Raw genomic sequence first — 921577 nt, 5'->3', positions numbered from 1 at the left:
CAGGGATCCCAAATCAGCCTTTTCTCCTTATCTTTTCATTTGTTTGAGGCATCTTCACAGCTCTAATCCAGTACGACCACACCTGATGACTGCTGTGCAGCTCAGCCCTTGCCAGGCTGGCAGAGCCCGGGATCCCCTCACTCACTGGTTCATCAGGGCTCACCTGAGAAAAGCACTTTCCTCATTGTGAAGGCAGTTGATTATCATTTATGAATTATATGAATATTACATATTCAGAGGTATTTACAGAGGAAAATTTCATGCATAGCATGGCTGGGTAGCCAGCTATATAAACCATCCTCAGCTGAGGAAATTCAGTTGTCGCCGATTGATTGGTGTTCGTTACTTTATTTTAAAAAATGTATTTATCCTTTTATCATTTAGCATTAGTATCTAAAAGGTTTCCTCTGCATTGCTTCACATCCATCCTCACAGAAATTATGGTTTGTTACCACTGTGTGGCACTACATGCAGCCTTTTCAGTGCCTGCTGAGTCTAAAACTCTACATCACAACTGAGGCAGAATTTGAACTGGTGGTAAAACTCAAAAAAAAAAAAAAAAACACAGGTGTGCTTTGCACCGTGGCAATCTCCTCTCTGAATCATCGCTGTATGTCCCATGGACAGCAGGACAATTTGCCCACAGTGGGCATTTCACCGAGCCCTGTGGAGACTGCATCTCCTGGGCATTGCTGTACCCTGCAGCCACCCAAGGAGTGCTGCCCCTTGCTTGCCAGTCTCAGGTCTCTGGGGAAATCACCGCAGCACAGTTCAAAACACTACTGTGATCCCCTTTCAAATGCATCTTTTAAAGAGCACACAGGTGAAAAGCTGTCCTGTCAGCCAAGAGATTCACCTTATTACTCCATTTTATGTCTAATTTCAAAGAACGCACTGTTCGGTGGCTGAGAGCTGTATCCCATTATGAGCAGTACTGTAATTTATCCTAAATTGCACTCTTATTTCCTAGACTCCCTGCTTCTGGTGTCTGCTAGCCTTACAACTGCACTCACTCTCTAATTCCAGTTTGCCCCTTTTCCTGATTTTGTGAGGTTTTACCTGTGCTTGTAAGACATTTGAAGGTCTGCTTTACTCCACTTGGCCACAGTACAAAGCTAAACCCTTTTTGACCCGTCACCCCCACAGACTCTGAAACAGCCTAAATGCTAGCACAGTGCTGAGCTAAAGCATGCTGCCTTTTGTGGGGGAGGACCTGAGATTTCTCTCTTGCCACCAACTTAAGCATGCTAGGAAGAGAGTGGGATATCATTTTTTTCATTGTTTCTGCAGCCCCCAATCCTGTAAACCCTTAGGTTTGTGTTTAACTCCCATCAGGTCCCAAGGTCCCACCAGCGGTACCTGTGGGGATACCTGGAGATCTACAGGAGCACCCCTGGGATTGCAGAGCCCTGCTCACTCCAGGGCCGTGGGCTGGTTGGAGAACCAGAGGGAGCCTCCCATGTTCACTGCTGCAGAGAGGGGGACAAAAAGGGTTTGTGTTTTTTTGGTGTTTTGTTGTGTGTGTTGTTTTTTTTTTGTTTTGTTTTGTTTTTTTCCCCTGCAGATCTTTCAAAAGCTCTAACTCTGTGATGAATATTCATTTCAATGTAGTACTGAAAATTCAACTGATGACACCTCAAAGAGAAAATGATCCAGGAATAAAAGAAATTAACATATAGCTCCCACCTTAGCCTAGAACAAAAGTGACTTTTCAGAATATATTATTCAACCTAAAAGCATTTCGGTAGAGACACTTTATTATCTTTCAATCCACTGATTTTCTTCCCCAGTACTATTAATTTCCTCCAAATCTACCCAGAATGTGCCATGCATTTCCTTCTCTGGATAAACTTTTATAATTCAGAGTTTGAGTTGCAGAGATGCTAGACCTGTTTTTGTGCCTACAGGTTAATCTTAGCTCTTAGGCCCGAGTATTATGGGGGACGAGATCATTTAAGAAACAGTATAAGGCAGCTTCAGGGGAAAGAAAACGATAAGATAAATAGCAGCTCAGCAAATATGAGCAAACAGTTGCTGGCAGCAAACATTTGGTTTAGTTTTGTTAACAGAGAATAAAAGATTTGGGAGAAAAATTATTACAAATAAAGATTTGGGACATCATCTGTGGTGAGTTTCAAATTAGGCAAGGCTTATAAAGGCAAGACTACCAAATAGGTAGTTTTATTACCTTCCACAGAACAATATACATTTACATTAACAGAAGATACCTTCAAGAGATTAAGATACTCCGGTATAGATAGTTGCCGTTTTGACATTTGGTGGGGTTCTGTTAAGCCTTTTCAGTTTTAAAAATGAGTGTATATACAGAAGATATACAATCGGCATAATGCTACCTAACCCTGAAGACACTTACCTTGTGGTTTTGCCTGTGAAGATTCCTCATTATTTTACCTTCAAAATAATCATGGAGAAAAATAAGGATTCATGGAAAAAAAAAAAAATGCATCACCCAGGCAAGCACTGTGTCTTCCCAGTAAGCCCAGTTTGGGACTGGAAAACAGACACTTCTCTCCCCCTGCATATCTGTGAATGCCACACTGGCAATATGGACCTTCAACACCTGACCCAGATTGCCAAGATCAAGCCCTTTACAAAATGCACTTTAGCTCCCTGTTTCCATATAAAAAGTGAGTAGAGAAGGAGGAGGAGGAGATGTTACCTGTCTTTTATGCAATAGTCTCATGGTAAAACACTCTTGTAAGAGCTGGGAAATTGCATTCAAGTCTTTCCTCAAGTGAAACCCACACGTGTCAGCTGAGTGCACTACATTGCAGGATCAGGGCTAGCATCAGGGTACCTGCCACCTGCTCCCCCCATTGCACAAGAGACAGGTAAGGCCTGAACTAGGGCAGGCGAGAGGCAGCACATCTCTGTAGCCTGGCAGATCGAGTATTTTGCCAGCAGTGCAGGGGTCTGCATAGTTTGTAGGGTCAGACTTTATATTTTAATTGATACCTACTAAAACAGACATCTGGCATAATTAAAAGTTCTTGTCAGGTGAGTTCTCAAGCCACTGATGGGCTGAGCTACACCCCAGCTCCATCCCTCTCTCTAGATCCCATGCAGCAGGCTGGAAGGGTCTCAGCAGAGCAGGAGACATCTCCTCCTTCTCCTCCTCCTCCTCCTCCTCCTCCTCTTTCTCTTCCTCCTCCTCCTTCAGCTCAGAGTAGATGGCCACCCCTGTAAGGTGGTGTAACGTGGTGGGTGATGCTTGACTCAGCAAAGTCCTGCCAGCACATCCCCAACCCTGGGTGTGTGCAGTGCTCCAGGAAGCTCTTAAATACAAACAAGCTGACTCCTGCTCAGATACCTGGAAAGAAAGATCAAGATCTCTCTTTTACTGAAGAAGTTTCATGTTTTCAGTGTCCTCTGAGACCTTACCCACCATCTGGTGCTGCCTGCATGGTCCCTGATGGACATACTCATGCTTAGGGGTCCCTTTCTGGGACACCTTTCCACTGTGCTGGGAGCAGAGCCTTGGTGCTTAGCACAGGTTTCTGCAGCCTGCTCTCCGAGCCACCCACCTGGAAATTAGTCATTACAGCACCTAATTGACTGTGCTTTTATATGGCTTTTTCAGGCCATTTTCTTCCCTAGACTCATTCCTTTTTTTTTTTCCCCTAGTCAACATTTTTATTTTCATTCCTGTACCTGAAAACCTCTGAAAACCTGGAGAAAGAAAACTTGTTTTTATGGGCGCAGCTCTTCTGCTCTCCAGCAGGTGATAAATAGTTGCATGCATCATATAATGCTGCAGGACGAGGCAAGAGAATAGACTATAAATAGGTTTAATTTTGCCTAGTAAACATTTCCATTACATCCAAATAAATGCATAGAACTTTTTTCCTCATGATTTTATAGCTTCCCACTTTGACACAATTGCCAATAACAATTTCTTTTGTTTTATGACAGGCAGAAGTAGGTCTCCAAAGCATTAGGTAGCTATTGACTGTTGCGGGGAGGAGAAATAAAAGGTTCCTGAAAAGAAATGAGTAAGAGAGCTGAGCAGAGATGTGCTGGGAGCACCAGAAGCCTCCTCCCCAGGGTGTAAGCACCAGCACAGAGCGGCTGCAGCCTGCAGCTCACTGCACTGCTTTAGCCTTGCTACCTAAAGGTGTTTAAGTTTGATGAAAGCTGGAAATCTTAGGATTGTGGGTTTGCTTTGGAAACATTTTAATGTTCAAAAAATTGTTGTCTCTTAATGCCTCTAAATCATGATTACAGTAATTACAGTTCCCCTTTTTCTCCTCATTTCCAAACCCTGGTCTGTAATTCAAGTCTGCTCTGCTTTGACTGAGTAGTTTCAGCTCTAGGTCTTTTGGAAGCCACCAATGCATCACAGAAGTTATTTTTATGTTTCTGAATTAATATCCTCACCTGTACTGACCTCAGCTGGTTCAGTCTCCCCATACACTCCACGGGATCTTGTATCTGTCAGTATAAGTTAACAGGTTTAAAAAGCTGAGCAGTAAAACCCATAGAAGAGGTAAAAGGCCAGAGACCCTGTGCCCTCGGCTGCTCTTCCTGGAGGGACTAAGAAGGCCAGGCTGAAATGCATATTTGGTCTACCATGACAGAAACAGCTTCTTCTTCCCCATCACCTACTTCCCAAATGAAACAGCTAGAGAAAGAGAAAGCCCACGCCTGCAGCTGGAGGGGAGCAGGAGAGGATCTGACATAAATCCTAAATCCCATGTAAACCAGGAGTGATGTCAGGTTTGTCCCCTGAGGGGTCTGTAGTCGGGGGAAGGACACATGCCTTGCCTGGGGTCAGGGCTGGGAGCAAGGGAAGGCGCAGAGCTGGTCTGGTCCCTCTCCTGCCGAGTGCTCGGTTAAACGTGGAGCTGGGTCCCCACCAAGTGTCACCTCCTGCTCCCACATCAAAGGCATCGGGGCTGAAAGCTGTGCACTGGTACCATTCCCAGCCATAATGTCAACAGCAGAAGGATTATAGCCTGTTTTTTTGGCAGGGATGAGCACAACCCCAGCATAGGAGGGACTGCTGCTTGGTGGTTTGTGTTGTAAATAGCAAACTGAAGCATTTATCTCCTGCTAAGTCCCCCAAAACCAAGCAAAAGAGCTGTCCTCCTCCTGATATAGGAGGCTGCAATTTAGACTTGCAGTTCAGCCAGTATGATTTGTCAGCTCCATCTTCCAGTCCTCAGAGAAGGAGCACGTTAGTAGCTGAATATAAGCAACATTTGCTTCCAATTTGCTCAAGCTATGCCCAATTACTTTATTAATGGACCGGTTTGCATCATGGTTCAGATAAAGCTGTGCTTTAGGATTGCTTTTGCAAGTCCTCCCAGTTTTACAGCAATAAAGATGAAGCAATGTTAACTTTCATTCTGTGGGATATCATCTACAGAAATATAAGCAAAAGATCTCTCTGCAGGCAGCCTCTTTTCTGCGGAGCTCAACGTTAATGAAAGCAGGACAAACCATCCTATTTTCCTGATATGTTTGATTAGGGAAGGATGGCTCTTCAAGAGTCAATTCAATAGCTTTAATGATCTATTTAAGTTATCCATTTAATATTTTTAATAATTAATGTAATAATCCATTTAATAATTATCTGGGGATAATGAGTGTGGTGCTGCCCTCCACCAAGCCAGTCCATGATCCTTTTGGGTCTCCACCTACAATCCCACTTTGGGGCTGAAATTCTCCTCCCCAGGAGTTTCAGGTCTCCAAAAAGCTGCTTTGAACTGGCCCCAAGCTGGGACAGAGACCTGGCTGTGCTGTGTGCTCCCCACGCCCAGACCTAAGGAGGTCACCTTTAAACCAAAGGTTGTAGTGGTTGCTACCAGCGGCTGGGATGTGTAACCTGGGCTGTGACCTCTGTCACTTTTTAAAATCTCTCTGTTCTTTGAAAAGATAATCTTTAAATAAATAAGATTCAAACTATACTTAGGATATTTACTGTTCTGTGGTGCCTATCACTGTATTTATTTTGTAAAGGTTTGGGCTTCATATAGCATTGAAAAAATAAATCAGAAATTAGATATTTTACAATAAATATATACCTCCTTTTGATTTTTTTTCTTTTAATCTTTGTCAAAGTACTGAAACACTCCTAGAAAAGAATATAAGAAGGAAAGGAGAAAGTACAGATCTGGCAAGTGTCCCACTTTGTAACCCCACGGCCTCTTCTCTCAGCACCAAATGTCAGCTATAACTGGGGATCAGAGGTGCTGGCCCTCCTTCTCACAGCCTGCAGGAAAGCTGGTGTATCATCATCAAGCAAGGCACAGGCCTTGACAAAAAGATGTGGGGATTAAGTTTCTTGCTGGGAAAAAGCTCTGAAAGCAATTTGGAAAAAGTGCTGGGTCCCCAGTCCCAACTGATAGCAAAGAGCAGCAGATTTTGCAACTTGTCAACACTGTGGGATGATGGAAGAGAGTCACAATAACAAACAAAAGAGCTATAGAGGCTTTGTTATAGGATATCATTTGTTCTCGATTTACATATTGCCTTTGTTTCAAAGTACAAATGAAGGATAACATCAGTGAAACGGGAAGCAGTAACTGACAATGAAAGCAAACAAGCCATCAGCTCAGGATCTCAAGTGAGAACAATGCACTGGGATTACAAAGGAAAAGAAAAGATCAAGACAGTGGGAGAAGAATAAAAGAAATAAGATAGGTTCCTATGGTTCTATTTAGAGTTAAGATTGTGAATGCTAAGGAAGTACTTTTTTGCTGCATCATCGTGAGGAAATAGGCAGAGACCATGAATAGACCCTTCCTCATGTCCTCCCTTGAAGGTGATGGAGCCTCAGCAAAATAAACTATTGCTAAGGCTGATGCAAGTTTTAAATCACCCACAGAATATGTCTACATTGCACTGATGCCTCTGACCTTCCCAGAAGCACTACAGGACTATCAGCAAAGCCAGTTTAGCTTTGCTTTTGCCTCTCAAACATCTGAATCACCCACGCCCCATCCCCAAACAGGTTTTGCCTTAGTCTTGTCATCATCTACCAGGCAATCTGTCTGCGCTCAGGAGGGCTCTGGGACAGACTCTTGAACTGAGACAGCAGGTATAATTTCTGTCTAGGATCAAATCCTTTTATTGTTGTCCAGATAGAAAAAGCGTATTCATTTTCACAGGCCATAGGCAAAGAAGTGCTACGCAGAGCCAGCAGCTGAAGGACAGAGGTGGTGGCCTTGGTGTCCTGCAGTCAACTCTACCCTAATGCACGGGGCAAGACAGGACTTTGTCTTCCTGGTCCTCCCTGGAAAATTCTGAAAAGAGATGCTTCAGGACATGCATAGTAGGACAAGGCCCCAAAATAAGTGAGAAACTCTGCCCAAGATGGGCAGTTTTAGCAGACATTGACTACAGCCTTCTAAAAGCCCAGGAATTACAATTATAATTAACAGCTGTGCCAACAGGTTTGGGCTCCACTTAACAAAACCCCTCCAACAAAGTATCTGAGCCTTCATTTTCTTTCCAGACCAGCTTCAGCTGCAAGATCAAGGGCTATTTTCTCCACCAGGCTGGCCACTGACCTACATAAAGCAGCAAAGCTAAATGAAATAAAGGGCAAAGCTGAACTTTCTTTTTAAAAATACTCTAAGTTTAGAAACAATTTAGATGCCGGTGGAGCCATGTGACTGCAGAAGCTGCAGAACCTAAAGCTGGTGGGTATCTAGCTCTTGGCAAACCACAAGCTGCTGCTGATTTTGCACCTAAAAGTCACTGTTCAGGGTGTTATTAATTCTAATTGGCAGAGTCATAGAGGCAGGCACAAGGAATACATATTTCTTAATATGTATCAGTCTCTAAACATAATATTTTGTATTAATTTAAAGAAGTCTGCCCTAGTTTATGCATGATGCCTAGCCCCAAGGAGGTTTAGATTCCTAACTTAAGGCTCCAGGCATTATGGCATGATAAGTAAAGAATGTTAATAGTATCGTTATGTGTCTCTAGTTGCTTATGTGTCCTTTAACTCTTCTCATGGCTGGGATTTTGAGAACTACTCTGTGCTGGTCTAACTCTGACCTTATTGCTCCCAGTGGCGGAAGTATTTATTCAACATAGATCCCAATATGAATATATCATTTAGGACACAGAAGTAATTATTTTTTTCTAATCTCATGGAGTTATATTTTATTTTCTTGTTAGATTACATTAACTCAATCTTATGCCAGCCCTGAAATAATTTGCCCTGGTAGATCCCATATTCATCTTGCTGTTATTGAAAGTGGTTTATGTTTGACGATCTAAGCACATAGTCAATCTTCTAAGTTCTTAATTTGTATCAAGAGATTTTAAAAGTTCAACTTATGTCATATCTAAGCAAAAACCCATTACATGTGAGAAATTACTGGCCGTCCATTTTGTGATCGAACGCATACAGCAAGATTAGTGATCATCTGTAGCTCAGCTGTTATTTTTACTGGGTTATCAAAGCCCTGGGGAGGATTTTGTAAAGCTATTTAGCCTGAAGGAAGGGATTAAAGAGGTTTCTCCCCATGAAACATCTGTTGCAAATGTACTTTCTAATATTCAGAGCAGAATGTTAAAATTAATCAGAAAGGGGAAGAGTTTCTTTACTGTTCAGCAGCCACCCCATGGTTCAAACCACTGCTTTTTTCCTTCCACCAAACAGAAACTGTCCCCCCCGTGACATTGAAAGAAGTCCTCTTTCAATGGACTTCTTTCAATGTCACGTCCCTCAAAACTTTGATGGGATACTTCAAGTTTTTCCTTCAGTTCCCTTCCCTTTTGTCAACTAATGGGAAACCAGGACTTGAAGTGACTGTTATGGTCAGAAAGGCCAACCATCCGTGATTTCCTTCCCTTCTTTCCCTAATTCCCAGACTCTATATGTGCTCGTGCTTTTGTGGTATATGCATGTGAACAGACATTTTTTTTTGTCAGGCACCTAAAGGAATAGTGCATAATCATGCCTACTTTGAGCAATGGATTCTGGTTATTTTCCCAAACAGCCCATTATCTACAATCCTCTTATTTGTGTGATTTTAAAAAAATGCTCACATGAAAGGAAAAGAAAGGAAAAGAAAAGAAAAATGGAGCGTTAAACGAACTTGGGTACTAGCAGTTGTAATACTGATATGGCCCAAGATTTTTCCTGTACCCTTTCCCTTCTTTCTTAGTGCTCTCTCAAGCCCACATGTCCCAATCCCAATATAAAGCTAGGGGCAAAGATAACCTCTTTTCCATGGGTCTGTGTTGCACTATGCTTTCACTGCTTACAGTATTGTTTTTTATAATATTTGAGGGAAGAGATACCCAATAATAATGAGCACATTCACTACAGAGCAATATACACTGTGCAAACTTAAGTGCTAAAAGAAGTTGGATGAAAACAAACTCTCGGTTTATTCCCCTGGTTCATGCACAGGAGATTTGCAGAGAAGTTGAGGAAAGCAGACTTGATGTTCCTTACTCTCTGTGCTCTTTCTTCTTTTTTTTTTTTTCTGAGACAGATTTTTTTTTTAAAGCAAAAGGAAAAGTAATTTAATTCTTTTCCTCTATATAAGAGGAGGAAGAATTACAGGCACATGTTTATGCACACTAGGCTCAGTGAACTGAAGCTTCAGAAGGGTGTGAGAATGGCTTCCTGGTAGCATCCCTAAGTTTCATCAATTATACTGCATTGCTGTGTTCAGTTCTGCCATGGACAGGTGACTGAATGTCTTTTTAAAACACATTATTATTGCTGCTGATGATATTCTGTCAAACACAAGAAGAGGGACAGCATGACCGGGGGCTGCTGAAGGCTTAGCAGAACATACTTACCCTTGTTCTGCCATGTTCAGAGGGACTGAAGCATCCCGTTCCCCCTGTGCCATGTTTCCCTGCCCCAGGTGAGCTGCAGCCAGCAGGTGTGAATGCAGAAGATGCTGGTGAGGCAATGATGCTATGCATGTGTTATGGAATAAAGAAGCAAGGATACTAAGGGGAGAAACTCCTGAAGCTGGCTACTTGGGAAGCTCCTGGGGGAGCCCGGCATTTGCACCCTGTGGTCATCCAGGAACAGGAGACCCTTCTTGCAAAGCCAGGTTGCAGTAACAGAAAGTAGAACAGAAAATTTTGTAAAGACTGTTTCAGGCTGACATACGGAAGAGTTAGAGATGCAATTTCTAGTGCTGAGTATGAGGATAAGGATCATAAATAAGAAGGCAGACAATAAAACAACAGCAAGTGCCTGCACCGACTGGAATAAATTGCATCTCAAAGATTAACTGGTATGGTTATACAACTCAAGCTTTTCTACTTCAGCATGGGCTTTAAAAAGTCCTTAGGCACTTCACCTGGTTGAGGTTGCACCAGAATCCCTGGCATTATGGCCTGAAACCTGAAAATGGATATGGTGGCCAAACAACCAGGACTGCCTTCTGAGGCAGTGAGGAAGGGGATGTCAGGTTTATCCCATCACCAGCAGCTATGCTGTGGTAATTCACAAGTCTGCTTTTGGTGCATTTTCAGAGCATCTGAGTGAGAATAACAAAATGGTGAAACGCATGAGCTCTTGTCCACCAGAAATCAAAATATATCCAGAGCAAATATATCCAGAGTCACATCAGGGGGGTCATAAAACAACCTGTAAATAACTGTTGAAAACCTGTGCTATATTAAAACTGGTGATATGTGATTAAAAAACAGCTGTCACTGCCCTCAGCCACTGCCCACACCCAGGTGACATGCTGTCCCCTCCTCAGGGATGGCTGGGAAGCAGCAGTTGACTTGGCAACTGCTGCGGTAATAAGATATTTTTCCTCAGAAAGTATTAAAAACATACTGACAAAATGCACCCTGCATTTTTCTCATGTAATAAATCTGCTTTTATATTTAAAGACCATACTTCTTCCCATGGCAGGGATACAATGTGCCAGCCCAGTCTCTGGAGGGCCTGTAAAGGGGTGATGCAGGAGTGCAAAAGAGGAGCTTTGTGCAGGTTGCTGTGGTGGAGGCACAGGAGATGTTCAAGGGACGTCTGTGGGCTTTGCCAGAGATACTGCAGGGAGAAAACCATGATACAGCTCTCAGCCTCAGCTGGTTAATGCAGGACAGAGGTCTGCCAAACCCCTCCCTACCCTGTGGAAAGGAATGCCACTCGGTCATGGCAAAAATGTCCTGCATTCCCCATAGCGCAAGGGATCCCACTCCAATTTGCTCCTGAGCACGGCCCAAGGCAGGTCAGAGCATTTATTCACACTGTAAGACCCATACAGAGTCTGTACAGGCCATTGTGATCTATTTTGATGAGAGCTGTTTGGGTTGTGTCTCCTGCTGAGGGGTGGATGTATGAGACAGCCCCCAGGTAGGGTACAGCCTGCCTTCAGGGGCTGCTGCCTGTCTGTAGAGGGCACGGAGCTGTATCCTTGAAGGGGTAGCCAGAAATAACTGCAGCCTTACGTGACATCTGCGGCCATCCCAAACAGATGACAAATATCTTGCCTTGAATATAATCTTGGCTATTCTGTTTGAAAAGGGTACATATAAAGTAAGTGGTGCCCAGCAGTTATAGTGCACTCCCAAGCACAGCAGAACCAGGACTTGTAGTGTGAGCGGTAGCTGCTGCTTTTTCCTACATTTTTGCAGAATAACTCTGGGGAGGCACGCAGAGAAGCAAAGCCTCTGAAACGCATTTAATTAGATAAGCTGAATCTGCAATGTAGCATTTGGAAACCATCCAGGTTCAGGATGGGTAATTCAGTAATCTGGCTGGGCGATAGCAGATTCTGCTGATTTATGTGTGAGCTGACTGCTGCTCTTCTGGGTTTCCTTCCCCTCTCCAGACCAGCAGTTCATTCGGCCACTCCTTCTCCCAGCTAAAGCTGCTGTGGTTTTTCACATCACAACCTCTCTGCCCTGCAACCCACATGGACTCACTTTTTGAGGACCGGTTTTGCAGGGGTGGAGGCACGGAGGTGGACAGATGAGAGGGACCATTGCACTCAGGGGGTGCTGGAGCCCTAGGGGAACGTGGCTTCTCCAGGTCCTTGCTCCTGCAGGATTGCTGCTATATCCTTTTCTTAATCAACAAGCTCCCACTGCAAGGGGAGAAAATAAGGCTCTCTGTGTCTCCTGCTGCAGGCCTCACTGATTTTTATCTCCCTGGAAGCAGCCTGTAGAAACAGTGAAACCAAAGGGACGAGACTACGACTTGCACGAGGGCTGAGGACCTTCTTGAAGTAACTCCAGGGCCAATTATAGTTGCTGAGCTGTCATGAATTAGCAGCACTGTGTGGGTGTTGAAGGACACCCAGATGAAGAAACAAGGATTATCCTTCACATTGACGAAGTAATATCTGGGACAAGCTTGCACAACATTATAATCTAGAACTCAAGGTGTCCATGGCCAGGTATCTTCACCCAGACCAGTGACTACTCACTGCTTGAGCTTTGTTCACCAGAGCTGCAGCCACAACCTTTTAATTTTGTCTGAAAAGTGCTGTAACCATCACATTGCCTGCACGCTCATACCTGGGGGTCAGATCCAAGACCCGAGCTACTCTGTCAGAGCTGGGCCAGCAGGGCAGGCAGAGCCTGCAGTGGGCAACGTGGGCTCCCCCTCTACTCTGCCCTGGTCAGGCCTCACCTGCAGTACTGTGTCCAGGTCTGGGCTCCCCGGTACAAAAGAGACAGGGATCTCCTGGGAAGAGTCCAGTGGAGGACCACAAAGATGATACAGGGCCTGGAGCATCTCCCCTGTGAGGAAAGGCTGAGAGACCTGGGTCTGTTCGGCCTTAAGAGAAGACTGAGAGGGAATCTTACAAAAGTGTACAAAAACCTGAAGTGTGGGAGACAGGGATTTGGCCAACCACTTTTCAGTGGTTTGTGGAAACAGGACAAGGAGCAATGGCCACAAAATGAAGCCCAGAAAGTTCAGCACCAACATGCAAAGGAACTTCTTCATGGTGAGGGTGACGGAGCACTGGAACAGGCTGCCTAGGGAGGTTGTGGAGTCTCCTCTGGAGATATTCAAGGCCTGTCTGGATGCCTAACTGGGCAGCCTGCTCCAAGGAACCAGCTTTGGCAGGGGGGTTGGACCCGGTGACCTCTTGAGGTCCCTCCCAACCCCTACAATTCTGTGATTCTGTGATTATTATTTTGTTTGTAAAAAGGGGCAGGCACAGGCTAAAGCACTTCCTGCAGCCCTCCCTTCCCTCATGTAAGCTCTCCGGTTCTTGGTCATGTATTTACTGTCCTAGTGTCTTCTGTCTTACCATGACGGGTGCTCATTTCCTCTGTCCTCCCACCTAGGTTTGGCAAACCTGTGAAAACAGACCATGTTTGAGATTTCTAACACTCGATTCATTTTGGTTGAAAAGTTTGGTTTTTGCTTGTGGAAAACAGTTGTGGTGCAACTCCATTGAAGGAGGACATGTAGAAAAACTGATGTCTGATGTCAATTCAATTCATCATACTTGCCAAAATATTTATTTAATATGCCAGAGCTCAACAAAAGTGCAAGTCACACACATGGAATATATATTACCCAGTCAACTCTAATATCATTCGAGCTTTATGAGATTCCTTTGCTGGTACCTGGGCCCATCAGCTCAAAAAGTTCTGCATAAATCTAGTCTCCTCAAGTCAGAACTGAGTCCATTTTTTGTGACAGAGTGGGGAAGGGAGGCTGCTCACTATTTTTAACAAAAGAACAAGAAGCAGCAGACTTTGCTGTTCTCAAGACTCTCCAGTGGGTATTTTTCACAAGTAATATATTTTCTTATTTTATTTTCTTATTTCACCATAAATATGTTGCTCTCTTGCTAGTTGAAACACGAAGCCAAGAAATCTATATTAATCTCATCACTTTAAGCTGAAAAAAAAAAAGCACCTGTACTTTAAGAAGCTAACAAGAACAGATAGCTGACCAGCATCGAGTTTTCTACCATGGTTTGACACTTATTGCGTGACTGCTGTCCAGACATTTCTTTGAATACAAAGGCTAGAGCGAAAATGTTGCCTTTTATACTGTATACATGCACATCAGCTCAAGCAAATTTAGCCACAGACACATCTTGACTCTGTTTCTCCTAACAAACTTCTCACTGCCCCTCTCACCAACGCATACTAGCACCTTTCATGCAGAACAGTGACTACTGCTGCTGCTTTTGCAAGTGATATATACATGTGTACACCCCAGAAGCTGCAAGATAAACCAAATGGTGCAAACCCCAGGTATCATATGAATATAGCGAGACTGGAACAAAGTAATTCACAGTTAACAACCCAATTTTCCATGGGAGCAAGAAGCCTGGCCATAGCCACACTAGAAACTTTTATCTTTTCTAAGAAATTCATTGCCACCTGAGTCATGCAATTACTAGAGCTATTGTCCCACAAGCTGCAGAGACAATCAAGTCTGGTTCATATAGATCCGGTCATATAGTCTGGTTCATATTGATTTGGGTAGTTTGGTTTCATATAGATTTGTGCCCTACATCTTTACATGTCTTTCCCTCTTTTCCCCTCTATCAGACCTCCTCATGTCTTCTCTGAGATCCCTCACATTACTTAGCCTTACTCTGTGGTGCACACACCTTTATCCCATGTGTGGTAACTCCCAGCTTGAGCAAGAGGTGGTATAGCCGTGTCTGGTTCTGAAATATATGTATTTAAATATACATCTGGTTTGTGTACACGTACTGGGTTGGCTGCCCACAGCACATGTAACAATTTGCTAGCAGCAGATCAGATACTGCTGAGCACACAGTCAAAGCTTTCTCCTAGTGGATGCCCTTCTCCCACAAGCCTTACAGGAATTTGTTGTGAGACTTTCACCTACCTGGCTAATTTCAATCAAATCTGATAAACAGGTCCAGAAAATTACTGGTGTGAGTGACAAGAGAGGTGAACAAGCAGACAGAAGGATTCTTACAAAACCAGAACAAAAATAAATGTATCCAGGGACTGTTCGGCTTAAAAAACATATACCCACTCATACACAAATTTGGAAAATGAAATTTTCAAAAAAGTGCAGGGACATCAGATGCCTGAGGCTTGGCTCTGGACACTTCACTGCTTTGAGATCCCCATGAAAATGCCTGATTGTACAGGAGGACAGTCAGAGAAAACTGCATGGGATGTGCTACAGATGGTTTTTATGGCTCACTTAGAGAGTGTGAATTATATAAAGAAAACTGTTATTCTGTTTACTAATTGTAAAAGGGGAGCATTAAAGACAAATAAAATACTAAGAATCAAGTAGTATTATTATATTGAACAGTCTTTTACAGTGCCTAAATCTGTGCTACACTCTTTTGCATCAAGACCAGTCTAGCAGTGTAAGGCCCAAAATGCATTTCCCATGAAGTCCAGAGGAAAATCCTTACGTCACACCTAATGCAAATGTGAACACTGGGGTAATGTGTTGTGCTAGATATTTTCAGGCACAATGTCTCATTTACTCTAAGTTACCTCTTCGTGTCTCGAGGCTGAACCATGAGTAGTGGCATATCCACTGGAGTTGATTAACTTAGTATAATTTTCTAAAGTATTATATAAATTTTATCCTGATATCATGAATAAAAGGCTATTAATAAGTTCAAAAGTTCCCTATTAAGAACTACAAAGTTCTCATAGTTCCCAATCTAATACACGTTAATAGTATTTGGATGGTTCCTATGTGCTTCTACAAGATAAAATGATGTAGAAAACTTTCCAGCACTATTCATTGATGTATTAGAATGTTTTTAGATGGAATAATTTGTTATAAAAAGCATACCATGGAGAGACAAGGCTGCAAGGAAAGGTGTCAGAAAGCCCCCAGCTGTGTGACACTTTCTTTGGGTACCCCACCAGCATCACCTTGAGATTACAGCCTTTCTTCCCAGATTAAAGATGGACTGATGGGCTGTCGGATTAGCCCTCCCCCTGAGCAGATTTGCCTTTCCCTTTTATCTCCCAGCTTTCACTGCCTGCTGCCCTTCTCCACCTGTTTACATGAACTATCAAAGCATACTTCTAGGATGAGCAGAGAACCCCATCCCAGTGCAGCAGGGATGGATTTGCAGAACCTAATCTTGGTTTTGGTCAGCCTTTTGATGAACCAAGAAGACAAAGCCTATTAGTGCATGCAACAAGTCCAGCAGCTCTCCTGGGTGTCTCCTGCAGCCAGGGCTGGAGCCAAGCCAAGCAACCTCGGTGGAGTTTATCAGCTTGGGATCTGCTAGCGACAGGTCCTGGCCCCCACCTCTGCTGAGCGAGGCATTGCAGAACCTCAATGTCACCCAAAGGCACCAGGGACCTGCATCACAGTTCCCTTCTGCTGCACACCACCGCGACAGGAGCCTCCGAACAAATTACTATGTCTACACATCACCACAATCGAAAATAGTAGCTTCAGTCTGGAAGCTGGTATGAGCATGGTGCTGCACCCAGATTAATGACCACATGCACTCTTGGCAGGGTCAGTGAGCCAGGGCAGGCTGCTAGGTCAATTCAGTTCCAGAGCCGGCCTGTTTTCTAGTTCCAGAGCAACCTTGTTTGCCTCTCACTGGGGTCTCTTCATGTGTTGCCACACTGCATCTTGAGACCTCACAGCATCTGTGCCACTTCTGAAATGCAACGTAGCCATTTCATTCCCATAAGCCCTGTCAGGCTCAGCAGAGCTGTACATAAATCTGTTTTAGGTATCTGAGCACTAGTGGGCTTCTCAAGTGGATCGGGAACCCTGCCTACGCAGCACTTCAGTGCCAACTTGAGAGTGGCTGATTGCTATTTATTTCACGCAAAACCTGGCCTGATGCATTATTTGATATATTCATCACAAAAGTAAATCAAATTGCAATATATAACACAGGAGTTAAATGAAAATACTAGTGATCTCCCATTCTACTGTTTTGCAGGAATAAGAGACAAGCAGGATGGATACCTAAACATCTGGAAATCCACTGGAAAATATAAATTCAGTGGCAAGCCTTCAGAACGGCTTGCATTTATTTAAAGAAAAAAAAAAAAAAAAAAGCCAGGAGAAAACACACCTTACCCATTACCCACTGTACCTGCAACAATCTGAATTACTGTACCATAGCCATACTTCAGTGTTACCCAGTCATCAAGGTTGAAATACCCTGTTATTGCTATAATTCTCCAAGAAGCAATTGTACTACTACAGATATTATGAAAAAAAAGAGGAAATTTTCTGATTAGTATGAATGATGCAGCAGGGCAAAGCTTATATAATTTTATTCAGTATCTTTGAGGAACAGACAGAACCAAATTTCTGAAAAATAGCCTATTTCATCCCTCAGAAAATTGAGCCTGTAATTATGTTCTAGATCTTGATACAGACAGTATTTATATCATTGCTATGCACTTGTTCTTTGTAGGTATGTTAACATGCCATTTTTCAAGTTTACCTAATTTTTATGTATAGATGATTCATTTTTTAGCAGAAGTAAAGGAACTTTGAAAACTTTAATCTTTTTTCCACACATTTTTTTGCAAAAATCCAGGCACAGCTTCCCACAGAGGAGCTCATAACAGAGCATTTGCAGCCTCTGTATTTACAGAAGGCCATCTGACGTGACACAAAGCAGCCAGAGAAAGCTGAATTCTTCCTCAGGGGAGCAAAGGGGTGAGGAAATACTAAAAACACAATCCTATGAGGGATAACCTGGCCAGGCTGCACATGCAGCAGCTCCCAGCGGTGCGAGCAGGGCTTGGTAGGGCGCATGGGGGAGGCAGGCAGGTGGGGAGCTGCGATTAGCTGGGGCCTCAGCGGGGACGGACGGGGTTATCAGCGGTGGGATGCCTGCCAGGTCACGTGCAGATATTTCTCTGAAGCGGACGATCGGCAGGAGTTTAGCAATAATAAAATGGGATAAAGCGTGTTTGCGTAAACACGGAGAGGAGGCAGGCTCACGCCGTGAAAACAGCTGCAAAAACTGATGGTGTTTTGGGGTCGGCCGCTTTCAGGTTTAACTGTAAAGATATTTGATTCTTCGTAGAGTATTTAAACTGGAAACAGTGTTTGTAAATAGAAATTAAAAGCGGGGAAACAGACAAACAAACAAAAAAAGGTATTTTCAAGGGCATACAGTGTTTGGGAATTTGCTTTTACAAAATATGGTAAAAACAGGGAATTGGGGAGGGGAAGAAGGAAGTGATCTTTTTTTATCTGCCTGCTTTGTTTTCCCACAGAGTAATCGGTGAGACCAAAAGTTGTACAAATCTCCGGTTTAGGGAAGTACGTGAATATCACAGTGGAAGTTTCAGAATTAAAAGTTGGTCTCTTTCAGCCCCAGCTGCTGCACGGAGAAGCCAGAACAGAAATCTTGGGCTGGTCTGGCAGCTCCAAGATTGTCTCCGTAGCTGCAGAGCCCCGCTCACCTTACACTCATCGTGGGGTGGTTATTTTCCTCCACAGCTGTAATGCTGCTGCACGGTGATAACTCAGGATGAAAGTGCGTGGGGCTCCTCTGGGTGCTTTCATCTCCGCTCCCATGCTGGGCTGATCTTTCAGACTGAGCCACACCAGCTGTACTGCTGGGGCTCTGGTAGCTATATGGCATGTATTTTATTTTATTTTATTTTATTTTATTTTATTTTATTTTATTTTATTTTATTTTAGAAACAAAAGTTTTCTCTCTGTCTGCATTACAATATCTCTCTATTTCACGCTATGTTGATGCCTTCTTTTTTGCTTATAAAAAGGTTTCCCCTTTTAATGCCTTAATTCCTGTTTGGGTTGTAGGGATTTGCCAAAAGATATTACAAAAAAAAAAAAAAAGTGCGTAGGCACCTAAATGTTCAACATAACTCTGTGTCTATTATGAGATGCCTTCGGCCTCCCTCATGTACCCTTGCAGGGATCAGGGATCAGGAAGCTCGTACTCGCAGATCCCTCGCAGGACTAGGACCACACATCATGAGCTAAGAGCAGCTCTCCCTGCTCAGCCGTCTTTGGCTTTGGCATGTTGCATATGACAAGGCCAGCTGTACTTGTAGGGCTCTGGACGTCTAATCGACTAGAAAGAGCAAGCAGCTATCTCTGGTGTCCTCCCCCGTCCCCCAGCAGAGCACATTTTTCTAGGGTCACTGATACCCTCGCAGCCGGCAGCTGATTTATGACCGGTGCCTTTCGGAGTCACCGCGCTGCACATCATTAATGTGGTAGCAACAGCAGCACGGGCTGAGAACATTTGCAGGGGATCTTTCTGCAAATGCCATCGGACAAAAAGTTGAGTTCCTAATTTCCACCTGTTCAAGTACATTAAGCAATTAGCAGCACTGTCTTGGGAATTAACTTCTGTATACCCTGCTGGAGGGGTCGGTGTCCTCACTTTGCTAGAGGTGCTCACTGCCGAGCTGCTGCAGGGGCTGAACCTGCAGACCCCTGCCATTTGCTGCAAAACAGTCTGCACGCGGCAGCAGGGTCTCTCCTAGTAATGGAAATATTTGCAGATGAGTGTTTTTATGCTCTGGACACGATTTGTTTGATGCAAGGCAATATACCAAGGGGAAAAGCCGGCGTGTAGGGCCATCCCCGTGACCACAGCGCCGTGCCCCGCAGCAGCATGCAGCGGCCGCGTGGGCTTTTTGTGCCCAGGATTAGCAGGGATTGGGAATGATGCAGAAGCAGCGTGCTGAGTCCAGAGGGGGAAATTGCTTTGCAGGGCAATTTCTCTGGGAAGATTCAAAACTGGTGATGATTTCCAAGTAGAAACAAACATGTTAATATCCTATATTTAGAATTAGTTTAATCTCCTGCTTACTTTTTTTACTGCAAGTGGTGCAACTCAGAGTTTGTAGTTCTGATGAGTTGGCTGCTGCATTTCGTGTCACAAAGATTTGCCTGTAAGTGACACAACTATCAGAAATCTTGCGAGAAGTGAATGCAAATAAGTTTGTTAAACTTTGACAGCAAATGAGAAAAAAAAAAAGAGAACTTGTTTTCAGTCAGAGACATCTGTGTCATGCCCTGCTTCCCGTATCAGGAAAGGCAATGAAGCATTTCTGCTTATGCCAAACTTACTCTTGTAGCTGTGGACATAATTAGTTTCAAATATGCATTATCTTTAAAAATCTTTACCTCCTAACTTCATACTGAACTGTGATGAAAAAAAAAAAATAAAAAAAGATTCTCTGGGTCCATGCTCAGTTAGATATTCCTCTATGTTCATTCACACTTATTTTTTTTCTCCCCTAATGTTTGTTGGAGCCTTTTTAAGGATACTGTCCCAAGGAAAGTGAAACTTTTTTTTTTTTTTTTCTGCAAATGCTTTCCCATGTAAAAGCAGCATGCTTCTTTTCCTAATCATCTTTGATTCTCTGTCCCTTCAGTCCACTTCTTCTCCATAGTCTTCATGCATCATAAAATCCAAGCTCTCTTTTCCATAGGTTTCTAATAATTACCTCTTGTTTCTACAGCCTTGTTGCTATTCCCTTTAAGAAAATTGCCAGCCCCCTACAAACTACATAATGAATAATAATGAATTATTTTATTGCACACTTAGCTGTAAGCACACTTGTTAATTATCCAAGTTGCATTGTGAATGAAGATTTACACTTAACCTTGCTCCAGAAATGTAGGGGCATTAAGAATATTTGTAATATCTGTGGCAGACAGAAATGTCTCCAAGTTTCTGTAACAACAGAGACAATCATGTCTTGATTTGCTTTTCAGCAGTCTCAATAATATGTCTGTGGAATAAAAGTTTTTTTTTCTCTTACTGAAAGACAGAGCTACATAGGTCACTGTGGCAAGCTAATATATTTATGGTCCAAAGGGCTCTCCTCACCCCCAGACTTGAGGCTTACAGAGGAATCCAAGGTATGTAATGATGATGTGAACACGATACGCTTTACTGTAACCTGTGCTGCAGGCAGCTGTTAATGCCAGTCTAACTCCTGCAGTATGCAGCCAAAGGAAAGCTGTCTGCAGCATATGTATAGCTTCAGTCTGCAGCATACTTACTGTGAAGTCAATGGCATGCTGAAGTGGATGCCGCAGAAGCAGAGAGACATTTGTTAAAATTCAAGTCTCAGATGTTAATATATATTTGGGATAATTTCTCTGCCTGTGAAAGAAATTCATTTCGTCCCTGCTAGATTACTACTGCAGTAGCTTCTATGGTGTCGTACAAGGATCCAGAGACGCATTGTGCTAAACACTGGGGAAACACAGGGAAAGATCGGCAGGCTCCAAAGAGATAAAAGTCAAAGGTGGCAAAAAGGTCAAAATACATAAAGGAGAAAACAAGAAGTACAGTGGGAAGGGAAAGAGAGAGAAACACTGACCTTAACACAACTGCTGAGTGGGTCAATAACAGAAGGATTTGCATTCAGTCTGTTGGCTCCTCGTCTAATCTCCTATTGTACGCTGCTGCCTCTGACAATCTTGGCCAGGAGAGAGATGCCTTGTTACTTCAGCATTGCCCCAATATAATCTCTTTCTAAATTGTTCTTGCTATGGAGACCCTTAAATTTTCAGCCCCAGTTTATGCAAGGTCTGTGCTGCTTTGTGAACAGGGCAGTCATTGTATTTTTCACCAAGTGTAAATGCTTTGGCATGTAGGTCAATAATATCTCACTCGCTGCTTACTTTATGAACATCCAACACTTCCACAGATCACCTAGATCCAAAAATGCATGCAGTAAATTTCTCTGCAACATCTCAGTTAGTGGTTCTGGTCCTGAAGAACCAGGGAAGGCAATGAGTCCTGTTGCTCTTCCTTGGATTCTTGGTCTCTTGAACTACAAAACCAGACACAATTAATTTTTAAGTTTAGTCATTTAACATGGTGAGTAGTGTGGAAGGATTGTTTGGTTTTACTTAAATGAAACACTCATCTAAATACCACCTCATAGGATATTTGCTTTAATGCAACAATATGTTGTTGACTCATCTGTGCCTTTTTTCTTCTATAATCTTCAAATACTTTTTTACTGAAGTGCTGCTAGTAAGCAGTTCCCATTTTTAAATTATTAATGTTACTTTATTAACATTAAATGATGTTTATTGGTAGTATATCTCAGCAGTGAAAACACCAAGTACTAACCTCATCATATATACATACAGTTTCTCCCTGTACTCTTATTTATGTGCATACATTAGTGAGAGCAATGGCAACATGTATTGATTGTAGTGTGGATTTAGATTTTCATTATTACAGTTTGTAAATAAAGACATAATTAGGTTCATGTAATTTACAGCTGCTGTAGGATAACTCTACCTTCTTCACAATATTTTCTAGAAAATTTCTAGAAAGCTGTGACTGTTTTTAATCACACTGCCAAAATGTAAAATTGTGTTCATAACCCAGGTGCTGTACACCAAGTACATCTTCAGCGTGGAGGTCTCACCATGTTTTTGGAGTGCATGGGCATCACCCATGCTTACGGAGAGGTGGAGCTCAGGTATGGGCCCAGCTATCACGTGTGTCTGAATTTCTCACCTACACAGCCAGCCATCAGGTGCCTGACTGAATTTACAGGTGCACACTGAGAGACAGGCTTAGTGGATGACAGAAGGTAAGAAGGAGATGCAAGATTTGCAGCAGATCAATTTGGACAGCACAGACATACCACTTGTCTTCCTGGAGCTCCTTGGAAAGGGTTTGAGATACCTTCAAGGGCACTCCCTCTTACAAGGAGGAAGCTGAGCACCTTTGTGGCTAAATTTTGTGGTGATCTATTACAGTTTAAGCATTAGGGGGAAACATCAAGAGCCAAAGTCCTGACATTGATTTTTGGCAGAGGGGAGCACTCAACAAACCACACAGATTTTGTAGTAACAGGCAAAACTGAATCTTCAGATTTAGCACTGTACAGATGTGTTAAAAGGGTATAGCAACAGGAAAAAATGACAGCAAGACAACAGGGAAAAAACAGAGTAGGAACAGGCCACATGTTAAGAGGAGAGGAGTAAAACAGTCAAAAAAATATTTGTGTCAATTTTCTTTCCATAAAACCCTTATTTTCTACTTATTTTTTTTTTCCATTTTACCTTAGCATTTGACGTCAGTGAATGGTATCTGTTCATTCTAGCAATCAATCCAACCTCCAGTTTCCAGATCCCACTATTCAACAAGATTTTGGAACAATGTCATTTATTATTTGCACTTTTATATCTGATTATTTGCACATTCCTATTGACGCATTTGCCTGTGCGATATACTGACTACTATATCCATCACAAAACACTGTGATACACCTTGGAGTAAGTGCAACAGTGGGTTTTGCTTGCCTGAGCTTTTTAAAGATTGAAATGCAATGCACTTCCAAAAGAGGAGCTAACCTGCATGTGGAGAATCATGAGACTAGCTTAGCATCCTGCAAACATGTTTGGAGAGGACAAAATTAAACATTTAAGCATGCTGATTAAGGCATTGATTCTGCAAATACTTACTACCAGGCATAATCCCTTTGAAATCAGGGGGACTATTCATGGTCATAAAAGCTGTGCCTGTGAGTAAACATTTGCCTGGTTGAGCCCTTGAAAGCAATTGCAGACAATACTTTTCTTCTAGATGGACAGTGCTTACTTGCCAGCAGCCCATAGCTCTGAAATTACGTATATTGTAATTGTGGCTGTGTGGTGAGGTGAGGAGCGCCTCGTCACCCTGCGAGAGGCCTACAGGAAATGCCTAGATGGGCTGTTGTAATTAGACACATATCATTATTATTTATTAAAACACAACTAGTTACACTGGTTGTGCATATTCTGTAGGCAGACCTTTTGAAAAAGTGAGCAATCTAGCCGTGGCTGTGCAATATAGGCCTTGTTTACGATAGAAAGTTGTGCTGACCTGACTATATTTCTACAGCTAAAGCTGTACTTCTCCAGTTTAGGTGGCACTGTGTCATTACGTATTCTCCTATGAAAAAAGGTTGAGAGAGCTGGGGCTGTTCACCCTGAGGAAGAGAAGGCTCTGGGGTGACCTTATTGCAGCTTTTCAGTACTTAAAGAGGGCTTATAAAAAAGACAGAGAGCAACTGAGCAACTTTTTGCTCAGACAGACAGTGACAGGACAAGGGGGAATGGTTTTAAATTAAGGGGGGTGATTTAGATTAGAATTTAGGAGGAAATTTTTCACTCAGAGGGTGGTGATGCACTGTAACATGTTGCCCAGAGAAGCTGCGGATGCCCTGTCCCTGGAGGTATTCAAGGCCAGGCTGGATGGGGTCCTGGGCAACCTGGTCAGTTGGGAGGTATCCTTGCTCATGGCAGGGGGTTGGAGCTGGGTGGTCTTTAATGTCCTTTCCAACCCGAGCTGTTCTATGGTTCTATGATTCCATGACTGCAGCTCATATTTTTCTTAGCAGAAGAAAAAACAGTGACAGTGTAAAACACCTTCATACCAGTATAACCACACATCAATTTAAACAGTACAATTAAATGTGTTGTAAAAGCTTACTCAGCTCAGATAGTTAAATTGCTGCATGACTTATGAAGAGATCAGATTCCCTGTTCCACAAATAAATGATAATAAGTGAATCTTACCCCTCACACACAGGAAGGAGGAGGAGAAAAGAGAAGCGAACATGTCCCTTGTTTAAGATAGAGCTTTTCATGTCTGAGCATCTTGTGACTTAACCAGCATTTGCAGCTCAGTGAAATGCAATGTATTCGTCTGGCTGCTGCCTGTGAAAGTGCTTGAATCAGTCTCAACTGATTCTTTGAACAGGCACAAAGAGGGAATCACAAAGACTGCAGGGAGAGAAGCTGCTCATTTAAAGAAAACAGGGAAAGGTCACAGAGGGATAAACATTCCTGCCAGCACTAATTTTACTACAATGCTCCAGTTTCTCATCTTGAAAATTGAAGGGATTTTTTTTTCCTTGTTCTTCCAGTCTGAGAAAGCAAGGGAATACACGTCTAAGAAGGAGAAACACACTGCGTGACAGCGGAAGGTGATGCACACTGTCTAGAGAAGGATTTTGTCTGCTTATGGTGACCAGCGAGCACCAGGGTGCCAGCAGACAAGGCCGCAGGACTAGGCCAAGAAAGCACGGGCGCTGCCTCCAGCCTGCTCCGAGGCCTCCAGGAAACCACCTTATCTCTCTGCGCCTCTTTCTTCCTCCATAAAACGAGAGAAGGCCAATTTGTAGAGCACTCCAGGGAGTAACATGACAAACAAGTGTTACATATTAGCTGGGGAATTGCTATTAGCTCCAATACTTTTTTCTTTGCTTGTGCAATAGCCACCATTAAAGGAAGAAGTTGCAGCTCTGTTAGGTAATTTCCTAATTTTGGCTCCAAATCAGAATCCAGAATTCTGATGAAGTTCAAAGCTCCAAATTCTTGAATGCAATTTTTCAGTTTGAGGTATTAATTTCTGTAAAAAGTCCCTATTAAAGAAAACACAAATTTTCATACAGATTACCTCAATAAAACAACTTTTTTTTTTCTTTTCTTTTTTTTTTTTACTCTCTCAGATACCCAAATGGACACAACTGATCTGCTTGGCAGAATTACCTCTTTTTGAAGTTTCCCCTCATTATATATTTATAGAGAGATGGCTGCGAGTAACTCCATTACCAGTTGCGACCAGTAATTCTATTAGGCTGAATCACCGAGTAACCTTGTTTCTGACACTGTAACCAGGTGTGTCCTGTGAAGCAGTGAACTGAATGCATCACGCACTGACTGGCAGCTGGGATGGACATACAGCACAGTTGGAAATGAGAAAACAGTACACACATGTGGGATCTAACAAACTGAGCCAGGATTTGGAGCCCATTGTTCCTTGCTGTCCTGTAATAATAATTTTAATACAATTAAACTGGGAAAAAAAAAAAAAAAAAAAAAAAAAAAAAAGTTTTTATTTGGATAATTATCTGGCATGTGGCACATCTTTTATGTAAATTCTCAAATACAGAAAAAAAAAATCATATGGGAAAATATTTTCAGGATTGGAATTGTCAAGTGTTCCCATATGTAAGTTCCAGGCAGCCTGTTGTGCCACTGCAAGGTCACATTTTGCCTCAGTTGTACTGCTGTTGTTCTGTAAGGGATCAAATGTAAGCAGCGCTAAAGTAGAATAAAGGAAACGAAAGCTAGTCCTGGATTTTTGCATGGTATTTGTGGGCAACTAGCTACACTTGCTTACTTCAAATTGCCTCTATTTCTCTTTTACAATTGCCTCTGTTTTATATATACTGGCTAAAGTTGCACATATTAGTAATACTTTTCAAATATTTGAAATGTTTATATTCTATTTTTATTGGAATAGCACAGAAAAGAATCTAAAGGATGCATGTGTTTTTGTTTTTGTTTTCAAGTTTTAAAGTGTTTCATAATGGACTGCTCCTTTCCCTGTTTGTATTTCCCATACTCTTGGTATATGTAAGAAATTCTCTTAAATAGCACCGAATCTTTGAATTGAAATAACACATTATTTTCTATAAAATAGAAATCCACTTAGGTATGGAAAATGTTCATTCTGCAAGTCCAGGTAAATCCTTCCAATATTTAAGGTATAGTCTTGAATACTGATAACCATGCTCCGTTGGCTTTATTGGTATCAATTCTACTAAGCTGTTTGCCAGGATGCATGTCATTAAATACATGAATAGCTTTTGTTTCATTAATTGGCTTTTGGATATCATCCCAGCGTCTTCTGGCCATTCCAAATCATGTTTGCTGTAGAGATAGGTTTGAATTAATTCTCCAAATTCAATGACTTATAAGTTCAGATGCAGGCTCTGATGTACTCCTTTCTCTCTTTTACAGATTTCTTGCCTGTATCCCTTAATCATGTCCTGTGCTATTATCTGAAAACGCTATGCAAATTATGAACTCCTTTTAAACAGCTCTAATTTTGCCCAGATTTACATTAAAACTATATTTTCAACATGTATATATGGATGACAAGAGCAGCCTAAGACTTTAACTGTCTGTGTTCCTCCTTCTCAATTAGTTATAAATTGTTTATTTTTTCCAGCCCGTATTCAAGAAACTGCTTTAACCTGTGATTAAGTCCCAGAGAAATCAAGGACACCTCAGCACATATTTAAGTCTCAGTATACACTTCAGTTTTCAAAAGAGCAGCTTAACAACATGTACTCCTGAAGGAGTATTTATCATTGTAAACCAGCATTTCACTATGACTGGGGCACAGTCTTCAGACATCGTAAACCGGTATTTCACTATGACCGGGGCACAGTCTTCAGACAATCCACCAAAGGAGATCTAAGAGATCATGAGATGCTGAAAAATGTATTAAATGACACAGAGACAACTTAAATATTCAACTGCTGTGAGGTCTGACATATTAAATTTAGTAGCTCCACCCTTTTCATACCCTGCAGGTGACTCTCTGCATTATCTTAGTGCTCCACAACCCGCACTCCCTTATCATTCACCTTCAAGAATTCAGTCAATCTCTTGAAACACGCATGGAAATGATGTTCGTGTATACTGAGAAATGCCCAGACATACCATTCAACACTACTATCTGAAATACCAGCATAATTTCTAGACATGTATGTATACTAACATATTAATGTACATTTATGTATATATGCTTTTATTTTTATGGACTTTGCAACAAACTTTACAACCAGTATTTTCTTCTCCCCAGGGGAGTAAGAGATTTTTTTTTATATTAACCATAGATTCACCTCAGCATAATTTCATCTCTAACATATTGCTGCATTGAAAATGTGGCTGTATCACTGTTTTTCTGTGCTTTCTAGAAGCCCACAACCTAAATGGCAGAATTGTGGAGGTGGGAAACATATATATGCTATAGGCTCAGAAAGAGCTTGTATGGTCCTTCCCTCAGAGCCCTTCCAGGCATTGAGACTTACAGTGTATGTTCTCTTCTGCAAAACTAAATGTAGACCATATTTTTCACTTATCTTCAGAGCAGGTTTTTCAGTGCAAGTTTTTCAACACAATATAAGCATTCTGTTATGATTTCTTGTGGACTCCCTCACATTGTAGCATACACATTGTTTTTTTCATTATATGTTGGAGAAAAGGACTGAAAGCAAAACAACCCTTAGGCAGGAAGAAAACAGCATTTATAGCAGTATGTGGTAAAACTTTCCCAACGAGATAACTTAAATTATGAAGCTTACTTCTTTTGTTGGCATTATGTTCATCTCTTCCTGAGACATTTAGCCACTGCAAACAGTAACTGATACTGTCTGCAAATATGATACACTACCGTGGGTGTTGTGCAAGCCAAATACAGCCCACAGGACAATTCCTCTCGTACCATCATTACCATCTTGTACAAGCTTGGAGTGGAGATGAAAGGAAATGACTAATTCAGAAGGTGCATGAATCTTAGCAGAAGTTGCTGCTTCCACATGAAGGAGTGGTTTGCCATCACTTGGCAAGCAGAGACTGGTGTATGTATTTGTCCTCCAGCATTAAAAAAGCGGAGAATGCAGGTGCATGAACCTCCGATGAACCCTCCCAGCTCCTTCTGAGGACAGGTTGCTGCTGCAATAGTATTAGCACAAGAGCTTGTCTGTAGAGAGCTCTGCTGCTGTCGTGAGTGCAGAAACATGTTGGTACAGCCCTCTCTATGCAGCCCTGAGGAACTGAGAGCCTGGTGAGACCGTCGGAGACACAGAGCCTCTACTTAGTGGAGCAGTCCCATACTGCCCACTGTGCCTATGATGAAGCACACTTGGCAGGTGATGAATCACGGTAACCTCCCTAGCTGCCGTAATGTTTCCATTGCAGTTGTATCTACATCTCTATTTATTGTGATGTTTTATCTTGCAGATTTTAAATATGATGTATTAAAACACAGTGCCGTGTAATCCAAATGCAATGAGGCAAGTAACTGTAAAAGCCAAAATTAGGATACAGAGAACAATGTATTTCAAATTAAGTGGGAACAAGATTACTTGTTAGCTGAAAATAATGAGCACCTTCAGTGCCTTATGTGCATGCAAATGATAGGTGTGCCAAAGGAATATAATATCAGCTGACATTACAAAACCTACCACCACAGAAAATAAGAGAAGTGCATTGGAGAACATAATCATTACAGAATTAAAAAGAAATTCCTCCAAAATCAAAATGACAAGCAAAGAAGTACACTGATTTAACCTGCCACTGCATGAACTGAAAACCTGGCTACCCTCTATGAGACGTGTGTCAAGTGAACACCTGAAATGGGATGGTGAGCCAGAAAAAAGTGTGCAGATAAAATGTTCTCTGCATCTATGGGTAAAAATATAAATAAATAAAATAAATGTAACAAATCATGGAGGTTTGTTATCATCTCATGTAACAAGAGCAAGCAGAACAGTTGACAAAAAATCATGCACTCAAAATTTGAGAACAATCTAAGCACTGATCTTGACTTTGGATGAGACTGCTAACACCAGTGAAATCGGGTAGTTGTTACATTTCAGCTTAGCTATTGCTAATTTAATTAGCTATATATATTAGGTTTTCTTTGTAAAACAAATGGGACAGTTCTTTCTGTCACTAGCTCATATAAGTTTTCAAAACCCCCTTGTCACAAGTAATGACAAGCAGTGACTGTCCAGAAAAGTCAGTTAATGAGTATGCTGAAAAGAAATCAGAGCTGAATGTCTTATTTTCACTGCACAGGACATTATTCGTGCTAAATCTAAGAAACAAGGAACATGAAGCCTACTATACTATATACAGTTAACCTCATTCACAGAAGAAATAGTGCATGTAGGCACAGCAAATCTATCAAATATCTTAAAAGATGTGAATCCGAACTATAGGAATTTACCCCCTTACTCAAACAGTTGAGTAACGGTGTCGCCTTCCACACTTTTCCAAATGTGCACGTCTTTAAAAAGAGAGGGCAAATAACATGTTTCAGTTATAAAATCCTATCTCTGCTCAGTGGTCTTCCTAATAGCTCTTTCCTACTAGCTCTGGTCTGCATGGTGCCTAAATCCAAGAGAGCTAGTCAGGTCACCTATTACCCAAGGAAGAGCTTGAAACTTACTAGAATTTCCACATTGGACTAGAAAATCTACAGCGACTCTCACACTTAGATACTTACATGTATCCCAAAATGAACTCTTAAAGTTGTAATTGGGAAAGAAGTGTCTAAACTCATCCCCGGAGAGCCCATTCCCATGAATAGCACTGAATTTAGCTCAAAATCCATTTAGTGCTCCCACTTGACATTAGTAGTCTTATCCTGCCTGTGGAGAGAGCTCTTCCAGAAGACTGCTCTAACCAGCAGCTGCGAGAACAGCTTAGGATGAAGTCCACATCTGCCCTCCTGGTAACTCCCAGTAACTTCTGAGGTAGGGATAATATTTACATTTTCCATTATGGAGTTGAATAAACTGCACATATATAACTGGCAATAGGGTTTGCTTTCCAAAATGCCTCATTTCAAAGGAGTATTTTCAGCAGCATGAGATAGGGAGTTTGAGTCTGTTTTGATATTCTTTGACATTCTACTTACTCCTAAAAACTTCTTAGTGGCCAAAGACACTTCTGGCAAGGCCAAATCTGCTGACTCTTCAGATGATTTCAGTGCCATTTTCCACTGATGAGCTCCAAGTTGATCTTCACTTTAGTATAGGAGACTCCTGAATCAGCTGGTGGTCCAATGCACTTGGGGCAGAGATGCCAGTGCCTCATACAGGTGCACTGAATTCCTTTTTACAAGGGCTTACAGTTTTTCATTGAGTGTGAAAGAAATCTTTTCATAGTATTTTTGGCACTGCGGTATTTCATGACCAGATACAGAAATAACTTTTATGCACAACAGTGATGCATGGGCTTTTCAGCTTGTTTCTTAAGGAAGGATTTCATTTCCTCCCTGAAAAAAACATTGCGGTGAAATGCCATTCACTGTGCAGAAGTACATGCCTCTGTGAAAGTATGCTCCCAGGAAGAAAAATCTCAAAAATCAAAGTATTGCAACAAGCCAAACAATACTCTTGACTGACAATTCATATTCACCCCTCTGAATATTGACACTGACATTCAGGGAGAAAATACTTGTTGTAAGAAAGAAGCCGTTCTCTTACTTAATGATACTGTGTTCATTATACCTCTTTGATAAATAAAATCTAAGCAATCCCTCTTGTAGGAGTATATTCCTATCTGTGATTTGTAGTTCTGGCCCAAATCAGGCATCTAATATTCTCCTCTGGTATACCTCCACTGTGTTAGCTTAGACTACAGTGACTCCTCCTTGTGCTACCTGATCAGTCAGCCTCAAAGGAAAAATTAAAAATAAAATGTTCCTATGTTAGGTGAAAAGACTGCCATCTTCCCTATGCCTGGGGAGGCTGGCTGGGTCTAGACATTTAACCATTCCTTTATTTCACAACCTCTTCAACTGCCAAAATGTGTGTTGTTGTTTTTTTTCACGTCAAGACAGAATTTTCAATCAGCCAGTTAAAGCTATGCCTGTTTTTTCTCCCTCGAGAGTGGATATTAAAATAGTATCAAACTCAAAAGACACACCAATTTCAACATCAAATCCAGAAAACAGCAGTTTTCGTCTCAACAGAGAGAGCTTTCTTGGGAGAAAACACTTTTATAATGTAAATACCAAATCCAAAATAGCCTTGGAAAGTCAGATAGTTTTGCTCCTTTTAACAAGTGCCATCAACTAAACCTTCAAATGAGCCTCTAAATATAATTCAGTTAGAATTACAAAGTAAATTATCACAAAAGAATTTTTAAAGGGGTATCAATAGAGTTGAAAAGTATCAAAACATGTTACTTCTTGACAGAAAAACATCCTTTCCTTCTCTCCTGCTGCTCAGTTCTTTCTGTTTCAGCCTGACAGCCCTGCAGTCAATCACATGAGCTAGAAAACTCCCCTTGGTGTAGTTACAGTATTGGAAATTCAGGTATTACATCTCAGCATGTATTTTGAAATGTTTTTTTCCAAGATTAAAATAGTAAATGATTTTTGGTTGGGATTCACTACCCCTTTTTAAAACACTGCTTTTGTCAAAGTTGACTTTTTTTTCCCTATTCTATACAAAATCTTTGTAATGGTTGCTGGCATCGATCAGCCACTCTTAATGCTTCTCCAACATATGTGAAATTAGTTATTTTAATGGCAGCACTTTTCAGATTATCAGTCAAATCTATGACCATTCTCCCTCCTGCTTCTGCACCGATAAAACAGTTAGCTCAAACAAAGAAATACACAGAATAAGAGTAAGTTTATTACAGCCTATAAATCATGCATACAGATTCACTTACCTGCCACAGATTTCAAAATATGGATTTCATTTTTACAAGTATCTGAAAACAAGCAGTATTTTTGTTTTGCAGTTTTTTACCATAGAATAAGAAAGCTTTTTTTGATCAGCTGAAACATAATGTCAAAGTACCACAAGAATAAGCCTTTAACAGACAAAGGATCTTTGCTTTTACCAGGGTATGTGACAGAATACCATGTTAAGAAAACACCAGTGTTTTGGATAAAAATAATATCTTCAGTGCTTTAAGAACTTGATATATTTTCATGTGTTTATTTCACTTTTCATTTTATGTAAATCATTAATAAAGACTGAATAACTCTCTTAGTATAGTCTTCTTTTTAAAGTCTTCGTTCGAAAATGTATGGCCAGATTGGCAACTAGTATCATGCAACCAACTCTGTTCTCAGCATTTTCTCTGGCTGAAAATATGGCCAATATCTGAAAAAAAATGCTCGGTGGAATTACTGTGGAACAATAATTATATTTCTGACGAGTAAAGCAAGGATTGGATGCTGATGCTGCAGGCTACTCAAGGATGGTTAATTGTATTCATGAACTATTTGTAAGACAGCAAGCTGCCAAAACCTCAGACATTTCCAACATGGTAATTCTGGAATGCTGTAGTAAATAGGAAAAAACAGATGTCATAATGTGTTTCATCTAGTTTAAAACTTAACATGTAATTAACTTAATGGCTTGACAATAGCTGATGTAGCAACAAATATAATGCATTTGAATTAGTACCTCATTACGACTTCAAGTTTTTCTACATATGCATTACAGAAAAAAGATCAGATTTTGAGACATTGGTTTATTTTATAGTGAATGTCCTTGAATTGCAATCACATGTAATACTTGCTTTGTATTTCACCACTCGTGGAAATTGTTTCACTTTTATAACACTGTACTTTCTGTACCATGTTCATTACCTCACTAGCAAAAGCTGATCCTTGCTTTAATTGTTTCAAATACTTATACCTAGGCCCTTGGACTTTTACACTCATTATGTGGTATAAAGGTTTCATTTTCTTTATCTTTTGTACTGCTTGGCTGTTTGTCCAAAGAGTAGGCGATTATCACAGTGCTTTCACATCTGTTCTTATGGTAGACTTCAGGTGGTCTGTTTTAGACACAAAGCAGCATGTTGTGACAGAGGCCTGTGCATGTATTATTTTGGACTTCCCAAAGGCTTCTCAAGGTATTATTAGGGTTTCCCACCTGCTAGTGCTGCAGGATGAAAAATGGCAAGAGTACACCAAAGCAGGATGTTTAAAAAAAAAAAAAAAAAGAAAGAGAAATACCAACACCAAACCCAGACTTTCTTTTTCATTACAGAACCCAACCTACTTGCCTACCCTGCAATTCCTGAGGCAGTTTCCTACGGGCAGTTTTTGTTCAGAAAAAGTAAAAGTACATTTTGAGGTTAGAGCAATGTAGTCGAATTAAATAGGAAAAAAATATCAACTTTGAATTATGAAACTGATTTTTCAAGCGACTCACCTGAAACCTGTTACAGCAAAGTCTAGAAGGAAAAAGGCCTAACTGGCCTAACGCAGATCCTACTGAAATTTAGCACTACTTTCCATTCATGTGTACGAGCTCCTTAATGCTAGAAAGAAGGCGAGCTTGGTTCCAGTTGCCCTCTGCTGCTGTGGGTATCTACAGCTTGCTTTTCCACCGTGAAGTGAAAGAGGGATCAGTAAAAAGGAATCTGAAACCTGATCTAGTGCCGAGGAATGCCTTTTGAATGTGTCATTTGTACCTAGTAATTACTTCTGGGAGGTGTGAACGTTTTGCATGAGTCTTCACTCAAAACCTGAAACTGACCGTGAAGAGTAGTAAAAAAGTTATGCAAGCCTTCATGCAATTAAGCAAAGTAATTTCAAAAAGATAATTATATACTTCTTAAGCTGTGTATCATGATATCCAATAAAACGCCTCGCGTATCTGTTGGCCAATCCTTGGACCTTACATTAAGGTCCGTCCATTTTCTGGATTTTAAAGTTATCTACACATTTCTGTATATATTTGGATTTAGATCTTGCAAACTTGGGTGATCTTTTTTGTTCTTGGACTACATTTATTCCCTTATGGATGTTGCTCTGTCTCCATTTCTAAAATGCTGAATGGACAGACTGTTTCTATCAAGCATTTTATACGAACAGTTTATGAAGTGTGAACAATAGGGTACTGATTGCTTTTCATGAATTTCAAAGTTAACAGATACAGAACCCCGGCTCAGGGAAAATCGGCTTTTTATTGCACCTAGCAGGAAATTTTAGAGAATATTATAAACTGACCAATTTCAAGGAAGTAAGATGTATGTCTGATGGTAAAACGCTTACAAGCCACGATTATTGTAATGCTGAATTGCTGTGAACTCCTCCTTTAGTACACTCCTGAATATGAAAAAAATACTTCATGGTGAACCTTATATACATTTAAAAAAATATATAAAATTCATTGGAGACCCTTTCCAGCAGGGGTCAGAATGAAAAAGGGAAACAGTGGCACTTGCTGAGGCTGACGACTAAAGGCAAAAATCTGTCAGTCATTCAGCCTGTTCAGCATTCTTTTAAACACAAATCATTTCGTCTTGATTTTCCAAACACATGTTGTTACCTACAGTACACACCCAACTAGTTAGTGTAGATTGTCACAGAGGGGCAACACAAAACATTCCCTTAGAGACCTTCCACCTTTGATAGCAGTTCTGAACGGAAAGGCCACCGACTGGAGTTAGCATACTCTATCCTTACAGCTTTTCAGAGAAAAAGTTCATTAGCTGCTTCACATGCCAAGGGACCAGCTGTCCTTGGAGCAGGTCTGATTGACCAGGAGGACAAGTGGGAAATAAGCTCACAGCAGCGCCAGCATGGCATATGGTCATGTACCAGCTGTTTCTGAAATGCTTGCCAAAGGGAGACCAGAATCTGGTTGGCTGTTAGGAAAATAAAAACCCACAAAACCCAACAAGCAAACAAACAAACAAACAAAAAATCCACTATCAGTATTCCTTAGATCTGACCACAAAGCCAGGACTTGATTTGAAATGTCACACAGCAATTGCGTGAATATTCAGAATAACCTGTCATGTGTTTGCATGCGCTGACTTCCCCCATTAGGAGGACCCTGATATTTGGAGCATCTGGCCCTTCCACAGAGTTTTTGGCAGAAGAAAACTACAGAAAGGGTTAAATAAGGGAAGTGGATTTGTACTGGTGATATACATTACTAATACACTGACAATACGTCCAGGAGACCACGTGGAGATTGATTTAAACTGGAGCCAATTTTTACTATAGACAAATCCCAGGTGTCCCACATTTTACTATTTTATTTCTACCTTCAAAAGGGGAATTCAGATTCTCAGCTCACAAACAAAAGCTTTGATTTGGATTGGCGCGAGTCGTATTACATTGTTGGTGAAATGCTTCTGATAAACCAGTGGAGTGACTCAGCAGAAAACACCCAGCAGGATTTTTCCCCCAAGCTTTTCCATTTTCAGTTTCAGACTTTCTTAACAAGAAAATAACTTAAGCGGTAACTAAATAGCTCAGAGAATGACTCTGCCCTTCTAGCACGGAGTTTAAAGTACTGCTTTCTCTTTTGAGCTTTCCCCGAACACCCGTGCAAGGTTCGGAGGGAACTGCGCCGATCAGCTCCACGTTCATATGACATCAATTACTGCCTCGGCAGCCCTTAGGAGAACGTCAGTAGCTGATGTAGCCACATAATCCTGCCTATTTAACTTTAAAAAACTTAGGCTAGCCAAATTTACAACTAAATTAGGTGCTTGGTAAGGGACGTTTATAAAAAGATGAAGCCTAGCTAAAAAAAAAAAAAGGAAAACTACGAAGAGTAATGCTGCTCTTGTGTCACGAACAGAGGCTGGGAGGCAGTGGCTACTACCTTGGCTTGCATGCATGGTTTATGAGACATGGCTTTATGTACAGGCTTAACCCATTGAAAGGCCTGCATCCGGGGCGCGGGCACCGATCTTCCAAAGTGAGCTTGGCTCCAGCGGCTGAAGGAAGGCTCTGCTTGCACAAAAGGCGCGGTGTTGGCCAGTTTCGGTGACATACCTCGCTGGGGATCTCTGAGAACCACACGTTCAGCCGCGAATAAAAGGAAGACAAGCCCCGGGATTATGCACGGACAGAGGCCTGACTCTGACATCTTACGTAATGTTGACTTTCCTCTGACCTGGACGTGCTCACACACCCCAGAAACGCACAGACACACCACACACCCAAAAAGGGCGTTAGTATTTTCTCAACTAACCCGCGTTAATTAGCACTCGGGTGCGCCTTTTGTCGTATTTTCGGTCCTACGGTGGCCCACTTCTGCCACCGCACCATACTAAAACCCTCCTCACCCCCCGGCGGCGCCTACAGCCCCGACCCGGGCGGCATTTTATCGCGGGGAACCAAAGTTTCACGGCTCCCTCACGAAACCCAGCCCACAGCAGCACCCTCCCTCCCCGGGCGGGCTTCCCTTCAGCCCCACCCTCCCCCGCCAACCCCTCCCAGCAAGCCGTGTCACGACAAACTATCGCAATCCCCCGATTCCCTCCGTGCCCCCACACGGCGCACCCCCTCCCCCTGTCCCCTCCATCCCTCCTCTACACCAGCCCGCCGGCGGCGGGATCCGCGCCTCCCCGCGGGCGGAAGGATACAGGGAGGAGCCCGCGGCGCGGTCCGCCGGGGCGCTGCGGCTTGTTGCCTAGCGACGGAGCGGCCGCCCCCCCCCCCCCCCCCCCCCCTCCCCGCCCGTACCGCCTCACGGGGCAGGGCCCGGCCCCGGCCCGCCCGCCTCGCTCGGGGACGGCAGCAGCGGGACGGAGCCCGCCGCCGCCTCCTCCTCCTCCCTCTCCTCCTCCTCCTTCTTCTCCGCCTGCCACAGGCCCCGGGGCCCCGCTCTGCGCCGCCACGGCAGGTAACGAGCCGCTGAGGAGGGCAGGAGGGAGCGCCGGGGCCCCGGTGTGGGGTGGGGGGGGGAGGGAGGAGGAGGAGCTGTGGGGCCGGGGAGGGGAACGGGGGGGGGAAAGAGGGGGGAAAGGGGAGCAAAAAAGGGGCCGGGGAGCGGCGGCGAGGCGGGGCTGGGGGTGCCCCGGTGCGAGCGGAGCCCTGGGGGCGGCCGGCGGCAGGGGCAGGTGAGCGTGGGCCGGGAGCGGGAGGAGGAGGAGGATGAGGAGGGTGAGGATGAGGAGAGGCAGAGGAAGGCGGCTCCGGAGCCCGCCGGGGGGACACGGGGGTGGCCGGGTTTGGGGGGGGGGGGGGGAGCCCCGCGGCCGTGCCCTGCCCGGGGGCCGCTCCCCGCTGGGTGACCGCTCCCCCCCCCCCTCACCCGGTCCCTTTCCCACCCCCCCCAGCATTGTCCTTTAGGGGCCTACGGAAGGCAAAAGGCGGCCAGAAAGGCTCGGGCTGCCTCCGGAGGAGGAGGAGGAGGAGGAGGAGCCGCGCTGACGGGCGACTGATGGCAGCCGCATCCTATGGCCGCGCCGAGCTGCGCAGCCGGGGCGGGCCCGGCGGGGCCGCAGCCGCTCAGCGGCAGCGGGCGGGGCGGGGGGGGCCAAGGTTTGGCGAAGGTTACAGCTCCTCGCAGGGCTGCCACGGCCCCGAGACCCCTGCCCGCAGCCCCCCGGCCGCCTCCTCCTCCCGGGGATGGCTGTTAAAGGGGTGGCGGACGGCCCGGGCGTCCTCGGAAAGTTTGGGAGAAGTGGGAGCCCGCCGCCGCTCTGCCTTTGTGTTAATTGCGCGCTGCAGTACCCGGGGCTCAGCTGAAGGGTGACAGCGGTACGGGTTGCTTGTCCTTTTAGGAGAAGACATTGCCGTGGTTCCAGTGTTTTCTGTCCGGGCGTAATTTCGGGTGTAGCTAGGAGGTCCAGGACCTGAGGACACCGTGTCACGGGCGGTTGATTTTTTTCCCCGTGTAAACCTTCTAAACGTTTTGCTTTCTGCCCTCCCGTCGCACACCGTCTATTACTTCTCTGTCCCTGCGATGAAGTGGAGATTGCCGATCAAATTTGGTGTCTTGGCTGTCAAAAGTGAGCTCGCGATGATTCAGTAGATAATTGTGTAAAACAAACTACTCCACTGCAGTGCTTAACACCCAAGTATTGCAGGCTGCTCGCAATCCGTGGCGGTCTGAAACGGCCTTCTTAAAAAAATTATTGTTTAGGACCAAAATACTCCCTATAAAAGTAAATGACATGTAACTTGATTGTTACTTGACATGTAACTCTACAGATTTTATTTTGTACTAATCCTCCATCTGCTGTTTCTTGTCAGTATGGATATGCTAAAATGGTAGCGTGCAACCCCTCCCTTCCAATCAATACAGCACATTGTGCGTGTATCAGAACCCTCAGTCCCCAACACCGAGACGTAAGAGGGCACGTAGGTAACAGATAAGATGAGTAGCACGCTGGCTGTTTGTAATGCTCTCCGCGTTCAAAGGCTAAGGATTTTAGGGGACATCCTGATTTGTACGCTCCATTGAAAGCATCTGCAGTTTACGTCCCCACCATGTTCTGCCTAGCAGGTATTCCCGCACACTCCTGGAACTTTATCTCGAATCATTTGTTTTGTGCTCCATTGGCAGCAGTGATCATTTCAGACCACAGATTTTGCACCTTTGCCTTAGGTACCTGACTCTGTAGCCCTTCTGCTTATCAGCAGGTGAATCAGAAGGAGGGGAAGGGGCAAACAGATTTATATGTGACCCAAGAGGAAAAATAGGAGGCCTTGAACATCTGCTACCTTAATTTGCTGATTTCACAGCCTGCACTCCCCATTGCTTTCCTTCTTGTTGCTATTCATTATTCTTCCAAGTAAGAGAAATTCCATAGGGGTAAAATGATGTCAGCATTTTGCTTTGCTAGCTTGCTGGGCATTCTAGCAGGAACAGGGACAGAGGAAGATCTAGATACTGCTCATAACTTAGCCTCAACTCCATTTGTCCTTCTTGAGCATCTTGTTCCTAGGTGAATAGGGGCAACGAAGGAAGCCAAGAGGTTGGTTTTATAATTAGCACGGGTGAATTTTCTGTGGAATTTTCCTAGTTTTTAGGAATAGTGCTGTAGAGTCAGAATGGACTTCTTCTATCTATTTAGCTAATTCCCAGAAAAATCATCTGTTGGTTTAGACTCTGCTTAAAGAAGCATACAAAATGCATAATGGTGGATGTTTGAAAGTGGTACGTGCTAAATATTTCCTTAAAATCCATCTAAATGTTAATATATTCAAAGAATATATGTATAGATGTATTTAAATCCAGGGGTATCTGTGGATTGTGAGAGAAAAAGACCCTTATTTCCTCCTCTCCTTTTCTCTCCCTTAAGACATGCATTGATAGTGTATGTTTCATACATGTCCGATGGAATGATTGTGTGGAGCCCCTAAAATTGGCTAATGGTAATGACAACTAATGGCTAGTAACTGCAGGTAATAACTTCCTACCGTAAGAGATGAGTAACAACGTCTGGTGAAGCAGAATGTGATGAGGGCAGCAAGACTTGGAATTCCTGTAGGCTAAGAGAAGTAGCAGGGACTGTTCTAGTGCTGCTCGTGGAGCCTGGAATGCAGATCTTCTTCTGGAAGCTCTTTAACGTGCCCTGTTTCTTGGGGTACTTTGTATTGGGGGACAGAGGTTGGAGTCCTTCGCTTCAGTCCAAGACCAATGACAGGCTGCGCAGGTCATTTGGAAATGTGATTACTGAAATGAGTTGTCTTCTGTTTGCCTTGCTCTGTGTGTTTTTTTTCCCAAGAAATTTTCTCAGTAAAGTTAATTTTGTGATGCAAAATAAAAATGTTCAAATGAATATTTGAATGCTCGGTTGCATTTGAGTACATAGATAAAACGAAAATTGGCTGTTATGAGGGAAAAGCATGTTTTCTTTTTAATTTGGAAACCATTTACCAGATTTTTCTAGGCAGAAATATCAGCTAACTGCAGGACTTCTCAAATGCTTTAGTAGAAAGAGATCTATACCAGCCAGTTACAACATTTTTACTGTAAGGGATCTTGGACTTTCCCCAGCAGCTGCTTGGGTGCATTTATAATGGTTGTTGAGGGATCCAATGTGCATTTTATTGGCCATGACGGTTTTTTGTTCTTTGAACATTCAGTAAAAAAGATTCTCCTTTCACAAGCTTCTTACTAAAAGTTCTTTCTCTAGCTATATTGGAAGCTACTGAGAATTTTGAATTTTTAATGTGCTATTTCCTTTTTAATTTCACATGCAAGTATCTGGATTTACCCCCATCAAACTATTCCTTGGTTATTTAGATTCTGCTTATAACCTAGTATCTGTATGTCCACTTGGGCACCTGTCCTTCCAAGAGCTTTATTTCCAAGGAAGCAGCGTGGACGCTCAATTATAGATTTAATTTCATTTTTAACTTTTTTTTTTGTTGAGTGTAAATTAATTTAAATTCATTTTACTGTTATTATATACAGTAGATTTAATTATATCCTGCTGAGTTTATGCATAGTCTGTATGCAGGCTTGCTGTAAAAATTTTCATTTTTAATGTAATTTGGGAATGTTTAAATTTCTCATTTCAGTGATTTAGTGCATCGAGGAGGAAGTTTCAAACATACAGTCAACGCGAGCCTTACTCATGGCTGTAACTTTCTAGGTCTTACTCGAGAAGGGATTGCAGGTGAAAACTTATTCTCTGTGCCAAAGGAGAAAAAAAAACCAACACATTTAGAAATAAAATTAAATTGTAGTAGGAATCAAATCTGAAGATTGTTTTTTGTACTTTCTGTACCTTAAAGAAAAATCTTCCCCATGCTGTTATTAAGTTAATATAAGAGTACCGAGGGAACAAGGCTCGGTGGGCTGGGCTGGAGGAGACCGGCATTTTCCTATCAGCTGTGTGACAGAGTGAATCGAAGCACGTTGTTGCATCTTAACGTGCCCGTGGTTGAGATGCTGGATGGAAAGGAGGAGCTGTTCAGCCATTCATATGTTATTAAATCGGGTGTGGGTTGGGTTTTCGCTGCTGTTTTGGAGGCTCGGTTAGATGAGCTAGCTGGGTTGTAGGAGAGCTGTGTAGTCATGCTGCAGGAGGGGCTTTGCGTCCTGTTAAAGAAAGTGCAGAGATAAGAGAGTAAGAGATTAGGGGCTAGCTGAAGGCTGGAGAAAATAAAGCCGTTTTCATAAGATTGTGTAGTTTTCCCATCAGAACAGCGGGGCTGAGTTGCAAGGTACGCTCTGCAAGGTTATCCCAGGTAATGTTAGCTTAGTCAAGATTTGGATTGAGATAATCTTTAACAGTAAAGTGGCAAAACACGCTCAAACATACACAGAGTGATTAAAGAAATTATTCTGGTCATTTAGGATGTGTCATATATGCTTTTTAAGAAAATCCGGTGTTTTATTAGCCTAAAGGAAAAAGGCTGCTCGAAGCATCGCTAATGAAGAAATCAGGAATGCATATTGCTGCCACTGAATGAGTAATTAATTCTCACTAAATCCTTGTGACACCGTAATCTGTTATTACAAACTTGAAACAAATTTGAAGACTGGCTGAGTGGGAATGCAACCTTAAAACAGGATGGGGAATTTGGGGTGCTGGAGCATCCTGAAAGGAACAGAGCTGGCTTCCAGCGGTCTGTCGGAGCAGTGACTTTCCTTAGGAAGTTGAAGGAATAGCTTCTGCTTTTTCATGGTGGTTTAATTCAGCTGGCTGAAGGTTTTGAGCTAATGATTGCTACTAATTAGCTAAAGGTTGCTGTTGAGTGACTTTCATTCTGGTGCTGTCTTCTGGGGTAGAAGTTCACTCTGCTGCTTCTCTGGCCGCTGCGCTCAGCGGGGGCACAGAACAACCCAGGGGGCTTCTTGCCTTAAATCTCCTATTGAAGTCTTTGGAACTGCCTTACTGGAGGTCACGTTGAGTTGTGTGGGGTGACACGAGTTATAAAATGATTCTGGAGGTCCAGCTGTTAGTTTAATTTTCACATTTATGTAGATGTGTTTTTTTTCACCAGCGACTCTGAACAGGATATCTTATCGGCTTGAGAAAAACCTCAGAGTTCCAGTTTTTAGTAACTTTGAACTTGAGTTGTGAAAGAAATACCTTTGGTTAACAGCACAGTAACTTCCTTGAAGAGAAGTAATATAATGCTGAGCCCATGTTTTTGTAAGAGATTTTCTGCGGTGATGGTTAAATATTCTGTGTTTCAGTAAAAATACATTTTCCAGCTGTCCTTTGAAGTAGCAAATGCTTAGTTTTGTTTTAAAAGCAATGCTAACCTGTCCTACCTGCTTAGTCTGTAAACTTTTTTTGAATAATCAATAATCAGTAATATTTTTAAGGAATGTATCTAATCATATAGGTGAGATAGAATATGGCAACAAATGGCAGCACCGTTTTTAAGGAAGAAGAATTTTTTTTTCCCCAAGGGTGTGACAGTATAAACTGAACAAAATACATGTTAACATGCAGTTGAATGCCAAAATATATATTCATTCTGTCCTTAATTGTTACTCTGAAAATTGTTGAGTCTCCTGCTTCTATATTCCATTTGATAAATATATGGCATTTTATTTACTAATACTTCAGATTAAAAATCAGAGGTGATAAGAGTGCAGGGGAAAAGCCAGTGCGACAATTTCCTTTGTAGCTCTGCCGTATTTTCTTCACTGCAAAGTCAATATCTTCTCTGCTGGTTAATTCATAGAGCTCGGAAATTCAGCTTTTCAGAGCTCTTCATTAGCATTGAGCTTCTTGTGCCTGAGATATTACACATTTCTGCACAACTATTAATGAAAACCTTCTCTATATGTAGCTCCCAACTGAATTTGTGATACCATTTTTTAATGGAAAGAGATACCGAAAATACTGTATAGTCAGGCAAGAATATTTGTTTTTAAAACCCTTCGTGGGGCTCTTTTTAAGCTTTTCAAAAAGACAGTAACGAGTGCTTTGAATCACAGACCAAGTACAGAAAACCTCAACCAAATATAGAGGACTTCAATAGTAAGCATTCAGAGAAGAACCACGTACAAGTTAATGAAATAAAATAAAATGTATAGCGTGGTCATTGCTGGGTACGGCTGGGTTATTGACTCTGAAGGTATAAATAGCTGGAGAAATACCTCTGCCTTTAAATGGACAGGAGCTATTGCATGTCTGGAATTCATAATTCATTCTCCTTTTCCCTCCCCAGCTGAAAGATGCAAAGTATGCCTCAGACTAAATTTCATTTTAACTGAATTAAATGCTATATGGTTGCTTGAAAGTGGTGGCCATGGGGTGGTGAAGAGCACCCAATGCTTTATCGGGGTGGCTCCACTGCCCCTGGGGGGTGATGCCCCATGGGTGTCAGTGCCTGGCAGCCCGGTAGGGCACATGGGTGGCTGTGTCTGTGCTTGGAGAGGCTCTGAAGCTGGAGGCAGGTCTGCTGCGATGGACACCTGCAGGACTTTGTTCTCCAGGTCATTACTGCCTGCCGGGGAATGGGGTTCAGGCTCCAGCAGAGAGCTGCTCACAGGAGGTGGCTCAAACCGCTCCAGGAGTTGGGCAAGGCATCAAGAAGGCAGGAAGCAGAGGGGTCAAAACAGTAGAGAGCATTTGTCTGATCTTTCCATGATATGGCTGCATTCTTCTCGGTGGCGTTGGAAAGCCCCCATGTGTTCTACGTGGCAGAAAAATTAGTAGGTCTATTGAGATGGGAATGGTAGGAAGCTTACAGGTTTTACGTGCCAAAAGTCCTGAAGATAAGTGTCTCGGTGGGTTTAAAACGTGCCTCCTTGGTGATCTTAGTTATATATTTGGATTTGTTTTTTATTAGCTCTGTTTCTTTTCTTAAACCTGAGAGAATTATCAAAGAGTGATGATAGTAATCAGTAATGTGCAGTCTGCTGCTTTTGTACATGCACGTAGGAAAAGATAGAGCTTTTGATAAATACGTCCTTGTAAAAAATTCTCAGGGGTCTGAACAAAAAAGACTAGCTGTCTCCTCCTTGAAGTTACAGCTAGACAGGGACTTCTCTCCGGCCCTGCAGCAGTCCATCCAAGCCTTCCCTGGGTGTTACAGACGTGAGGTGTGCTGCTGAGACCTGCAGTTTGAAATTGAAATGCTTAAATCATGCTGATACCCTTCACTGGGAAAAAGAAACACAGCAGAACTGTCGGAAAGCTGGTGTTGGCGTGGCACTTCAGAGGTGCGTGTATGCCTTCCTCTGAACCAGCACCCAGTGTTCCTCTTGCATTCTCCACACCTTGGTGATCTGCAATATTGCAGGCTAGCTGCAGTGCTGGAGTTAACCTCTCTGTTACCAGAACCTGCAGCAGCAGTACTGTGACATCTCCAGCTGCTGTTGCAGAAGGATTCTGCTTGTTTGAAGGCTGAATCTGCTGAGTTACACAAAGGCAGCAGTGCCACTTCCTCTCTTACACCTGATGGAGAAATTCTGTGGCAACAAAAGTTGACCGCTTACTTGTGCTTGCCACCCGCCCACCAAAAATGATTTTTCTCCCATGCACAACAAACCGCTCCCATTCATCCGTGCAGCCATGCAGTGGATAGGTTTTGTACAGGGCCAAACTGCTGAGCATCTCCTACCGTTCCTTCCAGGCAAACGCTGGGACATCCTCTCACGGTAGCAGTGCACAGCTGAGGTGCCGTTTACCCTGCCTGGCTTTTGTGTCAGCAGGTTTCCCCATGAAGGTGCTGCTGCTGGTGTCGTTCTTCTCTTGAAAGTGTGTTACCGCTAGGATAAAAGCTCTCACTTCTAGTTCTCACAAACTGGCACTGGTGCTGGTAGTAATAGTAATTGCTTCCAACGTTGTCAGTTACCTGTAGTTTCCTAAGTTCACTTTTAAAGTAGAAAATGCTTAAATTCCTTGTCTATAGATTCCAATTTGTATTTTTAAGCTTATTAAAAATACCTATTTCTAAATTAGGTGATGAGAGTACATGTTGCTTTTTACAGATAGGATTTTAAAAAGGCTGTAGTCTTGTTGAAACAAGTAAAACTTAGTTCAAGCACCACTTCTAAATTTAGTTCAAAAGCTTCAACTTTAGTTCAAAATTCAGTTTTGGACAGTAATAAACTAAATTGGAAAAAAAGGCTTTCTCATGGCGGTATACATTTTTTTTTTATGAAGAGAATTATTAGGATTGTATTGATAGATGGCTAATCTCGTTTGGACAAATTCTAATTGAAATGATGTAAATGGTGCCAATGTTAATGATGGCTGGCCAGTGAGGCAGTATTTCACTCCTGTAGTTTCATACATCTACAGACATCTTCTGGTTTATTAAAGCAGATCAATATTTGAAGGTGTTCTTAATAGTCGAAAGGCACTTTTATAACAAATACAGAAATTTTGGGAGATGTGATAGTTTTGGCAGGGGCGAGGGGAGCAGTTTACAAGTTCGCTGCCTTTAAACTTGTCTGGTATGGCCACACAATGGATGTGTGGTACCAGAAATTGCTTCATTTATCAGCTGTGTGAGCTCTGTCAGAACTGCTCCAGACTCCCTGAAGTTAATGGGAATGGATGTACTGGTTACGTGCTGTAAAATGAAGTTACTGCTTTTGGATTTTTTTAATACATCTTTGATAGTGAGCCTTGATCTCCTGAAAGTTTCCTGAGCGATGCTCTGAGACAACCATACTCTGTCTTGAAGATAGAATTTGCTCAGTAAAATATTAAGACGCTGTTGAAAGAGGTTCTGCAAAACTTGCCGACTGATAGGGCTCATGAGTTACATCCCTACGTCCTGTTAGTGGAGAGCCACTTCCTATGTATTCACCATGTAAAGGCACTTCTAAGAAGTGTGCTGTACATAATAGGAACCTTTTCAAAAGAGTCTGACTGTGAAGCCACTTCCAGATCTTGTAGTTCTGGAAAGTGAAGAAGTTTTGATACGCGATGGACGTAGTGTGCTGTGACTGTTTGCAGCGTCCATAGGCTTTGCTGCTTGGTTGTGCTTTTCCCTCTATCTTGCCTCTTTTAAACTAACGAATTGTACATCTCCCAGTTTATTTTACACATTTCAAGGAAGCAGACTACATCCAGCTCACCAAGAATATCGGCATCTCAGCTGTGCAGCTGAACCTTGTGCAGGCGCCTCACCGGCTGACTCGGCAGGCCTCCGTGACTGTTTCCCCCGGCTCCGTTAGCGCTCTGCTCTCCGGCAGGATTGATGTTCTGACATCTTGTCACAAAGTTCGTGTGCGTTAATGTGCAGCTCTGCGAGTGGATCAGCTAATTGAACTCCTCCAGCTCCTTTTCTTTGGAGTGGTGTTCTTGTATTATGGTGAACATGAATGTTTTATGAGAACAACTGTACTGGTGCAGACAAAGGCTTTGTCAAATCCAGTACTTGTCTGCAGCAGCATCTGTAAGTGAGCTGTTGCAGAAGAAAAATGAACAGGGGGAATATTTGGGATACCTGTCCCGAACAGTACCTCTGCCCCGCACTGTTCTCAGTCTTAAGGGATTTCCTGAGCCCAGTGTGGTTTGCCTAGTTGGAAACTTTTGAGGGTCCTCTCCTCAATTTTGTTTGGAGCTCATCTAAATATGTATGTTTTGTGTCCTCAGAATCTGACAAGGAATTCCTCATAGCTCTTGTGTGAAGTTTTGTATGTAGTTCTTGCAGTCAGTCCCTATCCAGGGAGGGCACGGCTGTTTTGATATCACAGGACCGAGGCTCTGTGACCTGCTGTGGGTTAGCTGACACCGCACAGCCACTCGCTCGCTTTTTCACAGCAGGATGGGGAAGAGGATCAGAAGGGTAAAAGGGAGAGAACTTGTGGGCTGAGATAAGGCAATTCAATGGGTAAAGCAAAAGAAAGAATGAACTCGCTGCTTCCCCCTGAAGGCAGATGTTTTGCCATTGTCAGGAAAGCAGGGTTCCTTCATGAGTAACGGGTACATGGGAGCACAGATGCCCCAACTCCCAATGTCTGTGTGTTGTTCCCCCAGCTATTACAGCTGAGCATGACACCACATGGCATGGGACATCCCTTCGGCCACCCGGGTCGGCTGTCGTGGGTCTGCCCCCTCCCAGCCCAGCCTCCTTGCTGGCCGTGCAGCCTGAGAACCAGAGAAGGCCTTGACACGGTGTGAGTGCTGCTCTGAATAGCTCCAGCACTCCAGTTATCAAGGCTGGTTTGGTCACAAAGCCAAAACATAGCAGGATATGAGCTGCTGTGAGGAAAATTAATTCTAGCCCAGGCCAAGCCAGTGCAATCTCTACCCCATGCTCCTCACCGTTCATGTATGTGTGTGTTAAGCACGGGTTGGGATAATTTAAAGGTGCATTCATTGCAGCAGTGTACAGCGAGTGGGCAAAACGTGAATGTGGTACAAGAGATGGCTTTGGTTTTGTAATGTGGTTTGGTCTTTTTGACTGCTGCTGGCTCATTTCTGGTTTCATGAAATTTCCAACATACTACTTAGGAGCTTGTTTCTGCGGTGAGCAGTGAGCTCAAAGCTCACTGTTTTGTATAAGGAGCTTATTAGTAGTAGCACGAGGGTTTTATTCCTGCCTGGTCTCCCTTCAAGTTTATCTACGTGGAGTTTTGTTTGATTTTTATTGCCGAGTTGCTCAGTTTCATAAAGTCCTGCAGTTTTTCAGTTGCTCTGTGCTCACAGTCCCTGCTAGCTTGCTGTAACTTGCTAAATTCTTCTCTATGTCACTTATTCCGTCTTCCAGGTCATTTATGAATTTATTAAGCAACACAGGTCCCAGTGCAAAATCCTACAGAACGGTGCTCGTGCCTTCCTTTGTGTCATCTTGGTTATATCTGCGTTCTTTCTCTTCGCTAAGAAAATGAGGCTTATGTGGTAACTCATGAATTCTTTGAGTAATTCCATTAAGCATTTACACAGGATTAGCAGCTTCAGATTTTCATTTGGATAAGCGTTATGAAAATAGGTGAGCAGATTATTCAAGGAAAAAAAATCCTACAGTGACAGCCACTCACTGGTTTCTGTCTCGTGTGTGCTTCTCTGATTTGCCTGAGGTACTCTAGAACCTATATCCATTGTGAAAACAAAATTGTACCACTTGTGCATTTCTCAGTAATACTTTTTTTTTTTTTTAAACCAAAAAAAAAGGAATTCAGTGTATATATAAAAGTTAATCCTAAATATCTAAAATAGCTGTGTGTATGTCTGCGACTACTTTAGCACTCCTTGCTTTGATTCCACTTGGGTGTTTTAATCTGTGCTTGTTGTGACACAAGGCTTCTGAAGCTTTGTGGCAGAAATTGTCTGAAGTGGGATGGAGGGAGAGGTTAGTTTCCAGCACGAGCATTATCAATTTTTTTGGTTTACGATAGTGTTTCAGAGCCTTAGTCATGAATCGAGTCCCTGCTCTATTTGTTGTACAATAACATCAACCGTCGCCAACACACAAAAAGGCTGTCCTTGCTCTGAAGACAACACAGCCAAATTTCTTAGATTCACAAAGAATGTGATTAAAAAATAACAGCTTCTTCTGGATTCACATGTCTTTTAAATGCCATGTGAAATTCATTAAGGACACAGATTCCATTGTTCACTGGATTTTTAAATAGGCTTTGTTTCTGGGCTTTGACAGTGCTTTCCCCTGTGTGTGACTGTTTGGTTTGCATATTAAGGATTTGTTGAGATTTTTCACTGAAAGAAACAAAACAAATAATGGTAAAATTGATGATTCCTCCATAATACATCAGAGAAAATGTGGACTTCTGTTACCATCATATGATGGGACAGTACTTTTGATGGTCAGTCTTCTAGAGGGGGATTGAAAGTTACTAAGGTGAATTCATAACTTTTAATGTTATTGACCACACATGATAAAATTTTCACTTTCGATTTATACTAATTAGGATTTGCAGATTTACCCACGTGTAGTTGTCGGGGAGAGGAAGGATTGTTTGCTGGCTTTTAATAAAACTATTTTGGGGAAAAGTACTACTAAAATTTATGTTCAAGTTAACAAGCGTGGACTTTGATATTCACATTTAAAGAAAGAATTCTGTAATAGCTTTTTCATTCCTTGAAAAATTGTCATACGTTGTCAGAGATGGAAGCAAAGCAAACCCAACTTTCAAAAACAAGAGCTTTTAATTGTAAACTATGTCATATGCTGGCACATTTCACCAATTATTAGAGGAAATTTTGTGTAAACAACCCTTAGGACAACTACTGTGTGACAAGGTTTAGTCTAATTGTGAACATCCAGAATGAAGCTCTGGAGGCCCAGGTGTGATGGTTATCCCTCCTGGGAGTGGAAGGAGGGAGGAAGGTGGCATCTGTAGCTTTATCTAAGAGGCTGACTTCTCTGTAGAAGGTGCACAGCAGTGTGTAAGGAAGCTTTGTTGCCTGAGAGTCTTTATTTGCAGATTATGCAAAGAAATAGATCCTATTGTAGATCCTATTATTTTTTTCCGGTTGGGTATGGACCCTGGTATTGTGAACTTAACTCTGCAAATGGTTTGCCTCATTTTAAGTTATGCTTTTATGATCTACAAGAAGCAGTCTTGTCCTTTAGTTTACTGAAAGGACAGTAATAAGGCACTTTTTTTTTTCTATTCCAATATTTTCTGCTCCTTTAAGTCTTGATATTAGGTATATCTTTAGGAAAGCTTGTTAAAGCATGAAGTCTATTTACTTTTTTCATTTAAAGGTGTTTGTTCAGAACCTTTCCATATAAATGTGTAATTTTCAGGGGCCTCTTGGTGCTGATAAAATACAGATGAGGCAACCTTAGATTAATTCAGTGGGTTTTGTGGTTTGGCTTTGTTCACTGTTTTCCAAGATTAGAAACGATTGGGGGGGAAAAAAGAACCAACTTTCCCTCTTAAGTTCTGTAAAATAACTGCTTTTTGTACAAAAGGGAATGATGGAGAAAAAAGTTGGTGAAGGTGTGGAAATGTCTCACCTGGCGTGATTTTGTAGTTTGCTCTTTCTGTTGGGATGCTAGCACTTTCTGGGTGGGCCTGCATCAGTTTAAATGAAGAGTGATTTAATTACATCTTTATTTTATTGTACTCTTTAGTAATCTTAGTGTAATTTTGCAGTATAAAACTTAACTGTAGACACAACTGTCACAAAGGTATTTTTGTGGCTCAAGATGCTCTGAATTATTTTTATGCATTTGTCACAGCAATAGCTACATCCCATTTTGCTTACAAGGAACACTAAGATTTTGTCTTCAAAAAAGACTATTTACCATAAAAGACAGCACCATAGGGACTGGCGTGGAGCGTTCAGCTTCAATTTCCATACCATTGGTCCTCCTCCTGTGTTGTTTTTTTTTCCTACAGAACACTTCGAGCTGTTGCCTTTGCTGTAACTACGTGTAAGCATACTAAAACTGAGTGACTGTCTACAGCTGTTTGTTTTTTGGGTTCAGGGAACGTTTAGTGGTTATCACACTGAGTCAAGTTTTGAGGAAGAGAATCTATTCTAAAGTAGTCGAAGTGGTGAAGTCAGTGTTTATTTACACAATATTACAGTCTCTTTCCTGCACAGGACACTTCATAGGCTGGCTGTCACTGACCTTGTGAAGGTCATTGATTGGTGTCACAAAAACTGAAGGCTACTTAAAAGGAAGATGTGCTAGTTAGTGGGGTAAGGGGAAACTCTTTCGAAATAATTTCATCGTGTGTTTTTGACTTTGGCATTTGTAAGTAATCAATACAGTTTTCACAATCTATTGGTAGATATGTGTAGATTTTTATTTAGTAATTGTCATTACAAGGCATGTCCCTCCATCATATTTTACAGCTGGAAACACGGAATTCTTTCCAAGTTGGTAGTTAATGTAACAAGCTCTGCACTAGTTCCTAAAGCTGCATTGTCATGTCTGTGTTCAGGTTAGCTGTGACCATTGTGAGGGTGGAGGCTGTATTAACGAGACGGTGTGAAAGAGATCAGAAAGGGATGCTGACTTATTTCTCGGATAATGTTATCTGTGAAGTTGAGCTTTGCATCTGTTAGCAGAAATGTTTGCTATTTGATAGACGTGTGTTGATTTGATATGAAAAACCTCTTGTCTAGTGCTGGGTTGGGAAAATGTTTCCCAGTTTGCATGGAATTTTATTCTGAAACATAATGGGAATAGGTGCTTAGCACTTCTTGTAAAGCAAAGTACTTGAGACAGTTGTAACAAGAGAATTCTCAAAGACTATTTCATTTTTTTCTCGATTTCCAGTTTTTATATTTGTATTTTTTTTTAAACATAATAAAATAATGTTAAAAAGAGGACTTGAAATGTGATATTCAAAAAAGCTTGACCAGTACTTGAACATCACCGAAATTTTATTGTCTGTTTCTTAACTCCAGCGATGATCTCTGTCTCTCTTGCTGCCTCTCCCCACCCATCTAAGGAAGCCAGGCGTACTGCAGCTGGTCAGCCAAAGCGATGCTTTGTCACAATAGATCTCAGCAGCTGAAGTCCTCAAATGCCTCATGTAGATACATGTCAAGATAGGAAAGAGAGGCTGTGTTTTCACCTTATTCAGGGAAAAGCTGAAGCATGAACTGAGTCCTTACAAGATGCTGAACATGTAGCCATGTGTCTAAGTAACTCTGAGTTGAAACGACTCATTTTCCAGAAGCCCTTTGCTATGCTGTGTGTCAGGTAGTCAAAGCATTCAGTGGAAAATGTCACCACCTTAATCAAGCCCTTCCCATGTTCTCCCCTGGACTTGTTTTGATGGTGTCTTTGCAAACCACTGACAGCTTCAGATGTGTCTTCTGCCCCCCCTCCACTCTCTGCATGCTGTAAGAGAAGAGATGAGAGGTAGATGAGAGACCTACAGGATTAGAAGCAACACATTTCTTGGTTACTATCTCCCCCTTGCTTTTTTTTTTTCTTGTTTGTTTCCCTCTTTTCATAAATGCACGCCCCAGTGGAACTTTCTACCAGCTCTGCCCAAACAGTGCTGATTTCCTGAACGTTCAGCTAGTGCTGCTCCCTGCCCCAAAAAAGACAGCTCAGGAGGGCAGTTTCCCCAGATCACAGAATCACAGAATTTCTAGGTTGGAAGAGACCTCAAGATCATCGAGTCCAACCTCTGACCTAACACTAACAGTCCCCACTTGGGGAGCATCGAGCATGGGGATGTTCATCGCATGAAGAGATCCACATCTCTTCTTGTGCCAGTGGGAGAAGGAAAGAAAAAAAACCAACAACTTTGCAAGGTGTTTCACCGTACTGTTATTTATGCTTGCCTGTGAGAGTCTGACCAATACAGAGATGTTACTGACACAGCCTGAATACTGTTGTGTTACCTCCTTACTCAAACGGAGATTTCGGTCGGAGCCATAAGGTGGCTTTACCTGTAGGGTAGGCTTTTGTCAGCTCTGTAGCAACTGATCATAGAGCTTTTTTTGCCTTTTTTTTTTTTTTTTTCCCTGATGTTGATTCAGTAAAGCTCTGGAATATGCAGCTGTACTGGGGCAGTGATGCAAAGAAAAACCTGTAACTCCTAAAAACTGTGATCTTTTGTTGTATAGACATAGGTATCAGCTGTAAAGGCACCTTTTAGTTTTTGTTTGGCCCCAAAACGTGTGCTACCTGCACCCTATTGTTCAGTTACCTTAGGTGATGGCTGTTGTGAGCAAATTGCTCCCAGCATCTTGCAGGGGGTTGAAGTAAAGCAGGAGGTACTGCTTAGATGCTTCAGGCTTCTTGTTTCCTTTCCTTCAGGCTTTGTTTCCTGCAGGACCTGCCTTCCTTGGGGTTAGAGGGGAGAACGCCTCCACATGTGGGGCTTGCATGTTCTGCCCCTCACCTGCCCAGAATTGATTTGGGGTTACAGGTGTTCTCACTCTTAGGCTGGATTTTCTATCTTAAAATATGGATTAGAGTGTAAACTTGCTAAGGCAAGGCTGGGGTATTCAGTTACGTATTGAAGGTTGAATGTTAATTCTTACATGTATCAATTCTGCTCAAATTTTTTGAAGTTATTTCAGAAATTCGTATATTTATGTGGACAGGTTTTGCATGATGAAATGCTCTGTTGGCCTGAGGCAAAGAAAATACTGAAACTTTAAAAAAATAAAAAAAAAAATTAGAAAAACCCCAAACCCAACGATAGCAACTATTTAGTGATAGGGTGTGAGAAACAGTTCTGTTGGTCTGATGAAACTCCTGGCCAGATGAGTTTCATAATTTCAGTGTTTTATAAACATTATGCTTTTTTGTTTGTTTCATAAATGGTAATCACATCAAAACAATAGGATTATATTGTTTTGTAGTGATGCAAAAGATGTAGTTTGATATCAACTGAAGTGAATTTCTTTGTTCAAAGTGTCTCTTTTCAGCTGATAAAGTAGTAAAACCTCAACTTGCTTGTAAAGCTGGGCCAAACATATTTCAATCAATGCAATAGTTGTGAATCGTTTGATGAAGGAGCCTGTCTTTCTGCATTAGAAAGTGCCTTTTCCGAAGTCACCTTTAAACTTGGAATAATGCCTGTTACTCTTGGAAAGGATGCTGAGCAGCTGTACTGTATAGGTGGAGTCAGCAGTATCTAAATGACTACTTTTGACTTTGTTTATTTTTCTCTGTTTAATATTATTCATGTATGGATATCTAATATCACAACTTCTCATTTTTTCCTCTTTATAGGTCCTGCTGGGGACTTGCATCTGGCCTCAATGTGAAATTAAGGTAGAAAAACACATCTACATATGTGTTTGCTATTAGGATTTAGTTTATTCACTGGTCATGCCTGAAGAGTGATGTTCGTCTCTAGACGGCTAACTGCCAGGAAATATAAATGATTGTCCTAGAAGTCAAGCCTCTCTCCTATTTACTGGAGTGAAAATCACCTCCAGATACCGACGGAATATCAACTACAGAAAATGCTTCACGTTATAAGGATGCCAACCACCTAGATTCATGCGCCCTATCTGTACAGTTGTTGTGGATGGTTTGCCATCTGAAAGCTCCTCAAGCTCTTATCCAGGCCCTGTATCTGTTTCTGAAATGTCTCTGCTACATGCTTTGGGTCCAGTGCAGACCTGGCTGGGACAAGAGCTAGAGAAGTGTGGCATTGATGCCATGATTTATACTCGGTATGTCCTCAGTCTTCTGCTGCATGATAGCTATGACTACGACCTGCAGGAACAGGTATTTACATATTTTAGATGTTGTCCAGTGAAAGTGAGTTTTTGTATCAGTTCTGTTTTGTGTATTGTACTTGGGCATGGCTCCCGTGGTGGGGGGTGGTTGTCTTTCAGTGTGTGGGTGGAAAGGGGGTATAAACCCACGGGGATCAAATTCAGTGGGTGAGCTGAGGTTGGTGTAGTGAGTTTGCTTTATCAGCAATCACACTGAACAAAATTTTAGCATTACTGCAATCAATAGTAGAGTTATTAATACTGGAATGTCATGTGTCATAAACATAGACCTTCAGTACTCGTGCCTTTAAGACATATTTAATATTGGAACATGAGTAAACTTGTGTAATTTTTGTAAGCTGTGTGTCAAATTAGGCTGCTTCACAGTAGCCTGTAGACTTCCCATCACTTCTCCTCACAGATTTAATCTCATGCTATTTTCAGTAAAGAATAAAAAGGAATACATATTTTACTAGCCAAGGATCTAAAATATTTTATTGCAAATAGAGTGTTTATCTTCTAAAAGAATGTTAATGCTGAGTTCTGACAAAAGGCATGCAAAAGAGTTGTTGAACAGTGAGTTGCGATACATGGCCCTGATTCAAAATGGGTTGGGGAGCAAAAGTGAAGCCATACAACAAACAACTCAGTTACTGTTCCCATGTGCCTTTATTGCTAAAGATTTTGTGTGTCCCAAGAATATTCTCTTTGCTCCTAATTTCAACTCCTTTTTTATTATTTTTAGGTGTGTGTTTGTTTTTTTCTTCATTTCTCTGCATCATGAATCTATATCAAAATACTGTTAATAGAGGATTTATTTTTTTTTTTGGATGGAGAACTTGGAGAACTTGGCATTTTCAAGGAGTAAGGGTGCTGCCTGGACTTCTTTATAAGGTGGTTGCAATTAATGTGAAAGGGGGAAGGAAGGAAAGTGTATACCACTTATTTGGTGGCTTCATTATTAGTTCTTTTTTCTTGCTGTTGTTTTGGTGATATTTTGAATATTGCAACCTAAGTCCTTCAGATTTTTTTTTTCTAGTCAACCTTTTTAAAAGTTGAGCAAGAACAATGCAGGATATTGTGGAACAGATGTGAAAATAGCTGAAACGAGCAAAAAAAGTCAGATACTGCTAGTTTCTGAACTCTTAGCGACTGTTACTGTGCATGAAAGCCCTCCATGTTTCTGTTGTGCAAAACAGAAAACTTCATGTGCAAAAGTAATTTATGTGCGAAAGGTCATCTGACAACAGTGGAAGCCACCAGGAACAACCTCATGATTTATAATAATAATAAAGATAAAACAAAAAACAAAAATGCTGTAAGCACTATTCAGAAGATCTCTAAACAGAGAACTTATTTAGGTCTTGGTCAGATGTGAATGGCTGCTTTTTGGAAAGTGGAGAGAATAAAGTTCTACAACCCATTAAAAAGGAGGGCTTAGGGGGAGGAGAGAAAAACGAATCAAGTGAAACCCAGCAGAATTTTAGAAGGTTTAAAAATAACCCTGTGGCCAGACTTCTCAGTCCATTTTGGAGCATAGTCATAACTGTAAATCACTGCTGTGATAAACTAATTTTTGCACTTCAGTCATTTTAAATTTCTTTTTATCACGCCTTGCAAGAAGCAGAATAACTGCATTACGAAAACCTCATTCATTTTATTTCTCATCTCAACATCTTAGCTGGGTGCTTTGTGTAGTGATAGCAGAGCTTTAAGGAATGTTCCTGTTCTTTTTCCAAGTTGATTATCTGAACTTAACGAGCCAAAGAGAAGAGTAGCAAATGCTGACAGCATAGCCCAAATGTGTGTTGCTGTACTGGTGCTGTTAGATGCATAGAGGATGTCTTCTGAATGGCATCTAGATATTAAGCTTGAAAGTTTTTTCTACCTCCTCCAATTTGATCCCTGCTTATAACACACTCTTACCATATTTGTTCACGTTATTTCAATAACCATTCTCGAAGTTTTGAGGTCTAGTATCAGTTGTATCCATTTGGTTTTGTGATGGCACTCTGTAAAAGTGATTGGATGCATATGTTACCAAATGCGCTGCTACCTAATTCCTTTCTTGAACAGCTTAAGTCTTTGAAAACTGAAAATATATAGGAAGAGCTGAGGAAATTTTAAAACATTCTCCTCTGTATTTTTTTTATTATGGCCTTGCATTTTAAAAAGAATTTTGGTTTAGGTAAGTCATTCAGAAACAAGAGTCTAGATTCTGAAAAACAAGTTTGCATTGAAGCAGTTTCAGTTCAATTTTGATGATAGGTACAATATTAAGACAGACAGAGGAAGAGCAAATACCAGCACTGTTTACAGGTAGGCATCAGGGAAAAGTGCAGCAATTAAATATCTAAAGGAGAGAAATATTTTACGAGTAAAATATTGAGAGATGCTGAGCTTCTGATTAATTCCAGGGGTAGAATTGGTTCTTGGCATCTCAGGAATTTTTCCCCCATGCAATTCTTTTGATTCTTGAGAAATATGACAATTTCCAGGGGAAGAAATATCCTCAATAGTGGATTTATTTAAATTATTTTTCTTTTCTTTCTGTGGGGGCATGATTAGCCATCATTTCTTTCAAAAAATACAGCAGTGATGTCTATTTTGAACAGGTTAAAGGGAATCTCTAAGCACTGCACAGAATAACAAATAATACTGGAATCCATTCTGATGCTTGGGATAGGAGAGTGCCGCAGGGAACAAACTATTTAGGAAATACTAATCTTAAGGATAGTGTATAATCATCTTCATTAGGGATGTTGTAAACTGTAGTTTAGATAGTCATTAAGATCTTTCCTCCTCAGGATGTTGATGACATCATTAGCACTGTTTTAATTGCTTTAGGAAGCCTCCTTCCTTGCTTTTTTTATAGTGTTTTGGTGTCATCAACTGCAGCAGGGAAAATTGATGCATGAAGTCGTGGACTGAGTTTACATCAGGTAAGTACAGAAAGATTTAAAATTAAAAAACAAAGCAAAAAGCATCTACAACCTTACTGTGTGAACCCAGCTATTTAAGATGTCAATGTTACTGTGTTAGCAGTTGCTTCTGTTTACAGTGACAAAATAACTATTTCAGGAGAATATGGGAGTCTTAATTGACTAGCTCTTCAGGGTTTAGTGTTGAGAATAAGCAAGATGTTCCCTTCTGTTTTGTTAGTGATACATGATACGTGGTTCCCATTCTTGATTATGCTGCTGACTTCTATACCTCTTATCACTTGATCTCTTTTCCTCCAATATTGCCCAGTTCTGTACAATGAGGTAGTTTGATATATGGATAGAAGATACAATGTGGTTAAGGGTTTGGGATGTGTGTTTTTTTGTTTGGTTGGTTGCTTTTCTTATTTTTTGTTTTGTTTTCACTGTTCATTCCATGGCTTGCCCAATTAGAGTGGTTTCTGTTGGGTGTAGTTACATTTTAGCAGGTTTAATATTGCTGAATGCTAGATAAGTAAGCAATGAGTTCTTAGAGACTTAATTTTGCCTTTTTTCAAGGCTTGTGTGTAGAAGACCTAGTGTTTTCTGTACAGAAATGGTAGATGAAAGTGAAACCCTAATACACTGCAACCAAGTTTAGCTGGAATGTTTGCATTTTTTGTTCTGACTCACTGGCTTGAATCTAAAAATATTGGGAAAATGGGTAAGAAGGTACGTTTTGCCCAGCTGTATTCCCAAATCCTAGAGAGCCTTTAAGGAGGGGATCTCATTTATGCTGACTTGCACAGTGCCCCCAGAGCTGTTACACATTGCATGCTGCAATTATGCGTGTATTAGACATAGCTATCAAGTATCTCTGTAACACCTTCTAAACATATGCACTGTAAATGTTATAAAGAAAAATAAATACTGAAGTTAACTTGATTATCATTGGCATTATAACATAATTTTCATGCAAGCCAGTTGTATCTGTGAATACTTGCTGCCTTTGGAAATCCAAAAACTTAAGATTTGAAAGATCTTAAGCAGTCCTTAATTCTTAGTGCTTTTGGTCTGTAAAGGAAAAACATTATAAAAATCGGTATGGATTTAAGCAATAGACTATGATGGAAACAAAATACAGAATGTTTCTTTAAGTGTATAAGCTTTATCATTTGTATTTTATTTTTGTTTGTTTAGAAATAAATGATAAATAAAAGTTAAAACCCCATTCCTCTGTAAAGAGGAATCTTTAAGTTTGGGGGACCTGAGAAATGCTGCTGGGGGATAGCTGGAAATTCGGAGGCACCCTTTTGACTGCAAATTAGACTGGCTTTTAACCAGAATGCCTTGATCTTAATGTTTCCTGATATTCGACTAACTAGGTGCTTTTAAGATTTCTGACTGTAGTTTAAATGCTAATTAAAAGTATATTTATAGATACATGTGCTCTCAAACCAGTTTGTGATACAGAAATACTGCACTAAGACAGCATGCTCTGTGCAGCACTAAGCATTGCCCTAAAATATATTGTGTGAAATTGTATTTCACTGGTCTTCATTTGCTCTGTATTAGAGTCAGTGTTCTCTGGTATCTTTTATATCCTAGTTGTAAGCACAGCTCTTTCAGAATATAACAGGTTCATCTTTTTTTTTTTTTTTTTGCCTGTGGACAGTTCTTCCTTTTGAAGGAAACAAAACAAACAAACCAACACCCCAACACACAAGCAAACTAACCCCCAACAGCTAGACACTGCGAGATAAAGGCTTTGTTTGTAAGCCTCTGGTCATGCAGCAGGAAGGCCTAAATGCATTTGTTATGCATCCTTTCCATATCAAGTGCTGTCTGTTTTTTTTATCTCCTTTTCACTTTTTTTTTTGAAGTTGACCTTTTTTCTGACCCTCAAAACTAAAAATCCTAGAGAATTTTTTTTTAGAAAGGTAATGCTTTCCGAAATCTTGGAATTAAGTAGCTGTTGTACTGCAAATGGTGCTCTTCTGTGACTGCCATGAGATTACCTCTTGATTTTGAAGTTTGGGGGAGATGGCAGGAGGCTTTTCTTGAAGATTTATTATTTACAGACTCATTTGAAATAGTTTTGTTCAGGTGATCTTTTACATACGGGGATAGCAACAGTCTTCAGAGTAACAGCTACACTTCTGCTGAATCTGATCATAGCTTCTAGTCTTACTTTTCATCATTAGCATAAACTCAGAGCCCCAAAATGCAATTTCCTGCTTTATATAAAGGGAAGAACAGGGTGGTGGAAAAGAGGCTCAGCCCACACATGATAAACTTTAGCTCCGTGCCCTGTGGCTGGATCTCCACAGATGCTTTTGGCCTAGCTTTGTGCAATGGGCTGGGGATGCTGCCGCCAGCCGTCCTGCACTTGGTGATGTGCTGGTGACAAGAGACAATTCTTGCTGGCAGCACTGGGCCACCAGCCCGGTTATAGGATCCAGCCCAACGTGTGGCATTGCTCTGCCAGCCATCCCATGGGAACCCAGCAGAGGGACCCAGCCATCCCATGGGAACCCAGCAGAGTGGATTCATGTCAGAGTAATGGCCATTTAGGGGTTAAGGATTTATTTTAGGGAGATAGAGGTTGGGTTTTGCTGTGGTTGTTTTGTTTTGAAGTGACAATCACATCTGCAACATAAAGGTGTGAGGGGAAAGGAGGGTTTGGTCCTCTCTACTAACCTAAGCCTGTATTAAACATTAACTGGCTAGTGTGCCTTTCTAGCAGAACACGACAATGAAGATTGCAATTGCTCTTTTGTCATCCCTAAGAAACAACTGGGTCATTGAGAAATGATTTGTTAATGAATTAAAATATGCAGAGTATAGTTCCGTTACCGTAGGGCAGCGCCTGTGACTGTTATGTGTAAGTGTTATTACGTTTCAGAGTTCACCAGCAATTTATAAATTTGAGGTCCTTAGAGTAATCCCGTGTGTGTGTTTGCAAGATTGGAAATAAAGCTTTTTCTCATACATAAACATAGAAAGTGAAGAAAGAGCAAATCCATCGGGTATGGCAAACAGTCCTCAAGTTAATATGCCAGTATGGCTTATTTATTAATAGGAAATCATTTAACTTTTATAAACTATCACATAAGTAATTTTAAGAGTTTGTAGAGGAAAACTTAGCCTTGCATTTTGTTCAAGGGAGACTAGCTGAGGACTATCAAAGTGTCAGTCTTACTTAATCTTTTGAAAATAAGTCCTTTGTTTGTGCAGAACTTGGTGAGAAGCTGCTGGCAGTTTGAGCACTGCAGCTCAGGTTCTTACGGGTGCAGTGCCTCTAAGGGACTCAGCCCCCCCTCCCATTACTTGACGCTTGTCCTGTTAATTCAGACATGATTGCTCTGTCCCATATTTCTGTCTTGGTGACTGCTAGACAAGGGCTAGAGCTGGTGGTGCACCATGGACGGTGTATTTATGTTCTTACTGTTTTAAGGGCAGGAATTGTGATGGCAGGGACTGGAGCTCACCAGCAGGCTCCTCAGGTCAGTGTCTTGTGCAGACTGTAAGGTGTCGGGGTGCTCTGCTTCAGCTGATACCTTAGTGCAAAAGGCTGTGGGAGCTACTGGAAAGCATTTGTTCTCAACAAGTGTGGTTACCAGATATTTTTTATTCATACAGTCTCCTGTCTTTGTACTCGTGTGTGCAGTCATGTTTAAGTGCTGATGCCTTTGCAAGCATGTCTGTTCCGTGGTGCGAAACATTTCAGGACGTCAGAGTTACCTGGGCTCTTTGGCACCTCTTGGGTGTGCTAGCCTGCTGGAGTAGGCGCATCTGTCATCTAGTTAATGATATCATCAGCTTCTCTTCTGAGTAATCAAAGCAATCTTGGAAACATGTACCATGTTACCTTTTTGTGACTTTCTAAATAGCATCTAATGCTTAGTTATCCTGTATCTCTCACTCACAGTCACCTAAGAATAATGGAATCACTTCTGTGTTATTACCACTGCTGATCTGTTCTTACAAAGACTTACAGAACGTAGAGCAGAGGTACAAAATCAACTGCCAGGCTGGTTATTCTTCCTGTGGGTCAGGATTTATTAGCAGCCATCTCTGCACTGATATAAGTGTCCTGGTTCTGACTGTGGGGTTGGCTGAGATACCTCATTAGTGCTCTTCATACTGCAGACCAGCATATGGCAGTACACTCACCATGTCTCCAAGCACAGGTGTGCACTACCTAAATTCTGTGAAATCAGATGATTACAGTAGTCTGTGATGCTTGCCACACAATTTAATTCCTAAGTTCAAGAGAGCAACGATAACATGCTGTGAAATAGCTTCCCGAGTCATAACGTGTCCCTGTCAGACATCTGGACCATGTAGCAGCAGTTTCTGTTGAATTTCTGTCTTTATCTGCCATGTAGGTAAGGCATGTAAGCAACGTGATTTCTTAGTAGCCCTGGCTATAGCCTTACTACGTTTTCTTTTCTACGTTTACTTTAATTGGAAAACTTAAGGCAGCCTGCTCTTCAAACAGGATTTCAACAGATGCAGCATTTGCATGTTCTCTAGCTCTTGGGAGTGGGTGTGATCAAATTTCTTTTGCTTGGTTTCAGCCGAGAGTGAACAACACGTAGACTGCTCTTTCAAGTTTGTAGGATTATAAGCAAGAGTTTGTAATTGACACACACTCAATTTAGAGTATTTTATACCCAGTTTGATTGGCTTTGATATGCCCAGTTCTTCCCTGCCTGCAAATTGTGGACTCATTGGTTCTGAATGCCTTGAGGACCTTGAAGTCATAGCAGCGCATGCTGTGGTCTCATGTGCTCTCAGCTCTTCTCTTACAATTCAACCACGTAGGATTGTTGTGCTCCACTTGGAGCAGCTGGGAACGAGGTGACTGCAGTGGCTTTGCAGGTACTTTGCTATACCCAGAGCTTATCACGTGGTTCTCTGCTTCTTCACAAAAAAAGTCCAAGGTGAATTCTTCCACTGGTAAGAACTAGATTTGGAATAATGATCTAATAATAAAGAATGCTTTTCGGTCTCCTCTGTTCTTTGGCCAGCATGGCTTCTGACACAGAGAAGGCTTGTGCTGCTCTTGCTGATTGTCTTTTGGAGAGTGTAAGCTGAGCTGGTGCCCCTATTTTCATGTATGTCTTCTGAATTCTAGCATATGCGTTAACTCATTATCTTTGTCTCAGTCTGAGGCAAGGCTCAGTCGGGAATGTCAGAGCCAGTCCTCATCCATTAGACCTTCAACTTTCATTGTAATGAGATGCAGTTCTCTTAAGCTTGTCACAAAAGCCATGATGGATAGATATCTAAGCAAATTCTGAAAGTTTTGTCCTCACTCTATTTAGGGGAAGTATTTTATTTTTTTCCAGGAAAGATCACTTAAGCTGTTCATGCAGTCTGCTTCTTGAATAATTTTAAAATGCAGTTTTCCCTTTACTCTCTGCGCTATGAGATCCTTCTACAGGTAGTAAGGACCTAATCCATTTTTTATATCATTCGTGGCTATTTTCTTCCATTCCTTTGCCTATCCCAACATCTCGGAGTTGACTTAGAGTTTTTTGGTGAAATTTTTGGAAAAGCTTTCTTGCAGTGCACAGTAGTTCATACCCAAATATATGAATATTGTATTTGATTATTAACTGTGAAATTAACTTAACTTTGCTGCCAGAAGAAGCCAGGATGCTGTACCCCCCTAGATTTTCATTAGGTCAGATTGCATAGCCTGGGCTTTTCTTTTGTTTATTCTTCCCTTAAAAGTCTTGATAGCTGACACTGCCTTAAAATAAACTGTTGATAGACTTAAGCAGAGAAGTTTTTATGCACAACATGTTAATACTCAGATTATTTTGGGTGTGTTTGCAGAGAAGAAACATGAGTGCCTTTGGAGAACACGGCTGCCTTGAGTTTAGGCTATTCCATCTCATAGGCAGAGTAAAGATTTGCAAATTTGGGGTTTGTAATGCCATATACAATTCATGACCTCAATGTTGCAGTTGTTTTGGGTGCTCTGTCTTTTCCTGCTTTTGGGTTTCTTTCTAAGGAAGCAAGGCTCATGCATTCATCATTCTCCATATGAGTGTCTACTGCAATTTTTTCCCTTTGGCCTTTCCAGTAAATTCACACAGAATCACAGAATTTCTAGGTTGGAAGAGACCTCAAGATCATCGAGTCCAACCTCTAACCTAACACTAACAGTCCCCACTAAACCATATCCCTAAGCTCTACATCTAAACGTCTTTTGAAGACTTCCAGGGATGGTGACTCCACCACCTCCCTGGGCAGCCTGTTCCAGTGCCTAACAACCCTTTCAGTAAAGGGTTGATAAAATTGATAAAGTATTTTGTTTGCATTTGGGCGTTTCAAGTCTTGTAAGAGAGGTTTCTCCTGCAGCTTGGCTAATGCCCCGCTTTGGAACAAGCAGACAAACCTTAATTGTTCTATATGGCACTTGATAGGAACCGGCCCTTCATTCATTCAGCAGGCATACAACTCCAAACTATTTATGGCAGAAATATCTGTCAGCTGTCGTATTGAATCTTTGGCAAGTGTTTGTCCCTCATTTAAAAACTGTGTGGTTATTTATTTATTTTTTTCCTTTAGTTGTCTCTTAACCTCTTTTCTGAGAGTTACAAGAGGGAAAAATTGTTCATAGGTGTTTTACGTAGTCTTGCAGGACTCTGCCTACCTTAAACATCATGGGCATTTTTTTCACATTAAAAATTAGATAACCGACTTTGATATTCTTTGAGTTGGAATCTTAAAGGGAGAGACTCTATATTTATTTCATATTTGAGAAATTATAGAATCATAGAATCTTTTAGGTTGGAAAAGACCTCTGAGATCATCACATCCATTACCCCAGCGCTGCCAGCTCTACCACTGAACCATGTCCCTGTGCACCATACCTACGTGGCTTTTGAAGCCATGAACCACGCTATGCCCATTAGCCAGAGAGCCACAAGGGATTGAATCCTTCTTATTTTTTGTATGAACTTATTACCTGAGCTTGCCTGTTGAAGCAATGCTATTTGACTGGCCAGCAGTGACATTTAGGAGAGAAAAAAAAAAAAAAAATCTAAACCCATAATATGCTCAAATCACAAGTGGTTGGTACTGAAATTAAAATGCTGCAAAAAGAGGAGTGTTTCAGAGTTCCCTGTGTCAGCATGTTTTAACTCAGTACATTCTTCTGTCCTCTAAGACAATTATGTTTCTTGCCTTAAGATCTCTTATTCATAACTCAAAATAGGAATGTTGACCAAGTAGGTAATTACAGTTATTCAATTCATTACGTAAAAAGTAGAAAAAGTTTGTATTTGATCATCATCTTACAGTGTGTCTAATTTAATCTGTAGTATATGCAGAGAGAATCTTAGGGAACTGGGTTCTCTGAACTTCCTTTAAGAAGAAAATTCTGATTTCTTAAACGTGGTTTTCTACTGATTTGATTTCCCCATTTTGGGAGTATGTCGATCAGCTTACTTGCTTTTGTGTTCTGCTGATAAGGCAAAATTGAAGCTTGTTTGCTTACCTGAGTATAATCTCAAGGTCCCGGTGTTTCTGCATCCCTGATCTTGACTCCAGCTTTTATGGGTAGTTTCAGCAGGATTCTTGAGATAAGTTTTAACACCGTTTTTCCCTGTTATGCAGACCATGACTTTCAAAACAATTTTCATTCAGACTAATCACAAGGTGTCACCTTTGTTCTCTTGCTGGTAGTAGTATTTCTCTACTGTCTTCAAAACAAACGAGACCAAGTAGAATCACTGCTGAAGTTGCTTTTCTTTTGCTTCCCCAAATTTTTGGTGAGTATGGAGAGAAGTGGGGGAACCGCTGCAGTTGCATAGTTGAGCAGGAGAAACAATTTAGAAAGCTATTTTTAAAATTTGCATCTGAATATTAATTTAGTATTGAGTTAAGCACCAGATTTCTTGAGGCAGCATTAGCAGAAAGAGTACAGGTACTTCACTAGCACTGCTTTAGCCATCTTTATGATTCTTAAATTATTCTCAAAGTAAGATTTTGCACATATTATGTCTTTGCAAATTAAAAATCTCTACTATGAACTCACCTAGTTATGTGGTAGGTAAAGTAGGACTCTAAAGAATGGATAATTAAATAGCAGTTTTGGTATTCTTCCAATATCCAGATGGCTTTCTATTTCTGTTGATATATATTTAATATTGGGCAGCTTAGCAATATTGGGCAGTTTGTTTTAAATGTTAGGATTTTATAAGCCAGGCTTGTGTTTGGTTGTGGGTTTTTTGTTGTGTTTTGTGTTTTCTTTTGTGTGCACACATTTTTTGAACCCATCAGATCGGAGTGGAGTTGCTTTTATGAAATGTTCAGCAACCACTGAACAGAATTGGGAAAATGCAAAGTTACTTTAAAGCTCTTGCACTAAAACAAGCCTTATAATGAGCTCTGTTAGGAAGCAAAGGTAACTGAAGGCATCTAGCTGCTGAAGAGAACAGAAGTCCCTAGTGATTCTTTCCACGTGAAGTAACTCGTTTATTCTGCTTTGTGCATACAGCATGTTTTGTTGAGCTGCTTTCTTCACCGTTTGTCACAGAGTTAACATTTCCCAGTCTAAAGAGTAAACCTACTAATGGGCTTCTTGCAATGGAAACTTGAAAAAAAAAATGGAAAAGGTTAATTTAAAATATTTGAAACTTTTGGATTGCCTTTTTATCAGTTTGGTCAGCATGACAGCAGAATACCCCGTACTTTGTGTGGCACTTCAAGTTCTAAAACGTCACTGTAAGAGTACGTGATGTTTTCTAGTTCTTTTTCCTTTTCTTCCTCCTTCCTTTTAAATTATTTCAGACAGGTTCCAGGGCATTATAATACAAGAATGACATGTAAGGAATTTATTTCCTTCACTGTTTGGTAGTGTTTTATGGGTATTTGAATTCTGTGCAGTAAGTGTAAGGTACTTGATAAATACTGGCTGCATCTGCTGATAAATGGTTTAACTTATCTGAGGATTTGAAACTGTAATGTATGGTGTTTGCTAATTTTGTAAAATATGAGGCTTAAAAAAAGTGGAGAAAAAATGACAGAAAAAAAAAAGTCAAAACCTCGGTTTTTCAGTAGTGTTTTTTTCCTATAAAAATTAAAAGGCTGATGTGGAGCACTGAGAACCCTGTATTCAGAAACAGTTTTCTGTGCATTGCCTAGAGAGGTAGAAAGGAAAGAAGATTCTGCCAGAGCACTGTCCATAGTCACTGCATCCTACAGGATGAGTCACGTTGGTCCCAGAGTGCCCAAACGAAGTGCTTGCTCCAAAAGGAAGGATGAGGTGGTGCAAGTCCAGCTCTGGGCTGGATGCTAAAGAGAAAATTCCACTCAGCCCCCTCTCCCCATTAGAAAGGGATATTTTTATTGCTAAGAGTAAATATTTAAAATTGCAAAATACCAAAAGTACTAGAGATTTGTCAGGTGCCTTTCAAAATTACCTGTGTGGCGAACTGAATCGAACGCTTTATGGCAATTCTTAAGCCCTGCTGACAGGCCCCTAGTACATGCGGTGAGTAACACAGCCCTTCACAGAATTGTAGGGGTTGGGAGGGACCTCAAGGTGTCATCGGGTCCAACCCCCCTGCCAAAGCAGGTTCCCTAGAGCAGGCTGCCCAAGTAGGCGTCCAGACGGGCCTTCTCTCCGGAGAAGGAGACTCCACAACCTTCCTTGGCAGCCTGTCCCAGTGCTCCGTCACCCTCACCATGAAGAAGTTCTTTCACATGTTGGTGTGGAACTTCCTGGGCTCCATGTTGTGGCCATTGCCCCTTCTCCTGTCCCCACAAACCACTGAAAAGTGGTTGGCCAAATCCTGTCTCCCACACTTAGGGTACTTATAAACATTAATAAGATCCTCTTTGTCTTATTTTCTCCAGGCTGACCAGACCCAGGTCTCTCAGCCTTTCCCCACAGGGGAGATGCTCCAAGCCCTGTATCAGGCTCTTGCTGAGACCAGCGGGGCTGCGCTTGGACAAAGCTAAGCTGCAGTATAGATAGAGCAAAGCATGCTAGTGTAAGACATTGTCTTAATCACCTTTCCACCTAAAAGCAGAATAAATGAAGTCACCTAATGCACATTTGCTTGCATGCCTGGATTTTCATTTTAAAGAACCTTTTGCAAGTGGATATATGATTTTTTTTAGTAATTGTGCCTGCACGTGGATGAGCAGGACAGGCTTTGGAATCTGGTGGGGGTAATTGGGTCTCCCCAGTGTGCATGCTTCCATGTGAACGTTGAGTTAGTTAACCTCCTCATTGTGGATTAAGAAACATATCAATGCAATTCTGGAAAACGTTTATTTATTTATTTTTAAGTTGGAGTGTAGAGGTGCATAGTCTATTGAACCTATTTTGTGATATTTTAAGTGAGGGTAGGCTTTAGGCTGGGTTTCATTAGGAGCAGATGAGAGGTATGTTGAGAAGCATTGGGTTTTTGTGAATCCCTCTGAAGATGGTAATGTAGACCAGCATGCATTGAAAGGCATAAAGATGATTTTCCTGGTAGTCAAAGTATTTCTTTGATCAGATGAACACGGGAAATCATGTGTATAGATCTGAACGGACAGCGAGGAGTAAGCAAGTCTAATATATTTCAGGAACGAGATGAGTGTTTGCCTGAATGTGGAAGAGAGAGTAGGGGAGACAGGCAACTGCAGAAGGGTTGGAAGTGCACTGTGATTGCTGCTGGTATGATTTGGCTTTTGAAAAGTGATGTAAAACAGATGCTACGTATCTTGAGATGATTACATATGATACAATCACATTTTTCTTTATTTTTCTTAATGCAAGTTCTCCCTACCCACAAGTGCCTGATTTTCTTTAAAATTAGTTTAGGTTTAATGGAAGATAGACACTATTATCTTTAGTCAAGACTGAGTTGAAGGCTTTCAGATCTAACATTGCAATTTCTTCTTTTGGCTTATTTCACTTAAGTTTGATCCTAACTCTGAACATCTTGCTTTTCATCCTTATTTCAGAGATCAGTGCAACTCTAGCACATTTTGTGTAAATTACAGTGATGCATTCAACTGTAAGTTGGCCCTAAAATGATCCTTATGGTTATCATAGAATCATAGAAAGACTTGGGTTGGTAGGGACCTTAAAGATCATGCCATTCCATCCCCCTTGCCTTAGGTAGGGACACCTCAGTCCAGGCTGCTGAAAACCCCATCCAACCTGATCTTGAACACCTCCAGGCATGGGGCATCCACAGCTTCTCTGGGCAACCTGTTCCAGTGCCTCACCACTCTTATAGTAAAGAATTTCATCCTAATATCTAATCAAAATCTCCCCTCTTTTAGTTTAAAACCATTTCCCTGTGTCCAGGTCCCTCTGGATGGCAGCCCTTCCTTCTGGCCTATCGACTGCACCACTCAGCTTGGAGTCACCTGCAGACTTGCTGAGGGTGCACTCGATCCCATTGGCTATGTCATTCATAAAGATATTAAACAGCACCAGTCCCAAGAATGATTGTGGGACACCACTCATCACTGGCCTCCACCTGGACACAGAGCCATTGACTGTAGCTCTCTGGCTGCCTTGCAGTTGGAAAACAGCGGCATTCAAGTGTGAGTAGCCTCCATGTCCAGAGAGAGTACATGCACTTTTCCAAGTAGTAAGTGTCTTGTAAATACTAGGGTCTTCTGTAGCCATTGGTTTTAATCAAACTACGTTTTAATTTGTCAAACAGCAGTTTTTAGTGGATAGGGTGAGTTTGTTTTTCTTTTGAACAGTATGTTGTTTGTAGCGTTGTGGTCTGTTTACATATCTTAAATAACGTAATTTTCTTTATTTTGATTTTTAGGAGAATGACATCTTCCTGGGCTGGGAAAAGGGAGCTTACAAAAAATGGGGAAAGAGTAAGAAAAAGTGCTCCGATCTAACACTAGAGGAAATGAAAAAACAGGCTGCTGTCCAGTGTCTTCGCTCTGCTTCTGATGAAGTAAGTTGGGATTCTTTAACGGATTCTTAAGACTTTATGCCATTCTTTGAGTTAGATATATTTAACTTGTGATGGTTCATCTTCTAGTCTGTGGCTTCTTAAAATACAATATCCCCAAGAGTTCTCTCAAGTGTTCTTGTTTTTCTTTAGGAAATTATGAAACCTTTATGTGGCAGCAGGATTTCACAAAAGATTCTGTACCATGTAGTGTCATGCCTTCCTTTCTGCAAGCCCTCACCTATTATTGTTGAGGACAGTTGCAATGCACCAGTTTGTGCTGAAATTACCACAAAGCTTTGCATAAGGGTAGTTGTTAATACTCTGGATTTACTTTGTGTTGAACTCTGTCTGAGCAGCAAGGAGTAGAGTATTTGGGCGGAAAGTCATCTTGCTTTGTGCATGGTGTATGTGCAATCCAGAATTGCTAAATAAGATGCAGTGTAAGTACCAAACATTAATTTTCTACATTGCATCATTAAGTGGAAGTGGAGTTGAAGCACGCTGACTGGAGAAGGTAAGGAGAGGTGAAGGCAGCAATGGGAAAGTGGTGAAAAGGAGGCTGTAGAAGGAATTGTTTTTAAAAAAATAAGTCTGTGACATAGATCAATGAAAGCTCTTCAGAGAGATTTTTCAGACAACAGAAATTAGATCGTCTATCTTTTAGTTACAAAACTACAAATACTTTTATCTGTCACCACTGAGGTGAAACTCTGCCCCTGTCTATGCAGCTTGGTTGCGTTATTGCTCCATACAACTTCCTGGTCACAGTCTGTGATTGCACAAGCGTTTGTGTGGTTGTGTGGAGAGCAGGATTGGGAAAGAGAATCAGTATCCTGAGATTAACCTGGTTGGGGCGGAGGAAATGTTAACCTAGAGAAGTTTCCCAGTCAGATTTGTATAGAGACTTGCCCCAGCAAGAAAGAGGAAGGTATACAACTAAGAGTAGTGGAGGATGTCGTATTGATTTATGTGGTTATTTCCTGCACCACCATCTTCAACAGCATTCCTATCATATATTGGCTTATTTTTTATGAAGCTACGTGGGCATTTGTTCAGTTAGTAAAGTGTTATTTGACTAATTGGAGAGTTTTCTGAACTCCCTTTTTCCCTTTACTTACAATCTGAGCAAAGTGATGCAAAATGTAATTTTGTTGGTAATTTACTGTGCTCTTGTAGTTGCAGAGTGTTGAGGTCAGCACTCTGACTACTGTAAAACTAAAAGTAAATATGAAGCAAGTATGAAGAAATAATTGCAAGAGGTAATGCCTTTCTGATGGTATGACTGTCTTTGTGTACTTGTTTTATAAACAGCAAAACAGTAGTCTCATACATAGACTACAGGAATATTGATTGATTTTTAGCTTTAGGAATGATGCATCATCACATAAATGACAATGAAGGAGCATCACTCAGAGCTAAATTTATGTTTAGAAGAACAGTTGAAAAGAAAAAAGGAAAGAGATTGATTTATTACTAATCCCTGCTCTGCTTCCCCTTGAATGTTTGTATAATCTAAAACAGAGCAAGAAGGGAGGAAGCCCTTCAAGTAGGCTTTTAAAAGAATGAAAAGATGCACGATCTGAAACTCTGAACGAGTAACTTCCTCTGACTCCTGCCACATTGTCAGATTTTATTGTTCAATGTGAAACTATAATCTGTAACCTGTAGATTCCTGTTGTTATATCAGGGCTATTTTGACATCTGCTACGTGCCCAGGTAGTTAAGCTTGCACATTTGGTGTCTTTAACGAAACTGTAGGTTATGTTATTTTTTTCTCCCATTTTCAAACACAGAGTGGAACCTTTAAACCTCTGTCAGGGTTTGAACATTGTTGCTTAATGCTTTTTTATAGGTAATTTAATGTGTATTGTAGAAGAGACAAGCATTTGCTAAACTCTAGAGTTGAGGGAGGGAGGTGATCCTGCTTTGATATGAGAGATACCTTAAAATAACTTTTAAGGAATCTTTTCTTCCTGCTTCTCAAACACACTTCCTATGTTGGCTGGTGTCAGTATGTATTTTTGTGTGCTGATTCAACAGGAGTACTTGGTGGTTCTTGTATTTTGAAACAGTATTGTAATACCATTCAGGCTGCTATATGCAATGTTCATGACTTAATTGCAAGATAAAAATACTCCAAGTGGTGTGTGACAAGTGTTCTTATAAACTGCTAAAATACAAATAAACAACTCTTTCCAATACCACTTGAAATTTTAACTGTTTCCTGAATCTTCTGAAAATGTTTACGTTTTTGTCAAAGCAAAAGAAAAAGTATCTAATAGGAAGAAGTTGCACGTTTTGTTACATCTTCATAAATACACTAAGTAGCAGCTTCTCAAATTCGGTCTTGGACTACTAGGCTTACTCCTCGCAATTAGGTAGGATGACAGTGTAAATCACCCTCCCTATACGTGCTAGTTTTCCTGGTTCTTTTAATTTCAGTAGTGAGTCTTACTGTAATCTGAAAGAGTACTGAAAAATACTTTTTTTCTTTCTCTGTGGTCCTTTTCCAAAGTAAGTGGATACAGAAATCAGTATCCTCACCCAGACATGTAACTCTTCCAGCCTAACCTCTTCTTTCAACCTTAGCACTGGAGCAGAGCAACCAAGGTTGAGGTAGTTCCGTTATTCAGAACAATCTAAAGAAGTTTAAGTGCACTTAAACTGAAGTGTATTTAATTACTATTGTATTTAAGTGAAAATGCCTAGATTTGATCTGTGTGTGTCTGTAGAGAAAGTATACAGACGTGTACATGCACCCAAAGTTTTGTTTTGTTTTAAAAAAAGAAGACAAATGAAAACATGAGGATTCTGAAACTTTATTTTTTTTTAGGGGTGCAAAAGCATGCAGAGAATGAAAGTGTATTGAGGGTTACTAATAACTTTTCTAACTCTTATAAGCAATGCAAGAGATTCAGATACCATGCTTTTGATCTTCATACTATATTATTTAAACTAATAACGCATTGGGAAATTGCCGAGTATTTGCCTCCTCCCATTCAACAGTAATCAAAGGCCTGAAAGTTGAGTGATTGCTACAAGAAGATCTTGTCTGATGTGTGGTAGGGAGAGGAAATCATAAAATAGATGAAAATTCCCTTGATAAGAGTAAATGCTGTTTTGTCAGTCTTTCGTGTCAAGGCTGAAATAAATGTTCTGAAAATTTCTGTGGATTTTCATTCTTAGGGAGCATTTTGTTTGGTAGCTTAGTTGTGTTCCTTTTAACATTCAGTACTGTGTCTTGTTAAAAAAAAAAAAAAACGAGACACAGTAACAACTAATACTGTAAAACATTAGAGACAGAAATCCAAGATTCTGGTTATAAATTTTTTATTAAATTTATAGTGCAGAAAACAAGCATTTGACTTCAAAAAGCCTAAGTTTATTTCTGAACCATTTCCTAAGTTATGCAGCATAACAAGCTAGGGAGGCTGACCGCTTTGCATCACTTGTGTCTCACACTGGCTGAGTATGTTGTGCACTAAGTACTTTTGTGAGAGAAGACCTGGTTTTGACGAGTACTCTCTGGGACACATAAGAATGTAAACAGTTTACATATGCATATTTTGAGGACCGTATTTTTTGTGTGACAAGCGTTTTGATGTCTCAAGGTGTTGATTTTTCAAGTGCTGCAGACACTCTTGATGCAGTTAGAAGCAGAAAAGATGCAAATACATTGCAACTTACCCAAAAATGAAGACAGAAGGACGATGAGAAGAACCTTCAAGACAAGTACTTCAGTGTGGTACTTAAAAACCAGTTGCTATTTTTACTGCCAGTTCTATTTTTTTCCAAAACACTTGAATGGAATATAAAGAACAGTTCAAAGAGATGTGCTGAAGAATTGTTCAAATTCTAAAATGCCCATTAATTATTGACTTTGCTTAGAAATCTTATTCTCTTATCCTTCTGAAATATAGAAGTAATTTAAAAATGATGGTTTGTAATTAACTGTCACAGTAAGGGTATCCATTCTAATGGAATGCTGGGTTGAAAAAACAAGTGCTTAGGACTGAGGAATATTTACGTAAAATTCCTTATTTTTGTCAAAGGACTTTTATCATGGAAGTACTGCCTCAAAAATTGAGTAAAAACAGCAGTTGCTGTCATTAAATTACTTTCTGTTGTTGTTCTGTCTGGTACACCTGAAACCGAGAAGGTCAGTTTGTTCATGTATAGTTTCTGAGATGCTTTTACTTTTTAAGCCTCTTAATTCTGAAAGTCAGTAAATTGCTTTGGATTTGAATAACGAAACTTGTCAGTAAGAGGACAGAACGCAGAATCTCTGGTACCCTGAAGTGTAGCAAGGTGGGTACTGTCTGAGCAAGGCTGGAATTCTAGGTTACTTTTTGGAAACTGATACGTGTAAGGCTTTTTAGTAGGTGCGTTTCCTACTCACAATGTTGAAAACTACTTACATGTATGTTACATGTCCCTTGGTCACAAATCCAGGCCTGATTGCCTGACTGCTCAATAGAGTGAGCAGATTAGTTGTTGAAGTTCCTGTATCATGTACTTCACTCACTGAACATGTGTACTGTGACATGTGAAAGTCTACCCCAAGATGGTGCTAGAGCTTTAATTAAAGTAATCAGTGTATCGTTATTCTGCTGAACTGTGTGAGGACATCTTAAGGTGTGGGCATGCTGCAGTTTGGAGCGTTGGCTTTGCTTGCTCGCAACTATGAGGGAGGATCACCCTTCTGAGGGCTGGTATCATATGGGAGTGCTTAGGGGACCAAGTCCTTTCCTAGACAAGTTATACCTGGATTGCTGTTTCTTGATGTCTCCCCTAGTTTGAATTTCTTAACTCTCAATTTTCTTTGGTTTTACATGCCGACATGCAAAATGTTCGTCCTTCTTCCTGCTGTATTCTAAATGGTTAAGTAGTAAAATTTCTGTGCGTCTGACAAGGATGATTACTGGAATTTTTTTCCAGGAAATTCATAAACACTTCACAACATCAGAGCATGTAATCTTCGTTCTGGGTCATGTAGTTGGCCTTCTGGAAAGGCGTATACTATCTGTCTTTAGAACATGTAGCATTATTTAGGAAAGGATTTTAAAATTAGTCAAGGTGCTAAGAAGGATTTTTAATGAGATGTATGTTTTGAAACTTAAAACTGAGCTAGAACTGGTATCACTTTTTTTTTTTTTTTTTCCCCCTGTGAGAAAGTGCCATAGGGTTTTATTATATCCAACCAGTCATTGTTTCTGTACACTAATTTCATTTGTATTGGCTTAAGAGAATTTGTATTGGCTCTGTATTAACCAAATCTGTTGGCTTACAAAATTTATCTGATCTGTGTTGTACTGAATTTGACAAACTGTTAAACTGTATTTTATAACTTCGGGTACCATATAGAAAACTGAAGTGAATTTGTCTTGACAAGGTAATCATCACAGAATAAAATAGTTGCAATAAATCAATTCCTTTCTCCTTATCACTTTTGCAGTGCAGTGACATTCACGGTAATGTGTATCTGCTTTGTCAGGTTACTGAAGCTGTTACCCTGAGAATAACAGTAATTTTCAATGAAGATGAAGTTTTAATTATTCCAATGTTTATACCAGTTTTCTTGATACAGAATAAGTATATATCGAACTGGAAAAGTTCTTCACAGGAGCCAAGTCTATATGGAAGTTATATTTAAAAGTTACTTCATCTCACGTGTGCTCCCAACAATAACGGGAGCACGGAGGGGCAAGGGGATTCTTTTGCCAGCAGCTTCTCTTGAGAAATCTGGGACAGAAAGAAGTTTGTATATCCACATGAGGAGAGAAGATGGTACGCTGTTTCAGACATACAGTCGTGGCTGTGAGAATGGTAGAGAGGTCAGCTATGGAATATGAACTTGGGTTTCATCATAAAATCTACTAGACTAATTTTCCTTGATGTAGGAAAATTACCACCATTTTCCCTAAATCCATAATTGGAGCCCATTATGAATTCTTATCTTAAGAAGAAGCAGACTTCAGGGGATATGGCAGAGTACCTAACAGGGAATTTCCAGGTGTCCCTTATTTAGTTTGCCCTATGCAAAAAATCACTTTTGCATGACTGTTGAAAAACTTTTAAGTTTCTCTCATTTCATTGGGATACATACAGATAAGAATAGTTCAGCATCTTAGAGCTGAAGTAGTGTGATTAAACAGTAAGCACTGCTTACAAGGATACTAAGTCTGTTCTGGCTTCAAAGTCAGCATGTTTCTTAACAAGCGATTTATAATATTCAAGAGTATTTTTTTTTTTTTCAGAGAGAAATTATCCTTTCTTTAAGAAAGAACTTGAATCTCAATGTAGCTCACATTAGGATTAGGAATCTATAGCGGCTAGAATGAAGTCACTGTAGAATTAAGTTATTTAACTCCTGTTTAACAGTTCAGCTGGTTTGGTAACCCACATTTAGGGATAGTGTGTTCGTGTTAAGTCAGTTTGAGTTGAGAACGTGGTGTGTAATGTGGAGAGTAGTATCTCTGGAACCTGAGCCTGATACTAGATACATGATTTACCTTTCCTAATGCTGTCTTAGTAAAGAAGACAGGACTAAGAGAGTTGCAAGGAAGTATTTTTATCTCCTTGTTGGAGAGCTGTTGCTTAAATATTGCTTGAAGTTGGATGTTTTTTACATTGTCTGTCTGTCTGCTAAAAGAAATCAGACATTCCAAGATCATACATCTGTTGAAGATTATTCAGAAATAATCACTTACTCATAGCCCCAATAGAGAAGTTAATAATTGTATTTTTTTTTTCTGATTGTACCAATATCTTTGGTGCAAATCATTGTGTATTCAAGTAAAACGATAAAGATTTGCATTCTTGCTACTGAAGGGACCAACAGTGTTGTTCAAATAGGTTCTCTGTCATCTATCTTACTATATTGGAAGAAAATAGCAAAATGCAAACTGGAGCATTCTTTTATTCCTTAGAGCTCTACATGGATTGAGCCCCCCAGGAGGGATGTTGTTTTGGTGGATTTATTTGTATATTCAGCGCTGATCTTGGGGGTGTGGATTTCTTTAGTCCTTCCTATCTCTTGAGTTCCTCTTTTGAGACTATTGGCAGAGATTCTTGGATTTGATTGGAAATTAGATACCTTTTCCAACAAGATTAAGTATAACAGTTACCATTTTCTATGCAACTTCAAATAATAAATTTCCTGCTGAGCCTTAAAACCAGGTCCAGGTAACAGTGACAAGGCTGGCCAGCAATCAGCTTGCTTTTGCAAGACAGCACTAAATTGACCTGATCATCTAATCTTGATATTTATGAACATAAAAATAATGCTTTTTGCTTGTTTTTCTCTTGTTTTGGTTTCAGACTTTGCAAAACTACTCACCACACTATATAGAACTCAGCTTATTTTGGGTGCCTGTATTTACAGGACTGTCCTTCCCCACACAGGTCTGTTGTTCTGAAGATCGATAAAAGCTGATGCAGGACATTAAGCACAAACAAAAGGAATACATGGCTGAATTTACCTGGGAATTGTTTCTTGAGCAATAGATTTACAGACACAGCTTAAAGTGGAAATAAATGGAGCATTCCTCCTATAGATGAATAGCAGATCCAGGAATTTTAACTGGAAATTCCTCCATGCAGTTAGCAAGGAGTTAACAGTAAGTTATTGTCATGTATACTTAATAAAATTTGTAACCTCAAGAAAACTTACGTACTATGGCAGTAACTGCAGGAAACTCTGGAGAAAATTTCAGGAGTTTGGGAAGCAGTGAAGATAGTTGTTTTTAGTTAGCTTGTGTGCTCCTGCCCCCTTGACCATTGATTGGCAAGTTAGTCTGCTCTCATTCTGGAAGCAGTCTGAGGTGCTTATTGCAGATACTTTTTATTGAACATCAATTTAAGAAAGATGACCTTGTGACTCTTCTTTTAGACTTCTACGGAAAATAAAATTGTGGTACGTATACCTATAACTAGATACACTGTACTGCATCAGAATTTTAGAAAATGAAACCTAGACTTCTATCTAGCTCTCTTTATCCTACAAAATATAGAAATAGATGTGTGGTTGCAATGAATCATGTCTTGTCTTATTCAGTTCACGTGGCTAAACAGCTGATTCATATGGAATAGCTACCTAATCCTTCACTTGGTGACAGGCTGCATGCCAAGAAAACAGTCCTGATGCACTACAATCAAAGTACATCTCGGTCTGGAGAGCCTGATGACCTGTTAAAAGAATGATTTGAAACTATGGATATATTGATTAACCTTAATTTCTAGATCGTTTCAACTCTTTCTGTGAAAGAAGCATCAGAATTCTGCTCCAGATGACCCTGCGTGAGCAGGGGTTTGGACCAGATGAACTCCACGGGTACTTTCAAACCTGCACAATCCAGTGAGTCTGTGAAATGTGATGAAAACAGGAAAGTGAAGTGAGGACTTATTTCTAGCTTACACTTTCAAAACAACTTTTTTTTTTAAAAAAAAAAAAAAAAAAGGGAAAGAAAAAAAGAAAGAAAACTTTTTTTTGTTGTTATACTGAAGTGTAATGCTTCTCTTCAAAAAGCTTAAAAAGGAACAAGGAACTTCTCTCATACCTTACAGACCTCAAGTAACAGGCCATGTTTAGTAAATAATCCAGGGTACACAGTTCAAAGCTTCTGAAGGAAGGTATTAATTTAGGTTAAGCTAGAAGGGGGGGGGGGGGAACAACTCCACAACCTTTGCCTCATGAGTTGTGTAACCTGATGGAATTTTTTTGTTTCTGCAGATAAGTTCTGGTACATCAGATTTGGAAAGCTCATTCAAAATGAACTCTTTTGGTTTTTTTCCCCCTTGCCATGTTTTCTCCTTTTTTGTCCAGAATTTTTGGCTATTCCTTGTTTACAAATCTGCAGAACAATGTATGTACATGTATTTGCCCAGCATTTTTTGGATGGAAGTGTGCAAGCCATGACTAGATGACATTACTTGGGCTGCGGAGCCAGTGGAAGAGCAAAATTCTGTTATCTATGCTATCCTCAGTTCTGTAGAATGACTACATGAAATAATAGTGGTGCTCGAACATTTCTGATGAAATTCGGGGGGAAATAAAGGCATTAAATCTTTTGGACAGTGACCATGTGGTGCTTGTTTGCAGCCTTCAGAAGTAATCTGCTAGCGGAGATAAAGGTCAGTAAGAATTAAAGTGGTAGGGCCTAATGTTCGACTGCTTCATCCTAAAAACTCTCAGAGCATTAGAAGCCAGTGGCCACTGCTACATAAGCAACAGTTTTTAGTGGACTCTCATATTGTGCACATAATTATAGTTTGTTTCCATGGTTCACAATTAATTAAATTGATTATTTTAAATTTATAAAAGGATTTCTGAAATAAATTTACAGATTTAGTACCTTCTGGGAACGTTTTCTGCAGTTTTACAGGAGTGCAAACATGTTCAAAAGCAATTTAGTTGCTGGAAGCTTGTGGTCTCTGACTGCTCCACTTGAAAAGCAGAACATGTTAAAAAAATCTTGAAGTTTTGTCATTACCTCTGCATACTTTTGGATGCATGTGTCTATACATATGTTTGTATGCAATACTGTATTGCAGTATTACTTCCAGTATGTCTAAATACTTTTATATTTACTTCTAAACAGTGAGCTTTGCTTTTTTTTTTTTCACTGCTCTCATTCCTCATTATGCAGAACTACATTAATTTGCCTCTGAATGTTGGTCTGTAAGCAAGACTATTAGAGAGCGTCCTATAACTGTAGCAGTCAGATTGACTGTTCTTTTCATGCTGGGTGAGTTCAGAAGCTTAATTTATCTATTAGCACAGTCGTTCCTGTGCCAGTAATATAACACCTCTCCTTTATGTAAGCCTTCCCTTGCCTCAGCCAGCTGATGAAAAGCCAAAAAGCACAGCTTTTGGTGGAACTGGATGTAAGTTAAAGCAGAGGAAAGAAATAGGATGTTTGAAAAAGTAAAATAGAATAAAAATGTGTGGAGGAGGATTTGAGCAAAATGTAAGTATGAATTAAAAAAAAAAGACGCTGCCTTCTGTAGCTGGAATGAGAGCAAAGGGTTAGTGGAAATCTGGGTCAATAGTTTAAATAATCTCACAGGTGATCATGAGATTTAAGCTTTTCATGTTGGAATTACAAAAGCAATCCTAATTAAGTGCTAAGACTTCCACATTGAAAAGTACTTTCAAGATACTCTAGTATTTGTCCTGTTTGGGGACTGTCTTTTAATTTAAACCTAATCAAAGCACTCTAGGCAGATCACCTAATTTTGTGAAGGCAGCGCCTGAAATATCCTGCTTTCTGGCACTGGGGTTGCTGCAACTACAGTGCATTAACTTAAACAATGAAAAATTACATTTAATAAATCACATATTCAGCCAAGAACATGGTCATATATAGAATAGTTGCTGTGGCATTTGCTTCATTGTCTGCAGCCTGTTTTTACATACTGCAGCAAGAGGTTGAGTAAGTGGTCTCCAGAGACTTGGCATTCTGCACAGTGCCTTCTTTTTTTTTTTTCCCTTTTAACCTAGCACTAGCTACATAGGAGTGCTATGCAGGACAGCATGCAGCGTGTCAGCTGACTCAAGTATTAGTTTCATGGTACGGGAGGAAATGAAGTGTTTGATTTGAAAAGTTTTCCCTTCTTCAGTGTAATGGTGAGCATATCGTTGCTGTTTTGGGTGGATTTTTTGATTTGACAGGATGGTGTAGATGCGATTCCTTAACTTATTTATATTGCTTAGGTTTTGAGCATTTGCTACAAGTGTCTGCTCAGTTAGAGGCTTCTGAGAGCTAGGCGAAAACAAGGCCAGCTCCTCCTCTGCTGCCCTTTTGCGGGGAGGAAGGGGGAGTCAGAAGTGATAAAGGTATAAACTGACAATTATTACAGCTACATAGGCTTGTCCATTTTACTGTGCTGTTTAGCTCTTTCTGAATAATATGATTTCTGCTAGTAAATTTACTGATCTAGAAGATACCTTCTAATGCTTAATATTGCTAAGTCATCCTCAGTTAAGTACGTGGCATAAAGTTTTATATTTAAGGCTTCAGTGCAGCAATGCTGATGCAAACAGAAAATTGCTTTCTCACTTGACTGCAAATAATTAAAATTTAGAGGTTAGCATTAAGTCAATGATTCAGTATATGATTTTTCAAGTGTGTGTTTCTGACAGATTTAAACAAGCTGGTTTCACTGTATAATTTAGTATTCCCTTTTCCATAAAATTTACTTGTGCTTTAAAGTCATATTTTCACATTTCTTAGCAATTTTTAGCCAGTGGGCAGGAGAGAGAAGGAACTCTGAGATCTTGGAAAAACAAATCTGCCACAACAGTGACACAGCAAATCTTAAACTTCTTTTTATGCATTTCTTTACCTTTACATGTTATTCATGTTACTTTTGGAGAGTGTGCAAATTCCCTGACTATGTGCACACAGGATCGTGCTAAATTCAGGTGAGGTAGTTCTGTAGGAGAGTTTGTAGCAGTCTCGGTCTCCAGGTGGGATGGGGACAAGATGCTGGAGCTGTTATTTGGGAAAACTGTGTATAAGGTACAAGAAGCTGCCCGAGTCTCTGTAGTTAGCACTCCCAGCTGTGAGGTAAGTGAAGGGGGCTTCCCACATCCTCTTCACCTGTTTCAGATTGCCTTTTTGCTGTGATTCCAGCCTTCTGTTTACACTGCACTTTGCCAACTTCAATCTCCAAATGCGGCCCCTGCATATCGAAATAATAGCACAGTACTCACCTCACCTGGTTTTCCTTCCGAGAGGAATTAACATTCCAGGCTGTAGGTTGGTATTCAGTGTTTCCCTGACTGGCATGTAAGTTTAATTCTATTAGAATAGCGTGGTGTTTTCTTCAGTGGGACAGTTGGCAGCCCACTGTCCTGCTTTATGTGACTGCTTATCTTTCAGTGTTTTGCTGCTCTGGTACTGCTGCTTTATCTAGAACTGCTCACAAGTCTAGGCAGATGGTAAAAGCAGAAAAATGCATGTGCAAATAGCATTGAAATTGGATTTAAAAGGAAACTTGAGTGTAAAGGCTTATGTGTGGGAATAAAGGAGGAAAACAGAAGCTGATAAGGGAAGATGAATAAGCTATTTTTCCCTCTGTTCTCCTAAGCAAACAACACTATGTTTTAAAATAAGAAAAAATAAAAAATTGGGCATTGCAAACTGACAGAGCAACGGGATATGTTTTGCATGAAGATGCTTCGGGAACTTTTCCTCTCCGTCCTTGCTAAATACCTTTTCATAGTGTTCTACTTTTCACCTTCACTCCTGATTTTCGGTGTCCTTTTTAACAGTCCCTTTCTCACAGGTATAAATTGTGCAGCAAAAAGGGTCAGGCTTAGCTTTTTGAAATGTGTCTCAGTGATGAGCTGATTCTGGGACTTTTATCCTGAGACACTCAGCTAAACCAAGTGATACAGGGCAGTAAATGTGACTATGTAGTTTGCAAAACCTTGGATATACGGTAATTTGTGACTTGCAGTTTGAATGTATTCAATTCTTTTGTGGAATCGTTTTTACCTCTGATTAATGTATTTACAGGAATGGATTTATATTTAGGAATATTTTTTCTTGCTTTTTAATGCATAATTACCATGCAAAAATACACTGCTGCCAAGATAGGTTTACTCTATCGATGTCTTTGTATAAAATGAATATTCTTTTATTTTGGTAAGCTATATTTTCTGTTTTTTTCTTTTTTTTTTTGTGGTTTTGTTTTTTGTTATTGTGCAGAGCTCTGGGATTGAAACTTTAGTGGAGGAGCTTTGCTCCAGACTGAAAGACCTTCAGAGTAAGCAAGGTAAGGAATAAATCTTGAAACTTTTGAGGCTGTATATTGTATTTACTAACCCTTCTGATATTTGGGAGAAGAGGGGATGGGCTGTTATTTCAGTAGCTCTTCCTTTTAGGCCATGCAATTTAAAAATATGCTTGAATAATTTAATTCAAATAGTTCAAACAATTGTATAGTAGTATGCTTTATTTACCTAAGAAATAGCTATTCACAAATGGAATTCTTGTGAAAAGAAGTAACTGTTCAAAAGAAGTAACTGTCCAGCCAGGCATGCTTTTTTAGTAAATATTCCATATTCAGCATTGTCTCTTCCCGCCAAAAGAAATTAAAATGCAGTGGGCTTGATTATTTTCCTTTTGTATATCGATATTTACAAAAAATAGCTATTCTTGTGAAAATCATCTGAGTAGCTGTCACAGAGGTGTGCTTAAAATCCCTGGTCTTTAGGGAAGTGGTAATTGAGGATATTATGTTCCCAAGCATATGGCAGGGAGCATAATATAAAATTACATCTCCAATGGAAGTTCATTGCACTTAAATGTTTGTTCAGGCACAAAGCAGCAGCCTTTGACACCTTACAGTAAACATAATATGGGGCCGGCGTAGTATAAATAGCAATGAACGGTAAGTATTTGCCTGCTCAAAGCATAATTTTAGCTGTTTCAATTCCCTTCTTATATTTTGAAGCAGTAATCACTAGTGTCTCACTATTTCATAGTGCTGTGATACTTTCTTATTGAGCCGAGGTGATGCAGACCATTTATTTAGAAAGAAGTGGAATTTGTCTGCATCTTGCAGCATTTTTTATTTTTGTATTTTCATATTTCAATAGAAAGAATTAAAAATCAGTAGAGTCACCTCTCACATAGGAAAGATGCTTTTATATCCACACAAAACACAGCAATTACTGCCAGGGTACTTTCTTTTGGTGAAATATTTAAGAAATTAGGTGTAACTATTCATAAAAATGCTTAGTTAAAGATTTTTTTTTTCTTTGTTATATGTAGCAATGTAAGGAGGGGATAAGGATTTGAATATGAAATAACTGGAAAAAAAAAAAAAAAAACTCCATAGGAAGTCTCCTAGTGGGGGCATTGTTAACCACAAAAAGGCCTGCTGCTGCTAGCCTGACATGTTTGGTGAAATTTGTGGGGTTTAGCAATACAACTGTGGGAAACTTGAATCTTTGTTGATTTCTTGAGACTTCTGTATGCATAATATTCAGACTATGCTTTGTTCTGTTTATGGTGTTTTATGAAAAATAGCTGCACATCCTGGTGTTTTTTGTTAAAGACTGTTATAAAATGCATTGGAGTTTTGAATTTGTTAAGCATTTGGAATTTTCTTCCAAAACAGAGGAGAAGATTCACAAAAAGTTAGAAGGCTCTTTGTCTCCTGAGACTGATTTATCTCCCACAGCAAAGGATCAAGTAGAAATGTATGTTGTTGTTGTTATTATCTTAGACCCTTCTCTCTTCTTTCCTTTTACACACATATTTTAAAACAGTGAAGTTAACTTAGTGGTAAATCTGGAGCTTTTTGGATATTAAGCAATTTTTTTTTCCTGCCATCTTCTTTTGTTCATCTTACATATTTAAACACAAGCATTTAATGCCATGGGCTAGCTTAATTTCTGGCAAGTCCTGACTACATTTTGCTGCATTCTTTTTGGCTATATGCAGAACTCAAACCAGATTGTATTTTGGTTTGCTTGAGACCAAGTCAGCTAGACAAATTAAAAACCCTTAAAATGGTATTAATTGACATGTTTCAAGGGGAGAATCAGTTTTCTGTCTTCAGAACTCTGTCTTCTGTTGCAGAAATGGGAAACTGCAACTCTTTATAACCAAAGTGGTCTCCTGGTTACCAAGGACCTGAGCATGGTGTTCTTGTACCCAGGAGCTTTATTGTTGTTTTGGAGTATGACTCTGCCTGTATCTTTTACTAATGACCATTGCTAGCAACAGTAGTCCAAGTGTTGCTATATGGATGCTACTTCTTCTGTGAGCTGATTGTGCTGGTACTTGACTGATTTCTTGTTTTTAAAAACAATATTGAAACACATGAGAATTGGTACAAATCTCTTTATTGTTAAATACATGCTGCTTTCATGTGGCAGAAAAACACTTTTAAGTCTTGTTCCTGTTGGACAAAGCTGTGGTGCATCTTAAACTACTGTCTAACTATACTTTTTTGCAATAACTAAGACTCTTTTTAAAAATTGGAGCTTACTGTTTGTCTGTGCAAAACCATGATTGATTTCTGCAGTAACTTTAATAACTGGAAGAACAAGATATGTAGAAGCTAACAGTTCTTGTTTTACAAAGGAGAATTAACTAGCCACTGAAATTCAGAACTGAATTGACTGAGAATCAGAACTTCCTCATTTACACTTTAAACCAAACACACGTAAGACTGGTATAGTAAATTGCTACATTATCTAATAAATTTGGAGTCAGGCCTTCACTGTTTTAAGCATTCACAATTTCTGTCTACAGTGAAATTTAATACTTCCTAGAACTGGGATTGTTTTACTTTGCCATGTGTTTTTTAATAATTTATAAGTACTTTTAAAGCCATCTTAATCTCCCCTTTGTTGTCATTCAAATAAACAGTGCTAAGAGTGGAATGTGTGTAAGTAGAACAAACTAGATTTTTTGACAATCGGATTGGTAATGATTTGATGTTTTACTTTCTGGTTTTAATGCCTGTCTGAAGTTCAAAGATACGAATGTCACCTTTTTGTATTGCTTTCAGGTACTATGAAGCATTTCCTCCTCTTTCTGAAAAGCCAGTTTGCCTGCAGGAAATTATGACTGTATGGAATAAATCCAAAGTATGCTCTTACTCTAGCTCCTCATCTTCATCCACTGCTCCACCAACTAGCACAGATACATCTTCTCCAAAGGACTGCAATAGTGAAAGTGAAGTAACTAAAGATAGAAGTAATAAAGTACCTGCCACTGTACAAGAAAGAACCCAGCAGAAGAAAAGTAAAAACGAGAAAGAAAACAAGTTTAGTAACAATGCTGTTGAAGATAAGCCTGTTTTGTACAAAAAACAAGTCCGACATAAGGCTGAGGGAAAGATGCGTCCTCGCTCCTGGTCTTCTGGGTCCAGTGAGGCTGGCTCAAGTTCTAGTGGTAATCAAGGTGAATACAAGGCATCGATGAAATGTATAAAAGTAAGACATAAAACAAGAGAGGTTCGAAACAAAAAGGGGCGTAATGGGCAAAGCAGGCTTGCAGTGAAATCTGGTGAAAAGGCTGATAGAAAAGTCCACAGCGGAAGCAGTAGCAGCAGTAGCAGCGGGTCCATCAAACAGTTGTGTAAAAGAGGTAAAAGGCCATTAAAAGAAATTGGAAGAAAAGAAGCTGGCGGTAACGATGGAAAAGATTTGTATTTAGACAGCAGAAATGAAAAGGAATATAAAGAAGAACCCTTGTGGTATACTGAGCCGATCACAGAGTACTTTGTTCCTCTTAGCAGAAAAAGCAAGCTGGAGACTACGTACCGCAACCGAGAAGATATATGTGGCGTAACATCAGAGGCTGTAGAAGAGTTGTCTGAATCAGTGCATGGTCTTTGTATTAGCAACAATAATATTCATAAAACATACCTCGCAGCAGGTACTTTCATCGATGGTCACTTTGTAGAAATGCCTGCAGTTCTAAATGAGGATATTGACCTCGCTGGGACCTCAATTTGTTCTCAACCGGAGGACGACAAATATTTAGATGATGTTCATCTATCAGAACTAACGCACTTCTATGAAGTGGATATTGATCAATCCATGTTGGATCCTGGTGCCTCAGATACGATGCAAGGGGAGAGTCGGATTTTAAATATGATTCGACAAAAGAGTAAAGAAAAAACTGATTTTGAGGCAGAATGTTGCATAGTGTTAGATGGAATGGAGTTGCAAGGGGAAAGTGCAATATGGACAGATTCGACCAGCTCTGTTGGTGCTGAAGGGTGGTTCTTGCAAGACCTTAGTAATTTAGCTCAATTTTGGGAGTGCTGTTCATCTTCTAGTTCTGGTGATGCGGATGGGGAAAGTTTCGGAGGAGATTCTCCTATCAGATTCTCCCCCATCTTAGACAGCACAATGCTTAATTCACACATGCTTGCTGGCAATCAAGAGCTCTTTTCAGATATTAATGAAGGGTCTGGTATAAACTCTTGTTTTTCAGTGTTTGAAGTGCAATGCAGTAACTCTGTTTTACCATTTTCTTTTGAAACACTCAACTTGGGAAATGAAAATGCAGATTCTAGTAGCACTGCTAATATTCTTGGGAAAACACAGTCTAGATTGCTAATATGGACCAAAAATAGTGCCTTTGATGAAAATGAACACTGTTCCAATCTTTCAACAAGAACTTGTAGTCCATGGTCACACTCTGAAGAAACACGTTCAGACAATGAGACTTTAAATATTCCGTATGAAGAATCCACGCAATTTAATGCAGAAGATATTAATTATGTAGTTCCTAGAGTGTCTTCAAGTTATGTAGATGAAGAAATTCTAGACTTTTTGCCAGAAGAAACCTGCCAGCAACAAGCTAGAACTTTAGGAGAAATGCCCACTTTGATTTTCAAAAAAAAATCTAAGCTAGAATCTGTCTGTGGTATTCAGCTAGAACAAAAAGCAGAAAGTAAAGACTATGAAACTACACAAGGGTGTAGTGAAAGCAGTCCACATGGAGATGGCTACAGCTCAGGGGTTATTAAAGATATTTGGACAAATATGACAGACAGAAATTCTGCAGCAATGGTAGAAATAGAAGGAATAGAAGATGAATTGTTTTCAACTGATGTAAATAACTATTGCTGCTGTTTGGATACAGAAGCAAAAGTTGAAACCCTCCAGGAGCCCAATAAAGCAGTGCAGAGATCAGAGTATCACCTTTGGGAAGGTCAAAAAGAGAATTTAGAGAAGAGAGCCTTTGTCTCGAATGATTTATCAAAAGTAGATGGTGGTGACTACACTACACCATCGAAACCTTGGGATGTTAACCAAGATAAAGAAAACTCGTTTATACTTGGTGGTGTGTACGGGGAGCTGAAAACATTTAACAGTGATGGAGAATGGGCGGTGGTGCCACCTAGTCACTCAAAAGGGAGCTTATTACAATGTGCAGCTTCTGATGTGGTGACGATAGCTGGTACAGATGTTTTTATGACTCCAGGTAACAGCTTTGCCCCTGGTCATAGGCAATTATGGAGGCCATTTGTATCATTTGAACAGAATGAGCAATCGAAGAGTGGAGATAATGGATTAAATAAGGGTTTCTCTTTTATCTTCCATGAAGACTTATTGGGAGCTTGTGGTAACTTTCAAGTTGATGAACCAGGGCTTGAGTACTCGTTCTCTTCCTTTGACCTGAACAATCCATTTTCTCAAGTTCTTCATGTAGAGTGTTCGTTTGAGCCAGAAGGAATTGCATCTTTCAGCCCTAGTTTTAAACCTAAGTCAATTCTGTGCTCTGATTCAGACAGTGAGGTTTTACACCCCAGGATATGTGGTGTTGATCGAACGCAGTACAGGGCTATACGGATTTCTCCGAGGACTCACTTTCGCCCAATTTCTGCATCTGAACTTTCTCCAGGTGGTGGAAGTGAGTCAGAATTTGAGTCAGAAAAAGATGAGGGAAGTATTGCTGTCCCTTCTCAAGTAGATGTGTTTGAGGATCCGCAAGCCGATCTCAAACCTCTGGAAGAAGATGCAGAAAAGGAAGGGCATTATTATGGAAAATCAGAGCTTGAATCTGGAAAATTCCTTCCCAGATTAAAAAAGTCTGGAATGGAGAAGAGTGCACAAACGTCATTGGATTCCCAAGAAGAATCGGCTGGGATGTTGCCAGTAGGAAACCAAGATCCGTGTTTAGAATGCAGTATGAAAGAATCCCTAGATGGGAGGGCGATGGAGAGCTCTAAAGTAAACTGCAGAATAGTGGAGCCTCGTGAGGAGACTAGCAGGTTTTGCAGTTGTAAAGCAGGGTGCCATTTCCCCACATACGAGGATAATCCTGTTTCTTCAGGAGAGCTTGAAGAGGTATGTGGATGTGTAAAATTATGGAATTTGCAGCTAACAGCTGATAACCAGCAGTTCACCATGTGACAGTTCAATTTAAATGATTGTCATTATATAGCTCTCTAGAAAAATGTAGTTCTATAGAAACATGGGAGGTTCTGCCTGAACATCAGGAAACACTTTTTGTGCTGTGAGGGTGACCAAGCAATGGCACGGGTTGCCCAGAGAGGTGGTGGAGTCACCCTCCTCGGAGGTACTCGGAAGCCGTCTGGACATGGTCCTGGTCAACCTCCTCTTGGTGGCCCTGCTTCAGCAGGGGGGTTGGACACGATGGCCTCCAGAGGTCCCTTTGAACCTTGGTCATTCTGTGGTTCTGTGAAAAAAATTAAGCATCTTCAGGCGTTACAGTGTCATCTTGCATAGCTTTAGAAATATATGCATGTGTACACTCGTGTGACTTTACAATCTGTTTACCTGAAGTTTTTAGTTTTTTTCTGATTTACATATGTTGAAATGTACATAAATTTTGAATAGTGAGATATTACTGAATTTGATTCAAGCCTATTTTAAAACACTGAAGAGGAAAATATGAAGTCAGTCTTTTCAATATGAATTTCAACATGAATTGTGATTACTTCCAAGTAGAAGACTATGGAGTTGAATTACCACATGTAAACTTAAGCAAAGAAGGGTTTCTAGAAAGCTTTAATTAATCTGAAAAATAGTGTTCTCCTGTTGATGTTAGACACAAAAATAAATAAAACGTGGATGCAAAATGTACATTGCTACTGTAAGGAGGCCTCAGTCTAAGACTTAAGCCCAGAATTTTGTTTCAGGTCATAGTAGTCATAGGTTAAGTAACGATCAAGAGCAAAAACTCTTCCAGACATAAATAAATAGCCAAGTCTGTCTTGCTGTTCATTCCTTTTGCTCTTGAGAGGAAAAAAATAAATAATAATAATAATAATAATAAAAAAAAAATTGACCTGCAAAATCATTTCATTGAGTGGCCAGCGCAGAGAAATTGTCTGGATAGTTAGCAGGTGGATCTTACTTTCTCTTTTTCCTCTTCAGTCTCTTCTTACGCATACTTGGCAGTTGTAGCACCTCCATTGGGAAGCATTCTTTATGCTTTTAACTGGAGAGTTGTGCCTTGTGTTGTGCTGACTGTATGCTCCTCAATTACAAGTTCAAATGGCTAATTCATATATGGGAAAGCTAACCATTTTCTCGCTAAAACTAAAGCTAACCTTTCAGTTGAATGAAAACTGAGTTCCTTATTTTGCTTCTTGCCCATTTGTTTCTCCTCTCATTCACCTTTAAATTGATTACTATTCCTGCTTCTCTTACCAGTGTCAGTAAGTTGTTTTCTGCTGCTTGTACAAGAAAATCAAATAATTGTTCCTGTTTCCCTGGTGTTTGGGGATTTTCTGTGTTTGTGCCAGGCCTTGCAATAAAAGTCACCAAAAAAACATGAGCAAACTTAGGCTGTAAGTCAGAAGAGATTCTGGAAATTACCTTTTACCAGGCAAACAGAATCTAGCTTTATCGTACAGTAGGAGGTAAGGTAATAAATGAATAAATGGTATAATGCACTTACCTGTGATAGTGAGAGACTGAAGTTCCTTCCAGCCTCTTTACAGATCTCCTTTCTGGTTGCTTAGTGCTCCACAAGGATGCTCATTCTTGTCTTTTCTTCAACTACTTACCAATACAAGAAAGTAGTACATTTCTGGTATAGGATAAGAAGTTTACAGTGGTTACAGAGTTTATAGTAGCCATGAGGCTTGAAAAAAAAACTTACTGAGTACTGGTCAGAAATTTCCAGTATTCTGTGTTCCTTAAGCTCCGTACAACAAGAAGCAAGCCAACTGCTTCCAGTGTTCAGGTCAAGTAATTTTATAGAAATTTTAATTGCTTCAAAACTAAAAGCTACTGTTAAGTGCAAAGGGCCAACAACTATCTTGGCAGTTTGTACTCCAATTTGGTTTGAAATTAAGCTCTTTCTAGGGGGCTTGAGGAGCTTCGTTACAACTTAAACTCAGAAAGACTGGGTTAACCAGACATCCTATATCTAGTGTGTCTCAAGAGGATGTGTACGTACTCTGAGCTTTTCCAAGAGCCATTAGTGTGCATCTGAAGTTAATTGGCTTTTTGGCTTGAGATTGGAGTTACATCTATTTGTAAAAGAGAAATTTTATAAGCATTAAAACAATACATTCTAGTGTGTTGGTTATGAAGTAAACTTTGGTCAGTAAAGATGATGATTATTTTGTGCCCAGGAATGGGTGTCACACAATTAGATCTTCTACATGTGAACTGTCTGTAAGAGTAGGAGTATTTTCCTGTATTTGAATTCAATATAAAATACGTAGAATCAGAACAGTTTAGGAGGGGCATTCCTCCTTGACACCCCATACATATATGCATGGGAAAAAGAGTTTTACCTTGATCAGATGCTTGAAGAGAATTGACTGATTAGTAGAGATGAATATTTGTAAAGTATTTTTAAATGAGGCTTTCATGCTTTGTTCTATTGACTTCTGATAACATCTAAATGTGTTGTTTTAACTCGCTGTTACCCAACAACAGTTTGAGTCGTGTTCTGAGATACAGGTTTCTCCAACGTTTTGCATAAGTAATGGACTTGAAAATACTAATGTAGACCATGGTGTAATAGTGGATTGAATATGTTTTGTGTCACGCTAACTTGAATTCTATACATGCTGTGCAAATACACATCCTGGAATACCTTCCATTTATAAGAATGTACGAGAATCTTATTGAGTTTCCTCCCTCGTACCTTCTTTAGTAGAGTTCTTCTTCAGGATTATAGCATGTTTTGCAGCAAGAATTTGGTGATAGATCCTGGAGAAGTTACTCAAAATCAAATTATATTTCTATACCTAGCCCTGAGATTTAACTTTTAAAAAAAAAAAAAAAAAAGAAAAAAGGTGGGGGGAGAGTGTTGGGGGACACTGAGGTACAATCCTTTTTCTTCCAAGTAAATGCTCTTACCACTTAGCTCTGGAGTAGTAGGTAAGTATGCTCTGTGGTCCAGTTTATGGCCTGTAACTAGTAACGCTGAAACTCTTACCAATAAATGTTGTATGGACTCTGATCTAGTAGGTGTGCCTAAGAATGCTTCTATGCTTATACTGCTGAGTCCTTGACATAGATAAAGGAAATTGTGGGTTCTGTTGGGATCGTTAAAACAAATTTCTGAAGTCTGAATAAGCCAACAGTGCCTGTGGGGCTAGGAAATTTGATTGGCAAAGGCACGTAAGTGTTTATGGATCTTGTGACTAAATTGGCGTGTTAAATTTGGTGAGGTGCTGTGTTTGACTGGAGTAATGCAATGCCAGTATCTAACTTCTGTACGAAGGACTGGTGGGAGAGAAAGGGGGGAGGGGTGCCTTGCATACGGTGGTTCTGAGAATAGTGTATGGGGTAACCTGCACTAAACCACCAGGGAGGTTTGCAGGAGAATCAGGTGGAAAAGCACAGAGTCATGCATATACAAAGCAAAGTACTGCTTTGTAAAAGGGTTAATAATTGTGGGGCTACCTGAGAAAGGATTGGTCCGGATAGTTCTGATACGTGCAGATCATGGCAGATGATGAAAACAGCTACAGAGACTCCAGGCTCTAACTTCCTGATTAATAAGACAGAATTTGTTGAGATTTTGAAAGATGGAAGCCTCTTATAGGAGAGGGACCTTAAAAAGACAGAGTTCACCGTGTTGGTATAAAAGTCATAATAAAATAATATGTATGAAGTAAGCCAAAAAGGTAAAGATTGGGTCTGCCTCTAAGTCCTAGAAGTAAATCAGGCACAGAAAATTTCTGAAGAAGGATTTTTTTTGAGACACACAGTGCACGAGCTTGGAAAACTATGAAATGGTAATGACAAATGGGTGCTGTTTCATGCTTTTTCTGGTCATTGTTTGAATTCTTGATGAAAAGACAATTGACCAAGCAAAAGAGATGTAAAGATTATAAAATTACACTGGTTTTGCCAGTCGTAGGAATATTCAGCTAAGTATCCCAAGGAGCAGCAACTGATTTGAAAACAGTCTAGAAGAATACTTGTCTGAGAACACACAGAAGGTAGAAGACGCAGAAAAGGCAAGCACATTTCTATCTTTTGAAAGAAGGAAAATGGAACAAGGGTATTGCCAATGACTTTTAAGTTAGGTGAATAAATGTTTTAACCAGTAAATGGCCTGGATGCGCCAATAAGTGTAGAAGTTCTTAAGTATTGGCTTGACAAAAAGAGATTGTGCACTCAAAGTAACTGTCACTGGCTTACTGTTATTCTGAAAGTATTTCTAGTGGACAAGGGAGATCATTAATTTTGTGGTTTGGGGAGTAAAAAACATATTTATGAAGATCCCTGATGATATCAAACTTGGAAAGCCTACAGTTATCCTGGAAGACAGGATTAGAATCAAAAGGCTGTTAAAATGGAGAAAAGATCTGAAAAATAAAATGCAATCCAGCATGGGCACATGTGAACTTCTGAAGAAAAAATAATCCCTTTCACAAACACAGCATGAGGAGTGACAGGCAAGGAAATGATGCCTAACAGAAAAGCACCTTCAAGTGTATCATGAGCTGAGCGTAAATCAGCAACGACACACTTTGCAGAAGACAGCAGCAACATTGTGATCTATAAATAGGGATGCCCTTCTGTAAGAGGGGAAGTAATTGCTGCTCTCTAGCTGGAACTAGCAAGCCCTCTGCTGGAGTCCCGTGCTCGGTTTTGATTATCTTCTTTCAAGAAAGATATCCTGAAGAGAGCAACACAAAGATCACTGCTGCTGGAAACAGGGTGAAGGAGCCGAGGTGGTTGTATCTCAAAGAGGAGAAACTTGAAAGAGTACACAGGAGTCTTGCAGAAGCCGTTCTCACAGTCACAGAAGACAAGGCAAAAGCTGTGCTTGTCCTGTAAGCGCTGGCAGACACGGAGGAGGTGGGTGGGATGGCCTTAAAGCACAGCAAGGGAGACTGCAGGACAGGAATTGTAACAAGAAAATGAGCTCCCTGTAAGGCTTAGCTGTTTTTAGGGAAGCAGTGGTAATGCTGTCTTGAAGAGACTTAGAGTGTAGGCAGGTATCTGCTGGGCATAGCACATTGCAGCTGATTCTGGCTTTGTGCAAGAGTAGAGACTGGGTGGCCTCCTGGCTTCCCTTACAGATGTTTTTTTAGTGAAATTCCAAAATGAGGTGACTGCCAGGTAGGCTTTAAGGATATGAAGTTTAGATCCTTTGACTGGCTTCTAGAGCCAGATGTGTATCCCCTATCTGCTGCACTAAAATTCGGATCTGATCTTTGGAGTAGCACTCAGTGGGTTCACTGCTGCTGTGACTTCTAAATTATGCCTTTGTGTTCCCTCCAGTTGTAATGGCAGAGCAGCGTCAAGGAGATTTGCACTTAAGGATTTTTTCTGTACGGTTACTTACAGACTTTAATTTTTCTGTTGTTGGTTATGAAACTGACAGTCATAACACCTCCAATAACGCTCAAATAATAATGAGGTTTCAGCATTTTGTTCTGTTCAGATTCTGCACCACTCTTGTCACTGCCTTGATCCTTGTCAGTTTGCCTTCTGAAACAGCAGAAATGTGTAATGCTGGTGTTGTCAAATCAGTATCTAAAGAAAGTGCTATCAGTCTTGCAGTGTTTAGATGAGAGTTGGAAAGAAAGGGATTTTAAATTTGGGTAGCAAAGTTTTGCCAAAAGACTTGAGAAAGATTAGTGGAAAAGCTTAAGCCTTTTTTTTTTTTTTTTTTAATCCTCTGTGTATTGATTTTGTTGTCCCGATTATTGAAGCAACTTAAATAATCTCAATTGTCCTATTTTGGCACTGTGTAAACGAGGGTCTGCATTCAGGGTCTGCTATTTCAGAGTTTAGTCTAGTGATAAAGTGTCAGTTCTGTGTACAAATTGAAAACATTTTGTGTATAGTGAGCTGTATAATGTTGATTAAAGCTACTGAAAAGATCATTTTCTTTAATGCACTGTTTTCATGTTTGGCATCTGTGCTTGTAAAATAATGCAAGCATTACAAATGGTGGCAACTTAGATTCTTCTAAAAAATAAAAAATAAAAATGCCGTCGATATCTTGCAGAACTCTGCAGAAATAGTCAGCTAACTTGTTTCAGAGTCTACCCCTTTAACATGCTTTATATGTTCATATAACTTAGTATACATATTTACATATATGAAAGTCTTAAACAGGACAATTCATGAGCTTGGATTTCACAGTTGCTCAAATCTTCATTGTGTAGAAGTCTTAAAGAAAGAGGGTGGAAAATAGAATCAATGTAGAGGGTTGTGCTTTTGCATTGATAAATACAAACATTTGTTTACTTTGTGAAGTAGATGAGTAAAACTGCAGGGAGGGATGCAAAAATAGAGCTCAAAGGCACACAGTGTGTATGTTCAGATTTGTAACATCGGGTTGAATTATATTTATGTTTACTTATGTATTTATAGAAAAGTAAAAATCTAGCTAAGGAAATCTTAGCTACCTGAACCTTTCCCTCTTCTTTTACATTGGTTTTTCAAAAAGAACTTGAGTTCCTTAGCAGCAATGTTTCTGTACTTGAGCAAAACATTCTATTTACATGCAGCCAAACACTGAGATTTGGGGTTAGAATTGTTTTACTAACTGCAATTACAGCCTTTAACCAGCAATATGGAAACAGAATTAAATGTATACGGTGTTTGGAAAGGGCAGTTTTATCAGACAAAAATCAAGTGTGTTCTGTCTCACCTTGGTCTTGCTCTTCCTATTTGATTTGGGAAGGCACTATACGTGCTGTTTCCTCCATTCGTAAATGGAAGAGATGGAGGAAGCAACGTTATGTGGAGAGTTGGCACTGCAGGAGAGAAATATCTCTTGAGGTAAAGGAGTGAGAGTTTTGACAGTTGTTTAAGGCTGCCAGAAACAAAGATAAAAGGGACTGAAAAATGTATCTTGTATAGAGGAAAGAAAAAATAAAAAAAAAAATGAGATGGACAAAACGATCTAGCAAAGCTTCTCTTTTTAAAAGCCCTGAAGCTTAAAGTGCCATTGAAGAGTAAGACAAGGCAGCTTGCCTTTGTTTCAAGGGCTTGAGCCAGATGGTCCTTTAAACTGCAAACCCCAGCTCTGAGATCAGGTTTTGATGTACAAAAAAAGGAAGGGAAAAAAAAAAAAGCCCGGAAGAGTGGAACAGCAAAAGATTGATGGAAAGGCAGGTGTGGGTGGGCAGAGGGATTATTTGATGCTTTGCATAAATTTCACTCAGAGACTAAAGTTCTGTCCAAGCAGCTTCTCTAGCTAGCAGCTGACTAATCTGCCACGTGAACTTGCCAGAGAGCTTTGCCCCTAACTATAGGGAAGAGCTTGTGATGGAAGCAAGGAAATCCACAAAAATTATTGTTACTTCTCGTACAAAATTAAGTGTTCAATTTTTTTTTTTCTGTTTCTTAGCTAACATTTCCCCTCCTACAGGCTGCTGGTAAGGTTTAAGTTGTTAAGCAAATCCTTAGCCAGTCCTTGGTGGAGAATGAAATGTTTCACACTCATAAATGCTAAGAAATTGGAGAGGTTGCAAAATAAAACATTTTGTATCTGTTCATTATTCCTGGCAGAAGAATAACAAAGTAAATTCCTAATGAGCTGCTTGTATGAGCAATCAAGCTCTTACCTGAGGAGAAATATTTGGGGAAATTAAAAAAAAAAAAAAAAAAAAAAAGGGGGGGGGGGGAGCGGGGGAGATATATCTGGGGCTTTGTGGTTGTCTTTTAAATTTGCAACACGAACTTTTTTTGTATTTTTATGTATAAAGAGAGGGGGGGGAATCCCCAACCCACGTGCCCTGGGGTTTCTCCTACACTTTGTTCCTCACCATTTCCATCTGTACATTTATTGTTCGTGTAGTCAGACCTCATACAGCAGGTGTGATGGAACCAGGTTTGTGGATGGACTGTCGTAGCCATGGGTCAGCTTCCTTGAATTCTGCTTTTGTACTTTACACCTAGGCTTTCTCAGCTTTGGTAGTCACTGTAGTGACACTGTAGGGAGTCATACACCTAAATGCCCCTGTCAGAGGTATCCTAAAAAGGTGGGTGTAGTGTCCTGTAGGGAGAAGAGTTTGTTGCCATCAGTGTCAGCATGCCAACAACACCACTCGAATGTGCTGCTTATCAGGCTGCCTGGCAGTCACTGCTGAAAAATTCAGCGTTGGATAACGCAGTTGCTTCCTGTAGTGGATATAGAACAAATTATACAAGCAAAACAAGTAGCATAAGAAAATGCTTCTCCTGGGGTTTATTCTGGTAGGCTCAGCTCGGCCAACAGAAGTGGTAACGGTACCAGAGTGGCTTGGCCTTCTCACCAGGTGGATGTAAGGTGGTGCGCGGCTGCGTGCTCGCAGGGCAGCTTCATCCCCTGAGGAATTGGTTACTGCTTCCCGTGGCGGTGCTGCAAAGAAAGCAGCAGCACATTAAAGCTGTGCAGAATCTTCCTCAGCTGCCTTATTTCAAGCACATATGTGAGTGGGAGAGGTGAGGAAAAACCACATCTGCTATAGGAAACGCCACTGATGGGGCAGGAAACAATCATTTCTCTGCCTGTTTTCCCCTTTATTCACTTGTATCCTTAGCAGAACATTCAATTGCTATTCCATCACACTGCTAATGATCAAATAACCTGCTTAAAACAGTCATCATCCACTAAAATTAATAAAATCTCTCTTTCATGTTAGCAGCTTTAGCCTGGCTAGGTTAGAGTTGCTTCACTGTAATCAGGTCTTTGAACAGCACTGGCATTCTTAGCTGAAAAAAATAAAATAAAAGTGATACTTGCCTTTATTGCTTTAGAAAGTAAATGTTGGATGTTTCCAATAAATAATACTTTTTTGTATACAAGAGGTTTCATTTGAAATCTTAGCTGAAAGACCTTAGTGGATAGCCCTGCTGTTGTATGAAGTTCTTAGGAAGATTTATTTGAGACAGATGCAAAATTATATTGGGAGGAACAAACGTGAGCTGGTAGCCAATGAAAGGCGTATAAATACTGGTTAAAGTTTTGAGAGCATTTTACTTGTCTTGCAAATTCTTGTATAAATAATAGCAAATATTAAAATGATTTTGTTCTGCTGATGGCTTAACTGTGTGTGGAGAAAGGGACAGAAACAAATACAGGCAATGAAAGAAAAGGATTGAAGTTTGAGTTTCCGTGTGTAACTGCAATTCTGACCTCATCACTGCAAATCAATAGAAAATGTGGCCAAAATTAATCAGAATTCAGAGGCAAGAGAAGCTTGCATAACTATAAGAGAGGGTAGTTTGGGCAATTCCGAAGTCCTCAAGTGATTTTACATGTCCTTAACCAGAGGCTCTAAGCAAAGCCTCAGTTAGCCCATGTCCAGCTGTAACCCACAGGTAACCCACCCATCAGCCTTCTCTCACAGCTACAGCAAGACCAGGAGTGAGGCAGTCGTTGCAGTTGGTTTGGCCTTGTTGTCTTTGAGCTCTGAGTAAGAGAAAAGTCAAATAAGTATGAACAGTTTTAGAGAGGAAAGAGTGCAACTTGCAATTGGTAATACTGGTAAAATTTGAGAACAGCTGTTTAGATGGATAGCTGGAAAACTTAAAACATTTCATAAAACACTGGAGGTGTATGTGTGAGAGGAAGGAGGCATACGTTGAAAATGCAGTTTTAACAGAGAACGCCAAATTGGTATTTCGTATTTACTAGTTAAGGGTGCTTCAGATCACAGAAATGTTGGTGATGACAGCTGAGCAATTGTAGTAAACATCTCAGCAGTAGTAGGGAAAAATGGTGTTCTTCAGTGATCATATAGAGTAGACAGCAGCTCCTGCCCCCCATCCCCTCCCAAACAAAAAGGGTTTGGTATTGGCTTTCTTTTTGTCTATGGTTTAATTTCCTCGGAAATTTTTCTCTCTGGAGCTGGGGTTTGAGCTTTTGGATGGTGGTTCCAAAAGGAGAATGTCACGATAGGAAACCAGCATGGGGAATGTCGATATTCCTTATAGAAGAATTTCATGGGGAAAAAAGCTACATCTGGCAGGCACTTCTGAATACAGCACTCTGGAGTTGCTCGTTTGGTTTAAGAGGGACATCTGTCTGTTAAAAATGTGTAAGTTCAGGTTCTGTAGGTTCATAGTTCTGCGGTAGCTTAAAGGGGAGCAAAAGGAGGCTCCGTGGTTTCCCGTGTTTAAATGTCCATGGTTTTACAGAGGAGGAAGCTGGGTAGAGAGAGACTGTGTTGAAACTCCTTTGTCAACACTTTAGAGTAGCTAGTAGCAGTGTAGTTTGTATGAATTGTTCCACCTAGCATCTGTAGGGGATGCCACAAGCTGGCATAGTCTTTGGAAGGTCAATGGGGTTACCCCAGATGCAGTCAGAAAACCAGGGACGTGTCTATTGCAACGAGACCAGTGTTTTTTTCCTTGTGAAATTAATGGACATTAATTTCACAAGGAAAAGGATCTGGTAAACTTAAATTAGCGTTAAAATACAGCATGGGGAGACTACTTAGGCATAAAAATGTAGATTAAAATAGATAAAAATGTGAGATGAAAATGTAAATAATTGTAAATAAAAATGTGAGCAGATTGAGACAATGTTTTAGTATAAATACAGATCATCAACTAGTTTTTCCTCATATTAATTCTCTAGACAAAACTTTTCTTATTGCTTATGGTGATGGTACGGCTAATTTACCCTTCCAGAATTTAAGCTTTAAGTTTTTCTGCGTCCTGTTTACTTCCTTCCCTGTGTTGTTTTACACTGAACTATTTCTTGTGTTGGCTAATGCTGTTTCATTATGTCACTGTAATTTTCACCTCTTGGTACCTGTGTGTTCTCACTAAGATTATAAAGCGTAGAGCTGGAAATCACGTTTTTGTTCTGGGTTTGTACAACTCTGTATCGGGACAGTACGAGCCCTTGAGTGGGATTCATACTGGCAGTAATAGTTTAGGTAATGGCTGTAGTCTGACAGTCCTTTCCCATTAGTGTTAGAAATTTAACAGTGTGACCTATGCTACCTAGCAAATTGGTTGTAACACCAGAGTTCCCTCCTTTACGTGTAAGTATATTATTTATGGCATAATGAAGCATGATTATTGTCTAAACCGTTTCCTATATTGAATACTGATCTGCAGAGAATGAGTGGCAGCCAGGAAAAGCAATGCTGGTGGGAAAAGGCGCTCTATTCTCCCCTTTTTCCTGCATCGCAGTGTGAAGGTAAGAAGCTGTGCATGTTCAAACTAACTTGCTCTTGCAACCATGCTAGAATTTGTTAGTGGTCTTTGTTATGGATACGAATTGTTGCAGATGAATTAGAACTGTCATTTGTATTAGAAAATAAATAAATAAATAAATGTTCATAGTAATCTGAGAGAGAGCTGCGATGCTTAATTTGCATTTGTCATCTCTAACATGCTTTAAATAGTTCTTGAACAAACGTGCTTTTAAAATGGCCTTACCATTTTTGCAAATTCGCTCAATTCCAGAGCTTGGCTTTGCACAGGATGTTAACCTCTGACTCTGAAAATACTTCATTGCATTTTTGAGTATCTTTCAACCTGTGTAACATTTTTTAGGCAGCTAATCTTACCAGAATGTGGAAATATGATAACTGTGTTTCCTGGGTTCGCATGAACACCATGCCAGCTATTCAGTGAATGTGTGGAATTTCTCTCAAGCCGGGAAGCAGGGGGATCTGCCTCGTGGCCACTCCTTTCCAGTGACAGTCTGGGAGCCTTTCTGTCCTGTCTTGGTAGGCAGGCTGCTTGTAAGCAAAAGCAGGTGTGCTTCCAGCACTCTCTGTTGCCTCCCAAGAATTTGTAGCATCTGACAGCTGGCCCAAGGCCAGTTTTTTGTGTGGACACAGGCAAGAATCCAGAGCTTTCTTTTTTTTTTTTTTTTCCTCTGGGTTTTGCTGCATAACAATTTATCTGTTCGGGGGAGAAGGCAAGAAGATAAACAAAAGCGTTCTGCATGCTGAATTGATGGATATCTGGTGGCTACTGTTTGGCAGAGGCCCAGTGCAAGAAGCTTTTGATCAGAGACCTGGTTCTGTAATAATTTGGAAGCAGATTAGCAAGCAGCTACTGCTGAATTATTTTTAAAGTGCAGCCAACTTTGTGAGTGCCCTCAGTTTGGTGTTCAGGGCAGTGTAGGTTACTTTCAAAACCATCTCTGCTTACTGAGCTCCCAGCCATAGAGATGTTTGCTCTGTGAAAGGGATCATGCCTACACGACTTTGATTTGCCTCCTGGCCTCCCATATTAGAAAAATACTTGGTAACTTGAAGGAGTAAAGTTATTTGGTGTCCTCTGAAAGTTTGTTTTCCACGTCGGTAATTGCAGAGATGCCATTGGTGTAATAGCAAATGCAGTGACTCGCGACCTTGAGTATGCATTTTATGCAGAGTAATCCTTTAATTTCTGTCAGTGACTTGTGTCATCTTTTTGCTGACATCTACTGGTGAATTTGCAAACTATCTAGTGTTTCCCCACCTTACTTCAGCAGGGGAAGACAACATATATAGTGAAGTCCCGAACTTGTTTAATACGGTCACAGAATTCCTGTGACGTTGAGGAATTCCAGGATTTCATCTTTTAGACAAAGTTGACCAAAGCTAATGTTGTTCTTCCGTAAATCCTTAGTTTTCTGTATGGACAGTTTTATATATGGGCATTGCATGTGACCCATATATATTGATACAATACATGCTGTTATGCATGGAAGTTTACTCTGGTAAATAGAAACTACAGCCATTTACACCAAATGTTTGTTTGGTTTTGAGTTTCAGTCGGTATCAGGCTGCACTATACTTTGTGTGGGTATAGAAATGTGATCTAAAACACCATGCAGTATCAGAACTGAAAAATGTATGGAACCATTTATGATAAAGTAATTCTTCATCTTTGTATGTTATTATTTAAAGTATTTTCTTTAAATAGCTTGTTCTGTTTTTATTTGCTTACTCAGGTAAGGCTTGATGAAGTCTCAGTAAGTTATTCTGCTTAGCTCCTTAAGGAAGTCCAGCTAGAATCCCCCACAAGCACAGAGTTTAAATTTAAAGCGTACTTCTGTAGGTGCATTTATTTTGGCTAAATGTAAATAAGTGTTCCTCAAATCTGTTTTTTCTTCCTCTTTTCCTCACGCACTGTAAGAATGTTATACAAATGCCAAGGGAGAGAATGGTGTAGGAGAATTTGCAGATGTAAAGGAAATATCCAATGATGATGAACATCTTTTAGATTTTAATATGGTAAGTTTACCATTGGTTTGGGGGATGTATTTTTGATTTTATAAGGATGTGCCACTGTGTCTTTCTGTTCAGAGTTCTCAGTCTGATCTCAAGTGAAATTCCTACAAAAACCTTCAAAAGCTTTTCTGCCCTTACTTTGTTTTTTAATCTCTTCTGTGTCTTAAGCTTTCTTCTGAAAACTCTACAGAGTGCTGAGCATTGTACTTCTAATAATTCAGTATATTCAGTTTTCTTTGGGAGCACTTGGCTTCTGTGATCTGTGTGTGTTAAACATATGAGTCTTTTTCCTCAACTTCAAATTTCACCAACCATGGGCTGGCTGATATGTGCTATGAAGCCAGAAAGGACCAGTAATTAAAGGAGTAAACATGATGTATGCTGAATTCTGTCCTCCTTACAAGCAAAAACTGATGCACTTAAGTCACTTTTGCTGTAGGGAAAATCTTAATGTACACATGCGCTTACTGATGTACTTTCCAACTGATGTGCTTTCAAACTTGATAGTGATGATAGCAGTTAAATTTAATACTGTGACATGCTTGCTGTAACTTCACTGATTCAGATGAAAATATACTGCCTTTGCTTGAAATACAATTGGATTTATGCTGTTTTCGTGATACTTGATACTTAGTACCAAAACTTGGAGACAGCACTTACAGCAATTTTCTGTTTAAAAAAAAGAAGTGTCAGTGACACGCTGAGTTCACTTATGATTCTCTTGCTGTTCTGTGCAAGTCCTAAAGTTAAAGGGCTGTAAAATACCAAGGCCCTACAATTAAAAAATAAAAATCTCACCTTTTTTTCCTGCTGCTTTGTAATCCTTTGTACATAATGGACAAGAGGACATACATAATGGAAAGAGGATAATTTGCCCATGATTATGCGGTTTTTCTTGACCATGTGTAGAACAATACAACTGACCAGCCTAGAAAAAAGCAAGCATGTTTTTATTGTTCCCCATCAACACTGTCAGTTTAAATCCTTAGGTTTCTTCTGTTTATGAAGCAAGATGTGCAGATGATATAGATGCTGAGGCAAAACCAAATGGCTTCAGGAAGAAGATCTACTCCAGTGATAGCTCCAGCTCTGAAGACACCGCTTCAGAAGGTGGAAGTGAATGGGCAGATCCGTGTGAGGAGGAGCTTTTTTCTCGAACTCAACTCTAAAAACTGCAGAGTAGAACAGATGGTTTAAAAGTAACATGAGATGGAAAACTATCCTTCCTGAGGGTCTGTAGCTCTAAAACAACAACTTGAGTTTCCTCTTCAGTTAATGGATTCAGATGTGTATTTATCTTTCTCTTCTTGCTTATTTTATAGATGGGGACACAGCTGTCCTGTTGAAGATTTTTTTTTCACCCCCAAACTGTTAAATTCTTGGCTATTTGAACTAGACTAGATTGTGTTGTCAAATCAAGAATGGATGTGCATGTGCTTGTCTTAGTAGTACCACTGCTTCTTTGCATCTTAATTGCAGTTATTTTCATTCGTAACTGTAGCCCTACCACTATGACTATCTTCTTAGCATCGCAGTGTCTACAACTACTTCTGCTATTCAGAGACTTTAGCTTTTGGCACATTAGGCTTTGTTCTTTAAGAACTGGGAGATAAATACTTAACACTGTAATCTATCAGTGCCTTTCTGAATGCAGGAGAAAAGCATGAATGACTTGTCCAGTCTTCATTCAGTAAATCTCATAACTTTGAAGTAGGAACAACAGGGTTGTGCTTTAGAGACTTACAGAAACTGTGTTTTCTATCCTATGATTCTCCCCCTCTCCCCCCCTCCCGCAAACCAACACTGAGGATACCATGGTTTGTATTTTTGCTAACTGGAGAAGCCAAGGATTTTTTGTAGGTATGGAGGCAATGTGGATTTTTTTTCTTTTTTTCTTTTTTTGTCCTTTTTAGCAACTTGCCAACGTAGGGCAAGACTTGAAAGAGAAGTAACACCAAAAATAATAAACCACTGGGGTGATGTGTGGATTGTTGTGAATTCTGTAACAAGTAATGAGAATGTTGTCTTGTTGCAAATGATGGCATTCGTGTAAGCTGCAGAAGCATCCGTTACTGAATTTGAGCCTGAATGACTGAAATTATCTAAAATGCTCAGAGTGTTCGATGTTTTAAATGCGAAGGGTCAGTGCTTCACTTGAAAGAAATCCTGTGGCTGCTGCAGTTAGCTGCTGTTGTGGCTGTAATTTAGTAAATCTCGTAGTTCATTTTGTGTTTCTGAGAGAATGTGTGGGGCAAGCTATGTGTGTGGTGGGTGGGGGTCGGGAAAGTGATGACTTCAAACATACATGTGTGATTGCAGTAGTGATTGTTGCTTTATGTGACTTGCTTTTAAATTTTATTTTGTTAACTTAGAAAGTCAATACATTGTCAAGTTGCATCTGTACAAGACTATCAACTCCTTGTGCTTTTAACACATTATGCAAAACGTATAAGCCAGGAGGAGCAATATTTGCAAAACTAAACGTTCTAAGTTTTTACCAACTCATAGTTTAAAGAACAACAAACAACTAATTATACAGTAGCAGCATGTCTATAACATCAGGAAGTGCAGAAAGTCCAATACTGACTTGAAAAGCTTAACCATTAATTTTGACAGGCAATAAACCTCATGAGAACTAGAGCTGTTTGAAATGTGAGCTGAACTGGCTTTGAAATATGTTCTGTGCGAGAAGGGTTTTTTAAATAACTGGGTTTGGTTGCCTTTATTCAAACGATAGTTTAAGAATTGAAAGATGTGGTTAGAGAACCATGCCATTCTTTGTGCAACATCTTTGTTGAGATCTTTACCTAAAATTGGCTTGGTTTGTCCTTACCCAGGGACTTTCTTTTGGTCCTCCTATTGAACTATGCTTTAGGGTTTGTATTCATACAACGAGTCTTTTGACACTTTACAGTTTCTTTTCTTAATTTATTTGCAGACTTTGGGTAGATTTTTATATATTTTACTTTCTTCTGGAGCTTCCTTGAGAGGTTGTTTAGCACCTGCACTGAGAACTAGTTAACTGTAACATGAAAGTAAAAAAGAACTTTATACATAAATTCTTCAAATCACTACATTGAAGAACGGAAAAGAACTTCATTCAAGAACAAGAAATGACCAAATGGACATATTTCAAACACAAACTTCAGCTCAGTTAATTTTGGCTAGAGCTGCTTTTTTTGGTAAGAAAGGGCTCAAAAAGAACAAAGGTGTTGCTTATAGTTACATTGGGGCATGTAATAATTCCAGCACCTTTGGGGAAAATAAAATCGTATTTTGAGCTTGGGCAATAACAAATTGTCTTTATTTGTTTTCATAGTTTAATGGCTAAAGCTCTAAAGCTTTCAGTGAGAGTTGAAGTGTGGTTTTTAGTTTTTCTGTATGGATAGAAACACAAACGAAACAACAACAAAAGCATTAAAGGTTGGCATACGCTGAACCGCACTGTGGTATGAAGCGCATTGAATATCCATAGCACTGAAGTATCAGTTTTCCATTCCTGGGCTGAAATTTGTTTCTACTTTTTGCTTCAAGTGGTTGTATTGTTCTGATTTCACGTACACCAGAGTAACTGATTTTGTTTTCTTGTGGAGTTACTTAACACCAAATAAAAAATATAAAAGGACAATTGGATGGTGTGTGTGTGTCTTCATTTTCTTTGGCTGCTGTATATAACTTAGATACAACATGCCACTTAGGAATTAAACATTCTGAAGAGATAGCTTGAGGTGTCTAATCTGGGAGTCCTTCTCATTGCAGTATTTTTTCCTGTTTTGTATTGGAAAAAGCGTTAAAAAATACTGTATGTGTATTTTTAAACAAAAGAACACATAAGACAGCCAAAGCGAATCTAACAAGCTTAGCCCCCCCTTTTATTTCTGTAGAAAATGTCATTATCTCAATCCAGAAATTAATTTATAATGACAACTTCGTGTTTGGAGAACATGCTATAAGACTGGGTTTTATATAGCATGTACTATGAGATGTGGACTAACAGACTTCCTGCTTTGAACTTGTGCTCAGCCATCAACTGGTCTGTGGCTGAATTCTGCTTTTAGAAAAACTGTTTGTGGCACGCAGCTCCGTAGCTGGACATATGTGAGAGCAATACATCCTTTAAGTAGTACAGCGAAAGGAGTTTCATTGTGTTCGTTGATGATTGATGAAAGAGTTAAATATGATCAACGAGGCCTTTCAATTTTTTATCTAACTTAGCATTAACTCTGCCTATCTTAAGGAATTTGTTTCCAATATAACCAACGCTTCTATCGTGCCAACAACACTGAATATTGTAGGCAGCAGTTGCTGCTGTCCATGGCAGGGCAGGCTTTAAATGCATGAGCTGTGCCTGCAGAGGAGTGCAGGTGCTGTCCGCAGTGCAGATGGAAAGGTCCCGTGCCTCCCAGAGAGCCGGTCTTGCCAGGATTCCTCATCAGTAACTCATTCTTTTCCTGCTAGCAGCTGCATATTTAAATATTGCCAATGAATTCATCATCACATTTAGCATCTCCATTTTTCTCATGACCCATGACACCAGCAGCAACAAAACAGTAAGGTTTTTGGGTAAACGAAGCTTACCTGATAGCTGCAGCTTCATACAAAAAGATCCCCTTTCCAGCGTTCAAGTTGCTCTCAATATGTATGTTACTATGCAAGCGCTTCTGAACTTCTGAGCTACCTATAGGCTCAGTATGATCGTAATGGGACTTAAAGGAAAGACAAAGCTGGCAGAGTTGGCTGTGGAGATAAAGTGAGTGGCAAAACTTTGGTTTCCCTGCCCTACTTCATCATTCCCTCCCTATAGCATCACCTGCAAAGAACACGCTGTGGATGTGGACTGAGAGGAGAGGCTTCTGTGCACACTGCCTTTTCCTACCTGACAGCTTTCCTGCAGGAAAAAGTGTTTCTGGAAGTGTTTCTGACCTCTTGCTGTCATTTCTTTGCTACTGTAGAACCCAGTCAATCCTAGACTATGAGGAGGTATGAAAGCTGTAAAAAGCCTCTTTAATTGTCACCACGCAGCAGGGTCACTTTTATTAACATTAGCAATATCTGTGTAATATTGCAACAATTCATATTCACATAAAGGTTTTAGGAATCATTATAATTGTTAACGAAGAAGGCTTCTCTGCCCATCATTTCTGCGTAGACATTTTTCCCACTACAAGGAAGCAGAGACACAGCAACATGTAGCTGCTTCCCTCACTGCACAGAACTGAGTATTCTCCAAATCCTATTTTCTGCTTTCTTCTATACTCAATCTAAACAATTAAGCATGTTAAAAAGTATAGGTGATTATGTTTTCATTTCATCTCAGTGCTTTTCTTTATCGTAGACAAGGAAACACTCTGGCAAATGGCACTACAGTGCAGTCAGGGTACTGAGAGCAAGTACATAAGCACTGGAATAGACTGCCTAAAAAATTAGCACTACCTCCCCCAGTAGAGACTTAGGAACAGATTAGACAAATGTGTCAGAAATTTTGCAGGTATGTATGCATACATCTTGCCTTAGGGGAAAAAGGAGGAACAAAATAAACTCTAGAGCTCTGTGAATCCTCTTTCCATAGACACAGCTTATATCCAGAGGGGCTTTTAAATTGACTCATAAAGAAACAAACAAACAAAATAAAAGAAAAAAAAAAACACACACACACATTAAATTGTCTGTGGGACATTAAATCTTGTGCAGTTTTACCTTTATTCATCCCAGTAGCTTGCATTTGAAAAAAGTACAACTTGTAAGTGTTTAAAACCCAACTTCCAAGGAATAAATTGCCTCATAATCCCTACTATGGTAGGCTACCCCAGTCCCTTCTACATGCAGGACAGAAATAAGTGAACATCTGAACATCTCATTTATTGGTACTGCATGTTTCTTTTTCACTCCTAGTGCTCATCAGTAGGATTTTACTCTTTCTCTCTTACACTTTTTTTTCTGTTCTGTAACTTCCAATTTCTGTATTGATGTTTGGCTTTTAACTGTCTTCACTTTGAGATGGGATTTTAGCCCTTACTCTATTGATTCTGGAACCTTTATCCATTTGACAACAAAGTCATCTTCTCATTCATGCTGTTAAAATATTTTTTTTCCCTACAATCCTATTCAAGACAGAAATATCAAGTCTTTTGAAGCACTACAGTTCCACAGAGAATATTAATTGGATCTATCTGCCTAAACTGAGTATTACTTTATTGCATTCAACATTACTAACTCTAGACAACAACTGATTTTTGTTCTGTACTCGCTTCTTTCCTAGCAAGTTCCAATAGAAAGTTACCATACGCTGGGTGCGATGCCTTTTGTGTTACAGAATTAATTTATTTCCTTTTAGAAACACAATTTAAATCGTGCTGAGAAACTTAATACAAGAAGCAGCATTTTTAGTACGTATAGTCTTCTTGCTTCACACCTTTTTACTCATTTTGTCTTTCCTAAATAGCTTGTAAACAACGATAGAAACATTCTGGTCACGTACACATGGTTTCAGTAATATCAATCCAAAAGTGCTGCAAAGTCTCACAGTACCTTCTCCTAGGTTTCTTTTTCTTGTTGTCTTATGGATGGAAGCTTTAAACCATAAAAGTCTATTTTTACCCAGTAGTAACAAAAGGATGAACATTGATGGCAGTAACAGACCTGGTTTCACTTTCCTCATCCTTTTGCATTTATCAGAATTAAATTCCTATAGAAGGCATCATCCTTTGGGGAGAATAACACGGCAGCTTCTGTAGCTGTTCCCGACTCATCCCAAACCTATTGAACTGTTTTGGTGGACAGAATTGCCACTGCTAGTAGGAAAGCCCATGCAGGTGGTGGCTGTGCTGGAAATGGACTGCTGTCAAGCACAGATGTACAAAAACCAGGCAAATTTAGTTTAGTGAGAGCGAAATTAATTTGTGATGACTTTGAAGGAAAACAGCATAATTATTCTCCATTTGTCAAAAACATCACCATTTGCTTGTCAGGTGATAATTTTTGATCAAATCATCTTAGCTACAAGTCAGTGTAGGAAACGTGAATTCGCCGTTCCCTTTTCCTGTGCCACAAAACAGGCATTAGTTACTTACCCATATGTACAAGCAATTCTGTAAAGCAAGGAGGAAAAAGATCAATGTCTCATTTTCCATTCTGACACTCACCTTCAAGAGTGACCTTCTCTGTCTCTTTGCCCAATGGACCGTATGTATCAGAGATTATCCATCTCTTGTTATACTCAGCACGCTTGCTCTCTTGCTTGCATGAGCTAAAAAAAACCCTACGTTAAATGACAGTGATGGGAAATCCAGGCAGGGGTTGCTGATCAGCTGGTACACAATGCTGTGTGAATGCTGGATCTTCACAACATGTAAACCTTTGGTTAACTGGGGAAGAAATATTATGGTGGGATTTCTACTAGTTTATGACAGAGAATTGCTGACCTCATGCTCATGACCATGAAGCTCAGTTTGGCTGTCTGAAACCCGCTTGCATCATACTTGGCTTGCTATGAATGAAAATACAATCTCGACGGTTCCCCCTAGTTTTTTAAAAGTTTTCTCAATTGCAAAATTGTTGAAGCTTCAAAACAGAACTGAAAGAGTAAGCAGAGAATGATTTCCCACCATCTATAGGCTAAAGAAGCACGAGGGGAGCTTGCACTTCCGTTCCTTAACTCTAAAAAAAACAAGGTAAGGACTGTTACTTTGCATACTTTTTCCATAGCCATGTATATTTTGGAGAAATTGTTGAGACAGAACAGAGCACAGGAAACCCTTCCTGCTTTCTTGCAGAATAACCGTAAAACTGGTGCATTTAACTCTGATGGTCTGGATATGAGTTTGTATGGCAGGGCTTTTGAAACACGTTTTCTAGAAATTAAATTCTAAGTTCTAGCACTAAGCTATTATTAGACCACTTCGATATTTTTTGCCTGCTAGGTGAACATCAGTTACCAGTCCCAGGCTGCTCTATCCAGTGCTTCATTTCTACCCAGCAGCTGCAGGCAAAACACTCTTGAACTTTAAAACATTTTGTCCCAGAATTTTTACAAACCAAAATATTTATTTTACAGGTTTACTTGACTCTAAGTCAATTCCAGAGTACTGATGATAACCATCGTGACTGGTCAGTGTGAATGCTTCTCAGGGATTTTTTATTTTTGCCCTTCTTAGTGTGCCAGGCTACTCAAAATTATGGTGAAGGCTGAATATATTTGTACTTGGGTTTATTTTTCAGGTCACATTTCACTGTTTTAAGAAGTATTTAGTAGGTTCCAAATAATTCAGGAAGGATACAGCTCAGCTAGTACCAAAAAACCTCAAGCTACTGCAAACATTGTTCCTGTATCCTCTGTGGTCATGTCACTTTATGCAAATTTCTGTTTTTCAAACTACTTAAGCAGTCGAGCAGGTTTAGACACAAAAAACACTAACAAGCACATGACATGTTAGCAAACAATACAGCACCAAAGCTGACTTTTTATCATGCTTTTGGGGGTTTACTTACAGTCCAACTAATAAAATGAACAGGCCATTTCTCAGCCTGCCCTTCAGGATGAAGTCCTTTAAATGTTGCTCAGCAGAAAAACAAAGGTTGCTAAAGCACTCCTTTGATCTTAGTTATGCATTTATGCTTCCTGTACCTGGTAGTACCTGTTCAGCTTCCTTTTAGCAATTAGGACATCCCACACTTCCATGAAGGCTAACGAAGCTGTATTTAGTCACATAATTTCAGCCCTTCATCAATACAGAATAATAATACACAATACTTGCAGAGAGAAACTACATTATCTCTGATGGGGGCAGCCTTAACAGAACTAATGCTAATTGTTGCTGGAAAAAGTAGACTTTTGCTAGTAGTTCACAACAACCAAAATGCTACTACTCATTTCAACTAAGTATATGGTCATTCACAGGTATTAAAGGATATATATTTTACACTGACTAGGCTGTGGTTTTCTGCAAGCATTTTAAGGCTGACCCTGGTATTTTTATGCTGCCTAGCAGAGTGGGATCCTGGTTGTTCTAACACGTGTCTTCAGTGCAGAGAACAATATGAGTTTTGTTGTGAGTAGGTGTCAAGAAGTACACCAGCTGAACAGGAGGAGTCATCAGTGGGTTGGAAATGGAAAAATCCACCAAAATAAATCAGTTTAGAATGGGCATTTCAAGGCAAGATTTCAAGGCATTATGACTGTTAGGGCACAACTCTGCTCTTAAGTAAGTACTGACACTAAAAGTCTTTATGTACCTTGGTTACTTTCAGCTACTGCTGAAAGATTTCTTATGGCAGACTTTTTAAAAGTTTCTTCATCCTCAATAAAATTGCAAAGATAGGAGTGTAATTAATTAGTGCCTTTGGAGACACTTCACAGATACAGAATTCATGACTACGTACTCTCATTCTGTTATTTACCGTAGGACCTAACAACTTTGACCAAAGATAGATGATACCATGGTGACGGTACAATCTTCTAGCTGCTACAAAAAGAGAGATTGATTTCCATTCTCAAAAACAAAAGGAAAATATTAATACTGAAAAAGGAATTGGTGTATCTTCCAACATAGTATCTCTTGCATAAACTATATACATATAACTTTATATTATAACACTATATTATAGTGTTTCAAAGGAGTTTTTCTTTTATTTACTCTGTTTTAAAGGTAATAAAAAAGGTGTCTTACAGAGGTTGGTATGATTTTCTAAGATAAGGAAAAATGTGACATTTTAACTGTTTCATATTCTTTCTGATATTCATCTTACAAATCCAGCAGAACAAAGCCTCAAATTTATCTCTCTCTGAACCATGCAGAAGTATAATTTTTGGTTGTTGATGATAAGTGCCTTCTTCTCATCTTGATAATGTGCTAATTCTCATCTTGATACCATGGGATTGCTGTCAATGGGGTCACAGTGGCAAGTACTTCAGTACAAGTTCACCTCAGACTGACAATTTATTCAGGTGTAACTTGCCCACATCAAAGCTCATATAATCATGGCTTTGCTCTGGTTATTTAACTAATTACATTAATACAAGTTCAGATATTCCTGCATTTGCTCCATTCAAACTTCCAGCTTTATGGTAGACTCAACACGTGTGAGTGAGATTATGAGAAGTTCGTATTTACATATGCTCTTAAGGTGGATGACTGCTTTGCTACCTTAACGTATCTTAACATAATCTATAGACATGATCACCTAGAACCTTTTTTTCTGGGAGGAAAAAAAAAAAAGAAAAGAAAAAAGAAAAAAAAAAGAAAAAAAAAAAAAAAGGATGAGTTTCAAACATGAGAAGGAAACATGAGCTCTACTCCTGTGAGGTACCGAGTGCTTCTGACCCCTTTGATTCAGTGTGTGGGTGCACTGAGAGTTGTGTTGGTGATGCAAACATCTGAGCACTTTGAGATGGGGTAAAAGAAGGCAAATAAAGCTAAGAGAATGGAAACATAAACATATACATGCTGGAATAACATCCATCATCCTAGAGCCTCAACTTCTGGCATTATGGCCTGGTTCCATAGAAATACGGATGCACCCCCAGACCGACACTTCCCACAGTACCAAACTAGTGTAAAACACCAAATTTTGTTTTCCTTTGAAATCCAGCCCGCTGGCATCTCCTCCCCGGGGGCCACCATCACCTCACAGCCCCCTGCCTGGGGGGAGCCTTCGGTACAAGAGAACCCTCTCCAGGGGAACCCTTCCTCGTTGCCCCCTCAGGTTGACCCCACAACCCGTCACGGCCTGGGCTGCGCCTGAGGCGACCCCCGCCATGCCTCCCCGGGTCCCCCCCCCTTCCCCATGGCTGGAGGCGTCTCAAAATGGCGGCCAGCGGCCGCCTCCCCCGGGTGCCAGCCCGCCTCCCACCGCGCAGGCGTTCCCTCGGCCGGCGGGCGGCGCTGGGGCTGGAGGAGGAGAAGGAGGAGGAGGAGGAGGAGGAAGAAGAAGCGAAGGAGGAGGAGGAGGCAGGGAGAGCGGGGAGTCCCGTCAGGAGCTCGGCACCTGTCCCGCCGGCGCAGCCAGGTGCCGTGCCCGCCGCGGGGGCGGGCGCCATGGGAGGCTCGGCGCTGCCCGCGGAGGGGACCCGGCGGGCGAGGGCTGCGCCGCTTCCCCTCCGCTGAAGCCGCCGCTCCTCCTCGGGGGCCGGCGAGGGGCGATGGAGCAGCCGCCGGCCGCCTCCTAGTGCCGCAGCGGGGAAGGGGCGGGCATGGCCCAGCAGGAGCAGAGCGACGGAGGGCAGCGCCGCACCGGTGAGGCGTCCAAGTTTCTGCGCGGCTCTGCCCGGGGCTGGCGTGAGGCAGGGCACGGAGCGGGGACGGCTGCGGGGACGAGGGGACATTGGGGGGGTCCCTGTGGGGGACAGGGTTCCTGTGGCACCTGGCCCCGGGTGACCGGGCCGGGGTCTCCGGGGCGGCTTCTCGGGCCCTTAAAAAGTTGGAGGAGCTGCACGGCCCCGTGGGGTGGGCTGGAGGCCTTTGGGGAAAGGCGGAGGTTGGTTGGCTGGTGCTGTGTTTTTTTTACCTTTTTTTTTTTTTTTTTTCATTATTATTATTTCATCAAGGCTACCGGCTAGGAGCCGTTCGCAGCGCTGAGGCAGACCTAAGGCTTGTGGAAAGGGGACAACTTTCATCTCCAACCCAAGCCTCTTAGGCGATTCCCGGAGACCAAACACTGAGGGACCTCGCAGCGGGGCTTGAAGTTCTTGCTGCCAACTTAACGCTGGCCTCGCGTTTTTGACTAATACTGGGGGTGTTAAAAAAGAAAAAAAAAAAAGGCCCTGTAAACTGCTTCTGGAGCGGAGGCTTCGGTGAAACACTGTGACTCAGTTGTGCTGCCTGCCTGCTGCAGCAGCAAGGTGGGAAAGCCCTCAGCAGTTTGCCTCTGAGGTGCTCTGCTCAGCAGCACAGCTCGCCCTTCCTGAGGGGAGCCGGCTGGGAGAGGGATAAACGCCCGCTCAGTGCAAAACCCCAAGTTGTTTCTCGTCTTTTTGCCGTCACGGTCTTGGCAGCGATTGCGTGTGTAGCCGTAATCGCTGTCTGTCCTGGCGGTGTGGGAAGCCGAGCTGTTTTGTAGCCTCGGGAGTGCTTCGCTGCTGGCAGCACTGGGGCTGCTAAGGTGTGAGCACAGCCTGAGCCGGGGAGAGCTCCAGCAAACACGGCTGGGGCTGCTGCTCCCCAGCCCTTGGTAGCAGTCAGGTACAGCCTGTTTCTTTTTAATACATCAAGAAATGCTGCATAAAGAGTTTAAACCTTTCACTTAAAAAAAAAAATCCTTTTAAGAATTAAAAAGCAGTTGCGAGTTTCTGCAATTGAGGAAGTTCCTCACCCTAAAAATTAAAAAGAAAAAAAAAAAAAGCTGGCAGAGAGATGTGTTGAGGAGATGAGGTGATAAAAATGTTAACCCTTTTATAATTGAGCAGTATACGTAAACCATTCTTCTCCTTCCTGCGAGGCAAGGAGATACAAAGGCAGGTTCTTGGGCTGCTGTCATACCGTACCTTCGAAACTAGTTCTTTGTCGAAGGCACGTTGCAAGTCCCTGCAAGTTTAAAAGAACTTGACTTGCGTTGGCTTCTTTCTGAGCTTTGCTTTATTCTGACAGTTTGATGGTGTTAACATTTTTATTAAGAATTTACAATAAAACAGGTCAAAAAACTATGGTACATGTTTTAGAAGTTACAATCAATTGTGACTTCCTCCTACAGCATGGCTGGGTGACATGGAAAGTCACAATCCGTTGCAGAGCTCTGCTGTTGTCAGGATGTGCCTTACATACCTTGAGCAAAATCTCAGTGATGTAGGGCCGTATGGACAGCCTTACAGGCTTGGACCAAAACCCACCTACCAGACAGAAAAAGTTAACTGCAAGAGAAGCCAGTAAGCAGGGCTAATGTTTAATGATGTTTTCCTGAGGCCCTGACGCTTGCAGTTCAAGGATTTCCTGAGCTTCTTTGCATGTAGGAATCTTTAGTGATTTTTTTTCTTTTGTGAACTTACATGTAAACTCCTAGGATCAGACAGGGTGCTGTGGCAAGGAGTTGTGCAGCTCACGTACCCATTGCAAGAATCCCGATCTTAATTCTGGGCCTGGCTACGACTCTGACTTTCTTTGGTGCCCCACAGCTCTTAATGCAGGAGAAGTTAATGTGTAAACGACCCCTACCTACCTTGTCCTTGCTACTTGTGGCCTCTGTTGTGTTCTTTTGTCTCCCTTTCTCTCGTTATCTGCCTTCTGGGAGGTTAACACTAATGAGATCATGGCTCCTGTAAGATACAGGATGTTAAGGAAGACTTTACATACATTAATTTTATGCAGATATATTACCAGCTAAATAAGTCATGGGGATTGTGGATGTTGTGCAGATGAAATTGCTTATTGTTTTTCAGTAATTTATTATACTAATAATACTTCATTACTGTGTTTATCATGGTAATAATGTTACAATAATGTGACAGTACGAGATGATTCACGGCAAGAAGTTAGTACTGGAGCACACGACACTCTGAATGTTTGGCATCAGTTGTCAATTTTCGCGCTTGCCAGCGGAGCAGCTTAAAATAAGGAATATAAATACCGCTACATCCTTAAAAGCGATCCTACAACAGCCTAGTGCAAAATGAATCAGGGAGTCCTCGTGTATGTTTCTGCCAGCTGATCGCATCTCAAGTTTTCACTCAGAGCCCTTGATGAGTACTTCAAAGCTTCTCACAGTTTCGCTGAACAGTGTAAAATCTTTGTAGCTTGTTGCATAATTTGCTCCAGCAAGCTATGGCTGTTATGTACTTCTGCATTTGCTGTTTGCCTGTTTAAAGAATTTCTTCCTGTTAAATTTCCTCCTTAAAAAATTATCAAGCCAAGTCAAAACAGCTTCAGCACCCTGCATGGGAGTTTATTTTCACTTCCCTTTGAACTCTCGTTTCCAGTGTTGTTCTGCCTCTTGAGCTGCTGCATGTCCCAGCTCTTGCCAAGGCTGCTGGAATGCTTACGGTTTGTAAGCTTAGTCAAGAAGAGCCGTGCAAATAAACTAAGGACCGGCGCCTGCTTATGCAAGTTACTGAGCAGAAGTGAAGGCAGTCAGTGGAGGAATATGTTATGGGAACATGTTTGTGCCATTTACCCAAATGTCGTCAGTGTTGTTCCTGCCTCATTGCGTTTCTCAACTTTATTTTCTGGATGTGTTAATGAGTTGCGGGAAAGCAAACGTCTGCATCCCTGCTTGTCAAATTCTGTCTGTGTGTGCAGAAGCGCCGGGCTGGGTGAGTTCTTGGTTTAAAGAGCCGTGTAATGTCTCTGAAGGGATGGGTGAGCACGGGGAAGAGAAAACAGCCAAGTGAACTTTAGAAAAATAAGTGAACCCAAGCAGGAAGGTCTAAGAGCAGAAGATTCAAGCGTATGCAGTAGTGATTGTATCTAATTCATGTCATATTTGTATGCTTTCAATACCATAGTTGACTTCAAGAGAGAGAATAGTTGGCCTGCTATATTCAGGAATTGTTATTTAAGGTTTTTATGTGCTGACCCTTGCAATTTTAACTTACTGACTGGAGAGGTTCATAATGTATGCACCTTTATGCTAGCTAGCTGAAGGCATTACTTCTTAAAATTGCAGAGGATGTAAACTTCTCCAACTGTGGAAATGTGAAGAAAATAAAAGTTGCTATAGCAACTCTATCAGCAAAGTGTACATCTGCCCAAGCTTTTCAGTCAAAACAGTAAGTTTGAAACCTTGCTTATCCAAAAGCTTAGATGATTGCTGCAGTAATTGATTTGCATGGATGGTACATAGTTGGCTGTTAGAAAGTTCTGGAAGTCTCCAAAAGGTAGGATAACCAGAGGGGTTTTTACTTGGCTTTTTCTTAATTTTAGGAGTGAATGGCGTGATGGATCCTGTAGTGAATAGCGCCTGGAGTTCAGTTAAAGAGTTGGTATAACCTGAGAGTTAGGTTTGGATTCACAAACTTTTCACGTGACTAAATGCTTAGGGGAAAAGCTTTACAATTTGTAGAAATGGAATATGTTTGAGAAGTGTTCCTGCTCGCTGCCTGCCTGCAGCACAACTCCAGAGTGCCTCGCTAGGCTCAGATCTAAGGCCAAATGATGCCTCAGACCCTGGCGTTTGGCAGGGCTGAAGGGCCGCGAGCCAAAGGTTGGGAACTGCTCGGAGGAAGCAGTTTTCCTGAATGAGTTATTTGTTGAACAGGGGGAACCTCCTAGAGGACAACTGGCACCTTTAATTAAGTGCTGTGCTTCGGAGAGAACAGAGACCTGCAGCAGGAGGCCCGGCTTCAGGAGCTGGAGAAAAATCTGCTTAGCAAGAGCCATTTGCAAGATGGGAGGAGTGTTCACTGCTTCACACCTTGCACAGAAAGTGTTTCGGAGGGAAGAAACTGCAGCAATATGTGCACACTTCTTCTGCCAGCTGATATAATTACCTTGCAAACTTCAGCAGAGCTGGACATAATTTAGCTGTTTGTACAGAACCACGTGTGTGATGCCATTGTCACAATCACCTCGTGTGTTAAAGGGTCAGTAGTAGTGCAGATGGGGAGTACAGTGGTCCCTGCATGCAGTAAATATAATAGATGTGCAAGTATCAGTTCTACTGTACGTGCACTGATGAAGTGCATCGTGTGCCTTGTCAAAATGTTGTCTGCATGAATAACTTCATAGCTGTTCAGGTTTTGCATCTCTTGCTTAGTGCAGAGCTCGTATAGTACGCGTTCTGTTTGAGTGACAAATTCATTGGAAGTTTTATGGTTTCCAGAAGAAAGCTGAGAAATTCTGTTTAAATGCACACTTCATAATTTTGGTCTAAGTTGTAAAGCGTGTGGAAATAATGTTTATAGGTCCTACACATCAGTAAACATGCATTTCTGACTATGTAAAAACCAATCTCCAATTTCTGAATTAATATTGACGTGGAACATTCAAGTACTGCAATTTTCGTAGCGTGTAATTTCACTCTCAGGAGATGGATGTGGAGCGATCACTGGCACACAAACTGTTGAAGAAAAGCTTTTCATGCTTGACATTTTCTAGGAGCCTAAATTAAGTTGCCATTGTCCTGCTTGTTCAGGCAGGGGGAAGGGACATTAATTATCTGCAGGAGATGAATAACTTTTAATTACAGAGCCTAATCTATGACAGGACTGAGTGTAATTAAAAAAAAAATCTCCCTGCAAACTCAATCTTGTCTTTTCTTCCTTTTTAACCAGTTACCACTTGGCCCAAGACAACCGACGTAAATTTATCCAACTCCTTAAATGGTTTGAGCTTGATGGGAATTCTGGACGCGAGAGTCGGCAGCGGTATCCAGGGTCTTCAAAGCTTGAATTCAAGGGCCCCAAGATCTCTCTCGTTGCCTGAGTATGGACCTGGTCAGCCCTCCAGTGCTTTAGAAGATTGCCATAGCCTTAAATCCGTGGATTCCGGAATTCCAACTCTAGAAGTCGGAAATCCAGAGCCCGTTCACTGCAGTGTGTTAAATGTGAAGAGAAAGCAGTCAGAACCTGAGATTGTGCCTGACAGAGCTTTTCAGAGCGCGTGCACGCTGCCGTCTTATGTGCCTCCACCTTCTCTGACTTCTGAACACGATCACGCTGTGCGAAAATCCTCTACTTTTCCAAGAACTGGGTATGACACCGTCAAACTTTACAGCCCAACTTCAAAAACTCTGAATCGAAGCGATGATATCTCTGTCTGCAGTGTTTCCAGTCTTAGCACAGAACTGTCAACGACTTTATCTGTTAGCAACGAAGACATTTTGGACTTCGTGGTCACAAGCAGTTCAAGTGCGATTGTGACTCTTGAGACTGACGAGGCGCACTTCTCGGATGTTACCCTGAACTCCACTAAGGAGAGCAACGATCAGAGTCAGCAGGAGTGCTGCCAAGAGACAGACGGGGACAGTAAGCGAAAAATACTGGGCCCTTTCACTAACTTCTTTGCCAGGTAATGCTTCTGTAAAATACATTTATCTTAACAATGAGAGTAAACGAGACCATAGGAGGAATGTCTGGGATATTTTACTCTGACAGAGAAAACAGCTTGCTATTTTACTGTAAAATGGCATTATGAACGTAATCAGTCTGGTCTGAATAAGTAGGCCAGTATTGCTTACTAAGGCTTTGAATCCTGTTCCCTATTACCTTTAGGATATGCAGAGGCATTTTAAATCTTCCTAAAAGATTCCTTCTGTGTTACAGGAAAAGGAGATCTCAAAAAGGGTTTTCTTCCAGGCTTCTCCAGTGATGCCTTCAGAGTTTTGGCCAAGATCCTTAACCTCATGTCCCGTAAATAGATAAATATAGGTAGGATACATACCTCTGTGGAAGAGCTCTGACATCTGGGGATTCATAGGTGGTCTAGTCGTGATGGAGTGTTTTACTGATTGGCACATGAAGTTCAAAACACAAATGCTTGTCAGACATCCTGACTGCTGTGATTCTTCCCAACCTCAGTGGCAGTTTTGTTAATACCTTGTTTCCTTTGGTCTGGTGTGGAGTGGGAACACCTGATGGGGCATTCTGGCACTCAGTTGTTGAAATGAGATCACTGACCGCTCAAAGCAGGTATGTGACCTGCTAAACATGGCTTTAGTATGAATGATAGCGTGTTAAATGCAGATGCTCCTTAGGTAAATCAAAATGGTGATTGAGGAAAAGAGCTGTTCGGCTTTTGTTTGTTTGTTTAAGGCCTTGCAAATGCCTCTTATTTTTAGGACATAATGTCTGAAGTATGTTATATTTCGGAGGAATGATTCCAGAAGTAAACCGAAGACATTAAGCAGTGTTGGCTGTGTCTAACCTGTTTTGAACACATTTTCTTCAGTTAATCTCTTTTTCCTCAAACTTGTGTTTTGCGTGAGACGAAGAGGCGATAAAATGCTTACAGAATTGGCAAACGTCACTCTTTGAAAGGCTGCCTTAATTGCAAAGCTCAAGAAAAGCAGTTCCTTTAGATTCACTAAAACTGGCTGAAGCTATCATTGATTTTCATGCTTAGGTTGAAGTTACAGTAGAAAACCCTGCAGCGAGCTCCACTTATCAGTCCTGTTTGAGGTGTTAAAGCTCTTGCGGACCTCTGTCTGTGTGTTGCCATGGGACCAGACTCAATTCTGAAGCAAGAGGTTTCTTGGCACTTCAAAGTGTGAACTTTTGTTACCCGTTCTGGTAGCACAGCTGCTAACTCTAACAAATGCTGTCCTTCAGCCTGGAGGGAGCACCGTGGAACGGCAGCACTTAGGCCCTGCATGAAGGAGGGCATTTAACTGCTCCCCAACTCTTCCCATCCAAGAAACTAAAACCATCTGTCCAAATTCTGTTCTGCTGTGCTCTCCAGTGGTGTTACAGAAGCAGTGGCACTCAACTAGACAGCTTTTTAACCTGAATGTTTTCAGGTGCATTGAATTCCAGAGAACAAAGGACATCCTTATTACCTTATAAATGGGGGACAGGTCATCTTGGCCACCAGGTGATGTCAGCAGGAGAATATGAGGCTTAAATTCAAACTAGGTTATCAGCTTTGAAGTTCCAGCTGCTCTCTGTGTAACCTGACCTTTAATATCCATCCCTTTAACACCTGCTTTCTGCTCTGTTTTCAAAACAGGGCTGCTCGCTGTCTGTACTTGTACTCTGCATACCTGGATGCTGTGCATCTGTTATCTTAGGTCATGCAAACTGGTGGTGTTTCACAGGTGTTGAACACACAGGGGACTCCTGAGTGTCCTCCTGCCCCACAGGGAATACTAAATACAGCTTATGTTGCCTCCATAGTTAAGGACTAAAGCGTGCTGTTGCTAGTGTTTCTGGTATTTGCAACCTGCCGTCCCCATGGTTCTACTTGTACCCTCTAATGATCTTTGCAGTCCCAGCTCCATGGAGTTCCTGTGGCTGCTGTTAGGCTCCTCGCCTTCCTGAGCTGAACAAATACTTGGGTAGATGAACTCGGGCCCTGCAGTGCTGCCTTCCAGTGGGCTTCCCTCCGAGCTGAGTGTCCTGGCTTTGTGTACAGTGTCGGAAGAGGAGGCAGCGTTTGGAGTGGTATCTGGAGCGAGCACTTTGCTGAGAAAGGAGCTGCTTGGAGTAGTTCGTAAATAAATAAATAAATTAATTAATTAAAATAAAATAAAATAAAAATGCTGAGGTGACAGGTAAAAAACCAAGTCCCTGAGAGGAGCATGGTTTCAGCACCCGGCTTTGTGCTGAAAGGACAAAGTGAGTGTTAAACATTTAAGCCTTCCCTTTCAGAAACCAAGGATGAACTTATGGCAGGAGAAAGCCTGACTTTTGGCCTTGCTCAGTGCACACTTGTGTGCAGGGTGGATGAACAGGCACCGGGGTCTTGGATGCAGCCTTTCCACCTTCCAGCAACCTGACCGTGGGGCACAAAGGAGGCATTTTTAGCCTTCCTTGGGTCTCTGGAAGTTCTTCTGCACGATGGGATGCGGATTTCAACTGCTGTGGGCTGCGATGAGTCAGCTGAGGTTTTGCCCAAGTTGTTGACATTTGGTAAAAGGAGCAACTTCGCTTCTTGAAACAGCAACTGTGCTTGTGTTGAACCCTGGCTGTCAGCGGAGCATGTGTTAGGTTCTCCGAACTTGTCAAGACTGAAGTTGTGCTGGATATGTCAGTTAAAATTTGCTGCTGCCAGTAGACATAATAGTGACAAAAAAGAGGGGCCTCCAGTGCTTGGTCACATGTATGGAAGGAGCTTAGATATCACTGAAGGTAAATCTTCCACAGGGTCAAGAAAATGCATAGGGGAGCATCTGCTTTAGGATGTAACGTTCTCTCTTAGCACTCTGTAAATCTCTTTTTCCCTGTATATGTGTGTTTGCACATGCAGTGCACGTGAGGTGGTGTGCTCCCCGTCAGCTGGGGCAATACGGGTCCTGTTAGCAAGCTGAGGCAGTGCTTGGGAGCTAAGTTAGAGTGGAGGTGGAGGCCAGGAGAGCCCTGCTGGCTGTCCATCGATCCTGGCACTAGGGATGAAGCTCACCTGCCCTACCTTAAGCACCGCGATGGAGAAAGTTTCCTGGACTTCTGATCCTCAATGCTGTCTCTTCAGCAGTTGCAGACTTTGACAGGTCTGGCGGTTTCCTCAGGTTGTTACATGCCTCCTTGGGTGGGGCAGGGAGATGCAATGAAAGAGAGGCCGCGTTCCTGCGTGTCCACACACAGCCCTGCCGAGAGAGCCTACGGCATCCCAGGTACCAGCTGGGCGCGCTGGTAGCGGCTGTCATTAGGCTCCAGGTTAGTACGTGAGGAAGCATTACAGCAGCTTTCCGAAGCAATAATCCTGCCTGCTGACAGAGAAACCTGACATCTGGGTGGTTTTCAGGTCATGGGTGCTTGGATCAGCCCTGTAAGGCCAGGGGTCCTTTGCATACAGCATGAGTTTGAATTAATTTCCTACCTACATTCAAATTAGGGAACCTGGTTTGAGAAACAACGTTAAGAAATAATTGGCTGGGGGACTGAGGAGTCAGTGCCTTGTCTGTGCCTTTGCCCAGGTGACTCCCGGGAGCACAGGTTAATGAATTCCACCTTTGGACTTGGCTGCGGTACAGTACTGCTGAAACGGGCTTTTAAGAGGCTCGCTTTTAAAGCAGCTTTGAGTCAGGACCATTGTGGTTGTACTGCACAAGCTGTGTTTTTCATTCCTCATTTTGGACAGCGAGGGTGAGGCTCTTTATAGTTACACACGGAGTTTTTCTAGGACTGTGTTTGGTTAACTGACAAGCCATGCAGCTCCTTTTTAACAGAATACAGGAATCCTAAACACTGTGCTTAGTCCGCTGCTGTGAATATTCTCTATGATTCCTGGAACCTGGATCCTCTTTCTTTTCAGGCTGCTCCTAGAAGTTTTTGATCCAAACATTCTAAGTAGCAGGATCTCAGGAAACTTTTTGCAGAGAACAGGCGCTATACAAAATAGAAAGCTTTGAGGAATATTATGTTTTACTATTTTCAAAGAACTTCTTTATTTCTGAGAGAGAATTTCTGTAGCAGTACTGGCATTATATCCCATACACAGAAGCACAAACTTGTGGCCTTGTAGTCTGCGAAGAAAAAGGGCTTAAGTTTCAAGACAGTAAAGTACTGGTTTCAGCATTAATTCTAAAATCATGTGAATTTTATACATCTCATACACACACATGTTTTGAGATGACTGGTCATGTAAATTGGGAGCTCTAAACCTGAGGAACTGGGTCTGTCAATACCAGTCCCTTGTGTTAATGAGTAGGACCCTTTCATAATGCCATTTTTTTTTTTTTTTAATGAGAGCACAGCATATGGTACAGCTCTAATTTCAGTGTTAAAAGGAAGGTAGAACAACAAGGACCATCATAGTGGTGGTTGCTCGCTTTCATCTTTCCAAAAAAATAAAAAATATTCACTGACCACAGAAGGTAAGAGAAAGTATGAAAATGATTCTGATTGAGTAATCTGAACTTGTAAACTTTATATGTGGTGTTGTCTCCTCTTCTGGATGTGTTTTGTGTTAAATGAAGACTTTTAGACTATAGGCTGTTCATGAGGAGACCATCTGAGGAGCAGGACTGAAGTGCGTAGGAGGAGGAACAGAAGGAGCTGGTGGGGAAGGGTGTGTGTACACAGCTTTTAAATACAAATGCACAGAAAATCGCTGAGCTGCAGGTAGAGCTGCCCAGAAGTTGCAAGGAAGAGCTGCAGAAACCTGGCTCGGGACGGAGGGAGCCTGCGTGGGCAGGCTGGGGCTCACCAGTGCTGAGATCTGCCTGGCCCTGGAGGCTTGCCCTTCTGCTGGAGGCAGCAGAGGACTTTGGTGGCAGTTCTGTCCCTCCCCACTGCTTTATCTGGGTGCCTTCTGAGCTAACTGGTGTCAGCAATGGGGATCTGAAAAAGTTGAGATGTGATTGTCTGGGGAGAGGTTTCAGCCTTCACAATCGGTGTTGGGTGCCCTTACTTGGAAGCTGCTTTGTCTGCATGACACAAAATGATAGCGGTCGACCCCTAGCCTGCATTTACTGTTGTATCTCTGTAGGACAAACAAGTTACAGAAATGTCCTGAAATAAACACCCTTAAAGTGAATCTTTTGTAGGTGCGAAGTTGGAGTTCTGCAACAGTGACCTTTACTTCTGATAAAGAAGATGAACGTTGTTGAAAACCGTGGTATAGTTTTCAGAGCTCCTGTCCTCTAATGCACTGTGTGCAGTTAGGAGCTTTGTCATGTGGCCTGTTTTCCACAAGGCGTTGAACTGTCCACATTAATTTTAATCCCTTTTTTTCCCTTCTTATGCATGCAATAACGTAACTTCCATTTAGACTTACTGTTGTGTTACTCCTCCTTTAAACTTTGCATTAAACCTGACCTGAGGGGCTGTTCTTCAGAATAAATGCAAGTTGCTTTTGGAGATAACATCTTCTTTATTTGAACTCCTGGTTGTGGGAAAGAGTTTTCAGATACTCAGCAGCAAAGCTAAGAGACTTGCTGGTGTTCTTTGTTCATTATGGAAGTTAAATGAAAATTTGCACAGCGGTCCTTTGGCTTGTTCTTATTTCTCACTAATGGCACAATAAGCGAGGGCGATCCAATTATTATTTAAGATAAAGTCAAATGTGAATGTTTCTTTTTTAGTGGCTGGTGGGAAGAATTACACAAATCTCACACTGGCTAGCGATTTGTAGCATGTGGGAGTGTTTCATGTCTCTTGTAGCATTCAGCTATAATGTTTTTTTACTCCTTATCCTCTGTGTAAGGCTGCCTTTCTGAACGCTTCCAGTTGTACAACTTTACATGTATGTTTTTGAAGAGTGAGACTTAAGTTGATATTGATAGGTGTATACAAGACTTCAGGAACAAATTCAGATGGATGGAATAAGCCTGCTTTCGTTTTGATTCTTCGTCTATGGGAATGGTTTGTGAATTAGTGGGTTGGACGGACTTTGTATCCTCAGGCTGCTCTGCGTGAGCTTTCCTCATGTTTCCCAGTGTTAAAGGAGCTGCAAGGACTGGAAGTGACGCTTCAGGGACAAAGGAGACTATCAGCACAGTCACTGCCATGTGACGCTCCCAGATATCTAATCAAAACAGCGTTTAATGTTCAGCTGACTTTTTGTTTCCTCACTTCCTTATCGGTAATGTCAACTGTTGTAAGTTACCACAAATTTAGAAATCATTAAAGAAAAAACAAACAGCAACATTACCCTGAACTTAAGGAGTACTTAATTTAGGGACAACATTGCAAGGGAATGTTACGTGTATGCTTAGGGATCCTGAAAAATGCGTTAAGTGAGGTGAAATTAGATGGAATAGGTGTTTTCTGAGAACTTTCCTCTCAAAATAGTTAAGGAGGGATAATTGAATAACTAGTTTTTGAATACAGTTTCCCTTCCATTACCAGTGCTATATATTCTGTGGAAAACTTGGAGTTGGCATTTGCTTTTAAACATCTCAAAGTTCAAACAAGAAATGGTCTTTTAACAAAATTCTGTGGATGGATGGAGGCTTTTTTGGACAGAAATAGTATATGGAGACCGTGGGCTTTCTGGAGCAGAGGTAGGTGGTGTTATGCCTCACTCTGGGTAGTCTGAGTTCTGTTAAATACTAGGTTTGCTGACATGGCAAGCCAAGAAAAAAAAAAAAATTCTTATTTGTGAACTGTCGGTCTCAATTCAGGCATTATTACATTGATGCTTTATGGAGGTATCCGTACTAAGCATCTTTCCATTGTTATTAAGGTAAGTACCTTAAAAGTTTTCAAGCCATGCTGTAAGAATACTAAAAAAAAAAATACAGTAGATAAATCATAATTCACACCTTGCCCTGACAGCTGGCAGGATAAATGCAAGACCTGGTACCAACTGTGAGGTAAGACAGTGTGTTTACATAGTGCTCAGACTTCCCTTCCTGAGCTGTAGCACTCCCAAAACAGAATCACAGAGCAGTTCAGGTCCAAAGGGACTTCTGGAGCCCTCTGGTGTAACCTCCTGCTCAGCGCAAGGCTGATTTCTGCAGCAGCTCGTGCTGCTCAGAGCCTTGTCCTGTCAGCTCTGAGTACATTCAACCCTCGAGTTACCACAGCCTGTTGGAATATGTGGGCCAGGATTTAGCCACTACAACGGTGCTTTTTCCTTCCTTTTATCCAGATGGAGTTGACCTTGCAGTGTCTTGCTACATTGCCTGTGTGCATCTCAGAGAAGGGTCATCCAGGCTGAACCTCTCAGGATCCCTGTTTTGTAGCCTTCATCACTCAGCCACCAAAGTGGTCATCTGCTGGACTTTCTCCAGATATTGATCCATATTTTAGTCCAGGCCCCCAAACTGGATGCGGATATTTTCATGGATAACAAGCAGAGCTTTGAAATCATTTTTCTTCTTGATCTGCTAGCAGAACCTGGTCTGTGCTCAGTCTTTGCTGCTGAGAGGTCTTACTGCTGACTCAGGTTCAGTTCTTGCTTAGGGTGGCATTTCATGCATTCACTCAGGTTTTGATTTGTGTGCTAATAGTACTTTAGCTCAGTGATGCAATCTGCTTTCAGTCTCTGGGTATAGAAGTTTGGGTTGTTCTGATAACACTGGAATACCTGGGAATTTTGCCAACTAGAAAAGAACCATTATGCGGAGTTGATTGAATCGAATGGTTTGAACTTGGACCCAAATGTTGCTTTTCTGTATGGGAGTTCCAACTTGCAGGAGCTCGTGTTTCTGAGAAGTCCCCAGAATTTGCCTGGTAAACCAGCGCTGCACATCATCCACGTGCAAAATAGTTCTTGGGTTGCTCCAGCTGGTCTTTACTGCTAAACACTCAGGATTAGCCTCACTTATCTTTCCTTGTCTTCGGCACTTGAGTACGGGCAGCTCTGCTGTGTGTTCTTCTGAACTTAGGGGTACCCTCTAAGAGAAAAAGGTAAACGTAGGGCATTGTAGTCCTCTAGATAAATAGTTTAAACCCTGCTTTTTCTTTTTCCCCTGGAAATCTAATGAGAGATATCCAAATTACCCCGTTGCAAGCTTTCAGCTCTCCTGTAGTGCAAACTTGATTTGTATTAGTGTCTCCCTCAATTTTTTTTTTTTCAGACCTGCAGGTATCTGTTGCCTTATGAAAGGTGAAGTGCTGTTATTTTTGGTTCTTACAGAGCAGACCAAGTGCGCTAGAGGGTTGATGGTTGGAAAACTTCATTTATAAAATTTGATAGGGATTTATGAAAACATTTGTCAGGGAGGCCTACTTCTAGGCTGCCTGGCTCTACTTCTGTTGGGTTGTTGTTATCCATAAGCTGAGCATTGTTCTTCCTTCACCTTGACCTTTGGTATCTCTGAGGTAAATTTCTTCAAATCTGTCTTTTTTATGTGATTTTTGGAATCTTACTCAAGGCCTGACTTTTAACTTGTCAGAGATTCTTTGCTGTAGCCAAAATACTGGGATATTTTGGGATGATGCTTTATATTTTGAATAGTTCAGGTTTGCAAAACCTACCATGATGGAGAGGCGGTCTGTGGTGGGGAAGGTTGAATGTGAGAGCCAACAGTGACTGCCTCGAGTGAAGTATTTCCAGAAACCAGTGTTACCTGGTCATGGGTACCAGCTGCTGACATACATGCTCCTAAGAATGTAGATTTAGGGCCCCTTAGGGCCTTTTGAGTAGTTTCTTTATAAGATCTTTTTCTCCTGTCCTTCAGTTCCCTAGTCCTCATGAGCTGTGTGTGTAAGAGCCTTGTTCCTCGTTGACCAGGTAACCAAAATTGTTGTGATTACAATGTGTTGCTGATTTTTCAGAGTAGTTTTTTATTTTCTCTGCCTCTGGAAGTTATTGGAGTGGCTAGAATGCAAACTTCTAGAGGTGAGAATTTTTTTCCCCAATTAATCAAAGGTGAATTACATAGGGTATAATTAGCAAGAAAACAAAAGGTTACTGAAAGATGAGAAGAAAACAAATATTAAACCTATTGCCTAAATTCTGTAATGTTGTGAGTGTTTCCCAAACAGCATTAATTGAGTTTGTGCCGTGCCTGGAAAGATGTCTGAGCACTTTTCCTCACTCTGCAACAAGTAGTTAATAACACTTCTGTTAATATACTTCTTGCTTCATAGGTGCTGTGCATTACTTAAAATGCCCTGTTTCAATGTAGGTTTCTGGATGCCTTGCGGAATAACCTCTCTGGAGACATCTCTTTTTACACTGTGCTTGTGTGCTCAACATGTGGGTTTACCTAGCTCTCACGGCTGGTATCTCCTTACTGCCCAGCTCTTTAGAAAGCCCGTTACGCGCTCCGGTTTGACTGCCTTTGCGTAGACCGAGGGGCTCAAGTTATCAGGAAATTTCAGGATCTTCCTCCAAAATAAGCTGAAGGAACTCTGGTTTGCCTCTGTTTCTTTCCTGCCTCTTAAGAACCCGTGCAAGCCTGATACTGATTTGAAATTGTTTTTGAAGATAATTTTGTCCTACAAAGTCTGAACCTTCTGAACTGTCTTCACTGCCCTTATCTTTCATCTGCTCTCCTGGAGAGGCTGGTAAGTTCTTCCAGTTGTTCATTCACATGACCGCTCTAATTGCTTTGTCTTCTGAAAATAACCTTCTTAATGGGAAGACTAATTGACATCTGAATGTGAGCATGCTTTGTGAGAGCAGGAAATGCTGTATGCTTTTTTAACACTCATAACAAGAAGTTACTTGCTATTACAATCATTTTGGGTAAAAGCTGGTAACAAATAGGATCGGGGTGTGCGTGTGTTGGGTCAGTGTCTGCCTCTAGGTGATTCTCAGGCTGGTTTCTTTACAGCATCAGTCTTTTTAAGAGTAAGCAAGCCATTAAAACAGAAGTGTACTTGCAAAACTAACTGCTGTCCTAGGTCAGTGTTCAAGAAATCTGCCACAGAGCAGCACATGCCATCTTCCTTTCCTTTTGTTCCTAACTATTGTTATGTGCTGTGTGCCAGTGGCTCACCTAGTGTGGTCTTTAGAAGTTTGTCTGAGGAGCCATGTGAAAATATCACCAGCAAAACAGTTAAAAAGGATCAATGCCAGATTTCCATGAGGCTCCAAATACTTTAATCAGGACATTCCTAAGCCCTAAACTCCTCTACCCTTTTATTTCAGTCAACCGGTGTGTCTTGGAGATCTGGGGAAAACACCTGTGTGTGTACCTGGCAGGTGGCACTGGGTTTCTGTGTGCCCACCTCACTGGCTGCCCTCAGACCACTGCTCTGAGGGATCCCAGCCTTCTTTCCTGTTGTTTCAGTGATCAGAGAAGCTCTAAGGTTGTAAAATACCTCCAAGGTCATCTGGTCCAACCATCCCCCTCCCACCAGTATCACCTACTGAACCATTTCCCTAAGCACCACGTCCAACAGTTCCTTGACTCTGGCAGCACTGAACCTCAGAGGTATTTCAGGGGGCCCAGTGCAGCGTTTGCCTGGCTAGAGAGGACTTCACGGAGGAGGTTTACAGCAGTGTCTGAGATCTGGACCAGATCAGGAGCACAAACCATGACAGCACTGTCTGTGCTCCTCTTGGTGGTTAAATTCAGGGGGAGAGGTGGGGAGGGATGAATTTTTGGGAGGAGACTTGGTGTAAGTTACTACTGACTTTGAGAGAGACGAACCACGGCTGAAACGGAGAAAATGGAAGACCTGAAGGCTTGTGAAATGGCACTATGGAATCTTTGTGAGGCATTAGCTGCTGGCAGGTATATGTGCAGACCTCCAGACCTCATGTCTTTTTTGAAAGAATTAGACAGATAAACTTTCTGCTTTGGTAGTGATGTCTAGAAACATTATGGCCTATTAAGGCTTTTAAAGTTTAAGTAACTTCATTTCAACGGTGCTTATAGAACCCAAGTTAAGTGATTCTCAGGTTTTACTCAGAAGTAAGGTTTTTGTGACACTGCTGAACGCAGCTATTAGTATCACCTTCCACCCTTCCCCATGAAAGAAGCAGCTGGGCAGGTCAGTCAGTACACAGCAGAGGTGCAGTCTGGTCACAGGGAAGAATTTTCTGTCTCTTGTATTGCAGGGTGCTCCTTGTAGGTATATAAACACTTACTCAAAAGTTAGAATTAAAATCTCTCCTGTCATCTCACTACAGCTCAATTAAAACAAGGTTAAACACTTACTTGGTGCCAAATGGTGCTTTTAAGGGAATGGTGCAAAAGTAATTTTGTATTTGAAACGTGACCTGTGCTTGGCTTTCCTAAAGTAAGCAGCTGCAGACACTTAGTGTAAAATAGTTCACACGTTGAATAGGAATGCAAATGAAACCCATGGCTCCACGCTAACCATGCAGCGGACGTGATGCATCCTGTCAGATATTCCTGTTAATGTCCCAGCTGTAAATCAGGACGGGGTGCTCTAGTGGTTGTGAAGAAGACAGCGAGGCTGAGATAATCATCAGCATGTGATCTTCTTTCCAGGCATGTCAACCCTTTGTACATTTCAGATCGTTAAGTAATTTGTGTCTTAGAACAATTGTAATTAGTTTTAGAGATGTAAGAACACTGGGATTTGTGATTTTTTTTTTTCCTTTGGAGTGAAAATGGGGTTTCTATTTTTACTAATAAAGAATTTTTGTGACTTTGTCAATCTGCATTTTCCATTAGCTAGAATCTCATTATACATACTACCTTTGGAGCTGAAGTTTTTGGTGAGTTATATTTGTTCAGGGTTGAGGCTGCTTGGGACTTTAAAGTCTTAGGGAGCTAAGCACAGGAGGAAAAGAAAATCATTTTTGTGTTACAGTAGCAGACAAATGAAAGTTTTTGCTGTGAAATATTTGTGCCGATATGTATGGCAAAAATCATCCCTTCCTTGCACTCAGGGTCTTGATAAAACCACTACTTGTGGTGATGTTCTGCATACACTGGACTAAAGAACATTTTACATTATTTCGTTTTTCTTTAAGTCTTCTAAAATGATCTGCAAATGGGGCAGCATCCCTTCTGCTCCTCTCATCCCTGCTCAGCTGCATTGTAGCTTACCTTTGCCTTGTTCTTGTCTGGGACAGATCAGGGTTTACCAATGCTGTGTGTCCTCAGTCAAAAGAACAGGTTGTGGGTTACAGTTTTACATCTGATTGGGACAGTTTGCTGCTCCTGATAATGCTCTGTTTTTTGGAAGTTTGGGCGCTGCTTGGAGTGTGTGGAGAGTGCATGAAGAGCCTGGACACCAGCAAAACATTAGGACTTAGGTGTAGGCAGAGAGAAGGAAAAGACAAAAAGGTGGAGTAAAGTGTGAGTTGCTCTGTTCAGAGTGGGGAATGTATGTTGACCGTGCACAGTCCTTTCATTTCAATTTTTAAAAATTAACAGCTGGAAATCACTGATGGTGCAAAGAGAGGAAGAGATGCCTGGTGCCCTGGAAATCATGCAGACAGAGGGAAGGGTGAGCTGAACAAGCACCATGCCATCTGCTAGATAAGCAGTAGAAGAGATTACTTAGTAAGATGCTCCCTCTAAAGGGAAGAGAGATTGTATTAATGAATTGATTCAAAGCAAGGATGTGAGATCAACTCAGGCTTAGAGCAGCACTTCCAGCTGAGGGTTATTATACTTTATCATCCCAATTCATCTTTATTTTGCTCTGAAGATAAAGATGTATTGTGGCTTGCTGCCCTTCTTAAAATCCTTCAAAGGAGAATGGGAGGATTGGTGCCTGCATAGACATTTGCTAGAAACCTCTAGTGTGAGTAGATAGGGAAAGAAAGTTGCCTCCAATCTTCTAATTGTCTTCTTTTTGCACTTCTAATGAGCTGTGTTGAAAGCCTTTTCCTTGCAAAAGGGCATTTAAATGTGCACAGAGCTGTCACACAGGTGTGGCTCTCAGTTGTGCCCAGTGCTGGAAGTTGGAGTTCTCTCTGCAGATGATGGGTTGTAGGTTTGTAGTCTTGGATTTAGTTTGTTTGCTTTGTAACTAGTGACAACCTCTCAGCAAGAGCAACCAACCTGTCTTGTTGCCTATCATTTCTTGCCTGCAGTGGTTTTGGTGATGTTATTTGTCATGTTTTCCTTCAAAACCTTTTAAATTTCAGATATATTTTAGAACTTGCTTGAAATTTCTTCATTTTAAGTTAAAAGAAACAAAAAACATGCACAACCTTGCATCTGTCTCTTCTTACACTTTATTTCTGTGGCAGCTGTCTCAAACAATCCTGTAAGGTCATCAGCTCAGGCTGTCACATATGAACTTGGGGTGGGGTGAGGAGAGAGCTTTCTTTCAAGCTGTTATGCCAGTCTCTTTTTCCCAGCACTGGCACTTGTAGCAGTAACAGTGTAGCTGAATTTGCTGATTAATGCTCTAATTAGCTTATTTAAGTAGCATTAGAACTTCAGCGATGAACTGGAGAGCTTCATAACTGCATTGGAGTGAGTTAGTTGTGGAGACAAAGCAAATCTTTGGTGTCGATCCAGTAATTTACCCCACAGAATTATGATTTCTTGCTTTGGGGAAAAAAAAAAGAGGGTGGGATGTCAGTAGGTTTGTGTTTCCCTTCCTGTTTCCCCTACATCTTTATCTGATTGTATTTTATGTCACAGGGTGGGGGAAGCTAAGTTGGGTTTGTAGAAGTGTAGTTACTCTTACTCCTTAGCTTTGACATCAGTGTTTACTGCGTTGTGTGATTTCTGTACCTAAACACCTTGGCCTTATCTTTTAATATGATAATCTGTTCCTGCTGTGGGTTTCAAGGTAACCGTACCCTTGTGATATTGAAGCACGTGATAACTTGTGTAAATACAGGCGTACTGAAGGATGGCAGCGCACCCTACCAGCTTTATAAAATACATTCCAGTACGCTCTTGATGCTTGTGCCTCGATTGCTTTCCTCCTATTAAACATTTCTCCTGTATTCCCAGCTGCATTATATCTGGTGGTGTATTTATGATACTGTTTGTGTTAGCTGATCCAAGGTGGCCAAGAAAAATAACTTTCTTTTTTGTCTGTATCTTTCCTGTTGTAGACTTGTGTTCAGCCCATTTACAACATGATGTTCGATACAGTTTTATTTCCCAAACTGCCACGCTTTATGAATAAGAAACAATCTTTACTTGCAGGGGTCAGCCCGTTGGGCATCAAGGTGGTAATTGGAAGCAAGGAGAAACAATAGTGCTAGACTGGAAGCATCTGTGCTAGGATGGTGCTGTAGCTGCGTGCGGATGGGAAGAATAAAAAGCTGTTGTCTCATCAGAATAGTTTTATTTTCTGTTTAAATGGAGGAATGAAAGCCTACACAGATTGTCAGGGGAAAAATAACCTCCCACACCTTCTGGTACTAAACTTAACTAGCCTGGACATCACTGAATATTCACTGGACTAGATGGTGGGACAAAAGGGAATCCTCATTTTAATAACCCCGTGGGTGTGCAGTGCCTGCTGTGCTCCTGGGGGAGCCGGGAGGGCTGCTCCCCACCAGCTGCCCTGTTTTGGAAGAACATAGCCATGGTGAGGAGACACCAGTTTGGCACATCGCTTTGTGATTTAAGAACTAACAGCCTTAATAAAAACGAGTTAACTTGCCGTGGCTTCTTGTTTTGTTTCATCTAAAACCTAGCCAATTTCCCTTTGCTCCTTTGCGTCAGCAGTTCGTGCTGTCTGGCTTTAAGACGGTACGTATGGTGCAGAAGCGCTCTCAGACATTTCAGAGAGACTTCAGAATTAATGTGTTTTGATAGCTGCTTTTAATTTTATTCAGGAAAAACAATCTGAGCAGTCTTTTATAAGAGCAGATCAAATACACTAACAGGCTGCTATGTCTGCAACCTTTTTTTGTGATTTTTGGGTAATAATCTGTTGTAACAGGTGGGTAGAGAATGTTTACGCAGCAAGAGATTTAGCTGCTTAGTCTTACTTTAAAACACTGAGGTTGAATGATGTAGAGGGAGGCTAAACAAGAAGACTGCTTTCAGAAAGTTACAAATAAACTTATTTATCTACTAAAAATTTTTATTTAACCAAGTCAGTTGCCATATGGTGGCAATGCTGTATAATGTATCCCTTGGGGATAAGAATCAGTCCCTGCCACCACTAACACAAGAGGAGCTTGTGTGGTTGGGATAAACGAGGTTGGCAAATCGTATGTCCTTCTGTTTATTGTAATTAATCAAACCTTTTTCTTAATCAAACTTTTTTTTTTTTTGTAGGAATTTGTTTACCAGAAAGCAAAGTGCAAGACTTGAAAAACAAAATGATGTGGGATGGAAGTTGTTTGGAAAAGTACCCATCAGAGAAACCTCGCAGAAAGATCCCAAAAAAATGCAGAAGGTATTTGTTTAACTCTACATTAGGATTAGCAGTGAATGTAGAATCCAGCTAAGTTCATGATGTGTGTGTATGACTGTGAAGCCTGTTGGCTCAAGGAATTGCACCTAATTTGTAGTAATCTGACAATATAAAAGATGGATTTTGTTAGATTTTTTTTAAATTTCCATGGTAACACAGAGTGCCATTCAAGAGAATATGTTCTACATAGTTTAAAAACTGAGTACCCCGTGTAAATCATGCTATTTTGGTATAAAACATTTCATGTGAAGATTTGAAGTATGTTAATGCATATTTGATTATAATCAAACTTGGTAGGTATTTTGAATATCTTTTGGTTTTCCTTACCTTGTTCAAGTTTTCACTGGTTTGTAGCCTTTGTGTCATACACCTGTCTATATATAACATGGTGTTTGGAGAGAAATTGTGTTTTGTTGATAAGCCTTGGCTTATTTGTGCTTAAAATCTAATTAAAATTCATGAACTCAGGGTAGTGTCATTGTGGTCGAGTGCCAGAAAAGTCCCGTTGGAATGCTGGTTTCACCCATTGTTTCCTGGAGTGCTTGCTATTTACAGTTGAAACTTTGTATGTATGGGCTTTACTGAAAACCCAGTTACTGACTAAAAATGGTGCAAAAATGCTGCAGTTCAGGAGAAATGAGTGGAATAAAACTTTCTTTCCTAGCACAGTATAGTTCAGAAGAACACATGTATTGAAATTGTTTATTGAAGTGATTCCCTCAAGAGAGAAATCTTTAAAAGCTTCAGAAACCCCAAAGAATTTATTTTTTTTTGTTATCTTCATTGCTGCTTAACTAGTTGTAGCATTGATTTGTATGTGTACGTGATGCTTGTGTTTGCCAGTGGTAAGTTTTTAGATCAATCTTTTGACTAATTTTAGACAGATGTGGGGGGAGATGAGATTTAAAGAAAATCTTTTCAGGTTATCCTTCGTGTGTCACAAGCAAATAAAAAAAAAAAAATAGTGAAAGCCCTTTTCTCCTTCTTTGCATATTCCTGCTAAGCTACAGTAATGTTTTTGAAAATATAACAACGCGTAAGAGGATTGGTTTGACTGCAGATAATGCAGGCACATAGAGAATCAACCAACCTGCCTTCCCCATGGGGAAGGATCTGCTGAAATCCAGCAATGTGGCCAGTAGTTCATGAGCTGCTCCTTCTGTAAGAAGAAAATATCCTCCTTTTAGCTTTCTTGCTTCATCTGGGATTTGCAGAGTGCATGTAGGTTAATATTGCATGTACTTGGGTGTTTTTTTTTGTATTTCATTGGTATTGGACGCTTCCTGTTCTCACTTGTTCAGACCACTGTGGCAATGAGGAGGTTTACACAGAGACCGTGTAGCTAGAACTTCAAAACCAGCTGCTGTGGATGAAAAGAGAGTGCTTATTTCAATGACTGTGCTGCTTAATTTAGGGTGAAGTGCTCTGGAAATCTGGAAGTCTCATGTGACTGTTGTTAGCTGTGTTTGGGCTTTTAGTTGAAGTGAAGCAATAGCATGTTTTTGAAGGTTTCACTATGATCAACCATTCTGACCTTGTCTACAGACTGTCCTGATGCAATTAGCAGTTCCACAGCATTCACCAGAGGTTTTTGATGACACCTATAAGAGCTGTACTCCGACAATAACTGCAGTATTCTGACACTGAGGTGTCCTCAAGTTTGGGAAGGGTGCCATGTGCCTTTCTCTCCTTCCTGTTCCAGTTCTCACCTCTGTTGGACATTAACAGGGTACTTGAAATACTTGTTTATTGAGTAAAAGCCTTCTGTTCTTTGGCTGCTCCGACTTGACTTACTGATTTAAGGAAAAAAAAGTAAATATTATTTTCTACTTTTTCATCTTTACTTGAAGACTCATTTGAGTCTTCCTGCATGTTGTTTGCTCAGTGTTGTTACTGTCTAGGTGGTGAAATACTCGTTAACCCACAGATTTGGGGCTCAATCTGGGCAGCTATGGAGGCTATTGAATAGAGTTCCTATTAGCAAAATCTTGGTCTAAGGTAATTCTGAAAGGCAATATAAAGGAAAAGTGATACGTTCTTCATTCTTCAGTGTGATTTTCCCATCTCAAAACAAAAAAAAAAAAAACAAACCCTCAAGTTGTATGTAACCCTAAACTATTGAAAGTCCTTTGATTTTTTTAAGATGCCACAAAATTGCCTGACTGTAGTAGTAATTAGTTATCAATGTACAGTTATCGGTCCTCAAATGTAACGTATCTAGGGAAATCAATCTGATCACACTTGCTTGGTATGAAGCTCTTTGTGTGCAGGACCCAAAGTGACTGAGTCATCGAGCAGCAGTTGCTCAAGTCAGCTTCTTCTGCTTCTGGACAGGCATCAAAGAAACCCTTTGTGCCAGGTCAGCTGGTTGGAGCCCTGTGACTTCTCTGCTATGGTCATGGTTCCATCCTTTCATACCTTTACTATATGGATGAAATGTGATTTTTCTTCTCCCAGAGTGAGATGAATGAGGTTAACTGCAAAGGTAATCTTCTGAAAAACAGCATGGTCCATTTATGTGTACGTTTTTTGAACTTACACATGAAGGGAGCAAGCTTTAAAAACACTCGTATTGTACATTTTTTTTCCTGATATTTTCCCCATAATCTCACCTGGGAGTGAAAGAAACTTGCAAGGATTTCCATGAAGCACTTAAACATTGTTGATAGAATCACCAGCTCTCATTGCCTTCTATTTGTAAAATAATTGGTGACAACTCCAGACCTTCAAACTTGCAGTTCCCAAGTTGGATGTTGTTATCCTGCAACTACAGGAGGCTGTACGCCTATGGCTAAGCTGTGAACCACTTGTAAGAAGTAACATTCTTTCTCTATAACCAAGAGAATGGTCAGACAGGTTTTGAGCACACAAAGCTTTTTTCCAGTCCTATAAAAACTCCTCTAACAGCACTCGCTTGTTTAACTAGTGCATGTAAGGCACAGGATCACGCTCCGTTTTGATGATAGGGAAATAAAAATCAGTCCAGCAGTGTTGGTGTTCGCTCTACTTTTGACTGCAGACAATAAACATGAATGTTACTGTTTGGGTAAGGAACCATTCTGGTGGTAGGCTAAGGCTGGCTTCCTTTGCATTCTCACTGAGAAGCGTTGTACGTTTTTTACCCAGGTAAATGCTTTAAAGCTTAAAAACTGCCTGAACAAGTAGTAGCATCTGAGAAGCTGTAAATGCATTTGCAGTGGAGGCTTGCATGATTAATTTTTTGTATCAATTAGCTTCAGGAATCCTGCCTGAGCAGAACTGGTTAAGCCAGTTGCATTTATAATAGATGCGTCAAAAGGCCCGGGAAGTCAGATGACAGTACTTCACTGAGAGCAGTAACCGAAGGCAAATCATCTTCCCAGCTATACAGACCGTAAGGCTGAACTTGGCTTTGTGGCCGTTGCTCAAAAGAAGGAGCACTTCTAAGGGTTGGTGCATACAGCAGATGTAAACACCCTGGGTTTGCAACTTTTTTTTCATTTCTCAAGATGGTTCACTCTCAAACTCTTTTAAAAAATTTGACATAAGGAAAGACTGCATCTTCTTTAAGTACCGTTGTCTCCTATTGTGTTCAGTCTTCAGCTGGTCACTCAAAACCTTGCCTGTTAAGACTAATGCACACAGAGGAGTCAGCCCCATTGTAGCTGTATCCTAAGATGCACTGCAGTTGTCTTGCCCAAGGAGGAGCCTGAATTAAATTATTTATCTCTGTAGTGTCTCATCCTTTGTCTCAAAATCCATTTTTGAATCAGTGTGTAACTTTTTTCCCCCTTTAAAATGTGCTGGGTGCATCAATGGAAACTGTTCAATTTAATTTTAACCATATAAATTCCCCTAAGAGCTCAATGGAATTTTGGCATTTTCTTTGAGTACTGATACCACTAAAATCCAGCACATACATGTACAACACGAGAGGCCTTTCAGTTAACAATCTTCACTCATAAATGCAGCTCTAAATATTTCTTGAACTCATTTGATGCCCAGAAACATTCTGTATTCGAATTTCTAATGGTAGCTCCTTAACATTAAAAAGTAACTATAGATATTAACCTATGGATCATCATCTTTCCAAACTTACAAGAGTTTCTGTTCTGAAAGCTATAGTACTTCTTTTCATGGGGAGGGGAGACTTTTTTTCCTCCCATATGTGTAAGGATTCAAATGAATGAATACTGGGGAGTGACTCTTGCTGTGACACCACCAGTGATGAAAACTGTGCCTGCCTTAGACGCAGTGGAAAACTACAGTGGTTCATGGATATAAATGTGCGAATAACAAGTTTGTCAGTGCAAGGCTTGAAGAGGAGATTGCAGCTGTGCTGTAGGTACAGCCGCAGCATAAGAGCTTTACAGCCAGGCCTTTCAGCACACTTCATTTGTTTTGCTCTTCCTGCTCCAACAAAGTCATTTGAGTCGGGTTGTTCAGCCACGATGATCACATCATTCCTATCCTACAGATTGGTGTCGGCGCATTCCCACTGCCTCCTACCAAAGTGTTGGTGGGGAATAGTTCTTTTTTGGTACCAGTAATGAAATTTCCCAGCTGGAGACACAACAACTTTCTTTTAAGAGTGATGTACTAAAAGAGAGTAAATCGACATGATTTACCAGCTGTGTTTGCCTTTAATTAGATTGTGACTATAAGTGGGATCAATATTCCGGTCAATCAAAATCAGTTGTACTTAAGAGGCTCACTATGCAGTATATGATAAAGTGAAAATAATCTGGTGAAACAGCTAAATACAGTGCTTGGTGTGTAGGTGATTATATATATGTATTGATTGAACCAATAGTTAAGCTTGTAACAGTACTGGACAAAAAACTCTTATAACTGATTTGGGTCAGGTGTCATTTAAGTCGATCTTGTTTTGCTTTTTTTTTTTTTTGGAAGCTATGGTCCTAACTGATCTTAACTTTCCTGAATCATTTTTTTGGCTTTAATCTATTAGGTGGAAAAGAGTTGCAGAGCAATGGCACCTAGCAGGAATTACTGAAAGGAATTGCTGCAACCCATTCTTGAGCCAGCCAGAGCTCCTCTTGAGAGTAGCTTGCTTTATCCAGACAAAACAAATGAAAGAAAGAAACAAAAACAAACCCACCAGAGAGCACTGACTCATGATGTGTGTGGGTTCTCGTGCAGCTCTCGTGCAGGAGCATTCCAGATGTGTGCAGTGCCATCACGTGCCCAGCTTCCTCTTGCCCTCTGCTGATGGGTGACAGTTGTCTAAAAATGCTGAACTTTTCTGAATGTTTATCTTAACTTCTTTTCCCTGTGCTCAGATGGTTTGTTTGAGGCCTTTTGAACAGGAAGTGGTTGGCTCAAGCTGGCTGCTGATTCCTGCAGGAGCTAGGTCACAGCTTTGGATAGAGCGTTGCCTTCGGCTCACACTGAGTTTGACTGGGAAGGGATCACTGGAGAAATCACTGGGACTGATGGCTGTAGTTGTTAGTGGTGCAGGGCTTGCATTTAGACCTGATTCACACTTTAAAGCGCTCTTTTCTACAAACTGTCTACTGCATTTTTTCCTGTTCCACGGTAGAAGTCCGGGAGTGTGAGTGAGTCACTTCCTGTGCTCTCCTCCTCTGGGCTCGTTCCTACTTGTCAGCTGTCAGAAAGGCAGGATTTAGATCTGTCACGGTGTGACTGAGTTCCTTGTTTTTTTTTAAAACAAGGAAACAAATGCAACTGTATTGGAAGAAGGCATAGCTCTCCTTGTTAGTCTGAAACTAACCTATGCTCCTCTTGTTGCAGTCTCTAGAAATAAAGGTGTAACTCTAATTTTCCTGCTAAAGGATTATACCCCAAAACTTGCAAGCTGCCTTTAACGCAGTGCTATTTTATGTTTTTCTTTCTCATCTAGTTCAAAACATTGTTTGTATTGTAATCATATGTAAAGGGAATCTAGTTTTTGTGGAATTAAATAAAAATAAGTAAAGGGAGCCCTTGGCCATGTTGCTGTATACAGAGCGTGTTGCTCTTGTCCTGACTTGAAAATTACCTGCCTCAAACAAATCTAATATTAAACAGAGTAATAGCTTCCATCCATAGTAAATGAAAGGGTAATTTAATCCTACAGAAGAATGATTGTTCCGGAGTATTTTAATAATAAAAGAACGTAACATGACCTACCCTAGCATCATAATCTAGCAAACCGTCTAGCTGCCAAAGTGCTTCTTTTGATGCTCCTGGAACCTCCTCCCTTATGTTGTGGAAATGTGAAAGGACGGAATAATTGTTAAGAGCATGAGGCTAATAGAAAATAATAGGCCTTGAGTATCAGTTGAACAGTTATGACAAGATCCAAAGTGGTTTTTGGAAGGAAGGAAGTTTTTATTTTTTTCCTTTGCAGTTTTAAAACCTTTTGTTTTAGTTTTATCAGTATCTAGAGTTCCTTAGAAACTGTATTGGTCAAAAGCCCTGGAAGCTTGAGGGATCCTAAATAAGTGTAACGTGGTCTGTGAGGATAGGAATTGGAATAAAGATACTAAATAGATAGAAATACAAGCTTTGTTGGTTCTTGCAGTCGAAATGTCTGCTGCTAGTCTCTACCAAAAGGTCTATTTTAACTCTAGCGTTGAGTTTTAAGGGAAATACAGTAAGCTTTAAATTGTCCTGCGAGATTATGAAGTTTGTCTGTCTTAATTGAAACAGTTATTTTGTAGCCCTTGTAGCCCAAATTGATGCTTAGCAGTAGATGGAACAAATTCACATGGCACAAGATTGTTTTTAAATATGAGAAGCATTTCATGGAAAAATGCCTGCGTGCTGATGACGAAGTACGTAGCTCTTAGTACCTTCCAGAAAGTCTGTTACATAGGTGGAAGTTCATTCTCCTTTGTTATTAAGTGAGATCCAACATGTAGCTGGCATCTGTGAGTCTGATAGTGCTTAAACACCTACCTCTTCGTGTAACCACTAAGGTTTTTTTCAGCATAGTAACCCTGGAACGAAAGCAGAGTTATGTAAAGGAAGAGCCTGGAAATACTGGCACGTTTTTGAACGTTGCATCAGAGATGCATTTGGCAAGACATGACTGTGAAGCAAAGTTGGAGATAAATCCTTAAAAGCAGGTGTGTTAGCCTCTAAATATTGTGGGAAAGCTGTCTGTCCTAATAGGGGACTGGAACGTGCATTGCTAAAATGTAAAATTAATTGGGAAAGCTTTAGTAGACTCCAATATGTTTTTTCTTTGTTAAACAGAAGCAAGCTCCCAAGAAACCTAATCCAAAGGCTTTCTTTGTTTCTGTTCCCGTTTACACACTTCAAGCTTCATCTAAAATTAAAGAATGGGGGTGGGGAGAGATGAAGGTTCTGAAAAGTTTAAGTCTTTCCATGCTCACTAGCAAAAACAAATAAAGCTGATGTTCTTTGGCTGTGCAAAATGAATGGAGATACTGCATGGGTGTTACTGGAAACCTGGAAGGTACACGTCAGGATTTAAAAACAAAACAACAAAAAAGTACTTTTTTCCTTAATTGTCTTTCTGAAGGAAGGTTGGGAGAATATTTCCTCAAATTTTACATTCTTATTCCCCCCCCTCTCTGAGGACACTTATCTAATTTTATTTTTATCTATCTGATTCTATTTTTTTCTATGTGGTTCCTTTACATGTATTTTGTACCTCTTAGTAACCTCCACATCAGATTTTTTTTTTTTTGCTGTATTGTGAAGCTCTCTTTAGCATGACAAGGTTCAGTGGAAATAGTCATGAATACTGAAGACTGCAAATAGCCATCGATTTAAGCTAGGTTATGAAAGTATGTTGCCTTCCTTCATGTACTTTTATTTATATTAGGGTGTACCCTTAAAAATCTCTTCTTGTCAAAACTGAACCTTAAGTTATAAACAAACAAGAAAGAGGAAAACTTACATGTTAATATTTTCTGTAGAATTAAGAAGATGTAGGAGTCTTCCAATCCAAATGGATGATGAAAGATATTGTGAAGGATGCCATCAGTGTGAGTGCAGAAGAAGCTTTTATTAAGCATGTAAGAAATTGGCACCAGGAACTGCTTCCAGGGAAGTTTCAGGGATTAGATAGCAAGGATGTAGAAAAACCACCTGAAGTGGCTTTAGTGCCTTCCTTTTCTGCCCTTTCTTAAGGACAGGCACATATAAAACTCAAAAAGGTCAGAGATCCCTTTAGAGATGCAAAAATCCTGATGAGGAAGCAGAATAGAAATTAGTGAGAGGATTTGAAAAGAGGGGCAGGGGGCGGAGTATGGTTAGAAGTATAAAGTGAAGTGCCATTTTCCACACTAATTTGGTGTATATACTGAAGTCATACACCGAACTAGGACCTGCACATACTCAGCTGCATAGACAGCTGGCTGTGAGGATAAATAGTAATTGCATGCTGATGTGGGTATTAGAACAGCAGAGCAATGTGAGTTGGTGTGCATCACGAAGTAGATGGCATTCTTGGGTCACTTTTATGCTGCCTTGAAGACTGCAAGTGTTTGAGGCCATATTAAAGAACTTGAAAAATGTCGTGCTCCTCTGTCTCCTTTCCTGCATTCTAGAGTTAACCTGGTGCTTTGGCCATTTCAGAGTTGTCAGCATAAAAATGACACAGCTTGAAGAATACCTCTTTTTTTTTTTCCCTGTTTTGTTCAGATAGTTCCTAAATAGTCACCCTGAAGAGCATGTAATTTGAAACAAGATAGGAAAGATAAGTTTTCTTCTGCAACACCAGCACATCAGCACTAATGTGAAATGTCAGAGGAAAAAGTTGCTGAGAGATGACTGGCAAGGGCATGGTGCTGAGGCTATACAGAAAACTGAGCTAGAGAGATTAGTGAGCAGATATAGTTTATGTAAAATTATGGTTTTACATAAATTCAATATTCAGTGTAATCCCAATCCCTAGAAGTGAAATTTAAGGGATATACTAAAAAAGATGCTGGTAGGGTTTTATTTTGGCAGCTGTTCATCCAGGAAAAAACAAACAAACAAAAACAAAAACAAACAAACAAACAAAAAAAAACTAACCCAAAACACTTAGCTTGTATGCTCTTGCTCAAGCATTTATCAGATGCTTGCACTGCTGGAAGACCTTCTAGGAGATGTTTCCACTTGTTTAATACTGTAGGGTATCAGATGGTATCAGTATGCAGGGAAACTGTGCAAGTTTGTATATGCAAATTGAATTACATCCTTTTTGATGTTCTAAGTACTAGGGTTTTTTTGGTTACTGTGACTCATTGGAGTCGCTTGTAAGAGTGTGCCTCACAATCTGATTACAGATACCACATTTGACAATAAGGAGCTGTTGTTAAACCACAAGGTTTGTCAGTATGCTTTGTCTCTTCTAGATAGTCCTTCACATATAGGTAACTGTTCTAGATTCCTTCCCCATTTTTTATTACAAGGCATGTGACTCTGTATGATCAAAAAAGTACTTATTCACATTTAGCACAAATGAAATGTGAACCCTGAGGGTGAAAACCATCTGATACATATAGCGTGTTGCATGATTAGAGGTGACAGACTCCAAAACAGTGAACTGTTATTCTTTCTTGGAAGACCTAAATTGGCCTGTCTAGACTTAAATGTTCTTTAACCCAACGCGTCTGTTGCTCAAAATATGATACTATAAAAATATATATACATAAAAATTGTAGAAGTGGTCCAGTGGATGGAGCATGGGACTGCAGTGTAGGGCACATAGCTTCTAGTAGAGTGAAACTCTCTTTACTGTTAACCTGTTGGAAGATGTGTGCACTACTTCATTCATTTTACTTCAGTGTGATTTTTGTGGGACTAAAGCTGCAAGCCCAAATTCCCTATCATCTGTAGTAAGTAGAGAGAAGCTTTTCCAGGGGATAAGGGGGTAATTTCAGAGCACTTGAAATGATGCCTAAAAATAGGTAGTGTGAGCGTCTCCTCATGTGAACTGGCTGTAGTCTCTTACCCTTACTTCACTTAAGCATTCCTAATGTGTTAAGTATAGAAGAGGAAAATACTGTGGTACTGAAGATGAGAAGGATACCCTGGTAGAAAATCAATGCTTTTTCAGTTAAGCTCCATCATATTGTTATCTTCTGCTCCGGTATTCTTTCTATAACTTAAGAGGATTAAAAATGTGTACAGATAGGTAAAGCAAGTAGACCTGATGGCGCTTGAACCGTTAATGAATTGTACAACTTGCCAGATCACTTTGGTAAAGTCTGCAGGTTGGGTGTGCAACTTGAATATCTCTGTTTGTCAGACCCATAACTAATAAACTGATTGCATATCAAACCAGTTCTGTACTCTTTTGGAATTATATAAAAATCTGATATATATATATCCTTTAAATATTAAACTTTCAAGTAATTCCTTGATCTCAACAAATCTGTATTCCTTCTGTTAAATTCTGAAGGATGGTCTCAATCTGATCTTTGCCCGAGGTGTTGGTGTCCTTAATATCCCTTTGATTCCTGGAGTTGTATTACGTACATAGGAGCCTCCATTAAAATAGACGTTTTATGGTTTAGTGTCATGTCAAGAATCAAATCTTAGTTTCCGGCCCCAAGATTGTCACAGATTTCATGATCTGCTACTTTCAGCTGATTTTCTGAAAGAGGTCCTGTTGCTCACTCCTCTTCCTGGACAAGGTTTCTGTTTGTGCCAGTACGCACAGTCACGTTGCCCCGCAGCAACAAAGACACAGAATTTACCAGAGTAGCCAAACTAATCCAACAAAAGATGAGTTTTTAGCAGTGTAATTTCCTCAAGTTAATTTAGTGTGCAGTCACACAGCTACCTGCAGTGACACAAAGAGATGGTGAGAGAGGCCAGAAGGGCAGGGAGGGCAGTTATGTGCTGTGCGCGTACCAGCTTAGATCGATCTGGTAAACCACGCTGTAAGTAACAGGCAAGAGATTGCAGATGGACCTGCAGTAGAAAGCTGTGAAGCAACAGATGGGGAGCGCTGAAGTGGTATTTTGGTACCAATCAGACTTGAAAGCCAGGAAAAAACAATTTTCTGTTTGCTTGTGCAATCCTGGTCTGGTTCCTATCATGTAAACTGAAAGAGGCAGGAATTCCAGGGGAAAACACATCATGTAATTAAAGCTTGTGCATAAGTTGTTTGAGTAGCCTCAGGTACTCTTTTAATGGTGGCACCCTAAAAATAGAAACTGCTCCCGAACATCAGTGTCATCTGTGGTAACTGATTGGAGTTACGGTGCACTTTGTTTTCCACCATACAGAAGTGCCTTCCAATCTCATCAGGCTTCACTTTCTATATATATATATAAATAAATATAATATATATATATATATATATATATATATATATATATATATATAAATAAAATCTTTTATATATATATATTATATATTTTTTTCTTTTTTTGGAAGCAGAGCTGTTGGAGCTCCTGTTTGTGGACTGCCAGATGGCTCTTCCCTTGGTCTAGGAGATCTGTGGTATCGATCCATTTTCAGCATGTGGGAAGAGAAGGATTTACCACAGGAATAGTGTTGGTAGTACGTTACGGTACTTCTCACGGTCTGAAGTTGTTTCTCGTTTAATAGTTTTAACTTTACACAAATGCCTTCTGATAGGGGTGACGAGCTAGCTTGGGACAAAAAGCATGAGGATTGGGGCTGTGGCGCTTGGTGCTCTGCCACCCTTGTGGCACTGACGCAAATGCCTGGGGCAGGAACGAAGCCGAGGTTCCTCACTCGGGCGGGGCGTTCCTGAGGCAGCATTAGGGCACCATTCCTGCTGAATAACACCCTAATGAATTAGAGGACGAGGCTTCTCCCCGTCCCCGCGCCGCAGGCCTGGCCGGGCGAGGCGGAGCGAAGCGCCGGGGCTCGGGGCGGAGCGGGGCGGCCCACGGGGCCGTGCGGGCCCGGGCGGCGCCGCGGCGGGGAGCCAGGGCCCGCCGAGCTCCCCGGGCATGGGGCTGCGGCGGCGCTGCCGGTGAAGGAGGGCGGCTTTCATGGTGAGCGGGGCCGGGGGGCTGCGGTCGGGCAACACACGGCTGCCGGCGCCGGGGAAGCGCCTGGTGGAGGCGGCGAGCCCCGGAGCCGGGCTGCGCCCCTCCGGCCTCGGCTTCCCCGCTGGCCCCCTGCCCCGCGGCCAAAAGGCGGCCACGGAACCGGGGGGAACCGGGGGGACCCGCGGCCGAGCAGGCCCAGCGCGGCCCGGCGGGGGCCGCCCGGGGACCCGCGGCGGGCAGCGAAATGGCGGGGCCGGCGTCCCGGCTGCTCGGGGCCGAGCCGCGGGGGGGTTCGCTGGGTTTGTGCTCGTATCGGGGCTTCTGCCCGCCGGGAGAGCCCCCGGAGCCCGGCTGGGGAGGAGCAGGCCTGGCATGGAAGCCCCGGTGAGCCCGGAGGTAAGGATGTGCTCCGCATCGGAGGTGTGAGCGCTTCTTCCTGAAGGGAGCCTGAAGTTTATGTAGGTAAGCGAGCCCTAGCTGTAGTTTAGGATGTAAATATCTGCTGTGTTATTTGTCATCGTAGGGGATTCGAGTCTGGTTTAAAACCAAAAAGCTTCAAATGAGCCATTGTGTGCCCGTTGCGGTATGCCGAGCCGTGCAAATACTTCTGTGTGCTCCATCAGCAGATACTTGGAGTTTGGGGAGGCTTCAGTCCCTTTCAGAGCTGTAGCACACAATGCGATGCTCAAATTGGCATTCCCTTCCTACCGAAATAAGATCATTTTGAAGTGCTTTTGTTCCCTCTGAGTCTTTTTTTTTTCCCCTTCCTAATTCATATACAGCCTCATCACCGATCTGTCACCAAAGGACGTTTTTATTATGTTTGGCTACTACTGAAAATACTACAAAGGACTCGTACTGCTAATCTGATCGAAGTGCCACTCCCATTTTGTGTGCCGGTCTGGCTGCTTTGCTGTAGGGTGATGCTGAGTAAAGCGCATCAGTGAATGCTTGCTGAAACGTGGGATTGGCTTCTGCTACTGTAAGAGGTCTGAATAACTGCACTAATACCTCACTGTTGTAACTGGCCGCCCATGCTCTGAAATACCCTAAAATAAAACATTCTTTGGTCAAGAAATTCCTGAAGGGATGATACTCATAGTGCTGGGCTGGAAAAGTTTGTGCCTAGGCGAATGAGATTTCCAAATTCTACTGAATGAAATGAAATCCCCATTGCAGTTTTTTTGCACCTTCCAAAAGCACTTCTGCTCTGTAGTTGGCTTTCAGCAAAAGAAGACCCTGAAAATAATTTTCTTGAGCAAAAATCAAGCAGCATTTATGGAACTTCTGTAATAAGCGTTGGGTGCTTGTGCTTTAATGTCAAGCTCTGTGATGCTCTATGGTGATCAATATGGGATCATTTCTGCGTAGTTGCAGTTTCTTGTGGATGTCAGCTGGTTTTTCTGTCACTAGTAGCGTCTCAGAGGAGTAAAACCATTAGTTTTGAGAACAAGGTTCACCTCATGTCGGGAAGCAGTAATGTAGGTTAATATTTGACTAGGTTAATTCGTGAAAAATAGCTACATCCTAATAGAAACTAGGAGAAAAATACGCATTTGCTTCATTGCCCTAAGTGCAGTGGATGTGCTCTGTGATTTGTGGGGCAGCAGAGGCACGTAACGAGGGTACACTCATGAGCTGGTCACCATCAGATGCCTTCAAGGAGCTATTCACGTAGGAACAGTGTCTTAGCGTTCGGAATATGCTGTCACAAAACCTTTTCTGCTATATCTCTGCTTATTTTCTCAATAGATTTTTTAATAGCTTCATCAGTATGAGCTCTCTCCCTTTAATGGTCAAAGCTAAGCGCTGTTTGGTAATTTAAATACATTTTTCTTGGTTCTTTTCCTGGTTTTCAAGCTGATGTCATACATTAACTGGTATTAACGAGCGAGGCATTCCAAATTCATGACAGTGTTTCCCGTCACAGCAATGCAGGCATCACAGGATTGATTGCTGGGACAGAACCCTGGTAGCAAACAAGGGAAAAGAGTGTTTCTGTGTCCCAGGAGTTTCACACAACTGCTCCTTTGAATCCCTCAGAACTAGCTAGATCAGGAATTGAATGGGGCGGCATTACCATGGAATAACTCGGGTGGCTCTGTGTTCATGTGTGTGTTTTTTGTGCGTCCTTTAAGGAGGAGAAGGCCTTTATGTTAGTGGTGGGCATCCTGTTTTGGTTTGAGTGGTCCAGGCTATTCTGGTTTTGTTAGTGGGTTGGACCTTTTGCCCAGAGATTTTTTTAAATTATTTTTTACATCTTTGGCAGGTTAGGTTGACAAAGAAATCAGTACTGTTTGAGGAACTGTTTGCACTAACAGGAAAAAGGGGAGGAAGAGACCGTGTTCAGGACACTGGGCGTAGTGCTCAGTTGTAATGCTGAGTTTTCAGAGTATTGTGCATGTGTTTTCTTTTTTATGTAATATGGTATAAACAAGCTGTACAGCAAAGCAGGCATTTTTTGGAAGTGACAGAACTAATGATAAAGTTTAAAGTATCTATGATACACATTTTATTTTTCTGTGGGACTCTTTGGCCATCTTTGTTCCTGTACTTAGTGTTTGCTGTAGTGTTTCACACTTTGGGGTAGAAGGGAGCTGTGTAAAGGTTGTTTCATTCCATTAGGTCGTGGGTTTTCTGCATTTTCTTCCAAAACAGTGTTTGCAGGAAAAAATTGTATGGTATGTGTTACCCTAGTCCTCAAACGTCGATTGCAGTGACATTGATTCAGGGTGGAGGGACCTTGGAGGTCTGAGGCCCCTCTCAGACCAGAGCCTGCTTAGATCAGGACCCCAGGGCCCTCATCCACCTTAGTTTTGAATGCCTTCTAGGTTGGAGGTTCTACCTCACTTTTGGGAACATGAAGCAGTTTCTGTCTGCTGTCTTCATATTGTAAATCCAAACACCTCAGAGACCTTGTAACATCTTTACCACCCTGCTGTTTCTGCATGGAAATCACTGTGAAGAAGGGATTCCTTCAGCTTCAATTCAGGTGTTGTCCTAGCATCGGGGTGCCTCTTTGCTAGACTTGCTGTGGTGTGCCAGTGTCTGTATTGTAAACACAAGTTAGTGTTATGCTCTGTTATGATTTAGGGTTGTCATACTTCAGGGCATTATAAGAGGGCTCTTTTCGACCATAATTTTAACCCTTTTTTGCTGTCACCGACCTTTTGCATCTGAAAATAGCGTGGGTAGGAGAAATCTTACAATGAGACTTTAAAACTCCGGCAGTTTTGGCTTCAATTTCAAAACCATGTAAATAAAAATATTTTAGATAGGTCTTATTTTATACCTCAGATGGTTCGTGCTATTTCAAAAGCTCATACTTAGCAGTATTTTATTAGTGCAGGCTTCCAGCCAGAGGAATGTGAGATGCTTGTATGAGTAGAAGTAATGAAAGAAAACATGAAAACTCATTCCTGCACTTAAATTTTACCATTGTTTTCAGTTCTGAGGTGATGCTAGCTGAAAAGCTTAAAAGGGACTGCAGTTGGGCAGAAATTTGAAAGCAATATCTTGATGACTTTTACAGACCCTGTGTAAAATCTCCTGTGCCTCATTGTGGTGTTATCCACTCTTGTAACTTGTCTCCTCTTTTGCTTCTGTAGGAATATGAAGAAAAAACTGGTCGAGCTCACAGACCACTCTCTCCTAAGCAGAATGTGAGGAAGAATCTTGATTTTGAACCACTCTCCACTACAGCACTTATTTTAGAGGACAGACCAGCGTAAGTTTTGGGAAGCACCTCAGTGAGGGTCCCTTTAAAATGAGGCTAGCAAAGCTTTTCTTACTGTATTTGATCACTTTAATTCAAACAAGTGATTTTAATTTTAAAAACATTTTTTTTTTCAGGCTAGTGTATGTGCAAGTGGAGTAATTATGAGGAAAATTATTCAAACAAAAGTAGTGTTATTTTATAGTAAAAGCTGTGCCATTTAGTGGAAGATGATAATTAGGAGAGCAGAGCTTTAGTTTTGAGTAATTCTAGCTTCCCAACATGAGTAAGGGATTTTTCTTTTCCCTGAGAGAACATAAAGATAAAAATGAAGCTGGTATATGCTAAAGAAATTTAGAAGCAAGGATATGGTGTCCTGTCTGCACAGAGAAAGACCAAACCCGCATAAATAATGAAAGAATATAATGATTGTTCTGCAGTGGGATCAGCATCATGTTATAAAGGTTGTCAAGTACCTGAGAAGTTGTTTGCTGCTGTTACTGCAAAGAGATTCTTGTCTTTGCAGACCAAACCCCAGAAGATTAGTTTACCATGGTTTACTAAATTTCACAAGTTCAGTCATATTTAGACAATTCATGAACGATACACATTTTTCCAGACACGTTGTCTGCATTTTTAACATTGCTGTGCATTGCCAGTTCTTTGTACCAATTTTTGCTTTCATCAACAAATGTGTATGAAGAATGCTCATATCAAACTAGTTTAGTATAGGGTCATTTAAGACACTTATGGCTGGTAGGCTACATGCCAAGACTTCTTGGAACATTTAGATCAACCTAAGTGATTATTTGTTATAGCAGGTTTTCTTGTGTACAGCTGGAAACAATATGTACTAGCTTACTTGTTTTATTTAAAACCTGTCTCTTGAAATCATTCTCTATTTGTGATGCTTTCAGACATACAGTATTCAGCTAGACTGAATTAATGCTACGTGACAGGACAGCATTCAGATTCTGTGTTTTTTCCCTAGTGTTGTTAAGCTGAGGAGCTTCTAGCAAAAAAGTTTTAAAAGATTCTAGACAGTTGAATCATCGTTCTTTTGTCTAGTGGGGGAAACTGTTCTGAGCAACAGTCATGTCCTCTAATGAATCTGTCTAAAAAAAAAAAAATCTCTCTGAATTGTTTGCTTAGTTTATGTTTTTTTTTTATTTTTTTTCAAACCTGTTAGGATTTAAGTAATTTATTGTTGATCTTCTGCAACAAAAGAAAATTTAAGATTTCCAAAAGAAATGCAGCGAGATATTTTGCAAAATGGCTGCTCCTGGTTTGCTACTCACCTGTAGGGTTTAGGTAAAACTTCTAGGGAAAAATCGGTTACTATTATATGGTCTCTCTAGCTTTAACTGGAAAAGGTTGCATCTTAACAGATACATCATCTCACATATATGATGATGTCATTAAGAAATGGAGAATATATGGAATGACTCCAGCTCCGCTTACTGCTATACAAGTGAGGGCAAGGAGCTAAACCTTCCGGAAAAGAAATGGGGTCTCTGAGATCGGGGAGGAAAAGGAAGCTGGTGTGGCAAGTGATTACTGCATGAGTAAAGAAAATTATGGATGTAGTTCTTAAGCGAGGTACTCAGTGAGTGAATAAAATTTTCTGCTTTTATCTGTAGAGATCAGTTTAAAAATAAAACCACCAGCTTGATACGACTGTTTTCCCTTTATTTATGAAGATTAGTCTGTGGGTACAGTTGGTTTAATAATAAAAATGCTGAAATTACCAAACAAAAGGAAATTAGTCAGCATATTTTGTGTATAAAAGGAGTCAGTCATAGTTGGTCAGTGTTCTTTCCTTTTCTTCTGCTGACTCTGGCAAAAAAGATCTTTCCAAGAATCTGTTGGACTACTTTTTGATCAAATATTTTGACATGAGGCAGCATTATGCCTTTCTATTAGAAGTGTCTAGAATTGTCTTTAGACAGGCATACCAACTTTAAACACTGTTTTTTTATTAATTTAAGGAACCTCCCAGCAAAACCAGCAGAAGAAGCTCAGAAACACAGACAACAGTACGAAGAAATGGTGGTTCAAGCAAAAAAAAGAGGTGATGGAATTTCTTGTCTTCAGAGGAGAGCATTGAAGTTGAGGGGTTTTTCTAAACCTGAAATACACTTGTGTCAGTCAGGTTTTCTGTTAAATGAGAGGTTGGCACCTCCCTTTAAAAGAAAATCAATCCAGGGAAGAGGGAAGGATAAAAGTAGTTTCATCAAAAAGCCCCTCCTTCATCTGAAAAACATTCCAAGAACCTACCAGGAAAGAATTATTTTTTTTTAAGAATTTCTAACTGACATAATTGCGTAGCATCTGTCTTTAGGTTTAAAAAAATACTAATATATTGAATTAGCCTATCAGTCAAATTAAGAGTAGATTTTTTTAGAGAACTAAAAATCTTTGATAGTTTTGTGTCAGGAACAGTTTGTTGAGGCTGTAGTATGTAATTACATACATTTTGCAGATAGGAAATGTCATTATTTTATTTGATAATCCATCTCCCACTTCAAATTTACAACTTTGCTAAGGTTCTTATCTGTCATTGTTTACAGAAGTGTCTAAGTAACACTGTACTGGGCACATCAGGTGGAACCGACAGTAGTGGTTTCCTGCAGGTGTTTTTGACCATCTGAGTTTTCTAATAAAACCAAGCATTGCAATAATGGGAAATTTGAACTCATGGAAGTTGTGTGTCCAGGGAGAGCTTCTGGAAATAACTTTTTTTGCAGCCGGCCAAACCCCTGAGCCATATGAAACAGTGGAAGGATGATAGGAACTTAAAACTTACTTGCTTTCTGCAGTTGACATTTTAATAAAAATAGGCCATTTGAACATCATAGATCTACCAGGGAAATTCATCCTCCTCTGTTGTGTGACTCCCGTGTCAGTATATCCATATAATGGTTAGTAGCCCAAGGGAGATTATCTGTTCTTTTGTTGCATATATGATAGTTGGTTTGGAAAAAAAATGGAGTAATGCTCAGGTTAGGCATTGGGCCAAGCCTCTGTGCTGTCTTTACTGGATGGGAGTACGTCATTCTGCCCATATAAATACCCAGTAAAACATTTTCCCTACAGCCACTCCTCAGATGAACAACTTGGCAGAGTGATATGTTGTGTAGAGGTCAGCAAATCAAAGTGTGGATGGAAGTGTTATTCTCATACAGAGAAAAATGCAAACCCCCATTCAGACAGACTTAAAAAGAGCTGGTATCAAAGCTGAATGTATTAGGAGACGGTTAGCATGGTCCAGGCACGGCTTCTGTTGGGCTTTAAAGTGGACCCATCGGGTTGTATGTGTTTTTTCCAAAGACCTTGGTACATGGTGTTCTTCCGTTAGTTTTCCTTGCCGCGTCAGTGCTTTCCCATATTGTTGATGGTGTGTGCGCATGCACACATTCTGTATTTCCACTGTGATGCTATAAAGAGCGCCTGCCTGCATTTGTTAAATTGCTTGTCTAACAAATTTGCTTGTGGGAAAAAAACAGTAACTGATGATTCAGGAAGAAATACTGAATGGGAATAGAAAAATACAAAATGCGTTTAAACTGAACATGAAAAATGTACGGTCTTATTCTGAAAGTTTCCAGTATGTAGATCTGTGATGTAGGACACCAAGATAAACCATACGTTAAAGTTTTAGAATCAGAACAGTCTGCTGTAAATTTGTGTGTATGTAAGGTGATTGGACATGGCAATGTAGTCCCATGTAGCTAACTCTGAATTATTTGTTTCCTGGCTTTATTAAATTGAAAAGGAAATTGTTTTCCCGCAGAGCTTAAAGAAGCCCAGAAGAGAAAGAAACAACTGGAGGAGCGCTGTAAGCTGGAGGACAGCATAGGCAATGCTGTTTTAACTTGGAACAATGAAATCTTGCCCAACTGGGAAACTATGTAAGACAGTATGTTATACTGAGTTTTAATTAAAGCTGTCAAGTCTGTGTCGTGGAAAGAAGTTGTATAGTTGTAAATAGAGTTGGAAGCATTTGTTTGAAAGTCACCTTTGGGCAGCTACAAAGGAAATGAACAACATCAGCTGCCTTATTTTGATAAGGTGGCTAAAAGAGTTGCAGTTCTAATTAATTGCCATTACTCGTCTTTAATGGAGGTTGAGAGTATTCAGAAACTGACACACTGAGAAGTGGTCTGTGGTAGAAAATGTAAGAGTAGGAAGTGTAATGCTTGAACACCATGTATTTATCAGAAATGAGCTTTCCGAGCTTGATGTTTCAGTATCAGATGTAGATTGAAGTATGTGTACGGTATTATTAAGCCTCTAATTAGTGGCATACCTACAGAGATAATCAAGTGATGGAAAAGAAGAGTAGTGAAAAAGTAACTGAAAAAAAATTAATTACTGAAAGATTTTCTACTAAGATGCAGCACATGCAATTGGAAAGTTACCTTCACTCCCCAGGTTTTTCATGGATTTTGCTATTTTGCTAGTCATTTCAAAAAAAAAAAAAAAAAAAAAAAAAAAAAAAGACAAAAGCAACAACAACCCCCCCATCCCACATGAGAAAAACCAACCTAACAACTGAAAACTCCGTGTCTTTTATAACTGCAGTTTGCTTGATCGTGGGATTCAGTTGTCCTGAGAACGTGTTAAAAGTATTGATGGAAATCGTTGGAAAATTCAATTGAACTGAAACAGTAGATTCCCTGTAAGGAAACTGTAGATTAAAAGCCCATCTATTTGCTGTTTGAAGATGCTTGTTTTTATTGTAAAACTAAGTACGCCTTTTCCTGTTACCAGTTTACAAATACAGAAGTTACCCAGTGTATTCCACATTTTATATTTTAATTCAGAGTCTGCATTTAGGTAAAAGGGTTACTCTGTTCTTTGTCACTCCCAGAAACTTTAATTGGTGCTTCAGTGATACCCTTTTCCTCTTTTGACCTTCTCAAATTGGAAAATGTCAGCCCTAGCCTGTGTTCTGCTAAAATGCCTCTCATGCTCCCTCCTACTGTTGCATCTTGTTATGTTTTGCTGGTGGGTCAAAGCTGCACAGCCAGATAGAAAACTGCACGTCTCATTTGCACAAGGGGGTGATGAGTGAGGGGAGAGGATAGACCTCTGTAGCTTGTTTCTGTATTTACTTTTACATGGAGCTTTAGGCCTCTCCAGACTTAAGGGTGTGCAGTGACAGAGGTGTGGATCTCTTTTTCGCTCATTTCTGTCCCTTCCGATTCTGGCTTGATCGTGTTGGTGGCAGATTGCAGTTACTGTGACTGTAGTGCTCCTGTCAAAATAAGTCATTGACTTGGAAGGAATGAAGCTTTTCTCTACAGTTCAAAGCAAAATAGTCCTAAAGAATCGATACACGAGGATCTTGTTTGACTTTTTGGCCCACTGATGTTCATTTTGGTCTGTATTCCTTCAGCCATGCTAGGAGGACACACTGATGATTCATCTGACAGTGAAATATTTCTTAGAAGTATGTTTTCTTTTAAACAGGTGTTGTTCCCGTAAAGTTCGAGAGTTGTGGTGGCAGGGCATTCCACCGAGCGTGAGAGGCAAAGTCTGGAGCTTGGCAATTGGCAACGAGTTAAACATCACCCATGGTGAGACTGTTGTTTTGACCACTTTGTGCTGTCAAGGGAAATAACAAGGGGATAGTCTTGTATTTACTGTGAGGTATCAGAACGTGATTTCTGAGCATGAGGTATTAGTTAATTAGGTTTTATTGGTGGTGCTTTTACATGTTTTTTTTCAAAAATACTGTATCTTTTAATCTCCTAGTTGTCATAGGGCTGCTGCTGTGAATTGCTTATGATTGTTACCATCTCCGTGTCTTGCTTTGATGTTAGGTGGAGATGGTTGGAATTAATGACTCAAGATTTTTTTTTCCTAATTTAGGATTGCTGTTCATTTTGTAATGGCTATGACTATGCATTCTCTTGAATTAGATCAAGATGTTAGGCTTGTGTAAGATTAAAAAACCTCTGGGAAAATCTGTGCTTTTGTTCATGTGTATGTTTGTGAAAACAAGTACCGTGCTGCTTTGGACTACGGGAAAACAGGTCTGAAAGAGCAATTAATTCCATTTGCTTCCAATTAATTATAATATGGAAATGCTGTGGACTGCCTGTCCTCTTGCTGTATCGTGCTGCTTTTCTGTGTTTGTTTTGGTTACCGTAGCTTTAGTTCTTGCATTGAATTTGCCAGGCTTATCCTAGTTATCCATTCAGACTGTAACTTTGAATGTCAGAGCTCTGTAAGTACTTGAACACAGAACGTAATTGGTGCCTAGATTGCCTTTACTTTTCTCTGGCTTGTAAATTACAGGTCAGTGGAACAAGTCTTTCAGAACCATAATCTACTTAAAAATTCAATTAGTGTGTTAGAGGTACTGCTGGTTGTAATGACTGGAGCAACGTTGCTCGTATGGTTACATATGGTACGTGGTTAGAACCCAACAGTGGGCATGTGTGTATGCAAATAGCAGCTTTGGTTTTCTGGTTTTCTTTTTCCAGAACTGTATGATATTTGCCTGGCTCGTGCCAAAGAGAAATGGCGATCACTTAGCACAGGAGGGGCTGAAGTAGAATGTGAAGGTATGTTTTTATGAATAATTTATGCTGTGTTACAAAATACAAGACTTGGTAAAATTGTTCCATAAATAACAGATTTTAAACAACAAATAAATTCATCTATAAAGATGAGTCTGGAAAAAAAAAAAAAAAAAAAAAAAAACAACAGAAAGCTTTTTGTGGAAGCAAAATGAGCTGTATTCTTAATACATCAAACTTGTTCATTTTTCTTTAAAAACTATTTCCAGATACAGTTCTGGTATTACAGATATTAATTTGTAGGAAAACTAGGAAGGTTTGGGGGCTTATAAATTGGATTGCAACACTAAAATGTTTTGCTGCATCTGCAGTTTTGGAATTGAAACTCAAATAGCAGTGGAAAGTTACAGTTTGGTCCCGTATTGCATATTGGAGTCTGTCTCCTGGGCATGTTTCAGAGAGCAGCAATTTATTTTTGCACATGAAGTGCTTTGAGATTTACTAATTGATTAAAAGAGTTGTATTTTTTGAGTGAGTGTTAAATTGTATATGTAGATGCTTGAAATTTGCCTTTGGTGAGTAATTACACTCTGAGCAGAAAAAGGAGAACTGGTATTTATCAACAGAAAAAAAAAATGTTTTTAATTGGAAACCCCCTGCTTTGTTCTCTTGAGATTTGGTTTCCTGCATCTTAAGTGCAACAACATCTAGTACATTTCCAGCTTTATCTTGCACTTTATTTTCTGGGATGTATATCCTCATTGTTATCCTGATTGTTATATGCTAATACTATTTGCAAGAAATAATTCTTTGTTTTTTTGATTCCTCATTGTGTAGCAGTAGGTAGCTCCTTAACATATTTAACCAGGACAGCCAAAGTAGAAATTAAACTTTTGGATCTCTAATGCTTTAGAAATTTACTTTGTGTGAGATCCATTTCAGTTAGAGTGTATTGTGGTGACATTAACTTTAACAACACATACGAAGAGTAAATAAACGTGGTTTTGGAAAGAGAGCTGATAGTAATAAAGTTAGCTGACATCCATCCTGTAGATCCCTGTAGATCTTCTCCTGCCCATCATGACCTACCCACAGAGGCATCTACTTCAGGAAGCATTAGGAAGCCTTGTTGAAGGCTAAGGGTCATAGGTCAACAGGCTTGCATATGTCTTTTGATATGTCAAAGGATACAAGTGTCATCCCTGGCATGTCTTGCCTTGTCTCTTTCTCTTTTCCCTCCTTGCTTTATAATATGGTGTGGGGGGAGAATAGCGTGCAGTGACCTATGTAATAAATGCTGTAATTTTGGCTTTTGTAGATGCTGGATTTTCTGCAGCTGACAGAGAAGCAAGTTTGGAGTTAATAAAACTGGATATCTCAAGAACGTTTCCTAATCTCTGTATATTCCAGCAGGTAAGTAATGTTAACTTTTATCATGAATACTCAGAGAAATTAAGTTTACAAAATCTTGTTCGTTCCTGGGTTGAAACAGCGCTCTGTGATCAAATCTGAAGGAGCAGACCTCGTGAGAGAACAAGTTCCTAGAGCTTTTGGAAGTTTAGAAAAGGCTAACTCTAAGGTACTCATTGGGAGGAAGGAAAAAGCAATCTGCTGGCTTATCATTATGTCTTGATTCATCTAATTAAGTTCACACTGGTTTCTGTCTAGGTGATACAGGCTAGTATTTCCTAGTCAGTGAACCAACACTGTTAGGTTGCAAATAAATGGTGAGAGAGAACACAGCTCAAGCAAGCAAAATTTGGTCACCCTTTTTTTGGTGTTGTTCCATGAAAGGCCAATGTAATTTGTGTGTTTTTGGTGTGCTTTAATTACTCATTTTAAGCAAATATTTTGTCTTTCTATACACAAATTTCGGCATGCTTATTAAAAAATGTAGGTTTTGATGAATCAGCATTCTTGGGTAGAAAACTTCTCCCTTTGGAAATTCTCAGCCAGTTATCATACTCCGTGTAAGATATGGCAGCTGTTAATAGTCTACAACATAAAATTCTTTCTGGCTATAGATGTCATGCTGGATACGATCTGTGTGTGTATGTTAGAGCATGTTGTTGTTTTAACCATTCTCTTCATGATTGCATTCTGCCTCTAGTCTAATAGACAATGAAGTAGTTCTCATTAGTGCTCTGCCTTCTTGGCACAATTGTCAAAAAGCTACTAAGCTATACTGAATCTCTTAGGCTTACATGCCTCTTGTACAAGAATATAATGCGTAACTGATGGATTGAATGAACTGTATGCATCTGTAACGTAAAGCTAAAGATTTTTTTGAAGGAGATGGGGGTGTTCAGAGCTCTAGAGGGAAACAACGCATCTTTAATTGAAAGTAATAGATACTGTCTGTAGCACTGAAGGGTCTTGAACATGTTTGTTACATACTTAGACATATTGTCTTGTTTTTGTTTAATTACAGGGGGGTCCTTACCATGACACGTTGCACAGTATTTTAGGAGCCTATACCTGTTACAGACCTGATGTAGGCTATGTAAGTGAATCATTTTTTCATGTGGGGTGGGGAGGGAGAACAAGGAGGAGGGAAGAGTGTGTTAATCAGCTGTAGACCAGCATTAAATTATTTTGTGAATAATTGTGGGGTTTCTGTGTGCTTATATGCCAATAGATGCTTGGGAGGTGTGTGTCATATATAATGGTTCTGCTGCTAAATTTAAACTTTTTAATAGGTTAAGTCATTGGAAAGCTCAAAAGTACGTATCTTTAGTGCTTGAAAATTGGTGTTGAAAGAGAAGATGTAGTTAAATTGGTCCTTTGAAGTACACACTGTTCTTAATGGCAGTGTTACTGAGGCTGTTCTGTTGAATTGTGTTTCTTACTCCTCTTGATAACGCATTTCTGTGCCTTAGGGTTGTGAGCTTCTGGAGCTGTCTGTAAAGCAGCATCCATCACAGCCACACGAGCTTCCTCAAAGTATTCAAAGTAGTGATTATGAAAGGACCAAGTGGATTTCAGATACTTTATTTAGTCTGCGGGAGAAAAAAGCAAAACAACAACAACAGAAAACTACAGAGCAGGGATGTGTTTAAGAGCTCGTTTATTTGGGAGCTATTGTTTTATAGAAGGCAAATGTAGAAAAATACCATTCCTGTTGTGTGAGTAGCACTGGCTACTTGGCAACATCTGAACGTGACTGCCTGGAAACTAGAAGAAGAGCAGATGAGGTGGTGTGCTTCATTTGGCGTGGAACCTGTTGTTGTGTTAGGAAGGAGCTCGTTCCTCAGGTTTGCAGGAAGGACTGTCACACCTCGGTCCATGTGACCCGGTGATGGCAGCACTACACCCTTAGGGTGGGTGAGTTTTGCCTCAGTTCTGTGCCAATTCCATAATAAGCTTGTGGAAAAATGTAACAATATCATGAGTTTATGGTAAATGAAACACGCACTTAATTTAAAATGCTGCTGGTTGTCAAATGAGCCATTGCAGCTCTCCAGATCTACCAGGTTACTGATTGAAAAAGAAACATGGGTAGTCTCTACTGTCCTAGTACAGCTTTTCAGAGATCAAGACATATACGCCCCATTCCTATGAGAAGAGGGACCAGAAAAAAATCTTCATTCAGATCTTCAGAAAGAGCTTCATTCTGCATAGTTGAGAGTGATGTCATTCTGGCCTTTTTTAGGAATTTTACTTGGAGTCTCTGAAAGGAGGCAACGTGGGGATCATTAGCTTCCGTGCTCTCAGCATTCAATACCAAGTGGTTATGCAGGTTAAAAATTCCTCCCTTTCTGAAAGTTTTGAAAATTCAATAGCTCAGCGAGTGTGTTAAACAGTTGTGATTGCAACGACAAAATGGGGCAGTGTTCTTGAAAAGAATACAGTTCTTGTTGAATTGTGATACTTTTTCTTTCTTCAGGTACAAGGCATGTCATTCATAGCAGCAGTATTGATCTTGAACTTGGATACTGCAGATGCCTTCATTGCTTTTTCTAACCTTTTAAATAAACCCTGTCAGATGGCGTTTTTCCGTGTGGACCATGGCCTTGTAAGTATGCAGTGAAACTGTAGTCTACATACTGTGGATATGTTAAAAAACAAAACAAAACAAAACAAAACATGAGCTCAGTAGCCTGGAAAATGTCTGAATTTATTTTAAGGCAACATGCTTGATCATTTTTTGTTTTTTAAATAGCAGAGGCACACATATACCCCCTCCTCAACAAACAAACAAACCAAACTGGAACTGAAAACTCCCCACCAAGCTTTTGAACAGGCAGGTGAATGAAGTTGTTCAGCTGCTGAGTATTTTATGATGCTCAGAGAATAGTCATGAGAATATTGTTGTAGGTGTTCTTGAATTTGAGCACTGTAGATGAAAGCTGAAAACAGCTTAATAGTCTTAACAGTGGTTTGAAGGTGCTTTTTATCACAAACTAACACATTGCTTAAATAGGCTCCCAAAAGAGCTGGATTTCCCATCTCTTTACTCGGTAGCAATTATGTTTTCAAGATGGCATGGGGGAAATCAGATGAGCAGACAACCCTGTCCTCCCCAATTTTTAGTGAAAGTTGGGTGCCTCATTCACACTCTGTTGTCTGAAATTCTTTGTTAGCATGTATACTGGGCTACTTGTGAACCACAGCAAAGTAAGACTCATCTCCTGAAATACAATTTTAATTTATTTTTGAAGTGTTTTTCAAAAAAAATATGCCATTCTGTATTTACTTCTCACTTAGTCACCCATTAATGCTATAAAAATAGGGTCAGCTTTCTCAAGGGTTTAAATGGGAGAAATAAAGCAGGGGAATGGATAACATCAACAGTGATCACTTGCATTGGTTAAACAGTGGGACAGTAGAGATCCTATTGTAATTTTCTGCTGGAAAAACACGTGTAATTCCTTGTTACAGCTTCTGGGTCTCATCAGTTGTAAATGCCAGTGGGAGATGTACAACAGCTCAGACAGCACTGCTACAAGCTGTATCAATCATCTCCATAACTACTATTTGAAAAAGGAGGACATGCTCACTCATGCAGTGTGTAAATACAGATCTTTTGAAGCTGGTTTCAGAATTAAATTTTCTAGAATAAGATGTTTATTAGCTGTAATGGTGTTTCTAGTTTCCCCTTGGATAGTGCCCTTTGGTTTTGTTAGCTTAGACAAGCAGAGGCTACGTGATAGAAGCATGCTTGCAGAACAGGAGAGGTGGTGCTACATGAAGGAGTATTAACGTGCTGTGAAATTGCAAAGCCATGATTCACACCCCGAGGAAAACTTTGTACCTAGTGATGAGACAAAGTGAGATGTTTTTGTCTTCCTGTGGTTAATCTTCAGATCTGTTGTGTATGCTGAACTTTTTTTGTCAGTTTTACAGCTTAATACTCAAATGCTAATTTGTTTTATATTGGTTTTACTTTTTCTATTTTATTTAAGAGGTGCTTTTGGAAATCATAGAAATTTATTCTGATTTCACTTGATTTATTTTCTTGTTTAAATTTTTATTCCAAATGGATTTTTTTCATTACTACTAAGTAAATGTCTTATTGTATGTTGATTCGATCAAGATAAATACCTGAACCTTTACTGCATTTCTAATTGAGCTGCCTTCATTTCTATCAACAGATGTGATTGTGGCAGTTATGTGTAAAAATCCCTGCTTTAATGTACTTCTGATATCCTTTAGTAGGACTTCTTTTTACTGTGCTGTTGGCTTGTAAACAGAACATTTTGGAAGTAGGACTGTCTTGCATTACCTGCTTCCTTCTTTATGCTTATGAATCTCACACGGTGCTTGGACTTTGTGTATTTAAAAATACATATTGGGAAGTTTTCAGTTGTAGAGTTCTCTAAAGTGGGTTTCTAGGTTTCTGTTTTCCTGTTTACTGTGAAACTTTTTCTGGCTAACAGGTGGTTTAGAGATTTTACCTAACTTTGTACAGCTATTTCTGTAGCCTGCCCATCTCAGATTGGCTTGAGTCATTTTTTTTATGTGCTGCTCTTAATGAAGGTAGTCTAGAATTTGTCACTACATTCAGATGAAACAGGAAAACATTTCTGTAAGGCTATCAAAAAACAGGTAAGCATCTGTCATCCGTCTAAAGGGTTTCACACAAAAGGCTTCTCTTTTACTGTCATGGTGTGTTGGGGAAAAGCATGCTGGTACAACTTGTACTTCAAAGATACCACAACCATTCTTTATTGCATTCTTTATTTACAAGAGATTGTAATTAAAAATACTGAGTCATTCAAGGACTTTGTTAAACTTTTCTTCCTGCAATAGTAAGAGGATTAGGGTGGAAAAGTTAAAAAAGACTTTTGTTTTTAATTCTTAGTTGGATAGGAAAGTTTTTGGTTTTTTTTTGCATGCCCTCTTTTTCTATTTTATCCAAATACTCAAATATTAAAAATAACATTCCAGTTTTCATGCTAAAACCAGTACAGTTAAGGGGATAAGGTATCAGATGGGGGTTGGAGTCTGTTTCTCTTGCATAAGTGTTTTGTCCTGATCTTCAGCTTTTCTGTGTGAACTTTCTCTGTCTCTTTACAGTAAAAATAACTATTATCTCATTTTTAAAACGTGTTATACAATTGAAGCTTTGGTATTAGAATATGATTTATGATTGGAGCCAAATGGACTCATCACTCTTGCTATGGGCTATTAAATTATTTCAGTTTTGTATTTCATTTTGTAATCCATTGGGTCTTGGATGTTATTCAGTGTAACGTTAGGTTACTGCCACAAACATAAAGCACCATTCTGTTATCATAATTATTTTGAGTAATCAGCAAATAACTTCTCTCCTGATGCTATTTTTCTTTCCAAAGGAAGCTGGCCAAGATCCACAACAATAATGACACTGTTTAATGTGAGAACAAAATATAGAATGGATCTTAAACAGTGTGTTTGCAGATGCTGTCTGTTGCACAAATGTTTAGCTCTGTATTCCATCATGTAATTCACATGATTTTTCTTTTGAAGAACATGAATCCAACAGCAGATAATATATTGAAGTCTATTAATTATAGAGCTAACTGTTTTTTCTCCCCGTTGTTTTTGCAGATGTTGACTTACTTTGCTGCATTTGAGGTATTCTTTGAAGAAAATCTGCCAAAGCTATTTGCTCACTTCAAAAAAAATAACTTAACTCCAGATATCTATCTGATTGACTGGTAAGACATTGACAGTATAATTACTAATATGCATACCAGCTTATAGCTCCATGTCTTATTCTTGACATAAGCTGGCGTGGTTTGGGCTGTTGCAGTATTCTGTTGTTAAGATAAAAGCTTTAGCTTGTGTTCAGTAATTGAATTTGTCAATCCACGTCATTCCCACAGATTTACAGAATCATAGAATCAGAGGATGGTTTGGGTTGGAAGGGACCTTAAAGCCCACCCCCTGCCATGGGCAGGGACACCTCCCAGTGCTGTAAGTTGCAAAGAAAACAAGCACCTAAGCTTTTGGAAGGATCAGCTGTGACTCTTGGGCAGCATTCTACTTGTATGTTCCGTGGTCTCAGATCATCTTTAGAGGATCCCAGCACAGATTGGTTTTAATTACTACAGCTATTCCACTTAGTAGACAAGGAGTTACAATCTTTTTATTTGGTGAAATTCCCCTTCTTTTTAGCTCTATTGTAATTACAGCCTTACAGACGAAAAAGACACAAATCTTATTTGCAGACCTGTCAAATTTCATCGTGATATTAGGTACTCCAAATTGAGTATTTGCATTTGTGCCTATCAGGCTTGGGTTTGGAGGCAGCTAAAATGTCTCTTCTCAGCAAGCAATAGTTCGTTGTCAATTTCAGGAAGATAGGAAATCTTTTTTTGTGCAAACTGGCTTGCCTTTAAATTGTTGACAGCTTCTTCTGTTGTCAAGTGTTTGACTAAATACTTTCAGTAAAAGACAAAATTCCCAGTAGCAGCAGATTTTTTTTTTTTTTTTTTTTCTGAGATTGATAAGTTGATATTTCAGAGAACGTTTTTGACTGTTAATCCATTTCTATCGGAACCAAGCTCTCAATGTCCTTGTGATCTTTCAGAGCTTGTTGTTAGCACTGAACACGTTTCTGATCCATTGAACAGAAATCCCTTTGGAGTTGTTTTGTCTAGTCTCACAGCTTGAAGTTTCACTAGGTGAGCTTTCTCAGTATTGTAGAGTGCCTGAGATCACCTGGTCCGAACCCAGTGCTTAAAGCAACGTCAGCTATAGGAGGTTACTCAGGACCTTGGCTACTAGGGTTTTGAATATATTCAAGGATGGAGACTTGGGCAACCTGTTCCAGTGTTAACCACTGTCACAGTGAAGTTTTTCTTTTCTCATGTTTAAATAAAACTTCCTTGGTCTCAATTTGTGCCTATTGGCTCTTGCCCTTTAACAGGATATGACTGTGAAGAGTCAATCTCAGTCTTCTTTACTCCATCCTGTTGAATATTTTTACACCTTGCAAGCCATCTCCCTTCACGGCTGAACAGACCCAGCTCTCTCAGCCTCTCCCTGCGTATCAGATGCTCCAAGCCTTTAATGACACTTGTGGCAAGCTGGACTTGTGCCAGCGTGTCTGTGTCCCTTGTGCTAGGAAGCCCTGAGCTGGCCTCACCAGTGCTGACAAGAGAGGAGAGGTCGTCTGCCTTGGCCTGCTGGCAGTGCTGTTCCTGCTGCAGCCCCGGGGGTTGGCATTGTGTGTCCCCAAGGCACGTTACCAGCTCATGTTTAACTTCCTGTCCACCAGGATCTCCAGGTCCTTTTCTTCAAAGCTGCTTTGCAGCCTGTTGGCTTCACATGCATTCTTTTTTTTTTTTTTTCCTGCCCAGCTGCAGGATTTGGCATTTCCCTTTGTCGAATTTCACAAAACTCATTTCTCATTTCATGAGACTCAGCTCATTTCTCTCATTTCTCCAGTGTGTTCCTCTAGAGCAGTGGATTAATCACTATTCCCAGTTTTGTACCACCTGCAAACTTGCTGAGCGTGGAGTCTGACCCATCATCTATGTCTGTAATTAAATTACTTGAAAGTATTGGCTGAGTATCAAACCCCGGAGTACTGTAGCAGTGTCCTGGCTTGAAATTTTAGTTTGTGCCACAGATTAATAACTTTCTGAGCTTGGCAGTTCAGCCAATTTTGAGTCCATCTCGCTCTTCATTTACCTAGTCCGTACTTCATCAGTTCATCAGTCAGGATTTTATGGGAGACAGTGGTGAAAATCATGCTAGAATCAAGATGAACAGTATCCACTCCTCATCTACCAAGCCAGTCATCTCATCATAGAAGCCTGTCAGGTTTTTCAGGCAGTATTTTGCCTTCAGAAATCCATACTGACTTCTCCCAATCATCTTTTTGTCCTTGATAAGGTCTCCTAGTCCTCAGGAACCTCTCCAAGTCACCATGATCTTTTTAAGTATCATTGAGGGCAGCCACACAATGACACCAGACAGCTTCCTCAGCTCTCAGGGATTTCTCACCAGGGCCCATGTGTGTGCCCAGTTTGTTTAAGTGTTCCTAAACTGAACCCCCTCTGCCCAGGGTATGGTTTCCTTGCTCCAGACTTTCCCACTGGTCTGAAGGACCCGGGATTCCTGAAGGCAAGTCTTCTCAGTAGAGACTGAGGTGAAAGCAGCAGTGAGTAGCACAGCTTTCTGCATGTCCCACTTCACCAGCTTCCCTGTCCTGTTAGCAGCAGGCCTGCATTTTCCCTACTCTTTTTTCTGCTGATGCACCTGTACAGGGCCCTTCCAGTTGTCCTTAACAGCCATAGCCAGGTTTAACTCCAGCTGGGCTTTGGTCTTCCTAATCTCTTCTGTGCGTGCTCAGACAGTGTCTCTGTATTCCTCCAGCGACATCTTCCTCTCCTTACTCCTTTTGTATGCTTTTGTCAGGAGCTCCTTGTTCATCCATACAGGCTTCCTGCTGCCTTTGAGTTCCTTTCATTTGCACATGCCTCTTGCACAGAGAGTACTGTTGCATGGGTTTTGTTTGACTTTGCTGTTACACTGGGATTACATTTTAATGCAACGTGAGTAGGGGAATGAGGGGGAGTGTGATGGATAGGCTCATTTCTCCCAGCATCTATAAATGCTATCAGAACGTTTTCTATGACTGAAGGCTGAGAATATAAACTGAACTGGATTTCTTTACTGCACCGCAGGAAAATGCCAGAAAAATGCTGGAATAGAAGGAAGGGAAGAGGGCAGGGGTTGGTATGACCAATGACAAGAGGAAAGACGTTGAAATGATATTAAACCTCAGGAATGAGGACTACTTCGAGTAGTCCTGTCCAATCCTATACTAAATTTCTGCACATTTGTCTTGAGCTAGTCAGCTTGTCCAGCCGTGTCTTTAGTCTTGTTAGGCAGTGGGGTTGGTGTTCATCTGTGTGAGATTTTGGTATGATATTTAAATGTATGTGTGTATGTGTATGTATTTATACCTATAAATATGTCTGAATATATATCTATATACCCTATCCTTTGAAAATCCTTTGATCCCATAGGAAGCAGATTTAGATCTTTTTAATAGCTGCTGGAAATTAATGAGAATTGGAGTTTATCTCTGCTGTCCCTCCATTACAGTTAGTAGGGAACTAGCCAGGAAGTAATATAGGAAAGATGTAAGGGAAAATGGGGAAAATGGTCACTGTCTTTGCAAGCAAGTAACTATTAAAGCAAAGGACTTCTTAAAATTTCGTTTCTAATGTTGCCTGTGGCTCCTGAGTGACTGCTGGTTTGACAGGGAATTTGCTGTAATATTGGTACTACTCTGTGAAAAACAAAGCTGTTTGTGGAAAGAAAGAAATTCCAATTATGTTTCATTCGCGGAAGAATATGGGGAAGCCTTGCTTGTGCACCTCCACGCCCAGTGAATTCTCTCAGACAGACAGACCTCCTGGTTGTGGGTAAAAATCTCAGCGAAGCAGCCTTGCCCTGACAACATCACTTTTATTTAAATGCATGTTTGCTCTGAGCTCCAGAGGGACGCCTGCTGCTATTCTGGTGGCTGGCATGGTTACTGTGCAGGCATGTGTGCAGGAAATCTCAGCTGGTGCCAGCTCTGGGGGGACTCCAGTAGCCAGTGCCGCGCAGCCCAGTTGCTGGGAAACCTCCTGCAATTGCAGTGGGATCGCCTGGGCTCCTTTGTGCTCCTCCGCGTAGCCGGTGCTGCAGGGAACGGCGCTGAAATTGTTATGCCCAAATCATTTGTTGGAGGGATACATGCCAAGGAAAAAGCAACACTACGCAAGTGATGTAATGCTGCTTTGGGCTTTCTTGGGGCTGGCAGGGGATTTAGGGAGTGCAGCTCCCCTGCCAGTTCACTGCCTTCTGTGACAGCAGGACGTCAAGGGCGTAAGAATTTAATTAAAAGGTACAGCAGAATGATTATCAGCGGCTACCTGCCACAAGTAAGGCATCTCTTTCAAAAAGGACCCACGTGCTTCAGGCTCAAATTCCAACTGCTGTTTCTCCTAGTCAAAATTCAAAAGCTAGACTTGCTTTTACTTTTTTTTTGAAGAATGTAAATGGAATCGAGTGTGCAAGGGCTGTAAAGAGCAACGTGCAGTCAGGTTCACACAAAACAGAGAGGAAATAGTGTGTGAATAGCCTGGTTTTGGCCACTCAGCACTGTCAGCTGATAGACCACAGGCTCTTCTGAGCAGAGCAGAATGTGGCTTTACAAAGGACACACATGGTCTATTTATGGCTTGCTGCTAATATACAAATACCTCTTCATTCCCACTCAGAAAAATGATTTGGGCAATAATTACAGCCCAGGGCTTTGTTTGTACCGCTGGCTAACCCAGTGGTTCTTTAATATTGCACTGACTGTGATTGTGCTCTGCGAACACGAACTTTCTATTGACACCCTGTACTTGCTATGATAAAGGTCCCAGCCGTTTCGTTTGTGTGGATGTTTGTAGTGAGCACGTCCAGTGAAATATTTATAGGCTTGCTGTCTGTCACAACAGGAAAAACATAATCTGTGTCATGCCAGTAACAGCTCACCCCCAAAAAGTGAGTCTCAAGATTGCGCTTTAAGTGCATGCTTCCTTTTCAAACTAAAAATGGATCAGAAGCTTCGAAAATTCTGTCCAAAGGTTTCTCGTGACATCCTAATTTCTTGATTTGGAGTTGTTACAGACTCCAAAAAATGAGTCTTCAGCAGAATTTACAGTGCACTGATCCTCATGTCACTGTGGGTTAGAGTGAAGTCAGGTGAAGCTCTGCATTGCCATGTAGCACACCTAGGCAAGAGAACAGGGCTTTTTGGGTGCTTCTGACTTGGTGAAATTGCCCAGAAACTAGCACAGTATTTGTACTGATGCATTCTAGAATGGAATCAAATTTATGAAGTTGCTCTGTTGCAGTCAGTTCAGCATGGTACGTAATGGTGACCTTTTCCTTACCCCTGTAAGGGGCAAAGTAAATGCTTCTGCTTTCTTCAACTTCAGTAATTTTAAAATCGTACAAAATAAACTTAACACTCTTACTCCAGTAACTCTAAAGGTGCTAATGAGAACAGTTCTCGTTATATAATAATAGATGCCTATAATGCCACTGTGCAATGAAGGAATGCACCAACTCTTAGGAAGATGTAGTCTTTGTCTAGCAGATGTAGGTGAAAGAGATAAAAAGGTAACAGCTAAAAAGCAGTGTGCCAGGATAAAGCAGAGAGGATCCAAGAGTAAATGTAAAAGCTGAATTAGTTCAGCAGTTTCCACAAATGGGCTCAGAAGTTGAAGAAGTATTCTTGTGCTGTTAGAGATGAGCACAACAATGTGCAGGATGAGAATATATTGGATCTGGTTTTCACTGGTGGTGTTGTGCCTGAGTTGTCGATCCAAAATCTGGCACACCTGCCTTCAGCACTCTTGCTAACAGTATCTTACGAAGACTTTTTAATTAAAAAAAAGGGGGGAGAGGGGCTTAAAATAGAGGCTATGATGATCATGGTAACAATGCTTTCTTGGTAAGATGATGGTCATGTGCTTTCCCTGTGAGCAGCACACTAGCCAGCATTTTATGTGTCTACCTCAAAGTACGCATTCATCATAAGCAGGGCCGGGAGCAGCAGGAGCATCTATCCGGTACTCATTTTTTCCCTCTTCCATACAGATAGCAGCCAGAACCCTGCGTTTATATTTCTTTGACACTGGCCATCTCCGTGCTTGTTAACTGCGTTGTCTGCATCTTGGTCTTCAGTGAGTTGAAAGAGAGCAGCAGGCAGAAAATCACCCTGCAGTCTGTGCAGGCGGATCATGTGCAAGCTCTGTGCTAGCGCTGCTGAGAGCTGCTGCAGCTGCTTTATTGCTGCAATAAATTTCAGCTGGCTTTCAGAGCAGTAGCTCGGATGTCTAATAAAAATGTCTTTCTGGAGGAAATGTTTTAAGGGAGCAAATCCTGGATCCGTTCTTAGCAGGAATGATTCCTGCTGTTGTGTCGTTGCTTATTCTAGGGGGCCCAATCTCCATCCACAGGGCTTGCTGCATTTAATTCCACGATGGTATTAATGAAAGTTAATTGCTTTATGAATTTCTTGAAAATTGCACTTCCATGCAAATTATGAAGAGATCAGCGTCAAACACCTTATTTGACATGACAGCTTTTTTATGTGGGTAAATCTTTTCCTACAAAAAGCGGTGTTCTAATAAATAGATGTGACTATTTCTTCTGACAGTTAATTTTCTGCATAGTTGCGGATTTAATACACATGGGTTATTCAGGTTAGGTGTGAATCATGACAGAATAATAGCTTTTGTGAATAAAAACGGAGCAAAAAATAGAGGCATTGTTGGCTTATGTTGAGGCAGGGCTAGCTGCTAGCTGAGTGTTTGCCTACCACTTGGTGACCAGGAAAGTATTCAGCTGAATTGCTTCCTATTGCACTGGTCTTTTTAAATGGGAAACCTGTTGCTGTTTCCTGTGCGCCTGGGTGTATAGACAAAAAGTTGTAATTCTGCTGTGCAAGTATTCTGCAGTGAGACATTTTTATATGGGATGTGACTGTACGAAGATGCTGAAAGTATAGACAAAGTCTGTAAGTCAGCATGTTCTCAGCCAATAACCCAGAGAAGCTGTTACCATGCTATTCTTCTACGTTCAAATGTGTTTGTATGTGTGTGTGTGCATATATATATATATATATATATATATATATATATATATGAACAATAGGTTTGTGGTTTTTTTTCCAATCCAGGCTCTACCACTTTCTTAATTCAGCTTTTTTGGAGAACAGAATTTTCATGATTTCCACTTGATATAAAAAATATGGCTATGAAATGTTAAAGCAGAATGAAGTGAAATAGTGCAAGGATGCTAAACCCTCAATATACTTGTCACCTGAATTTGTGCAAATGGCTTACTCTCTTATTGCTGCTTGTAAAATACAAAATTTTCCTAAAGCGTGCCGATTCAGGGAAGCATTATACTTGATGGGACATCATTCAAATAATCTGACATAGTAAAAAGCGAATATTGCAGAAAACCTTTGATGATTAGAATTTGCTGGGAAAAATAATTGATTTATATTGTGTGTGTGTGTGAGTCTTACATCTCCATTCCATTGTATTTTTTATTTAAACCAGAATTTCTTAAATAAAAAAGGAGAGGATTGATATGTGTGTGTGAAATCTTAAGCACAAGAGAAGTACTGTTAGATTGAGCGTACCTGAAAATAAATTTTGTGTTAAAAGGTAAGGGAAGGTTGTATTTATAGCTGAGGTTTTGCTGACCTCTGCTGGAGAAGGAATTATTTGCAGTTTTAGAGAGTGCAGCAAAATGTTCTGCAGTGCATATGTGGAGAAAAACGAGGCCTGGAAACCCAGGTGATGGTGATACGCTGTTACTGTTGTGTAGTACAATTTTGTATTGTTTCATATGTTGCTATGCAGCAACTAATAGAAGTAATTCTGAAATACAAAGGGAATATTCATATTTGAGAAGCATCAAACTTGCTAGTGAGCAGTCTGTACTTTTCTGAGCATCCGAGACGTTTTTCTTGTCCAGTAACTGTGAAAATTTTGCTCTGTTTTTCAGGATATTCACATTGTACAGCAAATCTTTGCCACTAGACTTGGCTTGTCGTGTCTGGGACGTGTTCTGCCGTGATGGAGAAGAGTTCTTATTTCGTACAGCCCTGGGAATATTAAAACTTTTTGAAGATATTTTGACCAAAATGGACTTCATTCATATAGCTCAGTTTTTAACAAAGCTACCAGAGGACTTACCTTCAGAAGAATTCTTTACATCTATTGCTGCCATTCAGATGCAAAGTAGAAACAAAAAGTGGGCTCAGGTAAAGAGGATGTTATCTTGGATTGTCAGATGAATGTATGGTACTCGTGAAGAACATTTTACACCTAGTGTTTGATTTTGTGGGTAGGTGGGACTGCATAGCTTGCTCTGTGTGATTAGTGTACATTCAGGTGAGTGGATTGCCTGAGGTTTTTGTTCCTGGTTCAGATGGTTCATTTTCTTTGAACATGAATTGTGTGTATGACCATCACATACCAAATAAATTCTCAGCCTACTGCTGCCTCAGATCTTTGCAGAGATGGGGAGATAGGAGTCTTATCCTGCCAAATACCCCCAGGTAGCCAGCTTTCAGCGGTTTTCTGCCAGTGCTTTTCAGTCTGTGATAACTAAAGGTTTAGTGGTGATCATCACAACAGGACAAAGACTTCAGAAATAATTTAGCCCTAGCAGTCTTCCTCAGTCTTCTTATCAGCTTCATTCTGACTACACTGGAATTTACCAGATTGTTTTTGCTTGCTGTGGCAAACTGAAGAAAAACTGCTGCTGAACTGTGGAGCAAATAGATGTCAAAGTGAGCTGGCTCACTGTAGGGTCGGTATTGGCTGACATCTTACCTACCTTGTTGACTCCTGCACCAACTGGCTTTCTTCACCAGCTAATTCCATTAATGAGTAATTTTCTATCAGGAAAGCCTCTTCACTCTCTAGCCATCATTTTCCAAGCCAGAAGTGGGTAGGAGCTGCGGGTTCGCTTGCATCCTGTGCATGCTGGAACTTTGTTGGGGTACCACTATTGAAACTGGTAGTTCTAGTAGAGATCAGCACCAAGACAACGAGGGTATGGGATTCTTTTCTTTTACAGAGATGCTGACTGGGATGGCTTTTTACCTTTTTTCAGTCTTTGGAGTTCACCAGGATGAGTTTGGACTCAGAAGCCTGAACTTTGCTTTTCTAGGACAGGCTTTTGGTAGGGTGTGACTTGGCTGCAGAGGTGGACTCGGAGCAGTAGTGTGGGGCAGTGCTGGGGCCTGTGGCAACACACACCCACCCAGGATGTTGGAGAGGTGAGGCTGCAGTTGCTGTGCTCCCTGGTTAGGTAATTATTTTTGACTATGAGTATTTTGGTAGAAGTTAGATACTTTGCTGTAGTACCATTTTTTTTTTTTTCCTAGGGAAATGCCTTTACAAATTAGCAAAATGAACGTCAAGTGTGATGGATTCTCTGCTTTGGAGTTAAACTTCTAGGTGGACTGACTGACCAGGGGCACTAGTTTGCAGAGGATGCCAAATGCTCCTGAGCTTAAAAAAATGGTGTTGCCCCATCTCAGCATCATCTCGTTTGGTTACAGTAACTGTCCTGCATAAGCAAGCAGGGTAACTTGAGCTGCTACTTCTTTGTTAGGAGTGTATTTGAGTGTGTAGAGCTAGGAAGTCAAATTCAGACTCCAGTCTCAGCAGTAGGTATACTTGAACCTCAGAAAAGCACTGAGCCATGCACCTTGCTGTACTCTGGTAATTCTGGTGTTGGTATCCTGCGTGTCACGTTCTGGGATGATACTGTCCAGAGATTACATTTGTAGGACCTCATTTAAAATGTTTCAGGCTGCTTATTAATCCTGCTTCCCTTGTCAGACAGGCTGGTGGGGTTTTCCATCTCACTCCATTTTCTCTTGGTCATTCTAACAGCATGATCAGGAAACTAAAGACTGAAGGAGACTGGCTGAATGATGACCAGGCCATGTCTGGTAACAAGGAGTGTGGGTGTCAACAGGAAGCCTGCAAGTTCTGGTTTTCTTCTGGAGTTACAACAAGGATCTCCAGGTTCTTGTGCCGGTACAGCCTTAGTCTGAACTGTGAGCGGCAGTCATACTCATGGCTTTGGCATCAGGTGTGGAGAAACAGCTTAGGCTCTTGGCTTAGTGTTTCTGGAATTTGTGCTTTGATTTTAGCTCCATTAAGTTTTCCAAATAACTAAGGAATCCAAGCTTTCTGTCAGCTGGCTTAAGGTCTATGTAAAATGCTTTTCTGGATCAGTATTTTGGTTTCACTCTCAGACTCCTTAAAAAGTTTTTTTTTCCATGAAGTACATTGTTCTTATGGCACTTCAAAGTCTCAGTAAGCTCATTTGATGGAATAGCTGTTGATTTATTCAGAATACCTTTGAGCAGGACCTTGCTGAAATCTCTCCAATTCTGGAAGCTGTCAAACAGCCCACCAGCAGCAGCTCTGTTCATGCCTCTGTTGAACACCTGTTGCAACAGCTCGGATGCTTTTGCTTTGAAATGCAGGCAGTGTTATGGAATTGCTCTGAGTGATTTACACCTACTTGCTGTTAATTCTGACGATGCAGAAGTTTGTTTGAAATTGGTCAGAGTTGCTCACCTGTAGCTGCAGTTCTTTGAGAGGAAATGTCCCGAAGTACATCGGTTCCCGGGTAGATCCTGGGGCTGCTGCTGTGCTGCGGGGGGAGTAACCAGAGGGCAGGGAGCTCATGCTGCTTGAGCAGCACGAGGAACTGGTGGCAGTGTGCTGTCTGCAAGTCATGAGGGCTAACAAAATTGTGCATCGGCTAATAGGAAATAAAAGTTTTCGATCTGAATGCAAATGGTGATTTTTTGCTTCAGAAAATCACAGAAGCAGATGTGGGGACAGCAATGTGCTCTGGGCGAGCACCAGTCAGTGCTATGGGAATTCCAAACAGGCTGCCCAGTTGCTGTGGTTTCAGACAGTTCATTTATCCTGAGAATTATAAATTCCCCTCAGGCAGCTTCTTTTGGTGGTGGTACACTTGTGTAGTCTGGGTAAAAATCCCACATCCAGGCTTCAAGAGTGAGTGTGTGTGTGTTGGGGAGAGATTGAACCATCATTAAATCCATTCGTATTTCCCATGGCACAAGGATGGTCTTCAGCAGAGAGGTTCTCAGTTTTGAGAACCTAACTAGATTTACCAGCTAAAATAGTATTGCTCAGGGGTAATGAAATCAGAAAGTCTTTGGACAGGGATTTATTTGTAAACCTAATACATTTTTTCTCTCTCATTCCATGAAATATCTAGATACTGGCTGCTCTGCAGAAGGATAACCGGGAAATGGAAAAAGGAAGCCCTTCCCTCAAACGTTAACTCCGGCTGCCTCCAGGAACTCAGAGGAAAAGATGGAAAGTGGCAAAAGTATTGGATAGTGTTTTGACACGTGTGAGCCTGCAAATCAAAGTGTTACTTCAGTTCTTTTTCAGTAGTAGGATAGCCTTAAAGGGGAGAGAGGAAGAGAGAAGGAAAAAAAAAGGAAGTGGGGGGTTAAAACCTTTGTGAGTGAAACCTAGGCTTAGCCTTAAACTTTTAGCAGAGTGAGCGTTTGCAGTGGACAGCGATACACATCAGGTGTCTGATGAGGGCAGTAAAACTAAGCACCATTAAGGTTTCTTTCCTTTTTTTCACTGATGTTTTAAAATACTGGGCATTCAGCACTGTCGGTTGCTTTGAAAGCTATTCCCTAGTTTTGTTGTTAGGCAGGATGTGTTTCCCATACCCCTCACAGGAGCTGGATCTGGGTTTTAAATAACTGGTGCTGGAATTTATACTTAAACGATGCAAGGACCATTTCTTTAGAAATGCTTCTGGTTTTATAGGCTGTAGGTCCCATTTACCAAAGAGATCGTGTAGACATAGAACTACATTCCATTCTTTAAGGAAAAACGTTAAGTTAACTTGGAAAAGAAGTCATGCTAGCAGTGTAAAACCAATTATTCTTCAAGATGCCTTGGAAATCCGTGTTCCAATCTGGATGCATGTGGAAAATGTTCCATTTTTCCGGCTAGATCCCAGACTCACCAGGTGTGGGTCTAGCACGGAGCTGGCATTATTTCCCAATTGTACTGTCTTGCCTCTGCTCAAACACGGGGTCACATACTAGTAACTGTATGCTTCCATGTCTCCCTCCTCTGGGCAGTGCTGCTCCAGGGTGTTCCTGCCTACCAGCTACTTATTGCTGTGCCATCTGGCCAACTGATAAAACCATGGGCTGGGCAGATGAGAGGTGGTTAAAAGGAATTTTTATGGGTACTTGAAACCTAGCTCTGCTCACTGGCAAAACCGAGGAGGAAGGGCACAGGGGAGGAGTTCCATAAGCCAACACTGCTGCTGAAAAGAAAAGCTTACAGGGGATCTCTTGAGGTTGCTGCTGCCATAGTGGAAAAGCGTAAATGGAGCTGAACTTGATGTGGTAATGAGTAGAAATTTATTGGGAAATGTGTCAGACAAATACTGTGGGAACAGGTACAGGCTGTCATTTCCTAGCATTGAAGCCAGCCTCGAGTAGAGATGAGCACGTTACACAGAGCCAACAGCAGATGCTCAGTTGTTACTCCGCTCGGGTTCCCTCTGCATTCAGATGAATGTTGAACTGTAAATCATGAGTGCCTCTGATTTACAAGAATGTTTATAGTGTAAAATCTGTTTTATAAATAATGGCTACCATTGAAAAGGGAAACTAACCGAAGCAATATTTGTGTTAACTGTCACCGGGAATTACTAGCTCCTCCAGCTACGTGGCCATAGGCTTCCCAGTGCTTTTCAGTCTGTTTTATGCTGAGCATTTTGGCATTGTCTGAATAAAAACATGAGAATAATAGTTGCACACTGCTCAAATCAACCTAGACAGTAAGGGATGTAATCAAAAGACTCTCCTTTAGTACAACATTCTTTCTGTGAGTGGTACTTTGACTGTAACGTTAAAAAAGAATGAAAGCAAGGTTTCTTGGTTAACTGTTTGAAGACTCCTATCACTTTGGAATACATGTACTACAAGTGCAGCCTGCAAGTCTGTTACCTCATTGGCCTTTTTTCCTGTCCACTTCATGTACCTGGTGTAATAGATGTGTGTATTTTTTGTTGGCCATCTGAATTTCTCCAAAAGGCTTCTTCTGGGCCATCGCTTACTGAAAACAGACATCAGGATGTTGATATGAAAGCCTGTTAATTCTCCCAGGATTTGTGTAGCTCTGATCCTTTAATGAGCGGTACTTGTACGGTACATTGCTTTGATGTGCAATAGAAAGCTGGAAGGTCAGTAAGTGGTTTTTAATGCTACTTTTACTACAACAAATACACCTTTTCACAAAGGGTATGAGAGGCCTAACATCCCCAACATTTGCACTATGCTTTTAAATGATTTATTAAACACAGAGACAACTCTTTCCACAGCATACGTTTTTTAGGTGGTACTGTAACTGGCTTTGTGATTTAAGTCCTCCCTGTAACTAGGTGTGTATTTCTGTTTAAACCAAGTCTCGAAGGATGGCTCGCTTGTCTGATTAGAACATATTCTGGAGCCAGTAGGTCTGTTTTAGCCATCTGCAGCCTGTTCTCGTTTTTTTCTTCTCAGTAACATGTTGAATGTAAGAGTGGAAATGGGCATAGTTGTGGGAAAAGGCCTGCTGCAACACCTGTGCACTGTTTGTTACTTGCAAACGTAATTATTTTGTTCAGTGATTTGATCTTTCTGTTTTTAGAAGATGTATATATTTTCTAAATGATTTCTTTGTGTATATAAGGTATGTTCTTTAATGAAGAAAAGCAATGCAATAAGGAGCTTTGCACAGTTTGTTTTCAAACAAAATGCATTTGAAAAAAACAAAATCACCTGCCTGAAGATGCAGTTGTTTCAACTTGTCAGTACCTTGATTTGAAAATAATGCTTGAATTTTGATAAAAATAGAGTTGAGTTGTAATGGCTTAGAATTACTTGCCACTGAGCTTTTTAAATTTCTTGCAGCATACCAAATCTCTTGATTATTAAGGAGGGTTTCTGTAATAAATTCAGGGATTGCATAAAAGATTTTGACAACTTAATTTTATTGTTTGGATGCCTGAGGGCATCTGTAACGCGATGCATGAGATTTTCTCCCATTGAACAGGTGTCCCCATCAAAGCAAACTGTTTTATGTTCTTCATGGGTTTAAGGAAAAATAAAAATGCTGCAATACATCAGAAGGCTGCAACTGTCACTGCACGTGCAGCAGGTGAGAGAAAACAAACAGAAAACTTCAACCAGGTTAGGAATTCTGTACAACCTGCACTTTATTGTAAAGCCGTTCCACAACTCCAATCCGCAATCAATCCATTAACGTATTTCGTTCAGTACAGACTTTTATTTGGAGAGGTACCTTATAACAGCTTCTTTTGAATGTTTCAAAAACTAGAGTGACATGTAGAGAACTGTTGATACATCCCCTGTACATCATGTTCAAATTGTTTTTATGTAGTTACATGTTTTGTTTAGATACGTGTATCAAACTGGAACTTTTTCAACTGTAAATATATGGTTTTATTAAATAAAGTCATGTAAAGTTATCTTAAATCACCTGTTGTCAGCGTAATTCAGAAATTAAAACTTTCTTTGTTATAAAAGAAGAAAACATGGTTTATTTTGTTCCGTAATTGCTAGGTGTCCTTGTGCTCATCTTGAGGTGGTTTTGCTTTAATTCTTACGTAAACCTAACTTCAGATATTCGAGTGGAGAAGCTTCCCATCCCTTAATTATCTGGAAAAGGGTTAAAACACCAGATAAAAACAGAACTTAGACACAAGCTGGGGAGAAACTACCTGTGCAACAAGACTGCAGGGGAACATAATCAAAGACTTGGCTGCCAATGTTAGAGTTTCCTCTGGGAAACGCCTCTCGCTGCCTCGTACTGAAGTATCTTCCTGTTGGATTTGCTGGATTAGAACATGACATCAAAATTGCCTTATGTGAGCCTATACCAACTTGAAACTGGTAGACATTTATATTAGATACATTACAGGAATTGCATAAAATTGTTTAAAACTAGGTTTTCTGACTTGTTTTCCCAGTGCTAATTCTAATCTGCCTGAAGACAGGTAATACTGAGATTAATAGATAAAATCTGATTTATCTTGGCTACTTCCTCAACAGATTGTCTTCCTATGTTTTCAGGAGGAAAACGGAGAAATCTTTGATCCTTACACCTTTGGGGTGCTTTGGAAGGCCAGCATAGCAGCAGGTTATCTCAGCAGCGCAGGACTAAGAAAAAACCCTGGAGGCAGTGTGAGGATTAATGTCTTAATAGTATGTTTCAGTAGAAATCCCATCTCAGGGACATGGAATATGCTGTCAACTTCATTTGCACCTTAAATTCCTGTCTTTTCCAGATCTCAAACGTGCAGCAATGAAGAGCACCCGAGCTGTACTTTCCTGCTCCTCACTCCCTTTACCTGTGTACGTTTGTTGCTTAATAACCTTTAGGAAGTTAAGAGATGGAAGGAAACCTTCTCTTAAGCCAAAAGCAGCAAGAAGTTTAAGAATTTCCCTGGCAGGAATTTGTAAGTAATAAGATAAGAGTTACTTCTCTTAGAGACGTGACTGGTAATCATCCAGTAGTATTTATGGAAGCAGTTTTACGGAACATTAAGAGGCTACTCAACCTGGGCAATAACCAGTCTTCTCAGCAGGAGAAAAGCCCCATTACCAAACATGAGGTTATGGTGAAGGGTCATGATTTATAATGTCTTTTTTTTCTTGATAAATGGCTGGCAGTTGCACTTGTGTCCTTTTACTATCCAGCAACAGATAGATACGCTGGCATTTTGTGAAAAGTTCCTAGTTGTGTATAGTCAGTCTTCATAAACAGGTTGTGAGCTACTAAGAGAGTACTTGACTTCTGTTTATGGAATAGTTCAGCAAAACTGTCAGGACCTTAGAAGAATATAACCAGATTGCTCGGCGTGACTGCACAAAGTAGGAAACCACTGATCTCTTTGAAGACTGCCATTTCTCAATGACAAAAAAGAACAAAAAAAAGTAAGTTTCAGTAGTGTAATAACCAATTATGTTCTGGCCTTTAACTAACTAGAAAGTTCAGAAAACCTAGTTCATTTAAAAGAGAAAGGAGTAAGTTGTTGGGAATGTCTTTACGTGCTTATCTACTTTTATCCCCTTGCAAGTGTATTCAGTGCCCTGTGTGCTTTGTGTAAACACGTATGCAACTTCGGGGCTGGGACCTGCAGCCTCAAGTAGAGCTTAGCAATGCTGGTCCCACAGGGTGTGATTCCAGCCTGTGGTGGGTGACCAAAAGACCCCTCCTCCTCTTTCCCACTGGGATGTAGCTGCTTTGCTGCAAAATTCACAGCCTTTGAAGACTCGTGTCTGGGCCTTCCATACCTAATTCTGACTAAAAAGATCTGGTCTGTCTAAGCAAAGTAGAAATGGATGGAAATGAGCAATTTGCTAGATTTAAGAATCAGGCAATAATTGGGCTGCCCATCAGCTGGTTGGTTGCAGCTCTTTCAGGAAGGAGAACGTACTCATCACAGCTCTGGCATTTTACTGGCCGAAGATGTTTCTGTATTCTCAACATCATCCCCTGCCTTAGTGAAAAACGATGCTGCCCTCGCAGCAGCAAGAGCTGCAGGATGCAGATAAGTCTTGTAGATGCTGTTTTTCATGTGTCTTGTGGGAATTTTAGGAATATGCCGTTTTGAAAACAGAAGCTGCTTCCTGAACTACAGCTGTGTGAGCTGTATACACATACGTGCGTGAACATTTCTCTTTCCCTCCTTTTTCTTCAGTCTTCTGGAATTCTGACACTACAGTTGAACAGTGCAGAGGGGACAAAAATGGTGATGGGTTCATGCTGCTCCATATCTTGTCCTACACCATGACATGTCACACACAAGGCTGAGGGTCCATAAAAGCTGAAAGACCAAGTAAAACAAATAATAAAAAAAAAAAAACACCAGAACTCTAGTTCTGAATAAGATTGATGTATATTTTTAAAGTAGTAAAAATTTCTTCTTGTACGCCACCAAGACAAACTTTGCAGCCAACTGTATTTACAGAATGGGTGAGGGATTTGGTGCTTCTGCAGTGTATTGGCTGTATGCGAGGCATGCTGGGTTTTCACAGTATGCTTCTCTGTTCAGTTCTTGGCCACATCTATGAAAAGTAACCCTTATAATTAATTATTTTTAATCCAGGACCTGCCTAGAAGGCAGGTAGGTTTAGCTTACAGATGCAGTTCATACCAAAGTGTAAGAACCATAGTGGGGCGTGGTAGAAGCAGGGTTTGAATCAGAGTGCGGTGAGTGCTCTGCTTAAACAATATTGCCATGGCCTTACAGGACCAAGCACAGGTGATTTCCCAGAAGTGTAGGCTTTGGACTGGTTTTCTTTTTAAAAAATAAGTGAATAGGTATATGGTGTCACTCAGAAACGAGTACTATAATCACTTACTACCAAGTATTGATGTCATTTAGAAAAGTCTTTTTCAGGAGTACATGTGTAATATCTTCCCTAGGATTTACCAAAAAGAAGCATGTTAAAAACGAGAACTACAGAGAACTCCTTGGCGTATATCTTTTCCATGCTTTCTTTGCCTAAAAAGGTAGAACTGAATTGGCTTCCCTGACTTTTTTCCTAATTTCCCTACGTGTAAGGATCAGGCCAGTGTGGTGACGTTTCAGGGTTTCCAGCTGCTGACGTAACAACTCCAGAGTGTCCACCTTCTCCTCAAAGTCCCGAAGCAGCACCTCATTTCCAACCAGCCCACGTTTCTGCTGCAGTTTCAGGGTATTTGCCCGCAGCCTGTCCCTGGCCTGTTTCTTTCTGGTGAGGAAGTCTCTCTTCTGTGACAAAAGGATGTCAATGTCCATCAGTTTGGCTTCTCTGACCTGGTTCTCAGCCTCCACAAACCGTAGTTTCTCCCTGTAATGGCTGAGAATGTGCACTGCCGTGGATACCTGCGCTTTGAGCTTCAGAATTTCACCACAGAGGTCATCAAACTTTTCGACGAGCTTCTGATTCTCTTTCTTCATGTACGCCAAGTCTGCGAAACTCTGGCCTTTTAACAGCTCTCCTTGGGCTTTCAAGACCGCTTCAAGGCTTTGGATTTCAAGCTTCACCTTGACGTTTTCTACGCGGACCTGGAGGGGCAGAAATGAAAGAATGATTTAACTTAATCCTCGTCTTGCTGTGGTAGAAGTGCTTGGGGTTAAAGTCGGTAGTGACCAGAGGAAAGCTTCAAGGCAAGATTTTATGATTCTGCGTTGCCCCCGGAAGGCAGTGCCCTAGGTTTAAGAGGACAACCCCGTCCTTTTTGGAAACTTGAACAGCCCAGGGGTGCCCAGGGGTACCCAAACTCTGGGTGAACTCTCCTCACCTCCCTCACTGCTCTCTCCTTGACCTGCTCCTTGGCCAGCACGCCGTCCACCACCTGCACAGCCGCCGCACGGCCGCCCAGCCTGTTGCCGAGTGCTCGGAGGGCCAGGGCCTTTTTGTGGTGCTGGAAAGCCTCCCACTGCTCCTCAGCCCGAGCCTCGCTCTGCTGGCACGTCCCGCTGCGGGCTCTCACCCGCTGCTCGCAGGCGGCCTGGGCCCGCTGCCGCACCTCCCGCAGCTCCCTCAGCTCCCGCAGCCGCTCCCCGTAGACCGGCGCCTGCCGCCCGCCTCCTCCCCCCGCCGCCGGCCTCTCTCCCTTCCGCAGCCTCAGCAGCTCTCCCAGCCGCAGCTGCAGCAGGGCGCCCGCCGGCCGCAGCCGCTCCCGCTCGCTCGCCAGCCCGCGGTGCTCCTCCAGCAGCGCCGCCCGCTCCCGCTGCTCCTCCGCCGGGTCTCCGCCTTCCTCCTCCTCCTCCTCCTCCTCCTCCTCCTCCTCCTCCGAGGGTCCCGGCGCGGCCCCGCTGGCTCCGGGGGCGGGCGGCTCCGCGGCCGCAGCGGGACCTGAAGGCTCTGCCGGCACCTCGGGGGCGGGCTCCGGGACCGGCCCCGGCGGCTCCTCGGGTCCCGGCTCCGGAGGCTCCGTGGGTCCCGGCTCCGTGGGTCCTGGCTCTTCGGGTCCCGGCCCCTTTAGCCCCGGCCCCGGCGGTTCCTCTGGCCCCGGCTCCTCCAGTCCCGGCTCCTCTGGTCCCGGCTCCGGCGGCTCCCCGGGTCCTGGCCCCTCGGGTCCTGCTCCTCCGGGTCCTGGCGGCTCCTCGGGTCCCGGCTCCCCCAGCTCCGTCCCCGGCGGCTCCTCGGGCCCTGGCCCCCCGGGTCCTGCCTCCTCAGGTCCCGGGCCCGGCCCCTCCGCTCCTGCCTCGCCGGGTCCCGGCTCCCCCAGTTCCAGCCCCGGCGGCTCCTCGGGCACCGGCTCCTCTACTCTCGGCTCCTCCGCTCCCGGCCCCTCCGCTCCTGCCCCGCTGTCTCCCGGCGCGTCCCCGTGCCCCGTCCCCGCCGCCATGCCGGCCTCCCCCTGGCTTCCCCCGTCGCTATGGCAACGCCTTCAGCGCCCCTCCCTTCACCCCTTACCCCCGAAGCCCCGCCCCTTTCCTTTACCAACCACTCAGCAGCGGGGTCGCTCGGCGCCCCCTCTCCGATTGGCCTCCGCGCGGGCGGTCGCCTTCCCCTCCGCCAATGGGCGCCGGCCTCTCTCCTTACCCCCGCTGCCCTTAGCGGTGGGAGAGCCCCTCCGCGATTGGCTGCGGCGCGGGGCGGGGCGGGGCGAGGCGCGCGCGCGGCTGGGCGGGGGGAGAAGGAGGAGGAGGAGGAGGAGGAGGAGGAGGAAGGCGGGGGGGAGGGGGGGGTAAGATGGCGGAGCTGGGCAAGAAGTACTGCGTGTACTGCCTGGCCGAGGTGAGCTCCCTGCGCTTCCGCTGCACCGAGTGCGCCGACATCGAGCTGTGCCCCGAGTGCTTCGCCGCCGGCGCCGAGATCGGGCCGCACCGGCGATGGCACGGCTACCAGCTGGTGGACGGCGGCCGCTTCACGCTGTGGGGCGCCGAGGCGGAGGGCGGCTGGAGCAGCCGCGAGGAGCAGCTGCTGCTGGACGCCATCGAGCAGTTCGGCTTCGGGAACTGGGTAAGGGCACGGCCGGCCCCGGGCAGGCCGCGCTCGGCCCCGCGCCCGCCTCAGGGGGTGGCTGAGGGGCGGGTAACGGGCGGGGGGGGCGGCCTCGGGGGCAGCGGGTGGGCGCTGAGGTGGCTTGTGCGGGGGGTGGGGGGGTCACCGGCACTGGGGGTGTTCGGGGAGGGGCTGGGTGTGGTGCCTGGGGACGTGGTGGGGGGGGGGGGTGGACCAGGTGGTCCTGGGGGGTGATTCCAACCTTCACCATCCCATAACTTCGTGATTCTGTGACGCTTTTTGAAACTCTTAAGGGCTATGATAACTGGCTCATCTAATAACAAACTAATTACAAAAATGCCGTGTGTCTTATTTCTGTATTGCTCTGAAAGTACTCTGGGTGCGCTATAAACGAACAGCCCCCAACGAGGCAGTGGGCTCAGCACTCACAGGGACCTTGCAGGCACTGCGTGGTGGCAGCAAGGCGACTTCCCAGGAGAGCAGCGGATGCCCAGCAGTTACCACACGGATCCAGAGCCCGGGCAGTGCTCCTCTAACCAGAGGCAGACCCGAGGCAGCTTCTCGTGCTGATGTTCGTTGTGGCCTCACATGTTCCTGATACTTGTGTCGTTGCTTGCGTGCCCTTGTGCACTTGTAAATGCTTTCCTGGACCTAAAGTACTCACCTGGACCTAAACACGTGGCAGCGTGTCTCATTTCAGTACTGCCACAACAGTCAGGGTATTGAGGGTTGGTTTTCTAGGGATGGGGAAGGAGTGCGTGTTATACCCGGGGTGTAACAGGAATCACATCACTGCTCCTCCTCGTTTCCCTGCAGGAGGACATGGCTGCGCACGTGGGAGCCTCCCGCACGCCGCAGGAGGTGATGGAACACTACGTCAGCATGTACATCCACGGCAACCTGGGCAAGGCCTGCATCCCCGACACGATCCCCAACCGGGTGACGGACCACACGTGCCCGAGCGGCGGCCCGCTTTCTCCGAGCTTGACAACGCCACTCCCACCGCTGGATATTTCGGTGGCCGAGCAGCAGCAGCTGGGCTACATGCCGCTTCGGGACGACTACGAGATCGAGTACGATCAGGATGCCGAGACTCTGATCAGCGGCCTCTCGGTGAACTATGACGACGACGACGTGGAAATAGAGCTCAAACGAGCCCACGTAGACATGTACGTGAGGAAACTCAAGGAGAGGCAGCGGCGGAAGAACATTGCACGAGACTATAACTTGGTGCCCGCCTTCCTGGGGAAGGATAAAAAGGACAAGGAGAAAACGCCCAAACGAAAGATCACAAAGGAAGAGAAGGAGCTGAGGCTGAAGCTGAGGCCCCTGTACCAGTTCATGTCCTGTAAGGAGTTTGAGGACTTCTTTGAGAACATGCACAAGGAGAGAATACTTCGAGCGAAGATTCGGGAGCTGCAGCGGTATCGCCGCAATGGAATCACCAAAATGGAGGAGTCGGCAGAGTACGAGGCAGCCAGGCACAAACGGGAAAAGAGGAAGGAGAACAAAAACATAGCCAGTTCCAAGAGGGGGAAGGAAGATGGTAAAGAAGGTGAATTTGCTGCCATTGAAAACCTGCCTGGCTTTGAACTCTTATCGGACAGGGAAAAAGTGCTCTGCAGCTCTCTAAACTTGAGTCCTGCACGTTACGTGACTGTGAAAACCATCATCATTAAAGACCATCTTCAAAAAAGACAAGGAATCCCTTCAAAGAGCCGCCTTCCCAGTTACTTAGATAAGGTACTGAAGAAAAGGATTTTAAACTTTCTAACAGAAAGCGGTTGGATATCCCGAGATGCTTCATGAAACTCTTCCGAGAAATCGCGTCAGAGGCCCCATTGCAGCCTCAAGGACTCCGTTATTTTTTTCCTGCCCTCCCCAAAGATACAGAAATTTTCTCATTCAAAACAGGCAAAAAAAAAAAAAGGCAAAAAAAATCCATAATGTTCATGGTCCATTGTTCAAGTAGACTTTTGCTTTGGATCATGAGAAATGCTTACTCGTGACACTTCTCAGTTAGATTTCGTTACTCGTTAGAGTGCTTTGCTTTGGGTACATCGTTAGGACAGATCTCTTCCGTGGGAGCTTACTCGAGTCCAATGGTCCCAGGGTAGACCTGTTACTGTTGGACAAACGAGTGTCAGTGTAGCCCTTGCTTTTTTATTTTTTTTTGAAGGTGGGAGATGGTTTCCAGCAAACAAAATTGTTTTCTCCCCGTTGTTTTTGGCATAATGCTGGCAGCAAAGCGGAACTTAGGAAAGTCCTGGGCTCTCAGGCACGGTGAGCAGGGATCTGTGTGGCCGCTGCTAAGCTGTCAGAGTGTTCTCCTTAGTAACTACACCGGGGTGGTGGGACGGGGGGCGAGAGGCTCTGCAGGGATGAGTCGTGCTGGGGGGCGGGAAGGAAGGACGACGGTAGGTGAGGTGCCTTTGGGTGCTTGTGCTGTGAGAAGGGTTGTGGGGGAGCTGCCTTTGCACCCGGCTGCTCTGGCTGTAGGTTTGGTGTGAATTGTTGCCGAAACACCCCGCGGAGAGCTTCAGTGTTATGTAGCAAAGCTGCAGGAGTGCGAGGCAGCTGTGGTGGTGCTCTGCTCTGGGGTCAGCGCTGCTGCAAAGTGTTGGGTTCTGGCCAGGAAGGTGGTGCAGGTGAGCATGCAGGTAACTGGCTCACAGCTTTTGGGAGCCTCAGGCAGCAAAAATCACTGTTAGCTCCTGCTGGGGGAGCCTCCTCCTTTGGTGCCTGGGGTTTCTGAGCACAGGTGGGCTGAGGATACGTAGCTGCCTCCTGAATTTGGTCAGGAGCTACCTTCTCAAGCTCCTAGTGACCCCCGAGATTGTTTTTTAGAAACAAAACTAAGTGATTTAGATCAAAACGCACAGCTGCTGTGCTCCTGAAGCACAGAAGTGTAACTCAAGCCATTCCTGGCTTCTCATTGCACACACTGTGAAATGCATTGGGCTAAACGTGCTGAGGTTGAAACCGTCAATGTGCGGCTGGCAGAGCGGTGGTGTCAGCGTGCTGCAGAGGTAGCAGCGTGCTCGGCAGGGCGCTGTGAGCTGTCAGAGGGCTGCAGAGCGAGCCGGGTGCCGGCAGCAGGCGCGAACTTGCAGCGTAGCAGAGCGCAGGGCGGCACCGCCTGAGCCGCAGCAGTATGTCAGCAATATGTGCCGAGTAAAGGAGCGATGTTGAAGGATGACTAGGAAAGGATTCTTAGCCTCACTTAATTCTTAAGGTCCTGTGCTGGCATTTACCCAAATGAATAATTAAAAAAAAAAAAAAAAACAAGTTGATGCTGTCCAGAGCAGGAAGTGGTGACGGAGAGGCCAGCTGGGCAGCTCTTCTGGAGTGCGATGTGCCAAAAAATGGAACCTGACAGAGTTCAGAACAAATGCACACACTGGAAATGCAATCTTGTGTGGCTACCTTGGGCTGTAGTCAGTGAGGATATCGTGAAACCTTAGAACCAGTATTAATGCTGCACCTTGCCAGAGGCACGCTGACCAGAAAGGGTCTTCAGTTAGCAGAGCCAGCAGCGTGAAGGCAGCGTTAGCAGGGGGTTCAGAGCAGAGGGTACAGATACAAAGCCAGCATTTCCAAGGAGAAACACAAAACCAAACTCTAGTGCCTTTTTCTTTTGAGCTTGTTATATTCTGTCCCTTGGAAAAGGAAAGGGCTATGTCCTCTCTGATGTCACTTCTTGTTTGGCTCACCTGTGGGCTCCCTGAGGCAGACCCGTGGCAGGGGTGTAACTGCCTGCGCGTGCCGAGCAGCTTCACCAACACGCGCGTACAAAGAGCACACAAGCCAAGTTCAGAAGGTGTAAACCAAGATTTCCTCTGGCCTACTCCCGTGGAAAGGAAGGAATCCTTTCTAGGACTGTAGTTATGCAATGTGGTTCTTCCCGCACCCCGTTTCCCAGCTGCCATAACACTGGTGGTGGTTGGGAGCCTCAGCTCTGTGTGGCTGGGAGCTTAAAAGAATTGTGGGTCTTCTGATTTTTTTTTTTCTCAAATATAACTTTTATATTTCTATAGTGCTTCGGCACACCTAAGTCTAACTGAAGCAATAGCCTGATGCCAATCTGAACAATAACTTAAAAAACAAAAAACCTAGGCACCAATGAGTCATTTAAATGCTGTAGAAATTAATTCTGTGCTTACACTTTGCTTAATTCCTCAGCCCCTCCAAAATGTTTCTTTGGTGCTAGACGTAACTTATTGAACATCAGAATGAATGTAAAATAAAAGTATTTTTAATGTATGAAATATGGATATCAATATTTATTTTATACTTGCAAGCAAATTCAAGGTGGTAAATGTTTGCTTTAGCAAATGCTGCTCCCTTGGAAAGGGCTTCCCTAGAAGCAATGTCTCAGTGTCAGCTGTGCTTTTAATTTTAAAGGTGACTTGCACTAGAGGATGCTGCTGTTCCATATTTTCACGTGGAACCGATTTAGCCTAAGCATTCCTTCGTTATGAGCTGCTGTTTTGTTTTCTTCAGTTGAGATGCAGTTATCTTAATCCAGCAATTGACTCGAGCTCTGCTGCTTCTCTTGTGTGGTGAAGGGGCTGAGAACAACCACGGCAAACGCTCTTCAGCTTGTCTCTTGTGTTTATCAGGAAGCCTTTCCTGTAGTGTACAAATACTCCAGGCTTCGTGTGGCTAATGAAAAGGTGTTTGATATGCTTACCTCTGGACTATTTTCCTGACTAAAAAATTTCCTAATGCTAATACCTGCCTAACAGCATTGATGTAAGGCAATGAAAAAGTGCCAGTCCATCAGCTGTTCAGAACAGCAGTCTTCTGCTACTGGTCAAGGCAGCAGTAATTGTTTGGCTGCTGGTCACTTATTTCCATCAGTCCAGTGATGCTTTACAGCACTATTTGCTCACTAATGAAGGAGCAGTAACCTCTGTGCTCTGTGTGCGACCCAGCCCAAAGGGCTCGTTAGGCAGTGTGCTGGATGCAGACCTCCTGCCCTATATCCTGCCCGGTCCCAGCAAGCACTAAGAACTCCACAAGTGGGTTTGCACCAGTCTTGGACCACAAACAGCCTCGTTAATCACACAACCTAAGCACTCTGCCATTATTCTCTTGTGTGGTGGCTGCATCAAATTTCTTTGCGACTGTAACTGACTTCCTTAGCCTTTTGGTTTCCTATTCTTTCTTGCAAAATGTTTTTTGCATGTGCCCCGGTTGCTCTTAAGCGATGATGAATTAAAATACTGTGAAGGAAGGCACCTGGTGAGCACTTTAAGTTCATCAGCTGCTTCCTTAAAGGGAATGTTGCACTCATTTGAGTGGTGTACTGGTGTCGCTGTGCCAGACACACAAATGCCTGTGCTGAAATCATGTAAAACCTAACTGATGTTGTGCGCACTCAGCATTTTACTAGGTTTTTGCATTGTATATTGGTAAATAAACTTGTATTAAAATTTCTTTCCATCATTGATTTCATGGCAATGTAGCTTGTATTGCAATGATGAAAATCACTAAAACTTTCCCAGCTGTAAATAGAGATGCTTTTAGCTAAATGGTGGTGGGCAGAGAAATGATCTTGCTCAAATCAGCTGAGCCAGAGGTAGTGGCACTGGCAGCTTTGTGAACTGCTCTTATGCTTGAGCTTCAGAACCACCTGGGCTTTGGTTTCTTCAGTGCCTCCAACCTGTATGCTGCTGTACAGCGGTGGTCTGAGCTCTTGCTAAAGGTTCTCCTTACTGACAGCCTCTCGGAAGGGGCAGGCTGAGGGAAAGGAACAAGTCAGCTCAGCTGCTATTAAAGATACGAGTTTGAGTCTTGTGCTGAACCTTTACCAGTAAGTTGTGTTCAACTATACCTTGAATTAAGTAATGTAGGCAAAAAAAGACATTAAGAGGTGCTGGAGCTCACTGACAAGATCTTGATTTGCTGGGGAAGAACCTGGTCCTTTGCCTTAATTGTCCTGCTGGAAGAATCTGCACTGAAGAAGTTAAATTTAGTTTAGGTAAGAGTGGGTTTTGTTTGCTTTTAAAAAGGTACAGAAGTTAATGCTGGTCCTTTAAGGGCATGTCACAGCTGAACACAGGTTCCATCCTCCATCCCACTTCACACAGCCACAGCTGGGAGGAAGTTACTACCAAATTCACTTCGGCTGTTTGGAATCCCTTTCTCCTGTAGTTTTATATGTAATCTTTGCCTTTTCATCTCTGTTCTTGATTAGTTTAAGAAGTTAACACTCAAGCTGTCTTCACAGTCACCAAAAATTATTCTCCCTCCCCTATCCAGTCAAAGCATTGATTTTGTTAGTTGAGAAAGACTTGAAAAGTTGGTAAGTGAATTCCCAAGCGTGATTAACCCCAAAACAGCTGTATGCACTTTGGCTGTTCCTAGTTGCCTGTCTGGTTCTCATGAGGCAAACCAGTACTGGAAAAAATCTTAAATAATCACTTCTCACTATGAATAGGTGTAGTGTTCGGTGAACTGTTGGCAACTCTGCACCTGAATTTTAAAAAATAAAAAAATACTAGAGCCTTAAACTAAGAAGCTCCTTAATCCGAGACAGCCAGAAGCGAAGGTGAAAAATTCAGAAGTACTTACTGTTTGTTTACCAGGTCCTAAATAAGGTGCGTAACTTTGATGTTTGTCTTGTGTGTTAAACACCTGGACTTTGAAGCTCTAAGAGGACAGACACTTTGTCAGCTCTGTGATTTGCCAAGTCCCATCCACTCCGATCCAGGTGACCAGACAGATGCAGAACAAAGCACTCTGTTAATCACTGTATTGTATTTTAGGCTGATTCTGCACAACTGGGAGCAGCAGGTAGAATTAAATGTGGCAAGAGCTGCATGTGGGCAAAGTTCTGTTGCAGCCTAAGACCCAAGATGAATAAATGAAAGAAATGGAGATGAAACCATTCACATTTGTGTTTGAGCCACTTACATGCAATTATTTATGTAATTCTAAAATATAGTAGGTACCAAACTCTCGGCTATTCACTTCTATAGGTATTCTATATAGGTATATTTCAGCAGGGTTTTACCTACAGTTTGCATAACAAACTGATTATAGAGCTTGGAAGTTACAGGACTATCAAAATTGTTTAAACCAATTTATACAATATTAAATTAAAAATCCAGAGATAGGATAAGTTCTATTGGTTCTTCAATGCCATACAAGTATTAGATGGTTTTCGTGAGTCAACTTTACTGGAGAACTAATAGGGTGGAACAGTTACAAAGCATGTCTGCTCTCCACTGCCTTTTATTTACAGGTCAGAAGTCACAAAGGTTTCAGTTTCAGATGTAGAGAGACTATTTCTGAATCAGCATTCTTAAAAAAAAAAAAACACAAAAAAACATATCCATCAGCACGCAAAAGCTGATGGATACTTGCAGAGAACTGGTCTTCTGTTTTACCTCACCTGCTTCTGCAACATTAGGTTCTAAAACCCAAAAGGAACTCTGAACCGTTGTGTGGACTTGCAATCTACGCGGTGATAAACGTGAGATTGCAAGGTTCTTGTGAGCATTTACTTCCTTTCAGTGTAACACACTGTCAGAAGCCATGGTTGTAGTAACTATTCAAAGAGAGCCTAAAGAACACCCATGTTGAAGGCCACTAAGCAACAGAAATTCATTGTTTGCTTCACTTTGACTGGGAGACCTCAACGGATTCATTGAAACCTCTTGTGGGACAGGGGAATAAGGGAAGCATGATGTAAGAGAAAAACCATCCAGCTGTTTAATAATTGTATGGCATTTTCAATTCTCTGATTAAGCAGCTAAGCGTCTTTCACAACACCCACCAAGGCCGGCCGCAGCGTACGCCCGTGCAGCTTATAGCCAATCTTGGATACTAGTGCGATAGTGCCCGGCTCCTTCCCCTCCATGGGAGCGTGGAACAGCGCCTCGTGTTCGTAGGGATCGAACTTGGCTCCGACAGGATTCAGTCTGAGCAGGCCATGTTTTTTGAACACTTTCTGAATCTGTACTTCTGTCATGACAAGACCTTCATACAAGCTCTTCAGGTGAGGATTTTCATCCTTAATTTCTTCTTTTGGAACACTTTCTGTTGCTTTCTCCAAAATGTCTGCAACTTCTAGTAAGTCCTTACAGAAGCTCTGAATCCCTAAAAAGAAACAGAAGGGGAAGGAACAGGATTAGTCTGGTGAGGGAAGCAAGCATTAAAAAGCCAAACAACAAAACCAAAGCACAAACCAAACACTATGCACTAACCTGTAACCTTTTAGGTTTTTGAGAAGGCGTAACATAGTATACATTTGGGATTAAGAAGTCCTTCCTGGTTTTGCCTGATGACACAGAACTATTACAGATTCAATAAAATTCACACCCCACTTCTAGTTATAAGTAGAAAGTATCTCAACTCATACTTGGAAGAGCTGAAGCTGGTGAGCTGACTTTAACAGTTAGCTGTTAATTAATATTAACAGAAGTTACCAAAACCTTCAGATGGCTTCAAGGCATTCCCTCGTGTTAAGGAACGTATCTTTTGTCTCTTCCATTGTGGGATTCACCTCAAGTCCAAAGCATTACATTGCCCTACTCCTCCCCTTTAATCTGAAGCACTAAAAATATCTGCAGAAGAAAAAGCTTGTAGTCAGACTGATGAGGGCTCTGAAGAGTTGAACAGGCATTCTTCAATGAAGGAACTCCCATCTCTTCCCTCCCACTACAAGCCACTTTTACGGTGTGTCAGAAGCTGAGCTTCACAAGGAGTGAGTAATTCCTAAACTAACAGCAGCCTGTGTCCTGAAGTTGATCTCTGGCTCACTCTAGAGGAATCCAGATTAATCTCCCTTCAGGTAAATTGTCTCAAGCAATCACGAAAGACCAACACAACTTAGTCGAATAACATTTCTATGCAGAAGTAAGACAATGACAAAGTACACTGCATTCTGGTAGCCTTGATCATTTAGTCTTTTAATCACTCAGCCTTTTTAATTCTTCCTCCCCACCCCTTACCAAGAAGGGATTGCAGCATTACCAGAGAACAAGTCTTTGGTTTAAACAAAATGAACTACAGAAGCACCTTGCAAAATCTACAGGGATCAACTAGTTCTCAGGAAAAAGTCACTTTAATAACTGCACAACTCTTTAGAGAGCTGTAACTAAAAGCATCCAATTAGTTCCAAAAATATTAACACATGAATCAAAACTTTAAATTTAGCCTGAAACTACGGTAAGGGCTTAAGTGTCTAAAGCACCTATTAACAAGTTGACTAGTGATCTGGATCAAACCTAACCAGACTCTTCAAGAAGTTTCTTGTTTTGCTGTTTGTTTAAATGATCTCTCTAGGTATCTGTGACTGCATCTCTGTGGATTTACGCAAGTCTCAAAGAAGAGTTTCTCTTCTCTAACAGAAAGAGCAATCCTGTATGAATGATGAAACTTATAATCATGCAGATTATCTTTAATTTACTTTTCATGAGAAGTTGCATTTGAGTATTTATTTCTATGATAGCATCTCTGGGCTCAGCTATGACTCAAGGCCCTTCTGCAATACGCAGCACATCAGTGAAACAGCGCTTACTGAAAAAGAATTTCAGGATGAAGCATTCAAACATCCATAAAAATTGTACAATGCCATGCAATTGAGTGATTTTTTTTTAAAAAACATGCACATTCACTGGAACAGGCTCCCCAGGGAAGTGGTCACTGCACCGAGCCTGTCTGAATTTAAGAAGAGATTGGACTGTGCACTTAGTCACATGGTCTGAACTTTTGGGTAGACCTGTGCGGTGTCAAGAGTTGGACTTGATGATCCTTAAGGGTCCCTTCCAACTCAGGATATTCTATGATTCTATGATTAACTAAAAATCCTGTATGCAGAAATTGAAACTTTTGCATTCAGAATAAAACTATACAGCTGGCAAAGGAGGGTAACTAATTTTTCAAATTGGAGCGACGGTCAAACACTTAGATGACATAGCACTCTTCTACAGTTTTTGCACAGCTCTGTAAAACAGAAATTGTTTTGGAACGTCAGAAAGCTCTATCAGATGTCAGCAGCTCTTGAAGAAAGGTACATTTCTAGCACGCCTCAAAACCAGCAATTGGACATTCCTAGCAGTGTTCTACCTGTATCTGAAAGCTGTGGCCTTCAGCAGAACAGGAATGTTATTCGAATATAAAAGGTAAAACAAACAAGAATAACGATAACAACAAAACAAGGGAAAAGATAAAAGCAAGCTAGTATTCCATGCTCTTGGTTGTTTTTTTGCACTCTGTTTTGAGACCAAGCATGTGAAAAAGGCAAACGTCAGGCTGCAAACCTTACTAAAGAAAAATGTGCCAATGCAATACAGGTAGGAAATCACGTCAAATTTAAAGAAAAATTCAAATTGTTGACTACAGCTTGCTCAGTCTTGCCCTTGTCTAGAGTAAGATGATTACAATTCTGATACAAAGCAAGGAACCATTTAAACCTCTGTCCCTCTAATACATCTTCTTTAAACCCAGTGCCCAGAATAACTGTAAAGTAGAACTTGTCAAAGCTTCTGGACAGTCAACTCAATTGTTCAGGCTTTGCACTTTATCTTGTTATTCCTGTGTCTTATACACAAAAAGAGCCTTCACTGACCGTATAACTTTGCCTCTTCTACTAGTTTCTGGCTTCTTTGCCTCACGTTTTCTGCATCTGCCAAGGCGCGCTTGTACTTGTCCTGAAGAAGAAAAACAAGTTAGAGAAGAGGTTTCATTCCAAGCGGTTGAGTAGTTGACAATGATTCAAAACTGCAAAGTCAGTATAAAACAACTCTTTTTTTAAAAACAGTTACATTGCCTGAATCCTCTGTCTTAGAGTAATCTGAAGACAATATGGCAATTATCACAGCATCCCTCTTACAAAGGCAAACGTTTGCTTCGTGTCAGTGCAGACAGAAGTGAGGGAGAGAAAGTAAGACTTCCAGACTCAGCGTTTGTTAACTGCTTAGCTGGAAAAACAAACAAACAAAAACAAACGCTATGAAGTGTTAAGGCATGAAATTTTCTGAATTGAAGACTTCTGTTTTTTTTGGTAAGTGTTCACAGAAAGCCTTCATAAGCAATAAGGTATTCTGACACCGTAGCAAACAAGATTCAACCCAAGCATTACTTTCAAACTATCTCTTCCCTCTACATACATACCACAGGGTGTCCTCCAAGTTTTTCAAACCTTACAAACTACAAACCCTAACTCTGTTTATCAGGTTAAGCTTAGGTGTGTTCCTAGCAAGGTGTCCATGCAGTAAATGTATTTATAACTAAATTCTATAAGCTTTGACATTTGAGGTTGGGTGCTCTATGATCTAAACCAGAACTCCACACTGGGCTTTCACACTCAGGAAGCTTAACTTTCATGTGCATGTGAAGAATTGCAAGACTGATGAAAAACAGTCAACAAGTTGACTGAAGAGACACCTTAAGTAGCCAATAGCAAATACTGTCAACAGAAGCATTAAAAGATGTCTCTGTTTTGTCTTTCAGTGCTTTGGTAAGGGCAGCAGAAAGGAATCTCAGTGCACATGACGTACAGGCACTGCTTTAACAGAAGGTTCTGGGCTACCTCTTCAGGTGCCACATGTTCTAGAAAGATGTTTTACTTAAAGCACTCATCCAGAAAAGCAATGCCTTTATTTAACCCACATCTGCCACCTCTCAGGGCATTCTTCACTCTCTGCTAAGTCATGCACAAGATGGAATGCAAGATGCTTTAGGCTAGAGAGAACGAACATGACAGGCCAGTCTTGTGTTTAAAGATATCTCTAGAAGAGATGGGTTGAAACTCTCACTTCAAAAGCATGTAATAAGTACAGTATTATACAAAAGCTAAGAATCATTAACTTTAACCTTTGGAAAAATCAGCAGCTGTTTTCAGGAAGTCTAGAAGAATACACACCTCAAAAGCATTCTAGCCCTTAAATGAGCTTCCAAAAACTATTTTTCCACTGAGCAAAAATCTCAGTGTAATGAAATCAGTGAAACCCAGTAACAAATTTCCAGCCTAGCAGAGGTCCAGTTATATCCAGAAATCAGAATGAAACTGCCCACAGTCATTTTGGACCAGGAAGGGCTACACGTAAAGTCTCGCAGCGTATCTAAGCTTATGTTTAAGGAACTCACTGAATTACAGCTTCATTACATCAGCTGCACCGCAGTCACGTTACCGCGAGCAGACTGAGCACTGAGAACCTGTCACCGAGATGTGAGGCATGCAATTTGGGAGGGAGGCAGAGCGACCGCCACAGGGCACTCACGGTGACTTCCTTCAGCTGCTCCTCCAGCCTGGCCTTCTCCTCGCCCAGCACCTTCTCGGCGGGGCTGGCTTCGGCCTTCTGCTCGCCGGGGCTCTGGCTCTGCTCCTCCTCCACATTCTGCCCGGGGTTTTTCTGCTGCGTCGCCACACAGAGCAGTCGCGGAGACGTCCTGGGACGAAAAAAGAGGAGAATAACGTTAATGGGGTGCCTTTTTTTGTAAGGGATCAGCGCTTTTTGGACATTTCACCTCCCCAGCGGGGCGTTTCGCCTCACAAACCGATCCCCCCATGGCCCTCACACGCCAGGCCGGCCCCGGGGCGCTGGCTCAAGGCTCGCTGTCGCTTCCCAGCCTCGTTTAACCCGGCCCGGGACTGGGGGAGCCCGGCCCGGCCCCGCCGTCCCGGCTCGGCCCCGATCGCGGCCCCGGCCCCGCTCCCTCACCTCAGCGCCCAGCCCAGCAGCGGGGAGCGCGAGCGCAGCGCGCCCCGGGCCGCCACCGCCGCCATGGCTCCTGCCTTGCCCGGCCGCCGCCAATCAGCGAGCTGAGGGGCCGTGAGGGACGCGGCCGACAGCCAATCCGCGAGGGGGATGAGGGCGTCAGGCCATAGGGAGGGAGGGGGAGGGAGGGCAGGGGGCGGGACTTGCAGCTCTTCCGGGCAGCCTGTGGTGGGAGGCGGGCGGCGGCCATTTTGTGTGGGGAGGGAGGCGGGGGCGGACAGGAGGGGGCGGCTCTGCGGCGGGCGGGCGGGCAGGCAGGCAGGCAGGGCTCTCCTCACCCCGCTTCGGGGCTGTAAGTGACAGGAGAGACAGCTGGGCTGGCGCTGGCCGAGGTCAGGAAGGGGTCTCCTGTCAGAGCTGGTTAGGCTGAGAACGAGGAGATTGGGTAGCCGCAGGTGGTGCGCTCTGTGTACCTGTGGGAGCTGGGACTGACAGGGGGCTGAGGCTCAGCTTCTGGAACTGCCCTCGTTACGAGTAATAAATGCCTGCTTGGGGCGCTAGGCTGTGGGAGAGGCCCTTTTTCCTTGTTGCAGCTGGCTGTGGTTGGTTTTCAAACTTCCACTTGGAGCTTGTCATCATATACATGTATACACGTCCACTGTAAATGGCTTGTAACGCGCTGTTTGGACAACAAACACCACCTAAAATCTCTTTATTTATTTATTTATTTATTTTGTCAGAAAGGATAATGCTGTTAACACTGTGAAACACGGCTGCCTGCTTGTGCTGCTCATTTCTACCAGTGCCCTGTGTAACTGGATGCCACATAAATCCACCTTGGTGATACCCCAATGGCTTCTTAACCTCATCAGTCCTGTCAGTTGTTTTGTGATCATCATTTTGAAGAGGAAAAAAGCCACACACAAGCATTGCATGGTCCCAAAGTGAGAGCTAGATTACTCACAGGCGCCTGAACACCAGCTGTTCACCTGATTTCTGCAGGCATTTCTGCACTTTCCAAAATCAGTCTGAAGGATAACGAAGATGCAGATACCATAATGCAAGTTCGTAAATGATACATTCAAGAGTATGATTAAAGTATTACTAAAAAGAAGCTGCAGAAGAAATTCTAGCTTGCCACATGAGAATCCTGCAAAAGCTAGTACCTTGCTAAGTTAAAATGTGGCAGACTGCACTAAGTTTTCAGCACAGCCTTTATTTGGGACGGTTTGCTCATCTATGATGTGCCACGTCATGGCCTCTGCAGAAAGGAGGATAAATGATGTAACGGGGCCAGTGGCCTTTTATCACTGCAATTGTTATATTCCAGAGACTTGTTGTCACTTACAGTTACCTTGTGGTGCATTTCTGCTCCTGAGGGACAAATTGGAAGAGCCAGAAGCACACCATTAACACTCCTGGGTGACAACAGGCAGCATCTACGAGAGCAGAACTAAGCAAATAGTTTAATTCTGATGGTCAGCAGTCTGATGGTCATTGTTTTGAGATGTGACACTGATGCAGCCCAACAGCTTGCCTATACAGGACAAAGCAGAGGAAGAGCATGTATGCCATGGGCTGGTGTGGCTTTAGAATCATCATAGAATCATTATGGTTGGAAAAGACCTCCACGATCACCTGGTCCAACCATTAGCGCTGGACCAATCTTAAGTGCTGTTGGTGTCTGCCTCCTGCTGTCTGGCAAGCAGATAAGTAACAGATCCCAAGCTTCATCCTCATAATAAAGATGCAGTTGAGGAAATCTGTTGAAGATGCTGATAATGCTGTGCAGTAGATTTGAGAGAACAAGCTGAAAAACGGGAATAACCGTAAAAGAGGTTACCCACAGAAAGCTGTGAAGAAATGAGACAGAAAAGGTAAGTGGGCCTTTAGGTCTGAAGTTTCTAAAACTGTTTCCTGGAAAGATTACTGGTTCCTTACAATGCCTAGAGAACTAGTCTGCCTGTCTTACCTTCATTTTCTGTTGGATTTTCCTGAAACCCTTAGCATGTAGCTTCCTGTGCCAGCCTTTCTTTGTTCTCAGCTGCCTACCATCTCTGGGAGTTGTGCTTGATCAATGATTGATCAGTAAATGGCAGAATTGATAAAAGAAGGGTGGAAAGAGACCATTGTCTGTATTAATAGTTGAGTAAAATATATTGGGTTCAAGACTTCTGAAATGAGTTAATTCCTGTATTAGGAGCCATTTACCCAAAATGATAGTTCATAGGCCTTTTGTAAGCAAATTTTCAAGATAATCTACAGTGAAAGTGAATTTTGGGTCAAGACTGAGGAGCATGAGCAGCACAAAATAAGAGCATGCATGCTCACCCAGAGCTTGTTTGCGTCATGACTGATGGTGGCTGTAAGTACCGTCCCACTTTGGAAGACTCTTTGACCAAAAAAAAAAAAGAAAGAAAAAAAAGACAAAAAAGACTTTCCCCTGCTTTGTTCTGATTTACACCGTTGTAGTCTGTTTTGTTTTAATTGTAGTGCCACCTAGTGGGTTGTCTTGTTTTTTATTTTTTTTTATTATTTTTTTTTAATACTCTACTAATTAGTATTCAGCATCTGTTGCTTGATGTGGTTTGCAGTCCCAGATGTTGGATAACAAGCATCGTTTTGTTCCAGAGTAGTCATCTCTATGTCACACGGTCCTTTACTCTTTCCATAAATGCTGGGTTTGAATATTATCTGATGATAAGTAATGCTTATCCTGAATTCCAAAACATTAAGATTAGGCAGTTGTTGCTTTTCAGCTTGGTGGGGTTAGAAGTGACTCCTGCCTCTGATTTGTGTGAACCAGGTAGTCTGGAGGTAATTCCTGGTTCTTCTAGCGATTCACTTTGTAGCCTTGTGCAGTTACTTAACCTAATTTCCACACGACTACAAATCAAGGGCAGTAAACTTTCAATACCTTGCAAGAAAGTTGGTCAGACTGCACAAGGGAATTTCTGTGATATTTTGGAAATGCAAAATGTCAAAGGAATGCTAAGGCTCTTTTTCTGTAATCAACTTTACCCGTGTAGGAAAGAGACTTGTAGTCTTTTGAGATGAAAAATGCCATCAATGCAAGATTTGTGCTCAAAAAATTAAATGAAAAACTAAGGCATTTCTATTTCTATGAAAACAAGCACCAGTCCTGTCTCCTAATGCTAAGGCATTATCTACTGATATGCAACCCGTAAACAGAATGTCATTACCCTTGTATTGCAAATATGAATTGCATTATTAATGTTTTGAGGCTAACGCAAAAGGGTATCATATCCTCCCCGATCAGATATGTTATATGTCAGCCTAATCAGAGCCAAATATTGAACGACGGTGGGAGCAAGTGGAATGAAAAAAATCTCTTTGTAAATATTCTAGCAGTGACCTTTCAAGCCGGTTATCAGGAAATAGCGAAATCAAATTTAAAAATGTTAATTTAGCTGTTAGACGGTTACTGAACTATTCAGTGGTGAAAACAAACTTGTTATTCATACCTGTGCCCTTTAGAAAAGATCTCAGAAAAGAACACTTACCTGTAGTATCCTATAGGCTGCCCCAGGAAGATCTCTAGTGTAAAGTTAAGGACAGATTCTTGTGTGCAGAATAGTAATAAAAAATAAATAATCTCTGTGAAGATCAGCTATACCCTGGAAACATTTCAGACAGGACAATGAAGATTAAATCATGACTCGAATCCAGAAACTCTAAGTCCCATGTAGACACGGGTGGGGTGGGGAGGGTGTAGCTGTCCTTCCTTTTCATGAGAGCACTACGAAAATAATTAATCTGTATGTTCAAAATTCGTAAGTTTTAGTGCAGACATTTAAAGAAATCTCTCCCAAGAGAGCATGTGTATTACCTACTTTCTGCCGAGTTTCTCCGTAGGCTGAAAATACAGAATCATCCATCTCATTCTGGTTACAGAGTACCCTCCGAGTTCACAGAGCTTTTTGCTAACTAATTTGAAAGGTACATTTTGTAACTATCTTGTTGCCTGGAGAAGGTTGTCGCTGTGTTGGAAATCTAATAGCTATAGCCACGGGGCTCTGAGGAGAGCTAATTAGAGCAATTTAGAATAACAAAAATTCTGTTCCTAGGAGGACGCAGAAGAGATCCTACCCCAAAGCAGCGTGCAACAATTTCACAGGAAATTTATTGTAATATTCGAGCGTAAGTCATCTGGTATCCCAAGGATTTGCAAATGGCTATCTATTATGAGTTGTTATTTTAGCCCTCGTTATCAGGGACACTCATATATGTCTTGTAACATTTCTTGCAATATAGAAATGGAAAAGCTCTGTCAATCAAGCTTTGTCTGTCTGTCTTCTTCAGTAAGCAACTAGTTACCAGCCAGAAGCAAGCTGTTCACGTGTACTGAAACAATCTTTTATCATCCTGATGTGACTTTATGCCTTGAGACAAAATTACTGAGCTTTGGGAAGAGGGCTTTCAAATCAATCGTGATTCTCATAGACTCTTCGTGTGGTGCCATTGATTTTCTTAATATTTTTCTTCAAAATAAATTGTTCTCTTTCAGCTTCTCAGAACACGTTGACAGAAAAAGAGGTCAACTGTGTTAGCCTGTGCTCTCCCCTGTCCTGTTACGTTCAGGTTTTGCCAGGAAGGCAGAAGTCGGTGTCTGTGTCTGTACGGAGGCAGAAATGCTCTTATTGGAATGGTATTTGGACATGCAGATCTACATTTTTCTTTTTCAATTTTTCTTTAAGATTTGATGAATTAGCTGCTGTGGGCTCATTCCTGCTGCCCTTGTGTGCAAGTGATTTGTATTAGTCAAAGGGAACGCTGCATGGTGAAGGACTGCCAAGCCAGGTGCTAGGCAAGTAGGCTGCCAGTAGTGCTGTAAGAGCCCGAGGCCTGGCTATTTATTGCTCAAGTGTGACTTGTGCAAATGTTTCTCTCTTGCTTTTTACATTTATTTTTTTTTTTCTGGTGACTGACAAGAGGTTGAACTGCATACTTGGTTGGGCCAGTGCACGGGGCTCTGTTTGGGCACGGTGTTTCAGCGCTCTAATTCACAGCTCATGCCACAGGCAGGCTGCTCCTCCTGCATCGGGCCGCCTAACAAAGGGGGAATGCTGCTGCTGCTGCTCTGCAAGCCTATTCAGGAGCTATGAAGACATGAAGCATAAAGCAAAAATTAAAAAAGGTTATCTTCTGCTTTTATCCAGCTCCTCTAGGAAGCTTTTAATTGTGTTTCTGTGCATGGTTAATGAGGGGGTGAACGCTCTGGGGAGACCATGGGTATTCTGCCTTCAGCCCTAGTCTAGCGAGATGGGTCTTGCCAGAAAAGGGACAAAAAGTTCAGCTAAAAATAGCTGGAGTTGGGAGGGAATAAAAAGCTTCCAAATACCTGATTTCCACAGAAATAAAATCTACCAGATGCCCTTTTGGTGCTTTTTGCAGAGGCCACAATTTCCAAAGCTACATTTAAACCTGTCTCCAAATGAGGGCTCACACATTGTTTCCTTTCCACTAGCATCGGTGAACACACAACTTCAAACCTGTTGTAAGAGCTCATATCAACATTAGACTGGTGAAATTTAAGGCGCGGTGGTGGTAGATTTTCCTTGATATCTCTTGAGTTCTGTCACGTGTATTTGTGATATAACCCTCTGTATTTGTTATCTGTGGTATATTGGAATTTACTTGAATGTAAAACCTGTGCCAGGCAGGTACAGACAGGAGTGAGTGAAAGCCCTTGTTTGACACCCCCAGGACTTGCAGCTTGTTCAGAAAGCAGCCGTGTGGCTGCTTTAAGCTTTGCAAGAGTTGTCCCCCAAAGTACTTCCACTGCTGCTCTAAAGGTCACCTCAGATTTATGAATCACCTCAGGTTAATGTGTTATTAATCAATCAGAAACCAGAAAATTAATGGTTCAGCACCACGAATGCTGTTGTGATAGATGTTTATAAAATAAAATACCAGGAAGGGAATCTGTATGTCTGTGTGTTAAGTGGAATTCTGCTGCTGCAGCTTCAAGCACGTTGTCTTTCCCTCGGCACCCACGACCAGCTCCCACTGCCTGTCTCTGCACTGACCTGTCTGGAGAAGCTGCTTCTCGTTCCCTATAAAACCCATCGCCGGTCCTTTGATTTTGGCTTTTCTGTTCTTTCTCCTTCTTCCTCTCTTACCTCCTGCTCCGCACTTCCTATTGCCACGTCTGCTTTCTTTGGAGTGGAAAAACCTCTTTACCACACGGCTTCCCTCTCTGCTCACTTACTCATTCTTGGGTTGTGCTCAGGCTGTCCTTACTGAAGATCTTATTGTTATCTGTGGTCAAGAACACCACCTTTGTGATTTAACATCTTGCTTCAACTGCACCATGTTCATTTCTGAAGCATTAAGGTGGAGAACCACTATTTCATCTTTAGTACTGAACAAAGCAGCCTCATCCATTTCAAAGAGCTTAACCCTTTTTAAAAATTATTTTCTTTCCTGACTAGTGCTGTCCTGTAGTTTTCTGCTTTCTTAATTTGTACTTTAAGTCTATTTTTAAAATGATATTTCTATCGTGTCTTTTAAAATATGTGTTTATTACTGTTCTACGGCTTCCCAAGTGCCTTGGCTGGCAAAGTCTTAACGAATAAAATTACTGTTGGGTTACAGCTATAAAAATCCACTCCTTCCTTGGAGTGAGGCATGCAAGTTTGAAAGAGCTGAGACAAATGAGAAATGCAGTTATCCTGCAGTTGTTTTAAGTAAAATGGGACAAATACGTAGGAAAAATATTTGTAAGAATGTGTTGCAGTTACGAACTGTTAATGCGTTAATCTTCCTAATTTGGTGTAATGCACAGAAACCAAAGGGTCTGTCTGTACTGTTACTGCAGTGATGCATGTTCTGGAGGACAGAGCCACTTAGGCCAGCTTTGTGGGAGTCACACAAAGCCTGGAAGTAGCAAAGGATTCTGTCTTTGCCACAAACCCCTGCACAGTAAGTCATGCTGATTAGCCCTGAGCTGGTTGCACTTCTGGAAGGCAACTGGTGTCTGAGGCAGCTTGTGTCAGACAGCTCCGAAGTGCTCTGCAGACACATCACTGACTGTCTATGTGTAGATTCAACAGCTTTTCTGTTATTTTGAACAGAAGGAGATGTTTCGGACTGTTGCTTCTTGTCTTTCAATAACACTTGTTAATACCAGTTGAATTAAAAGATAAACTAACAAGAATTTGAGCCTTTAGAGATAAAGAGTTGTAAATGTACTCCCTGTACTTCTCTGCATTGTGAGTGATTGTTTCAGAGCCAGCATTTCTGTAAACTCCAGCTCTACTGCGGAGATCATCGGCCAGCACACCGACAGGCAAGGTCAGGCAAGAGCATAGCACAGGAAAGAGTTGGGCATTAAAGGCAGCATCCTTATTGCTACTCCTGCTTTGGGATGAATACGTTGCCAGGTGGGAGCAAATTCACCCAGCTCTTTGCTTCTCAGATTTTGCCTGCCTTTATTAAGGGCTCTGCAGATCCCTAAGTAAGTGGAAAGTGCTGATGGAAGGTAGATGATGGCTTAAGGCAGTGTCACCCTTCAGGCAGAGTCTCTAAATGGGAGAGACAGCACACATTTATCTTGCTCTGTTTGCACAATGTGATGGGTTGACCCTAGCCAGCAACTAAGCGCCAACCAGCTGCTTGCTTACTTTCCCCTGCAGCAGGACAGGGAGAGAATGAGAAGGGCAAAACCAAGAAAAACTCCTGGGCTGAGATAAACACAATTTGGGAAGTGAAGGAAAGACCAAAACCACAAGTGATGGAAAGGCAATCACCACCTCCCAGCAGACTGATGCCCAGTCTGTCTCTGCAAAGAGACTCCCTTGGAAAGATGCCCCAGGTTTATTGCTGCTCGTGGTGCTTGGCGTGTCAGCCTGGGCTAGCAGTCCCAGCTGTGTCCTTTCCCTAGCTGCTGGGGGGCAGGATGAAAAATGGGGAAGGCCTTGCTGCTGCTCAGTGACAGCTAAAACATCAGTGTGTTAGCAGCACTGCATTAGTTACAGAGGTAAAACACAGCCCCATGCAGGCTGCTGGGAAAAAAGAGCTCCATCCCAGGCAGACACACACACCCCAAACAAATAGGGCTGGCCCCAGAGGGGTAAATGCTACACAAGCTGTAAATTCACTCTGACTCTATTTGCATCTTCCCCTATTTTCTTTAGTTAATATTAATGACATGTACCGAGCTGACATAGAGAAATGCCAGTGTTTTAAACTCCAAATAAATTTTATGAAAGCTATGAGCAAAAAAAGAAAAATTAAAATGCACCGGCTGAAATCCTGCATCTAATCTCTGTGTGTGCACATAAATATTTTGGTCTTCGCATATGTTCTCCTCTTGCAGCTCCAGAAAATTTGTGGCAGTCTGATCACTCTCAGCCTGCATACACCAGGAGTTGGATATTCATCGTGTTATGATGTATTTTCCTTGTATGTTTTGGTGAAATTCTAGTTTAGAGAAGTCTGTATATATAAATATAAATCTGTGGTTTAGAGAAACTCATTCCTGTAGAATCAACTGTGTTTCCTTCTAGAAAATTCAGTGCTCTATGGTGAGATCTCAGTCCGTTTAGGGACTTTCTGGAACATCGTTTGCAGCATTCCCCCATTGCCATGTAAGTGCCCTTTATTTGAACTCCTGCATTTACGTGAAATACAGCTCACTGCTTTCTGGAAGAAAAGATCATTTGGAGCAGAGGAGCCGAGCTGACATGCAATGTATTAGTCTGGAAGCAGTGACATGTTATTAAAACCAAGCAGAGTTTTGACTTCCAAAGTGTCAAGGCATAACCTGAGTGTCAGGCTTTGTTTTGTTCTACCAGCACTGCCGCTGTGGGGCTTTTGTATCCATTGGTAGGGCTGGCAGCAGAATTCTGTTTTTTTCCACCACACAAGTTACAAAACGAGCAGTTCGGGTGCCAAGGGTGTGTAGCCCCTCTGAAGACACCCCACATATCCCACCTGGCCTCTGCTGGCTGCTCCAGAAAGGGCACAGGTCTTGGGAAGTCTTGTGGTGTTTCCACCAACCCCATGCTGATGTCTCATTTGCAATGTTTCGAGATACCTGTCTTTAGGCACCTGAATTGCTTTCTTAGGTCAGTTGTAGCAAATATATCTTGAAAGCTCAGGGTTCTCCTTAAAAGCCTCCTTCTGCAGCTTCTTTGAATAATTAGTTAAATGAATAAGGAGGAAAATTGAATGCTTGGGATGAGTGAAAAAGATTTCTGTCCTTAGGAAGAACTTTATAAATGTTTGCAAAAGCTGAGTTGGCTATTTCCATCTTGGTTCTCCTTTCTTCAGCAACATTTGTGACGTGCCACAGTACTCATTGCTTATCCTTGATGTTTCTTGTTCTCTCTAACTGTTGGTGCCAGGGCTCATGTCCTAGTTTTTCTCTCTTTTCAGTCACGTTGAAGTTGGTGTATTTGTTCCTACTCATTAAAAAAGGATAAGGTTGATTTATCTGATTTAATCATAAATGTTTACCCAGTGCTTGGGCCATATTGAAAATAAAACCCATCGTGTTTATAACGAGATGCTGCTGCCTCATATGGCACACAGAAGTGACGGCCGGCAGAAAGCAGTTAGAAAGATCTTAAATTACTTTTCTGAAGTTCTGAGGTAAAAGGAACATACCTGTGAAAACATTTCAGCAATATTTTCTTCTTATACGTTAGCTTGTGTTCTGGAAGCGCCTCTGAAAATCAATAAAATCAAATTTTCTCTCACTCATTGTGTTTGCAAGGACAGCAAGCCTTTTCCTCAAATTTATTCATATTTGGAAAAAAGTCACTGCAGGTAAAAATCCTCTATTGAAAACGGCAATTTGTGGTGTTTTAATATCTTTTCTTTCCTTTAGCTAAGGAGGAGTAGGAGGTGTAGGAGTAATTGTTTTTTACTGCTATGAAAGTATTCTGTTTTTTGACACTGACTGGCATCAAGAATAAAAACAAATAAATGCAAGCCATACTGAGAATGCATCCCCTGATGTTTTACTGCTGCTCAGAGAGGGTGCAGACAATTTTTCAGCTGCAGTACAGTTCTCATCTTCATTAAGCAGCGCTAAATTTATCCTCGCTGTTAGTTTTCTGATATCAGCGGCGCTCCCCTGCTAGGCACAAGACTGACCTGCTCCTGTTGTGCTGCTCTTCAGGACAGACGATGCTTGGGTGGGTTTCTTCCCCTCTGCTGATTTACCCATGCGGGCAAATTGTGTTTACCTCTGCGACTGCTTGTATGAGGGTAGGCAGCACAGATAGGGCACAGTAACTCAAATCTGTGCCTTTCAGGTGGATTAGAGAAGCCTGTGTTGCCTCAGAGAAAGGATGCTGGTTCCTGTCCTGTAGCTTAGCCTGCAATTCTCCCCCACACACCTGATGAGGCAGAAGCCCTCTGTAGAAACAAATGAGGGTCGGTGCCCATGAGCTGTTCGGGTTTGATATTGCCTACAGAGTATCCGGAAACCACAGTGGGGGAGAGGCTTTGATTTTTTAGATAATTATAATATCACAATCTGTTGTGGTTATAAAAAGAAAAAAAAAAGAGTAATATAAAAGCAAATAGGATGACGGGAGTTTTTCCAAAGCTTCTGTTTTAATGAAACAAGCGTGTCAGAAAGAAATAGTGGGGAATAAGATTTGCACAGAAGTAGGTCTAAACTGAGATTTACCATCTAGTCTTTATTTTGAAATTATCTGATGTCTCCCTGTTAGGCTGCACAGCCCCCAGTTGAGCAATTTCTCTGTAAACAGAAGATTCATATTTCACCCCCAGCATTTAATGTTCTGGTCTCCCTTGTATTGACATGAAAATCTGAATTTTTAGTAGAGCTGCTTCATTTTTTTCTCCTTCCTTGGAAATATCATGTGTCTAGAAATGTTTATGGTTCCTTTTTTTCTGCCTGCTGATTTTTATTTATTTTTAATGAATTCTTTTACTCTCATCATTAGCATGCGAATAATACAGATTGCCGTAGTAAGTATGAATTTTTTATGAATATTGTAAATATTAATTTAAAAAATGAGAGGCTGATAACTGAAATGTTAACTCTGCTTTGGAAATCTGCCTGCTCCTGAGGTGACACAAATTATAGATGGGGTTAAGGTTGTGGAAAGCAACGTGTCTTGGGAAAGATGTGCTGCAGTGATAATACAGCAGCCCAGGAACATGGGAATGTAGCATGTTTAGGTTGTGAAGCGAAGATGATAAGAGGCACAAGCTGTCATCTTCAAGACTGGGAGGGGCACAGGGCTGGTCCCCACAAGTTTCCTTTATTGCTTTACTCCTCACGTGCCATGCTAAGCAAATCAGTGTCGGCAGATTTTTAAAACTCCCACTTACACAGCTTTCACGGAGCTTCTTGAGAGTTCCCTGCCAGGAAGTCCTTGAAAATTCACCTTTCTAGCCTTAGCATCTCTCTGCAACGCGTGTCCTTCAGCCTCGGCTGGGTTATTTGTGAAATAAGACTGGTGCCTCTTCCTTGGAGATGAAGAATCCTAGAATCTTTTAGGATGGAAAAGACCTTTGCAGAAGAATTTCTGGGGAGGTTTGAAGCTGAAAGAGCTTTTAGTTTTGTCCAATGGAAAAAATGTCTCTACATTACTTGCAAGTCCTGATGAATTTCTATTCATCCGTGAAGTCCCTGGCTTTGGCAGAGCATTAATTGCTGCTATGGACTCACTTTTGAAGCAGAAAGTTATGAGGCTGTTTGTAGTTTTGCCCCAGGACTTTGATTCTTATTTGGTGCTGTCACTGAAGACTGATTTTAGAAGCAGCTACGCGATGAGAGGTACTATCTTTCAGCTGATATGTTAAATTGAGGTCGCTTCTGCCAATAGCCCTCTTAAAAATCCCCTCCGTGTCTTGTCAAACATTCAATTTCCCAGTGAAATTAATTCTGAAAATCAAGGACTGTGTATGAGATATTACCGAGCCCATAATGGTGGCTCTGTTTGCCCTGTGTTCATTGCACGAGTGGTATTTCACGTACAGTTTTTGTCAGCACTTACATTATAAAACTCAATTTTACTCCGTTCTATATCACGAAGCAGCAGATGTCACGCTAACTCTGCTGAGCAGGGTGAGATTACTACGTGAAATCTCGTATCAGCTGGTGATATATACACACCCCAGCTTACTCAGAGAATAACTTGTCACCACTGCAGACACTTCATGGTTGCAGGAAAAACCACTCCACGCTGAAGGTCGCATGGACACGTACGCTGATTTAACAGCTCTATTCAGCCTCCGCTAGAGCAGGGCTGCTAGAAGGATGGCAGGGGACTACGAAAGCTTCATACGTTCAAGGCAAGCTTTCTGAGCCCTTTGCTTTAAAGGACTGCAGTTCCCTGTTTTAAAATGAAGTAAAACTCTGTAACTGTGCTGTTGTGTGGAAATAAAAGCACTCTCAACTCCTTTTGACCTCAAACTCTATTAAGACTCCCCAAGGGTCACAAATGGATGGCAGCGCGAGTTTTGACACTTTCAGGTTGTTGATTCCTTGGTTTAAATCCTGTTAGAGATAGCTTTTTTCCTTCATTTTTTGAGCACAGATTCACAGTTCATGTAGTTCAATGTCTCTGGGTCCTTTCAGCTGAGATTTTAGAAAGCATAAATTCTCCATCTCGACTGCAGCATTATAATACATTCACAAGAACAGGAGTTGGAAAGCTGGGCTGGGTGCGTATCACTCCTCTGTACTCCTGTTGCTTTTCTCCTTGGTGCATTTCAGTAGCGATTTGGAAAGCAAGGAGGCTTCCTTCCTGCTGCTCCCATGAAAATCTCAGATTTTGTTGATTGGGCATCTATGGAAATAACACCTTTACTGTTAGTGTCCTGGTAGAGGTGGCTCCTGGAAGCCCATGTCTTTATGTTGGTTCTGTGCCTTTCCACCTGAGATCGTTAATGTTGCAGACTCACCTTTTATGCCTTCTGACTCGCTGCATATCCCGAATTAAAGTTTGCTTTGGTTATGTGATGCTGATTGATTTCTTGTCTGAAAATGTCTCACAAAACCAGTGAGTTTCTTTTATTTCTGTGGGGTGTATTTGGTAAGAAGCCACAGCACTCCACTCTTCTTTTGTCAGTATGCAAAATTTATGTCCTGAGTGGGCTGGCTTTTAGCAGAGCCACATTCCCTGTTTCACAAGGGTCTGATCTGGCTGTGTTAATTGATCCCTGTAATGGTTCCAGTGATATCTTGCCGCAGAAGAATGTCGGATGCAACCCAGTTGTGTTGTGCTGTTTGGAGTTTACAAATCAATAAGTGCGCTAAAAAAATAAACTCTAACAACATTAATTATAGATAAAGGCAAAGATCAAATCTGCCTCTGTCAAATTTCTCTCCCTATCTTATTTCTAAAGATTTTTCTTAAATAACAAACCAAACCAGCATGCAGTTTATGAAGTCTACTGGTAATGTTTATTTTTGTATATAAATGCGACCCCAGAGCTCCACTTTGAAAATAAAACGGAAAAAAAATCCAGCGAGCAGAGTTCCTTACCCACTTAATAAAGTTGGCAGTCTCTCCTAGCAGAGACAAACAGACAAACAAAATCCAGAAACGTTGCTGTGCATGATGTTAGGATCGACTCAAGCCATTACTTCTTGATTGGAAAATGCCTGCAGAGTCTATTAGTGCTTTCACGGTAACCAAGCCGGAGCCTCTATTTGTATTCTACCGGTTTCATTTAAATTCGAGCAATTATATAAAATAAATAGATGGACACCTTTTGATAGTTTTGCAGGCTGTGAATGTTGAATTAAAATGTGGAGCTTCCTAATTAAGTCACATGCTGTCATGAAGAGTTCACTTGAAAGCAATTCAGGCATTGCAGGGAAGGGTTTGACTTAGTAAGCTTATTATTTCTTTCACTGTTAACTTGAGTTCTAACGTGAAATTGCTTTAATAGTGTTGTTGCTGTTTTAAATGTTTTACAGGCTTTTCTTCTCCACACAAATTTTAATCACCAAGTTTAATTTAGGAATCTTTGCTTAATGAGAAGCTCAGCTTTGTACAGATGCTTTTGAACCTTTGTCCCAGCAAAGAGACTGCCAGCTTTGCACAGAAGGAAAGGAGAGGCATTTACTTGTTTCCTCTCCCAACAAAGGTTTGGAGGCGAGGGATGGTGACAGCCACTGTAAATTAATAATACCTATGCTAGCACACTTTCTTGCAACATGAATGTGAATCGTAGCCTGAACTTATCCTTGAGTCTAATTTTGGAATAGAAGACTGGCTTCTAGCATTACGAATATGCTCATTTTTTTCTGTATCTTTGAGATTGGGGTTGTGGTGCTGGTTGCATGTGAATACAAAAGACTTCTGTTATGAGTTACTAACAGTGAACACTTCTTCTGCCTTGTTTTAAATTGCTGGATTGCAGAGCTATGGGTCTAGGGGCTTTGGGATCTTTCCACAATAGGTAAAGGGATTTTGTTATCCATATAACTACCATGTGAAACCTAATGGTTGTATGGTGTGTATTCAGGCAGATTTTCTGTAGTAGACATCCTTTGATTTGTTCTTAAGGTAGCATTTACCAGCAATTAGCACAATGCTTTCTGAGGTGTTAGCCTCTGCAGAAAACTGCCCTGCCTGCTTTGTCAGTTTGGGTTCACAGCTGACCCAGTGCCTTTACATCAGGCCGTGTAGGCACTGAGATGTGGACAGACATGCTGCCTAGAAGGTGGCCAAAGCGACAAACCCGTTGCTCAGCTGGGGGTTAGCACACCAGCTGCAGGGAGTCAGGCTGGGCATGGTGCAGTGCAGTGCAAAATCAGCCAGCGTAGCACCAGCCACCACCGGCACGCTTCAAGGCTTTGACCTTGCCCTGGAGCAAACAAGGAGGCCTCCCACATTCTGGCTTGTTGGCTTTGATTCAAGAGGAGCATCTTCCTTCCTCCCAGCTTCCAGCCAGGAGATGGCAACAAGCAGCTTTTAGGGCAGTAACACCTTAAGCTGCTCCAGACAGCTGCTGAAAATCAAGTTGTGTTTGCTGGTCTCTGTCGGTTTTGTACCACAACAATGTTGGCAGAATGTCTCATAAATCAAAGAAGCAGATGCAAACTGCACAGGTCTAAGCCAGATTAGATGTAAGGCAAGAATGTCATAATCATGCCTAATACTTCAAAATATCATTCACTAAGCCCATACAAGGCACAGAGAGATTTGGAGGGGAAGAAACTGTACTACATTACAAAAATTACTAAGTTCCACTTTCTAAATCAACTGAGGTATTAGGAAGAATAAATGTCATGGAAAGTCAATAAGACTTGGCTCCTGGGTAACCCATGTTGTTTTAAATGTCATGCTCTGGACTAAATATTGACTGATTTTATACATGTTACTGAATCTTCCTGGGAAATTATCTAGATTAAGCTAACGCCTGTGAAAGGAGCAGTCACTCCCAGGCCATCCATTTCTGATTTTCTTTTATTTCTTCTTCTTTAAATATTGATACCTTAGAAAGGCGTCTAAGAGAGAAAACGGCAGCTAAACTAGAGGTGACCAGAACGCCTAGGAAAGATCTATGGCGAAAAAAGTAAGGGTGTCAAATGCTGTATGAGCTCTGAGAAGGGAATGTTACCTACACAGACAGACACTCCTGCAGCTCTTAAGCATAGTTCAGCTCATATGTACTTACAAATTTTCCAAGAAATATTCCACTGAAGTGGTATTAATGCTAAAATGAACACCTTGTTTGATTTATTGAGTTGAGTGCTGTAGTGTCTTCCAGTTTTTCTCTCTGCAGACTCTGTCTGAGTGTACTCAGAGTAATACAGATGGGTTTGGTTGTAAATATATACCTATTAACTTTAAATTGCATAATGTTTTCTAGAGGAAAGTTGTTTTTATTGTTCTATCAGAACCAGCAACACCAGATTGTAATGCTAATTTTATACACACCGGTCTTGACTCTTCTTTCGTGTTGGTTGTGCACTCAGCTAACAGACTGAAAGCAGGAGGAGACACTATTAGCTAACAGGAGCTGGACTTCTCAAAGGAAAAGAAAATTGTCATGAGATGAGAATCTGGCATTCAGTTTCCTTTTTACATTTAAGTATCTTTCCTGATTTTCTTTGCGAACATCAGGTTTTACAGAGAAGAATCTTCCAGTCTACAGCGGGAGTTGAAGGAGCAGAAATATTTCCTTGTTTCAGTTCTATCCAGATACCTGCTTGGTTGTAGTGTTCTGTGTGACACCACAGGAAAGATCTGGCAGTTAATAACTCTGTTTCCAACGCTGTGTACTTTGGCTGTTAATAGCATTCCAGGTGGAAAATTGGCACGGCAGGTGTCAGCTCAGGATACTCTTTCTCCCCCGCTACCAAATAAAGCAAAGGAAACACTGTAAGGACTTTGTGGTTTCATGTTCCACTGGGCTGCTTCTCATTCTCATTACTCAAATTTTCCTTCCCATACAGCCTCCCACAAGTTTCTTAAATGAATGAGGGTCTACAGAAACGCAAGGAGGAGGACTCCATGAACTGCAGGCTGGGCTCCTCAGTCCCTGAAGAGCTTATGGAGCACGTCATGTTGGAAGCAACTTCCCAGGCATCCAAAGAGCAAGAAGATAATTGAGAATGGCAAAAACTGAGCAGGATTCCTGACCAATTCATTATCTCCTAGAATTAAGTGACATCTCTGTGGATGAAGCAATAGCAGTGGGTGTTGTTTACGGTGACAAGGCTTCTGACACGATCTCCAAAGCAATCTTTGTCCAAAGCTAAACTGTGGGGATGTGTATGGGATAGTGGATGGAAGACTGGACTGTTGACTCAAGGAATGATGATGAATGGTTTGATGAATGGCTTGGAGTCAAACTGGCAGGCAGCTTCAGTTGATCAGCACTGGGGCTGATTCTGTTGAACATCAGGATGAAGGGGCAACACGTCCCCTCAGCAAGTTCATGGATGAAACTGAATTGTGGGGTGGGGAGCAGTTGCTGCTTGGATTGGAGCAGAGCTTCACTTCAGAAGAACATCAACGAGGTTCACAAGGCAAAGGCACTGTTTTGCCAACATGAATTAGTACAGGTTGGGGGCCAACTGGCTAGAAAGCATAAGGAAAAGTTGAGAGAGCCATGCTTGTTTACCCAGGACAACTGATGGCTAAAAGAGGATCCACTTGCAGTCTTCCACTCCCTTAAGGAGGGATATAGAGAGAGGGATGGAACCTGAAAACAGGACAAGGTGCAATGGGTACAATGTGAGGTAATTTTATTTCACAGTGAAGATGCCTAAAACTGGAATGGGTTGCCCAGAGAGGCTGTGAAGTCTCTGTCCTTGCAGGTACTGTAACTTGGTCAATCCCTGAGCAACCTGATTTCACTTTGGGATGTGCCCTGTTTTGAGGAGGAGCTCGAGTTTGGTGATCACTTCCAACCTAAATTATTCTGTAATTAACCTATTCCATAATATACCTCAATCTGTGGACGTGACATCCTTCTGAGGTGTAGGAGAGATGGAGGAGATGGGAAAGAAGCTTGAGATTTGGAAGTCATTACGTGGGCTTTTGTGGGAGATTCTTGGTTAGCCCTTGCATCAGCTCTCAAGATCTACATGGGTGCACTGATCCTTCAGAGGTATCGCAGAGCTCTGCTAATGCCTTAGTAGCAACATTCAGGACACAAGACTGACACTCTCACCTGGATTCTGGACTCGACCATGCTGTTGATCTGCTAATCCACAAGTCCCTGATGTTTGTTTCACCTTCTCATTCCTTCCCTATTTAGACTGCAAACTTTTAGGATCACGAAGTATCTTCTCACTAGTTGTTCTGCACACAGCACGCCCTGGCCTCATACTGGGTATGGCTGTAAGTGCTGTTTTTTTGTAAAATGCCATCTGAGATGAACAGTGCTGTTAAAACGTGAAGTAAACAGCTGGAATTTCACTCAGACTCCATTAGTCATGTAAGACTGAGAGAAAATTAAAGTCCTCAATGCTGTACTGCTCCCACTAAGAGGCTTAAATGAACTTGTACTGGGTATCAAAATGTTGGCAGCTGTGGCTGGAGACTGGCATTGAATTAGAGTAATCTGGGAGGAGAGAGGCTGAAGAGCCTTGTTGCAGTTAATGGAACAAGATGAAGCAGAAGATCTGTATTTGCTCATAAAATTCTGCTTGCCCCAAAATAAAAACAGAGTTCTGAGGCTTTTTGTGGGGCTGAAATGCTTATGCAGCGTGGTGGAAGGCTTTGTGCTGATTCGGTAGCGTTAATTCCTGCGGGGTACTGTGAACCCCTGACTTCCAATTAATGTTGATGTAAAGTGCTTACAGGATTTATGAGCTGGAATTAAGAAAAATAACCAATGTGGACTGCTGCCACAGGCTCTGGAGATTCTCTTTTAGCCAACTTTGCTGCCATTAGAATTGCTTCTGGCAAAGTCCCGCGGCTTGCTTTCTTTCCTTTTCCAAAATGGAAGGAAATGCCAGATCGATCACTCTGTAGGCGTGTGCTTCTGGCAGCTCCTTACAGAGGCAACCGGGGCAGCTTGAAGAGTTCAGAGACCCAGCAAAGTGTTCTCATTGCATTGCCACCTCTGAGGCAATGGGTGAGCAGCCCTAAAGCCTGGTCCATGGCCGGGGCACTTTAGCTCACTGATGGAAGAGACTTTCCAGGTGCCCCACAGGTGATGGAGTAGCCCTGTGTCGTTCCCTACTCCTGGACTGTGGGACTGGGGGTATGACTGGGGTGTGATACGGGTGCCTCAGCCCCCCGAGGGGGTTTGCTCCCACACGCAGCAGCCACCAGGCTGATTTCTGGGGGTCAGACAAGGGAACCCTGAGCTGTGCTCGCTGCTTTCTTTACCCTTCACAAACTGTACGAAGCCTAGATCTGATGGTGATGTGGCTTTTCAAAATATATTCATTTGGCTCAGGAATTTTTGTTCAGAATTCCCCAAGGATTCTCACCTACTGAGGGTATAAAGCTGTGATTGAAATTATTCTGGGAATGGTAGTTATTGAATAGATACTATTCTCAGGTTTGTATTAACTTGTCCTTTGCTCAGCTTTGCTCAGATAGGGCTACTGTGAACATCCTGCAGGTGACTCTGAGGGCTCTGAATTTCGTTTTGCTACCACTTGTCTGATTATTCCTTACGGGAGGTGTTTGTAAAGTGCTTCAAAATCTACGTATGAATGGTGTCATAAAAGTGAAAGTCTGCTCCTTGGCAATGCCAGGAAAAGCAGACATTGCTGTGAATGTGGCCCGTGGAGTCATCCTCGGCAGCTCCCTTAGCATTACTTGGCTTTATGAAAAAATAAATAAAACAATGGGGTATGACTGGGCTCATTAAAAACCTATTTCGTTATTAAGCATCCTATAAAGAACAGACTGTAATATCAATTACTGGCTTCAGCAGTTTGGGGAGATAGGAGTGCCAAAGTACATGAAAGCCAATATGCACCGATGGTATCATCATTGATTTTCATAGGACAACGGGAGGCAAGGATGGGAATTGATATTGCAGTGATGTCCTGGGTAATTGGCCGTTTCAGTGATTCGGTAGTAGTCCTGTAGGTGAGGGGAGAGGTGCCCCTCTTTGTGCCTCTTCCATACTAATGAGTTTAGTCCTTTGTCTTTTCTGCTTGTTTCTTTTGTAGGAGAGCTCTAAGTACCTGGTCTTGGCTCGAGAGCACTTGGCATCTCGCAGGATCAGGAGCTGTGCCTGCTGAAGCTTGCTGCGTTTAATTTAATTGTATCACTTTATTCACTGTTACTGACTCCATATATCCCAAGGGGAACGCGGCAAAAGGAAAAGGGGGGAGCACCAGTAAACTGGAATAGCAGGAAGAAGGAACTAATTGTAAACTGCTTTGAAACGTGCCTTCTGTAAGCAATGCTGTCCTCCCAGGTGGCCAGGAGCTTAACTATTGGAAAGCCCTGCAGTAAACTTCGGTTTTCTTTCGGTGGCATAACCGAGTGTATTGATAACGCTTAATTACAAGCACTGACTACAATGGGTTTTCTAATCAGGGAAGATTGTCAAGTGGATAGGACCGAAACCCAGGAATCGTTGTGATCGGAATTTATAGTGAGGGTCATACAGAGGGTTAATAAAAGACTTAATAGATATTTGAGTAAAAGGCAAATCAGCAATTACAGTCCAATAGGTTGCTTCTAATCATTGCCTTTAACTGTCCATTAAACCTTCTAATGATACCGTCAGCTCCAACACGTAAATCTTACAACTACACCATCTTTCTAGCATGTTATAGTCATTTAACCTTTATAAAATATTTATCAGTGGAACCTTTTTGTAACTGGAGCCCATATTTTGTGTCTGTGGTTTCCCCTCTGCATGCTGCTTATCGTGCAGATCAATAGTGTCTCACTGCTTCCTTGCACACCCCCATCTGCCTGCGTGTAAGAAAGGAGAATTTTCTTAAGATCAGCACCCCCATGCTACTGTGGAGTTCTGCATTTAATTACATGCACGAATATTTTGAATGGCTTCCAAAAGATTTGCTCAGGAAATGCCAGAATGAACGTCCCAAAAGAGGCAGGTGCAATGCGGATACCAAGGGCTCCCATCTCACAGCACGTGAAACTGGGAGGTTGGACTCCGTGTGATGCTGTAATTAAAGCTGTGTTCCTCCTCTTCCTCTCCGTGCCCTGTGGCAGGACCCACATGCTGGTGCAGGTGGGAGGAAGGCCCAGTGACGTGTCATTTGGTGGATTCTCTGACAGCCCGTTTTGAAGCAGGAGGGTGTTTCTGAAGCAGATCTCCCAGCTGGCATCACTTACTGCACATTTATTTGCATCACAGAGCAGCTGTGAATTAGATGAACTAGATTGCTTTCAGAGGAAACTAAACCAGATCATCTGCTGTAGGTATCTGCCAAATGTGCCCTAATCCCTAGTACTGGGGACTACTGAAGCTATGAATTGCCTGCAGCACCATGAAGTTCCCAAGCATGAAGCAGCCATGCACCAAGAAAGGGCTCGTGAATTTTTGGGAGCTTGTGCAGCACTATGAATGTGCTTCTGGGGCTATACAAAGGCCCACACGGCAGGTATGCCTTGATGTTTGCTGTTGTTGACTACCCCTCAGCTCTTTCAAATTTGCTCCTTTTTTGTTTTCTGGGACAACTCTTACCTTAATATTCTTTTCTTTCTTTATCAGCCCTGTTTTGTGGTACAGTCCCTGTTTGCTGAGCCTAGTTCTGAGCAGAGCCCTGCTTTCTTCCCCTGTCTCTCTCTTTTCCCCCCTCTTATTATTTCACACACACCTCACTGCTCTCCTTCCAGATGGACTGTCTGCTGCTTCTGCCTCCCAGAGGATCCAACAAGGTACGTGCTGCAGCCCCAGGAATCTAGTTGTGTTTATTATCTTGTACTGTGAGAAAGCTGAAAACTTCTCCGGGGGCAGAAGAACCAGTGGCTGTACCAAGAGCTTGCTAACAACAGGATAGCTTCGAGGTGCAAGGGGCTGGCAGGCAGTGTTGTACAAAGCACAGCAGGATGAAGCTTCTCTTGATAACAACTGCACTTTGGCAGGGGAGGCGCAGTGAATGCATAATCTGTAAAGTAGATTTGAACTGCTTCAGGTTCAGGTGGGAGCACACCTCTCGGGCTGCCATCTGCTTGCATGCTTGCACCCTGGGTCCTGAGATGCTCATGCAGTTGGGTGTGGAAGTGAACTCGTTAATGCCACCCCAGGGAAAGCTGAATCCTACAGATGACTCCAGAGAAAAGTCATCGACATTAAGGGATGTTTCTTTTGTGTTAGAGTTTTCATTCTGGGTAAGCGTTTGTCTGCACAGCAACACTAAGGAGCCCACCTCCACCCCACAAAAGCAACAAGGACAAGTGCAAGCTGGGCTTGTTTCAGAAATCAAGCCAAGGGTTTAACTTGTTCTGCTGATACTTTTGAAAACTACAAAGTTTTCTGTCTCCGTTAATGTTCTACTCTTAATTTCATTGTCAATCTGATAAAAGCAAACCATGAGAACAATACTGACTAGCCAAAATTAAGACTTCTAAAAATATGTTTCTTCCTCCCTCTTTCTTGGCCTGTATGATAATGAACAATAATTCAGATGATACGCTTATTAAACTTAATGGTAAACAGAATAAAAAGCAAGTGATTCAAAATTATTTTAAAAATTGCAATTAAACATTTTCTTTTGAAAATGCATATTAAAAAAAATCCTTAAAATATGAGTGTACGCTAAACCCTTAGCTCAGTGAAAAAAAATACTTTTAGTTCTTTTAAACACTGAGTTTATTAATTTACTGTCAATATCTTCAAGACTGAAACCACTGAAGTCACTGTGTGTTTGAAATCATAGGTTACTGAGGCTCTAATCTAGGATTAGTGTTTTTCTGCAAGCACACACACAAAAAATCCCTTATTTTGGCCTTTTCAAACAGTTCAATTCAGTAATATTTAAGTCTAAGCTGAGAAACTGACCTGTACTGAAAAAGCAGAAAATCTTGCTTTTCTCTCCCAGATTTGATTAGGAGGATCAGACTAATTAAAAACTTGGAGACAGCAGCTGAAAGAGACAATCAGGTTGGTTTGCTGCTTTTAGATGAGAACAGTTCTTTATCAACTAGACATTTCTGAACAGAGAATTGGAGTTGACAAAAATTTCTCTTCAGGTATTCAGCAGGTTGAAAATTTTTCTTTAACTTGTAAAATAACTTCAAATGCTGTGTTGTGCATTTGGGGTGAATCAGGATTTTTGATCTAATTCCATTTGAGAGAAATTACACATGCACATCTGGTAAACACGAAAAATGCTCTTCACAGGAGTCTAACTCCAAGAACCTGAAGACTCAAAATCATCATATACTACTCAAATAAAGCCTTAATTAGTGTATTTGGTTAACAAAGAGAAAATAAGGGTGTATACCACCAACAAAAATATACTAATTAATGCAATTACAAAATAAGAGTAACGAGTATTTAAAGTTTTCTACTTGGTAATTCAAATAATCGGTAAAATCTGCGACTACCGGCATAGCTCCAGGACCTGAGAATGGCTTATAAGGAATTCAAACCTGGTGGCTTAACTTTCTTTACCCTTCAGACAATCTCAATATTCAAGATAGAAACTTCTGTGGCAAGGCGGGCAAAAGAAGAAAGGTTCTGGAGGAGACTGGTGATTGTGGTTGTAGTAATTCCTCGGTGGCACAACGCTTATTCGGCAGTCGAGGCTGAGTTGAAATAGTCTTACATTCACTGAAATACTGACTTACTCCACAGGAGCTCGCATTTATTTCAATGTCTTGTGCAGTAATATGGTGTTTAGGTAGTCTAAGACTACGAATGGTCTTGTGCAGTTTTAGTTTCTTCATTCTTATGCCTGGAAATGCTTTTCTCTGTACTTGTAGCTATGAGTAAATAAAAATAAAATGACCACCATAAGGAAATTGAGCCAGCAAAAGCAGTTTGCCTTCAGATATGGATTTAAAGTGGAAACAGCAACAACAAAAACTCTCAGAAGCCCATTAATTGGGAAAGGCTGAGCTCTATATTTAATTGTGACACTTAAATAAGTCTGTGTTGTTTCTTCAGGTTGTTTCTCAATGGATTTAAATAGTTTGTGATGAATAAAATATTGATTGGTGGTTTCAGATGACAGATGCTTCTAAATCTGAACAAACATAACTAATATGAAATTCAAATTCTGATCAAACAAAAAATTAATATGAATTTCATATTTTGTTGCTTTTAATAAGCACAGCTGTCTTGCCAGTGGCTTAGACTCTGTCAAGCATCACTGCATCTTTTTTTTTTTTTTTTTTTTTTTCCTGAGCTCAGATTTAAAGGTGTGGAGTTCCTTCTGAATTTGTGCTTTGCATGCAGAACCAAACTGGTTGATATTCAGGAATAACTGATGCTGGTTTTCTTCAATGGTGATCATGCCTCTAATGTAGAAATCTAAACACTCTTTCCCCTTCCAGTACCACATGTGGTTAGTAATTCAGGACCAGAAGGGTCCTAGCTCACCAGTGAATCATGTCCCATCTTCTTGTAGGCAATTTAATCACATAATCCCTGTAACAGACTTACGCAGCTCTGTACCTCCTCCTGCTTACCAGTGGGTAAGAAGGATAAAATTGCTGATATTGTGTTATCTTCTACCATGTTACTGAAGATAGATAATGCCCTAGCCAAAATGAACTAGCACTAGTATCTAGTCCAGTATCCTAGGTTAGGCAACGTGCTGTTCCAGAGCAAGGTTTAAGAAGCTTTTTCTGAATCATCACACAGTGACATTTCTCTGGGGGGAGGCATTTTTGCAATGGCTGTCGGTGGGTAGCCCACCCGAGTATGAAGTTTAGTGTTTCCCCTGAAGGAAACGTGGTGGTGTTGTTTATTTCTGCTGTGGAACTTGGGTGTTCTTCCTGTTCATATAAACATTTAAGTTTTGCTCTTAATGCCTTATAGTGATGAGTTTCAGAGGATAACCTGACAATTTTATTACTTTAAATGTTTCTGCCTTTTACCTTCTCTACTTCACTGAATGAAGGTATACCAGACCCTTGGCTGACTGTGGCTATACCACTGATTATTTTCTGTATCTTCATCATATGTCTTCATGTTGGCATCTTGCTGAAGCACTTAGTTTCTTCCATTATCTTTGAAAATAAGATGCCCAGAGCTAAATGCAGTATTTCATCTGAAGGCATACTAATGACTATAATAAAAAGGCATGCTAGCATTATTTTTATTCTTTCCGTATCATTTCACTACAGAAAATAAGGCTGAGAGTCTTAAGAAGTCATCTTTTCCCCTCCTTCTCCCATAATCCTAACATTGTTTGCCTCTTTATTTGCAGTTGTGTGTTGATCTGAAGCTTTTGTATTTGATCTGTTTACAGCAGAGCTCTTGTCTCCTTCCTGAAAGGTTCTAATTAATTTAGACTTTAGCACTGTAAGCAATTCAAACCGGATTAATGTATAGTGAGCTCTGAATTCAAATCCTTGTGTCTGGGGCTGCTGAGGGGGCTGGTGAAAGCACGCAACGCCTTTCAGGTCCAGGGCACTTATTTGATACAGTAGGGACCCAGAGTTGTCACCGATGTGAATGGAGTTTGTGGTAGTATCATCTTGGCTCTTACTAGAAAAAAGCCACTTTTGTCATGATTGGTATGTTTGTAGGCAATCTTCACCGGGAGGTGTCTCTGAATGGTGGCAGAGTGACAACGCTGACACTGCTGCTTGCTCTGTGTTATTCATTCAAAAATAAGCCCTGGGGAAGTATTTTTGGTTTATGTCAATCTGTCTCAAATGATATTTCTCCCTTCTCCAAAGTGGTTTTCTGAGCTGGACAACCATGTTATTACCATCCCTTTAATATCCTAACCAACCTCACTCTAAAGGTGTGGTGCCTGTGGCATGGCCAAAGTATCCTACAGTAATAATCCATTAACAATAATTAGCATCAATATGCAACAAGCTGGAATATGCCCAAGAGTGCAGGATGAGAAAATTCTGAAGAAAGTTACCATTTACATCCCATCACCTCAAAACATTTAAAACAAACAATATCTACGTGTCTGTACAGCCTAGTATAGAGATGTATGTACTGATATGGAAAATAACACACATGGAAATCTCACTTCATGGCAAGAATGTAGGCAGTATTCAAGGAGCAAAGCAGACACAACCCACTGAGTACATGAAATAGCAATGTATGAGGAGTGACCTAGAATTTTAAATTGTACTGATAGACTTGTGGTAGATTGGTATGTCTAGTATTTCTGTGTATATTTTAGATGCCAGAACAACAACAAAAGGTTGTTGCCTAGAATATATCTGAAATCTTATTAATTGCACAAATTTTGTCTTGACAGCGCTATGTCTGATGAAATATGAATTTATTCCTCTAGAAATTTCAAGTGCAAAATGATGAAAAATCTGTGTGTTTATGGCATATTTTCTATGTTTATAAAAGAATGGCATGAGCCAGCCTCTCATGGCATTTTGTACTACATTGTCCAATATTACTTACAAGTTAGCATTTATCCTTACAGTCCATGCAAGACTCATGCTAGACAGATGACATTAGATAGACATAGGTCCTGAAGTTGTTCAGAACTCTGTCCCTGATTGCCATTATTATCAATATCTGCCACTTTTGGAGCACCTGAAGAAGACCAGGACTGTTCTGTGTTTAATGTTGAATCAGACAGGTAGGAAATGTGTCTGAAGGCTGAAGTTGCCAAGGAAGAAGTGCAGAAGCATTTAAGTACTCAAAACAAACAGCCATTATATGTGTAGAATATACACATGTATGTACCAGGGCACGTTTTAGCAGGTGTGAGAGTAGAAACCCACCATTTAATTAAATGTTAGCTCTATTCTTCTAGGTATCATGGCACAGGTAATGATAAAAAAAAAAAAAGGGGGGGGGGGGGGGGGGATAATCAATTTGCTACTGCTCTGACCTGGAAAGAATTTAATTCTCTGTGGCTGACTGATTCTGGAAGCGTTAAAATCTTACGGTGAAGCAGACCTCTAAGGTGATCTGTTTCATTCCCTGGCCTTGGTCTTCTTCTGGTTTGAATCCACAGAGCGACCTGGTTATATTGGCAGTCATCACACAGGCTGAGACTCTTTCTTTTATTTTTCTTAACTTCACATACTCTGTCCATCCTAATTATACAAAGCATAGGTACCTGAACTGGCGGTTTTTCTTGATGTTGAAAACCTGATTTAGCATACTGGGTAGCAAAATGTAGCACTCTTCAACATTCCTCCTGTTCCTTGCATGGTTTATGTAGCTTGCGTGATATCAACCAGCTATTACAGTTTTGTTTGTCTTGACTTTTATGAGTTCATCTTTAGATTGGCTCACTGTGCTGCAAATGCCATAGCCACAGTTTCTAGTGATATATTTAAAAATTCTAATTCCGTCGTGTTGCTGCTCGGTGTGTCTGCATCCTGTCAAACTGATCACAGCGTGCTCAGTGCTCAGCGATCTTTGCGTAAGGCCAACATCTTGCAGCACTCGAGCAGCTTTCATCTCTTCCAACTACTTGCTCCTGCTTATAAACATTCTGCATGGAACTCAGGATTTATCAGTATTTTAAAGAAGAAAATAAAATCTCATGAGAAATTTGTTTTTATTTATGTTTATTAAGTCTTCTGCTCTGACTGTGAAATATAGAATCTCCTATTCCTTAAATTAAGCAACTGGTATTTTAAAATAATGTTCATCTCAAGTTTATAGAAGAGCCTTTGGATTTTTCCATTTTAAATGCCTTTTCTGTTTTCCCGTGGGATATGAGTTATTTATTGCCTTTCTCTCTTCTTTATCATGGGATGTGAGGCAAAGATTATCCTTCTGTTCTCAAGGTATTATAGAGCTGTATTTATACTTTTTTTTTTTTTTCCTACACAGACCTAGTATAGCTCTAATAACGTTGCTTTTGATTTTAGTTGATATCATTTAGAGAAGAATCATCTTTCTGATTTTAAAACTGCTTAAAGCTATTTGCCTTTATTCTGTGATTTGAAAGGACAAGAGAATGCTACAGACATCAAGTCAGCTCCAGATGCAACTGATATGGAAGAAGTGATGTTGGATGACTCCTTCCATATCTTCTGAGCACTGTCATGTGCGAGACCGAGTGGCTTCACTGGTTTCCCCATACCCACAGGAATGGATTTGCTGTTGTGAAGCCGTGTCCTGACCATCCTCTACAACCAGCCTCCCAATGACAAGAAGCTCCTTCCCTTCGGGTCAGATGCTGAGCCATCAGGAACACCCTTATCACCCCTCTTTCTGCAGCTACGTCTGTTCTATTTATCTAGAGGGTGATGTGTTTTGGCAGGAGCATGTACCACTCATACTTAAAGCTTCCTTTGCCCTCAGGGCAGCATTAAGAAATTTGTTAGAGTCATTTTGTGACAATAAATAATAACAACTTGCTTTCTTAGGGAAATGACAGAGCCATGTCTGGTTTTGTACGACAGACATGTTTAAATCACCTGAATCTGAAAGGGAGTAGAGGTATATGAAGTATTACATGCCTGTGAGTTTTGTGAGAATGGGTTGGTTGGCAAAGGCTTAGCCTTTTACATTTGCATTAATGTCAATCCATAGTGAGTAGGAGGTTTACTTAATTCTAGTAATTGTTGAAGCACTTGATTTTAAGCAGGGGGGCTCTCTAGATGGCCGTTCACCATTGGAAGGCTGTGTCTGAGGTTAAGTGGCTTCTCTGTCCCTTTTTCTTTAATTTTCTCTGTCTAAATTGGATACCGTTTGAATAGAGCTTCTATATATGGCACAAGAACTAATTGCTGAAATCGTAAAGGATCCGTTTTTCAGAAAACAGGTATATCATGGTGCTTTCAGAATGTAAATATTTAATGCAGACTTCTTCCAGGAGATGGAACCACATCGATCCTGTCTTCCTAATCTTTACAACTTTATGGTTTGTCTGGCTGCAATTGGAAAGCTTTCCTTTGTGGGCTTTGGAGTGTTCTTTCTATTTATGCTGAATGACCTTACTACTAACTGTAACTTACTAATCAGTCTTTCACCAGGTAAACTAAGGGTATAGGCATGAAGGAAGGGAAGAATTCAGAACTTCATACACAGGAGTTATAATTCAAGCAACAAAGCCAATATTTTCAGAACATTTATTAGTCATTAAACAGAGTAAAATCAAAGCCTCCAACACTTTTTTTTGTGTTGAGGTTTTGAGTTAAGATAACAAAATCTTCAGTAAAGAGGATCAATTAAATGAAGTTTATATGCAGGCCGTAAGTAATAGCACATTCACCACTGCAATGGAAGTACACTTGATTTTAGTAGAATGTGCTTTCTTTCTATGAAATGAATTATACATGTTTTTCAGGTTTTTGATCTCTGATTTTTAATGAGTACAACTACATCTTCTATTCAGGTGGGTATTCATTATTTGGCAGAGACTATAATTTCTGATATTATCAGTTGGTGACAAGACTGCCCAAATCTGTCTGGAGCAGACTTTGCACTTCATTATAAAGCAGAGGAGGAGGTAGGGGCCGTGTGATGCTTTGGAGCAGTATGCGCTATAAAGAAGATGGGTGCATAGCAAAAACTCCGAGCTGTCACCCTCCAAGGGGCCCGAAGTGATCGTTCAGAAAGTTAATGGTTTGCAGGTCCCTCTCCTTGGTGAGGGTTACTAGAAGTTTACCATCACCGTGCACTGGGGTTGATTCATTTGAACCCAAATTGTTGCTGAAAATATCCCATAACGAAGGGTAATCTATCCAGCAGATACAGCCTCCCGTTCAGCAGTCCTGTTTATGCCATTATGTCTGTAATCCTATTTGTCCAGAACACATACTCCAGTCCACCCTCGCAATTTCTGAGACACTGAATCATTTCATTTCCCTAAATCCCTCTGCGACTAGATGATGGATTCTTTCAACTGGGTAATCTTGCACCATCGCTGACATAACATAGTCGGTAACGGGGAGCCTTAAACTAAGCTCAGTGCTTTTACACCAAATCTGGGGGACCCTTATGTTTCTGTGGCTGCCTTGCTGAACGTCTTCAAAAGTGAATTCTGTTTCATGAAATGAATGGGACTAGAGCACAGTTCTGGTAGCGGTCTGGCTAGTTTGATAATGCCATCTGGAAGTAGTGCAAAATGGCATGTAAGTAATTGAATTTCACGTCTGTGTTGTTATTTTGTTAATACTGCTCCATATCTGAATGTCTCTTCATAGAGATAGAGAAGTGTGCTTGCTGCTGCTCTCTCCTTTTCTAGTTAAGCTTCTTTGTATTTAAAAAGTGTAAATGGTGGTACAGGCACAGCAAGGAGGTATAAATAGAGTACTGTCTCACAGTCTCCAGTAACAGATGTTTAGGGGAAAATAAAAGAAACAGGGCAAATGCAGAATAATCTTTCCCTGGTGCTATCCAACCTTTCTATAAATGGCAACTTGGGGCCTTTCAGACCTGGATGTTTCATTTATACCATGATGCTGAAAAGCCTTGATGCACCATTACCTCTCTCTAGTGTCTCTTTACACTTCTGGCTTCCACAGCATCTCCTGTGGAATTTAATTATGTTAAGAAGTGTTTCATTTTCTGTTTTAGACCTGCTCCATGCTGAATTCATGAGCTACTTTGTCCCTATCAATTATTTCCAAGAACTATACTCTTCAGTTATCCCTCTTCCAAGCCCAAGGGTCTGACAAGCCTTTTCTCATGCAGATGTCGCTCGTGCTTCAATCATCGTTGCCCATTCTTTCTTCTGGTTCTGTTGCATCCTTTCTGAGGGGAGGATCAGCACTCCATGCACTATTTAAAGTGTACGCACACCATAGTTTTGTGCAATGATGAAAACTGCCTTTGCATCTGTTTTCAATTTCTTTTCTGTAAACGTTAGAGAATGTCTGAGTGCCTTCTCATGCCATTTACAAGGTCAAAAGCCGTGCTTCAGTGGCTTTAATCAGTCGTGCAATTCATCCAGGAAGACGAGACCTTACCCCTTTGATGTCTTTTAATACACCCTCTCTTGATCTTTAGGAGTTTCAGTGCTCCCAAAGGGCCACATTCTCTCCAGTGGGTGCCTGGCTCTGGAGCAGGTAACTTCTTTCACCAGGGCTTTCCCTGCATTGCCTCACAAGCAGCTACTGCTGTTTGCTTGCTTGCTGTAACTGCTACTCCCCCGGTTCTGTATGCAAAGGTGCTTCCCAGCTGTCACATGCCAGTCAGCTCTCCTTCTCTGCTGTGTTTAGCCAGCTCCTCTGACTGCTTTCACATTCCCAGAGCACCATGTTCTTCCTTCAGTCCCTGTTCCCCTGTCAGGGTCTTCCACGTCTGCATTACTTTGCTTTTTTTTTTTCCCTCCATCTCTTTTTTTTTTTGAAATCAATGGTAAAATGTTTAGGCGATGGGAGATTGGAGGTCTGGGGCTCATTTCATCAAGCAGCATACAAACGTGTCAGAAAAGGTAATCCTCGCTCCTAAGGGTTTACCAGATAACTTAAAGGTAATGGGCAGCTCTGACAAGGGAAATGGAGCAGAGAGGTGAACCGTGAAAACCAGAGGCAGTCACAATGGCACCGAGAGTAGACAGATCTGAGGCTGAACCTGAGACCTGTAGTACCGAAATGCAGTACGGAAGACATGGGCCTTGTGTTTAGGTCAGGCAGAATCAAAAGTTTGATGTGGACACCACTGAGCACTAAGGTGAGAGAGTGTTTAAAAAGTGAGATGTTTTCCTTGTGCCTCAGCCCCATGTTTAAGTGAAGACTTCAAAAAAAAAAAAAAATCTCTGATTGCAGCTACGGTAATAAAAATACTTAATAAAAACATTAAATACACTGTAAGGCTAATAACAAGCACACCTTGTCATAGTGATGTGTTCATGGTTTTATCCAGAGGAAGTCATACATGCCTATAACATGATAAAAAGTTATTATGGGTAGAAGAATCATTTGCTTAAAAAAAAAAAAAAGCTAGAAGGTATTCCACTACTAACAAACATTTATCTGAGCTCCACTTTTATTCTAGTACTTTTTTATAGCATCTTAACATAAGGTGTTATCTTAGACCTGTAAGTACAATACATAAGGGCTTGGGAGAAGAATAAATGAAAGTTGCTGTAGAAATAATACAGGAGTGCTTAAGAATGACTTTTAAATGGTTCGGTGAAGTAGATACGGCAACAGCAATCTAAATTCTATCAGACAAGGTAATGGAGGGTAAAGGAGCTGGCAAGCAGAGTGACTGGAAATCTAAGCGATAACATAAGCCTAAACCATAGAAGAGCTTTGAAAAAATCTGTGCAAATTAGCCAGGAACTAATGTATGCATAATGGTTTGTAACTTGAAAGGAGGAAAAGGAAAATCTGACTGAAAGGGGTCAAGGAAGAGCTGTGAGCCCCAGGTTTTACATGGGTTTTTGCTCTGGGTGCATGGAAGCTATGCAGCTGAGGGCTAAATTCCCATTTGTGGTGTTGTGACATGAAATAAGACCATACAAAATAAGTCTGGTAATGGTTATGTGGAGAACCTCTTGGCTCCAAACCAGAATTAACCATACCTAAACCTTCCTTGGCAAAGCCTTGTTCTGCTGGTCCTTAAAAACTTGCCTGGGGACCTGCAGTTACCAGAGGCATTCCCTTCCAAATGCCGGCACTTCAGCTTAGGGAACTTGTCCTGGTACCTCAGCTTTGTATTTATTCCCATACTTTTGTCCCTTTACTTCCATCCACATCCTCAGCTAATGAGGATGAGACCTTGCTGCCATATTAGTTTGAATGTCAAGGTTTCTTTCCCTGCTCCCACAATCATCCCTAATATCAGAGCCCTTGGGTTCAGGTCTGGAGTGAGCTGCTCACCTCTGTGGACAGGGGACTTGGGTCAGTGGCAAAATGGTGCAGGTGCCATGTTTCTGTCTATTTTTTTTTCTTATTCATTTTATTTTACACGACAATGTTTGCACACCAGTCTGATAGCTACAGGTAGCTACTATTTTGGCTGATACCCTGATATCTAGGAGCCACTCACAACTGTCTGACTCTCCATATTAAACCTGGAAGAAAATCCTGGCTTGAAAAAGAGAAACGAGTGGGAATGCAACTTGGTGCAGAGGGGAACGTTTGTAGCTGGTGAGCTCCAGACTTAAAGTGTTGAGCCTGAAGAGTCCTGACAGCAGAGTGCTTACTGACAGGTATTTAAGAAATACATCATAAAATAGAGGAGAGGCAATTTCAGTCCTCATGGAACAATCAGTAAGAGCTGTTCCCAGAGCTTTTCAAGAAGTAGATGAGCACTCACAGGTTCCTTAATAAAAAGTGCTTTAAAAAGAAAGCTTAGCACAGCGATCCCGCTTTACGATAGCATCCTGAGTGAGTCAGCATGTCACGGGTACCACAAGGGAATCCCAGGAGGGGTGACAGATTTGGGGCATGTGGATGGTCTGGCTGCCAGTGGACACAATAAAAGAGCAGATGCTGTGTTGAAATTTTGATTGAGGAGAAGACTCTTTAAGTACCTCATCCAGCATGGTTCCTTGAGGATTTAGAAGGAAGGATGTTCAGACAACACAGCAGATAAATGCCTCGTCTGTCCTGGTCAGTGCTGGAGCTCTGCTTGGTCTATCACCAAAGCCTGAGCTTCCCAGCACATGTGGTATTTGGAGAGCTAGCTGCTGACTTCATAAGGGATAGGAATTTGATGTAACGGCCTATATTTTTAGCCACTCGGATAGTGCCACGCATTATTCAGTTTTGATTAGCTCAGTCAGTGCACAGGGCTAGTAAATGTTAAACATTAATATTAATCACGCCATGGTGCCTCTATCAGCATTCTGGTCCTCAGCCAGCAGTGCAGGTGTGCAAATGAGGAATGTGTGGGTATTAAGAGCCAAACTTCCCTGCCTCTCACACCTGCAGATGTTTGGGAAATAAATACATCCAACAAAAGCTCTTCTAAACCATTATTGTCCAAGTATTCCCTACCCAAATGCTTGTGAGGTACGCACACGTATATAAAAGAAGCAGATTTTATTCTGAGAAGTGTAGAACAAATGTATTACACAGACGTTGATGTGATCTTGTGCTTATCAGGACAGCAGCTTGTAGGAGGTATTTGATTACCTGCAAAGTTTGGCCTTGTCTCAGTAGACCGCTATATGATTATCTACAAAGCCTCATCGTGCTCGCGCTAAAGTCAATGACAATGTTCTTGTCTCCTTGTCTTTAATGGGCTGTGTCTCAGCAATATTTCATTAGATTGCTGTTCACGAACATGAACTTGCAGTTACGATATTTGCAAATATCTCCTTGTTTGGTTGTCTGTTTAAGGAAGGCATTTAAATATTTTCACTTGCCTCCTTTCTGTGTTGTTTTTGTTATCTTACTGTAGGTTCATAATTTTTTTTTTTTAACAGTCAAAATTGCAGGGTCAAAATAACTACAGGAGTAAGTGGTATGTTACTCTACAGATTTCAGTGATGTTACAGACATTTAATTTTTAATCTATAGGACTTTGTTTCTTCAAATGCAAAATCTGGCATTAATGATGTTTTTTTGTATGTTTGTTTGTTTTTTGGTAAGAAAACCTACTTTGAACACTGCTTGCTGCACTGTATTTTTGAAGATACTAGTCCAGAATAAAATAGGAATTTGGTAAAGTGTTCTTGAAAAAAGAATCAATCGCACAGGGGATAACATTTCCTGAAAGTTGCACAGACCCTGCTGAAAGCTCAGCTGCTAAGAAGCAAGGTCTTTTTGTAGCACAGGATATACAGACACCTAATATGTGACTTCCAGGGGTCAAGGAGGAGATAAGAAGATCACAAGTGGTCCACAGCATCTATAACCCATAAGCCTTTGACCAAGCAGAGTCCCGTCCTGACTTGCCCTACCCAGGGAGCTCCCTAAGGAAAATGTAAGTGCTGGTGAATCCCTTCCTGACATCCTGTGAGACAAGGGATTTGGGAAAGATCTAATGTGGTTACTGTTAGAGCTTCAGCTGCCTAAACAAGCATGCTTGCAGCATGGTGGTGGCACAGCTGGACTGCTTCAGAGCTGCTTTGATTTTCCCTTTTAGCAGCAGAGGTGAATCTGGTTTAATGGGTAAGCCCTGGTGAACCCATGCTTACAAGATGATGATGGGGAGCATTGGCAGATATTTGAGGTGAATAAACAGCACGAATGAAACTATTCAGAGACTGAAAGGATATCTAACTGTCTGGAAAAAATGTAACTGAGACACAGAAAAACAGTTAGAAAAAGCATCTTATTTGCATTGTGGCGCTAGTGGAGCCACACTTGCTTACGCTAGAGCTCATTTAAATCATACATCCACCTAAAAAGATCACTGCAGGCTTGGTTTGTCTGCATGGCAGTAAATGTATCGAAGGTTCAGAAACAACCATTTGTAGCAGGAGAAGAACCAAGTGAATGGCAGTAGCTGTTAAGACATGATTAAATGTGATGTATGTCAGCAGCTGTTAACTTCTGAATGGCTGGAGGCTACTTCTATTCCCCGGTAGCTGTTTGGTGACCAGAAGCAGCAGCTTTCTTTCTGTGGCATTGCGTGACCTGTCCTTGATTAGCGCCCTCTGTAACCCTCCCCTTTTAGCTCTGCCCTTTAATTTGGTTGACCCGACGACAGTCCTAGAATCCAGGTGCCTCTAAGGTTTCAGCAAGACCTACAAACCACAGAGTTTCAGGCCTCAGATTGCTAACTGGCTGCTCCTTTTAACTGTGGCTTTCCAACCTAGGTTAGGGGTCAGAGCATGGCTGAGTCTTTTGGGGAAGCTGGAAATAAAATGTCCAAATGACAAATCCAACAGCCTGCATGGGCACATCATTAGTATGGGAAATACGGGAGGAGTCAGTCCTCCTCCCTGGAAACACTAATGCGTAGTGAATGCACTGGACAGGAGGTCAGGAGGTTTTCCACATTTATCTCTTTCAAAAAATTCACAAAAATATTTTGTTTTGAGGGATGCAAAGGAAGATTCCTAGTGAAGTCTGTGGCTCTGCTTGCATGATTTAAGTGAAACGGCCGCATAAGGTCTCTGCTGATTTGTGGGCCTTGGCTGAGCACCTTCCTTTATTGCTCTTCTTTGTCACTGCAGAGTCAGTAATGTATTCAACATATTTTCCATAATTTATAACCCTACAGAGACGGGCAGTGTATCAAGTGCTGCTGTAGGAACCAGTGACTGATCGAACTAATGAAGTCCAGGGCCCACGTGCCATGTTGCAGAGATTCACAGAGAGTTAGCCTATATTTTTGGAGATGGGGGAGACTCAGTTAACCGATATTAAAAAATAAAAAAGGTGAAATACGCATCTGATACATGGTAACACTCATATCCCTAGGAATAGCTACTAATATGGGTAGAGTGGAGAACCTAGAAAATGAAGGTGAAATAAATTAAGAATAAATTAAGGATCAGACAAATTCTGCATCAAGCCAGCTACAACTGAGCATCTTCGCTAATATATTTTTTCTGCTGACAACAGAGACCCCGTGAGAAGTCTTTTATTTTTTTTTTTTCTCTTCCCAAAACAGAAGATTTGTGTCCTGCGATGCAGTTCCGTGCAGGCTAAAGCTACAAGAGAGCTGCTGGAAAATTGCAGGAACAATGATTTATTCCTGGGCTGAGAGCTGAACAAGGGGAAACACACAAACACTGCACTATAGGCACAAAAGGTGATTATTTTTGCCACATGAAACTGCTTTAAAATTCATGGGGAAAAGTAATTTTTGATAGTACGGTGTAGGTGTTTTAGTCCTTATAAAAATAGCTACGGAAGGAATGTTTGTTTGTCAGAGACTCAATCTTTGCTTTACCACTCAGGTATTTTTAATGACTTTCCTTGAATAAGACTGAGTGTGGTTATGTTTATTGATGGATGAATTTGGATGATTACAGCAGACTAAAATTGCAGAATCATTACGATAGCAAAAACAAATCTGTGGCCTTACTGTATTTTTCCTGAGCAAGTTTTCTTGGGAGAAAAGCTGTGATCATTCTATTTGATTGGATTTTTTTTTTCTGGTTATATGTAAATATTTTGGTGGATAAATGTACTGCTTTTCTGGGTGCTAGACTCTGAATCATACATGAAATTAGAGTAAAGTAGGAGTAGTTTTGCCACTAAAATGTATATAAAAGTAATTGTCTGTTTCTTTGTCAATGTTTACAATTTATATAATTCAGATCTAGTATGATCTTCGTGACCCCTAAGCAGAATTGTTTTGCCAGATGTTTGTTTTTAATTCTCCATATTCCCCAAATTTCTGGTCCAATCTTCTGTAGATCAGGGTACAGTATTACTAACAAAAGATTAAAAAAAAAAAATAAAATAATAATCCCAGTTAAAGTATCTTTTAATTTTTTCTTAAAAGTTATTTCCACAATATCATTTCAAAACCAGAAGAAATGAGCTCAGATCCTGTATGCAGTAACCACCCGAAGCTTTTTTGAATTTAGTCAGGCAGGAGAAGGAAGAAGATGTTGAGAAAACCACGCGAAACCTCTTAGCCTTAGCACTGCCAGAGAAAACCTGTAAGGTTGAAAAATCATGAGATTGTCTTAAGGACTGTAACATTCAAGTGAAATCCTCAACTCCACCTTCTTTGGCTTCCAATTCCGTGCTTCTAGAGGATTTATTTGCTCCGTGTCTTCTATCTTTGAAAACACGAAAGCTAGCGAACTCTTAGATGCCAACACTGAGATTTTTATGCAGTCTCCTGATTCCAGCAGCTGGAGCTCTAAGAAAAGTGTTGGGAGTCTGTCAGCTGCTGTATAAGCAGAAAGCTGTATGTATTGTTTCCTAGAGATACACATTTGCTCTTATTTACCTCTCACACAGTGCTTATTCGCAGTTTTCAGGTGAATCATATTGCAGGCATGTAGAAAAACATACACGTTTCCCAGGCTTCCCTGCTTTTTGATAATCCCAGCGCAAATTGAAACAGCCACTTGTGCCAGATTTCAAAAGGCAAATTCATTTTCTAAAGCATTTGAGCTCTTAGCTCCCCATTGATCTTTGTGCAAGGTAGGAGCCAAGTGCATTGCAAATGCCTACCTGCATCTTCACAGATTTAGGCTATTGCAGAACTGCATCAAAGGGGCCTTCAGGCGAGGCTGCGGTTCTTTGGGATTGGAGAGAAACTACTGCGCTGGGAAGAAAAAAGGAAAGGGAAATACTTTCTTTTGTGTATTTTTTCATTATGTGTGATTAGAGGTACTGACAGTGTAATTTGTATAGGACTGTTCAAAACATCATGGTGTTTATGCACTCGTTTGTTTTTATCGAGGTAGGTTATCCTCTATTCATAGGACAATGCTGCCTATTCTTTGGGAGAACTGGTGTGCTGTCTTGGTATATGTACTCTTGCTTGATGCATAAAACAAGATTTTAAGATGTTGTGAAGTATATATACATGTTCTGCTTTACAAGCTCAAAAGCAGAACAAGAGTGATTTAAAGGAAAGCAACATTTAAATATAGAAATCGATTTGATAAGGGGAGCCTTGGAAAATGTGAAGTTCTTTGTATTTCTCCAGCTCGTGATTCCAAAGCCCCCCAGCCTTTTGCTTATGCAAAACATCTGCCTTCAGCTGTTCCATTTTTCAGGAAAAATAGCTTGTAGGAGAGGCGCCAGTTGTCTTTTATGTTTCTATTACTTTAATTTTTACTGTTACCCATATGGCTTTTTTGGAAAATGGTCTTCTCCATAATGTGTGATAGTCAGGGTCTCTGGCATCTAACAATACACATTTCTGCAGTGCTACATTGCTTCCAGTTACTTGCTTTTTCATTGGGAAAATAAAAGATCCATCTTTATCCATTCCCCTAGACCACACAAATGTAGAACACAAACAAATGAGGAAAAAAAAAAGACATAGAAAAGAAGAACCCATCTCAGAAAAAAAGTACCACCTAAACAAAATGAGCATACTTCTGTGGTCATTATTTAAACCAGCTGCTCCTGAGGGTTGTTACTGCTATAAGTGGATCTATCTCATGGATTGAAAGTAGCGTGGGCTTCTGTGATGTTCTAGCTGAAAATGTCTTACACAAAAACCTCTCCTTGCTGGTTTGGCCTTGAACCAGCCACTGCTACCATCTGGAGACCTCAGACAAGAGACAGAAATTAGCAACCTGCCTGGAAAACTTGGAGCGAAAGCGTTCCCCGTGTCTAGCAGGCACGTGGTCAGCACCCAGTCCCACACCAGCTGAAGCCTGCTTGCTGACAACATTTGGGATTTGCTTTGGGGGTCCAAGCCTCTTACCCATGAGTTGGAGCCTGCTCCCATTTCCACTAAGAGCCTGAGAGGATTGTGCTAGACCAGGGCATGGAACAGGTGAGGGCTGGGCAGATCTCCTGTTAGAACTGTGGTGTCTTCGTGATCCTTTGCCAAAGACCTAAGACTGACTCAGAATGGATTGGTTTTGATTGGGTTTAATGTTTATTCCTTTTTCTGATATCATTTCCTCAGAAATGCAGCCATATCAGCAGTTGACACATGTAAAAATCCTGTAGATTTGAAGAGCATGTAAGTGGTTGGTAAGGCGCTAACAGTACTTTCAAGACAAAAGGAACTGTGTATCTGTATGTACATGAAGCTGAATGTAAACCTGAGTGTTACCACCTTCACAACACAGTTTTCTTACCTAACTACCCCATTTTTTTTTCCAGCTTCCCATGTTTTCTCAAATTAGCTTCGTGAAATTTTGGGAATGAAAGAGCACAATGATTGCAGAGCTATTCCATGAGAAAATTCCCACACATGAAAGAAAAAGCTCTGCTTGTTCTGTTGTGAGCTCTTAAGGTATAGACAATGAATCCAACCCTCTCATGTTTTCAGACCACTCCTCGTTAATTGTCAGTGAGAAATTACAAAGGCTGCAGACAGATAATCTTACAACAGGTACCACAGGGCATTTTTCACCGTGTGTTTTCAGTTCAGACTAAACCACTACTTCAGGGTCTGTGGCATAACAAATCGATGCAGGTTAGGTTGGTTGCTTTGAAGAAAAAAAAAATAAATTTTTAGGGGCTCAAGGCAGCTTGTGTTCATTCTTAGTCTGTTTTGTAAGTGATGGAGATTTGACAACTTCAGTTTATGAGCTAGAGACAATTACGGTGTGCATTTTTTACCTACTTGTTAGGGAAAATCCTGCAAGGTGCTGAGCTGTTCATACTAAGTACCAGTTACTTTCATTGAACTAGGTGAGAGCTGAAGATGCTCAAAGAATTAGGTTCCTCTTCTGCCTCAGTGACTTCTTGTTGACGGGCTACCAGCCCTCATAAAGGCGGCTGGTTGTGTCCGTTTTTCGGCATGCACATTGCCTGGCAGTTTAATGCTGCTAAAATGAAAAGCTAGTTAGCTTTCCCCCAAATCCCATGCAGCTCTTCCAAGTTTTTTCTCATGTGCATATGTCAGCACGCTCAGACTTGAACACAGCACTCAGTAATACTCAGAGATAACACATTATACTGAAATTTTCTCTGGTTTATATCATTCAAATGTGAATAGAATAATTGGGAGTGTACTTTATAGCTTAGTCAGATCCTCACAGAACAAATGCAACCACTCACTTTATTTTTTATCTTTTAGCTTCAGAACTGCCCACAGAAGTAAAGTTATTTTTTTTTTCTTGTGATGAGTATTTCTTGCTATTAATTAGGTTTTCTTCTGTGGGCATCCGAGCTAGCAGCTGAGGGCAACACAGCAATGAGTGGATGCGAACAAATCAGCCTGACAGCAACTTGGGTTTTTCACTCTGCCAAATGGAGCCATTGTTGGGAAAAGTGCTAGGAAAGACACCTAGATTTGTTGAATCTAGAAAGAGCATTATTCTGTTCTATTTATTTATTTATTTTTGTAATTATAACAATACAAACAAATTATTTTGGATCCTGAGAGGCCATGCTAAATGAAAACTGCTGTTTGGCATTAGGGCAATTAGGGTACGGCAATATGCATAGTAATTTGCATATAATAGAGAAGGAAGCATTTGTTTTTTGTTAATTGGGTTACAAGGCAGTAAAGCTTTGCCATTTATTAATTTGTTGGCTGGCAAGGTGGTGGGAGCAAGCAGGCTGCTTTGACACGACCCGTGTGAGATGACGGCGCTCTCACGCGTGAGCGGTTTGTTGGAAACCCTGCAGGTCACTGGGTGCTGAACGATAGCATTAACATAAACACGATGTAAACGGCAATCATTTTGTATCTCATCTATATAATAAAAGTGTCCTAAGCGTATCTTGATACATTAATTTAAATCGACCTTTAATTAGGTAAATGATCCATAAGGAGCATGCTTGCATGACTGATTCTCTTGTGACTTTCTACAGCGTTGTGCCTCTGTGGTCATCTTGTTCTACTGTGCTAAGAAGCCTGTGAGCTTGAAATACAGAACAAATTTATCGATATTTTTATTTGCAAGAGTTCTTCTTGCAGCCGATAACAGGAGGAGTATTAGCGTTGCGTCTTGGTTTCGGCCCAAGCAGACTTGCGACTTTCTGTAATGCTTCTCAGTGTCTGATCAGAAACGAACCTGCTAAAAATCAAGCGGTTAACTGAAGCCTTCTTAATCTTAATCTGATCTGACAGTCAATAAAAATGTGAGCAGACTTTATTAGTATAGCAGTAATAATTCTGCCATTAACAGGAAGAAACTTGTCTTGGATTTACAAGGCACTAACTCTTTTTCAAGCTTTTTCTATTTCCATTCTGGGACTAGAGGAGCTCAGAGGTGTCTGATACTAGGTTATTTTTCTTCTTGTGTGTCTGAGTGTATTTGCTGGGCCAGAGTTTATGGGAGAGATAAAAGGTGGCAGAAATTTAGGAAAGCCTTTTTGTTTTAGGAATCCTTAAACATGGACCGAAAGAATAAATGGTAAGAGGTGATTTAGTTACAGGACTTTGAAAGAAATTCATGGGAGAAACTTCTTTTTCAGTTTTGCTGCAAGCTCTCAGCCTTCTCTCCCAATCTGGTAGATACTTGTATTTTGAGCCATACTCATATTTTGTGCACACAGCAGTGATATAGGGCAACCGGTATTGTTGCTGCCGTATCCCTAGCCTAAAGTTACAGCACTGTGTTATTGTGAATTACGGATATATTAAACGTGCATTATTTATTAGATTGGAAGGTTCTGTGAGTGTGCATTAATCTGGCTGCTGTAAAAATGGCTTTAAAGCCATTGAAGTGGCCGGGTAAAAGCCTTTTACCTAGCGGCTGAAGTTTTTTCTGTACCTATCCTGAGAACGTGCTGCATAGACACAGATGGTGCAGGTATCTTCATAACATGTTCTGTGCTGTCAGGGAGCAGTCAGCCGATCACTTTCTCTCCATCCACCTCGGCCAGCATCTTCTCAACCCTTCTCAATTCCAATTAAATTGGCAAAAGGGGGAGGTCACGGAAATAAACAGCAAGTGCTGTGAAGGGAAAATTTTGGGGCAGACAGGGAGGACTTCACTGGTGGATTTGTTAGGATCCTCTTAGGTGTATGGGAAAGACAGTCTGATGGGGGAAAATGTCTGCAGACCTTGCAGTTATCCACGACATGCAAAGTTGGAGGAAACCAGGAGTCATTAGTTCTAGAGCAACTGTTTGTTTTCAGGTTTTGTTTTTCAGTTTCATTTTGGAAACGTTGGTTCCTGCCAGGTGTAAGGAGCTGGCCCCTTGGGAACTTGGATGTTATCATCTCCTCTCTTCCCTACTGCTCACTGGGAGCCCTGTCTGTCCAACACTGAGGTGAATGCAAAATGGGCAAGCACAGCCCAACTTCAGCTGAATGTGGCATTCAGCTGAAGCACTGGTTCTTGTCTGCAAGTTTAAATCTGCAGGGGCTCAGGCCTTTCCTTCTATTCAGAGTATTTTTAGGTTATTATACAAATGTTGAGCAATCTTCAAAATTTCATAGGAGATGTCTGGGAATGCTGGATGGCTGTCATGCCAGAATGAAAATTACTCAATAGTTGAGAAATCACCCTTTGTATTGGTTAATATGACTGTGGTTGGGCAGTGTTTCCTTGTTTTTTGTTCCCTTTAGAGGTTGAAGTGCAAGATGGAAGGTGATATGGTTGATACACAAGCAGTGCCCAGCAGGAATGACTTCCCACTGTCACTTGTGTGTTTTCTGGGAGCTTCTGGATCACTGCCTAATTGCTGCACCCCTAAACAACACATCCACACAGTAAAAATTCAAACAAGTGTTTTACCACCTCCTGTCACTGATGCCAGTTTGCAAGAGCCAAGGGGTTTTGCCTGGAAAGCTGACTTTCTGCCCACTGAGGCCAGGTGCTTCTCCTCTTATAAAGGTTGATGGTTTAGAGGAATAAGGTAACGTGAGGAAACTGCATGCAAGGATTGTTCTCATCTCACACTTGTCTTTAACTTCATTATGTGGCTTCCTACAGCCACAGAGGCCTTTTAAGGATGTTATCATCTCCTCTCTTCCCTGCTGCTCCAATGTTGCCTCCAGAAATCAAGATTTTTATTTTTATTTTTTTAAAGATCAATCTGCTTTATATACAAGAGACAAAGTGCTTGAGGAATGAATTTAATACGTAGCTCCCTAAAGGGCCCCAGCAGCAGCTTCTGGTGACGTGGGACTGCCCGTGGCCTGGTGGCAGGGTCAGCAGTGCTGCTGCTGGGGTCCCTGAGTGCAGGCTCCTTATTCCCTTAACTCAGAATCGGTGGAGGAGCGAGGAGGAGGAGGAGGGCTGCTTTGAGGCTGGAGGGCTGTGCTTGGGACTATGGGTTGTATTTTTACAGGAATTTGGGATGAGCAGGGTACTCTAGGTCACTGTGGTAGAAATCCCAGCCCTGTAAGTGGTATGGTTATACCAGTGGATACTATTTTTTCTACTCATCCTCCAAGAAATGCCTTTGTAATCTGAATTCTGTAGGCCATTAGGGTAAGGGCAGATTACAACTGAAACTGTTTTATTGACTTCCCTCACCTTCCCTCACCTTGGTTTTGCCCAGCGCTGACCTCTGCTGTTACGTGTCATCTAACGCGCCGACCTGTAGCTGCCATCCTTACTTCCCTCACTGGCCTTTCAGACGTGGGCTGGGACATTGGGGCTGAGCAACCCCACCTTACCCTAAAGCTGGATCCAGCATCAGGGCTGGCGTTGCACTGCATGGCAGGTCAGACCCTGAGAGGTCCCTGCCAGCCTGAATTTGCTGCTAATTCCACCTTGTCCCTTGTCACAGCACCAGAAAGCTTCCCCAGCATGAATTTGTTCACAGTTACACCTCATGCCTGTAAATCCCAGGTTCCTGAAGCAGGCAGTGCTGGATGAGCGAGCGTCCCTGGGAAATGCTGGTGATGAGCCTGCTGCCTGCTAGGAGCTGTGGGGGCAGAAGAAGGGATGCACTCCTGCTCTCCACTGAAGCGTTCCTTATCTTAATAGCAAAAATTGCAATTTTGCAACTGCTTCATTCATTCCTCTGCTTCCAGCTTCTGACAGAGCCCTTCTGGCTTTTCCACTGCACCTTCTCCGGGCCTCATGGCCAAACCCCGTGCTGCGAGAGGCCAGGCTTGCCCACCCCACAGTCAGCAGGTAGCACGTCCACACCGAGGGGCTGCGTGAGGGTGGCTGGGGGCGCTCTGGCCCCGTCTTTCCCTGCAGCGCCACGGGACAGCCTGCAGGCAGCCGGTGCTGCAGTGGGGCTGAAGGAGCATGGTCAGAACCAGCAGCCCAAAAAGTGTGTCCCCATCAGGGTACGGGCGGCTGGGAGCGTGTGGCTGCGGCCCCGTGGGTGACCTGGTCGGTGACCCAGGGTGTGACCCAATGTGTAGTGCTGTGGGTGACCCAGAGTGTGACCTGGTGGGTGACCCGGTGGGTGACCAGGTAGGTGACCTAGTGTGCAGCACCGTGGGTGACCCAGAGCATGACCCCGTGGTTGACTTGCTGGGTGGTCCCATGGGTGACCTGCTGGGTGGCCCTGGGGGTGACCCGATGTGTGGCCACGGAGGTGACCAGCGTGTAGCACTGCGGGTGACCTCGAGGATGACCCCATGAGTGACCCGCTGGGTGACCTGGTCGCTGTCCCTGAGTGTGACCCGGTGGGTGACCTGGCTGGTGACCCAGTGGGTGACACTCTCCCTGACCCTCTGACCGCCCCTGTGCGCGCCCCCACGCGTGCCCCGCGGCGCAGCCACCCCTGGGGGCTCCCCGTGCGCCCCCTCCCGCGCCTCCCCCGGTCCCGGCGGGGCCGCCCCGGGCTCTCCCCCGGTGCCGGCGTTTCGCTGCGGGCCAGCAGATGGCGGCGCCTCCCCGGCCGGGCGCTCAGCCCCGCTCCGGCTCCGGCTCCGACCCTCCCCAGCCCCCGCCCTCCGCGGCGGTGTCTCCCTCGCCGCCACCTCCCCGCCTGTCACTGCCACTCCGGAGAGCCACCATGGCGCACGGCGGGCCACGCGTGTCCCTCGCAGCCACCGCCACCGCCGTGGCCTCCCGCCTGCCTCTTCCTCCGCTGCTGCTGCTTCTGCTGCTGGGCTCCGCCGCCGCTCTGCGCTGCGCCGAGCCCTGCGGCCCCCCCGGTCCCGCAGCGGCCGCCCGGGGGGCGCGGAGCACGGCCGGGGGGCGGCGGAGCACGGCCGGGGAGGCGGCGGGGGGCGGCCGCTCCGGGAGAGCATCTCCCCCGGCTGGGGGCCGGGAACGGGTGGCCCTGCTCAGCACCTCCTTCGTGCTCAAAGGGGACGCGGCTCACAACCAGGCGATGGTGCACTGGACGGGAGAGAACAGCAGCGTGAGTACCGGGGGGAAAAAACAAAAAGGGAGCCGGGGAGGGGGGCTCCGTGCCGGCCGCCGGGGGTGCCGGCGCTCCGCCGGGCTCGTCTCGCCCCGTGCCCGGTGCCCCGTGGGGTCCCCGCGGGCGAGCAGCGCCCCGACGGGCGGCGAGGTGCCGCTTCCCGAAAGTTTGGAAAGTTTGGCAAGCGGAGGGGCAGGGTGCCGCGGGGAGGAGGGTGGCTGACGACGAGGAAGAGGAGGATGAGGAGGAGGAAGGCTCGGTCCCGGAGCGGCGAGGCGCGCACCCCCGGCTGAAGGAGAGGCGCTGCCCTCCGCGGGGAGGGGACCCCTGCAGGGATCTCCTTCTCCAAGGGCTGCACGGTTACCTCGCGGCGCCCCCTCGGCTCCTTCATCCCCTCGGGACGCCCACGGGATGCCGCCTGACGCTCCCCGGGGGCTTCTCCTCCATCAGCTCCCCCCTTCTCGCCCCCCGGCACCCTCCCGGTTGTGTCCCAGCCCCGGCGATGCCCGAGACCCCAGCGCCCGGAGCGGGGCTCGCCCCGCAGCATCAGCGCTCCCAGCGTCCCGCGGCTCTTCACCCGGAGCGCTTCGAGCCCCGAAGTTTCGTGGCGAGCCCGGTTTCGTTTGCCTCCAGCCCTCCCCTCTTCGTGTGCCGACCCCGATGGCTGCGTGTTTGCACGGGCGGTCTCAGGGCTTGGCTTTGCTGCCCGTGGCTTCTCCCGCACGCAGGCAGCAGCTCGTCCCCGTGCGCGTCCTAGGCAGGCGATCCCCGGCACCTTGCGCTGCCCGCATAACTTCCCAGGCAGGGAAACGGTAGGAAGGCTCGAGATCAACTTTCCCCTAGAGGATTTTAGCGTTTCGGGAAACCCCTCGGGTGTTTTTACTGCGGTTCAGCCGAGCTCCTCCCCTGCTTGAACTTTGTGAGTTTAGCATAAAGTTTACTTAAACTTGGCTCGGTTCAGAGCGCTCCTGTTGTGGTGCTCGCAAATCCGCGAGCTGTCATCCTTCCCGTGGGGGGCCGGGTCCTGTTTTCCACCTGTCTGGTTGGGGATCCACCCGGGATGTGTGGCGGCCGCGGCTCGGCGGGTGGGGAAGCAGCGGTTCCCCGGAGCGCTCCGGCTGCTCTTGTGGCATCCATCACGCGTTCTCGTGTGCCAGAGGTGGAGGCAACATCGCAAAGCTTGGCGCTTTCAGAGCCGGTTTCTCGTTTGCTCGGGAAGGAAGGGTGAGAGGATGGAGGATGGCCATCTTCTGTTCACAGAACGCGTCGCAAACCAGCGGCATCAGCTCTTGTGACTCTGCCCTTCCTCTCCGGTAGGCTGCTGCCGTTCCCTGCCTGGGGACGGTGCTTGCAGGCTGCTAGGATTGCCTCCTTGAACAATTCAGTATCCAAAAGTTGGCAGAAGTTCGTTTTTTGACATAAAAGGCAAGATACCGCCTTCATGCAAAGCACTCAGCACTCTGAAATGAATACAGCAGAGCCTCGCTAATCCACCTTTCTGGCTGGTGGTCTCTCCTCACCTCCATGCAAAGATTTAATACCAGATGCTGCAGCGAAGGCTTGTGTTGCTAAAACGTTATGAGTTTTTCACAGTGTGCTACAGTTCACTTGCTAGCGTAGTATGAAGCAGGCTGCTTGGGAGCAAAGATAAATGGCAACTGTCAGAAGAAATGAAAGAAGTGTGGTCTTTGATGCAACTTGTTAGCTCTTTTTTGTTTGCTTGTTTGCTATCTACTAATTCAGCACTGCCGGGCGGCACTCTCGTCCTGAATGCCTGCAGATAGTCTCGGCGGTATTTACACGTTCAATAAGAAATGCTTTTTGCAGAGTTACTTAAAAAGTGTGCTGCTTGCCGTGCCTGCCATCAGGTGATTACTGCCAAGCAAGACTGGGTTTGAAGGAGTGACCTGGGAATGAAAAGCTTTGCTGTCCTAGCCCAGGCAGAGCAGGCAGACTTTTTGCACTGGGTGTTTTAAAGGCTGGCTGTCAGCAATTCTTTTTGTGCCTCCTGTTCTTGTTAGCTTTGTTTTATTGCACGTTTCCAGTAGAAGAGCTGATTTTAACAAAGGCTTCCTGAGAAAAATGATTTGTAAAGAGATTATTTTTTTTTTCCTCCTTGGAAAGAAAACGGAAGAAGCGAATGAAGCCCAATGGAAGCAGGATGGGCTTATGGGGTTCGGAAGGAATCCTGCTGCCTCTGTGTACGTGAGATTAACATGTTTGAAACTAAATACCCAATCCAAAATGTATTTAAGGTAATAGTGAATGTTTGTTTGTTTATTTTGCCCTGGGTTGGGTGTTTGGAGGTAGCAATGCTAATATCCATCTCTTCTTGAGCCTGGCACCTTATCTTGTAAGTCTCATGCCTGGGAGAACTCCCCTTGCCATGGAGCTACAGGCTTGAAATGTGAAGTGCTGTTCTGTCCCAGGCATGCTGCTGTCAATGGAAGGACCGTCGTTCATAACCGAGGGCTGGATCAGGCCCCGTGAACCTCGTGAGGCACTAAGCAATCTTCAAGTGTCACCACAGACATTTGGCACCTCGTTGGAGGTACTCAGCACTTTGTAAACCATGGAGTTAAACTAGTTCCTTTCCCCTTTACAGCTGCGTGGCTGAAAATTTGACAGTGATGAGCTCCAGATGACCGTATATCCTTTTAAACACCTCACCTAGTGAAATAAATGAAGAAGAAATACGCAGTGGGATTATTTCTCTGAGCTCCGTGATGGGGAGACAAATAACCGTAAAAGCTGAGGGGGCAGCTGCTTCTCTGGGGAACAATCACCTGCACAAATAGTGCATCGGGAGCACCTCAAGTGTGGATCAAGGGCAAATAAATAACTTTGAGGGGGGGCAGATGTTAGGCTGATGTGCACATGGAGCTTTTAAAAAATGTATGTATGTCTTGTAAGTCCTCCTGCGCTTCCATAACCGGAGCATGTGATTTTGGGTTGCATGTGATGCCTTGAAAGAAACAAGGGAGGCTATAAATTAAATTGTTCCTCTCTCCTCCCCCTTCTTTTCTGTAGTGTAGAAGCCTGATGTCCTCTCATAACGCCGCTCATTTTGTGAATTAGGGAAATTGCTGGGTTTGATAGCACAGCAGAGTACATGGTTGAGCTGATGGCAAAACGAGCTTGAGTAACTGGGAAGATCGCGGTGTGCTCCCTGGCTTTGTCACCAGAGAGCTGCGTGGGGAGCTATGCTAATTGCTTCCTGTTTTCTGTCCACATTGCTTTTATTTCGCAGTCTGATAATAAATTATTTATGGATTCTGTACAGGGTAAGCCTCTCCCTGACCTTTCTTGACAGTGGGCTGCAGAGCTAAAACTGCCACTAGTGATGCACGCCTTGCAGACCCAGTCCTTTAACACCGAGGGTGTATCTTGGTGAGTTCCTACAATTAGTGCTGCTGTTCTCTGTCCCTACATCCACAGGAATCTGTTGTGCGCTATTACTTTCAAGCAAAGGTTCACACAAGTGGGACTGATTCCCTTTCCAGTCATCAATAATCATAAGCTGAAGATAGACGTGGCAGGTAGGTGGTGCGGCACACACTTACTCAGGTCAGGGCTCGTGACGGACGTTTGTGAACTGGTGAGGAACGGGGAGCTGTGCAAGCTTACAGAGCAGCCTCTTACTGCATTAAATCGAGTATGTGTGCTCTTGGCTTTACTCAAAATACACTGCCCACTCGGATTTAGGGAAAATAGGCACTTGATAGACAAAACTTTGAGCATTTTCTTTAGGAAACCTTACGGTCATCCCAGAAGCTTTTTGTTTGTTTGTTTTTGTGCTGGGTGAACAACTTGCATTTCAAAACTGTGTTTTGTTTGACCCTCTTGGAGAACTCCCATTGTGCATTAATACAAATTGATTAAAAAAAAAATCAAAGCCAGAACATAAATAGGGGAAGAACGAGACTCGTATTCACAGTTGATTTTGGTTCCTAGGATTCTCTGCATGCTCTATGCAGGCTGCTAAAGTGCCGTGAACAGGATGTCGGCCAATTAGTTCTGAGGCTGCAGCTTCACGGTGCCAGTATTCCCTCGTTTTGTTTGCTGTCGCAATATAAAGTCCCATGCAGGCACTTATTTGTCCAGCTAGTTGATGTCATGATCTCTCCTAAATGAGCAGCTCTTTGTTGTGGGAAATAAACACAAAAATGCACACAATCTTTTCAAGACTCAGTATTTAGCAGCAGCTTACCAGAGGGGAAGATTTATTACACATCCACAGAAATTGTTACATGCAAACTTCAGCTGGTCCAGACTTTTTTGTATTTGATGCCCAGGCATCAAATATTTCTTTAATTTAAAAAATATTATTCTTTGTAATGCAGTTTCACTGTATATCACTGGTAGTGTCGAGTGATCACTAAATGTATTCTTCTGCAAGATATTTTATTTAATCGGTTTTCTGTTTTGTTCAGTTTGCAATAAATTGAGCTGAGGGGATCTATAAAAACCATTGACTTCAATATTACCATTGCACTATCTGTAATGGTAAATGTAATTATCTACCCAAACTGGGCAAAAGCCCATTTGTGGCAAGGTTTTGGTGCTGTTCCTCAAGAGTAACGAGGCTACTTTTAAGGAACTAAAAGGAGCACGGGGTCAAAAATCCTGATGGCTCAGACCTTTGATAAATGGCAGATATATCATCAAGTGGAAGGCAGATTTCCCACAGGGAGGATTTTTTTTTTTTTTTTTTTAATTCCTTGAGAAGATGGCATGATAAAAAGCACAGAAACCAAACCCAGTAATCATATTTGAATGGCAGAGCAGAATCCCTCACTGGAAGCAAACTGATTTTAAGCTGACTGAAGGAAATGAGGAGTTTAACATCATATATATATATTTCATCATGGTGTGAATTTTGTGGCTAGCTTCATTTATTTGTTTCTCTCAGCCTCCGTTTTCCCCCTCTTGCAGCCCTACAGCCTGCTGCTCGTGTCACTGCCTGCTGAGCTCTCTCACATTTCAGCAAATTCCACCTGATGAAAAGAGGGAGCACCTCTTGTCCCCTGGGTAGACACGGAGAATTGATACATAATTTAATTACAAACCTCCTGTTTTAAACATGCCTCAGAGTCCTCCTCTGGGAGCACCCCTCCACACCTGCAGTCTTAGCTGATTTTAGCTGGTTTTGCTGGTTTAACTGGTGTTACCCGCTTTGCCTAGGAGCAAGCTACAAGCAGCCTTAGCGTGAGCAGGCACTGCTGTGCTGATGCTGGGGGGTGCTCCCAGAGTTTGGATCCAAGTATTCAAAAGCTGAAAGTATAGATTGGAAGTAGTCTGCAATACATGGCTGCTTGCAGTAGCTCAGGACAAAACTTGATGACCTGCAACATTCCTTCGGCATTTTTATTCTCGTAGCCTCACATTCTTTACCAACCATTCCCATCCCCAGCCCCTTGCCCCAGCAATAATAACTTAAAGCCCTGATGAATCACTGATGACAAAAATGCTTGAAAGAAGTAATGGATGAGATCCTTTGTCATGCCCAACCTCAGCCTGCACATCTAAGCTTGGACTTCTGCAGTGGGAAGGAGGCAGAGATGGTGCTTGGGCTGATCTTGCTGATGATAATTGTAATGTACGTGCCTGAGGAAGCTGGGGTGAGTTGTCCCAGGAGAATGTGCACCTATCTCTCTCTGCTTATTTTAGAGGGGCCTGGGTGACTGACTTAGGTGAAACACAGGATTTGGTTAAAGTTAACCCTAACCCGAATAACTGATGGTTGTGGCTGCTGCAGTTCCTTCCGCACGGCTGTTAGAGTTTGAGTTATGGACTCAGGCTCTGGTGTGGCAGGCATTGCTCAACCCCAGTGCGAAAATGCAGTCACAGCTTTGAAGAGTTTGTGCTTGCAGATTTACCTACGTCCATCCTTGAGAAACAGAACTGTGTGCTTAAAGGATGTTCATTGACAGAGATCGCACAAAGGTCTGTTTTAGTCCAAGGGCTGCTCCTGTAGCTAGGTATTTTTTTCTAACGACGTGGAATACTCACACATACGCAGTGTTTGGAGCAAGGCCTGATATTTCCCCTCCAAGAAGCTGCGTTTCAAAGGGAGTTGTTCCATGCACCATATCCCGTGTTGTGTGTGTGCAGCACCATTTCTGCTGGACTCACTGGCTTGGGTAAGTGGAGAAGTGCCATGTTTATGGATCCTACTGGATTTTGTCAGCCCTGGGTGAAGCTGGTGTGCAAAGAAGAGAGATGCTCTGACGCTGTTCTCTTGCAGCCTGCGGTGATGCTTGGTGAGCCCCACTGCCCTGATACAGGGCTAGGTCAGGGAAAGTGCGAGGCTGGGCTGGAGGTAGAACAAGAGGTGCCCAGTAAACAGCTTTTGGGTTAAACTGCAGCTGGACAGGAGTATTGAGGAACTTTGCTCTTCACCAGTTTCCTCTGAAATACCGTTTGTGGCACATGGGTCATTTTGTGCCTCAGTTTCCTACCTGTGATGTGACAATGGTGGCACTTCCCTAGGATCGAGGATTGCTGTCGTTCTTGATAAACCAGGCACTTTGATATGAAAGTACTGCTTACCACCCAAACACCTAAAAGAGGCAGGATGATAGAAGATGATGTGTGGTTTCTCGGCTGCTTTGGCCACTTTGCAGTACAGGTTGGAGAAGAAAAGGCACTCCTTGTCGGTCCTGCTTGTTCTGGTGTTCATTTTCATCAGGATTTGATCAGGATTTGATTTAATATGTAGCCCAGTTTAATTTAAATGCCTAGACTTTGTCACTTCAGTGGTCAGATCATTGAATAGACTTCAGAGTATCTGACTGCAAACATTTCCAGTGCAATTTAACCTGTATTTAACTGGTTCCCTCCCCTCATTTACCGGTATACTGAAATAACTCTGCTTCTTGCTCACTGTTTGTACCTTTCTGCTTTTGCACACTAGTTATTATTTATCTGAATAACTTCTATTTTAGCCTTTTATATTTTCTTTCTTCCCAACTCACTTCTGCTAGCTCTTTAATCGCGCCATCTGAACAGGACGGTATCTCCATGGAGCTGTATTCACCTGCCGCGTGTTTGACGGGCACGTTCTTACCAATGTACATGCACCCAGGGATGGTTGTTCATTTCTGGGTTCCCTCTAGTCTCTCCAATGTCCCTGTGATAATCTGTGTGCTCTGAAAAGAACATTGTAGGACAGCAAGTAGGGTTTTGTTTGTTTTTAAGTGGTAAGTCATAAAACCGCTCAAACAATGTGGTCATTAAGCAACATCTAATTGCTGTGGTTTCTCTGCAGTAACACTGTTAAAAGTTTGTACTAGTAGATGGAGTAGTTGCAATTAATGTTTAGCCTTTCCCCGTTTGCTTCATGAAATTTCTCTCTTCTACGGTGCCTGGAAGTTCATCAGAGAGTGGTGTGGCAGCAGCAGATTTGCAAGCCCCAGCTACCAGGATGCGTCCTTGTTCCTTCTGAGCAGTGAGCCCCCGTTTACTGGCCAGCATGTTCACTTTTAGCAGATGGCAAGCTGCAGTCTGTGAAAACACATTTTTTATTACTGTTGCTGTCTCTTCTCTGCTCCCAGACTGTCAGTGCCCCAAGGGAAAGAGCGGTCTTCCCCCAGCACACGCATGAGCGAGCTGTGCTGCACCGGGGCTCTGCTCCGAGTCGGTAGCATTTAGGTGCCCCTGTGATACCAGCAAATAACGCCAGTGCTGGCTGAGGATCGAGCTGTGCCACCTGGAAATTGTAGCAGTGCCTCACCTAGCCTCCTGAACTGAGCCAGGCTGGAGAAAAGTTGCTTTTCTTGGGTACTGAAGAACAACCTATTTATGGTTAATGTATTTCCACGCCTGCCTCCAAGAGCAGCTGTCACTGCAAGGCAGATGCCCAAGGGGCTGGAGCTGGAAGGTTACAGGAGCGTGTTGGAATCCCTCTTTGAGCTTTGGGCAGTGTTTCACAATGTTAAATGTGACTGAATCTGAAGAAATAGTTGTTTCTTCATTGGAAACACAATTGTATCAAGGGATGGTAGGTTGCCATGAAATCCTCCTGGGTCTAAGTTCAATAAGATATTTTCCCTGTGTTTGCTACTGGAAAATACCTTGTAACTTGCTCTTTTCAGAGGATTGAAACTGCCTGTGAGTGCAAGGCATCTAAATCTGCAGCAGCACTTGTTAAATCTAACATATATGGAAAACTGAATATTTTGTTCTTGGTTTTTCCTTTTGTGCTCTTAGGTATTGTGTTGAGGGTTCAGCATAAGTAGGGATCAGCATTAGCATAGGTGGAGGTAAGAAAATAATTCCCTGGGGGAACTCTTGAACCTCTTTTGTCCAGGCAGCTCTTTTTCTTGGTGGGCTCCATGAATGAGGCACCAAACCAGAAATAAAACAAACTAAACCAAATAGATGCCAGGGACAGGTTGATTCCTTGGTGCACAGAGATACCATCACACATCAGTTATGTTCAAGGGTCATCAGGGACCCATCGGGACACAGTGCACACATACCCTGTGCCTCATACATTGAGCCTAACCTCGATGGGTCTTAACTGAACCCCAGCATCCCAGGCCACAGCAGGTTGGTGTTGATGTATCCAAGTTCTCATCTGTTTTTTAGAGTGATCCCACTCTTCTTTCTCAGCACTTTATGGGGCACCGTTGAGATTAGTAGGGTTAAAATTAGATTTGGCTGCCACAGCTTGATTCGCGGATACGCTACATGAGCATTATTCCTTCTGACCGCTCTCATTTTAGTCCTGTAAACCACACAAGTGTAATTGGTATGTATGGGACTCTGGAGCCGTGGGTATTGTCGTATTCATGTGGTTAGAGCAAAGAAGCAAGCAGGCACACGAACTAAAAAGCTTTCCCCTCCCATGGGCACTAGGATTTCATCAGAGTCGCAGGTTTTGATTTAGAGGGAAATTTCTTATTTTGTTAGTTTGTCTTTTAATCAGTGGTTTCCCATGTTTCCCTGCCCGTTATCCAACCACATAATGGAGAGCATATTCAGAGATCTCAGCTGTCTTGAAAGGGGTCTTAAAACATGTTCTTTGCCCTGAGAAGTGAAAAATGAACAGAGACTACGGAAAACTTCAATGTCAGGAGTACAGTGGCTTCGGAGTGAGAGCTGTGTCCTGCACAGCAGTGATGGACCATTGGGGAGTGGCACTGAAATCCTTCTTGTTCTTTGCTGGGTTGGTGCAGGGGGTAGAGAATTGGGAAGCTGTTCCTGCTGGTGGTTCCGAGCTTTGCTTCCCCAAAGCAAAGGCAGGGAGACCAGTATTGACAAAGCCAGCTGAGACCTGGTCCTGTTCTTTTTGAGGTTTCCCAGCCTGGTAGGAAAAGCAAACATGAGAGAATCCAGAGTGATTTTTCCCTCTCTTGTACGTGACAGCCACTGAGGTGCTGCTGAGCACATGCAGCAGGGAGGCTGATGTGTAAATGGGGCAAAAGTGCCCAGTGTTTTTGAGCAAGTGGCCCATTATCAATGGTTTAAATTTCTCTTGGCTTTCAGCTATTGTTATTAAACTCTAAAACAACTGTAAAGAAGAGAAGCAAGAAAGCGAGTTGCACATCAGCTGTACAGCATTTTCGTAGCTCTGTGAATCCCAGCTGTGATTCACTGCCCAGACTGCTGGCACTCACCAGCTCCTGCAAAGGAAGACGTAGAAGGAATGCATTCCCCTGCAGCTTGGCTGAATCGGACACCCCAGCTTACAAATGGCAAGGTGCAGCTCAGCAAACACATTTTCAGTTCCTAATGAAATACCTGTGGTCTTATTCATGCAGCATCTCTCAAGGACTACTGTGCAGAGCACTGAGGGCCACTAACAAGGTCTTCTTTTCCTTCCTTCCTTCCTTCCTTCCTTCCTTCCTTCCTTCCTTCCTTCCTTCCTTCCTTCCTTCGTAACTGCTTTAAAACAGACTTCTTTTTATAAAGTGGGGTACATTTAGAGGGCTTTGAACCTTGTTTTCCTTTAATAATGCCATTGATCCTGGAGAACTGTAAGAGAGCATTTTTTGAATTTTCCCCTTGTGCCCCGTGTTCTGTTGGTTTATTTAAAAGCTCTAGAGAGGAGCAGAGAAAGGCCTTACCCACCGTGGGAGATTGATATCAGGCCACTGCACATAATCAGTGCGAGAGCTGGGTTGTTAGCTGCTAAATTATCAATACAAAAGTGTGTTTTAGCTTAGTTTAGCTGACTTCACATAACTGCTCCTTAAACTGGCAGGAGCTGGCACAACGTAAGACCTGAATGAAAGCCAAGCTTCTTCGTCTGCTGGTGGCCTTGGTTCGGCTTGGTTGGTCTGCTGGTGCCCAGGAATGTTTGAGCTGCTTTTGTGTGTGCTGGGGAGGCTGGAGATGTTTTACCAGCACCAGAGCTGCACAGGAGGAAGTTTGAATTGACATCTATATTATTGTGAGCCATTACGTCTTGTCTCTAACGTTGGTGACTGCAAAAAGACTGTTCCCGAAGATGGGAAGGTAGAGTTAGAGAAGGAAATCACCTTGTTGCAGAAGCTGCCAGCAGGCCTGCTCACTGCCTTGCTGAATTTGGTGAAGTGTATCGAGGCTCCCGAAGGGAGCAGGACTCAGCCCGGGGTGATGTTTCGCAGGGGTCGGTAGCTCAGAAGTCAAGCCCGTTGAGATGAGAGCACTGAAATTCCCATTTAGACGTAGATTGTGTGCCAGGAAATAATATCAAGAGTTCCTAGTCTTTGATCCACAGCCTGTTGTGCGTGGAGGGTTCACACAAAATATGCAAGCTTTTTATTTTTGTGCTGCAGCTAAATAGACTTGTAGTTATTAACTGAGCCTGACTGTCACAGTTGCTGTCACTCAGCGAGAAACCCGGCTCCCCTTTAGGCAACTTTTACATCTGTCCTTTGTTTCCCTTACTTTTCTGTCTGCTTGTTTGTACGGCTCTCATTCCTCCCCCCTCCTTTCTCTGTCTCTGAGTCTCCTTTGTTATTCTGCCTTCATTTCTTCCCTGCATTAAATCACCTTTCTCACCCCTGAGGCTTAAATAGCATCATCTTCCCCATTCCATCTGCAAAAAAGGATCTTCAAAGACGTAGTCAGTAATGACACCGACGTGGCATCAGTGCAGGAGCTGCTATCCCAGCGAGCAGAGATGTTCACACTCGGTCACACGTTGTCTGCGGGCTTGGGCAGACACAGGGGCATTGCTTCAGGAAAGCTTGTGTTCATGGCACTATCTGTAGCTCTGGAAGACAGCAATAAGAGATGTTTAAAAAAAAAAAGTCCCCAGAATATCATCTGAATTGCCAGTGGCCCAGGAGCAGTGTGTTTCACCTCGTGCCCCTAGCCTAAAGCTGCCGAGTGATCTCTTAAACTCATCGAGGGAAGACTGGGGAGAGCAAGTGAAATACACTGCTGCTGTGTCAAGCTTCTGGGTGAGTTGAAATGATCATAATTAGAAATGAAAGACTCAAAATTCCATTTCCAGTCATCCAGTTCTGTAATCTGCACATACCATCTAATAAGAATTTGTATATTGCCCATCACTGGAATTACTCTGCTGCTCATCTAAGTTTAATTGAAAAATAATCATAATCTATTCAGTGTTAGATTTAATGCATAAATGAGGGATTGTGAGCAAAACACAACTTCTGAAATGTCTATTACCGTGGGCTTTATTATGCAGGCTTAGTTCAGATATTAGTGCTTGTCATTCTGGTATTTGGGTGATGTCACTGATGTGGGACTTTGCCAAGCACGCCTCATTATTCCTTTTTGCAACCTACAGGCAGCGAATTCTTTTTGCCTTAAAAGAAATGAAATATTTACAAGCAGTCACTTATTGCAAGAATTTAAATGAATGAAGCATCTTCTGAAAACAAATGCAAGCTGAGGGAACCAGAGACAGCATGAACATGAAGCTGTCATGGAAGGGAAGCTGTGCAGTTCATACAGGCAAGCTCGGAGGCTTTGGCTGAGCCTTGAAAACACAGGAGTCAAGAGCAGGGAGTGCTAGGTCTTGGTTTCTGGCATAGCCCCTTGCCTTGATGTAAGTGCACTTGCTGAGCAGTCATGGACTCGAAGGTGAACAGCCTTAGAGTGCTTTCATCTAACATGAAATTGATACTCTGCTATGGGAGTGACTCAGGAGAAGAACACAAGAAGGTCTGTGCAGGGCTAGATCCAAGGATATCTACCGGAGAGCGTCAGGCTCAGGTGACTGGTTTGTGATCCTTCACCAGACAGCTTTTCTGGCCAGCAGCGGTTTGTGGCTCGGGGGTTACAAGAAACACACCTTTTTATAAACATGAAAACGAGAGGGAAGATGAGCTTACATACTTCAATGCAGCAGTTAGCCAAAATTGCTGGGGCTGAATCTCTGTTGACCACCATCCTTTCTCCAAATCTAAATGAGTCTGTTTTCTGGGTTTGATCTCTGAGTAACCTAAAGTGTGTGTTCTGTAGCTACATTGTAGAATTTCAAAGCAGTTTCTAAGTGTATCGATTTAAATAATATTTAAATTCCAGAAAATTACAGAAGATAAGGAGTAGACCTATCAGTGCATAATTGACAGAGTACTTTTTTTTACTGTGAGTTTCTCATCGGTTTGGAAAATCTAAAGGATCCTATTTCACTGAAGTGAATGCCATTTCTGCAAAGAAGGATGCATGGCAAAAGTAGTTTTTAGGTGGCTTTTTGTTTTCATACAATTTATTGAAGCATCTTTCCAGGAGTGTTGGATGATGGCACTATCATCTGAAAAAAGTTTGAAGTACGCTGAATGTTTTCTTTCATTATTTAGAGTGGAATTAATGTTCCTTTAATGGACGACCTCATCTGAGCCAGGTTTAATTTTGTTTCCAAGCAATTATTCTCTTGGTATTTAACCAATACAGTATATGTTCTTATCAACAATTGAGTCTCATTTTTAATTTATGAAAGTTTACCTCAGAGTATTGAAATGTTTCACCCTCTGTAAGTATGAAAAAAATGCCTTTGATGTCTTAGTGTTTGACTTTAAACAGCTGATTTGTGTGAGGAAGTTGTTTTGATATTTACAAGATTTGCTCCTTGTTCAATGCAAGTTTGCATGGCAAAAATAACCTTTTTTTTAATGCAAAAATGGATGATCCTGTTAAAGCAAAAATAAGTCCTTTTCTCTTAAGTTGCTCTAAGGCCAGTTATTAAAACATCACGGTCCTGATTCTTAGATTTTAAGAAGTGCTGAAGGTGAATTTTGAGAATTTTCTTGCTCATTTAAAAATATGTCATGATTTTTAAAGACTTCTAGTGCTCTCTTAATTTTTACTATTGGATTGGAGGTTATCAGAAAAAACATTCAATTATAGTGGGCTGTCTGCAGGCTCCATGGGAACCCAAGCATTGGTTAGGTTTCTCACAAGTATACAGTGGCACTATTCCTCTGACTTAAATTTCTCCCCTTATGGAAGGATTCGTAGCTTTCATTTGTCTCACAGTTACTGGAGTCTACACAGTAATAGAAAAGAAGAGGTTCAGAAGCCTACAAAATGGGGAAAAGTAAACAGAAACCAGGTAATACCTCAAGAATTATATTTCAGATGTTGAATTCCACATTGTTCTGTTTTTACTCTTTTTCCTCTTTATGATTTTCTCCTTAAACGTTGATATATTATTGAATTTATCTAGAGAAAGCAAGCTTCTTAACTCCAGCAGAGTTCTGTAGTTTGTTGTCCTTGTCTTCTCCCTCTCTCTCAGTCCTCTCCCTTACTTTCTATGGTTGGGTTAATTTAAGCCTTCTAGCTGCTGCCTTGGCTTGTTGGGCATCACCAGGGGCAGCACGTTACAGATGGAAGGCACGTCAGCTGAAGGGAACTAATATCCTGACCAACTTACCATCCCTGCAGATAGTGGGAAGCCAGCTGGGGTGGGCGAATTGATTTTTGCATCAATCTCCATGCACAGGCAATCAGTTTAACAGAGAGAAGCAGAGTGGAAGCCTCATCGCTGCCCTGCTGTAGAAGGCTCCCTAAACTGGAGTCTCGTTCTTCATCACTTAGCAATGCTACTTAGTGCTTTTAAAATCAAACCACCCGATATTCCTGAATCCAAAGCCGCTAAATAGCAGCTGAGGCTTCACTGTGTTTTGGATCAGGTCCTTGAGCTAATAATTCAACATTTTGGCTGCCTAGTCAGCCACCATACTAGTCACCATGCTAGTTAAGAGGTATTTAAGCCACAAAAACATTAGAAGGAATCTGTCATAGCTAACAGCATGAGGCTCATCTTGATGACAAAGCAGGGCCAATTTTATTCATAATTTTTAGTATATCCAGCTGCTTTTTGTAGTTTCTGTACCGCGTGCACACTAATAATTATGAGGAATGACATACTGTTTTAGTAGGCATCATTATTATATTCAGTGTGAGGCAAAAACATGGTGGTTTTGCTCCTCTCTCACTTTTTTTGGTGAAGGAACAGGAGTGCAGAAAAGCAGATCTGTTCTTTAATGAAAATTTTCAGGTCGCTGTGCTGTGTAACTCAGGTAATGGCTTAAATAGCCAAAGAGAAAGCAATTAGAAGGCTAATTTGGATTCACCTTTCCCTGTTAGTACTTAAAGGTGTTGAACATTGACTTCTGTTACTGCTCCATGTGTGTCAGACCGCTCTCGTCCAGGTGTGAGGTGGGGTTTTTGTGTCGCTGGCTCTCAGCACGTAGCACTTGAGGCTTTTCTGATACCACAGATTTAGAAGCAAATAAGCCGACACACCGGCTTACGGACTTGCTCCGTGTTGGTCCCAAAGGTGTCATTGATTCTCTTTATATTACATGGTCAAATATTTGTATGTGGTATCACTGAGGCTAACAAAAGGTTGGCATAGGGCAGCGGTTATGTCACGAGTTGTGACATTTTCCTGTTGATGGGTAGTGTAATGTCAGCGCGCCGTGGTGCAAATGTCATCATTTTGTAACGTGACAAATTGTCCCTAGGGACAGGCCTTTTAAAAGACCTTAACTGACGGTGGGAAAATGAATTGGTTTTGACTGATTTTATTTGTGTCATATTTAGGAACAATCAGAAGTTTAGAAAGCAAAGCTTGCAGCGATTTGTCTCACTTTTCATTCTTGAAGGGTCTTTGCTAATGTCACAAACTCTAGCCATTATATACATGACACTGTTAGCAGACAAATCCGTTGACTCATCATGCTTAAGGGCAGCTCTAGAGTAGGCAATTCTTCAGTAGCTAACGTGTTTAATTGGACTGATCTCCATTTGTAACACGCCGGATTTTCCTGTTTTAACCACAAAACGGTAAGGTAGTTTGGCATGCTTCCAGTTTTTCAAAATGCAAATGAAGTGGGAAGTAAGATAACTGTGTTTGTGTTTGCTCTGTCCTTCATTCACCACTTCGCAGAGGCAGCTGCGGAGCGCACTGAGCAGTGCTGCTCGAGCCGGACCTGCAGGGCTAATTCTGCAGGGAACCTGACTGAACCCAGCCAGAAGTGCATTTGGTATTACAATGTCTTCCTGGGAAGTTCCACATACCCGCCTGACACACGCTCTAATGAGTAGAAGTAGAAGGTGCTCAGTAGTTTCCAGACGACATTTTTAATAAACTTCAGACGTGTAACTTGCAGTAAAATCAGTCCCTTGGAGAATGCTGATCAGGCTTCTTAAACCATAAAGGAGATAGGATCACAGAATAGAACCACAGAATCATTTTGGTTGGCAAAGACTCTTAAGATCATCAAGTCCCACCATCGTGTAACACTACCAAGACCACCACTAGGCTGTGTCCCTAGGTGCCACATCCACACATCTCTTCAATGCCTCTGGTGCTGGTGACTCCACCACTTCCCTGGGCATCGGAGAGAGCCAAACGTTTGCAGGAATAGTAGATTTCTCTTTCTGTACAAACAGACATGATGGAAAATGTGTTTGTCCAATCACAGAATAATTAAATCATAGATTTGCTCCTCAGGTAAGGTGGTTTGGGATTTTTTGGTGATGTTTGGTCTCAGACTGGCCCAGTGTTCTCCCAGGGGGTGGCTGCATGCAGGTTTATTTTGCCCAGCGCCGGTCAGAAGAGCAGCATGGAACAGCATTAGCCAGCAGGGTACTGGCCCCTGTTCCTGAAGCTCCATGTGTTTGGTGTAAGCTGAACACCATTAGCAATTCTGCACAGAGCTACTTTTCAGTAGGTCTGGGAAAAATCTGGATGAAGTTTATGCTTTCCAAGTCTGTGTTCTCTCAACGTTGTGTTTGCACAGAAGGTATCGCACGTTTTGTGTATGTGCTGCAGATGAAATTATATATGCAAATGTTCAGTGCTTTTTCTATGTAGTTTGTAGATTTAATGCTGATTTGAAGTGCTGTTCTTTGAAAAGACAAAGAGCAGAAGTTGTAATCTTAATACAGCGTGTTCTCTTGTAAGGTTTGCTAAACGTGGCTGGGTTGGGTAGTCCTGGATCAGCCACCCCAGGAGCTGCTATCTGGGCATTGGGTATTTTTTTTTCAAACTGTTTGGTCTGTAATTGATCCAAAGCCTTCTCCTGAGTGAATTCCTGCTATATGATGTTTTGGCTCAGATTGCCAACAGCATAAACCTCCATTTCTGTGATTTCCATGTCAGTTCAAAGGCCGAGTCCAGGTGAGCTGTGCTTCCTCTGCAGAGGACTCGCCAGTGGTTGCAACACGATGGCAGCTCCTGCAGAAACACCAGACAGAGGGTCTAGTTGTTTTTGCATTAATTTGAGCTTCAGAAAAAACACTTTGGGTTCATTGGGCTGCCAGAGGCTTTCTGCTCAACCTCAAGCCGGTAACTTGAAGCTTTTTGTATCTGAATTCAACACACACATGTCTTGTTCTGCCTCTCTGGTTATAAGGGCAACATCAAAGATCATGAAGTGTTTGGATACTTTGGAAATTTGTGTGATCGTGTTACCCTAGGTAAACAGAAGGGTAAAGAGAGGCAAGCTACACAGGAAAGTGATTTTTCTTATGTTAATCTGATATAAGGGAATCTCATTTTACAGTTTCTTATCCAGAGCTTTCATGTGGCTTTACATCCTACATGGTATTGCTTTTCAAATGCCGTCCTGCAAAAACAGGAGAAACGCATAAATGATTTTTCATTTATGTACATTTTTAATGCCTGATGCTTGTGTTGGTGAGCTGGTCTTCTTTCCAAGCCACTTTTTATTTTGAAGTATTTGATTTTCTTTCATAATAACATCTACTTCAAAAATCATTAGGAAATTTTACCTTCCAAGAAAGATTGGGATTTTTTCATTCTTTTAGTCAACTATATGCTGTTTAAATTTTAATTTGGTAAGAGTTGTAAATTTCTTAGAAGACTCATTGCATACACAATAATTTGAAATGTGTCTGGCATTAGTTCTGCAAAAACAATCTGGATGTTCTCTGATCTGGATCTACAGAGCCATAAAACATATATGGCACTGTATTAAGTTTTATAATGCTCATTACTTCAGTGTTGTACCTGTTGGGTAGAAAATCACTGAAGCGAATGAAGAGTATTGCTCTTTGAGCAGCAAAATTATTAGAAGTGCTTTCACATGGCCCCTTCTAGATACGAATTTCACTGCAGGGTTCAGCAAAGAAATAATTAGTATTTAAACTGTTTGCTAAGGAATATGACTATTCCTCCAGAGCAGAAGAATTACAAATCACTGAAGTGCTGCAGAATTTTTCTTTGGGCTAAACTAATTGCTGTATGAGGTCTTGAAGATGTAATGAGGGATATCTGTGGTTTAGTAAAGCAAGCTTAAAACTTGATGTAGGGGACCCTTTTTTAATTCCTGAATCTTTCACAGAACCATCGCTGTAATTTTGGGCAATGCTCTCTGTTCCCGTTCTGGCTGTTAGAGCTGTATTAGCAGCTTAATCTGTGTGCCTTTAAAATTAACTGTGCCTTTATATTTAGTTACTTTCGGGGTCAATTCCTAAGCTACTTAGGCAACAAATTTAATCTACCTACTTTGTAATCACTGTGATCAGTACTCAGGAAGGCCTGGGACCAACATGTGTGTTGGACAACATAGATCATTTGAGTGCCGCAGTGAGCTCTGAAAGGTTAAATATTTAGATAGCTTAGTATTAGGTGACTTTCTGTTTAACACTGTAGCCCTAATAAACGTTGATATTCATCTTGATATCTTTCAGTTGTTGAAAGGGATTTTTTTATGATCCGGAGAAAATGCGTTTATTTAATAGGTGTTGCATTAGCGTTGCTAATGGTTGTGATGCCTTACATTTCAAAGGGTATCTTGAAATTCCCTGCAGCATGGTGGAAGTGCCACCATTCACTTGGGAGCATCTAGGAGAAAGTCATGCAGATGTTTTAGGTTTAGGATATTTCATCTTACCGCTCGATTGCCATCACCAAAGCGCTGTTTATTCAGTCTCGGTAGCAGTGTACAGGATACGAGGTATTTTCTCTGCAACAGTCCTGTAAGTATCATGGTACAAATCCATAAGAAAGCTTAGAAGTTTTTGGTGGTTAAATAACCCCCAGCTCTGTTTCACATGGAGAGAATTTCTTGTCCATTTTTTGGATGTACACAACTCCTGAGTGCAAAAAGCAGTATGCACACCCCATTTGTGGGAGCGACTCAGGTTCACCTGTCTGTTGCGTGGCTTTGAGGCTTTGTGGTGTGCTGATTTTGCATTCTCCCAGCTTATGGCTCCTTGAAACAAGCCCTCCAAAAGCAGAGTTATGCTGAAGTTGGCTCATTTCACTGTCCTGGCATACTGTGCCACCGCACTGGCACAACTGAAAGGGCATCGGGTGCTGACAAAGGGCTGAGAACAAGAGCCCGGAGCGGCTGAGAAATGGGAACTGTGGAAAGTACACTGCTGAATCAGCGTGTTGTGTGCTAGGTTCCTTAAAGCGTAGCCTGCTGCCTGTCTCTCTGGGTAGCGGTGCTGTGTTAAGCAACTACAAAATATTTCCAGGCCTGTGCAGACCCCCTCAGCTGGTGTCAGTGCAGTTGTTGATGGAGCTGGGTGCGGAGCTGAACTGGAGAATTGATCCTGGAAGATGACTGGGTTAGACTGTTTTCTTTAACGTCTGATTTAAGCCTGCTTTGCTTCAATTTACTTCTTTCCCTATCCACTATGAGTGTGGAGAAAAGTTTATTCCCTGTCTCTTTTCATCACACTTTAATATATCCGAAAGCCTTTATTATGCTTCTCCTATGTCTTATATTCTTCAGATTTAATAGCCTCAACTTCTTCATCCTTCCCTTCTCGCTCACTAGGCTTTTCTAGACCTCTCATCATTTTTATTGCATTCTTCCAGGCTCTCTCCAATTATTCCACATTAGTCCTGCGGTGCTGTGGCTTGAACGCTCTTCCACCTGAGGCCTTCAGGCCAGAGTGGAAGTTTCCTTTGGGTCTCACCATCTGCATGTGTCTTGCAGCCTCTCAGCCCATTACCTGATGATGCCACGCTGCTACGAAAAAGACAGACATTATTGTCTCATGATTCATTAACATTCAGAGCTCTTCCACTGAGTGTACTTTGCTCTTGCCTATTCTGATTATATGCACTTTAGTATTTAATGCTCATTGAGTGTCATCATTCTTGCTGAACGGCACCCAGTCATTTTTGATCATTTTGCCAATTTGTGAAGATCACTTTGAATTCTAATCGTGTCCCTCCAGTACATCTTTCAGCTTGGTGTCATACGCTCATTTAATAAGCGTAGCTGCTTCACGCAGATGTCAAATAATACCAGGCTAAGGACGTGATCATTTGTTTGCCTTTCTGTTAGCCCTAAGGCCTGTTACTCTATGAAAGGAGGGAATTAGATCATTTTGATAGTATTTGCTTTTGAGAATTTCAAATTGGATGCCACTCATTGCTTGCACACAGATTATTTGGTGCTAGTTTCTAGAATTGTTCAGGGAGTTGAGAGCACCCTGACTAGTTGGTAACTTCCAGACTCCTCCTGACCCTTCTCTTTTTATAAAAATAGGTTCAATATCTGTTCTTTTCTGGTCAACTGGTAGGCACCCTATTTTATGTGAACTCTTTAAGAAGTGAGTGAAACAACCTCAAAACTTCTAACAGTTCAAGAATCTGAGGATGATGTTCATCTCCACCTTATCTATGCTTCTCTTGCTTTGTTCCTTATGAAAATACTACCAAAGTCCTTCTTTCACCCTTTTGCATCTCCAGCCACTGGTTACTTTCCAATTTCCCTGAGCTTTGGCACCAGTCCTCTTCATGAAGCCTTGTGGTGAAGCACATCAGGGAACTGATTTGATAAAATAACTAAACAATTTTCCAGTTTCTTCATCTGACATGAGCTTCACAAAACATTTATGGATTATAGATATTTGTAGGTAAGTTCTATATGAGTAAAATGAGCGACTAGGAAAAATAATTTCTACTGAAGTCAGTGAAGGACCAGAAGCTCTGTGTGCATGTGCATGTATACCTATATGTATACATATTTATGTCTCATTTGAAATACTTTGTAGGTTAACCTCTTGTTTCTCTTCCAAGAAGATCATTGAAATGTTAACAAATAATGACCTCTGTTGCTTTGGTTCTGTGTTTAATTTTATGTCTCTGTCCATGTGGCCAATGTGAAATCTATACTGCTCAAACAGTAGCTTACCTGTCGCTTCGTATGGCTTGGATTTTGGTCTTGGAGCAGGGCATAGAGGTGCTATGGTAAAGCAGGTAATAATAGCCAACAGATGATAATGCATTAAACAGAGCAGAAGTTCAGGGGCAGGCTTCTCACGTTTACTATTATTGTGACACAGCTTTTAAGCACCCCTTTGTCTTCCTAGACAGATATCTGGAGTTTATTGAGTGGAGTAGATTCCTTCTGGGTGTTTACAGGAAGATGTGACAAATGTGAGTTGATAACATTGACAGCTACACAACCCCCTTCCTGCTGTGAATCCCAAACAGCTTTTGTGAGCAATATGAAATTAAGTTATGGCCAAACCCAGCCACCGTGAGTTACAGTAAAACCAAGCTTTTGATTAAAGCCACGGAGCTGAGGAATTTCTTAACAGAAACATTCAGACAATGGCGGAAGAAAATCAGAATGTTGATGAGCTTCATGTCTGAAACAATTAAACTGATTTTTCAGATAAGCAGAAGCACATCGCTTGCTGAGCACAACGAAGGAGAAGCCTTGCTGGTGCTCACACCAAGCCATCACTACAGACAACAGGACTCTGCTCTGCTACAATCCAAAGGCTTCTCCAGGTGTGGGCTGTGCGAGGCCAGTGGTCTCTAAGAAAGTGCTGAAGGGAGGCCTAGCATGCCAGAAGAGAGGGTCTGGGTCTTCAGAAGAAATCCTGAAATAATTGGCTTTTAGGTATTTTCACTGAATATTAAAGAGGGCTCTGAATTTCACATTGTTACTGCTTGAATTGTTTTTTAATATGGTCATTGAGCTGTTGGAGCTCACACTGTTCTTGCTGGAGGAAGAAACAAAGGTGAAATATGTCATTACATAGCAAAGGCTACCAAAATAATTTGGGAGACGTTTGGAAACAAAGAACAGAGGAGATTGTGCCAATGGGAGTTACCACTGTGATTGTAAATCTCCCTCCTCTCTGAGACCAGAGGAGCTAAGCTCTGAAATGTGGGTCCAGCATTAGTCGTGCTGGAAATGTGAATGTGTTTGGAGAGGTGGGGAGTTTTGTGATGGGAAAAGTGATAGAGTGTTATGGGCCATAAGGCTCATTTTTTTCCTTTGGCTTTATTAGAGCTAGATTTGATTTTTGAAGAAGTCATGTAATCAATCTCTTTCTTGACCTTGATAATCTAGCTTTTATTTTTATTTATTTATTTATTTATTTATTTTTGTCTATTTAGATAAAACCTCAGGGAAAAGGCTCACTCTTACCATGCATTTGTGTAGCACAAAGCACGGAGACATCCCACATTTGAGCATCATTTTGATGTTCTACAGCGCAGAGAGTTCACCAAAAGTAGAGTTGGTGCAAATTATTTTGCCTACTGAGCTTTAGCAGACCTGAAGAAAAAGTTTGCAGAGAGAGCGTTGGCTCCCCTTTTCTAATAATCTGTGCTTCAGCAGTTTGTGATTCCGCACATGTTCTGCTTCAGGCTGGATAATTAATGTTGCTCGTGGTTATCACTTCCAGTGTAATAACTCCTATCTGTCCTCGACTAGAGGATGATAAGCTTTTGTTCCATCTAAGGGCTGCTGTGCATCCTCATTGTGCCATGTGTATACTGCTGTTAATGAGTAATAAACACTTTCTGAACTTCCTTGCTCGGGCTGCTCTGTGGCAGCGAGCATTTTTCAGGGTTTGACAGAGGGGGCGAGCAGGCGATACCCTTCACTGGGGAGCGAGGGCTGTTAAGGGAAGGCCATGTAACATCACGCTGCGGTATTTCTTGGTCTTTAACTCAAGCAGGCAGGAATTCCTGCCATTTAGGGAGCATATTTTAAACTTCTAGGTGGGAAAACATGCCTGTGCCTTCACTTGCTGAGTTAAGAGACATGTTGGGGGATGGAGCACGTAGAGTTTAACAGGACTCCGTAGCTGTTGCTCTGTATCAGCACCCAGGACATCAGCCTGTAGGGTTTTGGGTGCTTGCAGAAGACCCCTTAAGCTGGTGCGCTCTGCACCGGGGTGACAGCAGTGGCTCGCAGAGGGCACAGATGGCTTTGTGCTCCCAGTTCCCTTGGGAGAAAGATTTATTATCACAGCATCCCGTTGTGACTAACCGAGGAGCTGAGGGTAAAAGTGGGACGGAGGAGGCATTCGTCATAACTGCTAATTGTAAATACTCCTTCAGCTTGTCTTTGCTTTATTCTGATTCTGAGTCACTGGGGAATAAGCATGACAAATAAGCAGAAGTTATGAGTAAGACGTACAGAGTAACCGAGCCCCAAAATGTTTATAAGATCACACTTTGATTTTTAAACAATTGCTTACACAAATAGATCGTTGATAGAAAGACATTTCTTTGAGTTGGAATGTGATGTATGATTTGTACAGTAATTGAAGTGGCAGTTGCTTCATCACACTTAAGTTTATTGATTCCATTTGTACACTGACCTCCTTTCTGCTGAACCACCAGTCTGGATGTCCGTCCTGTGTGGGATAAATTACAAGGAAAAGATGCCATTTTCCTAACTATGCAGGATCCAGTTTTCTGCAATAAATAAAGAAATGAAAGCAAACAAAGTGGTGGACAAAAAATCCCAGGAGAAATGATGCTTTGAATATCTTTAGATTTGATGGATTTTTCAAAGAAGCTGTGAAACCAGAGAATGCCTTTTCTGCAGGTCAGTGATGGATATGGAGATTGCTTGCTTAGCTAAAGTGGCTGGCATCCATATTCCAGCAGTTCAAGTAAGCAGAAATCCAGAAGAATATGAAAATTATCATATGAATGGGAGAACAAGGCCAGCTGGAAAGTCAGTTTGTATATTCTACATATTAAATAATAGTTTCCACATTTTTATTTCCCCCCAGAAAGATGGCTCATAGTTGGGCAATGTTCAAAGCTGCAAAATAAAAACGTGGAGCATTGGCACGTGAACTTGGTGGGAGCTGGGAGCCACTGCCTCGCAGAAAGGCAGAAACATCTCTGCTCATGTATTCTGCAGGGCAGCAGCTCCCTTCTCTAGCTGCTTTGGAGCAAGCTGCCTCGTGCTGCAGGCTTGCTCAGCCTTATCTCCCCTTTGGGAAGGAAGATGGACTTCTGCACCAAACAGCACCTGTACGAGCAGGGGCTGGGAGCAAGCAGTCCTCAGTCTCTGGCTGCTCTCTGCGCTCCTGGCATCCCTCTGCCTGCAGCAAAACCCCGGGACAGCATGTTGTAAAAGCTGGTGGTCTGCCATGACACGGGGTGAGTGCTCTTCCAGCCTGAGTGCGGCACTGAGGGATGAATATTTTGGCTTTGCTGCCTATCCCTCAGATTTGATAGGTTTTCTGCTTCCTCCCCTTAATCACTGATGAAAGTCAGCCAGCCTGAAAGGACATGTTTTGCTCTTTGTAGCTGGGAAACAGAACAAAACAAAGTAAAGAGTTGGCCCTTGGGATAGCTGAAGTGAGAATAGCCCATCTTTCTGTGTCTGGTAGAAGGATAGTTGGTATTTTGAGCGTTAATGCTATCTGCTGGGCTAATGGATGTAAAGCTCCAAAAGCACTTGTAGGTATTCTGACCATTTTACCATCAAATTCTGAGAAAGCTATTGACATAAAAGATTTTGGTTACAACCAAGGCTCAGTATAACTCTATGGAGCAAACATTCAAGGTCTCTCAGCAGTACTTAGATGCTGGTAGAAGAGGTGTTTAGTAAAGTCATCCTGGGAGCACCATATTTTTAACAGCAAGATTTGTGCCTGGATTACCACTAAGTGAGTTTTGACGCGGTTCCAAGAGCACCTTTTCATGGGACTTGGCCCAGGCGTGCTGTGCTTTCACTGAAGTGAGCCTGGGCCAGCTGAATGGGAGAAATAGAGATCAGGAATGGTCATGCTTTTTCCGAAAGGTTTTTCAAACAGATTTGTTTTCTTCCTATTGCAAGATGGAAACTTTTGGATGCAGAGCCTGATTCAGAGACCAAAGGGATAGAATAGTCCTGCATTTATTAAATTGCGCCGCGAGTTGGGCCATATGGCACGGAAGAGAACAGGGATATTGTGAAGGTTTTTCTCCAGGGATCCAGCTCTCTTTCTGTGACTTCACTGGAGCTATTACCATTTTATTGTGCAGACATGCTCAGATGCTCTATTTAGAAGTGCCATATAGTAATCGGAACTGAACAGAGTTCATTGTGCTCTTCTATATGACAACAAATTCTCTGGCCACATTACGAGGTTGGCCTCCTCATCTTTTTTTGATTGTGTTGCTCTAAATTTGGACCATCTGCATGGGGTTATATTAGTGTTGTTGCTCAGAAGTTTACAAGCTTTCTGACAGCCAAGTGGAAAGGGTATTTCTCGTTATCGTACCAATGGCTGAGACACTAAGTGCTTGCCGTTATGTTCACAAATGAGTGTATGTTTTTTTGGCAAAAAACGAAGAAGTCAGGTTCGCTCGTGCAGATTAAGGTCTTATTACAGTATGTCCAGGGGAGCTATACACACCCAGGTCGAACCAGTGGGTCTTTCATGAGAATCAAGGGGCAGGTTTTAGATAAATGATAGAATTGGCATAATGTTTTATCAGCACCGTTCTATTATTTTTTTCATTGACCTGATTAGAGAAGAAAACAGGATCTAATTTAATTTCCTTTCCTCCTCCCTGTAAAAATCTGTTTTACTGGCAAATTAGAGTGATGAGAATTTCTGAAAATTTTATCAAGCAAATACTTTCCATCTGACAAGGCTGAAACTCCAAAGTTGCCAGGAAACCAGAAAGCTAGTGTGATGTTAATTAGAGGAGATGGTCTGGCTCTTGCCATCTAACTCCATTTTGCTATCCTTGCATCGTTTCACAGAGAAATTCCAATAACTATTCTAGGTTGAATAGCCAGCTGATTGTCTTGTCTTTTATATTGCATAACATGAATAAAAAAGAGTTTATTCGCACAAGCGCCATGAAATCTTTGCCTGTGCTATCTATGAAAATACAGTAAACTTTTCAGACTTTATGGGGCCTAAGATTAAAGGGGAAGAAGAGGTATGGGGACCAAAAACGTAGCCGAATCCATAAAAGCTGCAAGAAATACCTTCTACAAGCTCTCTGTTATTTTATTTAAATGATGATTAGGAACCAGTGTGAATACTTGGAATAGAGAAGAAGGTTATGCTTCCCACCTCCTGATTTAAGGAGATGCATAGGGATTAAATTAAAATAAATATACCTGTAATTTACTGTATTGAGTGCATTCAGCATACTCACTCTTTAACAAGGACCCAGCTCCTTTCTGTGCCAGCTACTCCCTGATCAATACTAGGTGGGACTGGAAGGGGTCTGCTCAGCATCCCCTGGTTGAGTTTTTGCTGCTGAGTAAAAAGGAGCAGAAGGCTTAATGGGGCCGGATGCAGGACAAGCAGGAGGAGGCAGGATGCTACAGGAATGCATCTGCTTGCTGTACAGTTTGTTTATACCTTTTTCTTAAAGAATCATTGGCTAAAGTGTGCAAGTGGTGATTAAAGCAGTGTCTTTAGCTGTGGTATCAATAATTGTCTCAAATGAAGCAATCACTGACTCCCTGATTAAGGACTGTAGCACAGAATTTTTAGAAGTGGTTATTTTGAGTGCATCCATGTTGACTGTGTTGCCAGCCTGAATATAAATTACTTTTTTGGTCATTTAGCTGTCATTGACGTGGACTCCAGCCTTGGGTGGTTATGAACACCTGCTGTCAAATAAACAAATGGGTCCAACATTAAGAAGTGGTATGAATTTAAGCTCAAGCTTATGTTTAGTCTTGGGATCACAGGCAGGGACTACATTCATTGATCCACAGTGTGTGGTATCCACTTGGTTTTGGAGTATAGATCTGGATAGGTGTATTAGGACTGCATCTTCTCCAAGGAGAATTAAATGAGGTGCTGGGGCTGAGTCTAACCATATTGTAGAACCTGTGCAGAAACATCTAAGTTTAGACAGAGGCATAAGTAGCATGTATCCATTTTTGGTTTTGTACATAGACTTGAGAATTTAGTTAGAAGCTTGGCTTACAGAGAGTCCTTTCAGTTGTAGCAACAGTAATCCTTTGAGTTTGAAGGTGGCTATCATGGTTTTAGATCAACATAAGCCAAATGGAGCTGGCTGGTCTCTGGGATCTTGACCTTCTGCTCTGAATCTATACAATGGAAATAACGATAGCTCCTTACATTCATATTGTTATCCTGAGAATTAATTAATCAAAATTAAATCATGAAAATAGGTTGTGATATTTTTGAGAATTTCTAAAGTTTAGTGCTGTGAACTACACAAAGCTATGGTCAGAAGTGGAACTGAAGTTCTTGTTTTTCTTCAAGACTATCATTTGGCGTGCCTCTTACTTTGGAACACAATAATTTGTCCTTTTTAGTCCAATATAAAACAAAAGGGAAGTAATTTCTTTCATTGTTTCCCAGCAGGCATTGACCATGCATTGGACATGTGCCTGTGCCTTGATTACATTTTAAAACGCCCATGATGGCAATAGCTCTGCTTTGTGTTAGAGAGCTTGGTCCTGCGGTGTGCCGGGCACTTTTGCCAGTTCTCAGTGCCCTTGCCATGGATCAGATGCTGAATGCGTCCCACAGGACTCTGTATCCATGCTGAAATATATCACAGTGCTCAGAATTTAAGTTTCATTATATGTTCTTTTCTTTCCCTCTCTCTTATTTCTTTTAACTGTTCTCTCCATATGGCTTTGAGCTCAGGCCTGTAACTGATTCGAGTTTGTTAGCGAAGTTTTCCACTACCTGTCTACTATACCCTAATGGCAACCCTTCTCTGTAGGAGTAGAAACTTTCAATCTGTGAAGATTTGGTTGGCCAACAAGACTTTTTGCAGCCAAATATTTTTTAATGGCACATTGATTTGGTTTCTTGTAGCCTCTATGCCTAACCCTTGTCCCATCCCTAATGCCTTTCCCTTTAGCATCCACTCTTTATGCATTCATTTATTTAGATGTATTTATTTAGATGTATTTATTTATTTAGATTTAGGACCAGATGCAGACATTGCTGGTGTGCCCTTTACCTGCTGACCTGCTCCAAAGCAGAGGCAGTTTGAAGAGCCATACCCGTCCTAACTTTTAAATTCAGTGTGGAATAAAATAAACTGGGACATGGGTTCTGTGTTTCAAGCAGGTTTACAGGACACAGGGATTGCAGGATTTGAGATCCTGGTGCTAGCCGTCCTGCTGAGCTACTGCTGTCATCTCCTGGTTGTGTTGCTGCACCATCTATGCACTGTGGTAGGGAGCTGAACCTCCTTGCTCCAAGTGCTGTGTACACAACACAACACAGAGGTTGGGGAGCACTTTGCAAACTTTTATCATTAAAGTTAATTTTCTAAAATTGATACTCAAGAATTTAAACGCACTTGGCTGCTTTTTCTCAGAAGCGCTGGGCTGCTCTTTACCCTTACAAAGACCAAGGGCCTAGCTCTTGTGGAAATGAGCTAAGGTATCAAAGCAAAGAATTTTAAAAGCAATTAACTATTAAATATATTTATAGCCGTTGAATTATGTACGGTTTTTGGAAACCCATTTTGAGCTTTTTCTTTTTAAAAAGGGTCATTTGAGAGGGCCAAGAACACAGTACTTTCTGAAAATTAGGTCTAGTTAAGGTTGCCGAAAATGGAGATGAGCGTGGGGCAGCTCACTAGTCACTTTTGAAAATCTGTGCCTGTCTGATGTTGAGGACCCCGATTTGAGGTCCTTGTTTAGAAACACTGATACTTTTTTATTTTCCTAGCTTCTTTTAATTTCCCTGTACAGGGGACTGAAAAAGATAGACCTCATCATGTTGCTGTCAGAGTTAATATTTTGAAAGACTGAGTGCTTTACAAATTGTACCCCTAAAGTATTAATTTATTTATTATTGTGGCTGCAGGTGGAGACATACTTTGCCTTTCTATGTCTGTATCTCTCTAAAATGAGCACAGTAGCATTATTTGGTATTAATCTAGATTTTCCCTTTTGAGGATTGGAAACCAGTTAATGGAGGTAGGAAAATCTGGCACTTCTACAACCCTTTCCCGGTTTTGTAGCTTAAGAGTTCCCTCTGTCACGTTGCTGTCCCTTTAATCTGAAATTTGAAGCTGTTTCCATCTCCTGTTTGGATGCCTGCTTTGTAGAGTATTCCTCTTGACATCACATTTGTGTCCCGCATCGTATCTGGTGCTGCCGCGTAGCTGAGAGGTGCAGGCATTCCAACCCCGAGTGAGTCTGGGGCTTGTATTCATATTCAAATTTTGGTATCATCTATCTATGAAATTATTCATCAGATTCATGTGTGAATGCTTTTAATGGTTTAATGTGTTCAGCTGATAACAAAGTGCATGCTCAAACGTAGCGTTGCTCTTTTTAGCCTTGATTAGACTCTCTCCTTGATTGTGATTTAATGGCTGTTCACAAGCTTGTTCGCTCTTGCTGTTGCATATTAAGTACCGAAGTATCCAGCCAGGTCTGCCAAAGTCTTTCAAGGGACCATGGGTTCTCAAGGGAGATGAAAAGCCCTAAGTAGGCTAGCGGTTTGATTCAGGACTCGGATTGTGTTTGATTGTTCTTGATCATCAAAGATTTTGTCCGTAAATCCCTCTGGAAATGTTTAAGTGCTCAAAGACCTGTCTCAGTGCTGGATTTTACTCTCCTAAAATGCTATTTAAACAGTCAAACAAAATCCTTTTTAAAGCAATTAGCACAAGCAATAGCAGTCAAAACAGTTCCACATATAAGTTTTATTCACATTTTCCTTTTCATTTCTCAAATGCTTCTCTGAGCTACTGTGCCAGAAAAAGCAACGTCTGATTAGAAGTCAGCTATTTTCCACATACTTTGTGTACCATCTCTAACATGGGTACTTACATGGCCCCAATTACCCTAATCTCTGCTCTTTAGCATACCGTATTTTTCAGCGTGCCCTTACAGAAGTACTGATAACCCGACCTCACAAACAGAAGGATGTGGGTGAGGTTAATGGGGCTGCGGGGGATTTCCACAAGAAGTCTATGGAGCAAGGGCTTGATCTGAAGTCCTAGGCTAATGCCATTGCCAAAGAGTCACTTTTTCCATAACTATCCTGCCTTCTCTGTTTAAACTATGAGAGGATTAATGAATTTTGATGGAGATATACTAATTAGAAGACTGTTTAAGCTAAGCTTGACATTATGCCATAGGCTTGAACGTCATGGTAATGAATGAAATGTCCTCAGTAGTCTTCTGGACAAGGACTCAGATGAGGGAGGACACACTGCTGAGAATACCCCGCCAGGAATGGCACGGTGAAGTTTTGTATCAGCGCTGATTTCCACAGCTTGCCATGATTGTTGCTTTTCTAAAGCTTTTTGCCAGTGCCTCCATCTTTTCCTTCCTCATGTCTGGCCGTGGTTAAATAATGTGCCATAAGGTTGCAGCAAGTTTCATTTTAGCTGGACTATGAATATCACCTGATGCTTCTGAACTGCATTTTATTCACTTATTAAAATAAAATACGTTGATTAGGGGAAGAGAAAAGAGAAGAGAAGAGAAGAGAAGAGAAGAGAAGAGAAGAGAAGAGAAGAGAAGAGAAGAGAAGAGAAGAGAAGAGAAGAGAAGAGAAGAGAAGAGAAGAGAAGAGAAGAGAAGAGAAGAGAAGAGAAGAGAAGAGAAGAGAAGAGAAGAGAAGAGAAGAGAAGAGAAGAGAAGCAACTTATCACCTGTGCTTAGGAAAAATACCCAACTCCCTAGCCTTTTATTAAGCACCAAGTGCAGAAAGCTGTAAATGAAGGCATGGTTTTGCTGTGATAAGTGGCCTGGTAAATACCAGCTATCAGGGAAAAGCCTAAAAGAGATGCAATTTCGACTCCTGGTGAGGAGGTGCAATTGGCTTGTTTTGAAAGCAGTCCTACACGCCGACAGGTTCTTGTATCCTGCTTTAACGCACACCTCCGCAGGCCTGGGCCAGGCCAAGTGGAACCCCATGCCTTCATCCCTGCCAGCTAAAAGTCCTTCATTTTTCCATGGGGAAATAATCACTTGCTCAAGTGGATCAAGAAATACTTCTATGTGGATCATTCTCAGCAACAAGTTTAATTACAACCGAAGTGGCAAATATTCCCCTTGTGACACATGCTCCCTTTATTGGCATCAGAAGAAACATTTAGCAGTGGAGGAACTCTGAACTTCCCAGAGAATATTCTGCTGTTTTACTGCTCTGGCCAGGTGACTCTTACGTTAGCCCAGCTGCCCCTTTCATCTTCCTTTCAGGAGAGGAGGAATATATATCTTGTGATTTAATGCATACCCAGCACAAGGGCTTTCTTTTAAAATCTGCGAAATATTCTGCAAGCTTAAGTTGCATGATAATATTTTATTAAGGCGGCAACTCTGGATTTTGTTAAGATTTAATGTAGACATTTTTATTACTTATTAATCAAATCCCAGATACGTCAGGAGCATGATTTAATTTCTACTTAATAATCCCCTAAATGCAAATATTGGAACTTCTTAAAACAAGCTAAACATTTTTTCACCTGAGCTTGATGAAGCTGATTAAGAATTACCTGCAATAAGGGGTTTTAGCTACAACGTAGACTGTCTGTTTGAGAAAATAAATCACCACCTCATGGTAGTGTGAAGAGAAACACCAAATACACCAAGAGTGAGATTTTCAGAAGCACTTCTCAGTGCCTCAGCTCTGCTCCTTGTGACTTTTACCCTTCACTTCAAATGGAGCAAGGTGAGGGAAACACCCAGTGTCCATCTGGGATAAACTGTGCATGGAGAATGCAGAAATATTTTTTCATTATGTTCTCTCCAAAATGTTTGTTCAGCATTGCTGTGAAATCCTAGTTGTCTTGCTAAAATCAAGTCTTACAAAAACCAACAAGGACAGGTTAAACTAAGTGAGCTGAAAACCAGCTGTTAGATTCACTGGCAGGACTTTATTGTCTGTGTCTTGTTAGCTTTTTGTTGGATTTGGCTCTGTTCCTTGAGAAATAATCCCATCTCCTGAAGAAATAAACCTCATGTTACCACCTTAACATAATATGAAAAGTCCTCGTTTCCTCTTGCTACATTCCTCCCACCTTCTTCTCTCACTGAGCTGCGTTTGGCCACTTTTCTGTCAGACCCCTTCTGTACTGAACCCAATACCTGCAGTATTTCTCATTGCCTTATCCCTTAAAAGCTCAAGTATATCACAATGCTTGCCAGGAGTCATTCAAGCAAAACATCACTAGTTTATGAAATATATTTAATCAATATGCATCTACTTCTAAGAAATAGGAGATGTTAAAGATTGTTCAGCCAAACTAAGTGTTGTGCCGTTGTTTTTATCCCCAAATCTCCCCTCTTTTTTTTGCCTGGATCTCTGTGAAAGCTACGAGTCCTTTGGAGGGTTCGCCAGGGACCCACCCTACCTTCTGGAGCCTGGGAAGTGATCAACATGCAGGTGAAGCAATGTGGAGCCAACTCCAAGTCAGAGAAGTGAGGTCGCTGTGTGGCACATCAGAAGTACGTGGCTTTTCACCTGCTGTCTCACGCCTGGCTCTTGCCAATGTCCCTGAAAGCACAGAGATCAAATACGACCTGCAACATGTCCGACCTCAGCTAAGCACCGTGGTGCGGGAGCAGGTGTGATTCTAGCAATAAATCAGAATTTTCTGCAGTTTTGTGGTAGTCAGAGCGTAACTCGGTGTAGTGACACAAGTTCATGGTATGTGTAATGGGAGGGAAGGCACTAGGGCTTCCTCCATGTCCCACGTGGCTCCAGCAGCCACCCAGAGACCAGGGCAGGGCTATGGGCAGTGGCACGTGCAAGCTCATGCTACAGGGGCTCTTCTTGGCCCAGAGCAGCCAGAACCCAGCTCACAGAATGATTTGTTATTACTTGTCCTTCTGGATGCTGATAAAATAGTGAGGAACAGACAGTAACTTGTTTCTTTTTTTTTTTTTTTGTTTTTTGTTTTTTTTTTTTTGTTGTTGTTTTTGGGTGCAAGTTGCGGCAGCTCAGAGTGAGTGGTGTCCAAGTTCATTGCTAGAGAGACTGAATTTCCCCTTTCCTTGGGGAAGAGGGTGTATTCGTTTCAGGACCTTGTGTATTATGCCCCTTTAGGGAAGGAAAGAGAGTTTTCCATGCATAGTGCATTTCATGTAGATCGGAAACCTCCTCCACAGCTGTGTCTCTTTTCCCTTAGCTTTGTGCAAGGGTCACAGACACGCAGTGCAAGCCATGCATGTGCCTGCTGGGAGGGCTCTGGTTAGGCAGAGGCACCATAGGGGAGCTCTTCTGGCTTCATGTCCTGTCCTTAACTCCAAGTGTCTCTGCAGCCCTAAATAAGTTACTTAGGCCAACATTTCTCGGCTTGGATGTCTGCAGTTAGACATCCAAATCTGCAGTTAAGCAACTAAGTAGGGCTGCTCTGATTTTTATAGGCACCAACTCCCACAGCGTCTTTATGTGCTATGTTGTATGGGGGTTTGCAGCATTGCTGACAACTAAATGCGAATTTAGGAGCAGAACATAGGACATCCGAGTTTGGGAATGTCAGCCTTGACCTACACACCTTTCATTTTTTGCCCCTCTGTAAAGCCAGCGTGGTGCTGCTTGCCTGCCTGAAGGGGATGCCAGCAGGACCGACGGGCTGTGAGTTTTCTTACTACAGCAGTGTTCTGATCAAGCAGTAGCTGCTATGTTCCAGTTTCTGAATAAAGACACTTATTGTGGCTACATAAAGGAGGAGATTTCTTCAGACCCGTTGCCCATGGTGCAGCTGACATGTGCGAATGGCGCTGGCCAATAGATTTCTAAATGTCAAGATCGGGCTGTTAAACACAGCCTGGTTTGATCCACCCTCCACCAAACGGATGAATCGCAGTTTCTCAACAAGAGGTTAGATGGCTTCTCCGAGACATGTGCAGCATCAGGCTGAGGAGATAAGGGCTCCTTTGTGGTGCTCTGCAGTCATAAATATGCTGGCTGCACGGGCTGGGGCAGCCTGTTGGAGCATTTTATTAAAAAGTAAATAATCCACTGTTTTGGTAAAGTTTTGGGGTCACATTTTGATCTCATTTTTCATCCCATATCTCTGGCACGGGGAACAGAGGAGCTTAGAACTGCACTGGAAGGAAACTCAACTTCCTTTTCATCGCGTGGTGACCAAAATACAGCGTTTGCCATTTAAAATTCCTCTTGTTCTGGCTTACAGTGGCAAGGGTACTTTATTACTACTTCATAACAGGGAGTGGGTTCAGTGGCATACTTTGAAGGCTTAGATGTGACGGTAGGAAGCAGTCGCAGCTTTCAGCTCGGTGCAGGATTAAGCCCCGGAGACTCCTGGTCGATGTCATTCTGCTCGCAGGCGGAGGCGCCTCGACTCCAGGATCCCTCTGCCCCTCGGCTGGTGGCTGCTGTGCCAGCCCTGCCCCTCCTGGGGACAGACCAAAGTCTGCCACAGCTTTATACAGAGCACGTATCAAAGCCTACTTTTGTCTTGATGAATTCAATGGGAATTTTGTCTTTAAATGGAGCGGCAGCCCCGCTGGATTCCTTCCCTTAGAATTTCTTCTTTCAGGAGTTTGTGTCCAGAAGTGCTGCCTGCCTCCTGCCTCCCGTGACTCAAACATCAGCCGGCTGCTCCCAGCTCACCCTGGACGATGGGGTTCCTCGCTGCAGAAGGATCCAGCTTAGACAGACAGTCATAATTGTTCAGAAGCAATTTTTCCCTTGGCTCCTGATGAGCCTGTCTTAAGTCAGGCTTGGTTTTCATGCTCTGATACGGAGGTGTGACAGTGCCTTTCACGTAATTGGGTTACCACTGCAAGCGTTGTCTATTTTCATTAACACGTTGCAGGTTTTCTTTAACAGGTAGGGAAGCGGTACAGGCACAGAATCCTTCTGACTACCAGGAAAATGTTCTTCAAGCAAATGGGTTTATCGCATACTTGATCAATCTTTCAAAACCCAGCTGTTGAACAGAATCAGCGTAATCAATTGTGCTCTCTGCATTAGTAAATAATGTATCAGAAAGTATCTTGGCTTTTAAGAAATGCAGTGCCTGTGTTGTTTTCTCGCTCCAGAGCCTTGAAGCTGCTTTGCTCCAGTTTGGATTCAGGAGCCTTATGCAGCACAGCGCCGTGTGCGGTACACAACTGCTGGAATTGTTTCTTTTTTTAACGAAGAGATTGGCAGCCACTTGGATGAGTCACAATCATGAGCCTAATTTTAGCTGGTATGTATGTATTGGGAGAATTTACCAGAGCAAGTTGCATCTCAGGGGTTCAGAGAGGTGAAATGAATTTCATTTTTGGCGTCTTAGAAACTACCTTTTGGGTCTGAATTCTGTTTCTTCTCGCGTGGGTTTGTACAGCCTGACCAGAAACGCAGCGGTACGGCCTTGCTGTCAGAATTAACCAAACTCCTTCACCTTCAAAGAGATTATCAGAAGGAGACAATCTAGATTGACAGCATCAATACTATGATTAATGCTTGCTCGCTATGTGTCTGACTTGCCTTTGCCTGTGTTTTGAACATAATGAAGTCCAGAGCTGAAGCTCTCTGTAGTGTCCCGGTGCATCTTTTAATTTACCCACACACAGCCTCTGCTAGCGTCCTCTAGCTGCCATGGGAAATAGCATGGTGTGGTAGGATGCCGCTTAAGAGTTTAATTCATACAGTCAGAGCCCTCCAGTCATAATAGGCTACATAATTTGGTTACCAGCATGCATGCTACTGTTTTTTTTTTTTAAGCCAGTATCGATATTCAGTTGAATTCTCCATTTTGCTGTGTTGGCCTACCTGTATCAAAGCAATGCATCTTCTGGCAGAAGCCGGCTCCTATTTCTGGCAGCCTGTTAGGAAAGCAAATATGGGACAGTGGTGCTTGGGTTTTGAGTGCTGTGTACACAAGAAGGAAAAGACACGCTTTTTATGGCATCTCGCGGTTCCCTCATGCATTATTCCTGTCTCCTGTGAGGCGGAGGTGTCAGACTGGATTGCTGAGCGAGGTGTAGGTGAGCTGTCATTTGGTGCGGGTGCTCAGCAAGAGGCTGTTAGGAGGACCCAAATCCCTCCCCTGCTTTGTGCTGTGATGCTCCTGCTCAGCCTCTTGCACGCACCTCGGTAGTAAACTACCATATGCTGTTTATAGAGGCTGCAAAGGCAGTGTATCATTTTCCACTTAATCAGGATGTTCCTAATCGGGGAAATTGCCCAGAGAACTAATTAAAGCCAAATGTAGTCAATAACTACTGTTTAAGAGACACTTTAATTCGGCTTAGCAGGAACATCCCCAGGTGATTTACAGGTACCCGGTCCACGTCCCATTTTTAAGCTGAACGTGGCCTGGTTTCTCCCGGGAGAGCTCTTCCTTCTGTCTGTTACAGTGCAGGGAACGTCTGTGCAAGCGACTTTGTCACTGTCTGATCTGTTCCAAAGCTGTATCCTTATCTTTATGAGACTAGGCAGGCAGAGAGCCCTCCCAGTCCCTGCTGGGGCAGGGTGGCGAGCTCTGCTCCCGCTGCACCCCGAGCTGCTTTTCCCGTTGCTCCGAGGAGTGGCAGGCTGGGTGCTGGTGCTGGTGACAGTGCTGCTCACGCTCAGCACAAACATCTCCTGGGCCCGGACACGTGGGCCTGATTTGGGCTGTCTCTCATGCTGTCCTGGCAAAGCGTTTGTGCAGCTGGGCAGCTGTATCAGGATACCTGTCTGGCTGAAAAATAACCCAGAGAAAGGGGAAGAAATAGGAAAAAGAAGAGGGCTGTCTCACCGAGATGGGTTTTCTAGCCTGGTTGGCCGTGCGGCTGTGCATCCAGCTGTACAAGCACAGAGGAGGGAGTGGTGGGAAGCGCTGGGTGAGGTCAGGGAGAAGGGAGGCTAAGCCAGCGCTGCTGCCAAAATGTTCCTTGCCAGATTACTTCTCAGCTTCTCTGCTTTCTTGAATGTTTCCTCACATCTGCTCTGTCACACTGAACTCTTCTGGATGCTAGCACTCCTGCATAATAACATCTGTGCCGGGGCAGACAAAGCCTTATCTCACCCAATATCCTGTCTCCAGTGGTGGCCATAATGAGCAGGCCCAGGGGGTAAGAACGGGACAAGCATGTATGAGACTGCCACAGCTGTTCTCTCAGCCTCAAACCACTTTTTAGCTCGGGGGATTTCTTGAACCCGCTGTGATTCATTTATACAGTAACTCTCAGTGGGTCTCTCGGGTCCCTCTTGAAGCTGAATGCTCCCCGGCAGGCCAGGTAAGATCCTGGTGTTCATAACGTGTTTTGGCAAAGAGTCCCACGGTTTTTCTTGGGGTAATCAAGAAGCCCACAGCCAGGACAGACCCACGCTACCATCCTGGAACCACGTGCCACAGAGGGGGACATCTGTGGGAGCCTGCCACCTACCCCTAGACTGCCACACCTCACCTCCTGGCTGTGGTAGCCCCACCTGCTGCTCCTGCTGGCCATGGTCCCTGGCCCCGTGGCTCTCAGGCCATGTCTGGGGGTGGCTGAGCCCTGGCACAGGCGAGTGGGAGCGGGGCCACTCCACAGCTGGCAGCACAGATGGGAGAGCTCTGGTGCTCGGGGCTGGTCCCTGGCACTGTTGTGTTCTTGGAAGGAGATACAGCTGTGATGCCTTCAGTGAAGCATGTCAGGACTGAGGTCATTGGGGTATTCCTAGATCAGCATTTTTAACCTCTGAGGATTTCAGGAAGGTGGTGATTTCCTAGAGGAGATGATAATGCTTATTGATAGTGCTTATTTAGTATGCTTAAACTGATAATTCCCTTGAGTCAGGTTTAATACCCAGTCCAGTCACCTGTGACCTACTGTCATGATTTTTATGAATGCATAACTTTACATAATGTTGGCTTGTTTGTGCAATGCATAAAAAAATGGGGAAAAGGCTTCCTTAAAGAACTGGAAGTATCATGAAGCTGGTAACACCCGCTAGCTACTGCTCAGCAGAGACAAAATGTTTTGCTGTCTCAGTCCAGTACCTGAAAGAAGGATGCCAAAGGACCATGTCCAGTGAATCAAGTTGGAGTACTTGGCTAAAAAGTCCAGGGAGGTGCAGTTGGGATGCACAGTATGTGTTCTTCTCGAAGGCAGACAGGTTTCGTGTCTGAAAGCATGCCAGCAAGTGGAAAAGCTTGCAGCCTGTATTGGTTCTGTGGGCAAAGGAAGTTTCTTTCCTAGTGCTTGTCTAATTCTACCAGGATTTGTGCCAGACCATAAACTGGATAACCCGGGATAGCACCATTCCCTGTGCACAGCTGTGCTCTGTGATTGAGTAGGTGGGTTGCAGAGCTGTTCAAGAAAAGTGAACCTGATGAGGTGAGGCTGCGTTAACAAACCAGGGCAAAATTAAAATGTTCCTTTAGTGGTGTGTTAGAGGCAGAGTAGGATTGTCGCTAAAATATGCATACCTGTGTGCTGTGATGAGAGGGAGAAATCCGTCTCTTTTCACCTGATGCTCATTGTGTTTCCCATGGTAATGTAGAGGCTGGTGGGGCAGCCCTGACTGCCTGAGCTACTGGAGGGGCCTTAGCAGTGAGGAGCACACGGGTAGCCTCATGGCAGAGAACAAAATTTCCCAGTATTTATCTGCACATCACAAGCTTTTTATGAGTAGGTTGTGCACTTCTTTTTCCCACCCCCTTGGCATGTGGATCCCCCTTTGTAAGATATGCACACTTCATGTAAATGATTGTGATTGCCCAAACTAATCAAACCAAGGACGAAAGCAATCACAGGCTTTCATCTAGCATCCAGTTTCCCGACTCCACTTCAGCCCCCACATTAGCGTCTCCTTCATTAAAATATATATGACCCAATTCAAGAGCTAATTTGGGCGAAACCATTAGGCTTCTGTCCTCATCGCTGGTGGAAGTCTGAAGTTCATTTTCACACACGAGCGAGCAGTTGCGGCTTTAAGATGCATGAAGGTTATTGCTGTGTGCACGTGTGAGAGAGAGGGAGAGGGAAGGTGGCAGACACTGATCTGGTAGGACGTGCTTTTATTTCTACAACAGTATCGTTTATAAGGTCTTATTTGTGCTCTGCCTAGGGAATGCGGGGCAGGAGGTGAAAACGTTTGGATCAGTTAAGCACACGAAGGGCAAGTTCTGAGAGCAGAGTGGGAGGATGCTTGTGTGGCCTCGTAACTGCTGGTGGCTAATCCAGCGGCTGGCGGGGGGCTCAGCAGAGGCCCTAGTGGAAGATGTCTGGTTGGATCTCCAAAGGTGTTGGGGCCAAGCTCAGAGAACATCTACAAAGTCTGAAAAGTTGTTTGTTTGCTTGTTTTTCCCTGTTGCTCTTTTAAATCTCTTAACTTCAAAGGATGCTCTTACCAGGTAGAGTTTGCAAAAATAAGCAGAAGATGCCCGGACTGAGGATCTCAAGGTATGCTTTAATCCAGCAAACCCGAGTAGTTTATCCCAGTAACTTCCCAATGACGGGCAGGATGCTGCGACTAAATCGTGTCAATAATATCTCCCGGCATGCGTGGCTGGCGGGGGTTTCTTCCCTGGAGCTGCCACGTGGGGTATGAAGTTATCTGCGGCCTGATGGATGAGTGGCTGGGATCTCTGGTTTGTTTGCGCGGTGTATCAGCGATCATCAGGCAGCCGTCAGCGTGATTGACTAACTCAGCGCCAAGTGTCAGGCAGAGGTAACTGGAGTGAAGGAACGCAAGTGACAGCTGAAGAATAAGCAACAATCTGTCTTTTCAAATGAGTTGTTCTGCTGGCAATTTGACAAATGGCGCGGTGTAACTCAACGTTGGAGTTAATGCGCTGCGTTGCTTTATTTCCAAATATTCTATTATGAATCGCTTGCATTTAAATTCCGCGAGATAGAGTGCTTAATGAGAGCGGCACAAATACAATAAAATTGACATAAAAATGCTGAGACAGTGCAAGTCGTCCAAGATTTATTCCTAAATATACTTGCAAAGTCCTGTTTCAGCATTTTTAAAAATAATTTGACGTTTTTGTTTTGTACAAAATAGAATGTAATAGGGGAGCTCTCGATATAAATGGACAAGAAGGAGAAATGGTGGGATTGGAAACAATTTGTTTGCCTGTAGAAAATGTCCTGTAAACTTCCACTCAGCAGATTTATTTGGGTGCCATACCAACTGATTGATCTAATTTGCCTGCCTTACATTGGTAACTCAAGCTTTTCCCATCCTAAGAAAACTTGACTTGATGTTTGAGTTTTATCAGAATGACTCTGGGTCCACAATATTAGGGTGAGTATTTGCTGGGAGATGTAAATAAGGAGTATCTCCATAAGCGCCCATTTTGTGCACAGAGGTATGCCAGGAATGTGGGAAGACCTTTCCTCCAAACTTTTGTTTTTCTTGGCTGGTTAATGCCTTTGGGGAGCTCACAACTCTTGTAATCAAAAGTATTTCCCCATGTTTTTTATAAAATTACCGTCAGTCTGTAAGAAAATGTGAATCATGGTTTCTTGAGGAATAGCTATACTAATTTATTGTAACTGTATTTCAAGGTGTTATAATTTGTTTCTCACAGTCTGGGCACTCAGTGGCTCATACATGGCAAGCTAATGATACAGCCTCTAAGAAGCTCTACTGGAAAAATTAAAGTGTGATATTAAACAGTTGCAGTTTTACTGGTGTACCTCCTTGGGGGGATATCCTTAGTTTGCAATAAGCAACTTTTTCCTTTTTTTTTTCCTGAACTGACAAATCAAATTTGTAACTAAATTGAAATATTCTGCTGTGATTCCAGAGGAAGCGTACCCAGATGAAGAGCTATTTGCAAGCAATCAAATGGCCCCATTTAAAAGACTTGCTGTGAAGGTGAAGTGTCCTTGTTTCATATCGTGCCGCATGGACTAGGAGGGTACGTTGTACCATGAGGGTGCCAAGTCAATCCCATGTTCATTAAAAATGTACACTGGCCATTGAATTGCTAACACTTCAGCTAAGATTGCTCAGGTGATTGCAGCAGCTTTTGGTATCTGGGTGCTCTAGGTCTCCTGGCACACTTGTTAGTGTGAAGGAACTCTCTTTATGTTGGCAGGTAGGGATGGTACATTAAGCACTGCTTCCACAGCAGCACTTCTCCTGTTTGTCTTCAGCACTGCTACCTGCTCATGCCATGGTGCAGATTTGTCCACGAGTCTCAGCAAAGTCAGGAACAGACATCAGGAACAGATTTTCAGTTATCCCTTCTTTTAGGAGACCTTGCAAATGGAAAAGTTCAAGCACCACTGGCATCAAGACATGCCACTCTTCTGCTGTAGCTGATGGGACTGAGTTTGGTTCTCTGAAAGGGCTGAAACGGGAGCTCAGACAGGGGCTAGGTGGTTGCAGCTTACCGCAGATGGGAAGGAGGAGAGGTCATTTAAATAGATTGCCAGCAAGTCGTGGCAGAGAATATAACCTCTGCTTGCCCTGAAGATATTTACCTGTACTTTAACAGCTGAATTTGCAATGACATCTTAGTGCCTGTGGCAAGTAGCACCGTAAGAACTTTTTCTTTCAGATGCAGGCTTTGTGTCTAAGCCTTTAAAAGGCTGCGGGACCTGCAGCAGGTATTGTATGCATGACAGAACCAGCGAGACAGAGCGAAGCTGAGCAGACCCTGTGGCAGCTGCATCCCCTCACCTGCACTACCTGCTCTGCCGTGGGGCAGGCAGTTTTGGAGGCCTTGAACTCTTCTCTCTCCTCTACCCTCCAGTTAGCCCAGTGCGGGGTCCTCCATCAATGAGAAGCTGGTGGTTTCTTGGAGGATGTGAATAGTCTGCTCTTGTTCCAAAAAGCACTTGATATGGCAGCGCTTTGGAGGTTAGGGGTGGAGAGCTGTGGGTGGAATCGCTTACCAAGAGCTTAGAAAGGAGACAAAGGTGATCACAATAACCCCGCTTCTCCTCCCAGAAGGTTGAGGTTGGAAGGGACCTTTGAAGGTCATCTGGTCCAACCCCCCTATAAAACAGCTTGTATGTTGGCACCTTTTCTTCCATTTTCAGACGGATGAGCACTAGTCCAGAGGTGTGGATGATAACAGTTGATGAGTTTACTTGTATTATGGAGTGAGTGATGTATTATCCTTTTATTCTGTGATTTATGGTTAAAAATAAAACTTCCGACAGTTCTGAGAATGCAGAAGAGACATTTCAAACAGGCATATTGAAATAAAAAATAATTAGATGGAAAAATTTACATTCCTTATCAGTAAGCATGTTTATTTCAGGCTATTTTTTTTTTTGTAAGGCAGATACAAAAATTTTGTTATCTAAATTCATATAATTTTGTTTACAATATTTTCTTACTTTGTTGGCTACTCCCTTTTTTACTCTATGTCCCCAGACTTTTGAAGCACAGAGATCAGCTACTTAAAGAATCCCATTGTGGGCTCAGATTGCAAATTAGCTCCTTGAAATATCAGCTGTACTTACTTTGCATTTAATAAATTAATTTATTAAGGAAGCAAGAAATTGATTATTCAATTACTGTGGATCAGGCACCAGCCATCCTAGTATGTTAGATGAAGCATGAAGCTGATCAATAAAAACACATTTCATCAGCATTTCTTAGCAGTGAACTAGCAGCTCAGAAAGGAACAGAAGTGCACACATGCAAACCCCTCTCTGCTGTAAGTGTTTTCAGATGATGTGAAATGTCCTGTGCAATGAATTTGTGTATGTCAGGAAATTTGTATTATGTTTGAAATGCAATTTGCATTTTGTTCCTTCAAACCAGTTCTACATGTTTGTTTATATTGTGTACGTTTGAATGAGGTATAGGGATCCCCTGAATCAGAGACATGTTATAAAATCCATATACAGAAAAAAATTGTTGGGTTGTAACTTTAAAGCTGTGCTGAACACTGGCAACCATCGGGAATCAAAACTGTTGTGGTCTGTACGTGTCTCTCTGTTTCCTTCTTCTTAAAGATCCTTTAAATCTGTGCCTGGGAGCAGCCTGTCCCAGACAGTTTACCGAGGGTGCTGCCAAGCTCTTCTCATAGCGGACATCTTACAGGGCAGGCAAAGCAAAACAAGTGTTTTCACTGGGAATTTATGTGCGGAGTGGCTGTTGAATCCTTTGCCTATTTACTTTTTTTCAGGTCTCAAAAATGTTCCTGTTGTAGCTGCTGGAATAGGTGATGACTTACTGTGTTTTGCATAAGAATAGCAGCATAGATCAGTTCTGGGACGTGGGCAATAGAATATCGTGACCCTTAATAACATTCACTGTTGTAATGTTGCCGTGTTTGGATTCTAAGTCTGCAAGCATCAAACTGTTGCTTGCCATTGTAACTGCCTACAAAACACTGATTGTGCTGGGCAGTAGCGTAAGTACTGCATTACTTCTGATCCTGTGTTTGTTTAAGAATCTCAGATTTGGATTCTGCAGGCCAGACAGTTCTGCACTCTTTGAGATAAGTCTAAAACCTTTGATCTCTGACAAACACTGAAAGTTGTTTGCATACTCATTTGAGATTAAGGAGATGACAATGCCTTGACTCAAGGGGCTTCAGTGGAGTTCTTTTCCACTTACACCTGAATAACTGAGATCAGAGTCAGGTCATTGCTTTTGGAGCCCTGTTTTTCTTCTTTCTTTACTAGAATCCCTCTAATGATATTCAGCTGCCCGAAAAATGTCAAGAGATCCAAAGTAAGCATTGCCGGGTGGTTCAGGAGGCTGTTCTGCCTTTGAACAGTTTTGTTTTGAAAATAAAATTGTACAAGCTAATTTTAGCGCATTTTGCAAGACTCGGGTTGTGATCTATGGTTTGTGTTACCGGTACATTCTTGTTCAGCCTCACAACTCCCGGCCAGTCCTGGGAGATGTTGTAGCAGTAGAAAAATCTTTATCCCTCTGTCTATAAACCCATAAAACTGCTACCACAAATCTACACAGATGAAAGAAGCAAAACAAGTTAAACTCCAGGTAGATTTATGGCTGTCACCAGCCAAGCAAGCACTTCAGCATGCAGTCAACTATGGACATGAGTTGAATCCACTTTCAGTCAACAGGTTACTGAAGTGCATGACTAAGTCCCACTGCATTACCAGAAGTGGGTGTGGGTTTACAGGCCTTGCTGACTTGGAGTCTGTTCCCCATGAAAGCGCGAGAGTCTCCTCGTGTCGTGTGTGACGTTTGTGCCACGGCAGCTGAGTACAAAGCCGCGGACTAACAGTGAGTCATCGACATCACCACAGCAACACATTTCTTCTTAATTCTCAAAACCTTTGTCTCTGGTGAGACAAACTTCTCTTGCTATACCGCCTTCGTAGAGCGGTATGAGGATTATTAAATGTTGGAATGAACGAGCAGTAGGCTTGCACACATTGAAGATCATCCATTCACCCTGCTTTGCATTGCCCAAGGGATCTTACTTTGGACTTTTTGCCCTGTGCTTGCCTCTTGGATGCTGCCATGGTGCTCTCATACACCTGGAAAGATTGTGGCCATCCCTGGGCAGGTACACATGAGAGGAGATGGGCACTGAGTGCTCTGCTGCTTCCTGGCACCTGTCTGCAACCCAGGGAGGAGCAGATCTTATTAAACCCACAAATGTTTGTGTATCAGCAGCAGCTACATCCAACTGCATCATGTAGGACCATCCATGAAATTAAATTATTTGATATACCAGATTCTCAATTGGTGAAATTCAGAACCTGAATTAATTACAACGATATAAAGCAGCCAAGGGGAGGACCCGTTGTCTTCTGTGTGTTTTCTGAGAGTTTGCTCACTGAAGCAGACATCTGAAGTACTTTTTTTGTATGGTAACATAAGATGATTATTTTGAGAGAATGCAAATGTTCAGAATGAACCATTTTTTAACCTATTTTGAGATTTGAATTACTCTTCCAGAGACAGCTGGTATCTCTTCAATTCTCCAGCAGGGCAGGAAACTTTCCAGGATGAATTTTGTGTTGTCCTGTTCTCTTCATTAGCACAGGTACAGATGTTTCTGTGAGGACTTCAAAACGAAAAGATGCATTCTGAGTCTTTGAATAGTGATTTCCAGTCAGATTGAGACTCCTTATGGGATACCGTTCATCAAACACCTGTCAGTCACTTAATGTTCTCTGCTTTGTTGAATTCTCAAAAAAGGCATAGGCGTCTGTTTTCAGCTTGATTCTTTAAAATAATTTAATAACCATGTGAAGTCAATTTTTTTTAAGATGCTTTTTGGCTTGTGTATGCTTTTCTTAATATGGATGAAGGCACTTGAAGCTGAAGCCAGACCAAGGGTCAGAAGAGAGGTTACATTGAGACAACCATCATGGGAGTCCTTTTCTCCCCACTAGAATTACTTTTGATAATGGAGCTGTTGATGATGGCAGAAGAGAGATTTGGGGACCCCTGTGGGCAGGAAGGCCTCGCAGGCACAGCAGGGTCGGATGCCTGTATGGAACAGTTAGCCGATATTCCTGCAATTGGTAGGATAATTACACTTTGAGGTTTTTCCTGTATCTGAAAATCAGCAGGAGAAAGGTAAACTCAGCATTATACACTGCACTAAGATACCACAATGATTGCACCTCAGTTGCTGCCTCTTCCAACTGCGTGCCTCATTGTGTTTTGCCCCAAAAGGTTTGTTTTGAGGAATTAGAAATGTTTCTAAATTACAAAACAAAAAACAGAAAGATTTTGTTGTTGAACTGGGGCAGAGAGAAGACAAATGTCCTGGGAGCTGACTTTGCTTAATGACACTCTTTGTCCTAGCAGTTATCTTGTGGATCTGACTGGGCTCATTTCCCAAAATTTATATCCATCTGTAATCGGAAGTTAATGCCGTAGAGTAATTCCAGTTCAGAGCCTGTGCTCACTCTCTTAATTAAATTACTTGAGACAGTTTAGGGTGAATAGAGGCAGGACTATGCAGAAGATGTAGCCTCCCTTCCATCTCACAGAAGTCAGTGCTGTTTTGTGGGTGTCACCAACAAGAATAAGAAGCTTCATTCCCAGGTGAATGCCATTCACTTTAATGGTTTATTTTTACATCAATTTAGAACATGCAGATATGTTAAACTTACTCTGAGAGCATGTGCCAGAAGAATACCAGGTAATATTGAGAAGCCTTCCCAAATGCTTTGCCTAACTTTTCCAGACATCGTTTTTAATAAAATATATAAGAATTTACTGATTTAACAGGCTCAGATGGCTTTGACCAATTGGTAAGTACATTTCAACTCTGTGTTTTAGTTCCTAGAAAGATGTTCTCTCCAACTTGCAAATTCTTAGTATTTGCCTACTGACTATATTTAAAGCTGATATTTTGAAATTTTTAAGTCCTTGGTGTGCTATGTAATGTGTTTGCCCTTCATAGCTAAATATTTGTAAAACTTGTTATCTGTCATAGCTATTTTTTGAATCAGTTGAAAAAAAAAAGAGCACTTTCATTCCTGAGGACATTCCTCTGTGTTAATGGATGTGAAATAAAGAGAGGGAAAATCTGTATTGTACAAATCTGGTAAAACAAAAGCACAGGAGAATTAGAGGACATACACGAGGACATTTTCCCCAGGTAATATGGCCTGTAGCTTGCTACTCTGCAAAGCAGACGATGTGTTAACCATTCAGCTCAAGAGAAGCACTCCAATTAGAGTTTTTTATCGTTTGAACCAGTCAAGACCCTTGTGACTGCTGGATATTGGAGAAATATGTGACTTTTTTTGTCTTGAATTAGCCATTACATTTGTAGTTCAGCAATATTTAAATACTGCATAAACTCTCTCTTTAATTCCACTTTTGATGTACACATTAGAATTGTTTTTTGAAAAAGGTTACAACACAGGGGTTGCTGAATAGTTCCTGTTTTACTCCTGAAATGTACATGCCTAGGTATACTCCTGGAGCTGAGGCAAGTGAATGGAACAGTATGATTTTCTTTTCAGTCCACATGATTAATTTTTTCTCATGATATGGATACAGACTAAGATTTATCAGTTTCAATTTATCAGGTCAATAATGGCCTTCTCTCCATATGTAATATATTGAGTTCAACAGACAGCAGCCTTTTAACATTTCTGTCTTCTAAATTGCTATTTACGGGGAGAAGACGAGTCAGTGGAATCAGCTGGATTCGGATTTTCCCAGCTCTTCAGAATGGGAGACACTAGAGTAAAATAAACTTCTAAGTACCTTCTGGGTCTAACCAGCTGAGGTGGGTTATTCTCTGTCTACTCTAATACATCATAAGATATTCTTTGCTGTCCAGAAGCTAATAAATTGTACTGTGTGCTATCAAGGGAGTATAAAATATGACCTAAGAATTTGATATCCTTTTATATTGAGGGCTAGATAAGACATGGCTTCTTTATTTACTGTGAGGATTCAGAAGTAGTTTCATACTTAATGGCAGCTATTGATTTACTAGTTTTCTTATTACATGCTGCGGCGGTTGAAAGAGGAGTGCTTCTGCTCATGCATAAAGTAGCAGCAAACAAAATTTTTGAATCCAGGCTAAATCTGAAGGTACATCAGTGTAATCACGTTGGTAGTCCTGGGCTATTTCTACTGCATCCTCTCCCCCCCCCCCTTTTTTTCCTCTGATTTATATTGGTGATAAGCACCTGTAGACTCTGATGACTCCTGAATTTCATGGTGTTCATCATTTGGAAACAAGATACTTAGAGAAATGTGGATTTCATTTTCCAGCTTTAGGATGAAACATTCAGAATCCTAGCCTTTATTTCAGTGACTTGTCGTAGACATCACCGCAGTTTTCTGGAATAGTTTTATGGATGTATAATCTCTTTAGCCACTCTTATCTTCTTTCCCTCCTCCCTTCCATCTCATCTATCATCTCCTGAGCAGCCACAGCTGCTGATCTTGCACTCTTCTGAGTTACGATGTTGGGTATTGCAGAATGAAGACCTAGCTATGATTCTTCCCAGCCTCGATGCTTGTTATCTAGAAGCTGCCTTGGAGAGCAGGGCTGAACATCAGCATGTAAGTGAGATTGGCAGCATGCATCCCTGTCTTCTGGACTTGCAGCAGCTCCATGCTGTTGTGCATCTGCCCCTGTTTAGAGGCATTGCCCTTTATGTTTGTGTAGTGGCAATTCTTAAGTTTCAGAATCCAGTGATCTCTTGGCTGTATGCTTTTGCTCCTTACCATGCGTGTGACTTGCATTAATAATGGTCCTTTTGGTACTGTGGGGAGTTTGGTTTGTGAGGACAACTCTTTCCATAGACAATCTAGACAGTCTTTTAAGGACCAAAAGTTACACTTTTAAGCATAAGTTTTTTGTATATAAATTTCCTAATGCAACACGTTTGTTGTACAAGTGATAGCACAGGACTGGCCTTACTCAGAGAACTAAAAGATTTCTCATGTTCTTTCTATGTACTGATGCTGAATGGGGCTTGCTTCCATGCCTAGTCATAGGTAACTCTTTCCTAAATGATTGTATGATCTGACTTTGTCTGTGTTATGATTGCCAGGAAAAAAAAAATAGCAAAAATATGTTTATCAAATTGTATAGGAACGTCACAAAACAAATGGTTGAATTTCTTCCCCAAAATGTTGATGGTTTTCTCCAGCCTCACTTAACTTGTTGAAGGGATCTGCCTTGGAAGGTACCTGAACTCTGCAAGCCTCACTGGGAACATGGTCCATTGATGGGAGACACTTTTAATGCATTAGGCAGCCTGGTGCATTCTTAAAAAGAGAACTTAACTTCGGTATGCCTGTGAAAGATTTGATATGCACTCAGTAAGTGACTTGTGTACTGCAGAAGAATAGGAACTGATTTATCTTGTGAACAATTGCCTATACAAAAAGTTGTAGTATATTAACAAGACTGGGATATAGCTGCTAGCACATATTGAAGGAAAGCCCAGCTCTGTTCCTACGTGGCTTCAATTCTGGTAAGTAATTATTGATTATTTCAATGAAATTATTTGGTTTATGTAATTCCATAATGCCTTGATAGTGCAGAAACTTGTGATGCACAACTGCATTGTCAAATTCCTGTGATAGTTACCATTTGGGAGGAACAAAAAATAATAGAATAAAAAAATCATAGAAGATAAATTTGCCTGTTTCCAGTGGTTACACTAGGAGTTTTACGGTGTGCTTCTTCTCTAATACATGCCTGCATTTGAAATATCACCACCCCCGAATAAACACATTAACATTTTGGATGAATAAATGATCCATTTCTACCAAAAGAGCTTTCCGGGATATCTCATGTTGCTTGATCTCATAATGAGAGGGCTGGCTGCGCTTGCGACAAGCCCGCAGCTGTTCCCCACACCATTTCAGGTCTGTGGTTTGTGGCATTTGGGATCTGGTACCATCCAAATGTAAAGGCACGTGGCCCAGGAGGAAGGCACAGTTATAAGATACCAATTTCAGAGCATGAGCCATTGTTATCTCTTCTTTTTCTTTAGTAACATTGAGGTCTTTCTGTGCTGCCTGTTCTTTGAAAATAACCTTTTCTTCTTCAAGGAGGAGAATTATGCAGTTGCCATAATGCTCCTGCTGGGCTTGCTAACAGGGCACTGCCGTATCTGTAATTACGGGTTGCAGTTGGAAACGCTTCTTCTCTATCTTAGGCAGAGAAGGAAGAAATTACTCTTTTTGGTGGAGATAACTGCATAGCGGGTCAAAACATTATTTTTAAGGGGGGAATTTTCTAGTGAAACAGATTTTAATGTGGGTACCGATTTATTTTTTTTTCTGTCTCTCTACTAATTTTCTGATAGGGCACCAACCAGCCAGAAGGCTAGGGTGTTGCTTTCTAAGAGACTTTCATTGTTGAAGTCTAGAGATAAAGCTTCACTCTGTAGGGTGATCAGTTTTCTACATGTGAGGGAAGCATGGTGTATGTAAGCATCGCTGGAGCTTGTTGAAGCCATTAGAAAAATGATGGCATCAGCCTTTTTATTACAGCAGTTGGGTTAGGGCTTCGGCTTGTGATGTTATCTCAGAGGCTGCAGATGAAGCAGCTGTTGGGGAAGCTTTGTGTGTTCCCATTTACAAGGAGCTCGCAGCTGTACTTGTTTGTTTTTCAGGGGGTGGGGAAGAGGCCGAGGGAGCAAAGCCACGAAGTGGCCAGAAATGATACCAATCCATTGCGGTTTTCATGGTTCATATTTTTTTTACTGTGCTGTGAATAGTTACTCTGAGCCACCCATGGAAACACACATAAAACATGTGCCTCCTGTGCTGTAGTGGATGGTGCCGTTTGTCTTCATCTTTCCCGGGTGATGTATTGATCCTGAGCCCATCGCCTTCTCTCATACCCAACAGGATTTCCTTGTGTGCAGCCCTGCCTCAACAGGAGCCATTCTGGAAGTCCAGTTTTGTGTGAGGATGAACGTGCAGAACTGGGCTGTGATTTCTCTTTTATCTTCCGATGTGCAAGGATTTCTGCTGCTTATTGATCACAGGCAGGAGAAATTAAATATACGCGTGTCAGGATTAAAACATGCAACCACCACGTAGCTCTTCCTTTCTTCAGGCATATATGATTTGAAGGGTAGATTTTCAAGTTTGTTTGGTTTTGGTTTTCTTCATTATTATTATTATTTTTTTAAACTTACCTTCCTAAATCCTCTCTGGGCCTTGGAAGATAGGGAGTTTCATTTTCAAAGGCACTGAATAGTGATCCCATGACATCAGACACTTAGTACTTTCAATGATTTATAGACAGAGATTTAGAAATCCAATTTATTTTCCAACAAGGTATGAAACTCAAGATGTTTGTTATTCTTTATTTAAAGAAAAAAAGAATACCAATATGTATTCCCATCAAGATCTTTATTTCTTTGCATTTACAGGCATATGACTGAAAAGTTCCTTTTCCAACTTGTGATGATTTTTATTGAAGCTTCACCTAGAAAAAGTTTTCCCCAAAACGTAGCTTGTGTTTGGAGTTAAGCAGAAGGCTTCGTCAAATTTCTTTTGACAAGGATTTTCATATTTGGCACCCAGCCATTGAAAATACACAGTCCTTGCTGCTTCTCTCAAAGCTGCATTGTTCCTCGTGAGGAGAGCTATCTTGCAGGATCACAGAAAATGAGGGGATTGTAGAGACAGCTTGGTTAAAGGCTTTGTGAATTTAAGATAAGGCTTCGAAATATTTTTGAAATTAAAAAGAAGCACTCATGCTGACGAGATGTGTTTGTGCAGACTCTTGCTGTGCATGTCTTCATAGTCAGGGACCTCACGCTAGACAGATAGGGCTGCAGCAGATCGGTACGGGAACAATAGTCCACTGTCAAATTTGCTTGAACAGAAATGCCCAGTGTCTGGCATCATTAATTAAAACTAGGAGGTTGCTTTTAACAGTTCTGGGACTTTGAGGAAGAAGGGTGATCTTAAAAATAGCTTAGACCTAACTAATCCATATAAAGAATTTCATAGCTCAGCGTCTACATCTTGAACTGTCCTGGGGTTAACAGAAAACAGGTCTCAGAAATTATTAGGACATGTTGCTTATGGATAGCTGCTTTCTCCTTTTGCCTGCAACTCTTAACAGCTGCTCCATGTAAAAGTCAATTCAGTAATCCAGTCTGCAGGTCCTAAGGTGTAGCAACCGTGGAAATTATGCTTTGACAATAGACTTCTAAAGTGTGTGCTGTGGCTTCAAAACGGTGAATACCTTAAAATATGCTGTCAGTTCTCTGAGGCTCAGGCAATCTGGGCTGAGCTAGAGCAGAGATTGTAAATCAAGGGAGCAGCTCCCTCTGAGCAGCCCAAGCAAGTGGGGCTCAGCGCGGCAGCCAGTGCGGTGATGAAAATGTTGCACCTATGGCTCCGTGTAGCACAGCTCTGGATACCACAAAGGTTGCTTTCAGACCAGACAGCGGATTAGGATTAGTTTAAGGGGGGCAAAGCAGATGGTTACAGCAAATTAGCTGCTCTGTATTTCAGGGAACAGGAAAGGTTTTGGATTAATTTGTGCTGCCTTTGTTGCTTTTATCGTGCACATTTACAAAATTGCTGTGGATGTGTGGCCACCAATAAAGAAAATTGTGGTTTGTATGGACGAGGCGTCTAGCTTGCACGTGTATCTGAGATGCAGAAGATATTTAAGCCATTAAAGAGATGAAAACATAATGGTAGAAATAAACCCTTACAGATATGGCGTTATTGTATTTGGTCTTCTGCCAGGCGCAGCCCTCAGAGTTACGGTATTTTGCTGTCTTTATTACTGAGATGTGGCCGCCGCGACAGTCGGTCAGGGTTGGAAGTTACTTAAATCAGAATGCAATATTGCCTGCTGAGACTTGCAGTCTGACGGGACTTCAGCTTCATCGAGCAGATGAAGATGGATGGCTCTGAAAGTGGATCTCCGGCCTCGCTGAGCTGCACACGAGTGCGAGGGGTCTGGGCAGAGGATTTACGCTCTGGTTCAGCCATCCTGCTGCAGCTTGGCCCCAGGGCTGCTACCGCCATCCCAGAGGGCTCTCTTTTGGCCAAAACCTTGCTGCTTTGCCCTTAAAGAATTTAAGATAAAGGAATGCATGTTCTAGTCTGAAAATAATAATAATATTTTTTTTTCTAGCTGTCAGTATTATTTGTATAGCAAGCCTTTTCTGCTATAAGTTAGCTTCAGATTCGTGTGGCGATTGCAAAAGGTCAGTCTCTTGCAAAGTAACCGCCAAGAAGGCGCTCGGTCGCTCAGCCAGCCCTCTTTCTCTCAAGTGTAATCCGTCAATCATTTCCCAGCTCCTCTCTCTGCTGTCATGAGATGATAGCAAATTAATTGTAGGTCTGTACATCAAACGTTTAAGCGCGTGTGTGTACTTCTCTGCAAAAACAGGTTTCAAATGGCTTGGAAATAACAATCCTGGTGAACACCCTCCCTCACCCATAACACTTCGCGACTTCATAAAGTCATGAATAAGAATTAAACGTGGGTTTAAAAACTAATAGCTGTTAGCAGAGATGGTTGCCTGCACAAAATGCAGAACCCCAAACTGTCCATGCTGACCTCTTCATGCCTGCGTTTCTCTACCAAGCTCTTCTTATTGAAGGGCAAAAAGTCTCCGTGGAACTGATGCACTCAGTGATGAGCAGGGCATCCAGAGCAAGCCAAAATGCTGTTTCTTGCTATTTCTGAACAGCCAAAAGGCTTCTGTGATGCTGTGTATCTTGGTGTAGCTCTTGCTGCAGCAAGTGGGGATCTTGGCTGCCCACTGCAGGTGCTGTCGGATTGACCTGCAGAGCCCCATAAGTGTGCAGGGTTGTAGTTTCCCAGCAAAGAGAGCCTTAAAAATCCCATTCTTTATGGCTCAAACTGATTCAAAGACCAGCACCTTTAGTAGAGCTTTCTGTAAATCCAGTTCTGTAAAGAAAAGTATCTAGGTCAGAAGCTAGAGCTGGTGTCACTTGCTTTTTTTTTTTTTTTTTTTTTTTTAGCTGTAGTATGATTGGAAAGTCTTTGATAAAGTTGGATTGCCATAAGGTATCCAGTTGATTTGTGAAGCACTCGCTGAATTTAACCTGTCAAACTTGACTGCAGGTTAACTGAGGCTTGGCAGCCGGTGGTTGCTCTTCATTTCAGACTGACGTGAATATTTTGAGAAAAAAGCAAGGAAAAAAAAATCTGCGTTCCCTTTCTCCTATTCGCATGCCTTTGGAGCTCTTCTCACTTGTTTTCCTTCCTTCCTTGTGCTGCAAGGCAGAGCCTTACTGTCTGTCATTCAGTAGCGCAGGGCACCTGGCCTCATCCTGCTGCCATCGAGGGCAGTGGCTGCGGTGCTGAGGAGGCTGTGGCTGCTGGGGCACTGCCTGCCTTCTGCTTCACCACTGTGTCCTGCAGAGCTGGAGCCTCCGGTAGCAAGACAGGGAGCCCAATGGGAATGGTCAGAAGTGAGGCTACCCTCGTGGAGCATAACCCTCTTGGGGTCATGCAGAAACGAGACTCAGAATGGACCCTGGTTAGAGCAGAAACCCTGCCCCCCTAGGAGAGGCACTGTGAGTGGAAGGACCAGTTCTAGTTCTCATTGAAATGTTTTTTCTCTGACTTCAAAATAAAAAAAAAAAAAAAGAAAGCTTTTAAAGGGTGTGTAAGCAATTAAAAATTCAGTTAGAGGCCTTGTGAAACTTTAAAGAAGAACCTGTCCTTAGCCTGCAGTTACTACAAGTACCTAAATGCCTTTAAAATCTTCCCTGTGGCTTCTCTACTTTAGATTTTCCTTCGGTGAAATGAAAAAAAATAACCACAATCAATTCTCTAATGCAAAAATGTATGGCGGTTGGGCAATGTCCTGAGGACAAAAAGTATTTTCCATTCTGAATCCAAGAAGCACAAAATTCTCGTAATGCCTTCAGAAGGCACCAATATGAACTCCGTTGGTCTGATATGGTGGAGGTGGCAATGAACAAGTGGTGTTCCCACTGCCACCGAAGAAACAACGTCCCCCAGACTGCCAGAACTCTGGGGTCCTTCTTGGCAGAAAGCAGACTGACAGCATTTGTAGGTTAAATGAAACGAATTAGCAAACAAGTAATTATATTTGCATGTAACCTTGTTAAGATAATATCCTGTCCATCTTAAACCTGTCACGTTAGACATATTTAATCTTTGTGACGCATGGAACAGTATATTATGTTTGACAGCTTCTAAAGGAAGAAGGACGAGGGGCTGTAATTGGAATGCTGGCATTGGATAATAATGATGAGCACTTCTCATCTTCAAAGCATTTTCAGGCTCGCTAGCTAATCCACACGTCCGCTGAGTGGGGAAGGTAAGTTTTATCCCTCTTTTACTGCTGGGGTAACTGAGAGGGAAGAACCATCTCTGGATTAGAACTAGAAGTGCCTAGATGCCAATTTTGCTGTGTGAAAACAAAATTAATATAATTTGCTCATTCTAAACAAAGTAACTGTATGGTTTAGAGTCAGATTACGTACATCTCATCAATCATCCCGGTATCTGACCCTTCAAATATAAAGTCGTTCTCGTGTATTACCGATGTAACAAGCGTTCTCTAGTAATCGCCTTACTGTTGTGTTCGATACTCTTGGAAAGTAAAATGTGAAGAGTTTCTGAGTGTTCACTCTCAGAAGGGATGATCTGATCCTGAAAGCCTTCAGAAGCCATCCCCCCCTTTTCATTAGAAGTGATTTGTTTTGGGTGTTAGACATACGAAAGGTGGTTTAAAAATAACATTTTCATTCGATTTTCAATTATTTTAAGTCTGTAAAATTATCAAGTTAGAAAATGATTTAAAAAATCAGCTTACTCAAATCTTACTGTACTTTTTACTGTGCTGACCCACACTGGTGGGTCAACTACTACACGGTGCTTGTCGCTTTGTATGATTCTGTTGTCCTAAGGCTGGTGAGTTGCAAATATACATTACAGATTTTCACAAAAAGTCTGTTTTTCATGAATAAATAAATACTATATTATTTTCCCGTCATCTTAAATTTGGGAAAGCTTCCCCATTGTCACCAAATTTTAATGCACAGAGGCATAAACTGAGCTATTCTGTAATCCCTCTGTGGAACTCAGTGGAACCCAGAACATTTTGCAGCTGGTGAGCAGACAGAGAAATACACTGACTGGTGACACTTATAATTACTCTCTGGAGAATGCTTCATATATGCAAAAAAAATAATAATAAAAAAAAAAAATCTACATTTAAAAACCTTAATAGTAATAATAAAGAAATATTCCCTTTTCCTTTTCACTGGTTTTCTGCTTCCTTTGCTTATTTTTACGTTCCAGACTGCCCAGTAATTTAGAGGGGAGACATCCCTTTTGTTTTATTTCCCCTTTTTGGAGGGGGGGGGGAATTCCTACATGCATTTGTCAGTTCCCCGATAAAAGAAAACATTTTCGCTTTGTCTTTACTTGACTTCTATTGGCTGAAATGACAATGCCATTAAAAATCAATGTGCAGAAAGCCAGATCATTACCGAGGTTCTCCGTTGAACAGTTCATATGGACAGCATGCTCAGGAAAACAGCCTGGGTAAACTGAATCATGATTGATTTCAGGTACATCTGATGGGGCATAATTGTCTACCCATTCGTTTCTTTCCATTCTCTTCTCTGCATGCTGCTTCTTTTGGGATCAAATAATCAGCAGCAATAATCACAAGCAGCAAGAATAATAATAATAAAAAAAGAAAATACCTATAAATGATCCCCCCTCATTTTTGGTTTCCAAACCAAGTAGCAGTAACTTCATATTTCATACTGGTGAATTCTGATACCCCACTATAATACCAGCAGAATCTTTGGGAAAGCCCTGACTGCACTTGATGCTAACTTAATAAAAAATATAAACTTTAGTTTATATTGATTGCTTTACTGTTAGTGGCATTGAAACTGAATTTTCATGTGTCTCAACATCATCGCCAATATCTTCTTCCACTTAACATCCTTTAAAATGTGGCAAGAGAATCAATACTGTGAGATATTAGGATTCAAATGGTTCTGGGTTTTTTAATTGATGTTTATAGCACTCAACATGGAGACCCTCTGCAGATTAGAAATAAAACTCTAAATGGCCTTTTGGGAGACAGAGCATTAATTGGGGAATGGGGGCTGATACCTTACTTGACATAAATTCAGACTACTTAATTTATATTAATAAACTTCATTGAATAAGGATTCTAATTAAAAGAAATCCAGATTTTGTTCGTATTCCTTACCTTATAAACTTACATCAGAACAAATTCTGCTGCAATAGTTTGCAACTATATGAGAAGAAATTGTTCTTCCGTATCTGCCACAGGCCATAAGTCTGTTTTATAAAATTATTCACTGCTTAAAATATTATTCTAAAAATTATTTAAGAAATTAGTATTTTGGGTATCAGGCACAAACTTGTATCTTAACACTGCCTAAGCAAATGGTTTGAAATGTTGATTAAAAATGTGTATAATAACACTTTTGTCTTACCTGTGTCTAGCAATGACATGCTGTGTATTGCTCTTACTGCACTGAAAGAAACTGTTGTCGTGAATGAGGACTTTTTTGTTTTGTTTTGTTGACGTGCTCTATGCTCTAAACTACTTTTATACCATTGATGTAATCAGAGCACTATGATTTTGGGTGAATGCTGGCTCTAACATAATGGGTTTTGTTTAGTTATAAATTCAGATCTCAAATAATATTTGTCAACACATCGTGGCGTTCCATACCTATACCTTCTTGGTGTTTTAAGTATCAAAAGTACTGGTGAATACCTTTTGCCTTTTTTTTTCTTTTTTTCTGCAAACCCATAAACTCCGTTTGAAATGTGAGAATGAAGCTCTGTGTCATTCATTGACTGTCATCAGAAAAAAATGATCCACTTGTTCAGATGATGCTTTTAGTGACTTCACCCACTGAAGGTAGTGGGACCGTGCAGTGAGAACAAGGCTTTGAGGAACAAAAACAGTGATATTTCATTTTCTTCAGATATGTCTCTGCAAAGAGCAGATGCCATGGAAAGAATGTGTCACTTCATGTAGAAGCTCTTCAGAACAGAACAATACTCTTGCATATCTGAAAAGTCATGTCTGCTGTCATTTATATAGGAAGATCATTAGACACAGCTTAGCTATTCAAACTCATTCTCCTTTTCCTCTCAAGTTTAGGTGTACTAAATTCTTTTCTTCTTTCCCTTCTACTTTTCACACAGTTAATCAATAACTACATTTTCCTTCTTTCCTTCATTTCAACCCTCAAACTTTCTTTTTCATTTCACTGTAGGCAAGTCATTCCAGCCCTGGTCATTTTTTTTTTTTTTGTAACCCCCTGCGAACACTGTCCAATTGATGTACACCTTTCAAATAATGATATGCATTGAAGTGTTGGTTTGCCAACTGCATCAGTGCTAATACGGCCAAGAAAAGTGATTTAAATGTTTTCAGTTGTGTTAATATGTTAATACAAGTAAATATGATTAACAGTATATTGGCAAATACATTTCTGTATTATATGGACTTTCAAATATGCTTTTCCTATTTCAGCTTTGTCTTCAAGGAGTGCTATTTACTTCTGCCATTCTAGATGAATTTATGGTTGAGAAGGCCCTATCTTACATCTTCTAAATCATTAGAAACCTTGCTATTGTCTCAAATGGAATAAGATAGCACGAAAGACATGATTTCTGTGTCAGGCACTACACAGAAATATGTGTCGCTCAATCATTTTTAATGAACAGCAAAGTGGATATAAGATGAACTGTCAATCACTTCTTAAGAAGTGTTGTTGACAAAAATACAATTTTTTTTTTTTTTTAAATAGTAGTATCACTTTAAAATGAGAGTTACCTGAGACAGATGATTTTTTTTTTTTTTGTTTTTTCTGAAACAACTGATTTGAATGAGGTGAATGGGGGAGTCAGATAGTCAGATAAAGATGTACAGTGTCAACATCAAGACCTTTGCAGATAGTGAAGTTTTATGGGAAACAACCATGAATTAGCTTCTGATGAGAATTATATTGCATTAATTTATTACTTTTTTTTTTTTTTAAATACAAATTAATACTGTGATACTGTGGTCTTTTAATTGTCTTAAAACACATTTTCATTAATTAAGCAAGATAGTGTGTGACATAACTCATATCTGATTTAAAATAAAAGAAAACATTTGAATTTGATGTGTGGACCTGAGAGCAATGTCTATATCCTCCTTGTAGTCCTTCTGTTCTTGTGTATCAGGGAAGTTCAGCTGTTTGGTATAGTCCAAGAAACTGTAAAGCAAGGAAAAACTGTGGAATTTGACTCTGAATCCAAGATAAAGTTCTAGACGCAATTCTATCCCTATGCTTAAATCCACACTTGTACTTGCGGCTTATTTTTTCTTATATTTTTACTATTAATTAAAATGTTTCTACAAATAAGTCTTCTGAGATTTACTCTTCACTCCTCCTCCCCCCTCCCCCCACTCCCACCCCCCCTTTTTTTCCCCTGACATTGGAGAATCTCAAGATTTTAAGCCATGATAAATCCCTTTTAGTTATTATCCATAATCAAATATCCAGTTAAATTCCCGGGAGAAAGATTCTGACAATGCAGCATCAGCTGTTACATGTACTGTGTGTGACTAACTCACAGGTCGGTTCCAATTGCGCGTTAAGGCACAGGAGGACGTATTTGTGATTTCATCTGCTTCCAAGCACAAAATTACATGTTGTTCCTCATTAATAATGTTCTTTTAAAGATGGTGCAGGGATGAAGAGGAAATCTGGCCAACCTCACATAATGATACCCTGGAGCATTAGAGACACTATGAGCTTCTGATCTTGGTGTGAAAATAGTGAGCAAATGGAAAATGTCTGTGTACCAAAAAGGCAGTGAGACCTTCCTGAACACTCCTTTGTTTTGGTAGGTTTGGGGCTATCCTGCTGTGTTTTTATGACAACCTATCATACGTTAGTTTCTAATTACACTACTCTTCAAGCTGGTGTAGATCTCCAGGCTGTTTTCAGAGGTGATAGCTTCACCTATCACCTCTAAACACAGATATCAACACAGAATATCAATCACAGTAGTTGTTTGTTGCTGCACATACAGAATCTGTGCTGTTCATAGGAATTCCTTTCTACCTGATGTCTAAGAAACTTGAGGGAGTGAGACTCAGTTTTCTACAGGTTTTCTGTGCCACCATAGGCAAATTTTTTAGGGTCATAAGAGAATTTCGGTCCTAGCACTTTTTGTGCTGTTTATTTTCCTCTCCCCTCTCCTTTACTTTTTTTTTTTTTAATTGTAAAATACCCAAATAGTCCCTTACATTTGCACTAAAAGTGTTGGAGAAATTGTATAGTCCACTGTTACTGATGACCTGGTGGTTAGAGGACCTTCTACAAAATCAAGAGATGCAGGTTTGACTATAGGACCAATATTTACAAGATAAATGTTTTCTCCTTTGTATTACACAGAATTGGGAGTAATTAAGAGGAATGAATGACATTAAAAAAGCTGAGAATAATGAATATAAGTGCATAACTGAATTCAGAATTGACAACTCTGCCAGGAAGCCTTGCATTTTCCTTGTTGCTTTCAGATATTTGAATTCACCAAATGAAACTTGCTCTGTACAACTACCAGTGAAAACAGGAAGAGAAACTGGTTTGAATGTGAGCCTTTGCCATTGACATGAAGTGCTCTCCTTAGAGTCCTTGGGAAAATTCTTTAGGGAAATCTACTTATTGATAGAGCCAGAAAGAAACCATAGAGGGGTCATAATAACAGCAGTAATGCTAGAAGCAAACAGAAAGACATTTTTGGAAGGTAATGCAGGAAGTGTCAGATGCTCAGGCAATCTGTCAGCAGAGTTGTTCTCTTGCTGCCATGCTAGTCGTACATAGTAGACTAAAGGGCTAAAAGCGATGGATCTGCAATGAAGACACAAAAGCCTAAATCTGGCAGAGCCATCATAGTTGGTATTTCTAAATTTGGATATGAAGGCAATGTCATAGCAATGTAAGGTGGGAGGAGGCTCGGTATGTGTGGCAATCGGCCACTGTGCTGCTTTGCAGTGACAGAGCAGAGATGTCTCCGGGAAACATTCCTGCTTCCCCTCCGCCAGGTTGTGCCTACAGCCAGCCTTTGTCAATCGAAGCGGGGTCCTCAGACGGTAGGTTAATTCCCAGCTGCAGTGGAGGAGCAGCTGGGAGCAGCTTTCTCCGTTCGCAGGTGTGTTTGTGCACCTGAGCCTCCTGGGCTTGTCAGCCACAAATAGCACGGAGCTGTCAGAGGGGGAACTAGTAGGACGACAGATCTTTGCAGAGGAAATCTGTGTGCTTTTTGTGCTTGGAGAACTACCGCTATGAAAACCGCCTTCAAAAAAAGAGACAGCCCTACTACAAAGCTACAGTTGTCACCTGTTTTAAAAGCTCCAGTCATAACTCCCAAATTTCCTCTTCAGTTGCCTTTGAGGTGCTTTGACATTTCCCCCTTCAGTGCCAAGGTTGTTTTTTTGCTGTACACGGCTTGTAGGCGATTTAGTCTCACTAAGGGGCCTGTGGCTGAAAAAGGCCCAATAATGGGAGATGCTCTGTTCTTGTTACTGCAGTTGACATCTGTGGGGAGAGAATTCTGCATGGGTAGCTCAGGGTGTGAATTGAAAAAAATGGGGAGGTGATGAACAAGTTGAAAATGCTGTGAACGTGAGCAGAGAAACTGGATTGTTGAACATTTCTTGTCCTGCAGCGTAAAATAATTACTGATGAAAGTTTTAGTCTGCAGAAATTCTGTTTTGAATTTGGTGTACATGAGCTTTTCTGTTTGGCATGCAGTTTTAAGTGATGAGAATTGCAGTCTCTTTTAGGATGCAGCCATTGATGGTGATGGCATTAACCTGGAATCTGTTTCTGTTTCCTGTGAGTTTGGCAGGACAGCCTAGGAAAGCACTGAGCATCCTTTACAGTTCTCATGATGAAGAGGACTCATCTTCTGCACTGTGATTTGGATTCCTCAGACTCCACAGAATAGATTATCCGGTGCTTTTTTCAGGAAGAAGTTACAATAATTGTATTGATTGTCTTTCATTTGACTCTTGACTGAGAGGAATAAAAAGCTTCAGGATTATTGATTTAGTTCTGCAGTCAAGTATTTTACTTTTGTTTTTACTTCCCTTAGGACCTAATCCCAAGGCCATTTAGGCAGTTTTGTAAGGCCTTAATGCAGTAGAGATAATGCAGTGCTGCTCGTCAGGAGCCTGAATCTGCAGAGAGCCCGTGTGTCTATCTCTCTGCTGTCATCTGGGAATAATCCTGAAATGAATTAAGAGAAGTTTAAACAAATGGATGTTTATTCTGCCTTCTGAGGAACTATTCTGCACCAGAGATAGTGTACCCAGCAGGACCAGGGAAGTAACTGTCCCCTTGTATGTGGCACTGGTGAAACTGCACCTCAAATGTGCAGGCTGTTGGGCTCCTCGTTATAAGAAAGATTACGAGTTAGTTAAGCATGTGCAGAAAAGAGCAACGAAGCTGGTGAAGAGTCTAAAAAACAAGACTCATGAGGAGTAACTAAGGGAACTGGGGTTGTTTAGTCTGGAGAAATGGAGTCGGAGGTGAGACCTTATTATTCTCTACAGGTACCTGAAAGGAGGCTGCAATGAGGGTGGTGTTGGTTTCTTTTCTCAGGTGACAAATGATATAGGACATGAGGAAACAGTCTCAAGATGCACCGAGGAGGTTTAGATTGGACATGAGGAAGAATTTCTTCACGGAGAAGGGTGGTCAAGCATTGAAACAGGCTGCCCAGGGAGGTGGGGAAATCCCCATCTCTGGTGGTATTGCAGAAGTGTGGATGTGGCACTGAGGGACGTGGTTTAGTGATGGAACTTGGTAGGTCAGCTTGATGGTTGGACCCGATGATCTTGGAGGTCTTTTCCAACCTAAACGATTCTGGGATTTTATGATTCTATTCTTTTCTCTCATGCATCCAAATGACTTCTAGGTAGACCTTGCTGTATCTATCCCTGTCAGTGACCTTGGGGGAAGCGAGAGAGGCCATTCTCAGCTTAAACTTGAACTAAAGGGATAGAGATTTAGGGCTACAGATCTTCTGAAGTGTCAAGCATATCCTGATCCTCTTGCTACTGAAATGTCATAGTAGAAATGCTCAGTGTGCTGTGCTTTGGAACACCCGTGAGTAGGCGTAAGGCCATGTGTTCATAGTCAGTACTTACTTACACTGTAGCATTTAAATTTGATTATCTTTTCCTCACACCCTGTTCTTCCCCACACAAACTGGAGCTGCAATAATACAGATCCAAGCACTTCTAGAGGAAGGCCCGTTGAAATCCCATGCTAACTGCAGAAGGGATGCCCACCCAGCTCAGTGACTGGAATTGAGAGTCCTTTTCTTCAGCCTCTCTGTGCTTCAGACAATGTGAAAAACAGTCTCTGTTAAATGTGCTGGATTTTATGTTTAATACTGACTTTACTTAATATTTCCAATTCCTTTACTTAATAAATAAATGAATAAGCCCCAGATATAAACAAAGGTCAGGTGGGCAGAAATGCTTAGGCATAAATACAGGAAAGCAAACTTACTACAAGGTAGACACAGAAATATGCCATTAAATACAAGAGAAATTTATTTCATGGATTAGGGTCTGTTGTCTGTAAAGATCTTGTGGTTCAAAGACCCCAAATGGGATCAACAAAACTTCTCTCTCCAGCAGTGTATGCACAATGCCTGTTTATGTAGTGCTAGTGTGTACAGGGGGAAAGGAGCAGGACATGTGAATTGATCATTTTTATAACACAATTACAAATCCCAGTTCCTTTGTTTTGTGTACCATTGTGAAAATCACACGATGCTGCAATAATGTAAGTTCATCTTAGAGTTCATGGCCACAGTTCTTTCATCGCTTTCAGATATTTTCTACACCCCTCCATCACCTTGTTTTCTTGACGTAAAGTGTATTAAAACCTAGGAAATTCTTTGGAACAGACGTGTATTTAAAATTATTTTACTATATTAAATTCATTTTTCACTCCCCTCTAAAATAGTGATTTATGCATGGCAGGGTAGGAAGAAATTTAGGAAGGCAATTAAATACCTTTAAATTAAAAATCTGGGTCAAGTTTGTTCTCTTAGACAAAGTTTTTTTTTTTTTCTTTTTTTTTTTTTTTTTTTTTTTTCTGTTAGTATGGTTAATTATAGAAAATCCTGAGTTGGAAGGGACCCATGAGGATCATCGAGTCCGACTCCTGGCTCTGCACAAGACCACCCAAAAATCAGACCATGTGGCCAAGAGCGTTGTCCAAACACTTCTTGAGCTCCATCAGGCTCAGTGCCACGTCCCTGGGGAGCCTGTCCCAGTGCCCGACCTCTCTTTGGGTGCAGAACCTTTCCCTAACCCCCAGCCTGACCCTCCCCTGTCCCAGCTCCATGCTATTTCCTCGGGTCCTGTTGCTGTCCCCAGCTCAGCGCCTGCCCCTCCGCTCCCCTCGTGAGGGAGCTGCAGGCCGCCATGAGGCCTCCCCTCAGCCTGCTCTGCTCGGGGCTGAGCAAACCAAGGGGCCTCAGCTGCTCCTCATACATCATCCCCTCTAGCCCCTTCCCCATCTTTGTAGCCCTCCTTTGGACACTCTAATAGTTTTATGTCCTTCTGATGCTGTGATGTCCCAAACTGCACACAGTACTCGAGGTGAGGCAGCACCAGCACAGAGCAGAGCAGGCCAGTCCCTCCCCTCAGCTGGCCATGCTGGGCCTGATGCCCCCAGGGTTCAGCTGGCCCTCCTGGCTGCCAGGGCACACTGCTGGGTCATGTTCAACTTGCTGTCAAACACACCCTTCCGATCCCTTTCTGTGGGGCTGCTCTCCAGCCTCTCATCCACCAGTCTGTATGTACAACCAGGGTTACCATCACGGGTGCAGAATCTGGCACTTGTTAAACTTCATGCAGTGGGTAGCTAACCTAAGTCTGGTGCTCTAGTAGTGATGGCTTTGACTTACCAGATGACCTTGACAAATCTTTTCTGTTGCTTGTTGTCCTCATTTGTAAGATACAGATAAGGAGGCAGAGATCCATTGCACAATACTGTGACATTGCCTGATGAAAAATGCCGTGACATTTCCACGTATTTGTTATCATCCAAGAAGTGCATTTATTAGCGTACTGTTTCCTTGAGCGCATTAAGCACTTCTCTAACCTCTTCCTTTTCTTCTCCAAAAATGTATGTGTTTACCTAACATCAAGGAACCTACTCGCACTTCATAAAGATCAGGGGATAATGCTATCTCTATTTTACAGATGTAGCAACTGAGAATCTGTACTAAGATCCTTCCTGAAGGTTATACATCTTGCTCAGTGGTCAGGTTCCCATCTCCCAGCAGCTTTCATCACTAGACAACTTTGCTACCCTTTGTAACAGAGAGGCTGATGAAAAAGCCATCTGCTGCTGTGGCTGCCAGGGAGTCACATGCTGCCCTCAGGTTAGGCTGATCCACTTTCTCTCCCATTTATGTGTTAGTAACACTGCTTTACCAATGTTGACTTTGCTTTTTCTTTTTTTCCCCTCTCCCTCCCTGCAGTATGGCGACTGGACAATTCAAGGTGGGCTGCATGGATTTCAGTGCGTAACCTCTTCATAGGTACATGCAGGAAGGGAGAGTAAGTGTAGGTTTAGGAAGCATTGCTGTGCTACTTGTTTGTTCTCTGAGGCTTCCAACATGAATAAGAAAACTGCTTTTAGTGAAGAACACACACACCCGAGACATGGGCAGAATACTGAGGTTGCTATAAAACTGTTCATCATGGCTCTGTGGGGAGTTTCCAACTGTATTAGCATTTTTAGGTCCTCTTATCAGCTCTTCAAAGATAAAGTGGAGCAAGATGAACACTTCTCCCTTAGTGTGCCAGGTCTTACATATACCGTGCACCCAAAATAGGCAGGGAAGTCTAAAAGGGGATTTGCAAGCATTTTAAAAACATGGTGAATGATTTTTCCTACAGTTTTTAATTATGATTTGTCAGATGGCTTCTCTTAGGAACATAATCACATAGCAGATAATCAGTGATGGTTTCGTTAAAGAGAAAAGGAGAGAAGCCAGGGTAGGGTTTTTGCAAGGTGCTGCTTGTGGGGGCTCTGTGTCTCTGTCGCGTTTCTCTCTCAGCTCCCTGTCGTCATGGAAGCTTGGAGCCAACTGGGAGACCCTGCTCTGCACGGGACTGGATTACTGACCCTAATGCATGGAAAATTGAATGTATTAAGCAGCAGCTGCATTTTCAACCCTAAGGACTTCACAAGGAATTTGAAACAAAAGGCCAGAGCCCTCTGAGGAGATTTTCATCACGGGGGGGAGTCTCATTTTTAAAAAAACAAATTAGCATCACCATAGAGAAGCAACTTCCACTGACCAAAAATTAGATTACAAAATGAAAGATTTTTCGTTCTTCTTGGTGCTGCTTTCCATCTCATTTTTTTATTTTTTCCCCAGTCAGTTGAGTGCTCTTGTCTTAGATATAGCTGAGGTGAGTTAAGCTCTGACCTCAATGCAGTCGGTTGCACTCACATTGGAAGTGGGAAAACCAGAGACATCTGAATGTCATGCCAGTCTGTGGGTGAAAGATAAAAGAGTCTCATTCTTTTATAGAGGGTTAACAACAGCGGTCTCTTGATTTATATGTATATAAATTCTGTAAAGAAGGAATCTACAGGAGTTAATCTAGCAGGGACAGATAAGTTTTTTTTTTTTTTTTTTTTTTTTTTTTTTTCCTGATGTCAAATAAGGTATTTTGCAGACTTCTAATAAAAGATAGTCAAAACTCCAAAAAGATCAGCAAAAGAAACCAAAGAAACCACATGTGCTATAAAAACCTGGCTTCCATGTACATGCATGTGGAAAATTTGCATGCAGTGTCCCTCAGCTGACACCCAGGAGCTGCAGGGAGAAGGGCTGAAAGCTTTGTGTTTGGAAACGTGATGGATGGAATTATGAGAGGTGAGAGCACGGCCCACCTCCGTGTCTCTGCTGAACTCTGGTTTGCTGCCTCATCCTGCAGATGTGGCCCAGCAGCTGGGTGTTGATGAGTTTCAGGGTGAGGTTAATAACAGCCGTGTGCCTGGGCAGGAGGGAGGCAGGGCACAGGCTGATCTCAGAAGGCTCGGTGTGCCTACAGCCAGGATGCCACAGAACCGCATGCTAACCATGCCCCTGGGGCAGTCACAGAATAGCTGCGTGCTCCAGCTCCTGCCAGGGAAGTCTGGGGGGACTGGATGCTGAATTAATGCACGGTGAGTTTCACCCACCTTTCCCGACAATGGATGCTGTCTTCTGAGTTCAGCATGTCGTTTGAACTCCCCGTTTAAGCCTCGTAGCAAACAGTTTTATAAGCTAACAAGCTTATATTGATGAGTGTTTTCTCCTTAAGCCTGGCTATCCAAATGCAATAATACACTGCAGATTTTCCCCTCAAGGGTGCCTGCGTAGCCTGTCACTTTGCAGGATATGCACTACGACTGAAACAACACTTCATTATAAAGAATAAGCAGATTTTAACGATAGCTGTTGTCGTAGGAGATTTTGCAAGTGAAGCATGCATTTTTGATGCAAGCAAACCAAGGGCAGACCCAACAATGCTCCCGTTGCTTTTTGGCTTTGTATGTAGAAAGATCTATATTTTTGTCTGCAAAACACTTTGTAATTATTAAATAACCACTCCTCACAAAATACGTACTCAAAGCCAAACGTGTCCCAAGGTCTCTCTTTGCCCATCAGATTATTTCTTAATTTCACTCATCCTGAGTTGATTAAGAAATAATTTCATGTACTGCTCCATGTTGATTTGTTTGTGATGGTAAAGTACCTTAAGAATTTGTAGCATAAGAATGAAATAGGTACCTACGTATTTTATTTTAAAAGATTCAAAGTATGTGCCTATATAATTAACAAGACTGACACAGCAGTTTCACCATGTACAGCTCTATAGCTTTGGACTCGCTGTACACAGAACATAGCAGGGATCTTTCATTGTAAAGGTGGTGGCAAAATAACCTCTTTGTGCTGTCCACTGAGCACTTAAAGGTCACGCTTGTCGGTAACTGTGACTTTATTTTTGCAGCACAAGCGAGGTGTTTTGTCCTGGTTTATGCATTTTACTCTAAGGTGCGAGCTGTGGTGCTTGCGATGTGACTTCACACCATTTCAAATGGGCGAACGCTGCGTGACATACACCATAGGAAACAGGATCAGGCAGAGAGGAACAAAACATCTTGGCTTGATTTTGTTCAAGAAAGATGCTGAATCACTGTCTGTCCTGAAGACATCTCCAGCAACATAGTAAAATTAAAAGACAGTAACTTTTCAGCTATTTTTTAAGTGTCTCCTAACTTAGGCATACATTTCTGGTGAAAATGGGGATATCTGAAAGACTGCATCCAGTTAGATAACAGTGGTAAATCATGATAGGAGGGAGAACAAAAGAGAGCTTTTCTCCAGTGCCAAAGCTATAAGGGAACAAGGGAAATTAAATAAATCATGAACACCCCACATCCCCAAGCAGTGAAGGGAATGCCATGATTACCACTGCAGAGAAGCAGAGATGCTGGCACTGCCGTACGTGAGTCAGGAGAAGGCAGTGATGACAAATGGACGCGCAACAGCCCGCCAGCCATTTGCAGCTGATTAGAAGTGCCACAGACAAGCAGCTGTCACGCCAATGAAATATTAGGGAATTTAAATGAACTTACAGCTGGTTGGGGTGCCACCCCTTGTGCTTCACTTTTATCACTGCTACTCCAGGCTTCTGCTTTTTACCTAGTCACCGAGTCCCTATCTCCCCGCATGCATCCCATTTAATTAGCTTCGCTTCAAATCAAAACAGGCTGCTGCTCCTGCAAGCCTCTGTTTTATAGGGTGGTGAGGTATGGGGCAATCTCAAAGGGTTCTCCCCAAGCACAGCCAATACTGGGTTGGTTATCAACGGTACAGCTGAGATCCTGAACAGCTGCAAAAGTTAGGAGATCAGGTCCTTTCCAAAAAATCTCTCTGTTTTCTGCTCTTCCCTTGTCTCACTCTTTTTCTCTGTTCTTTTTTCCTCTAGTCTTCTATAGAAAACTTGTTAGCATTTTGTTCAGCTACTGGCTAGGAGAAGAAATTTGCAAGTAAGGGAGCTGCTTTTCCTGAAGTAGCAGTATACTTAAATTATATACCTGTACGCTTAAAATGCTGCACCTTAGTATAACACATGTAAAATATATTTGCAGGTTATTTGGCTCCAGCCATGGTGTGAAAGGTAATTCTAGTTGACTGCTGGGAAATAGGAAATGTAGCCTCTCATTTTCTGCTTTCAGTGCTGAGCTATTCATGGAATCTGCAACTTTTTTTTTAGGTCTCTATTATTTTCCATTATTCTCTAGATTTAGCTGCTTCTAAATCCACAGCAATACTCTGGATTTAAAATATTGCCTCCAGGAGCTGAAAGTCCGTTTTCCTTTAGGATGGATGTTTTGCTCTTGAGTCTATTAATTATGGCCTTTTCTTTCAACGGGAATAATTGTGTTATTAATAGTCTTTTCATGAACAGAAGAAAGGCCTCTTTGGAAGGAGAATGCTCTTGCTTCACAAAAGGTTTCTGATAGCCTTAAGGTGGATTTATCTGGTGGAGCCTTGGCTAACCTTCATATTAAACAGACAGAAGCAGTTTAGGGAATTTGGGGATGTGAAGCAAATTAGAAAATAAATTAAAAGCATTATAGCTCAATAGTATAAATTAATGCAGCTGCCGTAAGCTTCATCCTGAGAGAGTTGTCAATATCTGCAAAGCTTCTGCTATGGGGAAGAAAATTAATGTGTACTCCAACATTTGTGTTTTGCCCCACAAGAAGCAATTTGAAAGAGTCCCCTGTAGCTTTGATGGCTTTTCCTTATCTTAACTCCTTCCACACCACTGCCCTGGGTGTTCCCTGGGGACTGCAGAGCGCAAGAGCTAAAACCCATCCCCAGCAAAGCACATGGCGAGCAAAAGCTGTGCAAAGCAGATGCTGATGACAACGGCGATGCCCAGACTTCCCTCTGCAGCTGCTTCTCGCTGCTACTGGCTGTGTGCGTTACGGCAGGCTTTGTCCAGCGATTTCTCCGTCTTGCAGATGGGGATGGCTTGGATGGGAGAGAGGCATCAGCTGAGGCTGTGCCTGCAGAACAAAAGTCTTCTCTGTTCTGCTAGGGGTTTTGTTAGTGTTGGCGGGAGAAGAGTACTAACCTCCCTCCGCCTCCAGGATCCCAGCCCTGCTGGGATAGCCAATTCGCTCTGCTGCGGCTATTTGTCTGCTCTTGTCAGCTAAGATTTTAGCATTGTCTCTCCCCTCCCTGACACCAAGACATCAGAGAAGGCAGTGGCATGTCTCTTTTTTGCTTATGGAACAAGCAGAGGAGTGGTGATCATCCTAAACAGACACGTAAGGCAAACCTCCCGAAGCAGAAAAGGCTAAGATAGCAAGAGCTCTGTCTTTAGCATGGACTGAGTCACTCAGAGTGGTTACATGGGAATCTAGGATAATAGAAAAAATATGTTCAGTTGCTGATTAAAAAGAAGACTCCATGGCATTTATGCTTCTCTAATATAAACAGGAATTGGGAACTGTTGTTGCTGTTGTTGTGTTTATATTCTAGTTGCACTGAGCATTTGTGGTCCATGGTGTTCTGAGAGCTGTGCAAACACACAACGAATGAGAAGTTATGTCCCTGTGAGTTTGTGATCTTGATTGAAATAAGATGTTTTAAAGTATATGAAGGAATACAAAGTAATTCAAGGAGGGCAAATGACTATTGGAGGTTGCCATTACTGGACCATACTGGAGTGAGACAAGTAGTGAAAGCATAGGGTGTGCTAATGTTGCTGCAGGGGACAAGGCACGTATCCTTGAGTGAGAGCTAATAGGTGTTATCAGTAAGAATGGTGTGTCAGGGCACAGGTCCTTGTGGAGATGAGTTGGGTGCTACAAAAATGACAAAATACACACTGGGTAGTACCATGAAGAGGATGCAATGTGTGGCAGAACATAGCAGCAGAAGACCTGGAGAAAATTTAACTGGTTTGCTGTCATCTATGAGGAAATATCCTAGAGGTGTTATTCCATGGTTCTAGATGAGCTACGAGATACTTTGCTAAATTTGCTTAGCTTGCTAGCTGGTTTTAAAGGTTTTTATCTGTCGTAATTTTTAATAAAAAGAATTACTTGCTTTCTTTAACACTACTTTTTAAACATGAATTCTAATCCTATCGCTGTGTAATAGGTTATGGCATGCTTCTCACAGAGCATGATTTGCCTCCAGAACAAACAAGGGAATTTATAATCTTGAAAATCTGACCTTTGCTTAATTTATTCTTGTTCTTAGTATTCTTGTTCTTGTTCCTATAGACTTCTCTTTATTTAAATCATGAGAGAACAGGAATGCTACCTTCATCTAAAGAAGGTCTTTCCGCCTTCTTTAAGGTGCTCAGCGTACTTTGGGTGTTGTACAATTCTCTGCATAAGGGCAAAGAGATGGGAGGGAAGGATGAGGAGTTAAGGGACGTGGAGAAAGATGGAACAGAGCAGCTAGAACGAGGTTGGAAGGAAAAATTCTGATCAAATGATAGCTTGCACAATGCTGCATCTGGCAGGTAACCTAAACTCCTTGCAGCCTCTGCCAGAAGACTAGAAACATATTGTCTAGGCAATATGTCTGAGCCCCAGTCATTACAAATGGAGTAAGGAGGCCTAACGTGTGCCAGTGGGTGCTAATATCTCTATTCAGCTGCACCTGAGACCCTGACATTTCACTTCTAGTGCTGCTGAAAATGCAGGTCAATTAATAGGAGCAGAGTTCTCATTTTTGATCCTGTATTTAATTCCCTGAAGCTATTATCGCCTTGAGGGAGTGGGGGAAAACTGAAGAAGATAATTAGACTTGACCTTGTGCTATGGACTTGTGCAAACTGTTGGATTAGCAATGAACACTGTCAAAGCTTGGTTAGCAAGCAGGGCGGGGGGCAGGGAGCACTGTAAAGCACGTTGCTGAATATGCAAGAGAATAAAAATTGAAATGGGAAGCTGAAAAATACTGAAGCCAACTCCGCAAGTGTGATGCTGTCAGGAGTTAATATGTCTTTTTCTTTTTTGTTGTCAGAACATCAGCGATAATCAGGCAAAATGGTACTTACTGCAGAGAAACAATTAAGTTGGGCCTTCACAGCCTGCATGATTAAAAAAGAGGAAAAATGGAATTACACTAAGGGTATGTGTTATAATGAAACTTGTGATGGCTAAGCGGCAGCCGTACATCAAATAGATGGAGCAGAGCAACTGATTCTGATCAGCTTTGTTTTTCTTCCCCATTTCTCTCCCTGAATGCTATCTCACACTATCCTACTATTAGCATTACTGGCTTCCATTTTGGTGTGGATTACAATGGCTTGAATAACTCTTTTTTTGGAAACCATCTGGCCTTAGACATCAAAGAACAGCTGTAGATAGAGCTGGCTTTTAATGTAGCTGAAGTTCACATCTCTGTGTAAAATAAAATGGAGCGGTGCACGCATTGATGCTGACATGGTGACACTGAGCCTTGGGGAATTCAATTTCTCATTTTCAGTTTCTTTGCCTTTGGTCTCTGCTCCCATGGGGGATTCTGGGCCAAATTCTGTTCACCTGACCCATGAGAAAAGAGTTTTTAGTGTCTCTTCTTCTTTATCACCTCCAAAACACGCAGCCTATGTTCTAAATATAGGCGTTGTTCAGCAAGTCGGGCTGAAAAGAAGAGAAGGAGATATGAAACCCAAGATAATAAGAAATTTTGTCACGATTTAAATTTTGATAAAGGCCATTTCTGTTTGTCTGAGTCCTTGGGGCACTGGTAATCCAAACTGAAAAGCACTTCAGCAAAAAGAAACAGCAGAAAAACATAAAAGGGTGAAACCATAGGACTGGATTCTGCTCTCATTTCCACCGGTGTAAATCTAGAGCGATGTGGACAGCTTCCAGATGTACATAGCTGTCACAAACAACTGCATTGAACCTAGAAAATGAAACTGCTCATTGTTTTCATGACCAGGCTGTGTGCAGGAGGGAGAACTTGAAAACTTGACATGATTTATGCAAACATATTAATTTTCTGAATTCCTATGACTTAGCGGTAACATTACGGCTCAGCTGGAGCTGTAACGTGGAGTTACAAAATTTCAGAGGCAGCATTAACAGACAGACCGATTCCAAAAAGCAGCATGGGGTTGTTGCATGGTGACCTGTACGCGGGTCTGCGTAAAGGGGAGCAATGCAATGACCCCTTCCCTCCCCTTCTCTCCCTTCCTTTCCCTTCTCTCTTCTGGCTTTTGAGGATCCAGATAGAAGCTGGGTAACCTGGCTCACTGATCCTCCTTTTCTGTTTCAATTTCTGTAAATAAAAGTACCTGCGGCCCCTGTGTCCGGTGAAGCAAAGAGGAGTGTGTGTGTTAGTAACATGCTGCCCTGTCAAAACAGAGCAAACAGGGAGTGAGCAATGAGAGGGGAAACTAATCCCCTGTTTATACCAAATCATCTTGCATAGCTGTCTCTGACAGGAACAAAGAGAAAAGCGAAGGCAAAGGAAGAGGCTGCTGCAAAAACATGTTTCAATTACTTTATGAAGAAGTAACTGTAAATGTACCTCTTTAAAATTTGCTAAGCTTCATTGATTTAACATTGCGCTCAACATGGGAATTTTCCTCCTGAGCTGCTAGGTTGTATTACACCTGACCTCTTCCCAGCTCCTTCTTTTATTTTTCAAGAGTGACTTTTTAATAATGGTTGGCAAAACAAAATTAGATTTGCTTTTATAAGCTCTCTCTCTACTTTCCTGTACTTTTTGGCCATTGGAAGTAATTGCTTGGAGACAAATACGCTAATGCCGTGAAAAAAAATCTATAAATACAGTGTATCCCAATGACTTATTCTGAGCAGATTTAGTTTTAAGATAAAGTGCCCTTGCATACAGTCTCATGTTTAACAAAATGCTGTGACCTGTAAATATTTCAGTGAACATTAAATGGAAGAGGTATTGGGTTGGATGAGTTCTCCTATTTTGTACTTCCTCCGTAGAGTCTCAGAAAGTTAATCCAAAGCCTGCTTCCCTTGGGCTGCCGAAGAGATGGGGAGTGGAAAAAAAAAAGAAGAAAAAAGTTGCCCTGAAGTTTGCTGTGGAATAGATGATTACAGGAGGGAACAGAATACCAGACAGATAGGTTAAAATCACTGCCCAGATGTACTGGAGGTTTATACTGGGATTATATAATGAAAGCTCAAGGAGAGGAGTATATGTGAAATACATATATCCTTCTGGATGAAGTGTCCAGCGTGCAGCTAGATAAAAACATAATACTATGGGTGAACAATTGGCTAATGGGGTGGGCTCAGAGGGTCATGGTAAATGGGGTTGCATCAGGCTGGTGGCCTGTAGCTAGGGGGGTTCCCTGGGACCCCATTTTAGAGCCAGTTCTCTTCAATGATTTCCTAAGTTACTTGAGTATAGGATGTGAAGGTGTTTTGAGTGAGTTTGCAGATGACACTAAATTGGGAGGAGCTGTTGAGTCCTTCAAGGGTAGAGAGGCCTCACAGAGAGATCTTGACAAATTAGAGAGATGGGCAGTCACCAACCATGTGAAGTTTAACAAGTGCCAGATTCTGCACCTGTGGTGGCTAATTGTGGCTGTACATACAGACTGGGGGACAAGAGACTGGAGAGCAGCCCCACAGAAAGGGATCTGGGGATTTTGGTTGACAGCAAACTGAACATGAGTTAATACGGAGCCCTGGCAGCCAGGAGAGCCAGCCATACCCTGTCCTGCTCTTCTCTGTGCTGGTGTGGCCTCACCATGAGTAGTGTGCAGTTTGGGGCATCACAGCATCAGAAGGACATAAAACTATTAGAGTGTCCAAAGGAGGGCTACAGAGATGGGGAAGGATCTGGAGAGGAAGATGTATGAGGTGTGACTGAAGTCCCTTGGATTGTTCAGTCCAGAGAAGAGGAGATGAGGGGAGGCCTTATGGAGGCCTGCAGCTGCCTCCCCATATAATTAAACATTATATACAAGATATGTTTTGGTATCTTAAGCACCACATAGGTGAACTATCTGATTCACAGGAATATTAAAGGGGGTGCCATGGCTACTGGACCAGTTGCTCAGCTGGGAGCAGCTTTCAGTAAGCTCAGAGGAGGGGCTGCGGTGCCTGGCTGTGCTGAGCAGCGGAGCTGGACAGGCAGGGTCCACACACCCAGCATTTGTCTGGATAAAATTACAGATTGTATACAATGTTCTGGTCAATTAAGGTTGAAAATAACCTTCTGATTGCTGAATATATATATATATATATATATATATATATATATATATATATTTAGTCTTTTCTGTTTGAATTGTTCTGACGTGTTTGAAGCAGGGGCTGCCTGAAGGGGTGGCTTTCCCTGGGCTCCTGCCTGTGAGTGACACTGGTACCGTGACGTCTCTGCATTTCGCTGTCTGTGGCCCTGTGTTTAGATAGCAGTCATTGATATTAAAGGAGAATTCATGAGCTAACTCAGTCCCGAGGGGCTGGATTTTATAGTTGTCCACCTCTTTCAGGAAAAAATAGGCTCAGATTCTGAACTGCCTTCTGGAGGCTTCACCGTCTGCGGATGTGTGGCGTTGGCGAGCCTCCCTAGGCTGCGGTGTGCTTTGTGGGGGTCTCTGAGGAGCCCTGCTTCTGAAGGCGAGGGAAGGATGGACTATTCAAGGCCCTTCTGCTGATATTTAACTGATGCCTTTCCAGATTTGGGCTTTCTGGGAACTGAGTCTTATTTTTCCTTGCACCGTAGTCCTTCGGTGTACTCAGCACTCAAACTCACCATAGGTATTGTTGCTTCACCAGTTACTGTAAATCAGCCATGCTCTGGTAACTTTCTGTGAGTGCTTGATCATGAGCCTCAGCCCTTAAGTGGGTCCTAATTGCTTCACAGAGATCTTGAGTCCGATCTCCGTGATTTAACTGACTGCACAAGCTGGCTGTCTGCGCTCTTTGTTTTTCAATGATGCATTAGTTACTCCAAAGTCAGAGATATGCTTGAAGTTTTAAATCAGTTGCCAGTCCCAGAGAAAGCTTATTTTTTGTTCATCTGAAGATTTCAGTTTTTTTTTTTTTTTTTTTAACTTGATTTTTAAATCCGAATGTATATTACTCAATAATTTGATCAGCACTGCAGCAACAAAGGGCAGCCAGTGCCTCATTGCCTGTTGTACCCTTTGGTTTGAATAGTAACTGCACATTTTCATGCTGAGTTTAGATGAATTGGCTCCTGCCTGTGTGTGCCGGGTAATGTCCTTTCATATTCTTGGCATTGGGAATGAATAGGATTTTGAACACAGCTTGCAGATGTTAAGACTTATTGTAGGAAAAACCCTCACAAAAACTTTAAGCTTCTAATATGTGCCTAAAAGCCAAAGAGGGTATCGGAATTACAGCACTATTTCAGTTGCTATTGGGTGCTTGCTGAATCTCTAATTGCCTGTGCTGCACGCACTTAAATGCATTTGGTGATAGGTGACTTAAATCTATAGTTCCCAGACTTTTTTCCTGTGTTCTTTTGTAATGCTGTAAGACAACTTTGGCAACCTGATTGCTCGTAGACCTATGTTCAGCTACAAAATCCCAAATACCTTATTTGACATGAGTGGTGCCCTTGCATCTCAATTAAGATAAAAGTTTGACTTTTTTTTCCCCCCCAAAGTAGCAAAATAGCTCTGTTATGACATCATAATCTACTATAGGTAGGAATTAAAGAAAAAAATATGACAAAAAAAAATCCCAAACTCAACTAAAATGTCTGTTGTCTGAAGAAAGTCAGTGTATTTGCCACCTTGTGATTTATTACTTGCTTGCAAAACCAGAAACTGAGAAAACCTTTGCAGTGTCAAAGCTGTCAACTTCTTACTCTGAAAGGGTGTTTTTCTGAATAGTAACACAAAGCATAAACAACTAACAAATCTCCTTTTTTTTTTTTTTTTTTTTTTAAGGAATTACTGTGATTTGCTGATCCTATTTGATTTTACAGCAGAGGGTAATGCTATTGAAAAGCCGGATTTAACACAGATAGTTAAGAGGGATTCTGTTTTTTTTTTTTTTATTTTATTTTTTCGTTTTGTGAGATGGATGTTTATTTCAGCTGTGGATTTAATCCTTTCTTCAAAGAGAACTGGGGGATAAAGTGAATGCCAGAGCGGCGCTGCGGGTCTCTACTGTACTTTTGCTTTTTGTTGCTGCAGTGTTGTCCAAGGTTCTGTTAATGTGGTTGTGCAGGTGAAAATGCTGGGACTTCATTAACAGGCCTGGTGATGATGTGTGAACCAGAATAAAGTCCCATTCCTCCTCTGTTAGCTGTTAGATTTGCAAGACTAACAGAAGCAGAAAGTAGCATGCCCTGCTTGTGTTATTCCGCTGCGCAGATTTCACTCAGGCTCTACATGGGCAGTAGAGTGAAAAGAAAAATAGCAGTAAAAATGTGAAATCTTTATGCAGTCACATTGCTGAGCAAAACCAAACATCTGAAACCTTCAAAGTGAGGCTTCACAGGCAAACTACAATGGGTCATCTGTGCTATAGCCAAAACCTACGGAGAAAAAATAACCTGAGAATGACACATTAACAAGGAAAAAGTAAGGAAATGAACACATCGTTTTACCGTGCAGCCCATGAAATTCGGCACAGTGTCAGAGACTGGAGGCAGACTCCTACATAGTCGCGTGTGGCTGTCCTGGTGCCTCGGTTACCACCTCCCTAGCTCCAGCATGAATAAGATCGATGGTCGTGTGCCCAAAGACCTAGTCTAGGTCTTACGAGTAAATCTGAATGAATAATGGTTTTTCCAATTCTAGGCTAAAGTGAATTAAAACAAAACAAAACACACACACACCAAAAAAAAAAAAAAAAAAAAAGTGGAAAAATGAAATGTTTTAAACCAGGTTAGAGCCACTTGTTTTTTCTGCCCCTTGGTCCCTACTCTCATGTGAGAGTGAACTCAGTGATGCTTGGGTACTGTCACAGTGGAGTTGTGTGAACAGACAGGATAGTCCGTTTGGTTAAAAAGTATCCAGCCCACTTAATTTATTGCTAAAGAAGAAGCTGTTTTTGTTCTGCCTTTTATAAACTCTGTTAGATCTCTTTTCTAAGCTGTGGTTTTTTTTGCATAAAATAATTTAACTTATACTGAAAAGAGTGCTTCAACATGTGTTTTAAGAGAGATGAACAAACAAAGCCTTTTGCAGCAGCAGGAAGTACATCCTACACTTCATTCTTCTTAAGCATTGCAAAGCACAAGAAAATAAAAAATAGAATAAAAAAACACTCAGGTGAAGGTGGTAACAACAGAAGAGTTCTTTAAAAGCCAGTGTATCTTGTCTCTCAGTAAAGCAATCAATATGTTCTCTAAAAGCTTTAAGGCAGTATGAGTTTCTTTAAATAGTGATGTAGTTTTGAAATTCCCTTTCATACCTAGGTAGAGCAACATTAAAACAAGAGATAGCATCATCAGACTTGCTTTGACTGATGAAAGGAAAGGGGTGGTTGTCTGAGCACAGTCTTTCTGTTCAAGATATCTTGCTAGATGCAAATCATTCTAGACCAAAATCACATTTTGCTCTCATGTTACCTTCCTAGAGAAATCTTTGCAGACACTGAGCAGCACTTTCCCTAGCAGTCACCAAAGTCATTTTTTTTTACTCAATCTTATATACTGGATATTTTACTTATTTCCCAGGGCACTTCACAGACATGAAGCATAAAACACAGGTCACGGGCACCTGTGGTAATTAAAGCCCCATGGTATGTATGTTCTAGGCTGTTAACTTGGGTATCTTGGCAAAGTTCCAGCGTGGGTAATTATGTGCTGTCTACCTGAATTCTGTCTGCAGCTTCTGCTGGATAAGGTATTGCACTCGAGTCTTATCCTACATTAGTACATAATTTTAGTTGCTCAGTCTCCTGGGCCTGAGATCCTAGGAGCTGTTCACTGATTTATCTTTTGGAAAATCACTAATGATTTTGGATATCTATCTTGTTGCCCCATAAAAAGCTGCAGTTCTGAGGGAGCATATCCTCAACACTTTGTGAAAGTCAAGTCCCTTCAATATTTCTTGTTACGTTAGGCATGTGAAATCACCAGCTATTTTGGAAAATTTAAGCTTTCAGCAGAAATTCAGCAGTTCCAGGGTGGGTATTGTTCACTGGTAAATGCCTAGTGGAAGAATAATTCTGCACTGGAGCTGCAATGCATTTACAAATAGAAATGACTCCCTTTCAGATAGAACAAAACAACCCCTCCCACCCCACATACACCCCTAATAATCCCGAATTTGCCTGAGAATATGTATATCTTTCTGTCAGAGACGAATCAAGACAGAACAGATAACTAAGAGGACTGTAGTTCATGCTGAATCTTTACCGGAAAGGAATCGATTAGCAGGAGAGAATTCTCGTTGCTATTATCTTAATGTATTCATATATTCATAAATATTGACACTGTTCCACTGTTTTGTCTGAGAGTTAGTCAAAAGCTTTTGAATATGTAAGTCATTAATACCGTAACGTCTTGTAGGTCGAAGAAAATGCTGCTGTGCTTTCTATACCATCAGCTGCTTTGTGAGAACTGGTTTTGGCCATATGCGTGCTCTGTTGTGTGGTACTGCTCAGCACCAAATTCCCAAAGACATCGGAGGTATGGTTCTGACAGTGCCTGAAGCTGCTCAGTTAGAACAGAGGACTAAATTTAACTCCGGTCATTTTTGTTTTAAAAATGGAGATTTATAGTAAGAAGACACTCCAGTAAAGTATCCCAGGGGACTACTGTGATGAAGTTAATATAGCAGAGATTGTATGTCTTACAACATCACCTGCAGCAAACTGTGTAGTCACAAAAACTATCCTGCCTGTGTGGAAATAACCTCCTCAGGCACAATGTCTGCGGTGTCTCGAATAACAGGAGTGGTACCTCAGGATGGAAATTACCCAAACCATAAATGTACGTAGGATAGATATTAATGGGGTTAAATGTACGTATCATGCCTCTGAGAAGGAGATACTTAAGGGCTGCTTCGCCATCTGTAAATCTGACGCTGGTGTTATTGACTGCTTGCACAGACTTTGCTTCCTGGTGTTGGGAAGAATCACAGCAATTAACGTCATAGATTCTGAAATGCCAAACAAGCAGTTTTCTTTCTCTTTTCCAGCTGCATTTTTTTTTTTTTTTCTGTCAAAGAGGAAAAAAAGAGCAGAGAATAAAGAATGTCATTAGGCCTCAGGAAGCCTGTCTGGGTGGGAATAGCAATGGTTCAGGGACATTCTTAATCCTTTTTGCTGCTAACAAGAGGATAAAAATGCTGTATAAGGTCATGTCAATGCTTTGTCTAGTCCAGTGGTTTGTCCCAGGCAGTGGCAACAGGAGACACTAGTTAGCACTAGCCACATTCCGTCACCCTTGTTCAGGTACTCCAACATCTACGATGATTAAGTGAAGGGTGCTAGAGGATGGATCCCCATCTATTCCTCTTAATACTTGATTATGGGCCTGCCAAATTTTATAATCCCTTTTTGAACTTCCCGATTCTGTCTCCACAACCTAACTGCTGTATAAAGAAATACTTCCTGATGTGTGTTTTAAACCCATCTCCTACTCGTTTCCTTGGGTGCACCTCTCATTAGTAGCCAGAGTTGAGGAGCAGCGTTCCCCTGTCCATTAATTTTGCATTGAGAAACACATCCCCTTTTGGCCTTCTCTCCAAATTTTTAGCCTTTCCAGGTATGACAGGAGCGATCTTTTCCAACAATATTCGAAAGGTGTGCTGGGTCAGCCTCTTGGACTTCATCTAGACACAAGTTGCAATGAGGGCAAATCCCATTAGATATTAGGAAAAACTTTTTCAACCATGAGAACCATCGGTGGTTAAGCAATAGAACGGGTGCCCAGATGAGTTGTGGAATTCCCACCCTTGGAGATATTCAACTTTTGTCTGGCTACAACCATCAGCAGCCAGCTTTATCCTGGAAGTTCACCCATCTTTGAGCAAGGCACTGGACCAGATGACCTCCAGAGATCTTTTCCTCTTTATTCCGTGATTCTGAATGCACATCCAGGTATTTGGAGATAAATTTATCACTTGTGTTATTCCACCAGAACCATCCTCATGCTATTCGAGCAGGTGGAGTTGTTCATTTTGACTTTAGTTGGAATTAGGACAACTTCTTAGTGTCTGTAGTCTTGTTCCAGTGCCCGGTAAATCAGACATTTCATGACTGCAATTTATTTCACTAATTTCTCTAATCCATTTATACGTGTGACATCTATAACAGTGTGTGGGAGTCAGTTCTTCGTATCATTGTATGAAAAAACACTCTTCTGTAGCCTAAAAGTTTATCTACTTTTTTTTTTTTTTTTTTTTTTTTGCATTCCTCCCCATTGCCTTCCCTCTCTGGTTTGGTATGAGATTGTCAGACCATTTATAGGAAGCAGATTAGTGGGGGGAAACAGTAAAAAAAAAATCTTGAATAAAAGAGCTTAATACGTAACACTGAATTGGGAACTGTCAACCATGACAGAAGATGAAAGTGTTGAAATTCAAATAAGCACACTGGGCAGCGTATTTCTACCTCACCCTCAACATTAATATGCCTTGGTAGTGATAGCAGGGCATTGTGCATGCAGAAGTTGAAGGCTGCTCTAAGAGGAGGACTGGGGTGAGATGGATTATTTCTCCAAAACTGCTGACTAGCAGCAAGTCCTCAGCTGGTTTAGGAAAACCCTTTTACCCCAGCTGAGCATCCTGCCTGATGGTGTCATTGCTCCTGCGAGGAGCTGGAGCTGGGCCAGTGACCCGGAGGTGAAAAGCTCTGTATCCCATTAGCCAGTCTCTGGGGATATTTGGGCTTTCCAATTTTAACTGTTTGAGATTCACGTGCTTTCTGTGACGGCTGCATTTGGCAGAGGCAGACCGCTGATAAGCAACGCGCTCAGGCCATTCCCCTGAGGTTTCCTCCGTCACCCTCTCCATTTGTAACTTGACAGTTTGCATAGCAAAGAAATCAGTTATTTACTAACATTTTCCAGTCATTGAGCAGAAAAATGTCACAACATCTCTGTAATACCATCTTTAGCTCCAAATCACGCTTTGAAATGGGTAGAAATATGCATGACTCTGCAGCAAGCAGAAGAATTGTAGCCGATAACTTTGCAACCAAATTGAGATGACACAGATGTACTGGGTATGAATATCCCCTGCTGTTTGCACCTCTTCTGTCTGAGACCAGATTCTTGTAGGTTTTATAGCATGGGGAAGAAAATCTGGCCACTTCTCTTTATCCTTTGCAGTTCTCAGTGTCTCACAGCCTCTGGTTCTGGAGTCCTTTTGATTACCCCAAGGTGCTGCTGCTGAGTTTGTTAGCACAGAGTTTAGAAGCACTAACTTCTGAATGGGCTGTAACAGCTCGAAATCTGATCAATTATAAGGAGTGCAGTAATTCTCCTTATCTTAGTGCTTTCTCCACTGAGATGGCGGTTGGTTGTGTTATCAGTGCATTGCTAAAGGCTTCCCAGGAGCTGCCTTTAAACCCAACCATGTGGGCAGTACCAGCAGTGAGCTGGCAGGTGGAAGCCTGGGTCTTCTCTGAGTACATCTTCAAGAGCCTTTGGTTTGCCAGCCACTTCCCACACTGCTCTTCTGAGCCACGTGGGTCTGACATAGGGTCTCCCTAGGAGATAGGAGAGTTCAGCATCTCATCAGTCCACGCAAGAGACTCTTTGTTTCGATAAACATAATGCTGGCTGTAATAAGCAGGCGGTGGACTTCCCCGTGCAGCTCTCTTTTTTTCCCAGAGACAGTACAGTATAAAAAATTACTTTTATTCCATCCATTTCTGCCTCGAGTGATGAGTGAGAATGGGCAATTCTCCTCAAAAGAGCATGAGACAAAAAGTGATCAGTGATATCGATATATTTTTTTTTATTTTTAACAAACCAGCAGAATTAATTCCCTTCAGGTGGCCACATTCAGCAGCCTGTTAGAAAGGAAACCAAGCAAGATATCTCTTCCTATGTATGCAAAATCGATTTGAACTGATAGGCTGGGATGTGGGAGCCTGTCACTCCAGCCGTGATGCCACCAGTGGAGCCTGATGGCATTCCTTGTGGAGCCTGACAGGACGCCTCCGTGCGCGATTGCTGTGCCAGCTGTCTCTCTTCCATGGAGTGTAGCAGAGTCCATTTAGATTCAATTTTGTTTTTATTCTTTGATGAGTGTTTAATAACCATTTCCAAATCTCTGCACAGTTGGAAAGTGACATTGTCAAGAACAGGTGCAGCCAGCTGAAATTATATGGTAATGCCCGTTGTAACAGCACTGGGAAGAAGCAAAGCGGAAAAGTTTTATTGCCTTGAGGGCAGAGTTGGCTAAATGGAGTTGAGATATCCTGGGATAAAATAATTACCCTCTTGTTTTTGGTTCACTTTCCATTGTGAAAGAAACAAAATGGCATTTGGGGCTTGGAATAAAAAGCCACATATTCCAATCCCAGCCTTGATATCAAGTTGCTGGATGACATCTGAAAAATCACATAGAGAAAATATTGAATTTACTTGTTCTGCAACTAGCTGCTTATATAAGCCACCTAGTTTCTTGAGGTAACCCACAGCTCTGTTATTCCTGCTGGACACCCAGCACTGCCAGCACTTGCTGTTTGGGTAATTATCTGTTTATTGATACAGGCACTTGGGACTGAACGTTTCAGTTTTATTTTTGCTGTAGGAACTCTCCGGGTTGCAAGGAAAATTAGCGGAACCTGGAGGCTCACGGCATCTTCTGAAATTACTTCTTCTGTTTCTTAGTTTCTTCCTGGCTAAACTGGAGGCAATAATTCATAGCTCATCAAGTTGTTTGGAGGGTTTTAATCAATCGGAGGCTGGTACTGCAAGGTATTGAACATGGTGAGCTCTGATGGATATTAATAGATGGGCATGCAGGACACGTGGTGGAAGCAGGGATATTAATGTTCGTGATTGCTTTGGGATCTTTACTTTGAGGTGCAGTTAACGTGCTAAGGATTATTAAGCGCTGTCTTAGTGGCAGCAACCCCATGCACCGTCAGTGGGAACGAGCTGTTTGTGGCAATGCTCCTTTACTCATGATGTTGTGCTGCTTTTTCTCTGGTATTTTCTACTGACTACTTCATATGAATGTTTTAATGATCTCTGTGAGTGCCCCAGAGCCTCCCCTTTTCTTGCAGATCTCTACCACCCTCTCCTCTGATTTATTTTTCTGATATTTTGCCTTTTCCCTTTCATTCCTCAGTGTAGCAAAATAGCAGACACAGCAGTCTCTGTCCTTCAGAGCAAAAGGATTTACAGGGGTTAGATGGTGTGAAAGTGTACATTGGATGAATAATTCCCATTAGAAAATCTGTTTGTGGACTGTGGGAAAGCAGCTAGGGAGGAAGGGAAGAGAAGAAAATGACTTACTTAAAATTGTTCTCATGGGTCCCTGTTGAATCCTTGTTAGCGTGGATAGCTGATATCAATGGAAACTCTCTAACCTCCTTTCCTTAACCATTAACTTCCTCTTCATTGTTTTAGCTCCTTTTTTTTGCTAATAGAGGGGTTAACTCAGTAGATGGCAGTCTCTTTCCTCCGAGTCAATGCAGAGGCAGAGCCAGAGCTGCGCGGCGGTTCTGCAGGTGCCCTCTTTTGGAGAAGATACAAAGCCCATGCCCTGATCCACTGGCATCAGCTGGGATCGCTACAGATTTCGTGGCGGTGGATGTCTTCCACCTGAGTAGGCCATAACTCTCATGATTGCATCTCATCTTTCCTAGTTAACAGTTTCTGTTTTCATTATACCGCAAAGTTTGCAGGAAACAATGCTGCCATGAGGTCCAAGGCTTGTCGCACTAAAGCTGGCTGCACAGGGCTGTTGAGCAGAGGAGCTGCTGCTCCTCATTTGTGTGTGGATGGGGAATCTATCCTGACATCTAATGTTTAGCATGGTATTTGTTCAAAAACGTGAGAAAGGGATCATGAAGATAAGAAGTATGCATAAAACCTTAATGGTGAATAAAATGAGTAGGTTGACTGCTCCTCGCATGGAGATTGAGTGCCTCATGGAAGAGAAGTTAATTTTTTTTTTCACTTACATAGTCATTGTTGCAGCAAAAACCTGTAATATTCACTATAATGCTAAATTTACTTTGTATTTTGTTGCTAACTAGTATTTAATTAACTGTTTAATATTTTATTAAAATTTTAGGAAGAAATTAAATTTATGTCCTACTAGATTCCTTGTTACAATATTGAAAAAAATCAGTTTTAAATCCATGAATCAGGCTTAAAAATCAAAATCAAGCATGAAACTTAAAGAGGAACCAAAATGTATATAGAAGTTTATTATTATTATTATTATTATTATTATTATTATTATTATTATTATTATTATTATTATTATTATTATTATTATTATTGATTCCCGTGTGAGGTTCTTCATGATTTGACTAACTCCAAGGGAAACCAGCAGCACTTATAAGCACTGCTTTGGGTTGTCTGCATGTTAACTTGAGGAGGAATCAACTTCTAGCCCCAGACAACATCCCATGGTTGCAGAAATTCACTAGTGCAATTTCCAGTTGAGGGCAGCTGCCAAATAGTAGGGTAATTTGAAGATCAGAACTTTGCTTTTTTTTCTAACCTTTTTTTATTTTTTGACTGTTTTCTCATTAGCCAGTACAGAGAGCAGAGCAGTGATGAAGACCATGCATTTACTACTAATTGAAGAGCAGCTGCTTGTTACTCCAGCTGGAGTTGGTTTAGACCTCCAGCTTTCAGTCCCATGTAGTCAGGCTTGGAGGTCATGTATGCGGATGACCCCGTCTCTCTCCCATTAGCAAGGAAGAACATCCAGGCCTGGATGGATTAGTTGTAGGATTCACTCCAAAATGCCCTTGCCTGTTCTTATTTTTGCCCCCTCCAAAACAAAAAGGATTCAGTTATTAACACCTCTAAGGCTGGAGACTCTGAATGAATTTTTAAGTGTTTTGCACCCTGCATTTTGACGTCCTGTACACAGTATTACTTCAACACCTGCTTTGAATTCTTCTCTCTCCTACCTGTCAGTGCATCATTTCATGCTCCACTAAGTGGTGTGAATAGCAAAACCATCTGTTCATTACTCATGTAGCCATTGTGTGAAATATGAATGAAACATCTCATGGCTGAAAGAGTCGTTGTCAACTGAATCCAGCTGGTAGGGCTGTGGTGTGCCCAGAGCCAGAGTCCAGTTGCTTCCTTCAGTTGTTGTGCTTAGTCTCGGTGCAGTACTCATTCAAGCAAATGTTTAATATATGATTCAAAATCTTCTGTTTACACACTTGTTCTCCCGCTTTAAGCATACTTTAGGGTTGAGATCCTTGCTAGGGTATTAACAGTGGCAAGAGGCCATTCTTTGTAGGCACAGATAAGTGAATAATGTATGCAAGTATACCGACAACTGAGGGAAAGAGATTAATCTGTTATGTATGACAGGAAGGTAATGAATGTTTTAAAGAACTCATTTTTTTTTCCCCACACTGCCTTTACTGAAATAACTTCCATCAAAAGTTTTCTTCAGCAGGTCTAGAGTTCCACCTCCATCAGAGCTATTTGTACGATTCTTTCTCTTGGCAGAAAGAATTGTTCCTTTGGAAGCCATCATTGTCAGTGCTGCACAGATCAGATGGCAATGGCTTCTAAAATAGCAGGTTAATATCCCTGTCTGACAGGATTAAATGCTTAACAGTGATTCTTGCTTTTACAGCTATCAGGGTAAGTGATGCCATATGCAATGATAAAGATGTGACATTGTTCAGCATGCCTTTTGGAGAATGATTAAATGACATGCTTAAATCCTTTGTGGCCTCACAAATTTGATGGTACTGAATGGTGCAGTGGAGCAGAACAGCTATACCTTAAGTGAGGAACAATGGCTAAGTCACATTTCTGAAATTTAGTTTATACCTACAAGTTGCAGGCAGGAGGAACAGCAGGTACTTCTTTCATCTGTAACTAACAAATAGATATATTGTAAAATCTGTCTCTGGTGTAAGCTCTGCCACATTCCTAATAAAGGAGGAATTATCCCTTTGGAGTAGAAAAGACAGGATGACAGAAACATTCAGCAAAACCTGCGCCTCCATCATCTCTTTAGAGTTTGGGGTAAGATTCTGTTTGTGAATTTAAATATCTAAGTAGAGCTGTCTACATGTGAAGCAGGAGTCTAAGGTTGTGCAGTTGATGAAGATCTCATTGTAGAATTGTAAAGCCATCCAGGTTCTGAAGCAAGGCAGACTAGAGCTGTTCAGCTAACCAAATCGAAGTGCCTGCTTTAGGATGAGCTGAGCAGCTGACTTGGACTCCGTTGAGCGCTCAGGTGAGTTATTCACATGTGAACATCTGCGTGCGACACCTACATTTAGGTATCCATCTGTAAGCTGAATCCAAGCCCCCCTTTCTGCAGTTTACAGCAAGACGAATATGGCATTTTATAACCCACAGAATGAACTGGACCATTGCAGCACAGCAGGTGAGAAGGGTCTGGCTTGTTGCGATGGACCTGTGAGCATCTCAGCAGCCCAGGGCCAAAGCTGCCTTGTTTTCTGCGTACAGACTTGTGCATCTGTGCGTCTGCGGGACTGAAGGAGCAGCTGAGCTGTAGGATTTGAGGCTATCTTAGAGCCTTGACGATAAATGTAGGTAGTGAAGCAGAGGTCGGTGTCTGAATATAGACAGTTTGGGCCTTGGCATTGTGCAATGGTTGCTGACATAGCTAAAACCAGCATTTGGAGATGCACTTTAGTCCATTTCCATGTTTTTTATTGCTAAGCATCTGATTTAATAGTTGTGTTGTACAATATTAGCCATCCATACTAGGATACTGCAGAAGACAGTGCTGGGAGAGCTCTCAAGTGCCTAAACGGGCATCCTGTCCCCAAAGTCTGGATGAAGTGTAGCGGTATATTTGGAGAAGTCCTTCAAGGGTGGAGCCTGACTGGTAGGTGCTTGGGGATCTCACTCGCTGGTCACACTGACAGCCCCATCGATCTGAGTCCTGCTACAGGTGTTTTAGGAGCTTCTCTTCATGCACAAGTTTCCCTCCAGCATGGAGGTAGGAAAAGAGTGCTTACTTCAGTGTTTTCAGTCTGTTGGCTGATATTTTTTTTTTCTTCTGTTGAGAATGATGTAGTATTTCACACACAGAAATGACTTCATTAACCAACATAAGAATATTTTGACTAGACATTAATATCAGACCACGTATTTCTTTTAAAATGAGAATTTGTAGCTGTCTGGCATAAACCTTTTACCATCAAGAGCAAAAAAACCTGTTTCATTGCTCTGTGTTTCTAGCTCTAAGAGATCCCTGTAAAGGAAAATTAACCCTTCTATAATCAGCTGCCTAACATTTTACAGTAGGATAAAATACAACCGGTAGGTTTGCATTATGTGTGGTTTCCAGGCTCTTAGGATGTGAGCAGGTTTGGGTCAACCCTTACGCTACAAAATGACTCAAAGTTCAAAAATCTGAAAAGCTGCTGGTGTTTGCTTTGCTTAATAAAGCAAACTGTAAGTCAAACATTTAATCACAGCATTCTGGTAACAGGGGGCCTGTTTTAATACAGCTCTTTTATTGGCCTCTTTGTAGTGCAGCAATAATAAAGGCGATCCTGGCGGATAAGGTGTTTTCAATACAAGCCTCCTGTGGAACCTTTATTTTCAGACGCAGGCCTTGTATAACAATATGAATCACCAACACGAGAGCTGTGCTGATCTACGGTGGGTTTTCCAGTAGGGAAATAACCTGCTGAGTTTATTAATGTTTGTCTAATTTACATCATTAGGGTCATTTTTTAAATAGCCTTGTCTGTTTGCTTTATTGCTGGAGTGAGTGTTGGGAGGAGGGATGCCAGAGCGGGCTGAAAAGCCAAGCTGGGCATCCTCACAGGCACTCTCTGAGCAGGAGAGAAAAGCTCTGAGGCTTCAGGCTCTCAGGGGCTGTGCTTGTGTACGTCTGCAGGTGTACATTTTTTAGTGGTTTTTATTTTATTTTACTTTTTTTGTGGCTCTTCAGAAGAGCTTTGTGACAGCAGGAGAGCAGGGCAGGGAGCTTTCGAGATTTTAAAGGGGAGTCGGTTCCAATCCCTGTTCTTATGGGTCTGGTACATCTCCTTTGCTGAAGGGGAGTTTTGGAGCTCTTTGTCCATGTGTTGACCATTTGGCAGTGCTGGCAGAATTTGGTGGGATCATCTTTGTGTTGTTTGTTACTGGGAGAAAACATAGCAGTGGCAGTGGGGTCTGCTGCAGGCTGTTGTCACAAAATGATTCGTGTGGCGTATTTCTGAAAGACTTGTTCATCTCCTCTGAAGCAGCCCCTCCTCCAAGGGGTTCAAGATTTTTGTTTAGATCAGACTGAAATTCATTTTTTTTCCATTCTCAAAGGGAAATAAATGAAAGAACAAGATAATATTACAATTTATATCCAGCAGACCAAGTTTTGATCTTTGTCATCCAGTGAAAATCTGCAATATCTCTTTGGTTTGCTTTTTATTTTGGGTTTATATTATTATTTACATTATAATCTGATCGAGCTGCTATGTTTTTTTTTGTGTGAACTGTATACAATTGATATCTATTTATCTATCTACACATATATAGGTGATATGAGGACAGTTGCCTGTAAATTACATGGACTAAAATTGCACTTCATTGTCGTGGTGGCAGAGCTAATTTGGTTCCATAGTTTCCACAATTAAGGCCTTTTTACTTGAGTGAGGACACTTGAAGGAGTTGCCCAGTCTGAGCCATTGTGCCTGTTGAGTTTGCCAGCATGAAGAATTGAGGTACTCTTTCCTATGGTGCATCCAGCCAGGCAGGTAAAGCAGAGATATTATTTTCTTCTCAATATATATCAGAATTTAGGTTTTTGAGGTGATTTGGGTTTTGGATAAAGAAAAAGTGCTCTGAAAAAGCTGTTTGCTGTGGCACACTGACTGTGGTTCTGTATTAAACTGTAAGGAAGCAGTTACAGGCAACGTATTTTTTCTTTTTCCTGGGTAGGGATTTTTTTTATGCTCTTTGTGTGGACAGCTGCTCAGCTTCAGGTAAAAAAAAAGTTATAGTTTATGGGACTGCCAGCTGGAGCCAATTAAAATCTAATGGACCAGAGTTAGCACTAAAATATCATTTTCTGCCCTAGCAAAGTTGAGATTTTGTTCTGCTGCTTATACATGTTTTAAGAGGTTTACAGTGTTGTTAAGAAACAAATTTACTTACCATTCTGCAAACCAAGACATGTTTGAATTTAAAACCTTGCACGGAAAGATTACAGCTTGGGTCCTTTAATGAAGTTATTGTTCCACTGAGCATGAAGAGTTGTGGTGCAGGGACGTTACCTGCCTGATGATGTTCTGCCCTAAGTACATGAGACAGCAGCAGAGAGCTAAATGACTTGCTTTGGTCACACCAAGGCCCTCCTGTATCCCTAGGAGAAAAATACAAGCCCTAAGACAGGCGATCTGTCTTTTTGTTCTGCCTGCCTCAAGCGAAAGAAACCCAGGACAAGACGAGGAGCCTGAGTTACAGCATTTGTGGAGTGAAAATCGTTATTATTGAGAGTAACATGGGCAGAGGGAGACTTGGCTGAGGTGTGCTAGATGGATAGAACAGAGCAAAAGCTCAGCAAAAAGAATTGATTTTCTGAAGAAGAATTCAGTTCATTTGAACTGGAATGAGATGTTTGTTCTTGAGAGAGAGAAATCAGGCTAGTCTTCTGTGCAAACTCAAAGGCTTAAAAGATGTTTTTGGCATTTCCAAAATGAAGTATTTTCAAACATCCAATTGAGACTTTTTGACTTAGTTATGAAGTCAAGATAATCTTTATTTTTATTTTTTTTTTCAAAATGAAAATTTCACAAACACTGTATGACACAGGGTTGGTATAGGCAATATTTCTTCTAGGAAACCTTTCTATTTCTTTAGTTTAAATGCATTTTGCTTCATGTTTTCACTGAGAACACTTGATTAGTCAGTGACCAGGGTTTGTCTGATAAACAGGAACTCAATTGCTTTGTGCTTGTTTCTCTGCATTCTTGAAGATGGCTCAGGGCATAAAAGATACCCTGATGGCAGGTACAAAAGTAATTCTAGAGATACATGAAAAAGGAAAGAGATGATTCTTAAGGCATAAACCTGAAGCATATTGTCCTGTGGTTTCCCCAAACAAGTAGGCCATGCACTTGTAAGAATTAGAAATGGCTATGCTGTGAGTAGCAGGCATTCAATGCATGACAAATTTAGGCCAAATTTCTCTATTTTGCTCTTCTTGAGGCAGATCTAATCTGCTTTCAAGCATTCTGTCATTGTTTCAAAGATTCATGCATTCAAAGATTGGCCAACATGGCAGATTTTAGTCCCAAAATGACCAGTCGTGACCCTGAGATGGGTTATTCTGTGTTCATGACCTCGGAGGGTGGTCAGGTTGCCCTAAAAAGCAGGAAGAAAAGAGGATTGGAAGGACAATAAAAGAGCATAAGAAGTAATTGAGTTTAGAGTTATTCATATGGAGAAGGTCATGCTGAACCCAAGAAACTTGTTTATTTTGTGATGTGCTTCAGAAACAAAACCTGGGGTGCATCTAATGCAGTGGTAACTGCAAACAGTTAACACGTGTCCTGGTTTGACTTGGCACAGTGCTTCCCTGGTTCCTGAATGACTTTCTTCCTACTGCTATTGGGCTGTCTGCATTCACGTGCTGTTTTGTCTGAATGCCAGCCCCAGATCTGCCTGTGTTGAGCAGCATTTACTATTAGGTTATTCCAAGGTGAAGATGCAGAGCTCAGAAAACTGTCCTCAGGGGAATGAGAAGAAGAGCCTGGTCCCTTAAAACTGTTTCAGCCCTAATATTATTTTTGTTCATACTGGTTTTGTGACAATAAATTAATGAAACTACCTGTAGTTTCAGAGTTGAAACTACGTAGTTCTCCTTATGGTATATTCAGCTCCCCTCAGCGCTGAAACCAAGATTCAAACAGAAGTGGAGATCATACAGCCTCAGGGTGCTCCTCAGGCACACGACTGAGCTGGGCTCTCAGGAAACCCTTGGAAATGCTGCATAGGTGTTGCTGTGCCTGTATCACAGCCAGAAGACTTCCTCCTCTGAACTTGTCAACGTGTCACTTCTAATAGGCATTAAATTTAATATCTGGAGAGGCACACAGCTTCATAACATTAATAACAGCTTCCTAATGTTAAAGACAAAGATATAACCTAATTGGAGAATGAATGTGGACTTCTTTGGCTACTGTTCAGAAAGGAGATTTGTTAGAAGCCCTGTAGTGCTCTAATTCCTAATCCATCTCCTTTCCCCCAGTTTACAATAAGTTACTCCATTTGCCATTCTTTATAAAGACTACTCCTGAAACGGCTTTTTATTCATTTATTTGTTTATTTTTAAAGTTCCTGTGTTTTAGAGAACATCATGGAGGAAAAGGAAAAAGAAGCCAGTCCAAAACTGAATACGGATGATTCATAGTGAGAACTGTTGAGGTTGTAAAAAACACTGGTAGGGATTCTGACGAGTTGGCACATCTCCTTCCACATCTATAAATTTGTCACTGGTGAAAGTATTTATTCCTTCACAGTGTTATGATTTATATTGGACCATTGGTACTGCATATGTGGACCTCTAGCTCATCCTCAAATGGTAGAAGATGAACTCTGACTAATAGATTTCAGTGCCTATCCTGCAATTCTCGCAGGATTAGTATTTTTTAAAGGGTAGTGTGCATGATTTAAGTAAGGTTTGAGTACATAGCCGTGGTTTGTCCTTTGCTGTCAGCAAAGCCATCCTAAGTTCATTTCTTTAAAGAAGCTCCAGGCCAAATGTCAGGAAAAATTAAATCAAGCAGTGATGTAGTCCCGTAGGGAAAATGTATTTCAATTGTGAGGTATTCATGGATATAATATGTCATCCTGTAGTCTGTGGCTGTTGGGTGCACTTACAAGCAACGTGGCTTAGTAATTGCTACTTGTTAAGAAATTTGGCTATAATAAAAAATGACCTGCCAGGGAGAGAGTCAGTTTTGTTAATTTTATTTATGAGACTTTCATCTAAGTTGGAAGGATGTGTGTATGTGGCAGCAAATCCTCCATGACACAGCATCTTTAGTAGGACATTGCTTTTGTCTTCCAGCAAGGAGGTACTGCAATCTTTTAGAGCTTTGGCTTCTGGACGCTGAGGAACAAGTTGGACACAAGAGCCTTATTTTTGCTCAGCCACTAATATTTTGCTGCCTTACTGATGCCAGGTGCAAGCAAATTTTCTGTCTTTCCAACAGCTTTGGGACAAGGTTAAGCTTGTCAGATCTGCCTGGATCCAAAGCTGGCAAGAATTAACTCCACCTTCTGTAAGTCTTTTTTCATGATGAGTTTCTTTTCCTGGTGTAGTCTAAATAAATCAGCCCAGAGCCTTACAGGGCAGAATATTCTTTAGTCTGGCTGCCTGACCCAGGTGGGAGATGGTGGACATCCTAGCCAGAGGCCTGGCAAGCCTAGATGGAGCCACAGACTGCCTTTCCATGAGATACCTCCCCCTGCATTTTGTTCCTGTTTGTTTTTATTCTCCATGCTTTCCTGAGGCCATTGGGTCTTGCAGTGTTTGTTGTTGTAGTTATTAATAGTTTTTAATTACAGATGTGTTAGCTTTGTGATATCCACAACCATCAGCATCAGCAGCATTCGGGCTGCCGTGTCATTCTCTGCCCTCTTATTTGATTATTGTGAAATGCTACATGGTGAGCACACATTTAATTTAGAAAGGGTATCTCTTCAGATCCAAATAGATGTTTTAATCCTCGTAAGAAGTCGATGCACATTTGATAGCAACATCCTTCCAGAATGAACAGATTTATCACCTATTGAATCATTACGGAACAAGAGACCTGCTCCCTCAGCTGGTCAAAATCATTGTAGTGCTTTGGACTCCAGTGACCCTGTGACATTAATGATCTAACCCGATATTGTTCCTGTATCCGAGGAAGAGAGTAATGAAACCACATCTCCAGGATTTATTTTAAGCTTATGGGAAATGGAAAGGGCCAGATTCTGCTTCAGCTTGTGCCACGCTAAGTCCAGAAGAGATGAATTAAAAACCCTGAGTAATTTTGGGGGACTTGATGATCGATTTTGGTTTGAGTTGGTGAGCCTTGTGGGTCCCTTCTGCTTTTTTAAGCAGAGCATTTATGTTTTTCCATAGTAACATTTCCCTAGCCAAAGCTTAAAACGAAAGACAGAAAATGATTAAATCTTAAAAATTTCTCAGTGTCACTGTGTGCTAGCACAATGCATGAGATGTTCTGTGTAAGGAAATGGGTTGCACAGGCTTTTAAATAGGCAAAACCCTCATACAGTTGACCCTTTAGAGTCTGCAGATACAGGGCAGTGTTACAGCAGCCCCAGGCAGGAAAACCAAGGATGAGCTGTCACCAGACAGGTGCATCTTGCATGCCTGACAAGCCAGTCATTTCAGGGAGGGTTTTATTGTTACTGGTCCATCTGCAAAATGTTTTTTTTTTTTCTTTTTTTCCCCACATCAGATTCAGCTTTGTTTGTCACTTTTTGTGTGTAGATACATTGAATTAAAAGACCACTTTTAAGGACGACAAAGTTTTTGTTGTATCCTTTAGTATTCATTATTTCATGTCTTAGAAGAATCATGAATTACTTTGGGTCTGTTGGGACTAACGTGCTCTGGGAGACTCTTAAACAATGCCTCTTCATTGGAACAGAGGTTGGGTGACAGGTCAAAGTGTGTCTTTCCTATAATACCAAACACAAGGTTTTTGTGTTACGCAAAGAGAAGAGCATTCTGCAAACACTACACGGGGCAATCTTTGCTGAAGAAGATCGCAGACAAGGAGGTTGTTGGCATTTGTCATTCCTGTCCACTCTTTGGCAAAGCAATTCCTGTAGATGTTACCCAATAGCCCTCTCCCAGAGGTGCACTAGCCTTGTGGAGCTCTCCCTTGCAAGTGGCGTCTCCTCCTGGCCTGGGTTTGCAGGTGGGAGCCTGGGTCAGGGAGACCTGGTTGGCCATGGCTGCAACTTCCAGCTCCTTTGCATTTATCCCATGAGAGGTACAATTTAAATTTTCAGACTTGTTAACGTGGTTTGGTGAATAATGATAAATTAGGAGCAAATACATTTTTGTACAGCAGCCATTTGGAGCACAATGGTAACGTTGCACTTTTATTTCTAAAGACCTGGGGGATTCTTTCCGGGCCATATGACTCACAACTTTGAAGTCACTGAGCAAAGGGTCAAGCCCTTCTTCACTCAATAGATGCTTTCAACTCCAAGTGCTACTGGTACATTCAGGGCTAGAATCTTGGCTATTGAAACAGCTGTAGCTTCAAAATGTCGTGACGCTGCATTAACGCTTCATTTCCTGCACTGAATCATTTTGCTTGTGAAAGTATAAGAGCAAGGGACATTTGGAAAAAAAAGGGAGAGAGAAATAGAAAGAAATAAACCTTCTGTCCTCAGGAATGGGTCTTTTTCTTTTTTTCTTTTTTTCTTTTTTTTTTTTTTTTTCCTGTTGGATAACTTTTTCCCATCTCAGCAGTAAAAGGCAATGATATGGAATAATTATGTGTTCCTAAGCCTTTCCAGTTGATACACTGTTGTGAAAATATATTCAGTAAATTCACCTGAGTGACTTTGGAGATCGAAACACAAGGACGTTATGAATAAAGAAACTGATACTCGACAGATACAATGGCGTGTTGTGACCACATTGACATCATTGTCAACCTCTATTCTGGATTAGGGTAGGTCTGTTGTCAGAAAAATGGGCGTGTGGTTAGGAAGGTGACTGTGAAAATGACTTGAGGGAGCTTCGTATTTATTCCCTCCCTCTACTTTCAGGTCTTAAAAATGTAATTCTGCATTGGAAAATCAAGTTTTTTTTTTTTTTTTGTCTGTTTTTTTCTTCTTGCTATTGTTAGTAGAAAGGTGACTTATTTATTTATTTGTTTGTTTATTTTCCCTGAGGGAAACCAAATGGCAGTTTTGCTGGGTGAGTAAACAGGAAAAAAATAAAGCCTAGCTGTCTTGATTGGCTTTCTGGTATGACCCATATTAAATATATAATTTTTAATATGAAAAAAAAAAAATGAAAACTGAGTGCATTCAGATTTAAGGGAGTAGATACTTGGGCAAAGAAGGTGCCATTATTACTGATTTTCTTCTATCAGTAGGTGCATTTTGAAACAGCACTCTTCTTCCCCAGGCTGTATTAGCATTGTGAACAATGAAAACAGAAAAATGCAATGTCATAGATAAAAAACATACCCATTATTATTCCCCTATTTTCCTGCAAGTATTCATCTTCTGCATTTGTCAGCCATGCTTTAAAATATGAGGTAAAAATTGTTTAAATGTTTGTCAGATGGGGATGTAGGAGTTAGGAAATCCCGTGATGAGAAGTTATTTCAATACATGAGATAATATATATTCTATCTAATGTACACGGTTTGATGTTATGAAGACATTATTGCGGAATTAACAGATTTCAAAAAGCCACTGTGTAACAGCCAACTAATGTGACATATTGCAAATAAGGTCATCTCGTTGTACAGCTAGAAGTAATAAATTTATATTGCTCGTGATTGTGATTCTATATACATTTATCCTTCCGTGGCATTTGAATATTTTTTCTTTGTGTCTCACAACAACAAAAGAACTTATTGTAAAGGCTCATAAACAAAAATAGAAGGAAAAAAAAATCTAAGAAAAGGCAGAAGAGTCCAAGAGCATTGCAGAGGATGGTTAGCAGCTGAAAAAAACCCTTCAGAAATGTATTTTTAATTCAAGAATGTAATTTTAATGGGAGACCAAGATACAAAGTTGCCTAAACCTTAGAATGATTACAAAAAGGAAATTATTTTGTCAAAAGTTGTTAAAAAAACATCTCCAAAACTCTCTTCTGATATATTTTTTTTTTCATATTTTTATTTATGAAGTGTTTTTTTGTCTACAAACTTCTACTTAAAATAAATAGACTACTTCTATTTGTTAAATGATTATGGTAGAACTGAGAACATGTAGCATGGTCCTGAATGGCGTGACAACTATAATTACCCACACAGGGAATAATTTTTGAGAGAAGAGGTCTTCAATCCAGGTGTCAGAGACAGAGCAAGATCAAGTGGCAGGAATCTGAAGCCAGACAAATTCAAAGAGAAAGGAAAAGCACACGTTTTTAACCAGGTGCAGGGGGCTGTTATTCATAGGAACGTCTCTGCGGGGAATGCTGCTCTATCTCGATCGCTTGATGTCTCACCTTGGTGGGATGGCTTTCTGAAAGATGTGCTGGAAGGGACTGAACGATTTCAGGGATTTATGTGCTTCATTCTGTCAGAGGAGAAGTCAGATGAGATATCACAGCAGTCCTTCTGGTCTTAAAGTCAGAAGCTAAAACATTTTTGGTAAGCTTTGTGAGTCTCGTCTATGGCTGCAGGATTCATCCTACATGCTGAGCCTGAGGAGCCGGTAAGAGAGTGGCTTATCTGCCCGCTTCAAGGGGATGGTTCAGAAGACCCACATAATCCAGTACAGCATGTGGCACAGCCAGGGCTGCCATATCATCTTCTGTGCCCCCTCGACAGCTGTGTGTGTTGGCTTGTACGTGCGTATTACTGGGGCAGCCTCAGCACATCTCTGCATGCGCTTCTCTTTCCTATTCCAACTCCCACCTGCTCCCCAGCCACCGAGTGAATGCACAGCAGCGAGTTGATGTCCCACCGGCACTTGAAGGACATGCTGCTGCAGCCCACTTCTTGAAGAAGCCTTCATTTAGGAAAAGAAATTTTTGCTCTCCAACCTCTCTCTTGTAGCTTTTTACTAGGATGCTAGTTGTCAAGCCAGGGAGAGGAGGAGGAGGGTCATGGTTGCAGGTGGGCAGCTCTTTGCTGATGAGTGAAGGGTGTCCTGCTGAGAGCCGAGGTCAGGCACAGGAGGAGGGATGTTTTTCATCTGGTTTTAATGTTGCAGGGAGTTAAATGTGGTGTTGCTAGCACTTCTGTCCCCACTGAACTGTGCTACATGGGACACATCCTGTAATTTCAGGCAGAGGATAGGTGAAACATTCAGACAGGAGGCTGCCCCCATTAGTTACTCAGTGGTTAGCACCATGAAAATACAGATAGTGCAGAGGCTAAACAGCACCTGAGGGAAAGAGGCTATTGTGTGTGAGTAGAAAGGTTTTACTTTATTCATACAAAGATCTGAAATTTACAACTGAAATGTAGCTGAGCTTTTCTCAGGCTGTCATTTGACTGAGAGAGGAGCCTGTCTTATTCCCGGGCCAGCTACAGGTTGCTGTGGCTGCTGGTCTGCCTGAACACGTGCCTGAGTGAAGGAGCAGCCCGACGAAATGCAGTGTGGCAGGGTGCAGGTCTTCCCAGGGGAGAAGTCTGAGATGTGTCTTTGTGGCTCAACACTCCACCATGAGCCAGGAAACCTTTTAGTGGCTGATTTTTTGTTATCCCAGCGGACAGAGAAAGGAGCATCATGCTAAATTCCATGCTTAGAAATGATTCCATAATTAAATCTCGATATACCAGAGGGTATGTGTGGGATTAATCAGCATTAATACTGGGCCATTAGGAGTTAAATCATTCTCCCAGAGTCTTCAAAAAGAGCAGAATCAGAGCCAAGATTTGGAGCCAGAATTTGAAGCCAGGTCCTGTGGTTGGACAATGAGGCTCGGCTCTTTTTGCATGGGGTACAGAGCAGCTGGAGAGAAATGTCTGTTATTTGCAATATAAGTATTCAGAATATCTGCACAATTAAATTGCAGTCTTGATCCTTCAGCAGTTGCATTTGAAACCTCTGTTGACTGGAGGATGCAAACCTTAGTAGATTTAATGTTTCCTAAATTGATTTTGTAATTATGTATTCGATATTTCCATTTTTCCCCCTGAAATACAGGCACTTGATATACTTTCTCCATCTGTCTCTGTCCAAATTCAAATGGTTTGTGAGGTAAATTTAATCTCTCCATTGCATCGTTAGATTCAACAGCTTGTCAGTATTTCCATTCCGAGCTGTGTTATGGAGGCCTTTGTAACTCATCTCGATCCTAGTGAAATTTGGGCTTAAATGACTAAGATGTGAGTGGTTCCCCCCCTGTTGCTTATGGGTAATTAAAATAAATTGGTACGGAATGCATTTTTAAGTTTGAGGAAGAGCTAATGTTTAGACAGGGAATAGTTTAGGAGGTGGTTTGTTGCCGCTTGCACTTGGAGAAAGCCTGCATCATTAGTACAGTTTGCAGTTACTGTTAATTGGCCCATGCAAACAAAACAGACAAATTGTTTGCCTAATTCTCTTCTAAATCTCACCTTTTTTAAAGTGGTGCTCTTCCTGCATTGCTGATAGAATGACTGTAGATTTACACCTAATGACTAGCGTGACGTTGTGCACAGTGCTCTCCAACACAGACGTGTTCCTTGCTTGGTAAAATCTGACCTCTGCCATCTTCAGGTACATTGAGTAGTGTCTGCAGTCAAAAAAATGGGACAGCTCATTGCCTGAGAGTATATTGGGCACCTCTGTTTTTTTTCCAGGTATTTGCTGCTGGAAGCACTGTAAGCCCAGAGGGTCCAGATTTACATAGCTGGGCCCTCTTCCATGCAATTAATTTAAAATATTAGCTGCATATTAGCTGAGTGTTGACTCAGGGAAGCAAAGTCTTGACCCAAGGCTCAGGGCAGGAACAGGTCTGAACTTGGCACTTGCACCTGACTCAAGACATCCTAATTTAGAATAATTTCCAGGTTTTGTTATGATTGACCATATTTGTGCCGTCTCATTCCTCTTCAGAAATTTTAAAATGCGCAGTGTGCATGTTAAGGCAATTAAATCAGCAGTGCAGGCCACAACTTACAAACCCTGCCTTATGTGTGTAGGTCCATGCATGTCCAAAGAACCAGCTACGTGGTTGATTGGCATGAGATTAATTCCCCAGGAATGAGTAGGGCCCACATAAAGGTTCTGAGGATAGACAAGTGAATATAGTCACTCAACATATTTTAAAATGAATTTCTGTGTGCACTAAATATGTCCCAGAGAGATCTGTGATGTACTGAGATGGGCAGAGCCTTGGTGCCTTGATACCTTGGTCTGGGGTTGCTTTAGTTATTAGGTGCTGGAAGATGAAGGCTAATAAAGGACCTCAGGAGGCTAATTTTCGGTGATTTTCATTACATGCTTTGTGGTGTTCCTTCCTTATGTTTGCTTACAGAATAAATCTTGCATACTCAGTGTCAAGTAGGTGAAAAAGATACTCATCTGAAATGATGAGAGTCAGCATTTCACTGCAGATCTTTCTGGTACTCATGCTTTCTTTTGCTCCAGAGAGGATTCGTGACAGTTCCCAGCCTCTGTATGGGACCTCAAGATGATTTCGCCCTTTCCACTCCAGTTCCATGGTACATTTAATCAAGAATAGTTTTAATCTTGTCTTAAATGTTTACTGCATGGTGTTTGTCTTACTGAAGCATAAATAATGCTTTGTTTTCAGTTGTCAGGGTCAGCTGCATGCACATAGAGCAATCGAGTATTCAGAAGAGTAGGAAACCTCTCCAAAGCTTTTGGCTTTTCAAGAATTGTAAGCTTTGAAAGTTAACTACAGTTTTGGCAAAAGTCTAGTATAAAGGGTCTTAATAGAATATAACAATTTCTGCATGTTTGCTATCATTGTTTTTGTGTTTGTTCATTGTTAGTTTGGCAGTAAGTAATGTGCTGGGATTATTTTTTTTTTGTTAATGTTTATTTTATTACATTGTGGTACACAGAACAATTGCAAAAGTACACTTGTTTGTTTTAAATGTCAGTGGAGAGATTCTTGCTTTATTGGTAAGATGGGATACATGTCAAAATAAGGAACTACAGATGTGAATAGGCTGGGGCCATGAGCCCAGTCCTCATCACAGCACTCCAAGCACTGGATCAGCAGCTTTCCACTAGGGTCCAAAGCTGGTGTGTTGTTGCAGAAAAAGGGCTTCTAATGCTCTTCTAATCTGTTCTGCTTCATTTATTAGTATCATGTTACATTTATTTTGGATTTGATATGATCGAGGAACCATTTTCAGCATTTTAAAAGACATCGTTCAGCTTTCTGTAGGCATCTTATATATACTGTATGTTCTGCATAGTATCTAGAAGGTACTAAATGTATATTTCCTTTCCATGACAAACACTGGGAGTTGACAGCCTAAAGGGAGTTCTGTAAAGACAAGAGTTTGCCCTTAGCATGGAGAAAGGATCAATAGTACCTTTGATCATTCCATTTTTATAAATGGTTCAACACAGATGAAGCAGATGAAGGTGACTGAAGCATGCTAAAGCCATGTGGTCACTGCGCACGGAAGATCAGTATAGAAATGCAAGACAGACAAGAAAGGCCATGAATAACCTTGTTGCTTCAATACTTTTTTTTTTTCTTTTTTTCCAGATAGGTGGCTTTTAGGGACTGATGGATGAACATAATTTTTGTGGCCTCATGTGGGAGCTTAAACTCAAGCAATAAAATGCTATCTAATCATTTTTCTCTAGTGAAGGTCCAGCAAGGTTAGCTGTCCTAGCAAGTAGCAGCTGTGGTCTCACCAAGGCTGCTATACTTCTAGCTCCTCAGTGGTGGGAAGATAGGAGTGTAGATTGAATTCACCATTTTCAGTTCTTTTTGACCCTCCCTATTAGATTTCTTTTGTGCTTAGTGGTCTGTGAACGCCCTCCTTGCCATTTATTCACTGTGCATATGTGGTTGAGTGATGCTGAGAGATGAAAATGAACTGTACCATCTTCCCACCCACACGTTCTTCTCTCTCTCTCTCCTTTCTTTCTCATCTATTTTACTTTAATTAATTAATCTATTTCAATGTTAGTTCTGCTTTCATTGTTACACATGACACCAGTACATTGAAGGATTTGGGGATTTTGGATTAAGAGGTAGAGTCTGACGTGGTGAATGTGCAGGCAGAAAATGTGTGTGTGGCAGACGATTTTTTCATTTGCTGGTGAGCTGTCTCATGAATTTTGTGTGTATCTGAAACCCAAACTCAGATCTAACTTGGCAAAGCGCCCCTAACTCTGGAGTAGTCTGACTTAAAACCTCTGGGCACTTTGAAATGGAAATGAGTTAATATTGATTTGTGTGTGTCTGAACGTGCACATACCTACGTCCTTCCCTTCCCCACCACCCACGCATTTTAGAATCCTCTTTTTTTGTAATTTTCCTTTTCTCCTATTTCACCCAAGGCCTTTTTGCCATTTCCAACATATGTAGGATACTATGAAATGCAAGTCCACACAGAGGTATGCACGTTAAACCAGCAGTCTGTTCTTCAGATAGACAGAGGGACATTTTGAAGGCACTCTACTTTGAGGAGAAAGCCAGCTTCAGTGTAAAAACAGTGTTTGAGAAATGAAAGTCACGCTCTTAAGGGCTAGGGCAGAGGTTGGATGCCATTAGAATTTTACTTAAGCTTATTCTTTGTGAAATTTCCAAATTTTAGGTCAAAACCATGTTTCTTCCAGAACTCCAGCTATTTCAAAGTCATTTTGTCTGTGAAACTTTCACAGCTTGGGCTGAAGTTACTGATATGATGCAAAGCACTGTGAGCTTTGAGTTCTCGTGGGGTGTTCTAGCCAAAAGGCTCTCCTTTGGTAAAAATCGAAGTGAAGAGTTAAAAGCAAGCCGTGGAAAAGAATGTGTAATGATTTTTAAAAGCCTAAGCATTTCATGCTCCCTAAATTTTTAAAATTAGTGCTTTTTTTTTTTTTTTTTTTTTTTTTTTTCCCCAGTGTTCAAAAATGCCATGCAGCATTCAGAAGAACCTATTTTACTATTTGTGTCCATAGTTATTTTTATGCTGGTGGCATTTACCTGTTCTGCCAGAAATTAGTACCTTGTTCTGTTACGGAAAACCACTGAGAAGCCGTTGTGATTGTATAGGTTTGCAGCCTAAATACGCAAGCATTAAAAGTTTGTGAAGAATATATTAGTATCTCCCTTTTCAAATGGGGGATATAAGCATGGAGGAATTCAGTGATTTGGACTTGTTTGTTCTGTGCCTGCTCATGGCAGGAACAGAGCCCACATTTTGTGAAATCTCTGAAAATATGAATAGTTTTTATCTGACTGGGTCTTCCGGTGAACAGGTCAGAATTATTTAAAAATAATGCAGAAGGTATTATTAAAATAATGCAGAAGAATTATTGAAATAATGCAGAAACATCTCCCCGTATACCTGCGATGTGATATGTATTCTAACCTACGTTTTAGTGAAGGAGAGCTGACAGAGAAGTGAATCGAGCTTTTTATGCCATTCCCAAACCAGACATCCCAGAGAGGGATTATAAGGCTAACACAGGAATTCTCTTGCTTTTGCAGTAATTCCTTTCTCAGCTTTCACCACAGAGATGCGATCAGAATCACTGTCTACCGCATCAGATACAGATGCTTAGTTCGAAGGCAGGTTTGTGAAACTCTGCAAGCTGCTCTGTGGTTACACATAATCAGAGCAGCTATGAAATTCCATCACTGTCCTGAATAAACCAAGAAGTTTTATATGTTTTTGTGGAGTTTGTCCAGGTTCCACTGAAAAACTGTGGAGTTTGGGTCCTACATGGCCTTCAAACTAAAGCACGTAGTATGGTAGTCTGATAAATTTTATTATATTTTAATTATACTTTCTCTTTTTGTTTAGTTCTGTTTGTATTTATTCATATCTATTCCCAAGAATCAGTGTTTTATATACCATTGGCTTAATTAATACTTTAATTAATCTCAAAGTCAGATTTTAATACAATAGCTTCTGCTCCTTAATATTTCACTGAGTTGGTTTTAAGGTGCATGAAATACACCTGTTTGAAAGCAATTTCCATTTTTAGTTAATCATCTTTGAATGTATACCGGGAATCATCTGAATGTTGCTTCTTGCACTAAACATTTATTTTATTTCTTTCCTTGTAATAAACCACTTTCTGTAACAGGATTGCCATTTTTTTTGATGGTACAAAAATATTCAGTATCATTATCAAAGTAACCACCTGGAGTGCTGTAAGTAATGCATACACATGGAACAAAACTCTGCTTTTTATTACGGATTTCTGAATGCAGTGTAGCCGTGTACCAATTTAAAATAATTGTTGACTTCAGTAGAGTTGCTCAAGATTTATACTTGTGTAATTGAGAGCAAAATGTAGCTTCATGTATACATCTTCTAATAATGCAGCAATATTGCATGAGCAGTAAATCTGAACTTTATTGCTGTCTAATACATTATCTGGTAAGCACTGTAATTAAACTACAAACCAGTTCATTAGATGCTAAGCAGTAGTCCTAGATTGAATCTAATATAAACTAGGTAGTTGCAGAATGAGAGTGGCTGATTGTGAATATTATTGCTGTGACAGCAACAATTAATTCAAATAACGATGGAACTTTAATAGATGAGATTATGTGACAGAATTAGCAAAAGCAGAATTGCTGAATAATTGATTCTTTCGTGGTACAGTAAGTCATTGATTTCTATTCTCTTCCTTCTCCTTTCACGGTTGTAATCATCAATCTGATCATATGTGTGTAACGCCCTGAGACTTTAACTGGAGCCGTAGCAAAATCCAGTGCCTGTTAGAAGAGAGCGAGATTGGCAGATGAAACACCACACCAGTACATCACCGAGTCAGGCGTGCAGTCCGGAGGTACAGGCCGTGAAACAGGGAGAGGAAATGCATTCATCTGGGGGTAACAACTGGCTGCCCCCAAGTCCGAGAGCTTGGACAACCCCAGGGTTATGCCATAACTCTGCTGAGCTGCTCTGCCTGCTCCTATTTTATTTTATTTTTTTTCCCCAAACAAAGTTTTTGCCTAATGCAGTGCTTTCAAAGTGTAAATAACTGTGTTTATACTGCAGGTTTTATGTAGTTGTTCTTTTCTCACTCACTTTTCCTTGACCTGATCTGTTAGAAAATGACCAGTCGAGCTGCTTCGCTCGCGGATCAGACAGTTTCATGCTGTCCTTTGCTCTCACAGCGTGAAGAGTAGTGCATTTTTATACCTGAGCCACTGCAAAGTGTGTGCATGCATATGAGCTCATGAATGGATATGTCTGTGGGAACACACATAAATCTTTTGCTACTCTGTTTTGGAAGCTATAACACCAGAGGTTGTCAGCAAATGCGTTCAGGGTGTGTAGCCTGCTCGAGTACACAAGCCAGTGCAATGTTTTGTTTTAATAGCACCAGGCTGTGGATTGTGCTGCCAGTTTCAAATTGATGGTAGCTGTTGTAAAACCATTCTGAGGAGAAGTGAAAGACGCGAACGCTGGAGACAACTGGTTAAAATGTGGCTCAATAGGCGAGTGTCCAAGGATCACTTGTAGCTCTAGACTCTGCATTAGGATAAATCAATTTTCTTACACAGTAACATTTCTCAGAAAGTTTGGAGTTGGAGCTATATTTAGTACCCTGGGGGCCCTGCTTTGATTTTATTTTTGCATACTGAAAGCCTTGATTGGACCCGCATGTCAACTTGCCATCGCTTCAAGGAAGTGTTACATAGATTCATCAATACTCATTTTCCTGTGCTATGACTGCCTGGCTTGTTCTGCAGCAGATGAGGTGAGTAACAGCTCCCTGCTGCTCCAGCCACTGCAGGCTCCGCACTTCTCTCACATACAGCTTCTGGTCTTTAATGCCATGTAACCACATTTAGGAGTGCAGTAATCTGGGACATGTTTCTTTTTGCAAACTCTCACAGTGCTGAAACAAGACTCCAGAATAATTCTTAAAAATAACATTTTTCCTAGGTTTACACACACTGAGGGGAAAGACTGTGCAGGTATAGAGAAAACTTGTTTTTCTACATGCTCTGCATCATGTCCTTGCAGTTATTATATTGTATGGATTCATGCATGATTTAACCCGGATTCCAGAATTCCTCTGATTTTGAGTTAACCTTTTTGGATTCTAATTTCCTAGAATAATGAAGTATGAACCAAATCATGAACTTAAATGACCACAGAGTTCAGGGAGAGATGGAAACGATTCAGATAATATACATATATTTTTCATTCCTCCTTTACTAGCATGAAGTTGTTTACTGGATCGTGGAGAAAGTCAGGCTTTTTCAGCTGCAGACTCTAGGATTCTTGCAAATAGTTTTATATTCCAAGAGCTCTGGACTGATCTTCTGCCAAAATTCAGGAGACATTTGCCTGCTTTTTCTGATAAAGCAGGCAGTCTTTGCTTGGTATCACATCAACCAGAATCTAGACTAGCATAATGAAATATGTGCTGCTCTCTTATAATCTTTAGTGATTTAGTAATTTTCAGTGATAAGCTCTATTGCAGTTCAACATTTTTGTCCTTGTGTTATAGGCAGACACGATTAGGTACAACAGATTAACAGCTCAAAACCTTGTTTAAATACTATAAAATCAGATTATTTTATAAATCTGTAACTTTATGCTTTGATTCTGAAAAGAATTTGGTATATATTCTGTTTTGTGCAGTCCTCTATCATTCTTCTTTCCCAATTGAGGAAGTTAGTCAAATCCAACCGGAGTGAATGTTTTAAAGTGATAATGATGTGTTGCTTTGTAATAGTTTCTAGTATACTAAGACAGTCTGATATTTATCCTTGGATGCCAGTAGATAAATTCAACTTTGACTGTGGACATTTTTCTTGCTAGATCATCAATTGTTGTTTACATGGGTGCTAAATAAATAGCAAATATTTCCTTTCCAGCTTCTCCCTTACAGAACTTCCCTTACCAGACTTGACTGCAACATAAAATGGACAAATGCTGCCAAACTGTGCCACTGGCACAGTATTTTGATAGTTTATGTGAAAATGTTCGTGTTCTTGGTTCCAAATTCTCTTCAGTTCTGCAGCTGAGAAGAGCAGTTCTAGTAAAGAGTAGATCTTCAATTTTCTTGTGAAAATCACAGATTTGGCTACGTTTTCTCTAGTTTTAATCTTTTCATTCTGGAATGATAACAATTATAAGTTAGAGAAGTAGGTCTGGCACCAGTCATTTTCTACTGTATTGTCAGTATTTGTGGACAAGAAGTATAGAGACTCTCGAAACGAATATGTAGTTTTCCTGGTTTATTTGCAGGTACACTAATTTAAAATTGTAGATTTGCTGCTTTACTATTGAAATAGTAGAACAGTGTGTTATATACAAACCTTACAGTAAGTCACTAACAGTCAGTTCCTAAAGGATTTTTAAATTTAATTCAACTTTTCCTTAATGGATTAGCTTTCAAAGATGTTAATACAATGAGGGTTCCCCTATAAAGTTTTATATAAATTCATATGATTTAAAGAATAATGTGGATAATTGTTCTTTTACTCTTTGATAATTATTATGGTTGTTAATCCTTAATGATCCAAGTAGATATATGAAATTAATTGGGTATTTTTTGAGCTCTGCTATGCTTATCTACCAATTTAAATACTTATAAATTTAGTTTGAAGTCTATTTTTATTTAAGAATGGGTAAAAAGAAGCTGATTGGATTCACATTCTTCCATGCACAACTATATATTGTTTTAAAAATAGTTACATTGATTTAATTTGCATTTGAATATTTACTTACGGAAATTAAATGAGTCAGTTTTGCTTTTTAAGGGCAACCCTATAGGGTTTGATAACGCAGTTTGAAATTATATTGTTTTTGGTATGGACACAACTAAGTATGGAATGACTCAGTGCAAGGTAAAGCAAATCAATTTAAGCTGCCTGTGGTGAGGCTCAATATAAGCTCCCACACAGCACAGCTGGGAAGTAGTAACTTCTTAAGAGCTTGTAGCTCTGTGACTTCTGAAGAAGTGCTCATATCTTTGGGACAAATCTAGGGCTCAGGCTTGTAATCAGTTTAGTAAAGCTTAATCAGTTAGTCTGCACCATCTGAGGTGCAGTAACAAATGCTCAACGACATAATCTACCTTAAATCTCAGTGTAAGAGGTTTGAGTTTATGTGGTTTATTTATTTATTTAGAAGGTTGAATTACATACCTTGGTATCTTTCAGAAGAGTTGAATTTTCTGGGGCTTTACCCATTTTACTCAAATCATTGGAAGTTGCTAATTGTTGAGCACTTCTCAAAAACAAGCCACATGTTTGTGCTCTTAATACAATGTGAGGCTAGTTTTAGCATCTTCAGGGCATGGTCCAAAGTATATTACATTCATAATATGTCTTCCAGTTATCTTAAAGATAGTAACTTAATCTGTAATTGATTCTTAGCTATTAATACATATTTTAAGATATCTTTTCTTAAAATACCTCATACTGCAATAGAAGAGCTTCAGAACAGGTATTCACGTACAGTGATCACCTCTGTGTACTTGTACAAAGCAAAACACTGACACAGGTTAGAAAGAATTGTTCAGGGACTGAAGTCTGTACAATACGGGTCAGGAGGTGGCAATTCAAACCCTCTGTAATTGGTGGTGTTTCTGTTACTTACCGATGTAATGTCTCTTCTGAATTCTTCAAGGAGATTGAAATGTTGAAAACCAATATTCTGACTTGGGCTCTGTGAGGTGAAACGGTGCTCCCAGCTCACGTTCTAGTTTACAGCACTGTCTCAAAAAGTTGCACATAGTATGTGCCCATAGTGCTTAATTGGAAAGAGAAGTCTGGAAGCCAGGACTACAGCCATTCCCCGCTGACTTGAACCCGGTCATCTCAGTTAGACGCAGCTCAGTTGCTGTAAGTATTGTTATTTTTCCCAGCTGCTTGGATTGTATGAAGTAGGCTTTAAAATCTTTGTCTATTTCTTCCTGCACACGCCATAAATATTACCTTCCAAAGCCATGGCAATCTGATGGTGCTGCCTGCAGGAGTCAAACCAAACTGTGTCCTGCTGGAGCACAAACACCCTTTGGGTGAGCTCTGAGTCTCTGTCTCCAACAGAGCACCCCGGAGTCACGCCGCTGATAACCTGAGGATGGCAGACTTCATGCTGTCACTCCATCCTATCTTTCCATCTGGTTCTTTGTTTTCCAGCTTGCCAGTGTGTAGGGGGAAGCAAGTCCATAGAAATCTAGAGTACGCTTCTGAGACTTCAACAGCGTAGAGCAATGCCCAGGTTTCCTATTTCAGTGATTAAACTTTTCAAATTCAAGTGTTCGGTGTTTAAAATTAAGATGTATAAAATCAAGATGAAGAAATAAGCTGTAATAATGTTTTTTTTAGGAAATTAACCAAGATAGGATCCTTAATATTGTGTAGCAGAATATTTTTTATTAATGCATTCAAATAGTCAAACTAAGATATGATCATACAATTAATGAGGTTAATGAGGTTACATTTGATGAAAATTTCAACTCTTTATTACTGTCATTGTGTTCATACACTCCATAATAATGTCTGTGTACAAAACTTGCTCAAAAGAACAGCTCTGCTGGGGAATGCATTAAACAAGCATGTGGCATGAGGAAGTATCTGGAAATGAGTCAGAATTGTGTATTTAATACTGAAAGATTTCTGTGGTACTGTAGTGATCAGTAAAGCTTAAGACTGAAACAGTAGCTAATTAAGGCAATTCTCTCAGTCTTATGAACAATAGTTTAGATAACACAGCTGGATTTCCTTTTGTCTGCATCACCCTTCTTTCCGGATTACATTTATTTCCACTAATTCTTGCGCAGAAATACCAGACTGACCAAGCTTCATAATAAGTTTTTTAAGAGGTGGAATTTCATCTTAGGAAAAAACAAACAAACAAACAAACAAACAAAAAACAACCATAAACTATGTAACACTTTTTTATTTTTTATTTTGTGTATTGTGAGATTAATAAGGAAGAGATATGGGACTTGATGATTATAGAGGCCTTTTCCAACCTAAATGATTTTATGATTAAAGAACTAACAATATCTAATCAATCCTTTACATAAGTTTTCTCTTACAAAAATAAGCTAAACTTGAGGAGCCTCTGTATGCATTTCCATGTCAGATCTTCTCTGGCTTTATTTTGAAGACAGAACTGTGCATGCATTTTCTTTATGACATCATCTGTTTTCCTCTTCTTCCCAGGGCTACTTTTTGTATTAGCATTGCAATCTATAGGAGAAAGGGTCCAAGACCTGAAAGCACAATTTTAAGAATGTGCTGCAATTGCCATTATGTGGTGTTTAGTGGATGGTCTCTGTGATCTTCCCAAAAGGCATTTTGGTATTATTTGAAACCAAATTAAAGGAAAGAGAATGGTTGTAGAGAGGGAAGCACTTGAGGACTAGAACTGAAAATGTAGAGGAACACTTTCAGGCTAGCTTCTGTGAATAATGGTGTCAGAAAAGTAAAAGTAAATAGGAATAGGACTGCACCTGACTTGTTTCCTTTCACCATTTCTGCCCCACTTTCTCAGCAGCAAGCTTGAGGCTGGAAGCCTCTCTGTGGCACAGTATTGTGCTGCTGTTCTCCTGGCAGGCCTGTTCCAAAGCTATCTGGGATAAAAAGCCTTTGAAACCTTTCTTAGAGGTGGCTGACAGTGACTTTTTCTGGTCATTCTTTTCCATGTTTTCTTATTCAGAAAGGGTGACAACTGCCCCTTTCCTAGAATCTGAGATCTGAAATTGAGTACCTTTAGTAGCTGTCTTTCATCATCCTGCTAGGAGGATGAGGTCAGGCCACTTATAGATGATGAAGACCGATGTGTCACAGACAGGGTCAGAAACAGAATTTGCTTCATTCTCATAGAATTGTGTTAACTCTTGAAGAGCTGAGTTTCACTCTGGATTCTGCTCAGTAGGCAGTATTTTCAGCTGACTGTTCTGTTCACAGAAAGTGTCTACTGTCAAGCAGAATACATCACCTTAATCACTGATTACATAAATCTGTTTTTCCCTCTTATCATCATTTCATGAACAACTATCTTATGTTGCCCTTCTTCAGAGCTTTAGTTTTCTTTTCAGGTCATTTTAGTTACTGAAGTGCATAAAAGACTTTCTACCAGCCAAAGGAGGAATTATCTTAAAATTCCAGTGCACAAACTTTCCTACGGTCCATCACGTGTCCATTGATTTCAGCAACTTCAACTGTATGGACTATGGCATGGGGTCTGTTCTGAAAGCTTTGTAGTCAGGTTTGTCAAGAGCCCCTTCTCATGCAAATCCATAGTAGTGAGAGCAGTTCGATAGATCAGGTCGTAATAGTGACCGTGGACCAAATGCTTAGCTGAACACAGTATGCCAGGAATTGTCAAAGCTTCAAAAGGTGGCTACCAACCTATAACTGAGCAGTGACGTATCCTATCGCCTAGTGTTTGCATGCCAAGTCTTTTATGACAGTGACTTGGAAAGGTGTGTCCTGTAATGTTCTCGTGCAAGCCGAGGCTGAGACATATCGCTGCTCTGGTGTAGAAAGATTCACATTGCTACAGCCCTTTCTGTACCAATTCCACCGTTGGAATTGTTATTTTTTCCAGAATGTTGAAGCACTGTTGGACTTTAATGCCTTTAATGTGCCATGTTTAATGAAAGAAACTACTTCTGTTCCGGTTTAATACCTTGACCCAGATATGACAATCGCTCTGAATCGTCTCTCGTTCAGGACATTCACATCTCCTGTTGGCTGGTTCTGCACCTTTGTTCCAGATGGACTCGCTCTTTCCTCTGATGTAAATGTACAGCCACTTCCCTGATAATATCTCTACCCTATAAAAAAGATTTATTAGTTCTAGCAGTCCCTTTCCAGATTTAATTAGTGACTCTTCTTACCTATTTGTACTGGCAGTATTTTTCTTATCCATTTCCTCCTAAAAAGGCTCATAAACTAAGAGCATAATTGACAGTGAATGCATAGAAAGATGAGTTGATGCTGTTCCATGGCAGTTGAAGGTCTTAATAGTGGTCCTTAGTCATAAAGGTTTTGTTGCTCCTGAAATTCAGTAAATCGCACTGGATCTTTCAAACTAAATGAGGCTTCTACCTAGAACAGTTTAATCCTTTGCTTTCTATCACATGATAGGGAAATAATACAGAAAGCTAACATTTTTCATGTTCATATTCCGTGGTTCAGAGTGAAGCATCGTGCGGCAAATTTTGAGATTCCATCTGAGGTGGGAATTTTTATGACTTCAGGTCATGTTTGTATTAAAGATTCTGTTTTCAGCATAAGGAAATTATTTGCTGTTAATCTCTCTATATGTAAGATGGAATTTTCAAAAATGCAGAGTACCGTCTGCTTTCATTGGGGCATCAAAGGTAATTTTCCTTCTGACTTCAGTAGGAATTGAATTGCATGCCAACTCTGCATGCTTTTTAACAATCCAGTTCCCTAATTATTTTAAATTTGGATACGCTTATTCCTGGCAAAGGTGCTTTGCTTAATAAAGCTCCTTCTAGACTTGGTTCTTGACCATATCCCATGACCAATATAACCTTACTAATCAGGAATTATAATCTTGTGATTTTATCTGACATAACTTTCCATGGCAGTGCCTTTCTACTCTCACTATTACGCTTTGATAACATCTTTTCCTTACATGAGTAAAGACTCTTAAATCATTTCAAGTCTTGCAGGAAATTCAGCTTTAAGAGATTTGGAAAAAGTTTCTTCTTGCACACTCCATTGATGAAAGAATGCATAGAGGGAGCAGTAACGGTAACAAGAGGCTTCACATAAGGGTAATTGAAGGAAGACAGTATTTTAATTGCAAGATTTATGATGTATCAAAGATTTCACTGAGTATCATCTAGGTGAGATCGTCATTTAGGCAGTCACAGAAATGACTGGACATATCTATCTCTCTCCTTGTTATTCTCTCCTTCATTCCCTTTCTTTTCCTCTAGGTCTTCCTATTTAAATTCACTGCAGAACAGCTGCCCTAGGCCAGCTCCTGCTGAGCCAGGATGATGTGAGTGAAGGTTTTGTTGCTTTTCTTTGGTATGTTGTGGGTGGATGTTGGACATAAAGAACTCAGAGACAAAAAAAAATAAAAAAATAAAAAAATAATGTACTAAAAACAAAACAGAGGCTGAGCACTTTGGGGAGGGTGGGATGGTGTTCTGGGAAAATGCATTCGCTGTGTATTCCATCTGTGCCGGGATCCGAGAGGAGCGGTTATTAGAGCAGGACCCAGCGCATCACACCTGCAGTCCAGTCTCTTTGGGATTAGTAATTACGTGTTAATTAACAAGTCTGGAATGAGTGAGAGTTTGCATGTCAGCAGATAATCTGTATGGTGACTAATAAGCTGCAGAATGTTTTCAATTAGCAGGCTTGAAAAGGAAATCCCAGTGAGTGTTTTGCTTGGTTGGGAAAGGACCGAGTGAATGTGCTCTGTTGTTAGGACTCTCAAAATAGGAAAGTGGCAAATGTAAAAACTACGTTGTAAAGGTTAAGATCCGTGAAACACCTACACTTAAGTTACTTGCTACTGCTGTGCATTGATGAAATCATACAGAATAAACATCAGTTAAATTAAATTTTTCACTTGATTAAATAAGAGCAAACATGGAAAAGTTCCACTCTTGCACAGATTCATTAAGCCATTTTAGTAGTCTAAAATGTATTTTTATTACGAGTTTTTTTACTGGACTGAAGTAGGGACAACTCAAGAATTTGTTCACTCAGAGCTCTTTCTTTGACACAGCTTCTGGGAATCGTTGGCTATACTCAACCCCTGTTAAGCTTTTCACTGTGATCTCCACATGTTAGATTCTCTCCACTATGTTTACTTAGTAATGTAAGGAGAATGGTTATTTCCCCGTCACCTGGCTTGCCTAGTTTGACTTAGCTTTATTTCTTTTCTGTCCACCTCTGCACTCAGGGGCGACATTTGGAGATGTAATTTCCAGAAGCATTTGTGCAATTTCATCATTTGTTTTTTCTAGGCTGGTATTAAAAGGGCAGTCAGTTTGGGACCCCGTTTTTTTAACTGCTACAAACAAGGAGGACTTATACAAGGGAAGAATGATTAAAATTGTTTGGGATGTTGCACCATATAAAAGTGGGCTATAAAACTTTTCCATTAGACTGGACAATTTAAGAGCTTTGAGATATATAGTGCAGAATTTTGAACGTCTTTCAGGCACTGCAGATGGATCAAAACTGGCCAAATTAACATATGGGCATGGTTTTCAAGTTAATTCTTATTAAGTGAGCTATTTGAAAAGTTACATTCAGACAGAGGATACATGCTGTGATGGCCTCGGTGTATTGAGAATTGTCGTTATGGAGAACCACTCAAAATACAAGTGAGTTTTCAGACTTGTAACTATCTGGCTCTCTTTGCATGTTGTGCAGCTGCTCTTATTGTTTCCTCATGGTGAAGATGCTTTTTTTGGGAAGGAAAAGCTGATCCAGACCTAGTTTGTCCATCCTTCAACCTGCCATGACTCATCTTCAGTTCCTTCCAAACATCTTCTATCTCTGGTAATTAACATTTTACAGCAAGTGAGTTTTTATTATGATCTTGTTCCAAGTGCAGCTTAGATATGATTAATAGCATCAGTTGTGACTTTTCTTAATAACTGTTGGTCTTCAGGTTGGCAGTGAGCTATTGGCATGTCTAAAGTGCAGAGCACAGATTTCTTCCTTTTCATTCAGGTAGGTACATCTTACCCACTGCACTACACTTATACTGGTCAGGGCTTGAGTAGACCTTCTGTGAGCTTCCGAGATGCTGATATATATCATACATCAATCATCTATATATATATATGTCCTCCTGTCCCTTATATTGTTGTGGGAATGTTTAGGGAAGCAAGGAGAAGGCACCTGTGGACGTGCTAGGTCAGGACCACATGGTGAGATGTAGCAGAAGGGGACTGCTCACTTTAAAGCTCCAGATGCTGTAAAAAGCCATTCCCAATTTCTCTTCTGTGTTTTCCTGCAGGTCCTTTCTTGGCTGCTCCACTGACTGGCATTAGGTCTAAGAGATCTCGGTACTATTTATTGGTACTAATTACTACTTGGTACTAATTATCTTGTAATTAATTTGCAAGTTTCTCAGTGGTACCCGTTAGGAAACTGAATTGGATGTACAGATTTGGCCAAGCTCCTTCTAGAGCAGGCAGGCATTCTGCCATTGCAGATAAACTGTGCAGATAAACTGCTTGACTTCAAACCTTTCTAATTCTCATGGAGCTTGTTATTGCTCACCTCCATCATTGCATACTGGCAGATTATTTTTAATTACATTAATCTTGTTCAAGATCTTCCTCTTCTCCACCAGTTTCTGAAGGAAACATGAGCTTGTATCTTGCTTGGATCAGCTTGCAGGTGTTTCAGCCTTCTCTTGTCACGTTAAAAACGGGATTGGTTGGAGCCTAGCAAAGAGCATGCATTTTTCACTCTGAAGACTACGTGCATCTAGAATTGTGTCCTCAGGTAACCAAAGTTGTGGCTGTTGTACTAGCCACCTCTTTTCACTCTGTCAGGGAAGGGAGGTACCGTGGAAGACCACTGGCTTCTCAAGTCAATGGTCAGTGCTTCTGACAGATTTAGACCATTATCTGTGTAAATATGAAGTGTTGGAAATGCGTTAGAGCAATTGTACATTGGTTGACAGCAGAGGTTTCTTTGGATAGCAAATACCATTATGGCCATATCTCCTGTTAATCCTTCTGCTTTTCCATCAGTCTGACAGCTTATTGTCGAGAATGTTTGTAAAGTGATGACAATTCATATTATTCCTCCCTTACGTGTCTTGTTCCAGATTTAATTAATCTAATACAATTATTTTTAAAGTAATTTTCCCTCCTACTTTTGGGTACATGTAGAAATCATTTAATTACTTGCAATTCTTCTTCTAAAGTACTGCGTACGTTTCTGCCTCCCCTGCAATTTGACAGGTTATGCTATACAAAATGTGAAGATAAAAATGCCAGTGAAACAATAGCAGCAGTTCCCAGCACATTGTGCCTGACACTGCTGCACCACAGAACGAGCCATACAGAGCTTTTAAATTACTATGAAATAAAAACACATGGAAGTGAAGTGTAAAGGACTTGATCTAGACTTTCAGATGTTCAACCAACCTCATGGAAGTCATTTCACTTATCTGTAACTGTCGCCATTTGCCATCACCTGCGTGATTTACAGTTTCTAGAAATTTCTCTCACAAATGTCTCTTAAATGCTGTGACACACCTGGATGCCAGAGTATGATAATTATTAGCAAATTCTCTTCCAGTTCTTAGAGCAGTCGTATTGCTGTCTGAAACGGGGTGATAGCTATAGCTGTAAAACCAGGGTCTCATACTCTAGGATCTCAAAAAGTTCTCATAGTTCTTAAAAAGCTAACGCTCTTCCACAAGTTTATAAAAGCAGGTAATCCCAAATAAAAGCTGAAGTCCTTAATTCATTTTAGAGTAATTTCTGCAGTATCAATGCCTCTGTCCTGGAGGTGCAGCTCGGCAATGAATTCACACGGTTGAAGTGGTGTATCGATTACTGAGTTGAAGTGGTTGGACAAAATCTCATCCTGCTCTCTGTATTTTGTGAGTGAATTATCCCAGGAAGGGTGGTGTGGCACGCTAATCCTGGTGTTTTTTAACTAGGTATGGAGTCAGACACTTACTGTTGATCATACAGTTTGGGCTATTTAATTATTTATTAGCCATAAGAATCTGAGGATTCATGAACCAGCTCTTTTGAGGAATGCAATGATTTCCTCAGATAAATGTTTAAAGCAGAGCTGAGATAGTAGCCAACCATAGTAGAAAAATATTTTTTCCTTTGAGATAACCTCTTAAATATATACATATTTAAAACCATTTTATCTTCCCTGTCTAATTCTAAGCACCTCTTCTGTCAGCATCAGACAGAATTAAAAAGAAATAACCTTCAGTGGATGCCTTTATTTTTTTTTCCTGAAATGTGTCAGATAAGCAAAATGTAACTGGGTATTTATTCTACTTTTCATGTGCCCTGCAAACTGTGGAAGGCAGCAAGAGATAGATAGAGCAGCAACAGTCTGATAAGCATGACTGTTCCTTTTTGCCTGCTTTCTGTTTATCCAGCCTTTGAGCGAACGCTGGGCTGGGGACCAAATGTCTTTACTCATCTGGGAAATTTCAGAGCTCCTGGGAATAAACTGGGGCAGAAAGCATCTCCTTGATCACAAGATCTGTAGGTAAATGTTACCCTTCCAGTTCTCAATGTTTTCTCCTCCATCTTCACCACAGTACATTTTGTAACATCCTAACAATGCCTAACAACAATAATAGCAAAAATAAGGAGTATATTTTACACTGGTTATTTGCTCTCTCCTTGCTGAAAAGGACACATAATGGAATGAATCTGGCTTCCCATCTGTTGCTAGGTGCAATTCAAAGTGGCAGTTTTGACCTATAAAGATTTGACTGGTTTGCGTCACACTTACCCTAGAGACAGCCTCTCCCCTTTAATTTCTCTGTGTCTCCATTTTCCATCTGTGAAAAATCAGGATAACACTACTTTTCTACTTCACAGGGATATTACAAGGACACATTTATTAACAGGGACAAAGTATAGGCTCTGTGTTAAACATCACATGAATATCTATGTCTAAAAACTTGCTGCCACCCTCAGTCCCACAAAACCCAAGTCGGTTGACCTTCATTATGTGATAGAAGGTGATTCACTGTCCTAGGCTGTATTATGGATTGCCAGACCCTAATCTTGCAATTTTTAAACACATGCATAAAGCGATCCTTGCAAGTCATCCAGCTGAATTTTGCATTTCATGTTAAATTGATTGGGATAGCCCATGAGTATAAAGTTAGAAGTGTATTTCCACATCTCAGTTTTGGGTCCCAAATAAAATCAGAGGCTGTGGGGACCACAAGCTGTTTTATGCTGTCAGGATTGGAGAAGGTGTACGTAAAGTACCTGTTTACTTGAGAATGGTTTCTCCAGAGCACATGTTTCTAGAGTTATGGTTGTCTAGAATATTAGAAGTATAATAGTCCTTCAGTTAGCTTCACCAATCTGTAGTTCCCAAGTGTATTTTTGCAGTCATGTGAGGTTCATGTTTATGAAGGTCAAGAGAAAAAAGATCTGGGCACATTAGCAGATAAGGCAATATTTTAGAATTGTACTAGACTATGGACTCAGTCCTGCAAGAGTTCAGAGGGCATGGAAAGGAACCTTGACTTTACAGCAGCCCTTCAGTCTGAACTTAGGGCATTTCAGATCTGTCCTTCATTACTGTTGGAATCATGGAGCTCAATGGTAGGAGCTCTGCAACTGAACAGTGGACAGGGCAGCTGCATTTCTTGTGAATTATTTCAAGGTATGGTTCATCAAGCCAGATGGATGAACTTCCTCACTGGCGTGGGTCTCATCTTGGAAAAGGGAGGGTCCATCCCTACTTGACCTTTACAATCGCTGGTAAACTCTCAGTCTTCTTTCCTTGCTGTGCTAAGAATGGTCATAGCACGCACATACTGCCATGATGCTAGTGGGGATCCCTTAGTGGGGATTTTGATGGTGATTCACAAGCTCACAGAGACTGGCAAGAGGCAAGTTGTGCCAAGATAGCATGTAGGGAAAATGCTACGAGTTTTTTTAAAAGGTCATTGGCATGTTTTATGTTTTCCAGCATATTAAAACCAATTATTCTATTCCCCCCCCCAATACTGTTTTCATAAGAGTAATGAATATTGATCTTGTTTTGTATGATAATGTTCTCTTACAGCTTCATTGTGTTACGTGTGTGTATACACATGCATACTCCTTCCTCAAAATCTTCCACAGAGATCTCTACCAGCTTAAAAATAAATAAATAAATCAAGAGCTGCATCTCTTCCTAGCTGAATAAATGCTCTAAACTCTGTTCTTTGTGTGTTTAGTAAGTTTAGGGATTTGCCCTTTCCAGGTCTAGTTACCCTCCAAGTATCTTGTTGAGGGAATTAAAGAATGAAATAAAGTTCAGCAGGCTTTTTTTTTTTTTTTTTCCCAACCTTTGCTTAGGAACATGTTAACAAAACGTAAATAAGTAGCAAATTAAAATTTATCTTACCGTGTATTAATTTTAGTTAACTAAACAAAATCCACAGCCCCCTTCATTTGAACATAAATGATGTGGTAGCTGCAGTTCAGAGGTTTGGCAGGAAAGCAGCCAGCCTTTGAGAACTGGAAATAAGAGTACCGGGGGAAGATAAGAGACAGGGCCTCATCCTGCGAGGTTTTACACATCTGAATAGTTCTTCTTATTTTCCTACGGCATATTTGCCTGTAGCACCACATTCCAGTGGAACATCTCTTAATTTTGCTCCAAATGCACCAGAGTCAAAGAGATTACAGGGGGTCAGAAGGAGGTCACTTCTCCCGATGCACGCCTGAGCGCATCCTGGGGCAGCTTGGGCTGCCCTGCACCTCCTGCTCATCCCCAGCAGCAGCGCTTCGGGCTGGCCGTGGGAGCTGTCTCCGGACACCTCATTAGCATAGGATGATGGCTTTATTGGGGAGCAAGTCATAAAAAAGCTTCCTTTGGTTAAAAGCGAGCAGTTTAATTTTAGCGTGATGACAGCCCGATACCGAGGATTACATTTGCATTGCTGTTAGTTGTGTGTCTGCGTGCAGGCAGGAGGAGAGGACCACAGACACACACACATAGAAGGCAGCCTCTGTGGGGGCAGGGGGATCAAAAGAAAGAAAACCTGATGTGGCGTGTGTGTGTGTGTGTTTAACTTCTCAGGTTTTCAATCGATATGCACTCCTTTCAGCTCAATGTGCATCTGTTTCAGTAGCAAAACCCTTGCTTGGAATTCCTGCCCCTGAAGCTTTTCTCTAGTTAAAAGCAGTGATTGTTTGCAACTGTGGATTAGTAAAGAACCAAGGAAGAAGGTATAAGATTTTTTTTAAATTATTTTTTAATTTTTTTTCCTGCTAAACATAAAGCAAACATCAAATTAATGTATTGAACAGTCCTGTCATCATGGAAACACTGTCTACAAAAATTCCATCTCACCTGTTCTAGTGGAAAAAATAATGCGGGAAAACATTAAAAAAAGAAAAAAAAAAACACAGAATACAGCAAACAAAAACTAAAACGAAACAGAAACAACAGCAAAAAAAAAAACTAATGGAGCATCAGTATTTAAAAATCTAGGTTCACCTTTCACATGAACACCCCAGAGTGCTTTTCAGATAGGAGAACTGGAACACAGGTTAATGACGTGATATTTTTGGCTACCTATTACAATATACTTACTTCCTCTTTCTTTTGTATCATCACCTAGGAAAGCCAAGCTTGTTTTCTGTTATGGCTCGTACCATAGTAGTGCCCAGCCCAGAGGTCTCTGGATGCTACAGCAGTGTAAGGAATGCACAGCAGCCGATCACCTGGTGAGATAGAGGCAGGGGGAACAGAAACCAGGCTCCAGGGCATATTTTCCTGGCCACTAGACCGTACTGCCTCTCTATTGCTGGTTTTCATCATTGACGTTGTATTGATTTCCAACAAAAATGCCATGATGCAGACATGCGTTTGCTGAAACACAGGGACAGCCTATAATAATGTTAGGTCTAGAAGAACAGTGCATGCGTATCACCCCCAAAAACCCATGGTTATCTGTGGTCAATCATGGGCTAATATATCTGCCACCAGTTAACCACAGATATGTGTCATGAATAGTGTCTAAATTATCCAATACTAAAATCGAATTGACAGCCTTCTGCCCGACAAGTCACATAAAATAATAAGCATGAGGAGAGGTCTGACGCAACCTTTTTATTAATTGTTGTTTAGTTTTTGTGATAACAGCCAGTAGAGGGCACTGGTACATATCTGTATAGTACGGAGCTGTGCATTCAAATTCCGTAAGAGCCCAAATAAACCCACAGACTTGGTGTGACTTGTTGCCAGGAATACGTTGCGTTTGTCTCCAAAGTGCTTTATTCACCAACGGTATAAGCCTGCTTGAACTACCGGCAAGTGGATTTAGTTCTTCAGCACGTATTGTAGACCTATTGCTTTAGGTCAGGAGGTCTTAATCTAGCTGGGTTGACAGCCAGATGATAGTTCTTGTGATAGAGGACTTCCTGCTGAAACAGCAGGTAATATTTTCAGACAGTGCACTGAGATAGCCATGCATTTATAATTGGAATGTCTATACGGGATATTCATATTTAGAGATTAGGTGGAGATGGGGAAAAAGTATTACACATTTTATATAGTTTAGCCACCTTAATTGGAAGTGGACATAACTGGAGATAATAGACTTCTCTCCTCACTGATGAAGTTTTCTAGGTGCAGATGTGACATCCCCTCTTGCCTGCACAGTGCCATCTACATCTAACATGCAGATACACTACTTGCAAAGGACGAGGTAATGTAAAAGAGGTATTTGGTGTTTTGGGCAGGTCAGGCCCTGACCCATTCTCTGCTATCTGTGTATTTCATACATTTTTGTGTGATGGCTCCATTTCTGTCCTATTATTTGTAAAAATAACTAGCACAGAGGTACTCAGGTTCTGCTCGGAGCCCTTAGGCGTTATCATGTCATCCACCTTTAAAGCCCGTAACGACCTTCTCATGTTCTTCTGTGACATACCTGCCTTTTAAATGGTGGTCATCATTACTCTTCCTGAGAAAAGGAGGAGGAACATTGAGTATATTCTAAGAATATAGAACCTTAGAGCAAACAAATTGGTTATGGCAATTTTGGGTGTTTTGGAGCCTTTATATTCTTCAGGTGAAAGTGCTGTTTATTCCTAGTGCTGTTGACCTGCTTTTAATCCTAGCTAATGCCTTACAGCCATTGAATGGAATATATTGAGTAGAAAAATAAATTCAGCCTTACAGAATGATGCTATAAGAGCGGTTTAAAAAGGTCAAAGATGGAATTTATTTTCTCTGTGTTACTGGAACTCCTATGTTTGAGTGTTTAGAAATTTGATATGCCTTTATAGCAGTTCCTGAACACTTCACTGAGTAGCTTCTCCTTGGAGGTAAATCAGTGCGAGGTAAAAGGTGTTGAATGTCTTCAGCCATCTGAGGACGTAGAACAGATCGGAACAGAGTGGAATAGAATCCATCCATGAAATAAGTCAACACAAATGGTTTTCAGTCAATGCACAGTTTTTGCACATACTAGAATAATAAAGAATGAGGGTGGCCATATCAGAGGTCATAAGAAAAAACTGAACTGTGTTAAATGTTCGCATCTGTCAATCTTGGTCTTTTTGGAGAAAATGGAAAATAGCTGTAGAAATCATGATGTGTGTCCCAAGTGACTCTATGCATGATCTGGGAAGTCTGCAGGGATGGTATTTGATTCTGAATACGCACTATTTTTTCTTGTCAGTCATCAAATTGGCATTGCACACTGTTATTAAGCAATTACCCAGCTTTTGTAAAATGCACAGAATCATCGCAACAAGATAAAGCCCTAAGTGAAAGCCACAGTGGCTTGCAACATACGTGTGCTGAACAAAGCAAAGTCCATACTGCTGTCTTCATACTACTGATGATCATGGTCAGGGGCACGTCCATTTAATACACTAATGTATCAGCAGCCTGTCATCAAAGCGTGAGTAATAGAGAGTCTAAAGACATGAAAGGGTAGTATGAAACCTACTAATGAAAGTGAGGATTTTGTTCACTGAACCAGTAAGATTTGTCGGCCACTTCCATGCGATTCTTTTAACTTGATCAGCACATCTGGAGCTACTCTTACAGCAGAAGGGAAGTGGCTTCCTAGTTGATGCAATACAGTTTGTTAAAAGGATAATTGGTGATTATATTCTTTTTTTTTTTTGACAAATGCTTTCCGAAGCACCAATTCACTTCTGGATTTAAACAAAATGATGCTGACTGATAAGTACTGTTATTGTTTCAGGGACCTTGAGGACTGTAGATTTACCATAGTTTGACTATTCCTTCCATTGACTTTCGTAGGTTGGGCCCAGAAAATGTTTCCCTATTTTAGGGGGAAAATATTTTTCTTTTTCTCTGGTGCTTATAGTATTTATTACTAAAAATACTTTTGCTTTTCACTTTTTAAATGTGTATTGTTTGTCTTATGCTGTTTTTCCCTCAAACCAAATGGACTTTCAGTTTTTTCCACTGCACTCTCAGTTCCTTTTTCTCAGGGAAGTGCTTTGTTTTGAATATGGTATTTTGCACAGAATCTTCAAGAAGTATTCAAAATAGCTAGTTTACGTATTTTGTTTAGAAAATATTTGTTCTTTATTTCTTAAATGCTACATGCACATTTCAGATTTATAGCACCCATTACTTTTGAAAATGGGAAATGTAGACAAGGAAGACAGAGAGATTCCAAATATTCCAAGTATTCATTTAGTTTCTACGTTGAAAGATGTAAAAGATTTTTTTTTTTGGCATTCAATTTTCTGCAGATGGATGAGAGCATATATTAAACTATGGTAGGGGCATGTGTACATAAACATAATCAACCTTATAATCTGTACAGTGTTAAAAGAAAATCCAAATTCTCTTCCTTGTTATTTAACAGAAAAGACTTGTTTGTAACAGGAGAGCAGCAATCCTAGAAGAACTTTACCAGATGTTTAGTAACTCCTTTGTTTTGTTTGGGAAGGTGACTGTTTTAAAATGACTTTTCTAATTCAGGATATTTTGATATTCAATAAATTATTTAAAAGAGTCTGGATTAGGATGAATGCCTTTAATAAATGTATTTTAAATTAAATAGGATTGAAATATTCATTTTTTCCCTCCAAGTTGCCCATCAAGTAATATATTTTTTTTTGCTAGCTCCAAATTCTTCCCTAGTGTAAAGTCACCAGGGTTATTGGAGTTAATCCATGCAAATGCTTTTGCGCAATGTCATTTTTGGTAACTTAATTTATGCTTAATTGTTCATTTCAATCACAAAGAGTACTTCAGCGTTAGTTTATGAGAAATAGTCTCAATGAACCATTGCTAACACCATGGTTCCCTAAATGAAATGTTCCATCACAGTCTGCTAGTTCCAGCAGCAGTTTTTTTGGTAAGTAAATAAGAGATGACATGAATAGATTCAGTGCTGAGCTCAACCTACAAAAACAAATAATTTTCCCCCATACCAACTTGAGCTTTTTTGCTCCTTATATCATTACCCTGTATCAAGTGTAATGGTACTCTGTATAAGCCATCTGCACAATAGGAAGACTGCTTAGTGAAATAAGCTATTAGTTATTTCCTCCTATTGAGTGTCCTTGGACTGTGGATGGACTAGAAAAATGACACAGCACTGGCCACTTATGTTAAAGACAGCAGGCTCTCCATAAAGTTCAACTCTTGGACCTTGCAGGGCTCTTCCAACTCAACATATTCTATGATTCAATGTAATTAAGTTTTTTTTTCTAGTGTGTGTGTTGCATCATACAGCTTCCCCTTGCATCTTGCACAACCAGCATGTATTACAAAAGACTGAGCTTACTTAAATTCATGTTGCAGCTCAAAATACTAAGGAGAATGACACCAGCAGATGTGGAGCTTTATAAAGTGACCTTCATGCTATTGTTAAAAATAACAAAACAAAATATAAACCTGACACTGAATCCTAATGAATGAGATCTTTGCAGTAATTCAAAGACTGTAATAGGATTTGGTAGGCCTTCTCAGGTGCCTAGAGTAAGGTTCTACTGCAGCTGTGAAAGGAAGCGTACAATTATGGGTATAATAATCCTTTCCTCAAATACTGAATATGCAGTCAGTTCCTTGATCAGTGTCATTGTAGCTACGTTGCCATCCAGAGTAAAAGGTATGAAAAAAAAACCACTGAAAATACTGGTATGTAAATAACATAATAGCATATATTAATATCAAAATAACTGGAATTGTTCAGACCTGCTCTGTAGCTTATTGGGAAATACAACTGTCTATTGAGATGCAAACCTTCAGTAGATTCGTATTCTCTTGTCTTTAGACGGTAATGATATTTTCATTTATTTCTCTGTATTGCACACAGACTTTTGAGCTTCCTATCAAGCTATTTCATGAAATATTTGATCTAGTTAATCTTATGTAAATACTAGCAATCTAGGGTAGGATTCTCATCTATTTTCATTTGCCAAAGTCTAGAGTAACTGTGCTCAGCTGAATTAGCTAGCCTTGTGTCATAAAGGAGGTTATGGTCTGGTCCATAACAGCAAACGTGAATTGCAAGTCTCCCTTTTGATTCATGTGCATTGTTCTCATTATCCTTAATGGATGTTGCACACATATATTAGAAGAATAGACCCTATTAGGAACTGTCTAAGAAGTGAAATGAAAATGATAATCACTTTGTCTTGGATGAGGTATTGTATTTATTCTATGGGATTTTAAAGGATATTCTAGTGTTTAAATTATCTGGTGCATTAGAGAATGGTTTAGATAGGCTTTGGTTGATTGACAGCAGTGGGTATATTTTAGAAAATTATTATACTCACTGGGACTTTAATTTTGCTGTGAATTATATACATATATTTTTGGAGATGTAAATTGCTGTCTCTCCCTGGAGACAGAAATAGCATGCTGCTTATTTGATTTTAGCAATAATTAAAATGTGTTGAATCAAGCTCAGGTAGTGTCATGAAGCAGGGCTCTTCTACTTGTGTGGCTGAGCACAGAGACCTTGATGAAGCTGGGCATTTGTGTAGTAAAATAAACCAGGTACCCCGTGGTTCTTATCCTAGAAGCCCCCATTCCCCATTTGTAGAGTGCTGATACCTGTACGAAGGCCAAGTGGCCTGGCAGGGAGACAAAGCAGCAGAGCCTTTCACTGAGATTAAGGGTGGGTGCTCTCCAAATGAGAATTACGCTAATTGAAGAACAGATGAGTGGACTCAAGCTATTGCCCTGCATTACACTTAGCTGACACTGAAGACTGTAATTTGGAGTGCTGTCGATCCTTTAATTTTAATCCATTGCCGTTCAAATCAGGTAAGGCTGTGACTGAAGTAGTAAGTGCATGAGGGCTTCAAGGGAGAATTTTCCGTCAGCTGAATAATGTCGAGATCTGCAGGTTACGTCTCACTTCTCAGATCACCAGGCTTTGTGAAAGGGCTACAGGAGGGCATAAGGTTAAAGGAAAGATCGTTGGGTCTCTCTGTTGTTTGGACTTTGTGGCTTCCTACCAGCAGTCCCAATTTAGTTCGGGTTGTTATTTTCTCCCCTAGAGAAGAGAAATCACGGGAAAAGTAAAGTGACGTTTGTTACAGCTGGTGGGAAGCAAATTGAGTGCAGTGGAGTAGCTGATCTTTATTGAGGACTGGGTGGCGATGTCACACATCACCCTCTGCACGGAACCCAGCAAGTGTAAAGATCCTCTTTCCTCTTTTCCTTCCCCATAGCAGGTGAAGGCTGTCATGCTGGATGGATGGCGTGAATGTGAGAGGACTTGGGGATTTCTTATGCCTGTAATTGAGAAGAATCAGAGAAAACCTGTTAATCTCCAAGGGACAGCAAAGAAAGTTCTGTCAGCCAGTCAGTCAGTCGGTCGACAGCTTGGTTCAGAGAAAGAAAAAGACTTCAGTGCAGGTACTCTCAGATCAGAGTAAGTTCTTTCTAAACAGGGGTGGGTGTGCTTGTACGTGCACATCCTTAAGTGCTTTAAGCACAAAATATTTGTCAGAAGCACAGGAGAGGGATTTGGAATACTGTTCAAATCTTTTTTTATAAATTGCAGCAAAGATGAATATAAATTTACCATAGCAAGGAATTACAAAATTAATACGCAGTTTGTTGCACTACATTGCGTGCAGTGTCTCCTTTGTATGTTGTAAAAAATGGAAGTGCTTTGCAATTTAATCATGTTACTTCCTACTGAGGTCATCCAGTGCTTTGAGAACACTTAGCATGCAAGCACTGGAAGGAGCGTCAGGACTGGATTCCTAGTACTGATTTTGAATTTCTTTTTGTTTTTGTTGTGGGCATTACAGGTATGATCTTAACTCAAGAGGCTTGTATTCAACTTCAGTTACAAATTGGGTATTTATTTATTTAATCCTGTAGGTGACAATGCATAGTCTTGATGCTGGAATTCAACAGTTATAGGAAACTAGAGTCTCTGGCGCCTCCAATTATAACTTATTTGGAACATGGGCTCTTATTAGGATATGTTTTCACCTACATATACAGCAGGGAACTGAGTTGAATTGAGTTGGCTTCCAAAGGTTTCCATAGTATCCAGAAATGATATCAGAATAGGTACTTGCAGAGTTATATATTAACCATAAACCTCAGTGCTTTAGGTGTGTATACAAAAGTTAGCAATGAGGTAATCAAATTCTGTGCAATTAGAGACCACTCTCCTAGGCATCTATATAGGCAAAACTCTGAATACAACTGGAAGCCAAACATGGACATGTGCAAAACCTGCAATGCTGCATCAAAACAAGTGTGTGATTACTATAGCTCCTATTGTCAGCCAGTATTCGAATTTTCCGAAGGCAGGGATATAACATGGCCAGTAATGGGTGACTGCCACATAAACACAAATTTCGACATTACTGAGAGTTATCGTATGCAAAATGAGAAAAGCAGAATAGTCTTCTCTCTAAAATGTTATTTATAACAGTAGCTGGTGTATTGATCAGATATGCTCTGAACCAGTGTTTTTATTGACTTTGTGTTCTTAGCTGTTCATCATAGTATTTATTCCTTTTCTTTTTTAGATTTTGAGGCAAAAACATCACTTCATCTCAATAACGATAGGACTTAATGATTTTCACATTCATTAAAAAAAAAAAAAAAAAGCCTGCAAGGTTCCCCAAATCCTCCACATTCTTGATTTGTATTTCTCTTTATCACTTTCCCCAGTCTCTTCTGCTTGCATCCTGATGATCAGTTCCTTGTCAAATCAGAAACTCTTCCTGGTCTCAGAGAAGTTCCTCATCTCTAGCTTCTGTTATTTTGAATAAATTATTTGTGTATCTCCGTCTTATCAGCTCACCTTAGTAACTGTCCAGTGTACTTCACATTTTGTCTAATAATCTATCTTTCTACTTTGTCTCCATTTCTTTGTCATTCTGCTCTGTCTTGATATTATAATCACTAACTATGTAACTTCAAACTGAAAAACAGTAGGGGCACAATGTGTCTGAAAAGCTCAATATGATATGAAATTGTCTAATATTTCTTTTATTCTGTTAATTCCTCGGGATGCTTCCCTTCCTGCAAAAACAAGGCTCAGTTTCTGGAAATGTTCCATATCAACACCCAGCTCTGTTGTGTGCTACTGCATCTTGAGGTTGGCTTGTCTTTGTTGGTTACATGCATGGTTATGAGAAACAGAAAGCAAGCAGGCTTAGTTTTCTATTATTTCTCTGAAACCAAATGAGAATCACTCCCTATCAAAAATGTAAACAAGTCTGATGTTGCCACCCACACTTTCTGTGTAAAGAAAAGCCATCACAGAAAAAGATCTTGATAAGGAAATATTGATAGTATTTTTCTGGAGGTGAAAATTTAATATGGCTTGTTACTGATGTCTCTTGCACCAAAATAGTGCTGTTGACTCCAGTTTCACTTCAGTTCCTCTGAAGTCTTCAGAAATACTTCCAGCATGGAATGTGAGCAGAATGGATTTTGGTGTTTCCTGGGATCATTCTCTGTTTTCACAGTAAAAAATAATTATGTATGTGAACTGTGAGCGGATCAGGTGGATGGGACACTTACACCCGCTGTGTACAGCTGTTGGTGACCACTGTCAGTGACTCCTCAGGCAGGGTCTGCACGAGGAGGTGCTGCTGGGCAGAGGTGAGATTCACAGCTCAGGTTGCTGTGCCAGTGACAATAAGGATGAAGAGCTCATGGCGACAGGTTCTTTTGCCAAAAGAGCCAACATAAAGCTGAGGGAACACTTGAGCTGGAATAGCTCCTGATGACAAAAATCACCAGTTTGTCCCCATGAACCACATCTTCACAGTGAGTGATTTTTTTGCTGTAATATAGCAGTATAGCTGTAGAGGTGAAACTTTCCTTACACAGAAGTGGCCGAAGAGGTCAGGGTCTGTCGCAACCCTCCATAAGCTCGCTAGCATCTCTCTCACCTAGCTGTTCTGTAAACAAGAGCATTACTTTTCTGTCACTTGAAATGGCTTCGTGTTAAGGAATTGTGCTGTCGTGTGGGCAGGCTGCCTTTCAGACAGCGTCTTGGCACTGAGAAGCTGTCTGGTCTTGGAGAGTGATGTTTTCCTCTGCTTTTGAGTGTATCATATGTTTTTCGCAAATGAATTCCTTAGTCTGAATGCGATGCTGTGGTGCGTGGATCAATACTGTTCCTCTGTGGCAAGGTGCACGGAATGCCAAATGCATTCGGCAGTCTGTTATTATAAGGCTACTTAGCAGAGCCAAGAAGCCTGCAACCACCACTTTCATTAACAATAATTATCCTTGAGCAGCTGTGATAGGAGCAGGAGCCTGAATGGTAATTAGCCCCAATTGTTAGGAGATGCATTTGCAGGTTCCTATACCATTTTTCTGTCTGTTTAAAGAACAGACTGAGGGAAGTGTGATAAATCCCGAGTCCTTGCTGTTGGAGAGGAGCTAGCTGCCTGCTGATCAGTTCAAATTAGGATGTTCTTAGCATGTCCGTGTTCTCTTGCTGCAGTCAGAAATCATTCTGCATTTACACGGTTTGGGTCTTTGCAGCAACATTAACATTTTCCTATCTGTCTTCTGAACAGATGCATTGCTTTATTGTTGAGTTTTATGTTGTAATAAATTCAAGTGACAACTAATGCAGACCTGTTTCAATTCAGTTTTGTTATATAGGTAGAGAGGTGGATGTCTGTCACCAATGAGCAGAATTACAAGGCTGGTGGAAGTACCAAAGACACAATGCCAGTCATAGATGAAATTGATGTTTCTATACATCAACGATATATATTGTCAGTGGAAGTTTGGTGTAAGATTTAAATGGAAATATAACTTTATTTTTTAAACTTTTTTTTTTTTTATTTCCCCAGAACCTTCTTTGCCATTATGTTTCTGTAACAGTAAATGGCATTTGGTGAGCTTGAAAAGTATTATGTCCTTGCCCCAACATCTTTTCATGAAACAAGACTGAGCCCAAAAGAATTCGTAAAGCTCTTACTGTGCAGCACAAAGCTGCTAGATACTTGTTCGTCCTTGGAACATAACAGCTATCCTTATCTTGTAATGCTCATCTTCAAAACTTTTACAAGCATTAGTTAATGAATTCTTGGAACACTGCTTAACCTTTGAAAAAGGATGGAGATGCATGATGGAGAACTGAAGTAAAGATGTTACGTAGAACATACTTTTCTGTATTACATTTCTGTGTAGGAAACACTTGTTTTGGGGGAAAGAGTGAATGTTGAAGACTTGCTCTTGTTCTTTGGTAAGGAACCCTAAGGAATTATGTCAGCACCAAAGTCATTCAGTATTTCTGTGCTAGATGCTGTGCCCCCTCGTGGGAATTGTCTTGGATGTCTCTTCAGGTTGCTAAGTTGTTTTTTCTATGACTGGCATTTATAGTGTACTATATAGAATAGTTACTGACTTCTTTTCAAATTGCATGCGAAAGTGTATGATAAAAATCTCTGTAAAGCAGGAGTAAATTCCATAGTATTACAGATTTGACTGTAAATATCAGTATTTCCTTAAAGTGCCTTTTCTTGCCCTGCTACTTCAGATTTTATTTTATTTTTTATTTTTTTTCCTCCTAGTTAAGGTTTTTCTGCTTTCTGTTGGAGGTCTAAAACAATTGTTTCCCTTGTCTAGTTCTAGTAGAATTTCATGGATGCTATTTGGTGTCAATAAATAGCATTTGATAAGCTTGATAATCGTTGCCACAGCATCTTTTCACAAAATGAGACTGAGCCCAAAAGAATTAGTAAAGCTCCTACCATGCAGCAAAAATCTGCTAGGTCAGTGCTGAGAAACACTCCATAGATGGGAGTGGAGAGGACTCCAGGCACAGGGCTGATTTTTGACCATGTGCTAGCTGGATGCCTTGGGGTGAGTTTTTCAGCTTTCCAGCAGCCTTCTTGGAAGTCTCCACCAATCTCTGGAGCGAAGGCTGTGCTGATGTAACTCTTAAAAGCAGAAGTTTTCAATATTTACATTTTTGACACCTTTCCTCTGCATAACTCAAAGTCCAGGGGTTTATGTTCTGTTGTAAGGGTGCTTTGTTGATGCTAGTACTGTTTTGTCTGCCTGCTTCTCTGTATAGAAAGGAAGGCCATATGAAGGCATGGTTATAGCAAAGTCTAACAGAGAAGAGCTCAGCAGCTGAACCAGACATGTCATGAGCTTAAAATAATTGTCCATATATAAGTTACAGCATCTATCCAAATATTCCTTTGCAGTAGCTCTTGTCCCTAACTTTCTCTCTCTCTCTGTCTCTCTCTGTCTCTCTCTCTCTCCCTCTCTCTCTTTCTTTTTTTTTTTCCTTCTTTTTTTCGGCTAATCTTCCTGTTCAGCAGCTATTTGCTTATAGGTTGTGTTAAGTTACAACTTAATTGAAATTCCCCCATTTGTTGGCTACGTGTAGGCCCCCTGGTGCCTTGTTAAGTGCTCTGTTACCAGTGAATGTTCTTAATTATGTTCTGGAAGACGTTGTTCAAGTCACAAGTCATTTACTCAAGGTTTGGGCCCAGCAGGTAAACATTTTCAAATTAATTTAGGTTGCTAAACAGAAATTGCTTGGATTGCGTGAATGCTGAATACTTGCACTTCTTACCGAATTCAGGGGGAGAGGAGATTATTTACTGCAGTTTGAAATCAGCCTGATTGCTGTCTAAATGACAGAATAGGAGGGTTACTATTCTCCTAGTTTGAAATATATTGACTGTAATTCTCCAACTGTACATGCTTAATTATAATCCTGAATCATCACAGCATCTTCTCATACTGGGCAACTAAAGGGTAATGATGTGGATGTACAGAGTGCTGTCTACAAAGTGTCTAACTTGAACATTTAGATGGGACATTGGGTGTGTGCTAATGAAAACTGTCGCTTCTAAATTGCTGGTAACAACATCTGACTGCAGATGGCTAAACATGAAGATTCATTGTTCTGCATCTTAGCAGTCTCACATAAAGTAAAACAAGAAAGCTGGCTAAAAATCGGTTATTCCTTTGTGAGTACAGTTATGTATTATAGAAAATGCTCTAAATTTTTAGATATTGAAGGTGTGTCTATAGGGAAATGATCTGTTATTTGCATATTAAGGACATAGCTTTTGTTTTGTGGGTCTTCACTTTATTTTTTTTTAACCTTTCATTGAAAGCCGTATATAGAATCTTTCTAATTTCTTAGCTGTCATTATCATCATCATCATCTTTGTCCCAGTGTCCTTACTAATGAATGACAGCCATTTAAAAATCCACCATCAGCAAAACTAATCCAGGACTATATCCAACATGAAGGGCAGAGCACTGAGGGCTGCACTGCTGATGGACACAGACTTTTACAACTGCAAACATATCTTGACTGAAACCAGACAAATTATGGGGAAAGTGTTTCCTCCCCTCTGTATCCAGTTGTAAATCAACCAATAAATAAAGCTAGCAAAAAAAGCAAACTAAAAATCTCTGAACACATATAAATCTCCTTGAGCTTAACTTAAACAGTTCCACTAAATTTTGTTGAGAAGAGTGTGCCCATTCCTGCTGAGCAATAAAGAAATAGAAATTTGTGAGCCCAACATAAACACAGCCTCAGTTTCTGATGCAAACCCTCTTACGATGATAACTGTAGTTCCAGAAAATTAACTTCAGCAGGGTCTATTGGCATGGACAAGAGTAGCACGAGAGTGGTCATGGTGGTTTATGCAGCAAACTTTAACGTGGGGATGTATTTGTGCAGCTGGAAATGGGGACTGCTGCTGTTGTAACTTGAAGTGCATACAGTTTTGCTTTGTATTCCCTCCTACTGTTGATAACCTGTCTACCTCTGGAAAACTATGTTAGCTGTTTTAATCTGAGGTAATAGTGCTGAATATCAATACTTTTTAGTGCAATACTTTGGTTAGCATCTGTGATTTTGTTAGTATAGAACTTCTGACTTCAACATAGCAGTCTTAATCATAAAAAACATTGAGCTCGTGGAAAAACTGTCAACACCAGAATTCAATTTTATAAATAGCTATAATGCTATACTTGTTAAGACTTCCTTGTGAAAACATCACTCCAACACACTTTCTCCCACCAAAAAAAAAGTAAAAAAAGACTTAGCTAGGTAAAGCCAAAAAAGTTACTGTCAAATGTCATGCAGGTTGTTCTGTCAGGGTTTATGAATTAAAATCTCTCTCTGTGTAGTTGAATTTACAATAAAAATCCAGATTTTCATCAGTCAATCTTGTTCAAAATGTTTTATGTGTAGGGGAGGGACTGGATGCATCAGATACCATGGAAGTATACAAGAAATATGACCCATGACTGTCATCTTCTCCAAGTAGGTGACTGTCTGAGGCAACTGATAGTAAATCTGGATGTGGATGGAGTACTTACAGTCACCAGGAAAGTGGATTTGTGAGACTGTTTGTTACAATTGAGATCATACAGGTTGTACAGATATTTGACAACTGGGTGTTAGCAGAATCCGAGTAGTTCCCATTAGAAAAAGATGTAAATAATGGGGATTTGGGCTACTTTGGATAGGAAAACAGGTAAGTGCTTAGGAAAAATGGTACTGGGTTCTTAATGGGAGTGTGGTACAACTGGATTTGGAAGAACATGAGACTGCTAAGTCAGCACAGAAGACCCTCAACCTGATGGTGGTGCTTCCACGCCCTTGTGGCCTTTGCCAGCAGCCATTAGGCAGCTGGAGGGGTGGTTCCCAAATGCTCTTTCTGCAGTGGTGACAAGGACTTCAAGTTTAGATGTCACACTTGATGCTTTACTGACACTTCTTTTTATGCATGGTGGCAACTGGTGCTCAGTTATACTTCGAGATATTGGTCAGAACTGGTCTGGGGTGAGAAGTGGTGAAGAACCTCTGTTCTGGCAAGTGCACAGCACACCAGGCCTCTCTGGTTGGTAGGCCGCAAAAGCATGGGCCTGGTTAAGTACCAGGAAGAATGTGGATACGTGGTGAACGTGGAAAAACTATCAATAGAAGCTGGCCAGAAAGACAAAAGCTGCAGACATTGTGGTTGGTTGAAACAGTCAGCAAAGTGGAAGCTGGTTGTTCTGTTCCCCTGAAGCCCCATTTACTTCTGAATGGCCGTGATGCAATGACTCCCCTGTGTGCCAGATGACTTCCTCAGTTCCTTCCAGGCCCCCTGAAGAAATTCCACTCTCTCCCCTTATGTGCTTGAGAGGTAAGGATGTGCCTCTACATTTCCTGAGCAACCTAGATCAAAAGGGACTGAGTTGGCAAGAGCTGGGATGGCTTCCTGTTCAGCCAATTCATCATACTTGACTGCTGATCTCCACATGCTTTCCGTTCTGGTATTATAATACAAACCTCTTTTGCCACTCATTTTAGTCATTTCGATGGGAATGTTTCCTGTAATATTCACATGTCGATATCAAAGAGCTTATTGGAATTCAAGAAGTAGCAATTGTTGATATGTATCAGCAGTAATTAACATTCTTCAAATTCTTGATCCTCGTCCATAACAATATAGCACCAAAGACCTGAAGGTAAAGGGGTAGCACTATCTAATGGTGCAGAGACTGCTTTCACCAGGTCGTATATCTGTTTTAATAAAAATTTGAAAGCAAAACTAGAAGTTTTTTCCTCGTAGGAATCCAAATACTTTAGTCTTTCACATATATAGGAGGGGAATATACCTGCCCACAAGTATCAGAAAGAGCAAAGAGACCATAGTTAGGCAGTACAAAGGCTTTTTGAAGACTTCAGTGAGTTGAGGCTCTGGGTTTATTCTGCCACTTCTTCAAAACTAATTACCCACTGCTGTGTATTGAAGCATGCTGGGGTGTTGCCATACTTTCTTCCTTACATCCCTGAGGAATAGTTCATCTTCCACTTCCTTTCAGAGAATCCAGAGATACGTTCTGATGTATGAACTAGGGATAGAACTATGTGAAAGCCTTAGCCACCCTGCATAAACCTCCTCCCCACAAAAAAAAAAGAAAAAAAAAGGGAAAGGAAAGGAAAGGAAAGGAAAGGAAAGGAAAGGAAAGGAAAGGAAAGGAAAGGAAAGGAAAGGAAAGGAAAGGAAAGGAAAGGAAAGGAAAGGAAAGGAAAGGAAAGGAAAGGAAAGGAAAGGAAAGGAAAGGAAAGGAAAGGAAAGGAAAGGAAAGGAAAGGAGTACATTCCACTTTTTTTTTCCCCTGGTTACTTTTACAGTCGTAGGGCCTCTTCCATAGTAAGGCATATTCTTTTTTATTTATTTATTTGCTTAAAAATTTTTCTCTAACATCCCTAGATTTTTTGTGTTCAGAAGTGCTGTCCCTAAACCACAAGGCACTGTTACATTATTCACCTGTGAGCAGGAAGGCACTTTTCCACCTGTGTTGTCTGAATAGTTTAATCACAGTGGAATTTATATTTAGAGAGGACAACAATATTCAGAGGGAAAGGGGCAGGTTGATCTGTACTGGCTGGTGCCTGGAAGAGATGGCCAAAGTCCCCGTGGTCACATCTTGTTGATATCATTCAAAACAATGCCTGGAATAAATGGTTTATTGCTTCCTATCCCAAACTACTGTACGGAGGGCAGTTCTACTCCCAGTGCTGGTTATTTAATAGAATAGTTCATCTTGAAGGGACCTACAAAGTCCAAGTCCAAGTGCCTGTCCACTTCAGGGCTAATGAAAAGAGAAGGCATATTAATGAGGGCATTCTCAAAGGCCTTTTGAACACTGCCAGGCATGGAGCATGCACCACCTCCTTAGGAAGCCTGTTCCAGTGTTTGACCACCCTCACAGTAAAGAAATGTTTTTTACTCTCCAGTCCAGACCTCCCCTGGCTCAGCTTGTTGCTGTTGCCTCCTGTTCTGTCATAAGGTGCCAGGGGGCAGAGACTGGCATCTCCCTTCCTAGGAAGTCATGGAGAGCAGTGGGTTCTCCTCCAAGCCGCCTTTTCTCCAGACCAGACAGCCCAAGCATCCTCCCTTCCCACACTTTTGCCAGCTTTGTTGCCCTCCTCTGGATGCTTTCATGGACCTCAACATCCTTTTTGCATTGTGGAGCCCAGAGCTGCACACAATAGTCAAGGTGAGACTTCACCAGCACTGAACACAGTGGAAGAACAGCCACACCTCTTAAATGAGTTCAAATTCCTCTGCATTTATTTTATGAAGCCTAGTGGGCTACTCTGAAATATTATATGATTCATTGCTGTATCTGTAATTGCTTCTGTCCCTTTATTTTTATGCAGATGTTCAATTGCATACTCAGAGAAGATAGCAGGCTTTCAAGCCAGCTTGTCTGAGCTAATAGAACCTCAGAAAAGGTGTTTTTCTTAAAGAAACACAGCTAAAGAGCTGTGAATACTAAGATTTACACTGAATATCTCCCCCCCAAAAAAACAAAAACAAAAACAATAACAACAACAAAAACCACGCACACACACGCACAAATACCTGTTTTATTATGGAAGCTTCCCAGTACTGTTTTAAGTGACCTTACTGAGAGCACCATCCAAAAAACCTGCACACAGAAGCAAATTGTTAACTAGATCAGTAGACTGAATTGCTTATGAACTACTCCACTCTCAGCAGTCATGGATTCCTCTGGTAGATATATCGATGACCAACACTAATTCCTCAAGCTGTTTATGCTTCATGTTGTCAGAAGACCAATCTAATGCTTTTTCTCTCCTTTCAGCAGGCTGAGAGAATACTAAACTACATTTCTCTTTCCAGGCTAGTAGTGCACTAAAAAACATGTATTCAGGTAGTTTCAGGTACTGTCCTAGGGTGTGGACTCACCCCCAGCAGTACCTAGTGATGACTTGCACAAGTTTTCTTTAGCCAGTCTTTATCTATGTCCACCTGGCATCAAGAATTGGTAGAAACAGCAGTCTCAGATGGAGAGTTTTAGTCAAAAAACCCCTCTTCCAGCATCGTTGCAACAATATCCTTAGGGACATGACTTGATTACACTAGTAATATTATAATCTACTATTACATAGCATAATCTAAACTACCAATGAGCAATTGATCGCTTGGTAAGAATATTAAAAATGTCTGAGAAGGAAAGAGGACCCCTTTGGTGGGAGTTTCCTTGTATTCAGATTTGGTGAAAACACCTTAACCATTTTCCAGTAGCAAATTTGTTCTGTTAATACGCTAGGAATTCTTATGATGCTCTCATCAATGGATGATCTTATTTTGGTACAGCAAAAATTTATTTTTAAAAATTGTTATATGTACAGCAAGCAGAAACTTCTTATTCCGCTGGAACCAAGTTTCTCCTCTCCATTGCAGAGGCCGGTGATGAGTGGTCACTATTCTTTAACTCTTGGAAAAAGTAAAGGAAGAAAAATCTCCATTCATTGCTAGCTGAGGAGGTTTTACATATGTATACTTCAGGGCTTTTTTATTTTTATTGCCCTTGATGTCTCCCTGTCTAGTAACAGTTTTTTTGGGGCAACTTTTCCTGGAGGCTGCTCTATTAGTTGTGGCTGGTTACCCTTTGCACCAGCCACTTCGTGCCTTGATGCTGCAGCTCGGTCTCCAGTGTCCTGACTTCACATCCTCTCTAAATGTCAGCTAGTTGGGGACTTGCCTTGTAAGTGATCTTTCTCATCTGGTCCTCAGGATACCACTGAATAGCTTGCACGTGGACCTCTTCCAGCGTGTTTATCCACATCCCTAGCAGTTAGTCCTTAACTTGTTACAGCTGCTGTGAAGTAGTTGCCCTGAGGCAGAGTGAGAGCTGGTATCTTTAAGAAAAGCCCGGTTTCTGCTTCTGCTTTATGACTCTGCATACAGCTTGGCCTGTAGCTTTGTGCAGTGGGTTTGCACTGTCCACCAGTGCACTGGGGCTCCCTTGCTGATTTTTCACAGATGATCTCTTATGTCGTGCATCTGGGCACGCAGCTCTGTCTGGGCTGCCCTCGCTAGAGCTGGCACAGCTGGCTTCACTTCCCTTGAGCTCTCTCTTAAGACAACTGGCACGAGCAGGAGGAAAACTGCATGGAAGTGTTTGCAGTGCATATAAATAGGCATCCAGAATACTCCTCCTGCCTGCCTGCTGGCTTGCCGTGCTTTTCAGTGTTTCTGAAAGATGGTCTTGCCTGAATCCTTCCCTGCTTGGGAGTGCTGTAAGTCTGAATCACCATCTCTCCCTGAGTAAACCACTTGCAATTGCTGATAATTCTGATAGGTGCAATGCAGCTTTCCCTTTACTCCTTTCATATCCAGAAAATAACAACTCTAAAATTCAAATACAGAGATGCTTGGTTTGAGCAACACGATTGATAAACTTCATCTCAAGTGGAAAGTGGAAATGCTTTTTTTTTTTTTAACCATCTGAAACTGCTGTCAGAACTTGTAATTATTATTTTCAAATATCAGAGTTTTGGAGCATAAGAAAATTGTAGTTTCAACATATAGAGGTAGGATGCAACTACTTTTTCGCCGTTCTTGTTATCCAGCTTCAATGCTAAGATATAGACCCACTTTTTTTTTTTCTTTTTTGTTTTGGCTATGGGTAGGTATGTGTTTTTTGGGGGGACAAATGCAGCCAGCTTGCTCTTTCATTTCACCCAGAAGTGACATAGCAAATTGCACTGACAAGCAGGCAATATGATATGCAAGAAGTGAAGAATTTCAGGTTGTAAAAAGGAAGACGACTGATTTCTAAGAAATGTTGCTGTTTACTTGAAAATGTTGTTTGTGCTTTGTGTTGCTAAGGTCAAAAGGAAAAGAGCCAAATCAGCTTGGGGCTCTTATTAGTATGGCTCTGTGGCAGAGCATCAATATTTACCCCTTAAATGAAGTAATCACAACCAAGTTGCATCCTTATTATATTAGACACGTATAACTGTACAGCCTTGGAAACTTGCTCTTTAGAAAACCGGATTTAGCAGATGAGTGAAATAACAAGCCAGGAAAGGCGAGGACAAATCAGGGTGGTGGTGGTAATTGCATCATTAGCAGTAATCGCAATTGCCCAGGCATTAGGAAAGCATCCTTGTGGCAGGCAGTTGAGATGCATAAAGTGGTTTTGTAATGACAGAGAACACCTTTTGCACTCCTAAAAATGAGCTAGCCAAGATGTAGCAGTCTGGGAAAATGGCACCATATGCTTGTGGGTTGTACTGAACTCTGCTACGGAAAACCTGAAAGCCGGACAGGTTTCTAAGCCTCTTCAAAGGCAGAGTAGGTGTCTGAAGGTAACACCATCACTGTAATGTTCTGCCAGGCACCATCCTACTGTGGCTGGGAGCCAAGCCTGAGTAAGCTCCTGGCCCTATATCCCTGCCCATAACTGTGTTCCCTGCTGCTTAAGGACCCAGCTTGCCTGCAGATCCTGCCAGCATCTCCTCTCTGCTACGGGGGCAGAGGCTTCCCCTCATGCTGGAGAGGAGCAGGGGGCTGCAGCCAGCCTCATTACTGCTGTTGCCTTGGCAAGCAGCATATTCTGGGATGGAAAAGCAGTGCAGGTGCTGGGGGAGGCTGTGGGTAAAGGCAGGCATCGACAGTCAGACAGCCTGGGGGGTTCCTCTGCCAGCATGGCAAAACTCTGTTTAGCCTGTGCCTCTGAGAAGCTGAAATGTAACCCAGCTCCTCTGCAGCAGCTTAGCTGGGAAAGGTTCTGCGTCCTGTCCCCATTGCTCAGCTTCAGAGAGCGGGAGGTGGTCTGGGATATGCTGCTGGCACAGGTGGCCTTGGACTTAGTTCCTCTGTTGGAGAGAGAGATGCTGTGTAGGGCTTATAATATACAGAAGTAAAAATCAGACACAAATAGGCACATGGTTTCACCAGTGCACATCTCAATGACTTTCCTCTTCTAAGCTTTAGAAATTAGCTTCTTTGTAGGATGGGCAGCAGGAACTGGTCAAGCCCCATAGCTGTCACACAAACCAAACTCCTCCAATTTAGGTATGAAAAGTTCTCTCTTTGACAGAACTAATATTTGAGTGGGTTTTAGTGCGTGCAGAGGCTGGTGACTTGAGTCTGTCATGAAGTATAGGAGCACAGGGCTGTGCTCTGAAGACCCTGATCATTTACAGATTGAAAGGTGCTGTTTAGCGTGTTTTGTTTTGTTTTTTTTTTTTCACCTCATCACATGTTATAAGCTCTAATTTTATTTTTGTTCATTTAAAAAACACACATTTCTTAATATTGTATTTCCTGAAGCTGTTCGGTGGTATTATGGAGCAATTGGGTAGTTAAAACACTGCTTAAGAGTGTGTAGAAATTGAAAGAATTAGTATTATTTGTTAGGCTTTATTATTTTATATACCACTGAAAGAAAAGGCAAAAGCAAAACAAAACATGACAGAGAAAGAAATTCCACTAAGGAACATAAGCTAACGTGTAAGAAATAGTGAAGTGTCTGGCTTAAGCTTTAAAAAAAAAAAAAAAAAAAAAAAAAAAGAAGAGTTAAGGCTGAAAAGTCATGTTGACAATCTGCCCTGTTGTTTATTTAGATAGTAACAAGAGTGGAGGCTGAATGTGTTGTCAACCTGGATTTTCAGCTGCAGCTCAAAATCTAAGTCAGATACTCCTATTGTTTAAGAATAAATTCAGGTTCTTATAAATTACCTTTCCTTTTAATAATGTATTGTACTTTCTATAGAAAGAAAGGAGAAGGTCTTAAAGTCATTCTTGCAAGTCAGCTCCAGCCTGACATGCTAAAACGTAGGCATAAGTGTGTCTTTCAACAGCAGGAAATGTTCACATGGAGTACAACGGGATCAGCCTGTTGGTAGAGAAGTGGTGTGAAAGCAGAGAGGTGGTAGTATTCTGCAAACTGCAAGTGATCAAAAACGAGGAATTCAGATCATTTAGAATTTGGCAAGCAGATGCTGAGTGCTTAATATACATGAGTATATATATTATACTGATAACATTTCAAATATATAGTTAGTGTAACTATAAACATATAGCGTATGTGATGTCTCTATCAGTGCTTACTTGCTGGCCTTTGAATGGCTCGAGTAGGCATGCTACATTTTTTTTTGAACTTTTCTTTCAGATGAATTGCTATGACAGAAGCAGTTAGAAATTAAAACATAATCAAGAAAAGATAAGCAGTTGTTCCAGAAAATGGTTTAATTGCAATAAAATCCTGAAAGTTAAAAATGCTAGTTAAAAATCATTGATGCCGAATTCCTTTTGATTTTGAAAGGTCACTTAAAACTTCTCTCTGATTTGCATTTTATTGATGTGGACCTGTAATACTCACAAGAGCTTTCATGAAATGGGAGGCAGAGAAAACTCTTTTTTTTTTTTTTTTTGGAAGTCTAAAGAGAACTCGCTGTTCTGTCTTGCTGTTTGGCTGAACAGTGTTTCCTGCAGATGCAGTGAGACCTCCTCCTACTGTTTCATTTCATTGTAGGCACTGAGTGTACTCAGCGTCTACGCAGCGGATGAAAATCTCTAACCCTTTGAATGAAAAGTGCTCAAAATCATCGCTGTACAAAACAGCCAACACACATCGTTCACTCATCTCGTCCCAAGTGGCCGTGATCAAACCCCTTTCCCCAGGAGGGACAGCATTTCCTATAGTGCTCCAGGGCTTTCCGTGTAAGCTGTGAAAGAAGATGCTGTGATAGGAAATCTTTAACTCGAGTTCCTCTCTAGTCCTCATTGACTGGAGTCAAGGTTATTGGCATCCACTGCCTTTGAGATGGAAAATAGATCTCATGATCTAGAACTCAAAGAAAATGTTCCTTCAAATTCCCTAGAGAGCACTAGTCTCTATTTTTAATTGGGAGACAAAGTTTAAAAATGGATTTTATTAGGCCTCCTGTTCCATGCAGTAAAAGAGGAATTTGCACAGCACCAGCATTGTGTTCTGGTAGCATTGAAATAAATGCTCGAAATGGGCTTGAAGTAGGAGATGCATTTTATGTGCTTTAAACATCTCTTAAGAAAATGTTGCTGACATGATCTGAGTTTTTTTTTTTTTTTGTCTTAATGTACACATGCCTCTAAAGAAAGAACAGGCTATTAAAAAGAAATAAAAATCTACTAGATAAATCACTGTGAGAGCTATTACCTGTTGCTTGTTTCTTCCAATTTTTATTTAAAGCCATAGAGCTTTCCTATTCTGAGTGTGTCTTGGGAAATTGCCATGCAGTTCAGAGTAATTTCAGAATGCGTGGAGTTTAAATTCACTCTCTGCTCAAGCATATCTTCTGACAAACAATGCTAATATGTTTCATTGGTAGAGAAACGTCAGAAACATCGCCTTTTCTATTGAACTTAGCGTCCCTGTGTGATGCTATAAACAGTGATATCCACAATTCTCTTGTGGCACTAAGTTGTCTCAAATCAGGTCTGTTTTCCCCTTAGCCCTCAACCCACTCGCAACTTATGCTTTATAGCCCTGGAGATCTGCACGGCTGGTGTGAGCTGGGTTCAGGCAGGCTGTGCGGCGACCACAGCCCTGCTCTGATTTATTTTTATGTAGAAGACACATGCCTCTTGAGGGTTTTTGTGGGGAAGGAAGTTCAGCTGCTGGAAAATGCAGGATAGTCGTGTCAGGGACAAACCCAAGTAGGTTTGTCATCCTGCAGCTTTTATTTGCAGAGGAAAGTACTGTGTTGTGGTTTTGGTTAGTCTGGGTCTGGGCTGGAAGTTTGGCTTGAACTTTTCAGAGCCCCTGTTGTGAATCCTGCTAAGACTTGCTTTTTTTCCCCCTCTAATTTTCCATTTAAATTCATTCTCAGTGAATTCTTAAACTTGGAGCTTGCAGTGCTTCTGGCAGACTTGTTACATGGGTGGTGAACTTTCAGCTGTGAAATTCTGAATGAAGGGTGTAGCAGGGACACAACAAACTGAGCTAATTTCCCCTTATTTTTCTCCTCCTCCTGGAGAAAAAAAAAAGCATGAAAGGCTTTTCTTTCAGCATCTCCACTGGCAGTTGTTTGGATTCTCCATTGCCCTCTGCACCCCGCGACACAGACTGAGCATTCAGGACTGATTTTACATTAACAGGAAATATCTGTGTTTCAGAGGGGAGGAGAATCCCAAATTTCCTTAAATTCCTTAGCAGCTCTGAGTAATCTGAGCCATCATTCATCCCATGTAGATCCGATAGCTGAACCATGTATCAGAGAAACACAGTTAAATGTAATAAAGGGTGGGTTTGAATCATAGTTTGGCCTGAACGTAACCCTGAATTAAATGTCTTATATTAATATTTACAATTGATATTAATCATTGCAATTAGTAATAGCACTAATCAGAAGCAAAATAGTAACCTTATTAAAATTCTCATTTCAGTAATGTAACATGACTCAGATGTTTGAAGTAAAATGGGATGCAAATTCCTTACATATGAAAAATGATTTTTAGGAGGTTTTTTTTTTTTTTTGAACCTCCTTATAGCTTATAGCTTGATTTCTAACTAAGGTTTACAGCTACTTCTAGTGAAATGCAGAATCCAGTTAAATGGAGATCAGAGGAATGGAAAATCTAGTCTTGTGGCAGACTCCTGCTGGAGCAGGCTTGGTTATCATTTATCTCTGGGGTTATGTGTCTTGCAATTTAAATATCATGTTGCATAAACTGGAATCATTAGGGATTAAGGATATTTATGGTAACCATAAAATGTGTGATGATACTATCAGGTGTAATATTCATAGCGTCGCATGTGGTAAATATATAGTGATCAAAATACTGAATTTTCAGGTACTTCCCCCTACTTTTCTAATCAAAACAGTGCTATAAAATAGAGACACTTAATTTCCTACTGCTGATACGATCTTTCTGCTAACTCCACCAGTAAAAGAGTACAAATACTTCTCACCGCAACTTAGCCAAGAAACACACATTTAAAAGCAGGTTCTGAGCAGTTTCTATAACATTCTGTATTCTCCTGCCAGAAATTTTCTCTTCTGCTCCTGATTATGTTCAAGTTGCAATCATGTAAACCATAATGATAATGAAAGATATTCGGTATTCTAGGAAAACATTATAAGCAGGAGAGTAGAAAATAGTTCCAGTGCTTTCTTGGGCTTTGTAAGGCTAACAACGTGACCCGTCTCATGACTGAAATATTTGCAAAAACACTTTGTCTCAAAAAGCCTTTCCCAGCTTTTCATCTTAGGAGAGTCTCTCCATCTTCTTTTTTCTCTCCATTTCAGGCTGCCTTAATTGCTACAAGTCCTAGCACAAAAGTCTCATCTGAATGCATCATGCACAATCTTCCTGGCTGTAGCAGAAATGTCTGCCTGTTTCTTTTTTTTTCTTTTCCATTTTTGTTTTCTGTTTGTTTTAAAGCCCTATTGCAGTCAAAGAAACTACACAGCTTCTGTCTGTTAGCTGTAAACCTGTCTTTTCAAAACATAAAACCATATTTTTTTGTGGCTGAGAATACTGCAGTTGCCTTATCCTGTAAACTGCATTTGGTGAGTGTGGAAAAGTACAACCACAAAATTCTAGGTAAACTGCCAATTTTGCCATTGGTTCTTTGCTGTTAGAAATCTCCATTACCACTTGGGTTTGGAGAAATTTCCCATCCAGCTCCCTGTTTTGGTGTTTACAGCTTTTTGGTGTCCTCAGTTTTATAGGATTATTATTATTATTATTATTATTATTATTATTATTATTATTATTATTATTATTATTCCCCCCCCCCCCCCCCCCCGCCCCAGAAATGATGCGCTCTCTTTGGCTATTCAAAACCTGCTGAACACTGTTTTTCCATCTCAGCACTAGGCACAACCTTGATATTACTCTTTCAGAGGTGTGCTTCATTTTGCTCCAGCAGTTAACAAACAGGCATAACTAATCATGGAACGAGAAGGAAATGTGTTCTCAGTCTTTGGGGGTGTGCAGCTTCTAACTTATTTTTTCCAGCCAGATCCATACAGGTAGAGGCATTTTCCTCCGAGAACATTAATGATGTCCCTCATCCTCCATGTGGATTTACAGATTCATTTGCTTCTCTGGGCCCATGGAGACCACTGACATGAGCTGCTTTTCCATGGGTACCTATTTCATGGTGTTTCTGGTTGGCTTGGTTTTCAGCTGTAGAGGTTGCTCTGTCTGGAAGCACATCTTTTGACTAAGCAAGGACTGAGCAATTCAATTATTTCCATCCATCCAATTTTGGGTAGACCTGTGCAGTGCCAGGAGTTGAACTTGATGATCCTTATGGGTCCCTTCCAACTTGAGATATTCTATGATTCATGTGAAATGAACTTCCTCTTTCCTTGTCTCCATGTCTCCTCAGCTCATGGGACAGGCAGAAGGGCTTTATGGCCCTGCAGTATTGTTAGATATGCTGCGTGTATGTTACATATAGGTTATCTGGACTTGTAAGTTCTTTGGGGCCTGCAACTTTGGCTGGGTCTGTGTTTGTGCACTGTCTAGTGCAGTGGGGCATGACCTTTAAATGGAGACTGAATGTGGGGCATAATCATGAAAGCCAATGGTTTGTCAAAATTTAGGGACAACTTAAAGCCAAACACACACAGAAAAAAACAAACCAACCAAACAAAAAACAAACCAAACCAGGTCTCTCTTCACCTATCTTTAGAAGGCTCACTGTCTTCTCATAAAATCTTTGTATTTAAATAGCTCCAGATAAATCAAAAGAGCAATTACAGAGGAGACTCGTGGCTCCATAGTACTCCCCAGACTAACCATCTTGACTGTCCTCCCTGCCTTTCCCATTTGTTTTCACATGCTTTCGCAGTACTTTAATCTTTCCCCATCAATTTGAAAATCAGTTATTTCTTTTTTCCCCCCCTTCAGAACACTTCTGAACTCCCAACCCATTGTTATGGGCCCATCATTGTTTTCTTGGCTTCAGAACAATTTTCCTTACCCTTGATTGGACTTTCATCACTAACAGGAAATTTGATTGACAGGGGAAATTGTAATCATTTTCTTGCCTCTCTTGCCAGTCGTTTGGAAGAGAAATTTCCAACCCATTGGGCAAGGCTGCTATCTGTGGGAACCTCATAGTGTGCTTCCATATAAATTTAGTCTCATTACTGCAAGCTTTCATTTCCCGATAGCTCCTGCAAGTCGTTCCTTCACAGAAGATGTTTTGGTACCTTAGATTTTATTTACATCTGGATATTGTGCCTGCAGACTTAGCGAAGTAAGATGCTGACTGATTAAAGTAGTCTTTTTGTATTCCAACTGAAGAATTCACCATCTGGGATCTGTAATTAGAATTCTCACTAATTAGATATAATAAATCAGCATAATGCCAACAGTTTGAGGAAAATTTATTAAAAATATGATGTAATATATGGCTGATTATTTTTTTTTTTATTGCTTAACTGCAAGTAAAATGTTCCTCTCATGTCCTGAGCATCCACGGTTTCCTACCCCATAGGTTAAAATTCTTTTCAGTCATTCATGACAGTACTTTGGTTGCTATAGTGATATCAATTTCCTGTCTCAAATTATTGTACTTCAGAGGTACATGAGGCCTTTTAATCTTTTTTTTTTTTTTTTCTTTCCAATTCAGTCTTTGATTTTACAGAGGCTCTTACTCAAGGACTGGAATTCCTAAATTCCTATATTGCCAGTTTATTTGTTCCATTATCTGATGGAAAACAGAATAAATATATACCTTTCCCCACAGGATTAATGAAGATTCCTGCTGTTTTACTGTTACCCTTCCTGAACATTGCTCCATATCAAAGCCTTACAAAAGTTGTTTGATTTTGTTACATGTCACTTTGCTAGAGAAGCACAGCCTGATCGTCTCGGCCAGATCAAGAGCAGCTGCACCCAACCAAGTGAAATAAACATACCTATGAAGAGCAGCTTGTCAGTCATGACAGATGTTAGGTTGGGTGAGATGCTATTCAAACCCAGTACCAGAAGTCCAGTTGGGTCACACCTCTATAACACAACTGAATGAGGATTCAGCCCGGCTGAGACAGTCGGCTGTTTCTGTGATGTATGCAATAGGCAGAGATCACAGCACAGTATTCCTTTTGTTTTTCTGTGCATCACAAAGTTCGTGTGGTATTTGAATTTGCTGTGTGTATCAGGATCTTCTTGCGGGGTTGTCACCATGCTGGGCTTCATGAGGCTCATAAGAAAGATGTAGAGGGACTTTTTACCAGGGCCTGTGATGACAGGACAATGGTTTTAATCTAAGAGTAAATTTAGATCAAACATTAGGAAGCAATTGTTTACTCAGAGGATGGTGAGGCACTGGAACAGGTTGCCCAGAGAAGCTGTGGATGCCCCATCCCTGGAGGTGTTCAAGGCCAGGTTGGATGGGGCTCTGGGCAACCTGATCTGGCAGGTGGCATCCCTGCCTATGGCAGAGGAGCTGGAACTAGATGATATTTAAGGTCCCTTCTAACCTAAACCATTCTATGATACTTTGAGGGCAGCTCTGATCAGAGATATGCATGCATTTGGCCTGTTAGCCTTCTGAAGGAATACTACAGTTGATTTATGCCTTCTAATTCACTCTTTATTTTGTTCTCCTTCACGTTGGTGCTCTATGTTATTGGCACTCTAACTTTGATCGTCAGAATATGTGGAGCTTCGCACATGTTTTGTGACATGTGCAGCCATAAGCTGAACTAGCCTGAGTTCAAAGGTCCCTGTTGCTAATTGCTTTTCTGTTCAGGATGCATTCATACAGGTAAATGATACTGTTTCTCATTCACATCACACCCTGAAAACTCTGTGGATTCAGATGGACTGATGGAGTTTCTACGCAGTAAAAAAATAAGATAAGGTTACTGAATAAGGTAAAAACAAAACCTAATAAGTTAAAAAGAAAATAATTGTAAGTGGTCTTACTGAATTCTCAAATGGGGTAAAACTACGTGAGGGAAGGGGCATATAGAAAACATTCAAGGAAGTCAGGAAAAGAAATGGATCCACGTGGCTGGAAAAAGCAATGAGTTTGTATTCTAGTCTGTGATGCATGCTAAAACTAAAGGAGAATGGGAACTGAAAAAGACAGATTTGCATGGATCCTGAGATAAATTCATATCCTGTGGAATGATACCAGAATTAAGCACAGTGGCAATAGTGTTTGTGTAACTCTGAAAGAACATACGATATGTTCTTCTTTATTAATGTCTTTATCATCTATATTATATCTTACCCAATTTTCTTTCTAATTTAGGCTGTCTTTTGATTCCCCCCCCCCCTTCCCTTTGAGTCTAGCATGGTGGATTTTATGTTGTTTGTTCAGCAACATAGCAACATTCTTGCTTTTCTGAATTCTGTCCCACATGTGTTTAGCATCATTTTCCTTTCCACTTTCACTTGTTGGCTGCTTGTTTAGCTTTCCTTCCCAGGCCACCAATTCAGCCGTATTTTGTTGCGGGGAAAAAATTCTTTCTGTGATATAAGTAATTAAGTCTCCCATGCTAAAATTGTATTCTCCAGGATACTTTGGATTTGATCTAGTCTCATTCCCATTAAATCCGTATGTGTTGTCATGGATTGTCAATAGAAAAAAAGTCTTTTTATGCTCCTGTTCCAGACAATGAAAGTTGCTAGGGATGAAGTGGTTGGCAGCAGTTGGGTCCCATAGCAGTACCTGCAGCACACCATCAGCAGCTACGTGCTTTACCTGCCAGAATCTTACCCTATGGTGTTGTCCTCTTTATTTATACTACTGTTCTCAGGTAGCAGATCCTTGCTTCACTCTGTTTTTAGCTGACTGCGTGTGGGCATGAAACCCATGCAAGGATTGCTCTGCTGTGGTTGTAATAGCAGAAAATAGATGTATTTTCATCTCTCACTTGATTCTTCAGATCTTTTCAAACAGAAGTGAACTGCGATTGTGCAGGGTGAAAAGGGTCTTGTGCTTTTTAACTTCTATATGATGACACAAGGGACAACTGCATTTCTTTCTTCTTCTTCTGTTATTTTTATTGAAGCTGGGAATTTAAGGCTTGTCTAGCTCAGGGGAATCCACAGGATTTATCTTGTTTTCTTTCTATTTTACTTGACTTCATAGCAATGATTGGTTTAGAAGTATTTTTTTTATCCCTTGAACATTTGTTGAATTCTGGTGCTTTGTTTCCATCTCAGCTGCCAGTAAATGCTTCAGCCACATCTCAGAACCCTGAAGAGTATTGCAGAGTAAGCTATGACAAACTGGTAAACCAGTGTCTGAATATTTTAAAACTTTGGCTTGCTTGCTTTTTAACTTTCATGTGGATATAACAAACCTAGTTAAAAAATAATGCAAAATGAAGGATTTCCTAGCTGCAGGCAAGGTAACAAGTCAGGTCCAAGGTCAGCCCAGGAGATCCAAGCAACAGTTCAGGAACATCAGAGATGAAGAATGGGAACAAGAAGACCTGTGACTCAGGCTAGGAGCATGTGCCTGAGCTGAAATTGAGGTCCCAGTGTTATGGACTGAGTGTGTGGGCTGGGTACAAGGTGAGGCTGCCCAGGGCAGATAAAACTTACTGGTGCTCTCAGGACTCTGAAAAATTCCCTTTTCTAAAAGTTTTTACTGGGAAGATCTTATGGCCAAAGTGATTATGACAAGTTAGAAGTGAAGGGTAGAGCTAAAGGATAAGTGATGCTGACTGTGGTAAGAATGAGCATGAAGAACATGGAGTAAGTGAATGCTGGTGTTCAGACTGAGCAATTAGCAGGAAAATGTTGAGGAGATGATATCATTGCAACAGTGGGCTGGACGAAGAAATGGATAATGACCTATGATTCAAATTCATGCCCTCTTTGTACATTAGAGGAGACTGGTAAGGGAGAGAGGAAAGAATATGTCTCAGAACAGCTAATAAAAGATGATAATTGTAACTGAATTATTCCAAAAATAATCAATAGACTTACATCACACTTGCCTAGAAAGCCTGGCATTCCAAAATCTGGTCCTTTACTTTGTGCTTTTGATCTGTTAAAGTAACTGCAGGTGATATTCAGTTCATATTCATGTCAAAATACCCATTTTCTGTCACAGATCAAGTACTTAAAATAATAACTGATTGCACCTGTATCTTTTATGGAAATGACAATAGCAGGAAAAGGAGATGACAGTGAAGAACCAAGGTCAAAAATCAGGTTCTTATACTATCTGACTAATAATAAAAATATTTCGTTTCCTGAGTCATTTGTTTTCCAAGTAGAATACTCTTTTGGTAGGGTTATTTTTTACACAATGCAATTGGCCTTCTGCCAACAGATGAGAGCTCCAGATTGATACTAATGAAAGAAATATTAATGCACCGTAGCATGTCAATTATCTTGAAAAGGTCTCCAGCAACCATTTATCACTTAAATTTCACGTCTTATAGCCAAGGACCAAATTGTGTTACATGTTAGAATAGTTCTGCCAAATTTGATCCATCATTAACTTTCATTTGTTGATAATTTGAACGTGAATTTTTATTTAAGTTGTGCGTCTTTGTCAACCTGATGGAAAGGTCCTGGACTGTTGTATTGTGATAAATGAGTGGTGCTGCTTCCTTGTTGAGACACAACTGTGTTCTGAAAAGCATTAAAGGATATGTTCCCCAGGAAAAATCTGAGACCAGGGACTTTGTTTCATTAAAAAAAAAAAACACACCACCAACAAGAAAAGGTCTTTTGTGACCCAAATTTGATTCTGTATTGCCAAATGATGCATAAAAACTACTTAGTTGGTTTTTGTTTGTTAGTTTTTCCACCTCGTTGGTATGGTGGTTTTCAGTGGTAGGGCAACCATGCTTCCAAGAAAAACAGAGATGGTTATAAAGAGGAAAGGTTACAGTAAATTGTATTTATATGCTAGACAGATGGGTTTTTGTGGGTTAGATGACATATGTCAGGTGCGAGAAGGCAAACAAATCGCTTGTAGAGAATGTGATGCAGTCACAAGTATCAACACTAAGGAATATTAATGATCATTACTTCAGATTTCAGATAAAGGCAACCCCCCAGAGAGGTTGGACCATGGAGGATCAACTCAGAAGCAAACCCAATCACGAGACTGGGGAAATCTTTTGGCTAAAGGAGTTGGTTGGACTTTGGAGTGCGGAATGTGATGGCTGTTCCTACTGACTAGTGAGGGGTAACACATGTAGGCTGTGGAAGTACATATATTTCTAGGTAAAGCTGGACCACCACAAACCTCTTCAACTTCTTTTCCCTGTGCAAGGCATACCTTTTTTTTTCTTGCCTTTAAAAACAAACAAACAAAAAAAAAACCACAGCAGCTTATACAGGTATTATCTTTTAAAATTCTAAAATAAAATCCTTTGTGACATGCAGAATTTTGGCCCGAGAAGGCTGTAGGAAGGCTCATACCTAGCAGGCTTCAATCACAGTGTCATATACTTCTGCAGTGTGCTCAGGTAGTGTCTTCAGGACTGCGGTATAAGAAGCCAGTGTTGAATAAACAGAATAGGAATAAAATGAAATGTACTTAAGCAGCCAGCAGATAATTTAAGTAGCTCAGGTGACACCCTCAGTTAATATTAATTAAAACCAGTGCAGAAGAGATGACAAAGGGTAAACACTGCTTGTAGCTGTATGAAGTGCCTTGGAAATGGAAGTGAAGCCTTGGTTTTGGGAAGACCTGCATTTGTTTTCTTTTGGACTATTTTAAGCTATGTCTGGTCAGCATTCTCACCCATGCTTAAATGGACAGTGCAAATGAATTTGTCATGCAAAGCTCAGAATTGCTGTGTACATTGTATTTCTTCCTGTATTTGATTTAATTTATTCTTCCAAAGACCCGTAGCAATGAAAAGCCCCATATGGCCTTACGTATCCTTTCTCATCTTTGGGTAGAGAAGTTAGACCTTTGCATTATAAGGTAAGAGATCATGGTCGTAGTCATTTCTCCATTATCCAGGGCATTGGGCGGTTGGCACAAGCTTTTGGTAATGCACCTAATACAGGATGTGCTTGGAGTGCAATTTAAAGACCTCGAGTCATTGTGCTGAGCTCCCCAGGTTCCTGGAAAGGCTAATTAGCTCCGGTTGTGAACATAAAACACCTCTGCTCCGCTTCTAGATAAAACCTGGGCAAGAAGCGGCAAAAAATGAGCTGTTGCTGCAACCTGAGCTCATAAACCTTAGTGTGCTCAGCAAAGAGCTATATCCGTAACCCTGTGCAATTAATTGGCAGCTTGAATAACTGGACCACATCTGGGTATAAACGACAGCGTTGCCAGCATTTTGCTCCACTGTCGTACTCTCCCTGCCTTGTGATGGCCCGTAGTTGTCGCTGTCTTTCTGAACTGTGCTCACCCTTCTGCAATGGCTCTTGTGCTTAGGGTTTTCTCTTGCCACCGTGTTTCCAGTCTTGGTGTCTGGCTAAGGCCCTCCTTGCTCTGGGTGCCAAGTGGAGAGTTGTGCTTTGCCAAGTGGAGAGTTGTGCTTCTCAAGGACCGCAGTAAACTAAAACCCGCATGTTTGTGTGGTTTTGTGATGGTACCTCTTCAGTGACCCACGGTACTTCAGGAGGGGAGTTCTTTTAAAAGAGCTCCATTGCTTTTAGAACAGGGGGGCAGAGATATTATGGAAAGCTGCTTTTAGAGAGACTGCTGCTGAGATGGAGACTCAGTTATGGTGCTGTCACAAATGCAAAATGTCAAGTCGCCCACGCTACCTGGTATAAACATTCATGGACACTTAATGCATCTGTTCCTAATTTTATGTAGCTTTAAAAGCACTGTGATTCATTAGTGGTACATGAAGAACACCACTGCAAGTAATATCTCAATTTGCTTGTTCTGCTGCAAGTAATATCTCAATTTGCTTGTTTTGCAGCAAGTTGAGTAATGCTCTCTGACAATGGACATGTGAGCATCTCTTTTATATCTAATGGTAGTATAAAGATTTCTGATATGTGCTTCTAATTAAAAAAAAAAAAAAGCAAAACCTTTCAAGGTTTCAGAATACTTTTTAAATTATTATTATTTTCTGGGCTGTATCTAAATGATTCTAGATCTTACTGTTTTTATTTGTTTTATACATGTTTTGTGCATCATTTTGTATCTTTTGATATTTAAAGTCTGTATTACTTTTTAATTTTACTATCTCGTCTTCTTAATCACCACTAGAATTTACATACGTGCTTCATGTTTGTCAGATAAACGAACATGAATCATTTTAAAGAAGTTAAAAATCTTTTCTGTCACCTTTTTTTGCAAGAATTAAAATGTAAACATCAGACATTGTGTGTGGCAGGGCCCTGTAATAGTGTACAGCTCATGGCACTCTTTTTGTATGGTATAGAGAATGGAAATGCTCATTTAGCTCAGTATGGCTTTGAAACGGGGAATTTGAGTCTAGTAGTTGCTGCTTAAGGGGGAATTTTATGATTTTTTTTTTCTAATGATGATGTATGTGTTTCATTTAGAGTAACTTTGGAAGGTTTTGGTGAAGCCTGCTTACTTATTAGCAAAAACTACATGATGCTAATATGAAAAATTCAATAGTAGAGTAAGATAATATTAATATACTGATTATCCTTCCACCAGTTTGACTGACAAGACTCAGTTGCCTTCATTCTTGTTGTACCACGAAAACTAGCTGGGTACAGAAACTTCTGGTTTTGGAGGACTCTTCATGCTCAGTCCCCTTAGCCGTGAGGCTTAGGGAAAATAAATTTTGCAATGGAAGTTGGTCTTGGGGAAAGTAAGAGTTACAACAAACATCATTGCACTGAATGTGTTTGTGCCGATGTACACTGCCCTGGCTTTGTGGTGCTGTTAGGACAAATTCAACATAAGCAGAACTCTCCTAGCAATCAACCTGTGAGCTGGCAGAAACAGCGACCATTGCCTCCTGTCTGCCCTGTTGGGGTTGTGCTCCATCTCCTTACACGTACTCGTGGTCCACAAAAGTTTATCTACTCATGGAGTATTGCCATTTCTGTCTTGGGAGCTTTTTGGGAGAAAGGAAATTTAAATTCTAAGGATCTTTATCATCAGCTCATAACACCATTAAATTGCATCCAGTAACGGGGTCTCGGACTGACAGCATGCTTCAGCTCTTTCCACCACATAATCTGGGTGGCATCTGCAAAGTATCCAGGCAAACGGCCTGGATAGCATCTGCAATACTTGGCTGGATTTTTCTGACACCACATGATCCAGCCTGTGGTCTGCTCAAAACTACATCTCTGTGACTCTTCTCAATGGATGATGACTGGAGAGCAAACTCGCTTGTGTGCCTGGCCCAGCAGCACTGGTGGATTGTGGCTGGAAGGCCGTGCCAGTGCTGGGTCAGAGAAATGTGACTGCTGGAGCTGAACAGTGCTGAAGTGGCCTCTGACCGCCTTCCCATATCTGTGCATGGGGTCACCTTCCTCCACAGGCCCGAGGGAAGGCTTTTCAGTGCGGGCTCAGGCCACAGCCCCTTCTCTCCTTCATCCAGTGGCTTTTCCTGTGGGTAAGGAGCGTTTTGGCCAGCACGCTGCTGCTCTGTCCGCTCGCAAGCCTGTTGCTTCTCCCCGCTTGGTGCAAATTAGCAATGAGAGTCCGGCTGCTGGATCATTAATCCCAGACCAGGCGCCACTTCATCATCCAGCAGCCCAAGTGTGATGCGGAGCAGCGCTGTCAAATTAGCCAGGCAGCGTGGTGTGAAATCCCCGCTGGCTCCATGCCTGCTGCCGGGAGACAGATGTTACCTGAGCCACGAGAGCCATCGGAGCGACGCGGACGGGTGAAACCTGAAGCAACACACAGCTCGACAGTATGAAATTAACTTCTCAGGGTTTGTTCCTCAGATTCGAAGTGTCAGGGGGAGGTGATGCTGAAGTGGTCCTCTGGTGGTTTTAGGAGCCCCAGGGGTAGCTGTGCTGTGGTATCAACCCGCAGCCTAACTCGGCTTCAGCAGCTGTTTATGTAAAGCTAGTGGTGGAACCCTGCAAGAAAATGAGTGCTTAAATCTCCTTGACTGCTTTAGCAACCTCACTTGCTGTGAGAGATTTGCACTCGGTGAGCTCTGTAGCTCTTCCCAGCCAGCAGCTGGGCTCAGCTTGTCCTCGCTGTGGAGTTAAAGCAAGCAGTATGGGTTTGCCTAATGGAGTGCCACCCAGATGCAGCTCCATCAGATGAAACCAACTGGAAAGGAAGCACAACCAGGCACACTATTGAATGCCTTCTTTTTTTCTTTCTCAGCTTTAAATAGCTTAGGAAATGTTGCTATTACCATTTTGAGCTTGCTCCTTTTTTTTTCCCCTTTATCCGTAATGGGAAGAGACTTATCACAATGAGGTTCTCCTTCATGTTATCAACAACATTTTAAGGGCAATATTCAGAATTTTCCAGTGGTTTAGCTGTGTTCATAAAAGAGTGCTTGGAAGTATGGTTTTCTGAAGAAAAAAAAAAAAAAAGAATAGCAGAAGTGTGCATCATACTGACTTTTGTGAGAAAATCTAGTTGAAAATTGGTGTGAAATACATACAATTTATGTAATTTTGTGGTATTTTACAGTTAGCTAATAATTTGCAGCTGATCAGGATTTGAAAGTGACAATGTTTGACCAGATTATTGTTTTGCAGGCTGCTGAAGAGGTTGCTAGAAAGTCATCTCTGCAGGGTAGATATCCATAGCAGGATCTCACTGTTGCAAATGTTTTGTAAATTTTAAGACTTATTCTTTACAAAAGTAGTTTATTTTTCTAGGCTGAAACTACAATGACGCTCAGACCATTGTCTTAAGGATATGAACTCCCTTTCATGGTGCAGTGCTATTACAAAATTAGAAGCATTATGGGGAGACTTCTTCCTTTAAAATGTCCTTTTGGAGACTGACTATTGTTAGCTTTTTCTAGTGTGACCTTTAAGTACTTTGCAGTAACCAGATGTTAGAATAGTAGAATATATAAAGTAATTGGAAATTCTTTTAAAATATAATCTACATGTACGCTGCCTGGCTTGCGGACAGATGACATTTTAAATAGTATTTTTTTCAAGCCACCAATGCTTTCTTTAAAAATTAAATGATCTGGTTTAGAAAAGGAGAAGCAGCTTTAACAAGATATAGTGGCCTTTTTTTTTTTTTTTAATATACTATCTAATGGTACTTGTTCTGATGCCTCACAATGGACTATGTAGGTGATCACATTCATGTAGCTAGAGATAGTCATATAACACTGACTGAATCTATAGAGAGGGAAAGAAAAAAGAATCAGCTCAGCCAATTTTGGTTTTGTGGGAAGAATTTTATCCTAACTACATCTGCTAGTCTACTTCTTTCACACTGAAACTTTTTAAAAGCAGAAAAAGTGATGAACATACAGTCATCATTGTGGGGGTGAGAAATAGATTCTGAAATAAAACACCTTTTATAAAAAAACAAACAGCAAAAAGACTTGCCTGTGACACCTCTGATATTTACAGAAGCATGACAGAAACAACCTCAAAGCTTAGCCAGTTATATTTTAATACCATGAATAGATTTGAACTATTGGGTACTTCCAAGGAGCTGGAGGTATGGAGGAAATCATTCACAAAATGCTTGTGTGTATTACAATACAAATCTTGGTTGAGCATCAATTCAGTGGCACTCTTCTTACTGCAGTAAAAATCTGTCCTGTTTGAAGCATTGCCTCCTGCAGTAGCAATATCAGAGATAAGAAATGAACTAATAAAAAGACACTTTTGCGGTTCATTTTTTGTTTAATTTTAAATTGCAGCTGATGAATGACATTTGGTAGCCTGTGATATGGATGATATAAAAGTTGGTTTGGAGCTAATTGCTGCTGTCTAGCTTAGCAACTCAGTTGTCCTCTAGACAGTGAGCTTTAGGACTTGAGCTTTTAGGCCCTAATTCAATAAATACTTTGCATGTGGCTAAGTGCTTTGCTGAATCATGGTTTCTGTGGAAGTACAGGGCTGATTCCTGCCAGTTCCTCCCCGTTGGGCTGTTATGGAGCATTGGCTGGAGGGGATTTAGATTCTGGCAATCCCGAATGCTTGGACTGAGTTTTTTTTTTGTTGTTGAGGGATGTGTTGTGCAGCGGGGGAACTGTGTGAACTTGCCTGTCCCTTCTGTGGCACAACTAATACATTAGACTGCTTTTGTGAAAAAGAAGCCTGTGTTTCCGTGCTTCCCAAAGGTCATGATTTTGTCCCCTCTGAGCACCCTGCACAGGGTGGTATGGAAGAGTCATTTTAAGTTTATGATGAGCATTGGAGAAAGTCACCATTCAACCTCGGAACATGTTGCTCTCACAGATGAACAAGTCCATGTTTGTTGCAGGGAGCTGTGGCTACTTGCTGCAGCTGTGTTGCTTTTCCCCCCCCCTTTTTTTTTCTCCCTCCCCCCCCCCTTAGTCCCCTTTTGCTCTGAAATATTCTGGTGTCTTCTCTGTGTGTTTGTGTTCACTTTAACAATAAAAATACTTTCAGTGGCCTTTTTTTTTTTTTAAAATTTTCTGATTAGCAATGTTGATTAGGACAGTGATTCATGAAAATCTGAGCCATCAGTCTGCATTGTGCGTTTCACAACAAACCATTATTTCCTTCCTTCTTCATGGAGGGCTACTAGCCCAGACTCCTAGCACATCCACTGCAGTAGCAGGATTGATTTAACTCAGATCTCCTTCTTGGCTCAAAAATAAGTGACTCATCTCCCCTTGCTCATCCACTCAGATGTACATCCTAATAAAAATGTTTGCTTCATCATTTTGTTGCAGACAGGTCTAAGCTGCATTAAGTGAGTGTAGGGTATAGATTCAGGCGTGTCGTTGCAGCCTGATATATTTTCATGCAAGCTCATGCGCAGAGGCTAGAAGGGCTCAGCACCCCCTTGCCCTGTCCTGGTGGCTCGGCAGCCGGCTATGGCTGCTCCACCTCACACGGCAGGAGATGGGAAAGGCATTGCCTGCGGCTCTAGCCCCTGGTCACTCGGGGAAACCAGGCACCCTATCTAAAAATAGTCTCTTCTAAGTTAGCAGCTCTGCTTGTGGATGCATGGGAGAAGCCGATTGGGATAATGAGAGATTCCTGTGGCAGACAGGGAAACTGGTCTATCTGGGAGGAGACAGGCAAAAGGTGCTGATGACAGAGATGTCATGTCTTTCATTCTAGCACTACCACTCTGTGGAGTGCTGGATGTGGCATCCTTTAAGTTTGCTTACAACTGTGTATTGCCTTAAGGTCTGAGTCAAGGTCATAATTTCATCCCACTAAATGCTTTATACGCATATGCGAGAAAGCATTTGTCTGAAAGACCCTAAAGTTTTAGCAGGCCAGGGCCATGTGAGGGAAGACAAAGGATTACTGTATCCTTGCTCTGCTCATGGGGAGGTGAAGGAGGCTTCCTTAAGAGGCTGAAATTTTACAATTGGAGGAACTTGATCCCAATTCTCTGAGCTCAGGATGTGACCTGCAGACCAGTTCCTCTCTTCTCTGTACCCCCTGTGACCTGGCTGCTTCTCTGTCCCTCTGCAAAGCTCTCTGTAATCCTCCTGCTTTTCATTTGTGCAACTGAACCAAACTAATCCTGCTGCCAAGGGGAATGCCTCGGCTGGGGGGTGATGCTCTGCTCCAAAGTGTTTGATTTTCTGGTGGAGCTGGCAGCTAAGGGAGACTTTCAGCAAGATCATCCATGTTGCGAGGAGGGAAATAAAGATGGGGTTGGGAAATGCGATAGATAAAGGCTTAAGTGGTCAGAATTTAAATCTTAAATTGCATGGCGGGTGAGAAAAAGGAAATGTGGGAAGAAAAAGGAGGCAGTAAACATGATGATTAAGTGGATCTTACTCAGAGTAAATTATAGCATTCCTGAATGAAAGTCTTCTCTTTAACTGAGAAATCATTAAATGTTAAACTCACACTATTATTTGCGTTTCATTGGGTAGACTTGCATGCGCAGAAATATCCATTTTAATTAGTGTTGAAAAGAAGTCTCGTGTACAGAGCAGTGCCTGGTAGGTATTTTTATATTCTCTCTCAGTGAACTCATTTTATATGATGATGATTTCTTCTAATTTTTAATTAACATGTCTAAGTTAGAGTTGGGAAAAATGATCAGTGATTCATTAACTGCCTCGCACTTGGAGATCTATGCAAACCTAATTGATATGGTTGCTACAGGGTACTTTGTTAAAATGAACACTCCTGCCACTACCTAGCTTCCCTTACTTTTTATTTATGTGTTTGAATGAAAGGCATACTGCAACAGCATATAGTTTTACCTCTAAAGTGACAGCATGTGTTATGGCACTATATTTCAGTGCAGTGTTTCATCCAGAATATTTTAAAAACATTTTTATAGACTGTGTTTTGGAAGATCATTGTTTATCACTAGTATATAGTGTGCTGTTACATATATACATGTGTATATATATATAGTATCACTAGTATATAGGGAGGAAGGAGCTACTATTCATCAGATGCAGTAGTAAATAAGTATATTCATGCTAAATGTTTTTTGAGGGGTCTAGGTTAAGCTATAGTTATTGTAGCTATAGGGTTTCTGTTGAAGTACTGAGATAATGAGCAAGGATATGAAAACAGCAAATAAAGAGAGAGAGATGAAACGTAGCAATATACTTGGTGCTCTGCCTACAAATTATGCCATGAAACTGAATTAAGGATTGTAAAGTCTGAGTAGAAATGCTGTTCTCCAAACTTGCTTTATCTCAGGAAAAACATGGCCTTTACTGTCTGCTTATCATACTGAGGAGAGCTAACTGCAATTGCAGTAGTAGAGTTGATAAATTATTTAAATATGTTTGTGTGAAGCCATTATGAAAAGATTAAAAAACTTTTTCTTTACAAAGTGGTGAAAACAGTTATGATGATAAAATATACTTGGTTTCCTCCAAAGCTTTGCACTTAGGACATGAGACTTCTTGATCAAGATTCTAAAACATGATATTCGCATGAGATATTAACACACAGGAGATAAATTTAAAAGCAGTTCATGTGCCAGAATTGCTGAATAATTAAAGTGGGAAGGGGCATCTGAAGATCTGGTCCAGCTGCCTGCTTAGATTAGGGCTTGCATCAAAAGTGAGATGAAGTTTTTTAAGGGCCTGGTCCAAACACATTTTGAGATCCCCAAGAATAGAGAGTCCTCAGTTTTGCTGGACAACCCATCCTAGAGAATTGTTAAAGCATAAATGGTAGGTCCTCACTGCTACCTGGATGCAAGGGGACTTGGTTTATATGCCAAACTTGCCAGCTAATGTGAGAATCTGAATGCAACCTGGAAGCATGAATCGTATAAAATTTTGCCTTTGAACCCTGTATTTCGGTTCTGAGAAAAAAGGAGTAGGAGAGACACTCAGTCTGAAATATGAGAAGAAGGCAGCAAGTGGTCACTTGTAATGGCCATAGAGGAAGGCAGCAAGTGATCAGTTATAATGGCAATATTAAGTACAAATCCTAAAGTTTCATTTTCCTGGAGAGGCAATGAAGAAGTGAGTTATGGAGAGATGAGTAAGAACCTGTCTTTTTGACTGGAGCAAGCACATTGCAAGCTTTCAAGTTAAGTGAAACACCAGAGCCACTTTAGAGTTACACATGATTTAATACCATGAACACTTTATTTAACCATTTCCAGTTCTGCAATTAGGAATGTAGCCCATTGCTTTATGAAAATAAAATTTATTTTTCCTGGTAGGAAAAATAAGTGTTGGGTAAATATGACAGTTGCAGTACATGTTGTTTCCTTAAAAACTGTGAGTTCAAATTTCAATTTTAGGTTGGATATTAGAAAGAACTTTACTGAAAGGGTTAGGCGTTGGAATGGGGGAACACAACACAGGGAAGTGGTTGAGTTGCCATCCCTGGAAGTCTTCAAAAGACGTTTAGATGTAGAGCTTAGTGATATGGTTAAGTGGATTACTTGTTAGTTTTAGGTCAGAGGTTGGAGTAGGTGATCTTGGAGGTCTCTTCCAACCTAGATAATTCTGTGGAATGATTGCATTGTGTTGAAAAAAAAAGATCTTGGGTGTTTACAATCCAAGGCAGGTCTGAAGTAGGGTAATGCTTTCCACCCACTCATATAGTCTGTTTGGGGTAAGTGCCAGGAAAAAACAACAAATATCTCACAAGTACATAATTCACAATTTTGAGAAAACTCATTACCTTAGTTTCTAGGCTTTAGTTCTGGATCCAATGCTAGTCAGTAATTCTGTATTTTTAATCACTGATAAGGATACTGACATGAATTTTCTTGTTAAGTTTGTAAATGGCATGAAGATTTCTAAAATAACGACGGCTGTTGAAAGGATAATCTGAAATGGCTGATTAGACGATGAAGTTCCAGCAAAATTCATTTTGATACAGCCAGATGCAGAGCAGTGCATCAAGACTTAAGAAAAATGGACCTATGACTCTTAGGGTAGAATGCTGATTTGGGAGAATTGAATAATTCAGAAGTCATTGTAAATTAATTGGGGATAACTTGTTCAACACGTCCTTTATCTGAATTGGTATGGCAATGAGAGCTCATGAAGCTTGTTTTTCATGCCAAAAATTCTATCTGTATTTGTGAATGGAATTTGGAAGACTGTTCTATTTCCTTTTTCCATTTTTTTTTTCTTGTCTTGTCTCTGACTCTCTGACTGCAGACTTTTTCTTGACAAACTTGTTCCTTCTTCTGCAGAAAGTCTGTTGGATTCTACTGGCAATTAGCCCAGGGAAGCAGAGGCTAGTTACAATAATTATTGCTGCAGGCGTAGACGGAGATCTATAAAGCCTAAGGCTAAACAAGAGGAGTCTGATTAGAAACAGCTCTTTGGAGTCTGAAAGATGAATTACGTCTGAGTTTGGAATGTTCTTGGATTCTTGGGGAGAACCTGGTGGTGTGGATGAAAAACTGTTGATTATTTTTGTATGTATCTGCACTGGTTCAATCCCCAATCTGCATGCACTAATTTTATAAGGTGTGCTTGCCAAGTGGCCGTTCCATTTTAGGAGAGAAGAACAAAATGTTTAATGCAGCTCTCCAAAGGAAGCAGTGTGCTGGATTATCCCAGAATCCCTAATCATGGAAACCTGCAATGAGGCTCCTCTAAGCTGTTTGTGGGCTGTCTGTAAATGGTATGGTACAAGTTAGAAAATGAACTTGTATCTGCCTTGGACTTTAGTGCCCTCACCTTACTCCAAAGACAACTCAGAAGATCTGGTGGCCTCAATTCACTTCTAGAAAACGAGAGAGGACCCACAAAAGATGCTGGAAAATAAGCTTTATGAAATGAGCTATAGGGAGGTCAGTCATTAACCTTATCAAAGAGAAAAGATCAAAAGATGATATGATTGCTGTATGTAATTACTTATGTGTGGAGAATATATTCATCAGTAAGGGCCTTCTAGTCTTGTATAAAAGGACACAGCAAGATCTCATATCTAAAGCTTCAAGTTGGACAAACTTAGTCTAGAAAAAATGATATAGGGAGTAAAATGAAATGATCTGATGGCATTTTCTTGCTAAAAATCAGTGTACACACACCCCTCCCCAGTAAAAGTAGAATATGAAATTAAACACAGAATAAATGAAAATATCATTTCTATTTCTGATGCCTAAACTTCAGGAACATTCATAGGATCCCACACAAAATATAAATAATGTTAGGATAAGTCATACTACAGGTATGTCTTAAGAATTCAAACCTGCATTTTAGTGATTCTAAAGGCTAAACTACAAAATGCCTTACAAGCTGTCTGAGATGCCTACATACAGAAATCATTCACTTCACACCAAAATGGAACCACTGCTGGGAAGCAAAATATTATATTTCTATAATAACATGTATTACAGTTCCTTTCCCTTTTCCTTCCTTTCCCTTCAATTTATTTTTACCAAGAATTACATTTTCTACCGGCCTAGTAAGTATTTACCTCACAGCCTTTATCCACTTCGGTTTATTATGAATTTAGGCAGAAAACATTTAGCTGTTGTGATCATTATCTGCCATTACCTGCTATGTGGATTTTTATACTTTATTACATTGAACATTACTGGAATTAAGGTTTTAGTTGCAATTCTTTCAAGAAATATCTATTTCCATGGATTTTCAGCTCAGTTCTAAGCATTCAGAATAGGAAGCATTTAGCTACAGGCAGTTATTTAATTTTTATTTATGTCTTTTTCCTTTGGTGTTGAAAATAAAATTTTAAACAGTATCATCTTCTGAAACTATCAAATTAACAGCTTGTCTTGGAGGCTTACTGATTTCTTCTCCCTACTTACTTTTTTCCATTCTCCCCATTCCCCTTGTAGCTGAAGTGAGATGGACTTTTCTCTAGTCTGCCACTGTGAAATAACCACGAGAGTCACTGCAAAGCTGAATGGTAATTAATAATTAAAGGTGGATCCAGAGGAATGTATCTATAATGCATTGATTTGTGGGGGGAGGAGTGTGTGAATTTCTTTTTCTTTTTTTTTTCTCCTTTTTTTTTTTTTTTTAATTTTTTGTAAGAAAAAGTCAGTAGCTATTCTTGATTTTAGACTGAAGTTTCCAAAATGTGTTTCTGAGCTTCTTATAAGACAGAATGCCATTTCTCGATGTAATGGATCAGGTATTCAGTTTGCAGATCTCACAGTTCTTGGTCATATTAGCCAGTCAGGCACAGCCACAAACTGTTAGCATTCTTTGCTCTGAGATTTTTTTTTTTTTCCTTTTTGAAGGAACGATAACCCTAGGTACCAGGATCCTAAAAACAAACAAACAGAGTTTTGAAACAGTGATCACAGACCCTATGCTATTTCCCTACGCTATTTCTCTTAAGCCTCTGAGGAGTGAATATTTCATAGGGACTGACTGTTCTTCAAATACCTTACTTAGTCCCTTGAGAAATCCACTACTTGAATGGAACAGGAACCAGAGAACTCAGTTTGGGGGCATGTCCCCCTCCTGCTTGATATGTTTCACTTGTAACAGACTTACTGCCTTTCTTATTTTATTCATAGGAAATACCTGTTCTTTCCAGGTATTTTCCTAATTTTTTTTTTGTTGTTCTCAAATCTCCTTTATATCCATGCTGTGCTTGTGCTGTGATTTGGGAAAGAGAAGGAGAGGCTCCAAAAAATACCACCTTAGATAAATTGCTACTTGTTGTCACAGAGATTAAAGGATGCTTTCACTTTCTGTGGAGCAGGAAATATGGAGGGGACTTGATTTCTTTCTGGTCTGGTAGGGAATTGGCATCCCTGAAATTACACAGATTTCTGTTGATGTCTCTGAACTAGGTAGTTTGTGAAAATAGATAAGAACTATTGGGTTACCATCCACATGTTTGGCTGTCAGATTTCAGCTGAAATAAACTTTAACTTTTTTTTTTTATTATTTATTTAAATGCTGCTCTTGAAGAAATGTCATTCTTCTCTCATCGGAAGAGAGTTCATTGAAGAATTGTCAGGAAAGTAGGAACAATGACACTATAACACAATACAAAGTAGGAAAGTGGGAACAATAACACAATAACAACAGCAACAAGTTCATTAGCTTTTGACATGCTTCTGTCTTCAGGAGGTGGCAGAACAGTCTTGAATAGAATATTTTTTTTTTTGTATTATGTCCACAAAATAAACTTTTGCAAGCTATTTCATGGGTTGCGTTGAAAGCATCCTGTCCCTTCTCTGTGCTGTTGAAAATCATAGGTGTGCTGCTCTATTTAAGATAATGAAACTAGGAGAGGTTGGAATATTATTTCTATGCTGAGGAAATATTATTTTGGGGGAATAAAAAAAAAAAAAACAAATTCAAACTGTGGGGAAAAAATTACCAGGAGTGAGGAAATTAAAGGAGTTGGTTTTAGATGTATGGGATACTTTTTCTGTGGCCTTTTTAGTTGTATAGGATATTTTTCATTTGGCCTTTAATCTTGCAAAATACAATCGTATTTCCAGTAGTTATTTCAAGTAGTCTACCTCTGCTCACTTTCTCTCACACATTGCAAATGCACTTTAAGAAATGTTTATTTAAGAAAGAGCTTCTGACATGTTAGTTTCCACTACAGGATTAAAAAAAATAAAAAAATAATAAAAAAATTGCATTATTAACTGTAACCCTAGCTGTCCGACTTGAGTAATGTCATGTCCCTTATAATTTGACATTTAAAGCCATAACTTTCTGAACCTACATTCATTTTGTGGAAAATATGGCACATATTTTCATTGTTTTTCATGTGCATAGAATGTATGAGACTTCTAAAAATACTGGTTTTATCAAAATTGAATCCTTCCCTTCATGAAAGAAAATTCAAGATCAGATTTTATTTTAATCTGTTTAGAATGGGCTTAATCCAGATTCCCATTGATTTAAGTAGATTTTGGATTGGACTCAAAAGTAAATGCATGGGTATGTAAGGGTGAGGAAGGAGGAAGAAAAACATCCAGTTGGTAACAAGATCAAGCTGAAAAGTTGCCATTGGGTGTGGGCTATATCCTGTGTGCTCTGAGTATTAATGCCTTTCTGTCACGGCATTAAATCCCAGGCTCCAAACTAAAGAAAAACAATTTGCAAGAATTTGAGCGTTCAGCATTTTTTTTTCTTTGTTTTAGGATAAAGTAATTTCCACAAGAAAAGGACTATTGACTTGTAAACAGAGGATGCTATGCTGCAAGTTTTGGAAATAGAATATAAATAGAGACAGGCATTTATAATACAAATATAGAACAAACTCATTAGGAAAAAAGATTGGAAAATAAATAGCAGTTGCAGAGAAACGCTTAGTATAACGAAGGACAACAGTAAATGTCATGTACACTGTATAGAATTTTTAACTGTTTAATACTATTAAGTTCTGTAATACAGTACCATGATACAAACCACGTCAGAGTTATATATGCCATTTTCAATAAATTGAATATGTTTGTGGTAGTTACAAAACCTATTCTGCACCTTCTGAAACAAAATATAGTTGCATGAGCTTCTTTTAACTCCTCAGATTTCCATTTTTTTTTCCTTGTCAGGAAATTGAATTTTTCCAGTAATTAAAATTTTGACTTCTTGGCATAGTTTATATTACACATCAGTTAGGAGATCTGTGGTACAAAAGCACATTACTGTACTTCAGGCCTCCTAGGCCTGCAAAGTCTGGCATTGTTGTAAGTCACAAGTCCAAGGTTACAGTAAGTGGTCTTGAATCGGTCTTGCATGAATTGGGTCCGGGAGCACCAAGTATTACAAAAGAAAATCATTAAGGTTCATGGCACACATAATTTGTTGTCTGCTTCTCAGTTTGTTCCCTTTTTACATGTTGTTTTCAGCTCAGCGTAGACTTTTTCCACAACTCACTTAAGCATGGATTCATCCAGTTTTACTGAGAGCCTCAAGCTAAAAGTATAGGTTCTTGGGATCAGTAGTCAGTAGGAAACAAACACTTCCAAAGGGCTGTTCAGGTCCAGATGGGCAAAACTGGTCTCCAGAGGTCTCTGTCTGCCTGTAGAAGCTGGTTCATCTTAAAGTTAGGTGGGATAGATATATCCGTGCCTCCATTTCCCAACTGTAAAATAGATAGTGTTACTACCTTAAGTTAAGGGGATGTTAAAAGCCTTTAATTGGTGCATTTCTAGAGAAAAGAGTCATGACATGATATAAGTGTTAGAGATAATTGTTCAGAAGTGTTCTAGGAATGAATTAAAAATATTTTCCTTCCAAGTCTTCTGCGGCTAAACTTGTGCATCTATCTGTGAAGACTGAAAAGAGTAGATCTCATAACACAGACAAAAAGTTATTAACATTTTAAAAACAATCTAGGAACACAGAGGGAGAGACCAAGCATGAAAAATATCAGTCTCTGAGGGGAAAATCTCCCTTTAAGTGTTTGTTACTGAAACTTTTTTGCAGCTCTAACTGTAGCCAGATAAATGCTGACATACAAAATCTGTCTCCAAAGAATCTGTTGAATGCCCACTTCTTTGCTGGAGTAAAATAAAGAAATATAGATCTCATTTATCAGGACCTACGATCTTTTCCTGCTTGTATCTACTTGATCTGAGGGTCATTTAAAATATATTAGAGGTTTAAGATTGGAATGCGAAGCTAATTTGAAACCTGGCTCTGAGATGACCGATTCTGTTAATATTCTTGCTGGTTAGAAGTGCTGTGTCTGTGACAGGACAAAATTAGCTAGAGATCAAAAATGACATGGCACTGCCTGGTGAAATAGTCATTTCTTTTCACAGATAATTCTGCATAATTCCACTTAGTTTTGATGGCCCCGTGGCGCCTAAAGTAATGAAAACATAGGACAAAGCTGGGTGAGGAGTCGTCTGAGGAAACACAGAAAGCTGGCAAAAACTCTGTGCTCACAGCTTGGAAACCTTCTGCTTTGGCTTTGGACCGAATGTAGAGAACTCTCCAGCACTCCCCCAGCCCCTTCCAATGTTTTCTCTGACATATTTGGCCTTTGACCAATTTTCCTAACAGCTCCCAAGCCCTTTCTAATAGTCTCCTAACCCGGTTGGATGTTCCTGCTGGTCCTTCACACCCTTTCCATTGGCACACATACGAATTTCTGCTGCTTCACAATGTCTAAGATAAATGTACTTTCATGCTTCTTCCTCTCAAAGGGGACTATTCCCATTATTTTGCAGTAGCCGAATTCTATTAATATCATTTGAGGTGGTATTAATTTATTTTGAATTTAACCACAGGGAGTAGACAGCTGTGGAAGTTGAGTAGTAAGGGGTTCCCTTCCGTGCTGTACTGGGGACAACATGGCAGTACTTCTGCTAAAATTATTATTAATAATATTATTATTAACAAGGAAAGTAGGAACGAAACAGTTAATAGGAAAGACAGACACAGAGAGACAAACTCACTCAGTAAAAGAACAAGGAGGGGTAGCATTGGGCCTGGTTTGTCCCTGTGTGAAGCCGTAGAGCAAACAGTCCTTGATGTGAGAGGCATCTGGGCCTACCCCATGCAGAGGGTGATAGCGTTGGGGTACTGGAGGATATATTTTAGACAGCACTTGAAGTAACAGCCCAAGATGTGTTTATTATTATTCCTGTTTTACTAGGCAACCCCGTTTGTTTTCCACTCTGGTTCTCTGTCATTGTCTAGGCATGATTTTATCTTTGGACTATGGAGTGTTGAAGCACCCCTGAGTATGCTGATGATTTCCAAAGCAACACATACATTCCACGTCACAAAAAAAACAAAACAAAAAAAAACAAATGGAGCTTTACATTTGCTTTTACTGTGTCTCCAGTCTTCTGGATAAAATTTTAATCAGTGTAACCCTATCACCATAATGTAACCACCATATTCTTTAGCATATTTGTCCTTGTAGTATGCCTTTCAGGTAGGAGTGTGCTGTTGGTCCCCTTCTGTACATCATATGACCATCTTTAACTTTCTAATTTATAATGAACAAATTCAGGTACCTACAACATCCAGGAAATATCAAATCCAGTCCTCATTCATGATAAGAAGGATATTAAACATTGTGACTCCCTGGCTCATCTTGTTGCAGCATCAAAGACCTTGTTCCCATATGCAGTCTTATAAAGCCCCTTTATGATAGGCAGTTAGGTCTTACTTGAACACCATAAGCCATTCTCAGAGATAATTAATTGTAATATTGAGGTCAATGTAGGTTGATACAACCTCTGGTACATATGATGTTATCTGGTACAATGATATTTAATCCTGTGGTTCTGGTGAAGACAGAGCAGCAGTGAGGGAGAGTAACCAATACGAACAGATCTGCCAACATCCCTGCGTCAAATGAACAGCCTTCCCAGCTTGCGGTATCCTCTACAGATGTTTCCATATGTCTTGCATAATAAATTCTTTTTTTGAAATAAAGAGCTTAATTACTTTTATATGGTAATGTAAGAAAATAGCTTTGGCTTTGGAAAATGATTTAGCGATGTGGATTGGAAGTTCACTTTCAATTTTTATATTTTATTCTTGGGCAATAACATTGCATGACAGACTGGATATATTTCCCAAACAGCATTTAAAATTTGATCTTTCTTCTCTGGTGGTGAATAGTTATATAACACTGATGACCAAGGTGAATTGCTTACCCATAATACTGGATTCCTGAAATATCCAGAGGACAGCAAAAATGTTTCACATATGTCTTCTGTGGGTGTCAGCTCTGCTTCCTCTTGAATTTTCATAGGAATGAAAAAGAATATTCAGACAATAGGCTTGCTTCTGCAGGATTGTTAATTCAATTTAGAATACATTATTAGAGAAAATATGTAAAACCAGTCTATAATTCAAGATTTTTTACAATTAGGAGTCAAGCCAGACTGTTAAAAACTGGGAAAAAATATTCTTGCTTCATTCTTTGGAAATTTATTCTCTTGGCATGTTCACGGATATGGTTTTAAGAGCTTACAAAATGCAATGTCAAATATTTAAACCTTAAAAAAAAATGCAATGCTAGAAAAAGGCAATGGCAAAGAACTGGAGATTTGTGTCAGAGGTGACTTTGTTTTGGGCTCTTTGAAAACAGTTGGGAAGTGCAATGGAACAACTAGTCAAAACATTAGGCGTTGTTTTCTAAATTTCATATGTAATCTGCAATTTTGGTTCCTGTTACTATGTGGCCTTTAAGTTGAGTTCCCATTTGCTTGAGTGAGTAGCAGACCGACTGTCTGAGTTGCAGTTATTATTTGCCGTCTTTGCCACAAGGACACTTTGCTTGCTCATCATCTTCTACTTGGTGTCCACCAGGACCCCCAGGTCCTCTTCTGCCATGTTGCTTTCCTACTGGGCACCTCCTGGCTGGAAAGGCTCCCCACCCAGTGCTGAGAAAGGATTCACAGAGAGTCACTTCGCTTCATGTCCAAAGATGGGCTATAAAGCTGGTGAAGGGTCTAGAGAATAAGTCTTATGCGAAGTGGCTGATGGAGGTGGGGTTGTTCAGCTTGGAGAAAAGAGCCAAGTGATAAGATGAGGGGCAAAGGGCCTCAAGTTGCTCCAGGGGAAATTTAGGTTGGATATTAGGAGAAATTTATTTACTGTAAGAGTGGTGTGGCATTGGAATAGGCTGCCCAGAGAAGCAGTTGTCACCATCCCTGGAGGTCTTCAAGAAATGTGTAGATGTAGAACTTTATAGCATGATTTAGTGGTGGACTTGTTAGTACTACATTAAAAGTTGGACCAGATAATCTTAGAGTTTTTTCCAACATAAATGATTCTATGATTCATTGTTCTTTGGATACTTCCTTAAGATTTTCCTTTGTAGTGACACCTCTAACCAATTAGTTCTTTGAGTAGTACTTCTTAGGAAGCTGTTTCCTTTGCTCTTCCCTTGATTTTCAGACGGGGTACAAGCTTTGGCTGAAACGCTTGCTGCATTTGAACATTCATAATTTTGTCTCATTGCAGCTTTCCCTTAGTAGTATTGTTCATTTGAACCATCAGCCAGTTCTTACAGACCTCTTGGAGCCCAGGATCTCTGTCAAATATGATTGAAATCAGTGGATTTAGAGTTATAAAGTAAAGACTGCATACACATGCAGTGCCATCATGTAAGCATAATTTTCTAAGGAGCTTGCGCTGAAAATCTGAGATAAGTTGTTGATGTGAAGACATATTTTCTGAAATTGTATTATAGGTTCCTGATGGCAATGGGTTGTCTTTTTGTTCTATGTTTATACAGTCAGTGTGAACACAATATAATATGGTTCTGTAGTAGGCTGCGTCTTACATATCGTAAAGTTATGCTTTTGCATAAGTGTTTGCAGGGTCAATGTGTAAAGTACTAAATTTCACACGGTTTTTGAATCCGGAAGTAATCATAACCACTGCTTTCAATAATATGCACTTATTCAGCTCCTGTGGTAAGAAATACATTTTAGAGAAAAGGAATTGACCCATTATTGTGTCTTGCTTTGAATTATGAATAAATTCACTGCACAGAATTATTACTAATGCTTAAGACATAAGTGCACTGGTCCGGTCAGTGACTTCATACACAGCAAGTTCTCTCTTCTCCCAATACAATTTAGTTGGAAGAACTATAAATCTAATCTCCTTAAGTCTTTCATGTTAAATCATGGGTTGCTTCTATGAACTTTATTAACAGAGAGGAGTAGAAGCTTATACAGTGAATTCTTAATAGCTTTAGTAATGGTCTAAATGTCTCCTATTTCACCTTTCATCACAATGCTGCAACAGAGTAAACCTAAATGCTCTTTTCCCACTTATAGTTCTTCCAGCATAATCAAATTATTATAAAGTTGTTAATAGTACTATGGGACCTGGTCCATGTAATATACCCATGGTAATATATTTTGTATTAATAACCTTTTGTTTTTTACTTTTCTTGCAAGTGTCTTTTTTAATTAATAAATGTATAATCTAATGTCAGCCTTAACATGATGAGCAAGGAACCTGCCTGCTGCAAAAGTGGAATTGGCTTGAGGGACTGGAGCTGTAGGTGGTTACCTATAATTTGTTTTGGAATTTTTTGATTATCAGCTGTCAAGAAAGTTCTGGAAGTACAGGAGGTGATGAATTAATAGGCTGTGCCTAGAACATCTTGAACTCCCTGGAATAGTTACAATTTACGGTGAAAAAGTTATAGTTTAATAGCTAAAAAGATGAATTAAGCTATATTTGTGAACAAAATAGCAACTTACGTTCCAGTCATGCAGAGTATTAAGTGCCTCTTTAAGTGACTCTCATAAACACTTCTGCTGATTTCAGTGGGTTCATTCGCATGAATTAAATTAAGCAGATGCTAAAAAGTTTCCAGAAACTTGAGTCTGTCTGAGAAGTAATTTTCCTGGTATTTGCAGTGTGCTCTCACCTTCTAATAAACTTGAGAAAACACCAAAACTTGCAGTCATACCTGCAAGAATACATTTGAAAGTATGAGTGTTTCTCTATTAAATTTCTGAATAGATGCCAAAATTAAATAGATCTACAAAATCAAAAATTTCAGGGGTCAAAGAAAGAATAAGCCACAAGAATCTTTATGCAGATAGAAAAAGATAACATGGAAAGTGATTGATCTTTATATTTTTTTCCTTTCTCACCCATCCTAGGTGACATGGTCATGATGAGAGGATTAAAATGGGCTTAATTAAAGCCAAAAATTTATTAGGAACTGATTACAGCATATTGTAATCTCTTAAAGGGAAGGTTTATTCTTTTCGGTCCAGCGTTGCTGCAATGTATTTTCAGAAGAGAACAAGAAGAAAGGAGAGCATAAGAAAGGAGATAATTCTAACTTTAATTATTCATAGATACTATTATTATATCTTTGGAATATTCCTTTTGTTTTTGTTGTCCATCATTTGCTGAAAACCCAGTGCACTTGTGAAGGTGGGCCTATTTCCAGAAAGGATTTTGGGGACAGAAACTGCTACAGCACCTTTGGAGAACAGCTCTGAGCTGTAGCTACTTTAACAGTAAGAATCTATCAAGACAGATCAGGGAAGCAGGAGAATGGCATGGGAGATCTCTGGCAATTCAGTTCTCTCTGTTTCTAGAGTAATTTCTGAACTTCCACAGAAAACTTGCTTTGAACGCACATTGCATATAACTTTAGGAATCCTAAGGAATTTATCCTCTGTACTTCAGCCCACATGGAGAAATAGTGGCCAACTCTGGCTTTATGGAGGGTTAAAGGGGTAAAGTAAAGAGGGAGATAATAGAGCACTGTTTTTGTGATATAAGCTGAAGGTTTTAAATTTCCTTTTCCTCTTTTTCTGTTTTAAATCTTTACTGTGTCACATAGTTGGTGTATGCCTGTCATGCAGTATGACTTGAAAGAAAGAGGTGAAAATATTGTCTCCTGAATTCTTTGCAGGGAACCTGGCAGGAAACTGGAAATATGATGCTTGTTTATTCTAATGTTCTTGAAACTCCAATGGTCTTCAACAGTGCTGTAAAGGGGGCAGAAGGAGCTAGTTTCTGAACAAGCAGTAGAGATGTAATCAGAAACCTGTAAGGTACAGTAAGGACTGCACCTAAGAGACGGGTGCAATGCTTAAATACCAGGCCAGAAAGCTGCACCGGGCATTCATGTCTTTATCTTGGGCCAAAATATGTGTTTACTTTTATCTGTATGTACTTAACACTCCTTCCCTCCTCTACCCTCCCCCCCCAAACCAACCAACCAAAAACAAACAAACAAACAAAAAAAAGAAAACAAACAAGCAATGAAAACAAAATTCCCATCTTAGAGCTTCATTAAAGTTTTCCTCCTTTAGGGATTGGAGGTGGAATAGCCCTGGTGTTGTTACTGGTAACAAACACTTTCTGAGGAATCTGGGAAGAAGGAATGCTGAGGGATTTCTGTTTCAGGCAATGAAAGAAGGGATACATTTCTTAGGTATTCTTGGCTAGAAACACCATCAGCTGTGGTGACGCTAGATTCCTAGCACACAAGGGCAAATTATTGTTGCCACCTCCATTGACATGCTCTGGCAATTAACTCAAAGAAATGTGGGTGAATTTAAGATGAAATAGTTCAAAAAAGTTTTATGAGTCTCCCCATAAAACAGGAGGTGGGATGGACTAGGAGATCTCTGGGTAACTTTATAGATCTATCTTTAAATACAGAATCTGCTGAATTTAATTCTCCTCCATTGCCATTCTTTTTAGCTGTCCTCGCTGATGATAGCAGGAGCTGGTTCTGAATCCCACCCTTGATCATTGCTCAGTTACTGTTGTGCTTTGAGCCTCTCTCCATTTACAGGCAATCCAAACACTTTCACTAGGGCAGCAGCGTGTATGAGCTGCTGGCTACCATCCAAGCCGTAAAAATGCTCTCAGTTGCAGAGTTGCACTGAAATGAAATTGGTGAAACAAGACTCTGCTCTTACAAATGATGCAGAGAATCCAGAGATCCCAAAGACCTTCACTTTTTTTTTTTTTTTTTTTTTTTTTTTTTGTGAAATTATTCCTTCTGCTCTTTGGATCTGTTTATTAATTGAGGGAAAACACCATCCTGTTTAACAGTATCACTGTTTAGTCTGAAAAGATGTACACAGTCCAAATGACAGTTCTTTAAGAATCTGTAAAGCAGACGATCTGTATTTTTTTCAGATGCTGGGATAAAATCCACTGGCATAACTGAAAAAGTGATCAACCTCTGCCTTATATGCCACAGGTTGCAACAGTTTAAGAATTCAAAGATGGCTGGTTATCACTTTGTTTTTCCTTCGTTAATATTTAGGATGGATGCTAAGCAACAGAAATGGCTCATTTGGATTGTAATGTGTTGATCTTTTGGTAGAGGTTAAGTTCAAAGCACGTGGATCTATAGGGATCTTCAGTGTGTGGTAGTTATCAGCTTGCCCTGTGGTAGAGGGGCTCCAATGTACATTGTTGAAAATCATCTAAATAACAAAAGTTATGCTTACAGGATGCACAAGAATGAAAAAATGTTGGCCTACTAAATCCAGGATTCAGTCTCTTGTTCTGCATGAATTTAAGGAAAAAAGAGTACTCTCATGTAGCTTTTGATATATATATATTTTTTTCAATACCAAATATACATTCTTGTATCTCTTAAGGGAATCTCCTAGGTCAACTCTTGTGGCCTAAGAAGAATTTCAGTTGTTCAAAAAAGCAAGGTCTGAAACTTCTTCCTTAATAATTAGAGCCAATTGATGCTCCCAGTAGTGAAGCTTCTTTCTTTTCCTCCTTAATTGCAAGCACCAGCAGAAAGCTGTAGTTAGAACGCTGACAATAGAATAAATAGCTGACCTGATGGAGCGTGCTTGGGCTGTAGCCAGGAATCTCATCAGTAGATACTCTCTCCTTTGGGAAATGTTTCTTTCTTCTGTGTTTGTAAGTCTTATAGTAACCTATTTAAAAGTAAGAGATTTTTTTTTTTCTTGTTTGCTTGCTTTATTTTAAACCAAGACTCTATTTTTATAATGCCTTCTCATCAAATTCCAATAAAGTGATCTGGTAGATTTTGATTCTTTAGAGAATAGGAGAGATTAATATAATTTGTAAACTAAAGGATCGATTCTGAGTTTATTTATATCAATATATATCCAGTGATACTTTCTTTTGTTATTTGTTAGGCTTCGATCACCCTGAGCATGGCTACTATTATAGCTCAGTTTTGCAAAATGTTACTTCCATGACACCACGTATATCCCATGGTCTGGGATTCTGCTCTCTCATAATCTCCAGCGTACAGAGACCCGAGCACTGATCTGTTGCATAAATGTAGCATCAGCATATGAATTATCTGGATAATCAAAGCGGACGTCTACAGTTGCTGTTTGCTAGGGATTTCATCTGGTGGTCATGAACAGAGGAAGTGCCGGTTCAATAACAGCATGCTCCAGGCTGCTGGGGACTGATGTTGACCCTGCATTAAAGAAAGCTAACAGCTGTGCAAGGAACCAGAGGTTCTCCCAACTCTACCTCACTGGGGTTGCTATGGTAACTTGGGGATAAGAAGCACTAATATGGACTGCCAGTGAGTGAGGGAGATCTGTTTTAGGTGATCTACGTATAAAATATAGCTTTCAGATTGATTAGTCATGGACTAATGCTTTATGTTTCTTGACCAGTGAATTTGTCAGATGTTGAATGAATGGGATGTGATTCGTACTGGCTTTTTGGGTAAGCCGAAGATGTTTCATGAATGAAATTTGTTAATATGTATTTGGATGACTTCTGGTAATCCAGATGAATAATTTACAGAGTGGAGAGCTGTTCTTGAAGGAAGAAAAATGGGTGATATTTCTAGGAACAAAAAATCACAGACACGAATTTCTCATTTCTGATCTTGTAGAGAAGACCAAAGCTCATTTTCTGTCTGAATTTATCTGGATAATCAGGGTCAATTGACATTGTTTACCACCCTGTGTTAAAAAAATAAAAATAATAATAGTCGTGTCTATAGATGTCAAAGACAACTGCCACCTAAATTTAAATTAGCAATCAAATCAGTTCTTCCTGCTGAGAAAGTCATTCAAATTGCTTGGGGGCTGTCATGGGGTAGGGGGATTTATGTGACTATTCCAACTCCACTGTTCATGTGAAACAGGCAATCTTTCACAAAGTCACTGGGTTTGCAGAAAACTTTGAGTGCTGAAATCACTCTCCCCAGGAAAAGGAAGAAAACCCACCCAATCAGTCTAAAAATAAAACTGGTAAGAAGTGAAAAATAAAATGAAACAGTTCAGATTTTCAGGAGCCTGACCTTCACATTCACCAGAATAACTGCCCATGATCTACTTCTATTTCTTTTATCAGTGAACTTAAATATGTTTGTTTTTCATTGTCTTTTTAGGTGATCCTGATTCTTACCAAGTATTACCATACCGACATGGGAAAAGTCCTGGAGAGCTCTTTGTGGAGGTAAGTACTTTGCTTTTCCTGTAACATTTCCCCCTTTTCTATGAGTAGATTCGTCTCTCTTCCCATTAGAAATTGCTGCTGAATTGATCTAACAGCTGCCTGGTGTTAATATAGCGGTATTACCCAGAGTCTCAATAGTGCTTACTCCTTTTCTTCCTTAAATGAGCTGCAGTTCAGTAAGAAAGAGCTTGAAATGAATTTTAACAGTAGAAGCAAACAATGACATAGTATAAGGTACCTTTCTCATGTCACTCTTCAAGATGCCATTTCTTTTCCTTTTCTTAGAAATTTTACCTCTAAGTTACCTGAAGTCTTTGAGTTGCTTCTTGTGTTGATGTCCCTGATGGGAGTTTTTGCTGTTCTTTCGTACTGTATTGTGGTTAGTGAGTAATCCTGATTTGGAAGGAGTCATGATTGTCTGGATGTGAAATATAATACCAGAGCTGGTTTTGTTGTGACTTATGATGACTGGAAACATGTAGTAGTTCAACTAAGATTTATAAATTGATTGTTACTTCCTTAACATCTGTGAATTAAGATATCAATATGCTTGTTGCCTGTGCACACACAAATTGCATCACTGGATGTTTATCAGCACAAAAACAGGGCTAGGGTAAGCCTATGCTACACTAGTTCAACATCAAAGATCAAGATCAGTATTTTCCTATTCCATTGTCTTTTTTCACAAACATACCTGTTTTAAGCTTGCCAAAAGGAGATAAATTGCTACAATACTCTGTATTTTTTGCATGTTGAGATGATTTGTTTTTTCAAGGTAAATGGTTAACAGGCACCTAGTTTGCGGAGATGTATGCATCTGAACGATTATAGAATAAAAAGTGTGAACCTATTTGAAGTTATTTAAGTGCATCAGTACTGAATGATAACTCCTACACCAGACACCTGAAATCTGGTTGCCTTCTGATACATTCATTTTATTTTGCTCTGTAGGCTTTGTGTGCTCTGTGTAATTTTCTGTTTATCTCTATAAATCTTCTACCACAGATTTTCAATACCCATTATGTGCACTTCAAAACTGAAAATATTTTGCAGTTATCAATAAATATAAAATTGCTCCAGTGTTTGCAATGCTAGTTTTCCTGAGTTATCTGCAGGGCCAGAAGTATTCTTGAAATACTCTGCCTGGATATCTAAATAGTTGTTAGAAATGACAGGAGACTTACTTCAGAAGTCTGTGTGAATTTCTTAGGTTGCCAATAAGCATCAGGTCTAGAAACAAATGGGTGATGTAATACCTTGTGGCTTAGGTACTTGTAAACATCATGCTTTCCCCAAAGCTATATTTTTCACAGAGCCATTCCAAGAAAAGGAGTGGGTCACAGAATAGGGAGTGAGAGAAGTCTGTGACCAGGACATGGTGCATAGCAGTCTTGGTACTTTTTTTGAAGGAGGCTGCGTTGTTTTAATCTTATGAGATTTCTCATGGCAGCAGCAGACCTTTGCAATACCTTGTTTTCATACTGCTAGTAGTCAAGTCTAGCCAAGTGCAGTGCTCCATGCAACACAAGGGTGTTTTCAAGTAGAAAATAACACTTGTAGTCACTGAAAAGGTGTCTGCAGGAAAGAGAGTAAGATCGAATGGAGAATGCTTAGTATTGGCTAAGAATTGGCCTTTTTAGGGCTACGATGGTTCATTTGTAATTATCCTTTAAACTTACAAGATGGGAATTTAATTGCATATTTGTTTCTGTTTTATTTTTTGTCCAACATCTTGTGCAAAGAAGACAACCAAATGGAAATTTGTATGCTCTCATAGCTGCATAAGCACACACTGCTTTCCTGTTGCATGACCCTGGCCGATGCAGCATGTACAATGTGTTTCAAGTTTTGCTATTCACGCCTCAGTACAATCTATCATGGAAGTCTTTTAAACTTATCCAGTCAGACTCTTCAAAATAAACTCTCTGCTCTTTCAAAATAAACATAAAACAGGCTTCAGATAATGTTTCTTTCTTTAGAGAACATAAACATTTTAAACAGAGTTGTTCAGCCCTTGCTGACAGCTGGTGTGAAGAAGATCTGGTGTGAACTGCATTTGAATAGCATTGATGCTAGATTGCGTTATAGGAAAATCAGGTCCTTTTCCTCACGAGGAATGGATTTGCCACATGCTTTGGTTGTTTATAAAAGTAGGATGGAAAAGCTGAAAGGAAACAAGTGCTTAAGAATAGCATTTGGGCCAGAGGGAGTAGCTGATCCATCCTGGCTGTGGTCTGCTCTGGGTTCACCTCCTGCTTCTGTCTCTGCCCGTTGGGGTGTGAGAGCTGCACACGCAGTTGTCAGGCTGGGACTTAGGAAGTGGCTGTATTTAGAAATGCACAGCCAAGGCTAGCGTGCAAAAATATTGAATGTGCCTGTCTCTGTTGAGATGTAGCTCAATATATGTAGTAAACGAAATAAAAATAAATACTGAACAAAGCAGACTGTAAAGTCGGGGAAGTTCTGTATTTTTTTCCTATGTTAAGAGTTTGGGTGTAAATTGGTGAAGCTGCCTGTTTCACCATGGTCTTGTACTCATGCTGGCAGTCTGCCCAGCATGCACAAAGCATATGTATTTTTTTAAGCTTTTGGGTTTGTTTCTCTTCTGCACTCCTCTCATTTGCATCAGAACAAATATACAGTAAAATGGGTGTGAAAAATGTTATAGATTTTTTTTTGTCAGTGGATAAAATCCATTAATCTTGGTGAAGTTTCTGTGCCCCAGTAGGAATGGATGCTATTCTGTTATTTTCTGATTCAGTCCAGAGTTGTTCTTCTTCCTGTCTCGCCCAGCTACATCAAACCAGGCAGTTAATATTCCCTAAGTGAACATAAACCTGGTTTATAACCCAATCAGTCCCCACCAAGTTAATTTTTTAACATTGTTTATCTCCCACTTTTATCTTGCTGATCTCTATAAATATTATCACAACTTGGCATTTATCCGTCCCTTTATTTCCTGAAAATACATCCTTATTTTCTTCCTCTAAAGCATATTTCCTCTTCACCTCTCTCTCTCTTTTTTTTCATCCTTCACTCAAAATAATTGTTTTTCCCTGCAATCACTTTGTGGAACAGGGAGTGAGAAGGGAAGGGTGACTTGGTGGTCCAGTGCTGGTTAGCTGTTCTCGGTCACCGTGGCATTGCAGGCAGACTTTCAAGTGTAATGCAAATGGTGGAGGCAAAAAAAGAAAACAGTTTGAGGTATGTTCTGGTGGAGGTGTGGGGAGCTGCATACAAGGAAAACAGATTTCTGGAAATGGTTCTAGGTGGCAAATTTCTGCATGTTTGCAGACCTTTGTTAATTTACACAGGTGACTTATGCCTGCCCCTATGGGTCAGGTTACATGACTGGGATGTCTAAATTTTAATTGCCTTGGAATCTTATTATTGTTTAATAAACAGTGAAAATGGTGCTGGAGAATAAAAGTCTTTTGACTAGTAGCAGTTGCTTCTGGTTACACTGGCCAGGTGAAGGCATAAATATCAGTGGAAGCGTGCTGTTAGAGAGCACCAGTGTGTGGTTCTGTAGTCAGCTAGTTCTGATACTTTGTTTATTCGCTTATTAAATAATTATCAAGGTAGGGTTAAATTGAATAGTTATTTGACTCAAAATAAGGTGGGGAAATAAACTGAGATGGCATTGGTTGCCTCTTGAATATAAAGTAAGCAACTTTCTGAGAAGGAACAGAAGATTGTTTCCAGAATTATTTTAAGAGTTTCTAAACTGCAGTATATCTTGGGAACACAAGTTGGTTGTCATTTCAGGCCTCATTAACTTAATGAAAAAACTGATATTCCAGAGTAAAACTTCAAGTACTAAAGCTATGTTCGTGTATTGTGCATATAGTGTGAATATAGTGCTATTTATATCAGAGAGAGTCTGCATGTAGCTTTAGATAGCATGCTTACCATATGAAGGACTTGAATTCAACAGATCGTTTAGGTGGTCATGTGTTTCCTTGTGCTTTATGGACCTGTTTGTACCTACATATATAGGTGCACATGTTTTACAGCCTCAGGTGCCTGCATGCATATATTGCATGCGTGCAACTTTAGGTGTATGTACTTGAATCTTAAAATCATATATTTTAGCCTTAAATTGGTAGTCACTAAGAAATTAATACTAATAATTATCTGTAGATCTTAGTTAATTAATCATGGTGATATCTCTTGGAAATTGACATATATTATTATCTCCTTTTTATAAATGGGGCAACTGAGATGTTACCTGAGATGTAACCTGCAGGTTATCCAGTGACTCAGCACCGAGTGGCCATGAGGTTGACTTCCAGCCCTGTGCTCAGACTGGCTCTGAGTCCTGTTTCTGATATGTATGCAGCCTTTCCTTCTTAACTCGTTCTACGCAATGAATAATAGATGCTGATGATGCTTGCTAATAAAGTTTTGATTGCATATTATCAAGCATAATGATAGGGTAGCGCTAACTCGACTTGCTGTGTGTAATTGCCATTGTTCCCAATGGCATCCCCGTGTTGTTATTGTTTCAGCACAGCAAAACAAGCTGCATTGTTGGGTATTAGCTGCACTGTTACCTCCCAGCACTCCACCCTGAACCCTGGTTAGGCCGGTTGACAAGATGTTGGGATATTTTGCCCAGTGTTGTCAATAATGAACTGAATGAAGCAACAGACCTCTCAGCCCACATAGACGTGGACAAACGTACTGGGACTCCCTGCTGCAAAGGCAGCTTGAAGAGGGAGTGAGGTTGCAGTTCTGGGAGCAAAGCTGTGAGGGTTCAGGTCAGCGGCTGGGCAGCTGGGCATGAGAGCAAATATCTGAGCTTCATGGACAGAATGACACTTGGAAAAACTCAGGGAGTCAGAAAAATCCTTCTCTTTGATGGCATAACTGTTTTATCTGCACCCACAGGTAAAAGCCATGTGTTCTGGGAAGACCCAGTCATGCAATTCCACTGTTTATCATTAATGCTCAATGCACAGTGACCACACAGTGCTTTGGGCATTTACACAAAGGTGTATGTCTACACCAAAGTTAAAATCCAGACTACAAAGAGCAGGAGAGTCTTTTAAGGTAGATACAGTGAACAAAATACCACTCAGGAAAGTATAATTTCTGGACTCTGTGTGGCTCACGGGATGTGAGAATGAGTATAGGCAGTTGTCTCCAAGCTCTTTGCACTTGTAGGTGAAATTAATTTAAAAAGAAAACCAAAAAAAAAACGGACAACAATATAGGATCTGGTGCCACAGTCAAATTTGGTTTTGGTGTGAAATGCTGCTTACTATGTGAGCAACCATATTCTGCAGCAGTGTGCCTTTCCAGATGGTCTTATATTGTGGTTCTGCTTTGAAAAGTGACTTTGTAGAAATGGCCCCAAGGGACTGAGTTATTGAGCCTGTGATTTCCATATAAAATTTGCTCTTTTTCCAAGTAAAAACAAAAAAAGAAATGGCTTTCTAATTATTAGCCCAGCAAACTCAGCTTGGGATCTAATGTCTAGCTGTGCTTACTCTGGCTAATGCATCATCCTGAGTAATGCAGATTCTGCAATCAAACTAGATTGCCCTCAATTATACTGCAACTCTTTTTGCCCTCCTATTATATCATTGTTTACACTTGTTCCACCATGAAAAGGTTTTGGGCAATATGGTTGAAAAGGCAGCCCTACAATTAGAATTCGTTTTCATTATTGAACAACAGATTTCTATACCCTATTTGATCATATTTCCGTATTTGCCTAATACTATTACTAAGACTTCCATTATCTTTGCTGCAATTTCTGTCTTGCTAATACTCTGCAGTGTGTCATTATGAGTTGAATTGTGCAGGCGAGTTTCTATTTTAAATTTATTTTGGGCATTTAATACGGGCTGTAAAACCAGAGTTAGAAACTGAATGTAGTAGATTTCAGTCTATGAGCAATGTTTTAGTATGGTCGTCAGGTAAGGAAAATACATAAAAGACAAAGTGAAAGGAATCCATCTCGACAGCCTTTGAACATGCAGGGTGTTGAAGAGATGATTATTGATGTTTGTAACAGGCAGTTGTATTGATTTAGATACTTAGAGGATGCCAATGTTGAAATGTGCTTTTGTGGTGTGTACTCCAGCGGACACATGGCCCACCGTATTTGTTCCTATGACAGAGACCCAGCATGCTGGCAATAACCTTGATGTCACCTTGATGCTGCACTCATCCTGACATATGTTTTAGCCATAGCTTTTGGCCATTTATTAAAGGAATGAACTTTGGTTGCAGATGTTGCAAAACACTATGTGAGACGATCATGATCCAATATTCTGTAGACACCTCTGAATGCGATGTCTTTTAAATAGGCACTGGACGTAAGGAAGTCCTTCTGTGTCCTCTGTTACTGCAATGGCAGCTTTTGTATATTTTGATGTCTAGTATCTTTGAAAGTCTGAACTGTTAAAAATAAATCCCTCAAGCAAATAAATGCTACCAGAGAACTCTATCCAGAATTCTTTACTAAAGATCTGTTGTTCACAGATGACAGTGCTGTGTCATAACTATTTTTTCAAGCCTTCAACTTGGAGTGATGATGATGATTTCAAATGTTTATGTGTTTCTAAACTAGTTTGTGAATACACAAAGAATATATGACATATGGATTAAGATCCACTTGGAAAGCTGTGATTTATGTAGTTAGGAAAAGGCTTTTGCTTGCAGGGTGCTTGTGTCTCTTCAAGCTGGTTGCAGCACGGCTGCTGAGCATGTTCAATTTATCTTGGAGGATGGGGATGTTTCTACTTTACAGGCTGGTTTTGATCTCTCTCTTTTTTTTCAGGTTGTTCTCTTATTTTTTTTCTTCCTTTTTTTTTTTTTTTTTAAATCCATTCTAACTTCTAGAAAAGGAGCGTGAGATTTATCTCAATGAGTCAATTTATTCAGAAAGAATAATCATTTACCTAAAATGGTGTATGAATCCTGTCCCATTGTTTAGTAACTTGATCCTATGTGATAGAATTTCTGATTGCTATGAGTGGAACTGGAACAGTCTTAAAACCTGGTATTTTATGGGTGCAGGCTGTGTGCAAATCGTCCCATAAAATATGTGTTTGTGCCTTAAGTGAGTTGCATTTAGCTGGGGTTGATGTTAATGGAGAAAGCAAAATAAGCATTTTTTCTACTCCAAATCCATCCAACTCAGTAGTAGTAGTAAGTTCAGAAATGCCACTTCACTGGCTTCTGCTCAGATCTGTCATGGTATCTATTGCACAAGCCTTCATTAAAAAATTATGGTCTTTCTTGCTAGCTTCAGCAGGAAGGTCTAAGATAAGGAGAGGAGAAACAATGCCCTTCTGTGCATTAGCCATCTGTGGGGTGTCTAATTTTTTTTGTGTGTGTTGTTGTCATCCTCTCTGCCAGCGTGCTCAGAATAAAGAAAGAAGCTTGCATTGGCGCTGCCCACGGTCTACTTGTATGTGATCAAACTGAGAACTGCAGTCTCAGAGCTTTTATTGTGACATGATTCCTCTGTACTAAATTCATATAAATAGTTGAGCCATCATTTTTTTTTAGCTAATCAGAAGTACTTTGCTGCATTGTCATCCATTAACTCCCACTGTCAGCAGGCCAGCGCAGCGGGGAGGTGTGGAGCCCATAACCTAGGGGCAGATGGAATGACACCATATATATATTAAGCAATGTTTCCTTTGCCACTCTGCAAAATGGAATAAATAAGAAACCACAATGAAAGCAGCCGTTTCCATTGCTCATCACATTTTTATGATGATGAATGAGGTATAAAAACCTGAAGAGGATAAGTTTTTAAGAACTGAAAAAGGACAAAGTCATGGCTTAGAGGAGCATATGGGAAAGTAGATATGACAATGCACTCAAACTAGTCATGCTACTGGTTCCACCTTCAGCCTACTGTGTGACCTTGTTTGAAGAACTGACTGTGCCTGTGCTTTCCTCCTCTTGGCCTTTGCCTGATTTGTTTCTTTGGAGTAGAAATAATTTGGAGAACTGCTTGTACAAGCACAGTCAGTGTTGGGGCTGTAATGCTGTGTTAATACAAATAATGTGAAGGAGCTGTAAAACTTAAGGACATTTTGTGTTCCATCTCCCCAGAGTTTTGGGGTTGAGCCTGAGAAAGATGAGGGGCCATCAGAGAGCACTGACATACAATGAGAGCCACCTGAAAACACTTACCTGTAGTCTCACAACAAGGCAGCTAATGACTGCACAAGCAGCAACAGTTGTCTTTTTATTTTCTTTTTCTTTTCTTTTTTTCTTCTCTCTCAGCCCCTATTTTGAAAATAGGGGTTTTGCAAACCCCCATCGCTTCTCTTGGTGTTGGGTACCTTGTGTTACTGATGTGGGATGTGGCATGTGAGCAGCCTTACTTACCTCTCTAGGATGTGCAGTCTGCTCTAGTGCATCCCCTGCTAACTGATTGCAAATTAATTTGGTTGTTGGGGCTGAATGAATGAACAGCTGCATAGTTAATTATGCAGAATGGTATAGAAAAATGTAGTGTTAATGTTTTATACTCTCATTATCCCTGCAGTACGGGATATATTTTTCAATGTGAGAATAACTCAGGTGGTATTTCCCGCATAACTTATTTATTAGGAACGTTGTAATGTTAGGCAGCTTCCTCTGTTATACTTCAGTAGGGATAGGGAAAATTAAAAATTCCATACAAACTAGGTTTTAAAATGTAAGTATAATCCTGTGTGCTGAGGAATTTTGAGGGGGTGGGTAGTTTACAAAATGAAATTCATCTTACAGCAAGATTTAAATGTCTTGATTCTTTTTGATTTTCTAAGTTATGGAAGGTTAGAGGAGGGTTGTTCCTTTCTATCCCTGCCATGTCTCACTGTTCAGATGATTGATAATTAATCAAACATTTGATGCCCTGTTCCATCTCTTTTTTTCCTTCTCTCTCTTTTTTCCCCCCATGTAGTGTTTGGTTTTCTCCCTTCCATTTTATCTCCTGTTCCCTCTCTTTCCACTTCAGCATCATTTCCTCCTATTGCATATAGAGGGGGTTAGTAACTTACTAACTGTAACTGCAACATATAGCAATCCTTGAGCTAAACTTTAGGAAATGTATGTTGCTTTCTCACCTAGTTCTTCCTTGCTGGTTATTGTCCTCCCTCTTTCATTGGGCTGGATTTCTGTCTCTTTCAGGCCTGACTTTTCCAGTCCAGACTGGAGAAACTGCTTTTTGGATGGGGTGCTAAGTGCCTACAAGAAGTTTTTGCATTTTTGCCTAACATGTCAGCTCCAGTGCTGCCTTTTGAAGATGTTCCAAAGCTGATGTTCTGATGGCAGCGCTTTTCGCCTTTAGTTGCTTTGGCAGACTGTAGATTTTTCCATGACCTGTGAGCGCATTTGATCCAAGTTTTCTATCACAGGATCTGAAATTGTGATTTCAATCTGAGGGGGGAGAAAAAACCCCGTTATCACCTATTTGTTGAAAAGCACCTGTCAGCATGAGTTTATTTATTTATTTATTTCAATTCTGGTATGTACTTCCTTTGCCAAATGGATATCATTTTTCTTCAAGAGGGTGCATGGAGTTCGAATTATGCCCCTTGATAAAAAGACATTTCATTATCAGTGAAATACAGCCACCTCTGGGCAAAAGCCAAGGGAACACGTAAAGCAGACATGCAACAAAGTGTGCTTTCTTAATATCAAAAGGACTAACAGTTCAGTCAGTCTCAAAAGAATCTCCATAGTTCAACCTTTTGATATCCAGTCTTTCAAGCTTTCCTTTCTGGCAGGAAGAGGAAGTTCGCTCGTGCTTTCTGTACGATTCAGATAGTTTTCTGTAACGCTGAGCTGTCCGTAGGATTGTGGCTGTGCTGAATACTTCAACTTAAAATGTTAACACATGGGAGAGAAAATGATTTTAAAAATTTACTCTCTTCCAAGAATTTGAAGGCTTATCACTGTTTTATCTTAATTGTTACCATGTGCTGTCCATTCCTTAATTTTGTAATGTCTCTTTGGGATATGGTGTATATGGAAAAATGTGATTGAAAAGTACAGTTTTATTGTTCTGAAGTACAGTCTCAATTTTGAGATTTCTCTCCCTCTGCCCTACCCCTAGGCAGTGTCTGTGCCAAGCCGTGGTCTCTCATGTTTCACTAATTTGCTTTTTCTTTAGCCTGATGCTTAAAAATAGAGAAAAAAAAAAAAGTATTTTAATTTTTATCCTCATTTTTAAACAATCAGAAGCAAAATATATATAGAGGTGTTACATGTGTGATGAGTTCAGGTGTGTAACACTTTAATTCTTGGTGCTATTTTGGTACAATTTGCATCTTGGTTCAGACCACAGCTTGCTGTCTGTTCTGCTCTGTGCTAGTGGGAAGTACACGCTGGTAAAAATACTCTTCTGCACTATGAGAGTGCAGTGCTTTCTGGCAGGCGTAGGAGCTCAGGGTGAAAAATCTCATGCCTTGGCTTCCCATGTGGCCTCTGGTGAGTCTATGAAGTTGTCCGTGTTCCAGAATGGAAAGCATCCAAGGAGCAAATTTAAATAAAATTAAAGAAGGTAAGAAAGTTAATTATTTAAAGATCAGAAAAGTATGTTGCAAGCGTGGTGTATAAAACACTCTTCCTTTGTTCCTATCACAGCGTTATCTTAATAGGTCAAAATTAGAGGAGACCTTGACTCCTTGCTTTAATATTTTTGATACCACATCTCTGTGTACCGATATATGACATTTAGAGTTGGTCCACCAAAACTTTACAGTGTTAACTGGACTTAGCTTCTCAAAAGGCACATTAACATTTGTGAAGTACTTTAATAAGTAAGTGTAAGTAACTAGTTTTCTTCTCACTCCCATGTTAACGGCAGTCTTGGTCTTGGTACTTCCAAATACTTAAGTTTTTATGAGAATTTGTTGAGATTTTGTCTTGGGAATGGATAAACATTGATGTTGTTATAAAAAACATTTGCTGTTTTTCTTGAGCACATTTTGTAGGGCTGGGAATAGGATGTGAGTTTTCTGATTTGCAGCAATCACTTCTGTGACTGCCTTACTGAGATGTTTCCTCTGTATTGCAATGGTTCTGGTTGCAAGGGGGCTCTGGTGGTCACCTCATACAGCTTGTTGCTCTAAGCAGGGCTCACTGCAGCAGTCAATCAGGACACTCAGTGCCTTGTCCTGTCTGGTTCTGAAAATATCCCAGGACAAAGATCCCACAGCTTCACTAGGCAAGCTCTGTCTGTGCTTTGTTGCTCTCATGAAGGGTTATGTCAACTGGAACTTCCCATCTTGTACCTGCCATCTGTCATCTCCTCACTGTGTACCCTGGTCCTCTCTTATTTCTAACCTCCCTTCAGATATTGGAAGATTGGGATCAGATCCCCCGTTAGCCTCGCTTCCCAGACTAAGCAAAACCCAGCTCCCTCAGGCTTTCTTTGCACGCTGTGTGCTCCAGCTCCCTTGCCATGTTAGTGACTCTCCACTGGACTTGCTCCAGGTTGCTGAGCTCCCACTTTTATGAAGCAACACAAAACTAAACACAGGTATTTTATTCTATTTGTAGAAGTGGGACAATCTGCCCTCCAGAGGTCCCTCTGTTGCTATCTCCACACAAATAGGCTGTGCTTGGGTGAATAGTTTAGAATAGTTATCTGATTATGAAAATAAGTGAGAAAAATCCCTAAATCTCAAAATCATTAAAAATGTAAATTCAACTCTTTAGAAACTGTTTGGACACCCAAGTCACTTCATTACCTCTTGAAAAAAAGATAACATTGGTCTTGTTGCACTGAACCTTCAAGTGTGGAAGATTGGGGATGCCAGCATTAACTTTGTGTCCTCACTTTAGTTATGCAGTGCGAATTCTTGATGGGTTTTGATTTACTTGCTGGTACATTATTTATGACATCTCTTGGCTGCAGCTGCTGTAATCCACTAACCAACACAAAGCCTATTGTTTCTAGTCATAGAATTGTAGATTGCTATGGAGCCACTCCCAGGTAATTAGGCAGTATATGCTGTAATCTGTTTTAACACGGTCTCTTCTAAATAAAACATTTATCAGATTGTTTGACAGGTTAAAGTGTTTTGTTTTTTTTTTTTTTTTTTAGATGTCTGCCACAGGTAAGCATTATTGTGTCTACAAACATTAGAAAGCTTAATTTTGCCATGAAAAGAAGGAGAATTACATGCTTTTTTATGGTCCTTCAACTAGAAGAGAGTTTTTTCTAAGTTGGAATATTGAAACATCCAAAGCAGAGTTTTTGAAGGCAAGAATTCACATACTAATTCCAGGATGTGGCTAAGGCTGAAGTCTTATTTGGGGAGGGGGCTTCATACATCAGTCTTCACTGCTATTGGATTTACAAAGTTTTGAACAATTTGGGGTCATCTTTAGCTTGTTTTTTACTTTTGTACATGATGACGTTTCAAGGGCCATATGTAGACACCAGAAATTTCTGGAGTAGAAACTGCTGATTGCTTTAATATGTGATTATGAGCTAAGCATAAATTATAAGAGGCACAGCACTCATTGGTAAATTTCTTGTGTCTTGACATCTTCAAATCACAGATGGATTCTTTTGCAGAGTATGTGGTAGGTACAAGGTAACCTGGAAACAGCACGAAAGAAGTAGGATGATATATAACATTAGCCCTGAAAATCAGAATATACAGTAGCCACCCCAAAGCTAATGGATTTGCTTCTGTTCTCACTGTAAGTTACAAAAACATTTTAGCCACAAGAATGTTCAGGACTGGGTGTGGGAAACAAAAATGAGTAAAATCACGTTTGTTCCATTCAAGGTTGTTCCCTTAAAGGTGTTATTTTTTCCATAATGTTTTATTAAGAGAAAAATAAAGAATGAAGGACCAAATTTTTTATCTTTATGACAGTCCAGCTTTAAATCAGTATATTCAGATTGGCTAATTGGAAATGGGGTTTGTGGAGAGGCTCCAGTCTACTCTCTCAAAGTGAATTACTATGTCTTGCACACCCCAGAGCAGGTGCTTGGATGACAGTAAGTCACAGCCTGGACCAGATGGGGATTCTTCCATTTTTCATTTTGCTCTACTGAGTGCTGCATAGTCAATATTTAATTTTCCTTTGCACCTTCTCTGTGAAGTTCACATGAAAAGTACCGTATGTTGTCACTGCCTTGCTCCCAGTGAGGTAGATTTCCCTGCCTGCAAGTCACAAGGATGTTTAACTGGGAGAAAATAGTCCCTCCAGAGGAACTCAACTGGCTGTTGTGACCCTTGGGGAAATGCAAACCTACATGGCCCTCTCCTTGGAAATATACTATATTTTAGGGCACAAATATATGTGGTACTGGGGAGGGGAAAACAAATTGGCTGTGTTGCTGTAAATAGTGCTAGTTCTTTTGGAGATAGCAGGGCTGCAATGATTTGCAGAGGTTACAAGTCAGGTCCGATAGTTAGCAATAGCCTTCAACTACCGTTCGTACCCTTTGTGGATTTTTCAGAAGAAACATTTGTGGAGTACAATGAGATTTGTTATAGAAGTTGGAAGAGGTGGTCATCTGTTTGCATTATTTTTTCACTCTGCTTGGTAGCCTCAAAGGAGGCATTTCTTTGATTACTGCAGTATCTGGTATCTGTCCCATAGAGATAAAGTCCCATAGAGATAAAGCCCTGCAACAGAAAAGGGGCACAACATCAGGAATTTTCTCATCTTGAGAGTTTGCTTTTTTTTTTTTTTTTTTTTTTTTTTTTTTTTTTTTATCTTCATCTAGGCAGAAATTGTGTTATCTTAAATGGGATGGGAGGAAAGGGAGGTCAGTTGTGTACAGGTTTGATTATTATGATTAAAAATTGTTGCTTGAAAGCCTTGGGCATTCCTCCATGCATCTTATAATGATTGTATTTAGACATCATTGTGGAGAGAATTGATGTGTTAGCACTAAGACATACATTCATTCTCAGCTTTCTGACCTATTCTTTGCTTTGTCTCAAGCAAAGATCTTTGGACTCATTCCTTACCATTCATTTTGTCACTTAGTGTGAAGGGCAGAAGATTTCAAGGAGGCACACTGGAGGCAAAGTGGCTCTGGAGTACATGCTTGGCTCTTGATTTCCTTCTGCATCTGATAGCAAATGGCAGGAATCCCAGTGCTGAACCAAGTCCTTCTTCCCCAGCCAGGCTTAACTCAGTCCTGGCCAAACAGCAAGACTGCTGGTTGCATAAAGGCAATCACTTTGTCACAGTTTGCTTGCAACACCTGGCTTAGCTCCATCCTGAAAACAAACAAATGGATCAATCTCTCCTTTGTTTAAATATATGAATATTAAAATGTAAGAGATCGGATTGCCTTCAGCCTTGGGGACGCTGCTCAGAATTTGATCAGTGGTAGGGTGCACACTTGGCATGGCAACTGGTTGTCTCATGTTTTATTTTAAAATCAGTGCATGACTCACCCAGGCTAAGCAATTGTTGAAATTAGACCATGGTGTAAGGCTCACTGAAGCCATTATCTGTGCACCCTTTGATATAAATGTGCCGTAACCTGGTCAGTGTACTTGTTCACGTACTAAATAAATTAACCCAATATTTCCATAAATGACAAGTAATTACAGATAACCAACTCAATTTCAGAGGTTGGATGTTCAGTACTTTGTAGTTACCATGAATGCCTTAAAGCTCTTCCAGCTGAATACTCAGAATGGAAGTTACCCAAAAGTATGATCTTTGAAATTAAATGGGGAGATATCCATGAAAAAGCACAGCTGATAAACAGTGAGAATTTACTGTTCACCAAGTTTGTGCTTTACTGTCAACTGTTCTGTTTATGCAATTAAATAAGAAGTATCAAGGAAATAAAAGCTGATCTGGTTTGCTTGATTTCCACTATGTTTTTCCACACCTTTGCTAAAATTCTCCCTAAGCTTTTTTCTTTCAAAATTAGACTGGGAGTTTTTGAATTTAAATATTCCCACTGATTCTTTCCTGTATCATATTCTGAGTTTACTGCCTTTTAAAACTGAAACTTCCTGATATTCACTCTCTATTTGGAAAACCAACCAACCACCACCACCAATAAAACACCGAACAGCCCTGTGCAATGTCAGTAAGCCAGGGGTGATATATTAAGAACTGGTTAATTCACAGAACTTTAAAAAAAATAAATAAATTAGCATTGAGTGAGTAATCCCAACTGTCTGGAGTTAGTAAAGATCAGTATCAGCCTTGCTTCTAGTGAATATGTTAACCACTTGTTTGGCAGTAAATAGAAATTATTACAGTTATAGGTGACAAAAAGTAATTAACAGTTATGAGGACTGGACTGGCAGAAAAGCTTTAAGTTGGCACATTAAATCTGAGTTCAGCTTAATGGAATGCTATTTATCTGGGAACAAGAAATGTGGGATATGATGTACAAAATGTGTTGGCAAATGGTAGGAAATTGTGACTGTAAAAAGACTCAGGGGATCGGAGTGTGGTTGTGGTTGTGTTATGGGTAAATGGCCCCTTAGGAACTTGTAAATCGCAGTCCTGAGCAGGGCGAAGAGCACTAACTTGCTTTCTGACCATGCCATTGCAAAAGTGATGGTGAATTACCTGCCTAGGCCTCCTGCCCATACATTCAAAAGCATATAGAAAAACTGAAAACAGTCACAAGGAATACTTGAAATCTGGTGTAAATGGCCTGCTGTGAGAGATGTGCAGAGTTTAGTCTTTTTGCTTAATGGAAATGAGCTTTTTAATTTAATGGTTACATTTATAGTAGGACTTGACTTTTGCTCTGCCTGGTCCTAGGTGACTGCTGTAGCCAGTAGGCTGCTGGGAAATTAGGGCTGTTTCTATTCATTTTTGTTGTTGTTTCTTGTTTATTTATTTATTTATTTATTTATGTTAATCCCCATTTTATCTGTTTTGACCAAAAATACATTTCTGCTTCTTTGGTCCCTAGCCCAACAGGCTTATTTGTGAACTACTTTTTAGTAATTTTCCTTAAAAAGAAAGGTGGGGAGTATTTGTGAAATATGCTGTCCTCCTTGGATGTGGACAACTCAGCCCAGAGATTTGGTCCTTAGCAGGATGCTTGCTTCTCTTTCGTCTGTGCTTATCTTCTTTTGTCTGCTTCGTTTCATCAACAGTGCATTTTGAAACTGTGAAACCTCATTAGCTGATTCTTTTAAGACTATGTGAAATAAGAAAGTCTCATCACCTCTGTGCAACAAAGAGACAGCAAAGAATCCAGACTCAAGCAAGGGTGGTAGAGATTTGCTTACTGGGAACATGTATAGCACATTTCTCTCTGCCTTAAGGATGCCTAGTAAACTCGGCGACTTTGGGATTTGATTCTGAGAGCAGAGGCAAAGATGATATTCCTGTTTTGCTTGCTTCTTATCCACATAATCTGTCCCTTCAAGTGGGAATGTTTTCTCAAGAGTCTTAATTAAAAGGAAACCAGATATTTTAAATGGAAAGGATATCAGCAAATGCTGTTTGAATGAAAACGATAAATGAATGAATCTCCCTCATGCCTCCTGTGTCACTGCTGTTTATAGAAAGAATCCCAATCTAGAGATAAAACATGCAATGGCTTAGATTTGTATCATTTAATAATTTGAAATACTCTAATTTCAGTAACTTATTAGGTATTTTTTAGGAAGTAAGTATTAGGATAAGGGGTTGGTATTTGGAAGGAGAACAAATGACTTATGTGATTCAGAAACACTATACTAAACAAACATATAGTAAATATGTCTTTTTTGTTTAAGTTGAAATAGAGACATTACAAAATGATTTTGGGCAGCTTGTAGGTGTAGCATTTACCTGAGTGGAGATTGTTTGGTAGATTTCGATGGTCAATTTGAGTAGCATCTATGCTGGGGATGCAGTTCATGTTCTACTTCTCTATTATTCATTATTAGTTTTCTATTATTCTATTATTAGTTTTGAATAATTATTCAAGGTTTGTTCAGTTTTAAAATAAATGGGATGAAAGAAGAAAAATAAATCAAGATTAATTCTCTTTTGGAGGATATGATTTTGAAAACCCTTACTATAACTAACCCTTCAAAACACCTTGAATATACAGAGACAATTTTTGGGGAGATTACTTTTCTTGGAAAATTTTCTTTTCGATTTTTCCATTTATTTATTTATTTATTTATTTATTTTTCCTACCAGATGAGGAGTGAGGAAAGGTGAGAATAAATGCATTGAGTATGGTGAGAGTCAGAGTACAAAGTAATACGAGAGTCCTTCTCAGGTGTTCATTATTTTCAATCCTATATTCTCTGAGTTGGGATTAGAAGTTGGGTCCTTATGAGCCAGCTCTGAACAGCTTCTTCTCTAGAAAGAAGATAAAGAAGAAAAATAGATTCTTCAAGTAACATAAACTCCATTTAAATCCTGGGGAAGTTTCATGAAAAGGAGAATCACTCCCTGGAAAGCTTTTGCAATGTGAGAATTGAATTTAAGAGGCTAAGTGTTCCGTGATAATAATTGCATAGCTAAGGATGATGCAAATTTAATGGCTTTAATCAGATGAGGTGAAAGAAAGCAAACATTAGGTTTATGCTTTAATTTGTGATTTGCTCTACGGTTGATTCTTCTGTGCAGGAAGAAAGGTGGATTGTGTGGTGTTCTTTTTCTTTTTTCCTTTTTTTTTTTTCTTTTTTGAACCTAGAAAGCTTTGAAAATATTAATCAAAGTGAGAAAGTAATCTGCATTAAGATAATTGATTCCAGCTAAAAATATGCATTTTACTGAATTTAAAGTAAAATAGTTTACTATAAGTTATCCTATAGAAAACAAAAATGACCATAGGAGGGTCCCAATGAAGGACTACCCAGCTCAGTATTCTCAGTATTCTGTCTCTGCCAGTGGGTGATATGAAATAATTCTGAACACTATGAAAAGTGAATAAGTCTGTAGTAGAGTGAGTTGTCCAACCCTTGTTCAGCTTCATGAGCTTCCTATTTGCCTGCTTCTCGATCCTATTGAGGTCCCTCTGAGTGGCAAAACAACCACCCAATGTATCAGTCACTCCTCTCAGTTTTGTATCATCTGCAAAATTGCTGAGGTTACAGTCTGTGCCGTCATCTGGATCATTAATGAAGATGTTAAACAGTATTGGCCCCAATACCAGTCCATGGGGTGCACTCCTAGTTTCTCATCTCCAGGGAGTTACTGATGATGGTCATAACCTGCTGAGCCCAGGAGTTCAACCAGTTTTCAGCTCATCTCACTATCCGTTTATCTACCCCCATATTTCATCAGTTTGTCAGTTAGGATGTTACGGGAAAGAGTGTCAAAGGCCTTGTTAAAGTCAAGACGAACAATGCCTACTGCTCTCCCTTCGTCCTCTAAAGTAGTTATCATAGAAGGTTATCAGGTTGTCCAAGCATGATTGATTTTTCCCTTCATAAATCTATGCTGACTTCTCCCAAACCTTCTTCCTTTATGTTAAAGTAGTTTGAGGATTATTTGCTCCATCATTCCCAGGGATGAAGGTGAGGTGAACATGCCTGATTTTTTTTTTTTTTTTTTTTTTATGGACACCGCATTTTTTGGTTCTTGAAGATATGTCATTTCATACCTTACTGTCATCTGTTCTCTATGTGTTTCTTGTGTTTCATTTCTGTCCTGGTTGAGATAAGTAGAGCAGTATTGAACAGTGTTAAGGTAAGGGAACAATGAAAGGGCTAATACAGTGTGATCTTGATATTTTCTGTTATGTTCTGCATTACCTTCCCCAATAAATCAGAATTGATTTATGTTTTGAATTGCTGTTGAACAGCAAATTGATGTTTTCATGGAACTGTGTATCATACCACTCTGGTGCCTTTTCTGCAAGATAGTAGATTGTGCAGAACCCCTCATTTTGTATTTCATAGTAGAATTGTTCCCCGTGAATATCTCTTTACATTTATCTACTATGAATTTCTTTTGCCATTTTAATCACCAGTCTCTCAGTGTCTCAGTGTCACAATGTTCTTCTGCAGATTTGCTCATTCAGCCTTTTTTTTCTTTCTTCCCTGCTTGAGTACTGTAATGTTATCAGCAGACTTTTGTCACTGTCTGTCCCTATTTCTTTAATTATGAATACTTTAAATAGCATTGCCCATATTCCTTCTCTGGACTCCCTTCCTGACTTTTCTTGGTAACCAAAAATGAATCAAACCTTACGTTTCCCATTTTTACAATAGTTACTCTTCCAAATGAAGACCTGTCCTCTTATCTTCTTATTCTCTTGTGATGTAGTTTCTTGAGCACATTTTGTGGGAGATCTTTCTAAAAGATTTTTAGCGTAGGCTATTCAGTTGAATGTTCCTTTTCACATATTCATATATTCTGTCAAAAAACCCTAGGAAGTTAATGAGTCATGCATTCCCTCTCCAAAGTCATGTAGATTGTTGTTCAGTACATTTTCTTTCTATGTGTGTCAAATTACAGAATTGGAATAATTTTTACTAATTTTCCTAGTGCTGTCATCAAACTTTACTGCCCTGCACCTCTCTAAATTGCTCTCAGCGACCTTTAAAAATTGGAATCTGTATTTGCAATATCCATTTCTCTAATACAAACGTTATTTTAAATGAGAAGACAATCTTTGCAATTAATGGCTTAGTAATTTCATCCTTGAGTTCCTTCAGAACATTTGGATGACTACCATCTGGTTTGGGCAGATGAGTAGTGTTGATTTGTGTTAAATGTCTTTCACTGACACTTTAATATGAGACATATCTTAACGCAGCCACAGCAAAGAAGAACTCTGACGTGGGAACCTTTCAGAGCAGCTCCAGAGTGAATGACACAAAACATTAGCTTGGCTTCTCTGCTGTGGCCTCATCTCTGGACGCTCTTTTCTCACCTTGCTCGTGTGTTGGCTCCACAGGTTTCTGTGGCCGGCTCCTCGACTTTTGGTAGGTTGACAGAAGATTCATTATTACAATGTAAACTTGTACAAGTTGTTTTTCAAAGGTTTTTGTTTTGGCTTATTTCATTCTAGCTTTATCCTTCTAAGGATTTTTTTTTTTCCCCTGTTACCTTCAGCTGGACAAAAATTCAGCTTGTTAAAGTTTTGTTTTTCTTCAAGTAGCCATTTTTTTTAGTGATGCTCTTTTATTGCCTATGTTTGGTCCACTCCAGGTAATTATGCATTTGCTCTGAACTTCAGTATCTTGTCTTTAAAAAGACATTTCAGATGTTTTACTTGAATGAAGGCTTCTTTTTGCTTTTCGTTTTTAAACAAGTTTCCTCACTTTTGGGCAAGAATCCTGTTGAATCCACTCCCGCTGTGGATATTTTGGCTTCCTTGCTTATGCACAGCTGTTATATCTACGTCGGCAATGATCGCTATTATGGAGTGACTCACTGACAGCCCTGCCGAGATACAGTGAAGAGTTGCTTCCCCTCGAAGTTTCCTGGCTAGCTGCTTGTGAAGCAGTGCCTGAAAATTTACTCTTGGCACCATGCCCCAATATAACATTTAACCCATCTGCGTAGGGTCATTGAGATCTCCCGTTGCCGGTGTGTTTCCTCATCTTTGAGCCTTGAAGTTCACAAAGGGAATCCTAGTCACTGCTCCCATCCAAGCCAGCCCATTGGTGGCGTGCTAAATACTAAATGGGGCACTTTCAGCCCTGAGTGGGACTGAAGTCCTAATCCACAGGGATTGTGTGCTACTTCATACAGTTAGCATATTTATCTGATTTAACTTTTAGCTTTTCCTGATGGATAGCACCCTTGATAGCTACTTTTTTTTTTTTTTTTTTTCCCGGTACTTAAACAATCTGCTCATTTCTTAGAAATTTAGCATTTATATAGAAGGGCATTTGTTCACTTTATCTTCTGGTCTTATTTTATTATTTCCTGCTTGCTTATCTGGCTTCTTTTAATCATCTGCCATTTCAGAATTGCCAACGCCTCTTCTGTTCTTTGCCTAAACATGGTGTTTGACTCCTTTCCTAACAAGATGTATTGTCCTGCATGCCCTTCTGTGCCTTTCAGCATTCTTTTTTATACATTTTCTTAACTTGTTTTCTCATGATGTGACTATTGACATTATTGACTTCAAACCTACCAGTAAGTAGAATGCTGACAGCAAGAAATTGGCATTATTTTTCCTCTGTGGAAAAGAAAAAAAAAAAAAAAAGCCAGTGATGCTAAATATTATAACATGCTAAAATATCTTACTATATTCTGGAGATTTCTTTTCTTTTATTTTCTGTTTTTCCTATGACTGTGAGTTTGCACAATGGAAGCGTAAAGAATGGGGCAGCAAAAGTCTTTCTAGGGAGGAGGGTCCTCAGCTCAAAAGCATTCCTGCCTTTCTCCCTCAGTCCAGCAGCTTCCCTGGGAAAATTCTTGCTAAGAGCAAGAAAGCCTTTATAAAATCCTTTGCCATGTGTTTTCTGTATATTTGTCATCTAGTCTTCTTCTTTCTTTTTGTTCTTTTTTTTTTTTTTAATTTAAATTTTCTATTTTTCTTTAAGTTATACATATTTGCTATAAAAGCAAGTTAAAACTAATCAAAATTTAGAGTCTTTGACTTCTGGTGAAAAGCAAAGATAGTGCACATGAATAAAACAGACTTTGCATGTCTGCAGCAGCTTCCCACATTCATTCCATGTAGCAGCCAACACTTTCAGTTGGCGTTTCAATTAAAGCTGCATGCATAGGCATGAATTTGCATCATTTAAAACCAAACTGCTGTTTAGTGCTTCACACACATTAACTCCAGAATATTATTATTCATTCATTTTTATACCTAGAAACAGCTTAGTCATCTGGATTGTAGTTTATCTTACTGCTATTTGTGCTTGTAGTAGATTCTCTGTCATCTTCCTTTCTATACATTTGTCTGAATTTGATTTGTGAAGCAGTGTCTGGTGGTCCTTTCCTCCCCACCTGTACCTCTGCTGCTCCTGGCTCCTCCTTTTTAGAAAGGCATCTCTTACGTTCCTTCACCTGAGAGGAGGCTTCTCCATCTTGTCTTTCTTCAGGGTGTTTCAGAATATAAGTAGAAATATTAATAACAGGAGATCATCATTTCTAAGAATAAATACAATTCATGGTTGTTTCCAGGAGGGAAATTGTGGATGAAATTTCCTGGAAATTTCTTAAAGTTTCCATGCATTTCCAAACATGACTTCATATTATTTTTTAAAGATTATTGCTTTTATTTGTTTGTTTTTGCAGTAGTTAAACTCTGCCCATGACTTTCCTGTAAGAAGAGACTGAAGCACTTTCTTGCTAAGGAGTCCAGTGCAAAGACAGAGCTTTGTATCAGACCTGTCAGGGGAAGAAAGAAAGAAAAAAAAAAAAAAAAAGATGCATTTCCCACACCCCTGCATATTCTGTATCAGGGGTGAGAGAAGAGGATGATAGAATTGAAAACTGTTGAGAAAAGATAAGTGGGAGGAATTCCTAAGAGACTATTTCACAGCTTTTTTCTGCAGAAAATGCAAATGTACAATATAGAAATACTGTTTGCCAGCTAAACCACATATTAAAGCTTATGTAGCCATTAGATTGTTAGCTTGTGTATGTCAACTCAACTGTGTGTATTGAGGGGTATATGGTTGCAGTAGAGGGCTACTTGTGAATGTGGAGTGCTTTGTAAGCAAGGACTGATTGTCCTTCCTTTGGGATTTTGCACTATTCCTCATAATCAGGACCAAAACGAGATCTAAGCACCAAGGAGTGCTTTTAAATTGGCTTTTACAACCAATGTCAGCAGTTTAGGATGTGCCAGGTATGTACAGAAATGAACTTGTCTGCTGTGAGCTGGAAATCCGTTCTGTCATTCAGCTGTGGAGCTGTAATCACTTCAAGCTGTGATCTTGTCAGATCCCATAACCTAGTGAGCAGGGTAAGGCAGCCTTCTCCACTTCTGTTTCAAACTTGGAGCTAAGTGCTGAGTGTAGTGCGGAGGAGAGGTGGCCACTGTGCCACTGACGCTCCTCTGAGTGACCAGTGCTGTCTCTTTGACAACATGCAAATGAAATCATTATCTTTAGTTATTGGCAACCCAGTTTTTATGAAAGGAGAGTACATTTAACTGCTAGATGCACATTTTTCAGTTCTTGTAGAGGTGTTTATCTCAGGTAATAATGATGTTATGCTCTCTGTACTTGCCTGTACACATTCATTTTTTTATTCACTAATATAAATCATTTGGAAGAAATTCATTGTACCCTCAAAGAGAGGAAATACTGAGTACTGAGAAGGCCTAGACTCTAATAGAAAAAGGCACGAAAAGAAGCAATGGCTAGGAACTGAAGCAAGACAACATCAAATTAGAAATCAGGTACACATTTTTATAATGCATAATTATATGCTGAAACAAACCAACTAAAGACAGTGACAGATTCCTCTAGTCAAGGCTAGGCAGCTTCTGGAAAGACAGGCACTGCTCAGATGAGTTGGTGTGCTCTTACTGAGCTGCACTTGGGTGAAATGCTCTGGCTGGTTCTATGCAGCAGGCTGGATGAGCTAATGATTCCTTCCAAATTAAAATTAAGTGAATCTGAATGCTAGCAGCATTGCTATTTGACAGATGTTTCTCAAACTGGAAAACAGCAACTTTGTTAAAATGTAAAGGGGCAAGTGTTAGTCTGTGTGAGTTTAAATCTCTGGTCTAAAACTAGCCATTTTTTGTGCTGTTTATTTTTGTTTGTTTGTTTTTTCATGGCACTTATTTTAGCCTGTGTTGGCAATAAATAAATAAATAAATACAAGAATCAATGTACAACAGCTGTACAAGGGGGGATTCAAGTGTATTTCTTAATGTACATTTATAATTTGTTGGATTAAGGGGAACTATGATGCTGTCATTTTCCACATAGGAGTAGGGAGCAACAATTTCAAATAGAATTTCTGTTCCTTCTTGGTTTTGGCTCATCTGGTCCTTTTTACATGTGCCTCCATGAATATTTTTCTCAGTGATTTTTTTTTTTTTTTGACTGTGTTATGGGGGCTGTATCCTTCTGTTTGTCTTTAGATTGTGTCTCCTTTTACTATCCAATGGAGTAGAATAGAAAATTGGACAATGCATAAGAGAAATTTCCAGTGGTCCTACACTGGAGGAGGCAGCTTATCCATCTCCTACGCTGGCTGCTCTGTCAGCCTTATGTCAGAACAAAGAAGCAGCGTGTCAGCAAAGTTGAGATGGGGAATGCTGGAAAAGCTCAACTGTGCTGGCCTTAGAGGAGATTGTTAAGACTGTCCTTGTATAGCTAGCAAACTCTGACACAGTGAGAATTAGTATCTCTAGTGCTGGTTGGGTCTCTTCGGGGATGGAAGGAAATCAAGCTTTGAACAGGCATTTTGAACATTTTTTTCTGTTCCTTCTTGTATAATCTTGTATAACACTCGCTATTCTGCCTGACAGTACATTGGCATCCAGGGACTGCTGGCATCCCCTGGATGGGGAGGAGGAATCATCCCTGGAGATTACATGGACGCAATCAACTTCCAGCAGTTGTAGGATCTCAGCCACCCAAAGCTGCTACTGCCATCCATCATATTTATTTCAATAATTTGCTTTTGAATACGTTTTCTTAAAGCTACAGCAAAATATCACATTGGTGTTAGTACAAAAATGTGGAAGACTTAATACACACGGTACTCTGGGAGACCATGCAATGTACTGGATCTCTGTGTGTGTGTATTTCTCTCTCTCTCTCTGGCAGTAGACAAATTACACAGGAAATAGAAATCTCTTTCCAGCTGTTTTCCTAAATTTTATATGGATTTGGAAGCTTCCTATGAAGTCATCAGTCACCTAGTTACTGCACATAAATGTGTTCCTAAATGAAACAGGTTTCAGATTTCTGGGTAAATTCCTCTTTGCCTGTGTCAGAAAAGCCCCACAAACTGCAGACAGCTGGAGCTAAACAGAAGAAATCATTCTGTGGAAGCGCCTTTACTGTGCATGGCAAATGAACCACAGTTACTCAACTGCTTTTTAGCTTGCTCTGTTTGTGTATTTTCCTGAAGACTGTACATAATACTAAGGATGTTATAAATTTTCAATTGTCGCTTTTGCTACTTTTCTTACCGTCAAAGAGTAATTTGGACTTGGGGAACTTATTAGTAAGGCCTTGAATCCATTTGTTCTGCCCAGCAGAAACTGTTTAAAATATTTAGAAGTGCTACTAGAAGAAAGCAAGGAAAATAAAGACACTTAATGCTTAATGAGCAAAATTGTAATTAACTCAATTTCCCTATTCTGCTCTCCATATAGTTTTTATTCTTTGAAGGAAGACTCTCCTCTAAATGAACCAAATGGCTGTGAGCCCCAGACATTCCTATTAACTTAAATGCCTAAATTAGACATGTAGTTGCTTGAGGTCACATGTATTGCTACTAGAAATGAGTAGAGGTCTCCAGAGGATGATTTGGGAGTGCTGAGCTGACCATTGCAGTTGCCTTTCTGTGCCCACTAATTCCCACAAGAATAATGTTAAGAGGGATGGATCTGGATCCTAAGAGTCCCAATGGGAGAGGAGAAAGGAGGAATCAGTAGATACCAGCTCTCCAGTTCTGTTGTTTTGGAGTCAGAGCTGAGGACCTGAGATAAATTTAAAAGAAGGAGGAAAACCAACCAAACAATATAGAACAACTTAGGTTGGATATTAGGAGAAATTTCTTTCAACTGAAGGGGTTGTGCAGCACTGGAATAGGCTGCCCAGGGAAGTGGTCGAGTCACCATCCCTGCAGGTCTTCGAGAAACGTATAGCTGTAGAAGCTAGTAGCTTGGTTTAGTGGTGGACTTTAGTACTAGGTTAAAGGTTGGACTAGATAATCTCAGAGGTCTTTCCCAACCTGAATTATTCTGTGATTCTATGAACTCCAGGGAAATGGGATGGGTGATGTTCATCTTAGGGCCCTGCTGGGCAAGGTGTAAAGAAGGTGGGAGATGTGATAAGAGAATGACACAGAGTGAGAAAAACAGTAGCAGACCGAATTAATCTTGTTAAAATACCTTTAGGATGATGTTCATGTCTGGTTTACTCCTATCTTCCAGTGCATGTAGAATGCTTCTGGAGCAGGGAAAGATTTGCTGATTACATATTGTGTCCTCAGAGGTTTTGCTGTGTAGGTGATGGTAACCATGACCATAGTGCTTTTTGATGCAACAGGGATGTTATTGCCACCCCTTCCTGCCTTGTTCAGTGAGTTGTTAGATTTCCCCTTCAAAGAAGTATCCAACAGAAATGGATACTGCAGTTCCTCCTAACAAATTTCTCATTGTCCTGGTAGGGACAATTCTTGTTCTTAATGAAAGAAACAGCTTGGTGTGCCACCTCCATCTGCTGGTTGAGCAGATTGACAACACAAATATTTTAGGAGAAAGAGAATTAATGCATAGGGAAAGATGGGTAGGAAAGTAGAAAGCATGATACACGCTTCAACCCATGCTGGGAAATGGCATGTAATCAACAAAAAATAAAAAATTGTGTCCCTGTTAAAAAATTAACCCTGTCATGAAAATGTAGAAGAATATTTAAAATTGCATATTGTAAGATTAATTGCATATGATATTACCGTGGAATATAACTTTACTGATATAGTATACCAGTATGCCTAATAGCGTATTGAAAATGTGCTAAAAAGATTTTTACTTTTTTTTTTTCTTGGAGAAGGTATTATGGTTTGTTTTCAAAATTCAACCATGTATACATTCAATAAATTGTGTACTTCACAGACTGTTTTTGTTTCTGACAATGTACTTGGTAATTTCATTGTTATTCTTAGGGTGTGAAATTGCTTAATTGCTAATGAAAATGTTCAGCCCACCTGAAAAATGTATTACCTAAGTGCTCATATCAAGTGTTTTCTCTACTGTATGGAACAAAGGAAGTTCTCGTTTTTAAACTGGTTGTCACTGAAGTATTCACTTACTGTTGCTATGCTTCATGATTTGAAATCTATTTAGAGGAGGAACCTAGGAAATGTATTTTCCTTTTCAGATTGTAGTACATAAAATAGTCTGAGTGGCATGCTGATAACCTTTGGGGTGAAGGGATTTCTTCTGTGCCTGAATAATGGAGATGTACATTCAAGGCTTTCCTGAAACAAATTTTAGAAATCTTAAAAAGGGTAGAGGTGAACTCTACCAGCTGGTAAGTTTGCTTGGCAGGTTGAGTTTGCTAAAATAGTACACTAGGTAAGTTGTGACCTGTAATTTTGTAGTTCAGTCAAATAAAAGTGTGTATTTACATATTTTTAAATTTGTGCGTGTGTATTTATATGGGTATGTGTATTGAAAGTGTGTTCCTGAAGTTTAGCATTTGGATCTCACAGCTTACCAATGTGTTTTCCCTGCTGTTTGAATTTATATTCAAAGCAAAGAATGGTAAAGATTCTGTAAGCCCTACCCTTTCCTAATTTCTAGAAGATACTATTTCCTTGGTATTGACCTATTCTGTTATTTCTTTCTTTATTTAAATATATATAGATTTATCTGCATAGAGAGGTAGACAGAGAAGCATTAGTTTCTCAGCTGCATATTTCAATGAATACAAAACCAAAGTGATGCAAGAGTTATTACTGTCATCTTCTGGCTTAGGGTCAAGGTTTTGCATCTGAGTATCAAAGCGACTTTTTGATGAAAAACAGTGTGGTTTCATCTTTACTTAATCCATTTATTTGAAAACTGAAAGAGTCCAGCAGGTTCCAAGAACAGGCAACATATACAGACAGCACAATTGAGGACAGAATTAATGTAATTCTTTTATTTTTTGACTAGAAGATTAAAAAAAAAAATAAAACCAGAACAGAGTAAGTAGTTTAGTATTTTGGAAAAGGTTGGAGGTATGGGCCAACTAGTTATTGATTGTAGTATGGAGCAAAAGAAAAAGTTACTGTGATAGTTATACATTGACAATAGACCCGGTGCTTTGCTTTGCATTTCTCCTATCCTGGAGTAGCAGCACTAATAGTTCAGTATAACTAGAATTCAAAAACTTCATGCAGTAAGGAAATGTTAAGTATCTCGACTTGAAATCACTGATGCTTAGTTCTTGGCATACTATCTCTTAGTAATTATACTATCTCTTAGTAATTCTTCCAAAAGCAGCAGGATATGGGAGGGACCTGGTGTAAACCTGATCTGCTGTTTATTCCTTAAGAGTTAGTTAGCATTAGGTAAAATTCATCTGTCCAATCTTTGCCAGTTTGTAAAGTGTGATTGGCAAGAATATATATCTAGTATCAAAAATAATTGCACTATTCATGAAGTCTCCTATTGTCTGATGTACATTCTTATATCCCATGTGAGTTTTCCTTCCATGAAAGAAGAACAAGTTTATCTTCATGACAAATATTATTTTCTTTTAGTAAGCACACCTTTGATTAAGAGATGATTTCCATCTTAGAAAAATTCAGCCCAAATAGGGTTTGAATAACCACCAGCAGCTGAACAATAGTTCCATTTCATCCTATTAGAATATGCAGTGTGTACTCTGGTACTACAAGCAGAGAACAGAATACGTAAATACACTTTGAAGAGTAGTAAGAGTCAACCCTTTCACATAATAGTTGATTGTGTATTCCCTGATAACATATCACTACTAAGAATGTCAGAGCCTGTTATTTGTTGCTGCCTGAATTGGTGGAAAACTTTTAATAATGATAAAGCCTGTGAATGTTACTTTGAGGCTAGGTCAATGGGACTATTAGTGGGGCTTTGTGCTACCTCCCACTTCAGAGGCATTCACTGAGATTTCTTCTTCAACCTTGCCTACGGGAAACTCGATTAAAAAAAATGAGAGCTTGTTTTATTCCTCCAAGATTTCAAATCCAAAGAGGAGAAAATACACTCAAAAGGATCTGAGAGGATATGCTGGTATGTCTGCCACAGACACGTCTGATTTTGATGTCTTCCCTGGAAAGCAAAATTTGTTCCTGTGCTACCCCTCAGGCTTCTGAACTCTTAAGCCATTTTTCAGTTGTAGATTAGTTGAACAAATGACCCATATCTTGCTAGCGGGTCCTTCCTGCAAGGTTGATAGCACTGCAGAATTTCCCTCCCCCACTTTTTCTTGGGATTATTTCAAGTGAGGATGTAGAGTTCTGGTGATGTCTAAAGGAGACTAACTATTTCATACACCAAAGAAGGGGACCTTTTTATGAGCTCTGAAGGGGGGGATAGTCTTATGTATGAGACTGTACCCCAAATCAGGGTCACAGCTGGAGTTACCCAGTTGTGTAACTGGTCAAGTCTTGGAGGAACAATGTCTGGTCAAGTCTTGGAGGAACAAGTTAAAGGCAGGATTCCCACCTTTGGAAATGGATGCTAGAGGGAAACTTCAGCTCTGTTAATGAGAAATCACCACAGGATAACTCTGTCACATAGCTGAACTGTGGAGTTGACATAAATAGAGGGGTGGCAGGGAAGGAAAGGGGTAAACCCAAGTGTCCTGCTTGCTGCTGATTTTCTGTCTTCATTCAGTGCCAGAACAAAGTGCAAAAAGCTCAGGTTTCTCTTTTCATTGCTCTTTCCTTGGAAGTGGTATGTTTGAAATTGCTGCCATTATTTCTTTACCCTGGGGTTGTCGGGAACCTGGACCTCCTACCAGGTGAAAGAGACTTCTGTGTTCCCATGCCACAGAATGCAACAGAGGCAGCAAGTGTCAGGATGAATCCAGGCTAAAAGCATTTCCAAGGATGTCTCCAAACTTCCTGTGGTCCAGAGATGGTGGTTTAAGGAGAGATGGCACAGAGATCATTCAGGAAGTCTCTCGATGGAAGAACACAAGCTCCCTTTGTTTGTGTGTGGTCTAGTCTCTGAGACTTTATTAATTATGGTTTAAACTCACAGGAAGGGGTAAGTGAGCTGTAAAAGCAAGATCACAAAATCACAGGCATGTTGGCTGGAAGTGACTTATGGAGGTTATGTAGTGCAGCCTCCTGAGATCTGTGCATTGGGTAATTTCACCGTCAGCAGCTGTTCAACAGAGGTGAACCATTATTACTGTTGTATCTGTGAGGCTGGATATTGAGGTTATTCATATGCCTATGTTTTAGTGTTTTCTTATTTTCATACAATTTCTTTTCCTTGCAATAAAAGTACCTTTTTAACCAGGCTTGTGAAAAGGATTGAGCTACTGAGGCGTAATCAGATACATAAGAACCCTTGGATGCCTGCATCCTTCCACTTCTGTCATTTACAACATTATTCCGACCAGGATTTGGGTAGGTTTGTTTGTTTGTTCTGGAAGAGACAATGGCAATATTTGACCAGCATGTGTTAGGTGAAGACAGACTGGTTTTAGTAAGAAAAGGAAAGAAGAAAAAAAGGAAGTGCACATATGAAGTTATATGGGATACTGTATGGAGGTGGAAAACAAGCTTCTATACTTAGAGGGCACTCCAGGTTTTATAATGCATTATGTATTTATCCTTTAATGTTACTTTGAAGGTGGACAGTAGCTGGGAACTCCCTCTTGCACTGTTTCCTAAATACCTTAAATATTTTCCTTCAGATACTGTAAGAAAAACCCAAGTGATTTTGAAATATGAGAGAATCATAGTGTTGGGAAGTGAAACCCTCTTTCTTTTATGTGCAGATCCAGTTCAGCAAAGGTCATGATAGGAACCGTTTCCCAGCTTGACCCTGTCCAGAGGCACCACCTCTAGCAGAGGGAGGGTGTGGGCTCTGTTGCTGTTGCCTGTTGAACCGTTGACATCTTGCCTGTGAGATTGCCAACGAGGCTGTCAATTAGTACTAATTGTGGTGGTAGATTTTGTGAGTCTAATTGCTTTTTCAAGTCATTCACAATGCTTTCTTTGGCCTTGCTAGTTGACTTAATGTTACTCATAGTCTGGGAGAAAATATTTATGCTTATGTTGCATTGGTGCCAAATTAGATGGTTTAATGCTGATAACTAGTTGCAAACTGATGCATGTAGCCTAGGAGCACATGGAGGGAAATAAACACTAACAGCATCTAGGAATAATTTGTTTTTCTCATTTTGATTTGTGGGCTCTTGCACAGACAATGCTTGCAGGTGTTAATAAACTCATCTGCTCTCCCAGTTGTTTGCCCACCAACTCAAGTAAGTAAATAGCGTAATAAGCAACTGGAGATAGATGATGAGCTGTATCTTTGAAGGTGTAAGTGAGCTTGGCTTCATTAATTGTGATGAGCTTTACTTTAATTTCCATTATTTAAGGATATGTCTGTGAGGGGCCCTATTTCTGTACATACTGAAGTAATGACTAGGGCTGAGAATTTTCAGGATATAAAGTGAGATCTTGGGATGGGGGTAAAACCTAATCTCCTTCTTAATATAATACAAGGTATTGGAAGGGTTACCACTATGACAGGAGTGCTTACCTGAGTGCTCTGGCATACTGCCATTCACTAACCTTCATTTGAGTCTAATCTGTGAAGTAATACTAATTTTTCTGATAATTTTTTTTAAAGCTCCAGGATGTTCCCACATACTTTGAAAGAAAACCCACATGATCAACTGTTTTCATCTCCATCCTGCTGCAGGAGGGGAGATTATTTCTAACTCCTTCGTTCAAAAAATATGCATATTTTCAACAGTACCTGTTGTCCCAAGCCACACAGTAACCTTAGCTACAAAACATAGGAACTGCTCATGGCATTTCATAAGCAGAACAAAATGTTTCCTACACTTTATGTGACCATACAATGATGGATGGAAAGAAAAATGTGATATTGATTTAGGAAGTGGTGAACCTTTATGCTCCATAGAATAACTTGCTGTGTATTCAGAACTTGATATATTCTTTCTCTCTGTACTTTATAGAACTTTGTATGGAAGGAGAATTTGATACTAAGTTACAATCATTTCTATAGTAAGAGGCAAAAAGCCTGTTAAGTTGATCTTTGAGAAGAAGTCTTGTACAAATATAAATACTCATCTAAACTTTACTTATGCACAATTTAAAAATGAATAGAGGAGCTAGAAAGCATATGAAGTTTCTTGCTTGAACATGTTTTCTAGATGAACTAGAAGTTCCTGTTATAATTATTCTAAGTTGCGATAAAAAGTTTAGCCCTGGATCTAAATGCAGATTGTGAGCATTCCTTCTTATTGCTAAAAGCCAGGGGTTTGGTATTGAGTTGATACTAGTAGTGTTTCAGGACTGAGGGCTCACAACAGGGGCTCGAGTTCAGAGACCTGTCTCCTCTATTATCAGGTGTAAGACCCCTTAAAAATTCTGCATTTTTGCCTTGGTCTCAGCAGCTTATCTTGGGTTTATTTTGTAAAAGTGAGTCAACTGGGGAAAATTTTCCTTTCCCTTTTTTTTTTTTTTTTTTCCCATTTATGATTACTCCTGCTGTCAGGGCACAAGAGAGTTTCTTTAAGGAAATTTATTGCTGAAATAAAGGAAGAAAATGAAATTCTGCTGGCTGCTGCTTAAGACTTATGGACAAAAGAACACACAGACAATAATTACTTTTACTGGAAAATATAAAAGCTTCTGCTATTAGCTAAACTGCCTTTAAAGAAGGCATGTGTATGGCCGGCACAATGATTTTGTGTGTGTCCATGTGTAATTCTCTGGAGATTTTTCAGTTCGTGTCTACGTTCACAAAGCTGTTCATTTCTTTCCTCTTTTTGAAGAACTTCTAATGCCTGTTTGGACACAGAGAATGCACACTGTAATACAGAGTTCTACTGCAAAATTTGTTTATTTGTTTATAGTGTTTAATTATAATACTGCATGGAGGTCTTTGATAACTACGTATGTATGTGGGCATCTGACTTGCTCTTGGAGCCTGTGTCTTAATATAATTAGTTCTTACTTTGCGATGAATTTTCTGGTAAATTGCGGTTCATCTGCTCTTTTTGGGCATAATATTTCCCAGAGATGAAATTTAAGGAAGGAAATGGGGAAAAGCTAGACTCAGGCTTTGCTTTCTGGATAGCTCCTCTCTGGAGGATCAGAACAAATCCCTGAATTTAATGATGCACTTGAAAGTAATGAAAATTTGGATATTAATCATAAGTAGGAACTCATGTTCTGTCCTCATTAAATAGCAAATTTTGGTGAGTGCTCCCCATTCCCTTATGAGAGAGTGCTGTTCCTCCAGAACAGCAGGAAGGCACCTAGCAACGTCAGGTTACAATGAAATTTTTTTGTTGAGGCAGAATAGTGCATATTGCATTACTTTTCATTGAAACCTCAGATTCCGCTTATCCTGATGCAGCTTTAATATAATAAATATGCAGAATGGCTTTATTATATGCAATATCAGATTCCCATCAGTTCTCTTAGTGAATGCCTGGACTATTTAGAAAGACCAGTTGTTTTAATCTACATATGAATTAAATTGAAAAAGAGATTTCAACAGAGATGAATAATAATTCAAGTCACTTTAGAAATACATGACTCCTGAAATATTTCCTGGCTTCCTAGGGAAGTATATATTCATGAATTAATTATATTTGTATACAGGGATGCCACATGACCTTAATCTTTGGGGGTCATACAAGACTCTCAGCAGCATTCTTAGTCCCGTGCATTCAGAAGTCAGAAACAAGCTTGGCTTAATCAATTATGAATTCTTGTTGCTTGTCCTCTGGCATTTTTGCCTTTAGGATCTGATTTTCTTTTACAGTGATTTTAAACTTAAGAAAAAAGAAGGAAAAAGCCTGTGATTTCCATGTGATCGTGTGTCTCACTGAAAGGAAAGAGGTCAATTGAAGAAGAAAAAAAAAATAAAATTAAATCTGAAGTCTTGGGATGATGCTCAGATTTGTTGTGAGATTTCACATTGTGTGAAGCAGATGATTCCCACAGGTGGATGTGGCTGGCCTGTTCACAGGACAGTGTTCCTTTTTCTCTCCATAACCTCCCACAACTGCTGCAGCCAAGGTATGTTTTGCCGTGATAAAGGTATTTCCTATTCTGATGGGATTGGTGAGACTCAGGAGACAGGACTGTGGGAAGTGAGTAATGGCATTTGGAGTCCAGCTCTGGGTCTCTTGCTGTGATGCCCTCCTCCCTGCTGACCCCAGCCAGCTCTTACCTTGTGGTGTATCCTGGCACAGGGCTGTCACTCTCAAGGGGACAGTAAATATGCAGGTATTTAAGCAGCAAGGGATGTGTGCTGATTGTCACTGCCCATTTCCACTGAAGTGCAGTTAAGTGCATATGTATCCACTGTGCAAGGAAGTCTAGCTTTTTATATACTCTGTGGACATGTGGAGATCCCTCTGAATTGTTTGGTTCACACTGTAGGAAGCAACTGAAGAACCATTCAGGATCCATGCGTTTCATCAGAAGGAGAAAACCTAGGGTTCCTTTTGTGTAATCAGTACAGGAGCACCACTTAGGAGCAAAGCAAATATGACAGCAAGTATAAATCGTCTCTTTTCAAACTGCTTTTAACTTGGAACAGCGATATCTAGGCTAATCTGTGGGAATGCAGCTGAAGGTGTGTAACTTCTGAATTTGCAAATGCAAACATTTTTAAACATGAAGAAAACTAGACTGGGAACAAGCGATTGGACTCATGCTGTTGGATTCCCTTTGTTAAGTAAACTTGGCTAAGCATTATATGGCTAGACTGTATTAGAAAATCATGTATTAATACATTGTATGTTAGATAATAAAAATGAAGCCTCTGAAGAAGATTTTAACTTCTCCTTGCTTGGTGTTGATCTTAAGCAATGGTATCTGAATATCCTTGCTTCTGCAAGCTGGCTGGGAAGTGGTGTTAATTCAACAGCACTTTCTAGTTGGTTGTATTTTTGGATCTTCAGATTCAAAGGAGTAACATTTGCTCTGGGAGTATTATCTGTAAGTATCTGGGAGTATTTTCCTATTTGTAGTGGATGCTAAGCAGCTCTCCTTTCAAGACTAGACTAAGCTTGCAAAACTATAAACTCTTGTACTAATGTGTTTAATACTAGATTTATACAGTCTGCTTTACAAAACCCAAATTGGAATGGACTGTTGACAATATTCTTCTAAACCCTCTTCTCTTGTGCATTTTCATAATGATCTATGTAATTTATAGGAAACGAGTATCTGCAATTACTTTCTGAGTTCGCATTCCTTCCTAAATGCCATCTTCTTGTCTTGCTTTGTACGCAGGAGAGGATCTGGGGAAACAGTGGCCTTATTTATTCTAATATCATAATCATACACTTTAGTTTACTTGTGTACATCAGCAAATGTGTGTTCCATTGCCATAAAAGGAAAAAATAAAACCTCTTTTTCTAGTATTTGGCATGACTTGGTTCAGTTGAGTCTAGGTTTTAAGAGCCAAGATTTGCCCATTTGTCCATAATTCGCTAACTAGTAAAGCCTGCTATTTGCTTGTACTCCCCATACCATGCCGACTGACTGGTTTGAATTTCATGACTAAATGAATTTTTGAGCAATAGTTTGTTCCATTCTGGCTTAAAGGCTTAATGAGAATGTAATGTATCCAGGCTGAGGTTTCTGTTTGATCTTGTAATAGTAGGAAACAGACAAGTAGATTGCCCTAATCATTAACAATTGCTAATACATTTGTTTCCCCCTTATTCTGACAGAATGACTGTCTAATGCATGGGTTAGCGTCAGGCACATGGTAAAACCAGAAGGGTTATATTATCTCACTTATGTAATGTCACGGACAAAAAATACATAGCTGGTTAGAGAAGGCTGGCCGTACTTCAAATCTCCCTCTGTAGGAGTTGAAGATGGAAGGGTCAGCACTGTTTGGAAGAGCAGATGCTTGTATGGGGAACATCCTCCTCCTCTGCAGGCATGGCAGAGCCAGTTCCAGTGAAGGAAGTGCGATACTGTCAGTCATGCCCTGTGTGAATTGATAATCCAGAGCATTGTGTTTGAACTGGTGGCATTTTCTCCCAGTGGATCATCCCCTGAAAGTAAGGGATCAGCTTTAATGTAGTGACTCTGTCTTTTGGTGTTTTTTTGTATTCACTCTTAAAACTCACTCCTTTTGTTCTCTTGTAGGTGTTGGAGTGAATTATCTGCCCTGCCAGAGTAGTCTGAAATGAATATGCTTCCTTTAGGAAAACTGCAAAATTAAATTAAACTTTAAAGAAACCACAGAATCCCTCTTGAATATTTAACTTAAACCTTAACTTTTTCCCCCCTTTCTCCTGGCCCGACATCGGACAGAATCAAAATTGGAGAATGGAAATGAGGGGTAGTATGGCAGCTGTGAGCTAGAAGTTGTTTTTTTGGATTGTGGCCAACCATGGGAGAAAGCCAAACTGGAAAACTTGCAGAGGTGTTACAGGCTCAGGCTCCGAGCCCACAGATCTAAGCTAGAAAAGGCTGTTGATTTGAAAAGGTAATGTGAAATGTATTTTGAAACATCAAGATGATGACATAATATATGTAGTGAAAGGGAAGCAGGCTTGGACTTCTCAAAAACATCTGGATGTTCTAGGGTGATTTTTGTTGTTGTTTTTCTTTCCTTCTTTTTTTTTTTCTTTTTTTTTAAAGTTAAATAGGACTTAAAAAATCTGCAGCATATGGGAGCTGCAAATTCCCACCATGTGTTGCTGCTAAATGTAAGGGTGTATGGTTTGTGCAGCAACTTTTATTGTTTTTAAAATGTGATTTAGCTGCTTGCTTTGATTTTGCTTTCCTTCCCTCCAAACCAGCGAGTGAAGGCTGTCAGCTTGCGGAGGGAGAGATCGCTGGAGCCATTGCAGATGAAGTCACGGGGATCTGGAGATGGAAGTGGGTCCCTGAAGGAACTGACACTGGGAGCCTAAAGCTTCACCTTGTAACTTCCACGCTCAGCTTACTTTCCATAGACCTTGTCAGTGACGCTTAACTGTGGTGGTGATAAGTGCTATAAAGTGTTAGGGGTGTTGTCTAGAGCCAAATCCTGATGGTGTTGCATTAGTTTAATCATGTGCATATGCATTCTCTTAGAAACAGTTCTGATACCGAAAATAATCTTTCGTGCACCACCATTTGGCTAGAAGATACATAGATCTCAGTAACAACACAGACGGCTTGATTTGCTTTTGGAAGGTTTTGCTGTCTGGGTTCATGCTCCTTCTCTGTCTTTCTCCACCCTGATTTTTTTCTAAAGTAGAACTAGGTCAAGGAACAGTGGGTTTTGCAGGAAACCTAATGCTTTTTGGTATCTCAGTGACAAAATGGATAAGGAAGTCAAGTGACTTTTCCTGGCATACAAACATTTACTGACTGGAAGAAACAGTATGTTGGAAGTATCCAAACATTTACAGAAAGAAGGATGGCTGTGGCAGCTGTGCTATATTTTATAACTGTGCTAAAGATAAAATCGTTCTTGTTCTTCTTTGAACCCAAGGAAATGATTTAGTTAGGAAGAAAAGTCATTTTCTAGTGTGTGTGAAGAAACCCACATGCACACTAAACTTTTAATGTAATTAAAAAACGATTGTAATAATTTCAGCAAGTTTAAGAGCTGGGATTGGTCTTGTGTTATGACATTTCTTGGGGACACGTAGAGCAGATCCTTGTGGCCTCTCCAAGGAATAACATGTTCTGTGTTATCCTTAAGCCTTATGATGGTATTACCCCTATTTTCTCTTCCTATTTCCATGTGCACTCTTTTAATGTAATGCTTTTAAGGGAGTATAAGGCAATCTGATCTCCAGGTGGGGATACATAGCCGTAGGCCAGCTCCTTTCTTTGAAACCTTAGCAGTGTCTGAAACACTGGGGTAAATTCACAGCTTGAAGTGGCCCGTCTTGGTGGCTTGGTTAAAATATTGAAAGATGCCAGATAGATGATATGGTGTTGTTGGCAGATCACAGGGGCTATGACTAAGGTTTGTGGAAATCCAGCCATGATGAAGACCGCTAATGACAGATGATGTATAATTTTCTAGCGCAAATGCGAGAAGGAGTAACTCAGAGGTCTAACATCCTGTAACCTAGGCAGATGATTCTGGAAATCCCCAGATGAAGGCATGACCCACCTGTTGTATGTGCTAGTCTTTGCTGGTAACGATGCTTTGTTAGTCTTAGAAACAAAGCATGCATTTCCTCTTTGTTATTTCTTTTGAAAGCCTTCTTTGTATGCAATGACTAATGTTTTCTTTGCTTGGAGCATTCACTGAGCATTTTTTAAAAACTGCTTTTAAAGATACTAAAGGTTACTAAATAGTCTGCAAAAACAATCTGCTAAGTTAAGAGATGCATTACAGGATTGTGTCTAGCCCTGAATAATGAAGACTAATCAGAGGGGAACAAAATGCATTCTATTTTTACATCTATTCTGGGTGATAGAATAGATGGGTAATCTTTTGGTTCAGGCATAAGTCATGGGTTTGGCTCTGCTGTAAAGTTCACGCATGGTGCTCTCAGAGACTATTCAAACAGCTTTCTCAAAGCATCTACAGAGCATCTCAATGGCCAGTTTTGTACATTTAGGAAGCACAAGGTTTCAAGGTCAGTCGTGGTTCTGGGAAATTGATTTCCTGGACTGTGTACACAGCTCTCATCGCTTACAGCTTAAGTGGTACACAAATGCTGCATTTCTCAAATCCCATGCAAAGTGCTCACTTTTGGGCAATCCTATCTTTCTGGGCACTCTCGTTCTCTGATTATAATTGTTACTGTCTAAGTGCAATTATAGTCTTCAGCAGGGCAATTGAAAGCATATTACCTATGTTTCATGTGAAGCTTTTGACATGCTGAGATTTGATACAAAAACCTTGTAAGCATCAGTTGTGCTAGGAAGACATAAACTGTACTTCCCATGATTCAGGCCAACAGGAAACACTAGATGATGCAATTCTTATTTTTGTTAGAGAAATATATAGGAAAAAGTAATTTTTGTTATACCCAAATATTCCTGTGTTCAGACTAAAGAATTTTTGTCTTCTGAAGAGATGGGCCTGAGAACAGGAGAGATCAAGAAACTTCCAATGCTTGATACCCTTGGAATGATGGAGAATTTATTAGATATAATTACATTGTTCATTGAAACAAAAAGTTAACTTCTGCTTAATCTCTGATGCTGTAGATTACAGTCCTTTCCTTTTCTGCCTTTGGAATGAGTCTAGATAGCTGCACAGGAGGGAGAGCTGTTGTTTTTGACCTCAGTGCATGATTCTGGAAGCCCTAAAATACGAGACTTCAGTAAAATGATTTTCTTAAAGAACAGAAATAGTTCTGACTTTCTTGGGGGAGAGAAAATAAATGCCATTTTTTCCTGTAACTTGTGGAGGAAAAGAGATGATTAGGCAGAGGGTTTGGAGTTTGTTTACTTTGTAGTCTTTCTGGCCCTGAAAGTCAAAACACTATCTTTCCTGTCCAGTCCACCAAAGCTCATTAACTGCAGAAAATTTCTCTAAGAATCTACAGGGGGAAAAAAATGAAAAAGAAGAAAAGATCTATATTCTAGAAGAATAGCATAATTTTCTTTTAGACTTCAAGCAATGCGGAGTCCCATGGTAAAACATTTCAATTTGATTTTCCCAGCTGCGAAAGTAATCAAAAGCTTCTTTCAAGGTTTAACTTGCTAATGAGCTCCAGTGACTGAAAGTTAGTTATGCCATTGTCTGCATGATTAACTATTTCCATTCTGGTATTACATAGCTTTTATGTGTGAAAATACCTGTGCGTGGTGATGAAGTCATCCCTTAATCTTCCCTTTGATGATCTGAATATGTTGCATTTCTTGAAGCCTCACCTTGTAAATCATGGTTTCTAGGCTTGAGTGATTTTTGTGGCCCTTTTTTTGAATGATTTCCAGTATTTCCACATGTTTCTTAAATTGTGAACACTACACCGGTAGTCTGTCAGAGGTCTCACAAATGATGCAAAAAAAAAAAAAAAAAAATGTGATTTGCCTTTTACTTGAGTTTTTTGTCTCCACTTAGAAAATCTTTCAGGACTTCTCCATTCAGTTGAAGTTCTTCTCTGAGTTCCCGAAGTGAGTGGCTGGGAGGGCAGTGAGGAAATGATGGTGATGAAATGATGGCCTTCAGGCACCCAGTTCTGGAATTATCTTTGTCTTTTTTCCATAATTACGTAGGAAACTTAGGTTCTTATTTTAAAAACTTTGATGAGCTTCTAAACTAAATTTCTTAAGAAGACAAGTCAAGTACCATCCTAAATCTCCCATTAGGTGCATAAAACCTCCATTCTTAATTCCCTTTGTGTTACCTTTAATTTGGTTCTGTTGAATGAATGCCATTAGATTCTCCTTGTAGCCAGCAGCTCAGATCACTTCTCAGACACTACATTTTCTTCACTAATCTTTGAGATGCTATCTCACCTAATCATGTATTTTTTGATAAAAATAACTTTAGATGAAGAATTAATCCCTCATTGCTCCTCTAAATGAGGAGTTGTCAGTATCAAGAACGTTCCAAGACCTGTGAGTACACTACAGCTTAATCCAACTGGAGTAGACTCTGTTAATTCCACATCATCATTTTTTAATTGAGATGTCATGTAATACTAAGTCAAATGCCATGGAGAAATCAACTACAGTATAGCATACAATTGCCTTTGTCAACCAGATCTGTTATCTCTTCACAAAAAGACAATAGGTTTGTTTTACAAGACCAACCTTCCATTACACTAACTGATTGACATTAATTAGATTTTTAGCTTCTAATTCTTTGTTGATGAAATTCCAAATTAATCACTCCTGTTACTGAATGTAAAATAACTATCCTAGAGGTCTGTGGCCCATCTCTTTTATCCTTATTTAAATATTGGATGTCCTTTGGCAGTCCTTTATTTCTCTGGAATTTCCCCAGTTTTCAACGGTTTGTTTAAAAATTGATATTAGCAATTCAGGGAAGCTCCTCAGCATGTCCTTTTAACACTCAGGGGTATATGTTAGCCAGGCTGCTGATTTGAATGTTGTTTAATTTTAGCAGATGCTGCCTAACATCCTTCTTTATCGCATATGGCAAACTTTGTGTTCCATCCGCAACTTTGCATGAGATAAATGCATCCTCCGGCTTTATTCTGAATATAGATCACAAAAACCCATGTGAGCATTTCTGTGTACTTTACATTATCCTTTGCACTTTTACTGCTCAGCCCTTGCAGAACTTCTGCATCTTTTCTTCCCACTGCTATCTTCTGTACAGTGTCATTCACTTATGTTTCCTTGTCCTTAGACATCCATACACTGTCTCTTTTCCTGTGTGCATTTTATTTGTTCTAATTTCTTTTCTGTTTGTGTTGCTAACTCCATGTCTTATTTTAGAAAGAAATCTCCTCGGCCTTTTTGTGTGCATCTGGGTAATGATGTCTTTTTGGGAATTTAGGGTACTTGTAAAGGCACAAACATACATTGTTAAAACTTTCAACTTAAATTTAGTTTGTTGTTTTTTAGTCTGTATGCCCACAGTTGCTTTACTTTCTGAAAAAGCTATCCTCCAAAATTTTCAAATTTCGAAGTGAGTGTTTGTGGTTTTAGATAGAATTATGATGTGCTTTTGTGCTTTTTTTTTTTTTTTTTTTTTTTTTATAGAACTGTTTTGCACAAGGTAAGCATGGTGAAGTCACAATCAGGAGTACCCTGGTCTGACATTGAGCATTGTTTTTAAAGCAGTGTTTCACATTTGATATCTGAAATAGCTCATGGGTGATGAACCTGGAGTTTTGGGGGTTCTGACATGTTGATCTTTGCAACGGATGAAAAGCATTATTTGTCTCTGCTAGAATTTACTTGGTTTTTCTCGGCGGAGCTATGTGCATCAGCTGGTGCAGGGCCTGTGGAGAGCTGTGCTGTGCTGCCAGCATGGGGGCTCTGTGCCATCAGTGAATTACAGCAGCTGGTGTCTGCAAATACGACATCCCTTTAATGATACTTGCTGGTATTTACACAATATTATGGTCAAAAGAATTCGTTCAGGCCCTCTTGTGTGTGCGCTGTTAATGCAACATGCTAGATCTCCTGCTTGCTGTCCCTCCTATGGTACAACTGCAGACAAAAGTATTAATACTACTTCCCACTGTCCCAGTGTTCGGGGAGGTGTAATGTGGGGTCTGATTAAGCTGTATTGATGTCTTCGTGTGCTACCCTGTTTACTTCAGATGCAGAATCGCTGTGGTTATGAGTCCCTCCACTCAGCGTTCAGTCTGTTGGGAAGCAAACAGGTCTGTAGCCCCTCAGGTTTAGATTTACATTTAGGAAATGCCACAGAGGGAAGGCAAATACCCTGTCATGGTTGAGGTGAACCCAAGACATCCTGTGGCAGGGTCTGCTCATGGTCACTCATGGTCCTATCTCTTCCACTAAGCCCACGTAGGCTCAGGATGCTGCCATGGTGAATAGGGGCTGTGTGCAGGGAGGTTTGTGGGGCTACTTGGGAAGTCTGCTCCTCAGAGAAAGGATGTGTGTGGAGATTTTGTAAGAAGCAGGTGGGACCAGGGAAAGGGAAGCTGAGAGCTGAGGTTGGTGAACACGTCTGGGTGAGGGGAGTACACTTTCATGCAGCAGCTTGGTGTCACAAATCTTCCTGTAACTCTGGACGGCTTCCAGTAGCTGAGCTGTGGGTACTGATGTGTGGTACCTGCTCCGTGTAGGAGTGGCTCAGCTGCCTGTATGCTGTTCCTAGCCCCAAGAGAATGGTTGGGTTTATGTCCTGGAATTTGAAGAATATATTAACTGCAAATTAAGAGAGACTTAAGACACTGCAGACTTGATGTTCTAAGGGTAATTACCTCCTTGAAAATCTGACATGTTTCCCAAAATATTTTCTGTATGTCCCACCCACCTCTTCAGATTTCAGCTCCGAGTCCTGTGCTTTCTTCCCTCTCTCATTAGTATTCCTGCAGATCCCAGTACATCCTCTGCTGCTCTGAGTGTTGTGGTAAAGATGACTTTATTATGAATACAATTACAAATGCTCTTTATGGTTTGTTTGACCCTTTTTAATCACTTCCCTTCCCCGAGTCGTTGGCTGCTGACAGACGGACTTTGTTTTCTGGCTGTCACCGAGTGTGTGGAGATTGAATAACCTTGGACTTCAACTGCATGTTCAATGCTTACTTCCCTAATAGAAAATTGATTGATTAGCTAATTGATAAAATCAGGCTAGGAACTTACTAAAGTGCTTGTGGGCACCAAAGAGATGAGGGGGAAAAAATGGAAAACCTCTTTATTCTAATTAACTCAGAAAAAAATAGTTTAGGAAACAATGCCTGCCTCTGTGGTGTGGAAGCCTACAGATACATGCAAAACAGCTTCATATATTATTCCCCATTTTATTAGGAGGGAGTTTCTGGTTTGTCAGAGGGGCTCACTTTGCAGTATTTTTGCTATACAAGTCTCTGTTCTTTTCTCTTGCAATGTTTCCCAGTACTGTGAAAAAAAACAGAACAAATAAAATAGAAGAAGAAAATTTAAAGTAGAGTACTGGCAGCTTGAATGTAAAGTGTGCTCACCACAGTGATCTTTATTCTTTTTGCATCCTCAAGCAAAGAAAAATCTCCCTTGCTGTTTTATTTCTTGCCTCAATACATATATTTGCAGTAAGGCAGAGTCAAAGTCAGTGGTAAAATTCAGGGCATGAGACATTGGAGTGAAATGGAAAGGAGCTGCAAGAAATCAGACACATGATTCTAAAACTCATTGATTTTATCTGCTTCTTCCTGGGCTGGAGTTAGGAAGAAGCTTTTGACCTTGCATCCCGCTGCCTCACCAGGAGTGACAGAAAGGTTGCTTTGACCTGTTCAGGAGTCTGAGTGTACATGCATGCATGGATAGTTGAGGAACTTTCTACAACTTTCTGTGCAGCACAGAATATGGTGCAGTTGATTCCTTGGAAAAAATTGAATGCTGTAGCAAAGCATTTATTTAAAAAACAAAGTAGATTAAACCCACAAAAAAAACAAACAAACAAAAAAACAAAACAAAAAAACAAAACAAAACAAAAAAAATCAAGCTCATCTTTCTTCAGTATATGTTTCCACTTATTAGAAGAATAAACTAACAAATCTTTACTTGTCTGATTTTAAGGCTTGATTGTAAGAATAGCCTTTAAATGGTGCAAGCATTTATTTCATTGGGATGTCAACCTTTGAAAAAAAATCAAATGGTACCAGTGTGAATAGCATCTCTTTCATGCCCAGTTTAGGCAATGAAATAATTAACTAAGTAATATACTTGTTTTCCCAACTCAGATGGCTTCCTCAGGTATCAAAACCTTCCAGTATTTCCTCTCCATCTATCAAAATTTCTGCTTTCCTGGTAGCTTTCCTAATGGGTATTTATAATGTCCTTGTGCATTTTCAGCACAAAAGTTTCTCTGTTTCACTGTTTAAATCTTCAAAGCCAAAGTCAGTCAAATGTAGTATAAAATTAAATATAGCAGTAAATGCTGACCTGATTATTTAATACTCGGTTCACTTTGTTTTTAAGTGTGCTGCAAATGCACATTTCCTTATGTTGCAGTAAATGCTAGATTCTTCCATTGAGTTTCAGTATTTCTCTCATTGGTCCTTGAGCTTGTGTTCAGCAAGGTCATTCCCCAGGTGCAAGGCTGTGTGGGACAGCAGGGGAAGCCACTGACTCGATCTGCGATTCACATCTAGCCCTAGCAGGGTCAGCGTTACCTCACTTCTCTATCTGTGGTAGACGTAATTCTTAGATCTGATATAAAAGGCGTACCTTTGTGGGGACAGGACATTTTCTTCCTGAAATCTTTGATTCCTCCTCCCCTTTATGAATAGCACAGAGCTACTGCTGTTACTGTTCGCAGATTGGCAAAGAAACTCATACAATGCAGCTGCTTTCCTTCAAAAATGACTTCAGTGAGCCCCCCGGCTGCTTTGGGTACATCTTGCTACTGTAAAGCCAGGAAAGCAATGTGGTACTGCTTTGACAAACCTTAATTTATAAAAGAAGGAAAACTTTGTTTTAAATTAAGAAAGAATATTTTTTTTCTACCAAAGTGTCTTGGTTTTTCTAGAAGCAGCATTTCTGTATTTTATAGCTATGTTACAAATGTGACATGAAATTATTTTTAATATGGGAAGAATATGATCTCTTCAAAGAGTTTGTCTCCTGTTTCTGTGTACCACCAGCTATATATTGCTGGTAAGTACGTTGTGTCAAGTAAGTTACAAGTTTGGTTCAGGATGACTTAACTCAAATTGCCTCAAACTGAAGATCTTATAAGCTCCTAAAGTCTGAATGTCCTAGCTCAAGATATTTATATCTTCTGCTTGCCAAGGCCAGACTAGTTTGTTTGTTCTGCAAGAGAAGCAGCCTGAGACTTCTGTTCCTTTTTTTTTTTTCTTTGTTTATTTCTTAACTTGTTTATTTGTTTGCTTTTCCTTGTCTCTGGGTTTTTCTCACTTCTGAGCACTCATGATACTGCTAAATAAGCAAGTCACACGCTCATGGCTTGTGTTAAGTAAGGGCGAAAAAGAACATACACAAACATCAAGAAGCTGAAACTAAAACTTGAGTATCCAACTCTAATTCACACCAAGTTGTATTTATAATTAGATAATGTGTCATTTTGTAGCATTGACTATTTATCATACAGTAAAATCAATCATGCTATAAAAAGTTGAAACTGTCACATCCATCATATGCAATCCATCACAGGCATTGAGGGCAATGCAGAATTCCATTCACAGACAGGAAAAAAGGGTCTGTTCAAGAATGTAAAAAAAAAGTAAACATTTACGTTTAAACGCTGCAGACAGGCCCTTTAAAATAGCATTAATTTCTTACAATTAAAACCCAAGCTGATATGAATATTTAATACAGGAAATTATATTTAGTGTATGGAATGCATTAGCAGTTACTGATTGCTTTGCTAAGAATATTTGAGGCAATGTTCAGGTTAACCTTGGAGCGCTGGCGTGATGAGACAGTCAGCTGAAAGCCTGCGTTCAGGAGATGTGAGAGCTCCGTGAGGCTGCACACCCTGAGGCTGCAGACAGGCTGTGCTGGGCTCTCTGGGCACCATGGGCCCTCCACAGTCCCCACAGAAGCCCTGGGGCATGGCACCCAGAGTGTGAATCCTCTGCACCCTGGAAGGAGAGCCAGAACCTAGGGCTAATGCTGGGCAGGCTGCCGGTTCCTCTTAGTGCCTTTATCAGTCTGCTGGTGTGAATGGGTGAAACCGCTAAAATGTGCCTTGACTCACTGGAGCTATGTGCAGAGACCAAGCAAGCAGGAGAAAATGAGTTTGCCAGGCTCCGATGGGAAAGCAGAGGGACAAGGGGAGGAAGCGTGGCTGCTGGGCACGCTAATGTGAGGGCGGCTCAGACAGAGCCTTAGTCAGAAACCTGTTCCTAAAACATTCTGTTTGCCTAGTGTGTAGGTAGGGCTCCTGCCTATCTGTGATTTCCTGGAAAAATCTGGCTTTTCTGTTTCTCATTTCAGCCTTGTTGGTGTCTGCTACTTTGGTTCATGTCTGAGATTCCTGCTTGACTGACGGTGCAGGCACGAGCCCCTGCCCTGCTTTCAGAGCATTTGCAGCTCAGACGAGGGGCTGCTCTGTGCAATTCCACCTTTAACTCCTGCTGCAGAAACCAGTGGCCAAACACAGCACCAAAACTATGATGTATCTATAGGAATTTTATCTGGCTTTGCATTAATGAGACAAGGAAAACAGCATATTTTAAGTGCTAAGTTATTTTCAAAAGCTGTCTTTGTGTGTGGAAGGGACCTGGCTTCTTTTGTCCCTCACTTTAATATTAATTAATATTTTAGGTAAGTGGTTAGCTTTTCCATTACAGATTTTTGCCAGTAAAGATATTGAGCTGAACATCCCCTCCTCACACCCATTGGCTACTTTTGCTGTCAAAGGGTCTGACATTGATTTATTTTCCAAATACTACATACTAGCTTTAAACAGGCAATGTACCTCCAAAAACTGGAATTTTGTTCATCAGCTTACATACATAAAACAGCCGAATGGTGAAAAAGGGAACTGGTCTTCTACATGTATATTTATGCCCTAAACAAATCCTTGTTATAATTGTCTTCTACAGCTTATCATTTGGGAATTATTGTATAGCTTCACTTACATATATTTATATGAATAAGTTTATTGATTAAAGTTGATATTTTCTGTCATGTTAGTTTTCTGATACTGCCTTTCCCTTTTTCTCCCTACTCCATTAAGAAAAATAAATTATTTTCTTGGATTTTAGACCTTAAATGATAAACATCATATCATACCTCGCACACTATCATTATGTCTATGTCCAGATATATGTATATATTAATATATCCATCTATAGCCACATATAGGTATAGATACAGATTTTTATGGTGAATAAATCTTTCTGATATTCCAGAATTGCCACTGAGACTCTTTGGTTAAAAAAGAAATAAAAGGGAAGTGAAAATAGAAAGACAGAAGTTGAGCTTTGTCTTTTGATATCCTACAAACAGGAGGTATATATCTGGAAAATTGTTGCCTTCTAAGGCCTCCCTCTGATTCAACTAATCTTTTTAAATTGGTGCTCACTTCTGCTCAAATCTAGAAATAAAATGTGTTGTAACGGTGACCTATGAGCTGCTTCTAGTTTCCAATCTTTTTTTTTTCTGCCTCCTCCCCTTCACATAAAGCCTGCTGGTAATGGGAAAAAAAATGGTCAACCTGTTCTACACATCTAATTTAAAAAAATATATATAGCTATGTGAAAATGAATTCACTTTGAGCAAACTTACTAAGTTCCTATATTTCTCTGTTAATTCCATGCCAACAACTTATGTGCAAGCACCCTATCTAGCTGAGGGTCATCCATTAATTTTTTTTTTTTTTTTGATCTTAGGTTTGTGGGTTGGAAAGGTACATGAAAGATCTAGTACAGACACATATAGTCTGCCTATAAATATGTGAAATGGACACAGATTAAGTTACTGATTTGACAAATTTATTCTTTACTGTATCTGAAATACAGTAAATACAGAAAAAAGAAATAGGCACAATTCTGAAGTGCACCCAAGTGTGCAAACATGGATCCTAAACTTCGTTTCCCATTAATTTTTATTTCTTTGAAGTCTCGTTGCATGGTTTTGGAATACTTTAGGTGACAAAATTAGTTGCTGCGTAATTCAGTTAATGAAGGGATTAGCATTATTCTTTCAGCAAGTGTCGTATTACTGGTAAAGAGACTATAAAAGGACTAAAAATATCCTCCAGTGTATCCTACAGTCTGCATGAGTGGTGCTGAAGAATCCCCTTTTACTGGATTAAGTCTAACCAAACTAATAATGAAATAACTCAAACAGGGAATGGAAAGGTTTGGGTTTTAATGCACAACCAAGATGCAAAGGGTGTTTTGAACTTCATAGAATTTAACACCACCTGTAATCCAAATGAAATTACCTTTTATGAAGCCAGTGTACAAATGCTGAAATAGTTGAGTGGAAGATGAAATGATTTTGTCTAGTCTTCACATTGGGGAGGGCAGGCAGTCAGTGTAACCTTTCACAAAAACGAAGCCTGTTTTGCATTACTCAGAAGTAGCAGCCTTTGGGAGCATCTGCTGGAGCAAGCAGAACACAAGGGAGAAAAATACAAGGGTGGAAGCATCTCCCTGAATTCCCAGAGATATGACGTTGCCTTTGAGTGGATCTTGGCATGCGAGAGCATGGGATCAGCTGCATTGTGGAGAGATGCTCTCACATTTAAGAGATGTTTGAGTTGATTTGTTTCAGTGGTAGCCACGTACAGATGTAATCTCTGCTGCACTGTGTGTTTTCTGGGGAGGCAGGGTACTGATACAATCAGCTGGAAAATTTAGCCAGATATTAAGGAGTCAGATGACAATCCTGAACATGGATTGTAGATGGAGAGGTGGAGTTTTTGGCCTGTTATTTAGTGTCTTCATTTGAACACATAGCACTTAACATCCTAACATTTTCATCTCTCAGTGGTTTAGATGCTGCAGTCTTTATGCAGATAATGATACCCACGGAGCAAATAGTTTCTGCATTCCAGCAATCACTGTTGCATCCCAAGATGACCTTTTCTCAGGGGGAAAAAAAAAAAGGCAACCACACATTCATAATCAGGAGAAACTCACTCTCAGAGTGAGTTAGCTATGTGTCTAGTGCTACTCTTGTAGAAGGTAATATTGTATACCTGTAGATGTGATTACAGCCCTGTCACTTTTCTTAAAAGGTGTTTTAGGTTCTTCTCTGTGATTTTTCTTGATCAAACTGTTGTTCCACCTAACAGAATCATTACTCTCGTAACACTGTCCCTCAATGGTATTGATACCTAACAGCAGAAATTGAGCTGGGGACACTTCAGTGCCAACAGTGTGCAAGATAATTGCAGTCTTTGCATCATGCCCAATTTCACAGGAAGTTCATTTTTACCAAACTAATTCAACACACTTTCAAGTAATTGAAGAAAGCCTGTGAAAACTGAAAAATGTTTGAAACAAGGGTTTTTGAAGCCCTATGTTCTTTCATAAGCAGTGCCCAATGGCAGATGTTTAGGAAACTAAAATAAGCGTAGGTTATACATTCAGAGAGATCCTGCCTCTGCTGATAGACAATATTTTAGACTTTCTGAACCACAGACTGCATGAGGATTACTGCAGCCATTCCTGAATCCTCCTCTAGTGATACGATACAAAGGAATACCTATAACAGAACCAGTAAGGTTGAAGTCTGTCCTGTGCACTTCTGTGATTACACCATAGGCATAGGAATCTGCTGCTTCTTCTATGACCACATCTTTTGGAAAGCTGTCCACCTTTTTCTGTAAACTACTTTGTTATCAACCTTCTGGTATACCGTATGCATACCAGAAGGTTTCCTATGCTACCTCTGAGAAACCTAATTTTGTAAATCATATATTTTTAAGAGGATATATCTTTTCTTTAAAGATAAAGGTTTGACTTGTTCAGCATTTATCCCAAGTGCTTCCTTCCCAGCTCTGCCAGTGACTCACTTTGTTTTTGGACAAGACTGGTAATCCACTTGTGGAAGCAGAGGTAATATTACTTTCTGATTGAGGAGATGTGTTTAAAGTTTTTTAATATTTAAAGATACTAGGCCCACATTAAATCATAGTATTTTATTCATGAATTGGACAGTGTGTAAAGCTTACAGTAATCATGAGATATTGTTTGGGAGCCAGCTTAAATTTACCTAGTGGTGAAAATTTGGCATACAGCTAAATAGCTTTGGCATATCAGAAATATGCATCTGAAATAAACTGAGCTTTTTTCTTAAACACCATGTCATGTTGGATTTTGTTTTTATAATAGCAGAATTCATTTCAGCTATTTAGGTCCTATCTGTACTTACAAAGCACTTGACTCCTATGGAATAATGCTTAATGTGCTCTAAAATTTCTTGTGTGGTGTTAAACCCCTCTTCTTTCAGGCTTTGCTCTCATTTTATTAAATGTAAAAAGCCCTTTGGTCCCACAAATTTGAACTGTCCATATTTAGCTGCATACCTAGCCTGACCTGCTGAAGTCAGTTTGCTGATTCCAGCTCTTCTAGAAACAGTTGAAAGAGCCAGGCTGTATCTTTGCTTTGTAATGTGTCAGACATAGTGGTTTATTGCATTCGTTTCCAACTTGAAGTATGGTGCAAGAACCTGGATCTCATCACAATTTCTTCTGGTCTAAAGCACATGCTAAAATGGGTGCATGCTTGCTATGAACAGGGAAAATTATTGCCATTAACTGGTATAAGTGGCTAGTTGCATGTGGGCAATGCTGAGCAAATGTGCCTAAAATTAACTACTGAAATGTAATAAGAAAAACCTCTATGGCGCTATAAAATTCCTGTAGGAATCCATTCTCCCTGAAGTGAGATGCGGAAAGGATATTTCCTTACAGACTCTGCTGCATTCACTTCCTGCATTGCTGGGTGTTCCTTCTTTATGATGGGGATGTTTTTAGAAGTTTGGGAAAATGTACATTGCATCAGAGTGAAAGATCACTCCCATCTCTCTCACTATTTTTGTATGGATATTTTTCTTATGTAGTGGTTTAAATTAACTGAAAAACAACTGTACAAATATATGCGTACTGTTTTGGTAAATGAGTCAAAACTGTACTCTTTTTTTTTTTTTTTTTTTTTGGCAGTATTCTAAATGACGCATCCTATCCTATCCTATCCTAGTTTCTAAAATGATACTACCTTCCTTAAATGATAACTGAGTTTAAGTGCAGCAAACACTAAAGTAAGGAATTGCACAAAGATGCTGCTGTGCCAGTTTCCCTGTACCAGCTCACAACTGAACTACGCTGAACTGAACAGCCTCTGTTGTAAAGTTCTCTATGTACAAAACTGAGGAACGTTTTAATTGTTGACCTCCAGAGTGAAAAAGCTGGTGCATTAACTTATGGTGTCTTCTACTATGCTGTTCTTATTGATTCTAGGAGTCAGAAGTGTTGCGTCTTAACAACAATTTATTATAATAACAAGTGATGATTGTTTGATGGCACCTCCTCTCCTCTTGTTTATTTCTTCCTGCAATATTGTCTTATGCTATGTCTTTGCTTCCTCTCCCTTAAACTGTTGGTTTATCTGACCTATTTACTAGTGTATGTAATTAGTTCATGGATTTTTAATTCTTCATTAGATATCCAAAGAATCTTGTATTCACTAGGAAAAAACACGGTTGTTCACAGTAAGTTTTGTAGCTCTTCTCTTGGTTCAGCTCAACAGGAAAAAAAAATGTTTACTGGAGACCTCGTTCTATAAATTGTTTTGTGTCTTCGAAGAAGTACAAATACTGTTTTGCTCAGAATTGAATAAAAGAGATGTTTCAGACCAAGATGTATTTGTGCTAAACTGCATGGCTAGAACTGAGCTAAAAACAAGCCGTGTGCCAGAAGTCACAGCTAGGGTTTCTGGAGCTACTGTTTTAGAAAGGATGCAAAACTCTTAAAGCCACTGTCAGCAGTCTGCCTCTGTCCTGTTGTGATGAAACTTTCCAGCCATGCAGAAAAGTGATTTTCTACAGCTGTGCAGTTTATCTTTTGCTTGTTCTCTTTCTTTCCTCAATCCCATAAAGAATACGGCAGCTCTGTGAGGAGGGGCTGGTTCTGTTATCGACCTGACCGCTGACCAACACTGCTCCTCATAAAGGACAAGAGGAAAAGTCCGATGTCCCAGCAGCTGGTCATTGAGATGCCAATGGGTGTTTTGGTCACTGATGTTAAAATTTAAAACTGGGAGTAAGTGTAGACTCTCTCTTACCATACTGAAAGATCTCAGTTTAAAGAATTGTGGTACAAATCCAAACAGCTTTTTTTATTATTGCATTTTTTAACATCAGAAAATCAATTAAATGATTAAAATTGATGAAAGTTTTATTCCTTTCAAGTACATTATTCTAATCTCCTTTTCAGCTGCCTAGGCTACTCTCTTTTTCCTTTGTCTTTCTTTTTGTGCATCTTTGCTCCTGATTTTGGTCTTGGCAGGTTGAGAGCTCTGCAGGGAAAACTCTGTAAATGCTTTACAAATCTTTAGTAAATTAGGCTGTAAGTTACATCGAAGTAACATTTGATCTCATTAGCTAGAAAAAGAAGGGCTTGCTGAAAAATTTAATGGTGATTGAAGTGGCTGATTTTCTTATTTTTATTTCTTGTTTTGTTTTTATACTGGCTACTATAATCTCTGATGGATGTAGCTGGATAAGCCATTGTCCAAGAGGACATGTGTCTTATGGAGAAGTACAGTAGTAAATAGTTCAAACTAGAACTGAAGATGTTTTTTTTAAAAAAAAAAAGCTATTGTTCCATGAATACTCATTCATGAAAATACTCATTTTTGATCATTCTCACAACACACATTGTATTAAATCAATCTGCCAGGTTTTATTTTGTAGATATGGTGTTTAAAGAGAAGAATAAATTATACATTTAAGTATGAATGGCCTGAATTCTCATCAACAGGAACCACAAATTCTTGTGTCTGTTAGGAGCTAAACCCTTGAATACACAGACTGGCAGGTAGTGACTGCAGCTGCTGTTGGTGACTAAGGCACAGTATGGAGCTACTGTAATTGTTTATTTTTGTCATTTCTGTAAATTTTTGAGTCTTTCCAACTAATGATCAACCTAAGTTTTATGGGTATTTTTTTTTCCAGTGTGGACAAACGTTTCCTTGTTTGCATTTGAAGTCGAGGCAGTCAGTCCTCCTTACCAATAGATTAAAAAAGAAAAAGCAAATTCCTTCATTTCTAGTCCTCTGTAGAAAAGATAATGAAGAAAAACTTCCATAGATGTGATTGATAGACTTTTAAAATAATTTAAAAGGGTGGTGAAATCCATGGCATTCCAGAAAACATGGCTTTCTGTATGTGTGACCTTTAGGCAAATTTTTACATAGGATTTTGGACGTCAGACTATAAATGATAGGTTCAAGCAGAATTTAATCCTGATACTAAGGACAGCATTAGGTTGTGAATTAACAAACTGCTGATTGTTCTTATTCCAGTGTTACAAAGAAGGATTCTCTGAAGCTCTGCAATGAAGAGAACGAAGGCAGAATGTCTTGTTAAAGTATGACCACTGGTGACTTCTGGTGCATATGGTTGAGATCAGAGAGGAACCTTTAATGACAATTGTGTGTCAGGAAAGATTAGTAATAACGGTCTTGGTAGGTGAAATATTTTCCATTAACTGCAAGGACCCTACTGAAAGCTCACTGGCAGTATATGGATCATGCTTTTAGTGCTGTGTAGTGTGGCTATGAATTGATTTGTCATGGGCCTGCATCACTTGTACTCCAGGTACAGAGGTAGTCTGATGTGGCATCTGGATCAGTTATTTTGCAGTTGTGTTTTTGGCTTTTGAGCTGTGCAATGCATTGGCTTCAGAAGATCTTAGTTTGTCATACATTACTGAAAGAGAAGGTAATATTTTAGTGCAACTGCACTACCTACTAAATCCCTCGATGCAAGATGTAAAATAGTTATGCCTAGGGCATAGGCAAAAGTTCTAATGATGGTTGCGGAGCATTTATATTCTGATTCCTCCTTTCCAAGACTTATCTACAAAGGCTCTAATTGTCCATGCTTGGTCTCTGCCCAGGAGCAAAAGTTTTGTTTGTGTGGGGGTTAGGGGGTGGAATGGGTCTTTTTCTGTTTTTAAACTCAAGCCAAAATGGTTTAGTCATTATACAGAGACATGAGAATACTAAATAGAGCAATTGTCCCTGCTTTTTACAGACTGAGGAAACAAATGAAAAGTCTAAATAAGAAATGAGAGAAGGATAAAATTTGGGACTGAAAAATCCTTGCCTCAGAACATAGTGGGATGTTTTGATTAGGTTGAGCAGACAGAAAATATTCATTTTTATCTTGATTAATTCAGTTCTTTTTTGCCTCTTAGTGAAATCTGGCTGAAGTGCACATGCTTGACTATCATTCTCTGCAAGTCTTGAACCTTGCATATTTTGTAATGTACTTAACCCTAGACATTTTATTTGTTAGACATCGAGAAGGTCTTCTCTTTGACCAGGAAAAAAAAAAAAAAAAAAAAGAGTCCTCTGCTTGGCTCTTTGCCTGAGTACAGAACAATATATCCATTGTTCTGTTCTTTGTCCATGTATTCTGCTCAGGACCCAGGTGTGTTTCTACTTTGTTTTTCCTTAGAAATATTTTTAGATGCTGCCCCATGGCAGCAGCACCCCCTCAGTGCAAGGAGCTGAGAAGATGAGCCCTGGAACATTTTCATTCCTGGGAACCTTTCAGAAGGGTCTGGCCATAGACATTCAAACAGACTCTGTAGGATAGGAACATATTAGGACTGAAGACTGTGATTCTGCAATGGCAGGTTTCCTAGAAATTTATCTTGAGATTTACAAAATTTCCTTTTTTTTTTTTTTTAATGGTTCACTAAAGGCAATCCCCTTCCCTAAAGAGGATCAAAACATAAGCAAGCTTTGCCTGCTTTGTGTTTTCCTAATACAGAGCTTTGATTTTGGTTGGCATGGATGGGGTGGCAGGCAGAAGCAGGCATGTTTTTGCTTTTGATAACTGTTGTTTGAACTTGGTTTGAGAACAATCTAAATTCTTGACTAATAGTTTGAGACAATTTAGTCTTAAAGCAACCTAAGAAGCCAAGAGATCATAAACAATAATTGCCTAGTTTCTTCTATAAATCTATTCACATAGCTCTTCTAAAGATGTAATTTAAGTCTTCATGATATTATGCTTGTTAGCTCTCAAAATAATTTTAATTTACATTTATAATTCAAGTGAGCAATTCTTACACTATAGCATTATGCTCTGGATGGTATTTATTCAATGTTTTTAAATGGGAAAATTTAAAGCATTTCACAAAGCATTAATAATCCTTGCAATTGCCTTCTTAAAGGAAGTATTAATAGCCCCCGTTTACTTATAAAAGAAGACGAAGACATTGAGTCATTTGTCCTAGGTTATAGAACAAATCAGGGTGGAGTGAAAATATAACCTATAGGTCCTGATCTCTGAAAAGTAAAATAAATCTAACAGGAAGAGATTTTACACTGCATGGGATTTCCTTTATATGAACAGGGGGAATAGGGAATAGGATAGACTAGTAGGTTTAATGAGTAAGTGCTTGTGGAATTATGTACTAATTTTCTTGAACTCTTTTCCATACCTCTTTGAGAATTTATATGTGTATGTATACATATGGTTCTTTTTGAAAAGACAGGCTATAAGTAAAATTTACTGATAAGACAATATAAAAGACTATATAAGAATGGTTATCTTCTGCATCTTTTTTTCACTGTGGTATTACTAAAACAAACGTTATGAGCAGTGTTTTTGTAAACATTTGAATTGTAGATTAGCATTTAACTGTTCAATGGCAATGACATGAAGCAGTAACAATCAGGGTTGACATGAGCAGTATGGAAATACACAACAACGCAATTTTTGCATCTCTGAAGAGAATCATTACTGTTTGTAGAAAAGTATATTTGAACAGATATCAGCCATATGAGAATAGATGCTTTTAATTGGGTCAATCTAAGTCCTTGAATATAAAAATGCTTTGTTTCCATAGACATACACTACTATAGCATTTTTTTTTTCCGTATTTGAGTTTTTTTTCTGTATTTAGAGCTACATAATATGAATGTTCAAATTAGTGATAAATTAGTTTAATAATAATTAAAATCCTGCTGTAAATCAAATGTATAGCTCTGTTTTTATATCAGTTTCACAAGAAGTATAAAACTTAAAAATTAAACTTAATATCACAAAAAGCAGTGTTATATTGAAAAGAAATAACACATGCATGAAAAGATTATGTATTGAAATCAAGTTTTCTTTTTTCATCTAGCACAGAGCATTCTATCTAATTTTCAGTGATGAATGAATCACTTGAGTTGAATATACCTGATCTGGTGACCACTGATCTTTATAAGCATCTGGTTTGGAGACTGAGTTCTCTGCTGCTGGCTCATGTCTGAAAAACACCTATTCTTCCATAGTCAAAAGACCAAAATCATCAACAACAAAAAATCCCTTTTTGTGAGATAACCATAGAAATCAAGTACTTAAGAGTAACAAATACAAGATTGGAGCTGGGTATAAAGAAAAAAATGGGTATGAAGAAAAAAGGATAAAGGGAATATTTTGTAACAGTACAATTACACTTTCAAGTAACCTACCTAATTACTTTTTCTTGCTGATACAAGAAAATGTTGATCTTTGAGCATCTTGTGGTTTCTAGGTGACCGATGACCAGCTTGTCCAGTAAATAACATCAGAGTACCAAATGCTCAAGAAAAAGTTCATAATCTGTTAGAGGTCTCTTTTGGTATTTAAACTCTCTGAGACCCTGAAGAATTGGCTTCAGTAAGGTTTCCAAAATGTGCTGCAAGACTTGACAGCAACTCTAGAAATCATTATTTCTCTAAATACCATGCCATGATCTAAATAACGTTCTTACGCATTCTTGGTCTTTCCTTGCTTGATTTCTCTATGTGACAGTAAAATCCATGGATTCATTGCTAGAGAAAGATGGCTTTGCTTTGCTTTATCAAGTTTGATTTGATAGATTATTTCATTGAGTATACCTTTGTCACTGTGCTGCATTAAAAAAGTGTCAGATCAGCCCTCTGTAGCCTGTGATTTTGCTATACAATATGCTTATCATCTTCCCTCTAATGTTATCTTTGTAAAATAAACTATTTCAGGCTCTTAAATCACTCCTTGTGAGGGAGTGCTGCTATCACTCTATAATTAATCTTATAACCCCCCCCCCTCCCATAAAGCCCCATTCAGCTCTTTAATTAATGGATTTAGCAATTTGGATTAAGCATAAGGCAGACTCATTCTGCAACTAGAAATGGATTTAAATTTGTACTTTAATGTTTTGCTGAACCCTGGCCTAAATGAGTATGTTGGTTAAATTATAAGTGATTCTTAATTAGTAGGCAGACATTGGTGAATGAATGTTATTAATTTCTTATTAGCTATTTTGGGATCGAGTTAATAAAATTACCAAACATATCATAAATAAATATTTTTAATATTTTCCTATTGTGCACTCCTGCCTTCATATGTTTTTTTTTTTTTTTTTTTTTTTTTTTTAAGTTCTTAAGTTTTCTTTTGCTCCCTAATGGATCAACACCATATTTTAGAAGCAAACTTGCCATTACTACATGGCTTAAATGATACAGTGCTAAATTTTGGCATACAAATAATATGAGAAAGTAAATCTTCCACTTATCAAAGGTTATAAAAGAAACCTGGGCTGACCTTTAGCTATAATGTCATAATGGTGACTATATAGCATAAAACACCATATTGGATTTCAGGTGAAATAACTTAATTTATTTTAAAACAGTTTAGGACATTGGAACAAATCTGTTCCCTTTGGTTCTAACAAGCCTTATGGTGTAGTAGCCTTGTTAATCTTCCAATATATGTAAACCACACCACAGTTTAAATCTTTGCAAGGGATAGGTACACATACACAAACAATAAAATGATTGTATGAATTACGTGAAAAAACATTTTATAATGTGGATTTGTTAGGATTACCTTCTTTCAAGGTCTGAACTGTTTGTGAAGTGGGAGCGCACTGGGAAATGTAATACGGTTTGGCTGCTGGTTCGCAGCCTCTCCCCCTCTCCCTCCCCTTTTTTCTTCAGTTCCCAGTCCGAAACCTGAAGCTTTCCCAAATCCACTTCCAATCCACAGGGATAAGTTGCTGGTAGTGGTTAGCCTTCCAGTGAAAAGTGTCTGTTCTGGGGTACTGACATCTGTGGCCGTGACCTTCCTGTGAACTCCCTAACAACTCTATTGCATTTCTTCTGCATTTCATTCAATATACGTGGCAAAGATTCACTAATTGCATTTGTTATGCTATGTTACCCTTAAAACATGGCTTTTATAATGTCTTTTCTCCTTATCCACTGTTTTGTTGTTGTTGTTGTTTTATTTCCTCCTTCTCTTCTGCAGTATCTGGAGAATATCAAGCTGATAGTTGCCAACTGAGTAGGAGCTTTTGAAGTCCAGACATTTGGAATATTGCTCAGCTTTAATGGTGAAAATGTTATTGAGAGATATTAAAGAGTTCTAATGACGTCAGGCCTGAAAAAATGATTATTCTATCAGTAGAACATTTAATTTCCAAAAATTAAATTATGCATCATTTCCAGATTTGTAATAAAATAATTAGTGTCTGCACTTTCTCATTATCAACCAGTTTGCTCCAATTTCTTTATATGAAAGGGGCTTTGTCGGTTAGTGAGGAGTCATATTATAGTAAAGTTTTACACGTTTTATTGTCTCAAATTCAGCTCCAAGAATTACATGTCTACTTGGGAAATGAATTCACAGTACCACAGTGACTGGCAAGCATCCAGCTTTTAATTGCTTACCAGCGAGGTTCAGGGCAGACTGTTCTTCCTAGGGTGGGAAAACGAAAAAGAAACAAACCTCAGTTGTGCTAAATAAAATGAAAACCACCTTTTTGAAAAGAGTGTTCACGGATACATGGAACAAAGGACTGCATCATATTTATCGTTGCATAGTGGGCCCTGAGGCTGAATTAACAATGTTGGGAAACTATAAGCAAGGTAGAAGCTGGCGTGGTATCTAGCCAAGTCTTCTGGCTTTTTGTAACTAACTTCTCTGATGCAGGCTGAAGTAGCTGATGGGGAAAAAAGGGGAGTTAAGATCAGAATACATGGGAAAAGTTGAGAGGAAGGATGGGCTAAAAAGCTCTGTAGTAGCAAAACAGAGAAGTAGCCCAGAACATGTCAACTGCAATTTAAAGACACCACACGAGGAGGTCAAGTGATGAGATCCTGCTACGAGCAGCCAAGAAATGTGGATTTCTGTCTCTGGCTCCGCAAGTGAATCCTCTCAGGGCCTGTCTTGCTGTGTTTTGGGTATTCTCTATCTGCAAATAGGGCAAGCTTTTCCATCTTTTGCCTGAAGATACCTTGCTCTCTCTTTTAAACCATTATTTCCATTGTGTAACTTCAGATCATTGCTTTCAAGTCTCCAACTTGCAGCGCGCAGCCATCATGATACAGAAAAAGTAGTGAGAATAACAGAGTAAAGGACTGGTGAAGGGTAAACGTCTGAAGTGAAATAGCAACTGTAGGTGTAGGAACTTCTGTGCAATTTATTGCCGTCATCCAGGCTATTTATTTACTGCAGCTTTCAAAGGGGATCATAGGTGCTTTGAGAAGGAGAACGAGGTTGTGTTTCACCCACTGAAACTACTGCAGCAAGTGCATAAGATGACAAAAAGAAAACAAGGGACAGAGGACAATGTTGAACAGGATCAATTCTAGGCTCTTTCTAAAAAAGTCATACCACAGAGTTAAGTAGTTAATAGGAATTAAAAAAGTGAATTTTGTTTGCTATAAGAGTGGGTAGAGAACCAGTGGAGCTCTACTAGGAAGGGTATATATATTGCACTTTCCATGAATAGATGAAAAATGATGTGCTTAGATTTGGATATGAGCAGCTTGGGATATTGTGGAGGAGATCAACAGCTGTAGGCAAGCCTGGCAGCTGGAAGGGTGGCTGGGTTGGTGCAGGGGGGTGGAGGGGTCTCTGTTCCAGGACTTGTTTACTTGGAGCATGGACAGCTTGACATCTGGTTGTCTTCCAGTGAAACTCAGATTCGCAGCTTCACTGCCTCTCCTGAGCTTTCCTTTCATACCTGTTAACCAGCTTGTACTAACATTTGAGCAACCCCCATATTCTTCATTCTTCTTTTCATTGCCAGTCTGGTAAATGACAAGAAAGAGATCAGCGCTGTTTAGCCAAGGGAAAAATATTTTCGTGCAGTGCAATGTGGATACTAAAATATATCCACAGAACAAGAGGAAACATACTGCTTACATGAGTTAAGATCGCTTTACCTGTCAACAATTATGTGCTTCGATAGGTACTGTTTAATCTCAAGGTACTTAATAATACACATGCTAAAAAGAGCTCTAGTTAGATTTGTCAGATCCCAAACTTTATAAGCCCCGCTATTCACTCACTAATGTTCACACTCACCAATGTTCATGCTCATTAAATGTAATATTCATTAATAATATATAATCTGTATTAATCATTTCAGTTATCCATCACTAAATCAGGTTAATAGATCACTGTACAATTTTACATTCTTTTTACAACCTCATGGAAATGGTACATTATTCAAATCCCGAGCATTGCCCCTGTGCACATTTCAACTGTGGGAAAAAATAAAAAAGAATCACCCATTGCTGAGTGACAAAAAGAGTGATGCTGACAAATGTATTAGGAAATCTTTAAGATGTTGTTGCTAAGATCCCTTACAGGGCTTGGTCAGCCTTCTGAGTCATTACTCTGTGCTTCTGGCTTCTTCTGCATCCCCAGATGGGGTAATCCTGTTTTGGCAATGCCTCTGAAGGATATGATCTCTGTGGTTGGATTAATGGTTTTTCTTATTATGTCTGATGACTTTTCATATTTCCCATTTGAATCCATCTTTTAAAAAAGGCCTCATGTGCTGGTAGCCTTGTTCCCACGAGAGGAGGTCTGTTTTGATCAAAACGTTTTATTAAAGGGATATTTTGAAGTAAATATCTCATTCTTTTCGCTGGTGTTGCCATGTAAATACCACGTAACATTGTATTGTATTTTAAAATTATGTGTATCTGAGATAGGCAGGGCAAGTTTCTATTCAAGGTAATGGTTTCTGAGCACACTAAGGGGGTGAAAGACAATGTGAAATCATAGCTAACTTTATTAATCAAAACAATAAATGACTGCAAGCATATCTCTCTCCGATTTGTTTCATCTGGTTTTAGCTGAAGCAAAACCTGCACTCTGAAAGATTTCTCCCTCAGGATTTCCCTGCCTGTCTCACCTACTCATTCAGACTGTTTGTCCTGAGCAACATCTCCAGAGAAGATGGCTACTGAAAACCAGTGTTTAGCAGTCGGTCCTTAAAGGACAGTCTGTTCCCTGCCTCCATCCCAAAGATGTGTCACCATGAGGCTTGGGAATAGGTTCTGAAGCCTAAAAGTTTGGGCAGCCACAGGTGATGCAAAATGATGCAATTATGGGAGAATCTGTTGGCAATCTGTTCTTGTGTTCAGAGTCGGTGGTGAAGTAGCAGATATAGTGTATGTGTGTGTTTGGCCAAACTGTGCATGAAGTATCTTATAAAAATATCATCTAGTTACTCCAGCATTTTCCCTTTTATTCTTTTGTCCTCCTTTACCCTTCATTGCCCCCACACTTCATTCTCTTTATCTGTACCAGGGATCTGCTTGTTGAGGCTAATGGCGGCAGGGATGCCAGGCAGGTGCCATGCTGCAGGTGCAGCAGGGACATCCTTTGATTCTGGCATTTCCTCACAACCTGCTTCCGACTGTGCTGAGTCTCAAATGGCTGTGTACCGAGCGAGGTCATCACTTTTTGAACCTGCTCTTTTCCTCCTGTTTGTTTTTCTCCTTGTTTTTACCTTGTTTCCTGTGCCTGCCCTCTGCCTTCCCTCCTGAGAGCTGCTGTGGAGGGGAGCGGGTGCAGGCCGGACTCACTGGCTGTGAGAGGTTTCCACAGAGGGGCCTTGTGGGAGGCGGAGAGGTGAGAATTGTTTTCTTTTTCCTCAGTAAACACTTAAGAAAGCAGCCTTCACAATGAAATAAACCTTCAGAAATGGTACTAGAAGTAAAAGTGAAAATTTTTCACAGCGTGGAAAATGTATCAGGCAAAGCATATTTTAATTACAGCTACAGAAAAGCACACAAAGAAACCTGTGAAGTCCCCAGTTTTTCGATTTGATAATAGTAGCTTTGTGAATTGCTCAGAGAGAAGTGTTGCCATGCTGGGAAATCATCAGATTCCCCCATGCTTGCCCTGTATCTGTAAAGCAAAACCAACTCCACTTTATGTATTTATCTGAAGCTTACTCTCTCCGCTCCTGTAAGCTTCTCACAAACCGAGAGTGGAGCTGAGTTATTGATCACTCCAAAGTAAGACACTTCAATAACAGAAAAAGAAGAAAACAGCACTAGATACTGTATCAGTATTTTAAACATTCAGCAAACGTATTTCACAGACTATCCGGCAGTCCTTTCCTAGTCATGCATTTGGCAGTAGATTTTTTCTGTGCAGCTCCAGTGATGCAGTGAGTTGTTTTTTTTTTTTATATGTTGTGCAACCACACGTGACTTCACCTAAATGTTTCTAACTCAAGAGACAGTGATGAGGTAACCTGTACAAGAGGATGTGAGCTCTGTCCTATAGCTAAAGCATGATGAGCCAATTTGTATTGACCTTTGGAAGTGTTTGGACAAGCTCTTACACTATGAACATTTTGTTTTAACATTCAGCGGTTTGCTGAGATTGCTATTTGCATTTCCCATTCTCTCTGCCTTTCCACTCCCTGCCTGCTCTGCCTTCACACTTCCTTCCCAAATACAGTATCTTTTTTTCCTCTATTTTCTTGTGTCTTTTTCTGTGCCTTTTTTCCCCCAGTCCTTTTCTAGTCTGAATTCCTTTGTTCACTTTCAGCATCAAAAAACCTCACCCGTATCCTTACCCTGACTCTATAAAGCTTTTCAGAAGCAATCCTCCTCTGAGAATCCCTAATGTCAGAAATGAAACAAAACAACAGAAGAGGGAGGCCAAATTAATGATAAATGCATCTTTCTAAGTTTCAGTATTTAGCCTGCATTGTTTTTGTTGGGGCTATGTGCTGTATTAAGCCCTTTGTTTATGTGGTAGAGATGCTTCCCTGGAGAACTTACAAGCTGAAAAGCACCACTGGAGAAAGCAATCAGTTGAAGAGGTTACCACATACCAGCACAGTATTTGGACAAACAAAAAAAAAAAAGCCCCCTACTAGAAAGGGCTTTATTTTATTTTATTTTATAATTTAAATGGCACTAGTGTGTCTTTAGGAAGGATGTGAGCAATGAGAAACCTGTAGAGAAATCATTCGCTTAAGAGAGTTTCTCATGTGTGAGGGGCATGGGAAGGAGGGGAAGGAATTTGCATTGTTGGTGGAGGAAGGAGACAAGGGAGTAATTTTACAAGAGATCAAGACAGTTTCCTGGACTTACTGCTCCAAGTTCAATGGAGCCTCAAACTGGAACAAAGAATTTTGGATGACAGTCTGGCCTTTTCAAAAGATGAAGGCATTTGTATCCTCCTTAAATATTTAAAGAACACAGTGAGCACTCTGAAAAGACTAAAGCATCAGACTAGGCAATTAAGAGAGAAGATTCTGCTGAAACTTTGTTTTTGAAGATGTACTGGAGAGGTTAAAAAGAAAAAAAAAAAAGAAAAAAAAAAGAAAAAAAAAAAAGGCAGGCTGGTCTAAATGCTTAGTGCACTGAACATACCAGACAGTAATTGCTTAAGCAAATGTGTGTCATAAAAAAAAAAGTGAACTATGCAAAAAAGGTCAGTGTTCCTAATTTGCTGTCGAGAACCTGAGTAGTGTTGCACTCAGTTTGCATTAGAAATCTGTGCATGTGCGTGTGTAGTACCCCCCTGTACTAATGAAATGATGAGCTTTCCTCCATAGTTCTGCTTGGACAAAATTATTGCAGCTTCTGCCCATCCTGTCACTGAGAACTGATGGAAAACCCAAGATTTATTGTGCTCTGTAAGCTTTTGAATGCTCACAATTTTTTCATGGCTGATGATCTATCCAAAGGAGTTAATCATATGATTTATCAATCACCAAAAATGTCCACCCCCAAACCCTGTTAATGCGAGGATTTCTGTCCTGAATAAGATCTTTGATATAGGTAGTAGTACCTGTAATATGCTACAGAGATGCATAAGTGGGGAAGGCATAGGTCATTCAGTAGTAGATATTCACAATTGAGAGAAGTCTACAAAAATAATTGGCCTCAGAAGGCTTTTGATTTGTGATTAATTATTCACAGCACAATTTCTCTAGCCCATCTTGGTCTTACAGTTTAATCTCTTCAATTTGTCTGGCCTTCATTGGTTTTATTTGTAAGTTCATTAAAATTAATCTTTCTGAAAAAGAAGTCTGACTTTGAATATAATCTTGCTTGTGCGATGAATGTGGACATTTTGCTTTGTTACGTGCATATATATCGGGGGGAGCTGCATATAAAAGCATAGTCATGTGGATTAGATGAATGTGCAATCAGCTATCTCTGGATGTAATATGTTACACAGCTCCCTTGTACAAGATAATGGAGCATCTGTGTGGACACATTCCCCGCAGCAGCACTGCCTTCCTATAACTGTAAACTGGTTGAAGAAGATAAAAGCACTGCTATGAATGGCTTTGAATTATTTCTAAATGGGAATGCAAGTGCAAAGCTGGGCTGTGCTTTAGGTGCTGTGTTTGGTTTCCTACTGCTAAATACATCCCATGTGTTTTCTGCTGGCTTTGGTATGGGGTTGTGGCATCATTTTAATGATCAAAAGTCCCTCTGGCACATAAAGAGGGAAACTTATGCCTCCCTCCTTCCCCAGTTACAAATCACATGTACCTGGTGCTGGTGCTTGCGTTGGTGCAGCTGTGTGGTGGGCAGGGCAGAGCATGGCTCTGGCTGACAGCTTTGGGAAGGGGATCAGCCCTCAGCCAGATGGGTTTCTTGCTCTTGCTCACTTGTCTCACCGCAGGTTTTGGTACAAAGGAGGGAGTGGTGGCATGTGGCAGAAAAGCATGGCTCCAAGCAGGCTGTGTTTCTGCTTCAGAAAGCATTGGCAATCAGTGCTTTATGTATAGGTGCAGGTTAGCATTGAGGTAAACCAAAAGTAGCTCAAAGGATAGGTAAGAAAGGATGTTTAGGACAGCAGTATTGGTGCTAATGAATTTAGGTACTAATCAAGGCTGATGCATGGTTTCCTATAGTGCTATTTTAAAATACTGGTTGACATAAAGAAGTGAAATACTATTTTTGGCAACTTTAATATTCTTGTTCCTGCACCCCATCTGCTGTATTTCACTGGGACGTGGCGTAGGTTCCCTCTGATTTGGGATTTGCTAGGTATTCTGGTATGTAGCCATTTGCTTGAGTTTCATGCACCTTCTTTTGATCTCTTCAGAAATATTTCTGTACCCATCTGCAGATACATTCTTGATTAGGTATCAGTGTTTCATCTGAGCCTTTTTCAAAATTATAATGATGCTCTGCTAGTTCATATTCCAGGAGGAATACATTTTACCTTGCTTTAGTTCTTATGAAATCATTACTTTGTTTTCTGCCTCTATAGACTTTAAATGTGTTTTATGATTCAGCTAAATATAGTTAAATTTACTTTTTTTTTGAACAAAATAATAAACCTGAATTAATGTTTCGTAATTAGCATATCCTAGTGTTTGCTGATAAAAGTCAAATTGAAAATGAATCCAACCAAGATTACCATAGTGCTAGAAGTAATCATTAGGTTTTTCTGTACATAATACTGTTCCAGATGTTCCCCTAGGTTTTTGTGCTACTATTAGGATGGCTGGCAGCAGATGGGGGAAGAGTTTGGGGCTTAAGTCCTCAAAACAGTAGCAGATCCGTAATTTTGCATTGCCCAGTATGGAGCAGAAGCAAGAGAAAATAGGATGGAAATGTGCAACCAGTATGAAGAGAGATTATATCACGCTGGTAGTCATGCTGTCATTTAGGCACGCTATTCACAGCCAACTCAGCCAAGGATCAATTTGCTTTATTCTTATGTTTCTAAACCTGTTGTGAGGGAAGAAGGGAAAGCGTAATACTTCCAGGGTCTTGTGATAATGCTTTAATCCATCACATGTCTTAGTGGAGCTTTTCAGAATTGCACAAACGCTGTCTTTTAGTCTCAGGTCTTAAAATGGGAAAGGATGAGTCAAAGCCTTACCACAGATGTGATGAAATGGCCCACGGAGGTAAGGGAATGTCTTGCAAATGAAAGACAGAAGTTGGAATTATCTGAGAGCTTCCAGTGGTAGGCTGTAACTGAATGAGGGATGGGTGAGGCATCACAAAGTGATATCAGCGATATGAGGTACTCATTAAATTTTGCTGTTAAATAACATTTGGAGCTTTACATAGAATCGAGCATGTTGTTACATACATACCTTTTTCTTCTTTCCAATATTTAATAATAAATTTTGTAGCACTGAGGGGGGAGTAAACAAACAAACAAACAAACAAAAAAACACTTTAAACCCACATGAATTAGCCCGATATCTATCTCAATATCAGTTCCTTGGGAATTACAGATATCTTCACAATCGTATGGGACCATGCATTAATCCTTAACGTGTTTGTAATTTTGGAATTTATTTTAACATGAGGTGGTACCCAGTGATTGCATAAATACCTGTATTAAATGGCTGTCTCTCTTAGCAAGCTATGTTTTAACATGGGATTTAGAAATGGAGCATCAAATGCACTTCCTTAAGCTTGATAAGAGTCAATGAGATTTGGTATGTTTTATTCCCACATTGTAGGTTTTGACACTCAAAGTTTTCACAGCTTAACTAAATGGAATGAAAAAATCTGCTGCTCAGTTTATATGTGTTTCATTGGGAATTCATTTTATTCTCAGCTGAATATTCACTCATAGGTATTCAGATGGAACTTGCTTTTCAGGTGAATTTTCCAGATGGTATAGCCTACACATACAAAAATAAACTAGCAGAGACTACTGTTGTAGAACAGCGTTTTCACTGGAGATAAAGTCAAGAACTGCTTTTAGTTTGAAGGCTCACCATCCAAAGTTCTCTAAAATGTGTATGCTTACTCATTTATGTATTTTGGGTTATGTGTGTGTAAATGGCATTAACATGACTGATTTGGGATCTCTTAAGGAATGCAGTTCTGGAACATACACCTTACCTATAGATGCTGGAGCTGTTTATTTCCCTCAGTTCTTAAACAAAGCATATTGAAAAAGTAAATTTTGGTTTGTTTGGGCCTTCAGTGCTCTGAATGACATGGTATTTCCAACCAAGCTGGTAGAAACTATGTGGAATTATAAGTGATATGTAGTATCAAAGTTGAGTGATTTGAGTATGTGTGATTATGGGTCTTAAAAACCAAATGATTCACACTATTCATGGCCAAATAATTTACATTATTTATCTTAAGTGGTTCAAATACATCTAGCTTGTTAGTTTTCATGTAGATGTAAGCTAAGTCATCACTGAACCTTTCCTAAAACCCCTGTCCTCTGGTATTATACCAACCATAATGAAATTAGAAATAAAAGCAAACAATTCTTGTAGTGTGCCTTTGTCAAAACATTTTTGTTCCTTTGGGAAAGGTGAATACAGTAGAAAATTCAGAAAATGCTTGCTCCTCTGGTGACCCCAGGGGTCAGTGTAAGGGATTTCCTTAAGCACTGAACTGATCTTAGATTGCTTCCTATTTTGAGTACTGCACTACCAACCTGTACTAGCTGATCCTAATGCACTGAATGTATCTGGAATGCTGCAGATTATTCCTTATGTTCAGCTTTATTAGGAACTGTAGAACTTATTTTTTTTGAGGTTTGCCTTAAATTTTTAGTTTCCAAAAACTTTACTAAACTTGAGATTCAGAAAGAAGACACGCTATTATCAGGCAATGATGTGCTTTGTTACACAATACTGTCTTCAGCTCAGCCATTTACACATTACCAATGTAAACTTAAGCAAATGCTTAACTTCACCTTTCATTGACTTAGTGTACAAAATTTTCAGCTGGTGTGTTTAGAATTTCACAAATTTAAAAACACACCGACAGCTAATTGAAGGAGTTTTTAATTTTTATGTTGCTTGCATGAATGAATTTCAGGGATAGGTTACTGCTAAACTCATAGGCAGGGTCTAGAGAGTTAAATCTTCTTTGCGTGTATGAATATGTTAGCAAAATTTTCTTATAATATGGCATATTTGAAAAAAAAAAAAAAAAAAAAAAAAAAAGAAAATTGGAAATAGCCATACATTAGTATTCCTCACAGAAACTTGGGTACTTTGGCCTTCAAGTAGCGCGTGGTGGAAGGATGGTCATTGTTGCTGTTGTGGTCTTTTGCTCCATCTATATTCACTGAGTTTCTCTTACTGCAAACTCACTGCATGTGAATTTCTCCTGACCATTTGTCCCAACTGATCCAGCCAATATTGTCTCCTTTTACCAAATGGAATGAAATTGGGCAGTCAGATGGAAACTCCTATTCACAGTCTGAGATGAAAAAACTAATGAAATGCTCCATTAATCATTTAGTTTAACCTTCATTCTGACCATAATGAAGAATGAGAGGCAACATTAGGCCACCTGAAAGGTTTAAGCATTTGGGATTGATCTTGAATGGGATAATGATGTGATATGATACAGGATTACTGAAGGCTGAAATAAATAACTCACGTCTTATTGTCGTGTTAACATAATAATCTGCAATACGTAGTTACTTCTAGGTACTGTATTTAAATTTCATTATTGACATATCTCTCACTGCTGGGTGTTTTGTCCATTTGCTGAGAAACTTGTGAAGGATGTTGTTTTGGCTATCCAGTATTTAACTGCACTCTTTATAATGCTGTGTTAGCAATGCTAACTGATGTAAGAATTATTTTTAACATCTGTAAAGTAAAAATACTGCTGCTTTGTGAGATTTCGTTAGTTGACATCAGCAGCATTCTTACCTTAGTGTGATGTGATCTGACATACAAATCCCAATTGGAGACGTGGACATCTATCAATTGTCTCAACATCTTGACATGGTGTCTAGTGCTTAAGTGAGAAGTTGAGCCATATTCAGGCTTGAAGTGTGAATTCTGACATTACAGGCATGCTTTATGAAAAATGTAGAAGAATTTAGGATGCAATGTAATTCACATTTTTCTTCTGTAATGATAGCTTTCCAATCTTTATAATTAGGACAGAGCCTCTATGGAAACAAGCATTGGTATTCAAGGGGATTTCCATTATAAGCGTCTCCATTAAGTAAATAGATGTAGGAGTCATAGCAAAGCAATTTGTTGTTTAGTTGTATAAAACAGCAGTGATTTGTGCTTATTGAATTTTAAAATAATGCAGAAAAAGTTAGAGCAAAATTTAGGAAATCGCTATGCAGTTCTTGTTCACTGTTACAAAAAGTTGAGCGATGCATACAAATAGCACTAATTAATTTTTCAGGAAGAAACCAACACTTCATGCATACTGATTCTTCCAACACCGGCATGAAATTGGTTACACTAGTTTTGTATTGGGAGCAAAAGGCATTACTGAAGAGAATTATAATGTGTGTAGATAGATGTTAAGTCATCAGTACTTCTTGGATCTACAGTCTCATTGGCCGAAAGTATTAAAATGGAGAAATGTAGCATTTCTCATTTTACTTGTTTTACTTACTTCGAAAGCATATGAAGTTTGAAATACAATTTTCTTATTTTTGCTTTAAGTAAATCAAACAATGCTCAGTCTGTAACAAATGGAAGGAGTACTGTGATGTTTGGGTCAGGGTAGACAGCGAACTATGGGCAATGACACTCATTATTAAAAGAACTGAACTTGTGACTTGTCAAACAATATTTGTTTATAGAGCAAGTTTAATAGTAGATTTTTAAAAACAGCAAGACTTTTATAGAATGCTATTTAAAGAACTGTAGTGTTCCTTTCTTCCTTATAATGAAAGAAGAATGATATTTTAATGTATTTTATCAGACTGAAGTATATTAAAATCATTAAGTAGTAGGTAAGAACTGCAGATGGTAATGCCACTTCTTTGCATCTACCTTTTTTTTTGAAATGCAATAGAAAGCAGAGAAGTGTGATAAATTTCTATATTGCGGGGAGCTGAATTTGATCGTTCTGACAATATGGAGAGTAAATTTTCTGTAATGTTTTTACAGCAGAAAAATGTGTTATAATAACAAATGAGTCATGATAACTAAAACTTCCGGTCATTGAAGCAATGCCTTTTCACATCCACTAAGGAATTAGCCCATTAAATATTTCACACCTTTGTATGACAAAGTGGAAAAGCACCCTTACTTGTAGAGGATAGAATGGACTAGGTGATCTTGGAGGTCTCTTTCAACCTAGATGATTCTGTGAATATAAAAAAATCAGTACAGGAGTTCTCACAGCCACTGTTACTTTCCACTTCCCTTTGATTTGGCTGCGCATACTTTTTGTGGAATAAAAGTATACAGTGTACAAAAGTAGCAGTTGATGAGGTTTCCATCTTTCACCAAATAAAGTCTTTCTGTAGCTTATGTTAAAATAACATGGAACTAATTCAGAGTCGGCGTGTTTGTGATTTTATGAGTTGAAAAAATGTGTTTATGTCTCTGCAAAATGTCTAAATTATGGTCCAGGCCTTGGCTGCAGCCTCTGGGATGATTGTCCAGTCTCAGAACAATTAGAAAGTCTTTCATCTTCCCTTGCCTGTGTCAAAGTGCTCGCTCTGCAAGCTGCTGTGGGAATCTCCTGTTGTTTCCTGAGAATGGGGTGCCTGGCTATTGATATATATGACAGCAGACATTTAGCTCAAAAACGTGATGATGCTGAATAGCCTGACCTCAGAACATAACAACAGAAGTGTAACATTCAAGGTGTTAGTGAAAAAATTACTATTGATTTAATTGGATGCAAGATCACATGTTAGATAGGTAGAGCATGATACAAATTTCAGTGTTAACATTACTAGTGTGCTCTATGAAAACAGTAATTTTTCACTCATTCACAGGCTTTTCTTTATGCTTTTCTTTATGCTTCCTTTAGAAAGTTCTCCTATAGATTAATTGACTGATAGGGAATGATTTGGAATATTTCTGAAATTTCTTTTGTAATTCTCTGTGACATTTGCAATTCATCCTGCCAGGCAAAGGACTTGAACACTTTTCACCAAGCTGATGTATCAGGACCATTCTCAAGTACTAGCAAACATGGTTGCTGTGTCAAGCTGTGGGAATTTCGTGTACCAGCTATGGTGCTCTAATGCATAGCCATAGCCTTTTTAGTAGGCCAGGCCTTTCCCCAGCTGGAAAATTTGAGCCAGACTGAGAATTAGCTAAGTGTTTCTGATGATTTTTCAGGCCTATGTTCTTTGTAACAAAATACCCAGCTGAACAGTCCTACTATATAATATTACCTTTCTTGATCTGTACTATCAAATTGGGGGTGTGTTAAGTGACTAAATGAGTCATTTGATCTATGTACTGCTCAGAATGCATGCTACTTGCTGATGGTAGTGCAGAATTTCTCCTCGTGTAAATTAGTTTAGTGTGGAGAACAAGATTTAAATCCAGTTCTTTGAAGAGATAATAGAAGTTGTGCTTGTGGACTGTATAAATATTAGAATGGTAGCAGCTCAGAGTAGAACAATTTCTGTGTGAGGAAAGAGGAAAAGGAAAGCCCACCAGCGAAGCCAAACAAAATTTATAGCCAGATGGTAAGGGTGGGGTAAGGTAAAACTGCTGAAAGTGGTATCTTTCTGGTAATGCTACAGCATTAATAGAGGCATAGAACTTGCTCTAAAACATCATCTAAGAATTCAGACCTGTTTATGAATTCAGTTTCATTTGCATCCAAATGCTTTTGATGATATTCATTATTATAGCCAAGTACAATCTATGACACAGAGGAAGGTTTTGTCACCTTCTTTGTTCACTAGATCCTGTGCATATTGGAAAAGTGCATGGAAGAAAAGACCTTTTATGGAAGAAGTACACCTTGAAAAGAATTGAACTTTTTCAACTCAAGAACTTTTCTTGAAGCCTTGAAAAGTTTTCTCCCCTCCCTGGCCCTCCCTTATTCAGCTATATTCCTGGTTTTATGCAGTATTTTTTTCTAATACTTTATTTTAAACCCCTATATGAGATCCTATAGCTGCCTGACAGTTTCTCCTATATGTTGTATGGACAAGTCTTTGCTTAGAATTAATCCCTGCCATTTCTTTTGTGGCCAGTTTATTCACTCCATGAGAAATGGAGACAATGTCTCCTTTTGTTTTGAGTATGACACTGATTCAAACTGCTTGATCCCCTCTTAGATTTCTCTTAGATTTTTCTCCTCAATTTATTGTAATAGGTGATTATGAATGTTATTATCATTTAAATCGAATCTGGGCTTTGTAGCTTGCATATTTCTGTAGACTATTTTAGAATAGTTGAAATACTTATCTGCCCATATCTCTGTATTCCTAAGTCATTAACAATATTATTACTGCTTCCCTTTCTATTAACTGTAGGTTTAAATTATCAGTATTTTTAACCTGTTTACTTATTTGTAGTCTTTGATCAGTTTTAATATAGACCACTTTTAGATTCAAGCTATTACTCACTCATTCTAATTCTCTCTTCTACCATTGTAACTAATCCCTTACCAAAAAGTATTATTCTTAAAAGGTGTACTCTCACCTTTCCCTTGAGGTATAAACGAAACATTCTCATTCCCTCTCCTCTGAGCTTTATCTTTACAGCCCTTTCATTGTTTTGCTTGCCTCCTTTAGATTCTTGCTAATTTATTAATGTCCTTTTTGTAATAAGTGCCCAAAATGGCATGCAGTACTTTAAAGCACAGGTGCTAAATAATTTATTTTCTATGAATAATTCAGTCCATATGCTGTTAATGAACTGATCCAGTCTCCACAGAAGCATCCAGTGTTCTTAAGCATGTGCCAAATAGTTCATGCAAACAAATTTTCAGGTCATGTGGTCTTGAATAGTTCAACTGTTTTTACAGCTTTTTTTTTTTGTTTTTGTTTTTGTGGTATATGACATAAGGTCTTGTCTTATGACAATTTTCCTTAGTTATGTTGGTGCAGAGGGCTTAAGCTTTAAGAGAACTTTGACATGCTATTGATTTTTAGAAGTTCCGCTCATCGGCTCATTTTCATGCTCTTAGTCCATCACAAATATGACATGAGGTGGGATTTTGCCTGTCTTTGAGATAAAGAGGTTTAATCTAAACCCTGATACTACTGCTCATGAGTTTTCAGCATTTATATCTGTATTCTTGTTCACGTCTAAACTTAACTTACCCTAAATGTTTCTCAAGCAACTTAATCTAAGTTGAAACAAATATGGTTGAAATGGTGTAAGCTGAAATGAGAGCACATACAAACACCTTTCAGAATGTCAATGCGACTCCAATCCATTTCTGTCCATGTGCCAGGATTGCAGGGGTGAAATTTGTCAGTATAAACAGAGGGATTACAGAGAGACATTTGGTGAAAACAAACCAAGGAAGGCCTGCTAAACAGGTAGATATGGCAGTTATTACCTGAATCCTATTCCATATCTATTCCATCCTATTCCACATCTAACAACATGAGCATAGTCAAAGCACAGTCTTTCAGGGATGAAATGTCAAGAGTAAGATCTGGATTGGTTTCATTCATGATTTTATTGCTTCTAAAAAGCAAGATTTAAAAAAGCTTTTAGCTGGGGCCACACATTTGCCTGTTAGTCAATGAAAGATAACACTGCTTTACTTTTCCTGCTATTAATTGGCTTGCCACAATTTGTGGGATTAGTGACATTGAATTTTGACAGAGACATTGAATCTTGTAACAAGCTATTACAATAATATACTATAGAAAACATCACTTAAAATTATTTAACAAGCAATTTGTTCTTTTGACTTCACATTCAATTTCTTAATAACCTGGTCTGTAAGACATTGCATCAAGACTCTCTTCTTCTGTGCTTTGCTGTCTGTCTCAAATTGGGTGATACGGATAATGGAGTGATACAGATAACGTAGTCCTAGTGGAGTTCTGTGTTAGTTTAGTCCTGTAGATTGTCTGCATTTTTTATTCAGTTGCTGTAAATAAAGAAAATTCAAAATATCAAACTATAGATTTAAAACAGTCCTATAGCATGTGATACATCAGAATTTAGAGATCAAATATCTCTGACATTATATTTTGAAGGAAAACTTCAGCAGACTTTGGTCCTGAATGTTCTCATGTAGGCAAAACAATTGTAATTCCTCTTTCCTGTCTGTTATTTATCTGCAAAGTGAAAAGTCATTCTGGTCTTGGTTACTACCTCTGATTTTAGGATTTCTCAATTAGGAAAGCCATTTTATAATGCATTTTGAAAGTAGTATAGAAACTCTATCCCATCTCTCATGAATGGTTATAGAAGATGGTATTTCTTTGACTGATGGGCTGGTTTTGACTTCTAGTAAAAAAATGAATTGCAGCCATAACTATGAAAGCTCTATTTCCAATTCCCATAAGTGCTCTTCTATTGTATATTAAGGAACTGAGATCTGAAAGAAGATTTAGGAAGGAGTCCTATAATTCAGAATTAATAGAATATCTGGAGTTATATCAAGGTATTTGGTTGGCTAGTGTACAACTTATTACTTCTTCTTTAGAGTTCATTTAAAACACATTGCTTCAAAATAGCCTTATGTCTATCACATTTAATTATTTTTTTATAACAGCAGTAAAATAACTACTAGTCATTTCTGTGGAATCAATTGTCAACAAAGGTTAAAAGTCCCAAGAAATATGTTGCTTCTCAATCACTTTTCTAACCTTAATGATTCTATGATTCTATGATTCACTGCAACTGAAAGAGGTGTGGATAGTTTAAAAACTTGAAAAAGTGCTGGCAAGTACACAGAAAAGTCTGTTCTAAAGCATAAAGATGAGAAACCATATCAAAAGTAAGATGTGTGAAGGAGTATAAAGAGGTATTTGCATTTGGACCAAGAGGAATTTAAATAACTGAGAGCTATTCTACAAATAGTTTCCTGAGAAACTTCAGTTCAGTGCAGCAAAAATCAAGCACGTCACATGGAATTTTAGTATAAAAGTCTAGCTTGGCTTTATTATGATTTGACAAATAGAGAAAAGCAAAGAAAATTGCAGAAGAAAAAAGGTGGAACTTTAAAGTATTCAGAAATGGCAGAAGTAAAATAGAGAACAACTTCTGAATCATTTTATAGTTATATGAGATTTTTAAAGCACTTCAAAGATTTGCTTAAAGCATATCCATGGTAGCATGCAGCTCCCAGCACACTAGAACTCTTTTTTTTTTTTTCTTAAATTCTTTGTGTTTGAAGATAAAAAATATTTGCTGTTAATGCACAGATTTGTGAAAGAGATTATACAGCAAACTGGTATAAGTAGGTGGCAGAAAATTGGCTAATGTACTTGTGGCAAAGCCATTTTCCACTTTTTGTCCACTGGTCCTAATTTTGTAGTCCCTGTAGAGCATTATGGATTCAGTGCCATTTGGAGACTCTTTTAATAACGGTTAAGCAGCAAATTTCAAATGTGGAATGACACTAATGCAAGACTTTTCCCCTGACTACCAATAATATTTAGTTAATACCCCATGATTATCTTTTAAAGACACCTGATATTATGTGGATTATTTTCACAGTCTTTAAAATTTTGTAGTGATTATGGTATCTAATCTTGAATTAAGCATAAAATAGTAGGATATTTTGCAGAAAAACACATATATACTTTTTCTATTTCTAAAATAAAATAATATATTCTAAAAGCAAAACAAATCCACTAGATTAGAGGGAAGTGCTGTTGAAATTGTGAAGACCTCCATTCAGGAAAGCATTCAGGATGGTTTAAGCATAATCTCCTCTGTTTGCAGTGTTTCGACAAACAAAGTCAAAAAGACAACAAAAAACATTCAATCCTTCTAGAATCCTCAGGGCCCTGCTGAAGGCACTGATGGGCCTTAATGACCTTGAACAACCTCTCTCATCCCCTGATTGTGGTCCCAGGAGCTTCGGTTCAGTTCAGCCTTGGACATCCAGCCCCTGCTTGAGTGATGCCATACCATAGCTGTACCTGCTTCCAGCTTTGGCACTGTGTGCCCCTTCCTGGCCATGGGCAGTGATGATCTGGGCCCCAACATGCAGGTTGACTTGGCTTGAACTCAAACCTGCCTCTACATGTGATGTTGCCCTATGATCTGGATTCATAGTTGGACCTGGCCACCATCCCTGGGGCTGTCCAACTCACTTCACTTGGTGCAGTGGGACGTTGCCCCAGTTGGTGAGGTCCTCACCCTGTTCACCTTGGCCCTCAGGGAGCAGTCATTCCTTGTTGCTTCCTGACAAATTAAGGATAATTCCATGTATTTATAGCAGTTAGACTTCTGAATGAATTTGAACACTGCAATCCAGTCTGCACTGCAGTCCTTTATCTCCCCCAGTATTTCAATAGTTGCTTTAGGTTCATTTTATTATAAATCTCAGTAAGGGAGGAAAGTAGGCAAAATACACAAACTGCATGCTCTGTTGCCTGCTTCTGCAAAACAGTCTAAAGGGAATGTTCTATCTGAAGATGGAAGTCTGAAAGACTACTTTTCCTTATCGTGGTAATTAACCTCCTGCCGGGAAATGTGCCACATGTCGGCCTAGAGTCTGGAACACAGACCGGAGAACGACGAAAGATCAACCCATCCTGTGAGAGAGAATATATTGCGTTGATTGAGAAGATCATAGGCAAAGACTTGTTTTCAGATATTGAAACTGTGGTAACTACAAAATTGCATCTGTTAACGTAAATACACTGCTAGGAGTGGCTGAACTTCTTTCTATACAGGGTATCTTGCCTCTATAATTTTCTGCTATTTTGTTATGTGACTCAAACCCATTGGGATGTTGCCTTTGATCTTGTTTCTGGGAAGGGAAAAAAAAAGGTTGCTTTTGTTATGAAAGAAGAGCAAATGATTAACATGTTTTTGCAAGGAAAGCATGCCCATCAACAATTTAGGCTGGTTTGCAGCAGAAGATGCAGCATCCTTTCTAATTTAGGTAAACACAGATAAATTCATAGTCAAATACATGGAGATTTTGAAAGGTTAATATGTAAAGGCCAATATAATGAGCTGCAGACATCCTTTGTGTGTTATTTGTTTTAACTCTTTATTCTTATTACTCCTCTTAAAACAAGAATGGGAAATTCTGCATCTTGGACACTGATATACAACCTTCAGGCTTTTCAGGAACACGTGGCAGCTCTTCTTCATTGGTTGTTGCTGCTGAAGAGCTTTGTGGTAGCAGCATGATTTAATCAGTTCCCTCTCTACGCTGTCTCTGTGTGCTGCCTTGGCCCTGGTAATAACAATCACTGTTATTTTTCTAATGGAGTTGTTTTACAGCTTGACCACTTTCCCCATTCTATGCATCAGTCACACAAACACCTGCTGGAGCACAGTGCTGTGGCCATGCAAGAGCAGGAGTAAGTGGCTGGGACTGAGGATGTGATTACTTAAGCTGCTATAAGCAGTGCTGCTGGTGAATGTGTAATTGCAGCCTAACTCCCATTGACTTTCAGCCTCTGTCACTTGTGCTTATGGAAATCTGAATCATTGTTTATGACCCAGCAATATTTCCTGTTGTAGACTTCAAGCATATTTAATCTGACTACTTGGTGTTTTCAGACTGAAATACCTGACCTTTTTTTGGTTTATCTGTCTTTATATGACCCCCTGAGTAGACAGTGACTTATTTGCCCTACAATACTGAGACTTAGCTGTAATTACGGGCTCATTCAACCATTCTGGAGGATCTGATCTGCCGTAAACAATTGCATTAGGTGAGCAGTCCCCTGCTAGTGAAACCACTTGCAGTCACTTATCACAGCCTACTCTCGTTCCTCTACCTTGGAAGAACTGAGTTTTTGCAGATTGCTGCTGCTTAGCAATTCTCCAACTTCTTTCAGCTCTTTTGCCCCCCTTCCAGAGGGGCCGTGATCTATGGTGTAAGGATGCATTCATATTCATAAAGTGAACGAATGAAATGTGTAACGTGAAGTGAAATTGAAAAGAGGGACGTGGATTTTGGAAGAAGGAAAAAAAAAGCCTTTCAGAACCACTTAATCTCTTTTTGAGCTTCATCGTAATAAAAGTATACCTAGCAGAATCTGTCTTTTATTAACTTGAAGACCATATTGCTTGCATCATATATTAAGTCATCCTACTGCTTTCATTGGGGCTATTTAGGAGTGTAGGACGTGAATCAGCATAGCATTTGAATGTGGCTGTAAGCAGTGCTTGAAATTATACTTTCAAGTGTTTCCTTTTTAATCTTGGGCTGCCTTAGGAACACTTTTTTTTTTATTAATAAAAAGCTATTTATTTATTTATCTATCTATTTTTACAATGGAAATCATCATTTAATATAGCTTCCTGAACCAGCTGTGGAAGCTTGCCAGGGATCCATAAGTAGGCTGGAGACTGCATTCTGAGAGCCCAGGATAAATCTAATGATATGTAAGAGTTTGAGAAGTTTTCGTGGTATCTTCTGAAAGTTTAAGTGGGTAAAAATAACAATATTCTTGTCCTCTGATTTGCTTTATGATCTGAGACCACCTAGAAGCAGTATTTCAGTGTTCTGAGACAAAGATTAATGATGTTTAATTCAGAGTTTGTGTTTGTTAGTGTACAGACTGCCTCACTTTCTCTCAGCCCAAGGTGCTGTTAAGCTCATATCAGACACTAACAATTAGCTCTTGGCTTCTACTAGTCCAATGTATATGCATTTGAAGGTGTATAATGCTCTAGTTCTCTCTCCAGTCTATTTTAAATTGTAAAAATCAGATGGGATACACTTAGTTTAGAGATGTCTTGAGCTTGAGGGATCTAGCAAGTTTTTAATGTGCTCTTTCATTACTCTGTATGCCACTGAAATACATCACCTGTCAAACCTTTCTTTTCATCTTCTTTTCTTTTAAATCTAAAGTTACACTCCTTAATATAGCATAGAGAGTTTCGTATGAGTCTGATCAATCTGTGATGGCTCCCTTTTGACTGGTGCAGGAGGTGGTGATAAAAATCTTCATGCTTTTCTCTTGAGCTTAAGCCAGGGTCTTCAGCCATAGCAGCGGTGAACTAGGCCAATGCACACTGACCAGGGCGTTAAACGAGGACCATAAAACTAGATGAGAATCTTTCCAAAACTTCAGCAAGGTTTGGTCCTGATCCTGAATAAAAATTAAACATTTTGAAAGGGACATAGTCACATGATGTGTGTTATATTTATGAGCTGTACATTTTCACATGTACCAGGAATAGGTTTTGATGAATGAAATGGCAGCAGTTCAGCTGGTGCTGCTAAGAAGTACATTGATTGCATGTAAGCAAATAGAGACTTGACTAATGTGTGTTTTAGCAGCCACATAGTGTCATTCCAGGCTTACATAAGTTATTGATAATGAAATGTTTCATGCCTCCAGTATATTTTTGCCCTTCAATTGGAAGCATATTTATTGTACTTGTGATCTGGAAATTAGCTCTACTGAAGTTGGCACAAATATTTTGCTATTTTGAGGGGACATAATAAAAGCAAACATCACATTACAGTGTAGTAGAGAGGTAGATGAGTTTAATTTCTAAAATATTTTATGGGACTTGCAGCTGAAATCCAGTCTCAATCTACCATGGAGTGATTGTTGTTCTATAATAAACTTATGGTGCTGTCATAGAATGAAATATATAGATGTAGACACACAGTTGTGTTATAAATATTTGATTCTATGTTTTTAAAAAGACTCACAGCTTGAATCATGTGCTTTTGTTGATTTGGTTTATAGATCACATAGGGGTAAGTTGATTCCTCATTGTACAAAAAAATACCTTTGGAGGTAAAAAGAGAGATATTGAATATCAAGCACAAGAAGTTTTTTTTTTTTTTTTTTAAAAAAAAAAAAAAACAGTAAAAGGAAGACAAGCAGAAAAAAGGAGAAATTAAGATACAGAGCTTGTGAGAGTTACTCCATCAAGCAGTGAAACAGACTTGTTCTTCTTCAATGTGCCATGCTTAGTCTATATTGTTTCAGGCTGCTGAATCCTGTAGTCTGTCATTTTTCCCAGTTCTTTGGCTTGTCTGTTCATTTTTTGTTGTTGTTCACAGCAAAGAAGTCTTCTCCAGAGGACTGCAGTGATAAATGCACAGAATGCAGGACATCCATCTTAGTTATAATTATGACCTTGCAACTTTTAAGGAGTATTGGAGGGATTTCTTGCACAAAAACTCCCTAGAAATTGCTCATTCATAATCACAGCATTTCAAATGAAACTGGCAATGAACTGCTCATAACACAAGGTCAGTGAATCATCAATGCTAGTTACTTGTGGAAAAAGGTGTACTCTAATTTAGATGATGTTAGCGTCAGAGTAGTTTGTAACTGTAAACATGGCATTGAATGCTAGTGTTCTCTGTGAATTATTATTTAGCTTAGATACATGGAGAAAACAAAACAAACAAACAAAACAACAACAAAAATCAGAAAACACAACAAACCAACTGAAAAAACAAACCTTACATCTAATGACATTTGTCTTTATGTTAGTCACAGTTAACACTTAGTCAGCCTACATGGAGTCCGAGTAAACTGTGCAATATTGAAAGACAGTGCATTCTTTAATAGTGCCTGGGGTTGCAAAATTTTTTTCTTTAGAAGTATATTATACCACTTCTACAGCAGGGAGCATTTGTACATGCAGGTTGCATCTTTCCTGCTGTGCAGGAACAGCCTCCAGGCCAGACTTGAGGCTAAATTCATTACCTGTATATTTAAGTTTGTTAAGTGCCCTCAGGGTTGCTTCTGCAGTGACTCTAGTGTTTCTGGGACCTCCTAGGTTTCAGCACACACTCAAGCATTCATAACTTTGTATACAGCCTGGTATTTTCATATGGCATTGGCACACATGTAACAAACATTTATGCAGTACTACTTACATGTCCACCACATCTATATGCCAAAAAGGTAGACAGATTTCTGTAAGTAGCAGGATTTCAGGCTGTGCACAAAGAAAATGTAGAAAGATGATACAAGCCTAAGCAAGTGTAGGCATGGCCAGAGCACCTCTAGTGGGACCAGAATCTTTGATGAAATAGCAACAACAATAATAAAAAAGGAATCTGTGGTCTGTGCTGTCCAGGTCTCAGAGTATAGAGGAAATACAAAAAGGTTCAAGCTAGGCTATTGCTTCTTATTCCTCATCTTTCATTTTTTCATTTTCAATATGATGTCTCCTGTGGATTTCCACATCCACCTTCACTCTGCCTTTGTAGAGCCTCCCCAGGTGTATTGTCTCCAATAGTTTTGCTCTCTGTTCTTTTCTGTAGTTTTTCTTGCTGCTTCTATTCTTTGAACTACTTTTGGCCAAATATATTGGTCCAGATAAGGGAATTACTTCATGCCTCAAACCCTAAAATAATAATAAAAAAGGAGTACTGGAGAGGGAAATCAATTTTTCCCCTTAATCATATCTTTTAACTTTTCTCCAAACCATCTTTTGTTTGCAGGCACAGCTCTACATTGGAGTCCTGCTGCCAGCAGGAAAAAAAGGGTCCCCAAAATTAATAAAACAAAACACAGCACTTTATAGATACCTCCAAATATATGGTGTGTGCCTGCCTAAATGTGGCACAATATAAACAGTAGCAGAAAGGGTAAGAAAGCAAAATGTTTCAGTAGCAGTATCTTTCACTGCAGCAACCAGGAGTCCCATTACATTCCCTGTGGTCATCACCATAGCAGAAGGACTGACTTGGTTAGTCAGGCAGCTATCCCTAAGTATGAGAGATGAGATATGGGAACAGAGGAAAACTGTGTGTGAAGAAAACACATTTCTTAATTGAGCTGGGACTGAAAGTGAAGGAGTCTTTATAAGAACACCTTTTATTATCTCTCTCTGCGTCAGGTACAAGAAGTGACCTGGAGCACTTTGTTAGAAATATTTTCCCCTGTTAGGGTAAGCACAGCAAACAATGTAGCCCAGCAGTAAAGCTAACAATGTAGCACAGCACAAATGTGCATTGGCAATTTATGCAAATGTTCCAAAAAGAAAATTTCATTTATTTATATACACAATGTTATCAACACAGTCAGAATTGAAAATAATAAGGTCTGAATTGTTTAGCTGTTTTCTAGATAAAGTGTCAAATGTAGGAACCAAATAGTATTTGCATTAGTTTTTTAGATGGGATCATTTAAAATTTGTTTTTATATATCATTGTGTCCTGGAAGGTGCTTTAGAGCTGAAGAGACTTATTCAGATCTATGAAGAATTGCCATGCTAAATGAGTCTCTATTTATTGAGGTGTTATCACATTTCTGCTTGAAAATGGGACGTTCCTTTTCTAGCTACTTAGAAGTTTATTCTCTAAGGAAGGGTGCCCATTACTCAGGCTAGTTGTCGCAATTCCAGCACCGTTTTCTTAATTCAAGAACAAGTCTTGAATTTGCAGGACATAGAAAAAAAAAGGAAGAGGATTGATGTAGCTCAAGCTAGACAAGAAGAAATTAAAGCTTGACTGCTTTGAAAGATGGATGCCTCCCAGCAGGAGCTCAGAGAAGAATTGCATGTAAGAATAGAAAGTGGGGACAGGTTGCTGGGAAACGGATTAATGAGCTGGAAGATAAATTGAGAGGAAAAATTAAACAGCAGATAGACCCTGCCTTTAGTGTCACAAAGACTGATGTCCATTTCCCAGTAAGTGAAGAAGCTGTGAGTAAAACTTCCATTTTAAATCCTCGTGCTCCTGCTTTTCAGACCAAAATATGTTCTGTAATCACATCTGGTGGCAGGGGAGGTTGGTGGGCTTGATGCTTGTGTTCTCCTGCCTGCTCATGGTGGTATCAAAACATGCTGTAGTGCCAACATTAATGATGCTCTGATAGCATTATAGGGAAGAAAGGAAGAACTGTACCATAAACTAAGCAGAAGAACATCTAATAATATGGTGTGGTAAGTCATATTTGGATGCATTTACCTTAGTTGCATTAAGCAGATGGGAAACAGTAATGTTTTCTGACATGTTTTAAGGGGAAAATTGCTTTCTTAATTCATTTAAAAGTTAATCTTTAAAAATGACTGGAATACTTAAGAATTTTATTTAGGAAACAAATTATTAAGATGCTATGCATGATGTACATTCATTGGTACAGTATCAATCTGTTGTCATTTTACAATCTACACATTTGGGATTAAGGTTAAATTGATCTCATATCCCTCTGACTCACAAACTTTAGTTTGTCTGAATAATGGTTCTAGTACGTCACTATGAGTGAGACAGTGATGAAACTTGTAAACATGAAGATTTTGGATATGCATGGGAGATCTACAGATTCTCAGACAAAAGGAGAACATGTCCCATTTCGAGAGACAGCAGTGGAAAAAGCAAATTATGGAAATGGAGTGCTCTGTAATGCCTGAGAGAGTGACCAAGAAGTGCCTAAGAGCTGGAAATATAATGGCATGGTTATGGATGGAGCAACTCTGCTCATCCATTGGAGCAGAAAGCAAATACATCCCTTTTCAAGAGCAAGAGAAGACAGGTTCAACAAGAACCAAAGGGAATCAACAGTTACATACTGAGTAAATGTTTCCTGTACTAAGGCCTTGGTATCGAGGCCTTTTGTATACGTTTCCCAAAATAGAATTTTTTTTTTTTGTAGGCTTTTTTTTTTTTTTTTTTTTCCTCCCCAGTAAAATCTTACGTACCTTAATTATGGTTTCATTTAGCCTGGTGTAAATTTAAGGTCAGTCCATTTACTTCACTATTTGCTATTACTTTATTTACTTTACTATTTGCTGTTTCTACTAAGGCAACTGCAAGCAACATCTGACACCTATGGATGTTATAAATTTGAATGCTGAAGAGAACAGTTGTGTGAAATGATGATCTTGTCAGAGCATGAGATCAAGAATGTTAACAGGAAGGAGGTCACCCTTCTAAATTTATAAAATTACAATAAGTTTTCTGAACTTGTGGCCTTTAATCCAAGCAAAGGCAAGCATGGGGCAGAATCTCATAGGATGGGTAAAATGAAAAAATGAAGAAAGCAGTCCAGCAGAAAAACAGGCTGAGATGACAGGGTAGAGAATTGTATCATTTACAGTTTTCTAGTCTATGTCTGATCCTGTTGATCTCACTGGTTTAGGCAATAGCAGGCAAGGAATGGAAATATTATGTGAAGGTTGGGCAAAAGCTAAGTGGTAGACTACTTAGAATTTAAACTAATAAGGCGATATGGATCTACTAACCAGAGAAAACCGAAAGAAAGGAAGGGAAGGAACACCCGAAATATAGTATGTTTAGACAACTCTGAATTTTTTATTGCTGTTTACTTCTCTTCCAGGCAGGGAGAGGGAAAACACGGGGAGTTTGTTTTGTTTAATTATGCTACATACAAAGGTAGCTTGAGTAATTTTACTTTTTGTGCCATTTTGCCACTTGTCAAAATATGCAGACATGCCCTCTTTGTCCTGATAATTGATGTACTGCACAAATTGCAGTCAGAGCTGGATGATGCTAAAAAGGTTGGCTTTGAAAATACAAATATCTTCTTTGCTATATTAGCTCCCCAGCCTCTGTCCAGCAAAAGAATGGAGACAGTGTCAGCTTTTACAGGATACTCTTTCTCCTTCTCTTATTGTCTGCTAAGTTATGAACAATCATATGCCTGGTGAAGCAGCTGGCTAATCTTTAATTCTGTAGTGAATAAGTTCTCCTGCCTTCAGCACTGATGTGAAATAATGGGCCTGACCTTTAATTTCAGACCCTAGTCTTGGGGGATAAAGTGAAGCATAATGCTTTTTTGGAGCTCCAGGAGATTCCCTGTTTAATATCGGCAAACGTACAATAAGAGTTCGTGTCTCATTATCACTGGGAAGTTTTAGGGATTTTATTCAAAGTATTTAGGAAAATAACAAGAGATGCCCTTTGTAGAAGCTTATGTATAGCAAGTATCCTGATGAAGCGTTTCAGCAGGGCCATCCCATGAAGCATATCAAGGTCTATTATCAGGAAGACACATCTCTAGTGAAATAATCATACCACTTTTTCCTTATTCTATCATATATCAAAATCCTAAGAACGGCTTCTGTCCTTCAACTGTTATTTTCCCCCCAGTATAGTCCTATGATTAATAAAATATTCACCTTGAATCATATGTAAAAAAGAAATTAAGATGAAGATAAATTTCCAGGCATATTTCAGAGTTCCAAATTCTCTGATTGCTGATTATGAAAATAAAATTCCTCTAGTGCAGACATTGGAAACGTGTAATGTTAAGAATAACTTGCATTGTTAGGCAGAAATGTTCCAGTCCTACTAATCTGTACAGATTTATTTTCTGATTTTCTCTTCAAACTGATTTGTTTATGCATCACATTTCTGTTAGTTTATTACCTGTTTAAAAATGCAGTCATTTTCAGTAATGCTGATACTGGTATAGTAAATCTCAACAGTGTAAACTAATATAGAGATGATGAAGCATCTTAATCTCTGTGTCTCTGCTGTTAAGAAATCACACAATAATTATGCCAGTACTTAATAATATTTTTGAAGGTTTCTTTTGTTTTGTGAAATGCAATGCTAGGCATCAAATTAAGTAACAAATGACAGTGCCCAACCATGACAGCTCTGCACACAATATTCAAATACAGTAGCTATGGGAGAAGACCAGTTTCTTTGATTCGTACTTTTAAGCATAACTTATTTTTATGTCGTGCATAAAATATACCCTTCAACCAGTTTTAATTTCACTTCTTGTTGTCAAATATATTTTACGTAGGCATATATCAGCTCTGTTGCTTTTAGGGCCAAGATTTCACATGCTTGTAAAAGCTATTGAAGCTAACAGAGACAGTTACCATAAACTAATTGTTTTATTTTCTTCTGATTTAAATTGCTGATAAATATAATTTTCTAGAGGGTGGAAATTTGAATAGAAAACAAAACAGTGGAAGCTTCTCTTCCCTGCAAACTAGACCTGCAGTCTATTGGTGGGGATAGAGAAGTGTATGGCCTCTTCCATAATCCCCCAAATATTATGTTTAATATTGGAAAAATTGTTGAGCTTATAAGGACATGGCTGTTATAATTTAGTAAGAAACATTGATATTTGTCATTAATTTGACTAGAATTTCAAGAGACAGTAAGTTTCCATCAGTTTGTATATTGCAGAGACTTTGATATTTGATTAATTTGTTTCCAATTAGAGTTTTCATTTATGGATGTTTCCATTTGTTTGACTGCCAAAACTCTGGTGAGATGCAATTTGTTCCTAAAATGCCTCAAAATCTATAACATGTTTGTCATCTAAAGATGTCAGAAACCAGTGGAGAAAGTCTACATTAATTTCAATAAGATTTGGGTTGATAAAAAAAAATATTTTGTTTTTAGACTTATTTCTACTTTCTCTTTACCAGCAAATATTGTGGGTTACACATTTTTTCCATACCGCTCTCTTATTAAAAAACATGTTGTTTGTAGAGAGAAACTTATAAGCATCGTGTGGTTGGAAGACAAATATTCTGCTTTTCAGTTTTTGGTTAAGTTTGTTTTGTTTTGTGAGGAGACTCATTTTTCACCTATGAAGGTATTTCAACTTTGTCATGATCAACAGTTGTAATTCATATAGCATTGTTTATTCTATTTATTAATCTACTTATTCTATTCTATTTATTATTTCTTTTCAAATAAGAATAGATAACTATTTCCTAAAATTATGAGAAAGCAAAGAACTGGGAAGACAGATGGATAGTCTTAGGGAAGGGTTGAGGGGGAGTTAGAATGTTCAGTCTTTTCTAAAATCTATAAACAGATTACTGACTTCTACGTGCATAGTTTCTCAATGGAAAAAACAATCTTGCTCTACAGGAGTTGTCTTGTTGTAATCTAATCTGTGCAAGAGTTTAGAGGCATAACACTCAAGTTTAAAATGAATCCATAAATTGAAAAAAATCATATCTCTCCTCTAAACAATGGAAGTATAAACTACAGTCTTTCTGTCTTGGAGAGAAGGGAGTATTCTGTGAAATGTGGGTGGTCCATAGTCTGTGCAACAGACAAACTGTAATTTACATAGGGCCGGTGATTTTAGAGGATAAATGTTTATAATCCCAGATGGAAAAAAGTATTAGGAAATACCTTTACAGTCATGGGGTTGCTACTCAGAGAAGAATTAACTTCTTCTGGATGTAGCTTCAGTTAAATATGTGTATGTACACCAATAATAATTTAACACCTTCCTTCTTTTGTGCCTAACTAAGCTGGAGAAGGGTTTTAATTCTTCAGCAAACCTTTGTCTCTGTTTTCCTCTTCTATTGATTCTTCCATATATCTGTAATAGATGCCATGAAATGATAAAAACGATTAATGTTTTAAGCTATCTGGTGATATAAGACTTCCTAGCATTAAAATTCCTAATTACTCAGCATTACTCACATTTTCAAGGCTACCTTTATTTAATTTTCAGTACATTACTTGTAGGGTGTCTTAAAGCATAGATCTACTTTTTTGCCCATATTCAAGTACAAATATTGAATACCTTGATTATTTGCCTGCCTTCTGTTAGTATTCTAACTTACTGAAATATCCTTGCAAATACTGGAATATTCCTCCTATATTTTTGTTTCTTTATTTTAGTTGTGAAGCATATGTATTTATGTTTATTATGTGTTCTGGGTTCATTTACAGCTTTTTATGTAATCTTCTTTTTACTGAAAAAAAAATAATCTAATGTCCCAATGTTTTAATTGCATCCTTTTGAGGATCTAGGCAAGGTCTGTAGAGTTCATGCAATACACTGTGATGGAAATTAAATGAAGAATTAAGCTTCTTACTCTAGTACTTCATGTAGTTGCTTTAATAAGCAAAAGGCTCTCAGTATAAATGAAGCAAGCAGTTCACCAATGGCTGAGAATCGTAACTGTAAAATTATCCAGTCCTTTGGAGTGGAGAGGATCTTCTTTGCAAATACTTCAAAGAAAAAAACCATCTACAGATTGACTCCGGAGACTTTATGAATGTGTACCATGTTTCTAGGGCTGCACTGAAAACACCAAGACAACTGCTCTTACCCTATTTACAGGAGGGAATGATATCCCCTGGGTTGTAGCAATGCAGGAAAACATTGAAGTCACAGAAATTTTCTGAACATAAAATACTAAAAATTATTCAAGGCCATGTTTTGGTGTTTTATCCCAACTAAGGAATTTAAACAAGTAACAATAAATTAGCAATATTTGGGAAGAAAAATAAAAAGATATTGGCATCAGATACCAAATGACCTAATTTAAACGTCACTGATATCCATGTTTGTTGTCTAGAGTTTGGTTTAGACAAATTTGCATAAACTTAATCTGTAAATTTATATGTCCTATTAACTTAATCCTAAAACAGCTTTCAGAACAGAACCTTTGTATGCCCATTCCTCTTTGCTGGTGATGAAGCAAGACCACATGACTGATTCAGATGTTGGCACTTACACTGTAGAGGTGTAACATTTGGCAAGATGAGTTCCTCCATTGGCATTGCAAAGTTAGAAAACCCTAAATCTTACTTGATTGTTGATTTTAGTATGCAAGCTCTTTTCTCAGTTGACAAGGCTATGAAAAGGCCATGCAGAATACAAATTGAGAAGTAATTTATTTCAGTGCCATGTTATGCTTGTGTTGAAATGGGCTGCACCTCAGAACATGTTTTACAGAAGAATAACTTTGAGTTCAGTCAGTTAAGGCTCTAAACAGTAAGAAACCACTTCTGCACAAGAACTCATCAAAGCATCTAGGGATGCGAGAACCACTGACCACAGTGCTGCATGAGTGAAAGCTGCTTAGATCCATATCCATAAGGAACATTACCATCAGCAAATCAATGAAAGTTGTCAAAACTCTAAGTAACAGAAAGATTCCAACACTTAGAGTTTCCTTTCTGAAGTGCTAATCATACGCTTTCATAACTGAAATGGGATTTGACTGCATTAAATTTTACCTGTAGCTGAAATTTCCAAAATGAAGAACAATGTTGTGGGTAAAACCCAGATATTGATGAGGTTCTAGCTGACCTTTATAAAACAAATTACTGACAGATGATCCTTGTTTTTACGACAACCTGGTAAACGTGTAATATCAGTTGTTGTATTCTATACTTAGAATGCATCTCACTTTTTCTTAAAACTGATAAAGTCCTACCCTGAGGCATCTGAAGTCAGTCAAAGTAAATTTTCATCCCCCCTTTTAAAATTCAATGGAAACTATCCTGTCAGGTACATGAAAATCTTTCCACCATTATTAATGAACATCAACCAGGTTTTGTCTTGGGAAAACTGACTTTTTTCATCTAAGTTGGCTGTTCAATATCTTTTCCTACCCTTAGGATTTTAATCAAAAGGCTGTATTCTCATTTTAGGCTTGAGGATACCATTCATTCATAATGACACAGGATATCTCTTTGCTATATTTAGGAAAACAGAGCTTTAGGCTTGGATTTATATTCAACCCCCAGGTGACTGTCAAAACCAATCCATAGACATTTTGTAATCTCTATCCTTTGGGAGAGGAAAATTGTTTAAAACACCCTTTTACACCTCTTCTCTTCATCACTTCAGTAGTTTCTCTAGTTGTAAGACTTAACAGTAATCCCAAAAAGGAAGGGATAGCTCTGGCATAGGACATGCTAATCATTTGAATTTGCTTTAGCAGAGAGACATTAGAAAACATGTTTTAGAAAACTATACTGCAAGTATGAATGACATATATTTTTTTTAAGTTTTTAACTTGTATGATTTTGTAGCCTATATAGTTTATTTTCTCAAACTCTGTCTTATGGCCAGAGAATTTGTGTGCACTTTTAACAGTAAACCGGGATAGGGCTCTGTATCTGCTTCTCTTGGACTGAGGTTTGCTTTTCTTAGACATACCTCTACTTTTTGATGATCTATAAAATTGCTTACACTTTTCAGTATAATTGCAAGATGGCTGCAAGGGCATTGTCCAGTTCATCCTTTCCCTTCCACTAAATCGGAAGTTTAACAACCTCTATGTGGCATTCTCTCCAGAATGCCTTATCTTTTTATGTTCAGGATGTCCTATTTTTGCTCAGGAAAGAACATAAGAACTGTGACTCTGGTCAGGTCACAGGTCTTGCCAGCCCAGTTTTCTTTCCCCATGAAAGACCAGTATGAGGTGCTTAGTGGGCAATAATAAAAATAGGGCTTCAAAAAGAAGCTTTAAAATATACTGAAAAGTCCTTTTGTTGAATTTATTTCAGCCATTGATCCAAACAATATACATTTCAAAATACATACATGAAGGAGTTAAATTCACCTGGCGGCCGGTCTCCAGGGGTCAGTGTTGGGGTACATCCTCTTTAATATCTTTATTGATGATTTAGATGAGGGGATTGAGTGCACCCTCAGTAAGTTTGCAGATGACACCAAGTTCAGGGGAAGTGTCAATCTGCTGGAGGGTAGGATGGCCCTGCAGAGGGACCTGGACAGGATGGGTTGATGGGCAGAGGCTAGTGGGATGAGATTCAACATGGGTAAGTGCCAGGTACTGCACTTTGGTTGCAATAACCCTGTGCAACACTACAGACTTGGGGGAGAGTGTATGGAGTTGTGCAGAGGAAAAGGACCTGGGGGTGCTGACTGACGCTCACCAGAACATGAGCCAGCAGTGTGACAAGGTGGCCAGAAAGACCAAAGGCATCCTGGCTTGTATCAGGAATAGTGTAGCCAGCAGGACCAAGGAGGTGATCATCCCCTTTTACTCAGCTCTGGTGAGGCCGCACCTTGAGTGCTGTGTTCAGTTTTGGGCCCCTCAGTAGAAGAGGGACATTGAGGCCCTGGAAAATGCCCAGAAATGGGCAAAAAAGCTGGGGAAGGGCCTGGAACACAAGTCCTGTGAGGAGCAGCTGAGGGAACTGGGGTTGTTCAGTCTGGAGAAGAGGAGGCTCAGGGGAGCTTTATTGCTTGCTACAACTACCTGAAAGGAAGGTGTGGGGAGCTGGGGGCCGGCCTCTTCTCACAGATAACTAGTGATAGGACTAGAGGGAAATGGACTCGAGCTGCACTGGGGAGGTTGAGGTTGGAAATTAGGAGACATTTCTTCTCAGAAAGAGCAGTCAGGCATTGGAACAGGTTGCCCAGGGAGGTGGTGAAGTCACTGTCCCTGTGAGTGTTTAAGGAAAGGTTGGATGTGGTGCTTGAAGACATGGTTTAATGAGTGATATTGGTGGTAGGGTGATGATTGGACCATATGATCTTAAAGGTCTTTTCCAACCTTAGTAATACCATAATTCTATGATTTCCCTTAGCAATAGTGCACTCATACAAAATAGTCTATGAAAACTTCTTTCATAGTTTTAGCAGCCTTATATCATCTTTAGTTTTGTTTTATACCAAAGTATAATCAGTGCTTACTATTTTTCTTTCTAGACTCATATAAATTGCTGTATGAAATACAAAATTTAATAAAAATGGAGATATAACACCTACACTCATCTGTAGAAAGTTTTTAACATGTAAGGTCCGTATACAATAAATCTTGATCTGCTCTTGTTTGCTACATACAGAACTGTTCTTCAGATATGAAAACAGGCATAAATAATGCTGGAGAAAGAAGAAGATGAGATAGATTAAGTGACCTTTCTAATAAAACGAACAACAATTGTAAATTAAAGTTTCAATTACCCAGCATAACAATGGATCAATATCTTCAGATGAGTCTTCTGTTGTGGCCATAAATACTAATGGAAAGATCCTATATTCAAGAATAGCTTGTTTTTAAGCTCTCTTCCTTGAATCTCTGGAATTTTTATTTTTATTGCATTTTTTCTACTGTAATTTCTTGAGAGGGTATTATGTTTGTCCCCAAACATAGAACTTCTTATCTTCATTTCTGTTGACTTTGCCTTGGCCTCTTTACTTACCCTCACAACTGCTCACTTTCTTTTTCCCTGGATCTCTCTACCAGGCTTGCCCTTTGCTAGCAAAACTAACGTATAATCCATTTATATTCTGCTCTCCACTTCTGTTTACATTTCTGATTTTCTCACTTTCTGCTTCTGTGACATACTCTTCATATAAAATTTTCTCCATTTTATTTTTCCACTCTGAACTTTGATTTCTTATTTACACATGGATTTTTTTCCCCATTCAGTGGGGAAATAAGCTCTCTTCATTCATATCCATTTGAAGAACTCATCTCTTGTGTATATTTGATACCAACATGCCAACAAAATTATTTTAGTTATTCTTAAAATGATTTATAGTTTGAGATAAAGTCATCTTCAGATCTGTAATGTCTTATTTGTCTGTCTTGTATGGCTTACCTTTTCTGACTATAGCATTCTTGGGACAGAGTTCCTATCTTCATTTCTTTTTGTACGCAGAATTGAGCATGATACCATCACTAAAGAAATCATGTTACTGTTGACTAATATATGTGATTTTTAACTTATCTGTTTTCTTAATTTGAACTTGTGTGAAAGGTGATTCCTATTTTTAACTACTTAAAATGTATCTTACAGTTACTCTCAACCTAATGGAAGTAAACAAGGTATTTTATTGGCAAAAGCATTTTAGGTAAAATCATTGGAATGGCTCCTGAATCATGTTTTAGAAGACTTTAGAACAGACATTAGAATGATTTTTAAATGAAATACACTGAATGATATGCTGTGTTCACTTCAGAGAATGACTGACAGGCAATCTAGGATTTCTTCACAGTTGTATAGTTACTACTTTTGATTTTAAAGTGAAATTCAAGCCACCACTATCAATTTGATTAATGGGGTAATACAACTTGTGACATGAAAAAAAGTTAAATACTGATAAAGATAGCATTTGCCTAGAAAGCTGAAAATATATTGCAAATATTGCTGAAGAGTTATGAAGCCTGGTTTGTTGAAAATGTTAGCATGATTCTTAATGTTACAACTTTAAATAATACTTGTCATCTGAATATTTGTGCAGTCTTCCATTCTGGAAGACTTAACTGTGAAATCTTAATCTCTGCAAGGGCAAAGAACTTTGTTACATAAACTAATTGGTTGTGAAGAAAGGAAAAGGGCATAAAATTGACAAAAGACTAAGCAGTAATGCCACTCTTTGAAATCCACTGATTAGAATAGTTCTGAAAAAAAAAATACATCTGTAATGTGGATATGCAAGAAAGCATGCTGGCCTTTTTAATTTTAACATTTCATTTTCTTTTTTCTATGCAATATGTGGTATTTTTATTATATTTAACTATTGCAGTAGTACAAAATATCATTCAGTTTAAGGAAATACACAATTTTCTGTATGGGTAAAGCAAAAGAATGCCATTACAGACAGAGACAGCAGTAGTCGGTACAAAATGTAGTTTAACATGCAATCTGTTCCAAGAAGTGACGCTCTTTCAACTGTGCAGTTGAAACAGGGAAGAAGAAATAAGATTTAGCAGGAGATTGGAGTGTAAGGGTAGATGAAAGTAGGGTATTTAACAGGAGGACTGGAAGAACTGAACCCTTCAGTATCTGTCTAAGTCCGTTTTTCTAGAGACAGTGCTAATAGCACCAAGGAAGAGACCCTGCTCAGTGGGTCTTTCTGTAACATCCTTGTAAGCATTCCACCAGTGTTATTTTAAAACACAGCTTCTCTTCCTTCCAAGAAAGATTATTCTGCCCATTATTACACTGTAGTCATTCAAAATAGCGTATTTTCACAGGTGAGACAAAGCAGTATTGGCAGAAGAGATCACCAAACTATGCATTCATTCCAAGAGGAAAAAATGTGTAATTATACACATAATTAATTTAGTATTCTCTTGATTTCACAATAGAGCATAATATATTCACAGAAAAATAGTTTTATTTGCTGTGAAAAGTGTTGATTCTTACAGGCTATACTGCACATTAGTTAGCATTTCTTAGCATGTATGAAGTATTTCTTAGCATGTAGTTGGGTGGTTTCCTGAGGAAGAGAGAGTCCTTTATGCAATAGGGTATGTGCAAGCGTGTGATACAGTTGGTATCTGAAAGACCTCACATTGTAATCAGGCAAGAGGAGCTGTGTGTGATTGGAAAACAAACAAACAAACAAAAACCTTATAATATTATCCTAATTTACAGCCACAAAACTGAAGAACAGAGAAATTACGTAATTTGACTGAGGCCATGGTACAAATCTCTTGTGACAGCACTGAGCCTTCAAAGCCCAGTCAGATCTTTCCAGAACTTCCCTCAATAGCAGGAATGTTTGCTACCACTACTTCAGCTCTCCGTTTGCAGAATTATAAGCCTTGGATTGATCTTGTCCATAAGGTATGCTTCAGGGCTTGTAAGATTCATGTCATGAATACTTCAACTTTTCAGAAACTACATCATTCTCAATGTCATCATCTCACCTCCCATCTCTTCAGTTCCTTGATTAATGTAAATGTGTCTTTAATGAAAGACTGGTGCCCCTTACAGATTTTGTTTGTAATTACCATTGGTTTAGGGAAGATTGGCTTGTTACAGTGCTCATGTAAATTCTTCATGGACAAGAAGAGCTTTGAATGGCATTAAATGCATGTTTTAACATCAGTTTTCTCTAAATAAATTGACAGTTTTGGAGATTTAAATACATATAGTCCCACTCTCTGTTTAGACTATAAGCAAGCCCAACTGGATTCATAACTGAAAAATAAGAAATTGCATAGTGAATGAAAATAGCAAATGCCAGTCCCCTGCTATTAATAAAATGATGCAGCAGAGACATACAAAGTTATGTCTAGGGGAAGAAAAAAAAAAAGGCTTTAAAAAGGAAAATAGAATATAGACAACTATGAATAAAGATTTAAAAGGACGATGAAGATTACCTGAAAGCAGAGTAGATTTAAGAAACACCTTGCAGAATTAAAATTACATCTCTTCTCCCCACTGATATTTTGTTCATAAGATTTTAAAAAACAGCACTGACAAGTTAATGCTTTACACCAATTAACATTTTCTCTATGATAGACTGAAGTTTCTGCATTCTTGGTGAAATCTAAATTGCATGGTAAAATACTAAAATTGTGTTGTTTAAATTCTGTCATCTTCTTATGCTTGTGACAGATGAGAACCTATTTGCCTTTATTTTCACTCATTTCATTCAGTGGTTGCTACAACATTGACTTTAGGTTCCTATGCTTGGTAGGCTTAGAGGACTTTTGTGTGATGTCTGAATGTGTAATGGTGCTATCAGGCCCTAAATCCAAAACATTTTCCAAGGCTGAAGCACAGATGTTGCATTCATTTCACTGAATGTTTGTTTCCTCTGTAGAAATCTAATTCAAACTCCCATGGGGCGGGTTTCCATCTTCTTGGTTCTGTATAAGAACCTCTCTTAGACTGTTGAATCTAGTATCTGTCTCCAAACAAAATCTATTCTTCATAAAAGCTGTCAGTGTGCTGGCACTGAATTGACTGATGCCATCTGTATGTTGATTTCCACATTCTCTATGCACTTATGGCCTGAAATATGAAAGTTTTCTTTATTATACAGATAAAATCAGAAGCAGAAATATGTGGAATTATATTGCTTTTCTTGGTGTATGGTATTGAGGAGTAATGAATCCTTATTTTTGGCTTTTTAATCACTAGATACTGATATGGTGAACTCAAAAATTAGGTTGAGCACCAATATGTTTTAATGTAGCTGTGCATCAGGTTTTATTATTGTATCTTTATATCCAAATGATTTCTTCTTCCTATTTCTGTCCACAGTGTTCTACATTTTTATGTCTAGATGAAGCAGTTTTATGGTTGAGAAGTTTTTTTCTAAAGCAAATGATGAATGTAACTTTACATATGAAATTGAATGCAACAGATGCATTCACTTATAATAGAACCTCAAAGATGCCTTGAGAGCAAAATGAAAATACATTAGTTTGTCATTAAAGGAATTTTGACTTTGTTACTAACTTAGATGAATGTAACAAAGTACATTTTTGACATCTCATTAGTTAAGTTGATTTCAGTGGAGTTGTACAATGGTAAATATTATAAAACATGACATTAGACCCTTGACTACAAGAGATGACTGGAAAATACAGTACATAACAATTTGGAATTGATTTGTGAATTATTTTCTGAACCCACTTTTTGCATATGATCAACATGTTTTTATGTTAATCTTATATCAATCTTACATAGGTATTACAAAAATATGAATTTTGCCCTGATCGTTTATTTATTTTTTCTTTTAAGTGCAAATACAACTATGTGATTGAGATACAAAACTACTTTATAGTTAGCAAAGAGGTTGGTACATACACTTCCAACTTGCCCATACCACTGGGGATGGTACAATTTTCTGAAGAGCTGGTGGGCTGTTTAATGATTGGTGTTATCTCTTAGGAACTGGCTTTGTGCAGGGGTAGCTGAGAGCAAGCAAAGTTTAGGATTCAGGAGCACAGCGCACAAATGCATCTGTACACTTCTTTAGGGGGGTCCTGTTCAGTCTGTCACCAGCTTGGGTCAAAGATTGATTGTAGACTCCAGCTTAATCTTGATCACATGGACTAGATGGAGCCCTTGCCTCTGCCCCACACCTCCACAAAGGCTCTCAGGGGGGCTTTGGTTGCACATTATCTTGCAGTTCATAAGTTCTCCCTTTGGGATTTGTCAGCCAAACATCATGAAGCTGGTATTTAACTAGGTCTTGCTAGGATGTCTTTGAGTACATTCCCATACTCCCATTTCTAGAAGGATGTATTCCATGTACTACACTCGTTTAATTTGCTGACTGACACTATGATTATGGTAATGTAGTGCAAACACCTCAGCCAAGCTGTAGAATCCAAGGTACTACAGACAGCTGTATTTAGTATAGGAAAAAGTCAAGCCTCTTCTGATTATCTGGGGTTTTGCCCTTCTTCGGAGTGTGCCAGTCTCCTTCCTTGCCTTAGATGATAATTGCCTCTTTTTTGAGGATCTACTAAAATGACAGTCTAGGGACTCTTTCGAAGGTGATAAAATTTAAATGATTATCAGTGCTGGTAGTTATTCATATTTTCCTTTACAACCTTAAGAAATGTGGAACAGGACCTAGGAAGGATTTTGTTGAGTGTACATTTGGAGTCATCTTATTTTCACCTTCGTTAGAAGTATATGAGGGACAAAACATGGTATTGAGACATTATTTGACAATATTCAGTCTTTCCAATGCAGACAAGATGGAGTGGTGCTTCAAGTATGTTGTTGAATCTTTGCAATATGTCATAATGTGTAGCCTGTCTCATTCCTTATGTAAAGTCAGAAAATGTACAGAATTACTGAAAAGTTCATTGCTGAAATGTAGAACAAGGTTCAGGAGCATGAATAAAGCACAGATTAATCTAAACTACACAGAAATAACAGATTTGTTTCTACTCTTGTGTTTTGATCCCACAGTATAGTTAATGATAAGTGCAGGAGCTTGGATGTAACTTCCTATAATATGATTTAATGATTGTATAGCATGGCTTCATCATTTCTATATGTATCTGTTTCTAGAAATAAGCAGAAAAAAAAAATATCAAGAAATTCAAAATGGCTCAGTCAACACATAGGCTAAAAGAAAGGAAGAAATTGAGCAAGATAGAGAAACACAGCATTTTCACAATACTGCTAAAAGGCAGGGTGAACATCATTACAGGAGTGACCAGTTTATGGAAAGAGAGGCACTGTAATGATAAGGAGGGAAAGAGTACGTATAAAGAGAATGGTGCAAAAAGCAAGTATGGTGGTTGGTGAGAGAGAAATTATATGATGATCTATGAAATGAGAGAGGAAAGAAGGATATGATGAAATGAAATTGCATTTAATGAGGTAGAAGAAAGGTGATTAGGGACAGAAGAAAAATAGAATTTAGTGATGAGAAAATCCTATTAAATTATCCAATAAATCTTCTTGCCACTTAAGGATTTCCCTTCTTTATTCTCCTTCTCCTGAGGATATTTTCCAGGGTATTGTCTCAATTTCCAGGGTATTGTCTCAATATTCAACCATATGAGAATGCCATTTTCCTTAGGAAGGACTTCCACATACAAGACTAGGAAAGCAATACAAGTGTACTCCTGACACTTAGTCATAGCCTTCAGGCTTGCAGTTTACACAGTGTGTAGTGCTTTGTCAAGACAGTGTTTAGGATACTGGCATAACTTTATGTCTTTATCTAAGGGCTCTTCTTGTTGGCGGTGTTGGGTTTTGTGTGTATTTGTTTTTACAGGGGGAGGGGTATGTTATAAGGTTATATTTGTTATTTATATCAGATATTACAAATGAAATAGCTATCCTTCCAATTTTCCAGTAATCTCCATTGCATAAGTTAAATCTCTGGATTTTTTGCTGTTCACTTGCTTTTAACATTGTTCAGTTCCATATTACAGCTTTTAAAAATCCAAACAAAGTAGATAGAAGCAGCGATAGAATGCATGTAGCAGATGGCATTCCATTAGGAAATGATCAGTTTAGCCTACTGTAGTCTTGTCTGAATCATACTCAAAAGGTAAAGTGCACAGTATTTGTGCAGACTGTCTCTTTGCTTTCTCTGTTTGATGGATAAACAGGAAAATTCAACACTTCATACCATAAAAACCTACTCATAAGACAATCTATCAAAACAACAATTACAATACAGCTGCTACTGCATTCTCAGTATGTGACCTTTCTGCCTTGATGTCATGTCATTGAGACCTAATTTGGCAAAAGCTTGCCTATTAGTTAAAATGTGATATGTTTGGACAGTAGGATAGAAATGCCAGCAAAATTACATATGGGAACCCATTCTGATTTTACACAAAAAGTGTTTTAACAAAACAAGTCTGAAGAGATTTAAAGGACAATTCTTGTTTTGGTCCAAGACAGGGCTCTCTTAAGGTCAATGAGATAATAGCAATGGAGGATTGTGGTGGAGGGTTGTCCTGAAAAACTAGCACAGCTACACAAAGTTTTAATTTAATTTGCATATAGAAAGCTTTCCTGTGGTGTTACAGTAGATCCAATGCATCAACTAAAGTATCAGTCCTAAACTGGTATATGTTTTATACAGCTAATTGACCTGGAGATCTCCTGATCCTAATGAGTAGTCACTGCTTGTTAATGTTTTCTTTTTTTCCTTTTGCAATAGTTTAGTACTTTTACAACGCTTTTTAGAAGACTATTTTGCAGTAATAAAGAAACCCAGGTTAATGTCATAAAAGAAATGTGTTGGTTTGTTCAAATCTTAATACTTACTGGAATATATTGTTATCCTTATCCTATAAACTGGGAGCAGAAATAAATGTGTGTTAAACATATCTACCACCTCTGTGTCCTTCATGGGAAAACATTTTGAGGGTTACAGTTGCTCAAGTCTGTTTATTCAGCTTGAAGCGTGTTTCAGAACTGTTCTGGTCAATTAGATAAGACTGATGTTGGTCCGCAAAGTTCTTGATTTTGAGTGCCATAAAGTTGCAAGGAAGTTCCCGTAAGCAGTCATCCCCATCACATAGAAGTTGCTGAAATCAAAAATGAGCAAGCTGCTTTCCTCTTCTGTAGTCTCAGGCTGGTAACACCGGCTCCATGTATTCAAGTTAAGCCACCCATTGTCATACTGAAGATGCAATTGGCAGCATCGTAGAGAAATAAAATTCTTTAATTATTTTAACAAGAGAACCAATATCTAAATACAGCCTGTATACCGAGATTTTGGAAATGTGTGTGTGTGTGGAGAAAGCATTCATCATGACTGTGAAAAAGAGAAAAATGCTGAAGTAATGGCACAGTTTAAAAAGAGAAAGAAATATATACTTTTAGCTCTGTGCTGTATCTGTTTCTTAAGTATGTGGCATTAACAGCAAGGACTCTGCATTAGTCCTAAAACCTCTCTTTACTGAGAAGATGATGTACACAGCCTGGTATGCCAGCTGTTTTTCCAGCCAATGAGCATGGTCTGTGTTTTTTAGTTATTCATCAAATGCCCGTTCTTTTAGTGGTGATTCTTGCATCATGTTCTGGGCAGGTTTCAGCTGCATGTTTGCACCGAAGAGTCAAATTATATGTGAAGTAAAATTTGAAAATAAGACACCAAGAAAGATTTTTTTAAAGGAATATAAAATAAAACGTGGTAGCAGTAGAAAGCTAAAGGAAGCTTGAATTGGCAAGAAGAGACAGGAAGTATTTTAAATTTATAATGAAAATTAATTATGCATTCACTGCATTTGAAGAGGTCAGACATGATGAATTTAAATAGTACATGAGAATGAAGGCCATCTTTTATATTAAAGGCATTACAACAGGGCAATGTGAGGAGAGGCAGAGAAATAAAGGAAGCAAAGGGGGAAAATTGCAACATTGAGGCAATGAGTAACAAGAACATTAAATCGAACAGATCTGCTTTGTGACTAAATTGATTCACAATTTTCAAGCAATTCAAAATAATGATAATTTATTAGCCATAAAATTAGACTGGAAAAATGTTTAAAGCTGCTGAGGAAGTTAATAAAGGAAGGAATTTCATAGTGGATTCTCACCAGCTCGCAGCAACCTTTAGAAGTTCTGTACAATAGGGTAATTCTTTGTTCAAATTTTTTTCCTTTCTTCAATGTAGTTGCTATGTATGCTCGTTGATGTGAAGTGGAAAATACTTTTATTTTTTCTCCTTTTCCCCGCTATCTCCTGTCAAATCTGTCTTGTTTTCACTAGTCCATTTCATTTGTGAGTACAGTATATGAACAAAGCAATTAAAAATAAGTTTGTGGAAATGACGTATGATATAAGTAGCTGTAGGGCTAAAACCGAATATTTTGAGCAACCTGGCCTAGTGGGAGGTGTCCCTGCCCATGGCAGGAGGGTTGGAATTAGATGATCTTTAAGGTCCCTTCCAACCCAAACCATTCTATGATTTTGCCCCACTTTCTGGAATACTGGAGTGCAGTTTTTGTTTGTAGGGAAAGACCATACTGAATAACATGAGTAGAAGTACAGCACGGCCTCTCCGCCTAACACAGTTTTAGCATTTATTCTGGGATGTTCTGAATGCATATATTCTGGAATATTCTGAATTGTGGTATTCTGAAGATACCTCATTACTCTGCAACCTTTCTGTTCAGAAACTCAGATACTTTGGAGCCAGGGACTCTATATCCTCTTGCGGAGCTGGGCAATACCTACTGTGATGTCTATGTGTTGCTGTCAGACCCAATAGTTTATTTTGACTCAAGGTATTGCTATGGAGCCTGAGGAGACACAAGGAGTGTGTGCACAGTAGCATGGTTAGGAAGTCAGCAACTCACACTTTCTTAGTGAAAGGTGTACATTTAGTTACAGAAATTCCAGGTGAAGGGAGTCCTTCAAGAATTACATTTCTGTGGCCCTGAGCTAAGGATTGTTAACAGAAAGTTAAATCTGAGAGGGTTAGTGGTTAAGAAGGGCAAAAAAAAAGCTAGAACAGCAAATAGTAAATTGTCACCTAAGGCTTTTACAAAACAGCACATAAGAGAAATCGAGACTTTTTTTTTTCCCTTCCCTCGAGGGTGGTTTCATGTACCAAGTTGTCCATGGGGTGCAAGGTTACCAGAACAGGATACTGTACCAGATAATTCCCCTATGACAGCTGTTATGATTCATTGGTTTTAATATTATCCTTGAGTTCACTTGAGGGAATTCTCAAGGCAAGCTTCTAAAGCATAACATGTAACCTAATAGCATTATTGTTTTTATTTTTTTTATTATACGCATGTTCTTCATTTACTTACGATCAATCTCTATGCTGAAAATGGCACCATAATGCCTATAGCCACAATTAGATAACCACGGTTAGGTTGAATCAATACCCATTCTTCTGAAGAATATTATAGTGAAATTGTGGAGTATGGCTCTCATCTTTCTCCTGACAAATGCAATTATCACTAGAACCAAGTGGATCCAAGGCCCACTTAATTCATGTAATATGTTATTTACCAATTAAACAAGCCATCATTAAAGGATAAGTAAGCATTTAACATATTTATGCAGTCCTCGTATTTTAGAATGTTGTGTTCAGTGTGGTTTTATATTGATGAGTAGTTACTGTACAATGTTTGATGAAAAGTCTAACAAGTTTAACAGCTGACAAGGGGATCGCTAGGCATCTAGCACATGGGAGTTTTGATACCTTTTAAGAAGTGAGGGCTTTTCACGTTATATTTCTTTTTCTCTTTTGTTTCCCTTATTCTTCATCCTAGAGATGAGGGTAATTGTTTTTGTGAGGGTAGAAAACTTGTATGATATGCCTGCTTACCCCCAAAGCACTCGATGTTAATTCCCTCTCAAGTCTTCCACTGCATTCTAAACTGACAAATGGCTGGGCTAGCACAGTTCTACTAAAATCATCAACAGTGAAAGCTATCTTATTAACTTGTCATTTTTTTTTCTTTGAGGACTTCACAATTCCCTCCCCTCAGACTGAAAATCAAGTCTAGCATTACAGGTACTGATTTACAGTGATTTGCTATTAGGTTGGCATGTTGGAAGGCACTTCTGTACAACTGCATGTTAGCCTTCTAGCACTCATCTATGTTCCTAATTTGCCTTATTTTGCTATAACTGTACCAAAGATTGGCTTACCTATTGTAAAATGCCCAAGTCAAGTTCAAGCACAATGTTTCTGATTCAGTTACAATAGTGATTTTGCAGTAGCAGTCGGGTCTTTTCATTTGCCCCATGAACAAGGCTCTGTGCACTGGATAACAAAATGGAGTTAATAATACACTCCCTTCTCCTTCAAACTCATAGATAGGTAAAGCTTTGTCTGTGTAGAGGTGACAATGCGTATTCCCCAGCTGTGGCTTCTCTTTGCTCAGTTGTGCCAGATGCAAGTTTAGTTAGCTTTTCAGCTACATCTACTATGGAATATGGGGTGTGCAGAGACGCTGCTGCAGCTTGGCAGTTGCTGATCTTGTGGTAGGAAGTGAGGGGGCAGGAGGCAAAGGAGCAAGTTGCAGGCAGAAGGAGAGATATTAGATTGTTCTGGGCAAAGAACTTATAAATTTCCATGAGAGAGAAATACTAACCATAGTATGGTAGGCAATCAGCAGAGCATATCAGACATCAGTTTGCATTTTAGAGAGGCAATGTATAAAATGGGACAATCATCTCTTGGTTTCAAATTCAGTTGAAATTCAGTTCCAGTCATGGCTTTCTTTTTCAACTTTGTGGGATTTAAAAATGTTTCTACATATTTACTGTTTTTATTTTATTACTCTGTCCTGAAACAGAAGTAGATTTTTTCTCTTAAAAAAAGCAAAATAGGGAAAAAACCTTCCCTACTAGAAACCAGTCAAATTTTCCTCATCAGTTAGGCTGACAGTAGGTTTAGCACATTCATTAATTATGAGCATGATTTGTTAGAACAAACAAGATTCTAAACTTTTAAGAGGCCTGGCATAATTATAAATAATAAAGAACCTTTAAAAATGCTTCAAGGCAAGAACTCAGTAAAGAAAAAGAAGGGAATATACTTGACACTATGCCACTAAAGGGGAGAGTACTTTTCTCTTCCCCTTTTGAAGACTTCTGAAGGGTATGATAACAAGACATAAATGGTCTACAAGTATAGACATTTTTGTTTGTTTGTTTGTTTTTGTTTGCTAGAGATTCATCAGAACAAAAATGTTATGAACTTGTGTAAATCTCTTTGTGAGTATCTTTCACCTTCAGGACTGGAGATATTTCTGCCCTCTATCTTATGTGTCTGAGCATACTTCCAGCTTTGGGGCATCTGTCTATGCCACTCACTAGATAAAATTCTACAACAGCATTGATTAAATGGGGAAGTTGGCTCTGTCAAGTGATTTTCTTCTTTTTGCTCTTCAGGCCCTTACAAGGATCTGTGGTCATCTCTCCAGTCAAAATCCCTACGCAAAAATGGGCAACCACCTTTTTCAGAATTATCATCTCACGATAATTGTCCAAAAGGGGAAGGTTCATTTTCATGTTGCTTTTGTTTACCTTTGGTTCTGACTGACCAGAACCAAAATATTAATGCTGTGGAAATCAGTTGTCATAAATCACTACAGAGCTGCTTTTTGTATGCCAATTGGCACAGAGCATGCCAATTGGCACACAAAACTGTGCCAATTGGCACTGCATTTAGGGACCCAAATATTCTGTGTTACAGGCAGACAGTGTGGTGATTTAGTAGGACAGTGCAAAGCTTATTGATTTCAGATCTTGAGAGACTTGTTACTGTATTGTGTTATTGTATATATATATTGCATATATATATGTATATATATACACGCACTACAATATATTACGATATATTGTAAAGGCCAGTATTCATTTATTTTTTTTATGAACAGACATCTATACTGAAACAATGAATGTGGGGTGTGCAGTGGTGTGAATAAACCTCATGGCAATGTTTTCAGATGAAGCAAATACCTGTTTGTAACAGGTACAATAGTATTTGTCCTGATCTGCCCTGTGTTTCCATATTTATTATTATCTCTTTACAAATATAAATTTCCATTTTTATATACCTCACCTTGTGAGCATGTGCTTTCTAGTGCTGTAGCTACTCATTTCTGTGATAGATCACCGGTATGAACAGTGGTGTCTTGTCTTACTGTCCCAGGATTACTGTGTATCTGTATTTTCTGCAGGGGATTTGCATCCACCAGTTGCTGCACTTCCATCTCACTGCTATAGGCTTGACCATGAGAATCGGAAAAAAAAAAAGTAATATAAACAAATAATCGGCTCATCACTAACAGTAGAACTTCAGACACATTTTTTTTTCCTTAACTAACCTTAAGAACTCCTTTTTCAAGGAAATACAAAAGTGCATCTGCAGAGATCTGCATTCACCTCTTTGTTACACTAATGTTAAAAAGGGCTTTGTGGCTGTATTTCTGAGGCAGTTAAAGGAGCTACTTCAGCTGAATTTGACTTATTAACATGTTTTTCTTAACATGTAAGATTTGATTTTGTGAATGTACTAATCTAGTGCGTCGCTTTTGTAACTACATCAGTTACATCTAAGATAAAATGGTGTACAGTCAAGGTAGGACAGACCCACAGGACTGTGTCAGTCAAGAAGAGAATATTGTGGACCGTGAGAGTGTCTGTGACCCAGAAAGTAGCACAGAAATGCATTTGCTCTGGGTGCCGATGACATACTCACTTTGCTTTTTGAAGGACTTGGTCACTCATTTTCACACTCTATTATGTTTATTGGACAAGTTCCACGTAGCTCATTATCAGCAGAAAACTGAGGTCATACCATTAAAATTTTTGGCGTTCACAGTTAGGCACATTTTTCCCCTTGTAACAGAACACAGCTTTGAAATACATACATTTTAAAACTCTAAAGCCAATCGTAGTACTTTGTACTACGCAGGTAGGTTAATGACTAGATTTTTCAAAAAATGCTGGTGCCGACAACTTGAATCAGCAGTTGCTCAGCTATTCTGAAACTCAAGGTATCTACTTAGGTACATAAGTGTAATATTTCTTTCTGACTCAAGAGTTCTACATTACCTTTTTTCCATGATCTCTTTGTGGCTTGGAGGGTGGTCTTCCTATTTTTCACTTGACACACAATTAATGACCAACAGAAAGCAGGCTTGGATCAAAGTGACTATAAACCAACAGAGAAGCGAAAGAACTGGTGTCTGAGTCTCAGATTTTGGATGTTTAATATCTGAATGGTTCATCCTTGTATGCGTAGTTGCAGCATTGACCTGAAAGTCTATGCGATCAGTTGGAAGGCAAGTATTTGTTTCCTAGTTTTGAAAAAGCTCTGAAAGATGAGTTTTTAATTCTCTGGTACTCAGAGAGATGTTGTCCTATTGCATTAGGTATTATAGGGAATGCATATATTATATTGCATAATGTGCTTATATCTAATATTCTTACAACGATAATTGTATTATAATTAAAATGGCCAAGATAAGGAAAGAGATGTCTGAGGAACTTCAAGATTAATTCAATATTGAGAAGGTTGGTTCTTCATCTGAAAACTTTGTGCTCTGCCTGGTGTTTGTCCTGTGGAGTACTCTTCTGTTTCAGTCCTTTTTGTTCCTGTCATTATCTTTGGTGACTCTGCACTGCCCGGGATTTCTCCTATGGCCTCTTTTTGCTCTCCCTATCATTGGGAAGGAGACTATTGTGCATTTGGGAAATTACTGCTTTCATCCAAGGTATGCAGACCAGACGTGATGCTTCTCATTTGCAGATTATTTTTCCCCTCTTTCCCCCAATGTCACCCACACCACATGTGGTTTGTGCTGCATGGTGACTGCTCAGTTTGTACCAGGAGGCGGTCTTGTTCATTCCCTATGTAGCTCTCCTTTTTCCTTGAAGCCAGAAAGGAACAATTTCAGCTGCTGCCTGCGGTTCAGGCAATACAGAACCAGGAAGGTTTCACAGAACTCTGTGGACAGCTATGTTTCATGATGCTCTTCTGTGGATTTCTGAAGATTCTGTGTTTAAAATGACCAAAATTCAGTTTTAACAAATGCTTTTGTGAACATTTCATAGCTGTGCCCAAGCTGCTCTCCACATTTTGTGCAGAGAAGGCAAGACAATTTCAAAGGAAACATTCTGTGCCTTTCTGGATAGCATCCTGCTGCTTTGCAACCTTTTTTTTGTTGTTCGTCTTTTATTTTTTTTTCTCTCCATCATATATTAATTCTGTCTCTTCTTCCTTCTGAGACAGATGGTGAGCTGGTGATACTAATGAGCTCCCTGCTGCCCAGGGAAGGCAGAGTGAAATGGTTTGTGTTCTGAGAGTTAACAGGCTGAGCACCCTCACTAAGGATGTAACACGCACGTGATGGAGGGTTTGATGCACCACATACTGTAGCAGACTTTCTTCACATCAACCTATGAGCTGTGTTTCCCCAAGAGAACAAATTCCCAAAACAGCCTACCTAATAGTCCAAACCTTACTGTGTTTATGGGGGCATTGTTGTGAACAGTGCAATAATCTCCTGCTTATCGAGATGGAGAGAGCATTAGGTTGTGGACACATGGCAATTGAATGCCCTGCTTCTCTGGCATTAGCACATTGAGAAATAAAAACAAAGAGCACCTGCTGTTTCTCAAAATGGTTCTTTGAACATTATAAACACTTTCTTGGCAGAAGGCCATTCTTTTCTGGGCTAACTTAAAAAAAAATGCAATTAATTATAGGCAGTGCAGACCTCTAAGGTAACGAAATGCAATTATCCAGGGATTCATGATGGATTCATTTATATCTTGTTTAAAATATGTCAAAAAGTGACAATAAGTCAAAACTGACTTGTACTAAGTATGCAATTAAAGATAAGTCCAGTTGGCCTGCAAATCTAGCAGTTGCAATCTTGTGGCTAGTTCAAGGCTAACTACAAAGTTCCCAAATGGTGGTAGTTATGTGAATTCAGCATGATAATGAGCAATTTTTCAAAACCTAATGTATTGGTTACGATGCTGAGAACTTTCTTAATGGATTCATTAAATGTTCTCTCTCCAGCAGAGATCACAAAGAGAGATGTATCCAATTCTCTACAGTCAGCAGAAAAACTGCAGTGACACAAGATGTCTAATTGAGTGAATGCAAACCATTCACTTTTTATGTTTAAAAACAAATAAATACTAGTATCAGAATATGTGTCTCTTAATGTGAGGTCTTTTGATCAAGAATGCAGCATTTTGGCACCGGAATGGAGAACGTTTAAAAACTCAGATGTTTGCTTGCAATTACCACACAGAGAGATATCACGTAAGTTTAAGGGATAGATGATAGTTAATTTAACCTGATTAACTATTATAGCTGATAAAGAGGTGTTGGTCTCTTATCAAAGCAGGTACTTTGATGTCTGCTCATACAGAATAGTACCCAGTCCACATTTAAGTTAATTACTGAACACTAGCAAGTAACAGATGTGCTGCAGATGGCTAGGGTGATTAAAATAAAAAAGATCACAAATAAAGATTTTACAGCTTTGGAAGCTAACAATAAATAAACAGGTTAAAAAGCACTATATTAAAAAACTTAAATATTTTAGTAATTAAACTGAAAATGTGTTTGATTCCTTATTATCAGCCTGTTGCGGTGCATAGGTTTAAAACAAAGTAATGAGTTACAGACTTAAATAGAGATGGTTTTCACATCTGAACTTACTAGTACTACATCAGCAGTTACTTTGGGAAAGTGTGTGTATACTCTCTTCTTGGGTCTGTGCTTTCACCAGCTTTCAGTAAGAACATAAAATAAGGGGTCAGTATGAAAGTGGCTGACAGTAGGTTTTTTTTTTTTTTTTTTGAATGTACATTTACATTTACTGAAATGAAAGCTTTTTACAGAAATGAACAGGTTTCGCAAAAAATGCTTTTACAAGTATTTGTGCTTTATGACTGGAAATCCTACCCTGAAAAGAGAGGGAGCCATGCGTAGATATACAAACACCTATCTTGGAAGAAGTTTAGTTGGTCGTGTAAGTAGTATAGCATCAGGAAGCTGAACCAAAAATTCCACAGGAGTGGTGGGTATCTCCACTACAGAGCAGTTCTCTTTCTTTTTTTTTTTTTTTTAATTTTAATTTTATTTTTTTTATATATTTTTTTATTCTTTCCTGGTGGGGGGCTGATTGAGAAAAAGCCTTGACAGGTCTAATTTCATCTTTATTTTCATCCTAATTCAAACCATGGCAATTTATGGAGTCTCAAAACTTTCATGTGACAAGAAAATGGTTTCCTGCCCAGCTATAAGAGGCATCATTGTAAGATGAGAAAGATTACGAAATGTTAGTAAAGGAAATGATACAATCCCAGTAATTTAATCGTGTATTCGCAGGTTGACCCAATTTCCAAATTAATAATAAAAATGTAAACCACCTTGCCGTGAGATGTGACCTCTTAAATAGATAAGTGGTGTGACATTGAATTAGCCTAAAGGGGCTTAGCTTATTCAGTATACTACACTAGGTAACCTGTGCAGAAGACCCGCCATGCCATAGTACTCTGGGCTGAATGCAAAGAAGAATAAATAAATAAATATTAGTTCATAATGACATTTTTTTTCTTTTCTTTCTTCTTTTACTTTTTTTTTTTTTTTTCTTTCCTGATGGAATTAAAAAAACAATGAGAAAATGTATGACCTTTGTTTTAAGAAGGTATTTTTATTATTAGGGGAAATAACTTATTTTAAAAAGACATTACCAAATGTAGGTGGACTGTTTTTTTGTTTGTTTGTTTGTTTTTTTCAGGATTATCTTGTAGGTATTTTTGCAACCAATTGTTAAGGGGGAGATTTTCAATAACAAGGTGAATGCTCAGCTTCTACTGTTTGTTATAACAGACTGCACTGTAGGAGTGGGACACTTGATAATCCCAGTAAGTGTATAGAAAGGCCATAAAATTTTCTCCCTATATGTTAAGACATTGTGCTTTTTGTTCTAGTAAACTTCAGTACTGTACAAGTCATTTACAACTTATTCTTGTGGAAGGAGTTCTGGTGGTAGAATCACAGAACACCCTGCTTGTGGGATTTTCTTCTATCCACTGTAGCAACAAACTTCCTTACTGTGCTCCCCTGACCTTGCTCTTTGACTCCTGCAACACTCTTTGACTCTCTAGTTGTCACCATGTACTTTTTGGAAGGGGAAGACTTTCACAGGGCTTTCTGTGGCTGGTAACAAGTGACATGATGCAGCAAGCCAGCTGGCTGCTGAACGCCAGGCCCCATAATGGCCTCTTCCATTTGTCTTTCCCTCAGCAGAGATGCTAATTGGGTCTGTATCCTTTATCCAGCTATTACTATTCAAGAAACTTGAAGGAATTTGGGATTTTGGGGGTCTCTCATCCTCTGAAATCTGGGCCCAAAAGCTACTTTGGAGGAGGGAAGGAAATGAAAGAGAAAACAAATGATCGTGTAAGTCTTATTTCCTTAGGAAGCCAGGCTAAAAATGTGTATCTAAGACTTGTCTCACACATTGTATATCAAGCAGAAGGCATCCTCTGGTGTATAGGCAGAGTGGGGAAATTTAATTACAGGGGTGACCAAGAATTTAAAACTGACTAAAGGCTGTTGCCATGTCACAGCTCTGGGGTTTATTAGTTCAAAAATGGAGTTGCCATTTGTTAAGTCTGTAACATCACTGATTTTACAGCATTATGCTTTTCTTTCATGTATGTTATAGGTAGTTATTATCTATTTCCAGCTGTTTCCTCTCAGGTAATAGACAGCAATGGCATGATTACATGCATAAAATAAATATTTTTATATATTATATATGTGATATACATGTATATTCTGTTTGCCAAAATGTGTTGTATTTTTTAGTGGTCTGTCTTGTGAGATAGTACACACTAGATGCACAGCAGAAATTTCCTCGCACTGTTGCCTCATTTTTAAAATTTGGTTTCTATTAATGCTTTCTGTTAGTTCTCATTTCTGGATGTGGTGGAACATTATGAAATATAATGTAATTGGGTTCTTTCTTCAGAGTAGCTTTAAGTATGCATTGTATCAGACACTGCCGTAAAGAATTAAATGAGAAGGAAAAAGAGGAATGTTGACTTTCCCTGAACTTGGATCACAAAGCACCTTCTTAGAAATTGTTTCAAATTTCCCTCATGTCATACAAAAGAAGTCCTTCCTTTCCCTTTAGTTGTGAGACAAATATCCCCCTAACCCCAGAGGCACAGAATGATGGAGGCTGAAGGAGTATTTTGAAATTTTTAAGCTTTTTAGTTGGAACATGTGCTGGTGTTACTGTGGAAACCTGGGAAATACTTTCCCAGTAAAAATGAAGTGAGAGAAAATGCCTTTTCAATGCTGAATAAACCGCCTCTGCGTTAAATATGGAAAAGCTTTGGTATTTTGGATTTAACGAGGCCTAAATATGTCAACATTGGAGGCTGTTTGCTTCTGTTAAATAGTTGGCATGCTGTACTAGCTGGCATTGTTGTATTTGGTCTGTCAAAATCCTACTGAACTCATCATTTTCTGAACTGTATGGATTTAGCTCTTTGGCCTGACTTTATATTAGTTTGATCTTCCTAGTTCTAGGATGAACCACATCCGCTCTTTATTTCATTTTTGTCCAAATGTCTTGCTATTTCTTCTCTTATGCATTAATATGCATAATACAAATTAATATGAATAATTCTTTTGAATAATGCCAACCCAAGAAAATGTTGCATCAAGTGATGAATTTGAATTGTGAACTGAGGAAGTGTAGCTCGTCAGGACTCTCTAAAGCAGCCCATTTGTGTTTCAAATTGCTTTTTGACCCTCTTAGCCAGGGATACAATACTCAAAAGTAGGGAGTGGATAGGTGTGCAGAGCCATATCTGAAATCTCCTGAGCTCCCGAAGGAATTATACATGTTACAAGTGACCGGTCTATAATCTACTATCAGATTCTCCACCAAAAATAGTTCTAGTCACAAAGTCTACTTATGTCTAGAAGACATTTTTCCTTTTTCTATGTTTTTTTTTCTTTTTTGCTGTGCCTACTGTAAAATGACTACAATAAATTATTTCCTTTGTTGTAGCATATATCTCTTGTGAGTACAATGCTAGAATTATAACGTAAATTGTTAATATCCAATTCTGAGCTCTGAAGTCAATGGAAACTTGGCACATAGGATGATGAGATTATCAGTATAAATTCAGCAAACGGCATGTAAATGCTATTGCTTTATTCGGTCATTTTCCATGAAGTAGTTTAAGAATATCGAGTTCTTTATTTTTCTCCAAAGATTTTGATGGCCTGCTTAAAAAAAAAAAAAAAAAAAAAAAAGTTAAAAAAAATCTAAGGGGTCATAAAAGAAACTCCTACAGAGTAGATGCAGAACTGGTTTGAGAACTTTCTTAGCACGAGTCATTGCTGCTTCACTGAGAAAACAGAGAAGTAAAATGAACAGGATTCTCTAGAGATCTGCTTGTGTTCAGGGTCAATCAATTTTTATTAGTGACCTGGCTGATGGAATAGGCATCATATATATGTCAAGGAGTCTGAAGGGCTTGTAAGTATCTTGAAAGACAATATTAGAATTCAAAATGATCTTGTCAAACTGAGGAAATGACCTAGGTAAAGAGAGGGGATTAATTAGAGGGTATAAGTGTAAACTATTGCATTTCAACAGGAATTCCCAACTTCACAGGTACTAATTTTGTGGACAACTTGCAGGAATAGAAATTGGGTATTACAGTGAATCACAAATTGAACCATTTTTGTGCATCCTAGTGATGCACAAAAGCCAAAACTCATGCTGGAAATATACGTAACTGAGTTTAAATGCAAAAGAAGTGAAGATGTCCTTCTGGTCAGTTCAGCTTCAAATTTCACAGAGTGAGTCTGGAGAAGGCATTGGGAATGAAGGAGGCTCTAAAATGTGTTCTGTGACAAAGACCAGAAAAATGGGACTTATTTGTTTTAAAGAAGAGCAGTAAATGGGAGATTTGGTAACAGTCCTCAAATATGTAAAATAAAATAAAATAAAATAAAAAGCTCAGAAAAAGAAGAATACAGTCTTCATGTGCATAGTGCTAGATGATGCAATTTAGAAATTAGGGAAGACTTTACAGAATAATATGCTGTTTAGATTATTATTTGCCCGAGGAGGTTATAAAATCCTCATTATGGGAGGTTAATAAATATATAAACCAACATCTGTTAGGGATGACAGAGATATGATTCACCAGCCTTGGCTGCAGAGGAAGTGGAGTAGTCTTGTTTTGGAGGAACTTGCAACTCTGTTTTTTGGTTTTCTAAGAGGTTTTGTTTGTTTGTTTTGTGATTATAAGGACAAACTGCTTTTATCTGATTTTATCTGCTCTGATATCTTGATGGTAAATAAAATATAATGTTAGTATTATGGCTCTTTTTTAAGTGTCAGATTTATTTTGATTACTACTGTGACCTCCTGAAAGTAATAATTTGGAAAACACAAAACTGTTAATGGGCTGCAAAGGCACATTGGTATGTTTGGGATTAGACTTTATTTCTACCTTCAGCAGAAGTTCTTACAATAAAGCAGAATTTGGCTCTTTGTCTTTGGTCTTATTCATACAGATGCAGTGTTACAAGTGGCATGAAACTTACATGGAAAGCAGCATAAAATAAGATTGGAAAGTAGCACAACATCACAGAGAGGAATAACTTCAGTAGCATCTGATGAGGATTCTGTTTCTTTTGTTCTCTGTCTTTCCCATCCAGAGATGGGCATAGCACAACAGGCAGGGCTTTATGTGTTATTTAATGTAGGACACCTGAGTTAATCCTTTGTAGGGGTGAACAGTCACCAGAAGTCCCACAGACTTCTGCTTTCTCCCAGTACCTTTCATCCTATGATTTTAGAAAAACAAACAAACAAGCAAGCAAGCAAAAATAAAATAAAAAAAAAAAATTCAATCAACTAACCAAGAAGTAATTTCAAGTTGGGGTGAGTATACATAGAACAGAATCAGCTCAGGGGCCTGGACCCAACCAAAGCGTGATGTTGCATTGCTAAGAATAAATTCCAGAGCTCTGTAAGACCATCCTTCAGCATGGACTGTGCCCCAGTTAAGTGTGTTCAAACCAAGCTCTGCATGCAGGTACCTTAGTAAGGACACCATAAAATGCTTATTTGCTAGAGAAAGCAAGTTTTTGATCCTCAGAGGTGTGGATCCCATCATTGTGGATTACAGGTGTGCTGGAAACTGGTGTTTCAGTCCATAAAATAGATCCATAATTAAGTAATGGATCAAGACCTAAAATGTTTTTACTGAGAAACAAACAAACAAACAAAAGATAATTTCCCACTAGTTGTATACAACAGTGAAATATTTATAGGCGCTGTGATAGAAAATTGGAATCCTAACAGCAAACTGCAACTTATACTTGAATCGAGAAGCTTGTTTTTTATTTTTTTATGCTTTGCATGTGGTCACATTTCTGTCCAAATGTATTTTCAATTCCTTTTGTTACCTTAAATATCATCCATCTTTTAGATTTTGAAGAACAGATACAATGCTCTTTTGTTCTGAATTGCAACATTACTTCATGGTTTTATCCTGTCACATAGCAGCAAACACTTGGCTGCGTTAGCTGGCTTAGAGCATCATGCAAAGTTCTACATGAATTTGATATTGTACACAGATGTCAGCTCCACTGTAAAGGTACAGCACTGAAATCTGATCCTGTTATAACTGAACTCAATCTCAATGCTTGCTATCATTAAAAAAATCTTAAAATAAAATAAAATAAAATAAAATAAAATAAAATAAAATAAAATAAAATAAAATAAAATAAAATAAAATAAAATAAAATAAAATCTCTCAATGACTGCTGTAATAACAGCAGCCCACTGCATGTTGTCAAGGTTGTGAGCATTGTCTTGTGAGCATTGCTGGATGAGAGTTGGAATTTGGTTTATATGACTGTTGTGTTGTACGATGATTACCACTTGAAAACACTTTCATATATGAACACTCTCCATATGTATGTGAAGAAGAGGAGCCAAGATGTGTTTGTGGTACTGACTGATGACATTGGTAATTTTCTGTAGTGAAATCAATTTTTTATGAAAGCTGGAGCATTCCAAACTACATTAGAACATGAAATTCCAAGGTTAAGACTGAATTCAGGATGTTTCCGAGTGGTGAAACATTGCCAAAAAGGCACAAGTGTACACCAGATGAAGAAACCCTTGTTCTGTAGGCCTTGAACTGCTCTGCTTGCACTCTTCTGCTGACTCGAGTTTCTGGGGAGAAGAAATACATGCGCTTCAATTATAATAACTTTTAGTTTGACATGGAATAGCTTCTCAATTAAATGCTTCTTAACAACTTGGATAAGCAGAGTTTAGGATGAAAGTTATTTTTTTATGAATGCTCTGTGTATTGAATACAATAGGAAAATAACAGTTACAGGATACATTTTTTTGAAGTGCTTTTTAGAGCATCAATTGTTAGTTATAAAGTACGTTGTTCCCTGTCGGCATGGTTAGTGGTAGCTAGTAGACAAATAGGACAACAGTGAAATATCTGCTTGGCTCTGGAGGAGCAAGCGGCTTTCCTCTGGAGCACAAAGTGGCTCTGACTCCTGTGATAACCCAAGAAGGGCTGCTGTCAGTAGGTCTTGTCTGCTGCAAGTTCTTCCAAGCGCCTACATGCACTTAGTGGGGCATTTAACAGAATCAGTGCTGCTAGTAGTTGTTACTACAGGGTTTATGGCATGTAATGCAAGTTCTGGTTTTTGTGTTGCTGGTTTGTGAAACCAATTCCTGGCAATGTTCCCTGCAATGCAGAACCTGTTAGCAAAACCAAGGGCAGCAATGGTAGCATTCCTCTCATACTGAGGTTTAAATGAAAAGCCAAATAATACCGTTGTGGAATCAGAGGAGTCTTTACGTCCATTAATTTTCTCTTGGAAGTCTCCTCTATATTTCAGTGTGTTTGAAGTTGTGATTGAATTTGGTTTCAAACAGGAAGCATATGGCAGTGGGCTGGGGAACTGGGACATTGCTGAGATACAGAACATGCAAAAGAAGCCACACAAGTAATTGAATCACTTGTTATGGTTGAGTAGAGCAGCAGAAAATTGCAAGTTTTCTGTGAATATTAGCTCACATTTGAAAATTATTTCATTTCAATTCTGTCTAGACCTATCTTGTGTTCATTTTCTACAAATGGACTTCAGCAAATGGTAGGATTTACCAAATCAGTACATTAAAGTATGCATTACAGAATACTCCAGGATGGTAATTGGAGTTTATAATCACAAATGCTCAGAAGAGAAGCCTGATTCTGTAAGTCATGGCTGATCAGGCAAAAACTAACTCAACATGTTACCTTATGTCCTATCAAAGCTCATGTATCTTCATCAAACATAGCTAAGAAGCTACAGATCAACAATTCCTTTACAAATAATGACACATATTGTTGATTTTTTACATAATTTACAAACAAAAAATACATTTGTTTGGATAAATACTATAATGCAACATTCAGTAATATTCTCATGCATCACGAAGTATTTAGTGCTCAATTCCAAGCATTTTACTTAGGTGCCTTTTTATTACAGCTTTGGAGGGTGGATTGTCTTCTACCACTCAGCACCTCTTACCTTCTTGTGTACATCTTTGTAGAATATTTACTATATTCAGAAAATGCAATTTGCCTGACCATTCTCAGAGCTTTTCCTTTTCTTTGTTATAACAGAAACTAGGGTGGTGAGGGTGGTAAATGAATTTGGAGAGGATAGGCTAAATCCTGAGTAAGTAAATGGAGATAACACAGTAAAATAAGCAGACTACTGTAGATTTAAATGAACAATTTTCCAGCCATCTGTCATGTTTTTCTATGCAGAATGGATGGCAGGGTACCAAAACTGTAGAGTGGTTAGTGATAGCTGTTAGAGGTATCTGTACATTACCTATGTATATATAGTGATTCACAACTAGTGAGTATAGATCACTGGTGATCTTCAAGTTTATGGGCAATGCATCACAGCTAATCTGTGGAAATACATTGCATGTATGCTATTTTCAATTGGACATGTAAAGCATGGTGGTATTTGAAATATTCTGACAGAGATGCAGTTATCCAAAGTTTTTGGAACCTCTTGCCAAAAGACAAATGGACTTAAGGCACTTTTCTTGTCTTTCCTGAGATGGGACAGTAAATTGAAACCAAGCACTGATATGCTAAAATAGCACATAATAGAAAATTCCAAAGCAAATACAAATAGGTCTTCTCATCCATGTGCCAAGGATGCCTGACTTTGCTATCAATACTGTCAGTGATGCTCTACCTGCAATTTAGATGAAATCTGTGCTTAGCATGCCCAGCTTTCAAAATAAGGAATAATGCATTTCTCTTCCCTTGCTGAAGCTATACAGAGTCTTGTGTAATCACAGTGAAAAGATAAGAATAAAATGGGAAAAGAAAAAAAAAAAAAAAGAACAGTAGCAAAAAACAATGATGTTCTGATGGGGAAAAGGCAAAGAAAAGATAGGTATAAAAGGAAGATTGTATGTGTAATTGGTGCTGTGATATTAATTTGAAAAGCAATTACTAAAGGTCAGCTATCTCCAAAGGCAAACTTTGCTCTGCTGCTCATGGACTTGTAGGAGAGAGCAGGGGGACCAAAAGCAGGAGGCTTACAGGAAGATACAAGTAGGAATGGGGTGGGAAGCAGAAGGTAGCTGATAATATTTTTCCCCTAGAGAGACATTAGATTTTCTAATAATGAAATCTAGTTATCGTATACCTAACATTATGGCTTATTTACTACATCTTCAAGCCACAGAATGCTCCGTTCCTGTTTTGTTATACCTCTGCCTTTGTGTAACCACTGTGCTTGCAATGGAGGAACAGTGGAACTAATTCCATCCCACATTATTCTATGGCATTTGGTGCATTTACTAACAAGACAACATCTTTCCTCCTCCTCCCCCCCACCCCCCCAATTCTATACCTAAAAACTTGAAGAGGCAATTGTAAAGCATAAAATTGAAGCCCAAATGTCTACATTCAGTATGCGTAACTTGAGCTGTATTTTGTTTCAGATACTGCATTAAAATATGACATAAATATTCTTCTTTTGTTTCCTTTTTCACTTGAGAGAATGTGCATTTAAATCTGAGAGTCTGAATGCGGTATTATTTATTACTGTAGTTGTTGTTATTTAGTAAAGCCACAGAAATGAAATCGTGAGTAAACAAAGCATCACAATAGGCACGACTCATGGTTTGCTCGTAAAGTATTTGTTGCATTAGCTCAACTCTATTGTGTGATTTTAAATTAATTACATTTTGAATACCAGTGTGAATAACTTATTGGTTTGGAATCACTTGAAATTTCTTATCGATACATTAGCTAATATCCCTTACTTATAATTTGCATTCTTAACAGAATAAGAGACTCAACGCAACTTCTTATTCAACCTTCTAATTATAATTTACAGCTTCCTATGATTATATGGTAGTTACCTTCACTTTTATGTCCTTCAGTGTCTTAGAGGCAACAGGTATCAATATGGTTCTATTTTTTATTCTTTATTGTGGCAAAAGGAGAAGCTTCTTTGATCTCTTACAAAGTTTGAAGACTTCTGAGGAATCTGAAGCTCAGTTGTGTTAAATGTACATCTTTTTATCTATGTAAATATGTGAAATGTTAGAAGAACCTGTGGTAGATACAAAAACTACTCCCATAAAAAAAAAAAAAAAAGGAATCTGTAAGTGCTAATCAAAATGCTGTCCACACATAGCTGCTGAATAGGCCATATGTGGCCAATGCAAATACAGGTGTGACGTGACTGTTCATTGTTCCACCAGATTAGTCAGTTCCTGAAGACAAAGCATTAATGTTTGAGGACAATTTCTCTGGGATTTCATGGGTCACCTGATTATCATATTTTGTATTATTCTTACTAATCTCATGCTGTACAGTAGATGAAATTGTGAGAAAGTAAACAGGAGGAGTGCAACTCTATTGGAAAGAGTTGGAAGTAAAGAACACTTTTCCCTCCTGAGATACTTATGCAGCAAAGTAAAGGGTCTTTAGCAAATACAAGAAAAAGATATTGCTTTGTGTGTGTGTGTGTAATATTGCTAAGTAAAATATTACCTCTGAGAAAGATTTCCTTCCTCCCTCCTTAAACCTATCTGTCTCATTTTCATGCATCTGAACTGCAGGAATAGAGTGTCCATGTTAGTGACAGAGGAACAAATAGCCCCTTTTTTATGCATTGGACATAATGATGAAAGAATAAATCAGCAGATAGGCTGCTTCTCAATTTTTCCCAAAACTTGCTCAATAAGAAGTGACTCAGCTTTTTGGGTTCTGTAGCTGTTTCTGGAAAGGGTTTTGTATTTCTTAAGTCCTCTGTCAGTATAGCTTTTTTCTTGTCACATAGTGTGGTCTGTGTTTGGCCTGAAAAAATAATGTTCTTCAATAACAAAAAGAAAACCCACAAAGAATAAAAAGTGGCTTAAGAATTGCTGTGCTTGTCCTTAGTCGTAAAGTGCAATAATGAAGTTTGTCTTGCTTAAAGTACATTACAGATGACCCTACTGTCCAAACTCGTTTACTATTATTAGATCTTTTCAAACCTGAAAAGTGCTGACATCTTGTCATTAATACTCTTGTAAATTCTGAAGTAAACAGATTTCAAAGACACTCGACTGTTAGTGTGAAGACAAGGTCAAAGAGTTGAATGACAAGTCCTCCTGGTACAATAAGACTACCCATCAATCACTTTTACTAGCAACTTCTTAATAAAGAAAAGAGAAGTGAACGTGACGAAATAATATCTTGAAAAATGTATGTGCATGATGTCCATTTTGGTATCCTTGGACTAGAAGTTAATGAATAACTAATGTCAACTGTTACATATGATCTAGAAATATGGTAGTCTCTGTTAGAAGAACCTCTTCTGCAGTTTAAAACTGTTCAAAGGGATCTTGTCTTAAAGTGAAATTCATAAATAGAAAAAATGTAATGTGTCAAATCTTTCTTTTCTATTGTATTGCTACTAGAAGATATATTAAAGTAACTGAAATAAGTAAGATGGGTAGATTTTATCTAAGAATTATCAAATTTTAGTAGTGGTCACTCAAGGATGGTAATTTACTGCCTTAAAAAATAATTTTATTTCAATTATTAAATATGCTTTTGTAGGAGCATGCAAGCTATGCTATCAAGGCATTTGGCAAATACATAGCTCAGAAGTTAGGTCATCTTCCAGTAACTTTCTGCTGAAAGTTTTTAGAACTTTTTAGCTTGCTCAGTGGTGCAACTATGTTTCCTTTCCTTATATTTTCAATGGCATTGATTCTGCAGGATTAGATATTGCAGATAGTGATAATTGATAATGTTAACTACAGCCAATCTACAAGTTTAACAGTAGGACACTATCTAAATTTAGACAGATGACCCTAGAAGAAGGAATTCCCCTTTTCAGTAAGTAAATGCATATGAACAACAAAATTATGATTCACATCTCTCATTTTTATTAGCATAGGATATTAAAAATTAGACAAAATACAAAGTGCCTGTATGTGCAATGACTCCACAAGCATTCAACAGTGAAGGTATTATGTCTTTAAGATATATTGCAATGCTTTTTCATCTGATCATTATCTCAGTGGTGATGATAAGAGTTTGTCTCAATAAAAAGAAAACAATAGGAAGTTCATATCTGGAGATTCAGTCTGATTCAGGAAAAGAGAAAAAAAAAACAACACTTGGTCTTTGAAATTAAACAATGGAAGAGATCTTTGGTAAACACGGTGCAATTCTGTGGGTCTGCTGCAGATTTCCTGCATGATATTAAGCTTTTTCCTCATATGCTAACCCCTCTGGTTCCCCAAAGGCTTAACAGTATTTATCTTTCATTAGATTACTTGGTGAGCTTTTCAAGATATAGTGTAGTCTTTCCCACATCTATACATGGCCTTCCAAGTGAGAACCCATCTCTGAATTAGAGGCTCTTCTTCTTCAATAAATGAAGAAGTAATGAATAGTAAGTGAAAGTTACTGGGAATCCTAAGTGATTCCTTTTATTAAAATGAAAATGAAGTACTTTGCCTGCTCAGTGGAAAGAATGGATATATAACACTTCTGCAGACATACAGATCTTCCCGTTTCATTTTTGTATTCTGTAACCATATAATTTTGGTTCTGGCGTACATATAGACCAATGTTGAACATCCTTGCTGCCCTCCTTTCTTGTCTTATAATTAACTGCAAGGCTCGACGGTTGTTGTCTGCTTTTAATTAGCTCAAGATCTGCTGTTATAGTTAGTGCTTGGAAAATACCATGAAGATTGGAAGTGGTCATGTGAAGAGACTAATTACAGGAATTAAAATGTCCCTCAGGCATGTTTCCTGACATAAATGACTGAGCAAAGTAATTGTCACTTGCAGTTTTGGTAAACATTTGGGGCAGCTGTGAAGCCATTGTAGTTTTTTTGTTTGTTTGTTTTAAAGTATTGAAGAGTTTGATTGTGAAAGATGCCTCTTGTTTTAAATGTTGAAGTTTTCATATTGATAATCTGAATCAGTACGGCCAATGTGTTTTAATAGTATTTAACAAGATTGTAAGTCAACAAGTAGAGCTACAAATGCTTTCGGTGGATAATGCTCATAACGTCACTTTCTTCTCAAAAAGAGTAAAGTGCAGTTCTGTGGTCCAGAGGGAATTCTCACATAAGGATCTGTTTTATTTCCTGTAAGATCTCAGTAACATTCACTATGAGTACCATATGGGTTTACAAAATGTCCGAGGTGTGGCTAGAGTATTTTTTGATTTCCTTCTGACCAGCATTACTTCAGTGAAAATCCAAGACTTTTCAGGAAGCTTTTTATTATTATTATTATTATTACACTGTACTTATAAATATTACTTGTAAAATAGAATACTGATTTATTGATTTGGTGTTGGTGCTCACTCATATTGTGGCAACATTTGAACTACCATTTCTGTTGGAAACACAAATATACAGTTTTTGCCCCAGGTCTGGAGGTAGATGCTCAGGTTAGAAGAGGAACCCAGAAAGCTGAACGGGTCACCATGCAGAGCAAAAGACATTTACTTTATTTACATTATTTAAACAGATGATGAATTTATATGGAAAATTCACTTGACATTATAAAGCTGAGTGAAGGTCAGCAGACTTGTCTGCTGTGTTCCATGGGAACAGAAATGTGGGGCAGTTGGCATAATATTGTGTAACAGCCCTCCTGTTGCTTTCTCCAAGAAGAGAGCTGGAATCTTGATTTCTTTGAAAAATATTGCCTTGAAGTAGATGTGATTTGGAAGTAAGAACAGCAAGTGTATCTTACTCTCCCCAAATGTTTGCACGTTGGATTTCATTTTTATTGCTTTCCAAGTGATGTATAAAAAGTACTTAATAAAATATGCCTGGTGGGACTAGTGGCTAGCATTTGTGATCTGTACATACATTTGTAGATGAGTAGCATTGTGCTGAACTTTCACTGCTTGACCATATTAAAAGAAAAAAAAAAAATTAAAAAAGCTTTCATTGGGCAAAACCATTTTTTTTTATTATTATTATTTATTTTTTTTTCCTTGTAAGTCTGACTGCATTGGGCAGAATAAGGATTACCTGAATGCAAGAAGAAATGTAGGTAAAATGCTACCTTTAGAACTGAAAATGTGTAGTTTGGGATAGCACTGTCATTTCAGACTTAAGATCCAAAGATTTTACAGGCCCAATGTTTTAGGTACATTGCATATTAATAATAAACATTAGTATATCTTTTGTTGGCTTAACCAACCTTGCCACACAATGTTTAGCACAAGCAAACTCCAGGCGGAGTTCTGATTCCACTGAACTTACAGACTAAGCAAAATGATGAAGCATTTGCTGTTTGTATGGTCATGACTGTGTAAAGTTGTGGATTTCCTAGAAAATACTCACATTTCTTCTGTGAGTTGGTAATGCTGTGTTTGTTTGTTTGTTTTTAATCTACCGTTGCACAGTATCTTCAACAAAGACAAATCATGTAAATCATGTTATTTAATTTCATGTAATTGCCAAATCACAGAACCAATGAGGTTGGTTTTCAGATAAGATCATAGCCCTACAACTGCATACAGACTTCACATTTTTCCTCTTCATTTCTTAAGCTGCACATATTAGTGTACAGTCACTTCTGATGGGCACCTAGTTGTGCTGATTTCCCAGGCAAAGGGTGAAAGCTTCCACTACAGACCCCTTGTCCTGTGGTGTCTTCCTTATCTATGTGTACACAGTTGGCTGGGCCCCCTTCTGCCCATCACTGTTGATTACGAGGTCTCTCATGTCCATATGACCTTGCACCCTTTGCTCACCAACCTGGTCTGCCACTTCCTTACTTCATTGTGGATACTCATCTCCCTCTCTTGTCATTTGTAGTTTAAAGCTCTTCTTACCAGGCAGACAGCCTGTAGGAAAAGATATTTTTGTATCTTTTTGTCAGGTAGTTCCCATCTCACTCTAGTAGTCCTTGATCACTGGAGAGGATCAAGATTTTATTTGGTCCATGAGAAAGAAGAGCAGGGATTAATAAGGAGAAAACAACAACAACAATAACAAACCACTACCAACACCAAGAAACACCTTAGCACCATATCTGCCACATCCCAGATTCAAGCCTCTGACAAGCAGTAAATCTCCCTAGGCAGCAGCTCAGGTAAGCAGATAGGGGCCCCCACCCACTGCAGTGGGGAGTCTTCAACTACTTTCACCTGCCACTTCCTCCTGGAGCTGCTGCATGCTGAGGCACAGCCAGCAAAAAGTATTGATGGATGCTGCTCCCAGCCCCTCGTGTGCTTCCAGGGCACTGAAGGTGTTCTGTGGTCAAAGACCTGCACACGGAGACAAAGCTGTCCTCCACGTTGTGCCAGGACTCACCAGCTTCCAACCTTCATCATCATGGGAGGAGGATTCAGGCTCATGTAGCTGCAGTGTCTCAGGATCCCATGGATTTCTTTCCCATCATTGTACACGCTGTGAAGGCTGCTGCCTTCATCTGGAGCTCTTCACTTGGTGACTCAGAACCTCTACCAGCACAGAGCTCCTGCAGGGAAGGAGGCCATCTTCTGTTGCCCTCAGCCTCAGTGAGAGACCCCGACACCCCTGCAGCCCTAGATCAGAAGAGCTGCATCACCTCCTGGCAGCTTCATCTGACCTTGAGTGGTAGATGCTAGGGGAAACAGGGCAACATGTAATAATCCTCATTCCTTCAGAAATAACTTGTTTTTACATGCAGGGTCACTTTTTTTTTTTTTTCTTTTCTTGATCTTCCTGAATGTCAGAGGAGTGTGATTGAAGTTTTCAGCTCCATGAGTGCTTTGTGTTATTTTAAAGGTAGAGAGTTAATCTTATTCTGTGGGGGTTGTTTTCACTTGCATTTGAAATTACATGGCAACAATTTATAGTGGACCGAGCTTCTGTTAAGAGCAGTTAGTCATCATCAAGTGAACAAATGTATTAACGTGTCACCCTGGCATATATCAACCCACTCTCCTGTAAAGCACAATGTCAGCTGTGAATGCACTCTTAGCGCGACTTTCTTTTTACAAAATAGATCCAACATGGCATGTATGCAGAACGCAACCTCTGCCAAGGATCGTCTCCTTTCTGTTTTATTTTTAGAACGTTAATTATCATGATATGGAAGCACAGTAGATTCATCTGAAAGTGTTAATGGCCGTAAAATCGCCTGCTTCCTGTACTTGTTGCTATGAAGTGTAATCTTCTCTGTTTGGAAACTCCTATGTAAATGCGTGTATTTGTCTTCGGGTTCTGTTTCCTAGCAAACTGTGATGCAGTGCAAAATGTGCTGCATTTGCTGTGGCTAGCCCTTGTAATCTGTCTGCATAATTTATGGGAACACTTCACTGCACCTTCTGCTGCTAATGGTCTCTCGGAGTCCTGCAGAAAAGGTTGGTTCTGCCTTCTAATTTTAAGAGCCATGATGGTGGCACTGTTTGTCTCTTTTCTGGATCTATTTTGGATTTATGTCTGGCCAAGGGTTTGGAAGAGCTGCTATAAAAGCAGAAACATCTGCTGGGGTTTTATGTGCTGCTGGCTTGCCAAGTTCAACAGCAGGCCAAACTACAGCTGATGGGCCCGGCCCTCCCCAGGTGTCACTGCAGTTACAGGAGAATGACTGCAGGGGAAATTTGGCTGCTGAAAAACTCTACACAAAATAAATATAGAAAGGCTTTGGCAATTGTAGAAAGCTATTAGGAGATTATGACTGGGCTCATTAGCAAGTAAAAGAAACAAATCCTACTGAAGTGGTAGTGAGCATCCGAATTCCCCTGGTTTCCCTGGTGAGTGACCGCGGCCTCCCAAGGTGTGCTCCTCTGTGGGTAACTGCATGTGTAAGCACTGTGCTCAGCAAAGCAGTTCAGGTGGCACAGACACACTGTGATTTTAATGGCTGTTAAGAAAACTTGGTCTTGCTTAACTGTCTGGACATTTTTGTGACTTCGTATACATCACCGCAACCATTGGGCCTACATGGGTGAGGCAGGCAGTGCTTTTGACTCAAGCAGTGAACTCCTGTGGTAGGAGAAGGATTCAAAATGTTGCCTTAAAATTCCTTGTAGAGGTTTTGTTCCTGCAGCAATTGTAATAGCTTACAATAATCCTTTAACAATGGAGACATAGGAACTGATATCCTACATGAACTTGTGCTCCATCTGGACACTGTCCAGCCTCGATTCATGATGTGTGCAAGCAGATTTGGAGCAGCATGCCAGATAAACCCACAAGAGATGACTGTGTGGGACTTGGTAAGTCTTTAATACATTCATCATAAGGCTTGACACCTTACAGTGTCTATTGATCCGTATTTACTGACTGGTTGGGTGATATTTTCATTCTGTTTATAAATATGCCCAGCTACTCCCTGTGTTCTGCCAGACATTTGGCTTCAGCGGCAGAGTAACAGTCAAATCCCTGACAAAACATTGACTTATTTACCTTTTTATAAAGTGCTACAACCTGTTTGTGTAAAGTGCTCGCTGCTCCCCTCACTGAGAGCAATCATAAAGCTGAGGTCAGCACGTTAGCTGGAAAAGTCAAAACTTCTATAAATTGAGTCAAAACTTCTATAAATTGAGTCAAAGAAGAGTTCCACATACGGAAGATTCAGTAGCCAACTGTTATAGTTGGCAGAGCCCATTAGTAGAGGAATACGTAATCACATGCAAATATGCATATACAATTATTAAAAGATTATCAGTTCTTTTTTAATTTCCTAAGTGTTCTTGTTGCAGCTGGATCTCTCCAGTGATTACAAGAAATTTTGTATTCTGGTCTGAAAGCACAAAGCCAAATTCTCTCGTCTCATACATCCCAACATCCTTAATGCCTTCCAAGGAGCTGCCTCGCCTGACTCATATTAGGAGAATAAAGTTGTTTCAGAAATATTTCAGCTGTGTGTACTGGTTTAAATAAAAGTCCTGGGCTGTGGGAAATACCTAGTATTTTTCCATGATGGAGAACTGTAATGTTTCTTGCAAACCTCCAGAAAATGTTCTTAAACCAACCTAAGTTTGCCCAAAGAACATAAGTATGTCAGATGAGAAATTTTCCTTGGTAATTACTTTTTTTTTTTTTCTTTCAGTCACAGCACTCATAAAAGGAATTGTACTTAAAATGATATAAGGATGTTTCTGCTTTTGGCAATCTTGGTAGTAAACATAATTTTCAAAAATTGTGCTTTAGCACCAATGGTTTTTATTTCTTTTTTCTTTTCTCTAAATTGTCAACAAACATTTTTGTTTTCAAAATCAGTGGAAGAAATTTAATAATATATAGGAAGTGATATATTAATTTCCTTTTTAGATAGTAACGTAATAGTTAAGTGAAGCCACTTTTTTCAATACAGTACTCTCAGAAATAATAAATTGAGGTTGTAAAGGAAAGCCTTTTTATTAAAAAATATACACCTTATAGTAAGATTCTTCCTGTGTTCTAATCCAGGCAGTATTTTTATGATATGAAACAAAATAAATTAATAATTTTTGTATTGCTGTATTGAGTTATCAGTTCTGAGTTCAGAGTTTATTTATGTTTCTAATATGCCAGAGCTGTTTTTCAGCAGCAACCCCCTCAAACCCTCTCTTAAGTACTCCACTCCTTGCTGAGACATGCTAATGCAATGCTGGATTTGCAGCTACTGAAACTAAATCTACACAGGACTGTTTCTTAGAATAAATGCTTGTTCACTAACAGTTAGTTACATGATATGCTGAATTCAGTAAAGAAGGTGTGGTAAGAAAGCTTTCTGTATTTTCCACCATTTCATTCTCATTTTGTACTCACATGTTTAGGCAACTACAAGTATTTGAGGGAGTGAGTTGTTAACAGGATTATTGAAATTAATGAGGTTAATAAGAAACCTTCAAAAACTATAATTTGGATGTGGATCATTTCAATTGCCTTTTTTTTTTTTTTTTTTTTTTCTTCCCAATTTATTTCAATTGCTTCTAACAGGACAAAATGGCTGGACATAGATTGGTGGGGATTTTTAAGGTGCCCCCCAGAGATGCCTGCATTCTCCAGGGACTGCATCCCAAGGGCTGTGTGCGCTCCTGCTGGCCACAGCCCAGCCTGGGTTGCAAAGGTAGAAAGGAAGAAGTAATAAGGAGATTTTACTTTTGTGATTCGTATCCCTGTTTTCCTGGATGTGTCTTGTCTCCTTTGTCACTGCAACACTACATGTTATATGGTTGAGTGGATTCATCACAAATACGATGTACGGTGAGTGTGGCTACAGACTATATCCCCTAATATGTGCCCATTAATGGCTTCTGTGCCTTGGTGATTGAATTGATACACCAAGGCAGTAGTTTCAAAATAGATGTCCTACTTAAACTAACAATTTCAGGGAGAAAAGGTGGTGATTGCAGCTAATAGAAGCTAATGCAGTGTTGTGGAGGCCAATAAAATATGAAGTCTAATTATTGGAGCTGTGCGGCAAAGTAATGAGGAGCTTAGAAATGTAACTGATAAGGAGCTCGATTATAGGCTAATGAGCAGGATGTTTGTGGTATATTGAAGGACTAATGAAGGGCTACAAAAGATAACTATGGTGGTGTACAATGAGCGTATGCAGAGCAGGAATATTTAAATACAACCCTAAAAGATATGTAGTATATATTGAAGACACAGTTCTGTTTACCACTGGAGTTTAAGTGTGTGCATGTGTTTACATTTTACAGAATAAGTAGTTTGGTTGCAACTAATAATCAAATAAAAATACATGGATAAATGCAATGACCGAGGATACCAGTAAGAGAAAGCCTGTTGCAATATGTAAATAAAGAAGAATCAGTGCTTAAATTTCTGTGCTAGATTACACTGCCAACTAACACCACATGCATGCAGGGTTTACTTGTGACCTTCCATGTTCCCTCATAAGAAGCTGTCAGTGATTCTTGTACTGTGGTAAGCTTTGTGTCTGGGTAACTGAGACAGACTAGTTCCTGGAAAGGGTGGCCTCGGAAATACTTTCTGCAGATGTAGGTATTGCAGCATCAGGGTAGAAAGTTGTAACCTGGCATGCCAGTATGGGTAAGTCAGACCAGGTCTGCATTGTGGAGCACACTGTCAGCCCCTTAGGGATGAAGCCAATGTGTCACATTGTTTAGAGTTTGTCTTTGATTTTTAAGTGCATTGCAAAACAAGGCAGCGTCCTATTCCTCATTTTGAAGTTAGTAACCATAGACACTGGGGAAGGACATGTCTTGCTAAAGCCACCCAGCAGGCTAATCCTTACTTTTATTACTGGCTAAAAAGGACTGTTTTTCCCTCTCAGAGCAGATGGTTGAGTGAGGTGTTTTTTAAACACTTAGTAAAAGTTGAGTTCTAGAAGTCATGACTGTTTGATCCTCCTTGAGTTCTCACTGGGTATGAATGCAGTTCAGTGTTTTGTTTTATTCTGTGGCTTTTTTGGAGGCAGTGTTTTACAGTCAAATTTGAATATATATTTACAGATTGATGAAAAGCCTCTGCAAATAGCTGCTTGTCTTTTATTGTGCTTGCATGTAGTGGCTGACTGTAGGACTATTCTTGTGCATGTAATATTTGTATTAATGGGAGGGAATCTCTGTAAATATATAAACACTGGGTTGCACCATCTTCTCATCAGAACACTACAGAGGAGTTCATTTTAGCCAAAAGCTTGTTGTGATAAAACACATTTCTTTAAAATCTGGCTACTGTTATCAATAATGGACTGATAAATAAAACCAGGATAAGTTCATCTTCACAGTGAATATGAAAAAAAAAAAGAAAAAAAGAGTAAACTATATATTGCCTAAATTTGAAGCAGGTGAACTGTTTATCTGTTAGCTCTTGACTACACTGTTGATTTTTTAGTGCAAAACTGGATTAAGTCAAAGAAACATTTCTAGAACTTCTCTATTTCTGAGAGGAAAAATATCATGTAACTTCAAAAAGGCTCAACTTTTCTAGAAAGCCTCAGAGTGGAATAGTTACGCAGAGCTGGTAGGTGATGAGTAATCTGCTAATTGGATTGCTAGCATTCATACTCTTGCATAGCTGTTGAAGAAACTTTCATCTGCATGAATTCCTAAATATGTGAGTCAGGTATTGGAACTCAATCATTACAATATGTTTCTACTGTGACGAAAGGTTTTTTTTGGTGTGTGTGTGTGTAAATGATGTAAATACTGGATCATTCTTGTGACCAAAGCAAGGGGAAGGAAAGAAGATGTGCAGTACAATCTGGAAAAGATTTAGGTGGGAAGAAGTCTAGTGAGTGTTATGAACAGATCCACTCATCCTTGATACTGCAATGTGTATCTCAACTGAATCTTTTTTTTTCTTTTTTTTTTTTCATTCCAAAAATTTGTCAATAACCTACAGCAGCAGATCTTTCCTATGCTTTTTTTTTTTTTTTTAATTTTTATTTTATTTTTTTTTTTCCAAATGCTTTATTTTTATTTGGCTTGTTAACTAATTCACGAATTGTTTGAAACTTCTTCATTGTTGTCTTCCAGGATTTTCAAATAATAGAGATTGTACAGAATATCTCATTTGGCTACAATAGTTCTCGAGTTAATCTTCAAGGAGGAAAGGTAGAGGAAATCTGATCCACATGTGTACTAACTCTTCCAGCCACTGTCTTTCCAGTCCCTCTCTTCAATTCACTAATAGGGGAAGAAGAGGACAGGACTAGGAAAGGAAAGGAAATGGCATTTTCAGTTGGCATTTTCTTTGACTATTAAATTTTACTCGGAATTTTGCAGCTTTGACCTCTTTTTTTTTTTTTTTTTTCTCCTTAACATCTATCTACATTTTAATAGATCTATTTTACTATATACTTGTAAATATCATCTGGAAAAACAGTAATACTGAATCGTAGGTGTGAATCATCAGTGGAGAGCTGTATAATGATAGTGAAGTTTAGACAGGCAAACATTTGGTTTGTGTCTCTTTTGGTATCTGTTAAATTTCTTCTTCTTTCTCAATACTTCTGTTAAAAGATGTCAAGACTCATAGTTTAGGTACAGTTCCAAATTATATTAGGCATAGATTTATTTCAGCTCAAGTATAAAAAAGATATGTTTTTAAAGACAAGATCCAATTTTCTCCACAGTTTAGGCAGTTTTGAGTTCCCCCCCCCCCCCCCCCCCCCATCATTTCTGTACCAGTTGGAAGGTTTCCCAACTATAGTCTGACCTCACAACATTAAAACATGATAAAAAGACATCATTCTGTCTGTGCTGTAATATCATTGTTTGATTTTGATGATTGCTATTTCAACGCACAGTTATTAGAGTGGGAAGCGACTTCTTAATAAATAAATAAATAAATAAAAGGAAGAAGGATGGCACGTACATGTATTTCAGCAGAGGCATACTTTCAAAGAAGCTGTTACCTAGCAGTAGGGCCTGTCAGGCTGTGTGATGTCTGCATCTGTACATGAATAATCACATAGTTTCAGCACCTGATAGTTCTGCCTGTCAGGAATGGCCCATCACCGAAGTTCAGAAAGATGTTTTTCTTACGAGTCCTCCACTTTACTGAGTTTTGCTATACTAAGAAGCATCCACACAATCTGTAGCCCTTAGTGTCCACACGGACAAGGAAGAAGCACATGTGGATAGCTTGCTGTATCTGCTGGAATGTCTCACAGAAGTGAAAATAGTCACTAGCTGGATCCAGATCACTCAGAGCTGCAGTCAGGCCCACGTTTAAGAACTCAACCTTTATGCTTCTTGTTCAGGTTTACGGAGTTCTGCTGTTGTGCTTCCAATGCAAAAAAAACATGCTATGGAAAGATTTTCTTTTTACTCTTCTTTTCAGTTGCATGTGTATCCTCTTTGCATTTTACCTTGAAAATATCTTTTCATCAATTTTTGTGAAGGAAGGGGAATACTTCCCCCCCCGAAAAACAGAGATTTGTGTTTTGCTTGTTTTTTTTTTCACACTCCCAAAAAAAGTCATTCTATGACTGAAGAGAGTAAAGGGCTCTTCCTCTCCCGAATTTGGTACAAAACTCATTTTGTGCTGCTACATAATATATTTCCAATGCAGGCAAACTCTGAAGTCCTGGAATTTATCCTCCCCAACCCTGTAGCTGAGTTATTACAGGGACTTTGTTAACAAAAATGTTAACTCTTTATATATGCTCAGTCAGGAACTTGGAACTTACATCTCAAATAAAAAAAGAAGTTGTGACCTGTTTTCTCTGGATTAACACAAATTTGGAAGGCCAAGTAATTTTTTTGCACAGAGCTTCCCTTGAATGAGGTCCTTGAGCTATGTCCTCTTGAACGTAGATGTCTCAAGGAGTAGCTGGCATTCCTGGTCTCCCTCAAGGCAAGGTTGTAGTAAAAAAATAACAGTCTGAATAAATTTCTCTATAGATCCACAGATCTGCCAATCTGAGTCTTCCTGCTTGGGTATGGTGCACCTGTATGGATATGCATTAGCTTGTTTTATCATGTTGAAATTGGAATTCCTTTTTTCTTTCTTTCTTTTTTTTTTTTTTTTTTTCCCTTTTTCCCCTTGAGATAGCTAATTTGTATGAGAAAATAATTTTGACTAGAGTTGTTCTACCTTTGTCTGAAAATACTTTTGTTAATTTAGTGTACTCTTTTTGTCACGACTTTATTATTTCTTCGTAGTAACTTTTGTAAGTCATAATAGTTAGAACAGGAAGTTTTAGACTGGATTTTTTAATCTTTGAAATGGCTTATTCTCTTCCTGCCTGTACTGCTCTCATACCTTGATACAGTTGCCGTCACCATCACTCCTGTGGTGTCACTCTCCAGTGGTCCCATTGTATTAATCCTGGAATTGCCTCTTCAAAGTAAATTGGATCATCTCTAAAGTTCAGAGAATTATTTCAGGATTTTATTACTGGGCAAGCTGCTGACCTGATATTCTTGCCTCAAATAGAATATACCAGGCTCTGTTTCCAGCATAGATACTTGTTCTGTGTGATTTCAGTACATCTGGCTGAAGTCAGTATTTTAGTTTTTCCTTTAATTTCTTTTCTGTCAAACACCTCTAGCAAAATCAGCTTAGCACCATCCATCCTATTCCCCTGAGAATTTTAATTAGCTCCATGCTGAATGCCCACTGCAGTGCAATTGTGTGTGCTTGATTTCTACATAATTATTTGTCAAAACTGAATTGCTATGATTATGTTAACTTCTGCATTGTTGTGTATCTGCAGCCCAAACAACATTATGGGGGAAAAAAAAAGGGAAAAAAAAAATTGAATCCATTCAGACATCACTATAAGAGAGATATGATCTCAACCTTGGGCTGTGGGTATGGTCTGTGTGTCACAGTAATTTTTTGACTGGCAAAGGGGAAAGAAAAATAAGGTAAATATGAACTGTTCTTTACTTGGTGTGCCTTTGGGACTGATCCAGATATACCAATCTGTGCCTCATATATTTGGTGATGCCAGAGACATAAAAACTACTCCAACACAGTTACAAGTTCTTGCAACATGCAGGCAGCTGGATGTGTGATAGAAAAATAGCCATCTCTGGCTTCATATCATGTGTACTCTGACTTAAGTAACATTTTCGGTGGGATGGGGACACAGGGAGATGGAGGCCAGGTGCACTCCTGCAGGCAGGTGGACCCTTGGGGACCATTCTGCTTTATGTAGCTTGAAGGAGATCTTCGGCTCTGAGCCACCTGTCAAGGACATGGTTAGCCAAGGATTTGTTATCTCCCTTTTCACTCTTGCTGTATGCAGTCATGCCTTTGAATTTCAGCAATAACTCACCTGGGCAAGGGGGATGCAACAACAGAGCCTGCTGAGGAGCAATGAAAATGTGAGAATGGTGCCGTGGGGCAGAAATCAGTTATAGACAGTCCTCAGTGTCATGCTGGAAGGGACCAAGGTTTCATTGTGATTCCCTTGGATAGGCTGGATAAGAGAGTTGTTGCATGTTCCCACTTGTTGGAATAACCCAGGGGCACCTGACAGGGCACCTTCAGTCCTGGCTTTTGACAAACAGTGTTATTCCACTGAAGAAAAGGGAACATGGAGTGGGAGTCCACCCAGCAACTCTCTGTCCTAGGGAAGGCTTCTTGGTAGAGAAAGGGACAGGTGCCTTAGATGAGTCTCCTTCCAAATGAGAACGGAAAATATGGAGAGACCATATGGTGCAATTTGATCCTGTACAGAACAAATGAAGGTTCATCTACAGCGAATTAATTTTGGATGTGACTTGCTTTGAGTTTTGCTTATTAACATTTTGCTAAACTAATGTTGTTTTTATACTAGACTTTGCAGGTGCAGGTACCTAAAACAGATGCCATTTCTTGCTGTCAGTTTTTCAGGAATACAAGGCAATTTCTGCTTGTGCTTACATTTGTTATATTCATAGCTTTGTGTGCAAGACATATTGATGGTCAAGAACTTGCTTTGTTTTTATTTATTCAGAACTATAATGATCCTCTGAAAAGGAGCTTGAGGAGTGGATACCTTTGTCAAATCTAATGTCTTCCAGATCTTAGGCCAAATTGTTCTTTTATGCAACACCAGGCACTGAAATTAACTTTTCTTTTTCCACATAGCTGAGCAGGTGCCATTAGTACTCACATACAAGCCTTTGCTCTGCCTAGCTCTTTTTTTGCAACTTGTGGGTGGTGATGGAAAGGTATATATTTTGTGCTTCTCTCATTGTACAGGGTAGTGTCAGGATGAAAGCTAGCACTGCACAGACCTGTGAAATACAGGCAAGACTAGCAATGTTTTCTCAGACCTCGAAAAATATTCTTATATTGGCAGGTTTCTCTTAGTCGCTAATGAGCAATGAAAAGAACAAATGGATGGCAGAGAAGCATTGAAAATGGATAGTTAGTACTACAAAGTGTGCATGTATGTTTTTTGTTTGTTTGTTTGTTTGTTTGTTTCCTCCCCTTCCCAAACAGCTTCCATGCTGAAGCCCTTAGAGGAAAGCACTTACAGGTGTTTGATTTCTTTCAGGTCCTCAGATTTTGGGACGTTATACACAAAGTTGAATCTGCAGCCTGGGATTGCCACTGTTATTGACAATTTCTACATTTGTCCCACCAACAAAAAAAAGGTATGTGGCAAAAAAATGACATTTTTATAGTGCAATGGAGATTCTATGACTATGTGAAGTGTGTTTTATTGGCTTGTAAAAAATAGGGGAAAGTTTTTCACAAAGTTGCTGGTCTCTTTAGGTGCATTTGTGACATATGCAAGCAGGATATTTATTCTTGCTGTGTAGTATAGAAGGGGAAAATGCCTTGAAGGACTATGAAAACTTTCGAGGCCGTTGACTTCTGGAAATGGAGTTTCCATGGAGTTTTTTCCAGAAAGAGAAAAGCAACTTGTGTAGGTTTTCACACATCCACAAAAAATTTGGGACTAGCATTTAACCTCTTCATCTTTTATACACAATTTAAAAGTCCGTTTGGATGTTTCTAAGTACAAAGTATAGGGATTGGAAAGGCTTTAATTGAGAATGATGTTTATCCTGTGCAAAACCTTAATTAAAAAAACAAAACCCACTGATCCTTGGAACTCTTAAAAAACAAAAACAAAAACAAAACAAAACAAAAATACATGTTTCTACATCATTACCGAACCAAAAAGCTTTTCATGGCACCTAGGAAGATTAAGTGAACTTCATAAGTGAGAGTGAAATCGACCCACTGAGTGTATTTACAATGGATGTTATATTAGAAGAGGCAAGAAGAGTGATTATGAGAAAAAAAAACAAAAAACAATAACAAGCCTTCTAAGTCTGCAAAATGCTCGTGATTTAAAATGCAGGAATTGTGAAATACATTATGAATAGCACAAACACAGTAGGTTTTTCATGAAATAAGAACTTTCTCTTGATAGGGGCCTTTTAACTACAGTGTAATACGGAAGAATTGACTTCATGTGGAGGCCACTGATTGGAAGGACAATTTTAGTTGTGTTTATCTGTCTGTTCTGTTTAATCAAAAATCAGTAGAATTTGTTGAGACTGTCTGGATGATTAAGTACATATTTTATTTCTCTTGCAATTGTGACTGGAGTTTTTGTGACCAAGCTATGCTATTCCTTGGTAATATATTTTTAATCTCCTATGAAGTCAGAAATGTTTTTTTGTTTGTTTGTTTCTTGGAGTGGATCTACCACCAAGCACAAAGTTTCTGTGCACTGTCTGTCTTGGAGCTAAAATTTACTGATGATTTCAAGTCCAAACAGAATCAACAAAGCTTTATCCATTTTGGTTTCCGGATTGGAAGCTGAAAGTATGAGAAAGATGACAGCTCTGTGGAAAATTTTTCCCAGTATAAAAGCCTACAGACGCATGTCAGTGCCTGTGTGATTGTGCCAGTTGTCTGGCAAAATGGTAAGATCATTGCTGAATTTCAAGCCTGAAGATGGATGTTCACAAAAAATCTCATGTTAACCCAGTCTTAAAAAAAAACCAACAACACTATTTTCTGCTCAAGGCAACTTGAAGTCCTTAGAGATGCATATCGGCTTAGTAAATTGATATTGTATTGCAATCCTCTGGTTATAGAGAGTGCTTTTGTTGTTAGTCATTAAATACACTATTTTTACACTGTTTTGTTTTTCTGAAGATGATGTTCAATAGTATATGAACAACAAAACAGAAGAACAGAAGGATTTCTAGGGACTGTAAATTATACCAGAAGGAAACATATGTATATGTGCAGATGTACACACATACATGGTACAAAAAAATGGTGAAAGCATTGGAGTCAAACGGTGCAGCCCACAGATTGAAACTTGGCTTGGAGGTGGTGTGGTCACACATACCAAGTAAGCAGGAAGTCTCCATGTTATGAGAACTTTGTCAGTTGAAATGGTAGCTTTTCTGGTGTTGGACATATCTGGTGTTGGATACAGTGACTAACGTCTGATTTCACAAAAGTCATTTGGAAAGATGGAAGAAAATTTCTCCCTACCGTCCATTTCAGGACAAATGCACTAGGGTGTAAGAAAACATTTACAGCTCTGACTTCCTTTCCTAAGCTGAGCAAAAGTTTCAAGTTTTGACTTTTTACTGATATTATTAGACTTCAGATTACCATGGTGTGGGTTTTCTTCAGCCGGTTCACATCTTTTGAAATGTGCTGAAAATGGGAGCTGTGCTGGCTGTGCTTACTGGCATTGAGCACGCATTTAAATTTAAGGCGTAAGTAGTCCCATGCTGCCAGTTAGCATTTAGGGACTGGGAATATGCATGAAAGCAAAGATAAAAGACATAGATGGTGATTTTTGGAATATTTTGCATATTGAGCACTATTCTGTGCTTTAATTTTGTTTACCTATTGTAGACCTCATCTGTGGAAGAACTGATACTGCATATATAATGCTAATCTTTTACACCTCAGTGTCATCAGTGCTTTAATCTCACCTGAGTTTAGGTGTTCTGTCAAGTCTCCTCTCTCTGTAGTGAATGGAAAAGCTTGGATACCTCCAGGCAATTCATCCTGTTAAAGTCATAGATTATTATACATATGAGAATAAGACTGAATGGTCTTGCGCAGGTTGCTGTAAAAGATTTTGTGACTGTAGTGGGTCTGCAGTGAGTCTCACTGCAGCTTCCTACAAAGAGAAATGAAGAGATGGAAAATAGTTTTTGGTTTGGAATGCTATTAAATGAAATATTTGTAAGAAGGCTCCAGTCTAGTTCTTGGATTGACATTATTTCTTCAGTTTACCTCTGCCTATATACCAGCTCCTGGAAGACCTTAGAATTTCACTCAGTGTGCTTGCAGTCTGTGAGGTGTAATTATACCATAAAGACCAATGGACTTGTCAGTGAGCTTTATACAGAAAATGTGAAATTATACTGGAAATTTTTGGATCCTGTGAATTGTTCATTTTTACTTTCTTAAGATGAAAGAAACCTTAATTCTTATCTTCTCAACACCATTAAGAAGTTTAAGAAGTTAAAATTCCACAGAATCATCATGCTGTTTATGATGAAGTGCATTCGCAAGTGCAGAGGTGAGAACCACATCCTTTTAACGCAGTGCTCCATGGAAAGGCAATTATATTCCTAAATAAATAATAATATAATAATTTTACAAGGTAAGCTATAGGAATGCTGGGGACTTTCAAGTAGCTGGTGGAAGGAAGGAAGTCAATTTACAAACCCCACTGAATACATCCAAAGAAGTGACATGTTCCTTTTCTATGTTACTCTTCTGTGAGTGGGTTGTTATGAGTACTGCTCATAGGTCTGCAAGAAGAATCAGTACAGAATTGTATCAAGGTTATGTCTACACAGTCCTTTGTAGATGGTTCTTGTTCTGCCTGAATGCAGCAGAACTCTGATGCAAAAAATGTGTTGCTGTGGTTATCACAGGACTCAACCTATGAAACCCACTTTTGATGAGAAACGATGACAAATATCTGAGGGTAGAGCTTTAGGGTGTTTTGCATTACTCTGAATGAACCTTTCTGATGAAATCATGGCATCGAGGTGTGAACTGTGACTGTTCTGGTTGTGAATCAGAGCTGACTGCAGTCAGCCAGCAGCACAAGAAGACATTCCCATCTACATGCAGAAGTTTTGGAGGCTCACCCTAAATTGCTGTGAAACAATGGAGTAATAGGAGAGGTAACACTAATTAAAAGTTCACACTTCCTGAGGATGCATTATTTGCTTTGTATTCTGGCTGCTTTTAGCATAGTAGAAATCTGCAACAAAAGACAGGGAAACCATTAATCACATTTTTCTGCCATGGTTTTGGAAAGTTATAAGGTAATGTGGGTGAGATCTCTTATGCAGTCTCTCTGATAATAACTTCTGCATATGAACTAATTTTTCATTGATCTGTGACATAAAATACCCCTAGTTTTTGCCGGCCTTGAAGTGCTGTGCCTTGATAAGGGATGTTCTTGCACTTAAATCAACAGAAACAACTTTGCAGTAATTACTCTATGCTGATAACATCAAACATTCCAGGCTTTCTAGAATGTACCACGTAGAGAAAACAATTTGATCTGTATCCTCTGATTTTTTATTTTTATTTTTTAAACAAACAAGCATGATAATTATGCTTATGAAATGATGCACACATGGAATACAGAATTATGTTTTCCATAGTGTCATTCTGGAGTCAGGTAAACAAAATATTATTTTTTTTTTTCTATAGAAGACAATAGCAGAAGTCACATTCACTGAGCTAAATTAACAACAGAACATATAACATTTTTATAGGTCATACATGTTTTGGGGTATAGAAGTTATATATTCATTTTAAATCTGTTTTTATAATATTGCTGGACAGGAGTTGAATGAAAATGCTGACCTTTTCCCACATTGGGCACATATTTTAATTTTCATTGATGCACAGGAGTGTGACGCATCCATCCTCTGTTTACACACTTCTGGAAAAGAAGCAGCTAAGCAGTTTATATTCAGGATTTTCATGTTAATAGAAAATAAATGTCGATTGTGTCTATACTGACTTAATAGTTAAGTGGGCTGAACACTTACATTCTCCAGCTGTCACAATAACCAACAGCTGCATGTTTTTCCAAGCTAAAAGGCAAGATGACAGACATGTATTCTTGCTTGACAAACCTTGCAGAACATGTAAAATAGTAGTAAGGATATAGGTTATCCTCTACAATATTTTAACTCCCGATACCTTAAAAAATAGTATAATTTACACATGATAGCAAAATGGTATTTGCCACAGCTATAAAAGCATTTCCCAAGATGCAACTGGGTTGAGCAATGTTTGTAATCACTAACAGGTAAATGCAGTCCTACACCATTTTGACATTTGTCTTTCAGAGCAAAACAAGTGGTAGTGGAAGTTGTCAAAATGCAGCATGGCTACATTTACTTGTAAGGAATAATCCTGCTTGAGTTTCAATTTCCTTAGAGACCATACCAGAATGTCTTGAAACATACTGAGCAGAATTATCTTACACTTTTATTAGTAGTTGCTGTCAACTAAGAAATATTTCTTTCAATAACCCAAGTAGTTTCTTCAGGAAGGTTTCACTGTGAAATTGCAGAATATGATCAGTATCTTGTGATGTATCATCATGATGCGTTCTTTCCTTATAAATAGTGTCAACATTCAGTTTTATTCTAGTAATGCACCACCAAAATAGATGTAGCCTGACTGCATCACTTTGCTTCAAACCTCTGTCCAGCACTGTTCAGTTCATCCTCAGATTTTCCAATATTCCAGATCCTCCCAGAAGTATGCCCAGTAATTAAAAATTGATTCCATAGCTTGCTACTAAGTGGATTGCTGTGAGAATCAGTCCTATGCAGAAATTCCAGATTTATTCGCACACAACTGATGAGTAGTTGCATCAGTTGATGGCCTGCCTGGAAAGCTGTTATATGGAACTAAATAGGTTAAAACTGTCAGAGCTTTCCCTGAGTGGTTTATTAGGGGTCACCATCCACAACAGAGGTTCATGTAACACCACAGAGACATAGCCATTGGTGGAGAAGATTTGATGGATGCTATTTGACATACATAGATGTGGAAAAAGTGTAATAAAGGTTTGAAAAGCTGAGAGAGAAGCAGCTGAAAATTAAGAACATATATGCAAAAATTACTAGGAATACGGCTATTAGAAAAGTATTGAGCTAAGTACTGGCTGAATGGAGGCTAGGAACTCCAACTTCCTCTGTCTGACCAATTCCAGCTATGTTTGAGAAACCAGGGATTTTTCAGACTTCATATGTAAACAGGACTGCATTAGAAATGCATAACTCTAGTAAGATTTTTGCATTCTAACTCTTCAGAACACCTCCAATAAGTCAAATATAACAGCAGTATTACAGTATTTAAATAGGCCATGTCTTTTAAATAGACTTTGAATACTTTTTTTTTTTTTTTTTTTTTTTTTTTTTTCTATATAGTGTGATGGAGAAAGGTTTGGTTTGGTTTCTATAACAAGATTTTCAGACACTTTCTGTGCGTTTCTTCATCCTGGTCTTCTACATGTGGAGCTTGAAAGGAATCCTTTCTCTTGTTGACAAAGATGAATTGTTGTCTGCATGCTTTTCTACTAGAACACTGAACCATGCTGTCTGAAGCTGCCTTTAAACTTCTTTGTTTCAGTTTTGCTGTCTTTGACCTCCAAATGTTTTATAGTCAAGCGCATGAAGTAGACCATGGTCAAGGGCTGCACCTCATAAAAAAAAAACAAAATGGAACAAAGCAAACCTGGCAAACAGTACAAGTCTAGTCATGACTAGTCTGTAGGTTTGCCATAGCATGTAGAACAATTACTCATTAAGGTAGAGGGTATGTGGGCTAAATGGGTGAACACTTGAACAGACATTCTGTATTATTATTGTATCCTATAATTTATTTGATGTTTAATGTGGAGATCTCAATTGAAGTTTTTGAAAATGACCTGCAGCTGTGATTTTATGTCCTAATGTGTAACTTTTGCATTCTTTTGTGCTCAGGCATACAATTATTCTAAGGAAAAATACTCTTGTCTTTACCACATGCTTATTATAGGTTCTTTTGTTCTGTTTTTATGAATTTCCTGACTAAAACTCATTAATCACAAATGCAGACCAACAACTACAAAAAGCCTTAATGTTAAATTGTGTTTACTGTAGTGAAGCCAAAAATAAAAAAGACCAGTTTGTGGGAGTACAACAACAACAACAACAACAACAGCAAAAAAAAAGATTTGTGTGAAAATGGAAAAGACCTGTGAGCAAGTGTTAAGAGACCATTATACATGTGATTCTGCATATGAAAGACATCTATTTCCCTTCCAGTAATTCTGGGAAGAGAAGGAATCAAAGCATCATGTTTTCAGCAAGGTTTGATTTCCTGTTATGATGAGCAGGTCTTTGCCTGGAGATACAGAAGTAGTCAGTCAAGAGCATATAGTAGAAAGTATATCCGAAGCTACCTTCTGCAGCTATGGCACTGGGTGCTACTGAAGGGGTGTCTAAACTGAAAAGTTTAGTGGTCCACACCAGAGAGATTTTAAGATCTGGGGTTTTTGATTTGGTATGTTTTTTAAAAAAGTGAATTTTGCAGAATTTAGACCATTTCAAAGCTCTTTATCTTAAAATGTAGATTCTTATATTTAGTCCCAAATCTAAATCGGAGTCATATCACAGAATCACAGAATGGCTGAGGTTGGAAGGGACCTCTGAGGATCCTCCTGTTCTTCAGTTTGTGCCTGTTGCCTCTTGTCCTGTTGCTGGGCACAACTGAAAAGAGACTGACTCCATCCTCTTGACACTTTCCTGTCAGATACTTACACACATTGATGAGGTTTCCCCTAAGTCTTCTCTTTTCCGGGCCGCTCAGCTTGTCCTTGTACAATAGGTGCTCCAGTCCTCTGATCATCTTCATAGCCCTCCTCTGGACTCTCTCCAGTAGTTCTTTGTCCCTCTTGTATGCCAGAGTAAAATCTAAGATGTGTTGATAGATACACTGGGCAGGTGATGTGTTTCTTTGGTCTGTCCATGAACTCATTGGCCTGAAAGGACTTCTTAATTCCTCTTTTGCTTCAGAAGAGAACTGAAGAGGAAACCAAAATCAACTCACCAACCAAAGTTGTCTGTGAAGGAGACCTCAGCTTTCCTCTGGCACACAGGCAGCAACTTTTTGCATCCTAGTTAGAGCTAAAGCTACAGTCTTCTGGTCAATAGCTATGAGGATCACGCAGCTTTTGAATGCTCTGTGTTCCTATGAGAACATAATCCTGGTAGATTTTCTCATGCAATATGGAGCTCACAGGTTTAAATATAATGAAGAGGTAAATGGTAATATATTGTGTCCAAAAGAGAAGGTATCCATATGAAATCTGCTATGGATAAATGAACCAGAATAGAAGAGGCTATTATATCAGCAGTGATCAAACTTTGTGAAAGGATAGAGGAGAAAAAAGAGAGAAGGTAACTGTGAAGAGGGAGTGGTTAAGGGGTAGTAGCAGGCATCCTACAGTACCTAATAAGTAACTGGCTGCCCTGTGTGCTAGAATGAAATGGATGCAGTTGTGCCCATAGAACAGATTTCTGCTAAAACCAGTGTGCAACAAGGCCTTTCTGTGATGAATTCTATTTATATCCATTGCAATTACTCTGAGACGTGTTGAGATAACTTCTGTGCAATTGTTTGAGCACCACAACGTGCCTTGGGGTTCCTCTGTTGCAGAAGGGATCAAATTGGGAACTCTTTCATCTCGACTCAGTCTAACCATGGCAGTAACTGAGCACCAAGACAATCTTTAGGACATAGCATGAAAACTTCTAAACGCTATTTGAAGAAAGATGAGTAACACTGTTCAGCAGATCTGCAAGGACAATGTACAGTAGGCAGATTCCCCAGACAGCCTGGAAATAATGGTGTAGCGAGTTTGAAACATATTCATCATGCTTGCTGATGAATCTTCTGCATCTCCTGGGGACCTGTGCGTTTCCTCCTCATTTCCCCAATGATGGAACAGCAGCACGAGTCCCAGCTTCCACGCTTCATGCTCTGTTAGCATTTTCCAATCTACTGATGTGTCAGATTCTGCTTCTCTTCGCTGCAGCTGCCCGAGTTCCCCCTGCTCATGCTGACCACAGAAACTTCTCTTGCTCACTCAGGAGCAGAGATGAAGGAGGATTTTTTTCCCTGGGGTTGGCATGGAAGCACAGTGGAAATGAGTAGGGTTTAAACTGCTTGCAGCATGCTCACTCCATTTTGCAGAGCTGGTGGTGTGCTTACCCCAGTGAGAATCCCTGGGGTTGCTCCCCCCCCATCCTTTCTGGTAACAAACCTGCTTCTTCCACCGGTCAGCTGCTGCAATCTCACTGCTGTGGCACAAATATTTATAAAACAGAAAGGACTCCTAAACTACTGGAATCTCACAGTTATATTCCAGCGATTTTTGTATATTCCAATCTTTAAAACAGTACATTGTGGCATTTACTTAGAAGGGATGAATGTAGCTGTTTTCTTACTTGTGTCTATTTCTGGAATTAGTACTGATTCTTGGTAGCCTCAGCACTCTGCAGCAGCAAACTTCTACTGAAAAGGCAGGGCCAGTGTGACAAATACATTTTAATCATGTCTTTCTCGCGCAGCCTGTACCATTTATTTGAATATAGTCATCAAAAATTCATGCAAACATAGAAAAAGATTTTTTTTTTCATTTCACACTATGCACTTCTGTCAGGCAGGGAAAGATTCTTACTCATGGAAACTGCAATCTCGTATGTTTAACTAAGCCAGCCCTGAAGCCTTCTTGACAGTCGTCTCTTTCACACTCTCACTCTAGAGACAGATTTTTTCCATTTGTGAGTAATGCACCAGGCTGCTCTAGTCCCTTTATACCAGAAGATTACTGTCAGGTGAATGGTGGATTCTTCATAATTCCTGATTATTTTATTTTATTTTATTTTTATCAATCTATCTATTCATTTATTTTTGTGGTAGAATCTTCTCCAAGCTTGTTATGTGCTATGTATTTTTCCCTCCCCATTTTTTTCTGTAAGGATTTTTCACAACATTTCATTACCTCTTTCAGTCCATCCAACACTTAATCTCTTCCAACTCTTTCTTGTATTCCTGCTTTCCTTTCTTCCATTGCTGAGCATTACTCCTTTTTTGTACCTTTCATGTAGTTTCGGGGCTGAATTAAACCTTTTTATTTCACAGTTACAATCATTGAAGAAAGATACTACTGTGAAAAATATAACTAATAGCCTACATTTCTATTCAAAATCATAAATTTGTTGGGAAAATAGTAAAAAATGCTGACAAATCACTAACCATAATTCATAAAATGAACCTTTTCAACAGCAATAGCAGGCTGATTCGATCAGGGAGTTGTTAGCCAGGAGACCTGACTTCAGTCTCTATGACCTTGAGCAGTCCTGAACTGCTCTGAAGCCTGACTTCCCATTGCCTCACACCTCACAATATCATTTGCCTTGTGCTAAAACATTATGCCATGCCATTATTTGACAGTCTACCTTGAGGTCAGATTACGAGGTTTTAGAAAAATATAGAAAAAGTCTGGGTTCATTTCCTTATGTATAAACTTAAGAAAATAATACTGAAATGCAGCGCACCTGTGATCCTTAAATAAATGCTGAGTATTTTTATGATTCCATTTTGAGAAGAATGCATATTTATAAGGTATTTTTTATGTCATATTCCTGCATTACTGAACAGCATTTTAAGATTTGCAACATGCTGAAAATAATTGTTATAAATAAGTTCCTGTGTTTCTTAGTATTGCTTAGCATTTATCAGGCATGGCTGTTTCAGGACATAGGTAATAATTTGAATATGATGGTAACATTTCTGCTCTCACATAAATGAGGAAATTAAACTGCTTGCCCCAAACAGAACAGGATTAATTTCTGCTATCATTGCTGGAACTACAATTTATGGATTTACAATCCTGTTCTCAGTCCTCTAAACAATATTACCACTCTGGGCATTGAAATGACATTTAGATTTGACTTTAAAATGCTCTTATTCTTTTCCAGAAGACTCTAAGCCTATGCAAGGAGATCTTGTGGAAAGGTCTGGCAGGAGAAGTGCCTCAGGTAGCACTGAGGGATTGTGGAGTGTTTATCTTGTGAAGCTTGGTGCCAAAAACCGGCGGCTGCTAGTTGCGTAAAAAGCTCTGCTTTCAGGGTAACTATGACTACAGGAATTGGACCAGCATCACTGGGAATAAGCAAACATCTCGTGTCCACTTGAGATATTAAATGCACTGGAGTTGGTCATCTTTAATATGCTAGTATACGTTCTGTTTATTTAATTCAATCATACCTGAGAAGTAATTTTTTTCCTCATTGCATCACTTCATAGGATTTTCTGTGTTTAAGTGCTTTTACAGTTTGTTTGTGATGCAGTGCAGGCAAATATAAATGAGGGTGTTTTTGGGTAAATGTTTGAGCCTCTCTGTGAGAATAATATCATGCAGCAACTTGTGCTTTCTGTGGGCTCCAACAAAGACAACAGCTCTGTTACATGCTGCAGCAGAAGGTTGGAGAAATGCTTTTATTTATTAATTAATTTTTATTTTTATTTATTTATTTATTTATTTTTTTATGCTGTAGCTCAGGAGCAGAAGATCTGGGCCTCCACTGCCAGGCAGATCCCTGGAGTAAAGGGTTTCTGCCGTGCTTTGGGATTGCAAAGCAGAAAGGCTCCTCGGAAACTCGCCCACAATGTATATTATTGCAAAGGCCAGCCATAACTTTTCACTTGACTTAGGCAGACAAACTCTATAAAACTGTCCTTTCTGGGATAAAATGCTGTTCCGAAGGTACTAATGTTCCATTCTAATATTGTTTGGTATACTGTAAGACCATATTAAATCCACTTGTGAGTTGTACTCTGCCATAAGATCTCAGAATTTTATATGCTTGTAGATGATTTTGTGTCTCCTGTTAATAGCTTTGGGAATTCTGAGGAGGTTATATGATTTCCATTTTACAGACGTGGAAACAGAAAGATGTAAATGACTTGCCTGGGAAATAAATGAGAGAAATTTAATAATATGCTGTGAGTCTAAGCCAACCTCTCAGCTTCAAGCACAAAGCAACCCTTCTGCCCCTCAAGAAAATAATAGATTGTTTAAATCTAATGCATTTCTACCAGTTGAAAGGAGAGTGTGGGTTTGTAGATGATCTATTGATACTGTAAATATTATCAGCAGTCAAATATATGAAAGCTTATCTTTGAAAAAACAAGACAACAGAATAGATAATATTTGTGGAATAAAGGACTGAAATCTGTTTGTTTTTGTGTGTGTGTGTGTGTGTGTGTGTTATGATTTCACAAGATTAAATAGACTAATACAGTGAATTTGATAAAATGTTCAGAAAAACCTCTTTTAAGACTAACATTGTGACTTTTGAGCTAAATTTCTCTAAGAAAGAAAGCTAACTTGTGAAAATAACAAGAAAAGTTTAAAATCTGTTAGAGCCAATTTGAGCTGCATCTTTAAAAATTTATATTCTAAAACAAGGGAGATAAATTCACATCCAGAACTGTAATTCTAGGTACTTTATTGGGAAACATTGTCCCTCTTTCTGCACAATTTTTAAAATTCACTTTATTTTAACATTCATGTACTATAACTCAGTTACCATGTAAAACATGTCTAGATTAGGATAAGGTCAGAAATGATTTTCAATCCTTTGAGAAGTTCTGAAAAAAAATGTATCTGGACTTGCAGATGAAAATAAAAAACTTGTAAAAGAGTTCATGTATCTGAAATAAGAAAAAATAGATGTGATTAACTGAGATATTTTTGTTTAAATTGTGACTCTCTTAGATACAGTGTTTTAAAAGTATCTTGACGTTTACTTATAAAAATCATAAATACTCAAAATTAATATTTGAACTGGGAAAATTGTCAAAATCAAAACATGCACTGGAAAACATTGACTTTGCCATTTCAGCATTTTCTGACCACAAATTATTTTTTTAGAAAGTGCCTTGGCATCTTTAATAGCTAGCGAAGTGCCAGGGTCTTATACATTTTTTTCCTCTGATATCTGGTACATTTTTGACTAGCATAATATTAATGACTCTGAGTTTATCTCAAGGCATTAATGTATTCTGTTTTGCTTATATGTTTTTCTTCCCATGGGATTCTTTGATTCATGAGGAGGCAAATTCATCAGACTGATACTCATAGTCTGTATGTAACACTGCTATATATATTTTTTTTTGGTCTTTTTCTTTCCCCCTGTACTCAGTAGTCCATGATATAAGTAATTATCAGTCCTTTATCTCCTTTATCTCTGAATATTTTGATAGCACATTTATCTTATTTCTCTTTTTTCTTTCTTTTTTTTTCTCTTTTCTTTTTTCTTTCCTTTTTTCTTTTTAAATTCTTTTTTCTTATTTTTTCTTTTTTTTTTTCCTTTTTTTTTCTTTTCTTATTTTTTCCTTTTTTATTTTTTATGACTTTTTTGTTTTTATTTTTTTTATTTTTTTATTTTTTTAATTTTTCTCTTCTCTCTCATCAGCCCTCTCTATCTGGAGAAGCTAATGCACCTTGTCAGTGGCTGAGATTGGACACTTCTTTGTTCCTTAATACTACTGTCACCTGCCACTACATTTAAGCCATGTTAACAAATGTAAGCTAAATATTGCCCAGTTAAAACCCAGAGAGAGGCAAAATCTCTAAATGCTCATGACAGCAAATAAGTTTATTTAAAAGTCACAGTGTGAGTCCCCACTTTCTGCCTTCCTTGGAGGTTAGTTTATAAGCTTCAGCTCACAAAATTACCCACAGAGAACATTGTGATTGTAAACTGTCATTGTAAACCGTCATACTGTGGCAGGGGGCTGTAGGCTGTTACCCAAAATCTCAAAACCAGCTGTATTCCTACAGCTGTGGTTATTTTTATCAGATCTTCGAAAGGTGGAAGTATGACATAAGAATGCACAATAATTTGTCAGCCCACTTTTTAATCCAGTAAATATTTGTGGTGGCTGGGCAGTAAGATATTATTGTGCTTTTTCCCTGAAGGATTTGAGTTTGCAACTTATTTTTATTCTTATGGATCTGCAAGAATCAGGAGGAAACCACCCATTTAGGCTTGCCCATCTCTCTTGCACTATATTATATGGTAATCAAGCATACTTCAGATTGATGACCTTTCATCAAGGGCTGTTGTTTAACAGCATACAGTGCTGCAATCTGGGCTTTTGTGTGTTTTGAGTATTGATTTTCCAGATAGAGCGAACTGCAATAATAACCTGGGGAGGTCTGGCAGCACTGTGACCTGGTTTGCTTTTATTCTTTATGGCTCTAGGCAAAACAGTCCGTTCCCAGGAGCTGTGGGCTGTAACCATCTCTCCCTCCAGCTTTCTTTTCCGGCTTCTTTCCATTCCACTTTTCTTCTCTTCCCAACCTGCCTGTTGCAGATCTGCCCACTGGGATCTTTCCCAGCACCCCAGGAGCAGCAGTGTTCAACTCAGCCTGCATTGCTAAGCAGCCTTGCCCTGGTGCTACTAATAGCAGGGCATCAGAACCCAAGTTGCATATCAGGTGCACAATTGCATATCCAATTCAATTTTGGTCAAGAATCACTTCAAAATGGTTCTGTGCATTGATAACATGTTGTCTTTTTCCTTTGGATAAAGAAACGTGCTGGCTCTGTCTGGTTCAAAATTCTGTGTAAGTTTCCTTCTTCCCTTCATAAAGCTCAAGGGTATGAATCCCATTCACGCTGGGGTACCATGGTGATAGGTGGCTTACAAATACCAAAGACAGAAAGTGTGATGGTTGCCGTGGTATGCTTAATCCCCTTGTGATCCTCTTTATAGAAGACTAATTCTGTGTGAGGCACCTATGATCCAAACTAAATGCTCTCCATGTCAATTAGATGAGAATATGAGGAGCAGTGGTGTCTCGTGGGATCGAGCTGGTGACTGATGTCAGTACTCTGTGTTTCTAAAGCTGTGGCACCAGATGCCTTTGTAATCTTTCATACATTTACTTGATCTAAAGGACTCTGGAAATGGGGTTCTCTTACCTGATTGAGGTTACTTACCGCTATTTCAGAATACAATATGCTGTCAATATTTGTTCATCAAATGTAATGGTGAGTATGCAACATTTATAGGGTCTTTCCCTTAGGATTACCACTGGGAATAGCAGAGTCACAGCCAATTGCCACAGCTGCTACTTATGAGAGCTAGCTCAGTTACCATAGCTTGGTTGGAGTAATGTAGCCATGCATCATAAGTGTATTACCCAGAAAATGCAATGCAGTTGATACCTCTTTGAAGAGATTCACTCATTTCAAAAATCTCAGGAGACAAAATAAGTTATCTGTGTGGCTGAATCACTGAACAAAAGAGAAGCCATTTGTTATCTGAAGAAACAGGACAGCATATGTTTCACTGCGGTGTGGCTGGCAGCCTAGAGCCTTGAAAAATATGTTCTTGTCTTCAGGGGAGCACAGACATCAACTTTGTGCATCTCAAGAGGTGTTAAAACAACATCTGATGAGTCAAGTTGCAGTCAAATTAGCCTTGCTAGGGAAGAGCAAGCAACATATTCAAAATTTTGGCAACTGCCTTTTTACCTTTGCCTTTTTTAAGCACAGAAAATCCACTGTGGTTTCTCACAAGTTTTCTTGATTCTTGAGCTTTACAATAAAGAAAGATGCCCTGAGCAATTATGTCTCTCACCCAACCATCTTGAAATTTTAACTTTAGAAGTGAAAATTAAAAGTTAAAAACCAGGCAGTATTCTTGCTTCTGTTCTTTCACCTATTAAAAATTACTGAGTTTGTCACCCAAGATTTACTGAGTTAGTTGGTAAATCAGAAGGGAGACCCATGGAGCTTGTTTCTAAACTGGAAAAAGTAAATTGTCAATTTTTATTTTTATAATTTCAAATAATGCTTTGACTGCCAAACAATACCCCAAGGAGTCAATTCTGCAGATGTACGTAGTCCTAAATTTGTCATGTATGTGTTCAGATATCCATGCCATCTGTCTTGATGATTTTTAAAAGAACTATTGCTTGTGACCCTTCAGGTTTGTATTTTGCAGTAGAACACGTCAATGATTCCCACACTTTTAGCACCCTCACACTGGTAAAGAAAAGATGGTAATGACTAGAGACTTTTTATGCCTGGCAGCTTGAAAACACTATGGAGAGCAGACAGTCCTTGCACAAGATAAACATGAAAGGTGTGTGAAATTTTTAAAGTCCATATGGTTTATACAAGGCTGAGCAATTTCATGAGGGACTTCATTTGTTGCTGGTGAAAGTGGCTTGGTCAAAAGAGATAACATACATAAAAGTATGTTGAGGGGTTATTTGTTTTGGTTAGATCTGTAATTCCGTTATTCTGTCTTAGTAAAAGGTGCATGGAAAAGAAGTTTAACAGCAGAGCCCAAACCACAGATTCTCTGGAAGGAGAGGATTAGGCAGAGAAACCATCTTCTGCCTAGACTGAGCTGGCTGAGGGTGGAAGCAGAAGCTGATTTCACAACAGCTGACTGTGGCTGATTTAGTGGAAGTGCTTCAGCTGGGGCTATGACACATTCATTAATGGAAAATACATAACTATGTTAGTATCAAAGGCTCAGACTTTTCCAGTCTTCTGAAGTAATTAACAGCTTCATTGCTTGAACATATCTACTTCATTGCTTGAACATATCTATTGCAAACCAATCGTTAGCATGTAGTAATGCAGTACTCTTGTCAAATCCACTTAGAAGCAATTGCAACAATTATCTACCTTTTTACCCTGTAAAAAGGTAGATAACTTGGAGACCTGAACCTGTTTATGTTTTGCTTCACCTGAATCAAAACTGCTGTGCTTAGTTTCTTAACCCATCCTTCTAGTACAATGTGCTGAATAAGGTGTAGGCAAATGAGAAGAGATGCTTTAGGTGTGAGGCTTTTCATTTCTGATATATATATATATTTTAAACATCAGAATACCTTTTTACCTCACAGAAACCATGTTTATAATGGAAATTAAGGATTAAAGAAAACCCCATCATCTTCCTGTGGAAGACCTCCGATTTCATCAGCATACCTCTGCGTTTCCATGTTAATTAAAATGATCAAGGTAATAGAGTGGTTTGTACATGTGAGATGGCAGTCTGTTGACATCGTTCTATCAATACTTGGTCACAGGATGAGTGGTTCAAGTGGCTTGTGGGTGGCAGTGATCAGTAGGTGAGACAGCAGGTAGACAACGCTCTTAAACATTTTTACTTTTTTTCACTTTTGGCTTTTCCATGGCAGTGAACAACATAGAAGAACATAACAGTTGCATATATGTATATATACATTAAAGTAAATTAGGTGGATTTACTTTTTCACATCTACGCAAAGGGGCATTTAGGGAAAAGTTGTACAAAACTATGTATGCTATGTTTATTTGCCTATAATTTCATTTACACATCATCATAAGCCTAAACCTTTTGTTTGTCACTAGAACTTGAGTGTTGAAAATAGTTCCTTAATTATTCTGGGCACCGTGAACATTTCTTACAATCAGATTATTTCCTCCCAGCATAGAATATAGCTAGACATGTATAATATGTAATATAAATATGATAAGCAGTGTCACTAGAGCTCATCTTTGATTAAGAATTTATTTTACTCTCCTCTTAACAAGGATTGACTGGATCACAGGCCATTTCATTTAGGAGGCTGTATGTGAGAGCTTTGTTGATTTTTAATTTTCCTCCATTGATTTTCTGCATCCAGAGAGCACTTGTTCTCTAATGGCTCTCTGTGTTGGTGTTTGCTTGCAAATTGAAGTAAAAGATAAATGGCTTTCAGGGTAATACCTCTCCAAGGGCTTCCACTTGAGGGTTGGTGGCTGTTAGTAGAGTTGCAGTGTGTTCAGAAAAGTTCTGTGCTCAAAGAAAGACATTCCTGAGTTGCAACATGGTAAAATTAGCTTATTCCTTGCCCTGGTGTGACAACAGTTATCAAGGTGATTGATAATTCTTTAAAAAGGAATAAGCCTGATTTGCCCACATTTTTGTATGAAAGTGAAATGCTCTGCACTTTTCTCAGTAGGCATTTAAATGTTTTCCTTATACATGCTTCCTCAACAACAACAACAAAAAGATTTTTCAGTAAAAGAAAGGGAGATGAGGTGCTGGTATTTGGTTAGTTACAGACAAGTATTTGAACTGAAATGCGGTAAAGTTATGCTTCTGCTAAGATTGAAAGATTTGGCCTCTCTATTGGAAAACAATATTTGGAAAAGACTATAAATTTAATTTTCAAAATCTTTCCTAGCTTATGAATCTTAAGCTCATATTAAGTGTGAATTTACTTACATTTCGATATTTCAGACCTGCTTAAATGCTGCTGCTGTAACACTTTATTGCATTGTGTCACTGTGCATTGCGTCTTGAAGCCACTGCTAAAGGAAGGGTCCTGTTTCATGCTCCTTATTCATTACCAAGTCAGGCCAGGTTTTGCTGTTTGGAAAAGGCATATGCTCTCCCTAGTTCTGGAGTATAAAACCACGGAAAAAGGCATGTCAGTCTTGTGGAGCTCCAGGGAGATGATGCTGTGGATAGTGAGCCTCATCTCCAGGTGCTGGGTATTTCTTCCCATGGGCTCTTCTGGGAATGATTGCTGCTCATTGCTTCAGTTGTATTTGCATGTCAAGTAGCTTTATACAGTGCATATGCAGTATGCATTTTCATACATTTACATGTTAAAGTTAGGCGAACACATTTTTAAAAGTGTTCAGTTATTAAAGATAAACTGCTTGTCCATGTATCTTGTTTCTTAGGTTTTCAACTTTTCAAGAGTGTCCTGTAAAAATCAGTAAGAAATTGGCCTAAGGAGCCTCTGATACCTTTCTGGTACTCTTTGTGTCTTATGGCACTTGCATTGGGCTTAATTCAAGCAGCTTCCACAAAGGTCTGGAGTGAGATATAAATTCACATGTGCTGAAGCAGCTTAACAAATGACTCTATTACCAAGCAGGTCTAAGAAACTAAAGACTTAGTCTGGAATGAAGAGGAGCTGCAGATCCTGGGATCCTTTCTCAGTTCTTTGCTCAGTCACTCTGTCTCCCAGATGGATGTTAAGGACAGTATTTCTTTTAGTCCCCTAGCCATGCAGTGCCTGGCATCAGTAGGAATTCAAAAACTGGAAGAATGGAGATCTGAATTTCAGGTTGGTTTCTACGTTCTGGCTCGGTAAAAAGTTTAAGCTGTTCATGTTTGGCATTAAGTGCGTGCATGATGCCATTGACTTCAGTTCAGCGCATAAGGTTAAGCATTTGCACAATTGCATTTGGGAACTGGGGAATAAAATGGAATGCACAAAAATTAGTCATTACCAGAGGAGCGGGAGAGCAACCTCTCCATGTCTTAATTTATAAATGAGAAGAGTAGATATTTTCCAAGCAAATGAAGTCACAGTTTTACAGCAAAATGCAGTTTATCTAAAGCCTTCCATTAGCTTTTTTTTTTTTTTTTTTTTTTTTTTTTTAAGCCATAAATTGCTGATGGCTGTATGTGCCACAGGGCACACAGAAATCTTTTGCAGAAGACTTTGTTTCAAGGTTTTGGGGCTTTTCCTTCTAAATAGCTAGGCTTATTACATCATGTTCTTCTGTTTTGTTTCCTCAGTGCAGCTTTCAGGGTGACCTCTGCTGAGATGAAAGGACTAAAACCGCTGTGAATTTTCCTGTTCCTGGAGCAACATCTTCAGCAATGATGGGCAGGCAATTCAGTGCTCTGAAAGCAATTGCACACTCCTGAAAATAATCCAAAATAGTCCTGACCAGGCCTGGCAGAGTTCTTAGTTTTCTCTGCCCTTCCTGTATTGCTTATGAATCAGAGCATCAATGTTAAATTGTAAAATGCAGGAATATATGTAATGACCATATTAGTTTTACAGACTGATAAAAGGTGTCTTATTTTTTTCTTGAGGAATTAAAGGGGTACTGTAATGTATTTACATTCCTGCTTGTCTGTTCAGTGGGGGCTCTTCCAGAAGAGCTTGAATCTGGGGCTCTGTTTCTTCACTGCCTTGCTTAGTGTCATTTAAACATGCAAAGTAGTTTAAAGTGCTGCCAATAGTGAGGGCTGGATTTAAGCTTCTGTTACGAGAAGCAATAGGAGAAGGTTGTAAGCAAAATTAGACTGTTTCACAATCCATAGGTTAATCCAAGTGCTTTGAAATGAGTGTGTTGTGTGTGTCTGTTTATCAGCAAGAGATTCTGTAGGAGAGTTTTCATGGAAATGAGCAAGGGTACTATTAGGGAATGGTCCTGGAATAAGAAACAGGTTGATAAAATAATGAATGTTTTCCATAATAGTTCTTTTTAATAAGATGCCTAACAAGGGAGTTGAGGGAGGGCATTGGAGTGGTCTGAAACTGAAAATCAAGCATTTTTATGGAAATAGCCTCATTAGAGCTGCCTGTTAAAGAAGTGCAACTGTTTTTCTATGAACAGGATATTCATTCAATGATTGAAATATGGTTCTTAAAAAATACATCCTGTCAGATTTATTTTTTTTTGGTCTAGGTGTTTCATGAATGCTATTTATAAGCAGTCTAGAAATATTGGCCCAGAAAGCCTGGAGCACATCTACCTGCTTTATAGTAGTCTGGTAATACAATACAACCTACAAAATAAAGGTTTAGTTTATTACCTTTGGTAATACAATACAACCTACAAAATAAAGGTTTAGTTTATTACCTTTGGGTATATTACTAATACAAATCAGTAAATAGATAAGTGGTTCTACACTGCAACATGTATTGTCTAATGGTGATGAACCAGACACAAGCTGGTTTAAGTTCTTTGCATTATTCATAAGAAGTTACATGAACTAATGACTTATTTTACAATATATTTTACAATTTATTTTTAAAGAGCAGTTCTAATCAGATCACTCTGCCCTCAGCTTCGTCTGCTTGAGCAGAAACCTGGGCTGGAGACCTCCTGAGGTCTGCTGGGCTCCTGGGGTTAGTGAATGACACACACGTTCAGAATTTTGTTCCATGGTTCTTTCAGTCAGAGGTTATGATTTACTTAATGTGTTTTTATTTTATATGTCCATTTGTTTATCTGGAATTTCTGCTATCTGGAAAATCTGCTTATGAGTTGAGTTTTTTTTCAGGTAAGTCGAGAAGTATGAATCGCACCATTTATGTTTACTATCTGGTTATATATTGTAGAGTTGAAAACACCATGAGAAAGGAAAATGCTATGAAGCATGCAGTATAAATCCTTGAAATAGATCCTCTGAGTCTTAAAGTCACCAATTTCTTACTGCTCGTGGTATGAAAAAACGTTGGTTCAATTCTCCAGTTGGTCACAGGTCCCATTTTAATCATTTATTTCTCGTTTCCTTGATATCCATTCCCCCTTGTAAGTATCTGAACTAGACTTTTTGCAAAACTGTAGCATTTCCTTCCTCCCCTTCCCCTGATGGGGCAAATAATTGGTGCCTTGTTAGACTGAGAGCATCCTGATTTCTGAAGGGATGGAAAACTACACTGTTGTAAGCAAGATGACCCAACTTCACTTGGTTTTGTTGTGTTATGTATATTGATATTGGTTCTTTTGTTGCTTGGCTGACTTGTCACTTAACAACCTCCCTGATTTGAAGTCTAAGCGGCACGCTTTAGACCAGTTGAACCAGAGAGGCACTGGTGATCTATTGTGTGGGAGTTAAAGATGTATGAAGCTGTGGTTTGCAATTCAGTGAATGCTGCACATTTCTTGTGGCAGATGCCATTAGTTATGGTTTCCCTTCAAGCAAAAGGTTTGCAAGTGACTTTGTGCTGAGTTCATTGGTAAAACAGAAAGCTGTAGTACACAAATAGGGTATTCACTCCATTACTGAGCAATGCCCTCACCTGCATATTTTTTTATTTTGCATTACATTACATACTTTGCTATTTATTGACAGGGTTTCCCTCCCTCCCTCCAGGTTGTTCAAACAAAGACATCAAAACATGCTAAAGAGTTGTATCCAACCCCTGGCAAAAGTGAGGGTCAGGTGCTGGAACACAATTTTTCATGGAAAAGGAGACACAGAGAGAGGTAGAGGGAATTGAGGCAAGCCACACACCATGTGTGACTGAATCATGGATGGCTTGCAGAGTGCTGATTGCATTCCAGTTAATAGTCCTGGTTCACAACCTTTAGTTTCTGAGTTACTTAGGCATATATTCTCACTGTGCAGTCCATGAACTGCTGGGTCTTTCGCTGTTGACACAGAGTATTGAAGGTAGACTTGTGCAGAATCTTTCTTCCTTCCTTTCTTCCTTCCTTTCTTTCTTTTTTTTTTTTTTTTTTGAAGTCTTTTTTAGTGGAGGCAAGCTGTGAGAATCTCCAATGTGCCTACAGGTGAAGTGCATTCTGTACAGCACGTTTGGTGACCCCTTTCAGCTCTTCCAGTAAACAGCGGAGCACGTATTGCTGGGCTTTGTGTTGGCATTTTCATCAGGTTTCTGAAGAGGCAACATTGCTGTCTAGATCAATAAAACTCAGTTAGATTTACTGATTACACTATTCCCTTTTCCGGAGACAAACAGCAAGTTAGTAATTGCACAGCGTACTATATTTTCTACCAGCTATACCCAGCCACACCTGTCAGTTTGCATGTATTGTAAGGCAGGGTTTGGATCACTTCAGATCTCTTTCTTCTCTTATACTGCCGTGAGCTGATGGACTTCCTTTAGTGGAAAAGGAGAAACATGCTTTTCATAATCAGAGTCCACCACTGCAGTCTTCAGAGCAGTGACTGTAACATGAAACAAATCTTTTGAGATTTTAATAGGTTAGGTTGTGAAGGCTGAGTGTGCTATCTTAAAAAAAAGAGGTGAACTATTTCAGTATAGCATACTAATGCATACTAATTTATAGTTACAAATTAAGATACTGTAGTATGTTCAACTGATCTACACTATCACTGTTTTTATTTATTTATTTATTTCCTGGAATGCAAATTAACTTTTTGTTATTGCCAAGACTTTGCTAGGAATGTTAGATGCATATCTCATATCTACTATTTTCCTGTATATTGTCAGGCATGTAAGTTTGTGAAGTAGTAGGTATCCAGCACGCATAAAAGCTCTGGACTTAGTATTAAGTGTAAGGGTCTCTTGAGCAAACTAAATGCCAGTCAAGAAAACCTGATGTTGAAGTCTACAAGTAATTAATTCATTTAATCAAGCCTATCTGTGTATCTGCAAACCACTGCGCTACATGTTAATGGGCAAGTCTCTTCAACTGTCTTTTTTTCTCACTAGGTTTGGTAAAGCAGGTACATCTCCTCCTTGAAAATTCAGGTCATGTACAACTCCTGAGGAAAATACATGCTAAATAACGCAAAATAGGTAGATGAGAACTTCCATTCCCATAATCACATTTTCTCCAGAATTGCTGTTGCTTTTTAGTAATCTATTTACTGCTATAAGAGTGCTGCAATTACTGTCCTAAAGTATACTTACTGAAGGACTTCGTAACTATCTCTGAGATATGCCCTCCTTTAATTTGACTACCTACTAGGGAGTTACAGATACTCCCTCACAGCTTCCTTACTTCTGGAGCACAGATTTTCAGTTGACACAAGCAGACAACGTTTCACTGATAACACTACAGATTTTGAGCCCTGTCTTTGCCATGCCCTCTCCTGCACTTCTGTTGCTGCTGCTGGAAGAGGATCTTCTCATCAGCCTTCAAAATTTCTTTTGTTAAACGTAACTGCTTTACCCTCCCTGTTGCGGGGCGTGCAAATATCATATCCCTGGAGAATCTGTGGGAAAAGCAGGGAAGGATTCAGTGATGCTGAATTGCCCCCTTTTAGGAGGTTGTGTCTCTTTAAAAAAATTAATGTTGATAGTCTTGGGGCATGATTCTCCACTGTCTTCAAACCTGTTTAATGACTTCTAAAACTGAGAGGTAAAGCTCCAAATTCCCTCTTACTCTTTTAACTCAGTGACAATGCAAAATGAAGGCACCAGAGAAACAGGCCTGTTTTTGTGCTGCAGAAAGCAATGATTTGAGGGCCCTAATGCTAGGCTTAATAAACGTTCTCAAGAGTACAAGCAGCCTGAATTTCCTAATGAGTATTTTATTAAATTTCAGGCAACCGTTTCTCCAAAATTATCATCTTTGTTTTCTTTGAAACAGAATGACCCGCAGCTGAACTGTGCTAAGACACAGGTTTAACAGAATTATCCCAGCTGCTAATAGAGAGTTAGAAAAAAAAAAAAAAACAGGTGCTAGATTCACTGCTGGTATAAATTGATGCAATTAGATGGCATTGAGGGGAGTGCTGCTCGTTATAGGAACCTGAGGATCTGGTGGTTGGGGCTTTTCTGAGACTGATGGGTAGCCTGTAGCTGCTATTTTCACATGTTGCTTTGTTGTTTTGCTTACGGTGAGATAGTGCAAATACTTCTTTTTAAGTCTTAGAGATTATTTTCTTGGAGTTTGAAGAGTCTCCTGAATCTGATCTATTACAACCACTAATGCTTCCCAGCTCTTGAAGAGCACGATGTGCTGTCTGCCTGGCTGGTTATGAGCCAGCCTCTCAGAGATACTGAACCTCCCTAAGGTAGGCATCAATACATGGGATTTCTTTTTTCACTTAACAGTATAGATGTGCTTAAAAGGAAGTTCCATTTTCAAGGAAAACTGTCTTGTCTATTTGAAGATATTTACATGCGAGCAGTATCTGTGTATCTGCATCATGGTCTTAGCCAGCGGTTTGCAGGTAATAATATTAAATAAGGGAAAGAAATTGGCAGCTTCATGTTTTCCAGGTTGTCTATGGCTTAGGGAGACTATACCTGTGGCTTTCTTCATTAGATGAATCCATCTTCTGTAGAAATTATTATTTTTAATATTAGAAGTCATCAATGAACAGCTTAATCTCATTATTTTCACGCGGATTCCTCGTAGTGCTCTTAAATTATAAAATCTACGGGAGATGGCTGCAATAGAAGAGAGTCACTGTCTAAGTCCAGAGGGATCTTCAGAGAGAAATGCTAGGCTGCTTTTGTCCAAAGCTGTGTTTTTCAGTATTGATCTATGATAGTGTAATTTCTGTGATGAGTTGAGACTTCCTTCTTTGTTTTTTTTTTTTGAAACTGAAGCAGTAATTTTATGTTAAAGGTGTTACTTCAGTAATTCGTGCTTACTCCTGTAAGTAGAACTAAAAGTCTTCAAATGAAATAAAGGCAACTATGCTGAAGATATTTTGAACATCTTTACTATTTTGGATATCTGAACTAACACGTTCTCAGGTGATCATTGCCTGCTGTTTTCTAAAGTAGGGACTGTCTACAAGTGTGTATACGAGACTGAGATATCAAATCCTTTACTTGTGACTGCCTTTTAGGTAGCATATTGTAGCTAGAGGGAAGGGCTAAAAATGTTAAATGATGTGTCCTGGGACGCAGATATGAATTTCAGAGGCATCATCAGGATTTGGAAAAAAAAAAAAAAAAAAAAAAGCACCCTTCATGGATTTACACATTTTGGTGAAAAAAAATCTTGGACTCTTTAAATTTTCTTGCAATAGTTTTAGATTTTTTTCTTTAAAGATTTGTGTGTGCATATACTTTTTTGAAATTTATGTTCGTCTAAATTACTTCCCTCTCCCAATATATACTATTCCTTATAACCAAGGGGACAAATCATTTATTTGTAAGGTAGGACCGTATGTATTTCTAGCCTGTTTTGGTCGGGTTTAGCAGGTGGAAAGGGGAACTTATTCCTGCCAGGTGCGCACACTCTGCAGCACCAGCAGGTGAACTGCTGGCCTCTAGTGGTAAATGGGGAGCAATCTGGGAGGCAGAATGTGTCTTGCCCAGAGACATTTTGTGTTATTATTTCATGTAAGATACACCAAAATTTGAAGCAAAAATTTGAAGCATGAGTGAGACTATGGCTGTTATTTATTTTGTTACATGACTTATGTTCGGTGTGGTTCAGATAATCTTGAAATGAAATGCTCTTCATTTTTACGGGTGTAAATAAAGCTCAAGCTGTGTGTGAGCACTGGAAGAAAGCAATTCTTGTAGTGAGAGCAGAGGGAATATGCAGTCAGTATCTTATTTCTGTAATGAGGAAATGATGCTGTCAGGCTGATTTTGGTGGAGAAATAATGTCATTATAAAACCACTTAAAAATAAAATAAAATAAATAAATATATTCAGAGGATTACATATTTTATAAAGAGATAGGGCTCTCCCTGAGAGCCCTTCTCTTGTTTTACAGTTAATAAGGAAAATAGTATAAAGGCCACTTTGTTGGCCTACAGGTACATGCTGTGTGACAGGGCTGATGGCAGATGCTGCTGATATGATGAGCTGCTGCGTTCCCCGTATTAGCACATCACTGAGCTGCCGTTCAGTCTGTCAAGTTTTGTAGTGGTGCTCGTGTGAACTCTCTTGATTAAAATCTAGTTGTTGTCACCTGAAAATTATACCCAAAGCATGCTCGATCTGTCCAGCAGCCTCTAGGACAGATGATCATTATAGCAATACTGTAGAGGAATTCAAAGAAGGGAGGAAAAAGCAAACATTTCAGGACAGTTAAGAAGAAGAAAAACCCTTCATTAGCCCGAGATGCAATTAGCATGGAAGCATGACATTTACTAATTTGTGTATCTTCAGATGTTTTTGCATTGCTTTAACTTACTATGATAAGTATGAATTAAAACTTTTTCCATTGCCCAACTTGTACTAATACTCAATGTAGTTACTTTCAGCTCAGTTCAGTCCTTTTTAAAGGGCAGAAATAATCTGAGCCCCGCTCATTGAAAATAATGCAATTCAAAGGTAGAATCAAAGGATTTGTGCTAATGCAAAACCAGAATGGAATCAGATTAACTTGCTTTGAGTTGAGTTTGACTGACTCTGAGGTTGCTCTAGCATTTTCAGGTTAGCTCAGATTAGCTGCCATTCCTACAAGGAGGATATTCCCTTCTGTAAGCCCTCCTTCATCCTCTTTTTGCTCCCTCTTCTCAGTCACTGGAGTGACAGAAAGGATCTGCTTACGCTTACATGGACTTCAATAACAGTATTTGCCAAACATTCTTTGGCAGGACATTTTGTGGTGACTGGAAGTTTCTCTTTTTGTATCCATTTACTCCCTTGTTTGCCTATTTGGGGGCGTCTAAGGCATCTTCTGAGTTTCTGGACGCATTTTATCCAGCAGAGAAAGGCAAAACAGACTGGGAAATTCTAGAAATATAACATACTTCTCTCCATCGAAGATGGTTTTCAGCACAGGCTGTTCAGCAAAAGACCAATGGCTAAATTGTGCAGAGCCTAGCTTTTCCCACTGTGGTGTGACTGCATGTAAAGTGACTGCATGCACAGGACGTGATGGAAGGAAATGGCAAAAGCAAATTAAAACATCAAAACCTGCAAAAAGCTTAAATGGCTAGGTGTTTACCTTGTGTTCTTTCTTTGAGTCTTTTTCTGTAGAAGTTGTAAGTGTTACCTCTGAAAACTTCTGTATTTCAGCAGCTCTAAAGCCTCTTGGTGCTTTCCCCCAGTGTCCGCACCTTTGAAGAATGTGTGGCTGTACTGTAGCTGCTGGAAATCAGTCTTTGTGTTCGTTTCTTAGTGCTGTTCTCCTCATTCACAGGGAGCAGTGGCTTGGAAGAAAAGACTGATGCCCCTCCTGGCATTCATAATAGGATTTCCTTCCATTTACAGGCCCTTAACATTACTTACTCAGCTGTGCAGGGGTTGATGTCAGTGAATAGCTGGCTGAGTCATTTTTGAGTTATTTAATGTGTTGAGAATAAGCCTGCAGCTGTCAGACAAGTAACATCGACATAGGCTTTTTCTAGTTGCAGCCATTCTTAATTTCTACGCTATATTAAAGCTAAGCTAATAATAGTACTTTGGGTGATGCTTTGATGGGAAGCCTTTGTAATGTGTTTATGAGGACTAAAGAGGCCTCAGTAGTGTCATTGCACCTCTAACATTTCTGTTAAACTGGAGACTGAATGAATAGATGGTGCAGCTTGTTGTTTTGCTGGAGATACAGTATCTGTGTATAGGTCTTTGCAGTGAGTTAGCTGTTGAATAGGCACCATAGCTGTGTTGTCATAGCTGAATTCACTTCTTTTCTTTCTCTTTGACTGTGGTTGCTTAGTGTTTCAAGTAGAAACTGGATTGTTAAAAGTGGGACAAATTTTAAGACATAGGGTACAGATGCTGAGTTCCTTGTAACACATTAGAACTCATCATTAGCACTCATTCCCATCATGGTGTTGTATGTTTTTTTTTTTCTTCTCCAGACAGAACCTAGCATTTAGCCAAAGCTGATCAGAAAAGAGGAAAGTGGTGTGACTATTTTTGCTGCTTTTAGACAATGTACACATGGCACCTATTCCTAGACTACTGTGCAGCAAAATAAATAGAGCCACCTCTGAACTATTTGGTGACTTGAGAATGTTAAGAAGAGTGACAGCAATGAGCTGCATCTGAGAAGAGCAGGCAGTCATGGTACTGGAGAGATTGATAAGGCCACCATTGTAGCAGAGCTATCTGTCAAATATACCTGTGCCTGGAGAACCAAATCCCTTATTGCTTGCTGTGACAGAATCAGGGAAGCTATGGTGACTTGGCACATGTGAGAATTATTTTCAAATGGTATGTCGTCTTATTAACACCTTTTGTTTAATGGTATAGAATGGCTGATGTCTAACCTGTGTGAAGAACCTGTACTATTGTGGGCAAGAAATAAGAATAGAAAGTTAACAATAAATACAATAGTCTTATAATAAGACTATAACCCTGTAGATGTCATACTGATTTTTGTCTTAAAATTATGTTCCATTAGATATTAACTGAACTTCAGACCTTTCTTTGAATAGTTCTGTATTTATTATTAATAAACTAATAAATACTGAATAATGTGTTGATATCTGTGGATATCTTTTTTTTTTATATGTGCAGGTGGAGTTGCAGAGTGAGAACTAAATGTGTTAGAAAGTATTTTGTCAGGGATTATGTTGTTTGCTTTCTTGCTTTTCCTTGCCCCTTGGGGTCCCTCTGTGGAGCAACTTTTCTGTATTAGGTAAATTCTATTTCTTGAATAGATGAGCTTGAAAACCATTTTGAAAGAAAATGCTCTGTGGATTGGGTTTTATTTCCTTTGTTCATACTGAATAAGGCCATAGTGGAAGAATTACATTATATGGCATTGTTTAGTATCAGTAATCATGGCAGAAAAACATTTCATGTATTTGAGTAATTTCTTTGTCCAAGTCTGTGAAAACATCAAGGGCACCACAAAGAAACAGGCCAGGGTAGCCTGAAAATGCTCTGAAATGACTGGAATGCTTTGGACTACTGAAAAAGATTATTAAAAAACTTAAATATATAGCAATGCAAAGAAACCAAGCTTGAGGTAGCCTCTTGTTGCCTTTACATAAATCTCCATGGTTAAGGGGGTAAGCTAGCATTTGAAGTCCTGTGGCAGGAGACTCAATGCATGTTTGTTATTGACTCACTGTTGGCTTCTCTGTAGCACTTTCCATCCAAGCATTTACCCCAAGAGTTAAAGTTAATCTGGTGTCTGTGTTTTAAATATAGTGAAGCTGTAGCCCAGGCAGGTTAAGAGACAGGTCTGGGGCTGCCCAGTGGCAGGAGGCAGATGCAGAATGCAGCTGGTGCAAGATTTGCTTCTGTCTTTGCCACACTGAGGTATGCAGGACATATGGTGGTGGCAATCACCACACCTCCTTCCTTTGGGTTTTTGTTGTCTTCCGATTACAGAATATCGCTCATTGTAGGACAAAACATGTCCTTCATGTTACTTCTTCACAAGGAACATTGTGGAGAACATGAGTGAATGTTATCCTGTGGAAAATATTGCCTATAATCTATCTATCTATCTATCTATCTATATATATATATATAAAGGGTACCTAGCAGTGGTAAGTCTCTGTCCACATCTGCTCCTCCTTTTGAAGGGAGAAAGGCAATGGGGCCAATGCTTTGTATTCCTTGTGACTCTATCTGTCCACAGTGTTATGTAAGGAGATAAGCTCCTCTCTCATATTCTCTCTCCAATTTCTTTGCATGTTTTGCTTCTTTTTTCCCCTCTTTGTTCATTGTCTGGTTGATAAACCTTGAAAGCAATGTGTAAGAATAAACAGATTGTCCACTCTCTGTATCCCTTACAGACAATAGACTTTGATTTTTTTTTTTCATGCTGCTAGAAATGTCAAAATAGTCAGTGACTGGAAAGCTACTGCTCTGTGTTACTGGAAAATGTTGACACAATTTTTACTAGTATCAAGGCTCTTAATGAGCAACTGTTAAGGGACAGAAGACCAAAACAAGTAATTGTATTGTTCGTTGCGCTTACCCTGTCAGCTACAGTCCTTTTCTGAAAAGTAGAACAATATCTTTATGATAATTAGAGATGTAAGATCTGAGAGTCTCTTCTTACACCTGAAATTTGAAATTACCAATCATTCTGAAAACCTGAATAGGTATTTTGGCCACAGAGTGTTGAGAGCAAACTTGGCTCAGAGCCATTAATGAGTCACTGGTAGATCGGTGTCCTAACCTTGTCTTGGCCTCCATGCCATTCACAGTTAGTGCGAATACCTTTGGATGATATAACTGAATAGGATGCCCCTTCTGGAGATTTCTAATGCTGGAATAGTTGCAGCCATTTGTCTAGTACGCTGATATTTGCAGTGGCAGTGAAACAGGCACATTTTTAGTAGCTAAAACAGTGAATAATGGAAGCTGAGGGAAATAGTCTCACTTCTCTTTGTGGGATTTAAGTGTGCAAAGTCTATTAATGCAAATGGTGGTAATTAGTTTAAACTCTGCTAGTACTCACATGTAAGAAATATGCAAAATCAGCTAAAATACGTACCTTTTTTTTCACCAGGATTGTCTGAAAATTAGCAAACTGCTGTTCTAGATTTTACTAAAGTGGGTTTTGTTTTAATGAAAAAAATAGAGCTATCATAAGCTTCATTAAAAGGACACCCTGGTTTATGTACTGTACAGCTGTGGTGCTTTCTGCTTTCTCTGCTGATTCCACTGTCATTATCCCAGGTATAAAGGCTGTTCATGCAGGTTCTCTACACTTTTTTTTTTTTAAATACATAGACCTTCAAAGATAGCTCTATGCAAGAATTAATTAAATATTGGGATGGAGCCAGAAGGGAATGCTGGAGTCCAAATTCAGATTCTCCAACCATTTGGTTGATGAAAGAACTTCAAGAGGTCCTTGTTTCAATGAGAAAAATATTTTTTTATATGCTTCGGAGTATTTTTTTTTTTTTTTTTTTTTTTATGGCTAGTATAGAAACAGATCTTTGTGTTGCAACTGGTGTTAATAATATTTTAAATACAGGAAAAAAGTCAGGAGCTGGATTAAAACCAAATCTAACAACAAAAATTATTTTCACTACTCTCTCTCATTACTTGTTTTATTTGCTAAATGGTACTTCCTGCTTGATTTCTTGATTATGTGATGATTTAGAAGAACTGCCAACTTGACAAAGGCTTGGAAATTGGAGTTGTCTATACACATGCAGAATATTTATTTTTTTCTCTTAGGTTTATTTTGTGACTATTATTGCTAAGGGCCTGATTCTAACAGCTACCACCTCTATTGGTTTTATATTTTCATTACAGCTTCACCTGTAGAAATTAGATTAGAGTCAAGCCTTGTAGTAACAAGGACTGACTTGTTTGCTCCTGAATTCTTCAGTTGTACATCCTCATCTCTCAAAAGGTCACATGTTCTGTCTGTCCCTCAGGTTTTTAACAAAGTGAGAACCTTCAGATGCATTTTGTGTATCAGCCTAACAAATAATATTTGGTTATGTACTTAATGAAAAAGATTGCTTGTGGATGCTCTCGCTTTACTTTCAGTTATCTGTGCTCATCGATCCATGAGTGCAGTTTAATTGGACTAAAAATGAATGTCTATGGATGTAGAAAAATAAATCTTTAAACTCTCTAGTTTATGGCACTGACACAACTGACTTCATAGAGTAACTTAGGAAAGGTTAAAATGGAGATACAATGTTCCATGTGGCTGCTTCCTTCAAAACTCACATTTAACCTGACGCTATTTTTAAAATCAAGAGCTGTGACAATGAATTGATTTGTTGATGAGAGTTCTGGAGGCTTCTGGTAATCTGTCTCTGTGTACATACATTGCTTTGATTTACTGCGAATTTATTTCAGCCACGCTTATGACAGCAAGAATTGGCCATGAAAGGATAAGAAATGGCCTTAACTCTTACCCAAAAACCAGAGAGAGTTATTGACTGAGCTTATCTCTGTCTCTTAAATAGCTAAGTGGGAAATGTAGACTTTGTTCTGTTTTGCTACAAGGAAGTGGATTCTGTTTTTTTTTTTTTTTTTTTAATCTTGAATATAATGTATTGTTGAACAATCAGAATCACCAGCTGTGTTTTCCAAATTGTGGAATTCAAGACATCTATTTGTATGCATGTAGGGCAGAAGGGTAATTGATGTTTAGGTCAGTACCTTTAATGGTCTCTCAAAATAACATAGTAGTAGTGTGATCTGATTGTTGCTAATCTCATTTCCTGGTTTAAAAAGTGTTTGAGGTTTTTGGCTGCATTTTCTGGCAGTCTGCTGAATTGCTGGGTGAAAATACAGTAATTTAGAACAACTCACACTTCTTTAACTCGATTTGTAAGTGAATTTCTCAAAAGGCTTGATAAAGCCTTTAATTACAGGGTAGCTCAAAAAAACTATCCACAGGACAATGCAGACACCATTTCAGTCTCAGCTATATTACCTTTATGGCAATCACTCTTAATGTCAGCTAATGAGTATAGTGTTGAGGAGAGAGCAGGTATTGCCAGTATAACACAGCTGTTGCTGCAACTATAAAAGGTCATTGGATTTTTAAGCTTTTAGTTAGCAAACAGCTACTTAAATGGAACTGGGAGTGATGTTTCAGCCATACAAACCAACAACAAAGCCTTCTTTAAACAGTAACCAAATCACATTTAGGATTTTTTTTTTTTTTTTGGCCCTTCTCTAAGTGTGTTATGGTGCTTGCTTTTGAAGCTGAGACTGAAACAATCACTCTGAAGTCAGACATGATTTCCAACTCTTCGACCCAGCTCCTAACTTGGGTCTCCTGGTGCTGTTTTGACATCTTGTCTGTTGGCTTGTGCTTTCCCCATCAGTGGCACGTGTCCAGTGTTTTTAGCTTGCTCCTGTTGTTGGTATTATAGTCAAAGTAACGAGTATTGCTCATCTCGCTTCCTGCTAGACCATGCATTATATTAAAATCTGTTTTTCTATGTTATCCTTAACTTGAACTTGAGGGTTGTCATTATAGTTCAGTGTTTCTGGCTTATTTAACATTGCATTTTTTAAACACATTTATTTGTATTCCTCTGTTCTTTGTTTGCAATCACTGAAAGGAGACAGTAGCCCTGTCTGACCAAGTGCATTGGACAGAGAAGTAATTTACAAAATATGGAAGAAAAGATGAATGGGAAGGAGGAAATGCTGCTTGTTAAACAGGACCTTTAGTTTCCTATCATTTAGGAACAGGAGAAATTATTCAGCTAAGCTTGTTTGTTATTTAAAGAATGTCATGTCCTGATATAATTCTTTGATTCAATGATGTGTAAAAATGAAAACTTAAAATGTTTGCTACTGTAGTTTTGTGATCTTGTAAATAGTAGGCCAGATCCAGAAAGCAAATATTAATCTTAATTACACGCTACTTATCTAGGAGAGAAATTCACTTCTAAATAATAATGTGAATTTCTCTCTTCAGCTTTAGCCATCCAGAAAGTTAGGCATTTAGCATACATTAATTGTCAAAATTAATTGACAGGACAATAGCATCTCAACATGATGCATTGTAAAACTGGAGTGAGAGACAGCTGGAATGTATCATTGAATGCGGAAAGAGCTGAGATGACCAGCTTTGTCTAGAGACTGGGAATATTATCACTGAGAGACAGGTTTTTAGAAATAACAAGTGGAGAAGATTTTAGAAACTGGCCTTTCATTGTCATTATTGACTTCTGCTTTGTGTGTGATCACTGTTAAAACCTTAAGCATCTAATCCTGTGTTAAGTTTGCATTTCTAAATCAATACTACCAGAGGAGAATTTTGCTTGCAGAGTTTATTCCATGTTTGACAAATGAAAACTATTAATGAGGAATTCCTAATTTCCATCTACATTTCTGTTATGCACTTAGCTTAAATGATAGATTGATGCTACTGTGCTTTGTCATTCATCTTCCTTTCTTCTGACAGAAATTACCATTCTTATTATTACTTAGAATATGTTAAGTGGACATTTTTTGTCACTGTTATCAGTTGATATTTCTTGGTGCACCAACAGGCATGTTGAACACCTCTCAAAGCAGTAGAATATGACTTCTGAACCTGGGGAACTGTGGTGAAAATTGGTGTAATGAGGGTGTAGCAGTGACGATAGTAAACCTAGAAGTGTTCCTATATTCAGCAAGATTATAGCATACCTGGAGGTAAACAAAGTGAACTGGGGATATTTGTTTTACTTTTGTTGGTTGCTGGTCTCCTTGCAATGCAGGTCTTTTGTCTTTGGAAAAGCTATGTCCTTTCTCAATTGTGTATGTGTTCAGCAATAAATTACTTGAAAAAAATAATCATAATTGTGTACACACCAATTAAAAATGAGTCTTGAACTCCATTTCTACATAAGTGTCTTCCCTCCTAAAAGTAACTCGTTGCTGCTTTTTGAAAATGTAATAGAAAATGTGCAGCAAGATGATGTGACACCATTTTAAATAGTCTTTATTGTCCATGGCCATTTCCTGTTGATTTAGAAGGATATACATGTTTGCTGCATATTCCTCTCAGAAGGGAGGCCTCTTTCAGGACTGTGATCCTAAAAATATGGTGGCCTCTTGATAAAGGTAATTCTGTATTTGTAGATCAAGACAATCAGCAGATCATTTTGAGCATGTGAGGATTTGCAGTAGGCATTGTCATTGTTTCCATAGGGTATAGCAGCACATTGTCTGTAGGTCAAAAAGTTATGACTGAAGTGATTCCTCTAGAATTAACTCTCAATAAAAAAAAAATAAAATCCCAATGGGATTAATGAAGAAGGGAGATCAGTCATAAAGGATATCTATTTATACTTTTAACACTTCTGAAAAACTGAAAAATACTTTGATATATTTGTAGAGCTTGAGGGTCTTCCTCAGTTGCATAACAGCACATGGCTTCTGAAGTACACAATAGATGGACTACATTAGTGTGGTACACACCAGATTGGCAGCAGGCATGAGTGATGCTCATCTCCTTTCTGAAGCAACTTGTCAGTCATTCAATTTAGCAAATAGGTGTTTTCCACTGAGGGTGGAAATACCGACGTGGTACCGGGTTGATGAGGATATTTAGATACCATGGCTCTTTTAGCAAAGGTAGGTTTTTTTTAATTTCACTGTCACTAAGATTGTAACCTGCTGAAGTCTGTAATTGTTAGGCACGTTCTTTAGCTGTCAGCTGTCGCTGTATTGCAGAAGCTGGAGATTTTCATTGGCACTGTACATGACTTCGAAATCTTTTGGGGCGAGCAGAACTGCTGTGTTAAAGTATTGCTAATAAAAATGTAAATACCAAAAGATACGTTATCCAGGGAAATTCAGATCTGCAGAATGTGCAGATCTGTGCTGCGAACCTTTGTGAGGAGGAGCAGCAATAGAGATTTGGGTATTGAGATGAGCAGCACTGGCTTTTGACTCTTCAAAGTGTCACAGATGGCAGGGAGGCAAATTAACAATTCTTTGAGAAAACAGTTGTGTGTGTTACCAGGCTTCTGACAGATGGGTTTCTGCAATAAGGCCTGCAAGCTATAGTTTCCGCTGCTGCTGTTGACTTACGAATTCAGGGGAGTTAGTGCTGGATCAATAGGGATTTCAGAAGGCTTCAAGGCTTATACTCGGAGGTGAGTAAGTGATATCCTTGGGCATTCAAGAGGTTACTCAGTAATAAATCAGGCAAATATATGAATTTATGCCACAGTAGTGATATTACAGAATGAACTACGTAGCTTGGAAGGTACTGTTTTTTTTTTTCCTGTCTTTAGCAAATGCACATATGACCAACATTTGGTTAATTCAGTTTGGTAACTGGATCAGCAGTTTCTGTGGCAAAAGCCTGACTACCGGTAGTGCTGATGACAGAAGTGCAGATCTGTTACCCCTCCGAAGAGCTGAAAGGCTAACCCTTCCTGTCCTGTTTTCTGAGGTGCCATCGCTGATGGTCTTCTGGCTTGGTGGGAACAGGATCCTGTGGTTCTGCCACATATGTCTTGTGCATGCATTGAACCACTCTTGATCCTGGAACGGGGCGGAAGAAAAGACTTTCAGGAAATGACAGTACTCCAAACTGCTACTCTTTGATTAAGAAAGAAATGGGAGGAGATCTAAATCCTTTCTCTGCAGACTTGATTAAAAAAAGAGACCAGCAAAGGGTCTCTGCTGTACACATGGATGCATATGAGATCCTTTTTACAGGAAGAGGAGAAGGCAAGTGCATGCTGATGTTCTAATTTCTTTCTCTCAAGTTTTGTGTTTTTTTTTTTTTTTTTTTTTTTTTCCTGGATGCATTCAGTTATATGATAAAGAAAAAAAGCTTGGATTAAACTAACCTCAGATCTCTTACAGAATGTCATATCAAATGCAGAGAGAGAATACCTCTTAAGAGAATTGTGAGTTGTTATCTGAATGGTTATAGGAATTCCTGTCATATTAAAAAAAAAAAAAAAAAAAGCAATATGCAGAAATGCAGAATTAGGAAGCAATGGAAATGTGTAATGTAAATAAGAGTACTAGGATTTATTGGTGTCAGTAAAAGGTTTGCCTCATTTCAAGAGGCATGGAGAGGGTTGCATGTAGGGGTATTTAATGGACATAGAATTAAAGAATGGTTTGGGTTGGAAGGGACATTGATGATCATCTTATTCCAACCCTCCTGCCATGGGCAGGGACACCTTCCCCTAGGCCAGGTTGCCCAGGGCCCCATCCAGCCTGGCCTTGAACAACTCCGGGGTGGAGCATCCACAGCTTCTCTGGGCAACTTGTTTAAGTGCCGCACCACCCTCATAAAATTTGCATCTCATTTGGGATTCAAAATCAGAGTACAGTATTCAAAATACTGAACATCAGATTCAAAATCAGTACAATATAACCTACTGAAATTTCCACCTGCAGAACAAAAATCCTCTTGCGGAGGCAAGGGTAACAAATAGGGGCACATCAGATATTGTATCACCCTTGATATACCTTTTCCCATTATTTGTGTCAAGTAAGCCCCTATGTGCATTTCCTAGACCACCTGCTAATGGCTAGAACATCTCGCTACTTGAACAAATAACCCAGTGTTGCCCTTGAGGAAGTGCTCCTTAGATCCTCAGGAGCACAAGTTGGGAATGGAAATCTATGGGAAAACTGTTTTTGCACATCAGTGAATGAACCTTTTAGATTCCATGGTCCCCAACATCAAATTTTGACTGAATGCCTAGCAGAGGGGAACCCTGATTGCACCTGGACCACTATGCACCAAAATACAGATGTATTAATTAAAAGTGTAGTAAAAGCAGTAACTACATATGGCATTAACCTATTTAGGAAAAAAAATATACTGTAGATGAATGTTGTTATTCTCAAATTACCGAACTTTTAAGTAATTCACTTTCCAAACATTTGTAATTTTTATTGTGCTGTATCAGTCAGCAGTATACCTAGTACCAGGGAGGGAATGTTTCATACTGACAGGGTAAAGGAGAAAAGGGAATGTTATTTTTTCTATTTTATTTCTTTCTTCAGAGATAGAAGCAATGCAATTCATTGATGATGGTGTCTTAGGAAATGTTAGGGACAGCCTGTCAGGTTCACTGGTGAGAACATCTTCTGGGTAGACTGATAGACAAGAATAATAAAGCTAGGTCTTAAGAACATGAAAGAGCAAGCTCTTGGCAGGAAGCCATAGGCAAAAAGTTCATCTCTGTTTTTAGAAATGAGTAAAATTCCAACAGAAAGGAGGTGGAAATAAGCAAAGCTAGATGGGTAGAAGGGTAACCGGAGCACTGATGCTATTTGCAAAGGAAACACAGAGCTGCATATTGCATGGGGACTCATCACAGATTCATCCCTATTTCAGTGTCTGAGAATAGAAAAGGGGCAAATGAAATCATGCAAAATTCAGACTTCCCGTTAAATTTTTAGTATTGTACTGAGAACAAGACATCTGCCCAAACCACTTCTACCCCAAAGCACTCCCTGCTGCATGCAAACACAAAGCTGAGACATGACCAATGCCTGAAGCCTCAGCAGTGGCAGAAGGCAGTGAATGTGCTCAGCACAGGCTAGGAGCAATTAACTGAACAGTTTGCTGTCAGTATGGCCTAGGGTATGACACCTTCCCAGTCCTAAAACTAACATGAACATAAAGGAGATGAAACCATGAACTTAATATTTGAAAAGTCATATATTTGTATTTCTGCTTTCATATATGATATTCTAACATGCATATGTAGTTAAAAAAAAAAAAAAAGTATTTTTCCTCTATTCCATATCTTTACCCTAAATACCAATGAATGTTGTTATTCTAAAATTACAGAAATTTTAAGTAATTCAGTTTCCAAAGACTTGTAATTCTTCTTATTGTGCTGTATCAGTCAGCAGAATACCTAGTACCAGGGAGGAAATGATTCAGGGTAAAGTATTTTACTCTTGTACTCTTGATAACAGATTGATCTCTGGAGACCTTCCATTATAAAACTGACTTTTCGTCACTTTGAGCACTTTATTTTTTACAGTTCCAACAACATTATCACACTTTATATGCTCCCTGCTTTATACTCTATCTGTATTATTTATTTATTTTTGTCACCTACAAGTGGTAACAAGAAGAAATCTGTATGGTCAATGGTGATGTCTGGTTGGGGAGGAAGGGAAAAAACAACCCTGAACACTGCTGAACTGTGTATGCTGCAACTGGGGTAGCTGAATATTTCTTGAACTTGTCACAAAATATGTAACTGCAATTGTGATGTTGGCCTAGATCTGTTCCTGCTGGAGACCATAGTAAACTTTTTCTATCCAGTGGGAGCTAAGTTAGTCAGGCAATGAGAGCTTTAGAAAATCCCACCCTACAATTACAACCAAAAACAATTTTATAGCAAATGGTTGTCTCTGGTTTCTTTCTTTAAAGCTAAGCCACCCACTGGGAGTTTGATTCTATAGGACTGTGAAGATGATTTGGGGGGGGGGGCGGGGAGGGGCGGAATATCAACCTAAAAATAACTTGTTGAGGCATAAAAGAGCTTCTCTAAAGTCACGGTTGTAGGCCTGTTATTTCTGGACCTCTAGGGCTGAGAAATAAGTGGTGGATGCTTTGGAAAGAGAATATGTGTGTGTGCATGTGCCTGCGTGCTTTGAATGTATACACAGAAATTTTTTTTGAATTTTTGCCATCCTTGGAATGAATTAGAATCACTTATTTAAGACCCTTGATTACTCCCTTCTTCAACGTTCTCATTCCATTTGTTATAGTTACTGCAGTTCTTAAGAATCTTAATTATTAGAAAAGTTGTTGAAAATCTTTTAGTTATGGTTTATAAAAGTGAGGCTATTGATATAGGCAAGTGAATCACTGTCAGCAGAACTGCTAAAGCTTTTTTTTTTTTTAAAAAAAAAAAAAACAAAAAACAAAACAAGAGTCTGAGGAGCTTCTTTTTAAGTATAACAATAGGCAGGGGACCCTTTTTTGTGCAGAATTCTTACCAGAGTCGATCCAGATTTGGTAACTTCAACAAATCTGTGCTAACCTCCTAGTGTGTTCACATGAGAACAGAATCTGCCCTGTGGTGTTCTGCTGCTTGCTGTACCCTAGGGCTGATTAACAAGGTTCTCTGTGCCGGCTGTTGCCAATTTGGGACTAGCACTACTGCATCTCCCCTTTGCTGCACGCCTGGCTGTAGCATCATTGGAGGCTGATGATGTTGCTTGGGAATGAGGTGGCTAATTCCTGTGAATAAAAGGCACCTACTTTTTTTGCTCCTAGGAGACCAAAGTGTGTCATGTGTTGGTTGTGTTCAGTTATCAGAGTATTTGCCAGGTGTGCAGACTTTTTTTTTTCTCTTGTTTGAGTTGACTGACTTGGGAATACAGTCTTCCTGCTTTTCAGAGTGGATGTCATTGGTCTTGCAGTGTAAATGCATAAGGCTATCTGCAATTCTCTGCTGCATTTCTGCTGGCAGAGCTGGCTGTATGATGTAAGGTGAAGCTAAAGCCAGAAACGGAACATATCCTGCTTGAGTTCTGTAGCTCTTCCACGAAGAGTTAATGTTCATGTGTTTGTTTTAAAGCACGTTTTTGTGCATTTATTTTTTCTTTGAGCCTTCAATAACACACATCAGCCTGATATATGAAGGATTTGCAGTCAGATGCTACTTGGGAAGAAGCAAGGATGTAAACATTGCTGCTTGCTTCATAAAGAAGCATATTAATCTCACTCTACCAGGCCTTTGTAAATGTTTGCAGTGGATAAATGATATTGCAGTTCTTCAAGCATGTAGAGAAGGGAAAGCTGGTTCCTTCACTTGTGCTGTCAGCTATCATTGGCAACATAAAGTCTGTGTTCCTACAGCTGCTGACAGTTTGTAGAAATCATGAATAAAAATATGCATTTTTAGTCAAATTGTGCTGTCTAACCCCAGTATGCTGTTAGCATGATATCCTATTTCTGGGAGGAATATAATAATTTGATTGAATAATTCTGTTTTGAATTAGTATTTCATTTTTATGCCTGTATTCTCAAGGCTATAAATATATTCATGTGATCATTCTGACGTATAATAAAGAGCTATGATAATTCCTGAATAACATAAAATAATTCATCTGCAATTTAGTTCAAATGTTATATATATGTGTATACACACATCTCAATGATTATGCAACATTTTATTTTTGTCACCATTTTACAAAAACTTATAATTGCACTTTTTAAGACTATAATTTCAAGAAAAATTCCATGTAGTAGTTGAAGTGTTGATTGGTGCTAGAAAAGGCAGATTACAGAAAGGATTCTAGTCTGTCTTCCAGAGGTCATAAATAGAATTGCACATACCACAGTAATATGAATTTTAATTTATATTTCTGTTCAGTTATAGAAAACGTTCATGGTTATTTGTCCTCTGTAATTTGCCGACTGTTTTGTGTAAATGCCAGATGTACCATTTTTCTATATATTTTCCATTTCTTAGCTGAACAAAAATGTCATTTCCCAGTAGACGAAGTCCTCTGTAAATAAAGTAAAAACACAAATGTAAAATGTCAGCAACTGTTTTCTTTTAAAGAAGGCCTTTTTTGTTTGTTTGCATGCAGTGGGTAGGGAAAAGGAGTTGCATTTTTCCCCATTATTGCCAATAAGCGTGGTATTTCAAGCAGCATCTTTAATTCTTCTCCAGGGGCTGGCTGGTATAAAATGATGATAATGAATTATTAACAGTTTTTAACAGAGATGCTGTTAGTTCAGTGTGTCTGTAATCCATAGTCAGGTCCTGTCCTCCTCAGGGGAATAGCACTTTCTTCTGTGAAGTCAGTGGGATTTCAGCTGTGGTCAGATGATCTTTGATGAAACAGCTCTAGTGGCCTGAGGTGTTACCATCCCTGAACTGCTCAACTTTGTGTTGTAGTTTGGGCTGGAGGACAGTTCTGCTAGTGAACAAGTTGTGCTCATCAGCAGCTTTGATATCAAATCAACTGTTGCTGTTTAATCAGGTCTCACTTGAAGTGATGCCAGCTGACTGTGCTGAAGAGGAGGAATGTTCATATGATCAGCTCCTCAATGGACAGTGAAAGGAGTTGTCTCCAGCTGAGGAGTGAGCAGATGGCTTATACAAGTGAAAGGCTTACACCATATAGAAACAGGTAGCTCTGGGAAATACCAGCCTTCAGGTTTTCTTAGCTTATTTGAAACATGGGGAACAAAGCTATGGATTATGTGTGGATCGCACAGAATCACAGAGATCTGCACATTAGAGCCCAGATTCATTCCAAGAACTGAGTAGATGGCAGGTTAGGAAGGTAAATTGTAGTCTTCATCTGAAGAGAGAGAGGAATTTTGAGGTCGTTTCCTTCCATCTAGGTTTTAAGTAGTTTCAAGTGCTTGACCTTCTAATATTTCTGTAGAAGGGCCACATGCCATTTTATACACGTACATTAAGAATTATCCTTTGCTTATCTTATACATCCCTAGGTAAGATGAATGTGGTGTTAACAGCTCAAACTCACAATCACTGTGCTAACAAATTGCTTCTGATAAAGTCATGCAAATTATCTTGTGTCTCTCTCACTATGTGTTAAGTTGTAGTGCATTAACTTGCAGTTAATGTCTAAAACTGTGCACAGTGATGGCTGCCAGGGTTAAGCTGATATTTTGTAGGTGAATAAACCATAGTAACTGGTTTTGGAGGCTAAGCCCAAGCTGAATGTGCATATAAGGAGTATTGATATGACTTAGCTTCTTTAGTAGTGCAGCTGTGTACTCAGAAACCAGGAATTACAGTAATAGGTTCAGCCTAAGGTAGGTAAATGTGATCAGTTTAGTTTAGTACCCTACATCTAGCAGAAATTTGTTCGAGGAAAAGTCAATAACTTAGAAAAAAAAGTGAAAGGGAAATATTTTTTACTTTGTTTTGTTTTCCTTATTTTTTAATAAATATACCACTACTCGATTTCATTGAATGACCTACACTCTTCTGTCAGGAGACAGAGAACCAAAGCTCTCTCAATATATCATTATTTTAGCTACATTAATTGTGCATTTTCTTATTTCCCTTCTGGGATAAGCATTATCAATGTTTTCAAATCCTACTTCAAAGGAAGAAGTTCTGTTTACAAAGAATTTCTGAAAATATGGTTAATCTTAGAAGTGTGTTCCAGATAAACTTTATCTAATAAATGTAACATTACTGTAACAACATATTACCCATTTCCATTTTTGTGGAAAACATGGAGTCAGAAAATAATGTCCTATCTGTTCATTCACCTTGTGCTGGTACCTTTAGACTGAGCCTGAGAGCTAGCATGAGATAATCTGTCTGGTTATGTTTCAGGATAAAGAAAGAACAACATATTTCTCATAAAATCAGCTATTAGTGAGTCAGGGTTTTTAATGGAGTTTCTGGATTGCCCAACTCCCCAGCAGTGTGTTAGAATGGCTTAACAAAGAGAAGCACAAACCAGACAGCACAGTCACCAGAGAAACAAAGATAATCTACATATTTATGAGAATAAATAAAGACAACATTTGTACTACTTCTTCTTGCTGTCTCAGTTGCTTCTTCCAATTATAGCATCCTTTCTTTAATCTTTCTTCATCTTTTTCTTAATACTGGTAAACTCATCTTTATCTATGTTGTCTAGACATGTTTTTCTTGCTTAAATATTTATATTTTTAATTTGTTTTAATTTATTATCACAGCATACTCTGAATGAGATAGTATGAATACCCCTAGTTGTGTTTGCCCTAGGCTACTTTTGTGGTATATTTGTGACATTTAAGGTGGAGTTTAGAGAGAGAAAGCCTGTCTTTTACATAACCAGTGGTGAGAGGTGTGACACCGTGAAGGTAGATGTGGATGTATATGTTGGGAATTTGAACAGATATGTGTCTCCTTTTTTTTTTTTTTCTTTTTGAAGAGCATACTAACATGCATTCTAATGCTCTCTCATCTGTAATAAACTTAGCACCAGTGCCCAGGTCGTTAAAAACAACAACAACAACAAAAACAACCAACACCATACTCATCTAAAAGATGGCCATTGCAATAAGACTTCTAAATGAAATGTCATAGTATTAAGATGTGAAAACGTCTGTTTATTTATTTATTAAAAAAAAAAAAAACAACAGCAACAAACTTGCTGAGCAACTGCATAATTGTGATCTAGGAATTACTATAGCCAATGGTCAAATTCTGTGTAATGAAGTCTTAGTGTAAAAAAAAAAAAAAAAAAAAAAAAAAAAAAAAAAAAAAAAGTTGGTAACTGTTGTGAAAAGATTGGCCAGCCCTGAGATTACCTTTCTTGACCTAAGGGTTTTTGGTACATCCACCTGTACCATGTTTTTTAGCATTTGAGAAGAACACTAAAGGGGAAGAAGCTGCAAGGGGAATATATCTTATAGCTAGTGTTTGTGCTGGCTAACCATGACTGTGCATAGCAGGAACTACGCATACCTTGTTTAAGTGTAGTCTTTAGGTAGTAAAGAAGAGAGCTAAGAAGGATTTAATCCTTACTAAATGCTTTAGAGTATGCATTCCCACCACAATCCTGAACAGACTACTGCTGCTGTAGACCAACAATAGAGAAGCTCAAATTTTGCACTAAATCAGGAAATCAGGGTGATTCAGACAAAATCAGGGTAATTCATATAAAATGGATCTGAATCAGAAGGTATTCCAATTTGTGTTATATAAATGTAGTACAGTGTTTTAACATGCACTTATGTAGACTTTTTATCATGGTTGTGTTTATTTGGTATTGTTTTGCTGCAAGAAAATAATTCTTGAAGTATAACTAAGATTAAGCTTTTTCTCTTCTGTTAGTAAAAATAAAAACACGAAGTTAATCTGGGAAAATAAAAACCAGGTGTCTACTCCATTTTATGCATAAAGGCTAGATAAATGCCAATCTTATGTATTTTTAAATTAAGTTTAGTAAAGCTTCCTTGACTAACTCCTGCACTTCTTTTGGTCATTGATATTATATTAGGTGAAATACCTTCTTTATTCAGTCCACATAATTGTACAGGTAAAATAAACCATAATAACAGTGAAGCTGTTTCTTATTTGGGAAAAAAATCATGGTGGTCAGCTCCAATACTGATACACATATTTGGGCCCAGGACTTAGGATGATGTCTGTCTACTACATGAATGGAATAATCATTGTTCAGTTTCTGCTATGTAAACTTTAAATGCTGTAAAGGTCCCAGGGATGATACTGGTGCTTCTCATGGGTAGTATCTCCTTTTATTGTCGGAGAAATCATTGTGAATTCAAATGTTTCCCAAGGTAGTCTGATATGTTGAACAGTTCTAACAATTAGTTACTTAATGATTTTTAAAAGTACTGAAGATATATGGACATATTCAAGGAATTACATAATCTATTCAGTGTAAGTGTTAAATGTAATGTATTTGATATAACTAGGAAAAACAGTAATTGAGATCTAAGAAAGGAATTTTTTTTTTTTCTTCTTTCTTTTAAACTTCTCTACTGTTAGCCTACTAGTAGCTAGAAGATTTGAAACTTTTTGACAATCTAAATTATCTTTGGATTCCTTATATATAGAAAATAAAGAAAATAAGTTTTTATAAAACGATAAAGGCAACAGCAATTAATGAAGCTGGAGAACTTTTCTCCATGGCTGGATGATTTTTTGTTGTCTGAATGAGTTTCTCTTAGCAGTGGCCAGTACAGGAGAGACTAATCACAGTTCATATAATATGAGTAGCAAAGGCCTAAACTCGGAGTTCAAAGTCAACAGTGCTTCCTAGCCACAACAAATTGCTCCTGTGTGTTACTCTACCAATGTATTTCATGTTTACATAAAGTATTTTTGTGTATGTGTGTTTGTCAAAATTCTCCGTTATAAAAACAAATACACTTAATTCATGTTGATAACATTCTGCGAGCTCCTTTTCCCCCTTTTCTGTGATTGCTTTTGACTGCATTTTTGAATTTTTCTGCTGGTCTAGCTGATACATTTGAAGACTCCTGTGCTGCTGAACAACAAGCTACTTGTGATTGCAACAGATGTTTGTGGCATTTTGCTGAGCATATTTTGCTATTTGTTCTACTCCAGGAGTAAATGAAGGCATGGTTCCCTGAAATCAACATTTGGCAACGAGGGCTAATTGTGGGAAAAATCTGTTTCCAGAAGAAGTCCTTGAACCATCTCTTCTGTGATGGTCGATTCAGACTTTTGAGGCAGAGAAGATTTGTATCTGTTGTGCAAGTACTTGACTGAAGGCAGTCTTTCAGAACTGGAAACTTGAATGGGTGGTGTGCTTGTCTGGTGCTTTCAGTTATCCAAAGGTGTTATATCACGGACTATAAAACTGACTAAGGACCGTACCATCATTATTGTTGTATATCATCATATAACTACATCTGGAAAACTGTTTGTCTGCCATTAAACAAACATTTCAATGCTTTAAGACAGCAGCACACATACAACAGTTTCAGATCATTCATCTGTCCAGCTTTTGATCCGCTGTGAAATGAAATGACAAAGTTTATGTACTTAGTCACACTGCCGACAGATTCCTCAAGATGCTTTGAAGAAATCTGGTGGCTCCAATTTCAGTTTACTAATGTGAGAAAGTGCTTTTTAAAGGGAATAAACATTTTATGTGGTGAATTGCAGTCTTGCCAGGGAAAGTGTTTAGCTTTACAAAAACATAAAGCAAACTCTCCTCCATAAATATGATAGGGCTTTTCAGTAATACTGTTAGACAAAACTATATCGTTAATTCTGCAGAAAGTTTGCTGGAAAAAAAAAAAAAAAGGATTCCATAGACCACCGTATTTCTGGTGGGGGGGGGGGGGGAAGGAAACTGAGAAATATTCTGACAAAGTTAAACTGCATGATTAAAAAACAAAACAAAGAAACAAAAAATCCTTCATTGTTTTGAAGTTGTTTTTTTTTTTTTTTTTTTTAAAGCTAAATTTAACATGAAATATTGGCCCAAATATGGTCCTTTAGGGAAATACCTTTACAAATGATAAATCCAGATGTTCAATATTTTTAGATAATTCTTGTTTATGGACTAACCTGAAACTTTGTATTTAACCTCTCAAAGCTGCTGATGTATCCAAATCAAATTCTTTGGTTTGGGACTGTCTCAAGTTTTACAACAGAGTAACTGTTTGAAGGCATTTCTTCAGTGATTTTGTACATCTGGAAGGAGATTGAGAGTACAGTTAGGGTAATTGTTTTATCCAAACACACAGAGCAAGAAGCAGTTTAGGAGAGAAAGCTGCCACAACACAAGTTTGGGCACTGCAGTGTCTGCTGTGCAAAGAGACTTTGCTCCTGAGAGCAAAGAATAAGAAAACTGATCTCTCCCTTCCTATTCAAATTGGATCGATTAATTGGATCGATTTCCTTAGTGCTTTTTAAAACAGTACAAATGAAATAGAGCTTGTAGAAGAACTTAATTGCTGTTCAAGACAATTACTTGTTTTCTGCTGTACTGTAATATATAATGCCCTCCTCCCCCCAAGATAGCATGTCTCATCTTAGGTTGAAAACACTTAATAGTAATTATTCTGCTTTTAAGGTACATACACCCATGGGAAGGTAAATATTATGTTATTCCAGATGTGAAAGGAACATAAGGATGAAAAAGTGGGCCTTTGAACCTGTTGCTGATATCTGATGTGTCACCAGAGGGCTAGAAGGTCTCAAATACACCTCAAAATTGAGGGAGGTGGGAGTGATCTGTAGAACTACTCAGTAAGCCCAATACCTATAAATAAATTTAAAAAAAAAAAATAAAGAACAAAATTAAAAGATAAAATTGAAATAAATAATATTGAAAGGATTCTATATGAAACTGAATGTCTTAAACCTGTTGGAGCTTTTTGGAGGAACTGACCAAATATATAAACAGGTGTGATTTGGTTGTTTTAGTCTACCTGGATTTTTCAACAAAACACTGTAGCAAATCCTTTCAAACAGTTGAACTGCTGTAGCTTGAGGAGTCCTACTTTCCTATGTCTTCCACTGCTTTGAGTGTTTTTATTGGCATAGGGTTCTGTGGACGCTAAAAATTTGCATTGGTTTAAAAAGGGATTAAGAAATTCGTGGAAGAAAAGTACATCTAGACTATTAAGCACAAAGCTTTCATTCTTGGCTTGGAAGCTACTGAACCGTGAGTTGTGGGAAGATGGCCGTGTAGAAAAAACGTAGGGCAAAAAGCACAGGGCAAAGATTTACTTTCCTATTATGGTTTGCCTCAGAAATCTATTCCTTTCTGATCTGGGAGAAAAGACATTGATATGCACCCTCTGTCTACTCCAATGTGGCTAATCTTATAAATATTTGAAGAGTATAAAACTGCAAAAGCCCCTACATAGCATCTGCACCTTTCACTGGCCAGTGCTCTCTGTAGCTATATTTTTATGTGAGGTAATAAAAGTACTCAAAAATAATTTCTTAAATTAAATATTATGGCGGTTCTCTGAATCGATTATTATTGAATGATTACCCTCCTACAGCTAAAAATACTTGATTTAACACCGTTCAAGTACCATTGTGCAGTATATGATTCTCTTCAGGAGGATATACCAAAATACACCTGGATACACCTGAAATGACTCCACATGTTCTCGCTCAACGTTCTGAATGGAATTCCCTTATAACTTATTTTATGATATTTTCTATATGTTACCTTTTAAGTGTTGGATTCACTGAATGAACATGTTATTGGGTGCTGAACTTTCTTGTAGCTTTCTAAATCTTCTAATTTCTTTCAGGAGATAGATATGTATACAGTCTTCTGTGTAAATATAACACATCTCCCTACTTACTTATTCTTTTCTGATTCTTATAACACACATATTGTCTTTCTCTTAAGACTAGATCAACATTTAGCATCTAAATATGTTTAGTTGGAATTAAAGTGCAATGTCACTGGGCAAGTCAGAATCCCTGGAAGTTTTTCTATTAGTGGAGTTATTAAAGTGCCTAGGATTTTACTGCCAAGCAAGCCTAGGGCTGAGTCTGTCTTTGTCTTGGCACCTGTCTTGTGCCTGAGGCAGTCAGTGTGTGTGATTATCAAAGCAGACATCTCAGTGCTTGATCCCTCAAGCCAACAATATAGTAGATATATTTAGCACATGTCTAGCTGACAACGTGTTGCAAAGGTATGGCTATTGCAACTGCTACAAGTGGTTGTTATACCTACAAACCTGTAAATAATTCATAAGGGTATCTATCCAGGGAGTGGAAAATCAGGATCCTAGGACTTTGGATAAAGTCAATTAAACCAGAGCTTTCACTTTTCAGAAGTGTATCCTAAATATCAGTTTGTTTTACAATAAATAATCAGTGTATATATAAAATACACGTCTGTAAGCAAAGGCCAAATCCTGGACATTGCCTTCCCAGATGATTCCCAGAGGAGCTAGACAGGATTCTGCTGCTACTTTGCCCTTCGTGCTTCCCTAAATCTCTTGATGATGTGATGGCCAAGCATTAGTGTGTGAGTTGGATTGTGGCCTTGTTCAGTTTGGCTGAAAGCTGGTTGTTGGCATAATCTTTAATCTTTAACCTTGTGAGTAGGTTACCAAAGATAGTAAATAACAATTATTATACCCCTTTGTCTGACTTAAAAATGAAAAATGTACATCAGTTTTGTACATAAATATTAAGCATTTAGTCAGAGGGAGAGGATTTCAAGCCGATAATGCCATCTCCTATAAGTATCTAACTCAAGTCTTTTGCTCAGTGTGAAATCTCTAGAAAAAGGTGGTGTTTTTCATAATTTTATCTTGCTTTAGGTATACCCTCAATTCTCTGTGCTTCTCAGTGTACTGACTAGGTATATCCCACTTGCTGCCTCAGTATCAGTCTACAGTTTTTTCTTTCTTTTTTTTTTTTTTAAATACAGTGAAAAACTAAACACAATTAACACAGACCTGAGGGAAGCCTCAAAGGCATGGCACAATATGCATGCATTTTCTTTCCTTTTTTTTTTTTTTTATTTTCTTTCTAGGATCAATACATCTGTTTTTGTATAGAATCATGGAATGGTTTGGGTTGGAAGGGACCTTAAAGATCATCTAGGTTCAGCCAACTTCTATGCACAGGGACACCTCCTACTAGAGCAGGTTGCTCAAAGATCCATCCCACCTGGCCTTCAGCCCTTCCAGGAAGGAGACAACTTCTTCCTGTATGATGGATGTGTGAGCTCAAAGGTCTCTGCATCACACTCTTGCTTACAGGACTGGCTTGGGAAACCCTGTTGGGGAACTTGGTTAGACAAACTTTCGTGCCCCTTAAGCAGGCTTGGTAATTTGGCTTTGGTAGGTGGATGTCTTTCCTTCTGGACATGACCAATGGATTGTGTAGGTACGTATGCTGTAATTCAGCATATGTTTTCATACTCTTTTGCATTTTTAAAATATGCCTATATCTCTTCCATAAGCACAGTAACTTAAGCTGTGGAAGTTTTATAACTAAATGCATTGAAATTGCCATATAGCATGAAGAAAATTTGAAGACATGGTTCAATATTTTGTTTTAAATGGATTTGTAATTACATATGGGGATTCTTTGCTTCCGCAGTCCTGAATGGGACAGAAGGAGAAGAATGACAGTATGTGTGGGAGTATTGATTTTATATAACCAGACTATTAAATGATAGCAAAAAATGCATCACTCAGTAGATACCGCTAGGGATGATATCACATTCATCTGTCACTGTGGAATGAAAAGAACTTTTAGACTAATACCTCAGCTTTTTATATAGATTTTTATGGATTTTTTTCTTTTATAATTGGATTAGAATTGTTGCACTTGTAACCTTTTTAGTAACTAGTCATTCCAGTATTGACATAGGTATGTTTTATTAGTATCAACCTTATTATGCAAGGGCTTATGCTACAAACAAGTGGATATCTGGTTCTCTAGAAATGTCTCTGACTGACCACAAATTCAAAAAAATATATATAATAATATTGATTTTCATTTTTTTCCCCTTTACTTCAATTTAGCAACATCTATTCAGGTTGACAGTACTGACTATTAAAAACCTCTGTTCAGTTTCACATTAAACTATTCTCCCTGCACAACAGTTAAATCATGTCAGCCACTCTGAAAGGTGTTTTATGACTGTTTAATAGAGTTGGGAGGTGTTTTGTTGTTTATAATAGTTGTATCCAGTGAAAGATACAGAACTTTGGTTAATAAAACTATTTTTAAGTTTTTGTTGACGCAATAGCATTATTAATCAAAAAAAGTGTGTAGGGGGAAAAAAAGGTTGTGATATTGAAAGAGAGACATTTTTATTAAGATGATTTTCATTTTTAAGCTGTTCTAACTTACAAATAAAATGCATTAAGATAGGTGATTAGGCTGTGCAGTAGTTTTTAATCCCTTTCTCACTTTCAGTATTTAGAAATAAAGGAAGTACTAGAACCATTTTTTTCATAGCAATTTTGAAATCTCTAGAAATTTAGAAACTCACGACCAAGAATTAGGAATTAATAGCATCACATAGATACAAAAAACATTGGACTGGAGAGTAGGCATCATATTTCATGCAAAAATGCAACAGATACTTTCATATTATTTTCATGTAGACAGTATGTATTTCAGCTGGTGAAGTCTCAAAAGCAAATGAACGCATTTAATCCAAAATGAATATTTTCATGTAGACAGTATGTATTTCAGCTGGTGAAGTCTCAAAAGCAAATGAACGCATTTAATCCAAAATGAATTACTGATAATGTTGATTCAAAGGAGGCTTTTGTGATCTTAGAGTAATTTATTTTTAATATCTGCACAAGATGTAATATTTTGAAATTTTGTTGCTGTGCTCAAGATCATGTAGCTGTCTTGCATTATAGCATCCTGAGAAAGAAAGTTCAGTGCATTTTAGTTTTGGTAACACTTGTGGGAGATTCATGTGAGAAGGTCATTTAACACCTTCCTAATGCAGAGAAATAGTGGGGAATCCACTCTAATGGTGGTTTCAGAATACACACTATTAAAGCCTAATCCTATACCTGACTTGTGAGGTGTGTCTCAAGTATGAATATTTGTATAGGCAAGGATAGCAACATTTCCAATTCACTCTTTCCCCATCAGGAGTTAGATGATGCTCAATGCTATTAGTATGAAAATGCTCACTTAAAGTTTGTTTTTAATCTTATTTTCAGTAAAATGTTTTGTATTCTTACAAACCATTTTTTTCCCGTACATTTGACTCTAAATACTTGAGCTCAGCTGAGGAAAATCATACCCATGTAAACAGTCCTATTAATGTCAAGGTTTGTGACTAATCATCCTACAGTATAACTGTACAATGGCATAGGCTTATGTTCTTGTGGGAGCTCTTTAAAGACAGGAAGTTCTCTCTGATTTTTTTTTTCTTCCCCTCCATAATTTTGTCTGCTTGTTTCTTTTTGTCACTCTTAAAGAAAAGAGATTCAGAGCTTATATACTGACCTCACACAAGAGTAATTTTTTTTGAATTTGTAGTCATAGAATCATTTAGGTTGGAAGGGACCGTAAAGATCATCTAATTTCAACCCCCCTGCCATGGACAGGGACACCTCCCACTAGACCAGGTTGCCCAAAGCACCATCTAGCCTGACCTTGAGCACTTCCAGGAATGGGGTATCCACAGTTTGTCTGGGAAATCTGGTCCAGTGCCTCATGACCCTCACAGTAAAGAATTTATTCTTTATATCTAATCTAAGTTGACCCTGGTTTAGTTTAAAACAATTACCCCTTGTCCTATCACTACTCCCCATGACAAAGAGTCTGTCCCCAGCTTTCCTTTAGGCCCCCTTTAGGTACTGGAAGGCTGCCCTAAGGTCTGTCCAGAGCCGCCTTTTCTCTAGGCTGAACAACACCAGTTCAGTGGGAACCTGAACCTGACCACCTGTGATATTAGACTGCATATCACCTTCATTCCTTGGAGCTGGGAGTACTTCTCATCCAATACAGTGCAATGCACATCATCAACGCTGTAAACAAACCAGCACTATCTATATATAAAATACCAGGCTTAGATTTATCAGTGTTCAGGAAAGTACAAGAATAGTGGTTTTGGTGGTGGTCTTCATTCTTTTCTTTCCCCTTAAGAAAACTGTTTCCTCTTGTAAATTTATTGTGCATAAATAACTCAAAACTGGCAAAATGATCTTGTATTAACCTTTCTGAAGTATTTTCTTTCGGAATTGAGAATAGGCAAGAGCAATATCATCCCAGATGCATGCATTTTTTAGGAGCTTTATGTGACAGAAAAGGCCCAGTTAAAAATGAAAAATGCTATCTCAACTTGACCTTGAATGCCCATCAGCAGGTGATGCTCTGTGAATAGTTCTGGTGAGGCTCACTGCAGTCTGGATCCTCATCCTCAATATCTGATTGATGCATTTCTGATAATACAGGCTTCGGATAGGAATATGCTAACAGAAGTTATATTGGTGATGCTAAAAATCTCTGTGGTGGTGATACCCAGGTTGTGGTGGTTTAGTGGGGAAAGCTGTTGGCTTTCAGCTGAGAAAAGAGGCTGAAGAGGCTGAAAAGAGGCCATAGTCTTGGTGATTTTTGTTGTTTGTTTGTTTGTTTTGTCTCCCCCCCTAGTAGTACATTGCAAGCATCTTTCTATTTGCATTTCTAAGATGTGCATCTTTTCCCTGTGACTCTATACATGCTGCAAACAAAACAGAAATGACCTTTTACTGAATCAAAGGCAGACTATCTCTGGAACAATCACAATTTTTACAATCTAAAAATGTGTTTTTAATCAGGTCAGGTAGGCAAGAAACAATTATTTTCTGGATCACTGTTATCTTCCTTGTTCTCCCCTCCTTGATGCACTGTGCACAATCAAGAATAAGTTAATGTTGTGAACTCACAGCTCCTGCTTTGGGACCTTGCTATGTAAGCTTGCTTGTATTTCATACAGGTGATAGAGTGGGAGCAATAACCATCAGGATGATCCAACCTTTCCTTCCTGGTGGCATTTCTAAATTGCACATTTCAGTATGTTCAGTAGCATTGTCTGAAGCAGCTCAGCCTAATAATTGAGGTCACTTAAGTGTTTTTTAATTTTTTCTGGTAAATTCATTTTCAAAGTACAGAAGGTTGCTGCAGGAGGCAAATGCAGAGTCCAGTGAGAAGAGCAGCAGATGCTGCCTACTACAAAAGGGGGTTGAAAGGGATTTTGAGGACGTGAAATGAGGATAAAGAGAAAAGTGAGCTGCATATACATTTTGAAAGCTTTTGAAGCCATAATCCATTTCTATCACAGGATTTGGGGGATATTTAGAATCCCATGTAAGGGCAGCTTTTTCAGGGTTGGATACTTGTGTTGGCATAAGGTTAAATTAAAAAAAAAAAAAAAAGGGACAAGTTGTAACTCCAATATCAGGAAAAAAAAGTGAAGTCACAGGGGTGAAAAACAGCTGACATATCAAAGTGTAAAGTATGTTTTATCTTGGTTCTCAGTCCTTTTGTAAGATATTAATGGTTTATTTGAAATGCAAATGAGAAAGTACTAAATTTTATTGCAAAACCATATTCCACATCAAACTTTGATGTTTGATTATACAGCAAGAACTTCTAATTTTTTTCTGTAGTTTTAAAATCAGCTCAACATATTCTTAAAGGGCCTGAATTTGTCTAAGATAAAAGACTCAGTAAGCAAACAGCAGTTGCTGTTTTAAGTGCAATTTCCTATTCTCCAATGCATCAAGCAGCAGAATCATTAACTCTCCTTTGTTTAACTCAAGTGGGAAGAGGGGGCAGGAGGTGAGTAAAGACATTGTTTTTTTCCACAGAGACTGTTTTATATAGCCTGTCTGTACCACCTGACTGTGGATCAATACTACTTTATTGGAAAACAAACAAGCAAAATGAGAACTCCAGAAAGCACATGAACATATCTGCCTGTGTTGCCATTGGGAAATTAAAATTTTCTTCAGCTTTCAGCATTTGCACTAAAGGGCAGCAATGCTGTTGTTTGTTTGTGTGTTTTTTTTTTTTTCCTTACATCACATCATTACATTCGACTTTTTGACTTTTTTCTACAAAAATCATATTCTAATATATTTTTTGTGTGCATGTAATATGAACCATGTATTCTCTTATGTGCGTGCTCTCTCTCTCTCTCTCTCTCTCTCTCTCTCTCTCTCTCTCTCTCTCTCTCTCTTTTTAACCACATTGAGCTCTATTTTCTTACTTCTTTCCCTCTTTACTTTTTCTTCTCCCAAACCCCATCCTCACTTCCACTTCTATACAACAGAGTAAATGGCAAACAAATTGCAGGGAAATGGATAAGTATTTTCAAATGACACAGAAACTCTTGGTCTCTTTGGTTTGCACTTTGGATGTCTTATCTATGTGCCTTCCTGTACTGAGGAAGTGCTATCAACTGAACAAGGTAAAAGAGAAGTCAACTCTAATTCAAGCTGAAAAAACTGAAATGGAAGCTTATTTCCAAAGTGAAAGAAAAAAAATTGTTTAAACAGTTAATCAGAAAAATGTGGCAAGTCTGATAATTTGTGAATGGAATGAGATTCACTTCTAAAAGTTGGCATTAAAATAAATACTACTGAACCAAGTTATGGCTTCTAGCCTTGAAGGAAAGTCTCTTAAAATTATCATTGTTTTTGTCTTTCATATGCTTCTCTTCTCCTTCTCTTCAATGGTGTTGTAAAAATTAATGATGGTTAACTTTGGGGGAAGAATTCCTTTTCCTTGGACCTAAGGAGATGTCAACATCTCGGTTTAAAGTGCGTGGAAGGAACTGCACTTTTAGGATGCAATTCAGTTCATAGAATGTACAGTCTTAACCTGTACAACAAATTGCTTATTTCTCTTTGTCTAGAGAAGCTTGGGCAACTAACTTAGTTCTGGGTATTTATGTAGGTGTCTAAATTTAGAAGTTAATTTTATGCTCTAACTTGGTGACGTTCAGTTACAAATAGACTTTGGCATAAGTGTATGTAGCTGAATTCAGGCTTCTATTTATTGTGCAACAGCTGTCAAAAATAAACAAATAGTTAAAGGAACGGGAGGAGGAAAACATTACTGCTACTATTTTATTCAATTAAAAAAAAAAGTCAGTGCTATGCCATCACCTGGAATATTGCATTTTGATTGCTGTATCAGAAAGATACATTGGAAAAACAGAGTACTTGAGAGAGGGAAGATGAGAATGATAGGGGTATGGAGAAAATGTTCTCATGTGAAAAGAAGTTGGAAAGACTAGGACTATTTAGAGAGAGAGAAGTAAGAGAGAAACAATGAAGCTACCCAAAGTAATGATTACTGTGAAGAAAAGTAGGATGGGAACTTGTTCTTCTATTCATGCTTTAGAAATATAGTACAAGGAAACACTGATTGAATCTGGAAGGGGGAAGTTGAAAACTGATGTAAGGAAAGACCTTATTCACACATTCCATAACTAACCAATGGCATTCATTTCCCTAAGATGGCATTGATGGTAGTGTTTTAGCAAGATTTGGAAAAGAGACTGGAAATATGGGAAAAAGTAAAACATCTACAGCAATGGTAATATGCAGCAGTCCCGCTTAAAACCAAGAGAAATGTTCTGAATCTTTTCAAAGTATTTTCAGTGCTCCTAGAGCAGTTTGATTTTGAGGATAATTTCAGATTTCACTGCTTCTGAACCAAGAAGAAAGTAAATGGTTTTGAGGAATTTTTTTAAGAGGTAATTTGTTTATGCAAAATAAATGTACTATTTGAAACCATCAGATTTGATATTGCTTAGTTATCATCTGTTCTCATTTATTCAACTTTATGCAAAATCCATTGTGGGCCTCTATCAGAATGAAGGCATGTTTTTGTTCGTGATATATTAAGGGCAAAATAGCAGCAATATTTCAAAAAGAGTAGGCTAAATCAGTTTCAGTACATTGTCTGGCTGGGAGATGAGCTCAAAGGAATCTCAAAGCAATTCAAGGAGGTTGCAGCCTTTAAATGCTAATTGGGTTTGTCTGCAATGTTATTGACAGAGCCTCTGAGGAAGAGAATAAGAATTCATTATCTTTTATATGAATAACCAAAGGAAGAGGAAGTGAATTAAAGGCAGATGTACTTTTTCTTCCTAAAGTCTAGATTTATCAAACTGAATTCACTCATTTGAATCTTGTTTGGTGGTCAAGGTAATGTTTTAGATTTTCTTCTGCTTGAAGGTCACTAAATATCTGCTGCAAATATCAGTGCATTTTGACTTAAGCAGCTAGCAAGAATGTGATCTCTAATTAATTGCTCCAGCTGGGGTTAAACATAGCAGTGCAACATTTCTATGTCTGCTTTGGTCTATTCCATAAGGAATATACAAGTCCTGTTTCTCTGAGTTAAGAAGAATTAAGAATATACAGTTTTCTGAAAGCATATGGGGTTTTTCTTGTCTCAGCACACGTTCCTTGCTGTGGCATTGGATTATGCAGTTTTCAAAGATGTATAGGCCCAGCTTATTCAGGGTTGGTGCAAGACGGCACACAGCAGCTTCCTGAAATTAATTTGTGCTCCATGGAAAAAGGTACAGGGACATGACTTCCAGAAATGTAAGATAAAAGTTTGTGAGGTTGCACATTGATTAGAGGTAGTGTAAAGCAGCAAAAATTGAGCTGCTTGGAAGTCAACTTTTTTTTTTTTAATGTTGTTTTTTGGTTTTGTTTGTTGGTTTTCTTTCACTAATCTGGAATCATATTCTGGTTGTGTGCAATTCTCTCCCTTTTCTCAGTATAGTTTTCTGTGGTCTAACCCTTAATAATAATATGAACCCCAGATTTCCACTAAGCTGCAGCGGTGAGTATAGAATTGGGTTAGAATGTGACTAAGAATGAGCATGAACAGAGTAAGGAGCTTAGAACTGGGAGCAATGGGCTCACTAGTGTTCACCAACTATTCACTAGTGTTTACCAACTGTTCCGTCTTGATATGAAGGGTATGAAAACAATCAAATCAGGAGATTAAACTAAATGTATGGCTGCCTTATGTTACTTTCAAAGCAGCCGCCCTTCTGTACTGGTGTGAATCCCTGTAATTTTGAGACTGGTTTGAGAAAGGAAGGGCATTCATCTTTTAGATTTATTTTGTTAAACTGAAGGAAAATTGATGTCGTTGAGAAGACTTATTTTTCACAGACTTGAAGTAAAAACTAGAGAGCGTCTGTAAAGATGCTGGATACTGTATGAGCATACTGCAGATAGACACGCTCCAAACATCTTAAGAACCATTTGCTGAAATTATTTTTTTTCCTATTTCAGTGACATTCTTTCAACTCTTTTTTTTTTATTGATGTGTAAAACAGATTTTAAACAAAGTTTGCAAGCTCTGATATTCACTGAAGTGTATTTTTTTTTAATTCTTTTGTTGTTGTTGTGGCATTGAAATGTTATAATTATGCTCTCTCCTAAACCAACCCAAAAAGCATTTATTTGTGGCTGGGCACAAGTTCGTGTGCCCTACTCCACATGTTGTGGACTCATGTATTTCTTGGCATTCTCTCTTAATCATAAAATTTAAACCAGAACAACAATAAAAGTTGTAGTAGTACAGAATTTTGCCTGAATTTTCCTTTTTTCCTTCTGTAATACCTCTTTCCAGTTGCTTTTACAGGGTATTCCCAACCATTCTCACTATATTTCTTTCTCACTTGTCTTTGTAATGTTGATATAGATATAATGAGAACTGTCTGAGTAAAATGATCCAGCACAATAGCTCTTTATCTGTCTTGTGGCCTTATGGGGAGGGAAGAGGGCAGGAGATGAGGAGGAAGAGGCAGGGCATAGTAAGTGACACCTGGATTTGCAAGGTTCCTGAAGAGGTCTTGTTTTGTATGACATCCATAGGATGTAATGTTCATCGTCTCTTCTGAAAATCAGTCCCTGTCTTCCCAGGCCTTAATGTAAGTGTGTTGGACTTAGTGGGACCATCTGCATTAAGTTTTTTAACTTCACTACCAGATGTGTCATTGCAGAAGTAACATTTTCCTCTGAACTATTTGGTTCTCACAGCAATATATACTTTATGCACTTCTGTATATCTCTCCATTATTAACTACTATGTAATTATTAAGAGAGGAGTGATAATGTAAGTAAACATAATGCAAAAAATATATTTTCTCCTATGTTCAGACCCTAAATGATGGAGATTTAAATATTAACATTATATAAGATGATATATTTACTTGTTAGCTGCCAAATTAAAGAAGAATGGAAGCGTGTTTAAATTGAACTTGTTTCGAATTCCCAAGCACCAAATATAAACAGCTAGAGTCACTGCAGCTCTTTGTGTTATAGCTCTTGAGGAGAAAATGTGTGTAAATGAAGGAGGGGGAGAGAGTTAGGATTATAACTGTGAAACCCAAACTCTAAAACCAATGAGGATAATTGGCAAAGTTATTCCAGTTATATTTTAATATGTATTAATTATAGTAAATCTGTTCTGCCCAAGAGGCAACTAAAAGCTGTCTGTCATCATTGTGTGAGTGTATATGGTGTATGGGAAAAAAAAAAAAAAAAGGCTTTACATCTTTAGCAGAAAGAAATGTTTCAGAGGGAAGATTTAGAAAGCATAAATTTGTAAAATAGAGTCAAGTTAGAGAGAAATAAAAGAATGAACCTATGTGATAACTGTCTTATGTCACAGACAGAGAGAACATGTTATGGCCGGTATTAAGTATTAGCAGATGATGAGTAGAATTGTTATCTTAAGTCATTATTATTACTTCCCTATTTCACAATGACAGGCAGGCCACGGAGCATTTCCTGTTGGTCTGCTGAGCAAGGGAAGCATCAGATGCTTTTTGCTAATGGCTGTCGAATTGATCCTTGGCATTAAGAGTTTTTCTGATTTTTTTTTTTTTTTTTTTTTTTTACCACTTAACTAATAGTAGTACAAATATTGAAACTTTTTGATATTATACATACGTGTATGCTTACTTCATGATCGTATTTGTTAAGTATCCTTTTGGTTCAATACCCAGAAAATGATCACAACCAGTGCAGAGAAAAACAGGAAAAAAATGTCAGTGAGAAGTGAAAGTGCAATCAATAACTAGTGCAAATGAAGGCCAAGTTTGATTTTCAAACTGTTGCATGGAGAGCGCTGTATTAGATTTAAATTTCTTTATGACCATTGTAAAATGTGAATGATATTGGTGTAAAACAGATGAGGAATTAGAATAACAGTTTCTATTTTCCTAGTGCCTTTTATGCTCCGATGATGCAAACAGAATGGAAGTATTGGTTAGAGTGAGTTTAAAATAAGATGAATCCTGTTCCTCTGTTGTGTATACCAGTGAGGTTTAAAAAAAAAAAAAAAAGAAAAAAAAGGGAGGAGGGAGGATGGAGAGGGTGAGAGGACTTGGGAAATAAAGCATTGTCTGTAAATTTGCTCCCTTAAATTAGTAGTCTTGAAAATCAGCACAGCAGTCATTGGTATGTTTTCTTTTTCTCCATTATATTGGTATTGCTAACAAGAACATTTCAAAATTATTTACTTTCTTTGAAATGGTGACCAAAGCTTTTCTACATGTCATTTGCCTTGGCTTGCAGTGTAATTTTTTTCTTTGCTTTCCAAGGGGAGGCACCACAAACTGGCAACATGAGTAGAAAGGTTCATTAAATGAGAATATGATGGTGTTTCAAGGCATTCCATATTAGCTGCACATGCTATCTGCTCTCCATTATGAACCATATAAGACAATTAATTGGACTACCTTTGAGAATTTTTACAGCCATCTGGTTATATACAGAAATGGTGGTAGAGGCTTACTTTAAAAAAAAAAAAAAAAAAAGCGCTAATCTCACATAAAGGCTTTAACATCTGTTAGTAGAACTAATAGTCCATAACCATCAGAATTTTGAGCATCAAATATTAAAGGCTCAAACATATCTGACTTAGCAATATAAAAATTGCACATCTAGCTTGAGTTGATTTTCTAGTTTCTCTGTCTTGTCAATGAACAGAGCTGTCTTGGAGGATCACTTGTTCCGTCCTAAAGTCTAAGATGAGTAGCAGGAATTGCCATTTCAAGCTGCCTACTTCTATTGTATGACCTTACAGAGAAACTAGGCCTTTATCTGTATATTGCTAGGGTGGTCAGATTAATGCAACTCAAGATACAAAACTGCAGTTTATTAAAAAATAAATAATAATAATAAATATGTATATATATATATATACACACACATAAAGAAGTGTGAGGTGATGCTGGCTATCATATAGCAGGTATAAGTCAAATGGCATATTAGGAATCTTCTAAATCAACCTGGCTTTGGAAGTAGTGATATGTAGGGATGGGAAAGGATAAAAGATTGCTTGGAATTTAATAAGACATGACATTATATAAGGAACACAATACTTTTATGTTTGTTTTCACTTGGTCAACTTAGGTCTGAACCCCAAACAGATCTGTGCAGTAGGTACTGTCTTGGCTGTTTAAGTATGACTACTTTTTAAGTTGTGAGTTTTGTTTTGTTTTGTTTTTTACAGTTACTCAAGCATAGATGCTGATGATTCTGTGCTATAAGGGTAATTACCATTTTCTCACCTTAATAGAACTTTTTCTAAGGAAATTAGAGCATTCCTATCTCCATGCCTCTTTCTCCATGATTTAGCAAATCCCTAGTGTATTTGAATTGTTCATTAACCAGATGCTACCTACATTAGAAAGAAAAAGGTAATCTACCATGCAACATGACCCAATACTTGCTTAAAAATGAACTAAATTCATTCCAAGCCATAGCAAATAACATTGGCTTGTCTCTTGGGCTTTCCAATGAAAATTTTATTCACAGTTTATAAATGTTATGCCTGCGTTCATATGCAATTTGTACACGTTCCATTTTTGTATAGGAGATGTCAGTTTTGGACAGAGTTGGAATAATTTTGGAATAATTTAAACAATCAAATAGTTCTATAGAGGTTCTGGAATTAGATCTGGTGCCCTTCTTCATAGATCTGTTGATTTATTTAGAGTTTTATGACATTTTAAGGTCATGTGAACAGACTCTAGTTAAGGTTAAAGGTTGTCCGGGTGCTTAGAGACATGTTTTAGTGGGTGACAAAACTAGCTGCATGTCACCTGATTTTCCAGTGATTGAATACCTACTCCACTGGCTACTGTTTTAAACTGGTGGGTTTTGTATAAAAATCAGAAAAGAGGACAAACCACAAATTAAAAGGTACACTTTAAAAGTGTACAGTAGAGCTGGAGGCAACAAGAAAATGGAGCATATTGAAAAAAAGCAATTTTATGATAGGTTTTGTATGATGACAATGGTAATAGTAACATAGTAGTAAAGTAATGTAAACTCAAGATACCCATTTGTCATCTACTTGCTATTAAAAAAAAGTCAACTTTTGTGTTTGTTTTGGTGTTCAATGCCAATATTCTAGCTAGGTTTAACTTATTTTTGGTTCTTTTATGTTATTGCTCATTGTTACTCTTAATATTTTAGATACTTCCTTTCTTCTTACCTCCTCTGTGAGAGAGAGGAAGTGCTGTGATGTTTAAGGTCAAACCATCATGATGGAGTTCAAATTTGGTGGAATGACTTCACTCGGTTTACATACTGATATAAAATATACTGGTAGTTAATATTTTTTTAAAAAGTTATATATATCGGGCTGAATTACTCCATGATCTTATGAATCTTCAGTATTATAAAGTAATGCATTTCTTCTGGTGAAGTTCTAATCTCAACATGCTGTAATGTAATTGTTGCTTTACGGGGTGTAGCCATTAACCGTTATGGGTCCTATCAGATTCAGGGTACTGAACTATCACAATCACAGATTCACCTCTGAGAAATTCAGAGTGTATGCTCAGTGAGGGGTGGTCGCACCTTGGAGGCAGGTAGCTTTTGGGATGGAGGTGTGTTTTGATATTATAATGAGCAAAAGTACACTGGGGTACAGCATTTGTCAAAACATGACAGGTCCTTAGCTCAGGGTAGCAAAAAGTGCAGCTTATCGGTCTTGGTATGCACAAGAACAATTGGGTCCCCACCTCATTGCAGAGCCTAGCTGTGGTGTCTCCACTCCACTCTATACTCCATACTGTTCCTTAGTGCTAGCACACCAGGTTCCCCCAGCATGATATCATCTAAGGTTGGAAGCCTAGGGAACACTTAGGTAATGCAGCTACACCCTATCCTGAAAGCCTCTTCAATGCTGTACATTTTCTTTAAAATGTGAAAGTTAGTTTTATTTTCCTAGTTACTTTAAGCAATTGCACCAGAGCAATAAGTGCATTTTTTTGTTTTTTTTTTTTTTTTCTTTTCCTGTAGAAAGCCTAACAGACTGTATTTCAATTGTTTTATTCACAAAGGTGTTAAATTATTTATATGCTACTTTGTATTCACTTCTACAATTCCTCAATGAGCAAATTAAAGCTTAAGAAGTCTGTTGGGTGTGTGGAACAGTATTGTGTTCTGCATCTCAAATCTTTTATCTTAATCCTCTCTTCTACTTCCATTTATCCTTACCAGTGCTTCTTGTGTGTGTTGCCCATATATTTCTGACCCTCTGCTTCTGTTTTCCCATATTTGTCATATCTTCTGTCTACAGAATTTCCATTTCTGCAAAAACACCCACACTTCCACAACCTACTCAAAAGTTTCACTTTCTATTTAGTTAAGTCTGTAAGTTACAGAAAAGTATCAAATTTTTACCCATTGCAATGGGGGGGGGGGGGGTGGTGAAATTAAAATTTCTGTTCACTTATTGACAGATATTCTGCCTTGAGACGTGTGCTGAGTAGCTGGAATATCAGCCTTGTATTCTCTGTGCTGCTTGGAGCCTTAACCAAAACTTCTTCACCTGATTTTCATGAATGTAGAATATGAAATACTTTCATTAGAATCAAAAAGGCAAACAATTAGTTTATTTATCTAAAATTAATATTATCTATTTTCTGTTGCGTAACTTGACTAAATGACTCATAAGTTCACGATGAAGAAATTAAGTGTCTTACAAGGCTCTAAGTCAGCTCTTTGCTGACTCCAAAATTAATGATGTAAAGACTGGAGGTAATCACTTGTCAGTTAATAATCTAATTAGCATGATATATACGTAGGTTTTGAGGACAGCGAGAAAATCTGAAAGGCATCTAGAAAAATTCAACTCTAGTAATTTCCTTCGTGAACAGGGTTAGTAGGGTACTTTGATGCTAGGAGAAAACATTCATGAGAACGCAATGGGTATCACTGCAGACCAAAACCTACAGTCTTTTGCAAGGAAGGAGAGGAATTCATTCTGTTGCAGGCAATATTTCACTGCATTAAAGTGTTAATAAAAATAACTTACAGTTACACTGTGAAAATCAGGAAGGTTACATTCATGGATAATTTCATGCTAAAATGTATGCGCTCAATGGTAATCTCCTTGTAAATGTGTTAAACATGCATGAGACACTCAACTATATCTCAGAGCAGTTATAGATAACTTCAATAAGGTGACATTGATATTCTGTCAGGTTTTACTAGTAATCAATAAGAAAAGGTTGACAACAATGTTGCTTATTAGCACATACATGTAGTTGTTTTTTTAGCACCACTTTCCATTTATTGAGAAAAGAAAATTTGAATTTTGATCTAAAATCCTGAAATTGTTGACATATCCTCAATATTTTTATGACTTACAGTAAATTGGTAAAACTAAGACTTGCCAGACCAGTGTTACCAGTCAAAATCATCTTCATGTATGGCGGTTTGATTGTGTTTTTTTTTGTTTGTTTTTCAAAGACACAAGAGAAGATAAGCTATTTGGAATTAAGTGCAGACATCTCAGCAGTCATTGAATGGTCAAATTTGAGTTAGAGGTAGTTTAAAGACTGAAAAATGAAGCCAAGAATGCTGTAGTTCATAGGTATGGGGGGGGGGGAGGGAAGGAGCCAGAGGAGGAAAGAATAGAATAGAACAGAATAAGAGAATAACAGAAGAGAATAAAAAGGTTGCTTGAATGAGTGTCAGTGGGATAAGGCTGCATTTGCAAAGGCCAGGAAATATTAATCTGCAGGAACAGTTTGACAATGTAATATGTTGAACAAGACCAAATAATATTGTAGGAAATTTGTATTTTAGATTTGGCAGAGTGCCTGCTAAATGTAGATGCATGGTAAAAAGGCATGTGAAGTGGAAAGTTCCTCAGTCAGGGTAAATCATCACCATCTCCTAATCCAGAAGCTCTTAAATTACTGACTATTTTTCTTTAATAAAACATATGTTTTACCAAATAAGCCTAACCGTTATTTAAGAATGTTTAGTTGATTTAAGCTTGTATACAGTTCAGATTTATAACAAATTAATGAGATCAATTTAAAATTGATTTGAGTTAAACAAGTTCAATTTCTCATGAAGATTAAATTACAGATAGGTCAACTACTGGAACAAGAGATTAGGGCAAAGTTTTCTTCGACAAGGAGAATTTCTAGATATTGGACAGTTAAAAAATTCAAAGTTCTTATTGAGTGGCTAAATCAAATGTGGGAACTTAACTCTGCTCTCTTTTCTTCTCTTGGCCTCAGTGACTTGCCCAGGGTCACTCTGTAAGTCAATGGCAGAGCTGGAAATAAAACCAAAGAATTATTACTCCCAGTCACAGGCACTAACCACAAGACAATCTTTCTTCTCATTCTTCTCATTTCCCTTTTAATGGACAACACTTGCATTTAGCATTCCACACCAGTCAACAGGGTAAAATTATTGGCTACAGTTAGACAACTGTACTAAAGAGTACCTCAGTTTATGGATGAAAACAGCTATAAAAATGCTCAGTTTTATTATTATTATTTATTGTTTGCAAACATGGAAATTCAATAAAAGTTTACTGATAAAGGAGGCCTAGCATAGGACTTAAATTTCCCATTATTTCTTTTCTGTTCCAAAAGCAATATGGATTACTTAAAATATTTAGCTGAAAGACTTTGTTGCCAACTTTTTTTTTGGTATTTATTCTTGGAAAAGTATATAAAAATATGGAAGAACTCATTATTACAAATTATTTTAAATGATCTTTTTCCAGTTCTTATCTTGTCGTCTTCACCTAGTAATAACTAATGCAGTTCTCTGCTAGTAATAAAAAATAGTACCTATTACTGATATTAAGAGTGCCTATAGTTCTGAGTAATCTATGAAAGGTTTCATTGCCAGATCATTCTCACCAGTCTGAATGCCAGCTCAGTTTTCCACACTAAGGTCAATTCCATTTTTTTAAAATTTGTCTTCCTGTCTTTGCCTATCAATATGAATGAATGGTGGGCATGAGTTGTATTATCAAGTACCATTCAACAAGTATAGCCCATAAAAATTAATGTCTCTCTTTTTCTTTTGGGGATGCCATTATTTAAATGTGAACCACATTTGACAGCAATCATTTGCACCGTGGATTGAAGTAACCGGGAATTGAGATGAAAAGCTAAGTTTGGCAAGCTATGAATCTTCAGACAGTTCTTCTGCACAAAATTGGCAAGGACAACACAGCAACTCCAGTCATGAGATGAAGGCTCTGTCTTCTTGCAGATCTCATAGTCACGAAACAAAGCAAAAAGATCTGTGAATCTGGCAGAACCTGGCTGTAATGCTTCACCAAAAGCATCAGCAAGCTGTGCAGGCAGCAAGCAGTGTTGGTTTTGAATATTAACTATTGTTCTTGGGAGCGAGATACAGAGATACGCCATGCAACTCACCATGGAGAGCAGAGAACCTTCAGGTAATTCATGTGCAGTTGTGAGGCTTGAGGGCAGCACTTTATCATGTTTAAGAATTTCAAATTACTTCTATAACCAGAAGACCTATCCCCATGCATTCAGTGTGCTAGAGGCGTACTACGTATTTGCAGAAGAGGCAATGGGGTAATATACTGATGCTTCTAAGGACTCTAAGCCCCTGCAATGAATGGCCATGTATTTTTGAATTCATAATAATTTGTTCCATAGCTTATGGGCATGGCATGAGCATCTGTGAATGAAATCAGAGTGGTGAAATGTGGGATTGGTGCTGATAATAGATAATATGCTGGTACTGCTATAAAAGGGTGAATACATTAGCATTAGCAAGTAGTCCAGTAGTGCTGCTGCAGAAATGAGATGGGGAGATGGGTGGTTTTGTATGACATGCTTGGGCAAGTAAAGTCATACACAGAAGCAAAAAAAAAAATATATATATATATATATTTGCTGATATGTCTGCTATTGCTATCTATTGTTATCTATGCTAAACTTGAAAAATAAGCCAAAAATCAGTTTCATGCGGGATTACAGATAAATACATGTACATTGATGTAGCTAGTACAAAGTGGTGCTTTTTGTTGTTCATTATGTCCACCCCATGCTTTTTTTGTTCAATTTCAGTGTCTTAAAGGACCTTCAGTCTTCTCATTCTGTTTTTTGATTACCAAAGGATTGAGAGTGTAATCAACTTCAGTTGGCCAAGAAATAGCAATTTTAAAGCTTCCTGCTCCTTGGCCATTTGTGTGACTCATACTTAAGTTTTTCTCATTCACTGATGCTAAATCCTAGCAGAGTGAGTGAAGGAAAAACAGAAAGGAAGCCTCAGAACCTGACACAAACCATAGTCAACAAGTAGCAGAATCCAATAGCAAATTTCAAGCTTCCTTTGACTACAAATTAATTCTGCATTCTAACTTTTCTCTTTGGGTCATTAACATTCCAGTGTGAGTACATTGGTACAATTTATTATTCTTAACTTTAAGCTATTTGGATCTTTACTAATGATCTTAAAGTCATTAATAACATTTTGGTACGCTTTGGTCTCATTAAAGAGACTTAGTCTGTTAAATAGACTCAAGAAAGTGCGTATGTGTGTGGGGAGAACCTTCCGTGTTAGAAACAATACCAAATTCTTCTGGCCCTTCCCACACCTCTAAGATATAATTTTTAACTAGTAATCTGAAAATAATGTGAAGAAGTGGTTATAATGCAGAAGTGAGTACATTAAAATTTAGTGAATGTGAAATCATCATGCACTTGCTTTAAGATAAACTACAAATGATGTGAATTGTCAAGCTTTGGGTTTGCAAGCTGATCAACTAGAGCAAAAGAATCTCCTAATCTCCAGGTGCGTGAGGTTTTATGCATTCCTCTAAAGCATTAGACCACAGCTGGAAACAGATGAGGATGATCTGTGGCATTTAGTATAACAATTCCCAGAAAAATATGCATTTAGCATTTGCAGCCACAAAACAAGTACATTTATTTCATGGATTTATGTTGTTATTCCTTGGACAAACGGTATTCCAAAAATGAAATGTTTGGCAGACTGCATTACAGCGTGAGAGACAATTTTTTTCATTATCCTCTAGTAAGAGGCTAACAATATGATGTAACTGTTTCACTCTGTTCTTCTTAGTGCACTTCAGTCACGAACACTAAATGTAAGTGTGCTGTGACTTGTGTCTCTTGCACAAGCCGCTCCATGTTGAGGGATTCACATCTGAGTTTGGAGCCCTGCTCCTGGATTTATTTTTATTTTTTTCAGATGGTGGCTGTTTAACATGCAATGTATAAACTAACAGAAGATATAACCCAGATTCTCCCTCTTCTCACTGAGTACCTTGAGGCCACAGAAGCTGTTCTCTCTGTAAATGAATGCCTTCATGCTGCACATGCTGGGGGTGAGATGCTCCTTCCACTACATTCTTCTGTAGCCTGGTGGACAGGCACTTTGGCTTGTATTTGTCTCCCTAAATTTTAGGCACTTGATTGAAATATTAAGAGGAGATCAGTATCTTACCTCAATAATGAACAGAAAGAATGTTCAGTGTTCTCAGTTGAACATATTTACAGTGAAATTGCTTGTGGGAGGTACATCTTTCTCTCTTGAACATAAAGGCACCTGATAAATGTTCTCTAAGTTTAGGAAAATACCTAGATTGATGTGGCATTAAGTCATGCCTCTCTGAGATGCATGGCAGATGCTTTTGAGTTTCTTCTACCTAAGGGAAGACACAGAATTCCTGTCATCCATTCATTGTTAGATATGTTAATCTATACGGCACTTTGCAAGTGATTATTGTCACCCACCATTGGATGAGGCTTATAGATATGAGTCTGAACTGCAGCTGTGGAACTTGGATCTCAAGGGACTTCCTTAGGTGCCTTCATTCCAGAGCATGGCAGGAATTTGAAGGCAGCCTTGTTGTCTAGTTGTAGGTTTCTCCTTGCTAATTTTGGGGAAGTTCTTGCTGCAGCTCTGCTGTTTTTTATTTATTTGTTGATGTTGTTGTTTAAAGAGGGTACAGAGTACTCGATTCAATGCAAAACAAGAGCACATGTGTTTTACCAATTGTCTCTGTGAACCGGCTTATTTAGCAACCCCATTCGCAGTCACTAGTGTAGCCAGGCTTGGCAGATTTCAGGCAGTTCCCAACCAAACAGGTCTTTAGCTCTGCTCTATCTCTGGTCAGCAGGATAAGGGGTAATATTCATTTCCCTACTTCCTTGTTGTTCTGGATGAAGAGAACATGAGTAAGGCTGACTGCAACCACAGAACATTACTAATAATTTCTGGCAGCCTGGTATTAATATACCCATCACATTATCAAATCCTGGTGCTGTGAGAAGGAATACACATCTTCTTAAAACTCTTAGCCTGGAAGTTACAATTTAGTTATGAATAGGGATACATCTATTGAAAACAAAATCTTTCCCCAGTTTTGTTCTGAAGACAGTCACCTGACTGTTTGTGGTTATATGTGGTTATATACATGTATTTGTAGTAAACTGTGTGACAAGCATATTACCTATCAATGCAATGTATAAGTAATGGTCAGCTGAAAATGAAAATGCAGCTCAGGTGAACTGAAAGATTGTGGTTGCAGTCTTTTCTCCTTTCACTGTAAGCACTGAAGAGTAAGTGAAATGTCCCTTGTCAATATGTAGTTATGTAATGTTGATATTGTTAAAACTTGATATTTGGGGTGAGAAAAAAAAAATCTAACTGGTACACGTTCTCCTGAGTTCTGCTGATTTTTTTTTTTTTCTCCTCTTCATTCTGAGAAGTGATGATCTAGTAATATCAGAAGGTGTAACAGAAACATTTTGGCCAATACAGTATGAAGTGCCTTGCTTTAAATTAAAGTACATCATGTTTTTGACTTGCATTTTAAATTAAACTTAACTTCTCTGTCAAGCATACAGTGAGATGGCTTGCTTAAAAAGGAAGTCCTAAAGAAGGAAAGGAAAAACTATTCTTATTCCAATAGAACTGTTTTTATTTGTTTGTTGCTTAATAACAAGAAAGAAGTGATTTGGCTTCACTGTGCTTTTTAATAACACACTTCTGCTAACATCTTTTTAGCACAGCTCCTTCTATAGATTGTATAAATAGGGCAAGGTGAGCATTGTCTCTCTCATGAATGATAAGGAATTACAGCTGATGGGCAATGTATATGAATTCCTGTTTAAAGACACATTAACAGTTCTTTGGTCTGCTGTAGGGCAGAAAATACACATATAATATGACATTTATTTAGTACTAGTGCTTTCAAAGACTGCTTTGAGTTTTACAAAAATCATAATTAAGAACTGAATAAAATCAATCCATTAAAAAGTTCAACAAATAATTAAAGTACAGTGAAATGTCATTTATTTATTAAGTAGGTTTTTGAGTTACACTTTTATTATGCTTAAATAAGTAAAGTATTTGAATAAGGTCATTTTCTCCAAGTCTTAAAATGTCACAATTGTATTACTAAGGGAAAAAAAAAAAAAAAAAAAAAACAAAACAATTTGGCATTGAGTATCCTACTTTTTTTTTTTTTTTTTTAGATTGCATGCAAATTGAATCAACTAAGCATTTGAAAATGCTCTTTGCTTTAAATTAATAGCCGTTATTTCCATTCTACATGGGACTTAAGCAATTCAGTGGGTTTTATAATCTACTTGACTTCATTTCCTGGAAAAGTACTGGAAGTCACTAAAAGTATCTGTAAGTACATAGAAAAATAAAAGAGATGAGAAACGGTAAACATACATTTGCCAAGAACAAAATATGTCAAACCAATTTATTTTTTTATCTATTATAGAATAATAGGCCTTTTGGGTAAAGGACAGGCAGTAGATGTCTTATATTTTGACTTCAGCAGAAGAAATTACTGTAGGTGGATAGAAAACTGTTCAAAAACTATAATAGTGTTATTCATATGTCACTGCCAAAAGGAAGCATGCATCAAGAATGTGCTTATTAAATTTGGATAACACTAACCTGTGAAGTACTGTAAGCATTTGGAAAATAGTGAAGAAAAACATCAGGAAAGAAAAAAAAAAACAATACTAAAACGTAATAACATAAGGAGAGGTACATGGAAAATGTAATGATGTTGCAATAATGTAGGGATGCTTTAGTTTTGCAGAAGTTTAATATAAACTGAGGCTGAATAAAAAGCAAAGCAGATCACTACGTTTGCTATTTTTCTTGACTGTGTCTGAAAAAGATCTGATATGATACTTCTATCTAATGATTTGTGTGAAAAAGGTTGTATAAATGGCAAAGGACATAGAGACATTTGAGAAAAGTACATATCTTCTATATAAAAATTTACAACTATTTTACGTCACAACTGGCTGAAACTTAAATTTCAGCATTGGAGTGGATACGTCCATTCTATTCAGCCATAAGCTTTTCTTGTGTTTACTGAATTTTTATCATTTAAGTAGGCAAAATATGCTTTATTTAATAATTTAAAAATATAAGAAATTACACAGTGAAGCAATTTTTATCTCTGTATAACAATGAGAAGGCAAATATTCTGTGGTAAAAGCAGCATAGCATCATATTTGAATATTGTCATTTAAATGATGTTATCCACTTTGCTACTTATTTTTGATACTACATATTACTTCTGATAGAAGTATATTAACATCTTAATATTAATATACCATCTACATATGTATATTTGCATGTTAATGTAATGCGTGCATTACATTGCATGTTAATAATTTTTGCTAATTATATAATTAGCAAAATTATTTAATATTTGCTATTAGCTCACTCATTACATATGCATGTTAATAATACCTGAGAGCCTCACAGTTTTAAAAAGACTATTCTTAAACCCTCCTTTAGGAAGTTACTATTATTTTAATAAAATTATTTACTTTCATAAAAGAAATATGGAGGAATGGAATTCAAATCCTAATTTCCCTAATAGCATTGTGTTAAACTCATTAAAGAAATTCTATGAAGTGTAGGAGCACTGTGGGTTAAGTAAAGGATTGTTGAACAGTTTCTTTTCATCCCATCAAAATTATTGGGTTTAAGTAATCAAGTCCCAGCAAAATAAAGGCTTCCAAAATTTGTTTCATTTCAAAATAAGTATGGGAAGTAACTTTTTTTGGGGAGGTATAAATCTGCTCTTCAGTTACCCTGTTAACATGTAATTTGTTGTTTCTAGTCAACATGTTTTTAATATTAATCCCATTAGTATGTTTTTACTATCTTTTTTTTTAGTAAGATTGTTTTATCTTCACTGAAATCATTATATTTTCTTTAATAAGATGAACATTTACTGTGCTCTTGGCATGAATTAATTTTTAATAAACCGTTAATAAGTCAGATCTCTGTGGATTTCTTTCCCCTAAAAATCAGTTTTTGATAGATCTCAACACTTGAATTTATTGTAACATTTTCAACATTATTCATACTAAGAAGAAAGGGAAAATTTTGTTTTGTCATAGAGTAGATGATTTTTCCCCTTTTGATACATTTTTGAGATGGTGTAAAATTTGTACAGCTAGAGAAGCTGATTACTCTAAGCTGTGGTGAAGCCTGGGTTATTATACCTTCTGTTTTATTTTCCTAGCAGCAATTGGCAAATTTGTAAATTTTTCCTATTTATCTACCTGTCAGAACGTCTGTGTAGTACTAGATTTGTATTTAATTTTTTTTCTTTACAAGCACCAATTCACTATTCAGTTGGTTGATGAGCCACCATCATAGTTCCTGAACTGATGCTTTGAAGAGCTGAGTTACTTAAGTGGTCTGAGTACAGAAACAGCTATTCTACTTAGAACTGGAAAACCTAGTGTGGTAAACTGCAAATATCTCCTTTTATCTGTTCTGTTCATGACTTACAAAGCAGATAGTATTGGTGGTTGATTTGATATTTTAATGATCAGTCTTCAACTGATAAATTAAATGTGCCTGAGTTAGCATATGAACTCCATGAATAACTCACAGGGGGAAGGGGAACGTAAATGCTGGGTTAATTTTTGTTGCACTGACTGTAGGGTTGGGAAAAAGTGGAAAACATTTTGGGCTTTCCAGTTCATAAAAGAAGCAGCAAACTTTCAAGTGAACAGGTTGTCAGAGTTTAGTTATGTTGATATCAGGTAAACCATTTGGGTACAGGGGTTGTGTTACCTGTAGATAAGAGTGGAAGAGGCTGAGTTGTGTGTGCTCTCCAAGGAAGAGATCAAGACTAACGATATACAATTTTTCCTATCCATTTAAAAGAAATGAAATTCTATGCTAATTGCTCTATGCAAGTTTAGAAAATTTGGTTGTCTTTTTTCTGTTCACAGATATTCAACATTTATAGCAGAGAGATTTTGTTGACCTCTGCTGGGTTACTGCACTTAACTGAAGTAAATGGCTTTTCCCATTTAGTGTAAAATGGAGGTAGAGCCATATAACCTCTTGTGCATGGCCTGAAGTTCCATGTACATTTCTGTTAGCTGAGAACAAAAGGTTTTATAGTGAAAGGCTTCTCTGGGGTCTTGTTGTGCATCTGGAGTTATTTCAATATAAAGTCCAGTGGATATTTGCTTAAAAATTACAGAAAACATAGAGTGCTCCGAATTTCAGATTGTCTTATAACAGACTGCAAGATGAGAGTTGGGTACAAAACCATTTGGTCAGGACATATCCAGAAGGAAGACCTACCCTTGATCCTACTTATACTGAACTTTAATGATGTTTTGGGTGTCTGTGGCCTGGCTCCAGGATAGCACCTAATCATCAGCTCAATTTCAACTGTATTAGTAGTTCCCTTGAATTAAATGGGGCTCCTTCCTTTCTTCCAGTTGGAGTACAGCGGGTGCTGCGCAGGATCAGGCCATGCATAAACAGTGCTTCAGTGGCTTTGCTATTCAATGATGAGCCCAAGGCATTTTTTAAAGAACTATGTGTTATTAATGAAATGGTGGTGAGCCTAGGATAACTTCAGCATTTTAAAGAAGCTGCAGCAAAGCAGAGAAATGTGCAATATAGGTATTCCTGTGTTCTGCAAAAGAGTTGTGGTAGTTCCTTCCTCCATTTCACTATGGAGACAACATTTTCCTCAGGTTTGAACCCTTTTCTCTCTGCCCAGAAGTGCTGCTGTTATTGTGGAATTCAAAGAAAAGGAAAATGTTCCTGTGCTCAGTATGATTGTGTGTTGAAGATGTTTTTGGTCTGAACCATTGGTTTAAGAGGAAGCCATTTATTTTGTTTAAATTGGAGTGAAATGTTTTTAGTATAGACTTCAAAGACAAATGGATAAAACAGTCTGAATAACTTGTAACTGGTCTGAATTTAGGAACTATGTAGTTTATATATCTTGCGGTTACTTCCAAGAAACTCATCAGCTTCTTGCTTCAAAGATGCTGACAGTTTCTACTGTGGTGCAGTCTAAATAAGCATGCAGACATGCAAATTGATAACGTTTTACTAATACTAACAGACAGTTGATCAAGTTGAGTGACAGAGGAGGCCATGAAGGGCTAAAGCCAAAGCTTGAAGAGGATTCTCCTTGCTTCCTTTATATTCATTTTCATTGATTCTAAATCACTGAGGTACATGAAGGGGAACACCCATGGACATTTCACTGTACTACGGTTCTGTGACAGTAGTACATGCTTGCAAAAGAACATGCCTTTTGCAAGCATCTTTTTTAACCAGTTACTGATACTTTGTACCTCACAGCGTAGACATTTTTATTATTTTCTAACTTAGTTATGGTACATTCTGATGCTTTTGTTACCTGCTCTTCTTGCTCTGCCTGTACTAATTCTGTCCACCCCAAAACAAGGAATCTTGTATAGTTTCAACATACTTCTGCTTTGATAGGTGAAATCCTCTTTTTTAAGATTTGAAGCTGTCCAATGTAGAGGATGACTATAATGTTCAGAAAATGCTTAAGTGCAGTGTGGTTTGCTTTATTATTTGTTTTTGATCACTGTTATGAAACAAATTAGTGAAATTAGAAATACAAGATATAAATGCCATAGAATAACTAGACAAATATGATTAGAAAGTGTTTTTGCTGGAATTGGTTTTTTTGGTCATCTAACTACTTTTCAGACAATACTTGTTGAATATGATCGGTGCTTTGTGTGTATGGGTGCATTATCAACCTACCATACACTGTATAAGCTACCGTATAGTGCAGTATTTGCATGCATTGAATTTGGCCAGTACAACAACCAGATGGCTGAGGGATTTTTATTTATTTATTTATTTTTTTTGTGAAATAACATTACTATAGTTACTGCAACCGCTTTCTGAATGGTAATGAGCATTAAGGCTGCATGGTTTAGAAAGTCTGCACAGCCTTGGGAGTTCATCTCTGGCACATAGCTGTCAAGCTCTGGTGCAGAAGACATACTATTAGATGCATCCTAAAGAGGCTAAAGGAATAAGAGCTAAGTGTCCCAAAATAAATACTGAGCATGTTGGGCAGGAAAAGCTGTTGAGGTTCATTTGCCATCTCCGTTGGTCAGTCTAATAAGAAAACAGGAAAATAAGCCCTAAATCAAACAGTGGTCTTCTAAATGTAGTTTAGAGGAATCTTCTGAAGATACTTGTGTCTCATGTTGTTAGTGCAGTATTTGCTTTGGAGATGAGAGAGACAGATTCAGCACCATTGTCAGCATGACAGTGCTGTGTCTCTCTGCTCCTGATGAAAATTGTCATTGTGGACAGTGTAGGAAGAAAAAGAGAGAAGGGAAATAAAATACAGGAAAGAAAATACAGGAATGGTCTGAATTTTTGTGACTGCTTCTGTATTAAGCAACAGCTGTTTAATATAAAAGATATGAGTGGTCTTGTAAGCAATGATGCAATGCTTCACAATCCCTGTTTCTCTGCAGTCCATCCTCCCTATAGGTGGTCTCATAGTTACAGCCCCTTTGATAGGAGACATGGATTTGAACCCTTTTATGTAGAGGAAGATGTTGGAAGATGTTTCACTTTCCTGTTCTGCAGGAATTGTGTTTTGTGCAGATTTTTGTACTTTTTGTATCAGTGGTAAATGTTAACAATACCTCGAGAACATCTACCAGAACTGAGGCTCCAAAGGCATATAGACAAATAACAAGTCTTTTTTTTTTTTTTTTTTTTTTTTTTTTTTTTTTTTTTTTTTTTTTTTTTTAAATCTAGCTGGTCTGTTTTGCCATGATACTTATTTAGCAAAACCTTGGTGAGAAGCAAACATAATGCCATTTGTAGAACAAGGGAAGGAGGCATATTTTTGGCATTATGAGGTTATCTGCTTTACACTGGAAGGTATTAAAAAAAATAAATTATTTGTAAGGAACTAAAAGATGATAAGGAACCAAATAACTAATCAATAAATCAAGAGTAATCAATAAAAAAAAAAAAAGCCAGTGTCATATGAGTTTAATTCTCAATTCTTACAGCTTAACAGTTCTGGCAGATAGAAGCCAGAATATGTCTCTATATGTACTCATTAGAAAATTTCTCAGAGTGGACAGATGTATCAAATGGGACTTTTCAGGAGCCTGACTTCAGTCCAATTTCTATTCCCATATTTTCTTTAAATACTTTGGATGAAGGATAGAGACTGCTTATTCAATCTTCAGATGAAAACGTCATGGGAAAATGCACAAAGATGTTTGGGAGACATGGTTTGAATTCTATGAATACAAAAACATTTGAGTCGTTCTATTCTTGAAACACTATGGGGAAAATAAAATAAGCATAACTGGGTTGCTATGTAGAAAGGACAGATTTAAACTGCTATATTTAGATAGGAATAATTAACTGTACAAGCACAGGATGGGTAATGACTCCTTAGGCATCAGCAATACAAGAAAAAATGTGGACTAATAGTCAATCTCAACTTGAAAGTAGGTAAACAATATCTTGTCAATCATGTTAAACACCATCTGGGGTGTAAGGCACATTGTGTTAAATAGCAGAAGAAATTCTTGAGCTCTCCTTGAACCTACTAAGGTCAAAAAGGATATGGACCAATTTAGGAGAGTTCAAAGAAAAATAATGAGAATCTTCAGAGGTCTGTTTAAGAGGAAAAAAAAAAAAAGACTAATAATAAAAGGTTGAAGGAGCTGGATTTTTTTTGAATACAGAGAATGTAGGACTAAAGTGTCATGATACAGCTTTCAAATACATAAAAGGCTGTTGCAAAGAGGTAGAGAATACATGCATGGTCTTTCACAGGGAGATCAGTGAGATACAGACTTGAATTACAGCAAGGAAGATTTAGGTTATACATCAGAAAAAAAAAAAAAAAACTTCTAACAGTTAGGATGGTGAAGCTTTCGAACAGATAGCCTAGGGAAAATGTGAGGTTTCCATTATTTGCGGTTTCAAGAACAAGTACTCAGTATTTGGGGGAATAGGGCAGGAGCTTGAGGAACTCTGACTAAGGGTAGTGATGCATACAAATCTGATGCATGGAGTAAAGCAATTTATTGTCTTTGAATTCTTGGAGATGTGCTTATAATTGCATGTTTGTTGCATGATACTGATGTCTGAAAATACTAAGATGTAACCTACCAAAATATGCATTGAACCTGAGAAGAGAAACGTGTTCCCTTGCACTCATTCTTCTGAGCAAAGGGATTTCTATCTGTCAGTCTTTCAGAGGCAGAGAACAAACCTGAACTGCTTTTCTTACAGATTGTTCCACCTTGAAATGCTGGTTCAGCACTAGTGTTTCTCAGCAGCTCAGAGCGCAACCCTTCCACTGGACAGCTGTAGTTCTGTCCTAGCCCCATTCTAACAGCACCGCTGGGCCCAGTGCTTCTCGGCCAGTGCTTGTTATTCACTGATTTTGGAGAATGTGACAGATAAGGTCCTGCAAACTCCAATCTTGTTATATTTTTGTTTCTGTGTTTCATAACTTCTTTAGGTGAGCACTAAGGAAAGCTTCAAAATGCTTCTCTCTGCAATTTTCCCCTCCTCACCCTCTCCCCCTCTTTGTCCAACCCTGGTTGGGATTGTTTCAAATGGTGTTCATAAGCATCAGATCCACAGCAACCTCTCTGCATAGGCCCCTGCTTTTGTTGAGAAAATAGATCTCTTTTAGTCTTGTTTTTAAACAGCAAAGGGCTTCACTTCAGGTCACACTATTTATCTGAAAGGCACTTCAGAGATAAAAAGAAGAAAGCTGTATTTATCTTGCAGTAACAGCAACATCCAGTGAATAATGCAGCTTTCTCCCTTGGCTCCTATGTCTGAGATGCAGACAAACCAGCTATAGAAGGCAGTTCATGTTGCTATAGACTCTCAATTTAAGCATTGCATATTAAAGGACATGTACATGGCCTATTTTTTTTCCTTGTTTTACTCTCTCAGGAGGAAAACAGACCTAGCTGTTCTTCAGTCACAAAGGTTCTCAGTCCCAGCAGACAGAATAGTCATCACCTCTCTTCTCCTTAAGTGGGGAAAAAGGACATTTGTCAGCTTTTAGAAGTGGATGCAAAAATCAATAGCTACTGTGTTGTTAAAGCAGTTCACATCAACATATTTGTAAAATAGCTTAACGTAGCGAATAAAAACAAAGGATCACAATAGGAAAACCTCACTAATTTAGCCAGAATATTTGCTATTAGCTCACTCAAATATTAGTATAGTTCCAAAATACAGTTTGTTTTCCTTCTAATCTAACACAGACTTGATTTTTAAACCCAAAGTGAATTTCTCATGTTTCTTGTCTTCTAAAGACTTATGTACCTTAAAATTTAACGTGCACTAGCTTAGCTAGTACTGTATGCATTGTAAGCTGTGACTGGTAAGAATTGTTTGTACAACCTTGTCTGTGCAGAAGTGACTCAAAGGCACAAAGCGAGTAGATGGGGGTTGCTTCACTGAGTTTTGTTTTGAACTGGTCTGCAGTATGTAGCTGAGCCACTACTGCAATATCCTCTGGTGGTGACATTTCAAGGTACTGGAATTTGTCTAGGATAAATGCATTGAGTCTCCTGGTGAGTATAAACTTTCTTTGTTCTGGAAAGTTAAGTACGAGTGGGAAATCATTTTTCTGTAATTAACGGCAGCTCTTTCACTTATCTTGACCTGTGGTGGTGTTTTTTTTCCACCCCTCCGGAATACATGACACAGTTTGATTCCTTGATGACACTGTTCATTTGAGACCTCATGGCCATCTGCAACTCACTTTATTTTTTCTAAGTTTGAAACTAAACTCTGTATTTAAAGACACTTAGGACTTTTAATCCTTATGTAAAATCTGTTTTATCTCAGATTTAAGGGCTTGATAAGGAGAGCTGGAATTACGTTGTTCTGGCTGTGTTATGTCAATAAGCTTTAACAAATATATTTCTCATCTCATTTATGTTTTAGCAGATGTTAATAAAAAAAAAAGCTTGATTGAATGTAACATGTGAGAGACTGGGATCCAAGTTCTTTGTCTGCAGACAGAACTAAGATACAAATCTCTAGTTCCCATATCACAGATAAGTGCCCCAGTCTCTGTGTATTGGGTGTTCTGCCTTGTTGAGGCTTTGGAAAGATCACTTGGGAAGGTATCAAGTAGTTGAATTTGTAATGAAAAATTTCATGCCTGACACTGGCTCATGGTCATAGTTATTCTTGCTAGTGATGAACATCACTTTTATACCATATGTTATTAATGTTACATATTACTATCTTCATGAAAACTCAATGTTTGTTTACATGCCAATCAGATTGTTTACAGACCATTTATGAAAATTTATTGAAAGCAGTTGGTTTGAAACGCCAGTTCAGTCAGGATTGGGTACTTTGTTATTGCTGTAGACTGCTTTGAATGAATATAATCTTAATTTATCACACGAAGCAGTATTTCTGGTATTGACAGTCTTCTGAGTAGTTCAGCTTGACTTTGCGCATTGGTATTTTTAGTGGTAAGAAAAGTAAATAGCTGTGAAAATCTTGGAAGGAGTATGTCTTGAAACTGTGAAATTTTGCAGTCATTTATGCAATGAGAATTACACTAAACGCCTTTATTTCAGGATAAGCAGGACTGGTTTTTCCTTGTTCAGACAGATTTAGCCTACATTACAGGGAAATCTTTATCTTATCACAGGTTTTCTTCTGTTGTAACAAGGTATTATCAATCACATTACTGTGACATCAGATCTTGTTTTCTTCTGGAGAACAAATGTGTTTGCAATAGTAGATTTCATTCAGTGTATTGTTTTCAAGGTGAAGACTTGAGATATCCTTCTCCTAATGAGAAAACCTTGAGTTCTTAGATGTCATCATTGCTTAGGTTTAGAGGAAGTTGTGTTAAATTTCAATTGTGTTAGTAAAGATGGTCAATTGGTTAAAGAATTCATTCTTTTTTCTGTATAACATCTCTAAAATTGCACCTTTTTTGGGTCTGACTTTAAAGATTAAAGGTGACTGAGGGGGTTGTTAGAGGTGGATTTCACTGAACGCTTTGAAGAAAATCCTGGTCCACTATTCAAAGAAGATACAAAGCTGTAATTCTTTCTTTGATGAAGTCCACCACTGTGTGATTTGACACTTGAGTTCCCATTGTATTCTGTACACGCATGATGGATTTTTGATAAAAGTATCTGCTGCTCTCTCATCTGGCTTTGTGTGTGTTTGTGTGGTTATTTTAGAAGATATATAACATCTCTATCCATTTTTGCTGTCAGTGTTCTCAGGGTAGTTAACAGAAGATCTTTTAAAAGTTTTATTGTATAAATTAAATTGTAGATGAAGAGGAATGTAGCGGCTCATCACTACAAAGAAGAAATACAATTACTTTTTTAATTGGCAGTTGCATTGCAAAACACGTATGCATAGTCTTCTGAGAATTTTGTTGTGCTCAATGTGTCATTTCCGGTCTTTAACACTTTTTTAAGAAAGATGCCAAATTCAGTTTTGAGTACTTTTATGTGGCAGTTAAACATAAAAATTAACTAAATGTAGTTTGGTCACATTCTTGATAAGAACATTAAGGAAAATTATCTGATTAGTGCTTTATCGTGACTTTGCCCTACATAAGCAATATCACCTGTGGGAAGATGTAATCTCTTCAACCTGAAAACTTTCTGTTGAGATTTGTGCTTCTCATTCCATTCAAAAATAAGAAAGTAAAATAGGCAGAGTTCTGAAACGAGCATCTCTGAAATGATCCTTTGTGGCATGTACTCAACAAAAATGCCACAGTTTAGTCTTATGCTTACGGCTTGTCTTCGTTTTCTTCTTTCAGACATTGGCAGGTATTTTATTTTTTCTCTTCTATTAACAACTCTGTACTACTGGCCTAAGGTACAGCTTCAGTTAAAAGAAGTGTGTTTGAGTGAAATCAAAGGAACAACAATTCCTCTTGGGCATGACAATATCACCACTTGAATGACATCACACCGGCAGAATAGATGTAAGGATTTGTATGCTGTGTGATTTTTTTGGGGGTCCTAGGCATATGATGACAGGCTATTAACCCTTAGGTCCTCAGCTGGCTCTGAAGCACATCATCCTGAACATTGACCATCTTTACAGCTGGGTTAGAAGAATGGAAAAAATAAGTATTACAGCTGGATGGATATTTTTTGGACTTGGTGGATTTTCTATTAGGCATTTTATAAGGTGGAATTGCAGAGAGGTAAGGGAGATGGGAATTGGAGGAGGGTCTTAGAACCTGAGCATAGCCAAATCATTTGTCAGAGAAATACAAGTGGGTTAGGCAGCTGGGCAGTGGGTCTGTAACAGCTGCATGGTCTGAGGTTTTAGCAGCTGCAGAGAGGAGGAAAGGTGCTAGAGATGCACTGCATGTATGCTTTGAATGCTCAACAACAGTTGAGAATGCAGCGGAGGATGCAGCACTTCTTTAGTCCTGGCAGGTTAACAATAAATCTTTCCAGTGTATTTTTCAAGTGGTTTTTGTGTGTTGTTAGCAGGCTCACCGAGTGTCCATCCTCATCCAGGGTCTCTCTCACAGCTGCAGTTATTGATCCTGGTTATGTCTTCTCAGGCTTTTAAGTAATACCAGCATATTAAAACCTTGTCAGTATTTAATGTCAGCAATTAAATAAAAGGCAGTACCCCAATATTTCCTCCTCTAAAGTAACTCAATTAATTTATTTATTTATTTTAATTTGGAGTCAGGGAAGAATTTGCATATGTTTGCTTTATTTGTCTTAGATAGTAGGATAAGAGGGGCACATAGACTGAATGCCTGTAGGTTGTTTTTGTGTTTTTTTTTTTTTTTTTTTTTTAACCTACACAGGTAATGTTCTCAAATGAATAAAAATCACTAGGAACTCCATTATTATTCCATGGACTTGGGAATTAGATGAGAGATTTCAGTCACCTGTGGTTTACCTTACAGCTCTTGCATTCATGCAGAGCTGGAATCTTTTGCAGCATGATAAAAAAAAAAAAAAAAAGTCCAGATTGTCACAGATTTAGGTGAATGTTTTGCTGCTAGAACCCTGCATATTTTGAGGGATTTTTTCAACAGTTTTCAAACAGTGCAATCTCATTAGTTTATCAAAAGAATTATTGAGATATGACTTGACTATGATTTATGAGTAGTGTAATTAGAGATTTCAATAAACAGTAAGACAGAGAGTTTAAAATTCATAGTGCATGCAAATTTTAATGGGTTGTGACTTTTTACCTCTTGAGGTTCGTGGCTTGAAACTGGTGCCCTGTTGTATAATATAAAATATACCGTAGGCAAATGCTAGTTGAACTTGAGAATAACAAGCCCCATTCCATGGCCATTACTGCACTGATTTCAGGCTATGAGTCCTGACGACTCCTTACTTTAGAAATTGGTAAATCAATGATTGCCAAGTACTAAAAAAAGCTTCTGACAAATTTAAGCTAAAGTAGACCTCTGCATTTCTTATTCAAAATTAATCAGCCAAGTTAGACCAAAAAATGGAACTAAGTTTCATTTGTAGAATGAAAACCTTTCTTGGGTAGAACTGAAAAAATATGGGAATTGTAAATCATTAACTTTTCATGAGATCTTGGCAGTTACATCTGGCTTGTTTTACACTCCTGTATCCCAAGCAGAATAAGCAGTTGGCACGTAATCTTTGTTACAGTAAGTGCAGCAATCAGTGTTAATACTAATGAATTTATTCCAAACTTCATGTCCACTTTTTTCCGGTTTTAAATATTCTAAATAAGCCTAATGATGAGCTTTCTTTTACTCTTCATTTGTTTCATATCAGACTTGACCAATTCTGATTGAAATGGATGGCTGCAAACTTGTGAAAATTGTCTGCTTTAGAAACTCTGTTCTTCTGAATCTTTTCTGAGCTAATGATAATGTTGAGACTTGATCCTGTAATAGCATAGCTGTCACTGTCACCACTAAATGTTGGAGGTGTTCTGTTCCTCAGGAAATATTATTTTTTCCTTCTTATTTATGCAAGAAAGTTACCAGCTTTATGGGAGAAATCCTGCTTGAGTTGCAGCTGCTAAAGCAGGCCTGTTCCATCAACTTTTGGTCATTCTCTGCCAGTTCTGGTGTTTCATAGCATTGATCATCCTAAACAGAGAGATTTCTCCTGCAAACCATTTTGTTGTAATGGTGGTGTGATTCGTTAGTGGCCTGCTGATTTGTGAATGAACAAACAGTCTTTCCTATCATCCAGATCTACTGCTCTTCACATGATTAGCAGAATTATTTGCATTTGTGAGAGTTAGGGAAGTGACATTAAATGACTAAAGTGACTAAATTATTAAGAGCAGACTATCCGTGAAATAATAGGCATAAAGACAAGTTCTTAAGAAACTGCTTGTCTAACAAAAAATGAAGTTAGGAGATGGTTATTCAATAAAGGCACCAAGAGAACGAGAGGAGAGCTCTCCATCAGCCTTATGCCGTGTATTAAAAAAGCTAGGGAAATGTGTCAGAGCTATCCCGATGTGATATATAAGTAGTTTGTACCAAACCATTGCACCTGTATTTTCAAAATTAAAAGCATGTAGGTAGCCTTTCTTATTTTCAAATACTTTTCCTTGCTTTCGGTCTAGATTTGGTGTATTCTTGGCATGGCCAGAAATATGGAGGCAACACATTGGTGGGGACAGGACACAGCCAAAGCCTTGTTACCTTCTTTTTTATGCTGGAGCCATTCTTTGGTGGCTGCTTGCCAGGGGGGTTCAGGATGTGTGCTGTGGTCTGTGCTGCCAGCAGGCTGCAGCTCCAGTCACCCCCAGCTTTCCACCAGCCACAAAACAGAAGTACAGTTTGCAAAGGCCCTTTTCCCATTTTTCTATTTGTTTTCTCTTCCATTTTCAGAGGAAAATTACTTTTGACCACTAGAATTCATAAAGTTACCAAACTCAGACCGTTTCAGGGTGGAGGGAGTGATTTATGATAGATGACGAATATGAATGAGACCTGAAACAGTCTGTGATGAAGAAATAACTGCTGCTGTTGAGTTGTTTTTTGAATGAAATGTATATATTCATAAATCTGAAGCCCAGAGGGTCCATTGAATATTTTCTGTGTATAACAGATCCGACCATCACCTGTGTGATGAGTTGAATACCTTAACTGGAATCTGTAGGCAAAGCAGATTGTTTCTGAGATGTCTTAATTATTATTAAAATACTAGATTATTAAATAAGAAGAATATTACTATTTTTTTGAGGTGTATAATACCTACAATGCAGAAATATTTTGTTAATATGCATAGAGAGTAACAAATGTTTGCTATAGTGTGAGACAATAATGGCTGCTCTTCAGTAAGCCGTTTCCTGTTCATTGCAGGCATTTGTGTAGGCTTTAAAAGAATTTATTTTTATATTTAAATAAAATTTTATTACATAAGTTCCTGTAACTCTATAATGTCAACAGAAAAAAAAAAATAGGATATTTCTAAACAAAGAGTTCTCATAAAATTATTTCCTAGTAGTGCCAGGCTGTTGTATCTGGAAGTTGTCTCTTTTGAGACAACTCCAGTACCAAGCTATGCATCTGTACAAAGACATGTTCTTTTGTGTTTTGTTTGTTTGCTTTTTAAAAAATTCATGCTGAATCAATGCTGCTCACTCAGTCCCTGACATCTTGGTTTTTTGTTTTTTTTTCCTTCCCTCATCCTTTGTAGAGCCAACACCAACTCCCTTTTAACAAAGGGATGCAGTCTGTGATTTTATCAGTATGCTTTCTTTCCAACTGCTCGTTGTTCTCAACAAGGCTGAGGAGCCTGTTGCTAGCTAACTTCAGTTGTTTTTGGAAATGAGCTCCATCATTTTTACACTGCAGTACAACCCAGACATTCTTTGTCATGAATTTTCTTGATAAATTAAGGCAAACAGATGAACTGTGAAGGTGTATTGCTGTGTACTTGTCAGTGAGGTATCCTAAAATACAATACAGAAATACTCCCTTTGCAACTCTGTTGTGCGTCAATGGGGAAATATTTGTGCAGGAAATGCTGTAAATCAGTTTGCTGAAGTATGTCATCCATGATTCCTAAATTCCTAGTTCTCAGCTGGGAGCAGGGTTTTATTAATCATGACTCAGTTGGGAGTTTTATAATAATCTGTCATCGCCTCTCCTTCTTCCCAACCTGTCCTGTCTGACCCTTTTCTCCTGCTAATCAGTGACAGAGATGTTTTTATTTCCTTGAATTTTGTCATCTTGGTGACTCCTCTGGAGGTAGTGCTGAGCTCAGATAATCCGTTTCAACTTAAAGCTCTAGACAAGTGCAGAGGAAGACAGCAGGGAGTGATAAAAAATGGTATTTGGAGGAATAGAGGGTAAGCAATAAATTTTTAAAACACAAGTGATGAAGAGGTGGGGACACAGGGAAAGAAATAGCAGCAAAAATGTTTTCATGAATAGGACATCTTTTCAAGTCATTTGGTGGAAATAATGGGTCATGTTATGTAGTCCTGAATCCTTGCTTGGAAATTCTAAAGAAACATTGTACATATGGCATCAAAAAAGGCACTATGATGTTAACTGGCTAAGTTCTTTATTAGAGTGGTTTCTCTGATGGACATCTGCTTCCATTACTACCATTTTGTTTGTATTCTACTTCTAAGTTCATGAATTTGTTACATCAAGATAACAAACTAGAAAGATTTTTGGTTATCAGCTTTTTGGTGCACCATAGTTTTCACTAACTGAAACTCTTACAGTGATTTTTATATTCAGAATATACATCTGAAGAAACATTGTGATTTATCAAATTGACACTTCTTAGGGTTACACCTGCATCTTCTTGCAGTTCACAGCCCATAATTTACAAAATCAAAATCCTGGTTATGTGCTTAGCCCCACAATAGGATGGTGCTCAAAGGTAAGCACAGCTGAGATGCCAACACCAATTTTCTGCAAGACCTGAGATATATATATTTTTTTTACACTTTCTTTTCAAATGAATTTGATGAATCACAAGGAAAAGTTGTCTGAGGTCACACAATTAAGATCATGGTTCAATGCCTATTTTTCCTTAGGCATTTTATCCTTTCATTTAAGTACCTGATGGCGCAGTCTCATTAAAAATGAACTGGAAGTAAGAATATACAAGGATCCTATCAAATCCTGACAATTACTGCAATATGGAAATATATGCCACTCAAATGGTACGCTTTCAGATTAAGCAGAGTTAGAATGGCTTTCCAACACCTTTGTTTCAGGAGGACGTAACTGATAATCAAAAAATGAGCCAGTGTTCAAAGGGAAAACTGCATGATGTAGCTAAGTGCTTTCCAAACAGTGATGTAGTGGAGGACAGGTGAAGTAAATTAACTCTGCTTCCCATTTTTGATTACCATTGCAACACTGCCTTGAAGGAAGCAAAAATTTATAATCATGTTTTGATCTTAAACTGAAGCTACTTAGCGGTAGAGTACATTAGCTATCTCTAATATATCCACACAGTGGATATTTATAAATCCTTTTTGACTATGAAAGACTCAGCTATGATGGTCATTGGTTGCATTTGTACTGAAGCCATAAAGAAAGCATGAAAATATTAAAATGTGAAAGATATCTTTTAGTAATAGATGTGGTAGGACTGCTTTGATATCTTCTCTGTAGTAACTGTTCTTATGCATGAGTGGTGTCTGTGCTGGACAAGGCAAAAATCTCTCTTCAAAGCTGTCAGTCTGAAACAGGCAGCCTTTGAGCAAAGCAGGCTTCAAAAAGCCTAGAGAGGGCTTAGTTGTTGCTGACTTGCTTCTGGCCAATAATACAGGTTATCAGACAGTGAATTCTGTTAACATGCACATGAAACATTTTTATTAATTTATTTTTTTTCAAATGTTAGAATAATCCTATGTTGTGTAGTGTTTCCTATGTATGTGAAGTAATGAAAGCAATATAAATAAGTTTTATTTTGGCACAGAAAGCAACTATAACTCTCTCTTGAGATTGTTATTTTTCTTCAAGGGACGAGCATAAGGAAGAAAAGACCTCATCCTACCACCGTTGAGGTCAATAGTAAATAGCTTCCTCAAAGAATCTTGTCACTACAGGTCTTCCTATTGATCTCAGTATTTATGGGGCAGCCTCAAGAGAAAGGGGGAAGGTCCCTAGTAGAGGAAATGCAAAAAGAGCAGAAAAGGAATTTTCATCTTGACTTTAATCTGTTTTGAAGGGCCTTGAAGTTTTGAATCCCCTGAAGGTGAGCCATCCTCACCTTCGTTCCTTGGAAGTGTCTCATATCTCTCAGCAGGCCTGCAGATGACCCAGGAAAGGACTCATTGCTGCTGATCATCTCAGTTGTCTTTTTAATATCCAGCTGCAGAAATGGAGCCCACAAGTCCATCATCCAGCACCTGTTTATAAAGTGCAGGGAGAGACTCAGATGTCCAAGCACATGAACTGTGCAAGAATGTCTAAGCCAGCTCAGAGCTGTAGCCAGTTGCCTGGGGCTGCTGAGGGTAATTCAAACTGGTCTCAGCAGCAGCTGCAGGCTGACAGCTGTATCATGAAGTATGGGGAATGAATGAGATCCCAGAAGAAGATGTGAGAGGAAAGAGTGAGATCCCAGAAGAGAGCAGGGAGGAGAAGAAGAGAGACATGTGCAGCTTGAAGAGCTGTGATCCCTGGTCCTTCAAACCAAGTCTATGCAAATGTGCAGATCCCAGTACTCTTACTGCATCAACCTTTCCCATATGACTCTCTAGCCATTGAAATCCTGATGTCTGCTTCTGGCACTTTTGCAGTTCTTAACCCACTGCATTGCCACTGCAAAACCGAATTTTGTTAATGATGTTAAACCTGAGGTGACCTGCGAGACATTCAACAGGAAAAGTAAAAAACAGACAAACTTGTCTGGGACTGTTAGATATGGAGGGTTTTGTGTATCTCACCCTTGGACCCTGCCTAAATTCTGGTTGAGTTGCATTTTGGATGTCTGAGTGTTTTTTGGACCTCTTCCTAACTATGGACAGATAAATATGTCTTGGGTAAAATTGAGGCACACTTAACTTGTATATGTATATTGCTATGGAACGTTTTATGTTAGAAATTAATTTTCAGAATTATGGATGGATTTTTTTATGATCTTTTCTTTAATTATGTATTGGAATCTGCTAGGAGCTAATGATCTAAAGATATAATAGGCACTGGATTTTACAAGTTATATAATACACTCATTTTTTTTCAAGGAAGGAGAGATAATGCGACTCAAAACGTATTTTATTAAATTATTTGACAAACATAGATTAATACTGAATTAAAGGCTTCCCATAATGCTAATAAATATTATTTGATAAATTTCAGCAAAGCTTGAGATTCTTACTGTAATGCACAGTAAATTGCAAATCTCATTATGTCAGTCTTTAGAAATCCTTTCTGAGAAGGTGGTAGGTGGTGATTATAATGCAAATTGTGGAGTGCAAACTAAATATTACCTAGTAAGGTGCTATTCTATTTAGATTTTATGATTCTTATTTTCTCAGATAAAGCTACTACATTTGTTTTCAAAAACAATAATGTTATTGAATTTGTGCCTACTATGCCCTATTTTATTTTATTTTTTTTTAATTTGTGGGTGTTTAATCTGATCCCGTTTGTACATGAAGATAAAAAAAAAAAAAAGTGCTCCCCTTCACTCTTTCCTCCTGCTCTGAAACTTTTTACTTTCTGCAGTGACTGCTTACTTGGCAGTAGTAGAAGGAAAGGTGATTTGAACTGGTGTGACATGGCTTTCTGGCTTTCCTGGCAGTTCTTCTGGCCTTAATTTCTCTAGATTTGTCATGACTTCCCAATGAACTGTCATTCTGGCTCTCCCCAAAGTGATGATTCCCACTAATGCATTGACACCCTTTCATGACGATGTGCTTATCAGAAGTGTAACTGTTCCTCAGCATATGTGGTATATAATGAAACTGTCTTTATGTCCAGGGTGGGTTCCCATGGCAACAGCAGTGTGTTTGCTGAAAGGTTAATTACAGTCATGTTGGTAAATGAAGTGCTCCAGAAAGCTGGTGCTGAGTGGTAACTAATCCTGTCTACCTGTGCCAGCCACAGTGGTGATGCTTGATTTGGGAGAGCATATCATTCACGTTTTGAAATTACACAGTCCATAAAGCAATTCCTTCTACAAAGATCAGGGCAGAACAAATTTGACCAGTATTATTTGGTTAGATTTGGGCCAAGGACACAGCCTGGTAGGTCCACTATTGATGTCATCTCCACTGACCTCTGCTATTCAGGTCAGGCTCCACAGAGCTGGAGGCAGTTGGTGCCTCTGAAGCACCTTATGGGGTATTTCTCTTGCCACAGTCTGGCACATACTGGACATCTGCTGTCAAGTTACAAAGCTATTTTTCACTTTTCACTGCATATTTTTAAAATTATTTGAGAAAAATAAGTTTTGCTGTGAGAACAATCAGTCATGGGAACAGCCTCCTAAGGGTGTGCTGGAGCCTCCACATCGCTGGAGGGTTTTAAAACGTGATCAGATGGGGTGCTAGGTTCTCTCATGTAGGCTCCCTTTCCCAGAAAAAGTTAGACCAGATGATCTTTTGAGGTGTCTTCTAACTTGGGACATTCTATGATTTTGTTTTCTGGGTTTCTTACTGCGAAAATGTAATGCCAAATTTCAGCAGAAATCATTTTGGAAAACACGATAAGGGAAGCAGCAGCCAGAACATTATCTATTCCTTCTTGTTTAACCCCACCACCAAGAGTCTGTTTTTAACTGTTACACAGAGCGAAAAGTTCCAGAACAGATCCTTATAGACTTTCTAGAATCCATTTTGTTGTTATCTGACAAAAGATATGAGAAAGTGTAATATCAGAATTAGCCCTACAAAGGTATCAATGCATCAGCAATATATTGAGAGAAAAATCCTCTGAAAGACAGTGGAGGGAAAGCTACAGCTCTCGTCCTTAAGATGTGACTAAACTTTTCAAAGACTACAGAATGAATCCTGAATAAATGCATCTTTTATTTCAGATAGTTGCTTTTACCAGTTTATTAGCCTCTCTGTTAAGCCAGTCATCTTGATTTATTTTTTTTTTTTTTTGCATTGTCATTTTGAAAGCAAATACTGTTTCAGCGATTTTGCTCTCATAATATAAAGTGCAAGTAAAATCCTTAGGAATATAACACAGACTGGGAATGTCTTCGTGTGAGACACCGAGATGTTATTCTACCACTTAGTCCAAGATTGTATGCAGTGAGAAGGGTATATTGCAGGATTTGTACACATTGCTGTCTTCCTTTTATCAAGCAATGACTAAGAAATGTGTGCAGAGGAAGGAACAGCAGATACAGTTTAGCAAACAAAATGTATACTGAGCTTAGCCATGCTTTTATCTCTTCTTTTTCTTCCTTTGCCTAGTTTGATTTTATGCCCTTCAGAAAAGTATCTGTCTATAAGAAGTACATCACTGTTCCTTTTTGATAGGATGCAAATAAACATTAACAGAACTTTACCTGACCTACAGTTAGAAGCCAGGGACACTTGGTCAGAGAAATTTCCTTAGCTAAGCAGAAAAAAATCACCATATAAGACAATTGGAATTTCAGACTGTGGAAGATTGCAAACACAATTTGTAAAAAGTGTTTGTTGCGTGGGAATAGTTGAGATACACAGAATATACAGAGCGTTTGCACTGGATGCACAGAAATGTTTGGTTTTCTTATGTTTTTCTTTTCCTTTTTTTTTTTTTGGTACAAGTAAATCTGTTTTGTAGAGATCAGAGTCTTTTAAATAAATCTACTATGAAATGAGATGGCTTATTGCTTATTTCTTAGTCCAAGCTTAGATCATTCCAGTGATGGATGCAGAACAGTTAGATATCCTGTTTCTAGTGTGATTGAAGCCTCGAGAGACCTGATAGCTGCTCATCAGCAGAGATAGCTGGCAATATGTTTGAAGGACACGATGGAGGTCACTTTTTTAAAAAATCTATCTAAATTCTGTCAACAGTTTTGTGGAGCCACTTACAATTCTGCAACATTTGAGTCTGTTTAGTCTCAAAATACAAAAAGAGAGCTAGTAGGAAGTAGGTGCAGGGTTTTGTTTGCGTGTTTTTGATATTTTTCCCCCCAACTGTCTGTCCCTTTGGACAGACAGAGTAATCCAATTAGAAATCACAGAAATATGCAGGAACTAGATGGGCAGTTTCCACTATCATTAACTTTCTGAAATAATCTAAAATAATCTTAGCACAGTATTTTTCATCTTTGAAAACTAAGTCAATCAGATATTTGTGGGGACAGGGAGGTGCAAAGTAATAAATACGGTATTTGCATGTGAAAAAGTGTGTGAATGAGATAAGGCTGTTCCCCAGTTTTAGTAGAGAACTTGAGGGTGACGTATCTGGAAAACAAATGTTAAATCTGTATTAAAACAAAGAAGGAAGGCATGCCATGGTTTACTGCTTTGTGTGGATAATATAGATGCAGTGTTGAAGTAATGCTTTTGGACAGCTAAACCAGTATGTAAAAAATGGAGTATGGTCTGTCTAACATTAATTTTTTTTCCCAAAGCCTTCAGATTTTCCTTGAGGGGACAGCATACATCCAGCAGGGAAAAAATAAAATAAAAAATCGGTGTAGATATGTGCTGTTAAAATGATAGGGATTGACTTCAAAGGCAGGGTTCCTAGTCAAGTCGGTTTTGACCCAAAGCTCTATGTGCCCCTCATAAGGTTTATTCTCTGGAGTTGTATGTAAAGGGTAGAAAAGTACATATGTTTACACAAAATACATGAATGTTGGCTGTTAAATAAGTGGCTGGATTACTGCCATCTTTGGGTAATCTTCTACAATAGCATATGTTGGCAAGAAAATATGTTTATGTAAATGACCAATTTGTAGACAAGGAATGCTGAGTGAGATTTAACTCGTCTGAGCATGCCCAACATTAGGAGACTGGAAGATTAGCCTTGTCAATTGTAATCACTCTCTCTTCCTCTAGCCCTTGCAGGGGAAGAATGATACCCCATGCACTTCACTCCTCAGTACCTGCTGCCATATGATAATTACTTTGACTCAATCAAGCAAATTGAAATGTTATTTGTAATTTTTCTGCAAAGAAACATTTGCTTGAATTTCTTAATGGGAGGTCAAATCGCTTATCCTAATAAATTAAAACTTTATCAAAAAATAACTAAAATTTACCTTGGTGTTTGTTTTTGCGTTACTGTGGAAGTGTTTAGAAGGTTTCATCCTGATGATTTCTATATGCAGAGCTAACAGGCAAAAAAAAAAATAAATTGTAGAGTGATTTTCCTCTTTAGCTTTCATCTTCACATTAAAGTCTAACATTCTGATTGCTTCTACATCTGATGCAGATACTCTGTGGGAGGAGATTTGTTATAGTACGTCTAGCAGATAGGGTGGGGAATCTCTTTTCTGTTATAAGTACTTTATGTAAGAACAGGCATAAATTTAGTCTCCTTATTGCTGTGTACAGGAAGTCCAGTTTTCTCATTCTCTTTCCACCAAGAATTAGCGTAAAAAGTTGCTTCGTACTCCAGAATTCTTTTGTGATGTCTTTTTCATTGCTGACATAACTAACATACACTTTACACTTCAATGGTGCATTATCAGAGTTTTGTGATGATAGGTATTATCATTGTAAATTTTATGGAGAAGTTTAACAGGGAAGAGAAGAGTCTTCTCCATGGTTCATTAGCAGAGTTAGACCCAGAAAGTGAAAATAGCAGCGGTAGAGTGGCTGGTCACCAGGGTGCAATTCTAAGCAGTGTACTGTGCTGTCTTGTTGGGAGGAGAGTTAAGACAGGATTTCATGTGAGACAGACTGAGAGAGCTGGGGATGTTCAGCTTGGAGAAGAGAAGACTCTGGTAAACCTTGTTGCAGCCTTTCAATACTTAGAGGGGTCTTATTAAAAGGTTGGAGAAGGACTCTTGGGTAGATAATGATAGGACAAAGGGGGATGGTCTTAAACTAAAAGAGGATAGATTTAGATTAGACATTAGGAGGAAATTCTTCACTGTAAGTGTAGCAAGGCACTGGATCAGGTTGCCCAGAGAAGCTGTGGATGCACCATCCGTGAAGGTGCTCAAGGAGAGGCTGGATGGGGCACTGGTCAACCTCAACTAGTGGGTGGCATCCCTGCCAATGGCAGGGGGGATTGGAGTTGCATTTATGATCTTTAAGGTCCCTTCCAACCCAATCGATTAGGAAAGGAGACAATAGTTATCAAAAGATGCATATTGCTGTTGTGTTTTCTTACCAGGGAAGTGGGAGCATAAATATTCAGCCAGATTTCTAAGTATTCTTAGCCAGTCAGAGGGAATATGTAATCTGTGCGTTCAGAGTTACATTTCTGTGAATACAGTATCAGTTTTTAGTTGCAGGACAGTTTTAACTCTCATATTGTATCATCTTATTTGGCATATACTCAAGCATAGTCATCAGATATCTGTAATTCCTGTCCTGTTTTCTTTCTCTGAATGTACACAGTAAGTGACCAGTTTACAGGTAGACTTCTTCGAAGTCATTTTGTTTCAGCTGTAGTGGGACTCACTTTTCGCATAAGAAATCTGTTTACCCACCAGATGTATTTATGCAGTGATTCCAGTGAAGGCTTCCTTGAGGAGATTTCTTAAGTAAATGAAGAAATTTTCTCTTTCTTTCTCTCATTTGTGTTTTGGGTATGGAAATTTTGTTTGTTTTTGTTTTTCTGTTCATGTATATGTTAGGCAGTAGGTAAAAGGATAGAAATAATGCAGTTGTGGATTTTGGACTATGAAAATGTGAAATTCCTTTATTGAAGACATGGGTCATGACATGGGCTATTTTTCCTTTACAGTCTCCAGATCTCCTTGTATTTAAATTTTTGTTATCCTTGTCCTGAAGAATTTCTTACCTCATCTTAGCTACAGAAATAAGTATTTTTTTCCCCACTGATTTAAAACAACCAATTCTCTCTGAAATTCTTCGTCTATTCCATCTTCTGCTTTGCTCTTTCGATGACTGTAGCCTTAGTATCTCGTATTCATTCACTATCTTGTCTGTTTTCAGTTTTAAACCTATCTATACAGTTTACATTAATTTTATTATCTAAATTACTTAGCATTTGAAATGTGAAACACATATATCATGCCTTGGACTCATCCACCGTAACTTGTGTTTCTTTGTGATTTTGTTTTTTCAGCGGGAACTGAGAAGGGAGAAACTCACTCATGTGAGCAGAAGTAGTAGTCCTAGCAAAAAAACAAACAAACAAAAAAACCCCTACCTAGTAGTAGTCAAAGCAAAAATGGAATCTAGAGCTGATGTCCTGTTTGTAGTGTAAGTACAAATCAAGCCCAGGCTGATGAAAAAATTGAATATTCCCAAAGGATTTTTTTTTGCATTTTCAGTCATTTTGACAAAACCATCAGAAATAATAATAGTGAGTCAGAAATTGGTAATCTTTAAAATATTTTTATTTTCCTTAGGAAATCAAGTTGTTTTACCATTAGTATGGTATCTGATTTTGTGTAAGCTATGCTACTTAAAGATGAGCTATATTCTGTGTAATGACAGCTTAGCATAAATGCTTCCAATTTAGCCTGTTACTTTGACCCCATATTATTAGTGTCTGACATATTTAAGTCTCATCATAATTTGGCCAAGATGACATTAAAGTATTAGCAAATTTCTTGAAGCTACATAATGTAACTTTCTGTAACAGATAAACCTCTCAAGTCAGTAACGTATTTAAAAATAATTTTAAAAAAAAAAAAAAGCTGAAGGGTAAGAGAAAAGTTGACTACAGTGTTTTGGAATCCTGTAGATGAAAATCCTAAAGACTTCATACTTCATATAGTAAACATTTATTATAAAAATAAAAGGATGAAATTATTCCCAATCCCCATATAGTATCTATCTTGTTGTCAAATAATATGACATCCAACTAGTTCAGTCCTTGAAAAGCTTGAACGTGTGTGAAAAGTCAAGCAATTAAATAAAGTAGGTGATAAACCCGAAGAGGTTATATTGTATGAGGTCAAAACAGAGTGGCCTGAAATTGTCACCGTAGGTTTGTCTCAGGATAGCATCTCATGCCATTGGTCAAGGTCATCCAGTCTGTCCAGTTCCTGTTATATGTTATATTCTCCTGGATGAGTTGTTTGACAGGTTGTAAGAATAAAGTTTTAACCCAGGATCTGTGGGAATGGGGAGGCTCCAATACGTTTATTCAAATACTGATTGTATTGGTTTCACTAGATGCTCGATGTTGGAACTTACATTTATCTGTTTGTGATAGTGTTTAACTTGCAGATGACGTATAGAAGTTTTTCAATATGAGTAACTCCTCTTTTATTATATATAATAAATATATGAGATTATATATAATCATCCCTGCGTTGTTGTTCTAATATGCATGTTCTTTTTCCATAAATAAGAAATGTAGATCCTCCAACAGAAGGGTTTTTACAGGCAGTTTTCCTGCCTGAGCAACTTACCTATTGTACAACTGTCTACTGAAAAAAAGTTCAAAATTCCAAGAAATAATCATCACCGAAAGAGAACGGAATGAAAATTTTTGTAGTAACAGATAATGGTGGAAAGAGTGTGTGAGTGAAGATGAAACCTTTTGTGAAGATGACACCTTCTTGCAAAGGTGTTTTATTTTCCTCCAAATGTTTGTTTCCTTTTCAAACCTGGCCTCTGATTGAAAGTTTGTTCTACATAATTGATTTTGTGGTACATAAACCCTAGATGACGTGTATAATATATACTGCAGGCATCTGTTCTTCTCTGATACAAACTTCTGCTAGAACAAGCCTTTCAACTACCAGATGGCTCTATGTGTTTTAAAGAAAGCTTTTTCATTTTGAAAATAGGCTCAGGTTATCTTAGTCTAACCAGTTTGCTTTGTGAATTCTGAACACAGTGTTGGAAAAATAAATGAGTGCAGTGCTACTCAGTTTAATAATACGTACTCATCAAAGTTTTTCTGTTTTTGTGCACTAACGTTTAAAGGAAAGAGAATCACAGTAGTCCATGATGGTTTGGTTTCTTTTGTATAACATGATTTGGGCAAAGAATGTGGCAGTTCTTTGGGCATTTAAGAAATGAATGTTGAATTTTCATGTTGAAGCTGAAGAATTTCAAGTATGTATGGCACAAAGTGAAATATTTAAGCTGGAGAATTTCAAGTATGTAAGGCACAAAATGAAATGCCTTAAGAAGCAGAATCAATGTGTCTTTTTGAGTCTTTTAAGACACAGACATGGTTTGATTGAGTTTTAAATTTAGTGAAATGCTTTTTAAAAAAAAAGAAGTTTGTGTGTGAGAAAAGACCCATATATTAAGACTTGATTACTTTTAAATAATAGGTTCCTTATCAGTTTTAAAAACTTTAAGTAGTCACAGTAGAGATAGCACTGAGTCACCTTGTTTATTTTTTTGTATTGTTCATTTTAATTAAGTGCATCAAGGAGAATTTATAAAAGTGACTAAATGACTTACAGTAACATGTGGCAGTGAAAGTAGCGTGTTCAGATTTTTTTTTTTTAATAGATCTATGCTTACTGTAACCTGTGGTGATGAATTTTACAAATAGGGCAAAAAAGTACTTCAATAAAATGAAGCGCTCTCATGCATTTATCAATGATTTTGATTAAAACCTTCATTTTCAGTGCATAAGCATTGTTTTAAAACATTAAAAATAAAATGGCTTGATGAAGCCATAAGTAGCCTTGAACTTTTTGTCCTTTCTACAAGATTTGATGTAACACTCTGTGTCATTCCTAAGCAAAACCAGAAGTAACAGGAATGTTTTAAACAACCAGAGGATTTGGAGCATCCGTGAATAATTGAGAGAATGGAATTGACCTTGACTGAAGGTTGGCTTGCTTATATGGTCTTAAGTTTAATAGAATATTACATTTTGTTTTACTTGCCTGTTACGTGAGAGCCTGATTCCAAGCTGAATCTTCTCATATCCTCCATTGGGTTTTGAATAGATTTCAGAATGCAAAAGCTGAATCACCCATGGTTATTATAAATGTTAACAAGTTAATGTTTGCAATGCATAGAAAATGTAAGGTAATCCCCTACCCAGTGAATATCTTGAATTTAGAAGCAGCTATAGTCCTGGTATGGATTGAGAGAAAGGGTGTGAAAGGTTGAAGCAAGCTACATGTCTTTGTTGTCTGCAGCTAGGCTAACCAGTAATGCTAAGATGTGGATTTTGTCTTACTAAGCTCTACCCTAGACAAGCAGAATTTATTTGCCCAAAGACCAGCAGTGTATGAATGGGATACTTTTAGATTTGCTCTCATGAAAGACAGTTTATTGCCAAAGTTAAATAAATACAGTTCCATTGTGTATGTGTTCCCAGTCACAATATGCCTTTTTGAATCTGAAGGATTCCCCTTGAGGGAAGAAGCCAGAAATAATATTAAGACAGGAGAGGGCTGGACTTTGAGACCATGCAAAGGAAACCTGCACTCTTTTATACGGCTATGTCATGTCTAGAATAGTGAAACCAATTAGCAGTACTCTGGGCTTGTAGAGCAGTCCCTATGGGCACGTTAAAGGAAAAAAGTGACACTCGGTAGTAAGTGGAAATTAATGTACCTTTAAAGATGTTTGGCTCCCTGCTCTATTTCACCCTCCAATGTAGAGTTTAGCTTAAGAGCCTGTAGCGTTAGGAAGATTCATTGTTTAAACAATATTTTAATATGCTTTTGCTTGGAAGTAGGTACTGGTAAACTCTGCACTGAGCCATGAAGTCTTTCCTTTTTATTGTAGTTTTTTTAAAACAGAAAATTGTTGCCAAAGGGATGTTACCTTGCTTTATTGGCTGACATTTCTTTGCCTCACTTTTTCAGTAAAGTGCAACTGAGATCAAGGAGGATAGTGAACTTTTGAGGTAAAAATCAGGGACAGCTGCGAGGTATGTTTTACAGCCAAAGAGGATCACTTATCATCTCTGTTACTAAGAGCCATGGGGTACCTTCTGTCTCCATAAACATCTTTGTAGAAAAACTTAAAGATAACCAAAGATGCTGAGAAACATTGGTTTAATCCTGCCTCTTGCATCAGAAAGGAGTTAAAATTGAACAGAAAAGCTTAGAGAACACATGGAAGTGCTATAATAAACAAACATATTTGGCTGTGGATGAAGATAACTGGACACATCTCCCTCTAGAGATGTATAATGCAGTCTTGTGTGGCAGCCAGAGGGGCCAGTTAAGAGTGATCTGAGCTGCTAGCAGCCCCCAGGAGATATTAACAATTGGATTTAATGCTTATGTAGCACTTTTCCAGTGTTTAACTGGATTACTGGAGACTTGTAACTTAAGGCTTCTGGTGACTTAAAACAGAAAAATAGCTGAAACCCATTTAAAATATAAAATGCCCCCCCCACACCCCTCAAAAAAAAAACAAACAAAAAAAACCACTGTGTCCCCCGCCTAAATCTCTTGCTCTCCAACAACAGCATGATTAAAAAATAAATACAACCAGAGGGAAGAAACATCTTCCTCCTTACAGAAATACTCTAGGACAAAAGCACTCAAATATATATATATATATATATATATATATATACATGTATATATATATAAATAGAGGACATGAGTACTCTCAGACTTTAACTTCACCAAATGTATCTTGTTGCATTCAGACTTGGCACCAAAATATCTAGCAAGACAAAAAATTGCGATCTTTCTTAATCTTTCTTACTTCTTTTTTCCTTTAACTTTCAGCAGATTCTTTTACAGCAGGAATTTTACAGTAGGAATATGATAGAATATGGAGGGAATAAATACTGAGGTAGTATATCAAGATTTGGCTTCTCTTAGTAAGGGGAAAAAAGGAGCTATTCTGATGCTAATAGCTCAGCACGCTACAAATATAGCAATGCAGAAGCCATGCGAGCAGTTATGAGCATGGTTGACCAAACAAATATAATTGTGCTCAGTCAACCTAGTGTGATGGTGACACATGATGTGTTCCTTTCCAGCAAGATAGGATGTGCAGTTTCATCATGACATGTTGCATGGACCAGTAGTCTACCTAGAAATGCTTTTGGTAGAAAAGGTCAAATAAGTTGATCTGTTGTAAGTACTGAGGAAAATACATTTTAGCTGTGTTTATTCTTGAGGTTTATACACCCATTTTTCTGGATGTCAAATGAAATGTTTCATTTAAAAAAAATGAAACAATCTGGTGCATTGCCATTTAATCTTAATCTCTGAGTTTCCTATTGTGTGTTTCAAATTTTTGTTTTTATTGTATTGTTGTTTTTTTTTTTCTCCCAAATGTATATGCAACCAGAAGACTATATTTTGTTTTCAATAACACTTATTTTTAGAACAAATAAATAATAGAGTATAAAACTCAGGTTAGAGCTTTGTCCTCACTGTGTTCATGGTGGTGATGAAAATTCAGTCGCTTTTCCTCTAAATATCCAGTTACACATCTGCATCTACTTGTATGCATAATTATACAAGCAGCTTTTAAAAAAATTAGGTCATATATAATTTTGCTTACTCTGCCCCTGACAAAATGGTCAGTCATCTTACTATTCCAAGAGCATGCTTGATTGTATGTCCGTTTGTATAATGTAGTTAGCTAGTTTATGATTACAGAAACACTTCAGTTCTCAGCTGATTGGGAAAGCTGATTAATTGTGAACAGTGCAGGCAGACTTCAAAGCTTGTTTCACAGCTCCTTAATTGTATACAGTTGTTGTGCTTCCTTGGGAAGCCAGGGAGGCTGTGCTTTGGAATTGCAGGTACTTAAATCCTTCTGCAATGAACAAAAATGTTGGAAGCATGTCTATCCTATGGAGAACCATTCTTTGGAGAATCATGATACATTGGTGGTATTTACTGTAAGTTCTAATACGGTGTTAGAGTTAATAAAGTGCTCAGTGGATTGGTGGTTTATTACAGGCCCTATGCTTACCTTCTATCCAACAGTGATTTTTTTTTTGCTGTTTGTTTGGGGGAGGGTGGGAGGAGATGTAAAGGTTTTATATCTAGTCCAAAAACATTTCAGCCAAATTTCATATTTCTCTTACATACTCCTTTTATGACTATCTGTTGAGATGGGTTTTTAATTTTTCCAGTATTATTTTTTTTCTTGCAACACTGATTAAAAATGAGAAACGGCAAGGAATTCTTCTTTCAGAATGTATCTGCACAGTGTTTGGTAGTAATCATGTAATCTGTCTGATTACATAGGCTGATTACAAAAGCAGGTGTTCAAATTGATTACATAAAACAGCTTCCCTATTGCAAATAACTGTCATTAAGGGATGGATTGTGCTCTCATGCTAGCATAATTCTAAAGTCACTTCATTTAAAATTAATGGAAAGTCTCTGGATTTCAACCAAGATATTGTGTTTAGTGAACAATTCAGGTGGCAAGCTGACAGCCATACGTATCTGGCCTATTACCGTATAAATCTGTTTCTCAGGTGTTCTCTTAAAGCCAGAGAGAATGCTCTGGGATGATTGTCTAGAGGTCATTATCTGAAATACAGATTAAAGAGAGGAGCTATGTAAAGTAGATTTCTTTTAAGTTTGTTTGTCATAAAGAGTGGGAAGTTCAGGTCTGAGTGATATAAATCAAGTATATCATTTTGTTGGTGTCTTAAATGGCACTAAGAAATAGGCCCCAGGCAGAAAAATATAGTTTTCTTCAGGAGCATCATTTATTTGCCTTGGATACCTCTGCAATTCCTAATGTAGGTAATGCTCTTCCTTGACAGCTGTAGACCATTCTGCAGTTGAAATATGGTTCCATTAATGTAGAGATGCATTGAGGTTACTTGGATACTAATGGCGTCCCAATATTTCCTGATAAGACCCAAATTATTGCTGCGTTCCCTCATAGGGGATTCGTTTGCTATGATATTAAATATGGTGGTGTTAGCATAACTCTCAATAGTGCCTCCTGGTCTTTGGATCTTTCTGCTAATGAGATGGACTAAAATTTTACAAAAACAGCAAAGCACATTCACTGATTTAGGAAATAAGCTGGCATCTTCTTGAATTTTACTCTACATGATAGTGTTTTTTTGTTTGTGTAAAAAAGTAAAGGCAGCATAGTATTAAATAAATAATTAATAAAGATCTGTGGAAATTCTGGTAAGCCAGCACAATTATGCAAGTGCAAAAGTGACATTAGAAAGCAACATGCTGTTCCAGCAGTGTTACACTCATAAAGCAGTCTGTGTTTGTGGCCCCTTCTAGCCTTAAAAGGTATGAATCTGTGAGATTTTTATAGTTATTGAAAATATTGAAATTGCTGTGTATTTTTATGCTAAACGAGTACTTCTAAAAATTGCTTGATGTCAATACGTGTAACTGAGTAAGTTGTATATATATGGGTTGCAATCTGCCTTTAAGATCAATACCTCCAACAAATGGAAGCGTCATAATAAATGTCTTTAAGCACTGTATGCTGCTCAGTGTTAATAATATGGCACAGCAAAGCGTTTTATGATTTCTTACTGGGCTTTATTATCTTTGATGTATCACAGAAGGAGAGATAAAGGACTTTCTTCACTTACTGAACTTTCTCAAGCATGCCTTGCATTTAAACAGGAACATTGCTTAATATCATCATATTACAATTCAAATTCATTGCAATGAAGCCAACATTGTCATGATTTGAGCACTTCTGAGTTGATTCTGTTGTTTAATCTATAAATTCACAAGCTGCTGTACAAGCGATAGCTTATCAAAACTTGATTAAGAGGTAGAAACTGAGTAGTCAGGATAGGAATCTCAAATGCTATACCTTTTGAACTCTCACTTTAAAACCCTGACGACAAATAGCTGATAGCAGTACGTTGCTATTGCAAAGGCTGAGAGAGTACTGGTAAAGGGCAGTGGTGCACATCCATGTCAGCTGTGTATCAGCAGTGATATCTGCCTCTCAATTACACTTATCTCTGAAGTTTTATGACATACCACTGTCATAAAACATACTAAAAAAAAAAGTAAATCTAATGAATAGAGCCCAGTAAAAAGTTGTCCGTCTTCTACAGATGCTGAACTGGAAAGTTACTGAAGGAGGATCTGTAAAAGAGTGATGAAATTCAGAAGAGAAAAACACTTTAATAAATCCTAACTCTTGACTCTAATGAATGTTGATTGACTGTGTAACTTTTAGGTAGGTTTGAGTTGGAATAAATGTCAAATATAATTCAGTTCACACAGCAGTGTGAAAAGAACTGTTACTTCCCTCGGAGAAAACCTGACAGCCCAACTTTCTTAAAGGGCTTTTCTGTCTTTCTCGTTCGTTATCTCTTTGTAATGAAGCCTTTCACAATTGACATTTCCCTAACAAAAGGTAACACAGGTCATTCTATTAAACAGAATATTCTTCCATCAGTGACATTGCAGCTATAATCTGAGATCAGAAACTATTATTTCCTTTTCATCTAATGGAAATTTGAATTGTTACTTATAAGAATAACGTGGTTTTTCAGAGCGGTATCTCCATACCTCAGGTGACTGGTATTGATGGCATATGTTGAGAACTTGTAGCAGGTATTTATTTGCCATAAATATATTAAAAACTAAAATGAACAACAACAAAAAAACACTCTATATATGAAACTAAAAAATGTGTGGTATTAAGTTCTTGAGTGAAACTGAAAACATTAATTCCCAGCTCTACGACAGACTTCACATCTACAGAATCCTTTTGGGAGTAGATTTGGGAGATGGTGGGGGAGGAGAGAAGGGATCAAAATTGCTTACTGCTTATCATTAAGATCAGAATTTCAAGAGCTTATAGTACCGATTTCTGACATAATTGGACAATGTCTTCATGGGGTTGCAATAACAGTTGCTCTATGCATACCATTTTTGAAGACTAGGTCTTCATTTAGAAAAAAGAATCATTGAATCATTAAGGTTGGAAAAGACCTCCAAGATCATCTACTCCAATCCTCCCACCCTCACTCCCCCCCCCCCCCCCCCCAATATCACCCACTAAACCGTGTCCCTAAGCACTAAGTCCAACCTTTCCTTAAACACCCTCAGGGATGGTGACTTCACCACCTCCCTGAGCAACCCGTTCCAATGACTAACCACTCTTTTTCTGTAATTTCTCATGATTATTTTTTTTGTGTGTGTGTGTGTGTGGGGGGGGGGGGGGGGGGGGGGTGTTTGGTATTTTCTGTTTTCCTTCCTTCCTGGAGAGTGATGATATTTTTCCCCTGTCCTTACTTTGTTCTGCTATTTACATTATAAAAGAAGTCTAGGATATCTCTTTCCTTCTCTGTGCTACAGTTTTGTTCTGCTGTGGTTGGTACAGAGTCAAATATGTACTCAGAAATCCTTCATATCCATGTGTTATATTTTAATCTTTTGGGGTGTGATCGTACTGCTTTTCATTGTTGGAGATAACTGAGAGGAAGGTCAATGCATATGCCAGGCAAGTTACGAGGAGCAGAAGTGTTTTATTTTCTCCTAACAGGGAAAGATAAATTGAGTTGAAAAAAGGAAAAAATTCCCTTCAGTTGAAATTGGGAGTGGTGCAGGAGCAGGGAGAGAAAGGAAAAGCAGGAGCAGAAAGCGGTGGGTGCTAGAGATTGCTTTTGACAAGTGATTCAGAAAGCAACTGTCATGTCAATAATTCAGCTAAGTCGAACCGAACCACCTACAGTGGTGCTGCTTGTTGGAAGTTGAGATATGCGTTAATTCAGCGTGTTAGTGAAAATAAATAAATAACTGTGTCTGACTGGCAGGGAGCTGGGTTGAGCCACTAATGAAATAGAAAAAGGATTGCCCCTGTAAAATGGAAAGAGTTCTGTAATTAAATAAAGCAGATAGTAGGGAAATATGAAGGAGGAAAAAATATGCATTCTCAGGTAAGGTTGTGATTCTGCTTGTATCTGTATTTGTTACTGGGGGAAAAAAAAAATAATACAGAAGAACAGAAGATAAAGATCCTGTTTGAAAATCATTATCCCATTTCCTTGCGAGGAAATGAGTTTTGAGAGATCCTTGTGCTTAGAAAAGGAAGGATGATTCCTCCATCCATCCATCTATCCACTCCACATAGGGAGCCTGTCTTTGCTCAGTCCTTGGCAGGTTTAGAGCTTCATTTACTGACTTTTTTTGGGAAAAGGGGTGGGCAAAAAAAGAGTTAGTGGATGTTTGTTAATGTTAATTTTTTGCTCTGTAGTGAATTACTACTTACATCTTTTGACTTGATGAGAGTTAGCTTTTGCACAGTGGAATTATTTATGTACCGAGTAGTAATTGTGAAGAAAAATCTTTTCTATTACTGGCAGGTTTTATTATTATTATTACTATTTTATATTTGTCTTGATGATTAAGAAAATCATTTTGGTAGTCCAGTCTGAAGATGAATTTTGACTTTCCAATCATTCTGTAAGTACAGTTGTTTATGACTTGGGAGAAGCCGGCTATGTGGAGTGGGTAATGATGATATCCCTGGTGATTACTTCGAAGGCAGCAGGAGTGGTACAGTTTTCTGGGATTTTTGTCTAGATGAATTGTACAAAAACCACTCAGGGATATAATATTTCTCAAATGACCAAATACTGTTCTTTGAAGGTTCTCAGAATTACTCTGGTAAATGTATTTTCTATGTAGGTAAAAGCTAAATAACTTACATCTTAGAATGATTTGCAGCGCTGTATTTCTCTGCCATATTTTGCTGCCATGCTATATATTCCCCCCTGAGTAAGAACACATTAATACTGCTTTGAAGTAAGAATCATATTTGATTTCCCTCATTTTAGCCATTTATCTTTTTAGAAGATGACCATTTCAAGGTGGGAAGGCTGAGGTACACACTTAATGCTTTCCAATTGCTCAATTCAGAATCGAGTTTCAGTTCAGACCTCAGGAAAAGTGCACTGGCTCTCAGAATAGTCCATCGTGGTTGCCTCCTGGGTGCTTCATGAGAGAAGTATCCCAGATTCAGGAACATGTGACCATTTGCTTCAATAGGACCTTCTCTGGCTTAACCTCTCTGTTCAGCCTACTTCACAATCTCAGAAGCTGTTAATTAGCCTTGTTGGCTAATTATTTAATAGGTAGATTAGTCTGAGGTTATTGTGATTTTAATGCATGTTTCAGTACTATACGGTAGATTTACTTCATTTTGTTTCTTAGCTCATGCAAGAAGCCCACTTTGCTCTGTGAAATTTAGTGATGGGATCCACTGGGATTCCAGAGATCCATCAAGCCATGTCACTTGACTGAACTGTGGGAAAAGTAGATGTATGTTTTGAAGGAATCCACGGGGCACAATGATGATAAATCACGATGAAAATCAGGGATTGAGGTAGACAAAGTAAATATTCTGATAATTCAGCAGAGTGTACAAAATCACGTATTTATTTGCTATTGAAATCTGTAGATACTGAAGTTCTGTGTTATTGTATTACTCACTAGTGTAATGGATAAAGCTTGTGTATGCAGAATACAAAACTTTCTTGGAATTTGGTCTGGAGGAAGGTTTAAGATTTGTCCACAAACTGTGACTTCTACAAGGGGCACTCTTGATCTTGTATTCTTCAGAGTGCAGAAATACATATATTGGTGAGTGGGTCATCTTTCAGTAAAACTTCTGATAGAGGCTGTGCACAAGTGCCTTGTTGAAAAGTAATTTTAAGGTTTTCTTTGTGATCAGAATATATTGATGTATTTATTCAAATTAGTTGTTTCAGAACTTAGCATCCAGAAACACTGCTAACTTGCAGTGCTAATGAAATGATGTTTTTTTTTCTTCTGAGGCAAATTATTATTTATATTGACTTGTATGGAGCATGATTTGACATGAAATGACTTATGATTCCTTTTTACTGAGTAATTTAAGTACAGTCCAATCAGAATTCGCAGCATAATTGTGATTCTGCTTTTTCCTCAGATCTAAAAACAGACAGCTAGCTAACCTCAGATGAGAATTGGGAAAAAACAATGAACCACTAGTACAAGTGTTAACTTGTTGCATTGAATTCATCACCTCTTGATAGTATGAAAGACGCAGAAATGAAGCTAAGGATAATCTTGTGAATACTGGTGTTCTTTAGAGGATAATATACCTCTACAGACTGAACTCTTACACCTCTGAAAACTAAGACACTTATCACAAATTGTTTTACTTTAGCAGGTGGCCACGGAACATGATTGCACAGCCTCCTATTACAAAATAAAGGTTTACCTATTTCAGTAAAATAAGTTAAAATGGAATAAGACTATATAGACTTCTACCTCCAATATCTTAACTGTTTTTTTGAGAGGACACAATAGATCTTGTCTTCATAGATCTAGCCACAATTCTTATATTGGTAGATGTGACAGAAGTAGATTTTATGTGAAGGGATTTTATTATGTAGAATAGGGATTCATATCTGTTTGAATTTCAGCAAATTTATGGTTGGCTATGTCATTTCTAGAGGGAACTATGAGGTTGGATGAGTGGAGGTGACAACTGGAAAAACTGCTCTTGAGACTTCATCATGACATTACAAAAGATGTTTGTTTTTCTTCATGGTAGTGTTGGTTTTCTTGTTCAGTGGCTACTTTTTTGACCTACATCATGCATATTACGATGATAATTTTACATTAAATGTTTAAAATGCCAACATGAAAAACAAAATTATCAGGGTGAAACCTGTGTGCTTTTATGGAGAAGTGGAAGCTAGAGTTTTCTGGAGTACTTGGAACAGAGGACAGTTTCAGTCATATTTTAATGCCATCATCTTTGTTCTACAGAGCACATAAGTATTATCTCCATTAAGTTGATGTGCATCCAAAAGCACAGAGAGGTAAAGTAAACACTTAGTTTTGTAGTCTTATAGCAAGTTGCTGGGAAAACCTCAAATACAGCATGGGATCCTGACTCCCAAGTACCTGTTGTGACTGTGTTGCGCAGGCAGTCAAGTCCTTGTTGGGATCCAAGAGTTATCTTCTGGTCAATCATATGACTGTCCTCCGTATTGATGATTTAAACAATATACCAGTCTGTGACTGAGGCAGACATTTTGCCGTCCCTTTTACAGAGGGTAACCTTCAGCAAAGAGGTTGTACACAACCAATCTCAAAATACAGCACAGTTGGCATAGATTTAGTATCTTGTGTTGAGGGTGAAGGCTTTATAAGCATGTAATTTAATTACAAATCTCCTGTTGAAAAAAAAAAAAAAACAAAAAAGGCTGTGTGCTTTTTGCAGCCGTGATCTACATTTGTGTAGTGCAATGTGCTTTGGGAAACGGTTACTGTACCTTGTCAGCTTGCATTATGTTACAGTATTCACAGAAAATTGTTTTGCTACCATCACTCTGGTGGGGAAAAAACAAAAACAACCTCTCCAATGAATTAAACCCATTGAAAGCATTTTTCTTCCTTACATTTAACAAAGTATGTATTAATAAAGGTCACAGCTGATTATTTTGCCTAAAAATACAGTAGCTGGATTTGCAGAATAGTTACAAACATTACAGTGCATTCCCCAGGTCTCAGGACATGCATAGACAAAATATTGACAAAACCAAGCCATTTTTCATTATATGTTAATTTAGAGTATCGCATGATCACCCATTGCTATTGTGCTACATAATGGAAACTACAGAACACCAAATGCTTTCCTGTGGGGCTCAGATCTGATAGAGATACAGGTCAGCATATAAATCACTGTAACTGCAGCTTTTGATGAAGACACTTATATGAGTGGTTCTTTTTCAAATCGCCTATAACCTGTACTGCTCATTCTACTTTCCCTTCAGTGATAGGTGGTCAACTTGTAGTTTCATTTAGAAATGAATAATGGGGAGAAATCAAAAGATGGACTGGGGGTTGAAGGAACAAAATACATAAATTCCCAGCCTGAGCATGGAAAATTTTGGATACTAATGACAATACAAACTTGAAATGCATATTGTAATGTGATCCGTATCCCATGAATGTTTCCAATGCCTTGCAGACATGTAAAAACAGAAATGATCTCTGGTTCATAGGTTATTATATGGACATGTTGGTAGGCTGTAAAATTTCGCTGATTGTCTTCTGTCTTTCCGAGAAACATCTCAACATAAGGCATACTTTTTATTTTATTTTATTTTTCAGTGATATTAAATAATTATATGACTGTAGAATTAGTTCTAGCTGGAAACCAGATCTGCACTATATTGAGCTATGTGGCCTCAGTTCACTTAAAAGTGAATGGATATAGATACCATATTCCATAAGAAAATGTGTGGCCTAAATGTAAGTTCACAAATTACCCAAAGCAGAGACAAATTCATTAAGTTTAAATATGAAAGTGGATAAGAAAAAAAAGTCAGCAATTGTTTTTTTTTAGAAAAATCTTGGCATAGTATTACAGGTGCCCTTACTGGTGGGATTTTTGGAAATGACCTGTGCTCATGACCTGTGTCCAGTTCAGCAGAGGAACCTGAGCCCCTGATATCATGGAGAGAGTGTGCAATGGGAACCAGATGAGTGGTACTTACTTAAGTCTTGACAGATTGAGTCTGTTGGTTTTGGGAGTTCGCAGAGATTTGCCATTTCCCAGAAATTATATGCCCCATGCAAAAAAAAAAAAAAAAAAAGTCCTTGTTTCATCCTGTTTAAACTAGCTGTTGGCAATCTGACATTTCTTAGAGCTTGTATTCCAGGTGATGAACAGTTCAGCTTCTCACTGGCTTGCAGCAGTTACAGTCAGTTAGCATGGTGCCATGACAGGTTGTTCAGGCATGAACCTGCGTCGTTCTGTTTTACTCTCTTCCTTGCTGGTTGCAGCAATTTTAACAGCCTGAATGACATCAAGCCTTTCATTAATACCCACTGCTCCTTACAAAACTTGTCTGTGATTGTTTACAAAGTCACATTCGTAGCTCCAGGATACTGAAAACTCTTCCCAGTGATAAACCTTGAAAAAGATGCTCAGAATATGAAGCTTAGCAGACTCAGGCTGCTCTGTAGGCATAGATTTAACATCTCTGAAAGTTGTGGAAAGCATGAAAGATGATGATACAGTTGGGAATTTCTGGTGCTTAGTATTTTGCAAATCACACCTCTAGTATATGAGCAGTAGTACAATGAATGAAATTAATGGAGTTGCTTTCTGTTTATGGTGGTGGAAATGAGAGCAGTGTGTAGCTCATTTGAATTAATTTGCCATATATATTTGATGTCTCCCTAAAAATCACTAAGTTCTCATCTAGGGGTTAAAAACAGAAAAAAGAATTGAGTTCTAAAAATGCTCAGCAGCTCTCAGCACTTGGAGTGACCAGTCTGTTTTTTGCAGCTGTATTTATTTACTTTTATCCTGGTTGTACCTACAGGCAAAGGTATGATTGAGTTTGGCACTGTCCAGATGTGAAAGAGAGAGACAGTCTTGCCCTGGGCAACTTGTAATCAAGCTGACAGAGGAGCATAGATGTGCTGAAGCTTTTTGAAAACTTAGCTAGGACTATAGGCATGCTGACTGTGTTTTAGATGGTGGAATCCTATTGCTGCTTTGTTTATGAATTTTAACTTGTGTTATTTCTGCATCCCCAAACACCACCTTGATTTATGCAGCTGCAACTGACAGAAATGTTAGTTATTACTTTCTGAAACATTTTGATTTAGGATCCTTTGGTTCTGTATAAACATGCAATATTGTTTAGCAATCAAAAGAAATTATTTCACAGACCAGAAAGGTCTGTTTGGAGGCAATTTGGGAAGACTAGCCATCCACCTGGGCAATCTTTCTTCTTGAATGAGACTGAGACTTCTTTTTTCTCTTGGGATTGAGCTTTTTTTGGTCAATGTAGCATCTTTGATGTCTTTTATGTCTCATAGGCCCTTTTGTTTTCAGTAACAGTAAATGAGTTATAGCCTATTCCTCTACTTTTTTCTTGCCTGCTTATTAATTCTCTCAGAGAAATGCCTAGGAGCAAGCTGATGAAGTGAGGTAGATTTGAACATGAGACACTGTCAAGGAAGAGAGTAAATAACTGTCTCTTTTTTTCTTTTTTTTTTTTTTCTTTTTCCAGTCTGTCACTGAACTGTTTAACTTGCAATAAATTATCAAGAACTGTTAGTAAATTAGTATGCCACCTGGGACAGGCTGTTGATTGTGTGATTTTTTGTTGTTTGTTTGTTTACTTCTCTGGAATGGGCTGCAGTCTCAGATGAGTGCTTCTTTCAGGAAACTCACTCATATAAATGACAAAAGGCCATTTTTCCTGGATATAGATTATACTAAGAGTTTTTAATTAACTTTTAATTATGTGAAAGAAGCTCTTCATAACTTCTAATACTTCTTGTTTTATGGCTCATCCTTTCTGGCTAACTCACACCATCTAGCCTCTCCCAGTAAGGTGTGTTATATTACACAGAGTTTGATGGTGCTTACAGCTTTTTAGGAACATCACGTCAAATGCAATTGATATAAAAGACCCTAAATCTTCTGGTGCTTTTAATCAGTGGCTACCTGTAGTCCAGGGCAGCAGTGGATTAAAACATGGGAGATGAAGGACAAAGTGTCCCAAAAAGATATATTGGAAAGTTTTATAAGCTTAAGAAAACACAAGAACAAAAAGCAAATTTTGAAACAAATCTCAAGACCAGAAAATATTATTTGAATGTATTCTAGAATATAGTTGAGCAAATAAACGTTCTGTGGTGGTTTTACCATGCTGGGCAGCCAAACCACCACAACTGCCCTCTCACTCCCCCTCCTCAAAAGAACAGGGAGGGGAGAAGAAAGTATGCTGAAAAGAAGAAGGCGGCTCACAGGTTGAGATAGAGAGAATTTAATTAAAGGAAAAAGGAAGAGAGAGAAAAAGAAAGAAAGAAAAAGAAAAGAAAAACAAAAAACACATTTAAAGGCCATGCAGAAGCACAGAGAGAAGAAAAAAAAATTCTAATTTCCATCAATGAACGATGTTTGGCAACGTCCTGGGAAACAGGGCCTCAATACACGTATCAGTTGCTTGGGAAGACAGACATCTTCATAAGGAGAGCCCCCCCTCTACTTCCCCTTTCCCACCTTTTATTGCTGAGTGTGATACCATACGGTATGGAATATCCCTTTGGTTGGTTTAGGTCAGCTGCCCTGGTGATGTCCCCTCCCCACTTCTGGCTTTGGGGGCTTGGTGGGAGTCTTGGTGCTGTGCCAGCACTGCTCAGTAGTAGACAAAACATTGGTGTGATACCACTGCTCTTCTAGCTACAAGTGCAGAGCACAGCACTGTCTGGGTTGCTGCAGGGAAAGTTAACTCCATCCCAGCCTGACCCGGTACACATTCTTAATTATTATAACTGACACTAGAAGATCAAGGGTGGAAAGTCATCCTCCTAATCTAGGGATTTTGACAGAGATCCTGCCTCATCATATGTTGAGTCTTGGTCTAAGGGGCAATTGACCTCACTTTACCTGGGAATCTAGCTTTTACCAACAAGATAAATAGCAATTGTTAGGTGGCTCAATCTACTCACATTTTTTCAGGATGGCACTTTCAGAGCCACCCACTGTGGATGGGGAAAAAAAAAAAATCCTATATATGGGATGTAATAACTCCAGCAATTGTACAAATAGGGGACTGACTGGCTAGAAAGCAGCTTTGCTGAAAAGATCTGGTGGGTCCTCATTGAACTGCCAAGGGCAGAGCAGTGTGCCTTTTCAGCAAAGAAAGCCAACTACACATTCTGGAAAGAATGTAGCAAGCAGGTCCAGGGAAGTAATCCCTCCCCTCTACTTGGCAGTTTTCAAGACTACATCTGGAACAGCTCATCCCGTTTTAGGCTCCCCAGGACAAGAGAGGCATTGATGTAGCACGAGCTCAGTGGAGGACATGCTCAGCTTGCTCAGCCTGAAAAAAACTCAGGGGAGATCTTATTGGTGTCTAAAACCAGATGTATCTGAAGCTGGAGACTTCTCTTAGAGACATAGACTGGAAGGAGAGGCAGCAAGACAAACTGGAACATGGGAAACTCCAATGGCTTACGGGGAAAAGCATTTGTATGATTAGGACAAATACTGAAACAGGCTGTCCAGATTGTGAGTTCTCCATCCTTCGAGATACTCAGGACATGAGGGAATATAGTCTTGAAATATCTACTCTACCTGGCCTTTCCTGGAGGAGGAGGTTGAGCTAGATGACTTCTGGAAGACCCTTCCTACCTACGTGTTTCTGTTATTCACTGTTCTTCGAACATTCTAGGATTTATCCACACAGTCTGTCCATTAGCACAACAGGGGATTCAAGGAGCACAGGCAAAGGAGAGGGGGGAAAAAAAGAGAGCTGAACTTCTAACCCAGAAAAAAAAGTGCATTCATTTGAAAGGAAAGAAAGAAAAAGATTGTAAAAACAAGGAAGTTCCAAGTCAAGGAACTATATTCTTATGCAACACCTGGGCAGTATCCATCAGTGTTTATCAAACACTGGAACTACATCTGCCAGAACAAGAGCTAATTACCAACTGAGATTAATTGTTTTAATCTTTTCTGTTTAACCCAGGTTATTTAAGACTGCTTGTTCAGTTCCAAAGGCACCCAGGTCTGTGTTTTGTTTGCTGTGTTTGTACATGCCAGCTGACCTGCAGATTTAATCAAAAGCATGCACATCTGCAAGGCTGAGATTAGAAATCAGTTCTGGAGCAGTGAGGTGTTCTTTCCTCGTGAAAGTTAACTCTAAGATACCAAGGCCACTGAAAACATCAGTATGGTGTGGTGTTAATGTACAGTAAATGGGTGAAATTTATTATTCAGTCATTGAAAAAGGTTCTTTAAACTAAATTTTTGAAATTTTTAAAATAGCTAACTTTTCTACAAGTCGGAACAACTCCTAGTATTAATATGAACTTTTTGTGATTAAAGTTTCATTAAAAACGTGGGGGTGGGGGGTTGCTTTTTTATTTATTCCTGTAATTCTTTTTGTTTTCGGATGGCTGGTTCCAGTAGCCCCATATATACTTCCAATATTCCCAAAACAGTAAAATGACTCATGGTATCGGGTACTTGCTGCTAATTAAATCAAAATATGAACAAGATGGAGATTTTGAGGAGAATGGCAGAGATTTTTTCCATTCTTTGTTGAATTGTCAATGCATCCTCTTCAGTGTTTTGTTCTCCCATTCTGGAATTTCACTCTTTCTGGGATTCTTCCATTTCCCTTTGAATACCAACTGTATGCACGTACATAATTTTATTCCCATCCTGTTGGTATTGATGTAAAAGTTAGAGAAACTGTGATGTAACATGGGTTTATGAAATGCAGGTCCAGTTTGATGAACCTGATCTCTTTCTATGACACTGACATACTTAGTGGATGAGGGATGTGGATGTGGTCTACCTCGACTTCAGTAAGGCTTTTGACACCATTTCCCACAACATTCTCCTCAAGAAACTGGCTGCTTGTGGCTTGGACTGGTGTACACTTTGTTGGGTTAAAAACCGGCTAGATAGCCGGGCCCAAAGAGTTGTGGTGAATGGAGTCAAATCCAGCTGGAGGCCGGTCACTAGTGGTGTTCCCCAGGGCTCGGTGCTGGGGCCGGTCCTCTTTAACATCTTCATCAATGATCTGGACGAGGGCATCGAGTGCACCCTCAGTAAGTTTGCAGATGACACCAAGCTAGGTGCGTGTGTCGATCTGTCCGAGGGTGGGAAGGCTCTGCAGGAGGATCTGGATAGGCTGCACCGATGGGCTGAGGTCAACTGCATGAAGTTCAAAAGGCCAAGTGCCGGGTCCTGCACCTGGGGTGCAACAACCTCAAGCAGAGCTACAGACTGGGAGAGGAGTGGTTGGAAAGCTGCTTGGTGGAGAAGGACCTGGGAGTATTGGTTAATAGTTGGCTGAATATGAGCCAGCAGTGTGCTCTGGTGGCCAAGAAGGCCAACAGCATCCTGGCTTGTATAAGAAGCAGTGTGGCCAGCAGGTCTAGGGAAGTGATTGTCTCCCTGTACTCAGCTCTGGTGGGGTTGCACCTCGAGTACTGTGTTCAGTTTTGGGCCCCTTGCTGCAAGAAGGACATCAGGGTGCTCGAGCGAGTCCAGAGAAGGGCAACGAAGCTGGTGAGGGGTCTGGAGAACAAGTCTTATGAGGAGCGGCTGAGGGAGCTGGGCTTGTTCAGCCTGGAGAAAAGGAGGCTCAGAGGTGACCTTATTGCTCTTTATAAGTACATTAAAGGAGGCTGTAGCGAGGTGGGGGTTGGCCTGTTCTCCCATGTGCCTGGTGACAGGACGAGGGGGAATGGGCTTAAGTTGTGCCACGGGTGTTTTAGGTTGGACGTTAGGAAGAACTTCTTTATAGAAAGGGTTGTTAGGCATTGAATGTGGTTGAATGGGCTGCCAAGGGAAGTGGTGGAGTCACCATCCCTGGAGGTCTTTTAAAAGACATTTAGATGTTGAACTTAGTGATATGGTTTAGTGGAGGACTTGTTAGTGTTAGGTCAGAGGTTGGACTCAGTGATCTTGAGGTCTCTTCCAACCTAGACAGTTTTGTGATTCTGTATGTAAAGCTTCATATGAAATTCGCATTATATCCTGAAATACTAAAACCAAATCATTCCAAGTGCCAGACTCGTGGTAAGACCAAAGACCTTTGGATTCTGCTTTAGATGCTGGGGTCTGCGTTATGGACCAATTGTGAAGTTCCCGCTGACTCTGAGAACAGAATTGGTACCCCCAAGGTTAACCTCAGCCTGAGATTTTTAGAGCTCTGTGTAGCTTTTTTATTTAGACAAAAAGTATTAATTGTATTACTTCAATTTTATTTTTCAGTAGCAGCTCTAATTTATATCTGAATCTCTTTTAGCAATAGTCTTGCCAGGACAGGAAGCTCCTGAAATCTTCCTACCTGCCTTCTGTGTCTGTAAACTCACTGCCTGGTTCCATGCTCTCTGATTTCAGAATTGCTCTAAAGTAAGATTATGCTTCCCCCTCCCACACCCTGTAAATAAATAAATAAAGATGAAGCAGCCCAGCATAAATTACAAACATTTCATGAGACTTAAGTGTTAGTATAAGTGGGAGAAGGAGAATTAGTAGAAATGTTTTATACTTGTGCATTCATTTTATTTACTTTCCTACTTCTGAACTTCTCATTAAAATGTTCTAATAAGAGCCAAAATAATGTGCTTGGGAACAAACATAGAAACTACATACCTTGGAACCCAAGTTTACAAATCTAGCACATGAGTGAAAGAACATTTCATGTATTTCTGTCTCGGTTCTGCTGATGCACGACCTCTTCTCTCTAATATGTATGAGAATACATAGAGAATTGCCTATGCCTTATGAATCACAACATTTGACTGGGAAGATACTAACAGTCATGTTTCTGCAATGACACATGAGTGCTCTAACAACTGATGCACAAAGTCAGTGGCTCTGTCCCAGCAAATATTTTCTATTTATGTGTGTAAGGTGGAACAGACCCAGAAAAAATATCCTCTGCCCCTAATGCCCCCATTGGCCTTCTGAATCATGCTGGTAAATTTGGTGTTGTAAGTTTTCAGCAAAACCCGTCAGTTATGACAAAATGATTCTTTACAATATAAATAAATAAAATAATCTTTTAAAAGCTCCAATCAACACCTACCCTAAGTACATCTGGAGAAAACTAGCACAGTGAGTGCCAGATATGTGCTTTTTCTAAAACCCTACCTCAATATAAAATGGGTATTTTACAAAAATCTAAACCCTGATGGAGAGAGGTTTATTATCTACAGTGCTGCTAGAATCAGGCACAGCAGTACTGTATGCTTCTGAATATAAAAGCTCCATTCTTCAGTGAAGTCCTTTTTCTATTAATGAGATTCACCCTAATGGGACCAAAAATTACTGTAAAAGACATTTCCTTTCTGCTTTTCAAGGGCTTTTTTTCCAGTCCATTTGGGCTGGATATCAAAGATAAGGAGAAATATTTCAATAGCAAGAGATTTTATAATTAAGCTTTGTAGTCTACATAATGGAGATATAGCCAAATTCAAGTGAAAAATAATTACTGTTTTTGCAGTGCTTGCTTCTGCTGCTCTGCCTCCCTTTCTTCTTCCCTTTCCGTTTTCCTCTTCAAAACTACATAATCAGCTGTGGCTTATGTACAAAAGACTTGCTCGATGCAGCTCTTTCCCCAAGGTTTCCTATTTTCCCCACAGTTTACAAGAGAAGAACTACTCAATTTTTAACTATGCCCAGACCTCCATTAAGGAGAGCACCTTCAGTTCTTTAAAGGAAGCAGGTGCTTCTTTAAGGGTAAGGACTTTAATAACTCACTTTGTAGTGCCAGATATCCCTTCAGATATCGGAACAGATGAGTTCAAAATATGGTGTGAGACTTTGTAGATGACGTTAGGATGGGTACTGTGTTTCTCTTTTCCAGTCTTCAGGAACCTCTCCCAATAGCTAGAAACTGTCAGAGCTCTCAGTGGTTTCAGCCAGCTACTTCAACAAGTTTGGATGTATCCCATCTGGTTGCATGAACCTTTGCATGGGTAGAAAAGTATATACAGATACATAGTTTTGGAATATGCTGCATATTCTTTACAAATTCTAATACAGTTAGTGAATACATTGATCTCCATAAAAGCTTCTTTATAGCATCAGGAGAGAAAGGAATGGAGGTGCTTTAAGTTGATTCCTCTGTTGGAGTTGAGGATATCTTGGGAACATTATTACATGGCGTTTGCAAGAATACCAGGAATCTGTTGAGATTTTAGGACTGAAGGGGAAAATCTTGGCACACCTGATTTTTAGTGTGAAGGAATAGTTTTTACCTTTATTCAATATGGTGGGTTTTGATCAATGCCATACAACTGATATTTTTACCACCATAACTGCTTTCCTTCATGTTTTTTTTTTTTTTTTTTCTTTTCCCTCTATTTTCTAATTACTATCCATGTAATTTCTCTTCAAAGTTAATGCAGTTTTAATCCAAACAAATTAATGGTTGGAGGCTGGGAACTGTTTGACTTGTCTCTTCATTAAATTAGATCAACGCATATATGCAGTCATTTTTTGTGCATCCAATATACTGTTTGAGAAGCATTGCTTTATATTTACGCTTTGTGATGTCTTCAGGCAGAATATATTTACAGGTTTATTGGAGGTCTGAAAAATACGTCTTGAATTAGATTAATTAGTGAATGCCCAAACCAAAAAAGATCAGTGTGTGTCTGTTCTGTCTGGAAATAACATTTGTGGAGATGTTGGTGAGGAAGAACAAAACTTGCCCATTTCTGTTGTGCTATCTAATTCCCCTCTCTCCCCCCCCCCCCTTTTCTTTTTCCCTCCAAGTCACACAAAATGCCCTCATTTTATCAGCAGTATAAAACCTGGTTAGAGAACATTCTCCTGCTGTGACAAGAACTGGCTGTATGCCTCCTCAAGTGCTATTTTCCACTCAAACTGCTGATTTAGAACATACTGAAAGACCGATTTTGTTCCTGGTGTATTAGAGTACATTATTTTAAATGAAACCATATGAATATGTGAACATATCAATATGATAATCATTTCTCAAAACATCTTAAGACAAGATTTTGTTATTTTAGATATAGAAAGTTATAAGTGGTACATTAAGTGATCACCTTTGCTTGAGAATTAGCAATAGCCAGGTTAACATTGGACCTTGCAGGAAGACTAAAATGCTCTTCAGTTTTCACTTTATTCCCAATTGTACAATGCAGAAATTCACAGTGAAATATGCAGAGACAAAACAAGCAAAAAAATAAGGTGCAATGATATCAAAATAATATCAAGATTTGTTATTAAAAAAAAAAAAGACATTGACTACTCTTTCTCCCTGTACTGTAGCCTTTGACATATTCACCTCTCTGTCTCAGTATACTGCAGGAATGCCAACTTTGCTTAATCCAAATTTGCTTAATATTTGCTCATTACTGTAGAATCTTTGGTCCGGTGGCATCAGTTACTGCTCTGAAATGTTTTCGAACAAAGCATTCCTTGTGAAAATTTGGTTTGCCACTCTAGTTGAATTGCAATGTGTGTGTTTTTGTTTTGTTTTGTTTTGTTTTTAATGTGTGTTTATTCCAGCAATGTACAGGTGGGCGAAATTTGCTCCCACGGAGGGAGAGGTAATGTCTCAGCTTCCTTATCCTACCCAACACTTATCCTACCCATTCATTTCTCTAAATAAGAAAACTGAAGAATGGAGCTGCAGTTAGCATTCCCCAGAGATGGACTCTCAGTAGTCAGCATCTTTGAGGTGTTCAGTTATAGAGATCAAGCAGATTTAAATATATACAAATTGCCAACAAGTGCAACAGGGAAAGATTTTCAGGCTGGTCATCAACCTCCGACAGAACTTCTGTAGCTGTTTATCTGTGCGGATTCATTAGAATGATACACAGCCTGCCTTCAACATGCTGCCCATATAGTGAAAGCCCTAGAGAAAAGGTAGCTCTTTCGAAACTGTTTCGTCTTACTAGCAGATTATGTCATTTCAGTCTTGCCTAGTTGCAGTTTAAGCCATTTGTTGCTAGCATCAAATGTGATAGCATCACACTGCAATAATAATATTTTTCTGTTTAGATACTGATTCTGATGCTCATTCCCTCCTCATCATGTTTCATGTGTAACCAACTACTGCAGTTTCTAGCCAGCTTCTTTTAAGATCCTAAATCCTTTATATTTGCTCCACATCCTAACATGCCTAACATGTTGTTGGTACTAGTTTAATAGTATTAGAGCTTCAGTTGTGATTCTCCAAGTGATTAATGAGCTGACCACAACATGGGGGAGATGAAACTGTACTACATGCTTTCCATTAGCTCCACCATATTGTTTCATGTAACCTTTGATTGTGTCCTGAGATTATATGATCAGTGGAGCAGATGTACCTCGGGAGCCTTCCTTAAAATTACTGCCTTCCATTCCCTAATGGCAATTTTCACAGAAACTAGTTGCTGTTTTGAAATGCGTATGTGCGACTGTTGGAGAAGACTCTTCAAAAGAAAGAAAATACATGTATGAATTCTCAAAGTTGTTAATGTTTACCATGAAAAGTACTATTTTGGGATGCATGTATATTAATGTTAATGTACATATGAATGTGCATTTATGCAATTCAGTTGCACAAAGAAGCTGGATTTCTAGCTCTTCTCAGTTTTCAATGATTCATTTGTGATTACATTCACTAATAAGTATAAAATTTGTGAGGAATGATTTTAGGTGCAATTTCAAGGAAATATCTACAAGATTAACCTGCTAGCTGGAAGGAATTTTATTTTACTCTCTGCTTGGAATTACCCTGGTTCGATTCTTTAGATATTGTTTTTACCACTGTGAGAGTAACGGAACTATATTTCACTCTGCGGCTTTGCTACTCTTGAGTTATCAGGTCTTTCATACCATCCAAGATAAAAATCATAACCCTTGGCAGTCTGCATTCTGTTTTATGAATGCCGTCTGAGAAGCAACATCTCATTTACAATTGTGACCAGGAGCTAGAGTAATTTCTATATCAGCCAGGCACATCTAATAACACATAAATAATGTAAACTGTACGAGCAAGAAAAATAGATGACTTAGTTACTTAATCTCAAAAATGTTGAGGGTGTGATTGCAGTGCTGTGAAGCTATATGAATATTGCTCTGAGATAGCTTCAACATTCATGCAGATATGCAGTTCTATGTGGTGGTATCAGTAGGATTTCAGGGTTGCCTTGTGCCCAGCAGCCTTGAGTCCCGTTCAGTTAACAGCCTTCATCCAGGCATAATATTACATGTTCTTAATGGAAGTTAATTGACCTTAGTGGGGATGGCTCATAAGTTTAAAATTAGTTCTGCCACTAAGGTTTTTGCTGGAGTGAGTCCAGCACTCCTTAGGATTGAATGCCCATACCCAAGTCCTCTATGTCTACTGGAGGGCCTGGAGAGGTGTAGGCGCTTCCTGGGCATGCTTAACTACTCTTGTATGGCTGCTGTGTACTCTTAAATGAATAGTTTATGAATTTCAATAACTTACTCAGTCCAAAGTAAATTTCTTTTTTCCAAGTACAACTTAGAGTGCTCAGGAATATGGAGTGCCCTGATTTTTGACCATATACGGGCCCATGTAGTTAAAAAAAAAAAAAAAAAAAAAAAAGTGTATTATCTCTCTCACCACTTACTGCAGAAGTCTCCTGGAGTGAGTCAGATGCTGCAAGTCTAGAAATTTCTTTATGATGGACATTTTGACTTTTTTCCTTTTTTTTTTTTTTTTTTTTTTAATACTAGAGAAAAGGAACGGAAATAAAAGCTAGAATTATAATTAAGATCAGTTGCTGAAGCTGAAAGAGACAGCACAATTGTAATTTGTTAGAAGATTGCCTTGTTTTAGAGAAAGTGCTGATTAAGATCAAATTTATCTTGAGTTTACATTTTGATTGGACCTAGGCTGAGGGGAGGGAGTTATATTTCAGACACAGTGCAAATGATGCATGTTAATATCCTGTGTTTATTGCCACTTGAAATTAGAGCATAGCTTTGAATTGCTGCCAAATCTACAGTTAAGACTCCCTGGTAATCACTATGATTATTTCAAGTCTTCATGGTAATAGTGGGAAGAAGAAGTATGATACCCAAGCTACTGTAGCCTTTGCTGTCAGTGTCTTTTTATCCTTTGGGCTCAGATTGTGATTCCACCCAGTAGAGGGAGCAGACAGACATATATGTTGACCAATCAATCCTGAAAGAGAGATTAAATAAAAATGGCTTTAATCACATTATTTTCAGATTTATTTGGCTTCTTATATTTCTTCCTGCTTCACTATGTTTTTCTGAAACAAGAAAAAGCATGGCTTTCCTTAATTGTTGGGATGCTTTAGTTTATATGTTGACTTGGTTAACTATTTTTTTATAAGAAATATTTTTTGCATTCCTCTCCGTTGATCTACAGAATCCTTTTATTCACATGCTTGATAATCCATGGGTTATGTTCTCACCTTCAAATATTCTACTTACATTCAACTATTGGAAGTTGTAGATTTACATCTGATCTAAATATATACACATTCATTATTGTGGTCTGTTTAACTGATGGGAAATTAAGAAGTGAGATTAGGGATAAACAGCACAATATTAAGCTCAATTTTGTTTAAAAAAGAAAAGAAAAGAAACCTAAGAGTTTGACAGGAAAGAGAAATGTCATGTTAAAAAAAAAAAAAGGTTAAAAGAAGCTTAAGTGAGGTTTAGATGTGATTAAAATTTGTTCTGGTTTTTGGATACTAAATTATTCAAGCAAATAGCTGTTTATTCTGAGTTAAAACCCTCAGCACTTCTAGTCAGCACTCTCCAGATAGTATGTCCCAGTTGCATCACTTCATCAGTTGCTAGCAGGAAGGTTTGGGTATTTTTTGTACTTACAAAGTAAATAAAACGTTATGGAAAGCATTTAATGTGGGTACAATATTTACTCTGGAATATTTTCCTAAATAAGTAGTGCTAGCTAGCAGGCAAGTCTGAGCACCCAGTGCGTTAGCTGTGGGGGGCAATTCTGTATGCTTGGCACAAAATCATCAGTTTAAACTATGGAAATATAAATCAGAACACTGAGTGAAGTTCAAAAATATTTCATTAAATGAACTGTGATATGTGTGTAGGTAAGGATATAGTAAGGGACTCTGCCATGTATGCTTAAATATCTACAATCTTTAGGCTATATTTTTTCTCACAGATTTAACTCTGAAAGATGCATAATATTTTTTTTAAGGACACCATTAGCAATTCTCACAGTGCGTTTTCATTTCATTATATCTAACACTTTTCCTCAGACTTCAGTTTCAAGAATGATATTCTTTGAAAGTTGCTTTCTTGGTCCTCATTATGGATGAGAAACAGACATATCTATACTCGATGTTCATCAACTGTGACAGCTGCTCCCATATTTATAAAATTAATTCCTTTATTATTTTGAAACCAATCTTTGTGTATTTTTGTGATCATAAAATTTACTGGGCCAAAAAAAAGGAAAGCAGGTCAGTAACACTGTAGTCTCTGGACTGTAGTCACTCTAAACGGTAGTCTGGTTGTTATTCTCTTTAGGTGCAATTTATACCTTTTCTGGGGTGTATGCTATAGTTATTTGTCTTAGTTGTATACGTTGTTAAAGAAATAATCAGGAGAAAATGAAGATATTGACATTTATGGAAATTATTTGGACTACCAGACACTATACAAAAGAATTAATCTTTCTACATGGAATTAGTCCCATACTGAATCTAGTGATGCAACATGGAAGAACTTGGACTTGCTGCAAGCTATGCATGAGTCTCAGGAGCAGTCTTATGCACACATTAACAAGCTTCAGCAGGATTTGTGGAACTGTTATTGCAGCCTTCCTTGTAGAGTTTGCTTGACCCTTTTACACAGAACTGTGCGTTTTTTTTTTTTTGTTATCTGGTCAGAAACCAATGGGATTGAGCATTAGGTAGCTCAGGTAACATGCTGACAGTTTGAATTCTTTTATTTCCAAGAAAAATTAGATGCTTTGAGCCTGAGTTGCAGTTGGCAGTATAGCAAGGAAAGTATACATCTCCACACTCAGCATAAGTATTTCTCTGCACTTCGTGATGCAAGCAAAGGTGTAGGGAAGCACATTGTAGCCACATTCAACTTCAGTCTGGTGTCATGCCTCTGCAGAAAACTGCTGAATGAACATGTTACAAGAATCTTTAAATGCAGTATACACTAATAAATTAAACAGATACTGTTTGAAGAGTTTACCAATGATAAAGGAAGCCATTACATGCAGTAGGAATAAGAGACGGCTCTTGTGAAAATGTCATTTTTAAAGACCTTACAATAAAAATGACACATTTTCATACTCTTGGGTAAAGTTATAATTAAAAATATGGAAAATCTTGGGAAGGTTATGGGCTATTATGCTCTTCTGACTGACCTAGTCACACAGCTAATCACTGCAGTTTTGGCTTAATGAATGCATTAGCATGGGGTCTCAGAGATGGACCATGGATCCTGAAGTATGTGTAACTTTCTAGTTCAGCAATCTATTTCAATATGTGATATATGAAAGCTATGCAGAAATTTGTGAAACTGTGTATGTGTTTCAAGTACAAGTGCTCATGCATCCTTAAGTATTCAGTTTTACCCCCAAGCAGTAGCAGTAAAAGCCTCAACCATTTGCTGTATCTGTGCAATTCATTAAAAATTTCATTTTTTTGAACTTCAACTTCACCCTAAAAAGATGACTACATAAAAATTGTGCATTTTTTTCTAATGTATTTACTTCTCTGTATTCACATTATTGTAATCCTGTTTGCATAACTAGTTGCCATTTAGCTCTGTTAGCAAGTTGCAGGCACTATATAGCAGTGATCAGGATTCTGTGACATTTGCTGAATATTTTAAACATGTTTTGATTCTAAGATTATTACTGTTTTATTGTTTTTAAAAGAGTGAGCTAAATAGAGCCCAGCTGTCCTTTTGAAAATTCATGTTTTGTTTGTTGGCTGTCAGTTAATAAGGGCACCTTTTCACTTGCAAATGGGGTACATTTGGTCTGGGAGAGACGATAAAAATGGATCTCCACATTGGCATTTTTTAGAACTGTGCTGTAACACACTGAGCAACTACAAAAAGTGAAGAAGTTAAAAAGAATGCAGTTTTGATTAAATTATATGAGGAGAATTTCCTTGTTTCTGAAAGCCTGACACAAATTTCACACAAGAAAACAGCTCAAATTATTACTGTGTTTGAAGTAAGGTATTATCTGAACATGTGAAGGAAATGCAAATAATTGATTGGCTTATATTTCTGCACCAAAGTGAATTTCCCTTTTATCCAAAACATGGAGGAGAATGGTGAAGCAATGGAAATATTTTATAACGTAGTTCTTTCTTGTGGTGATTTTTATATAACTATAGCGGAGATTATTTTTATATTTAGTATTTATAAAGGTAGCCTCACTAGATAAAGTGATGTATTTATATGGGCGTATTAAATCCTTACTCATATTAGATCTTTTTTGGTTAGTCTCAAGATTTTCTCTTGTAGCTTCATGAACCTTGCATGAGAATGAAGATCTAAGACAATCATTTTGAGTAGAGATGAGAATTGTGATCAGTTTGGTGTGATTTGCAAGAGAAACTATAGAGTTTAAGATTCACAGATTAGGTCAGGGAAGATTAATACGATATTGCTGTCCCAACATCTTAAGATGCCTTTGAGTTTCTTTTCCATAGGATTTTGATAGATAAGGTGTGTACAAATTCTGACATTTCAAGAATAAAAATAAGGCTTTGTTTTCTGTTTTAGAGAAAACAGTCTTCTGAGTGAATGTTTGTTGTCATTTTTGTCTTTTAGATCATTCTTGTAAGCTCTTCTCATAATGACCGTGACCAAAGCCTTTTCATAAGCACGGATGAAGGAGCTACTTTCCAGAAACAACCTATTACTTTTTTTGTGGAAACTCTCCTTTTTCACCCAAAAGAAGAAGACAAGGTGCTTGCTTACACAAAGGAAGGCAAGGTAAAGTATGAAGATATTGCATTTGCTTGAAATTTAGGAACTAAATTCAGAGAGTCTGAATCTGAAGCCATTTAGGAACTAAATTTCAAGGAATTCACTAAGGAGTTAAGAAGATATATGAAACTGTTGTCATATGTCACTGAGCACTGGGTTTTATGAAATACCACTTGTCCAAAAGGAAACCATATTCAGTTTTTGAGAGACCTATTTGAATATTTATTTCATTAATGTCCAAATCTTTGCTTTATGGTAATTTCAATCCTGACATTTTTGGTTGATATGGATATCGGTAGTATTTATCCACCTGGAGGGGAGTTGAGTACTACCTCTGGAATGTGCTCCTCCCTAGAAACCAAATGTAAGCAATTGCTCTTTAATTGATAATGTAGTAGAAAGTTAGTAAAGCTGAAATATTGCCTTCAAAGGCCTTTCATGGGATGTAAAGGAAAGTAAAATAAACTGTTCAGTCATACAGCAGAAGAGGATTTTGGTAATCACTGAATCTGTAGAAACAGATTTCTCTCAACAGTAGATTAATTCTCTCACTCATGATAGAATATATTAAGATGCAGTCATTGTATTATGTAATTTTGACCATCCTTGAGACTTTTTTTCTGATTAAATTATAAAGTCATCTCTCTGGATGGGTTAGGCTAAACACCAAGTGAGCAGACAACCCGTAAGCGTGTCATTCATCTCTTTTTCATAGTGCCCAAACTGCAACATTAAAATCACTGTGATTCTGGTCCTGATAGTGGTCTTGTCTGTCTTCCATTGTTACTCCTGTTTTAAAATGAAATTAGTCAAACACTAGTCCAAAAATGGACCCTTGTAAGAGATCATAGAAGGTGAGTGTAGTCAGACACAGTTGCTAATGCTGCAGCAAAATACTACACTGATTTCAGCTATGTTACATCAACTCATCCTTTGGGATATTTTCTGTAATACATAACTTAATAGCTGATCCCAAAACAATTTGTTTTTACAGGCATTTGCAAATAAGGATGGAAGCATAATAATAATAATAATAAAAACATAGCAAACCAAACTCCGTCTCAAATTACATGGAGTATTTTCCTTACTAGTTTCAATTTCAAATCCTAACACAATTAACTGTTACAAATGTGGTGAATACGTTATGTGAACAAAATGCTTCAGGGAAGCCTTAAGTTATGAAAAGCCTATGTTATGATAAGTGCTGTTCTCAGTTTGACTTTTGTTTCTGATAATAGATATAATCCCCAATTTTAATATAGTTAGGAGATCAAATGGCTCAAAAAACTAAATGGCAGAGTCTTTAAGAGTCATAGTGTGCTTAAGAAGTTGACCAGCCACCAACAAGTGTTTTAAAGTGATTAAAAATATTTGTCAGGAAAGAGAAGGGGATAGGAGCTCAATGTGAGGCATTTCCTTTGTGTTTTGATGAATTATGCAATAGGGAGGTTTTCAGGCATTTTATACTTCAATAATTATCCAAAATAAGTGATACCATTACTAGCTACACTTAAAGTGCAACTGGACAAAAAACTACAAAATACTCACTAAATGATAACTCTAATAGTAGCAGGGAAAGTTAGGTAGAGTCAACCATAACTTACTGGACAAGCCCCGCATCTTTACCTAAGATATTAAAGGAGGAAGGGTGCCTTTGACTATAACTGGGCAAGTAATCTGCTTCAAATTTGTTTAAGATCTGACAAAGCTGGCTTATCAGGAGGAAATGATATTGGCAAAGGAGGAGTTGAAAATCAGACTTGTGGCTTCTCATGAAAAGAAGTCACTGTACTAAACTCAAAGGTTTCCAGAGAGTCTGAATCTGAAGCCAAAATCTGTTTGGCCTAGGGAGATTGCATACTCCAGATTTTTGAGTTAATTAACTTTACTTTCACTGAAATAGCATAGTATGAAGAAGTTATATGAGCTAAAGCTCAGGAGAAGCCATTACCTCCTGTTACTCAAACGATTTCTTACAAAGACACTTTTGAGTATACAAGGAATGCAGGATCAAGTCCTTCATAAATAGCAATCAGCAAAGCTTCTCTGTCTACTGGAGCATCACGGCCTTTCTCACAACTTCTGATTTGATTTAGTCCTTATTTTATGTTGCTAAATCTGCATTGTTCTTTCATTCAGATGCCTAGATTTTATTTAAATACAGCTCTAGCCTCTGGCTGACACCATAAATGAATGCAAATCTAGTCAATGTAGTTGGACTAATCCATTTACTGTCTCAAATCTATACTCCCTTTTTCTGGCTACCTCAGCAATAATGAATAACAATCAGCTATTCACTGGGTCTCTATAAATGCTTTTTGATTTTTAAAACTTGACAGAGATAAAGTAGATTTTAATTGTTCATTGGGAAGCTGTAAGGATGGAAAAATGGTAAAACTAAGAAATGCATTTTTAATTTCTTCTCAAAGTGATTCTCTACAATTATTATGTGGGTGATAATTAACATCTATTAGATGTGTTCACTAAAGCCAGAAATTTTAGCTGTCCACTAATATAGCTGTTTTCACCTCAAATGTGTACCTAAGTTTGGTACAACTTATTTTTTAAATTTCTTTCAAATAGTTCATCAGTTAAAAATCCCTCTGTTTGAATGTTGCATTATTCCTACTTTGTTCTCCCTTGCAGTAAGATTGCAAGGGCTTCTCACTACACAAAATCAAACTGTTTATTCATAAGCTCCTAGAATTAAAATTTAAATGTGTGTGGAAGGTTTATTTGGATCGGGAAGGGCCAGGGTGTGGTTGGGGTTTGATCTCTTTGTTGGTTGTTTTTTTTTGGCCCCCACTGCACAGACATCTCTGTTCTATTGGTGAGATTCTTCTCAAATTTTCTTCTGAAATTTATCCATGACGAAAAATACATATTTTTTTTTTTTTATGTGCCACTGTTGTCTGTTATCACAAATCACTCTTTTCCCTCTTCCAGGAACCTCTGAATTCTTGTTTTGTTTGCAGGTTGGACACCAGAATTAGGGCAAAGCTTTAAATGATTATCTCTTCCAGGTTAATAGTGGTTTGCTATGACAGGTAGCTAGCTGAGCAGGGCCCACCATTTGATGACCACAGTCAAAACGGTGGTCATCTTTTCTGCCTGTGGTTACAAATGTTTGAAAAAACAGCTCAGGTTCTCTGCTCTGAATGGTCTGGCAGGTGCAAAGCCATGCTTCTCCCACTCAGGAGGATGCTCTTCACTCTGACTTTTTGATTCCTGGATTATTTCTGTCTGTGCACTGGCTGGGTCAACATTAAAGTAAACTATGAGTCCTGATCCTCATTTCTTACCACAGCTGTACTTTACCTGCTTTAGCTGATTGTGCAGTGGAATGAAGCCCAGTAATTTTGAAGTGCATAGAAACTGTAGGAAATGCTGTTTTATTTCTAATTCAAATTTAATGAATACCTGCAGAGTTTATGTTGAGGGAAGTTACTTCAGCCCTTATCTTTACATAGTAATAATGCTGTTTTTCTGTAGTAAAACATAATTCATAGTTCTATTCATTTGCAACTGAACCTGTAATTTTAAAAGAAAAACATTTCTTACTAGTCCTCATAAGATTCTCTCCTCTCTAATGGCTGGTGTCTGAACAAGTGAATTATTCCCACATCAGAGTAGGACAATTTTATTTGCATTTTTTGCATTGGAGACATTAAGAGAAATCCTATCATATGTAAATTGGATCAAACAAGAAATGCATGTAGACAGCAGGGGGTTTTAAATCTGTCTCATAGGCAGTTGCTCTTTTAACTACAGGAAACAGATTATGAAGGCAAATGCTAAAGAAGGGAGATTTTTGAAGAGCTATTTCATTCCCCAATTTATATTTGGTTAAAACAGCTGTGGTCTCCTCTATTGATATATATATCTGTATCATTAGCATTTGACTTGGTGGGAATAAGCTTTTCTGAGGGAAGGTGGAACTGGAATCATCCTCTTCCTTCAGGCCATCATCTGCCACTCTTTTGAGTGACCATTTCTCACGGGTCTTGAATTGCTGTCCATGACGCATGCACCTAAATACATCTTTCCACATCAAATCTCTAAAGTATTCCTATAATATCTTTTGGTCCTACTTTAGCAGAGTTTTGAATCCATTGACTTCCTAGCTTAAGTATGTTTGATGGAATTAAGGCCTGAAGCATAAAGGGAGCATTTGTGCTTGTTTCCTCAATGAGGGGAAAGAAGGAGAAGAAAAGTATCCTTGTACCCTCCCTCTTATGTAGCTTTGCTGGGGTCAAAAAGAATCTGACCCAAAATGAATTATGAATTGTTTTCATGGTGGACAAGAAGACATTGTCACTGAGTTTTGTTCTTTATGGAAAGTTATCGTGGAGAGTTCCTGATTTCTTTTTTTTTTTTTGGTGTGCAATCTGTCATTTTAATAGTGACATGGGACCTCCGTTTTAATATGTATATCATTGTTTTTATTGTATTTTAATATGTACATATTAATATGTACATATTTTAATATGTATATCATTTTTTTTTTTTTGTAGGTTTATGCATCTATTGACTTGGGGAAAAAATGGACTCTTCTGCAGGAGCGAGTTTCAAAAGATCACATTTTTTGGTAAGATGCCCATTATCTTCCATATAATAATAACTTTTTTTAAAAAATGAGTAGCAAAAATATTTGTTTCTAATCAAGAAAGATGTTTTCAGATGTGCTAAGGAGAGTAAGAGCTTTGGTTTCTTTTGCAGATCGAGTATGTCAGCATTGATGCATCCACTATTGTAAATTTGTGCTCACGCTAAGTATCAGTATATAGGGGTTAATAGGTCTAGTTCTATGAAGCTGAAGATTAAAGAGAACTGTAATGTCCAATGACATTTTTTTTTGTTTTACTGGTAAAAATTGGTCTACAAAAAGGGAGAACAGTATTTTCACGGAGAAAAATCTATAACGTTTTTAAGAAATGTTGAATCAGACCTATTAACTGGAGTCATATATAAACTTACACTGTTAGGGAAACTGGTGAAAAATATGACTTTACTGAGTACACATATATCAAATGATTTTAATTTATCTTGCCTCTCAAAACATTTAGGAAGTGATTTAAGCAGAATGACAACATTTTTGAAGGATGTCAATGTCTGTTTTGTTTTCTTTTCTGCAATTTAAGTAATTTTGTAAAATATATAATTTGCATCAAAATTAAACTTTGGTGTTTTTAATTGATTTTGTATTTAAAAGTCTTCAATTTACACAATTCATATTTATCTGATTTCTATTGGAAAAGTCCAGATAATTCCACCTTTCACATTTTACTTCAATGTATTAATATAGAACGTGTATAACCATATTATTACAAATAATTAGTATTTTTTATTACAGGATTAGTCATAACATGCTAGTCACTTTTGTTCTCTAAATGTCTTTTGATTTGTTTTAGTTCTAGAATTGTCCTTGCAAAAATTAAGGGAATTTTTCATAGTTCCAAATAACCCTTTTTTTGTTGTTTTTTTTTTTTTGTTTTCTTTTTGTTTTGTTTTCCTGTAACCTATTACTGTCCATATTAGTCTATGTTTTTCCATAGGTAAACAGCCTGTGGTTTGTTTGTAGTAACACCTATCTTATAGGCGTAGGTGTTACTATATACTATATATACTGCCATGTATTACTTCAAACACAGTTTGTTCATAAATGTCACATTCCTCTCAGAGAAAAGTAATAAATTCTAAGAATTTGTACATTTACAAACATTATAAATAATTTCCAGGCCTTGCTTTCCCCTTTTCAGAGGAGAGACCTCTCTGATTTCTCTCAAGAACTTAATCAGCCATCAACAGCAAGGATTATGGGGGCAGATATTTAGCATTGCATTATGATCCTATGATCCTTCTCTAATACTTCTTAAGAGTCATTAGAAGTAAAATCTTTATTTCTAAAAGAATTTTACTTCTAAAAATAATGTGTGATGTTGCAATAAAAAAAGAATCTGCTGTGAATGGAGGGTTGGACATCATGGCCTTCCTGTAGATGTTACTGTAGCATTATATGAAACTTTCCACCCTTCATTATGGCCTTCATCACCTGAGTTATCTGAGTGCTGAGTAGAAACTAGTATTTGTGTAGTTTTCCATGAGCGTACGATTTGTTGTCAGACTTTGCCTACTGGAACACTCTTCTAAGTCTAGTATTGTTTTCTTGGCAATATGTAATATCTGATATGTTAAAGATAGGTGAAATTAATTCAAAGTAATCGTGTATCTCTATAAATTAGGGAATGTGTCTTGCTGATACTGGCTGGTTGTGCTGAGAACATTTCACTGGGCAGGTCTTTAGCAAATGGTACTTTGGTATCAATAGAGCTTTGGTACTGTATAGAAGTGTATAACATAGCCTAAGATTTTTATTTCAGCCTGGTAGATACAGATATCCATCATAATATTTTCCTGTGCTTTTTAAAAACAATTTCCTCTTGTGCCTCCAGCAGAAGCCAGATATTCACACAATTCCTGAAGAAGCTTTTTTTTTTTTATTATTATTGAAAATCTGAATGCACTTAATTTAATGCAATGTCTTGTATATTTATTCTATGTGAAGGTCAGTAGGGACTGGGTAGTTTATTTATGTGCAGATCTTATACTATAGATTTCTAAGCAATATATTTAAATAATCTTCGAGGCTTTATGTGCTTTTTCAAGTGTTTTGGACTGTCCCTTAAGTGTTTTTGCAGATCTAACATATGGAATTTGGTCTTTCATGATAGTGGAACTAATGGAAAGATTATTGATATCACTGGAAAGTGTACACTATCATCTCTATTTTAGCAGTACAGAATATTTTCATCCCGTCTGTGATTTAGTGTGGCATTTTCTCCTCCTCCTTCCTCTCCCCCCAGCTGTTTTCCCAATTTGTTTCATTTATACTTTTGGAAAGGAAAGTTGACTAATCCTTCATAGCAGTTTTTCTTCCCAGAGCAGCTTAGGAGGGCTTGGGAGGCTGCAGATGTAAAGATGGTTGCAAAACTTACGTATTCTAGAAACTTCTTTGTTTTTCTATATTTGTTTTCTCATTGAAGTTCACATGAAGAATAAAAATATAGGGGAAAGTAAAACAAAAACTTTTTCAGTGAATTTCCATGTAAAAATCCTGAAAATAAATTATTTTAATTAATTTCAAAGCAAAATCATGAAATGTAGATTTGAAATTAACCTCAGAAAATCAGTGAAGTTTCAATATAATTCAAAATAAAATATTTCATTTTGTACCTGAACTTAAAAATAACTTTTTTTTATAAATACTAATTGAGACTTTTTTTTTTGTTAAAAGTTTGAATTTTGAGCAAATTCTTGTGCATTAAAATTCAGAAATTTTGGTTCCCATGACCAGTTTTACTTCTGCCTAAAAACTACAACCAACCATGCATTATTGTCCTGAAGTTAATATTTCTATTGAAGCGGTATTGTAGGGCCTAATCCTTGTATGTAGTTTTTTCCAGTTCTTAGCATATTTGTTGGAGCGTATGCAAAGAGTTTGCTTTAGAAATAGAATAACCTGTCCCAGTAAATCATTAAGCACCCACACATCACAGGATATATTAGTTTTATATATCAAGCCCATTTAAAAAAAAAAAAAAAAAAAGAGAGAGAGGAAAAAAAAAAGTATATTATGTGGTAATAGTCTAGAAGAAGAAAGAATTCTGCAGTTTGGGATTCCTCTACCTCTGCTGCTGCTATTCTTTTCAGTCCCTAAGGCTTATGCACCAGTTAAGTTCCTTTTGATTTCTTAAAATAGAGCTTAGTAATACATAAGAGAAGAACAGATTGTAAATCAGCTGTCTACACCAGCACAAATATACCCCAGGACAGTAAGTCCTGAAGCAGTAATTACCAGAGAATTAGGCCCAACATACTTTCATTATGATTTTGTCTGGAATCTTAGAAATTTATCCTCAGCTTACTAGAATATGTGGATCCAATGTGAAAGGTATCTATTACTCTTATTTTTAGAGATCAGTTCTCCATTTTCATGAGAGGTGAAAACATAAAAATAAAAAATGATGAGTGTATTTGGATAGAGCGGTTGTTCTCCAGGGACCAAAGTTCTGTTCTTATCATGAAATCCCACATGAGCAATCAATCATAGTTGCAGCCATTAATGTCAAGTGTAGCGAGTTCCTGCCTATTTGAGTGTCAGGTGAAAGAGTGGAGTTTAGAGGTGTTATGCCCTGAAGGAGAGAGAAATGGAAAGAAGATTTCATTGAGCTTTTAACATTGAATTTTGTGTGAAAGGCTCTTGTGTGGGAAGCCAGGGGATCTGCGTGGGCAGTCATTCTTACGTTTGACTTAAGCATTCAGGATGATATTTGTTTCTATTCCTATCTGTGTGGTGATGGGGATGACAAACCACTTTGGCCCTGCTGTTCAGATAAGGGTGGCAGGAAAAACGTTTTTTAATAAAAAGTGTTTAGGAATAGGGAGCAAATGAGGAGCAACACTGGCTGTGCAAGGCATTGACTGAGTCATTGAAGGTGCATCTTTCAAAGAGATGTGAAGAAGGCAAGGCCTGAAACATAAATCAGTTGTAATCTACTAACTTTAGCTTATATAAATCAAATTGCGGTTTTGTCTCCCTGAGTAATCAGGTTGCCAAGAGTCAATTGCATTTTAAGCTACTCAGAAAAAGCATCTACATGCTTTTGACTTGCTTTCTAAGCAAGACAGTACCCTTAAACCAATGATGTGAATCACTAGAAATCAGTCAGTGTAAAGTGGGAACTTCTTACCTTTTGGGTAAAGTTCATGTTAAGGGATGATAAGAGGGGCAAATAAAAGAGACGTGTACGTTTTCAGTTGGCATTTCACTGGGGACTCAGCCACATCAGCAAGCAAATTTGTTTTTATTTGGTTTTGGATTCAGATGGTATATTTGAAGATATCACTTCATCAATATGCATCCAAGTGAACTGGATTGAATATTTAACAATGAAGGGACCTGTTGGAAGGAGAGGGAGATGCATGTCCACAGCAGACTCTACTTGATTAGTGCCCATAGACAACTGCTCTGCCTCAGAAGTAAAATATGAAATCATAATTACCACATAAGGGATTGATGCTTACAATTCACATTTTGAGATATGTATTACTACACATCAGTGGTAGTTTTTGTTTGTGTATATTACATAAATACCAAATTCTAGGTAGGCATTGATGTTTTTCTAGTAGTGCATACAACTGGGATGAGAAATTACTGGGGCAGTTTATGAGGAAGAGAGCTGAATAAAAGCAAAATTGTTATTAAAATAATGCCAAATGTCTGCTAACTTGCATTCTTAATGAAGAACTCCTAAATTTTAAATTCTTAGAATTTTAGCATTGTCATTTAAAAATACAAAATTTTAAATGCCTGTATCGTGGAGTATATATTTATACACAGACCAAGACGGATGCAGAGATCTTATTAGACCACTCCATCGCACCATTTCTATGCTGATGTAATGCTGAGCAAGTTGGTGTTGTGTCTTGGTGGAGCACTAATACAGAAAAGTGAAGGTCATGCAAAAGCTAATCTTTTGAAACTTCTCTAAAGTCTCAAGCAACATATACATATAAAGAGCTGTAGTGCCCCTCAAGAGGCCGAATTCAGCCCTACCTTGTATATGGAAACATAAGTGTCCTGTTTTCCCTTTGCTTTGCACTTTATTAGGTGCATCTTTATGAGTTTTATGACATAAATAAATTTAGACATGCACAATGGCTGCACCACAGCAACCCTGTATCAGTGCACCACCAAAAGGCGCTGCTTTTCTTCTACAGGATTGGTGGTCAACTACCTTCATGGTGAGGTGGCTTAAAAAACAGAAAACCAATCCCCCAAATTCCCCAAATTACATTTTGCTGAATTAATTTTCCCAAGACGCTCAGCATGGTGTCAGACAAGCACGAGTGCTAGCACAAGGGAGGGTGATGGAAACTTGTGTTCACAGGAAAGGGAAAAAGCATATTGAGACTGCCTATATTCACAACACCCTACAATCAAGTCAGTCTATTTTCATTTTGAAGTGTTGTAACCACACTGTAATGTGATCTGAAGTGCTGGCATGTTGCACTTGCTTTAATCAGAATTGTGTATTTGGTGAAGAGATATTTATTTTCATAGAGGAAAATTTGTCTGATCTAAAATTAATCTGTTTTTAGGTCTCCCTCTCCCCCGCCCGTGGAAATTTTAAGTGCATGTTGTAAAAACTGAAATTGAAAAAAAAGGGTTTTGAAGAAAGTGCTCATTGCACTGAAAGCTTAAGTTTCTATTTGAAAATAGAATTTAATGTTGAAATGACAACAAAAAAGGAAGAAGCTTTTGAATTACAAGTTGTTGTAATACATTGTGTCTGTAAGATGAAAGAGATCCTGTCCTAGAGCTGGCTCAGGAGCAGTGAGCTGTGTTTGTGAATAGATGTGTGGACATAATCCTCACACTGATATGATATATCTGTGTTGTGGTAGCAATCATTTTATATATGAAAATACATTAAAAAAAAAAAAAAAGCTTAGATTTCTCCTTCAATATGAAAAAGCATAGCTGAGCCTTCCTTTTAAGTGGATCACTTACAGTATGTATGGTTTTTGCCTATCATTTTACGAAAGCTATATTGCATGAGCAGATGGACTGTGTTTAGCCCTGTAGTATGTTACACCTAGTATGATACACCTTTTTCCTTTGGTTCATCGTTTAAACACAGTTGAAATCACAATATTGCTGTTTAAAGTACTGTTGGCAGGGGATTTCACTGAACTGAATGGATTAGTTTATTCTTCAGGGATATTGCTTCAAGTTCTCTGCATTAGCTATACTCCATTCTGAAGATTTTCTTAGTAGCCGTAATAGATGTGTCTTTTTTCAATGAAAGAGAAAAGGACTGTTCCTAAGTGTTTGTAAAAATAGGCAAAAAGTTTCCCAGAGTTGGGAAACTTTGCTCTATAGTTGATGTTCAAAAGTAGACTTTGAGGGTTTAACATCTTCAGTGAGTAAATAGAGAGCCATCTGTACAATTAGAATAATATAAAACACAAAACCTGGCTTTGAAAAAATGAAGTTGTTTCCTTATTTTATTTACTTATTTTTTGCCTCTCAGAATGAATAAACTCTGCACTTAAAGAGTACAACTCACATGTTTGATGTATCTAAAGTGAGATATCTATGGGTACAGCTTAATGGTAATTTCTTTTGGCAGCTCTGTGGCTTCTGTCTTTGTGGGGTTACCTTTAAACTAGATAGTTCCAACCACTGGGACCTGACTGGTTCAGTGGAACAACTAAGGTGGTGACGGAGAGGCAACACTGGGAACACAGCAGGGAGGTGGCTTAATCTGGTAGAATAACGAGTAGAAATGGTTGTCAAATTGCAACATGGAGTTGTCACCCTAAACCTTCTGTGTGTCAATGGAGGTGATCTAGCTGGTTTAGGAAGAGAGGACTTACCTTCTTGTTTAATGAATGTTCTCCTGTTTAATGAAGCATAGTTTCAAAAGGGAGAATAGAGGAAATGTGTGAACTTCAGGGGGAAAGAGGTATTACTTTTTCCTGACTGGGTTTTAAAAAGCTTTTCTTGTGATTTTTTTCACACCTACTGAAATACAAATCTAAAGGAGAGATGTAGTCCAGGTTGGAAGCTTTCATGTTCTGTGTACATGTGGTATTCATTAACACCGATCAGTTACAACCTCTTGCACTAAATGATTACACTGGAAATGAGATTAGACTCTATTTGCGCCAGCTGCCACTGTTAGGAGGAACATGATAGACAGATCATTCTCACTTCTGAGCTATTGAAAGAAGTGTGTAAAGGTATTGACGTGTATCTCTAACTGTGCTCATGAAATCATGTGTAATGAGTTATAGACATAGGAGTTGTTTTTTTTTTTTTTCACAAATACCCCTAAGCTGTATTATTGATACTAATCAGCAAGTCAGGTTGAGCCTCAAAATACTTCAACCCTAAAGTTTCTGTTAGTTTGTAGTTCAGCTGCATGTGGTCTAGAACAAAAGATAAAGTATTCAACAAACGTAATTCTCTTCCTTTAGAGAGCTGACTGCAAACTAAATAGAAGATTTGATTCGGTATGTCATGAGTATCTAGAAGAAATAGATAGTATAATAGGTAATGTACACTGAAAAAAGTAGTCCACAGATCTCCCCTCACCCCCGCCCCATTCAGATACACTTTTATCAGACCTCAGTGAATATAATAGCTTTTCTGACTTGATGTATTTTCTCCAAAATGCTCTAATAGTTTGTGTTTCAGAGGCACAATTTCTTAGAAAATGCAGGACTTGTCCATGCATTTATTAAAAATTCCTAGTAGAAGTTTCCTTCACATTTCATGGCTTGGCAGAGCTCATCACTCCCCCTCCCCTTCCTTATTCAGACTGATCATTTATCTTATTAGGAAAAAAACAGCAATGTGATTATTTCTGGTTGTTATGCAGCAGTGGAAATCATCCAGTCTCTTCCCCCTGGCCTGCATTCCCAAGGAGCCACCAATTACTGAGTCTGGGTTTTCGCCGCTCCTCATAAATCAATGTCATTAAAATCATTAAACAATGATGTAATTTCAATCCAAAGTATTAGTTTTATTGCATTTGATTATTAATAATTGTATCAAAATGACCCTTTTCTCTAAGTACTGTAATGAGGTTTTTTAGTACCTGAGTCCAGCTGCATTTTGTTACTCAGTGCACCTCCTTTGAACGTCTTCAGCTCGCATCTTACTGACTCAGTGGACACACATTGCCATTGAAGAGCCTTGTGAAAAGTGATGTAGCTACATGGGAGTTGGGACGGATTCTACTTTGCTTTGTGACAGCATGAGTGTCAGCTCCAAGCTATCTCTGCAGAATCTTCCTGACTAATGGCAAAGTAAGGGCCAGGGAAAAGCACAGCTGTGGCTGCTGTCCCTAGGTTGGGATGGGAGCCCTGAGGGTAGAAAGCTCATCTTTTGGCTAAGTATATTTAACATGGGGAATATTAGGAGAAAATCAGCCTGTATTCCCTGTGCACTTTTTCAAAGTTAAGCTGTGCTTTGATCAATTCTGACTGAATTTCCTTTTCAGGATATCCTTCTCAAAATTACTTTTTGCTTTCTTCCTTTGTCAAAGTAGAATCTACTCTCCTTTTCAATATACTTACCAATGACGTATCAATTAGTTATGGAAAGGACGTGTCAAGTTTAAGGTATTTCTAATAAGAATGGAATCCAAGTCTCCTTTAGCCCCAAATCTGCCTTGTCGTCTCAAATGTCAGAGGTAATTGTAAAAAGATGCTCTGAAGCTTGCCAGTAAATATGAGTGCACATGTATCTGTATATATTTATGTATAAACTTGGGATTATAAAGTTTTGTTTCCAATTTCATAACTATTTTGGTTCTTTTCTCCAGTTGATACTAGGATCCTATTTGTATGCATGTTTTAGTCAGAGGTATTTTAAAGAAATTTAAGGAGAAAAACATAATATCAAGTACAGAAAAAAATTGTTTTCATCTAATGTTAGTAATATGACATTATAAATGGGATTTATTTTAATTTCCCAGCTAAAATAATGTTAAAGCTGGTTAGCATGAAATCCTCTCTTGTCCTCCATCCACATAATTACGATTCTGTAGCTGGCTCTGCATAACTTGATTATATTATGTTCTCAGGGCCGTTGCTGGAGTTGATGGAGACCCTGATTTAGTTCATATGGAAATCCAGGACCCCAGTGGAGGTATGCAAATGAAAATGTTATCATTTGATTCCCTAGGGTATAGTTATTTCTCTTTGTTTTAGAGAGTACTTTTTGGATTGATTTTTAGTCAGAAGTACAAGTCAGATTCTTGCTCTGTTTATCTGTAGTCAGTAAAGCTGTCCTTTTATATAAAACTATAGTATAATTTAAAATTTACTTGTTTTCCACTCTAAAATGAATTGACATCAAGATGCTATGCTCTGTTGAAAGCTTCCATTAATAGTGCAATTTGTTCTGGCAGTTAAACATTGAACATTTTTTCCTGATTTGCGAATAAAACTGGCAATGCAGTGGTAGTGTTGGGTAAATGTCTGTTAAAGTGAATTGTTGCATATGTCAGTCCTACTGAACTAACCACTGTCTCCCAGAATTTCCTCATGTTACAGCATCTAGTATACTCTGAGACTTCAAAAGCAAAATAAATGAAAAAGCAGATCAGCAGTCAGGATGTGATGCAGTAAAGTCACCATGATTCAAAAAGTTTATATGGTTTCTTGTTGCCAATTGTACTCCTCCTGAAAGATGATTTAATTCCTTGAATCAGGTCATCTAAGCTCCTTTGTAGTCTTATAAATTAATTGTAAAGGATGCACTGTTTGACTTTCCTTGATCCCTGAAGGTTTTCCTTTTTTTTTTTTTTTTAGCTCTATATAAAAAAAAATAATCAAGAAACCTGGATGAAAAATTCCCTAAATCTTTTATAATTTATATGAGCCCTTCACAGCCCCATCAGCTGCTTTGTGTAGAGACATTGTAAGAAGTTTGTTTAGGAGCTGGATGGATTTTTATATATATATATAATTTAAAGGAAACAGCAGAAAATGAGAAAATATAATGAAATATTTACTGCCTGGCTGGGTTCTCAATTAACCACACTTAAGGTCAATACAAGCATTGCCATTGATTTTAGTGGAAACAGTATCTTTGTACTACCTGTCTGATAAAGCACTAAAATATATGTCCTATGAACTATAAATAGGTGAAAGACTTTATGAGGGCCCTTTGCTATGCTTGCTCAAATATCCTTGTGATGATGATTTGGAAATAAGCAAGAGAACTTGGAATGACTCTAGCTGCCTTTTAAACAGATCCAGATTATAAAACAAATATTTGTATTTAGCACACTGGTTTGGCCTTTTCTAATAAAAAAATCCATGAAGTATGGAATGCATTTCCTATCACTGCAAAAGTAACAAAGGACATGTGCGGGGGTGCACTGTTTGCTCTTTCACACTGTTATCTGGAGCATGGAAACCATTAGTGATCTGAACGCGGGGTCATTCATATAACTATTTTCTCACTGCACTTGGGAATGACAGCCGTAGTTTGTGTTCAAAGGCTTGTGCTGGAGGGTGAGCTTGAATCTAGGAGAAGGTTGTTGGGCTGCAGCTGGTTTAAGATATGATATTGTCTCTCCTCTCCCAGTTTCATAGGAGCAGATTGCATTAAAGATGCAGCAGTGCTCTCCTAACTACTCAGGCAGAAAAGATGTTCCTTGTCCATGGCTAACTGGACAGGAAGAGAGCAGCCATAGCCTCCACTGATACAAATCAGTGCAGGCTTTTTCAACAAGGTATTAACTCTTAGTACAGAAGTCCTGCCCCAACAAAGCAGTTCTAATACTGTGTTAACTTTTCTACAGGGCTTTGAATATAGCCTTTAGAATTCCATATGCTGTATATTTAACTGAGTCTGATTCTCATTTCACTCATCACAGTTTTATATTGGGGCTGATCTATCGATTTCAGTTATGTTGTGTAAGGCTGCCGTTTCTACAAATGAGTGATTTGGCTATGTGCATAGGTTAAGTGAGAAAAGAGGCTTCTTCTATTATCCCCACCTATGAATGTCTCATTCACCTAATCCCTAATCTCTCTGGACCAGCAAAATTTGGAGGACAGGCTACCGCCCATGAATGATCTGAACTGTAGGCACTTAATGTATTCTCAGTACATTAGAAATTGAAAAACTCTTGTATGAAGGCTTAATATAATATTACAACTAACTCAACTGGCAAAGGCAGCACTTTCCCTACACGAATAACATTTTATACTGCTTGCTTCCTTTTACCTACAAAGCCCTGTCATATGTTTCTGTCTCTCTTCCCTCAGGTTATCGCTACATCACTTGCCAGATGCAGAATTGCTCTGATAAGACAATGACAGTCCAGTTTGCTGGTAGCACTGATCGGGATTCCCTGACTGTGCAGGATGACTACATATTTCTTCAGGTAAAGCCACTTTCTAGGGAGACAACCAATTTTAAAATTCCGAAGTAAAATTTTAGACAGTACAGCAGAACTGTAATTTAGGAGCATGGAGAAACCTGTTCCAGAATATGCATGATGATTTATGAATATTTACATGGAACAACAACAACAAAAATATCATCTTTAATTTGTGCAGCTGGTTGCTTGTGTATCCAGTTGATTTTAATTCATCACTGACCTAGCTTTAATTAGACTGAAATTTTCAAATGGCTTATGTGTTTCAAAATTACTTTTTATAAATACTATTGTATGGTAGGCAGAAAACAATCCTCTGGGGTTAAAACTTTTTGTGGGTTCTTTCCATATTTGTGTAGCATGAAAAGATTTCCTAAGAGCATCTAAGGAAAGCCACTAGCAGAATAGTGGCTCAACTTCTTCGTATGGATTCTCCTGTGAAGAGGTGTTGGTGGGAAAGAAGTTACATGACTGTGCATAGGAAGCAAAAGTGTGGAATGGCCATAGCTTGGGAGCAACTTGTGATGATCCAAATTCCATTGGGATTATTTCATTCCAAAATGAAAAAACCTGCATGCACAAGCCTGAGCGGGAGCTCTGTCAGCCTTATGGCACCAACCAAGTGCAACTTAGGTCTAGCTGGAAATATTATTTAATGTGCCTGGGAGTCATCAGGATTTGAATCTGCCAGAGCTGCAAACTTCTCAAAGAAAGGTTATATCCTACTTGTTTTTCATGATTTTCCTGTGAGGTCATGTTTACTTTCCCCAGTGATTGGCTATATTTCCATTATTTTGATATGATTTGCTTGTCACAAGGTTTGTCTGATTATTGACTCCTGCAGAAAGACAGTTTTATGTGTGGATACTTCTCCACACCACTGTCTTGGTGTACATTAGATTGGCTTTTTTGCAGCTTTCCTCTCTTGTGGTTGTTTCTTCCAAAAGGATTTGTAAATTGATAGAGATGAAAGAAGCACTCCTCTTAGTCAACACAGCAGTTGCAAGGACCCACACAGAAACAGCAAATTGGATTTGGAAAAAAAAAAATTTGAATTTGAGTGGGCATTTTTCAGCTTAGGTCTAGAACTTGTGGCACCCATTTTATTCAAAGCTATTACTATTTGTGGCTCCCACAAGGTGCGCTTTAAAATCCGTTTCCCAGTTTGTAGATGGTGAAAAGTGCATCTCACCACATACAGTTCCGGGCTGCTGCACTCAACAAAACACAGACTGCTTCCTCTTCAAACATATGTGTATTGCCAGACATCTTGTATAATCGCACCTGGAGCTGTTGTTGTTCTGTCTTATAGCAGGCATGGACAAACAGGAAATGGAATTCCAACTTGGAAATGTACACATGAATTTAACAGACAATTGCTTTTGCAAAACTATGCCATTGGTAACATAGTCTCTGTAGATTTGAGACATATTAATGCCTAGAAGAGAGATAAACATAAAAGGGTAGTATTCTCTAGTTCCCACATAAAGGGGAAACATCTCTAGTCTTTTCCTTTCAGACTTATTACAGTAAATCACAGCATGTACAATAAATCTCTCTTGTTGCTTAACTGTTTAACAGCTAGCCAGGTCTGTATTACTGAGGGATAGAAGGTATTGCTGGTGGGATTCTTTAGTCGTATGTAAAGTGCAGCCACCTTTGGGATGTGGTGCAGGACACTGCTTTTGTCTTTTCCAGTGAAGCCACACAGCAGCTGTGCATCTGAGAAAGATCACACTTCTGAAACAAAATGAAAATTCATTTTTTAGCTAGGCTGAAGTATTGCTATGAAAGTTATAATCAGACCAGGGACTGCTCTTGATATCATAGCAATATCTGCCAAAAAGATGTCTCAGAGTCATCTGTGCAAAAATGAGTTTGAGACAGTCGTACGGCCCCTGGCATCGCTCACCCATCCTAACCTGGTGCCTATGAATCAGAGCATTGCAGTCTGCAGGGCTAATCCTGTCCGCACTCACAGACTTTTACCAATTTAGAGGTAATTCTCATCCTAATTTCTTTAGTATGTCTATATCCATGAAGATCAGCAGCTTTCCAATGCTCATTGCTTTCCTTCAGTTTGCACCGTCAGCCAGATGGTTTCAGAGGTGATTTTAGCAGGATTAAAGTTTTCACACTGTTTGAAGCACAGACCAGCCTTTAATGTCAGTGGGGCTTGACACAACTAGCTGCTTCAACTTTGATTCTCCGCTGCCTTGCATCATCTCTAGTCATTTAAAATGAGTGACATAAAGTAAATGCATAATGAACATGAAGGCTATTGTAAGATGGGTAAGACTGATATTTAACACTAATTAAATAAATGGTGAACTTTTTGCTTTAATCCATCATTTAACAAATCACATTCCTAAAGGGCATCACATTCTTTCTACCACAAAAAATGAGACTGGTTTAAAGAAAGCGTGAAAGTGATTTCAGTGTTAAATACTTTGATAATTTTAAAATATTCAGGCAGGTGGACCTGCTGACATGCATCAACTTCATTTTTTACCAAGAAAAGTCAAGTTTATTTGCTCCAGGATAGGCTGTTCTCCAAATCAGGTTCCTTTTATAAACACGTAATGTTTTAAGTATGTCATGGCCTACAGCCAAATATGCTGTTTGTTGTGGCAAACACCATTTGATTTAAATATTAGCAATTAACTGCAAAACCTGGATTTTTTTACTCTTTTTAGTATTATGAAATCAACAATGAATCTTCATTTGAGATGTATCTTCCCTGAATGAGGTTATTTTTTAAGCCTTTCTTTCATAAATTACATTGAATTTCTACCTTTCATTTAGCCATCAGCTTACTCCATTTGCTTTCTTCTTTTGCTCTGCTATGACTTATATAGGAGGGTGAAGTAGAAAAACTGAATGAAGACGTGCTCACGTTAACCTCTAAAACTGGCATCTCCTCCTCTATCTTTCCGTCTCAGTAAAATTTCATTTGACTGCTTGAACTAGACAGGATCCATATTTGTAGAGGAAGTGAAAAACCACAATAGGAATGTTTTTCCCCATGACAATGGCAATGACTTTGTCAGATGAGGTTTTGGCATTACATTTCTGACTAGAGAAAAAAAAAAAAGCTGATGAATATTTTCAAGTGTTTATTTATTTAGAATCTTTATTTGGGCCCTTTGGAACAAATTTTGCATTGATTTTTGGGGAATTACATAAAAGTCTTAAAATTGCCACTGTGTTGGGCAAAAGGGGAAATGGGTGCTAATGAATAATAGTTATACACAGGTGTTCCTTTCAATGTGCATGTGTTTGCTTGCTTTGGTGGAAATCTTCATAAAACCCCAGGTATATTACATAAAACCTAATCTGTCTTCAGTTCCATGCATGAAAGCAGTTGAAATATGTTTTACCTCTCTATACAAGTGTAGAATTGTGTCTTCAGGACATGTAACTGGTTTTCAAACTGACTGACCAATGAACTGGGAATTGTATCATCTTCCATGCTGTATGTCAGCATCTTGCACTGGAAATGTTTTATCCTGTACGGAAAATCCTAGCCACATACAGTGAACACTTGGTACAATGTTAGCATGAGTTATTCAGTCCTTTATGAACTGCCTTGAATTGGGCTGTTGGAGAACCACTTGCCCTTGAGGTATTGGTGTTCACAGCCAGTGTGCCACCTCCCCGCCTCCTGTCTAGTGGGTCCTGCTGCCAGGGATTCTACAAAAGGACAGAAATGTGGAAGGCCAATGGGAGAACAGTGTACAGAGATATCAAAAGGACTGAGGTCAGTGAGATGCTGAAGTCTCAGGTATTACTCAAGGTAGCTGAACTGGCAAAAAGAGGGAGGTAAATCTCATTGTTCTTCCTAAAGAAGGGGAGAGGGGGTTGAGTCTACCTGGAGTCTGTTTTCTCACAGCTTTTATTTATCCTATTAGGAGAATAATGTGCAAATTCATCCTATGTAATGGAAGTAATAGCTATATATTTCAATTGCAGGTTAAAAAAAAAAAAACTTCCAAAATATTCCTCTTTACATTTAATATAAACTATCAACTATCACAGGGTTCTGTTTTCCCTTTGTATAGACAACATCAGCAAATCGGACAAAGTATTACGTATCTTACCGTCGAAATGGCTTTGTACAGATGAAGTTGCCAAAATATGCATTGCCAAAAGTGAGTATACACATTTTTATTTCTACTTCTGTATTTTTCTTCTTCACTTTCACAGTAAACTAACTTTGCTTTTTTTCTTTTTAAACCTCATTAGTTTGAGATGATAATTTCTCCTTGAAATGGATTTCTAAATCCCATTTTTGATATATTCTTCCCCTACTGTCTGCATGTTTATTCTAGGAAAGTAATAGCTTATAAACCATAGAGGACAAGAACATAGGATAGCTTATACATCGTCAGTCACCACAATAGTTTCTGAGCTTTGCTTCCATGAAGCTGTGCTACATACCCTATGGCAATATAATGATATTGAGCAAGTGTTCTTTCAAGAATCAATTACAGTTTAATTCCACATGGTGTTTTCTGGTATAAGCATGAATAGTAATATAGGAGAAATTTAGCAGTGGATGGGTCTCTATTTCATTAAAGAATCCCAATATGGACTTTAATTACTTAACAGAATGGCAGAGTTTTCTGTGAGATGCCTTCAGTCTAGCATATTTTTATAGTGACAAGGTTTCTATATTTGTGCAGTAAAGCACAGACAGATATTTACATGCAGTCTGAATGATGCAATTGAAATTTTGTACAGCACACAATATGTTTCATGTTTTTATGTGTAGTTAGAAAGCATCTGCAATCCTGAACTGAAATAGTTTGCAGGTTTTAAAGACTCACTGGATAAAACCCAGCTAACCTGATCTGGCCTCACAGTTCACCTTGCTTCCATCAAGAAATTGTTCTCCCAACCTCATGATGTCTCTCTCTTTTCATGTGATTCTTTAGGATTCCTTCATTTTACATATTAGAGAACTAGAATATATCATTGTTACATGTATTGAAATGCATTGGTTAATTCACTGCCCAAGTAGTAAAGGACAAAGGAGTACACCGTATTTACTTGCTTTGTTATTTTTATAAAGCAAAGAATTTGTTAAATGCTGTTTTAGTGTTGGTTTTTTATTTTATTTTATTTTTATTTTGTTTTTTAAACTAAGTGATGGTCTGAAGACTTCTGCTTTCAAATATACAACATATTAACAAAACCCTCAAATCAAATCCTCAGATACTATTTAGACAAGGATCTGAAATTTGGCTATGTTCTCAGTAACATTATGCAGATGGCTGTTTGTTTGTTTATTTATTTTGAAAAGAAAGGGATAGCCAGGGACAGGTAAATATATCAACCATTCCACATAATTATTTCAGTGTTTTAAGGCCATCAGCCTTTATGCTTTCTTGGAGGAATTTGTGATTAGAAAAACAACAGAAGAATATCCAGATGTAAATGTTAAAATGTTCCGAATGTGGACATCCTGAGAGATTACAGCCCATAAGCAACTCCTGCTGGGGCAGGGATCCCCAGATGACTGCAGCTTATGGGTGAATGGGTGACCTACACCAGGACAGAAGAAACAAAGAGGGAAGGAGCAAGGGAGGAAAGTAAGGAATGAGCAAGGAAAGAAAAGAGAAAAAAAAAAAAAAAAAAAGGCCGATGAGTCCAACAACCCAATAACTCTCTGAAGTACCTGGGTGGGACTGAATTAACACAAAGTGGAAACAAGGAAGTTGAGGCTATGAAGAGGGTAGAAGAGGTGTTTGAATGAGCTCAGCTTGGATATGGGAGAAGAATGGTGTTTACATCAGTGTTTAAATGTTTTTGTTGGTTTGTCTTTGTTTTTCTCTATACCCAAATCGGTAATTAATAACATGTTAATTGTCAATAAATTAAAACAAGTAAAATTCTTTTAGTCTTGAATGTTTTGCCAGAATTCCTGAAGAAGCGTCAGCACATTAGTGCAAGTGTTGACGATTCTAATTTATGTTGCAAAAGTTATTTGTTTGGCAATGGAACAGGTTGCCCAGAGAAGCTGTGGATGCCTGGAGGTGCTCAAGGTCAGGCTGGTTGGAGCTTTGAGCAACCTTGTCTAGTGCAAGGTGTCCCTGCCCATGGCAGGGCATTGGAACTGGGTGATCTTTCAAGTCCCTTCTAACCCAAGCAATGCTGTGATTCTATGAAATGGAAGGGTAGAAATCTTGTATGGAAGAGCATTTCTTCCCGTGCTTCTGCATGGCCTGTTCAGGAATCATAGAATGGCTTGTGTTAAAAGGGATCTTAAAGTTCATCTAGTCCCAACCCCCAAATCTGTACCTTTCCACTGCAGTTTCATTCTGATTCCCAGTAATCTGCTGCAGCACATCTTGTGCTTCCTGTAACTGCCATCACAAAGGAGATGGACATCTAACTTAAGTCTGTGAGAGTTGCACCGTGTGCTATGATTACAGACAGAAGTTCATATTCTATGTGGATGAGTACTTCAGGCATTCATAAAGTTAATTATTTATAATAAGCAGGATGCAGACTTTACCTCCTTCAAGATATGTCTCTGATTTAAATATCAATATTTGTCATACACTATATTAGCAAAGGATGTGTTATTTTGGTTCAGATCTAGCTGTCAAGTACATCTTAATAAATGGGGGGAGGTTGTCATAATCCAAGAACTAAATGAATTGTTTAGTTCTTGTAGTCATCCATGCTTGCAGTAGATGAGCTTGCATCATTGTGAAGAACAGCAGCAAATGTTATTGGAGGGTTAGAAACAAACCACACAGTGCGGGACCTAGATCACAGTCCCATGGAGCTTTCTTTGGCAGCAAACCCAGTTTAAGAAGTTCCCTTCAGTCATTCATTGCTATCACTCTTCTGCCCACTGTGATCTCTGTAGTGTTTGTGGGGCCACCCTACAAACAAGATCAGTGCAGTGAAAAACAGCCTTAAGAAAAGTATAATTTGTTTTTCAAATAGGAAGGTCAAGAGGCAATTTGATTATAGTGAAGTCTCCTTATGGGGAGAAAATACTTAAGAGTCTTAAAGTGCTTTTGTAGAGAGAGAAACCCATAGACGGGAACTGAAGACAGTCTCATTCAAATTAGAAACTCAGCTGAACTTCTTAATAGCATTGGTGATTAATTATTTGAAAAGGTGCCAAGGAAAGTGACAGATTTAGGTTTTGAAGTCTTCAAATAATAATTGAGTGCTTTTCTGGGGGATTTGCTCTAACCATACATAAGTTATTTGCTCTGCCTGTGTCTTGTTAGTTGTGCAGAAATAACAGTTGGAAGTTCTCTGGTTGGAAAGACAGTAAAGAGAGAAAACTAAGGGATCTAATAATCATTTTTAGCCTTAAAATCCAAGTGCAAAGGATACTTAGTTTACTAGGCATATGATCTTACTGAGTACATTTCTGACATATTCAGTGTCAGTCATAACTCACTGGTCTTTCTGTTGTCTGAAATAGTGCTACATCCTGAATTCTTTAATTCTTGCAAAATGTGTGTTTGTTTTTTGTTTTTTGTTTTTTGTTTTTTTTTTTTTAACTTCTAAGCAGATTAACTCCAGGCTTGGCTGAATAAATAAATTAGAAGCTAATGGTTTCATTTTGGATACAGTCAATAGCTAGCTAGGAATAGGATGACTGCATCATTTGGAAAAAGGGGTTTTTGTGTTGTTCCTAGATGAGACAGTGCCCAATGAGTGGAATGAAATAAACTGTATCCTTTTAGCATTTTGATGATGCCTCCAAGAGAAGTTGCTTTGGTGTCTGCACACAGCAGAGCTGAAAATTTCACAAAGAAGGCCTGGAACCCAGACATCCGTTAGAACAGCAGTAGATGTGAGTGATGTTAATGCCTTCTGTAAAAGATCCATTTTCTAAAAATGATTTGCTATATTTACATTATAGCAGATATTTTAGATACTACACAATTTAAGAACACAGCTCTGAAATTTTTCATCCCACTGAATTTCAGTGGGAACCATCAGACTGCAGTAGAAATGTATGTTTCAGTAATTTGAATGGAAGGAAAAGATAAATATTAGTAAATTACCAGTGAAATTTTGCAAACAAGCAGAAGCAAAGACACTGACACATCAACAGTACATCTAGAACATGGCAGTGAAGCTGCTACTTTTATGGTGGTAGGAGATAAAGAAAATGAAATATTTTTACAAAGAAAATTTTAAAAGTTTGATTAAAAGCAATAGCTTTTCAAAGAACTGAGTTTCAGGGTTTTTCAATATTGGATTCTGCCTAACTTGGAGATAGAGAAGAGCTAAAATAGGCTCTATCTCCTTTTTATTGAAAGAATTGAATGAGGCTTCAAAAAATCCAGATGGAGCAGTGGTTGTGTACAGGGAAGGAAAAACTGTCAGAAGATACTGCAAGAATCTGTCTGACAACATCAGGAGAGCCCCAGGCTCTAGCCTGAGGGAATAGCGCTGGGCTCTTCAGATATTCCTTTTTTGCAGCACAGATGCATTTCACAGTGATTTTAAATGTGGAGATAGAATGAACACTTTCAAATTGAGTAATTAAAAATGTTGTTGATGCCTTGTGTTTTCATTTTGATATGTAGATGTTGTAAATCTGTAAAAAAAAAAAAAAATAAATAAATAAATAATAATATATATATATATATAATTTTTTATTTGCATTTGTGTTTGTCTTTGTCAAAATATAGCCTCAAAGTAAAAATACAGAAAAGGATTAAAAGGACATATCTCAAGGCCTCCTTACTCGTGAGTCGAAGGCTGATAAAAGCAGCTTCCAGCCAAGCTTTGCAAGTTCTGAGCTTCATTTTATTTGTTTTTTCTTCTAGGCTCCAGCTCCACAGTGCACTTCAGATTGACTTTTTGTAACACATCATAGCTACATGTATGTACAGAACAGAGCTGTTGGGAGCCACCTAATGAACAGAATTCAGATTATATTTCTTTAAGCTCTTTGCTGTTGAGAGATTTTCTGTAACATGTTTGATGTTGACATATGTCAAATCACACATCTGTCGCCTGTGCTTGGCAGGAGTCATGCTGCCAGACAGAATGGTCACAGGTTGGTGAGGTCAGCGTCAAAGGCTGCCTCTATGCTCCCCGTAACAGGACAGGAAATTTGGAGCTATCGATTTAAAACTGCATTGGCTTTAAACTATATTCTGTTTTACCAAGATTTCTTGTTCTCTGCTGCTAAAGCTAGATCAGAAGTGAGTAATTCATAGGAAGCAAATATCAAAATCAAGCCAAGAGTGGCAGAATTGCATTTGTGTTGTTAGATGGCTGCCTATCCATGCAAACATGTTCCAGGGGACCCAGATCTGCTAGACATATGCAGCAATCCCTGTTGGGTTGCTTTCAGCCCAAAGCAGGGTTTCAGCAGCTACCACTGGTAGAGCAGTTCTGCTAAGGGGCACCGGGTGTATCCCCATCTGTCATCACCCTTGTATTGCACAAAAAGTTCCTGCAGCAATGATTGCCCTTGCCTGGAAGAACATGAATTTGAAGAGAATTGTGTTGGTTTCTGGTCCTTATTTGGGATGTTAAGTTATTCCCTAATGTGATTAACAGTAAAACGGGGAACTATTTCATTCTTCAGTTTAAGTGAAAAATGTCGTAAAAAATCTTGACCAAACCAAGAAATTTGCTGCAAGTCATGTTAGTTTTACTGTTGCAGTTTGGAAGAATTTAATTATTCTGAGTTCCTTTGCTAGCTCTGGTAAATAAACTCCATTGATAATGATCTCCTTTTATCAACTGATACAAGGCATTCATTGATTCTGCATTTGTTCATGCCAGCTACAAAAACTCAATAATGGAGCAACTATATTGTCTGTTGTATCCTACTGCAATTCAGAAAGTAAAATATTTAGTTCTGAAAAGATATGATGTGGAAAAAGCTTATTTCATTTATCTTGATCTCTGTATGTCTTTTCTATCTTATGAAATAAGCACTAAAATGAAATTTTTTAGGTAACCAAGATAAAAGAGAGTACACGGAACAAATAAAAATAAAAGAAGAAAAAAAATCCCATTACCTTAGACATAAGTGAATGTCTTTAATGTATTCATGGTAGTATGAATTTCCTATACCTGCTTTTTACCAACTCCATATTTTCTTTTTATTTGATTAACACCTAGTGTTAGAAATACAGATAGTGGTGATATTTGAAGTAGTAAAGTTACCTCCTTTCTTGGGAGGTGTCATGGCACCAGCAAGTGAACCTGTGCTGTAGCAGCCGTCACTCTGAATGGCTCCCAAGTCACACAAATCCTTTTAAGATGGATTCAAGGAACTCTTCCTTTCTTCACAGCATAGGTTGTTATTGATTTCTCTCCTTGCACCATTTTACTCAGCCAGGCAAGGAAGATTAGGGAGATTATCTCTGGGATATGTGCCATCCAGTTACCTCGATTGTACTTAAGAGATTACAGGGGTATAAATGTGGTGCATCTGGAGGTCAAGGCTAAGACTACAGAGTTTTGAGTGCTTACATCTGTTACACTTGTGATAAATTTACTCCTTATGATTCTCTGTTTAATTTTTCACTTGGTCAGGTTAACGTGTACCCCAACCTAAGCATTAACCATTTGCAGGGCAAGGGGTGGAATTTTGACATTGGATTAAGAATTATAAATTTTGAAAGATGAGTGTTTTGAGTTTATTTTTGAACCTTCCTTGGTGACTAAAGTGCCACAGCCCTGTCTATGTAGCACAGTACAGCCTATTCTGAATCTTGCCTGCAGTGTTTCCATTTGATGACATTTCCTATGTCATCAGCACATTTTACACAAAGGAGCACTGGCTTGCTCTATGATCCTTGTCATCTTTTATATCCTTCCGTCTTCAGGGTGTAATCCTATTTATTTGTGTCACAGGTTTTCTTAGCACAGTAGTAAGTGCAGGTTTTCTTAGCAGTTAGTAACATAGTAAACTATATTGAGTGTTTATTGAATATAAAATTCTAGAAGGTATTAGTAGTTTTAAAGGCAGTTGAGTTACTAAATGTAGATGGTATGGGGATGTATACAGTGAAAACAAAGCATTTCTCTTCCCTCACTCCTCTAAACTTCTTGCATTCCTCCTGCCCTCACCTCCAGAAACCCCTGACTCTTAGCTGCTACTGCTTTTGGATAAAACAAAAAAACAGACATTGTCTTTTATAACCATGTTCCTATTTGTATGTGCAACATTCCAAGTAATCTCAATAAGGTGTGTTTTTATTTTTCCCCATTTTCACACAAGAGTCAATTTACCTGTGTTCCTTGGGGTGGCTGTTTATATTACTTGAAGGATGTTTTATGTCTACTTTCCGTACATCCATACATTCTACATCCATAGAGAAACAACTATGTGGACCCAATAGTAGTGGATTTTGTATAGTATAGTAGTTGAGTAGTGGATTTTGGAGCGCTTTGTAGGCTTCTTTGGTTGCACTGTAAACCTATCCCTGGCCCTGGCCACCGTTTTGGACCTATGAGTAGTTCCACAGATTTTTAGAGATGAAGATACATCTGTGGAACTACATTATCCAGTAAAGGGAGGAGGATGAAGGGAACATTATGTCAATGGAATTCGCAGAACATACTGTACAAGAAGCACCTTAGCAAACAGAACCAAGAAGTCTCATGGTCTTTGGAATAGTACAACTAGCAGTATTGTGAGTATTCTCAGAGCAGCACAGGAGCTTACAACCTAAAAAGATGAGATAAAGCAGGAAGAAAGTTGGCTGGCTGGCTGGCCTTAGGAATTTTGTATTTGGGAAGGACAATTTATTTCTCATACAGATTACTATTGCTGAGCTTTGCAAAAGTATAAGAAGAGAAGGAGAGAAGTGAGAATGCTGAAAGCATGGGTGTTTGGGTCAGCAAGACATGGAAGATCAGAAGAGATGACAAACTGGACTGAGCAAAAGCGAAGTGGTAGGTAGTAAGGGAGAAAGGATGTCCATGGAATAATGGACATGCCATAGAAGTGCTATAGCAACATGGTGCTATGACAAACCTGGAGAAAGATTCTGCCTGGGAACACCTTAAAGAGCACAGACTCTCTCATTTGAGCATGGAAATGAAAGGAAAGCCCAAGACCTCAAATATTTAACGTGTGTGTATATATATATATATTTACATATATATATATATATATAAAACCAAACCAAAACAAACAAAAAAAAAAAAAAAAAACACACACACTTGGAGATAAACAAAAAGAAACGTTCGAAATCCTGAAGTGCTGTAACATTAGTAAAGGTCTTCATACGTTTTATAAATGAATTTGAATAAATCACGTGTGAATAGCACAATTACAGGAAAATTACATGATCAGCAGGACTTTGAATAGCCTGCAGAATCTGGAGAGAGAAACACAATGTCCAGAAAGAAGGCAATTGCAACAGTCCAAGCATGAAATCATCACAAAATGAATGCTTTCCTTATAGGATCTGCTGAGATTACAGCCTAAGGCAGTATCTGTGGCCATGAATTAGGTAGAGCAATAAAACTTGCATTCCCTGAATCAAGATATTACCTCTTTTTCAGATGTCTTTACTAGTTAACTCTTTAGTGGCAGTAACTTATGTCTAGCAATATTTGCTGACATCCCACTGTCATGTGCTTGTCCTCTGTGAGCAGTGGGTAGTTGGGCTGATGGGTTGGACTTGGCACTCCAAAGTCCTGTTGTATTTCTTAATCATTTTTTTCTTTTTTAAATTCAGTTTTACAGCAATAGGAATAGTAAAAGAGAGACATAGTATAGATTTTTTTCTGGCTACATTTTAAACATCCCATGTCATTTTAAAGGATATTTAAGAATCAGACAGACATCTAGAACTTGCAGATCTCCTTACTTAGTCAATTAATTTTCCCAGGGGGGATTATGTCATAACTGTGGGCAGAAAGTGCTGTGCAGGATTAGTGCAAGGTAGTAAAACTGAAGGACTGTTTTGCTTTCTGGGGAAAAAGAAATCACTGTGAAAAGAAATAGCAGCGAAACTGGAAATTTCCAGTAGAAATTTCTACCTCCCAGTACAACTAGAAATCAAAAAGTGTAAATGCTAAGTGAAAGGAGCAAATTTCAAGGAAGTGGAAAGGTGATTTCACTTCCTAAAACCAGGATCTTATAAGTTCTTGCCTAAGAAAAAAATACCATCAAACAGGCTAGGTGTATGGGCCTCTTTCTTGATAACAGTCACAGCCAAGAGAGAAGTAAATTCCATTTGTTGCAGTAAAATAGTCCAGTCTAACCATGCTTTCACCCAATCTTTCCAGTCTTTCCAAAATTAATCTTTTCATTCAGCACCACACATTTTGGCTTTTTGTGTCTTGCTTCCACTGGCTCTGCAGCTCCTACAACAGCCTGAGTGATGAGAACTATAAATGAGCCTGTCTGGTCTGCTATCCCCTCTGCCAGCAAGTGCCACCCGTGCAACTACTGCCACCCCATGTGTACCTCCATGTGTACCTGGGGCAAGGAAGAGGCCTGTTCTGCATTTGCTTATGGGGATGTATAGATGCGTTACTTTAATTACAAAATAATGTAAATGATAATTTTGCTGCAAGCCCTGGCATCACAGAAGAGTAAGGGTTTTTTTAGAGGTTTACATGTAGAAAAAAGAAGAAACATACTGTATTTCTCGCTCTTTTGTTTGACTCTGTTTCACTTCTGTCTACTTTCCGGGTAATCAGTGCAACTTTTCTCACACTGTAAAAGAAAAGGTGACTTCAATATTAGATGTGGTTTAAGACAGGAGATGCAGCACTGTGTACACATAAGAAGCTTTTTAAAGAACCCGTTGGGATCAGTTGAAGTGTTTTGCTGGCATTCTTGCATCAGAACAGTTACTATTTAGTAACTTTCACATGGAAAGAATCAAAAGTTCTGCCAAACTCCCTGATTCTGAGTAATTTCTGAGTATAAGATAAAAAGAGATCCACTAATGGAATGTTAAACAAAAATCTACCTTAGTACTAAGTTAAACATGAAAGACTTTGAAAACAGCTCTGGGAGCTGTCATTGATAGAAAACTGCAGTTAGGTTCCTTTGTGTTGAGATGTCAGATATGTTTTAAAAAAAAAAAGAAAAGAAAAGAAAAGAAAAAGAAAAAAAATTAACTACATGGTTAGTTAGTAAGTAACCATCTTTTGTTCATGTTAAAATCTTTCCAATGTGCTCTTTTGTTTCGATTAATGCCTTTTTTCAATCTAAGTTTCTCAATCACATCGTGCATCTTGCCTGATGTGTGACTGCCATGGTCTGCCAAGTATTCAGCGTTGCACATGCTCACATTTTCTGTAGTGTAAACTTGATTCTTACAGACTTAGTTTTATTTCTCTGTAAGAAAGAGTTCTGTGAAGTATTGCTATTTTTTTTTAAAAGCTGATTTTTTTTTTCCACTCATGTTCTCTTAACAGTTTTGGTAGCTTTATTTCCTATTCACTCCATCACTTTAATGATTTTTTCAGTAATAAGGTGGCCAGAACTGTATAGGCAATACCAAGAAGGTTATGAAGAGTTTACAAGCTTTCTAGCTCTATGACTAGAAGTCCTTTCACATGTAGCCCCAACATCTGCCTTTTTCTTTTGGCTGCAATTACAAACTTACATCCTTTTCATGTTTGTTAAGCTTAATTCATTGATGCCACTTCCTGATTTATTTCTTCTGTTTAATGTTAGTGTTAAATTATTTTTCCCATCTGTATAGTTTTTTGTTTTTTTTTTTTTATGTCTAAGAAGTTTGGAGTGGAGGAGCTGGAGAAACTGAAAGAAAGCTGTTGCAATATCCATGCTTGAAATTCTTGAGAAATGAATGTACATGTAGAATGTTGACTTTCATGTTATTACTGTTGAATATTTGACTGAATCTTTCTACATTGGTCAATAGGTTAACATTACAGACTATAATATACATCAACTGTGTGTATAATACATAGTCCTTCCTCTGTGTGACTGCTGGAAACTGTGTCAGATTGTCTTTGTGCTATATTATGCATTGTCCTATGTGAAATAGTTTCTTTGAGTATCTGATGATTATTTTTTTTAGGTTAGCTTTGCATATGGTGTTATGAGTCATACAGGTTTTCTATCAACTGTCATCCAGAGCTTGCAAAAATCATTCATTTTTCTTTCTCACCCATGGACCTAAATGACATTGCTAGATTTGGAAGTTTTTTTTTTGTTTTTTTTTTTTTTTAAATATTGAAACCCAGTAAGTATGACTTTTATTCAGTTATGTAAAAGCCAAAGCAGATTGCAGCTTTCACACAATCGTGATTTTTGGTCTTCACTAAGCTGGTTTGTACTCTTTCTGATAGCCCCTGTCCAGAAGGCACTGTCCAACCACACTGGAGTGGTGGAATGCAGTGTGCTGATCAGTGCTAGACTGAGAGATTACTGTCACCTAGCATTCAGGTGCATTTTACCACCCCCCCACACTCCCTCTACTCTTTCTGGTATTCAGCTCTTCTTGTAGGATTATTATTTGTGTTGTATCAATTATGAAAAAATGAGTAATTTCTCTCTATATATTATTATTATTTTTTTTCCTACAGGATTTACAGATAATCAGCACAGATGAAAACCAGGTATTCGTGGCTGTTCAGGAATGGTACCAGACAGACACATACAACCTGTACCAGTCTGACCCACAGGGTGTTTACTACTCCATCCTGCTGGAGAATGTCCGGAGCACAAAGCAACCAGAAGAGAATGTCCTGATAGATATTCTTGAGGTAGGCTTTTCTGTCTTCCAATGTCTGTAGACATTGGTGGAGATTTAATTCTTTTATTTTGATTTAGGGATATAATTAAACTTGTTAGTAGATTCTCACAGTTATCTTTAATGTTAAGACTATGATTTCTTACTCATTGATAGCGCATCATTTTTATTTTTGTTTTGTTTGTTTGTTTTTCCTCCTTCCCTGCTAGTGTGCTGTGAACCCTAGAACTAGATTGGGTTGCAAGGATGTGCAAGACCAGAATTGGTTGAGGGTTCCTGTAAGATAGGAAAGCTGGCTGTATTGTTGAAGTAAGAATTATGTAGCTGCCTATGTCTGGCTCTAATTATGTCCTTCTTGGTGTGGGAAAATGATAGTGTTGTTGTTGTTGCCTTTATCTCCTTCATCTTTGTTTAGCTTTTACTTATCAAATGGCTGTAGTAAAACATTTGCCAATTACCAGTGTAGGCACAGATTATTTTCTGTGCTGTCCCTATTCAGAAATGGGTCTTAATGAGTGAATCTACACATTGTGTGTAGCCACATTCCCACAGTGTGATTTATTGAGAGCATTATTTTGCAGCTCTTTGCTCCTGGTCACTCCTGCAGGATGGAAAGCTGAAAGGGAGTCAGGTACTATCTCTTCTCCTTGCATAACCTGGAGCGTGTGATTTCAGATCACTTGTATGGAGATGCCATCCATCACTCTCCTTTTGTCTACAAGAGTTATTTGAAATCCTTAGTGAAACTGAATTAAGAAAGTATTACTGAAGGTATATTTGATAATGCACAAAAGGGAGATATCCCAGATTATTGTGTACACTCAATTAATTTGTACGGTTGCATTAAAAAGCTGTGCAAATGATAAAAAATAATTGAAAGACAATTCCGTGTCTTTAGAGCTGTGTTGTAGGAGGACTAATTTATTTATCTACAGTAAGAAAGCCTACAGCTTTCAGATAGCCTGCACAATAAATAGTGTTCATCTTCTTTACTAAAAGTGATCATCTGATCATATCTACAAGTAATGTATGGATAATTTACACTGTATAAGTAATAAACATAAGACATGTTACAGTTCTTGGGATCAAGATATTGTTTGGTCTGATTTTTGTTTGCTTGTTTTGTTTTTGTTTGGTTGGTTTGTTTATTTTTTTTTTTCTGCCTTTGGACATTTTAATGCATGTATCCCAACTTGGGGACAGGAATCTCCAATGCAACACAGAGACAATCATTGATGGTTGATAATTTCCAAAATTCAAGTGTTTAATTCTCCTTAAAATTTGCACTGTCTTCATTATCTTTTGCTGACCTCACTTCATCTTCATCTGCCATAAACTCTTTTACTTGTCTGCATTAATTTTCTCTTATACACTTTATCTTTTGTACCATATTTCATTTCTGCTCACATCACAAATGTGAATATGAAATAATTGTCAAATATTGGCATCATAGAACAAAAAAAAAAAAAAAAGGAAAAGCAAAGTATTAAGTGACTATACCAAAGCAGCATGCCCTTGAAATTTGTATCAAGTGCTGCCAAACTATGAACCAGTAAGGAATTTGACACAAGCATGTTTGAAAATACTACTTCTAGGCTGGATCCTGTTATGCCTCCTATATGAAAAAGAGCTATACAACTGGCAGCATACATTCTTCCTATTTACTTTCTTTCCTAAACAACAAATCTTAAGTATTTCAATTTTAATCATAAACTTATGTTATACAGATGTATTTTTTGTATTTCAGTAACTGCTGATAATAAACACTCTGGGACCATCTGAATGCCGCCTCTTGGTTCCCAACTAATATAGAATATTATTCAACTGTTACTAAAAGAAAATCAAACAGTGCAGAAAATAATGTGTCACTGAATACACAGCCATAGCAGCAAAACTGCTTACAAAATAGTTCTATGAGGTACAAAGGACTTTTCTAAAATTGTTGGGGAGCCGCTAACCCTTGAACTGTTTTTGAAAAATAGCTGCTCTGAGATCTGAGAGCTGCTCTTGGATATTCCCAAAGATCCAATGAAAACCAAAGGAATGACATTTCTGAATTTCCTGCCTTGGGTAACTACTCTAGATAGCTACTAGTTTTGCATCTTAGGTAGCTCAGTAGTTACCTAGTAGGCTGCTCATCAAAGTAGCTGAGCACTCCCCAGTGCCTAAACGTCCTATTTTGCATAGGACCTTATTTGCCGTATGTGACTCTTCCCTTTTTCATAGAAATATACTAATCTCACAATCTCACAGTGGTAGACTAGGGAACTGAATTAGAAAGTGCAGAAGAATTTTGGTGCCTTGCCGTCACAATTGAATCCAGAAGGTAAATTTGACATATAGCACTTTAAATATTTACAGAGAGTCAGGTGTGAATTTACAAAGGTCACAAGACAAATACAATAGAAAATGCTATACAGGGAGAAGGGTGTTTTAAAGCTGCCATTTTTATGCACTGTAATTTTTATAGTAGGTTGTTTTGTTTTTAATGTGCTTTTTTTTTTTTTTTTTTTTTTTTTAGCCTAATGCACCTCTCCAAATATCATACTTCTGAATTTTCTCTGAAGATAGATGCCTGGAATCTCTTATTTTTTAAGACAGGGTTATGCCTTTCTTTCAAAATAGAGCTGCTGAAGTGCTGGTCAGCTTTTATCTTTCAGAGCAACAGTGACAACAGTTAACTGGGACACTGGAATAAATTTTTTTCATGGCCTTTTTTAGCCTGATAGGATTCAAACCTCTATCTCCCACATTCTGCAGAGGAGAGGTTACCCTAGCCACCTGGTTACGTTAGAGATGGGAGTGGGAATGGAAAGCATTTTCAGTCTGACTCTCCCTGAATGATTATATAGAATGATTGAATATTCATTAAACAAGAATGAGAGAAGAAACAAAAATATTCATGATACATTGCTGGTTTTGCCATCCACATATGAAGAGGGAAACTTCAGTTGCAGTCCCTGATCTAATTATTGTTTAAATATTTAATAGTCTTCACTGCAAAAAACTACATGCACAGAAATTGAAAGCCAAGTCTACCTTTCCCAGTACATGTTTGAACTGCTAGGCATTTCACTCATCTCTATGCTGTCTTCGGAAGGTGGAATACATAATAAATCCCTAGCAAGTTGAAATATCTTTGAAAGTAAAGAATGCACGTTCCTTATTTTCTCCTTCTCTTTCCCTTTATCACTGCCAAGTACCTTACTGTTATGTTTGACTGGGAGGTGATGCATAGCTTCTAGAATCCTGGAAAAGTCAGCCGATCGCATGTGCATGGGGTTTAAGTAAGAAAGAGTTCATCAGAGAGATGTAAAATGACAGAGTAGCAAAACATCTATAGAAAATTTGATTCTCTAGACTTAGTATATTTTCAGGTTCTAGGCTATTACTGTAACTGGCAGAACTTTCTTACTCTCTGTAGAATTCAGTCAAGAAAACAAAATAGATCATATTAATGAACAATATGCATCAACTCTGTAGCCTGCTTGTTTAGATGCTTTCTCTTCAACCTAAATGCAGATCTTTTCTAAAATGAATGTCAAAGGGAGTTAATAAATTGTAGTTGGGGGGGAGAAGAAAAAAAAAAAGAACAACAAAAACTAAAAGCCAGTAAGTGTTTCTGATAAAAAGCAAATAGTCCAAGACTGAATCATGTCAGCAAGAGACAAATATTCCTGCTCATGCTGAGACCTGGCTGTGTTGTGCCTTTAGTTGAAATGAATGCTTCAGTGTTGCTATACTGTGCTGTAAATGGTGATACACATTTCTATGTTGATGTAAGTTGATACACATTTTCTAGAATTTTTACAAAATTCAAAAAACCTTGTAAATAATCATAAGGTAAACAGGGGCACTCTGAAGGAAACCTTGAAACTTAATGCAAGATCTTACCTCACACCACTGGGTAGAATATTAAAATATTAAGTAAATTTCAGAATTTGCTGTCTTGTAACTGTCACAGAGACAGCAATACACCACGTTAACATCAACGTCAAGTTTTCTTTGATTTTTAAAATATTTTCAACCTTTTATCAAAGGGGAAAAAATATATAATGCTCACCATGACTGATGCTCTTGCAGTTTATCTATACGACTCAAAATAAAATCTATAGAAATCACCATTCTTAGGCAGAATGTTCCTACCTGCCTTTTTCCCAGGGAAGGTATCAGACATGTGCATGGCAAAGTTATTGTCACATAAGTGTCTTCTTGGTGAAGAAATCCCAGGCCTTGGCCAGTCATAGTTTTTTAGTTGACGCTTATTGTGGAGGTGTCAGGGTGTTGAACCAAACAGGTTCTGGGATATTTATGTATCTTAACTGGCGGGTCTCCTTTTAAACACCTTGTACTGATCATGTAGAGTACCAAAGAGCTTGAGTCTACTTCGTTCTGTAATTACATAGCTATACAAATCCCTATTGCCAAACCTTAACAGGTGTAAATGCATCCATTCTGCTATAATTTCACAGCCTGGGTTATATCACTCGGGTAACTTTGTGGTTGTTTGTTTTTTTTTTTTTACTTGTAAGCAAAGGCAAAAGCTCTGAATTGCAGAAGGTATGGTACAAATAAAAATATTTTTTTTTAGCATAGATTGAACATTCTATAGTAAAAGATGTGCTACTTATTAAGGACATTATATGTTGGTTTGGGTTTTACCTCCATGGTAGTATTAGCAATCATGGAAGGGAAAGGGTACAGAAGCTGCCACTGGGAAGGGTGAACTCTTGGGCCTGGTTGTATTATCTTCCTCAGGAGCTGAACTGGCATTAAGACTGATGTAATTCATTAGTAGGCCCAGGGTGCTTACAAAGGATAGATATTCCAGTATATCTTGTCAGCACAGTGGGAGTCATGAGATGAAAGATTCATATGGATTTTTGTTTGTTTCTTGCAGTTAATTTTTCTGTTGACTTTTTTTTATTAAATAGAAGGAAAGTCTCTTAAGATAAGGGCTGATGCTAGGGCTAGAACTAAAAACATTAAGGTACAAATACTCCCAAGGGCACTTCTAAAATATGATACTCATTATCTTTGACACTCTAGGTTGTAATAGCTTTCTAATGCAGATAATTTTGAAATAAAACAATTCAATGTGCCCAGGAAAAGAGAGCCTGTAACCTATTTTTTTTCAGAAGTTAAACCCATGGAGGGAGTTTTTGGAGTTAGACTGGGTCTGGAATCATTTCAGATGCTTGAGAGGATATTTCAGTCCTTGCTATTTCTGCCCCAGAAGATCTGTCTGCATTTATTTACTGCAATAGATAAGTGTGCTTTCTAATTCAGTGTTATTTTTTAAAGGACGTTATATTATATTTTGTTATTTTAACCATTCTGTGTAGTATTTATGTGATGTGGGTCACATGACTACAGTGTAAAAGTCATGTTGCAGTTATAAATTGGTTCTGTAATTTGCAGAATAATGTTTTAGATATGTCCACATTAAAAATAAAAATGCAGAAATGCATTAGGGAATTTTGCCAGTAGCATAGAATAAGGCACTAAGGTATCATTCACTTTCCTAGTGGAGAAACTACCAGAAGTACACAGTTTAGAGCCACAAAAGAGCAGCTGATCAGCAGTAATCCTTGCTGAAAAAATGTGTATGTGCTAGTCATTAACGCTTTCTCATTTATGTTGCAGGTCAGAGGTGTAAAAGGAGTCTTTCTGGCTAACCAGAAGATTGATGGGAAAGTTACAACTCTAATAACCTACAACAAAGGCCGTGACTGGGATTTTCTAAACCCTCCGGACATTGATATGAATGGCAAACCGACAAACTGCAAACCTGTAAGTGGTCTTATCCTCTCTCTGAAGTCCACGAGGATTATTTGTATGGGCGGGATGTGCAGTAGTGCAGGCAGCCCAAGAGCTTTGTGCAGTGTTTACAAGCTAAACTAATAGACAAATCTACTTACATGACACGAGCACTGGTTTGGTACGCTGTTAGTCCAGTCATCTTGTAGAATGAGTCATGACTGTTTGTAGCACTGCAGAATATTTTAGAGCTTATTTTGACACAAAGATGATATTTTTCTTGTGTGCCAACCACACAACTCATTTTTGGATAATCATGACAACAGTAAGTTGTGTCTGGGCATAAGGGGCACATTGTCAATCAAACATATCTTACCAATACCTTTTTCTGTTTTCATCTTTCATGTTTTTGTTTCATCTTAATCCAAGATAATCTTGTCAAAGGGAACTCTTGCTTGTAAATAAACATCACAATTAATTGAATCGAAAAAATCCTTTCTTTTTGCAAGAGGATGTTACTTCCTTTTGCTTATGTGTCCCAGCTACCCATAGTATTTTGTTCTTTGTTAGACTGTTGTTAACGATTATTGCCATTGCTGCTAGATAGTTTTTAAGCAGTTCTGTCACAAGGATTTTTTTTTTTATATAGTAATTTCATGCTGACTTCTTTGAGTTTGTAAATCTTGTTTATCGAGGTAGTGGAATACTATGGAAATTATCGGAGGACAGCAGAGGACTATGGACAGCATCAGAGGTTTTTGATAGTTAGTTTAGGTTAATATTTTGGTCTGGACTTTGGCTCCATGGGAAACAGACATTCTCTTTCTCTATAAAGACACACAGCTGAAGCTGCTCTCTGACTGAGCTTTCATTATGATACAAACATAATTGTTAACTTTTTTTTTTTAACACCTGTCATCTTCTTCTTCCCCTACAAGCCTGATTGCTACCTTCACCTCCATCTCCGCTGGGCAGATAATCCCTATGTGTCAGGAACAGTCCATACAAAGGATACTGCACCAGGACTCATCATGGGGGCAGGTAAATGTATGAAGTTTTGTAAGAGCTGGAATATGGCAGGAGTTTTTTGCATAGAATCCAGTCTTTTGGATTGTAGCATTTACAATGCTGCAAATGTTAACAGGCTTTCCCTGCGGGATATTCCTTTGTGACATCCCTTGATCAAGCAAATTAATACAAGTTAATTTAAGTCCAAGAGTTCTAGGACAGATCTCTGACAGTTGCCTCTATACATTATACTTCTCTCTGCTGTGTAGTATCTCCTTCCCCGTAAGTGCAGTGTGCAGCAGTGATGGTGGCTGAAGGACTTGTCCTGCATTCTTTTTCTCTGGAAACAAAAAGCCTTACCATCTCCTCCAGCGTGAATAATAGCCCAGCAAATTCAATAAATTAATCTAAACAGTGGCCAAGCATTTGTTCTTGAAGCTTACATAGAGATAATTTGTCTTGTAATATTTGTTAATACCTTTCCACCTAAAGAGAGATAAAGTGACTGAGGCAAATGTGTCTCAGTGCTGGGAACAATGCTGGTTGTGTTTGCTTCATTATAACATATGTATTGTACCATGTTACTGTGAAGTGGAATTTAATACTATGGTGGAATTTCTTTTATTGACTACTCATCTCCAAAAAATAAATAAATAAATCACAAGTCTGTTTTACTTTGTACCCTTGTAGTTCACCTATTTATTTATTTTGATTTTCTATTTCTTTGTTTCAAAATTCTTGAAATGCTAACTGTTAAAAGAGTTTTTAAAATCACATTATTCTTATGTTCTAGAATATGTTTAGGTGAAATTCACAAGTGTACTACTTATCTTTTCCTACAAATATATGTTTTTAATCAATAACTGTTTTTACCTTAGCTTATAATAGTGTCTTATAAAAAGGTTTCTAAACTGAAAATTTCCTAAGAATTTCAAGGCAAGCATATTTGCTGTTGAATGAGAATGACAGTTCGTATTACTTCAATATAAATGAAGATTTCAAGTGTTCTCTTAGCGTAAATGGGGTTCAAAATATTTTACTGGAGGTAGACCTACCTGGGGAAATGCTGCTATGTTTTTAGTGACAAGAATGAGACTGAGAATTTGTACAGTGCCTTTGTAGTTACATTTCTGGGAAGTATCTAAGTAGGTGTTTAATTCACATTTAATATATTCCAGTAATTCAGAAAATAACTTCCTTCTCAAGGATTTTCTTTTTACATAAAGGTACTCCTATTCTAATGTAGGTTCTTACTTCTAGCCTTATTATATTGAACCTGCACACTTTTTACTTGCATACTAAGCAATGTAGTTTGATTAACGAGTCTGTTATTTCCACTTCTTTTTTCTCTGTCCTTGCATTATAATCTGATGTAGTGAACTGATAATTTTTGAGATCTTGGTTTGTTTTCATTCGACTGGGTTTTGTGTGTATTTTTGAAGTGCACAGTCCTGAAATATCAGGGATGGCAGGTTGGAGAAGAATACCTTACCCTTAATTCCTTCCTAGAATGTGGTTCCTTAAAAAAAAAAAAGTACATCCTTTCTGTGGTAGAAGGTCATGTAGTTGTAAACAGAGCAAAAGGACGATTTAAAAATCTCAAAGAGAAGCTGCATGCCTCTTGTAAACAGATGACCTGTCTCAGCTCAAATTTTGGCTTGCGTTTGTATTATTTGTATGCTCGGTGCACATCCTTTGATCTTATCTGGAAAACCTGATATTCTTGTAAACTTACCTTCTTATCAGAAATACTTTATATACAACAAGCTTGTGTTTCTTCTGGACTGATTTTCAACATTGATAATCACATGCAAGTCAGTAGAAGTACTAGTTCCTTAGCACATACAGAAATGAGATTATTTGGGCCACATCACACACTTGCAACTTTACTGTTAGATTTAGTGAGAGCACATCATCTGAAAATGACAGATGATAATAAAGATCCAGGAATGTCAGTTGATCACAGTGTGACTACAAACCATCAGTGTGTTGTGCTGTGGAAAAGGGGAATGTATTCTGAGGGTGAAGTAGGTAAATAATGGCCAACAGAGAGAGGGAAATATTAACACTGTCAAAATACTGTACTAATAACAGCATGTACAGCTCTGATCATCAGTTTTCAGGACCAATGTGCAGGTGCTAAGGACTACTTGGCATTTGGTGAAAATAGAGGTTCTATTTACATGGAGATTCTCATTAGCTGAAAAAATATGAAGGCTGATAAAGAATCTGATTTTTATTGAAAGTGTAACCATGGGGTAGAAACAAATGGCAGTAAAGAGATGCTTATTGTATGACGTAAACAACTGGATAAGAACTGGAAATCAGAATTTCTAATCATAAGAGCAGTGAAACTGCTCCTCTCAATAAGAGCAGTGTGGTTACTAATAAAAAGACCAAACCAAAATAATGATGATGATGATAATAATAATAAATTCCTTTAACATGAAATTGGTACATTATAGAAACATTATATGACACGCTTGTGACAGTTGAAAACCTAAGTCGTGACTTAAGGATAGATTTGATACTATGCTTGAAAATCACAGCACAGAGACTACTAAATAAGGTTTTAACTTGAAAGAATAATTAAGTGGCAAACAGCATTAAAGCGTTGAGCATTTGGGAAAAATGCAAAAATACGATGGTAAAATTGCATCTTTTCAAACTCACATTTACAAGTAAAAATTGCACTCTATTAAAGTTGCATAAATAGTTATGAGGTATGTATATTTGTAGCTTATAAATATATATCTAAATTGTGCAGACATAATATTAAATTTTATAGCTACACATTAAAGTGTTCTTTCAAATAACTGGCTTGTTCCCTTTAAGAAACGTAATAGGATTTCACATTTACATTTTATTTTTGTGCATTTTAATCTTGGCAGCAACTTCTCTTTTTTTCACAGCATCAGCTATGAAATGTGTGTCAATTGATGTGTAAATTTTTATTATAAACTTGTGAAAGACTTTCCTATGAAAAATGTTTAGAAAAGTGTAGATTTTTCAGGTGCTAGTTTACTATAATTCTCTGCTTAGCCTCCAATCCAGATGGCAAGTCAAGTAAGCAGTAAATTTTGCACTTCTGTGTGAATTGAGGAAGTACTGGAAAGTTCAGTTTACTTTTTGCCATGTCTGGCCCAAATACGTTGCATGCATTGTAATAAATGTATGTAGTTTTTCACCAAAGTAGCATACCAAGCTGCCACTTCAAAAAAGGTGAGATAACAGAGAGATGACGGAGCATTTCCTAGTGCTCTTCACAGTGAAGATCCTGCAGTTCCTGAAGATTTTTCTCATGTCAACATGTTCCTTAACTTTGTGTGAATCGCTCCCTCAGCTAAACACTAGTTCAGTTTGCCAAGCAAAAACAGCCTATCTGGGACATTGAAACACAAATTGGTCACATGCTTGTTCTACACTGACTGGTAGTTTACAAACCATGAATTTTTAGCTTGTTCATTGACTGCAGAGATGCTATGGATGTATTAATTAACAGGCAATGTAGGCAAGGTGCATTCCTCTTTCTGATGCAGGTATCTGTCTGTATGCTAAATTTAAGTATCTGGAAAAGATTTTCCATATTTGAAGGATTATCAAAGTGTTGCATGTGGGGATTATTTCTTCTCAGAGTAAGCATGTCTAAAATCACATAAAAAATATGGGTAAATGCAGTGATAAGTAGTGGTTAGAATACATAAATCAGTAGTAAATTTTAAATGAAGTTAATCTCCGATATTTCTGTGACCCAGTAGGAACCTGCCAAAATGCCTGAGCAATGAAAAACTCTAATTAGCTAACTATTTTGAGGTCTGTATATGTTTTCACAACTATACCACAATTCCAGAGAGCTTAGCTGTCTACTGGCCATCATTAAAATGCATTATGTTCTTTCAGAAATCAGACCACTGCCAACTGCTAATCTGATGTGCAAAATTATGAATAGCTGAGATAGATATGTGGGACAGTAGTTGGTGACCTTGTAGCCTAGCTTTCAGGCATGCCACCCCTGCAGGGATGGAATGTGATTTTACCCATTTACCTTACCTAATCCTTTGTTCAGGAAAGGCAAATGGAAAGCATAGGCATGAAGATTTACTATATCCCAAATCACAGTTTGAAAACGTTTTTAAGAATGCAAATAGCAGAGATGAAAGAAGACTGTGTTTAATAATAAAAAATAAAATAAAATAAATCTGAAATTCTTACCAAAATGTTTCCTTATGTTTCCTAAATTTAGCAAACAAGTTGTCCGAACATAACAGTGAAACCGTACTGGCTAACACCAAGAGTCTCTAGCACAATATCCTGGCTCTGTCGGCAGCAAAAGCTTTTGGGGAGGTTGTTAAGAATGGTGAAAGTGTGTATGGTGACCTGGCCCTGATGTGGGAGAAAGCACAGACACACGAATGTTTCTGATAAATTGTATAGGAAAAAAAAAAAAAAAAAAAAAAAAAAAAAACCTACCACAGTTAGGTCCCTTCACCTACACAACCCACTGAAACTGTCATACTTTGGCTTTTTACCCTCTGACACATCCATCACAACCAGGGTCGTGCCATAACACATCCTCAGTTTCATGACATGAGAACCTCATTTTCATGGCCTATAACATAAACCTCAAGTTCTTTTAGGTAATTAGAACCAAAAACAAAACAAATGAACAAAACAACAACCAGAAAATCCTCACACACAAAAAAAACCCACACATCTACCATGGCAGTAGCACCTGGTGAGACCCTGGGCTGTGTTATATAGTATGAACGTGGGCGAATGATGCCAGTTGGCCTCAGGGCTGCAGGATGATCACTTATTTAATGTATGTGTGTAGTTTGCAATAATGCCACCTGGTCATTAGGGATAAAAGATGAGGCAATACATTGAAAATTGAACGAGAAATGCAGAAAGCAAAGTTGAAACACACAGTCTCAGTAATTGAAGGGTCATCTTTTCTATTTTCTTATTTAGCTGCAAAGGACAAAATAACTCAGGTTTGAGAAGGTTCTGTACCACAGGTGAAAATTTTAAGACTAGGAGGCAAAATGTGAGTCAGAGGATTTTTCAGGCCATTTAGATCAGCAAAAAAAAATACGTTAGAATGATACCAATCATAGCTCTGGCTACATAGTCTAAAGTTTTTTACATACACCGGATACAGGAACTTTTCCAGTATGGACTTGAATTGCATTCAGGATATTATAACCTTTACATGTTACCTCAGATTTTGAGATCTAACACAGACCCAATAAAATGATAAAAGGTTTCTATGTTGTAGTGGCACACCTGAAGAGTTACTTCAGATTTTTACAGCTATAATAAAGATTCTGGCATGATTCACCAGTTTACTGTGATGTTTGTGGATTGTGTTACTGTGTGGACATATCAGTGTGTGGTGTGTAGCAGAACGGTACTAATGAACTGCTCTTTGGGGGGTAAGACATTTGATGTCTTCAAAGTGTTGGATTCTAGTCTAGGCTAGATTCTAGGGCTGAGTATAATTTGGCTATTTCTCACATTGTGCATCACTTGATTGTGATGTCCGTTGTGCTTATGTTACTGGCTGCCATGCTTAACACAAATATGGTTCATAATTCCACTCAGATACAGCAAAAAAAATTTTAGAATGTTTCAGTTGTGTTTTCTGAGTGCTTGTATGACTTTGCAGTCATTTGTTTGCAATGTTGTTATGTCAGGATTTTTTCTGCATTTTGTTTGAAGTGAATTGGAGCTGTTGCAAAGGAGTTTATGGGGTGCTATTATGTATGCTTTGTCTAGTTAGCTAGTTTAATTCAGTAATGTGACACACTGTGAAGTAGCTAGAGCCTTGAAGTAAAAGCGTACACTCAAAAATAGCAATCTGCTGTGTCTTTGAAGTTGCATTTTACTAGAATATAAAAAAAAAAAGTTAAATCAATGTAACACTTTAAATACAGACCTCTTAGCTCTTTTGTGACATAGATTAAATAGAAAGGTTTGAAAACAAAACTGTGATGAGTCCAGTAAGTTGTTTTTTGTTTTTTGTTTTTTTTTGAAGGACTTGTCTCCATTTGTGATGCAGGTTTCCTGCTTGCTATTTCTCCTGCTTTTTCCTTCCCGGTCCACTAACACTGTTTTTCAACAAGTACCCATTGTATAGCTACCAGATAGCAAACAGTAAATAAATTGAAAAGAGTTTTCTTACGTGCTTGCAGACTTGACTTTATAAAGTTTGCAAAAATTAATGGAATCAATTCTAAAAAAAATCTGGAGTTAGTGAAAATTACAGCCTTCATTAGTGCATAGAGCATTATTACATCGACAATCAGAAGTCACTGCAGGCATCACCTTTTTTTTTTTTTTTTTTTTTTTTTTTTTTTTTACCTTTGACCTGGGGATGGACTACTTTTAAAGGTCAAAGAGCCGAGCCTTTCCCCAGAGTAGCACACCAGCCTTCCTGCCGTTTGTCATCAGTTGTGTTTTTTGACAGAATGGCACTTCTCTGTAAGTACAACTGAGTCCAATGTCTTTTGTTCATTTACCAAGAAAAGACAATAAAGGTAAAAACAAAGCTAGGAGAAGTCAGATCTGTCTTGTTACAGAGCTGCAATTACAAAGCTTTTGCTAATATCTTTCTCATTAGCGTATCAGCTGGATATAAAAGGCTTTCTAATGAAGCAGAAGTTGATGATGTTTAGTTTACAGACTAATTCTCTATTAGCTAAGGCAATTTACCACTGCACTTTTTAAGGTGCAGCTCCATATCACTTCTCAATATAAAGATCTACGCATGTAAGTAGAGTTCATTAAAAGGTAAAACAGAATAATTGGCATTTATCCAAGAGCAAAACTAACAATGCAATCATTAAAAGGTATCTGTGCAAAGAAAGGTGTAGACTGAAAGCAACACATTACATCCTAGCAAGAAAATAAACTTCCAGCTATTCCAAAGAAAAAGTTCTGTAATTACAGAATCACAAGCATTTACAGGAGCATATGCCAGTGAAAACTGTATAAGGAAAGTAAGAATAGTGAATAATGAAAATGAGAATAGCAAAAGAGTAAAGAAATATATATATTAGTTAAACAGCAAGTCAAATCTGCCTTCCCTTCCTACAAATCCTGAGAAGATGTTTTTTCATTCACACCCCCTTCTAGTGGCCAGACTGATCTTAGCTACACAAAACTGATGGAATCTGGTCCTACTTCCCTATGAGAGCTTCAAGACTCGGGAAAATCAGATCAACCTTCCTGATCTTTGTTGACATGGGTTTTTAAGATTCAAAGTGATAATAAAGTGCAAGTGGCTATAAAACATATTTTTAAATAAACTTAAAATTTAGGAGGAAATATAACTGAACTCAAATGCGAAGCTTTCATTTTACATCTGTCTCATTCAATAGTATTCAGGAGTTTAAAATGTTTAATTGTTTTTTGCTTGCTTTGTGTTTTTTTTTTTTTGTTTGTTTGTTTTTTCTTAAACTGGAAGTTCTGCCTATGTGAAATGTGTTTGCAACTTACTGTTGTTTCTGTCACTGAGGTTTCATTTTGAATGCTGGTATCATGGGGCCTTTCTTAAATCCAGACAGCCTTATGTGAAAGAAATAACTTTGTTGTGAAGCCAAGTGATTGCCCTTACTAGCCCAGCTGCATGGACCAAGTTGGCAGAGAGCTGTGGGAAGGTGAGACCTCTGGGTGAGGCCCCATGGCCTTATTGCTGACATGGTGCTGGGCCATTTTTGAAAACAGTGATTTTTTTTAAGGAAGGAATAGGGGCTATTTACTCCACAATTACCTGCTTGTTTTTCTTTTTCCTTCTGGCTTGGTACAGCTGCTGTCACAACCAGTAGCAGCCATGAGGGTCGTCTATGCACTTTGAGTCTAAATTGGTTTTGGCACATTTTTAATCTTACTGGTTTTATCATAGAACTGTAGAAGGCCTCACGTTGGAATAGACCTTAAAGATAACCTAGTTCCAGCCCCCTGCCATAGGCAGGGATGCCACGCACTGGATCAGGTTGCCCAGGGCCTCATCTAACCCGGTCTTGAATGCCTCCAGCAATGGGGTATCCGCAGCTTCTGTTCCAGTTCCTCACCACCCTCTGAGGGAAGATTTTTTTCCTAATCTCCAATCTAAATCTCCCCTCTTTTAGTTTAAATCCATTCGCCCTTGTCCTGTCATTATCTGATTGAGCAGAGTCGCTCCATCTTTTTTGTAAGCCCCCTTTAAGTACTGGAAAGCTGAAATATATATACACACTTCACCCATACAAGCCCAGTTCTTAGATGAGTATTCAGTCCCCATCACCTTCATTCATACTATACCAACCTTATCAAATCTCCTAATGGCTTATAGGAACAGGGATTTATTTCAAATTGACACAACCAACTAAATCTTTGTTGAACCACTCAATAAATTGAGGGCATGGCGTTAGATGGGAAGAGGAAAAAGCAAGAAGCATCTTCTAAAACAGTTGATACAGTTGAAGGAAATGAACAGCATTTTATAAATTTGCTGATCCTACATAAAATGTAGCATAATCTTATCTAGGCTGTATGCATGGTTAAATAATGTAGTTAAACTTTTAAGTAATGAAACACATGCAGTCTTGATGGTCTAAATAGAGAGTGTTTTGAGCAGTGAGCAGAGTCATTCCTCTCTGGAACCTTTCAGCACTAATGACTACGCTCTGCCAAGACAGATCTGTTTTGGTGGTAAAAAACAGCTATTTATATAACACAAATGAAATTTCATACTGCTAATCTAATCTCAAGTGTTTTGCTTCCTCATCTCTTCTGCTTAAGAGGATCTGGTAACTTTTGCCTTTCTTTTTACTGCAAAAACATGCAAACCATATATTTGAGTCAAAATCCCCTGGAGGACATCATTTAGAAGGAATATCATGCTATGATTGTTTCACTACAACTGTCTGGTGATTCAGTAGTTTTCAGTTTGAAACAAAACATGTTAAAAGATGGAGATCTTGCTATTTGGGATTGCACCTTCTAAGATCTTGTTTCACAAGTTTGTTTCAATACTCCTGTTTGCTACCTGCTGCTCTTCAGTGCTATTTTTAAAAATATTCCATAGCTTCCTGGTGAATACTTAAGTAAATCAAGTAATTCTGCTTGAGACTTGCATTTACAGTGCCTTTCAGATCCCATCCCCACTTTTCAGTGTTAAATATTTATCCTGAGTATTTATCCTTTTTTTTCCATAAAGTCATGCAGATAAAACTTTTTTTATTTTAACACTTCAGTATGAATAATTTTACATAATGTGATTAAGGTAGGGATTCTGAGTTGATGCACATTTCACACTTGCATCTTAAATATATGTTCTAGTATCAATTTTTTAAGCATGCCGGAAAAAAACTAAAATGTTGTTTTGGCCTGTGTTTTAGTACAATTAAACTTCATTGCTCCCACCTATATGCATCTAGCACTGTTTAAAAAAAAAAAAAAAAAAAAAGTTGCATATGTTTTTAAGAGGCTATATCTGTTGATACTAGAATAAGCATCTCCACCAATCATCTAAGTTTAATTCTTGCTCTGACTAGTGTCAGAACCGGATCCAATGTCTTGTTAATTGGGTGCCACTCTTGTTTCCTTCTCCTTTGTGACAGGTAACCTGGGGTCCCAGCTGGTTGAGTATAAAGAAGAAATGTACATCACATCTGACTGTGGGAATACGTGGCGTCAGGTAGGAAACAGAACTAGTCAAAGGCAACAGGAAATATTTTTAATTTAACTAATATGATGTATTTTATAATGATAAACTTATTTTCATACACCCACTCTTTTGAGGTAGGTGGCTATTATTATTCCCCTTTCACTTGGAAACTGAGAGATTAAGGAGGTGATTTACAAAGACTCTAATTGGTTAGGCTGTCAGGTTCCACTGAAACAAATATTTTGTTCTTTTTACAGAGCTTGCGAATACATTGCATAAGAAACATGCAGTCCATTTAGGTTTTTTCATAGTTTCAGTAATCTTCCTATGCTAATGATGAAGTTGACTTGGGCTAAATCTTGCAGTACAAATATTCCAAGCTGAAAGACATGGTTTGAAAGAAAGGGGGACATTTTTCTGCTTCACAGTTAAAAAATGGTATTTAAGCTTAATCTTTTTTCTCCATTGAAGGTGAGAAAGCAAAAAGAGATTGAAAAGAACAATAAACCTTTTAATGTTTTTTGGTATGATTTAATCAGTTATAGGACTACAAACATTAAAGTATTTTTTAAAAAACAGCACAGTCTTATAGTAGTTGAAATGGCATTTGATTTTTGGATGTCTTATGCTTCCAGTTCTTAGTGTTGATTTAAGCATTGTACCTTTGTTATTCATTTTATCTTAAATTGCTCTGTATCAGCAACAATTAATCATAGGAATATATTCTTTTTTTTGAGTGTAAATATCAACAACAGTAATGGTCATAAGACATGATGAAGTTCTGTGAACTACTTCTGATGTATATTCAGAAAAAGAAGGAAAAAAAAGCCCTCAAAGCACCAAAGTGCATCAAAAAGTCATTTGATTTCTGTTAAAACGGTCTTTTAGTGTTCAGATGAATTAAGATCTAGTTGTGTTATAATCTAAGTACAAGTAGGTGTGCAGGTGCTCTCACTAGTGTTATTGACCTCAGGAATTTTGAGATAAAAAGAGCAAAATACAGAAATTTTCTTAGATTGCTATTTCAGGGTGCCATTAATACTCCACAGGAGGGCTTTTTAAAATAAATATATTATTTTTGTCATGATAATGTCCTTTGAGTTTTAAAAGATGAGATTTTATGCCAAAATCTTTCTTGAATTCCAGCAGATGATAAATAGGTGGTTAAATGCAAAAGCCTTCCAGGATTTACAGCCTGTACTGTGTTATCTAAGTCTTAACAGAGGCCTCTCTAATATTTTATCGTCACAATTTTCCAGAGTTCTATAGTCTTGATGGGGTGAAAAATAAGAAGGAAAGAGAAAAAATGATCAATTTCATATTTTTGCTGCTTTTATTTGTGAGGCACTCAGGCAAATGATCTGTGATGGAACTTGACCTTAAGATGACTATTCAAGCTGTAAAACCAGCAACAAACTGTTCCTCATTATGACTCCATTGCCTGCTTGATTTTAATTAAAGCTGCTATGAAGCCTTTGGAAGAGCTTGCTCAATATTTGTGATCAAAATAAAAATTTACTTTCAAGTGAGATGATATGGGAATTATTTAGAAAGTAAACTACAGGGCTCTTGTGCTGGTAAAAGGAGAGCGAAGTTCATGTTTTGTTACAATTTCTAAGGCGGTTTTAAGTCACTGGCTTAGAAACGTTGTGGCAATGGTTGGTAAGTGCCCCGCACCTTTCTCACGCTCCACACATGACATTGCAGAGCTGTCTACAAACTCTACTAGAAGAAAAGCTATCTGTGTTTGTGTAGAGTGAAAAAGCAACATAGAAAAGTAAATATAAAGAACCTAGGAGAAAGGGTAGTTCAAGGAATTAAATAAAAGCTTTCCTGAGGTCATAGCAATATTGGCACTGAGACTTATAGGAATATAGGACAGGGAGGAAGGTCAAAGATTGTGTAATTCAACCACCTGCTCTGAAGCAACATCAAACGTACCAGAAACATCTTTAACAGAGATTTGCCAGATCTATTTGTTAATCCTTCACTGTAGGAGATTCTGTAGTCTACCTATATGCTGTTTCACCGTTCTTCATAGATTTTTCTGAGTATTTAACATAAGCTGCTTTTTGTGCTGCTTTGCATATCCTTGCTTTTTGTGGTTGTTCTTGCAGTTTCATAAATTTTGCAAGGTAAGCTGATTTATTCCTGTCTTTGGAGAGCAGTGGTTTCCTGTCAGCTTTAAATAACCTTTCAGATGTTGAAAGGCAATTATCATGTCTATCCATAGCATAGGTTGTTGTTGGTTGGTTTCCTTTTTTTCCTTTTTTTTTTTTTTTCTCCTGCCTTTTGGAAGAAAAGCCTTCTTTTCCTGATGGATCTAGTTTCTAAACTGCTTTTCCCCTTTGTTGCTCATCAGCTGGACTATCTAATACGATGGCTCTCCCTGGAACATGGTAAAACTGGATGCAAAATTACAAATTTTATCATTACTAAACAGAATTAAATGTTTGCCATTGGCGTCTTAGCATTTCTGTCACCTTAATTCAGAAGATCTCTCTTTTTTGCACTAGCATCACATTGTTGACTCAGATTCAGTCTGTGATTTGTAACAGGGACCAGTCCCTAAGTTACTGAATTTGTAGTGCATCTCTAGGTTAAAGGAAATCTATTCATTATTTTCCTTCAATTTCTTAACTGATTTTATACACTTGGAACGATTTCAACTGAACCTGTATTTCCATAACTTGTGTATTGTAATGTTACATGAGAATTCAGGATGACTTACTATGAGTACCATTCATGGCAGGATGTACAGCTAGCATTGATAGGCAGAAATAAAAATGCCCAAACAAGAATTTTGTAAAATTAAGTAAATATTTTTGATAAACAGGAAAAAAAAAAAAGGAAAAAAAATCTCATCAGAGAAAATACAAATTGAGTTGGTTCCAATTGTTCTCCTGCCTTTCTGTTGCATGATGCTGGAGTTGCTTATGGACATCTTTCAAAAGCACTTTTGTGTTGAAAACACTATTGCTTTACTGTATAACATTTTATAGCAAAATGAAATTTGTAATGGTGCACAGTACAACATGGCACTGTAAACAGCAGTGGTTTAGGAGCCAATTGACAAGTAACTTGAATGTCCATGCATTGGCAGTGATCTGGATTGTATGTGAGCAAAGGAAATCTAGCCTTGACATTATGAACTACATGAGCTTAGATCATCTTAAGTGAACCATGAAGATGTAGCCGAAGGTGAACTCATGGGATAGATATGTCTATTTGGAAGATTTCTCCGTCTATTAGACCAGGAAAACAATATCGTAAAATGTGTTAATGATAGTGAATAAGATAGATAAATAAATCTCACGTCCTGGGAGCAATGGAGCATCTTTGAACACATTTTAGAACGTAAAGGTTTTAAACATTGTTTTTCCCTGTGGGACCTGTTTTTTCAGTGCTGATTTATGAAATTTTATGATGCTCTGCTAAATGTTAAGAATGACCTTATGTATAATACAAGTATGTTTGTTTTTTTTTTTTTTTTTTGTTGTTTTTTTTTTTTTTAAAGAAATAGTTTCTGTTCACATTATGGCTGCCACTGCTATTTCAACTGCATGTGTTAACAACACTGTGTTTGAAATAGGGCAGAGTAAGAGTGGCTTTTGGAAGAAATTGAAAAGTGAGCCCATATGGAACCTAATGAGGTTCAACAAGTCTAAGTGCAAGTCTAACTGCACCTGGGTTGAGGTAATCCCAGACATGAGTACAGAATGAGTGGAACTCTTTGGGAACAGCTCTGCCGAGAAGGACTTGAAGGTTCTGGTGGATGAAAAGCTCGACATGAACCATCAGTGCGTGCTTGCAGCACAGAAGGCCAACTACATTCTGGGCTGCATCGACAGAGGGGTGGCCCACAGGGGAGGGAGGGGATTGTGCCCCTCTGCTCTTGTGATGGCCCACCTGGAGTGATGCAGCCAGGTCTGGTATGCCCAGCACAAGAAGGATGTGGGGCTGTTAGGGTGGGTCCAGAGGGCCACAAAGATGATCAGTGTGCTGGAGCATGTCTCCTATGAAGAAAGGCTGAGAGAGCTGGGGGTGTTCAGCCTGGAAAAGAGAAGGCTCTGGGGTGACGCTATTGCAGCTTTTCAGTACTTAAAGGGGGCTTAAAGAAGATGGAGAACAACTTTTTCCTTGGGCAGACAATGAGAGTACAGGGGGGAATGGTTTTAAACTAAAAGAGGGGAGATTTAGATTTGAGTTTAGGAGGAAATTCTTCACTCAGAGGGTGGTGAGGCACTGGAACAGGTTGCCCAGAGATGCTCTGAATTCTCCATCCCTGGAGGTGTTCAAGGCCAGGTTGGACAAGGCCCTGGGCAGCCTGATCTAGTGGGTGGCATCCCTGCCCAAGGCAGGGGGTTGGAACTAGATGATATTTAAGGTCCCTTCCAACCTGAGCCATTCTATGATTCTATGAAGAAATGGCTTAAAAAAAAGACAAGAATAAAAAAATTTTCATGGTGGATCTGCTGTGGAAGTATCTAGTGGAAACACAATGCTCTATCAACCTACTAAGATGACAAAGAAAGTCTATTGTGTGTCTAGGAACTGAATCTATATCCCAATCTCCAGTCCACTGCTTCATAATCTTTATGTATCAAAGTAATTTGGAATGTATTTGTTTAAGCAAGATTAGGTGTTTGTGTTTTTGGTTTGTTTGTTTTTTTTTTTTCCTGCAGACATCTTAAAAATGAGATGAAAGTGACTTCAGGTATTTCGGATTACTTTTCAAACTTAGGCATCTCAGAATAAAATTGTGTGCAATAAATTTTTCTTTGATCATTTAAACGTGTTTCATTTATTTAATGGAGATCTCTTAATTGCTCCCAATTGATAACCTGGCCTGAAATAGCAGCTGAAGTTGTTACAGTAGACACAGGAACAAACAGAGAGCAGAGGGAGATAAAAGACATTGACTTTATGACAAAGTTCTCAAAAAAAAATCAGAGAAGGAAAGATGTAGAAATGGACTATAATAATCAAGTTCTGTAGTGGCTGGCTATTTGTTAGGGTCATAATAAATATATTACCTGACTTCAGTTAGTGGAGAGGCATAGGACAGAATTCATGACTGACTGCTAAGATGCATATTACTTATTCCTGGATTTTGACTTCAGCTCTGATACCAGGACCATCTTTACATACACCCTTTTGTCCTGGTTTTGGCTGGTATAGAGTTAATTTTCTTCCTAGCTGATATTGTGCTGTGTTTTGGATTTAGGATGGGAATAATGCTGATAACACACTTCTGTTTTAGTTGTTGCTGAGCAGTGCTTACACTAACTCAAAGATGTTTCAGTTTATGCTGCCCTGCCATCAAGGAGGCTGGGGGTACACAAGGAGCTGGGAGGAGACAGAACCAGGACAACTGTCCCAGGCTGACCAAAGGGATGTTCCAGGCCATATGGCATTGTGCTAAACAAACAAACAGATAAAAATAAATAAGTGGGGGGCCACTGCTTAGGGACAGTTAGCAGGTGATGAACAATTGCATTGTGTATCACTTTCTTTGTATTTTCTTTTCTTCTTATTATCATTTATTATTTTCCCTTTCTTTTATTTCCTATTAAACTGTCTTTATCTCAACCTATGAGTTTTTACTTTTTTACTTTTGTTTTTAGGTGTTTTAAAAAGTAGAGATAAATATTTACTTCTGTACTGATCTCCACAAGCATGAATTTATTAATACATTTTGATTTGCTGAAGATGAAAGAATTTCATACATTTTGGTTATAAAATGTTTGTAATGTGTGCAAGAAGAACATGGTATAAACATGGTATTAATGTGTTCGCTGTGCCTTGTAGGGTGCCATGGTTTATGTGGAAGTAGGGTAAAGCTGACATACTGAAATGGTGCTCTAGGAATTGCTATGGTGCTTTTCTGGGAAAATCTGATTTGGATGAAGTCATGTAGATACCAGCCTCCATTATCTTCAGTATGAAGGTGAAGCTTTTGGAGACTTGATGTTCTGGTATTGCTGTTTCTTTTGGATTTAAGCAGAAGTTCAAACAAAGTTTATAGGAGGATCAAAACTCTGCTTGCTTATCTGAGTCCAACTGATCTTGTCCTCTTGAACCGTGTCTGAAATTAATGTCTGCCTTTTACTGTATTCTCTTCTAAAATATGCAGCTTTGTGTAACATGTACACAGGAATGTAAATGCTTCATATCAGGATGTTGCCAGTAAATTGGCAATACTGAACAGCTGATCAGTCACTTGAAGTCCTAGGATTCCCATAAAATATGCTCTCACTAGATGAGAGGAAGACTGAATTCCGAATCCGAATTAAATGCTTGCTATTTTTGAAGTAATTGTGAATGACAGATAAAGACTCCCCCCACCCTCCCTTTAGTTCAATCTTGCCGATAAACTCTATAAACTCTCTAAATACAGCATTCGGTACTATCAAAAAAAAAAAAAAAAAGCATTTAGTGTTGTCTGTATTTTCTTATTCACAAGAAAAGTAGAGCTAACCTTTATGTTTTTCACCATTGTTTGTCAAAGCGTGTAGGAGGTTGTATGTTCATCTATTAAGTGCTATGCATGTGTAGTAACTGGTATGTTATTGCCTGCTGTTATGTTAAATGAACTTTCATAGACTAATAACACAAGTAAAACATATCTTAAATCTGATACCGGATGTGGAAAAGGGAGGATAATTGCCTATTCATTCATGCTGCTGATGGCCTTTAGAAAATAAATGAAAAGAATTTAGGAGATTTTGAATACTATTAAATCAATATTGCATATATTTTGGTTCAGAACTTAGAGCAGCCTCCATGTGTGATCACACACATTTTGAATTTAAATAAATCATTGACACTGGAAATGCAGAAAACATGCAAGCACCAGTTATTTCAAGTTCTGTGGAGTCTGAAGAACATGTAAGAAAGTCACAGACAGCAATAGTTTTCCTATTTTTCTTAGAATTAGATTACAAAGCATGTCATTCTACAAGATACAGAGAATATGGCAAATACTGAAGTGAGGTGATAGGTCACTTGGTGATATATAATAGGAAGGAATGCAGAATGCACACTGCAAGAAATACAAGCTTGGGATAAAATAACTTTCGACAGTTTAATCTGACTGTGATTTGAACCTGAACGTTTTCTGATTCACCTGCTTAACTTTCTTTTGTGTTACAGCTGGAGAAGTATGAGTTAAACTGACTTTTATGTCCTTCTCAATTTGAAGTGTGGACATTATAAAACATACAAGTCTTTTAACCCTGGTTTGCTCATACATTTTATTTCTGCTGTTTTGTGCATTTGCTTAGTTGGCCTTTTTTTTATCTGACTTGTAGGTCTTTGAAGAAGAGCATCATATCTTGTACCTGGACCATGGTGGGGTTATCGTGGCTATCAAAGACACCTCCATCCCACTGAAAATACTCAAGTAATCCTACAATCAGTTAGAGTAGAACTATTGTGTATTCAATGCCTCAGACAAAGTTCAGAGTTTAAGATGAACGCTTCAATGTAATCATGTATGAAATGCAAGTGGAGTCAACTTAATTTAACATTAATTAAGTTGACAGAATTCAGGTGGATGTTTTCTTAAAGATTACTTCATGGTGCACTTGACATGACATAATGCATTAATTATAACAAGATTTTCTTGCATCAGTGTAGATCTTTTTAGTTTGCTTAAAAAGCTAGCCTGGAATTCTAAAGTACAAGCATGATTAGTACAGCCTGGAACTCTAAAGTACAACTATGTTCAGCATGATTATTGTCTGCTACTTTTTTGCACCAGCAATGCATGGCACTGATGTTCTGCCTGTTGTGCATATGTGGCTTAGGTATCCAGTCAGAATATTACTTTCATACTGTAATAAAGCTCATTTTTCAGTAATAATCCCTACACTAATATGATCATGGCTGTACACTTAGTTTGCTGGAGTAAAAGCCATCATTAACCAAGTACAAAAAAAGGAGGAAAAGTACACAAGACAAGAGAATTGGAGTCATAAGCTCTGGGTGCAGAGACTATTTGAAATACATTTTGTGTATTATTATAAGGTGATTATAAGGTGATTATTCAGCACCTTTGAAAAAAATTTTAAAGGATAGTTATATCTGTGAGGGGCCATCGTCATGGTGCCTGGAGTTATTGAACATCCCATGTGTTTTAGCAATTGAGCTGTTTTCCCTACTCATGTTTCAATGACCTCTGCTTAACAGGTCTCCAGCCTGGGGATTACTAGAAAGAATGGAGTGTAAATTACTGACTCTTAAACCTACACTTTGTAAGCAAAATTGTTTGTTTGGCAGAATTTGTTTTTTATTTGCCTTAGAATTTCCACTGTTGTTACAAATTTATTATACACCTCCTAATAATGTAAGCCACTAGAACATTAATGAGATATACTACCCATGCAAACTGTCTTCTGGTGATTGTAAATCCATGGCTTTAGGGTTTATGAGATTTTTCTTTTTTTGTGTGTATGAATTCTGATTTATATAATACTTGTAAATGAGAACCGTTTCTGCTTTTTAACAGGTTCAGCATAGATGAAGGCCAGACTTGGAGTACACATAATTTTACCAGCACTTCCGTCTTCGTAGATGGATTACTAAGTGAACCTGGAGATGAAACACTGGTCATGACGTAGGTTTTGGTTTTCACCTGTTTTTTCAGGGCTCTCTTTCAATATGCACTTAAGCAGTTTTTAAATTGTGGATGTTTGAAATAGTCCTTGAGTAACTGCTTTTGCTTCCTGCAGTCACACAGGCCTGATCGTATCCAAATAGTCCTACTACGTAGCTTGTCTTTGAAGTTACCTGAGTGCAATATTTCAGATTGTAAAGATGAAGAGTTCTGTTTGTGTGAGATTTCACATAGTTGCAACCAGAAGGTGTGGAATAGTAGGATTACAGATCTAAATCTGAGAAATATAGGTAAAAACAACTATAACTTGCATTTTTCTGTTTTCTACAGATTCTTAGGCAGACTTTAAAAGCGTTAAATATCAATTCTTTCTTGTGAAAATTGTCTTCACAGCGTAAACAACTATATTGTTGTCTTAGTAACTGCATTACTGTATGCAACCAAACACTATGCTAACAAATACATGCTTTAATTCTGTGCAGTGGCTGAGGCATATGCTGCAAATAGAGTTTAAAACAACCAGATTCTGCAATTCAAGCCCACATTTTTCTGTCTTTTTTTCCAAAGAGCTCAGGACAGCTGGATCTGAGCTGCAGGTTTTGCTCTGTCTCAGAATAAATGCTAATTGTTACAAGTGTATGAGAGTAAAAAAACACCTGCCAATTAGAGAAAGGGACAGGCTGACTGCAGTAGTAAAGGGGAATTCAAGAAAAAAAATATTCTTGCACTCAGAGATGTGCAGGATGATATGCCTGCTCCTATCAGTTAGAACAGCTCGTGCAACACTTTATATTGGAACTCAGTGTTCTCATGACACACTTTTTTCTCCTATGAATTAGAAACAGAACTGCCTTTAATGTGCACCAGTAGCATTTTTCCCCAAGGGAGGAAAAAAAAAAGTACTTAATGTACTTCCCAATGTACTTAAAAGTGTTGTGCCATGTTCACAATGTTATAGTGCACAGGGGTGACCTTGGCATACTGGTAGTCCATTCTTTCTTTCTCCACTATCCCATTCATTTCTCTTCCATTTTAACTTGTATGATCTGAGAAGAACAGCATTATTCTAGCATCTTACTCTTCTCTCAAGCACAGCTTTTTATGGTATAATATATTCCACACAGAGATACTTACGACCCTGAATGAAGGATTTCTACTGCCTTCATTGGAAGTTCAGGGATCAAAAGCTTATACTAAACTGTACTTACTGGCAGATAGAAAAGAATGTGATGACTATATGCTATTTGATATTTTTTGTTGGTGGTGTTGGTTGTGGTTGTAGTATGTTTGTTTGTTTGTTTTGTTTTTTTTGTTAAAAACAGTGATTTTGTGAAAATATATTTAAATATCTGGATGAATAGCCAAAGACCTCATGTTAAAAAAACACAACACCTTTTTTGAAATCATCCATCTGAAATATAACAAACTGCAGCTAGATTTGATACAAGAACAGATTGACAAATAAGCATCATACGGTTTGTATGTTTCTAAGGGTTGAACAAGAGTCTGACTCCATCATCTCAATGTCAGTCTTGCAGGATCTTACTTTGCAACTGGTTGTACTGAACATGGAGGATGTCAGGCACTCACTCTCATAGGTGGGAAGTGAAAACACTTGCAATCTTCCTACCTGATTCCAAAGATACTGTGAAGAACAAAGCTGCAGTATGTGTTTCCCTTTTGCTGTTATATCAGCTTCCTTGTCTTGCCACTTTTGGTAGGATTTTACCTTCAGGGTGAAATTGTCTGCCTGATGGTGTTCTGCCTGACTTTATATCAGGACCTTTCAGTGTTCTTTCTGGCTTAGGTCATTTCCTCCTAAAACTTCATGCTTGGTCTGAGTTGCTGGGCTTGACTTCATCTACAGTAATTTGCTGCTCTTCAGAAGTGTCATCCTCTGATACATACTGCCTGAAGGGGGGAAAAATAAACTCTTCCATTTTTTCCATTGTATTAGATAAGTGTTTTTACTTCTGGAGAGAGCATGGCAAGATGAACTTATGTGTGGTAATGGAAATAAATTCATACAACGCCTTTCACCCTGAACAATCCTGAAATCCATTATTAAGGACCTAGTCTGACAGTTTTTACTCGTATTGGATTTTCAGTTTGTCATAGAACTACGGAATGGTTTGGACCAGAAGGGATCTTAAAGATCATCTAACTCCAGCCCCCCTGCCATGGGCAGGGACACTGGACCAGGTTGCCCAAAGCCCCATCCAAGCTGGTCTTGAACACCACCAGGGGTGGGACATCCACAACTTCTCTGGGCAACCTGTTCCAGTGCCTTACCACCCTTTTCTCCCTTTGGTGGGGAATTTGTTTGAATAAGGGCTTTGAATAAAGAGTCCAATGTCAAAATATGCATAAATTAGCAGAGTGAACAAAATTCTGAAATGGGAAGGTAACAAAAACTGGAAGAGTATGCAGAAATATTGTGGAACAGAGATTTTTGCATTTAAAACCTCTAGAATAATCTCACAAAAGGGTTAAAGAATATATTATTTATATGGAAAGCAACTGTTACTGTAGGGTCAAATTCTGGTTCCACTGAAATTAGGTTAGGGATTTCCTTCTACATTTCTAATTTGTATTAAAAAACAACAACAACATTATCTGGGAAAGGCGTAAAGGGACCCAGTAACACTGTGTCTAAGATATTTCCTGTTCTCCATCATGGTGACTGGGACACTGAAAGTCCCCTGCAAGACAGGTTATTAGAATTCTCTTCTGTCCTAACTTATCCAAAATGATGTGGTCTGGAAAGCTTACTGAAGCAACAGGGGAATATGAACATGGTTGCCTCAAGTCTTCATTTCAGAAAGTTTTGTGTTTTCTCCAAAACAGAGAAAAGCAAATATTGTTGACTTGTCAAAAGTTTTCAGAAAACTGAATTGTCATCTGCCAGTCGACATTAATCAAAATCATTCACCCACATCCCCTGCAGTATTCAAAATATGTACCGTCAAATGCCAAGGAAAATACATTTTATTCCATTGTGCTCTGCAATGGACCTAGTGAAGAGTTTTAGGAGTTTTAAGCAGTAAAGTATTCATACAGTTTAGGAAAATCATTCTGTGTAAAATCATTTTCTAAATGAAGAGCTCAAATCCACCATTTACTGCTAAACAAATAAGTAAGGTATGCTCAGGTATTGTCTCAACTATTTGATATATGTTAAATTCATCAAAATAGTACACATTCTAGTAGGCTTTACTTTGCTCTGAATTCTTTAAGAGTGAAATTTACTGAAACTCAATCTTACATTTTACAGCATATTTTTGTGGAAAAAAAAAAGCAACATAATAACACTGGATTGAGTGATGGCCCAACTTAGTGGAAAAAGGAAGAATTGTATGTTCCTGAAACATTGTTGTTCCTCTTCAAAGGATGTAGTTCATATAATAAAAGTTTCAAATCTGTTAAAATTATTTCTTAAGCACAATTCAGCTTCTGGAAGCATTACCCAAACCAAGTTATTGAGATTACAATGTAAATCCAGTCAGCACAATAACCATGGTACTTCAGTTTTAGTAGGAGGTTACATAAAAGGCCTTCTTTTCTTTGTGTCAGGTAGAATCAAAATCTTCCTTATGGACAATTGTCTTTTTTTTTTTTTTTTTTTTTTTTGAGGTATTTTTTCCTAAGATCTTGTGTAGAATAACGTTTTACTGTAACCCTTAAAAAGGGTGGCTAAATAGTAGATAAAACCTCAATATGTAAGAAAGTAGCTGATTTCCCAAGGTGAGTTCTAGATTTTATTTGCAGCCATCTGATTTCTTGTCTGAGTGCAATTTGAATAAGTATTGCTCAGATATGAAATGATTGTTCTGCTCTCTGCACAATGTATGTGCCTCAGTGTCAATAGAAGGCGGAAACAGAGAAAGCCAGCAAGACAATGGTGCCTTTGACTTCAATATAACCTAGAAGTTAGCTAACTCAGACTTATGGATGATGGTTTAGTGGCAAGTCTCAGCTAATTCTGTTATCTCTGTGGGTGCAGGTGTTAGCAGAGCAAGTCAGTGTGTTGTAATGCCAACCTGTGGTCTTGCAGCCAAGACCATGGGACTGCCCCGTCTCTATTTGCTCAAAATCCAGAGTGTAAAGGTTATTGTTTGTTGTTTTTTGTTTGTTTGTTTGTTTTCCCCTTTCCACAAAGTTGTCATATAATATTCAGAAGCAATGGAACATGATGCTTTTGGTGGGATCACTACAGTCCATATTTAGTGCACTTTGAGGGCAGACCTGGAAATATGTTTAAAGGAGAACTGAAAGATTAGGAATCTGTGTCCTGAAAGAATTTTTTTTTACCTTGTCTTTTTTTTTTTTTAAAAGGACAGGAGGAGATAAAAAGGGTGACATGGGACTCTTATATTCAGGTAGAGTCTTTGTGTGATTTTGGGAAGCTATCATTAAATGAGTAACTGTATCTACGGTGCTCTAACTGCTTCCAGGGAGACAGTTGTTTCTCGTTCTTAAAAGTGGTGATAATGAGGTAGACAGTAGAAACTTTGGCCAACAATAAAATTATTCAAACATTTTACTTAAATTTAGGTGGGGCCTTGAACTTAATTTTGCTATGTTTTGCTTTTAAAATGAAGGCATTACCTCCTCCTATTTAGGTGACCATACACTATTTACTCTGGCTCAGCCAGGTGAAGTCTGAATGAAGAATTTCCTATCTGTAATAAATAAAAGAGCTCTGCTTTTAAATATGTGAGTAGAAAAAAATATATTAACTAGAGAATTAATTATAAAATATAGTAAATTACACAGATTGATTTGATCTTTATCTAAGATGACACCAGAGATTTGATTGATGCAAAGCTATGCTTTATAATGCCATATGTTTCTCCTTAAATTAGTCTATTTTCTTCATAGTCCACCCTGTATTTACTTCTGCATAAGGCATCAGGCTAGGCATTAAATCTACATTTTTTTCCAAACGGGTTACAAGCTAAAAGATTGTTCTTGGACAGGATTTTACTGAATAGATGGAAAAAAATGTTGGAGGTAATTCACAAACATCATGAAGCCACTGAACCTTTGGATAAAATGGAAAGGCGCTCATCCTGCTCCTCCCCAGCACTTCTCAGAACCTACGCATTCATTTCCGTTCCTTTTCCCCAAAAGAGCTGAAACCAAGATGTTCTGGCATAAAAGAATGATTGGCAATTATTATTTCTGGGGGGCAGGGAACGTGAAAAAACATATTTTGGTTCAATTTCAACTGAAATTGTTTCCTCCCCTCATTTTTCACTTTGGCAGCTAAACCGGGGGAAGGGGAGGGGAAGAAGAAAAGAAAAGCTCTTCTTTTTAGTGCATTAAGTATATGCACGTGTTTGTAGTTAAAAGCACTTAAGTCATAAGTGTCTAAGCATATTTGCACATGCTATGTTGCATACACAAGCACTGTTTATATGCAGTTGTTTTATGTAGGCAGGTGTCTACGTTTGCACATGGAAGCATTCATCACTTTTGTAGTTGCAATTTAGGAAGGCCATTGATAATGTGACCTCTGTTATGTTTTTTTTGGGAATTAGAAAAATATGCTGAATTATGATCTTGATGCATAACAGACTGCAGTTTGAATGTGACATTACTTTCATCCATTTTACTACTATGATCCCACTCTACATTTTTTGTTGATTTTACAATGGTGTAAAGGAAGTGAAGACAACTGTTAGAAGGAAAGCATTTCTATACAAATTCATTTGTCACTTTTCAAAAACAACACTGTATACACAGTCATGGCTAACATATTCTTCTAGCCCATATCCCTGTGAAAATCTTTCATTAACAATGTCACCACTTCTGTGAGTTAAGAACACTACACGTTGGCAGTGGTTAAACTAGATAAAGTGCATCCTCCCAGTGCCAGAACCTTACTTTACTCCCTCAACTTGATCATTTCTTTAGAGATTCTGGCATGGGGTGGCCATGTGTCTTGCTTTATATTCAAAGGCACTATAGTAATACGAACTACAACAGGCAAAACAACAAAATTATTGTGACCTTTATTTTACAACATTTGTTGTTTCAGTTATGTTGTCACAATCTATTGTAAAGATCTAAATGAAGCTAAGGAGTCTCAGCTCTTTGAGCTCATCATAAGCTGACAAGAAACTTCTACCAAAGTATTGCTTTTGTGTAAGGTACAGCTGAGAAAGTTGTTGCTGTGGTAATGTAAATGGCCTCTGATATCTACTGAACCATAAAGTGGATTAAGCATTCAATCTGCAATTTCAATTGTGTTATAAAAATAATCAAGGAGATGTGACAATTAGAAAAAATACTGTAATGGTACAGTAAATTCTCTGACAACTGTTGTTCCTACTAATATGATTTGCTACTGGAAAGGAAGCCTTAGCATCAGGAACAAAATCTAAATACCACTTTTTTAGCATGGCTCTGTGACTAGTTCCATTTAAATACTTTCCAAGAGATAGACTGGGAGTTATTAAAATAGGTAGCTAGCACCTCTGAAAGTCCCATTTCCTTTCTTGGCTTGGTCACACGCTCACTGTTCAATTTTGAGGTTAAGATCCAAAAATAATTTCTGGTACCTGCCTACACGTCAAATGCTTTGACATCTTTGCTTTGGTGCTGCCTGGAAGAATGGTTTAAAATGCATTATCCAAGTTAGAGCCATTGACATGACATTCTGTATAGGTGATATGGGCACTCCTGATTCAAATCCTAGATTTTATTCTGTTGATAGTTTTATACATTTGAAGGATCTCCCAGAAAACAAGAGGTCTTCTTCCACTCCCAGCTGGCATGTGAAGCTAGCAGTGCGTATCAGCAGGGACTGTGCAGACAAATTTTGTTACCTGGCAGCATGCTATTTCAAACATCACAGCTGATGACAAAGACATACAGAGGAATGCAAAAGCTAATGCAGCACTTGGGAGATTAAAGCAGCATGTCTAGAATGAAAGAGGCATCTGATTTCAAACAAAAGTAGTTATACATCACATAGTTGTCATCACTAGTCTTCAATACAAGTGGAAAACTTGGACAATTTAAGTTGCCATGTTAAACATCTGAATAAATTCCACATGTGCTGTCCTCACGACTTTGGTGCTGTAGTACAGCAGGATTACTTCCTCCACTCAGAGGTCATAGAATCATAGAATATCCTGAGTTGGAAGGGACCCTTAAGGATCATCAAGTCCAACTCTTGACACCGCACAGGTCTACCCAACAGTTCAGACCATGTGACTAAGTGCACAGTCCAATCTCTTCTTAAATTCAGACAGGCTCGGTGCAGTGACCACTTCCCTGGGGAGCCTGTTCCAGTGTGCAACCACCCTCTCTGTGAAGAACCCCCTCCTGATGTCAAGCCTAAATTTCCCCTGCCTCAGCTTAACCCCGTTCCCGCGGGTCCTGTCACTGGTGTTAATGGAGAAAAGGTCTCCTGCCTCTCGACACCCCCTTACGAGGAAGTTGTAGACTGTGATGAGGTCTCCCCTCAGCCTCCTCTTTGATTGTTCTCAGATATTCAGCAGTAAAGCAAAAGTGTTGCAGGTTAAGGTACGCTGCTCCAAGTATTTGGTGTGTCTATCTGACATCAGGCTGCTCAGAGCCATTTCCTTTGTCCAAACTAATAGAACAGGGCTAACAGCTCAAAGATAAACCAATGTAATGTGAAAAAAAGTTGCTTAAGGCATATATTAATTTATATGGCATTTGATCCATGGTATGGGACATGATAGACAAAATCCATCTGCTCTGGCAAAGAATGTGTTTTGATGCTGTGAAAACCTATGAACAAAATCTTGAAGAACACAGGAGAAAAGTAAAAGAGGAAGACAAGGATGGTGAATATAAAGAGCTACTGTGACATTTGAGATAAACAGCGTGGTGTGAAAATCTTGTTCATTTCTCCATGAAAGCTGAATTTTTGGGAGACTTCAGCACCAGCACCATCACAGCTTCAGTCAGGTGATTTTCTAATGACAGACAGCGGGCAGTGCAGCTATTACTGCTCATGTAAACTAAGAACATCAATTGAATAGATGCCCTTTTCTATTGAATAGAAATACAAATTTACTGGAAGAGATTATCATTGCATATAATTTCTATTAAATTAGATCTCCCTGATTATGAGCTTTATCAAGAACAGCAAAAAAAAAAAAAGGGGGGGGGGAGGGAAGGAAAGAAAAAGCAATCCTCCAGCAAATAGTTTAAATGAGTTAGCTTAAAAACTGCATTAAACTGTCTTAGCTATCAAATGATGCAATCAAATTTAAAAATGATGTGCTCATAAATGAACCAGGAACAAATGTAAAAAGTTGTTATGGTAACTGAAATACTGAAGTTAAAATTACGGATCCCAAATCCTTGCAAATAAAAGGAAATGAATTTCTAAGGTAATTGAAATTTCTTTCAAAAATTATGTATCACAGCATCATCTTTCATAGTTTAAGCAGAATTGATTTGATGACTTTCTAATGAAATATAATTATTCAAGAAGAATGTTTTAGTAGCTTATGAATTATTATATTCTTGATATTTGTCTTTTAATCATTGGTTACCCTTGCTGCACTGTATGATTTTTTTCCATTCATATGATTTTATTGGACATATATGTTTTACACCTGAGCCATTAGATTATGGTTGCTGTTATGTATCACTTTATTGTTGTTATATGCTGTTATATATCACTTACATTTTTCTCCAATCCATTGCATCCTACTTTAAAAATGCTCCCTCCCTCCCCCCTCCCATTTTTTTACTTTGGAAAGACACTTTTTTAATAACTAAATAAATAAATAAATCCTAGTGATATTTGGTAATACATTTGAGTGGGCGCTTGTGACATGTCTGCAAAACACTCAATAAGGCAACAATTTTTATGTCAGCAACAGCATTAATAATCATAAGACCATGTTTTCAAACAGTTTGCAAAGCTGGGTGCGTGCAAATTGCTGGATTCCTTTGGAAATGTGTCCCAGTAATTTCAAAGCTGTATGCATGCAGTTTTCAAGGAGTTTGTGGTTATGATGAGACAATTCCTTGAATCTCAGGAATTTTACTTCACTGAGAGAATGATTGAATAAGGTACTGTCTCTGTCAGAATGTGGTTTTTGGTGTATAGTATCAGAAGAAACATAATGAATTGTTTTTTTTTCTGTAAGAGGCTGAGCTACAAGACAAAGGTTATTTCTGTATTTTCATAAAAGTCTTTAGAAGAGAGACTTACGATTTGCTTAGTGAAACAGTATAGACATATAGATTGCACATAGCATCTATATTGTTCTTGTGGAATTTTCATGATTTCTGTAGTAATTTCCATGATTTTTAATTATTATTATTATTATTTTAATTAAAAGATGTTGGACTGGGCAGTATCTCCAAATGTTATCTATCTCTATTGCCCATGTTTCACTAATATCTCACTTCTATGGGAGACAATAGAACCTCAATAGCCTGTGAATAATTCTGTAGCTGTACCTTTTAAGTTATTAATTCTTGTTCTTCCTCCTTTGTGCCCTTCCTCCTTTATGCCCCTCCTCCAAGTTTTTTTGAAGACAGCTCTTCAACCTATAGAAAGAATCTGAAGATTTGTTGTTGTTTCTTTTTTTTTTTAAGAGTAAAAAAAGAATTCTTTCCATATATCTTTATTGGTTATGTTTTCTAAGCAGCTTGTGAGTCATCCTTGCCCTTCTTCAAATCCATTTTTAGTTGATGTGTAAGTATGCATATAACATCCAAAATCAGACACCATGTTCTTTCACAGGCTTCATCAGTGCCAAGTTTATCAAAATATTTACCTCCAGTTCTTCTATTTTCCGGTTCTAAATACAACCTAGAATTAGTTTTTCTTCTGCAGCAAAATTGTGTTCTTGATATAATTTAAGAGTCTTTGCTTTGTTTTTGGAAGTTATTCTCCATATCAGTTTTGTATCTTTGATTTCTCTATTTCTAGGAGTATTTTTTACAGTTGGTTTTGGAATATTTTATCATGCTGATTTTTGTGTTATCTACAGAAAAGTTTCTGCGTGTTTGTTCTTTGACCATTAAGGTGCTAATGAAAATGTTAAATGTAGATCTATCATATCTTTGTAATACATGTCTCAAAATGTCTTCCTCTTTGAATAACTACTTTCTGAAAATGTTTTTTTTCCTAATTAGATATGCAATCCCATTCTTCATTATGATTTTAACTGCACTGATATTTCCTGTTTTGTTTTGTTTTTTTTTTAATTTCAGACAATGTCACCTAGAACTGTGCAACTCTTTTAACAAAGGTCAAAATATGCCACATTTACTACTTTCCTTTATCTACTAAGCCAGTTACCCTGTAAAAGAAGGAAATTACATTAGTTTGACATGATTTGTTTTTGACAAATCCATGGTTGCTGTTATCATTTTAATTATCTCCAAGGCGCTTATAAGTGGATAGCTTAATAATTTGTTTGGTATCTTTGTGGGTATCAAAATGAATTCTGTAACTCCCTGGACTCTAGTTTTTTTCACATCAATTTTGTTTTGTTTTTGTTTATTGAGGGGAGTTTGGGGGAATCTGTGTTTTTGTTTTAAATATATAGGTGAAATATTCTCCTTTTTATAGTCATCTGGAATCAACCTCATCCACTGTAAGGTCTCAAACATACTTATTAATTGTCCAGAGATTGTGTTTCATGCTTTCAGGAGACTTTTGACTATATTCTGCTTTGAACTCAACCAGCCATCTCCTTCCTTCTCCCTTGACTCATCTACCTCAGATAGCTAACATGAATGAAGAAAATTTAATTTTCTTCAGTAGAAAATGTTTTCCTTAAGTCAGGAGTGAGGCTTTGAGAGGAATTGGATCCTTGCACTTCAATGTATTTGTTGATAAATGAGTTAATAAAAAAAAATGTAACTGTTTTGTAAAGTTTTTGGAGCCTGGAGAAGCATTCACTAAGGTAGGTAGCTGCAGAAAAACATGGTAAAGTCTGCCTTACTTTAGTACCTTGTGTGGAGAAAAAGAAAAAGAAATTAAAAAAAAAAAAAAAATGAAAAAGAAACAGGTATTTAGCATGCAAAAGACACTTAATTTCTGTCAGCAAAGCCAGTCATATTGAACTAGGCATTGTGGAAAAAGCATGAGACCACCTAAGCAGTCAGTTTATTGCATATGTAAGTACAAGTGAATAAGAGCATATGGTGACAGCAGCTCTCAGGATCCAGCTGAACCAGAAAAAGGAACCAAACCTGTAGGTCTCGATGCAAGACAGTTGTCCTGCTGAGAGAAGAGGGACCACACACCTATATTCACATACAGTCAGTGGACTGAGCCACAGTTTTTTTGGTTTTGTGTATTGTTTCTACTTCTGAACCCCAGGGCGAAAAGGAGAGAGAGTAGATGATGCAAGTCCTTTAATTTCAGAACCTTACTATGAAAAGAGCAAAACATGCGAACTAAATGCCGATGTTTCTGTTTAAATAGGCACACTTCTGTTGGTGAAGTTTCCTGTGAGCGTGGACTGTTCAATCATGGGCAGTGTGGGCAGTAATCTATCAATTATACCTACACCTCTGTGCTATGTCTGAAAAGCAAAGACACTGGGGGAAGGAAAAAAAAAATGGAAGAGGTCACTGTACATCTTTAGTCTCTGCAACTTTTTTTCAACCTCTGTGGTGGACTTCAGACCTCTACATCCATCTATCATGGAAGAGGCTTAGGTGCAAAGATGTTGCCTCTGTTGCCAAGAATTCACCATTTCCTCGCTTCTGCTCTACCCTAGCTCCTCTTTGAACCTGGTATTCAGGACAAGAGAAATGAGTGTAAACAGCAGAATGCTTTTAGCAAAACTATACCATTCCTGCTCTGTCTGGACTTGGACAAAACAAAAGGAATGAATTAGTTTGGAGAATGCTACTAAAGCTTGGAATATGAACTCTGTGCAGTATGAGCTGCACAGGAATTGTTGGCTTCAGAATCAACCTTAAATTCTTTGGCAAGTAAGACACGTAAGCCTAATACAAACCACAAATACATTTGACTTTTGCCCAGATAGAGTCTTTATCCTTTCTAATTTGTTGCTGAATGTCATACTTGCCCATTTTGTTTTGGAAATAAATATTCTGGCTTTGAAAACGTTGGCTGCTTTGGCAGTGAAACCATGTTTTTAAAGCTGTGAGATTTCCATTTTTTTTTTTTCAAAGAGAAATCTACAGTTTATGACTGTTTTTTGTTTGAGATTGGACTATCTGAAATGAAGAGGAGAGTCAGAATTCTCCAGCACAATGTGTATATTCAGTCTATTCCTTAGAAAGGAATACAATTTCATGATACTGCTGTGAGTTTGAACCACAGTAATATTGCCATCTGAAATCTGTAGAAATTAAAAAGAAATAAAAAGTTAAGAAGTTGCACCATCATCATAAGGAATTAGTGACAGAGTTGGAACCTGAATCCAGCATTCCTAAGTTCTGATCCCTGATCGGAAAGGTCAAAATTCCAGGTCAAAATCAGAGGGTGTTTCATGTAACGAGGTAATAGACAAAAATATTGGGTTCCGAATTAGAAAAGGTGATGTATTTCCATTTAAACTCCTGGACAGTTCTCTGATCCAGGAGCTATATTTTTTCTTAGTAGACTTCCATGTACAATTGACTAGTATTTTCTAACTAGACATATTGTATGTGAAGATGAGTAAAAGTAGAAGAAAAAACATAAGGGAGTTTTTAGTAGGGAACCATGACCATGGAAAGCAAAAGATAAAACTGGAACCTCAGATGCAAGGTGTTTCTTAACTTCAAGATTTTACATTTGATCTTTTTGTTCAGAGTCTTTGGACACATTAGTTACCGTTCAGATTGGGAACTTGTGAAGGTGGACTTCAGGCCATCCTTCCCCAGGGAGTGTACTGATGATGACTATGAATCCTGGGATCTCACAAATCTACAGGTATGCACTGTTAAATGCCATAACTTTTATGTATCTGAAAGATTCATGTACGGCTGTGTGCTAGGAAAATATTTTCTAATAGAATTTGGATGACACTTCACAAGCTTTAATCTCCTTAGGCTGGTATTTTGTTGATGTTAAAATTGTTTAAAAAGGGGGAGGATTTTGTGTTCCCTTTAGTTGTGTGAACTGTATTCTGGGAAAAGTGGAAATATATGTGGTGGTCTGCCATAATAATAGGTGGTCCTAATGGATTACAAACCATTACCATAAACTAAAATCTGTATTATTGATTGAAGCAATTTCAACATGTAGTCATATGTTCTGCCAACTTCTTGACCACATGCTGTATTCATATATAAATTGCCACATGTAAAGTCCATTCCAGACATAATTTAGGATCTCAGTAGACTGATCCTGTAATAGAGTCCAGTTATTTGGGGCAATACCATTTCTGCAGAAATGCATTAAGTTTGTGCTTATCCTGGTGCTCTGGCCAATTCCATTTTGGGGAAGCTACATTCTCTATGTAATGTATTGATTAAACGGACTAATGTGAGGAGTTTTGTATTAAATAGGAATTAGTTATATTTATTCTTACTCATTCTAATTATTGTGTTTGTTTCTTCCTAAATATTTGTTCTCTTGCTCTCTGCATGTTTCTTTTTCTTTTTTCTTGTTTCTTTTTTGTATACTGCTTTGTGTTAGTACAGTTCTCCAACTTTCACTTGTTTCTCATGCATATTTTTATTGTTCTACTTTGAAAATGCTGTGTATTTTGAAAGGATGTAATACACGACTGAGCCTAAACAATAACATTTTCTTGGGATATTGACATTTAAATGTCTTTCAGAAAAGAAAAGCTACTAAAATGACTCTGATAGAGCACTTACAGCTGCCCTATTACAAGTAGAGTGTTAGATTCAGATGGTCTTAATTCTACCTGTGAATATGTGCCTGGTGCTTCCTGTTGACTGCCTACACAAGATATGGTCATTTAGATAAAACTTCAGCCATCTGAATCAAGACTGATTTTTTTAAATGCACTTTTATATGCTTGTGCCTGGATTATGCACACATGAAACATGGGTTAAACTGCACTTGAATTTTCATGCATATCTTTGGATTTGTGCCCGGAAATATGGTGTATGTTACAACCCTGTAATGTCCCAGTAATGGATGTGAAAGCTTTGTATACTTACACATTTGAATTGAATTGAATTGAATTTTGTTGTTGTTTTTTTTTGTTGTTGTTTGTTTTGTTTTTGTTTTTTACTTCTTAGAGTCTGTTATTCTACAGTCTCAAGTTCCAAATACACTGATCACATTTTTATAGTCTCCTCATAGATAATTTGCTGTAGATTGCTCTAGAAATTGATGACTTGATACCAGTGTCCAGTCTTCATAGAATCATAGAATCATAGAATATCCTGAGTTGGAAGGGACCCTTAAGGATCATCAAGTCCAACTCTTGACACCGCACAGGTCTACCCAAGTTCAGACCATGTGACTAAGTGCACAGTCCAATCTCTTCTTAAATTCAGTCAGGCTCGGTGCAGTGACCACTTCCCTGGGGAGCCTGTTCCAGTGTGCAACCACTCTCTCTGTGAAGAACCCCTTCCTGATGTCCAGCCTAAACTTCCCCTGCCTCAGCTTGGCAATAAGACCAGCCTTTCTCATGACAACTTAAGATCACATCTGCATGGTGTAGGTTATTCTGTACAGTAAGTCTGGTGCTTTGATGTCCAGGGCGATCGATGCATCATGGGTCAGCAGAGGAGCTTTCGGAAGAGGAAAATTTCATCATGGTGCATTAAAGGGAGAAGTTTCACGTCAGCTCTCACATCCAAAGTCTGTGAATGCACGAGCTCTGATTTCTTATGGTGAGTCTGCCTGTGGACCTTCAGATTTACCACTAGAGAAATGTTACATAGAGTTTGAGGGGTTTATTTTCCTCCTTTTGCACCTCCCCCTGCATAGCTGTGTGAAAACAACCAAGAAACAATGCAAAACATAGAATAACAGGGTGCTTTTGCATCTGCTTTTGTTTAAAAACGTTGCCATGCTTTAAGTATTTGTCTCATGAATCCTGATGTTTCTGTCTGTTGATCAAGACTTCAAAATGACGATTGGATTGATTCGTAGGGCAAGCAAACCTGTTCCACTTGCAAATTAAGCAAACAACAGAAGAAATGTGTTGGTCCGCGTGGCAAGGAATACCTTTTAAAAATCTAAGCTACCAAGAGAGTTAATTTTTCAGAACTGACAAAGTAATTGCAACCAGTTTTGCCCCCATGGGTACACAACTCCTGTTATACAACTACAATTAAAACAGAACTACCTTCATAAAGTTATGTGTCCAACTATCAGGAGATAATATTAAACAAATCTCCCTTGCTGTGAAAGTAATCTCATCTATCTCAAATTAGATTAGTGAATAAAGTGGGAATAGTAATGTGTTTGGTGTTGATGTTTTTCAGTGATTATGGATTTGAGCGCTCTGCACCTCTAAAGTCACAGTCTAGCAAGTGTTTTGCTGACTTTTGGTTTAACCCAGAAGCACCTCCCGAAGACTGTGTGCTGGGGCAGGCATACACCAGCAGCACTGGGTAAGTTGATTTTGTATTTGACTGGCTTGCAAGAGTGCAGGCTTCCACAGTGGAGGAGTGGTGTTATGGAAAAGTAAATAGCACAAACTGAAAAAAAATAAATAAAATAAAATAAATAAATGCAAGTGGTAAACTGCACTGGCTGACTTATAGCTTGTGCAGAAGCTTCCTACAGACTAATGAAAGATAAATGTTACTTTATACATTCGCAGCAGCTCAAAAACTAATTTGAGAAGAGGGGGAGCTTTCTTGTTCCTTTTCTTTTTTTTTTTCCTAGTAACTGCAGGGACAGCTAATAAGCATTGCTATACTTCTGATACAAATGCCCATTTAAACCTTTTTCTTTTAGCCCCCAGACCAATTTTCAGGCTGAATCCAATTAATTTACTCCAAGGAATAAGTAACATCTCACAGAACTTTCCACTGTCTCTCACGTCCATAGGGATAAGGAGCTCTACAGAGAACGGATTATTTTCATGACCATATGGGACACTCAGAATCAAAGAAAAGCTTTAGTAACTGTAAACAATATCACACAGAATGTACACTACAATGTATTCTGACGTCTGTGCTGAGAATAACTTGCAGCTGGCATCTATTCTGGCTTATCATAACATCATCTCTGTCGGTTGTGGAGATGAGAACCAAATGATGAAATGTCAAATCTGGCAATAGAATCATGGTCTCTGTGTATATTTGCCTTACTGAGGAAAATGATGCCTTTTGGGTTGTGGCTGACAGCTGCGATATGCAGAGTTTGAATTCAGAAGAGTGAAATCTGACTCCAGTTTTAAAGGATGTTTAAAAAATAAGGTACCTGAGTGAAACTGATCTGTAAATACTTACTGTACACTTCCAAGTTTTTCTTTATTAACTCCTGAAAGGCATTAGCTTTTTACCCTTTTATATTGTTTTGTGAAATAAATGCTGCAGGTGTTCAAAGAAATGCGTAGATTTGAGAGGAGTAGATAAGCATAGATAAGAAATTACTTTGACATGTTTCTTGGTTTAATTTCTTCCCGATCTTTGGGATTTTAACCAACCACATGTAATGCACAAGTAGAATGGGATAGGATAGAGGCCTGAGTCTGACAATAAATTTGAACAGAAAAACACTGGAGCCAAGATCTCTTGAGCACTGAAGACTGATGAGAGCTAGGAAGGGGCATGGCAGAGAGGACAGGAGAATACTCTGTTGACAGCAAATCAACAGAGGCATGTCCAATAGATCGAGGGAGAGAATTGTCCCTTTCTACTCTGCCCTTGTGAGGCCCCACTTGGAGTGCTGCATCCAGATATGGGGCCCCCAGCACACGAAAAGGTGTGGACCTGTTAAAGCAGGTCCAGAGAAGGGCCCTGAAGCTGATCAGAGAGCTGAAGTGCCTCGCCTATGAAGAAAGGCTGAGAGATCTAGGGATGTTCAGCCTGGAGAAAAGAAGGCTTCAGGGAGACCTCATTGCACCCTTTTAGTATTTAAAGGAGGTTTATAGGAGAGATGGAGAACAACTTTTTACATGGATACATAGTGATAGGATAAAGGGGAAAGATTTTAAACTAAAAGAGGGGAGATTTAGATTATAGATTAGGAGGAAATTCTTCACTCAGAAGGTGGTGAGGCACTGGAACAGGTTGCCCTGTTGCTTCAGAGAAGCTGTGGATGCCACATCCCTGGAGGTGTTCAAGGCCAGGCTGGATGGGTGGGTCCCTGGGCAACCTCATCTAGTGGGTGGCATCCCTGCCCATGGCAGGGACTTAGAACTAGATGGTCTTTAAGGTCCCTTCCAATCTGAGCCATTCTGTGATTCTATGATCTTGGAGGGCTGATCACGTATGTTTCTAAATCTGAAAGGATAGACTCTTCCATTGCATACAAATTAAATCTTGATCATGCTTCACTCTGTTTTTTCAACAGCTTTCACTCAGTAGAGCCATGTCCCTGAGAATTTTTTTTGCATCACAAGTTTTTTTATCATCTGCAATCTTGTCTGTTTATGAACCCAAGCAATATTCATTAGCTACTGCCACATTTGGTGCTTCTGATGGTGTTCTGCTCACCTCCAATTCACTGTGCTCGCTGCTTACTGTTTTTGCAGGTACAGGAAAGTTGTTTCTAATGTGTGTGAAGGTGGCATAGACCTACAGCAGAACTTAGCACAGCATATGTGTCCACTGATTGCTCCCAAGGGACTTCAGATCAGCATCAGAGGAGAAAGCCTGGCTGTTAAGCCTGGGGAAGACATCACCTTCATTGTCAGACAAGAGCAGGTAGTAATGAACATTGGCTTTATGAAAGTTTCCTTGCTATTTTTAGGGTTTATTTCTCTCCTACCTGCTTTACTGCTGAATGAGATTAATTTGTGCTTGAGACAAAGATGAATGACTTTCTAAATATTGAAACTTCTGTTTCCAAGTGAATCAGGCAATCCTGTAAACTCAGTGAACCACAAAGTTTTGCCCAGAGAAGGGGATTTGTCTCCTCAGCAGCATGTTCAGACATTATTCCTTAAAGGCATCAGCTTCTTGGAAAATCAAAGGAACTAAATTACCAAAATCTTCTTGAACTGAAAATTTCATCTGCTATATCAGAGAAGAACAGAAATGCAGAGAACCTGTAATATTTTGGCTTAAGTGCTTTTGAGAATCTGCCTTTCAGTAAGGAATCAGGCAAAGCTGTACAGAAATCAGCAAATAGCACAACATAAATATATTTATTATGTATTAGTTATGTTGACCCCTCCCTCCCTCCCACCCCGCCCCCCCCACTTTTTTTTCTTTTTATTGAAAGAGAAAATGCCCTGAGGCCCTGACTAAAGTCAAGGAGTAACTTTCAGATGTGGTGTTTGCCCTGGGTATGTTTTTTAATACTTGTGGGTTTTGTTTTTGTTTTTGTTTTTGTTTTGGTATTAGATTCTAACTGTTATGCTCAGGTTACAGGAGTATTTCCTGCCTAACCCCAACTATTTGGAAAATTTCACATATTTTGGCAAATCTTTGTGATATAAGTCAAGCGCTTGGGATTTTTTTCTCTGAGAGAATCAGGAGAGTTATGTGCAGGATACAGTGCTGCCTAACCCATCACAGGTTGTGGTTCCAAAAGCTTGCAGAGCAGTAACAGTTGCATGGCAAGTTGTGCTTCCTTCTCTTTTCTCTAGTTTGCTTTGAAGTGTTTACTGGAAGACTAAAGCATTTGGTTGTAATTTGGAATCTAATGATTTTGATTGACAATTTCACTTTTTTTTTTTTTTTTTCCCCTAATGAAACGTTCTGAAGCTGTCATGAATCTCTGCTGGCAATAGGTAAAACTTAACACAACTGTTCAAAAGTCTTCCAAAGTAAGAGATCTTGAAGGGAATCCCGTGCTGTGTTTCCTCAAGCCTTTGCTCAGTACACAGAACTGGAATGGAGATTTAGAAGAAATGTAACGGTTTGCTGCCCCCTATGGTTAACAATATTTATACTCAAAAGTCCTGAGCATTGCTTAGGATTTAATACGTACAATAAAGTCTAATGAGAATTCTTAACAATTAGTGAGTTTAAAAAGAAACTACAGTAAGATAAACCAAAACATACCGCTTTCTCGCCCTGCTGAACAACATTAATTTGCTGTTTTATGTGAAGGCATGCTACTAGATGTGGGAATGCCAGGCACCAGGGAGTAAAGAAAGCAGGACATGTATGTTTGGGCAGTTTGCAAGTGACCTTAGAAATAATAATTTACTTTTATATTACATTTTATTTTATATTATATTATATATAAAATTTTTATATTATCAATTATTTCTTCCAAATTCTGTTGGCTATTTGTATGAATAATTAATGCATCAATCAAAACCCATCAATTTTGTGTGGAAATGAAATTCCTAATTCTGGTATTAGGGGAACTAGGCTGAATTTTCTCTATGTGATTATATTTTTTTGCCTGTCCACTGCTCTGTCTTTCCTGGTCAGGGAAGCAGAAATGCCCTGGTATTTTGGAGACAGCACTCCCACCTTTATACTAGGGAAGATATTAGAATAACACATCGAGAAAAACTTATATCCACTGGCTTTTAACATTGGTTTCTGTTTCACCTGGAGAAAATATGCATGTATACTTGTTAGCATAAGAAAGAGCTAACAAGAACTCTTTGCAACTTAATGTCATCTAAATGGATTCCACTTACTGGCACGTTGCTGGCAAGAAGACATCTCTTTTTGCTTTAAACTTTAATAATACATCATCTCCTCTGCTAAATTCTACCCATCTGTTGTCAAAATAAAGATGCTATTCGGAAAAAAAAATAATTCACAGTGAAGAAGCTTTCAAGGTCCTTTGTATGTGTTGAAATATGGTGTTAGGTGTTTGATAACCCTACAGGTTCCTTATTATGAGTGTTCTTTTACATGATAAGCAATGCTCTTTCATCTGACAAAACATGGAAGAACCAAACTGCAAAATAATAAAAGGAGAAAGAATAGTCTGATTTCCTTCCCTTTGTAATGCAAGCATTTGAAAGTTTTAGACTTTGTTGCCTCCTTTGATTTTGCATTACTGTTGCTATTTGGTATTAGATTTTGATGTAAAACTATTTCAGAAAATGTCTTATGGGGAAGTGAAGTGTTTTTTGAATACTTCAGAAGATGTTGATCCTTCTCTGGTCTAATTGCCGTTCAGGTCACATTACTAGTGTATGTATTCCTTTCCTGGAGGCATTGATGATTTTTAAACCAACACTGTGTTTTTACAATATGAAGGATTTTCTATGAAGCCTGGTCCCACAACCTGTTTTAACTGCATGACTGTGATGGCAGTGTGCTGTGTGCAGGAAGGAGCATGTTGCTGAAGATAGAGGAGAAAAGGCAACTCATTAAGACACTGCTGCCAGTAGCATTAAGACAGTGTTGCTGCTCACAGCTAACATGAATTTTCCTTTGATTCCATCCATATGGTCAGTCCACGTAGCACAGGCCTGACTTCTCTCATGAGCAGCCACACCATGACAACATGAGTGATGGGCATATATTTGTCCTTTGACAACAGTATCAGTCATTGCAGTATTTTAGGCCTAAGTTTTGGAAGACAGTGTCATTTAAAGGAGCACTTAACGGAAGTGCAATGAATTGTAAATTATGTGAGATGCTTAACATGACAGAAGTATTTGGCTGGTCTTTTAAAGTCTTTACCAAACTCAGCTCAATGCTCTGCTTCATTAAACATGCATCTAATTTTTCAGTAGAGCATGCTAGTTCTAGACAAGCCGGGAGCTCTGTGTAATGCAGTACAACTCTGAAGAAGGTATCAGCTTGATTTCTGGAGGCCATAAAGTTGACACTTGGAGAGTATGGTTAGAAGGTGCTGTGAAGATGGTCTAGCCCACTTAATTTTGCTTTATAACTGCATATGCTAGAAGTTCACGGTCAATCAGTTACTATGAGCCACTGGATAAGCTGTAATTTGCAAACAAGAAGAGCATAACACAAGAATTTAGGGTTGTCTTGCACCATTATATTAATTAATGTCCAGATACACTAAGATAGGATTGATGGTTTCTGTGTCATACAACTGGGCTGAGTGGTCTAGAGTGTTTTGTTTTAAGGTAGTGCCTTACTGCAGAAAGTTAGCATACAGCATTTATTGCTCCTAAAATATTTGCAATGAGTTCAGTGGTTTTACTGTAGCTGCTGCAATTGAGTCAAAACATCTGGCTGGGGCTAGAAATACTGTGATTCAGGAAATGGTTAAAATAACGCATCTTGTCTATTTAGGTTCTGACCATTTTAAATATTTTTATATATTCTCCTTTTAGGGTGACATATTGAATACCAAGTACCAGGTAGATCTTGGTGATGGCTTTAAGGCAATATATGTGAACCTTACAATGACTGGAGAACCCATTCGTCACCGCTACGAGAATCCTGGGATTTATCGTGTCTTGGTGAAGGCTGAAAATGTTGCTGGGCACGATGAGGCTGTGGTGTTCATCCAAGTGAACCGTAAGTTACATTTTTATTTTTATTTTTACTCTTCTGCATACAAACCTTGTGACAACTATGAAGTAGTTAAGAATTACTAGTCACAATTAGGAAAAAATACATATTTTTCAAAAACCTCATGCAATCTTCCATTGCTGTATGTTATTACTGTAGAGGCTTGTAAACATAATGTATAACAAGGTCAGAGTTAGTTTTATTTAGATTTAGAAGAAGGATGATGTATTAATATTTTAAATAGCAAGCATTCCTCAGTTCAAATCTCAGGTTTGAACCCTCTTCCTAACTCAAGACCCTATTGTCAGTCTTAGCAGCTAAAATTTAGCACTTCAAGCTATGTCTTTTTAGGAGATTTTTGGTGCTGTATGAATCAAGTGAACAGACATATTGAGAAAAGTATGATCTCTTGTACAATTTTAACAAAGTACAAGTTGATGGAAGGATCAAAATCTTAACATTTCTAAAAGTCAGGTTGCTTATTAAAGTCCTTGAATCTAGTTTTAGATCATTAATTTTCACAAAGTTTTAAAGTGTTACTTGAATTTAATTTCATATTGGCAGGCAGTATTACTTGACTTAAATCTGTCTCACTCTCTTCTTAATTAAGATCTAAAAAAAAGCACTTAATAGATTCAGAAGAAAAGACTAGCATGGCACAGGGAGTATCATGCACCAGCACAGGCTTAATGTACCTCAGTCACCTCATAATTGAAATGAAGAAGAAAACTCATAACTGGAACTGAATTTTCCTCTTACTTCAAGATTCAAGAAAGCCATTGCTTTGTCTGTTTTCAGATGTGTCAAAACTTCAGAAACAAGTAACATCAAAGGAAAAGATATATTCATTTGTATTCTCCAGGTGTCTGTTTCCACTGGTGGGAACAGTGTCTTCCATCCTAATCCCAAAGCAACAGAAAGCAATGGAACCATATACAAGGCTGTGCACAAATCCTTGTGTTTTATGTCAGTCTTTCTGGTGGGATGCTGCTATATCTGCATTTTGCTCTTCAGAATCTGAGTCCAGCACTTCCAGTTGTGCTTTGATTAACAGATGGAGCCCAATCCATTAATGCTAATGTCGAATATCCTATTAAGATCAAATGGAAATGGTCAAAATCTAATTCTCCATCTCTGTTTCATTATCTGTTTATTCATTGTTTTGTTTTGTTTTGTTTTTTAAACATTTGACAACTCCAGAGAGCTCAGATAAATTTCTTAGTTTTACCTTTATTTTTTAGGAGTTTATGCATGTTGAGAAGTAGATTAAATACAGAAGTCTGTAACTAGAAGCACAGTTGGTAGATCTTTAAAAGCAATGAACACCAAAAACTATGTGTAACATCTTCTCTCCCTGGAGAATATCTTCTAATTGTTCAGAAGATGACAAATGGTAACAAGCCCTGATGGAAAGCTGAACAATTGCTTTCTCAAAATGTGGTTTTGATTTGACCTACATCTGGATAAACAGTAAAAATAAAAGATGTCAATTGTGTTTTATGCAGTGGTTTTACAAATTGCAGTAGCCTGAGGTATTTTCTCAAGAATAAAATGGCAGGGTCTTTAAGAAGAATTTGGTACTGAAGTACAGAGTCAGTGGAGTACTAAAAGCAGACTTGGTTATTTCTGAACTCATCTTGAGCTTCTCTGTGGATGTTGCAAATGATCCAGAAGATACATGGACGCATGTTACCCAGCATGCTTGAGTAAACACTTCACATGGGATTTACAGTGTTTATTTTTTAAAGTAAATTATGAGATTTGAGGAAACTAGTTGGAAAAAAATAATATGATATTTCTAAATTTTAGAGAAACAATAACAGCTGCTCAGGGCCAGTTTTTGTTGTGGAATGTCAAGAAAGCAGAAATGTCCAGAGTCCTTCTTTCACTCTATTTCCGTCTGATGTATTCACAGAGAAATTTTATGAGGGGCAAATGAAATATTTTTAAATCCCATGAAGTTCTGTTGGTATGAAATGCCATGGGGCATAATAATATAGGGCAAATATATAAAATTTGGCTTGTGATTTGTGTTTTCTGATCCTGATGACAAAATCTACAACTTGTTAATAAATTGTAAGATAAATTAGAACAAGTCTGATGTTATACATGTCGATAGATAACGCAGAATAAAAAGAACTCAGGAAGAAGTAGACATACATTTTCTTCTTCATGACATGAAACCAGTCACTATAGTGTGTGATTATGAAAGCTTGGTGATATATATATTTTGCGGGGGAGGGGATGGTTGGGAGTGGTAGTGGTAGAAAATGATATGGAAATGATATGACAGAAAGCCTGGAAAAATGCACTGAAATTATAGTTTGGTTAAATGGTTAAACAGAAATAATATAAGTCAACTTCATTCCTAATTATGAACATTAGAAAGTGCTATGAAGCTTGTTCAAATGCATGATATGACTGAGAAGAACAGGACTTGCAGTAATTATTAGCTCTTTCCTGTATAGAAATGGCAAACTCATGATTCAAGTGCCAAACAACTTCCCCTATAAACAAAATTTTGAAAAACAGTAATCTTCTTCAGGACCAAAGCCATATCTCAAAATGATCAGCTTCCTCTGTAAGAACGGAAATATATGGCAAAATCAAACAGTGATGCAGATTCTCTCCAGAATGTATTTTGCATCATCAGAAAGAAAACCTGTTTTCTAGGAGGAGAAGATTTAATGGAATTCCTACAGTTTCTGAATTTTCCTCAAGACACCAGCAACAGAATGAGCATCTTAATTCAGCTTTGGTAAAGAAGCTACTGAAGAAACCTTTTGTTTAAACATCCAGAATGAGTTGAACTTGAATTCATGTAGATAGTTAAAGAGTCCTCAGTGAAAATGCAGAATGAAAGTAGAGCCTTATATTTGGATGAAGCAGCGCAAACTCAGGTTGAAGTGAGGTGGAAAAGGAGAATGTGCACAGTCTAAACAACTTGCTCTCTCAGAGAAATTCAATGCACTGACTGAATTGATTGAAAGTGAATGGGAAGTGACTTCAGTTAATGAAAGAGAGTAGGAGAAAGGCCTTAAACCAATGTTAATTACCTTTAAGTTTAAAATGATGAGATGAAAGACCTTGTGTGAATGAAAAGATACTTAAAGTAGAACAAAAATGGATGTATTAGTATTCACTCTGGGTAATTAATGCATTTTTTACTACACGGCATTTTTGTATCCTGAACAGATCATGCAGCTTAAGGTAGCTTAAGCATTTGTTGCAGGAAGAGCGGCTGAAAACACGACAGACACTAGTATGGTCAGATCATGCTCTCCTTTATTACCCGAATAGCCTGACTTTTATAGCAAACTTAACAGGGGCGGATAGTGTCTCACACAAGATTATTGGTCAAAAGCACTCGGACAAACAACTCCAAGAAAACAACCCCACCTGCAAGAAAACAACCCCCTTGTGATTAGCAGTCCCGTAGATCCCGTTCTTGAAGCCAGCTGCTGGCAACAATATTTTTCTAAATTCCTCAATTGGGCAATGTGGGAACACTGTCATGGGAACTTCTCATAGTCATCCTGGTAGCTTGGTTTGCTCAGCTGCAGCAAGTCATAGCCTCCTTGCTGTTTCAAAAATCCCTCAACAAGCATTTCTTAAGTTAAGAAAATCTAGTTGTAACATTATAATATATATATATAGAAATTATCACCAGATATTCTGAAAAATATACACTCAGAGACAAAGATATAATTTCAAAATTTCAATTGTGCTTCAAAGGAAAATATGCTATTAAGATGAATTTATCTGATTTTATCTTAATGATGTGTTTCTTATATAGAAACACAGAATGGTTTGGGTTGGAAGGGACCTTAAAGATCACTCAGTTCCAACCACACTGCCATGGGCAGGGACACCTTCCACCAGACCAGACTGCCCAAAGCCCCATCCAGCTTTGAACACCTCCAGGGATGGGGGCATCCACAGCTTCTCTGGGCAACCTGTTCCAGTGCCTCACAACCCTCTGAGTGAAGAATTTCCTCCTAACATGTAAACCAAACCTCCCCTCTTTTAGTTTGAAATGGTTCCCCTTGTCCTGTCATTATCTGCCTGAGCAAAAAGTTGTTCTCCATCTTTTTTATAAGCCCCCTTTAAGTATTGAAAAGCTGCAGTAAGGTCTCCCTGGAACATTCTCTCCTTCAGGCTGAACATCCCCAGATCTCTCAACCTTTCTTCGTAGGAGAGGTGTTTCATCTCTCTTTATATACCTTTTATATAAATAATAATTCATACAGAATTTATAGAAAAAAATAATCTGAAAGGGACAAACATTCAAAAAGCACGCTTAGTGCACAGAGGTTATCTGTCTTGATTTGCAAATAAATGCTCCCCTGGTGTCCCCATTTATTTTAAAGCAGGCATTAATGAGAGCTTATGTGTGGTGAGCCTAACAGCTGATATTTTATAATGCAAATGAATACTCAGCAACATTTTTATTCAGTTTTCTGCTTTTCACTTTGCAGTTTGAAAGATTTGTTAGATTTCTATTCATTTGATCCTTTATTACTTAAAATAAAGCTGAGATTGCCTTTTTTATTTTTTATCTGGAATGTATGCATATGGTCTCTAAAATTGAACGGGCACCAAAAAAAGTACAACAAAAAGTACACCAAAAAAAGTACAACATAGAGGTGCATCTTTACGACCCATCACATTGCTCAACAATTTTGTTTTTCTCTCTTTATTTTTTTTAAATTATTTTATTTTTGGTTGAAATCATCCAATTATGCCCATAGCTTTCAACACAGGCAGGAGAGAGAGAGAAAAATAATTTCAGGACCTTGTGTTGTACAGGTAATAAGCCTTTGGGGAAAAAAAAAAAAAAAAAAAAGAAAAGGCATTAATAAATTGATGGATTCAATTGTATTTTAATGATGGTTCAATGATGTTTTGGGAACTTTGTTCAGCTCCACTGCAGGCTTTAAATTTAGAAGTGGTTCCAGTCATTGGCAGAAACCAGGAGGTGAATCTGACAGCCATCATATTGCCCAAGAATCCTAATTTGACAGTCTTCTACTGGTGGATAGGAAACAATCTTCAGGTACATGAATTGTTTTGGCTGAGATTATTTTCAATCTCTTTCCAGTAAAGATTGAGTGACACTTTATTTTAATGGAAATACTACCACATTACATGACTTCTTTTAGACCATCTTTCATTCCAAATAGACACCTATATCCTGTGCAAGGAGTATCTAACATCCCTTGCTTTATCACATACTTTTAAGGTGTTCATTTCCATTTATTCCTATTTATGTGGAAATGGAAATTTCTCTTCTAAAACTTGTTTAAATTTCCAAACCATATTCATTTTGAAGGAAAAACAATTGTGTTTAATTACTTAATGGGGGGCAGGGGAAAACAACAACAACTTGTGGAAAGGTGCATTTGTGATCACGGCACTGGTGAATGATAAAACTTGGATTTATGCACTTCCATGTTGATTGTGTGAAGTTCTGAAAATCTAAATACTGCACAGAAATATATATATACATATATTCATTTTATACCTAAGTACTTTCTGGGAGCCCAAAACAGGGAGTCTAAACTAAACAGTGATATCAAAAATGGTGAGGATATCAAAAAAAAAGGGTATCAAAACAGTCAGAGCACTTAAACAATATACTGGTATTTATTTGGGAGTACAAAGTCTAGATACACATAGCCTAGAGCAATAAATAACCAAGTATTGCCATTGGGAATACTTGTCTAGTTGGGTTAATTTTTTTAAGACAGTTCTTTCAATAACAGATACATAAAATATTTTCTTTATGAGGGAGACAAAGTATGACACAGGAATGATTTCAGATCAGTGCAGTGAACTTTTGTCTTGCATATGTGTGGTCTAACATAATCCTTGTCTGTATCTGTTCATTGTAACTGAGTTTACCATTGCCAGAATAGGCACTGCAGATTGATTTAGTCTTGTAGAGGGTTTTGTAATTCACATAGATGTGGTCAGGGAGCAGATTAACTCAGATCCACCTTGGAAGTTACAATAGACTGGTGCACTTCCATGGGTTGTGCTCTCATCTGACCGAAGTAATCCATTTGACCTTGGCTATACCCCACGTTTTTTGAGGCAAATGACTTGCTGCATGTGATCTTATAAAGATCTGTGAGCCTGACTCAAAATCTATTTGTTTCAGTGGGAACTGTATGAAAACCTAATACTCTACCAATTATTCTAACAGAAATATTTGCCCAGTCTGGCAGTTTTCAGCTTATAAAAGATCCATATGGGGAAAGAAACAGTCTTTGAAAATTATAATCAAGTAATTTGATAAAATGTTGATCATCAGTCTAAGAAGTAATTGGTCTGAAACCTTCTCTGCTGATATTTTTAGTGGCTCTCTGATCAGATGCTATTATGGTTGTTGAAATTCTATTTTCAACTTTTCTTTGTTTTTAAAGCCACTTCTTACATTGGACAATTTTCTGGTAACGAAGTTTGCTGTGACAGGTGATGTCAGAGTGACAGTGCAAGCTTCCTGCGGGAACTCCATGCTTCAGGATTCAAAAGTTGTCCATGTTTTTGGTAAGACTTTACTCATTTATTTATTTATTTATTTATTTTCACATGTACATGTTTTTATATAACTTTTAAACCAGTCCTGGCAGAACTGAACCTGTTGAACAATTATATGTAATGCCACATTTAATTCCTAAAGTTAGAGGGTTAAAGTGTCACTTGGTAACTTCATGAAGTTGAGTAGTGTGATTGTATGGAAGGGTTTCATTTGAAACCTTGTCTTTCCTTTGCGTATTGTAAAAGTTGCTGTGGTTTCCAAATGCTATATGTGGCAATAACATTTAAATAGTATTTTGGCCTGTGACTAAAGAGTTAGTTAGAATTTCTAAATGCAACAGTTTATATATCTCTGGAAAAAAAAAAAAAGCTCTCAGTATTAGTAACAATATGAAATATTTGATTTCTATGACAATATACCACCATTCCTTTGATGTTTATCTGAAATATTTAATCAAGTGTTGCTTTGTTGTAAATATTGAACTCTTCAATATAAGAAGTTGAACTTCAGCTCATGTTTCACGTTGTGGCCTGGTGTGTTTTCTGCGTTGTATAATATGGTGACAAGGCATAATGTACTGTGAAAAATGTAGTGCTGACAAATTATTTACATTTGAATTTGTGCTGTCACATGTGAGAATTGTGATATGCAAAAAAAAAAAAAATCTCTTTAATACAGAACTAAAAGCTTTCAGATATCATGAAATACACAAAATGAGACATATCTCTTATCTGAAGAGTGAAAGAAGGTTGTTTTGCTTTTAGTATACTTTTTTAAGTAAAGATGAAAACCACACTCATGCTAAACAGAGCTTTTATAAACCTTCTCCTTTCTGGAGATAAATTGATTTAATATTTATGCTATCAATTAAAAGTGCATCCACTTTTTTTAGAAAGTATATGCCCTCTTAGTGAGACGAAATCAATGTCTTTGGCTTTCTAACATTGCTTCTGCTGTTCACGTTGGCAAATTCTGATCCAAAGAGCAAGAAAGTACTGATGGAAAATACATGAAAGAAAGTACAAGATGGAAATAAAGAAAGCCTTGGAAAAGAAAAACACAATTATAATAAAACACAATACAACTCTGTCCAAACTATTTGAGAGGGCACGTTTGAGTCATGCCTGCATTCAAAATGATCTCTTTCTCTGCTTTGCATTAAAAAAGGTGTTCTTCCAAGGAGCCTGTAAGGAGAAAGAGTAGATTTTAGAGACTCCTTACTGAGAAATAGCCCATTTCTAGTATTTCAGATATTTTGGACAGTATCCAGATAAATGTTGTTGGAGTATTTTATTTTTATTTTTTTTTTTCATAGAGGACAGTAATTAGCATTTGGCATATCATTTTTGTAGTTATTTTTGTAGCTATTTTATGGAATATGCAAGGTATCCATTTTGCATGACAAACAGGAACATGTAATAGGCAAAAAACATATGTTTATGATTCAGTGACAATAGAATCCATTGGCAAATTCCCATTAAAAATAAAAGAAACCAACCATGTTTGTGTGGTGTATTGTCTTTAAAAAAAAAATATTGGGAATGTTATGACCCCAGAAAATGAACGTAAATCTGCTTGGTTTATTTTTTTTCTTACTGCTTTTTTTTTTTTTTTTTTTTTTTTTTTTATCTTTAGGCACAAATTTGATGATATTGACGAAAATACAGAAAGAAATTGAGTGCTTGACAGGAGTGTACTTTTGCTCCATGCTGCTGTACACTTTAGGCTCCTTGGGGAAGGGTTTGTCGCATACTGCAGCACTTCATAGAAAATAGACGTCCTTTTTCATATATATATATGTGTGTGTGTGTGTGTATATATATACACACACACATATATATAGATGTATACACATATACATATAGATGTATAAATATGTATATATATGAATACATAAATATAAAAATATATACAAAATGTTTTTTGAAATCTATTTTTAATGGTTTGAAAACATTGCTTTTTGTCTTTCTAGATCATTTCCATGTTCTTCCTCTGAAGTTTACTAAGCACCTGGACATGTACAACCCCGACATACCAGAGTGGAGGGAAGACATAGGGCGGGTAGTAACACGACTTCTTGCAAAGGTGCTCTTTCAGATTGCTCGTAAATGTTCCCTCTCCAGTTGTAAACCTTGAAGGTTAAGTTAATGCCTTCTCATTTAGAAAAAAAAGGACACAGATCAAAATAATAAAATGAACCTCATGAGCCACATTTCAAACAAGTTTGAGCCTAATGTCACTTCTATGGGCAAGCTGTGGATAGTGATATTGTAACATACAAAAGTTTAGTTCTAACACAGCCTAATTGGCAATTAATGCTAAATATTGCTCTGTGGGATTAGGAGTAGACATCATGGCAAATACTGCTGACTCCAAAACAGCAAGAGTAGTTTAAATGTGATATATGTAGCATAAAGCAAAGGGTACTGTGTAATTTAAAGACATAGTCTTTGTGTAGAAAAAAAAGCAGAGAGACTTCACAGTGTCAGTTGTATAGTCAAAAATTAGGTAGAATGAACAGGCAAACAGTTGTTACAGCTGTGGGTTTTTTAAATAATATTTGCAAAAGAAATGTGGACTGGGAGCAGTTGAATCCTGTAGATTAAATCAAGTACAAAGCCGTGCAACAGTTCTGTGTGATAAACGAAGATGACCACATAAAATCTGTGAGGTTTAGAGCTATACTCTTCAGATACACATGCTGCCAAAGCAGAGCATGCACATACAGACTTTTTGTGAGAACAATATCACTGAGTTGCAGGTTTATGATTTTTTTTTAAGTAGTTGTGTTTGAAATTGCTGGACTTTTCCTTGATTTGCAGTAGTGCACATCAAATTTTCGAATTTTGACTTTATACAATTTCCTGCTTTTTTTTTTTTTTAAGCTTCACATCAAATGTCAAATTAAATTCCCATTTACACACTTCCAATAACCAGTTTCAGTCTAACAAATATTTTACCACCTTATAAAATTGCCCTTGCGTTTTAGTTAGTAAATCATTTGCAAAAGAATATGGACAATTTAATGCAATTTCAGTATCTGTTCCAAGAAAGGCAATGGGAAATGCCCTGAGTGTTGTCATTTCAAATTTTGTGACTGTTACATAACACATGGAGGAATTTGGGTCAGAAAACAAAATTTTCACAAACTACTTTAATAAGGGATGGATTTGACTTTCAGTGTGGGATGCACGTATTCATACCAATCTCAGGAACTGAGCCTAGGTGCTTTTAATCTCACCCTGAGAGATTGTTCTCTGTCCCTTAAACGCAGAAGGAAAAGTAGCCTCCTTAAGTTGACGTTGGCTATAATGTATATTCTGAGTCTGCTAGGTGTCTGAACAGCTGACAAAAGATCCTAGATCGCTTAGGAATTATTTTTAAAGTTACCCTAAAAATTCAAAGCCATTGCAGAGTTTTGCTAAAACTGCATACCACTTCATTTTGCTTCTTTCCATGATGCCACTAAATCTTTTTCAATATGATAACAATGCGTAGTTCTTCTAATCTTCAAAGTGCAGCTCACATTTCAGTTAATTAATGTTTGGCTTTGTTCATGTTTTAGCTGCTGGTGGAATCCACTCTAAATGCTAGGGATCTGAAGACTAAAGAATGAAAGACCCATGAGGAATTGCTTGTGTATTTTATATAAAATACAAAGCACCCTGTTCTATAATTTGCCATATACCTTTGTCTTCACAGGAAACCAATATACCTGAAGAAACTCTTATGACAGTAGTGAAACCTGGTCTGCCTACAACTGCTGACTTGCATGTGCTGCTACCAGCAAACCAGCCTAAAAGGAAGAGAAGTGTAACTAGTGATAAGGTAACCAGAGCAATGTATGTCTGGTTAAGCTAATTTTTATCGTATTTTTAAATTACTGGCTGTACTTTCATTGTCTTTATGTGGAATTAAAAGTTTCTCCCTGACTGTGTAAAGATCTCACTCCCACCTGACAAGAGACATGTAAAAGCTGGCAACAAGTATGACTTCTGTGTATGGCAGTGTTTAGACCACCTTCCTATATTAAGGAATAAGTCCTACCATGTGAGAAGACAGAGGAGAAGAAATTATTATTATTCAACTAAATGCTAACCCACAATAAACCGTTCTTCCCTCTTAATGCTTTTTCAGACATACAGCATTTTCACAGTAGGCCATGTTCTTCTCCACAGCATAATCTAGTGATATTTCTGTATTTCTCAAGAATAAATAATATTGATCTGTTTTTTAAACAGAAACAACAGAAATAGCATGACAGTCTGTGAAGATCAAGTAGAACAAAGAGTGTGTTCAGAACACTGATGTTTCTAAAGAGGAAGAAACTTTTTTCACTTCTTCAAAAGCAAATTAGATTTTCAGGCCCAACAGAAACAGAACCTTAACAATAGACCTGTAATAGTTGACCTAAAGAGCATCAAACAGGTAGTTTCTGTCTTTTCTTTATGAGATCCTTTTCAATTGCCAAGAAACAAATGAAAATCAGAAATTAGTCGGTTGTCGTCATTCTCCCCTCCACTCCCCCCCGCCCCCTTCTAAACCATATCCATTCCATAATACATGTAAAAAGTATATGCCAGTAGAAAATCAGAATACTATTTGGTCTTTTTTTCTAAATTACTATTTATGATACTTGTCCTTTTGCTGTGATAGAAAAGGAACAGATCCCAACTCTGTGCCAGTATCTTGCATCTCAAGTCCTGGCAGCTATGAAGAATCACAGTGTAAAGTACTGTTAACTTTGAAGGGTATTTTACTACGCTTTGAGGCAAGGTCACAGTATTCAAAGAGCTGGAGAAGTAGATAAGACAAAGCTCATCATATTAACACAATAGCAATAGAGTGTTTATGGTACTGATGGGGTACACTTTGGAAGATCCAAAGGGGTAAACTGACGTTGTCCAAGTACTTGAACAGGTGTTTTGCACAGAGAGTAGTGTGAAATATGCAGAGAGCGGTATGAATAAACGGAATATTCCCTCTGTGGTAACCCTAAATTCTTACTGTTCTCACTCTGTAATCATAGTGGGAATTCCTGGGAGTCTAAAATCCTGATTATATTGCAGGAAACAGTTAATTCTAATAGGTTGTTTCCTTAGTAATGAGCTATTCATGAACTATGGCTTTTGGCCAGGTGAGTATTACCTCTTCAAAATTACTTGCGTCTTTTTACTTCTTTAGGAGGCAAGGTGCAGCTTCTAAAGGAGATTATTTCTCTTTATTCCAAATGTATATAGAATGGATCCCTCTAATAATTTAAACAAACTATGGTGATTGATTCTTGGGTTCTGCAAACATTTTACATCAGTGAAAAATGTTATGTATTTTAGTTCCCTTTAAATCTCTACTGTTATATTAGCACTGTTCTTCAAGGCACCTTGAAGAATATTATCAATTATAATCAATGATGCATTTTTATTTATTTATTTTTTATCTTCTATGTGAAATACCCTGTGAGTTGCTCTATAGCATAAAGAAGAACAATCATATGTTGCAAGTTATTTGTGAAAACTTCTGTTGTTTAGGTGGGCTATGGAGATATTACACTAGTTTAGGAGAACACACTTCCTGTAGTAAGTATTCTCCCAGAAAGACCCTGCAAAGGTTTTCTGAAACTAGAGTGGAAAGGTGAATGAAAGTGTAAAACCTGGAGAAGAATGGTACATTTCTGACACTTAGGTTAGACCAGGTCACACGAATGGTGCCTGGGAATTACTTGTATGACAATACCAAATATGGTTCAACCTGCATTTGGTTGGAGCAGGAACAAAGAAAGACAGGAGCAATTACAGTCACCTATGCTATCCAGTGATAAAAAAATCAGCTACGCTAGTATTGCATCTCAACTCTTTGGCTGTTTTATAGAGTACAAAGCTTTAGAGTCAATCATCTAGTGCCAGGTGCATAGGGACACTCCTTTAGCTGTGGATATGTGTATATAAATTTGTTGATTTAGAATTGAATGTCATTATTTTTGGGGAATATGTATTGAGTCTGTGGTGAATCACGAAAAATCCTGAAAATATATACCCTATGTAAACTTAGAAGCCTGAACTATTTAAATCAACAGTTAAAGACTCATGGTGTTACATGCTTAAATATGAAATAAGAGAATTTTGAGGGTCTTCATCATATTCCTTTTCTCATGTTTTACTGAAAGGATGTGCTCTGTCACACTGCTAGTGACAGTTTTCAAACTCAGTCCTGTGGCATTCCTGTCAGAATTCATCAACTCAGAATGTTTCCTGCATGTTTGATGGGAGTGCCCCTGAAATCCTTATTTTAGACATAGTTATGAAGTTTCTTCCCTTAGAGATAAGCTATTTGTTCCTGGTAGACAACCTTTTAGATTTGGGATACTATGTGTGATTTCAGAAGGATTGTTAAAGACAACTTCTAGATCAGGCAGAAAGCAAATATTTGCTGGAGCTTGTGGTGGCCTTTTACAAGGCATGTTGTGATGTGATGTTATTTATTAAGTTTATTAGCAATCTAGATAAGATGTCAGTACTTATAAAAGTAGCCAGTGATATAAAGATTGTAAATAAGTTGGCAGGACAGTAGTAGGAGCCCCTTGGATAATTCTGTCATTTGGTTGCATTTAGGCAAAAGCCCTTTTTCAAATTTATGCATGTAGAAATAACAGCTGAGGGTGTGAGGGTGATTTTGCCTGGTTTTAAGAACACAGCAATTTCAGAAGTGCTTCATTTATATAATTGACTTTAGAGAAAGATTTGGTTGTTTTATTTATGCACATCTATTACACGTCTAATGGTGGTATAAATCCAGTTGAGTCAATTAAAGAGCATTTAAACTAAAGCCTGGGAAGCAGTGACTCGGAGGAAAATTTGGGACTGTATCTAGACAAACTACTGTATGAAAATTCCCACTGAGTTGTTTTGACAAAACAGGTGATTCAGATCCCCAGGTGTGTAACCAAATGAGTGAGTTTGAATAGTGAAGTTATTTCTGCATTCTTATATAGGATTGTTTGTTTTCAAATTTTATGATTGGAAAGGATGTAGGAAAAGAAGATAAAAAATCAAATGCCATTGTAAGAACTTTAAGAGCTCTAAACACTGGGTTATTTATTTTTTTTTTTTTTTTAAAGTTAAAAGTAGCATCATTGTGCTCAAAACATACCACAGGGAATCAATCAAACCAAAACCATCAGGGCTGAAACAAACATCAATCTAACAGTGAAAGACATATGCCAGAATCTTTGGATGGATTCACGTGGAGTTCAGATCTTTGACTTGTGGAAGTGTAGTTTACATAGACCTAGGTGGAAATGTAGGGGTGGGGTGAGAAATAATAAACAAGTTTTAGTTGCTTGAGCAAAAAAAAAAAAAAAACAGAGCAAATATTGGATTCCTCAAATACCTGCCAGGAAAATATGACATTTTCAAAGGTAAATTACAAGGTTTACTGGATGAAAGTTAGATTAGCCTAAAGCAGTGTTCCCTCTCACCTTGTATCCCGCGAATGTGATTGAGCCTGAACTAAGTAACTATTTCAATGGTGTCAGTATCACTTTAAAGTCTGCTAATCAATATAGTTTTCATATTCATTCTCTTTTCAGACACCGGGTAAAAAGATAAATACTTAAGAGCTATCTGGAGTAATTTTCCTGTAAAATAACTGAGGCCATGCTCACGTCATCCTTAGGTTAAGTCATTCCTTCACCAAAAAAAAATTTTAAAAAATCTAATAAAGTCAATGGAATGACTTTGGAAGTTAGATATTCCTCAATAAGAGCAAGAATATATGGATCTGAACTTTTGTGAAGTCTCTCCATAATCCGAGAAAGACTGCAGGGATTTTTGTGTGTTGTGCTGCAAAGGCTTGTAAAAGATGAGCACCGTAATTGATAATGTCATAAAAGGAGGTTCTTGTGAAGGTTTTGTGAATATGAAGCATATTTCTAATTTGGCATACTGTGGGAAATCATACCTTAAATTATAAGGCATAGAGTATTAAACTAGCTTTGATCTTTTAGATGATTGCCTGTGTTGAAGACAGAGGGAAGTAGAAGGGAAAATTCAGCCAGTTTTTCATCTGGAGTTAGGATATGATGGTATATTTAACGGTTCTGCTCCATAAAAACGTAAGTGACCATATATTAGTATACTCTGTCCAATGGAGAAAAATAGAAGGAATCCTTATTTTTTCCACACGGACGGGTGTATATATTTCTATAGAATATTGTTAAAAATTAGATACAAATGGAATCCATCCAATTGTAGCAAAAGAGATGAGTTAAATTACAACACGCAGTATCAAATAACAGTTACATTTCATAGTAAAAAAAAAAAAAATCTAAAGTGACATTGCAGATTGACTTCTGATAGGGTTAGGAAAATGGATAGAGTTTCTAATATGGCTTATGCATAGTCTGAGTTATGACTGAGATAAACCCAACAGTGCATGCATATATAACATGTTGTCTGTCACATACGCGGTAAACCTAAAGGGTTTAGTAAGCAGAAAGATTTGGCTATAAGGATTTGATATTTTCAGCATTTACAGCTTGTGGAGTTTTACATGATTTTTAACTATGGAATTTCTTTAAGATTTCAGCTCATCGATGACAAGTGCTTTGTGAGTTTCTCACTACAATGAACCAGGGGCTGTCCTATTCAGAGCATTGTCTCTCAAAGTAGAACTGAGTAAAAGATGTCTGAGACATTCTCTCTATTGTGTTTTCAGAGAATAGCAACTATAAAGCAGGCCTTGAATGCACACAACATCAGTTTCTTTCTGAGGGGAGGATATTGGGTCCTGGTGACCTTAGCGGACTCCGATTCAGGTAAATGCATATCAACAAAGCTCCTGACTGACCAGCTTCTGGATGCCTATTAGAGCTCTGATAGGTGAAGGAGAAAGTTTCTGTAACAGTATATGTATGTGTACATTTATATACATACACAAGTACATATATTTACTTGGGATGTATAGCTACACACACACGTTTATATATGTATATAAATATATATTTATATATATACATACACATGTATGCGTGTATATATTTTTTTACTTGGTACTTGTGAATAACCATCGCCACCAAATACATGCTTTTTACATAATTCTATTTTGTCATATAGCATGATTTGTATCACAAAATGTTCTTTTTCGCTCTTTTCTGTGTTGCCATGACATTAATACCTATATTGTACAAAACAGTGCCATGAAGGAAGGCTTCAAAAAAAAAACACTTGTTGAACTAGAGGCACTTTGAATTAGCTACTGAGAAATCAGATCTTCTGAAGCCGTTAACTCTCCTAACATAACTCCATGCATCTGTGACATGGCTTTGTATCTCTGCTTGGTGTCACACAGATGGATCCACAGATCTGAAGCTTGCTGTAGGGTCTCTGCAGAGAGACCCTGCTAATCCTATACTGAAACAAATAATCTATGTTTTCTCTGTTTAAAACAAATTGAAACTTTTTTTTTTGGAATATATTTTCTCCATCTCTAGATTACCTTTGTAGATAGGACCTGGTGAAGAGAGCGTGTGTGTATATGTATATGTGTGTGTGTATTTTGAACAGAGATGTGTTAAAATGATATTTTAACCAGAAAGTTCAAATTTCTTAAACTTCATATTAGAATGTCTCATAGATTTGGTGTATCGTCTCCAGTAACATATTCTTGTCTCTTACTTGAATGTGCTGTGGAACAAAAGTTTAGCTGACCACAATCAATTTATGCTAATACTGATGTAAATGATACTATGTCAGCTCTCTGTAGAAGATAAAGTTTTTGTTACTTAGTCTCTTTAAAGTAGAATCATGCTGCAATTTCACCGTGGTACCATGTCTGATGTCATTAGAAAACATTCACTTAAAGGAATAACATCTATTTACCAGCTTAAAAGGCTAGAGTTAAACGAGTCCCACATACATTCCAGTGTTTACCACTATATGATCTTGATGAGCTTCTTTGTTGTCCAGAGCCTTAGTTTCTCCATCTGTGAAATTAATACAGCCTTGCTTTTGCATGATATTTACTTAGGGTATGTGGTATTTCCTATGATAACTTTGGATTCACAGAAAACAAAACAAGCAAACAAACAAACAAAAATAAACCCCGCTCGGTGTGCAAATAATTGCAAATAATTCAGGGTACTTTTTTTTTTTCTTTTTTTTTTTTTTTTTTTTCCTCAAATTGGTTCTTTGTCCTTCAGTGGAAAGTCACCAATTAATTATGTGTTGTTGCCTTTTTGAAGAGGCTACAGATGGATTGGAGAGGTTACACAAGTAGGAACAAATGTTTTGACCTACCAATTAAATAGAAGAGAAACCCCAAGACTATGACTGATCTAAAAGAGGTCATGCTAAGCTGTTGTGCGTTTTTTTTATTTCAGACTCTCAGAGGATTGGAGGAGGCAGTGGCTACTGGGCTATTGTGGTTCTCTTTGTTATCTGTCTAGTTGCAGTTGGGGCTTTCATCCTCTACAAGTTCAAAAGGCAAGTAAAACCTTAATCAACGACACATACATTTTGAGATTTACACTTACCCGCAGATCAGCAAAAAAAAAAAAAAAAAAAAAAAGTTTATTGTTTCAAAAGGAGACTGCAAGAAGTCCAGCACTTTGAAAATCATATTTGAAGCTCATCTGTGCTTCATTCTGAACTAACTTCAAGGAAATAGTAGCAATATGGGAACTGTGGAGAGTGTTCGCCTTGTCTAAATAATATCATCAAGAAAGAAAGATGAACTAAAATATTATTCCTATCTTATTACTCTTATCAGTTATGAATGAACTCCAGTTATCACAAGCATCTGCAATGCACTTTGCTAAAAAATATATATATATGTAATTTTATCAAAATTTACAACTCTGAGGAGTTTCTCTTTGCAAGCATAACATTTTGAGTGCTGGGACAATGCCACATAGAATAAGCGATGATAACAGATGAGCATTAATTTAACACTAGGATGTGTTAAGGAAAGAAATAATTATAGATGTGGCCTTTATGTGAGACATATCCTCAAAATTGACAATGGTTACTGTTCCAGTCTTTGGCAGTCTGATAGATCTTTAGTCTACAACGTGTTTCAATCATAACTACTTGGATGCTGTGCAATTTAAAGAAGAATTTTGTTCTTTTTCATGAGTTTGTGTTATCACTGGCTATATTCTTAGCATTTTAATAACTTTGGAGCATCTAGAAGCTGTTGGGTTTGATAATATTGGAAAGAAGCCTTCATTATCATCAAATCTTTACTCAGGATTTCTATCAATTTGTCGTATTATTCAGGGTTGATTTTTATTTGAAATGAGCATAAGTTTATAGAGGTAGATGTGGCACCAAGTTTATAAGGACAATAAGTATAGAAAACATTTAAGTGAGAGTTTGTTTAGATGAGCATTTTTAAGTCAATAGAGAAACCTTCTTTGCCAAGAATCTCTTCATTTTTTCCCTGCAGGACATAAGTTTCTTAGAGCCCATAGTGACTGATTACTCTAAAGGACAAAGCACATAATGCTGTATCAGACTGTCTATAACTGAATAAAAATCCATTTCCCTATTTTAGGTGCCTGCAGCAAGAAAAGGCATAAAAATGGTTGATGTGATGTAATTATAGTATTTCAGTAGCAATACATGGAGGATTTGTTGGTTGTAGCATGGAATCATAAAACTTGCGTGCGATATGTTTCGAAAGCAGTATGACTTATATCTTTTATTAGCTCTTAAATGAGAGCAATTAAATAACAGACACAATTACTGTGTGGCAAAAGAAGTATAAAATATTCAAGAAAGGAAGAAAAAAATTATTTTCCTTAAGTCCTTTCTAAAATGCCCAATGAACCATTGCTTTATAAATAGAGCTTTTATTAAGGAGGAAACTACAGTACCATTTGCAAATTGTGAGCTTTAATGTCTCGCACACTTCCATACATAATTTGTGAAAATCATTTGCATTTGAATTTTATGGGCGTTTAATTTTAGTGCAAGTGAGGAGAAATGTGAGATATATTCAGATGCGTCTCAGTAGCCTGAAAACTGCTGTTGGCATTGATGAATGACAATGCAGTAATATTCAGTTTGGATCTGTACCATATCTCTTTCTGAGATATTTGACAGAATTATTTTTAAATATTCCTGCTAAGCCTTTCCAAGATGCTTTTTTCTTTTTTTTTTAGTTGCATCTTTTTCATACAGTTTGGTTTTCAAAGCATATTGAGTGCCTAATCAGTGCTCAGTCTGAAGAATCACTTTTTCTCTTTGTGCTTCCTGTGAACTCCTCTCCCACCCAAATATCTAATCCCATTTAAAAAAAAAAAAATCTTAAAAAAGAAATCTTCCCTGTGTTTATGTGGACTTACAATAAATTTCTGGATCCCCATGGAGTACTTTCTTGCAAGTGCAGTCCCTTTAAAGTCAGAACAGTGAATTTGTAAGTTTACAAACTGGCCCCTAGGGACTGAGGTTATGAAACTGAGGTGTCCTTCATTAGTTATAAACCAACCTGAAATGCATGAAGGCTTGTCAATGTTAAGAATTCACTGAAAGAATGCCACATGCAACAAAAAATCTTCAAATTTATGAGATTATTTCAGCAGAATAACACTTTCTAAACCCTATGGTACCTCAAACAACACATGCAAATGTAAATATGAATTATTTCCACTTAGAAATTATAGGCATGTGTAAGGTGTTGAAGTGTTAATACTGTCCATCATTTTTGTATAATTCAGAAAATTATACAGGAGGACATGGAAGTGATTTGGTGTGGTGGTGCTTCCCTTTCGTTTGTGTAAGCTGATAGGCAAATACTTCCTTCAGAAAAACATTAAAATTCCATTTATCTTCAGCCAGAGAAAGGTTTATTAATCTTAGTTTTGTCAATACAATACTTGGGTCTACAGGACTTGCAATTGGCATTGGGGCACAGGCAAAGAAGAACATGACTTGGATTATTCTCTTTCTTTGCCAGCACAAAAAATAGTTCCCAGTGTTAAATTTGGTATCTAGAAAGATTTACCTGGTAAAAGAGAAGTAAGTTTTAAATGATTAATGTTGATGGCTTCTAAAAAATAACTCTAGTCTGATTCCATGACTGAACAAAACTGGTTTTACATGGTTTGGGTGGAGGAAATTTTCAGTATAGTGGTAAGGAAAGAAAAGTAATACTCAGGCTGCTAAATCTCACTGTGGCTGTGACATGAGACAGTGCAGACAACAAGTGTGGATATTGGACAAGCCAATAATTTTCCTTTTCTTTATTTTACATTCTGGGTATGGAAATCACCAATCTGATGCCTCAAGCAAACAATGTGTTACAGTACTCACTAGCACACTTCAGTTGTTTAACTATCCAGGTAACAATGGACTACAGCTGCTTCTTTAGACCAGAACAATGTGAAGCAGATGGAAAATATTTTTGAGAAATCAGGTCAGTTTTTTTTTTTTTGAGAAATCAGGTCAAAATACAGATCTGAGACCTGCATATTTTTTTTTCTGTATCATCCTATCTTTACTAAATTTGGTTCAGTAAAGAAAGACATTTTCCAATCCCTTTGAAACAATGTTTTTTTTTTGTTTTGTTTTGTTTTTGTTTTTGTGGGTTTCAACTCACAATCCAGAAAGGATTTCTTCATCATTTCAGAGAAAATTTCCCCAGTGGGGGGTCGTGGGCAACATTATAGAGAAAGCAAACAGCACTGTCTGCAGTAAGCAAAGCAGAGGAAAAGAAAATTATATTTTAGCCACATCAAAGCCACCATATAATCATTATGTTACTAGTAGAAGATGTGAAACCATCCTTTTCTTACTTTTTCACTTCTGTATAAAAACAAGGTATTAGATTAACCAAACCAGAGCAGATAAGAATTTTTCTGCTTAAGTGCCTTACTTGGTTAACAGTAAAAAAAAAAAAAAAAAAAAAAAAAAAAAAAAAAAAAAAAAAAGATTCTTAAAAATAGTATGAAAATCTTCATCTTTTAATTTGTATGCAAACTACTGTCTGTATCCTAAAGCTGAATACTGTGTTTTCAGAAATGTCTCTGAGTCTACTTCAATCAAATTTATATAATTTCATGCATAATTCTTTTTTTTTTTTCTTGGGACTGTCAAGTGCCACTTTTGGTAAATGAACCCCCTCCTGGGCCATTTCCACAATGTGGAGCAGAACTCTGTTATCTTTCTGCCTCATTGACTTACTATCTCGTTTTCAGTCTCTGAAGAAAAGCTATCTTTTTTTCCCTACCTTGCTTATACTACTTTTATGTTCCATGAGAGCAAGTTTAGTCCCAATTCATGCCACTTAGTTATATACATATATATAAAGGCACTAATTTAATGATCTGTAATATTTCATAAAAACTTCCTCTGAAATCAAAGTAATAGCATGTATAAAAGATTTCCAAAATGAAAGAGGGAAGTAAATCAGAAGCATCTCAAAGCACAAAGAAGCCATTCATCTGAACATTAATCCAAACATAATAAAACCAACACCACAATAAAATATTCTGTTTAATGGATTATTGTTGTTGTTAGTTTTATTTAAGTTCCAAGAGCATGATGCATTATTCCATATCCTTTGCCATGTGAATATGTTCCTATTTTATATACTAAACAGAATCTTAATCGAGCCTCTGGAAAATGAGTGAAGCTGTGTAAAGGCCAATGAATATTGGCTCCACAAGGCGGGAATTGAAAGCCAAATAAACTAGAGAGTTTAAAGGAGTGGGAATCAATATCTCATCCCCCTCCTGCTGTTTCATACTGCTGAACATTTTTAAGTACAAACAGTTCCTGGTATGGACTGATTAGAATTTGTGAATGTAGAAAAACAATTATTTCCTAGAATATCTTCTAAAAGGTTTGGGACCTGGAGAGCTCAGTCAAAGCCATATGCTGGGATTCTCATTAATAGTTCTGTGCAGAATTAAGTCTCCTGTTCATGTTTTTATAGTCCTCAAAGCAGGCATGAATATTTCTTCCTCCTCGTGGTTGAAATAAAATGCTACAGAGAAAACAATAGGAACTAAAAATGTAAACCATGGAGTGCTGTACAGCAGAGGTAATTGTCTCCAGTGATGGATGCAAAGCACATGCATTTTACAGCTGAAGAATAAACCCCCAAAAGAAACCATTGCATAATCTTTTTCTCTGTTCTGATAAACGTGCTTTCAATTTTTGTATTGCTGATATAAATCTCTTGGGTCAAATTTCATGTCTTGTCATGTTTTCACAGTAGTCTTTTATGTAGACCCAAGCATTTCAGCTCTGCCTACTTCAAACACTTACAATGGACTCAACATAAATTGCTTCCTTAAGAAGAGCAAAACACATCAGGGTACGCACTTTTTTTTTTTTTTTTTACGGAATAATTAGGGATAGCAGCTTCCTTCCTACATGTTAGAGCAGTGTGGAGCAACTGGAAAATTGCCAGAATTAGGCCTGTCTTTTGCAAGGATTCAGTATCCACATCCTGTTTCATTCTGCAGTGTGGTTGTCCCACGTAAACAGAACATCTGGCACATGTTAAAAAATGCTTCTTGAAAAGACTTGGACTGTCATTTTCTTGAGATTGGATAAATCTCTTCCTTGTAAAATTGAAGCAATATGAAACACATAGAAATCTCTATAATGTATCAGGTCAGATGGCCTTCACAAGACTTGTAATATTCCCCCTCCTCCCATCCATGCTCCATGAGATAAGATACTACACTGAGTACCTCAACTTTATACCTTCCCTTAAGGATCTGTGCTTAACAGGACCAGGTTCATGAGGTTTGAGTGAGAAATATCAGCTTATGTATTTTCTCCTTTTATCCATAACCCATAAAGGAGTGCTCTTAACGTCAAGAAGTTTAATGGTTGTAAACTTGCGAGGTTTCTTCATTCAGGCATGTTTAATAGTGTGTATTGGGATTATGGTGATCTAAGTAAGATTTACTGGATACAACAGTTGAAACCTCAGGATTATACTAAAGGATGCACCCTGTTAACCTGGCTTCAGGCAGGTCCTTTGGCCTGTGAAAACAGACAGACAACAAGTAGGTTAGCAGCTCTCACTAAAGATCTGGAGTGGGTTTGAGATGGATAACATCATTATTATGTCAAAAATATTTTGGTAATGCTATTGATGCTTCCAAATCTGTCAGAAGTACGTCTTTGAGAAGATTCCCCAATTTCTGTAGAAAGGTATGTGCTGCAAAGCTTTTCTTTTGGGTTTTGTTTCCCATAGATGTTTGATGATGGACTGAAAGGAAAGCAATTTGACAGGTTTGGTGCAGGTCTGATTGAGACAGATATTGTTTTACACATGACTAGTTTCATTAGCAGACACATTATAAACTGTCTGAAGTTACTGGCCCTAGAGAAAAAAAATCACAATTAATTACCTAATGCATTTGTTTTCGTAATGAGGAAGGAATGTCCCTCTCCATTTTAATGTGGCTTTTTTCTCCAGTTAATGGGAGGACAATGATGCAGGGCTTGGCAAAGTATGTTAGTGTTGGAGGAACCTTTGGACCTCCTGAAGCAGTCATACCAGCATAACATTGTGCTACCAGACCCTTTTCCCATCCTTGGGATTAGTTAGTGCCTGTGCTTTATTTACTCTATGCTCAGTGGGGTACAGAAAATAGTAAAACCAAACACATTTCTTTCTCTGTGCTGCTCGTAAATAATGGAATAAAATGCCTGATTTATAAATATACATGTATGTGTGCATACACACACAGCTATAAAGATGTGTGTCTACATATTTAGATATATAGGATGCAGTTCATCAATAGGGAGGAGATCCCTTTCACTCATGTTTCATTGTTTAACAATATCTTTTTTTTTTCTGTAATTACTTGTGAAGCAATGAAAGCTGCTGTTCAAAATATAGGATGCTGCAGTAACTTTTATCTCAAACTGATGCCACGTGGAACTGAACCTTTCTTCTGACATAACATTTAAACATAGGTCATCTCTGAAAGCCAAAAGAAAGCAGAGCAACTCATGTATTTATCCAGTTGTCATACTGCTGCCAGAATATGGAGCAGAAGTTGGCCATTTTTAGAGGGATACCTAAAAATTGCTGTCAGTTTTTCTGTCTTTGCCCTGCAGATAAAGGAGCAAAGCAGAAACCTCATCTTAACCTCAGCAGTTCAACCCCATTTTCCCTTTTTTCTTATTGTCTGCCCATTGCAACCATTTCTTTTGAGCACAGACTTCAACAGCCATGATCTGCTGTCATGCTGATCGAGCTGTCAAGCTGCTGCTTGCTATGTGGGACAAGGAGCTCACAACCTGCAGCTCCCTAATCAGAAGTGTCTGCTTGGTGAGTAGGAATGGATGCTGTTGTATGCCCAGGCTGATTTCAGATGAACACAGCTGCAACAGAGGATATGACTCTCTAGAAATGTTTAAACCATGAGTTCTGCTACAAAAGTTAGAAACCCCTGATTTATCCCCTTTGATTTTACAAAGTCTAATTTAAGTAAATCTAGGTAAGAAAGCTTTACCATACTTACTTTAAAGCTTCCCAAGTTCAGCTATGGTGCTAATTGTCTGTTAGAGCTGATAAAGCTGTTTAATAACATGCTTTTTGTTTTTCTAGATTCATATCAGAACGAATAAGTTAAATGCTGTATTCCATGGAAAAATTGTTTAAATTGGCACTTCCCAGTAGTGCTTTATTGCTGCCTGCTTATCTCTACCGAACTAACCCTGCATAGAAGCACAACTTTCTTACTTTCCCTTACCAATGCTGGGTTGCTTCCTTACTCTACAGCCCTTTTTCCTGGACTCCTGGTGCATCACTCTCTTCTCCCTTCCCATTCCCTGTCTCCTGGATTTCTCCTGCTTCTTTCTCCTCAACTCTAATACATTATGAGAGTGCCATTGAATGCTACCACTGACCTTCAGTGTCAGCCCACCTGACCAGGGAGATGGGCTTGACTGATTGTAACCCAGCTTTAATCTGATGTCTGGTACCAGAAAAGAATTTCTGTTGGGCCTTATTATTGCTTTATTTAACAAAAATCACTTTTTGTGTGGTTTTATTTATTTATTCTTATTTTATTTCTTATTTTATTTTTAATATAGTTTATTGTGTATCAGACTTTGCCAAGAAATCATCAATGCAGAATTCTTGAGCAGTTAAGGCAGTTAAATAAAACTCTCTCAGATTGTGAACACAAAATCAGGGATGGATATCATTGGTTCTATGACGTGATTCTGGTACTGTGTCAGTCTGCTGGAGCTCTGCTCTGGTGCCAGCATGTGTGTGGCACAAAGGACTTCCATCACAAAACTTTTTCTCCTTGTCCAATTTAGGAAACTGCCAGGCAGGAATGTCTATGCCCAGATGCACAATGAAAAAGAACAGGAGATGACAAGCCCTGTCAATCATAGTGAGGACACCCAGAACATCATCCAGGGTGAGGAGTTTATTGATGATGATCTGGACTCTCAAACGCTAGGTAACGCAAGAGGTAACTTCATTTTTAGTCTATAAATTTTCGTAAGTAATTGATTTTTTACTTGATATTCATTTTCATTTTAGGTTATTGTTTTGTTTTCTTTTTTCATTTTCTGCTCAGACTTGGGATGAAGCTAACAGTACACTACTGACAAAGGATTATCTCAATTATCTTCTTTTTGCTTGCTTGTAATGAAGGCTAATGTATGAATGACATGCTATGTAGAACACAGGTACAGAGACAATAGATTTTAATGTCAGGAGACTTGGATAATTTTTATAATTAGAGAAATTATATTTGGTAGAACAGGATATAATTGGTAGCATCTGAATTAATTCAAGAATCCCCTGAATTAGTGGAAAATCAAGAAGGCCAGAAAGATTTTTACAGTCAATATATCCAAGATTTCAGATGAATTGTAACTATATTCATTGCTGTATTGGTCATTATATTCCAGTGGCATTTAAAGTTTTCATTATTAGCAACATTAAATTTATTCCTGTGTAAAAAATCTTATGAGTCTTCCCTATTTTAACTGTTAATTATTATATTATTATTATAGCTAGTATTCATGGGGTGGTCGTAAGGAACCTATAAGGGAAACTTCCTGTGAAACTCTGAGTAATGATTTCAGTGTCAGGTAGAAGTGTATATCCTGGCCCCCAGTGGTTATTTTTAATGTAGCATAGAGTACTGAGCCGTAAAGTTCCTGTGAAATTTACCATTGTGTTCAGAGTTCATTGAAGTCAAAGTCTGAAAAGTGTAGGACAATGGGAAAAGCTCTCTGATTTCATTCATACAAATTTTTTGAAAATAAATCAGATAATCCAAAGCTTTTGGAATTAGTGGCAGTCCCTTCATGCTGTAACAGGCAACTATAATGTCTTCATGTACCCACAGAAAGGGATCTATTTCAGTTGTGACAAAACCTGAGGTAGGACAGAATTTTGGCAGAGGAGAGATTTATTTCTCCCAGGTTTCACCTTTACCTTCTGTTGCAGATGTCTTCATTTTCATCTGCTGAACCATGTGCTGTTTCTATGTTCTTGAAGATGTTAGCTTTAAAACACAAGGGGAGCTTCCATCCTCCAGCTTTGCATTGTGTATCTTTGTGTATTTCTGTATTTTGTTTTATAAACTTTGTATATGCATACCCCTGTGTTTTTATTCAGATTTTGCAAGAAGACCTTGATCGCACTCCTGACTGTTGGAATTAATTCCAAAAACAAGCCTGGAAAAACAAATTTTGTGTTAAAATTGTTTGATCAGCTTATCTCCAGGCTCTATTAGAGGAGAAAGCTGATTGCTAACAAACTCCATGTAGACATGCCTATTAATGTGGAACATTCAAACACCTCTAGTAATGTGCAAAAATATAACTTTTAATGGTAGAAAATCCCTCTTGGTCTATTTATATAGTGCAGCTGGTGATGCTGTAATAAAGAAATGCTACCCTGATTTGTGACACATTCAGAAATAATCTCTACTTGCTCATAGCTGACTATATAAGCCTGATCCTGCACACATTACACAGAGAAAAAAAAATAAATAAATCTTGTATCTGGGTGGAGTATTGTTATGGTTAAAGGGTGCAAGATCATGATGTTTTGATGTGAAACTTAAGACAGTGAGCAAAGGCAGATCCTGAGGTGATTTGTGCTTCTGCCAGGTTGTCAACACCAGAAGCATTTCAAGCAGAGCGTAAAGAGTTCGCTTCTGTGGATCATAATCATCTATATTCATCAGCTACTGTACAGCTTTTAGACACAAGACTTTATTTAAGATGTAAAACTATACTTCAGCTCTCTGTGCTGTTTTGTTACTTGCAATGCTTTCCACTAGCTCCGGTATCACTCACTACTGCCAAAAAAATATTCCTGTTAATGATACTCTTCTATTTTATCTGGCTAGAGTATGAAACATGTTAAAATCCCTGCTCTATATTAAATTCCATTTTACAACACTGTTTGCAGAAGGTTCCTATGCTATGGAGATCCCCTCTAATTCTGGTGAGCTTTCTCCCTCCCTGTTGGGAGAGGTCTGTAACAGCCCCCGCCCCATGCACAGCAGGGTTTTGCAGGCCTAGGGTTCTGTTTGTTCTCTCTCTTCTCATAACTTTTGAATTTCCACAGTACAGTATTTCCAGACTCACCCATCCACTTTTTTTGTTTTCTATATATTTTATGTTGCCTACTTTATCGCAACCCCCACCTTGGGACTCCTCAACACCATTACCTTGCAGTGACTCCTTCTGGGAGAAGTGGCAACTTGAACAGCTACAGAGTTCCCCTATTGCTGATGCCGGTCAGTGTCCAGTCCCAGGTCAGTGGCATGTTGAATGGACACCTCAGGTGCCATTCTCCCACCTCACCTGCACCCCTCGAGACAACTACACCTTTTTAAGCTGCAAAGAGAACCACCTTATGCTGTCACTAGGATAGAAACCCTAGGAATTCACCACAAACTCACCACCATGAGCAAAAGCTTTAAGTGAAAGTATCCTATAGGTACACGGAGCTGTTGCACCAGCCTTCACCTGTTTGATAAAGCCAGTCTCTTTATGTGATTGACTTGTCCCTGCGATAAAAGGGGGATTTATTGTGGAGTACCTGAAATACACTAATGCTGGTCTTTTGTTTCTGTATTTTCATAGGCAATCACTCAGGCGTGGTTTTGAGCATCAACTCCAGAGAGATGCACAGTTACCTGGTTAGCTGATATTTACAGCTGAACACAAAAACCGAAAGACTCTTCTCTGTATTGTTTTATTTTTCCCTGGTGATGTCACAAAATTGTGAATATGGCTGTAAATGCTGGTGGAGAGAAGGTTCCCTAACAGTCCCGCGGAAAAAAAGCATTCATCATCAGTTACCAGGGGAGAAGGATAATACGTCTTGTGTTCACTCTATGGCCTGGGAACTCTTTACAAGTCAAATTCAAACTATGGTAGCAAATTTGTAGCCCTAGGCACATTCAATGCCACCTTCTTTTCTTCTGTTCCTGTATATGCTCTAGTTCTCTATGTTTATTTTTAGGACGATTGACTGTAACTTTTTAATTAGGTTTTTAACTGAGGTATTCAGTGGAAGGCTGGGACTCTTCAGCCTGAAAAGGTGATTTCTAAACAAGTGACTAGACCAGAATAGACGGTTGGTTTTCACGATGATATTGTGTCAGAAGGCCATAACTCAGCAGTGGTTCTGCACTGGGAGAGGACTGAGCAAGAAGTCCTATGCACTCCTAGGCCATACAAGCTCTTAACTTAAAACTGTGTGAGACAATCTAATGAATTTAGGCTTATGCCCTTCTGTGGATTACAGGAAGTGAAGTGTTAATAAGGATATCTCATAATTATAGGATAATTCTCCTTTAAGTGTAGCAAGTCCTGACAAACCATCAGCATAGGTATGTACCCTGATCCTACCCCATGTGAAAGAGAAACACCAGCGTGAAGCTTTTCCCAGACCAGGTGCCTTCACTTGCAGACAGTCATTTCAGTTGCTCTCTTCTTGTCTTCTGAGCAAGCACCTCTAGGACGATGGCAGCTGCCAGATCAGTTATCATGTAAAAAAAAAAAAAAAAAAAAAAAGGGGGGGGGGGAGGTGCTCGTGGCCTGCTTCTTTTTAAATTTCCAGAGAGTGTAAATACCTCTTTCAGGTCTCTTTCTTTGTATGTGTTTTTTGTTTTTGTTTTGATAATTGGAGCAGAGATGCCTGGAAGGTCAGAGCTCTCCTCCAGGTAGGACACCACAGTCCCCTTCCCACTCGTGTCACCCCTGGGGCTTCCCCTGCCTCTTGGCCCTTGGAGGCAGGGGTGGGCAAACCCTAACCTGCACTCTGCTTGGGTTGCTCTGACAATCTAGGGCCCTGGGGAGGACAGGTTGTGGTTTCAGAGTTGGTATTTCCTTTCTCTCACCACAGGGTGTCACTCGGTCCCTAGCACAGCACCGGACCCTATTCCTGCAGGTTGGGCAGTGGGGCTTCTGAAGGAGCCTCCTGCAGAAGGTCTCGGGGGTCAGCCTGGAGGTTCCCAAGCCCAATTTTGTGACCAGCTCAGAGTTCCCAAATCTAAACTTTTGTACCCCCAGGCAGAGGCAGTGTGGTGAATCTGCAGCTCGCTGCTGGTTTCCCTGTGGTTGATGGAGCCATGTAGGAAATGGACTGTGGTGTGATGAGTTCAAACATCTGGCATCCTTTGTGTCACAGCTGCCTGGAATTAGGACACTCCTCTCAGAAACCTATATAATCTCTTCACTTTTTGCCTTCAATAGAGAATAAATAGCTCTTTACTCAGTGAATGTCATACTGATGCAAATGGCAAGCTCCCACACCACCTTGCTTAAGGAGGATGCAGATAGCTAACTGCATCTTTCTGAATAAACAAACAGTAAATAATGAGCGCTGGCAAGACAGAAAATACCTATCTTTAAATTACCCCATGCATTGGAGTCATTCTTCCATGTAGCTGTTGATATCCTAGAGCATATGGTTGTCAAATGCAACAGACTGTGATGTAATAATTCAGTGCAGCACTGTAGGCTCTCGCAAACCCTACAGGATGTATGTGTAAAGCACAAGAAATTCTAGTTTAGAAGAAACTTAGTGTACGGACCTGGGTGGAAAAGTTAAAGATTCTGAAAGTGCTTGCAAACTGCTCAGGAAAATAATTTCAAAAATCTTTCAAAAAAAAAAAAAAAAAAAAGCCTATGTAGTGGTAGAGTGCTGTGCAAATTGATCCAGAGAGGAGCAGTGCTCTAGCTGACATGTATGCAGGAAGGACCATGCTTAAATCCAAGGTGTTACATGTGTCTGAGTCTGCATTTCTTGAAGAGTACAAATACAAAATGTGCTGTGCATTGGAAACTCTCAGGATTCTTGCACCAGAGGCTTCCCCTTCTCACCAGCCCTTTCAGCTCTTTCTAGTGGGAATGAGCTGGAAAAGAGTAAAATAGTATTGCAAACAGCATGCTTATACTTGTGAAATAAATCTGTAGTAGGTGTGGGGCAGGTGAGTAGGGGATTTGCCTCATGAACAAGGAGTAGGATGGAAATCCTAGTTTGGGATCGTTCTTCCACAGATTATCTGATTAGTGAAGGACACTGTTGGAACTAGGTCACACATCTAATTTATGCTTTAACAACTACTTTTGTGTATGTAATACAGGGTGATTTGTGTCTCTGACAACAGGAGTCTTTTGGAAAACCATAGAATATTTAACTGCTTGATACTCTAATTAACGCAGCACAATATAGAGCCTGTAATAATGTTTTTCAAAGCTAATTAATCTGATTCATGCAGCACTTGTGTGAGGTTGGTTTGTCATGTCTTAAAAGCACTGTTTTCTAAAGAGATGTCAGTATCACCGTAACTGTATTAGCAATACCCAGCATATAATAAAGGAAACCTTTGATTCCTTGGCAAGAATAACTTTAAAATGAGTTATTAAAAATTGAGAAAAATACCATGCCCGTTTTCCCATTCATGGTTTATCTTTAAATGAAAATTCTCACAGCACTAGGTTTTGAATCTCTTGAACTACATCCAGGACATCTTAGCGGCTATATAAATATATATACATCCTTGATAGGTATCTAAAATCCTCTTACATGCATAAAAAGAACAGAGAGTTCTTTCTATGCACAATTGCTAGGCACACATGTATGCATTTGTACATGCAGTATTCGTATGTACTCCAGTTAAACTTGTTAGTGAGCAAAGGTGATTTGATGGCTAAGAAATGGAAGATGGGTGTCAGGTACCTAGATTCTGTACCCAGACTTTGGGCAACCTACTTAACCTGTATGTGCCTCAGTTTCCCCACCTGTAAAATGGGGCTGATAGTAATTAATAGTAATCCTCACAGGAGTATTGTGAGGCTAAAGTAATTACTGTTTCTCCGGGACCTTAAGAGTGAAAGAATTATGTGAGTATATAATATTAATAGTCTCACTTTTTATTTCTTTTTTTTTATTTCCTTTTTTTTTTTTTTTTTTTTTTTTTACTGTTTACTATTGCTGTAATTTAAGGTAGTATACTGAAACCAACCACAATTATATGTAAATGTAAAACATCCATAAACGAAACAGGTACATAACTGTTAAAAAGAATAAAAGAAAAAAAAAAAGTAATTTCGGTTGAAAGCTGTTATTGGACCATATGCAGAGTAGCATTGCAACATGTGCTGTGATCTTGCTAATTTGCATCCTAGTATCTTAAACTTGCTTTCTACAGTGTTATTTGTCAAAAGTCTTATCCATTGGATATAATGATACCTATCAGCATTGACAACGAACTATACTAAAACCGGAAACAACAAAACTGGTATTGTATTGGTAACATTTAGAGCTTGTGTCCTTCTTAAACTCACATGTATTTGCAAGTTCAAAAACACCTGGTACTTCTAAGAATGCTCCAAGGAGTTCTGATGTGAAGCCATCAAGATTTACAGTTGTTAACTGTGGTTTCCCTTTTGATACTGGATGTTTGAGACAGGTCTACTCATATAATGTGCTCAGAAATGCTCAGAAGACATTTACAGACAACCACACACCCCCAGTGTAAATTAATTTCTTAAAAATAAAAGCAATATAAACCAATGTATATTTTTATACCCTTTAAAAGATGGTGGTGAAGAAACTGTGAAGAAATAGAAGATGCCAGCCTGAGGCAAGATGTTGTTATAGCTCCAATTGATATCCAATTTCTTTGAACATTTTGAGGATATTCTCATTGAATTATATTATTCTTGAGTTTTCTGCTTTCACTGACCAGTGAGAGCAGCATTCATTCACGTAAAGTAGATGATTTGTTAAATTACTGTCCTCTAGACAGACAGAGACAAATCAATGTTTTGTGATTACTAGCTCATAGTACAAAGCAGACTTCAGCTGACGTTATTATGTTGGTTATCTGTTTTTAGTCCGCTGAAAAATCCCTTTAGTGGGAATACTCTATTATGGCATGTCGCTTCTTTAATAGAGAGTAGCAGAATGTGACTGCATTGGTTTCTATCCTCCTTACATAAATACATGCTCAAAGATATATGTATATATATTTCATTTTTAAGAAATTAAATTTACTGCCTTTGTAGTAGCTTTTTGATGACAAAGCAATGATTCTGATATGTTTTGAATTTTAACGTTATTTAAATTTGAATACAATGTTGCTAAATCAGTAGCATTGATGACAATGTCAGTTGAAGGTTTTTCCTTTGTTTCCTCTAAAACTATGATGTGGCTGTTTGTTTTAATGTGGCTTTGGGGAAAAGAGGACAAGAATTTTTATTTTGTTATCGAATTATTTACAGTTGGAGTTGCTTTTGTATGTTGATTGATATTGCTGTGTTGTTTCCACCTTCATTTTAATTTCAGAGTTTTAGAAGAAAGTGCAAATTTCTCTCAAAATACCAGCTTACCACCAGAAAGAGATTTATTAGCATTTACCTGTATAAATATTAGGTTTTGAGATGCAAAACTTTGATGGATATTCTGGACCATCCTAGCTTCCTACCATATTTTCTCTATTCTAGCCCCAATTCTTATTTATTCTACAACTTTCTTTGAGACTAGCATATAGCCTAATCTTACTGTTCTGTGAAAGTCTTTCTAAAACTTCCATTAGAAGAACATTTAAGTGTCTAGAAGTAGTTACAGTGTCTGCTTAGAGCATTTTTATAACACTGTCGATATTTTAATATTCTTTATTTCCTTTCAGTATTTCAGTATTAGCCCTCTGACTGCCATTTAAATGTTTATTCCTTTCGTGGTTACATATATAATGTTTTTCACTTACTTTCAGACTACAGTCATCAAAGTGACAAGTTTTGATGTATCTCAGACACCCGATTAGCTTTTGCAATTAGAAGCTGAGCCCTGCAGTCTTTGGAAAATGTCAAGCTGTGCACTCTTTAATTTTTTAATCTTCTTTCATAAGTCAGCCCTCCTACCTGGCTGACCGCCTCTGCAGCTTTTCTTCCCTTTCTTTTTGCTACCTCCAGCTGGTGGGAGTGCAGAAAGTTTTCACAATGCCTAGATGGCCTACAAGTCGATTCCCAAATTTGAACAGAAACTGTTTAATGGACTAATTTTTTTTCCTTTCATTTCAAATATTTTGCATAGAGTGCAGAGGGCTATATATACTGTCAGGGAAATAAAGACTAGTAATCTGCGCAAATTGTTCTTCATAATGGTCTGAAGACTAAAGAATGTATTTTCAGAATTATTTTTTTTCCTGAACTTGATACCTATAGTAAGTTAGTTTCATGGTTTTTAATATGCCAGGTCTTATTTCTTTAAGTCTTCAGTACTTCTTTTTTTTTTTCTCCTGTTAAATGGAGTAACAAAGTATGTAAAATGTGAATTGTGAAGCAATGTATGACCAGCTGGAAGATTTTCATTCTTTTCATTTCTCCCTCTCTCTTTTTTTTTTCTTTTTTTTTTTTTTTTTTTTCCTTTTTTCCCTTGTTTTAGGCTTATCAGAATTACTATTTTCAGCTAGTTTACATGACAGTATCTGTGGTGATCTTCTGGAGACAGTATTTAAGATGAGAAATACTGGAAGGCTTAGAAATACATATTCTGTATGTACAATATAGCTCTGTAGGCAGTGCTAGGCTATGAATATGCTGGACAAAATAACATTCTTATCAAAGAGCTGTTATGGTTTGTATTCAAATATTCTCTTTTAATATATATGGATATAAAATATCTGTTCAAATACGTATACTTAATTGCATATTCTTGTCCCTCTTTTAGGTTAGTTTTCTTTTTAGGAATGACATTTTGTAGTCCTGTAAAAAGTAGATTTTTTCCTTCACACAAGTAATTTAGTTTAAAATTATTGCCTTGCAACACACTGAAGGCATTAGGTAAACTTGAGCTTAATTAATCAGACTTGATTTCTTGACTTTCTGTAGAATTTGCATCTTTATAACAATTTGTTGCAATGCAGTGGACATAAAGCCTTGTTGCGCAGCAATAATACATGCAGCAGTAGTTGCCTTTGATGCACATATTTTTAAGGGTGTAATGAGTTTATTGATCACCGGTAAATTCAGGCATTCCAAGTAAATTTCTTAGCATGTCTTATATTTCGATTTAATTTGTTGCTAATTTTAGCCAGCTTTTGGTATTTACATTCATTTCTGTCTGACACTGTCTGCTCTTACAGATCAAAGGGCAAGAATTGGCATATTCTCGTTAAATGTATATATATATTCATTCACACCATTTGCTTGTTAAGTTAAAAGAGTTTAGAAAGTAAATCTATCTGAAATGGTGAAAGCAATGCTTTTTAATGAGGACAGCTCATACAGAAAAAAACACCAGACTTGTATCCACATGTTTTTTGAGACAGACAATCTTGTTATGGGTTATGAACAGGCAGGACTACGCAGAATGTATACATCTCAAAGAGCAGTAACATGCACGTAGGCAATTCACAACTGATAAAACTAGAGAACTTTTTAATACACAATTTGTATGTACCAGACACACATAAGGATGTTTAAATGGTTACAGTTACAGAGTATCATCACAAACATAGTAAAATGCCCAATTTACTATCTCTGCTTGCTGATAAAGCTGGTAAAGGCACTTTTTTTTTTTTGGTTTATCTTTTGAGATGCTGGTCTTCAGAGAGGTGACCTGCATTGTTTAATGCTTGGAACTCTTTGATAAGTAATTGGTGACACTACATAGGAAAATTTATATGAATTTCCATTCTCTTTTGTTTTTCCTTGTTTTCGCTCCATACTCTTTTTTCTCCTGCTGTTCTGTTTCATTATTGCTGCTACCTGTTGCTCTGCCTTGCCTGCCTCCTCCTCCTGATAACAGTTCTCTACAATCCACTTTTCTTTCTTCCTTGCATTTGTTTTGCTTTGTGTTCTGTTTCTATCTGTGTCTTGAATGCTAACAAGAGGAATCACCATCTCTTCCCCATCCCTGTCTTTTCTCTCAGCTTTGGTGTATTATCTTAGCTGATGTACGTCCCTATGTTTTGTCTCTCTGCATTTTCTTCTTGTTTCTTTCCCACTTTCATTTCTTTTAATATTTTCATGTTAAATTTTGGCTCTCATTTTCTATAAATCTTTCTGGAACTCTTCCCTTTTGCCATTTCTGCCCTTCTCTCATGTCTTTGACCCAGAGAGCAGATGCTTCTTCCTGAAATTGGGATCATTGTTGTCCTCCCTGGAGGAGTGATAAGTTATAATCAGCATGTTTTTTCTCTCTTGATCTCACTGTCTCTCTTCATTGGAAGAAATACATTTAATTGGCAGACAACTAAACCCATGATTTCCCAAATACCCCCTTTTCCCTAACTTCAGGTTACAAGGAGGAGATATGGTGTTGGCATGAGCCTCCTGGAGCACAGCAAGGGCTGGCTTTCTTTGCCTGCCCTTCAAACTGGCAAATAAAGGACAGCAGCAAAGTTGGGCAGAGATGTCCTGACAGCCATTGGGCTGCATATGTATTTCAGTTTGGGTTGCAGAGGACCAAGATACTACATAGCCTTTTAGATAAAATGGTACAACGTGAAGATGAAGAATAGGCGAGATAGAATCCATTGCTATGGGGAAAAGCAGGACCAGGGATCAGTTGTCTTTGGAATGGCTTGTTTGTCGGGTTTGTATGCAACCTTTCCTGGATGCAGAGGCAAATAACTTTCTCTTAAGCTCATTAATATGCAAGTTTAAGCTGTAACCATATGGGTTTGGCAGAATCTTCTTGTCAGGGAGCTTGCAGAAGATGATGGGGATGAAGTAATTGAAAAACTCAGAGCCATTTTTGTAGGATAGAACCTAGGCTAGAGAGGAAGTGTATGTAAGAGAGATGCAGGAGGGAGAGGAGCACAAGATTATACAGGACAGGGAAATGCAGGGAGAAAGGCAATATAATCAGTGTGTATGATTTTGCCACAAGTTTTTGATGTTATATTTTTCTTAAGCTTTGGAGCCTCTTTTAATTTGTAATGACACATATATTAAGTTTTGTTGGTTGCATACAGAGGCTTTCAACCATGAATCTAAATTGCTGCGGCACCAGGAACATGACAATGCTAAATTATCAGCATTAATTTCTGCTTATAATTTAGAGAGCACACAGCAATATCATACTTGATGGAAAAGCATTTCCTTCCCAGCATCCAGGATGCATGTATGTGTGCTTCACAGGTAGCTCCAATGTAGCCTTACCTCGGATGATTGCAGGCCATTTCTTTATGGTGCTCCTCCTTAGAATGGCACTGAGTTAGGAGGCATGGAGAAGAGTTATTTTACGGATTAGCTATGTGTCTTGGATTTATAGTGATTAAATGTAATTTGCTAGAATCCCTCTATGACATGTAATTTTATAAAGTTTAGAGAGGATGGATGAAGTTGGTGAGTAGGCATAGTATTCCTAAAGATAAACACTAGACACTGGACTTTCTCAACATGTGTCTAGAAATTTTAGTTTTAGGAACACAGAGTTGTATATTTTCTATACACACCAGGCATTTGAGTACAGCTCCTTTCTTTATTTGTCACTGACATGTTATGAATCATTTCCTCATGGGTGTATGGCATGAGATGAACTTTCTGCAGGGCAGAGGACTCTGGAGAGAAAACCTAATCACATGGAGAAGTACACTTGAATTCTCCCCTCTTGATCCCAGTCTCTTCTGAGTTACTTTTCTCCGATTGTGGTTCTGCCAGCCAGCTGGTTTGAAGTCAAAAGAAGATTAACTCATTTTTATCTTCTTTTGTATGAGTGAGAAAAATACAAGGAAAGCATTGCAAAGGAATAGCAGCATGAAAGAGGTAGGGAACTTGATCAGCTGGTAGGGTGCTTTGGGAAGCTTACACCTTTTGTGCTTTACTTACCACTTAAATTCACAATTATGTACAGCTACTGTGATTTCTCCTTCCATTAATCACAGGTGTGTTTTTTTTGCAAAAGGGAAGGTGGTTCTAAAGAGTATCACACCAGTATATTGCAAATGTGGTGTTAGAAGGCATCAGCTATCACCCTTTCTCACTTAAATGAAAGTATCATAGTGCCATAACTTTGCACTTACGAATCTACACTAGGAATATCAATTCACAATGGATTCGGTATTGGAGAAAGATTTGAGAGACAGTGAGAGTTGGAATGGAGAGTTTTCCATTTGAAGAGTAAAGGATTTATGTGGTCTTATTTACACTGCATCTGTGGCTGTTCCAACACATGTGGGTCCAAAATCCCTCATTCGGACAAATCCCTGACTCGGACAAATCATATTGATTTGCTGGCATTGCCTGTGGGAGTAAAAGGGAAAAAAAGTTAAACCAAGCTCAAATAATATCTTCAGGCTAATTAGAGCTTCAGGTCTTGGTAAAGAAAGAAAAGCCAATAAAGTAAGAACTAGGCTTGACATGCTAGTTGTGAAGATTCACAAAGTGGTCTTCACTGCCCTGTTGTTCCATGTGGAGAATTACTTATTAGGCCTTGCAGGGCCAAATTCTGCCCAAATTTATGGCCATGCAGGTTCAGAGAATTTGTCAGGTAAACCTTTTGTTCCAGAAGAAAGCTGTTCATCCACAGTGAGCTTGAAATGTACCTGCAGGCTAAAATCAGTTGTCGTCTTGCTGTATCCATATGCACGCAGGTGGGTGACTGATTTTCACCTGTAATTCCTGCTCCCATGGTTCACGTGCATGTATTTTGTATACACATAAGCTAATTACAATGAAGGCAGCGCTTAGTTTTTGAACTAATCACAACTGCTTTTTCAGAGTATGGTCAACAAATGCTTAACACTGTGTTTCTAAATGGATTTCTGATACAGAGGCCCTTCCAGTCCAGGTACAGGCTCTTAGTAGTAATCAGTATGCTGTAGTCCATACCTTTAACAGACGCGAGTGTGCAGTCCTCTCCTTTTGCCTTTGCACATTTTAGTATATGTGAAATCCATACTAGACTTTTCCTATTTTACTTTTTTTTTTTTCTTTTGGGAGACCTTGACTTTGACTGGGTTTCTTTGTATACGGTATCAGGACTTAAGGGAAGAACAAGATTAATCCATAACTGGTGCATTGTCATAAATGGGGAAAAGTGTTATTTGTATATTTTTGTAAATATGTAACATTTAATGGCAGTTTTGTAGTGACGTGCTGTTTTTGAGAAGAAAAAATCAAATAAATATATGTTTGAATATGCTTGATGTAACACTTAACTGTGATTCAATTGCACAATTAATAGCTTAATCAGAAGTCTTGTGCAATATGTAGTGCACACACATAACCAAGTATCTGTTAGTGGTCCACAACCAAGTTTTTGGCAACTTTTAATGATGATGATGAACTGTGCAGAACAGTTGATCACAGTCTCTTTCAGCTTCCAAACATGTAGCAGGCAAACTACTGTATACGTACCTGTGTACTCCACTGCATCCAAAGGTATGCATTTGTCCCAAGAACCTGCACTACAGGTTTTTCTTTAATAAAATTTGGTTCTAAACTATTTGTTGTTGTTTTGTTTTCTTGTGAAGCAGCTTATGGGTTTTGTGGAGGGGAAACGGCTTAAGCAGTCCTCAGAGTCTGTGGGCATTTTGGTTTGTAAGTCATTAGCAGCAAACTTGTACGGTAAGGCTGCAGCAAAGCCTCATCTCCTCCTCCTGCACATCATTACAGGACCTCTCCTTTTTGCCTCTTCCCCTAGTGGAGTTGAGCTGCGGTATAACTGGTGTGAGGGTGACACTCTGTGGTGAGAGGGAAGCCATGCAATTACAGCCAGAGAAAAGTAAATGTTCTCCCAGAATGCTGCTGAATCAAAGGCTGAAAATTTCTGTCTAGCTGAAGAATGAAAGAATTCAGCAGGTTTTAACCTTGATCTCCCTGCAATAAACAGCCATAAATAGAACAAAGCTGTGTGTTCTTCTGACCTTCCTGTGTCTTTGTTGGGATCTTTTCTGTTTTCTTTGGCATCTTCACACACTACTTACTCCTTATTTACTCATTTTTTCTTTATTACCTGTATTGGCTTTTCTTTATCCCACTCACTTCCTGCCTGTGCTATGTAGGAGCTGCATCCTCCTTACAAAATTGAAGGGTCTGCAAATCCAAACCTGTCCTTGAGCCAGCTGTGTGCAAGGATTTTGCCCCAGCTCTCAAAATGCTTTCTTGTGACTGATCCTAGCAAGAACTGTCTTTCTTTGCTAAAGTCACTGTACTTTTAAGGCCAGAATATTCTGTGCAGCCATGCAATATGGAAATTCTTTCCTGGTTTAAAACTTGGACAAACTGCTCAGACTTAGCTCAGATTTACTGTGTAATACAGTTTTGGTTTTGCTGATAGGTGGTTGCTGCTGTGCAGATTGGCTGTTCTAGTGAAATCCTGAAGCTGGTAAAATAAAAACCAAAGGAACAACTGAAAGGAAAAAAAAATCCAAAATATAAATTCAAACTTAATATTCTTAGTGTGAATGCTCTGCCCTAGTTTAACACTTTCAAATGGTCATGGCCAAAAGACAAAGCAGTTAGAGGAGCCATGCAGGATGGGGAATGGGATCCTACCCCATGGCACATCCTGCTAAATGTAAGGCTGGGTTCAGAAATGAGCTTGAGGCTTTCCCTTCTTGAGTGCCTCAGCTTGAAGACATTTTAATGATTGTCATTTCGATTTCTCTAATCCTGTATTGTGGCTAGCTGAGACTTTAAACTGCAATCTGTCACTAAAAAAATGTGGCCTGTTGAATCTCAAGTGACTGTTTCATTTTCCAAATTCCATGCTCTGATATAAATAAAAACAAAACCAAAAGAAACCCTAAACCCTCTTACTTTTAATGATGTTCCACAAGCTCTTTCAGAGGAAAGCTTCTGCTTTTGGAAGGACAGAAGTGAGAACAGGGAGACAAGATGCTCCTGGAAATAACCCACCTCAAGAAACTTGCCAACATTTAACCTAAAGGGCTACTTTACCTCACAAACCAATTCCCATGGAAAAAAAGGATAAGATAATCGCTTCATTTCAGTTTTCTTTGCTGTCCTCCTCAAAGCCATATTAATTGCTATGTTATTTTGAAGTCTAGTTGGTTTCAACATCATCATGAATTATGTCTCTGTAATAAAACTTCTGAGTCATAAACATCAGCCAATATTTTTTCCTGTTTTCCATTAAGAGACTGATATATTTTTTTATTTTTTTTTATTTTTTGTGATTTATGTATTGAAAGATACTTTGCTTTTATATGATTCCAGCTGCTGTGGTGAAAATGTTACTGTACTCTGACCTTCATGGTTTTCAAAAGATGATGCAAAATGCTGCAAATGCTGCTCAGTATATTTTTAACATGATAAAAGGGTCCTTTCTCAGCATTTCATCATTACAGCATCGTACCATAAGCTGACCTAAAAAAAAAATAAAAAATAGTAGTATGTGCTAAAAAAAAAAAAAAAGTTAAAAAAGTAGTAATTCCAATCAATAATGCAGTGACAGCAGTTATCAGTCTCTTGAAAAATTAATGAAACCAAGAATGAAGCTTTTCATTTATGTTTAACTTGAGACTGTGTAATAATTCTACTGTGTGAAGCAAAATCTAATAGGAAAATTATTTCCCCGTCATCAGGAGAGCTCATTGAAGAGGAATATCTTTCCTCTAATTATTTCAATTATCTAATATATTCTGAAGCAATAATGTTGCGTTGTCTTGATCTTGAGACAGATGTTTGCATTAAAAATCAAATTGAAAAGAATATGATACATTATTTTATAGGAAAGAATGTTTTTGTAACTAGTGGTTGGAAAAATTAAATAAGTCATTTCTGAGAGAAACCAGCTTCATTTATCAATAGGAATATGTCAGGGGAAGAGGAGGAAGCATACAATACCCAGTGTGTGCTTCCAGCTTCCATGTACTGTGGAGCTGGACCTCTCTGCAGCAGAGCTGGTAGCTTTGTGGTAGCTTTGTGTCAAATAGCTTTAAGTAATTCTTCTCTGCCATGAATTTTCTTTATTGTTATGGGGCCTGTATAAGCTTTTAGCATCCATAACATTGTGGCAATGAGTTCCACAGCTGAATCACACAGTGAGGGAAAGTACCTCTGTGTCGTTTTGAACCTGCCCCATTAATTTTGGTTCCCTGAGAGTTTGTACTATTAGTGACACAGACTATTTCATTCCCTAGTCACATTCTCTTTCTGGTAGTGATTTTTTTTTAACCTTCTAACATATTCCTCGCCCTCCTTCAGATTTCTTTTTTCAGAAGAAACCCTTATCTTTTTCCCCCTTTGGATTTCATTTTAATATCAATATTTTTCCCTGTATGGAGGGGTCTCTCTTGCTCTTGTACCATCACCAGCCTATCTATTTATGCCATTCAGTGTCCAGACTTTGGATGAAGTTTTATGGGTCCTAAAGAAGTCAGTGGAGCTATCAGAGCATTTACCACTTTGCACAAGTTCTGGTGCACAGCAGTTGTTTGAGTGTTATCTTCATCTTTGTCATGGGGACGTGTGGTGCCTGGATGACATATTGCTACAGCTGAAGATGTTTTGCTGCTGACAGCATGTGTTGTGATATTACGTATGTCTCAACCACTCAGGGTCTGGAACTTTTTGCTGTGTTTTAAACCACAGGGTATTTGCTGGTTGTTTTGTTATCGTTATTATCCTTGTTACTATGCAATACATGAATATTTTCTTTGACCTAACTATGATCCATGATCATCTTTGAGTGTAGTCAGAGCTATGTCAGCACTCATAATTATATCTGGATTATTTTGCGGAATTGTTTATCTTTTCTTACCTTTGGCAGTTCTTTCTACATTTATTGACATTGTATTTCTTCTGATATTTTAATCACTGGTGAAGTTTCTGCAAATCCTTGTAGTTGGATTTTAGTGTTAATATCCTGAAACAGTTAGTAACAGACTTTTTTTCATCTCACTTCTATTTTTTTTCAGTTAGTTCTGAATATTCTGATATGCACGAGGCCCAGACCCCAGCCCTGTGGTATCCTAAGGCTCAGGGCCACTGGAAAAAAAAAGAATTTGTGATTTTTCTTTTTCTTTCTTTCCCTTTTTTTTTTTTTTAATCAACCAGTTATTTATCCTACTAATCTTTTTCCTTTTATCCAGTAGCTATTTAAGATTCCTTTGTGACTTTGTGATGGACCTTGTCAAAAGTGTACTGAAAAATTTGAGCAGAATATGTTATTTTCCTACATGCTTTTTCCTAGAAGCCTCACAGACCTCTTAGCACTTCATGAATAATGACATCCCAGTGTAAAAGGGATGCCTGATTATTCTCAACTTCTCAACTTTCAGACTTTTTTTTTTTTTTTTTTTTTTTTTAGAAAAGGTCACAGGGGTGATAAAGAATCTAGCATTAAAGCACTGCAATAGTAGTGAAATGTTACAAGCCTTGATTGAGTAGACAAAAAGCTGTGTCTACTTGTGACACAATTCTTATTAGTTATATCACAATGACATGTTTTACATATGCTGGCCATCTTTTTCTCCTAAGATCAAGGAGATTGTGAGTACAGAAAGGAAACCAATTAGGCTGCTTCCATGAATTTAGTAAGATGAAATGTATTTTCTACTTAATCTTGACATTCAGTAATAACTTTAGTGTGGTGGTGGTGGTGAGAGCTAAATCTAGAGAAAGCAACAAGGAATACTTATGGCACATCATTATGCAATCTCTTCTTTCAGTCATCTACAAGGAATTGCTATAATCACAGTTATCTTGCCTGATAATTAGTGCAGTCTGATTTTGATCTACTTTAATTTCTCTGGGGTAATTTTTATCACTGTACATAAAAATGTACACTATGTTATTTATTAATTGGTTTGACATCTAAGCAAATAGTGACACTAGATAAGCAGTGCCTTCTGCTTTGAGTGCTAAATGCACTGAACTGCTGTTTTCCATTGCTGGGCTCTCTTTTACATATAGTGTATTCAAGTTGAAGAAAAAATGCACATTTTAATGTGATACAAAAAAAAAGTGACATAAAGAAATATATATACTTTATATACTATATACACTTTTAAATACTTTTTTATTTTTTTTTTCTATTTTTAAATAACAGGAAACAACAATGCAAATACTTCTTTTATTTATGACAGGTAACTTTATTAATAATGGTCTTGTATCTGTCGCACCTACCAGGTGCCAGTCTTTTTTCACACTCTGCAAGACTTCCTGAAGAATAAACTAGAAAGGCATAAAGTTAGTTGAAGCTACTAAGACACACATTTATAGGTGGGTCTGTTTTGGACTTTTTTTTTTACAGAAGTTTCCATGAATGTGTGCCAAAAATATTAAATACATTGAGAAATACAGTAGAAAGAATATATTTACAGTCAATTATAATGGGCAATCCAATAACAAAAATAAAACAAAAACTTTTTAAATGTTTCTTTCATGCTTTTTTCACAGAAATTTTTAAATATGATTTTGTTTTTTAAAAAATACAATAAGGAAATAATTACATTCTTAATATGAGAACATTATCTTACAACATACAGCATGGGCCAATTAGTTTGAAAGTGTCATAAATGAAAAAAATAAGATACTAAATTAAGTATTCTCCATTTAAAAATTCAAATTGCCACAATCATCTCGTTTAAAAAAAAATTTAATCCCCTAAGATTATGATCTGTTTTTTAAAAAAGCATCACCCATTAAAAAAAAATAAAAAAAGCACCTGGTATAGTAACAGGAGTTTGTTGAGGAAGCAGAAGTGTAACATTTTCTCAAAAGACAGAAATGCAATGGTTTAAAATACAATAAATTTCATTTTAAAAAAGTCATACTGCTCTATTACTGACTGCCTGGTGACCCTGAAATCCTGAAAACATTGAAAATACAAGCTCTGTTGCTTTTTATAAAAATTGCACAGCAACAGTACTTTTAAAAAAAAATGGAACATTTCACAGCACTGAATGTGGTCCATTGAGATATTATTTCTAGTGGATTTTTATTTATTTGTTTCCTCCTTTGAAAACATTGGCCATTACAAAGAATAGACATGTCACTAAAGGCTAATTGCAATGTTACCATTAGAGACACGCAATTATACAGTACAGGGTGGGGAAGTGGCTTTAAGGAGCCTCTGCAGGAGGATGGGCAAAAGGGGATGGAAGATACAATACTAATATTAGGTAAATAAGTCTGACTCAAAGGAATTTGGCTTTTGATTACTCTGCATTACTTTATGTGGGACCACTTCTTAATGGCAACCGTTACATCCTTGCAAATGTTTACTAGAAGCCTAATTTGCATCATAAATATGTACAGATATAAATTAAATATTTATTGAAATATACAAATAAATAACTTAATTTGAAATAAAAAGCCTAAATGAACTTACTTTTGCTTCAAATTTGTTTCTGCTATTGTTTGTGGGAACTTGGTAATGTTTAGTCCATAGTCATACAGCATAGAATGTGCCCTCCGCCTACAGTAATAAGTAAGCAGATGACTGAAAATAATATATAAAAAAAAATCCTGTTTTTGATGAAAAACACACTGACACTTGCTTCCCTATAGTATTGCATTTCTGTGGCACTTCGTACAATGCACAGTCCCAGGAAGCAAAGAGCCTTTTCCAATCTAGGACCCCATTTCTCCTCTGCTAAGGGTCAATGTGATGCCTGGCACATTTGGGAACAGGATTTAGCACTTCACTTCTGTGTGCACCATTATGGACATGCTTTTCAAAACCACTTGGCATACACCTGATCTGGGGGAGCTGCTAAGTGCTGGGTCTTTCTGCTAGCTCTGTGCTGGGACTCTGGGCTTGCCAATCCTAACAGTTCCTTCAGGAAGTCCTTTGGTGTCCTTAACGAGACCTCTGGACTGTAACAGGATTTGATCCCTGATAACTACTGTGTTGCCAGCTTCTGTGGTTTTGCTTGCAAGTCTTAAGTACAGATTCCAGCACTAACATCTCTGATTATCTTAAAATATGAGTAGTATTTTAATTTTTTTAATTAATTTTCTAATCCTCATAGTTGAGGAGAAAAATCATGAGAATGTGATTGAAAGCTCTCCAAAGGCTTTAAAAAAAAAAAAAAAAAAAAAAGAATAAATTAAAAGAACCCAATTAAATTAAAAGAACTTATGTATTTTTTTCTCTCTCCTGATTTTTTTAAGCCAATCTTGAGATTTTGAAGGACTTCAGCTGGCATTTTACTGCACATAACTTTGCAGGAGTGACATAGATAGAGACAAAGAAGAACAGGTATCTACAATTTTACAGACTAAAATGCAAGACACAATTTCCTAGTAAACAGAAATGGACTCCTGTCTGAAAAAATCCCCAATTCCTTGTAAAAAGATTTATAAAAAGAGCCTTAAAATTATCATCCTTTCAGTCTCATCTTCCTCAAAAATAATAGCTGAGGTCTGAAAAGACGAAGGAAACTAAGTACAGCAGTGTTCTATAACTCAAGTTTAACAATAGTATATTATTTAAAAAACAAAACAAAACTGACCACATAAGCTATTCTGAGTTGCCATTATCTGTTGATTAATTTCAATCATTTTTCTTTTTCAAAAAGTATAGAAAAGAAGCAATATCTAAAAATACCTGTTTGCCATTTTAAAAAGTCAGGAACAAATCATTGCTTGACAACATGACCTTTGAAAATGACTGGTGCTTCGGAATAAAGAGAATGTACTAAAATGCTTTTTTTTTTTTTTTTTTTCTTCAAAGCATGGCAGCTTTTTATCTCCCAATGACAAAAGTGACTGTCTTAAAAAGTATCAGAGAACTCTTTACAGCTAAGTTGTGTCATTCCACTGTTTCGCACTGCCACTGAGGCCAGTGGTAATGAAGAGCTCCTGACTTCTCGGTTCAAGAAGGTCATGAATGACCCTGTGAACACATTTCTTCAGTTTTCTTTTGCCACATGGACAGCAGTGTGACTGCTAATGAGCAAACCTTGGCTCAGCAACTTCTGTGGCAAGCAGAGTTCTTCAAGGCAGTATTACCTGCAAGAGCACATACCTGAAATGATTTCACATCATTCTTAAAGAACGCATTTATCTTCAGAGCTGTTCAGGTCATCTGATGCAATGTAATTAACATTGCTGCTCTATACTGTTTCAGCAAAGTAAACTTTCAATTGCAACTATATGCCTCTTTTTAAGTACTATGGTTGGTTTGCTTTTTGATTTTCATTTTCGTTACCAATGAAGTTGGAAATAAAGAGTTACAGGTAATAAAAAGGGGCACACATAGTTACATAGCAATACAGTAGAGGGAATACAGGCAAATTAGCGCCAAGCTACCGTTAACTTAACAGAATTATAAAAACCTCTTATGGTGTATCACTTGATACCACTTTTTAGATGAGTCTTTTGCAGCCTATGTCTTGGTCCATAATAGGTAAGGCCTTTATGGAAAGTGAGTGGTTTTGCTATACTTATGTTCCATTTTTCATCTCCCATTCCTGGAAGGGGGAAAGAAAGATATGGAAATGTTAGAGAAATCAAGACATTTCACTGATGTCATCAGATCTGCTAAGCCAAAACCAGCTGAGGTCAGTAACAGTATTTCCACTGACTACTGGATCCAGCCATCTGCCCACAGATTAGTTAGGGAATGTTAACAAGTATGTCCTGATATGGTCTGTGCACAGCCTCCACCCCTCTGCGACTACATATGGCAACTTTTTTCTAGTACTTTCTAGGGCTTTCTAAGTTACCTATGTGAGAGAGAAGTAAGCACTCAATATCTCATAGCTGACACCAAGTCATTTTAGTCTTACGTACGCTTCCATTTTTTACTGTAAAATTCTTGGTAAGCACACATTATGGATAAAAAAAGAAGCTTACAGGCAGTGTAAAGTTAGTTAACACTGTCTTCGTTTCCCATGTACAGAATCCAAGTTGACCTATTGCTCATTAAATTTAAGAAATCCCTTTACTTTTACATCCCTCAGTTTCTCTGCCTCTTAACTGCAGATAAGGACACCTACCATCCACAGCAACGCATGTGATCTATGATGCTTTCACCCATGTATTTCAGATAAAGGTATCATGATTGCCATTTCTTCTGCCACAGAAGTGAAAAGTCGCAATGAGTTTGCTATAGCTAAACACCTCATCTAAGGAAACTTGTTGCTATTGACTTGGGTATATCTACAGTACTTCCTAATATTACATCAGAAGAGAAGATGTGAAGAAGGGTGGGCCAAGCCTAGGACATGCATGATGTACCAGCTCCCTTAAACACATCCGTACAGAGATCAGGAAATAATGAAGTGCCAAAGGAGCTGGCCTCTTGCTGAAGTAATCTCTGTGGAGCAATTGCACAGCTGTTCCTAGCCAGGAACCGGGGTCTACAAATTCCTCTCCCACCCATCGACTCTGCAGAGATACTCTGCAGGAAGCCTGTTAAGTTGGCTCCCAAGCTGAATTCCTGAGTTTAACATTCATTTCATGCTATTTAAGAGCTCTAGCTGAAAACTGTTACTTATGTATGTAAATATCGGTTTCTGCTGCTGAAAGCAGTAAAAGCATTAGTTTGGCTGAACAGCTGCATGACCATGACACCTCTTCAACTATAGTAAAGCACTACTAAAATCACAGTCGTTGGTTTTAGCAACATAAGAGGAAAAAAAAATAATAATAAAGAAGGTATAGAATAGGTTAGTATTTTTTAAAATCTTGTTTGTTTTTTTTTTTTTCTTTCCATTTATTAAGATATAATGCATTTTCACTTTTCAGTTAACACTTTAAATTACGGTAAACCTAAACTTAAAACACAGGATTGGTGAACTCTAGATTACTTTGAAAAAGGATGCTAAATATATATTCCCTAAGTTTATGCTGCCAAACCTCTAAAGGAAGTCCTTGTCTGAGCAACTGGGAAGATAATTTTTATTTTTTTTTAAATATGTGTTAAATAAGCCTTGAAAGCAGCAGTTTCTTCTGCAGGTGCTGAAGGAACATCTCCTTTGTTTCCATTGCTCCAGCATGGTTCAAGTCAATGAAAGAATGTTTAAGTCAACACTGACAAACTGAGTGAGAGCTGGGAAACCAGGAGTGCTCATTTTCTTCTCCAAGCCCCAAACATGAGCAAAATGTAAGCTGCTGACCTTCACCAATACAACAGTTTGAAAACAAATTAGAAGCAATCACTGCAGTCTCCTTGCTACACATAAAAATTTGATTTTAGAAAGTCACTTGACCTATGAAACACACTTAAATAATCACTTTATTCTTGCACAGCAATGATATTGGGAGTATTTTACTTTACTCACAATGCTAATGCAAATTGTGACTTTCTACATTTTAGTTAGAGTCCCCATTGCCAGTACAGTAGATTATTGAAATCAGTTAAAAAATCATTCTGACTGCTGAAAAATATACATTCTTAAAACAAAAACAACAACAACAACAAAACAGATGTTACAATGAGGAAAGTTTAAAAAAAATCCAGATAACTGTATGCATACATATGTACAGTGTTTGTCTAAGTACTCAACCACCTTGTTGCTGCGTTCAGATTTATCCCTAGATCTGTCTTATTTCCCTCTATATTTCCCTCTCATGGTGATGCATCTGGAGAGATTTCTGCTGGAGTAGAACACCCCCCTGGGGGCAGCATTCTGCCACACAGCTCTAACACAGCAGGCTGGACAGTGCACACATTCTGCAGCAGCAGCAGCTGCCCCAGCAGAGAAGAGCGCAGTGCTCTGGGCTGCTGAGCACAACAGTGCCAGGAGGGTGGCTGCAAACAAAAGGGTGGCTGGTGACAAGCTCAGCATCCTGGGTGCAAGGGTGGAGTGAGAAGGGAGGCATTCGGTGCATTGAAATGCATAGTGGAGAGGAAAAGGAGGAAAAAAAAAGGCGTTTTGAATGCTTATACAACCATAACAGTGGGCGATTTGCCAGTTGCTGAACACACAAGCATTAGCACGGACATGAAATCCGTTTCACTCCCACACATTGCACTGACATTCATGCACCAAGAGCCAAGTAAGTTCTGCTCTGGGATACTCACGTGTGACTCCCTTTGTTTAGCCACATCTATAAGGCCTGGGCTCACTCATAACTGCAAAAGGCCAAAAGAATTGAGAGCCAAATTCCACCCTCGCATATGCACATTTAACTCCCACTGAAGGGCGGGTGTGCTGCAGATGCATACCTGATGGCAGGATTTGGCTGCTGCTCCTTGCGAATGGGCTGAGCACAGCTTGGGTTGCACCGTCTAATTCAGCAAAATTTCACCGTTAATATTTAGTGCATGAGGTTTTTAGGAAAAAGCTGTTAAAGCTGAATTGGATACTTTGAGTTATTTTTCCCAGGGTAGGAAATACACTTATTAGCTCCATAGCCTTTCAGATTAGCCTGATTTTATATGCAAGATTCCTCTACAAAAGGACTTGACCAAAATATCGTGCCATCCGAAGTGTAGCGATATCAAACAGCACAGCAGGATGCACCATCCTCTGTGGTGCAAGTTGCACACAAAAATTAACTACATCTGGAAGGTATTCTTTACATCAAAATTTTTCAGGTTTTTATAGTGCCCAGGTTTCTTCAGCTCTAACGATTAAATGTGCCTGTCTAGTCTGTAGCATGTCTGAAACAAATCCATGCTCCCTTTTGTCAGGACTGTGCTCTAACTGCTAGACCATATTTTACCAGTAATGCTGAGCTAACATGCAAATCTAAGACAAAATGTGTTGTTAGAGATAATACCTGTATGGGACAAATTATAGTATAATTGGCATACTTTAGAGTACCTGAATCCTTCTTCAGGTTTGAAACAGAAACATCAAACTTCAAAGTTAAATAGAACTGAAACTAATTACTCCCAGTTTAATTATTGTTATCTGACTTAAATGACAGAAAAGGCCATTGATGACCATGGAAAAGAGGGAGGAACGTGGGTGAGAAAGTGCTCACTTAAGGTACAGCACGAGAGTTAATTCATGGCTTGGGCAATGTAGGGAGCTTAATGGGGACTGGGAGAGACACAGGGAGAAACTGGGATGTGTCATAAAATCAAATCATTTGGTGAGCTGATGATGTTTTATAATCTAGGACATTTAGGTGCCAGGCCTGACACATTTATCACTGTAAATGTGTGTTATCAATGAAGACTGTAACGGCTTTTAAGGAAAGTTACTTAAAAAATCCCTATTTTGCAGAGTATTTTATTATTTTGAGAACAGAAAGGGTCTACTAAGAAGACAGATGTCTAAGATTATTATTGTTTATAATTACAATTAGCAGTGAATTACTAAATCAACAACAGCTCGGGGCAGTGCTATTACTGTCACCCTTGGTTATATGCTGCCCATGTGCTTATGTTGCTGGCAGATTTAGCCCACTAGAACGGTCATGCAAATCTCATTGAACGTAAAGCACAAAAATGGAAAAAAAACTTGTAACAATACAACACGAATGCAAATTTCAGCCTGTCTTGTGAGATTACATTAAATTAATTTCTACTTGAAATGTACATTAAGAGTAGTTAAATTGCGTAATGCACTTTCAATAACTGTAATGCAGAACCATTCTGTTCTGTGTCAGCTGGCAAATACCAAACCTGAAAATGTGTTGCATCAGAACACTTATTATAACTTTTCAGCTATACTGGTTAGTATAACTTAGTGGATTTTGGATGGACTGTCTACACCACAGACCACTTACCTTGCAAATTAGATTTATAAAGGAGCAGAGAAAAACAGGGAAAGAGAGGGAATTAGAACTAGATCTGTCTGTCAAAGTACTTATCAATTCTTCCACAAACAATTCCCTGAAACCAACCCTGACTTGGAGGGCAAGCATGCAGTATTTATAAAGTAATACAGATAATCTAGATATTGTACAGTCTCTTCTTAAACCTAAATTTTACCAACAGAAGCAGAAGGAACCTATCTTTCCCTCTCTCTACCTCTGTAAGTAAGAAGGACAGAGAAAGAAAGCTACACATCTTCTCACCTTTGCTTTTCGAAGTACATGACCTCGACATGGAGAATTATTTGATGAAGGAGGTCGCTTCAGAGCTGCTGCACTGTTCACAGGTATTGAGCACTCGGTATCACTGGTATCACAACTGGAGATTGGAGAGTTTTCCAAAGTTCGATGCTTGAAAATTGGAGACTAATAAAGAGTGAAAACCCTACCTTGAGTTTCCTCCAAATAATCACAGAGGCAGTATTATTCATCTAGACTTAGAAATCCAGAAACTATTTTTAAGGAAATCATACTCATGATAACGTTGAATAAATGAAAATGGGGCTAGAACAAATAAAAAAATACAAATTCTGTGTTCTGTGATGAAAATTAAAGTTCATTTTCTGTCATAAAGTAACAATGGGTCATAGGGAGGAACTGACATCTCTCTTAGATACCTCTAATACAGCTACCCCGCTGCTTCTGGCACAGCTCCATAGCATGAGCAAGGTTGCCACGCTCCATCAAGAATGTGTGAGATGTAGCCATTGCAAAGGGTGACAGTGGGACCAAAACAAGCAGGTCTCAGCCACTGCATGATGATTTGGTGTATTTAAAACTTTCCTTGGGATGGAGCAATGTCTCAGTTTATGCTCTTGCAAACTACTGAGGACAATGAGGAATCAATTTTTGTGCCTTATCATAACACAAATAATAGCTACACACATACTACATACATACTACCTGTGATTCCCATGTTTTCCTGCTCCCATTGCTCTAGAAAGTACACTTCTCTCTACACGAAAACTCTCATTTCACATCCATTTTACTGGAGCCGTTCTAAGCCACGGTACTGGGGTTTGCATATCCAGTGGATTAGCATACCTGTGGGCTTGATGTTCCTGACTTGGGCTCAATAGCTAAGCCCAGTGTGATGCCACCAGCCAAGGCTTTCTTAAGGCTCTCTTTCACCTCAGTGAGTTCTAGCTCCAGGTTTACACGCTCAGCCTCCTTTGCTTTACATTCCTCTTCCAGCTTCTTTAACTTGTCTTCAAGAATTACTTGGGTCTTCCTGCCTGTCATCCACAGAAATGTTATGTCAACAATGAGCTTAAACTGACACTTTCAAAAATTATTTTCTTTTTAACAAAGTAAAGAACAAGAGTTCAAAAAATCAATGACTTTACAGAAATGGTGCATATTTTGCAAAAAGCATTTTTCCATGTAAAAATCTAGTAACAGAAACCAAATGCTTTCTTTCAGGTTGCTTCCCAAGATTTCTAATCTAGTTGCAAAACAATATTTGTTTTGTTATTCTCCCATGTCATGAAAATATAATTAGCTAGTCACAATAAAATTATTCCTCTGTTCTGCTTAAGTCCCCATCACTGTTAGCTCACAGGTATACATATATATGTATATATATACACGTCAATTCATATAAATGCACAAATATACATACATTATGTATGTATATATGTATAAAAAGCAAATATAGATATTACAGAGTATAGTTTAACATCAAAGCCAAACAAATATAGACATTACAGAGTATAGTTTAACATCAAGGCCAAACCTCATGTAGTGCCACACCTTCATCACACAATGCAAGGCTGGGAAATTAAGCATACTGTGGGCAGGATTCAGCACAATAAAGCACCTCATACCAGCATTGACTTCAATGGCAGCGCGTAGATCTTTTCTTTCTTTTCGGAGCTGGGCCAGCCTATTCCGCAGTGCTTCCTTCTTCTTTAGTAGTTCCTCCTCTTTGCTCTGTAACTTTTTTGCATCTGCCTCCACACGATTCTTGCCATATTTGTACTGCTCTGCATCTGTACATATTAAATGGCAGTAATTTATTTGATCCAGTTGGTTCCTGCCTGCTCCCGTTCAAATTTTGATCACAGTTTAAAATGGGTCACACAAAAAACCTTTAGTTTTCTCAATTTAACTTTGGGTTAATCAGGCTTTTGTACCATAGATGTTTTTGTACAGATGCTTCCTCAGCTGTTCAGGCAGTCCACTGCCTCAGTGACTTGCTTAAATTAACAGTAAAACCCCAAACTGTGCCCTAAGTCTGAACATCACAAGAAGCACTTCATGAAACTGGTTTAATGCCACTCTTCCACTGGCTTTTTCTGAAGGTCTGTGATTCCTAATGAGCTCTGAAGTACAGCTACAGAAATGCTATGGGACACATAGTTAGTTCTCTAGGTTTCTATGTGAAAGATGAGAAATACCACATCGTTTTTTTTTTTTTTTTTTTTTTTTTTAATGGCCTTGCCATTCTCTGTAGTTCAGAGAAAGAAAAGGAGGCTTCTCTTTATCTCTGAAGCCTTGACTTTTAATTGAAAGTGGTCAAAGGAAAAACTTCTTGGTTGCCTTTTTTACCTATCTTCCATTTCTATTTCAAGTACCTACAACACACACCTTTTCTCATCTGACTGAACAGAACACAATGTTACTTTAGAGCTTTCTTTCTTCTTTATTTTATTTGATTTTATAATTTTCCATACAAATGCTTTCTTTTCCTGGCTCACATATATGTGTTCTAATTTATTTCACAGCCACTTCTATACCTGTGCTCCAACTGTAGACTCAAAGGAAATAGGTCACCACACAGATCAGTTAGTCTGCATATTTGAAGGCAGTCAACTTCACCTAACCCATTCCTGACCAACAGTTGTCTAACCAGTTTTAATTGGTCTTTAGCATCTGAGATGCCTTTACTACAACAACCTATTCCAGTACAAATTGACCTGTGCAGTTAGAATGACACTTTTTTTTTTTTCTTTTTCCTAAAGTCTAACCCAACTTTCCCATGTTCCAGTTAAATCCACGACTTCTTAAAAAATTTCCATGGGCTGAAAAAGCCATGTTCATTCCTTCATTAGCAGAAGCCAAATTTTGGAATCTATATCTTAAAAATTATAACTCTTTTCTTGTCCCTTCTTCTTTAAGGAAAACTATCCTTGTTAGGCTTGTTTTTAATTGCTAAAAATTATAGTATTGGAAATTAGACAAGTTTCTCCTCATAAATTCCTTTCTTTCTATAAAATTCCTTTACTGAGCATCTCAGGAAGCATATTTTCATATTACCTACAGGCAATCTACCTGCCCAGAAGAATCCACATTCTGAATTTGCTGTTTATGGATTGAAATCTCATCTAAGGAAGCTTTTGAGCTTTATAGTTATCTTCATTATTTTGTTGTACCTTTTTCTTTTTCATTAAAGATAAGAGTAAATCTGCTTATGAACAATATAATGTTCTAACATATTTCCTAGCTTCTCATCACCCTCTGCCTCAAATGAAGAATCATTACGGATTATTTTTTTCCTTCTGCTCTCATGACTTTTGGCAGCCACAGGGCCACATTTCATATTTATCATTCTGCACATCACAACCTTTTATCTCAAGGCATGGCTAGAGTAACATTGAGTCACCAATGTACATGCTATCTCCTATTCAAAACCTTGGTAGACATCTCCTGCCTAGTCTCTCAGACTGAAAAAAAAAAAACACCATATTGGTTCTTTATCATTTGCCAAGAAGACAGCTGCCTTGGGTATCCTCATGACTGCATTCACGGTGGCACCAGTGAGGAGATATACTTACTGGACGCTGTGCGCTTCACACAGGACACTGACTCAGGTTTCTTCGGTTGGTTGTTTAATGTTCTCACTTTTCCCGTGATCCCATTGGCAGTCGCAGGAGGTTTCTTGCCTTTAAACTGTTTGAAAACAAAAGTACAAATGGGCTCTGGCTATTCCTGTGCCACTAGCATTGCAGTTAACCTTTCATCAAGGGCAAACCTTGACAAAAAAAAAAAAATAAAACAGTTGCTTGCTCAAAGAACCTTAATAGACTACATTGATCCAACTGGAGACGGCGCATCCTTCAGGAATTTTGTCTCTGAAAGCTGCCTGCTCAGCAGGATACCAGAAGTGAAAACACTGGGAATCACAGGATACTGAGTGGATGAACACCCCATCTCTAGTGATATCCTGGTTTCCAAATTATTCAAAACTCTGGCATTTACTGTACTAAATCATTGTGAGGCAGAAGAGTTTTAAATCATAATTTCACACAGTAAAGTTTCATGAAACACAGGTTATTCAAAGTTAATCGCATACAGAAAGACCCAACATGGTTTGCCACACAGAAATTTGACACTTCCTTATTTACTATATGGTCTTTCCATCACTGTGGTACATGGATTTATTATTTTTCCAATGATACAGTTATTGCACATTTTAAAATATTAGGAGTTAATGCATCAACCTTTAGCTGCTAGTTAAAAGCTTTCTTTCTTTAAAAAAGACAAACCCTCATAATGGCCAGACAGGTCCAGATCATCTTGGAGGTCTTTTCCAACCTTAATAATTCTATGATTCTATAAGATTACCAGGAAAAGTATGTTTTACATCCAAGGGGAGCAGTATGGACTGAAGCCTGGGAGAAGAAATGCTGTTCTGCTTACTCCTGGTGTTTCCGTCTGGAATGTGTTAGACAGGCATGAGGCACACCTGTGCCACGATATTTTCACTTGCTTCTAAAAGCTTTTGAGGACTGAACTGAGAGTGCAATGAGAAGCCTGCTGCAGCAGAGTAGGATCAGCGAAATTTATTGCAGAAGCCCCCATCTTTGATTATGCAGCTTCGCTGAATGCTAATATTTGAATATGAGGTTTTTGTAGGGTTTAAGTTAACACATAATGCAAGAGGTACCTTTTGCAAGGGAAGTAACTCTTATCCAACTGTTCTGTTTCAGATTAGATTGAAAGTCACACAGCTCCGTGATACTTTGACAGGCTTATGACCAGCTTTTGGAGACTGTCACAACCAAGCCCTATATCACTTTTTTTTTTCTTTCCTAGTCATTATTCCTTGCCTAAGGAGATAGAAAGTGGCTTGATATGAATTCAGATTAAGTTTAGAAGAAAAAAATGTGTTTTTTTTTTTTGTGTGTGTGTTTTTTTTTTTTTTGTATTATCTGCAATCTGTAAATTGTCAAGAGCTTGTGAGGAAGGCCTTCCCCATGTGCCACGAGGAGATAATACTTCCACAGCAGAATTTACAACTTAGCAAAACTGTTTTATGGGCAGTAACTTATGACTAAACCTCAAGCACTTCAGTGCTCAGATTGGGTGAAGTATCCCAACATCCTTAAGAAAACAATCAGATAAACAGAGCAGCCAAAAAAACCCAAAACATTTTGTCAAGTATTAAATAGTACAGTACCTGTGAGACCGATCCCCTCCCCACAGCAGAGGTATTAGTGACAGACTGAGCAGAAGACAGATTGGATGAGACAGGGTGTTTGTAATGGTTAGAGGAGAGTTTGTCAGTAGATAACCTATTGGTTTTTCTGTCAGCTGGCGGATAGCGTGCAAAGATTTTTGGAGACGGCAAGTTATCGTACAGGCCTGCATTATCATAAAGCATTTCTTCTCCAATGTTCCTGCTACGGGAAGAAGGAAAGCCATCTTCTGGTTCCCACTGCAACACACACACTTTGGCAGTTAGTAAACAATACACCATGCAGAACCTAAATGAAATTAAAACATTAGTAAGATTTTTGACCATAGCAAGCCCTCTGCATTTAGCAAGCATATGCTTATTGCTCAGACTTGAAGCTAACTACTTAGTAAGGTGGGAGAAGAAACAGTGTGGAAAGGAAGCATTGCATTACATGGTTTATAGCCTTTGCATTCCAAATAGAATGAGCAAGCCAGTGCTATCCTATTACTTTCCCTGTTCACAGATTGTACCATCAGTGTTTAGCTCTAACATTGAGAGGGCACAAGGAGAATGTGTTAACAAGGGATACCCACGGGCTGTGCAGATGAAGTTGTGGGATTACATCTGGTACATAAAGTGTTAAAAGTAATAATGCATATAATGCCTAACAGCTAGCTGAAACTGAGTGTTTTTTGTTTGTTTGTTGTTTGTGTTTGTTTGTTGTTTGTTTGTGTTTTTGTTGTTGTTGTTGTTGTTGTTGTTGTTTTTTCCTTCTTCAGGCTTTATGTCTTTCCAGTGAATACCAGCTGCTGGAATGTTAGTATTACATTTTCTTTGCTGGAGGATTATTATTCTGAGCTAACTATCTAAAATAGCTACAGGCCATTTCCTTTTTTTATTTTTTCTTCAGAAAAATGGAAAGCTCAACAACAATACTCCAGTGATTCATTCAATCAATCTTAAAAGAAACCAAAGGCCTGGTTGCCAAATATCCTTCCTTAATCCATCCTGGCTGTAGCAGTATGCTACTCATACAAAGGCTTAAGCACATCCAAGAGCTACACACAGAGACTACTCACCCCCCATGCTGTTGCATGCAGTTCCAAACAGTGTTTTTTTCCTACTTTCTGACATTACTAAGACATGATGGAGGCCTGTACTTGCAGTCCACTTAGCACTTTGAAGCAATGAATTCTGAGCACAGACTTAGTGGGGGCCCTTATGAAGAGCCCAACTTACGGGCTTCCATATCTCACCTATAAATTTTCTTGAGGACCACATATTACTTTGGGTTAATATCCATTATGTGTTAAATGCTATTACACAGCTGCCTATGATTAGCTCTGCAAGTTAGGAGGATGGAAGTGAACCCTTTGACTCTCCTTTGGGATCTGCAGTACCTGCTCTCATGAGGAACGAAGCCCCAGGGACGGAAAAGTGTTCTGTTTTTTGTTTGTTTGTTTTTCAATTGAGACCAACAAGTGCCCAGTGCAACCGAGTACTCAATTTTGACAGGTCTAGTGTGATTGAAAAATACCGCCTTAAGACAGTATCATATTCAAGGACTTGGCAACAAGTCATCAACAGGCAACTGCTTTCTAAATGCACGTTGGCTCACATGCAGGTTAATGTAAGCAATATGTCCCACGCCCCTAATACCCTATAGGTGTGAGGGAAGTTTGCAGTCCCCAGTCAAAAAAATAGGACTTCATTTGGAAACTGCCCAGTGGGCCTTTTTAGATAATATAATTTTCAGATGTCCATGCATTCAACACATGCAAACCATTTGTTCTGTGTAAATTCAATTCTTACCGATCCATTTATGCAAGGAACATCATCATAATGAAGTGCCATTCCACTCGGACATGCGTAGCCATTGGCAGTGCTTCCCCGGTACGGATTTGTGGATATAACTCGCCTGTTCATAAAACTGAAAAAGGCAAAATAAAAATAATAAAAAACAGCACTTGAACTGAGTCTAAATGATGATTCAGTGGTATGTTCCCTGTATCTGATTTTGTAGTCTGGAAGCACATATCTTCTCTCCTTCTGCAGGAAAGCTGAGGACAGTTTTCCCTTTGCTACTCACATGTTACTGCTAGCAGCCAATATTACACCATATGTTTCTGTATTGTATTCTTACAGCAGGGATAAGGCTGTGTGAAAGCCAGGATGGCAACAGCTGTAACTGCTCAGTGGCATGTTTACATGGGAACCTGCTGATCTATGTTATAAACCAGCTTGCCAGTGTCACATAAATGTTCCCTTGTTGTCTGCATGGGGGAGAAGCAGGTGTTTCTGAGTGCACGCATGTCTGGGGGGATGAGAACTTGGAATCTGGAGAAACAATAATTACATCCAGCAAAAAAAATTGAAAAAAGAAGTGGAACTTGGATAAAATTTGAGTCAACACATCCATCAAAATTTGCAGGATAATTTATTCCCCAAATTCTGGGGATTTTTCATGTCCACGTCAGAACTTTTGGCTAGGTAGAGTTTGCACAATGGCACTATGCTTCCCAGCTCTCTGTCTGGGTAACTGTGCACGCAAATACTCCATATTCTCATTATTACTATGTTTCACACAGTGGACGTGAACCTTCTGAATGCTTCAAAAGGCATATATATTTTTCATTTTGTTTTCTCTTTCCAAAATCTACCTTGTAGCTTGTGTTACTGGAATTCTGAAGAATATCACAGCCTACAGCGGGCTTTGTGTTGGGAGCAAAGATCTAACAATACACGGACTGACAGAATCAGACCCAATAGTAATAACGACCTCAAGAGGTAGTTTTCCTTTCTAGCAACCTCTGAAATTGAATGAGGTATCAAATGAGATCCCAAATAATTCCTACAGATTCGGGTATATGTGAACAGGAAAACAAAGCTTTCCATCTCAAACAATGGGACTATTCAGGCTCTGTGGTGATATTCATAAAATATGACAAAAGCCCTACTAAACCTGAGAGGGTCTTCTGTAGTGCTGGCTGGAGCTCAAAAGTTCTGTGGTTTCAACAGTTGCTTTCTTTTGGCTTTGGAATAAAAATAGTTCACTGAATTTGTTATTCAGAGGGAGACAGACCTCATCCAGCTATGGCTCACCTGAGCCATGGGAGAGCCAGGTTCACTGGAGGGATGAACCTGTCTGGTTGAGTGTGAGCCTTTTAGGTCTGCCACAGCCCCAGTGAACGCACAGGCAGTGCATGGGTGGAATAATCATTAGCTAGAAGCTTTTCTTGTTAAAACAAACAAACAGTAAAGAGCCTAAGATAAATGCCATGATAAAAATGTTTATCATAGCTCATACTTCATTAGAGATTATTAAAGGGCTGCATTTGTTTATTGCTCCTCTTAATGAAGAACATTACTCAAGTGTTTCTGGTTAGTCTAAAGGACTGCATTTGGAGCTGTTATAGTAGCTTTATTTATTTATTTATTTATTTAAGTAGCTTCATTGAGAGTAAAGCATAATAGCCAAGTCTGAAAAATGGGATGTTCATTAATAACATCTGATGCACCTGCAGTAACTGTTTCCACCACCACAGTAAACTAACATTTATATAAGTATCTGCAAACACTTCATAAGCATTATTTCACTAAGCCTCTCCAAACCAGTTTACAGAGGCATCCGTGTAAAATAATTGTATTCTGAAACTGCTAGATGGGAAAGCCAATGGAAAAAAGTAATTGGAAACAACTTTTATTCAGCCTTTCCTAGATGCCTAATGATTTACATACAGGAAATTGATGGGATTATTAATGCAGAGCCAATCACTTGGCACAGTAACAGTCTCAGGAAAAGAATAACTAATAAATCGAAGTGGCTGAATGATAACCAATGCTGTAATGATAACTGTTGTTAATTTGGAATATTGATATTTGTCCTATAAAGGGCGGCAATAATATTTTGTTTACACAAGCATCATTGTCGTTTCTCCTTATTTTCTAGTAGTTGAAAATCAGCAGATGGCTACCCTACTTGCTTATTGACAAGCTCTTACAGTCTTTTTAAGACACCCAATGAATTTTAACTAATTCTTAATAGGGGAATTCTGCTATTTTGCAAGTTGTTTGACATTCCTTTCTAACATGTGGTCTAGTTGCGTATGTTTTTTCACTTGGCTCCAATTAATATCACATTTGTTCAGAAAAGGAAAGCCAAGCAGTATTCAAGGGGAAAAGGTTTCCATTCTGTTTCTTTCTTAAATGTGGTTATTGTGAGATGCTGACTGAAGCAAAAATACATGTCAACACAGGGTAAACTTTTTGAACCCTATTAACTTCAAATATGTAATATAAGTCTATAAGTGAAGTGCATTTTGATTCTATCAAAATTATCTGTTTTTTTTTGTTTGTTTGTTTGTTTTGTTGTGTGTTTTTTTTTTTTTCAAAACTGCGATTGTGGTAACATTGAGTCATTTCCTATCAAAAGAAGTTCAAGCTAGATCCTGAATGAAACTGTGCATTTTCCTTTGCTAAAAGCTCTTTTAACACATAGCTAATGGAAGAAGAGCCTTCTTTAGGAAAACTCTGAAGCTTTTGCCTTTTTTTTTTCATATTCATTCTGTTTAAAGTTATGACAGGCAGATGGGGTGTGATTCTCTAATGTATTGTCATGCGAATTCCATATTTGTGGAATTTGAAGGAAGTCTCATTTGGCAGAGATGAGGGATGACGCCTCTGCAAACTGTCTTGCCAGGCAACCCCTCCTGTGACCCCTGCAAACTGCGGAGTACATCTGTAGCAGGAGATGTTGTGTGTCCCAATTGTTCCTTCATTCCCATTTCTAAACAATCTTATCTAGCCAAGGAAAAATGACAGTCTCATCCCACCAGAGATTGCTTTAATGCCAGAATTAATTAATTAATTTACTTTGAACATGTAAATCACTCTATATGCTAAGTATGCATTACTTTTTTCAACACAGGATTGGTGATGGGGAATTCATTGGACTGATTTGCATTTTAAACATAATTTCTGTGCTGTACCCAAGACTCCTACCCAATTTCCACCTCCTAAATTAAAAACTAGAAATAAATTGAACTGGAGCTTGATTAAGTTTTTAATTAATGAGAAAAGAACTTAAGAAGGAAACATGGAGAAGGTGACTACTCAAGATGTAAATTTGCTGCACATTTTTAGTGGTTCCGTTCAGATACAAATATTAATATAGCCAAGAAGTAAATAATTTTAAACTGCATGGATGCATAATTATTTACTTTTCAGCATTTATCCTCTTCTAGTGATAGCTCCAGGACTTCAACCAAAATAAAATATTAAAATACAGCATTTAGTAAGGAGACTTACTGGGAAAAAAAAAAGAGTCAAGATTTGAGTAAAGTTGGATTGTGTCCACGTTTTTACAGAACTTTAGCAGGATGCCAACAGGATAATCTTAAACACATCTATCATGCTGTGATGCTGAGACACTTAAGGATTTCAAAATCTGGTAAAGGGCTGGGGAGATTTGATAAGCTCTGTTGGCACCAGAGTTAACGTGGAGATATAAATTCTCACAGTACTGAAAACACGCGGGCAGCTGAATGCCTCTCACCAGAAGGTCTGTTTTGCAGCCTGGATGACGCTTGCCGTCATTTCCACATCGATGTAGTCATAGTGCAGAGCTCCAGGGTCTGTTGAAGATCCTGTTTCTGCCAGCAACATCCCTATCCATCTGCCCATGTCTTCAGAGGAAGATGCCTGCAAGGAGAGGGCAAAAGCATACATAAGGTCTTTAGTCAGCCACTAAATTGGGGTTGTCACAGAATTATTTCAAAATGTTGCATTCTTCTTGGCTGACAAATTGCTACCATATTATATGAGAAGCTCTGGCTTTCTTCTGCTGAATTTAGGAAACCCAGGATTTCTCACTAAATCTGCTTTGCTAGAAGTGCACTTTAAGTAAGCCATGTGCTCATCAGTTATGACGTAATATGAAGTGGGCAATCTCCATAAATGAAGAAAAAATAATCACTTATGGCTAGTTGATTTAAATTCAAGTCATGCTTATATTAGACCTCAGAAAATTGAAAACTGTAACAGAACTATTTTCCTAGGAAAGGCCAGGGGGTTTTAGTTAGGATGAATCCTGAGAATAAAGTATTATTGCCAAGTAGAAACAAGGAAAGAAAATAATGTTTGTTTTTTGAAAAATTCCACTTGCATTTGTCTAGCTGATGGCATTTATTTTCCTAGTGACACAAATAAAAACAAATACTGTTAAAATATATTTTTTTTAAATCATATTTTACTTCAAGTCACTAATTGCAAAGTTAAACAGCAGCAAAATAAACAATTGAAAAAAAGGTGGGAAAAAAGAAAGAGTGCGGTTTCTAAATTTTTATTTATTTATGTATTTTAACATTTCATGGCCTTTCATAGCTCTTTAGCCGCTTTCTAGTTTTTCAAATTCTCTGAACTGCTCACATGCAATAGGACTTTTTGCAAGGACATGAGAATAGTATGACCTGCAGTGGGAAAACCAAAGTGGTCAAAGTGCTTGTTCTGCCACTGAAAACAAAAGGTTGCCTCCTGCTAAATCTTCACTCTGCTTCACTTTAAGTGGCTTTGCATTTCAGCTTTCAAAATACAATGAATACAGCCCCCTGCAAAAATCACTTTTCAAAGTCCAGTTTTGACAAGATCTGAAAACAAGGTCTGACATAATTGTTTAACTTCATTTTGGCTTTTCAATCACATCTTGCACTTGAATTTGTGGCAGAGGTGTTAAATGCTCTAAATAAGACTAGACGTAGCCACTGAAGGCAATTTTGTAGATCAGATGGGTTTCCTCTACCAGTTTGCCAGTCATCAGCAGTTGCCTACTGTTTTAGAACTGGGATCCCATCAGCCTGGATCCTTCCCCAGGTCAGATCAGCAGTTGTCCAGGCTGCAAGGACTACCACTGTGCAGCTCCCATTCATCCAGGCACACAGTTACTGTGCAGGTAACACAGGTGAAGGTATGATGTCTGTGGTGCTAAGAGTATGTCACTGAATACACATGCAGTGTATAACGAGACTCACAAAGTTGCTGGCATAATGTCTTTTCCTACTGTAGAACTACATTAACTGAAATTCAGGCTGAACAATAGTTCATGTAAGTAGCAGACAAATGAGGGTTAAGATCTTGAGAGTTCCCATCAACAGTGGTCCATTATTTAATTATTGAGAAGTTATTTATCCAAAGAGATTATAATTCTGATACAAAAGTGTGCCTAGAGAAGGATCACAGAGATTTTAGTACCAAGTCAATAGAACACCAATGCAGGGAAAAAAATCTTACAGACATTTCTGAACTGCATTATGCAACTTGGCCCTAAATCTCCGTTCCTCCTTTGCCTATAATTCTTTTTTCTTTTTTTGTTTTTTTTCCCTCCAGTATGTATTATCCATCTCAGAAATAATATTATTTCAAAGATTTTTCAAATGGCCAGTTAGTATGGAAGTGCTTCTCTAATTTAGCTTGTGGTAGTCCCTAAAAGTCATAGCCATTAGCAGCCACGGCACCTCAAGCACAGCAACCTCCTGCCCATTCCGAAGCAGCCGGAAGGTCAGGGGATGCTTTGAATCCAGTCCTGGGATGACTTCACAGCCACGGAGAGGGATAGAAACAATATGTGTCTTCAGATCTGTTCTGTCCTTGTGGAAAATGAGTTTATTATCTTTCACTCGGCACCAGCGCTCACGCCAACGGTTATTTGAGAGCACATTGAGATATCCTGCAACGAAATGAAACATAGGATGTTTTACTCCTGACTTTTTCTGGAAAAAATACAACTTACTTTTCAATGTAATGCTAGAACTTAAACAACTTATTGCTCTTACAATAGAAAGTCCAGATGGATTTTATGAAGACAAGTAAATGATCCTGCCCCACAAAAAGCATATAAAGATGTGATCCTGCTCACCTGCAAGTGGCTTTCTGTACCAGTCACTGCAGTGGCTGGGTGAGCAGGAGCTCACCAAACCCCAAGACTTTAGTAAGAAGGGAAGAGGTAGAGTAGTAAGAAGTACATACACAGCTGATGTGATGTCACACAACTTTTTCATAAAAGAACCACTTTCATGGTTATAATGGTTTTGATAACTGTGACTGCCCAAATTTTCTGGGAGAAAGACCTACTAAGCTCCTTCCACTCAACGACAGTTCAGTCTATTTTGCCAGGAGGAACAATTAGCACAGTTAACTCTACACAATGATGTTACCTGTTCTGATTTCATTTAGAAAGAAGAATGCAATACTTCTAAAGAAGAATTTTAAGGGTCACTACTGATGCCAACAGAAATAAAATTAATATTGGCTTAAAAATTGAGAAATAAATACATAAAAAATGTAACTACAGTTTACACAAGCCTTTTTTTTCCTCTCTCTCTCTTTTTTTTTTTTTTTTTTCACCGAGGATACTACAATACCCTTAGAACAAATCAACATTACATGACTAAATTGCATTTTAAATAAACTCTGCTTTTCATATCATGTTCTATAACAGATGCAGACAGTATCTAGGCATATGGAGTCAGAAAATGAGGAGTGTCTTTCCTTCTCTGTCCCACAGCGACAATCATTCCAGACTCAGCTGTAAAAATCAGGACAACGAACATCCAATTTTGCTGTTTTGCTTCACTTGTAAATGGAGAAAAAAACAAACAAACAAAAAAAAAAAACAAAAAAAAACCTCCAACAAATATATTTTGCTTCCACATTACAGTTCAATGCATACAGCATGTTTCCAAACATGCTATGAAGAAAGAGACAAATAATACCCTGCACAGGCCAGAATTTATATATATATAAAATCTTCTACCTCAGGTCTGATTTTCATTTAAGCACTTAATCATGTTGGATAGCTATCTCTTTGGTTTTCATTAAAACTATGACTTATCATTGTTTTTTCTGGATTTCCCTTCCAACATAGTGATTCCAATGTCAAAGCTTGATCCAACAGGATATAGCAGATCAGAATTGCGCACATCTTGGAAGGTGCCATAAAAAAAGAGGATGTGCACAATCCTGTTATTTTGGCTCCTTGTGATGATCACACTCCAACTCTCCTTCCTCCTCCTGTAACAAAAACCTGTATAGCTGTGCATTATAATAGAATCCCTAGAAATGGAAAACCCTTCATGTGCGAGCCAGCTGGCTTGTTTTGGAAAGAGTCCTTTTTTCAGACAGTACTTTTCCCCCACCTCTGCTCCCAATGCAGCTCTAAAAAAAAACCTCTTCCAAACTATCATACTTCACTTAAATAATCAGGACTGCATACTTGTCCTCCACAATACCCCTACTTAAAGCTTCAGAGCTTGACATGACCAAAATGCCTTGAGCATGTTTCTAGTTGGGGCATTATCACTTCATCTCAGTCCAGGTGGCCGAAGACCAGTGATGCTGTAGGGAAGAACTTTGCCATGACTCTGAGTGCAGGCAGGTTTCCATTTCCACTCTAACTGGGTGTCCTCTGCAGCCCCACTGCGCTTTTCCCTTTGTTCATGGTAGGCAGAGCCTTCTAAAGTGTAAAAGCCTTCAACTATGGAGCAACCTCCCAGAGGGTATTGCACTCAGCCAAATTTCTGGTGGTGAGAAACTCCTTTTGCAAAGACTTCCTGCAATGACCAAAGCCTAGACACTTAGAATATATTTTTCTGTAAAATTTGCAAGTGGTGTAGAGTAGAGCCAAATGCAGACAATAGTAATGGCCATATTTATGTCCATTTCTGAAATAATGATAGAAGTACTAGAAATTATGTTGCACAGCTGTGGTTAACATATCACATAATATGAAATAATCAACAGACTGTGAGACCCAGGAAGTTAGAGGTTTTATGGAAGCCAGATGCTTCGGACAATGCATCTGGCTGGACACAGCTTTTACCAGCTGTTCTTTTGCTTGATAAATCACATCTGTACTTAGATGATGTATGGACATATATGCACACACTTATTTAATCACAGATTGCTTATGGGAATGATTCCCAAAGTGTGGCTTGGGAGCCACCTGCCATCTATGAAGTTCTTGCTGGTGGTCTACTGATCTGTTTCTTTCACACTTGGTAAGCATCCATCACACTTTGTGCTGCCTAATCACAGATTTCTGTGTTTCCCAGAGTTTTCCTAATCAATTAAAGGGGAACAGGCAAATACAAATTAAAAATCCAATGCAACTGATTTACATCTGTCTTGCTATGGAACTTTTTTGGGGAAGGTTGGAAGAAGGGTGCAAATTTATTCAAATAAATAGGTGTTACTTAACATTGGAACACCAAAAGGAGAACAGGAGAATGTAAATATATTGCATTGTTTGAAAATAGCAGAGCTGTGATGACATCAGCTAAATGCATTACACAAAGTCCTAATTGGTAAGCAAGCATTAACGGCTCAGATACATAACACAGGCATTTTCTACATGTTTTTTTCATATACTTTATTTGTGTTGCCAAGCAGTACAGCTGTTAGTAGGAATAATCAACATCATCAGTTAAAATAGCTTACTATAAATTTGTTACTTCATTCAAGTTTTGCCCCATATGTACCACTTTGGAAACCACAACTACAATCAAATCACTTTAGCTGAGGCCAGTTGACTGCTGTCATGACTGCCATTGCATATAACCTCATCATAAAATGACCTGGTGTCTTCCCAAGAACCTTATTCTAAATCCTAGTGTAAATTTATTTTATAATCTACCCTATATTCATTTTATACCAGTTTGTTTGAAAACAGTTCTTGTTTTCTTCAGAGCCTGTGCTACCGTTTTATTAAAAAAGTAAAGCATTTTTAGTCTCTTTTCAAGTGATACGCTCTTGATTACTCTCTTCCTCTTTCATCAGGTGCATCCTTCTGATGTGGGGTTAAGAATTACATCGGTAAAAGTAAACTTATAGGAATTTCTAGCTTAGAATTTTATAAAATTTTAGTCACATGCTACATTTCAGACTTAAAAAGAAAAATCACCTACCACATGTTGGTACATCTTCTTCAGCTGATGAGGTCTGTTCATCTGTTGATGGCTTTTTCTTTCCTAAACCTATGATCTTTGTTATCTTTTTCCCTGTTACTTTTGTCACAGTGCCCTTGGCTTCTGATTTTGAACTTTTTTTCCTCTTTACTGTGAAGAAAGCAAAAGTGTGTATTTTAGTGGGTTTAAATAATCCAATCAACAGAGGGAACCTAAGTAAAAATAATAGTTCAGGTATCCAGAAAAAAAAAATCAAGCTTCTAATTCATTTTAATTTAATCAAGCTTAAAGTCTCTTTCCAAAGCAGTCATCATCTAACTTATCAATATGAATGAACTACTTACCTTATATACACAAGAATAAAAATCCAGCCAGATGATCAGTCACCATTCTAAACATTTACCTCAAAATATTTCAACAGTTAAATACTTAACAAAGACAGAATATGCTTGCCTAGCAAAAGTGGCCCTGCCATCAAGGAATATAAGCAGAATGGGCCTTTTAGAAAGACAAGACTTATAAATTAGCAATTAACAATTAAATGAGTGGGATCAGTATAAGCATTCAATGATTAAAGTTCGCACTTTTTGCTATCTTACAAGCTTACATGAAAAAGCTTGCTGAAAGGAAGGATTTTGTCAACTGCCAGTCTATGTTTCCATTAATATGTTACTAGTAAAATTACAGCTGTATGCATTGAACCATGGTGAGCTACTGAAAGTAACATGGCAAAGACAACGGATATCATTTTAAGAAGTACCTATCTGACTAAAACCCTAACTAACTAGTTGAAAAATATGGAAAAAAGTTTCTAAAGCCAAAAAGGATTAAAAAAAAATAAAAAATTGCAAAACAGACTCCACCCCCCAAGAAAAAAAATCATCTTCATTTCAGAAATGATGTTCAGTGGATTTGAATTCCATCAACAGAGCAAAAGTTACTCTGATAACTGTCAGGGTAGCAAATTTACTCATGAACTTGCACTGATTTATGATTTTGGTGAAAAATACATTTAAAATAGTTACTGATTGAGCTGCTCTAAGTTTATCCCTGACCTACCAACTCCCTTTGCTACTTCCCCAAAACAGAACATTTAGTGGTTATGGACTTGTGTAAACTGAAGAGAAATAGGACAAAATGTTCACATGAAAAATAATTATGAACTGATGAACTGGGAAGAAGAATGCACGAAAAACAGAGTAGCAGTTTGGGACTCACAATGGCATAATTTATCATGTTTAGTGTAATTGTTAGCAAACATGGAAAATGATTTAGAAATTTTATCTATAGTCAAGACTGTACAAATAAATCTGCCACCTGCTACATGTGGTGCTGAGGGGGAAAAGGTGTTTTTGGGGAGTGGATAGCTTTTGCTCCAGCAAACATCAATGCAGTGTGTGCAAGCAAAGGTCCAATACTCGCTTCCTGAGGAAAGGCTGTTTACAACTTATCCAGAGCTTTCCAAACATGAAACAAACTCCCATGGTTGAGGGAGCTATTTTATTCTGCTGTAGAACTGAGAGGCAGCAGAAACAAGGCCTTCATGACTTCATGTTTCAGACTCTCAGAGACATACTGATTGCATGACTGCAAGTGATTTTTGTCACAAAAACCTTTTCTTTTCTTTTCCTTCCCACAGCAAAACAAGAAGCTGGTTGAGTGGCAGAAAGGCTGGTCTATGGGTAATGTACAGCAAAGCAAGCTCCCTTAAGCATTTCCTTCCCATTGTTTAAAACCAATTAAAAATATTGCAACTTCACACAGAACCACATAAAATAATGTTGAAAATATTTTAATCTCTTTGTAGTCATTAATGTCTGTTAATATTATTACTACACAGTTGAAGGTCATAATTTTCAAAGCAACTGGTATTTTTAACTACCCTTCTTGAGAAATCTGAGGTGTGCTGGCTTTCTAGCAGAGCATGCTCCATCAGCATGCTTCCTGCAGGGCACCTGAGGTACCAGCCACTTTTGGACATCTTGGAGAACACCCATTCAGCTTGTGGACCACTGAGGTACTCAGCAGGCTCCAGAGGTTAAAACAGTACTGAGCTTTTTGAAAGCTAAGTGGAAGACTTCATGCTGTGGAATCTGACCATGTGCTGCAACTTCTGCAAACCACCATAGCTGGCAGTGTGCCATACTGTTGGGTATGTAAGAAATCTTTATGGTCAGGAAACGCTGGAAAATAACACAGGAAGAAGACAGTGAGAGAGTCAAAAGGCAAGACAGGGCTGGCACCAAAGCCAGTATTGACACATTGTGTTCTCTGCGGCTCACATTACCCTCATCTTCACAGCTGTAGAAAAATGTCAGTTTTGTGTATCTAAATGATACCATTGCTACACATCAAGCTAAGGAAGTCACAGAGGTTTCTTTGTTTTGGGGAGGATGGTGAGATGTGGGGATGGAAGTATAGGGGTTGAGTTTTTTACATATAACTCAGACAAAATTCCCTCTGGGTTTGGGATGTGCCTCAGTCAGATTATAAGGAATATAAAATATGCACAGCTCCAAAGTAGCATGTGTAAAAGTATATGATTATATAAACCCATTGATATTACATTATTAGGTACATTTTAATATGTTAATATATATAATCATACATAATACTCATTTTTACATGTGTGTATAAATACATGTGTATAGACTGACATATACGTCTCTGTATACATATATATACATAATATGCACTCTTTGTAGCATTCAATTATAGGGCTTTTTTTTGCTGAAAATCTACATTCACTATTCATGTTGCTGCTGTACACAATTACCACAAGCAACTGTTAGATGCTTATAGTGGTTGCTCTTATCCTGAAGAAAATGTACTTTTGAATACACAAAAAGTCCAAGCTGAAATTTCTGTATTCTATTTACTTGTACTAATTATATTGATTTTACCCACACAATAACAATTCAAAAGCATTACTACCTATTTAAAAAAAAAAAAAAATCTATACCTATTTTACTACTCTCTGTATTTGCAGACACTTTACAAAAAGCATCCAACGTTTGAGACTTACCTTGTTCTTTTCCATTGCACACTGTAGCAATGCCATTTTCCACAGCACCCTCCCCATCTGAACTTGGCCTCTCAGATGACAACTTCTGCAAGGACAAAGAAAGCTGCCATATAATGTCACCTTCATCAAATTAAGTGTCATGAGTCAAAGTATGCTTACTATGAAGTAAAACACTTTCTAAGCACCGATCCACCTGAAGACAAACTTAAGTTACTAAAAATGTTTTTTGTTGTTGTTGTTTTAATACTACCATATAGACTTTAGAATAGCACAGAAACTACAAATTAACTCCATATTTGAAAGTACAGTAAAAAGATTTTCCTTCCCAGGAAACTGGTGATAAAGCCTTTGTCAGTAGGACTTTTAAGTAGGGTCTACAGAGGCGTTTGCTCATGTGGATGCCTCAACGCAGCAGGGGCTTAATCAGTGCTGGTAAAGTACTGACTATTCACTGCAGAGTTGTTCTCCTTTCAAATTCTTGCTCAAATATCTTGCTGAGTAAAGGAAGCAGAGACAACTGCTTGTGGTAGCTTCTTACAAGTTTTTGTGTTAAGGCACAAATGCTTGAAAGGGTCTACTGAAACTGACAGCATGCCCAGGGAGATATTTAAGAACTAAATTCTCAAAGAGAAAAGACTTCCCCTCAAAACTTCTCTATCATCTTCAGCTATTCTTCCCTGAGTGCTACAGCCTTGCTTGCACTTTGCACTATATGGAGTGTCTCTGCAATGCAGCTCACACAGCACAGCTACTTGGTCTGCACCATTTAGCAGCTCAAGAGAAGCTGCTGTTGGATACAAGACAGTCTGTTGGTTGTTCATGACCAAGTGAATATACAGAGCAGAATTTTTAACTCTGTAGGATATATACACACATATCCAAATAAATTAAGAGAATGCAGGGGGTGGTATTTTAAAACAGCAACACAAATCAGCAAGGATTTATTTAAAACCTCCCTAGAATATGGTATAACAAGAAGATGTTAGTGCATTAAATCCAGAAACTAAATCTAATTTCAGCTTTTGTGGAAGTGAGCATTATTGGTTTGGTAACTTTACCTTTTCAAGTTCTGTCTTGTGTACTGGAGAACTAGACAATGGCCCATCGGAGTCTACAGTGCCTGTACAGTTGCTGCACACATCTTTTATAACCTTAGGAGACAAAAAAAAAAAAATTAGCTACCAAATACAAATCAGAGAAATTATGCATGAATGTTAAGGGGAAATAGGAAGGAGAATCACACAGCCTTTTAGTAGGCTGGCAGGTTAGCAAAGCATCAATGTGAAAATCTCCCTGTCCACAGAAATGTGTTAGGCAGGCCGCCACTGTATGAAGCTCTCCACACTGCCTCCCTAAGTCAATTCATGTGTGACCTCAAGGAGACATAATGTCTAGAGGTGGAAGGTTTCAGTTTCTAGACAAGTTAAGCTCCAAGGCTCTCCTGAGTAAAGAAACCAACAGTGCTAGTGATTTCTATGTGCTAGTTTTGCAATATGAACTCAGCTGACACCACCAAATTACTTGCACTATGATGACAAGGATAACAGTTTTGCATAGCATATTACACAGCTGTTTTTGTTGTTGTCTTTTTTTAGTTTTGTTTTGTTTTGTTTTTTGCTATTGAAGATCTAAGGAAGTGCCAATGAATACCTTGGAGTGGCATTTTGTGATATTTTCACTTTATACTTTCATACAGACATAAAGGTATAGGTCAATGTAATTGTAAATGTGTTTTCAGAAATGGGCATTAAGTCTGTTTTTAAAATGTTAAATAAAATTCCAGAACCTAGAAATCAATGAGATTTCGATAGAAACTGAAGTTCAAAACCTGAAACTAAATAAATGTAAAAATACACAATGAGCAAAGACATTTGTTGTTTCCCTATGGACATCACTACTTTTTTTTTGTTTTCCCCCTCTAGTAAGGTTCCCACCTGACCATTATCGGTCTGATGAGGACAGATCTTGAAACTTCATGTTGATTAATGTGGAGAATGATTACACTTTTTATGTCACACATGGTACTCATTACTCTTTTTTTTGTCAACTTACCTTGTGACTGTGATAACACACAAGCTTAAGGTCTTAAGTCAGAAAAAGTGGGCTAGGGAAAGCAGCAATAAACACTACCATCATTTTTAAAGCTTTTCAGACATACATTAAATAAAAAAAAATTAAGTAGATATTTGGACAGATAAATTAGAAAGCAGCAGACAGAGAAATTAGAACACACCCTTTGTGGGGAGAGCTCTTCAGTGTTCAGCATATCAAATCAGTATTTACCACATCTTATCATTACTAAGCAGGTCCTGATTGCCTAACCTGATCCCTTCTATGATAAGATGACCTGCTGAATGCATGAGGGATAGGCTGTGGATGTTGTTTACTTAGACTTTAGCAAAACATTTGAAGTTGTTTCCCACAGCCCTCCTCTGGAGAAACTGGCTGCTCATGGCTTGGCCGGACATTCTGTCAGCTGGTTTAAAACCTGTCTGGGTGGCCAGGCCCAAAGGGTCACAGTGAATGGAGTCAAATCCAATTGGCAGCCAGGCACAAGTGGTGCTCCCCAGGGCTCTGTACTGGGGGCAGTTTTGTTTAACATTTTTAACAACAAACTTGATGAGAGGATTGAGTGCACCCTCAGTAAGTCTGCAGACAACACCAAGTTGGGTGGAAGTGTTGATCTGCTTGAGGGTTGGAAGGCTCAGCAGAGGAATCTGGATAGGCTGAATCAATGGGCTGTTTCCAGCTGTATGGCATTCAATAAGTCTTGAGTGGTACATTTCAGTCATAATAATGCCATGCAGTGGTATAGGCTTAGGGAAGAGTGCCTGGAAAGTTGCCTGGCAGAAAAAGACTTGAGGATGCTGTGCTGGTTGGCAGCCAAATGAACATGAGCCAGCAGTGTGCCCGGGTAGCCAAGAAAGCCAATGCCATTCTGGCCTGCATCAGAAATCAACTGGTCAGCAGGCCTAAGGAAGTGATTGTCCCTCAGTACTTGCCACTAGTGAGACTACACCTTGAGTACTGTGTTTAGTTTTGAGCCCCATGCTACAAGAAGGACATTGAGTTGTGAAATGTGTTCAGAGAAGAGCAACAAAGCTGCTGAAAGGACTAGAAAACAAGACATATGAGGGGTGACTCAGGGAACTGGGCCTGTAGTCTAGGGAAAAGGAGGCCGAGGGGAGACCTGATCAATCTCTACAACTATAGAACCGTAGAACCATAAAATGTCCTGAGTTGGAAGGGACCCATAAGGATCATTGAGTCCAACTTCTGGCTCCAAACAGAACCACACAAAAATTCAGACCCTATGACTGAGAGCACAGTCCAAATGCTTCTTAAAACTCCAACAGGCCTGGTGTCATGACTATGTCCCTGGGGAGCCTGTTCCAGTGCGCTACCACCCTCTTGGTGAAGAATCTCTTCCTGATGTCCAGCCTGGACCTTCCCTGTTGCAGCTTGACACCATTCTTGCGGGTCCTATTGCCGGTCACTAAAGAGAATAGATTGGCGCCTGTCCCTCCACTCCTTCTCATGAGGAAGCTGTAGACCGTGATGAGGTCTCCCCTCAGCCTCCTCGTTTCCAGGCTGAATAGGCCAAGTGACCTCAGCCACTCCTCATATGTCTACCCCTCTAGGCCCTTCACCATCTTTGTAGCCCTTCTCTGGACACTCTCCAACAGTTTCACATCCTTTTTGTACAGTGGTGCCCAGCTCTCCAACCACTCATCTCCCAGCCTGTAGCTCTGCTTGGGGTTGTTGTGCCCCAGGTGCAGGACCCGGCACTTGGCCTTGTTGAACTTCATGCAGTTGACCTCAGCCCATCGGTGCAGCCTATCCAGATCCTCCTGCAGAGCCTTCCTACCCTCAAGCAGATCGACACACGCACCTAACTTGGTGTCATCTGCAAACTTACTGAGGGTGCACTCAGTGCCCTCGTCCAGATCATCGATGAAGATATTAAAGAGGACCGGCCCCAGCACCGAGCCCTGGGGAACGCCACTAGTAACCGGCCTCCAACTGGACTTGACTCCATTTACCACGACTCTTTGGGCCCGGCTATCCAGCCAGTTTCTAACCCAACGAAGCGTGCACCAGTTCAAGCCTAGGGCAGCCAGTTTCTTGAGGAGAATGCTGTGGGAGACGGTGTCAAAAGCCTTGCTGAAGTCAAGGTAGACCACATCCACAGCCTTTCCCTCATCCACCCAGTGCGTCACTTTGTCATAGAAGGAGATCAGGTTCGTCAAGCAGGACCTGCCTTTCATAAACCCATGCTGACTGGGCCTGTTCGCCTGCTTGCCCTGCAAGGGCTGCGTGATGACTCTCAAGTCATAATACATAGCCCACAGAAAGTCAGCAATGAACTAGATGCAGCTACAAATGAGCGCATGCAGCAGCATGCAGAGGAGCTGCAAGCGTGCATGATGCAGCTGCTGCTAGAAATGGAGCAGAGGGACCAGGAGCACAGCTGGGCGCATATGGGAGCCCTGCTCCTATCTATGCTGCAGCACTGACAGTTCTGGGCCCTGACTGGAGAGCTTGTCTTGTTCTTTGTACTTTGCCACATGCTCATGAAATTGTGTCGTGAGCTGGGCAGCAGAAACAAGAAGGGCATCTCTGGAAGCAAGGGGGACGATGACATTGAGGAAGACTCCACTGACATTTTGGATGCACGCAGATTTGTCAGTGTGTACCTGCAGTGGCCAGTGAGGAACCCGAAAGAAACATGCAAGCTCATGGAGGAAGTGGTGGATAAGCTTCTCTGCGTCTGCCAGACCATTCCCAGGAATAAGTTTATGCCACGACTGCATTCACCCATTGGGGTGAGCAGCACCTTCGGTCCCACTGAGAATGATACAACTCATGTACATGATGAATTAAAGGCACTATATCCCATAAAGACAGGAAGAAAACCAACCCTGTTTTACAGATGAAGAACTTGGGAATGAAAGAAAGATTAAATCACTCACTCAATGTCACATAAAAAATCTAAGCAGAGGAGGGAAATGAACCTACATTTTTATTTCTAAGCAAGTATCTTAAAATGTTTCAGTGTTCTTTCTTGGCTGTTTGAATTTCTCCGTATCTTTTCTCAGAAATGTAAGCACAGTACTATCAAATTCATGGCACTTGGCATGCTTTGTAACAGAAAATTTAGATGTGTCTGTTCCAGAATATTTGCATCTTGGAGTTAAACTTAGCCCTAAGTTCCTCCCAAAATACATTAGAAATTGTTTCTGTGTATTGCTTTCCTTTCAATTGCTGGTCTTCAGCTTGGTGTAAAATTGCTGTTTTCCTCGAGAAATGTGACCATACAGTTTCTGAGAACATTCATTTCTGTCTCCTGCATGACCCTGATTCAATGGCTCATGTTTTCAGCATCTGCTCACACCACACAGTTAGTTAATTTTGGCAAAGGCAGATAGTAATGGGAGTTACAGACAGAACAGAGGGAAATGATTTGGCAGCACTAACTGAATAGTATGTGCAAAGTCATGCACTCAAGTAAATACGGTTCTTATCATACCTCACATATTTAAGGAGACGATAAAGTGTGTAATTGGGTTGTAATTAAATTTTGATTAAAAAAAATGACACACTCTCAAATGGAAGTTCACATCAAGATATGAAGAAAATGCACATTTAAGGATCCCACACTTCATTTCAGCTCAAGGGGTTCACTGGCAAAGGCTTGCTCATCATCTTCTATATGCTGTATAATTGTATTTGATGCACAGCATAAAACTCATACTTACAGAGCTCACCAGGATGAAATGCGTTTAATATATAATGGTTGACTGGATGCAATCTATAATTACGTTTGCAGACAGCTGCCATTATAAATGCGGTTTTCACATGCTTATAGCTTTAACTCAAAATTTTAAGGATAAAACATTCCACCAGTGCTGCCAACTTGCATAATTTCAGTCACAAGACTCAGAGTCCTTAACAATTTTTTCTATGATGTTCCATCTCCTGGAGTCATATGAAAACAAAAGAACGCTATTTTCTTTAAAAAATATGTGTGAGCAGGAGCGGGGAGAGGAGGTCAGAAAATTTTTATCTGCTGCAATGAAATGTATGAATATTTGAGCAAATATCTCAATGGTTCCAAAACTAGAAAGCAAATAAAAGGAACCCCCAAATGAGTGATTTTTAACAAAATGGCACAAACTGGAAGGCTGTTCTGAGAATACTTTGTAATGGAGCATGCTCCATTAATAGTTTAAATTTTCCCACACATAAGAAAAGGGAAATCATTCTCTTTCTTACCACAAATGTTTGTATTTTACGTACACACACATGCATGCACAGGATCTGCCAGGAAAACACACTATGTATTAAAATATTTAAAATACATGAGAAAATATAATCAGAAAAAAGAAGACCTTTCATTTCTTTGTATAGCTTCAAAACTAAATACATGTAAAATAATATCCTGTTATTCCATCACACAAATTTCAAATACGACAATTGCCATTACGATAGTGCAGTCAGTAGACTTCAGAACTGCCTCTCTCAAATGCAGATATGGAAAAAGCTTGTGCAGCCTGAACTGTATTGCAATTACTTATTTATCTTATAGGAAGGTCTTGAATCCCCCACGGGTTTAGGATATAGAAGTGTATTGCTTTGACTTCGGTGACATGAGGAACAGAAGGGAAATATTTGCAGGTACACAGCTGGAAAAATTCCCTGCCCGAGTCAGCTGACAATGAAGGGTGAAGTCAGTGGAATTTTTGCCATGTGGTTTGTCTGGAATACTTCTTTGTTTTAAAATACCTTACTATAAAAGCAGTAGAGTTTACTATAAAACCTTCATACCAGTGTTCACCTACAAATTTATATAATTATTGTTTTTTATTTTAAATGACACACTGTGACTGCATGCAAAATAACTTACCCTACTTTTATTCTTTTTACTTGCAAAATCAGATGAATCAAATTTGATTTTTTGAGCTACCTTCAAACATGATGTCATCATTAAAAAAAATATGAGCTATGAAGTAAAATCAAAAAAGTCAGCTGCTTGCTAACCATACACTCCCACAAAGGAGACCAGCAAATTCTGAGTAAAAGTACTAAGTTTGCAGCTGGGTTGTTGTGGTTAATCTCTGGTACCTGATAAGGAATAAGACTGAAAGCCCCCCTTGCGTCTGAGGAGCTTGTGAACCTCTGTCTTGGTAGACACCATTGGATGAGTTCAGGCACAAACTGTGCTTACCACAGGGATGTGATCATATAGCAACTCTTGTACACCCAGTACCTGTTTTCATTAAACTCACAGGAATTTAATGACTGCCACTGTCTCCCACGCCAGGCAGAGAAAGGAGTAACATCACAAGTGAGTAAGTTCAGAAGTAATTAGGGATAAAACTGATAGTTTTGCTTCATTTCTTGAAGTACATTTGCTTAATTTCATTACTCACTACGTATGTTAGTGTCAATCTTAACCTCTTTAACAGAGCACCAAAGCTCTAATAGCACTTTACAGAGAAGTAGAAGAGATATCCCATGGAGTTTACCATGAAATTTGTAATTTAGAAATTACAGAAATTAGAGGAAAAGCAGAAATTATTCACCTTTACAATGCTATAAATCCTGAAAAGAAACATCCTTTACCCTGTGTACTGGAAAACATCCTCAAGCCTGAAAAGATTTACCTTTCTGTCTGATTGCCATTTGAGTAAACTGGGGATGAGATTCCAGCAAACTAGTAGTCAGCAAGCCTTTAGTGCCTAAAAATATCCCCTTAAAAATACTTTTCTGACATATTTGAACAAAACGAACCCTGTATCCTTTCTCCTGCATCACTACCACAAAGACTTTGGTCCTATATGACCAGACAGGGCAGGAGGCACAGGGTGGCTGGAGGCATCGCTGCTGCATGGGGAGCATTGCCCCTGCAAGGTGGCATGGAGATGCAGGCTGCATTTCAGGCCATAAATCTGAGCTGGGTATGGTATAAATAATTTGCCATCCCAACATGCAAGTTGGAGAGATAAGGAATACTGTCTAGTGGTGAAAGCAGGGGACCAAGTCACAGCCCTCACAGATTCTGCTGCGAGATCTGCAACAGCTTAACAGCCTGTATTTGAGATCTTAGCCAGGAATGTAAAGAAAATTTATCTCTGAAAAAAAAAAAAAAAAGCAAGCAAATAGGATGTTTGTAGTTCCTTTTTTTTTCTTTTTTTTTTTTTTTTTTTTAAGTATTACATACCGTATCTGCCTTTTTTTTTAAAGTAACATTGTTTTCACTGGTGCCAGTCATACAAATACAGTGGTTCAAGGGGTCACTGGCCACCCCCTAGCCAAACCAGGGTATTCCTGTTTTCCAAGTGCGTGAGAAGAAATCCTACCAGTAAGTCTGGCCACAGCTCTGACATGCAGCTCAGCCCTCTGAACCTCCAGGTGATGCCTCCATTGCTGGCAGTGATGTGTGGTGCAGAATCAACTCAGCCTGACTACCCTGGGACACCATGAGTTCCTGAAGTTACCAGTAAACCAACAAGCACTGTATGGAAATCAGTTGTACTGGGCATGCATCCCCTAACACTTTATCCAGTCACTCTAAAGGCACTTGATTTCACTCAGCTACACCATACAGATAATAACCTCTTTAGGGAATATTACTTAAGCCAAGAAAGTAATGTTTGAAGTCTTTTGAGATCTTCGGCTGGAAATTCCCATAGAAAGTAAAAACAAGCACACAATGTTTACAGTCACAAGCCCATATGACCGATTTAAACTGTGGTTTAAACTTATGCTGATTTAAACTGGTAAACAAAGAGCTGTGACAGTAGTTTATTCTTCAGTAAAACTCAGTCCACATTAAGACTGGAGCACAGCAGTTACTTGGCTCCTTCACTAAGCTCAACGTAGTGAAAAAGGAGATTTTTTTCAAAGACTTTTAATGGAGATGACATGCAACTGCATGTCTGAGATGCACTGAGATGCAGTTGACCTACCCAACTTCCATCTGAGATGGAAGTTGGGTAGGTCAACCTGAATAACTCTCCTGAGGAGTGTTGCAGGGTCTTTGAATGATATGATCTTGATTTTTTTCTTTCTTATAAGCCCTAAAATGAAGAGATGATGCAAAATGGCTGCATACCATAAACAAGAACAGTTAACCAAGGGTGCATAATGTTAGGAAAAACAAAGAAAATCAAGGGCAGGATTCCAAATCGTAGATTACCTCTGATGCACAATAGATAAATGATGAATGATAGATCAGAAATACATTTTTGCAGGAGGCATTGCTAGGAGGAAGGGAAGGCCTTAGGGCTGGACACCATGACCACATCCTTCTTCCACTGGTCTTCTACAAGAAGCTGCTTCAGAACTTAATTTCTTTGGCATCCATGTATTTTTAATACTAGGAGCAATTTTCTGTGGCCTTGTCTGAAGGTTCTGCACACAGAACACATTCATCTATATGAATGAAGCCACTAAACAAGCATCTTCTTGTAATCTTCTTAGTAGTCCTTTTATTTTTAATGTAGCATGTCCCAGGGATCCTGACAAATAAGTGTGTAGTTTCTGTGGGTCTGTTGGATGTGCTGAGACAAACAGGAAGATTTAAGACCTCACTTGACCACAAATGCACAAAAGTGCACACAGATGCCCATATACTCAAGCGCACATGGAAAAAGCTTATGTTTGGGTCAGAGTGTGTAACTGCATACATTTTTTCATGTACATTTTTGTGGGAACATTTTAGGACTCAAGTTTGGAAAATTCCACCACTTAATGTTGCACGCTGTATTACTGCTATGATCTCAGCTCTAGGCTGGATTTTATACTAGTTGCACTCGATGCTCTGAAATCTTGACAGGCTCTTTGGTGACATCAGTTATCTTTTTTTTTTCCCTTTTTTCTTTTTTTTTTTCATCACACATTTGTTAACTGGTAAACCTGAAACTCCCTTTGTGGTTTCCAGTCTAGACTTCAATTTGCAGTAGCTTTATCAGCCGTTTTCTTGGTGTCATCTTCACAAAAAAGGTCTAAAATACTCTGCATTTATTTCAGTTCAACTTCTAATATGTCTTGTCTTCCAAAAGATATTTTAAAATTATTTGCTCAAGTAAATGTATTTTATACTGTTTACATATGACTTAAAAAGATCTTCTGTTTTAGCTTTCACGGGAAATTCTAGCCTCCAAATCCATTCTGAGCTTTTCAGGCTCAAGAGTAAAGCTTTAATTTGATACTTACACACAAATTTCCTCATGAGAACCTGTTGTTCCCAAGCGATAACCTGGCTCTGTTGGCATGTATTGGCACATTTGGCAGAGGAGGTGTGTTAGGATTAGAAAGCATGGATGCAGAGACCCTTCCCATCATTAGTGCCTGAATCAGCTATAAATTTATATTTTAGAATATAAATATTCTAAAAATAGAATTTATTACCTACAGAAACCATGCATAGATGATAGAGAGCTGCGGGGACAGAGAGTTCATGCCCCACTGGCAGAAGAAGCTCATACCACTTCTTCAAAGACAAAACAGTGATCTCTTCTTCAGGATAAGAAATTCCTACATAAATCTACACATGAGTTTCAGAAGTTCATTTTAAGTAAGGGATATATGAAGAAAAAAATATATTTTTTTGCAATTAAAAAAAAAATCTTACATTTTTAAAAACACAGAATGAATGCTTCTTGTTTTCTGAAGAGCCATATTTCTTGAAAACCCTGGAGCTGTTGCAAGAGCTGCACAAACCATTTTTGGTTAGCTGCTGCATTGGTAATTTGTACTGTACAGGACGGAGAGTGATGCAGCAGCACTGAGGACTTGGAAGTTGAGCATACAGTAGCATTGCCATGTAGTTGAGAGACGCTTATTAATAGAGAGCTTTGCAGCATGAAGAAACTACATAAAGTATTGTCAGACTGTCTCCACGTGCTTTGCAGATAGCATACTTTCCAGTCGTTCACTCCTGGCACACACAATTGTGCTAACATGCAATGTGCAAAACTTTTTTTTTTTTTTTTTAAATAGCAAGAGTGCATCTGGGATATAGAAAAACCTAGCACTGTTCTGCCTGTGTGAAGAATGCTTTAAAGACAAATTAAAACAAAACAAAACAGAAACACAACAATTTTTATGAAAGTCTGATAAATGCCAATGTATTCAGCTTTACTAAGCCCAAGTTTAGAACAAGACAGGAAATAATGGTGGATTTACTATGATCTAACTGAAGTGGAATTCCCTTGGAAAAGAATATGACTGATGAATTTTTTTTCATTTCAATCACTATTTCTGAAACTCTAGGTGAATTAATAGGACACTTGGATGCTATTATGTTTTAAAAATTGAAACAAGATACTGGTGTTAGAAGAAGCCTAACAAATACAGATTACTTTCCACTAAAATGACAACACAAAGTGCATTTTTAAGATAAGACACAAACTCCCAGTCAAAACCAAAAGCAGACATACTGCAAACCCCCCAAAGGTATATTCAAATATTGCAAAATAGGAAACTACAGATTAATTTTCCACTTGGTCAATTAGCCCACAGCAGAAAGTCATACCTCCTAAGCTGCATTTTATGTCTTCCGCTTCTACAGAAAAAAACTGTCATCAGGAAATTCCTACGTGTTTAATTCAATTGTGTTTGGAAAAATACAATTTATTCTTAGCACATAAGTACCATATAAGGTTAGATCAGAGCACAGCATGGAGAATGCCTGATGAGTCTTATGCATTCAGATTTTTAATATGCATTCAAAAGGCTGGATTTAAAGGTCTTAAAACAAGCCACTAAAAATGTAGTGATAGTTTCCCACACTACTTAATTCACTGACCTCCATATCTGAAACTGGCAAAGTCCAGTATAAATACTACTAATCTGGTTGGGATGTAAAACTGCAGCCCTTACACCAGGATTTTCGACATTTTCAGACACTGAACAGAAAAGGGTTGAAGATGACAAAATCCTATTTCTCAGAATTCTGCCTTCCCAGAACAAACCGTAACAGATGATATGTTGCTCAATGAGAGTCAGCCAACTTTAATTGACTTCTGGAAGCTGAATAATTTTTCTCCCTCTAGAACAATTCAAACAGGTATCTCGTCAAGGTTATCTTGTTTAAAAAATGATATCTGTGACAGTGGTATGTTGAATTTTTGCAAGACAAGCCTTGTCAACTATGCTATGCACCACTCCAAAAAGCAAGCTGGGTGCCAGCTCCCTTCATGTTAGGGAATTTGAGTCACCAAAGCTTTCCAGATAATGAGCTGGAGATGTAAGTGGAAGGGAATTGCCACCTCCCTTCTTGGTGCCAGACTATTGTGCAATTAGCAGTGAAAAACATACACACCCACAGCAGCTGTGTAGCGCTGAGCTTATGGTTGCCCAAAGAGCTGCTTCAAGGCCCGAGCATTAAGTCTGGATTTCTGCAGTCCCAGACTGGATGGGATTTAAGTGGTCTAGATTGCCTGAAAGCTATGAACAGGCAATGGAAGTGCTTTGGTGGTGAGAAAGCTCCTGGTCAGAAGTCACCTCTTACCTTTAGCCACTGTTCCGCCTGCTCTTTGCTCTGTACTGCCAGAACCAGTGCATCTGCTCCTTGGTGCGAGATTTTCAGCTCGTGCTTCTTCTTTTTGCTGTCTTTGGGGATGTATGTGATGCTGCAGTCATTCAGGAGCAGCTCCATCTGGGGCTGCTGGTCCTTGGAACTTTTGTAACACTGCAAAATGCAAAGGTCAAAAGTTAAATCTCACCTTTGTGACCTTTAGGGGAAAGCTGTTATTATATAGAAATGCTATTTTTAATATTTTCAACACAACTCTTTACCACATACCCCAGAGTTCAGCCAATGCTAACTTTGCATTTCTTTTCATCCTCTTTGTAAAGCAAAATTGGTTCCAGACGGACATTAATAGAGATCTTTTATTGCAGGTACAACATATGGAGGACATTTAAACTTCTTCTGTGTTATCTTTATGACTCAACCTTGAACTCCATCAGGTAGGAAGAGGGTGCTTTTGGGTATCTGTTCACATGTACCAGCAGTATACACTTGTACAGTTAACAACTTTCAAACCCAGATGCTTACCCTGGCCTCCAGCAACATTTCAGTATATCAAGGCAAACCTAGACCAGTGCTCACATGCTGCCTTCGCGAAAGAGCAGGCAGATGACTTATTCAGCTGTCCTTGTTGAGATAAGTAACAAAATTTGTTGCAGTCTGGACAGGGGAAAAAACACAGGACTGTAGTTTTTCAACTAATTTGGTTTAATCAGTTACTGCACAAAATCACATAAATGTTGGTTTACCCTTTAAGGTCCTGCCTAAAACTATGTGAATTATCCAGTGATTTTTCCCCAAGTAGAAAGTTCTGTCAGTGAACACCCATTTTGTGCTGTATCAAAGATGACTCACTCTATTTTTGAACTGGTGATTTGAAGATGCAGGGTTTCACATTGCATCCTGTTGACCTAGTCCCATCCACTAACACATCAGTATAACTCATTTTTTTAAAGCTGTCACAGACTGCCAGACTACAGAGCAAGGTTTAACTGTGAGTATGAATGTCCAGTAATTTTATATACTAATGTAAATTGGGCTTTTACTGATACAAATAAGCATGAAGGCTAAAGCAGTATCTGATATTAAACATGGACTAGTATATGCATACATAGAATAGTTGAGTATAAATATGAACGGAGAAAGAACATGCAGACTTTTACATGTCTGAGCCAGTGTTCATGGCATGATGCAGCTGTCAGGAGCACAGTAACTGTTAGAGGTTATAAACACTTCAACTTAGGCTGAACAAATAGAGCCACTCACTGCAAAACATTCATGATCTTCCTTTCCTCTCCAAGGGCAATTAACTCGAAATTTCTTGGTCATAGATTTAAAGTTTGCAACATTAAAAACTATGCTATGAAACCTTGAAAACATATAGAATTAGTCACTTCAAGAAGCAATCAATAGCATATGTTTTCATTTAGATTTAATTAGAAATTTTATTTATAATTACACATTACTAAAAGTTAAGTGTTTATGTATAAGTGACTTTACATGAAAAACAATTCCCTACTAAGTGTTATTCTTAATGTCTAATTCAAATTAAAATATTTTATGATGACAGCTGCATTATTATGCAGGCAACTTCTAATCCCTAAGAACATTTATTTGTTTTACTTGCATATCTCGTAAGTTATATCTCCTTCAAACAATAAACAAATATTGTGTAATTTAGTCATTAGACTCCTACTGGGATTTTTATTTTCTTAATCCCCATTATAGAATTACTGAAAGACACTCTGCATAACGAGAAAAAAGCTTTTCAGAGCACACGTGGCTAAAGGAAATGAAAAGAGAAAAAAATAACAGATTTCTATATAGAACAACAAACATAATTCTAGAAGAAATACTGTGTGACTTCTGAGAAAATCTGCTTCTTTCCCTTTTTCTTTTCTTCTTTTTTCTCTTCAAGCTGTTATCTGATAGTCCTGAAATCTGACACAATTCTGGTATATGCTGATAAAAATGTGGGCTAAGGATAATGGCATTACAACAATATAATACAAAACAAATCATATTCAACATTCCTTTTATCACTTAAATAGAGCTGGATGCAAAAATTAAATCCTCTGTAACCATGGGAAACTAGAAATGAATTTCAACTATATTTTCAGAAACTTCTTACCCAGATATTGCTATCTCATACCCTGTTATTTCCGTACACAGCCATAAGCATGAATGTACTTGTAAACAAACACACCTAAGCTGTCTTTTACTAGTATGGAATTATGAGGTTCTACAGAAAATGTTCTATCATCTGTTAACCAGCTTTTAATACTTGGGATATTACAGTAAATACTAGTTACATAAACAGCTATAACTGTTGCAAACACCAGATAGGAAGACAGGGAGTGTCTAAGACTCCAAACGATTTATTATGGTAAGCCTTAGGTTGCTTTTAATGTCACAGAAATGAATGTCTCCATTAATTAGACTCTTTTCAATAAACAAAAAGACTTCTATGAGCAGATAATTTACTAACTTTCAGAATCTCTTACTGGTGCCTGCAATTAGAAAGAAACATAACAGATTTGCTTAAGAGAATACATCCACTTGTTTCTTTCCTTTCTATAATGCAGCTGTGCATCATGTGAATACTGCATCTGTAATTACTGCAGAACAGATGGTGTAGGTTTAGTTTAAAGTGTATACATTACAACAGCATATGCTGCCAAGTGAGTTCTCAGTCTAACAAGGGACTTTTCTCTCCAGCAGTCTGATCCAACAGTTCATACACAAAGCTCCCTATGAGATTTTTGGTCCACAGGGAATGAAAGATTGGATTTACAGTTTCAGCTTTTTTTCTTCAAATGAAATACAGTAGAAGCTAATAGGGTAGACTTTCTTTCCTATATCAGGGTACTGACCAGGTTTAAGTGCAATAAAAATCTGAGTAGCTACATGATACACTTATAATTACAGTGGTTCTCTGATTCTTGGGTAAATCATAACCGAAATCTTTGGTAAGGTTACTGTAGACTTGGCCACTGTTTGCAGAACATATTCCAAAGCCTAAATTCCTATAAAAATAAATACATCATCTAAAAGGTAGAAAGAAAATACAGTCAGATAAAAATAAAAATTACCAGTAGTTTGTTTTCTTTGATAACACACAGTAGTTTGGTCCATTGCCCAAATCGTTTCTTTCTAAGCAGGAAGGCACAGATTTTGGCATCCTTCACCAGATCCATAGAGGCCTCCTCAGAAGGCCACTGATGTCTCATTTTCTTCCCCTTTCCATCCTCTTCCTCTTCATCATAGGATTCATAAGAGCTGCTCATGGCATCCGAGTCATAATCTTTAAGAAAAGGATTTTTACTCATAAAAGTGTCAAGTTAAAACATTTAGCCATGAAGTATAGTGAAATAATTGAAAAACTCAACGGGATTCCTTTTGAGTTAAGGCCTTTGTATGTCAGCCATCAACAAACTACTGTTTCAGTGCTTAGAAATATCACTACATTAAGTTAATTGAATAAAAGATGCAGTTCCATTATAAAATTTTACAGAAAACCTGTGATGATGCCTTGGGAATTTTAACTGAAAGAATGAGCTTGGAATAAATAGCTACAATTTTAGGTGGTGCTTCTCCATTCTCATGGAGAAGAAACAACTGGAATATTTTCAAAAGCTGAGATTTCATCTAAATATTTCAAGGAAGAAAATCTCTTATTTGCTTTAGCTAGATATTTAGGACACAATTTGGGACACAAAGGAAACCTGCAGCAACTAGGAAGGGAACAAGAGATCAAATGGCTGGAGAGCTCATTCTGAAACAGTCCCTACCTACGTGCAGAGTCACAATGGGTTATACCTAGATATCTGCAACTACAAATCAAGCTTAAATATTCTGATACAATTTGTGGTTTCACAAAGCTTATATAGAATACTTTATCTTCATTTCAAATAGAATATATATATTTCAAGCTCATGAAACTTTTTTTGAAAATGAGTTGTTGTCTTCTGGTCAATTCTACTATGGAGGATTTGGCTTGGGGCAGATCCATGTGGGAAAGTGGTAAATGCCACAGATGATTATCATTAGGAAAATACAACATTTTTTTCACCTATTTTAGAAAAATCAAGGGACAGATGGAAAAATGTAGATTAGACGTTTAAACTGACAGATTTTAAAACATTTATTCCAGAGCATTTATTTTTTTTCATATTTGTTTAAAGGAATGCGTAAGATTTGGTAGAAGTCACCAGACTCTTCTAACTTTCTACCCAAAAAGCAGAAAAAACAAACAAACAAACAAACAAAACAAAAACAAAACAAACAAACAAACAAAAAAAAAAAAAAAAAAAAAAAAACACCAAAACAAGAACCAAACCAAAATGTTCTCCCTCTGACCTCCTTTTGGAGTGGCTATCCACAAACATGCATACAGAAACATCAGGGAATGTTTGGCAGTTCATCGGCCAAACTCAAACACAGAGTAGAATGCCAACCTGTTTGGACTAGAGGAATAACTCTTCATGTGGTGTTACCAATTATGAAGATGTAAGATCTAGTCACTCATCATCTTTGGGAAGGCCCTCTTTCAAACGCATGAATGGGCTAACAGACAAACCTAGAGTTGCTCTCCCTCTGGGAACTGGTAGTCTTTCACATAAAGCATTTCATCTTTAACTTCACCCTCTGCCTTTCCAAGAAAAATAATACATAAGTGTCCAAACATAACTTCCTCATCTCTTTTTTGGATTTAGTAGTGAACTTTTGTTGCAGCTACACCGTCATAATGTTCATTTAATGTTTGCTCCCTTTCCACAACCATCGTTTACCTCACTTGTGATATTGTTCCACTTTTGGCAATAAGATTGTACTGAAACTTCAAAATTTGTAAAGGCTGACAAGAAGCAGAACAAGTTACTACTTGTATACAGAGATATGTTAATACTGTTCAGATAGTACTCTGCCAATATTATATACTACCAATTAAATGAAAAAATGCCACCAGAGTAGTATTACCATATCTCACTACATAAGATACTGTCTCTGCACGTGATATTATTGTGTATATGTTCAAGTAAATACACTCTTTGGGTCTTGTAGTGGTGGTGGTGGTGAGAAAGGAGAGACTTTGTAGGAAAAAAATGAAAAGGGTCTGACCAAAATGAAGCAGTTTTGCCTAATCAATAAGGTCTGATTGACTTTAACCATTTATATGTATTCTATTATGGTATGGAAGCCTCCTCGTTACTAATGATATTACAAAAAGACTCAGTGGGAATATTTACCGAAGTTAATTACATCTATGCCAACAGTTATTTAACAATTTATTATTGCAGTTCTTATACTTTTAACATTTCTTTGGAATGGTCTTTATCTCAATCAGTCTATAGGTTAATATAGTTATAATCTTAGGTTAATATAGTGCATTGTTGGGTTATTTTAATTACCACACACACTAGATTCAGTGGAAGTTTTGCTTGAACAGAGATAAATTGCTAATGGAATACTGAGTTTAAAAATAACTTCATTATGGATAAAGAAGAATGCGTGACTTTTAATGTAAATTTTAAAAGGTGATGAATTCAGGACATAAGAATATACATCAAAATCACAGCAGGGCAGATGATAAGTTACAATAGAAAAAAGCATTAGATATCTGGGTATATATATATATTTATATTGCAGAATTACTAATGAACTTTTAAGACTGATATCTTAAATATTTTTATGGGTTTCGATTGTTAAGTACAATAAGACAGCAGTTTCATACTGTGCCATATTTTTTCCTAAGCAATCCTTTAGCAGTGCTATTAATATTTGTGTTACTAATGTTTTTCTGCCTGAGCATGGCTCATGTTTAATGACAAAACACAAGTCAGCGGTTCACAGGGTATAGCAGGACCACCCATCATGTCCACCCACCAAGGGAGGACATGAGGAGAGGAGTGATTCTGCTGCCCTGCTAAGTTCCTGTAATTACTTTGCATTATATAAAATTCTTTCTTACCTTCAATTTCCTAGGTAAATTAAGAGCTGCCAACTACCCTGGTTTGTTTTTTCATGTTTAGAGCTAATGCACAATGACAAATTTCCCTGCCACACAGTGTACAAATGAATAATTAATGTTCCAAGGTGACTTCTATGCATGTGTTTTAAAGACAGAGATATTATTTTGTTCATTTGCTCTGGTTCAAATAATAAAAACAGCTATAAAATGGGGGCCGATACTCCTTTAATACAAAAAACTAACTGTTAGTGATAAATCAGCCACACAGAAGTAATAAATTACCCCAGCCAATAAAAAAGAGCAGCAAAAGGAACATCTTTTCAATTTGTTAGTACATAGTGACAGTTAACTGGGATGACTGACCCTGTGTACATTCTCACAGCAGTCATTTCATCGTTTCATCAGTGTTCTCATCGTATCTCCTCCGAAGTGCAATCAGTCTTCGGATAACTAGTGGAATTTGGTAAAGAGTGTTTGTGTTGCAGAAGGAAGTTCTGGCATTTAGCTGGGAGACAACCCTTTGGTTTTTGCACTAAACGAGCAGTCATAGAATCATAGAATCATTCAGACTGGAAAAGACCTCTAAGATCACCTACTCCAACTTTTAACCTAGTACTGGCAAGTCCACCACTAAATCATGCCTCTAAGTTCTATATTTAGTCACTGTAATAGTGACACGTTCATCAAGCATGGCTTATGGGAGCTAGTATGAATGATTTATCCCTATCCAAAATACATCATCAGAAATGCTGCAGATCACATCCTGTCAATAATCACTCACTTTAGAAAAGTTTTTTTTTTTTTTCTTTCTACTTTAGCAAGTAATTCAGTGCAATAGGAACTTACCAGGAGATCTGCAGACCAACACCAAGTTCTAAGGCATCTACATTTACACTATTGGTAGGTTAGAGGGTTTTACTCCGGACAATACTTAACTCTGGATCCCTGGTAAAAACGTCCCCATCATATTCATGCTTCAAATATATCCAAAGGATTAATGGCTATATCGGACTCTCTGTCTCCAATAGCAGTCAAAACACATGTGCACCTCACTTGGAGCTCCAGGTTTAGTTTCCTCTAAAAGGAGCCTTGTTTGTACACACCAAAACAGCTGTACACACTAAAACAACCTATGGCAGTGAGGACAATTAAACCACACGTATGACACACTATGATGGCATTAAAAGAGATGTAGCTGTTGAATGCTAAAAAAAGCCAAAGGACACTAGAATTAGCATTTGTCCTGAAACTGATCTGTATACACTACTCACTGGAAGTGATGTACTCAGGAGCCTTCCCAGGACTAAGTGGCACTGCCTCTTCATAATAGCCTTCAGGAAGGGAAGATGTTGGTAATGGTGGAGGCCCATTATCTGGTGGCTAAAGGAAGAAAAAAAGGACAAAAAAAAATCAGAAAGCAATTAAAGGTGTTAAAATAAACATCGTTGAAACATCTGCTCATTATCAGTTTACAAGTAACACATATATACATATAGTCAGGACTAGCTGCTGGGTTTATATATATAACTATGTAACTATATCTTACTTTAACTATCTCTAAAGCCAAGGCTCTGGAGGAGTGAATTAGATGTTGACCTTTGAATAAGGCATGAAGGGTAGCAGCATTTAGAAGGAAAAAAAAAAAAAAAGCCTAAATCTCAAGCTCCTTTTATGACCTAAATCTCAAGCTCCTTTTATGATGCTATAATTAAACAGTAATAAGTAGAGGTTGAGATTTGTAGATGTGAAGTGACTTATTTATGCTTCAAAACATAATGATACACTTCACAACCTATCATTATTGCCAATCCCTTTACCTCTGTTCATGGAAAGGAAGCAGAACCTTCTTGCATGTACTTCAACTGATGTCCTTCAGGGATATAAATACTATACAATCTAACATGTTGAAAAGATATAGTTCTCTATTTAAGGACTACAAATGTAAAGGATCTATTTACCAAAGTGATTTACATACATAAGACATTTTATAGTGTTGAGGCTTATTTATTAGTATTCTACATCTAAAATAATTCATATTACAGTAGCAAGCATCACTTTGGTTGTACAGTTTAGAAAAGTTAAATAGCCTGATCTGGCAGAGATCAAGGATATATAACCTAGACCATGTTTTAATGATGCATTCTGTTTTTCAATGGCAAACCAATTCTTAATATAGACATTAATTTTTAAAATGTACCTCTACTTGGTGAAAACTGAGCTACACAAATGATGAATAGCTTGGAACATCAAGAAACTATTATATGATAAAATAAATATTTCAAATACCAGGTCAAATTCTGAAATGCTTCTTTTCTAAATATAAGCCTGTTTTAAATTTAAAACTGACCAACTACTGGTATGTTGATATAGTAAAAAAGTAAATTTAGTACTCAGACTTTTTCCATATGACTTTACTGTTCTATTTCTTTAGCAAGAACCAAAACAACTGCATTTTATAGAACACATTCATATTTGCCATAAGTTTTTAGATCCATATATTCATATTGGAGGAAATACTTCAGTCTTTTTTCCAATACCAGTGGTTTATTGCATTATTACAAAAATGTAACTTGTAAGCAGAGTCTCATTTCTGCAGTAACAGTTTTTGAATACATCTTTGTCATGTAATGAAACAGCTGTAACGGTGTTTGTCTTCATTGGACCAATCCACTCAACATCAGGAAAACAGAGATATCTAAGTAAGAAATTAGTCACGTGGGCTTTACTTATGGACAAACGTTTCTAGAGCACAGTTCAGACCTCAGGTGGGCTGAATAGTCTAGGAGAGACATAAATCCTTTTTCCATGGAACATAGGTGAAGGCACAGTGACTATGTTCCTCTTTGGCTATAGGCCTATAATTACCTGAGAGGGACGTGAGCATTAATAACATGTGACACTGACTGTTTTGAAATTAGTTCCTTGGCACTTTCAGGGATGGATTCATCTTTCCACATTTCATAGCCAGACACCTTGACACTGACTAAACTGTGCCAGACACCTAATTCTCAACTACTTAGCAAGATGAGTAGTACCAGTCTTAGAGCGCTCTGTAGTTACATTTATATGCAGTAGGTTATTCTGCCTCACGGGTACATGCTTATGAATTCCCAGTTGGCACAAAGGCAAGGAATAAATCTGTACTTCAGCAGACTGAGCACCAACTTGCCACTGAACACTAAGCTGTCCAGTAAAATCAAGAATTTCCATATGACTAATGAACTGATTTGTGCCTAAACACAAACATTCTTGGCTGGATTGACATTTACACTAATATTATTTCTATATCAAATGATGTAGCAAACTTAGTATGTCACAGTCAATTACAGTTAAGAGACAGCATTTACTGTTATCTGCAGTGTGAACCAAATGAGTTTTCATCACAGACCAGTTTTGCTAGAGAAATTATCTGTCAAATAAGCAAAATGATGAAAAAATACAACTTTTACTGTAGATTCCTTGTGATTCTGCTAAAAAAACACAAATTGCAAATCTGCACATCATCACAAAATAAATGAGCCTTTCAAGGTTACCTGCTGCTGTGCAACAGGCATAAGGGACATTACATAATATTACATGTTAGTTAATATTGGAAAATTGACAGCACATTGTGAATTTTACCCTACACCCTACACACATAGTCAGGTCTGTGGGGCTAGAATTGTTGGGTGCAATAGGGAGAACTTCCTCAAAAGAGTATGCATTTTCTTCTTTCAGGCAGGTGGGCAGAGCCTTGCTCAACTGAGTCAGGGTCAAGGCTTATTCCTAGGGCAGTGCAGATTCATACCACCCCTTTCATAGGACAGATATATTAATATCTTGGTCTAGCCTTAAACTATTTTCCCTGCCAGGTGTGTAGATGATATATGAAATTCCTATCATTATTAAACCTAATTCACCCAGGAAATACCCATCCTGAGAGTCATTCCAATTTTGACTTGACATAGCAACAAGGTTTCAAAGCTATCTTTTACCAGAAATAAATAAGAGGTTCCAATAAAGATCAGGAAAAAAAAAAATACTTGTTTTTAGACAAAATGTTATTCAGAAAGAAAGAAAAAAGGAAATGAAACACAAATGGTGCTTGTCTGAATTCGACCCTGCTGGAGCACCAGTTACTTCACGCAGCTGGGGCGGGCTGGGCTGTGCAGCCAATGTCAACACAGATGGAATCCATTGCTGAATTAACCGGCCCTTGGTTTTGAAATGCATTTTGCAGTGCTCACTATAACAAAGTTGAAAACAATTATAAAAAGATTTCATTTTCACCGAAAATAAATAAATAAATAATATATATATATATATATAAGGAGAAACAGAAACATCCAAAATTGAATACTTTCTGATTAAAGCAGGCTGCTTTAATATTGAAAGAAAAGCCAACAGATTAAATACAAAATAAAAATACCTCATTCAAATCTGTATCATAAACAGCTACATCTTCAGGGAGCTATGGAACACGTATATCTTTGAGCATCCAGAAATATAAAAAATACATGTGAGCATTTTGATATTACTTACTAATATTTACAGTGCTTTACTTATTTTACTATTGATAGTTGTATTGCCTAATGTTTTTAACCTGGCAGTTTTTCAGTGGAAGACCTGTGGTTAAGTTATGAATTATGAACTGGAATAATTCTTGATTGAATAATTTTTCATTAGTTTATCTGAAAATAAAAAGTCCATAAAAACACTAAACTATTTACATATCATATAAAAGGATTAAGTCTCAAAAAAAAAACCAACAACAACAACAACAAAAAACCAGCAACCACAGAACATGTGTAGTTTGAGTGGTATCAGGAGGAAAGACCTGGCAACCTGCAAAGAAAGCATTAGCAAAAATTTCTGCTTTTATTTTTTTACAACAGACCACAGGGAAGAAAATGAGAGAATGCTGCCTTTCAAGAACAAATAATCTTGTTCAATAACAGGAATAAGAACTGAGTTAGAAAAAAAAATACCGTTATTTTTTATATCACTGAAGGAAAAGGGACAAAAATGAGTTAGATATTGTTGCCCAGAATAACACCAGTGACACTGAAAAAACAGATAAAGATGTTTGACAGGAGCTGGGTCTGAGACAAAATGAGAGATGGTTTATTTAAAATGAAGACTCATAAGGGCTGATAATTATATTACAGAACTGAGATCTCTGAAGACAGCAAAGACTGGTTTGTTCCATGGATGCCCAAAAACAATTTACAGGAGAGATTGCTCAGAGAAAGAAAAAAATATCTCCAAATAAGCAATACTTACCTGGACATGAAAACTCACTATTCTACTGGATACTATGACACAGACTTAGTGGAAACATTAATTTTATGGTCTATTATGGTCTACCTCTCCACCTGCCCCTCTGTGTTCCACGGACCACAAATGAACTATTTCTTTCTTTATCCTAGGATAGAAAATACTTCATTTCCCTCTTTTCCCTCTTCTGTCCAGGGGTTACCAAGGTAGGTAATAACTTTTTTTCTTTTTTTTTTAGGGATGGTCTATCTGATACCTGTTGAGGATATGCTAGCATATAATGCAAGAAGTTGTATAAAAGGCAGAGGAAAAGAAATGTCATCCTCCACAGTTTGAGGACATAAAAGCACTTTACACCCCAATGAAGCCTTACACTATGTAGGAAATAGAAAGAAACACCTCTGTTCATGCAATGATTTAAGATGTGAAAGTTTACTGTGAAAAGCAGTGACTTTAACAGAGGAAAAGACTGTCAGTACACCCATGCTGGAGCCAAGGGCTGCCAGCAATTCCACAGCCATGCTCACACATGTGTTATTAGATCAGCCACCAGTTCAGATCCAGATGGACTGTAGAGCCAGCTGCTACGTTACCCCTCAATGCTGCAAAGCAGCAACATGACACTGGAAGAGTGGTCACACACTGGTGATGCATAATAAAGCTATTCAGAAGGCAGCAGGCAAATGTGGGCTTTCAAGCAAAGTCTTTGACACATGCATGTTCCATTTGTGCCAGAGCAAGCATCGAGCTGACCTCCGTACAGCCCTGTGGCATCCTCAGCCTGGGAGGGGGAAGAGGGCTCATGCAATTATGATCCTGCTCCCCAGATGTAAAAAAAGTGAATGTCCAGATGGCAAAACGAATTGAGAAGTTGAGCACCAATACAATTGGCAAAATTCCTGACGGTACATTTCAACGAAGCTTCATCACACTGCAGTAAAGGCTGGAAATTGGGCATGAGTACTCACCACACACTTGGACTTGGTATGAAAGACTTTAGAAAAACTCAGAATCACTAAGGCACTAAAAATAAACTGGCTGTTTATTGCCAGCACTTGAGGACGTGGATGGACCATGGGTTTTTCAGGTCAAAAATGCTGACTACATGGGATATTAAGAGCATGTTGAGCTGTGCAGGAGTGAAATATTAGCCTGAGTACAAAGATGCAGAAGACAAGGAGAATTCTTCATGTGACCACAGCCTTATATTCCAAGGTTTCAGTTTTCAAGGTTGACAATTTCTCAGGTTGTCATCTGGACCCTAAGAAACTGGGAGCCAAATAACATGAAAAAAAGTCTAACAATTCAACTTTTCAGACTCTGAGCACATCTGACAAAGGACAGCAAACCAGCCAGCCACATAACAAACAAGTGTGGCTCATAGGACTAGTGAGGAGTAGTAAGAGGCTCTTGTAGTCTCCAAGATGAAATAAGGCTTTTCCTACTGCAAAATTATCAGCCAATGGCATTTGATAGTCTGGTGTTTACAGATACAGAAGAGATGAATGTGCTCAGAGAAGCAATCAGGTGCAGGATTGTGTACTAGTGGAAGTGACCACCGGGCAGAGGATGAACATAAGCACAAGCAAAGCTTGTGTTCAGGATGATTCTGAACAGCGGAAGATTTAAGACGAATAGCAAGGTACAGGCTTGCACATTGCTTCTGAGAGTGGAAATATGTCTGAGACTGCCTAGGAGTGTGCCTGCTGACGCAGGAGTGAATATCTAATTAAAGGTATCTCTGGAAAAGTGATTAGTATTTACAGTGACTACAGATTCCAGCCTCAAAAACCACAACCTGATGATGGGGAAAGGATCTGAGCAGACTTAGTCACAGTTAAAGAATGACTCAAGGCGTCCTGTGGCTCCACAATTTGATCTGAAAACTGTCTGGAGAGTACTTATACAGGAATCACACCAGGACCAGAGTTACTTAATTAATTTGCATTTAATTCATCGATATTTAAGATATTAAATAAAACTGAGAAAACTGCAGCACAGGATGAACCATGGAAAGAGTTTCACCCCAAATCTATGGAAGGCAGAAGTGAAAATAAACAGCAGACCCCATGTAAGTAACAGAAGATCTAAAGAAATAAAAAGAAAATGCAAAAAAGAATGAGGCAGAAACACAAACAGGGTATCTCTGTTTCATTCAGATTCTGTAATAAAAGATTATTACACAACTATTTGGAACTGTCACTCAGACTAAACAAAAGTTGTCTCGTATCGAGCAAAGGGTCTGGGTGTAGCAAGAAATGGTCTTTAATTAATTCTGAGAAACATTTTCATGTGTATTACATGAGAAAGAAGAAACTGAATTTAAGCAGCACAGAGCCCTCAGTCAGAGGTGGTTATTCTAGGTCAAAGAAGTACCTTATTCCCCAGTCACTTTCCTACTCCACTTTATAAGCTCATTCAGGTGCTTGTGCAGACAAGACAAGCAGCACTGTGAATAAAGAAACACTATTTCCTCTGGAGTAATATTCTCTAAGGGCCTGAACTGCATCAAACAAAAACGAGAGACTTTGGTACTTACTGGCCTAATTTCATAGCTTCCTTTTACAAAGGTCAAAGACCACGAGCATCTAGTATAGACAGAGAAGAGATCATATAGCTTCACAATGATCATAGGAAGAATCTGGTGTAAAAAAGTTCCATCCTACTCTAAGCCCAAAGAGCTCATCCAGTTTAAATGCAAATTCTGGGTAAAGGTTGTTGGGAACAGTCATTTTGTCAGATTAGACATCAAGAAAGCTTTTGTGATGGTCACTGTTATAAAGGCACTGTTATAAAGGAAATTGTTGTAACTAAAACTTTTCTGTGATACCATTTGCAAATCAACATAAATAATCAACAATAATACACCAACCCTACCCAGAGAAAATGGGAATGGCAAATGTGGTGTCCTGCAAGAGAAGATCAACACATGCACAAAAGCAACCAACCAAAACAAACAAACAAAAAAGACCAAACAAACAAAAAAACACAGCGGCTTATTCCTTATTCAATCACATATATAAACACTGGAAATATTCCACAATGAAATCATGCCCTGAGGACAGCTCTTCTGGTCACTTCTGGTCAAACTTGAATATGAAACTAGAGCATAGGAGAAATACAGATAATGGAAACTAGTTCAGCAGGATCAAACTATACTGCAAAACAGAAACTAACAGAGCCTGTCTTACATGCAATGTATAGAAATGAAACCTGAGAAGAATATGACTGTGATTTCAAATGACAAAGGATTTACCAAAGTGAGGAAAAAAAACCTACTTAGACATAAGGACAACGGCTGACAACGAACATGGTGGAACAGCCTTTTGAATTGAAATAGTGGTTTAAAGAAACCTAAAATGGTAAGAAATAGATTTTGTTAAGTTTCTGAAAGAGCTTATGTGTTCATTACCCGCAGTAAGAGCAACTGGACTCAATAATCAAAAAGGACCTTCTAGTTGTTCCTTCATTACTGAAGGTCTTGTTCATTCAGATTGAAGCTACTGGCCAGCTCTGAAAGAAACAATTGAGTTTCTTGTTGAATTGTTTATTTTTGCTTCTAAAAATTTTTTACGAGGAAAAACAGCTCCAAAGCCAACACTATTTTAAGATTATTTTTTAATAAGTACTGAGAATAACAACTGATTTCCAGTATCAGAAGAAAAAAACAAGATGAAACAAAGATTCCTAAGTACCCACCTGGTACACAAACCTCTTGCTTTTGCTGTCACAAGCCTAACTGCACATTTGAGAAAATCTTGAAGACTGGCACTTTTTGTTTGTTTGTTTGAAGAATGATTAATACAACTGGTGATATATCACCTTAAAAATCCTTTTGATTTCAGGATGATTTTTTTTCTCCAAGGACGCTATTTCCTTTCAGCATTTTCTAATAAATATCTGAGAGTATACCTGACAGGCAGCCAGATAAAGGGGGGCTGTCATATCACTTCTCCTCAATACGAAGCCCATTTATATGAAACACTCCTACAGTGTGACTGTGTATGTTGCAAGAAAGGGTTGGAGGAAGATGACCTATGCTTTTGATTTATATCTACAGGGGTTCTGGCATCTTGCTGGACACTTGTTGCGGTTAAATAATTATTAAATTGACAATATTCCAGGAAAAACAAAACATATATCCAATTTTACTGTGAAAATCATGCAAAAGAGCTAAGGGTGCTGTTCGTATTTGATTTTCTTGGACTGCACAATGTGCTGAAATCACTGAATGTCAGATGTACTACGACAACCAAATGCTTGGAGGCTAGAAGTATTCTGTCACTGTCATGCTGTGGATAATTTATGCCAGTATTCCTCCGGCACGTCAGAGCAGCAGGACATAGCGGATATTATTCTGTTGCCTTAGTGTAAAATGGACTTCAAGGCAACTCGGTGATAGCGCAGTGATGGGATCCTGGTTATTAAACCCTTGCAGCACTGTGAGGGCTACACACAGAGTATTAACTTTCTTATTGCTCCAAATCCCCCACTGCTGCCTGTCCTTTCACTGCAGGGATATATCATAAAAGCGAGTGCTGATTTGGAGAGGGAGAAAGCAGGCTAAAAGAATGGAGAAGCATCTCAACTTTATTTCAAAAGATGATCTTCTCTCTCATATCCAAGCAAGAGTTGAGTTCTGCAGCAGACTCAGACATGCCTCTCATGGTCATGTTTTTTATCTGAAGCTTTTACTTTGCTGGCCATCTGAAGGAGCTGTCTGCATGGGCTAAAGCATGGGAGGATTTGTGCTTTCTAAGCCTGACAGAAAGTCTGCTAGACCAGATGTGGGCAAGGGAATGTATACAAAGAATTTCTAAGAGAGCATGTGATTTATTCAAGTACATGTAAGGTCCAATTTTGTCCCTGGATTTTAAGACCTGGTCCAAAGCCCACTGAGTCCAGGAAAATTCTCTGGGCTTTAACACATTTTAATAACTGGAGACTTCACTTTAAATATTAACAACATGTCTCTAAATAAAATGGATTTTATGATCTTTGTTCATAGGCTGATGAATAATAACAAAACTGATATAAGATTTGGCCTGAGCAAATATGCAGGTCTATTTACAGATCTGAAAAGGAAACCTCGCACAGCACCTGCCCACACATAATTCTGGCTCCTGGCACTACTTTAAGGAGGATTGAATTCCTTCCCACCCACACATCTTTACATAAGTAAAAGCTTAAACATCAATTCAGACTAAACATTTTTGAATGCACAATCCCTTGAGTGCCATAAAAAGAAACAGTGGTGTAAATGAAACTTTAATTTTCCAGCATGCTCAATAACTGATGTGCTAAAAACTTAGATTTTAAACAGTGCATAGCTTATTTAAAGTTATTGATTTCCACTTCCAGTAAATTGCTGTGTTCCAGCAGCATATTGTGTTTCTACCGGAGGCTGAGACCAACTGGAAGAACCTGGTCTCTGTGCTGAATGGTTGACAAAAGGTGACATGTAATATGACTTCTAACTTGCAGTGTGAAGAAGGGCACCTTGGAGCAGAATTTCCTATCCTCAGGTGAGCCCAATGGTTTCCTTTCTCCGGGCAGATGCTTTCTGTGAAAGCATCTTCTGTGAAAAGTCTTTATGAAAGGCAGGACATTGGTGTCACTGAGCAATGTAATTATGTACAATTTCTATAGAGACTGACAGCATCATCTACCGATTTTTAGGAGCCCGTTGATTAAGAGATTAAAAATCACTATGCAGGAGCTTTAATGGAAGGGAAAAATAGATCTTAGCCACTATCACGGATGTCCAGCCTGGTGTACAAAGAAAGATAATGCAACAGTCTCTGGTCATATCTAATGATAATGAGGGTCTACCACAGAAGCCTCTAGCAGTGAAAGGTTTAAAAAAAAATAAATCAATTCCATTGTCTCAACATAACTTCAGGATAATTTTTTAACAGTCAAATTGGGGTTTGAGCTTGCACCAGTGTTCAAAAGTCAAAAAGCTGATAGTTTTGCCCTTCCCTTCTGGCTCCACCTGATCTTTTGCAGGACAACAGCAGTCTGTCATCTCTTTCACAAATTATGATCTCGTAGTGTCTTAAAATAACATCACTCATAGCCTATATTTGGATAACAGAAGACAAAAAGAAGCCTGGAACATTTTCCAGCTGATCTCAAAGTGGTACCAACACCAGAAATGGAGGCACAGACCACCACTGCCTGACAGCATCAATAGGATTACAGGAAAAGTGGCCAAAATGAGCTTCCACCACTACAGAAAACAAACACAGCTCAGCTTCATAACTTCACCGAGATGGAAGTGCCTGCAGTGTTACTCTCAGGTCAGAGGGAAGGGCCATGTCCAAACTCCACTTTGCCAGACTCAGCATAGCAAGAACATGCCCCATATCAACCATCTCTAATTCTGTCAATTTCTACATTAATTAATCACTTTATCTCAGAGAACTATTTTTGTTATTTTGATATCCAAACTGAATATAACTCCTGCAAAACAGCGGTGACCTACTGGACCAAATTCATACTTCACAACATTTCGTTCAGTGAAGCAGCACCAACTTCAAGGGAATTTTCACGTCAGTATATGAGAAAGGAAATGTAGGTCAGTTGTCTTTAGAACAACAATTTGACTCTTCAGAGGCAATTTATTAAACTGAACCTACACAAATATGAAAGAATAAGGAACTCAATTGGCTTGAGTTTATGAAGCTCGCACCTACAGTCTACATTTCAAATTCATGTGTATTTTGCATAATTTTCCTCCTTCTCATCAACAACTTGCCTTGTAATTTATGCTACATGCATCTTGAATTAAAGAAAAAAAAATCATTTTCAGGCACTGTTAACCATGAAATGGATTCTCAAGGTTTCCCTGCATATTAATAAGACCACTTTTGCATCCACTCAAATCTGTGCATAATGATTTTCTAACATTCATTTTACTTGAATTCTGAAACAATATGTATGGCTCTCAAAATGGATGTTTCTAGCACAAACATTCCCTTTCTATAATGGTTTGAGAATACTTCTTTACATTACATAGAATTGAAATTTAAAAAAGAAAGAAATCTTGTTCCAGGTCACAAATCAGCAGCTGGCAGCACTTAGAAACAAAATATGGTTAAGATATTTTATATAGTATCCCTTTTTATTTTTAATTTGTTCAGCAGTATCTAGTATTATTCACTTTCAAAAGGATGGCCAAGAGTTTGATCTGATAAGTTAGTACTTATCTTCACAAGTTGTTATTGGCTTATGAAATAGGGAAGCTGCTTAAACATCTGGGCAGAGATGCAAAAACAGAGTAACACATTAAAATGAAGAAGAATGCTTTCAGTTTTTTGGAGTCTTCTGCCTCCATCATGAGAAGACAGACTGCTAATCTGTAAACTGCACATGTACTTCATGCCTCAGACAAATGAATGAAGGCCTCCTCAGTACAGCTTTAGATTGTCCTTATCAATACATACACTTTTCCACAAATTAATAAAAAGATGGATAATTCATCAGTATTAAGGCTAAGACTATGTTAACCCTTCAACAGGATAGACCATTATTTGCATATGCTTCTCTGAAAAAAAAAAAAATATGTTGCAAATGTTTTCTTCAAATCTAAAATAGTAACAGAGCGGTAACAGAGGAGAATTAAAACTTGTTTATAGTTTACTGTTTAATAAGACAGCTGCTCCCAACTGCAGGAATTGAATTTGCAGACAGTAAACATATAAACATCACTAAGAACTTAAACTGCTGCTTGTTCTGCAGGGAATTTCTTACCAAGAGACCAAGCACAGAAGGGCACCAAGGACTTTATGAAAAAAAAGAAGCATTCTTTCTGGACTTTAAAACTCTACACTTCTTAATTCATGAATGTTCTCATAAGACTTGATCCAGGAAAAGCTGGTCCTTAAAATCATAAGAAACTGGCTAGGACCCATGATCTCCACAAGACAGGCCAATCTCTGAATACAGCATTAAGTTGCTTGGGCTTTTGCTGCTCTAATTCTGAAAACTGCCAAGGACTGCAATTCCACAGCTCTTGCAGGTGACCTATTCTTTGGTTTATTTCACCACAGGGGATTTTTTGCCTTCTCTTCGGCAAGTTGATCCCAATTTCCTCAACCAGAGTGGAGCTGAGAGGAATAATCATTTCCTTGGACACACAGGCTCCTTCCCTTTGTAAGCATTTCTGCTAGTGCTTACCACTAAAATATTCTCTCATATATATTTATGTACTTAAATTAACACTCACCAGCCACTGCTGAGGTATTTCTGGCAGAGGCATTTGAGGAGGTGCTGGCAAACTGTTGGCAACTTCTGTTTTCTGCACATGTTCTTTTATTTCAAAACCTGTGGAAGAGCAAAACATGTCACTTAATGCTTAGGTGGATACACATTTTTTTCTACATGAGGACACTACCATCACACACTGGAATCTGACATGTAGTCCTGCTCACAACCTACTTCCTAAACCTGTTTACTGAGGAAGAACTGGAAGAATGGTAGGAATTCAGGAATTTAATCAAGCAGAACAAACACATACTTACTATATACGATAATGACATATATGATATTTGGATTAACAAATACCAGACAGAGAAAAAATTTACAGGAAATCGTGCTGAACTGCCTACCCATCTGGAACTGAAAGACATAAAATTCAAACAATTTGCCTGGCATCTATTACAGAGATAAAACCATTGATGAGGGGAAGATAGCATTCTTGTGAATGTCTGAATGGCAACATGGAGCAAATTAAACAGGGTCCCCGCCCTCCCTGGGGAAAGAGGAGTGACCTACTACTTCCATGTTTTCTTAGCATAACCATTTAAATCCCAGTCAAACACACTTCATGGTATTGTTTATTTTTCTAAAAATCAAAAGCAAGATTAGGGTGCATCTCAATGCTCTGACAAAAAAATCAGTCAATGGGATGGATGTACCCTGTGCACACCTAGACTGAATTTAGCTCCTCATGTTTAGTTAAGTTGGTCAAGATCACATAATTTTCAAAAATATAATCAATGATGAAATGTTTCTAGTCATAATAACCCAGTCCATTGTCTGTGAAGTCCTGGATTGAAAATCAACACTGATAAAATAAACTGCCTCTAAGGGCCATAGAATCTTCTTTCTTCCTACAAAAGAAGAGGTGATTAGTCTTGAGAAACATTCCTCTTTTTTTTTTTTTTTTTTTTTTGTTATTCTTTATGTAGGATCAATTCATTCTATGACTGCTATCCATATCCAAGTCCACCATACAACCAAAAGTCAAATATGAAGTACATTTTACTGGGGAGAAAAAAAAAAAAATGTTTTTTAAGTGGGTTCTACTACTTCTGTAAATCTAGTTTCTCCCCAAAACTATGTTTGGTGAAGCACGAACCTGCTCTTCTAATACTTGTATTCTTCTACCAAACTACACAACAAAGTCAGCATTATAGATTTATAACAGCAAGACCCTTTAAGGAAAACAGGCAACAGTGATGGTCATATTAAATGACTGAATCTATTAACAGTTCTTACTCCAAAATAAACTATTTGTGTCTTTGCCTTTTAGAAGTCTGAGTTTCAGAAGGAAAAGTCAAGTGTTTTCTCCAGGCCTACAGTACATTGGGCATACCAAGATTCAGGAAGAAAAACAAAGGTTATAGTTTTGCCAGCTCATCAGAGTAACCACTGATTTGGACATGGTGCAGGCTAAGGTCCAGCAACCTGAAGAATATATCTGACTGGCCCAGTACGCTCTGGTTGGTGGACATGAAGTGAAGATAATGGTGTGCAGTTAGGAGATACATAACACAAGGCAAAAGATTTCTGAAGAACTCCACAAGTAAGAACTCACTGAAAAGAAAGCTACAGTTTAAAGTGTTTTACCAAAATCGAACTTTATAATAATTTCCACACCTTTACAAAGAAAAACTTAATTGTTAACTTCCAGATGTTAGAAAGAATCCAGGCAGTTCCCAGCTGCACTGATCCTTCATTGCCTTTCCCTGTTGTTCTTAAGTGGTTTGCTTCAGCAATTGAAATACACTGTTGGATTCAGGCAGTTGATTTTTGCAAATGCCTATAAAGAGTCTGAACTCAGCACAGACCTCAGGCCTGTGAAACCATGCCAGCGATCTGAGAGCTCTCATGGAGTTATGTGGGTGGAGTAAAGCAACATCTTGAAAAACAGACTCGGAATGACAGTTCAGCTCAGTTACAGAGTACTGAGGGTTTATGTGCCTTTTACTGCTTTTAATTTTAATGAAGAGATGAATAGTTTCAAAGGAATGGGAGTACTGAATGTTACAGTTGATAAAAAAAGCAGCAGGGTCATCTCCGTTGATGTGCATGACTCCCTCTCTAGTTTCAAACACACTTTAAGCCGGAATGAATGGCTGAGCTCCCAAGGAGGCAGCACCGCTCCTTCCTTGCCTTGTTCCTGTCCCTGCACCAACCTCTCCTTTGTGCCAGCGTAAGCATGTGTGTGGCCTCAGGTTGAACCAGAGCAGTGAACTGACACTGGTTAGGAATAAACCAGAAAGAAAAAAAAAAAAAAAAGAAAAAAAAAAAAAAAAAAAAAACAAATAATGCTTGTGCTAGCAGAAAGGAAGCTGCAGTACACGATGAGCAAGAATGAGTAGCCTGGGGAGAGAAATAAGATGCTGTTTTTAGAGGCCATGCTGGCTTAAACTCTATTTAAATTGTAGCTCCATAAACTACAGTTTATAGACGTATAAAGTACAGTCCTATGACCTCTTGCTTAACTGAGCTATAGGACTTCCTTGAATTAATTCTTGTTTGAACTAGAGCATATCTTTTAGCAAAATATTCCGTCTTGATAAAATGCCAACAATGGCATGCAGACACTAAGTTCTTCCATTAGTTCATATTGTCAATGCTCAAAACATGTGCTTTATTTCCACTTTGAAATAAACATCCAGCAACTGCACACTGCTTTTTTGTTGTGTAAGTCTAAGAGCTCAATCTCAGCCGTCACTTTTCTACATCAAGATTAATTATGATACCTCCTTTAAGGATAATTTGAACACATATTTCTGGACTTTCTATCACTTTTATGACTTCCGTTTGACATGTCTAAATTGTATCTCCTTGAATACACACAGTGGAAGTGGGTATAAAGTTCCAGTAACTGAACCAAGCTCTTCCACTTAATATATGGATCTTGTATGGATCTTGTTAATGGATTGTTACCGTATTATAACATTCAATGGATCTTGTTACAGATCCTGAAATAGGCTCTAAAACCTAAGATATAGGTGCTTAAAGGTGGAAAACTATGGGCCTTGGTTCTTTTTATCATCACCCACATCTATAGTCATAAATTAAGCATGTCTGAGAAGACGCTCTAATTCAGAGAAAGCCATATCCGTAAGTTTAAAATCTCTCACCCTCAAAGCCAGGGTGGATGGTGACAATTTTGAACTGTTTGTTAGGCATAGATCTTTGCCTGTGATAACTCCCAAATCACACCTAAGAACTGATAATGGAAGAACTGAATGGAAAACGAGTCAGTGCAGGCCAAACTCATGCCAAGTACCACTCCATAATTTCACAGTGTCAATGCTTGAGTTGCAGGGTCCAAAAATGTACCCAGCACTGTTTAATTTCCTATAACACTGTAATTTTATGTCCTGAAAAAACATCCACAATCCAGAACAAAAAGATATGACAATCTTTCTTTTCTGGGTTTGCACATTCACATTCTGTGAATGCTGACTTTTTGAGAAAGTCAATTTCTTTTTAATAAATCTAGTTGAAAAGATTAAAAGAAAAACATACACTGTCAGGTCAGTATTCTTGAAGTTATTTTGAACTGTAAAACATATCAAATTGCAAGTTCTTACCTACAGTTTTTTTGTTTTGAGAAGTGCAGGGTATTTTGATCAGCTTTTGGAGCACAAAGCGTCCTTCCACAAGATGTGAAATTGTTACCTGCTTCCTTCTGCTATTAGTAAAGTAAAAAATAATGATGTGTCCTTAAGAATGTGAAAACAGAAGGAAGGACAATCATCATTTTACAGCTCTTAGACAGTTGCTCTTAGAATCATTATGATTGAAAAAGACCTCCAAGATCACCTGGTCCAACTGTTTCCCTATCACAAATATTACTCACAAAAACATCTTCCTAAGTGCCACATCTAAGCTGATCTCCTTGAACTTGAATCCTGTAGCAAGTGCGAATTTTTTACATTTCTTCACTGCATCAAAAAAACACCATATCTTTTTTAGCACTGCAGAAGAAAGCTAAGAAATGCAGCCACTTGCAAAATGGAATTTTTCTTCAAAACACCCTAGTATTTTTAAAAATCTAAACAACAGGGGTTTACAGCTACAGCATTTCTGTCAAATGCTGGAGAGACAGAGAGGTCTCATAGTTCTGATGCCTCCTTATACAAAATGAAATTTTGTAAGGAAATATAAAAGTACTGTTAGGAAAAATAGTGAGGAACATTCTTTGTAAAAGCACCGTTGAAAGGCTGATGTATATAGTCAACCATTCATGCTGCATTCAGTTCCATAATCTTGATGGAGATAAAAGCGATTGTGCAATCAAAATGGTTTTAGGAAGACAAAGGGAAAGTGAATATTACTCTACTTGCAAAATGCAAACCAAACATGTTGACAGCCATTTCCTAGTTCTGCCTTGGCACTACTGTATCAGTCATGCACTGGAGTCCACTTCACAATCAAGCTCTTTGATGGATTTGGGTCATATGGCAGAGATGTAGCATGCAGCACTATGCGCAGTGCTGTGGCTGGCACTCCTTTACTTTTGCATCAAAACTAACAAATAGAATTGCTGCCACAAATAAAATGAAGTACCTTCAACAGAGATGAAAACATTCATCTATCGTGTTATTTTGTGGCTGGATTCACCCATGTGCAATGAAATTACTTCCTTTATGTCTTTTGCTATATTTTCCTGTTGACTGTGAAGGAAAGCATTCAGGAAAATTCCATTTTGGATTCACCCTGTCTTTCTGTTTTACTTCAATTTAGGGCTTACCCCTTAAAACAATTTCACTGAGCACAGACTTATTCTGTGCATTCTGCAAGCAAGAAAACACACCCGACACTGACCTTTTGATGACTGTATCCTCAGGAGAATGTTAGTTATTACTGCTTTCTTCTCCCTGACAGTCGAAGTTAGATATTCATGGTCCAGAAGTTCAAGAAACAGGCGCAGCTCAACTATTAACTCTTCCATGGCTGAAAGACAGTAATAAAATTACTTTTTGTGAGAAATCCCACTAGAAAGAAAAAAAAAAAAAGAGTTAATTGTCATTTATTCATATTCATAGTTATTTTCTACCAATTCTTGTAAGTGAACACACTTCCCTGCTGGAAATAGACTGCATTAGCTGGCAAAACCAACAGACTAATTCATTAGTGAGCACTACTGGTGTATCTAGCAGTTACCTCAAAATTAATGAAGAAAAGACACTATCCTTTCACATACCACATCATCAAGCCAGTCCTGCACAAAAGTCAAAAAAAAAAAAAGTCATTTTTTACAGTGACTCATATTCCTACCATTTTTCAAAGTCAAGCTCCCAACCTGTCACGTAAGTTCTTATTACTCCCTAGATTCACTGAAAATATGCACTTCTTATTTCACCCTACTTCTGCTATTCCAGATCTCAAGGCTTTCCAATTCTTTGTACAAAAAAATCACATTCCTTCTCCATATTCACAATTTTTCTCATTTTTGTTATCAACAAACTTTATAAGTGAATTTTTACTTCCTTCCTTTAAAATTACCCCTGATGACTTGCATCGTCTTGATAGCTGTAGCAGCTCAGACCATACAACTAAACACATTTTTTATGGCTTAATCATATGATACCTATTCAGCAGATTTATGAGAAGTCTATAGTATTTGGGCCCTAACATACAGTATTATAGTAAGTGCGTATTGGAACCACATTTTCATGCTCCAGCTCACTCATAACTCTGAGATTCCTTGGTCCCTTCACTTAAGTGGATTGTCTATTTTTATTTATGGTTTCATCTTGGATGGAATAGTTCACATTTCCATACTTCTTGTATCTGAGGATATTATCCTCATTAAAAGATGAGGGAAAACATTCATTTCATTTCAGGGCCGCACCTAGGATTAATCTCAGTTCTAACCTCATTCCAAAATGCCTCTACTTAAGTTTTTCTCTGCTTACTCACTTTTGTTTTTATAGTCTTTTCAGGGCCTAACAGGGCAACTGCTGGTAAGTCTCTTAAGACTTCTAAAAAGCACATTCTTTGCTGCTTACTCCCTTACCAGCTCTTCCCTACTCTTAAAGCCTTCTCTGATATGGTTGTTTACCCAAGTGAACCTGGAATCTGTTTCTTCAATTTCTGACAACATTTGGACTTTTAAATGGTCCTTGGTCTTGGTTTTATCTGATTCTTGAGAATAGGACTGTGCAGGGAAACCTGCAGATGTCTATTATACCCCCGCAAGAGGCTGTTGCTTCTTCTTGTCACCCATGAATGCAGATGACACTTTTTATTTACAGATGATTGTACCTCAGCGTACACTGGCAAAATCAACATACTCATAGAAGGCAACAGAAGACATGGCAGTTGGCAATACTAAGGTGTGATAATGTTTTAACAACAACCAGAAAATCACTTAACAAGAAGTACACTTGAGCAAATCTTTTCTGAAACACACTGTTTACACATACATATCCATCCTGATCAAGTTTTCTCTTGGTGAATATGTTCTTCTACAAAACAGACTACTGTCACTGCTATTATCTATTATATAAATAGTACACATTTACATGAAAAACATTTCTCAATGATTTTTACAAAGTCTTTTACATAGAGACCAAAAAAGCACATCCAAAATGATGGCATTAAACCTGTTTACATTACTTGACAATGTAGCTCATGAAAAAACATCCAGTGGTTATAGGTTTTTTATTTTTTTATTATTATTTTTTTTAACCATCATACTTGAAGCTGACTAGGGCTCTATCAGAAATCCAAAAGTATTTCAGGAGAACTACATTACTTCTAGCTGTTCACATTACAGAGGAACATACAGCTTTTGAAGCTAAAAGATTCAGAGCGATGATTTAAATCTGCTTTGCAGACCAGTAAGCAAGATCATAGACTCAAGAAAAACAAAGAAACAGGATCTACAACTTCAAAAAAATAAAAATTAAAATAAATAAATAAATAAAAACAACCAACCACCACCACCAAACACAACTTATCAACTCTGTGTTGTGGTTTTCTTTCTTTTATTATTATTTTAGAAATAAGATGTATATTCTATTACTGGTAAACCAATGTGTAAACGAGTCTGGTTATGGTTGTCTTTTGCTTTTAGGTCTACTTTGAATATAAGATTTACTGCTATTATTGTTAGAAGCATTACTTTAAATTATCATGGAATATATGAATCTTTTAATATTTACTGATGTGATATTAATTTCAAAAGTAATCATTACCACAGAACCTAGGCAATCATTGTGAAATCCAATCAGTATACAGTACTAGAACTGTACTTTTTCAACTACTTTTATAGCCATATCAATTACTGTCAGTACATACCAGAATATATGTTCTTTAAAAAGGCATCTATGTTCTTTAAAAAGGCATCTATGTTCTTTAAAAAGGCATCAAGCATAGAAAATAGGGCAGCTTCAATTGCACATATTCAATAAAATTTACTTGAACTGGCATCTTTTCTGGATCCTTTAAGGCAAAAGACTGTAAATTACCTGAAAGAGAGCTCTCCTTTTTCCTCTTCCCCAGTGAATATAATGTACAAGAGGAATACTATTTCTTTACCTAGAACCTTGGCTTCTGGAAAGGAGAATGAACAAGAAATTCTTGTTCTGGAATGAACAAGAGCAAACGCCAGTGTGCAGTGTGTGTAATTTTCTTCAGTTATTAAAAATTATCAGATCCTTGTAGTCGAGAGCTTATTATGTAATAGATAGCAAAATGAGAAAGAAAAACAGACCAAGATGGTGTTACAAGGCAAAGACAAAAAGAAGCAAAAGAAGAGGAAAGAGGAAACTGCTGCTGGAGAGACGACTAGGAGCTGGTAGCTCAATAGAATAGGCATAGAATTGGCATAAAATAGAAATACTATCATGAAGTACATTTAGTGCATTTAAAATAAGGAGAATCTGCAAATTCTTCTTTTAAGATAGGAAAAAAAAAAAAAATGTATGTAGTTGGGAAAAACATGTTTGTCTGTTTTCAACCCTTGGCTTGTTTTCTGTATTAAAGAATCTTTTCTTCTTCCTAGAAATGTAATGATGTGCTCACAAAAAGTAATAGAACTGAATAATAGAAAATCCACATAATGCATATTTTCAGTAAGCAATCATTACTTCTGAAATGGAGACTAAAAATGAGAGGGTGATGCAAGTCCCAAAGAAAAACATACTCCTCTAGTGAGAGATTACCCTTGGAAATCTGACATCACCACAAAATAAGAATAATATTCAGAAGGTTCTCCAAAAGGGGCAAATTTATTTGACAGTTCTGGCTGAATTCTCATTGTCAAAGAAATTACTTGTAAATGGCAGGTGGTGAAAGGCGGGGTGGAGCCCAGGGATGGTAATCACAACAGTAAGCAGATTTTATCTCAACTGAGGAGCAAAATCACATTCCATATTAAATGATGAGATGTCCATTCTATGCTCAATAGGACTAATAGGCCCCCAATGTGCTGATATAATTGGCATGTACAAATAAAAAGCAATGATACATCCAGAAGGGTTTCCAGGTCTGGCTCTCAAGAGTTTTAAAGTTTTTCAAATGACAGCACATAAAAACTATACACACAAGCCAGCAGAAGAATACACCAAGGTAAAAATAATCATAGAGAGGCAATTACATCATGCTGCAATTTTTGTTCCAAACCAAAACGAAAACCAACTGGAATTGAAACAACATAATGATGCAATTCAAAATCTGCATTAAAGGGTACTAGTTTATATCTTTTTTTTTTTTTTTAAGAATATAAAATATTTTACTCAACTGATTAAAACATCTTTAGGAACAGTACAATACAAACCTGAAACAAAGTAAATTCATTTTCATGCTCACATTTATTGTAAATGCAAGTATAGTTTTATTTACTGATAAATTTATATAACAGAAATATGAATTAAAATTGAACTTAATTTTTATAGAAAATGTTCTTGATCACTTCCTTGCACATTGCTGAATAAAAGTTCTTTGGGTTTAAATCTTTCATTCTCCATTTAGTTTGTGATTTACAGATCCTTAAGACCAGAACAGACCATCTAATTAAGATCTTCTAGAAGAAATCATCTTATCTGATCTTCTACACAAGACAGGCTAGAGAATTTCATCTAGCTAATCCTCTATTAGCATAGAAACTTATATTTAAAAACACATCTTCCAGAAAAGCCAAAAAACATTTTGCGCTCTACTTTGCTGGGGGGTGTGGAGTGGGAGATCCCATTTAACTTCCTGAAAAAAAAAGTTTGATTGGATTTATGGATCATCTTGAGGCCAATCTTTAAGCTACATACAAAAATCAGTTACAGAGAATAGGTGTGCTTCAACCCAAATACAACTCCATACAATCGTGCACATACATACACACTACATTGGGTAACCATTAAGAGGTTTTCAAAATGGATGTCCCAGCCTGGAGGAAAAGCAGAGCAGCAGTCAGTGGTTTGCCCATGAAGCCGGGGGCCACCAACATCAGCAAGAAAAAAGCCAGTAGATGGAGGGGAGTGATCATTCCCCTCTAAACAGCACCAGAGAGACCACACATGGAGTAGTCTGCCCAATTCTGGCCTTCCTGGTACAAAAGAGATATTGACAAAGCTGAGTGAAGGCTACTGAGATGACTAAAGCCTATGTCAAATGACAAGAAGCTGAATCCCTGATATCTTACACATGAAAAACAAAGGCACAGAGACTGCATGACTACATAACATTAGCCCAAGATCACATAAGAAGGCTGGATGGGATAGAAAGTGCATCCCTGAGGCATGTTATATCTTTATCATAAGACAATGTTTCCTGTTGATGAAAGGGTAATTATAGACAGATAGCAGACACACCATTTATAGGCAGTGAGTACAGTACTTGTGAAAAGTGAATTTTTGTTCCTTATACTCTGTATTCACTGTAAAATGTGCAGAGTGAGATAGTAGGAGAGAAAGATTTAGTGGACCTGAATTCTTCTTTGCATTACTATCAAAGAGAAAAAGAGAGCAAATAGAATCAACTGGCATGGTCTTAAACCTTAGGATAAACAACACTACAGTGCCTGGTCTGCCTGGAGACAGTTTCTCTTGCTACTGAGGGCATCCTTTCATTGCATCCCAGCCCTCAGTTCCTGCTCCTCATAGTTGACTTCTTTGTTAAATACCCAGTCTCTCTGAAAAGGGATCTGTGATATAGAAAGGAGGGGGGGAGGAAGAGTGAGAAGATGAGACTTTTCACTAGGACAGTTTTCTCACACAGTCCCTTCTGTGCTGCTCTCTCATATAGTATATGAGGTGTGATGCACCCTGTTAAGTATACTAAAAACCTGCTCTATAAACTAGAGATCATCTTGGGTGTGCATGGTATTTTTAGAAAGAATGGCAAAGGGGCATGAAAAAGGAGTGAACCCTAAATAGCAGATGAAGCCCTAAAAATTAAGAATTAGCAAGGAGCAAGTAAAACATATACAAGGATTGTCATTGGGGTGTTTTAACATACAAATAATTGTATTTGAGCCTCTCTAAAAAGTCATAACAATGATCTTTTGTTTAAAATTTGGAGCTCTCCAGACTGTCACAGACACTCTTTCCAGACAGCTTGGGGCAAGAGAAGCAACACTCAGCTACTAAAAACTCCTCCTGTCTCATGCATATTTATGATCAACCTCAACGAGTGTCAAGGGATCATTTCAGCCACAACCCACATGTATTCCTCTTTCTCTTTCTTCCTTCTGCTTCAGTTTCCAAGGAATTGGCTTTTACAAAACTAGCTTTCCGAAAAAGCTATCAGAGCTCCAAATACTGCTGTTGCAGTGTTTGGGTGATAAAACATGAGGTAGAAAAGCATTAAGGAATGTTTGGACAAGAAACAAGCTGCCAAAAATCCTACTCAATCAGTGAAAGCCATGCAATGAGTGACAGCAATGCAGGAGTATAATCCATTAGGATGAGGAAGATGGATAAAGAGTTTATTTTTTGAAGTCCGGACCAGTGTTTAAGCACTGTCACAGACCTCAGAGAGGAATGCCTCCTTTTAAGCAAGTTCATAGACTCACAAGGAAAAAAAAAAAAAAAAAAGAATTTAGTATTACAGTCATTTGTTTCTATTTAAGGATTATCTACATTGAACTTAAGATGTTAGCCAGAAAAAGAAAATACTGATAACTAACTACAGAAACTTACAGTCGATTTTTTTTCAAGTTGCTGAAGACTTTCTCTAAAAGTATATTTTCCACATCAGATTCCTTTTGTTCCCAAAATAAACTTTGTAAAGTGAAAGAACATGGATTTCACTCCTTCTGCATGCTCAGCAGCACAGGGAAGTCTCACCCTCCTGCATCTGTGCTCAAAGAGAGCATTCAGTTTCAGTTTCCTTTTCAGACCCTCATTATCCTACTAGGGCAGAAAATGGAGATTTTTTTTTATTTTTTTTTCCATTTAATCATCTCCAAATGTATCAGGTGACATCATCTTGTCAGGAAAAGGCATCCCAGGTCTTGCTTGCTGGCTCCGGCATTAATTCAACTCCTCCATTACTCCAAACCACAAAAGATAGGCAGCCACGACAGACAGTATTAATAAACAGACTCCAGTTCCAAACAAACAACAGTCTCCTCATAATGCAAAAAAGAGACAGAAAATCTGTGTCAGGAGGTGAAAGTCTGCTCCAAACTCCAGGTCCCAAGTGCAGATCAGGCTCAGCTAAGGCTGAGACACACAGAAATAGATAACACACAGAAATAGATAACTCAAGTTAGTAAAAAGGAAGCAAAGCATTGCAGGATACCTTTTAAGTCCTCTTCCACAGAGATCCTCAGCTGTGCACAGATCTGTTTGTAGGTTAGAATTTCTTTCAAAGTTATGGATAACATACCTGGATTCTGCTGGATTATATAGCCAGCAGAAATGTAAAAGAGTAAACTGTGTAAGTTAATGGAATGCAAAAAACAGAGTAGTGAAACAATGACAAAGAAATACAAATATGGCAATTGTAGGTGGTAACTGCACAGCTGCATTTGGTATTCCTTTTATTCATCAATACAGTTTTTATTGTACATATTGAATACCAAACTTTAAAATGGTTCAAAAAGTCTTGAGTATGACTGTGGATCTGGTTTAAAGACTTCCAGTTTGCAGCTAATTTAAAGCCAGAAATGAGATAATATTGTATTTTATAAGAAAAGATCCAGAAGTCCTCACAATTTAATGGGAAGATGAAAAAAATACATATATATATATATATATGTATTCTGTAACACTCAGTTCTCACTGCAGGGTCCATTATGCAATGAGTAACTTCTATCATACATAGCTTATTATATGGAGAGAAGCATGTTCTACATAGCTTATTGTATGGAGGGAAGCATGTTCTACTTTTTCTGTTAGGGTTTTTAAAAAAAATCTTTAAATAGATGTACACACTGATACAGACTTTTGTTAAGAAAATAAGATCAAAGAAACATTCTTTACACAAATAGAGAATAGAATGGTGTGACCTGTGATACCCCTTCATGTGGAAAATTCCCAGCTTTCCAGCAGTGTCCTAAGAAATTTGTGTCTCAATTACTGCCACCTTTTATTCTTATTTTTTGAGAATTTCATTATGTGACAGATTACTGTCAACAGAAAAAAAAACGAAAAGAAAAAAAAATAGAGCTTGAGGTAGCTTTGAAACTCAAGATTCATAGGTGAAGAATCACGGGAAATTTTTTTTTTTTTTTGAAAAAAATCTTTAGAGAAGGTGCACAAGCAATCAGAAGATGATCACATAGCTTATACACAGAATGATAAACAAATTAAATGCCAGGGAAAAGCAAAACCGAAAATCTAAAAGTCTATAAGTCTTTCCAATTTCCAGTTTCCTATCTTCTCTTACACTTCATGAACACTACATTATCAGAGTTATCAGATTGCAGCAGGAATCCCCAACAGAACCCATGCTGACGTACCTAGTAATGCTCCATGAGGTTCCAGCAAACCCTTCATAGCAAAAAATGCTTGAACATTTAGAATATCAAAGATATAGAAGTCATTTACATGGGTAGATAATGACAGAACAAGGTGGTGGGGCGAGTGTGTGTCATAAACTAAAAGAGGATAGATTTAGACTAGACATTGGGAGGAAATTCTTCACTGTAAGGGTAGTGAGGCACTGGAACAGGTTGCCCAGAGAAGCTGTGGGTGTCCCATCATCCCTGGAGGTGTTCAAGACCAGGCTGGATGGGGTCTTGGCCAACCTGATCTAGTGAGGATTGGAACTAGATGTTCTTTAAGGTCCCTTCCAACCCAAGCCATTCCGTGATGTGATTCTCTGATTGTTCCCTCTCTTTCTTATCCAAGAGTATCTCTGGTTCTTAGGGACCTCATACTCTCTTAGGTGTTACTTGGAATGCAGAAATATTAGTTTTCTTGTGACCTCTTCTATGGTATTCACCCTTATCCAACTGATTTCCAAATTAAGTTTGCTACAAAGCACAGTTTCACAATAAATATTTTCTCATTTTAGAGAAGGAACTAGGTTAACGAAAGAGTGAAACACGAAAGAGAGAGAAGAAACTGCTGATTCTGGATCCTGTTTGAAATAACCGATTTTTCAAACTACTTGGAACCATGCAGAACTTGTCTCATTCCTGCACACCTCTCCTAATCGCTCGATTAGGACTGCTCTGCACTTCTATCACGTAGGTCATAGGACTTTGACTTCCATGTGGGCAGAATGCCAAAAACCTGGTCTTTGGCAGCCTCCTGGGAAGTCAGATCTAAAATACTTGGCTTCTCATACAACTCTGGAGACACAGAGGATCCAGACAGTGGATCCATTCCATTGCTCTAAGGCAATGTTAGACTGCCAGAAAAATTAGTTATCCTTTCCCTGCTGCAATTCTTTGCCTCCTTTGAAAATTTGTAGGACATATAAACAAGTGCCTTAAAGTCAATACCTTCTCTCACTACACAAGTTGACTCATCTTAGATCTCTGCTCTATGAAACACATTTCATAAAATCCCATTATCATGATAAATATCATCAAAGCTTCCTAGTTTATTAGTCTGTACCCTTACCTATTTTTTCCAAGCCAGAAAGAAAGTGAGCTTTGCTACATCATCAACATAGACTTTCAGAGACCAAAGTGAAAAGTGTTCCAAATGTAAAGGACCTTAAGGAGGAATACCTAACAGGAAGCATCGTCTTACATAACAGTGGGCCTCCCTCTCAAGCACCTGTCTAAACTATATTTTTAACAGCTTTTCCCAGTCAGGCTCTCAAAGAGGAACAATTAGTGGGTTTATGGAGATATGAAAATCATCATGTTGCAAACATCTCACAAAACAAGACCCAGTCAAGATGATAACAGTAAATGAAGAGCTCACGAAGAAGAACACATAATGTAATAATGATGATAATGATGATGATGATTATTATAATATATGGCTCAGCATGTAGCCCCTCACACTGGAATTGTGTAATAACCATGGAGAATATTTTTGGTATCAAAGCTGACACCAGTCTGCAGTGGAAGATAAGAGGCAGGATCTGCAGCACCAGCTACGTAATGAAAGCAAGAACCTACTATTTGGTGACATATTGGAGGGATTGGTGGCAGATCCTGTATGCTAAGAAAATTCATCAATGGGTGGCATGGAACAGCTCTCCTCCTAAGCTGTGATTTCAAAGCTTTTTTTCCAGTGTGCACATACACATACATCACTTTGCTACAGTTCACTTGGACCTCTGATATACCCGATTCATAAATGTAACCATGAAGCATATTGCCAACTGAAAAAATAATAAATGCATTTCAACAGTGGATTCAGCTAGCTCTGATAAAATAGAAGAGTTTTGATGATCTAACAGGAAATTTCAATTCCCCTTGTTCACTGTAGCCCTTGAGTTAATTCACTGGAATGTATTAATGTCTCCCTGGTTTTGCCTTCTCTTTCTGGTTTTCCTTCATGATTATTACATAGACAGGGAAAGCAAATCAACTTTCAATTATATAGTTTCTTTCAAAAAATAAAAATAAAAATTATATGTGTATATATCCATATCCATATATATATATATATATATATATATATATATATATATACATATACATATATATATATATACATATACATATATACATATATATAAAATCATGCTTAGCTACCCAGAGCCAAATTACTCCTCTCAGTTCCTTCCTTCAGTGCATGCTATACAGCATGCCCAACAAGACCGACCAAACATTCCTGATGTAACCCATCAGTGCCGACTGCAAAGTGAGTGCCGGTAGCCTGGATTTGGTCCAGCTGCCTTGGGCTTGGGCAGACACTGCTCAAAGGAGAGCCACAGCAAATGCACTAACTAGACATGAGGGATGAGCCAAAAGTGGAATTCACACTTGCTAATGGAGCTTCACTGACCAAACCTCGAGGCCCCTTTTTTTCCAGTTCCATAAATGGGTTTATAAGTGAAGGATACTCTTTCACTATAAAAGAAGATAAGTTTAGCAAGTACGGTTAAAACAAACAAACAAACAAAAAACAACTAAGAAAATTTGGGTACAAGAATCTAAATTAAGATATACTTCCTTAGAAAGAAGAAAAATGGAAGTCAAAAAAGTGCATTTTTTCATATTGACTAGAAAAGAGGTGCTAAAAATGTACCACTGATAAGCTGGCTCAGTAAGTCAACAGAAATTTTGCCAGTTGAGCTAAGGATTGTGTGAGAATTCAAAATGCTATTATATCACCAAAACTCATACTGCCAACTTTAAAAATATGCCGGAACACTTCCTCAATTAGATAGTCTAAGACAACACTTGGAGATGCATATGATAGTTTTAAAGAAAAGCAGCTGTATGCATGTGAAGTTCACTTCCTTGGCAAAACACTGTCAGACAATTATTATCATGAGAGGGCCTGAGACTAATATGTGTGAGCATATTGCAAAGAAAGGATCACAAACACTCCAGGACAATTTTCGTGAATGGCTTTAGACCCTGCAACTCTGATGTGAGAAGTTGTGACACTACTGTGTTACCAACAACGAGCCACAGCACATAAAGTAATTGTAAAGCTATATACTGTCAATAGTCTGAGTACTGATACATGTTGTATTTTGTCTCCAGCACTGATCAGGCAGAAAAAAAAATATCAGAACATTAGATTTCAAAAGACTTTGGCAGGTCATGACATAAAATTAAAACTATGACTCCTTTTTAAAAGTCCTGAAGTTTTATGTTGTTTTAATCACTGACCTTATAGTATGGATTTCTGTGAGATAGTTCAAATGACTGAAATTGGTGAAGTTATTTCTTCATGGAAGACTTCAGTGTGCACAAGCAGATCCCTGAAACATTAAACCCTGGATGCTACATTGTCCTTTAAAGGAAATTTCATCTTTCTCATGCTAACTTCAGTTACTCTGAAGACTTGTGATGAGCTGTATGAGCAGAAAGATGAGGTGCTAGGTCAGGCACCGAAGTGATCTACAGCACTCTTAGTTCTGTTTGTTGGGATTTTTCTTTAGAGAATGATAATCTAGCAGCAATTTTTGCTTGAAAAAAATGCAGATTCTTACAAATTTATTTAGCTACTGTTAGGTTTATATGTGATCTGCCTGTATACAAAACTTGGGCTTAAAACTGAACTTCCCTCACCAGACTAAATAAACATTAATCTATATTTATATTCTAAGGTTACCTAGTAAAATAAGATGAGCTAATTTCCACTTTCAAAAAAAAAAAAAAAAGGGGGGGGATGAAGGGGAGAGTCAGGGAGAAGAAAAATACACGATTAAAAACTTTGGGTCCTGAGCTGGTGTAGTTCTCTTAGTTTCTGTGATGCACTAATTCATTGCAGCCTAGGACATATATCTAATACTTGTGTATTGTGGAGATTTCATTTTAATGACAGATGTGTTTTGAATTTATTGTGAAAACAGAAAACGAATGTCTAACAAACACTATTAAACTGCTGCCTTTCTTGGGCTGCTGTAGACACCTTTCCTCTTCAGTCTGATCATGATCCTCATGCCCCTTGCCCCTTTTTGTGATATGGGATTTGTAAAACAGCTTACCTACAGGTCTTAGGCAAAATTTACCTCTGTGGTTTTCACTCCCCTTGGCCACTTTCTGCTTTCTGCACGTTATCCATTTCTTCTGCATCTGGTTACACTGCCCCATATGTCTGGATCAGCCTCCCTTCTCCCTGCCAAGCAGCCTCCTCACTCCCATGAAATCCCTCTTTCTTTCAGCAGTCCCTTCAACAATAATCCTCACATTCTCCCTCACCGAGTGGTTGGGCCATGTCTCGTCATGCATCTGGTTTCTTTATCTACCTTTAGGCCAGACCTTGCACACACTTTCCCATGGTAAAAAAAAAGTCCCCATTCTTCTGATCGGTTCCACTAACCTCAACAAGATGAATTGCAGAGAAAAAAACATGTCTGTGTTTTAGTTATTAACAGCTAAAAAGCAGTAATTTCACTTCTGTGCAACAGGAGCAAAGTACACAAACAGTTGGATGCCTGTTCGCCTTGCCAAAAGCGAGAGGATGTAGTAATGAGCAGGAGAAAACAGATCGGCGGCAGGGAAGCACTGCCCTTGGTAGTGATGCCCAGCCGCTTCATCCTCCCGCACAGGCTGGTCCCTAATGTCAGGGAGGGCACATAAAAAAATGTATTGTTCTCCCATGGTACAGAGGCATTGCAAAGATCTACGGGTGTATGTCCAAAACGCTAGCATTAGCAGGGGTGTATGGTAGCACTCTAAGCGATGGCTGTGGCTGAAGAAGCCAAGGCAACAAAGTCTAGGGCAAAAAATCATTCCAGAACTGTAACAGATGTCAGTCCCAACTCTTGCTCACTATGAGGCTGGGGGCATTTTTTAAGGTTAATGAGCTAATCTACCATTTGTAAAATATGCTGCCACTGAACCGAGCAACATGAGCAACACCAGCTTCTCACTGTTACAGCACCCAGAAACTTCATTTTTGGCCACATTATACATATCCTCAGCATATTTTCCTCATGACTGCCTGCTTCTATCAGCTGATGTATACCATGAAGATAAAAACGGACCACTGAATCCAGAGCAAAACCCTCCATTCAAATTATGCAACTACTTCTGACCAGACTTCAGTGGTATAACTCAGGCAGGGAAGCCACATTTTGTGATTAGGAGGTTCATTGTGGCTCCACTTCCCATCAGACTTCTGTCATGGCTGAGGGAACATCCTGATCAATATGAGCTTCTCCAAGAGCTCGGTAAGCCATCCAACACATGCCTTATGTTCCTGGATATGTTCCCAAACGGCTTGTTTAACAATATTTGTCAAAAGGTGCTTCCTGGTTCTTCCTGTATTCCTAAGTAACAAAGAAGATGCACTGCCAAATATCCTCCCACTGAGATCTCAAAAGCAAAAAAACAGCACCCTCCCCCAAGGAAAAAAAAAAAAAAAAAGCAGGATTTCAGTTTATAGCAAGTTTGCATATTTTCTTGGGTTTATGCACATTGCTTTTCACAGACTCATAACCTAACTAGGAAACCGCAGACTGCTGCATCTGTTGGTCTCAGTATTATCAAAAATGTGCTGACACTATATAAAAGTTATCCCATTGCATCAGAGCACAAACACCATGTGTCATGCCTGCCACCATACACACACCAGTGTGCAGCAGCCCCCTGCAGCCAGGCTGGGCAGGGAGCAGCTGGTGAGACCGGGACACCCATCAGCCCGGCTTCAGCCACATCCACGACACAAAGGTAAAAGCTATCGATGGCCAGCATTTGAATACTTCCCTCATCTCACCATCTGCTTCTGCTGCTGCTCACTTGAAAATTAATATGGGTGTTGCTTGAACCAGGAGTTAATGCTACATCTGTCTTCCTTAGCATTATAGATAATTATTAGACTATGCATACAACCCTTTTTGCAACTCAAATGGGGAGGCAATGGCTTCTGATTTGACAGGCTCCTTCCTTTATAAGGAGAGACCAAAATGCATCATTTGCATTTGTAGACCCTGAAACAAATTGGAGTAAATCTTCCTCCTACTACTCTTTGCTCCTTTTTTCCCCTTCTTTTTCTTCTTCCCCTATGTACTTTGGTCAGAGTTAAATAGTAAATGAATAAAGTGTAAATCTCTTTCAAAGAACACAGAAAGGTCTTTCATAAGCAAATGTATGGAAAATTCAGGGCTGGTCTTGCTTGTATAAATAACATCTCCCAGCCCAATTTCTAGGGGCTATTTGCCAGTCTTGGACAGTAAGAAAACAATTGAAATTTCACTTTATCCTCTTGTTCATTTATTCCTAATAGTTTCCTATTTGCATCTGATTTGCACTGCAAAAGGGAAAATGTAAGAAGAATCGAATGTATATTGTCATAAAAGTCCTTGAGCTTAGCATACTCATACGAATCCCAATTCTATAGCCTTTAATTGAAGAAAGTCTCAAAGAGTTATTCCCTAGATATAAATTACAACATCCTGGTTTTACATAAGGACTAATTTCACAAGATTCAGGGGAAAAACTCTGAGATCTTTTACCTTTGTTCCCACATAAGCCACACTGGAAAATGCTTATAGGAACATCAGCAAACTACATATTTTTAACAGCCTCTTAGTAAGAACATTTTAACCCCATAACATGAATTTTTCATCATTCACACAGCCTCTTCTTATGAGTTAGAAATCATTTACAATAAGAAAGAAAGCAGCCAAATCCACTTTCTTAGATTTTAGAGGAATTTCAGAAAAATGTATATATAAACAAAACAGCACTACCTCCTGTTGGAAAAAGTTATAAAATGCAGTGAAGAAACCTTCTAAGAATAAAGTTGCCAATATTTTTTTTAAACTATACTTTGAGCACCATGGTTATAGTGAATAAGGTGCTAAAACCAACAAAATTGTAAGAAAGGATAAAATGCTCCATTGTGTCCTAGTCCTCTCCAGTTCTGTCGTCCTGTTTGCACGGGCTCATGACATGCATACACATTAGCAGAAAAATAATGCGAGATGATCTCCATTACCCCCCCACTAGCAAACCAATGACAGACAGCTGGCAAAAGGCAGAAAAGGCCAGTGGGAAAATGGAAACTATTTAAATAAGCCTTTGTTTTAGACCATTTGAGAATGGCAGAAAGGTGCTTCAAAAAGGCCAGGTGGTCCCGTGGTAAGAGAAGAAAAGGAAGAAAGAGATGGGACAACCAGCATCCATGAACCTTAACAGTATTCCTTCAAGAAAAGCAACAAGGTTTATCTCAGTACAACGCTTTGTTTATAGGAATGTTACAAACATGCATTTGTGCTAAGCACGTTTTCTCTTCTGTGCTGCTTTAATCTCTTTTCTTGAGATTTTAATTCTCCTCCCCCCAGACTTTTTTTTATTAAAAGTCATACTACCAAAAAAAAAAAAAAAAATAAAAAAGGCAGCATCTTATCCTTTTTTTTTTTTTCATTCCAAATGGCAAACTGGTGAAAAGCCAAATCAAGAAACAAATTAGCATGTATTCTAAAAAAAGCCCTTGAAAATTTTCAAGTGAGAGGAGGAGAGCAAATGTTCATCACTTAACTTTTAGAAAGCAATTTATGCTCTTAAGGTACCATAGACACATTAAGTATCTCATTTTCTTGCCACTCTTTTTGGCTGCAGAGTACCACTCTCTAGTTTACAGCTGGGAAACTGGCAGGCTCAGTGCCACCAAGAGGAGCAGCCACGTGTGCCACTCACATGCTGTCCTTCCCACCTCTTCTTTGTGCTGGCACACCTGTTTGTGAAGCTGTATGATGGCTGGAGCAGGGCAAGGATGCTGGTTTTAGGTGCAATGCCTAGCTGTGCTAGAATAACTTTATGGTGGAACAGCAGCATACAGTCTACATCTACCTGTACCTACATTAATGCTCTGTGGAGCTTCATGGGAATGCAGTCCCAAGTTCAGGCTGCTTAGAAATTCCTTTTATTCTGGTATCGGGCAACAGCAGGAAATTTGTGTCTGTAAGAATCAGGTGGTTTCTCTGTTTGGGGATGGACAGGACACACATGCAGCCAGTGTCCCTCACTGCTCGCCGGGCCAGTTCTGTGCGTGTCCTAAAGCAGGAGAACCTGATGTTCCCCCCTGGGAACGCCAGCAATGAAGGGGTAAAATGCATGTTCTGCAGCTCTCCAAATGTACAAACTTGGTGACAACACCACTGCTGCGCTATAGCTCCCAATTAGCCCTACAGACCAACTGTATCCATCTTGAGTGTGTACTATCGTCTGTTTGAGACAAAATTTCAGAGCTGCTCAGCATTTGTCTGACTATTCCCATTAAAGGCAAAGTTCTCCCAGTGCCAACGGCTGCTGAGATAATCTCCAGCCCTCAGCACATCTGAAAATCCAAATCACGCTGTGGCCCTCGCCGACTATCTGACTAACTCTATCCATTTTTGACAATGTTGGCTATTTCTGTCTCTGGCTTTTGTAACTAAAATGTAGATCTGAGTCACGTGACCTAGATGTGGTGGGAAGGCCTTAAGGATTTTTTTTTAAAAAGCCATAAACTTTCCCTGAACCTGAAAACTAACAAACAAAACTAACTATACAGTTTACAAAATGGTTAGGTATTTGCATTAGAGAATCAGATAAAAGTATTTAAAATGCACAGAACTTCCTATTATGCTATTAATATATTTAATAGCACTTAATTTCATTAATAAGCATCTCTACCACTTGGCAGGTTTCCCTGGTGCTGCAGGGCTCTCCCAGGACCACAGCCCTGTGGATCAGGGCAGACCCGGCCAGTAGAACCTGCCTCCGTGCATGCTGCAGCACGGCTTGACCAGATGTGCAGCTGCCTAATAAATAATAGTAATGACGATGCTGATGGCAGAACCATGTAAGCATTCATGATTTTCTCCTTTCCAGCCTCTCCCCGCTCTCCAGCGCCAAGCTGCCTCACGCCGCTGGCGAGAAGTCAGACGCTGACAGCTGTCCTGGCAGCACTCGCGGCCCCCGGGGCCCCTCATCGAATTATCCTGACACGGAGCAGGAGGCTGCGGTGCCGCGGGCTTGGGGAGACACCCAGTTTCACCACACGATGACCACACTGACTCCAAGAAGGCCAGCCTGGCAGGACTGTCGTGGCCACGTTCGGCCCCTAGAACTACCTTCCTGGCTTGCGCTAGCCTGCAGACAAATTGCTCACCTACATCCAGGAGTAGTGAGGAAGAGGATAAGGTTTCAAGCCAAGCCAGTCATCATTTGCAGCATGGATTAATTAAAATTACTTGGATTTCACTTTTTGCCCTCTCTCACTGAGAAAGAATAAATGTTTTGGAATAAAAATGCTAAGCCATGCCAATACATCTTCCCTTTTCCACCCCCCAGCTGCTTGCTGCACGCTGGCACGTGCAGCCTGCACACATGGGGGTGGCATAATTCTCAGCAATGATGACACTTAGAAAATTATTTCAGTATACAGTGAAGCTGTATCCCACTCCTATCAGTTCAGCCTACAAGTATGAAACAAGAACATGGAGGAGTAAAACAAGAGGTGAAAATCATCACCATAAACAAGCAAACCACATGCACAACTCCAAAATGTTCATTATAAAATTCCAAGGCATGCCCTCAGTTCTGTGGCACAGACAGAATTAATTTTGAAATAATGAAGGAAGAAGGATGGAAGGGGGCTTGAAATAAAAGCCAGCAAGTGTGATTACTATTTGGAAAATTTTTATGCACTTATTCGTCAGAGTATTGCATGAATATTCATTAAGCCTCCCAGCTTAGGAGGTTTCATATTGGAGTGTTGATACCTTCGCTTTACAGAAGGAAAAAGCAAGGCATAAAAATTCAGCTTCAGACAGCTAAGTGGAACTTGGGGATTGCAGTTACTCCAAAGCCTCATCAGTTCTTTTACCAATTATCATCTTTCTTTAAGGAAAAAAGAGCAACAGCTAAGTGACTGTGGAGAAAAGCAACTGCCTAAGACCACTACAAAAATAAATGGCAAAGCCAGAAATGAATGCAGATCACTGAAAACTCACTCCAGTACCCTGGTCCTTTGGGAGCACTACTTAACCATAGCAAATCATGAGCTAATGTCGCTCTGTTGAGCTCTGGTAGCAGTTTCCCAAAGCATGCTCTGTAAGGCCACAGTGCAATGATCCATGCAGCTGATCAATGAAGCAGTGCTGTCAACAGAGCTTCAAATTAAAAAGGAAGAGAACAGGGTTCACTGAGATCCTGTCATAAATTTTAGGTTCAGCAACAATACCCTAAAAACATTCTCTGGCACTTATTACAATCAGATGGCATTTTTTCAGAAAATATCTCAAATTTGGAAAACAGTATTTTGTCAGGGAGTGTCATGCAAGCCCCATATACAGATTTTTAGCTGAGGACAAACACCTCCCCAGGTGTGACTGCCTTCTTTAAGCATAAGTTAGAGAATCCATCCAAACACTGGGGCAATCAGCTTTGCTTCAAAAACTCAAATACCTGTTCTGAGAAGAAAAAATCCTGGCTGCAGTCTATGTGGAAAGCCTAGGAAGTAATCAAATGATGTGCTGTGCTCCAACACCTTAGCTCCCCTGAAATGAGAGGACTAAAAGGAAGATACTGGAGGACTCAGTAGACCAGCTGCTGCTTCTTCATGTGAAATGCACTGGAGAGAGTGGTATCTCCTCTCTACCCTCTAGGTCCCCCATCACTGGAAATAATCATTTTAATCCCTTTTGTTATCAGCCTTGATATCTACTAAAGACACCACATTAGAGTTAGACACCATTATATTGTGTTTTTTATTTTTTAAACCATACGTATGAAAACAACATAAGAATTCTTGCATATGCAAATTTACAGTTTAATGACGTCCCAACCATACAAATATGAAATTATGACAATAAAAAAAAATGCTGCAAACATGGGTGACCAGAGTATGATCCCAAAGTTCTGCCAGCAAGCAACCAAACGTATGTTACTCCCTTGGTCCTTTTTAACTTTCTCTGGATTAGAAGAAAAAAGGTGCTATTTAAACCCACTTGCAATATATTCCTTTGAGTAAATGACACAGAAGAGGTCATAGGTACCCTGAGAGGATTTAAACTTCTAGGTGGTCTAAGCAATGGTGAGGTCTCTCAAAATGAACAAATAAATACATATCTTCAAGCCTTTTTCACTTGAAAGTAAACAATATGAAGCTAAGTAACCTAAGAACTTTAAGTAGAGTAAAAACAAATCAATGAAAAAGGACTGTGAGGCAATGCAGATGGTAGAAAACTTAAAAATTCTTTCTGTGAAGGGTAAAATTGGAAGGAAGTATATAAAAAAGAAGCATGTAAAAGCTGTTTTTTACATGCAGGGTGTCTTAGCTGTGGGTTTGTCTGATGCTGCTGGGAAAGTTTGTTCACGTTCACCCATGAACAACCACAAAATGCCCATTCTGAAAAGACCTTCTGGGCTGAGGGCTCCTGCCTTGTTCCCTCCTGCTCTTCCTTATCATGTCACTAAGTGGAGAAGCCAGGAGGAGAGTGAGCTATGGCAAAGCCATACACTCCTCAGTGACACCCCAGCACCTCTGGACATGCCCTGCAGCATCTCCCCAGCCTCTAACCTTTCTGTCCTTGTCACCTCAAGTCATAGAATCACAGAATATCCTGAGTTGAAAGGGACCCACAAGGATCATCAAGTCCAACTCCTGGCTCCACATAGAACCACCCAAAAAAGCAGACCCTATGTCTGAGAGTGTTGTCCAAATGCTTCTTGAACTCCAACAGGCTTGGTGCCATGACCACTGCTATGGGAAGCCTGTCCCAGTGCCCGACCACCCTCTGGGTGCAGAACCTTTTTCCTAACACTCAGCCTGACCTTCCCCTGTCCCAGCTCCATGCCACTCCCTCAGGCCCATGCTCCATCCCAAGAGAAAAAAGGGAAAATTCAGTGAACATATCTACTTCACATACCGCATCCAGCAACAGAACAGAGAACATAAACAATGGAACAGAAAAAAAATAACTGATTTTTATAATGCTACATGCTGCTCACAGCACCCACATATAGGAGATTAAAATGCTCAAAAGACAAGGTAAACCTGCTTCAGAGAAAATATCAAAAACATAAGCTGTTTGTTTTAAGAAAGGCAAAAGTGTTATGATAATGATGTAAAACACGACATTGGTATGCTCCTTTTTACTCATCTGAATAACTGAAGAGAAAGGAGATAATAAAACTGAAAGACAACAGACAAAAGGAATTTTTAAGACTACAGCATTTCAGGTGAAATTTACGAATATTAAAAATCAGCAAAGATGCATAGAATATACATTTTGCTAGTAATTCTTAATCATTGGGTAGGACAAAGACCAAATAGGGCTCCATGTTTCTCAGTAGGTGAAGAAGAAACTTTCTGAAGGGGGAGTTATGATGAGATTACCACAAATGGGTTGAGGCATGCTTTTTTGTGCATTTTGTTAGATGACGTGGATCTCTGGCAACAATGCCCTCAGGCAAGGGCAGATATGAGGAGAGCTTTGCATTTGCTTTGGTATTGTGTTGATGGTATTTGATTCCTACTGTCCCTATTTCTGCCTTCATTTTCTTGGACTCCTACACCAAGAGCATGTCTTGGTGCCAGGGAATCAGCAGAAAAGACAGCAGAGACGACAAGGGAGAAAGCTGACTGCAATTAATTGTCTGGGCCATAGTTTTTTTATTTATTTATTTAATCTTTTGCCGAATTCTATGAAATTCTGTGCATGTTTTCTAAGAGCACTGTATTTTTGTGTCTTATTGTGAATTCTGCACTTATTTATGAGACTTGTTGCTGCCTTTGGGTTTTGGACAGGCTGCACCCTTATCTCTCTTTGCAAAGAGTTATTTATCCTCTTTGCAAAACCTTATTTATTGTTGGACACTGATAGTGAGATCAGCCTTCTCGAACACAAGTGTGGATACAGTCCAAACCCCTGTAGAGTTTACAATCCAAACATCCACTCAGCAGAAAAATCTTCGTTAGCTCTGTTTCATCCCTCTTTCCTACCCTTTATTTATTTTGGCATTGGGAAAGAATATGCTCTGCTCATGAAAACAGAAGTCTCTTCTATGGTAAGACCTCGGTACATTACAGCAGGTTAACTGTAATTTTGACAGGTATTTAGGTAGTAGCCTGGTGTGAGTGCACATGTTCAGCTATACCCTTTGCTTAAAGATACTCTGAATTGCATACGATAGCCACCAACTTCTCCCTGGCAGCAAATGGGATGAATGAAAGGAACCAGATCCAGCAGTACAAGGTTTCCCAGTTTGTAACATATTCCTGTCAACTGCGCAGTTGTGAGACCCTCCAGGATAAGACATTTGTATATAAACACATACGTATATCACAGCAAAGGTTCTGTAAGAGCTTCTGACTCATTTGAATTCAGCCTCACAGCCCCTGGTGTGATCATCTGGAGGGTTAGATAATCATTTCCTCAGCAGGACTTGAATGCCATGATGAGGAGCAGGAGCAGGTTATCTGCTCGGCTTCCTAGCCAATCCTTCCATCCTTCCACACCAAGATTACAACATTCCAAACATAGTAGGATCACACAAAGTGGTGAGAGGCCACCAACACCATGCCAGATGCATAGTTTGTATGGACAGAAAGATGGAAAGCACCCGGCATGGACAGCAGGCACCTGGGGCTGCCCACTGCGTGCCACCAGCCTGGGGACAGGTTTGCTCAGCTCCTGCAGGTGTGGGAGGTGGATGGGGCACATCTTCTCCTTGCTCCCATTTCCTCCATTCTAGGTCAGTACACTAACAAAAGAATTTTCATTAAACATTTTGAGAACCGTAGACCAATTCAAGTCTTTTATCAAGCCAAAACATAAGACTTCACCAACCTGAGCTACCAAGACAGAGTCAGAAGGTTTCCTCATTTATAATCTCTGTTCCAGAGCTATTTCTTCATGCCTTCAAGGCACAAGAACACTTTATTTCACCTCAGAATGATACAGTATTGAATATTAGAAAAAGATGCTCTGGAAACCTCCCATGTATTTTACTAGCAAATATCTGCTTCTTGCATTTGAAGAAGTCTTTTATTTATTTTTTAAAAATAAAAGATTTTTTCATTAAATAAACACACACATTATTACTCATATCCAGAAGGAAGTGTGACTTTTCAGGAACTTTCTGCCCAGGCAGTCTTCAGTAAGACTCCAGAAGAATGAGTATGCTACGAGTCAGATTCATTAAAAGTATATTAAAATCATCTGCCATAAGATAAACTTCATTTTTCCTCCTCTAAACTTTTGTTCCGAAGCAGAAATTAATTTCAACTGTATCTCAAAATAAAGTACATAAAGGTTTTTTCAACGTGCACTATCTTCCTAATTGCCTAACTGTAGTGTTTATACTGAAGTTATTTATTTACGGAGGGAAAAAAAAAACTTTGGGTATTATTTTTGGCTGGTTTGTACCTTCTTAACAGTGTCTTTTGTTGTTGTTGTTGTTTTGTTTGTTTGTTTAATGACTATTAATTTTTTGGTATTACAACACCTTTGGATAATTTGGGAAATACAATGATTTGGGAAATACAAAGATACAATGAAGTCTGTATTTTTACATCAGTATTTACATGCATTTTTTTTTATATATATATTTTTTTTAAATGAATCACATTGATTTGTTTTGAAATCCCCTGGAAGATCAAAGTTCTCAGCACTTTTGAAAATTGGCCCTTATTATCAGTTAAAATATCTGAAATATTATTAGTATGTTTGGAAACCAGAGCCTATCCACTTAATCATAAACACTATGCCTAAAGTCTGACCCAAGTAATCTGCCAAATGCTGTGCAGGACCTGGTGCCAGTTAGGAAGATAATCTAATTCCCTCTGTTCCCAGAGCTGGGCTGCATCCAGGGGACAGTTTTTTTCTTTGGGTTATATTTCTTATAAGCTAATTTGGAGCATTTTGCCTTTGGCTTGGAACATTTTTAAAATAAAATAAAAATATTAATTTGGACATAGTCTTAGAGCCAATACCACAATGTACTCCTTTTATATGGTTTAACATTAAAAAAAAATCTCCATTAAATGAGAGAGACAATTCTAGTAAAACAAAGAGTCCTAAAAAGACTTCTCTTTCTTTCAGACATGGGAAATGTTGCTCTGAACAGATCTGTAGAACCTGTAGCGAACTCCAAAGATAACCTGAATTGTCCTCCTATGACACATTTACCTAAAAATGCAATTTCATGTTGCTCCTCCTGCAACGTAGTTGTGGGCTTCTGGGAAAGAGTGGAACTGCCCTGATCCCACTTTCTACTCTCAATTTCTGCCTTTTCCCCTATATAAAGACCTAGGCTGAACAATTGCAGAGTGCCTCAATTCAGTGCAAATGGAAGGATTCATTTTCGTTGAATAAGAACCAACTCACCATACAGCTGCACAATTGTTAGATCTGGTGCATCCATTACAAATCCAACAAAGTCACCGGGAATGCAATCCAGTCAGGTGCTGAAATCTTCAGGACTTCTGACTTTAATTTTACAGTAACTCTGCAGCTACTAAATTTCCAACTTCTTTTTGTTCTGCTTGCTAATGTCTTACTCTGAAATCAAGAATTCAGCCTCTTGACAATCAGGTTTAATCACAAAACCCACGTATATTTAAAAAGTGCATTCTTCGGATATTTGTTCAATTGTACCATCATGAATTTCTTTTAATAAATTACAATAGGGTAGGGTTAAATTCTGTATGACAAGCAGTTCAGCAGGTCATCGTTATTTTAAGAGAATGTTTTATTAAGACAGAGATAGAGAAAATTATGATCTGTCTTCATGGAACAGATTCTTAAGCTTTTATTAAACACTTCCTGCTAGCTATTCAGTCACTGTCTGTTGGAAACTACAGCTTTGATCCTGGTCAAGTTGCATCTCATGAGGCACTGAACAACTTCTGCTGGGGGCTGAGAATCTGTCCTACAGATCTTCATGTGCTTTCTTTTGTTTGTTTTTGTTTTGTTTTTCAACCTATCACTCATGCTCCAGAAAAAGGGAGCATCTTTCTCCACTGTCCCAGCACTCACTGCTCCTGCTCAGTCAAGACAAAGAGTCAGTGCTCTCCCTGTCTCTTCTCAGTCTCACTGGTTGAAAACTATTGCAAGACTCTTTCATGTGGTTCAGTCCTCCCATCCAATGCCAAAGACTGTCTTCAGGCTAAAAATGTGTCTGTAAGTTTACTGAGGGACATGTCTAATTTGCAAATATTTTTTTTCCATCTACTATCTATAGCTGTAAAAGATCACATCCCATTAACCAGTCTAAAGTTCAATACGTTTAGTTCTACAATTTTGCAACTACAGTGATATGTGTATATATTTCAATTTAATCTGTTTCAATTCGTTTATCTGAATGTCAATGCCTGGACTACACACAGAGATCTTTCTGCAGAAGTCTCATGCCATCAGGACAAGTCTTTCGATGAACAGCCACAATGTTCAGTAGCATTTGCTGACAGTTATACCACATTGACAATAATTACATTATGTTCATTGTGATAATTCCCCCAAAGTTACAAAACGGGCTGAAATGAAGTGAGGTTATTTTATCGCTAAGAATACATTACCACCACTTGAAAGACTGGATGCTTAAGTTGGTTTCTCTGTATGTTATCATGTTTGCCTTCCATACTTATTTCAGTGTAGGAAGAATCAGTTCTTCTGAAATCAAAGTTATTTTCATCTCAAGGTTACATTCAAGCATGGAGACAGTAATTACAGTGAGGTTAGTCTACTATGTCTAAAATGTACCTCTGTCTTAAAAACTGACAACTTCTTTTTAGAAGCCCAACAGGAATATCATGATAATGTAATGGAAAACTTCAGAGGATGATGCACTAACAGACCTCAAATGTGATTTGGAGAAAAAAAATAATCCAGATTAAAAAAAAAAAAAATATCACATTCTAGGAAGTTGCATTATTTTGATATTCATTAATTACACCAACTAGAAATACATTTTCTACCAGTTGCAGCATAACTATTGTAGATGCCTATTAATAGCTGGATGAGACTTCCAGCTCATTTCACAGTAGCTACTAACAGCCTCAACCATGTTAATAGCTTTGAAGCTGGCTGGATTTCAACTAATAACCCAAAGCTGAACAATACAGTGTATCCTATTACTAATAGCGTCCCTTCAAATGGGCATTAAATGGATATTCATCTTGATAGTCAGAGAGAAAATGGGAAAAAAATCTTAGTTGAGCTGCAGAAACTGTTTATTTCAAAACTGAACTTAGTAATAGATTTATTGGTTTAAAGAATTACTAAAAAATAATAATAATAATAAAAAAGAATTGCCACGAAGTCAAATCCACATAAAATTCTAATCTTATTCCAAATTTTGACTATAATCTTTCTAATGATATGCCTGACTCAAGTTTCAGGTCCTAAAAGTTCAGGGAAGGTTTGGTGACTGATCAAAAAGATATCCAATAAGAGCAAGTTACAATACAAAATAATAATCAGAACAGTTCCTGAGGATGACTGTGTGGTCCAACTTTCTTATCTCAATCTTTCATTCTAATGAAACTACACACAATTTCACATTCTGTTTTGATATAAATAAATAATTTATGAATAAACCAAAGCTATGTGAACAAAATGAGTATTTGGTAAATATAAATTGCAAGAACAGAAAACCTGTAGAGACTGTTTATGATGTGAGTGCTAGTTAAAATTACTTCAGATTATATGTCACCAAAAAGAGAGTAATCAAAACTAAAAATATAACAGAAACAAAGAGGGAACTGTATGATGATCTACTATTATATATTTTAAATGACAGGCTTTGAGGTAAATACAGCTTTCTTTAAACACTAAAGGTTAGTCTAAGTCTGCTCTTTCTTCTGCTTTCCCTAACTTCTTTGTTTCTAATTTCTGAAAGTCTGTTGCTGTTATTGGACCTAATCCCTTCTTAATGGTCCAGCAGTAATATGCTTCATATCCTGAAAATAAACATATTCACAGAACCTAGCAGCTGATAAAGAAACAAAAGAGGGTAAAAAAAGTGATAAATTAATCACCTAGAATAACAACTATAATAAAGGACTTACCAATTTCGGACAAAATACTAATATGCTGAACAAACATTAGTTTTCCCTAAAGTGCTGTTAATTCAAAAAAATATGAAGGAGAAAGCACTCTTCCTTTCTGAGTAGTTGCATTTATGCATATTGGTTGCTTATGAAACACAATGCCCAGGCAACCTGGAAGTCTGGTCTGCACACCAGATCACAAGCATATTTTAGTCCTGATAGTATAAAGAAAGGAAAGGATACGAAACCCAGAAGAGAGCTGGCGTGTGTCTCAGTGGCATACATGTCAGACAGATATCAGATAATGAGGAGGTCAAAACCTCAAGGCTACTCACAGATTATTGTTAAGTCACTAGGTCTATAAGAACAAAAAAATTGATAGTTTCACTACTAGCCAAGAAGTAACCTTTTGGGTTGGGTACAAGAGAAGTTCAGTGTAACTCCAGCTATACTAAAGCTGATATAAAAATGGAATAATGCTGCTTGTGCTCCTGTTTGTTTTCAAGAGTTATTCCTCTATAAATCAGGAACCAGTGGTTTCAATGATCATGTAGGGGAGGCTGGAGATTTAGATTGCAGCATTTTAGTCTCAGGTTCCTCATGGTCTTTCAGTACAGCAGATGCTTATACTATTTAACATCTCTTAAAACATTAACACAGTGCCATCTTATTTTCACAAGTGCTACTATGAGTTGAAGTCCTCTGATTAAAGAGCCAGAAGTGCTCATACTGCCAACATGCCTCTTCAAGCCATCACGTCAAACTCTTCATCTTTTCAAATATAGACACTAAATACACTGGATAATATAAATACTACAGGTATGAATACAAAGTAAATAGGTTGTAATGTGTCAAATTAGCTGATATCATGGTAAACTAACACTTTTTACACAGCAACTTCAAACCACATACAATTCTGCTAACATTGATGGATTTACTCCCTGCTCTACTCTCATCTAAGGAAGATCCAGCTGTGTTCCTAAAATCTTAAGCACAATACAGTGGCAGTGAGGAATCAGTTCCTTGTCCTCTTCCATTTGTGTTGCTTCATTTTGCATCTCTGTACTTCTGGAAAAGTTCACAATCAGTGACTGATTCTGCTTGTTGGGAATCATTAATACTTACAGCCAAAAAAACACGCATACCCAAAAAAAGCTAAGGAGCAAATTTAATAGAAAAAATATCCTGTTATTTATGCAAACATGTCAGCAACATTAAATGTTTGGCCATGGTTGTTCACATTCACTTTTATATATTGAAGGAAGAGTGGTGAGACTTTTTTTGATATTATAACAATCCCACCATTTCCAGAGAGGTCAGAAACAGCACTATGCACCTTCTTGACCCTTATATTAACCATACAATCTCTATCATATACTCTCTTGCAGTTACACTCCAGAAAAACTCAGTTCAAGATTAAAAAAACAGTGTACACTTATCATTATTTTTTCTAATTTTTATGAGTAAGGAGGCCAAAATTTTTGAGATTATTTCTAAACAAGCTTTTCTAAACAAAGACACTAGGAAAACAGTCCAAATCAAATCATCCATCTCAATTTAAGTGTCAAAAAAGGTAAGAAATCTTCCATGGACTCCTGAAATATTATATGTACAGAGTGTCTATCATTTTAAAGGGAATTAAAAAAAAATGACAGGAATATTCTAGAGAGTGAATAGTCTCTAAGTACTCAAAAATTAAAAAGAACCCTATTTTTGCAACACATAAAAGCTTGTTACTGTTACCTCATTATTACTGAGACATTAGAAGAGATTTTGCAAAACAGTCCAGTGGCCTTCCAACCTGCAAAACATGCCAAATTCTTTGACTCAGTTGCCATAAAACTCCTTTAAATTGCTGGAACCAGATCCAAATTTTGTTTTATGAAAGTATAAAAAGGATATGAGTAAAACTGTGGGTTGATTCACTATGAATGCAACATATGTTAAAGGGTTTCCGGGTCCTGTTACTCATTATGAGAGAATAGCAATCCAGATACGCAGATATATTATGGTGGCTCCACAGATTTAGACTCATCCTATTGTTTTTGGTAGTTTTCCCTTTCATCTAATCATCTGCATCTGGATTTTCCCTGAGCAAATCCATGTCTTCTAAAACCAAGCAAACTAAAGTAGTACCATCAATAAAAAGTGTGTACTTTCTCTAGTAATAAGAACCACACGTGTTCCTCTTCATCAACAGAGCAAATTGGATCACAGGGAAAACAAAACAACCCTCTGGAATACTCAAATATTGAACTGTACTGCTATGAAATTTGGAGTATTTTTATCCATTAAGAAAATAATATTGCAACTTACAATTGAATTGATACCCAGATCGTAAAAACAGCTAGAAAGGATCCTGAAGTATTATTCAGTTCTTGCTCAGAATGTTTCAGTGAAATTTGCTATGATCTTTACAGTTTATACAAATTCTTAGAGGCTGTTCAGTAGTTAATGCCTTTCTTATAATCGACCAAGACATGATCTTCATGGAACTCTGACTTAAATATGCTAAAACATATCTTCTGCTCTAAGAACATCTGATCTACTGCTAGATGGACTAACCTGTTTCAGGTGTGGGATATGCCTGCCTACCAGGTATAAGATGCCCTTTGCCCTTCTGGGTGGGCTTTGCAGGGATGCTGGGAGTGTGTCTCTATAGGCACAGCATGTTCTTTCAGGCAAATATAGGAAATTATGGGAATGCAGAAGAAAAGTAACTACTCTTCCCCAACACAGTCACACAACGGTGTCAATCAACTTATCAGCTCAGTTTATCTGTTCATATCAACCAGCTTGCTTGTACTAGAAGCAGCACTAAATTCAGGTCAGAACTTTTCAAGTGTGTTTGGGAAGTGCATTAGACAAGTTCATACCCAGGTAACTGTTAGAGAGATGCCTTCAGTAGAAGCAGCACCTAAAGAGCTTGTCCTTCTTGGAGTCTGAGTACCTGAGTGCACTCAGAACTACAGCTAAATGGGAGGTAACACTATGCTTAATATTACTGTTTGGCATAGTAATTTTATTTTTTTTTTGTCTAAACTGAAGGCTGGAATTACAAAGATAAATACAAAGCAAGTTAAATTCTTGTTACAGCTTGTGATGTTCATGTAATATGCAACTGGGTTTTCTGAATTTCAGGAAACATTTTTTAGAGAGTTCAAGTTTGGGCAATGCCGGGGGAGTGATGAAACTGTTTTGACCTCAGTTGTAAGAAAAAACACTTCCATGCTTTTAGTGTCAGTTTTCAAAGAGCAGAGATGGATTTCTGTGTGTTTGTTTTGTTTTCCTTCTTTGGAGTAATTTTTTAACTTTCAAACAAGCACTAAAATGACCCAGTACTTTAGAGGATTGTGTGGGAGGTGCTTTACCTAACATCTGAAGATCCTTTTTAAAAATAAAAACTGTAATCTTTTCTGTCTCACTGCTAAAACCTGTTTCTTTTTCTTTTTTTTTCCCAGCACACTGATTTTTTTTTTTTTACTTTTTTTTTTTTTTTTTCTTATTTCACTCAATAAACATTTACAGACAAACATCAAAATAAAGCAAAAGTACTCTTTGGATGGTTTTGCTGATTGTGTCCCTTCCACATTTTTAGTGTTTTATGCTAGCATCAAGCCACTTCTAGGCAGCGGCTCAAGGAAAGCCAGGATTTCAATTAATATTCAATATTATGTTCCCTATGGAGTGGTGGTGTCATATTTCAGGTTTTGCTTTATATTTCCTGTTGTCATGTGTCTCTGTGTGTTTAAGATGTGATTTCGGCAGACTCTGTTTCTGTGGATTTTAGAGTAGAAAAAATGTACTTTAGCAGAAAGAAAGCAGATGACAATAGGGAAAGATGTAAGAGGTGAAAAACTTAATGGGGAAAATACTTGTGAGCAGGGTGTGATTGCTACTCCAAACCATTGTTTTCAGCCCAAAATGTTTATAAAAAAGTGGAATCTTAATCTTCATCATTATATCTGTTTTCTGTTTTTGTAGCTAAGTGATTATATTTAACACAGCTTGAAGCCAGTCCTGTTTATACAAGTGTAGGGGTCTAATGTGGAGAATCAATGTCTGCCAAAAGTAACTGAATCATAAATGTCAATGAAAATTTTCAAGTTATACCAGAGTGGAAAAAACAGAGATATCACTGCTATACTGTAACAAGATAACTGGATGTGCACAAGGAAGAGAAAGCTAGGTATTCATAGAATCATGGAATGGTTTAGGTTGGAAGGGATGTTAAAGAACATTGTCATAGGCAGGGACCCCTCCCACTAAACCAGGTTGCTCAAAACCCCATCCAGCCTGATCTTTAGCACTTCCAGGGATGGGGCATCCACAACCTCTCTCAGCAAAATTTGTTGACCATGTTTTCTTAGAAATGGTATCTTCACAATACTTCTACTAAAAGCTGCTTCTAAAGCAAGAGCAATCACAGAAAGCAGGAAGAGACAACAGATGCAGGGGGAAGCAAGGACACCCCAAAGCACTAGAAGGAGATGTGCCCTCAGTCATATCTTCTTCAATGTTCACTCCTTTAAAAGCTCAATTAGATATTTTCCTCCAAAAAGTCAAGTTTTAATAACCTCAATTACTCTGTGGGGACTGTCTTCTGCAAATAACATCTCTCAGTGGTTGCATCTCATAGGGATGAGCATAGTAGTGGGTTGACCCCAATGAGCTGCTTTCATCATGGAATGAGAAATGCCATCCCCTAAAAACTGGAAGAAGTCAACAGCACGCATGCCCCAGTAGGCCGCTGGCCTTGTCTTTGAACTGATACCAGCTCCATTTCGGACACAAACAGGGGAGAGAGAAAAGGAAGTGCTGCTGGACAGAAGAGGTCACAAAGCAACTAGTCCTGTAGCTGTTATCAAAGTTACAAATAATAATAAAAAAAAAAACTGTCAGTTTTAGTAAAAATTGCAGAATTCAATTTCAACACACACACAAAAAAAAAAAAAGGAAAAAAGAAAAAGAACAGTATTTCCAAATATAAAGTTATATGGAAAAGTTTTGTGTGAATATGAAACTGATCAGAGAAGACAGAACTGAAGAAATGAAAGTGAAGCTATAGTATTTGGCAGTTAACGCTTCCTCCAATGAGGCAAAACCATTTTGCACTGGTTACTGCATTAGCATCATATTCTACTTAAGCTGGAGAAACAGAAGCTGTCAGGTCATTGTCTAAAGAGAGCAGCCAGGAAGTCCGAGCTAGCCTCATGAAAAATGTTCTTTATGATGTTTACTTTTTCAAGACTAAGTATTAGTCTGAGGAAAGCCATAGTAAAAGACAGAGGAAAAAACAATCATTTGGGTGGGAGAGGGTTAGAAAAATATGAGAACACACACAGCTTAAATAATTCTTGCTCAATCTAAGGATATGGCTAAAAGAAACACTGAGGGAGTGATGTTCATCGTTCTTATCCAAGGTGAGCTCAGCTTTACCCACCTCGCTGCTGATAGATGTCTGTCCATCGTTTGACCTCCGCTGGCAATCTAGCCCAAACATCAACCATTGTTAACATAAGAAAAAGTGTTTCTTATGTGTAATATCAATCTCCTTTGCTGTGGTTTAAGCTCCATTTTTTCTGGTCCTATCCACAAGAGATATGGAGAACATACTCCTCTTTGGAGATATGGGGAACATAAGACCTCTTTGTAGAGGTCTTAACGCATTTGGAGACTGCTGTCATGCCTCTCCTCAGTTTTCTCTTAGCTAAACAATCCAAGTCCCATCACCTATCTCTCACAGGCTGCGTTTTCCAGCCCTCTGATAATTTCTGTTACTTTTTCCTGAAACATTTCCAACAGTCCACACTATTGCTATTCTTGATATACAACACCCTATATTATATGCTGCTCTTGTTGAGACCTCCTCTAGGTTGTTTGGAGCAGGGAGACAATTTCACATCTCTTCCAGATGACACTCCCTGTAAAATGTTTGTGTGTTTTTTCTGGCAACTGTATGACAACAGTCCATCAGACTTGGCTGACATCTGGCCGTCACAACTACACAACTCACAGAGCATACAGCTGTTTTATTTTTACTGTAGGTAATGCAAGAAAATGAAAGGTAAAATAGATTTTTACTTTTGTTACTTAAAAAAAAAAAAACAGAGAAAGGAGGCACAGTGTAGACATTTTATAATGATACTGGCCTCCAGCCCCTGTATAGGCAACACCAAAAAAGTCTTCAGGGTTTCATCACCAAATTCCCCATACCAAAGAGGAAATGTGAGTAGGGAAAACTCATCCTGATTCCCTGGACCAATAAACCTTCTTGTCATCTGGGCATGAGACAAGATAACAAAATTGATGTAAAGTCCCCAGCTGGCAACTGGGAACCAAATTTCCTAACCTGGCTTTACTCTGGGTTGAGAGACCCCTTCCCACATGCCCAGAATTTGGAGAAGACTCCTTCACAGTGTTAGTCAGTTTTATGAGAAGCATAATGATGAAAAGAGGTGGGACTGCATGGTAAAATAGATAATACAGGTACTTAGGAGTCCAAGAACAGCCTTCATCCTGGACTTGTATTGAGGATCCTTGCTATTTTTCTGCTTATGGAATGTTTGAAGAGTAATAGGGTCAGCACTCGGGGAAATAATAATATATAATCTATCGCCTCCTGGTATTGTTTTAATCATTTTAATCAGAGGAGCAGCCTGCATCTGTCTGAAGTATTAACAGTGGCAATACATAGTAATACATACATAACGCAACTGACCTTATCTGTTCATCATAAAAAAAAATAAAAAAGAAAAAAGGTTATGATGAGGAAATACTGATGTGCTATTCTAACAGATAGGTTGCAAATAAGTGGACACAGAACAAAGCCTTATTGTAACATAGAGATAATAGGTTATAGGCTCCTTTCAGTCTGTCCAGAATTGTTCCAAAAGTTCAAGCAAGATGGTAAAGTGCAAAATATTTACAGGATGTAATCCTATACATGCCATTCAAAATCAGCTCAGCTCAAAAGAATGACATGGATCTCTCAGGGCTTGAACATACCTTGGTACAGTTGCCAGGAATACTGTTGTCCCTCTTCCCCATACTTGGAAGCTCTACCAGGTCTTATTTCAGCTGATGAGCTTTTGCAGCTAAAAGAGTCATGTTAATGCAAAAGGTCCCCACTTTTGGTCAGAATTTAAATGCCACAGCATTTCAGGTAGATAAGCCACACACAAGTAGTACTAAATTCAGTCGGCCTTGAAAGGTACACTATAGCTCTTCATCAAGTAGGGTTTGAAAGGTTCACCAGTAAGGAAGTCTGTGCAGAACTTGAAGTAACTGATCTTCGCCTAAGACCCTCTTCTTTGCTTCTAGCTTTATGACATGGTATCATTTTCACAGAAAATAAGTGTTTCTCATTAATTATTTAGATTTTTTTTATGCAGAGTGCTGTGTAAGTAGGAAGAAATTAAGTTCTTAAGAAATCAATCTGATACTTGTAAATGGGATAACAGTTATTTAGACATTAGGTGTAACATATTATCCAAATAACACAGCCAGAAAAGTCAGAAAAAGGTTAATTTAGACATTGCTAACAGTTTAAATATAAAAGGTATTAATCCGCTTGTCTTTAGATTGACATCAGATAAACAACTCTGTGAGAAAATGACGTATAATTGTACATAAATAATAAAACCCTCCCATTGATGTTCTCTTCTCTTCTTCCCTTCCAAGATTCTTATGGGTACTTTCAGCTTAACTATTTCCTAGTAAGAGAACTTAGTTCAGACCAGATTTTCTGCATAAAACCAGTGTCTTTTTGTTTTGTTTTTGTTTGTTTGTCTTCCCCACTGTGAAAATAGAGTCACCTTCTGAGATGCTGAGAGTCACTTTCTTAGATATTGAGATGACTTTCAACTCAGTCTGTATGAATCAAAGAAGCACGTAAAAGTGTGCAAATATGTTTGTATTTCAGATGAGATGTTTATTTCTGCCTTTTTTTTTTTTTCTTTTTTTCCTGCCTTCCCAGCAAGCTGTGGTTTTACAATAACTTTAAGTTAACCTGTGTCTGGGCTGCTGCTGAGAGGGGCTGATCTCCTCTCTTATCCCTCATTTCCAGGGCACAGACCCAGCTTACCACATGTCCACAGGATCACTAGTACCCACACAGGTCAAAAGCAAGCAGCAAAGAACAGGGGGCAAGAGTTGATCGACTCTTTTAATGGCAGCCTATAATTAGATTTAAAGCTGCTGTGAAACCACCGTCTCTAGCATAGATATCACACAATGGTTAATGTTGGAAGGGACTTCTGCAGATGGTCTAGTCCTAAACGCATGTGTATACATACGCTAATATTTGTACATACGTGACTTTCTTCATGTTGCTGTGGGTGGACACACAACTATCAGGATGTGAGTGGAGGGAGAAAACATCTCCATCTTGCACTCTGGGGGCATGGCAGGAAGGCTGCATTTCACCCCAAGGTCCTCAGAGAATCACTTCTCATGCACAGTTCTTATTCCTGTGGGGTTTTATTTGTTTACATGTCGGACTCAGTAGCTATGTGGAAGCAAGAATAAGAATGGTTTTATTATGCAGTAAAGGACTACTGAAGCAAGTATACTCAGCTTCTTGAAGCATGCATGCCTTGGACACAGAAATTTTGGGCTGCATAGACCATACTGTAACAAAACACCTGAAGGTAAAAGATGTTACTTATTAAAGACATATGCCAAATATTTGTGTGTATCCTTATATGTGACATACACTTAGGCACTATAAACTGCTGAAAATACTGGAGGCAATGTCACCAATAGCCTAAAAGTTATAATTATTTTCAAATGAAAGCAATAGCTGCAAGTAGGCTCACATTTAACTTTCTCCTCCCTGAGGCAGTGCATTCCAAACACGAGTGTTATCCTGCATCTCTGTGGAAAGCATTAGCTGCTGTGATAACAATGCAGCTCTGTGCTTTTAAGGACTACAAAGCAACCATGCAAAGAATAGTAAAGTTCATTCTGAACATCTCTATGAGAATTAAACAGTCTAGTAGTATTTCTTGTTTTACATTAGGGAGATTGTTTGTTTTCCCTTCTGAAATTTGTATTACAGTCAACAAATACAACATCAGTAGAGATTTACACACACACACACACATATATATATATGTATAAAATAATGAGGCATTGGGTTACCACACCCACCATTTCCATTTTACCTCTTTTACTTTGTGGTTCTCACTGATAATTAAACAGAAGAGACTGAAACTGGATAAGCAAATGTTATTATAGGGCAATGTACACAGTTATTCAAATCTTTCATTTCAAGGAGACTTGTGTAATTTTTGATGTATTTTAACTCTCAGAATGTTATTCTCCAGATGAAATTGAATACAGTACAGTTCCTTCTACATTATTCTTTTCCTAGAAGTATGATTCAACAATATTATTCAACCCTTACAGAAACAGTAATATCAATATGGAATAAACACACGTTTCTACACCATAAGATGAATTTAATAAAGCTATTTATTGGAGAAAAAAAAAAAGCTGACATACACTTTGATTTGTGCTGACATGTAACAACAAGGAGAAGTCAGCAATTCTTAAAGTACCTCCTGGCAAGGTTTTGAATCTACAAGCGTACCATGGAAAATGAATGCAGTACATGAGGGAAAAAATAAAATTAAAAAAATAAAATAAAAGATAAGCAAACAAAAAGAAACCCTTGAGTGCTTGAGTGTACCAGGAGTAAAGCTTTGGTGTTTCCAATAGATGAGAAAATGGAAACATCTGAAATGATAGGAAGAATTTGCTCATTATAATTCCACTGCAACAGGTTAGGATATTGTATTTCTAGTAGCTTATGTATGAATGTCTGTTACACAGCATAAATGCACACAGACTACATGCAAGAGACTACACATACATTAATTTATATGTAAGACCAGCTGTTTGTAACACAAGTAACTGTGTCTTTCCTCTGACACAACTCAAGGTACAAAAATTAATAAACTGGAAATACTATCTGTATTTCCTTAGTGCTCTTGTTTCTACAGGAAAATCCCGCATCTCCACCATGGACACATGAAAAAGGGGCAGGTTTGCCTAAGTGAAGAAGAATCTCAATGCCAAGGATGAAGCAGTACACTGTGAGGGTAGACATAGATTTGAGTGTATGCCTTCTCAGCCATCCTCCATTGACCGAGGAGCTCCTGGGGTACAGTTGTTCTTCCGTAAAGGCATAAGACTGTAGCAACAACACCTACAACAGTCACCAATCCCTGCTGCAGACCTCCACAGTGCAAGAAATGAGTGAATGAAAAGGAGTGTTACATTTTACATAGCAAAGAGGACCAGCTGTCAGTAGGCTGGATATGCTTGACCAAATCAACAATGATATCCAAGGAAACAACCCATGATGATGCTTCCCTCCTCTCTCCTCACAAAAGGGGTGCTGTCACTATGTATTAAGTTTGCATGCATTTATATATACTTACATATTTATATATGCACACATTCTCTAAGATATTGACAGTGGCATAGCAACATAGGAGAAGAAGTGATGGGCACCAGCTAGTCATCTGATAAGAAGCTGGCACCAATTCTCCACAAACATTTCTGCGGTCAACAAATGAGGCTGCTTGAAGAAAAATAATTTAGATGCTTCTGCCTTTTGGAAACTGAAAGCCTGTGCTGTTCATGCTGTCTTGATCTAGGTTTATTGAATAAAATAGGATTTCATTTCAGATTTATACTTTTTGCAGCACACTTTGCAGTGTACTTTTTGCAGTACCCTTTACCAGATTTATGAGGTCAAACTTCATTACCTTCTCTGGGAGATGACTACAGGACTAGTTTTCAGCCAAGAAATCCTATCCAAGTTAGTATTTATTAACATCTTAATGAGCTAAAAAGGTATAAACAGCTATACACTGTATGGTTGTAGTTACAAACCACTTTCTTCCAAATCAAGGCCAGTAGTAAAAGCTAGGCATCTCCAGAAGATTGTTCCTTGCACTTAAACTCTTAATCCCTGCTCAGTCCTTTAAGTCTGCTGCATCTTGATCTTTAACAGATATCAGCAGTTCTCTGGAGAGCAAGGCAAGGAGGGTGGTGTGAATATCTTCAATAGATCTCTTTCTACCAAAGCTAGTAGCAACTTGTGGTGTTTTGCTAAGGATCTGGATACAGTTTTGGAGAAAGACTACAAACATCTACTAAGACTTGATGCCCTCACTTAGCTCTATCTTGTCTTTGTGGTTAATACATAATGTTAACATGAGCTCCAGCTGCTCAGTGTATCATAAGCCTTTGTAAAGAATGTATAAATGCATGCTCGCCTAAACTAAACAGCAACCATGTGGTGGTCTACACTTGAGTGAATGTGATGTGTTTATGAATAGCACTTTCTAACAAATGCTTTACCTCTCCAGCTCCTAACAATATTTAACTTATCTTTTTCCTTGAACAAAAATGATTTAGTTAAAACAGTACAGCAATTGTCATGTTTTGAACAATAACGGGATGTCACCCACAGAAGGTAACATAAGCAAGATGTAGCTAGATAGCAATTATTCAGCCTGAAATAGTGATGAAGACTACATTCTTTACAAAGATAATTTAAACTATTTTTAAGACTTTGAACTATTTTTAAGACTTCAGCAACAACAGAAAGGCAGACAAGGACTGATACCAGTAAACAAATGTCAACAGGAAAAGAAACAGTGAACATAGGATTGTGTACACTGTCTGACTTAAGGGTGAAGCTCACCCCAGTATGAAGGAGCTTCACAAGGCCCTCTGCATCTTTCTGTTTTATTTGACCTTCTGGCACATAAACAGCCTCTGAATTTTCCCATTGGCTTAAATGAAAATACTCACACTTGTAAAGGATGTTGTTGGATTGGTTCTTGGGTGCAAAACCCTATTTTCATAGGTGTTCATCTCCTGTTGGAGTCATTTCAGTACTACTGCATGTTTACAGGTGGGGTACAGAAACAGCACTTCCAGACACTTCCACAGAAATCTCCTTGCTAAATTCTATGAAAAGTATTGCTCTACTAAATTTCCTATATATTATACATAAATATTTTCAAAATATGAAATACATAATATGTAATATATTAGACGTACAATTGAAAACCAAACAAATAAAAGTTTGATTAATTCAGCCTTTATGGAGATCAGCTTGCAATATAATACTTCATATGTGAATTTCTGTTAAAGAAAGCCTTTCACTGTATCTATGCCTATATTTCTATATCCAGATCTGAAGTATGCTAATACAACACAGGCTCTCCTAAATTGAGAGTACAAAAAAAAAAAAAAAAAAAAAAAAAAAAAGTCATCTTGTTTTAAAACTCCTAAATAAATTATTTAATTTTAGAAGAATTACTCATTTTACATGGCTGAAAGTAGGGAGACAGGTCATTTGAACTTCAGAGGTGACATTCCTCTGACTAAATGCCAACACTTACAATGTAGTCATCTGTATTTGAGCTAGTTGCCCTAGGCTCACTGTATAGTCAATGGAGAAGTTTAGGCTTCCTAATATAGACATACAGAACAGATTAATTACATCCTCAAGAAGCAAATCTCTATCCAATGATCATAAAGGGAGTCTACAGGGAGCAAGTTCAGCTACAGACCTGCTCTCCTGTGTATGTCTCAGGTCTGGCAGGATAGATCCCACTGTAAGTGCCTATAGGTTTTCACAGGCATTTAATTTGAAAATCTGATTCCATATTTACTAAAGAGAAAGTGAAAAATAGCTCTACTGTAATGAGACAGCACTTTAAAGATAATAAGACAGCTGTTTAAATACAGCCACATTATTTTCACATGCATATTTAATAGTGCTAATATTACTTACCATCTTTATGACATCTTTTACCTGTGCTCAACCAGTTTTACAGGGAATAGAAATGAGAGAAATATCTAGACCTAAGTTTTCTGAAGTACATACTACTTGGTAACATTGAGAGCCCTTTTTTGTCATGTTCAGGATCACAGCAGAGGTTTCATCCCACTGTTCCAAGGGAAGGGAGAAGGAGGGAAAGAAATTACTGCTGTCTCCTGAGCATCAAGAACAACCTGTGCAACAGCCACCGCAACAATAAGGTAAATCATTTGAACAAATGTCACATATACTACCTCAAGTGCCACAGATAAGCAGGGACTTACACTGCACTCAGTTGCTTTGCTTTTCAGTACAAATTCAGCTCCATCAATCAGTTATCCTCTTCAGATCCCACAGTCCAGTGAATAACACAGTTCTATATCCCATTACTACTCTTCTACATCCGATGATAAACATCAATACATTTATTTCACAAGTCTCCCTCTCTGTTACTGTTTGGAATCATTCTTTGATCAATATCCAAGTTGCTTGCCCTCTGTTTCACTTTGTCTTTGGTTGCAGACCTGGCACATGTCAAGTCACATGCTGTCCCTGAAGGACAGTGGTTGAAAATAATCTGAAATTAAATCTCCTAAATAATTTCTGCCTATGGCCTTTTGATTAAAAATAAATAAATAAACAAAATCAGACCCAAACAAATTCCCGCTGACAAGTCTCTGCATGGAGGGACTGAAAATTACTGTGCTGGAGCACCTTGGTCACGTTTCTTACAATGGGGAACTTTCTCATCCTTTATCTTCTAAAGCAATTTGTCAAGATCCTGATTCCATAATCTCTTATCACATGAAATTTCACAACAGATCCAGGTCTCCTTCAAATACAGAGTAAGGCAAGGCAAAACAAAACATACATACATATATATATATATATATATATATATATATATGCACATACGTATATATATGACAGACAATTATCAGACAGTTATACAGAGGATAAGGCAAAGGCAAAGAGGCATACAGGGCAGACTTTTGTTTGAGAACAAGGTAAATATACATAATAATGATGATTATTCTGGGATAGGATATTTACAAGCATTGATTTCACTGTGGAGATGAATCTTTTTAACATTTTCCAAATCCAGCAGGAGTTTTATCATCTTTGGACAACTCAGTTAGATCAAGCTCAACCTACATTGTAAAGTATCCTATGTGAGTAGATGCTGATAGATTATCATTTGAAAATATGCTTGGACAAGTAGCTGTGAGTCACAGTCAATACACCATTTTAAATTTTCCCTTCAGAAGTTTCAATTTTCAACCTGAAAAACTGATAGTAATCTGACCTAACAAGTACCTTTGCAAAAATCCTACAATAACAACACAGCAAAAGAAAGGTGACACATTACTGATTACTTATCTTATACAGTTTACAGGAAAAATACACAACTCTTCCCTTGAAAGAGTCTTGAAAATTGGTGCACATATGAAGAAGGCAGAAAAAAAAAAAAAAAAAAGGAAGATGAAGAGGCTCTGGCAACACAAAATTGCATAAATCAATCCCTTTGCAAATGTTCATATACATTTTACAGTTGTTTAACTAGCTTAATAATGCCATTTCTTAGCTCTCACACTTGGAACAGATGGGATGCAACTTTCTGATCCTTAAATTAAAGCACACACGATTTTATGCTGATGACACTTTTAATCATTGAGGACACACAGCCTACCACCACCAGAATTTTAATTTAGTGACATAATTCCATGGTGTGATCAGATAAAGAAAGGAAAATAATGGTATCCTCAAAAGCACAGCTTCTAGTAATCTTTAATACTAGTAGCAAGCCATCAGACAAGCTGAATGTAAAGCAAGATAATGGCAGCAGACAATGAAAATTCACACTCTGCTGGAGTTCAGTGATTTTCCAGCAGTCCTATTATTGGGTCCTAAGTCACTGATCCTCTGATTATTAGTCAATGACAAAAATTCACTTCCTACAGGTAGGGAAGGGGGCCAGGGAGAGTGACTTATTGTAGATATGGATATTACTTTTTAAGCACAAGAACAAATCATCACTCTGATTACAACTCTGAGTAAATTATTAAATGTTGTAGGTTTACTGCAGCATAAAATGTAGATGTTCTACAGTATAAATAATTGCTTAAAATTCCAAAAGAAAATGCACTTCAAATGAGAAATTTGTAACCACTGAACATTTATTTTTTCAGGTGGCTTTTATCATTTTGTTCTTAACAGTTTGAAATGGCATTTTCCCCTTCTGCTTTTGGACAACTTCCACTGGTGAATGTGGAGTATCTATTTCCTCATGATTTTCAAATTTAACAAAAATCTCACTGGGAGGAAATTCTCAATTTAATAAAGAAACAACAACAAAAGAAATTTCACATTTTCAGAAAGTATCCAACAATTACAATTTTGAAAAATTATGCCAGTAATAGCTATTTTTCCAATCCAAGGAAAAAACTTCTTGTAATGCCCTTTGTCTGCTTTCATGTAGTTATACTCTAACAGAATCTGTTATCACACAGGCACAGTTGCCTACAATTACTTTATACCTTTCTGAAACACAAAAGTTATTATTGAGCACACACTGTGAAGTGCTAAGATACACCCAGAGCCACACTTTGTCCCACCTTTCTTGGAGCTGACAAGAGCCTTCAAGAACTGTATGGATAATTTTAGTGGCTTCATTGCACTGGGTAGAGCTGAACTGAACAGGGGAAGGATTATTTTGGCAGACCGCTATGGAGACAGGCACTGTGAATACAATCAAAGAAAAAACACACATGTATGTGTGGAGAGGCCCAGCATGTCTCATTTCAGTGAGATAACTCACATGGCTCTTCTTGATTGGCTTTCTAGTCTATGATTTTAATGGCAAATAATATTGAATTATGTGATACTGCTCATGTAAGGAGAATAGGGCTGTAAGACAGCAGGTGAGATGTTTTTCTCCACACATTGCTTGACAGAAGGGCAAGGTGAGCTGGACTCTAATTAACTGCATTTCAAAAGTAGCGTGACAAATGGTGTTGTAGATATAACCTTTATTAAATAAATTGTTTCCCAAGTAAAGTAAATAAATGCTTGTTTATCCCAGCTTTTAGAAGTGTTCCTAAACTCATTTGAATTTCAGGAGTTAAGATAAAAACTTGTAAAAGAGAGGTGACTATAGCAAGAAGAGATTCTATAGGACTCTTACATGCTTCTTACCCTCCTATACACTTCATTAAAATGTAGTGTGATTAGGGTTTTGTACTGAAATCTTGTGAGTGTTGAGTCAGTAGTGGGGCTGATGAGAGATAAGTAGCATGCCAAAATCCTCACAACTTTGCTAGGCATTTGTTTAAAGCCTTCAAGGAAACCAACCTACTTCTCTCCTTCCCTCTGCACCCTGAATATCTGCCATTTCCAGTTCCTAATCCCCATTCCATCTCATGAAGTCATTAATTTTTGATGAGTTATTAACACGTAAAGAGCTGCTCTAAGTAGGTGCTCTGTAGGTCCCTAATGACAACTTACTAGAAGGACACAGACTTCTTTGTATAGCTCAGGCTATATCTCAGGTGAGTTCCCGTTCCTGCTCTGTTATCTCTGGCCAAGAACAGCTCTGCAATGACACCAAGGCAAGGTGTGCACCTTCGTTTCACATACCTGTACTTTCAGATTTTTACAATTAGATCTTCCTCTGGGTTGACCAGATCGTGACTCACAGAGAAAAGCACTTAGACCTCAGTAGGAAGCAGCCCTTCCCTCCAGTGATGAGCAGGGGAGGGCCGGACTCGTTCATAAATACTGCTTCCAAGTCTACTCCCTGAAGGGGAGAGGAACTTAATGAGTGTGAATGCAAAGACTGAGACTACTTAAAGCACACTCAAACCATGCTAAGGTCTAATCCCTATTTGGCAGGGTATTTTTTCTTTGTTTGACTGTTTTTCTTTAAGGCTGGCAGAATGACAACCTTGGAACAGCTGTTTTTTTGCAAGGGCTGGTATGTCAGGAAACCTATCCCAAATGACCCCAAGTCTCAAAGACTGATTTTACCCTTTGCTCTCATAAAGTACAATAAACTTGAGGGCAATCTGAGTTTGCAGTTAGATCTTGGAGCCCTAGTCCTTGGAGCACATCTATGCTTGTGCTGACCAAAAAACAGAAAATGCAATTACAGCAGAGCTAGTCCTGTAATACTTAAAATGATATTACTGTGACACAGAATAAGAGGAGGGCTGAAGAAGATCCCCCCAAATCACTACAATCCCTTAAACCCCCCAAATCATACCCTTCAAGACAGCTTTTGCTTTCCTTGCAATATAATCAGGATTTTAGCTGTTTCTTTGAGGAGGCAGGACATGGGCCCCGTGCGCATACACGTAATTGCCTTTAGGCTGTACAGAGAGCTACCGTTTAGAGGGAAGCCTTCAGGGTAGCTGCTCTTTACACTCAAATTGCTTTCAAAAGTCGCATAGTTGGACTATAAGCAAGAGGAAAGAAAAATGAGAGATCTGGAGACGATGAGGTCAACGGGGTGACAGCTCTCAGCTAGTCTTTCCACATATGCAAAATCTAGACTAAGTGCTTTGTAAACAATAATAAGGGAGCACATCCAAAGGGATGTGAAGGAAATGGCTGCATTGAATGGATATGAGGCTCAGTCATGGCAGACAGACAGACAGGAACAGCAGTTACCAGGAGACTAATTGGACCTTGAGTCAGGTTAAAATTACCTGTTGTGTCTTTCTGGCTTGCTGGACAAGGTCTAATCCAGATCGGCACTGTGGGAAGTTATCTCAGGCTGGCTCTCAGCTGCAGGAGCAGAGATAGGACAGCTAATTTGGGGGACAGAAAAGTCGGTGCCAGGTGGCCAGGTACCCACCAGCCTGGCTGATTGGTGTTGGAGCTCTTGTTCAGCAAAGCAACATAAACACGCATACAACCCAACGCACTGATCTCACCAACAGCAGATGAGGTGATTCACTGACTTAAAGCTGAGCATTTGCAGCAACACTTCTCAGAGCTCTTGGGAAAGAAGTGCAGGAGACCAAGGAACTGCAAAAAGTGAACCAAGGACAGCAGAAAGTCCCAGAAAAGATGAAAAGTTCACAAGCCACAGGAACAGACAAACTTTCCCAGAGAGGGAACAGCACTTCTTTTCCCTGGAGGACACTTGTTTTGCTTATCTGAGGATTTTGCTGTGTGATTTCAGTTGTTTGCATATTTAGGGACTTGCTTTCATTAATTTCTGAAGTGCCAGACTTAGGTTTTTTGCTTTTTTTATGTGTATGTATGTGTTTTTTTTAAGGTCTCCAACTGGGTTTTTCCTTACAGATAAAACTGTACTTATTAAATATTCTTTTTTTTTTTTTTTTTTTCCCTTCCCAGCAGAACTAACTAACCTTGGAAATATGGTTGTTTTTGTAACCAGGTGGGGTCCCACCCAACTGCACTCAGCATTATTCACACTGGCCCTCATCCAGAATCTTCCCCAAGACACTTCAGGGTGGATTTCATTCCTGTTAAGCTCAAAACAAAATGCTGTGGCCTGACCTAGCCTCTACCTCCTTCCAGCTCTCCTGGTTCTTCCTGAAGGACCCACCATGCACCTATCATCTCCTGTCCAAGAGGACTTGCAGTTTTTCATGGGCCTAATTAATTGCAAACACATGGTACAGATGGAGGGATGGGGTGAGAAGAGCTCTGTATATTCACAGAGGCTCCTCAGCCTTTTCATTCCAGAGGGTATTCTTTGATAACACATTTTGATAAAGTTGAAAACTGGATAACTCTAAATATTTAAAAGTTGTGTTGTTTCCCCCCCCCCTTTTTTTTTTTGGTTTGTTTTTACATTTAAATGTTTTTTTTTTTCTTATGCCTGTATCTCCTACAGCCAGCTACAACGTCCAGTGAGTATTTAACTCTATTCCCTATCACAGACTTGGCTTATAAAAATAAATTCCATACCATACATAAATTCCATACAAGGGAAATTTCTTTCAGTCTGATCTATGCTAAGCCCCAGTGGCAGAGCAGCATCAGAGTGGCTCCTCTGCAGCTCAGCTCTTAGCCACCCCAGTCTTGGTGACACTTAACAGCCCTACTTCTCCTTACCTAATGACTTTGCCTCTTACATTCTCTATTTTGTTTTCAGCTCCTGCCATTCTATCATCTTCCCACTGCGGCCCATCCTGCCTGTTTTAATAAAGGATGCCTTTTTGTTCGGTCTGTGCCAGGGCCAAGCGGCCAGCTTGGAGCACACAAAGCAGGAGCACCCAAATGATGACACAGGGCTTGGCTCTGATTTGGGCTAGCAGCTTCCCCTCTCTACCTCAACCTCCTGCTGCTGTGCACCCTGCTGATGGCTTTCATCTCCCACAACTCCTCTGCCAAGGCCCTGTCCTGAGCCTGGGCACAGGAGCTGGGCTAAGACCCATGAGTGATGCTGGCTTGGCAGTGAGGGTGGCACCACATGCACCCAGCAGCTAGCAGCACCATCCAACACCACCCAAGGACACCTCAGGACCCTTCCCCTTGGCTGCCTAACACTGCTTTGCATTTTCTGAGTGCTTTCCTTGCACCTGCTATTCTATGTTGTTTATGGCATTTCCAGATTCCTTGCCCAAACCTGGTACAAATGTTGCTTCTGCCAAGAACTGGCTGGTTAAAACCCACTCTGGCCAGCAACATCACCAGTTTCCAGTTCAGAGCCTCAATCTAGTTGGTACTGAAACAATAGTAGATATATATTAGTAATTAGCCATTTCTCTCAAAAAAACTGTGACAGTTGCAGTTGTAATATGTATCACCTATACATACACACTCTTTCTCTCAATGTTCATCTGTATATACACACAAGCATAGGCTCACCAAGGAAGTTATGACTGCACACTAGCACGTCTGCCTGTCCAATTGCTCCTTGCTCTGCCATCTAACTGGAAGCAAAGCACGAAGTGACAACCTGCTGCTGTGCCAAGCCCTTAGAAAGATGGCGAGAAGGTTGCACTTCCTGCAGCTGGCACGAGAAGGAGAGCAAAGGGACTTGACAAAGGCATGGGATTGTAGCAGCGATCTAAGAACACATATTGTTCTGAACTGCAATACAACTCTAAACGCAGACCAAGGCCGGTAGGGAAAAACAAACAAACAAACACAAAGCAAACAAACAAAGCACTTACATGGTGTGAATAATGCTTTGCAAGTTTGAAAGCTTGATGTTGCAGCTCACAAGCTGACTTTAGCCATCATAATAAACTTGCCTCCAAATGCAAGCCCCAGAAAAACCTGTGAAGGCACACAAGTTCCCACCAAAACCAACAAACTGCTTCGTTTGGCAGAGCTGCATTATTTCATCCAAGAATCAACAAGGCTGAAAACCCTTCTTCCTTCCCTAACGCTTATGTATGCAGAAACTACCTAAAATAAAATAATCTAACTGCGTTAACTCCTTGGTAAAAGTAACACTCAGGATTAGCACAAAATGAGAACAATGACTGCGAAAGGCTTAGGATGCCCTGATTTGTGAGTGGTGTCTTAAGGACACCAAGGCTTAGTGTGAGTCTCTTTCACTGCTTTCCAGACATCGTATTTTATTAATCAGACCAATGGCACATGTTAAAAAATGAGGTCTGTCTACAAAACTGGCATACATGGGAAAAGCTCACTCGTGTTTGTTTTATTTCAAACGAAACCTACAGTAGCTCCCATTGTTTGTTTGTTTTCCCCCCAGACTAGACAGCATGTGGCTCATGAGCCACACTGACAGACGCGATAAAGCTCGTGCCAGATCTGATTGATGACTGCACTAGGAAATGCAGTGAAGGTCATGCTGTAATTCTCTGTTTGCAGCTGCTCCTGGTAAGAAACACTGAACACAATAAAATCTGGGTCTGCTAATTGCTAATAATGTGGAAATTCCTTCCTTACCTTTCCATATCTTCTGTTCCCTGTTTGGACAGCAGCAACTCCACAAGCATATGCAACCATTCAGAGACCACATAAGTTTGAAAAATATACTTAAATATACTTGAATGAAGAAAAAAATAAAAAACACCCACAACAACTGGTCAAATATTGAGCCGTAATAGATTGAAAGACAGTTCATTATAATAGTTTGCATGAAAGCAGCATATTAAAGAGCTTTTACTATTTGCTTCTCTGCAAATCTGAGATAACATAATACTATATGTTCTTTGAGAAAGAGTGCTGTCCCTGATAATTCACATGAACTAAGCTAATTTCCCAGAGTCTGTTTATTTTAGATGAACCAAGCCAGCATGCTCATTAGAAGTGGCTACCAGCACAGGCTAAATTCATTGAGCCAGAACATCAGTCAGTCGAGTAGAAGGACACCAAAATCTTGTTTTCCCTAAGTGTTTAGATGTGGTTAGGAAAGTGATAAGAGACTTTGGGGAATTCACAAGCATGATATAATGGCAGTCCCCTAATGAATAATATATATTCAGTGCAACTCATGGCAATTACCTCACATATACAAAGTGCTGTACTTCTTAAGGGTTAAAACCTTTGGGGGTTAAAAGTCTTTGAGACATCAACTAGATTACGGATTAAATCTGAGATCCCTTGTGCACTCTTTTATGGTACTTATTATCAATGGATGGACATATTATTATTCAGCATTTTGCACTCATAAACATTTTGGCACAACAAAGACATTACCAACATCTGTCCTACAGTAAGATAGTTATTACCACTCAAAAATACATGGTAGCAGAGAGATGCTGGCAGCAGAAAACCCCAGATACTAAAAAACCACCCACCACTATGTTACCATGAAAGGAATAATGTACTGATTTTTAAAATGCTTATTTATTTTTCAGTTTAGGAAAGATATTTAAAGAAAACAGTCCTATGCAGTTCTGCCTATTTTACTGACATGCATATGGCATTGACTTTTAAGATACCACCACACCTATACAAAAGCAGATTTGTAAAACATCCTCTTAGGAATTTCTTTCCTAGATTTCTTGATGGACAGCTGTGAAACTTACAGCAGATATTGACTCATCCTTTTCACAGCCTAGGGTGATCTCCCAGGGCTACTCTAGGGGAAATGATTCCATTAGCTCACTTTGACAGCGTTGCGTGTTCAGGGTGCTCCGCAGCTTGAACAGCCAAATCTCACTACACGATGTATCTTGTGAGCAACTTTCTGTCAAGGTAGCATGGGATAATGGAAGGCAGACAACTCTGTTCTTCTGCCATGTAGGACTTCATTTCTTGCCATATGTGAAAAAAAAGCTTGTCATCTCTTATAAGATACCCTCCTTTCTATACTAACCCTCATTATGGTCCTGCAATGGTATCCATTAGCACTGCTTCCTTCAGCACGTTTCATGACCTGGAGAGTCCAGAGTTAACTTTTAATCAGAGAGTAAGAGCAATGAGCTCTTCTCAATCTGTACCATTGTATATGCAGTAAAAATACCAGACCTTCAGGTATACGTGCATGGGTAGGTGCTGTCTGACAGCCATGTACGTCACTGCCATGTGATCACAGCTTCATATTATCCTACTGCCTCATAGTGTTGATGGACAATTCTCTGTATTGCTTTATGCAGACACTCTACAGAAAGACATCTGGTATGATATTAAAAACTTACTTTTTCTCTAAGACCAACTTAGGACAGAAAAACTAATAGCAGAAAAACTAATTCCTCCAAAATTTGAATACGTAACTATTAAGGAAGACTTAGGAGCACATTCAGGACTCATTTTTTTCAGTCCTGGTTCACAGTAATGTTGTAGTACTTTGATTGTCTTCTATTTTTCTGTTATCTTTCATGGGGCTGAATATCAGGGTTCTGGGAGCCTAAGAGTATTTTGTATTGGAATATATTAACCTGGAATATTATCAACTGATTGTGTAAAACTCTCACCTGCCCTGCCCAGACAGAAGTTCCTGTGCCAAATGAGACACGGTATTTGCCAACAAACTGATGAATCAGTGGAAATCCAGGGCCATACCACAAGCTAGGAGTCATTCACATGTAAAACAAGTTGAACTGCACAACTGCAGGATGCATGAATTTTTCAAGGACTTGACATGGTAGGCTTTATTGTGACTAAAACCACAGTATCACAGAGTTAACTAAACTGTTTGGGAGTTTGGAAGCTAAGTCCTTGCATCCCACCACTGCCACTTCAGCCAGGCAGAGATCTCCTGCAGATGAATACAAAGCACATCCAATCTTCCTCCTCGCTGCATCCACGCCACACAAAGAGCACAGCTTTGAACAATGCAGTTAACCAAGCGGGCCCTTGCTTACCCGTACTCTCATTGACTGAGGTATCAGATATGAAACTTTTGAAAATGGACGGAAATTAAATTTACAGACACCAGATTGCATAAAGCAGCCTTGAAACGCTGGCTCTTTGTCCTGAGGCAATGTCTCAAGGAAGTCTGCAGTGAGCAGCTGGGCAAGACAATTCCTGTTGTGACCTTACAGAAGGCTCCCTTTGCACCACTGAAAGGAGCAGCACCATTAGTCACATGTGTATCAAACACAGCCTGGCTCCACTGAGATTGCACTGACACTTGCAAATGTTTTTGATGTCTCTGAAAATCTCTCTTCAATTTTGAAAGCTGCAGGAGATGAAAATAAAAAAATGCTTCACACAGGTTGAAAAATTTTAAAGTCATCTGAATGGCTGACCTATTGAAATGTCTGTATTTTACCCCTTTTTGCTGTCACTGCTTCAAGAAACACTGTGATTTTGACCCCAAAGACCTTCCAAATACCCTTATCTATAGATCTACCTGAGAACCAGGAGCATCACACACCACTTTGAGTTTTGCTGACATATTTCCTGGGAAACACCAAACAGTTCCGTGTATCACCAAAGGCAGTACATGTCTGCTCATTGTTCTGCATGCAGACTTGTCACTACAATCACTGGGTATTCAGGCACACAAAGAAATCTGTAGATTTTTTTTTTTTTTTTTTTTTTCAGAATTCATTTCAAATGCTTCTTAGCCCCATCTGGTGCCCTATAGCCCTAGAAAGACAGGATTGCTTTCCCTTCAGCTCTAATACAGGATTCGGTTCTGTTCCACCCCATTTCCACAAGGAAACAGGAATTGTTTAAGAGGAGAAAGCAATTGTGCAGCTCTTCCTGTGGAAACCACCAGGCGGCATAAGGGATAACTGAAGGGCACAAAGTGCCCATATAGGAGAGCACTGATGGATGGATCCATCTGGCTGCCAGGCTGTTCCCTTGTCCCTCTGCCCCAGCCCTTCCCAGGGAAACAGAGGAGAAGCCCTTCATAATACTTCCATTTTTATACAAGAAAAATGTGTCCCTGAAACACCTGGAGCCCACAGCCACAGAGCACCTGCGAGGGTGAGACACCCCACTTATGGAAATAAAATACCTCTGAGAGCCAACCCAGTCCGTGCTGTGACATTTTTCCTCCCCTGGAACAAAACAAAGAACTGCACAAAGAACAGCAGAGTCTATCAGCCGAGGAAGCTTTGGATTGCTGTACAATACTGAATTAGATCTTTCTCAAAGCAAGAAAGCTGATAAAATAATAGGAAGACCTCAGCTTAAAAGATCGGTCATTGCACAGGTACGACATATAAAACAGGCACAAACACAGCAAGTGTTTGTTGCGTCAAACTGTTCACAGAGGATCCAGAGGGGAGATTAGCTAAACACTTTTCCTGACGTTTGTCTTGTCTTGCCTTTCAGAAGAGTGCATCCATTCATCCATATGGTGTTTGTGGGCAGGTGAACGCTTTGCTTTCTGAGGGCTGCCTGCCTGAATGCACCAATTCCTTCGACTCCAAAACTCGTAGTTTATAAAGCAATGTCTGCTTTTGGCTGTTATTCTGTCTCTCTTTTGCCGCCCATTATTTTCCTACTGGCTAAATCTTTGGCAAGTTTCCTCCATGCCTCCCTCCCTATACACAGACAGAACTGACACAGTGAAAATCTAGTTTCCAAAAAAACTCTCAGTGGAAGAAATCAAAATACGTCGCTGCGAACTGAATAGCTTTCTACCAATCACACGCTGCTTTTTAGTTTTAACCTTTCTGTTAAACAGGAAATAAAAAGGAGGGGGTCAGATGGTGAAGCCAATGGGATAGATCTGGAAGGACGGTTCTTTTCGCCTTTGCCCTTACTGAATCCAGGACTGTAACATGATGCAATCTCTCCACTATGATGAAACGGGCTCGAGTGGCAAAGTCTGCAGAGAGACCACCTCTTCCCACCCTAAAAGGCAGAAAATAATGCAACTCGCAGCTGTACAAAGCAGCAGCCCGCCTGCGCCGGGCTCCCCCGGCAGCCAGGCTGGTGCCTTTCCCTGGGACAGAGGTGCGAGTTTCTGGGACGGCAGGAGGAGGGTTTGGTTCCGGGGGATCTCAGCCGGGTTTTTTGCCCCTTCAGAGCCCGAGCGAGCACCGCACGGCGCGGCGGTGCCGGGGCCGAGGGGACGCAGCCTCCGCTTGATGCTCGGGCTCGCAGCCTTTCCCGTGCCTTTCTCCCGCCCGGCCAGGAAAACGACCGAGACTTCACGTCTTTTTCCTCGCCCCTGGGCTGGAAAAGCTCCCAGCAATCCCACAGCTTTGCCTGCTAGCACTGAGCCCGGAGCAGCGGAGCCTCGGCAGAAAAAAAATAAAATAAAAAAGCCCCTTTCTGTGCCCAGCTCTTCCCCTCCCTCCATCCCTCCCAGCCCACGGAGCTGGGCAGGGGGATGCTTCCCGGGGGCAGCAGGAGCCGTCCTACCTTGCGAGCCGTCCTCGCCGCGGCTGCCGGCACAAAGCGGGCTCCGCGCAGCACCGGGGGCGGGCGCAGCCCCGCGGAGCGCAGCCAGCGCCGCGCCGGGGCGGGAGCGGGAGAAGGAGGAGGAGGAGGAGGAGAAGGAGGAGAGTGGGGGACAAGGGAGGGGACAGGGCCGGGGAGGAGCCAGCGGAACAAAGGCCCCCGGTACGGGATTTGGGGAGGGGGGGCAGGTGCGCGGTTGCCCCCATTGTAAGGGGAGCGGGGCGCAGCACGCCCCGGGCAGGGCAGCCCCAGGCGGCCCCGCTGCCAGGCTGCTCGCCCCCTGGGGGAGGGAGGCTGCCCCCAGCTCCCGGGAAAGCGCCGCAGCTCGGTCCTTTCCCTTCCCTGGTCCTGGTCCTGGTGCCGGCCGGGTGATGCTCTGCTCCGGCTGTCGGCTGCGGGGCACACCGAGCACGTTGCCATCTGTCTAAAGCCAAGATTTAAGCCCTTTTGTTTAAAATGGTGTAAAATCACTCAGCACCAACGCTGATTTAAAACCGGGCGCTGTCATCTACTTTTGGCACAAGACAGAGGTGAGGCAAAAGCACAAGGTGAGGCTGGTTGTATTGATTAAAGTTTGTATTGAAAGTTCCCTCAGAGAGATTAAAGCAGATTTCGATTTTTGACAAGGCTGCAGGCTGAACCTGTGCACAGTGCCATGGTGGGTAAACATGTTGCAGCTTTGATAAATTCACATTTTTATTTTCTTCTCTTTCCATAAAGAAATTGGTAAACTGAAGCCACAGAAACGTAGCTAAAGCAAGAGCACCAGTTTCTTCATTTTTAGTCCACGGGGTGTTAGGATATCTTTAGCTCTTCTTCAGCTGTAACAGTTGGCTACACAAACGTTCTCTTGCAACAAGTATTTTTGCAGCCTACTATATGCAAGTTCACACTTACATGTATGTACCAGGATGTAGCTCAACTGTGAGTGTACAACTCATTAAGTCTTTAAATATGGTGAACAAAACTCAGTTTGATCTCACCAAATTTGATATGGTCTGCTGTCCGTTTTTATCATCCTCAGTCATTTCAATAGGGTGATAACCAAAGTAACAGGTTAGACCAGGGAAAGTTCTATTTATTCAGCATTTTCAGTGCTTGACCAGCTAGGAAATGGATGAGCTCTCTGTGGCCTAAAACAGGAGTGCCTAATTCATGGCCCCACCTTGTCAGGACAATTTATCAAGCCTCAATCTCCCTTCCAGCTGCTCCCTTCCTTGCATGCCTTTGGATATGGGCAGGGAAGGAACTGCTGCCAGGATGAGCTCTTCCAGCAGCAGCAGCAGCCTGCTCCTACCTGCCTTTTTGCATTATGCCTGTTGGGAGCTGGCAGGAAGGGGGTCTGGAGTACTTAGAAGCAGTGATTTTTCTGGCAATATTAAAGGGTTCTGTCGGCCTTGAAAAATTAAACCGTAGCTCCTCTTCTCCACAGTTCAGTTGCTCTCAGCTATTGCTGTCACAGAGCTACTTGATTAGTATCAGGATCTGCAAAATGTGAGAGCTAACAAGAACAGTCCAAAACAGTTTGCTGGAAGTCAGCACAGCTCTTGGCTGCTCTGGCACTGTAATCCATGGCAGTGTAATCCATGCAGAGTACCACTGACTCGTACAATTGCAGCAAGCACTTCTAGGATGTGCTGGCTTTGCTGCCTCTGGACAGATGAATTTTAATACACACATTACACTAAGTAACATTTCAATGCTCAGCCTCTCCCTAAGTTGTGCGGCCTCTCTGCAGTCTGTAAGCAGGGTGCCTGGAGCTAGCCGTACTGCAGAGTATTTCTTCCAAATAAATGTCTAGAAGATGTTATGAAGCTGTTATGAGATTAATTACTAGTTAGTGTCCCAGCTCTGGCAACAAAACAAATCAAACTTCCAGTGGTAATTTCTGCAGCCTTTCCAGAGTGGATTCAGAGACTTAAAAGCTCTGCAACAACACAGACAAGACAACAAGCACTTTTGCCCTATGCTGGATGAGAGAGTGAGATAACAAGGTGCTTGTCCTTAGGCTGTTGGAGAGACTGGTAAGGACTTCATGCCTTCTGGTGGTAACTCCATTGGGACTAAAGGGTGGGACATTTCTCATGGAGACGAACACCAGCCAGCACAAACCATTCCTCTTGGAGACAAACTCCCTTTAAGGCTGAAGAGATCAAAATAACTTTTTCTCATTTGAATTACTAGTTTCCACAATCCATCATTTTTAAATGCCATTTTTCCCCCCAATTCTGAGTCTGGCCATGTGCATTTTGTGAGCTACCTCAGCTGCAAAACAGGCTGTAGAGATTCAGTGAATTTCTTTCCCATGAGTCTTTAATGATACTATTTAAACACAAAATCTATTCTATACAATTAAAAGGAACAGCATATAACTCACCTCAAACACATGATCAGAATAAATCAATTGATTAGTAAGGAGTTTCTTGCATGGAAGCTGAAGTCACTTCATTAATGGGAAACCTGTGGTTCACAGTAACTGTACGTCATACTTTGCACCCAATAAACTTCTTAAACTAATCATCTTCTAACACAAAGCTCTACAAGGTAAATTGGTACAAATCCTCCCATTTGAAACATATGTCCTCCATGTTTGAAAAGTGCCTTCTAGTTTTAAGTTATGAAAATGACAAGTTACTGGTAATAACAAACATCCATGTCATGTTCCAAATACCGTCTTTGTTCTCAATAATTCACAATAAATTGCTAGTCTATCAAGGGTAACTTCATTAACATAGGAATAGTCTTTGGAAGCTTTAGGCAGTATTTGGTGAAGCCTTGATACCCTTATCTTCCTGTAAACTTCTTACCATTCTTAGTACTGGTTATCACAGAAATAAATAAATAAATAAAATCAATAAAAAGAAATCATAGCAATAAAAAGAAAGAAAGAAAGAAAAAAAAAAGAGTACTCCTAGCAGTAAGATCTCAGTATAGTTGTTTACAAGATTGGTCTTTAACTATCAGATAATCCCCAGTGTGTTGAAGGAAGAAAGTTATGACAATGACAGGCCATATTTATTATCTTTAGGAGAGTTATTATGCATGTTTGAAGATTTTTTCCCTTGGAAAATCAACATTGGATGAAATCTGAGAAACACAGGCATGAGAAAAAAAAATCCCCAACCATTTGTTGAGATTTATGTCTTGTACGAAACTCCAAGCAATTTGGATTTGGCTCACTTAAGTAATGTAAAAAGGCAGGAAAACAGTACTTTAAGCATTTAAAAGCATGGGTCAGTTTTTAAAAATACACTCAGTTACACTTCAAGTCTGGACTCTTGGACTGAGTCCATGAACAGACAACTTGCTAGAATCAGAGGCCCCAAAACCTCAGCAACATCCTTGTGGGAAAAAAAAAAAAAAAAAAAAAAAAAAAAAAAAAAAAAAAAAAAAAAGAAAACTTTAGAAAAGCTATTGAATGATATAAGTGATGCATCCCCCAAAAGTCTGTGCAATACTTTTCAGTAAGACCTTTCTAGATGCCTAAGCAAGAATATGGCTTTGTCAGTAACTTAGTAAAATCATAGCTGTAAGAAGCAATCTGTACGTTCTTGTCATTTTCGTACCAGAACGGCTGTCAACATAGCCTCCCCCACCCCACCCTCACCCCCCCCTGCAACTGGCAAAATGGCACTTAACGTAGTGGCCAGACACTGCCCCACATCATGGACACTGGCATTTGGGACATGGGAGAAGGGCTTCATGGTGGCAGCCTTGATGCCACTGCCTCCAGCAGTGTCTGACCTTCTGTCTTCCCATCCTACTGGCAGGGATGCGAATGAATGGTCTCAGGGCATTTTGCCTCAGAAGCAGGCAAAAATACTGTGCAATCTGGGCTGTCAAGAGATGGAGTGACATTACAGTAATTCCCAGTGTCTTCAGTAAAATATAATGATGGCAGGATTTCAAAAACAAGAAAACATGTTACAGCTTTTTAGAAAAAAAAAATCATCTTCTGTCACCTTCAAACTGTGATTTTTCTGTAAGAAAAAAAAAATCCTTTCGGCTGTCTCAGAGGCTTGAGACATTTACAAACTAGAAGAAATGCACAGCATTTCAATTCACAGAGTAAGCACAGCAGAAAGCTATTGATAAAGGATTTGTTTGTTTGTTTCTTTTATCATGTACTGTGATCCTGTTACTACCAACTCTATTATTGTTAATACCAAAACACTCGGCATCTTTATGAATTTTTTAAGTGTATCTTTCTGAAGTAGCTCTTCAACAAGTTTTTTTTTTGTTTGTTTGTTTGTTTGTTTTTTGAATCCCCAAAATCCCACTTTTTAGGTTTGCTGGGGAAAAAATCAATTTTACATATGTATTCAAAATACGCTTGAGGACTCTCAGTTAGCACTGAGTATATATATGCCCCAAAAGGATTTCTTATATAGGTTAAATTCCCTGTTACAGAAATGCCACTCACCTTTCTGCAGAAAGCAAATTTTAAAACGTGTGCATCACAGAAACTTCAAGAAGAAAGATTATGCAGCTTTTATATAACACATGTGCCTCTCCTGACTCTTTACACAAGGAGAGCTTCTGTGTAACAAAAGTATTTGCAATTATACTCTCTTCACAAATGTAAAATAAACTATTGTTTTCATTCCACCGTTGATTGATTTTGAATCAGGGCGAGTGAAGGAATCACAAAAGTGCTGTATACTTTCCAGAGTCTGAATTCGTAGCTTGAAGGGGTTACTTCCAATTTACATCCTTCTGGTTGAGTTAAGCACAAACAAACAATCCCCTCTTCTGATTCCACTTTCAGATTTTCTATACAACCTGACCTTTGCGGTGCTCAGCAAGTAATACTTCCACTGATTCCAGTGGGCTTAGCATTTAACAACTGACATTTTTAAAATGCTATGCTAAGAACCTTTTATTCTTTGCATATTAAACTCCTAGAATCACTGAAAAGCAGCTCCACCTTTGTGTAGTATGAATGTAATTTATTTATTTATTTTTAAGGCTGGGCTCGTTATTTTTATTTTTACATTTAAGGTCAAACATAGCAGGATAAGTTTTCCTGTAAAACTTGCCTCCTTGTCTCCAGTTTCTTCAAACAGAGGCATGACAGTGCCAAAAATGGAATCTCAGTCCTTCCCTGCCTCTCTTCTTTACCCTGTATTGGTCAACAACACATGAAACTCTATACCCCTCTTCTCCTTTATCATCATGATCAGGGAACAGCCAGTTCTTAAACTTACAATCTGTCAAAATAATGCCTGGGCAATCTGCTGAAAATCTCCACTATTCAGCTAAATCTACAGTGTTGTTTTACAACACCGGTTCTTCACACTCTTTCCTCATGAAGCTCACTTGCGTAAGCAATGAAAAAGCAACTTCAAGTTACTCCTTATTTATATCTTATTTACTCTTGAGATGACTGTCTGTGATATAATCAGTCTCTCTCCTTTTTTTTTTTTTTTCCCAAAGTAGTTTTTTTATTCCTTCAAGCGAGCATAGATCCTTTCAGAAGTAACAAAGCCATGCTATTTATAGTTTTTCTGCTCTAAAAAGAATTTGATTTTTCCATTTAAGTTAATGAATTAGAAGGATTTTTGAAAGAAAAAAGGCCTTATGTTGTACACATGCTACTCAAATGCTTGATTTCTGTACAGTGTTTGGAAATCAAAGTCTGATGATGCAGAGTTGGCATCCTTGTAAGGTTTGCTTTACAAATAGTAGGCCTCCTCATTTCTTAATGGAATTTCCTACAGAGATGTTTTGCCATTAATTTTTTAGTAAGCAAAACGGGAGGAAAGATTTTTTTCATACATACATCTAATTTCAAAGTATTGCCAAACTTATGATTATTTGTATAGAAACACTGATTTTATTTATCTGATGAGCACAGAAGACCTGAAATGTGCTAATTTATACAAGAACCCATTTCAGAGGTACAAATGTAAAGTAAATGTGAAAGCACACAATCCGATATTTATATTTGTATAGGAGATTTTCAAAAACATTTACAAGCCCTGAAAGGAGACATCTGACTTGAAATTCAGCTCCTTGTAACAACCTATAACAGCAGTCCTGCTAATTACACCAGTATGTTCTGTGGAACCCTTTCATTTTAGCCCCTACTCAATAAATAAATAAATAAATAAATAAATAAATAAATAAATAATACTTTCAGCTTCTGCTTCTACTGTGCATTTATATTCTAATGTGTCATTTAGGAAAAAAATAATAAAGTCATTCAGTAGCCTTTGATTACTGTTATTTTTATTGCACTAAACAAATAACCAGTTATTACACTGAAGAAAGAATTTAAAAAAAAATGCAATCTGAACAATTTGATGTTGTTTATATTTTATTCAGTGACTCATATAGTTCTGTAGACACTGCCATCTATTAAATACTAGCTGGGAGATGAAAAATGTCTAGTATAATACTAGAAAAAGTGGGGTGTCCAAAGCATCTGTATCCTTAACTTGAGAGAGATTCTTTAAACCCTGAGTAGCAAAACCATCAATTGACAAGAATAGTATTAACCTGGTTCCCCACCTACATTATTCCAGGCCAGATAACTATAAAGAAATTCAGAAAATCCACTAGAAACCTGGATTGACTTAGCATCTATCATGTTATCTATTTAATTATTATAAGGGAATGTAAGGATTGCAGTGGAAAAAATTAAAAACACTCAGAATTCAGAAGCATGTCCATTTCGGCAAAGAAGCTTGCAACATCAGAGTTTCAACAAAATGCAAATTTATAGTAAAAAAATCAAAGTCATTCTTACCATTCTTTTTTCCCTGTCCAAAAAAAAAAAAAAAAAGAAAAAAAAGTTAGAATGTATTAGAATGTTTGACATAATACAGAGAATGTAAGGCAAATACTGTAATGCCTTTATTCTGGGTTAGGCCACCTCCTGAACACGAGGTACAATGGGATGAGGAGAATTATCAAGGGCACAAAAAGGTTTTCACTTCAAAAAAAAGATTGAAAAGATTGCAACTTTTACTGGAAACATGAGTTAAGAGGATACAATGCTCATCAGAGAAAGTGGAGAAAACAGACCAACAGCAAGTCATTCAGGACACAGTTTTAACACGAATTCAGGAGAGGAAATCAAGGATATCCAGAGTTATTCAAACAAATGGTGAATATACAATAGCTGAGACAGGAAAAACTCATCCTTAAATCTGTGAATCACTGTACATTTAGATGATACCCAGGACAACTGTCTTTTGCCTGATTTTGGTTTCTTACCTAGATCATTCTGGAGCAGCTGGTGTCTGGCACAGAACTATTGGCTGGTCAAAACTTTTTGAATGCTGCAGACATTTGTTTGATTATTTAAAAAATGGAATCTTCCTACTACAAATGCCTGGATACATAGATGTCAAGACATCCAGCACTGAGGAGTAAGACAAAAACATACTGAATGATTGAAGAACACTTAGAAAAACAGGTGAAACTATTTACTTCTCTTAGCTTTAATCAGATAGATGCTGGATGTGAGGAGAAAAACATAACCAGCTGCAGTAATCCATCAAGCAAACTTCAACTTGCTGCGTGTACTTGCAGCTTTATCATCAGAGAAGTAAACTATTGAGTCCTACTGTATCAAAGGCACATGTTCTTCATGAATATCACCTTTTCCAACATGGCTTTCTCAGAATAGAAAGAGTGAGAAGAGATGCAAAGACTCAAAAAGCCTGAGCAAGCACCTCCAAGCACCTCCAGCACTTGCACAGTGAGCCTGTGATGATTAGGTCATATGTCAGAGGTAGTCTGGATATGAAAAAAATGCAAACCTCCAGTATTATTTAACATGTACAGGAGGTTTTCAGTCTGTTATTAGGATACTAAAAAGTTTTTTTTTTTTTTTCAGATGCTCAAGATATCTGTAAAATAGTAGCCATGCCTGCGTGCTATCAAATAATTGGTCACGTCAATCTAGATATTAGGAAACTTTGAAGAATATGACCCTCTTCCTCACAAGTCAAAGGGACAAGAAAATGATGCTCTGGAGCCCATGTACCACACATATGGCAGTGCCTGGGATCTCATCACTGCAAATAGCAGATCTGTGAAAAGGCTAATAAAATTAATGGTCTGTCTTCATCACACTTGAGAGAATTTGTATAGGTGGCTCCTCGTCAAAATGAGGAATGTAATACAAGGTGCCTCTCTTGCTGTGAGCTGCATCTTTTTTGCTCATGTAAAACTAGCCTTGTCTTAGGGGATTATTAGATTCTAGGTAGCTTCTCATAATTATGTATTTCCCTGTTTCTGCAATTCCAGCTTTCAGAGTTCTCCACTGAACCACAAGGAAAAGAAATAGAAGGTCAGACAAAAATGTCCAGCCTTCTCAGACAGCTTTAATAGTAATCTGGCATGCCTGGTTTCCTATCTGGAATTGTTGGTCAGATATGCTTCAGCATTAGTAAGTCAACCACAAAATCCATGTGTTCCTTTGTCTCAAGGAGTATGATGATGAAATAAGTTGGCTCTTTCATTGCTGTGTTTGAGACATGCCTTTAAAATACATGAGGTGAGAATTAGGTCATACATCAGGGTTGTCATGAACAGCTGAGACATACAAATCAGATCCAGGTATGAAAATGAAATCTCTGACAGAATTCCCTTACTTCTTGAATACATATCAAGAGAGGTTTCTTCAAGAATTAAAGTGATCCTTTTGAACTGCACAGCTGTACCCATACTTACCACAATGCTGAAAGATAGCATTTCTTTGAAAACAAGGCAATGGAGCAATACCTAATGGTAAAGGGAATAATCCTAAAGAATAGCCAATGATTTGCTGAGACACTGATTTTCTTGCTGCCAATGTTGGACCATGTTATTAGATGGAAAATTCTGGCAAAGATTTATCTAATTATTCTGAAATGCATTTTCCATTTCATAATGCTATTTAAGATTAGCATATGGAGTTCTAGAAAGAAACCAGAACATCGATTATGCACATGTTAATCTATTCATGCGTAACAAGACACTCCAAGTTATTGAATGTAGAATATACGACTAAAATTTAAATTCACAATTCTTAAATGGGGAAAATATGATAAATTTTAAAAACACAAATGTATTCTCTGGTATGCCATGTTCTGGTTTATGGAGTTTAAGTGATGTACAGAAGAAGTAGCAGTAAAGTGAATTAAAACACTTTATGGCCCTTTTCCACAGGTATATCTGTCTGGTTCCAAATCCACCATTCAGTAGCATGCTGTAAATGAGAATGATGTGCTAGAAAGAACAACTAGCTAGGTTTATAAACCATGTGACAGTAGATGCTTTAAATATAGAGTGATACACTGCCATGTAACACCTGAAAAACAGAACAGCTTATTGAGCTATGCCATCTTCTCATAGAACGGACATCTACAGATCATTTCAAACTTTGGGGAAAATGAAATAAGAAGGATACACAACTTGTTCATCTGATGTCAGCAAAGGTTTTGTGTATGGAAGCCAAAATTCCTTTTTGGTTTGGCTGGCAGTAGGGACTTGAGTTGATAAACTGGCTGTCTTCTGAGACATTTTTGTGTGTTTGGCACTGAATGTTTGGTGAGTATATAATGAACACAAAGAATTATTTTATCAAGGCCTTTTATGAGATCTGTGCAATTCAAAGTACCATCCTGATGGCTTGAAAGTGATTTGGTAACATGGGTTAGGAACTGCCAATGGTTGCGACACTGATATTTCACCACATTGAGATTGCTGTCTTAATGTTTTCACTTGCACAAAAATTCATTTTGTCAGGTAGTATGCGACGCATATGTCCCCATCTGGATTGGCTTTCTTTATATGCAGTGGACAGAAATATGGTAGGTGCAATTCATATAACTGGCTTGTAACACTAGGATGTGATCAAAGTGTTTTTTTCTCTTGACTGACCATAAAAGGGAACCCAGAACGATGCCCACTGACTTGTAAGCAAACATGGGTGGATGATGGGGTACCATTCCTAGGTACAGTTGTGCATCATCATAACAACTGGTGCTCACGAGCTAAAACATTGACATGGGGGTATGCAAAATAAGAATTGCATCTGTTTTAGCATGGATAAAAATAAGGATGAGGACCTCCAGAGGACACTTTTAAGTTGTTGGCATTGTGACAGACTAACTGGCTCCAAACAGCATAAATGGGCCAAACAGAGCTCACATGCTTTGATTGTCCTCACATGTCATCTGCCATAGATCTGTGTAACTCAATACAGCAATGTGGAGCTCTCAATCACGTGTTGATTAGCTATGCACATTTTCCTTGCACTGGTACAGTAACTGCCGTGGTTAAGCAATTTTCATGTTATTTACAAAGATCCATGTTAAACCCGATCTGTATCACAGATTGCTGGTCACATTCTGCATTGGTCAATTTCAGTGTGCAGCAAGGTCTCACAAATATGCAACACGTAACAAACTATTCTGAGGTTGAAAAGCATTAAGGATGCTGCCTGCATCCCTAGTTGAGTTCAGGAGCTCTCAATTAAGACTAGCTTATGGCTGTATACACTGAACACCCCAG

The 921577-nt window shown here is 39.1% G+C and overlaps 7 protein-coding genes and 4 long non-coding RNA genes across 34 annotated transcripts; 8 read left to right on the top strand and 3 right to left on the bottom strand.

The window, feature by feature from the left end:
* The first annotated feature begins 20251 nt into the window (after positions 1-20251).
* Positions 20252-32447, top strand: LOC137855574 (uncharacterized). Its single transcript, XR_011095804.1, has 3 exons — positions 20252-20788; positions 22281-22374; positions 24811-32447. It is a non-coding gene; the product is annotated as an uncharacterized lncRNA (long non-coding RNA).
* A 4483-nt stretch (positions 32448-36930) lies between these two features.
* KIAA0232 (KIAA0232 ortholog) lies at positions 36931-104856 on the top strand. Of its 5 annotated transcripts, XM_068679825.1 has the most exons (10): positions 36931-37092; positions 53754-53795; positions 68979-69116; positions 76521-76735; positions 81833-81899; positions 83250-83331; positions 84651-87948; positions 99115-99196; positions 101134-101231; positions 102218-104856. In XM_068679825.1, the coding sequence occupies exons 4-10, from the start codon at positions 76673-76675 to the stop codon at positions 102395-102397; spliced, it is 3870 nt and encodes a 1289-aa protein (XP_068535926.1). In that variant the 5' UTR covers positions 36931-37092; positions 53754-53795; positions 68979-69116; positions 76521-76672; the 3' UTR covers positions 102398-104856. The 5 variants fall into 5 exon arrangements, with proteins under 5 accessions (XP_068535926.1, XP_068535924.1, XP_068535928.1 ...); XM_068679823.1 differs by lacking the exon at positions 76521-76735 and having other exon boundaries at positions 53754-54257; XM_068679824.1 differs by lacking the exons at positions 36931-37092; positions 76521-76735 and adding an exon at positions 37221-37309 and having other exon boundaries at positions 53754-54257.
* Positions 104857-112015: 7159 nt separating this feature from the next.
* On the top strand, positions 112016-177262 carry TBC1D14 (TBC1 domain family member 14). Of its 3 annotated transcripts, none has more exons than XM_068679849.1 (14): positions 112016-112232; positions 117424-118159; positions 133326-133446; positions 149006-149124; positions 151101-151183; positions 152906-153023; positions 154588-154694; positions 155607-155687; positions 156961-157055; positions 158074-158145; positions 159529-159657; positions 162675-162784; positions 170649-170907; positions 173922-177262. In XM_068679849.1, exons 1-14 carry the CDS (start codon positions 112031-112033, stop codon positions 173985-173987), a joined length of 2298 nt encoding a protein of 765 aa, XP_068535950.1. In that variant the 5' UTR covers positions 112016-112030; the 3' UTR covers positions 173988-177262. The 3 variants fall into 3 exon arrangements, with proteins under 3 accessions (XP_068535950.1, XP_068535951.1, XP_068535952.1); XM_068679850.1 differs by having other exon boundaries at positions 112117-112459; XM_068679851.1 differs by lacking the exons at positions 112016-112232; positions 117424-118159; positions 133326-133446 and adding an exon at positions 145243-145400.
* A 2367-nt stretch (positions 177263-179629) lies between these two features.
* Positions 179630-182136, bottom strand: CFAP184 (cilia and flagella associated protein 184). The gene is made up of 2 exons (XM_068679852.1): positions 181040-182136; positions 179630-180803 (listed from the first exon to the last, which is right to left on the bottom strand). Exons 1-2 carry the CDS (start codon positions 182090-182092, stop codon positions 180258-180260), a joined length of 1599 nt encoding a protein of 532 aa, XP_068535953.1. The 5' UTR covers positions 182093-182136; the 3' UTR covers positions 179630-180257.
* A 272-nt stretch (positions 182137-182408) lies between these two features.
* On the top strand, positions 182409-188167 carry TADA2B (transcriptional adaptor 2B). The gene is made up of 2 exons (XM_068679853.1): positions 182409-182709; positions 183529-188167. The coding sequence occupies exons 1-2, from the start codon at positions 182440-182442 to the stop codon at positions 184519-184521; spliced, it is 1263 nt and encodes a 420-aa protein (XP_068535954.1). The 5' UTR covers positions 182409-182439; the 3' UTR covers positions 184522-188167.
* A 1446-nt stretch (positions 188168-189613) lies between these two features.
* Positions 189614-195546, bottom strand: GRPEL1 (GrpE like 1, mitochondrial). The gene is made up of 4 exons (XM_068679854.1): positions 195390-195546; positions 194949-195117; positions 193295-193376; positions 189614-190821 (listed from the first exon to the last, which is right to left on the bottom strand). Exons 1-4 carry the CDS (start codon positions 195452-195454, stop codon positions 190475-190477), a joined length of 663 nt encoding a protein of 220 aa, XP_068535955.1. The 5' UTR covers positions 195455-195546; the 3' UTR covers positions 189614-190474.
* Positions 195547-195724: 178 nt separating this feature from the next.
* On the top strand, positions 195725-790796 carry SORCS2 (sortilin related VPS10 domain containing receptor 2). 14 transcript variants are annotated; one of them, XM_068679841.1, is made up of 28 exons: positions 195725-197263; positions 415779-415846; positions 549796-549895; positions 673988-674152; positions 678661-678734; positions 687805-687869; positions 690002-690120; positions 694176-694265; positions 705646-705825; positions 711459-711605; positions 712511-712613; positions 722186-722262; positions 729546-729637; positions 730745-730852; positions 743636-743756; positions 745506-745639; positions 746237-746365; positions 748459-748630; positions 752152-752338; positions 757255-757388; positions 758761-758884; positions 760849-760961; positions 762579-762704; positions 767589-767688; positions 769252-769354; positions 777173-777330; positions 779561-779640; positions 779972-790796. In XM_068679841.1, exons 2-28 carry the CDS (start codon positions 415815-415817, stop codon positions 779993-779995), a joined length of 3057 nt encoding a protein of 1018 aa, XP_068535942.1. In that variant the 5' UTR covers positions 195725-197263; positions 415779-415814; the 3' UTR covers positions 779996-790796. The 14 variants fall into 14 exon arrangements, with proteins under 14 accessions (XP_068535942.1, XP_068535943.1, XP_068535938.1 ...); XM_068679837.1 differs by lacking the exon at positions 195725-197263 and adding an exon at positions 240201-240604 and having other exon boundaries at positions 777173-777276; positions 779561-779622; XM_068679836.1 differs by lacking the exon at positions 195725-197263 and adding an exon at positions 240201-240604 and having other exon boundaries at positions 777173-777276.
* Positions 566483-569643, top strand: LOC137855199 (uncharacterized). The gene is made up of 3 exons (XR_011095586.1): positions 566483-567259; positions 568273-568464; positions 568923-569643. It is a non-coding gene; the product is annotated as an uncharacterized lncRNA (long non-coding RNA).
* Positions 571930-597552, top strand: LOC137855573 (uncharacterized). Its single transcript, XR_011095803.1, has 2 exons — positions 571930-573872; positions 595185-597552. It is a non-coding gene; the product is annotated as an uncharacterized lncRNA (long non-coding RNA).
* Positions 790797-795378: 4582 nt separating the features above from the next.
* AFAP1 (actin filament associated protein 1) lies at positions 795379-911185 on the bottom strand. 5 transcript variants are annotated; one of them, XM_068679843.1, is made up of 19 exons: positions 911030-911185; positions 859259-859387; positions 854418-854515; positions 842203-842311; positions 838056-838267; positions 834943-835122; positions 823481-823573; positions 822423-822507; positions 819398-819547; positions 815951-816162; positions 813997-814142; positions 810255-810372; positions 808443-808700; positions 806818-806932; positions 804868-805032; positions 804086-804276; positions 803246-803407; positions 801297-801503; positions 795379-798738 (listed from the first exon to the last, which is right to left on the bottom strand). In XM_068679843.1, exons 2-18 carry the CDS (start codon positions 859383-859385, stop codon positions 801342-801344), a joined length of 2583 nt encoding a protein of 860 aa, XP_068535944.1. In that variant the 5' UTR covers positions 859386-859387; positions 911030-911185; the 3' UTR covers positions 795379-798738; positions 801297-801341. The 5 variants fall into 5 exon arrangements, with proteins under 5 accessions (XP_068535944.1, XP_068535945.1, XP_068535946.1 ...); XM_068679844.1 differs by lacking the exon at positions 911030-911185 and having other exon boundaries at positions 801297-801347; positions 801441-801503; XM_068679845.1 differs by lacking the exons at positions 801297-801503; positions 911030-911185.
* A 7381-nt stretch (positions 911186-918566) lies between these two features.
* LOC137855563 (uncharacterized) lies at positions 918567-919188 on the top strand. The gene is made up of 2 exons (XR_011095802.1): positions 918567-918809; positions 918915-919188. It is a non-coding gene; the product is annotated as an uncharacterized lncRNA (long non-coding RNA).
* The last annotated feature ends 2389 nt before the right edge of the window (positions 919189-921577 follow it).

This window comes from Anas acuta, chromosome 4, assembly GCF_963932015.1.
Source record: "Anas acuta chromosome 4, bAnaAcu1.1, whole genome shotgun sequence".
In the NCBI taxonomy this organism is placed as follows: domain Eukaryota; kingdom Metazoa; phylum Chordata; class Aves; order Anseriformes; family Anatidae; genus Anas; species Anas acuta.
This window is presented reverse-complemented; position numbering and strand designations above follow the sequence as displayed.

Bases quoted from the DNA above. Each gene is read 5' to 3' on its own strand.
- AFAP1 (XM_068679843.1), bottom strand. From the start codon at position 859,385: ATGGAAGAGTTAATAGTTGAGCTGCGCCTGTTTCTTGAACTTCTGGAC. The intron at 814,143-815,950 runs GTGCCGTGGCTG...CTCTCCTTGCAG, and splicing joins AGGAGGTTGCTGTGCTTGAG to GCATCTTCCTCTGAAGACAT. The intron at 805,033-806,817 runs GTAAGTATATCT...TAATATGTACAG, and splicing joins TGTGAAGCGCACAGCGTCCA to ATGCAGAGCAGTACAAATAT.
- TADA2B (XM_068679853.1), top strand. From the start codon at position 182,440: ATGGCGGAGCTGGGCAAGAAGTACTGCGTGTACTGCCTGGCCGAGGTG. The intron at 182,710-183,528 runs GTAAGGGCACGG...GTTTCCCTGCAG, and splicing joins AGTTCGGCTTCGGGAACTGG to GAGGACATGGCTGCGCACGT.
- SORCS2 (XM_068679828.1), top strand. From the start codon at position 240,254: ATGGCGCACGGCGGGCCACGCGTGTCCCTCGCAGCCACCGCCACCGCC. The intron at 549,896-673,987 runs GTATGTGGCAAA...TTTGTCTTTTAG, and splicing joins GTCCCACCAACAAAAAAAAG to ATCATTCTTGTAAGCTCTTC. The intron at 722,263-729,545 runs GTAGGAAACAGA...TCTGACTTGTAG, and splicing joins GTGGGAATACGTGGCGTCAG to GTCTTTGAAGAAGAGCATCA.
- KIAA0232 (XM_068679823.1), top strand. From the start codon at position 54,027: ATGCGCCCTATCTGTACAGTTGTTGTGGATGGTTTGCCATCTGAAAGC. The intron at 81,900-83,249 runs GTAAGGAATAAA...CTTCCAAAACAG, and splicing joins AGACCTTCAGAGTAAGCAAG to AGGAGAAGATTCACAAAAAG. The intron at 101,232-102,217 runs GTAAGTTTACCA...TTAAATCCTTAG, and splicing joins ATCTTTTAGATTTTAATATG to GTTTCTTCTGTTTATGAAGC.
- TBC1D14 (XM_068679849.1), top strand. From the start codon at position 112,031: ATGGCGGCCAGCGGCCGCCTCCCCCGGGTGCCAGCCCGCCTCCCACCG. The intron at 158,146-159,528 runs GTAAGTGAATCA...TTCTTTCTTCAG, and splicing joins ACAGACCTGATGTAGGCTAT to GTACAAGGCATGTCATTCAT. The intron at 170,908-173,921 runs GTAAAGAGGATG...TGAAATATCTAG, and splicing joins GAAACAAAAAGTGGGCTCAG to ATACTGGCTGCTCTGCAGAA.
- CFAP184 (XM_068679852.1), bottom strand. From the start codon at position 182,092: ATGGCGGCGGGGACGGGGCACGGGGACGCGCCGGGAGACAGCGGGGCA. The intron at 180,804-181,039 runs GTGAGGAGAGTT...CTGCCCCTCCAG, and splicing joins AGGAGAGAGCAGTGAGGGAG to GTCCGCGTAGAAAACGTCAA.
- GRPEL1 (XM_068679854.1), bottom strand. From the start codon at position 195,454: ATGGCGGCGGTGGCGGCCCGGGGCGCGCTGCGCTCGCGCTCCCCGCTG. The intron at 195,118-195,389 runs GTGAGGGAGCGG...TTTTCGTCCCAG, and splicing joins CTGCTGGGCTGGGCGCTGAG to GACGTCTCCGCGACTGCTCT. The intron at 190,822-193,294 runs GTCAGTGAAGGC...GTTTCTTTTTAG, and splicing joins AGAAGAGGCAAAGTTATACG to GGATTCAGAGCTTCTGTAAG.